At 44.9% G+C, this 1,153,433-nt stretch overlaps 2 protein-coding genes and 1 pseudogene across 2 annotated transcripts; 1 reads left to right on the top strand and 2 right to left on the bottom strand.

Moving 5' to 3' along the window:
* Positions 1-58,548: 58,548 nt before the first annotated feature.
* On the bottom strand, positions 58,549-63,695 carry LOC146805473 (ubiquitin C-terminal hydrolase 7 pseudogene; annotated as a pseudogene).
* A 284,969-nt stretch (positions 63,696-348,664) lies between these two features.
* On the bottom strand, positions 348,665-887,666 carry GRK1 (G protein-coupled receptor kinase 1). The gene is made up of 7 exons (XM_085620507.1): positions 886,763-887,666; positions 755,080-755,207; positions 625,285-625,442; positions 609,363-609,446; positions 580,786-580,910; positions 444,683-444,884; positions 348,665-348,939 (listed from the first exon to the last, which is right to left on the bottom strand). Exons 1-7 carry the CDS (start codon positions 887,462-887,464, stop codon positions 348,665-348,667), a joined length of 1,674 nt encoding a protein of 557 aa, XP_085476633.1. The 5' UTR covers positions 887,465-887,666.
* Positions 887,667-1,036,753: 149,087 nt separating this feature from the next.
* On the top strand, positions 1,036,754-1,150,691 carry ATP4B (ATPase H+/K+ transporting subunit beta). Its single transcript, XM_085622735.1, has 7 exons — positions 1,036,754-1,036,941; positions 1,043,248-1,043,376; positions 1,064,418-1,064,531; positions 1,092,184-1,092,386; positions 1,102,230-1,102,286; positions 1,108,209-1,108,298; positions 1,149,265-1,150,691. The coding sequence occupies exons 1-7, from the start codon at positions 1,036,830-1,036,832 to the stop codon at positions 1,149,421-1,149,423; spliced, it is 864 nt and encodes a 287-aa protein (XP_085478861.1). The 5' UTR covers positions 1,036,754-1,036,829; the 3' UTR covers positions 1,149,424-1,150,691.
* The last annotated feature ends 2,742 nt before the right edge of the window (positions 1,150,692-1,153,433 follow it).

Raw genomic sequence — 1,153,433 nt, 5'->3', positions numbered from 1 at the left:
GACTGTACCCTAAGCTGCACCGTCTTCCACTGGGGGAGCAATCCCCATCGGCAAGCAAATAGTTAGTATCCTGGTTTTCCTGCAGGACGTATGGGGAAAAACTGCCTCAAGCTGGCTTGTTTTCTGAGCTATCCAGAAAGGAATTTGCTACCGACTGGTGGGAATCTTTCCCATAACGGAATTCAGTGTTTATGGGCTGATACCAGTGGTAGCCAATTGTGGGTGTGCAGCTTGAGCAGTCCCCGCAGGGTTAATTGTGAGTGTCTACATTATGAACTTTTTAAGATTTCTGTATATTTTTACTAAATCTTTGTATAGTGTACGCATTTCGGCTGCAGTTAAATTATCAGTGTCAGGATGCAGTGTGCATGCAGCTAAGACCGGCAATGTCACTCCTTCTTTGCTGAACGAACTGAGTCTCACATTTTCTGTAGTCGTGGGAGGGCACCTTTAAACCAATTAATATGTTCTAGGTAAGAAAGAGGAATCTCTATGTCTTCAAAAGGAGTATATTCCTCTTGTGTTTAATCCTCAATGTAAATATGACATAATTGTGTTCGATCATTTGCAGCTGGGACTTTAACCCATGAATAGAATACCTGTGTTTTGAATGCTTCGTATGCCTCAACCACAAAGGTAATGTCTCCACCCGTAGCCGGGAGACCATTGTTTAATCTTTTTAAAATAATCTCATATCTGCAGTTCTCAGCAATGTATAATGCTCCTTCTCCGTCGGTCTCAGACATGGTTTACAAAAAAATGTTTTGAAGAAGAAGAAAATTGTTAAATGAATTATGGAGCTAGGGTAACACAATTTGGGAAGTTTCTCCTACAACCTACAGCCAATATATATGGTATACCTACTCAGCTGAGGCAGATTTACCTACCACCACGGACATATCCGGTTTGGAGGCTAGTAGGAGTCACAATTGAACTACTCAGGTAGGCCGTAAAATAAGAACCCAACCAATGTTGGTGGCGCCATGTCGTGTAGTTCCCACTAATCCATAGGATCTGCGTGTTTGTGGACAACATAAACTTTGGTGAAATGTAACATATTTATTTGTTTTATTAAGAAGGGAGATGTGTGGCATCCCAAGCATCTGTGATGGTTGCTTAGTGCTTTAGAATGTTATGACTTGAAGGTATTGTTCGAGGCATTGAGAGCCTGGCTGAGCGTCCTGCAACAGCTTGTTGTATGTGTTCCTTGTGGGTGAGATCTTTTCCTCAAGAATAAACATTTTCTACAATCTTTGATGTGGATCCATTCTTACAGCGGGCCCTGGTTGGAATGCAGTGTGCCAATTGCATATGCCCTGAAGACTTGAAATTCTTTGATAGCAGTTCATGTATCAGCCGACTGCTGTGGCCATACCCACAGGAATCTGGAGCATGAATCTACTACCACCAAGATGTACTTGTAAGCCCCTTCTGATTGTAAGAGTCCACAGTGATCCCAAAAGACGCAAGCCAGAGACTTGTTTGAAATCAATAGAAGTGTCTGTGGTGGACGTGCTATGGTGGAACCATTCAACTGCTGGCAGATGTCACATTTGAGGACAAAGGCCTTGGTCTGTTTAGTAAGACCAGGCCACCAATAGCACTGCTTCCGTAATGAATCTGTAGCAGTAATCCATGCATGTGCTGAACCCAGACCCTCATGTGCAGCTAGTATTAATCCCAATCTGAGATCAATGTTTGGTATAACTCTATTCCCCACTCATGGAATGTAAGCATATGGTATGTTTTGTGCATCTAATTTGTAGGAATACTTGAGTAAAAAGCCTTTCGGCAAGTGTGCCTCCTTGCATGCAGCATTAACAGCCACCATGGTGTCTCAGTCTATTCTCGTGATAGAACAAGTGATTGCAGCAACGGCAGCAGTACGAACTGTTGCCTTAACGGCTTCATCAGCCATGGAATTCCCTGCAACGTGAACGCCAACACTTTGATGACTCAATGTGTATATTGCATGAGCCCGTGGCAAGCAATCTTTCAAATTTGCCACCTATTCCCAAAGCATCTTGTGCTTTATTGTGCAACCCTTAGATTCTCAAAATCCATTCTGGACCCGGCAGTGGAGTTATTCATTGTATGACTGAACACAATAATAGGAATCACACACTATAAGTTTGGGGAATCCATGATCCGTATTCTGCAGTGCCAGTATCAGGGCCTTGAGTTCTACCAGCTGCGCTCTGCAGTACCCTAAGGACTGAGTGTGTGTTTTTTCAGGATGGAACTTGCTATCATGCCTGCGCCCCTTCACGATTGTGCACGCTGGAAAATTGGTGCTTAGTCCCTATGGCAAGCTGGGCAGATCCATCAATGTAGATGATGTAATCATATCAATCTAGAGGCATTATTTTTCAGCAGAGGATATTCTTCGTCATACTTCAAAAACGATTGTGTTTGTAGTGTAGAGTTGAATCTGTAATCTACGTCAGTTGCAGTGAGTCAGCCTATTGTATCCATTGTGGATGTAAAGCTTTAGCATTTGGAACGCTTGCTTTGGTAATGGCAAAGGTCGGTACTGAGTTACATTTATGCATTTACCCTGTGCTAGTGCTCTCTCTCTCACACTACAGAAGTCTGTACCACTGTATTTTCTCAGTAGGTGCAAAAGGCCTTTCAGCATTTGTGTGCAAGTGTAATTTGTATGCTATAGGTATTGTACCACCTTTGTTGAATGTGATCTAGGTATACCCGGTTGGAACATCGACTACACTGATCACCAGGTTCGGGGAGTTTACACGTGTGTATAAATGTTTGGAAGCTATCATGTCAGCTTGTACAGAACGTAAAATGTTTGTGTGTTCCTGTGTCCAATGTGTTATTGAGAAGTCTGGTCTAACCAAATTGTAGAATGGTTTTACCCATTCAGCATAATCCAAAATGTATGTTCTGCCAAAATCTAAAAATTCCAAATTGATTGTAATCTTTTCGTCGTTGGAGGTTGGAGCAACGCAAATTTTTCTAAAAAATGGGTCAGCAGGCTTTTGCCTTTACTTGACAACTCGTATCCTAAAAATAGGATATTGAGGGGGGCAATGTTTTATTTTTTTAAGTTGAATTTGTAGCCTAGGCGAGCAAATTCCAGAATTATGTAATCTACTCTGACCAAGTGTTCCATTAATTCATCATCTGTTAGATAGATATCATCTATGTAGGACAATGCCTCCTCATCAAAATGTTTTAGTAACTCAGTCACTCTGGCTGAAAATAACCCAGGCTATTCTTACACCCCTGAGGTAAATGACAAAATTGCCTCTGTGAGCCTAGCGCTGAAAATACTGTCAAAATTCCACTTCCAGGCGCTACATTTTGGCAGAAGCAATCCTTAGAGATAGCTAGTGTTTTGCATTTTTTCCGCACAATGTTATTCATTAGTGTGACACTGTGTGGATTTTGTACTGTGAATGTGCAAGTTTAAATGTCTTTAAACTAATACTAGACGGTAAGAATTGTCTGGTTTCATTACAAGAAACAAAGGGTTATTCATTGATGAGGTGCAATTTTCTATTACACCTTAGCAGTCAAGTTGTTTTAGGATTTCCGTAACTTGTTTTTTAGCTTAATTTTTTAGGGGGTATTGTCTCTGGGGGTTGAGGAATTGATTTCAACGGGATCCCATGATGAGGTGACGACTCATCATCCCACCCCACATGACTGCAGTAGAACACAGGAGCTAGTGCTAATACCCACTCCATGGCGTAAGAACGTTTAACTGATTTTGGTACAAGGTCGAAAAATGCAGGTAAAATTACATTTAGCCCATTTAGGCATTCCATTACAAACTCAGGTGGCTAGTCTTTTTCAGCAAAAAGAATATTTCTGGGTATGTCCCCCTCCAACTGGAGCATAAGTTTGTATAAACGATGGGGAACACTTACGCTAGTATTAGGTGTTTCAATTGTGATATGCTCACTCAGCACTACTGCCGCCAGATAATCCATCAGGTTTCGGCATCGTCACTGCCCATTCCCCGTTCAGAAGCAGAGTCCTCGGTATTCTGGGCATGCCTGATCTTAATCCAAGCTACCTTTTTCTTTTTTAATTGAGGTTTATTATTCTTTGTTTTTTCTTCTTTATTATTGGCTTAGTCAGATAAGCGTTGTGATTCCTTCTTTGGCTTCTGGTGCTCTTCCAATCTGCGCTCTGACCGTTTGACTCTCTCCGAACGTGTATTGGATGACTCCTGAAAGGAACGAGAGCAACGCGTATCATTAACCTGATACCGGTCAGGCTTCCTAATGTCATCACGGTTTCTAAGATTGTATCTTTTTTCAAAAGCTTCCTGCTGAGGAGACCCACCCGAGATCGCGTCTTGTCTTTATTTTTTTGTTCATTATCCCATTTCTTCTTTGTCAAAGAACTGGGTGCTTGCTTAGAGTTATCCTTTTCAGAATTACTGTTAAATTGTGGTTTCCGAGGTCTGGCTCCCAAATTACCTCTACCTAAAGTAGCACAGGTTTCTTCGATAATCTTAAGAATACCTGCTCCTGCTGAGCAGGAGTGAGAGCCCTCCGGCATTGGCGTAAAGCCAATGCAGCTGCCGCCCCTTTTATGTTACTTAAAATAATGGTGGATACTGCAGAAAAATGCCCAACAGTTTAATTTCTATGTCCAAGGTAGGTGCTGCCGCATACGCATTCTGTAGCTGCTTCAATACATCAGGTAAAACAGGCAGTGAAGGGGTACTTTGTGTCCTGGTATAAATGGCAACAAAGACTGTACCCTAAGCTGCACCGTCTTCCACTGGGGGAGCAATCCCCATCGGCAAGCAAATAGTTAGTATCCTGGTTTTCCTGCAGGACGTATGGGGAAAAACTGCCTCAAGCTGGCTTGTTTTCTGAGCTATCCAGAAAGGAATTTGCTACCGACTGGTGGGAATCTTTCCCATAACGGAATTCAGTGTTTATGGGCTGATACCAGTGGTAGCCAATTGTGGGTGTGCAGCTTGAGCAGTCCCCGCAGGGTTAATTGTGAGTGTCTACATTATGAACTGTTTGAGATTTCTGTATATTTTTACTAAATCTTTGTATAGTGTACGCATTTCGGCTGCAGTTAAATTATCAGTGTCAGGATGCAGTGTGCATGCAGCTAAGACCGGCAATGTCACTCCTTCTTTGCTGAACGAACTGAGTCTCACATTTTCTGTAGTCGTGGGAGGGCACCTTTAAACCAATTAATATGTTCTAGGTAAGAAAGAGGAATCTCTATGTCTTCAAAAGGAGTATATTCCTCTTGTGTTTAATCCTCAATGTAAATATGACATAATTGTGTTCGATCATTTGCAGCTGGGACTTTAACCCATGAATAGAATACCTGTGTTTTGAATGCTTCGTATGCCTCAACCACAAAGGTAATGTCTCCACCCGTAGCCGGGAGACCATTGTTTAATCTTTTTAAAATAATCTCATATCTGCAGTTCTCAGCAATGTATAATGCTCCTTCTCCGTCGGTCTCAGACATGGTTTACAAAAAAATGTTTTGAAGAAGAAGAAAATTGTTAAATGAATTATGGAGCTAGGGTAACACAATTTGGGAAGTTTCTCCTACAACCTACAGCCAATATATATGGTATACCTACTCAGCTGAGGCAGATTTACCTACCACCACGGACATATCCGGTTTGGAGGCTAGTAGGAGTCACAATTGAACTACTCAGGTAGGCCGTAAAATAAGAACCCAACCAATGTTGGTGGCGCCATGTCGTGTAGTTCCCACTAATCCATAGGATCTGCGTGTTTGTGGACAACATAAACTTTGGTGAAATGTAACATATTTATTTGTTTTATTAAGAAGGGAGATGTGTGGCATCCCAAGCATCTGTGATGGTTGCTTAGTGCTTTAGAATGTTATGACTTGAAGGTATTGTTCGAGGCATTGAGAGCCTGGCTGAGCGTCCTGCAACAGCTTGTTGTATGTGTTCCTTGTGGGTGAGATCTTTTCCTCAAGAATAAACATTTTCTACAATCTTTGATGTGGATCCATTCTTACAGCGGGCCCTGGTTGGAATGCAGTGTGCCAATTGCATATGCCCTGAAGACTTGAAATTCTTTGATAGCAGTTCATGTATCAGCCGACTGCTGTGGCCATACCCACAGGAATCTGGAGCATGAATCTACTACCACCAAGATGTACTTGTAAGCCCCTTCTGATTGTAAGAGTCCACAGTGATCCCAATAGACGCAAGCCAGAGACTTGTTTGAAATCAATAGAAGTGTCTGTGGTGGACGTGCTATGGTGGAACCATTCAACTGCTGGCAGATGTCACATTTGAGGACAAAGGCCTTGGTCTGTTTAGTAAGACCAGGCCACCAATAGCACTGCTTCCGTAATGAATCTGTAGCAGTAATCCATGCATGTGCTGAACCCAGACCCTCATGTGCAGCTAGTATTAATCCCAATCTGAGATCAATGTTTGGTATAACTCTATTCCCCACTCATGGAATGTAAGCATATGGTATGTTTTGTGCATCTAATTTGTAGGAATACTTGAGTAAAAAGCCTTTCGGCAAGTGTGCCTCCTTGCATGCAGCATTAACAGCCACCATGGTGTCTCAGTCTATTCTCGTGATAGAACAAGTGATTGCAGCAACGGCAGCAGTACGAACTGTTGCCTTAACGGCTTCATCAGCCATGGAATTCCCTGCAACGTGAACGCCAACACTTTGATGACTCAATGTGTATATTGCATGAGCCCGTGGCAAGCAATCTTTCAAATTTGCCACCTATTCCCAAAGCATCTTGTGCTTTATTGTGCAACCCTTAGATTCTCAAAATCCATTCTGGACCCGGCAGTGGAGTTATTCATTGTATGACTGAACACAATAATAGGAATCACACACTATAAGTTTGGGGAATCCATGATCCGTATTCTGCAGTGCCAGTATCAGGGCCTTGAGTTCTACCAGCTGCGCTCTGCAGTACCCTAAGGACTGAGTGTGTGTTTTTTCAGGATGGAACTTGCTATCATGCCTGCGCCCCTTCACGATTGTGCACGCTGGAAAATTGGTGCTTAGTCCCTATGGCAAGCTGGGCAGATCCATCAATGTAGATGATGTAATCATATCAATCTAGAGGCATTATTTTTCAGCAGAGGATATTCTTCGTCATACTTCAAAAACGATTGTGTTTGTAGTGTAGAGTTGAATCTGTAATCTACGTCAGTTGCAGTGAGTCAGCCTATTGTATCCATTGTGGATGTAAAGCTTTAGCATTTGGAACGCTTGCTTTGGTAATGGCAAAGGTCGGTACTGAGTTACATTTATGCATTTACCCTGTGCTAGTGCTCTCTCTCTCACACTACAGAAGTCTGTACCACTGTATTTTCTCAGTAGGTGCAAAAGGCCTTTCAGCATTTGTGTGCAAGTGTAATTTGTATGCTATAGGTATTGTACCACCTTTGTTGAATGTGATCTAGGTATACCCGGTTGGAACATCGACTACACTGATCACCAGGTTCGGGGAGTTTACACGTGTGTATAAATGTTTGGAAGCTATCATGTCAGCTTGTACAGAACGTAAAATGTTTGTGTGTTCCTGTGTCCAATGTGTTATTGAGAAGTCTGGTCTAACCAAATTGTAGAATGGTTTTACCCATTCAGCATAATCCAAAATGTATGTTCTGCCAAAATCTAAAAATTCCAAATTGATTGTAATCTTTTCGTCGTTGGAGGTTGGAGCAACGCAAATTTTTCTAAAAAATGGGTCAGCAGGCTTTTGCCTTTACTTGACAACTCGTATCCTAAAAATAGGATATTGAGGGGGGCAATGTTTTATTTTTTTAAGTTGAATTTGTAGCCTAGGCGAGCAAATTCCAGAATTATGTAATCTACTCTGACCAAGTGTTCCATTAATTCATCATCTGTTAGATAGATATCATCTATGTAGGACAATGCCTCCTCATCAAAATGTTTTAGTAACTCAGTCACTCTGGCTGAAAATAACCCAGGCTATTCTTACACCCCTGAGGTAAATGACAAAATTGCCTCTGTGAGCCTAGCGCTGAAAATACTGTCAAAATTACACTTCCAGGCGCTACATTTTGGCAGAAGCAATCCTTAGAGATAGCTAGTGTTTTGCATTTTTTCCGCACAATGTTATTCATTAGTGTGACACTGTGTGGATTTTGTACTGTGAATGTGCAAGTTTAAATGTCTTTAAACTAATACTAGACGGTAAGAATTGTCTGGTTTCATTACAAGAAACAAAGGGTTATTCATTGATGAGGTGCAATTTTCTATTACACCTTAGCAGTCAAGTTGTTTTAGGATTTCCGTAACTTGTTTTTTAGCTTAATTTTTTAGGGGGTATTGTCTCTGGGGGTTGAGGAATTGATTTCAACGGGATCCCATGATGAGGTGACGACTCATCATCCCACCCCACATGACTGCAGTAGAACACAGGAGCTAGTGCTAATACCCACTCCATGGCGTAAGAACGTTTAACTGATTTTGGTACAAGGTCGAAAAATGCAGGTAAAATTACATTTAGCCCATTTAGGCATTCCATTACAAACTCAGGTGGCTAGTCTTTTTCAGCAAAAAGAATATTTCTGGGTATGTCCCCCTCCAACTGGAGCATAAGTTTGTATAAACGATGGGGAACACTTACGCTAGTATTAGGTGTTTCAATTGTGATATGCTCACTCAGCACTACTGCCGCCAGATAATCCATCAGGTTTCGGCATCGTCACTGCCCATTCCCCGTTCAGAAGCAGAGTCCTCGGTATTCTGGGCATGCCTGATCTTAATCCAAGCTACCTTTTTCTTTTTTAATTGAGGTTTATTATTCTTTGTTTTTTCTTCTTTATTATTGGCTTAGTCAGATAAGCGTTGTGATTCCTTCTTTGGCTTCTGGTGCTCTTCCAATCTGCGCTCTGACCGTTTGACTCTCTCCGAACGTGTATTGGATGACTCCTGAAAGGAACGAGAGCAACGCGTATCATTAACCTGATACCGGTCAGGCTTCCTAATGTCATCACGGTTTCTAAGATTGTATCTTTTTTCAAAAGCTTCCTGCTGAGGAGACCCACCCGAGATCGCGTCTTGTCTTTATTTTTTTGTTCATTATCCCATTTCTTCTTTGTCAAAGAACTGGGTGCTTGCTTAGAGTTATCCTTTTCAGAATTACTGTTAAATTGTGGTTTCCGAGGTCTGGCTCCCAAATTACCTCTACCTAAAGTAGCACAGGTTTCTTCGATAATCTTAAGAATACCTGCTCCTGCTGAGCAGGAGTGAGAGCCCTCCGGCATTGGCGTAAAGCCAATGCAGCTGCCGCCCCTTTTATGTTACTTAAAATAATGGTGGATACTGCAGAAAAATGCCCAACAGTTTCATTTCTATGTCCAAGGTAGGTGCTGCCGCATACGCATTCTGTAGCTGCTTCAATACATCAGGTAAAACAGGCAGTGAAGGGGTACTTTGTGTCCTGGTATAAATGGCAACAAAGACTGTACCCTAAGCTGCACCGTCTTCCACTGGGGGAGCAATCCCCATCGGCAAGCAAATAGTTAGTATCCTGGTTTTCCTGCAGGACGTATGGGGAAAAACTGCCTCAAGCTGGCTTGTTTTCTGAGCTATCCAGAAAGGAAGTTGCTACCGACTGGTGGGAATCTTTCCCATAACGGAATTCAGTGTTTATGGGCTGATACCAGTGGTAGCCAATTGTGGGTGTGCAGCTTGAGCAGTCCCCGCAGAGTTAATTGTGAGTGTCTACATTATGAACTGTTTGAGATTTCTGTATATTTTTACTAAATCTTTGTATAGTGTACGCATTTCGGCTGCAGTTAAATTATCAGTGTCAGGATGCAGTGTGCATGCAGCTAAGACCGGCAATGTCACTCCTTCTTTGCTGAACGAACTGAGTCTCACATTTTCTGTAGTCGTGGGAGGGCACCTTTAAACCAATTAATATGTTCTAGGTAAGAAAGAGGAATCTCTATGTCTTCAAAAGGAGTATATTCCTCTTGTGTTTAATCCTCAATGTAAATATGACATAATTGTGTTCGATCATTTGCAGCTGGGACTTTAACCCATGAATAGAATACCTGTGTTTTGAATGCTTCGTATGCCTCAACCACAAAGGTAATGTCTCCACCCGTAGCCGGGAGACCATCGTTTAATCTTTTTAAAATAATCTCATATCTGCAGTTCTCAGCAATGTTTAATGCTCCTTCTCCGTCGGTCTCAGACATGGTTTACAAAAAAATGTTTTGAAGAAGAAGAAAATTGTTAAATGAATTATGGAGCTAGGGTAACACAATGTGAGACGTTTCTCCTACAACCTACAGCCAATTTATAGGGTATACCTACTCAGCTGAGGTAGATTTGCCTACCACCACGGACATATCCGGTTTGGAGGCTAGTAGGAGTCACAATTGAACTACTCAGGTAGGCCGTAAAATAAGAACCCAACCAATGTTGGTGGCGCCATGTCGTGTAGTTCCCACTAATCCATAGGATCTGCGTGTTTGTGGACAACATAAACTTTGGTGAAATGTAACATATTTATTTGTTTTATTAAGAAGGGAGATGTGTGGCATCCCAAGCATCTGTGATGGTTGCTTAGTGCTTTAGAATGTTATGACTTGAAGGTATTGTTCGAGGCATTGAGAGCCTGGCTGAGCGTCCTGCAACAGCTTGTTGTATGTGTTCCTTGTGGGTGAGATCTTTTCCCCAAGAATAAACATTTTCTACAATCTTTGATGTGGATCCATTCTTACAGCGGGCCCTGGTTGGAATGTAGTGTGCCAATTGCATATGCCCTGAAGACTTGAAATTCTTTGATAGCAGTTCATGTATCAGCCGACTGCTGTGGCCATACCCACAGGAATCTGGAGCATGAATCTACTACCACCAAGATGTACTTGTAAGCCCCTTCTGATTGTAAGAGTCCACAGTGATCCCAATAGACGCAAGCCAGAGACTTGTTTGAAATCAATAGAAGTGTCTGTGGTGGACGTGCTATGGTGGAACCATTCAACTGCTGGCAGATGTCACATTTGAGGACAAAGTCCTTGGTCTGTTTAGTAAGACCAGGCCACCAATAGCACTGCTTCCGTAATGAATCTGTAGCAGTAATCCCTGCATGTGCTGAACCCAGACCCTCATGTGCAGCTAGTATTAATCCCAATCTGAGATCAGTGTTTGGTATAACTCTATTCCCCACTCATGGAATGTAAGCATATGGTATGTTTTGTGCATCTAATTTGTAGGAATACTTGAGTAAAAAGCCTTTCGGCAAGTGTGCCTCCTTGCATGCAGCATTAACAGCCACCTTGGTGTCTCAGTCTATTCTCGTGATAGAACAAGTGATTGCAGCAACGGCAGCAGTACGAACTGTTGCCTTAACGGCTTCATCAGCCATGGAATTCCCTGCAACGTGAACGCCAACACTTTGATGACTCAATGTGTATATTGCATGAGCCCGTTGCAAGCAATCTTTCAAATTTGCCACCTATTCCCAAAGCATCTTGTGCTTTATTGTGCAACCCTTAGATTCTCAAAATCCATTCTGGACCCGGCAGTGGAGTTATTCATTGTATGACTGGACACAATAATAGGAATCACACACTATAAGTTTGGGGAATCCATGATCCGTATTCTGCAGTGCCAGTATCAGGGCCTTGAGTTCTACCAGCTGCGCTCTGCAGTACCCTAAGGACTGAGTGTGTGTTTTTTCAGGATGGAACTTGCTATCATGCCTGCGCCCCTTCACGATTGTGCACGCTGGAATATTGGTGCTTAGTCCCTATGGCAAGCTGGGCAGATCCATCAATGTATATGATGTAATCATATCAATCTAGAGGCATTATTTTTCATCAGAGGATATTCTTCGTCATACTTCAAAAACGATTGTGTTTGTAGTGTAGAGTTGAATCTGTAATCTACGTCAGTTGCAGTGAGTCAGCCTATTGTATCCATTGTGGATGTAAAGCTTTAGCATTTGGAATGCTTGCTTTGGTAATGGCAAAGGTCGGTACTGAGTTACATTTATGCATTTACCCTGTGCTAGTGCTCTCTCTCTCACACTACAGAAGTCTGTACCACTGTATTTTCTCAGTAGGTGCAAAAGGCCTTTCAGCATTTGTGTGCAAGTGTAATTTGTATGCTATAGGTATTGTACCACCTTTGTTGAATGTGATCTAGGTGTACCTGGTTGGAACATCGACTACACTGATCACCAGGTTGGTGGAGTTTACACGTGTGTATAAATGTTTGGAAGCTATCATGTCAGCTTGTACAGAACGTAAAATGTTTGTGTGTTCCTGTGTCCAATGTGTTATTGAGAAGTCTGGTCTAACCAAATTGTAGAATGGTTTTACCCATTCAGCATAATCCAAAATGTATGTTCTGCCAAAATCTAAAAATTCCAAAATCGATTGTAATCTTTTCGTCGTTGGAGGTTGGAGCAACGCAAATTTTTCTAAAAAATGGGTCAGCAGGCTTTTGCCTTTACTTGACAACTCGTATCCTAAAAATAGGATATTTAGGTGGGCAATGTTTTATTTTTTTAAGTTGAATTTGTAGCCTAGCCGAGCAAATTCCAGAATTATGTAATCTACTCTGACCAAGTGTTCCATTAATTCATCATCTGTTAGATAGATATCATCTATGTAGGACAATGCCTCCTCAGCAAAATGTTTTAGTAACTCAGTCACTCTGGCTGAAAATAACCCAGGCTATTCTTACACCCCTGAGGTAAATGACAAAATTGCCTCTGTGAGCCTAGCGCTGAAAATACTGTCAAAATTCCACTTCCAGGCACTACATTTTGGCAGAAGCAATCATTAGAGATAGCTAGTGTTTTGCATTTTTTCCGCACAATGTTATTCATCAGTGTGACACTGTGTGGATTTTGTACTGTGAATGTGCAAGTTTAAATGTCTTTAAACTAATACTAGACGTTAGAATTGTCTGGTTTCATTACAAGAAACAAAGGGTTATTCATTGATGAGGTGCAATTTTCTATTACACCTTAGCAGTCAAGTTGTTTTAGGATTTCGGTAACTTGTTTTTTAGCTTAATTTTTTAGGGGGTATTGTCTCTGGGGGTTCAGGAATTGATTTCAACGGGATCCCATGATGAGGTGACGACTCATCATCCCACCCCACATGACTGCAGTAGAACACAGGAGCTAGCGCTAATACCCACTCCATGGCGTAAGAACGTTTAACTGATTTTGGTACAAGGTCGAAAAATGCAGGTAAAATTACATTTTGCCCATTTAGGCATTCCATTACAAACTCAGGTGGCTAGTCTTTTCAGCAAAAAGAATATTTCTGGGTATGTCCCCCTCCAACTGGAGCATAATTTTGTATAAACGATGGGGAACACTTACGCTAGTATTAGGTGTTTCCATTGTGATATGCTCACTCAGCACTACTGCCGCCAGATAATCCATCAGGTTTTGGCATCGTCACTGCCCATTCCCCGTTCAGAAGCAGACTCCTCGGTATTCTGGGCATGCCTGATCCTAATCCAAGCTACCTTTTTCTTTTTTAATTGAGGTTTATTATTCTTTGTTTTTTCTTCTTTATTATTGGTTTAGTCAGATAAGCGTTGTGATTCCTTCTTTGGCTTCTGGTGCTCTTCCAATCTGCGCTCTGACCGTTTGACTCTCTCCGAACGTGTATTGGATGACTCCTGAAAGGAACGAGAGCAACGCGTATCAGTAACCTGATACCGGTCAGGCTTCCTAATGTCATCACGGTTTCTAAGATTGTATCTTTTTTCAAAGGCTTCCTGCTGAGGAGACCCACCCGAGAAATGATGTCTTGTCTTTATTTTTTTGTTCATTATCCCATTTCTTTTTTGTCGAAGAACTGGGTGCTTGCTTAGAGTTATCCTTTTCAGAATTACTGTTAAATTGTGGTTTCCGAGGTCTGGCTCCCAAATTACCTCTACCTAAAGTAGCACAGGTTTCTTCGATAATCTTAAGAATACCTGCTCCTGCTGAGCAGGAGTGAGAGCCCTCCGGCATTGGCGTAAAGCCAATGCAGCTGCCGCCCCTTTTATGTTACTTAAAATAATGGTGGATACTGCAGAAAAATGCCCAACAGTTTCATTTCTATGTCCAAGGTAGGTGCTGCCGCATACGCATTCTGTAGCTGCTTCAATACATCAGGTAAAACAGGCAGTGAAGGGGTACTTTGTGTCCTGGTATAAATGGCAACAAAGACTGTACCCTAAGCTGCACCGTCTTCCACTGGGGGAGCAATCCCCATCGGCAAGCAAATAGTTAGTATCCTGGTTTTCCTGCAGGACGTATGGGGAAAAACTGCCTCAAGCTGGCTTGTTTTCTGAGCTATCCAGAAAGGAATTTGCTACCGACTGGTGGGAATCTTTCCCATAACGGAATTCAGTGTTTATGGGCTGATACCAGTGGTAGCCAATTGTGGGTGTGCAGCTTGAGCAGTCCCCGCAGGGTTAATTGTGAGTGTCTACATTATGAACTGTTTGAGATTTCTGTATATTTTTACTAAATCTTTGTATAGTGTACGCATTTCGGCTGCAGTTAAATTATCAGTGTCAGGATGCAGTGTGCATGCAGCTAAGACCGGCAATGTCACTCCTTCTTTGCTGAACGAACTGAGTGTCACATTTTCTGTAGTCGTGGGAGGGCACCTTTAAACCAATTAATATGTTCTAGGTAAGAAAGAGGAATCTCTATGTCTTCAAAAGGAGTATATTCCTCTTGTGTTTAATCCTCAATGTAAATATGACATAATTGTGTTCGATCATTTGCAGCTGGGACTTTAACCCATGAATAGAATACCTGTGTTTTGAATGCTTCGTATGCCTCAACCACAAAGGTAATGTCTCCACCCGTAGCCGGGAGACCATTGTTTAATCTTTTTAAAATAATCTCATATCTGCAGTTCTCAGCAATGTTTAATGCTCCTTCTCCGTCGGTCTCAGACATGGTTTACAAAAAAATGTTTTGAAGAAGAAGAAAATTGTTAAATGAATTATGGAGCTAGGGTAACACAATGTGGGAAGTTTCTCCTACAACCTACAGCCAATATATAGGGTATACCTACTCAGCTGAGGCAGGTTTGCCTACCACCACGGACATATCCAGTTTGGAGGCTAGTAGGAGTCACAATTGAACTACTCAGGTAGGCCGTAAAATAAGAACCCAACCAATGTTGGTGGCGCCATGTCGTGTAGTTCCCACTAATCCATAGGATCTGCGTGTTTGTGGACAACATAAACTTTGGTGAAATGTAACATATTTATTTGTTTTATTAAGAAGGGAGATGTGTGGCATCCCAAGCATCTGTGATGGTTGCTTAGTGCTTTAGAATGTTATGACTTGAAGGTATTGTTCGAGGCATTGAGAGCCTGGCTGAGCGTCCTGCAACAGCTTGTTGTATGTGTTCCTTGTGGGTGAGATCTTTTCCTCAAGAATAAACATTTTCTACAATCTTTGATGTGGATCCATTCTTACAGCGGGCCCTGGTTGGAATGTAGTGTGCCAATTGCATATGCCCTGAAGACTTGAAATTCTTTGATAGCAGTTCATGTATCAGCCGACTGCTGTGGCCATACCCACAGGAATCTGGAGCATGAATCTACTACCACCAAGATGTACTTGTAAGCCCCTTCTGATTGTAAGAGTCCACAGTGATCCCAATAGACGCAAGCCAGAGACTTGTTTGAAATCAATAGAAGTGTCTGTGGTGGACGTGCTATTGTGGAACCATTCAACTGCTGGCAGATGTCACATTTGAGGACAAAGTCCTTGGTCTGTTTAGTAAGACCAGGCCACCAATAGCACTGCTTCCGTAATGAATCTGTAGCAGTAATCCCTGCATGTGCTGAACCCAGACCCTCATGTGCAGCTAGTATTAATCCCAATCTGAGATCAGTGTTTGGTATAACTCTATTCCCCACTCATGGAATGTAAGCATATGGTATGTTTTGTGCATCTAATTTGTAGGAATACTTGAGTAAAAAGCCTTTCGGCAAGTGTGCCTCCTTGCATGCAGCATTAACAGCCACCATGGTGTCTCAGTCTATTCTCGTGATAGAACAAGTGATTGCAGCAACGGCAGCAGTACGAACTGTTGCCTTAACGGCTTCATCAGCCATGGAATTCCCTGCAACGTGAACGCCAACACTTTGATGACTCAATGTGTATATTGCATGAGCCCGTGGCAAGCAATCTTTCAAATTTGCCACCTATTCCCAAAGCATCTTGTGCTTTATTGTGCAACCCTTAGATTCTCAAAATCCATTCTGGACCCGGCAGTGGAGTTATTCATTGTATGACTGGACACAATAATAGGAATCACACACTATAAGTTTGGGGAATCCATGATCCGTATTCTGCAGTGCCAGTATCAGGGCCTTGAGTTCTACCAGCTGCGCTCTGCAGTACCCTAAGGACTGAGTGTGTGTTTTTTCAGGATGGAACTTGCTATCATGCCTGCGCCCCTTCACGATTGTGCACGCTGGAATATTGGTGCTTAGTCCCTATGGCAAGCTGGGCAGATCCATCAATGTAGATGATGTAATCATATCAATCTAGAGGCATTATTTTTCAGCAGAGGATATTCTTCGTCATACTTCAAAAACGATTGTGTTTGTAGTGTAGAGTTGAATCTGTAATCTACGTCAGTTGCAGTGAGTCAGCCTATTGTATCCATTGTGGATGTAAAGCTTTAGCATTTGGAACGCTTGCTATGGTAATGGCAAAGGTCGGTACTGAGTTACATTTATGCATTTACCCTGTGCTAGTGCTCTCTCTCTCACACTACAGAAGTCTGTACCACTGTATTTTCTCAGTAGGTGCAAAAGGCCTTTCAGCATTTGTGTGCAAGTGTAATTTGTATGCTATAGGTATTGTACCACTTTGTTGAATGTGATCTAGGTATACCCGGTTGGAACATCGACTACACTGATCACCAGGTTCGTGGAGTTTACACGTGTGTATAAATGTTTGGAAGCTATCATGTCAGCTTGTACAGAACGTAAAATGTTTGTGTGTTCCTGTGTCCAATGTGTTATTGAGAAGTCTGGTCTAACCAAATTGTAGAAAGGTTTTACCCATTCAGCATAATCCAAAATGTATGTTCTGCCAAAATCTAAAAATTCCAAAATCGATTGTAATCTTTTCGTCGTTGGAGGTTGGAGCAACGCAAATTTTTCTAAAAAATGGGTCAGCAGGCTTTTGCCTTTACTTGACAACTCGTATCCTAAAAATAGGATATTGAGGTGGGCAATGTTTTATTTTTTTAAGTTGAATTTGTAGCCTAGGCGAGCAAATTCCAGAATTATGTAATCTACTCTGACCAAGTGTTCCATTAATTCATCATCTGTTAGATAGATATCATCTATGTAGGACAATGCCTCCTCATCAAAATGTTTTAGTAACTCAGTCACTCTGGCTGAAAATAACCCAGGCTATTCTTACACCCCTGAGGTAAATGACAAAATTGCCTCTGTGAGCCTAGCGCTGAAAATACTGTCAAAATTCCACTTCCAGGCGCTACATTTTGGTAGAAGCAATCATTAGAGATAGCTAGTGTTTTGCATTTTTTCCGCACAATGTTATTCATTAGTGTGACACTGTGTGGATTTTGTACTGTGAATGTGCAAGTTTAAATGTCTTTAAACTAATACTAGACGGTAAGAATTGTCTGGTTTCATTACAAGAAACAAAGGGTTATTCATTGATGAGGTGCAATTTTCTATTATACCTTAGCAGTCAAGTTGTTTTAGGATTTCCGTAACTTGTTTTTTAGCCTAATTTTTTAGGGGGTATTGTCTCTGGGGGTTGAGGAATTGATTTCAACGGGATCCCATGATGAGGTGACGACTCATCATCCCACCCCACATGACTGCAGTAGAACACAGGAGCTAGTGCTAATACCCACTCCATGGCGTAAGAACGTTTAACTGATTTTGGTACAAGGTCGAAAAATGCAGGTAAAATTACATTTTGCCCATTTAGGCATTCCATTACAAACTCAGGTGGCTAGTCTTTTTGAGCAAAAAGAATATTTCTGGGTATGTCCCCCTCCAACTGGAGCATAATTTTGTATAAACGATGGGGAACACTTACGCTAGTATTAGGTGTTTCAATTGTGATATGCTCACTCAGCACTACTGCCGCCAGATAATCCATCAGGTTTCGGCATCGTCACTGCCCATTCCCCGTTCAGAAGCAAAGTCCTCGGTATTCTGGGCATGCCTGATCTTAATCCAAGCTACCTTTTTCTTTTTAAATTGAGGTTTATTATTCTTTGTTTTTTCTTCTTTATTATTGGCTTAGTCAGATAAGCGTTGTGATTCCTTCTTTGGCTTCTGGTGCTCTTCCAATCTGCGCTCTTACCGTTTGACTCTCTCCGAACGTGTATTGGATGACTCCTGAAAGGAACGAGAGCAACGCGTATCAGTAACCTGATACCGGTCAGGCTTCCTAATGTCATCACGGTTTCTAAGATTGTATCTTTTTTCAAAGGCTTCCTGCTGAGGAAACCCACCCGAGATCGCGTCTTGTCTTTATTTTTTTGTTCATTATCCCATTTCTTCTTTGTCGAAGAACTGGGTGCTTGCTTAGAGTTATCCTTTTCAGAATTACTGTTAAATTGTGGTTTCCGAGGTCTGGCTCCCAAATTACCTCTACCTAAAGTAGCACAGGTTTCTTCGATAATCTTAAGAATACCTGCTCCTGCTGAGCAGGAGTGAGAGCCCTCCGGCATTGGCGTAAAGCCAATGCAGCTGCCGCCCCTTTTATGTTACTTAAAATAATGGTGGATACTGCAGAAAAATGCCCAACAGTTTCATTTCTATGTCCAAGGTAGGTGCTGCCGCATACGCATTCTGTAGCTCCGTCAATACATCAGGTAACACAGGCAGTGAAGGGATACTTTGTGTCCTGGTATAAATGGCAACAAAGACTGTACCCTAAACTGCACCGTCTTCCACTGAGGGAGCAATCCCCATCGGCAAGCAAATAGTTAGTATCCTGGTTTTCCTGCAGGACGTATGGGGAAAAACTGCCTCAAGCTGGCTTGTTTTCTGAGCTATCCAGAAAGGAATTTGCTACCGACTGGTGGGAATCTTTCCCATAACGGAATTCAGTGTTTATGGGCTGATACCAGTGGTAGCCAATTGTGGGTGTGCAGCTTGAGCAGTCCCCGCAGGGTTAATTGTGAGTGTCTACATTATGAACTGTTTGAGATTTCTGTACATTTTTACTAAATCTTTGTATAGTGTACGCATTTCGGCTGCAGTTAAATTATCAGTGTCAGGATGCAGTGTGCATGCAGCTAAGACCGGCAATGTCACTCCTTCTTTGCTGAACGAACTGAGTGTCACATTTTCTGTAGTCGTGGGAGGGCACCTTTAAACCAATTAATATGATCTAGGTAAGAAAGAGGAATCTCTATGTCTTCAAAAGGAGTATATTCCTCTTGTGTTTAATCCTCAATGTAAATATGACATAATTGTGTTCGATCATTTGCAGCTGGGACTTTAACCCATGAATAGAATACCTGTGTTTTGAATGCTTCGTATGCCTCAACCACAAAGGTAATGTCTCCACCCGTAGCCGGGAGACCATCGTTTAATCTTTTTAAAATAATCTCATATCTGCAGTTCTCAGCAATGTTTAATGCTCCTTCTCCGTCGGTCTCAGACATGGTTTAAAAAAAAATGTTTTGAAGAAGAAGAAAATTGTTAAATGAATTATGGAGCTAGGGTAACACAATGTGAGACGTTTCTCCTACAACCTACAGCCAATTTATAGGGTATACCTACTCAGCTGAGGCAGATTTGCCTACCACCACGGACATATCCGGTTTGGAGGCTAGTAGGAGTCACAATTGAACTACTCAGGTAGGCCGTAAAATAAGAAGCCAACCAATGTTGGTGGCGCCATGTCGTGTAGTTCCCACTAATCCATAGGATCTGCGTGTTTGTGGACAACATAAACTTTGGTGAAATGTAACATATTTATTTGTTTTATTAAGAAGGGAGATGTGTGGCATCCCAAGCATCTGTGATGGTTGCTTAGTGCTTTAGAATGTTATGACTTGATGGTATTGTTCGAGGCATTGAGAGCCTGGCTGAGCGTCCTGCAACAGTTTGTTGTATGTGTTCCTTGTGGGTGAGATCTTTTCCTCAAGAATAAACATTTTCTACAATCTTTGATGTGGATCCATTCTTACAGCGGGCCCTGGTTGGAATGTAGTGTGCCAATTGCATATGCCCTGAAGACTTGAAATTCTTTGATAGCAGTTCATGTATCAGCCGACTGCTGTGGCCATACCCACAGGAATCTGAAGCATGAATCTACTACCACCAAGATGTACTTGTAAGCCCCTTCTGATTGTAAGAGTCCACAGTGACCCCAATAGACGCAAGCCAGAGACTTGTTTGAAATCAATAGAAGTGTCTGTGGTGGACGTGCTATGGTGGAACCATTCAACTGCTGGCAGATGTCACATTTGAGGACAAAGTCCTTGGTCTGTTTAGTAAGACCAGGACACCAATAGCACTGCTTCCGTAATGAATCTGTAGCAGTAATCCCTGCATGTGCTGAACCCAGACCCTCATGTGCAGCTAGTATTAATCCCAATCTGAGATCAATGTTTGGTATAACTCTATTCCCCACTCATGGAATGTAAGCATATGGTATGTTTTGTGCATCAAATTTGTAGGAATACTTGAGTAAAAAGCCTTTCGGCAAGTGTGCCTCCTTGCATGCAGCATTAACAGCCACCATGGTGTCTCAGTCTATTCTCGTGATAGAACAAGTGATTGCAGCAACGGCAGCAGTATGAACTGTTGCCTTAACGGCTTCATCAGCCATGGAATTCCCTGCAACGTGAACGCCAACACTTTGATGACTCAATGTGTATATTGCATGAGCCCGTGGCAAGCAATCTTTCAAATTTGCCACCTATTCCCAAAGCATCTTGTGCTTTATTGTGCAACCCTTAGATTCTCAAAATCCATTCTGGACCCGGCAGTGGAGTTATTCATTGTATGACTGGACACAATAATAGGAATCACACACTATAAGTTTGGGAATCCATGATCCGTATTCTGCAGTGCCAGTATCAGGGCCTTGAGTTCTACCAGCTGTGCTCTGCAGTACCCTAAGGACTGAGTGTGTGTTTTTTCAGGATGGAACTTGCTATCATGCCTGCGCCCCTTCACGATTGTGCACGCTGGAATATTGGTGCTTAGTCCCTATGGCAAGCTGGGCAGATCCATCAATGTAGATGATGTAATCATATCAATCTAGAGGCATTATTTTTCAGCAGAGGATATTCTTCGTCATACTTCAAAAACGATTGTGTTGGTAGTGTAGAGTTGAATCTGTAATCTACGTCAGTTGCAGTGAGTCAGCCTATTGTATCCATTGTGGATGTAAAGCTTTAGCATTTGGAACGCTTGCTTTGGTAATGGCAAAGGTCGGTACTGAGTTACATTTATGCATTTACCCTGTGCTAGTGCTCTCTCTCTCACACTACAGAAGTCTGTACCACTGTATTTTCTCAGTAGGTGCAAAAGGCCTTTCAGCATTTGTGTGCAAGTGTAATTTGTATGCTATAGGTATTGTACCACCTTGGTTGAATGTGATCTATGTGTACCTGGTTGGAACATCGACTACACTGATCACCAGGTTGGTGGAGTTTACACGTGTGTATAAATGTTTGGAAGCTATCATGTCAGCTTGTACAGAACGTAAAATGTTTGTGTGTTCCTGTGTCCAATGTGTTATTGAGAAGTCTGGTCTAACCAAATTGTAGAATGGTTTTACCCATTCAGCATAATCCAAAATGTATGTTCTGCCAAAATCTAAAAATTCCAAAATCGATTGTAATCTTTTCGTCGTTGGAGGTTGGAGCAACGCAAATTTTTCTAAAAAATGGGTCAGCAGGCTTTTGCCTTTACTTGACAATTCGTATCCTAAAAATAGGATATTGAGGTGGGCAATGTTTTATTTTTTTAAGTTGAATTTATAGCCTAGGCGAGCAAATTCCAGAATTATGTAATCTACTCTGACCAAGTGTTCCATTAATTCATCATCTGTTAGATAGATATCATCTATGTAGGACAATGCCTCCTCAGCAAAATGTTTTAGTAACTCAGTCACTCTGGCTGAAAATAACCCAGGCTATTCTTACACCCCTGAGGTAAATGACAAAATTGCCTCTGTGAGCCTAGCGCTGAAAATACTGTCAAAATTCCACTTCCAGGCGCTACATTTTGGCAGAAGCAATCATTAGAGATAGCTAGTGTTTTGCATTTTTTCCGCACAATGTTATTCATCAGTGTGACACTGTGTGGATTTTGTACTGTGAATGTGCAAGTTTAAATGTCTTTAAACTAATACTAGACGTTAGAATTGTCTGGTTTCATTACAAGAAACAAAGGGTTATTCATTGATGAGGTGCAATTTTCTATTACACCTTAGCAGTCAAGTTGTTTTAGGATTTCCGTAACTAGTTTTTTAGCTTAATTTTTTAGGGGGTATTGTCTCTGGGGGTTGAGGAATTGATTTCAACGGGATCCCATGATGAGGTGACGACTTATCATCCCACCCCACATGACTGCAGTAGAACACAGGAGCTAGCGCTAATACCCACTCCATGGCGTAAGAACGTTTAACTGATTTTGGTACAAGGTCGAAAAATGCAGGTAAAATTACATTTTGCCCATTTAGGCATTCCATTACAAACTCAGGTGGCTAGTCTTTTTCAGCAAAAAGAATATTTCTGGGTATGTCCCCCTCCAACTGGAGCATAATTTTGTATAAACGATGGGGAACACTTACGCTAGTATTAGATGTTTCCATTGTGATATGCTCACTCAGCACTACTGCCGCCAGATAATCCATCAGGTTTCGGCATCGTCACTGCCCATTCCCCGTTCAGAAGCAGAGTCCTCGGTATTCTGGGCATGCCTGATCCTAATCCAAGCTACCTTTTTCTTTTTTAATTGAGGTTTATTATTCTTTGTTTTTTCTTCTTTATTAATGGTTTAGTCAGATAAGCGTTGTGATTCCTTCTTTGGCTTCTGGTGCTCTTCCAATCTGCGCTCTGACCGTTTGACTCTCTCCGAACGTGTATTGGATGACTCCTGAAAGGAACGAGAGCAACGCGTATCAGTAACCTGATACCGGTCAGGCTTCCTAATGTCATCACGGTTTCTAAGATTGTATCTTTTTTCAAAGGCTTCCTGCTGAGGAGACCCACCCGAGATCGTGTCTTGTCTTTATTTTTTTGTTCATTATCCCATTTCTTCTTTGTCGAAGAACTGGGTGCTTGCTTAGAGTTATCCTTTTCAGAATTACTGTTAAATTGTGGTTTCCGAGGTATGGCTCCCAAATTACCTCTACCTAAAGTAGCACAGGTTTCTTTGATAATCTTAAGAATACCTGCTCCTGCTGAGCAGGAGTGAGAGCCCTCCGGCATTGGCGTAAAGCCAATGCAGCTGCCGCCCCTTTTATGTTACTTAAAATAATGGTGGATACTGCAGAAAAATGCCCAACAGTTTCATTTCTATGTCCAAGGTAGGTGCTGCCGCATACGCATTCTGTAGCTGCTTCAATACATCAGGTAAAACAGGCAGTGAAGGGGCACTTTGTGTCCTGGTATAAATGGCAACAAAGACTGTACCCTAAGCTGCACCGTCTTCCACTGGGGGAGCAATCCCCATCGGCAAGCAAATCGTTAGTATCCTGGTTTTCCTGCAGGACGTATGGGGAAAAACTGCCTCAAGCTGGCTTGTTTTCTGAGCTATCCAGAAAGGAATTTGCTACCGACTGGTGGGAATCTTTCCCATAACGGAATTCAGTGTTTACGGGCTGATACCAGTGGTAGCCAATTGTGGGTGTGCAGCTTGAGCAGTCCCCGCAGGGTTAATTGTGAGTGTCTACATTATGAACTGTTTGAGATTTCTGTATATTTTAACTAAATCTTTGTATAGCGTACGCATTTCGGCTGCAGTTAAATTATCAGTGTCAGGATGCAGTGTGCATGCAGCTAAGACCGGCAATGTCACTCCTTCTTTGCTGAACGAACTGAGTCTCACATTTTCTGTAGTCGTGGAAGGGCACCTTTAAACCAATTAATATGTTCTAGGTAAGAAAGAGGAATCTCTATGTCTTCAAAAGGAGTATAATCCTCAAATGTAAATATGACATAATTGTGTTCGATCATTTGCAGCTGGGACTTTAACCCATGAATAGAATACCTGTGTTTTGAATGCTTCGTATGCCTCAACCACAAAGGTAATGTCTCCACCCGTAGCCGGGAGACCATTGTTTAATCTTTTTAAAATAATCTCATATCTGCAGTTCTTAGCAATGTTTAATGCTCCTTCTCCGTCGGTCTCAGACATGGTTTAAAAAAAAATGTTTTGAAGAAGAAGAAAATTGTTAAATGAATTATGGAGCTAGGGTAACACAATGTGAGACGTTTCTCCTACAACCTACAGCCAATTTATAGGGTATACCTACTCAGCTGAGGCAGATTTGCCTACCACCACGGACATATCCGGTTTGGAGGCTAGTAGGAGTCACAATTGAACTACTCAGGTAGGCCGTAAAATAAGAACCCAACCAAAGTTGGTGGCGCCATGTCGTGTAGTTCTCACTAATCCATAGGATCTGCGTGTTTGTGGACAACATAAACTTTGGTGAAGTGCTTAGACTGATTCCATGCACCCCGTAGATCAGCTAGCTCACAGTGCCACCATAAGCCCCCTAGCCTAAATAGGGAGCAAAGGGTTTCTGGCAACCACTGAACAGGACAACCCTGTCCCCTCAGGGACCGTGGTAACAGATCTAGAACCTTTTCGCTTAGTCACTCGTGCCCTCTTGTTCTCAGACAAGTATACAGAGAATACACAATGGGACATTTTCAATATATTTATTTAACCAACATTATTTTTGTACAGAATACATGTGCTGTGAAAATCAGTAGACAGAAGCAGATGAAAGTGATTACAAGCACCAAAAGTGTAAATAGTAGATATAGTTCCACCATGGTGCTAAGACAGTGTATATATGCAGGAAAATAGTACGAGGTAGTAATCTGATGTACTCCGACTAGGCAAGCCCTACTCTGTGTATACCTAGAGTGAATGTAGGTGTAGAGCCAAGAATACGCCCAGGGATTATCCAACCTCATTGCCTGGCAGGAAAGAATGTAGGACCAAGTCTTGGTCATGAACTGGACCCACTCATGGAGATGTTAGACAGCTGCTTAGCAAAACCTCAGCATTCAGGAGCTTTCAATGCCAGGAGAAGTGTGCATGAGGCACGAAAAGCAAAGTCAGGCCCACGCACAGGTCCCATGAAGTGCAAGAGTTATGCGGGGTGATGTGTGCTTCCTGATCCTAGAGTGCGAGATACAGGTGTGAAGCCATTCAGTGCCAATTCATATAGGGGACCCCCCAGGAAAAGGTTTCTACAACAATGTACATTCAGCAGCGTGTGTTTTGCTGTCTCTGGCCTTCAATTCATGCGACATTCATAAAATCCTTCCCGTTTCTGCATAAAACTTGCCAATTCGTGCGAGGTCCATCTAAAAGTAAGTTAAAGGTATTATAGTGCATATCCTGCTACCACAGGGGGCACAGAGCCAAGACTGGCATTTCATAACATGGGTACAGTACCAGTGAATACTTAGGTCATTAGGAGGTTATGAGCAGCTACACTCTTGCCTTCTCTGGACATGAGGCCCTGAACGTCTTCCATATGATGAGGAAGAAGATTGTGCTACTTACCCGTAACTGTGATTCTGTGTAAGCGTATTGTTAATAGATTAACATGATTTGTTGAACATCCTGCCATCACACTGGGAACCCTCAGTGATATAATTTAAGGTTTGTCACTTTAGTACCCCATACTCCTGCTTGAGCCTCATACTTCACAGTCTTTCAAAACTTTTTCATACTAGCCTGATTCGATAAAGGATACTATCGCTGGAAAACCCAGGTGACAGCTAACAGCTTCTTCATCTTTGGCCACTAGGTTGTATTGTTTGTAACCAAGTTATCAAAGTACAGGGTAACCATGTTAACCTACACAGGCAAATGCCACAAATAAAATGATTCAGAGGTTTGGCCACAACCACGTCTACAGGAAACCATGGAACCTCATTACTCTAAGCAATAACAATGTCCACAAGGAACTTATTTGAAATAACGTATTTGCAATAAGGAGTACAAAATTATATACTCATAAATGAATCAATCTGGAGAAAACACATAGAATTAATGATTTAAATTCAATTTGAAACAATAACCTGGACAATAATTTACTTCAGCCGAAGTAAAAATTGGTTTATTTTACAATTAACAATTTATTAACAAAAACAGTCACAGATTTTTTCTGATACTATAGGCACATTTATAGAAAGTGAGAAAGTGAACCCAGTGCAGTGATCATAGCCTTCAAGGTGAAAGTTAAGTGAATAGAAATCAAGGGAAGGTCTTAAAAACAATGAGAGGCATTCAACAATAGCATGAATCTATCTTGCTCTCTCTTAGTTTGTGTCGACGGCGTTTCAACCCGCAATGAATAAGGGGTCTCTTCAGGACAGTTATCTTTGGACTAATGGTAGTTTTGTATTCCCACAATGTTGTATGGTGTACCACTGATTGAAGCAGGGTTTGTGGGGACTTTTATCAGTTCAGTCCTGCATGTATAATTGTAAAAGTGATCTTCACTCGTCCTGGATGTGTTAGCAGCAGAAGGATTTGGGTTAATCTCCGATCAGTATCCGCGACGATTTAAGCGTCTCCATTCAACAGGCTGCCTCACTTAACTTTCACCTTGAAGGCTATGATCACTGCACTGGGTTCACTTTCTCACTTTCTATAAATGTGCCTATAGTATCAGAAAAAATCTGTGACCTTAACTGTTTTTGTTAATAAATTGTTAATTGTAAAATAAACCAATTTTTACTTCGGCTGAAGTAAATTATTGTCCAGGTTATTGTTTCAAATTGAATTTAAATCATTAATTCTATGTGTTTTCTCCTGATTGATTCATTTATGAGTATATAATTTTGTACTCCTTATTGCAAATACGTTATTTCAAATAAGTTCCTTGTGGACATTGTTATTGCTTAGTGCAAAGTACCCAGTTCACAGGGACATATGGGTTGCTCTTGTGTTTGTTTATATGGAACCTCATTAGGCACTCCATTCTAATGGTCAAGAAATAAGATTCCCCTTTGGCAAGATTAATCACTTCACTCGCATACGAAATCCCCATTATCAGATAATAGCACCAAAACATAAATTAAAATTAAAATGAGTAATCATATATACTCAGTGTGGGCCAAATTTCTTATAATAATTTATTATAAACTCTTTAAAAACACAGTACAATTTCATTCCTAAAAGACAGCAATTTCTTGCATACACTTTAAAAAAGCGCATAAAAAGCAGACATTTCATTAGACAAATAACATACAATAAACATTCAATAAAATTTTATTAGACAAAACACAGCGAGAGAACACATTAGACAGTTATCTCATGTCATTTAAACGAACACCAGTCTGTAACAAATCATTTGTAGAAAGTTGGAATGTTTCATATGCTCGATTATCTTGTACTCACAAATGTCCCAAAGATCTAGTGTAAAACAATTATTTGTAAAAGCATCAACGCGTTTCGGTGGGTACTAGCATATGACAATCACCTTCTTTAGGAAAAGCGATATCTCCCAGCCACAATTTATCATCTTAGTTTTCTACGAATCAGGACTCCTGGCCAACCTCAAAGGAGTTTAGAGAATACGGAGATGGAGGTAAGTATATATCCCTTCCTAACGCTCCACAGGGATCTGTCTCTGTTGTGCGGCCAACCCGTCACATGAATAATGTGAAGAAGCACCTTCAGGGTTGTTTAAAGATAGAACCTCTCAGCTATCAGCGCGCTATCATACGGAGGCCACTACCCCCTTATACCGCTTAAAAAAGTAAGGCAATAGGGGCCGCACGGAGAGATAGAAGTGGTCAATTATACTTTGGAATCTTTAACAACATAGACTCCACCATTAGCCCCCTCCAGGCGGTGAGTCGTCCCGCCCCGCGCCCTTCCGTTGTTACCCAACAACACTAAACGCTTTTACCTTAAATCACCACTGACATTCTTTGGTGCCTGAAAAGGTCGCAGTTTATTCATCACATAAAATTCTTACAAAATTGTTATGCATTTCCAATGTTCATGGACAAACCGTATTCAATGTCCATGTTCTACCTTTACATCTATTGCTCATTGCAATTCTTTTTCTTTGCATTTTTTGGACCCAGCCTTCTCACTTTCCTGGGAGGGGAGGGGCCAACCTTTTTGGGCCTCCGAATCACGGGTCTAGGCTTCAGCTTGCTACCGATTTTGGAGGGTGTCCGTCTGGACCTGCCTGGGCTGCAAGTGCCGTCCCGCTCACCCTGTACCCTTTCGTGGGCCCTCCGTTCTCCCAGGGGTCCCGGCCGTGTGGCATCCCAAGGACTTACTCATATGCCCCCCACTCGCTATCATGGTCGCCCCCCTGATTGGGTGGGGGTCCCTTTTGTTCCAGGGGCCAATCCTGACCCCGCTGGCCTAGCCGGTGTGCTAATAGGGGCGGGGGCAGAACCCCGCCTCCGGAGGGCGTTCTACCCGGGCCCCCATTTGATCTGGCTTTGCCTACCCGGCCCGGGCCTCGATAACTCTTCAGAGGGGTTCTATTTTTAAACAACCCTAAAGGTGCTTGATCCTTCTTCACATTATTTATATGACAGGGGTTGGCGGCACAACAGAGACAGATCCCTGTGGAGCGCTGGGAAGGGATATATACTTACCTCCATCTCCGGATTCTCTAAACTCCTTTGAGTTTAACTATGAGATAACTGTCTAATGTGTTTTCACGCTGTGTTGTTTGTCTAATGAAATTTTACTGTGTGTTTATTGTATGTGATTTGTCTAATGAAATGTCTGCATTTTATGCTCTTTTTTAAAGTGTATGCAACAAATTGCAGTCTTTTAGGAATGAAATTGTTTGGACTGTGTTTTGAAAGAATTTATAATAAATTGTTGTAAGAAATTTGGCTCGCACTGAGTGTATATGATTACTCATATTTATGTTTTGGTGATATTTTCCGATCATGGGTATATTCGTATGTGAGTGAAGTGATTGATCTCGCCAAAGGGAATCTTATTTTTTGACCTTGATCTACTTGGTGCCCTACCTCTTTGTTATTAAAGGGCCCCTCTCTTTTATTGAGAGACTCCATTCTAATGGCACAACTGCCCCTTGAACAGGGCTAACAATACACTCCCGCAGTGTCATGGGGCAAACCCCCTTTCCATAGAATATACAGGCTGACCTCACTCCTTGCCTACTATGGTCCCAGGCAAATCGTTAACCTCTACATAAGTAGACAGGGCACACGGTTACCTCCAACCTCCACCCAACAAAGAAATGGTATAACTGTCATCCTTAGACACCCAGGAAACAAAGAACAACTCTAAAACCTATTAAAGCAGGGCCCAATGCGAATTCCAAACCCATTCCAGGTTACAGCATATGGCAAAACTCTAACCCCTTTTCACCGTGGGCAAGGGAAACTTCCAACCCCTCCCCAAAGAGGGTACATAGCATGCATCTAACTCTTTTACATAGAGCGCAAAAGATAAACTCTAACACTACAAGCAGTGACCAGCGCAAAGGCACAGTATACCAAGTGCGGTTTCTTCAAGTGGGAGTGGGGGTGTTGCCCACCTGCCTCCAGGGACCACTTGGAATGTTTTTATTTGCTGCAGCAGTGCGCGTTATAGTGTGGGCAAAGTTTGCCGTTCTGCACTAGTCAGAGAGGTGAGGGCAGCGGAGTCTGGTATGGGTGGGGGTGTGGCGTAAATGGCTGAGTTACATGCACAGCTGAGGCTCCATGGGGGGGGAGGGCGCATGTCGGGTTGGATGGGTGCCTGCCTCCGCCCAGCCCGGACATGCGCACTTAAACCCTCTACTTTCTACAATGATAGGAGCACAGAGTGGATTGCATCCAAAGCCCGCAATTGTCCAAAGGAGCGTTGCAAGCCCCTGACCCAGCCAATCTTTGTACTGCTGTCATCAGCAACATGGCAGCTCGACGATTGGCTTAGGAGGGGGGGGCGGGACTAGAGGATCTTCGCCAGTGAACAGTGAATCGTGCATGTGAGCGTCCAGTGTATTCAGGACAGTGTTTCAGGGGGCACTGTTCTGTTTATGGATACATAGCCTGTACCAAGTCCCATGCCTGGAAGCCGTTTCTTTAAATATGCTCCCTTAAATAAACGCTCCCTTTGATGAGACGTTTTCTGCCCAGGGAGCACCATTGACACAGCATGCGCAGGGCTTCCTGTGAGAAGAATTGTCTAAAGAAGTTAAAAAATCTATTTTATTGTGGGTGATAAAGCTATGAGGGAACCACCAAGGGAAGTGGTGGAGGCCAGGCGCTTGGGTACATGCAAAATCTACCTGGATAACTTTACTGCCACCCAAGTTACAGCACTTACGGCTCTTGCTGTAAACTCTGAATAGGGATGCATTGCATCGCACCTAATGGATGAGGAGATAATAGAAGGGAACTATGCACGGGTAGGGAATTACAAGCATTTGACATTTTCTGTTGACAAATTAAGGACAATTGAAATGTTTCAGAAGTAAAACTTAACACCTTAAAGTGTTCGCAAACATCGGCCGAGGACCCATTTCATTCCTTGCACCCGTGACGCACTGGCTGCGCCTCTGCATGTGTGGTGCTCTAAGTCAAATGACGTCATATTAGGCTCCTGCTGATAATTTCGTGCTATAAGGTAGTGACCAGTTGTATTTTAGATAACGGATTCGAGTAATAAATGCTGTGAATGTGCTGTTGTGAAATCAGTGCATCGTTATGAGAGTGCAGTAAAATACCCAGTTCCTTACCGTTTTTATATGTACAACATTTGACATAGTTCGCCTTTTAATTTTGTTTAGATCCTTGGCTGTTTACTATTCCAATCTTCTAACTGCGGTTGCAAATGTGTGAAAACTTAAAGGTGCCATTTTCTTCCCATTTGTAATTGTAGGACAAATGTGAAATTGTTTGATGTGAAAAACATCCTTTTTAAAACGTGACTGTGCGATATAAATGTAAGTGAATAATTTACCTAGACAACAACCTTCAAGTAAGCAGTTCTACCGCTCCCCATTGTTGTTTTTGTAAAAAATTAAATAGGTATCAAGGTTCTCGTCAGGAGGCCACTGCAGCGTGCACCCAACTTTGCCCCTGCTCTGCTGCCAGTGATAGTAACAACACAACTACTAACCATCACACTCCTACAAGTGTGACAATACGTACTTTTCCAGCACCCTAAAGCTACAATAATGTCTTGCGCAGCAGGGAATAGTAATTTTCAATTAATTTCGAATTTTACACCTCACCATTTTCAAATGGCACCAGCCGCCCCTGCAGTGTACACCACAACCCAGCTAACATCACTTATCACTACTATGATACACAGGAATAAATGACAAAATTGACACTGCTGAAACCAAAATACTACAACAGGGATGCTGGTTAATGGATGTAATAAGACCAAATTACCTGTTAAAGATTGCATTAATCTCTTAGCATGAGCTGAAAGCCATTTTGTACTTGGCAGCCATTTTAGTTAGCTATGTGCTGGTCATTTGCTGTTTCCCTCTTCCAGAGTCTTGCACATGCTCAGAAGTGCCTAGCTAGTAGAATGCACCTGTTCCTAGTATAGAACTGTCAGGCTGTTCTAACTGATGTCAGCAACTTATTACTCCTCCTACTTGTTGACTGTGCAGTTTCTGTATGACCATCTATGTGTATAACTCTTCTCATGTGTACTTGTACCGCCTTCTTTTCAGCCCCTGTGTGGGTATATAAGGCCCCTGTTCTCTGTACTCCTTAGAAATGTCTCCTACAGTGATTTGAGAATACTGTATGACGCATTTTTCCCTCTTCTGAGGTTAAATAAAAAGATGTCTTTTATATTACAGCTTCTGTGTCAATCTATTCTTTGTTGGTTTAAAAGGACCAGGTGTATCAGTGAAGCCCCTGAGAAGGTTTTGATTTCTACAACATACCTAGAGCAGAATCCACCGTGTCAATCTTGGTCTTCCGCTGGTCTAATCATGAAGATTTTTGCTCCTAAAAATACTCAGGAATTGTTTGCTTGTATGGGATCGTCAACATGGGCATAAGAAATGGATTTGTTAAAAAGATGCATTATCTAATTTCTACAGGCTTATAAACATCTGAATCGTCAGTGGCCAGACCTTTATGGGCTCTCGAGACTCATGGTGAAATACGGGGACATGTGGCACTAAAAACAAAGTAAGAGTTAAAAGAATATATCTGCACAAATGAAGATTATAGAACACCAGAGCTCTATATATAAATGCAGAAGATGGGCATTATTCACTTGGGCAAGAGAAAACCAACACTGCCCTTCAGGACTGAATATTTCTTAAGTAGGAGAAATAATTAAACATGTTTAACTAGATACGTTTACAACAGAATGTATCCCTGTGTGTCTATACAAAACACATTTTCAAAGATTTTGCATCAACAATTGCCAGAATATGCTCCTCTTACAGACATCAATATAGAATAATTGTGGTCCACACAAATCTGGAATTGTTTATTGGAATATTTCGTTGTTAAACACTACTTTAATGTATTCCTGAACATGCAGTATTGTGAGAGTAATCTATGTATGTTACAGACAGTAACTAATCTTAGGGATTCGGTCCTCCTTTGTCCTCCTACCAGCGGTCAGAGCGGTGACCGTTTGAGAGCGCCCACCACCCGCATTGCAACACAGCCGAGGGCTATCCCATCGTGTGAGCCCCGTATAGCGAGCAGCAACTCCTCTTGCCCTCACTATTGTTCCTCCGTCCTATGGAGTCGCCCTCACCCCTCCGAGGTGGGCTGGCGGCGGAAATAGTGTCGGTGCCGGTCTGCTTCGCCGGAGAGGCGGAGGCCGCCATGTCCCTGACGCAGGCTTCACTGCCTGCTGTCGAGCTGGAGGGTGTCCCGGTGGCGCCTTTACATACAGTCGGCATGCTGCAGCAGGGAGCAGACCTGACCTATGGTGATATCCTTCTAGCCCTGGGGGACTTGCGGGCGGCATGGTGCCAACGCACTCGAGAACTGGAGTGGAAGATAGATGCTGCTATGCCATCCAGGGAACTACTGCGGTTGTCTGACCCCCCAATGCCTCTCATTCCCTTCGAGGCGGATACAAATTGGCGACAGGGGGGTACTATGGATCGTCCTCTCCCTGGTTACAGTGTCGAGGGTTTGTCTAATGATCAAGTTGCAGATACAAAGCTCCCTTCCACTTTACAAGCTGAGACTCTGCCTCTGCGGGTGTTGCCGTGTCTGCCTCAACATCGCCGGAGTGTGTGCCGTTCGGTGGGGAAAACTGTGTTTGTCACTATCGATGTGGTGATGGTCTATGACTGGGAACTCTCGCTTCTTCTCCCTCTGCGTCTTCTTTGCCGTGAGCGGCCATCTTGCTCCTTTGTTCTGCCTGAGGTACACTCCCAGCGGCGGCCATGTTTGGTGGGGTCTCCGCGTTCAGGCCAGGGTTGATGTTGCCTCCCTTGATGATCCTGCTTGACCACCTGGCATGACCCGGACTAGAATATTTACTTATGTATCGGTTGTGCCGCATGTGTGTAAATTGCTACTGTTTACCGCGGGGGTGGATCTGTGGGGCCGCTCAGGATCGGGCCGGGGCTGGGCGATTTTCTTTAGTTTGCTGTACGTATTGGCGGGCGGGGACTAGGATGAGGCTGCTAATTCTCTGCTTTGCTCGCACATTTGAAATGGAGTCTCCCCACCTGCCGCTTTGCTTGCTTCTTCAGTTGTGCTGATGATTTTCAGGGTGGGGGATGCTTAATGGGCTGTGGTGACCGGGAGTATGTAACATTTCCTCCTCCTGCCTTCTCTGGGAGTCGGAGACTGGGAGGTTATTTCCCACTCTCCGGACTCTCTTTCCTACTTGGGGTTCATTTGGGGCGACAGGCATGCCTATTGGGGGGGGGTGGGCCATGGCCTTCCGCTGGTATGCAGGGTGGGGGGATGGGATGTGTTCTATGTCTTCTTCGTCTCTATGGCCCTCTCTCTCTTTCTTTCTCCCTTCCTCTTTGGTTTCCTTTTCTTTTATGTTTCTTTGTTTCTTCGGGGTCGGGGTTCAGTGTTAGTAAGGAGCTTATTGTGTTTTATCATTCTGTGGTATAGTGTATGCTCTTCGTCCCTGGATGGTGGCCGCCTGTCTCCTTACCAATGCCTTCCTATATAACGCTTCCTTCTGGGTGCTCCGTGAACGGTGATGTCTCTCCTGGTCAGTGATTAGCTTCGACTCTGTTCGAAGTACACTACGTTGTACTCGACAAAACCATAAAATTAAACCTTTTCTTATCCTGACATTATTGTTCTATGTTCTCCAATGTCATAGCGGCCGGCCCCGAGGGGGTTGTAGGCAGACGCTGTGTATTGTGCATCTATCGAAATAAAGGTTTTTAAAAAAAAAAAAAAAAAAAAAAAAAATCTTAGGGATTCGGAGAAATGGAAAAAAGAGTATTGGTGTAAGTTCAATTGAACTGACATTTTGTTGTGAAGAATTGAACTACGGAATATTACTCCCAGCACATTGCGGCACAAGAATATAGAGGACATATTATTGAGGGACAAAATACTGAAAGGTAAATGAACATATGGAAGTACACATTTACTATTCCTAATTCCACATCTACATACCTTGAAGATATATATCATCACAGTACATACATGTGGATATATGTATAGAAAATCTAGACGTACTTAAGTGCAGACATTTTATTTTCTGTATTTTGTCCTCAGTATTGTGTGTCATAGATAGTGTAGTGTTAATAGTCAGGGTACACACCGTTGTGAAGGGATTGATTATTTAAAAACGGAAATATACAGCTTGAATGGTCCTGATTTCAGTAGGGAACACCGGCATGTGTGGTTTGCTGGAAATACCCACTTCCTTCACTACGAGCAGAAAAGCAAGAAAGACTACACTAATGCCTATCTAAAAACATATTGGCTTAACTAATTGGAAAAGAAGAGTTAAGATTGTTTCTCAAAACAGGAAACAAAGCTTGTAACGGGAAAGTCCTGTACATTGATCAACTTCAAAAGAAAGCTGCATAGAACTGGCCATGTTCCTGTTCCTTTAAATTAATTAACCTAAAACTCAACCACAACTTCTCTTGTGAGAATGCATGTGTCCCTTGGTGTACAAACTCTACATCTGTTCAAGGGATGGTTACATTAAAGTTAAGTACATCTGGAGTCTTTTATGTACATTTATACCTGGACTCACTATATCTCGGTGTTCTCTTTTCCATCTCTCTCATCAATTTAAGCTGTATGGATTGAATCTATCTCGTCCTCCCGCAGTCGTTTTCCCCGCAGGGAATCACAACGCGGTCGTTACAACGACCGCTTTGTGATTCCGCATACCATTACTCCGCAAGTCGGAACAAAGACTTGCGGAAGGGGGGCACTGGATGTTGGAATAGTATTATTTACTATTCCAACTCCAGTCTGTGCGGATACTAGGGAAGGTGTTGGATTTAAAATCCAACACCTCCCCCCGCTCTGCAAGTCGTTATTCCGACTTGCGGAGTGACGGTATGCGGAATCACAACGCGGTCGTTGTAACGACCGCGTTGTGATTCCCTGCGGGGACAAAGTTTTGCGGTAAACGTTGTTTACCGTATGGATCAGCTCTTAGTTGTATGTAAAGCGCTCTGCTGCTCTTGGGACTAGGTCTGCGCTATAGAAATATTGCTAATAAAAAAAAAACATATATATATATATATATATATACATATACATATATATATATATTACAGAGTAGGCGATAGTGCCTCTCTATTTATAGTTACCTCAGCTTTCAATGAAAAGGAATTTTTGTTTTCTTTAAAAACATTAGTGATGCTTAAAGCATTTGCACTAAACTTTGCAAAAAAATTAATGTTAATTTTATTTGAATTTGGCATGGCAAGGTTCATGCGTCTCCATTAGCTGGAGGGAAAATAAAAGGGAATACAAAAATTGACATTTGACTTTTAATTCCCATGGTAGTCTTTTCTCTCAGACACAAAAAACTGCTGAACGGTATTAAATCAAAATCTCGATGAGAGTAGAATTTTACTTAAGGATGTGCCTTTGCTTGGCTGGTTGGTGTAAACCCATTCAGCAGTTTTCAAAAAAGTTGTAATACAAAGTGATTTTTGTGGTCCTCAAATTGAGCCATGCTGTCAATCAGGACAGAGATGTCTGAAACATTACACGGCATGGGACCTCAGTCCCAGCATACTGAAAGAAAGATGAAGCCGCTATAAATGGACAAGACGGGCATCCCAGGCCTGCTGGCTCTGGTAGGGCCCCTCCAAAGGAAACCCCCACTTATGTCAAAATTAATAAATTGTCAATTTTGCTGCGGGGTTCGTGAACCTAGGTGCTGGATTTGCAGTCCCCAGCACACTGCCAGAGGTCAAAAAACCAAGGTCTGTAGTCCACGAACCCATGGCAGGGTGTCTTGGACACTTGTGGGATATATCATGGGGTTTGTGACACTGGTGCCACTTCTGGTAAAACTGTGAGCTGTCCAACTAGGGGATGCAGGACAGCAAAGGTGTGGAAACCTCAAGACAGGGTCTGCAAATTCTTAAAAAACTGAAAAAAGAGATATTGGCCACAAATGAGGAATATGGTCAATTCTCGTTGGGCACAGCCAAATACCATACGCCACAAAGTTCGTCACCCGTGGTGGGTTGGGTGCAGGCCCTTTGGCCAACACTCAATGAACAAGGCTTGGGTCTTGGCTGTCCATGGTGGGCTGGGGTAGAGCCTGACTACTGTCCAAGCCTGGTGACCAACCCCTGCTGAAAGTCGGATGCAGGACTTGGGCAAACATGAGACCCTGCAGCAAACCCCGCTGCACAGCGTCAAAGGCAGTGCACATAGGGTGTTGACTGCAGGGACATATTGTATGTGGTATATGATAAAAAAAAACAAAATTAAAAATCACTGAAAAAAGGGTAAGGAGAAGCTATGGTTAGTTTTGATTATAACCATATTTTTATATGAATTAACATTGAAAAACCACAGAAGTTTGCAAGGTATGGTGCAAATGCAATAATTATGCCTCTCAAGTTATGCCTAAGCATGAGTCTCTTGCTGCATGCGGTGTGCCTTGATACAGCATGTATATGGTATAATTAAATGGTAGTAAGTACCAGCAGTGTATGCAGTAGGACTGTCAGTGGAATCCACCTCGAATTGCCACTGTAAGCATGCTGTACAAGATGGAGGTTAGAGATAACCTGCCAGATGGTAAACAAAGTTTACCACGAATCTTCTTACCCGCAGAGAATCACATCGCGGTCGTTACAACGACCACGTTGTGATTCCACATACCATTACTCCGCAAGTCGGAACAACGACTTGTGGGGGGGGGGGGGGTGTCGGGGGGAGGTGTTGGATTTAAAATCCAACACCTTCCCTATTGTCCGCAGAGACTGGAGTTGGAATAGTAAATTATACTATTCCAACATCCAGCGCCCCCCTCCGCAAGTCGTTGTTCCGACTTGCGGAGTGATGGAATGCGGAATCACAACGCGCTCGTTGTAACAACCGCGTTGTGATTCCTTGCGGGGAAAAAGACTGTGGGATAAGAACATACATTTCTGCCAGATGAGTGGTATATCTTGCTGGCATTCCTGAGACAGAAATCACCAACTTGCACCAAGAACGGAGCAGGTGTTCATTGAAGCTGTAGAGAGCTCTCTGCCGCTGTGGTGGGTGTCTCTAGTTATCCTTATCATGCTTAAAAATATTTTTCTGCTCTATCCGCCCCCAGGCTCAGAGTAACCTTAATGGTGGATGGTGTGGACCAATAGAGCTACAAAGCACAAGCTGACCCAAGAGTGGTAAAAGCAGGTGTCCCAGTGTTCTCTGTTCAAGGTGCTTGTTGCGGGATGAAAGGAGGCTCTGAAACAGGAGCTGTTTCTCTAGGTGCTTTATTCTTTTTAGGTACACGTTTTCTATCTTTTGAGGGTCTATAGTATGGTAAGGTGCTCTCCTCGTCGAGTTCCGGGGTCCGGCGACTGGTAGGGGGCGTCTTCCCTCTCTGCCTCCGCTCCAGGGTGTCGAGGTCTTCGTGACAGGGCGGTTCTCCGGTCCTCAGGGTGAGGTGAGGAAGAAGGGACAGAAGGGAGAGGCGAATCAGTGGTTTGCTCAAAGGTTATATTGTGAGGGGGCCCAGGGAGTGAAGGAGGATCACCGTGCTCAAAACTCCTAACCTATGTGACGAAGGTAGTGAGGAAAGGGTACGGTGAGGGGTACGGCTCTTATGTTCTAGGCACACTACGAAGCCCCGCCCAACCCGAGATACGAGCCCGTACCTGCTGGTGCCACGCTTCTCCCTCGGAAACGTGGCGGGGCGAATCACGGGGTCGTTGGCCTCCTGGCTCGGCTACCGGCACCTCCGCTCCTCGTCTGGTAGTCTCCTCGTTCTTCTCGTCCACGATACTCTCCACACGGTCCTCTCGGTTCTCCTCTCGTTCTCCTTCTCTCGCTATCTTCTCCGCTCCGGTGATAACACACCCCTCTCGTCCTCGCCTTCCGGGATATGACGGCTCTGTCTCTGTGACGTTCTCGTCGGGGGCGGGGTCTGCTGCTAGCTCGTCCCAGTTAAAGAAACAGTGTTCGTCAGGCGTCTCGACGCTGCCAAAGGCTGTAGGTCTGATCCGTGAGACCGGGTGCTGTGGGTACAGAGGGGATATGGTGGGGGACACAAAGTCAGTGTGAGAGTGACAGATGAAGGCACTGTCGGGGTCGGACTCACTGTTACACACCTCCCCCCTTGGATTCTCCCGATCGGGGAGAGGATGTCGTGAGAGGAAGTCCGCGCTACCGTTCTCAACACCCTTACGGTGGAGGACGGTAAAGGAAAAGGGTTGTAGTGACAGAAACCAGCGTAACACTCTGGGATTGTTCGACATGTTGCGGCTCATCCATTGTAATGGGGCATGGTCTGTATAGAGTGTAAACGGGTGGCCTTCCAGATAATACCTCAATTTGTCCACTGCCCATTTGATGGCTAAACACTCTTTCTCAATTGTGGGATATTTCACTTCTCGGGGGAACAGTTTCCTGCTGATGTACAGGATGGGGTGCTCGATTCCTTTGTCCGTCTGTTGCGATAACACCGCCCCCACCCCATAGTCGGAGGCGTCCGTATGAAGGATGAAGGGCTTGGAGTAGTCGGGGGATGCCAGAACAGGATTTGTGGTAATGATCCCTTTCAGGGTGTTAAAGGCTTTCCACATAGCCGGCGACGGGGACTGAAACGCCTGAGGGCTGACTTGTCTTTTTAGGGTGTCTGTCAAAGGGGAGGCTATGTCCGAAAAGGAGGGGATGAATCTTCTGTAATAGCCTATCAACCCGAGGAAGGCTCTCATTTCCTTTTTATTGGTGGGAAAGGGTGTTTCTGAAATAGCCCGGACCTTCTCGATCTGGGGTTCAATAACCCCGTGGCCTAGTATGTACCCCAAATATTTTACCTTTTGATAGCCCACCCGGGATTTCTTTGCGTTTATGTGTAGCCCTGCCTTTTTGAGTGCTTGAAGAACTAAAGCGAGATGAATGAGGTGTTCTTCCCAGCTAGGGCTGAAGATGATAATGTCATCCAGGTAGGCTGAGGTAAAGGCGGAATGTTCACGAAGGGTCTCATTCATCAACCGCTGGAATGTTGCGGGGGCTCCATGCAGGCCGAAGGGTAGGACGTTGAATTCAAACAATCCTTTTGGTGTTGCGAAGGCGGTTTTTTTGCGGTCTTCTTCCCTCAGGGGTACCTGCCAGTACCCCTTTGTTAGATCTAGCGTACTGATATATTTGGCTTCACCTAATTGTTCGATGAGTTCATCCACCCGTGGGATGGGGTATGCATCGAAAGAGGACAATTGATTTAGGGCTCGGAAGTCCATGCAAAACCTGGTACTTCCATCCGGCTTTGGTACCATTACAATCGGTGACGACCATTCACTACGAGACGGTCTTATGATCCCAAGCCGTAGCATTTCCCGGACCTCCTTCTGTATGGCCGGGCGTTTGGCGGCTGGAATGCGGTAGGGTCTCCTCTTCACTACAGTTCCAGGAGGAGTGTCGATTCGATGTTCAATCGCCGATGTTTTCCCAGGCACATCCGAAAACAAATAGTCATAGGGCGTCAGAGTTTCGAGCAAGGTTCCCCTCTGGTGCAGTGATATGTCGTCGTTTATGTTCAAGTCCCCCAACGTAGAAGTAGTGGGCTCGGGTGCTGGTCTGGCCATGTGGACGTCTTTGGGCGGAGGTCCGATCCATTTCTTAAGCAAATTAATATGGTATACCTGTGTTTTCCTAGGGGATATTTGTAAACGATAACTGGTCTTCCCAATGGTGTCGGTCACTTTATAAGGTCCCATCCATTCCGTTTGGAACCGCCGGGTGGCCGAAGGTAAGAGCACCAAAGCCCAGTCGTTTATCTTCAGTTGTCTCCATTTTTTTCCTTTGTCGTACCAGAGTTTTTGGCGGGTCTGGCTTTGGGTTAGGTGTACATAGGCCAGGTCTCTCAATTTTCCTAGTTTGTTTTTCAGGTCTTGGGTATATTCCAATATTCCATGGGTTTCCCCCGTCTCTTTCTCCCACGCCTCTTTGGTCATCTCCAGTAGCGTGCGTGGCTGCCTTCCGTAGAGCATCTCAAAGGCCGAACAGCCCAGGCTGCTTTGGGTTTGTCCTCTTATGACGTACAGGGACAAAGGTAGAAGAGCGTCCCACTCTTTCCCACTTACTGAGAGCATCTTTTTAAGGACTGTCTTGAGTGTCCCGTTATACCTTTCCACGAGGCCGTCGGTTTGAGGGTGGTACACGGAAGTTCTTATTTGACGTAGATCCACTAGTTGACACACTTCCCTCATTAGGCGTGACATAAACGGAGAACCCTGATCCGTCAGGATTTCCTTCGGGAACCCAACCCGAGAGAACAGTTCTATCATTTTATCCGCGATTACTCTGGTGGTGGGATTTCGCAGTGGAAAGGCCTCCGGGAAGCGAGTGGCATAGTCGACTATAACCAGTGCGTATTGGTTCCCTTTTTTTGTTTTTGGCAGGGGTCCTATCAGGTCCATGCCAACCCTCTCAAAGGGGGTCCCGATAATGGGTAATGACTGCAAGGGAACCTGGGAAGGGCGGTGTAGGTTTTTCTTTTGACACACCTCACATGTTGTACAGTGCAGTTTGATATCTTTATAGATACCTGGCCAATAGAAATGCCGAAGTACGTTCTGAGTCGTCTTTTCACTCCCTATGTGTCCTGCCAGGAGATGGGAATGAGCGTAGAACATTATTTGATCACGAAAGGGGGAGGGTACCAGCAGCTGTAGGGGTTCGCCCTCATTTCCTTCTCTGTATAACAACCCTTCTCTGATGGTGAATCGTGGGTACGTGGGGTTAGGGTCGTCTTTAGACTGGTGGGCATGCTCCCAAGCATTAAAGAGCGATCGGTCGTTTGCCTGGGCGAAGCTAAAGTTTTTGTCTCCCACCCATGGTTCTGGGGTGATATACGCGGGATGGACTGGATGCTGTAGTAGGGAGTTCTGGGTCTGTATGGACGGCCTACGGGTAGAGTGAAAGAACAGCTCCAGGAATTCGGGGTTGTCCGTCCCAATAATCAACTCCTCTGGCAAGGATTCTAATACCCCCAATTTTACTCTATGTTGAATCCCACCCGGGAGCTCTAGGCGTAGGACAGTCACCGGATATGGTTTTATGTCCCCATGCACACACTTGATGTTTACTACTGAGTGGGGCAGCACCTGTGTGGACTCTACCAACTTCCCTTGAATCACAGACTGTCGGCACCCTGAATCAAGAAGAGCCCTGACTGTTCTCCCATTCACCATTACACTTACGTAGAAGGAACTCCCAAGTTCCACGCTGTACAGGACGGACTTGGGTACGTATCCCACTTCCATGGGTTCTTCGGTGGATCTGCGGTGTGGACATAAACGGGCTATATGTCCCCAAGTCCCACATTCGAAACACTGTGGTCCTCTTACGGGGTAGGTTTAGGGTTTGTAAGGTTTTAGAGGGAGGGTTTCTCCTGGAGGTCGGGGTTTCCTTTCTTGTTTCAACGGGGAGGGGCGTGGTGGTTTTTCGGTCTCCCATGGAGCGCTACGAGGTTGGGCTCGTGCGTATGAGGTCGCCAGTTCTATGGCTTGGGCCACTGTCAAGTGTGGCTGCTGCCGCAACCATCTTTGAATGCTGAAGGGTAGAGCCTCCAGGTATTGCTCTAGGTACACCTTGTCCATGATATCCTCTTTAGTACTGGTGTTCGGGGTCAACCACTTGTCGGCAGCCATTTTTAGTCGAAAAAACAAAGTCTTGGGATACTCGCCGGGTCTCCCTCTTTCTTTTCTAAACCGTACTCTGTATGCCTCGGCATCCAGGCCTAGATGGTCCAGAATAATGGCCTTGATGGTGCCATATGGAACGGTGCCGTTCGCGTTAGCAACCTGATAGGCTGCTTGGGCCTCACTGGTGAGCAAAGGTGCCAGAAAGAAAGGCCACTTTTCTACCGGCCATCCGCAGGCTAGAGCGGCTCTTTCGAAGTTCAGGAGGAACGCATCGGGATCCTCTCCGGCTACGTATTAATGGAGAGCTATACCGGATGGTCCCGGCAGTGCTGGTCTGGGATTTGGCACGGGTCCGGTACCAGGGTCTCGAATCATCGTTTGGATGCCGTCTAACTGAGCCGCGATGGTAGATTTAAAGGTCTCTCTATCCGCTTCTGCGGACTTCAGCTGTTGTTCTACCACCCATCCTAACTTTTCTTGTCCTTGTATAATGTGCTGCAGGAGTTCATCCATCTTTTCTTTACAGATGCCTGTACTTATGCCCGCATTCTCCACCACTTGTTGCGGGATGAAAGGAGGCTCTGAAACAGGAGCTGTTTCTCTAGGTGCTTTATTCTTTTTAGGTACACGTTTTCTATCTTTTGAGGGTCTATAGTATGGTAAGGTGCTCTCCTCGTCGAGTTCCGGGGTCCGGCGACTGGTAGGGGGCGTCTTCCCTCTCTGCCTCCGCTCCAGGGTGTCGAGGTCTTCGTGACAGGGCGGTTCTCCGGTCCTCAGGGTGAGGTGAGGAAGAAGGGACAGAAGGGAGAGGCGAATCAGTGGTTTGCTCAAAGGTTATATTGTGAGGGGGCCCAGGGAGTGAAGGAGGATCACCGTGCTCAAAACTCCTAACCTATGTGACGAAGGTAGTGAGGAAAGGGTACGGTGAGGGGTACGGCTCTTATGTTCTAGGCACACTACGAAGCCCCGCCCAACCCGAGATACGAGCCCGTACCTGCTGGTGCCACGCTTCTCCCTCGGAAACGTGGCGGGGCGAATCACGGGGTCGTTGGCCTCCTGGCTCGGCTACCGGCACCTCCGCTCCTCGTCTGGTAGTCTCCTCGTTCTTCTCGTCCACGATACTCTCCACACGGTCCTCTCGGTTCTCCTCTCGTTCTCCTTCTCTCGCTATCTTCTCCGCTCCGGTGATAACACACCCCTCTCGTCCTCGCCTTCCGGGATATAACGGCTCTGTCTCTGTGACGTTCTCGTCGGGGGCGGGGTCTGCTGCTAGCTCGTCCCAGTTAAAGAAACAGTGTTCGTCAGGCGTCTCAACGCTGCCAAAGGCTGTAGGTCTGATCCGTGAGACCGGGTGCTGTGGGTACAGAGGGGATATGGTGGGGGACACAAAGTCAGTGTGAGAGTGACAGACGAAGGCACTGTCGGGGTCGGACTCACTGTTACAGTGCTCTCCCGTGGTTGAAAACTGAACTGTTCTCAAGAAGTGTGAGCTTAAAAATTATAAGACAACCGCTGAAGGTGGTCACTGCAAGCTGACTGTGCTGGAGCTGGTTTGTGCGCCCTGTGGCCTTGGATCCCCCCTTTTATCATGTTCTAGGGATCCTGAACACAGAAATTGAAACCAGCTTTCAGTCGGCCTACATACTTATGTGAACTTGCTTAAAGATCTGCAAGAACTCTGCACCTCTGTTTGGGCATGCAAGCTGCAACTGCTCCTCTGCAAAACATTGACACCACGATTTCACAAACAGCCGCTCGTGGTTGAGGAAAAGTAAGGATGCAGACTTGGGAGAGACATTGAATTTAAAGCCCAGCAGTTCCTAACTGGGTAAATGAGGGCACTTTACCTCTCCCAAGCCAGAATGATACTGCGGACATTAACAATAACCACTGAATCAGGATGAAAACCCTAAAGATTGACTTATAGGTCCCAGAAACAGGAAGGTGTTCACGCCTCACACTATGAGCCTCCACTTGCCCAGCATTCTTTGCCTAGTAATTTTGGATTCCATAACTTGAAGAATCGCCTTACTAGACAATTTGCTACGGACAGGGCTTTAAGTGGGATGAAAAAACTGGGGGGTCTCTCAAAGGGTCGTGGCCGACATTATTAAGGGCTTGGCTTAATAACACATAATCTAAAAATCGGTGTTTAGCATAGTGTGCCGCCCGACTTGTATGTTGCTGTTTCTGTCACTGAATTCAGATATATAGTAAAAGTAACATTACACCTACAAAAAGACAGGACTATTGGCTTTGTCAATGGTTGTTAGTTGCATAAGATAAATAGGCAGCAACTATGGCTTGTATATAATATTGAAAACTTTCTACTTTAAGCTGGTGACACCACAACAATGTTGCTGCTCCTGTGTTTCAAAAGGAGAAGGGAGATCCATAGAGAAAATGACTCTCGTCAAAGGATTTCCATTCCCCTAAAACGCTCACCTGGCATGACACCATGCAGTATCTTGTCCACTAGTGAGCATACGCACATCGATGTGCCCGCTGCCACTGCAGTCCCGAAAAAACACGGACCTCCGGGGCACAAAACAGAGCTCAATAGAGATCCGTTTTGAGGCCTCCTTTAAAAAACTGCCGGTGCTCAGCACCGGTGAGACCGGCCCACTTAAAGCCCTGGCTACGGACCATATTGTTGTGCCATTCTGAGTATTTGGGTACTATAGTGGATTGGTGTGGCTCAATGGTTAGAAGCCGCAGACCCGGAAGCAGAGGTCGGCCCGGGACCAGGGTTCGATTCCCGTCGCGGCAGGGTCTTGGGCCAAGGTCAGCGGACTCGATAATTCTCGCCTCGGTGCCCACTCTAACCATTGATCCCACTCAGCAACTCTGGGCAATAGCTTGCTTAATCTCCACTTACGGCCCCATCAGCGGTGGGGATGCCTGTCTTCACCTTGGAGATGCCAGTAGGGACCATCTCACAGGGAAAGCCAGGATGGGTTCCCCAGCGCTATACAGCACCGGGACACTTCCGAGTAGCTGCGCGCTTTACAAATTAAAATAACATAACATAACATAGTACTTTGTCCTATTATGTTTACACACAGCAGTAACTGGACAATCCTTAGAGTTAATTATAATATTACCATTATTGAGTTAAGACCCTAATGCCACACCACCTCCCTGAATAAGCCTTGAACCGCTCACCTTGCTATCCTGAGAGTCAAGTGCTACAGGGGTGTACTAGGTGCTCGGTGTCTCTAGGAGGCCAGGACATCAGTGCAAAATGGACTCAACCCCGACTGTCATGGCCTAGTAGCCCCAAGACCCCTGAATTGAGTTTGACAAGATGCAAGTGATGTGTTATGTTGTTATGTTTAATCCGCACATATAAAAAAAATGATTTATGGAGCATTACTACCTTCTTTTTAATTACTGTAACATATATGGTTGAATTAAAGATAAATATTTTTGATGGATTTGTTAAAAGTAAATTATAGTTTATTGTTCAATATTTAAATAGAATTGTATTCCACATGAATGAGCCAGTGGCGTGTGCCATAAATTCGAATAGAAATTCTAGCAAAAACTAGGGAGATATTTATAAATAAAAGGATTTGTTATATATTGATTTATTTAGAGAAGTCGTTAACCAAGTGAATGGGGGAACCACTTCTGAATGTTACGTTCAGAAAGTGATGGTGATTGCTCAGAATCATGGTTAACTGTGGCTGTTCGTAACACTTAAACCACATTACAAACTGTGTGACCCTAGTCAAAAAAATTGTCGTTAGCACACTAATGCCCAAAAGTACACTCTTCAAACTGTCCACAACATCCATAACACATTCTGCTTACTATAGAGGATGCTACTCCACACAGAATTTAACCCAAAAAATAAGTAGGCCACAAGTCACATTTGGCGAACTGACATCCTTCTAACAGTTTGCATCTTCTAGCCCATTATCTATGACAGAATACGATGGACCCTAGGTAAGCGTTTAAAAGAGAGGGAGTAGCATACATTAGACTACGACTATACAAACAGATGTGCATAGAACTAGCTATAGGAAATGCAGTGCCTAAATTTCAATCGTGTATTTAGGAGCATGTCTAATAGGAGTGCATAATATAAGGTGAAATATCAAGAATAATCAGAATAGTAAGGAAAGCCATGTAGGGTAAAGTCACCACATCGGATTGCAAAAAGCCGCACAAGATGTCTGCAAGGTACATCACATGGCAATAAAAACACAGAAACAAGTGTACACTGAAAGACATAAGTAGCTGATTTTGTGATCCTTGGACATCTCCCACTACAACAGCGAGAACAGGGAAATTAGGGAGCTGGTACGCAAAGCCCTTGACCATGTCACACTGACCTGTAGCACAGCTGAAGTTGCTCCTTGGAGGATAAACTTCAGATGGCCCAGAATAGGACTGTCATGGGTAGTCTCAAACAGTCCACCTTACTTCATAGCTTTTTCTCTAAGAAGATTTAAAAACATAAAACAAAATAAAAAACACTACACAGACCTAGCCAAACTTATTTATTGACAACCTTAACAAAACTGTATGCGTTTGACCTCCTTTCTTAAGCACAATGCTTACAGAAAGCATGTTCAGTAGCCAGTGACTGCTCTGAGGATGATATCAAAGAGAATGAGACCCTGCTGAAGATAACCCTTCAGAATCTAGTTCTCATTGAAGTAGTGGAGAGCTTTCTCAGCTTCAGAAGAAAGGCTCAGGGCATAAAGAATTTGAAAAAACGGGGGAGGGGGGTGGCCACCCGCCGATGGGAACGGTCATGCATTTGTGCGGCTCCGGAGCCCTAGCCCGTAATTCTGATAAATCCGGCACAAATCCGTTCATAGAACCAGACAATTTTGTCAAAACGAGCCCCTGACACCACGGGCTCTGTCAACAGCGTTTCGAATTAGTATATGCACTGAAAGATGACAAGAAAACTGGAGGTGCGTGGTCAAGAAAGTGAATAGAAGATGGAGGCTGCAGTGGGCACGACGGCCTGACTACACCACGAGAAGTGAGCTGCCATGAATCCATCCTGGTGAGTGGGCAGCGACCTTCGGACAGTGACCGGAGGGAGTGAGAGGCGTAGACAGAGGTGCTAAGCGGCGCTGGAAATGGAGCACCAGAACCGGCGCCAAAAACGTGGGCTGCCGACTGCACTGCGCCACGGAGGCCTAAAAGACCGAGGCGGACGAGAGAGACAGATCTGGAGCGGCCCAAAACAACAGTAGCGGCGGGTGGATCAGTACCGCTACCACACATGAAGTAAGGCTGCGGGTTTCCTCCTGTGATGACGACGCGGCATAGAGAGATGTGGGCGCCGGCCGGCGGTGGGACCGGCCGGCACTGACGGGCCCATCTATCCAAAGGGACCGTGGCTCCGGGGTGGGAGGCGAGAGCACAACAACTTATTTGCGGGCCTGGCTGTGACTGGCTTTGGACTGCCGATGCAAGGCCCAGGAACACGCAAGGAGGAGCCGTGGAATGCTGGGCTGAGCACGTGGTGCAGCAGTCATAAAACCCCCACGAGCACGAGGAGCTCGCATACCTGGGGGGGCCAGATGGCACTGCATGGGTGTGCCTGAGGAGCCGAATGACTGGAGGCCCCGGCAGACGTGACTTTGGAAAGTGCAGGCGGCACAAAGGGCGATAAGATACCCCAATAAAAACAATACCAGCTGATAGCGAGCACGGAAATGTCTAACAGCGCCGCAGGAGCATAGTGTGCCTTGAACCGCTTGGTCCAGTATAGTAGATCCAGCACAGTCATAGGCTGGAGGCCTAACGAGCGAACAACCACACCAGTAGAGACACAAGGAGGAGCGGGGTGTACACGACTACCACAAGGACATGAGCTAAAGCAGCAGAGGCCTTAGCGGGTAGCAGAAGGTGGAGACGTCCAAGTGAAGGGGCGGACGCCCAAAGCCGAGATACTGGGTACCACAGGGGGGCACATGGTCAAGAAAAGCCAAAAAACAGAGTGTGCTGACCAGAGGAGAGAAACTGCGCAATACTAGGCCCTGGAGAGCCGGGTCAGCGGATAACCAATAATAATACTGTGCCATACTTGCTTGTGACCTTTCCAGGATCCCGGTCTCCTCCTCTGCGGACATTGTATAGGATAGAAATATATCAATGCAACATAAGAGGGACGACGGCGGACGGAGAACCACAAAGTGGTAAATGAAGGATAGCAACTGAGGCTGTAAGATTACCACTAGGTTGCCCCGAAATAACACTTTTTACGGCCCAGGCACGAGGCGCTCAGGCCGCACGAACCACAATGACAGGGGGCAAGGGTGGCATGGCAGCTCGACAAACGAAACTAGAGAAACATGTTTGGAATAAGTGGGAGAAGAACCAGATGTCACTAACACAAACACACAAGTATAGGCCTGTGCCCCCACTGGACAGCCAGAGCCTACTATTCAGGAAATTATGTCAGCCATCAACAATGTTCGCACCTCCCTGGAGTCAAGGCTGGAAACAGTAAATATAGAAATCTCCTTGGTGCGTGTGGATCTTCGTAATATAGATACTAGGGTCAAGGAAGTGTAGGAAGCCACCCCAACGCTAACTGCTGATACAGCCAGCAGTAAGCAACAAGTGCAGCTGCTCCAAACCAAGCACGATAAGATGGAGGCTCAGCTAGACGACTATGAAGGAAGGGCGCGTCGAAACAACATATGCATCCTAGGAGTAAAGGAACTCGCTGAAGGGCTAGCAACAGATCTTTTTGATGAGGATTCATCACTAAAGACCTGCAACCAAAAGGTCTGTTAAGGTATTTTTCCGATTGAAAGAGCCCATCAGGACCTAGGCGAACGGCCACGGCCTGGGACCCCCGCAAGGCCCATAATCGCAAGGGCTTTAACTTTCGGGACAGAGATGCTATTTTACAAGCAGCGCATACAGCCCCACCCATGAAGTTTGAGAATAATACGGTTGCCTTCTTCCCAGGTTTCACGATTGAAGCAGATGGGAAAGCATACTTTCTCTCCTCGCCTGAGGAGGCATGGGACTGGCTCGACGGCTGGCGACAAGTCGGGAACTCAGGCAAGGACGGAAGCTTGAGGCAGAAATGAACCCGTACCAAGCATTCCCAGTATGTTCGGAAAGACACAGAACAAGACATTGCGGAACCAACTGGGGAAAGAATCAGAGTTATCTGTCAGTAAGACAATTGCGCACCAAATGTATAGATACCAAGACTGTTCCTGAACACTGGCCGATGCTAACCGGACTTACTTTGGACTGTTGGGAGTTGAAGGGGTCTGATTCCGCTCACTTGAGGCCCTGCATGACATGGGGGTTTAGGTGTTGGCTGGAGCAGGCAGAAAGATAATTGTTGAGACGCTGATGCAAGGAGATATCTGGCAATATGATATTGTGAAGGGTTCAAAGGGGAATTGGAGAGGGTAAGCACTGGCTTCATTTTGTTGTTTCGGGAGGGAGACAGGCACTCTGCTAAGTTGGAGAGATGGGTAGTTCAAAGCCGCCAGCGGGGGGGGGGGGTGTAGTGGGTGGGTGGGCTGAACTGGTTTTCAGCTGGATGTTTACTTTCCAAGTTGTGATGTTGCTGCTATTAGACACATTAAATTAAGGGCTACAGGATGCTCTGGGACTAGAACTCAGGGTGGTGGGCCTAGGTGGGGGGGGGGGGGGGGGGGCGGGGGAGTGAGGAGAAGGGTTGCATCATCCTCGGCTAGGATATGGCTAATCAGGCTACATTGGCCCTTAGGGCCATGACATGGAATGTTAATGGGCTAAATGACAGAATTAAGAGGACTATGGAGCTACAATACCTACACAGACACTCTCCTTACCTGATTCTTCTTCAGGAGTACATCTGAAGGGAAACTCTTACTTGGCCCTCAACAGGTTTGGTTACAGCCTCCTGGCACGAGCAGGGTTTACCTCTGGCTCTAGAGGGGTGGCTATATTGTTGAAAAAGTCAGTGCCCCTTATACCAAGACATGTATGGTACGATCCTCTAGGTAAATATGTGGCGCTGACAGGGACTTGGAAAGGGCGTACTTTTAATATATGCTCCGTCTACATGCCACATAGGCTTCACGTGGAGACGCTGCCACTTCTAAGTAAGCTAGTACTGGACCTCCCCCCTTGGATTCCCTAAGTTTAGGGAACATACTGAACAGTATTTTCCAGACGAAACAGGTTTGGTTACTTCACAATGTGTGCTATGGGAGGCGTACAAAGTGGTTGCAAGGGGCTATGCCCAGGCAGAAATGGGGGGTAGGCGAAAGGAGTGCCAGGCCCGGTGTGCCGCAATAGAACAAGAGATTGCAGCACTTGAAGAACAACTGTTACAGCTGGGGGGACTGACTTGACACTCAGACATAAGCTAGGTCTCAAACGAAAGTGGCTTAGGGATTTGGAGGAAGACGCTGGATGATCCCACGCACTGGCAACGCAAAGGAAGATATATGATGTAGGCGATAAAGCTAATAAGCTAATTGCCTGGTTGGAAAAGAGGGATCGAGAAAGGAACTGGGTGGCTGAAATCCGGGTCTAGAGGGCACGTGCTGTAGGGCAGGATCCGAAATAGCGGAAGCCTTTGCGCAATACTATGAAATGGCATACCGGTCGGCCTCAGCCACGACGGAAGAGGAATGTACTGCATTCCTAAAAGATATTGCCATGCTGACACTTTCTGCGGAAGACAGCGCAGCAATCGATCAAGACCTGACAGTGGAGGAGGTGGCCAGTGCTATAAGAGAACAGCGGACTGGGAAAGCAGTGAGCCCAAATAGACTGCCTACTGAAATGTTTAAATGTGTGGCGGACACAGTAGCGCAGCCTATGCTTGACATGCTCTGTGCAGCGCGGGAGGTAGGACGTCTACCAAAGGACCTTAGGCTTGCTACAATTGTAGTCATTCCCAAACCGGGTAAATCACCAAATTTATGTGGGTCATATAAACCCATCACTTTGCTCAATTTTGAGGCCAAGGTATTGGCAAAGGTGCTGGCTAATAGACACTGGCCCATCATTTCCACAATAATTCACCCAGACCAATCGGGGTTTATGCCTCCGAGAAGCACAAGGCTGAACCTCCGTTGTCTATATGGGGTAATGCAGGAGGTGACGGCACGCCCGACAGAGGACACAGCAGTGGTGTCTTGGATGCCCGTATGGCATTCGACAGTATCGAGTGAACGTATTTATTCATGGTCCTGTCCCAGTTGGGCTTTGGACCGTGGTTCTGTGCCTGGGTCCGGCTTTTATACTCGAACCCCATGGGTAGAGTTTGAGTCAACGCCAGGACACTCTTGCTGGAGTAGCTGTTTGCAACATACCCAATTCCTCTCATTCATTCAACGGGGCGATATCTAGACCATTTGCGCTCCGCAGAGGCACCCACCAGGGATGTCCATATCCCCGATGATATTTGCAATGGCTCTGAAGCCGCTCGCGGCGTGGGTGCGTAGGGATCCTTTGGTGAAAGGAATAGATGTTGGGGTGGCTGTGAGAAACGTATCTCCCTATATGCGGATGATGTCATGCTTTATGCGCATAGACCACACCACACAATCCATAGACTTATCCATATCTTTAGAACATTCAGTAATTATACTGGTTATCAAATAAACTGAGATTAATCACGTTTTTGTTCTTTGACAGGCAAAAACTACACCTTGCGTCTGCATGTGCGGCCTTGGAGCAGCAGGAGGAATTTAAAAATGTGCGAATCTGGGTCACTAAGTCGGCAGAGAGGTTTCTAGAACTGAATCTATATCCGCAGCTGGAGAGACTACGTAGAGCTGTAGCTAACTGGCAGAAGCTACCGGTCTCTCTCATGGGAAGGGCGGTCTTGTTTAAAATGATGGCCCTCCCATGTTTACTATATGTACTCCAGAATACTCAATATCAGATACCGACCGCAGTATTTAGAACAATTGATGCAGAAATATGCACCCTGTTATGGGAGGGGGGGAAGCCCCTGAATTGCACTGCGTAAGCTGCAGAGGGAAGTGTATGAGGCGGGACTAGCGGTACCTGACGTCAGGAGTTACTACTTGGCGTCTCAGCTTGTAAATGTGAATGACTGGGCATTTGCACAGTACGAGGAACCAGCCTACAGGGCAGACCGCCACACATTGGGGCCTCTGGGATATTGTGCGGCATTGTATAGGGGTGAACGTAAGCTGCATCTGCCAGCACATACGAGGACGGTCATCCAGGCATGGCAAGTAGCCACAAAACTACTGGGGTAGGAATCCAAACTGACGGGCCAATCCCCATTGTGGGACTGTGACCAATTGGCAGTGGTGGGACGCCTGGCGGGCTTCCGTAGATGGAGCCTCATTGGAATCAACAAGTTTGGGAATATCTGGTGGAAGGGGAAAATGTGTACATTTGAGCACCTGCAGTCAGAATATAAATTTGCAGATGGGAAGCGGCTCCGGTATTTACAGCTGAGACATGGCCAGTGGTGCCATGTGACGGAGGAAGTGCAGTTGCCTGACTATTCCTCACTGGAGGATAGATTACTGATGGACCCAATGGTGGGCAAGGCTGTTTCGCTTATATATCGCAAGATCATGAATAACCTAGCAGATCCTCTGGGCCACTTGAGGGAGGCATGGGAGACAGACGTGGGACTATTGGGAGACGGCGACTGGGCGGGGCCCATACAGAGCCCTAGGGAAATTGCCGTACGCGCAAGATTTAGATTAGTTCAACTCAGGATTCTACACAGGTCCTATATTGCCCAAACATTACAGCAGAGATTGGGCCGATGTGACTCCAGGCAATGTGCTAGGGGTTGTGGGGAGGTGGGCACCTTTTTCCACATCCTCTGGGACTGTCCCAAGATTTGGAGGTACTAGGAGGGGAGATGGCAACAGTAGTGGTATGCAGGTTCCTGTTGAGGCGAGATGGCACTTGCCGAGTGTGACAGGGGAGTTCACCAGGCCCAAACATACTAAAACGTGGCTGGCACCGGCCTCTGGTGTTGCAAAGATGAACAAAGCGAGAGCGTGGGGTGGGGCTTAGTCACCAAGGGTGGGGGCCTGGAAACGGGACCTTGACTGGTGTCAGCAGGCCGAAAAAGTGATTTAAGCGAGTAGAGGGTGCCCCAAAAAAATGGGAGAAAGTATGGACCCTGTGGGAGAAATATAGAAGCTAATGAATACTGGAGCCGGGGATTAGTCAAACTTGAAGGGGCTACTGCTTAAGTTAATTGGCTACGAAATGTGAGAGCTCATTGTATGTAAGGGTACATTTATATAGCTACCAAGATGCCCTGTTTCAGCCTGTATTGACAAACTATATCAATGTGTTCTAAGCGACTGCTTAATAAAAATATTTGTTTTTTAAAGAATTTTTTAAAAAACTATTTCAAAAAACAGAAATCATGGTCAAAAAACAACAGTAACACCAGAAATATACTGAAAATGAAAGTGCATATTGCTCCCCCAACCTCAATCTAAAACGTCAGAGATGAGAAAATCCCAAATGGCCTGGAAGAGGTACTTATCAATGAAGAGGTTGAAGGATATGCTTAAATCTCTCCTCAGCACAAACACAACTGTTGGAGGCTCAAGCTTACACAAAGCTTCCTGAAGTAGCAACAATAACAATCTTGTGTGGAACATAAAGTGGTTGCCCGGATGTGGCCTACAAAATGAAGGAGCATAGACACTGGAGTGAACCCCTAATGAGGGATTGCTCACAGGGGAAACTGGAAAGAGAGGTGACGACATTTTGGCCATATGATGCTGGGAGAACAACCCCAGGGGAGGCCACAGTAAGTAATATAATAAGAACAGCCTTCAAGGACAGCTGATCTATTGTGTGATACCCTAGAACATCCACAGAATCTGGCTCAATGGGAGAGCCAATTGTAATCACCAATCATTAAAAGCATGGCAAAAGTTGACAGTGGTTTGAAAATGCCCCATTATACTCCAAAAGGATAAAGTTTAGGCATGTTCCTCCAGTGAACAAACTTGCACGGGCACCACATAGGAGCCCACTACCTGCTTCCCATAGGAAGGAATGAGTAATTAGAGTTTCTGGATTTCTTTGTAGGTTTTGAATTCTGTTATATGAAATGCTAGAAGGCACACTGAGGATACTGCCAGAAACACACTCACTGAGCGGAGCTGTCAATTGACATGATTTGTTTCACAAGCAGGAGGTTATGCCCACGAAGACCAGACCGCTGTGGCAGGGGGTTATTTACACCTACCTTTCTTGCCTTCAGTTCCCTAGCAGGAAAAAGGTTGTGGCATTACGGTAACAGCTGCTGACTTAGGAACTGGAGAACCATGTTCGAGTCTCTGCGTCTGCTAAACATCCTGTGACTCTGAGAAAAGCACTTAATCTCTCCTTGCCAGAAAAAACAAAAATGAATGAATGTTTCCTTGTGTAATGTAACTGGTACTCATATAAAGCGCTCCAATACCTTCAGGTTGCATTTGCGCTGTATTAAACTGCGGTAAAAAAAACTAAAAATTTCCAGGAGTTCTGGATTCCAAAGAGGTTGCTGTATCTCTACAATCAATCCATCACCATTTCACCTGCAAGTCGTGCATTAAACGAATGCAAAAACAACAATTGATGGACAGAATGCAGACAATGTCAGACATTCACCCAGTACAGAGATCTGGGCCTAAATCCATCGTTTTTTGCTCACCATGCCATTCCAGTTTGAACCCAGCCATATGCAAATCAGTCTTGACCCTGTGCCCAATGGGAACAGACCAGCCCGATCTGCCAGTCCAGGTCCTCCCTGGACTGGAAACAAGCATCCTAGGACCAGTTTCAGGGGTCCACCCCTCTTCAGCCAGGATAGCTTGACTCCAGTGGCATGGAGAGGACGGGACCCACGTCTGGGCATACCCGTCCCACTCGGGGTGACCAATGCAAAAACAACAATTGATGGACAGAATGCAGAACAATGTCATACATTCACCCAGTACAGAGATCTGGGCCTAAATCTATCGTTTTTTTGGGTGGCGGAGTGAACTAAAGAATGATGATGGATTAAACCCAGATCAGTTGACTGGGGGCGAGTGCTTGCTTTGTTCAACACTCCGTCCATCATCCCCTTTGGTTTTGCTTTGTTCGCCCTAAGTTGGCAGGGTATGCCCAGACGTGGGTCTCCTGCTCACTTTGCCACTGGATTCAAGCTAGCCTGGCTGATGACGGCTGATTAGCCAGAAACCGGTCCTAGGATGCTTGTTTCAGGTCCAGGTAAGACATGGCTTGGCAGTTTGGGCTGGACTGTTCCCATGAGGCACAGGGTCAGACTGATTTGCATATGGCCATGTCTGAACTGGGGTGGCGGAGTGAGCTAAAGAATGATGATGGATTTAACCCAGATCAGTTGACTGGGGGTGAGTGCTTGCTTTGTTCAACACTCCGTCCATCATCCCCTTTGGTTTTGCTTTGTTTGTCCCAAGTTGGCAGGGTATGCCCAGACGTGGGTCCCTTGCTCACTTTGCCACTGGATTCAAGCTAGCCTGGCTGATGACGGCTGATTAGCCAGAAACCGGTCCCAGGATGCTTGTTTCCGGTCCAGGGAAGACATGGCTTGGCAGTTTGGGCTGCACTGTTCCCATGAGGCACAGGGTCAGACTGATTTGCATATGGCCATGTCTGAACTGGGGTGGCGGAGTGAGCTAAAGAATGATGATGGATTAAACCCAGATCAGTTGAATGGGGGCGAGTGCTTGCTTTGTTCAACACTCCGTCCATCATCCCCTTTGGTTGTGCATTAAACGAAAGCATGGGATGTTCAGTAACGCAGACCTTTCCCCTCTTTCTCTCTCACACACACACACACACACACACACACACACACTGTCATATTTTATTATTAACATCGATTAGTGGGGAAAAGGAACATTACGCAAGAGTGGTTCACAATTCCCCTCAATAATACATGGTAAAAATAGCCTATTACTCTTGGCTGAAATGCATATATATTTCCTGCCTTCCTGTTTTCAATTGCAGAACTTAAAAGTAAAAGCATTTATATGGAGAAATTGTGGTCAAATCACTGAAATTACGATAAATATTAATAAATAGGCATTGTCATTAGGGTTCCCCTTATTTTTTTTGTAGAGTGACAGTAACATGACATTTTGAAACAGTAAACATTGTTGTAGGAGTTCTTTTCTCAAGTTAGGCTGTACTATGGTAATCATAAGTAATTTGATAACCAGTTAATGTACTACCTAAACACTAACTCTGGTTTAACCTTAAAGAGAAAGTCATACAAATGTTTCAGAAAGAGTGGTCATTACCTGGGCCTATAATCTCAAAAGACAGCTTTATACAAAAAGAAGAGGGTAGCCTGCATGTTTTTCCAAGTGAAAACGTTAGCTACAATTATGAAATACGACAAAGATCTACATTTTAGGAAAGTTTAGGTCAGATGATTTCTCAACCAGCTGGTTCACAAGTGCTTACACTGGTGCAAAGCACGATGGACGCATTTAATAAAGATTTTTTTCTCATTCAAATTCAATTTCTTTGTGCAAAAAATGTATGAGGGCAAAAATGCCATTCTTAACTCACAATAAGAAATGGTGAGATTTTGCCACCACAAATGGAATTTGATCACAGAAATTCAGCCAGTATGGCAGAATTTGCGTGTGGGCAAATCTTGCTGAAGAGGAGGGTCAGCAATCAAATCCTGATGACCGCCCACAATCCTGCAAATTAGGGTGTATTCACCAAGCACTTGAATTTAATTTCACACTTCAAAGGCGGCAAAAATAGTTCTTTTTAGGGCAAGAGTAAATTAATTTTCAAGTTGGAATATGGCAGGACCACACTAAAAATGTATGGGGTGGGTTCAGGGTGCTCTGTCTCATGCAGATGCTCGTCCCATATAACCTAGTGACGAAATTGTATACACCAAGCCAATTGTTATCCTCTGGACCCCACTTGATATTCCAATGACACACATGACTTACAGACGAGTCGGTTATATCTCTTTCACCACCAAATAAACATTCATCTGCTTATCTACTCATCGTACTGTATAATACCTAGTTATATTAGAAAATAATGACAAAAAAATATCTTAAATAACTCCAGATGCCCTGTGTAACCATCTGTTTTCCATTCCTTATAAATCTTTGTTGTAACAGAGTGATTGTAAAATGACCCAGCGGAAATGTAAGTGTATTGTTGTGCTTGACAAAATCCCAATATGTATGAAAGCTGTATGAAAAAGCTCAGGATGACCCGAACCCACCTTGTCAAGGACCAGTCATTTTTAGTACATTTGCTACATAATATGGAAAGCACGTATAACCTCAGAAAGCCAGTCACCAACAATTTAAAACTGTTTATCATATTTATCACTATTACATAAAGTTTGGTTAAATAAAGCAAGATGGAAAAAAAAATGGAAAAAAAAAAATCAGAAATAAACATCTACTTTCTTTTCTTATATATGCATGAATATTGCCTTTTGCACATACTGAATTTACAATAATGGTATGGGATTGCATGGTAATTGAACACACTGGCAGGACCATCCTTGGCTATGGGCGAGCTGGGCCCAGGCCGGGGACGTGAATATTCCGAGGGGCGCAGCAGGGAGCTGTCTGACATTGTAATACAAACAGCAGCTCATCCATCCAACTTGGTCTCAATCGGGTCTCGTTAAAGACTTTGTAATCAGCTCCTAATGTACCTCTGCGTAACTGTTAGCACCTCATCAACCACCTGCCCTCCTCCCATCTTCCTCACACCTCCTGCCATCACACCACAATTACCCCTGCCTCAACACCAAACACCACATTTTCTTTGCGCCCAGGGCGCTCTCCCGCTCAATCCGATATACGGCCCGCCTGCAACACAGAGCCAACCCGATTCATGCGAGACACTTCTGATTTATTTACATTAATTTATTTACAAAACAGCCATAATGGCAACGAAAATTACTAAGGGGAAAGTATTGATCTCTGCAGTAAAAAGTCTCACAAGAGTGTCCCTTTATGTCAACATATATGCTGGTGAGTCACTGACACGATTTAGATAAAAGTAAGTCCTGTGCTGCACTTAAAATCTGACAGACGTCTAATAATTTGAAACACACAGTATTACTGCATTAAAAAAAAAAAATTTTAAACTGTTTTCTGAAATTGTTTGCACACTCGGATATTCTTTTTCTCAGCATAAATTCATTTTGTTGTAAACCATTACAAATATAATTCACTGAACAAAAGCCATCATCATACCTGGCGAAATTGTAGTTCTTAGGAAGATTAACATAAAGGGGTTTATTTAAATAGAGTGTTTAGACATTTTACAAAAATGTTGGTGGGAGCAGTAGGTTAAAAAACGTAAATATACTGGTCTTGATTCACGAAAGGTTCTGAAAAAGTCAGAATCTACTCCCCTTGATTTACTCCGATCTTTCCAAGAATTTCTGCCTTTTACAGAAATAAGAAAGGACTCCAGGAATACCTAGGCAAGTTGCCATGAGTAGTCGACAAACCTTACTGTTTCTGCATACAGAAAGATAGTATGGGTATATTTCTGCAAACAGCTATAGAACAAAAGTGTATTCACACTGTTTTTTCCGGTGAACAATACCCAATCCCTAATCGCCCATGTAAAATAGATCTGCTCCATACTCATTCCCACGCTGAAAGCTGGAAACTACCTGCAATTTTTTTATGAACACCCACAAAGTTTTACAGGTTGACGCACACAGGAACACCTACCAACTCGCCCTTCCAATTTGACTTGTTCACACAGAAATTTCACCACAAAGCCAGACGGTTTCTGCAAACAAATCCCATTAGCAAGTGCAAAATCTCAATATTCTCGATTTCGTGACTTAGGAATGGCATTTTGCACTAGCAAATCATGCTTTTGTCCATAGAAATTGTTCTTACATACACAAATGTGTTTGTAGATAGAGCCTATCACTTTAAGAATTATTACACAAAATGCATTTGTTGAACATACACCCAAAGTAAATAGTCAGCAGCAAACTATAGGCTGTACAGGGAAATGTTGTTGCACACTCTTGTTATCAAAGCATAACACTTAAAACTGCAGAAATCATTGAAAATAATTTGTAAATCCAAATGGCAAATAATTATCGCCAAGCGTTGGCTAATTAGAAGTTCAGGCAAGCAGGCTCTTAGTTCTAAATGCTTGATATCTTTTGAGTGTTTTATTCTCATCTCCAAAATGAAACGTTTATAAATCATACATACACTCCAGGTTCATACAATATACGTGTGCTGTTTGATAGTTAAGGCACATTTAGTAGCAGGTGACAAACCGTTTTCTAGCCCTTCATCAGTAGATCTGCTTGCCGATGCTGGCTGTATAGAAGTAGTGCACCTAAACCCTAACCGATAATGGCTTTCCATTTAAGCAGCATTTGTGATCTGAAAGTCCCTAATGACTGGCCACAGCCTACACAATGAATCAGGGGCCATTTATTGATCCGAGCTTTGCTTCTATAAATAAGGTATTTTAAGTAAAGAAATAAGTTTGGTAAATATAAGAATAATAAGGTGCAGCGATTGTTTAAGAACAAGCCCTACCAGGATGGACGACGATTGGCCTGCTCCCAACTGCAAGTCAGATTAATATTTCATGTTTAAGAGATTGCATTGGTTTTACAGAGCACGTGGACACTATCTCGTTAGTTTAACATGAAAACACCTGCAACATCCAAGCTAAAAATACTAATGTTGGTTCAAGACAATCATTGGTTAGTGCTTCAAAATGAACTATCTGAAGTGAGGACTATAAGCCGTAGGGACTTGTGCAGGTTGATTTTACAGTTCATGAGCAACAGTGATGTGCTGCTACCTAAAACTACATCCGCACACCCTTAGTATACCTCATGTTATATTAACTTTGACATCAGTTGTGAATTTTAACTGCTTTCTGAAGGTACGTAAAAGGATTTCTCTTCACAGCTTTGTTGGCATGGTCAAGCCCTAACCAAGTTCTTAGGTGTGGCGCAAAACCAGGCTGAGGCTCGAAATCTTTCAAGCTCACTTTGTACTCCTGCTCATTTATATACTCCCGCTGGCCCATACTTACAATGGCATACTTAAACTTCTCAAACTCTTTCTCTGGTACATCTAGAATTGCCTGAATCCGTTTCACCACTTCTCGAAAATGCTCCCCCTGCTGTATCTTTAGAAAAAATGGATTTCCAAATGTTACAAACACTTCTTTGTCGAAATGGGTCACTGTAATTAGCATCTCGTCTTCACTTATGTCAACCTGGTCACCTGGAATTTCTTCTATTCGAAGTGTGTGACTTACTGCAGGCAATAAATTTTCTAAAAGCTCGCACTCCTGGTGGACACCAATTATTTTGCTATTTACAATTCCTACAAGTCTTAATTTCCCAGAACCCTTTTCACTGAGTTTTACCGAATTTTTACATTCTTCCAATACGTCACGAACACTTCCATGTTTGTCTGGGTACAGTGTTATTTCCTCTTCCCTAAATGTACTGTCAAGCCATATAAATTTAAAACTTATCCTATTTTCAAGGTCAGTAATTTTGATTCTAAGCTGCTGGTAGCAAAGTTTCTTACATTGTCTCGGTTTTAAAAAATTGAAGATTTCCCCCAACGTACCAGCATAATCATGTCTTAGTGGACTGCCAGGCCCATCCCCGTGAGATTTGAAAAACTGGAGCAGCATTGGATCAGTGTTGAGCCTTTGAGCAATTGTTATTGCAACCTGGGAGTAATTCATTTGGTCAGATAATGCAACTGAAAATCCAGGATCATTAGGAATAGTTTTATCACAGAAGATTACGTCTACACGGTGATAAAGGTCTCTAAAGTAATGCTTTGCTAATGGCAGATCGCTGTTACTTTGTACATCACCTTTCTGAAAAACTATAATATCACCATCCATGAGTTCATCAAGTGCTTTATCAAGCGACACATCGTAGTCTTTGATTAATTCTGTTTCACCTGGCTTTATCTCCTCAAAAAGGATAAGGTTTGTCCCATTCGAAAAGCCGGCTCTTTCACACATAACTGGCAGTAAGTCACTTATTTTACTAGATATTGGCAAGCAGACATACCCACAGTAATTTAACGTGCGAGCTTTCGGGTCATACATTTTCAGAAACAACATGACATCATGGTCATTATCAAACTTTGGCAATGTCGCTCCATTGACTGACATTTCTGGATCTAAACATTCCAAAAACGCAGTCCAAATATTTTCACCATTGCTGAGATCAATCATTTGTCTGCTACACTCAGCTTCATAATCTAACATAGCTGGCCTTCTAGTACCATTTCTTTTATCTTGCATAGGCCAGAGTTGTACCTGATCACGTGGGTACCCAATGGTCTCTGAGAGAATATGAACAAAATCTTCAAGTGTAGAGTTTTTTAAGACTTTAAAGACTATGTACTTTACTGTTTCCTCATCATACAAATCATTTCCTTGGTGAGAACAAAAATGTTCCTCGGTCACAATCTGCACTTCCATATAAAGGTGGGCTTCTTGACGCACTTTCTTTTTGTGTGCATCTTTCCTTTTGGCTTCTTGTAGTCTCTCTACAAGCTGCAGAGGAATATCATCATCTGTGACTTCACGTAACACTTCTTTCAGCTTAGATTCCCGGATATAAACCAACATGTAAGCATTAGTAAACAGACGTAAGGACATACCATCATCATAGCTTCCATAGTTATGTTCTATGGCTTCTTCTTTTGTACACCTGGACACTACATCATCGTCAAACTTGCACCATTTACCGTCCCCCTTGGGATTCAGATAAACAACGTAGTGCCCATGATGGTTATCACCAATATGAACTAGCACTGCATGCAGGATGTAGTTGGCAGGATCATCACCATCGACTTTATACAAAAATTGATCAAGGTTTAGGTGCTCTGGAAATTCAAAGCGATCATTTATTTTGATGTCTCGATCAGTTTGTGAGTCATACGTAAATCTCATTAGCTGCAAATGCAAGACAGGGGGCAAGGTAAGAAACTTCACACCTTTCTCTGCCTCTTGCAAGCCATGCTCACCAGCATCATATTGATTCTCCCCATCCAGCTGTTCCACAGCCACATAGTCTGCAAAGGACTCCAAAATGTCCTTCTTTCCCTTGATGCTGACTTGGACATCATAGTAATCCTCAATACGCTCAGAACGGCATGCCACATGCTTGCACTGTATGTAGGAGGTCATCTTCCCGCGGAAGAGCTTGGGTATAGTCCCTTCTACACATGTGCCTTTCATTTTATTCTCCATGTTGTCCAGCAGCACCCTACAAAGTTCCTGAACATCGTGCTGCATGAAACTGTCTAGTGTCTCCCACCCAAAGGACTTTGTGAGCTTTCTGGTAGCCACTGGTTTGTCACTGTGCTGGAGATCATAGAACAATTCCTGTAGAGCCAAGGGGACACTCTTGGCTGGGTCATCATCCTCAGTGGGCATCATGTAAACAGCCTGGCGCAGCTGGTTAGTGAAGAAAAGAGTTTGCAGCAGGCTGTTCATATAGCAGGTAGCCCCTTGGTTCTTTAATCCGACATAACCAGTATGCTTCTTGGAGTCCCAAGCAACACCATGCGGCACATCGGCCTGCATCCACACCTGGAAAGTCACCTTATCATCTTGGATGAAGCCGTTGGCGGGATGGGTCAGCTGGTGGCGTGGCATGAAGCCATGGAAGCCCCAATCATTTTGGAGATGGTGGAAGCGGTGACTGATATAGCGGGAATAGGACTGGGACTCGTGGGTGTGGTGTCGCACTCTCAATACTGCATGCGCCTGGCAAGACCAGTCCTGCGAGTCTGAGTCGCCATTACACTGTAAGAAGAAACCGACTGTGATGGGGTTAGGTCCCTCGGGGACAACACGGGGCATTACCAGGATCCTCCAGGGCAGAGTGCGCACATAAAAAGGCTGGCTACGCACAGATAACCGCTGCTGGCTGAAGCGCTCGACTGTAAAGGTGAAGTTGAACTCCGCGCGCCAATGACCATCCTCCTCCGTCTCCTCCTTGTCAGCGGTCGGAGAGCGACCTTCACCGGCGTTATTTTCCACCCCATCCGCTTCTACCTCCATGGCATCAAGTGCGCCCGAGGCCTGCCGGCTCATGCCAGCCAGCAATTAGAAATGGGATGTAAATACTACGCTCTAATGGACACAGGGCTAACAGCTGTTTCCGGTCCTGCCCCCACGCTTTCTCGCGCCGCCCGCGCGTGCCCTCCTCAGAGTCAGCACAGCTGAACTGAACGACCTTGCGCGGCGGCGCGGAGCAGTGTTTTTTCAAACGCCGGCGGCGGTGTGCGCGCGCTTCCTCCATACAGCCCCAACTAAACGTTGCAGAGATGTGCCTAGATTGAGCCATTTCATTTTCCGTACTGAAACTCCAGTTGGGCTTCGTCAGTATCTGACACTCCCGCGCTTGTCAGTTCTTGCTGAAGCACAGTAGATGGAAAACCACTTTCATGTTTTGAGACAGCGCACGACGGGGCCCTGAAGCAATGTGGTACTGAAGAAGTTACGCTTGTTTGTGAAGGGGTGCAGCATTTTTTTGAGAAACTTAAAATAGCCCGTTGTAAATTTTTCAGTCAGCAAATGCGGTGAGACTTGTTATTTTATCATTGTTTGGCTTGCATCTGTGTAGAGGCTTTTCTGCAATGTAAGATGAACATACATTTGTGGTAAACGAAGAATCACTCGTACAACCAGCTTCAAGTTAACAGCAAGTTAGGTTCTTTATTGACAGGAAGAAGATCCCATCCATCCAACTGCCTTCTGCCATAGCCTTCCAGCTTTGGTACTCCAAACATTCCATGTGATATACACCCAGTCTCTACGGCATGCTAATATTCCACTTAAGTTTATTTATTCATGTTCTATTGATTAAAATCATTCCATGTATAAACCGTTATATAAAAATAGGAGCTAAAAACACTAAATAAGCTTTTTAAGCACAGGTGCTGATCGATTGGTTCTGCTAGTGTTAAACATAGCTAAAATATTAATTGATTACGATTATAATGAGCTTTAGAACGCAATGTTCAAAAGGTTTTAGGGTTACAGGTTTCAAAGTGCTAGGTGCTTGTTAGGAGTGATCCAGCGAAAGGCCATGATGAACATTTCACAATCAACGATTTACTCAAACATGGGCCCATATACACATCCAAGTTTCCGGACTGTTTCGCTGGGGGTCAAGTTTTATTTTCACCTTGATCTGAATTAGTCAATGTCTAACTAACCTTAACAGATCAACACTCTTCCTTTGGTCAATGGATCATTAGTCGAGTAGTTGATGGTGATATTAACAAATTCATTAATCTATCTTATAACTTTCAATAAAATAATCACAGACTCCGGGAAAGATTCAATGAATTTTATCTAATAACTCATTCAAAATGAACGCTAATTTGTACAGATTCACAGTGCAAACTCCATCAACTTTCATAGGAGAGAAAAAATCATTTATCAAATCACATTCAAATTACAGACACATTCAACAATTTTAATGCATTAGGAGTGATAGAGGAAGAGACAAAAGACATAATAACTCATACTTTTGAAAAAGATATGCACATTTTGAGTCAGAATAATATTTACCAAATGGGGAAACCCAACCCCTGGCCAAAAGGACTGGTGGAGTAAGAGTCAGGAGACAAAGACTATAGGACAGGTGCAGGATAGGATGATACTTCCTATACTTCTCTAGAACCCCGACGCACCTGGGCGCATCCCTCTCTTACTCTCTCTCCCTCCTGGATATTCTTACGCAAATATTCAATCTAGTCAGTCTGTCTTTCAGGATTGAGTCTTCACAGTCTCTTTTCTTCCAGCAGCAGATCTCCCCTACACCTCACTCAGCATCGACGTCAACACTTCTTAGCTTAAATCACTCTAGTTATAGTCTTTATTTCTGTATGTCCCACTGTTATAGCTGGGGGTCTCTAGTTGGCTGAGGTAGGTACCTTAGGCCAAATAGGGACCCTTGCTTCTAAGTCAGAGAAAGGAAGGACACCTTCTCAGATAGCCCCGGCTCACCCCCTCGGTAGCTTGGCACGAGCAGCCAGGCTTATCTTCAAGGCAAATATGTCAAGTATTTGCAACCACGCTCTCAGTAACCCAATGGTAACACCACAAATGGACTCCACACGAGTTTCATAAAAACAATTATATGTTTATATAAAAAGATATACGATGAGACCATACAATACAAATCCAACATATGTGTATTGATAATATTTCACCTTGCCGGTTATTAGGCCAGCAAGCCCTTGTAGGTTCTTGCAGTATTAATGAGCAAATCTCAATGATCCAATGCAGTCCTAAAGCAATGCTATGCAGTTCGTAATGCAAGAATCAGGCACATTGTAATGTAAAAATAATGCAGTTTGTTATGCAACAATCAGGCAGTTCGGTGTGCATAAATAATGCAATGCGTAATGCAACAATAATGTACTCCAGCACCGATCACGGTGCTCTGGTCGGTCTCTATGCCACTCTTACTGACTCGCGGTCAGCCCATAAGCCCCCAACACGGGTATGGTGTAAAACAAAGAGCAGCTCCACACTCCGGCCCCGGTACTGCCACTCCTTGGCAAGTACGGGCCGCAATACGAGCTTGAGCCGAGGCTTGCGCTGCGAGAATGGGAAAGGCCGAGAGCTTTTCTCTCCAAGCCGGCACCCTGCCCCAGGCGGCAACACATGCACGCTCGCTGAGTATTTACCTGGGAGGTGCAATCTCACTCTCCTCTCCCCTCCTCGCGGCTTTGGCCTCCGGTGCGACAACGTTGTTCTTGGGCAGTGGAACACAGACCCCCGACATGATGGTTCGAGGTCTCTCTTTGGCAAAGGCAGGCTCGGGCCGGAGGTGGTGGATTCCCACAGCTCCTCTGGGGATGCCGGTCCAGGCCAATGGCAATGACAATCGCAGCACTTCTGGTCACGCTGTTGATCAACCCAGAGAACACGACTGCTCCGGGACACACAGTCACGGGGCAATTTCTCAAAAAGGTCTCAGGCTGCAGCAGGGCACACGCACACAGTGTCGCTGAGACTCACTTAAGCTCCGGGTGCACACGATCACACGGAAAATCCTCAAGAAGGTCTCAGGCTACACGAATCACACGTACACAGTGTAGCTGAGACTCACTTGGACTCCGGGTGCACACGATCACAGGACAATCCTCACGAAGGTCTTAGGCTGCACAACGCACACGCACACAGCGTCGCTGAGACTCACTTGGACTCCGGGTGTGCCCTTGGGGATAAGTTACTTCAGGACACAGCACATAGCAAAGTCCTTTCAAGCAGGGGAACACAGCACACAGCAAAGTCCCTTTAGCCTCTCCTTGGTTAAATCAGCAAACTGCAGGCCATCCACAGAACACACAGCAAGGGTTAGTCCTTTCCTTCAGTCTCTTCAGCTGTTTCTTTCTTGACAGAGGTTCCTCTTGACCACAAAGTAGATTTAAAAAAAAAACTTTATTTACCATTTTCCATTTTAACACAACATAGCAACACGATTATAGTTGTTCACTGTTTTGACATTACCTTTGGAGCGAATGCAATACAACATCAATCATCAATATCTATTCTGTCATGGCTCGTATCAATCAGAAGAATAGCGACAGCTTAGTGGAATAAAGATAAAGAAAAAACACAGTCCCACGGCCCCTCCCCCATCCTTTAACAGTATCGTACGTTGATTAGTAGTGGGGCTATGCACCCATCCAAACCCAACAAGTATAGGAGCTGCCATACAGCAAGCGGGGACCCTTCTCAACATGGCAGGAAAGGACTCTGAGCATCTGTCAGTAGTAGACCCTGTAACCTCCTATCCGACCCCATCAGTGACAATGCCCTGTTCCAGCAATGAGTCAGAGGCGCGCTGAATGGATGTCACATAGGGCCTGTAGGGACCCCATATGTCCCTGGGACAGGAGGAACTAGGCAGTGTACTGGAATACACTTCACTATTGGTATTACAATGAGCCAGACTAGTCAGCCAACTCTGTAAAGTGGGAACTGATCTACGACCCCAATGAATGGAGATTTCTCTTTTGGCCAGCAGACAGCTGAGGGATGTGAATTTCCTAACGGTTTTGGGGAAGTTCACCACTTAACCCATAAGTGCAATCTCCGGTGTGGGGATGAGGGTCAGTTTGATCATGTCGCCTAGTGTTTTGTGCACATTCTCCCAATATGGTTGTAATGTGGGGCAGGTCCAGGTGAGGTGTGCGAAATCTGTGTGTGGGACTTCGCATTTGCGGCAGGTGTGAGGTCTGGTCGGATCTATCCTATGAGCTTTGGCAGGTGCGATGTATATTCTACCCAGGAACTTAAAGTGTAGCAATTTATGCCTACTGTTGAGTGAGATGTCTTTCGTGACTGAACAGCATTTCGCCCATTGGTCGTTTGTGATGGGGCGCGCCAAATCACCCTCCCAATCCTTGCGGATCTTGTTGTCGCGAGCCTGTAGCATGCCGGAGCATGCCTTATAGAGTTTAGATATGATGTGTACACCGCTTATGTTCTCAATGATGGGTGAGAGTGGAGTAAACAAGTCTGGTTCAATGGTAAATACAGGAAGCGTGGCCCGTAATGTCATGAACCTGCCGTCCCGTAATCTCGCTCGCTGCAAACGGCCGAGATACGAGACGCAAACGACGACAAAACTACACTTCCCGAGAGGCAACGCGAGCACGTTGCGCAGCGGAAGACGGCGGACCGGAAGCAGGAAATAAAAGCCCTGCAGTCCGGGACGCGGTGCCGATTATTCGACATCACCCGCGAGGAAGCTGGACGCTTTGCCTTGCATTTACCATTTGGCGGTAAGAGTGTCAAAGGACACACCCTACGACCGCATACTTAGAGTGTCGTTGACACACTTCTAGACCGACTTCTTTGACTCCCCTGTTGGAGGTGAGAGATTCACCGTGCAGGGGAGCGACCGCGCACATAGTGGCGCTTGGGCTGCTAGATTGACCCCGTTGGAGAAACCTGTCCCGGTTTCATGCGGGGTGAATACGCGCCCGCGAATTGTATGAATTGCAACTTTGAATGGATGAATGAGTGCGACGATAACCCTCTGGGCATCCCCAAGTTGCGCACATCGTGTTCGTTTGTTCCATGACATTTTCTCAACCAGTTTATTCAATGTTCTATCGTGCCTGATAAAGGAACCTTGAATGGATGAATGAATGTAACCCTATTCCTCTGAGTCTCCTAAGCAGCGTATACTACCTTCATTTGTTTCATGACATTGTCCAAATCAGTATAACAAGAGTTCTCTCTCGGAAAAGGAAGCGAGAAAGATACCTAACGAGTTCCAGCTCTTTCTCCATCTCAGAACTATTCAGGCCTGCATTATCTTAGCGCTGCAGTGGTAGCCTTATACGATTCCTTTGTTGCTTTCCTTTCTGGTGTACGTGTGTGCTTCTCTTTTATAGTCCCAAGAGACGTACGCCAAAGCTTCAGAGAGCCAGATACGCAAGGCAGCAGCCCCGCATCTCCTCTTTAAAGTGTTACTTCACTCTTATTTCTTTACAGGTAAGAAAGGGTGGATTGAGAGGGCGTGAAGAACAGAGTAAGGGGGAAAGGGGAAATAGAAGTGCTTATTGTGTTTCTTGTCTCTCGCCCACAGGTCTCCCTCCCCGCAGTCCCCACCCTTTCCTTCCCCCGCTCAATTGCCCCAAAAGTCTGTGTATATACATAGCCAGACTTGGGTCGATTCAGAGGTGGGCCCCCATAGAGCATCGGCACAGCCCTGAGGATTCGGACCCGGCAAGCCTGACAGAATAATCGGCCCACGAATCAGTGTCCTCCTGGTTGTGCTGAGTTTATCATGGCCACCTTAGAAGAAGTAGTCGCGGCCTTAACGCTTGTACAAGCTGAATTGGCCGCTTCACATCAGGAAACCGCGGCGCTTCATACCCGAGTAGATAGACTACAAAGAAATCCTTTTGATGTAGGGGGTACGACACACACACCTTCAGTAGTGGTAGAGATGCCAGCACAAATTCAGCTAGCCCCACCGGAGAGGTTTTTTGGGGACATTAAAAAGGTACAGGTGTTCCTCACACAAGTCCTCCTACATTTCAACTGTAAGCCCAAAATGTTAAGTACGAATCAGGCCCGTGTGGCGTTCTTGATTTCTTACTTAGGAGGAGAGGCCGCTCAATGGGCAGTCCCCCTTGTGCGGAGAGACGATCCGAAATTATATGATTGGGATGAATTCAAGGAAAGCTTCGAAAAAACGTTCGACCGCAGAGCCGACACGTTTTCAGCAGATCGAGATCTCTTGGGATTACGCCAAGGAACCGCTGAGTTGGTTAGTTATTTAAATAGCTTTAGAAGACTCGTAGCAGAGACAGATTGGCCAGAAGCCAAACAGTCCGCTATTTTCTACCAAGGGCTCTCGGAAGAACTCAAAGACGTATTGGCGCAAATCGATCCTCAACCTCGCACGTGTACAGAGCTGATAGACTTAACGCTTCGATTGGATCACCGTCTTAAAGAAAGACGAGGGGATAACAAAAAGAAAGAAAAAGGGGTTGGTTTCAGCGACCGAAGCTACAGCGGGGAGAAAACGAACAACCAACCAGAACCCATGGAAATAAGCACGGTGAGAGCGTCATTGACGCTCAGCGAACGAGACCATCGCCGGAAACAAGGGTTGTGTCTATATTGCGGAAAAAAGGGGCACTTCCTCAGAGAATGCCCAGTGAAACCCAAGTACGGTAGGGGAAGGGTAGGACAAACCACCGCACTAACCATGGAAAAGGAAGAGGGAAACGACAAAGCTTGAAGAAGAAAGAAGGGAAGTCTTCAGGCGAATATGCCATCCCTTCAGTGGCTGCATACGATATCGATACCACCAAACACTTGTTTATACCAATGACGATTACAGTTAACCACGAAACCCAACACCTGATGGCAATGGTAGACTCTGGAGCCACCGGATGTTTTATGGACCTACGCGAAGCACAACGATTGAAGGTGCAAACGGTTCCCCGACCCAACCCAGAGAAAGTGTATGCGGTGGATGGACAAGAGCTGGAAATTGGTCCCATCACACATAACACGCTGGAGTACGAAATCGTATACGATGATTCTCATAGAGAAAACATAACGTTCTGCATCATACATGCTCCACAATATGGTGTTATTCTAGGCCTACCGTGGCTACAAAAACACAATCCCACCATCCAGTGGACCCAAAAGACAATGAGGTCCTGAGACGGTATTTGGATATATTCGTAGTGGTCTATATAGACGACATTTTAATCTACTCGGACAACGAAGAAGAACATGTCGATCATGTACGTTTGGTCTTACAAGCTCTGCGGAAACATCAGTTGTACTGCAAGATCACAAAGTGTGAATTTCACGTCACAACGGTGGAATTCCTGGGAGTGATGCTTACCCCGTCCGGGCAAGTGATGGCGGAAAGAAAGGTGAAAGCCATTCTCGACTGGCCTCGTCCACACAATGTCAAAGAAATACAGAGGCTGTTGGGGTTTGCGAACTTCTATCGCCGATTTATCAGGAGTTTCTCAGAAATAGTCACGCCATTGACAAAACTAACTCGAAAAAAGACCCCGTTCCTATGGACCAAGGATACCCAAACAGCCTTTGACCTTCTCAAGAACGCGTTTGTCACTGCTCCCATACTTACACATGCCAATCCTGATCTGCCTTTCATAGTAGAAGCAGATGCTTCAGAGTCAGCGATAGGAGCGGTGCTTTCACAACATCAAGAATCCACGGGAAGTCTACATCCAATTGCCTTTATGTCTCGAAAACTCAACGCAGCAGAACAGAACTACACCATAGCAGAGAAGGAACTATTAGCCATCCGAGACGCATTCCTGGAATGGAGACATTGGTTAATGGGAGCAGTACACAAAATTACGGTGTTTTCTGATCATCGTAACCTCCAGTTTATGAAGGCTGCACGACATCTTACACCACGCCAACTCAGGTGGATGTTATTCTTTGCGGAATACCAGTTAGTGGTAACCTTCCGTCCTGGATCCCAGAACAAGAAGGCAGACGCTCTGACTAGACAAGAAGTCGTTTTCCCTGAGGAGAAGACAAGCAAAGATTATATCATCGAACCTACCAAGGTGATATGCACTCTACGAACCAAAAGATTCCTACAAGATACCCGACTTGGGATACAAAACTTCACGTGGAAACGCTGGCTCCAAGTACATCCAGAATGGAGAGTGAGACAAGGGCTTCCCATGAAAGGACCACAACTATTGCTTCCTACTTACAAGCTTCGTCGGGCTGCGTTTGTATGGTGTCACGATATACCATGTGCAGGTCATCCAGGAGGCAGCAAAACGCTGGAGAAGATGTTACGTCAGTTTTGGTGGCCCACAATCCGTCCAGACGTATTGAGGTGGGTCCAAGAATGCGACAGGTGTGTTCAAGCAAAAACAGATCACCAGGCCACGCAAGGATTGTTACAAATCATGCCTACGCCGTCAGTCCCCTGGGAAAGGATTTCGGTCGACTTCATAGTGGGCTTACCAAGAGATCAAGGGAATACCGCTATAATTGTGGTGGTGGACTATTTAACAAAGATGGGCCATTTCATAGCGTGGAAACAAGCCCCTACGGCCAGTCAGTTGGCGAAGCTGTTATTGATCCACATTGTCCGTCTCCATGGACTTCCCCAGGATATTGTTTCGGACCGAGGGGCCCAGTTCACTGCTGGATTTTGGAAGACATGGTGTTCTGAATTACAAATGGCCACCTCCATCTCTACCAGTTTCCATCCACAAACGGATGGACAAACCGAAAGACTCAACCAGACTTTGAAACAATATCTCAGGTGCTATGTTAAGGCTAACACTGATGAGTGGGTGGACTGGTTATGGGCAGCGGAAGTCGCTTACAACAGCGCCAAACATTCCTCCACGCTATACACACCATTCTTTAGCACCTATGGTTTCCACCCGAGAGTCACACCCCTGACGCTTCCGAGTTCTAATACACGCATTCCTGAAGTACACACACGACTGCAGCATATGCGCAAAACACTCGTGGCCATACAGGGTAACCTAGTCAAGGAAAAAGAAAGGTACAAAACACAAGCGGATAAAAGGCGTAGACCAGGTCCAACCTATGTCAAGGGGGAATGGGTTTGGTTATCCACGAAACATATCAGATTAAGAAGGTACAGCGTGTTTAATCCGAAATACATAGGCCCTTATCAAGTAGAGAGGCATATCAATCCCGTGGCCGTGAGGTTAAAACTACCTTCCCATGTGTGCATCTATCCCGTCTTTCATGTTTCCCTCCTGAAACCCGCTCGGGGTAAGATCTCATCTTGCCCTGCGCCGGTGATAGTGCAGGGGGATTTGGAGTATGTGGTACAAAACATCTTGGACTCCAAGAGGGTGGGAAAGAAGTTGTGGTATTTGGTTGCCTGGAAAGGCTACGGCCCTGAAGAGAACTCATGGGAACCTAGGGAGGCAGTGCATGCTCCCAAGTTGGTTGCCAAGTTTCATCGCCTGCACCCGGAAAGACCCTCTTGCAGCTCACGCTCCCGGTAAAAGGGGGATGTGCTGTCATGAACCTGCCGTCCCGTAATCTCGCTCGCTGCAAACGGCCGAGATACGAGACGCAAACGACGACAAAACTACACTTCCCGAGAGGCAACGCGAGCACGTTGCGCAGCGGAAGACGGCGGACCGGAAGCAGGAAATAAAAGCTCTGCAGTCCGGGACGCGGTGCCGATTATTCGACATCACCCGCGAGGAAGCTGGACGCTTTGCCTTGCATTTACCATTTGGCGGTAAGAGTGTCAAAGGACACACCCTACGACCGCATACTTAGAGTGTCGTTGACGCACTTCTAGACCGACTTCTGTGACTCCCCTGTTGGAGGTGAGAGATTCACCGTGCAGGGGAGCGACCGCGCACATAGTGGCGCTTGGGCTGCTAGATTGACCCCGTTGGAGAAACCTGTCCCGGTTTCATGCGGGGTGAATACGCGCCCGCGAATTGTATGAATTGCAACTTTGAATGGATGAATGAGTGTGACGATAACCCTCTGGGCATCCCCAAGTTGCGCACATCGTGTTCGTTTGTTCCATGACATTTTCTCAACCAGTTTATTCAATGTTCTATCGTGCCTGATAAAGGAACCTTGAATGGATGAATGAGTGTAACCCTATTCCTCTGAGTCTCCTAAGCAGCGTATACTACCTTCATTTGTTTCATGACATTGTCCAAATCAGTATAACAAGAGTTCTCTCTCGGAAAAGGAAGCGAGAAAGATACCTAACGAGTTCCAGCTCTTTCTCCATCTCAGAACTATTCAGGCCTGCATTATCTTAGCGCTGCAGTGGTAGCCTTATGCGATTCCTTTGTTGCTTTCCTTTCTGGTGTACGTGTGTGCTTCTCTTTTATAGTCCCAAGAGACGTACGCCAAAGCTTCAGAGAGCCAGATACGTTAGGCAGCAGCCCCCGCATCTCCTCTTTAAAGTGTTACTTCACTCTTATTTCTTTACAGGTAAGAAAGGGTGGATTGAGAGGGGGTGAAGAACAGAATAAGGGGGAAAGGGGAAATAGAAGTGCTTATTGTGTTTCTTGTCTCTCGCCCACAGGTCTCCCTCCCCGCAGTCCCCACCCTTTCCTTCCCCTGCTCAATTGCCCCAAAAGTCTGTGTATATACATAGCCAGACTTGGGTCGATTCAGAGGTGGGCCCCCATAGAGCATCGGCACAGCCCTGAGGATTCGGACCCGGCAAGCCTGACACGTAAAGCCGAATGGATCCACCGGAGAATGAAGCTGTCCATGAATGTAGCGTCATGGAAACGCTCTTCTTCCGTAGAGGAAAAAATATGGCCATCGGGTTATAGGTTTCCAAGTTTTGTAATGTCAAACATGGACAAGGTACGTTGTACCAGTCTCTCACCCGTTATGGGCAGCCAGCGGCCATTGGGGAGAGGAAGAGCTGAGGAGTATAGCGTCGGGGAACCAGTGTAACGTTTAAGTTTATCCCATGCCCAGCTGGTAGTAGAGACCGTCTGTATGTCATTAGGATCTCTGGGCTCACCTTTAGGCAAGACAGTGGACAGTCGCTCAGGAAGAACGAAACCTGCTTCTGGGCGGAGGAACGGGATTCTGGCCTCTGGATGATACCATGCGAAGGCATACCTACATTGAGCGACGAGATAATATAGGTGAAGATTCGGCACTCCATACACACCCCTCTCATAGGGTAGAGTGAGAACCTGCCAGCAGATGCGCACCTGTTTGCCCCCCCAGACCAATCAAGTGAGGTGCGATTGTAGCTTTGAAAAGAAACTGTTCGGGAGGGGAATGGGGATATTATTAAAGAGATATAAAAATTTGGGGAGCACTACCATCTTGATAATGGCTACCCTGCCGGAGATAGATAATGGCAGTCGCAGCCATCTCTCCACCTTGGCCTCAAGTTTCCCTACTGCCTGGCCATAGTTGAGTCAGAGAATCTGGTCTGTGTCCAAATGGATGTGGATGCCTAAGTATTTGACGGAGTCAGAGCACCACTCAAGAGGGAACTCACATGTCCATTGGACTGTACTGGGGGTTAAGGGGAAGATGACTGACTTGCGCCAGTTGATGCCTGGGCCGGAGTGTTGCCCAAAGCGGAGAATCTCTCTAATGAGTGGCTCCAAATTCACCTGGGGTTCTCATATGTACAAGATAGTGTCATCCGCATTCAGCGAGATCAGCAGAGGACCGGTATTAAATTGAAAGTCCCGCTGCAGATGCTTTTCCTGGAAGTGGTGAATTAAAAGGTCCATGGTGAGAATAAATAATAACGGCGACAGAGGGCACCCCTGGCGCATGCCACGGGAGAGATTAAAAGGTCGAGAAAGGGTTCCATTTAGTCGAAGTCTTGCCTTGGGGCGACTATAAAGCAGTGTTGTGGTGGCTCTGAATCCCACCGGCATACCCATGCAGCGCATGACTGACATGAAGAAAGTCCATTCCAAGGTGTCAAAGGCCTTCTCAGTGTCCAGTAGAATTGCGGCGGTGGGAATCTCTGGGCTAATCCTGTGCAGGACCGAGAACAGTCTCCGAAGGTTCAGAGAAGTCAAACGGTGGGGGACAAAGCCGGATTGAGCCAGTGAAATAATTAATTCCATCAATTAGGATAAGCGATTGGTGACCATTTTAGCAAGGATTTTATAATCCAAATTAAGTAGGGACAAAGGTCTGTAGGATCCGCAGAAGGACCGGTCTTTGCCGGGCTTGGGGAGGAGTATAACAACAGCTTCGCGGAGTGTGGGGGGTAGAATCTGTTTCTCGAGGGCCTCGGCGTACACCTCAATTAGTTGCAGCGCCAACAAGTCTTTATAGGCCTTGTAGAATTCCCCAGTAAAACCATCAAGCCTGGGGGCGGAGGAGCAACGGAGAGAGTCGATGGCTCCGAGTACATCGGCCTAGGAGATCGGCTCCGCCAGTCCCACAAAGTAGTTTCAATCCTTTTCAGTATTGATCAATTCCATTCCAGCGTTCAGGGGTTTCAGCTCTCATAGTTATACCCCTAAATGTCTTCGAAGTCTTTGTGTTCAAAGGGGCACTGACCACTAAGCAAACCAGTTCTGGGTGTCTCCCTGCCAGTGACACCTTCCTCCTTTGATAGTGGAGGTCTGGATCCTTAATCACTCAGCAGGAGATGGAGCCATTGTTTTATGGCTGCAACCCAGGTCTCTTCACTCCTCCCCCTACACTCCAGATGCAGGTCAGCCTGTTGCTGTGTCACCTCCTTCCCTAGGTTAAGACATTCCCCAGAACCTGTCGCTTTCAAATCCAGACAGTCAATCCACAACCAGGCAGACAGACAGAAATGTTAGAACACAAAAACCCAGCAACTTCTAAAAGAGTGGTTTCTAAACACACATTGCAAAACCACCTTCACAAAAAGATGCGTTATTAAATTGTGAGTTCAGGCACACTAAACTTCACCTATCCATCTTAAGCCTATGGGAAGATAGGCTGGAAACATATTACACAGCCTTCCCCAGTCTGTCCTATGGACAAGATGGCCTTTCAACAGTGAAAAAAGAAATGGAGAGTATTTCACTGCCAGGACATGGTACGCACCTCAGTACATGTCCTACATCTCACATACACTGCACCCTGCCCACAGGGGTACCTTGGACCTACCATAGAGGTGTCTGATGTGCATAAAAAGGAAAGGGTAAGGCCTGGCATGTGGGTGCACGTGTCAGGATAACATGGCAGTTTAACAAACTGCGCGCAGGCACTGCAGTGGCAGGCCTGAGTTCTCTCTTTAGGGCTACTTGTGTGGGTGGCACAATTAGTGCTGCAGGCTCACTAGTAGCATTTGCATTACCAGCCTTGGCACACATAGTGCACTTTACTAGGGACTTTACCAGTAAGGCAAACATACCAATCATGGACAACCAATTAACATTGCACTTTACACAGGGAGCACTTGCACTTTGACACTGATCATCAGTGGCAAAGTGCCCAAAGCATCTAAGTTGGTAACACCATGTCAGAAAAAAGGTCTAGGGGGAAGGCAATGACCTTTTGTCTAACAAACCCTTCCCATTTAATGTATTCATTTTTTCTGTGCCAATTCCTTTCACACACACATTCAAAGAAACAGTTTAGATACAAATTTGTATGTAATTCTACAGTTGAAGATTGTTCCCAGGCTTCTGTCCTTGGCTCTTGGAAGCCTGTCAATGGTCTGGTCAGCAGGTCACTTCAAAACTTCAGTGCGCAGACTCAACTTGTGTTACGTTTCAACCGCCATCTTTTCCCTTGGCTTAGCACATCAGGCCCAAACACACACTATTAATAAAGGAATCATAAACTGATGTTATTGTCTCAAATATGTTATTATCACTGTTCACCACCCACTTCTACTCTATCCCATGTTATTTTCTTCTTTGTTAAGCAAAAGCATTAGCAGTGACAGCTCTTTTTAAATTCAGGCAAGCGGTTCCTTGAGACCTACAGTTAGTAACTCATTGCGCATGTGTGAGAGTGTCCCTCTCACATGGGTTAATCACATGGTTATTTGCGCGGTTCTGGTTCGCACATACGCACAACAATTTTCGGTTTCAAGCGGGATTTCAGTTATGTAGCAATTATTCTTTGTTATTTAAGCATGCATACAAGCTCTGGTCCCCATATGTAAATGTCGTATGTATGTTAGTTTTCTTTTATCTACTATTTCTTATTATTAGTACCTGTTAATGAGAGGTTGATCCAAGCAGGTTTCTTTTCCTCTAATCCTTGCTCCGTCAATCCCCCCTCTGATGGCATTTTAGAGCCATCATAAAATACCTATCATTACCAATTGCCCACTGTATCATTTACTCTTAGTGCCTACGTTGTTTTCTACACATTCTTTATTTTTCTCTTTTATGTTCATTTCTTTCATCTTGCCATATAGATTGTCTCTCATTTCCTTTAACTCTATTTCTTCCCTTTTTCTCTTTCTTCCCATCCTTCTATTCTTTATTTAAATCATTGACCCTGTTTTAATTTTTCCCTTGCAACATTTATAGGTCATTACTATCATTAATATCACTAATGCTATTGAAATCACAGGGATTAATATTTTCCCTTATAAACTACTTCCAAAAGTGGAAAACCAGTTACCTGTTTTAGAAAGACTTTTACTAAATTTTTCCCATACACCGTCAACCTCCAGTTGGGTCAAATCTTTATGAATCATTGTAATATTCTTGATATATCCCTCAATACATTTACTTTTGTCCGGGATATATGTACAGCAATGTTGAACTTTCAACATGCCACAGACTCCTCCTTCTTTTGCCAATAAGATATCTAGGGCAAGTCTATTTTGGAAAACCATAGATCTGATCGCAACCATTTCAGTATTGATCATTACAAATCCTCCAGCAGTATCTGTTGATAAACGGTCAACTACTGTGGACAATTGACGTATCTTGTGTAAATTCAATATGGCTCCAACTGACGGTACCAGTGCACCAAATATATCACCTACTATTTCTGAAAAGCTTGCTCTTTTATTTCTTGTTTGTCCTTTACTTATGTCGTACATTTCATTGCTCTTAGTGATGTGGTATACCTTCTGAAATACAATGGCAACGTAACAACTGCCATACCATCGTACAGGTAACCTATAATAGGCATTTTTACCACACACATTATAAATTCCGGAAATACAGTATCAGTTCCCCTTTTTAGTCCCCATCCCCCCATTATTAGGAAGGTATGTTCGCATTCGCTAGTACCAATGAAAATACTATTATATTCAGTTTTTAATCTATGTAGACAGATTTTCCCCAGTTTTGACAAGTCCAGGGACATTGCAGCATGAGTCTCACCTTTTTTATAATCCCCTTCTGAAGCAGCCCATGGAGGTATATGGGACTTTTGCTCAACCGCATTCTTTTGGAAATCCTGCCTTCTTTATTCTACTATATTTAAAAAATCTTTTTCTTCATCACGCAAAAGGTATGTTAGATTATTTCTATGTGCATATGTTGAATATACGACGTTACCCCGCAGCCAAATACTCCGCATACCATTACCACAAAATTATGTCTCCACAATTGCCATGACCTCGCAAACTTTTATAACGAAACAAACACAACGCAAATTGTATTCAATCAATTAAAAGTACATTTACCACGCTGTTTATAACAACGCATGCTAGAGTAACGAAAATTCAATGCGAAAATGTTTTATTTTTATTTTAGTCACTTACCTACTCCCACAGGATGCCAAGGAAAACAGGGGTTTTGGGTGGGTAAGTAATAAAAATGACGGCATAATAATTTTTTTTTTTAAATTAATGCTCTAGTATTAATTTAAAAGTGTACATCTCTGTTGGACCTAACGTCCTAGAGGTAGCTTGGCTCCGGTAGAAAGGCTTTACTCAGAAACGCATATTGTGCTTGCATCACACCCAACTCACACCTTAACGCAACACCACTTAAAGAAAAAAAAGGACACTACACCGATTAATTTTAAAGTTTACCAGAAGTCTTTATATTTCCTTCTCAAACGTGGTTACTCAATTTCCCATTTCAGGATAAAACATTTCCTTACATTTCAGGATAAGACATTTCATTACATTTCAGGATACAACATTTCATTTCATTTCACTCGTCAGCAACAGTTCCTTCGGTATTAACTCTAGCACAGCAGATATTTAAAGACTTTATGAGGTTTCCACCCTGCGCCTTGACTCTGGAGGGAATATTAAAATCCTCACAGACTGCGCTCTGAAGAACACTCACATATTACACAATTCAGAATATCTTCTAGTCTACACGGTGTTCTCCTGACAGATGGTTTCTCTAACTGCTATGCTTCCTGACTCTTAGACTGTCACTAACAATCAACTCCTTACATTTAGGTATTAGCTGGACAATGATAGTGCTGCTGGCAGTCAATTAGTTACATCCAGGCAGTTTACCTGTAGGTTACTTTATCATCGGGGCTAATCCATCCCAGTTAGGCAGTACACAGGAACGCTCGCTGTTACTAGATCTCAACCTGCTGCCTCCAACGCTAGGCCTGAACCTGCTATTCAATTAACCTCAGTTACACGTGTGGTTGTGCCAAGGTGCCGGTATTGACAACTTGCCCCTGGCTTCCCCAAGGAACAACAACCGGATCTAATGGGTCTCCATCAGGCCTTTAAAACGTATTCTCCTGTACCTTTTTCTCCCCCTTTCCCCGTTTTATGTTGCCCAGCTTACTGTGTACACCTTGGGTCCTCCTCATGGATAGGTCAACGATGCCAGGAGGTGCGTTCCCTCACTTCGTGGAACGGAGCTCACTGGTTAGCCAAAAAGGGAGTCCTCTCTAGGGGGGTGGAAACAGCGCACACCCTACGGCCACCTCCCCCAAGGGCTTCCCTATGGTGTGGTCTCCCCTCGTTGGCGGAAGCCTCGTTCTTCCGCTACCTCACCAATGCTGATCCCCTGCTTCTTAGCGGACTCTACAGGCCAGGCGCTGCCGTAGGTAGTCTCTTCGCTCCTGCTGGGAGGCGCATCCGCAGTTACCAGAAACAGCGCGTCTTGCGGGGGCGCAGCCTCCGCTCTCGTCCGGCAACAGTGGGGCGGCGCTACGGCCCCTCTCACGTGACTAGGACAGCGGCTTCAAGGCCTCACGTCCCTCACTTCCTGACTGCAGTTCTCCTCACTCTTACGGATGCGTCGCCCGCTCGCCAGTCACACACACACATGGGGCCAGTCTCTCACCTCAGGCCTCTCGGCGACAGCGGACACTCCCTGAGGAGACCAGGTAACCTCACGACCTCTGGGTGGTGGCAGCAAAGGTTCCAGGAAGGGACTCGAGGAGAGGGGGGAGGGCTGAAGTTAAGGGTGCCGGGTTCACGCCGGAGCAGTTGAGCAGGCCAACCAGGCTCTTAGTTATTGGGCACGGACACCTCCCCTATTGTCAGAGATGGTGGGCAGTCGCCAGGCCAGTCCGACTGAAAATCCCAAGCAACAACAGGAATGAGAGTAATGTAGCTCCAGACGGCGATTCTTCCCCTGGTCCAGAGTTTCAGGGATTCCGACTACATGGAGGCCCCCCAAGGTACGATGACCTTCAAAGTCATTGGCTGCGTTGAAGGTTGAGGGTGGTGTCACTGATGAGGGAAATCGCGCAGACCCTAAGACCTGTCCATTCCCTATCTAGCGCAGCCACCTCCCCACTCAGGTGCCTTACTCCTGACTACCTCACAGCTCAACTCCGTCCTAAAATGGCCGCCCTGCCCTCACCCCTATTTATCACCTGGGGCCTGACTGGCCAGAGTGGCCCAGAAGGTTCCGGAACCTCTCATGGCAGTCTATGGCCCAGGTGCTGAGGTGACAGTTGGAACCACCATTTTGTGAGTCTAACCTCCCTCTTCCTGTTTCTTCAGTGAATCACCTTGCGCCTCTCCCTCAGGTAGTAAGGATGAGGCGCCCAGAGCCTCTACATCAACACCCAACAGGTAGTTAGTGGACAGAAAAAAAATGAGAAGGGAAAGGGAAAACAAAATAATAAAAAGAAGAGGGAACAGCCAAAAGGGCTGACAGGTCTAACACGCGTCCCCCCCCAGCTGAAAGTGGGGAGAGCTACCCAATCCCTTGGGAGTTCTCTTCACTAAGGCGGAAATACCTGGAGAGACCGTCCGCATTGGCGTGGTCCACTCCTGGGCGATGTTCCACCCTAAAGTCCATTCCCTGTACGGAGATGGACCACCTCAATAACTTGGGATTCTCGCCCCTCATTTGCATCAGCCACCTGAGGGGCTGGTGGTCGGTCTGAACCAGGAAGTGTGAGCCAAACAGGTATGGCCGCAGCTTCTTCAGAGCCCACACCACCGCAAAAGCCTCCCTCTCAATCGCACTCAACCTCTGTTCCCGGGTCTCCTAGACAAGAAAACCACTGGTTGGTCCAGACCCTCTTCATTGAGCTGCGACAGCACTGCCCCGATGCCATGCTCCGACGCATCCGTTTGGACGATGAACTCCTTGGAGAAGTCAGGGGCCCTGAGGACAGGTGCCGCACACATTGCCTTTTTCAAGGTGTCAAAGGCTTGTTGACACCCCTCGGTCCAGATTACCCGTCGAGGGTGCTTTTTAGAAGTGAGCTCAGTCAAGGGAGCCACGATAGTACCGTATCCCTTGACGAAGCGTCGGTAGTAGCCAGTGAGGCCCAGAAAGGCTCGGACCTCCGTCTGAGTCTTGGGGGGTTCCCAGGCCATGATGGTTTCAATCTTGGCCTGGAGGGGTTGCCCCTTGGTCGACCCACCAAGTGACCGAGGTACACTACCGACCCCTGCCCGATCTGGCACTTACTGGCCTTGATCGTCAGACCCGCCTGCTGCAAAGCCTGAAGGACAGCCTGAAGGTGACACAAATGGTCCTCCCAGCTGCTGCTGAAGACAGCGATGTCATCCAGGTACGCAACCAAAAAGGCCTCCATCCCGGAGAGGACCTGGTTCACCAGCCGCTGAAAAGTGGCAGGGGCGTTCTTGAGCCCAAAGGGCATCACACAGAACTGGTAGTGACCCTCAGGTGTGGAGAAGGCTGACCTTTCCTTTGCTCCATCTGTCAGGGAGATCTGCCAGTACCCGGATGTAAGGTCAAAGGTACTCAGATATTGGGCAGCTCCCAACCGGTCAATGAGCTCATCCGCCCTCGGGATAGGATGAGCATCGGTCTTTGTCACAGAGTTCAGTCCCCTGTAATCCACACAGAACCGGAGTTCTGGGGTAGTGCCCGGCGGGGCAGCTTTGGGTACCAGTACCACCGGACTGGACCAGGGACTGCTTGAAGGTTCAATCACTCCCAGCTCTAGCATCTTGGTTACTTCTCCATGGATGCTAGCCTTCACCTTATCCGATAAACGGTAGGACTTGGACTTCACAGGTGGGCTGTCCCCTGTGTCCACATCATGGGTACGCAGATGAGTCCTTCCCGGGATAAGTCAGAACAAGGAAGCAAACTGCTCCAAAACCTGGCGGCAGTCTCTCCGCTGTTCGGGAGTTAGGGATGGTGAGAAGATCACTCCCTCCACCGACCCATCCTTCTCTTGGGACGCAAAAAGATCAGGAAGAGGTTCACTTTCCTCTTCCTCTGACCCATCAGTCACCATCATTAAAGTGACCTCGGGTCTCTCTTGGTGAGGCTTGAGGCGGTTGACATGGAGCACCCGATGGGGCTGCCTGGGGGTCTTAAGGTCCACCACGTATGTGACCTTACCCTTCTTCTCAATCACCTCAAAGGGGCCTGACCAGCGATCCTGGAGGGCGCTAAGCTCTCCAGGTTCCATCACCCACACCTTCTGGCCAGGCTCCAGCTCCACCGGGTGAGCATTTCGGTCATACCATTCCTTCATGACCGTCTGGCTGGCTTCTAGGTTTTCAGAAGCTTGCTTCCACAACCTAGCCATTTGGCTACGAAAGGCCAGCATGTAGCTCACCACATCCGGGGGAAGTTTTCTGGGAGTCTTTTCCCATCCATCCTTCACCAGGCTGAGGGGTCCACGCACAGGGTGTCCGTACAACAGCTCGAAGGGGCTGAAGCCCACTCCCTTCTGTGGTACCTCCCTGTAGGAAAACAGCAAACAAGGTAGGAGGACGTCCCATTTCCTCCTCAGGCTCTCGGGTAGACTCCTGATCATGCCCTTTAAGGTTTTGTTAAACCTTTCCACCAGACCATTGGTCTGGGGGTGATAAGGGGTGGAGAACCGGTAAGTGACTCCACACTCTTTCCACATAGCCCGCATATTTGCCGACATGAAGTTGGTACCTCTGTCAGACACAACTTCCTTGGGGAACCCCATCCGGGTGAAAATCCCCATCAGAGCCCGTGCCACCGCAGGTGCAGTAATGGTTCTCAGAGGGATAGCCTCTGGGTACCGGGTGGCATGATCCACCAGAACCAGGATAAACCTGTGACCGGCAGACGTTGGTGGATCCAATGGCCCAACAATGTCGATGCCCACCCTTTCAAAGGGGGTGCCAACGACAGGCAGTGGTTCCAGGGGAGCCTTCAGCTTCACCTCCGTTTTCCCACTAGCTTGGCAGGTTACACACGTCCTACAAAAAGTGTCGGACGTAATCTCCATCTGAGGCCAGTAGAAATGAGGGACAAGTCGAGCAAAGGTCTTGTCTTGTCCCAAGTGTCCTGCCAAGGGTATTTCGTGAGCCAATCCCAAAAGGAAGGCTTGGTAACGCTGGGGAACTACCAAGGCCCGGGATGATCCATGCACCGGAGCCTTGGGTTCGCTATAAAGGAGACCATCTTCCCAGTATATGTGGAAGTTCCCCGAATCGTTACCCGCTGCCTGGGCTTCGGCCTGCCGCCGTAAACCCTCAAGGGTAGGGCACTCCTTTTGGGCCCAACAAAACTCCTCCCTAGTGGGTCCTCCCTCCACCTGCCAGTCTGCAGGGGTAGGTAAGCCCTCCAGGGAAGTCACATCCCCCTCTGTGGACTCCGGGACCACTTCAGTTGCCCCCTCCACCTTCTTAGGTGCAGATGCCGGGGTAGGTTTCCCCTGGCCCCGTCTACCCTTTTTGGCAGCTGGTTGGGCCCTTATTCCAGGCTCCAACCTCTGTGAACTCCCCCCTCGGGCAGTCACGGACCGTGTATTGGCACAAGTCCACTCGGGCATCCCCAACATCTCCATGTGAGCCTTGAACTCGACCTCCTTCCATGCCGTGTGTTCAAGGTAATTTCCCAACAGACAGTCGACCGGCATGGCAGGGCTTACCGCAACCCGTAGAGGACCCGCAACCCCTCCCCACTCAAAGGGAATCTGGGCCACCGGATAGTGACCCTCTCGGTTGTCAGCCATCACAACCGGGTGGACTACGTTGGGAATCACCTGCTCTGGGGACACCAGCTGACTCCTTACCATAGTCATCCTGGCTCCTGTGTCCCTCAGAGCCTCCACCCTCTGGGCATTGATGGTGACCCATTGCCTGTACTTAGTAGTATTTGAGGGCACCTGGGTCTTAGGAACCATCTCACAATCCCCTAGGGACACTAAGGTTAGCCCTGCCCACTCACCTCCCTTATCTAGGGGCAACTCCTCCCCGAGCACTACGCTCGCCACCCCAGGGGTCTTTCCTCCAATGGGAGGGTGTGGTCTCTTGGGACACTTGGCATCCCCCTTGTAGTGCCCAATCTCACCACACTCATAACAACGGACAACCCTAGGCTGCTGACCACGGTCAGGATAAGGGGGTTTGTGGGGGCCAAACTTAGGAGGGAATCCTAATCCCTTTCCTTGCGAACACTTTTGGGGGCCTTTAGAGAACTCCTTCTTTTTGTCTCCCCCCTCTTTCTTCTGGGGGGCGCCCTGTCCAGCCCCTTGGAAATTCCCTCCAGTCCCTTTTGAGGTTACCCGGGTACTTGCCCAGATATCCGCCTCCTCCGCAAGCTTCCTAGGATTAGTTAGCTTGCTGTCCACCAGGTGTTGACGCAGCTCCGGAAAACTTTTCTCGAGGAGGTGCTCCCTTAAAATCAGGTTATACAACCCCTCGTAGTCTTTCACCTCACTGCCCTGTACCCAGCCCTCCAAGGCCTTCTTGGCGTAGTCCAGGAAGTCTACCCAATTTTGGGTGGCCAGCTTTTGACTGCCCCGAAACCTCTGCCTCAACCCAAACTTTCTAACTAGGGCGACCTTCATGGTGGGGTAATTGGTCTGATCTCGCTGCTCCAAAGCTAACAGGGCATCCCTCCCCACCGGAGGCATATACCTATATAGACCACCCCCCCACTGTGCTTCGGGGATCCCATGGGCTCGTAAGGAGACCTCATAGGCAGCCAACCATTTAGCAATGTCATCCCCGACACCATAGCTGGCGACTACGTCCTTTGGCAGATAGGGTCTGGGCTCCCTGGGGATCTCTCTATGTACGCTGCCACCAACTGGACTGCTGGGGGTTCCAAACTGTAGGGCCTTGAGTTCCAATTCCTTTAAATGGAGTTCATGGAGGAACCTCCTCTCCTCCCTCTCTTTCTCCAAGCGAGCTAGATCCATTTTGAACTGCCTCTCCTCCCTCCTGTCAACTAGATCAGCTGATGACAGGCTTCCCCCCGAAGCGCTACTATCCGCTCTTGAAGGGGCACTAGGTCCTACGTCCATGTTGCCGCTCCCAGGGGGGAAAAGTAATTCTGTTTCTTCCGTGATGTCCGGTCCTGGTCCCTCCTCCCGTTTTCCGCTAGGGTGGGCCATAACCCAGGCTCTCAAGCTAGTTTGGAGTTCTATTTTCTTCGCCCCCTGCTTGAAAAATACCTCCCTCTCCTGGCAGAATTCCTTTAGTTGGGTTACCGTATATTCTTCCAGCCTACCCAACTCAAACTCCATCCTACCAGGTGGGACCCAACTCTGCAGAAAAGAACTTCACAATAGGAGACCTTTCCTTTAAGAGGAAGTACACCATAGGACAGGACAATTTTGAAAAACTCCAATCAGGGAGACAACTTGGAGAAAACTCCAGTAAAAACAATCAGGTGTAGGGTGTGGTGCGCGCCAAACTGCTAATGAGTGGATGCAAGCACAGATTCAGGATCCCACCGCTGAACACCAACTTGTTGGACCTAACGTCCTAGAGGTAGCTTGGCTCCGGTAGAATGGCTTTACTCAGAAACGCATATTGTGCTTGCATCACACCCAACTCACACCTTAACGCAACACCACTTAAAGAAAAAAAAGGACACTACACCGATTAATTTTAAAGTTTACCAGAAGTCTTTATATTTCCTTCTCAAACGTGGTTACTCAATTTCCCATTTCAGGATAAAACCTTTCCTTACATTTCAGGATAAAACATTTCATTACATTTCAGGATAAGACATTTCATTACATTTCAGGATAAAACATTTCATTTCATTTCACTCGTCAGCAACAGTTCCTTCGGTATTAACTCTAGCACAGCAGATATTTAAAGACTTTATGAGGTTTCCACCCTGCGCCTTGACTCTGGAGGGAATATTAAAATCCTCACAGACTGCGCTCTGAAGAACACTCACATATTACACAATTCGGAATATCTTCTAGTCTACACGGTGTTCTCCTGACAGATGGTTTCTCTAACTGCTATGCTTCCTGACTCTTAGACTGTCACTAACAATCAACTCCTTACATTTAGGTATTAGCTGGACAACGATAGTGCTGCTGGCAGTCAATTAGTTACATCCAGGCAGTTTACCTGTAGGTTACTTTATCACCGGGGCTAATCCATCCCAGTTAGGCAGTACACAGGAACGCTCGCTGTTACTAGATCTCAACCTGCTGCCTCCAACGCTAGGCCTGAACCTGCTATTCAATTAACCTCAGTTACATGTGTGGTTGTGCCAAGGTGCCGGTATTGACAACTTGCCCCTGGCTTCCCCAAGGAACAACAACCGGATCTAATGGGTCTCCATCAGGCCTTTAAAACGTATTCTCCTGTACCTTTTTCTCCCCCTTTCCCCGTTTTATGTCGCCCAGCTTACTGTGTACACCTTGGGTCCTCCTCATGGATAGTTCAACGATGCCGGGAGGTGCGTTCCCTCACTTCGTGGAACGGAGCTCACTGGTTAGCCAAAAAGGGAGTCCTCTCTAGGGGGGGTGGAAACAGCGCACACCCTCCGGCCACCTCCTCCAAGGGCTTCCCTATGGTGTGGTCTCCCCTCGTTGGCGGAAGCCTCGTTCTTCCGCTACCTCACCAATGCTGATCCCCTGCTTCTTAGCGGACTCTACAGGCCAGGCGCTGCCGTAGGTAGTCTCTTCGCTCCTGCTGGGAGGCGCGTCCGCAGTTACCAGAAACAGCGCTTCTTGCGGGGGCGCAGCCTCCGCTCTCGTCCGGCAACAGTGGGGCGGCGCTACGGCCCCTCTCACGTAACTAGGACAGCGGCTTCAAGTCCTCACGTCCCTCACTTCCTGACTGCAGCTCTCCTCACTCTTACGGATGCGTCGCCCGCTCGCCAGTCACACACACATGGGGCCAGTCTCTCACCTCAGGCCTCTCGGCGACAGCGGACACTCCCTGAGGAGACCAGGTAACCTCACGACCTCTGGGTGGTGGCAGCAAAGGTTCCAGGAAGGGACTCGAGGAGAGGGGGGGCTGAAGTTAAGGGTGCCGGGTTCACGCCGGAGCAGTTGAGCAGGCCAACCAGGCTCTTAGTTATTGGGCACGGACACCTCCCCTATTGTCAGAGATGGTGGGCAGTCGCCAGGCCAGTCCGACTGAAAATCCCAAGCAACACCAGGAATGAGAGTAAGGTAGCTCCAGACGGCGATTCTTCCCCTGGTCCAGAGTTTCAGGGATTCCGACTACATGGAGGCCCCCCAAGGTACGATGACCTTCAAAGTCATTGGCTGCATTCAGGGACCGGTCAGAAGGTTGAGGGTGGTGTCACTGATGAGGGAAATCGCGCAGACCCTAAGACCTGTCCATTCCCTATCTAGCGCAGCCACCTGGCCACTCAGGTGCCTTACTCCTGACTACCTCACAGCTCAACTCCGTCCTAAAATGGCCGCCCTGCCCTCACCCCTATTTATCACCTGGGGCCTGACTGGCCAGAGTGGCCCAGAAGGTTCCGGAACCTCTCATGGCAGTCTATGGCCCCGGTGCTGAGGTGACAGTTGGAACCACCATTTTGTGAGTCTAACCTCCCTCTTCCTGTTTCTTCAGTGAAGCACCTTGCACCTCTCCCTCAGGTAGTAAGGATGAGGCGCCCAGAGCCTCTACATCAACACCCAACAGGTAGTTAGTGGACAGAAAAAAAATGAGAAGGGAAAGGGAAAAATAACATAATAAAAAGAGGAGGGAACAGCCAAAAGGGCTGACAGGTCTAACAATCTCCTATTGTTTTTTTTTTTTTTTTCCATATCCATGGGGACAGGATAGCACGAAAACTGTGGTTTTGGGTGGGAAAGTTATTTAAATATTATGTAATTTTAACTATCTCTCTAGTATTAATTTAAAACTGTACATTTAATACACTACCCTAAAGCACAACTCTACAACACAACACTACCCTAAACCCTAATACACTACCCCCTGCACGACCCTGCCCCGACCCCCACTCTGCTCCCTACACCGAAACACTACCCTGCACGACCCCCCGACACTACCCTAAACCCTAAAACACTACCCTACACTACACAAAGACCACAACACTACCCTAAACCCTAAACACTATGCCCAACACGACCCTCCCCTGACCCCCACTCCGCTCCCTACACTGAAACACTACCCTGCACGACCCTCCGACACTACCCTAAACCCTAAAACACTACCCTACACTACACAAAGATCACAACACTACCCTAAACCCTAAACACTACCCTCAGCACAACCCTCCCCCGACCCCCACTCTGCTCCCTACACTGAAACACTACCCTGCACGACCCCGAAACAGTACCCTGCACCCTAAAACAATACCCTACACTACACCAACACCACAACACTACCCTAAACACTAAACACTACACCCAGGACGACCCTCCCCCGACCCCCACTCTGCTCCCTACACTGAAACACTACCCTGCATGACCCCCGACACTACCCTAAACCCTAAAACACTACCCTACACAAAGACCACAACACTACCTTAAACACTACCCCAGCACATCCCTCCCCCGACCCCACTCTGCTCCCTACACTGAAACACTACCCTGCACGACCCAAACACTACCCTAATCCCTAAAACACTTCCCTACACTACACCAACACCACACTACCCTAAACACTACCCCCAGCATGACCCCACCCAACCCCCACTCTGCTCCCTACACTAACACTACCCTGCACGCCCCACCATAAACCCCAAAAAAGTAACTCCCACCCCAGAGCCAATCCCCCTTACCTCTCTCTCCTCGTGGGTCCGCTCTTCATGTTCCTGCTTCGTCTGAGGGGCGGTGCAGGGTGCACGTCGTTGTGAGGAAACGGAATAGCCTCAGTTTCCTCACAACGAGGTGGATCGTCATTACATTGCATGCATTGTAAATGCGCATGCAATGTAATGACGTGCGGAGTGATGGTATGCAGGATGTATTGACATTATTATATGACACCACCGGGTATGGGTTCCCAAGCAGCAAGGCCAAACCACTGCCTTATCTATATACCAAAAAATTGCCAATGCTGCTAAGCTTAATAAAGCTAATTATTTAGGCTCTTCACCTATGAACAAAACTATAAGTGGGTTGGACTCACGTTGTTAGATTCAATCTTTCATTTTATTTTTGTATTCAATTATTATAAATTTCTTTGGTCATTTATTTACCAAATTTTAACTTTTCACGAAAATCATACACAATACAAATAAACACATTTTGTACATTGAAACATCCCCCTCATACTACTCATACACACTATCACTACTGTTCTCCATCAATCATTCTCATACATACCATCATACACACTGAGCTTATTTTATCAACAAATACAACAATATTTTATCAAAGCAAATTTTTCACAGTGCCATAGGTCTTGTTATATACACATAAGTATATCTTTCGTAAATTTGCAATTTTAATTTTTCTCTCTTCTGGCACAAGATATAGGGTCTATGCGTTTCAAACTCCTAACAGTCATGAAGTTCTCATCAGGACCATCCACTGAAAATGAAAAAAGGGGGGGGAGACCTGTGTTACTAATATTGTTTCGAACCATTAAAGAAACCGCTACACGGTTCAACAGCCACCTCTCTGCTGCTTACCTCTTTCTTTATGGTAACTGAATAACCCTTTGCAGTAGGACCGCGACGCGAGACCACCTGAATGACATCAAAAGAAGGGAATAACTAAACTCCATTCAACATATGCTCATATCATATCATCTTTGCATGTCATCTTTCAACACTCAAATGGCCACTCACTGTTTTTTTGAAGTGTTCTCTATCTGGCTAAAGTCGTTTTTCACTCGCGTTTGTAGGGAGGATAAATGAATCGACACTCCTAGTGAAAAGGAAAACAAATTGGCGTGATTACCACGGGCCGTCTGGTTCGGGTGTTCGTGTCATACAAATGAGCTTATAAGCTCCACGAGGACGGTCGAGCCTTCCCAGTCTAAGTCAAAAACCCGGTCTTCTTACCTCAGTTCGTGTCGTGGCACACTTTGGCAGGCTTAGCTCGCAAACCGTATGTGGCGGCCATTCTTAACCCGATGTATTTAACCGATCGCGCTGTATCCGGCTTCTGGGGGTTGCCATGGTTACCAGGCTGCGTAGACGTGTCAGCCATCTTATAGTGGTTAATAAACGTCTAGGAAACCCACTGAAATATATTACAAAGTGCAGAAATTCACTAATCCCTACTATAATAATTATTGTTGCAAAACGTTTGTTACTTAACTCGCAAACAGTATATACTCTGTCACGCTGTGTCCGACTTCCGAGATTAAACATAGTGAACGCGGTAAAACGGCGTTCATGTATCGGCCATCTTACAGGGGTTGGTGAACATATAAGCACCCCACTGTAATGTATTAAAGTGCACTGGGTCCCAATACCATTATTGGACCAAGCCATTTCTTTTATGCAACATGATGATTGGGAATTCCATCTATGATGATAGGTTTGGTGAACAAATAATAAATCATAAGAAAAATGCCATTAAGAATGTAAATTGTTGGTACATACAACTTGTTCCTAGCTAGTTGACAGATACAATTATGTGTGAGCATCTGGAGCCCCTATCTTTTTAGGACAACTTGTGAATTTCAGAAAGTTCGTTCAATCCATCGGTTGCAGAATTGAACAATACTATCATCATTGCTTCTTGTCTTGATAGTTTTGCTTCGATATCACCGCCTCTGAAGTCTTGTTCAACTTTAGCAATCACTGTCCATCTCAAATCTGCGTCAATATGATTTTTGGTCTGCCAATGATTCACTAAAGGTGCGTTAGGCACTTTCCTTTTTATTCTGGATTTATGCTGTTGGATCCGGGTACGCACCTCTTGGTTTGTTTTGCCAATGTAAAGGGACTTACACGAACATGTAATCCCGTATATGACGTATCGGGATTTGCAATTCGTGAAGGCCACGTGTTTCCAGATTTTTCCTTTATGTTTAGACGTGTTTCCTTCATCTGTGCTTGCGCAACAATTGCACCCCCCACACTTATGGTGTCCTTCAACTGGTGGTAGTCCAACCATATCTCTTAGTGTAGATTGTTGTTTTAAAGGCAGCGCTGCTCTAACCAATTTATTTGCAATACTTGCTTCTTTCTTAAATGCAAATAATGGGGGCTTTTTTAGATCTTCGTTAAGATTTTTCACCAAGTGCCAGTTCTTCTTGACCACTTTTTTTAGTAGATTTGAGTTGGGGCAGAAAGTTGTCACAAGTACCATTCTTTCTGTGTTTTTTTTATCTCTTTTCTGTAACAGGCATTCGCGTGGTGTCCACCATGCTCGTTTTCTCGACCGTCGTAGTAATTTTTTTGGGTATCCACAGTCAATTAAATTTGCTGTCAATTTTTCCGAATGGAACATATACTCTTCCTTTGATTGGCAATTCCTACGTATCCGAAGATACTGCCCATATGGCAGATTCTCCTTCAGATTACGAGTGTGGTTGCTTGTAAAGTGCAGCGCCCTGTTACGGTCGGTCTCTTTTTTATAAAGAGTCGTTATCAAACCTCCTTCCTCCGAGGGGTATATTTCGACATCCAAGAAAGGCATTTTATTCTTGGAGTAATTGAGACAGAATTTAATCTCCTGGGTCCGATTATTTAGCCACACATGAAATTTTTTTAATTCATCCTCAGGGCCTGTCCACACAAAAAAGACATCGTCTATATAACGATTCCAATTTTCAATCCAAACACAATAAGGATTGTTTCTGTAAATAAATTTCTCCTCATAGGCGGACAGAAACAATACTGCTAATTCTGGAGCGAAAGGACACCCCATCACTACCCCGCCAACCTGGAACTAAAACTCCCCGTCAAAGTTGAAGAAGTTGCGTCTGAGAGCGAATTCTGCTAGTTTAACAATGAATTCTGTAGGGACTTTTTGTGGTTGTTCTCTTGTATTAAGGATGGTTTTCAATACATTTATACCGTCATCCTGTGGTATTTGGGTGTATAGTGATGTTATATCCATGGTAACCATCCAATGGTTAATCCTGTCGAACTCAATCTCTGTCAGTTTATTGATGAAATCCATTGTGTCCCTTATATATGATTTTACACTGGACATAAATGGTTTCAGAAAGAAGTCCACAAATTTTGCTGTGGGTTCTATCAATGATTCACATCCAGACACAATTGGACGGCCAGGGTTTTTTTTTCCATTTTTGTGGACTTTTGGTAAAACATAAAATAAAGGAGTCCTTGGATGTTTTGTCTTCAAATACTCTAATTCCTTTTTGCCCAGGAAGCCTTGTTGGATTGCCTCATCTATGATTCCAAACAGTTCACTTTTCAATTCGGTTTTGGGTACTTGTTGATTTTGCGATAGCAGTTGATGTTACTTAATTGTTGTTTTACTTCGTTAATGTAGAGTACGCGGTCCCAGATAACAATTGACCCGCCCTTGTCAGCTTGTTTTATTATTATTGATGTGTCTTTTTGCAGTGATGTTAACGCCATGGACTCTTGTTTTGTTATATTATGTTTAATCCATGTTTTCTTATTTTCCATCTCGGAGATGGCTGACAAAATAGTTCTTTCGAAGGTGATAACCTCCTTTGGTACCTTGTGATTCGGTGGACAGAAGCTTGATTTATTCCGAAGGCCAGTTGTCTCCAGGCCGTGATCCATTGGATTCGCTGCAAAGAATGTTTTTAATCGTATTTTTCTACAGAACTCGATGGTTTCTGTTTTTACCTTTACAAAGTTGGGTTTTTTCGTGGGAACAAATGTTAGTCCTTTTTGTAAGACACTCTCTTCTTCCTTTGAGAGGACTTTAGTGGAAATATTGAACATTAGGGACAGTCTTAATTTTTGTAATTCTGGCGTCGGGTTGACATTTCCCAGGGTTGGTTGTATCTGACCTTTCCTCTGGGCTTTGTCTGGCCTCTCGCTAAAAAAGTAGATCCCTGTTGGTATTGACGAAATGAGCCTCTTCTGCTATTATTTCCACGAGGGTCTGGATTTTCGTTTTCACTACTACTTCCTGATGATGATGTTTCTGAAAATGTAATATATTTGTTTGTTGACCTTCCTTGGTAATCTTGCAAATATCTACGAGATTCAGAGCGGGAATAGAAGTCGGTTTGTAAATAGGATACACCTTTTCCAAATTAAAATTCTTTTGATCTTTCTCAAATTGATTTGTTTTTTGGTTGATGGTGTAGTCTTTGAAATCGCTAATTTCCTTGTCAACCTTTTCCAATAAGATTTTGGCATCCGTTATCTGTTGGTTTGTTGAGATATTAGTTGTTAGACTTTCAATTTCCTCCAGTTGATCTCTTGATAGTCTTTGTGCTGTCTCGATTGTTAAGACCATTAGGTCTCGGCTGCACTTTGTCTCAAAACTATAGCCCTTTTTATATATTGGGTCTTCCGTTAAGATAGCGGGTATATTTTTAATTTGTAGTCCTCCTGGTATTGTCCCTGCCCGTAGGTGTTGGAGTAGAAAATGTCCGTGTAAATCCGTCTGGATTTGTTTTTTCCTTAATCTCAACAATTTCTCAGTTTCATTTTGGTTCTGTGCAGTCACACTTAAAGAAGCTGACGCAAAAAGGGGTGGATCCGCTAGCAATTTCTTTATATGGTCCTCACTGTACGCAAAGGTCTCATTCTCAGACATACTATGTTCAAAACACACTCACAAGCACCTCTTACTCATATCTTTTTCTCAGAATAAAGTAACCGACGTGGGACAGAATTAATTCCCAAACTTACAAAAAAACAACAACAAATACACCAAGTCTCCGCTAAGGGCTACCACACAGGCCACTGCCTGCTATAAATACTATATGACACCACCGGGTATGGGTTCCCAAGCAGCAAGGCCAAACCACTGCCTTATCTATATACCAAAAAATTGCCAATGCTGCTAAGCTTAATAAAGCTAATTATTTAGGCTCTTCACCTATGAACAAAACTATAAGTGGGTTGGACTCACGTTGTTAGATTCAATCTTTCATTTTATTTTTGTATTCAATTATTATAAATTTCTTTGGTCATTTATTTTCCAAATTTTAACGTTTCACGAAAATCATACATAATACAAATAAACAAATTTTTGTACATTAAAACATCCCCCTCATACTACTCATACACACTATCACTACTATTCTCCATCAATCATTCTCATACATACCATCATACACACTGAGCTTATTTTATCAACAAATACAACAATATTTTATTCAAAGCAAATTTTTCACAGTGCCATAGGTCTTGTTATATACACATAAGTATATCTTTCGTAAATTTGCAATTTTAATTTTTCTCTCTTCTGGCACAAGATATAGGGTCTACGCGTTTCAAACTCCTAACAGTCATGGAGTTCTCATCAGGACCATCCACTGAAAATGAAAAAAGGGGGGGAGACCTGTGTTACTAATATTGTTTCGAACCATTAAAGAAACCGCTACACGGTTCAACAGCCACCTTTCTGCTGCTTACCTCTTTCTTTATGGTAACTGAATAACCCTTTGCAGTAGGACCGCGACGCGGGACCACCTGAATGACATCAAAAGAAGGGAATAACTAAACTCCATTCAACATAAGCTCATATCATATCATCTTTGCATGTCATCTTTCAACACTCAAATGGCCACTCACTGTTTTTTTGAAGTGTTCTCTCTCTGGCTAAAGTCATTTTTCACTCGCGTTTGTAGGGAGGATAAATGAATCGACACTCCTAGTGAAAAGGAAAACAAATTGGCGTGGTATGCGGGGTGAAAGTATTCGGTGTAAAAGATTTGTTGTAAAGGATATTTACAGCATGTGTTATGTCTAACGGATTCGTTGTTAGAAAGAATTCTCCCATAAACTATGCATCTTCACCACTGAGTACTGGATTCATGTTTCTTCTAATAGGGATTTATGAAAATACTAAACCCATGTTACTATAATAATACTGTAACTTACCAGTAACATAAAACAAACTAGTTACAACACTACAAGACACACCATCAGTTAATGGCAGATGGTGACATGTCACACCCTCTGAGACAGAAGTAGGTAGTTTCATGCAAACATAACAGTCACTCACATCCATTGTGTTAACAAACTGGTAAAGGAGTTTATTAAATCCATTTAATGACAAATCACTCATTGATTTATCGTGATGATACATGCTTTTATCCCTTTGAACTAAATCTGTAGTAGTTGTTTTCTTAGCAACCGCACTCACTTTTTCACTAATATTTGTGTTATTCTGATTATTAGTTACCATTAGGACAGGTATCACAACTGTTAATAATAACCACATCAAAATTAATATTGTAATACTACATAGACAACATTTAACACATCGTCGTTTAAGTTAGAATTTGGATGTTCAGTCACTTTTATTTCTGCCATTTTAGTATCTAAAATCTATTCCTAAAATTTGGTTTTTCCCCCAAAAAATTAAAAAATTGTAAAAAAGTAAAAAACTTTGTGTGATCCCACACTTCAAAGGCTTTCAGCTTTCGGTCAGTCCTTATTCCCTCTTGATCTTTTCTCCTTTTGATAATTTCTCAATGGATCCACCCTTTGTACAAAAGTCTTATCTTTAAGGTGGTCTCAAATCCCTTTCATCAGATCCTTCAACAATGTTATTTTTTGGTTCACTGTTTAGATCAAGATTTTCAAAATCTTCCAATATAATGTAGGTCCACTCTGGAGCCTTATATTTTTTATTCGGTACCCTTGCTCTTTTTGACAATCTTAATGATCTTCTTCTTGATTGTTCTTGTTCAACCTGACTTGATACCTCGTTTACTTGCTCTAGTTCTTTCCCTGTTTTTCTTATTATAATGTATCTAAGTCTTTTCACTCCCCTCGGCCAGTGATCTCCCTTTCTAACTCTTTTTGTCTGTACTGCCTTCTCACCATCTTCACCTATTGCAAGTGTCCTTTTATTTCCTCTTTCTTTTGGTTGGACTTGTTCTGATTTTTCAACTTCTTTTCCTTCTATTGTTTGTATTTGCTCTGAACCTTCTGGTCTTTCTTTTTCTTCTCCTGCCTGAGCTTGATTTGGATTTTCTATAAAAGATTCTTCTATTCTTTGTTCATTTTGTTCTGGTCTTTCAAGCTCTTACTATTTCTCAGTCTCTACAGCAGCCTCGTCATTCCCAGTAACTGGTGCCCACTTTACTCGACTTGTACTTGGTTGCTCTTCGTCAATGCGTTCTTCAGAGTCTGTCTCTCTGATTTCTGCGACTTCGCAACTCTCAGCTTCTGGTTCTTTTCTCTGTTGCTGCTCTTGTCGTTCAGGTGGACTTGGGACTCTTTGAGTATGACTGGCGTAGATCCAATTCGGAAATCCAGCACACTTCACTGCTGTTGTCGTGACCAATATGACTTGATGAGGTCCTTTCCACCTGGGTTCCAAGCACGATTTCCTTGTATGCTTCTTTATCACGACCCAGTCTCCAGGACTCAAATCATGAGCTGGATTTGGCTGTGCTGCATTTGCATCTTCTCCAAACTGGTGAGACGCAGAACGTACCAGATCAGATAGTCCTTTACAATAGTCCAACACTAAATCATCAGTTATATTGATCAATTTGTTTCCAGGTACAAATCCCTGTCTCATCGCTCTCCCCATGAGGATTTCATGCAGACTTAATCCTGTTCTTCGGTCAGGAATGCTTCTAAGGCTCATCAATCCAATGGGCAAAGCATCGAGCCATTTCAGTGAAGTGGATGCAGATACCTTTCCTAACCTGGATTTTATTGTACCATTGAGCTGCTCAACCACTCCAGAGGCTTCTAGTCGGTAGGCACAATGTAACTTCTGTTCAATTTTGAAAGCTTCACAAATTAGTTTAATTATCTCATTATTAAAATGAGGTTCTCTATCTGATTCCAAAGTGACTGGAAATCCAAATCGTGAAATGAGCTCCCTCAACAATAGTTTGGCAACTGTGAGACTGTCATTCCTCCTCGTGGGATAGGCTTCCACCCATCGAGAAAACAGACACACAATGACAAGGACATACTTCAAACCGTTGCACGGTGGCAACTCAATGAAGTCTAGTTGCAATCTTGTGAATGGTCCTTCTGCCTTTCCAATTTTTCCCCAACTAACCACGGTCTTCCTCCCTGGATTTTGCAGTTGGCAGGTCAAATATCTTTGGCAGAGGTTCTCTGCAACAACCCTGAACTTTGGATTAAACCACATCTGTCTGAAATGTCTAATGGCATCCCTCCCAACGTGTGTAATTCCATTATATACCCTAGCCATTTGCGACAACAAGCTATCTGGCATTATTGGTCTACCATCTGGACACACCCACACTTCATCGTCAGCCCTTCTGGTGTAACCTGTTTTGATCCGGTGTTCCTTTTCTTTCACGTCTGCCTCATCCTGTAATTGCCTAACTTCATCCCATGTTTCAAAAGCAGAGAAAAACATTTGTTGGCAATTGGTAACTTCCTTTTCCATCCCTCTGTTCAAAGACATTGTATTTCTTGCACAAAATTGTGCCACTTGGTCTGCCTACCGATTACCCAGTGTCACATAATCATTTCCTGATTTAAGTGCGCCACATTTGACCTGAAATTTCCTTTGGCAATTGTAGTGCTTCCAACAGTTCTTTAACATCTTTGCCATGTCTTATGGGAGATCCTGAAGAAGTCAGAAATCCCCTCTGGAGCCACAATTAGCCGAAGTCATGAACAACCCCGAAACCATATTGACTGTCCGTAAACATGGTTACTCTTAATTTCTTCCCAAATTTACAAGCCTTCATCAATACAAACAAGTCGGCTATTTGTACAGACTTGACTCCTTTTAAACAGGAAGCTTCTATGATACTTGATACTGTACATACAGCGTAACCAGACATCAGTTCTCCATCCCCCCTTCTCAAACATGACCCATCAACAAACAGTACAAAATCTTACTCTTCCAGTGGAACGTTAAGGAGGTCAAGTCTTGGCTTTGTACACATTTTTTTCACATCCAAACAATCATGATCAACTTCCTCTTTCACTTCGTCACAATAGGAATTGGGCAACAATGTTGCTGGGTTCATCATGGTGCATCTGGTCACACTTACATTTTCAGCACCTAAGATTACTCTTTCATACTTAGTCAGCTGACTAGGGGTCAAATGTTGAGTACGAGTTCTTGTTAAAAGGATCTCAACTGAATGTGGAACATATACCTTTACAGGATGTCCCATCACAATCGATTCACTCTGCTCCAGATTCACACAAGTAGCATCTATTGCTTTTAGGCAGCCAGGTAATGCTGCAGCCACTGGATCAAGAGTGGCAGAAAAGTATGCTACTGGACGTCGAGACAATCCTTGTCTCTGGGTTAACACCGAAAGTGCACACCCTTCTCTTTCACAACAGAACAACGCAAATTCTTTCGTATAGTCTGGCATTCCTCATGCTGGTGCTTGATACAAACAACTTTTCAGTTTTATGAATGCTTCTCCACTTTAATCATCCACTCAATCGGATCCGTCATATCTTTTCGTGTCAACCTTATTAAAGGTTTTGCCAGTAGTGAAAATCCACTTATCCTTTGACGACAATATCCAACCAATCACCAAAACGTTCGCACTTCCTTTTTAGTTTTAGGCATGCTCATTTGCCGAATCACTTTTATTCTTTCTGATATCACCTTTCTGACTCCTCTCTCTATCTTATGTCCAAGATATTGAACTTCTTGTTTACAAAACTGTAATTTCTCTAGGGACACCTTGTGTCCTCCTTCTGCCAAATGGTTTAATAAAGCTATTGTGTCAGCGACACAATCTTCTCTTGTCTTTGATTTCACCAATAGGTCATCAATGTACTGAACGAAAACTGAGTTTCCTGGCATAACCAAGGTCTCTAAACATTTTTTTCAAAATCTGATTAAATATCGACAGACTTTCTGTGTACCCTTGAGGAACTCAGCACCATGCCAAAACAAGGTCTCCGAACCAGAAAGCAAAAAGATATTGGCTATCCGGATGCAGTGGAATTGAAAAGAATGCTTGGCACAAATCAATCGCAGAATACCAATGAGCGTCCCATGGTATCTGATAAAGAATCACTGCAGTATTTGGTACTACAGGACAATAGGGTACTACTATTTTAGTAATTTTCCTCAAATCTTGCACTATCCTATATTTTCCACTAGGCTTTTTAAGTCCCATGATTGGCGAATTACAAGGACTGCTCAATATTTCTTTTAAAATTCCCTGTTCAATCATTTTGTCAATTACTGGGGCAACTCCTGCTTTTACTTCTGGGCTCATCCTGTATTGTGGTGTATTTGGGTATGTTGCTCCTTCCTTCACCATAATTTTGACGGGGTCTACCTTTGCCATTAGACCAATTTTTCTTCCTGTAAAATCCCACACATCTGACCTCACTTTATTTCTCAATTCGTCAGGCAAATCACTTTCAGTAAGAAGTGAAAACATCTCATCCACTTCTGTTCCCTGTTTAGCTAGCATTATTTTGAAAGCTACATCTTCATCCGGTGTTTGGAAAGCCACACCATCAGGCGTACAAAAGATGGTCTTGTTCATTTTGCATAACACGTCCCTACCTAATAGGTTTACTGGACTCGAGACGCATACCACAAATCGATGCATGTCTCTGAAATTTCCAATATTCACTTCTATTGGTTTCGTGATTGGGGTTCTAATCTGCTTGTTTGAGACTCCTACAACTTGGATGGTTTCTCCCGAGAGGGGTAGGTTTGGGATTATTGTTGTTCTTACAGTAGAACGGGTAGCGCCAGTATCCACTAACAAAGTGATTTTGTTTCCTTCCACTTTTCCATCAACAAATGGACCTGACTGATCTACCGCCAAGGATGCGCCAAGCACACATTCCTCCTCCCCCCTCAGGCACTGTCATTGCGACATCCCCAATTCACTTGCATCACTCTGCATCCAATATTGTTGAACAGTATGTGTATTCTTACCACTTTCTCCACAGAATCCGGTGTTCACACTGTATCTCTACACCTGAGCATTCACATTGTTGGTTAAAGGGCCTTGTGGCACCTATAACTGAGGAGTAACTATCTGCTGCTGTTGTTGTTGATTCACAACCACCTCATTCTGCATCTGTGGATTTAAAATTTGATTTACCCCATTAATCTTTTGAAGGTTTCTACACCCGTTCTTCCAATGTCCAAGCTTTCCACACCCATGACAAGGATATTTCTTTCTCGCTTCTTCTCTACTCATTCATCCTTTTCCCTTGCTTTCATTTGAAACATGACTATTCTGATTCTGTCCATTTATCATTTTGAGAATCAGAATTTGCTTCTTGGCGTTCTGCTATCTTCACTTGTGCGCACATCATTTTCTCCTTTAACTTTTTATGCTTTGCATCAATGTCATCACTGCAGTATTTTGAATACTTCAGAATATCATCGATCAGCTTGCTTTTCCAACAAAGCATATGCTGCTGAATCATCTGGCTAATTTCTGATCTTAGCCCATAGACAAATCTATATACAAAATTTCCCATATCTTTATCACCAATGTTTTCAAATCCACTATACTGTTTAAACACCTGCAGCAGCCTTTCATAATACACATGCACTGACTCCTTAGGTTCTTGAGTTGTTCTGTCTATTTTAACCCAATCTGTTTCTTTAGGGGAAATGTTCCCTTTCAAAAAAGTAATCACCTGATTATATTTTTTCATTACTTCCTCTAAAGGTGCACCTGTTCTTACATCTCTAGGATATTCTTCAGTGGGCCAATCAACTGTAATTTTACACTCTGTCTACAAATCAGTTGATACCACTATGTCAAACAGACCATCCAAATCCTTCAACAAAACCTTTGAAACTTTGACAAACCTCTCTACCTGCTGGTACCATTCAATTGGTTTTTCTCTTAATCTTGGGAAATCATTTGTAAAGGACAAAATATCCTGTCTGCTCCATGGAACATGAACATAACCACCACCTGGAACTTCTCTCGTCGGACACATCCTTTTAACCTTTTCTACTTCTCTCAACGGAAATGTAGATACCTCTTTTGTAACTGCCGCCTCTCTTTTCCTTGTCCATCTACTTCTCCATCGATCTACATCTCCCTATTTCTTCAAAAGGTGTATCAATTCCTTTATTTGTAACCTCCTTCCTGACGCATTCAAGCTTTCTAAGTCCTTTTCAGTAAATTCTGATCTATAGGGTTTTTGTAGTACCTTTGACTTTCCTATATCTATTCCAAATTCTAATGCTACTTCCGCTATTTTCTCATGTAAATTCTTTGTCCTACAGGTTACACGTTTGCACAGAAACAATAACTCTTCATCCTCATATGAACCTAGTCTATCAAGACTTATTGTACCAATGATCATTTCTTCTAAATCCACCCTTAACTTGCTTACATCTAAAGTTTTTGGTTGGGGTTTCTTCTTTTCTAATCCTTTTGCCCATTCCTCCAGATCTTCAGGATAAAATCCAGCAGAACCTCCTGCCCCTGGAATGACAGTTGATACCTTTCTTCTTGGAACTACGGGTGAAATTATCTTTGGGGTTTCAGTCATAGTCTCTATATTTGGGAGATCAAATAATGAAACATTCGACTCACACTCACTAATTTGATCCTCTGCCATAACTGTCTCATTTCTAGCACTATTCTGTGAGACTACCACATTTTGTGATTTTGGTGTACCTCTTTTATCACCATACAATAGAATAACAGGACCAATAGTTACTGGTACTGTCAGTGCTTCCGCATTTAAGCCTAACTGATTTATGTTCTGAATTATCTCTTTAGTTTTGTTTAATGCATCCCTTTCCTTTTCTTGTGATTCTCGAATGACTATTGGATCATATAGAACTTGTGGAGCCAATGGAGTTCCCATCATGGGGGCACTTGGAGTTGTATCTCTGGCACTTTCCTGATATGGCGGAGGTCTTTTTACTAAAATATCCTCCAATACCTCATCATCTGATTCATCACAACCTCTTCCTGCCACCTCTAGGTGTTTTGTTTTTTCTTTACATTTGCTCCCTTCTTGATCTTCAGCCATCAATACTGGATACAAACCATCTGTTACTACAGCTCTTCTCCATCTTTTCATCTGATCTCTTCGAGTGTCAAATGGGTATCTTGGTAAAAATCCTCTATTAATCCTCATACCTCCTCTGTATTTCTCACGCTCAAATGCCTCAACTTCCCATTCATCCAAAGCCTCCTACTGTGTTAGCCTAGGATTTGGTTCTAACAAATTCATCTTATTTCTTAAATTCTGAAGAATTCTTACATTAAACGTACCATGTTCAGGGAAAGCTAAAACACCATAATCTTTTGTATACTCTACTCAATTTTCCAACCATACACACGTATGATATTCACTTTCCATCATCATATAGGAGGCAGGCCTATTAGCAGGTGGCATAAGAATTCCCTCCCTAGTTACTATGCGCTTGTCCTTCCTAAAGAAATTCTTGATCTTACTAATCAACTTCATTTTCTCGTTCTTTTATCTAATTCACTCGTCAAACTCCAAAAACTCTTCCGTGTTCTCACTAAACCTATTAGCTAACACTCGTCCAATGCCTGCGCGACTCACACCAGCAATCCAATCAGGGCTTCACTACATATTTCCTTCTTCACCCAATACCAGCATGCTACCTGTCTACTGATCAATCAGAACTTACAACACACCCACCTATCTGACCAATGCGAGTGCGGCTCTCTGTGACGTCAGTATGGCTCCTGCTACTGACCCTCCCTTCACAAGTTAATACAACAATGTCTTTTCTTGTTTTTCTTTATAAAAATTCTTTGTCAGTAACAATGTAAAAACAGCACTACTCTGTCTGCTCAGCAAAACCAAAGATAGTTTCTTCACTCGCTACAAAGAGAAAAATTATTTCCTGTCACTACGAGTAAAAACCACTGTTTACCCTTCACTTAAGCTCGGGGAGGGCCTGCTACTCCTCTAGGGATACTCCTCCTTTGGGTAAGGCCAAAGTTTCACAGGCGGATCCTCTGCTGTCTTCCACACTCTACTCTTATACGATATAGTCCCTGATATAAAACTGCTAGCCCTGCATAGCTTCTCAGTATTATGACAACAGACTAGTAACCTTCTGCAGTGTGATTTCCTTTTACCACACTCTTCTTAATTCCGTTGCTGGGATTCCCAGTTAACTCTGTACCTGTGCTTCCAGACAACATAGAACAGGACACTACTTCTTTGTGTTAAACATATAGTCAATTAGTCAAATCAATAATCAATGATCAATAATCACCAAACTAATCGATAATAACCATCACTCTGCTACCAGAAAAACTGATCCAGCAAAAGGCCAGGATGAACATTTCACAATCAATGATTTACTCAAACATGGGCCCATAAACACATTCAAGTTTCCTGACTGTTTCGCTGGGGGTCAAGTTTTATTTTCACCTTGATCTGACTTAGTCAATGTCTAACTAACCTTCACAGATCAACACTCTTCCTTTGGTCAATGGACCATTAGTCGAGTAGTTGATGGTGATATTAACAAATTCATTAATCTATCTTAGAACTTTCAATAAAATAATCACAGACTCCGGATAAGATTCAATGAATTCTGTCTAATAACTCATTCAAAATGAACGCCCATTTATACAGATTCACAGTGCAAACTCCAACAACTTTCATGGGAGAGAAAAATTAATTTATCAAATTACATTCAAATTACAGACACATTCAACAATGTTAATGCATTAGGAGTGATAGATGAAGAGACAAAAGACATAATAACTCATACTTTTGCAAAGGATGTGCAAATTTTAAGTCAGAATAATATTTACCAAATGGTGAAACGGGGAAACCTAACCCCTGGTCAAAAGAACTGGTGGAAGTCACCTGATTAAGAGTCAGGAGACAAAGACTATAGAACAGGTGCAGGATTGGCTGATACTTACAACAGTTCTCTAGAACCCCGACGCACCGGAGCATATCACTCTCTTACACTCTCTCCCTCCTCGATATTCTTCCGCAAATCTTCAATCTAGTCAGGCTGTCTTTCAGGATTGAATCTTACCAGTCTGTTTTCTTCCAGCAGCAGCTCTCGCCTACACCTCACTCAGCATCGACGTCAACACTTCTTAACTTAAATCACTCTAGTTATAGTCTCTATTTTTGCATGTCCCACCCTCAAAAGTTGCAAGTCTAAGTGGATCACGGATTGTGATTGGACAGGGGCAGGGGAGTTGTCATCACCTCATGCTGTTATTCTCGATTTCTTAATTAACTTTTTGTCTAACAAACCCTTCCCATTTAATTTATTCATTTTTTCGGTGCCATTTCCTTTCACACACACACATTCAAAGAAACAGTTTAGATACAAATTTATATGTAATTCTACAGTTGAAGAGCGTTCCCAGGCTTCTGTCCTTGGCTCTTGGCAGCCTGTCAATATGCCGGTCAGCATGTCACTTCAAAACTTCAGTGCGCAGACTCAACTTGTGTTACGTTTCAACGCCATCTCTTCCCTTTGCTTAGCACATCAGGCCCAAACGTACACTATTAATAAAGGAATCATAAAGAGATGTTATTTTCTCAAATATGTTATTATCACTGTTCACCACCCACTTCTACTCTATCCCATGTTACTTCGTTGTTGAGCAAAAGCATTAGCAGCGACATCTCTTTTTAAATTCAGGCAAGCATATGCCAGGCACGCAGACCTACAGTTAGTAACTCTTTGCGCATGTGTGAGAGTTTCCCTCTCACATGGGTTAATCACATGGTTATTTACGTGGTTCTGGTTCGCACATGCACACAACAATTTTTGGTTTCATGCGGGATTTCAGTTACGTAGCAATTTTTCTTTGTTATTTAAGCAAGCATAAATGCTCTTTTCCCCATATGTAAATGTTGTGTGTATGTTAGTTTTCTTTTATCTACTATTTCTCATTATTAGTACCTGTTAATGAGAGGTTGATCCAAGCAAACTTCATTTCCTCGAATCCTTGCTCCATCAGGAGACTCCTGGGACCTCCTGCTGTTTCGTCCCCTGCAGTTGGTGGTTGCAGGCCTTTGACGCCACTGTCAAACTTTTATGATGGTAGAGCGCAGGATGTCCTGTGTCCGTTGCGGGCTTCTTGGTGCAACTTCTGTGGCTGCACACACTGCGTCTCTGCGATGTTGTAAGGGCGAAGTGCCTGTAGTGTGTTTGTTGATTCACCTCCTGTCTGGAATACTCCAAGCGGCCTTCTGATTAGCGTGAAACGATTACATTTTGGCAGCTAGTGAAGGGTCCCTACACGCAGGTTTAGATGTTCCCTTGGGTGGGTGGTGGTTCCAGGTCAGTGTCCTGTTGATATGCTTCCCATGGCTTCACCAGGTGGGGACGGTACCTATGGCCTATTTGGAGGATGCGGGGCCTGTACAGTAGGGGCGTTCATGGTGGCGGCTTCAGTGATTACGTTTCGGATGGTGCTAGTAAATTTCCCTAGTCTAGCCAGCATTTGAGGGGAGTTTTCGCTGAAGCACAAGTCGGATGGCTCTCTGCAGCCCTTAATACCTTTCAGCCGAAACAGGGGCAGTAGCAGGCAATGCCGTTCCTCGGCCTGTTTGGATCAGCATCACAGTAAGTGCAGCCAGGATTCTTTGTGATATTTACAAACCCTGCAGGGGAATGCTTCCTCATAGTTAACCCAAGCAGGTTGAAGTTGGCAATAGGCAAGGTGAGTAGCCTCGTATAGAAGATTTTTGTGTGGGCCTGGGCAGAGAGCAGTAATTGAAAATATGACTTTGCCTTTACTGGGCTGTATGATTTATCTAGTGCCTCTTTAAATGGGTTATGTCGAACTCCCCAACAGTGGTCGAAGTGGGCGGACAATAAGTAGGGGAACTGTAGGCGGAGAATCAGAGGGCAGGAATAATCCGAGGATTGGATCAGTGGGCGGAGTCAGAGTTGTGGCCAGAATGCGCAAAACATCCCAATGTTTAGTATTTGTTTGGCATTTCACTGACCAGCTAAAGCTTATTATGTTATTTAAAAGTGGGATACGTTCCCAATCACAGAATGTCCCAAATACGCTTAAAAGTGGAAGCACAAGCCATTTTCCTCCAAGCTATGGAGTTTCTGTCATCGGCACTTCTCTGTTTTTCCACAAGAGCAGTTCAAACATGAATGGCAAAATATCCTGATTTGCAAATGTTTTCTATTTATTTCTGGTACTGACATATTTGCCACATAATGCAACATCTGCTGCATAATCGGACAATTCTAACTAATAAACTGTAGCTCAAACTGATCAAAAGTTACTAAAAAATGTGACTTTTGTTGCTGCAAAGTGGACGGCCCTTTACAAATGTTGACTGGTCACCATTCTCACTGCTGCATTTGTTACACTGGTACCAATAAGGCAACATCTTTCCAGAGACAATTAGCATGTATGAAAATGGCCCAAAAAGAAAGTATCAGAAAATATACTGCATTAGCTGCAGCCTGTTTTGCTGCTTAATTTAGTCAACACTGTGGCATAATCTAGTCCTCCTTTGCTGCATAATCCCATTGGCCCCAAAGCAGGCAGCACATGTTAAAAATGCTTGTGCATGAAGCAGAGAGACTATGAAGTTTGCGAACTTAGTCTGGTGTGCGTGCAAATCCTGCTTTGCCGATCCATGATGAGTTGCAGCTATTACTGCTGAAACAAGGCCAATGGAGGTACCAATGGGTGAGGCGGACTGGCCTCCAGGGCAGGGCCGGCTTTAGCGCTGGTGGCGCCCTGTGCAATAATGTTTGTTAGTGCCCCCCAATGACTACCTCACCACGGATTCCCTCACTACCACCCTTTAACAGTGCTCCTCAAGTCTCCATAACCACACTGTCTCTCAGATGCATTTAATTTGATTTACAGCGCCACTCATACCAGTGTAGGGAGTCAGAGCACTTTACATCACACACACTACACAGAGACAATCAATTATACATGTGTAAATCACTGTATAGGATATGTTACATAAGACAAGGTGTAGGAGTCACGTGACCACCATACTAGAGGCAGTATAGTTTAATAGTGATTGGTCTGGAGAAACACAAACTCAGAATTTAAAACGTAATGCCATGGTTGGGGGTTCTCTTTAATAATCAGAATTGATTTCTATGCAAATGAACACTTTTTGTAATAGTAGGATAATTAAAGACTGGAGGAAAAACCATAACGCTCTAATTTTATACCTTGCAGTTTGCATGCAGCTCTTAGATGACAGCTTATAGCTCACTCTTCTATGTTAGGATTTTAACTTATAAACTACAAGTAACAAAAGATCTCTTTGACAAAAGCAGTAGCCCACTGACCTATTTGTGATCTGCATTGTATATGTTCTTTGCTGCATGCACATTAACCCTCTGCGCTACCTTTCATGAGTCAAAACTTCCACGAGACAAAACTCCGATCTCTCTCTAGGAAGAACATTAATCAACTGAGTTATCAAACATTTTCATTGTTGCCAAAAATTGCTGAAGGCTAGGAAGGAGGCAGCAAGTGCTTTTAAAACCATAATATACTTGCAAACACGATGCTCCCACCCAAAGTCAGCACCAGGTGCAGTCACACAGGTCGCACGGCCCTAGAGCCGGCCCTTCTCAAGGCTCCTGTGACCTCAGGGACCGAGCCACTGTTGCTCTAGGGTGTGCTTCTTCAAAATTCTGCCCGCAAGACTGGAGGTGAACTTCAGTATGGATTGCGGTGGACAGGCCTTAAAGGTTAACCCACACTTGCCCCCGCTAGGGTCCACCTGCTGGTGCTAAGACACCAGGGCTTCTAAGGTCTTGCGGAGCCTTCTAAGGTCTAGCATGGGAATGTGCTCCCTCAGGAGTGTGGTCTGGGGAACTGGTCATGAAGGCGGAACCTGGCTCCCCAGTTCCAAATTCGTCAGCTCTGACCATAGTGCCACATCCTCTCTCCCACTGAACACAATACTGCCCCACTGAGAGAAACTTGCGCTGCCTTCAGCTACAGCCCAATTGTAGCCCGCTATAAACACCCACATGCAACTCAATTCAAATTACGCAGTAAACAAGAGCAATATGCTGCCTAAAAAAGAACGTACCAACATCCTGAAAAAAGTAAACACTCATAGGGAATGCAAGATTAAGTCAAGCATGTGAAATATAATCAGGAACAACATGGTTACCTTAACGCTTTTACACTCCCTTTCAGAAATCAGTGAGTGCTTTTGCCTGAAAAGTTAAGCACATGACTACAGGGCCCGGAAGAGACCTGTTTCAATATCCATTGCTTATACCCTTAGAAAACGCATTATGGTTTAAAAAGACTACATTCCTGGACACAGAGCCACGGTACACATTTTGTTTTCAATCCACACGTCAATCAGGCATTGCAGTATCTCCAGGATTGGTGCACTTCCCCACCTGGGAAAACAATGCTTTTCAAAGAAAGACAAGAAAACCAAAGTAGCGCTTCACTGGTAAACTCTGTACCGTGTTGCTAATGTGTTTGGATGTGAATAAAATCAATCTGGCCACTTTGCGACCACTCCATCTTGCTTTGTTTAGCTATTTATTTATGTTTCATATTTTTAACCTTTTATTCCTCAGGCTTCACTTTGGATAGAAAATGTAAAAAAATCCGACATTTCCAGCAAAAGTGTTTTTCTTTTTTGGATCCATTTTACAGGAGAACAAATATACGAAATGAGAAAAGAGAAGTTGAGAACCGCTTCTTGAAGTCACGGTTTTCTGTAAGTGAGGAGGAGCTAGAGGGAAAGCGAGGGAATAAGGGGAGGAAAGCGGGGGGGGGGGCAGCTGCCAGCGGCAGTGCAGAAGTGAACACTGTCCTTGTCTTCTCTGGGCAAGAATGAAAAGACAGAGTCCTTTCCTTCTCTGCCCATTCTGCCCATCCCTGAACGGCCATGAACACCAAGCCTCATCTGTAGGCCTTGTTTATTTCTGCCGTCCTGGTACACATGTTCAAAATAAAAAAATTAGGGGAATGGAATCTATTGAATTAAAGAAATAGGGTCAAGCCGTGCCGTGCCGATGCCGCCTACTTCGACCACTGCTCCCCGAGTCTTGTTCAAAGGATGTTATAAGCGTTTGATTGTTCACAACTTTTTTACAAACTGATAGTGGGACATCTTGCATGAGCAGTCTTTCAGGCCTGAATTTCAAGGAACTTATTTCTTTTGCCAGCTGTAGTCAACACGGGGAACCTACTTCTACAAAAATTGCCCTCAGATGGTACTTGAGGGAGGACTCAGGGGCCCGCATGACCCTAAGGTAGTACTTTAAAAGGTCCATTTGTCCTGCAAGGTTTGGCCTCCGGAGACCCAGTTTCAGCCGCAATATGGATCTTCTGGCCTGCCGAGGAGCAAATAGTATGGTCTTGTACGCCTTGATCTCAGAATCTGTTAGGAAGTTGTCAAAGGCTCCAGGGAAGACCATGTGGCAATAATTGAGGACCGGGATCAGTTTTGCTCTTAATACTGTCTGCTTGGGTTCCGCTGTGTAGCTTTGTAGGCGGCCACTAAGGAGCTTTAGTTGATGGGCAACTGTTGCTCCCTTGTTTTTAAGATGCCTTAGGTGGGCTGCTGCATTGGCCCTTTCCGATAGCCACACACCAAGGTAGTTGTAAACTGGAGCTGTTATTCGATGATCCTATAGCTGCCAGTAAGTGTTTTTTCTGGGGGTATTTACCAAATACTACAATTTTGGTTTTATTGTGGTTCACCAGTAGATTATTCTCTTGGCTGTAACAATGTAGTGCGTTGAGGGCCCTCTGTAGGCCAGCCCTGGTGTGGACCATGATCGCGGTGTTATCCGCGTATTGCAAGATTGAGATGCAGAGACTGCCCAGCCGTGGTATCACTGGGCTGGCTCATTCCAGAGCTGCACCCATATCTGCGGTATAGAGGTTAAAGGAGGAGGGGGGCCAGCACACAGCCTTGTTTGTGGCCGCTGTGAGTGTGCACGCTTGCTGTAGCTGTGATGGAACTTGTTGTTACCCTGACCCATGTTCCTTGGTGTAATGATGAAATCGCCCTGAAGAGCTGCAATAGAATCCCCCAGGCAGTTAACTTCCCCCAAAGCCTGCCCCAGTCCACTTTGTCGAAGGCAGTACTATAATTTACAAAGCAGTAGAAGAGGGGGGTTGCTTCTTCCTGACGTCCAGCGAGAGATACGCCAGGGCCAGGATATTGTCCATTGTGGAACATTTTGGTCGAAAGCCTGATTGATGTAATGGAAGAATGCCCTTGTCGGCGGCCCAAGTTTTCAGGTGAGATAAGAGTTTTGACTTGAGTGTACATATTTAGGATTCTAATTCAACATTTCGTTTTGACTTCCATGAGCAATTCCCTCAGGAGATCCAGGGCAGGTGACTTTTTTAATGATTGTTTCCTTTTGGTGATTAGAGGAACAAGCAGTTGACATTCATTCATTTATGCAGTGACTGCGTCTCAGAGGAGATGAGTGATTTTACAGGCTCATTGACAAATGGACCAGAAAGGAAACCGTTATTAAAATGGAGGGCCATGATTGGCTGATAATTGGGTATAAATAATGAGGCATAGAGGACTTCAAGGTTAAGCTTGGATCCGATGGACATTTATACCAGGGAACAGACGTGAAGACAGTGAGCACGGGAAAGGGGAACGCCCCTAGTGTACTGTTTGAGCTCCTAGGTTATGGATATTGTGGAAGTGTTTTTACTTAAGGATTTGCAAATGGAAGGTTTAACTATGCCTGGGGCTCTGGAGCACAGTGGTCACTATTCCACTCATTATTCTTGAAAGGACTTGTAGCTATATATTATTAGAAAAAGGACGAGATGTTTTTTTCCCCATTGACACGGTGTTCCGGGTATGGGTCAGCTAGAAAGGTGGATTTAAGATGAGATGTCGGGTGCTGCAGGAGAGCTGACGGTGACCTTGGACTTGTAGCTGTGCGGACCAGGCGGTGCTGTGGAAGACCAGGAGCCATTCACGAGCTGCCACACGTCGAACGTCGAGAGTGGAGGGGTCGGTGTCTGTCAGGAGCACCAACAAACCTTGGCAACTGAAAACAATGTGGAAAGCGAAGAAAGTGCAGGGTCGAGATCAGCAAGGTCCAGGTGACTCACCACAAGCAGGGGAGTTAATGTAGGCCCCGGGCAAACAGGGGAGCCCACTTAAATCAAAGAAGACCTTCAAGAGGACGCACAGGCCGAAGGCACTGGAGTTGAAAGAGGACCTCCAGCAGCTCACCAAAGATGCATGCCCACGATGCAGGTGAGGACTCGAGGACGAAGATCTTGGTCATAGGAGATGCTTGAGATTGGGGCTACTTGAAGACTGAAGACCTTGGTGGAAGGAAGCCAACACGCCTTTGCAACAGCAGGTTGATGCGGTGCACAGGGGTTTGGTTCCTGCGGCTCCAACTAGGGATACTGGCCTCAAACTTGGTGAGAGGAAATGGCAGGCCTCGAGGGATGTGAAGAACCACCAACTGTGTTGCTGAGCCTTTCGGAGTCTGGGGAAGCCCAGGATCAGTATACTGGTCAGCGTAGTTCCAGTGCCTGCAGATGCAGGGAAGTGACTCCTTCACTTCAAGGGAGATCCCTTCAGGTGTCTTGGATGTCCCCAGGCCTTGGAAGGTTCCTATATGGAGCACAGTCACGGACATTGCAGCTGACAAGCAGGGCGACGAGACTAGGAGCAGCAGGCGTCTTCCCAGTTGCAGTCTTGATGCCCAGAGCAAAGTCCAGAATCACCAGACGGTTGAGGATGAAGTGGTGTCTTGAAATTAAGCTTGTCCCACAACAAATCTAGGGACCCTCCCAAAGGTAAGCCCTTAAGTACCCTAAGGAAAGGGTTGGGACGATTCAAGGTTCCCTCCCAGGGGAAGGGTCAGACAGTGGGGAGGATACTCCTATGTCTTTTGTGCAGTTTTGCGCCAGAGCGGGAGTCAAGGGCTCCCTGAGCTGGTTTGGACTGGATTATGCACTGAGGGCACCAAATGTGCCCTTCATGCAGACTGAGTGGCGCTGGCATGGCATCATACCTAACCATAGGGAGAACAGGGATTTCACTGAACATGTATGAACTTAGTTTTGAAATTATGTGTGGTGCAGTGATGTGGATTGGAACAAGATAAGTTGAAAATACCTAGCTAGTGAGCTAATGTTTTATTTCTGTGTCCCTGGAGACCCCATATTAGGTGATTTTCTGAGAGTTGTGCTTTGATGGAGGTGTGACTACAAGCCCCTCTACCCCTGCAGATCATGATGCAGATTTCTGCCTAAATAAAAATACGGCGTGTTAGTGTATAACTGTATGTATCACACGTTAGGTGTGAAGCTCATGGTTTCCTATTCACAGGATTCATTAGAAGTGGTACGCACAGCGCTGGTCCTCATGTGGTCCTGAAGAAGAGCTTGTAGGGGACAGCTCGAAATATGTTGACCCAATACTAGGGACACCATACTCATTACAGTTAGATCTTTCCCTAATATTAACCCCTGATTTTAAACATACCAACTAGGAGTAGGAATAAAACATTAGCTCACTAGCTAGGTATTTTTAACTTATCTTGTTCCACTCCACCTCACTGCACCACACATTATTTCAAAACTAAGTGCTCCAACGTAGTTCACAAGTCGCAGCACGCCTCAATCCACAGCAAATTGAGAAGACCAAATGATGAAGCATGCCACCTAAGGGCAACCCTGGTGGGTGAGGGGACTAGAAAATAATTTTTCTTTCTGGATAGAGGGTTTTTCATACATGTTCAGTGAAATCCCTGTTCTCCCTATGGTTAAGTTTCTTATTCCAGTATTCTGGATGTTGTGGAACTGCATTCAGTAAGGAGGGTGAACCTAACCTTAACCTCTACCTCCCCACATTTTTAGGTTGTATGGAATCACACCTCCTACACTGTTTACGGTGTGGGAGCTATGACCAACATTTTTTATGCCAAACATAACCGGATTCGTTACAGCCAGTTTAGAGATGGTCATCGCGTAATGACGCATGACCACTCTATGTATCGTAATGGCTGATGCACTTACAACCCAGGAGAATGGACTCCAAAGGTTGTAGGGGTGTCCTGCTCATGCAGGGGAACCCTCACACTTAGAACCGAGCATGGCCTTCAGTATTTGAAAGGCCTGCTTTAGGGGTAAGTGCAGTGACCTTATGTATAGGGAAAAGGATATCTTTCGTAAGTGGTGCTAGCTCCCGTGTACACAGGCTGCAATGGCATGCCTGTAGTTTCAGTTTGACTGGTCTCCCATGGGTTGCATAATACATGCTCCAGTCCATGGGGGAACCCCTGGTGTACCTATGCCCTGGGTACCTTCGTACCATATACTAGGGACTGATAAGGTCACACCAGTATCCAATCAGGGATGTCCCTAAGTACTTACCATAACCAATTTAGGGGATAAAGCACAGAGATTGAGGTCCTGATTAGCAGGATCCCAGTCAGACTACTCAGGAACAGCATATCACCAGGCAAAAAGTGGGGGTAACCATAAAAGCAGATCCTACACTCCTACAGCGAACGTCCGTGAATAATGGAACTGTGTGATGTTATCAATCAAGGAATCGTGAACCGCGCTTCTCACCCCTGAGGGTCTCAAGGCGTTGGGGGAGGGGGGGGGGGGGTTCAGCTCCGGGTCAGTCGAAGAGCCAGGTCTTGAGGCTCTTCCTGAAGGTGTGCAAAGTGGGGGCGGATCTGATGTTGATAGGGATCTCGTTCCAGGTCTTTGCCACAATGTAGAAGAAGGCTCATCCAGCTGTTCTTTCTATGTGGATGCACAGGGTTTTGGTGAGGGCGAGGTCGGTTGATCGGAGGTTTCTCTTGGGTACGTGGAAGGAGATTCTTTCGTTGAGATATTTGGGCCCAGTGTTGTGGAGGCATTTGTAGGCATGGGTGAGTATCTTGAAGGTTACTCTCTTCTCGACGGGGAGCCAGTGGAGGTTTTGCAGGTGTTGGGTGATGTGTTCATGTCGAGGGATGCCGAGGACGTGTCTGGCTGCAGTGTTCTGGATGGTCTGGAGCTTGCAGAGCAGGGATTTGTTGAATCCTGCATAGAGGGCGTTTCCATAGTCCAGTCTGCTGGTCATGAGTGCGTGGGTAATAGTCTTTCAGGATTCCAGGGGATCCATTTGAAGGTCATGCAAAGGGTGTTGAACCAGGTGGAGGCGATGGCGTTGATCTGTCAGTTCATAGTGAGGAAGGAGTTGAGAATGATGCCGAGGTTCAGGGCATGGTCCATGGGGGTGGGGGGGCTGCGAACGCAGTGGGCCACCAGGTATTGTTTCCTTTTGGTGATTAGAGGAACAAGCAGTTGACATTCATTAATTTATGCAGTGACTGCGTCTCAGAGGAGATGAGTGATTTGACAGGCTCATTGACAAATGGACCAGAAAGGAAACCGTTATTAAAATGGAGGGCCATGATTGGCTGATAATCGGGTATAAATAATGAGGCATAGAGGACTTCAAGGTTAAGCTTGGATCCGATGGACATTTGTACCAGGGAACAGACGTGAAGACAGTGAGCACGGGAAAGGGGAACGCCCCTAGTGTACTGTTTGAGCTCCTAGGTTATGGATATTGTGGAAGTGTTTTTACTTAAGGATTTGCAAATGGAAGGTTTAACTATGCCTGGGGCTCTGGAGCACAGTGGTCACTATTCCACTCATTATTCTTGAAAGGACTTGTAGCTATATATTATTAGAAAAAGGACGAGATGTTTTTTTCCCCATTGACACGGTGTTCCGGGTATGGGTCAGCTAGAAAGGTGGATTTAAGATGAGATGTCGGGTGCTGCAGGAGAGCTGACGGTGACCTTGGACTTGTAGCTGTGCGGACCAGGCGGTGCTGTGGAAGACCAGGAGCCATTCACAAGCTGCCACACGTCGAACGTCGAGAGTGGAGGGGTCGGTGTCTGTCAGGAGCACCAACAAACCTTGGCAACTGAAAACAATGTGGAAAGCGAAGAAAGTGCAGGGTCGGGATCAGCAAGGTCCAGGTGACTCACCACAAGCAGGGGAGTTAATGTAGGCCCCGGGCAAACAGGGGAGCCCACTTAAATCAAAGAAGACCTTCAAGAGAACGCACAGGCCGAAGGCACTGGAGTTGCAAGAGGACCTCCAGCAGCTCACCAAAGATGCATGCCCACGATGCAGGTGAGGACTCGAGGACGAAGATCTTGGTCATAGGAGATGCTTGAGATTGGGGCTACTTGAAGACTGAAGACCTTGGTGGAAGGAAGCCAACACGCCTTTGCAACAGCAGGGTGATGCGGTGCACAGGGGTTTGGTTCCTGCGGCTCCAACTAGGGATACTGGCCTCAAACTTGGTGAGAGGAAATGGCAGGCCTCGAGGGATGTGAAGAACCACCAACTGTGTTGCTGAGCCTTTCGGAGTCTGGGGAAGCCCAGGATCAGTATACTGGTCAGCGTAGTTCCAGTGCCTGCAGATGCAGGGAAGTGACTCCTTCACTTCAAGGGAGATTCCTTCAGGTGTCTTGGATGTCCCCAGGCCTTGGAAGGTTCCTATATGGAGCACAGTCACGGACATTGCAGCTGACAAGCAGGGCGACGAGACTAGGAGCAGCAGGCGTCTTCCCAGTTGCAGTCTTGATGCCCAGAGCAAAGTCCAGAATCACCAGACGGTTGAGGATGAAGTGGTGTCTTGAAATTAATCTTGTCCCACAACAAATCTAGGGACCCTCCCAAAGGTAAGCCCTTAACCCCTTCAGTGCCCGCCCCTTTCCCCGCCCTGTGCCGGCCGTTGTATTAGCGGGCGGGGTTTATGACGAGCTGGTCTCGTCATGGGCACAGCGCAACCGCGGCCCATGACGAGACCAGCTCGTCATGGGCATTGAAGAGGTTAAGTACCCTAAGGAAAGGGTTGGGACGATTCAAGGTTCCCTCCCAGGGGAAGGGTCAGACAGTGGGGAGGATACTCCTATGTCTTTTGTGCAGTTTTGCGCCAGAGCGGGAGTCAAGGGCTCCCTGAGCTGGTTTGGACTGGATTATGCACTGAGGGCACCAAATGTGCCCTTCATGCAGACTGAGTGGCGCTGGCATGGCATCATACCTAACCATAGGGAGAACAGGGATTTCACTGAACATGTATGAACTTAGTTTTGAAATTATGTGTGGTGCAGTGATGTGGATTGGAACAAGATAAGTTGAAAATACCTAGCTAGTGAGCTAATGTTTTATTTCTGTGTCCCTGGAGACCCCATATTAGGTGATTTTCCGAGAGTTGTGCTTTGATGGAGGTGTGACTACAAGCCCCTCTACCCCTGCAGATCATGATGCAGATTTCTGCCTAAATAAAAATACGGCGTGTTAGTGTATAACCGTATGTATTACACGTTAGGTGTGAAGCTCATGGTTTCCTATTCACAGGATTCATTAGAAGTGGTACGCACAGCGCTGGTCCTCGTGTGGTCCTGAAGAAGAGCTTGTAGGGGACAGCTCGAAATATGTTGACCCAATACTAGGGACACCATACTCATTACAGTTAGATCTTTCCCTAATATTAACCCCTGATTTTAAACATACCAACTAGGAGTAGGAATAACATAACCGGATTCGTTACAGCCAGTTTAGAGATGGTCATCGCGTAATGACGCATGGCCACTCTATGTATCGTAATGGCTGATGCACTTACAACCCAGGAGAATGGACTCCGAAGTTTGTAGGGGTGTCCTGCTCATGCAGGGGAACCCTCACACTTAGAACCGAGCATGGCCTTCAGGATTTGAAAGGCCTGCTTTAGGGGTAAGTGCAGTGACCTTATGTATAGGGAAAAGGATATCTTTCGTAAGTGGTGCTAGCTCCCGTGTACACAGGCTGCAATGGCATGCCTGTAGTTTCAGTTTGACTGGTCTCCCATGGGTTGCATAATACATGCTCCAGTCCATGGGGGACCCCTGGTGTACCTATGCCCTGGGTACCTTCGTACCATATACTAGGGACTGATAAGGTCACACCAGTATCCAATCAGGGATGTCCCTAAGTACTTACCATAACCAATTTAGGGGATAAAGCACAGAGATTGAGGTCCTGATTAGCAGGATCTCAGTCAGACTACTCAGGAACAGCATATCACCAGGCAAAAAGTGGGGGTAACCATAAAAGCAGATCCTACACTCCTACAGCGAACGTCCGTGAATAATGGAACTGTGTGATGTTATCAATCAAGGAATCGTGAACCGCGCTTCTCACCCCTGAGGGTCTCAAGGCATTGGGGGAGGGGGGGGGGGTTCAGCTCCGGGTCAGTCGAAGAGCCAGGTCTTGAGGAAGGGCGCAAGTCTGATTCTTTGGGTTCTTCCAGTGAGGAAGGAACGGAGCCAGTTGAGGGCGGCTCCCTGTATGCCGGCGTCGTGAAGTCTGGCAGTGAGAGTGCGGTGGGAGATGGTTTCGAAGCCTACAGAGAGGTTAAGCAGGATCAGGGCCACGGTGTGGCCTTGGTCGAGGAGGGTGCGAATGTCATCTGTGGCGGCAAGTAGGGCGGTCCCGGTGCTGTGGTTGCTGCGGAATCCAGATTGGGAGTGGTCGAGAATGAAGTTCTCTTCGATGAAGTTCTTTAGTTGGGCGTTGACGATCTTCTCGGTGACTTTGGCTGTGAAGGGGAGGAGAGAGATGGATCGGTAGGTCTTGAGGTCCGTCGGATCTGCTGAGGGCTTCATGAGGAGGGGCTTGACTACTGCACGTTTCCAGTCGCCTGGGAATGTGCCTGCTTCGAAGGTGGCGTTGATGGTGCGTCGTAGTTCAGGTGCTAGGGCAGCCGCTGCTCTGTGGAAGATGTGCGGAAGGCCGATGTCCGTGGGGGCTCCTGAGTGAATGCCTTTCATGTTTGATGCGGTGTCTTCGGTGGAGACTGGGGTCCAGGAGGAGATGGTAGGCTGTCTGACGTTGTTGGGGTGAGGAAGGAGTTCGCTGTACGGAGTCTGTTCAATGAAGTTGTCATAGAGGGATCTTGTCTTTAGGTGGAAGTAGGAGCCAAGTTTGTTGCAGAGGTTCTGGGAGGGTGTGACCTTCATGGCTTTGCTGGGGGGCTTGGTAAATTCCTGAATGATGCTGAAGAGTTCCTTTGAGTTGCTGGCTTTGGCGTGGACTTTGTTTCGGATGAAGGTCCTTTTGGTGGATCTGATGAGTTGGTGGTATTCGGTTATGGCTTTCTTGTAGGTGGTAGAGTCTTCTGAGGTTTTGCTGTTTCTCCATAGCTTCTTGAGACATCTGCAGGTGGGTCTAGATTCTCGTAGGTCGGCGGTGAACCAGGCGGCCTTACTGGGGCGCTGTATGTCAGGGTTGCGGACGGGGGTGAGCTTGTCTGCGCAGTTCGCGATCCATCTGTGAAGTTATTTGGCTGCGGAGTTGGCGTCGGCCGAGGTGGGTGGGGGATCGTGGATGAGGGTAGAGTTGAGGTGCTCCTCTGTGACCTTGCTCCAGTTCCTTTGCAGAGGATGTGGTGAAGGTTTGAGGTCGGGGGCTTTGTTGAAAGAAAACTGTACACAGTGGTGGTCCGTTCAGGGGGTTGCGTGGTTTGACTGAGGGGTCAAGGGTGTGTCCTGTCTTGTTGGTGGGGGTGGTGACGAGTTATTTCAGTCCGAGGTGGGCGAGGTTGTCCAGGAGGGTGGCGGAGTTGGGGTCCATAGAGGCGATGGCGTGGGGTGCGATAAGGTGGGCGATGGTAGAGGTTTGAGGTCTGGGGGTCTGTAGGCAAGGTTGCCGCATAGGGTCGTTATGGGGCTTGTCTGGATCTGGAAATGGAGGTGTTCGGTGGTGGATGGGGAGTTGCTTGTGCTGGAGGTGGAGAGTCGGAGGGAGCTCTTGTGTGCAATGGCGAGTCCTCCTCCTGAGCAGTTAAGGCGGTCCTTCCTCTGGATCTTGTATCCGTCGGGGATGGCGGTGGCGATGTCAGGGGCGGAGGTGGGGTTGGTCCAGGTCCATGAAGAAGGTGATGTCTGGCGAGAGGCTGTCGAGGAGGTCCCAGATCTCTACAGTATGTCTGTGCAGGGAGCGCACGTTGAGGAGGATGCACCTCAGGGCTTTGGGGGTGCTGGCATCCGGCGTGAGTGCGGCGGCCTTGGGGGTGCGGAGGATGATGAAGGATTGTTAGCAAGAGAGCTGGCTGTGGGTGCGGTTCGGCATAGACGACTGGCAGTTGTTAATCCCTTCGGGGTTGAGTGCGTGGAGGTCAGCTGAGTCGTAGCGGTGGGTGGTCAGAGAGCCTGGGTCCCTGGCGCTAGTTGCGGCCGGGTCGTGGACGGACTTGCCTTTGGCGTGCCTTTAGCGCGGCCGCACAGAGGCTGCCATTAAATATGGCAGGGGAGAGGGAAGCGCAGCTGGGAGGCGGGAGGGGGAACCAGCAAGGGGAGGAGGGGCCGCGGGGGCAGCAGCGTCGGGAAAGGAAACGGGCACAAAGGACACAAACAGGAAAAAATAAACAGAAAGACAGAAAATAACAAATACAAAGGCACAATAACAAAAAGACAGATGAAAGACAGAAAACGGGCACAAACACAAAGACAGACAACAGTGGACAAGAAGAAGAGCAAGGCTCTCCCACTGGACCACCAAGTATAAGGCGCTGGCAGGAGCCTGCGGGTGGAGGAGTCCCTCAAACACCTGCCTGCTCAGAGAGGTGCAGGTGGCAGCGGCAGTGGCACAACAGCGGAGCTGCTGGGGTAGAGAGCAGAGTCCCTGACCAGGAGGATGTTAGGCCACCTAAGTATCAATCAATCAATTCAACTTTATTTGGTTTCAGCATATAAAACCATAAAAGTTATCGATACATCAAAATTTCATCAAATATAAACACATTTCAGCACAATTAAATAACATTCCACAATGGTCCATATTAATCCACAACGTAAGATGCAAAATTTAAATACCAATAATCTTAACCCTTTCGATGTGCCCGTCGGCCAACGTCCGTCGCGAGCACTACCTCCGTAGCGCTGCGCACGTCCGTTGGCCGACGCGGCCCCACCCGCGCAAGAATTTTCCTGCACCGCGGCAGATTTTACGCCGCGGTCAACGGGTTAATCCTCGATTTAAACACCCGAGGGCTAAGTAAATTTATCCCAGGACTATTACTAATGTCTATGTTTCATAAAAATAAACGTATACCCTGATCCTTGTTAACATGTAATCAAGACAAGCCCTAGCCTTCACCGCGGATTTCAGGTAACTAAGGACAAAAAAGATACATTCATCCTGCAGCAATTGTAGATACTCTCCTGTATGAGCTGGGCGAGCCTGTTTAAAATTCATCCTCTTTAAAATTGGGGCAATAAAAGACTTCCGGGGGACCTCATAAAATTTACAAAATAATACAAAGTGTAGCAAATCCTGTGGAGACTCAGCTTCGCAGCCACAGGGTGCTAACAACTGGCCTCTACTACTCCCCCTAGGTATGGCCAGCAGAAAGTGAAAAAGATCAAGGCGAAACCTGGGTGATATAAAACGTTCATAATTACTTAAAAACCCCAGGAGATAAGGCTCAGCTAGTGATGTTGTCTTTAACATTAAACATTTACGGACGCTGGATTTATGCAGTTCCAGCTCTTCCCTTTCAAGTTTCCTTAGACTGCTAAAGGACTCCCTAATTAACCCCACATCCTTTTTGGTTATTTATTCAGGGTTGGTGTACAATTCGGCTCGTCCCAACCTTTCGAAGCTACTCTTGATATATCTGAGCCAGGGTATACAGAGGGCATAGTCAAGCGTCATACACTCTTTTAAAATCAACTGATTCAACGTTAATCCCTCACTCAACCAAGTTTGCAACCAGAAGGTTAGGGGACGGAGTGCCAAGATGTCACTTAAATAAGGCACCCCCAGTTCTTCATGTACCACAATGTTAGACATGCTGCGAGAAACACCCAATAAGCTCTTCAAAAATGTATTCTCTGATAAATCTTTAGCAGCGCTGCAATGGGTCTCTGTCCCAATTTAGAAGCAAAATTAAAAATGGCCGCATTCACCCGCACCAGGTCTCCCCACTTTCTCTGTTTAAGAGGGCCCCATTTCAATTGGTCATCCATTACAACCTCCAAGTACAAGAATACGTCTGTGTGAGGTACCTTAGTCGAACCTACCCTAAATTGAAAAGATTTTTATGGGCGAGTACCCACCTGCATAACATAGGATTTAGAATTGTTAATAGATAAATCCCAAACCGACATAAAAACTTAAAAGGCGTCAAGCAGGGTTTGTAGCCCCCTAGCGGTCCTGGATATGAGGACTGCGTCATCCGCGTAGAGTAGTACGGCCACCTAAGTAAGTATTCAATGGATATGAAAATCTAATCACTTCAATAATTGATGAATTATGATTGCTAATGGATTGTGTGTCAATTCGCTATTGTGAAACCAGTCTTGGTGGGGTTTGTGTGGATGGTTTTTTTCTGTCAATGATCTATGAGTCATTTGGTAATTATGTATATACAAAACACCATTGGTAATATGTATGTTTTAAATTTTCAGCCCTGATGAAGTCCCAAAGGGACGAAACGCGTTGGCTGGGTTGAATGGACTGCTCCTGTCAATTTTACATGTGTTGAAGACTGTTTCTGTCAAGTTTGTATTTGATGAATAAAAGTGGATTCAAAGAAACTCGCAAGACTCCTGAATGACTGCAAAAGACACACAATTGATGGACGGAATGCAGAACAAATCAAAACATTCACCCCCAGTCAAGAGATCTGGGTGAAATCCATCATTCTTTTGCTCACCATGCCACCCCAGTTTAGACCTGGCCATATGCAAATCAGTCTTGACCCTGTGCCTCATGGGAACAGTCCAGCCCGGAATCCCAAGCCAGGTCCTCCCTGGACCAGAAACAAGCATCCTAGGACCGGTTTCGGGGTTTTACCCCCTGAATGACTGCATCATGACTTTTTGATCTATTACTTGAGAAATACATAATCATCTGGGAACTTTGGAAAAGATTATGTTTCATAAAATTTAGCGCTCCTTTTCATTTGTTGTTTTGACCTTGTGTTGACCTTGTGTTGGTGGCTTCTTGGCAGTTGGGCCACCAAAGTAGATCATTGGAGGAAATTGAATTGGAATTAATCACACACCAGTGTGCCTTTCTGAGCCCACATTTCAAGGGTGCTGTTTTTGAGTAAAAATTAAACCATACATATACCCTGCAGATGCTTAAGATCTTGTGATAAAGCCCTGCTGTGTGTCCCCCACGCACATCTAATGAGATGCGGGGAGAGAGCTTTCTCTTACCTTGCCCCCTCCTACTGGAATAAGCCCCCGATCCATGTTCGTACCTGCCAGAACTACTGTAAATTCAGGAAATTGTTGAAAGCTCATCTATTTTAAAATGTAAATTTTTTCTTCACATTATGCTGACACTTGTTAAACTGCTGCCAGTGCCGAGATGCCCACGGGTGAGTCATGCGCTATATCAAATTTAACATTACAACTCCCCTTTTTGAACCCTCCTCCCAAAATGATACCTCTCTAAGATGGTACTCAATTTTGGCAAGTAATGATTGTCCACTTTTTTTTAATACATACCTCATACTCATTGAGATCTTCAGAATCAGCATTGGAAACTTCTGGGAGATGATCAAACACCTCTTGCCCTTCTGTCCCTAGACAGTGAAGCAGATGTGCAGTCTTCCTTTCTGCACTAAGAGATGCCCCATAAACTTTTGAATACCGTTGAAAAACTCTTCTCCACTTATGCTATTTTATAGGTGGCAACTCAGGGTTAGATAAAAAGAAAGGAGGCGCAATATTCTGCATGGTGGCACCAAGCCATATCTTGCGCTAACGATAATACAATATGCTATTTTAATTTAAGTTCTAGAACAAGATCTCTGCAACCCATGCAACTTAAAGTAGACCATAAAATAATGCACAATGTCCAGTATTTGTAAAGCGCAAACAAATTCTGGGCTGATCTGCTGCCGGGGATCAAACCGTGAGCCCCCGGGTTCCGGAGTCAGCCACCGTGGCCTCTGCGCCACAATGGAAAGCCGCCGTTGATCCAGCATCCTATATATGTCTGATATATATATATATATATATACATCTACAAACAAGCATCCAAGTTCAAACGTGCGCTGAACTGATGCAACGGACTCCGGTTTATAGCTGGTGCTAATACAGTTTTATTATCGTGCTCATGCTGCCCATGACGCGTTTCAGCCACGTACTGTGGCCTTGATCACATGGCCAAGCTGCGTCGTTGTTAACTTTTTAAAGGGAACATAACACCCCACGTGATAGGTGATGTGATGCAAACGAAATAAACAACATACTGCCTTATTATCAGTACAAAAATATTGACATAATATTAACTCCTAACACAAATATATTAGCAATACTTAACAGAACAAAAACCAAGGCATGTGAGATTTCAAACTCAGTAAATACAGACATAATATCTATTAATACGATACCTTCATGGACGCCGAACGGTTATAAATATCACATTGTTTTAAATCCTACAGTAGATTGACATAGTGCAAAAGCTATGGCATAGAATACTTAATAGTATTCAGATGTGCAAATACACGCAATAATACAGTACAACGATAACTCTTAGCCTCTAATGGCTACTTTGAAAGCCGGATGTGCAAACTAGCAAATTATAAAATTATTACTGTATAACTGGCTCTGTATTGGGACCTTTGTGTCTAGTTGCATAATGTATTTGGACTCTAGTTGCCTTAGGTTTTTTCTCATGATTTCCTTCTCTGGGATGTGCCTGAACTGTATCGATGACAAAGTATTGTAAACAGCTCAGGTCATTTCCATGCACAGCTTTAAAATGCCTAGCAACTGGGTACGTTGGGTCGGAATTGACGATTGCTTGTAAATGTTGCAATATGCGAACATAAACTTGCAACTTCGTACTCCCTACATAGCGTAGTCCACAGCTGCATTGTAACACGTACACCGCGTACCCGGTTCTGCATGTAAAGTGTCCGGTAAGCTCTATGGTGTCATGTGAGAAAGCTGTTGTGTAGAAGGTGATGTTGACTCCAAATTTGCAGGCTCTGCAAGTATTACACTTGTAGAGCCCTCTTTTGGGCGTGAGCCAGCTAGTAGTCCTACTGATCTCAAGACTGGTGCGAACTAAATCATTACGCATGGAGTATGCCTTGCGAAAGGCGAATGTGGGTTTAGCTGGGAGTGCCTGCTTTAATGTAAAATCGGTGAGGACAATGGGCCATTGTTGGTTCATGATGGTCCTGATCCTGGTGGCCTGTCTACTATATGTGGTCACTACTCTCATGGTTGCCCTTTGCGTACCCACTGTGGACATGCTAGGTGGAAATAAATCCCTGTTGGTCTCTGTTAGACCTGTCAGCCCTTTGGGTGGTCCCTCCTCATCATTATTTATTTTGTCCCACTTCTGCCTCAAACCCTGTTATATTTTTTTTTCCTTTTTGGGAACCACCAGACTTTTTAGTGTTGATGCAGGGTCAGGGAGCCATTTTCCCTACCCCTGGAACTTCTGTCTGAGGGCCTGAGACACAAAATGGTGGCCACCCATTGTCACCTGTGACATAAGCAGAACTCACTGGAGGTTTCTAGAACCTCCTGGAACATTCTAGAATCCTGTGATAGTGGGAGGCAGTTTAGAATGTTGGGAGGCCATCTCAGAGTGGCAGTTGGCATCTGACTAGAGAGGAGAGAGGACAGAGATAGAAGGAGCTCGGAGTAAGGCAGCAGAGGTGGAAACCAGTGCTTGGAGTGGGGTCCAGAAACCCACCCTTGATGCTAGTCCCTACTGACCAAGCCCAGCCTAAAGCCCTGTGTGGGACCAAGAGCAGAAGAACCATCTTAAGGATCTGAACATTTGGAACAGGCCTTAAAGAGGAAGAACAGCAAGTTCCTGACCTGTTCAGCAGTGTCCTCCTGGAGTCCTGACGTCGAGAAGCCTGGAGACCTGGGGCCTGAGGTAGAGAAGCGGCGCTGACAGAAAGCAGACGTCGTACCCGGAGCCGTCAGAGGTCGAGTGTGGGCGCCGACGGAGGTCGTGGAGAGGCACCGGAGGTCGAGTGAGGGCGCCGACGGAGGTCGTGGAGAGGCGCCGGAGGTCGAGTAAGGAGTCACCTGAGGTCAAGGTGAGGCGTCGACGGGGGAGTGAAGTCCGCCCACCGGAGTCGCCGGAAACTGAGGTGAAGCGCGCCGGAGGTCGGGAGTGGAGATCGCACTCCGGAGACACCCGGAAGCGGGGAGACCGTGTCCCTGCGACGCCGGAAGGCGACATCGAGTCGAGACCGCCCAGCGACATCGAGTCGAGACCGCCCAGCGACATCGAGTCGAGACCGCCCAGCAACATCGTGTCGAGACCGCCCAGCGACATCGAGCCGAGACCGCCCAGCGACATCGAGTCGAGGCCGCCCAGCGACATCGATCCGGAGCCGCCTCACGGCGTCGACACGGCGCCGAGCGGAGCCGATCGTCGTAGAAGGGACAGTAAGTGGTAGAGGGGGCGTCTAAGGCCCCGTGGAGCCCTAAAGACCATTCTAGGGGTTAGAGGGGTGTTAGGACCAGCCTGGGAGAGCCAGGGGTGAACTGAGACTGGTACAGTGACCTCCGGAAAGGGCTGTGTAGTTTGGAGGGCCAGATCTTTAGGTTACCCTTGTTCTGCCTCAGCTTAGGCCCAAGCCTTGACCAATCTAGGTGGGACACCCCCAGGCCATCTAAATGTCCATAAGCTGTGTTTGGGCGAAGTAAGACCAAGTGACCTCATGAATGTGATCTGATCTGTAATCGTCAGTGATTGTTTTACCTTATTTATTGAAGGTGCTTTATTTATTGTCTTCCACTAATTTATTCTTGCACTGTATTTATTGTCTGACTGTATTTATTTGCCGTCTATATTTATTGCACCTCTATTTATTCTTTGCTTAATGATGACCTGAACCTATTTATTGAAATTCCGAAGTAGCATTGTTTATTTGACCTGCTCTTTTGAAGGAAAATCCTATTGTATTGTATTTATGATATGTAGCCTGCAACTAAGAGAAAATAAGATAAAGACATATATATTTTCATCTTGTCTTCCATGATTTTTACGGTGTAGTGTCGTTTTTGGAACGGATGAATGCATGGTTATTGTGAGGGTGTGACGTACGCTTAACACGGTGCCTGACCCCCAACCGCTCGAGCCAAGCTACCACTGTGCTGGGAACCTGGTGACTGCTAACCCGGTTGCCCGGTTTCCAACAGTCTCTTTACAGGGATTCAAGAGTTTGGTTCTATCATTACTATTGACTTTTTGAAGGGCTCTATCTAGTAGTATAGGTTTGTATCCTCTATTGATATATTTTTTTTTCGCCTCAGCTTGATACAGTACAAGGTCTTTTTCTGTACTGCATGCCCTATGTATGCGAAGAAATTCCCCGTAGGGAATGCTGGTGATGGTGTGATGAGCATGGAAACTGCGTGCATGAAGCACTGAGTTTCCTGCCATAGATTTTCTGAAAAGCCATGTCTCAATTTTTCCTTGTTCTACATAGATCTTGACATCCAAAAAATGTGTAGTGATTGCATCTATATTGGCTGTAAAATGCAAGTTTAGGTTGTTAACATTGATATTGTCTACAAATTGTTGACCTTGTGCCACACCCCCTTCATATAACAAACACCTCATCGATGTATCTCCACCACTTGACTATATAGGCTGACCAATCATTGAAATGCTCCACCTTGAAGACATGCTCCTCCCACCAGCCTACATGAAGACCTGCATAGCTGGGGGAAAAGCATGCCCCCATAGCCACACCCCTCAGCTGTTGAAATATTGAATTGTCAAACAAAAACACATTGTTATGCGGGCACCAATGTATCATATTTAAAGTCATTTCATTGTGCTTATTCATTTCAATAGGTCTTTTTTCAAGATAATGTTTGACCGCCCTCAGTCCATCTGCATGTGCAATGCTAGTATAGAGGGCAGAGATGTCCATAGTTAAAAATATAAAGTCATCTGCCCAATTTTGTTCTTCCAGTTTGTGCAGGAAATGAATAGTGTCGCGAACATAGGTGGGGAGGCTAGTAACAAACACTTGTAAATAAAAATCTATTTATTTAGAACGTATTTTCCCCAAAACATTGTTTGCGCTGCAATAATAGGCATTTCTGGTACTGGTGACTCGTTCTTGTGTACCTTAGGGATAAAATACAATGTTGGCATTGTAGGAAACTCATTATTCAAAAAAGCAAATTCATCCTTTGTGATAAGACCATTCCTTTTCCAGAGAGTAAGTTCATCTTTATAGTTTTTTCTCATTCTCTTTACGGATGCCATATTTGATTTTCCATAACAATGATCATCATTTAGGTATCCATACACCTCCTTTTTGTACTCAACAGCGCTCCATATTACTACGATTCCCTCTTTGTCAGATTTGTTAATCACAATGGCTGAGTTCTTTTTCAATTTAGACATGAGGTTAGTGTAGTTAGTACATGATTGTGTAGCACTGTTTCTGTATTTGCTGTAGAGCAATTCAGAGTTTTTAATTCGTCGATCACTCTGTCATGGAAAATGTCAATAGCATCTTGAGGCATTGTTGGTACAAACGTGGAAGGGGGTCTAAAAGGACTATGTCCAGGCATGTTGAGGTTAATGCCCTCAGGCAGTGCCATTTCTTGTGTGTTCAAAGTGTCATTGTTGATTTCATTGGTTAATTCACACAATGTTTTCAATAGTGAGGCGTCTCCAGCTTGCAACCCTTTGAATATATTCATTTCAACATTATGACTGTCCTTCTTGGGTACGTCGACAGGTTGTTTAATAGCATAAAGTTCTCTGATAAACTTGTAGACGTCCACCCTAGTGTGACAATAATTAAAATTACTCTCTGGACAGTATGATAAACCGAGAGCCAGAATCTGTTTTTCTGCTTGGCTCAATTGTATATCTGTAAGGTTGATGACTGTTTTATCTATTGAGGCTGACGTTTCTTCCATCGTGGATATTGCTGCCTCCTTCCTCTTGCGTTTCCTGCACTTTCTTCTTTCCCACCTTCTGGCATTCCTCCTTTGTTTTGCACAGCCATTTGGTTCCTTGGTCTCAATGATTGTTTTCTCTCTATGCGTAAAAAATGTAATTCTTCCGCAAGTGTCAGGTGTCCTAGATCCTCTCGTTGCCCTGCCTCATAGTTGCCCCCTTCTTCTGATTCTGTTTCACTTGGGGCCGTACTTATGTCAGACGTGGAAATGTTGGACTCTCCACCTCTCATTGTGGACTCTTTGTTATGACCTAGCACCTTGTCTGGGCCTTTCTGTCTTCGCAGAGTGTCATATTTACGTGCAAACGTGAAGATCTGTCCCTGTTCATAATCATTGTTATCTTGTGCAAATTTAAATGCCTTTCTTGTCTTAATAGTTTCTTCCTGTTTTTTTAGTCGTATTTTCATTTCCTTCACACTTTTATCAATAAAGTGTTTGCTATTAACATGTTCAGGTATGTTGAGTTCCGTGTTAATACGTGCTATTTCCTCCATATTGCTGGTACGATCAATTTTTGCATTTTTGATCAGGAGGCAAACTAACCTCATCGACGCGTCCAAATTACTTTCGGACAATTCTTATAGGAGGGAAGGATTAGGGTTTTCAAAGCTTGGCGCAAGCATTATGTGCAATCCCTCGGCATTCTGCCAACTTCGTGGTACTTTTCAAGAGATGTGATCTCCCACCACTTGGTAAGTTCGCTTTTTCTGTGGTTTTCAAGGGCTCGTAACATGCTTTTTATGTCGTTGTCGGCAATATGATCATTTCTATTGCTTCTGCTGCCTTCATCAGTAATTTTGGGTAAGTTCAAAAATGATTCTTCACCTGCTAGATCACGCTCACGCAGCACGTCATCGGACTTTGCACTTAATTTTGAGCAAATTTAATCAATTGACTGTAAATTCCTTCAAAACAGTCCACAACAGCACCGTAGCACCTCCCCACCTGCGAAATGGTCATTCACTTACCACATTCAGAAATGCAACCTCTGTGAGTCCTCTGACTCCCTAAGGTCACCGCTGACACCACTCGAATGTGAATGCAAAAACCACACAGGGGGCTGCTCTAAACACTTCCTTCCAAAGCACGTATCCTGTGCTTTGGAACCGGCCAACTTGTAGGAGAGGGGTCCATCGAACAAAAAAAGCCACCTTCTGTAGATAGGTATCCAAACAAGCATCCAAATGCATACGTGCGCTGATCAGATGCAACGGACTCCGGTATATAGCTGGTGCTAATACTATTGTGCTGCTCATGACGTGTTTCGCCCACGTACTGTGGCCTTGATCACACGAGCACGCTGCGTCGATGTTAACGTTTTAAAGGGAACATAACACCCCACGTGAAAGGTGATGTGATGCAAACAAAATAAACAACATTCTACCTTATTATGAGTACGATATCAACATTATAGTAACTCCTAACACAAATATATCAGCAATACTTAACATAACAAAAACCAAGGCATGTGAGATGTCAAACTCTGTAAATACAAACATAATATCTATTAATACGATGCCTTCATGGACACCGTACGGTTCTAAATATTGCATTGTTTTGGATCCTACAGTACTTTGACATAGTGCAAAAGCTATGGCATAGAATACTTAATAGTATTCAGATGTGCGAATGCACACAATAATACAGTACAACGATAACTCTTAGCCTCTAATAGTTACTTTGAAAGCCGGATGTGCAAACTAGCAAATGATAAAATTATTGCTGTATAACTGGCTCTGTATTATATCGCCATGGATGTAACTACATGTTACTTCAACCAAATGCAGCATTGTATACCTACTGGCGGTAGCCAGTAAGTAGTTCTAGTTAGAACCTTGTTTCCATAGGAAAACCTTTTTTTGATTTGCCAATAACTTTGGTGCCGTTTGACAAATCTTCACGAAAGTTTCAAAACTAATTGTTCACTCGGGTCAGCTCCTGTCTTGAAAACTTCGGGGTAATTCATCAAGCGGGGGCTGAGAAAAAAGGGGGATCACAAAACGTGTTTTCTCCATGTTAATTTCCATAGGCAACTTTAGACACGGCTACAGCCTGAACTGCTGAACGGAATTACACCAAATTTGGCAGAGAGATAGCTCTTGGTCCAGAAAGCACGCCTTTTTTTTAACTGGTGTAAATACGTTCAAAAGTTTTTGAGATATTTAAAGATTTACAGATATCGATATTTAAGAATTGTGAGATCTGATTGGCTGAGCCCTTCCGAGCACGAGCTTGCCTCTGATTGGCTGCCAACACTTCAAACCAGGAAGTGTTGGCAGCCATCTTGTGACTCGGTACCGAGGGAGAAGGAAAAAGGTGAGAGGAACATTAAAAAAGAAGAAAAGGGGGCATGGAAAAAACACCCTGACCACCTAGGCCTGATCAGGGGATCCTACAGAGACCCCCAGGGCCAAAAAAAGCATTTTTTTAAAAACATTTCGGCTGGATTTGCGCTCCAAATCGAAAAATGAAGCGCGGGCTCCATTAGTTTATTAAAGCCCCTGGGTAGGACATGTCCCGGGGGCAATCCCAAATCATGCCACGCGGCTCCCGTCCTGTCATTACAAACGACAATGTACCGGGGTGGACACTCCGGGACATTGCAGGAGCCGGCCCTGAGGGGTAGCGGTCCCCAGGGCCATCAAGGGGTCCAGGAGGGGGCCGCGCGGCCCCCCTTACTGTTTAAAGCCCCGGGGAGGTGGTGGTCCCCGGGGTTCGGGGGTCTGCAACGGACCCCCGCATTTAATTAAACAGTGCCCCGGGGATGTGGTGGTCCCCAAAGCAGTTGTGGGGGCAGGAGCCACCCCCACACTTCATTTTTTCTATTTTAAGCCCCGGGGAGGTGGCGGTCCCTGAGGCTTGGGAGGCCCGACAGGCCCCCCGCACATTAATAAGGATTGCCCCGGGGAGGTGGTGGTCCCTGGGGCAGCATGGGGGGCAAGAGCCCCTCCCATGCATTTTAAATATAAGCCCCGGGGAGGTGGCGGTCCCCGGGGCTGCGGATGGGGGCCGCGTGCCCCCGTGCATAAACAATTAAGCTCCAGGGAGTGATGTCACTGACCATGTCATGAGTGATGTAATATGTGACATCATCAGCAGTGCATTGAGGGGGGCGCGAGTTATAGTTAGCTCTACTAACTATAACGGCTGAATTTTCCTGGTTCTATACGAGTGAAATGTCCAACTAACTACAACGTCCCTACAACCTAGGTTTTTTCAGTGAAAATCCAAGGTTTTTTACATGCTAATTTCTAACTATAGCGTCCCTGAAACCTATGTTTTTTTCAGATAAGCAATTCCACCAGCTAGTCCTCCAAACCCAACACAGAATCCCAATTTTCCTACTCTGAAAGAGTCTCGGCTCCTAATAGCCAAACGAGTACTAGAAAACGTTTCACCACAACAGTAAAACAAAGAGTGTATTCCAAGTGCGTCCTAGTTCTGAGTAAGGGTCACTCATAACAACATCTCTGATTCATCAGCAAGAGCATTCTTGGAGAGAAATTCAGAATGCTCACTCTCAATACATTTTTCCATACATCAAAAGAAATGATTGCCTATGTTCCATACATCTGCAGGATGTATATTTTCACATTCCAATTGCTGATTAATACAGAAAATACCTATGATTTCTTGGAGGAGACGTTCTCTTTCAATGCTCGTCCTTTTATTTGGTGTAAAATTTGCTCCTAGGACATTCTCAAAGTGCATGACAGCTGATGCAGCCTATATAAGAAAGAAAAGGATATTTATTCACTCATAAGTGTATGCTTCGGTGTAGAGAGTTTCATCGATCCCGAAGAAATGCTTGGATTTGAGGAAAAAACACCAATCCTACATCTCAACTCACTCCTAGGATCCATGGATTCCTGCATATACATACTCCCAAATGCAAGACTGTATGTGAGACCCCTCCAATAGTGTCTCGACAATCAGTGGTCACAGAAAAAAGACGATTGGGAGGACTAGCATGGTGGTGCAGCTATCAAAATCTCCAGAAAGGAGTATTTTAACAAGACCATGTATTACAACCATAAGGACAATGCCAAAACAGCTTCCATAGGGGGAAGCACAAGGAATCGAGGGGGGACAAAGATCAGGGTAGAAGCTCATCTTTTCCATGCTCTTTGAATCACTGGGGAGTTTGTCCTACCGTTCCAAAATGGGGCGCCTTTGCATTCCCCTTTTTTCTTTGCACCTAAGAGCAGTACCATCGGCCTCAGTCCAGCGGTGGGTATTGGAGATTTAAATCTCATACCACCACCATGCATTTTATCAACAAGCAAGGGGGAACAAGCTTTAGACAGTTGTCTCTTCAGCCACAAATGACGTGGCATTGGGCCTTCACCAGAGATCACTCTGATGGAACTCAGAACCAGGCAGCAAATTTTCTCAGTCATCATCATGAGGAAAACCACAAATGGGTCCAGACAAGAAAGTCATATGAAACATCGCTAGATAATTGGGATTTCCAATGTTAAAATTATTTGCCATGCTGAAAAACAACAGTTACAGAGACTTTGTGTCCAGGGCACAAGAATGGAACCCAATCCCTTTGCCACGCACGACCGAAGGCCCTGTGCAGAGTGGGGATAGCTGCCTTTGGGTGGGTTGGCCCACCGCACACAGCCAAAGGCTATGTGCAGTGTGGGGTTGGCTGCATGTGGGGGTTGGCTGCGGTCGTGCACATCAGGGGTTTGGATTTACATATTGTGAGAATTTGGCCTGTTATATGCTGCCACTAATGTAAGTGGGCACCCTGCACCAGTCCAGACAACCCTCACAGTGATGTTAGAGGTCTTAGACAACCACAGAAAGCTCTCTAAGTGGTAGCTGTGGAGAGCAGCCTTTAGGCTTAATCTTGAAGGACTGTAAAGCACCTTATTTTACCAGAATGCAATCTTACAGTATAGATGAAATGAAAAAAACCACACAAGGTATTTATAAAAATATGTATTTATTACATAACCCTATCTAGTACGTTACAGTATCTCCTACACAGAGACAGACACAAAGCATACAATACTTTAGCAAAGAAATTACAGTAATTAGCACTAATACACAGTGGACCCCGGGGGGACCAAACCATATGCTAAAAAAGTGGTATAAGAACCACAACTTGAGTCAGGACAATGTCTAGAGGACGTAGAATCGCTAGGACCCCAAGGAACAACCCATGGTGAGTAGATAAGGACCCCACGGAGGACGTATGCAGTGTGGGAACACGACCGCCTGCTTGTACAACTCTACGTGTAAGTTTTACAAGTAAGGGTTGGAATTTTAAAGTTTAAAGACCCCTCCCAGTGGACCTTGAAGAAACAGCATGGAAGACAGAAGGTTGGAGAGCCACCCCACCCGTGGATACCGTGGTACCCAAGTTACCTAACCCAGGGAAGCCAGGTGCATAGGTGTGAAGTGGCGTCTTAAACTGCAGTCGAACCCAATGAAGGACTATAGAAAAGTGCCCGCTGGAAGAGGAGAAAGTGTCCATAGGAATCCAAATGTGGATTCTTGATGAAGAGTACCTGAAAGCAGAGGGGACAGAGTCTGTGTCACTTAGGAGTGACCAGGAACTTGGCAGACGAATGCCCACCAATGTCGGGTTCTTCATGGATGATGCCGGTGACCTTGACTCTGCAGCTGCGGGGACCAGGCAACGCTGAGGATGACCAGGAGTCGGATAGAGCTGTCCCACGAAAAATGTCGAGTGCTGAGAGGTCGGTGTCCGGCGGGAGCACCAACAAGCCTTGGCAAATGCAACCCAGGCAGGAAGTCAAGAAGGTGCAACATTAGGACCAGCAAGGTCCAGGAGACTCACCACAAGCAGGGAAGTCAGGGCAGGTCCCGAACAATCAGGGGAGCCCAGCAGAAACAAAGATGACCCTCAAATCTCAAATGGACCTTCAGGCCGGAAGCACAGGAGTCGCGAGAGGACCTCGAGCAGCTCACCAATAGGAGCAGGCCACGGTGCCCACGAGGCAATGTGGCTGAAGATCTTGGTGGAAGAAGTTGCCGGAGGTTGGGGCTACTTGGAGCCCAATGCACTTGTCGCAGAGTTGCCAACAAGCATATTCCCTTGCAAAAGTATGCGCGGCACAGGGGTTCCGTTAATGCAGCCCCCATGAGGGATTCTGACCTCAGACTTGGGGAGAGGGCAGCTCGGGCCTCTGGAGATATAGATAACCATCACCTGTGTTGTTGAACCCTTCAAAGTCTGCAGGAGCTCGGGATCAGCAGACCGGTCAGCAGCGTTGCGTTGCCAGCGAATGCAGGGGAGTGACTCCTTCACTCCAAGGGAGATTATCTTCAAGTGTCTTGGATGCTCCACAGGTCCTACATGGATCCTGTATGGTGCTCAGGCACAGACGAGGCAGCAGACTGAAAGGGAGACAAAGTCAGGCCCAAGCAAAGTCCAGCGAAGTCCATAGTGCCCAGACTGTAGAAGTGCAGTGGTTTCAGTTCTGAACCTTGTCCACGATGAACCAAGGACCTACACACAGGTAAGCCCTTAAGTACCCTAGGGAAAGGGTTGGGAAGATTCAGGAAACCGTCCCACAGGAGGATCTGGACAGTGGGGAGGTTACTTCCATGTCTTTTATCCAGTTTCGCACCAGAGCGGGAGCCAACGGCTCCCAGGACTGATTTGAACTGGACTATGCACAGGGACACCAAATGTGCCTCTCATGCAGACTTTCTGGCGCTGGCAAGCACACCCACCCAGCCATAATACACTAAATCCTGTCTGGGAGGTGGTCACGCCTTCCTGTGACAGGATGCCTATTGTTCTACCTTCTTCTGCTCGAGCTTGGCTCAACAGCAGGTTGGCAGAAATGTGTCTCTGGTCGGGAACAACCATTTTGTGCTGTCCGAGTCAAGAAGGCTAGAACCGGGAACACTGAGAGACTCAAGAGGGCTCTCCCGGTGGGTGGAATCATACCTCCCAAACCAATTACCGGTGTGGGGGTATGATTACAACATGTTTGACAGCCGTTTTCGAGATGGTCATCGTTCGGTCACGTACGGCCCTTCTATATTAGTATATGGCTGCTTCACTGGCAACCCGGGAGAATGGACTCCGTAGGCAGCAGGGGTGTCCAGCTCATGTAGGGTGTTGGACCTGACATCCTTGGGGTAGCTTGGCTCAGGCAGGAAGGATTTTCCTCCAAAATTGCATGTCGTGCTTGCATCACACCCAACTCACACTTCAGCGCTACACCGAAAGTGTTCAGGTTTAGAAAAGAAGCTTTATCTTTCTTTATTAGGTGCACTCAATTAACGTTATCCATTACAACTCAGGATCAACATTACAAGGTATTCAGAACAACAGTGTAATTCATTTCTTTACCCCAGTATAGCACATTCCTAACCACTATCATATATGTATTTTCTTAACACAATTCTCCAGATGGTCAGCAGGCCCACAGGGGGCCCTTCAGACAGTTGGGTACACTAGACACTTCACTTCCTGAATTCTGGTCTATCATCTATGATCAATCTTATACATTAGGCGCTATACTGGTGACTTATCTGGTTGCTAGGAATCACTGTTACATTTGAGTTTGAACCTGCAGTCTTTTTAGTGACTGGTAGTCACACTAATTCGGTTAAACATTTACGCATAAACCATCCCAGTTAACTGGGAACCAGACTAATACATTTGAACCTCACTTCTACCTCTCCTCTGGGAGTTCCCAATATGTAAATCACAGTCTCGCAAGTGTACCTCTCCTGGCACTGGTAATTTCTTATATCCCAGTATCCGGCTTTAAGTTCCCAAACCCCCCGTGCATTTCCTCCCCTCTGCTTAGGCCCAGCTTACTGTCAACCTCTTGGTCCTCCTCTCGTGAAGATCGGCGAAATATGAGCCGAGTTCTCACTTCTTTCGGGGTTGACGGCTCACTGTGCAGACACGGGGGGACCTCTTCAACCCAGGGGGCGGTAATAGAGCACACCCGCCTACCACCTCCCCCAAGGACTTTCCTGCTCGCGAGTCTCGCTGTGGGAGGCCACCTGGTTCTCTCACCCCAATTCCGCTGGCTTAGGGTATTTCCTGGTCGGCTATTCGGCCCGGTCCTGGTTCCCCCTCCGCAGCTACTGGGAGACGTGCCGCCTGAAGCAACGCGGCGTAGAGGCGCGGCCTCCTCCGACTTCCAGCAGCAGGGGGCGGCGCTTTGATGTCGGCCCCTGTCACAAGTTACTGGGGAGACGGCTTCAAGGCCTACTAGCGGCGTCTCCTCAGCTGTTCCGACGCGTCATCCACACGCCGGCTCACACCAGGAAGTCCCGACTCTCTCTCCGGACCTCCCGGCTCACCTCAGACCACTCCCCCACAGCACCCGACGATCCCTCAACTCGGGTTAGCGGCGGCGATCTCCGGTCACAGCGCCTCTCAGGGACAACGTACAGGCCCGCAGAGTCTGCGATCGCGAACACGTCATTCACCACCGCGAGAGAGAGCGTGTGATCGCAAACACGTCATTTGAACGCGACATCCGGCGGAAGTGTGGTGAAGCTCGCGATCCCGAACTCACAAAATTTTCAATCTGGAGAAGAATAATATCTCGAGCAGCATAAAACCTTCTGTAATTCATGATTTGGATGAAAAAAACTGCTCAGATTGACATTTGGCTGTCCTTTTTTGTGCAAAGAGTCATTTTTGGGGGGAGAGGGAGGAAGTGCCACAGAGTCTCCAACTTCCTGTGCCTGTCCAGCAGGCTCTTCCCATTGCTTTTTCCATCTCATGTTCATTCTGCCTTTGGATTTTGAGCTGGAAGGATCACTCTTTGTGTCTGCTGCATCATTATCATTGGATTTGAGGACTTTTTATTTTGATATTTTACAAGTAAGTTGGTGTTGTTTGTTTGATTAGTGCATTGCAGTTGCTGCAACTACAATTTTGGTACTTATCATTATTTTATTTTGTTAGTTGTTGTGGTTAGCCAGTAGGCCCAGAGCTAGTCATGGGTGGGTGCATGATGAAGCAACTGTTCCTTTGGTGTGTGTTGAATTGATTTCAAACATCATTTAGGGCATGGATGGCATTGGATTGAATTGCAAAATGTGTTTTTTGGGGGGTATTTCTGTTTTTGGGTGTGTGTTAAATAAATGCCTTTGTTGTGTGTGTTGTGTTGTTGTGTACCTTGCAGACCATGTTTATCCCTGTAGATTTTCGTTTTTGCATTTTATTGCATTGGAGGTAAAGCAGTGTGGTTTAGCATGCATCCTTTGCCTGGCTATTATAGGCCTTTTGTCAGTACATTGTTTTCCTGGCCTCCTGCTTGTTGCTTGTGATTTGTGAGTGTCCATCTGGTTGGTGGCCATTTCTGGTGGAAGTTATTAGTGTGCTGCTTTTGCCATATAGGCCTACATGTTATTCCTTTGTGGCCTAGGCTTCTTGTTGTTTTGGCCCTGGCCATGAGGCTGGCTGCCATTTTGAAGCCAGGCAGTGTGCTTTTTGCAATAGGCCTGCATTGTCTGTCTTCAGTTTCTTGTAGTTGTGTGGGCCTGGCCATGTGGCTGGTGGCCATTCTGAAGCCCGGTAGTGTGTTTTTGCCAAAGGCCTGCAAGCTTGTGGCCTAGTCTGCCAACAGGCCTTTTCATCCAGTAGGCTCAGAGGTAGTCACAGGTGCATGAAACAATTGTTTCTGTGTGTTCTGTTGAATTTAAACATAATTTAGGGCATGGATGGCATTGGATTGCAAAATGTGTTTTTTGGGAGGTATTTTTGTTTTTTGTTTTTGGGTGTGTGTTAAAAAAAATGCCTTTGTTGTGTGTGTTGTGTTGTTGTGTACCTTGCAGACCTTGTTTAGAACTGTGGATTTTCGTTTTTACATTTTATTGCATTAAAGGCAAAGCAGTGTGGTTTAGCATGCATCCTTTGCCTGGCTATCATAGGCCTGTTTCAGTTCATTGTTTTCCAGGCCTCCTGCTTGTTGCTTGTGATTTGAGTGTCCACTGTCCACGTGGCTGGTGGCCATTTCTAGTAGGAGTTATACAAGTGTGCTGCATATAGGCCTGCATGGTTTTCCTCTTGGCTTACTGCTTCCATTCATCCCCTTTGCCAGCAACAGCTCCCTGAATGATGTGATGAGCAAATAATTTAATGCCAAACAGGGTCCACTTCCATTACATTTGTATTTTTGTTGTTCTTCTTCTTTCCTATCCTTCCTGACAGTGTAGTGTACACAGTATACCATGAAAGCCCTTGTTGACAAAGTCTCACAAATGGCTACACTAAGTTATATATTTTATTTGTTTGTTTGTACTAGTAGTAATTGAACCACAACAACAAATGCAACATTTCACTGATCTTCTTCTCCTGGCTTCTTTGCTTTTAGGTGTACAAAAAGACAGAGGAGGAGGTGTCATCATCATCACCCGTTATACTGCCAGACAGAAGTCCTGCTGCACGTCACTTCCACGTGTGGCTACAGACATCTCTGCAACTTGTGGAACTGCGTCCTGCTGACATCTGAAGATGATGAGCCCAAAGAAAGGTAACAGGTCCTCCAGTACCAAGAAAGTTGTCAGTGAGAATAAGGAACAGAAAAAGGAAGTGGCACTTACCTAGACTGGTGTGCCACCCCAGGTGTTTTTTGGAAGAAAGAAAAATTAAGCCTGCAGCAGCGTTGTCCGTGGACCAAGCTGGGAGCAGCACCTCCGCATCAGCGGGCCAGTTCCACCAAGCTAGGCCCAAGCCCATGAGTGTCGCAGAGGTAGCCAGTCTACTAACGAGCAGCGATGTTGAAATGTCATTATCGCAAAGTAGTACACAATCAACGCAGGTGGAAACTCAGCAGATAAGTGGGCAGCAGCAGGCGCAGCAGCCGCAAGAACAGCAGCAGCGGCAAGAACAGCAGCTGCAAGAACAGCCGCAGCCGCACGAACAGCAGCAAGAACAGCCACAACAACAGCCCACAATAGTAGTTGTTCCTCCTGAAGTAGGGGCATTTCAGGAAATCGAGCTTCCTGCAGACAAAGAGGATCAAGCCACTGTTTCAGAAGATCCATTGTCTTCCAGATCCCCAGCAAGGAAAAGGAGGATTAGTCCATCTTCTTCTTCTTCAAGCCCTGCTTCTGGTGATCGAGATTCCACTTGGAAGCCACCAGCTCAGTCTGAGAGTGATGCACGCCACAAGACAAGGCTAGTGAAAAAGAAGGTTCCAGAAAGCTTTGGAGTTATGGAGGTAGATGTACAAGAGGGGGATGATGATGATGATGAGCCAGTCATCACGAACATCACTCCCGGCCCAAAGGAGATGGAGACCAACAATATTACCCTATCCAAAATCGCTGCAAGGGATGTAGCACAGATACAACCAACACAGGTAACACCAACACGGCCTCTAGCTTCCATATTTGTATTAGCACAGGCCCGGCAGGGACCTACATCCAGCTCAACCACCACCTCAGTAGGTAGTGGTAGTGTAACTGCACAGAGTCACATTCCAGGCCCACCCTCCAGTTCATCTGGTATTGAAAGTGGCACATCCAGCAGCACCAGAAAGTTCACCTCCCCAGTTTGGGACTTCTTTTTGGTTAGCAGTAAGGAGGAGAACATTGCTATAGGCTCAATTTGTCGACATGCTGTTAGGCGGGGTAAGCTTGGTAAAAACTATGGTACCGGAGGCCAAACAAGTCATCTCAAAATACACCACAGTATCCAGTGGGAGGCTCACCTACTTCGCTTAGAAAAAAGTAAAACTGAACCCATTGCTGTTGTTGGGGATGAAGAATTGGGAGAAGATATGATCGTGGTGGAGGGTGAACAAGAGGGACACATTTCTAGCCCTGTCCCCAGCAGTGTAGTGGTACAGTCCACATCCTCAGCAACATCTCAGTTGCACCGCAGATAGAGTCATACTCAGAGTCAGACTAAGACACCAAGGCGACTGAGTACTGCAGTGAATAAAAGTGCGTCGTTGAGCCTAACTGGGTTCAAGAAAACAGCTGCACCACAAAGGAAAATAATCCAGCCTACTATTGAGAGCATGCTTAGGTCGGAGGGGCAGTACCAACGCAACCACCCAATGGCACGGTTGTACAATGCGAAGCTGGCTAAAATGTTAGCGCTGGACCTTCTCCCTTTTTCATTTGTGGAAGGTGTGGGTTTCCTTGCATTTGTGTCAGCCATCTGCCCTAAATGAAAGGTTCCCAGACGGTCCTATTTCGCCAGAGTTGCTGTTCCAGCACTACATCACGATGTGCTGGAATTGGTTGGACAAGCTTTGCAGCAGAGTGCTGTTCACCATATCCACCTGACAACAGACATGTGGATCAGTTGCCAAGCCACTGATTACATGTGCATCACTGCACACTGGGTCTCTTTTGTGGTGGTTAGAAATAAGCTATCTGAAATAGGTGCTGTTGACACAGCTGAGATGTTTAATGCTACTCGGAAACATGCAACTGTAGCCATGTTCGCCATGGAGAAATCTCATACTGCTGTAAACATTTTAGAAGCGTTTCACAGCAAGGTCTTTGAATGGCTGCGCCCAAGAGGGCTTAAGATTGGTTTTGTTGCCACAGATAATGGCAGTAATGTACGTGGAGCTTGGTTGCTAATTCAGGGTCCTGTGTTTGGCGCACTGCATTAACATTATAGTACAAGACTTTCTGAAAAAAGAAGCCATAGTCAGCAACTTACTGACCACCTGCCGAAGAATATCCACTCATTTCAGCCATTATTTTAAAGCTCGGAAGCAGCTGAGGATCATTCAACGTGACTATAGAATGCCAGTCAAAGCACTCATCCAGGAGGTGGCAACATGTTGAAACTCAACTTATTACATGCTTGACCGTCTGTTTGAGCAGTGCAGACCAATCAATGAATATGTCATGCGAAGAGGGGATGCTACTGTGAAAGGCATGACCTTTCAGATGGACCAATGGTGCCTAGTTAAATGCCTGACTGAGATGCTTCTTCCTTTCGAGGTCTTCACACGTGAAGTCAGCAAGGAGGACTGTACTATGGGCCAAGCTACCCCATTGTTGCACATGCTAGAGCAACAGCTGAAGGAGGTGTCTGAAGCGTACAAAGGTGTAGATGAAAAAAAAAAGCATGAGAGTTGGTGGAGAGCTTATCCTGTCGCTAAGCTGACAATACAAGGGTGCAAAATAAGATTTTGTCACAAGAACATTACATTTGTGCCACAATTCTGGATCCACTGTCCAAATCGGCACTGAACAGTAAGACCTTAATTCCTTTTTCAGAAGTGGATGTTGCCCGGTACAAAACTTGGATAGCTGAGGCAGCCAGTAATTTGGAAAATGAACGGCTGGTAATTAAAAGCCCGCTACATAAACCCACAACAAGTACTGCAGCATCCTGCGTCAAGTTCAACTTCGGAGCCTGAGGGCAGTGCGTTTGGCTCAGAACCCTATCGACAACAGCAAGAACCGGATCATCAGCCCCAGTAAAATCATTAAAGGATTGGTATTTACAGCAAGGACTTGCTAGGTCCAGTGCTGATGCAAAGACAAAATAGGCCGAACAAAATGTAGCACCCCTGCACATTGAGAGGATGGTCCAGGCCTATCTGGATGACCCAAGAGAGGTGTACATTGATCAAAACCCATTGCGGTATTGGTATGGGAAAAGGGGCCAATGGCCACCACTCAGCAGGCTGGCAATAAACTATCTGGCTTGCCCTGTTGCAAGTGTCTCTTCTGAACGTGTTTTCAGTGCTGCTGGTTCCATTGTAACAGTGAGAAGGACCAGTCTCTCGCCCAAAAACGTGGAGAGGTTAACCATGATCAAATTGAATCAGCACTTTATACCACCGAATTACACAGTACATGAATCAACGGAGGAAGATGAGGACAGCAGTTCAGGTGATGGAAGTAATGTGTTAGATGATTACTTACTTCTGGTTGAACCCCCAGAGTTTGAGGACGAGCTATACTTCACTGACAATTAGGCTTGCACTTCTTACTGTCTTCCTCCCTTATTTACTTTTGTTTGTGTGTCTGTCTTTCTAGTTCAAAACTTCAAATCACAACAAATCCATCACCACGTCTTCTAGTCTTTTTAATTTTTATTGCCATATATGAGTTTCAGCTCTCTGCATTTCACAGTCCACTCCTCTGAGTCCTGCTCCTCCATCCTCCTGAATCGCCCTAAATCCATTGCCCTCAAGCCAGATGATGATTGGATGTAGCATAATAGAAGTAAAAAGAAAATCTTGTCTCGTTTTAGTCCCTCCAAAAGAAGTGGAACATGATGATGACTACTATAGCTATCCTCCTTTCCGAGCCGAAAGAGACTGCCCATTAACTGAAGATGAGAAGGAACAGGTAATGAATGATGCCATGCATTGGATGCTGACTGAGTGATTTGTGTTGTTGTTGTTTGTTGTGCATGAAGTTAATTCATTGTGTACTATTATCTGATCTACACGCTAAAAGTAACTCAAGTCAATGTTCCCATTCTTGTTTTTTAATAACAAATTTGTATTTCTACTGCAGGCCGATCCATTGTATTTTGAATATGGAAAGGGGACTCAATCTCTACACTGCATACACTGAGTTGGACACCATGATGATGACCACAGTGACATATTATCTTCGCAGTCACCCAGGAGGATCGGAGATGATTGATGGAATAAGTCAGGGCGTTTCATGAGTGGCATAAAAAAGATAAACAAGTCAACAACAACCACAGCAGACCTACATGTCAGGCCAGTGGTAGAGTCGAGTGTAGTGGAGGTATGACTGACAGCGGTGCATTGATTTAGTCACTTAATTTGTAAAATGCTATGTTGCTGTAAATGTGCTTTGTCTGACTCTGTCAAAAAATGTACGCCAAATGGAGGATGGGTCAAGGGTGCCGTGGGCCTGCTCTGTCCTGTTGATGTTGTAGGTTAATGCTGGAAACAGACTAGAGTAGACCTGATGTATCCATGTCGCCTCTGAAAGTGTTCTTGTTGCACTCCACCGTAATTTATGCATTTTTTTTCTATTTGATTTATCAATTTCCCTTTTGTTTTTCCATCTACAATTACAGGCCGGCCCTTACCCTGTGCTATACTGGGAAAAACAACTCACACTTACCTTATCAAGGAATCTACATCTGCCAGGCAGTGGCGTCACCCAAGATTGATGGACGGAGCGTCCATGGAAGGGAGGACCAAGAGGAATGCCGAGATGCAACTTCCCATTTTGACCAGGATAACATGCAGTAACAGTATCAACTTTCATCATCTTTTAAATAGTTTGATTAATTTTTTGTCTTCAATCATTACTACTCTGTGTTGTTGTTATTATTATGTTCGCTCTCTGCTTAATAATTCATCCCTACAGCTATGTTTGCATTTTCTTTGCTATCTTTAAAAGTAAGCCCGGTACAGAAACTGTATGTAATTCGGGTCTCTCTGAGGGCAGACAGGCAAGGCAAATTGCATAATATACTGCTGCCCTGTACTGTCTAATTGTCTAGCAGTAGTTAGTAAGTACTACTTATCATTAACCATCAAGTTATCATCATTATGCATGCATTTCCTTTTTTCGCCCTTAACAGATTTATGGATATGGTCGTCTGCCAAGATTGGGTTTTGTTGTTTGTCCATGCATACTGTTTTTCTTTGTCAAGCCTTACCCAAAACCCTCCTTCCCAACCATTCATCAAACCCTAACCTTCTTACCCCGGGCTGAGTGTTTTATTGAGGTGTGACTAAATTAAATGTATACCAATAATTGATCACATGCTTGCTGGGGCGGATGTGGTGAAAGCAACACTAATTCAATTTCAAGGCAGGGCGAGGATCTTCTTCTGCTTGCCCACCCATGATCAGTATATTCAAAGGAACCGAATCCATCATCATTAATTGCCCGCATCGATTGGATTTGTCATCCTCCTACACAGCACTAAAGGTTAGGCTTGTGTCGAGTGTAGGCCTAGTCGAGTGACACGACACAACTACAGTTTCTAAGTTGTTGTACTAAGCTATCCCTGCTACCATTATGTTTTATCTTATTCTTGGCATATTATTGTTTGACAGTCATTTCTGTACTGTACTTCGTTCTACTACTCCTCCTACAGTCTCTCACAGGCGACTGACTGTAAGAATGGAGGATGCTGGCACTAAGCGAAGTATTGTTGCTTACTGTGAACGCCCCCTTGAGATGGGAATACAAACCTACTTAATCTTGGTAAGAAATATACAACACTGATTTTATCTGACCAGATTAAGGTTTGGTACTGTGCATAATTTAGTGGCATTCCCCAGAACGGAAAAGTGGTCTAATATTCTATCCCGTTGTCCATGTGATGGAAAATCGCCCCAGTCCATGTTGCACTTTATGCTGTTTTGTAGTTTTTATAAGGACATTCGGAAGTCAGTTTTAAAACTACTCTTTTTATTGAATATGCTTTTCCACTATAAACATGCTTTTAATTTTATATGTGGTTTAGATAACTTAAAAATTATTAATTCAGTTATCGTATTTATACAAAGGGCTTTTAGGAGAAGAAGAGATCTTTCACATCTGGATGCATTAACATTCGAAAATCTGGAGGAATGATTTCACAAAACATCAATTCACCCCTTTAGATATTAGCACGTACTCCGAAACAGGTCACCTTGTACGTCGTTTTATTTAGGCGAAGCATAATGTGTAATTTTTTAACCCGAATATATACCAACAACTCATCATTTCTATTTACTTATAGAAATGTTAACGTTAGTATGAAATGCGATTTATCCCCATTAAGCTGTTTACTAATTTTGCACATCATGTACAAATATGACACAGGCTTTCCTTTTGCACCTTATGATGTAGGCTGCTTTGCACATTGCACTTTATGTGAGCTTTATTAGCTAATTTAAACATGCCCATAGTTTGCGCTTTATTGTGACACATAGACTGATTATGACACATCGCTGTTTTTGTAAGCTGCTTTGCACATTGCACTTTACATGATGTTCATTAGCTAATTTAAATATGTCCATAGTTTGTGCCTTACCATGATGTTTAGACTGATTACAAAATATTGTCGACTTTGCTTCTATCTTTTTTATTGTTGTGTACATCTCTCATAATGCTCTATTAGATCAATGTAACATTTTGAGACAGAAACGATTATTAGTATGCTTTTATGGTTGTTTACCTCATACCAAATAAAGCTGTTTTGATTTGATTTGATTTGACTGACTGTCTCATTTTCTTTTTTTGAAAATGCTACTGCAAGTGTCTACTACTACCACCACAAACATGGCATGTTGGGAAACAAACCAAACCATCATCATCACCATGCAGACATCGCTGTGCCTAAGTTAAACATCATTACAACAAACAAATGATGGACGGAAGGCTGACAATGCAGACATTCTCCCCCAGTCAAGAGATCTGGGTTAAATCCATTGTTCTTTTGCCCACTACGCCACCCCAGTTTAGACATGGCCGTATGCAAATCAGTCTTGATCCTGTGCCTCATGGGAACAGTCCAGCCCGAACTGCCAAGCCATGTCTTCCCTGGACCGTAATCAAGCATCCTAGGACCGGTTTCTGGCTATCAGCCGTCATCAGCCAGGATAGCTTGACTCCAGTGGCGTAGTGAGCACGGGTCCTACGTCTGGGAATACCCATCCACTTAGGGCGAAAAGCGTTACAACAAACAAATGATGGATGGAATGCTGACAATGCAGACATTCTCCCCCAGTCAAAAGATCTGGGTTAAATCCATCGTTCTTTTGCCCACTACGCCACCCCAGTTTAGACATGGCCATATGCAAATCAGTCTTGACCCTGTGCCTCATGGGAACAGTCCAGCCCGAACTGCCAAGCCAAGTCTTCCCTGAACCGGAATCAAGCATCCTAGGACCGGTTTCTGGCTATCAGCCGTCATCAGCCAGGATAGCTTGACTCCAGTGGCGTAGTGAGCACGGGTCCCACGTCTGGGAATACCCATCCCACTTAGGGCGAAAAGCGTTACAACAAACAAATGATGGACGGAATGCTGACAATGCAGACATTCTCCCCCAGTCAAGAGATCTGGGTTAAATCCATCGTTCTTTTGCCCACTACGCCACCCCAGTTTAGACATGGCTATATGCAAATCAGTCTTGACCCTGTGCCTCATGGGAACAGTCCAGCCCGAACTGCCAAGCCATGTCTTCCCTGGACTGGAATCAAGCATCCTAGGACCGGTTTCTGGCTATCAGCCGTCATCAGCCAGGATAGCTTGACTCCAGTGGCGTAGTGAGCACGGGTCCCACGTCTGGGAATACCCATCCCACTTAGGGCGAAAAGCGTTACAACAAACAAATGATGGACGGAATGCTGACAATGCAGACATTTTCCCCCAGTCAAGAGATCTGGGTTAAATCCATCGTTCTTTTGCTCACTACGCCACCCCAGTTTAGACATGGCCATATGCAAATCAGTCTTGACCCTGTGCCTCATGGGAACAGTCCAGCCCGAACTGCCAAGCCATGTCTTCCCTGGACCTGAATCAAGCATCCTAGGACCGGTTTCTGGCTATCAGCCGTCATCAGCCAGGATAGCTTGACTCCAGTGGCGTAGGATGCTTGATTCCGGTCCAGGGAAGACATGGCTTGGCAGTTCGGGCTGGACTGTTCCCATGAGGCACAGGGTCAAGACTGATTTGCATATGGCCATGTCTAAACTGGGGTGGCGTAGTGGGCAAAAGAACGATGGATTTAACACAGATCTCTTGACTGGGGGAGAATGTCTGCATTGTCAGCATTCCGTCCATCATTTGTTTGTTGTAACGCTTTACGCCCTAAGTGGGATGGGTATTCCCAGACGTGGGACCCGTGCTCACTACGCCACTGGAGTCAAGCTATCCTGGCTGATGACGGCTGATAGCCAGAAACCGGTCCTAGGATGCTTGATTCCGGTCCAGGGAATTGTCCATCAATTGTTGTTTTTGCATTTGTCACCCCGAGTGGGAAGGGTATGCCCAGACGTGGGTCCCGTGCTCTCCATGCCACTGGAATCAAGCTATCCTGGCTGAAGAGGGGTGAAACCCCGAAACCGGTCCTAGGATGCTTGTTTCCAGTCCAGGGAGGACCTGGCTTGGCAGTTCGGGCTAAACTGTTCCCATGAGGCACAGGGTCAAGACTGAGTTGCATATGGCTGGGTTCCAACTGGAAAGGCATAGTGAGCAAAAAAACGATGGATTTAGGCCCAGATCTCTGTACTGGGGTGAATGTATGACATTGTTCTGCATTCTGTCCATCAATTGTTGTTTTTGCATTTGTCACCCCGAGTGGGAAGGGTATCCCCAGACGTGGGTCCCGTGCTCTCCATGCCACTGGAGTCAAGCTATCCTGGCTGAAGAGGGGTGAAACCCCGAAACCGGTCCTAGGATACTTGTTTCCAGTCCAGGGAGGACCTGGCTTGGCAGTTCGGGCTGGACTGTTCCCATGAGGCACAGGGTCAAGACTGATTTGCATATGGCTGGGTTCAAACTGGAAAGGCATGGTGAGCAAAAAAACGATGGATTTAGGCCCAGATGTCTGTACTGGGGTGAATGTATGACATTGTTCTGCATTCTGTCCATCAATTGTTGTTTTTGCATTTGTCACCCCGAGTGGGAAGGGTATGCCCAGACGTGGGTCCCGTGCTCTCCATGCCACTGGAATCAAGCTATCCTGGCTGAAGAGGGGTGAAACCCCGAAACCGGTCCTAGGATGCTTGTTTCCAGTCCAGGGAGGACCTGGCTTGGCAGTTCGGGCTGGACTGTTCCCATGAGGCACAGGGTCAAGACTGATTTGCATATGGCTGGGTTCAAACTGGAAAGGCATGGTGAGCAAAAAAACGATGGATTTAGGCCCAGATCTCTGTACTGGGGTGAATGTATGACATTGTTCTGCATTCTGTCCATCAATTGTTGTTTTTGAATTTGTCACCCCGAGTGGGAAGGGTATGCCCAGACGTGGGTCCCGTGCTCTCCATGCCACTGGAATCAAGCTATCCTGGCTGAAGAGGGGTGAAACCCCGAAACCGGTCCTAGGATGCTTGTTTCCAGTCCAGGGAGGACCTGGCTTGGCAGTTCGGGCTGGACTGTTCCCATGAGGCACAGGGTCAAGACTGATTTGCATATGGCTGGGTTCAAACTGGAAAGGCATGGTGAGCAAAAAAACGATGGATTTAGGCCCAGATCTCTGTACTGGGGTGAATGTATGACATTGTTCTGCATTCTGTCCATCAATTGTTGTTTTTGCATTTGTCACCCCGAGTGGGAAGGGTATGCCCAGACGTGGGTCCCGTGCTCTCCATGCCACTGGAATCAAGCTATCCTGGCTGAAGAGGGGTGAAACCCCGAAACCGGTCCTAGGATGCTTGTTTCCAGCCCAGGGAGGACCTGGCTTGGCAGTTCAGGCTGGACTGTTCCCATGAGGCACAGGGTCAAGACTGATTTGCACATGGCTGGGTTCAAACTGGAAAGGCATGGTGAGCAAAAAAACGATGGATTTAGGCCCAGATCTCTGTACTGGGGTGAATGTATGACATTGTTCTGCATTCTGTCCATCAATTGTTGTTTTTGCATTTGTCACCCCGAGTAGGAAGGGTATGCCCAGACGTGGGTCCCGTGCTCTCCATGCCACTGGAATCAAGCTATCCTGGCTGAAGAGGGGTGAAACCCCGAAACCGGTCCTAGAATGCTTGTTTCCAGTCCAGGGAGGACCTGGCTTGGCAGTTCAGGCTGGACTGTTCCCATGAGGCACAGGGTCAAGACTGATTTGCATATGGCTGGGTTCAAACTGGAAAGGCATGGTGAGCAAAAAAACGATGGATTTAGGCCCAGATCTCTGTACTGGGGTGAATGTATGACATTGTTCTGCATTCTGTCCATCAATTGTTGTTTTTGCATTTGTCACCCCGAGTTGGATGGGTATGCCCAGACGTGGGTCCCGTGCTCTCCATGCCATTGGAATCAAGCTATCCTGGCTGAAGAGGGGTGAAACCCCGAAACCGGTCCTAGGATGCTTGTTTCCAGTCCAGGGAGGACCTGGCTTGGCAGTTCGGGCTGGACTGTTCCCATGAGGCACAGGGTCAAGACTGATTTGCATATGGCTGGGTTCAAACTGGAAAGGCATGGTGAGCAAAAAAACGATGGATTTAGGCCCAGATCTCTGTACTGGGGTGAATGTATGACATTGTTATGCATTCTGTCCATCAATTGTTGTTTTTGCATTTGTCACCCCGAGTGGGAGGGTATGCCCAGACGTGGGTCCCGTGCTCCCCATGCCACTGGAATCAAGCTATCCTGGCTGAAGAGGGGTGAAACCCCGAAACTGGTCCTAGGATGCTTGTTTCCAGCCCAGGGAGGACCTGGCTTGGCAGTTCGAGTTGGACTGTTCCCATGAGGCACAGGGTCAAGACTGATTTGCATATGGCTGGGTTCAAACTGGAAAGGCATGGTGAGCAAAAAAACGATGGATTTAGGCCCAGATCTCTGTACTGGGGTGAATGTATGACATTGTTCTGCATTCTGTCCATCAATTGTTGTTTTTGCATTTGTCACCCCGAGTGGGAAGGGTATGCCCAGACGTGGGTCCCGTCCTCTCCATGCCACTGGAATCAAGCTATCCTGGCTGAAGAGGGGTGAAACCCCGAAACCGGTCCTAGGATGCTTGTTTCCAGTCCAGGGAGGACCTGGCTTGGCAGTTCGGGCTGGACTGTTCCCATGAGGCACAGGGTCAAGACTGATTTGCATATGGCTGGGTTCAAACTGGAAAGGCATGGTGAGCAAATAAACGATGGATTTAGGCCCAGATCTCTGTACTGGGGTGAATGTATGACATTGTTCTGCATTCTGTCCATCATTTGTTGTTTTTGCATTTGTCACCCCGAGTGGGAAGGGTATGCCCAGACATGGGTCCCATGCTCTCCATGCCACTGGAATCAAGCTATCCTGGCTGAAGAGGGGTGAAACCCTGAAACCGGTCCTAGGATGCTTGTTTCCAGTCCAGGGAGGACCTGGCTTGGCAGTTCGGGCTGGACTGTTCCCATGAGGCACAGGGTCAAGACTGATTTGCATATGGCTGGGTTCAAACTGGAAAGGCATGGTGAGCAAAAAAACGATGGACTTAGGCCCAGATCTCTGTACTGGGGTGAATGTATGACATTGTTCTGCATTCTGTCCATCAATTGTTGTTTTTGCATTTGTCACCCCGAGTGGGAAGGGTATGCCCAGACGTGGGTCCCGTGCTCCCCATGCCACTGGAATCAAGCTATCCTGGCTGAAGAGGGGTGAAACCCCGAAACCGGTCCTAGGATGCTTGTTTCCAGTCCAGGGAGGACCTGGCTTGGCAGTTCGGGCTGGACTGTTCCCATGAGGCACAGGGTCAAGACTGATTTGCATATGGCTGGGTTCAAACTGGAAAGGCATGGTGAGCAAAAAAACGATGGATTTAGGCACAGATCTCTGTACTGGGGTGAATGTATGACATTGTTCTGCATTCTGTCCATCAATTGTTGTTTTTGCATTTGTCACCCCGAGTGGGTAGGGTATGCCCAGACGTGGGTCCCGTGCTCTCCATGCCACTGGAATCAAGCTATCCTGGCTGAAGAGGGGTGAAACCCCGAAACCGGTCCTAGGATGCTTGTTTCCAGTCCAGGGAGGACCTGGCTTGGCAGTTCGGGCTGGACTGTTCCCATGAGGCACAGGGTCAAGACTGATTTGCATATGGCTGGGTTCAAACTGGAAAGGCATGGTGAGCAAAAAAACGATGGATTTAGGCCCAGATCTCTGTACTGGGGTGAATGTATGACATTGTTCTGCATTCTGTCCATCAATTGTTGTTTTTGCATTTGTCACCCCGAGTGGGAAGGGTATGCCCAGACGTGGGTCCCGTGCTCTCTATGCCACTGGAATCAAGCTATCCTGGCTGAAGAGGGGTGAAACCCCGAAACCGGTCCTAGGATGCTTGTTTCCAGTCCAGGGAGGACCTGGCTTGGCAGTTCAGGCTGGACTGTTCCCATGAGGCACAGGGTCAAGACTGATTTGCATATGGCTTGGTTCAAACTGGAAAGGCATGGTGAGCAAAAAAACGATGGATTTAGGCCCAGATCTCTGTACTGGGGTGAATGTATGACATTGTTCTGCATTCTGTCCATCAATTGTTGTTTTTGCATTTGTCACCCCGAGGGGGAAGGGTATGCCCAGACGTGGGTCCCGTGCTCTCCATGCTACTGGAATCAAGCTATCCTGGCTGAAGAGGGGTGAAACCCCAAAACCGGTCCTAGGATGCTTGTTTCCAGTCCAGGGAGGACCTGGCTTGGCAGTTCGGGCTGGACTGTTCCCATGAGGCACAGGGTCAAGACTGATTTGCATATGGCTGGGTTCAAACTGGAAAGGCATGGTGAGCAAAAAAACGATGGATTTAGGCCCAGATCTCTGTACTGGGGTGAATGTATGACATTGTTCTGCATTCTGTCCATCAATTGTTGTTTTTGCATTTGTCACCCCGAGTGGGAAGGGTATGCCCAGACGTGGGTCCCGTGCTCTCCATGCCACTGGAATCAAGCTATCCTGGCTGAAGAGGGGTGAAACCCCGAAACCGGTCCCAGGATGCTTGTTTCCAGCCCAGGGAGGACCTGGCTTGGCAGTTCGAGCTGGACTGTTCCCATGAGGCACAGGGTCAAGACTGATTTGCATATGGCTGGGTTCAAACTGGAAAGGCATGGTGAGCAAAAAAACGATGGATTTAGGCCCAGATCTCTGTACTGGGGTGAATGTATGACATTGTTCTGCATTCTGTCCATCAATTGTTGTTTTTGCATTTGTCACCCCGAGTGGGAAGGGTATGCCCAGACGTGGGACCCGTCCTCTCCATGCCACTGGAATCAAGCTATCCTGGCTGAAGAGAGGTGAAACCCCGAAACCGGTCCTAGGATGCTTGTTTCCAGTCCAGGGAGGACCTGGCTTGGCAGTTCGGGCTGGACTGTTCCCATGAGGCACAGGGTCAAGACTGATTTGCATATGGCTGGGTTCAAACTGGAAAGGCATGGTGAGCAAAAAAACGATGGATTTAGGCCCAGATCTCTGTACTGGGGTGAATGTATGACATTGTTCTGCATTCTGCCCATCAATTGTTGTTTTTGCATTTGTCACCCCGAGTGGGAAGGGTATGCCCAGACGTGGGTCCCGTGCTCTCCATGCCACTGGAATCAAGCTATCCTGGCTGAAGAGGGGTGAAACCCCGAAACCGGTCCTAGGATGCTTGTTTCCAGTCCAGGGAGGACCTGGCTTGGCAGTTCGGGCTGGACTGTTCCCATGAGGCACAGGGTCAAGACTGATTTGCATATGGCTGGGTTCAAACTGGAAAGGCATGGCGAGCAAAAAAACAATGGATTTAGGCCCAGATCTCTGTACTGGGGTGAATGTATGACATTGTTCTGCATTCTGTCCATCAATTGTTGTTTTTGCATTTGTCACCCCGAGTGGGAAGGGTATGCCCAGACGTGGGTCCCGTGCTCTCCATGCCACTGGAATCAAGCTATCCTGGCTGAAGAGGGGTGAAACCCCGAAACCGGTCCTAGAATGCTTGTTTCCAGTCCAGGGAGGACCTGGCTTGGCAGTTCGGGCTGGACTGTTCCCATGAGGCACAGGGTCAAGACTGATTTGCATATGGCTGGGTTCAAACTGGAAAGGCATGGTGAGCAAAAAAACGATGGATTTAGGCCCAGATCTCTGTACTGGGGTGAATGTATGACATTGTTCTGCATTCTGTCCATCAATTGTTGTTTTTCAATTTGTCACCCCGAGTGGGAAGGGTATGCCCAGACGTGGGACCCGTCCTCTCCATGCCACTGGAATCAAGCTATCCTGGCTGAAGAGAGGTGAAACCCCGAAACCGGTCCTAGGATGCTTGTTTCCAGTCCAGGGAGGACCTGGCTTGGCAGTTCGGGCTGGACTGTTCCCATGAGGCACAGGGTCAAGACTGATTTGCATATGGCTGGGTTCAAACTGGAAAGGCATGGTGAGCAAAAAAACGATGGATTTAGGCCCAGATCTCTGTACTGGGGTGAATGTATGACATTGTTCTGCATTCTGCCCATCAATTGTTGTTTTTGCATTTGTCACCCCGAGTGGGAAGGGTATGCCCAGACGTGGGTCCCGTGCTCTCCATGCCACTGGAATCAAGCTATCCTGGCTGAAGAGGGGTGAAACCCCGAAACCGGTCCTAGGATGCTTGTTTCCAGTCCAGGGAGGACCTGGCTTGGCAGTTCGGGCTGGACTGTTCCCATGAGGCACAGGGTCAAGACTGATTTGCATATGGCTGGGTTCAAACTGGAAAGGCATGGCGAGCAAAAAAACAATGGATTTAGGCCCAGATCTCTGTACTGGGGTGAATGTATGACATTGTTCTGCATTCTGTCCATCAATTGTTGTTTTTGCATTTGTCACCCCGAGTGGGAAGGGTATGCCCAGACGTGGGTCCCGTGCTCTCCATGCCACTGGAATCAAGCTATCCTGGCTGAAGAGGGGTGAAACCCCGAAACCGGTCCTAGAATGCTTGTTTCCAGTCCAGGGAGGACCTGGCTTGGCAGTTCGGGCTGGACTGTTCCCATGAGGCACAGGGTCAAGACTGATTTGCATATGGCTGGGTTCAAACTGGAAAGGCATGGTGAGTAAAAAAATGATGGATTTAGGCCCAGATCTCTGTACTGGGGTGAATGTATGACATTGTTCTGCATTCTGTCCATCAATTGTTGTTTTTGCATTTGTCACCCCGAGTGGGAAGGGTATGCCCAGACGTGGGTCCCGTGCTCTCCATGCCGCTGGAATCAAGCTATCCTGGCTGAAGAGGGGTGAAACCCCGAAACCGGTCCTAGGATGCTTGTTTCCAGTCCAGGGAGGACCTGGCTTGGCAGTTCGGGCTGGACTGTTCCCATGAGGCACAGGGTCAAGACTGATTTGCATATGGCTGGGTTCAAACTGGAAAGGCATGGTGAGCAAAAAAACGATGGATTTAGGCCCAGATCTCTGTACTGGGGTGAATGTATGACATTGTTCTGCATTCTGTCCATCAATTGTTGTTTTTGCATTTGTCACCCCGAGTGGGAAGGGTATGCCCAGACGTGGGTCCCGTGCTCTCCATGCCTCTGGAATCAAGCTATCCTGGCTGAAGAGGGGTGAAACCCTGAAACCGGTCCTAGGATGCTTGTTTCCAGTCCAGGGAGGACCTGGCTTGGCAGTTCGGGCTGGACTGTTCCCATGAGGCACAGGGTCAAGACTGATTTGCATATGGCTGGGTTCAAACTGGAAAGGCATGGTGAGCAAAAAAACGATGGATTTAGGCCCAGATCTCTGTACTGGGGTGAATGTATGACATTGTTCTGCATTCTGTCCGTCAATTGTTGTTTTTGCATTTGTCACCCCGAGTGGGAAGGGTATGCCCAGACGTGGGTCCCGTGCTCTCCATGCCACTGGAATCAAGCTATCCTGGCTGAAGAGGGGTGAAACCCCGAAACCGGTCCTAGGATGCTTGTTTCCAGTCCAGGGAGGACCTGGCTTGGCAGTTCGGGCTGGACTGTTCCCATGAGGCACAGGGTCAAGACTGATTTGCATATGGCTGGGTTCAAACTGGAAAGGCATGGTGAGCAAAAAAATGATGGATTTAGGCCCAGATCTCTGTACTGGGGTGAATGTATGACATTGTTCTGCATTCTGTCCATCAATTGTTGTTTTTGCATTTGTCACCCCGAGTGGGAAGGGTATGCCCAGACGTGGGTCCCGTGCTCTCCATGCCACTGGAATCAAGCTATCCTGGCTGAAGAGGGGTGAAACCCCGAAACCGGTCCTAGGATGCTTGTTTCCAGTCCAGGGAGGACCTGGCTTGGCAGTTCGGGCTGGACTGTTCCCATGAGGCACAGGGTCAAGACTGATTTGCATATGGCTGGGTTCAAACTGGAAAGGCATGGTGAGCAAAAAAACGATGGATTTAGGCCCAGATCTCTGTACTGGGGTGAATGTATGACATTGTTCTGCATTCTGTCCATCAATTGTTGTTTTTGCATTTGTCACCCCGAGTGGGAAGGGTATGCCCAGACGTGGGTCCCGTGCTCTCCATGCCACTGGAATCAAGCTATCCTGGCTGAAGAGGGGTGAAACCCCGAAACCGGTCCTAGGATGCTTGTTTCCAGTCCAGGGAGGACCTGGCTTGGCAGTTCGGGCTGGACTGTTCCCATGAGGCACAGGGTCAAGACTGATTTGCATATGGCTGGGTTCAAACTGGAAAGGCATGGTGAGCAAAAAAACGATGGATTTAGGCCCAGATCTCTGTACTGGGGTGAATGTATGACATTGTTCTGCATTCTGTCCATCAATTGTTGTTTTTGCATTTGTCACCCTGAGTGGGAAGGGTATGCCCAGACGTGGGTCCCGTGCTCTCCATGCCACTGGAATCAAGCTATCCTGGCTGAAGAGGGGTGAATCCCCGAAACCGGTCCTAGGATGCTTGTTTCCAGTCCAGGGAGGACCTGGCTTGGCAGTTCGGGCTGGACTGTTCCCATGACGCACAGGGTCAAGACTGATTTGCATATGGCTGGGTTCAAACTGGAAAGGCATGGTGAGCAAAAAAAACGATGGATTTAGGCCCAGATCTCTGTACTGGGGTGAATGTATGACATTGTTCTGCATTCTGTCCATCAATTGTTGTTTTTGCATTTGTCACCCCGAGTGGGAAGGGTATGCCCAGACGTGGGTCCCGTGCTCTCCATGCCACTGGAATCAAGCTATCCTGGCTGAAGAGGGGTGAAACCCCGAAACCGGTCCTAGGATGCTTGTTTCCAGTCCAGGGAGGACCTGGCTTGGCAGTTCGGGCTGGACTGTTCCCATGAGGCACAGGGTCAAGACTGATTTGCATATGGCTGGGTTCAAACTGGAAAGGCATGGTGAGCAAAAAAAACGATGGATTTAGGCCCAGATCTCTGTACTGGGGTGAATGTATGACATTGTTCTGCATTCTGTCCATCAATTGTTGTTTTTGCATTTGTCACCCCGAGTGGGAAGGGTATGCCCAGACGTGGGTCCCGTGCTCTCCATGCCACTGGAATCAAGCTATCCTGGCTGAAGAGGGGTGAAACCCCGAAACCGGTCCTAGGATGCTTGTTTCCAGTCCAGGGAGGACCTGGCTTGGCAGTTCGGGCTGGACTGTTCCCATGAGGCACAGGGTCAAGACTGATTTGCATATGGCTGGGTTCAAACTGGAAAGGCATGGTGAGCAAAAAAACGATGGATTTAGGCCCAGATCTCTGTACTGGGGTGAATGTATGACATTGTTCTGCATTCTGTCCATCATTTGTTGTTTTTGCATTTGTCACCCCGAGTGGGAAGGGTATGCCCAGACATGGGTCCCGTGCTCTCCATGCCACTGGAATCAAGCTATCCTGGCTGAAGAGGGGTGAAACCCCGAAACCGGTCCTAGGATGCTTGTTTCCAGTCCAGGGAGGACCTGGCTTGGCAGTTCGGGCTGGACTGTTCCCATGAGGCACAGGGTCAAGACTGATTTGCATATGGCTGGGTTCAAACTGGAAAAGCATGGTGAGCAAAAAAACGATGGATTTAAGCCCAGATCTCTGTACTGGGGTGAATGTATGACATTGTTCTGCATTCTGTCCATCAATTGTTGTTTTTGCATTTGTCACCCCGAGTGGGAAGGGTATGCCCAGACGTGGGTCCCGTGCTCCCCATGCCACTGGAATCAAGCTATCCTGGCTGAAGAGGGGTGAAACCCCGAAACCGGTCCTAGGATGCTTGTTTCCAGTCCAGGGAGGACCTGGCTTGGCAGTTCGGGCTGGACTGTTCCCATGAGGCACAGGGTCAAGACTGATTTGCATATGGCTGGGTTCAAACTGGAAAGGCATGGTGAGCAAAAAAACGATGGATTTAGGCACAGATCTCTGTACTGGGGTGAATGTATGACATTGTTCTGCATTCTGTCCATCAATTGTTGTTTTTGCATTTGTCACCCCGAGTGGGTAGGGTATGCCCAGACGTGGGTCCCGTGCTCTCCATGCCACTGGAATCAAGCTATCCTGGCTGAAGAGGGGTGAAACCCCGAAACCGGTCCTAGGATGCTTGTTTCCAGTCCAGGGAGGACCTGGCTTGGCAGTTCGGGCTGGACTGTTCCCATGAGGCACAGGGTCAAGACTGATTTGCATATGGCTGGGTTCAAACTGGAAAGGCATGGTGAGCAAAAAAACGATGGATTTAGGCCCAGATCTCTGTACTGGGGTGAATGTATGACATTGTTCTGCATTCTGTCCATCAATTGTTGCTTTTGCATTTGTCACCCCGAGTGGGAAGGGTATGCCCAGACGTGGGTCCCGTGCTCTCTATGCCACTGGAATCAAGCTATCCTGGCTGAAGAGGGGTGAAACCCCGAAACCGGTCCTAGGATGCTTGTTTCCAGTCCAGGGAGGACCTGGCTTGGCAGTTCAGGCTGGACTGTTCCCATGAGGCACAGGGTCAAGACTGATTTGCATATGGCTTGGTTCAAACTGGAAAGGCATGGTGAGCAAAAAAACGATGGATTTAGGCCCAGATCTCTGTACTGGGGTGAATGTATGACATTGTTCTGCATTCTGTCCATCAATTGTTGTTTTTGCATTTGTCACCCCGAGGGGGAAGGGTATGCCCAGACGTGGGTCCCGTGCTCTCCATGCTACTGGAATCAAGCTATCCTGGCTGAAGAGGGGTGAAACCCCAAAACCGGTCCTAGGATGCTTGTTTCCAGTCCAGGGAGGACCTGGCTTGGCAGTTCGGGCTGGACTGTTCCCATGAGGCACAGGGTCAAGACTGATTTGCATATGGCTGGGTTCAAACTGGAAAGGCATGGTGAGCAAAAAAACGATGGATTTAGGCCCAGATCTCTGTACTGGGGTGAATGTATGACATTGTTCTGCATTCTGTCCATCAATTGTTGTTTTTGCATTTGTCACCCCGAGTGGGAAGGGTATGCCCAGACGTGGGTCCCGTGCTCTCCATGCCACTGGAATCAAGCTATCCTGGCTGAAGAGGGGTGAAACCCCGAAACCGGTCCTAGGATGCTTGTTTCCAGTCCAGGGAGGACCTGGCTTGGCAGTTCGGGCTGGACTGTTCCCATGAGGCACAGGGTCAAGACTGATTTGCATATGGCTGGGTTCAAACTGGAAAGGCATGGTGAGCAAAAAAACAATGGATTTAGGCCCAGATCTCTGTACTGGGGTGAATGTATGACATTGTTCTGCATTCTGTCCATCAATTGTTGTTTTTGCATTTGTCACCCCGAGTGGGAAGGGTATGCCCAGACGTGGGTCCCGTGCTCTCCATGCCACTGGAATCAAGCTATCCTGGCTGAAGAGGGGTGAAACCCCGAAACCGGTCCTAGAATGCTTGTTTCCAGTCCAGGGAGGACCTGGCTTGGCAGTTCGGGCTGGACTGTTCCCATGAGGCACAGGGTCAAGACTGATTTGCATATGGCTGGGTTCAAACTGGAAAGGCATGGTGAGTAAAAAAATGATGGATTTAGGCCCAGATCTCTGTACTGGGGTGAATGTATGACATTGTTCTGCATTCTGTCCATCAATTGTTGTTTTTGCATTTGTCACCCCGAGTGGGAAGGGTATGCCCAGACGTGGGTCCCGTGCTCTCCATGCCGCTGGAATCAAGCTATCCTGGCTGAAGAGGGGTGAAACCCCGAAACCGGTCCTAGGATGCTTGTTTCCAGTCCAGGGAGGACCTGGCTTGGCAGTTCGGGCTGGACTGTTCCCATGAGGCACAGGGTCAAGACTGATTTGCATATGGCTGGGTTCAAACTGGAAAGGCATGGTGAGCAAAAAAACGATGGATTTAGGCCCAGATCTCTGTACTGGGGTGAATGTATGACATTGTTCTGCATTCTGTCCATCAATTGTTGTTTTTGCATTTGTCACCCCGAGTGGGAAGGGTATGCCCAGACGTGGGTCCCGTGCTCTCCATGCCTCTGGAATCAAGCTATCCTGGCTGAAGAGGGGTGAAACCCTGAAACCGGTCCTAGGATGCTTGTTTCCAGTCCAGGGAGGACCTGGCTTGGCAGTTCGGGCTGGACTGTTCCCATGAGGCACAGGGTCAAGACTGATTTGCATATGGCTGGGTTCAAACTGGAAAGGCATGGTGAGCAAAAAAACGATGGATTTAGGCCCAGATCTCTGTACTGGGGTGAATGTATGACATTGTTCTGCATTCTGTCCGTCAATTGTTGTTTTTGCATTTGTCACCCCGAGTGGGAAGGGTATGCCCAGACGTGGGTCCCGTGCTCTCCATGCCACTGGAATCAAGCTATCCTGGCTGAAGAGGGGTGAAACCCCGAAACCGGTCCTAGGATGCTTGTTTCCAGTCCAGGGAGGACCTGGCTTGGCAGTTCGGGCTGGACTGTTCCCATGAGGCACAGGGTCAAGACTGATTTGCATATGGCTGGGTTCAAACTGGAAAGGCATGGTGAGCAAAAAAATGATGGATTTAGGCCCAGATCTCTGTACTGGGGTGAATGTATGACATTGTTCTGCATTCTGTCCATCAATTGTTGTTTTTGCATTTGTCACCCCGAGTGGGAAGGGTATGCCCAGACGTGGGTCCCGTGCTCTCCATGCCACTGGAATCAAGCTATCCTGGCTGAAGAGGGGTGAAACCCCGAAACCGGTCCTAGGATGCTTGTTTCCAGTCCAGGGAGGACCTGGCTTGGCAGTTCGGGCTGGACTGTTCCCATGAGGCACAGGGTCCAGACTGATTTGCATATGGCTGGGTTCAAACTGGAAAGGCATGGTGAGCAAAAAAACGATGGATTTAGGCCCAGATCTCTGTACTGGGGTGAATGTATGACATTGTTCTGCATTCTGTCCATCAATTGTTGTTTTTGCATTTGTCACCCCGAGTGGGAAGGGTATGCCCAGACGTGGGTCCCGTGCTCTCCATGCCACTGGAATCAAGCTATCCTGGCTGAAGAGGGGTGAAACCCCGAAACCGGTCCTAGGATGCTTGTTTCCAGTCCAGGGAGGACCTGGCTTGGCAGTTCGGACTGGACTGTTCCCATGAGGCACAGGGTCAAGACTGATTTGCATATGGCTGGGTTCAAACTGGAAAGGCATGGTGAGCAAAAAAACGATGGATTTAGGCCCAGATCTCTGTACTGGGGTGAATGTATGACATTGTTCTGCATTCTGTCCATCAATTGTTGTTTTTGCATTTGTCACCCCGAGTGGGAAGGGTATGCCCAGACGTGGGTCCCGTGCTCTCCATGCCACTGGAATCAAGCTATCCTGGCTGAAGAGGGGTGAATCCCCGAAACCGGTCCTAGGATGCTTGTTTCCAGTCCAGGGAGGACCTGGCTTGGCAGTTCGGGCTGGACTGTTCCCATGACGCACAGGGTCAAGACTGATTTGCATATGGCTGGGTTCAAACTGGAAAGGCATGGTGAGCAAAAAAAACGATGGATTTAGGCCCAGATCTCTGTACTGGGGTGAATGTATGACATTGTTCTGCATTCTGTCCATCATTTGTTGTTTTTGCATTTGTCACCCCGAGTGGGAAGGGTATGCCCAGACATGGGTCCCGTGCTCTCCATGCCACTGGAATCAAGCTATCCTGGCTGAAGAGGGGTGAAACCCCGAAACCGGTCCTAGGATGCTTGTTTCCAGTCCAGGGAGGACCTGGCTTGGCAGTTCGGGCTGGACTGTTCCCATGAGGCACAGGGTCAAGACTGATTTGCATATGGCTGGGTTCAAACTGGAAAAGCATGGTGAGCAAAAAAACGATGGATTTAAGCCCAGATCTCTGTACTGGGGTGAATGTATGACATTGTTCTGCATTCTGTCCATCAATTGTTGTTTTTGCATTTGTCACCCCGAGTGGGAAGGGTATGCCCAGACGTGGGTCCCGTGCTCCCCATGCCACTGGAATCAAGCTATCCTGGCTGAAGAGGGGTGAAACCCCGAAACCGGTCCTAGGATGCTTGTTTCCAGTCCAGGGAGGACCTGGCTTGGCAGTTCGGGCTGGACTGTTCCCATGAGGCACAGGGTCAAGACTGATTTGCATATGGCTGGGTTCAAACTGGAAAGGCATGGTGAGCAAAAAAACGATGGATTTAGGCACAGATCTCTGTACTGGGGTGAATGTATGACATTGTTCTGCATTCTGTCCATCAATTGTTGTTTTTGCATTTGTCACCCCGAGTGGGTAGGGTATGCCCAGACGTGGGTCCCGTGCTCTCCATGCCACTGGAATCAAGCTATCCTGGCTGAAGAGGGGTGAAACCCCGAAACCGGTCCTAGGATGCTTGTTTCCAGTCCAGGGAGGACCTGGCTTGGCAGTTCGGGCTGGACTGTTCCCATGAGGCACAGGGTCAAGACTGATTTGCATATGGCTGGGTTCAAACTGGAAAGGCATGGTGAGCAAAAAAATGATGGATTTAGGCCCAGATCTCTGTACTGGGGTGAATGTATGACATTGTTCTGCATTCTGTCCATCAATTGTTGTTTTTGCATTTGTCACCCCGAGTGGGAAGGGTATACCCAGACGTGGGTCCCGTGCTCTCCATGCCACTGGAATCAAGCTATCCCGGCTGAAGAGGGGTGAAACCCCGAAACCGGTCCTAGGATGCTTGTTTCCAGTCCAGGGAGGACCTGGCTTGGCAGTTCGGGCTGGACTGTTCCCATGAGGCACAGGGTCAAGACTGATTTGCATATGGCTGGGTTCAAACTGGAAAGGCATGGTGAGCAAAAAAACGATGGATTTAGGCCCAGATCTCTGTACTGGGGTGAATGTATGACATTGTTCTGCATTCTGTCCATCAATTGTTGTTTTTGCATTTGTCACCCCGAGTGGGAAGGGTATGCCCAGACGTGGGTCCCGTGCTCTCCATGCCACTGGAATCAAGCTATCCTGGCTGAAGAGGGGTGAAACCCCGAAACCGGTCCTCGGATGCTTGTTTCCAGTCCAGGGAGGACCTGGCTTGGCAGTTCAGGCTGGACTGTTCCCATGAGGCACAGGGTCAAGACTGATTTGCATATGGCTGGGTTCAAACTGGAAAGGCATGGTGAGTAAAAAAATGATGGATTTAGGCCCAGATCTCTGTACTGGGGTGAATGTATGACATTGTTCTGCATTCTGTCCATCAATTGTTGTTTTTGCATTTGTCACCCCGAGTGGGAAGGGTATGCCCAGACGTGGGTCCCGTGCTCTCCATGCCACTGGAATCAAGCTATCCTGGCTGAAGAGGGGTGAAACCCCGAAACCGGTCCTAGGATGCTTGTTTCCAGTCCAGGGAGGACCTGGCTTGGCAGTTCGGGCTGGACTGTTCCCATGAGGCACAGGGTCAAGACTGATTTGCATATGGCTGGGTTCAAACTGGAAAGGCATGGTGAGCAAAAAAACGATGGATTTAGGCCCAGATCTCTGTACTGGGGTGAATGTATGACATTGTTCTGCATTCTGTCCATCAATTGTTGTTTTTGCATTTGTCACCCCGAGTGGGAAGGGTATGCCCAGACGTGGGTCCCGTGCTCTCCATGCCACTGGAATCAAGCTATCCTGGCTGAAGAGGGGTGAAACCCCGAAACCGGTCCTAGGATGCTTGTTTCCAGTCCAGGGAGGACCTGGCTTGGCAGTTCGGGCTGGACTGTTCCCATGAGGCACAGGGTCAAGACTGATTTGCATATGGCTGGGTTCAAACTGGAAAGGCATGGTGAGCAAAAAAACGATGGATTTAGGCCCAGATCTCTGTACTGGGGTGAATGTATGACATTGTTCTGCATTCTGTCCGTCAATTGTTGTTTTTGCATTTGTCACCCCGAGTGGGAAGGGTATGCCCAGACGTGGGTCCTGTGCTCTCCATGCCACTGGAATCAAGCTATCCTGGCTGAAGAGGGGTGAAACCCCGAAACCGGTCCTAGGATGCTTGTTTCCAGTCCAGGGAGGACCTGGCTTGGCAGTTCAGGCTGGACTGTTCCCATGAGGCACAGGGTCAAGACTGATTTGCATATGGCTGGGTTCAAACTGGAAAGGCATGGTGAGCAAAAAAATGATGGATTTAGGCCCAGATCTCTCTACTGGGGTGAATGTATGACATTGTTCTGCATTCTGTCCATCAATTGTTGTCTTTGCATTTGTCACCCCGAGTGGGAAGGGTATGCCCAGACATGGGTCCCGTGCTCTCCATGCCACTGGAATCAAGCTATACTGGCTGAAGAGGGGTGAAACCCCGAAACCGGTCCTAGGATGCTTGTTTCCAGTCCAGGGAGGACCTGGCTTGGCAGTTCGGGCTGGACTGTTCCCATGAGGCACAGGGTCAAGACTGATTTGCATATGGCTGGGTTCAAACTGGAAAGGCATGGTGAGCAAAAAAACGATGGATTTAGGCCCAGATCTCTGTACTGGGGTGAATGTATGACATTGTTCTGCATTTTGTCCATCAATTGTTGTTTTTGCATTTGTCACCCCGAGTGGGAAGGGTATGCCCAGACGTGGGTCCCGTGCTCTCCATGCCACTGGAATCAAGCTATCCTGGCTGAAGAGGGGTGAAACCCCGAAACCGGTCCTAGGATGCTTGTTTCCAGTCCAGGGAGGACCTGGCTTGGCAGTTCGGGCTAGACTGTTCCCATGAGGCACAGGGTCAATACTGATTTGCATATGGCTGGGTTCAAACTGGAAAGGCATGGTGAGCAAAAAAACGATGGATTTAGGCCCAGATCTCTGTACTGGGGTGAATGTATGACATTGTTCTGCATTCTGTCCATCAATTGTTGTTTTTGCATTTGTCATCCCGAGTGGGAAGGGTATGCCCAGACGTGGGTCCCGTGCTCTCCATGCCACTGGAATCAAGCTATCCTGGCTGAAGAGGGGTGAAACCCCGAAACTGGTCCTAGGATGCTTGTTTCCAGTCCAGGGAGGACCTGGCTTGGCAGTTCGGGCTGGACTGTGAGGCACAGGGTCAAGACTGATTTGCATATGGCTGGGTTCAAACTGGAAAGGCATGGTGAGCAAAAAAACGATGGATTTAGGCCCAGATCTCTGTACTGGTGTGAATGTATGACATTGTTCTGCATTCTGTCCATCAATTGTTGTTTTTGCATAAGTTAAACATCAAGCACAGGTAAGAGAAGAAGTTTGGGGGAGACCTAATTAATAATGGAACATTTTTCATTAGTTCACACACCCCTTGAGTCCTGTTGCAGAAAGCATAGACTAGGAGGAGAGACTGACAGTACTAGTAGGACAAGTCACTCAGTGAGGGGTACCGCATCTATCTGTTTGTGTCTTACATAGTCAGCCAAATATTTGAAGTCAGTCAGTCAAAATTCTTTATTCGAAATGTAAAAACATTATCATAAAAGTACAATAAAATCATATTAAAACATCATAAATGACATAAAAGTTTAAAAGGAATAATAATAAAACATAATTTTAGTGTTAAAACAACCCTTACGAGATTCATTTAATGGAGGGAAAAGATGCATGACGTAGAAGAGAGCGTTCATCATCTATCTCTGCATAGAAGCCCTTGTTATTACAATCTTTTTCAGATAGAGAGAGACCACTGCAATAGTTAATGGGCTATCTAGTGCTTTCATTTTAAGGTAAGCTGCCCTACAGGAACGTAATCCCCAAGATTTAAGCAATGGTTTCAGATAAATAACCCTTTGCAATTGGTAGAACTTACAAAATAAAATGCAATGAATGTTAGATTGCGATGACAAACCATCACAAGGGCATTTCTCCAAGTTTCTTGACCAGCTATTCTGATCAGGGAATGTCAGCAGTCTAAAAAAGGTATCAGTACGAAAGCGGGTCACAAGCATACGGGAAAATGGAGAAGGAATTAAAGATAGATATTGTTGCATCCCTTCGACAGTGGTGGAAAGTTGGTACTCCAACACGGTATGCTTAGAATTTTCAATCAGCCAACGACGATTAGCCAAGTAGGTAGCGACTAATCGTTTTAAAGTAACTCTAGGGATATTCTTTAGGGTAGAGGGATCATTAAAAAATTCTGGGTGCCCTATGTCACCTGACAAATTTCTGACGTAATTCAACCATTTGAGGCTGTCAGCCTCCCTTAAGCTGAGACAATCCGTGATAATTTCCCTATTAAAGTGTGTTTCGGGAGTGGTCCAAACTTTATGCCATAAAATGATGGGAGCAGATTTTATAGTGTCAGTGATATATGTCAAACCAAGTTCCTGGTGCATTACAAAAACAGAAGTACCACGTGGAGTGGCCAGGAGGTAGCGCAAGAATAAATTCTCAGAGCGCTGTATATGAGCTGCCGGATCAATTCCCCAAATCCCGGATCCGTATGTTCCAGTCGAAACACACTTGGCACGATAAATCTGTGATAAAGGGTTGATCGGGCGCCCCCCCAGTTTTTTTGAGAAATTAATCAGGGCTCCTATAGCTTTAGAAAATGCGGTTCCTCTAGCTTGGGCAGCAGCCCGCCAGGAGCCCTTCTTCTCAAAAGTAATGCCCAGGTAGGGAAACCTATCAACACTTTCAAGCTTATTGCCGTTTATAAAAATGGAGCATTGTCTTTTCCCTATTCCTAGGCCACAGGACATGGTGAAAGTTTTTGACGCATTGATTTTTAAACCTCGCTGTGACATGAACTCAGTGAAATCATTTACTGTTCTTTGAAGGCCCATGCGGGTCTGTGACATAATTGCTGCGTCGTCTGCGTAAAGTAATATGGGTATGGGTTTCCCATTTATAGTGGGGTAGTCGTGATAGTTTCTATTAAGATACTTGCCGACAGAATTTATGTAGAGAGAGAAGATTAAGGGGTTAAAATACATCCCTGCCTAACACCTCTTTTAATATAAAATCTATCTGAGCACTCTCCCTGTCTGCCATATCTTACTCGTGCTGATGCTCCCCTATAAAGCTCTTTAATAAATGCGAGGATAGGGGGCTCTATACCAATCTCGACAAGGGATTCCCAGAGAAGCTCATGATCGACGCAGTCAAATGCAGAGCTAAGGTCTACAAAGGTAACAAAGAGATTCCCCTTTTTTGCTTGGGTATATTTGGCAATAATAAGGGTCAAGTTCAAGCCTTGCTCAATAGTGCCTCTGCCTTGTCTAAAACCGTATTGTAATTTTGAGATTATGTCATGTTCACCCAACCAATCATGAATCCGGTTTAAAATAATTCGCCCTGCGACTTTCATAAGAGAGTCGAGCAATGAAATTGGGCGATAATTAGAAGGGTTGTTCCTATCACCTTTTTTAAAAATCGGCACAACAACCGCTTCAGTCCATGTGTCAATAAAACCTATTTTATTTAAAGAATTTAGGACATTAGTAAGTAAAGGAGCCCACAGGTCCAGCTGTGATTTAAAAACATCAATAGGTATACAGTCAGGGCCAGGAGCCTTCCCAGAGGGACTTTTTTTCAGGGCCATAAGTATCTCAGCACAATCAAAAGTGAGATCTAGAGGAAAAAGGGTAGGGTCATTCAAATCTTTATGATGGTTATAGTAAAGATCCAGGCTATCTATAGGCGCTGTATGGTCTATTGTGTCGTATAGTGTGTCAAAGTGGCTGACCCAAGTTTCAGCGGTTATAGCCATCTCAATCTTCGCAGCCCGTGTACCTTGCAGGAAGGGGGCATTGACCGCTTTCCAGAAAGCTGTATTGTCCGTGCTATTGGAGGCTTCCTGTAAGGTTAACCAGGCCTCTGCTTTTAGCTGTTTTGTTCTTACCGCCCGTGCTTCACGGTATTTTTGTCTGGCCTGCCGTATTTCCAGCTGATTTCTAGGTTTGGTTTTTAAGGTAGTTTTTAAGTGTTTCGAAGCTTTTGAACAAGCCCTATCAAACCAACCTATGCTGCCTTGTGAGGTTCTCCTCGGTGCTCTAGCAAGTAAATTCTTAATCTCTGCCGAGATAACAGAAAAAGCCTGGCTGATTGCCTGTGGGGTCTCTAAGATGGACAGGCATGTCTGTATATGCTCATATGTATTGTTAATCAGAGAGTTAAGAAACACTGAAGGGAATACTTTGTCCCATTTAAGGTAAAGCCCCATCGAAGTTCCCAAAGTGAGTGGCGGTGTATGAAACGAATTTACCCTTAGATCGTCATCAGCGGTTGTGGTTTGTAAGAAAGTGGGTTTCTGTTGAATCAAACACTGGCTGAGGCCCTGCAGCATCAAGGAAACAGTGTGACATAAAATTGTAACCCCACCCACAAAACATTAACAACATCATATGTAAAGTATAAATATATAATTTAATCCACTAACAAAAATAAACTATGTGAAAAATCCCACAACAACACCTGACCCACCCCTCTCCCTAAATCCAACCAATGTCCATTGTCCGGAACAAAAAAGTGCAACAAATTAAATGTCCAATTGTCCAAATAAAAAAGTGAAAACCCTAACGCCTGATTCCCACCCACCAAAATAGGCAATAAAAAAGGGGCAATCAACAGGATCTGTTCATCGGCGGGCTCGCCTCTCCAGGACACGAATGTGCTCCTGTAGGCAGTCCATGCGGCGCTTCATTGCGCGGCAATTGCATAGACGGGGGGCAGCAGTGCTATTAAATGCAGTGCGGCGGCAGGCGGCTGCCAGACGGTGACGCCGTAACACTGGAGGGGGGTGGCTGTGGCCCAGGGCATTGGAGGAGGCTGCAGCTGCTGCCGCCTCCTCCTCCGCCAGAACCACCAGCCGCCGGTATTCTCTTTGTATGGCCTCCAGCTTCCGGCGCCGTGCCTTGGCTGCCAACTCCTTCCTGCCTAGTTTCCCTTTGGAAGGAGTAGCTATAGCAAGAAGAAAAAACAATACTATTGTAAATTATACTCTTAGCAAAGCAGTAAGACAAATTAATTCTACACATAGTGGCACAGTAGCACTAGCAAGCACAGTACATAACATTTGTGGTATGTATCTATCCTCCCACTTCCTCGGCCTCCAGCATTTGTGGGAGCTTCAGGCATTCAACCACCCATTCATCTGATTCCTATCAGCCACCTATGCATGCATGCATCTACGTATCCTTCTCTGCCAGTCATAAATATTAAATCCCGCCCATCCTTCCTCCTTCCACCCTTCTTTCCCTTTTCGTTCAACCCATCCATCAAGGTCATCTGATCTGACTTTTAGTCTTCTCCATAAAACTTTCACAGCTGAGTTGAAGTCAGATAGAAGAGGCCATTGGTTACTCAACAGTACACTCCCGCCACTAATGCTATTGCTAATGCTAAGTAAAGGGTGTCTTATTCAACCGTTCACAACAACTCCTTACTTGATAAGTCTCAACAGTACAGTATACAGTACACCCTTGCGCTTGCAGCAAGTGTAATGTCAATAAATAAGGATTAGGAATATAACTTACCACCGCCCGCCACTGCTGCTGGCTCACCCCCTGCAGCTTCTCCTGCAACTGCCGCATCTCCTTCTGCACCCTCAGTGGCCGCGTCGCCTTCGTCGCTGGCCCCGGTAGTGGTGGTCGGTAGTACGCCTAGAAAAAACATTACACATCTTTTAGATGCCATATACACCTCCCCCTATTTTTCACAAGCAAGATTGGAAAAAAACTAGTTAATACATACATATACAACATACATCACTAGAGTAGACACTAGTAGTGTTATATGGTCCCTAGGGTCTTTCCAGTCTTTGCTAGCTTAGCCCGAGCCATGCAACCATTTTAGCTGTGTGTCTTTTATTTTTGCGCACATTACCTCGCAGCTTGTTGTGTAAGACGCCTTTGAGCCCACATGAGCTCATAGTGCTACTGTCTGAGCGCTGCGTACAAGGTAAAAAAACAAGCCACTTTGTTATGGAGTTCTGGTGTTAGTCCATATTGCGTATCCATAAAAATGCTACACTTTTTGGAACGACTGAGAAATGCTTGAAATATACTAACGTGTACCATTTTTCTCATAACAGACACAAGATTCCCTTCTACGAACCAGAGCTTATGATGTAACCAGTACTAGGTTCTTCTAAGGTGAGGTGTCCCCAGAATTCGCTCAGAGATCATCATTTATAATTTTATATAAACTATATTCCTACCAGGGGAGGGTGGTTCTTCCACCACTGTTAAGTTATCATGATTTTGCCGTTTGCCTTCTATGGACTTGTAGTTGTAAGTGTAACTAAGTGTAACAATGTTTATTGTTTTAATCTTATGCATTTTGCTGTTAGTGCTACATTATAGAACAACGTACAGAGCTTGTCAGTTGAAAATAAACCTTTTGATCTTACATAGACTCGGTGGTATTTGGTGTGGACTTAGACGAGTGAACAAAAGGGTGTGCATTGCTTCCGCAACTGAGAGGCCGGGAGTGTTATGTTCTGGGTTGTCTACTCATTGGGTATCTTGGGGGGGTTCGGAGAGCTAATGAGACACTATACTAACTAGTCGGTCAGCGGATTGTGGCGGGTTCTGCTTGAGATGTGAGGAAGGTCCAACCTCCCATCACCAATGTCCTATTTTGTTGTGCGAAGTTCTGTATGTGCAGAATCCCTACAACAGTAGTAGTATGTCCTATCCTATCAAAAATAGAAAAAATCTGGTTGGGCATTTTGTTGGTGGGAATTGTCGAAAAGCCGCAAGATTAAGAAGAATAGAAGTAGTAGAAGAGGACAACCCAAAGGACTGGACTCAAGAGCTAGAGCTATTGGTGAATCTGAGTTTATTTAAAACCTTTTAAATAAAGAGTGGCCAACCGGGCAAGCTTAGCTACAGACAAACTAATAGTAGTGGTACAGAGAGTCCTAGCAGAGGCAGGGTGTTGGACTTGGCCCTTTTTGGCAGGTTCACCCCTGAACATTTTGCGTTAATCTCTGAGATGGTGGTAGTGGTTTTAGGCCTCTGGGCACTTTAGCACTGTGACCCAGTGTAAAGTGTGTGCGCTCTCTGAGTGCGTGTGGTGAGATTGGCCTGCCCCCCATAGGAATGCATGGGGGATGTGTGTGTCCATGGTTATTCCTGGTATGAGAGGAGTGCAGGGTCAAGTTTAGTATGTGTGAACTCGTGAGGATAAATGCTGCTTAATGGTGTACGCAGATTTATGGTGACTGGTGGAGAAATGCCACTTTTAGAAGTTCCCATTTCTGTGTGCTGTGTGTCTGCCTGCCTGATGTGAATTGCATGTCTTGCTTGTGATTGACAGGAGCTGAAGGATGTGGGTGGCTCCAGGAGACAGGGTGAGTCAGCCCAGTGGTGAATAGAGAGATCTGCATCTAGATGGGAGGGAAGGGACCTGAATAGGGCTGTGCCTTCCCTCCACAATGCTGGCTCCGCCCCCTGTGGTGTGTCTGATCACTGCACCCCCACCTGACAAAGGGGAGAGGAGGTGAGCAAAAAAAAGTGCTCCAAATCCCCCCTAAGCCAGTCCTGACTGGTATCCCCAAGCCCTGTGCTGTGACACAAAGGGAGTTTGCAATATAAATATAGGGGCTGTGACCCCATGAAAATGTTTACTTTGTGTCCTGTACTCGTGGGGGCTTGCTGATGCTGGGGCCCAGGAGGAACCGCCATGGGGGCTGCCTCCCTGCTGGAGGGCCCTGTGTGCTGGCCTCCCTGGGCCCAGCTATGCCCCTGGGACCTTTTGCTTCATCTTTTAGCCTGAAGGACTTCAGGCTGCTCCTGCGCCCTGTGAGCGCGTTAATTTTCCCTGTCACCAAAAAGGAACAAGAGATCTCCGCAGCGTCGCGCTGCTTGAAGAGAGAGAGAGAGAGGGAATCCCCAGATTAGGGATTCCCCCATGATGCCTTGAGAGCGGGTGCCCATTTTCATATGCCTTTATTTTAATGGAACAGGTGCCCACCCCGCGATTTTCCGCCTCCTGGTTACTTAGTTTTGGAGAACGTGTGCCCACCCCGCTTCCATGTTATTCTCATAGCGGGTGCCCACCCCCATGGCACCAAGAGGAGGAGGAAAGGGAAACGGCCGCCACGATCGCACGGCAACCCAGCAGCCCGGCGCGTCCGCTTGTTGGTGGGCCGTGCCTGCCCACGTCTTGGAGCCGCGAGGGCTCCACTTCCACATTTGCCCCAAGGAGTGAGGTCCCGGCAGGATGAGGAAGTGCTGCAGTGGGTCAGCGGGGCTCCCGTGACGAAGGGAGAGCCCCGCGTCTAGCAGCCCATGGAGATCGAGGCGGAGGAGGCACGAGGCACATTGTCGGTGCCTGCCCCTGCCGCATGAGAGAAGTGGCACCGGTCCCGAGGGATGGAAGGAGACTGGGTGAAGCCACAGAAAGGAGCGAGAGATTCCGGTGAGTGCGGCCGCATTGAGAGTCCGGTGGGAGGAGGGGGGTATGTCGGAGTACATTGTCGTTACCCGCACCCCTGATTGTTCTTTGCAGCTGCCCCGCTAGACAGAGGCCAGCTGCAACACCGGCAAGAATTACTTTGGGAGTCCCGGAGTGGGACTTCCACGTCAAGGAGAGTGCGCAGTGTCTGAGCGGCCCCACATGGCAGAGGGCCGCTCCAACGTGGGCCATATTTTGTTTAAGGGCCCCAGTGGGGGTCCCGAGGGCCTGTGGTATCCATACTTCCCCGTGTTGGTCAGTTTCTCCAGCTGCCCCATTTTGCTAGAGGGCAGCCGCAACGTTATAGAGGCCAAGTTAATTTAAGAGCCCCAGTGGGGCCCCAAGGGCACAGTCATGCCAGGGCCCCCTCCCATGACTCACAGCTGCACCCCGCAGGCAGCTGCAACGTTTGGCAAGATGCCCCAAGGGCCCAGTGAGAGCCCAGGCCCTTATTTGATAAGCACAGCTGCAAGTAGTGGGCAGCTGCTACGTTTAGGTTTGCGCAGTGGCGCACTTTTGATTCAGCTGCTAGGCAGCAGCCCTGACATTCTGGACACAGGGCGTTTGAGCCCCATAGGAGAAGGCCAGTTGGCCAGGGGGACTGGGAGGTGTAGGGCACCAGGCCCTAATGTGATTTATGCCTACTATGGTTTTTATTATGAGACTATGTGCTAAATGTGATTTATGTGGTGCTAGGAAATGTGACTCATTTAGTATGATTTACGCACCCTGTTTTATACCTTTAAATGTGATTGTTATGATTGAGGTTGGTTTGCATATTATGGTTTATGCTAGTAAGATTATGTTCCACTGAGATTATTTCCTAATGTGAGTTATACTTAGGAGGTTAGGGTCTAATGCGTTTAGACTTATGAGAGGATTGCATAATGTGTTTATGTTGGTGAGGTGGGCGTAGAATGTATTTCACGCCTAAATGTGATACTGTGCATAATGTGGTTTATGTTACAGGCTGATGCTGAGTACAGTGGTTACCAGTGATTACTGGTTGTACGTTTATGAGATGTATTACTTTTACTAAGTTCGCTTTGTGATGGTTCTGACAGTGGTCCAGTGGGCCCTGTCAGGTGTATATAATCCCTTGTAAATATGACCTAGTGCCAGGTGGCACCATGTATATTATGTGTTTACTATTCTAATGTGTTATGAGAATACAAAGGCTATTTTTGATATAACATTGTGTGGAGTTCCTTTTGTAGTGTGCCTGGGATGTTGTTGCTGTGTGCGTGCGCAAATGCTTTACAAATGGCCTCCGGGATAAGCCTGACTGCTCGTGCCAAGCTACCAAGGGGGTGAGCAGGGTTTATCTTTGGCGTGTAACTCCCTTGCCCTTACTAGAGTGGTGGTCTCTGCCTGGCTTTGGTGCAAGCCTTAGCCAACCAGAGATCCCATTTCTAACACAGGGATAACAAGAATTTAGAAAAAGATATTCTAGATCGAAGAAGAATTTGTAAAAAATAGAATTAGGAAACCAAAATAATGGTTCAGAAAAAATAAGGTGCAGGAAAAGTTAGGGAAATATAATTATTAACATTAACCACTGGAGGACTTACTGGTGCCTGCAGCCGAGGCCTCGGTAGAGGAGTGGTCCTTGCCCTGGGAGGCATGTTGTTCAGGTTCCGCCGACTCCGACCCCGTCGTCTTGCCCCTGGGTGCCGATGATCATGTAAGATTTAATAAAGAAAGAGACAAAAATGTATGTTTGGTGTGAAACAAATAAAATATTTTAAAATACGCTCCAAAAACATTTTTGTGAACAACAATTGCAATAAAATTGACCTATCTAATCTGATCGACTAGTAGTATTGCGAGATTCACGGACCGTCTAGTAAGCCTAAGTAGGTACCACCTGACCTAGCCCACCTATTCCAGACAGGCCAATTGTTCACTAAGTCTGCATTTCCATTTTTTTTAGTCCTCAATAATGCATAGTTGGAGGACACATGCATACATTTATGCATACACCAAATTGTTGGTTGGTTGCTGCTGATGTTCTGCTAGTGATGATAAGCCTATGAACACTCACTAAACAAACTACAAAAGGTTCTACTAAGGACTGGGGTAAGCAGCACTCAGCAGCACGTGACATGACAGAGGATGTGTCACGCAGACCACTTAAAAATTACCAACTAATACTAATAAGTGACTAAACCTATCAATTCACCACTCTCTCTTCTTAGTGCCAGGAGGACAAAGGAAGGACTAGAGTCTCTATAGCATTACCTAACTTAAGTTCTCTAAAGTAAACTCTTACATAATCAGGCCAAGCGAGCGCAAAGTTGCAAACGAGTAAGATTAGTAGCGCCGAGCACCTGTGTCAGAACAATCACAGAAAATTTTTAAACGTAATTTACGTGTAATGTAAGCAGCAGCATTCTTGCTGGTCGTAAAAAATATATATTCGCAATATATAACACAGAGCAGAAGAATGCAAAGTGGTAACATTAAGTAGCTACTCACCAAGCCCCAGGACTTCCACTCCTAGCAGGTCCTGCTCCCGGTCCAGGATATCTGACCACCGGTGCGTCAGCTGGTTATTGGTGTGCCGGACACCAGAGCACCAAACACTGCCCGGCGCACCTTTCCCCACCGCTGCTGACACTCCCGGAGCCCGTATCCAGACCCAGGCCTGCCGCTAGGGTTAAGGGGAGGTGAAGCTGGACAAAAAAAATAAGTGCGGCCACCTCCGCCTCACCAAATATGGCCTGTTCCTGCACCACTTTTGGGCGCCGCCTTCCACAGGGAAGGCGGCCGCGGCTGCAAGCAGCCTTGCCCCCACCCTTGGGCATGGTTCTGGGACTCGAGGGGGCGGAAAAGAAAAAGGATGAATTTGAAAAGTAGGTAAAAGAAATGAAAAAAGCAAGTTATAGAAAAAGAGTGAAAAAGTAGTAAAAAAAGTCACAAAAAGTAGAAAAAAAGTAAAAATATAGAACCAGGAAAATAGAGAAATAGATAATAAATTAAAAAGATTTTTAAAGAGTGTACAGAAACAAAGGATTGCAAAGATAGAGGGAGGATAGAAAAGCAGGCCCAGAACCATAGCAATAGAGTGAAAAACAAGATGGCCCCGCCCATTGCGACCGCTTGGGCAAATTTTCGCGATATTTCCATGCGAGCACAAAGCATCGCCAACACGTAATATGCGTTCCCGAACAGGGAATACTCATCGCAAATGGGCGGGAGCATGGAATACGCGACCAGGAAGAGGAAATAAGCATCGGGAGCGGATGGGACAAGTGAAAAACAAGATGGCCGCGCCCATTAGCGACCGCATGGGCAAGTTAGCGATATATTTCCCCGCGAGCATGCAAAAACACATCGCGAACGGGCGGGACACGCAATTTCGCGTCTTAGCGAAAGTTCCGCGCGCTTCGTAGATTTTTTGCACTTTCGCAATAACTTGCGTAGCGCCACTACGCAAATTCCGCCCACCCTTAGTCCTGAGTACATGTGTACCATATACTGGGTACTGATAAAGGTACCTCAGTATCCAATCTAGGATGGTACCTAGGTACTAACTTAACAGTTTAGGGAGAAAGCAGACAAACTGGGGTCCTGATTAGCAGGATTCCAGTCAGACTAGTCAAAACTGCATCACAGTGAGCAAAACGTGGGGGTAACCATAAGAAGCAGATCCTACTTTCCCACACACATGGTAATAAAATATTACTTTACATTAAAAAAAACTAGAAGTTACTTGAGATAACTATAAGTGGTGAATTTCTGTGATTTTTAGAGTTTAAAACGTCACATTGTTACTGAACATTTCACCTAACTATAACGTTACTTTAAACTTCGTTTTTCAGTGCATAGTTCCTTGCTACACCATGCAACTGTATGACTAACATTGAAGTTGCTACAATGCAGAAGAAAGGGTTACATACCTGTAGTCCTGTTTCTACATCTTGGGAATCTTCATTGAAGTCATAGACAACCCGCGCGCCTCCCCAGCTGTATTGATATTGGGCAATAACATATAATTATTCTCTATTCCATACTATTAAAAGAACTGGCTATGGGAGGCAACTGTCGGTACAATGGATTCTGGGATGAAGTGTCATCAGGGTTCTTAAACTCATATGCTTCGTTTTTTCTCTGTTTAAAATATGAGCCTGTCAGACTACATTTTTGCTTTCATGTGTTCTCTGCTGCAAAGGGGCTTGCTCTGCATTTCAGTGCTGCTTTGCTGTTCTATGATAGTGATCTGGAGGACTATTTTAAACATTCAGGTGAAAATGAGGCTTCTGTTAGGCTTCCATTTCACAGATCTAAATATGTACTAATGTGTGCAGACATTCCATGACTCCGTTTCTATGGAAGGAAACTTTTCGAAAAGGTGTTCCGAGGTCCACACATGCAACTAGGAATTATTCAAGCATTTATGACTTCAATGAACATTTCAATGATTCAGAACCATGACTACATGTAAGTAAAAAGGTTTGCCTGTTAGCCATGTTTTCTGTAACAGGATTATACTATAATAGACTTTTATCACAATTTTCTTTTTTGTTTTGCAGAATTTTATATAGCGTGAACATGACCCGAATCGGGTATCAGAGCGCTTTATATAGCACCAGTTATGTTACATGAGGACACACATTCATTTCTGTTAGGCACGATGAGATTACGTGATTTGCCCAGAATCACAGGATGTTCAGCTTCAGTGCCGAGACTCGAACTCAGTTCCCCAGCTTCGAGGTCGACAGCCCTAGCTGTTAGGCTAACTCCTCTCCCCATAGTTATCATAGTCCATCATAGTTACAAAGTGCACATAATTTGCAGAACCAGCATTCTGTGAATGTTACAAATCTAGATATTGCATGGCAGAACGTGTGCCTCAGCAGTAGAACTAATCCCAGAATTCCATTTTATCTGTGGCAGAAGGTCTAAAGAACAAGCCACTTAGCTTCGGTATTGATCTTTCTGATGGATACTCTATCTAACCACAGAATCAATACTGATCTCCCTCCTCTCCATTCTGTGGAGTGGCTTTTTTAACATCTAAAAGCTCTGTCGTGTAGCTCCTACAAATCTAAATACGATCTGCGCATTTATTACACATAAACTAAGGGATTGGTGTCCAGACTGATTCCAGACACCCCCAAAGGATATGTTAGTCTGTTAGTCCAGCTAGCTCACAGTGCCACTACTAGCCCCTCTGACCAAGGAGCGAACAGCTTCAGGCAACTATCGAACATGACAACTCTGACCCCTCAGGGATCGTGGAAATAGTGCAGTACTTTTCACTCAGTCACTCGTCCTAATGTTGTCTCAGAGAGGTACACAGAATAAAGGATGGGCACGTTTTCCAATAAGTATTTATTGAACCAGCGTCATTCTAGTATAAAATACGTGTGTGCGACAACCATAAGACAGAAACAGATATATACCGTTTTTAGCACCAACAGAGAAAAGAAAAGGTAGAATTCTACCATAGTGCTAAAACAATGGAAATATGCAGGCATATAGATACATGACAGTATTAATATGTAATCCTACAATGCAACCCTAACTAGATGTACCTAAGTGTGCTGAGCATGTATGTAGGTGTAGAGCCAAGAATCCCTTTAGGATAAAGCCAACCCCATTGCCTGATGTGGGAGAGCGAAGCACCCTGTCTTGGTCTTAAGAAGGACAGCCCGCGAGGGATGTCAGACCACTGCGTGCTGAAGTGTCTGCGTGCAGGAACCTCAGTGTCTCGCGTCAGTGTGTCAGCATGGAAGTCTTTTTCTCCTCTGGTTTGCCTAGCGATGATGTAGTCCTTACATACCCGAAAGGTACCATCCGGGGTTCTACCTAGAAGTGTACTATGGGCATGTCAGGCAAGGATGACGGATAGAGACGACCCTTATACATAGTTATTATGCACAAGATGGTTATCCTGCTGTGATACTGAGAATCCTCATGCATAATACAAGAGGCTAGTTTTTCGGAGAAAACCACACGACAGTCATGTAGCACTTAACTAGGTAAAAGGTCAGCGCCAGAACCGCTATGTAGATTAATGGTAGGACAGATGTAGATAAAAGGTTGTGTAACTAACTAGGCTTATATTGGGTTACATTGGGGTTCATAACACTCCGATATTTGAGATCAGCAAATGGTTGCCAACAGATTGTTCAACGCTTTGGGTAGAGTCGCATGGATTGAGACAGATGAATAAAGCAGACGTCAGCGTGCAGGAGCGCTGCTAATATGTGGTTACACTTTGCCACTTGTGGGCTGTACAATCACCGTGGAGCCAAACAACACTACCTACTGGCGTATGGTAGCACTGCTAAAAAAAATCCCTGTATCGAGTTGGGTGCTTGGGGATATTCTAAAAGTGAGGCATCTTTGGTTAAATGGAGTTCTGTGAGCACAATAGGTACCCATGTTTCAAGAGAATCGGTGGATATGCTATCTTGATCTGCACATCAACATAAGTACATAAACAGTAAATGTCACAATATGTCAATTTCATTCCATTCTGTATTGGGTGCTCACAAGGTGCCAAATACTCACCCACCTTGAGTATTACACTTTCAGATCTACAATAGTAATCGGAATACAATCTACTTTCACACGAACCGCAGCACACCAGAAAAAAGTTCCTATAGAGTTCCTTGATCAATTCGACTTTGTTAGAACAAAAGGATTGGAGTAAACAGACCATTTAAAATGGGGTCCAAGGGATATATATTTTAAAGACCCACACCTGATTTTATCCCCAGCACCAACTAAATGTATAACACACGAAATACAGGGGGTCTAACAGCCAGATTAGAGAGGCTACACTATCGATACTGAGTCAACAAGATCTCAAAATATCTTTAACGCACATACATAACGTATTAATAAAGATGAAGAAAGAAAAGGCTAACACTACATGCATAAAAAAGACCGGTACATCATTGATTATTCACAAAATGGCTGATTAATCCACAACAGATTGTAAAGGGTTTCCATCAAATTAGACTCAATGATCAGTCATATCATTTGGCCAAACCCATGTGCAAATGAAGCTGGTCCCCTGATCAGTGGGACACTCAGCTCCGCACCTTATTGTTGTATCAGGATTTGATCCACCAAATACACAAACTGTCCATAATGACTGATCTTTTAATGGTAAAGATAGAAAAAATAGTGCAACGAACAAAGAAGTGATTTAAAATAGGATGGAATGTCCTCCTTTTAAATACTTTATTCTGCGGACTGGACACACCTCCTAATTAAAAAATAGAACAGTGCAAAAGAAGACAGTGACAATTATCTGTCTACATAAGGGCCAACATGTTTCTGCCTAACGGGTATTGAATCCCTTGGCATTCATCAGGGCCTCTGTTCGTATAATAGTTGCACTCCTAATAGTGAAATATAGAATTCACCACCATCACCAAGAACAAATTAAAGTAAAAATGGTTCGGAACGGTACAACCTGTAACAACCATGAACATTAGCCCTCCGATTCACAATGGTTACTGTGAATTCTGTGAAGGAAAACGTTATATCATTAGTACGGTGTATCGGTCTCATATGCATGATGTGTCACCAAACCAACCAATGTATGTCAAAAACATTTTTTTAATTTTTATGCTTACCCTTTGTGGTAGGGCAATAGACCTCACCTCACCTGGACACTGCTCAGGTACTAGGAGGCCCCGCACTACAAAGATATAGGGAAAACAAAAGAATGTGGCACAGTACTGTAAACAACTTTTTTTGCCGCTTTATACCCTGCCTATAATCATTCCTGTAACCAAATACCCTATATCTAGAGGCAAAACATGTGAGGTAGGTAAACACCCCAAACTCAGTGTACTCAGCCTCAAACTGACCCAGGAACTCGACTAAGACACCAAACTTAAAGGGAGATTAAAAATCCTTTTTATGCTCATTCAGGAGTTCTTTCTGCTTACTAAACTACAAAAACCTGTAATTAGCTGAAATTTGCAACATAGTGTTGCTAAAAATATTCTAAAAATGTTCTGTGATAGCTGCTCACCTTTCCGTCGGTACCTCAAGCTCCCATCTGAGACTTGGGGGAGGCACTGATCTGTAGGAGATGCTAGTATAAGTAGTCGTTTGTTAGTGAAGTATCCCTCCACCTTTAAGAAGTATACTAGATAGAGGCGATCTTATCATATGTCCCTTCAGTAGGTATGTGCTGGTAGCAAGGACACTATTGTCAAACATTTATTGTAAAATAAACCTTATTGGTCTTTATTTTCATAAGAAAACTAAAGGCACTATTTTACGCTCGAAATCTCGCGAGATCTCGCGAGAGGAAGTACTCAGAACTACCATATGATGTCATATCGGCCATCTTTGTAGTTCCTAACACAATTCCAATGTTGTATTCAATGGGCATAACTATGCAGAAGCTCCAAAATCTTAAAAAGTGGGAATCGTCCTAGTGGCTGTGCATAGCTATATGTCACCCTCCAGTGTGTATCAGAAAACTCCCATAATCAAACCTATTTATGACATTATGAGAAAAAAGTGAGCAAAGTAATGAGTCAATATGTACAACATGTTTGTGTAGAAACACCCTATTACAGTCAGTATATCCCAGTTATTGCTCACTAGTGCCAAGGCTACAGGGAGGTCCAAGGAATATCATCATTTAATCCTCCTGTATCTGTCCTAAGTTTGTAAATCCATTTTTGCTCTTTTCTGAAAAGGTAACTCGACACATCACTTATGTGACTGGGTATATATGGCTTCTCAAGGACAGTCCATTGAAAGTCCGTTTCTAAATGTGCACACTCCAGGAAATGTCTCGTGAGTTTAGTGTTGTTTTTCTTACAACGAAAAGAACTCTTGTGTTCTAACATCCTGGTGCGGACTTTGCGGGTCATCATACCCACATATCGTGTGGAACAAGGACATGTCAGCATGTAAATCAGATTGGAGCTGTTGCAATTACTGTAGTTACTCTGCAACCAAGGTCTCGTGGTGCCTATATCTATCTCCTTCGTGTGTTTTGTCTGAGAGCAGACTGAACAGATGCCGCAAGGATGATGCCCAACAGCTGGTGGAAGGTTCCACAATGTTCCACCAAGTTTCCTAGGGAGTTCTTTTGGGCGTGTGTGAACAAGTCGATCCCGAATGCTGCTTGACCTTTTAAACGCAAACAAGGGTTGCGCGATTTTCTCTCTCCCATGGTTCAGAAGGCGCCAGTGTCTTTTGACAATCTTCTGGATGGCATTGCTTCTAGTGTTAAAGGTGCTCACGAAAGTGAGTCTAGTCAGGGGTGGTTTAGGGATTGGAGCTTCCAAGAGAGCCTCCCTATTGTTGTTAACTGCTCTCTTTTTTGATCTTTTTATGAGTGAATTGGGATTGTGTCTGTCCCGTAGTTGTCCACAGAGATTCCTAGCATGCACCTCAAAATCATCTCTATTGGAGCAGTTCCTGCGGACCCGCAGGAACTGGCCATATGGTAGATTCTGGCGCAGGGACTTCGGGTGATAGCTCTCATAAAGGAGAAGTGAATTCCGCGCCATAGGTTTCTTGTACAATTCACTCTGCAATCCTGCAGTAGTGACATAAATCGACAAATCTAGGAATGCAATTCTTTCCTTATTTGTTTCCATGGTGAATTTAAGAAACTGGTTTCTACTGTTTAGCCATTGGTGGAATTCATTGACAGAATCTACCGTGCCTCTCCACACCACCAACACATCGTCAATATAACGCTTCCACCACCTAATAGAGGTGTGGAAGGGGTTGGCGGGTGTCAGTACGTGTTGTTGTTCGAACTGGTGCACATATAAATTCGCCAGGCTCGGCGCGAAAACGCTGCCCATGCTCGTGCCCGAGACCTGGAGAAACAACTTGTCTTCATACTTGAAGAAATTCATTTTCATGGCTATAGTTTCCAAAGCCATTATAAATGGTACAGGGGTGATAGTTTCACATATATTATCCCTCAGGATTGATGTTACGACTTCCAAAGTCTCATCCTGAGGGATAGATGTGTACAATGACTCCACATCGAAAGAGCGTGTCCTTCCAGAAATTGATTATGATATTGAAAGAGACCAGGAGGTCTCTTTCAATATCATAATCAATTTCTGGAAGGACATGCAAGACATCTTTAGTGTCTTGCACATATGTCGGCATTTTCTGTACAATTGGCCGCAGAAAATAGTCGACAAAAGTTGACAACGGCTCCAGGAGAGACCCTATTCCTGAAATAATAGGCCTACCAGGCGGTGGCCTCTGTGATTTATGTACCTTTGGTAAAAGGTAGAAATAAGGAATAGTTGGGTGTTTAGCAACCAAATAAGTCGCCTCACTTTGAGTGATCCAACCCTCAGATAAAGCTTCTTCAACCATATCCTGTATCTGTTTAGTCACCTCTTCTGTAGGATCTGTAGACAAGGGAGAGTATGCCTGTCTATTGTTTAATTGTCTATAGCACTCAGTCTGGTAATCCGCAGTGTTTAAAATAACTATAGAGCCGCCCTTATCTGCAGGCTTTATAGTTATTAAATGATCCTCTGAAAGAGATTTCAGTGTCATTTGTTCTGATTTGGTAAGGTTGTTGAATGACCTGACTGTTGTGCTCCACAGTGAAGCAATATCACCCACAACAGCTTGCTCAAAAGCTAAGACCTGTGGAGGAACCGTGTGAGTAGGTGGCTGAAATTTAGATTTTGGTCTAAGACCGGTGTTTGTGTCACAATCAGCATTAGTCTGATCCTTGAAGAAATAGTGTAATCTAAGTTTTCTGAAAAACTCACTCAATTCGCATTGGAAAGTGAATGGGTCCCCATGATTCGTCATGACGAAACCCAAGCCTTTATTCAGTACTTGTTCTTCAAGTGGAGTTAGTATTTTGTTAGATAAATTGACTACAAGGGATTGTTCGATGGGCCTGCTTTCTGGTTCTTGGCAGTTTGGCTCCGTGTACCTGCATGTGGACCTGTCTGGTCTTCCCATTGTACACCTGTATTTTGTGCTGCTCGCCTTTTGCCTCTTGGTCGGCGTGGACCAAACCCTAAAACATTTTGAGAATTATAGGCATTTGGAAACCCTTCTATCTTTACCATTAAAAGATCAGTCATTATGGACAGTTTGTGTATTTGGTGGATCAAATCCTGATACAACAATAAGGTGCGGAGCTGAGTGTCCCACTGATCAGGGGACCAGCTTCATTTGCACATGGGTTTGGCCAAATGATATGACTGATCATTGAGTCTAATTTGATGGAAACCCTTTACAATCTGTTGTGGATTAATCAGCCATTTTGTGAATAATCAATGACGTACCGGTCTTTTTTATGCATGTAGTGTTAGCCTTTTCTTTCTTCATCTTTATTAATACGTTATGTATGTGCGTTAAAGATATTTTGAGATCTTGTTGACTCAGTATCGATAGTGTAGCCTCTCTAATCTGGCTGTTAGACCCCCTGTATTTCGTGTGTTATACAGAACAAAAGGATTCCCAAATCATTCAGTCCAATTCCATATGTGCTTATTTATATAAATAGTCCACAGACAATAATCCGTATCCAGAAAGAGAGTTCCGTTATCACTTTTTTATTTCATATACAAACGGCAGCCGAGTTCTCACCTATTTCTCTCTTTATTTGTATGTCATATTTTGTTAGAGCAAGTCGCTTTTTCAACCATGAGTTACATTTCCTAGATCCTTTCTCTCTGATTCTGCAACATAAATAAGTGCAGGGAAGAGAAAAGGAATATGTATTAAGACAAAAAGGTATAGAGTCCATATAATTACTAGTCTCGGTGAAAGTCACAAGGTGTATAAGAACCACCATCTTACCAGAAGAATCATAATCGTAGTGATACATGTAGTCACTGCAAATTAAAATTGTTTTTTCCAGTAATATAAACGAGATCAGTCCGTCCACAGTTAAGTCCAAGGACCATGTTAAGTCCTTTCTATGACCTCGGAAACACAAGCAACAAAACCGGTCATTTAGTATTATCCCAATGAAAAAGAGTATAATTCACACGATTCAAAAGAGGTCATCATCATTTTTAGTAAACCCCCAAACAGACGTGTTGATTACTCAAAGAGCATCTATTCCGTCAGAGATTCGCAGATTGTAGAACCGGAGACATTCCATGGTCAACGTCCCCAACACAGCCATGAAAAGTAACCATTTGCACAAGTCATCCCCACAGGACGTTCCAGTTAATAACCAGACATATGCTATGGATGGAAATTTTAAATGATAGAATCGAGTCTTACCGACTACACAGCGTCCCGAAAGCGTCTGTCAGTTCTGAGCTCCCATCCGCGTCTTGGACGTGCGCCATTTTAAATCCCAATACGACACGGTATGTGCTAAACATTGAAAAAGGACAAATATTGTAGGAAGTCCTTTAGAAAATTAACCTTGGCGGCCATGTTGGTTAAGTCCACGATGTTATTATTTAGATGGATTTACTGTTCAATCAGAAGTTAGACCGAAATGTTATGTTATGGTCTAAAAAGAAGACCAACAAAAATAAATTGTATATGAGACAAAGTGTCTATATCATAATGGATATTCCGCACATAAATGTGTTAAAAAATGTAAAATGCATTTGTTTCTTCTTTTAGTGACAAATTAGTATATAACGCTCACAGTGAAGGATATTATAACAACCATATAATATCTAAAATGGAGACAGCCATTGTTACTCCAATTTTTGGTTAATATGAGATGGTCTATCTTATTATATAATAAACTAAATGACCACAGCGGAGGCTATTAAAACGTCCATATAATATGTATTGTGGAGACAGCCCAAGTTACTCCAATTCTTTGTAGTATGAGATGGTCTATCTTATTACGTTATCATATTTGTCCAGTCAGATATCACAAAGTGCGCATTCATCCAAATTGAATTCAGAATAGCTACGCCCAGTGTGTGCCAATTGCATTGAACAGGAGAGATATCTTTGATTATTGGATGTGAAACAGGAATGTTAATGTAAGCACAGTCCACCACCAAATATCAATGATAAAACAGTCTCATAGTGGTTACAATGCATCATAGAAATTCAAACATCTCTTTATCGACGTTGATACCCTGTTCAACCACCCTCAAATTAATGATCCATTTGCTTTGTCTGTCGTAATTTAGTTATTCTGTTGCCACATCTCTGACCTGGGCATATCACATCAATACCATGAAAGCCTATATTTATGATTTCTGTCATCTTGTGTGCTGTGTTAAAGTGACATGCCATGGGATATTGAGCATTATTATTGTTGCGTATAGCCCTTTTATGTTCTTGTATCCTCTCCTTGAGAGGTCTCACAGTACTTCCGATATATATTTGACCACAGATACATTGTATGCAATAAATTACAAATTTAGTATTGCAATTGATGAACTTATTCACTGAGTAAGTCTTTTCTGTGTTATATTTAAAAGTCACAGTTCTATTCATGGCAAAACAACAAATACTGCATGTACCACATTTATAGAAACCATTTGGAGCAGAGGGTAACCATGTTCTATTTGTTACAGCTGGTATAAAACTAGGACATAGCGATTGCCTGAGTGTTCTGTCCCTTTCATGTGTGATGATTGGTTTGGGGCCCACTGCTCCCAATATGTTAGTATCGTGCGTTAATAGCTGCCAATGTTTGTTTAAAATTTTAACAGAGGAATAGGGTGTAATAAATCTAATTTTACTATTAGTCTGTGTTTTATTGTACTTCTTATTATAACCTGATAGCAATTTCACTCTGTTTATCTTACTAATCTTGTGACGTGCTCTCCTTATATTGTCTCGGTTGTAACCCCTGGCACTAAATCTTTTCTCCACTGCATTAAGTTCGTCATCCAGTCTAATCACATCACTGCAATTCCTTTTTGTTCTTACCATCTCTCCATACGGAATAAATCTTATTTGTGATGGAGGATGGGCGCTGTTAGCATGTAGTGTCGCATTACATGCTGTTGCTTTCCTATAGGGTAGTTTGTCGTTATCTACCACAATAGTGATATCTAGAAAATTGATCTGGGTGGTACTCTGTTCCTTAGTAAAGATCAGATTAAAGGGATTGTCATTGATATATAAGAAAAATTCCTCAAGGACGTCACATGTCCCTGTCCAAAACATTAAAATGTCATCAATGCATCGTACTAAGTAAAGGATGTTTCCCATTAGGGCACTTGGACCTTTTCTCCAGAGATGAGTCAGTTCGAATTGTCCCATATAGATGTTAGCAAATGAAGGTGAAAATTTTGCCCCCATTGCCACCCCTCTGATTTGACGATGCCAGTTACCGTTATGTACAAATATATTATTGTTTAGAACCAATTTAATGAGCTCCAACATCATGATTGTATGTATTGTATGTGTACCGGTCTAGTGTCAAAAAAATGCTGTACTGCACTGAGTCCAAGGTCTCCTGGTATGCTAGTATATAGAGAGCATACATCTAGAGTAACTAGATAGTGTCCCTTGACCCACTCCATATCTGTAATTGTATTCAAAACATCACATGTATCCTTTATATAAGATGGTATGTTTACCACCAGAGCTTGCAAAACAATATCGATATATTCAGATATTTTCTCTGTGGGAGACCCAATACATGAAATGATGGGTCTCCCTGGGGTAAGTTGCCACCTTTATGTATTTTTGGCAAGCAATAAATACATGGAATTGTTGGAGTTTCATTGAAAAGATATTTGAATTCAACATCTGAAATTAGACCCCTGTCCCTCCAGTGTTTTAACTTGTTGAATATGGTATCAATTGTTGTATGTACCGGATTATCATGTAGTCTCATATAAGTGGTTGCGTCCGCTAACTGTCTGTCTATTTCAGCCAAATAGTCAGATTTATTCATTAGCACCACATTGCCTCCCATGTCAGCCTCTCGGATGACAAGGGAGTCATCTTTTCTAAGATTGTCAAGTGCCTTTCTTTCATCCATAGTAATATTCTGTTTTCGATGAAAATTCCTAGAACGGATTTTATCTTCCAATTTGTAATGATCACGGAAGACATTCTGCTGAAATGTATCAATCGAACAGACCCCCGTTAGCTGGAGAGTAAATCTGGATTTTTGTCTCAAACCACTTTCCACCCTGGAAAATGTATCCAGGTTGAGATCTGCTGCCACATTTTGCAATGAAGAAATTTCCTCTTGATCGTCTAAGGAAAGTAATAAATGCACATCTTTGATATCTCTAATCGATGGAATAAGATCATTATTGACTAGGGTTGTAGTAGTACTGCTTGAATTTTGTTTGTCTTGAAAAAATTTGAAAAGCTTAATTTTCTTAACAAATTTCAAGCAGCTTATGTGCAATGATGTGAAATTGGGCAATTAACTTGGACAGAAACCCAGTCCCTTGCTTAACAAATTTAATTCTGAATCATTTAGAACATGACTGGACAGATTAACAATATTTATATCATCAGACAATTCAGTAGCATTCAAAGGGTTTACACTTTCTGATTGCGTGTCCCAGATCTGGTAGTGACACCCACTTTTTCTTTTTCGCTCGGTTCTTGGTTTGCCCCTCCGTATCTTTTTTGGCCCATATCTTTTTTGAATGCTGCTTTGTTCCCTTTTCTAAACCTCTGTAGTTCTAAAAAAAATTGGATCAGAAACCAAATCAATCGCCCCTCCCTGTGCATTAGAAGATTCGCCACTAGTCAAGCTACTAATGCTGGAAGTGTCAGATATACTAGCTGTCTCAGTTGTTTGTGAGGTACGTTCCAATGTTTCCGAATTCATGCCAGTTTTGATATTATCAAACGTTTTGGCAAAAGTGTATACTCTTCTGTTCTGGTAGTCTCTTTCACCTCGTCTAATCTTCTGGGACTTTTTTTCTTTCAAATATAATTGATTTTTGTGTAGCTCTTCCTTTAAAACACTAAATTTCATTCAGTTGCCTCTTGTAAGTTTAAATCTTAAAAGCCTTTTTCTGGAACATAAAGTTATCCCGAAGCTGGAGTCATACTGGGACCAAATTACGAAAGCGCTAGATCGGAAACTTTATTTCCAGTTCAGGGTAGGCACATTGCCAGTAAGAGCATTCACTGCTAGATGGAACAAACTTACTGTTGATGTATGCCCGGTATGTAAGTCTAGCAATGAAACTTTGGCTCACCTACTCTTTGTTTGTGCTGGGTATGTTGTCCCGCGTCGTGTCTGGCTGTTCCCAATATGTAAACCCATGGGCACAAGGAGGGCTAGCGATGCTGAAAGAATCTTGCGGACTGATACTGCAGCAACAATTGCTATATCCATGGCAATATTCCTAGGATGGTCATGATTATTAAGGTCCAACTCCCTACGTTTAGGTGAGGACACATGATGATGCGACCAAACACAGCTAATTGATTTTTTTGTAGTAGATGTTCGATTGATCGCTGATGAATAGGCCAAGAGCCCTCAGAGAGAAACTGATTAATTAGATCCAATCGAGCTATTAACACAGAAGGTGGTTCGTATCAGATGTTAAATTCATCCAAAAATTGTGTTACGAGTTGTAAATATTTTAATGTTTTTATTATGACTTTTGTACTGTGATTTTATTAACTTTTATAACAAGTGCATACATCTAATCTTTTAAAGGCTACCTTTGCTTGCCCTTTCATCCAGTTATACGATAATGTGATTTTATCAATGCCTATAACAAACGCGTGCATTACTTCTTCAGAGAAAAAAAAGTCAGTTTTGTATGCCCTTTTTCATCCAGTTTATATGATTCATTATGGCAGCTGTTTTACTTAACTAATCTTATCTGTATTAATGTAAATGCTTTTATGACTTAATCTGTCAAATAAAGCTGTTGAAATGGAAATGGATATCATTCATGTTACAATTAATATAAGATGTGTTAATATGAATAAGATATCCATTGAAAGTAATATGACACATGCTGCTATGAGTATGACATGCATTGGATATGACCCATGTTAAAATTACTATGACAGGTGTTAAGGTGACTATGACATTCATTGAAACTAATATGATGAATAAGTGATGGAGACTGAGTAGAAAAGAGTGGCAGATAAAGAGATGGAATAAGGTATGCTGAATGTGGTGGGACAACTGAGGGGTGAGAGATGACACATAAAAATTAGATAGAGTGATGCAGAGTGAGGGATGTGTAGTTATTATTAGAAATCAGAAGTGAGAGATGACTTATGTATAGGAAATAGATGGTGGCTAATGAACGGTCAGGGATGAGGAGTGAGGGGAGAGCCGAGTAAGTAAGGTTGTTTGGGCCTCCTTTATATTTTGTCTATTGGCCCTTCCTCCACCAGGGCAACAGAGTAAATTATTATGTTTGAAATGTCCGTTAGCCTGGCAGACATTTCAGGCATTGATAGCTACCACCATGCCCTCTCCACGAAAAACTTAAATAGGGCCCTAAGCTTGATGAGGAGTGAAGAAGAAGGGAAGGGTTAAAGGAAGAAAAGAAAGTCAGGAGTGAAGTAGGATGAGTAACGGATAAGGACTGATGAGTGAGGGGTAAACGATGTGGGGAGACGTGTGTCATATGTGTGAGTGGGGAGCGCATACCCACAGTGGGTATCATGGCTACGTGATATGGTATACGGCAACAACCAACTGGAACGCTACTATTCAACCATTCCCCAGACTCTGTGGCCCTAGAACATCTGGGGCCCATTTCAAGAATATCTCTTAACTCATGATATCAACAGCATCAAAACTATTTAAAGCTTGGGCCAAACATGCAGAATGGGCAAATGATGGGAATGTATACAGATTAGTTCCTGGACAAGAACCCCACATGTAATGGTACTTGAAGCACCCTTTTTGCCCAATGTCAGCTGTGATTAATGCCACTGTACTTTGTAGGTGCCATCCTGATATGTTGGAAGGTTTTCTTGGACAAAGGGTACTCCTGGATTATTGATGCATTATATGCAGGGCCATTGGAATTCTGTGGCAGAGGAGGGCCAAATTGTGCGGTAGGGTTGGCTAAATAAAGCGGCAAGAAAAGACAAATTATGCAGCATAGTTCAACACATTTTGTGATCGCATCACTGCATTATTTTGTCATTTTTACTCCAACAATTAAATTTTCCTCGGCGACGTCAACTTTCATTTTGACGACCATAGTTACTTCAACACTGCCAACCTCCTCGACGGCATGAACAACATCTTGACTCACCCAACTCATCCACAAGCCCACGCACTGCATGGGCCACACACTACACCCCATCTTCACCTCCAGCGACCTCATCATGTACAGCCACACCACAGAACTCACCTGGACTAACCACTTCATAATTCACTTCAACATCACCAGCTCACGTAGCTTAGCCCCTAGTCTGCCCAATGCCGCCCCACCGCAGCTAGAGCATAGTCTTAAAGAACACATGGATCAGCACCCTCAACACAACCCACCACTTATCCTCCAACAACTTAGACCAGAATGTCAGAAATTTCAACAATTGGATCACTAACTGCGCAGACAGAATTGCTCCCATCGGCAGCAACACCACCAGAAGCTCCACCAAGCAAGCTAGTTTGTAGACTGAAAAGCTCAGAAGTGCTATACCACACTGTAAATAACTTGGAAGGAGATGCCACACCAGAAAGGAGATGACCGACAGGTCCGTCTCAAGTCAGCCCTCAACCTTTACCACAGACAATTAAGAGAATCAAAGAAAGAGGTCTCAGCCTCACACATCAAATCAAGCTCCAATAATAGAAAAGAACTCTTCAACATTGTCAACGAATTCTCAAACCCCTCAGCCGAATCAAACTACATTACCCCCTCAAAGTAACTGTGTGAATGCTTTGCAAAGATCTGACTAGCTGAATGGAAAAACTACAATTGATGGATAGAATGCAGAACAATGTCATATATTCACCCCAGTACAGAGATCTGGGCCTAAATCGATCGTTTTTTTGCTCGCCATGCCATTCCAGTTTGGACCCAGCCATATGCAAATCAGTCTTGATCCTGCGCCCAATGGGAACAAACTACAATTGATGGACAGAATGCAGAACAATGTCATACATTCACCCCAGTACAGAGATCTGGGCCTAAATGCATTGTTTTTTTGCTTACCATGCCATTATAGTTTGGACCCAGCCATATGCAAATCAGTCTTGATCCTGCGCTCAATGGGAACAGTCCAGCCCAAACTGCCAGGCCAGGTCCCCCCTGGACTGGAAACAAGCATCCTAGGGCCGGTTTTGGGTCTTCAACCCTCATCAGCCAGGATAGCTTGACTCCAGTGGCATGGAGAGCACGGGATCCACGTCTGGGCATACCCATCCCACTCGGGGTAACAAATGCAAAAACTACAATTGATGGACAGAATGCAGAACAATGTCATATATTCACTCCAGTACAGAGATCTGGGCCTAAATCCATCGTTTTTCTGCTCACCATGCCATTCCAGTTTGGACCCAGCCATATGCAAATCAGTCTTGATCCTGCGCCCGATGGGAACAACAGTCCAGCCCGAACTGCCAGGCCAGGTCCTCCCTAGACTGGAAACAAGCATCCTAGGACCGGTTTCGGGCTTTCAGCCCTCATCAGCCAGGATAGCTTGACTCCAGTGGCATGGAGAGCAGAGGACCCATGTCTGGGAATACCCGTCCCACTCGAGGTGACAAATGAAAAAACTACAATTGATGGACAGAATGCAGAACAGTGTCATACATTCACCCCAGTACAGAGATCTGGGCCTAAATCCATCGTTTTTTTGCTCACCATGCCATTCCAGTTTGGAACCAGCCATATGCAAATCAGTCTTGATCCTGCGCCCAATGGGAACAGTCCAGCCCGAACTGCCACGCCAGGTACTTCATGGACTGGAAACAAGCATCCTAGGACCGGTTTCGGGCTTTCAGCCCTCATCAACCAGGATAGCTTGACTCCAGTGGCATTGAGAGCACGGGACCCACGTCTGGGCATAACCGTCCCACTTGGGGTGACAAATGTAAAAACTACAATTGATGGACAGAATGCAGAACAATGTCATACATTCACCCCAGTACAGAGATCTGGGCCTAAATCCATCGTTTTCTTGCTTACCATGCCATTCCAGTTTGGACCCAGCCATATGCAAATCAGTCTTGATCCTGCACCCAATGTAAACAGTCCAGCCATTCTAGCTGAATGGAGCCAGCTTGCCCCACAGGACACTACCTTCATCATGAACTTGGTCCCCTCAAGGGCCTCAACTGACCCATGCCCTCACCACACTTTTAACTACGTACTCACCACCTTGTTTAACACCTCTATTGCCACTGCCACCGTCCCCGAAGACCCGAAACAAGCAGAAGTCAAATCCCTACTAAACAAACCACCAGCAGACCCCAACAAACCCATCAACTACCGACCGATCTTCCTGCTCCCATTCCCGGCCAAAATATTAGAAAAAACATTAACCAGTAGCTATCCTCACATATGGACCAGAACCTCTTTCTTGATTCCTCCCAATCTGGATTCCGCAGCAACCACAGCATCGAGACAGCTCTCATCTTAGCTAATGATGACATCCAAGCCCTACTCAACCGAGGAGGTTCTGCGGCTCTGACCCTCCTAGACATCTCAGCAGGCTTCAATATGGTCTCCCTCCACACATTCGTCACAAGGCTGCACAACATAGGCATCCAAGGAGCCACTCTAAGATGTATAGCCTCTTTTCTCACCGGAAGAATGCAAAAAGTCTGCCTTCCCCTCTTTACCTCCGAACCCAAGAAAATCATCCGTGGAGTACCCTAAGGACCCTACTCAGCCCCACCCTTCTCAACACTTATATGACACCTCTAGCCAGCATAGCTAAAACTCACAGACTCAACATCATATCCTAGGCTGACGACACACAACTAATTTTCTCCCTCTTCGAAGACACCACCAAGCCCAACTTCTACAACTGTATAACAGACATCACCAACTGGATGAAGGATAACTGCCGGAAGCTCAACACGGACAAGACAGAGGTACTGATTTTCGGAAACAATGGCTCGCCATGGGATGCATCCTGGTGGCCCTCAGAACTCAGATCTACTCCTACCCCCCACTGACCATGCTAGGAACCTTGGGATCATTCTGGACAACAAGCCAACCATGACTACTCAGGTTAACTCTGTCTCCTCCTCCTGATTCTTTATCCTGTACATGCTACATAAGATATTCAAATTACTACCTCAAGACAGACATCACACAGGACCTCATCTCTAGCCGACTGGACTACGACAACACTCTCTACGCAGAGATCGCAGCTCACCTCTGAGAACTACAGACCATACAGAATGCCGCAGCCAGACACGTCCTAGATCTCCCTAGATGAACCCACATCACCCCCTACCTCAGGAAACTCCACTGGCTCCCTGTACAGAAAAGATGCCAGTTCAAGCTCTAGACCCATGCATACAAGGCCCTACACATCTGCGGACCCGCCTACTTGAACCACTGCCTTAACTTCCATCAGCCCACTAGACACTACCGCTCTGCATCCCTTTCTCTAAGCCTCACCCCCGCATCTGATCTAGCAAAAGCGGAGGTCACATATTTTCCTACCTAGCAACGAAGTCATGGAACAAACTAGCCTTTTATCTACGGACTTCGCCATCTCTTCCAGAGTTCTGAAAGTCCCTAAAAAAACTGGCTATTCAGCTAATAAACTGGACTCTGCCAGCTCCTGGATATCCTCATGGGTGACAAGTAGCATTCTACAAATCTACTGATCCATTGATTGATTGGTTGATTGTCTGTGAAAAGCTTTCTTCTTATTAGTACCAACTGAATACCAAATGCAGCAACAAGCAAAAGAAAGATGACAAATTGTTTTTGACGGGCCTTCCCGTGGTGCAGGACCAGGTGTTGCCATGTTTTTCATACGTTTTGATGTGTGAGCCAAAAAAAGCATTTGTTATTTGTGAAAATCTGCAGATTATGTAGCAGATGCTGGATTATGTGGCAAATGCGGTAAAATTCCTCTCTGAAGTGTGTAAAGTTCAGCCAATTCTCAAAGCGTGAGAATATTGGAATATACGATGTGTTCAAATCTTGTTATCTTTGCTATACCAAGACACTGTCTTGTTCAGGAAAATCTTTCTATAAATAAGGCCTCCATTCGCTGAACCTGCCAATCTTTTGTCCCTTAGATAGATTTTGTGTCTTTGGTGTCATTCCAAAAGTCGAATCCCAGTATAGACAGTAGGGGAATAAAAGAAGCTGAGTATATCTGCTTGGTGTTTGTTAGCATATTTTTCTTTGCAGGTGTTATTGCAAGCCTAATTATAAACAGCGCGTGGGATACTAGCTTTATGTAGAAAATATTGTTCACCAGGGACAGGTCCCTCAGTTCACGGTGCGATGACGCATGTGGTTTAAGAACCAAGTTCACAAGTTGTGCTGCAGAGCGTTCTGGGAGAAAATAACCATTCAGAAGTAAGAAAAGGACAGTCGCCATACCAATCCAAAGTACCAGGAAAAGTAATCCAATTGTAAACCAGAGATGTATCCAGGAAACAACGAGTTAAGTCTTTTTCAGCTAAAGATAGAAAGCATGCACTCGTAGAAAGGGAGAGGCGGTGTAGGCAGCATAGGTTCACTTGGATTTGATGAGAAATCGTCATCATGCACGAAGTAGCCAAATTCCGTCTGATCTGTTCTTGGCAGTTTAGCAGGTTTTGAGGAACTGGTAGATGACACAATCTGACGCATATTTACATAGACATCATACATTTTTCGAGTTGAAATTTCTGTACTAGTTGATTGTACAGTTGTAGATATTTCAGCAGGGAGAGGCATCATTTTATTGTTGTTCACAGCTTCTCTTTGGAAAGTGGAGTCATCAGTCGTTATTAAAGCTTCCATCTGAACTTCCTGTACGTTAGCGAGAGGAGTGTGGCAGCTACCCAGGAGCCCACGTGGCCCACTGTTGAGAATCGGCCACATAGTGTGGTTTGATCAGATCAATTGAGACAAACCATTGTCTCAGCAACTGGCAAGCGGTGAAAGAAGTACATATCTGGTACCTTCGACAGCCAGGACAGGTACAGGCGCTCTGTAAGATGGCCCAAATTCTTTTTTGTCCACAATTTTCTCTCTGACCAGGTTCTAAATCTTTGGGAGCCAGGCAGGTATAACTACAAATGTACACATCCCGGTTGCAGGCCCTAGCAGGTATGAGGAGCGGGCCAGTGACCTTGACAAATGTGTGACTACAGGTCCAGCCCCCTCACGGGATTCATGTTGCTCACAATGAAATTCTCACAGTTTTGAGCAATCTGAGGAACAAATCCTCCATTGAATGTACCTTAGCGAGTGCGGTTTCACTCATGGTCTAGAAAACCACACCTGACCATCACTAATCCACTTCACACATAGGTCCTAATGAACGCCTGCATACATATCAGCCTGGCGTAAACATGTAGACCTGACCTTTAAAATCAGCATATTGGAGACATAATTTTACCTCCTCATATTCCGCTATGTTGTTTTTAACACTGCCAAGGGTACATCATTAAAACCCATTAATCACAAGGGACCCATTGGACAGTTTTTAATTCTCACTCATTCACATCACTTCACTCTCACTACACAAAACCAGTTCTGCTGTAATCAGGTGTCATAGCACACCCAGGGTGCACTCTGCGCCTTTGGTGGGGCCCGATGATGGAGCATGCCACCAACTAGGTTGGTGGGTGAGAGTCTTCATAAAAAACAAAAGGTTTTTCTTCCAGACATGGACGTCTAGCTTCCATAAATAAGCTAGTTCCCATTGATACTGACCATATTTACTAGGGGAAGTGAACTAGTCCACATTATTCCTTCCTCTCCCATTTGGTCAAGATCAAATTTATAATCTACACCTGTTGCAGTGAGATAGTTAGCCCATTGAATCCATTGTGGATGTAATGCTTTATCATTCAGGATGCTTGCCTTTGTAACGGCCTCTAGGGTCGGCACCAGGGTCACGAAAATTATGCGTTTTCCCTGCGCTAGTGCCCCCTCTCTCTCACTACAGCTGTCTGTACCGCTGCGAGTATCTTTACAGTTGGTGCAAAACGCATTTCAGCGTTCGTGTACAAATGTGATTTGTATGCAATAGGGACTGTATCACCTTCATTGAACACGATATATGCACACCCAGTTGGACCAGCGACTATGCAGATTACCAGGTTAGTTGTGTTAACACGCGTGTGTAAATGTTTGAAAGCTATCATGTCCGCTTGTACGTAACGTAGGATATCTGTATGTTGCTGTGTCTAATCATGTCCTGAAAAATCAAGTCTAATTAAGTTATAGAAAGGTTTCACCCTTTCTGCATAATCTGAAATGTATGTCCTGACAAAATTAAAAAATCCTACAATGGATTGTAGTCTTTTCAGAGTCGTTGGAGGTTGGAACAGTGCACATTTTTCTAAAAGCTGTGCCGCCAGGTTTCTGCCTTTACTTGACAATTCATACCCTAAAAATAGGACACTAAGGTGGGCAATTGTTGATTTTTTAAAATTAAATTTGTATCCCAGGTTGGCGAATCCAAGAATTATGTGGTTCACCTGAGACAAGTGTTCCATTAATTCATCGTCCGTCAGATAGATGTCATCTACATAGGACAATGGCTCCTCATCAAAATTTTGAAGTAACTCTGTTACCCTGGCTGAAAACAGTCCGAGGCTGTTCTTATACCCTTGTGGTAATTGATAACATTTGCGCTGAGAGCCTAACGCCGAGAATGCTGTCAAATATTTGCTCCCAGGTGCTATAATTTAGCACGAAAATCCATTTCAGATGTCTAGTGTTGGTTTGTATTTTTTCCACATAATGTTATACATTAGTGCGCACTATGTGCAATTTGTACTGCAAATGTGCATGTGGATGCATTTAAATGTCTATAATCTAAGACCAGACGATATGAATTATCGTGTTTTATTATGGGAAACAAAGGATTATTCATAGGCGAAGTGCAATTTTCAATCACATCCTGGGACTCAAGTTGATCTAGGATATCCCTGACTTGTTTATTTGCTTCCTGCTTTATTGGGTATGGTCTCTGGTTCAGGAATTGGTTTAATTGGGATTTCATGATGAGGGGATTCAACATCCCACCCAACATGATTGCGGTAAAGTGCAGTAGCTAACGCTAATGCCCACACCTGCCCGTGTGACGTTTTAACTGATTCTTGTACAAGGTTGGATGAAGCAGGTAAAATACCTTCTTCTCCCATTGGGCCATCCATTACGAACTCAGGTGGCTAATAATTTTTGGCCAAAAGATTATCGTAGCCATATGTCAGGTTCTACCAAAAGAGACCCTTTACTTGCCTGGGTATGTCCCACTCCCTTTGGAGTGTTATTTTGTATTAACGATGTGGGACACTTACCCTTGTATCAGGTGTTTCCACTGTGATATGCTCATTCGGCGCTACTACCCCCAGATAATCCATCAGGTTCTGGCAAGCTATTGTGACTTCTGCCGTGCTGTCCAGCATCGTCACTACTCATTCCCCGTTCAGAAGCAGAATCCTCAGTAGCCGGGGCATTTCTAATTTTAATTCTGGCTAACTTTTTCTTTTTAAATTGAGGTTGTTTATCTTCTTGTTTAATGATGTAGTCCGAAGTGCGACATGTCTCCCTCTTTGGCTTGACTCGCTCTTCTGCTATGTGCTCTGACCGTCCGTCTCTTTCTGAATGTTTTTCAGATGACTCCTGAAAGGAACGAGAGGAACGTTTACCAGTATCATGATACCTGTCAGACTTTCTAATATTGTCACGGTTACTCAAATTGTATTTTCTCTCAGTGAGATCCTGTTGAGGAGACCCACCTGTGACTATGTTTTGATTTGTTTTTTTTATGAGCCCATTTTCTCTTTGAAGAATTCAGTGCTTGCTTAGAGTCATCCTTTTCAGAATTGCTCTTAACTATTGGTTTCCTAGGTCTGGCTTCCAGAATATCTCTACCAAGCGAAGCATATCTATCTGCGATAATTTTAGGCAATTCTCGCTCCTGCTGTGCAGGAGTGAATTCCCTCAGGTTTTGGCGTACAGCCACCGCTGCTGCCTCCCCTTTTATGTTACTCAACATAATAGCCGCTACCTGGGCAAAATTGCCCATCAGTTTACCATATCTCGATAAAATTCTAGCTAAATACTACTCCTCTGACAATGAACTAACAAAGCGAGGACATTGAAGAGCAGGCAGTGGCTCTAAAATTTTCTGAAAATTGCAGACAGGCAGTTACCATGAAATTATTACAGCATGGCCTACCAGCAATGGGTGGCGAGGTTACCTTAGTGGTTGAGGCACACGAACCATTCAGAACAGAGTTATTCTATTCTTGGGTTAAGTTCCCGCCTGAAGATGCACACACACGGTTATTTCATGAATACATTGAATTTGAACCACCTGATGAGTATTTCCCATACATGGACTTAAAAGCCCCTTTAACTTACTCGTGGTAATTAATTGGTTTAAACATGCCCTATCCCATACCACTGAACACATGAAACTCGGTCCGCTCAGCAGAGGAGTGACTTGGCTGGGCTTAGCTTCATATACACTGCATCCAGACATTGTTGCTTTATCAGCTACAGGAATGGGTACACTATACAGAGATTTAGTAAACATTTATAGAAATATTACACAATACATAATGAGAACATTAACATTTAAACCTGCAAGGGCTGCTTAGGGTACACAACAACATATAGCTACTACAGGAATTAGACCACAAACACTAAACGCCATTATGTAAAAGATCCCCACCAACCGGGAGCAAATCCTGTTCTATGTAGCACAAAAAACAGAGCAGCTTGAAGCAGTTTTCCCCCATATGGATCCGCAGGAAAAACACAGAATACTGACAATTTGCTTGCCAATGGGGATGGCTCCCCCGATAGAAGATTGTGTCAATTGGGGTACAATCTTCGCTGCTGTATATACCACAACACTGGGTACTCCTTCAATAGCAGTCATACCAGATGTACTGAAACAGATTCAGAATGAGTACAGGGCAAAACCTGCCTTAGATCTGGGGATGAAAACTGATGGGCAATTTTGCCCAGGTAGCGGCTATTATGTTGAGTAACATAAAAGGGGAGGCAGCAGCGGGGGCTGTACGCCAAAACCTGAGGGAATTCACTCCTGCACAGCAGGAGCGAGAATTGCCTAAAATTATCGCAGATAGATATGCTTCGCTTGGTAGAGATATTTGTGGGGACAATGTAAGAAATAAGCTGCTTCACAACTTGGGCCTAACTTAGGAATATAACACCCTCACCACATTTTCAACCACGTACTGACCACCTTGTTTGACACCTCAATTGCCATGGCCACCTTACAGAGGAATGGAAACAAGCAGAAGTCAATGCTCTATCTAAAGAAACCATTGACAGACCCAAGTGTACTCAAAAACTACTGACCAATCTCCCTGCTCCCGGACAAGGAATTAGAAAAAAACATTAACCAGCAACTCTCCTGACATTTAGAACGGAACCTCTTTCTCGACTCCTCTCAATCCATATTCCGCAGCAACCTCAGCACAGAGACAGCGCTCATTGCAGATACTGAGGACATCTGACTACTCGACGGAGGAGGGTCTGCGACTCTGATCTTCCTAGACCACTCAGCAGTTGATACAGACTCCCACCACATATTTATCACAAGACTGCACAACATAGGCATTCAAGGAGCCTCTCTCAGATGGACTGCCTCTTTCCTCACCAGAAGAGCGTAAAAAGTCCGCCTTTCCCTCTTCACCTCCGAACCCAAGGAAATCATCTGTGGAGTACCCCAAACATCCTGCTCAGTCCCACTCTTATATGACACTTCTGGCCAGCATTGCTAAAACCCAGTGACTCAACATAATTTGCTACACCAATGACATACAACTCATCTTCTCCCTCTTCAAACACACTGACAACACCAAGACCAGCTTCCACAACTGCATAACAGACGTCATCAACTGGATGAAGGACAACTGCCTGAAGGTTAGCACAGACAGGACAGAGGTACTGATTTTCAGAAGCTCCCCATGGGATGCATCCTGGTCGCCCTCAGAACTCGGACCTACACCTACCCCTACTCACTATCCTAGGAACCGAGATATCCTCCTGCTTCTTCATCCTCCACATGCTACGTAAGATATTCAAATTGCTACCCCAAAGCTCAAGCTTCACCATCACCCAGAACCTCATCTCCAGCCGACTTGACTACAGCAACACTCTCTATGCAGGAATCGCAGCTCACCTTCGATGACTACAGACCATACAGAATACAGCAGCCAGACTCTTCCTAGAGAAGTTCACCTCCCCCTCTAGCTCTTGGATCTCCACTGGCTCCCTGTACAGAAAAGATGCCAGTACAAACTTCTGACCCATGCATAGAAGGCCCTACGCAATGGCAGACCCACCTACTTAAACCAACGCCTGAATTTCCATTAGCTTACCAGACACCTCCGCTCTGCGTCACTTTCTCTAACCCTCATCCCCTGCATCCAACGTACCAAATGCGGAGTTCACTCCTTCTCCGACCTAGCTGCAAAGTCATGAAACAAGCTACCCTTTCATATACAGACCTCCCCATTTCTACCAGAGTTTTGAAAGTCCCTAAAAAACTGGCAATTCAGATAATCAACTGGACCCTGTCATTGCCTGGATACCCTCCTTGGTAACAAGTAGTGCTCAACAAATCTACTGATCGATTGATTGTCTTTGAAATGATATCGCCTTATTAGTACCAACTGAATACCAAATGCAGCAACAAGCAAATGAAAGATAACCAAATAATGTTTACGAAGGGCCTTCCAGTGTGCAGAAACATGTGTTGGCATGTTTTTCATACATTTTGATGCATTTGAGCTAGAAACATTTGTTTTTGTTCAAATCTGCAGATGGTGGATTATGTGGCAAATGTGGTAAAATCCATAAATATGAGAAAAATGATGCAGCAGTAAAATCACATAATTCCATTGGCCCTGATTATACTGTATGTTGCATGTGTGTACTGTACTTTGATCTAGTGCTGGAAAGTGTACTGTTTTGTATTGAGCTAATATAACATAAAGGTTAATTTAAAAAAAATGAACATTAGAGAATGGTTTAAATATAACACATTTTGAGAGGGATAGATATAATAGTGAGGTATGTAACACTGTACTTGAAATGAAAATATGCATCACTGTAATTGTATATGAATCACATTGAGGTGAACAAAATATTGACTGAACGGGATAAGGATATGAATGAAATGGATATGGTGCATTGTGTATATTACACATGCTAAAAAGCACATGACACTGACAGCAAATCACAGTGAAGTTCAATGCAAGATACAGAGCCCGCTTTGGGAAGTGAACAGGGGGCCTTGGATGGCTCAGCAAGAGGAGGAGTTGTGGACAGGAGCACGTTGATAATATGTGCAGGCCACATACAGTCCAGTTAAACACCCTTGGCTCTTGTGGGGTTTGGGTCACTGGACCGCTCCAGTAACCCCACAGCAAGCCATTCCAGACTGTCATTCCCAGCAGCTCCGGGGCTCCCTCTGTACAGACTTTTGAGGCTGGAGCGGTGCTGGAATATGCGGAAGTGAGCCTCTGGTGTGCCCCGTCACAGAAGCTAAGACTGCATCGAGCCACCGGAAGACTGAGTGCAGTTTGAGCTGTGGCTGATGTATGTTGTACTTTGAAAAATAAATTTTTGTAAAGTGCGTATTCTGAGCTCAAGAGTTCAAAGGCACACTCCTATGTACTAGTGAATGCATTATAAAAACATGGGAGAACCTAAATTCTATTTTTGTACATTGCACAGTTTAAATGACATTGCATGACAGGCTTGTTTTCCCCTTGCACGTGCTTTGTTTTTGCCCTTTTCACGTTTTCTCTTGTTTTTTGCCTCTCTTTGCCAGTTTTCTTCTCATTTCAGCCCTTGTTTCTGCTTTTCTGCACTTCATTTTAGCCCTTGTTTGTGCATTTCTGTGTTTTTGTCTATGCCTTTGTCTGTACCCCATTCTCCATACTGTCTGACTCTCTTGCACCCCATTTTTTTTTTGCTTGGTTTTAATTTGTTTGGACCTCTACGTTTTTGTCCTTGTCTGTGCCCTTTTTCTGCAAATTTCTGCCTGTATGAGCCTCGTCACGCTTTGTTTTTGCTCTTGTCTGTCTCTTTTCCAGCTTGTTTTCTCTTGCTTTGTGACTCTTCCATGCCCCGTTTTCTGCTCACTTTGCTCTTGTTTTGTGTCTCTGTGCCCATTATCTTCTCGCTTCAACCCTTGTCTTTGCCTCTGTGTGCTTCATTTTGGCCCTTGTTTGTGCTTTGCATGCTTCGTTTTCGCCCTTGTCTATGCTCCATTTTCTGCTTGTGTGTGTGGCACTTTGTGCTGTGTTTTTTTCCCCCTTGTCTCGTCTGTGTTCAGCTTGTTTCCCCCTGGTTTTGTGTGCCTCTCCATGCCTCATTTTCTGCTCATTTTGCACCTGTTTTGTAGGTCTCGCCTAGGCAGCGCGCTTGCGTTGCTCTAGGAGGGCCTTTAGCCATCGGTCTGCTCCTTTTCAAGCACACTTGTGCTTGTGGTGGCATCCACCTTGCGGGAGCGAGCAGCGGCGCGTGTGCTAATTGGCCGCTGCTCGCTCCCGCAAGGCGGATGTCACCACAAGCGCGAGTGTGCTTGAAAACAGCTGCTGCTTGTTTGAGTTTCAGCATTAGTCATTCACAGTCATTAAACACAGCGCGGACCGCTTTTTTTTTTTCATTCCTCCTCACTCACTCTCTTTCGCTCGCACTCAGTCTCTCGCTCTCACTCTATTTCTTGTTGCAGGTCTTACAATTTTCTTTGTAACGGCAATTAACAATAGCCTCAATATAAGGCAGACACTCCTGAGCCCTAAAAAGTCACATTATAAGTTTCCCTCGTGCACGGCTCTCTCCCCAAAGTGTCCCATCACATTTATTGCATTATGTTTGAATGTTACTTGCCTACTACCAGCTGCGGGGCATAAAGTGCATTGAATAACCCAAGCAGTGTGAGTACTTTATCTGGCGTGGGCCGCAGTTTTTTTTTTCATTCCCCCCTCACTCACTCTCTCTTTCGCTCGCACTCGCAACACCACCCAGTCCACCACCACGTCTGCCACCACCACGTCTACCACCACCACGTCCACGACCTCCATGTCCACCACCACGACGTCCACTGCCAACACCACCACCACATCCAGCACTTCCACCACCACCACTTCAACCAGCACCACGACGACCACCACCACGTCCACCACCACATCCACCACCACGTCCACCACCACCACGTCCACCACCACCATGTCCACCACATCCACCACCACCACCATGACCACCACCACCACCACCACGCCCCCCACTGCCACATCCACCACCACCACGTCCACCACCACCACCACGTCCATCACCACCACGTCCACCACCATGCCCACCACCATGTCCACCACCACCACATCCACCACCATGTCCACCACCACCACTACATCCTCCACCACCACCACATCCACCACCACGTCCACCACCACCACGTCCACCACCACATCCACCAAGTCCAACCAACACGTCCACCACCATGTCCACCACCACGTCTACCATCACCATGTCCACTACGTCCACCGCCACATCCAACACATCCACCACCATGTCCACCACTACCACGTCCACCCCCACGTCCACCATGTCCACCACCACCACATTCACCACCACGTCCACCGCCATGTCCACCATGTCCACCACCATCATGTCCACCATCACATCCACCACCACCACGTCAACCACCGCATCCACCACCACCACGTCCACCACATCCACCACCACGTACATCACCATGTCCACCACCAGCACGTCCACCACCAGGTCCACCACCATGTCCACCACCACATCCACCACATCCACTACCACCACGTCCACCACATCCACCACCACGTCCAGCACCAGCACCACCACCACATCCACCACGTCCACCACCACCACGTCCACCACCATGTCCACCACCACCACGTCCACCACCATGTACATCACCATGTCCACATCCACCACCCACCACCACCACATCCACCACCATGTCCAACACCACCACTACATCTACCACCACCACCACCACGTCCACCACATCCACCACCACGTCCACCACCAAGTCCAACCATCACGTCCACCACCACCATGTCCACCACCACGTCTACCATCACCATGTCCACCACTACCACATCACCCATCACCATGTCCACCACCACCACGTCAACCACTACATCCACCACCACATCCACCATGTCCACCACCAGCATGTCCACCACCACATCCACCATGACGTCCACCACCACATCCAACACCACAATGTCCACCACCACCATGTCCTCCACCACCACATCCACCACCACATCCACCACCACCACGTCCACCACCACCACATCCACCACGTCCACCATGTCCACCACCACATCCTTCACCACCCCATCCTCCACCAACACATCCACCACCACCACATCCACCACCACCCTCACGTCCACCACCACCATGTTCACAACAACCACCACGTCCACCACCATCACGTTCACCACCACATCCACCACCACCACGTCCACCACCATGTCCACCACGGGCACCACCACCACCACCTGTGACAGGTAAAGTGTCACTGGAGGGCAGGGGTAATAGGAGTGTCAACCCCGGCTGTACAGGGGACATTTAAGGATGCCTTGGGTGCGAGAAGATGGGAATAGGGGCTAGAAGTATTACACCAGACCTAAGATACATTTTGAAGAGGTGCAGTGTCACAGGGGCTCCTGTAAAAGCACTTGCAGCAACTCTACCTCACAGTGGCATACCTGCACGAGCCACTCACTCAAAACAAGCATTGGCATAGCCAATAGGTCTTGCCTTTGGGACCTTATAAGTGTTTAGCCATGCAACACTTGATGTTGTTGCACCAAGGATATCGTGCTGGATAACTAAACACTTTTAAGGTCCCAAAGGCGAGACCTATTGGCTATGCCAATGCTTGTTTTTCCAATTTTACCACCCTTTTCATACCCCAGTGCTCCTTACCTTGTTTTTGCTCTCCTGCATCATGGTCCTCCTCAACTCCGCCCGCCTCACTTCCCACCCTCCCATCACCTACTTAATGTCTACTGCAGTGCAGATGTGCACCGGGTGCACTGCTAGCATGCCATGGCAAGCCTGTCTGTGACTGAACTGTGCCCAGTGCAGGGAACCCAGGTCCTCCTCTTACCAACCACATTCCGCTGTGCTCTCAACAAATACTGCCACTCGTCACACGGATCCACACATCACAAAAGGAATCTTCACTTGCACCTCCCTCAAGCCCTCATGCACCCATTAACATTCACCGCTCCTGAACCTAGAACCCCACACACACTAACTTACCACCACCCACATAGCACACCACCCTCTCGCATGGTCATTCAACCAAACACGCCCATAGTTTCTTCCTCTCTTCTTGAATCCAGCAAGAAGCTGAAAACCCAGCGTTTCTACTCACCATCCTGCCCTGTCCTAGGCATGGCTAAGCACACTCATCTGCTCAGAGCCAGGATGCCCTCCTCAGTGATGGTTCGCATAGTTACAAAAAATTAGTTTATTGGATATGATACATCCTGATCGCCCATATTTGAAGGCTCTCTCAAATATGATAATGAAGAAAAACGAGTCTTGGTGAAATATAATATTTGCACAAGATCACACAATTTTGTCAAGTAAGGAAGTTGGAATTTCTTGTTTTGTACTGTACAATTTGCCCACTAGCTGGGTATCTGCTTTTCTCTTGTCTGTTTTACATCAAAAGTTTTACATCATAGGCTTGTCATCAAAGTTTGTCTTAATTTCTTAGTGCATGTAGATGACAGCCTAAGAGGCAGGCAGCAAGCAGCCACTTGAAAGCTCAGCTTGTTTTGGGCTTCAGGGACCAAGAGGACCCCGAGCTGCGCCAGAGCCATCATCTGGCTTGAGCCTGCCTCGAGTTCAGTGGCTCGCCCACCTCTAGTACAAACACCTCTCATGTTTGATTTCATAACCTATAATCTGGGTCCAGCCATAATTAGAGTCTAGTCAGCATAACTATATACCACACTATATAGGCAAGGCCACTGGAATTATGCGTCAGAATAGCACAAAATCATGTAGCGGTGATGTCTAAATTATGCAGCAAGAAATGCAAATGATGCTGCATAATATGGCACATTTTTTGATACAATTACTTTATTGTTTTGCAACTTTTGTTTTGCAAACAGATTTTATTCAGTTTTTATACATGGTACAGCAGCGGCGCGTGGGCTACACATCAATAAATTCAATATAATTGCCACCCTAAACCAATAAGAATAAAACAGAAAATGAAGAAGAGAGAAAATAAACAATTAACCTTTACTAAACTGAGCACAGATTCGACACCCCAGCCTCTCCCAGCACCACTCAATCATTGACGAATCATGTCTTACTGGATAATTATATCAAATTTACTGAGGCGGCACAATCGGATTGCTTTCCCGTATTATGAGGGATTCCGGTGATTCTACCTCTGGTAAGTCTATACCTCTATAATCTTTGCCATATTTTCCGGTGCTTCTGCGGGCAACCCCGTACCTGGAACACTGCTAATTCCATTCCCATACACCAGTCTAAGGCTTTTTTCCACTTTCCTAAGTGTAGCGGTAGGCACTATTCCAATAATGGGCGATATCCCGTTTAGTAAGTTTGAGCCCTAGGAATAAGAGGTGTTGTTTGTACCCATTGCCACAAATTTCGTCTGTGCTGTGAAGGAATACTAATTTAGGAGCTGGCGGGATGTGCCATAAAGGTACCCTACTAAGAATGATCAATATCTTATACCCGTAGGGTTGGAAAGCGCTGCACACGGATATTGCACCCATGCGCCGAAGGCGGTGTCTGGTGTAATAGGGTAGGTGAAGAAATTTGAATTGAATCAGACAGTAGCGAGATGCTATAGCGGCATCGCGAGGACTTGCCGGTGTCTCCGTCCAATCATCATCGGAAAGATTAGGTAGGTCACTTTCCCAATTCTGTCGAAGTGTGCCTAGTGTTGTATTGTTATGTGTGACTATGGTTTGATATATTTGTCTGATCTTGTGTGAACCTATGTCCCCAAATAATAATCGCCCTTCCAATGGATGGAATTCTGGGAGATCTGTAAGTGCTGCAATGTATGGGTTCAGAGCATGTCTCAATTGCAGTTATTTGTAGAATTGATTGCAGTGGAGGTGAAATTCTTCCTGTAGTTGCTGGAAGGATTTAAGGACTGTCCCTTTCATTACATCTCCTAGTGTGCATATGCTGATAAGATCCCATGTGCGAAACCCGCACAATATCTCAACTTGTCGAATGTAAGATTCCTGCCTTAGTGGCCGCTCCCAACTGCGAATGCTGGGTCCGTCTGAGAATTGTACCACCATTTATTGATGTTGCGGAGGTGGGATACTGAGTAATAAGCGAATATATCGGCCGCCGCAATTCAGCCACAGTAGGTGGATTGTGTGCATGTTCGTAGTGCGACTCGTGGAGGCCCGCCGCCCCATAAAAAATTGGTGAGGATTTAGTTAATTTGTGTAAAGCACGATTGGGAGATACTATAGGGGTAATTCTGAAGCAGATATAGGATCAGCGAAGGAGAGACCATCTTGAAGAAATATAGCATGTTACATCGCATGATATTACATCGTGCAATACCTTTACAATGCAAGTCATTAGATCGACTTGCTGAAGGGGGTGCGCTGGACTTAGGAATAGTATAATTTACTATTCCAACTCCAGCCTGTGCAACAGTAGGTAAGGTGTTGGAATAGTAATTCATACTATTCCTTATGTAAGAGCGCCCCCTACAGCAAGCCGATCTAATGACTTGCGTTGTAAAGGCATCGCATTCTAACAACGTGGTCGTTGTAACAATCGCGTTGTAAAGGAACTGCGATGTAATGACTGCGTTGTAAATGCTGTTTCCCTCTTGAAGATGCCGGACCTACTGTATAGTGATAGGGAAAGAGGGGACCAAGCTTGCACCTCATCTCTGATATTAGGTATTAGGGGATTTATGTTGCGTGTCCAGGACACTGTCTGATCAGGTGATATAAAAACACCCAGGTATTGAAAGCCACCGGACGTGTGTATCAACTGTGATGCCCACGTGCCTCGCCTCTGATCGCCGCAGACTGGGAATAATACGGTTGATTGATTTAAGCTTTATTCGACAGAAATGTCATTAAAGCTATAAATAAAAATACATTGTTTTCCTTTAAAAAAGAGAATGCAAATATGCAGCATTTTCTATTTACATGAACGAATAATACTACAAAGTAATCGGTTGAGCCCTTAGTGCAATAAAGCCTGTATTGTATTTGAAATATTAAAAAGCAGAATAGCAATGGCAAGTGCACAATTTAGTTTGTCAAATACATATCTACAGTAAAAGTAGGATAAAAGCAGTCAGTACTTTGTCGTAATGGGGAAGCATTAGTAGACTAAAAAGTTAATACATTTTCCCTGACATAGGAGCCGAGGTTTGACAAATAAAGTGCTTGTGCATACGAATACAGACAAATTTGATGTTGTGTTATGAGGTTATCACTATCCTAATTTCAATTAAAGCTATACCAAGCTTGCGAGAGCTTTCCACCTTATGAGCCATGCTTGTTCCAAGAACTTTGCTACACAGCATGCGAAGAACGGCCTAGAGTCGGACCTGAGGTTAAGCAGTGCTGTACGATGGTCCCGTGTGCCCAATTGCTGACAAAGCAGTTTCAGCCATTTGGCCCATGATGTTTTATATGCCCGGCAAGCAAACAAATGGGCAATGCTTTCTGTCGGGGCCTTGCAGCATGGGCAGTTTTTTCCATTGCTTGTGTACTACATTGCTGTCACCTCACAACGGAAAGAGTTCCAAACCTAAAATGTATATACAACATTTTATCTCTCTGTACCTGAATTGTATTAAGAAAGGGCTCAAAATATCTAATTTATTTGTGGGAATAATATTCTGTTGTTAGTTTGCCCACATTAGATTTGGAATTCTCCCGTTGGTCCACCCATTCCCAATATAGACATTTAAGTTCTCCTCTCCTTGGGGGTTCCTGGCTCACCCAACAGGCTCGGAGTCCTATGGCTGTCAATGTTTTTTTAATGTCAGCGATCCAGACCATTTTGCAGCTGGTATCTAGGCAGATAATCTCAGTAAGGGATTCGGCATAGGAAAAAACTCGGGAGTCCGCCTAATGCTATCCCAAAAAAGTACAGGGCGTAGCCTAGCTACTTCGCCTGTCGACTGCCTGCCCATATCCAACAGTAGAGGGTTGAGGGGAACATATTTGGGAGCCATGACCAGGTCTCTTAGAAATGTATGTTCCGATCTGCAGAGCTCATCGAGTTTGTCGAAACCCCAAACTTCTGCTCCGTAAAGAGCAGAGCTAACTGCTTTAGCTTCATATACTTGGAGGGCGGGAGCTACAGGCCTAGTGTGTGAAAGGCGGTGTTCTTTCCCTATTACTACGGCCACTCACTTATGTCCCATCAGCATCTTTGCTAGGTTGGGTCTCCAGGATATTTTATCGGTAAGTCTTACACCTAGATAATCAAAGGTGTCCACCTTTTCGAGGGGTGCCCCACCCAAAAGAGGGTCGTTCTATATGACCTATGGCAGTTAAAAGCCATAAATTTGGTTTCGAACTATTTATAGCCAGTCCCAGAGTATCGCAGAAGATTTGGAATGTATCGATAAGGTGTTGTAACCCTGCTGTGGTCTTTGATAAAAGCAGGGTGTCGTCTGCAAACAACAAGGTTGGTATCTTGTTGCCCCCCAGAGTGGGCGAGTCTGCGGGCTCCTCCAGGAGGAATTCAACAACCCCATTCACATAAAGGGAGAACAAAGTTGGGGCCAGAACACAGCCCTGTCAGACTCTTCTTTTGACAGGGATGCGCTCTGTTAGTTGTCCCTGCTCCCCCCACCTAACCTGGGCAAAATTCCCCATGTGGAGCCGGATAAGTAGTTTAAGGATGAAGGGGGGATACCCATTTCACCGAGCGTCGTCCACAGCCTGGATCTGGGGACCAGGTTAAAGGCAATCTTCAGGTTGATGAATGTGAGGTAGAGACTGCCCTTGCCTAGCAACACTACCTTCCAATAAATGAGGAGTCTAAACACTTGATCCATTTTCCCAGTCTTTGATCGGAATCCGGCCTGGTACTGGGAAAGGATAGCTTCATTCTCAGACCATGACTGTATCCTTTGCAGAAGCGTCCAGCCAAAGACCTTCTGCATAGCATCAATCAAACTGATTGGTCTGTATTTGGAAGGGTCATCCCTGGCTCCCTTTTTGTGAATGGGGACCCCTTTGGCGGCCTTCCATGACGCCGAGACTGGTGTTCCATTGGCTATTGCATTTGTTAGTAGTGAAATGTAGTGTGCCCAGTGTAATAATATGGATTTGGTCAGATTTGTGCAAAGACCCGACGTTTACCCAAACACTCTAAGGATCTGCAGTATCCGTGGGCCCGTAAACGTCAGATCCATAAGGAAAAATAGGACGTTGTCTGCATATAATGCAATCTTGTCTGATACCTCCTGGGACCAGTTGAAGCCATGAACTAGGAGATCCTGTCGCACCCATGTTGCCAATGGTTCTATAGCAAGTGCGAAGAGGAGCGGGATAGGGGGCACCTGCTAATGGGAAATGGAGCCGATACTGCTCCGGCCACATGCACTGAGGCAGAAAGATCAGTTTATAGGTGGCTAGTGTAAGATAAGAATCTCAGGCCCAGGTTTAGAGCTTGTAAGAGAAGGAATAAATGCTCCCAGTCCAATGAGTCAAATTCTTTATCGATGTCTGCAAGTAAGACCGCCGCGGGATGTTCAAGTTTTGGTACCATGGCAAGGGCATTGTGCACTCGCCTGATGTTGTGGCATGTGGACAGTTGTGACATAAAGCCAGACTGGTCTGGATGGACAAGTTCCAATATGTGTGGTAGGAGTTACGGTTTGCAACGATCTTACCTAAGAGTTTGGCTTTTAAGTTTAGCAATGCGATGGGGCGATATGAAGATGGGTCGTCAGGGGGACGTGCTGGTTTGAGAAATACTACAATTTCAGCATGCCGCCAATCGGGTGGGAATATCCCCCTCTCCAGGGTCTCCTGAAGTGCCACAAGCATGTGAGGACCCTTCTGGGAAATGCATCCTCTGAGGAATTCACTTGGAAACTCATTTGGACCCAGGGCCCGACCAGGGCGCATGCCATGGAGAGCGGTGGTAAGCTCTTCCAGCATGATGGGGCATCCATTTGGTCACGTACATTATCTGGAATCAGCTTTGGCAGTATATCACGCAGGAATTCTCTAATTAAATCTGTGGATAGGAGTTCCCTTTTCGACCTAGGGATTTGTGCATAGGGTACTGTCTGCTCCACAAAGTACTGGTACTGGTGCCTGTGGCTGTGTTGCTTGACATAGGCGATGTAATGTCTTGCTCGACTTTTCGCACCAGTGGTATATTCTATGCTGGGTCGCTTGTCATGCCTGTTTGTCTTCGTTTGTGAGTAATTGGTTAATCTGTTGTTGGGAGAAGAGAAGCCGGTGATGGGCCTGTCCTCTACCTCCTGCCTGCATCTCGTCCTCGAGAGCTCCCTGACGAGACTCCAGATCTACAATCTGTGCAACGCAGTGCCGTTTCGCTCCAGCGCAGTAGCTGATATCGCCTCCACGTATGGTGGGCTTGAAGGCCTCCCATAGAGTTACTCCTGAGGACGTGGTCTCTGTGTTGAATACAAAGTAATCTGAGATGGCCTGGTAAAGGGTTGCCATGTAACTGGGGCCCCTAAATGCTAAGGTGACATTCTCCATCGGAACCGGGGTCACTGAGGTCCCATGTGCAGTTTGAGTGTCATAGAGGAGTAATCAGAGAATCCTCATGGAAGGATAGAGGCAGGTGCGACCCTGTGGACACACCACAGTGGAAGAAACATGTAGGCTAGCCAGGATAGGTACCCGTGAGTTGGCAAAAAAAGGTATAATTAATGTTTGTTGGGTGGTACGCCCTCCACACGTCAGACCATCCCTATGAGGATGCTAGGAGATGTAACTTTGATTTGCTTGGGACGCAGTCGCGTTTGCCACTGCGCCACCTATCTATGGGTTGCATGGTATCATTCCAGTCCCCTCCCATTACGGACAGACCATCAGATAGGGCTCCCCATAAACTTATGACTTTCTGCACAAAGGTGTGCCCGAGCTGTATCCTGCGACCCCCGGATGAATCCAGATTGGTATATTTGATCAAATCCATTGCGTCCCAGGCAAGGGGCTCTATTGGCCATCATGTGGGTCTCCTGCATCAGCAATACATCTACACCTAGTCTCTTGGCTTGTTTTAACACTGCTCCCCGCTTAATTTTATCTAACATCCCCCACAAATTTCAGTTCATAATATTGATCTCACCGAAGTGGACAACCTTGTGTCTGGTAATTTCGTAGGGGTGGTGGTGTGCATGAGCAAGGTGTGTGGGAGCACGTGGGGGCTTATGTCTGTGCCTAACCAATAATTAACAATTTCTAGTTAAAATAAACATCCCTTTCCCCCTCCCTCCACCCCAATACCTTGAGGAACTTGAAGTATCTGTCACGTTGGGGGCACTCTCAGGACCCTATTGGGGGTCCAGGAGGCCCCACACCAATGGAGCCCCAAAATCCCCTTCCCCCATCCATCGCTTCTTGGAGCGTGCAAGTAGGATTCGTGATGGCCTACTGTGACTGTTAGATCCCCGCATGTGGATCTGGTGCTAGAATAGTCAAGTCTCATTCTTAATACCAGACTCTAAAATAAGAGAAGTAAAGGGTATGGAGAAGAAAGAGAAAAGGGGTAGAAAAGAGAAACTTTAAGCAGATGAATAATGAGTCTTCTCCTTGTGTCTGGGATCACCAATTTGACCTAGATCGGCGTCTCCGCCTCAATGTATGCTTCTTCAGGCGATTCTGCCTGGTACTCTGGGAAGAGTCCGATTCCAGTGGTGTCAGAGTATTGGGCTTAAGCGAAGTAATCTCATCAGTCCATTTGAATATCTCTTCTGGAGTATAGAAGAATATGGTTTTGGACTTGTATTACCCGCATCCATGCGAGGTACAACAACTTGAATTGGATGTTGAGGTCTCTCAATTTGCGCTTGGCGGCCACAAAGGATTGACGCTGCTGTGTAGTCCCAGAATATCAGTTTATCTTTGTGGCCCTGGACGAACTGGAGGACCGAATCTCTGTCTGTGTAATTTAAAAGTTTGGCGATGATCGGACTGGGCCGTGCCCGAGGAGGAGGCTTCCCTGCTAGGGAACTATGGGTTCGCTCCGAGGCATACAATGAAGAGAGGGATCCTTCTTGCCTAAGTGAGAGCAACCATTTCGTTCTGAATTCCGTCGCGGAAGCTCCCTCGCAATCTTTGGGTAATCCCACGAAGCGCAGGTTATTTTGTATTGCGCGGCCCTCTGCATCTTTAACTCATGTGGCGAGTTCTTGAGTGATGGCAGTGAGGCAATTGACTTTCTGTTGCAGTGTTGTTACTGTGTCTTCCATGACCGACCCTCGAGTCTCTGCCAGACGAATATGAGTGAGTCTGTGAATGGGTACATGACTTTCAGAGTGGGTCAGTGAGTGGGTGCATGAGTGTCTGAGTGGGTCTGTCAATGGGTGTGTGAGTGTCTGAGTGAGTATGTGAATTAGTGCGTGAGTGGTTGAGTGAGTCTTTCAGTGGGTGTATGAGTCACTGAGTGGGTCTGTGACTGGGTGCATGAGTCTCTGAGTGGGTCTATGAGTGGATGCATGAGTGTCTGAGTGGGTCTGTGAATGGGTGCATGACTCTCTGCGTGGGTCTGTAAGCGCAGGAGTCAGTGAGTGAGTATCTGAGTGAGTCTGTGAATGTGTGCTTGAGCCTCTGAGCGAGTCTGTCAGCAGGTGCATGAGTCTCTAAGTGGTTCAATGACTGAGTGCATGAGTCTCTGATTGGGTCTGTAAGTGGGTGCATGGGTGAGTGAGTGGGTGCATGAGTGTGTGAGGGGGTCTGTGGGTATTTTGGAGCTTATGTTAAGAGCTTTATTGAGCATGTATCACAAAGCGCATCCATCTGTGGGGAAAATAACGGACTTCAACTACCATCATGCAACGTTAATCTTATACAAAGCGCACAATATGGCGAACGATAAGGCACATAAAAGGAAGTTGAAACCGAGTATGCGCTTTTGGCTGCATTAGTCCCTGACGAAGAGGCATTCTCGAAACGCGTAGGCAGCGGCCACATGCTGATTGTAACTGGAGTGCGGGACTGTTTGTACCTTTAATAAAAGCCTTCTTTGGGGTAAGGCACCGCTGTTTCCGAGTGCGACTCTCTGTTGGACAAGACCCCCCTGAGCGAATATGTTAGTGGCCGTCCTGCCGCTGAGTCTGCACCACCCCGGGGAAGGGGGCCACGGAGCATTGTAGACACGGTGCTCCCTATGTGGGAAACAGTGTGAGGATTTAGAACAGTCTCACAAGCCGGAGCTTATGTTAAGAGCTTTATTGAGCATGTATCACAAAGCGCATCCATCTGTGGGGAAAATAACGGACTTCAACTACCATCATGCAACGTTAATCTTATACAAAGCGCACAATATGGCGAACGATAAGGCACATAAAAGGAAGTTGAAACCAAGTATGCGGTTTTGGCTGCATTAGTCCCTGACGAAGAGGCATTCTCGAAACGCGTAGGCAGCGGCCACATGCTGATTGTAACTGGAGTGCGGGACTGTTTGTACCTTTAATAAAAGCCTTCTTTGGGGTAAGGCACCGCTGTTTCCGAATGCCACTCTCTGTTGGACAAGACCCCCCTGAGCAAATATATATATATATATATATATATATATATATATATATATATATATATTATCTACTGGCGGTTGCCAGTAGATAGTTATAGTTAGGACCACGTTTCCATAGGAAATCCGCAACATTCTATTTGGAATAACTTTGTCGCCGGTCGACGAATCCTCGCGAAATTTTCAAAATAGGTGGGGCGCTACGCTACGCTCCTACCCTGAAAGTCTCGGGGGGATTCGTCAAGCGGGGGCTGAGATAAAAGGGGGGTCCCAAAACACGTTTTTCCCATGCATTTTTCCTTAGGACCTTTAGACACAGCTACAGCCCGAACGGCTGAACAGAGTTCCTTGAAATTTGGCAGAGAGGTAGTCTACAGGTCAAGGAAGTGCCTTTTGTAGGTTTGGTGTAAATCTGTTGAGTAGATTCTGAGAAAATAGCCTTTAAATCAATATATATATCTGAGCCAGCTTACGGTGCGCTTACCGTGCGCTTACCGTACGCGTACGGTGACGTGCGCGAGCGCGATTCTGATTGGCTGTTAGATCTTAGTAAACATTCGAATCGATCGAAACCAGGAAGCGGCGGCCGCCATTTTCTCTCTCGCACTCTGACAGGGGGTTGAAAAACAAAGGGCAAAAACATGTAAAGGGGCTGTTTAGACAGCTCCCAAGCACCTAGCCATGTTGAGGGTGTCCCCAACGATCCCCCAAGGCAAAATAGGGAATATTAATTTTTTTGAAAATTTCGCCGATTACGCTTACCGTACGCGTACGGTAAAAAATTAAAAAAAAATAAAATTATCCACACTCTCTCCACCCCATGTGCAAATGGTGCCCGAAGGGCACCATTTGTGCTTAGCAAATTGGATCAAAGAAAAACTAATATATTACCTGTCACAACGATGCTCATCATATGTCCTCCATGTGCGCACGGTGCGCGAAGCGCATCGTGCGTTCATGGCCCATCTAGCATAACGTGGGCATGCGGTGCGCGAAGCGCACCGCGTGCTCACTGTGCGCGCACGGTGCGCGAAGCGCACCGTGCGCGCACGGAACGAACTGCGTTAAGTGGGCGCGCACGCCACGAATGGCGTAAAGTAACTTAGCATTTAAAAAAACGTACAAATTCACTGAAAAAACCATAGGTTTCACACACGTTATAGTTAGGAATTAGCATTTAAAAAACCTTGCAAATTCACTGAAAAAACCATAGGTTTCACACATGTTATAGTTAGCTGGACATTTTACTGATAAAAAACCAATGAAATTCCCCCGTTATAGTTAGTGCAGGCAACTATAACTCACGCGACCGCAATCCTCTGCTGATGACATATGTGTCTTTATGAAAAAAAAATATTTGTAATATATGTATAGCTAAAATTTAATGGAAGAAGACATGGGCAAATAAGTGTCTAAATACAGTATTAGCATCAGCAGAGGATTGCGGTCGCGTGAGTTATAGTTGCCTGCACTAACTATAACGGGGGAATTTCATTGGTTTTTTATCAGTAAAATGTCCAGCTAACTATAACATGTGTGAAACCTATGGTTTTTTCAGTGAATATATATATATTCACTGAAAAAAACCATAGGTTTCAGGGGCGTTATAGTGAGTTGGACATTTCACTCATACAAAATCATAGAAATTCCCCCGTTATAGTTAGTTCAGCTAACTATAACTCACGCGCCCGCAATGCACTGCTGATGACATCACATATTACATCACTCATGACATGGTCAGTGACTTCACTCATGACATCACTCATGACATCTCAAATGACATCACTGATGACACCATCCTTGTGATAGAGTGACAGGCCTCCTCTCACCCTAATATAACCTTTGATACACACACTCAAAAATACAAACTAACATTTTCAAAACAATGGACATACCAATACCAGTTACAACACACCTATTCAATAATTCCAAGATCTACACACACATCCACTCATTCACCAACAGTCCCTATACAGTCACTCTTACATGTACTCACTCATCATATGTACTCATACACCTATACATCCTGTTACACACCGCCACTCATCCATAGAGTTACTCACACACATAGTCACACATGCAAACAAGGTATCAAACATCCATTTACTTGCATATACAGTTATACACACACTACCACACTTACCTCTAGAGAAACTTACACATACTTACTCTCTTAAACAATCACATAGAAACACCTACTTATTTGTACAGGAACTCTTCCAATGGCTCACTCTCACATATACTCACTTATATACACCAATACTCACATATACTAGTTTAAAACATATGTAGTTACTCATAAAGACACTATTGAGACAGTCATTCACTCACTAACACACCCATACACACACTCATCCACCTATATAGTCCTGCACACATGCTGTCTTCAACACATGCAAACACTCATTCATGCATCTATGCACTAAGTAATACCCCCACTGACCATACAGACACTCATACTGATACTCAAAAAACCAACTAATAACCCATATAGACACTCATGTAGCTATTCACCAACCCATGCAGCCACTTATACACAAAGTGAGAGACTGATACAGATATTTACATATTCAAACATTACTCACTAACCCATGTATTCACGAAGATACACTTAATCAGTCAGTTATACAATCAATTTTACAAAACAATCATCCATTTAGACACTTATATACCCATTTATTCTTCCATCGACCTTGAGATATACATATATAAAACGTATTTAATTTTCAGAAAAACACACATTTACAGGATGATGTCATCAGTGATGTCATTTGAGATGTCATCAGTGATGTCATGAGTGATGTCACTGACCATGTCATGAGTGATGTAATATGTGACGTCATCAGCAGTGCATTGCGGGTGCGCGAGTCATAGTTAGCTGAACTAACTATAACGGGGGAATTTCTATGGTTTTGTACGAGTGAAATGTCCAACTAACTATAACGCCCCTGAAACCTATGTTTTTTTCAGTGAATTTCTAAGGTTTTTTAAATGCTAATTTCTAACCACAACGTGCCTGAAACCTATGGTTTTTTCAGAGAATATATATATATTTATTATACTATGTATACATGTGAAAATGTCTCGGTCCGCCTGTTTGCCTCGGTGGCACAGAAAAAATGGGTGGAACTGACGTCAGCACGCCGACGAGGTCCTCTTATGGCTCTGATGACGTCATACGGTGTCGCGAGGGAGCCGTACTATTATGAAGTCCTCGTCGATGTGGGACAGCTAGGAAAGAATTACCGTGGAATGCTGGTGCAGGGGATATTCACCTAAGTGTTCAGGCTAGACCTTTGGAAGCAACTGTTGATGTTGCCACTCCAGAAACCGAAACCAGTGATCTGAGGGCAGAGGCCCTGCAGATGGCACACAAGGTGGGGTGCCCAGTCGTGTGCACCCGCGGGGAAGCGAAGTGACAAGCATCACAACCCACAAAAAAGGTAACGAGGGCACTGAATAACACAGGATCTTCTCTTTGTATCTGCAGGAACAACAAAGTTAAAATGCCCTAGTACCAAAATGTAGAGTTAGTGCTACAACGGTCTTCAAGAGGACCTGCGATGCCGCTTCTGCCTCCCGTACCCTGGAGGCGGCACATGGGTCACGCCGTACAGTCATACTGCGGTGGGACGCACACTTGTTGACCTCTCATGGCACTGCTCCACACTTCAGGGAGGACGCTTTCCATTAGCTATGTTATCTGATGACGTGTCGCGCCAGCCCCGTCCAACAACAGAATTCCTTTAGATCCAAACAGACTCTTCCCCTTTCTCACCGGAAGTGAAACCAGGCCACGCGGACACTTTCACAATACAACAGCAGGGAATGCACTTTTCTTTTAAAAAAACACATTCCTTCCTCCTAATTAATCAAATAAATATCTCACTGAAGAACAGGGGCCAGCTTCGATCAGTAAACAGCTGTTACAATGACTTTTTTACTTCGCGATACCATTACAAAGCATGCATTACCAAGCATGCGTTGTACATCGCGAAGTCATTACTAAACATTTTTTTAGAACACATAGTCATTTACCACGCATGCCTTTACAACAAATTTTGTTGTAAAGGTATGTATGGTAAATGACCATGCGTTCTAAAAAACATGTAGACGATCCACGTTGTGGTAAGGAAACAGAGGCTGTTCCGTTTCCTCACAACGACGTGCACCGCCCCTCAGAGACGACGTGAAGCAGGAACCACGAGGCGAGAGGAACCACGAGGAGTGAGAGGTAAGTGGGATTGGGCATGGGGTGTTTTTTTTTTCTTCTAGGGTTTAGGGTAGTGCAGTGATGTTTGGGTAGTGTAGGGGGTCGTGCTGGGGTAGTGGTTTAGGGTAGTGCAGTGGTGTATGGGTAGTGTAGGGGGTCGTGCTGGGGTAGTGTTTTAAGGTTTAGGGTAGTGCAGTGGTGTTTGTGTAGTATAGGGGGTTGTGCTGGGGGTAGTGTTTTATGGTTTAGGGTAGTGCAGTGGTGTTTGGGTAGTGTAGGAGGTCGTGCTGGGGGTAGATTTAGGGTTTAGGGTAGTGCAGTGGTGTTTGGATAGTGTAGGGAGTCGTGCTGGGGGTAGTGTTTTAGGGTTTAGGGTAGTGCAGTGGTGTTTGTGTAGTGTAGGGGGTTGTGCTGGGGGTAGTGTTTTAGGGTTTATGGTAGTGCAGTGGTGTTTGGGTAGTGTAGGGGGTAGTACTGGGGTAGTGTTGTAGGGTTTAGGGTAGTGCAGTGGTGTTTGTGTAGTGTAGGGGGTAGTGCTGGGGGTAGTGTTTTAGGGTTTAGGGTAGTGCAGTGGTGTTTGTGTACTGTAGGGGGTTGTGCTGGGTTCTAGTGTTTTTGGGTTTAGGGTAGTGCAGTGGTGTTTGTGTAGTGTAGGGGGTCATGTTTAGGGTTTAGGGTCGTGCAGTGGTGTTTGAGCAGTGAAGGGGGTTGTGCTGGGGGTAGTGTTGTAGGGTTTAGGGTAGTGCAGTGGTGTTTGGGTAGTGTAGGGAGTCGTGCTGGTTGTAGTGTTTAAGGGTTTAGGTTAGTGCAGTGGTGTTTGTGTAGTGTAGGGGGTCATGCTGGGGGTAGATTTAGTGTTTAGGGTAGTGCAGTGGTGTTTGGGTAATGTTTTAGGGTAGTGCGCCCAACCAGCCACAATATCCGTTGACAAAGGGGATCCTGACTCTTTTGAACGCTCCGCCAATTGAATAATTTGGGTCAAGGGCCCTACCACGTCCAAGACCTATCAATTCCTTTCTTGGGATCCCTCATATACTTGGAGAAAAAGGTACATAGTTTCTCATCAATTTCAGGCGTGTGTGCCACCTTCCCCTTCAGTGAGGGCCTGGGGCATTCTTCCCTCATCCTATTCCTGACCTCCCTTTCAAGGGGTTGATGGATTTTCCCCACCACATACTTTGGTGTCAGGGGTCAACTTCGCCGACCTAGGATGATAAATTTGGGTAGGCTCGAACATGTCCGAGTGGACCCCGTCCTCAACCCGGGACTGACAGGAGTGGGACTCTGGATGCCAGGGACGCCCGAGTCCTTATCCTCATCGGAGGAGAAATCGTCCTCCGATACACCCTCTCCCTCTAAGGGAAACCCGCCGTCGGGGTCCACAATAGTGGTGACAGCGTCGCAATTTTCTCCGGATGCCTCCTCCTCCCGGCAGGGTGCATGTTTTAGCGTTCGCGCATTCTTGAGGAAGGTCTCCGTAAGTTTAGCAAATCCTTCCAAGTGCCCCGCATTATGCTTGACGGCCCTTTTATTGCCCATCTGGGAGCTACTGGGACCCGCCACCACCAGATCTGGGTCACTGAATACCCCAGGGATGCTTTTCACCAGCTTATCAACCTGATCCCTAAGAGGAGCCAGCGCCCTAGAAATAGCCAGAGAGAGGGCTTGGTTCACTGCTGCAGGGAGAAGTTGGGGGGCCATTCCTCCTCCACTTCCTGGTAGGAGGAGTAAAAATGGTCTTCTGTAGAAGACATGATAGCAGAGGGTGTGAGCACAGAACAAATGCCCTTAAAATCCTTAAGGCAGCCCCCTCGCCGGTGCTCCAACAGCTGGGCTTTCCCCGAAGCTGTTATAAGAATAGATTGAGGTGCAATACCAATTACCACCACCAGGTGGCGCTGGTCACTAACGTGGCCGTGTGGGGAAATCACCGCGTAGCGGTGTCAAAATTAGGCGAGGGTTGGTCAGGTATCAAGCAGACACTAAAGGAATGACCGGATTCCCAAACGGTCGTAAAGACCAGCGGCAACGCTCGACAGAGCTGCCTCGCTCGGAACAGACACTCCTGACAGGATCTCACCACGCGCAAAGAGCACAGCGGGAGAAACTGCGAGGGGGAGAACGCTCTCGGGCAAGAGCCTGCTGCGCAGGGAATATGAAACAATACCAAGGCAATAATGCTAATAACGTGCACAAGAAACCGCTATACAAACAGCAACAACGTCAGATTAAGCCAAGAATGTAAGGAATGCCTGACCAGTCTGCACTGTATAAAACTGCAGAAAAACTCAAAATAACAAGTGTTTTGCACACTTCTGTCATTGGGCTATATGTGGGCTACATCTGGGTGATATTTGTGCTACATTTAGGCTCTTTTTTCTCTGGTGGCCATCTTGGGAGACTTATTTGTTATGAAGTTTCCTAATTTCCTCATTTACTGCAGTCTCTTCAGTAGAAAACACGTTCCATTTTTTACTTTGATTCCACTAAGAAGGCATTCAGATGTGTCACACATTTGCCATAAATTCAGAATGTTAGCACTCTAGTTGTTCATTAGATCACTGTAGTAAAGCTACTGCTCACCAGGGAGTTAACTGGAAGTCTACTGCTGGTATTGAAAGTGATTGTTCCAGTCTGCATGTCAGAATTTCCAAACGAAATAGAAGAGGATTTGAGATCTCACTTAAAACATGCCCTAAATTTTCTTTCTGCAGCACTAATCATAATTTCTATGACAAAATGAACCCCCTCATTTTGTTCCTTTTTAAATTAAATGTTTTAAGTGTTACCAGTGTATTTCAATCAAGATGGCTTCAGTTGTGCCATCATTTTGTCATAAGTAAGACTGATTGGGGCATATCAACAAGCAGGCGATAAAAAACTTATCGCCGCTTTTGCGGCCGTTTTCGGCTGAAAAGAGGCGATAATTTTATCGCCTAATCAGCAAGGTCACGCTAACACGTGAAACCTTGCTTTAGCGTAAGGATTCCTAACGCCCAGCTTTTCATCTCTAATGAGATGCAAAGTGGGCGTTCCTGACCTGGCATGACAGGAGAAATGTCGCTAAGCGACATTTCTCCTATCAGCAAGCCTAACGCTATGAAGCATAGCGTCAGGAAAAGTAGCGATAACCCCTGTTATCGCTACTTTCCTCACGCCTGCTTCAGGACTGACTTAGCCATGATATCCTATGGAAGGTGGATATCATGGCTAAGTTTGTGAGTCCCTATCAACTAGCTAACGTGATATTATCGCTGGGTTTCCAGCGATAATCTCACGTTAGCCAGTTAGCGCTAGGATTTTTATCGCTGATGAGATAAGCGTTGCTAATAGCACGCTATCTCAGCGATAAAAATCGGCGCTAGCCGGCGATAATTATCCGAGCGCTAAGTGCTTTCAGCGATAATTATCGCCGGTTGTTGTTGATATGCCCCTTAACTCTCTAGTTGTTCTTTAGAACACTCTGGGAAGCTGCAGTAGAACACATAGGCATTAACTGACAGGCTGCTCCTGTTGAAATATAACAGGAAGATATTTGAGATCTCACTTAAAACATGTCCTAATTTTTCTTTCTACAGTACTAACCATAATTTCTATGACAAAATGAACCCCCTCATTTTGTTCCTTTTTAAATTCAAGATGGCTTCAGGTGTGCCATAATTTTGTCACAAGTAAGACTGTTAGATCTCTAGATGTACTTTAGAACACTCTGGGAAGCTGCAGTAGAACACAAAGGCATCAACTGACAGGCTGCTCCTGTTGAAATACAACAGGAAGATATTTGAAATCACACTTGAAACATATCCTAATATTTCTTTCTACAGCACTAACCATATTTTCTATGACAAAATGAACTCCATCATTTTGTTCCTTTTTAAATTAAATGTTTTTAGTGTTACCAGTTTATTCCAATCAAGATGGCTTCAGGTGTGTCATACTTTTGTCATAAGTAAGGCTGTTAGCGCTCTAGTTGTTCTTCTGAACACTCTGGGAAGCTGCAGTAGAACACAAAGGCATCAACTGACAGGCTGCTCCTGTTGAAATATAACAGGAAGATATTTGAGATCACACTTGAAACATGTCTTAATTTTTCTTTCTACAGCACTAACCATATTTTCTATGACAAAATCATCCCCATCATTTTGTTCCTTTTTAAATTAAATGTTTTAAATGTTACCAGTTTATTCCAATCAAGATGGCTTCAGGTGTGCCATACTTTTGTCATAAGTAAGGCTGTTAGCGCTCGTGTTGTTCTTTAGAACACTCTGGGAAGCTGTAGTAGAACACAAAGGAATCAACTGACAGTCTCTGACCTTGTTGGATGTACATGATTTACTGAGAATGACAGACTTCATTCTCACATGACTGAGAAAGATAATGTGAATTTACAGAAAATATGCTCTCATTTTAGCTTCAGTTTTCTCTCAAACATGATTCATGATATCCCAGCAGAAGGTTTTTCACTGGGTAAAATCAGCTTAGAACACACCACAATTCCTGAAATTAGTATGGTACCATCAACAAATGAATTCTAATGTAACTAAAGTCTGTTATTATCCTTTATAGTTCTCCTTTTGGTAACCCTCAAAATCTTCGATTCACTACAATGCATTTCAATGGGGTACTATCATGTATATTAGTCCCAAGATGGCTGCCAGCAATTCCACGATGAAGTGCTGACAGCCAATCCAATCTCACGATGAGATGTGTCGTTAGGCTCCGCGCAGATATTGAAACTTTTTCTTTTTCTAATTTCTTATGAACTACTGAATGGATTTACACCATTTAACAAAAAGGGATCTTTCTGAACCAAGGGCTACCTTTTCGCCAAATTTGGTGTAATTCCGTTCAGCCGTTCGGGCTGTAGCCGTGTCTAAAGTTTCCTATGGGAATTAACATGGAGAAAACACGTTTTGGGACCCCCCTTTTTTCTCGGTCCCCACTTGCCGAATCACCCCAAAACTTTTAAGATAGGAGCTGACCGGAGCGCCCCACTAGTTTTGAAAATTTCGCGAAGATTCGTCAACCGACGCTAAAGTTATTGGGAAAAGAATGTTACGATTTTCCTATGGATAATAGGTCCTAACTATAACTACCTACTGGCGACCGCCAGTAGGTAATATATATATATATATACATATATATATTACCTACTGGCGGTCGCCAGTAGGTAGTTATAGTTAGGACCACGTTTCCATAGGAAAACCTCAACATTCTATTTTGAATAACTTTGGCGCCGGTCGACGAATCCTCGCGAATTTCTCAAAATAGGTGGGGCGCTACGCTCCGCTCCTACCCTGAAAGTCTCGGGGGGATTCGTCAAGCGGGGGCTGAGATAAAAGGGGGGTCCCAAAACGCGTTTTTCCCATGCATTTTTCCATAGGACCTTTAGAACGAGCTACAGCCCGAACGGCTGAACAGAATTACTAGAAATTTGGCAGAGAGGTAGTCCCTAGGTCAAGGAAGTGCCTTTTGTAGGTTTGGTGTAAATCTGTTCAGTAGATTCTGAGAAAATAGCCTTTAAATCAATATATATATCTGAGCCCGCTTACCGTACGCTTACCGTACGCTTACCGTACGCTTACCGTAAGCTTACGGTGGCGTGCGCGAGCGCGATTCTGATTGGCTCTTAGATCTTAGTAAACATTCGAATCGGCCGAAACCAGGAAGCGGCGTCCGCCATTTTGTCTCTCGCACTGAGTGTTGTTTATCAAACATGATGGCCAAAAACATGTTACGGGGCTGTTTTGACAACTCCCTCCCACATAGTCATGTTGAGGGAGTCCCAAAACATCCCCCAAGAGCAAAAACGGTTTTATTTTTTTTTCGGCAATTTCGCGGGGTACGCTTACCGTACGCTTACCGTACGCTTACCGTAAGCTTACCGTACGCTTACGGTAAAAAAATAAAAATAAAAAAAACACTATCCACACTTACCCCACCCCCTGTGCTTTTGGTGGCCGCAGGCCACCAAATGTGCAGGGCTTATTAATAGAGAAAAAAAACGTAATTTTGGCAACATGAAATTATAAAATCGAAATAAAAAAAACACTATCCACATTGACCTCACCCCCTGTGCTTTTGGTGGCCGAAGGCCACCAAATGTACAGGGCTTATTAAAGTTGATAAAAACCGTGCACGGAACGAACTGCGTTAAGTGGGCGCGCACGCCACAAATGGCGTAAAGTAACTTAGCATTTAAAAAACCGTACAAATTCACTGAAAAAACCATAGGTTTCACATACGTTATAGTTAGGAAATAGCATTTAAAAAACCTTGCTAATTCACTGAAAAAACCATAGGTTTCACACATGTTATAGTTAGCTGGACATTTTACTGATAAAAAACCAATGAAATTCCCCCGTTATAGTTACTGTAGGCAACTATAACTCACGCGACCGTAATCCTCTGCTGATGACATATGTGTCTTTATGAAAAAAAAATATTTGTAATATATGTATAGCTAAAATTTAATGGAAGAAGATATGGGCAAATAAGTGTCTAAATACAGTATTAGCATCAGCAGAGGATTGCGGTCGCGTGAGTTATAGTTGCCTACAGTAACTATAACGGGGGAATTTCATTGGTTTTTTATCAGTAAAATGTCCAGCTAACTATAACATGTGTGAAACCTATGGTTTTTTCAGTGATATATATATATATATGTATATATATATATATTTATTATCTACTGGCGGTCGCCAGTAGATAGTTATAGTTAGGACCTATTTTCCATAGGAAATCCGCAACATTCTATTGGGAATATCTTTGGCGCCGGTTGATGAATCTTCGCGAAATTTTCCAAACTGTTGGCCAGCTCTGCTCTGCTCCTACCCTGAGGGTTTCGTGGTGATTTGTCAAGCGGGGGCCGAGAAAAAAGGGGGGTCCCAAAACGCGTTTTCCCCATGCAATTTCCCATAGGACCTGTTGTCGCACTACAGCCCGAACTGCTGAACGGAATTACACCAAATTTGGCAAGGAGGTAGTCCTCAATTCAGACTTGTGCCTTTTGCTTAAATGGTGTAAATCCGTTCAGTAGTTCCTGAGAAAATTAGAGTTAAAATAAAAATTAGTGATATCTATGGCTGGGGAGAATCCGCGGATCCTCCCCGCACCCTCCCCGAACCCTCCCGAGCACGAGCTGAATGCTAATTGGCTGCCAACACTCTGAATCAGGAAGTGTTGGCAGCCATCTTGTGCCTCGGTAGAACCGAGGCACAAGAAAGCACAAAAACAAAGGCACAAAACGTGACAAGGGGGCAGGGTAGAAACACCCTGACCCCCTAAGCCTGCTCAGGGGGTCCCACAAGGACCCAGCGCGAATTTCGGCCGAAAATAAAAAAAAAGAAGTGCGGGGCTCCCGCGCTTCTTTGGTAATTGGCCCCCGGGGGGGAGCCAAATCCCGGGGGCAGAAATAAAACAGTGTGGGGTGTCCCAATCGCCCCCACACTGCCCCGGGGACTGCCACCCCCGGGGCTCAGAGACACTATTTGGGGGTGCTCACGGCCCCCCCAGCCCTGGGGACCACCACCCCCCGGGGTTTATAGAAAATGGATGGGGGGGCTCGCAGCCCCCCCAGCCCCGGGGACCGCCACCCCCCGGGGCTTGAAAGTATTTGCGATGGGGGGGCTCTCAGGCCCCCCCCAGCCCCGTTGACCGCCACCCCCAGGGCAACTTGTCCGTGTGGGAGGGGGGCCACGCGGCCCCCCTCCTGGAGCCAATGATGGCCCTGGGGACCGCCGCCCCCCAGGGCCGGCTCCTGTAGTGTCCCGGGGTGCCCACCCCGGGACACTGCTGTTTGCAATGACAGGGCGGGAGCCTCGCGGCTCCCACCCTGTTATTGCAAACAACTTTGCTTCATTGAAGCGAGAGCAGGGAAACCTGCTCTCGCTTCAATGAAGCAAAGCTGATTGCTTTTCCACATGGGGAGCAGCATGTTAGCTGCTCCCCATGTCGAAAAGCAATGCCGGCAGAAAAGATCGGGATCGGGCCGGAGGCCACGCCCCCTCCTTACACCACTCGGCAAACGCGCCCCCTGGCACGTTTGCAGAGGGGGAACTAATTCCCCTTGAATACTGGGGGTCCCTGGGGGCCAACTAGCCCACCAGGAACCTCCAGTATGCGCCAGGGGGCTGCGTTGCAGAGAGGTGTAATGAGGCCACACCCCTTTTTACACCTCTCTGCAACGCAGCTCCGTGGTGCTTACTGGAGGTACCTGGTGGCCTAGTTGGCCGCTAGGGGACCTCAGGATTCAAGGGGACTTAATCCCCCAACTTAAAATGCGCCACGGGGCGCGTTTGCACAGTGGTGAAGGTAGGGGGCGGGGCCTGAGGTGATACTGTGCAAACACGCCCTGTGGTGCATTTTAAGTTGGGGAATTCATTCCTCTTCAATCGAGAGGTCCCCTAGGGGTCAACTAGCCCACCAGGTACCTCCAGTAAGCGCCACGGAGCTGCTTTGCAGAGTGTTGTAAAAAGGGGCGTGGCCTCTGAACACCTCTCTGCAATGCAGCTCCCTGGAGCATACTGGAGGTACCTGGTGGGCAAGTTGGCCGCCAGGGGACCTCAGGATTCAAGGGGACTTAAGTCCCCAAATTAAAACACACCACAGGGCGCGTTTGCACAGTGGTGAAGGTAGGGGGTGCGGCCTGAGGTGATATGTGTGCAAACACGCCCTGTGGCCCGTTTTAATTTAGGGAATTAATTCCTCTTCAACCCAGAGGTCCCCTAGGGGCCAACTTGCCCACCAGGTACCTCCAGGAAGCGCCACGGTGCTGCGTTGCAGAGTGTTGTAAAAAGGGGCGTGGCCTCTGAACACCGCTCTGCAACGCAGCTCCCTGACGCATACTGAAGGTACCAGTTGGGCTAGTTGGCCCCCAGGGGACCGCAGGATTGAAGAGGAATTAATTCCCCAACTTAAAACGCGCCACAGGGCGTGTTTGCACACGTCACCTCAGGCCCCCCCCTTCCTTTACCATTGTACAAATATTCCTCTAAAATAAGCCGAACTACGAATTCTGATTTACTCACCTGTTATCAGGAGAGAACCCAGGGCTGCATCTTTTAGCCCAGCACTGACCCTGAAAAGTAATTTTAAGTGTACTTACCAGTAACTTGTATTTCCTTCCATAGGAATCCATTGTGTGGTTTTCAGCAGAAAATTTTCTGTGTCCATTTTTGAAACGTACAAATATTCCTCTAAAATCAGCCGAACGACGAAGGCGATTTACTCACCTGTAATCAGGAGAGGACCCAGTGCTGCATCTTTTAGCCCAGCACTGACCCTGAAAAGTAATTTTAAGTGTACTTACCAGTAACTTGTATTTCCTTCCATAGGAATCCATTGTGTGGTTTTCAGCAGAAAATTTTCTGTGTCCATTTTTGAAACGTAGAAATATTCCTCTAAAATCAGCCGAACTACGAAGGCGATTTACTCACCTGTAATCAGAAGAGGACCCAGTGCTGCATCTTTTAGCCCAGCACAGACCCTGAAAAGTAATTCTAAGCGTACTTACCAGTAACTTGTATTTCCTTCCATAGGAATCCATTGTGTGGTTTTCACCAGAAAATGTTCAGTGTCCATTTTTGAAACGTACAAATATTCCTCTAAAATCAACCGAACTACGAATTCCGATTTACTCACCTGTTATCAGGAGAGAACCCAGGGCTGCATCTTTTAGCCCAGCACTGACACGGAAGAGTAATTCTAAGCATACTTACCAGTAACTTGTATTTCCTTCCATAGGAATCCACTGTGTGGTTTTCACCAGAAAAGTTTCCAAGTGTCTATTTTCACAAACTAAAAATATTCCTAAAAAATCGTCTGTATGACTTAAACACATTCTTTCATTACTTTTTCTTACTCAGTGGTGGATCCAGGATCCACCACTGAGTAAGAAAAAGTAATGATAACACTACTTACCTGCTAAGTGAATTTTCTGCCATAGGATAACATTGGTGATTCTATGTGAAAAAATGTCTAAGTGTCAACTTTTAAAATACAATAATATTCCTTAAAAATAACTACTGTAACCAAAGCGCTTTTACTCAACTGTTTACAGGAGATGTCCAAGGACTGAATCTAGGATCCAGTCCTGTGGTTAGAAAAGTAATCCATAAAGTAACTAATTGCATTTCACTAGAAATTCACATTGAGCTCAATGTTGCTTTGTGTTTGAAATTGTGTTGCCCATTGCAACAACTGTAACTACTGTACTTAAAAGTCTGTTGCCTATTTGCCAAGTATTTAAACTAAAGTAATTCATTCTGAGAAAGTATATTTTGTATTGTAATGTATAATGTAATTATAAGGTAATTAAAAAAAATATATCTAAAAATAAATAGTTTTAAAAATATAGTAAATCAGTATCAAAAAAATCAGTATGACAATTAATACATTCAAAATTGTCATTTACAAAACCTTTAAAATTCACTGAAAAAACCATAGGTTTCAGGCCTGATATAGTTAGGAATTAGCATTTAAAAAACCTTTGATATTCACTGAAAAAACCATAGGTTTCAGGGGCGTTATAGTTAACTGGACATTTCCCTCGTACAAAACCCTAGAAATTCCCCCGTTATAGTTAGTTCAGCTAACTATAACTCGCGCCCCCGCAATGCACTGCTGATGACGTCACATATTACATCACTCATGACATGGTCAGTGACATCACTGATGACATCACTGATGACATCTGAAATGACATCACTGATGACATCACTGATGACGTCATCCAGTGAGTGTGTGTTTCTGTAAATTTTAAATATGTTTAACATATATATATAGGGAAAAACCTATGGAAGAATGAGTGGGTGTATAAGTGTGTGAATGGATGATTTAGTAGGTGCGTGACTGACTCTATAAGTGAGTCATTAAACGTATCTTACTCCAGACTAGTGACTAAACTGTGTGAATGTCTGTCTGTTGGTGTATAAGCGGCTGCATGGTTTTGTGAATAGCTATATGAGAGTTTCTATGGGTTATTGATTGGTTGTCTGAGTATCTGTTTGGGTGCCTGAGTATTTGTGTGGGTGGGGTGTGTGTGACTCTGTGCATACATGTGTGAGTGGGTGATTCTATGGGTGCATGGTTTTAAGAGTGCATCTGTGATGGAGTGTATGTTTGGGTGAGTGTATGTATGGGTGTGTTAGTGATTGAATGTATATCTCAGTGGTACATGTGTGAGTAACTACATATGTGAAAGGCAGTATATATGTGTGTAAGAGTATATAAGGTATATGTGAGAGTGTGTGATTGTTAGAGTGGCTGTATGGATGAGTGTGTGCTTGTATCAGTGATTGTATAAGAGCGTAAGAATGTGGTACTATTTTTATGAGTAAGTGTACTTGTGTGTGTATAACTGCATAGGTGAGTAAATGGGAGTGTGATTAATATGTGCATGACTGACTAGGTGTGAGAGTACCTCTATGGATGATTGGTGGTGTGTGAGTGTCTATGTAGGTGTGTAAATGCATATGATAGTCCTGTACTGAGTGACTGTAAGTATGAGTGACTGTACAGGTGAGTGAGTGGATGTGTGTGTAGATCTAAGAGTCAATGAGTGGGTATGTAGTTATTGGTATTGGAGTATCTATGGTTTCGAGAATGGACGTCTGAAATTTTGATTGAGTATATCAAAGGGTGTGAGAAGATGCACTAATTTATCACATGGATGATGTCATCAGTGATGTCATCAGTGATGTCATTTCAGATGTCATCAGTGATGTCATCAGTGATGTCACTGACCATGTCATGAGTGATGTAATATGTGACATCATCAGCAGTGCATTGCGGGGGCGCGAGTTATAGTTAGCTGAACTAACTATAACGGGGGAATTTCTAGGGTTTTGTATGAGGGAAATGTCCAGCTAACTATAACGCCCCTGAAACCTATGGTTTTTTCAGTGAATATATATATATATATATATAATAACTCACGCGACCGCAATCCTCTGCTGATGCTAATACTGTATTTAGACACTTATTTGCCCATGTCTTCTTCCATAAATTTTTAGCTATACATATATTACAAATATTTTTTTTTCATAAAGACACATATGTCATCAGCAGAAGATTGCGGTCGCGTGAGTTATAGTTGCCTGCACTAACTATAACGGGGGAATTTCATTGGTTTTTTATCAGTAAAATTTCCGCTAACTATAACATGTGTGAAACCTATGGTTTTTTCAGTGAATTTGCAAGGTTTTTTAAATGCTAATTCCTAACTATAACGTGTGTGAAACCTATGGTTTTTTCAGTGAATTTGTACGTTTTTTTAAATGCTAAGTTACTTTACGCCATTCGTGGCGTGCGCGCCCACTTAACGCAGTTCGTTCCGTGCGCGCACGGTGCGCTTCGCGCACCGCGCGCCCACTTTACGCAGTTAGTGCCGTGCACGCACGGTGGGCACGCGGTGCGCTACGCGCACCGCGTGCCCACGTTACGCTATATGGGCCATGTACGCACGATGCGCTTTGCGCACCGTGCGCACATGGAGGACATATGATGCGCTTCGTTGTGAAAGGTAATATTTTACTTTTTAATAACTTTTATATGCAATGCACAAATGGTGCCCTTCGGGCACCATTTGCACATGGGGTGGGGAGAGTGTGGATAAGTTTTTTTTTATATTATTTTTTACCGTACGCGTACGGTAAGCGTAATCGGCGAAATTATCGAAAAAACTAAAATTCCGTTTTTGGCCTTGGGGGATCTTTGGGGACTCCCTCAACATGGCTAGGTGCTTTGGAGCTGTCTAAACAGCCCCTTTACATGTTTTTGTCCTTTGTTTTTTAATCCACACTCTGAGTGCGAGAGAGAAAATGGCGGCCGCCGCTTCCTGGTTTCGACCGATTCGAATGTTTACTAAGATCTAACAGCCAATCAGAATCGCGCTCGCGCACGTCACCGTATGCGTACGGTAAGCGCACCGTAAGCGCACCGTAAGCTGGCTCAGATATATATATTGATTTAAAGGCTATTTTCTCAGAATCTACTGAACAGATTTACACCAAACCTACAAAAGGCACTTCCTTGACCTGTAGACTACCTCTCTGCCAAATTTCATGGAACTCTGTTCAGCCGTTCGGGCTGTAGCTGTGTCTAAAGGTCCTATGGAAAAATGCATGGGAAAAACGCATTTTGGGACCCCCCTTTTATCTCAGCCCCCGCTTGACGAATCCCCCCGAGACTTTCAGGGTAGGAGCGGAGCGTAGCGCCCCACCTATTTTGAAATATTCGCGAGGATTCGTCGACCGGCGCCAAAGTTATTCAAAATAGAATGTTGCGGATTTCCTATGGAAACAGGGTCCTAACTATAACTACCTACTGGCGACCGCCAGTAGGTAATATATATATATATATATATATATATTCACTGAAAAAACCATAGGTTTCAGGGACGTTATAGTTAGAAAAATGCATTTAAAAAACCTTAGAAATTCACTGAAAAAACTATAGGTTTCAGAGACGTTATAGTTAGTTGGACATTTGACTCCTATAAAACCAGAGAAATTCGCCTGTTATAGTTAGTTGAGCTAACTATAACTCGCGCACTCGCAATGCACTGCTGATGACGTCACAAGGGGTGAAGAGGATACGCTGGCGTACCGTAAAACAGTCTGATGCGGTCATTGCCAGTATGTACCAAAAGATTCTTCCTCTCCTTGAAAGAGTGCTCGAAACGGAAGTCAACAACCCTGTAGCTGGTGAAACTATGGATTTGGCTAAAATTCATAAGGACCTAGTTGATATATTGTGTGTGTTTTTTTTATAAAGTAGGTACAGCAAACACAAAGAAATCTGGGAATACTAATTCCTGGTTTACCAAGGGCTGTAGGATAGCCAAACAGGAACTACTACAGGCCATAAAGGAAGGCAATTGCCCACACATTCTGGAAGCAAGACGGGCTTATAGGAAGATAATCCATAGTGCTAAAACTGAATGGGAAGAGGGAAGATGGCTTGATATCAGATCAGCACTTATGGTAAAAGATTCAAGGTCCTTTTGGAACCTCGTCCACACTGGGAAATCGGAGGGTAAAACCACGACCGACCCCAATGTTTCCGAAGATGCATGGGCCTCGCACTTTAAAAAACTCTATCCCATTAATCTAACTAGGAGAGTTGATCCCCCTGCCATCCTAATGATTCTGGATCCATCTTGGGATGCTCCTCCCTGGACGTTAACAGAAGTGTGCTTGGCATTGGATAATCTCCAACCAAATAAGGCACCTGGGTTGGACAGGATCCATGGGGACCTTTATAAAGATGAACGGTCAGTCTGGGCTCCCTACCTCCTAATCCTTTTTAATGCTATCCTGCAAGGTTTACCGGTTCCACCTACTTGGATGGGTGCGGAAATTATCCCTATTTTTAAAAAGGGATCCCCCCTTGATCCAGGTAACTACAGGCCTATAAGGCTTATAGATGTGAGCCAAAAAATCTATTCTAGGCTTCTCTTGCAACGGTTGCAGAATTGGATCGAGGAGAACAATATCTTAACCCCACTTCAAGCGGGATTTAGGTCCAAAATTTCAACCATGGACCAATTATTTAGGCTCCAGATCCTCTACTGGAAACACGTTATATTGGAGGGGGGTAGTCTATATTTGACCTTCGTGGATTTGAAATCTGCATTTGATATGGTGGACCGCAACCAGCTTTGGAATTTACTGCTAGCTATGGGGGTTCCACCCTATCTATGCTATCAATTGAAGATTCTCCACGACGGGACATATGCCAGAGTCCGCTACGGAAAATATGGTCATCTAACCGGCCCTTTCCCAGTGGAGAAGGGTGTGCGTCAGGGCTGTGTCCTTGCCCCAACTCTGTTTTCACTTTTCCTTAACGGCCTCATTGACGACCTTCTGGAAACTACAGATATTGACGCTCCAAAACTGGCTTCTCAAAGATATCCTGCACTCATGTTTGCGGATGACACCTTGCTGTTGTCAAAATCGCCGATAGGCATGCAGCGGGTGTTGAACCAGTTTACCAACTTCTGTAATAAAAGGAATCTGGTGGTCAACATAGATAAAACAAAATATATGGCCTTTAACGTAAAACCCTCCAATTACCCACATCCTAAGATGGAAGGTATCCCTCTGGATCGGGTTTCTACTTTTGAGTACTTAGGTCTGACCCTGAATGACAAAATGGGATGGTCCCCTCAAAAGATTAAAGCAAATTTAAAACTTAGTCAGGCTATAGGGGGCATCTTTAAAGTCTATAAAAATGCTGCCTAAAAATCATAAGTGCCCCTCTTGAAATGTATTCCGTGCAATCTAGGTCCTCGACATTCTATGGAGCTGAATTATGGGGCCATACTTCTGTAAATGATTTGGTTAGTATTGAAAATAATTTTATTAGGAAACTCTTAACCCTTCCAAACAACACGCCGCTTATACCTCTGAGGTTGGATCTAAATATTCGTCCGATATCAGAGGTTGTTGCCACTAGGCCAGTGATGTATTGGAGGAGGATATGGAGTACAACCGAGTTGGCATGCTACAGAGATGAACTGAAAGTAATCTTGGGTACTCTCGGAGCCGACAAGATTCCTTGGCTCCAGTATGTTAGGCAGACACTCAACCAGATTGGTCTTGCCCACCTCTGGGATAACCCAGAGGACTCAATTTCAGGCATTACCAAGAAATCTCTAGCCACAACATTTAAAGATTACTATTTACTGAAAACTTATAGCTCGGCTAAACCATCAAGTCTGACTGATGCTTTCCTTGACGTTAAACCTTTTTACGCCTTTGTACCTGAACTTGATGTTATACAGCCCATCTTAGCAAAGAAGCTATATGTACAGTTCAGATATGGTACCCTTCCCCTATATTCATTCACTGATCGATGGGTGAGTGGAATACAGCATGTGTGCCCGGGTTGCTCAACCGAACTGGAATCCATGATTCATGTCGTGCTTTTCTGTCCAGCGTATGCTGGCATTCGGAAAAAATGGATTATACAGCTATGTTTAAATTTGGGCCTTAGGAGCTATCTTGATTTCTTTAGGATTTTGAGAAGCGACACAAACCCACTTATTGTGGTCTCAGTTTCAAAGTTCCTGTTTGCAATGTGGCTAATTCGTAGGAAACTAACTAGCAAAAATTATTCACCGATATCTTAGTATCAAGTACGGTTAGATTCTCGTTAAACCACATTGATACCTGATTACTATTCACTGTATTTTTAAACTTCTAAATTAATTGGAAATTGTAATCTATATGAACATTGTGATTTTATGATTGTGCTTTTATGATTTTATCAAATCGCAATAAAGCTTTTTTGATGATGATGACAAGTCTTTTACAAGCAAAAAACGTAAAGCACAACGCGAAATCTGTTTTACCTCTGTAATCTGATCAAATTTGACTTTCAAGAATTCAATTGCATTTCTATTTTGATATTTCACAAAATCAACAACTTTCCCCATTGCTCCATTCACTAAACCTTCTTCTACATTCAGATTAGGCCTCAAAATTACCCGACAGTTTAAACATAAACCTACATTTTTTTCTAAGCCAGCAGTTTTTGATACAGACTTTTCCAAAGAATCCAATTTAGTCTGTAGTTTTTCTGAAAGGAAAATTGTTATTCCTTGAGGCTCGAATTTATCAATAGCTTCAATGTGAACTATTTCTTCATTTTCCAATTTCATAAGCTCTCTATTAAATGTAGAACACTCTTCCACTGTAGGCATTAAGCAAACTATAGACTTTTTTCTTTCATCTTCTCTTACATTACTTCTGCTGGTGTGGTTTCATTTGTAAACAAGTTCTTTAGTAGACGACTTTGAAAAGCTTCTTTACCATGTTTGCTTAGAACACCAATTCTTACATCTTTTAGAATATTTCCATAATCTTCATCTCTTGCTTGTCGCATATTCTGAGTGAGTTCTTTATATTCAAAATTTAACCACAGATTCACATTTCCAATACTTCCCAGAGATTTCTTTGTGTCTTCATGTAGAAGAGTTTTAAACACTGGTTCTCCTTTTACAGGTGTTAGTTATAGCAGATCTCCAAATACAATTAAATGTTTTCCTCCAAAGAGAACGTCATAATCTGTTTTTAATACCAGTTGCAATCTTAAGTGTACAAAAGCAAGCATTAAGTTTGAGACCATGCTCACCTCATCAATAATTAATAGTTTCATGTTCTTCAGAACTCTTGACACTTCATGAGAGGCTTCTCCAGACAACTTCTGATATTGTAATTTACTATCATGCTCAACTGGTAACATCAGTAATCTACGCAAAGTAACCCCTTTAACATTGTGTGCAGGTAATCCAGTTGGAGCTGTTACCACAGAACATAAATGTGAACCAGTAGTTTTTTGAAGATAACTGGTCAAAACTTTTACCTGTCCCAGCTTGACCACTGATGTACATCAGAAGAGGTTTAAAAGATGGACACACACATTCTTTTTTTTCATGCAACAAACCATGTTCTATCTGTTCTCTCACTTGTACATATATTTCTTTCTGTTCAACATTGAGTTGTTCTTCTAACTTTTCCAATGTAATATTCTCCTCGTGTGCTTGTTGCATTGCAATTTCGACTTCATGCATAGCAATCACTGCTTCATTTTCCAGAATTGGTTGTCCAAGAGGATCTTGACTACATTGACCACTACTTTGACTATCTTGAGAACTTTCATTAGCTATTTCAGCTGTAATAGTCTTTTCCTGTTCAACTTCATCATTCAACATTTTTAAATATGTAGGGAAAATTGTACATGCAATGCTATCTTTACATGCATTAAAAGAATCTTCATAGCAGTCAAAGTCTCCAAGTAATTCACTTTCGCTACGCCATGGTTTAAAGAGTTGGAGAAGTGCTAAATAGTAAAGTTCTCGCTTATCTGGAGATACACAACTGAGTTTCTTGTGGTTTATAAGATTACCCTTTGCTTGTTTTACTAAACAACCATGACATCCAACTACTGCATATTTTTCTTCTTTTAAATTCTGTTTAATATTTCTTTTGAAGCTGTAATGTTGAAGTACTTCATACAGACATAGCTGTTCCATATGTCGACTCCTTTTCGGATAGTATGTGTCCAACAGATTAGTTTTAAGAATGTCTGTACTGTCTGGTTCATTTGCTGCTAAGTATTCAATTTCTTCTAATGATTTCAAAACTCTATTCCGTGAGCAGCAAGACCTAAACTTACCCAAATGATTCCTCAAGACTTTGAATATAAACTTGAAGAGCACAAGCGGTTTGAACATTCATAGGATCCAATTTCTCGGTGGGAAAGCCTTTTCAAAGTAAAGCTGTACAATTTCTTCCCACATTTGTTTCATCTCTGTTTTTTCTGATTTTGCTATGTACGATGTAACATAACGGGCAACAGCAATTGAGTTATCTGCAACATACTGGATGTCCATGTTCGCATTCCACATTTTTAAAATGATTGGATTGTAGTCATTGATATACTTTGACACTTCTGTTCTTTTTAAGTTGTAGGTATTCTTTGGAGATTTCCGAGTTATTGTGTGCCTTACAGAAGAAAAAAATAATTTACTCTTCCTTTACAAATGACTGGACGTGGAAAACCAAACTGACAATTGGTGTAAAATTTTCCTTTAGACTTGTATTTTCTTCTGCAGTACTTTCCACAACGGTGACTTTGGAAACGTAAAACTTGCTGTCTCAAGCTTCTATCTCTTTCTTCTCTCGGAATCTCACATGTCACATGCTGTTCGATGAAAGACAATACTGTTTCATCAGAATCAGTTCCAAATTTAGATGCATCCTTGACCCATAGTAGCATATGTATATGAGGTGCACGTCTTGCTTGGTACTCCTTTCTCCAAAAGAAATCGGTAACTTCTCCAAGAGGTGGATTCTTTTTATTGCAGATAAATGACATCATAGCTTGAAACCTATGATTAAAATATCTGCACACATTTACAGGATCCAATAAACACAGTTCACCAGGAGTCTTTATTTCAACATATTTAATATTGGAATTCACTTCTCTTAGACACTCAAGCAAATCTTCCCATGCATACTCTGCACAGCTAAGTGTGACAAACCATGTTGGTGTATCTAAGTTCTGTAACATACACTTGAGTTCTCTATGACGACGATACCAATACTCATTTATTCCACTTTCACATGCCATCAAATTGATTAACTGTGCTTCTACATTTTCATCTGTTTTTTCAACTTTCTCCACAAATTCTTTCACAGAAAGAAGTGATTGATGAACTCTAGTTTTAAGTATGTACTTCACTGCATACGACAGAGAAGATAAATCACTTTCAAACAAAAGGTGAAATATGTATGGAATGCACTGTCGAAATCTAGGATCTTCAGAATATTATCTTGTTGACTGATATTCTGAAGCTGGAATATGTACAGGTCGGTCATCATATCATCCACCTTCTCCAGTAGGAAACAGCTGTGGAAAACAACGAGCTTCCAAGCTCTTCTCCCATATACTCATTGGAGTTCCCTGTGCTTTTTTCATTTGAAATAACTCAATGCTGCTTCCTAGTACTTCTTTTGAATGCAAAGGACATATTGTGTAATGTTCATAAATCTCTTCAGTCCTTGACTTGTCCACTTTCTCTATTTGACCACTTGAAATTTCACATTCATCTTCTAAACGTATTACCTGTTCATCCACATTTACAGTTTTGTAATAAATATTGTTCTCTATAAGATATAAGGTAGCCTTTTCAACTTTATTAACATCCACAAATTCTTGTCATATTTTCCGACTGCCTCATTTTCCTCTTTCTCTCCACCAATAGTTTCAATATTTTTCTTAAAATCCGAAGGTAAGTACACCACTCTTCCTTTCAGCCCTCTTTGCAAATCTGTTGGTGGCAGTTTACCTGTTTTAGGCTCCATCCGAATTATAGTTTGAAAAGGATGAACAGATTGAATTAGAACCGACTCATATGTATTCAATTCTGCCAGTTCCTCCGGAATAGCTACTAATTCTAAATTATTTTGTACTGCTCTAGCAGGCATTTTGTTCTCTTCTAATTTGTTGTAACAATATTTACATATACGTTGATCACTACCTAACTCAAATCGACCTTCCACCAACAAGTAAGTTGCAAATTCTTCCCCGTTACTATTGTTCTTCTTTTCACTTTTCAAATACAAATCAACATTCCTAGTTTGACTTTTATAATGAGTATGTCGACAACAAACACAAACATAGTTTGGTATTTCAGAGCACACTACATTAAACCTTCCAATTTCTTCTTAAAACTGATCAGTGCTAATCACTTTCAACATCTGTAATTGTCAAACTTTCATTTTCTATTGACTGCTCTTCTGAACCAAAATATCGCATTTCAGTATCTTCCCACATTTTTTTGAATATCTAATAAAGAACCATATAAAAGAGCTGTATTCAGTTCACTTAAACATAATGCAGGACTTTGCACATAGTACAGTTTCCTTACAAACTTCCGCATTTCTGAATGGTGTACTGCTAACATCCTCAAGTGATGGAAAACACTTTTACACACTTTACTTGAAAGACAAGCCAGAGAATGCCCATGTTTCTCAGTATATTTTCTTACGTTACATGGATCTAGTCCTTGCAACAACTTAATTTTCTGTTTAATACTTTTCTGTGTATATTCTCGTAGCAAATTTCGCATTATATCAATAGATTCCTGTAGAATACTACAAATACTGATACACAACCGCACTTATACACAGGAGCTTGTGCACATTTCCCTTGCACTTCTTCAACTATTAACTCTTCTGCACTATTACCAACCAATTCCTCTTTTGGAAGGGGACAACCATGCTAAACTTCGTTGCAACAACCTCCAGTATCAACTGCAACTGCTAAACTTTTTTTCCTGGAGGTAACTTTCCTCATTAAAAAAAGGCTCACTACTAGAAGTATGTTTCCAATGTCCACTAAAGATTTTGCAAAAGTTGGTTCTGTTGACAAGTCTTTTTCTTCTACTTTTCTCTTTCAACACTTTGATTACTTTATCTAATACTTTGATCCTCTTCAAACCACAATGTATAACTTCTGTTTTAAAGTAGAAGCAGTACCCACTATACTTTCGATACGCTGCTTCTGTTTGAATTGCAGCACTTTCTTTTTATATTTGCAGCATGTTCTCATTAAATTCTGAATCACTCTAGTTCGAAAAAGTCTCTGACGAATTTCTTGAAATTGTTTTTGTCCCTGAGTAACAGATACTGTTTCTTTATTTTTATTTTGTATTTTTTTAATTAAATTTTGTTTGATAACATACAATATGATCGTCTCCTACCGGACATTGTCACAGCCACAGTACCTTGTAAGAATCTAGACATCACATTACCCGAACCGACATACTGAAGTGGTCAACAATACATAAATATCACGTATACAATGCCATATTCAAATCAACCAGTCTCTTGGAGCAAGTTAGCGTGGTCACGCAGGTATTCTGTAAATGGCTCCCAGATATTCAATTGCCTTGACATGTCTGGCAGTTCTTCAGCATATAATATAAAATTGTCTCTGCAATATGTGGCGTCTTTTAACCAGTTTGCCAGTGTAGGGGCTAGTTTGCTGTCCCAGCACATAGATACCCTGCGCTTTGCCAGGAGTAATAATATAGCAGACAGCTTCTTTTTCTTTGAGGTCATCGGTATATGCAGCCCTAGCAGGCACAGCTGTGGCGTACATTCCAGTGTGCAGGAGGATAGCATGCCCAAGTGATGAATTACAAGCTCCCAATACCTCCGTATCCTCTCACATTGCCATGCTAGATGTATGAAATCAGCCCGGTCCGCCCCACATCTCCTACATCGCGCATCATCCCTTAATCCATATTTGTGTAATTTGGCCGGCGTGTGATAGGCTTGATGTATGTATTTGTAGTGAGTAATGCAGAGATTACCGTTGAAGGTAAGTAGGGTTACTAGCACACAGCATGATTCCCAGTCTGCATCTGTCAGAGGTGAATCTTGTAGTGTGTTCCATTTATCCCGGGCTTTATGTGTTTGCCCTCCAATTTACATCTGAAGTGACTCATATAGTCTGGATATTATGTGAGCATGCGCGGACGTGGTTATTACCATTTGCAGTGACTTCAGCGTTGGGGGTTCGTTTGGAAATGTAGGATATAGTTCTTTTATAGCTGCTGTCAATCTATGATAAGTGAATCTGAATAGTAATGTTTGATTGCTAACATAAGATAAGTCCTCCAAGGAAATGAAGCGTCCATCTTTATACAAATCACCCATCCGTGTAATCCCAATTTCCTCTAGGATCCTCATACCATTCTTTTCCTGTGTTACCGATAGCGCCGGGTGACACGCCAAAGGCAGATCCGGGGCATATATCGGGATTTTGCCTACCATCTGACTTATACTACGCCAAACTTCCGATGTCATCCGCACCGTGTTTATTTCGCGCTGTGATAGGTGTTGTCGAGTGTGTGTGACTATGCTCGGTAATGGTATTGGGTCAGCGACGCCCTCTTCCACCGCTAAGTGCACTAAGTATCTCACCGGATTATACCAATAATGCGCGTATTGTGCTTGCGCGCTTAACTAGTATAGATAGATATCTGGGACGTCAAAGCCGCCTGCTTTATATGGTAAAGACATGATATTTAGTCCAATGCGGGCCTGCTTTCCGGCCCATATCAGTCTGCTGAAATTTGATCGTATGCGTCTAAATATGGGGGAAGGTGGCTTTATCGGTATATTAATGAAGAGATATAATAGCTTGGGCAGCAGTATCATCTTTATTAATGCTATTCTATCCGCTAGGGATAGAGGGAGCGAGATCCATCTTGTTATTTGTGTTTCTATGCGGTCGATTGTTATACCATAATTGTGTCTCAGCACTAATTCTGCATCACGGTGCACCCAGATCCCAAGATATTTGATTGGGTCATCATGCCAAACCAGGGGGAATTCCACTCGTATCTCTTTAGTGTTAGCTGTTAGTGAGATTATTGCCGATTTGCTCCAGTTTATTAATAATCCAGAGACCCGACCATATTTTATATACTCCCGCAGTATTTGTGAGAGGGTATCCTCCGGGTCACGCAAGTATAGCACCGTATCATCTGCATATAACGATAAAATGATGGGCCTCTGACTAAATCGTAGGGCTGCATGCCGTATTTCTGCCGTAGTTTACAGGTCAAAGGCTCTAATGTAATGGCAAACAGTATGGGGGACAGCGGGCAGCCCTGTCTAGTACCACGCTGTATATCTAGTGTATCCGAGATATGCCCATTGACCTTGACCCGCGCAGTCGGATTATTATAGAGCAGGGCTATCAAGGCCATGAGTCTAGGGGGCAATCCTATTGCTTTTAATATTGCAAACAGATACGACCATTCGACCGAGTCGAAGGCCTTAGCCGCATCTAGGAGTACGGCCACCGCCTGCATCTCCGGATTTAGCTGATGTAGTAGGGCAAAAATGGTGCGGAGGTTATGCGCTGTGGAGCGCTCTGGTATGAACCCGGACGGATCAGGTAGAATTATTCTGGGCATTAGCGGTTTTAGCCTCATGGCTATAATTGTGGCTAGTATTTTTGCGACTGTATTTATTAACGATAGAGGTCTGTATGATTCTGTCTTGTCTGGATTTTTATCTGGTTTCAGGAGAGCTACTATAATTGCTTCCCGCAGCGTGGGAGGAAGCATCTTGTTTTGATATGCTTCATCATACATCTCTAACAGCGGTGGAATTAAGAGGTCCGGGAATGCTTTGAAAATACCGCGATGTACCCGTCAGGCCCAGGTGATTTCCCATTTGGCAATGAATTGATTTGCCAAGAACACGTCCTCCTCTGAAATGGGTTTAGCAAGATATTCTCTATGTGTATCCGATAACCACACTAGGGCAATGTCTGAAATATATTCTAAAATATCAGCTGTATTTGCCGTGGTCTGAGATTTATAAAAAGCCCGGTATGTGTCCACAAAAGAGCTAAGTATTCCCTGAGTGTCATAATGCCTGTACCCCCTGTCATCCTCTATCTGAGTGACCGTTTGCTGCCTGCGCTCCACACATACCTTATGAGCTAGTGTCCTTCCAGGTCTACCACCCTCCCCCAGCCTGCGCGCCACGTAGCGCCGGAAGATATATTTTATTTCGTCCTCCGCTAATGTATTGTATCTATTTTCTTCCTCCCGAATGTCGCTGAGGGGGCCAGCGCTGTGGGAAAGATCATATTCAGTTTCTAGTCCTTGTATGCGATCTTCGCTCTTTTTCAGCTGCGTCCTTATATCCTTCAGGATACCCGCAGTCGTACTTATGCAGATGCCTCTCAGTGTGGCCTTAAAGGCCTCCCACATAGTACCCGCGCTGCCCACTGAGTGTGCATTGTCAGTAAAATAGTTTGTGATCGCTTTTTGTATTGTGTCTTTGTATAGGGGGTCAATGAGCGCCTGTGCATTGAATCTCCATATAAATGGTGGGGGGGTGTAAGTAGGAATTGTTAACGTTAGCAGGACAGGTTTGTGGTCAGAAAGTGTTTTTGGGAGATGTGCAATATCTCCAGCCCACGTAGACGATTGTCTCGTGATCAGTCAATAGTCCAATCTACACCAGCTATTGCTCGCTGTGGAGGAGTGGGTGCTGTGTGGAGTTAACGGGTTTCGGGCCCGCCAGATATCTATCATGCCAAATTCCTCCATGCCCTTTTGAATAGTAGAAGCGGCCCTTATGTGGCGCTCCGTGGTGTTCTGGGACCTATCCAATTTAGCATCCAGCACAACATTAAAATCCCCGCCCCATATCAGTTCCATATCTGGCAACGCATGTACTTGCACCCAAAGTTGTGTATAAAATGTGGGGTCATCAATGTTTGGCCCATATACATTAATGATTCCAACTTTAGTCCCTCTCAGAACTCCTGTGATTTTGACATATCTTCCATTTGGATCAATTATTGAGTGGTGCATAATAAAAAGTGTCCCTTTACGTATAAGTGTGGTTACTCCCCTAGCATAGGAAGAGTAGGTCGCAGATACCACCACGTCTGCCCATTTTTTACCAAATGTATCCGTCTTATTTTTAGTGAGATGTGTTTCTTCAAGCAGTGCAATGTCGACATGGTGTCTATCTAGATAAGCAAGCACTTGCCTTGTCTTTTTCGGGTTGTTTAGGCCCCTGATATTCCATGTTATGATTCGCAGAGGTGTTATTCTATCCCTCGTGCTTGTGCTGGGCATTGTCATTTGTCGTCGGTGATTTACCGATGCATTCGGTGGTCTGTGGCAACGCGTGCCTGCGTGTATCCTCTTGGGGTTTGACGCGTGTATGTGCGTACATTTGTGATGTCCTAGTACCAGTACGATCAACATGAAAACAGATTTTCTCCCCGTCCCACCCACCCACTTCACCAACCCAACCTTGGTGAAGACATATACCCCTAACTCTTACAAACATTCCCACCCTACGATTTGCCCCCCAATGGAAACAGTTTACAACAAACAAAAATGTGTTTAACACAGAGGGAACGGCTGCCGCCCGCTATCTACCCCATCCAATGAATGGATAAGTGGGTCGCGCCACATCCCTGCTGGTAATTGTACATCTCAGCATACCGCAGAAGCATGGAATACTGCTATTTAGGTAATCATCCCACAGAGGTGTGAGCTAAAATTACACCGTTACAGTCTCTACATGTAAATGCCCGACCTCCCACTTACATATCCTTTAGTGCACAGAGGAACTCATTTTGTCTTGTGGGATACCTGGGCTCACTGTTAGTTCCTCCTGTGCCCCCCCTGATGGGGAGTACCTTGTTCATGTGGTCTACATTATTATTCTACGTCCGACGATTGATCATTTTCAGCGTGGGTTCCTTTCAAGGATTTACGACGTTGGGTCTGAGGGTGCTTGAGCCGAAGGTATTTGAATGCTTCCTTAGGGTCATTGCATAGTACACTTTTGCCATCTTCCGTAATTTTGAGACGCGCCGGATACAGCATAGCATAGGGAATGTTCATGTCTCTTAATTGTTTCTTCACCTCCAGGAATTTCTTTCTGGCTTCTTGTACCTGCGAGGTGAAATCCGGGTAGATGGATATGTTCATTCCTTCATAATTCAGTGTGCCTATCTCTCGTGCTTTGCGGAGTGCTGCACCTCTATCTCTATGATTAAGCAATTTCGCTATTATAGGGCGGGGGCGTGAACCAGGCACCGGTGGAGGTGCAAGGATTCTGTGGGCTCTTTCTAAGATGAACACCTCAGAGAAGGTCTCCCTGCCCAGAAGAGTAGATAGGAGCGTCTCCATGTACCTCTCCATGTTTCCCGTTGGCGCCGATTCTGCAACTCCAATTATACATAGGTTACTTCGACGCAAGCAAGCCTCCAAGTCCTCGGCCTTCATCTGAAGTGACTGTAAAATCTTGTCAGCCTTGGCTCGTTGCTGCTCGGCGTGGTTGTGCGCATCCTCCACTTCCGATATGCGCCGTTCTGCCTCATCTAAGCGCTCCGAGTGTTTGTCAAGTCTTTCTAACATCCGGTCTACCCGATAGGTTAAGGAGTCGATCTTCCCATCAATGTTTGTCAGAGTTGCTTGTATGGAGGTAAACATTGCTTGAAAGTCCACTGTGGATTCTGAGCCCCTCGCTGCGGCGCCAGCAGGGTTCGAGTCATGCTGCTCGCCACTAACATCTCCAGTTTTACGGCGTTGATCTAATTGTAGCTTGGGTTGGTTTCTATCTTGCTTCCCCATCTCAGTTCCCCAGGTGGTGCAGCATAGCCAAGGAGTGGTTAATGTACAGTATTTCAGGCCCAGGATAGTTGCAATTTACCAGTGTGAGGTCTCAGCATGCTAAGCAGGGCATTCTTACCCCTGTACGATTCAAGGGCGAATCCTCCTCCGCACGGCAGTCAGCACCACCCAGACTTGAGACCTACTATGCGATTTAGATATGCTGCTCAATCCGTTTTATTCGAGATACTCGGGCCGCCAAAACGCTGCACGCTCAGTCATGTCTATTAGGATATGTCCGCCGCCGCTAGTGTGTGTTGCTGCCAACATAGGGTGGCCTCCATTAATGTGACGCCTAGCAACATTTGTGGGAGCTTACACTGTCGCAAGGGTACCATTCGCATCACACATCCCAGAGGCCCACGCACTGCATCGGTCTCGTGCCGCGGGCGCTAGATGGAGTCCCCCTGCACCCCTGTGCTCCTTCACCTCCTATTTCAGCAGCAGCCCGGCGTAATCCATTTGATATGTGTGCTACTTTCTGTGTATTTGCCACTCACAAGGTCCCCCTCAGTGGTTCTGTTGAGCACCAGTGCAGATATGCATTAACCTCAGCACCGCATCATGGAATTTTGGGCGCCCACTCGTCACTGTGCGCAGGTGTTATTTTGTCATCATTTAGCCCCCAGCACCTCCGCTTACACTCAGTAGCATACTCAGGGCACTTCAGGATGTGGGGGTGGCCGCAGTGTGCCTCCCGTGTCGTTTCCTGCCCCAACTTTTCGTCCCTCGCGGTCACCGCGCGCTCCAGGCAGAGTCACTCAGGGCCGGAAGACGCGCCTTCGATCTGCGCCACCGCAGAGGTTCTCCTACCGTGTCTTCTGTGTCGATGTAGCGCTGAGGTCCGCCTATCCCCACTGCTGCTTCGAGGCTCCAGTGTGTTTTCACCGTGTAACGCTCACGGTCCCGCCATCTCCGCAGGCGCCACACGGCAGGGTGATGTGGTTGTCTGCCGCTGACCACTTGCCTCTTTTTGCCCTTTGCTTTCCCTGTGTTGCGGGGCCAGTCCTGGCCGCGCCTCCCCGGGCTCACGTAACAAGCGCGGCCCGTCAGGGGCGGTATTCGGAGCAGCGTCAGCAGGCCGCCGGTTCCTTCACCTTTCCGCCCCGACCAAGCTCGCTTTCAAAAGTCCTTAAATTTTGTCCACGGCGCTTCACAGGGAGGTTATTGACCTTGTATCTTCTGTTTTGCAGGATAATTGCAGGATCGTCAGCGCGACCGGGAGAGCCCGCTCAGTGCGCGGCCATTTCCTTAGCGCGGCAAGCTCCGCCCCCCAGATACTGTTTCTTTATCATGTTTTCTTTACCTTGTATTTGAAATTGAAGTCTCCTTCTCCTTACTTGAAAAAATCTTCTTTTTCCTTTGTGTGATGTTATTTTCATTAAATGTTCGTAATATTTTTTTCAGAAATTGTCTAGTGTTTTTACCAGAAGAAACTGTTTGTGTAGTGCTCTCATTTTTTTGTAATTCAAAATATTTTCTTTTCTGCAAATATAAATGCTTCTTTTCTTGTCTTTTTTTCTCAGTTCTTCTCGGCATTTTCAAATTTTTATCCAAACAAAATCATTTTCTGAAAAAAAATAAAAAATAGATTCAATTATTTTTTACATCAGTTAAATATATTACAATAATAACATACAATTACATAAATTCTACTGACGCCTTCCAGAGGCAGTGCTGCAACGTGATGGAGCACAACAGGGGAGCAGTAGGATGACGGGTAGTGCCATAGAACAGTGTTTCCCAAACTGTGGTCCGCGGACCCCCAGGGGTCCGTGACACATTTCTAGGGGGTCCGCAGGCAGCAGTTTTAAAAGCACTGCAAAGTTACTTCTATAATTAGCAGTTTTCAAGCAACAATAAACGTGTCCAGATAATAGCAGTGATTAATGTACCTGCTGGAGAGAGATGAGAGATTGGTCCAGTGACAGCTTTGAGTTATCTAATGTAGCACCGAGCGTTAATATGCCCATTGCAAAGAACGTGTACCATGCATTTTAAAAAACAGTATTTTATGTGCATAGGTGAGTGGCTTACTGCTTTTGTCACAGAGATTCTTTTGTTACTGTGCAGTTCATACGTGACAACCATAATCTAGCACAGTGACCTGTAAACTTTCATCAAAGAGCTGCTTGCAAACTGCATGGTACAAGTTAGTATCTTATGTTTTTTCACAGTCTTTCATTATCCTGATGATGCTAAAAAGATTTATTTGGGTGGAAATACATTTATATTGTTAAGTCAATGCTAATCAATCAATCAATCAATCAGGTGTTTTTTAAGCGTGACTACTCACCCGTAAGGGTTTCAATACGCTGGGGTGTGTGGGGCGGGTTCGCAGGTTCCAGTCCATCAAGGAGGGGGTCTGTCGAAGAGCCATGCTAACCAATGTGTTATGTTCTGAATCCAAAGTTTGTGCTTCTCCAGACCAAGCACTTTTTAAAAATGCCTACCTGTATGAATGACACGTGAATCCTGCACCTTGTAATCCCCTTTGCCTTATGTAACATTTTGTTTACACTGATTTACACATATGATTCATTGTCTCTATATGTGTGTGATGTAAAGTGCTCTGATATCCTACAATTGTACGAGAGATGCTATAAAACAAATGAAATATATGTGACAACCGGGGCTATGGAGAGATGAGAGGTACTGTTGGAGGGTGATAATAAGGGAACCATTGAAGAACCCCAACAAAGATTGTCGTATCCTGGTGCATAGTAAGGACTTCATTTACTATTTGTTAAAAGCTTATACATTTCAATATATAATGATAAATGTGTTTTAGACTGCACCATTGTTTCCTAAATTTCTTAGGAGGAGAGCCTCCTAAAGCCCCCTTTGTAGTAGTCAGGCTCACTCACTGCACTTGGTGTGCACCGTATGGGGACTGGTCTGAAAACAATTGCCAGGGCTGCTTTGGGTTTCCAGTCTGGCCCTGGCAGGATGAGGAGCCTCGTACTGCAAAATAAAACCAACCATTTAAAAGTTAGTCACAGTAATGCAGCACCAACCTTCCCATTAATTTCTTTTTTTTTTTTGTGCAAATTCTTTCAATAGAAAATACTAAGGGGGTTATTTCAAGAGAAGTGGCGGAGCATGTCGTTAGCCTCCTAGGCTTAACGACATGCTCCGCCACTTCAGAAACGCAGGACTGCACCATATTTACAAGAATATGGTACAGCCCTGCGTTTCCTCCCGTGCTGGTGCTACACTTAGCAGTGTATCGGCAACGCAGGCACCCTTTGTGTGCGTGCAGGGGAAGATTGTTTATGTACAGGAAGGTCCCCCTTCCTGCACATAAACAATCTTGAAATGCAGTTTTTTCACTTCTATGTATGCTGCTTAAAGTAGCACACATGAAAGTTACAAACTGCTATATTTTTAAAAGATTGTTTGTGTGCAAGAAGGGTCACATTCCTGAACATAAGCAATCCAACGCGTTTTGCTTTTTCCATATGTGCTGCACAAGGCAGCACACATGGAAAAAGCAAAAACGAGGAGGAGTAAAGCAATTCTCCTTGTTTAGCCAAGTTAAGACCTGGTTTTCCCTGGTTTTAATTTTGGCACTGCGTCCTATTTACGCTGCGCTTGTAAATAGGGGGTAGCCTCAAAATCAATGGGTGTTGCGCTGGGACACCCACTGCAACACCCACTGCCCACCCCTTTCACGCTAAGCATTGCGTGAAACGAGGCCTTATTTACAAAGCAGTGTTAAGCCATGTTAAGTGGCTTAACACTGCCTTGTAAATAAGGCGAAGCCCCTATCGCCACGGGATTGTCGCATAAAGTGACGTTCCCATGGCGATAGGGGCTTGTAAATATGCCCCTAAAATCCTTAGTAATTTGAGTATTTGCTTTGTGTGCACGTGTGTTTATTTTTTTTCTAATTACTGTTTTAATGTTTGAAATTTAAATCATACAAATTGCTTGGGGGTCCCCGGCTTCCAGTGGTAACACAATGGGGGTCCTCAGGAGTCAAAAGTTTGGGAACTACTGCCATAGAACATACAGCAAGTATTTATTTAATTATTTACATACACCTTTACAATTTACATGTGACTGCACTACCTCATACTTTTTCCCTCTCCACCGCACCCCACCACCCCACACACTCCCTCTGCAACCCACCGCAGACAACTTTATAGATAATATTTTTAAAAATTGCAATCTATATACTTAGGATGATATTATCAACCAAACGCCACAATTTTATCTACAAATTTGCAAACATAACACTGCACCCAAAGCTTTAATTGGAGGGGAGGGAGTCTGAGCACCGGCAGTTTATTTTTGGGGGGCCTCGAAACGGATCTCTATGGGGCTCTATTTTCGGGCCTCGCAAAGGTAGTCCGTTGTTTTTTTATTTTTATTGGACTGTAGTGAGACAGTGAGACCATTCACATTGCTCACTACTAAAGAGTGGAGACATCATGCCAGGTGAGTCGCGATTTCCCTTTTCTTTTTGCAGCGCAGGAGCAACATCATCGTGGCGTGATTAGCAGAGAGACCACCAGGCGCACAACACCCATTGCCCCGGTCTCCCTGAGACAGCTTCCCAATAGCACACACAGAGCCACACCGAGTACTTCACAGTTCTTCAAAAGTCCATTTACTTTTAAATGATGCTCTGTTTTTTTCCACCCCTTTTTAGAGCCCCTACATCCCCACTCAGCCTATTGCTGAAAGAACTAGCCTCCCCCGAAACTTCGCTCTGGTTGCGCCTGTGGAGATGACCGTACGCAGCCAACTCCAACACAACCCTGCTCTCACCTTTCACAGGGTGTTGTTGTAGTGCTACGAAAACACACGCTTTGCCTGGCTCACTTAGGGGCATATTATCAAGAACGGCGTTACACCTATCGCCGCTTTAGCGGCAGGAAACTGCAGCTAAAGTGGCGATAATGAGCTTGATAATATGCCCTTGTGAATTCCCACAGAAGCCCAGCTGCACACTACAACCTGGCCGGCTATGGGAATTGACAAGGGCATATTATCAAGCCCATTATCGCCGCTTTAGCAGCAGTTTCCTGCCGCTAAAGCGGTAATATTTTTAACGCCGTTCTTGATAATATGCCCCGTTATCTTTCTAAATTAGCGTCTTACACTGAAAAGCTGCTTTACATTTCTTTCCCTACATCAACCTTTGTTTAAAACACCACCAGAGAAGGGTGGTGAACTCTGGTCCCCAAAAAGAGCAACTCAAAGCTTTCTTGTTCTTTATCAGAAACTTCATCTGCCTCAATGATTATCGCCAGCCTTTTCGGCCCCTTAAGAGGCTGGGTGGATGAGCATATTACGCAGTATTTAGGTTCGGCGGCGGAGAGTACACAAAAATAAGGACGGATAGTTGAATAAAGGGCGACTGGATGGATGGCCTGATGGATGAATGGATAGCTAGATGGATGGATGAATGGATATATGGATGAATGGAAGGATAAATGGATGCATGGACCAGTACTGAGGATACACGGGTGGGCTGATAGATGCGTAGGATTGGTTCTGGGACAGATGTATGTATGAATATATGGGCGTATAACTGGATGGATGACACAGTGCTTACCATAGGCGAGTGGGCTGATAGATACTTAGAATAACTGCAGGGACAGATGTATGTATGTATGTAGGTAGGAATGTCTAAATGAATTGAAAGATGGTTGGATGGCGCAGTGCTTAGGATAAATGGATGCAGGGCTTTAAGTGGGCCGGCTCTGGGCACCGGCAGTTATTTTCAGAAAAACTCGAAACGGTTCTCTATCGTCTCTATCGGGCTCTATTTTCGGCCCTTGCAAAGGTAGTCAAGTTTTCTTTTTTTTTTATTGGACTGCAGTCAGACCATGCACATCGATGTGTGCATGCTCATTTTGCTCACTACTGAGAAGTGGAGACTTCATGCTACGTGAACCACGTTGTAGGAAGAAGGGCAATCCTTTAAAGAGCGTGTATCCCGAACGTAGGATAATTTGAGGGGATTTTCTTAAGCACACAATGCTAGTTATCTTCATGTAGCCCATGCCCCTACGTGGATAGCCCACACCCCTTTAACAGGTTTGCCCCGCCCCTTTTAGAGCATCCCCAGTTTTTTTCCCACTTAAAGTCCTTACTGCACCATAGTAACAAAGAAATGGTCCAAACTTCCATTTAAATGTAAAATGGCACCAAGTTTCATAATTTGCCATCAACGCTGGCAGTCTTCTACCACAGTGCAAGAGTGTCTATCAGCACGAAGATTTGTTATCCACAGAAATGGTGTGTGATTTGCGTAGCTGTCTGGTGGAACACTCATCACCAAAAGGTATTAAAACATGCAAATTTGCAAGAAAAACGTATACCATACCATAAACCGCTTCATAAATGGGACCAGTGCCACTACACTACCCTCATCCCCATTCTTGCTTAACCTTACGAAATCAAAGAAAGACCTCAGCAAACCTGGTAGAGCCACTATAGCAATACAGGGACTTAATTTGAACAAGTCTCTGCCGGAACGCCCAGCAACAAAAGGTATTAAAACATGAACATTTCCGGATAAAACATATACCATGCCATAGAGCGCTTTATAAATTGACCCAGTGGCACTACATCACCTTTACTAGCTACACATGTGCACGTTACAAATGTCCTTGTTATAATCAGCAACATACCCACCTCTCCCACCCCTTCCCTTGCTTAACCTTACGAAATCAAAAGCCACAGCACTCCTGTTAGCGCCACTATAGCCATACATAGCCTTAATTTCAACAGGTGTCTGCCGGAACGCTCATCAGCAAAAGGTATTAAAACCTGCAATATTCCAAGTAAAACATACACCATACCATAAGGCGGTTCATAAATTGTCCCAGTAGCACTACACCACCTCCACACCTGCCCTTGCTTAACTTTACGCAATAAAACAAAGAGCCCCAGCAAACCAGGAGGCGCCACTATAGCCATACAGAGGCTTAATTTCAACAGATATCTCCCGAAACACTCTTCAGCAAAACGTATTAAAACATGCAAATTTGTGGCTAAAACATATACTATGCCATAGGGCGCTTTATAAATGGTCCCAGTGGTACTACATCACCTTTAGTAGCTAGACATCTGCACGTTACTAAGGTCTGTGTTTTAGTCACCAACATACCCACCTCCCCCACCCCCACCCCCGCCATTGCTTAACCGTACAAAATCTAAGAGAAACCGCCACCATTCCTAGTAGCGCCACTATACCCATACTCGGGCTTAATTTTTAAAGGTGTCTTCCGTAACGCTTATCATCCAAAAGTATTCAAATATGCAAATTGGCGGGTAAAACATAAACCATCCCATAAAACGGTTTATAAATGGGCCCAGTGGCACTACACCACCTTTACATCTGTATGTTAAAAAAGTTGTTTAAACACTGTAGAGTGTATAGTAGAGGATGGGGAGAGTAAACAAAGTTGTAATTCCCAAACTTTTGATATACCGTCCCTTTACTGTATGTATATTGAGGACATTAAATTGAATGAAAAAATTGACGAGTGTCTCAAAAGAGATAGTGAAACTGAGCCACGGTAAAACCCAGACCACTTAAACACCTACGTATATTCAGCACAGGAACACAGCCTGACAATTACTATCACTTGTAATGACATGTACTTTACTAATGTCAAGAAAGTCATACAGAAAATATACCGAACATTTTCATTTCTTTTTTATCTCTCACACATTTATAAAACATCTCTTCTAAAGAAACACTCCCCAACCACTTCTATTTCATAAGAACAGACAATAATTAATACGTTTACTACCATATATTTTAGTATATCTACCTTTTTATTATTCACTAGTCACAAACTACTAAAACTATTAACTATACCCCAAATGCAAACCAGAAACCATGTTCATATTATATCTCAACTTATATTCAAATGATTCAAACTATGCGTACATATAAAAAGAATGTATCACTTTTACTATCTCCATCTCCTCTCCATGTAATCTCTAAACACTGTAGACGGCCTCACAGTACAACAACCTACCTAGACTTACATTCAAATCTACCTCTCACTGTCAAAAATGAGACCACAACCTGTCCACATAACATTTCTGGGTTTGGTTTTATTGCTTTTAACCTAATTACACATACATCTCCTACTCCCCCTTCCCCACTACTTCCACAAAAAGTATAATTTGCAAACGTGGGACATTTTCTTTATCTCGCCTGAATACATTAGCAAACTCAAATTAACGCTGTACCTCATTTTCAAAACCATACAGTCCTTTAAAGATGACAAACTACATTTTTTCTTTGTGAAAAATTCCTAAACATATATAAAGTACTTATATAACAGCAGGTCAAACTTTATGCATATTTTATAACCAATATGAAACACCACACTTTACTAACATGATATTATTTTGAAATAGAAAATACTTTCAAACTTAAAAATATCCCCTCAAATACTTAATCACTACTACAGAACACATAACACACCTTGTTCATTTCTACCTCACCTTTGTAGTTGGTATGCAGATTTCAAATGTCACGCACGCATGCAATTTTTTCTTTCTCACAGAGTACATGTAATGCACCGCTTTCATCAAGAATGAAACCAGTAATGGCACAATTTCTCTATAAATACATGTAAACAACAAATCAGAATACTTCATTTCTTCATCGACATTCCAAAACTTATCCCCATTGGTTATTTTTTAATTTTGCATCTGAAAAGCTACTTAATATTCCGCGCCACACACAGGTCAGACGTTCAACCTATTTTATCACCTCACTTTCTGGAACATTCTGCGACACCTGCAGGTTAAAAGTTCATGATTTTTTTTAACGTAACCTTTTCTTTTTCAGCATATTCTCGAGCATTTAACACCACCTGCGGGTTAAAAGTTCACCATTGTTTTAAGTTACAAATGTACCTTCCAAATGCAAGTAGCACATCTGGTTGAGCTTTGCACATTTCATCCTATCGTATGTTCTCCACGTTTAGACTGCTCTTTATTAACCAATGACAAACATGCTTTTTCACGCAACTAATATGCACCCTAGTTTTTAGTACCCAATGCTTCTTCTCTTCCAATCAATTATCGTTTTCTGTGTAGTTTGCACTTTACAAATGCCGTATTGATTTACCTTCGTACTCCCTGTATAACACCACCTAAGCACCATATACAAATTACCGTGTTCCAAACAAAACTTCCTCCTACTACGTATAAAATATTACTGACACTACTTTGACAGGTGTGGCACAGCGGCCAGGGCACATGACTTCACACCATAAGACACACAGTTTAGGCTCACGCTTTCATCCCCGACTCCCGCACCAGCTCACCTTAGCAGCATCAGACTCTACGCAATACCTCACTTAATTTCCATACCCTTCACTTTCAGACCGGTAGCTATGAGTAGTTCGCTTCGCATCCCCTCTATAGCACACCCTAAACACCCCCACAAAGGTTACAGTGCTCCTACCGTCCTCTTTCCTACTTTTTTTGTCCTTTTTCCCCTTACTCGCTTCGACGGAATCACAAAATGGCAGCCAACACTTCCAAGTTGCAACCGCTAATAGCACTTCCAACCAATAAGCATCAAGCTTGTGCTCGTAACGCCTCAGCCAATCAGATGGCAGAATTCCCAAATATTGATATCTGTAAATTTCAATATTTCTCAAAAAGTACTTAACGGATTTACACCAAATAAACAAAACCGTGCTTTCTAGACCAAGACCCTTCTCCCTGCCAAATTTGGGGTAATTCTGTTCATCCGTTCGACCTGTAGCCTTGCCTAAAGTTTCCTATGGAAATTAACATAAAGAAAACACGTTTTGGGACCCCCCTTTTTTCTCGGCCCCCCTTGATGAATATAGGAGCTGATATGAACAAAGAATTAGTTTGGAAAATTCCATGAAGATTCATCAAACGACGCCAAAGTTATAAGCAAAACAAAAAATGCTCTTCCTATTGAAACTTGGTCCTAACTATAACTACCTACTGGGCGTCAGTAGGAAATATATATATACATATTCACTGAAAAAAACATAGGTTTCCAGCACATTATAGTTAGGAATTAGCATTTAAAAAACCTTAGAAATTCACTGAAAAAACCATAGGTTTCAGGGGCGTTATAGTTAGCTGGACTTTTCACTCGTACAAAACCATTGAAATTCCCCCGTTATAGTTAGTTCAGCTAACTATAACTCGCGCGCCTGCAATGCACTGCTGATGACGTCACATATTACATCACTCATGACATGGTCAGTGACATCACTCATGACATCACTGATGACATCTCAAATGACATCACTGATGACATCATCTTTGTGATAGTGTGGCAGACCTCCTCTCCCCCTAATATAACCTTTGATACACACATTCAAAAATAGAAACAAAAATTTTCAAAACAATGGACATACCAATATCAGTTACAACAACCTATTCAGTAATTCTAAGATCCACATACACATCCACTCATTCACCAACAGTCCTATACAGTCACTCATACATGTACTCACTCATCATATGTACTCATACACCTATACATCCTGTTACACAACGCCACTCATCCATAGAGTTACTCACACACATATCCACTCATGCTAATAAAGAATCGAACATCCATTTACTTGCATATACAGTTATACACACACCACCACACTTACTTCTACAGAAACTTACACATACTTAGTCTTTTAAACAATCACTTATAGAAACACTTACTTATTCATACAGGAACTCTTTCAATCTCTCACTCTCACATATACTCACTTATATACACCAATAGTCACATATACTTGTTTAAAACATATATAGTTACTCATAAAGACACTATTGAGACAGTCATTCACTCACTAACACACCCATCCACCCATACAGTCCTGCACACATGCTGTCTTCAACACATACAAACAGTGAGTCACTCATTCATGCACTTATGCACTACGTAATACCCCCACCGAACCATACAGACACTCAGACACTCATACTGATACTCAAAAAAACAACTTATAACCTATATAGACACTCATGTAGCTACTCACCAACCCATGCAGCCACTTATACACAAAGTGAGAGACTGATACAGATATTTACATATTTAAACATTACTCACTAAGCCATGTATTCACTAAGATACACTCAATCAGTCAGTTATACAATCAATTTTTCAAAAACAAATCATCCATTTAGACACTTATATACCCATTTATTCTTCCATCGACCTTAAGTTATACATATATAAAACATATGTAATTTTCAGAAAAACACACATTCACTGGATGATGTCATCAGTGATGTCATCAGTGACGTCATTTGAGATGTCATGAGTGATGTCACTGACCATGTCATGAGTGATGTAATATGTGACGTCATCAGCAGTGCATTGCGGGCGCGCGAGTTATAGTTAGCTGAACTAACTATAACAGGGGAATTTCAATGGTTTTGTACGAGTGAAAAGTCCCCTGAAACCTATGGTTTTTTCAGTGAATTTCTAAGGTTTTTTAAATGCTAATTCCTAACTATAACGTGCCTGAAACCTATGGTTTTTTCAGTGAATTTCAAAGGTTTTTTAAATGCTAATTTCTAACTGTGGCTACAGAGATAGGACATGTGAAGAAAGAAGAAAGAACTCACAGAAAGAAAAAAAAATGCAGAAAGAAGCAACAGAAGTACTCAAAGACGAAGAAAAGTGCAGGAAGAAGGATAACGTGCAGAAAGAACAAACAGAAGAACAGAAAGAAGCCTTGTTGCAAAATCATCCTGTATCCTCAACTTTTTCAGACGGATACTGGTGTTAACTGAGTCTGACTAACCAGTCCTAGAGCCAGTGCTATGTTAAAAGACACTCAGAATACAGTGAAAACACCTACATACACTAGGGAACACTATGCGTTGGGGTCCCCCTGTGATCAGCATGACCTCCTCTGTAAGCCCCTAGTATATAATAGGGCAGGTGATTAAAACTACCTCTTAAAACGCGCCACAGGGCGTGTTTGCACACGTCACCTCAGGCCCCGTCCCCTCACTTCCCCACTGTGTAAACACGCCCTGTGACCATTTTAAGTTGGGAGATTAAGTCCCCTTGAATCCTGAGGGTCCCTAGGGTCCAACTAGACCACTAGGTACCTCCAGTAAGCGCCACAGAGCTGCGTTGCAGAGAGATGTAAAAAGGGGCACGGCCTAGACCACCTCTCTGTAATGCAGCGCAGTGGCGCTTACTGGAAGCACCTGGTGGGCTAGTTGGCCCCCAGGGTCCTTCAGGATTGAAGGGGAATTATTTCCCCAACTTAAAACGCGCCACAGGGCTTGTTTGCACACGTTAACTCAGGCCCCGTCCCCTCCCTTCACCACTGTGTAAACACGCCCTGTGGCCGTTTTTAGTTGGGAGATTAAGTTCATTTGAATCCTGAGTGTCCCTAGGGTCCAACTAGCCCACTAGTTACCTCCAGTAAGCGCCATTGCAGAGAGGTGTAAAAAGGGGCACGGCCTGCACCACCTCTCTGCAACGCAGAGCAGTGGCGCTTACTGGAAGCCCCTGGTGGGCTAGTTGGCCCCCAGGGTCCCTCAGGATTGAAAGGGAACTATTTCCCCAACTTAAAACGTGCACAGGGCGTGTTTGCACATGTCACCTCAGGCCCGTCCCCTCCCTTCACCACTGTGTAAACGCGCCCTGTGGCCGTTCTAAGTTGAGAGATTAAGTCCCCTTGAATCCTAAGGGTCCCTAGGGTCAAACTAGCCCACTAGGTACCTCCAGTAAGCGCCACAGAGCTGCGTTGCATAGAGGTGTAAAAAGGGACGTGGCCTCAGAACACCTGTCTGCAACGCAGCTCCCTGGCGCATACTGGAGATACCTGTTGGGCTAGTTGGCCCTCAGGGACCCTTAGTATTGAAGGGGAATTAATTCCCCAACTTACAACTGGCCAGGGGGTGCGTTTGCAGAGTGCTGCTAGTAGGGGGCGTGGCCTCCGGCGCGATGCCGGTCTGTTATTTATTTAATTTTTTTAAGAAGGAGGGCTGTGTGGCCCCCTTCTGTTTCTAATTTACTGGCCTTGGGGACTCCATCCCCCAGGGCCTGCACCCTAATTGTTTTGTTTAAAAAAAAAACTTTGGCCCTCCCAAGGCCTTAATCGGCCCCGGGGACCCCAACCCCCGGGTCATGCCTTTTTTTTTTTTTATTGTTTAGGAGGGGGCTGCGTTGCCCCCCTCCTCAGGCCACTTATGGCCCCGGGGACCCCATCCCCCGGGGCCGGCCTTTGTTTTTTATTATTTAAAAAATATATATATTTATAGAAACACTTAGGACATGCTGGACAAACCGTATGTACCTATCACCATGACGATTTACGTGATAATCATTAAAAGGCAACTATGCATAGAATGAATCCACATGGAATGTATTTACGCCGCTAGTGAAGCTCTGACGTGTCTGACACCCTACCGTGCCTAATCCCGGCGCCCCCGCCAGTGGGTACTCTCCTAGTAGACACCCTTGTCGTTTATTTATACAAACATGGGTAGCTATTGACGGGCACATTTAATATACACGCACACCAAGCCATTCAAAGGGGATTCAACAAAAATTCGACTAAACTATGCAAGAAACCCCCCTCACGGTTAATAAAACACACATCCACCGCCGGATGTGTAATACTTTTTATTTTACTCTCTGGAAAGGAGACGAACCTCACTTGAGAGTCACAGCGTGCTCCTGGCTGAGCCCAATGCTGTGTTACACCCACCAGTGCCCGCCGAGTGCCTCACACCTCTGTGTTGTATTCCACCAGCTGGTGCGTATGCTATGACACTCTCTAGCCCATGTGCACTGTAACACCACCCTGTGAATATGTTGTGCCACACTTGCCTTCGCACTGGTTATATTGCCCCATCTAACGTGCCTTCCTCGATGCCTATGTTATAACGCACAGCGCTATGCCATACATATTACAATCTGGGATCCATATCTTTGTCACAGTGCATATGCAACGTTACACTCCCCAGCTCATATTTTATATTACAACTTTAGAGACTAGTTAGGTTACACAACACTGCCCTGTGCATATTACACTCCAAGGCGCATATCGCATAGCACGAGCTAGTGCCTGTGCTATCTCGCGCTCTCCAATGAATCTGTCATTGCACACAATGTATTGCATATTATATTTCACGCCCCGGTTCATCTTATATCACGCTTTTTGGTGCATAGTTTATACCATATACTATATCTAGTTTTCATTTTCAATCGTGCTCTCAGGACTTTGTTCTATATAACACTGCGTCCACCTACCCTTTTCACGGACATTACATTTTGCGATGGGGGTGGAGGGTCAGGGGGTGGTTCTGCCAAGTGAGCCCGGAGTCACAGTCACAAACGTCCTCTTCTTCCTGAATAAAAGTGAGATTATGCTGCATACTTGTTCATATTTTAAGTAGTTCGCACAGACACACATTTTAAAAACAATAACGTTCCTAATACCCACCTTCTCTGAACAGTTAGCTTGCTGCCCCATCCACCTCCTCCCTATCCTCTGTTGTCTGAATCCATGGACTAGCCTCCTCCCTCCTGCCATGCATGGTCTGATGTGGTGCCACTGCCCTCCATTTAGCATGATGTACCAGTCCACTCCTCCTGCCCTCCATTGCCCAATTCTATGACCCATCATTGACCTCCTGCTTAGCCTCTGTGCTTAGCTTGCTGCCCCTATTCTCCTTCCCCCTGCCCTCCGATGTCTTTGTGCATGCCCCTGCTCCATCCTTTTTGCCCACCATGTTACATGGACCTGCCACTCCTATCTACTCTGAGTGTTCTGTTGAGCTGCCACTTCCCTCCCACCTGCCTAGCATTGTCAGATGACTGTAACCTGTCCCTGCCACCTCCACGTTGCCTGTACACATGCCATGCCCCTATCCCCTTCCTCCTGTCCTCCATGGTCCATATTACTGCCACACCCTTCTGCCCTCCCTGGTCTGTTGTGCTGCAACTGCTCCTCCTGCCTGCCCTGTGCGGTCTGTTGTGAGGCCCCTTCCCCTGAACTTTCTTGTCTGTGCCCAGGTCCTGACCCTCCCTTCTATCCTCCATGGTCCTTTGTGCATGCCCCTGCACCCTCCTTCTTGCCCATCATAGCCATTGTGCTGCCACTAACCTTCCTGCTTGCCACGCATGGTCTTCTGTGCTGCCATGGCCCCTCCCACCTTTCCTGTGTGGTCAGCTAGCTGCCCCTGACCCCCTCCCACCTTCCCTCCATGGTCTGTGTGTATGACATCATAGTCTCATTGTTGCTCTCCATGGTGTGTCTTGTTTCTAGTGCCCATCCTGCCTGACCTCCATGGTCATCTTGCTGCTCCTGCCCTGCCCCCTTGCCCCCAGCCCTCTGTTTCCATGTGCAGACCCCTATTTCCTCCCTCCTGGCTTGCCTGTTCCATTGTGATGCCCCTGATCCATCCCTCCTGCCCTTTATGGTCTGTTATACTGCAGCTTTCTCTCCTGTCTGTCCATTATGGTCAGCTAGCTACCATTGCCTCTTTCCCCTCTGTTCTCTGTTGTCCATGTGCATGGTCCTGTCCCCTCCCTATTGCTTTCCATGGATTGTTGTGCTGAACTCCCTGATGCCTGCCCTGTAGGGTCAGTTTGGTGCACCTCTCCATGTCCCTCCTGTCCTCTGTTATCCGAGTCCATGTCCCTACCCCAATTCCTCCTTCCTACCATGATCCAATGTACCATACTTGCAAACATTTTGAACTTGGTAAGAGGGAGATTTTGAAAAAAACTGGGGTATTGATTTTCCCCTTTGAGTTACATTAAAAAAGAGGAGATTGTAGACAGGAGACAGATCAAGTAAAGCCCATTTGAGCTTAAAAACATTGGACGTTTCCTGGCTGAAACGGGTCTGTTGGCATGTATGGTTGTACTACCACTGCCTCTTCCTACTGCCCACAATGGTCTATTATATTGCCACAGCCTCTCTTGCCAGTCCTGTATTGTTGGTTTGTTGCCCCTGCCCCCCTTTCCACTGCCCTCCATAGTCTGTTGTGCTGCCACTGCCCTTCCTGCCTGCCCAGTGTGGTCAAATTGTTGCCTCTGCACTCTCCTACCTGCCTTCAATTTTCAGAGTCCGTGCCCCTGGCCTCTGCCTCTCAACAGTATCCCAATGAACAACTAGATTGCTAACATTCTATATTTATTACAAAAGTGTGGAACGCCTGACGTCATCTTGATGTAATCAAAACTGTAATACCTAGAGTATTTCCTTTAGAAATTACATATATGAGAGGGTCTTATTTGCATCAAAATTATGGTTAGTGCTCTAAAAAACTAAAATGAGGACATATTTTCTGAGTTTTCAAATAGCGACAAAGAACTTTAAAATTATTTGTAATCTTTATGTTTTTTTATCCAGTTGACCACTTGATTAAATGTTGCACCTAGGAGAGAGGATGTGGTGTTACTTCCAGAGCTGCAGACTTTGCAACTGGGGAACCAGATTGGAGTTTCTGCTTCAGCTCAACATTCTGTGATTCTGGTCAAATCACTTAATCTCCCCATGTCTACAACCAAAATGAATTTGATCTTGTGTGATGTAACCAATGCTCATGTAAAGCACTCCAATACCTGACAAGTCTGCACTATATAAAACTGCAAATCCACAAAAAATAAGTGTTTTGCACACTTCTGTCATTGGGCTACATGTGGGCTACATCTGGGTGATATTTGTGCTGCATTTGGACTCTTTTGTCTCTGGTGGCCATCTTGGGAGATTTATTTGTTATGAAGTTTCCTAATTTCCTCATTTACTGCAGTCTCCTCAGTAGGAAATGCTTTCAGTTTTTTACTTTGATTCCATCAAGAAGGTATTCAGTTATGTCACACATTTGCCATAAATTCTGAATGTTAGCACTCCAGTTGCTCATTAGATCACTGTAGTAAAGCTACTGCTCACCAAGTCTGCTGCTGGTATTAAAAGTGTATGTTTCAGTCTGCATGTCAGAATATTTTTATGAAATAGAAGAGAATTTGAGAAGTCAAAATGTGCCCTAATTTTTCTTTCTGCAGAACTATTCATAATTTCTATGGGAAAATGAACCCCCTCATTTTGTTCCATTGTAAATTAAATGTTTTAAGTGTTACCACTTTATTCCAATCAAGATGGCTTCAGGTGTGCCATACTTTTGTCATAAGTAAGACTGTTAGCGCTCTAGTTGTTCATTAGAACACTCTGGGACATTCTGTCATTGGGCTATACTTGGGCTACATCTGGGTGATATTTGGGCTACATTTGGGCTCTTTTGTCTCTGGTGGCCATCTTGGGAGATGTATTTGTTATGAAGTTTACTAATTTCCTCATTTACTGCAGTCTCCTCAGTAGGGAATACTTTCAGTTTTTTAGTTTGGTTCCATCAAGAAGGCATTCAGATGTGTCACACATTTGCCATAAATTCTGAATGTTGGCACTCTAGTTGCTTATTAGATCACTGTAGTAAAGCTACTGCTCCCCAGGGAAGTCTGCTGCTGGTATTGAAAGTGCATGTTTCAGTCTGCATGTCAGAATTTTTTAATGAAATAGAAGAGGATTTGAGAAGTCAAAATGTGCCCTCATTTTTCTTTCTGCAGCACTAATCATACTTTCTATGGCAAAATGAACCCCCTCATTTTGTTCCTTTGTAAATTAAATGTTTTAAGAGTTACCACTTTATTCCAACCAAGATGGCTTCAGGTGTGCCATACTTTTTTCATAAGTAGGACTGTTAGCGCTGTAGTTGTTCTTTAGAACACTCTGGGAAGCTGCAGTAGAACACAAAGGAATCAACTGACAGTCTCTGCCCTTGTTGGATGTACATGTTTTACTGAGAATGTCAGACTTCATTCTCCCATGACAGAGAAAGATAATGTGAATTTACAGAAAATATGCTCTCAGTTTAGCTTATAAATCACCTTCCAAACCTCTGTGGGAAAAGCATGAGAAAATAGTTTTCTCTCAAACATGAGTCATGATATCACAGCAGAAGGCTTTTTCACATGGTAAAATCACCTTAGAACACACCACAATTCCTAAAATGAGTATGGTACCATCAACAAATGATTTATAATGTAACTAAAGTCTTAAAACCTTCTATTAACTGCAAGGCTTTTTAATGAGGTGCTATCATGTATATTGGTCCCAAGATGGCTGCCAACACTTCTTGGATGAAGTGCTGACAGCCAATCAGATCTCACGATGAGATGTGTGGTTAGGCTCCGCCCAGATATGTATGTGATTTTACTTTTGATTTTTTCAGGAAATACTGAACGGATTTACACCATATATGCAAAAGGCACATGCCTGACCTGAGGACTACCTCTTTGCCAAATTTCAAGTAATTCTGTTCAGCCGTTCGGGCTGTACCTTCGACTAAAGGTCCTATGGGAAAATGCATGGGGAAAACGCGTTTTGGGACCCCCCTTTTTTCTCAGCCCCCGCTTGACGAATCACCCCGAGACTTTCAGGGTAGGAGCTGAGCGGAGCGCCCCATTAGTTTTGAAAATTTCACAAAGATAAGTCAACCGGCGCCAAAGTTATTCAAAATAGAATTTTCAGATTTCCTATGGGAACTAGGTCCTAACTATAACTATCTACTATATATATATATATATATATATATATATGTATATATATATATATATATTATCTACTGGCGGTCGCCAGTAGATAGTTATAGTTAGGACCGAGTTCCCATAGGAAATCTGAAAATTCTATTTTGAATAACTTTGGCGCCGGTTGACTTATCTTGGTGAAATTTTCAAAACAGTATATAGTCATAGTTAGGACCCAGTTTCCATAGGAAAAGCGTTTTTTCTTTTCCCAATAACTTTGGCACCTGTTGACAAATCTTTCCGAACTTTTAAAAACTTGTCGCCCGCTCCGGTCAGCTCCTATCCTGAAAGTTTCGGGGTGATTCGCCAAGCCGGGCCCGAGAAAAAAGGGGGGTCCCAAAACGTGTTTTCTCCATGTTATTTTCCATAGGAAACTTTAGACACAGCTGCAGCCCGAACTGCTGAACGGAATTACACCGAATTTGGCAAAAAGGTAGCCTTTGGTTCAGAAAGAGCCCTTTTTGTTTAATGGTGTAAATCCGTTCAGTAGTTCCTGAGAAATTAAAAAAAAAGAGGTCGGAAAATCAATTTCCTATAGGAAACACAGCTACAGCTGGAACTGCTGAACGGAATTACACCAAATTTGGCAAAATCGATATCTAGAGGCGCGGTGGATTCGCGAACCCTCATGACCACAAGCTTTATTCTAATTGGCTGTCAACACTCCAAACCAGGAAGTGTTGGCAGCCATCTTGTGACTCGGTAGAACCGAGTAACAAGAAAACAGAAAAACAAACGCGTAAAACAAGAAAAGGGGGCAGGGTAGAAACACCCTTACCCCCTAGGCCTGCTTAGGGAGTCCCACAAGGACCCCCAGGGCCAAAAAAAGCATTTTTTTTTTAAAAAGTGGCAAAAGTCACGGAGAATCTGCGGATCCTGCTGCAAAAATAAAGAAACGAAGCGTGGGCTCCAGCTGTTCGTTATTATTTAGCCCCCGGGTGGGCCAAGTCCCGGGGGCATGTAATAATATAACATGCCCTGTGGTGCGTTTAAAGTTGGGGAATTAATTCCTCTTCAATCCTGAGGGTCCCTGGGGGCCAACTAGCCCACCAGGTACCTCCAGTAAGTGCCACAGGGCTGCGTTACAGAGAGGTGGTCCAGGCCACGCCACTTTTTACACCTCTCTGCAACGCAGCTTTGTGGCGCTTACTGGAGATACCTGGTGGGCTAGTTGGACCCCAGGGAACCTCAGGATTCAAGGGGACTTTATCCCCAGCTTAAAATGCGCCACGGGGTGTGTTTGCACAGTGTTGATGGAAGGCGGCGGGGCCTGAGGTGACATGTGTGCAAACATACCCTGTGGCACCTTTTAAGTTGGGGAATTAATTCCCTTTTAATCCTGAGGGTGCCTGGGGGCCAACTAGCCCACCATGTGCTTCCAGTAAGCACCACTGCTCTGCGTTGTAGAGAGGTGGTCCAGGCCACGCCCCTTTTTACACCTCTCTGCAACGCAGCTCTGTGGCGCTTACCGGAGGTACCTAGTGGGCTAGTTGGACCCCAGGGAGCCTCAGGATTCAAGGGGACTTAATCCCCCAAGTTAAAACGTGCCACGGGGCGCGTTTGCACAGTGGTGGAGAAAGGGGTCATGGCCTTTGTCTACCTCTCACCAATCCCACTGCGTGGGGCTTACTGGAGGTAAAAGGTAGGCTAGTTGGCCCCTAAAGGACCCCCAGCAGTGAAAGGGACTTCAATGCCCATCCAAGAGCGCGCCAGGGAGCGCATTTGTAGAGTGGTGGGCAAAGTGGGCATGGCCTGGTATGAGTACTTACCAGTGTTGCTATGTGGGAGTGACTGGAGGTAATAGTTTGGGAAGTTGGCCCCCAAGGATGTCCTTGGGGGCCAACTACCCTTCTTGTTACCTCCAGTAAGTCCCACACAGTGGGATTGCTAAGACGTCTTCGGAGACCATGGCCCCCTTTCTCCACCACTCTGCAAACGTGCCTCGTGGCAGACTACGGGATGGGGGATGAAGTCCAATTTAGTCCTGAGGGAGTTTGGGGGCCGAGAATACCTCCTGGTACCTCCTGTAAGTCCTACGCAGCGGAATTCCTGAGCGTTGGTTGGGCGCCCAGCACCCTTTCTCCACCACTCTGCAAACACGACTACTAGTGAAAGTAGCATATTTCTGCACCTCTGACTTATAGGTAGTTTTAATACCCCTGCCCTATTATGTACTAGGGCCTTACAGAGGAGGTCATGCTAATCACAGTGGCACTCCAACGCATAGTGTTCCCTAGTGTATGTAGGTGTTTTCACTGCATTCTAAGTGTCCTTTAGCATAGCACTGGCTCTAGGCCTGGTTAGGCAGAGTCAGTTACCACCAGTACCTGTCTGAAAATGTTGTGGGCACAGGATGATTTTGCAACAAGGCCTCTTTCTGCTCCTCTGTTGGTTCTTTATGCACATGTCTTGCTTCTTCCTGCACATGTCTTCCTCTTTGTGGACTTCTGTTGCTTCTTTCTGCATTTCTTTTGCTTCTTTCAGTGCGTTTTTTCTTCTTTCTTCACATGTCCTACCTTTGATGGCATAGTTAGAAGCTAGTATTTAAAAAACCTTTGAAATTCACTTACCATAGGTTTCAGGCACGTTATAGTTAGAAATTAGCATTTAAAAAACCTTAGAAATTCACTGAAAAAACCATAGGTTTTAGGAAAAGTTATAGTTAGTTGGACATTTCACTCATACAAAACCAGAGAAATTCCCCCGTTATAGTTATTTCAGCTAACTATAACTTGCGCCCCCGCAATGCACTGCTGATGATGTCACATATAACATCACTCATGACATGGTAAGTGACATCACTGATGACATCACAAATGCTGGTGCAGTCAGTATTATCGTTATACTGCATTTCCATGGTGTCCTTGCATTTTTTCTGAAAAGCCAGAAATTGTGTGCTGAATGTTGCAGGGTTTCCTGAGCGAGGACCGCCCTATATGATAGCCTCTACCAATATCAGATTCTGTGTGAATATATATATATATATATATATATATAAGTGGCTGGCTCATTGTAACGGATACTGCATTCGCGGTTTGTGGAAAGCTCGGAAGGAGTATTGAGAGCCAGCCCCCCTGCAGTCACGTGGTAAAGAAGACAGCTGACTGCTGCGACATATCCATTGGAGAGCGGCGCGTTAGTATCATGAAGTCGGAGGACTAATTGAGCAACAGGGACGTTCCAAGGTGAGCCGTGTAGGCAGTAATAGCGTCTTGATTTTGCTGACTTGGACGGGTGAAGAGATTCACAGCAACAAAAAATATATTTAATACGAGCCGGGCAAACGTACGTTTCGGCGTTGTATTGAATAGTGCATAACCTTTTCCTACGAATAAACGCTGTAATGGCAACGGCGGCAGACGTGCTCCGTGACCGCGAGGCAGCGGCGGACGCTCTATATTTGAATTTACCGGAGAGCATTAACATTGATAAAGATAGTGGAACTAATATTGGGGATAAACAAAATGATGTCAAAACGCTTTTAAAAAAATTGGAAAAGCTACAGCGTACAGAACTTACGAAATGGTGGGAAGGAAAATCCCTACAAAAATATAAGGAAGCAGGGAGAGTTCCACGGGGGTTGCGGGTTTTAATCACACCATCATTTGAGAACCCCAACCCCCTGCTGCTACAGGAATGGGCCACAAACAATCTTGACGCCTCAATGAACATGGTGTGTATATTGATAAAATATGCGGAAATTGACAGGGCGGAAATAGTAAAACAAATAGACAAAATAAATCGGGAACTAGACACCATGGATCAACAAGATATAATTAAAAAGAGTAAGGAAGATATCAAAAAGCGTTTGGACAAACATGAAAATATCATGAAAGAGCACAACATTTTCAAGTTTGCCAGGGATAAAAGAGACTACGAGATGGGTAACATTTTCACGTTCTCAAAAAAGTTTGACTCTGTAAAAAGGGAAGCCTTGGGTCCAAAAGCTCCGTCAATACAGATACAAAACGAAGACAATTTGACTTTATCTGATACAGACGTAAGTTCTCTAGTAAGCAGTGTTGAATCAGATGATGGTGGTCTACTCAATGAAGGAACAATAAAACCCACTAGTTTTACTCCATCAGAGGAATTGGGGTTTATTATAGAGGACCGGAAACACACCCTAAGACCCAGAATACCGCAGAGACCAAAAGGATCAAACGAAATAAGCGCAGAAAGGAAAGGCGCAGGCGGAAGAGACAATTAGAGAGGGAAAAGCGGAAGGGGGAATCCTCTCCCGGATCAATAGAAATGGGTGACCAAACAACTAACAACACAATAATCAACCTGACAGACTTAAATCTTGATGCTGCAGAAACTCAACTTTTGGCCTTAGGACTCTCATTTTGCCCCAAATCAGGATTCAAATATGTACAGTCACGGATTGATGTTTTTAAGTTTATACAAAAATTGAAACTTATAAAATTTCATAAACTTAATAAAGACAATAATACGGCTGCAGCGATAGATACTGAAAATCGACCCAGTGTCCAGTTCCAGGTATCGGCTGTGCCAATATTGAGAAATGTTTATTCATTTTGAGGACACACGGCAGAAGTAATGGGAAATACACATGAGGAGCTTCGAGAGATGGGGGTTGTAAGTACTAGTCCCGCCATCAGCCCTTTCCATCCCCCATCTACCTTCATTCCAGTTATGCCACGGGACGTTATAGACATTTTCAGTGATTGTGTCATTGATGAATTAAAAACATTGAATAGAAGTATAATGTGTAAAAACAAACATAGAAGCTACAGTGAACAACGGTACTCTTAACTGATGAAGAAGATTAATGAGCACAACAACATAATTGCGAAAAATGCGGACAAAGGGGGCAATATTGTGCTTTGGCCGCGTGATGCTTATGTGAAAGAGGCCAATAGACATCTTGGGGATCCTTTATGTTATAGGAAGGCTACATTTACTGAACTAAGAGCTGTAAAAGATTTGCTGGCACATGCACCAACAAAGACTTTTGCGATTCCTTAATTGCGATTTTTAAGGAATCGCAATTAAGGAATTGCAAAAGCCTATGCATGTAGGAATCGCTATAAAAATAGCGATTCCTACAAATTCCTTAATTGCGACTCGCAAATTGCGATTGGCAATTAAGGAATGCCGTCCCAATCATTCCTATGGGCCTCCAGGCCCATAGGAATGATTTGGAGATTGCATGAGCAAATTGCGAGTACCAGTAGGTACTCGCTAATTGCTCATGCAATTTCAAGGGTGCAAGGGTGTCAAAATGACACCCTATTGCACCCCTGAAATTGATGTGTGCACATATGTTGCACACACACATGCTCTAAGGGCATGTGTGTGCGTAACATGAAACTTTGAAAAATGCACATAAGTTCATTTTTCAAAGTTTTTGCAAATTACCATGAAGTTCAACTTCATGGTAATTTGCTCACCCTATTAGCGAAATCGCTAATATTTTAACTTTAATGCATTGCATTTAAGGAATCTCAATTTGGGATTCCTTAAATGCAATCGCAATTTAAGGAATCGCTATTTAGAGATTCCTTAAATTGCGATTTTTGCATTTGGGATGATGCATCCCAAATGCAAAAATACCGGTCGCAAAGGGGCAGATTCTGCTAATCTGCCCGTTTGCGACCAGTTTTCTCGTTGATGCATGTGGCCCTTGGTATTTAAGGAGCTAGCACAGTGGAAGAGGGTAGGTCTTATTAGTAAAGAAGAATACAACTTTCTAAAAACTGACCACCCATATACACCAACCTTGTACTTTATACCCAACGTGCATAAGCAAATACATCCTGTGCCTGGGCGTCCTATAAAATCTGCACAACGTGGATTATTGGAATCCATGTCCAAATATGTGGACTTCTTTCTCAGGGAATTTGTAAAGAACCTTCCCTCATACATAAAGGATACTGGCCACTTTTTAAACAAACTTAGGGAGATCACATGGGAGAGCGAATACTGTTTCATTGTAATGGATATATGCTTCCTATACACGAGCATAAAACATGAAGATGGCCTTGAAGCCATAAAATAATATCTCAGCAGTAGGGATGTGAGATTCAATGAACACAATAAAATGTTGTTGACCATGATACACATATGTTTGACCAACAATTACTTTCTATTTAATAAGGAAATTTACCAACAACTCAGAGGTGTGGCTATGGGGGCATGCTTCTCCCCCAGCTATGCATGTCTTCATGTAGGTTGGTGGGAGGAGCATGGTCTAGGCCACACCCTAGGAGAAATGTACATGCCGAATGTGGTTCAGTGTTGGCGTTTTATCGACGATGTCTGTATAGTGTGGCATGGTACTGTTGAATCCGCACAGAAGTTTGTCGATACCATCAATGTTAACAATTTAAACCTGAAATTCACAGCTAACATCAGCAAAGACAGGGTTGAGTTCCTAGATGTTGAAATATACATTAGCAACAACACCATACATACCAAGTTACACAGGAAAGCAACTGCGGGAAATTCGATCCTCCACGCTAGCAGCACCCACCCCAGGCATCTGATCAAGAGTATCCCCTACGGGGAATTCCTTAGAATTAAAAGGATTTGCAGCAATGAGAATGATTTAACTACTTGTTTGAATGAATCTGTACAGAGATTCTTAACAAGAGGTTACAATATGGCTGATTTAAAAACAGCCTTAACCAAAATACATAGCCCTCCAAATGTAGCAACAACTTACACTGAGGAAGATATCATTCCTTTGAATATAAGTAGTGAATCCCAAAGTGAGAAACCATCGGTCAGATTAATAACCATGTATAGTTGTCATCATAAACAGGCCAGCCGTCCCGGTCCGCAGGGGCACCCCTACCCCTACTCTGAGTAGGGAGATTAGATGGGAACCCGACTGCTTTAAGTATCTAGGGGTGTATGTCTATCATGAACCTTCTGGCCTCCTGGATGGGAACATTGCCCGGGGCATTCGAGCACTTCGAGGCAGTATGGGCTTTTGGGCCACACTACCGCTCTCGGTGGCTGGGAGGATTGCTTTGCTTAAAATGGTGGCGCTCCCCCGGTTGCTATATTATTTCCGGACACTACCGATCTGGGTCCCACCGACCACGTTTCGATTTTTACGATCCATGATTGTCGGATTCCTTTGGGGTTCGGGCCGCCGGCGGGTGGCCCTCAAGACCCTACTGAGGCCGAAGGAGGAGGGTGGGCTTGCGGTGCCGGACTTCGAAAAGTATTATTTAGCGGCGCAGCTCCAGGCCTTCACCCAGGAGATCGCCCGGGAGTTCCGGGGCCCCGAAGAAAAGAGGGGAACGGGCATGGCCAGGCATGTTCTCTCCTTCATAGCGATGAGACAACGGTTGGCCTTGCAGGACTTGTCAATGGAGGAGCGGACTATCCGCCTGTGCTGGAACCGAGCTCACGCCCGGGGCCACCTGCGAACACCGTACGCGCCCGAAATACCACTGGGGATGCTAACGGCTCTGCCCCATGGGGGTGATTGGTCGCGGCTGGCGACCTGGGAGGACGCCGGTTTGCAGCTAATCGGGGTTCTATACGAGGACGGGTCGCTCTTGCCCTTTCAGGAGCTCATCGAGCGCTTCGGGATTCCCCGCGGCGACTTTTTGCTGCACTCGGCCCTTGTTCGAGCGATCCAGGCGCACTGGAGACGCGGGCAGGAGGAACCTCCTTTATCCCCAGTATGCCAATACGTGATGATGTCTGCGGGCACGGTGAAGGCGGTCACTTGCCTTTACGGCAGATTGATCAATGAGGGGATAGCTCCCCTCACCACTTTGAGAAACCGCTGGGAGGAGGACATTGGCAGGGAGATCCCGGAGACGACCTGGGTCCAGCTAGTGCGGAGGGCCTGGAGGGGCACACGCCACGCCCGCTTTCAATTGGTCCACTACTACGTGCTCCATAGAGCCTACTTGACCCCGGTGAAAATCAGGCGATATTTTGGTACGACTTCGGCGGAATGCCCCAGGTGCCCGGCCCAGGAGGCGGACCTCCTCCATATGCTGTGGGCCTGCCCGGGATTGTCATCCTATTGGGAGGAAGTGGGGAAGACCCTGGAGGAGACGACGGGGAGATCTTTATCGCTTGACGCGGCGGTGGGTCTCCTGCACTGGTTCCCTCATACCCCCAAAAATAAAATTTCTAGCAAGTTCATTGATCTGGGGCTGCTCCTTGCTAAACGGGAGGTGACCAGGAACTGGAAGGCACGAGCTGGTCCGACGGGAAGCCGGTGGCGCAGCGAATTTTTGAAGTGGGCGGCGGGGGAGAGTACGCTCAGATACCAGCTAGCTTGGAGGCAGCGTAATGAGAAGGCACAGGAGGCAGCGCTGGAATGGGAGATGCTAGTGCAGGCCCTTAGGGATTATGGCGCCCCCAGCGACCCTGAGCTTGAGGAAGAGGCTCGCCCTGAGTCCCGATAGACGATTGCACTTTTCAGATCAATTGCTTTCCCTGTGGGTCCTTTTGAAGATCCTGTGGCGGTTGGTGCCGCGCGCTGATGGCGGGGGGGGGGGGAGGGTTTACCTGGGTTTGGGGTGTTTTAAGAGTGGGGTGTTATTTTGGGTTTCTGGGTTTGTTTGGAAAAGCAGATGACGGATAGCGGGTTCTCCGGGCCAGCTTCGATATCCTCCTGAGCCCCCATTGAATTTCGCCGCCCGACCCTAGGGTTGTGGGCTGAATGGCTGTGTAAGTAACTTACGGTGGGGGAACGGAGGGTTGCATCTCATTGATTGGGCGTGATATATAATGTTGGCCGATTATGTAACGATTTACTGATTCCTGCAATAAAAATATTTTAAACAAAAAAAAAAAAAATAAACAGGCCAGCCGTATTATTACTAAGAACTGGCCTATTCTGAAATCTGACATTTCTCTATCATCAGAAATAGAAGACTCACCATCTATTACATTTAGACGGGCACCCTCTATGAGGGATGCCCTGGTAAAATCTAGCCCAGAAGTGGAGGAAAGAGGCAACTGGTTATCAAATAGGACAGGATTCTATAAATGCAGCTCCTGTAGGGCGTGCAAATTTGGTATTAATAAAACAGAATTGTTAGATGCTTTCTCCACAAATCCATGTAAAATCAAAGTTCCGTTCACATGCAAAACTGACTATGCAGTCTATGTTTTAGAATGTACTTGTCAGTTAAAATATATTGGCAGTACAAAACTTCAAGTATTTCATCGCATTCTCCAACATTTAAGTGAGATTGTTAATTCTGATTCCAGTTACCCTGTGGCACGGCATTTTAAATTAGTACATGAAAATAATTTAAATGATCTTAAATATTTTGTAATGGATGCCGTACCAAAGTCCATTAGAGGCGGCAACAGGGAAAAGAAATTACGACAACTGGAAAGCCAATATAGTGTACAATTCGATACAAAAATGCCGAACAGTTTAAACACAGGTTTTACTGGCTAGCTAGTTTTACTGGTTTTTATCTGATGTTTATGAGGTTGGAAACTTCACTGATTGCTATTTGCACATGATTTTCACCTGTGTCTATGAATTATCATTATGCACTTTATTGATATCAAATATCCTTTGATGAACTGAATAACGTAAAATTCGCGAAACAAAACAATTTATTATATACGCAAATGAATTAGATGAGTAGTGCTCATATATCACTATGAAATTTACGTTTAAAATGCTCTCTGTTTTTACATTAATTTGCACTTAGCACTTTATAGCAACAAACATTGAAATATTGAATAATTGCGGACCTACGCAACTTGCCTCTTGATTTTAACATGTTGCACTACATATATATATTTTTGAACATTACTAATAGAAATACTGTCATGAAATTTTAGAATACTTTTTATATAGTGATTTAACAAATATAGGATGAAATTAACGTTTTAGCGGATTCATTATTGAGAGATACATTTTAGGGCACTTGCCCAATATTGCTCATGTATGTCTATATATATATATATACATTATTCTGTATTTATGGATCCTATTATTTATTTTATTTTAGACCTATTCTGATTCAACTAATAATATTTAATGGAAAAAGAAATAACAATCTTCAAGTAAAAGAAATATTGATGGTCTAAAAAATATGTATAAACATCTTAAGTCTGTTGTTTATATCCATGACTATTGGGAGGAGCTATCATCCAATATGACAGTATTTATTCACTTGGGTGGTCGGAGCATGTCATGTGATCAAGACCGGGTTTCCCGGTCGAAACGCGTCATGCCTGCTGATTTTGGAATAAAGCACTAGAAATTTGAAAATACCTGCTGTTGTGGTGGTCCGTTCCTGGTCGTGCTTCTTTGAGGAGAAGGAGAAAGGGCGCTGTCGCATCAGAACTATGCTTAATATATATATATATACCTACTGTCAGTCGCCAGTAGGTAGTTATAGTTAGGACCTATTTTCCATAGGAAATCCGCAACATTCTATTTGGAATAACGTTGGCGCCGATTGACGAATCTTCGCGAAAATTTCCAAACTTTTGGCCAGCTCCGGTCCGCACCTATCCTGAAAAGTTAACGGTGATTTCTCAAGCAGGGGCCGAGAAAAAAGGGGGGGTCTCAAAACACATTTTCCCATAGGACCAGTTGACCCAGCTACAGCCCGAATTGCTGAACGGAATTACACCACATTTGGCAAAGAGGTAGTCCTCAGTTCAGACTCGTGCCTTTTGCTTAAATGGTGTAAATCCGTTCAGTAGTTCCTGAGAAAATTAGAGTTAAAAAGATATATATATGTGGGCGGAGCCTAACCACACATCTCATCGTGAGATCTGATTGGCTGTCAGTACTTCATCCAAGAAGTGTTGGCAGCCATCTTGGGACCAATATACATGATAGCACCTAATTAAAAAGCATTGCAGTTAATAGAAGGTTTTAAGACTTTAGTTACATTATAAATCATTTGTTGATGGTACCATACTCATTTTAGGAATTGTGGTGTGTTCTAAGGTGATTTTACCATGTGAAAAAGCCTTCTGCTGTCAGTTGATTCCTTTGTGTTCTACTGCAGCTTCCCAGAGTGTTCTAAAGAACAACTAGAGCGCTAACAGTCCTACTTATGAAGAACGTATTGCACACCTGAAGCCATCATGATTGGAATAAAGTGATAACTCTTAAAACATTTAATTTAAAAAGGAACATAATGAGGGGGTTCATTTTGCCATAGAAAGTATGATTAGTGCTGCAGAAAGAAAAATTAGGGCACATTTTGAGTGACTTCTCAAAACAAAAATTCTGGCATGCAGACTGAAACATGCACTTTCAATACCAGCAGCAGACTTCCCTGGTGAGCAGTAGCTTTACTACAGTGATCTAATAAGCAACTAGAGTGCTAACATTCTGAATTTATGGCAAATGTGTGACACATCTGAATGCCTTCTTGATGGAATCAAAGTAAAAAACTGAAAGTATTTCCTACTGAGGAGACTGTAGTAAATGAGGAAATTAGGAAACTTCATAACAAATAAGTCTCCCAAAATGGCCACCAGAGACAAAAGAGCCCAAATGTAGCCCAAATATCACCCAGGTGTAGCCCAAGTATAGCCCAATGACAGAATGTCCCAGAGTGTTCTAACGAACAACTAAAGCGCTAACAGTCTTACTTATGACAAAAGTATGGCACACCCGAAGCCATCTTGATTGGAAAAAAGTGGTAACACTTAAAACATTTAATTTACAAAGGAACAAAATGAGGGGGTTCATTTTGCCGTAGAAATTATGATTAGTGCTGCAGAAAGAAAAATTAGGGCACATTTTGACTTCTTAAATCCTCTTCTATTTCATAAAAAATTTCTGACATGCAGACTGAAACATGCACTTTGAATACCAGCAACAGACTTCCCTGGTGAGCAGTAGCTTTACTACAGTGATCTAATGAGCAACTAGAGTGCTAACATTCAGAATTTATGGCAAATGTGTGGCACATCTGAATGCCTTCTTGATGGAACCAAAGTAAAAAACTGAAAGTATTTCCTACTGAGGAGACTGCAGTAAATGAGGAAACTTCATAACAAATAAATCTCCCAAGATGGCCACCAGAGACAAAAGAGCCCAAATGTAGCCCAAATATCACCCAGATGTAGCCCAAGTATAGCCCAATGACAGAATGTCCCAGAGTGTTCTTAAGAACAACTAGAGCGCTTACTGTCTTACTTATGACAAAAGTATGGCACACCTGAAGACTTCTTGATTGGAATAAACTGGTAACGCTTAAAACATTTAATTTAAAAAGGAACACAATGAGGGGGTTCATTTTGCCATAGAAATTATGATTAGTGCTGAGGAAAGAAAAATTAGGGCACATTTTGAGTGACTTCTCAAATCCTCTTCTATTTCATAAAAAAATTCTGATATGCAGACTCAAAAATGCACTTTTAATACCAGCAGCAGACTTCCGTGGTGAGCAGTAGCTTTACTACAGTGATCTAATGAGCAACTAGAGTGCTAACATTCAGAATTTATGGCAAATGTGTGACATATCTGAATACCTTCTTGATGGAATCAAGACGGTCACGGCAGCCAGATGCTTTACCGGGCTCCGTGATCACGCTTTGTTTTTAAAAAACGATCTTAATATTGAATTGTGCATTTCTACTATACGCTGTCTGTTAACCCCCTTTTTTGTTGTGCAGGTCGATTTTATGTGTATATGTTCACTGGGCTCTTAATTGCGCACTTGTTCTGACCTGTCTCGTGGCTGGCGATCATAGCGCTGCCCGGGACCTGACTTTGGCCGCCATCTTGGGTGAGGAGCCTGTAGTGGAAGCGAGGCGAGCGGACTAGCGCTCGGCCCCTCCCGCCCTCAGCCCTATAAAATGGCCCTCCTTCCTCGGAAGCGCAGCGGACGAGCGCAGCGGGCGCGACGTAGGCGCGCCGGAGTTGCGCCTGAGTTAAGCCCGTCTGCGCCCGTCCGCGGCCTGACGGGCCCAGGGCCCCGGATTGCTGCTTCTGGATTCACTTATTCAGCTGCCTCACTCAGAGCGCTGCAGCACCCTCCTTGTGCACTCTCTTTTAAAACCTGGGGTCGCCTAGTTTCGCTTGGCATCTCGGCTGATACGCCTTCACCACGACTCACTCATCAGGCTCTGTGCGTCACGCCCCCGCCTGAGTCCTGTATCCGCATACTCTATCTTAATACACGTTCCCTCCCCCAACATCATCTCGATATATTCCTTCTCCTGACAGCTGAGAACCCTGATGTCCTGCTGCTCACCGAGACCTGGCTGTCTGATTCCTCCCTCCCTGATATCCTGGCAGCTCTGCCCCCTAGCTATTATATGTTGAATGCTAACCGGTCTACAGCCCACCGCGGCGGAGGTGTGGCAGCAATTATACGCAAAGATCTTAAAATTATTGCGTCTTCCTCGCTTTGCCTCCCCGAGGTCGAGAGTCTCGTCATCAGCCTCGCTTCTGGGGCGGGAGCCCTGACTCTCATTGTCCTGTACCGCCCCCCTATATCCATGCCTCTGTTTCCTGCAGCTCTCTGTGAACAGCTCGCTGCTCTGCTGACTGCTTCCTCTCGCATCGCCATGTTTGGCGACTTTAATTACTGGTATGACCAGGCTAACGCCGGCCCCCATGCTTCTGAATTGTTTGAGACACTCCTCAGCTTAAATCTGACCCAGCATGTCACCACTCCCACTCATATTGGGGGTCACATCTTGGATCACATCTGGTCGCTGGGGGTATCACTCTCTGGCCCTATTGTCTCTCCATGCGTCTGGTCTGATCACTCGTTGATCGAGTCCTCCATCTTGGTGAAGGGCTCGGCGAGACCCCCGCCTTTAGACGGCGGGACTGCCAGGAAATGGAATGCGCTCGACTTTCCTGCTTTTCTTTCATTTCTCACTGAGACTCAACCTCCCTCCAGTGACAGCTTAGATATTAATGCTCTGGATGCCAATATTACCAACTGGCTTACAATGGCTAGCGACCAATTTGCCCCCCTCTCTCGATTTCCCCGCTCCCGACATAGCAACTCTCACAAATGGTTCAATTCAGCTCTGAAATCTTTACATCTTGAGCTACGTCAAGCGGAGCGTAGGTGGAGACGTAATTATCTGAGCGTCGATAGGGAGATGTACGTCCTTGCACGTAAGGAATATAAAAAAGCCATTACCACCACCAAGGCTGCTTTTTTCTCTAAGAGAATACTAACTGCCCCTAATAAATCTAAAGAGATATTCAAGGTTCTGGCTGAATTGACATCTGATGCCAGGACACTCCCTAACCAGGCCCCTTCTGCTGAGTCATGCAATGCCTTGAATTCTTTTTTCATTGATAAGATCTCGGCAATCAAAAATTCTATTCCCTACTCTCCCTCGACGGCTATTGTCGCAGCCCCCTCTATCAACACTTCTATCTTGACCTGTTTTCCGACTCTTGATCCCGACTCCTTAGCCAAATTGGCCACGCGTGTGAAATCCGGCTCCCCCAAGGATTGCTGCCCCCCTACTGTGCTCCGCGAGGTCTGTCGCACTCTCCCGCACAGTGTTCTACCCCTACTTAATGCTTCTCTCAGCTCCGGAATAGTCCCCAGGTCGTTCAAGGAGGCGATCCTAGTGCCTCTGTTGAAAAAGCCTGGCGCGGATCCTGGGGCCCTCGCAAACTATCGACCTATCTCCCTCCTGCCCTACCTGTCTAAGATCCTGGAGGCACATGTCACCATCTGCCTCTCGCAATTCATTGAGGAATCCAACTTCCTAGAATCTAATCAAGCCGGCTTTAGACCTCTCCACTCCACCGAGACGGTCATCCTTGCCGTGATGGACAACCTCAGAAGCAATGCTGACAGAGGCTCTCCCCAGGCATTGGTCCTTCTGGATTTGTCAGCAGCATTCGACACGGTGGATCATGCCATCTTACTCCACCGTGTCGAGTCAGCTGGAATCCGTGGGGTCGCTCTGACCTGGGTCAGGTCTTTCCTTGCGGGAAGATCTCAAGCTGTTAAATTGGGCCCTTTCAGAGCCACCAGCGTCCCGTCACCCTGCGGTGTCCCCCAAGGTTCTTCTCTGTCACCTCTCCTTTTCAATTTGTATCTTCAACCCCTCATCCATTCTCTGGGTAAGTGGGAGGTCACCGTGTTTAACTACGCGGATGACTTACAAATTGTCTTTCCCTTACTACCCCTGATGCTATTATTAATTTCCAGGCAGTCATGATACACATCCAGCAGTGGATGAATCAAAACCATCTAAAGCTTAATCCTGGGAAAACTGAGCTCCTCCTTCCTGGGAGGAGCGCCTCCCTCTGGGGCCCTCAGTTCTGGCCCCCTGAGCTCGGCCCTTCGCCCCTTCCAGCTGACCGTGTAAAGAGTCTGGGGGTCATTATCGACTCTGAGCTCAGTCTCAAGGCCCAGGTGAGCGCCGTAACTTCCACTTGTATGTTCCAGCTCTACAGAATACGGAAAGTTGCCCACCTTTTGACCTCGGAAGCCTTACTACAGGCCATAATAGCACTGGTGATGTCCCGTCTGGATTTTTCCAATTCCCTTTACCTTGGCCTCCCAAAATCCTTACTGTCCAGGCTACAGCTTATTCAAAACCAGGCCGCTAGACTTGCCTTCAAGATTCCAAGATGGCAGTCGGCCAGACCTCTGTTCCATCAATTACACTGGCTGCCTATCAGTGAAAGAGTAGCCTTCAAGATCTGCTGCCTGGTTTTCAAAGCCCAGACTGGTTCCTCTCCGGCTTTCGTAAAGTCCTTGGTCACTTCTTACTGTCCCCCGCGTACCCTGAGGTCCACTCATCTCCAGCTTCTGGCTATCCCCCGTGTCAAATTTTCTAGGTTAGGTGGACGCAGTTTCTCCCACCTGGCACCTAAGCTGTGGAATTCTCTCCCACTTTCCCTTAAGACTGAGTCTCGCCTTCTGCCTTTCAGGAAATCTTTGAAAACTCTGCTCTTTTCACATCCCAGCTAAGTCTTCCCTGCTCTGCCTTGGTAGTCTATCAGCGCCAGGAAACCTATGGTGTCAGTGCGCTCAATAAATTCTCCTTAACATTAACATGGAATCAAAGTAAAAAACTGAAAGCATTTCCTACTGAGGAGACTGCAGTAAATGAGGAAATTAGGAAACTTCATAATAAATACATCTCCCAAGATGGCCACCAGAGACAAAAGAGCCCAAATGCAGCACAAATATCACCCAGATGTAGCCCAGATGTAGCCCAATGACAGAAGTGTGCAAAACACGTATTTGTTGTGTATTTGCAGTTTTATATAGTGCGGACTGGTCAGGTATTGGAGTGCTTTACATGAGCATTGGTTACATCACACAAGATCAAATTCATTTTGGTTGTAGACATGGGGAGATTAAGTGATTTGACCAGAATCACAGAAAGTTGAGCTGAAGCAGAAACTCCAATCTGGTTCCCCAGTTGCAAAGTCTGCAGCTCTGGTAGTAACACCACATCCTCTCCCCTAAGTGCAACATTTAATCAAGTGGTCAACTGGATAAAAAAACATAAATATTACAAATAATTTAAAAGTTCTTTGTCGCTATTTGAAAACTCAGAAAATATGTCCTCATTTTAGTTTTTTAGAGCACTAACCATAATTTTGATGCAAATAAGACCCTCTCATATATGTAATTTCTAAAGGAAATGCTCTAGGTATTACAGTTTTGATTACATCAAGATGACGTCAGGCATTCCACACTTTTGTAATAAATATACAATGTTAGCAATCTAGTTGTTCATTGGGATACTGTTGAGAGGCAGAGGCCAGGGGCACGGACTCTGAAAATTGAAGGCAGGTAGGAGAGTGCAGAGGCAACAATTTGACCACACTGGGCAGGCAGGAAGGGCAGTGGCAGCACAACAGACTATGGAGGGCAGTGGAAAGTGGGGCAGGGGCAACAAACCAACAATACAGGACTGGCAAGAGAGGCTGTGGCAATATAATAGACCATTGTGGGCAGAAGGAAGAGGCAGTGGTAGTACAACCATACATGCCAACAGACCCGTTTCAGCCAGGAAACGTCCAATGTTTTTAAGCTCAAATCGGCTTTATTTGTCTACAATCTCCTCTTTTTCAATGTAACTCAAAGGGGAAAATCAATACCCCAGTTTTTTTTCAAATTCTCCCTCTTACCAAGTTCAAAATGTTCGCAAGTATGGTACATCGGATCATGGTAGGCAGGAGGAATTGGGGTAGTACATGTATGAGTGACTGTATAAGACTGTTGGTGAATGAGTGGATGTGTATGTGGATCTTAGAATTACTGAATAGGTTGTTGTAACTGGTATTGGTATGTCCATTGTTTTGAACATTTTAGGGTCTATTTTTGAATGTGTGTATATCAAAGGTTATATTAGGGGGAGAGGAGGTCTGCCACTCTATCACAAGGATGATGTCATTAGTGATTTCATCAGTGATGTCATTTATGTCATGAGTGATGTCATGAGTGATGTCACTGACCATGTTATGAGTGATGTAATATGTGACGTCATCAGCAGTGCATTGCGGGCGCGCGAGTTATAGTTAGCTGAACTAACTATAACGAGAGAATTTCAATGGTTTTGTACGAGTCAAAAGTCCAGGTAACTATAACACCCCTGAAACCTATGGTTTTTTCAGTGAATTTCTAAGGTTTTTTAAATGCTAATTCCTAACTATAACGTGCCTGAAACCTATGGTTTTTTCAGTGAATATATATATACATATATATATATATTCCAAATGTAAACGCTCACACATGTGAAAACACCACACCCAACGTCAAGTTTCAACCCTCTTTATTCAGTCGGCAGCAGCAGAACTGGGACCGGCTTGCACAGTGAATTTACCGCCAATATCTGCCATACGCGTTTCGGTTAGAGTTCCTTGCTCACTGGCTTGGTGTGTTCAGGGGGCAGGAACAGCGTGCAATGTTCGTTTTTCATTTGAGGTGTTTCTAATCCCGCCCCACTGGGCGTGTACTCGCAATGCACGACGGTACTCATAGTTCAGGTAAATGTTCTTTGTTTGAAATGCCGCTTTGTTTGAAATGCCGCTTCACCTTTGCCCTCCACTAAATAACATCCGTTGGGACACTGTGGTCAGCGGGATCAGCTTGCTGCTTTACTTGTGCCTTGCTGAATGGGTGCTTTGTTCCTGAAAGTGCCTCTCCATCGAAGCACACGGACCTGCACTGCTGCAGGGGGGTAGTCTTCATGGCCAGAGCGAGCCACAACAAATTCCAAATGTAAACGCTCACGCATGTGAAGACACCACACCCAACGTCAAGTTTCAACTCTCTTTATTCAGTCGGCAGCAGCAGAACTGGGACCGGCTTGCACAGTGAATTTACCGCCAATATCTGCCATACGCGTTTCGGTTGGAGTTCCTTGCTCACTGGCTTGGCGTGTTCAGGGGGCAGGAACGGCGTGCAATGTTCGTTTTTCATTTGAGGTGTTTCTAATCCCGCCCCACTGGGCATGTACTCGCAATGCACAATGGTACTCGTAGTTCAGGTAAATGTTCTTTGTTTGAAATGCCGCTTTGTTTGAAATGCCGCTTCACCTTTGCCCTCCACTAAATAACATCCGTTGGCTTGCACAGTGAATTTACCGCCAATATCTGCCATACGCGTTTCGGTTAGAGTTCCTTGCTCACTGGCTTGGCGTGTTCAGGGGGCAGGAACAGCGTGCTATATATACATATATTATCTACTGGCGGTCGCCAGTAGATAGTTATAGTTAGGACCGAGTTCCCATAGGAAATCTGAAAATTCTATTTTGAATAACTTTGGCGCCGGTTGACGAATCCTCGCGAAATTTTCAAAACTAATGGGGCACTCCGCTCAGCTCCTACCCTGAAAGCCTCGGGGTGATTCGTCAAGCGGGGGCTGAGAAAAAAGGGGGATCCCAAAACGCGTTTTCCCCATGCATTTTCCCGTAGGACCTTTAGTCGAAGAATTACTTGAATTTTGGTAAAGAGGTAGTCCTCAGGTCAGGCATGTGCCTTTTGTATATATGGTGTCAATCTGTTCAGTAGTTCCTGAGAAAATTGCAGTTAAAAGTACATAAATATCTATAGGCGCGCACCGTGCGCGCACGGTGCCGTGCGCGAGCGTAATTCTGATTGGTGGTTAGATGTCAGTCAACATTCGAATCGGTCGAAATCAGGAAGTGTCGGACACCATTTTGTGTGTGGCAGTGAAAAAGAAAGGTGGAGAATGTGAAAAGGGGGCAGGGTAGAGAGTTCCTGACCCCCTAGCCTTTGGCAGGGGGTCCCTGAAGGAACCCCGAAGGGTGAAAAAAACATTTTATTTTTTTTCAAAAAATCGCGAGGTGCGCGCACCGTGAGCGCACGGCAGAAGAGAATTCATAAAAAAAATAGAATTAAAAATCAAGTTTCAGTGTTTAGATGTTGGGTGGCTCTAAAAAGAGCCGTTGTGTTAATTGAGGAACAGAGGAACAAAAAAAAAAAAATGAAAAAAATTATGGGGTGGAGCATGTGTGCTGCTGTATCTTGTTCTCTATTAGGTTAATGCTGCTCTCACCATAACAGAGAACAGCATTGCACACATTGCACCGTATTTGAACCTTCTCGAAGAGAGGGTGCATATCCAGGGGTCGAGTAGGAGGTGAAGCTGTGGGCGCAGATGATGTGCTCGGCTGAGCTGCTGGAGGGTTGTCTCTTGCAGCTCGAGTAGACTCCCGAGCATAAGCCACAGCATGCATTGTTTTAAAGTGCCTTATCATGGAGTAAATACTAAAGGAGTATTTTTTTTTAGGGTCTCCTCTCGATAACACCACTCCACAAACAGTGCAGGTGACTTTAGGAGCATTCACCTCCTTTTGTTTCCTCTGTGTTGGTGGAACTAAGGTCTCCTCCTCACTCCCTGAAGGTGACTGCTGCTCTGCCATTTTCAAGTACTGGAGTACTAGAAAAGCTGTTCAGCTCCTTCTCCAAGGAAATAAGAAGAAATAGTGAGGGAATGGGTGTGATGTTTGAAGATTCTGAAACAGAAACTACTATTAACCAATGAAAAGTGTTGTTTGGTAATCACATGACTTGCCGTGCGCGCACGGTGCGCGCACGGAGCAGGCGTGCATGCGCGCATGGAGCACGCGCGCATGTGCGTATGGAGCACGCGCGCACGGAGCACGCTCGACGCACGCATGCGCGCACGGAGCACATACGCATGCACTCACGGAGCACGCACGCATGCGCACATCGTGCGCGCACGGTGCGCGCATCGTCAAAAACCCTAAAAAAATATATTTATTTTTTTAACTGTTTATAAGTTTATAGACAGTTTACATTTTTTTTATTTTTTTTATTTTAAGTTTATAGAAGATATTAACTATGCTGTTCAACTTTATCCAAATTCATAAAAAAAAGAGCTGAGCCATTCCATATTACAGGATACAGTCAATTTATAACTATATACATAGGTAGCTTATTGTAAAATAAATATATAAAAAATATAATAATACATTCATAAATTAGCATTTAAAAAACCTTTGAAATTCACTGAAAAAAACATAGGTTTCACACACGTTATAGTTAGGAATTAGCATTTAAAAAAACTTGCAAATTCACTGAAAAAACCATAGGTTTCACACATGTTATAGTTAGCTGGACATTTCACTCGTACAAAACCATTGAAATTCCCCCGTTATAGTTAGTTCAGCTAACTATAACTCGCGCGCCCGCAATCCACTGCTGATGGCGTCACATATTACATCACTCATGACATGGTCAGTGACATCACTCATGACATCACTCATGACATCTCAAATGACATTACTGATGACATCACTGATGTCATCATCCTTGTGTAAGAGTGGCAGACCTCCTCTTATCCTAATATAAACTTTGATACACACATTGAAAAAAACAAACTAAAGTTTTGAATACTATAGAGATACCAATACCAGTTAGAACAACCTATTCAGTAATTTCAAAATCTACATACGCATCCACTCATTCATCAACACTTCTATATAGTCACTCATACATGTACTCAGTCATCATATCTACTCATACACCTATACATCCTGTTACACACCTACACTCATACATAGAGTTACTCACACACTTACTCACACATGCAAATAAACATCCATTTACTTGCATATAGAGCTATACACACACCACTACACTTACTTCTAAAGAAACGTACACATACTTACTCTCTTAAACAATCACTTATAGAAACACATACTTATTTATACAGGAACTCTTCCAATCTCTCACTCTCATATATCCTCACTTATATACATCAATACTCACATATACTAGTTTAAAACATATGGACTTACTCATAAAGACACTATTGAGACAGTCATTCACTCTCTTACTCACCCATACACACACTCATCCACCCATACTGTCCTGCTCACATACTGTCTTCAAAACACATACAAACAGTGAGTCACTCATTCATGCATCTATACACTAAGTAATATCCCCCACTGAACCATACAGACACTCATACTGATACTCAAAAAACGAACTAATAACCCATATACACACTCATGTAGCTACTCACCAACCCATGGAGCCACTTATACACAAAGTGAGACACTGATACAGATATTTAAATATTTAAACATTACTCACTAATACTAAGATACTGTTAATAAGTCAGTTATACAATTAATTTTACAAAAAAAACATCCATTTAGACACTTATTTACCCATTTATTCTTCCATTAACCTTTAGATATACATATATAAAAATATTTATTTTTCAGAAAGACACATATTCACTGGATGATGTCATCAGTGATGTCATTTGAGATGTCATCAGTGATGTCATGAGTGATGTCACTGACCATGTCATGAGTGATGTAATATGTGACGTCATCAGCAGTGGATTGCGGGCGAGCGAGTTATAGTTAGCGGAACTAACTATAACGGGGGAATTTAAATGGTTTTGTACGAGTGAAATGTCCAGCTAACTATAACATGTGTGAAACCTATGGTTTTTTCAGTGAATATATATATATATATATATATATATATATATATATGTATATATATTTATCATACCTTTCATGTAACTGTCTCTGTGGACTGTCATAGTCTTCCTGACTAGCTCCCTGTTGGAGTTTTTTGACTATGCTTTGGAAATTCTATGTCTCCAGAATCCTCCAGTGGATCTTTTTCATTGTAGTGTATCAGAATACATAAAAATGCAATCTATTTTTTATAAATTGGTGTTGTTTTTCTAGAATATCCCATTATTTCTTTTTCAATTGTTTTATTGCTCTTTTTAATGCTTAACACTAGTTATTTTGTGTAAGCCTGACTAGTCTGAGCCACAGCTACTTAGGGTTGAGCTTACGGTTTAGCAAACGAAACCTACTGGTCCTAAAGGGGTTGGTAAGTGTATAACACTGTGAGGTCGCACAATCACACCATATAATATACCCGATTTCCTCATAGGGTGGATAGTAATCCAGAAAAATCAATAGGGGAATGGATCACTTGTAACCACTATACCAGAGTGTGTTAGTTAGTGGTTCCTTCTTTAAAAACCCTTATACACGTAAATAGCTTGAAATGGAAAGTGGTGGTATAGCTTGGTTCTCCGCCTATAGTAATCCACAACAAGTAATAAAGTCACTATTCATGTTAGGTCCAGTAAAGATTTCAGTAATTTAAATTCTATGGTGGGCACAGGACCTCTGCAAAAGAGAGGAAAGATTATGCCATGTTGGATTTAGGTAGAGGGGGCACTGCAGGATAGTTTGCAGTAGGCCACACAGGAACTGCTGCAAAAGTAGGTACGTTTACCACTGGGAACTTTTTCCCTATTAGTTCACAGAGAGATGCCGGGAGTCACCCACAACCACAGGCTATGGCCAGGCATAAAAGTGGCAACCCTATAAACCTTCTTCAGAACACTGCTGGACCTGTGGAAGACAGAAGAAGGACTGCATCTGCTCTTAAACCACCTGTGGAGAGAAACCTCAAGGAATGGACCTGCTTCCGACTTGCACCCAGAACAAAAAAAGTGGGCTCCAATGTTCAGTTGGCTGCCCTCATGTGGTTATATATCAAACTACAAGAAGCCCAATGTTCTGAAGTGCCCAGCTGACCAGTTCTAACTAAGCCTGACCTAGACTCTGCTGGGGGCTCCTGTTGGAGAAAGTCTTGATCCCAAAGTCCTGTTCCCGAGATTCTGGGACTGTTGTCTAAGTGTACTCCTTCTAACATCATGAGAAACGTGCTACTTAGAACTGTTTTGGCTCCAAAAACCTCTGTAGGACCAGGAAAAACCTGCCAAGTCAATCCGATGAAGGTGTGTAGCCGCTGAGCCAAAAATTCAGGTTGCTCCCTTCAGGGCTTTTCCAAAGCAGCAACTTCATTTCAGCAGTTTGTCTCTAAAAGGCTATCTGGTCTCATGAAGCCCTGTTCGGCTGCAGCTTTCAGCCTTGCCCTGGTGAAGGAATCTCGAACTCCAAAAAAGTGAATGAATTCGAAGGAAGAAATCTTCACCTAGTGAACGTGTCAAAAGTATCTGGCTATTGAGGGACCTTTCTCTGGTGTGACTTTTACATTTCTGCTGCACAGAACTTTCTCATTAAAAGTCAGCTGCTTGACCAGAACCTCGTCTGACGGCTATCAGGCCTCATGGAGTCCATTTTGCCACAGTCTGGTGCCTTGCTCCACTGAGGATTTTTGACTTCCATTTCGGAGACTAAGTCAGAAAGTAAAATTTCCAACCGTTAGAAACCTGCTTTCTGTATCTGACTCATGTTCCATCAAGTTTGGCCTTAAATCGCACCTAGGTACTGGTCAAGTGCAAATAGATGATGGTAGTTGGCACCAAACACTTTTTGGCGATATTTTCATTTAACACTTTAAAAATTCACATCTCTGGTAACCCTTATTAGATTTTTGTCATTTTGTGGTAATTTTGTTCATTAAATTATTCTCTATTTTTATAAATTGGAGTTGGATATTTATTGTGGTGTGTTTTTGACTTTAACTGTATTGGTTATACATATTTTCTAAGTTAAACCTTCCTTTTCCATGCCATAGCTAAAAGGAGGAAGAACTCGGGTTTAAATTACTGAAGCCTTTACTGGACCTTATAGTGACTTTATTGCTTGTGGATTACTACTATCCACTCTGTGGGTAAAAGGGGTGTATTTTATGTTGTGTTTGTGTGGCCCCTCAGTGTAATACACTTACCAACCCCTCTAGGACCAGTAGGTTTCATTTGCTAAGCCTTAAACTCAACCCTGAGAAACTGTGGCTCTGATCAGTCAGACAAAAACAAAGGAACAAGTGTTAAGCATTTAAACAGCACCAACACAATTGAAGAAGAAATACATGAGACATTCAAAAAATACAACACCAATTTATACAGATAAATTGCATTTTTATGTATTCTGACACACCACAGTAAACAGATCCACTGGAGGGTTCTGGAGATATAGAATTTAAAAAGTATAGTAAATATGTACTTTTCACTTAAACACGAATAAGCATTGGCAAATTGAACGAATCTGACACTTAATTTTTTTTTCCAGAGACACTTAGGTAAGTATCATTGGGGTTACTCAGAGCTAATTTAAGCGACCAACTCCGACAATGAGCAAAGGTATGATATATATATATATATATATTGCTTACACCAATTCCGGTCAACAAATCCAGGCTGTCGCGGGCGGTCCGAGTAAAGACACCGGAAGTCCTTAAAATTCTGTACACCCAAGTTGCTGTTAATTAACAGGAACCACTCGGACACCTTCACGTGTTGCAAAATTCGTACTTTTAATAGCAAGTAGAAACTACGCGTTTCGGCTTTACGCCTTGTTCACGCTCACAGAAGCTCCGTATCACCATGTTTTTAAATTCATTATTTTCAAAATAAACAAAGGACTATTTACAAACACTCGTGTGTGACTACTGCCAAAAGTGGCAGCCATTTTGTAACGTCTCAACTTGAATTCATATGCATATGTGGCCAATCCACACACCAAAGTTTCTCCCATATATTTCAGCATTGGTATAGTTGAAAGCCGCAATCTATGTATTATTAGGCGGCGATTATAATAATTCATAATATCCCATTTGCGCGACAAATTTTTACAAGATTTTTACAAGGACCATTGTAAATTGGTACACAGCAAGTCGTATTAAACCCAAGTGGGCTATAAAATTAAATACAACAAACATATCAGTCATTGCTCAGCAAAATTTTACCCAAGTGGGTTTTAGTGTACATCAATTCTTAGATCCAATTGTCTTGTTCTGTCCCGGTTGTTAATCAAGTTGACATAAGGCCACATCAATTTTTCAAACAGTAGGTAACTGAAATACCACACCTGAAAGTATAAAAAGTTACAATTACAATTCCTGAAAGCATCTGCTACCCTGTCTAGTTAAATACCTCATTATTTCACATGTAAGTGGATTGCCAGCTCTTCACTTGAGTTTAGACCATTAGGTGCTAAACTTTCCAAATCTATAATATACCTTGACTCCAACTTCCTAAGAGATAATTCTCTATTACCTCCTCTCATCCCCAAATTTATTGAATCAATCACAACCATGCGAAGTTGATTCTCATCCTGACAATGTTTGGCAAAAAAAATGCCGGGCTACCGGATTTTGTTTATTATTATTTCTTATTGCCTGGATATGTTCCAACACTCTCTTCTTGGCCTGATGTTCCGTACTTCCCACATACCATTTCTTACAAGGGCAAATCAAAACATAAATACAGTATGTTGTATTACATGTAAGAGTTTTTCTAATTTGAAATTCTCTTTTTGAATTTGGTAGTTCCAATCTATCGCAATCAAAACTTCCCATACAGGCCTTGCATTTTCTACAACACTTAAAACCTGATTTGCCTTTAGGATTTGTCTGCTCCCCATCCGTCACATAATTATGACTTAGCTCATCTTTCAGTGAGCGACTTTTCCTGAATGTTATTTGTGGGTTGCTACCAAGATCTTTCTTTAGATGTTCATCTGTCAGCAACACATGCCAATGTTTGTTAAAAATTCTACGAACTTCATTTGCTTGTCCGGAAAATGTGGTAATGAATCTTATACCCTCATTGTCTTCTTCTTTCCTTTTAGGGTATAACAATTCATTCCTAGTTACTCGTTCAACTCTTGATTTGGCCTCTGCAATAGTTTTGTCACTATATCCACGTTCCTTGAAACGTTTGCACATAGTTACCTCCTCAGTCTGATAAGCAAGTATTGTGCTGCAATTTCTTTTTGCACGTAATAGTTCTCCATAAGGGATACTATATACGAGGTTTCGTGGATGTGCACTGCTTGCACTTAGAATACTATTGCCAGCAGTTTTCTTTCGAAACAATCTAGTTTCTAATGTATTCCCTTTGACTTCCAAAAGTACATCCAAAAACTCCATGGAACTTGTACTAATATGTTCTGTGAAAGTCAAATTGTACTCGTTCACGTTAAGTTTGTCAATGAAAACTTTCGCTGATCACCCATCTCCGTTCCAAATGAAAAAAATATCATCAATATAGCGCAGCCACAGGGTTACATTGGTCTCAAATTCCATCATGTGTGAGACCACCTGCTCCTCCCACCAGCCCATGAACAAGTTTGCATAGCTGGGGGCGAAGCAGGTGCCCATCGCAGTACCCTGTGACTGCCTATAGATGACATTGTTGAAGATAAAATAGTTGTTAACTAAACAAAATTGAATCATTTCAACAATCATCTGTGAATGGTACAACAATGAAATAGATCGAGTATTGAGAAAATATCGAATAGCCTGTAATCCCAACTCATGCTGGATACACGTATAAAGGCTACTCACATCAAGAGTTACCAGAGTAAAACCTTCTTCCCAATAAACCCCATCAATTACAGTGAGAAAATGAGTAGTATCTCTAAGATAAGAAGGAAGAGCTACCACATAGGATCTAAGGTAGTAATCTTGTAAAAATGTGTCGCGCAAATGGGATATTATGAATTATTATAATCGCCGCCTAATAATACATAGATTGCGGCTTTCAACTATACCAATGCTGAAATATATGGGAGAAACTTTGGTGTGTGGATTGGCCACATATGCATATGAGTTCAAGTTGAGACGTTACAAAATGGCCGCCACTTTTGGCAGTAGTCACACACAAGTGTTTGTAAATAGTCCTTTGTTTATTTTGAAAATATTGAATTTAAAAACATGGTGATACGGAGCTTCTGTGAGCGTGAACAAGGCGTAAAGCCGAACCGCGTAGTTTCTACTTGCTATTAAAAGCACGAATTTTGCAACACGTGAAGGTGTCCGAGTGGTTCCTGTTAATTAACAGCAACCAGGAATATATATATTCAGGTTCATCCTTTACACCAAGTGGTTGTTATTCAATGTTAACCCTCGTTGACACATTTATTTCGTTATTGACTTTGTTTTAGGACTTCATATCCCACAATGCTTCACATCTGTCCTTAATGCTTCACTGGTTCCCAATGTCGATATTGGTAAAATTTCACTGATTTCACTGGGTCCAGAGTGCCAACAAGCAATAAAAGGAAAGTTCCATACCTCGGCCACAGTTCTAAACAGGGAAATCCCACGACCACCGTATTCTTTTGCAGCTCATAGTCCGCCTCTCAAGGTGATTTCAAGCTCGAAGTGCAAAGGAATATTCCTCTTGCAAACCCTGGCTGCAAACAAGTACATGTCCCAAGTTCAGGCGGGCCTCACACAGTGGCCCTTCCATCAGAGCTTCGTCAATGCTCCATATCGCAGCCGGCGGGCATTCTTCACAAGTCTAAACTTCCACAATGTTCCTGACACAAAGAATGCCTCTGCCTCTCGGATTCGGGGCCCGGTTGAGGTGTGTCAGACACCTCTTAGTAATCCACAGAGAAAACGCACACTTCCTCCAGCAGCGTCAAACAGGCCACACCAACGATGCTTTCCAACCAGTTCATTTATTTAAAACAAACCAAACAGGCATTACGCGTTTCGAGTCATGCGACTCTTAATCATATGCCAAGCTGACATTACGGTGGGTTCGTTTAGCTTTTAAATACGTGACTTATTAGACATTGAGAAAGGACAATCTCTCCAATTAAAGGAACAGAATCTTTTTCAAGTGTTCAGCTTGGCATATGATTAAGAGTCGCATGACTCGAAACGCGTAATGCCTGTTTGGTTTGTTTTAAATAAATGAACTGGTTGGAAAGCATCGTTGGTGTGGCCTGTTTGACGCTGCTGGAGGAAGTGTGCGTTTTCTCTGTGGATTACTAAGAGGTGTCTGACACACCTCAACCGGGCCCCGAATCCGAGAGGCAGAGGCATTCTTTGTGTCAGGAACATTGTGGATATATATATATATATATATATATAACAAAGTATTTCGTCAAGAGCGCTCCTGTGCACCAGAAATCTTGGGGAAAACAGGAACAGACGAAAAGCTGACCCAGGATGCAAGTGAGAAAATTAATTTGGTGTGGAGAAGTGTGGCTCAATGATTAGAGCGGCAGACCCTGATGCAGAGGTCTAGCCTGGGACCAGGGTTCAATTCCCCGCCTCGGCGGGTCTTGGGCTCAAAAATTCCACGGACCTGATAATTCTCGCCTCGGTGCCATTCCAATCATGGAGTCCCACTCTGCAACTCTGGGCAATAGCTTGCTTAATCTCCACAACGGCCCCCACAACGCTAAGGATGCCTGGCCTCCACCTTGGGGGTGCCCAGGAGTGGACGCCTCACAGGGAAAGCCAGGATGGGTTCCACAGCGGTATTTGTACAAGCGCCTTGAGACCCTTGCGGGTGATTAGTGCGCTATACAAGTATCAATTTACATTTACATTTACAATTTATTTTCGTTTTACAGCAATGCCTGCATGACACGTTTCAGCCTACGAAAGGCCTTGATCACATATATATATATATATATATTATCTACTGGCGGTCGCCAGTAGATAGTTAGAGTTAGGATCATGTTTCCATAGGAAATCTGAAAATTCTATTTTGAATAACTTTGGCGCCGGTTGACGAATCCTCGCGAAATTTTCAAAACTAATGGGGCGCTCCGCTCAGCTCCTACTCTGAAAGTCTCGGGGTGATTCGTCAAGCGGGGGCCGAGAAAAAAGGGGGGTCCCAAAACGCGTTTTCCCCATGCATTTTCCCATAGGACCTTTAGTCGAAGGTACAGCCCGAACGGCTGAACAGAATTACTTGAAATTTGGCAAAGAGGTAATCCTCAGGTCAGGGAAGTGCCTTTTGCATATCTGGAGTCAATCTGTTCAGTATTTCCTGAGAAAATTGCATTTAAAAGCATATAAATATCTATAGCCGCGCACCCGTGCGCGCACCGTGTGCGCACCCTAACGTGCACGAGCGTAATTCTGATTGGTTGTTACATGTCAGTCAACATTCGAATCGGTCGAAATCAGGAAGTGTCGGCTGCCATTTTGTTTGTTTTGGGTGCAAGAGTGAAAAAGAGAGGTGGCGAACGTGAAAAGGGGGCAGGGTAGTGAGTTCCTGACCCCCTAGCCTTTGTCAGGGGTTCCCTAAAGGACCCCGAAGGGTAAAAAAACATTTTCATTTTTTTTTTAAAAATCGCGAGGTGCGCGCACGGTGCGCGCACGGTGAAAAAACTTAAAAAAAAAAAATAATACATACATAACTTAGCATTTAAAAAACCGTACAAATTCACTTAAAAAACCATAGGTTTCACACACGTTATAGTTAGGAATTAGCATTTAAAAAACCTTGCAAATTCACTTAAAAAACCATAGGTTTCACACATGTTATAGTTAGGTGGACATTTCACTCGTAAAAAACCAATGAAATTCCCCCGTTATAGTTAGTTCAGATAACTATAACTCGTGCGACCGCCACTCTATCACAGGGATGATGTCATCAGTGATGTCATGAGTGATGCCACTGACCATGTCATGAGTGATGTGTTGTCATGAGCAGTGGATTGCGGGCGCGCGAGTTATAGTTATCTGAACTAACTATAACAGGGGAATTTCATTGGGTTTTTACGAGTGAAATGTCCACCTTACTATAACATGTGTGAAACCTATGGTTTTTTAAGTGAATTTGCAAGGTTTTTTAAATGCTAATTCCTAACTATAACGTGTGTGAAACCTATGGTTATTTAAGTGAATATATATATATATATATATATATATATATATATATATATATATATATATATATATATATACACACACACACACACCTGCATGAAATAATGTACATATTGATATATAAATTTAAAACAGAATTTTAACTACCCATAACGATATCCTTCCTAAACCCTAAAGATGCCTTACTACCCCGCTCAAACCCTATCCTTTCCTGATCCCTGAATCACTTTAATACCACTTTACACTACCTTTCCCAGAATCCTAAAAATGCCTTACTGCTTTTTAACGCTGCCCTTCCTTTAATGCTTAAAGCTTCTGCTATGCCTTAATACCATCCCTAAACACTAAAAATGCTTACAACCCCTTAACACTGCCCTTCCTGAAACCTAAAACCCTTACTACTCCTTGACCCTACCCTGAACCCTAAAAATCCCTTATTACCCCTTAACACTACCCACCCCATAACCATAAAAAAACGTGACTACCCTTATCACTGCCTAAAAACCCTTGCTACCCCTTAAACTCTAATTGTCCATTACCTTAAACCCGTATACAATGTGTTGTAATTGTAACAGATTGTAACTTACCACGTTGTAATTCTTGACACATTGCAGTGTCATGCGTGGTGCTGACTACACTTTGAAAGTGTATTACTGTATTATGTCCTTTTCATCCAAACTGTGAGTGAAACTGAGATGCTGTGCTATCTTAGTGTCCTCTTGCTTTTCTCTGGCACAGGTGCGGTCAGTTCTTAAGGAAGCCACCCCCACCTTTTTCCAACATATTTTCAGGTCAGGCAGTTAGGCCCTGTACATGTGCAGATGCCTGGCTGCCTGAGCTGAAATTTGCCTGGATTAAGGTTTCAGAGACCTGTGGGTGTGACCTCCTCAGCCCCGCAAAGCACTGAAGTTCCTACCCCTCATGATGAGGGCTTGCGTCACATATAGACTCGGACCTGGGAGCTTCAGTTTTAAGCCCTGAAGTGCCCCAGGCCAACTGTCTATAAGTGAAACCTCATCACAGAGTGGGGTTAGCAGTCTTTCTGACCCCATCCCACTATGCGATGAGTAAGGAACAAACTGTGTCCTCTCCATGGCTGACACATAATATGGTTAGTGAATGAAAATAGGCAGCAGTCCCAGTCTTCCAGTAACCACAAGACCTCCTTCTTGTGACCCATGTTGTTGCCGCAGCCTGGTAAGTTAATTTAAGTGCTGAGTGCCTGTGTGTATGTATGAATGTTTGTCTATTTGTGCGTGCTGTGAATGGGTGTTTGTGTATGTGCTCATGAATGATGGGTATATGTGTGAGCGCTTGAGAATGTACAACAGAGACTGCAGAAAAGATAACATGAGCTCAATTTTCCCACAGATGAAAGAAGCACAAATGAAAAAAAGCATCCAAAAACAAGCCCAAACGGAGGGATTTTTGAAGTTTTGTCGAGGACAAACTTGAGTTGAGCCATCGAAAGCCCAGGGTTAAAGACAAACTACCAGCCTGGTTGACTCAGTCATATCAGGGACATTCTTGTTGTCCAGTCAGCCAGTGTTAAATGCATTATTTGGCTGCACAATCATGTGTTCTGTGTTGCCCTCATGTCTGTAGTTTGGTAATTAACTCTGAGCAACCCTAAGTAAGCCTTCCTATAACTAGCTTACTACAGCACACTTTATTAAGCCCGCCTTTGTGCCTGTATTCTGAGGGGCAACACATGTTAGCTGCAGAGGTGCAGTCCCCCAGTTGTAGTCAGGACTGGGACTGGCTAGGAGTTCCAGAAACATTTTTTTACAGGACTGGTTAGATTAATGTACAGCACATGCAAAACAATCTCCATTGACTTAAACAGAAATGCTTTTGAGAGGCTGGTTAGTAGTCAATGTCATTGACCCATGTGGGCTATTTTATTAGTAAATCCCTTTTTGTACAGCACTCATCCTGTAAACACGCATTTCAAGGTGCTCTTATATCTGTTAATGACCTCTCTAGCACATATGAAGCACCTTGAAATACTTAAACTCAAAATATGAGCTGTTCAATGGAGGTTCGTGAGACAAAAAATTATCATGGAGAGCAAAGCAAAGGGTGAATTCTGGCTCGAAGATTCTATGCACGAGCGGAGCCTTCAGAATAACTGCCACGAAAAACATGCCTCAAACATTTTACTATGTAAGGTGTTCATAATTAGAAAAAGTGGATTTATTTAATACACTGATGCTTCATACCTTAGTACATCACATAGAAGTATTAAAAATAGGAGTTTTCAATTATAAACTGAGAATCATTCCTGCCCTGGCCCTCATGACAACAATATTAGTGACCTCAGAGGTAAGTCAGGTATGGATACCCTATGTGCAGGGCCACTAGAATTATGCAATTCAGTGGCTGCAGCTTTTTTTTTTTGCATATCTATGGATTTGTCAAAATCGTACGTGCACTGCTTGAATATTTATATTCATGTCATTTAACAGGTTGATAGGAAATTAATCCGTGCTCCTGGGTGTCACTTCTCTGAACAAGGAGTGCGTGAATTCAATATTTGGTAGCAAACCCTAGGAAAATGGGTGTGTCCCCTGGGCACTGGTATATCAATTACTAAACTTTTTTTTTTTTTTTTTTAGGTTGATTTCAATAAAGTTACTTGAAGATTTTCAATGGTTTAAAGTTCATTTATTTTCATCATGAAATTATATTTCATTTCGATGATGCGTCGTATTCACACATTTACATATCCCAATGCATTTCGGCGTAATGCCTTCTTCCGGGGAATGTCTGAAAGTAAAAATATATGAGGCTACATTTTGTGCATCGTTACGTTTTATCGCTGAGAAAATGTTAAAAACATACATGTGTATCAATGGTAATTAGTCTTCCTGTGCGCTATGGTGGTCATTTGATGAGTGATTGTAAGTGACTGTTAGTGGGGTTGATTGTTTGTTATAGTCTTGCTATTAGTTAGAGGTGATAAGTGCGGAAATTATGATCAGCATGTAATAAAGGAAAGATTAAAAGTGTACACCCAAAAATTTGATATACCAGTGCCCAGGGGACACACCCATTTTCCTAGGGTTTGCTACCAAATATCTATGGATTTGCCACACAGTCCAAAATCTGCTGCATAATTTGCAGACTTTTTTTCAATTGTTTTTAGCTTCAAAGGAAAAGAAGTTACTAAAACATGGTGATATGGGTTCACACGCGGTGAAAGGCCCTTTGCAAAGTTTAACTGGTCATCTTTGTGTTGTTTTTTTTTGTATTTGGTTGTGAAACTGCGACTACTGCGGTGAAATCTTTGCCCAGGCAGTATTACTATATGTAAAAATTACAAAACAATGAAGTAATAGTATCAAAAAATGTGCCATATTATGCTGCCTTTATTTTCCTTTTCTTACTGCATAATTTAGTCATCCCTGCTGCATAATTTGGTGCTATTCTGACACATATTTCCAGTGGCCCTGCCCATATAGTACACCATAGAGTTATGTGGACTAGATTCAAATTATGACTGGAGCAACATTATGGGTTATGAAATCATCCATGAGAGGTTTTTGTATTAGACGTGGGCGAGTCACTAAAACCTCGAGTCAGGCTCAAGCCAGATGATGGCTGCGGCTCAACTTGAGGTCCTCTTGGTCCCTGGATCCAAAAATATGCAGAGCTTTCATGTGGTTGCTTGCTGCTTGTCACTAAGGTTGTAACTTCATGCACCAAGAAATGAAGACAAACCTTTGATGTAAAACATTTGATGTAAAACAGACAAGAGAAAAGCAGATACCCAGCTAGTGGTCGAATTGTAAAGTGCAAATTATGAAATTTCGGCTTCCGTGCATAAAAGAATTGTGTGATCATGTGCAAATATTATATTTCACCAAGGCTCCTTTTTTTTCATTATCACATTTGAGAGAGCCTACAAATATGGGTGATCAGGATGTAGGCTATCCAATAAGCTCTCGTTTTTTTGCTTAATAGACTGTAATGTTGCTCCATCTTTAATACAAATCTACATCACAGAAATTTGGGTACACATATGCTATGTGCGTGTGTAAAGCGAACTATCACTCAGGAGGGCATCCTGGCGCTGAGCAGATGAGTGTGCCTAGCCATGCCTAGGGCAGTGCAGGATGGTGAGTAGAAAAGCTGGGTTTTCAGCTTCTTTCTGGATTCAGGAAGAGAGGAGGTGGCTCTGGGCGTGTTTCGTTGAGTGACCATTCGAGAGGGTGGGTTGCTGTGTGGGTGGTGGTTGGTTAGTGAGCGTCTGGGTACGGGAGCAGTGAATGTGGCTGTTTGCATGAGGGCATGAGGGGGATGCAAGTGAAGTGAAGGCTCCCTTTGTTGTGTGTGGAGCAGTGCAGCAAGGGGAGGTGGGGTTGAGAGAGCAGAGGAACGCGGTCAGTAATGGGGGGAACAGGGTTCCTGCACTGGGCTCAGTCCAGTCACAGACAGGCTTGCCATGGCACGCTAGCAGCACAAACGCTGCACGTCTGTACTGTGAGAGACATTAAGTAGGTGCTGGGAGGGTGGAAAGTGCAGAGGTGGAGTTGGAAAGACGCAGGATAGAGGAAAGCGAAAACAAGGTAAGACGTCCTGTGGTAAGAAAAGGGTAGCAAAATTGGACAAAACAGTGGCAAAATGAGCAGAAAACGGGGCACAGAGAGGTACATAAAACCAGAGGAAAACGAGCTGCAAATGGGGCACAGACAAGAGTAAAAACACAGCACAAATTGCCACAGACAAAGACAAAAATGAAGAACAAAGAGGCACAAACAAGCCAGAAACAAGCAAAAAAAATGGGGTAGAGGAGAGTCAGAAAGCAGGGAAAATAAGGGTTCATAAAAAGGCAAAAACAAAGCACACAGGGCCCCAGTGCACAAACAAGGGTTAACATGAATTGCAGAGAGACACAGACAAGGGTTGAAATGAGAAGAAAACTGGCACAGAGGCAAAAACAGGGGAGAATGGGACACAGAAAAAGGCAAAAACTATGCACAAAGAAGAACACAAGCCCGTCATGCAATGTCATCTCAAAATGTGCACTGTGCAAACAAGCATTTGCAGTGCAAATAGGTCTCGCATTACTGTAAGTTTGAGCTACTGGTGTTGCATTATTATTAGCAATGCCAATAGCTCAAACTTTCAGTAATGTGAGACCTATTGCATTGCAAAGACTTGTTACTTTTACATGGAACATATTACTTTGGTTCAGTCTGCTTCTAAGAACTCAGATGAGAAACTCAAAAGGATATTAAGATAAAACAGTTTCAAAGAATCTCCCAGTTTCAGTCATGCGGTGAAGCCAGGGCAGGAAGCAAACAGATGCAATCAAATACAAAAAGGACAATTTAGTCACAGGTTTGTCTGATCCAGGTGAAATTCAATAGATGTCAATAAATGCTGTATTGGAAGTGTGGGGTTAATTTCAGCAATTTTATGTGATATTCATTACACTTGTAACATTTATTTAACACATTTACATTTTTTATGCCAATTACAAGGAGATTTACAGAAAAGTACAGGCGATTAAGAATTGTTAACCCTTTCAGCCCTCGAGTTCATGCATATGTGGGTTTTCAGAACCTGTAGTCCTGTAGCCAAGGGATGAGTATGAACTCGCTCACGATAGGCAAGCAGGTCACGATATGAGAGAGCTGTAATCACAAGATATGAGTGGGAAGGCATGAGTGATAGTTCACAAGACGAGTGGAAAGGGCCTTGATGTGATGAGGAAAGAGTTAGTACTCCGTTGCGAGGAATACATGTGCACCGATGTGAGAAGAAGAATGGTGAACCCGGAGTGGACACTAGCATAATATCACCAGTTGGGAGTGAGCACAGATGCTGCAAGCGATGAGCAGAAAGTGATGAGAGAATTGTTGAAGGGGCGCAAAGTTCACAAGAGATGTCTGTAGAATTTTCAGGTGAGGTGAAATGGTAGTGACGAGAGAAAAGATGTCTGGGAAGTGAGCTATGATGTCACTATAGTTAAGTGTAGATTGGACGGTCACAATAGGAAATGGTGAGTGGATCTAAAGGAACAAGAGACTTGAGAGGTGAAGACTGAAGTAGGATGGGGCAATTGTAGCCTGGGATCTGATGTCATCCTTTCAGAATTAGAGTATTTTCAATATTCTATACAACGTAGCCATAGAAGTTGTTATTTATGTTATGCAACTACCAACCATTATCAAAGCCAATACCTCTGGCTTGTTGTAAGTGTGATGTTACTTGTTGTATTATATATCTGGATGCAATGACAAAAGCAGCAAATTACCTGTCAGGTGTCACACTATCTAAGCCCATATTTTCAGCCTATTTGTTTTAAGCCACACCCTAATTACATCGGCCACGCCCGTCTGAGAGGCCCCCCAGTTTTTTCATCCCACTTAAAGCCCTGTGTGTGTCCACTGCTACTTGAGCAGTGAGAGGAAGGCGTTTAGTATCAGGAAATCTCCTACTATTCTAGGCAATAAACAATCACCTTCTTGTCATTCCCTTCTTAAAACAGACCGCAAATTGATAAATCACTACTATAATCTCATCAAGGGCTTAAAGAAATGTATCCAAACCATGTCTGCCCTGATAGAACCTACACTGGTTCCCCAGCAAGGAAGATCTACAAAACCAGTCACATCATCCACAAGACCATTATGAATATTTGGCTGACAAACCTAACCAGGTCTCAACACACAACCAGGACATCACCAGACAAGAGATAAAGTCCAAGAAAAAACAATCTTTCAAAACCTTAAAAACACCTTTCCCCTCCTCCAATACAACAACGCTCCTCCTTGTGGCAAACAACCTAGGACTGTAATCGAGGACACCGGCCAGGTGCATTGCACCACTGCCTTTGGCTATGTTTTTGCTGTACAAACATAAATACACACAGAGCTCCATCCTTAACATAAGCAACCGCTCTAAATCTGAGGCAACTGGATGCAGAAGGGGCATCGGTTGTAGTAAGATTTCAGCTTTTCCTTTATTTGAACCACACAATAAGTATGAAATGAATAACACTCGTGCAAAAATCTCTTAATGTAATCTTTCAATTCCTACATTTCATCCTCCATGGAACTTACAGGCATGATCTCAGACAAGTCTGTGTAAGCTGTGTGGAAGTGTAATCTTCGGACAAAAGTTCAGGTTAAAAAACCAACACTGCAATTTGAATGTTAAACATAGAACGCTTCCTGCCCGCTACAGTTTTCATATTTATTTCGTACGTTTTTAGGTCTCGACTGAGACAGCGCTTTAGCGCTGCTCTGGCGAGACTTATAGTAAGCGAGTTTTGGAAGTGCAAACAGTGGCTTTTCAGGCCTCCAAATACAGTGCATGTGCGCCGGGCGCGCGCACCATTTGGCAGCCTGAAAAGCACTGGCCGCTTTGATGTCCTCAGTGAGCCGCGCGGCCACTGAGGACATCAAAGTGCACACCATTTGCCACCCCCTTCTTGTTATTGTATGCAAATAGAAGCACTCGCATGTTTCACTGTGAAACTGTAAACGAAAAGGGCTTTTTCCAGCTTTATATTTGGTTAAACGTAGATAGATACCTTCGTACCATTCATAGTTGCAGAGAAGTCTCTTGGTGCTGTATTTTTTTTAAAAATATTTTTATTTCTACTTCATAAAATGTATTTATCGTTTTGTGTCACGCTGCTTTGTGATCTGCAATGACATCATTGTACAAATTCTGTAGAAGCTCTTACGTTTGACATCTACTTGGTACTTTACTCACTGTTGCTTTTTATTTTTGTGAAATCTATCCCTTTAATGCACTGAGAGGCGCTAGAGTGTCTGACGACATTATTGCTGCACATTTTTTTTATGTTCCGTGCTCACCCCTGCCTTTTGTTTTAAATCATTATTATTCTCCCATTACTCCCGAGGACAGACGATCTATAATCAGTTGAATTGCTACAAGGAATCCCGATGTACTTAACGCGGCTGCTTATTCCGTACCTCAAAATCAATATTGTACTGTTGAGCACATGCATGGATCTCTCACTCTGATTTCATTCTGCTTCCGAACCAATTATTGTTAAAGTCTTCAGGTACAAGTATTGTGATTCTGTCCTACTTGTTGCTGCACATTTTTTTTATGTTCCGTGCTCACCCCTGCCTTTTGTTTTAAATCATTATTATTCTCACATTACTCCCGAGGACAGACGATCTATAATCAGTTGAATTGCTACAAGGAATTCCGATGTACTTAACGCGGCTGCTTATTCCGTACCTCAAAATCAATATTGTACTGTTGAGCACATGCATGGATCTCTCACTCTGGTTTCATTCTGCTTCCGAACCAATTATTGTTAAAGTCTTCAGGTACAAGTATTGTGATTCTGTCCTACTTGTTGCTGCACATTTTTTTTATGTTCCGTGCTCACCCCTGCCTTTTGTTTTAAATCATTATTATTCTCCCATTACTCCCGAGGACAGACGATCTATAATCAGTTGAATTGCTACAAGGAATCCCGATGTACTTAACGCGGCTGCTTATTCCGTACCTCAAAATCAATATTGTACTGTTGAGCACATGCATGGATCTCTCACTCTGGTTTCATTCTGCTTCCGAACCAATTATTGTTAAAGTCTTCAGGTACAAGTATTGTGATTCTGTCCACCTACTCATGCTAGACTGTCAGCAATATAAATGTGTATTTTTCAGACTTCGCACTTTAGTACAACCGGCCCTCTTCTACCGCTCGGAATTGGTTCTTTTGGATGACCATTACACTTAGCATTAAGCCGCCAACCACCCTTGCTGGCATCTGTACATAGCACTTTATTTTACCTGTTGTACAGTCATATAAGATTCTTTCCAATTAAACCTGCTCTGGCAGGGTTGTACTTTTGCGGTCCTTGCACACACAAGCTTATGAGGCTAATTGCCTTTAGTTACCCATGTTGGCAATCACATTCTGCACTTTATTTAGCATGCTGCACAGGCATATATACTCCTCTTAGCGAACTCTGCTCTTGCACGGTTGCACTTTCTGTGGTTCCTGTATATATACGCCTTTAGTGCTTTACCTTTTTAAGCCTTGGCTGGCACTATTGTTAATAGTTTTTAGCTTCCTCATCAGCCTGTTGCATAGCCACTGCACCCCCCTTTTTAGACTCACAAAGCATTAGTAGCTCCAATGTTTTTACTGTAACGGGACATGATCGATCCTTTCCAAACCCTCTTGCACGGGAGTCGTACTTTTGTTTTAACACATTCATGACCTGATCCATTGCCTCCCCCTCCCTTATAAACCTTGGCTATAGTTCGACTATGCTGTAGCGTAAGACGGAGGACTTAGCAATGTTTTTGAGAGTAGCCACGGGGCTTCACTGTTTGTCCTCCAAGGCGTCTTAAGCTAAGCTGGCAGCACTTTGATTGCCTGAAACCATTGCAAGAAGGCATACAAGCAACAAGCATTTGCAATGCAATAGGTCTCGCAGTTATACGAGTTTGAGCTATTGGCATTATAAATGACAGTGCCTTTTATTTATGTTTTAACAAAACCAAACTTAAATAAAAAGCACTGTCATTTACAATGCCAATAGCTCAAACTCCTATAAATGCGAGACCTATTGCATTGCAAATGCTTGTTTAGATATGCAATTCCCCAGTTAGCTAGCTGTAAACAAGGAAACGTGGCCCTTACCCTTATCATTTGAATGATGGGCTGGTCCCTGACTCTCCCCTAACCCAACTTTCGGGCCATTCTTCGCTCTTGTTTGTTCAGATCGGAGCATGTGAGGCATTTGTTGATTCTGATAATGGCCCTGTTCATAGCAAAGCTGAAGTTGTGAAGTCAGTGTCACTACCCATGCAACAGTCAGAACTAACTTCCTGAGCACATAGTAGGATCAGCTCTGAATTACAACAGTGTGAACCAAGTGAATTCGTTCTACTAGGGTTCGGAAGGACAGTTGTCGAGGTTCTTGTAGACGGATTAGGGATTGACAAAGATAGGCGTTGCAGAATTTACTTCCCGGGACAAAAATGTTGATCACTGTAGGAGTAGTGTGTGTTTCAGTACATGGAGAGACACGGGGAGAGGTAGGCAGCCTAGATGAACACTGATAGTTGCCGTTGATCCTGTGAAAATTAGTCTAACAAAGAGCTAATGGTGAAGTTCCTGACAAGTGTAACTCTTCGTCAATGTACTGAGGGTGTTTAGCGTTATAAAAAAATGTTAAACTGTGCTGAATAAAACCACTAGATGGCAGGCATGTGCTAAGCAAACCAATCAACAGTGAGTTAATGCTGCAAAAGGATATTTACGTAACATGTTTCAGAATTAGAAGTCAAAAACAGATTCACCAAAACAAAGGACACGAGGCATAATAGAAACAAAAATAAGTCAAAGAATTTCTATCCGTTCTCTGTGCTGCAAATTAAGTGAAAAGTGGCAGTTTCGATAACTGGCCTTCAGGGCTGATATATTTCAACTGTGTCAATATTACGCTCACGTGCTTGCCTGCAATTAAAAAAAAACATGTATTCATGCCGTGGAACTTAAGTCACATATGTATTATAATAACAACAACAACAAATGTATTTGTACCTGGAAACACACGCAGCACGGCCACAAACGTTTTAAATCTGTCAATCTGATGAGCTTGCCTTAAACTTGAAAATAAAATTACGTGCCTGAAAACACATTAAACATAGGCTCAAACGTTGGAAGTCTGGCAGTATGATGCGTCTGCCTCGAAGGAAAAGAAAATTATACATGCCGGTAAACACACTCGGCAGGGGCTGAAACATTTCAACTGTGTCAATATTACGCTCACGCGCTTGCCTCGAAAAAAAAAAGCAAGCCACATTAAACAAGCATTTGCAATGCAAGAGGACTCGCATTTACGCAAGACCTCTTGAATTGCAAACGGGAGTGCGGGTGGCGAGCGTGATTAAGGTACGAACAACGGGAGTGGGAGGGGCGGGAGAGAAGGCACGGACAGCAGGAGGGGTGACACGGACCCAAAGTAGTGCTCAGGAAATATGCAGTAAAGGGGCCAATAGCCATGGAAGGAGACATGACTGTCATAAGGAGGGACTAGCAGCCTCCAAAGCCACAAGCCAATGAAAAAGTGGGCGGGGGAGGGAGCGGGGCTTCCCTCACCTATAGTGTATACTGCATGCCTCGCAAAGCGAGCAGCGCATGCGCTGCACCGCTAGGCTAGACCTAAAAAAGGATTTAGGTGCTCTGATGTGTTAATAATGCAGTCACTATTAGCGCCTTTGAACGTTTGAGCTCAGAATGTGCGCTTTAAAAAAAAAAAATGTTTTAAATACAACATACATGATCCACAGCTCAACCTGCACTCAGTCTTCCGGTGGCTCGATGCAGTCTTACCTGCTGTGACGGGGCTCACCAGAGGCTCACTTCCGCAACACCAGCCCCACTCTAGCCTCAAAAGTCTGTACAGAGGGAGCCCCGGAGCTGCTGGGAATGACAGTCTGGAGTGCCTTGCTGTGGGGTTACTGGAGAGGCCCTGGAACCCAAACCCCACAACAGCGAAGGGTGTTTAACTGGACTGTATGTGGCCTGCACCTGCACATGTTATCGACGTGCTCCTGTCCACAACTCCTCCTCTTGCTGAGCTATCGGAGGCCCCTGTTCACTTTCCAAAGCGGGCTCTGTAACCTGCATTGAACTTCACTGTGATTGGCTGTTAGTGTCATGTTCTTTTTAGCGTGTGTTATACACTCAATTCACTATATCCATTCAATTCATATCCTTATCCAGTTCAGTCAATATTTTGTTTACCTCAATGTGATTTATATTCAATTACAGTGCTGCACATATTAATTTTGATTGCAGTTTTATTTACCTCGCTGTTATTTCTAACCATCTAAAGATTTGTTATATGTAAACCATTCTCTAATGTTCATTTTTTAATATGAGCTTTTAGCTTATGTTAGCTCAATACAAAACAGTACACTTTCCAGCGCTAGATCACAGTACAGTACACAAATGGAACAACATATTGTATAATCAGGGCCACTGGAATTATGTGATTCTGCAGCTGCAGTATTTTTTCCATTCCATAATTATGGATTTGCTGCATTTTCCATACAATCCACCATCTGCTACATAATCTGCAGATTTTAGCAAATAACAAATATTATATCTAGCTCAAACAGATCAAGTTCAAGTTCAAAACAACTTTATTTCGATTCATAACGAATCATAAAAAGCACGTAGACATAAAAAACATAATTAAGGGGTACAGTTACATCGGGTAGCAGTCACTATAAAAATAGAGCAATTAAAATATTTACAAGATTTTTAAAAAAATGCGGAAATTTATCAATAATTACATCGGGTGTTGTCAAAACTGTTAAGTTATCTATTTCCAGAACGTTTTTTAAGGCGAAAGGCAGCTACCAGAAAGTTAGCAACACTAAACATAGTTAGTGGTGAATCTAACTTTTTTAAATAAAATAGTGTAGGCTTGATTTGCACGAACCCCTTGTTCTTGAGCAATGGAACAATATACTTTTTCCTGGGCAGATCGTATATACCACAGAAGAACAAAAAATGAGCAGTGTCCTGCAGAGAAAAGCCATCACATTTACAGGCCGCTAAGTCCTCTGGCTTGGCCCATACCTTCGAGTCATTTAACAGAAAGTGAATCTGGTTAAGTCTTAGTTTGGTTAATAACCAGCGATGTAATTTAATCGACACTACTGTTGAATACGGTTCAATGGCCGGTGTAGTTTTGGAAATATAATGCTCCCTCACAGTAAGTTTCGCAAGCTCACAGCTCTCCCGCTCCATTTCTCTCGCTTGGGAAAAAGTCACTTTGAACCATTCCAGGTCATTCTTAACGATGCAGTCTGGTTTATGAAAGAGATCTGGGCGGCCCAGGGAAGTCAATGTTTTTTTAATATATGCTAGCCACGGGATATTTTTCATATTGTCCAGAAGTAGGCAGTCTCTCATAATTGTGTGGTTCAGAGTTAAATTGGAATTCAGCCATGTTTTTAACCACATCAAGATAGGGGATTGTTTGATGGTGTCACTAATGTACCCCTGGCCTAGTTCCATATGGACAGAAAAGGTGGCTGTGGATTGAGGTAATCCTAAAAGCATACGTAAAAATCTGTTTTCTTCCGTCTGTATTGGTTCTATATTGTTGGAATAACCCCAAATGGCTTTCCACCCAGACGTTTTGAGAAGCCGACAATGGCGGCTGCTGTTCTTTTCATGGCGTTAGTTTTAACGGATATTTGAGGTGCCCATGTGCCCTTTTCGTCATATACTACCCCCAGGTAGGTGAAAGTTCTCACATAAGAAATAGAAGTATTAGCACAGTAGAAGGTCTTCAAGTCCTTATTTTTTCTGCCGCCTACAGCCATAACATGGGACTTGTCTGTGTTGATTTTTAAGTCAAGGGAGGTCATAAAGACATCGAAGGATGTCTGTAGTCTTTGTAGCCCAAGAGGAGTACGTGCCACGAGTACCGCGTCGTCCGCGTAAAGGAGGACCGGGGTGGTCAGTCCGCCAAAACGCGGGACGTCGAGTGTTGCCAGCTCCAGTGTGGATTCGAGGTGGTTGATATAGAGTGTAAATAGCATTGGGGCGAGAATACACCTCTGTCGCACCCCTCTGGTAGACTTGAATCCAGCTGTACAGACTCCTTCCGGCGTCATCCTAATGGACGCCTCTAGGTCCCGATGAGCCTCAGCCAGAAAATGAACCAAGGTAGGGTCCATCCCCAGTTCCAGGAGGATGTCCCACAGCCTGGACCTATTCACTAGGTCGAAGGCAGTGGACAAGTCCATGAACCCCAAGTAGATTGATCCACTAGATGCCACTGTGTATTTGCCTAGGATCAGATGTAAGTTGAGGCACTGGTCCTCCGTCCCTCTCCCCTTACGAAACCCGTATTGGGCATTTGATAAGATGTTATTGCTGGCAGCCCACTCGTCAATCCTTGCCAGTATCACTTTCCCCAAGATTTTGAAAGACGAGTCGATTAGTGAGATGGGGCGGTAGCACCTCGGGTCTCCCCTCTGGCCTTTCTTGAAGATTGGAATGATGGTGGCATGTGACCAGGAGACAGGCAAGCTATGTTTCATGGCGGCATTGAAGACGTTGGTCAAGATGTTAGCCCAGAAAGAGACATTTGCCTTGAACATATCTGCTGGGACGCCATCTGGGCCTGGCGCTTTCTTCCCTACTGTGTTGGTTATGGCTTTTTCAACTTCTTCCGTATTAAAGGAGAGTGCTGGCTTAGGGGAGTTAGAATTGAGGATAGTAGGTGTTTCGCATATTTGATCACTCCCATAGATGATTTTGAAATGAGCTAGCCAGTCCTCCTCACTGATGTTGGCCTCTAGGGTATCATTAGCTTCTCCAGAGAACAGGGGATTGTTTATAATGGCCCAGAAGCTGGAGCTATCTCTTAAGGTGGCCTTTTCCATTAGTGAGGACCAGGCATCCTTTTTAAGAACTTCTTTACGTTCATGAATAATATTATAGTATTCTTGTCTTAGTCTGGCAACTTCCCCTCTGTCCCTTGGTGATTTTTTTAGTTCATTCAGGAGGCGAGTGTGTGCTTTCGAGCAGGCTTTGTTGAACCAGCCCTTGGTCAGTTGAGTCTTTTTCCTGGATTTAACTGTAAGTTCATCAGAAATTACAACACACAAAGTATCAAAGGCGGTGATTACATCCTCCCCCTGTTTGGAGTTGTCTTGGCAAATGTCTAATTCATTGCGGGCTTTGCTGCTTAGAGTCTTGAAGAACTCAGTTGGAACTACTTTGGACCACTTCAGCCTTCTACCTTGGTCCGTGGGCCGCACGGCCAGCTCAGTCATTTTGATTGTCCCCTCCTTGAGTAGGCCCGCAGAACTGTCAAGCTCAAGGATGACTGGGTTATGGTCACTAAACGCGGCCACAACTGCATTGTAAAAGACGACCCAACTTAATAATCCAGGGGAAACAAAGATGTAATCAATGATCGATTCGGAATTTCTAGCACTGTATGTCATAACCCTTTCACTGTAGGCGTTAAACCCCGGTTCGTATAGGTCCACGTTCACAAGGAGGTTTTCTAGTGCCAGTCCTTTAGTATTGTGTTCAAAGTGTTGGTAATCGCCTGAGGTAGGGCAGTCAGTGTCTTCAATGTGGCAGGAAAGCCTGCAGAGATGTGTGTTAAAATCCCCCATAATTATAGTGTGCAACAAAGTGGTTTGGCGTTCTTTAAAATTAATCAGAAAAGACTGTAGAGAACAGAGATGCTCAGTGGAGTGTCCGTCTGCTACAGAGTTATAAAAATTTATAAGAATATATTTATGACCATTGGCTAAGCTGATCTCTAGACACAAGAAATTGGGGGAGTTAGTGGTTATTTGTTTAATGGTTCCCGCCAATTGGACAGTAATCAAGATCATAAGGCCCCCTTTGTCCCTTCCACTGGAAGATCCAGTAGCTGGGACAAAGTAAGATGTAAACCCAGGAACCCAGAAATCGCCATTGCAGTCCCAGGTTTCTTGTAGGGCTATAATGCCATGTTGGTTCAGAAGGTTCAGCCAGACACTGTCCTCCCTTTTTGAGCGAAGGCCGGCTATGTTCCAGCTTATGAGTTTAGGCCTTCTGTTGGGAGCTCCTAGAGGGGGACAGTTCCCTGTAGGTTGTCTGGGCATAGGGGTATTGGTGACTGGGCGTCAATCTTGTTCATCCGCCTGAGTCAAGGGCATGAATCTATTATGCAGGGTTAAAGTGCTATTGAGGGACATTGGAATGTGTGTGACCGCCTTATGATTACTCAACCTATTAATCGTGGACCAGCTATAGTCTGGTTCTGGTTGAGTATTATCGAGATGGGAGGGCAAGCTAGGTGTCCTATCGAATCCCCTGCCTTGGTCATAACCCAAGTTCGAAAAAGGGTGAGGTCTAGGTTTGGGATAGAAGAAGCCCAGGGGTACGGCACGGGGCCCAGCAATTAAGCCCTCTAAGGGTGAAGCATCCCAGAGTAATCTACGGGCCTCTCCCGGATTATTGAAGTTGATTATCAAGCAGTCTCCCTCAGTTGTTTTATTGGTTCGCCCGATTCAGCCCACCCGCCGAACAGAGATAATGGCATTGGAAACTTCGTTGTCTCCTGAGCAGGTCGAATTTGCCCAAGATTTAGCCCTGGCTAGCAATTGGGGCAGATGTTCATGTTCACCTGATTTGAGTGGGGGAACATTTACCAAGATGGCTACAAAAGGGGCAGCCTCGGGAGGTAGGTTAATAAAAGGTTGACGAACAGGTTTGGGTGGGCTAGGTAGGTTCTGTTGACCTGTAGTAGCAGGAGCTGCAGGCTTATTTGTTACTCCTGTTATACTAGGGATGTCTTTCGTGGTAGTTGCTGGTCTAGAGGACGAGTTGGATGCAACACTCCTGGCAACTGAGAAATCTTCCCTTGGTCTTTTAGTACCAAAGTTTGGTTGAGGACATTTAGAACCTAGGTCCGCCGGTGTATTGCCTTTAAAAACAAAAGTTGCTGGGTCGGCTATTTTGTGGTGTTCATTTAGTCGTTCACATTTCCTTAAGATGCCATCGACGCACTGATGTAAGACGTCTATGATGTCTGAGGCTATTTTTGTAAGTGTGGGCTCTATCTTGTCAGTGATTGCTTTTTCCACCATGTCTCTGATAGCCTTTTCAAGTGAACCCACTGTGCCCTTTCCTCCCTTGAGATTCTGCGTATTCCTTTTTTTATACTGTCTTTTTGCCTGCTTTGTGCTTGATGTTCTGCGTACTCGAGCTGAGCTAGGAGGTTTGGGGGTAGCCCCATTAGAGTCAGCAGTAGTAGGGTGAGGAGGTAACGCAGACACCTCGGGCGGGGCGATAACAATTTTTGGTTCAAGGGGAACAGATGTGATACCGAGTTGTGGATGGCTTGTACTCTCCTTGCTGTTCAGCGATGGTTCTAGCCCCAATTTGCGTTCGGTTCTTGCAATTTCGGTAGTCAACTTCCCCACCTCCGAGGTTAGAAAAGAGAGAATGCTATTAGATTTCCTGGGGACTTTCTCCTTGGGTGTACCACCCACAGTGGGGGAGGGTAGCTTTCTCTTACCCATTTGAGCCTGAGTCCTGGATCCTGGGCGTAAGGGGGGTGGCCCGTCCCGTCCCTCGTCGTCCCTAGACGGCCACAGACGGCCCGCCCTCTGCCCGGGCTCCGCCCGGCTCCGTCCGCACGCGTCCGCGACGCGGAGGAAGCTGTTCCCTTTTATGAGCCTCCTGGCGCTTTCCCACAGGAAGAGGAAGCGGTGATGAAGCAGAGCAAGCTGGGAGCTGTAGTCCAGTCACAGCGTCAGGAACCCAGCGGCGCTGCGTGGTTGAGCCTGGCAGGTTAGTGCAGCGTGCAGCATGCAGTGTAGCGCTATGACCCCTCCTGGAGCCGGTATGCGCTAGCGGTGTCCCCCGCTCCTCTGTGGGAGCTGTTCCCTTTTATGAGCCTCCTGGCGCTTTCCCACAGGAAGAGGAAGCGGTGATGAAGCAGAGCAAGCTGGGAGCTGTAGTCCAGTCACAGCGTCAGGAACCCAGCGGCGCTGCGTGGTTGAGCCTGGCAGGTTAGTGCAGCGTGCAGCATGCAGTGTAGCGCTATGACCCCTCCTGGAGCCGGTATGCGCTAGCGGTGTCCCCCGCTCCTCTGTGGGAGCTGTTCCCTTTTATGAGCCTCCTGGCGCTTTCCCACAGGAAGAGGAAGCGGTGATGAAGCAGAGCAAGCTGGGAGCTGTAGTCCAGTCACAGCGTCAGGAACCCAGCGGCGCTGCGTGGTTGAGCCTGGCAGGTTAGTGCAGCGTGCAGCATGCAGTGTAGCGCTATGACCCCTCCTGGAGCCGGTATGCGCTAGCGGTGTCAAACAGATCAAAACTTATGGAAAACATTTCAACACCTGGTTCTGCGCCACTGGAAGGACCTTCAAAAACATTTGGTCGTCTTTCATTTGCTTGTGGCTGCATTTGGCATTCAGTTGGTATTAATAAGAGTAAATCTTTTCACAGACAATCACTATCAATCGATTGGTAGACTTGTAGAGCGCTACTTGTTACCTGTGAGGATATCCAGGTGCTGGCAGAGTCCAGTTAATTAGCTGAATAGCCAGGTTTTCAGGGACTATTGTAACTCTGGAAGATATGGGGAGGTCCGTAGATAAAAGGGTAGCTTGTTCCATGACTTTGCTGCTAGGTAGGAGAAGGCGTAACCTCCGCATCTGCAAGATCGGATGTGTGGGGGGTAAGGCTTAGAGAAAGGGATGCAGAGCAGAGGTGTCCGGTGGGCTGGGGAAAGTTTAGGCAGTGGTTAAAGGAAGGGGGGTCCACAGTTGTGTAGGCCCTTGTATGCATGGGCCTGGAGCGTAAACTGGCATATTTTCTGTACAGGGAGCCAGTGGAGTTCCCTGTGGTAGGGGGTGATGTGGGTTCATCTAGGGTGATCCAGGATGAGTCAGGCTGTGGCATTCTGTATGATCTGTAGTCGTCGGAGGTAAGCTGCGATCCCTGAGTAGAGAGCTTTGTCATAGTCCAGTCGGCTGGAGATGAGGTCCTAGGTGATGGTGCGTCTTGAGCTTTGAGGTAGCCATTTGAATATCTTATCTAGCATGCAGAGGACGAAGAAGCATGAGGAGGAGATGGAGTTAACCTAAGTTATTATGGTTAGCTTGTTGTCCAGAGTGATGTCTAGGTTCCTAGCATGGTCAGTTGGAGTAGGAGTAAATCCGAGTTCTGAGGGCAACCAGGATGCATCCCATGGTGAGCTTTTGTTTCCGAAAATCAGAATCTCTGTCTTGTCTGTGTTGAGCTTCAGGCAGTTGTCCTTCATCCAGTTGACGATGTCTGTTACGCAGTTATGGAAGTTGGTCTTGGTGTTGATGGTGTCTTCTGAGAGGGATAAAATGAGTTGTGTGTTGTCGGCATAGAGTATGATGCTGAGTCTGTGGGTTTTAGTGATGCTGGCCAGAGGTGTTGAAGAGGGTGGGGCTGAGCAGGGTCTTTGAGGAACTCCACAGATGATTTCTTTGGGTTCAGAGGTGAAGAGGGTAAGACAGACTTTTTGCGTTCTTCTGGTGAGGAAAGAGGCTATCCATCTGAGAGTGGCTCCTTGGAAGCCTATGTTGTGCAGCCTTGTGATGAATGTGTGGTGAGAGACTGTATCGAAGGCTGCTGAGAAGCCTAGGAGGATCAGAGCCACAGACCCTTCTCAGTCAAGTAGGGCTTGGATGTCATTATTAGCTGCAATGAGAGCTGTCACTGTGCTGTGGTTGCTGTGGAATGCAGATTGGGAGGAGTCGAGAGAGAGGTTCTGTTCCATATGTGAGTAGAGTTGTTGGTGTATGTTTTTTTTCTAATACTTTGGCTGGGAATGGGAGCAGAGAAATCAATCGGTAGTTGCTGAGTCCACTGGGGTCCACTGATGGTTTCTTTAGTAGGGTGTTGACTTCTGTTTGTTTCCTGACCTCAGGAAAGGTGGCCGTGGTAATTGATGCATTGAACAAAGTGGTGAGTACGTGGTTGAATATGTAGTGAGGGCATGGATCAGTTGGGGCCCCTGATTGGACCAAGTTCATGATGGAGGCCGTGTCCTGTGGGGTGAGCTGGCTCCATTCGGTGAGTCAGATGTCTGTTGTGGTAGCGGGGTTATTGCTTGAAGAAGTCAGTGGCCTTGGTCTTGGGTTTGAAGTTTCTGTAGATGTTGGCGGCCATGTTGTTATGTTATGTTGCCCCGGCAAATGGATGTCCCAGCGCTGAAATGAAAACTGACATAGGGCAGACCAAGTGACTCACAGAAGAGCAGATTATGTAGGAAAAAGATAGGTTTTTATGGCTTTACGGAATGACACGTGGTTTTGAATAATTCTGATGCTCACAGGGAGGGAATTCCAAAGTTTAGGAGTGAGAGCACGAAAGGAACGCCCTCCTGCCCGTGCTCTCTTGATCCGAGGAAGGACCGCCAGGTGCTGACTGATGGAATGGAGCTGGCGGATGGGTATATAGGGCGTAAGGAGGTTAGCTAAAATGTCAGGAGATTAAAGATTCATGATTCCATGGGAAATATAGAGAGTTTTGAACTGAATTCGTTTCTCCACCAGAAGCCAATGTAATCTGCAGATGGAATCAGAGGTGGAGCAGGGTCTCGGCAGGCCGAGGAGCATCCGAACCACAGCATTTTGTGCCCTTTGTAGGCAATGTATCTCTGCTCTGTTTACCCCCAGGTACAGGGAGCTAGCATAATCCAGCCTGGATAGTACAGTGGACTGAATGATCTCCTGACGGATGGTAGGATAAAAAAAAACAGCAGGGGTTTGAGACCACGTAAGAGCCCGAAGCAGACACCGGCTACCGCTTTTGTTTGAGCCTGAAAGGTCAGAGTAGTGTCAACCCATACTCCAAGATTTTTAACTGTCTGCTTCTGGGCAGGCGGAAGGCCCAGAGTGGATGGCCACCAGTGCTCACTCCACAGATAAGAATCTTTACCCACCAACAGAATCTTGTATTTACTGGCATTCAGTTGAAGACAGTTGGAAGTCATCCAGTCTGCGATAGCTGTATAAATCATCTTTGAATTTGAGCACATTCTGTGCAGAGTTGTCAGATAATGCAACCACCAACTGTGTGTCATCCGCATAAGATACCACAGTTAATCCTCTGTTCCTGGCTACTGCTGCCAGGGGTTGAATGTAGATGTTAAATAGAGTAGGGCTCAGGGCGGAGCCCTAGGAACCCCTTGGTACACAGCTTGCACCTGAGAGCAGAAGGGGAAAACAGACACTTGGAAGGATCTCTCAGATAAAAAGGAGGTGAACCAGCCCAGGGCCGGGTCGTCAATACCAATATCCTCCAAGTACTGCAGTAGGATCTGATGAGATACTGCATCAAATGCAGCTCTCAAGTCTAGTAGAATCAGAGCTGAAGTACGTCCAACATCTCAAGAACACCTCAGATGTTCTGTTACAGCCAGCAGGGTAGTTTCAGTGCTGTGGCGAGGGCGGAAGCCATTTTGAGAGGGGTCCAACAGGTTGTTATCTTCAATGAACATAGTAAGAATGGAATTAATGTTGGCCTCAGTAATCTTAGATACCAAAGGGAGAAGAGCGATAGGACGAAAATTCTCCGGTTTTGAAACATCCAGCGTAGGTTTTAGGAGTAAAGGAACCACCTTGGCATGTTCCCATGCCATGGGCACTACTGCAGTGGACATGGACAGATGAATGAGCTCGCAGAAAGGAGAGAGAAGCTGAGGTAGAAATTTATGAAATTGATCCGGTTTGAGAGGGTCTGCTGGGGATCCTGATTTGAGTTTATTGCAGATGGTGCGAATCACTTCTTGGCGGAGCGCCGGAGTGTGGGAGTGCAGCTGGGTAAAAGAGAAGGGTTCTATGAGATAAGGATGTGGAGAAGTGTGGCTCACTGGTTAGAGGAGGCAGACCTGGAAGCAAAGGTCAGCCCGGGACCAGGGTTCAATTCCCGGCCCGGCTGGGTCTTGAGTCCATAAATGTCCATGGACTCGATAATTCTCGCTCCAGTGCATACTCAATTCATGGGTTCACACTCTGCGACTCTGGGCAATAGCTTGCTTAATCTCCACATAGGCCCCTCGCGGTGGGATGCCTGGCTTTCACCTTGCGGATGCCCTGCATCTCACAGGGGGATACCAGGACGGGTTCCCTAAGCAAGCGCTTAGAGACCGCTTGGTGATTTGCGCTATATAAATTCCTGCACATTTACATTTACATTTACATAAGGGGTAAAAAGGTCCCGATCCCTTACTGGGTCTATATTGAGCAAAGATTTCTCGTTATGATACTTGCCCTTGACAGGGGGAAAACACCTAACCCCCTAATATATACAAGGTTCAACAAGGTTGTCAGGGCAAGATTCGTTTCCTGTATTCCTTAGGGAAAAAATTCCAGTCGGATAATGATTCACTTTGTTAGGTATTTATAATGAATGGTGTTGTCACTCTATCGTAAGAGTGAGTGAAAGAACAGCCAACACGTGTTTCACCCCTTTACATGGCAATGGGGCTTCTTCAGGGCGTATTAGAGTTAAATTCGATGACTTTGTCTCAGTCAAAATAGGGATCCTGATACTTCTCTTCTATATGAGGCGTAATGCAGTTTCTGAAAGACTCTTCCTGTAAAAAGCCCCAGGCCGGATGGCCATGCCGCAGACCTCAGTGAGGGGATGGTGGTCAATCTATGCAAAAAAAGCAATGGGTGTAGTCCCACCAGTTCATTGATCGGCTTTATACCCAGATCGAGTTTAAGAGGGAGCAGGGGGGTACTTTGGGGGAGCGATATCAGGTTTCTGAGGAATTTGTTTTCCACTACTATGAGGTCACTTACATTTGTTGCGCGCCATAGAGAGCACTACTCACTGCCTTACAAGTGTACAGTTTAAGGTAAGGTGCTACGGGTTTGGTGTATGACAGACGATGCTCCTGCCTTAGAGCTCCAGTAATTTGAGAACATTTCAAGGATGCCTTCTTCAAGTGGTTCTTCCAAGCCATTCCCTCAGATAACTTGATGCCCAAGTAGTCGAAAGAGCTAACCCTCTCGAGCGAAATATTATCCAGGAACAATTTCCCTTTGAAAGACTTGTGTGGGTTCATCATCATTAAATTGGTTTTATCGGTAATGATGACCAGACCCCTTTCACCACAGAAAACATTAAAATTATTTAATAGTTTCTGGAGGCCCATTGGTGTTTTTGAGACCAAGAGTGTGTCATCAGCAACTAGGAGTGTAAGGATTTTGTGGTTTGCTAATGACGGGGCGTCGGCTGGGATGGAACACAATAGCTCGGCTACTTGGTTAACATATAGGGAGAAGAGTGTAGGGGCTAGGATACAGCCCTGGCGGACCCCCCCGTTGGATTCTGAAGGGCTCTGTGTTTTGTCCCTGATCCCCCCCATCTCACACGGGCAGAGTTATCTTCATGTAGCCTGATCAGGAGTTCCAGAATTGACAAGGGCATCCCCAAATCCCTGAGTACCCGCTAAAGTTTGTCCCTGGGTACAAGGTCGAAGGCTGTTTTTAAATCTATAAAGGCAAGATATAGCTTGCCCTTGCCCAGCACAACTACCTTCCAATGCAGTAAAACAAGACAGAACACCTGGTCGGTAGTGCCCGTGTTCCGCCGAAACCCCGCTTGGAGTGGAGAGAGGATATGGTTCTCATCCATCCAATCCTGGATCTTAGCTAGGAGGGAGCGGCAAAAGACCTTTTGGGCACAGTCGATCAGGCTGATCGAGCGGTAGTTGAAGGGCTTCGACCTGTCCCCTTTCTTAAAGATCGGTATCACTTCAGCCCCCTTCCATGAGTCTGAAATCCTCCCCCTTCAGCTGTATCGTTAGCTAATGACATGAAGTATAAAGCCCTGTTTTCCCTATCCGAGCAAAAGAGGTCATCAGGGATACCATCCGGGCCCGGGGCTTTGGCAGGTGAAATTGCGTCTAGAGAGGACAGGATCTTCTCCCTTGTGAACAAAAGGCTAGCTGCTGGGTGGCCTAAGTCAATGGGCATCTGGGGTCGTACTTGGGTATCTATGATGAAATACAAATCAATGAAATGTTTATGCGATTCCACAGCTGGGACGTTCTTGGCCAGGGGAGGTGATCTTTCGGAGTTGCCCTTGGCCACAAGTGACCAGAACATCCTGCTATCTGGTTGTCGACTAGCCTCCCCAAGATCTTCCCATCTCCTCTCGTCCCATTCCCTCTTGGCTTTATCTTGTGCCAGCTTATATTCCTTTCTTGCTTCACGTATCATAGGAATGTCCCTATTTTTTATAACTACAGATAGTCTCCCTCTCAGTTCCCTGCACTCTTTGTTGAACCACAGGTTTGTTCCAGTTATTCTCCCCTGCTTTGGTCTACTCTTGTTGCTGGAAACAAAATAGGCACTGGCCAGGTGCTCAAAAAAATCTGTATGCAGGGAACTACTTCTGGGTCGAGTAGTCAGATCCTCGTTGACTACAGATAAGGACTCCAAATGCCTTAATATATCGCTTTTAATTAAATTGGTCTTTGATTCATCTACCATATTATCAGGCCATTTAAGTCAGCGTTTGTCGTTACTTGGGATTACCTCCTTGGTTCTTAGAGGAGTTGAGGAGATCCTCACCTTTTCGCCCCATGGATGCTCAATAATCATACTAAGGGGATCATGGTCATTGTCACAGGACGGGACGATGGCCATGTCCCTGATTTTGGACCATAGGGTAAGGTCCACAAGTAGATAATCAATCCTGCTTGCCCCATTTGGCCCTCTAAAGGTCATACCCCCCCTTGTCAGAGCTGGTTCTCCCGTTGGTGGTCCTTAACCTATACTCCAAGGTTATAGCATTTAGCTGTAGTACTGCTTGCGACCATTTTTTGATTGGAGGGAGCTCTAAGGGCGGTACCATCCTACTTGCTCACCTCAATAGAATCAACCCAGTCAAGTGGCTCAAAGGTGACATTAAAGTCACCTCCAACTACTAGGGGGTGACTATCATGCCTGGCCTCCAGCAGATTGTCCAGGGCCTGAAGAGTGGGAGAGCTTTCTCCTCTAGTGCTTCTGGCATAGACATTATACATATCAATAAACGTGCCCTTTTCATTGCCTCACCTACCCCCAAGGATATCTGGGCTATCGGTGGCCAGTTCCTTGTAATTACAATTTATTGAGATGTTTGTTAATCTGAGAAACCCACCTAACGGCCGGCCATGTTTAGAAGGAATAGCTGGTTTATGAAATGTTTTAAACCCAGGAATAAATACAGGAGATGAACTCCATGTTTCCTGCAGCAGGCAAATATTGTGTTGATTGATGAACTCTAGCCAGTGGGGGTGATCCAACTTCTCCCTTATGCCTGCCACGTTCCATGACACTATTCTCATCGTGGCGCTAGTTGTTAGCTGGCCAAAAGCCGGGTTAGTTAATAAAGCATTTGAAACAGCTGGATTTGATGGCGGTTGTATAGGTACATCTTGGCAACTAGCTTGCTGATGGACTCTAGCCTCAAGCAATGTTAATGGAACTAGGGCTAGCTGTGGATTAGATGTCATGCTCTCTATGTCTTGGGGGAGACCCTCTTCCTGAAGATATACTAATAGAGCAGTGTGAGGATGTTCTATACTCGATCTATGGAGGGTTTTACTGCCAGAAGATAGATGTAGTCAGTCATTCTGAGAAAGAGTTGAGATGGATTAGTCCCCTTGAGGTTGGGAGGCAGTTTTAGCCCTTTCGGACATAATAGGGATGCTTAGCTTCAACTTGATGTTAGTAGTGGGAGGTGGATATGTCCTAACTTATAAAGCAACTAAATTATGTACCAGAAGGTTACTAACTAGAATGAGCTCTATTGCATCAACAGTGCTATATTTAAGGACGCATCTTTTGGCCTGCACTATGTCATCCCTCATTATTGATCTACAGCCCCTAACATGTCTCAGTCAGTGTAAAGTTTTATTTTTTAGGGCTTCACCATCCTCATATTTATAACAGTTGTTATTGACCTTAGGGATATGTGTCATATAAATGATGGGTGTAGTTGTGGGCAGAGGCGCAGTGTGCTTGTGGTAGACTAGCAGGAATTGTGCAGGTGCCCTCTTCCACCCTGTGTTCAAGTTCTGGGGTGCTCGTTCATTCCGTGTATCCTGTCCAATGGCGTCCCGTGGTGCATCCCCTTGTTCCCTTTCTTTGCCCTCCCGAAGCCTACCATGGGCAGACAGGGGTGTGCCAAATGCCCTATCCTTACATCCAAGTGGCCCAGGCTGAAGCATTGAACTGACATTCGTGACAATATTACCTGTTTGCATGCGGGAATCAGATACGTTTGCCATCCTCGGTTTAACATGTGTATTAGAGGTCAGTGGTGTTTAATGGAGGTTGAAAGCTGCAGCATTCTTCTAGTTTAAGATAAAGTTTTGTCACTAAGACAGTCAAAGCCTCAACTGACTCTTTTAAAGTTACTATTTCCCTCTGGATATCTAAAGTCGAGATTGCTGGATTACTAGCGGCCGTCTTTTCTCCCTGGGAGAGAATTGTATTTAGCTCACTTTCTGATACGCCAGGATGCTCTGATTAACTATGTGTATCGCTGGCAGATGAATTCTCTACGAGAGGAGCAAAGCGGTTGCTCAGGGGGATATCAGTTGAGATGGCACAAGCAGAGGTACAAGCTTCAGTGGTAGGGTCCAAGTGGCTGCACATACGTTCATCCAGAGCTTCTGCGGGTAGCATCATGTGATTTTTAATTGCAGCTTTCTTGAATAGATTGGGTATGTTGTCATACCCTTTTTTATTGGGCCCGGTAGTGGTGTGTGAATGTGGGACCAAAGTGGCAGGTGCGGGGGGTGGAACAGCGGTGGTGATGGTTGGAGCGGAGGTCGTGAGGAGCCCCTCGCACTCTGCAACAATATCTTCTATACGATCTAATACATTATGTCCATGCACCCCTTCATGCTCAGTGACGGGGCCTATAACCTGGGTCTGTTTCTTAGATCTCTTTTTAAGGGTGCCCCCCAGTCCTGATTCAGTTCCTTTCCGCTTACCCATGTCAAGTGATCAATTCAATGGTAGAAGTAAGACAGTAGATCAAAGCTACTAGTGTAGGATATTTACAAACCAGCTAAGGTGCAGTCAATAATCATGGATGTTTTGACGTTTAAAGTTCCGAAAAGTACCTTAAGGAAGAAGCAGTGTGGAACTACGAGCTGGAGCTGACAGGGGGGTGGCCCAGCCCAGCCTCTTCCGGGCGATAACGGGCTAGGACGGGCCCGCACTTGTCCCAGACTTCGCCCGGGCACGGCCCGTGGAGGTCCCGCACCCCGGAGGATTATACAGCGGTTTATGCGCCGACGATGTTGATGCCTCCTGACTGACAACTGTGGTTGGTGGCGAGCGTTTCACCCTGGGACATTAAGTCCTTCTCAGAGTGTTGTGCGTGGAGACCGGGAGAATGAAGGTGCTGGTCGGGCTGGGGTAGTTCCCTGATGCTCTTGGGCAATGGTCCCACCGGAGCGAGCCTTGCACAGAAAGTCTCACCCTCTCTGCTCGTGAAGCGCGTCCAGCGCCGCGGAGGATATGACAGCACTTTATGCGCCGACGATGTTGATGCCTCCCTCTGAATGGCAACTGTGGTTGGTGGTGAGTATTGCACCCTGGCACATGAAGTCCTTCCCATGGTGTTGTTGTGCGTGGAGACCGGGAGAATTAAGGTGCTGGTCGGGCTGGGGTAGTTCCCTGATGCTCTGGGACAATGGTCCCACCAGAGCGAGCCTCGCACAGAAAGTCTCACCCCTCTCTGTTCGTAAAGCACGTTTCGTGCCGCGGAGGATATGACAGCGCTTTATGCGCTGCTGATGTTGACGCCTCCCCCTGACTGGCAACTGTGGTTGGTGGCGAGCGTTGCACCCTGGGACATGAAGTCCTTCCCAGGGTGTAGTTGTGCGTGGAGACCGGGAGAATGAAGGTGCGGGTCGGGCTGGGGTAGTTACCTGATGCTCTGGAACAACGGTCCCACCAGAGCGAGCCTCGCACAGAAAGTTTCATCCCTCTCTGCTCGAAAAGCGCATCCATCATATCCATTTCAACAGGTATCATAATCATGTCAATGTGTATCATATTACTTTCAATGTAAGCCATATTCATTTTGATAAATGTCATGTTCATTTTAACGTTACTCTCATTCATTTTAAAACATGTCAAAGTCATTTCAATGAAGCTCATATTCATTTCAACTCATGTCATATTAATTTTAACATGAGTTATATTCTTTTCGATCAATGTTGTATTTATTACAGTGGATGTCAAATTCATATTAACCCATGTCATATTAATTTTAGGATGCAACTTATCCATTGCAACATAAATCATATTTATTTCGATATGTATCATATTAATTTCAATGCATGCCATATTCATTTTGACAAGTGTCATGAGAGTTTCAGCTTTGGTCATACTCATTTTAAGGCTTGTCAAATTCAGTTCAATGGGGCTTATATTAATTTCAACACAAGCCATATTCATTTTAAATCATCTCCTACTGATTTCTGTAAATCTCATATTCATTGCAATCTGGGTGATATTCATTTCAACGCAATTCATATTCATTGCAGCATGTTTAATGTTCATTTCATGGTATGTTATATTATTTTCAATGTAAATTACATATATTCATTTTGGTAACTTACAATAATTTCAATCTGGCCTATCAATTTCAATGTATTTCATATTTATCTTGACATATGTCAGTCATTTCAAGAAATGTCCCATTCGTTTTGATGCATATTGTATTCATTTGATTGATTGTCATATTTGTAGAGTGAGGGCCATATTTATTTCAGTACGAACGATACAAATTTCAGTATATCTCTTATTCAATTTGAGCGTGTGTTATTTGTATTATTCACTAAGTAGCATATTCACTCTGCCAGGTTTCATATTTGTTTTGGTTCAAGTCAGATTCACTCTGCCAGGTATCATATTTGTTTTGACACATATTACATTTATTCTGGTGTGTGTCATATTCATTTTGCAGCATGCTATGCATTTCAGGAAGTGTCCTATATGGGGACCTGTAAATTTGACAAGAAAAGCTTTCCATACAAAGCCTAATAAAGAAATTCCATACAGAGAAGTTATATTTATACTAAATGCTTTTATTCCAGCTGAAATTAATTACACACTTCAATTTCTGTAGTTGTAACAATTAACTTGTGTGTCAATTTTCAGATTATATGCAAAGCTTGCGAAATTAGAAATGTATTGAATTCTTTTTTTACACCTCGCAGTCATCTATTGGACGTTTACAATAACAGCATGTTTGCATGTTTTTACTTTGATGGAATACATATGAAGGAAACAAGCAATTAGATACAACTTGCTGTTGAACACATCACTTATATTTTGCAGAAAGTACACATACCAGACACTGGAACACATCTTTTTTTCCTCAGTGCTGGCTTACTCATAACTTTCTGTTTTTCAGAACTAATAGATTAATATTGATTAATATGTACATTGCAATCACCTCACTGCTCAGAGAACTAACAAGCATTGGCAACGCCAATAGGTCTCGCCTATACAAGGGAAAAAAACAACTGCTATGACGTGCCCAGCATTGGCCGCATCATATTGCCTATTTTTTTTTTTTACTTTCAGCCACACTAGACAGCAGCCGTGATGCTGGACAACATGGCAAAAAACATTGATAAAGCCAATAGATTTTGCTTTGCTAATGTTAATTTAATATTGTGTTTTATTGTATGTGATGGCATAGTGATGATCAGTTGCTCCTGCTTTTTTCTGTCGACCTATGACTTGTTGCCTTAAGTTACAAGAAATAGCTTCTTCAGATAAGTCCAACTATAAGTATAACTATAACAGCTAAATTTCTATGGTTTTGTATGGTTAAAACATCAGCCTAACTGTAACAACCCTGTAACTTTAGGTTTTATCAGTGATATATATATATACACGTACACACACACACTTTTCACACCTGTGATCACATGCACACCATTGTATATATGTGTACATATATATACATTTATATATTTTGTTTGTTTGTTGTTTATTTACTTTTTTTAACTAATATTTTCCACTTTTAGCTTCTATTCCAAATCAGCTGGAGTTCTATCTTCGTGGTACATTCTTTCCCACCCAGATACAAACTTTTACTAAGTGCAGCAAGGCACCCAGTAAAACCAAATGTGTTTCCACGCATATTTTCTTCCTCCTGAGTGCAGGAGAAAATTGTGCACGGAAACAGAATCAGTAACTGCTCTTTTACCTTTTTTTATACTATGAAACTGTGCAGGTAGTGACACACATTTTTCAACCTAAGGATTGGGTGTGTTTCTTGAGTATGGAAACCACAAAATCGCGATGTGACATAATATCGAAGACAGAATATCTAAACCAAAATATTGACAGGTAAGTAAGTCTAGATTTTCTATACCTAACTCCACATATATGTACCTAAGCGGAGCATATATCTTCAAGGTACGTAGATATGGAGTAGGAATAGTAAATCCATACTTCACTATATGCGCTTACCTTTCCCAATTTTGTCCCTCAATATTCTGTGTTCAATATTCTTCTATCTCGGTATTGTTGGTGTCGACATTCAGCAGTACAACCAATTATTGAGTATATTTTGATACTGCTCATAATTTATGCGTACCGCATACAATATTTTCAAAAAGCATGTAGGCACATGAGTTTAGCACATACTGACCCTGAGAGTTCCTTGAAATCCATTTTGTGATGCCACTGAGGTTACCGGTGGCTCCTTATCTGTTTGTTTTGGACTACATAATTTCACGTGCATTACAATACTTTACAAAGTGTGTGTGTTAAAAGATGAACTAAATATTTTTTCTAGAGGAATTAAACTTATATGTTATAAGCTAACTGTCCACATTTTCTAACAAGTCAACTGTATTGTATTTAATCTGTGACTGAAAGATACATCCAATGTAATTGCAGTAAAATTGAAAGTGTTTTAAAACGTGCCAAACATTTGACTTGAAACTCTAAATTTAATACTGATCACATATTTTTCTTCAATTACGAGATAGTAAACAATTTAGGTTTGCGTTTATGAAGACATTCGGCTTCTTATTACATTTACTGTAGTGGAGCACCAGAGTTCAGGTATTACGGTGCAGTTGATGGTGCAATATAGGCGCTATTCACTAACTTTCCAATGAAACAGCAGGGCATGTGACATTGAAATATGATGTCCTTTTGCTCCCATACAACTTGAATGCAATATTTTAAATCACTCATTTTGCCATTTATTTCCACAATTTAATCACAGGCAGAAGAACAACTTAATAACTGTGTAATAAGGGGAGAGCCGACTGAACAATTCGTAATAGAATTACTGAAGGTGAAAAGTGAGGCAGAGGAAGAACTTGCTAATAGAGCCGCAAAGCAATATACAATCAGAAGGGAGAGATGTTACGAGTTCAGTGAGAAAATAGGGCGAGTCCTTGCTATACGAACCAGACAGATAGCGGCGGCAGGGACGATTAAGGAAATAAAGGATGAAAAGGGACAACTACATTCAGATCCAGAAGAAATTCGGGAGGTCTTTAGGAAGTTTTACCAATCTTTATATGATGAGAAAGATCCCAGTAGTATCGATAGAATAAATGAATATCTCCAGAACATTGAGGTAAAAACTATATCCCCTGAAGATGCAGAGGAATTAGAGACCGTATTGGACGAAACTGAGATTAAAGAAGCAATGACTGCTCTACCCTCGGGGAAGGCTGCTGGACCTGATCAGCTACCGATCGAGTTTTATAAAACTTTCTGGGGATGTTTAGGTAATAATTTAACTCAAATGTTTCAAGCTGCACAAAGTGGGGTATCCATTCCCAAATCCTGGAGCGGGGCAGATATAGTATTAATTTTAAAAAAAGAAAAGCCCCCGAATGAACCAGGGTCGTACCGCCCAATAACATTGATGAATAATGACACCAAAATTTATTCAAAGGCACTGGCTGCAAGATTTGCAAGAATTATAAGTAACCTGGTTAGTGATAACCAACATGGGTTTATTCCTGGTAGAGGGACAACTCACCATATTAGAAAAGTTATAACTTTATTTGATGTGGCGGAAGTAGCAGGAGACCCGATGGCAGTTATGCTTTTGGATGCGGAAAAGGCATTTGATCGGGTCTCCTGGCAGTATTTGTGGCAGACCCTAGCTAGAGTTGGGATTAGAGGAGGCTATTTGAAAGCAATTCAGACTCTATATATGGATCCAGGTGCAGCATTAAGGATAAACGGGGGTATAACTGGTCAATTTAAAATCAAGAGAGGAACTCGCCAGGGATGTCCTTTCTCTCCCTTGCTATTTGCCATCTATATGGATCCCTTAATACGGAAGATAGAATCAGCACCAGAGATCAACCCAGTCAATACAGTTCTTGGGCCATGCAAGATATTAGCCTATGCTGACGACGTTGTGGTGATAACACCTTGCCCAACGGAAGCAACTACATTTGTAGAGGCCGAGGCCTTAAGATTTGGACAAGTCTCAGGGTACTCATTGAACGCGTCTAAAACCCAGATTATTAAAAACTCTTTTACACCTTGTGAAGATAGAAGAGTAGTGCCGGCAGGGAAATACCTCGGAATTAATATTATGTCTAATTTAGATAGTTTGGTGGATAATAATATTGCCCCAGTAATCGAAAAGGCAAGAAAAGATTTGGATCGTTATGAGAACTTACATTTATCATTAGTTGGGCGAGTTAATATTATTAAAATGCTGATCTTACCCAAACTGTTGTATCTTTTTAGGGCAATCCCTCTTCTAATTGAAAATAAGTGGTTTAAAATTTGCGAAAGTATGGTAAATCGTTTTATTTGGGCTAGAGGTAAAACCCGGAGGGCATTGAGGTATATGTCCCTTCCCAGGGAGAGAGGGGGGTGGTCACTGCCGGATCTAAAGGTATATTATTGGGCTGCAGCAATACAAGGAATGGCTGGATTAATTGGGGGGGCTGAGATGGATGGATGGGATAAGACAGGCTCGCTGGCTATATATGGTTTAGCTCTGGGTACAAATGCTGAAAATATTTTTTTAAGATTTACTGATGGAAGTTACTTTAAAAGAACACGTTTCAAGATAATTATGGCGGCCTACAGCATATGGAAAGGATTTTCCCAAAAAGTTGGAATAGGGAAATATAGTGTATATACTAGATTCAAAAATAATCCCTCATTACCTAGGGCTGTGTTCTCAGGAATGGTATATGAGGAATGGGAGAGTCAAGGTATAAGAATGATTGGTGATATGTGGGATGATAATGGCATCTTACAATTTATAGATTTGAAAAACAAGTATATGTTAAACACAAATCATTTCTTTAAATACCTTCAAATAAGGAGTTGTATATTAAATAAAAAAGGGGGAGCTCTAGGCTTTGGGAGGAGTATAATGATGGATCTCATACAAAAAGGTAATGACTGTACTATAAAAAGATTTTATTTAGAAATGACAAAGTTAAAAAAGGATGATCTTGACAAATGGATAATTAAATGGTCCTCAGATTTAGATATAGCTAGAGAAAGAGATATTTTCTCTGAATCACTTGAGATGGGATGTAAATTACTATGCTCAGCGTCTCTTCAGGCCCAGCACTACAAGAGCCTGTATCACCTGTATTATACGCCATGGAAAATTGCTCAATGGGGGGCTGTGTCGGGCATCTCGTGTTTTAGATGTGGCAGTATGGAGGCCAATTTGTTACATATTTTCTCTACTTGTCCACACTTAGATAAGATAAAACAAGATATCGGGAATTTTTTCCGGAATGCCTTAGACACAACAATAGAGTTGGACTCAGCAACTATTTTGTTGGGAATATCCCCCAACGGACAAATTAATTGTAAATATTTTCTGTTTGTAGCAATGTCGATTTTTAGACTGCTTGTGGCCTCAACTTGGTTAGATCCAAATCCTCCTACGTATCATCAATGGCTAGGAAAAACTTTGTCAATACAAAAATTGGAAACAGCTATTTACTCTAGGAAAGGGAGAAAGGGTAAAAAGCTGGGTATACAAATCTGGGGTCCTTTGATTCAATGGAAGGCTGGAACTGAATAAGGTATTTTGAGGAATGTATGTATTATGGAATGTTAACATATATTATTTGTATCCGTATATATTATGATAGGATCTGTATGTAGTATGTATATTGTAATATTTCACTTTCCATTTTTCTTTTGAATATGTAGTTGAGTATGTGGCTGCCTTATGAAACTTATTGTGCCTTGTCCATGTAATGGGGGAGGGGGGGGGAAATAAAATGTGGGGAAAAAATTTATCAATAAAAATATTAAAAAAAATAAATAAAAAAAAAAAAAAACGTGCCAAACATTTGACTTGAAACTCTAAATTTAATACTGATCACATATTTTTCTTCAATTACGAGATAGTAAACAATTTAGGTTTGCGTTTATGAAGACATTCGGCTTCTTATTACATTTACTGTAGTGGAGCACCAGAGTTCAGGTATTACGGTGCAGTTGATGGTGCAATATAGGCGCTATTCACTAACTTTCCAATGAAACAGCAGGGCATGTGACATTGAAATATGATGTCCTTTTGCTCCCATACAACTTGAATGCAATATTTTAAATCACTCATTTTGCCATTTATTTCCACAATTTAATCACAGATCTAAATAAATCGTGAGAAATGAAAGAGTGCGGTAAAAAATATTTGAAATGCCGAACAAGTGCTTCGTAGTTCATTAGGGCCTAAACTATAAAGACACCTTCAGAAGAAGAAGAAAAAGTCAAATGTTAGTGGTTTACCTGGTGTCAAACACAAACTGAAGAAAGCCAATGGGCATCTATTTAGAGACACGTGTATGGCGTCCCAGCCTAAGAGAACTAACAGCTGCAAGAAACAGACAAACCCATGGTTCATGGGGTAACATGGTGAGCTCACCCTCACTAACTCATGCTCAAAATAGAGATTCCCTCCTCTTTATATCTACCTTTTCACTGGAGTGCAGTGCTGTCATGAAGTTTGCACTGTGTCACAAATCACTTTCACATGTTGTAACATAAAGTGTAACCTATATGTTTCTTAATTTTTTATGTTGTGCATATTTGTTCTTACTCCATAGGGATAACCTTGCTACCAGATACCAGGCTAGTATCTTGCATGTTTTCTGTTTGCATAATTTATATCAATTTATGTTATATGTGTTGACTTAAAATTAAAAAAAACAATGATAGGGGCACAAAAACTACTAGATATGATAAGGTCCTGATGAAAGCCTCGTGACCCTTCGGGCATCAAGGAAGGCTGAAACATGTTAACTAAATAGGATAGTGGATTCATAATTTCCCTCTTCATTCACATGCACAGTTTTCTATCCTGTCTGGAGAAAATTGGAACATCATAAATAATGAAGTTATTTTTTCCAAGGCAATTTTACTTCCAAAAAATCACTCTAGATCCCACAAGAAGAAAGTAAACAACATATTAAATGCTCCCTTTTGGAGTGGATGGGCCCATACCAACAGAAAGAATGTCAGGATATAGAGTCCGATGATAAACTTGCCGGAACTTCTGTCGGAGGGCTATTCTTTCAAAATGAAAAAATTTAGGGGATCTAAACATACACTGCAAAAAAACCTTTTCATAAAAGTGTTCATATTATTTTTAAATGCCAAACCTATGTGGCATCAAAACCACTTTTGTTTATGTCCTCATAGAGCTTTGTCTTGTATTCTTGATTTGGAGGAATTAAGGGTGAATAATCTGATCAGAGGAAGCAGCAGATTCTTTCATGTGATTTAAGCACTCATGCTTCACTCCATGGTCATTGGTATCCCAACCTCACAGCACCAAAATGGCACCCATATTTGTTAACATATACTTGGAACGATGCCGAACGATCAGTATTTGATTGACAATCGTTCAGAGGCCTTCCATGGTCAACGCACAAAGAATGTGGCTTCTGGTACCTGCCCACCAGTACAATTGCACCAGATGTATCAGTATGGTCGGAAGAGTTAGAAGGGAGTAAACATATTAAGTCTAGACTGCCATTATGACTACATTATATCACCCGGTCACTGGTACAAAGTATTTGGATAGGCGCTTTTAGAGTTCCGAGAATCATTTGCACCTCACAAGAGAACGTTTTTTTTCACCAGGAAAACTAGAACATTTCTTGATAAAGTGTTGTCAGACTATATGGTAGAATATATGTTGGACAGTTTTACAGGAGTCATGTGATGGTTCCTATTGCATGTTTTTTGCACAAAGCTGTAAAAGTTCAAATCTCCTTAACATGTGTCGTTGATGATTGATTCCCTATAGTAGCATTGCAATAACCGTGTCCTGCGTTTTCAGATTAATGATGTGCTGTGAACCTTTTTACCTATATCACACTCCACTACCTCCCATTCTCGTGATTTGGCCTTCGACAAAAACTCCTTTCTACTATATTAGTATGCATATCACAGCACAGTTCTTTTACCATTATTTAGTCCACTGAATATTTGTAAGTGATACATGATTATTGAGAAACAATAGCTGAATGTATGTGACAGCAGTAAAACAGAAGATATTGCAGGCCATCGAGTTATGCACGCATACATCTGTGTAATTTTCCCATTCTAAGCCATAAATTAGAAATACATTTGAAATGCTTTCAATTTTAGAAAGCATTTTGAGTGCATTATGAGTTATGCAGTCATGCTTCATATTCACCTACACATACAAGAGACATGCTGTTAACATCTGTTTTCGAATGGATCCTTATATCATCATCATGATATAATACATGATAAATACAATGGGCCCGATTCACAAAAGTAATCTGAGACAAAATCCTAACTTTACGACTTTCAGTATTCACAAAAGGCATTTATGAGTAGTAAAGTTAGGAATCCTACCTTTACTACTCCTAAATGCCTTTTGTGGATACCGAAAGTCGTAAATTAGGATGTTGACTCAGTTTAGGAGTAGTAAAGTTAGGGACCCTAACTTTCCGACTCCTAAATGCCTTTTGTGAATATCGAAAATCGTAAAGTTAGGTTTTTGTCTCAGATTACTTTTGCGAATCGGGCCCAGTGAACTCACTGTGTATGACTGAATCCCCATATGCTTTGAAATTGTATTATTTTTCTCTACCAGGCTGATCGTTCTTTTCTGCTCAGGGGTACTGCTGTACCTATTGGCCACTCACCTTTATGGAGAGGTGACAAAAGCACTCCATCACATGAGAAAGTACTGGCTGTCCCAAAGTCATTAACAACATACTTTTGTCCCTAGCGCTCCCAGCATGGTTTGTGATTATACTAGCAAACAATCTTGTCCTGAACCAGGCTTGGCACATTTTCCGTAGTCTGTGTTACATGGAAAGAAATCCCAGACCACATTTATATTTTTCAGGGGTTTGCTGTGACCAAAAACAAACTTAAGGAAATGAGAGCTGTATGTGGTATCCTACAGCAGTAGAAGGAGTGCTGTGTGCCCCCATTAATAATGGGCATAACAAAGGGGCCTGTTTGACTAGCGGCATGGGTGGCCTAACACCTTGCTGAAAGAACAGAATTATGATTATCACACGTTCAACCAATTAGAATACGACTCAGTGTAAGGACCAGTATGATTATATCACTGTTGGTAGCCAATGCCTCAGTGTTGTATTTTAGTAGTGCTGACACACAAATCATTTTATATAGTATAATCTTGTCTAACAAAGGATGTGCCTCCAAGATTACAGGCCTTGTTGTGAGTTTGGCTGACAGGATACTCCGTCACAAACATGTTGAATATTCTTTTGCTGTATTACAAGTGCATTAGATCGAGAGTCTTGTAATAAGGCAGAAAATCTCCCATCTGAGAAACTCTAAATAAGACCCAGTTATTTGTAATCTTTGTTGTTTAGGTTTAAACTAAGTACTTTGTACTGCATGTAGTCTATAGTCAGTTTTTGTATGTAACATGGACTTTTAAGCAAATACGATTTATGTTTTAGAAAAAAGTATAATCTTTGCTACGTAATGTGGCTGCCTGATGCTGCTGTTCTCCATACTGCACTGTAATCTGTGAACGTAATTGGGAAAAGGACAGAGGAACATTTGTAGGCTGTACTCTCAGTCAATGGTTAAGCCCAGACTACTTACAGTCCACAGCAACTGAGCATCCTGTACATACCAGAGTCTGAGTCAGGACCATGTCAGGATCACTATAAGGACTATCATTATAAAGATTAGGATCAATATGACAACCGCAGGAATTACTATAATTATGGACCTCATTACAAGATACCAACCCAGGAAAGTACTTTACTCCAGAAAACCATAAATGGTGTATCTTTCCAGCTAATGATGGCAAATTTGAGCACAGAACTGACAAATCCAACTCCTCTCCAATGACAGCCTAGGCCACTAGTCATTCAGTCCTCCTTCATGTGCTTCGCATATAAGCATGCATGCCACAACCTCCACCACCACCTCCGTGTATGGATACTCAAATACTGGTTCCTCCTACGCAGGATAACATATTTGAGCTATCAGAAAGTAAAAGCAAAAATTAAGCACCCAAAATGGTGGGCGGACAAGTAGTTCAGTATAAGGAGTTGGGCCTGGGCACACACGAAGATGGCAACAATCAGCGCTCGAGGAGCAGCATGTTGAGCTACAAGAAATGTAGCCAATTCAAGCTGACAGACTGCCAAATGACATCTCCAAAGTTTAAGACTCTTGCACAGAGCTGCCAACTGTTTGGCCTCCCAACGATATAGACAGAATAACCATATTTCCCAAATATTTTCAAAGAACAGCACAACAAGTTGATTAGGCCATTCCTATTCTTGAATGTGTTTGGCAGGTTGGTGTCAAACTCATGAAGACACCAGCCAGTGTTCTAGTCATTGTCCCAAGGTTGAACTACTATCATGCACTGGACAGCGCCCAAGCTTGCTTCATGGACATTCTTGTGGTAGCTGCCCAATGGAAAACGGGCAACCCATGCACACCTACTTCCACTCTTCGAGATCGGGAAGACAAACACATTGACGCCTTGGCAAAAGAGTAAGATCCATTACTGCAGCGTAACTGAGTAACTATGCTCTTGCTATCTTTTGTCTATGCGACCACCAGATGTGGAGTGACATTGCCCTTCTTCTAGAGCTCACTCCCTATGACAAGCAGGACACTACTAAAGGAATCATGAGAGAAATGGTGAATGTCTGCTGTTATTGATGTGGCCTTGAATTTGGCCAACATGGATTACCTCCAGCTCTCAGGGACTGTAGTTCCCCCAAAACGATGACTAAAGAACCCTTCCTTTTCCCCAGTGGTGCAGGTAAAATTTCTGGATATGCTTTTTAATTGCCAGGCACTCTCCAGTAAACAAGAGGAGGGGATGCTTCAGGGCATCAAAACAAGAGCCGACACAGTAGGCTTACTTCTGGTATTGTATTTTTGCAAACCCTCATCCCAGACAGAATGGGTACTTCTGACTATCCACCAGTGACCACGGATATGCCAGGTCTCAGAGGCAAATCTACAGTAAAATGCTGCTAGAAAGAAGAGAACCATCACATGCTCAGGAGCAAGACAACCATAAGCAAGCCCCCCACCCTTCCCTGCTGGCCTCCTCCACTCTGCATACAGTGGTAGATAAGATCTGGGGCCCGATTCACAGAACTAATCTGAGACAAAATCCTAAACTTACTACTTTTGGTATTCACGGAAGGCACTTACTATTTTTGGTTAAACTTACTACTTTTGGTTAAACTTACTACTTTTGGTTAAACTTGCTACTTTTGGTATTCACAGAAGGCATTTAGTAGTAGTAAAGTTAGTTTACTACTACTAAATGCCTCCTGTCAATACCAAAAGTAGTAAGTTTAACCAAAAGTAGTAAATGCATTCTGTGAATACCAAAAGTAGAAAGTTTAGGATTTTGTCTCAGATTAGTTCTGTGAATCAGGCCCTTAGACTATGCCTCAAAATGGGAAAATATCACATTGGACTATTTGACTGCTCCAAATAATTTGTGGTGGCCACACTGGAGAATTTATCAATGGCCAGTTAGCACTACCAGTTGAAGGCCCTTCCATTCGGCCTCAACTCATATTTAAATGACTGACTTATAACAGGGTGCACAATGAGACAGGTAAAATACCCAACAAATGACTGCCTCCAGCACCTGGGGCGCACTCTAAATCAGGCTAAATCTTTTCTAACTTCAGCAAATATCTTGACATTTCTCAAGGAAAGACATTACCCTCTCCGGATCGAGTGGGGTATTAGATGGCTCTCACCACATCCATTTTTGTCCTATCAATTGACCCATGTCAGCAATGCATGTTTCTCCAGGGGCTTATATCTTCATGTATTCCGCTGATTCCACATTGTGCAGACTTCAAATGAGACCCACTGGGCAGGAATTAAACCTTCGGTGGTGACAAGTAATAGGCTCATGGGAAGACAGGACTGTGTGTGACTCAGTACAAGAAGAAAATACATATTTTTGCCTACAGGAGTTAAAACAGGGAAAGCAGGGGGAATTAATTCGCCCAACATCTTTGTGTAATACTTTTCCATTTCCCCTGGTCTGACGGTTCTCACCAGAATTAGAAAGGAGCCGTGTACGATAATATTGATCGCCCCTGCGTGGCAGAGATATTTCTGGTGTGCCAAGCGTATACAGCTCTTGAACTCTCTGACAATAACACTCAAAATCCATCTCGAACGCCATTGCGTTTGAATTACCTGACCCTCATGCCCTGGCTAGATCACGTAGTGTTTGGTCATTTCGACTTTCCACAAAACAGCAGTGATGTTTTGATGCAAGTATGTGACACATTCATCTCCAAGATATAGTGCAACATGGAAAAGATTCTGTGTTTGTTTGCCGATAGAGGCCCTACTGCACTTATGGTAGAACCATGGGGCATATTTACAAGAAAAGTGGCGAAGAATGTTGTTAAGCCAAGAAAGCTAACAACACGCTCTATCACTTTAGAAACGCAGGGCTGCACCATATTTACAAGAATATGGCGCAGGCCTGCGTTTCCACCTGCTATGGCACTAAATTTAGCTGCCTAGCGCCAACACAGGTGCCCTTGCACCATAGTGCAAGGGTGTCTACTTTGAAGGGAGTGATTGTTTATGTGCAGGAAGGTGTACCTAAGTGGCTTAACACTGCCTTGTAAATAAGGCAAAGACCGTATCACACAACATCGTCTTTAAAAGTAACGTTGGTGTGGCAATAGGGGCGTGTCAATATGCCCCTATGTTTGTCACATCTCAACAAATCTGGCCTGCAGCTCACGTCTGTCAATCTATCTACCTGGCATTTCCAGATACACACGTTCTTTTGTTCACATTTTTCTGTCAAATGATTAAAAAAAGTTTATGAAATGACTATTCTGAGCTTTCACTCAAATGAGACAACCATCGGTTTCTTAGGACCTCGACACTGTTCTTGGTCACCTCATGTAACCAACGTTTGAACCCCTCCACAAAGCAGAATGTAAACTCCTCTCCTGGAAGACAGTGCTGCATCATACACTGACTTTGTCAAGGAGAGTGTGTGCGCTGCACACACTGACCATCAAGAAATCATTCCTGCAATTCTCAAAGGACAAGTTGGTACTCTGTCCAAATCCAAGTGCTGTTGAACTTCCACCTCAACAAACCGGTAGTGCTACATTTATAGTTTTCTGAATCCTGCCTCCAACGCAGAAAGGTCTGTGCACTCGTTGCATGTGTAAAGATGCTTTAAATTCTACCTTGACAGGACTAAAGAGATTAGACAAGATGACCGGATTTTTATGGCCTTTGGTCAACCTGGAAAGAGCGGCCCTCTCGCTAAATAAGGCATGTCCAGATTGATGTTAGTCTATATAGTATTCTTCCACAAAAAGGCAAATCAAACTCTTAACAGGGAGAGTGCCAGCACACCCAACCAGAGCATCTACATCAACAGCCTAATATGCTGCATGACATTCACCAAGTACTACTTCCTGCCTACTCATTCAACCACAGATAATTTGGAAGGATAAACAGTTCTGCGCAAACCCTTCGATAAGTTGAGCCTGCTTCCTGCTTGCTAATGTGCTAAAAACTGCTAACTGTTTTAATCTAGGCGTTAACCTATGAAATACCAAATATGGAGCATAAACAATTTATTTACCTGTTACTACAGTTCTCCATTTATTTGTTAACCACCCTACTGATGGAGCACATCTAAAGAAACATGCTCGTATGCAATCCTCTCGAATAACATGCAATACTGTAACCAACCTGTCCGTGAGTACTAAAATTGCACCACAATTTACATAATCCTATCTAGGGGAAGCTTTTCTATGTACTGTCTTAATAAGTAACCCGAGTGTCCTAAAATTGCCGCTTAAATGCGGGAATTCTTCTGTGCATGCGTCTACTACATCTACGTCGCATGACGTTCTCTGTCGCTTGGGGGGAAATCTTTGCAGCGGCGCAGTAGCTTCTAAAATGGTCGCTTTAAAATAACACACTAATGCACATGCCGAGCTGAAACTAACCTATGCACGTACTACTAAGCTATTAATGCGAAAGATTTATTAAGTAAATAGGATTAGAGTAGAAGTAAGTGGTATACAGTGTATTCATTTAATTTTGTATTCTAACATGTTTCTCTCTGACTTTATTAATAGTTCGCATTTGGGCCTTGGAGGGTGACTGATGTCTTCATCCTTTGTGGCAACCACGCATGCATCTTACCTCTATGCTCTCAAGTCCATGAAGTCATGGGACGACTGCCAAACCCTAAACCTAGCAAGGACATGGGAACTCAACTTCCTGAACCCTACGAGAGGAAGTCAAAGAAACATTGTACCATAAATGTATTGATCATAATATGAAATGCTTGTGGGAATAAAGCTTGTGGGTATTAAAATTAAGGGGTGGGGAGTTAGACAATAGACTAAAGAAAAATATTGCACTTGTTATGGTGTGATGTCCTCATCCCCTTACTTGGCCCAATCAAATTGTGGGTGAACATGGAATTGAAACATTTAGGGGTGGATCATACACTTGAATATGTTATAACAGAGGTAAGTTATAGATAGTTAGACATACTTGGTGCTTAGATGCTGATGCTATGCTGAGATGCTGCCCGATTTTGCTGCAATCTGACTGAAGAATCCGACACTAGGGAAAATTTGCGGAACAACCCAGGAGGCACATCTAGGGAATGGTTCGGACATGCCCGAGCCGGAGAGAGTAGCACCAGAGAGGGGTGTAACGCTGGCGTTGCACTAGAAGAGGTCACCTTCCCTGTCCTGAGCTGATCCTGAACCTTTGACACTCATATGTCGGGGTCCTCACACCAATCTAGGTAAATATATCTGTAGGGTAAATGCTCCATACTTGCTCTCTGTCCTTTCTCTCCTCAGGTGCTGTCATTGCAAGAATTTATTAATGCAACTGATTATAAGCTAACTGTACTATTTTCCTGATGGAGATTTCTGGTATATTCATGTGTATCTTGATTTGACTCACAAAATTATTAATTCAGATAAACTTTTAAAACTTCCTCTGAGTCTGTGGTTCTTTAAAATAAAGCTAAATGCATTATTGTCTTCCCTCCCTATTCTAATCTACTACTAGATCTTATCAAACGTCCATTTACTCAGGAGACAGGAATGGTCAGAATACTGGTGTAATGGTTTCCTAGGGTAAAATAAAATTGATGACCAGTGGATATTTGCCAGCACACTGCGTGTATGAATGTATATGGGCCGAAATGAGTGTTGTGTGTATGAATGTGTAGAGCTGGTAAACTCCGCTGCATCAGTTTTACTTGGTAGCAGAGGCATGGTTAGTATAGTCAGTTAGGTGAGGAGTGTATTTGAAATTGTGAATTATTGTGCTGTTTTATGTTGTCTGGAAATTCCTGGGAATATTGAATAGCGGGTGGCGAATGGAAGCCACACTGCAGTGAGGTTATTGGTCTGGATCGAGAAAAGTGCTGAAAGTTAAGCAGGACCGGAAGCACTAAGTTAGGGAAAATTTATTGTATGGTAGTGAGAATAATTGATAGCGAGGAGTTCGCTGGTGACATTTTGGTATTATATCACCTAGAAAGGGTAATACTGAAGGAGTAGCAGGTCCTCTGATGCTTGTGTGAAGAGTGAGCGGACAAGGTTTACTCGTAGTGTGTGAAGAGTAAGCGGAAGGGTTTTACTCATAGTGAAAGAAATCTTACTATTCTTTGAACTAGTGGGTCAGACACAATAGCGAATGTTTATACGTTGTCAATTAATGAAATTTGTGAGAAAATACGTTTCCGCATTACCTTGTGAAGGAGGGGTCAGTTGAGGGTGCTGCACTGACGTCACTGAGAGCTGCGCTGGGATTGGTTGAAACAGCGGGCGTGTAGTTGATGCAAAATTGTAAAGGAGGGGTCAGTTGTAAGGAGTAAGACTGACGTCACAGAAAAGCCGCGCAAGCATTGGCTGAGCAAGTGAGCAGAGTAAAAGTTGATTGGTCCTCAGAATAGAAAACGCGCTATTATTGGAGAATTATTAGAATTAAAGCAAGCGTTTGATTGGTCATCAAAATAGAGATCCCGAGAATAATAATAGATAGTGGAGTTTGCATGTACGATCCAACCTTAACAGGGACTCGACCAGATAGAAGATTTGTAGGGTTTGCTTACGAGCAGTACCTTAACCAGCCCAAGCACGCAATGTACGGAGAAAAGAGAAAAATGACTTTCATGCAAAAAGTTAGGAATTATTTCAAAAAGGACAAACCAATTAAGAGTAGAGAGGGGATTCTCATTTCTCCTCCAAATACGCCTGCATCATACATGATGGTGGAGAGAGGCTATCATACTTCTGTGTGGTTAGAAAATTGGATAGAATACACAAAAGATGATGGAATACTAGCATTTCCTGAGTACTGAAGTTTTAATAGAAGAATACTGTACAATTTAAGACCATGAATGAATGAGTTAGAACCCAGACCTAGATTGACTCAATATGAGGCTTTAGAAGAATGGGAAATGGAAGCTTTCGAACGTGACAGGCCCGAAGCAACAGGACATTAAGCAAATATTACCCGAAATTTCCCCGAGAGACTAGAGATAGTCAAATGAAACAATGGAGACAGGCCATGGTGGCAGAAGGGTTATATCCTGTGTTAACATCAGAAGAGCAGATAGGAGGTAACTGTACAGAGAAAACCAAGCACTTAACCATGATAGATAGTGGAGAAACAGAAGAAGGGTATTTAGAGGACGTATTGATGAAAAGATCTCCACCTTACAATGAAGGATTTAATAGAATGACCCCTAGTGCCCCGATGATAGGAACGCCTTTGGTTCCATGGATAGTACATGACACTGCAGACAGGGTGCTTCAAGAAAAGGAAAGGGAAGCAATAAATAAGAATAAAGATGAACTAATACAGAAAATAACTCAGATGAATATACATCCTGATGCCTTGACCATACCAGTGACCATAGGTCCGGTAGTTCCATTATATGGAGAATAATCAAATTGTCCTAAAGTTCCTGTAATGCCTACTCCAAGGATAGAACCTAGAAAAGAAAAGGTAATAATAGATGATCAAGCCAGTGAATGTGAATCAGTTATATCATTGATGGATTTGCCTATAAGAGAGCCAATAATGGAAATCCTGAAAAGAAATTTGCCCAGTTGTTCAAAGGAAGTTAGATTAGAGACATCATCAGGAACTAGGATTGCCACAATAGTAACTCCAGCAGATATAGAGAGATGATCTCAAGAAAAAGAGAAGCCAAAATTACAGCCTAAAATATTAGACATTTTTAAGTTGAGAGTAGAATTGGAAGAAATGGTTGCTGGAAATGTGGGTCTAGACAGGTTAAACACCTACAGTGAAGAAGAATTGCTGTTTATTTGTAGAAGCATTACACGAAATACAAAGGCATTCCATGAAAAACTGACTAATTTGGCATCGGAAATGGGAATTGACATAGGGAAATCCAAGGTGTTGCAGAAACCATATAGAGCAGAATTTTCTGATAAGGATTTGGAAAAGATGAATGTGTCTGGAAGAAAGTTGCAGATCAGAGAGTTGTTATTTCTGTTGCAAAAATGGGGAGATCTTGAAAGATGGAGAGTTAGATGGGCAAAGAAAAATTTTGTGTACCGATTTGTGTCTGGGCTGAGATTGGATATATCTCAAATGATTAAGCAGCACATGCTGTGCTGGCAGTCAAAGCCCATTGATGAGATTTTAAAATATGCAAAATATTGTGGGGACGAAATTGATAGCAAACGAAAAGCATTAGAAGAAAAAGTAATGTGGGCTCAAGTAAAATTAGCTGAACAGCAAGAACTCCAATTAAATAAACAATCAGAAAATCAGGGAAGAGTACAAGGTCAGAATGACAATAATTGGGGAAAGCCACGGGGAAGATTAAATCGGGAAGAGGCACAGAAAAAATTCCCTTGTCACGGGTGCGGGAAGTTGGGACATTGGAAGAACGAGTGTAAAGCCATACAAGTTAATAACGCCTGAATCAAAATTTAAATCCACAGAGGCAGAATGAGGTGTTAATGAGTCATCAGCAACAGGGTATAGATCTTTGGAGTCAATTTCCACCTGCCCCTAAATCAAATTTTGTGAGTCAAGCCAAGTACAGTGTGGACGCCGGATTCCCAGAAGGAAGTGGTAAGAATTTATTTTTAACCATCTCAGTTTCTTTTGCAGAACCAACTGATTAATTATGATGAAGAATGACGGTGCCCAAAGGGGGAGGAAGGTGAGTGCGTACTTGGCACATCCCTACCGGTAGATCAGTCAGGGCCTTACATAGAGGGTAAAGTAAAGGGAAATTATATTACCTTTTTGGTAGATACTGGTGCTACCAGGTCTACTGTGCCAACAGCAGACATTCCTAACCTTTCCTCTCTGGAGAAGAAATTCACGTTGTAGGCGTTTCAAATAAATGGATTAGCACTCCAATAACAGAACGCCTGGAGGTGCGAATTGGCAATTTTAAAGAAATGCATAAGTTCGTGGTCTGCGATTCAAGCCCTGTAAACTTGCTTGGAAGAGACCTGTTGTGCAAAATGAATTGCACTATATTTTGCTCACCGGGTGGCGTTGCAATACAAACCCCAGATGAAGATGGAGTTTACAAGTTCATGTTAGCTAAACAGGGAACAGAAGTAAATTAATTATATTCAATGATGACACAAAATGAATTACCTGCAGAAGTCAAACTGACTGTAAATGCAGAAATATGGGATTTTACTGGAAAAGAGATAGGATTAATGGCAAATGTCTATCCCGTAAAAGTGACTGTGAAAGAAGGTACTGTTTACCCTAACACCCGACAATACAAAATGAGTCCAGAAGTAAAGGCAGGTGTCACAGCAGAAATAGAGCGATTGGTTGAACAAGGCATTCTGAAAGAAATAATGAGTAGTCTGTGTAACTCACCTATAATTAGTATTAAGAAACCTAACGGAAAATACAGGGTGGTTCAAGACCTCAGGAAAATTAACAAGATTGTTGTACCATGCTTTGCAGTAGTGCCTAATCTAGCTGTGATTCTTTATCAAATACCATGGAAAGCAGGATGGTTCACAGTGATCGATTTATGTCATGCATTCTTTTCCATTCCACTGCATCCAGATAGCAAGTTCTTATTTTCGTTCAAATTTGAAGAGCATGTTTATGTTTGGAATCGTGTGCCTCAAGGGTACACAGAAAGCCCTTCAATCTTTAATCAGATTCTCAAAAGAAGCCTTGAATCTCTTGTATTACCCAGAGAGTCAGTCCTGGTGCAGTATATTGATGACCTATTGGTGGCGTCCAACACCGAGAGGACTGTGTTACTGATTCAATTGCATTACTAAATCATTTGGCAAAGGGTGGACATAAAGTGTCCCCTGATAAACTTCAGTTTTGTAAAAATTCAGTTAAATACCTGGGACATCAAATAGAAAGAGGAGTTAGAAGGATGACTTCTGAAAGAATCAGAATAATAAGTCAAATGTAGTTGCCACGAAGCCAAAAAGAAATAAGAATGTTCCTTGGAGTTGTAGGTTACTGTAGGCAGTGGATCGTGGGGTTTGCGTTACTAGCTAAACCTTTGATACAACTGACCAGAAAAAGAATGAAAGATCCCATAGAGTGGAATAATGAAAGCATGGGAGCTTTTAGAAAATTGCGGGAATGTTTGTGTGAAGCTTCTGCTTTAGGAATGCCTGACTATTCAAAGGAATTTGCATTATTCTGCTATGAGCGAGGTAATTGTGCACTTTCAGTTCTAGCACAGAGACACAGGTTAATGAGAAGGTCAGTGGCATATTTTTCTGCTACCTTGGATCCTGTGGCCTGTGCATTACCAGGTTGCCTGAAAGCTGTGGCTGCAACTTGCTTAAGCATAGAGCAGAGTGAGTCAATTGTAATGGGACACCCTGTCCAGGTGTATGTTCCTCATGCAGTGGTGATTCTACTGACCAGGACCCGAACACAGTACCTAACTCCTAGTAGGTTGACAAAATATGAAATAATAATACTGGGGGCTGAAAATGTGACAATAGTAAGGTGTACTGTTCTTAACCCAGCTACCTTACTACCTGATCCATATGAAGAGGAAGTGAGAGATGAGGTTGAGCATGAATGTCTTGATGTGACTGAACTTAGCACCAAACCTCGTCTTGACATACAAGAAGAACCTTTGAAAAACACAGAACATGAGCTGTTTGTAGACGGCTCCTGCATGAGAAACGAGGAGGGAGGATTAACTGCTGCTTTCGCTGTATGTATATTAACTGGAATAGTCGAAGCATCCTATTTACCAGAGGTCAAATCTGCACAAGTCACTGAATTAATAGCTTTGATTAAAGCATGCAAAATTGGAAAAAATTGGAGACTAACCATATTTACTGTCAGTCAATATGGTTATGGGGTTGTGCATGATTTTGGCCAACTGTGCATGCAGAGGGATTTCCTGACTTCTTCATGGACTCCTATTGAAAATGAAATTTTTGTGAAAGAATTAGTGGAGGCAATTCAATTACCAAAAGAGGTAGCCATGGTCAAGTGTGCTGCTCACAAATCAGGAAATGACTATGTGACAGCCGGTAACAGATATGCTGACCAGGTTGCCCAACATTGTGCAAGGCATAAGATTGCCTTAAATAAGAAAATTGAAACTTGTGGAATCAGCTGCCAACTTTTGTTACTTGCAGGAGTGGGAACCTGGGAGGAGGTGAAAGGTCTGCAGGATGCAGTAGATATGAGAGAAAGGGAAGAGTGGGTAAAAATTGGATGTCAAAGAAGAGCAGAAGATGGTGTGTGGGTTTGTTATGATGGCAGACCAGTTATGCCAGACAGTATGCTTGCACCAATGGCTAGAATGTACCATGGAGACACACATGTGGGCAGGGATGCAATGATTTGACTCTTCAGACAAGATTGGTTTCACGCAAAGTTCAGGAATGTAGCAGAGAGCCTTTGTCAGAGATGTTTAATATGTCAACAAATGAACCCTGGCAGGAAAACTGTGGTCTGCATGGGAAAGATCGGAAAGGCAGAGGGACCTTTTGTGAGACTCCAGTTAGATTTCATTCAACTGCCTGTTTGTCGAGGGTTGAAATATTGTACTTGTTTTAGTTTGTTTATTTTCAAAGTGGGTGGAAGCATACCCAACCCGATGAAATGACAGATTGACAGTGGCCACATTTTTATTGAGAGAATTTATCCCAAGGTTTGGTTTTCCAGTAACGATTGAATCAGATAGAGGGTCTCATTTTAATAATGAAATAATTCGACTAATTTGTGAAGAATTTAAAGTCGAACAAAAATAGCACTGCAATTACCGTCCAGAGGCTTCTGGGTTGGTAGAACAATTGAATGGCACAATCAAGTCAAGACTCAGAAAGGTATGTGCATCCACTCCAATGGAATGGCCTGATGTTTTGCCCCTTGTTCTGATGGGACTCAGAAGTATTCCAGACAGAAATACTGGATTGAGTCCCCATGAAATACTCATGGGAAGAGCAATGAGACAAGCATGTGTACCAGGAAACAAGCTGTTGAATATAACTGATGACTTGGTTTTGGAGTATTGCAAAGAGTTGGCTGACAGAGTGCGTTCTATCTCTCATCAGGTTGGGGAACACGCTTTCAACAGACAGCTGAGCCACTCACATGATCTGAATCCCGGTGATTGGGTAGTTGTGAAGAATCACACTTGAGAATCGTGCCTAGCACCAAGGTGGGATAAACCGCATCAAGTTATTCTGACTACCTCGACAGCTGTAAAGTGTGCAGGGTTGTCCAATTGGATACTTGGAAGCCATACCAAAAGGGTGCCAGCTCCTGAAGAAGAAGAGTTTCAATTGAAACGAGAAATCGGTGGGGCTGAAGGTTGTGCAGCTGAAGAACTTACTATAGAAGATCCTTAAGTAGCTGCCCAAGATCAACCGAGCACTTATCAGGACGACTGGATCCCAGTGGTGGACATACCTGAAGTACTTATAAAAACTAGAAGTCAAACACAGTTAGATAGACAGGAGGAGAGTGAGGACCAGACAGGTATAGAAGAAATCGCTCAGGAAATTAGGGATACGACTGTTAGGGAACCTGAGCAGGAACAGATAAGGAGAGAACAATATACTCAGACAGAAGAAACTCAAAGCACTGTTCCGGAGTCTGAGGAGGGACAGACAGGATTTAGAAAAACCGTTCAGGCAGAAGAAGGCAAGGAGGTAAAAAGACCTGAACAGGACCAGATAGGCATAGAAACGCAAGTTCAGGATACAGAAGAAAAACCAGATATCACTAATCCTGAACAGGGTCAGATTAGGGTAGATGAACCCATCCAGGCAGAACAGGCCAAAACAATAAGCCCTGGACAAGGTCAGATAGTGAGGAAATCTGAAGACAAAGCTGATCAAGTTGTGCAAAAATCTAAAGAAAATAAGAGGAGTCTTGAAGAACTTGGTAGTGCAATGAAGTTTAAGAAAAGTCAAAAAGGTGATAATTGGCGAAGAATTATCAAGAGACTGAGATATCGACTTAAAACAATCAATGAAGAACCTGATCAAATAAATGAAGTTAGTAGTCAATCTGGACCTTCCAAAGTAATACCAAAGAGGAGGAGTCAAAGACTGAAGACATTAAATAACAAGTTCAAGGGTCCTGAATGGACATATGTTATTCTTGAAGACTTTGAAAACCTCGATATAAATGAAGAAAGTGATGAAGAACTGAATGTTGAACAAGTTAAAGAAGAAGTGAGACCGACCTGAAAGAGAAAGGCATCTAAGGTGTTATTTCATACAAGGTTCTGAAGTTAAGAAGATATAATCTTCTTGCCCAAGATGTCTGATAATAATGTTGCCCGAAAACCAAAACAAAGCTGTATAAAGAAGTGTTGTAGGATCTGTATATGTAGTTTAATATTAGTCCTCATAATATGGGCGATATTAGCAATAGCTATTCCCTATCTGATGGTAACTGACAGACAAAATAGTACTAACACACATACAGAAGTTGCAAACTTTAAAGGAGATAGAGTACACTTAGAAACACCAGATGAGCTAGATTTACACCACACTGTAGAAAAGAATGAAACTGATTTAAATGTATTTGCAAATCTCTTAGTACATTATGTAGAAACTATGGAAGTTAGTGATTGTTACGTTTGCATGACATTGCCAAGCTCAGTAGCTGAAGGAGTAACTTATCATCATTTACCATTGACCTATGGTATTTCATGTAGTGTACTAGCTAGTTTATTCTATAGAACTGGAAAACTGCAGTATTATTATTCAAATGTAGATGTCATATTTTCAGAAGTTCCTATGCGAAAGAGCATGAACCCTGTCCTTAGTACTAGAGACTCACAATTCATGGGTGAATATTTCCTAACAATGAAGACAATAGATGTAGCTGATGCACATAAACGTAACTTAACCAGTAAATTATATGAAGAAGAGAAGATATTTTTGAATTTAGTAGAAAACAGGAGACAGGATTTCCAAAGAAGAGCCTCTGAACCGAAACCTCAGATACCTAAATGGGCTGAAAGGGAAGACCTTTTAGTAACTGGCAACACTCATGCTGCTATGTCTCTGGACTTTGAAAAGAAAGGAAAAATCTGGCTCCACAGACTTAAAACAGAGTATAACAATGTAGTTATTGGTTCCAGTGAATGTGAACATAACCTCTTAGTAATATTTGTGGAAACAAAGCTTATTTTAGGTTGCCTGATCACTGGTATGGGAGTGGCTATTTCGGAATAGTATTCCCTAAAGTCTATCATGTCAAAAGAATCACTCGAAGCAATAACGACAGTAGTGGACTAACAAGATATAAAAGAGCTAGTTTTTCTGAAATAGTAGGTGATATATTTGGTGCATTGATACCTTCAGTGGGGGTTCTGTTAAATTCTTGGAAAATGTGTCAATTGTCAACAGTAGTAGATCGGTATCTACTGACACTGCTGGAGGATTTCTGCTGATCAATACAGAATTAGTTGCTATCAGATCTATGGTTTTGCAAAATCGACTTGCCCTTGATATCTTAATAGCAAAAGAGGGTGGAGTCTGTAAAATGCTGAAAGCGCAAAATTGTTGCATGTATATAACTGATAAGAGTGTAGAAATTGGAGGATATATTAAAAATATTACACATTTGGAAGAACTGAAACCACTGGAGGTTGACAGTGTATGGAAGAAAATAACAAATACTTTTTCCACCATTAGTAGTTGGATTTCTAACATAGGTAAAGGTATTTTAGGTCAAATATTATTGCCGATCATGGGCATAACTTTGCTACTTCTGATGATAATGTGTTGTCGCAAATGCAGTGGGAAAAGAAAAAAGTACGAAGGGAATGAGAAAGGTAGAGAAAAAAAATTAGAAGAAATACGACTTGAAGAATTGAAGGGAAATATTTACAAAAGAATGAAAGGATCACAATTTAAGAAAGATAAGGGAAGGAATGAACGATTTGAAGACATTGAAATGGTAGAATGCTTAAGTTGGCATCTGATTTAAATAGAATTTAGTTATGGCATAAAATGCCATCAGAGAGGGGATTGATGGAGCAAGGTTTCACATCTAGAGAAACTTGCTCGTATGCAATCCTCTCGAATAACATGTAATACTGTAACCAACCTGTCCGTGAGTACTAAAATTGCACCACATTTTACATAATCATATCTAGGGGAAGCTTTTCTATGTGCTGTCTTAATAAGTAACCCGAGTGTCCTAAAATGGCCGCTTAAACACCGGAATTCTACTGCGCATGCGTCTACTACATCAGCTGATCCTGAATCTTTGACACTCTGATGTCGGGGTCCTCACACCATTCTAGGTACATATATCTGTAGGGTAAATGCTCCGTACTTGCTCTCTGTCCTTTCTCTCCTCAGGTGCTGTCATTGCAAGAATGTATTAATGCAATTGATTATAAGCTAACTGTACTATTTTCCTGATGGACATTTCTGGTATATTCATGTGTATCTTGATTTGACTCACAAACTTATTAATTCAGATAAACTTTTAAAACTCCCTCTGAGTCTGTGGTTCTTTAAAATAAAGATAAATGCATTATTGTCTTTTCTCCCTATTCTAATCTACTACTAGATCTTATCGAACGTCCATTTACTCAGGAGACAGGAATGGTCAGAATACTGGTGTAAAAGTTTTCTAGGGTAAAATAAAATTGATGACTAGTGGATATTTGCCAGCTTATTGCGTGTATGAATGTATATGGGCCCAAATGAGTGTTGTGTGTATGAATGTGTAGAGCTGGTAAACTCCGCTGCATCACTACTGCCCAGTCAGAGGCTCACATATGTCTTCCTTTCTCTCTTGTGCTTTGAAAATCTGGGCAATGGGCCTCTAGGGGGAATGCGAGGTGCATTCACTATTTTGACACTGCCACTAAACTTCTTTGTCTATATTAATGCATTGTGTATTTGTCAATGCTGATATCTGTATGTGCATATGAGTAAAGCAGACAACAAAAGCGATGGATTCTATTGCTTTAAATTGGCTTGTCAATCTGCAGAACTATTTACTAAACTTCATCATGTTAATTCACTAAAATATTGCTTTTCTGTAGAACAGATGCTTCATAACTCAAAAACAAGCAAAGAAAAGAGCTACAAAACAATAGGTTATTTTTATAATCAAAATTTCGAAATTCGAAAGTTCTAGATATGAAATCCGTTGTTTGCTTCTTGTTCTCCGTGAGGACACTCGGGTGTTCATGTGGTGTCTTCTCCATATGTTTCTCCTAATCAGATGAAAGTACAGCAGAGCTTCTTGGACTGGGAGATTTTGACATGTCGCAGAATTCCGCCCTCCGTTGGGCAAAATAACCAACAAAAAATATGAGATTACTGGTAGAATAGAGTGGCTGCTGAATGCTGAACTTACCTTCTGTCCTATCATGTCAAAAGGACATATGACTTATAACGCAAATCAACCAACCATTCTCACCCCCAATGGTGAGCTCCCTACAGCTAAAGTGCTAAGTGTCTCAGAGGTTTCTTTATGCCACTCGACACACTCCAGACTTGGAAGAGTCTTCCATCGTGGAATTTCTACTCTTGTCGTTTGACGAGGCATTCAGTTCCCCAAAAATGCCAGTTTCAATCATTTCTTCTTGCCATGGAATGGGGATATTGCCCGAAGCAAACTCATCGAAAAATTGCTTGTCCGAGTCTTCAAGGACTACACCTTTCACTGTAGAAAAGGCACCAACATCTTGTATATCTTTAGCATAAACTGTTCGAGAATCAGGAGCAAAGGGTGGTGGAAGTATACCTGAAACAGTAAGAAAATAGATAAGAGTTCAGATATATGGTTCAGAGGTATAAGCTGCAGGACAAGCGAAAAGCAGCTACATAAAAACAGACAACATGAATAGGGTTACCTTTATGGTGGCTCTGTTACTTTTAATTTGTATCCTCTTTCCTTTTCTTAACTTGTGGGCACTCTGCCACCTAATGGGGGGGATCAGAGGCTTACAAAGGTGCTGACTTCAGAGCTGTGCATGCCAGTTCTATATGTGTGCATGCATCAAACGAGGCCTGCACACATCCCTGCTCCTAAGTGCCCCCTAAGGTTGCCTTCTTCAAAAAAGTTGCCGGCATATGTTTTGGCCAATTGATGACGGCAATGGGACGGTGTTAATTGAAAAGAGCCTATAGGCTAAGAGTAACAGAAACACCATAAAGTATATGGTTCTCTTTCACCTTTTGCTACATCCTGGCTTCTCCCCATTCTCTATTTGTTGATAGATTCCACAGCTATTAAGGAAGAGAAAGGGAGCACGAGATTCATAGACAGCTCTGGTAGGCTAGCAGGTTGCAGAGAACATCCTGGAACAAGCACCATGCACTTAGAATCAGTAGTGTGCATGTAGAGTAGCCCAGGTACAAAGAATGCCATCGGCTTAAATGTTTTCAGAATCAGCAACAACAGGACCAGGTTTATATCACAAGATGCATGGGGACATTGAACCATAAAAAATAAAACATATTTATTACATGATTTTTGATGTTTTTTTGGTTCTACCTAAGCCTATTATGTAAAGCTGCAAGATATGTTTTGCAGGTGTCCACCCTCAAATGTCTTAGCGAGGTGAAGTGAAAAAAAACCTCGCTCGCTGAGCAGATGATCCTCCAAGAGGCAAATTTAGTTGTGTTAGAAACTGAGGTTTCTGGTTGGCAAAGTATACACCCTGTCCAAGCAGGAGCCATAATCTAGTCAGGGTAAGTCAGAGACATAGCCTAAATCAACCTGTGCTCACCCTCTGGTAGTTTAGCACAGAGCAGTCAGGCTTAATTTAAGAGGCAATGTGTAAAGTATTTGTGCACTTTAATTACAGTAACACAGTGAAAACGACACACAAAGAATCCACACCAGTTTAGGAAAACAGAGAATATTTATTTGAGTGAAATAAGAGTAAAACAGCAAAAGTCCAATCAGTAGAAGTCGAGATATGAATTTTTAAAGATTAATTCCAACAACAGTACTTAGAAGTCATTAGCACTAAAATGTTACTTTAGGTTGCACTAGACCGGGGTAAATCAAAAGATCAGGCCAACTGAGATGAAGGGCAGGCCGGCTACAGGACCCACGCAGGACCTGCTAAAACAGTAGCTTGTATGGAGCAAGCGTCAGTGTCGAAGGCTTCACTGCGTCAGTTCTGATCCACGCAGTTGGGTCGATGTGCCGTAGTCGAGTCTCCCAGTCTGTGTCGAAGGATTCTCTCTGTGTCAACATAAAGCCTCACAGTCGGTATTGAAGGATCAGCACCGCATCGTCATCGGACCTCACAGTCGGGTCCTGCCTCATCATCGAATCAGCACTGCGTCAGTGTCAGAGGACACTGTGTTGGTTCCGATCGGCGCAACGGTGTCACTGTGTCAAGTTTTACTGAAAAAGCTGAAGAACTCACTTCTGAGGCCCAGGACTGGAGAAGCACCTCAGGCAAGGGTAGGACTCTCGGATGGCAGAGTCCAGCCACACTAGCAGAGTTGCAGAAAGTCTTTTGTGAACCTGAGACGTCAGAAAACAGGAGGCAAGTCATCAAGCCCTTGAAGGAGGAATAAAGCAGGTCCAGTCCCTCACACTCCCAGGCAATAAGCAGCAGGCAGCAGGCCAACACAGCAGAGCATGTACCAAAGTGGCAGTCCCTCCTATAGCACAGCAAACAGCAGACCAACACAGCAAAGCAGGTAGCAAAGTGGCAGTCCGTTCTACATCACAGCAGCTCTTCTTCCTGGCAGAATGTCCTTGGTTCCAGCACATTTCTGATTTGGTGGTGTCAGGGGTCCAGTAAGTACTTTGAAGTGTGGGGGGACTTCAAAAATGCATTTGAAGATCACAAGGTCCATGCCTTTCCTGCCCTGGCTCCAGAATCAATACAGGGGGTATGCAGCTCTTTGTGTTGGGACAGGCTCAGCCCTATTCAGGTGCAAATGCCAGCTCCTCCCTCCCAATATACCTCAGGAAGGCCAATCACCCTGGTGATGGGGCTTCAGGATGCAAATGTCATACCCCAGCTCCCTTTGTGCGTGACTGTCTAGAGGGAATGCACAAAGCCCACCTGTCACCCAACCCATTCATGTATTCAGAGTTAGGCAGTGTTACAGAATGGTTAATGTAAGAAAGTGCCACATTTCTAAAAATGTCATTTTCAGGCTTACAATTTGAAATCCGACTTCACCATAAGTTGTGATTTTAAATTGTGAGTCCAGAGATATCAAACTCCAAATCTCTATCCCTTCCCAATTGGAAATAATATTTAAAAGATGTTTTAAGACAATCTCAATGTTAACCTGTGGGAGAGATAGGCCTTACAGTAGTTAAAAAATAATTTATCAGTTTTCCAAAACTCAAAATTACGTGTCCTACCTTTCAAATACACTGCACCCTTCCCATAGGGCTGGCTAGAGCCTATATTAGGGGTGACTTATGTGTAATGAAAGGTAAGGTTTAGACATGGCAAGTTGGTTAACTTGCCAGGTTGAAAGGACAGTTTAAAAATGCACGCACAGGTTCTGCAATGGTAGGCCTGAGCCATATTTAAAGTGCTATTGAAGTGGGTGGCACAATCAGTGCTGTGGAGCCCACTATTAGCCGTCTTTGATTTACAGGCCCTGGACACACAGTGCACTTTACTAGGGACTTTCAAGTACATTTAAAGTACAGAGCATATGCACTTTAGCACTGGTTAATAGTGGTATAGTGCCCAGAGTCAATACAGTCAGCAAAAAGGGGAGGAGGAAGGCAAAAGGTTTGGGGGTGACCCTGCAGAAAGTGCCATTTCCAGGAAGTGCCATTTGATATTCAGGCAAGTGGGAAAAGAGTCTATGGGGGGAATGACTCCAGGCCTTGAAGATAGGGTTGAGGAGTCAGTAAATGATTTCTAACTTGTGTGGAAAGTGGAGACACCTGCTCAGACTTTCTGTTCTAGTGTGTTGATCCCACAATGTGGGAGACCAACAGCAATATGCTGTGTTGTAAGGTACATTACCACAGAGAGACTGCCAGCTGGTAGTACAAATGAGAGTGGTTGATCCGTTGCCTCCCCTCATAGAAGAGGGCCAAGTTATTTTGTGAGTAAAACATCACCACTATGGATCTCGCCACTACTGGCTCAAATACAATTATATGAAGAAATTAATCTGATTAATCACATAAGGAACTAATTGAAGTTGATGCGCTCCACATGCATTCCTTGCAGCTCTCTCTGATGGAACACTTGGACAAGGTGCTGTAACATCAATGTACACACCCATTCCAGTCTGTCCATCATGTTGACCTTAGAGTGCTGGCTACACACTCCCAAACATTTGGTGGATGTCCCTTTCTGCTACTAGTGGTCACCAACAACTCGAGTCAACTTTGGGAGTGTGTACATATTCAATTAAAAAAACAAAAGTTAAAGTGATGTTATAGCTCGGTGAAAATGTCTGTTAAAACATAAAGGTGCCGATCACGATCCGGCAAAAACTGGGTACGAACCGTCGGACGGAGCGTTTTCCCCGTCCGACTCGTACCCGGTTGTAAAACTTTACAAACATGGAATTACGATTCGCACGGAAACACCATTTCCGTACGAATCGTAAAAAACACCGACCGACGAAAACATACATACGAATGTGATCCGGGAATGCTGCGACTTGACGTCGGGACGCTTTCAGGCAGCGTTTCACGACCCAGGAATTACGATTCGAACCGACAGCAGTCCGGACGGCAATATTTTCACGGCACCCAAAAAGTGCCGGAAAAGCGAAGTACGGCGCGAATCGACCAGAGTAGGTGGCCCGGTACGCACCGACCCCCCCCAGCCCCCGTACGTACGCGCCGACCCCCCCCCCAGCCCCCGTATGTACGCGCCGACCCCCCCCCAGCCCCCGTATGTACGCGCCGACCCCCCCCAGCACTCGAATGTACGCGCCGACCCCCCCCAGCCCCCGTATGTACGTGCCGACCCCCGTGTATGTACACCCGTGTACGTTCGAGTCGAACCCCCCTGTATGTACACCCGTGTACGTTCGAGTCGAACCCCCCGTGTACGTTCGAGTCGAACCCCCCTGTATGTACACCCGTGTACGTTCGAGTCGAACCCCCCTGTATGTACACCCGTGTACGTTCGAGTCGAACCCCCCTGTATGTACACCCGTGTACGTTCGAGTCGAACCCCCCTGTATGTACACCCGTGTACGTTCGAGTCGAACCCCCCCGTGTACGTTCGAGTCGAACCCCCCTGTATGTACACCCGTGTACGTTCGAGTCGAACCCCCCGTGTACGTTCGAGTCGAACCCCCCTGTATGTACACCCGTGTACGTTCGAGTCGAACCCCCCTGTATGTACACCCGTGTACGTTCAAGTCGAACCCCCCCGTGTACGTTCGAGTCGAACCCCCCTGTATGTACACCCGTGTACGTTCGAGTCGAACCCCCCCCGTGTACGTTCGAGTCGAACCCCCCTGTATGTACACCCGTGTACGTTCGAGTCGAACCCCCCTGTATGTACACCCGTGTACGTTCGAGTCGAACCCCCCCGTGTACGTTCGAGTCGAACCCCCCTGTATGTACACCCGTGTACGTTCGAGTCGAACCCCCCCGTGTACGTTCGAGTAAGGCCACTATTAGGGGGTTTGCTAAGGGCCAGTTGAAACGTACTCGCGTGGCACGTGACTCCCAGCTCACACGCCTGGAGGCGCAGGCCGCCCTGATGTACGGTTGGGGAGACAAAAACGGGAAGCTACTCCACCGCCTCGCCACCTATCCTATGGCCAACCGTATCATACCTGAGATGACAGACACAGATGGAACGCTTCACTGTGCCCCGGTAGCGGTTGCCCAATGCTTTGCCTCCTACTACGCTACCCTCTATTCGGTGCGTCCGCCTGGTCTTTCTCTCCTTGACCTCCTCCGACGGGAGGAGTTCTCTCTCCCACTCGGACGCGACCGCGTTGGACCTTCCGCTTACACCTGCGGAAGTAGCAGATGCCATTTCTCGCCTGACAGCTGGTAGGACTCCTGGGTCGGACGGGCTCCCTCAGGAGTTTTATTCGTCCTATCGCGATACCCTGCTTCCGCCTCTCGTGGAGATGTACAGGGAAGCGGCGGAGTGTGGCTCATTCCGGCCAGAGACAGATCTCGCTACCATCGTAGTGATTCCTAAGTCCCAGCCGCCCTCGCAGTGCTGCTTGGACTATCGACCCATTTCACTCATCAACACGGAACTTAAGATCTTCGCTTCCGTATTGGCCAATCGCATACGGCCGCATTTAACCCAGCTTGTCCACCCTGACCAATGCAAATGTATGCCTCGTCGAGGGACTAGGCACTGTCTCCGCCGCCTTCACCTTGCCCTCGAGAATCGACACATGCTTCCTCCATATTCTCCTTATTGATTTTGAGAAGGCTTTTGACTCCTTTTGGAGCTACTTGGAAGCGGTGTTGGAGCAGATGGGCTTTGGTACTCCTTTCCGTGACCTGGTGAGACTACTCTACCACCGTCCCCAGGCACAGGTCCTCGTCAATGGCGCTCTATCCCGCCCTTTCCCCATTGGACAGGGCATGAGGCAGGGATGCCCCCTCTCCCCGATCCTCTTTGCTCTGGCAATGGAGCCATTCTCTTATCTTGTCCGCAGTGACTATTCCTTGACTGGTTGGAGGTGGCCCGGTCTAGCGGAGGATAAAATCGCGCTATACGCAGATGACGTGTTGCTGTTCCTAGTGGACCCAACCCGATCGGGACCTCGTTGCCTTCGGGCACTGGCTATTTTTGAACGAGCTTAAGGCTTGCGGCTCAATCCGGCCAAGTCTGTCCTTGTCCCCTTACACGTGTCGCACGAGTGCTTTGACTGGCAGTCGTCGATCCCTCTTCAGCGGTTGTCTTTCAAATACTTGGGGATTTGTGTTTCCCTCCTCCCTGACCTTGCATGGGAGCTCAGTGTCACCCCGCTGGTTAAGCGGGTCCACACCGACCTCCTTAAATGGCGCACGCTGCCTCTAAACCCTCTGGGTAGGATTGCCCTGTACAAAATGATGATCTTGCCCCGTTTTCTGTACATGCTCCAGAACACCCACCTCCCCTTCGCCAGATCTTGGTTCCGGGATATGGACGGTATGGCCACCAAATTCCTTTGGGGAGGACGAAGGTCCAGGCTGGCCCTGGCCCATTGCCGAATCCCACAGTTTGACGGAGGCCTCGGAATGACGAACCTCTACTACCTATCGACTCGTCTCCTCACGATTCATGATTGGCTCAATGGCGGCTGGTCCGACCCGGCGTATCGCTTGGAACTGCATCTTTTGGGCTTCTCCTCTATCCAGGGGATGCTTTATGGGACCTCAATCTCCCGAGGTCATACGCGGAATATTCCTGGCTTGGCATGCCTCACTGCGTCATACTCAATAAACAGGCAGGCTGACCCGCTATACTCCCTTGTGGTGTGGCACGAGACTTCGTGAAGTCGCTTCCCAGCCGGGGTTCCGGCAGTGGGATCTCATAGGGGTAACCTTGCTGGGTGACGTCTGGAGCGGTACCCACATTCGATCCTTTCAGGACTTACAGGCCAGGCACTCCCTCCATCCTTCTCAATTCTTTCGGTACTTGCAGCTGCGCCATGCCCTTAATTCCCACATTCCAGACGGCACGTCCCTGCCTGAATATAGCCCGCCCGAGGCACAGGTACTGACTGGGGACTTGGGGAAGGGTGGAGTCTCTCGGATCTACCGCTCACTCACCAACAACACTCCTAATTCCCTTTCTCTACTCCACGAGAAGTGGGAGGGCTGGCTTGGGGTTCTGGAGGATGAAAACTGGAGAGACGCACTGATGGCCCCTAGGACGATCGCGGTATCGGCGAGGCTTCGGCTGGTCCAAGTCTATTTTCTACATGCTGCCTACCTTACACCCCTGCGTCTTCACCGCACTGGGCTTCGGCCTGACGCCCACTGCCCCCATTGTGCCCACCCCACGCCGATTTCTACCATATGGTTTGGTCGTGCTCTGCGATCCAGAGATATTGGGAATTGTTAACCCAAGACCTGACGGGAGTCCTGGGGTGGGAGGTGCCTCTTGATCCCATACATGTTCTGCTGGGAGTCACTGATGGATTGGACGGCTCTAGGGCTGAGAAGCTCTTCCTTAACACAGCACTGGTGGTCGCCAAGAGGGACATTGCTGCGCATTGGTTGGACACTGCTCCTCCCACTCTAGGGCGCTGGCGCCGGGGGGTGGATTGGTGCGCTGTGCAGGAGCGGCCTTTATATGTAGCCAGGGGGTGTCCTGAGAAATTTTGCCGTATGTGGGGCAAATGGGTCGGGGTACTCGATGATTGAGATGGTGTGGTCCTCTCTTCAGGCACACGTGGATATGCTTTTAGTGATTTCCTTCTGTAGCCTTGATGTCACTGAGATGTGTGTTTCTCCCTATTCTGATAATGCATATGGAGCTCTGAATGGTGCTGTTTGTTGTTACATACAAAACTCAATAAAATTGGTTGTCAACATTTTTTGGGGTATAAGTGTTGTTTTTTGTATGCATGTGTTACATTTTTAGTAGTAAATATTTTTATGTAAAATAATTTTTGCATAATTTAGTTCTGTAGCGAGTTGTGGGTTTATAGGGGAATAGGGCGGAAGTAATTTAATTATAATAAAGTATTGATTAATGTTTTTATGAGTATTTATAATTAATTTATTATTAATTAATTATTAATTGGTTAATAATTAATATTAATTATTTGATGGACAATTATATAAATTGTGTAATTTTTTTTGGAACGGGTTGTGGGTTTATAGGGGAATAGGGTGGGAAGTAATTTAATAATAACAAAGCAATTATTAATGTTTATTTATTAGTGATTATAATTAATTATTAATTGGTTATTAATTTTAATTAATTAATAGATAATCATATAAATTGTGTCATTTCTTTAGGAGTGGGTTGATAGGGGAATAGGGTGGGAAGTAATTTAATAATAATAAAGTAATTATTAATGCTTATTTATCAGTGTTTATAATTAATTTATTATTAATTGGGTATTTATTAATATTAATGAATTCATAGACAATTATATAAATTGTGTAATGTTTTTTAGGAGCGGGTTGTGGGTTTATAGGGGAATAGGGTGGGAAGTAATTTAATACTAATAGACTAATTCTTAATGTTTATTGATTAGTATGTATGATTAATGTATTAGTAATTAATTGTTAATTATAATTAATTAATTAATAGATAATTATATAAATTGTCTAATTTTCTTAGGAGCGTGTTGTGGGTTTATAGGGGAATAGGGTGGGAGGTAATTTAATTATACAAAATTAAATATTAATATTTATGTATTAGTATTTATAAATAATGTATAAATTATTAATTATTAATTCGTAATTTTTTTTTTTTTTTAATTTTTTTTTAATTTCCGCTTGACATGACAGAAAGCAAAAAGAAAGAAACATAACTTAGACAATCATGGTTCTCAATACAAAACAGGAAATCACAGTCCAAAACACAAAAGCAAACAGTCTCAACAAAAAAATGACAGTAGGCCCAAACGGTATTACTTGTTGTACCAAGACGAAAAAGGGGCCCAAATCTTTAAACCCTTATCCCGCCTCCTTCTCCCACTTTTTAAAAAGACTGCTGATTCCAAATTATAGACGGCAAGAATTCTCGCTCTCCAATTCAAAAAAGACGGGGGTAAGTGATTGATCCATTCAGAGGTTATACATAAGCGAACTACAGACATTGCAATGCAGAGAAAAGCGGATTCAGAAATTGATCTATCCAAGCTTGGATCCGTCACACACCCCATAATTACTAATTCAGGGGAGAGTTCTGCCTGAATATTAAGTGTATTATTGATAAACACTTGAATATCATAAAGGAAACTACGCAGTTTAGCACATGAAAAGAACATATGAACGTCATTGGCTGCCTCCAAACCGCATCTAGGACACCCCTGAGGGCCACCACCTCCCCATTTAGAGATTTTAGCTGGGGTAAAATATAAATCATACATAGCCATGTAACTTTGTGAGCGTAAGCTGCCAGAAATTAATACAGAATTAGACAGGTCCAATGCATAGGTGATATCTATATTTGCCTTTCCAAATTTGCCTCCTAGTTTAACCGTCTGGGACAAAAGATCGTCAGGGAGACCTTTTAAGAGAATTTGATAAAGGATACTCAGACGGGTCCTCCTTAAAATTGACTCCATGAGGGCATTCTTACTTAGTGCGTTAGAGGAATTAATCACGAGGCGGTCTATGTAGCTGCGTAACTGTAAATACTTAAAAAAATCACAAGAAGCCAAAGCATATTTATCTTTTAGGAATGTAAAGGAGGCCACTTTGCCCTCACAGAGTAAATCCCCCAGCGTAAGAATACCTTGAGTTCCCCACCTAATTGTGACTGAGTCTTGGAAAATTAATGGTAACAGCCTAGCAGCAGTCAGTGGAGTGTAAAAATTTATGTTAGGTATTGCCCATTTTCGGGAGATCTTCCTCAAAGCAGAATGCATAGCTATAATGACCTTAAATTTGTTTTTTTTTATAATAGCTCGGCTCGAGGATCTTAAGGAGTAACCCCTTGGCCTCTTGTCCTAAGCTGATCTCAAAAATAGAAGGACTGCAGGATAAGGGAAGTGAGCTGCGGAGACCGAATAATGGAGGAGCCAGATGTTGGAGTAAAGCGGCCCAATAATATAAAGAAAGACTAGGGACTGACCACCCTCCTCTGTCCAATGTAAGGATCATCCATTTAGCTGCTCTTCGAGGCATATGATAGCTCCACATAAATCTATTGCAGCATCTTTCTGCGCTATTAAGACTAGCCTTCGAGAATTCCAGGGGTATAGTCCTAAAGATGTATAGAAATTTTGGCAAGATCAACATCTTTAGCACATTCCTTCTGCCAAATAGAGAAAGATGAAGGTTGTCTAGCCTGCGTAGAATAAGATTGGCAGCGTCTGTAATGGGTAGAATATTCATATCTGGTATTTGTTCTACTGCTGCTGAGATTTTAACCCCCAGATATGTTGCAGTCTGTACCACCGGGACTTCCGTAGGCGGCATAGATGATGACTGAATGATCTGAGTCTTCTGAACGTTAAGTTTATAAACTGAAAGCCGTCCAAATGACTGCGCTAGATTCTTAATAGCGGAGAATGCCAGAGACAGATCCCTTGTTATAATTATAATGTCATCAGCATAAGCTAATGCCTTAAAATCAACTGCATTGATCTCAACAGGTAGAATCCTAGTGGAGTACTCTATTGTACTCAAAAAGGGATCAATATATAGAGCAAATAACAGAGGGGAACAGGGACAACCCTGTCTAGTACCTCTGTTTATTGCAAATGGGCTTGAAAGATTGCCTGAGATTGACAGACATGCTTGAGGAGCAATATAGAGTGATTGGAGAGCCTGAATGAAGTTCGGGGAGAAGCCCTTCAACCGAAGAACCCTCCATAAAACTTCCCAAGCTACCCTGTCGAACGCCTTTTCGGCGTCCAACAGGATAGCTGCAAGAGGGGACTGTGTAACCTGCGCCCAATCCAAAAGAGCAATGACACGGCGGACATGATCCGCCGTGTCTCTTCCAGGAATAAATCCATGCTGGCGAATAGAGACCAGGGGGTTATAACCAAAGCCAATCTAATCGTCAGGATCTTTGAATACATTTTGCTGTCCGTGTTTATTAACGAATTCGGACGGAAAGAGGCGGGGTTCAGCACAGGTTTATCCTTTTTCTTTAACAAAATGATGGAAGTGAAACGCCAAGAGTCAGGAATAATCCCTCGCTGGGCATCTCTCAGAACCCGCAAAAAATCGTCCTGTATTTCTGATCGAAATGTGCAATAAAATTCCAAAGGGATAAGGTCAGGTCCCGCAGCCTTCCCGCTGGCCAATGAATTCATTGCTGAAATCACTTCCTCCCATTGAATTGGGGCCGCCAAAATCGTATTCTGATGGTCTGAGATTTTAACTGTGTCCAGACCCTCACTAAAATCAGCAAATTCACGGTCCAGTGTATGTGAAGTAGCATCCTCGGAGTATAGGGAGCGGTAGAAGTCGGAAAATACTGATAGAACCCCTTCAGGGGTATCATGAATGACACCCAAGGGATCCTCAATCCTGGTGATACGGTTGGCTAAACCACGCTGTTGAAGTCGCTTGGCAAGAACCCGCCCACACAACTCCCCATGCTCAAACATTGTCGAGCGGAACTGCAGGTATTTAGCCGCCAAGTCCTGCCCAAAAAACTCCTGCAATGAAACTTTAATCCATGCTACCTGAGTTTGAGCTGTAGTAATGTCCCCTCCCTCCCTAATAGTAGTAGTGAGAAAGATTTCAACTCTACGTAATTCTTCCATCCGATCCTGAATTTGATCTTTTATTTGTTTATGACGAAAAAAAGAAAAGCTTTTAGTTTCGCCACGAATGGCAGCTTTAAACGAGTCCCAGACTATACTATTAGAGGTCGAGCCTCTGTTGATATTCAAAAACTCAGTTGCCCAAGGTCTCATGTGATCCATATAATTGGGATCCAAAAGTAGCTTCCGCTCAAAAGTCCAAGACCTTAAAGTGCACCTGTCTGCTAATATATTGCATTTAATAATCAAAGGATTGTGGTCTGGCAATATTCTAGGAAGAATTGAAATTGAAGCAGAAGGTACTAACTGATCCGAAAGAAAAAAGTAATCTAACCTAACCGTTTTTTTATGGGGGGCAGAAAAATAGGTAGTCCCTTCCTTGTCTTTGCAGTAATGGAACCATAGATCGGTCATAAGATGTTCTTGAACGAGGGCTTGTAGGGCTCTGTAAACTCTAGGTTTTTGACCAAAGTAAATCTGCCCTCCTAATATATTAAAGTGTTCTGGCATATTAATGTTAAAGTCCCCGCAAAGACAAATAGGTTGGGGCCACATAGCCAGCTCGACATTTAGAAAATCTAGTAAGTCAGGATCATCAAAATTTGAGTTGTACACGGTACATACTGTCAGGTTTAAGTTGTTTACCAAAAGCTGCGCAATTGCCCAGCGACCCCCAACATCCTGACTATGCCTCAAGCATGATCCTATCCCACACTTCATTAATATGGCCACCCCCCTTGTCATATAGGTCTGCCGAGAGCATGTTATCAGGTCAAACCCTGGAATTTTAAGACACTCTCTATTGTTCCAAGGAACATGGGTTTCCTGCAGACAGAGTACCTCGACCTGAAAAGAACGAACAACCTGTGTAAATAAGGCGCGCTTCCTCGCATTGTTGAGACCACATATATTCCATGTAGCAATAGAGATTTTACCCATTATCTTTTAACATAAGAATGCTGAAAGAGAAAATACTTTTATTTTGTTGGTTTAAACCAAGATTGTCATGAAACAAGAATTTAACGTCAAGCTTATTTTTTCCCCCGAACGCACTACCCCCATCCTCCCTTCCACCCCTCACTCCTGCTGACCCTCCCCCCCACCCAAGCCCTAACCACCCCCCAAACAGGGCAGGGAACACTGTCCCGATGATGTAGAAGCCGGTGTAGACAGAAACCCCCCCCCCCCCCCTCCCCGGGAATCATCATTCAAAGCAAAAAGGAAACCAGGGAACTAGAAACAACAGATCCCGCTATTCGCTATTGATGCAAAAAATTCCAAGATACTGCAGCAATCATTATAACGTGTCGAGGTAGACCTTAGCCTGTACTTCAGACTCAAAAAATTTTGTCTGGCCCTGAAAAATTACTTTAAGTTTGGAGGGAAACAGCAAAAACACCTGTGCTCCTTTTAACTGGAAAGGAGCAATCAACTGGCGGAGCTGCCACCTCCGTTCCACTGTAACTGGGCAAAAATCCGGCCTAACGAAAAACTGACATCCCTTCCCAGATCTTTGCCTGTCAGGCCTGGCTAAGTCAAAAATCCTTTCTCGCGCCAAAAAATTATGCAAACATATTAGAATAGCGCGTGGTCTATTAACTGTCTGACCAGGGCGATGTTTTATTTTAAAAGGAAAACGGTGGGCGCGCTGGATCTCCATCCGCCAGTCCCACTCCTTCACCTCTGGAAATGCTTCCATAAATAGGTCTATGATGAACTGGCGCGTATCTTGACCCTCCAAACCTTCAGGTACCCCCAGCACTCTAAGGTTGTTCCTCCGTGCCCGATTCTCCAAGTCAATCAATTTCCCTTCGATGTCACCCCTCTGTGACTGAATTGAATCAATAGTAGCTTTATGAATAACTAAATCGTCCTCGAGAGTAGAGATCCGGGACTCAGCTTCCGTAACCCTGGAAGCAATGTCCGTGCAGGTCTTCATGACTCTACGCAGGGAGTTTTGGACCCTACGGCATGCCCCCTGTGCCCGAGCATTCTCCTGTCGAGTCTCCTCCCTATGTGCCATGATTATTTGATAAATTGTGGCCTGATTCAGACTCCTGGGGGAGAGACACTGGATTCTGAGAAATACTTTGAGGGGCGGCTTGTGCCGAAAAGAAGTAATCCCATGCCAGTGATCCGGCCTCAGTATCAGAGACAAAGTCCGTAGGAGCCTTGCGGACTGTAGGCGGGCCGCTAAGAGCACCCACAGAATTCAGGACGTCGTTGACTCGCCAATCGCCAGTGTCACTGCTCTCGTCCTCTGTCCAATCCTTATCCAGGGCGCCATCTTCTCCCGATGAGCCAGTGTGTTCCGAAAGTGAAAAGAAATTATCTACATCTGTTTCAGCCTCAGCAATTGGAGGGATATTGGAGATCTGTGTGGGAGCAGCACGAGAAGCAAAGGGGTCAACTAAGGAAACAACTAAGGAAACAACCTGCTGCAAGTTAGTTACCTGAGCTGGAGAAACTACATCTCCCAGCATGCCCTGTTGTATCTGAGCTATAAACAGAACAAATACCAGAGACTATGCTCCTTTTTTAGACTCGCGCCCGAGGAGAGGACAGCGCTACAATGGGAACTCGGGGAGGGGTCAAATGAACAGGGGTCCTCTACAACAGCAGGAGTATATGCGCACGAGGAGTCAACGTTACTGGCGACAAACAGAGCACCAGTAAGTAACTTGTCGGATAAATTACTTAGCAATACGCAAATTAATATCCTCAGTAAGGGTTTCAGTTTCGTTCCATCTACCATCATAGATAAATTTCAGTTAGAAAAGGACCTTCGCTCTTTCTTTCGCAAAGTGCGATTGAGGAGATTTTTTGAGAACCGGGAGAGTCTGGAACGAACAAATATATCGGGCTTCAAACCAAAATCATCATTTACTCCAACTTTAGCCATGGTAGGGAAAAACATTGAAACATTTGAAAAAGCAGTTGAGAGTGACATTGTCAATATCCTTGGTAAACAAAACAAAATGGGTCCTGGACAAAATATTAATAGGAACGAGAGACAGGCCCTCAATTCCTTAAAAGCAGATAGGAGTCTTACCATTAAACCTGCAGATAAGGGGGGCGGGGTTGTTGTTTTTAACACTACAGATTATGAGTGCAGAATGCTCAAACTGCTTAATGTTGAGGAGCATTATAAGCGTACTAATGTGCAAAGTCTAGAAGCTGTGGCGAGAGAATGTCTTGGGCTCTTGAATGAGGCTAGAGAGAAGTCTTGGATCTGTGAAGACGAGTTTAGGTTCCTAAATAATATGGATCCTAAGACCCCTGCTATATATGGCTTACCCAAAATCCACAAGAATGCCACTGATCCACCAATGAGACCAATTGTGAGTAGTATCAACTCCCTTTTGGAACCTGTAAGCAAGTATGTGGATCATTTTCTATGCCCTATTGTCTGTAATCTACGATCTTATGTAAGAGACTCGGCCCACATTATCTCTCTTGTTGAGGGCCTTCCCTTTTGTGGAGAGACTCAGTGTCTGGTCACTCTGGACATTGAGTCTCTCTACACAAATATTCCACAAAATGACACGGTTGGTGTCATTCGTGATGTTCTGAGAGACCAAGACTTAGGTGGTGCCAATGCTAACTTTATTGTCAGCTGTGTTAGTATGATTTTGAAAAATAATGTTTTTCTGTTTAAAGATGAATATTTTCAACAACTTAAAGGGACCAGCATGGGGGCTACCTGTGCCCCGAGTCTGGCCTGCCTGTATGTTGGCCAGTTCGAAGCTAAACACATCTACAACGAGGTGGCCCCCTTCTTTGAGAATGTAGCGGGCTGGTACCCGTACATCGATGATATTTTTTTCATCTGGGAGGGCGAAACAGAGAAACTGAATGAATTCCTCGATTGGCTCAATCAGGGGGATCCAAATTTGAGGTTCACATCTTACCACAGTAAAAGTAAGGTAGACTTTTTAGATATTACTATAAAAAACTCAAATGGCAGTTTGGAGGTTGAGTTGTTCACTAAACCTATGGCCAAGAACACTCTCCTCCTTTTCTCTAGTTTTCACCCTAAGTCCCAAAGAGAAAGCATTCCCTTTAGCCAATTCCTCCGTCTTCGAAGGAATTGCTCTGATTTACAGGATTTTTACAGACATGCTGAAGATCTGAAACTTAAGTTCAAGGATAGAGGCTACCCTAACAAACTCCTCTCACACTCCCTCAAACGTGCTAGGTTCTACGACCGTGAAGCATTGGTTAAGAAACCTATAGTTAGAAAAGAACCCTCTAATAAAGTTGTCTTTGTTAGCAAATTTTCCCATCTGAGCAACCAGATCAAAAATGCAGTTAATAAGAACTGGCATATTATTAATCATCACGAAGAAGTTAAATTGGATAGACCGCTATTTGCCTTTAAGAGAAACAACAATTTGAGGGATATGCTGGTCCACACGTACCGTGAGGAGAGTAACTGGACACAAAGGACGATTACCAATACTCCAGCAGTTGGTAATGTGAGATGCGGCACATGTAATGTGTGCCCTTTGTGCATACAAGCAAAAGAAATCTCCTATAATGGCTGTAACATTCGATCTACAACTCTTAACAACTGTAGAAGTAAAAATGTGATCTACTTTCTACGCTGCCCCTGCGATCTTGGATACGTCGGGGAAACAGGAAGAGAGATTCGAGTGAGGGTGCAAGAACATAGATCAGCCATTAAGATGAAAAAATTGACGGCACCCCTTGTACCGCATTTCCTTGAAGTAGGACATGGAGAAAATGATTTCTCTTGGTTCATCTTAGAAAAAGTTAAGCTGGACAAGAGAGGTGGTAATATGACATGTAAACGCAAGGCACGCGAACAATGGTTCATCTCACACCTTAATACTACAAGGAAAGGCTTGAATTCACGCGAAGAGTGGGAATGCCTACTAGCAACGTGAACGTGTACACTCGAGTCTAACACCTAATAGGAAAGGTTAATTGCAGCAATTATCTCAATTCCCCTAGGCTCTGTGTATTAGGTTTTCTCCTTACTAACCAGTTAAACTTCATGGAAGAGTGTTCTCCAAATGATATTGAACCTCTTTGTAAATGAGAATCTCCTGATCAGTTAAAAGATGTGTGTATATATATAGAGATGAATAATAGCCATGCAGGCTGGACCATTGTCTACGTGACGGTTGTCCACCAGATTGTATCACCGCCACGGACTATACTCGAGACATAGGGAATCACGGAATGCAAATAACGCGAGTCCTAATGATTTATGTCAGGGTATGGTTCGGATCCGTTCCTTGCTTTATTGTTTTGATGACAGACCTTTTACTTAGCCATCTTTCTTCGTTTGGGTCTCTACGCATACGTATTTACATAAGAGTTGCGGCGATAAGTGACCTGATCTTGAAAGTGGAATCATTGTATATCTGGCCACACTACAGAATCCAAGTGAGGCAACAGTGTCCTTAAAATATTTATTAATACGAGTCTCTGTGTTTGACTTGATCACTTTTGACATAGTGCTAAGATGGCGGCCATTGTATACTTTGGACATACGGGGCAGTTTGCCTAGTCTACCTCCCATCCCGGAAGGACTATTTCAGTTCCGGTGTCAGCCTAAGCGGGGTGATATTTAAACCGGCTTGTTGTTGGTTTCTTGTTCAATCGAATTGAAGGAATCCAACCCGCGGATAATATCGAGCCCTTTTTAGGTAGGTGGACTGATAGCAACATTGAGCATATCACGCTTATTTTGATTGTGGGGTTTGGTACCGATCTCACGTTTTTCATATTTCCGGGATCAAGTGCGTCATAGGGACGCACTTGATCCTTCTTTTGGGGACTTTTTATCTTCACCTCGTCGGTAGAATTCAAAAGGACGGACTTAAGGTACCAGTTTAACTCTTTGATGTGAATATATTGGAGACATCATGTGGATGGTCTGTGCACTTGGGTCCATTGAGATCGTTAATAGTTATCGCTATGTCCCTAAGCGCTTTATGAAATAGTTAATAAGTTTGCTGACCATCAAGTTACTAGGAACGTAGCATCCCCTTCGTCATATATAGTCACGGACAATAGGGTCTTCTTGCAGTTCCATGGTGTTAGTTGTAGGTCGCTGTCTTTAGCGATATCTATGCGAGTGTAGTTCCTTGAACAAAGAAATTGAGTGTTTTTACAGATTAGGACATGGGCTATGCTAATTAGACTTTAGACACTGGTGGTATGATAGAGGTCTCTCTGATTTGTTTCAGATAACTTATTGGAGAGCGAATTATAACCCGTCCATATTCTTAATACCTGCAGTCGAGGAAGAGTACATATATGGAATCTGTCTGCAGCAAAGACACATTTGGTAAATATAGGACTTCTTGTTTGCCTAAGATACAGTTAGACAAATTTAATGGGTAGCCTTTGGGGAGATGTAATGTATAATATCTGCTTGTGATTTATATTAGGTAACAGAGCCTCATGATATCAATTTCCATGAGGTTACTGATGGAATAATACCTTTGTGATGCTACGACTTATGCGAGCTTAAGGATTTTAAGAGGTAAAATTTACAAACACTGCTAATATGTCTATTAATGATATTGAGTTAATCTACCTAACATGTGAATGTGGTGTAACGAAGTTTCCTAGATACCATACATGATATAGAGTGTTGGTTTAGCAATCACGACAAATAGGGGTTTAAGTTTTGATAAAAGCAACTATGATGCAATGAGTACACAATGGTAAATTTAAGTATTGGAAAATCGGTCTGTAACGAACGTTAATTAGCTAATCAACCTAATATCGGAACAGAGTGTAATGAAGCTCCCTAAATATCATACTTGCCATAGAGTGTTGGTTCAGTAATCAGGCTCAGTAGAGATTTGTGTAGAGATAAAAGGAATTATGATGCACTGATTATGCAACAGTGAATTTAAGCGGTGGAAAACCATTTTTGGAACAAATATCAAAGACACTATACTAAGAGAGGACACCCTCCTTTAACCACTGAAGTAGGAGAGGATAACCTCCAGTGGCTACTTAGCTCTGAATAGTACTAATGAGGAGCTTAACCTATGAAAAATCAAACACATTGAACCAAGAGAGGACTACCTCCGATAGTCACTTAAGTAAGAGAGGATAGCCTCCTATAGCCACTTAGCCTACAACAGTTTTGGTGAGTAGGTTGATGAATGTATCCTGATGAAGTTTTTTTAATTCTCATTGACTGCAAAAAAATGTCTTGAGTTACAAAGTGTTGTGTGAGAGGGCGAATGCGTGATTCAATATAGCATGGGTTGAGTTAGGGTCACTGAAGTATATCAAAAAATGTCTCAGATACATAATCTGGGGAGTTATTCATAGCAGTTTGTTGTATATGTTTTTCAGATTTTAACATTAGATAATTGGGATCAGCAAATAATCCTGAGGAAGGTGTTGGCTAGAAACTGTGGCCTACCGAAACGCGTCGATGCTTTGATAGAAGGAAGTCGGATGAAATTTGTGTTAACAAAGGCTTTGTGACATGTGTAATGTGATTGATATCTGCCATGTTCACAAACTGATAAATCTTTGATATACCGATTTCCATCTCTGAGTAGGAATATTTCTCCTATTCTTTTCTTTTGTTCCCAATTTTTCTGTTTTAACCCCTTGTGTTTTTTATGATTATTGTCTTAATATTTTTTGGTGTTTTGCCACATTATGTGCTATTGATTTCTACATATAATTTTTATTGATTGTGTATCTTTTTAGGCTTTTGATAAATATCCTTTTGACCAACTGTTTTTTAATATATGTGTACCACTCCTTACATTTTGTGAGATCTGTGTGATTAATTTTAATAAATATATGATCAAAGAGTTTGTTTGCTTCATTGATGCCGAATCTCACCCTGCTATTTTAAGTGCTGTATGTTTGAATGATTGGCGAATATACTCAGGCCCAAGGGAGGTTTTTCTTTTTTGACTACGGTCTTGCTTGGTACCCCTCTCCCTTGGTTTAGGGGTCCCTCTCTCTTTGTTATAAAAAAAAGTATCTGAGCTGAGCCCTGGTTAGAGTCTATCCCAGGAGCTAGTGCTGCGGCTGACTGATTCTCTCCAGAGAGCCCCTCTGCAGCCCTCCCAGGCAGCTCAGTGAGAGAAGGAGAGATAACGACTGATGCCTGATCTCCAAGCGCCTGAAGGGTAGGGAGAGAATCGACAGGAATGACAGCTGGAGGACTCGGGACCCTCCCGCCTGCAGCATTCTTCCGAGGCTTTAACAGGGCTGACACCGATGCCTGAGATCTTGAATTACTGCCAGGAGATGAACTGGCTGCCGAAGATCCGGCCGCGGCTGAAGCTAGCACCGATGCCGACTTCAAGGGTAACCGCCTGGCCGTGGCCGCCGATTGATCTCCTACGGCAGGCTTGACAGCGCCCCGGACCGGCCCCCGTGTGTGGCTCTTAGGCGGCATTCCAGATAACAACACTGACTCGCGTTGGGTAAGAGTCCACACGAAACAACTTGCAAGTGGACCTACACCGGGGATGCGGCCGACCAAGATCCGCGGATGAAATGCATGATTCATACACCGGAGCCGCCACAGCAACATTCGTCAAGCAGGTATCGATTTCTCAGCATACAGTCAAACTGAGGGGTTACTCCTCGGGGGGGGGGGGGCAGAACGCCAACACCAGCTTACACGGCCACAGTTGCAGCCGCCATCTTGCCCCTCGCCCACTTGGTTATTTATTTTTAATAATTATTTAATTGATAGGTATCCAACACTTTCCCTACTGTTGCACTCACTGGAGTGGGAATAGTAATTTGTTCCCCTATGCTATCCAACACTTTCCCTACTGTTGCACTAGGTGGAGTGTAAATAGTAATTTTTACACCTATGCTATCCAACACTTCCCCTACTGTTGCACTCACTGGAGTGGGAACAGTAATTTTTACCCCTCCGCTATCCAACACTTCTCCTACTATTAAAATCACTGGAGTGGCAATAGTAATTTCTACCCCTACGATATCCAACTCTTTTCCTACTGTTGCACTCAATGGAGTGGGAATAGTAATTTGTACCCCTACGCTATCCAAAACGTTCCCTACTGTTGCACTCACTGGATTGGGAATAGTAATTTTTACCCCTACGCTATCTAACACTTTCCCTACTGTTGCACTCTTTGGATACGGCAATAGTAAATTTCACCTCTACGCTATCCTACTCTTTCCGTACTCTTGCTCTCTCTGGAGTGGGAATAGTAATTGTATATCTCCGCTATCCAATAGTTTCCCTTCTGTTGCACTCACTGAAGTGGAAATAGTAATTTGTACCCCTCCGCTATCCAAAACTTTCCCTACTGTCGCAGTCACTGGAGTGGGAATAGTAATTTTAACACCTACGCTATCCAACACTGTCCCTACTGTTGCACTCACTGGAGTGGAAATAGTTATTTTTGCCCCTTCCCTATCCAACACTTTCCCTACTGTTGCACTCTCTGGAGTGGGAATAGTAATTTTTACCCCTTCCCTATCCAACACTTTCTTAATAATTATTTAATTGATAGGTATGTAAATTGTAACCCTCTGGTATCCAACACTTTCCCTACTGTTGCACTCTCTGGAGTTGGAATAGTAATTTTATCCCCTCCGCTATCCAATATTTTTTCTACTGTTTTAGTCAATGTAGTGTAAACAGTATTTTAAAAAGATTAAAAATATTGTAATAATGTAATTAGTTATATATATTTTTAAATTTTATATTATTGCTGTATGTGTAGATATATGTATTTATAATTTTTAATATGTTTGAAAACAATTTATGTTATTAAAATAATTATTTAAAAATATTATTAAGTAAGTAAATATATTACATTTTATAGATATATGTTTTATTTATTTATTAAAAAAATTCTGTGTTCAGTCAAATAGCTCACATTGTACACATTTTGGGGCCGATTCCAATCCTGTAAAAAGGCCGTACGAATCGTCGTACGGAGCGTTTTCCCCATATGACTCGTACCCGGTAAACTATCCGTACAACCTAGGAAGTACGATTCGTACAGAAAGCCTATTTCCGTACGTTTCGTACAAAAGACCGTACAGGTCAAAAGAACCTACAATTCTGATCCGGAACAGCTTGTACGCAATGTCCGTACGTATGTAAGCAGCGTTTTACGGCCCAGCAAGGACGATTCGTCCCTACGTCACTCCGTACGGCTCTTTTTTTACGGGAGCCAAACACAGCCGGAAAAGCAGAGTCCGACGCGAACCGCTAAGCAACGGAGCCCCGGTACGCGACGTACACGCCATGAACCCCATCGTACGTGTCATCCCGGTCCTCCTAGCCTACGACCTGGTGCACCGGACCCGACGCACACGCCGCAGAAGGTGAGAACAACACCCAGGGGCCAGGGGGGGGTGAGGGGCAGGAAACATACTCCATACCCAAAGCAAAACCTATAATATGGAGCCCATAAATTACCACTAGGGTCTGGTCACTTGGGGGGGCGTGGCCAGCAACCCCTGCATACCGCAAAAATGGAAGTGGACGTGTACGGTGCGTTGCACACGTACCCCTATGGCACCACTACAATAGTGATACGGACCGTACACACGCAATGAATGCGTGGGTACGGTGCGTTGCACACGTACTCCTACGGCACCAGTAGAACAGTGATACGGATCGTACACATGCAATGAATGCGTGGGTACGGTGCGTTGCACACATACTCCTACGGCACCAGTAGAACAGTGATACGGACCGTACACATGCAATGAATGCGTGGGTACGGTGTGTTGCACACATACCCCTACGGCACCAGTAGAACAGTCATACGGACCGTACAAACGCAATGAATGCGTGGGTACGGTGCATTGCACACGTACCCCTACGGCACAGGTAGAACAGTGATACAGACCATACACACGCAATGAATGCATGGGTACGGTGCGTTGCAAACGTACACCTACGGCACCAGTAGAACAGTGATACGGACCGTACACACGCAATGAATGCGTGGGTACGGTGCATTGCACACGTACTCCTACGGCACCAGTACATTTGGGATACGAGGCATACACACGCCAGGAATGTGGGCTTACGGACTGGCCCTGCATGTTACCTTCATATTGGTGTGTGTGTAGGTCCAGGCCAGCAGTGTACTGCTCCAAGGGGGTGGGTGGGTGGGTGCAGAGGATTCCCAGCAGTGGCCAGCCATATGAGGGTGGCTGCAGATCAATACCAGCAGTGGCCACACATATAAGGGTGGGTGCAGATGAATATCAGCAGTGGACAGAGACATGGGGTGGGTGCATAGGACACCCAGCAGTGGACAGAGACATGGGGGTGGGTGCAGAGGACTCCCAGCAGTGGACAGAGATATGGGGGTGGGTGCAGAGGACTCCCAGCAGTGGCCTGCAATATGAGGTGTGTATGCAGATGAATACCAGCAGTGTCCAGACATATGAGTGTGAGTGCAGAGGACTCCCAGCAGTGGCCTGCAATATGAGGTGTGTGTGCAGATGAATACCAGCAGTGTCCAGACATATGGGGGTGGGTGCACAGGACTCCCAGCAGTGGACAGAGACATGGGTGTGGGTGCAGAGGACTCCCAGCAGTGGGCAGAGATATGGGGGTGGGTGCAGAGGACTCCCAGCAGTGGCCTGCAATATGAGGTGTGTGTGCAGATGAATACCAGCAGTGTCCAGACATATGGGGGTGGGAGCACAGGACTCCCAGCAGTGGCCTGCAATATGAGGTGTGTGTGCAGATGAATACCAGCAGTGTCCAGACATATGGGGGTGGGTGCACAGGACTCCCAGCAGTGGACAGAGACATGGGTGTGGGTGCAGAGGACTTCCAGCAGTGGACAGAGATATGGGGGTGGGTGCAGAGGACTCCCAGCTGTGTCCTGCAATATGAGGTGTGTGTGCAGATGAATACCAGCAGTGTCCAGACATATGGGGGTGGGTACACAGGACTCCCAGCAGTGGACAGAGACCTGGGTGTGGGTGCAGAGGACTCCCAGCAGTGGACAGAGATATGGGGGTGGGTGCAGAGGACTTCCAGCAGTGGCCTGCAAAATGAGGTCTGTGTGCAGATGAATACCAGCAGTGTCCATACATATGGGGGTGGGTGCACAGGACTCCCAGCAGTGGACAGAGACCTGGGTGTGAGTGCAGAGGACTCCCAGCAGTGGACAGAGATATGGGGGTGGGTGCAGAGGACTCCCAGCAGTGGCCTGCAATATGAGGTGTGTGTGCAGGTGAATACCAGCAGTGTCCAGACATATGGGGGTGGGTGCACAGGACTCCCAGCAGTGGACAGAGATATGGGGGAGGTGTACATCATTATCAGATGACCACACCTACATGGTGGTATGGACGCATCTCTAACTTTGGACTATGATGACAGTGCTACAACAACACATCACTGACAGCAGTGTCCCACTCCCAGGAGGATGGATGTATTTCACACACTGCATGAAACATCACATGTGGGTGTGAGGACATATAACACATGCATACCCACCCATGGCGGATGCAGCACAATACACACCCTGATATCATGCCACAAGACTGTATAGTCATGTAACTGCCTACAAAACTAAGAGAGCCAAAGGGAACACACACTGTCACGCACATCCCAGGACTGATAGGAATGTCCAGGTGCTGGTCCAGCCACCAAGATGTTGTCTCTCATGGAAGGAATAGGGTGGAATTCCCCTAGATACAATGCCCACAATTGTGAGTCAGGTGCCAAAATACCCTGCATAACAAGTACCATTTGTGTGGTAGGCCGTGATTACACACATGCATAGTGCTGAAAAGGGGGAATTTGTCCCTGAAGGCATTCTGACATACTCAAAACACAAGTACAGTGACTAGCAAGGATGGCACAGACGATTCAGCAGGAGACATCGGTGATCAGGCATGGCCATTGTTGAAGGGATCCGTCACCTACAAAGGAAATGTTGACACAGGTCAGCACAACAATTGTGCAACTGTTTGCAGGGAAGATGTCAGGTGCCACAGAGGAAGGAACACTCCTTGGGACAATGTCTCCAAACAAACTTAACACACACTATCAATGATTATTTGCAGAGACATTGTGATGGCACACAGATACCATGGTCCACCTCATGACCATCATACAAAAACATTTCTCAGAACCCTAACACATTACCAGAACACCAACTCCAGGAGCCTCAGCACCAACATCAAGTTCCTGAAATGCAATAGTGTTGAAAGTAAAACAAAAGGCTTTATTCAGCACAAACCAATTTTTTTCTCAATTAGACTATTTACCGAGGCCAATGGCCAGTCCATATTTCAAGTCCAAGGGGGGACGTAGGGGACCGAGTCTACCCCTAGCTTGCCTGCACAAAGGAACCTCAAAGTTTGTCGACCGGGGGGGGGCATCATCTGTGGCAGTACCAGGCACCGAAGGGACAGGAGGGGATGTCTCCACCACAGGGGGTGGGGCAGCGCCGAAGGTGGAGGTGAGCTCGGCACTGCACACCGCTGCCAGTACCTCCATCCGAACCCCTGCACCTGAGGATTCCCCAGGGTCAACAGAGGGTGTGGTGGGTGAGGGATGGGGTGCAGCGCTCTTGGGGGAGGGGGTCGACATGGTGGGGGACTCAACTCCCGTGCCCGGGGACTTCTTCGCCCGCTTGTGGGGTGGTCGCTAAGTGGGGGCGAGGGCCAGCTCACCCATAAAGATATCCTTGGGTGAGAGTTTGGCAGGGGAGCCAAGGGGAGTGGTTTTGGAGGAACAGGGTTTTGAGGACTGCGGACTGCGACTGTGGCTGCGTGTATGTCGTCTGTCCCCAGACCCTGTGGGTGTGCCTACATCCCCCTGAGTGTGCGTGCCAGGAGGTGTGCGCTTTGCCTTACTTGGGGGTGTGCTGCCTGTGTCTGGTGGGGTGAGTGCCCGTGACTGTCTGGGTGTGCGTTGGACAGGCATGGGAGAGGGAAGTGTGGATGGGTCTGGGGTAGGGGGGGACGGAGCGCTGCAGGAGAGTAACTGCTGCCATCAGGGAAGAGTCCATGGGCCGCAGAATCCTGCGTTGGTCAGACATCGTTGCTGAACGACACCATCTGTGTGAGCAGTTTAGTGTGGCCATGGAGGACATTTAGCACCAATGCCTGCCCAACCTGCAACTGCCACAGTATGTCCACAGACTCTTCACTGAGGGCAGCAGGGGTGACAGGGGCAGTGGGTGCAGTGCCTGGCCCGAAGGAGACATGGTGGGCCTCTGCATGGACAGAAGGAACAGGAGCAACTGGGAGGGCGGAGATGGTAACGGAGGAGGCGGGGACAGATGTGGGGATGCTGCCAGGTGGTGTTGCAGCCTCCTCCAGGAGGTCAGCGTCGGACCCGTAGCTGGTATCGTGTCCAGACAGGTCCTCTGACTGACTCCCCTCACCCTCCGTGCCACTGGCTCCTCCTGACTCTACAGCACTGTTGGCACTGTCGCTGGGTCCCTCCTCCAGGTCCGTGCAGGTGTCTCCCTCCGTTGCGGATGATGATGCTGTGGGCAAGGAGAAGAAACCGAAATGCATCAGTCACCTGTATACATCTGACACATGAGCACCAAAACAATTGGTCACAGTGCATATCAGGCAATGCATCATGAGTAACAGCTAGATTACTCCGCATATATGTAAGCCCTGTACTGCCCAGTTGGTAGACCCACTATGTCACTTGGACTCAAGGAAAAAAAGAACACACCAGGCCACTACTTGAATGAGAAATACACTGAGAAGCTAGTGTCTGTGAACCGGTGAGCACAGCAATACAATGAAGTCATGCCACCTCTTGTTTACCCTGAAAGAAACAGTAGTGGTGCACCCAACGTAAACCGACACACCTCAATACTCAAGGTGTCACCACACTCAGAGACCTGTAAGAACTTTGGAACACAAAACGAAAATATGTTGGTACCTTGGGACTCACAATACTTTACACAATCGACATGTTTCGAATGTGCCAAATCGCCATTTTGTGAAAGGAACACTTATGTGCCTGCATGAAATATGTCTCACAAGGCAGTGCACACAAAACTACATTTACACTGTCATTGAAGAAGCTGGCACCTTTTCTAAGAAGCCACTGTGAGAAATGAATGGTGTTGCAGAAAGTACATATACATGGGCCCACAGAGGTCTTGATGTCTTGAGACTTGTTAGTTTGTATCACCAACAACAAAGGAGTCTCACAAAATCAAGACCACTGTGGGAACATGTATATGGAGAATCTGCAACACCATTTAATTCTAACAGTGGCTTCTTTGCAAAGGTGCCAGCGTGTTCCATGAAAGTGGAAATGTCATTTGGTGTGCACTTCCTTGGGAGACAGCTTTCATGCAGGCACATCAGTGTTCTTAACACAAATCATCAAATTACCACATGTAAACCATGAAGAACTGTTGACAAGTGCTGTGAGTGCCAAGGTACATTTTTTTAGAGTACCAACTTGAATTATGTCAGTTGTCACATGGCCATCCGTCACCTGCTTACACAGTTGGCTACACATATGACCTACTGCCTGTCATCTGTAGTGGCAACAATGTCCACACCCAGGACAATGCATAAGCTACTGGGCCTGCAATTGGGTTATTAAAAAGCATAGCTGTACTGTGGAGACACCCTCATGGCAATCCAGAATGTCCACACAGATGTCAGCATCTGAACCACACACAGGTGCCAAAAATGTATGAGCAGGAATCATGTTTTTGAAAAAATGACACAGGCTGCAAAGCACAAACATTAAGCACTGGCCAGCATCACAGGGGCACTGCACGGTGATTCTGTGTACAGCCAATCCTCACACACAGGTGTGACCTGGCAAGGAAAAATCAGGGGTGCCCATGTAGGCCTCTCCCGCACAACCACCCATACCTGAGTCAATGTGATTGATACAGATCAAGAAGTGACACCTCTTATTCAGGGTAACAAAAACTGTGCAGCAAAAATAGCTAGATTTACACAACATCACCTCCTGGGGCTGGCAACACATATTCGTGACAAACAACCAGCAACAGATTTTTGTGAATAGCCACACAGGCACTGCCAAGTGTGAGTATGCACAAGCCACATGGTGTATCCCTGTCCAGTGGACACATGTAGCACACATTAGAAAAATACAAACTAGGCCAGGGACCAATGCCACAGAGGCAGACCTATGCTGCACCCACAGAGAATGTGCACAGTGTTGGATGACACACATGATTAGGAGGCCAGGGTGTCTCAGGGGACTTTAGTGGGCACACTGCTCCGTGTTCCTGGAATGAGCTGACTGTACCATGAGCAACCGTCATGGCACTATGCATATCTCCCACTCATGCACATCATGTCTGAGGCCACAACATTGGTCATGTATGCTGCAAGGGTGTTCAGTTGAAACCTCACACTCCTATGTTGAGACTCATCATCAGTGCCAACAAATTTGGACCCCCAACATAGTGAACAGGTCATGGCACAGGCAAGGTACCAACACAAGTCACAGACCACCCTCCCACATGATGCGGAAAGCAATGTGCACTTTGATTTACTGGAACCCTAGATGACCATGTGCAAATGTGATTACACACAGACCAGGGGACACATGTCAAGGAGGGGAAGGGAAGAAAAAGAGCACCCGGTGACATTGGGGAACAGAAAATGCACTGCACATATAAACTCTGGGAGTGTATCCAGGCTACAGAGCACTTCCAAAATCTGGTGACACATAACACAACAAACAGCCATGTACCTACCCCCTTGTTGCTGCAGTCTCTCCTGTAACTGCCTATCGAGGTCAGGGAATACCACCGCCAGGACAAGGCTCTTGTGGGGGGTCAGGCGTCGGCGCCCGCCATAGGGGCGAGGAGGGTCGATCCCCAGCTGGACCTGGGCGATCCGCCGGGTCCAGCACCGGATGTCCTGCCACCTTTTGCGGACCTGTGGCAGGCTCCGACTACGCTCCCCCACAGTTCTCACGGCCCCGACGATGTCCCGCCAGATCTCCCCCTTCTCGTAGGCAGTTTCCTGTCAGGATGACAAAGTGACACAACATCAATACACCTGCTCCATGTCCCAGAACCACACATTTGAACATCTTTTAAATGTTGAACAGGGCATAGGATGCTGACAGGAATTGCATCTTTCACAATAAGAAATTGGCCTGTGTGCAAGCCCCAATGCACTACATGGCATTGAAAGTCAACAGGTGGCATGAGGGGTGCGACACACTCACTGATCATGGCACACAGTGTGCAGCACATGCAACAGCAGGCTGATGGCCAGCAAGTGTCAAGCAGTCACATGTCCCACTCCACTGACGCACCCTCAGCCGACTAGACACACACACCCAGGCACAGATCACTCGCCTGTCATTGACAACAGCGGATACAACCCTCACTCTGCACATGTGCCACTTGCCAGTGGGGTGTCATAGGTGTTGTGCTAGCTCTGCAAGTCAGACACACAGCACGGCTTACTTGTCACATCAGATGGGTAGATCTGTTGCCTCCTCCATGCAGCTGTGGTGCAACACTTCACATAGACACTCACCCACATGACAAGGAACATTCACACACATCAATGTCCATGAGGTCGTACACATCATTTGGACACCCTCACCACAGGTCCACTCAACCCATACACATCTGTGGTTACAGTCACCTGTCACACCGGGGGGACCACTGAATCACCTCAGGACAATAGGAAAAAAAGCCACCAAGGATTTGCCAGGCTGAATGTGTCATGCACTATGCAGTGAAAGTCACAGTACGCACAATGCAAGTGAGGAGTGCACACAGGAACTACATCATGCTCTGCATAAGAGACATCAGCATGTCCTCCCCCTGGGACACACTCAAAACAACATTGCATGTCTGTCACACCTGGACACAATATTGACAGTCACACAACAGGTGCATAGGTAAAGGTAGTGGAGTCAGCACTCACCTGCTCCCCTGGTCTCCCATACAGCTTGGTGTACTGTGGGAGGAGGACGTCCAGCAAAGCCTCATTCTCCTCCAGGGTGAATGGCTGGGCCCTCTCCACAGTACGTGACATGGTCCAGAGGAAGCAGAGACAGCAGCAGTGTGGTCGACTTGAAAGTTGTGCAGGCAAGTGCCATCTCATGGGTTCTAGCGGCCTTATATCTGTCTTGCTGAGGTGCATTCATTTTGAGGATTACTTAGTGATTGGTCAGACACATTTGCATTGTACGTTTACTTCAATCCCTTTAAACATACACCTATGACACGCATTCGCATCGTTCAAATTTTGAGCATCATGTCAAGTCAACAACCACTTTGCAACATTGTATTTTGTGGCCAACTGACTGTTCCAGGACACCTGATGGACACATTTCAACTGAAAACTCAGAATCCATGACAACCGGCATGCATTTAGGGCCTAATACTTGTCCCTTATGTGTCCCCTATGCAATTTTGAAATCCACACACAGGTACGGTGCGTCTCACACGTACCCCTACGGCACTAGTACAATAGGGAAACGAAGTGTACACACGCGATCATTGCGGGTGTACGGTGCGTTTCATACGTACCCCTATGGTACTAGTACAATAGTGAAATGAAGCGTACACACGCGATCATTGCGGGTGTACGTTGCGCTTCACACGTACCCCTACGGCACAAGTACTATAGTGAAATGAAGCGTACACACGCGATCATTGCGGGTGTACGCTGCGTTTCACACGTACCCCTACGGCACAAGTACAATAGTGAAACGAAGCGTACACACGCGATCATTGCGGGTGTACGGTGCGTTTCACACGTACCCCTATGACACTAGCACAATAGTGAAATGAAGCGTACACACGCGATCATTGCGGGTGTACGGTGGGTATCACACGTACCCCTACGGTACAAGTACTATAGTGAAACGAAGCATACACACGCGATCATTGCGGGTGTATGAAGCATTTCACACCTGCCCCTACCCCACAAGTACAATAGTGAAACGAAGCGTACACACGCGATCATTGCGGGTGTACGGTGTGTTTCACACATACCCCTACAGCACAAGTACAATAGTGAAACGAAGCGTACACACGCGATCATTGTGGGTGTACGGTGCGTATCACACGTACCCCTATGGCACAAGTACTATAGTGAAACGAAGCGTACACACGCGATCATTGCGGGTGTACACTGCGTTTCACACGCACCCCTACGGAACTAGTACAATAGTGAAACGAAGCATACACACACGATCATTGCGGGTGTACGGTGTGTATCACACGTACCCCTACGGCAGAAGTACTATAGTGAAACGAAGCGTACACACACGATCATTGTGGGTGTACGCTGCGTTTCACACGCACCCCTACGGCACTAGTACTATAGTGAAACGAAGCGTACACACACGATAATTGCGGGTGTACGCTGCGTTTCACACGCACCCCTACGGTACAAGTACTATAGTGAAACGAAGCGTACACACGCGATCATTGCGGGTGTAAGCTGCATTTCACACCTGCCCCTACCCCACAAGTACAATAGTGAAACGAAGCGTACACACGCGATCATTGTGGGTGTACGGTGCGTATCACACGTACCCCTATGGCACAAGTACTATAGTGAAACGAAGCGTACACACGCGATCATTGCGGGTGTACACTGCGTTTCACACGCACCCCTACGGAACTAGTACAATAGTGAAACGAAGCATACACACACGATCATTGCGGGTGTACGGTGCGTATCACACGTACCCCTACGGCAGAAGTACTATAGTGAAACGAAGCATACACACGCGATCATTGCGGGTGTACACTGCGTTTCACACGCACCCCTACGGCACTAGTACAATAGTGAAATGAAGAATACACACGCAATCATTGTGGGTGTACGGTGCGTTTCACACGCTTACAATGGTAATACAGGCATACACATGCCAGGAATGGAGGGCTACGAGTCGCACAAGGATGTCCATCAAGTACTTGTCATTGCATACTTTCATGTGCAGGCCCTAGGTGTGTCAGCCAGTGATATTGCACAGGTCATCTCATCTAGTTGCACAATTGATGTTTGATGACCTGTGTACACATGTCATGTGTGATTAGGGCACTATGTAGCACACATCACCTTGACACTTGCCACATGTGTGTCTGTAGTCAAACTGTGTCATGCACAGCAGCAGTGGGATGTCACAGTCATCACCACCCGCACCTGTCTCCTGATGCCAGGGACAGGGACACTCTATCAACTGACATGTCACGATCAGCGTGTCCCTATGTGACTATGTCAGGTGTGTGTCATGTGTTCCCATGAGCTTGCTGTCAGTGTTCCGTCAACTGCATCTGTTGTTGGTGCATCCAACATGGGTCTGTGTGGAGATGGGCATGGCACACATCTACGCACACCATGCCACATGTGGATTCCCACGGCTGTAGGGTCTGTGTGCATGGGACATCCTATTTTCCCAGGCATACATGTCTGCGTCATCTGAATGGCTGTGTTTAATTGTTGTCACGTGTACCCCTTCATCGCAATGTGTGCCGTATGTACATTTGACATTCCATGTGACCTGTACGTGTGCCTTGCAGTCAACTGTCTGGATGAGATGACATCCTTCCAATGCAGCTATGTGGATTTGTGTCACTCCGGTGATATCTCTGGCTGTTCACTCAGACTTGCCCCCAGCTCATTTCAGGGCATGTCATGTAGACTTGACAATCAACAGGTGTATCTAGCTTTTTGTAGGAGTGCCAGCAAGCTGGCATATGTGTCCTAGATGTATTGCACACACCAGACTCCATAGTTACCTGATGTGTAGTAGCAGTTTAGCATGTGCTATGTTCATTGACATTGATGTTGGCAGACTCTCAATCTTCATTCTTCCAAACAATGTCTTGCAGGGCACTGCCCGTCCCAAGACCAATGCCAGACTTGGCTGCTATGAGGGAACGTGCCTGTATCCGACGATACAGATTTACTCAACAGTTGATTGAGGACTTGACCAACAAGCTGGCACCACACCTCCAACTGCGACACAGGTATCCTACTGCGCTGACCCCCAAGATGAAGGTGATGGCAGCCCTACATTTTTTTGCCACAGGTATGTTTCAATTGACCATAGCTGATGTTGGTGGGATGTCACAGATAATGTTCAGCCGTGTCCTGCGTGATGTTTTGGCAGCCATGTTGGAGCACCTTGATGAATTCATCAAATTTCCTACTCCTGAGGAGTTGACAGATGTCAAGGGTGATTTCTATGCCCTGGGAGGGATGCCCCATGTAATTGGGTCCATTGATGGGACACATGTGGCTTTGGTACCACCACAGGCACAGGAGCAAGCCTATCGCAATAGAAAACATTACCACTCAATAAATGCCCTTGTGGTGTGTCTTGCTAACATGCTGATTTCCCATGTCTGTGCACGTTTTCCAGGATCAGCACTCGATGCCTACATCATGAGGCGTAGCAGGGTGCCACAAATGATGCTGCGGCTGCACAACAAACGAGCATGTCTTGTTGGTGGGTATACTCTGTTTGTCCTGTGTGTTGTGGTATCTTTGGCTCTTACGGCATCTCCTGACCCACTTATTTACAAGATGTTTCCATGTAGGGGACTCTGGATATCCCAACATGCCATGGCTAATGACACCTCTCTGCAACCCAAGAACAGCTGCAGATTACCGGTACAACAATGCACACGGGCAGACCAGGCGAGTGATTGAGAGGACGTTTGGACTCCTGAATGGCCAATTCCGGTGCCTTGACAAGACAGGCGGGTCCCTCCCATATGCACCAGAGAAGATGTGCAAAATCTTCATTGTGTGCTGCATGCTGCACAACATGGCAGTTGAGAAGGCAGTGCCACTCATCCTTGATCCTGATGAGCAGGAACATCCACCCGTGGAGGATCCAGGGCTTGGTCACGAGGCAAGTGATGAGGAGGAGGAGGATGATATCCGGACTCAGCTCATGCGCAACTTCTTCTCATAATGGTGAGTCACTGGGTATGAGTGTGCAAGCTTGTGGCATTGAGTGGCATGTGTTGCAATGTGTGTGTCTAGCTGACTGAATGCAATGTGACTTTGATGTGTGTTCTGATGTGTCACTCGAGTGATGATGTCATGCCACACAGTTTTGCGGAGAGACTTTTCTTTGAAATTTGCATGTGTCCAACATTGTTCATGTTTCGTTACTGACCATGTGTGTAGCGAGATTTGTTTTAGGTGACTTCTTGTGTGTCTGTCATTCCCAGGTTTTTGCGCCTGTTGTCTGCTCGTGTCATCTTTGTCCTCCTGCTATTCCTCATGAGGATTGCAACGTGTGCTGAATCAGCGTTCCATGCACGGACATGTGGAAATGTCACTTTGGGTAAGGATAGCAGCAAGGCTTTTTGGTGGTGGTACGGGTTGGGAATGTGTGGGGACTGCTTCTGTGCTTGTTGTGGTACCATGCATACATGTCTTCTCACCATGGAGCATATAACATGTAGCATCACTCCCATGACATGATATTCACCCTTCTTGGCAGTCATCTGTAGTGGAGTGTGGAGTCTGATGCAGGCATCAATGGGCGTAAACCTTGCCTCTGAAACATTACGGATCCTACTGGTGGACATAGTGTGGGACATCACAACAACAGGCTCAATGGTGAATTGCAGCCTCTCCATGTGCAGCAGGATGTGTTTGGCTCATCCCCTTAACTTGTGTGCCAGTTCATTGGGATTTACAACATCCGTGTTGTGAAGGGGGGGTCCAGCGTATGTCCCACATGTTCTGTCAACTGACCTGTGAGTCTGTTCGTATGGATGCATTTCCCTTTGTGTGAGTTTGTGCAATAAAGGTGTTCAGCACAACCCAAAGTGCCTCATCTCTGTCACTGCAGATCTCTTGCCAGTTTGCATGCGTCATCTATGGCATAATTGACAAAGATTGAGCATATGAGTGTATGTGTACTTCGGCAACATGCATGCATTTCTTCATGGCTAATAATCTCTATTGTGCATGAAGTACCTGGTTGTGTATGTATTTGTGCAGGTTGCTCCCCACAACGGGACGTGAATGCCTGCTGACGGTGTGTCTCCTGTGCGCAGCTCCGCATTTTGTTGCCTGATCCTGTGGCCGTCAATTTTGGTGATTCTTCATACATTTTCTCGGAGTGACCCATGAGTAACCTGACACTCCTTCCTTTACATACACCTGTTGCACTGTGCCTTTCTGACCTCCTTGTCTTTATGTGCTACTTTTTGCCTAGTTTCTCACCCCTTCTGCCTGCTGCTGCCTCACCTGCGGCACCGCACCACCGAGTGCCCTGATTCTGCAACCCACACACCTCCTCCCTTCCCCCCTCCACCCATTCTAAATGCAGCCAGCAGCTTGTCTGTGCCACTGTTGCGCCAACGCCGTGCCAAAGGCAGGACCGTCTGCGCCTGCAACATGCACAGTGCACGACCCTCTGGTCCTTGCATGACCCACGTCACACAACAGGATCATGCTGCAGCCATCCCTCCAAGCAATGTCCACCAGACAAGCAACCGCCTGCTATCAGGCAATCCCTAAGCGCACACACGACACCTTTGCATGCTGAGTGTGCAACTCCAACTGCCTACACAGCGCTGCCCCGCCTACCAGACCCTGTCAGAACAAGCAGGTCATGTGCCTCCTACTCCACACCCGCTCCGTCCACCAGCACGCCATTGGACTCTGTTACCTCCACAACAGCCCCACACATCACCTTCATGACAGTAACCTGGATAAAAGCATCCTCAGCACACAACTTCTTCATTCCCATCTCTGACGGATACAAGATCACCCGCAGGGACGGCACCAACAATCCCAGCGGATGACTTGCAATTTATTCACAAGTACACCCTCTGAGTCACAAATCCGGTTTTGCACCAACCCCCTGGCAACCCTCAGAGTAACTCTCATCTACAGATCTCCAGGCCTACATCCACAAATCCCCAAACCCATCAACACGTACATCTGCACGCACGCCCTCACCTCAACAGGCTACATGTGGCTGGGGGCCAGTAACTTCTTGCTGTAGGAGAACCACACCACCATCCATCATTGTTCCATCAACATTTGCATCCACGTCTCTGACAAGCAACACACTGCCCCACACCCTGCTACCGATCACCCAAAGATGCTTGATGTAAGACGCCACACACAAGCTGTGTGGGACACTCGAACCAACACCCCCGCCACACCCTGCAACCTCACACACTGGATCAGCAACTGATCCAACAATCTTGCCACATTGACGGACTGTCCTGTGAAGCACAACAACAGTTAAGCCACCCAGACCTACTGGACTCATACAGATCTAGCCGGACTCTTGTGCTAACCTTACAACACAAAGAACCATCAGTTACCTTGCAGCCCTGGCAAACGCCACACACAGCCATCACCATATCATCAGCAAGGACAAGTGGAGATCCTTCAGATAGGGCCGAGGCACCACAACACACGACATAAAGGAGCTCATCAGCATTGTGAGTGGACTGACAGCAGCTCTCCATCCAAAAGACACCCCACCCTTGCAAGGCAGATCAAATCCCTTGCAACTTTCTACCACTGCAAGCTCATGGCCATACACGACAGCCTTGGCACACAGAGGCAGACAGAACTATTATCCACGGGACAAACCCCCCTCAGGTTCTGGAGTCCCGTCAACAGCAAATACACCACCTGGCTCATGTGCACCATCCACTCTGGCTCTCCATCAGGCCCCTTCCCACACAACATCTCAACCACATCATTCCCCATCCTTGAATCCCACGTCCAGCGCGTCCTGAATGTCTCCTTTGAGTTTTCCACATTCCATGGGAGCTGGAGGCATGCAGAGACCCAGGCCCTTCTTCAACAACGGACGGCAGTACCGCAGGATCTCCTGGAACATCACCCTGCTTCGCTACCCAGCCAATGTCATCAGGAAGACACTCAACGAGCAACTGACAAACTTCCTCCGCGCAAACAGCTCCAGGCAACCAGCACCAGAACATCTTCCCCAGTAATCACACCTCTGCAACCGTCATCATTGCCACCACCAACGACAACTTTGCCCTGCTCAACAATGGTGAGACCACCCCCCTTGACCTCTCAACGACATTCTACACCATGTGCTACCTCACTGTCAGCTCACACATCTCCAACACTGGTATCTAGAGGAGGGCCCAGGATTAAATCAACAAGTAGCTCACCAGCAAGGCCCAGGGAGTCGGCTTCCACCCTGCAGCATGTAGTACACTGGGGTCATGTGGCCCATGCCCCAGGGCTAATCTCTCAGCGTGACAAACTTCAATGCCATTGACACCCAGCTGCTCCTCAACCTCACCAAAGACCCAGCCATTGCCAGATCCAACTTTCAAGAATGCATGAGATCAGTTGACGACTGGCTGAACATCAGCCACCTGAGGCTGGACTTGGACAGGACTGAGGGCATCATCTGAGGATTGTCCCCTTACGGCTGGGTCAACTCCTTGTGTCCCACCGGCCTGGGCACCGCACCAGCACCCAGTGGCCACGCTCACAATTACCATGCAACTCAACACCATCTGTACCTCATGCTGCAACACCCTCCACATGGTGCAAATGATCCACAGATAGATCCACTCCAAGGCAAGACAGACCGTCCCCCAGGTCCCCCAGGTCCACGACACCAGCCGGCTCAACTACAGCACCGCCCTCTACGGAGGAACAACAGCAAAACTGCAAGAGAAGTTGTCCACATACAGGGTGCATCCGCACACCTCATCTTCAACGTCCCCCGCTCCAGCCACATCGCCGTCCACCTGAGATAGCTACAATGGCTCACTGTCTGCTGCAGGATCACCTTCAGGCTCCTTAACCACACTCAGGAGGCAGTCTACAACCCCAGACCCAAAACCGACCTTGGACGTCTGTCATCCAACACCCCGTTGGCCCAACTCCGTGCAGCCCACCTTGCCCTGGCCACCATTCATCACATCCACAGGAAAACTGCATGCAGGAGATAGTTCTCCCACCTCACCAAACAGACCTGGGACTCCCTCCCCGGGCACCTCAACATGACCCATGACCTCTACACCTTCATGATACTCTGCCAAATTGAGCAGTATTGCAAGCCCCCCCTCAGCAGCTTGAGGCCATCACGGTGAGTATTGGGCTCCATGTCTGTATTTGGTGATACATTGTGACCCATGTGTGTCCTCAACCGGACTCAGATCCAAGTGTATGGATGGCTGAAGTTAGTTCCACACTCATGCATATTCTGACATATCCCCACACGTATGATGTGGACTCATGCTAAATGACTGCAACATAAAATTACAATTATGAATTTATTTATTATAGGTCTGGGGCGTGATTTGTGCACAGAAAAAGGTGCAATACAGGGACCATAGTATTCAAAGTTCACAGGGGGAGATGGGATCCTTGGCATTTGAAGTCATCAGAGTCCAGGCCACAGTGTTTGGCATCATTGGTCAGACTGTGACCAGCAAGTCCATGTGGCAGATGATGTCAGTCAATGAGGTGATGCTGTCGCACATGGAGGCCAGGTGCCAGGCCAGGTGACCTGGGAGATGTGGATGGTCCCCTGCCTCTCACGGTCTTTTCCGTGGACGACCCACCTTCCTCGGGGGACCCTCAGATGCAGGCCTTGACGATGCTTGGGACGCTCTGTCGGACCAATCCTCCTCCTCCTCCCTCCCTGTGGCTGGTGGTGGTCTTCGTCTGGTGGCACAGGGAGGGTTGCCCATGTTGTCGGCGATCCGACGGAGTGAATGGCTTATGTCCCTTTGCACTGCCAGGAACTCAACCAGTCTTGCCTCCATCTGTCCTTGGTGTTCTTGTTGACTGGCGTGTTGCTCGGCCTGCTGGTTCTTCATCTCTGTGAGGGTCAGCACTACCTGGCTGAACTCCCTGGTGTCACGCCGGTATGCGTCCATGATGTTGTCTATGTGTGACATACCGGTCCCTTCAGCTGGCTGGTCAGGTTCCCGCCTCCACCTGCCTCCACTCCCACCACCCCTGCCCACACGAGCCTGGCCTGCCGTTGTGGGCACATCGGGTCTTTGGGACTCCTGAGGGATGGCAGTGGCGGTGTTGTCTGCCTCCTCCTGGGTGCCCGGCGGACCTTGTCCCTCCTGGTCAGACTGGCTCAGTTGTTCACTGTGGGCAGGGCTCCTCTGTGTCTCCTGGGATGTGGCAGGAATGGGGGTGGTGGTTGGCACAGATGTTCCAGAACCAGGTGCCGCTGGGGTTTGGACAGCAGAAGGTCCAGGTCAGTCGGGGTAATCCGCGGAGTGTTGAGAGGCGTCACTGCCGGTGGGATCAGGTTCCTCCCGAGCCTGGGACTGTGATTCTTCACCCCCATTGTTGGGGGAGATACATCACGTTGCCCTGTGTGTGAGAGACAGACAATGTTAATGCGGTTTCATGCAACATCCATGTTTCATACACATTCAAGTTGGCACTATTCCTCCAGGTAGTTGTATGTGCCTAGCTTTCTCCTCAATGTTCACTTGTGGATGGGTATGTTGAGGGGGACAGATTGATATGTTCTCCGGAGTCTTTGACATGTAAATTTTTTGCTTGGATGCTTCTTCGGCTATGTATTGGTGTTGTTGTGTTACATGTCCATTGTGACAGTGGGTAAATCCATTGCCTGTCCCGGGGGTGTCTGCTTGTGTAAGGGGTGTGTGTGACACGGCCTGCTGGTGGGTGTAGTGTGATTTTGCACTGGGGCTCCCAGGTGAGGGAGCTGTCCCCCCATGGAGCATGCTGCCATGACAGTGAGTGGGAGTTCCTGTCCTAGATATCTGACCTTGTTGTCTTGGTGTTTGTGTTTGCACTGGTCACAGGAGGGACTTGTGCTGCCTACACCCGGGCCCAGTGTCAGCTATCTTGTGAGTACTTTCCCAATCCCTGTGCATTGCGCATGGTGCATGGGTATGTACCTGGGCCATATGGGATGAGGGCAATTGTGTCTGATTTGGAGTTCAACAATGCGTTTTGTGACACCCACCCTCCCAGCATACCGGACATCCATTCTTGGGTTGGTGCTTCGTGTAGCATGGGACATAGCATGGCCTTGCTTTGTCAATGGGGCATACACATGTTAGTGGCATTGGCGTTGTTTTTGACTGTGGTTCTGGCCGGTGAGGGCTTGGGGATAGTTGTGTGCATTTTGTGTAGTTGGGGTGTGGATGCCATTACCCCCATGTTACGTAAGTTGTTTGTATTCTCACCAGGCTCTGGAAGTCCTTGAAGTCCATGTACTCCCACCGGCGGAAGCAGGGCCATCACCTTCTCCTCCCAGGGATGGAAATGTACTGGTCTGCGGGGCCCACCCCCTCCAGTGATGTTGCTCTGGGCGTAGTCGTCATTCATTTTTCGCTTGACCGCCCTCCTCAGATCGTACCACCTGGCTTGGCATTCAGTCCTGGTCCTTCTGATGGGTGCAACAGCATTCACCCTATCGACGATCCTCTGCCACAGGTGTGATTTTTCGGCTATGCTGGTCTGTCTGACCAATGTTCCAAACAGCTGTGGCTCGTCTCTGATGACTTCATTGACAAGGATCTGCAGCTCCTCCCTTGTGAACTTTGGATTCTTGTCTGTGGGCATGGTGTGGGGTGAGGGTGTGGATGGTTGTGGGTGTGTGGGTCTGAATGTGAAGGTGTGGGTCTGAATGTGAAGAGGGGGTATGTGTGAAGGAGGTTGTGTGAAGGTGTATATGTTAAGGAGGATGGGTGCAGCTGTTGGTGTGTGCTCTCTAGCTGCAGTGAGTCTGTTGCAAAGGCTCATGGTTTGTGTGTGTGGGCCCTTTTTATTGGTCCATTTGTGGGTGGGCCTCAGTTTGAATTTTTGGTGGGTGTGTTATAAGGGGTGGTTGTGAGTTTGCCCCTCTGTTTGCCTGTTTGGATGTAGCCAGGTCAGTCATTTCCATGTTTTGTGCACTGTAGACGTGTTTTGTGGTGTTGTGCGAGTCGAATAGACCCTCCTTGTGCTGTTTTACATTGGTTCGTACATACGCGATGTTGTTGTGAGGTGCGTACATACGCGATGTTGGGGTACGCACCGTACATACGTGATGATGTTGTTGTGAGGTGCGTACATATGCGATGTTGGGGTATGCACCGTACATACGCGATGATGTTGTTGTGGGATGCGTACATACGCGATGTTGGGGTACGCACCGTACATACGCGATAATGTTGTTGTAAGGTGCGTACATACGCGATGTTGGTGTACGCACCGTACATACGCGATGATGTTGTTGTGGGGTGTGTACATACGCAATGTTGTTGTGAGGTGCGTACATACGCGATGTTGTTGTGAGGTGCGTACATATGCATGGGGGGCCAGTACGCCTCGCACCCCGGGAACTACTTTTCCCGGGATACGAGTCGTACAAAGTTTGCTTTGTAGCGGGTAGAGTCATTCCCCGTGTACGGGACGTTCTCCGTACGAATCCTAAATCGGAAAGCCGGTCCAGATCGTACTTGTACGCTCGGACTGTATTTTTAGGCTTCGTACGGAAAAGTGTCCGGGTCCGTCTCGTACAACTTTTCCTGATCGAATTTGTAGGGATGGGGCCGATCCGTATGTATTTTTCCCGTACGAATCGTACTTCACGGGTGGGACGGGACTTGTATGATTCGTACGGAAAAAATTACAGATACGAGTCGTACGGGAAAAAAAAATACAGGATTGGAATCGGCCCCTTTATATACACAGAATTACAATGGCTTTGCATACATTAAGGTGCTGATTCCGATCCGTGTTGGAAAGCACTCCGACCGAGCCGGATCCGGAGTGTTTTCCAACCGAGTCGGAGTCCTGGAGTCCGACCGAGCGAGTACGATGCAACCGTATGCGGCCGGACTCGGTTCAGTCGGACTCCCATAGAAGTCAATGGGAGCCGGTCGTACGACGCGTACAAAGGCTCCATTGACTGAATGGGTACGTCTAGCACAAGGACGCCCCCTACAGTGGATACGCGTCAGTGCCATACGCACCATACATGCCTATGTTGGGGGGACCCTTGGGTTTCCCCTGTGTCCGAGTCGTAGGGCTGCGGGTGACAGGGGGTCTGACGCGGACCCCCAAAGGCAACCATCCGGACGTTGTGTGAGCCGGACACTCCGGCTCGCACCGGCTGTCCGACGTGTGCATCGTACTGGCTCGTTCGTAAATCGCATCCATTGCACGCCAGGGCTAGCTTACGACCGAGACGTACGGAGCGGTTCGGACCCGGAAACGACTCGGTCGGTGAATTTCACGTAGCTCGCATCGTACTTGCTCACTCGTACAGCTGTACGAGTCGGGCGGAAAACACGCGTACGGCTCGTAGTTTTTCCGGCCGGATCACGTTCGGTGCCCTTACGACCCAGATCGGAATCGGCCCCTTAGTGTTATACACAAATATGTATCACATTGCCGCCTTTAGGGACATTGAATTATAGGTCTAACCACTTGCATACTTAATAAAAACTCCACACCCGTACCATCATGAAACAAATAATTAGGGAGCTCTAGGCCGACATCTTGTACATATATGTGCATATGGTCCATGCTATCGCCCATCTGTGGGATTCAATGGGTCGTACGCCCCCCGCATCCTACCGCGACTGCGAGCTAGCCCATGATTATAAACCATCTACTGTTTGCGTGGAGAGAAGATATTGCACTAGTGGGTCCCAGAAATCACGTGGCCGAGAGGGTTGGGGTATGTCTTCTGCGTACGTGTCTAATTGTGTTTTACAATATGACATGTCCCTGATCCAGTCTGTGTGCTTCGGCGTCTGTTTACTGGCCCATTTCATCGCTATTCTTCTCTTAGCCAGCAGTAGTGCCACAGATGTTTGATTTATTTTTACATTATATGTATTACTTATCATTTTAAACATATTTTAATATTTTTAACTATGTTTATTTTAGTAATATGTGTTATTTACTTTATTTTACATTATTTTTATACATTAAAAAAACGATATTTTTAATAACAATATTTTTTTATCAATATTTTTGTACTTACCATTATGTAGATAGGACTTCGATTTTCTGGAAATCTATATTGTTGCTTTGATATTTTTGTAGGTGGATATTCTGACTCTCGAAATTCTGTCAATGATCCAAAAGGATGGGGGCCCGGGATTTTAAAAAAAGTTGTACTGCGGTACCAGAATACATTATTTTGTCCCCGGTGGAGGGTGGGTCCCTCTGGATTATATGGGTTTTCATTTTTTTTCAGGACTGTAGGACTGAGTCTGCACATCTTAAAATTGATACCAAACATCTTTGTTGATGTGAGGCAGCAAATTAATCTAATCTTTTGATCTGCTGGTCCTGTGGTACTACTGTGGCCTGAAATATCTATACATTTTTAACTTTAATTTCTTAAAAACAAATGAACGAATTCTTTGTAATTGTGTGAGGAAATTGATCAGGACCAGCAGCTGAAAGCATGCTGTACGTCCTCCTCATGTGAAAGGACTTTCATTTGAAAGGGTTTTGTGTACTTAAAGAAAAGGATGATTGGGTGATACCTACCCCACCGTACATACCTTACGTACCCCGGCTGGGGACCATGATACATTGATGATATTTCGCAGGATGCTCATTTGGTGATCCTGGATTATCCTTTCGGAGGTGCTTCCTGTATATTTTGTTCATCCTGATGATGATGACCCTGCTTTAAATAACTTATCCCCAAGGGTCCAAACGTCGACGAATCAACATATGTTGACTTTGTATATAGTTTTTTACGTAGCAAGTATTCACTTTTTTCACTATTGATCACTCTCACTACACCATGACTTTATAGGAGCACCTTATCTTCTGTATGATTTAAGTAAAGTATAATAAATGCTAAGAATTTATATACATATATATTCATGACTGAGAAGATACATTAAAAAAAAATGCACTAAACGCATTATTGAAAACGGACTTTTATAAGGGGTTTACTCCATCTCTGTTTTGATACTATTGCTGTGGAAGTCAAGGGCTACACTTCCCCCATGGGAACCACCTTTTACATATTTACTGTCCAGCCCAGGTCTCTGGGTTACTGATTTGCACCTTTTTGTTCTAGAGAAACATCTCCCATCTAAGGCCTAATTTAGACAGTCCAGACACAGGGCATCCTCCTAGAGTCCCCGAGGGATATAGTAATATTTTCTCTCTATTAATCTTAAACCCAGCTACTTCTCCAAATTCGCCTAGAGTATCCAGCAAGCATAGAACAGGGTCCCCTGGCCCTTCAAATAAAGCAGTGCATCACCTGCATATTGTGGGAGCAGATGAATGGAGTCACTAATCTCAATACCCTGGTCGCCAAGCTCTTCCTGAAGCCTAATGGCAAGGGCCCCAGCACTAAGGCAAAGAGAAGTGGTGAGAGAGGACAACCCTGTCTGGGGCTGCACTCTATCGCCCAAAGCACAGACACTATCTTTCCACTACTGACCCTTGCCCCGGGATAGCTGTATAGAAGCTAAACAGGTATGAAGCCACACTGGTCCTCATGGACCAGTGTCCCCTACCACCGTGCTGAACCGTTCTGCCCAGAGTTTACAAAGTACCTTAGTGATGGCATTAATCATGATCAAAGGTCTGTAGGAGGAGGGGTTCGCTGGGTCCTCTCCCGGCTTGTGTACCATACAGACAAATCCCTCTCGCATTGTGGGGGGGGCTTTCCTGAAACCCTCCAGCAGCCTTTCCGTCAGCTGGGTTGCAAAAGATTGGGAAAACTCCACCGGAAAGCCATCTTCTCTCAGTGTCCACCCCTCCTCATGACCTTCCTCATTTCCTCCAATGAAATCTCTGCTTCGAGTTCCTCTAGAAGTGGCAATGGGACTCTAGACAATTCTGTCCGTGTCAAATAAGTGGCTACGGGGTCGAGTGCAGGCTATTCCACCCTCCTATTGAGTTCCGTTAGGTAGTCTCATAGAGTTCTATTGATTGCCACTTGTGTTGTTGGCATCATGCCATTGGGGTGTCTTAGGGTCATAATAGCGGGTCCCCACTTTGATATCCAAGCCAGTAATCTACTTGGCTTATCCCCCTGTGTAGGTCGCTGGTGGTACTCCTGCAGCGTAAACTTGTCCAGTCTGTCCCACATCTCACCCAGAGCTCGCCTTACGGCCACTGTTAGACCTGGCACCTTGGCGTGAGTTTCCCTTCCACTTTTTGATGGTGTGCCTCGATTGTTTTGCTGGTGTTGCCCGCTCAGGGCACTGCGCCGCGGCTAATCCGTGCCGCAGTGCAAGTGCTCCCTAGGTAAAGTGTACCTGTAATTGATGTTCATGATTGGTTTATTGGATTCACTGTCAGTCCCCAGTAAAGTGCACCAGGGGTGCCAGGGCTTGTGAATGCCAATGCTGCTGGTGGGCTTGCAGCGCTGGTTGCGCCACCCACAGAAAGCGGCCTTGTAAAATGTGTCTAGGGTCTGCCACCGCAGACCCTGTGCGCGGTCTGCGACCGTCGCGCTGACTGCGCAAGTGCCCCCACTTGCCAGTCCCTAAACCTTCCCTTACCTACATATTAGCCACCCCTCTGGTAGGCCCAAAGGCAGGGTGCATTGTAGGCATAAGGTAGGACATGCCCTGATGTGTGTGGCATGTCTTAGTAGTGAATTACAGCCCTTTCCGTTTTTCACTATTGAAGGCTACCTGCTCTCCATAGGCCAGAATGGGCTGCTGGAGTCACTACACGCTGTGACCCCAGTGGACTCAGAGAGCATGGTAGGATGTCAAGTTTAGTATGCCTGAACTCAGAATAATAAAATACTTCTTGTAGTCAAGTTTATTTTAATATCCTGGGTTTGTAAATACTACTTTTAGAAAGTTAGTATTTACTGACCTGACCATCTCAGTCCGCCTCTGCTGTGTGTGTGTGTTCTGCCTAGCAACAGTAAGGAGCAGGGTGGGGGGATCCCCAGAGACAGGTTGGCTGCCAGGTGGTGGGTAGGGAGATGACACCAGGATGGGTGGGAGGAGTACACCTTGACTCTTGAATAGACCTGTGCTCTGCCACCACAAAGCCGGCGCCGCCCCCTGTGGGGCGGCTGATGTCTCTGCCCTGCTGCTGAAAGGAAAGAGCAGAGTCACCATAACAAAGTGCTCCAGAACTGGACTGAGCCAGGCCTAGGCCCCCTGGCGCTAAAGAACAAAAGAATCATGGTATAAAAGTAGGAGCCTGGCTCCTAAGAAATCAGAATCCTGTTTTACCACAAAGAACCTCTGCCCGACTAGAAGGAGAAGAAGACGCTGGAGGAGCTGGCCTGCTACTTGCCTTGCTGAGAAAGGAGAGGAAGAGACTACTGAAAAGACTTTGCTACTTTGTGCTTTAAACATTCTCCAAGGGCTTGATCTGAGCTTGCCCCCTGAACTGAACCCCAGGACCAGTGGGTTCTCTGTGCTTTTGCTTGTCCTCCAATTCAAGCCGTGTGTGCATCCCGCTGGAAAGAGACTGCGCCCCTCATCGTCCCTCCTAGGACCGTGACACTCAGAAGCTTGCCTGCCTCAACCCCGTGAGAGCCCCGCTCCGTCCGGAGCCGCTCTCTGTCCCCGGGCTAGGTTGCCTGCATCCCTGTCACCGCCTGCCACTGGAGCGCGCTGACCGCGCTATCACCCCTCCCGCCGGAAACCGTCCGACGACTGTGATCTACGCCGGGTCATCCAGCTGCACTGACTGTGCCCTGTGACCCCGCTTCGCTATCCCCGGACATCTCAGGCCGCGCCGCCCCCGCTGTGGAGACCCCCCTGCACCGCCGTGCTGAGGGTCGCTGGCCGCGCCTGCCTACCTGCCCACACCCGCTGATCGAGGACCCAAGACCACTTCTCAAGCTGAGAGTCGCACCGACCTGTGCCGGCTCTCCACATCACGAAAGAAGTTCCAGTATCGGGCTCGGGCCTGCAACGCCTTATTTCCCCGTTCGCAGGAGCCGATCTCTGTGAGTACTGGAACCACAAGTAACATTTGCAAGAGACTGCAAAGTATCTATTTGAGACTACGAACAAAGAACATTTGCCTGCTTTACAACCTGGTGGCCTAGAGAAAACGTTATTGGTCTTGTGATAAGTCTGCTGAGATATATATCCTTATTTTTACATAAAGAAGCGTATTTTTCTACATATCCAAGTCTGGTGTCCGTTTCTGGGGGGGATTGATGTATTTACTGTGTGTGTGATTGTAAGTGCTTAACCAACAACGCCTGAGGAATCGCCTTGGCTGCTCACGCCACGCACCTAGAGGGTGAGCAAGGGTCATTCACGAGGGGTTATCCTGCGCCCTGACATAGAGGAGAGGGTTCCTGCTTGACACAAGGGCAACCTTGCGCCAACCAGAGACCCCCGAGTCTAACAGCCACTAAATCCACTTGTGTTTCCTTTGAGTCTGTCTACTGTCTCTGCAAGGCAGATGCCTTCCCCTCCAGTGTCCCTAGTTCCCTATGCAGTTTTTGTCTGAAGCCATAGAGCTCATTCATAAATTCTCCCCTCATCACTGCCTTATGGTCGTTGATCCCAAATTATTATTCAAATAGACTGTCAGTGCCTTGCTTTGCACCTCCCTGCACATAGGTTCCGACAGTGCCTTGAGTGTCCTCACACTCTTATCCCATTAACTTTCACCAGTACTGGAAGTGGTCCAATGAGTATCTACCCAGATACCTGGCCACCTGTATCTTAGGGAGCATCATCATAGCAGATCCCAGTACGTGGTCTAACCGGCTGTAGGTATTATGCGACATGGAATGGTAAGAATATTACATGCTAGTTGGGTGCAGTTCCTTGCAGACATCTATGCACCCCGTACACTGCATCACTTGGCGCAAGTCCCCCACCATGCCAGGTTTTGAATGAAGTTTTGAGGAGAACCTATCCAGTATCCACATGATTGGGAGGTCTAGATAGTGAATCAATAAGCACTGCATTCTGCTTTAGAATTCTTTATCATCGCTATTGTGGGCACAGATGTTAAGAATTGAGAAATCATTCCTGTCCAGTGTTTCCTGGAGGAGAATATAGCATCCTTTGAGGTCTGCTTCTGAGTAAAGTAGTCTAAAGGGGACACTGGGATCCACGAAGAGTATGAGGACGAATGTAATTGTCCACTTCACTTTTTCTTATTTTTGCTTTTTCCTCATTTGGTAAGTCTCCTGCATGCATGTCACGCCCACCCCATGCCTTCGCAGGAAGCACAACACAGTTAGGCGCTTAACATAGCCCTGGAGACCCTTGACAAGAAATTTGTAACCGTACATCGAGTGAACTATTCTCTAGGGGTGCTCCCGTCCCCCCCACCTCCACCAAGTGGGTAAAGCCTTTCAATCTGCCCATCATACAGTTTCTTTGACAAGCATCCATAAGCGACCTACGACCAGATTATCTCCTACCTCTTTACCCAACATTAGCAGTTCATAACATTCAGCCCTCAACTTCCCCAAGCCCTTCCTTGGTAAACACTCAATAACAACACAACATTGTGCTTGTCCATCATGTGCGAACAGAGTCTCCCCTGAGCCTAACCCTCCTTATCCTGTACAAACTAACACTTGAAGTCTAAAGTGTACAAACGCTAACAAGTTTATTGCACAGAAAAAGGCAGCCCTATGAACCCTAAGGAGCAAGACGCCACCAAGGATCCCTCTACGGCTGCCCTAAAAGATCCTGTTGGGAATGCCTTATCACCCCCACAAATCCCCACCGCTCGAGCGGCCCGTAGGATGCAATCTCCCTATAATTAAAGATCTGAGCTATCAGGGCTCTCTTGGCAGCATGCTCATAATCCAGTCCTTCAAGAATTGTTCCGTTGAGTCCCCCCTCCACTCTTTCTGGGAAGCCCAGGAGTAGCAGATTATTCTTACGTTTGTTACCCTCTGCATCCTCGACTCTACTTTCCATAGTTTTTGTTGCCACTGTTAATCTGGTCACTTGTTTTTTGAGCACCATTACCTCAGCACTCAGATAGGTGATCACATGTTCCGCTGTCATGACCATGTCTGTCTCTATAGGTAAGTCAGTGCCCAGCAGACTAACCTTAAAAGAGACTGCATCTGTTTTTCCCTCCAGGGCTGTGCGAGAGCCATGTATAGCAATCAGAGGTGCAAGCTGCAATGGTTCCTCCTCTGTCTCAATTGTCCTGGAGCCAGTTTGTCTAGTAGTCTGCGAGGCAGGCCCTTTCGGGGTTCAGTATTGTTTAATACTATTGCCCTGCAGGGCCTTTGGGGGTGTTATGTTTACCCATGGCGGAGAGTGCTCCCCTTGCAGTTCAGTGCAATGGACACTAGTTCCCTTCAGCTGTCAAATTCTGGGGAGGCCTTCTGTAGGTAAGGTCTCCCCCGGCCCAGGTGTCTTTTTGCCTCTCAGGCTAGTACATGTAGTGCGTCCTCACACAGGCATTCCCCAGAAGCATGGCGAGATCCTCTCCCTCCAGTTCTTAACACACAAATGAAGGGTCCTAGACACAGGGTAATGCCATTGTCTGGTGCTCCACAGGGGCTTCAATCTGCAGTGCTCCAAGCAAGTCAGGAGTGGGAGAAAAAGGTGAAGAACTGTGTCGCACACCCCAGCCAGTCCAGTCTTTTTTCAGTCCGCACCCTTGTCCCCTCCCAGGCTGATCCAAGCGCTGGCTCAGCGACAGCTTCCCAGCCAGTGTCCTGTGTTTCTCTGTTCTATGAGCCATTTGTTTCCTGTCCAGCGGTACTCCAGCACCATGCCTCCTTAGTTTGTTGCAAGCCGCGAACCACTCACCTCTCTTTCCAGCCCCAGTGGACCCGCATGCAGACTCCAGTGCCTCCACACTGCACATCTCTTACAGCCAGCAATTTGGGAGGGGCCCTCCTCTCAGGCTTCTAACCATAACACAGACATTCTTGGGCACATCTAGGGGAGGCGATCCAGGGCCCAGCCCCACTCATCGGCAGCCATCTCAGGTAGGCCGTACCAAGTGATTGGACCCTCCATTCCCTATAGGGCCAGAGACAGGATTCTGACAGCTTCAGGGAAAGTTGCGTTATATGACAGGATGCTGAGCGACTACAAACTTAGGTAGTGATTCGAGCAGGGCATTTTAAGTCGGGCAGTGGAGCACACTAATCACGCGTCCAATAAGCCATCGTGCCAGGCCACCCCTCCAAAGTAAAGTTATAGTAAATATGGTAATAAGATTCTACTTTACAGTAAAAGAAACTCAGAAATTTACTGAAAAAACCAAACGTTCAAGTAATGTTAAAGTTAGATAAGGCACTAAGATTTTAGCTTACACTAAAAAACCATAGAAGTTCACTGAAATAAAGAAGTGTTAACGTGATGATATAGTTAGGCCTTGTAATTTAATTGTTTAAAAAAAAAAAACATTGAAATTCACTAGTAATACTTTACTGAGCAAACTATAACTTGCGCCCCCACCATGTACTGCTTATGACTTAACATATTACATCACTAATGACATGTTCAATGACATAATTAATGACATCACAAAAGACATAAGTAATGAAATCATTGATGACATCATCCAAGCCTACTGCTGTTCAAATTACTCTATAAACCAATACAGCACTTCAGATGTGTACTAAATTGCGCAGAATCATGTAAAGCATAAATAACCCTTCAGAAACACAAGCCCCCTTATGTGAAGCAAACTCGCCCTAAGCACAGCCTTCGTGCTTTGCTGAACACTTTGTGAACAGCTGACCTCATGTGAATTCTCTTCAAGATTCTCCTGATTACTTTTAGAGCCAAATTTAATATGGGACCTAAATTCTTGTCAGCAGGTTTTGTCCCATATACAACTACTAGATTACTTAGGTCCTCCTCAGCAAATTTGCTTAAACTGCCCAATTTCAGATGCAAACTGAAAGGTGCTAAAACAGTGGCTTATCTGGGTTCCAGAGCCTGGAATATGCTTCCTGCATATTTTAGATCATGTAATATCTAACTCTTATTTAGGAAAGCTCTAAAAACATGGATTTATAGTACCTCTGATGAATGTTGTTTCGCTCTGATTTAATTTTCTTGTCTGGAATTCTCCTCTCCATAAGTACGCTAGCGCCAAGATACTCCTCACGGAGTGATAGCTGCGCTCTACAAATAAATACTCAAATTCAAAATTCAAATGTGGGCAATTCACATGTGGGCAAGCCCCTACTACACACAGTCTTCACCCTGAGAACAGCTCTTTATGGAGAACGTACCCCCTCCAGAAAGTCACGCCCCATTATGTGGCCAAGTAACCCTTTGCGCATAATCGACCTCTCGAAGATAATGAACCACACATGTGTAGGGAAAGTACCTACTGTAGTCTTCACCCTGTTCACAACACTTACACAGAGAACCCAGTCCTTCTAGACACCCAAGACCCCCTGAGATGGTGAAGGCCCTGCTACATGCAGCCTTTACCCTGTACCCAACATTCTCCAGATAGCTGATCTCTTCTGGGAAATCAAGCACAAGGTGGACAAGTATCTGTTGTGCTCAATCTTTAATCCTTTACACAACTTCACATGCAGAGTCCACTCTTCCAGGACACTCAAGCTCCCTTGGGAGAGCAAACACCTACTACAAAAAACTTTACCAGTTAGGAAAGCTTTTACAAATAGCAGACCTCTTGTAGGCAATCAACAAGGCACAAGTCACCATGTCTCTGCTGCCCATGGTCTTTGCCCTGTTCACAACAATTCATGTAGAGCTCACTCCCTTCACACACTCAAGACCCATTAGAAGGCTAAGTATGTTGCAAAAGCTTCCATCTTTTAGCAGTTAAGAGGCTGTGGAAAATTAGATCTAGATGTACCTCGCTAAACAATTTCACACATGATAAGCATATACCAAACTGTCACATTCATTAGATGATGTGATCAATAATGTCATCAGTGATGTCAGCAATGATTTCATTGAACATGTCATGAGTAGTGTAATATGTGGGGTCAAAAGCACTGCATGGCGGGGCACAAGTTATAGTTAGCTCAGTAAACTATAAGTGGTGAATTTCAATGTTTTTTTGTTTTAAAATAAATAATAGTTTTACTATTTTTACATGGTCTATTATATTAGACATTGGGAATACTGTGCCCTCACAGTGAACAACTGTCCAAAAGCTGTTTTACTGTATAGGGTTGCATTTTCCATAAACAGACCTAGCATTAAATAAAATTCTTATTTTACATCTCTGTTCAGGAAAATATTGGATAAATAATTTACTGAATTCAATGGTGAAAGTAGATTTTTTAATAACATAAATAGAAAGTAACCATAAATAGCGTACTTTGTGCTGCCTGAGAGGAAACACATTTAGAACCAGTTTCCTCACAGCCCCACTCCAGAGGCTCAACATCTTTCTGGTTGGGTGTTAACAAGCCTGCTCCCACAGGGCATGGCTTGGCCTCTGGAGCTAGGAAGGCAGGGGTGTTGTCAACAACTGATCACTTAACAGGGATTAGCCATCTTTGTGAGGGACAGGAATATTTTGCCTATTGCATAGAGATGTGAAATGGAGGTGGAAGGAACCGCTACCATATGTTACCAGGCCCATCCTAGACTCTCTGCTTCAATCCCAGCAGGAGCAAAGCCAGGTTGGACTCAGAGACAGGGGAGGGCACCTAATCTAAACAGGGTATTAGCACGGGTGGACCACAACTCCTGCAGATAGAGGAAGGAGACAGACATTTAGTTTTCGGGCTTCTTTTGTAGTAAATCATAAAATAATGGGCTGTAAAAAGAGGTATGAATAGTGTGAAAAGAGTAGTCAGGATTGGGCAGAAGAAACTATCTAGTCACTGGCTCGTGCATTGTATAATGCTGGCTTCTAAAACCACCTCTTCAGAATATTCCTGGACCTGGAAAGACAACACACGTAAACACAAATTCTTTGCCTGAAAGCTGAAAGAAAGACCTAAAGACTCCTGTCCTGCTGGTACCCAGGGACTGGAACTCCTCTCCAGAAGTCAAGTGACTGGTCCCCTGTTTGCTGGCTCCAGAGACACAAAAAACAGGACTCCTGACTTCAGCAAAATCCAGCTGAGCCAAGAGAACAGGACTCTGAAGAAACCATGGATGGAGACCTGTTATCTAGAAGCCTGCCCTGGGGACCTTAGAGGCACAGGAGTGGTCAAGAGAAACTTTCCCAGCACTTGGGTAAAGAAGGACTTTTTTCCAAACTCTGGAGGATCAGGACAAATTAGCTGATGCTTGTCCTAGGAAGGCAAGAAAACCATCTTCTGATCTGAGAATTTTGCTGCGCTAAAACTGGTTTTGTGGGGCCTCGCAGGAAAGTTATGCAGCTTTTAATGAGTCCTGCCCCGCTACGGCTTCCAGCCTTGATCCACTGATGGATTTTGACAAAAGAAGTGACTAAGTCTGAAGGTTAAGTCTTGGGCCAGGGCAAGGCTGTAAATCTCTCTCTTTTGTACTGCTTGAACATAACATGCATTTTTGTTGAGAATTGCCTTCTGTTTGTGCTATTGGTACCAGGGGTTGAGCAGAAATCCTTGAAGAACTGTGTTTTAGCCTAACCAGGACATGTTTATTAAGTGGGTGTGGATGCTCCTTTCCCAACGTAATAACCAACTTGCTGACCTCACAGTCCCATGAGAACAGCTGAAGACCAAAAACACCATCAAAAGGTAATTTCATTCACTGCAGAAAGCTATTTAAATTGACCTCTGGGAAACTGGAATACAACCTCTTGCAGTAAGAAGCCAGGCATTCACTACTGCTCTGATGATCAACCACCTATTTTTTCCGGAGCTTAGGGGCATGATGCAAAAGTGGAGGCACTCAAAGCATACTCCCTGTACCATTACTGATATTTTTGTCTCTTTAAGGGGAACATGAGGGTCCTTAATGAATCTCATATTTTTCTGAGTGGGGAACACATTTCTCCCATTTCCACTGCCAAAAGCATTATTTGCTAATGTGCCCTGATAGTCATGTCCCTTCAGTCATATTTATGTGATCTCTAGTGTTTTGATGTATTGAATCTGAACTAAGAATGATAATTGCATGGCTTTCCAATTAGCGTTCACATAAGACAAACCCTTGTCAATCCAGAGATCTGCCGCTTCCATCTTATAACACTCTTCATTGCAAATTTCCTATTATGGGATTTGTTGGAAATGACCAATGTTTGCGTGGTCCAGCCTCAGATTTTTGCCTTGACTGTTTTTACTGGATGCAAAACTCTGTGCAATTTGCCCTAACCAGAGGAAAAGTGATTGAGCGCCCCCTTTCAACATGATGAAATTGACATACTCCTAATCAGCATATTTAACTTACTGACATGTTCCTTGTATATGGTACCTAAGTTGAACTCAAGTTAAATTTCCCCATTGGGCTGAAGCACACATTGTGCCACATAGTGCAGTCACAGGACAAACATAACTGCAGTCCTGCCATGTGTAGCACAGTGGTGAAGGCTTTAACTTCAAATTTGACCTTTGAAACAATACCTTTCTGACTTTAATACATCACCCCTAAGTAACCCCTAATTAAACCTTACTGCCCATTAAGGAAGGGTGCATGGTATATTTAGGGGTAGGAAACATAAATGTTTAATGTTAAACATGTCCTAACAGTGAAAAGGGACAAAAGGCTATTTAGCTGTAGCAGGGCTAGTTGTTCCATAGAAAAGCATTGGGATACAATATAAACTTTAATAGACTAACTTCACCTAGGAAAGCTACAGAGTTCATTCTTGAACTTCTTAAAATATTTATTAGAAGCCCAAATCATTGGTAAAGTTGAAGTTGTAGTAAATATTTTACAAAAGGTACTTTTACAAAAGGTACTTTTAGAAAGGTTACCTGTTACCTGCCTGCATGAGCTTCCAATTGTCACCCAGGACCTGAATAGCCCCCTTAATGAAGTGTTTACTTGGTCCCAGAGCCAGCAATGGCCCGTCCTTAAGAGCGGTAGGGCCACTCCCCCACTCCTTTTGACATAAAGAGTGTCTGTCAGGTTGAGCAAAGGTCAGCCTTCCAGACACACTTTATTTTCAGATCAGGCAGCCAGAAGCTAGACATGCACTAAATGCGCAGTCTCCTGACTGCCTGCATTTAACTTTGCCTATCTCTGACACCTCGTCACAGAGTGGGAGGGGTCAGCAGTCTCCTACCCCATCCTGCTCTGTGACGAGGTGGGGACTGCTGCCCATCCCTCCTGGCATCTCTGAGGCTTCCTTCATCAACAGCTGCAACAGGTAAGTGTTGTGTTTTTATTGACTGTTTGGTGCTTGCATTTATGTATGAATGTATGTATATTTGTGAGTGCGTGTTGTGAATGGGTGTGTGTGCGCGTCTGCAAATGAATGCATGGGTGTAAGTGAGTGTGCATGTGTGTGTGTTCTGTTTCTGATCATCTAGGCTGTGCTCAAGAGCTTAATTTACTTCCAAGGGGCCTACCCTGTCACAGGTAGATGTAGCTAACACCTGGGCCTGCTCCTTTCATACTCCCCCCACCCCCGAGCCAGTGAGGCACCAGGCTTGGTGGGAGAGGAGCTGCCCCCAGAACCGATTTGAGTGACCACAGAGGAGGGATTGCTCATTTGCTAAACCTTTCGAGCTGGCATAGGAGCTCTGCACAAGGGAGCAACACGTCTGCCATGTTGGTTTTGAGCAGCAAGGGGCACTGCAAGCTTGTTTACAGTAAAACACTCAGGAAGTGCTGTAAAAGTGGGTAGATACACCCCTGGGAACTTTTGCCCCATTAGTAAGGGAGTGGCCAGGAGTTGCCCATAGGCTGGTGCCAGGCATAAATGTGGCACACACAGCAAACACCTAAGGCCACTTTTTGACTGTGGAAGATCAGGGAGGGTCTGGACCTGTTGTATGTGACCTGAGAAGAGCCCAGTAGACTGGACCGACTTTCCCTTCTGTACCCAAGACAAAGAAGTGGACTCCATGGGTCAAAAGGCTGACCTCCTGAGACACAATACTACAGAGAAACAATAAATGTCAAGAGGCTTTTTCCTCCGTCCTCAGCTGGCCAGTTCCAACTGGGCCTGCCCTGGACCCTGCTGCTGACCTCTGCAGGAATGAGTCTTGATCCCAAAGTGCTGTTCCCATGGCCCTGGACCCGTGGCTTGTGCGAAGGTGTACTCCTTCTAAACTTTCCTGAAACCTGGGACGGAGAAACTTTTGCCAGCTTCTTGCCCTGAGAACTGTTGTGGGACCGGAACCAACGTGCCAAATCAATCCGCCGAGAGTGCATCATCACTAATATTGAGTTTGCCACAGCTTGTGCTACTTTCTTCTCCACAGCACCAAATCTGATTCAGCGGGCCTCCTATTGACCAGTATCCAATGACATCTGAACTCTCTTTGGCAGCAGCCTGCAGCTTTGCACAGCTGAGGAAATCTGTGCTCTAAAAAGTTTTTAAGTCCGGACGTAGAAAGCTTTACCAGACCAGGCTGCCGCCTGCATCCGATCAACATTGAGGGCTGTTTGGGAATGAAACCTGAACTTGTCCCACTCAGAGCTTTCTCGCCTTTGTTGAAGACTTCACCGAGATCTCGGATTTGGGCTTCCTGTTATCGACGAGCCCAGCTTCAGCCACAGCCTGCTGCCTCCCTCCGTTGAAGTCTCTTTACTCCATAAATGTTTACAACCGTAACTTTTTGACCGGGATAAACCTGGTCCTTGTATCTGACCTGTGCGTCATTGAGGTTGGCTGTAAAACTTACCCTTGTCCCTGTCAGGCGCAACCAGTTCCCCATGGTTGCTCTTAATGCTTTTTGAGCTGTTTTGAACCATTAACTTTAAAAATGTATAACTCTGGTTCTATATCCTGGATTTTTGTTGTTTTGGTGTCATTGTATTTATTAAAATGAACTCTATTAGTCTAAATTGGTTTGTGATTTTTCTTGTGTTGCGCTTTGGCTTTATTACTGTTTTAGGACTGCATAAAAAATTTACACATTGCCTCTAAGTTAAGCCATAGCTACCAGGAAGTTAAATTCAGGTTAATTTAGTGACTTTAAGAGTTGACTCTCACAAGGAGTGTGCTTATTATTTGAGGTGTATGACAAAATAGAAAACCTGGCCACCACTTTGCTAAGGCTGCTATTTCTTTAAGCAGGCTGAGGAGCAGTGCATTTAGTCGCTGCACCTTACTACATTACTTTGTATTTTTTTGCACATTTATACAACTGTTTCAGTATTCAATGGAGCATTCAAAAGATACATTCTTAAATTTCCAGATGAAATTAAAACAAACATTTAAACATTAACGTGTAGATTACACAAAAACAATTGTTAAAATTATGCACAAAATATTACAAACAATTACACCAGTCCGTATTGGTTTCACATAACCTCTCTCAAGACAAGGGACCTTATACTTTGCTTCTGTTTGGAGAGGAGCTCCCTAAGGGAGTGGAGTGGTGTGGCTCACTGGTTAGAGGCAGCAGACCCGTAAGCAGAGAATCGGCCAGGGACCAGGGTTCAATTCCCAACGCGGCAGGGTCGTGGACCAGGGTCAAAAACGGACTTGATAATTCTCGCCTTGGCACCTACTCTAACCAGGAACACACTCAACAACTCTGGGCATTAAGCCTGCCTCATCTCTACAACAGCCCCCCACAGACGCCGGGGATGCCTGGTTTCACCTTGGAGATACTCAGAAAGGGACCATCTCACAGGGAAAACCAGGACGGGTTCCCCAGCGGTCTTCAGCGCCATGGAGTCACAGTGCGCTTTACAAGTACACCCACATTTACATTTACAAGAGTGACTCTCACAAGGAGTGTGCTTATTATTTGAGGTGGGCACTCAACCCTCTCAACTAATAGACCAATTTCTTACAGATCTTTAATACTTGTAAATGCTAAACTATCTCTCATATGTGGAATTCCGGAATACTTTATTCTTGGGAAATAATAGACATCTCTCACTGTATAGAAAAACAATAAATTAGAAAATAATCCCACTTGAGATCAAATGAGTTCAAAATAATTTTTAAAAGCACCTTTTGCTCCAAATGGACCACATCATATTGAGGAGGAATTGCATCATTTGTCTCCCTTCTGAGACATTTCTTCTGGAGGTAAGAATGAGCTTCCTCAGACAAGGGAGTTGGTGTGGTGCTGGCTCAATTTGATGACAATGGGCAGATGTGGGGCCCTTGGTCGCTTGCCACAGGTGCCCACCTATGTATCACTGACAAAGCCTAACAAGGCTGAAACTGATCAGGGGTTGCTTGCAGTCCCTTCTGGAAGGTGTCTCACCTGGCATTAAGAGATGGACTATTCCCATGTGAAGCATGGTCCTTATTGATTTGCATAAGGCTGGCCTCTGTCTAGAGTGGCACCCTGGGAAACCAACAATGGATTAGAATGCCATCCAGATGGATTGGCAGTGGTTTCGGATATTTGCAAGCATTCCTCCCATCCCCTTTTGTTTGTTGGATGTAACATCCTACGTGGCCATGGGTAAACCTAGACGTAGGTTGCTAGAATGGTGTGCTACAGGATCCAAGCTAGACCTCACTGATGAGGTCTAACAAGGCTGAAAACGGTCTGGGGTTGCTTAAGGTCCCTTCAGGAAGGGGCCACGCCTGGCAGTTCAGTGTGGACTGTTTCCACATTGAGCAGGGTCCTAACAGATGTGAATATGGCAGGGCTCTGTCTAGAGTAGCTCAGAGGGGGAAAATATGGGTTGAAATTCTACTCCGAGTAATTGCTAGTGATTTAGACTATTTACCAGCATTCCTTCCATCACCTTTTGTTTGTTTGATGTAACACCAATGAACAAGGGTATGCCCAGACAAGACCCAACAAGGCCGAAACCAGTCTGGGGTTACTTGTGGTCTTTTTAGAAGGGGTCTCTCTTGCCAGTTTGGCACGTTCTATTTTCACGAGGGTCAGAACAAATTGGCATAAGGCAGACCTCTGTTAGCATAGTGGGTGAGAAACGATGGCTTGGAATGCTACCCATTAGAATTGCCAGTCATTTAGACTATTTGCTAGTATTCCTTGCATCACCTTTTGTGTGTTTACTTGCCTGTTGTATGCCTGAACAGATTCTGAAACGGGTAACCTCCTGTACCTGCCTAAAGTGTGACTGTGTGGATTTCATCATTGTAACCCGAATATGGTTGCGTGAGATGCCAACCTGAAATTCATTTGATTGGCCGATGCTGAACTTGTAATTAAAGCGCCTTCAATCAGCCCAGCTGCTGCCAGCTGGATTCAAGAACCGAAGCGGACTACAACGCCACCTCAAACCTGGGACCTGCCAGGGTAGTACTGACTCACAAGCTGTGTGTGTAGAAGGACCATAACAGTGACCTGTAACTATCAGCTTCCCGCCAACTAGCCAGGTACCCAAAGGAGGGTCAATGCTCTAGAGACAGCCAAGAATACTGACGTGACTGCTTCCTGGATTCAATGCATGATTACCCCCTTGACTGCCATTACACTATTAACGTCACAGATGCTTCGGCATTGAAGCCCGCACGATGTTGAAAATGATTTGACATGGCCTGCCATCTCAACACTGATATATTGTTCTTCCAACATGTAAAGAGTAAAGCTCCAATAATAAATAGAATAAGGAAATCCAGGCAGCCTTAATCCAAGTTCAGGTTGAAGCTTTAATTCAGAGGTTAACAACCCACGACTTTCCAGGACAGATCCCCAGTCTGAATGCTTACTTACAAACTTACATTCTAAACTCTAGAACAACATGAAAATGAATGTTCTCTTCCTTAAAGACACATGTGCATATAATACCACTTGTAAATACTACATGTAACACATCCCCCTTTCATACACAAACAAACAAAACAAACAACACAATACACCACATAACAACAAAACACACAATTGGCCAAAAGACACTAAATTAATAGTACACAAAATCTTCACTTCTGAATGGTGAAACTCTAATCCTAGAACTGTGCCTAACCACCACATTGTCACCACCACCTTCAGTCCCTCTACCAACATCTGGAGCAACCCTGTCACTAGAAGACACTATCTGAGAAGATCTGGTGTTGTTATCACCTTCTCCCCTATTTTGCAAAGGAATGGAATTGCCAGAATCTACAACAAGCCTGTCACTCTTACTATTCAAATCACACAAATCAAACCCATCTGAATGGTCTGAATATCTACTCTGAGCACTCATCTTATCTAAAATTATCTTTGCTTGTTCTTCATTGAGTCTAATTACAGCATTGCGATTCCACCATCCCCTATCTTGCAGCATGACCGCCATTTCAGAGACTCTTAATACCTTGGCTGGCTTAGAAAATTTTGAATGCCCTTTCACCACTCTCATGGGTTTCCTAATAAGAACCCAATCTCCAGGAACTAATGACGTAACTTTGACATGTTTCTTTGCATCATAATTGGCCTTACAAACTTGCTGTTTTCGTTTCACAAATTCCCTAACTTTACGCAAATCAATCTCCTGATAATCACCTTGTTCAACCTTTCCCTTCAGCCACGATGGACTGAATCTCGAAACAGGTTTCCTACCCCTCAACAACATATAGGGAGAGATGTTAGTGGTTGAATGTGGAGTAACATTGTAACTCCACACCTTATCACAAATATATCTTTGTACCTCCAAACCATTATTTACAGCGGTTTGTACACCTTCTTTCAACATTTTATTTGCCCGTTCTACCAAACCATTAGAAGCAGGGCTGTATAATGGTACCAAAATGTGTTTAACTGAAACCTCATTTAAAAAACCCTTGAAATCATTTGAAGTGAAATGGGTACCATTGTCAGTTACAATTTCAGACGGAAGACCTTCAATCAAAAATAGACGCTGCAAAAAGGAGATAGCAGCTCTTGAATCTGAACTTTTAACAAATGAAAAATATAACCATTTTGAGAAATAATCAATTATAACAATCAAAAATCTGCTATCATCACCTAGTATATTGAAAGGACCAGAGAAATCCAACCCTAGCTTTTGCCATGGACCCTTAGGCCACTCCACTGGACACAAAGGAGAAGTGGAAGTACGCCAATGTTTATCCGAACATAAACATTCCGGACATTTATCAACATATCCCTTGACCTGACCATCGATGCCTGGCCACCAGTACACATCCTTGATTTTCCTAACCGTACTGGAAATCCCCAAATGTCCCTCATGGGCCATACTAATGATTTTACTCCTTAAACACTCAGGTGGAACTATTTTATCATCTCTTAACAAAATGTCATTGACAATTGAAAGTTCAGACGCAACTTGCGAAAAACATTTGTCTTGCATCGATAAACTTCTGTCACACGGCCATCCTTGAACCAAAAATTTTTTAACACGCTCCAAGCAATGATCTTTTTGTGCACACTCAATCCATTCATCCTCTGATAATTTACTAATTTGTGTAACATCGTTGATAGTGAAAACCACATCTGAATCACTATTGTTATCAGAATCCGCAATCTCCTTATCTAACGGAATTCTAGACAGACAATCTGCCCTAATGTTTTTTCCACCTGGAATATACTTAATATCAAAGTGAAATTCTTGTAATCTAGCAAGCAATCTGATCAACCGTGAGGAGGCCTTGTTCGAGTTGCTATTACCCAACATATATATTAAAGGCTTATGATCTGTGAACAGTTGAAATCTCGCACCCCAAATATACATTTTGAATTTTTCTACAGCCCAACAACATGCCAGCGCCTCACGTTCTATAGTACTGTAATTCAACTCTGCCTTATTTAAAGTTCTTGACGCAAATGCTATGGTATACTCCTTGCCCTCAACCAATTGACTTAACACAGCACCTAAACCCTTTGAACTGGCATCCACTGTAACCATGCAGCAGTGACCATGAGAAAAGGCTCTAATAGCTGGAGCCTCTAAAATTAGTCTCTTGACAGTATCAAAAGATGATTGGGTTACTTCAGACCATATGAATTTTGCATTTTTCTTGAGCAAGTCTCTTAGGGGTTGTACCGTGACAGCATAATTTTGCACAAAACGAGCATAATATTCGCTGAGTCCCAAAAAAGCTCTCAATGCGTCTTTGTCAAATGGTCTTGGAGCTTCCTTGATAGCATTGATAAGAGATAGTTTTGGTTTGATACCATCAACCGAAATGTTATGCCCCAAGTAGTCTACCTCTTGTGTCACAAATTTACACTTGCCTTTGTTGATGGTCATACCAATTGCTTCAAGTTTGTGTAACACTTTGTCTAGTAGTGAAAAATGTGATTCCATTGTGGATGTGTGAATCAATATATCATCCTGGAATGCTTGAATACCTTCTATTCCAGCAAACATTTTATCCATTAAACGTTGGAAAACGCTGGCCGCTGAAGCTAAACCAAATGGCATACGCTTATACATAAAAACCCCAAATGGTGTAACAAAAGTGGTAAGCGGTTGAGATTCTTCCGAGAGTGGGATCTGATGGTATGCTGATTTTAAATCAATGGTACTAAAAAATTTGCTACCACCCAAATTCGCCAACATCTCTTGAATCCTGGGAAGGGGATGACAATCCACAACAATATTCCGATTTAAAACTCTCAAGTCTGCACATAAACGGATTTCACCTGAACTTTTGCGGGCTACTACAGCAGCCGAAACCCATTCTGATGATTCAACAGGTGTTATAATGTCCTGTGCACATAGGTTATCTAGAGTTTTCTTCAAATCCTCCCTGGCAGACAAAGGAACAGGTCTACACTTTTGAACAACTGGGAACGCATCCGTTTTAAGTTTGATAGTGTGCTTGAAATTATTAACTAAACCAATCTTATCTGAAAATACCTTAGAATATTTTGAAAATATACTGGCTAAATCACTTAAGTCATGCTTTTCCTTTCCCACCTCATGTACAATCGTAGATATAGGTAAGTCACCCAAGGTAACTGGTTCTGCGTGTCCAGGTTTTAAAATGATGCCAAGACCTGCTTGATCTTGCCACCCTAAAATATCTCTACCATTCACAGCGACATAGACTTTTGTGTGAATTACTCTTCCTTTAAATGTGATAGAATCTAAAAAACATCCTTTCATTATAATGTCAAATCCCCCAAAAGCTTTAGGATTAACATCTGTGTGCTTTAGAAGAGTTTTTGACCAATATTTACTGAAGGTTTTCTCATCTAGAATTGTGATGGGAGATCCGGAATCAGCCATGACGTTTACATCAATAGGACCAATTGCGACATTGCATAAAGGCCCTTTACATTTTCGTATGTCCCCCCGTAAATTATTTATCTCAATGGTGGACAACATATTGCTCATTGTATTGCATAACTCTTCTTGTTCAATATCAATAGAACTGATTTTACCTATGTTTTTCCTGAATCTGCATACTGTGTAAAAATGCCCCACTTTCTTACATGTATTGAACCTTTTACCTTGTGCCGGACAATTAGCATAATTTCCCATATGATACTTGGACCCACATCTATAACATGAGCCCTTTTTTTCTGTTGAACTAGTATTTTTGACTCTTGTAGCCACAGCACTAACACATGTATCATTGTTAACAGAATTGGACTCTACCTGCATCACATTCGATTCTACACTATTAGTGGGATTTTGCGTTAAAATTTTGGACGAGACTACAGATCGTTCAATGCTTCTCGCAATGTCCATGACCTCGTCTAAAGAAGGATTCTTACAAGTAAGAATACGTTCTTGTATTTTCTTATTATGACAGTTGAACACCAACTGGTCACGCAAGTATGTATCTAATTGAGATGCAAATTGACATTTAGCTGCTAGAACTCTTAAAACAGCCAAATAATCTTCAATGGACTCTTCCTGAGTCTGTTTACGTTTAAAAAATAAATGACGTTCCACCATATTAATATATAAATATGTTAAATGGACTTTCACACAAAAAACAAAAAAACAAAAAAAAAAAAAAAATATTATAAATTCAGAGGCAGTTCGTGGAAAATAAGAACACCTTACAAACTAAATTCTCATAGTACTTATGATGTTCTCTCGTGAAGCGCTAAACGCAATATGGAAACAGATGCTTGAAAACGAAGAAAATCCACGAGAAAAGACGCTGGTCGTACAGAATAAACAAGGGATTGTGTTTCAAAGAATTCCAGTCAAAACAATCCCTTCAAGATGGCCGACACAACGTGATCCGACGTAGTGACGAGTGGACGTGATGACACTCCTTGCTCGTCAGAATAACAAGCGATTCCTCAGTGCGCGCATGGAACGGTGAAGTCTTCTTCCAACAGCAAAACTGGAAACAAAGACCGGTTGTTTTGATTCAAAGATAACAAGGTATTTTCAATGTAAAATGAAACTTGCAGGTCTCACATATATCCGCGCCACAACCAGAGTATAATCCGAGATCCCAGCAGTACTTGTGATCGAAAACCTCTTTCTTCTCCGATTTAGCGCTAATAAGTGACATCCATCAAAGTTTCAAAACAGCTTTGCAGTGCATTCTTTTTAGACGAAAGTCGACACTGTCCTTAAAGTAATTTCGTTCGAGATGCAGGCTTCGTTTAACACAGTGAGATCCAGAAATTCATCAAGTTACTGAACCTTGTAATACATATCATTAAAAAACGGGTCGGTGGGTTCCTCCAAATTTTCAATCGTCGCCAATAATTGTAAAGAGTAAAGCTCCAATAATAAATAGAATAAGGAAATCCAGGCAGCCTTAATCCAAGTTCAGGTTGAAGCTTTAATTCAGAGGTTAACAACCCACGACTTTCCAGGACAGATCCCCAGTCTGAATGCTTACTTACAAACTTACATTCTAAACTCTAGAACAACATGAAAATGAATGTTCTCTTCCTTAAAGACACATGTGCATATAATACCACTTGTAAATACTACATGTAACACAACACTAACAGCTGTTTCAGCTTGGCCAGCTATCTTTACTAAGAAAATCTCTAATGAGTTGCCTATAGCAGTTACATTTCATCAGTGCAGTGTTCTTAGCACCTAGTAGTCTGAACATGTGAGGCGGTTCATAGGGCAACATTGTTTTCCACTTTTTGGCCTAAGATCTCAGAGGGCAACTATGACTATACAGTTATGACCTCAGAAGGCCCTTCAGACTTGAGATTGCCATCTATGCTAGATGTTCTCTGAGACTTTAAGGTACTGATGTCCAGTCTTATGCGGATGCTATCTGGGACCACTGCTACATTCTTCCTGCTCCCGAGGTAAGAAGTACATTTATATATATCTATGTGTTCTCTAAATATATCACTGTACATACAACTGTGCCAAAAGGGTATTAATGGACCATTCCCGTCATCTAGCTCGAGGGCTGCAAAATACACCTGATAGAATTACTACCACGGATGCCCTGTCATAGGTAAACAAATACAAAAGAAACAAATGATGGACGAAATGCTGAACAATGCAAACATTCACCCCCAGTCACAAAGATCTGGGTTTAATCCATTGCTCTTTTGCTGAGCAAAAAAACGATGGATTTAGGCCCAGATCTCTGTACTGGGGTGAATGTATGACATTGTTCTGCATTCTGTCCATCAACTGTTGTTTTTGCATTTGTCACCCCGAGTGGGACGGGTATGCTCAGACGTGGGTCCCGTGCTCTCCATGCCACTGGAATCAAGCTAGCTATCTTGGCTGAAGAGGGGTGAAACCCCGAAACCGGTCCTAGGATGCTTGTTTCCAGTCCAGGGAGGATCTGGCTTGGCAGTTCGGGCTGGACTGTTCCCATGAAGCACAGGGTCAAGACTGCTTGGCATATGGCTGGGTTCAAACTGAAATGGCATGGTGAGCATAAAAACGATGGATTTAGGCCCAGATCTCTGTACTGGGGTGAATGTATGACATTCTTCTGCATTCTGTCCATCAACTGTTGTTTTTGCATTTGTCACCCAGAGTGGGACGGGTATGCTCAGACGTGGGTCCCGTGCTCTCCATGCCACTGGAATCAAGCTATCCTGGCTGAAGAGGGGTGAAACCCCGAAACCGGTCCTAGGATGCTTGATTCCAGTCCAGGGAGGATCTGACTTGGCAGTTTGGGCTGGACTGTTCCCATGAAGCACAGGATCAAGACTGATTTGCATATGGCTGGGTTCAAACTGGAATGGCATGGTGAGCAAAAAAACGATGGATTTAATCCCAGATCTCTGTACTGGGGTGAATGTATGACATTGTTCTGCAGTCTGTCCATCAACTGTTAATTTTGCTTTTGCTCACCACGGCACACCAGTTTGGACCCAGTCGTACGCAAATCAGTCTTGATCCTCTTCCTCATGGGAACGGTTGAGCCCGAACTGCCAAGCCAGGTCCTCCTTGGACTGGAAACAAGCATCCTGGGACTGGTTTTGGGGTATCTTCCCCTCATCAGCCAGGCTAGCTTGAATCCAGTGGCGCAGTGAGCACAGGACCCACGTCTGGACATACCCAGGATGATTTTTTCTGGTTGAGGGAAGACCTGGCCCGGTAGTTCAGGCTGGACTGTTCCCATGGGGAACAGGGTCAAGACTGATTTGCAGATGGCTGGGTTTGAACTAGAATGGCATGGGGAGCAAAAACAGGATTGATTTAGGCCCAGATCTCTTTACTGGGGTGAATGTCTGACAGTGTTCAGCATTCTGTCCATCAGTTGTTCTTTTTGCCTGCCTTAGGGAAAATCCTGTATCATTTGTGCAGGTGGTGTGCACAGACCTCTCATTTTTGGGGAGTGGATCTTATTTTTCATCATCAGGCTTTGATGCAGAGCAAGATAGAGAAAGACAGAAAAGGGAGACAGATAGGAACACAATGACAAAGCAAGAAAGCAAGGATGAAAAATAACCTTCAAGATTAAGATAACGGGACAAGAAGTATAAGTGGATGAAAGAAAGTGCTATGACTAGGAAAAAAAGTTCAGGCAGTACTTGAAATCCTTTCCAGTTCGCCATGCTCCCCTTTAGTCACCCCAGTGCCTCTCGAGTGTTCACAAAAGTGACAGCAGTGCTGGCAGCACCTTTGGAGGTCAGGGGTGCCGATTTTCTCCTACCTTGCCAACTGTCAGTTGTAGTCAAACTCATGCCAGGCAATCATCAACCAACTTCAGACTACAGTAAACCTCCTCTCATCTTTGGGGTTCACTGTCAACATGTCAAACTGACACCTGATTCCGTCTAAGACAGTCCCCGTCATCAGAGCCATTCTGGCCACGATTCAGTTTCATGCCTTTCAGCACGGAAAGATTGTCCAAGACATTCAGGCTATGACTCCAATCTTACAGCCTCTGTCATGGATTTCAGTGAGGTCAACTCTGAAGCTGCTGGGATTGATGGCCTCCCGCATCCTGCTGGCTGAGCACGCCAGGTGGCAAATGCGGGCACTGCAGTGGGATCTGAAAATTTCAGTGGGCCCAACATCAAGGGTACCTCTCTGACCATGTTCCAATTTTGGAGGAGATTTAAAAAGATCTGCAGTCATGGTTAATGGGCCGCGATTGGGTCAGTGACCGACCCTCCTTCCTTTCTGGCAGTATCACTGAATGCTAGGGCAGACAAGATCAGCCATCGACGCTTAGCAGATGAAGAGTGGCAGTTACAACCAGAAGTGGTGCAAGGCCTCTTGCAAATGGGGAGAACTTTAACTCAATCTGTTTGTCTTCATCACTTCTGTATGCCTTTCCGCCGACCCGACTCTTGCCCGGAGGTCTCAAGAAGGTTAGGAATGACTGGGCCTAAATCATCCTAGAGACTGTATTTGGGACAGAGAGTATGGTATCAAAAACTTGATCATCTGTCCTCTGATCAGGGTGCCCCTCTGGGAGCATCTGTTGTTGCAGCAGAAAGGCAGGGTTCTGCACTCAGGCCCTCTCAATCGTTACCTTCATGCTTGGAGATTGAGTGGTGATAGCTGAAAACCTTTAACCTTCCTCTGGAGGTGGTATATGTCATCTTGGCAGCCAGGCACACCTCAGCATAAACGATGTATGCCTGTCGTTGAGACAAATTTGTGGCTTGGTTTGATTCTCAGTGGATAGACCCTCTTCAGGCAAAGTTATCTGAAATGTTGTTATTTGTTTTGTACCTAACTCGGCAAGGCTCTACGCTAAGCACAGTTAAAGTGTACCTTTGTCTCTTTCGGCTTTTATGCAGTTGCCAGGTCAGGATCATTGTTTTAGTCCGCAGTTGTTATGTGCTTTTTGAACATTTGTTATCTCCCTCTCGCTTTGTAATGCCACAGTGGGACCATAAATTGGTACTTACGTTTCTGATGTGCACTCCCTTCGGGGTGCTTCATAGCTGCTCTTGCTCCTTCCCACACTCAAGACAGTGTTGACCCTCGCCATAATATCAGTGCAGTGTATGAATCAGCCCTTCAAGCACACCATTCTCCCCAGACAAGCTGGTCTTGCATACACGGGATTCTTTCTTGTCTAAAGTGGTGATTCCATTCCACGTCAGGCAGAACATCACTTTACCAGTGTTTTATGCTCCATTTCACCCATCTAAGGAGGAGGTGAGACTTCTTTGCTTGGACCCCTAGAGAGCGCTGAGCTTTCACGTAGATCTACTGGGTGGACGATCACCACTTTGTGAGGTTCTCTGTAGCGAAAAAAGGTAAGCAAGGCTGTGCTGAAGAGAGCCATCTCCTGCTGGATCGTGGTCTGCATTACGATCTGCCACACACTGTCTAGAAAGCAGCTTCCAGAATGACTGTGTGCTCATTCTACTAGGGCCAAAGCTGCTACCACTGCATTGGCACGTGGAGTACCTGAGCTGTATATTTGTCAGACAGCTACATGGGCGTCCCTCCATACATTCTTGAAGCACTATTGTCAGGACACTCAGATTTACCGAAAGAGGCATGTTTCCCACTCAATCCTGAAGGACTTTCTGGTTTGAGTCCATCCACAGACCCACCTCCAAACAGGTACTGCTTTGGTATCTGTTCAAAAGGTGAGGAATCTGTGGCTATAAGTAAATCGGAAGGGATAGAAGTAAAGTTGAAGAACAATTACTTACCTTCGTTAATGCTTTTCATTTAGAAATTCTATCTAGCCGTAGATGCCTCACCTTTTTAATATTCCCCAGGCTTCAGACTGGATCTGGAAACGTTTGAGAAGTACCTTTGCATGCAGAAGATGGCACAGTGTAGCTCTGCAATGACGCCTTTCCACTCCTGAAATGACATTGTAGGCAGTGGCGTAGCTAGACCTTTTGCCGCCTGTGGGGATCCTTGTTTTTGCTGCCCCATGACAGGCGCAGATAAAAGCGCGGGGTGCTGGCGATCCCTGCATGTGCCATTCGGTGATGACTGCAGGTAAAAGGGGGGGCAAAACTCGTACTGCCCCCCCCCACGCTACACCAGTCAATGTAGGGCCTTTATAATGTATTAATCTCACATACTGACATCAGTTGCTTTCGAGAGTGTCCGCATCCCCAACTGCGGCACCCCAAAAGCAAATTGGTACAACCAGTGTGCAAATTCCTATAATTGGGATCTCTTTAATGACTAGAGTCCAACCACTGAACGGGGAGGATGGGAGGGACAGTGTGGAATCTGCAGCTAGACTCTCTACCAGAAAGAGCATTTGTTTAAGCGACAAATAGGAAACATCTGTGAATAGTCTTACAGTTATCAAACTTTTTATACCTAATTTTATAGGTTGTGCATTTTTCCATATATTTATATCTAGAAGGCCAACACATGGCTTTGTGTTGGTATGTATACAGATGTCATACACATTAACCCTTCATTGGCTGTACACCTCATGCAATGTATTGTAAAGGTGAGCGTGTAGGAAATGTGACTTGCCACCATGGCACCTTAAAGACCTGTGGCACCATGGCACATTATAGTCCAGTGGGCAGTAAGTATGGGACCTATTTCTGCCCGCTGGCTACAGAGAAAAATGGGAGGGAGAGTGTTGAGTAACAAAAGGTGGAGGAGGAATAAGAACACAGGGAACATGCTATTTTCATTTCCTGCATGACTCTCTTACCTCTATTTGAAATAAGTAATGCCTTTTCACTTAATACACTTCATTTTGCCCCCCTGAACACATTACCTGCATATGTGCACTGAGATTTATTAACGACCACAGGTTGTTTATTGTGGTCTTGTACCCTAAGAAAAAGAACACGGCCAAAAAGAACTCCAGAGTCCATCTCAGAGACAACAATGGTCTGATGCAGAGCAAAAATCCACCAATAGTAAGTGAGGGTTTTGCATTCTTTAAACTGAAAAGCCCTGCTTAGACATTCAGTTAGTCAAAAATGATAGCTTACCTCACCACATGTACCTTTACAGACCTGCCTCATTTCATTATTGTTACATATATTGGCAAGGAGGATGGCGCAGAGGTCTCAACTCGTGGCCGGTGCTATTAAATGTTAGTGCTCCGTATACCAAGGCTGCGTAGTCTTGAATGCACCATTTTTCAATCCACTGCCAGACACTCACACCCCCTTTTTCTCAATACTGCAGGTCTCTGCATTCTTCCCTGGTGATGGTTTTTCTGTCTTTCCCTTTCTCATTCTTTCCCCTTTATGTGTTTTTCCCTCTCTTGCTTTCTGGAAATGTCTGATGAGAAAAAATAAGGGCCGATTCTTTAAAAAGAGTGACGGTACCCCCCCCCCCCACCCCCCCCCACTGACAACCCCCGGCTCAAATTAAACAGTAGGTACAGGTCATGATGGCTCAGTAAATGATGTTGCTGCTTTTGAAGATCGTGGCGGCTGGCAAGGGAGCCAGTGGAGTGATGTTAGGATGAGGTAATGTGATCATATTTCTTCAGCCCCTAGATAAGACGTGCTGTAGCGTAATGGATGCCCTTAAGGGGTGTCACTTTGGAGTCTGGGAGGCAATGGAGCAGGGCGTTACCACCATCAAGATGATAGAGTACAAGGGCTTGAACAGCAGTTCTGAAGTCACTTTTTGGAAGAAACAGTTTCACTTTCTTTCGTGGAATGAGCAGGAACCAGGATACCTTTTTTGTGTCCCTTGAGGGTGAAATTGGTGTCCATGATTAATCTAAGTGACTTGGCATTCAGTGAAAGTTGGGGTTCGAAGCTGTCAATGAGCCAGGTTTGTACTATTTCTTGTTATTTTTTAAAAATAATCTGAATTCTGGTTTGGTTAGGTTGAAATTTGGGAAGGCACTGAACATTCAGGTCTGGATGCTGTGGAGGCTGTGTTTGAGGCTTTTGATGTTTGAAACAGAGGAGACTTTTAAGTAGAGTTTTGTATCATCAGAATATTGATGAATCTTGATGCTGTTATCTATGAGAAGAGCACATAGCGGCTCAATGTAGAGGTTGAAGATGACGGGGGACTGTGTGGAACCTTGAGGGACTCTTCAAGTGGCTAGGATCTTTTGAGTCCTGGAGGTGCCCATGTGAACACACTGGTATTGGTTGGTAAGGTAAGAGGACAACCAGTAAAGGACATTGCAGGTGAATCCCAATCGAGACTCCAGGGTGTGTATAATGGTGGGATAGTTGACTGTAGAATTGAGGGTTCCATCTTATTCACTATAGGACAGACAATGAAAGCAGGCTGCTGTATGTAGTGGCTGATCTGGGGGACATAAATTCACCTAATTAGCAGTTATTCTCCTAATATTGATTCTTCTGAGTATATTGACAGTGGCAGGATGTATTCGCCATTTTCAAGTCTATTATGTCATCGGAGAGCAATTTTAATCCGAGACATGGTTGCTGAAAAATCTGGCCAATCCCACTTCTCAGGCAGCCTCTAAAATCTGTGATGCTAATGGATACTATTATCTGGTAGTCACATGGTGGCATCTTAATCCTGGAAACAGGATTTTCACTTTTTCCTTAATTGTACATAATATGCATTCTAGATGTTATTTCATCCTCCTGGCAGTGCACTTTTGCAAATGCTTGACAACATGCAAAATTCTCCCTAAGACACTATCTGATCGCTCTACAGTACCAGCAGTATTATCTCTTTCTACCACCTGCTCATCCACTAGATTCTGTAGGTCTAAAGGTGAGGCCCTGACAGATGAACCATTTAGGGTTAGACTGGCCTGTAGGGCTATCTGGCAGTGCCAGCAGGGCTGCTTCCACGGGTCAGTGTGTGGCTGTTGTTTTGCTGTTTGTGGATCTGTTTTATTGTCTGGTGGGCAGGTTTTTAACTTCCCTGATATTACAACAAACATTCCTATCTTAGGCGATATGAACTTCCATCTTGAATTATCAGCAGACAGAGACACACAGGAGCTTATTGATATTACATCAGAATTAGGACTCCAAAAACGTGTAAAACATCCTACGCATCAAGCAGGACACACCTTGGATGGTTTGTTCACTAATAACCCTGCCATCTCCATTACATCTGTTCTCCCTCTTACCTGGACTGATCACCATGCCATTCTTTTCAGATATAATCTGCCTCGCTCCAATATCACCAATATGGCTAGCACCAAGTCCACTGGGAGAGCTTGGCATAAAATCGACCTGAGCTTACTGGAGAGCCATTTAATACAAAGCCAACCGGACCTGAAATTGGAAGCTGAAGCCTCAGCTAGAAATTACACAACTTGGTTGGAGTCAAACTTTGCCAAAGTAGTCCACGTAACAGTGATAAATAAAAAGAGAAAAACTCCTTCTGCCCCGTGGTTCTCTGAAGCCTTAAGATTAGATAAACAAGCCTGCAGAAGGCAAGAAAGAAGCTGGCGAAAAAATTATGAAACACTAGAAAAAGATCTGTATAAAGCTATGTTGTCAGATTACAAGAAGCTAATTGCCGAGAAGAGCCAATACTTTACATCTCAAATAGAAAGGGCAGGTAACTCTAGCAAGGAACTCTTTAAGACCATAACAAATCTGACAACAGCTACAAAGGATGATCACGCCAATTGGAGCCAAGAGTTCTGTAACACACTTGCCCAATCCTTTAAATCTAAGGTGGACCAAATTTATGATCAGTTTGCCAATTATAAAATAAACACTAGCCGTATAGAACAAAAAGCCACAGACAAAGTGCTCTTTCTTAATTTTACTCCTACTTCACCAACTCAAATAGCGAAACTCCTTTCAACGATCAAATCAGGATCCCCAGATGATCCTTGCCCTCCAAGGATCCTCCAAAACATTAGCCATGTTATTAGCTCACAGCTATCTATCATGTTCAATCAGATGCTCTCACAAGGCCTCTTCCCTTCTATGTGGAAACAGGCTTGTATTCTGCCACGCCTAAAAAAAACAATTTTGACATAATGGACCCAACCAACTACCGTCCTATCACGAGGCTCCCCATTCCCGCAAAAATCATTGAGAAATTAATAAATGTGGAACTCTCGGCATTCATCGCAGAGAATCAAATCCTAGACCAGAGTCAGTTTGGGTTCAGAGCTAGTCATAGCACTGAGACTGCTCTGATAAAGACCACGGACAAAATCCGCATGGTGCTGGATGGCGGAGGGTCGGCGGCCCTCGTTATTCTTGACCTATCCACGGCATTTGATACCATGGACCATACACTGTTGGTCGATCGTCTAAAGAACAAAGGCATTGGAGGAAAGGCCCTTTCCCTTTTAACGTCGTTTCTATGAGATAGAACTCAAACAGTTCACATGGCCAATTTTAAATCAGCACCTTTTGTTCTGCCTTGTGGGGTGCCGCAGGGCTTATCATTGAGCCCTCCACTCTTTAATATCTATGTTTCCGAACTAGCCCCTCTGATCAGAAGCTTTGATCGAATAACTACCTCTTATGCTGACGACACCCAGTTGGTTATCTCAACAGTGGACACAGATGTTAATTACTCGATCAAACTTCATGACTGCATGGTCTCTCTGAGCAACTGGATGAATAGGCATTGCCTCAAGTTGAATTCAAGCAAGACGGAGGTGGTGTTGTTTGGAAACCTCTCTCCTTTGTGGTCGCCAGCTTGGTGGCCGGATTCCCTTGGCCCCCCACCTACACCAGTTGCCAAGGCTAAAAATCTGGGGGTCATTATAGATGAGAAACTAAACTTTAAGGCTCACATCTCGATGGTGGTCTACTCCTCCTTTCACACTATCAAAATTTTACGTAAGATTCTCCCATTCATTCCCATAAGTCCCAGAAAAACAATATTGACCTCCCTGGTTTTATCAAAATTAGATTACTGCAATGGCTTATACATCAACTTACAATCCAATCTACTCAGAAGGTTACAGGCGGTACAAAATGCCGCCGCTAAACTAGTTCTGGATGTTCCCAAATACCATTCCATTAGATCAGGAATTCAGGAAATGCGTTGGCTCCCGTTTGGTCAGCGCATTAATTTTAAGGCTCTCTGCATTGCACATAAGGCACTGCACAGAGAAGGACCACCATTTTTGTGGGATTCCTTTAGTTGGTATATACCAAATAGACCGCTACGCTCGGCCAATGCCTATCTGATGCCCACCTCCAGATTTAAAAGGAAGAACTGGGGGAAGGAGTTTCAGCTACAATACTATCAAGAAATGGAACTCCCTTCCGCTTAATCTTAGGAGGACCTACTCCTTGTTCGACTTTAAGAAGCTACTCAAGACATGGCTTTTCAGAAACTAGTTTGCCCTGACACAGTATTGGAAGACCGCAAGCGCCTAGACACCCACGGGTATTAGTGCCCTATATAAATTATTATAACATAACATAACATGCAGCAAGCACAAATTAATGCAGTTAGCCATCATTTGCAAAGCACCTACACAGTTTGTTTGTACACATTCGAAACTGCCTCCAATTTCCATATATGGGCCGTTTTGTTAGCTATATAATTGAGTAATAGAGGTCAATTTTATTTTGGTGCTCATGCCCATTTTCTTTCCCAGTCCGGCCTGGGTTGCATTTAAAAAGATTTTTACACAGGCCATAAGACATGCTTTGAGCGTAATGAAGACTCTATTGAAGGCGGAGACACATTGTGACGAATTTTATGTTGTATACCTTCGTAGTGTATGCATTTGATGTAAGAATTGGGTTCTCAAGGCCTTGTTTGTCACTATATTTAGACTGGAAGACACCCTGAATCAAATTAGGGACACTTTCTGGAGGTTACGTGATGCAGCGGGCGCTAAAACTAAGGGGCATATTTGCAACAGGCAGCGATAATTATCGCTGACCTTGTATACTGCATTATTTTCTATCGCTGGAATTTTTCGCGAGGCTAGAGTTGTATTAACAACGCTTAGCGCCATGGCGATGTATATTCCAGCGATAGCGCCCTTTTTTCCATGAGACATCGCTGGTTTTCCAGTGATGTTCCATGTAAAACGGCGATATACTTGAGGATACGACCCTGTGGTTGTATCACATGAATCCACCTCCCATGTTAGGTATGCCTTAGTCAGGAATTTAACAGACGTTAAATTCCTGCGTTAAGGCATACTTAGCGCGATTAAAATAACCGCTTCCCCGCATTGTAAATATCGCGAAGCTGCCTTCGCGATATTTACCCATGTTCTTTCCACAGACATGCCTACTTTGCATGTCATTAGCAATGCGAAGTTAGGCGTGCTGGAAACAGGAGCAAAATCAGCAAAACACGCGATAGCATGTCTTTGCTGATAAGGCGATAAAATTATCGCCGCTTTGTGGCCGAAAACGGCCGCAAAAGCGGCGATAATTTTTTTTCGCCGCATGTTAATATGCCCCTAAATTCATGCATCATTAGGTTGCTATGTCAAGGTGTGGCAAGCTCGATCTTCCAGGTCACTTTTTATCTTGAGCTGTGTGAAAGGAGATAGATTGGTAGGAAATCTAGAGGTGGTGGACGAAGAGGAAAATGTTTGTAGAGATAGCTGCTGAGTGGTCGATTTACTCAAGCTTTACTATGGGTCACTGTACATCTCCCTTTGATTTAAAGCATATCGGATATCAAGGCATATTTAGATCAACTTGTTCTAGCTTGGATTGAAACAGAGAAGCTGGACCTTTTAAGTCACCAGTTACAATTGATGAGATACGGATGGCTATCTCAATCTGTAGTGAGGCTTCAGGTCCCAGTGGCGGATCCAGAGCTAATGCCTGTCACCCCATTAAAGTTACATGGGTTTCATTTTGTTGGTCTGCAGAACCCACAACATAATTAGAGGTGACAGTTCTCCAGTATTGGATTTTTCAAAGTTTCATATTCATTGATTACTCCCCATCATCAACAAAGAGTCTCACAGTAAATCCAGAAATAAGTATTATACCAAGCATAGCCTTCAAAGGCTAAAAAACATTCACTTTATTATCGTGTTCACATCACTTGAAAAGAACCAAACTTCAACCAATCAGATTGCAGTACCCTCATTGCCTCTGCCCTGAGAGGCTACCATACTTCAGATTTGTTATTGTACGTTGTGTGAAGAGAGATCTGCTCAGTCCCCTTCAGGAAACCCAGAACATTTTCAACTCTCTCATTTTTAGCCAGCTTTGACTACTTCAGAATATTCTGGGCCATCCTTTGTTATGAACCCATACAGAATATCATGTCAGATTGTAGTAATCAGGACAATGCTGGTGTGATGAAGCCAAGGTAGGTTTATTCCAGTTGTAAATAAACAAGTATATATCTTCATCAACAGGTATATAACAGCAGTCCTAGATATCCATCAACATTCCCACCGGGAGCAGCCTGCTAGCTGCTCAGCCCCATTCACCAACTGTCATCCTCATCCAGTCATCCAAGCATTCCACTCATAGCACATACACCAAACATTCCACTCAGAACACTCACACAGGCTGAGCAGCTAGGAGCAAGTTATCATAAGAGATAGATAGTAATAGGAGAATACTACATATCTCTTTCCTTATAAGCGAAAGACGAAACTAAACATCTTGAACTATAAACATAAAAGTACAAGAAAAGTAAATAATCAAAACGTCTTAAAACTACAAGCATAAATGTATAAGACAAATACATGTACCGAACATCTTAAGACTGTAATAAAAACAGCCAAAAGATAAGAAAAATAGTCAGTAACCCAGTGATGACAGAAACGACATCACGAGAGGGGTAGAGACTAAGCTATTTCAAAGGAGAAGAGAAAAAGGTACATTACATATGAATTACGAAATACCCATCTCCCCCTCTTAATAAAGGCAATAAATTGATAACAAAAATGTGTACATCCCATGTAGGGAACACTCCATGTAAAGGTGTGGAAAGAGGGACTGGGACCCAAATTCCTGCCCCCACCTTAAACAGGGGACAACGTGTATGTAAATGTGGACAGAAGGGATATGACCCAACATCCTGCCCCCACCCTGAACAGGGGACAACGTGAATGTGACTGTGGACAAGAGGGACTAATACCCAATGTCCTGCTCCCACCAACCAAAAGGGACAACCTGTGATTTAAAAAAATAAAATCGCACTAAGTAAAGAATATAATGTCATGAGAACAAAGGGACTTGTACCCAATGTCCTGTCCCACAAACTACAAGGGACAACTCTGCCAAGTAAAAAACTTGAATGCTCTCCCATGTGAGAAGGCAAGCAAGGTCAAAACCCTGCAACAAAACTTGTGTGGCGCAAGGCGTCTTAAGCACGCAGGGAAACCCCTGCAACAAGTCAAGGAGACCACCCTGGCATAAGGATACAAATGTAAATATGGCGTAAAGTGAAAAGAAACATGTACCTAAACCCATAGCCATCCCTCATGTAAGAGAGAGTGATGTGCCGCTAACCACTGTAAAGAAAACCAACACGTCCCCAACGTAAGGAAAAGCCATGGAACCTCAACTCGTAATGGAGAAATTGTCACTAGATGGCAGCGTAACACAGAGCAGTGAATAAAGAGCAGTGAATAAAGAAATGAATGAAAACAAAATGTTACAATTTTTAACAAAACTATGCTGCACTCGAGAAAAGAATGTCACCTCCAAAAAACGAGTCACTGTTGATGTTGTACAGACGTCAAAAATAGAAAGCACTATGAAGTAACCACACTTCTGCGAACAACAAACAAAAACTGGAAAGTAAGTCTCCGGGGCAATGTCTGGGCAAAGTACAGGTGCCATACGGCGCAGCGTCAGAATATGTGCCACCATCTTGCGGTAGGCACCATAGTTACACCATTGCCTTGCTTTACCCACCATTTGCCAACCACGCTCATTTTTATTGCCAACCACGCTCATATCACTGAAAATCAACGCTCGCTCACAGACAACCATCTGGTACTTCGTGTCAAGAGTAGAAGACGTCGAGGGTATTTAGTCAATTTATTTATTGGCAACGGAAGCTGTACTAAACACCAGCAACAACAAACTGCCCAACAAACTGCCCAGCAGCACCTTGAAGTGCAGAGCCCGGAAGACAACTTGGTGCTCTGGCAGGACAGCATTGATAGCTCCTGCGCATTTCTAAACACATCGGCAGACCCTCAACCTTTTGACCAACCTCTTGTCCAGTTTGGGGGTCAAATAGTCTACGCACAAGAACAATCGTCCACTAATTTGAAATCACTAATCAACCAAACCTAACTCGCACATCAGCTGGAGCAGGTGCCATTTCAGCAAAAGAAAAATAGACCAGTGTCCAATGACTCCCATGAGGCTGAACAACTCAGCCCAGCCAGTCACTTAGAAGCACAAAACTTACCTGCACAATTTCAAAGCATTAAGAAACAAGAGGGACAATACTTAACAGATCAACAAGAAGGCCCATCAACAGGACCATTTTGGAATCAGCTACTAGGCACTATGAAAACGATTGAATCAGCCATGACCTATCACGCCGACAAGCTGGATATTCAAGTTGAGCTATTAAATGTCCTAGCTCTATATGTTCAGGGGATTGACCAAAAATTGCACGACCTAAACGCCATGATAATAAAGGTAAAACAAGCACAGGACATCACATGTCACACGTGCCATTGTTACCAAATAATCGATAAGCTTGCAACTGTCCCAACCATAATGTCAGAGCTGTTGGGGTGGTTAGGGACACACAACTCAATTCTATAACACCTACGGAAAGAGTCCCCAAGGAAGCAGACATAATTAATGGGGATATCTCTAATATCAATACCAAGCTATTAAAAGAGGAAATAAAGTCTCAAGAAGGTGAATGCAGAAATGTACCTGACGCCAAGAAAGAGTCCGAACGACTAGGGGAACAGCCGCATTTAGAAGGCTTTTCACCAATTCTCAATGCAAGCAACTCACTGAAGGAGGTTGCAGAAAGTAAGGAACAAAAAACCTTGAAAACATCCCTCTCAAAACGGGAACGAAAACGCTTGAGGAAAGCAAGGAAGAGTAAATTAAATAAAGTCATTCCACAACCATTATTGACACCCACCCAGAAAAGTCAACACAAAAGTGACGAAAGTAATAGCGAAATAGTCAGTATGCCGGATCATAACAACCCGGCAATAAAAGAGGCCGCCGCTTCAAGAAACCACAAAGCGGAAAAAAGGAAAACTCGTCAACAAGCAAAATATATGACATATTCAAATCCTCGGTTAAGAAGGAACAAAACAGCGCAAAAAGTAAAGAATCCGTAAAAACAGATACAACCCAAATAATACAGAACCCAAAGATAAAGACAAGTGTAATCGGCATGCAGGACGCAGTACTAAGTGGGAAAGGAGCCACACAGGTGCAAACTCACGAGAATGAAATTAAAACCAATTCACAGCCCCAGAGGTTTAGAGAGCCCATTGAAAACACACAACAAGACCAAGTCAAACATATCCATCATGTTGAAATACATCACCAAGACCTAACAGAAGCACCAAAAGGGACCCCGATTGACCACAGCAAAATACAATCGCTTACTACTCACCACATTATAAATCAAGGGGAGCCCACGATATACTGAATCGAAGCGCAATAATAAGGTTACTCAAATCTCTTCCTGCCCTGAGACATATCACATCCAGTGACCTGGAAACAATTGAATTTAAACCTAACCCCAACCAAATAGGGCCCGAAATAATAACAGCTACTTGGATAAATCACTCTGTCATTGAACAGATCTTCAGGCATAAGGAGGTATTTGCAGCATGGGGTATAGAACTAAAAAGGTGGAACCTCCTCATTATCCTAGCCCCTTACAACACCCCCATTGCACAGAGGGCATATTAAAAGGAGCGAAAGGCCCTGAGAACCTGGACCAACAAAGGATGACACCCAATTCACAAGACAAATCATGATTACAATTTCACTCTCAGAAACAGCTAATAAAGAGGACAACCAGAATTGAAGATCCCTAACCACACAACAAGGAGCAGCATGAATACAAATCCATAAAAACCAAAACGCATTGCAGGACTGTAAAATCTGTTCCTGGAACGTGTACGGCCTAGCCTAAAAAAAGAGAGGAAATCGACTTTGCTGACTTCATCCTACAGTACGATATACTGCTATTACAAGAAACTTGGCAGACAACACATACCCCAATTGTACGTTATAAATAACATTTTATTTCATCTATAAAGGAGTCAGCATACGGAAGAGCCAAAGGCGGCCTATCAATCTACATCTCTACAGACATGTTATGGGAAGAAGAAAACATCGACCTAGACTCCAGTTGGATGCAATGTATTAAACTTACAGTCTCCATCTCCTGCACCTTATTAATTTGGAACATCTACATGCACCCAGCTTATAAGCATAAGGGGAGAGACATCCAACAACTGGTAGCAGCCATTAAAACCTTAAGGCTAATCTACCCACATGCCAATACAATACTGTCTGGGGATTTTAACATGAATTTGATGCCAGCCCAAGAAAAAAACCTACCAACAAATATAAATGTCAGGAATGACAATACAACCAGACGTGATACTTCGGGTAAGAAATGCGCTGCATTATTGGATAAACAATCATTTTACACCTTAAATGGTCGAGGCCCACAAGATAGTCTGGCAGCTTTTACAAGAGTGACGGCAAAATCAGGAGCAACCATCGACTTCACTCTAGTAGACCCAGACCTATTTCCCTTCATTACGAACTTTCAAATAATAGAAAGAGTAGATAGTGACCACTATCCTCAAACTTTTATATTAACCAACTTCTGAGAAAAGTCCCGGCCAACCAGTGCCCTGACACAACTCACCCAATTGTACAATTTAAACGATTAACATGGAACGATAATACCGTAGATGCAATCATGGAACTTTGCTCAGCCTCATTGGCCGCCACCGACGCAAAATCAATAGGGATAGAGGCCTGGGAGTCTCTCATCGACAACCTGAACAGAATGCTCTCACACAGTTCCAGAAACCAAAAAACTGTCAGGATTAGTGGGTCAGAATGGTACACTTACGCTCCAAGGATAAAAAAAAGACAACTAAATAAAGCTCTCAGACAAATGCAAACCCAAGGCCAACAACCCTCTTGGCAGGCCCTGACCATAATTGAACAAATGAAAAGCGACCTAAAAAAAGAGAATCGCGCAGCAAAACGCACATACAACGAGCAATTTTGGATAAAAATGCTTCATGTCAGCCGACAACAAAATTCCAAAGAGTTTTGGGCCCAAATCAATGTCCTATCAAACGGAAAAAATCGGCATCACAACTCCGACATAACCGAGCATGAATGGAGAGCTCACATAGAAGCTACATATAATCCCCAGAAAGCCTCCAGGGTTACCACCAAAAAACGACATATTGAGGGCGAGACGATTCAGTGCCAGCACCTCTAGAGATGCTCCAATTGGAGAGCATTGGACGGCCGAGACACTAAAACCAACCTCTCAGGCCCTAGATTTCACGACTTGCAAACTGAATTTGTAAGACCACAGCAACCTACAATCCAAACAAACTGAAGGTAAACCTCAACGAGGCAGTTCTGATACACCAGGGTCAGATCAATCAACCACCAATATACAGATCCCACAAAAACAAGTACTGAACGTCATAAAAAAACAGAGGTCTGATGGGGTGCCGGGACCAAACGGCTTGCCCAACGCCCTATTTAAAAAAGACTAAGCATTCTGGTCTAACCACCTAGCAATTCTGTTCGCCCACATTTTGGAATCTCATAATATCCCAGACTCTTGGCAAGGAAGCATATTACACCCAATATTTAAATCAGAGGCTCGTTCAAATCTCTCAAATTATAGGCTAATCGCCCTCATTGATGTTGAGGCAAAAATCTATGCCGCAAATTTGCTGAAAGACCTAGGGAATTGGGTAGACAGCATTAAATTGATCCCCAACACACAGACAGGCTTCCGAGCTGGAATGGGCACTTTAACAAACATATCTGCCTTTACGCTTTTGGCCAACCAATCCATAGCCAACTCAAAAGTTCTGTACGCATGCTTCGCGGATCTCAAGGCAGCCTTTGATAAGGTCCCCAGACGAACCTTGTGGGCAAAAATGGAATCTTGGGGAGTCCCCACAAATCTACTGAACGCAATAATTAACCTTTATTCAAAAACATCGGTTCAAATAAAAATGGGAGACGGTCGAACTTTAACAAACAAAATCACCACCACCAACGGGTTAAAACAGGGGTGCGTTCCAGCCACCTGTCTATTTAATATATATACAGCCGACCTAGATAACAACTTACGTTCGACATTAGGGGACCCCCCAAAACTGGGGAATGCGGGAATAGCAAGTCTGCAATATGCCGATGACATTGTGCTGCTATCTCAAACACCCCGTGGCCTCCAACGATTGATAAACAAATTAGTTGAATACATAGCTTCAAATCAACTACACATAAACTTTAAAAAAACAAAGGTTATGTGTTTTTCGAGCACACACAAAAAAATAAATTCACTTGGAAGATCAACAGCGACTGCCTGGACCAGGAGGGAACATATAAATATCTGGGAGTAACTTTGGATCGCCACCTTAATTACAAGCAATATATAGAACAGCGAAAAATAAAAGCCAAACAGCTATTATTCGCATTTAAAACCTTGCAAAAATACTTCAGTGACTGTTCGACGACCCACCTATTAAAGGTTGTGGCAGCAAAACTTTTACCCTCAATTACTTACGGATCAGAACTCCTAAACACAAAGGATGCAATAACTCTGAACATCGCCCAATCCAGTCTTTTCAAAAATCTATGTAAATTTCCGCGTTACATCTCACAAGCCCGGATTAGATTGGAATTTGGGTTAAAAAACCAGATCATGTCAAGACAAGGAGCGCTGGTAAAATACTATTGGAGAATGCGGGCAGCAGAGGAAGAGTCTCTGGCTCATTATTGTTGGCTGGAGGTTGCAATTTGGTTTATCCATTCTTAAAGCAATCGATAGAAGCCTTAAAGTTAGAGGAAGCCTGGCACACAATACCATCCTACCCGGAGTTTAACCAAATAGTCAACAAAACGACTAATCAAATATCTCAGGAAAAGGACAAAGCTTCATTGACGACGAAAATTAACGCATGGATTGTGTTGCCAACATACAAAATCTTAAAGCCCCAATCATACCTGTCGGAACATTTTGCAAATCGCATGAAGCAGCAACTGACCTTATTGAGACTGGGAGTTTATTCAACTAAAGATCTAATCCCAAAATGGAAATGGACTTGGCCCTCAACGGACTGCCGCCTTTGCGGACAAGGAGACAAATCACTACTCCACTTACTCTGTATTTGTCCAGCATTATTATCGAAACGGAAATAACTTTTGCGGCCATTAATGTTAAAAGAACAAATAAGAACTTGCAGATCCGCCGTAATAAAATGTTTAGGAGGCTCGACAGTACAATTGGCATGTAAAGCAATAAAGATTTTGAGTCTAGCTGCAAACGAACTTGAAAAGAGAGATAGAGAACTTGAACCGGCAAAGCATGTTAAGTGAAAAAAGTGTAGATAACCAGCCCGAAGCCTGTAGAAGAACAACAAATCTCATAGCCAGACTCACTATTACAAGACTGAAGAAACCAATTGTACTCTGTTTTAAAAAGTTTCTATCACAAATTTTAACGAGTATTTATCAATGAATCTGTATTTTGCTCATTAATTTTATGTGTTTTGCGGTTAATGCCGCTCTTTTATGATTTAAATTAAAACAAATAAAGTAATTCTACAACTACTGCCTTATCAGAGGGTAGTGCTAAGCATTTATTGTACAACTCAGGCAAGAAATTATTCCACACACTCAAGGACTGAACTCTGACCAATTAGTTTTCATAAAAATATTATTTAGTTATATTTATTTTCTAGAACCAAGACAGGTCTGGTACAGGTAAGTATAAGAATACTTTGCAAGCATGTGCAGTTTAAATACACTTTGAATGCACTGAATTAGTTACAGTAGAGTTACTTTGTATTTGCAGATAGTCAGAATTACTTTTCTTGCTCCGCCAGGTATCTCTAGATGCAAGGCTGGTGCACTTCCTGAGGGAAAGTAAAATTAGACAATGTGTTTTGCAAACTTATTACAGGTTTATAGAAATACTCATGAGCCACATTTAGTCCTGTAGAGGCAGAACTGATTTTACAAGTCCGTGGGTAAGATTCTGTTAAATGGGCACTCGGGTCGCACCGCCAGCATCAATGAGGCGGGCAGGTGCAGAGCGCAGGTGCCTCATGCTAGCCAACGGGCTAAGCACGGTCGTGGGCTAGGGGACTGCAGCAAGCAGGCCACCAGATTGGGGAACAAAAGCTCTTGGGGCCTATGTCAGCACTGAAGGCCCAAATGGCCAACACAAGAACTACACCACCAGCGGCACAGGGGCGGCTGGATGTAGGATGCGGTCTTGGCTGACGCTGCAGGTTCAGTCAAGGTTCCCTCGGAGTCAGTCAGCTGCTTTTAAGGTGAAAGGGGCCTTTAGGAGTCAGTCGGATGGTCGCGGTTACTGTTTCTGGGCCGCTTCGATTACAGAGTCGGTCAGGGTGTCGCCTTCGGTCGCGGTTGAGGGGACCTTCCAGTTGTTGGCTGCAGGTTTGATTTTGAAGGTTGTGGAGGTTCAGGGGTCACTGGGATCCAGGCTAGGATCGCTGGGAGGACCTCCATAGGGTGTTTATTCACTCGGGCTTGGGGCGCTGGGAGTGGAGTGATGCAGACTCACTGAGTCGGCCAGAGTCAGAGCCGGTGACATTTGAACATGTCCAGTGCTCACGGGAGATAAAGTCCTTTTTGGTCACACAGGCAGGGCAGGTTCCCCGGATTTACGAGGACTGCTGGCTTCAGGACACCGAGGTTCTGTTGAAGGAGTCCAAGGTTGGGACAGGCCGGTAGGGCTGGGACGAAGTCAGTTGGTGTCCTCCTCTTCTCTCCACACGGCTGTTTGGCCCTTTTTCTTGCTTCTTCTTTTTCAGTGGGAGAGGGATCGATAATTTTGAGGCCTCTACAATATGTTTTGGGGCCTTCTTTGTCACGGGCAACCCAAGTGAGGTAGCATTTTTATTGGGGGAACACTGGGTGGTAGGAAATTCATGCCAGACCGGTGATCCCACAACTTGCCTACACAGAAATGCAAGTAAAACATGATTCTTTAGCTAGATTTGAGGTTTGCATGAGATTCTGGGTAAGAAAAGGTTAAGGGGTCCATGCAAGCCACACCTCCTTAGACTCCCCTGTGTGTCTAGTCTTCGGAAATGTCTGGGTTTGGTAGCTTTCCCTAGATGGCAACTGAGCCTGGGACCAAAAACGCAGGTGACCCCTTGCAAAACCAGCCCTTTTTGTGATCAATAATTTTGATGCCTCTACAATACATTTTGGGCCTTTCCCTGTCGCAGGCACTTGGCCTACCCACACAAGTGGGGTAGCATTCTTATCGGAAGACCTAGAGGATTGCTGGGTGGTTGGAAATTTGTGCCATCCCAGTGATCCCACAATCCTCCCACACAGAAATGTGAGGAAACAATATGTTTTTGCCAATGAATCAAATTTACAATGGCTTCTGGGTAAGTAAACCTTGTGGGATACACACAAAACTTACCACATATTATTCCTGTGGTGACCATTTTCCAAACAAAAATTTGAGGTCAGAAGTTGTTCACTACAGAGAGAGTATGAACTGAGGGTAAAAAGCAAAAAAAAACAAAAAACATTACTGCACACCCATCCACAAGTCAATCACAGGCATTCTGCGTGGATTTGGCACGAGGATAAGTAAAAGGCTCATAAAAAAAAAATTCTTCAACAATGATTTTACGTAATACAATACGCAAAAAACATTATTAATAATTTCAACATTAGATCAAAGAACCACTAACTTACAGCTCGTGAGCTGTAAAGTCACATCAAGGCATCTACCACTTACTAATCCATTCACACGCTTTTCATGCATCTAAAACAGAAAACTATTCACACTGCCAGCTGCAAGCCCAACACAATACACCAATTACATTTACAAACAGCGCCATTTAAGGGCCCATCATTCGCATACACCAACAGGACCAACACACCAATCTCGCCACCAAGCACCCAAACATCAGACAACTGACAAACACACCCCAAGCAAGTCAATACACATACAAGCTACCAGCGACCAGCACACTGCCAGTCCACCCTCATCGCCAGCCAAGCGCTAGTCTACACACACTGCCCGCCAATCAAGAGCCAGCCTACACACACCACCAGCCAGATGCCAGTCTAAATGCCTCGCCAGCCAAGCGTTAGTTAACATACACCGCCGGCAAAGCGCTAGTCCACATTCATGACCAGCCATGCGCCAGTCCACACACACCACCAGCCAAGCACCAGTCCACACGTACCACCAGCCAAGTGCTAGTCCACACACACCGCTAGCCAAGCACCAGTCTATACACACCGCCGCCGAAACACCAGTACATGTCAGCCAAACTTCACTTCACACACACACACACACATAAATTTTCTCTGGTCTCTAGGGGTTCCTGACCCTCTTGGGGAATATGGCTCTAAAAATATGGCTGATGTGCCCCAAAGTGGGGCGGAAAATGGCCACAATGTTGCACCCTGCTCATAATGGGGAGAGATCCATTCCGAAGTGGCTGCTCCCTGACAAATAAATAAAGGAAATGTCTGGTGGCTAGTGGCTTTCTGCCCCCCCTGGGGGCAGATGGGCCTAAAAATAAAGCAGATCTGCCCCCAGGGGGAGAAGAAAATGGCCATAATATTGCCCCCATAATGGGGAGCGACCCTTGCCCAAGGGGCCGCTAACCAACATATAAATAATTAAAATCCCTGTTGTCTAGTGGCTTTCTGCCTCCCTTGGGGGCAGATGGGTCTAAAAATAAAGTCGATCTGCTCCCGGGGAGCAGAAAATAGCCAAATTATTGCCCCTATAATGAGGAGTGACCCTTGCCCAAGGGGTCTCTTCCCGACATATAAATAAATAAAATCATCCCTGGTGTCTAGTCGTTTTATGCCCCCCTCGGGTACAGACGGGCCTAAAAATAAGACAATCTGCCCATGGCCAAAATATTGCCCCTATAATGGTGAGTGACCCTTGCCGAAGGGGCAACTACCCAACATATAAATAAGTAAAATCCCCGGTGTCTATTGCCTTTCTGCCTCCCTTAAAGCTAGATGGGCCTAAAAATAAGGCTGATCTGCCCCGGAGGGGGATGGAGGGGCAGAAAATGGCAAACATATTGCCCTCATATTAGAGAGCGACCCTTGCCTAAGGGACCGCTCCTCTACAAAAAAGATGGCAATAAAATCCCTGGTGGCTTATTGGGTGCAATCCTGCTGCGCGATCACGTCCCCATCCACAATCGCACAGCATGAATGCACTGCAAAGAGACACCATTGGAAAGGTAAAATTCCTTCCTTTCCCCTGCGCCTCTTTACCATCCCCGACCCCCCACCCCGGAGAAAAAACGCGTGTTTTCTATGACGCCCTGGAAACAATGGCTTCCAGCGTTTTGGCAGCCTGCTCTGATGAGGTTGGCGTGCTGTGTGCACACAGAACGTCATCAGATCACCAAGGGAGAACAGGGGCAGCGGGAACTCTTCCGCGTCCATCCCCGGTGGGGAGCCGTAGATGGGTGGCTCACGGGTGAAGTGCAAGCGCTTGCTCCGTGGGTGTAGCAAAAAGGGCCCCTTTTTGCATGGATACCCCTCCATTTTTGCCTGACACCTGATGCAACCTGACATGATGTGCCCTGGGTCCCTGCCAATCAGGTTCCGAGTGCCTGTGTTCTTTCCCAAAACGCTACCTTTGTACCCACAATTGGCACATCTCTGGCCACAGGTAAGCACCATGTAAGAGTACCATGGGTACCAAGGGCACTGTGACCTGGGAAGGCCTCTAAGGGCGGCAGCACCGATTGTGCCACCATTAAAGGCCCTGTACATTAACACCCATACACTGCCATTGCAGGCTGCGTGTTTTGGTGCAGAGAAAAGTGAAGAGTAGACATGGCACATATCCCTGTGTATCATGCCTGCAATCCACTGTCTGAGTCCTAGGTAAGTCACCCCTCTAGCAGGGTGTACTAGCCCTCAGGTGAGGGTGCAGTGGCATGAGCCCTGTACCCCTTCAGTGTCTTAGTTCATTCTTACACAGAAAAAAAGACACCCAACCTTACTTTTGGAAGTTCTAGTTCCTTCTCAGGGGAAAACAGGTAACCCTGGTGGGTGAGGGTTTTACAGAAAACTTTATGCTTTCCCCTGAGAAGGATTTAGAACTTTCCAAAAGTAAGGTTGGGTACCTTTTTTTCTGTGTAATGAACTGTTCTTGGAGGGCGGCCCCTGCCCCTATCTTCTAACTCCCCCCTTTGTTGTTTACATAAGTCAATTCTTAGACATTGAAAGTGTAATAAAGCCATAAAGAGTATGTGCTCTGGGAGTTGGTCATTACAAACTCCACAGCTCCATAATAGCTTTACTAAAACCTGAGAAGTTTGGTAGCAAACTACTCAGCACATTAAACCCACACAGATGCCAGTGTGGGATTCAATGTAAAATGCACCCAGAAGACATCTCAGAGATTCCCCCTGAAAAACAACCAGCCCTGGTGTGGTTCCTGAATGGCTGCCCGCCATTTGCCACCACCAAACAGGTTTCTGGACGTCTGGGTAGAGCCTCCACTCTCTAGGTCCAGAAAAAACCCCATCTTGGGCAGAGGTGTCATGCCTCCTCCTCCAGGAACGGGCTAGGTCCACAAAGGGGAAGCTTCAAAGGCCTGCCGCCTTTGTAAGCTGTCCCTGCCTTTTGCTGCCCCCAGCAACTGGTTCCCACCGGTTCTGCCCTCCACTTTGGGTGGGAGAATCGGTGGCAAAACCAAGCTAGGAGGAGAGGTGTGCCCACCTTTGTCAACCCCACCTCTCAGGTGGAGGAAGCGAGGTGAAGCACACATCTCAGTCCACTCCTTCTTGAAGATGAGGGGACCCAGCCAATTAGGGAGAGACTCATGCCCCCCTACCACTGGACAGTGGCATAATAGGGGGTGTACCCACCCCAAGGAAGGGACCCATTGGTCCCGACCTGCACCTCCATTTCATGCCCCTAAATTTAGTATTTAACCCTGAACCTTGCCTCCTCACATTGGAGGAAGGAAGAAGGGTTGAAGAGCCATGCTGACCCAGGAAGATGAGGACCCCAACTGCTTTGGCCCCAGCCCTACCGGCCTGTCCCGACTCTGACCTGACTACAGAGAAACCCCGCATTGCCAGCAACCAATAACCCCCCAGAGTCAGGGTGACCTGCCCTGCAACCACCTTTAAGACTTTGTCTCCCATGAGCACCGGATTTGCTCAAACAAAGGCACCCACAGAATCCGTATCCAGGCTGCCCTGCGACTTTGCACAACTCTGCAGCCGCCCAGGTTTGAGTGGCCCGACACCACAAGGAGGTCTCCCCAGCCATTCTGACCTGGGACCTCTCTCAAGCTTCAAGTCTACGCCAGCAGCCTCAACCTGAAGGTTCCCCCCGACCGCGACTGGCCGTGGTTGCCTTTAGAAAGTCTCCATGCCCGAGCCTGCAGCATCTTTACTGAACTGAAGATCCTCATTGAAATCCACGGGGCCACCTAACTTTGCATTTGGCACACTGCACACAGCCGCCCCTTTGCCACTGGTGGTGCCGCTCCTGTGCTGATTGTTGGCCCCCGCAGTACTGATCTCCACCCAGGACCTTTGCTCCCACAACCAAGTGGCTGAGGATGGAACCATTCATCCATGCCACCAGGGGTTAAGGACTTGCATCTCAGGGTGGTTGGTTATTAGAAGAAGTTTACAGAGCCTTCAAAAGCAAAGTCTTCAAATAAACTATCTCTGCCACTACAGTCACCTGTATTGCAGACACCTCTACGTACCCCTTGTATACCTCATAGAATTTCTTTCAAGTTCAAAGTAAATCCAACTACCTCAAATTCCTTCATCAAGACCCTTTATTGCCACAGTGAGTGATGTCAATTTGGATGAGGACCATGAGGAAGGAGAAGTACAAGATGATGTTTCATTACTAGCTGCGCTGCAACCAAAACCCTTGCCACAAGAAGATATCGGAGGCTTTTGCTATTGGAACAAGCAGCTAATGGCCTAACTTACCAATTGAAGTCCAACAAGCTGTTTGTTTCTCATATTACTTCAAAGAGCTCGCTCGTAAATTAGTGAACGTATTCATGATTGTAGATTTCATTTATAATGACAGCCTAAAGGTAATGTGCAACCCAAAAATAGTGACAACAGTTGTCCCTCAAATGGATAAAAAATATGAGACAACAGACGACAGATGATTCACCTGCTTGCCTAATCAGCCATCTCCTGAATGATTATGTAGTGAGGAAGACTGGCAAAAGAAGATCTTGGAACCCTACCACTCCCTGTTCTACTACACCAGACACGAAACAAAGGTGGGTGGACAATATAAGAAAGAGGTTCTCCTCCATAACACCAACTATGGTGAGAGCAGCGACCCTTGGTCATTGTGACTGGCATATGTGGTTGGACATTGATGCCTATGTTGAGCTTTTATGGGAGAACAATTACAACTAGGCATAAAACATTGTTCGTGAGAGAGAAAGGATTTCATATGAAATGACAGCATTCCATTCACAGTATTCCTGCAGCTTGCAAGTGTAGCATTTCTCTGAAGACAGGACTACCTAACGTCTACATCTTTCAGGCTAGCTGTCCAAAGTAAGGTTTTCAGCATGCCGTATGATGGAGAAAGTCTCTTTTGTAAACTCAGAGACAATGCTTTTCAGCTATTTAAGACTGATACTAATACAGCAAGATTGCTTGGTGTTCTCCAGCAAAGACTGAACCAGCCCTATTGTGAAGCCAGAGATCATGGTCAATTTTTATTCAAAGGAGAATCTCAGTGTTACAGATATCAGCTCTATCAGTATCCTCTATATCCTCTACAGTCTTACCAGCAGCATTTAACTGAACAGCACTATAGAGCTCCATCAACAGCTGCTTAAAGGAAGCAAACTTCTCGAAGAATATCAGACGCCCCAGTAGGTGTGCGAATGTCCACTTATCATATATGTTGCGAAAGAAAATACAGATTATTGGGTTCTAGACCTAGTAATCTCTGGTCACACTTCAGAATTTGTCCACAAGTTGTCCATCCACAAGCCTCCAATACACTCCACCTCAAAAGAGGTCCCTTCACCTCCTTCTTCTGTTACAAATGGAGATTATTTCCAAGTGAAACAAAGAAGGTTTACAGCAAGTATCCTATGTCCAGTTAAATACTAGTTTCAGCTCTCCCTTCTGGCTGATCAAGAAAACATCCACAGAATGGAGACCAATTTTAGGTCTTTGGAAGAAATTACACAAATATTCTAGAAACAAAAATTTCAAGACATTCTCCAGCTTCTCTATCATGGAGACAGAATGATATCATGGGATCCCCAAGACACATATTTCCATATACTCGTACATACAAACAATTGCATATATTCAATATTCAAAGTGGCAGGCCATCATTAAAAGGTCAAAGTCCTCCCCTTTGGTCTGAAGTATGTCCCTTATATTTTTTGGGGGGGCTTCAGTGGCCACATATTTGAGAAGGAAAGATCAGACTTTTCGCTACCTCAACCACTGGCTGGTGGAAGCCCCTTCTTGCTGAAAAGCCAGAAAGTCGACCAAAGTTTGAAAATGTATGTCTTACACTCATCAGGGACAATTGTTCACTCCAACCATGCAGAATGATCACATTTCTGTGAGCCATCTTAGATACTATGGAAAAAAAGCTTGCTCTACACTGGAAAGATGAATAAAGATGATTGACAACGCCAATAGGGTGTTAAAAGACAGTCAGTTTCATTTCACCTGTTCAAATCACTATTGGCGATGATGTCATCCTGCATCTCTTCAATCCTATTTTGATGCCTATGAATTAGGCCATTGTGAGAGGAGCTGGACAAGCAAAGGATTCAAACCCAGAGATAATGCGACAATCTGATAAACATCACTTTAAAGATGAAATCTGCTTTGCCGTGGTAAACTCAGGAAACAAATATTTTGGTGGGGTTCTCATTCCCAGCACAAGAACCACATTTTGTGAGGACCACAAATGCTTCCCTCGAAGGGAGGATGGAGCACATTAGCAAGACCTGGAACTCAGTGGGAAATTGGCACTGCAAGAAGTATGTTTGCATATCAGTCCTCAAAGGCTAAAAAGCTGTGGAATTAGCCTATGCTTTTCCCCCAATACCTATGGCTCCAAAATTGCTAAACATGATGAAGAGGGAACCATTGAGTAGGACGGGCAGTTAGACAAGTTGTTCTGAATTATGGAGCTTTGAGGTCACGATTTCTTGACTCATTGGCATTTATAGTATGACCCAACATCAGAAATGGGGTATTGCCAATAATGTCACCATGTTTGTATTGCAGACTACCAGTGCAGGATGTATTAATGTGAAAATCTTAGTAAAGAACAAATGGGGAAAAAGAGGGACAATGCTGCATGATACTGATAGCCCCAAAATGGCCCAGACAGTATTGGTTCACAGAGACACTTCTATCAGAGCAAGATCATGTTATATGGATCCAAGTACCCAATATATTGATTCTCCTCAAAGACCAAGTACTTCATCCAGATCCAAAGACTTGAAACTTATTGTTTTGGCTCCTGAGCACAATGACTACCCATAGAGATTAAGGCTAAAGCCAGAGCAGCTACAACAAACAAAACTTATAAATCAAAGTGAAACAAATGTTGGTTATGTTTTTCAGACAATAACATTCACCCTATCTCTTCTCAAACAGAACAAGTTTTGGCTTATCTTTTACACCTATTGTGAACAGGCCTTTCTCACACATCAATTAAAGTCCATTTAACAGCTGTTTCACATTTTAGGAGATCTTCTAATAAAACATATTTGTGGTCAAGCAGAATGGGGAAAGAATTCTTAAGAGTACGGTTTAGGGTTATCCTCTATTGAAGAATCCACCAATTCATTGGCAGTTAATTGAGTACAATGCTATCACAGTTGATGAAAAGTACCTTTGAACATATTCATAAGGCAGGACTGAAATCTTTCTCCTGGAAAACGGCATTGTTGTTGGCATTGACATATGCACGAAGAGTGAGTGAAATAGAAGTCTTTACAATTTTAGGAAATCATATATGAAGTTTTGAGATAATTTATTTATATTAAGAACAAACCCACGCTTCACTCAAAAGATACCATCAGAAATGTACTTATATTAGCCTGTGGTTCTATAGACATTCATTTCAAAATCCAAAGGGTACAGTGGAAAGACCACTTCATAATCTCAATGTTAGAAGATGCATGAAATTGTATATTGACAGGACTAAGGAGTTTAAAAAAACAGATCAATTGTTGGTAGATTATGCTGCTCCCAATATAGGCTACTCCAGTTCAAAACAAAGAAAAGCTCATTGAATCTCTGCAGCTATTGTGTATTCTCATCACAAAGCAGGAGGCACCAGGAGGAAAAAGTGAAAGCATACTCTAGAAGGAGTGTTTAAACGTGGATGATGGTGTGTCAATATAAGAAATCTTTAGAGCAGGAACTGGAAACATAGACATGTTCACCCAGGTTTACAGTTTGGATTAAACAGTACAAAAAGCTGCGGGTGTGGGCCAGGCAGTATTATGTCACCTTTTCCAATAATGCCAGCCAATTTTTATTCATTCCCACCATCCCCAACAATGATTATTTAAGTATTTTTTAATCACTTGCATGTGAATCTATGCAAGATCTAATATGGGGAAGGAAAAAGTTACTTGCCTGTAACTAAAGTTTTCCAGTATGTCTATCACTTATAGATTCACATGCAACCCTCCCCTGTTGAGACTCACCTATCCAAGAAAGTTCATTGTTCTTCAAACCTGTACCAGAAAATCTAAAGTATGGTTGCCAGTAAGGGAAGTGGTGTTCAGAGTGCCATAATTCCATTGGTTGATGTTTCGTTCTTGTCAAATGATATAAATGGGATGATAAAGTGAGTGTTTTTCATCCTTTGCACGCTACGTTTGGTGTAATATTGTATTCTGGGTTTCCTGTGAGACTCCCAGCTCAACGAGGGAGAATGATTCAAGTATGTGAATCTATGAAAGATACCAATACTAGAGAACTACAGTTACAGGTAAGTATTTGTTTTTCTTACTTGTGATGTGCTCAAGCTATATGAAAGGAATTATGTGATTGCACCAGCGAATCTGGAGGCAAAGGTCGCCGTTTGGGTATGACTTTCTCGCTTCACGATTGGCTGTATTGCTCTCAATAAGAAGGTGGCATTAATTACTTAAATTGATGTTTGTGCATATCCAGAGCTGGCTGTGTTCCGCTCAATAAGATGGTGATATTTCCTAAATTGCTGTATCTATTTCAGAATGTGGCAACTGTTGTGCCTAGATATTATTTCATGCGGCTGCAATCTGCTATGATCCAGATGATCTGGGCAGATCACTGATAAATGAGAATTGGAAAGATGTCCAAGGCGCAATGGCCAAGTGGGGTTGGTTTGGGTGCAACCAGGATTGCGTGCAAGGCCTGGGTATTGGCGCCCCTCTGTTTTAAATTTGGCAGACTGTTCCCAGCTTAAGCCCTGTGCTGACCTCTCAAGTTTCACGCACATCCGTCGTGGGCTAGTAAAGTTAAAAGGGGTTGGGGTAACAAAAAAAAGGGTTAATTTGCTTAGAAATTTAGCACCATTTGAACAATGTACATTCAATTTTACAGACCGTTACCACATTAAGCCAGGTGCCGGCATCACTATTTTCATGACGATCCATCAAGATATGACACAGTTTTAGACGGAGACGGACAGGGTAAAAACATGTTTTAATACTAAGAACATTTGTGCAGTTTGACAATTTTGCATACGGTTTGGCTGAGAGTTACCAGTTACATTTTCACTGTTGAGCCTGTGGAAGTGGGGCCATGAAGCACTAGCAGATTGGTGAGTCATCTACTAACTCAAAATCATGGTCTTTTTTAGAGGATAATTGTGGTAAACTATCCATAAATCTAAATTATTAAACTAGCCATAGCATACCCTCAAAAAACGTCTAATAAAGGGTACATGGTGGATAGTTTTTTTCACACTAAAAAACAGAAATGCACTAGTTAGTCTTAGCAACACAACCATAATTCATTCCAGTTGTACTGCTCACGCACATCATCATTTGTGGTTTGTTTTATAATACAAGTTAATGACTCATTCTTGTACTGTTACAGTAGAACGAACTAGATTGTTGTCAGCTAACTGTGAACATTCACATCTATCCACAGAGCTGAGGCTAAACTTGAGGAGTGAAGGCATTATCACAAGAGATGTTAACAGTGTATAATGCATGCATGTCAGTCTGTTACCTGCCCACAAATGGAGTTACAGCTACCAGAAACAGTGCTGCTGGCTCGAGGTTTCCCAACAAGTCAGGGAAACTAAGGGGCATATCAGCAAGGGCCGGTGATAATTATCGCTAAGCGTGCTTAGCGCGAGGATAATTATCGCTGGATTTTATCGCGGAGATAGCGTGCAATCAGCAACGCTTATCTCCAAAGCGATAAAATTTCAAGCGCAAGCTGCCAAATGTGCGATTGTCGCTGGAAATCCAGGGATAATCGCGCAACGTTTGGCAATAGCTTGATGATAGGGCAGGGCAGACTTAGCCATTATATCCACCTTCCATTGGATGATATGCTCCTAAGTGACAAATAAACCTTGGGCCACCACTTCTTTGTAACAGGTGCCGGCCATTCATTGGGGAACAGGTACGTGCAAACGCCCCCAGCGGTAGAAGAGATAACTGCATAGCAAACAATGATTCCAGCTGTGTGTGCTCCAAGTTTAATGACTGAGTCAGGGTCCTTTAAAGGGGAGGTTAGGCCCACCATGTCTTTTTGGTTAGAAGTTTACAGTATATTTTAATGTCCCTTCTCCTGTGAGCACCCTGTTGAACGATTATCATTCCAATCTGAAAACTCACAGTACATTACAAAACTTCCATCACATGTGTGGGCCAGCATAGGTATATTAAGTGTAGACTTTGTTCAAAATTGAACTGTACACCTACCAGCTTCAAGCTTTCTCCAGTTAATATCGCGGTAAAAAGGATGGACCCGCAGCTCATCGCAGTTACCATTTTTGAAGCCAATTCTCTTTTTGGGATCCTTTTCCAGCAGTGCTTCACAAAATGACTGACACTCTGCACTGAACTTCTCTGTGTATGCGACGGCATCGTTCAAGATTCTGTTCTTTAAATCTTTATTTTCAACCTGCAGAGTAAAAGAAAGGGTAGTATTGACCTAAATATACCTCGACACAATAAATGAATGAACAGCTGACATCTTACATTTGTATTCAATGTTGTGAGAACTCTGGGAAACAGCAAGGCCTTATGGTTCTGGTTGGAAAGTCTGGTGGTCAGTAATGCTTTACATCAGAACACTGATGGAAACAGTCATGGTCTTTGTTCAGCCTGTCATTATCTTGGTACCGCTGGTGCATAAATAGGATGTGATGCCGAAAGAGTGAATAAGGAATGCGTGAGGATACTGATCTCATAAGGGGTAGGACATCGACTTGGCTTCATTCGAGTTGAAGCGAATGACTGAGGCTAGAGCAGAGCCCGGGACAGCTGCTGGCTTTAAACGTTGGCAAAGATGTCAAATGCAATGACAGGTCCAGAGCAATTATGATATTGGCTCTACATTCATCAAACATTATTGTTGTCATGAATGAAGGAATTGTTCACTGAAGCAGTGTCTTACAAGTGGCCTTTAGGGTTTGTCCTTAAACAAGGAGAGCTGGAAGGTAACTACGTTCCAAGGCTCTGTCCGGATAGGGAGTAAGTGACTGTCAATTGATCAGTAATTCTTTTCAGAATTGGAGTGACTGAGATATTTTTGAAGGATAGTGAAACAGATCCATAGAAGAGAGTGGAGCTGACGAGGCAGCATAGCCCGATGAAGAAGAGGGTTCAAACTCCTTGAGCAGTTCAGCTGGATAAATGCTTAAGGAAAGCCTGTCGGATTGAAGAACGAAAGCTGAGAGGTGATACCTTACCACTGGTAGTTTAAAGTGGGGGAATAGTATGGGCCTGACTAGAATACATGATGTCAAGGCAAGTGATTGCTACTTTTCTCTTAGGGAGGTGAAAAACTATTCACTGAGGCTGGCAAAAGATTACACAGATGACAGGGGTGATGCTGGGCTTGATTGTTTATTCATTATTTTGAGCTGTTTTTTAGACCTTTGGAGTCTTTCAAAGCAGGATATATTGGCATTTCTCCATAACGAGAGAGGTGGGCATCTTTGTAGGTATGGTAGGCACTGGAATCATTTAGGAGAAGAGTGTTGGTTTTAAAAACTGTCAGATTGCATGACTGAATCCTTTAGGCATGCCTTTCATATGAGAGCATTTGTTTTTCATGGGTGAGCTGACTATTTCCAGGGCTGCAATGTAAATGCTGCAGAGGTCAGACCAGCCCATGGCTCCAAATGGGGTAATTGGGATACAGTCACAATTAGAAGTGAATGGTGCTGTCAGATAGATGCGTGTATTTGTCGAAGACCTAGCAGTGATGTAGTTTCCTGGTAATGCTACACTTGTGCACCATGGTAAGCCTGGATAAAGAAAGAAATTGTGAAATGGTCAGATCAAGCTGCAACGATAGCTTGATCACAGTCACCAAGTTCATAGCTAGTAGTGAACAAAAAAGTTGAAGGTAAGTTCTCTCACATGAGCTGGTCAAGAAAAAGCTTTCAGAATCAAAGGGCTGTCACCTAGTACATGAAGGATTGGATCTAGATAAGCTGGCCTAGTCGACCAAGATTTGCAAGTCCCTAGAATCATAAGGTTGAATGGGAGATTAAGGGTTGAGTAATAGTGTGGGCAAACTCCTCGCGGATGGTTGATTCTCAGCACACAAAAGAGAAAAGGAATAGGAAAAACAACATTGAAGCAATATTCTTACATGGAGTATGGGTAGTGGGAAATTAGTAATGGTTGTAGGAAATGATCACCTGTTAATAAGAAAAATTAAATGAAAATGATAATTGTTCCGACCAGGAATAAACTGTGGTATGTGTCTTTTGATTTACATAAGTAATTAGGACGGGAGGACGTACCATTGAATAGGGTAATTTGATATATCCTATGGTTACTATGTATGGATCACTCCTCTTGGCACTAAAAAGTTTATAGAACGGTTCCTACTTATATGTTCATTTGTGTTTTTATATGATATGTTATGATGAATTTAGTATTTCGCAGTCTATTTTTATGGAGTGTAATGTTGATTTTTAGATGTATTTTTATGTGGAACTCTTTGGAGTTCCAAATCATAATAAATAATTGTATTGTATTGTAATGTATGTATCTATCCCTCCGCATCATTCTTTTGTATAGTGTGATACTTCTTAGCCCAGGTAGTGGAGGGTGATTAGGGCAAACCCCAGTGATTTTTTACACCTATTAATTAAGGCAAGACCACAACCTCGGCAGCCTGGTTTACTTTTATAAAGATTGCTGAAGCGAGCTGATGTTATCTTGGCGATCAATATACACTGGAGGCATTGGCAGGCCGGGTACTAGGTTTCTGTTAGGTAGAGAATATCCAGGACTTTCCTTGTTAGGTTTCAGTGGCATGCAGTCGAAGCGCTGAGCAGCAGATTGCTAACACAAGCAAATACGAAGGGTATTGGCTTGTGCTTGTTGATATAAGCATTGAGGGTAATGCAGTCAGGGCATAGGAATGGTGTAAGGAATGACAGCATGAGCTATTGTATTGCTTTTGTAGAGGGACCAGACACCAGCAGGCGACAAACCTAATCATTTCGACTAAAAACGTTGTACATATTACTACACCATAGTGTGTAATCGCTGTATTAAAATCAGTCTCTAATATCCTTATTGCAGTCGAGCTGTGATATCCCTAGTCACTGGTAATAACAAAATGATGTACCTGCTCAGTTGTAACAAGTTATTACAGTTGAGTTGTGAGGTCATAGCGCCTGTTGCCAGAGCAGTAGCCAAAGTCATATAGCATAATTACAGCTGCAGTTTAAACAAGTAAAATTAAGAACAGAGTTTCCTTTTTCTGTTTTTTAAAAATAAAGAATATTGATCAACACAAAAGGAAATATTTATCACATCTTATTTATTTTCGGCACCTATAGGTCATTAGAGAAAGACAGAATTTCTGATGGTTACTTCTAACTGCTTATCACCTTGTGAATTTCCCCACACCACAAAGTCAATTTGTATGTTGGGGAACGTCGCTGAAAATCTAAAAAGGCCTGGTCCCAGTCGACCAAGCGGATGGGCTATTGCTCCAAAGGCTTATCTTGTCAATGCTCCTCATCAAAATCGAGCTCTTCAGGTAAGTGCAAAAAGTTGAAAAAGCACAAAAAGTCAAAATACGACTTCTCTACTTCCTGCCACTCAGAGTCATGCGACACTCCGGGTACCTCATGCCTCCCACCCAGAAACTGATTCCAACCCTCCTCCCTATTCAACACGACTTCTCTGGCCCTGTAGCGATACCGCAACAAATAAGGCAATTCAAGGATGCTATGGACCATTTCTTTGGTACCCAATTGGATCACTCTGTCGCGCTTTCGGGCCCTAAGGATTTGACGTGGCCTCAATGGGTCTGCACCTGTCAATCCGTCCTCAATGCTGCCTGTGCCCCTTCGCCTCATTCCAAGGTTAGCACCAGCTTCAACCTCCACGCCGATAACATTTACGGCACCACAGCTCACACCACAACCCTGAGTGTTAACAGCAGCATCAATGTCGCCAACGCCAGAGGGGGAGCAATAATAATCCTGTCAGATTCTGAAGCACACCTGAGGCAACTTCCATCAACATTGCTGCAACCTCGCCTATACCCGCACTCTGCTTCCGATTCACTACCGCAACAATTTTACGCTTATGGAGATGTTTGGTAAACCTTAGCTCAACCCTGGATAGCTGTGGCTTTGAGCAGTCATGCTTAACGACAGGAACATGGGTAAGAACAACCCAAGTAATGGAGACAAAAGTCCGCAACTTACAAGCCGCCGATTGTTAACCGCCACAGTAACACCTTTTGGAGGAACATCCCATACGAACTGGCTATAATGCTCTCACCCAGGCACCGCACATTTTTGATCTCTAAGATGCACACTGGCATGCATGAAGGACGCACTATTCTAGAGTCCACACATGGTTCTGATTTTCCATCTAGCACTCTATTTATTTTTGGCATAATCTTCTGGTGGGGCCCTGTGAGAAGTTGGCCTGATATGTAGTGCTCACTATTCTAGTGATCACTGTGTATCATTCCAAACAACCCTTATTGATGATTGGTTGTAAGTCAACCTTATAGACCAGCTATCCTAGTAGCGTGGATACGAGCAGTCTTAGGCTAAACTCTAGAGGGCGTGTTAAGCCAGCTGTTTACCATCACATATACCCCTTGAACACCAAGTGAAGGGACACCACACAAGTTGTTATGAAAATAAAGGATATTTATTTATAACAAGACTACCCTGGCTCTTTATGAGTCGGGGAGCTAAGCACAATACAAAACTCTTAGGAAAATACTTCTGGTTGCACAATTTACACAAATGCCCGAGGGCACGAAACCATTACACTGTAAGTGGAAGGGGAGAAGTTAGAAAGTCTAAAGTTACTGATTCCGGAGTGATCCGATCAGTGGGACTAAACGAAAAAGGAACTGGACACTTGTAAAGCGAACCTGCGATGGAGCACCGAAATGCTCGAGTTACCTAGCCCAGAGGCTGCGGCTGTGGAAGGTTCGGCAAGATGTCGGAAGTCCTCGTTGTAGTCTCAGAAGCCTGAAAGAAGAGTTGCTGGCAGGCGACCAGTGTCGATGTTCAGCGAGATCCAAACCTGGATCGGTGATGAAGGAAACCTGAAAGCAGAGGGGACTCAGTTCTCAACCGCTAGCCAGCGATCGTGTGGGCACCAGGAGGGTACCGGCTGAAGTCACCTCGACCAGGTGAGTGGATGACGTCGGACTCAGCTGTTCCTCGGACCAGGAGGCGCGGCGGCGACCAGGATGGAGGGCGAGCTGTCCCACGCAGGTGTCTGCTGTCGATGATGCTGGGCCCAGGAATGGGGCAGCGGATCGTGGCAGTGGCAAGCCCACGCGGTGGAGTCAAGATGGCGTCTGGAGTGGACCAGGAGGGTCCGTGGTACTCCTCTGTTGAAGGGGAGCAAGAGCCAGTCTGGAGCAACCAGACTAGTGATGAAACAAACGTGGTGCGTCGTGCAGAGGGCCACAAGCCGGTCGGCAAGTGGTCGAACAACGCGGTGAACAGCAAGGAGCGGAAGGGCCCCCACGCAGATCTCGGGGATGCTGGGGAGGCAGACTTCGGTGCTGGAGCTGCTCAGGGTTAGGGCTTCTCAAACCCTAGGTGCACTCACTCGAGGGTCCCTCGGTGGGCGTGCTAGATAAGCGTCGTGCAGGTTCTGAAGATGGCCGGTCCCGCAGGTCTCGTCACACCTACGACTCTCAGCTGGGCTGATGAGGTAGGTAAAAGGTCAGAGATGGCAGGGAACTCGGGTCTCGTCGAGCTGGGCAGTCTTGATCCGTGGGAGAGACTTACAGCAAACCGCAAGCGCTTAGGTGGTGCCTGCTGGTGCAGGGTGGCTACTCCTTAGCCACAAGGGAGAGTCTTCAGAAATAGTCAAGAGTTCCTTTCGTGGAAAGTAGTTCAAGATTCAGAATTATCCCATTTGGGAAGGGGACTCGCTCCTACCTTTATTCTAAGAAAAAGGGGCTGGCCCGTGACTAGGTTCTACCTATGGGTGGAGCCAGGAGGGGGGTGGTTACACCCCTATCCTTTGTCCGGCTTCGCCCCAGCTCAGGGGCTGGTGTGCCCCCGAAACTGGTTTGAGCCGGGCTATGCACAGTGAGCACCGGGGTGCCACTGGCAATCACCTTCCTTTCAGCCCTGCCTACCTGGGATACACAAACCCTGTCTGGGATGGTGCTAACACCGCCCTCAACAGGAAACCCTTTGTCCAAGCTCCCCTCGCTGGAAGGTCTCCCAGCAGCAGGAGGTCAGACTTGTGTCTGGTGGCAGCATCCATTTTGTGATGCTGAGGCTTGAGTCAATTTTAACCGGGGTTCAAGGTTACTTCCATGTCGTGCCCCTCTAAAAGGGGGGAATGCTAACCTCGTCGCCAGAACTGGCGAGGGGTTCGTATTCCAATTCGTATGACACCTTACTCGACATGTGTAGGTGATGCGATGCCAAAGTTAGCAAATAACCGCGAGGATTATAATGCATTTAAAAGTAGTTGGCCCGCGTCACTATGGAACGGCTATTAGGACTTGGTTCCGCAAGCCGTCGACGGGCTCAGCTCGCGCCAGAGCACCGTCCCACATGATTCCCTGCACTCTGCCTTCAGGATTGATAAGGCCTGCCATAGGAGTGACTGATAGGAATCCATGTGTCCATTTTAGGGTTAGGTGTAGGAATACTACACCTACAGCAACGGGTGATTACACCACGTTGCCCCAGCTGTCGTGCAGCCAGTTGTGTCCGATTTGGGCGGCCATTCCAGGGGTGGCATAATACATGCTGCAGCCCCTGGTAGGCCCTGGGTACACCGATGCCCTGGATACCTGTGGTATGCTGAGACAGGGACTGACAAGGCGGCCCAGTTCCAATTGGTGGATGCACCTAATGTACATGTGTTTAATTTCGAGGGAGAACAGCTAGGCTGTGGGTCTGATTGGCAGGCCCACAGCCGGGGAAAGTCATAAACCAATGAAGCAAAAGCAAAAAATCTGGGTGATCATAGGATTGCAGACCCTACTCTCCTACAGGCCCTTCGCACTTTCATGCGCCATACAGACCCACACCTTATATAGCATGCATTCAATGGTTCTAATATCAGACTCTTATTGACCTGGGCGGAGTATCATTTTCTCTCTGCCACAAATGTCGTACTAATCTTGACACATGCCCACGCAAAACTTAACCCCATGCATGCTTGCACAATACAATATTGCATGCCCGCGCACTCTACAGCTCTGGCCTTGCATAGTGTCGTCTCACCCCGTACTCGCTATATAAATCACAGTTGACCCCACATCTTGGGTTTACCCTGCTTGGCAATAAATGCCGCAACACCACAAACTTTCATACAGCGTCATTGTATGGCATAATTTATATTGTCTTTGTATATATATTTTTTGTATATATTCAGTGACCGGGGGCGTGGCCAAGCCACCGACTGACATGGCTGCGCTTGCTTGAAGCTCTGCCACGAACCACGGCTGATTGTCCCACCCTGGGGCTCTGAACGAGAACATCTGCCTCAGCACAGGCATGTGAGGTGGCGCGAAGGTGATCGGAGCAAGATTTGGGGCTCCGGCTTGCTGCGGATCGGCCCCGAGGAAAGTCATTGATGTGGCCTTCGGCCATGAATGAAGCTGGGGCCTCAATTTAAAGAATGCTGGCCATGCTCCTAGTGAACTGGATGGCACCATCAAGAAGTGGGGTAAGGAGTGGCTGAGGGGGGGTAACTGGAACAAGTGAGCCTTGGACTTTGCTAGTCTCGCAGGCACCCCCTGGAGGCCTTGCTGTGGCAGGGGTTGTGGGCGAGCCTGGGGACCGGCCATCGGGCCGGCCGCTACTGGGCACAGACACAGGCTCCCGCCCTCGGTCCCACCCCAGCAGCCACACTACAGGACCTCTGCCGCATTGCACTGCACTACGTGGCAACTGAAGCCAGTGAATACCCCTACACTGTATCAAAATGAGGCGGTGAAGCTCAGATTGTGACAGGCCTTGGTGGCCTGCCCAGTAGATTTGTAGTCACAGAGACGTGGGGAGATCTACGCGGCTCATCAAACTGTGCCCCGGGCCTGTGGTATGGGCCGGATGAACCCCAAGCAGAGCACCCTCCCTTTTAAACCAACACCAACTAGCTCGACGGCCCAGCGAGAAAGCATGGCCGAGGCAGCTGTCGTGCCGGTGCCTGGCGCTGACGGATCGGACACGGTGCTGACGGAACTCAGGCAGGGTTTCAGGGTGCTGGATACCCAATTTGACGCCTTGGACAGGAGGTTGGACGCCATGGGGACTCGGCTTGATAAGCATGAAGCCTGCCTAATTACAGCTGAGGGCAGAATCTCAGACCTGGAAGATGGTACCACCCAGACAGCCAAAAAGATGGAGCGTATGGAGAACATTCTTAAAATGGTGGCAAGTAAGAACGAGGACTTGGAGGCATGAGGGTGGCAGAATAATATACGCATAATGGGTGTGCCTGAGTCCACGAACACAGGGCGGCTGGACCGATTCGTGGAAACACTACTTACTGACTTGTTTGGAATTAAATCCTTCACCACTACCTTTGTAGTGGAGCATGCGCACCGGATTCTTGGTCCGGGGGGTCCTCCGAGACCATTTGCTCATCTTCAGGGACAGTGACACAGCCCTCAGAATGGCTCATGAGAAGGGCAAATTGGACTGGCAAGGATTGTCCATTTCTCTATACCTCGACTTCACCGCCATGGTTCAGAAGGTAAGGTGAAAGTATGGAGGGGTGAAGGCAAACCTCCGGAAACTGGGGCTGCGTTATGGCATGCTCTATCCTGCGTGGCTGAAGGTAGACATAAACGACCATTCTAGAATATTTGACTCCCCTCATGAGGCCCAGGAATTTTGTTAGTCCTACTCTAAGTCTGGGTGGCAGCGCAGTACCCCCTCACCTCTAGAACAGAACATTCTGGACTCAGTTGCCAGTGCAGATCTGTTTACGGCTAGTTAGGGTAGCAAATTACTCATTAATAGTCAGATAAGCCTGGGTGTGGTGTTAGTCACATTAGTTGGCCTAGTTCACGGCTCAATAAATATGAGGGGCAGTTGGCACCCCACCCCCGAGACAGGACTCTTTACATATTTCATGACGCTTATGCGCCACATATAGTGGGAGCGGCGTGGCATTGCCACCCCCTAAGTGCGGATGCACATTTTTGTCATGTTAGAATATGGATCATGGTTTTTTGTTAAGTCGCATTTAGACTTTTGCAATGTGGGTCAGGTTCTTCCCCCTCAGTTGGGTATGGGGGATGGGTGGTGGGAAGGGAGGATGTTGGGTTTTCAAACTACACATGACAATATGGTTTAAATGGAATAGTCTAATGCAGTGCAGATCGGGTAGCTTTGTTGCACAGAAAAATTACTTTCAAGATTTAACACATGGAAAACAGGGTACAATCTGAAGCAAATGTGGTCCTCATGATGTGGATTGCTAGGGACCTCAATAATGTCTGCAAATGTAAGCTAGTAACCAACTATATGCAGTGTCATCAGATGGACATTGCCTTCCTACAGGAAACTCACTCGGCACCCTCTGGGAAAACGCCTCCGGCAGGTAACTGGGGGGTGCATAGGTACTTTGCTGGATACAGCACATATACGAGGGGAGTGGCAGTATTAATTCATAAGGATGTACCCTTCAGTGAATTAGAGGTTTATCGTGACCCAGAGGGGCGTTACTTGTTGCTAAAGGGATGTCTGTTGGAGCATTCTATATTGTTGGTCAACATCTATGCACCAAACGTTGACGATCCTGACTTTTTCAACTCTATATATACACATATTGAACGCATGGGGGCAGACCAAATTTGTTTTGAAGGAGATTTTAATTTGCTACTTAATTCTACCCGCGCCAGCACAGCGACAACTGCAGACACTAAGCCGAAGTCCAGAAGGGTGTTATTAGATATGCTTGAAAGCCAGGGTCTGGTTGATGCTTGGAGGCATCAAAAACCTGATCAGGGTGAATACACGCACTACTCTGCACCACACAATACATGGACCCGGTTGGACTACTGTGCCACTCATCTGGGGCTACACTCTGGATTAGTGATGTGGCATATTTACTGCGCACACTATCGGACCATTCACCTGTGGTACTACAACTGCGAATCCCGCACGCTGGGGGGGTGGAGCGTCCATGGAGGTTCCCTGATATGGCCCTGAGAGAAACTGTGGGCCCAATTCACAGAACTAACTTAAGACAAAATCCTAAACTTACTACTTATGGTATTCACAGAAGTTAGGATTTTGTCCTAAGTTTGACTTAAGACAAACTTAAGACAGACTTAAGACAAACTTAAGACAAACTTAAGACAGACTTAAGACAGACTTAAGACAGACTTAAGACAGACTTAAGACAGACTTAAGACAAACTTAAGACAAACTTAAGACAAACTTAAGACAAAATCCTAACTTAAGACTGTCTTAAGTCTGTCTTAAGTCTGTCTTAAGTTTGTCTTAAGTCTGTCTTAAGTCTGTCTTAAGTCTGTCTTAAGTTTGTCTTAAGTTTGTCTTAAGAGAAACTTAAGACAAAATCCTAACTTCTGTGAATACCAAAAGTAGTAAGTTTAGGATTTTTTCTTAAGTTAGTTCTGTGAATCGGGCCCTGTATTCGTATCTAAGCTAAGCGCAGCGATCAGAGAATATTTCACATTGAACGAGGGCACAGTGACATTCAAGGCCACACTCTGGGAGGCGTTTAAGGCCTACGCCAGGGGAGTGTGCATATCTAAAAGTGCAGGGGTGCTCCGGGATTTGAGGTACACTATTGCACGCATAGAAGCATAGCTGACAAATCTCGATCGACAGGCTGCGCAACCCCTGAGTTCTTCCAGTTTGCTACGCCGCGTTGCCCTCCTAGATGAGTTTTGGGAAGCAGCTGACCGCGAGGCCCATTATTTTGGAAAATATGCGACCGCCAGGCCTATGAGGAAGGGGAACGGCCGGGAAGGAGCCTTGCTAGGCTAATGCAGCAGGCCTGTAGGCCGACATACATCTCTGAGCTGCTGGGAAACGAAGGGTCATGTATAACTGGCAATGTGGGAATCTTTAATGAAAAGCTCACTTACTACAAGGAATTGTACAGGGGCAGAGCTCCAGGGCACCCATCGGCATATAGTGAATATTTAGACAAGGTCTCCATGGTCTGGATGGAAACAGCACACCAGGAATTCCTGGCGGAGCCATTCTCGGTCGAGGATGTTATTAAAGCCATCAATGCACTGGATGGCAATAAGGCGCCTGGGTTGGATGGGTTCTCGGGATTCCTCTATAAGAAGTACAAAGATATCCTTGCTCCATATATTATTGATGTGTATCAGGAAGCAGTAGAGGCCGGTAGGCTCCCACCCACCCTCAGAGCGGCGGTCATAATCCTACTGCCGAAACCCGGTAAAGATCCGCTGCTTTTTGGTTCATATAGACCAATGTCGCTTTTAAATTTCGATAACAAGATCTTAACTAAAATACTGGCAACTCGGCTAGCCCTTATTTTAGAAATGCTGATCTTGCATGCCCAGTCTGGGTTCATCCCCCACAAGTTCATGGCGCTCAATCTCCGTACGCTGTTCGCCACCATAAACAGAATATCACCAGCAGTCCCAGCCGCCGCTGTCCCACTCGATGCTGAAAAAGCTTTTGATTCGCTTGAGTGGCATTTCCTATACTCGGTGCTGGGCCGCTTGGGAATGCCAGATCGGTTCTTGGCGGTTATTAAATTATTGTACGCTCAGCCCACGGCCCACATACGTCTAAATGGCACATTGACTACAGGTTTCCAGCTGACAAGGGGCATGCGGCAGGGGTGTCCGCTTTTCCCGTTGTTGTTCGTATTAGTACTAGACCTACTGATGTGTCATTTGCAGGAGAGGCCTACAGTTTAACACAGGGCGGCTCCTCCTCACACTATATGCGGATGATATCATATTATGTGAAAGGCATCCGGATGATAACATGGCGCCGCTTCTGCATGAGGTGACGCGTTACGGCACCTTATCTGGCCTGTGTATTAATTGGGAGAAATCAGAGGTGTTCCGACTGACAGAGGCGCCCTGTGCTGAATTGGTTGAGTTCCCATTGAAGTGATGTGAGGAATCCGTCAAGTACCTAGGGATCAACATACACAGGGAGAAAGATCGTATTCTTCAGTTAAATTATGGTCCAATAATGGAAAGACTGGGACAAAACATAGAGCGGTGGCTTACACTGCCCCTGTCTATGGAGGGAAGAATAGCCATCATCAAAATATTAGTCCTCCCTCAATTTTTATATTTGTTTCAAAATATTCCCATTCCGCTCTATAATAGCTTTTTCACAGCAATTAGAACTTTGATGATAAGACTGGTCTGGGGTGGTAAACAACCCTGTGTGTGTTGGGACACATTGACATTACCCTATGAGAGAGGTGGGTTGGGGGCACCGCATTTTCAAGTCTACTATCTGGTTGCGCAAGCAAGTTTTGCCAGGCACTGGTACCACTCCAATAGGAGCATTCCCTACTGCAGGTTGGAGGACGATTTGGCACTCCCTGCGCCCCTCAACACCCTGCTCCCAGTTGGGTTCCCGCGTGATCCACGGGATATCCAAACACACTCTACAACTAGCTGGGCATGGCACAAACTGTTGAAAAAAACAGGAGCACGCGTACTATACTCGCCGGAACTCCCGCTTGCAGGCAATGGCTGGGTTCCTATTCTACAAGAGACTCTTGTTAAACGTACCATAGCCAGGTTCCATTTGGTAACGTTCGGAGACTTCTTCCCTCAAGGGCACGTCTTTTCCCACACTGAGGTCTCCCGCTTTCGTGGGGACACTGTGATGGACCATTTTGTCCTGCAAAGATTGCAGAGAGCGCTGCACGCTCAAGTGTTCAGTTATCCCTTAGAACCCGTCCGAGTTTCCACTGTTGACTGGTATTATTAAAGCGGGAGCCGGCACGCACCATGTGGCCAGATTGTATAGGGCTGCGGTATCCCTGCTGTCATCGCGGGACATTGGTGTGCGAGCGGCCTGGGAACTAGACCTTGGACATCCTATTACGGATGCACAGTGAGGTAGGTGCTGTACACAAATACACCGGGTCTCCTCTAATCATCGTCATAAGTTACTACACTCTAAATTCCTATAGCGTTCCTATAAGACACCCAGTGCACTACATAAGATAGATCCATCCCGGTCACACTCCTGTGTGCGGTGCCATTCCCCAGATGCAGAATTTGCGCATGTCACATTGACATGCACCAAAATCAAGGGGTATTGGACGGCAATATTTGGGGAACTTTCCCGAAAGATAGAAATGGCGCTTGCGCCTTCACCATTTTTGGCGTTGCTTGGGTATACTCACGACCTCCCCAAGTCTAAACTGCGATTCGTCGCCATTACATTGCTTATTGCCAAACGAGAAGTGGCCATAAATTGGGGTTGTACACAAAGCCCCACAGTACACTCATGGCTGCGCAGGATGACATATTGTAATACTAACAGTGACACCTATGCACAGTTACATCCAACTTCTGCGCAGCCCCTAGATATATAGAAACCATGTCACTCTTACCCGTGTGAAACACGGGACAATGACAACACCTCCACGCTGGCATGATACACTTATATGTGGTATGGGATATAGAGGACAAACATGGGGCAGTTGTGACTCCATAGAGTTGTAATACTAAATGTGTATGCTTGCCACTCTTTGTAACATGGATGTTTTGTACTCATTAATTTACTTTGTAATAACAATCTACTATTTGTTTGGTGCTTTCTCTTGTGCTGGTCATTCACTGCACTGCACTGTAACATTTCTATGCAATATATGTTAAAATCAATAAAAAGAATTAAAAGAAACTATATAAATATTCAGTGACCTTTTATGCTATTGCTTTTGTAAAAGATTTTAGGTGATCATACAATTAAGATTTTACTTACTTACTGGGGAAGGCATTTGGAAGTGCCAAAACATCAAAGTAAGAAAGTCACAAAACACGAAAGAAATCCAAAACCATAAAAAGAAAAATAGATCTTATTTTTAGGAATCATTAGACATAAAAATGAATAAAATTCACCACAAAATTCCAGAAAGATAGATTTGTAAGTAAAACATAAATCACAGCTTTTCACTTAAAATACAAACCAGCATTGGCAACTACAGCAGAAACTTTGGAAACTTTCTAAAACTTTTGAAAAGTTGTGTTTGAGTACTCTGGCCCACTTGGGTGACCAACTCCGGCTGTGAGCAGGTCAGTGGGCCCAGTAAGTAGGTGCAGGACAGCTACCTTGTCATCAAAGCAGTCTCCAGTCCAGTTCCAGGCTCTGTGGTCGAACCGCTATAGACTTCAATTGTGTGGTCTAGTTGCAAGGAATACAGGATGCTGAAGATTCTGCAAGGATGCTGAGGATGTAATACTGTTGGTGGGGGCTTACTGGGGCTACTCCTCTGTTCACAGTCTTGGTGGGGAGACTTTGGCCACAGGGGTTGATGTCCCTTGACGTCCTGGTTGGTACAGCAAAAGTCCAGTTGCCACTGTTCTACTCATCTGTGGTCACCGTCACAGCAAAGCCAGCGGCTCCCTTTCATTGAGGCTTGTGTACTTCTTGGGCGACCACAATACACTCCAATTACTCTCCAAGTCTAGTGGATTCGGGTGCAACTTTTGAGCATCAGCAACCAGTTTCCCAGGCTTGCACGTTGGCGATCAAGCAATTGTGGATACTGATTTACCAAGGTGGGCTACTTAAGCTTTTGTGACCCTATAGCTATAACAGGAAGTCAGCCAACTGACTGTTGGAGTTCACTACTTCTGTCTAGTGCTCAAGGGCAACATTTCCATGAGCCAGGCACAGTCTTCTCTTTGCTAGCACAAGGAGCAGTATGTGCAGTCCAGCAGTTGGTGAAGCCTCTCTTGCCAGGTACAGGGAACATCAGGGCAGTCCTTCTGTCCTTTCTCCAGTGCAGAAGTGATCTGAGGTCTGGGTGTCAGGGGTGCCATATGTATGTCCAGAAATTGCCCTCAGGATGCAGTGGTCGGTAGCCAATTGGCTTCCATATATTGTGAATTGTGGCATGTTGCTATCCTAGAGTGCAACATTCTGCCCACTCCCAAGATGTCAGGAACCCTGTCTTGGTATGTGGTGCCTGATAGCCTCCCTAGAGGTGTTGCTACCTGAGGGCTACACTCCCACTGGAAAACAGGTTTGGCAGCTGTTTTCCCCTCTTTGTCTCCTTCGCCAACCTGTCTACCAGAACAAAAGAGCATCCCCTCTCAAGGCAGCTTCCCCTTTGAAGCTCGTTTTGGGCTCACACCCTGTGTGGCTTCCTGTCAAGTAGAGGTGACATCTCTTCAAATGTCAGGCCTCTATTGTTTCCTTTCCTGTGAGTCGTTCACACCTCTGTGAATAGTGCTGTAAAATGTTGCCAACAGATTGGCAACTTTCTAAAGATGCCTTATTCCTAAAAGTTACATTAAATCCGAATTGAGCATCAGGTCAGGTTTAATGTAGGGATTATTTTGATACCTTGATGTACCAACTTTAGTAGTTCCATTCAGGAGTTAGCACAGCTAAGTTGTCAGTGTGTAACCCCATACTCACCAATGGGGCTGATAGCCTTTTCACAGTAAAAACGATAATTTGGGGGTTTTACTGTCAAGACATATGAAAGTATATGTCCTACTTCTTAATATGTAGCACCCTGCCTTAGGCCTCGATCGACCTGCTGTGGAGTGCCTTGTATACATTAAAAAGGGAGGTCTCGGCGTTGCCATTACTTTAAATGGCAAAGTTGAGTTAGCAGTTTAAAACTGCACTACCAGTCTCCAGTAGCAGGCTGGGAGCCATGTTATATTTTGTCACACTCAGGGTGGCACAGTAAGTGCTGCAGTCATGAGGGGCAAGTTACTTTTAGGCCCTGGGAACCCCTGGCGCCATATACCAGGGAATGATAAGTATGGTAAGTTATGCCAATTGGGTAAAAGCCAATCAAACATTACACTTTTAACGGTCGGAGCAGTGGCACTGTGGCCTTTTTAGAAGGCCTCAGTGTACTCTCATAGTCGAATAACTAGAGGGATCAGTCCAAAACATTGGGGATGCTCTTGCAAAAAGAGGCATTTTCTTGCAATGATGACAACACCAGTACTATATAACACAAGAAATGGGCGGAGGGTCCAAGGGAGAGTATTTAAAGACCTGCAAGGAAAAACATCCCCTAAACAACACAGTTATAGCACAAACAAATCCTTGGGTCTGAACTTACAAACCTAAATGCATGAAATGACAGACTATAGTCTCACACAATTCCCTTGTGGGAGAAATCCCTTTCAGGACGAATACCCTCACCCACCAGAGGTGGCATGCTTCATCATCTGGGTATCTTCTCTTAGTGGCAAAACCTAGTCCCAGTAAGGGCTACAACTTCTTCTCTAAGAAGGAGTTCAGGGATGTTTTAGGTGAGCATACCCTAAAGAGGATATACTAAATCCCACAGATCAGAGATGCTGGAAGAGGAGTGGTGAGGACACAGTGCAAAATAAGTATAACAAGTGAGGTAGTGAAGTTAAAACTGACTAGTAAGGGACAAACAGATATATTTAATGGCTTGCTCCTACTGACAGGGTTAAAAGACAGTGCAAAAGCAGTATGGATTTAAACTGCTTGGTATTCGACAATGAGGTCTACATGTTTCAGCCAAATTAATCCAGAAGGTATTGAGGCTTTCTTCAGGAACTAAAAAGGATTGCTGCTGCCAGTGGAAAAAAGCAAAAAGTGTAAAGTGTAGTGATATCAAACCAGTTATCCTTTCATTTTCTTTGTTCAAATTTTACTGGTTGTACCTATATAAGTGAGACAAAAAATAGGAAAAACTAATAGAAAAACCTTATCAATTTGTCACTCTTGTCATGATCATAGTTTAACAAGATAGGAGGAAAGAAACATTTCCTTCCTATCCCCATCACGCAATTATGCGTATTTGATCATTAATAGTTTTAATCACCCAAAGTTCATGGACAAGCGGCCACACCTCAACGTTTGTTCTTCAGACAAAAGCTGCTGGTCTTCCGAAGGTTGTCACGCTCTTCCATATAGGACACTCTATCACATTACGGGCTTTCCTCACCTCTCCTCACCCCTCTAAAGAGGAGGAATGACTCCATTACTTTGGCCCCAAGAGGCACCTTAACTTTTACATTAATTGTACCAGGGACCATTGGATGGAAAATGAGCTCTTTGTGGACTTCTGTTGGGCAAAGAAGGGGAAAGAAGTACAGAAGAGGACTATCTCTGGATGAATTACCTTATTTATAAAGATCTGCTTTGGGCTGGATAAGAAATAACCCCTGGAGAGTTTCTGTTCTCATTGCACCAGGACTGAGGCTGCCAGCATGTCACTGACAGTGTGCCAGTATTGGACACCTATCACAGGCTGCTACATTGGCGTCAGTCCATACATTCACAAAGTACTACTACCAAGATAGCCAAATCTGTGAGAGTGGTATTTTGATCAATCTCCTGTTCTGAGCCATTTCACCGAGGTGAGAAATCTGCAGTTAGAAGTATCCATCAGAAGAAAAATTACTTACCTCCGATAACGCTTTTCTAATTCATACTTCTACCTGAAGATTTATCACCTGCAGAACAATCCAATGTGTCAGACTGGATCTAAAAAACTACAAAACTCTCATGTCACTGATAGAGGGTGATGGGGTCACAGTTCGTGCCGGAAGTGACATCAGTCTGCATGCTTGAGGCGATACAGCACCGGCACTGACACAGTTCCCTTTTGTCTGCACCTTTGACTTGGGCCCTGAGCTTTGCTCTCTTTGAAGAGTTTCCTCTTACTAAATCTAAAATACAAATTGCAGCACTATGTCCCCTCCCAAGAAATCAAAGTCCAAACCCTGTAGGAATTTTGAGGGACAGATGTCCATTACAAACCCCCACACAGTTTGATTTTGGTGCCTGGTGTGAGACCTATACTCCTGAGCCTGCTCTTTTTGTCTCAGCATGCACCCTAAGGCCATAAAAGATCATGAAGCTAAGCTCTTCATGGCCAGGGCCACAGAGGACCATCACCCATGCAAATGTTTGAGAGATCATTCTAAGTCTCCATCTTCTTCCTTAAGGAGATAGAAGAAGAAAAAGCATAGAAAATCGAAGCTCTACCTGTAGGGCATTTGCATGCTTGTCTTTCACTTGTCCTGAGGAGGCCAGAATTGCAGACAGTTTTAACACACTGCCTGTCCATTTCGGACTTTTGTACTGATGGATTGTTGTGACAAGGAGGTAGGAAATAAGGGGACGTTTATCATATTACCTCCTTGCATCTATGACTACCTCCGAGATGTGTTTTATGGAATGAAATTGCCACATAAATTGAATGTCTATGATGAATGTCTTGGTGACAAGCAGCAGGTGAACTCTTTATATATATTGTTACATCTATTGTCTAGATTATATTGTTTGATATGTTCATTGTGTGTCCACTATACAGGAATGTGTATATTCAGAGATTCTTATGAACTGTAGATATAGTTATGGGTTGGCATTCTTAAAGAATTATACCAATTTGTTACTCATGATTAATTAAATCAGAGTCCCTATGATAATTGGCTTTCTCATTGTGGATAACTGATAAAGGTTACAATTGCCCTCCAATATATACAATTGTATTGTACTGGCATGTAGTAGCCCAGTTTTCGTGGGATAAGGCGAGCAATCCCTTTTTTGGTTAACAACGTCAACAGGCTTGTAGGCTGCTGCTATTGCCCTGCTCCAAGTGCCCCAATGTTTCTTTTGGCCCACTACTCAGTGGACAGCCTTGGTATTCAAGCTTTCTGTCCTGGGATCCCATCTGGATGTTCTTTTGCCAAAGCACCCTCCAATAGGGAGTCAAAACATTTGGCGTGGGGCAAAAAGGCTTTTTCCACAAGATGTATGGCCCTGAAGTCCCTTAACACTAATAGCCTTCTAGCTAGGTGTAATCATGTCTTGTGGGATATGGCTGAAAGGATGTTGCCTCATGTCCCAGATGACATGAAAGAGAATTTCTAAGAGATCATTCTTGATGGTCAGAATGCCTCACCCCATATTATAAAATCAGCACTTGACACAGCAGATTCTACGACCCGTGCCATGGGCACTTCCATCACCATTCATAGACATGCTTGGCTCTGCACATCCAACTTTTCTGCAGAAGGTCAGGCATGTCTTATGGACTTTTCTTTTAATGGGGTGAGGCTTTAGGATGACAATGCTGATTCAGCTTTGGAGTGTTTCAAAACCAGCAAGGCCACTGCACACTCTCTTCGTCCAAAGATTACAGCCAGTTTTATCGCTTTCGCAACTTCTCAAGAGGTTCTTCCTTTCGCTGAAGATTATACCAACCACAACTCTCATAACAGCCTAATCCTTTGGTCAGGCAGTACAGAGGTAGAAGCCAGGGAAAGGGTATTGGACCCGCCTTGCTACCCTTCTTCGCTTTCTCCTTCTCCTCTCCTGCACTGCCAGGAAAGGAGGACTGGTTTGCTTTCCCAAGTTATCCAGAGTCTGTGGGGGTGGAGGGGACAGGTGTGTCACTTTCTGTTGTCTTGGAAGGCCATTATTTCGGACCTCTGGGTCCTTCAAATCATAGAAAAGGGTTCCACCCTTCCCCTTCTTCAGGTTCCACCCCATCCCTCCCCCACCCTGTTCCCTTTCTTCAGCCCACCTAACCATACAACAACAGGAGGTGGCAGCCTTTCTCCTGTAATAAGCAGTGGAGTTAGTGACAGAGCAGGAACAGGGCCAGGGATGTTACGCTCATTACTTTCTGGTACCGATGAAGGACGGTGGTCTCTGTCCAATCCTAAACCTCAGGGATTTGAACGTTTATCAAAATGGAAACGTTCAGGATGCTGACCCTAGCTCAAGTACTACTAGTGTTGGAACTTGGAGACAGGATGGTGTTTCTCAACCTATAGGAAGAGTACTTTCATATCCCTATACTGCTGTCACACCAGAGGTGTTCTTGATCTGTGGTGGATTCTACACACTACCAATCTGTGTGTCTTCCTTTTGGTTTGACTTCATCACCTCAAGTCTTCACAAAGATGATGGCAGTGGAAGTCTCCCATCTCAGAATGTCAGGCATGCTAGCTTCCTGCATTCTTCTAGTCACTCATGTGGAGCTGCAACTTTTAATGCTCTGTAATCATTACTGATCATATGTTAAACCATGTGTTAACATGTTAACACGTGTGTTAGAGTGTGGTAATATATGCATATAAAGAAGCCACATGTTTATAAATCCTTACTATAATCATTAGATTACCATGTATTCAAATTAATCAAAATGTACTATTAACATAGGCCTTACTGTGATTAGGCCACAGTTGCCCAAAGTATTTTTCATTATAAAATGCATGAGGCTTCTAATGTGCTTTCATGTTTTCTTTTTGTTTTAGGTAGCTGGCAATTTATGATAGCTAGAAAAGTAGCTCGGTGTTTTGCATTATAAAATGTTAGCATAGAACACTAATTGGATATTTGTTATGATTTACACAGTGGTTTGGGATGGGAAAGGTCCTTCTGTACCAAGTGAAAAGGACTGTTGATATCTTCAAGGCAGTGCCGCTGTATGAGCCTCTGTTTAGTAGTGAAAAAAGAGAGTTTACGTGCTCCCAGAAGATGACACAACTTGATTGGTTCCATCAGTTGGGAATTAGTGGGAGAAAGTTTCAGAAGAACTCTGTTTGATTTAATTTTTGTCATGTAGAATAGTTAGCAAAACCTGACCTGACTTCGCTGAGGGAAGACCTTTTCCCAACTCTGCTGGTTACCACATACTTGGTTCTTGAGCTTGTCTCTTGAACATTTCTACCTATTTCCAATGAACATTAATTTGGTTCATTTGAGACTGGCACCATCCGCTTATAATTTTCCTGTGTCACTCTTTGATATTTTATTCAGAATATGCAACTACCTTTATGGAACTGATACTGCCTTTATTCTGCATTTTGTATTTTGTAATGATTTGCATTGCCAGCTATATAATATATCATCGCAGACTTGACAACCGGTTTGACATCTAGGCTTATTTGATAAACTGTTTTTCTGAAGGATTTATTTTTGTAACTTTGACTAATCTGTTGATAAACCTTCATGGTTTGGAAAATAGTCTCTGTCGTTCTAGTGGAGCCAAATTGGTTTCACTGAAATATGACTTACTGTGCTAATGTTAGCTCACAATTTCAGTCGATAAGAAGAGGTCCATATGACCAGTGTTTCAATTAATTTGACAATTACACCAGAGCCTGCAGGTATGGAAAGGTGCGCCGGATCAACTGGCAGCAACAACAATGGTTTGTTACTACACTGTACAGAGCTAGAGATACCCTAGAGAGACTTAAAATTGACCAAATCCAGCCCAAGTCCATGGTCCGATTGGGAGTATCAGTGGTGTTCCAGTTGTTCTCAAAGGGGTTATGGTTTCCGAGGATTGAGTATAAGCAGGGCTATGAGTCAGTTAATTGTGTGTTATCAAGCTTTCTGTTGTTTATGTTGACACTCTGTAGCTTGTGGTGTGGTGTCTACTTTAGACCTGAGAAGGCTACTATGCTGAAGAAAAATAATTCATGTGCCTTTTTGTAGACATTGCTTCTTTATAAAATGCATATGTGCTCATTGCTGAAACGTGTAAGTTGATATCAGACTTGATGTAGTCTAAGAACCTGGGAAAGATAATTAGTATATTGTGGTTTAACTTGTCTGTTAAGGTTTGTGGTGTCGGTCTGTGAGGTATCATCGGCTGTGCAATTAAGATAGGGACCTATTAAACTACTTTTGTGAGACCATACTAATAGCGATTAGTATTGGTGAATCCTTTTGCACAGAGGAAGAACTGCATTAGTCAGGGGGATTTGCCACTAGTCATGATTTCACTTGTGTGTGTTGCAACGTCTGGAAAGCATTATTCTCTGTTCATCCCTTTAAGTGAGTGATACTTTGAATTTCTTTAGTAGAACAGGAAAAAGGTTTTTGTTTTTCGCTTTGTGTTTGTACAATATTGCACAGCTAATTGTGAAGGTAAGTAAGCCACAGCAAAGTGTTGCAGGTTACGTCATTGGATGCCGTGGTGGTATTGGTTGGTTGGCATGTGTGCCACAGTGGTATTGGTCATCACATCATCAGGTGCTGTGGTGTAAAAAGCCCATATAGAGTGTGCTGCGTTGCTCTGGGATTGGACACTGAGATTGCTGTGTATTACATTGTGATTAAAAAAAACTACTGTTTTCTTACAGGTGTCTGGTAGTGAGGGGGAGGAGGCTTCTCCAGAGGGCATGCCAGGCCTTTACGTTGCAATCAATGTCGGCCTTCACACATGCATTTGACTTAAACAATGGAATAAGATCACTGAGAAAGGGGGGTCCCTGCAATTTCCTTGATATGGTACCTTTAAATTGAAAATAATTGAAAATTTGAGGAGAGTATTGTATGATGTGAAGCCCCCACCTAGCTCAGCACAATATGAGGTGATAAATGCCTGGCAGTGTGCCGCACATACAAAAGATAAAGAGAAATACCAGACCCGAACTAAAAGAGCAGTACAAAGTTGGATGGATGCAAAGTGGGATGCTGAACAACAGGTCTAGAGGAGAGATATGATTGAGGGAGTTTGATTGTACCCTGTACTACCAAATAACAAGGCAAAGAAAATAAATCACAGGAAGGGGTTGATACGGAGGCACAGTCCGAAGTATGTGCTAATAGTGATGAGTTTCTGTAGAAGTTCTTGGCCTCCCAGCCACCTCCATGTAACATAGTTCAGTTCCCTTCAGGGAATCAACCAGAAAATAGTAATAATTTGACTGCGCCTACTAACCCAGTTCAAGCCCAGATGGAGGGAGCACCTCCTCCCGCCCCAGTTGTTACAGCGCCGATTGCAACAGCCCCAGTTGCGACAGCCCTAGTTGTGACAGCCTCAGCTGTGACAACTCAGTTACAGCACATGGAATTCCAGTGGTCACTACTGTTCCTACAACCATGGGGTCACAAGTAGGTGTCTGGGCTTCAAGTTCCAAAGGAGAAGCTACTGCACCTGATGAGCTTGCAGTGTTTTCAGCGCCTACTACACAGAGTGCTGCTGGATTTGTAGAATTGGGAGCACAACCAAGAGTAGGTGGGATACCTACAGGAAGTGGAACCACTGTGGAGAGTAATGATTGATGATCGCCCTATAGCACAAGGAGCTCCAAGACCCTTAGATGTTGATAGATTAAATGTAGAGCTCGATGAATTTATCAAGGGAATTAGGAAGACGGGTATTAGGAAGAGGAACTGGTGTACCTATGCAAAGAGGTTACCTGATACACTATTGAAACCTATGCCAGGTTGGACAGGGTTGCTGCTGAATTTGATGTGGACCTATCAAAGAGCCAAATGTTGCTAACGATTTGTGGACTACACATAAAGGAAGAGGGTTTAACTAACATGAGAACCCCTGGGTTGAAAGCACGATTAATGGAGGTAGTGGTCAGTACACACAAATGGAATCATCTGAAGGAAATAAAGAACAAGTGGGCACGAGAGCAAAGAGAAAGAAGGACAAGGAGGATTCAGGCGGGACACTGACAAGGGGTAACCAGAGTGACTCTGATGGTAGTTCTTATCCCTGCAAGATGTACACGGAGGAGGGCATGTTCGTGTGCCATGGAGTCATGGTGATCTTGCTACACTTACAAACCAGTTTCCAAAATTTAGAGAGAACCCAGATCTGTCGTACACTCAAGTTGAAGAGTTTGTGAAGATTTCAAAAGTGCTGTGGAAAGACTTGGAAAGGATTTACCTCATTCCTCGCTGCCCTTTAAAGCCCCGGGTTGCGATCCTGGTATGATGTCCGAGAGCAGAGTGGAAGGTCAACCTTTGGAGTCTGCTTCGGACCCGACTCCATTACAGCTACGTTTCTCGTTTTGCACTTCCCTGATTGGATTGCTTGCACTGCGATTAATCGCCCGTGTCCAGGCCAGCGGAGTATCTGCTTGCGTGAAGCAAGACGGACCCCCAGAGAAAGACCAGCCGGTTCTGCCTTTCCGGAGTTTCTCCCGTGTATCCTCCCGTGTATCCTCTGGCATGGCGCCGAAAAACGCCGCTTCGATAGCCGCAGCTGCAGCAAAGACTAGAGCAGCGAAGCAGGCTCTTCGTGACAAAGAGTTTGCAGTGAAGCGAGGCGGCACACGTCAGGAGGGCAGCGGCGGCATTGCAGATCTCGGCGCGGGAGCTGGAAAATCAGCAGGGGCCCCAAGACAGCAGATGGGTATGCCTGTAGCCGTAGCTGAGCCATCCGTGATTGAGCTGCTCCGGAGGACTCCCGCCCCAGTGTCTTCTTCGGCTCAGGTTCAGCTTTTCCCATCAGAGAAACCAACTGCTTCTCTAACCGCGGGTGACTCGAGAGGTATTTCTGGGCCTATAGCGGCACCTTGTGGACAAACTCAGAACGGCTTAATCAAGGACAAGGAAAACAGTGAATACCAACGTGAATGCTGCTATAAGTATAGGAGTGGACGGCCCTATGCTTTACAAGGAGCCTACAGTTGCATTGGCAGGAATGAAAGATCTAAAGGCTGGGATAGACCCTAATGCTGGAATACTGGAAATTACTCCAACGGTCACTATAACCCCAATTACTGTGGCTATGGCTGTGCAGGAAGAGCAAGTATTGCAACACCAACCTATTTGCAATATGCCAGAGAATGATCATGAGATTGCAGATCTTGGCGCCACTTCAAAAAATTTGGGAGACTTACTGGAGGTTCCTGACGGCAAGGAGAAAGCTGATGGGGATGAGATAACTCCCGATCCAACGGACACCGACAGGGATCCTTCAGACTTTTATTCAATATCGGAAGGGATGGAAGACGCGAGATGGTCAGATGACTCTGAACTGGACATTGAAACTAACACTGGCTCAGAGACGGAGAGTGACCAAGAGGCGCGAACAGCAGAATCCAGGGAAAATAAAAGAGCTACCATACGGAAGAAAAGGGCCCAGGGACTAACTTGGGATTATTCCCCTCCTACCGCATTGGGGTCTCAAGAACATGCCACCAGCTCCCAACCGACGCAGCGGTGCTCTTTAAATCAACAGGATGCTACGCTCTCCACGGTGATGGATACAGTTCTCCTTGCTATCGCCTCTCATCGAGAAGAGACATCAAGGGATGGACGCAAAGCACAACTTGCTCTGCATAAGGTCCAGGGCGTAGTGCGTAAACTGTCAAGATCGGTTACTACTTTTAACACCCGAATGACAGAAATGGAAGACCGTATAGTTACTAATGAGGCAGAGGCTGCAGCCACACAGAAACAAGTGGGATTACATGAAGCAGAATTGAGTGATGTAAGATGGAAGCTCGAGGACATGGAGAATCGCTTACGACGTAACAACCTACGCGTTCTCGGAATACCTGAAAATATTGAAGGTACTGATATTCGAGCCTTCATCATCCAACTCTTCAAAGATACACTTCCTGAGCTTTCTTCATGGAATTGGGAGCACGAGGTGCAACGGGCCCATAGAACTCCAATCACTATGAGACCCACGTGGAAGCAAGAAAATTATCCACGAGCAGTTCTTGTGTTTTTTGGAAACTTTCTTCTTCGACAAGCCATTTCGGATAGAGCCAGGCCAGAAGCTCGACGGACTAGGGACTCCATTTCCTATTTTGTAAGACCGGATTTTTGCCACACGACGGTGGAGAGGAGATGGCGTCTGCGACAACTTATTAAACCCTTTATGGAGAAGAAAGCTCTAGTTTATCTTAATAACCCAGCTAAGTTGAAAGTTGTTTACAACGGCCAGACCAAATTTTTTACGTCGGAAGTAAAAGCCAAAGAATTTTTAGATAGTATCACCTAATGGTCTATCAGCGATATTGAGAATGGGAAGAAACCTGTTATACTGAAACACTGATATATACAGAATAGAGAATTTCGGAAATAAGACTTGATGAAAAGGGAGAGGAGAATGGAGAGTGTATTGAACATCATTTAGAGTTTATAAAGATAGAATGATAGAATGATAGAATGATATAATGATACATTAGATTTACTAGTCTTTATATGCTTCTATATGCCTCTCTATATCTTCCTTATTATTTTTGGGCTTTCTTTTCCCCCCCTTTTTTTTTTGGTTGTTTTGTCTTCAATGTTATTTTTTTTTTCAGTTTAAAGTTTGGCTTGGGAGCATCTCTCCATCACTAAAGACTCTTATAGAGTCTAATTGCCTCACATTACGGGTGGGGGTGGGTGGAGGGTCGGGTGCAGGGGGTTGTAGGGAGGGGGATGGGGAGGGGGAGGGGATACTGGGGGGGAAAAATGCAGAAAAGAGCTTGATCTGTAGTGTAGGAACCTTCAAAGGCTTTTTTGTTATTCTAATCTTTGTAAGTGATTGGAGTTTTACATCAACTATTTTGATTGATCAGAATGGAGTAAATATCGAATGCAAAGTCGGCTGGTGGTGGCGCAAATTATTTAGCATTGATGGTATCGGTCCAATGGGGAATAGTTTTGAATGGGGAGAGTAAAACTGCGATGTTGGAATGTAGCGGGTCTCAATGATGGGAGAAAGAGGGCCCAACTGCTTCAACTGTTACGTCAGGACCCGGTTGATATTCTGTGTATTCAGGAGACTCACATAGCTGGATGCGATAAAAATTTATTAAAATTTCCTGGATATAACTTGATGGCAGCAACATCACAAACATCCAAAACACGGGGGGTCGCTATTTTGGCAAAACCCGGTTTGGGGAGTCCTAGACGTTGACTAGTCGACAAATATGGTAGGTGGGTTGTGGTTCAACTAGAATTGGATATAACCATCTGCTCACTTTACGGCTCTAATCTGGATGACCCACAACTCTTTATTGAACTTGAATTAGAACTGGCTTCTTGGCCCGGTCCACTTATCTTGTGTGGTGATTTTAACATAAATATAGAAAAATTAGTAAACAACAGACTCCCACAGAATTACAGTGGCCGGAAACCTAAAGTCTATAGGGCAATATCTTGTCTGATGGATAGTCATGACTTAAGGGATACTTGGGACACTTTGAGGCAGAATGATAACGGCTTTACTTATTATTCCTATCCCCATAATAAGTATGCTCGATTAGATTATATTATGACATCAATACATAGGACAGCCCTAATTGATATAATTAAAGATCCCAAAACTATTTCTGACCACAATGCACTTACATTAATTTTTTAATTGGATAGTTTTAATAGATATAATATCCAATGTTCATTTGACCGGAAGCTTTTTTTGAATCCAGATTATATCAACTATATTACATTTGTTACTCAATCTTTTTTTGATTGTAATCAATATAGCGCATCCAGATTCAGTGTATGGGACTGCTTTAAGGCAGTAATCAGAGGAGAGACTATATCGTATGTAGCTAAATGTAAGAAAACTCAGGATAATATTAATAAGCAACATAAGGCGGAACTTATTAACTTGGAAATAGTACATGCCAAACAAATCCAGCAAGGAATACCAACTTCTGATATACTGCAAAAATTATTGATTTTAAAAACTGAAATTAATAGCTCGTTAACGCAAAAAGCAGCGGAAATATATCAAGCCAATAGAAATAGAATCTATGAATCAGGGGAAAAAGTAGGGAGGCAATTAGCTCTCAAAACTAGACAAAAAGAGACATATAACAAAATAAAGAATATAGAATATGAGGGCCAACAGTATACCTCCCCTCAAGATATTGTAGATGTCTTTCGAAAATACTACCAAAAACTATATCAAAATGATAACGAGCATCTATCTACAAGAGACATGAAAACCTTTCTTAGCGAGTGGTTGCCGGAACCAGAGCTATCTAGAGTACTCGATCGAGGAGGTAGAGAAGAACTAGAGAAAGAAATCACAATGGTAGAGTTAGAAATTGCTTTGTCGGATCTAGCTAATGGGAAAGCGGCTGGTCCCGACAAGATCCCTTTAGAGTTATATAAGGTGCTGGGCAAACAGATACTCCCCTATTTACTTGACCTGTTTCTAGGAATACAATATCATTCAGCTACGCCAGAGTCTTGGAAACATACCAACGTAGCAATATTTCCCAAAAAGGGGAAACCCCCCCAGCTTCCATCTTCATATCGACCTATCTCACTTATAAACTCTGACTCAAAGCTATATTCCAAGATACTTGCAAACCGAATGAGGGGGATCATTGAACATCTTGTATCCCCATGGCAACACGGTTTTATCCCGGGGAGAGGAACAACTGACCATACCCGTAGAGTCATTGCCTTATTTGACATCATGGGCGTCATGGGGGGAGAGATGTCAATGGTCTTACTCGATGCCGAAAAGGCATTTGATCGAGTGTCTTGGCGGTTCTTATGGGAAATAATGGAATACAATAACTTCGGCCCAGGCTTTATTAAAGCCCTAAAAGCTCTGTATATCAGCCCTAGGGCTAAACTATTTATTGATGGCTTTGAGTCAGAGTTTATAGAGGTAAAAAGAGGCACTAGGCAGGGCTGTCCTTGTTCCCCGATATTATTTGCCCTAGTAATTAATCCTTTAATTTTAAAGCTTCTTAACTCCCCCCAAATACAACCAGTTATGGTGGGCTCATATTCTACTAAAATATTGGCATATGCCGATGACATTGCTGTGCTTACAACGAATCCAGACGAAGCAGTAGCAGAAATAGAACAAATAACCCAGGCTTTTGGAGTATATTCTGGCTACTCACTTAATAGAGACAAAACCATGGTGCTATGTACAAATAATATTATATATGAAAGTCCTTACAAAGTTAAAAACGCAACTTATCTTGGTGTAATTGTTTCTCCTGAGGTGAAAGAGATTAACCGACTTAACTATGATCCTTTGATTAAGGTAGTAAAAACAGATCTTAAGAGGGTAGATAACCTACATCTCTCAATAATAGGGAGAGCGAATTATATCAAAATGAGTATATTTCCCAGAATACTTTATCTGTTCCGGGCTATTCCATTGATTGCCGACGGTAGTATTATTAAAATCTTTGACTCCATGATATCTAAATTTATATGGAACTACGGTAAAATAAGGAGAGCATTACCATTATTAACTCTCCCCTTACATAGAGGTGGCCTTGGTATCCCGAACCTGACATTTTATCTCTGGGCGACATTACTCCAACAAATGGGCCCTCTCTTTAAAGTTAAACCGGCCAATCTACCCAATATAGACTCCTATATTCCTTCTATTTTTGAACTGGGATTGGGTGATAAATGTCAAGGGCTATTTTTGAGACAACTGGAAGCGTCCTATTACAAAAAGACCAAGTTTAAGGTGATTGGAGACGCATGGAAAACCTGGAAACTTGCCTCAAAACAATTAGGTATACCCAAAATAACAAGATATACATCTCTGTGGCATAGCAAGATCATTTCATCATCTCTGATAGATAATGTCTCTAGGAGATGGGAGAATTTAGGCATATATACACTTGGTCATCTTTTTGGACAGAATTTTATTCCATCTTTTGAAGGATTACAACAGAGATTTGATATTCCATCTACAGATTATTTAAAATATTTCCAAGTCTTTACTAATATTCGGAAATCTAAACTCAATATTAACTTAGATAGTTTTCATTTTTTTTCTATTATTGAGAAACGAGCCACTAGGATAGGCACTTTATATGATATATTCTCTCAATCCTCTAAAGACGATTTAGATCGTGTGGAGAGATCTTGGGCACAAAAGCTTGGAAACCCAGATGTAGATATTGACTACTCCCTAACTCTCTACACAACATTATTTTTAGCGCCTAATCTCAAAGCACAATATTTCAAAACTATTTACAACCTTTATTTTACCCCGGCTAAACTTTTTACCTGGGGAATGCGAGTAGATGACTGCTGCCCTAGATGTAGACAGGGACAGGCAAATTTAATTCACATGTTTGCCGAATGTCCAAAATTGGATAATTTGCAAACATTGATTGGAGGATTTTGGACTCAAATATTCGGACGGAATCTTAGATCCTCCGCTACCCTATTTCTTCTAGGTTATGACGAATCCTTAGGGTACAGCTTGGAGGAACAGAGGATTGTCTTCCTGGGTACTGCCGTCTTTCGTATCATTTTGGCTGCTTGTTGGAAAGATCCCAATGTACCTACCTATCAGATGTGGCTTAGCCGATTTCTTGCCATATATAAGCAGGAGACAGCTATATATAGCACAAGAGGCAGGAAAACTAGAGCCCGGGGTACCCAGATCTGGGCCCCAATTTCCAACTGGTACTCCAATGTATGATCACCCCCCTGATAAGAGAAGGGTTGATATGATTTGATGATGTAAAACATTTAGAGATCTACTTTGTATCTGCTATATTTTATATTAATTGTGCATTCGTATTGTGCTGTAATGATTTTGTTCTTTTTATCTGGTGTACTTTTTGCTGTATTAAGAATCTATTCTTTTTATTGTTTGTTCGAATGAAACAGATCATGCTCAATAAAAAAAAAGAAAAAAAAGGAAAAACTTGAATACCTTTTTGGACATTGTGGTTCCTAGCCATTTGCGGGCTGAATGTAAAGTGAAGATACAGTGCCGAAACCCAGAGCCTTCAAGGGTAGCTGAGACAAATAATCCATCACCTGAGGTCATGCAGAAATATGATCAAGTAATAACATTTCTCAAAACTAAAGTACCGCAGAAACAGATTGACTGGTTGAAAATAAACATACCACCTAGGAAGCTAAGGAGTCAATGCATGCCTATAATGAATGCATTGTGCATCTGTTCAGACAAATTAGTGGTGTTGAGGACCCCCCAAAGAGGAAATGTGAGCAATTTTGTGTACCATTTTGTTCTTGTCTTATGATCAGCACCACTATTAAGCAGAATATTATATGTTGGCAGAGTAAACCTTTAGATTAAATACTTCATTATGCAAAGTATTGCGGTAATGAACTGGAAATGAAGCAGAAAACGCTTAAAGAGAATTTCATCATCAGACACCAAGCACTTCAACAGGGGTAACATTAGCGGAGAGCACTGTCAGTCATGATGTCACCCCTCCCCGTGTTTAGGTCTATTTCATCTACACATCAGGCCCACATTCCCCTCTACATAATGCTCCCACAATGTGCGGCTACCGGTTTACGCAGGTGTTTTCAGGGTTTTCGATCCCCCTGTCACTCCTTCCTCAAGAAATGGCGGTCAACCACTGCCTTTGCCCACCTATCTCCACGGGGTGGCGGCAGCTCCATAGTACTGACCGCAACACAGCCCCTTGCTGCTGATGAGACAAACGGATAGGCGTACCCTTGGTTTTACCTTTACAAAACTTCTGGAACATAGAAGTCTCACACTGTTGAACTGTTGTTTCGCCTCTCCCCTCACCTTCTCCTGCCCCTATTATTCCCCCTTGCACTCTTTCATTATGACAGTAAGACTTTTATATGATCAGATGCTCTGCATGTAGAATAAGGCTGTTGAATTACAAGATGTGTATGTCAATAACCCTTCATGCGTATCAATGCAACATTGTAAGCTTTATTGATAACTGTCGTTCACTGTATCATGTGATGTTAATAAAAACATATAGATATAAAAAAAGAGAAATTCATGTGCGCCCAGCCAAAGTTGGCACAGAAAGTATTTCAAAATGGTATGTACATGGAAAATGCAGGCTACTTTAATGGTGTTGGTCTTGGAGTGCAGGGAGTCGAATTTCAAGATGGAGGACATATGATGCATTACGGGAACGGAGTTCCAGAAGGTAGAAGTTGCAGTGTTCCTATTGATCTGAATACTGGAATAGATGTGGTAACTCTTAAGAGGTAAACTCTGTGTTATTATTGTAATACATTAAGACAGTAGAAAAGGGAGTGCTGTCTCAATCCAAATAGAATTCAAGAAGTGATAGTCAAATGCAAAATGTAAATTCAATGCAGGTACAAAATGTGTAGATGCAAAGACTTCAGAACCCTAACATGTTTCAAGCTCTGATAATGCAGATGCTCCTAGCCCTGATGGGACAGCAAACACAGAGTAACCCGCTGTTCAATGTGAATCAGACTCCCTGAACTAACCCTAGCCCCTTTGAGAATCATGGAAGTTTCCAACAGTGTCCCATCTCCAATGTTTACGGAGATTATGGATCTGATCAGCCACAATGACAGTGCCTGACAGGGGTGGAGGATTGCATACCTGGGTTCCTTCAAAGAGGTTCATCAGTTTGTAGTGGGTGACTCAAGTCCAGTCAATCTATTGGGCAGGGGTTTACTGTGCAAGTTAAACTGCAGGATATACTGTACACCGAAAGCATATTGAGTTCCAGACTCATGGTGAAGATGTAGATTTAAAATTGGCCAAACAGAGAACGACCGTTGAGTTGTTTCCCTTGATGACTGCAGATGTTTTGTCCCCTGATCTGAAAGGTTCTGCAAAAACGAAAGGTGTAGAGCCAGTGCGCATAACTGTTAAACCAAATGACAAGTCTCTTCAAATGCCAGGGTACAGTCTTTCACCAGTGGCTGGAATTGCCTCAGTAATTGAGTCCATGATACAACTAGGACCTCTGGAAGAGATTTTTGGGAGTCCATGTCTCTACCAGATCATGGGCCTGCAGAAACATATTGGAAAGTACCAAATAGTACAAGACCTCTGAAATATGAATATCATTGTTGTCTCATGTTGTTCTGTGGTGCCAAATCCTGCAGTAACATTGTTTCATATACCCTGGGAAGCAGAGTGGTTCACAGTGGCCGATTTGTGCCAGGCATTCTTTTACAGCCCATCACACAAAGAGAGTCAGTTTTTCTTTGTGTTCCGGTTCCAAGATAGAACTTTGGCATAGTGCCGAGTTTCACAAGGGTATACATGGAGACCCTAGAATAGATATCGAAAAAGAATCTGCAGACCCTGAAACCACCATGCAATTCAGTTCTTGTTTACTATATTGATGGCTTGTTAGTGGCATTGATATCACAAGAAGCATGTAAGCAAGATACTATTTCCCAACTGAATCGTTTGGCCAGGAATGGACATAATTTAAATTGCCATACTGTCAGAAGGAAGTCCTGTGTCTAGTACATCACAATGAATGTGTCACAGGAGAGAATATCTGCTATACTTAAACTTAATCCTACAACTACGCAGAAAGCAGTTAGGATAGTTCTGGGAATGGTGGGCTACTGTCACCAGTGGATATTCAATATTTCCCTAGTGGGAATGTCTCTACAGAGCTTAAAACACAAAGACGTGTCTGATGGATTACCCTGGGACAATAAAGCATGAATTGAGCTGAGAGAAAGTCTTTGTCGCGCCCAGCACTAGGAATGGTAAACAGACATAATATCGAATTCAAAATATTGACAGGACAGAATATCGAGTTTTTAATATAGAATGGACAGAATATCTAATTGCCAAAATATAGGGGTGACAAATATCGAAAATCAGGTAAGAAATAAAATATCGATTTAAATAATATAGAAGTAAGTAATATCGACAGTCATAATATAGTTGTTAAAAATATCGATTTTTTTAATAGTGTTTTAAGTGTTAGTATATGTGTTAAAAGTATGTATACATTTTGGAATGTATGTTTGAATATTTTTAAAGTAATGAATTTTATGTTATTTAATTTTTGTGTAATTTAATTCCGTAGCGGGTTGTGGGTTTATAGGGGATTAGGGTGGGAAGTAATTTAATTATCAATCAATCAATCAAACATTTGCATTTATAAAGTGCGCTACTCACCCGTAGGGGTCTCAAGGCGCTGGGGGGGGGGGGGGTCAGTGCTCGAAGAGCCAGGTCTTGAGCTGCCTTCTGAAGGAGAGGTGGTCCTGTGTGGCGCGCAGGTGGCTGGGAAGAGAGTTCCAGGTCTTTGCTGCCAGGTAGGAGAAGGACCTGCCTCCGGCGGTGGCTTTGCGGATGCGAGGCACGGCTGCCAGGGCTTGTCCGGTCGAGCGTAGGGTGCGAGGAGCGGTGTAGAAGGAGACGCGGTGGTTGATGATTTTTGGTCCGATATTGTGCAGGGCTTTGTGTGCGTGGGTAAGGAGTCTGAAGGTGATCCTCTTGCTGACTGGAAGCCAGTGAAGTTTCTTCAGGTGTCCGGAGATGTGGTGGTGGCGAGGTATGTTCAGGATGAGTCGTGCGGCCGCGTTCTGGATTCGTTGTAGTTTCTTCTGTAGCTTGGTAGTGATGCTGGCGTACAGAGCGTTTCCATAGTCCAAGCGACTGGTGACGAGGGTGTGGGTGACGGTCTTCCTGGTGTCGGTGGGGATCCAGCGGAAGATCTTGCGGAGCATGCGGAGGGTGTTGAAGCATGCCGAGGTCACCGAGTTGACCTGTCTGGTCATGCAGAGGGATGAGTCCAGGATGAAGCCAAGGTTGCGTGCGTGGTCGGTGGGTTGGGGAGTGCTGCCTAGGGCGGGAGGCCACCAGGAGTCGTCCCAGGCGGTGGGAGTAGGGCCGAGGATGAGGACCTCCGTCTTCTCTGTGTTAAGTTTGAGCCGGCTGTCTGTCATCCAGTGCGCTACTTCCTTCATGCCTTCGTGTAGTCTGGTTCTTGCTGAGGTGGGGTTGTTGGTGAGGGAGAGGATGAGCTGGGTGTCGTCGGCGTAGGATATGAGGTTGAGTCCGTGTTTTCGTGCGATGTTCGCCAGGGGGGTCATGTAGATGTTGAAGAGGGTTGGGCTGAGGGAGGATCCTTGGGGGACGCCGCAGATGATCTCCGTAGTAGTGGATCTGAAGGGGGGAAGGCGGACTCTCTGGGTTCTTCCGGAGAGGAAGGAGATGATCCATTCCAGGGCCTTGCCTCTGATGCCGGCGTTGCTGAGGCGACGTATTAGGGTACGGTGGCAAACCGTGTCGAAGGCTGCAGAGAGGTCCAGGAGTATGAGGGCCACAGTCTCTCCTTTGTCAGTCAGAGATCTGATGTCGTCCGTGGCTGCGATGAGGGCGGTCTCGGTGCTGTGGTTAGCTCTGAAGCCGAATTGTGAGGGGTCGAGTGAGTCGTTGGTTTCCAGGGCAGTGGTGAGTTGAGTGTTGACGATTTTCTCAATCACTTTGGCGGGGAACGGGAGGAACGAGATGGGCCAGAAGTTTTTGAGTATGGTGGGGTCTGCTGTTGGTTTCTTTAGGAGGGCGTTGAGTTCGGCGTGTTTCCAGTTCTCCGGGAAGGTGGCGGTGGTGAAAGATGCGTTGATGACGTCTCGGAGGTGGGGTGCAATGATGTTGTCGGCTTTGTTGAAGATGTGGTGCGGGCAGGGGTCGGATGGTGATCCTGAGTGGATGGAGTTCATGATGTGGGTGGTTTCCTCGGTGGTGGTTGGGTTCCAGGTGTGGATGGCGGTGTTGTCGGTGGCGAGTTCCGGTGGTGGGTTCTTGTTAGTTGTGGCGAAGCTGTTGTAGATGTCGGTGATCTTGTGGTGGAAGAAAGCTGCGAGGGAGTCGCAGAGATCCTGTGAGGGGGGATGGCGTTGTTTTCGGCGTCAGGGTTGGAGAGTTCTTTGACGATGCCGAATAGTTCCTTGCTGTTGTGGGCGTTGTCGTTGAGTCTGTTCTGGAAGGCTGATTTTCGTGCGGTGCGGAGGAGTTGGTGGTGTTTGCGGGTGGCGTTCTTGAGAGCAGACATGTTCTCGTCGGTCAGGTTGAGGCGCCAAGACTTCTCGAGGGTGCGGCATTCATTTTTGGAGTCCTTGAGGGTGGGGGTGAACCAGGAGTTTTTCTTGTGGTTGTTTTTGTTTGCTTGGGTCTTCAGGGGGGCCAGGGTGTTGGCGCATTCGGAGATCCAGTTTGTGAGGTTGTTGGTGGCTTCGTCGGGGTCTGTAGTGCTGGCGGGGGGGTTCTGGGAGAGGGCTGCTGTGAGTTGTTTGGTGGTGATACGGTTCCACTGCCTTCTCGGTGGTTGTTGGACGTGGTGGTGTACGGTGGTCTTCTTGAAGCGGAAGTAGACACAGCTGTGGTCCGTCCAGGAGAGTTCGGAGGTGTGGCTGAAAGAGATGTATTTGCTGGAGGAGAAGATGGGGTCGAGAGTGTGTCCGGCGTAGTAGGTGGGGGTGTTGACCAGTTGTTTCAGTCCGAGGTTGACGAGGTTGTCCAGTAGGGTGGTGGTGTTGTTGTCAGCGCGGTTCTCCAGGTGGAAGTTGAGGTCCCCTAGGAGGATGTAGTCGGTGGACGGGAGTGCGTGTGGGCTGATGAAGTCTGCGACGTCTTCGCTGAACTTTGTGCGTGGTCCTGGTGGTCTGTACATGAGGGTGCCTCTGAGGGTGGTCTTGGGGTCGCTGTGGATAGAGAAGTGGAGGTGTTCTGCGTCGGGGAGTGAGTCGTCGGTGTAGGTCGAGACGCGGATGGAGCTCTTGTGGACGATGGCGATGCCTCCTCCGGTGCGGTTGGTGCGGTCTTTCCTGATGATTTTGTAGCTGTCGGGGATGGCTATGGTGATGTCGGATGCCGAGGAGGGGTTCATCCAGGTCTCGGTGAGGAAGGCGATGTCCGGGTTTGTTGAGTCGATGAGGTTCCATAGTTCGATGGCGTGCCTGTGGACGGATCGGGTGTTGATCAGGATGCATTTGAGGTTATTTCCGGAGGAGTTTTTTTTCTTGGGTGTGTTGTGTGTTCGTAGGCAGGTGAAGCGGCAGTTGCGACAGATGAAGGCTTTGTGGGTTCGCTTCGGGGCAGCGCGGCAGCAGCCCGGCGTGCGGCCGGGGTTGAGAGCGGTGAGGGAGGCGGTGTTGTAGGTCAGGCGGAGGCGACGGGGGGGTGGGGGTTGCGGGGACCAGGGGTCGTGGCGCTGGGCATGGTCCAGGCTCGGACGGGCGCAGACGGGCTTGCCTTAGGCGCGCCTATGGCGCGCCCGCTGCGTGCGGTCGCGCAGCGGCTGCCATATATGGGGTAGCCGGGGAGGAGGGGTCAGCTGGGAGGAGGGCGGCGGGAGGGTAGGCGGGGTGGAGAAAAAAGGCGGGAAAACAGCGAAGTCCGCGAAAACGGCGAGGGGCCAGAAAAGGCGCCTAAAAAGGCGAGAAAACGGCGAGGGGCCGGGGAAACGGCCAAAAAAAGGCGGAAAAAACAGGAAACAAGCACTAAAGGGACCGGGCACTCAGGGGGGGGGCACGCACTCGGGGTACAAGGAGAGAGAAGGGGTCAGCACGCACTCTGGGACACTCGGTCAGGGAGAAAAGAAAAAAGAGGGAAATTAATCACTCAGACCATCAACTGTGGGGCACTCATACGAGGATACACGGAGAGAAGGGGAAATACTCAGATACACACAAGGGGCACAACCGGGCACACAAGGCAGCAGGCAGGAGGCAGGAGAGCACTGGTGGCGCTGCGTGGGCAGGGGAGCGACCTACCCAAAGGTCAAGGGTCGCTACCTCTGCCGCGCAGCGGCCGCCATATATGGGGTAGCCAGGGAGGAGGGGTCAGCTGGGAGGAGGGCGGCGGGAGGGTAGGCGGGGTGGAGAAAAAAGGCGGGAAAACAGCGAAGTCCGCGAAAACGGCGAGGGGCCAGAAAAGGCGCCTAAAAAGGCGAGAAAACGGCGAGGGGCCGGGGAAACGGCCAAAAAAAAGGCGGAAAAAACAGGAAAGGAGCACTAAAGGGACCGGGCACTCGGGGGGGGGGCACGCACTCGGGGAACAAGGAGAGAGAAGGGGTCAGCACGCACTCTGGGACACTCGTTCAGGGAGACAAGGAAAAAGAGGGAAATTAATCACTCAGACCATCAACTGTGTGGCACTCATACGAGGATACACGGAGAGAAGGGGAAATACTCAGATACACACAAGGGGCACAACCGGGCACACAAGGCAGCAGGCAGGAGGCAGGAGAGCACTGGTGGCGCTGCGTGGGCAGGGGAGCGACCTACCCAAAGGTCAAGGGTAGGGGTAAAAATTACTATTCCCACTCCAGAGAGTGCAACAGTAGGAAAAGCGTTGGATAACGTAGGGGTAAAAATTACTATTCCCACTCCAAAGAGTGCAACAGTAGGGAAAGCGTTGGATAGCGTAGGGGTAAAAATTACTATTCCCATTCCAGTGAGTGCAACAGTAGGGAAAGCGTTGGATAGCGGGAGGGTAAAAATTACTTTTCCCTCCCCAAAGAGTGCAACAGTAGGGTAAGCGTTATAGTACATTAAATAATAATTTTTTGGAATTATTAATTATTTTTAATTTAATTTAGCGTTTTACTTCTGTAGCGGGTTGTGGGTTTATAGGGGAATAGGGTGGGAAGTAATTTAATTGTTATTAGGTAATTATTAATTGGTATTGAAAATTAATTGGTTGTTGATTAATTATTAATTGGTAAATAATTTGTATTAATTGGTAATTAATTAGTATTAATTGTTTAATTGATAATTATGTTAATTGTATTAATTTATTATTTGTAGTGGGTTTATAGGGGAGTATGGTGGGAATTAATGTAATTGTAAATAATTAATTATTGAAATAATTTTTGTATATTGCTAATTAATTTATTCTTAATTAATTATTAATTGGTATTAATTTTATTTATGAATTGTTGGTATTGAAAATTAATTGGTTGTTAATTAATTATTAATAGGTTATTATTAAAAAAATGGTATTTATAATAAAATTATTAAATATTGTGTGATTGGTAGTTAATTGTAATAATTTTATTTGGTATTAATAATGTATTTATTTTTAATAAAATATGAAATTATTATTTTCCCTACTATTGCACTCACTGGAGTGGGAATAGTAATTTTTACCCCTACGCTATCCAACGCTTTCCCTACTATTGCACTCACTGGAGTGGGAATAATAATTTTTACCCCTACGGTATCCAACGCTTACCCTACTGTTGCACTCTTTGGGGTGGGAATAGTAATTTTTACCCTCCTGCTATCCAACGCTTTCCCTACTGTTGCACTCACTGGAGTGGGAATAGTAATTTTTACCCATACGCTATCCAACGCCTTCCCTACTGTTGCACTCTTTGGAGTGGGAATAGTAATTTTTACCCCTACGCTTTCCCTACTGTTGCACTCTCTGGAGTGGGAATAGTAATTTTTACCCCTACGCTATCCAACGCTTTCCCTACTGTTGCACTCTCTGAAGTGGGAATAGTATTTTTTACCCCTACACTATCCAACGCTTTCCCTACTGTTGCACTCTTTGGAGTGGGAATAGTAATTTTTACCCCTACGCTATCCAACGCTTTCCCTACTGTTGCACTCACTGGAGTGGGAATAATCATTTTTACCCCTACGGTATCCAACGCTTACCCTAGAGTTGCACTCACTGGAGTGGGAATAGTAAATTTTACCCTCCCGCTATCCAACGCTTTCCCTACTGTTGCACTCTCTGGAGTGGGAATAGTAATTTTTACGCCTACGCTATCCAACGCTTTCCCTACTGTTGCACTCTTTGGAGTGGGAATAGTAATTTTTACCCCTACGGTATCCAACGCTTACCCTAGAGTTGCACTCACTGGAGTGGGAATAGTACATTTTACCCTCCCGCTATCCAACGCTTTCCCTACTGTTGCACTCTGGAATGGGAATAGTAATTTTTACCCCTACGCTATCCAACGCTTTCCCTACTGTTGCACTCTTTGGAGTGGGAATGGTAATTTTTACCCCTACGCTATCCAACGTTTTCCCTACTGTTGCACTCACTGGAGTGGGAATAATAATTTTTACCCTCCCGCTATCCAACCGCTTTCCCTACTGTTGCACTCTCTGGAGTGTGAATATTAATTTTTACCCCTACGCTATCCAATGCTTTCCCTATTATTACACTGTCTGGAGTGGGAATACTAATTTTTACCCTCCAGCTATCCAACGCTTTCCCTACTGTTGCACTCTCTGGAGTGGGAATAGTAATTTTTACCCTCCCGCTATCCAACGTTTTCCCTACTATTGCACTTACTGGAGTGGTAATAGTAAATTTTACCTGCCCGCTATCCTACGCAAAAAATATTGCATTTTTTTAATAAATATTACGTTAATATATATGTATTATTATTCTTTTTTTACTTACATTAATTATTTATTAATGTTAAAGTAATGTAAGTATTTTAAGTATGTTTCAGTTAATTTTTTTTTTTTTGTAACATATTTTTATTGACATTTTCAGATTGTATATGCCGTACAGTATACGGTATCACAGCTCATCTGCACAGACTGAAGGAGAATTGGCAGGGAAAGGAAACAATAAAAATACAAAAACTATTTGCGTACCCCATGGGCTCTGATAGGGAATATGTCATTTAAACTGGGGTGTAACACAGGGAAAAACTAGGGGACGGGCATGGAAGTTCACGTCCGGGCCTCTCAAACTAATGCTCGAACTGTCGTGTGAATGTGGCGCCCCAATGAATTGCAATTAAACCGACTCTTAGGCCCGACCGGCAATTGTGACAGTATGCGCTATAATGCTGCGTTGTATGTGATCATGTCCCCAGTATATGAAGGGGTTGGGCCGTCAGGAGTTAAGACTGCGTTTGCAGGGTTGGCAGTGTAGGTGTGTCGTCGTTAGAGTCCTCGCCAGGGGTTAACTGACTGAAGCGATAAAACAACATGGCCTACTCCATTGATATGGGGTGCTTGCGGACCCCTCTCACCTCCTCCTCCCACAGTGTTTCCTCCTCCGCTGCCGCCCATTTGTGCGTAGCTCCCACCCAAGCCAAGTATGTTTCAGTTAATTATATGTTTTATTTCATTAATTTTACATTAATTTTAAGACATTTAAAAAAAATTGATATTGTGACTAACTATATTTTTTACAACGATATTTAGGATTCTATATTTTTGTACTTACCTGTTTGGAGATAGGGCTTCGATATTTTGGCATTCTATATTTTTCCTTCGATATTTTGGCAATTCAATATTCTTCTTCTCGATATTTCGTCAGTGATCCCTAGGAATGCCAGATTACAGTGAAGAGTTCATTTTATATTGCAGTGAGAGAGAAGGGTGTGCTCTCTCGATACTCACACAAACCCATGGTGAATCAAAAAGGCCTGTGGCCTATTTTTCTTCTATGCATGACCTAGTAGCCGCAGGTTTGCTGGGTTGCCTAAAAGCCACGGCTGCGGTTGGTGTCAGAGTGAGGGTATTGTTTTGGGTGATCCACTCACTGTGATGGTTCCACACTCTATCGAAGCATTTCTAACATGGACTAAGACACAGCATCTAACCAGTAGTCACCTCACTAGGTTTTAACAAGTTATGCTGGTGGCAGATAACATTATATTGAAACGGTGTGGGTGCTTGAATCCTGCCACTTTTCTGCCATTGAAATGGAATGGGGGGAGGGGGAGTTTAAACATGACTGTCTTTATGTGACTGAATTGTGCAACAAGCCAATACCTGATTTTAAAGATGAAAACCTAGCACAGCCTGATCAGGTATTGTTTGAGGACGGCTCCTGTTTACGAGATGATGGGGGCATTCTGAAAGCTGCTTATCCTGTCCGCACCTTAGAGGGTGTAGTACAAGGACCGGTCTGTGTGATGTAACCTCTGCCCAATTGGCAGAGGTTACAACTTTTAGACCAATTAAAAAGTTACCATTTACATTGACAGTCAGTATGGCTTTGGTGTTGTCCATGACTTCAGGAAGTTGTGGTCATAATTAGGGTTTATGACATCTTCTGGATCCCCATTCTGGAATCGGAAGTATGTCACAAGATTGCTCGACCAAATGCAGATGCCTCTCGAGATAGCAGTTGTGAAGTGTGCAGCACACAAGTGCGAAAATGACTGTTTCACTTCCCGAAATCATTATGCAGAGGAAGTTGGCCAGTGTTCTGCTCATGGGACCTGTGCCTTCAATGTATAATATTCTAATGAATCTGGAATCAAGACTGCCCAAAATGTGTTATTAAGTGTTGCTCATATGTGGGAGGAGGTCAAGGCACTGCAGGAAGAAGCACTAGAGAGTAGCAGGGATGGGTCAGAGTTGGTTGTGTGAAGAATGAGGATTAGGTTTGGGTTTCTGTAGATGAAAGACCTGTTTTACTAAACAGTCAATTGTTACCTATGGTTTGACACTTTCATGGTCACAAGCATATAGAGAGTGATGCGATGGGGAGGGTGTCGAAGCAGAATTGGTTAAATCCCCAATACATGGCAATGGCTAAGAACCTCTGTCATTGGTGCTTGACATGTCAACAGTTGAATGTGGGAAGGAGAACACTAGTCATACAGAGCCATATAGGGAGGTCTCGGGATCCTCTTAATTGCATGCAGTTAGACTTTATCAAGATGCCTGTGTGCAATGAGATTTGATATTGGTTTAGTTGTGGTGTGCATCTTCTCCTGTGGGATGGAGGCATACCCAACTAGGAGAAATTACATTCTTACTGTAGCCAAGCTATTGCTGTGTGAAAGGATCCTCAGGTTCAGATTCCTGGTTTCTCTTGGGTCAGACAGTGGGATTCATTTCAATAATGAGGCCCTAAGAATGTTGTGTGTAGCCTTGCAAGTTGAACAAAGACTGCATTGTAGTTACCAGTCTGATGCATCCTGAATTGTCGAGAAGGCACACTGAAATCTAGCCTTGCCAAGGTGTATGTGTATGTGTGTCTATATCTCTTAAGAGGCCAGATGCTTTGCCTCTATTATTTGAGAGTCTCAAAAGTACACCTGCACGGTGAACACGCTTGTTGCTGCATGACATTCTCATGAAGATAGCCATGAAGCTACCTGCTAATGCGCTTGTAAATATTTCATATGATATGATTCTCAACTACTGCAAGGGACTGGCTGATGTGGTGTGTTCTGTCTCTCACCAAGTCGAAACAACAACTGGCTTTCCGAGCAAGAAGCAGTGCAATGACCTCAGTTGTGCTTGAAATTCTGTTGGCAAGGCCCCTTTCAGGTTATCCTGGCCACCAAAACATCTGTCAAATGTGGGGGACTGCCTTCCTCAATGCACACATTCCACGTTCAACTGTACGACACAATGGTGAAGAAGTGGTGACAACAGCCACTGTTTTGCAAAACCGAGCGTCTGATAGCCCTGAAGGAGCAGAGGGGGGAGAAGAGTCCACCAAAGTGTTTCAGAGTCCATATGAGCCTCAAAGCGAAGATGCACCACAAAAAGAACATTGTCAAACATTCACTCCCATTCACAGATCCATAGGTATTTTACTCGCCACACCATTCATGTTTGGACCCAGCCATATCCAAATCAGCCTCCCCATGGGAACAGTCCAGTCTGAAAACAAGCATCCTGGGAACAGTTTCGGGGCATCACCCAAGCTAGCGAGAAACCGGTGGCATAGTGAGCAAGGGAACCACATCTGAGCTTACCCTTCCCACTCAGGGTGAAAATGCAACACAAAAAGATGATGGATGGAATGTTGAACATTGTCAAACATTCACCCTCAGTCACAGATCTGGGTTTAATTCATTGTCATTTTACTCGCCACACCATTCCAGTTTGCCTGCAGTCAATGAGAGCTAGCTTTGTGGGAGCCAATCAGAAACACACCAGCTCCAGTGTTCAACTGAAGACCAACAAATAAAAACACCAGGAAACTGCGTTGGGCAGGCAGTGAGTGATGCAGCCCACAGGAAGTGATGTTGGGGGTTTAAACATTTTAGAACTAGCACATAAAGAGGAGGTGGTGTTGTTACCGTAGCTGGGAGAGTCTGTGGTAGAAAACAGGTGAGGCAGGAGATACATGGGTAGCAGGTGATCCAGACCATAGTACCCCACTATCTACAGACATATACTATATTCACCATGTAAGAAAGTTTAAGCTCTACTCCTTCAATGCAGCAGATGCACCTGTATTATTGAGTAGATACGAGGGAGAGCGAAAGGGGGTGGAGGAACCCACACCTGTGCCTCACTCACATTGACGGCTAGTGCGCTGTGTTTCTGTAAGGAAGAGAATAAAAAAAACATTTGGAAATGGCATGCAAGCTAGTCACTGAGTGATTCTGCCGTGGAAGAAATCACACGATCAAGCCCTGAAGCATTTGGGCCTAAACTTAGTTCTGTTTGAATAGAAGCACACTAGGGGGGCGTGGCTTGGAAGCCTGAGATGGCGGTCACGTGAGCCTGCAGCTCTGCGCTGGCCTGGCATATATCCTGCGATTTCGGTGAGGGGCGAGCCCTAGGTGCCGAATGGGGGACCTCCCGGGGTCCTGAGAGGAAGCCAGAGCAGATCGCTGGGGCGCCCGCACCCGAGAGGACCGAGGAGAGTAGGACCCACTACAGAGGGCAGTTATGGCTGCTGCGCCCAAGCGGACTAGGGAGAGGCATGATTGCCGGCTCGTGGGACCACAGGCGAGGTCGTAAAGGCCTGATTGCGACCTCTGTGATGACATGGTGCTGTGCTAGTGGAAGGATCGCCCGGGGAGCTGGAGGCTTGACCACGCCCTGGAGGACAAAGTGCAACAAAGCGGAGCCTTCGGGATGGAAGAACGGACCCGAAAACTGCTTGGAGCAGCGCAAATCTATGTGGAACTGTGGCGGCCACTTGGGGCCTGGCTCGGGGCCTAAGGGTACAAATAAAAAGGAAGAAAGACAAGTGCTGGCAGCCTCTGCAGACTCAGAGAGACGGGGGGAGCAAAGGCTCTAACTTAGGGCGGGAGCGGCACAAAACTGAGGCAGAAATAACAGGATTGCACAAGGCATAGCGAGGACTAGACCTAGCCGGTCATAGACTTCACTTGTGAAAAAGCTGTCTATGTAGGGCACCATTATTCGGGGTCCAGCAGAGAAAGCAACCGGGAGATTGGGGTTGGCCCCAGGCTGATCTTGCTGGTCAATACATAGAGTAGGTGGTGTGAGGCCTCCCTGGCGCTGGGTGAGATTGTGACACCCAGCGTTTTCCCATCCTCCTAGATGGGAAAACTAATTTCTGTAATGACCTGGGGTCTACATGGGAGTAGATCGGAGCTTACAAAATGGAGTGCTCTCAAGCCGTTCGGAATAAAGTGGTTCCACCATGGGTTAAAGAACCCAGGAAAAGACCCAGGAATAGACCGGGGCTCGGTGCCCCAAGGGAGGTCGAGCTCCTTGCAAACTGAAAGAGAAAGGGCAGAAGCACTGCAGGCAGGAGCAGCGATTATGCAGGATCGGCAGCCCTCCTCGGAGGTTGGGACCTCAAGGGAGACTGAGGGGCTAGAATCAGACTCTTCCCACAGTGATGGTGTGTTGCTACTTATGGCAACCCCAAAGACGGTGGATGAAATTATCTGACACTGGGACTGGTCCCTGGCCCTTATGGGCTTATTGGTGGGTGGGGGACTCCGTTGTGCCGCCCAGGGCCCGGTCTGGTTCGAACAGTCTGTGGCCGGTGCGTTGCATGGGATTTTATGCTTTCTTGCCATGTTTTAGATCCTGCTGCACCCCCGCTCCTTACCTCACTGAGCCTTCTTTAAGTACCTGAAGTTGCATAGAAGGTTTCGGCGGCTGGCTGTTGCTGCACTGTCCTGGGATGTGGGAGTTGTTCAGTGTGGGGGTTTTGTTAATGGTTTAGGTTATAAAGATTGCATATTAGGGTGATTAGGCATACTCGGGGGTCTTCGTAAATGGGAGGACCTCATGAAGTGGTCATTGACAGATACAGTACCACCATGACTTCTGTACACAACTCACTGAAGTTTATCACATGGAACATAAGGGGGATGGGGTCAATTGCTAAACAACATAATATCTATTCCTACCTGAGACGCAGAGATGTACATATAGCCTTTCTCCAGAAAACTCACCTAATCGCGGCTGAAGCTGCGACACTGCACAGACGCTGGAGAGGGCAGGCCTTTGCAACCACTTCCTCAGCCTATGCTCAAGAAGTACTGATTTGGATAAGACCTAGGGTTCCCTTTGATCTCACACATGCTTCAATAGATAGTGAATGCAAAAACAACTATTGATGGACAGAATGCCGAACAATGTCATACATTCACCCCAGTACAAAGATCTGGGCCTAAATCTGTGCTTTTTTTTTGCTCCCCATAACATTCCAGTTTGAAACCAGCCATATGCAAATCAGTCTTGACCCTGCACCAAATGGGAACAGTCCAGCCTGAACTGCCAGGCCAGGTCACCCCTGGACTGGAAACAAGCATCCTAGGACCGGTTTCGGGGTTTCACCCCATATCAGCCAGGATAGCTTGACTCCAGTGGCATGGAGAGCACGGGACCCACGTCTGGGCATACCTGTCCCACTTGGGGTGACAAATGCAAAAACAATTGATAGACAGAATGCAGAACAATGTCATACATTCAGCCCAGGACAGAGATCTGGGCCTAAATCCATCGTTTTATTGCTCCCCATGCAATTCCAGTTTGAACCCAGCCATATGCAAATCTGTCATGACCCTGCGCCCAATGGGAACAGTCCAGCCCGAACTGCCAGGCCAGGTCCTCCCTGGACTGGAAACAAGCATCCTAGGACCGGTTTCGGGGTTTCACCCCTCATCAGCCAGGGTAGCTTGACTCGAGTGGCATAAGCACGAAACCCATGTCTGGGAGGGTCCCGTGGCTTGGCAGTTCCGGCTGGACTGTTCCCATGAGGCACAGGGTCAAGACTGATTAACATATGGCCAGGTCTAAACTGGGGTGGCATGGTGAGCAAAAGAATTATGGATTTAACCCAGATCTCTTGACTGGGGGTGAATGTTTTGATTTGTTCTGCATTCCGTCCATCAATTGTGTGTCTTTTGCTCAATAGATAGTTACGGCAGGTATATCTTCCCGATAGGGAGGTTGGCAGGGTGGGAGTTCTTGTTGGGCAACATTTACGCACCTAACCTGGATCAGGTTGCCTTCCTCACCTCACTCTCAGCTAAAATGGCTGAACATATGAGGGGGCAGGTAGTGCTCGGAGGAGATTTCAACTGTATCGCGGACCATGTGGCTGACCGCCCACACCCCCCTCTCCCTGGGGCACAGACACACCGTACAGCATAAGGGTTCCGGGACTGCATAGCCCACTGGGGATTAGAAGATACCTGGAGGGTACAACATGACTCCTTTTTCTCCCAGATGCATCAGATACACACCAGACTTGACACCTGTTTGTGTACACCAGTTTTCAATAGTACCATTACCCACACTGAATTCTTAGGGTGCACCCTGTCTGGTCACAATCCATTATTAATGATCTATCATCCGCTAGAGATGCGCCCCCTAATCCCCACATGGAGACTTAATCCTCTGGCGCTCGAGGATGCACCATATGGGGCATCTCTGGGTACACTTATCAAGACTTTCTTTCCCATTACCATCCACACAGCCTCTACCGCTTTGGTGGAATGGGAGGCATTTAAGGTGACGGTAAGAGGCCATTGTCTGGGTCAGTCCATTGGGGCGCAGAGAGAAATCCGTCAAGAAATCCTAGACTTATAGGGTGAATTAAGCCAACTGGATAAATCCCAGGGAACTGACCCCACTGCTTAGTTAAAATTACAAGAAATGTGTGGATGCTACAACGCAGCGCTAGGGCAACTGAGATGCCTCTGCTATAAGGAACATCTGGACATAATGCAGAAAGAGGAGGGGAGGGCTGGCCATCTCTTGGAATGGTTGATCAAACCGGAGACCCGGGGGACACCGATTACACAACTGAGGGCAGAAGCGGGTGACCTAGTTTATAATCCTGAGGAAATTAACACTTTATTCCTAGAATACTATGGAGGATTGTATACCGCATCTGTAGCAACCCCACAGACTTTGATCCGGAACTTCCTAGACCCCCTGTCACTGCGGACTGTAGACAGGTCGACACAGGAGGAATTGGGGGGCCTGATAAAGCTGCAGGAAATCCACTCAGCCATTGTAGACATGGCACCTGGTAAAACTCCGGGATAGAGATATGTGGATAGCCTAGCACCGCGTTTAGTGACCCTATATGTGGAGGTTCTCTGACTCTGCAGCTTCCTGAGACTACCCAGAATGCGCTGGTGATTCCCTTAACAAAATCTAAGGAGATGGGTGCCCGGATGGTGGATTTTAGGCCCCTTTCTATGCTCAATTTAGATTTAAAAATTCTTAGCAAGGTCCTGGCAAATAGGTTGCTCCCTCACATGAAAGCTCTTATCCACTCTGACCAAAATGGCTTTATTCCTACCCGCAGGTCCTCCTACAATCAGCACAGGCTCTATTCGGTTCTCTATCACTCAGAAGCGCCACTCATACAACAGGCTGCAGTACTCTCCGGCGACCTAGAAAAGGCCTTCGATACAGTCGGTTGGGAGTATTTATCTGAAACCATGCTGTGTATGGGTCTGGGGACTGCATGAGTGAAGTGGGTTCGGCTCATCAACACATCCCCCACTGCGAGAGTTAGACCCGGGAAAACAATATCTAGTCAATATAAGATTTCCTGGGGAACTGGACAGGGTTGTCCTCTCTCCCCCCCCCCCCTGTTTGCCCCTGCAATTGAACCGTTGGCCGAGAAGGTCCAACATGGTGGTGAAGGGATGGGTCTCAGGATGGGTGAACGGGTACCTACTATATCTCTTTACGCAGATGACCTGCTGATTTATTTAGGGGATGCGGTGACAGACGTGACCTCATCAATGCAATTACTGGTGAGGTTTGAGCACGTATCGGGCCTCAGGGTGAATAAACCCAAGACGTACCTATACCCCTCTGTCATTTAAGTATCTTGGCATTCAGGTCTTCCACAGTATGGAGGACATGTGAGAGGGAAACCTAGATAGAGCAGTGAAATCCCTTAGATCGTGTGTTCTTTTCTGGCGCATCCTCCAACTGCCTTTAATGGCTAGAATTTCCCTATGCAAAATGGTCATGCTGCCTCGGCCTTATTTATTTTTTCATCAGTCTCCCAGTTCTGATGTCCCCGGGGTGGTTCTGCCCGTTGAACTCCCTACTACGGGTTCTGGTGTGGAATGATGGGCGAAGGAGAGTGTTGGTGAAGACACTACAACGTCCCATGGCAGAAGGTGGATTGGGGGTGCCGAACTTCGAACTCTATATGCTAGCTGCCAAAATGCAATGGCTAGCGTAATGTTTAGAAGGAGTGAATGAAGAGGGCACATATTTAACAGAACCTGACGCCTACCTCAGCCTATTGCTGGCAAAATTGTTGGACCCAACAACTGTGGTCCCATACCACTCAATATTGAAAAGCACAGCCCTACAGACCTGGAAAAGGGGGGAGACGCAGCGCATCCTTGCCGGGGGCCATACCGGACACAGCAACCCTGCCTACAAGCCCCAGGAGCCTGAGGGGCAGCGCCGGACAGGCGATCCCGCCCATTGATCACCGGGCGTTCTTTAAAAGCACCTCGCGTCTCCCGCTCCGCGGGAGACGCAGCGCATCCTTGCCGGGGGCCATACCGGACACAGCAACCCTGCCTACAAGCCCCAGGAGCCTGAGGGGCAGCGCCGGACAGGCGATCCCGCCCATTGATCACTGGGCGTTCTTTAAAAGCACCTTGCGTCTCCCGCTCCGCGGGAGACGCAGCGCATCCTTGCCGGGGGCCATACCGGACACAGCAACCCTGCCTACAAGCCCCAGGAGCCTGAGGGGCAGCACCGGACAGGCGATCCCGCCCATTGATCACCGGGCGTTCTTTAAAAGCACCTCGCGTCTCCCGCTCCGCGGGAGACGCAGCGCATCCTTGCCGGGGGCCATACCGGACACAGCAACCCTGCCTACAAGCCCCAGGAGCCTGAGGGGCAAGCGCCGGACAGGCGATCCCGCCCATTGATCACCGGGCGTTCTTTAAAAGCACCTCGCGTCTCCCGCTCCGCGGGAGACGTAGCACATCCTTGCCGGGGGCCATACCGGACACAGCAACCCTGCCTACAAGCCCCAGAAGCCAGAGGGGCAGCGCCGGACAGGCGATCCCGCCCATTGATCACCGAGGGCATTATTAACAAGCAATCGCTCCCGCCTCGCGGGACGCGCGCAGGCGATCGCCGGGCTAAGCCCGGGCAAAGGGCGGGCCGTCTTTGGCCGTCAGGGGCCGGGCTGGGCCACCCATCCAACATTGCCAAATGGGTAAGCGCAAGCAGGGTAATCCTGTAGAGGGGGGAAAAGACGCCAAAGTCCCCAGGAAGTCGGAGTCCATTATATCGTATCTGTCGTCCGCAGTGGGGGTTCTGACGAAGGAAATAGCAAATGCGGAGTTGGAACTTGGCCTACAATCAACCCCCTCACCCTGTAATCCGCTTGAATCCCCAACTAATAAGGGGCCCAGCGTCCCCTTGGAGCCAGTGGTGACTGTGGCTAAGCCCTCTGTTATCTGTGATCTGCCTGCACTTTCGATAGCGAGTAACATCAGCCAGGAACCCACTGTTACGAACATACGGGGATCAGCAAAGGGATTTAAGAAAAAACCTAAGAAGACTAAAGCCCAAGCATCGCTAATGCCCGGTATTGCCGTACCTTCTGATACCTTGGGGGACGTGATAGAGTCATTGGTCATCTCTCGACTGGAACCAATTCTCACAGACTTGGCTAAAGACATTGTGGACACCCTGAATACTTGCGGTGCTGGACTCTTAAAAAAATGTGCCCGAATCGATGACTTTATGAAAGAGTTTAGGGCACAGAACACATTGGTCGCGACTGCCGTTAGCACATCAGGGGATACTGTTGAAGCACACAAGTCTAAACCTTTGCTAAGCTGTAGCACCAGTATATATACCACTGACCAAGGTACGGATGGTGCTTTTCACCACGCAGTTAGGCCCAATTCACCGGGGGGTTCCCATGATAAAGGGCAAAGTAGCTCGAGCAGTTTTTCTGCTCGACAACCCCATGGTTTGGTTAATTTGGCCCTTGATTGCCCTGTCAGACTCGACCTACCCCCAGAGGCAGCGCCCCTGGTGGCAATTCTCGTAGGAGTCCCTCAACTTCGGGCTAGGGAGTCTGAATCAACTGGAGCACTGATGAGGAAGGTCAGTTCCTGGTCCGCGAATTATTGTAGTGGAGGGAAAGATATCGCCACAAGCATAATCATGGCCAGAAGGGTGGGGTGGTTAGGGCACCGGCCGAAGACAATTAAGGGGGATTGTATTGTAATTAATTTTAATAATCCCAATATGGCACACAAAATGTTTTGGGATTGTTGGAAACCGGGCAACCGGGTTAGCAGTCACCAGGTTCCCAGCACAGTGGTAGCTTGGTTCGAGCGGTTGGGGGTCAGGCACCGTGTTAAGCGTACGTCACACCCTCACAATAACCATGCGTTCATCCGTTCCAAAAACGACACTACACCGTAAAATATTTATGGAAGTCAAGATGAAAATATATATGTCTTTATCTTATTTTCTCTTAGTTGCAGGCTTCACATCATAAATACAATACAATAGGATTTTCCTTCAAACAAGCAGGTCAAATAAACAATGCTACTTCAGAATTTCAATAAATAGGTTCAGGTCATCATTAAGCAAAGAATAAATAGGGGTGCAATAAATATAGACGGCAAATAAATACAGTCAGACAATAAATACAGTGCAAGAATAAATTAATGGAAGACAATAAATAAAGCACCTTCAATAAATAAGGTAAAGCAATCAATGACAATTACAGATCAGATCACTTTCATGAGGTCACTTGGTTTTACTTTGCCCAAACACAGCTTATGGACATTTAGATGGCATGGGGTTGTCCCACCTAGATTGGTCAAGGCTTGGGCCTAAGCTGAGGCAGAACAAGGGTAATCTAAAGATCTGCCCCTCCAAACTACACAGCCCTTTTCAGAGGTCACTGTACCAGTCTCAGTTCACCCCTGGCACTCCCAGGCTAGTCCTAACACCTCTTTAACCCCAAGCATGGTCTTTTAGGGCTCCACGGGGCCTCAGACGCCCCCTCTACCACTTACTGTCCCTTCCTCGACGATCGACTCCGCTCGGCGCCGTGTCGACACCGTGAGGCTGCTCCGGATCGATGTCGCTGGGCGGTCTCGACTCGATGTCGCTGGGCGGTCTCGACTCGATGTCGCTGGGCGGTCTCGACTCGATGTCGCTGGGCGGTCTCGACTCGGTGTCGCTGGGCGGTCTCGACTCGATGTCGCTGGGCGGTCTCGACTCGATGTCGCCTTCCGGCGTCGCAGGGACTCGGTCTCCCCGCTTCTGGGTGTCTCCGGAGTGCGATCTCCACTCCCGACCACCGGCGCGCTTCACTTCGGTTTCGGGCGACTCCGGTGGGCGGACTTCACTCCCCCGTCGACGCCTCACCTCGACCTCAGGTGACTCCTTACTCGACCTCCGGCGCCTCTCCACGACCTCCGTCGGCGCCTCTCCACGACCTCCGTCGGCGCCCTCACTCGACCTCCGGTGCCACTCCACGACCTCCGTCGGCGCCCACACTCGACCTCTGACGGCTCCGGGTACGACGTCTGCTTTCTGTCAGCGCCGCTTCTCTACCTCAGGCCCCAGGTCTCCAGGCTTCTCGACGTCAGGACTCCAGGAGGACACTGCTGAACAGGTCAGGAACTTGCTGTTCTTCCTCTTTAAGGCCTGTTCCAAATGTTCAGATCCTTACAATGGTTCTTCTGGTCTTGGTCCCACACAGGGCTTTAGGCTGGGCTTGGTCAGTAGGGACTAGCATCAAGGGTGGGTTTCTGGACCCCACTCCAAGCACTGGTTTCCACCTCTGCTGCATTACTCCGACCTCCTTCTATCTCTGTCCTCTCTCTTCTCCAGTCAGTTGCCAACTGCCCCTCTGAGATGGCATCCCAACATTCTAAACTGCCTCCCACTATCACAGGATTCTAGAATGTTCCAGGAGGTTCTAGATGTGTCACAGGTGACAATGGGTGGCCACCATTTTGTGTCTCAGGCCCTCAGACAGAAGTTCCAGGGGTAGGGAAAATGGCTCCCTGACCCTGCATCAACACTAAAAAGTCTGGTGGTTCCCAAAAAGGAAAAATTATAACAGGGTTTGAGGCAGTAGTGGGACAAAATAAATAATGATGAGGAGGGACCACCCAAAGGGCTGACAGGTCTAACAGGGATGGATCAAAACTTGCACAGGAGGGGATACGCCCAGTTTCTCTAGAGTTTTTTTATCCCTCCTCATTACTCCCCCAGGGTACTATCAGCCCTTCCATCAACAACTTTGTCCGTCATAAGGCCCTGTTACCTTGCAGCTCCCACCCAGTACAACAAAATGACCCCCGACACGAGACAAAGGGGGCCCAAATCTCGGATGGCACAGGCAGCACAGCCCCCCAATTACATATAAATGAGGTACAGGCACCACTTTTGCTGCTAGGTAATCGCTTTAGCCCCTTATCAAATTTAGATTCTAACGATTGACAGACGGCCATAGCCAGCCCCCCAGAAGTTTATCCCATCATAGGAGTCAGTCCGGCTGGCTGCAAAATCATTAGTTGGAATGTCGCTGGCATCAGACAAAAGAGGTCTGATCCCATTTGGATTGACTTCATAAAAAATCACGACATTATAGCGGCACAAGAAACATGGGACACCTCATTAAGCTTTCACTTAGATGGATACACTAGTTTCTTGGTTCCAGCTACGATGGGAACAGTGGGTAGACCAAAGGGTGGGCGTATCTTCCTGTTTTCCGTAAACCTTGTGGGATCTTTCAGGCAGTTGGATTCTGGTTCCCGCAACTTTCTAATAGTAGAATGGGTTATACCCAATTTTAGAAATGTTCTTTTGATTAATTTCTATAATCTCAGGGAGAGGGAAAATTTAAATACACATATAGCCGCCCTGGGATCTTTTATTTCTGAACACAGTATTAACCAAAGCACAGCCTATGAGCTTATTTTAATGGGCGATTTTAATATTCACCCCTGTGAGGAGGGTTGCTATGAGGGGGCATTTGAAGGCCCGCCTGGAGCTGCGATACCACACTTTGAGCACACCAGGCAGGGGGAGACACTTGAAGAACTTCTAGCCAATTGTAACGTCTTTGAACCCGACCACACTGAAGGGGCGGTCAGGATTCCCACCTTTAAGGGTCCAACTTCGGGAACTGTGATAGACTATCTTTTCATCTCAATGGGTCTTTTGCACTTGGTCAGGACATGCGGGGAAGTTCCTTCGATTTTTAGTGACCATAACCCAGTATTCCTTGAGCTGAACTTGGGGGTCATATCCTCCTCCGAGAGTTGCTCCCACGGGGTGGGGGTTTCTCTAGCTACAAAAGATCAAGGTAGGAGAATAAAGTGGAAGAGAGTCGTGCCCGACACTTTTTTGGAAACTTTAACTTCTAAGGTAGAGAGACAGCTGTCCATCTGTTTGGATAGTGAGCGAGCAGATAAAGAAATTATAAGCGCTTTTGAGGATATCTGTTCCCAGATCGCAGTGGACCTCACTAACACGAAACAAATTATAGTGGCAACTCCGACCCTAGGTGGTTTGATAGTAGTTGCTCTAAGGCACACTGGGTATTACTCCAAGCATTAAAGAAGAGCCCTAAAGATAGGGCGAGTATAGATAATTTACGTAAGGCCTATAAATTAGCTATTCAAGGGCGTAAGGATTCCAGCAAAAGGGAGGCCTGGGAAAAGCTACTGTCATTAGATGTTCTGAGGGATAGTGGCAAGTTCTGGGCTACCATTAATGACCCCTTTTTTTCTGGCCAAGAGAATTCCAATATGGATTGTGTCATTCAAGACGAAGCATGGCTCCGTCACTTCGAGGAGATCTACGGAGCTGGTGATATGAGCAATCAGGGTCCTCCAGTAGTAAATTGTTCCATGCCCCCGATAATTTTTAATCTGGGGGAGGTTGAGAGAGCAATTAGAGAAACATTAAAGAATAAGGCACCGGGTCCTGATGGGGTCCCTGCAGATTTATACTTAAATGCTCCAGCTTTCTGGGCCAAAATTTTAACTAACGTCTTTAATGCTTCTGCCTCCAATCCCTTCCCTGTTTCCTGGTCTACCTCGTTTATAGTCCCGATCTTTAAGAAAGGCCAGCGTAGGGATCCCTCTTGTTACAGGCCCATTTCCCTGCTAGATTCTGCCGTTAAAATCTTGGGCAGAGTCCTTTTATATAAACTCAGGGAAAATGTGGAGAGACTAGGGGTGCTCTCCAACCTACAATATGGTTTTCGAGAAAAGAGAGCCACCATGGACCAATGCTTACATTTACACCTCCTAATAAGTAAATATACGGTGGCCAAGGATGGGTCCCTATTCATGGCGTTTATGGACCTATCCTCGGCCTTCGACTTGGTGAACAGGACTAAGTTATGGAGGATTCTAGATGACATTGGCATCGATCCCCCATTAATTAACTTCTTAGCTGCTTTACATGAAAAACTTTTCGCCTCCATCAGGATAAACCAAGAGGGCAGATGTACACGACAATTTAGATCAGGGAGGGGGGTTAGACAAGGTTGCGTTCTGGCCCCCCTCTTTTTTACCATTTATATTAATGCCCTGGAAAGCTTTTTGGGCACCTCTAAGGCAGACGTTCCGCGTATAGGAGATCTATCAATCCCGGTGCTCCTATACGCGGACGATGCAGTTCTACTGGCCCGTACAGGGGTGTGATTGCAAAGGTTGCTGGACTCCTTTGCCTTCCTTATGGATCAGCTGGATCTGAAGGTGAATATAACTAAATCTCATGCCATGGTTATGGGCAAAAGCAGTTGCAGACACAAGTTTAAAACCTTTTACTGTAAGGGGGTAGAGGTGTCAAGGGTCCGCACTTTCCCATACTTAGGCGTCCTTTTTGATAACAAAGGATCCTGGGCACCCCAAATCAAGTTAAAAAGTATTTCCACGGCAAGGTCCATTAATGCCCTTATGGGCTTTTCGAAAAGGCTGGGGGCGAGGCCAATGGATGCCCTGTTAAAGGTATATAATGCAAAATGCATGTCCATCTCTCTCTATGGTGCCCCGCTGTGGGGCCACGTAGCCCAAGTTCAGATGCAAAGAGTAGAAAATAGGTTTTTGAGATCCCTCCTGTCGGTCCCTCAATCCACCCCCACTTTCTCCATTCATACAGAGGTAGGGATTGAATATGTTACTGATAAGTTGGGGATGGCCCCCTGGTTTGTTGGGCGAAAACATGGTTAAACAAGGAAATCAGGTTGAATCATGTTATATTAACAGACATTGTTGACAAGGAAAATGCCAAGAGGATTCCCTGGATAGAGTATGTGAGAAAGTCCTTTGCTGACCTAGGACGCCCAGAGCTCCTCACGTCCCCAGAGAACACCCGTGAGAAGGACGTCTCCTGGATTAGGTCTAATTTTTTAGAAGGGGCAAGGTTGACCAGGGAGGAGATGGAGCTTAAAAAACCAGTAGTGAGATTGCAATACGCTCTAGTCACCTCGCCCTCCCTGGAACCATATTTGCAACTTGTAATTAAACCTTTTCATAGATTTTTATTGATTAGGTTTAGATTTAACCTAATTCATTTTTCTTTGGGAAGTTATCCTGTGTGGGCTAAACCTGAACATAGCATGCCCTGCAGGTGCGATAATTTCTCAACCCAGGATACCTTGCATTTTATCATGTTTTGTAGTTTTTATTCCGACATAAGAAAAAAATACTTGCTACCCCTACTAAGAGAGAAAGGGTTTATCCAGGTCAGACCTGCCCTAATTTACTTACAGATGTTGAGTAGCAGCCGCGATATTTTCCACGTGGCTAGTTTTTTGGTGGCAGCTATGAGGATAAAGAACAAAAAATTGCCCTCCCTCGATGACCCTGATTGAGGTTCCCTTCTTACAGGGTATTATCTAATGCTGATTTGCACATACGATTGTTTATGGTTTTTTAGATTTGTATTCTATGACCTTTATATGAACTTGTTTTTATACATAGATTTTGTACTATTTCTGTTTTAACGAATATGTTTTTACTGAACTTTTTTACAAGCTGTATACCCATGATTGCAAATTGTTAGGAATCTTGCGCGTCTGTCCTCTGCTTTTATGATTTTAATTAATCGAATAAAGTGCTTTGACTGACTGACTGACCTGGAAAAGGTGTCTGACTAACACAACGGGAATTCAGAAGTATACCCCTATGCTGCCTCTGGTGGGTTTGCCTCATGGGGAACCGACAATCTTCTCACCTGAACAATTGGCACCATGGAGAGCAGTGTGTCTGGAGAGGGTTGGGGATTGCTATCTGAATAAAGTACTGATCCCATTTGAGGAATTGGTGGAGAGCAGTGGCTTCCCCTTGGGACAATTCCTACAATATGAAGCCCTGACATGTACCTTTGGATGGCTGTGGGGAGTGGGGTAGGAGGAGACTGAGACTCACCCAGTGCTGCACTCGCTGATTACCCTGGGTTCGGCGGGACACCAGGTGAAGTGGTTCTATGTTACCCTGCTTGCCATACTTCACACTCCATTAAACAAATTACGGGAGAGATGGTAGAAAGCTGTAGACGAGGAAATCTTAGATGTAGACTGGGACAAAATCTTACAATCCCCTAAGAAGATTTCTCGGAATACCCGCTTGAAATATATGCAATTTAATTTTATACACATGACTTATATGACACCAGACCGTCTCAACGTTACCTATGGGGGAAACCACGGAAATACCCACAATACTCCCACATAGATGCAGATTTTATTTATATGACGTGGGAATGCCAGAGAGCAAATATGTTTTGGAAGGCAATCTTGGCTAAGATTAAAGATGCCTTGGGATGAGAATTAATCCTTACAGTGCGGGTATGCCTGTTGAGACTTTTTTCCAGATCACAAAAGCACAAAGTTTGGAATAGGCTGATAGACCTATCGTTTGGACTAGTGAAATGACGAATTGCATTAGAATGGAAATCAGCGTCTGGACCCCAGATGGCAGCTTGGAACTGGGATATGATTAACGGGGAGGGGCTGAAGGCAGAGCATTGAGTTGGGAAGAATCCAGTGGGGTGTGGAAACACCCCATAGCTGATCTTTGGAAAGAAGCACTGGTGGCATGGGAAACACTGACACAGCCAGGCAGTGAGGGTGAGAGCGTGATAGTGACCAGGAGCAGTAGGACATGTAACAGTAGGACCATCCAGTCCCTCTAACAAGATATGGATTCAGATCTTACTATTGGACACCAATTACATCTACAACCAAGAACAAGATAAGAACTCACAAAAGTCTCCTACATACTGAGGGAACCCCCCGCCCCCCTCTAGCCCAATCAGGGGCCCATTGTTGGGCTCTGTAATCTATATACCCTGAATAGACCCTTCATAATTCTACACATAAACCACCCATCTGCATACATTTTCTTTTCCTTTGTTATTTCCTTTTTGTTTGATTAATGGTTGAGAAATGTTGTTTATTCTTCACATTATAAAGGCAGCCATTATGTAATAGAATATTCACTGACAGCAGCTACTCATCTAGAAAAGATTGGATAGATTGCAAATTGTATAATGCAGACTAAGTATTTATCTGTTAGAAGTTGAGATACGACAATAGACGACATTCCAATTTTAAGACCGGTTTACGTATCAAATCAGATATACATTCTATGAACTTGAATAGACATGATTTGCTGTAATATAGTAAGGTAAAAGTCAATTAGAACTGTAAACATAACAGAGATTCTGTAAATAACAGTGTTACATATCAAATGGCAATAAAAATATGTTTAAAAAAAATAGAAGCACACTAAGTTCAGAATTGCCGGTATACACCATAAGATGTGTCTCATGTATATGTTACTTTGTTCCATAGTCATTAAAATTAGTACAGACTCTTGCACTTCACAATGCGACCATGGTGGCAGGGTGAATTTACTACTACCATTTTAACTGCCTGCATGCGTAGCTCTAAATTACACTGCGTGATGTGAACAATGCATAACCTCTGGTAAATAAGGGACTATGGGGTATATTCACAAGAACGTGTGATAACTACTGCAAGAGTAGCTTAACGCAACTCTCAACATCCCAGCCCATTGCGGGAAAATAACCCTGTGTCAATGTGGAATTCACAACATAGCAGTACCATGCGATATTCTGCCAAAACCTCGGACAATGTCCGCGACACAACCACCTCGATGGAGATAAAAACACCAACCACAACACCAAAAAACCTGCGATGGGCCAAAGCGCGATGAGGAAATCAGCGATAAGCAGCACCAGGCCTGGAACACACCCCTGGCTGGCGGGAAAAATCCCCATAAAAGTAGAAAAAAACACCCAAGCACAAAGTGACAAACACCCAAGCACCATGGAGGCAGCCGCAACTCCACAAGAACCCTGGGCGAGCAGCCCGGGACCTCGGGGACAGGAATGGGCATGGACAAGAAGAAGAGGAAGACGAAGTTCAGTCCGCAGGTGAACAGGATCATAGTCACGGAGGTGATGGAAGACCATCAACAACTGTTCGTCACCTCCAACGTGTCATTGGGCACCAAAACTGGAATATGGCGGGACATCGTGGATGAGGTGAATGCTGTCGGAGAGCACAAGAGGACAATGGACGAGGTCAAGAGGCGATGGAATGACATCAAGCGGAAGATCAAGGAGAAACTCGCAGCCAACCAGAAGGCAGCAATGCAGACTGGAGGTGGGGTCCCAGTGCCACAGCTCAAGCTGGATGACATGGAGGAGCTGGTTTCGACAGTCATCAGTGTGGATACTGTGGCCTGAGTTGGGGGACCGGACACTGCTCGACAGGACACAACACAACCACAACAGGGTGAGTGACCACCAGGTACTGGGGGATGGGTGGAGATGGCCACGTTGGCACATATGCACAATCAAGCACAGCACAGTGCACACCCTCAATGACTGGGTCATCGCCCAGATCCACAGACTGTCACAATGTACAATCCCATGCTGTCTGAATGTCAACATGTACCATGCGGCTACATACATGTGGACACATTGCAATACACCTTCTCCCCTTCTCATTGCAGGGCCACCGTCAACACCCCCTGCAGAGCAGTCCCAGCCACGCTTCACTGATGACGAGGAGGGCAACCCCAGCATCGACAGCCAAGCCCTCCTAGACATCATTGACATCATCCGCGACTCACCTCCAGGATCACGGCTGACCAGCTGCATCGAGGAGACCCCACTCACCACCCAAACCACTCAGCAGGAGGCACCCATGGCCCCGCCAGTCTCCCAAGACCCCCAGGAACAACACATGGCATTCCAATGCCGTGTGCTGGAGGCCCAGGGGGAGACAGTTGAGCAGGTGCGGTGGGGTTCGACCTCATGGCTACCAAACTGGACGCCATCCATGGGTGTCTAGTCCCGCTCCATGGCCTCCAACGAGCCCTGATTGACATCGCTGGAGTCCTGGCACGGAGACAAGAACACCTGTCTGCTCAGAGGGGCTCCAGCGATAGCAGCCGTGAGCTGGCACACCTGCGGTGGCTCATGGAGGGCATGGTGCAGATGGAGGCGGAAAGGATGGCAGCCACCGCTGTACATCAGCTAAATGTAGCTGGGATCTACCATGCCCTGCAGACCCTCATCATACCATTGCTGCCACAAGGCGTGGCACTGATAAATGCTGCTCACCCCACCATCCACATCGCCGCCCCCTGGTGTGTTGGTGCCCCACAGTGCGGCAGGCGTATCTACTCCGGCACCTGATATGTCACTGCCACACAGTGCGGCCGACAACCCTCCTCCAGCTACTGATGTGTCAGTGGCACACAGTGCCCCAGCCGGTACTGCAACACCCACAGGTTGAGCAGAGCACACATTCAGGGATGAGGACGTGGATGGGCTTGTGAACAGGAGGCACTAGCATTCATTTCCACCACCCGGCCTGTTCCTGCATGGTGCCGCACATGGCCCCATGACCTACCACTGACCCTCGATACACTCCGATGCACTCACCTTGGACAGCGACATGGACTGCCATATCCTGTTTCATGACCAATGACACAGCGACCACACTTTGGATTGTACCCTACCTCTTCCATAGGACTTGGCATCCCCGGATGGACTCTGTCGGGCCCTCCACGGGCCCATATTGTGAAGTGTGCTCGGCATTGCCCTGTACCGCTCCAGCTGCAGGACTGCACTGGATGTGCAATAAAAATCCAGTAAGGCACTGCTGTGTTATGTCGTTCATCATCCATGTATGAATGTGTGAGTGAATGTAGGGACCGTGATGTCCCTTGCGTCAATTATGCTCATCCTGTGGGATGCCAATCAGAAGGTGCTACATAGCATATTGTGTACCGGGTCCCGTGAACACCACAACAGGGACACACACATTAGTCACTTCCATGTCCGGACATGGACTGAACCACGCCCAGATATCACGTGTCATTGTTGCAAGCCCTTCGCTGGTCCGGCGTACGGCAGGCCAGACCACTCCTCTTACGCTCCGAGGGTGGGCCCTCATTGCTACCCGTCGAAGGCGTACTCACTGGTGGTGTGCAGGTCGCTGGTATAGTTGTCAGCATGTCACAGCCACTCCCTGAGGGCAGGTTTGCACGCACACCACACCACAGGCTATGTGACTCCGCCAACATAAGGGGCCGACGACGTCACATTCCCTTCTGGTGACTGGATGACGGACGCTCCACGGTTCTCAATCATAAAGGGTCCATGAGTTGTTGCGCACAGGGTTAGTGGCACCCGAGGCCTTGTGGCCGTCACGGGCCTGCCATCACGTGAAGCTGACTAGGCTTGCACAGGGTTAGTGGCACCGAGGCCTTGCGGCCATCACGGGCCTGCCACCACGTGCCGCTGACTGGGCTTGCACAGGGTTAGTGGCACACGGAGCATTGCGACCGGCACAAGCACCCCGCCACCGGACGGTGACTTTGGGTGCACTGAGTCAGTGGCACCTTAAGCTGCTAAGCGAGTATGCAGCCCGTAATGATGCCCCGTCCTGGCAGTAGGAAAGCTCAGGTTTTGTGTGCCCTGCTGGACCGCAGTGTAGGCCAGAGCCAGTGGGCAGCGCGGGCCTACCGCCACGTGGCGTTGCTTCCGGGATCACAGAGTTGGTGGCACCTATTGGGCTGAGCGGGTGCGCAGCCTGCGATGAGGCCGAGTGCCTTGGTATGTCCTCTGCCATGGAGTAATCAAGACCCAGCACCAAACGTGAGACCTGGTGGCCTGTGGGGCGGCATGGTGTGGAGTGTGCCATGTCCGCGGGGCCAGGGCTCGTGGCCTGCAGTGGCACGTGGTGGGACCTCCCGTCTGCACCCCGGTGGTGGAAGGTGAGCAGTGCAGCCTGGGTGTGCATGGGCGGGCATGCTCCGATGGGCGGCAGGAGCGGCTGGGGTGCCTCTGTCTGGGTGTGCATGGGCGGGCAGGCGATGTTGTCTTGTGCGATTGTGTGTACTGTGCCAAACATGTATCTGGACTCTGTTTCAGATGATGGGTCTGTCTCAGATGTGTGACCTAATGGACTGCACTACATGCCGGCAAGTGGTTATAAATACACCGGTGGCAGCAGGAGAGCAGTGTGGGCTGGGTGCGCAGGGGCGGCGCTCTCCCTCTCTCTCTCCCCTCTTCCTCTCTCTCTCTCCCCCTCTCTTCTCTCTCTCTTCCTCTCTCTTCCCCTCTCTTCTTCTCTCTCTCTCCCTCTCTTCTTCTTTCTCTCTCTCTCCCTCTCTTCCTCTCTCTCTCTCTTCCTCTCTCTCTCTCCCCCTCTCCCACTCTCTTCTTCTTCTCTCTCTCTCTCGCTCTCTCTCCCTCTCTTCCTCTCTCTCTCTCCCCCTCTCTTCTCTCTCTCTCTCTCTCCCACGCTCTTCCTCTCTCTCTCTCTCTCTCTCCCTCTCTTCCTCTCTCTCTCCTTCGCTCTCTCTCTGTCCTTTGATGTGCGTAGGACACACCTTCTCATCATGATTTTTGTCTTGCAGGCTGTGACCTACGGATTGGCCCGAGGGTAGCCGCAATGTGTCTTCATTTCATTTCTGTGTTCATTTTAATAAAGTTTGATTTGTTGCTTTGGAAATGAATGTGTGATGCTCATTTTTGTGACGACACATGCATGTCACCAGTTGTGATTCTGCGACATCATGCTGATAATTTTGTATGTGAACGGGTGTAGCTGATGTGGCATGTCTTTGGTCGGGGGTTGCCGGGGAGGGGGGGTCCTGGAGGTGGTTGCGGTGGGTGTTGGTTCCCTTTTCTGACCTCAGGGCTGCATGTTCAGTTGCCCGGGTGCATCTGTTGCCCTTCCGATGTGGCTGTGGGCTGGTCTCCCTTTTGTGGTGCAGGCTGTGGTCCGACTTAGCACCATGTCGGAGCAGGTGTTATTTTCCTGCTGCTAACGCGCCTTATCGCCTGTTTCGTGTTCTTATCGCAGTTCTGTCTGGTCGTTGTGAATCTTGTGGAGTGGTGTTGCTTTAAGCATGGGAACGCCTACTCTGCATCTCATTAGCGATAGTTGCGGGGGTCATCCGTGGCGATGTTTTTTGCGGCTGCTATCGTGGGTAAACTGGTGCTGTGGGCTGTTAACACCAGCTTGTGACTGGGGCGATAAATTTATCGCAACTTTGGCTGCGATAAAGTGCCGTTAACTCGGCGATAGTTCCTTGTGAATATGCCCTTTAGTGAGTTGTATGGCACACCAACGGTATTTCCCCTCCCGGCTATGCCACATTCCTTCATTAAAATAAATGTTGGACTGTTGTTGCTGACTGTTAGCGTCCTGTTTTATGTTTGACAACTGACAATTATAATAACGTTTCAAAGAACCGGCGATCCTGAGCTTTAGCGACCTCTCTATGTTGTGCACTTCCTCCCACACACCACTCCTAGAGCCAACGAGGGAAAGGCTTTCTTCCCTGGCTCGAGGTCCAGAGGGCTTACTGTGGTGCAGAGAAATAAAGGGTCGGCTCCAGGGACATAGGCATTTGTGTTGGGAAATGGCCTCACCTGAATCCTGAGAATCCCCTGGTAGAGAACTGTAGAAATGTCTGTTCAGTTTTTGCAAAAAACATAATAGCTCATTCATGTCACGTACATATATAATAATTTACTGTTGTTCATTTATTCGGGAAAACAATGAAAACCTATGAGTTAAGATTTAAAAATAGTGAACCTATATGGTATACAATTCTAGTACAGGATAGTCAAAAATGGTTAAAGGTGGACAAATACAAAACAACTCCTCAAGTTCATTTCCATCGTAATAAATCATTTTAACATCATGAGCACTAGTATTTGTCTCAATGGACTTGGGAAACAAAAAATGCCGCCAAAAAAAATTATAAAATTCCATTGATTAGATGAGATGTAAGTCGCCACAGGCCAGTACAGCATGTGATCATTTACATTAATTTGTGGGGAGTTTCATCTTCCTGTTCCTTGATCTCCAGGCATACAGCAAAGTAAAGACTAACGACTCTGAGCGATTACTTTTGAGAATTGGAATATTGTCTTTTAAGCGATTCACTGATAAGATGTGACATATTGGCATTAACCAGGTTCTTCTGATCTCAATATACTCAGGGCAAAAAAACAAGAAATGTTCTTCATTTTCATGGATTGCGGCACATGAGGGTCATATGGGCAAGATATTAGCACCTTTCCATTTACTGCAAAATTCATTGACTGGCAAAATACCGTATCTGAATGTTTAGAAACTATTCTTGATGCATACAGTCCTTAAAATGCAGAAACCTCCTAGTTAGCTCCCCGGAACTTCCCCCTATTAGCCATAACTTGTTAATATGGTCCCAGTATCTTATCTTTAGATTAATCAGAGATTTTTTTCTCAATACTATCCAGCTTGGTCCGTGGCTTGCTCATACCCAGTTTAAGCATTCAACTCTTTATATACTTTAGCCATGGGCTATTCCCTTTAGTCTCCAATGCCATCACATCAAGCAGTGATTGTCTCAAGGGAAGTGGGGAATTGTTTAACCATACTGGTATCCAGAAAGCATGGGGCCTAAAGCCAATCACGTGCTACATTTTTAAGCCCCATGTCCAATCTCATGGGAGTCAGGGGAGGGATTTCAAGGAAGTTAAAGACTGATCGCATAAAGACATTCTCAGTTTTTCCAATCACCGCAACATTATTTTGTCCCCATAGCTCTGCGCCTTATACCGCAGCTCCAACACCCTTCGCTTGATACACTTAAATAACTGGGGCAACAGGCCTTAGCTTGAAATTTTCAATTTTTTTTTATTAATGCTGAGCTTACATATTGAAGTGATAATTGGCTCTTTGCAACTTGAGGGGCCCAAGATAGTGAGTTCATCAACCTTAACCCCAGGTAGTCAAAACGCTTCACCTGCGCTAATGGAGTATCATCTATTTTAACCGTGCCCCTAAATGACTTGTGTGGATTAAAAGCCATGAATTTTGTTTTCATCATGTTAATTTCCAACCTAAATTTCCAGCAAGATGTAGGGTGTAATCTGCAAAGAGCAGAGATGCCACTGCTTGGCCAGCTAACTTGGATCACCTCTGCAGTCAGATAGTGTTTCGATTAAGCCATTGATGTATTGGGTGAACAGAGTGGGTGCCAGTACACACCCTTGTTGCACTCCACTGTTCACCCATATCCAGTCCGTCAGTTCACCATTCTTCCCTTGGGCATAGTTGTCCCTGTGAATTCTAATAAGAATCTCTAATATACATCTTGGCATCCCTATTTTGTGAAGGTCTTCCCACAGTTTTCTGCGGGGGGCTAAATTGAATGCAGCACGCAAGTTCACAAACAAAGTTCCTTCTTGATGGCCACATATTTCCACAGTATCAATTAAACTCTGAACAATTGGTAAACAGTGCTCATTTTTTCTCTGAAGCCTGCCTATAGTGGAGACAAATTTTGCCCTTCCCTTATCAAGTCTAGAAGCCTCTCCAGCCAGCAAATGCCAGCAAAATACTTTCTGTGTTGTATCAATCAGGCTAATCGGCCTATGGTTAGCTTGATTGCTTTAGTACCCCTTCTTAAATATTGGTATCACTTCCACACTCAGCCAAGAGTCTGGGATTTCTGCACCCCTTAAAATCATGATAAAACTATAGTTGAGAATCACACTCCAGATCTCAGGTTCGGAGAGATGTAAATTGCCCTTCTTCATGTTAATGAGTACCATCTGGGTTTCTTCCAGAGTGAAATTGGTCAGGTCTGCCCCCGTGCTCTATCGGTAAAGGCCTCTAATGTTAAGTCACTTCTCCCTGGTCTTGTCTTATTTCCCCTGCATATAACTGTTAGAAATGGTGGTCTCTAGTTGGCAAGGGCTTGCACCTTTGTCCAAATAGGGACCCTTCTTCCTTGTCAGGGTAAGGGAGTTATACTCCTAAAATAACCCCTGCTCACCCCCTTGGTAGCTTGGCACAAGCAGTCAGGCTTATCTTAGAGGCAGTGTGTAAGGCATTTGCACATAACCAACAATAATACAGTGTAAGCACTACAAACGGACACCACACCAGTTTAGAAAAATATCCAATATTTTTATGTACTTAAGACAAGACCAAAAACGATAAAAATCCACAATACAGTACTTAAAAACTTCTGTTAGCAAAATAACTTTGTAAAACAGTTCCTTGATGTCGATAGCTCAGTCCGCAGCTATCACGGTGTCGTGAGCAAACAAGTCCAAACAGTTCTGGCTGACCGCGGCATCGCGGGCCAGCTACGGCGTCGGGAAGACCTGCAAACAGTACCTTTCAGAAATGCAGGGCATCAATGACCTCTCTTTGAGCTTCCGAACACACGGCGTCCGCAGGTGTCGGTTCCGGAGGTCGGTGCAGGAGTCGTCAGGCCCTTGAAGTCACACGCATTGCAGGTTGATCTCCTCTCGGATGGAGTAAGGAGCGCTGGCGTCGGCCGTCGTCGGGTGCTATGGTGCGAAGTACAGCGGTGCGGCGTGCGGTGCCCTCAGGTTGCAGTGTGAGCAGCGGCTCGGTGGCGGCGTCAGATGGCGTCGTCGGTGAGACCAGGGTTGCGGTGTGAGATGAAGGTGGTGCTTGTCATGGTGCTGGCAGGTCACGGTGCAGCAGTGGCGTCATCGTTGCTGAAGCACTGTCGTCTGTTGACAAACTGGAGTCGATGGCACCGGCAGGCCAAGGCTGCGGTGCGGGATGAGGGCGGAGTGTCGTGTAACTTTACGAGCGGTACCCTCGAACCACGGTGCAAGCAGCGGCATCGATTCCGGCGTGAAGCGGCAGCGTCGGGGATACCAAGGCGTCGTCGTGAAGCAAGGCGGTGCAGAATGCGGTGCCCACAGGTCGAGTTGCGAGCAGCGGCTCGGTGGCGGTGTCAGCAGGCATTGTCAGTGAGACCAGGGTCACGGTGCGGCATTGCGGCGGTGCCCTCTGCAGTGCCTTCAGGACACGGAGTCAGCAGCGATGTCGTAGACGGGGTCGAGCTTGAAGTCTTTGGTGTTCCTGAGACTTCTTGAACAGGGTGCAAGCTCTACCTCAAGCCCTTGGAGAAACTCACAAAAGTAGATTGCAGAAGGTTCAGTTCAGTCCTTCCACTGCCCAAGACAGAAGCAGCCACTGCAGGCCAACACAGCAAAGCACACAGCAAAGTGGTAGGTCCTCCTCACAGCTTCTCCAGCTCTTCTTCTTGGCAGTCTTCTTGATCCAAAAGAGTTCTGAAATCTTGGGGTCTGGGTCCCAATATTTATGCTAGCAAATCCTTTGTCCTCTGAAGGCAGAGGATCCTGTACGTAGTTCAAACCAGTTGTGGGTGCATTCTGCCAGTGTGCACGTTCTTCCATTGTCAGTGTGGGCCAGGGTCCTCAGACGCACCACAGGAGGCGGAGCCAGCATTGTGGAAGGCAGGCACAGCCCTATTCAGACCCAGGTGCTACTCCTCCCACCCATCTACATGCAGATAGGTCTATTCAGCCCTGTGCTGACTCACCCTGTCTTCTGGAGTCTCCCCCAGCCCCTGTCACTCATAAACCAGACAGGCAATACACAAGCTAGCAGAGGCAGCTGGATGGTTAGGTAAGAAAATACCTACTTTCTAAAAGTGGTATTTTCAAACACAGAATGTTAAAACCATCTTCACTAAAAGATGTATTTTATCATTCTGAGTTCAGGCATACTAAACTCGAATTTCTACCATGTTCCCTGGGTCAGTTAGGATTATAGGATGTTATAATCAAACTGCCCATTCTGGCCTATGGGAAACAGGTAGAATTGCAATAGTGAAAAACGAAGATGGCTGTAATTCACTATCAGGACATGCCACACACACCAGGGCATGTCCTACATTTCACATACAATGCACCATGCCCGAAGGGGTACCTTGGGCTTACCTTAGGGGGTGTGTAACATGTAGAAAAGGGACGGTTCAGGGACTGGCAATTGTGTGCACTTGCCAAGTCGACATGTCACCCTCAGGCTGCACACAGGCTCTGCAATGGCAGGCCAGAATTACACTTTACGGGCTGTTTGCGTGGGTGGCACAATCCAGTGCTGCAGCCCACTAACAGCATTTGATTTATGGGCCCTGGCACTCGCAGTGCACTTTACTAGGGACTGACACATGAATCAAATAGGCCAATCATGGAAACACCAATCCATAACAGGAGCACTTGCACTTTACCACTGATCAGCAGTGAGAAAAGTGCTCAGAATCATTACACCAGCAAAAACAGAGTCAACACCGGAAGGTCAGAAAGCAAAAACTCAGAGGAAACACGCCAAAAGATGCCAAGTTTAACAATAACAAATTAAAGTGGTTTACCCAGGATTGGGGCTGTATATAGTAGTCCTTCTCTGCAATGTGATCTTTTGATCCTTTGACTAATATGTGCCAAAACTTTCTACTGTCCATGGTTAAAGCTGAAGTATACAAATCTCTCCTGTATCCCTTGTGCCATCTTTTTTTTGGGTTATTTTGGACGGGATTAAAGTTTTTCCCTTTTTATGCCAACCATATTACTCAATCCAGTTTTAATAGCTGCCATCAATTCTAACCTGGTTGCCTTACAGTACTCATCATACTTCTCATTTTTACTAGGACTAGATAGCTTGGGATTCCCCAATTTGATTTACTTTTTTTTAATCTGTACCCTTAGTCTAATAAATATGTCCAATGTAGATTGATCTTCCATGGAACATTTACTCAAATCCACCAATGAGTCAGCTACTATAATATATATTTGCGTAAGAATAGCATCCCTCTTTTCAATCATGGTCCACTTGATCTTCTTTCTGTCATTGTTGACAACAATTGGATTTATCGAGTGTTCTACCTGGAAAAGCTGAATGGGAGTAAACACGTCCAACAATTTAGGACGTTTTGATCACTGTCAGTTCTCTCGATTACCCACATTTCTAATAATTTACACCACAGAAGTACATCCAACAGGATGTAATCAATCCTTATTTTACAATTGGCTCTTTGGAATGTGTGTCTTGAGTCCTTATCAGAGGGTGAACGGCGGTTGCAGGCCTGTAGACCATACTTGAAAGTGAGAGAAGCAACTTGGGATGCTACACATTCATCCTTGACCGGTCTACTTTTTTTGTCTAAAGCTCGGATACCCCTATCAGCATACTCCAAATCTGTGACATTCAGGGTTGTTCCTAGGGGCTCAAAGGTAATATTCATACCCCCAACAAGCACTGTTATTAAGAGCCCCTTCTCTTTCTAAGAACTTGTCTAGTGCTAATATAGGAGGTGAGTCCTGGTGCTATGTAAGGCATCTCTTTTGAACATTAACCATGAGCATTGAATCCTTAGTAGTGGTTCTTTTAAGGACCAGGGCTAAGAAATTGTTGAATGTTGTATTGAGCCTTTTTAATGGTGCAATGTAATGGGGTCTTAATCCAAATGATAAAGCCGCCAGCAGGGCGGCCCTTAGGTGACGGTACAGCTTCTATGCTGTAACTGGTGAAGCCCACCCTGTATAATTGGACTGTAGTCCATGTCTCCTGGCCATTCAAACATGATGGGTTGCACTAGATCCATAGATATGCTGGAATGGGATCTTTCCTCCATTGGAGTGCACTGAACACATCTGGACAGCAACCCTCTACCTATCATATACTACCAGCCACAGCCTCCTTTTCTAACTGGCCTTCTGTGGGAGTGTTTTGTCTAATGACTGGTTGGTTGACCCTGGGTCTCGGATTCTCTTGCTCAACATGGATTCAACTGGTCACTGGTAGGGTTGGCATTCTGGGTGCTGCTATGACAAAGGCCCTACATCCCATAGAAGTTTCTTTGAGATACCAGGTATAGTTTTTATCAAGCTCCATTATTTTAGATCAGTGTAAATATTTGCCCCCTTGCACTGGTCTCATAAGTATGGCAAAGCGCAACTCTGGGGAATCAACTGAGTTTTTTATACAACTCCGCAGAATTGTGCGTAGTGCAACTCCGCAAGCTCCGCCCACCCTTATTAATGAGTCAAGAGTAACCACAGTGAACCAACCCAGTGAACCTGTGAATGACAGTTCTGATCCAGGAGAAAGACTGAGACATATGACCAGTGGTGACCACAGAACAAAAGGGTAGTAAAGAAGTTGTAAGAGACAGAGACCAAGTATATCAGTGAAACGCATGTTACAGACTGTCACTAAGGAGACACAGCCAAGGGAACTGAGTGACAGAGAAGATGAACAGCCAGCAGTCAGGAGATCAAAGAGAACAAGGGTACACAGTTGAAGATTCTCAGCTCCCGAGTGGACATACTTTTCTGAAAGTGAGCTTAATCCAATCTTTTATGAGCCTGTCAACCAATTAATATTGCCTGCAGAACCCTGTGAATAAGGCTACCACAGTGAAGATTGCTACATTTTGAGTCTTCGAGACAAGCGAACTACAGCATGGGACTGACCTTTTTGATTACAAGTGAACTGTACCCATGAACTGAACCTTACTGAATTCTGAAGATTCCCTAGGGCCAAGGTTCATGCAGAAAGTAGGGTTAACATTTTGGAAGTAAATAAAGTAGGGTCAGGGATGATTCACGAAGACAACTGTACATAAAATATTCCTTTGAGAACAACACTGTTTTGCAATTTTGCATACGTATAAACAACAAGTAGTAATAATTCTTCTGCTTTCAATGGTTCTCTTCTTAAACTCTGACTGTACAGAGATGATGGTGATCCTTTCAAAGAACGTAGCGTAATTGTGGCTATAGTGTTTATTGTCATTAATATATTTATGGTTGGCTTACTAATAGGGTTGAGTTCTCCTGCAGATACTAGTCTCATCAGGTCTAACCTTAAGTCCATCGCTACTGCTTCACACATAGGAGTGCAGCATAGTTTTGATTTGAGAATTTTTCACAAAGATACTTCTGAATGAGATTTTTCTCTAAACATCTTTTTCAAGCTGTTGTATGAGTACACTAACATATTGGAGGCGAAAGACTGCTATTTGTTTATTCACTTCCCAGCATCTGTGACGGAGAGTATAACCTACCATCACAGTTCCAGTACTCACCAGCCTTCTAATTACATCACAGTCACTCTGGCTGAGCAGCAGGGGACGTAACACAAAAGAAAGAACGCATGGCAAAGATGAAGATACCCACGCCTGCCTTTTTAATGAAAAAATTGAAAATTTTAATCTAAGAAGACAGTAATACAGAACATCAATAAAGATGAGAAAGAAGCAAGCGTGTACAAATTCTATCATGCAATACATAAAAAAATAAAAGGACCAGAGAAGATAATAATGATACAAGGATAAGACTAACACATACAAACATCACTTGGGAGAAAGACCCACACTCTCCCCCATCCACAGACAATAAAATATGGAGGCGCAATAAAGGTGACACCTCATATTAGAGTCGTAGACTCTGTAGCAAGGTACTACAGTGCAATATGTGTGTCCCAACGGGTGCCATACACCCGCGGAATTATAAAGTGCAAAATATATTCCCATGCTGATGCAACATGCCCCAAAGTAAAAGGTTTGGGTGCAAAGTAAATGCCCCATCACCAACAACAGTAAGCAGTTGTAAAGTATGTATTTGTTTGGGTTGCAACTCGCAAACCCATTGCAAAGCAACATCTGGGTGCCAAAAAAAAATGCCCCAGTACAAGTAAACATAACCACGGTTTAGGCTCAACGTAAATACCTATCACCAGCAACATAAAAGCATGGAGGTTGAGTGCAAAAATAGGTGCCTCATCACCAGAAAGTATAATTTGCACAATAATAATAATAAGAGATGTCTGGGTGTAATCCAGTACAAGTAAAGGCAAGTACAGTTTGGGTGAAATGCAAATGTCCATCACCAGCAACGTAAATGTAAGTAGGGTTTGGGTTGCAGGAACTCTGCCCCATCACCAGAATTGATCGGGGTACACTAACCAAGCCCCAGCTCAACTAAAAGTAAGAATGGTTTGGGCGCAATGCAAATGCCCAGCTTGGGTTGCAAAAAACATAACCCCCGATATAAGTAACAGGAAGTAAAATATGCACCAGATGCACCATCCACACACTACCCAACACATATGCATCAGACGGGAGTTTACACATTAAAGCACAGAGTTGACAAGTTTGCAGTGTAAAGACAGTACAAATTCAGTAACTATAAAATACAATTCATAAACAAATCATATTATCAGTGACATGCTGTGTAGATACAGTACACAGTAAATACAGAAATAAGCATGGCATAAATAAATAAGTGAAAAATGCCATGGCAGTTTGAACCAATACCAGCAAACATTCAAGAAATAATGCACTTAAATAATGATGAAATAAATAAAATCTGCATGGTGCGAAGTGCAGAAAATGTAATCATAAATGATGTGTCTGAAAATGCTGTCTAAGGAAACAAGCATTTGCAATGCAATGGGTCTCGCATTCACTCGAGTTTGAGCTATTGGCACCGTAAATGACAATGGCTTTCATTTATGCTTTGGGTTTTAAAACATAAATAAAAGGCATTGTCATTTACAATACTATAGCTTAAAATCTTGTGAATGCAAGACCTCTTGCATTTCAATAAAGGGCCTTCTCGACCGATTGTTAGATTGTAAATAACAGAAGAAAAGACCGGCCTGTGACGTCTTCAAAGTAGTGATAAATAGTGCAGTGAAGATGTGTAAGTATTGTAAATTACACAGACACAAAGTGTGAAGTGAGAGTTACATATGATCCGAGCTATAAACACTAGCAAAGCGCTCCAACACCTTTGCCTCCCCCCCCCCCCATATGGGAGGGTATTTCCTGCCCTTTCGGTGATTTGAGTGTGCAGTGTGGCATTGCGTAATGTCATTGCTATATTTGCCCTAATGAAAACACTCCAGCTGTAGTAGGGCCTTGGCTTCACCTCCTGGAGCAGGGCGGGCTGTGCTTTATGGCAGGCATGGTGGGAGGGATGGTCTGAGTTGCAGCTCCGTCCTTGTACAGTGCCCCTGGTATTACTAGTGAGCGAGAGGCGCTGAAGTGGTGGTATTGGTATTGGTGGTGGGGGGATTGGTAATGGTGGTGGTGGTGGTATTGGTATCAGTGATGGTGGATTGGTGGAGGTGGTATTGGTGGTGCTGGTATTGGTGGTAGTGGTGGTGGTATTGGTGGTGGTGGTATTGGTGGTAGTGGTATTGGTATTGGTGGTGGTATTGGTGGTACTGGTATTGGTGGTGGTGGTGGTATTGGTATTGGTGGTGGTGGTATTGGTGGTGGTGGTACAGGTATTGGTGATATTGGTATTGGTGGTATTGAGGGTGGTGGTGGTATTGGTGGTATTGGCGATGATATTAGTATTGGTAGTGGTATTGGTATTGGTACTGGTGGTGGTGGTGGCGGTGGTTGTATTGGTGGTGGTGGTATTGGTGATGGTATTGGTGGTGGTACTGGTGGTGGTGGTACCGGTGGTGGTATTGGTGGTGGTATCGGTGGTGGTGGTATTGGTGGTGGTGGTATTGGTGGTGGTATTAGTGGTGGTATTGGTGGTGGTGGTATTGGCGGTGGTATTAGTGGTGGTATTGGTGGTGGTGGTATTGGTGGTGGTATAGGTGGTAATGGTATTGGTGGTGGTGGTTTTGGTGGCACAGGCTTTTGAAAACAACCCGTCAGGTGGCTTTAGTACAGATGACATGTAACACAGGTATGCTGTTGTCAGCTTCAGCCCATTAGCACAGGATTATGTGCTACCGGGAATTCACATGACTTAATTCGCTAATCATTTCTAAATCCATTTTACTTCAGGGGTGAACAGGCACGAGATATTGCCGGTTAAAGTGCTTGAAAGCAGGTGCCTGTGTTAGGGGGAAGCTGTTCTGCTTTAAAAAACACAAGTGTTTTCAGCTGAAGCAGCGCATGTCCAGCCTGCAGGAAGAGCAACTCAATAAAGTAAATAGTGCTTACAGACCAAATAACAGGTCCCGTGTAACAACTGAAGTAAAAGGGCCAGTCTAATACTCTCCAGCACTCCAGACGCGAAAATGTTTTAAAAAAAAAAAAATCACCGACACTCCTGACACTGCCGCCCAAGGGAGTCTCTGTAGCTTTGAGGACGCCCCTGCAAGTAATGTATAAGCGCTGAAGAGTTTAATAGTTGCAGGCAGGAGACAACAATAGCCAGGCAAGAGGTGACTATTGCTGAGAGGACGGATAGAGTCAGCACCGGCCACCGTAGCTTCACTAACAAAGCGTTGCTAGGGAAACGGGAGACAGTGGCTGCTCTTATGGCAGTCTACAGCCGTCGTTAAGGCTGCTCGGGAAGAGAAAAGAGAGCGCGCTCGCATATTCAGAGGACGCTTCTGGGGAGTGGTCGACTGGTAAGCGCTTCTGAAATACTAGCCTCGCGCTGATCACCCGCTACTTGCAGAGCAATGGTGTAATTAAAAAAAATGAAATTTAGTTTGTGCTGTACAAATAGTGCTCATAGGATATGAGACTCAGTACATCCAACGCTGCGCCAGAGGACTCAGTCGTTAATGATTTAATTACGCATAGATTCACCTCACACGATAGATTCACCTCACAGCGATAGATTGATTCACCTCACAGCGTTGTAGATGCAAACTCAGCGCTGATGACCGCCATAAATCACAAGGGTGCAATGAGAGCTGAGCAGGCAAAATCGTTGGCAGTTGCAGGCCATAAAATGGAAACGCAGGATAAATGCTATCAACAGTCAAACGCCCACGAGTCTGGGCTCTAACAGAACAGGCGCTAGTTATAGGTAGAGTCAATGCTGCCATCTTCCTTTACGTTTTCTGCATTGCTTGTCTTCCTTGCCACTAGGACAGTGCCCATAGGTACATCATCCAGTATGGTGTAACGCTGTAGTTTAAAAGTGCAATCCTTAAGAAATTGACTGCAAACACTGCAGGTTCACATCATCATCAGCGCTGTCAGTAGACATGAGATATAAACCCATGAAACGCCCTATAATTCTGTTGTCTGTGTGCTGTCCGGTGAAAAGGACACCGGTGGGGCTTCTAGGGGGATTCCAGTCTTAAGAGCACCGGAAACACCACTCCAGAGACGATGCAGGTATGTAGGAGGTTTTATTTGGGAAAGTAGTAACCTGCGGGGAAAGTGTGGCTCCATCCCTAGCCAGCCATTTACCAGCTGATAACTGGAGAACTTAACACTTATCAGTGGGATGTGGAACGCACTAGGCACAGTGCTCCACTCTCCACACATGAAGGAAGAAACAAGAAAGATTTCATCATAACATCCAGCTTCAATTTAATTTCTTTTAATCCTCATGTTAGTCTTTTTTAGCAGTTCTTAGATTGGTAGGTGCTCCAAAGTTCCTACCACGTTCAGGTTTTTCCTCCAGTCGTCGCCATTGTGATAAATGAAGATGCAGGGTAGCCAGTAGTGTCGGTGAAACAGGATCAGGTTTCTTCACAAGGTAAGAGTCTCAGGATACAGGTAAAGGTGGTAATAAGGAAGCCCCACGGAGAGCAGCATCCTTGATGCTCAGCCCACGCACTCAACTGACCCTCTCTCAAACCATGCACTCACTGGCATTCTAATTACACCACAGTCACTCTGGATGAGCATCAGGGGACACAACACTAAGGGGAGAAGGCATGGCAAAGATGAAGATACCACACACATGTTTATATATCCTTACTATACTCATTAGCTTATGCTGTATCCACATTAATCAAAATGTATTATTACATTTGCCTCAATGCGAGGGGCCCTCAGTTACCCAAAATCTTTTTCTTTATAAAAATGTTATGTAGCTTCCAATGACTTTCACGTTTCTTTTTTGTTGCAGGTGGCGGGCAATCTATGATAGCTAAAAGAGCAGCTCATTGTTTTGCCTTTAGAAATGTTAGCTTAGAACACTAATTGGATACTTGTCATGATTTACACAGTGTGTTGGGATGGGAAAGACCCTTCTGTACCAAGCAGACCGGACTTTTGGAATCTTCAAGGCCATGGAGGTGTGTGAGCCTTTTCATCAGTGGTGAGAAATGAGGGGAGTTTACCTGCTCCCAGAGGACAGTAGAATTTGATTAACCCCATTGGTTGGGAATTATCAGGAAAAAAGACCGGAAGAACTCTGTGTGATTTAATTGTGTGTCTCTTAGAAAAGTTAGCAGATCCTGACCTGACTTCGCTGAGTGAAGACCTTTTTCCCAACTCTGCTGGTTACTCCATACTTGGTTCTTGCGCTTGTCTCTTGAACATTTCTGCCTACTCCAATGAATGAATGAATTTGATTCATTTGAGACTGACACCGTCTGCTTAATATTTCCCCTTGCCACTGATGCTTTATTTAGATTAGGGAGGTTCTTTTATGGAACCAAAACTGCTTTTATTCTGCATCTTGTATCTTGTAATAATTTACATTGCCATCTACATAATATATAATCACAGATTTGACAACTGGTTTGATATATATGATTATTTGATAACTGATTTCTTGAATGACTAAATTTTGTAACTTTGACTAATCTGCTAATAAATGTTCATGGTTGGAAACTATTCTCTCTGTCGTTTTTGTGGAGCCAAACTGGTTTCACTGAAATTTGGCTTCTTGTGCTCATGTTAGCTCCCACAATACACTTTCAGTCAATAAAAGATCCATACGACCAGTGATGAAAGTTAATTGGCATTTACACCAGTGCCTACAGGTATAGAAAGGTGTGCTGGAGCACTCGCACATTGGTACATTAAGGCCCTGCAGTGGTACCTCCACAGATGGTGGCATCAATATGAGGGAGACCTGTGGGGCTTTATCATAATCTCTCCAACACTGCAGCAGAAGAGGTTTGGTGTGGGAACGAGGTGACCCTGGCAAGTGGGATGACCTTTATTCCCCTTCCAGCTTTGAGTACAGTAGTGACAGATGCTTCCATCTTAAGATGGGGAGCCCATCTGGAGGATTTGGAGATCAGAGACCTTTGGTCTCCGGAGGAACAGGTTCTTCACATCAACCTAATGGACTTACGGGCAGTTCAGCTGGCACTCAAGGCTTTCCCCTCCACCCAAGGTCAGTCCATCCAGATTGGGAAACAGCGTTTACATCGCATGCGATTATAACACGGTTGTTACAATGACTGCGTTGTTACAACGCGAACCATTGCATCGCAAGTCGTTTCAACGACTTGCTGTAGGGGGCATGCTAAACTAAGGAATAGTATAATATACTATTCCAATACCTTCCCTATTGTTGCACACACTGGCGTTGGAATAGTAAATTATACTATTCCTAAGTCCAGCGCACCCCGTACAGCAAGTCGTTGAACCGACTTTCGATGTAATGGTTCGTGTTGTAACAACGCGGTCGTTGTAACAACGCGTTGATTGTAAGGGCTGTGTTGTAATCGCATGCGATGAATCGCATGCGATGTAACATCGGATATTCATCCAGATCTTGATGGACAATGCTTACAGCTATATAGTACGTGAAACAAGCAAGGGAAGGAGGCTCTTACCTCCTTTACCTGGAGGTGCTGAGACTGTGGACCTGGGCTCACTGCCAAGGGATCTGGTTAAGAGTCAATCACCTGGCTGGGTCTCTGAATGTCAGTGCTGACAGTCTGGGTCGGTGTTATCTTGTAGATTATAAATGTTGTCTCCTACCAGAGGCAGTCCAGAACATTTCGCCCAGGGGGCATCCTCTCGGGTGGATTTATTCACCTCATCGGAGAATGCTCACTGCCAGCAGTTCTGTGACATCCAGTATTCATTGAAAGGAGCATTGGGGGGCGCTTTTCAGTTGAGGTGGAACTTTCAACCGCATTACGCATTTCCCTTCATACCTTTGATTCCTCAAGTTATCAGGAAGAACCGCGAAGACTGGGCCCATGGTTTTCTAATCCCCCTTAATTGTCCAAGAAGGGTGTGATATGTGGACCTTCTGCACTTCTGCACTTCTCCACATGTCTCCCACTCTGCCTACTATTCTGGCCGGACCTTCTATCCCAGTCTGGGGGGATGGCTGTGCACTGCAATCTCTGAGACTTCCGTCTACATGCTTGGAGATTGAGTGGGGACAACTGAGTTCCTTTCACCTGCCACCGGAGGTGTAATTTTGTCAGTACTTTGCCCCTCCATCAAGTCTGCTTACTCCAGCAGATGGAGCACGTTTGTGTGCAGCAAATAATGGGGACCCATTGCAAGCCAAACTGTCTAAGGCTATGAAATGTGTGCTTTCCCTGTGTCAGAGTGGTTGTGAAATTGGTACTGGGAAGGGATATTTGTCTGCTTTGTCTGCATTCCTCTGTCTGCCGGACCAGCTGTCTCTTTTTAATCCCCCTGTTGTTATGCACTTTCAAAAAAGATTTACAAATATGTATCCCCCACCCCCCCCCCCCACTTTGTGCTTCCCTAGTGGGATTTGAAATTGAGTCTCACCTTTTGATGGAAACTCCGTTTGGGCCGTTGCATAGTTGTTTGTTGAGAATGTTAACTTTCAAAACGGTGGGCCATATTCATAGCGGAGTAATGCAATGCAGTGCTGCAAGCCATTTGGCTGTGCCATGCTGCATTACATTCAGAGCAAAGAGATACGTCATATTTACAACAATATGACATATCCATAAGCGCACAATTGGCTGCCATGCGCCAAAGCAGGCATCTTACACCTTGGTGCAAGGGTGCTTGCGTTGTGGGGATGATTGTTTTTGTGCAGGAAGGGACACCTTACTGCACAAAAACAATCAAGAGAGATGTTTTCCTCTTTCTATGTGTGCTGCGGAATAGAAAGAGGAAAAAACTAGGTATTTCTCCTTGTTGCGCCTCCTTAAGCCTCCCTGAGATGATTAGGATTCTGACGCATTCCCAGATTTACGAAACTTTGTAAATCTGGGAATACAGCAGAATCTATGGGTGTTGCTGAGAACACCCACAGCGACATCCATGGAACGACCCTTTCATGCAAAGGGCTATGTGTAAAGAGCCATATTTACAAGGACACGAAAAGCCACGCAGGGTGCTTTACGTGTCTTTATAAATATGGAGCACTATACTGCGCTGCTGGTGCGTCACAAAAGGTGACTCATCGGCAGCGCAAGGGGCTTGTAAATATGCCCCTGTATTTTTAGTTGCTATCGTTTCTGCTGGACAGGTGAGTGAGCTGCAAGCCCTTAGCTGCTCTCCTCACTTCACCTCTTTCTATCCTGATAAGTTGGAATTGCGAACAAGGGCTGCCTTCTTTCTTAAGGTGGTGACCCCTTTCCACCTCGGTCAATCCATAACCTTTCCAACCTTTTATCCTCCTCATCCTTCTAAAGATGAGGAGCGGTTGCATCGGTTGAATCCTAGGTGGGCGGTAAATTACTACGTGGACTGCCCCAGTGACTTTCAACTGAATCACCAGCTCTTTCTTAGGTACTGGGGTGGTGATGTGGCGTCCTTGCTCACCTTCTCCGAGCACTGCTGCCTGGTCTCGGAGGTGCACATGGATGACCATTTTGCCAGAACTGTTTTGCAAAATTTCCTTGTTTAACCATCCATCAACCCTCCTCCTGGGTAGGGTATTGTTGTGAAATCTTGTCTACAGGTGAGGAATCTGCAGGTAAAATATCCATTGGAAGAAAAAGTTATTTACCTGCAGCAACAATCTGTCTAGTACACACCTGCAGATTCCTCACCGACCCACCTGTCTCCCTGCTGGATGGATAATGTTAATAATATCACAAACTTTTTGTACTGAGCTACTAGATCAATTTTAATCAGTCCTCTGGCCTCAGAGGCTTGGGGGAAAAATGGATGAAAATGGATGCTGTTGCTCTGGGGAGGGCACTATATGTCTTGGGACGCTGCTTAACATCACTTCCAGTGTCGACTGTCGACAGCGTCCTCTACCAGTGACTGGAGAGCTTTTGAAGTTTTTATGGATCCAGTCTGAATCCTGGAAGTATTCTACAGGCATGGAATCTGCAGGTAGATAGAATATCCACCAGAAACATAGTTACCACAGGTGAGTAACTTTTCCTTCTGGTTGATACTCTCTCTAACCGCAGATGCCTCACTGACAAATCCTCTCTCCCATTCTGTGGAATTGACTCTTCTGGTCAAGACTAATAAGGTACCAATCTAGACATCTGCACACTGGCATATTCTTTCAGAGGCTCTGTGTCCAAAGGCCCAGACAGAGATCTGAAAGAATCTGACATCAGCGTGTGCAGTTGGCACAGATATAGTGACCCCAATGTCACATCCAGAGGGCGACAGACCCAATGCAGAGCTGCTTGACGACACCTACCGACAGGGCCGGACTGGGAACCAAAACCGGCCCTGGCGAAGTGCTCAGCCGGCCCCCCGGGGCTTGGGGGTGCCGCCGAGCTCTTTGCCAGGGCCGGTTTTCGGCCGATTTTGTTACAGGGCCGATTTTGCAGCTATGATGCAAAAACGGCCCTGTAACAAAAAAAACGGCACCCTGGGGCTCAAAACCGGCCCCCACCCGTGCGGCGTACCGGGGAATTGCCCGGTGCCCGCTACGGCCAGTCCGGGCCTGCCTACCGACATGCAACGGAACTGCTATGAAAATCGTCCGAATCCAGTTGGGCACCTGGGAAGATTCACAAGGTGAGGAATCTGCAGTTAGAGTATCCATCAGAAAGAGTGCTACCAAAGGTAGTTAAATGTTTCTTCTCTGCATGCTTCTACACATTCTGAGCCACAGCATTTTTAATGTCTTACGTTAAACAGATTCTAATATCTTTTTACAACAAATGACTAACTGCTTTTAGTCTCTTTACCAAAGATTTAAGCCTTTTTGGACAGGTGACGATGTGATCATGTAGCATAAGGAATAAAATACCTTCTGCGGTATGTTAAAAGGTCACATCAGTGTTCCATAACCCTATAAAGAACCTCAACCTTAGGCCTTGATCCTACATATTTGATCACATAACTCCTCAGTGACTTGCAATATCCTCGTAACGTACATCAAATGATTCTTTATGCCATAACATAAATGGCAGGTGATACAAGGAACAGCTTGGGTAGATACATTGTAAGGTAATGAAGGTAGTGATATGTGAATGACAGCAAAACAAATGCAAACAACTCAGACAGGCATGAAGTGTATTACATATTATGCACAGCAGTTCTTACCTAGCATAGGGTGTGTGTAATAAGTGCATATGCCATGGGTATTGGCAGGTGTGAGGACTTGAAAAGCTGATAAGGTGTTTCCAAGGCACAATGAACGGTATGCAGGGCACGGCCTCTGGGTTGGAGGAAGGGTGAGTATACACAGACTACTTGTTCCTGCATCAAGTTCCATGCAAGTGTAAAATGGTAACATTTTCTCCATTTATGACCGTGGTAAAAAACAAATTCCACGGAGAAAGTCCTACTCCTTCACTCCCGCCATTTTTAGCTATCAAACTGTTTCCAGGACAGGAATAATCTGAGAAAATGGTTGTGAGTGCCTGTAGCAAGTATGGTTATGGTGTACACAAACATTTATGGGCATTCCTGCCCTAGTTCATCTACTCCGAGCCCCTAGAGGAAATTTAACCCAAAATACTAACTTTCATTATTTTAAAAGTGTAAAACAACGTTTTGGTAATATCAAAAGTGCTTTCACTCTAATGAAAAAGTATTTTAAACGTGTAAGCAAAACTCACTGGTGCAAGTAGCTATGTGAGTCTGACCTTAAAGGCTTCGTGCCCATTTTACACGGCATCGTCGCTTCGCTATTACAAAACATAGGAGCACATGCATCAAACCTTTTACTGGCCGCAAACGGGCCCATTCGCAGAATTGGGCAGTTTGCGACCGGTAAAAAGCCATTTCCGATGCAAACTAAAATGCATTTGCAAAATAGGTAATCGCAAATTTTGCGATTACCTATTTTGCGAATGCATTTAGGGAATCGCAATTTGTGATTCCCTAAATGCAATGCATGAAGCATTTAGAAAATGTGACTTTGCATTAAGGATTCGCAAATTACCATCAACTTCAAATTGATGATAATTTGCAAATCCTTAGAAAAATGCACAAAATTGCATTTTTCAAAGTGCCATGTGGCGCATACACATGTCCTTAGGGCATGTGTGTGCACCACATGTGCACACTTACTTTTTTGAGGGTGCATCAGGGGGGCCTTAGGCCCCGTAGTACCCTTGCAATTGCATTCGCAATTTGCGATTACCTATTTGGTAATCGCAAATTGTGAATGCTTTTGCGATTCGCTATTAGGAAATATGTGTAGGAATCGCTATTTGTTTTGCGATTCCTACAAGCATAAGGAATTACGACTCCTAAATAGCGATTCCTTAAAAAGCACTATTAAGGAATCGCAATTCCTTATCTTGATGCATGTGCCCCATAATGTTAATCGGCTGAAAACTATTATAACTGTAATGCTACATTATGTTATATCTATCGTCCACATGGTGGCAGCACATGACTACTATTTCACTTTTCAGTTATCTTTTTCCACTTCTTAATCTGAATGTCAACCTTCTTGGTGATATTTAGAGCAGAAAACAGCTTCTTGAATGTTTACCTGTCCACAAAATACAGTCAAGCCTTCCAGCAACTCCATTTAGACATAACGGATCCTTACACATCTTAATTTAACGTGCTTACAGTATCCAGCAGAAAGATGTGCAAGCAAAACAGGTATCAGTGAGAACATACAGAAAAGAATAGGACTGAAAACACAAACTTGTGAAGGAATTGTCCTATTTTGAGGGTAGAATAACATGGAATACGTGAATATGTTAGTGAAACACAAAGGAGGTCAGACTTTTCATGTCAGAGAAAAATTTGAAAAACAATAGTAAACTGAGTCGTATTAATCCCTTTTAGAAATGGCAGTGGTTTGCACTCTATCCAAGTAGGCACCCTCATTCTAGTCAGGGTAAAGAAGTCACACAGCTAAGATTACTCCTGCTCACCCCCTTGGTAGCTTGGCATGAGAAGTCAGTCTTATCTCAGAGGCACTGTGTATATACACACACACAATGAGTAACACAGTAAAAATACTACAAAAGAAGTCCATTCCAGTTTCGAAACATAGCATTATTTATTTTAATAAAAGAAGACCAAAACAACAAAAATCCAACATACACTAGTCAAGTTATCACTTTTAAAAGCTTAAGCACGTTTAGTCCATAGAAATCAAAAGATGTGTTAGTTTAATTTCAAAGTACATTAGATGAAATCAAAGACGGTGCACGACTCAGGGGAGGTGAGGTGCCAGAAAAGCAAAGCGATGCATCGGTTCCTTACTACACAGGGGAGGTGATGCGTTGGTTCCTTACTGCTGGGTAGGGGAGGTGATGCGTCGGTTCCTCACTGGTAGGGGAGGTGATGCGTCAGTTTCGACACACACAGCCTCGGTTCCTTCCTACGGTGCGGTGTCGATGAAGAGTCGGCATCGAGGGACAATGCCTCAAAAATCCAGACACGTTGCGGCAGCAGTTATGCAGACACTGCGTCGATTCTTCAGCCGCGAGCAGGTGCTGTGTCAGGAATCGAGCATGTGTCATGGACGTCGGTGACACGGTGCTCAGGATTCACGCTGCAGAGATTTTTCTGATGTGCTGCGATGGCGATCTGGGACCTGCGGTGAAAGCAGTGGTCAATGCTTCTAGCGGGAATCACGCTTCGATGCAGGCAGCGGCGATGCATTGATCTTTTGCAGCGATGAATCAGAAAAACAGGCACTGTCTGTCGATGTGTGAATTTTCTCTTTGAGATCACCAGAATACACTTCTAAGGGCCAAAGAACTGGATTTGCCACCACTTGGCAAGTCGGGACTCGCAGCAGAAGAGCCCCGGCACTGGTAGGTGAAGTCTTTGATGGCCCTCAGACTTCTACAGGAGGCAAGATCACACAAGCCCTTGGAGAACCTTGGAAACAGGATACAGAAAGCAAAGTCCAGTCCTTTCACTCCTTGGACAGAAGCAGCAATCAGCAGGTCAGCACAAGCAACAGGCAGAGTGACAGTCCCTCCTACAGCATCCAACTCTTCTTCCTGGCAAAATGTCCTCAGTCCAGAAGTGTTCTGATTTTGAGGTGTCAGAGGTCCAATACATACGCCCTTTCTGCCTTGAAGTAGGTAAACTTCAAAGGAAAGTCTTTGTAGTGAGCAAGACACTGCCTTTCCCTGGCCTGGGTCTAGACACACTGCAGGGGGTTGGAGACAGCATGTGTGAGGACAGGCACAGCCCAATTCAGGTGTCAGTGACAACACCTCCTATCACTCTAGCTCTGGAAGGCCCATTAGCCTGGTGATGGCCCAATAGGCAGTGGCGGCTAGCCCAGGGAGTGCTGCGGGGTGAGGTGGGGGGTAGTAGTGTCCGACATACGATGGACAGGAGTAAGGTAAGTAATTAAATAAATATAACAATTTACCTTGAGCGCTCTGCATCGCTGAGACTCTACTACCCCCCCCCCGCCCCGCCGCACTGCCGCGCAGCACTCCCTCGGCGAGCCGCCACTGCCGATAGGATATGCAAGGCACACATCAGCTCCCTTTGTGTGAGTGTCTAGAGTGAATGCACAAGAGCCCAACTGTCAGCCAACTCAGACGTGTATTCTACAGACAGGCAGAGGCACAGAACGGTTAAGCAAGAAAATGCCCACTTTCTAAAAGTAGAAAAATGTATAATGGAGCATGCACTCCTTCCCTCCTTTTGGTAATCTAAGCTCAAAATCTTGTTTGTAGGTGCGTGCGAACAGTGTCTGTGGATCGCCACAACCACAGTGAATACGAAAGTATGCAGGAAAAGGGCACCCAACTTGCGCCCTCACTGTCGCACTGCCATAAAGTGGGAATCAGTCCCGCAAATAAATTTCATTAATCCGGTGTTCTGATGTAGACTCTTGTGAACATAAACTTTTTCTTTTTCAATTCCAATGTTAAGACCGTACGTTCTTTCTCTTCATCACAGCGGAGACAGTGTAATTGAATTCGCAATCTTTATTCGACTTTTCAGATACCAAATGTATGCCAATCCAGGCTATGTACATAGGTACACGAATTAATCACAATCCAATCACAATATTAAAGTTGACCCGTTGTAAAAATACCCAATGCATTTCGAGCCTGCTTGGCTCTTCGTCAGGGGTTACTGAAACAAATAAAATGAACAGTTTTACCACATGATCAATAAACAATATGTACATAAACTCATAAATCCCTTTGTAACAACATCTTAAGTCTGGCATCATTATAACACCCAACCATCAAACAACCCGTGCCCTTCCCATGTTCCTCCCATATGTTGCAGACCTTTCACTCCCCCATTTCTGTTCTATCTTTCGTCATGTCCCTGATTTGTACCTTTCAAAAAACGGTTCCCATCAACGCTCAACTCCTCGTGCTGTTCACCATAACTCTGCTCTTTCTTCCTGCTACCCGACTGTTAACCTAAAAAACACTCGCTCTCACTCTTAAGTATGCGCGCTTTGTCTAACTAACCTATCGCCACGTGACCGTTCTCTACCAGCTGCAATCAGTTTCCGACTTATCTTTGTCAAATACTCTCAATCCCATCATGCACCTCCCTCTTCCACGTTTAGAGGACCCACGATCCTTCTCTTCTGGTCTTTAACATAAAAACGAACCAGCAAACGGCACCCTTTCCCATCAATATATAACCAAAACCCGTGGACTATCTGCTAACAAAAAAATCTGTTAGATCCACCCAATATGAACAAATGAAATACTGAAAAAGGTTTTGCGTGTCATTAAAAAATGCTTATGTGTACAAGTGCTGCAAATTATTAAATCGGCTGGCTAAAATAATGTAAACATCAAGGAATATCAAAACTCCCTATTATATCGATCTCATGAATTGACTGTGACTGATCGCTGTTCACGTTAAATGTTCGATGATGTTAATTGGCTCAACTCCATTTCTCCTGTCTCCACGGTGACAAACATTTAACGTGAACAGCGATCAGTCACAGTCAATTCATGAGATCGATATAATAGGGAGTTTTGATATTCCTTGATGTTTACATTATTTTAGCCAGCCGATTTAATAATTTGCAGCACTTGTACACATAAGCATTTTTTAATGACACGCAAAACCTTTTTCAGTATTTCATTTGTTCATATTGGGTGGATCTAACAGATTTTTTTGTTAGCAGATAGTCCACGGGTTTTGGTTATATATTGATGGGAAAGGGTGCCGTTTGCTGGTTCGTTTTTATGTTAAAGACCAGAAGAGAAGGATCGTGGGTCCTCTAAACGTGGAAGAGGGAGGTGCATGATGGGATTGAGAGTATTTGACAAAGATAAGTCGGAAACTGATTGCAGCTGGTAGAGAACGGTCACGTGGCGATAGGTTAGTTAGACAAAGCGCGCATACTTAAGAGTGAGAGCGAGTGTTATTTAGGTTAACAGTCGGGTAGCAGGAAGAAAGAGCAGAGTTATGGTGAACAGCACGAGGAGTTGAGCGTTGATGGGAACCGTTTTTTGAAAGGTACAAATCAGGGACATGACGAAAGATAGAACAGAAATGGGGGAGTGAAAGGTCTGCAACATATGGGAGGAACATGGGAAGGGCACGGGTTGTTTGATGGTTGGGTGTTATAATGATGCCAGACTTAAGATGTTGTTACAAAGGGATTTATGAGTTTATGTACATATTGTTTATTGATCATGTGGTAAAACTGTTCATTTTATTTGTTTCAGTAACCCCTGACGAAGAGCCAAGCAGGCTCGAAATGCATTGGGTATTTTTACAACGGGTCAACTTTAATATTGTGATTGGATTGTGATTAATTCGTGTACCTATGTACAAAGCCTGGATTGGCATACATTTGGTATCTGAAAAGTCGAATAAAGATTGCGAATTCAATTACACTGTCTCCGCTGTGATGAAGAGAAAGAACGTACGGTCTTAACATTGGAATTGAAAAAGAAAAAGTTTATGTTCACAAGAGTCTACATCAGAACACCGGATTAATGAAATTTATTTGCGGGACTGATTCCCACTTTATGGCAGTGCGACAGTGAGGGCGCAAGATGGGTGCCCTTTTCCTGCACACTTTCTAAAAGTGGCATTTTTAAACACACGATTTAAAACCAACTCCACCAACAGATGCATTTTCAAATTGTGAGTTCAAAGACTCCATACTCCAAATATCTATCTGCTCCCAATGGGAAATTAAACTTAAAAGGCATTTCAAGGCAATCCCTATATTACCCTATGGGAGAGATAGTCCTTGCAATAGTAAAAAACTAAATAATTAGTATTTCACTATTAGGACATGTAAAACACACCAGTACACGTCCTTCCTTTTTAAATGCACTGCACCCTGCCCATGAGGCTGCCTGGGGCCTACCTTAGTCGGTGACTTACATGTAGTAAAAGGGAAGGTTTAGGCCTTGAAAGTAGGTGAAATTGCCAGGTCGAAATGGCAGTTTAAAACTGCACTCAAAGACACTGCAGTGGCAGGCCTGAGACATGTTTGCAAGGCTACTCATGTGGGTGGCACAATCAGTGCTGCACTTTAGCACTGGTTATCAGTGGTAAAGTGCCCAAAGTCCTAAAGCCAATACAAACAGGTGAAAAAAAATAGGAGGAAGAAGGCAAAGAGTTTGGGGATAACCCTGCAAAAAGGGCCAAGTCCAACAATCCCATTATTATGATTACTGTAGGCACGGTTATTACCAATATGATTCCTATTGTTGGTGTTTTACTAACAATAAATAGATTATTATCATTGTAACTTTCCTTAGTAGTAGTATAGTAGTATTAGTTTTGTTATTGTTGTTGAAAATAATAATAGTTATAATATTATGTCTTCACTAACTTTTCTGCCTGTCTGCAGTAGCATTGTAGAATTGTAAAAATAGACATTCAGCAAAGTGGTTATAGTGTCCGCCACCTCTACAGACCCCGAGTGTTCCTGGGGACTCCAACTCCCAACTCTTCAAGCACCAGGAGGCGCGGTTGTAGCCTGCAAACCCAGGATGTGGAGCTTACATCAACGTACTGAAAGCTTCTTAGCAATCACACTCCACGGAACGCAGGCGGGCCATGCCTGGGCCCAGGGCGGGCCTGTTCACGCCCATCAGAGCCCAGAGGAGGCTGGGACACCCCACTTGAGTTTTTATAGCTGAGGTACGTGCTTCATCACTTTATCCCTAAGTCATCAGTCATTCATTCTAAAGTTGACTTTTACATATGGTAAACCAGTGAGGATTTTAAACCAATTGGGGAAGAGAAAAGCTGTAGGAGATCAAAGTATTCCTACGCCGCCAGGTTCAGCATCATCTAGTGATAAGATGTTACATGGGGCCGTGAGTGTCATAAGTATTGGGATAGTGCTCACACAACGAATACTCTCTCTCAGCTCTTCAATCATGACGAGCCCCAAAAACAAAGCTCCTGCCCCTTCCTTATTATCTGTTTTTTCACTGAGCACACCAGGTCCAATACCATTGCCTTCATCTGTGCAAAACCCAGGTCTTGCCCCCACTATTGCGCTATCCTGCACACTGGTTTGCCCCCACCCCCCTGCAGTGGTTAGGTGCCTAAAGCAGTCGATTAAGCCTCAATTAGTGGAAATGGGTGTCCAGACCAACCCTCCCTTGCCCTGTTGCACTGCAGTTCTATCTACATCTCAGCCAAACCCTTCGTCAGTGGAGGCAAGGGCGGGTGCCCTTTGTGACCCTTCTGGGGCAGGAAGTCTAATTGAGGGCTGCTTGGACATAGTAAAGTACCTCCTGCATGCAGAATTGACTCTAGTTCTTATATGGTTGGATGCCATTGAGCGTACAATAACAAACCTCAAGCAATTGCTTGAACCTCCCATTCAGGGTCCCAGTACGTCTCTAGTGGTTAACTCTGGCAAGAAGGTGGCCCAAAGTCAAGACCAAGGACTCCAACAATGCAATTCTAATAAGCATCCTCCCCGCTCAACTGAGAATTCTAACTAAAATCCAGCCCTTGATTCCCCATGTCTGGGTCCTGATAACTCGAGTTCTAAATGGATAAGACAGTTCTGCACCTCCAATTCCAGTATCAAGCCCAAGCAGAGTTACACTCTGCGCATATTGCCCAGGAATCGGGATTCATAGGTCATCGTAACCATGTACAATCGGCAATGCAACCAGTGATAAACTTGCCACTGGTCCCTATGTGGTTATCCTTTACTGTGTTCCTCCTCTGCGTTTGTATCAAAGGGAATTTCAGGACAAACTCCTCAACCTGACTCTGAACTGGTTGGGGTGCCATACAAATCTTTCAATTTTCCATGGCAAATAATATCCTGTTGATAAGGAGGGTTGGATAGATAGGTGCTGGGCCTGTGGTTCACCTTTACCGGTCCAAAGTTTACGTTTTGGGCATATGAGTAAACAATTAGATAATAGTTACATCGCATTATTGCCCTTGAGTTATTTTTACAAACCAGGCTCTACTGTCGCACAGACCATCAATTGGATACAGAGAGGGGCTCCCTAGGTTCTAGCCCCAACCATATGCAAGCATATCCAACCCTTAACCGTTTTGAAGCCTTGGCAGATATAGATTGACTTGATAAGGTTGGATTTGGCTCCCACTGTGATACCGATAGTAAAGTGGTCACTTGGATAAGGTGTGCACTGCTCCAACTGTCAAACTGTTTTTTTTGGAATGTAGCAGGGCTTCGGTCCAAGTTGTCTTGTCCAGAATAGTGCACTTTTATTGATGCATATGGCATATGCTTCTTTCAAGAAACTTGGTCACCCAGTCTCCTGTACTGTTCAGAATTTAACATGTATAGTAAGGAGGCTATCTCTTCAGGCAGAGGTAGACCAGTCCGGGAATGTCACTATATGGGTAAAATCATTTATTCGGTAACACACTGTGAGCTCGCCCGATTTCTTTTGCATTAGCTTGACATCCCCAAATAATGCAATCTTTTATATATATATTTGACGTGTATTGCAGGCCCACAGGCAACAAACCAGAGTCAGGAGTCCTCAAGCTGCTGTCCGCCTCTTTGGATGCACTCTCTGCTGAGGCTGTTAAGATCGTGGGGGGTGATTTTAATTGTCATTTCGAGCTACTTGATGCCAACTTTTAGATAAACGTAACCGAAGAAGATTATTTCTGGTCTGGTCTTTTATGAGAACAACAGACTACAGACAAAGACCTATTATAAACCGATGGCCGAGAATACATTTTTAAAATTTGGTAGTTTTCAACCCAGGGCTCTGAGGAAAAACATACCAAACTGCCAGTTTTTAAAACTAAGGAGAAACTGTAGCAAAATAGAGGACTTCAAATCCCAAGCAAGAGACCTCTCAAACAAACTGAGCACCAGAAATTACCCAGAGAAGATTATCAAAATCACCAGGAAAAGAGCCTAAAATCAGAACAAAGACGTATTACTGGAAGATAACCACATAAGTGAAACAAAACCATCACTCATCTGTGAAACAACATACACCACAATCTCCAACCAGGTAACGAAGATCATAAATAAACACTGGCGGATTCTACAAACAGGCAGCTTTAAATGGGAGAAACCCCTATTTTCCTTTAAAAGAGCAAGGAGCCTGAAAGACTAGTGTCAACACGCCCTAAGAGAGTTGTAACAGAAACCACAGTACGGAGCACATGGGGGTTAACAAATATAACTGGTCATTACCCTTGTGGCAACTGCATCAAATTCCACCTCACTTACAGAAAGAAAACTTTGAATTTAGAATCAGACAGTACATGGCACATAAAGAAACATACAAATTGCAACTCCATCAATGTCATGATCACATGCCCCTGCGAACTGCGATATATAGGGATGACAAGCAGAAAAATCAAGACAAGAACTTGTGAACATCGCAACATCAGATGCAAATGGAATACCACTAAAATTACTGACCATTTTCTAAAAACAGGCCACACGACCAATGGCCTCCAGTGGGTGGTAATAGAACAACTAGATCCACAACTAGGTAACCCCCAAAACCTTTTCCTGGAGAAAGAACAGAGATGGATTTACCGCCTTGATACACACCTACAAGGTTTAAATTATGACATACCATGGAATTCATCAAACCTTAGGAGATAAACTGCATACATTCCTAACTACACTCATTTTGGAGAATGAGCCACTCCCCATTAGGCGGTCAGGCTTTTAGAGATATCACATAGCCACAAAAATTGTGAAAACCGACCAACATTAGGGCCATCACCCTCTCCACTGGACTATGATACACGTAATATCTTGGACTACTTCTCTGTGATAATAGCAGAGAAGACACCCTTCAGGAGATTCTCACGCTGACCACATACAACCGGGGCACACAGGAGAAGCTACTTAGCCCTTTTTCTATTCTTCTTTCACGATTCTACCCGCCTCCATTGGTACCGCACAGGTCTTTTTCGACCCTTCAAATATAATATACGATTTATCATTTATTGCTACACTCCCTTTCTTTCAAGGGACTAAGTGTAAGAAAAGATTTCATCTTCCACCAAAAGAAAGGGGTTGGTCCCCCTTAATGAATAGGAAGCCTCGACCCTTCGTCGTCCCGTCAGCATGTGCTGCACGTCGACCGACTTGGAAGCAAGGCTCACAAGTACACTCACCAGTGGCTTCGCTGGGCTCCAGGAAGGGACGACCCTCAGGTAACCAGGCAGATGGCTGATTGACACAGTGAGTAAAAAAGGAACAACCGCTTGGCCCACTACCTGTACCTACCAAACATTTCTTGTTTACATTAATAGAGTGTGACAACAGGCACATCTTCCTGCTGTGATCAATGTTCCCAAAAATCTTCGTAACTTAAGTAGGTGATACCAATATCTCTCGCACTTATAACTGACGTAAATACTGAGAATCTTTAGCAGTATGATCACATGTCAGCCTTGCTTTTTCCTGCCTAAAAATCCGACTTGTCGGTACATTGTTGTGTGCAAATTTGACAAAAATAAACTTGCTATTTGGTCGCCCGCCGGCACATCTGATGTGCTCATACTTTCTATATGAACATTTGATTTATGTCCCCTATAATATTCAGGGTATCTTTAGACAAGTAAGGGCATCATAGATTTCGGAACTCTCCTTGCACCCAATGTAATAAACTGCATGTTAGACAATGCGATCATAACACTCACGATCGTATTAGTTTGTGGACAACCAGCACTGGCCCGGGGGTGCATACATTGACGATTGGTCATCACCACTGTGTGCCCTTTGATGCTGTTAACCACCATGTGTTCTCTTTTTGCTTGCAGAAACTTTTTTAAACTGATGATGAATTTAATAAGTTACACACTTATTGCACCTATGCACACCTTAGCCTGCGTGCATAGATAACACCAGCTCTGGGCAAACTCACCCCGAGCCACTGGTTCTGAAGAAAGCCAATGAAATTCAATCATATTGGCTGAAACATGTAAACCATATCACTCTGACCATTCTCACTATTTTTGGGACGTGCAAAATCATTTCTCCTCACTCACTTCCAATGACTCTTGTTAACCCTACCCCAGGGACTTCATAAAGAAGAATCTGGTATCCTGGATGTAGTTTTAAATCTTCTACTTTCACGTTATTCACTTCCCCACTTCAAATCAAACCAGCTTCACTATAATCAGGCATCGAAGCACACCTAGGAGGCACTCGGCCCCCTGGGTGGGTACCCAATGATGAAGCATACCAGCAACTAGGTTGGTGGGTGAGGGTTCTTTAATAAACTCTCTAGCATTCCAACTTAATGCCCTTATGCTGAACTAGGGATTAACAGCCTGCAATGACAGGTCAAAATTGGATATAAGGCGATAACCCCACGTTCAATCGGGCACATAATACAAGTCTCATAGACTACTTTCTGCTCGATGTTCGGTTGTGGTCTAATTTAATTGACATGGCTGTCATACACCGTCAAGACAGCGATCAAAACACTCTAGCCCTGGATTTGAGAAAGCTAGTTTCTGTAGCACAGGCAAATGGTGATGAGCCCTGTGACAGAAGATTAGCCCTGTCGACTATTAGACGGAAGGTTAAATGGAGCGCACTGTCCCAATCCAAGGAATCAGTCACAGAAGTATATAAACTGATCATAGGTGGAATAGAGGAGCTATTGCCAATATTAGACCAGTCAATGGTGAAGGGTGAGGCTATGATTAGTCTGAGCAATATTCACTTACAATTATTCCAAAAACAGAGAGAACACTTTTTGGTGGAATTTAATCGCACAGCTAGGAGATGCAGAGCCCCCACCTGGTATAACAATTGGTGCAATAGTGCAAGAGGAAAATTAAATGATGCTAACAATTTGCAAGACAAATTGCAGATACAAGAGACCAGAGGGGCCTATATAAAAGTCATACAGGAGAAAAAAAATAAGTGGGAAATTAGGAAATGGTAGGATTTGTTAGCAGTGGCAAGAGAGGGGATTGTTGCTCTGTAGGAAAGTAGGATCTGCTTCTTATGGTTAGCCCCACGTTTTGCTTGATGTGATGAGGTTTTTGACTAGTCTGGCTGGGATTCTGCTAATCAGGACCCCAGTCTATCTGCTTTCTTCCTAAACTGTTGCGTTCAGTACCTAGGTACATACCAGATTGGATACTGGGGTACACTTGTCAGTCCCTAGTATATGGTACCCATATACCCAGGGCATAGGTACCCCAGAGGTCTCCCATGGGCTGAAGCATGCATTATGCCACCCATGAGAGACCATTCAAAATGTAACTGCAGGCCTGTCTTTGATTTCAGCCTGTGTAAGTTGGTGCATGCACCACTTACTAAAGATTTAGGTTTACTATATCTAAGGGTCACTGCACTTAAAACCTATAAGTCACCCCATAGCAGACCTTTACAATCCTGAAGGCAGGGTGCTTGGTTCTAAGTGAGAGGGTGCCCCTGCACGAGCAGGACACCCCTGCAGCCTACAGAGTCCATTTTCCCGGGTTGCCAGTGAAGCAGCCATATACTATATAGAGGGGCATCGCGTAATTCCGCGATGACCATCTCGAAAACGGCTGCAACAAATCCTTTCATGTTTGGTATCAAACATGTTGGAATCATACCCCCACACCATAAACGGTGTGGGCGGTATGGTTCCAAGCAACGGGAGAGCCCTCCATTAGGCTCTCAGTGTTCCCAGTACCGGCCTTCTAGACCCAGACAGCACAAAATGGTTTCTGCCGACCAGAGACACATTTCTGCCCTCCTGCTGCTGAGCCAAGCTCAAGCAGGGGAAGGCAGAACAATAGGAATCCTGTCACAGGGAGGTGTGACCAGCTCCCAGGCAGGATTTAGTGTATTAGGGCTGGGTTGGTGCGCTTGCCAGCGCCTGAAAGTCTGCATGAGGGGCACATTTGGTGTCACAGTGCATAGTTCAGTTCAAACCAGTCCTGGGAGCCATTATCTCCCGCTCTGGCACGAAACTGGATAAAGGACATGGAAGTAATCTCCCCCCCTGTCCAGACCCTCCCATGGGAGGGTCCCCTGAGGCTTCCCAACCCTTTCCTTAGGGTACGTAAGGGCTTACCTGGGTGTAGGTCCCTTGATTTGTCCTGGGATAAGATTCATAACTGACACCACTGCACTTCTACAGTCTGGGCACTCTGGACTTCTACCATCTGGGCACTCTGGACTTCGCTGGACTCCGTTTGGGCTTGACTTCACCTCCTTTCCAGTCTGCTGCATCGTCTGTGCCTTTGCATCATACAGGAACCGACCAAGGCCTGTGAAGCATCAAGGACAACCAAAGTAATCTCCCTTGGAGTGAAGGAGTCACTCCCCTGCATTCGCAGGCACCGCAACAAAGACGACTGGTCTGCAGATCCCGAGCCCCTCTGGACTCTGTGGGCTCTGCAACACAGGTGGTGGTTTTGATCAGCTCCTGAGGCCTGCTTAACCCTTTCACCAAGTTTGAGGCCAGTAGTCCTTGAGAGGGTTGCAATAACCGAACTCCTGGGTACCACGTTCCTTTGCAGTTGCAAAGGGTGGTTGACATCTTTGCAAGAAGATCTTCAGGCTCCAAGTAGCCCCAACCCTGAGCACCTCCAGTTAACAAAATCTTTGGCCACACCGCATCGTGTGCATCGTAGCCTGCATCTTTTGGTGAGCTGCTTGAGGTCCTCTCGCGACTCTTGTGCCTTTGGCCTGTGGGTCCATTTAGGGGTCACCTTTGTTTTTCTTGGGCTCCCCTGATTGATATGGGCCTGCCCTAACTTCCCTGCTTGTGGTGAGTCTCCTGGACCGTGCTGGTCCCAACCGTGCACCTTCTTGACTGCCTATATGGGTTGCATTTGCCAAGGCTTGTTGGTGCTCCCGCCGGACACTGACCCCTCAGCACTCGACATCCTTCATGGGACAGCTCGTATCTGGGTCCTGGTTGTCCTCAGTGTCGCCTGGTCCTCCCAGCTGCAGAGTCAAGGTCACCATCATCTTCCCTGAAGCATCCGACATCGGAGGATATTCGTCTTCCAGGGTTCCTTGTCACTGCAGAATGACATAGATTCTGTCCCCTCTGCTTTCAGGTACTTGTCTATAAGAATCCATGTCTGGATTCCTCCGGACACTTTCTCCTCTTCTAGCAGCGGCACTTTCCTGAAGTCCTCCATTGGGTTCGATGGCGGTTTCCGAGTCCATTTCACACCTATGCATCCGACTTCTTTGGGATAGGTAACTTGGGTACCACAGTGTAAACGGATGGGGTGGCTCTCCAACCTTTGGTCCTCCACGTGGTTACTTCAGGGTCCACTGGGAAGGGTCCCTAATCTTTCAAATTCCAACCGCGACTTGCACTTAGACTTGTATGGAGCACATAGTCGTGTTCACACACTGCACACGCTCTCCATGGGGTCACTATCTACTTACCTTGGGTGGTTCTGTGGGTCCCCAACAACCCTATGTCCTCTCGACACTGTCCTGACTCGAGTTGTGGTTCTTATACCACTTTCTTAGTATAGGGTGTGGTTCCCCCCCCCCCCGGGGCCCACTGTGTATTACTGCTATTTACTGTGATTTCTTTGCTAAAGTATTGTGTGCTTTGTGTCTATCTCCATGTAGGAGATACTGTAAAGTACTAGATAGTGTTATATAATAAATACATATTTTTATAAATACTTTGTATGGTTCTTTTTCATTTAATTTTTACTATAGGATTGTATTCTGGTAAAACAAGCTGCTTTACACTCCTTCAAGACTAAGCCTGAAGGCTGCTCTCCACATCTACCACTTGAATAGCTTTCTAAGTTTGTCTGAGACCTCTTAAATCATCATAAGAGTTGTCTGGACGGGTGCAAGGTGCCCACTTACATTAGTGGACATCGTATACCAGGCCAGCTTCTCTCACGCTCTCATTGGAATATTGTCACCACCGGGACCGTCGATGGGCTTATTTCCATCGAAAACGACATCATGATGTCAGACTAGGAGGCTCATCTCTTCAACCTGTATTCTGTCCTGGAGCAGTTTGACACCTCTGAGCCCACTCTCGGTTGTATATACACCAGCAGTCCTTATGTATTAGAACCCAAGGTAGGCACCCCTGTTACGCATAAAGATGTATTGGAAGACTTAAGCTTCAGCTCTGAGGAATCAAAGAAGCAATCATGAAAATTGTTTCCCACGAAGCCCCGGCCCTAGATAAGGTACCTGTGGACCTTTTTCTGCACAGAATCGATATCTGGACCCCCCACTGTGGTGTAATCTTCAATGCAATATTGAAGGTGGCCCCCCCAATCCCTCCCACCTGGGCTGGGGCTGAGCTAATTCCTATATTTAAGAAGGGAGCCCATGATCTTCCTTCAAATTATAGGTCCATGATAGATTCGATAGCTTCAGCAAGTCAAGGGGCCTAGAAACCAGCATAGACAAATCTTAACATATGGTTTTTAACCCATGCCGTTCTTTCTGCCCCAATTCCAAGCTGAGAGGTTCCCCCCTTGAGAGAGTCCACATTTATGATGATTTGGGTGCCACTTTAACAGATCGCTTTAATTGGAAGACTCATATCACAAAGTATAGACTTTAATTAGAGCAAAAATGAAAGGAAATAGTAAAGATGCACAAGGCCTCACAATATCGTCCTATTTCACCAGCACTTCAAGTCTATAATTAATTATCAGGCACTAGGATCAGGTATGCGCGGAGTTGAGCTGTGGGGCCACAGGGAGGTATTAGCTACTTTTGAAAACTGCTGAATGCGTCAATTGACCGATAGAGCCAGTGTAAGGCCCATATTGTATTGGAGGAGGATATGGGCCAGACCTGAGTTGAGATCTTTTCAGGCAGGTCTAGCTGAGGTACTTCTTATGCCGGGTGATGGTGATCTTCTGTGGCTTCGGCACGTGGGATTAACCCTCACAAACATTGGTCTCAAGCGACTGTGGGACACCCCTGCGGAAGCATGTGCGACATCTCAAGATCAAATTAAGAGGGCCCTTTAAACTGGATCTCCTGCAAAGACAGTTTAGTATGGGCCCCCTAACATCAACTTTTTTATTGCTAAAGGATGGTTTTGAGGTCGAGAACCTCCTGGATGAAACAGAGCCCACAGCTACCAGGAAGCTCTACCTGCAGCTTAGGTCTGGACATGTACCGCTCTCTTTAGTCACTGCAAGGTGGGGGCGTGGTACTAAGTCAGGCAACGGGGAGTGTCCCTTGTGTCCCAACCAAAATGAAACAGTTGAGCACATTCTATTATTTTGCCCCGCATACCAGACGATTATGAAAGGATGGGTTGTACCGCTCTGTCATGATCTAGGAGTAAGGCAGTTCAAAGAGGCAGCGAGAATCATAAAGACAGACACTAGACAATGTGTGTCCTTTGTGGCCTCGTGGTTTCTGCTGACTATGTGGAGGATCAGACAAAAATGCATTTTATGTGGTGTCCAAAAGTACTGAAGGTTGGCATTTATTTGGATAAGTTTTTTCGGCGGTTGCCCTCACTGTTGCGTCCTATTTGAACCTATTTTCTTTTTATCGATACTCTGTATAATTTTTTATTCTTTTCTTTTAAGGCTATCTATTTTACCATTTATTATTAGGATTTTTAATTATAGGCAACTGTATTCTGATGTTTCATGCACTTTGATGACAAATTGCCGAATAAAGCTTTGATAATTGGAACTGAGGTGGTGTCACAAAGATTTCACTCTTGCCAGTGCAATCTTCAACCAACATTTGCGCCACAATTTACACTGACTAGCCATTCACCACAAATGTAATTTTTAGATCAGTAATTACAGTTCAGACTGTTTGGTACACTCATTTAGATAATACGTGCAAATAATAGAGAGGATTAGTGTCAGCCCCCTTTTTAGTCTCGGTTTTGGGCCAGCGTCATTCAAATAGTCGGACATCCCACAGAAATGCCAGCAGGTATTTTGTGTGTTGGGCATTTTAAGTAACATCATCAGCCTAGTAGGCTTTGAAGTTCTTCAGATTTGATTGAAAAATATATCCGTACAAATGTTTTTTAAATAAATGGATGTTCAATCCGTAAATCAACACATTTGATTATGGAGTCATTTCTATTAGCATGTGCCTCTCTGTTTGACCTGGCAGTCTTATTTAGGGTGGTCTTCTCCCAACTTTTAGCCTTCCTCCTCCACTGTTTCTGACCTCGTTTTTGCTGTATCAACAAGAGATGTGTAGTTCCTGCAGGACAGGAAGTCGACACGGAATAAAGTATTCCAATTCAGACTTCAACCTAATGAAAGTAAGTGCACAAGGGAAGAGAATCCCTTAAGGGTGGAACTAAAACCCTCACACACCCAGCAAGCTAGGTGTCATGCTTCATCATCTGGGTTCTGCTCCTCGTCGGGTCGGCGGTGCAATACCCGACGGGCACCCATACAGGGGCTCTTTGTCGGAGATCTTTTGTTCCCTGCCGTATGGTGCATGCGTGTGAGGGCCCGGGAGTGTAGATGTAGGTGATTAAAAAGGTTGGTTAATCTGAAATTGAAGTTTATTGGCTCAGTCAACCACCTAATTAAAAAAGGGGAGTGAGTGGCGTAAAAGCTATATATGCTCACAACGGATGAGTGGCTAGCTACGCTCGACTCTTATGGTCAACATGTTTCGCGCGCATTGAGTCAGGAGGATCTCGTGGCGCTTCGTCAGGACCTATAATGAAGTGAAGTGTGCTCGAAAAAAACTATCTACAGTGTGGTGAGAAAAACAAGGGTGAGAACAAATATGTTGGTCAACCCTTAATAGGCGCCCCTACCTTATGTATTGATTTAAGAGGGGGTCACCAATTTATGTTAAAAAGAGCTCCTCATCAGGTGCATGGCGCGTCCACAGGGGGAGAAACCCATTCGTTCCTATACAGACATCCCCTGGAGGTTATTCAACCTGCCCGCGTCGCCGAACGTCGTTTTTGCTGGCCTTAGGACTCTGAGCACTTCACCACTACTAACCAGTTTGCATGTGCTCTCTCTCTCTAAAACAGTGGTTCCCAAACTTTTGACTCCTGAGGACCCCCATTGAGTCACCACTGGAAGCCGGGGACCCCCAAGCAATTTGTATTATTTAAATTTAAAACTTTAAAACAGTAATTCGAAAACAAACACACGTGTGCACACAAAACACATACTCAAATTACTAAGGATTTTAGTATTCTATATTGAAAGAATTTGCAAAAAACAGGAAGGTTAGTGCTGCATCTCCGTGAGTAACTTTTAAATGGTTTGTTTTATTTCGCAGTACAAGACTCCTGCCAGTGTCAGACTCCTCGTTTTGTTCCTCTTTCTATGTGTGTTTTATTCTGCAGCACGCATAGATAGAGGAAATCACCTCTGGTGATTGCTTATGTACTGGAAGGTGTCCCTTCCTGCGCATAAACAATCAGTAAAACAATGACGTTTTGCAAGTTCTATGTGTGCTAATGCAGCACACTTAGAAGTTGAATAACGCCATTTCTGATTGTTTTTGTGCAGGAAGGGAACCCTTCCTGCATATAAACAATCTCCCCACGACACAGGCAACCTTGCACCATGGTGCAAGGGTGCCTGTGCAGGTGCATGGCAGCAGTTTGTGCCCCAGCGCAGGGGGAAGCGCAGAGATACAACATATTGTTGTAAATATGTTGCATCCCTGTGCTTTGAAAGTGACTCAGTGCGGCTCAGTCAAATGGCTTGCGGCACACACTGAGTCACTTTCCTTGTAAATCTGCCCCATAGAGACAATGATTCATACGTGTAAATCAGTGTATAGAAAATGTTACATAAGGCAAATGCGACTACAAGGTGTAGGATCACATGTCATTCATAATGGTAGGCATTTTTAAAGAGTGCTTGGTCTGGAGAAGCACAAACTCAGGATTCAGAACATAACACAGTGGTTAGCATTGACTTTAACAATAAAAATGTATTCCACCCAAATAAACATTTTTAGCAGCATCAGGATAATGAAAGACTTAGAAAAAATATGTTTCTAACTTGTATTATGCAGTTTGCAAGCAGCTCTTTGATGACAGTTACTAGGTCACTGTGCTAGATTACGATTGTCACTTATGAACTGCACAGTAACAAAATAATCTCTGTGACAAAAGCAGTAACCCACTAACCTATGAACATAAAACACTTTTTTTAAATGCATGCTACATGTTCTTTGCAGTGTGCTACATTAAATAGGTCAAAGCTGCCACTGGACAAAACTCTCATCTCTCTCCAGCAGGGACATTAATCACTGACGTTATCTTGACACTTTTATTGTTGCTGGAAAACAATTTAAAATCACAAATTATGGTGAAGTTGTATTTAAATTGCAGTTCAGAGAAGGCCACTTTTGGACAGTTTCCATTTTCTTACATTAGCCATTTGATGCCTGTTTCCTGACTCTGATACATGTCTGAGGAGACAGCTGGGAAGACAGCTGGAACTCAGGATGATATTAGATGCCGGAGGGAAGGCCGCCCTGATTCTATTGGATCTCTTGGCGGCCTTCGACACTGTGAATCATGAAATACTACATGCTCAACTAGTAGAGCTAGGGCTCCATGACTATGCACTCTTGCTAATGGATTCCTTTTTAAAAGATAGGTCCTTCTCAGTAAAACTAGGAGAGTGTACATCTGACCTTTTCAAATCACCTTGTGGAGTGCCTCAGGGATCTTCCCTGAGCCCCACACTTTTTAATATTTACGTTGCCCCCTTGGCGGAAATTATTAGGCATTATGGGTTCATGCCAGTGTCATACGCTGATGATACCCAAATAGTGGTGTCAGTTACAGGCAGAGTTGAGGAAACAGCTGCACGCTTCAATGAATGCATGACACAGGTCGGTCGATGAATGCAGTCAAACTGCCTGAAGCTAAATGGGGACAAAACCGAGGTTATGCTCTTGGGAGCTGGGGCAGATTTTTGGTCGCCCAGATGGTGGCCAGGTAGTCTGGGTGACTGCCCAAAACCTGTGAACAAGGTTAAAAATCTGGGAGTCATTTTCGATAATAAACTTACTTTTAATGACCAAATAAATAACCTTTCGTCAACCATTTGGTATATATTGAAAATGATCAGAAGTGTATGCCCATATATTCCTCAAGATGCGTGCAAAACATTGGTGACGGCATTGGCCCTGGCCAGATTAGATTATGGCAATGCCTTGTACTCAGGAATGCAAGTTCAACACCTAGCAAAGCTCCAGCGGCTGCAGAATGCAGGTGCAAGGCTGGTGCTCAAAGTTCCTAGATCTGAGCCAGTTGGTCATAGATTGAGTAGTCTCCACTGGCAACCCATGGGGAAAAGGATCAGGTTTAAATCATTGTGTCTGGCCTATAAAACCTTACACGGGACGGGACCACAGTTTCTAAGAACACACATGAAATGGTACGTACCGGCTAGAAATCTGAGGTCAGTCCACTTAAAAACTCTGCAAATCCCCAAAATCAAGCAGGCAAGGTGGGGAGGGAGAAGCTTTCTGCATCGAACTGCCAAGGATTGGAATCTTTTACCCATCACGATAAAAGGTAGCCCTTCTCTGATGCACTTCAGGAAAGCCTTAAAAACTTGGCTTTTTAACGCCTAGACAAAGCACGCATGGCCAAATTTTCTTCCACATCGAACACAGCCCCAAGACGCCCACGGGCAATCGCGCGCTTTAGAAATATTAAATCAAATCAAATCAAATCAAAATCATGCCTGGAGCAGCCCACTTCACCACCATCCACCAAGTGCTACTCAAGTAAAGTTGCAAGAGAAAGCATAACTAACTACTTTTGCGTATGCAACAGCTCGCTTGCACTGTGAATTGTGCATAGCATTCCAACACCCTGGCACTCCTTAGGACAAGACACCCTTGATAAGTCATCCTCTAACCATGGCTGAGGTGTGTCAATTTACACTGCCACTTCAATCTGGCAAGATAAATCTCTTGCCTGGTCCAAACCTATCCTTTTAGTACATTTAAATCACCCCTAAAGTAGCCCTTGGACAACCTAGAGTGCATGATGCAATGTATTTAAAAGGCAAGATGTGTGTGTACTTTTAAGTTTTACCTGTCCTGGTAGTGAAAAAATGTGTTTTTCACTACTGCAAGGCCTATCTCTCAGATAGGATAACATTGGGGTTACCTTATTGCTTGTATTAAGTGCAATTTAAATTGTAAAGAGATGGACTTTTCAAGTTTGGTGTCTCTGGAATCACAATTTAAAATCACAAATTATGGTGAAGTTCTATTTTAAATTGCAGTTCAGAGAAGGCCACTTTTGGACAGTTTCCATTTTCTTACATTAGCCATTTGATGCCTGTTTCCTGACTCTGATACATGTCTGAGGAGACAGCTTGGAAGACAGCTGGGCTTTGTGTATTCACCCTGGACAGCCACACACAACTTAATGGGCCACCCTAGCAGTATGAGAAGGAGAAGCTGGACCCAGCCCCACTTACACCTGAATAGGCTGTGTCCTGTAACCACACAAAGGGCTGCATACCCCCCTGTAGTGAGTCTGGAGCCAGTGCAGAAAAGGAGGACCTCTGTGCACTTCACAGGCATCTCTTTGAAGTCACCCTACTTCAAAGTCACAACTAGGTATAAGTACTGGACCTCTGAAACCACCACTTCAGTACACGTCTGGACCTGTGAAGACTCTGCCAGGAAGAAGGACTGCTTTGGTGCTGATGGACTGCCACTCGGCTGGACTGCTGCTTGCCCTGCCAACCTGATGTTTCCCTGCCTGGGTGAGAAGGACTGGACCTGCATCACGGAAACCCAGAGTGACTCCAAGGGCCAGCCAGTTGGACTCTGGATTTGAAGTCTCAGGGGCATAAAAGACTTCCAGTTTACCTGCTGCTTCTGCACCTGGACTCTGCCTGCCAAGTGGTACCAGTCCTGTAGCCTTGGAAGTGGACCTAAGGTGCTTGCTTCATCAAGACCCATGTATCCTCTGCAGTTTTGTGGATCAGAACCGAGGCATCACCCCTTTTACGTGGATCATAACCAGTGCATTGCTTTGGTTGCGTGGACCAGAATCGGCGCATCACTCTGCTGCATGGACCAGAACCAGCGCATCGCCTCTCCTGCGTGTATTGACACTGATGTGTTGCCTTCAGAACCGCCACTGCGCAACGCTCTTCCCGGCGACGGCATTCTCGATGACGATGCCAAATCTCCTTATCGCAGCTCTTCCTTCATAATAGCCGACACATTGCTGCTGCTGTGCAGATCAGGACTGGCCCATTGCCGGCACTACCTTGATCAATACCGATGCATTGCTTCAGCTGCACCCTGCGCATCTTCAACATCAAAGCAGCCCAGATCTAGGTACTTTTGTTCAGCAAGCCTCACTGGGTCCCTGTACCCAGCCTCAGCTCCATCCTGGTCAGCCTGAAATTTTGACTATGCCCTGCTCCAGCACAAGCAGATATCCCAAGTTAGTTCTTATTGCTTCTAAGCACTATTTTACAGTTTATTCTTTAAAAATTCATAACTCAAGTTCTACATATTGGAGTTTTGTCGATTTGGTCATGTTTTATTTATTAAATTAAGTTTTATTTTTCTAACCTGGCGTGGAATCTTTTTGAGTGGAGTTTTTACTGTTTTACCGTTTAAAGTGTTGCAGAAATACTTTACACATTGCCTCTAAGTTAAGCCTGAGTGCTCTGTGCCCAGCTACCAGAGGGTGAGCACAGGCTAATTTAGGGTTTGCCTGCTTCTTACCCTGACTAGGATTGTGGGTGCTGCTTGACTAGGGCTCATAACCCAGTCAACCTACAATCACATGTCTAACACTATCTCAAATGTTTACTTGAGGAAAATGTAATTATTCACTGTAGAGCTAACAGTAAGAGGGCAGTGCACTCTAAATACTAGACTTTATCCCCTTTCAAATTATCCTCTGTCTCTGGAAACAAAAATCCATATGCTTTGCAGTGTTTGGTTGTCTGAGAAGTGAAGAAAGTTAGGATTGTCTTTTACCTTACAGCAGTCTTTTAGAGTGTCTCTAAACTGCAGAATAGCAAAGTCTCCTAGAACTTGATTTCTAGTGTCCCGGTGCTTAACGACCCCTACAGAGACACTTGCGTGTGCAGGATTTGCAATTACAAGAGGTGTGGATGTACCGGCACCCAGTAAATACATGGAGCAATAAAGTCCACACCATCAAGGTCTACCCCCTCCCACCCAATACATTTCAGTTTGTCAAACCTGCTGAAATGTATCTGCTAAAAAAGGTCTGGTAAATACAGGGACAAGTAGATTTTAATGCACTGAACACCAAAATCCACATGCTCTGCCCCACTTTGAAGGACTAAACTGATAATTGTCACACCAAATTATTATCAAACCCTAGAGTATGTGACTCTATTATTAGCAATATATTTATTGTAAACCCCTCCAGAACACTGGTAATCAAGTTTAACACACTTATATGTACAAACCTGTGTTTTGTAAACTGCAACTTTGGTGTAGCTCTACCAGGTTTGCTTTCCCACTACTGTAACAGCCTGTATAAAGGGGTAAATAAATCTATTATAAAGAAGTTACAGGTGGTCCAGAACGCAGCGGCCAGGTTGGTGCTTAGGCTCCCTAGAGGATCCCCTTCCTTAGTAGCACTTCAACGACTACATTGGCTACCAATTCATAAAAGGATTTTGTTTGCAGTTTTAACGATTACCTATAAAGCCATAAAAGCATCACGGCCGACATATCTCAGATCCAGAATTTGCCCCTATACTACACAGCGTCTTCTGCGATCGTCTTCAGGGAACTATTTGATAGTCCCTAGTTACCGACTGAAAACAAAAGGGGGCAAAACCATAGCCGTTCTAGGTACAAAAGCCTGGAACAGTCTGCCGCTCCAGTTGAGATTGGCCCAATCAGAATGCCTCTTTAGGAAGCTTCTGAAAACATGGATTTTCTCTGTTTCCGACAGCACTGTGCTTTCCCTTATATGATATAGATATGAATACATAGCCCCACTCTTATTTCCCTCGTCCTATTGTTGCCTCTGTTTTTGTCTCACTGTCCACTAGCGCCAAGATGCTCCTTGGAGTGAACGTAGCGCTCTATAAATAAACTCATTCATTCATTCACCCACAGGTGACACAAGCGAACTCAGTTCAATGCACCAGCACTGAATGTGAAAGGCCGGTTATTAGAGCCCCTCAGAACCCTATCCAATACACTGTTGAAATACAGTTGTTGGCTTTGAGTTACTAACAATACCTATAAAGGGATCGGGGCATCCTGGTAACAGAAAAAAACCTATTTCGTTATTCACAGTATCACACACACACACTGCACTAAGAAGAATAGACACTTTCAATAAAAAACACTTATTATGACAGGAATAACCTGTATTACAGTTTATCAAAAATAACTACTCAGGATATCATAAAAACAGCAAGAAGGCACATTGTGAGTAACGAGAATAAAATTAACATTTCTAGCTGGTTAAATGTCATCTAAAACCTAACACCCCAAACCCTACTTCTATGTGCTACACTGACAGAGCATGGAAAGCAGGGCAACTTGCAGTCTAGAGTTTCTTAGTGAGAAGTGATGCATTGCATACCTCGTTGACAGCAAAAGCTGTTGTTATCAGTGGAGGCATGAATACAGTGTTCCCTGCAAAGGGTACACACATGCTGCAGTAGCAGCCTTCCTCTGGGACTTAACTTTATCAGCACTGAACGAAATATAGCATCTTTGAAGTGTGCCAGCATTAGGTGAGACTTCTGGTAGAATCTCCGGCGATACTCTATGTGAAGTACCTCTCAATTAAGTGGTCCGATGACAGTCCTTATGTACTAAATCTTATCAGAGATTGGAATTTCTGACATAAGAGAACGTCTATGTAGACTACACTATTTTGATTTTGTGTCTGTTCTTTTTCTTATTTGATCTAAGCAAAGTGATAAGCAGACACTTGACTCAGACTGATGTCTCATCAGGTGATATATCTATGTCATCAGTTGAATGACCTGACACCTTCACGGTTCTTAGAATGATACGGTCAGATGACATGTGCAGACATGACAATGATTCTGTATACAGGGAGAAGGATGGTAACCTCCAATGATAAGATGTCGACCTCCCTGATGTAAAATTGTGACGGGCCTGACCTTAGAGGCTTTATGTCACCTGCATTATGGTGTCACTTCTGGGAAACTGCTCAGTAACTGGTTATGCAGGAAACAATGAGGCTTGGTATGCATGTGTTCATTCAGATTGTTCATACAGCAAAGCACATATTCCGTTCAGCTCTTCTAAACTACAAAAACTATGGTAATGAGTAAGCACTATTCACAAATATATGAGCCACCATTCAGTTTCTCATTTCTAATTTTCATCAGTGTGTGCTATAAGCCAGCATTCCTTTGTTGTTTTAGAAGGGTGAGAATTCATATGCAAACATGACTGTACTGTACACTACAAATAAGTACAAGTGTTAAGCGTGGAACCCAGGTGACAGTTTGTAGTAACATGTTCAGGGGACTACAGGGAAAGCATTGGCTACTGGGGCCCAACTGTGGGGGTGGGGGTCATTTGCCTCTGATGTCCTGGGGTCCATCCTACTGTAGCTCTGCATAACTGGGCCAAATACAACCCTTTCCACACTTGACTCTCAGGGTAGCATGAGGTGAGCAGTCACACATCTCAGGGAGGTAGTGTGGGTGTGCTCGAGCTCACAGCTCAACATCAACAATCCAATAAAAAGAATGTTCAGCCTAGTGCTTATGTTGTCAAGAAAGAAAGTACCTTATTACACTATCTTACCAAATACCATAAACTACTAGCAGTGGAGACCAAGCCAGTGTCTCTGGCTCTACTAGCAGATGCTATGCCGTCCCCACTCTCTCAATGTACCCAGTATCCCCAGGCTCTCTCCTGGTTCTGGGTGGTGCCCTCTAGCTCTCAGGGGAGCAGCAGTAGTGTGAATCTAGCATATGTGCGGTGCAGTCACCTCCAACCAGGATTTGCTTTGTCTTTTTATTCTCTTGTGCTATCACACATGAATTCAGTTCTTCCAGATCTTCCTCAGTCCACCTTGCCCGTTGAAACACGCCTCCCCACTCCAGTGAGTGTCGGCATCCTGGCAGGCAGTTTTCAAGTAACTCCTCCCTTGGGTGTTGGGTAGCGTTCGGCGGTGTGTCTGCTTTGACTCTTCAACTTTCAGGAGTGGAATATGCAGTCCTGTGCAGTTAATTCTCAGTGTTTAGCAGTCGGTCCTCCCAGTTTGCTCTTCACAATCTGCTTGTCTGGGCATTCCACAACTCCATGGGATGTGCTTCATCTTCTCCTTCATGGACACTCTGCCCTCCTGCAGAATAGGCAGGGTTCTTCTCTCTCTCTGCAGGTAGACGGGTTTAGAGGCAATTCAGGACAAGTATCAGCTCCTCCAGCAAGAGATCCAGACTCTAGGTGATGTTCCCTCTCATATTGGAGGCTGGCTGTCAGGCAGATGCCAGCCCTAGTTCGGTCAAACCTCTGAGTACTCTGCGGCACACACCCTACCTTGGTCATAGATTACTGGGAACTGCAATAAGTGGGGTAGTGTGGTAACTTCTTTATACACAACTGGCAAAGAGGAGATGTAGATCACTGTCTTAGACTGCAGAACCGTATAATGGTGGTTCTTATTTCAAGGGTCCATTTCAAGCTGTTATCCAGTTACAACCTTTGTGAACAATGATGTTCTTCACAGCAGGGTCATCTCCCTCCTGGAGTACCTACAATAGAGGCACAAAAGGATGTGAGACTTCTGTACCTGGCTGTCATCAGCCCAACTGAAGGAGTAATTAGGAAACAACAAAAGGGCCGGCCTCGCCTAAAAGCTTCCTCACCTTTCACAATAGTCTGCAGTCCCAATTCTCCACAAAAAAATGATGGACTGGCTGAGGTTAATGTAAGCATTCCACAGATCTTTTATTTGTTTTCCTAAGTGCAATGCCTTAAGTGCAACTGTTATGACCAGATGTGGATCCGTGCTCGCCGTTCCACTGAATCCCAGCTTCACCCTACTGAAGCGGCCTAAAAAGGCCAAAACCGGTCTGGGATTGCTTGTGTGACAGTTGAGAATGGATCTGGCTTGGCAGACTGGGCTGGACTGTTCCTACTGAAGCAGGAAGGTCCTGTCTGAGTTCACATGGTGATGTTTATCACAAAAAGGGGAGAGGTTCATGGCATTATCGGACTCACAACTGCCCTAATTCACACAATGTACCACAAAAAGGTGTGATACCCTTGGATTTCGCTCTGAGTCTAGTTGGCGCCTCAGCGAGTGAAGTAAGAGGACCTAAAGGGTTCCCTGTTTTATTGCTACCTCCTATAATTCCGGTTTTCAGGCAATGCCAAGAATTGGACGAGGATGGGTCACTTATGTAATGGCAAATGCTTCATTATTTGCCACCTCGTCCCACCCTGGTAAGATGGTACTGCCAGGGCAGACTAGACCTCATGGGAGTGGAAGGGAATTAACCTGAGGGAGTTATTAGATATTTCTTATCTTTTCTGGGTAATGCTCCGATCCAGTTTTCTGATTAAAAAAACTTAGAATAAACCACAAAGGTATCCTTTAATAAGGTGATATCCTAGGTTTATAAAAAATTACCGAAGGGTAAAAAGCAGAAGGCATATATTGGTATAATGACCTATATTCATCACTGCATGGAAATACATTTCCTTCCAACATGTTTCTGCCTATTGTAAGCCTATAGGTCTATGGCATTCATCAGGGCCAAGTTTATGCATCGCTACACTACAGTTTGTGCTGAGTACCCATAGATAAGATAAACAGAGAGGACCTACCTCTCAGTAGAAAACTATTGCTAGAAGTAATCTAGGGAAAAGAAAGAAGGTAACAGAAATACAACATTTAAATATTAATAAATCAGGGGAAGAGTTACTATGTTCATTGTACTCTATTGTGCATTCTGGGGAAAACATTAACATTGATTGTGTACCCAGAGCTTATTGTATTTAAAAAAAAACCTTAGCAATGATAGGCAATACTCAAAATTGTAAAGGAGTGATTATACAAACATTCATTGACACAACAGGCATTTGTGACACACAATACACGTGAGAAATCAAGGCGTTTTTACCTATCTCTTTTTGGCTAATTGCTGATTGGTCTATTCGGGGTGGGCCTCTCCTGTTGTCACACTCTGATCGTTAGATTGACATATAACATAATCTCCCCTTTTTGTGCTATAGTATTTCGAAGTATTTCGAACAGCAGCCAGCTGTGAGAGAAGAACACAAGACTGGTTCTAAAAATAATTACCAGCAACTTGTACTGATTTTCCGTAGAAAAATGGAAGGCCTCTCATTTGACAAATAGGACGTTCTGACTGTCACTTAATGCTGGGCTGTTCCCATTGGAGCTGGTCCAAAAACTGATTTGCATATGGGTTGTCGCTGTCTAAAATGGTACAGAGGCTAAAAACGATGAACTGGAATATGGCCCTGAGTGATCGCCAGGGACTGCGATTATTTCCATCATTCCTTCAAACATGTTGGTGTTGTTGAAGTCCAAGGACAGGACACCACAATGATGGAGAATAATTTTCCCTGCTGCTGGTCGTATGTGCACGTTTGGGAATGCCTGTTTTGCATGCGTTAGCTCTTTAAAGCCAGATCTATTGGCGTTGCCAATGCTTGTTCCATGTATCGGGCAGTCACATGTTAATGTTATATAATCCATAAATGTCAGCACTATTTCAGCCTCAATAGCCTGGCCCCTTGCGTTACTTTCACCCAACTCATTTTAAAAATGAATGTAGGGGAAAGCTGCTTCTTCAGGGGTTCGGACTGGTGGCTGCAGCATGGCGTGCAGAGATTTCAGCAGTCATGAACAGTAATCCGGGGCATATTATCAAGAAACGGTGTTAAAATTATGAAGGAGTCTATTTAGATAATGGAGGGGAATATTATCAAGCACGGCGTTAAAATTATCGCTGGTTTAGCGGCAGAAAACTGCTGCTAAACCGGCTATAATGGGCTTGATAATATGCCCTTAAGAATTCCCATAGAAGCCCATGTTCTGGTGTCAACATGGGGTTCTATTGGAATTCTCTGCGGCATATTATCAAGCCCATTATCGCCGCTTTAGTGGCAGTTTTGCCGCTAAAGCGGCGATAATTTTAACGCCGTGCTTGATAATATGCCCCTCCATTATCTAAATACACTCCTCATCTTTTAAACACCGTTAAACATATTGAGGCAGATTTACAAGCCCCTTGCGCCACTTTTGCGTCACTTTTAACATGGAAAAAGTGACGCAAAAGTGGCGCAAATGGCTTGTAAATCTGCCCTATTGTTTCAAAGAAATGTCTTCATCGGTGTCAAAATGCAAGCTGTGTTTTGGTGATATGATGCTCATTTCATTTTGACCCCATGAAAACAAGCAGGGTTACAGTTCATTACAAAAGATGACACCAGAAGAATTAATAATAAATCCCGCCTTTAATGTTTCAATGTTGACCAGGGGATGCTTTCTCAATGTACAAGTTCTGTGATGGCTCTAAATGAGCACATTAACCTTATTTAAGTAACACTCCACCTTTCGAGCACCGGCTTACCTTGCAATCCTCTTATTCCCATATGGGCTATAGATAGATGGCCCCTGGAATGTATCAAAGTCATTGCTTTCAAGCTAAGCACATAATCGCTAAAGACCGCAGATTAGCCTCAGCATGGCTGGATCACACCGGACAGGTTACAAAGGACAGCACTTGCCACTGTGCAGCCCTCAACTAAATGAGCGGGGGCTCGTCCCCTTATTTATTTTGCTTCGGAATTGTTTATTGAATGTTTAGAAAAGGGAAACTCAACAGTGTAAGAGACTTAAAGCAATCCCTACATGCTGGAGTCTATCCTTATTACAGTTATATCTGTACATTTGTGAGGGAGAGCAGAAGAATAAGAGGGGGTAGGTGGGTGGGATACAAAAGAACCAAGAAGCCAGGAACAGGAAAGTGTTGAGGGGGGCAGGGGGAGGTAGTGGGGATAAGAGTGAGATGTACATGGCCGCGCAAGAGAGGTAGGCATTGTTCATAGTATATGACGATGGGGATGGTTGCACGGTATGAAATCGGAATAATGTGGCTTGTGGTTGAGAGTAGACTAAATCGAGGTGTTGAGTACCAGTACAGGCGGGGGGAGGGGTCATTGTCCTTCTGTGGGAGGCGTTCCTCAGGTAGAGGAGACAATCGTTCTGTACAGATGGCATGGGGGGGTGCCTATGGCTAGGCAAGAGTAGAAGCATGCTAGGCGTTACTACCCATATCCGGTAACCCCTGGTAGGTCAAGTCCCAATGGTGGTTATTCAGGACGGGTCTTGGACGGGGGGGGGTAAAATGAAACGTATGGAGTAGGGGGTGCGCGAGGGTGACCAGTGTTGTTGAGAGTGGGGATGGGGTAAAATGGCAAAACAGCGGCCTCCTGGCCCGGAGGGGCAGGTAGAGGGGAGGAAGGCAGGGCAGAGGGTGTGGGTGAGGGGGGTACGAGCAGCCACAACAGATATGTTTCAGAGGGGAGTCTCTTGGAGGAAGAGGGCCCATGTTTGATGTCCCCTTATTTTAACAGAGCTGCGGCATACTAAAAAGTGTACAATCTCTTTTGACAATAGGAGATGGATCCAAGCATGTTCACTGTCATCATCACAACAAAAGCGTTATTTTGGAAAAGAACAGCCTCCCCACTTTGCACTCCAATTCGGAAACTTTTAAAGCTTTAATTCAAGTAGTTCTTAGAATAGTAACCACTCTATAGTCAAAAACTGTTTTAATATCCTTAGATTCTTCTTTATTTATTTTGAAGCATTTTTATTGCTTTTAAAGCAATTTTATTCGTAATGTTAAATCTTACACTACAATTGAAATTCAGATACATTCTATTTGAAATAATGCATTTCGGGACAAGTCCTTCATCAGGGGTATATATCCTTCGGATTCCTCATGGTCAGTATTCTTACGGTTCTCCCGTGTCCTGTCCGGCAAGTTCTTGCATTGGGATTTCAAAAGGAATGTATATGAATTTCAATTGTAGTGTGAGGTTTAACAGTACGAATAAAATGCTTTAAAAGCAATAAAAATCCTTCAAAATAAAAAAAGAATCTAAGGAAATTAAAAACTTTTTTGACTACAGAGTGGTTACTATTCTAAGAAATACATAAACAAAAGCATACAAATTTTCCGAATTGGAGTGCAAAGTGGGGACGCTATTCTTTTCCAGAGTAACGCTTTTGTTGTGCATATATACTAACGCCTTTGAACAGAGGGTGATACCAACCTGCACCCAACACCAGTGCTTGAAATGGAGAAATAGAAGTGCAGGTACTCTATACCAAAGTACCTTCTTGTTTCTGAGAAGTGCCGGTACTCTCCAGTTAAAATTATAGCATATCTCTTGAGAAGTGCCATACTCTCCCTCTTACAATAAAAAAGTGCTGGTACTCAGTACCGGACAGTACTGGCCCATTTAAAGCACTACCCAACACCTTTGTGAACAAAACTTCATAAAATTCAGAAAATACAAAATAAACGTTTCATATAACAATAGGAGTGCGACTACCCTTGTTCTGCTTGTCATTGTCATCTAGCCACGTTGGGCCGGATTCACAAAGCTTTCACTTACTGATGGTTTCCGTGGTTAGCACATCATAGAAAAGCATTCACAGCTGCTGCTTTGTGACTCACACCGGGAGATCCCTGCTTAACCCACGTGTAAGACTCATAGAAAAAGCTCTGTGAGCCTGGACCCACCTTTAATACTCCTTTTCTAGAACAAAGTACTCTGCATATAACAGAAGGGGGATGGGAGCACACTGCTACCTCCCAGCACAGTTCGCCCCTTTGCATCCTGGTACATGCAGTTCAATTTAAATGCTTACTTGAAATTTTGCAGAGTGTCTCACCAAAGTTGGTGCAGGTTAGTGCTGTTAATCTCTAGACACATGTGTTTCTGGATTTCATCCTTCTTCAGTAGAGATAAAACAAAATTCTTCTGGGGTTTGCTGAGAAAGCTGCCACAATCCTCTCAGGTCTCTGTACCTCTCCCTGGCGCACAGGTGCCTCCCATGAGCTCATCAGCCCAGTGGCTCAAGGGAGCCTTTTTGAAACAGAAGGGGGATGGGAGCACACTGCTACCTCCCAGCACAGTTCTCTGCATATAATTTAAGCCCTTTTTTTGGCGAAATCTTTCCTATCATCACAACCGTCCTCAAATATAACCCGTGCGTAGATATCAGTTTGCAGGAAATCTAAGATACTGTGCAGTCACCGTCACGCTACTGAAGTTGACCTGCAGGAGTGTGGCTGGATTTGCATTTGCTGTGCCTATGTCATTACAAGACTAGAGGCTCTCTTTTGTCTTTGCTTTTATTCAACAGAAGCCACAGAATAGAGAAAGCAAACTACATCTCCCATCCGCCTTGCTGTTTCAGGGCAGGACAAGAAAATGAATGAATGAAAATATGTATTGTTCAATTAATGAAAATCATTACAATCATGAAATTAAAAGCAGCAGATTTCCTAAAACAGAGACAACAGACATTTTGAACAGCTACATTACAGATATTAAAATAATTCAGTGATAACATGCCATACAGAACCATTGAAATCACATGGAACATCATAACAATAATATTCTGTTCATATCATAATTATAACATTTCATTTCATTGTTAGTGATAACGTCTCTATATGAAGATAATACATGCCATACCAACAATCTTAGCTGTCATGCACAGCCCAGCCCGCTGTCATGTCCAGCCCCCAAGACTGGTCCTCAACCTGCCAAAACACTGCCACATCTCCCAGCACCTGCGCACACTCCACTGGCTCCCCGTCGAGGCGAGAATCACCTTCAAGATACTCACTCACCCACACAAGGCCCTCCACAGCACCGGACCAGCATACCTAAACAGCCAACTCAAATTCCACGCACCCCAAAGGAAGCTACGATCAGCCCAGCTGTCCTACGCTGTGGTCCCTCGCACCAGAAAGACCAGATCGGGAGGCCGCTCCTTCTCCTTCCTCGCGGCCAAAGCCTGGAACGCCCTTCCGCTCCACCTCAGACAACATCGCTCCCCGTCTTCGCAAGAAACCTCAAAACCTGGCTCTTCGACAGACCCCCTCCTTGATGGAATGGAACCTGCACCCCCCTACCCCTAGCGCCTTGAGACCCTCACGGGTGAGTAGTCGCGCTTAACAAACTCCTGATTGATTGATTGATTGACTGTTGCGCTGTCCCTTTGAACAAGCTATATTTAGTGTAAACACAGCAAATATAGTAATAATACATAGTAACTTAATCTATAAGGTGCATCCATGCCTATTCTCAGTGTTCAACAGAGTCCTATTAAAGTTTTCTCACTCCTATTTCCTTAAAGATTGATTTTAGAAGACTTTGCCTCTCTTGCTGCAATCCAGGGCAGATGTATACAATATGCAGTAACGCTTCATTGACATAGAGACATAGTCTACAGTGTTGTGATTCCCAATTTTGTACCCATCTTGACGTTCCATCCTTCGTTGGATGGTGGCCAAATCTTATCATGAGAAGTCTATCCCTCATAACCATTTTTAAATGAGTCGTTACATAGGGTTGGGGCTCGATTTTAATATACGAGTTAATAATCGACCAGGCATGCTTTTAAAACAATTGTATTTCTATTTAGATGTTTGAATGGAAGGGACTTAAAAGTGTATAAACTCTCCGGGTAAATATAATCTCTAAGCGCTGGCATACTCTTTCTTTTTTATTTCTTGCCAGCACAGATCTGCAAGAGAGCCGGGATCCGATAAATAAAACGACAATACACATTTCAGAAACGCAGATTGTCTCACCAAAGATTGGTTCAACAGGCCAAACTCTAATCTAACATTAGCATGACCTGCGTTTCTCGGAACCCTAAATCTTGATTTAAAAAACCTTTATTTGTAAATTCTCAAGGAGTTTGCAATCTTTGCCCCAGAAAATTATTGAATCATAAGGGAGTGAGGGAACAGTTTTGCCTTCATTACCTTCAATAAATGTTTATGATTGGGGCATAATAGCTTATCTCTCAGTCATATAAAAGCAAAGGAGAGGGAAGTTGCTTTGGCTTTTAGGTTAATAAAATATTGGTTAAAATTCATTCCATCATCCAGCATAATTCCTAAGTATTTATACTACTTTTCTTATTCGATCGATAACCCATTGATTGTCCATGATTTCTTGTCCAATTTATGTGATCCTATCATCATTATTTTCGTTTTTTTATTATTCATTTGAAGACCATTTGCTACAATATATTGGTTAAATGACTCCAACAATCTTTTCAGCTCCATTTTTGTGTGGCTTAGCAATATGGTGTAGTCTGCCTCTTGAAAGTATTTTAGAGTAAGGCCTGCAAAGTTTGGAGAGTGTGCATTAACATTTTGCAGAAAATATGGTAAATCGGACATAAAGAGATTACAAAGACAAGGGGCAAAGTATGCAGTCCTGTTTGAGGCCACTATGTGTTTCCAGACGGCGTGTGGTACAACCTCCATCACCTAATTCAACCTGCATCCACATATTTGAATAAAGCAATATGAACATATCTAACAGCTGTCTCAGTACGCCCCATGCCAATAACTTTGCCCAAAGTAAATTACGAGGAAAAGAGTCAAATGCAGCTTTTAGATCTACGAAACAAATGTAAAGCTTTTGTTTTTTGTATTTTTTTTTAAACGTATCTTTATTGGCACATTGCAATTGTATGAATATACTTTAAAAGTATGAACAATCATATAACATTACTAGGTTTGCCAACCCGTGCAAGTCTGAGTTCTATGTTACTAAATAATTGAAGACTACACTTAATGTACACTCTCATCAGTGGTTCGCAATGTACTTTTTGCTCCTACATTCCATACTGTGTCATATGAGTACTTAAGGGAGTTTCTTCATCATCTTAGCCAAAAAATTACAACCGCTTCTTGCCATTTTTTTAACAAATAACAATCCAAAATAAACTTTGTGCTGAAATGTCTCTCAATGTGTCTGTTGTAATTTATGGGTTTTCTTGTATGTCCCCTAATGCAGCAGGGGGCTCCTAGTTCAGGATATTGCCTCTATGTTTATAAAGTTATATATTTGTCAAGGTTGGGAACTGGGTGGGTCAGGGGATCCCGTGCTGGGGGTATTATCTCCCAATTCCTCCGCTAACTCATCTCTTCCTTCTGTTTCTTCCATATTTCTGGACTCCTAATCACTCCTTACCTCCGCCCATAGTCCCGCAATGGGACGTTTGAAAATTCCTCTTGGGTCATCTTTCTGAAGGGCCCTCAGCTCTGCCTTAGACCAAATATCTATATTTTTCTCCCATGTTGTTATCGAAGGGGTGGTGCTTGCTGTCCACTGCTGAGCAATCTGTCTTCTCGCTAAAACCAGCGCTAAATCCGTAATTCTATTCCCTATTTTCCTGGCTTTGGGTCTGGGGAACAGGCCCAGCCGACAAATCTCAGTGTGTTCGGGAGTGCGCGGGCTAATGTTTTCCTAATCGTGGTCAAGACCTTTTCCCAGAAATCTCGTAGGTATGTGCATTCCCACATCAGGTGTGCAAAGTCTGCATCTATTAATCCACGTCTAGCACAGGATCCGTCACCCTCCCCTCCCACTACATTCAATCTGTCGGGGGTTTGGTACACCATGTGTATATAGTTAAATCGAATCGTCTTGAAATGAGAGTTTCTCGATACATTTTTAGTCCCCATCAGTACTCGTGCCCATTCCTTGTCCGTTAGGGATTTCCCAATGATCTCCTCCCATTTCCCTCTGGTGCCTTCCAGCAATTTTGTAACTGATTCAAGAAGAGCTTTGCATAACCATTTCACCAGGTGCCGGGCAGCCTCCAAAGTCAGCAGCACTTGGAGCACTCTGTGTGTGGGTCGCTCAGTAGAACCACCCCGCCACAAGTCTCAAAATGTTTGTATAAGTGAGTGGTAAGTCAAGGATTGCCCGTGTGGTAAGTCATGTTGAGACATTAGGTCATCTATAGGTATCAGTGTTCCCTGGTGGAAACAGTCTCCCACCACTGTGATTCCCACTTCGGTCCATTGCGCCAGTTTAGATCCAGAGTAGGGGGCCAATGGGCACCCGTACGGCATTCCTATAAGTGTTATTTTCGGTGTGTATGGGTGACCTTTCTCCGTGCGCCAGAGAGTATAAGGCTGTTTTCAACAGTAAATTGGGGTACCGGAGGTTCACTTTCTGGTGTACCAATTTAGCCGCTAACTGTCCCCGATTGTTTGTCCCACCCATCTCTCCCAGTAATTCCACATTCTGGCCCTCCAACCACTGGGCTAGCCATTGCAGCTGAGGCGCCAGATAATACAATTCAAAATAAGGGGCGCCCAGCCCTCTATTCTCAGCCATTCTTTGTACTATTTCCAGGGCTACCTTATTTCGTCCCCCATCCCAAATCAATTCCAGGAGTAGTTGGTTCAAGTCCGGGAACCAGCTTGGGGGTATCACCACGAGAGGTTAAAAAAATGATACAACAATCTAGGCAACATAATCATTTTTGAGCATAACACTCAGGCCATCAGTGGCAACTTGAGGGAGCGCCAGAATTGTACAGACGCTTTCAATGGTCCAATAATAGGGTTAAGGTTGCCCTCGCGTAGGTCTTCTAAACTGTAAAAAATCTGAACTCACAGGTACTTGAACGAGCGAGGGGCCTACACCAGGCCTGTCGGAAGGGTCTCCGGCTGCGTTTGGTCTTCATTTAAGGGAAAGGCATAGGTCTTGGATTTATTAATTCTGAGCCCTGTTAGGTTTGCGTATTCATCCAGCACAGCCAGACCCCGTTGTGCTCCCACCCCCCATCTCTTAAGTACAGCAACAGATCATCTGCATAGAGAGAAATCATGTGGGGCCTAGGCCCTAATCGAATACCAAGAAGGCATTCCTGTTGCCGAAAGACTGTCGCTAGGGGTTCTATTGCAATAGAAAACAACATCGGAGACAGGGTGCACCACTGGCTAGTACCTCTGTGTATATGGTAGGGTTCAGAGATCACACCATTTGTCCTCACTCGTGCAGACGGGAGTGTATATAGAATTTTCACCCATGTAATCCAGTCTTCACTTAGTCCCATCTGTTCCAGTGTGCTTTAGAGAAAGTCCCATCTCACTGAATCAAATGCCTTCTCTAAGTCTATTGATACTATCAGTGCGTCTGGGTACTGGTCTCGGTCTGGGTGATGTAGCACAGAAAACAGCCTCCGTAGATTCCCAGAGGTGGATTTGGTCTGCATGAACCCATTCTGGTCTGTGTGTATTAAGGTGGTTATATATGGGAAGAGACGTGTGGCCAAAATCTTACTCATGATTTTAAAATCTGTGTTAAGCATCAAAAGTGGACAAAAGTCCAATATCTGTGGGTGTGTTTTTTTAGTTTTGGGGATAGGCATAATTAGTCCATCCCCATCAAGAAAGGCAGTTCCCTCTTATCTCCGGCTCAGTATACAGCTCCACTAATTTTGGTACTAGGTTCTGGGCGTAGGTGGAATAAAACTCCACCGACAACCCATCAGGGCCGGGAGTTTACCATCAAGCCATCTCTTTTAGTGCTGGCCTAATCTCCATCTCGGTAACTTGCCCCCCTAGAATCTCACGTTGGTCGGATGGTATTACCTTCAGGGAAAGGGGTGCTAAGTAGTTTGTTATGGTCTCTCTCTTTTGCGGCAGGAGTTCACAGTACAGTTGGGCAAAATAGGATCGGAATGCGTTGTTTATTTACTAGGGTGGTGTGTGATCCCCCCCTCTGTTAGTTGTATCTGGGAGATAGGGGTTCTCCCGTACTCAGGCCGGATCAGCCAGGCAAGCAGTCTGCCCACTCTACCTTCCTCCATGTGCACCGGTCCATGGTACTCCCGTGCGTCAAAGCCTTTCAATTGTTCTAGGCCTTCATCAGGTTTTTTTCTTAAGTCCCTTGACTCGCCCGAGCTTCCTCATCTGTGGCTAATTGAGCTTCCCTCTCCTGTAGCTGGGTTTCCAGGCTGGTAATTTCCCTCAGAATTTCCTTCCTTATCCCTACTTTATGACCCATACATTGTCCTTGTACCACCACCTTAAAGGCCACCCATTCTATCGCCCTGGAGGTGGCCATGTCCTGATTAAATTGGAAATACTGTATGATGGCTGTCTGTAACGACATACAAAATGGGCCATCTTCCAGGAGGACAGGATACAGTCGCTATGTGGGAGTCAACTTGGGCTCCGATAAAGGGCAAAAACACAGCAACAAGGGGTTGTGATCCAATATAGTTCTCCCCAGGTATTCTGTATGGGTAACGGACTGTCTAACACAATTGGAGAAAGTGTGCATGTCTAGCCTGGTATGCAATTTGTACAAATGGGAATAATACGAGTAGCCCCTCATATGTCCATGTTGTAGTCTCCAGATATCCCCCATGTCCCATCCCTCCAGCCGCTCTCGAAATCCCCTAGTCACCTTAGTTTCCTGGGTGTCGTTCAGCGGGGGAGTTGACATGTCCATCTCTATATCTGCCACGCAATTTAAATCCCCCCCCGAGCAACATATGGGAAGTGTCGAGTGTGGAAAGGTATTTTGACAATCTATTTAGAAACTGGACTTGATCGTGATTTGGTGCATAAATGCTCCCAAGTGTAAGTTCCTTGCCTAGGATCTTCATCTGTATCAGGACATATCTGCCCTCCGGGTCTGTGAGAACTTTGCTCACCTCAAAGGGGGTGCCTGTTCTGCTCCATATTAGGGTACCCCTTGAGAATGCAGAATATGTGGTAGCATACAAGCGACTCCGCCATCGACGTCCAAGTTGGGCGCTCTCTTCCAGTGTGAGGTGTGTTTCCTGAAGCATCGCTGCCTGTATGCCTCAGCGGAGTCACTTCTGGCATATTCACCTTGCTTCTGGCTGGGGCCCCCGATTCAAAGTCTCCTGCACTGTGCTTCGAAATTTTGTCGGAGTTACTCTTCTCCATTTGTTGTGTCAGTACTTCAGCCACAGCTTGCAGGGCTGCTTTTCTCTCCTGTGCCATTTGTGATGCAGTGGGTTTCCATAATGGGGTTCTCCTGGACGATTGCCATAGCCATTTTTGTTGTTTCTTAGGCGGCTTAGAACTGTGTAGTTTGTCTTGAGCCATACGGCCACCCTTCTTGTAGGTCTCCAACCAGGTCAACACATCTTCCAGTGAATCACAAAAGTACGTGGCTCCATCAAGGGTGATTCGTAACTTTGCTGGGAACATTAAGGAGTATCTGATTCCCTCACCTCTTATGCCTTCTTGGCCTCTAACAAAAAGGCACGTTGGGCTTGCACTTTAGCTGTGAAGTCAGGGAAGATAGACACCCTGCTGTTATCCATAGGATAAGGTAAATTAGTGCAGGCCTGTTGTATTTGGATGTTGCGATCTTTGTAGTGCAAGAAGCGCACTATAACCGGCCAGGGAGGCCTCCCTGGTGCCGGTGGGCGCGATGGGACTCTGTGCGCTCTCCCTAGTGTGAAGAAGGGCATGAGCAGGCCCAGGGCCACACGGTCTTCAAACATTCTTCCAAGAAAGCCACTATATCCGTCTTTTTCCTTGGTTTTTTTGGGGTAGTCCTACCACACGTATGTTATTACGTCTATTTCATCCCTCGGTGTCCTCTGCCCGTCTTTCCAGAGTAGATACTCTTACTGCCAGATCCTCCAGCCTGTTGGATGTGGATGTGCAGTCTGGTTGCATCGTTTAAATTGTTTGTTCAACCATTTTCATCCTAAAAGCCACCAGTTTGTGGTGTTCTGCCTGTAGTAGTCCAAGGCCAACAGATACCGCCCCTATGTCCCGCTGTAATGCTGTTTTTGTGTCTGTGATGGCCGCTAATATTTTATTAAGGTGATTATGGAGGGCCTGGTCTGATTGCCCAGGTCCTCAGCATCTGCAGCAGTAAGTGGGGGTTGCATTTCTCCCTTCTCCACAAGAGCACCTCCCTGTTTTTGCTGTGCTTTGCCCATGGTGAGTGCATGTCCAAATTCTAGGAGGGTCTCTCCCTGTAACCCAGTGAGTCCTCAAGCTCCCTCTCTGGAGAGTCCACGGCTCCCCTCTCGCAGTGTGGAGGTTTATTGCCGGTTCTCTACTCGTTCTCTCTATGGAAATACTTCGCTGTTACCTTTCCAGCTTCTCCGGCTCGCTTGCACTGCCATCACTTGGACTTGCTGCACTTTTCCTAGGGGTTCCAGGCAGTTACCTCTGGCCAAGCCTTGTGTGTAGCTTTATTGTGGCCTGCATCCTCCCCAGTAACCGTGTATTTGCTTACAAGGCAGTTCCCATGTCTGAGCGGAGGGGGTTCCTCAGGGTATGGGCGTAGGATCCCGAGCCAGGTCAACATTTCCCTAGTGTCCACCCTGTCGGCAACTCGCTACGAGGGGTGTCCGGGTTTATGGCGGGCCACTTTGTCCCTATGTTTTTGCCAGGATATGGTGTTCTCTAGCTTCTGGCCCCCACAATGCCAAGACCAGGCCTCAGACGCTCTCACCCAGAATGATCATGTTTCCCGGGGGGAAAAGAGGGGGGCCGTCTCCGGGGCCCCACGGCATCCCAGCCGACCACGCACCTCTATCAGGATCCGCCTCAGGTTGTACAAACCTCTATCTTTGCCACAGGCCTCAAATACTTTCCTCTCAGGTCGTCGCGTATGTCGGGGGCCCTTTAGCCCCAGGTTTCAACATGGCATAGGCCCTCTGCTCCCTGAGCCCTTCACAGACTTGATCGCTCATGTGCTGAAATCTTTTACTTTGCTTTCCACTAATGAGTCCATGTAAGGGAACCAGTAGTAGGCTCTTACTTTATTTTTTGTTAAACGTCCACCTGGTGGCCTTCATGGGCTAAGTCAACAATTTATTCCCTTAGCCCTGGCGTAAGTATCAATTTTCTCGATCTAAGATTAGATCACCTTCTAACAATGATTCATTTCTTACATTCCAAAAAGGTTGCAATTCTGTGAGTAAGGCATTGCATCTTTGTGGCCATCCATCTACTATATTCTCTTTCACAGCAGTCATCGTGTTTTCTTTTGACGTGTGATCAATCCATTTATCTTTCATAATGGCTAGAACCGATATGGCTAATATCATATTATTCTGGTGTGGGATGCCCTCATCCTCCTGTTGTATGGGCATTCTTGATAAGTGATCTGTTGCCAGATTTTTCTCACCTGGGACACATTCCATTTTAAAGTGAAATCCTTGCAAACCTAAAATCCATTTTGAAACACGGGATGTCATTTTTTCTATCTCCTTTGTGGGAGAAACAGAAATTAACAATTTATGGTCTATTCTGAGGTCGAATAGTAAACCCCAAAGGTAAAATGTAAAATAATTAACTGCCCAAAAACAGGTCAATGCCTCTTTTCCAAAGTAGATTAGTTAAGTTCTCTATCTTTTAGTGTCATTGAGGCAAATGCCATCATTCTTTCTGAGCCTTCATCTATTTGGGATAAAGTGGCATCTAATCTCTTGTTACTGGCATGTGTTGTCAACACTATTTTTATTTAATATTACAATTTCCTATACTGGGGAATTGATAATGGTCTTTTTGATTCTTTCAAAAGATTGATTGTGTTCTACCTTTTATTCAAAAGTAATAGCCTTCTTCAATAAGGCCCTCGTGGGTTGTACTTGATCTGCATAATGTTTTATAATTTTGTACATATATTTCGCCAATCCCAAAAATGATTTGGCTTCATGTTTGTTAAAGGCTTTGGGTGCATTCTTATCTGCTTCTACCAAATTTAGTTTGGGCTTGATCCCTTAATTGGAGATAGTATGTCCTAAATACTCCACTGTGGTAACCCTAATTTTGCATTTGTCTCTTTTGATGGTAAATACTGCCTTATTTAGACATAAAAGTTATTTATGCAAGTTTCTGTTATGTTCTTCCTCAGTGGACCCATTTGTTAGAATCTCATCCTGGAAGCACATAACCTAATTGGTCTCCCGCAAGATATGCTGCATAATTCTTTGAAATTCGGCAGCCGCAGAGGCTAACCTAAAGGGCATCCTAAGGAGTTTGTATGTCCCAAACGATGTCTTGAATGAGGTTAATGTCTGTGATTCTCAGTGTAGTGTGACCTGGTAATATGCTGATGACAAATCTAGCACACTAAAGTACTTTGCATTGTGTATGAGGCTAAGGTGCACATGCATCAAAATAGGCAATTGTGATTCTTTAATTGCGATTTTTAAAGAATTGCAATAAAAGAATCGCAATTGTCTGTGCATATAGGAATCACAAACAATTTAGCAATTCCTAAACATTCCTTAATTGCGACTCGCAAATTGCGAGTCGCAATTAAGGAATTGCTACCCATTCATTCCTATGGGCCTAGAGGCCCATAGGAATTTAATGGAAATTGCATGCACAATTTGCGAGTACCAAATAGGTACTCGCAAATTGCGCATGCAATTTTAAGGGTGGAAGGGTGCCAAAAGGACACCTTGTTGCCATGTGACCACATGTTGCACACACACATGCCCCAAGGGCATGTGTGTGTGTAACATGTAACTTTGAAAAATGCACTTTAGTGCATTTTTCAAAGTTTTTGCAAATTACCATCCAGTTTCATTTGACGGTAATTTGCGACCCCTAATAGCAAAATTGCTATTTCAATTTGCATGTAAGGAATTGCAATTTGCGATTCCTTAAATGCGATTGCAATTTAAGTAATCGCAAATTTTGCGATTCCTTAAATTGCAATTTTAGCATTTGGGATGAAGCATTCCAAATGCAAAAATATTGGTTGCAATGGGGCAGATTCTGCAAATCTGCCCATTTGCGACTGTTTTTTTCCTTGATGCATTTGGCCATAAGCATTTTCCTTGATCCTAGGCAGGGATACCAATCTACCCATATGTTAGAATTCAAGTCTCTATGCATAAGCGTATATCTTTACCTCCACTCTTCGGAGTCAAAACTATTGGTTAAAGCCATTTGGTGCAATGAATCACTTCTACGACTCCTTGTTTAGCCAGATTTCCAATGGTGGCATGTGTATCTGCTCTCTCGGGATTACATAAATCATTAATCTGTCTGATTTTGTGAAACATTTGCTGGCGGGGTACATAAAATGTACCTAGGTATTAATTATGTTGAGATATTAACTGGGTAATTGTATTTTACAAATCTGGAGCTTGCAGGACGTTTATAGGAGGAATATGTATACATGTGTTGCACATTTTATGCTTAATTATTTGTAAATGAAATACTCGCATAAAAAGCAGCAAGGAATACTTTGTATTTTGGTCCAAGAATGTTTTGGCTAAGCAACAAGGACACAAAGTGCATAATCTGAATATTTCTAACACATAAATATAAAAATAAAAATGGAAAGGCTTTCAATGTTTGTAGATTGGATAGATTTTCATTAATACAGTTGAATCTCTATTTAGATGACCAACCTGGGTGAAGCAATACTTTGGCAAGGTATTTGCTGCTGCCACAAAAATCTGAGGAAACCCGTCCTAACATCCCTTGTTGCACACTTCCCCACCCTGGATGGTACATGTATGGAAGGTTGTTGGAGTAGAGGGGCAGGGTTCTTGAGGTATCTCAAGCACAGTGAAGAGGAGGATAGAGGGCACCTTAGCCCTGATGTGGAATGTTGGTAACTTGCCTCGCACCCCTGCTAGCTAACTAAACCCACCTCTAAATCAGGAGGTGGGTCCTGCATGCAGCTTCCAAGATAGTAGGAGATGGAATGTTTTGGTAGCTCCACCCACATAAATCCTCAAAATTAGTTGAGAGCAGCATTAGTGCAGATTATCTCCTGTTCTCATCATTATATAGAGGCCCAGCCGCTTGTGTGGTTTGCATTAAATGGTGGCTAGGCTTTCTTAACAAAGGAAGGGTTTAGCCTGCCTTAGTCCTCCTGTAAAATGCATTTGTTTTGCATCATCTATCTGAACTCAATAAAAGTCCTGGTAACAGTATGAGGGTGGAAACATAGATTTAGGGCCAGATGTATCAACATTGTATTTTGCGAGTCCTTAATAGCGAATTTTAACGATTCGCTATTATGGACTTGCAAAATGCAATGCATGTAGGTTTCGCAAATAAAATTGCGATTCCAACACATTCCTTATTTGCAACTCTTGAGAATTGCATGCGCAATTTGCGAGAACCCAATAGGTACTCGCAAATTGCGCATGCAATTTCAAGGGTACAATGGTGTGAAATGGACACCCTGTTGCAGCCCTGAAATATGCATGTGTGCACATGTGGCGCACATACACGCCCTAAGGGCATGTATGTACGCCACATGGCACCAAGAAAAATGCAAAAAAGTGAATTTTTCTTGGAATTTGCGAATTACCACCAACTAGAAATTGGTTGTAGTTTGCGATTCCTTAAAGCCAGGTCGCAATTTTATTTTGCTTCCTGCATTGCATTTAAGGGATCGCATATTGCGTTTCCTTAGATGCATTTGCAAAATAGATAATTGCAAAAATTCCGTTTCCCTATTTTGCGAATGCCTTTTGAGTTGATTCATCCCAATAGGCTTTTTTTCTTCGAATTGGCCCATTTGCAAACGGTAAAACGCTTAATACATCTGGCCCTTAATCCTTTGGTCCAGTATCAGGTGTGCAGTGTCAGTGGGGATCAATAGCATTTATCAAAACTCCCTTGAGCCATTCCTGGAGGCCAGCCCTAAGAATTAAAGGACATAGGGCCTGATTTAGAGTTCAGCAGATGGGCTACTCCATCATAAACATGACGGATATCCTGTAGGCCGTATTATAAGTGCATTATATTCAATGGCAACAGTAATACGGTGGGCAGGATATCTGTGACATCTGTGATGGAGTAACCTATCCGCCTAGCTCTAATGAGGCCCATAATCATATAATTGATCCAAACACATTCTCGTGGAACAGTTCTTCCTATAAGAACCATTATAAAATGCCATTCTAGAATTTATGACAACAAGGGGGCGTAACCACCCCCCAAAGAAAGTCTATTCGGATGTTGTTATAATCACCTTTCATTTATTTACATTTATATACACATTTCTGTAATATGAGGAAAGCAATACCTTACTTTGAAGCTAGTACTACAAACCTCCTGAGCAGTCTTGCATAGTTGCCTGACCTTCATCCCTAACTTTCAGATTTTCATATATGCAAGGATCTCCTTGCCATTATTTGCTCCATCAGCTGCTGTTATCTGGTGATTGCAGCAGCTGGGATGCGTATCTGTTGCGATATGTCAATGTTTGCGGTACCCAGGCTCGCTGGGGTCCGTAGTGTGGCACTTGGCTTCAGGCTAGGCCAGTGGTAGGGGGCAGGGGTCGCACCGGCCACTAGCAGGGTTACACCCACATAAATGTGCTTGGTATTTGACCAGTTTAGTGCCGAGGGTGGGAGTCAGTCAGGCTCTCACCCCTCGCTGGCAATCAGGAAGACAAGATATCCCTGCTGGGTGTGAGGTAAAAGCCAATGGTGAGGGCCAGGGAAGCATTATGCTCCCATCCTTGCTGGCTAATCAAAAGGCAAGAATCCCTGGCAAGGATGTGGGATATGCAATGTATGGTACCACCAGTCATTAGTCGCCAACTCAGCTCAAGTGGGCCCTGGTACATGCCGGGAAATACTGTTGACTCCATGGGTCTCTGTCAGGCTAACAACATCGGATCTCAGGATGAGTTTGGCTTCCTCTCAACACTGAACCCTCAGAATGTAGGGGCCATCTTGAAATGGTAATGTCACATTTCAGGATAACCCTCTCATTTATGATCAGTCACAAACAGGGGGAAAAGGGAAAGAGTGAGAGAAACGAGTCGGAGCGAGACAAGACAGACAAAGGGAGCAGGGTGAAAATCATAGGAAGAGCAGCTTGGCTGCCATTCCAAGATGGTGACACTTTAACCTTATGTCATTGGGCACACTGCTGCTGCCCTGCAAAAAAATAACTTTCGGTAATGCCTCCAGTGCATGAGAGAAAGCACTGAAAAACCACACTTTTACAAAGAAGGGTTCATAAAACGCTCCTCATAAAGGTGATTGACAGCCAATTGTTTTTTCTACTTGGCATGGTTCTAATTTGAGTAGGCCTGGGTATGGAGCGGATAGCTATGTTGTCATACCCTTTCGAGTATGCATGGTAACAATAATATTAAGATGGGAGTAATTATAACAATGACTTTCCATTGTCACAGTCCATGCATTACAATGCAAACATTCCGCAGGTGGAATCATACACCTAATGCACCAATACAATTGGTGGAAGCTTGATAAGCGGTATTGTTTGTGTGGGCTGACCCATGATGTGAAATAACACTGTGATCAAGCAATAAATGAAAGGGGTTGAACCAAAGCGGCCAAAGGTTTAAGGGGAGCTGCTCTCAAAGCTCCTCATAGCCAGTGCCTTCCTCCAAGTTCCTTCCTCCCACATTGGCACAAAAGCAAAAATATTTTGAGAGCAGTTTAAGGAAGATGGGTTTTTAAAGTTGTTTTTATCAGTTTTTAAAAAGGAACGTATTTCAATATCAACAGTTACATAGGTAACCACCAACATTAATTCATACCTAAATACGGAGTAGTAGCCATTGGCTGCTAGCACAGATAAGCGCAGTTTGGCGGTGGGGCGGTGCAGGTGGGGAAGTTGACAGAGTACGCCCTGCCCCGCCGCACCACACTTACCTCTGCCAGCCGCAGCTGGCAGTAGCATTTATATTGTAAATTCTTCACCAGTCTTACAGGTGCCATATATTTTTATAGATGTTATTTTTGTCATATTCAATATAGTATTAGTACCAAGAAATTATGGGGGGCAAGTCATCTGAATCTGGCAGTGTAGAGCGAGTCAACCCACTCCAAAAAGTGAGGTGCTCCACAGTCTTCGGGTCTGTTCGCACATTCACTAGGTGCAGCTCTTCTGCCACTGACCATTCCAAAACATCTTTATGCTATCTATCTATTGACGGTCCTATAGGTTTCAACAAATACTGTGTCTGCCTGCTTGCAGGCACAAAGATAGGAATTTACTTTTCATTTTCCTTTACTTTGGTTTCTTATGCAATTTGCAAATGAAACAGTTTGCCAATCAGCCTTGCATTATCTGTACCACCTCTTCCCAACAGTTTTGATCATTTGGGATAACCATAACGTGTCTGAAGGTCACATATTCCCTGCTACAACTCACAGCCCGGGAGCAATATATCCTGTGACTAGTGTAGGGGCCTTATAAAACCTATGTAGAATCTTAGGCTGTACTAAGTTAATCCTTGGGTTACTTGTTGCTAATTTAACACATGTACATGCTCTTACCCTCTCTTAATCCATCCGAGGTCTTTCACAGGCATGCTTTCCATTCGGTCCTAACCCCTTCCTTTGGTCCAAGGACATAGTCTCTAACTGTTTTACCCGGATAGGTATTACATGAGAGCATTGCATCATATTCAAGATTTCCCCATATGCTCTAAACACTAGAGGCTGATGAGATAATACCCACCATGTCATTCTGCCTACATGGGTCAAATGTAAGCATACCAGTAATTGTCTTCAACATACCCCAACTGTGGGACATTTATTTACAGGCTCCTTGAGCTGCTGGTGCATCACTTTTCATATGGGGAAGTCTGACGTACCGGCGGAGGAAGGGGCGTGTAAATAAGACCCTGTGATCGCACAGGAACAGCCCTTCCAGAATCAAGCGGCTAGTCATGTATCCAACTAGTAATCACTGCCTCTGACCGTAGAGTGCTGACATGAGGAAAGTAGTGGGGTCTCCAAATGGTGTATCTCCCCCAGTTTGTACCCGAGGGGAGATACACCATATGTAGATCATTAAGTGGGGAGTTCCCAAGTCAGCTCACTCCACCGTGCCAATGAGGACTTCTCACTGTTAGGATTGTCCTTCTTCCATATTGCTAGATACTGTAAATGGGCTCCCATATAATATTGGTGCCAGTACCCCTTTACACATTGTCATTTTAGTGTTGCTAACTTAATCCTAGGTTGCGATCCAACCTAAATTAGTGTAGCAATAAGGCTTTTTAGGTACTGGAAAATCCTCTGTGGTACACTTAACATCATCCCATAGAGCACATTTAACCACCAGGGCTGCACTACCATCTTAACCTGAGCCACTTTGCCATTAATCACAGTTGCAATCTAGCCCACATTGCTGCAGATCCTCTTATTCATTCCATCAATCTTCCTATGTTAGATTCCAAGACTTCCTGATCGCTATGGGCCACATTAACTCACAGATATTTAGGGTTTTTCTAATTGGCACAACAGTCCTAGGTCCTGCTTCCCTCCCTCGTTGTCTCTTACCATTTCACCCATTAGGAAACCCTGTACTTCTACAAGCTTGTGAAAAGGCCCGAAACCGAGGCAAACCTTTGGAATTGGTGTAGCAGTATCAGAGGCAATTGCTCTGATCCTTTAAGAAAAGCTGATGCATCATCAGCATATAATGACACCCGGTGGGTGGTGTCTCCAATTTTTATGACGCATTCTGACAATGCGTTGCACAGGTTAGCAGCCCACGGCTCCATTACAAAACCGAAAAAGAGTGAGGACAATGGAGCCTAGCAGGTGCCAGGCTCTAAGGTCCACGACTTGCATATTATGTTTCTAGTCTTCACTCTGGCAGCAGGACAAGTGTACAATAATCATATCCACGTTCTCATCAAAGGATTACAGTTGTAGGCCTCCAAAACCAGCAATGCATATCGCCATACCACAATTTCATAGGCCTATTCTGTATCTAAGGAAGACACCATATAACTTTAAGACAACTTTCTACATACTGTTTACATGCATGACTCTCCTCAGGTTCAGTATAGTGTGTCTATTGAGCAAAAAAACCCGAATGATCGAGGAGAATCAGTCCATGGACCACCCTTAATAATCAATTTGTTCTTATTTTGCTTGGATCTTAGTATCAGTGTTAATTGGCAGTGATCAGTAAGAAACCCTGATATCAGTCTTCAGAAGGACCACTAACATGGCTTCTCAGTTTATTTATGTCTTTATTTCGATTAACAAAAAAACAAAAAAGACAATGTGCATCAATAAAACATATGGCCTACCACTGTACCACAATAACCACTGTAACCAATAAACAGTAACATGGCTTCTCTCATCATGAGTGAGAGACACCTCACCTCCACTGCTTCTTGCTATATTTTCTTTATCTTGTCTAGTAGGAGCCGTTCGTATTTCTTATAGAATACTGCAAGGAGTCTATCCATACTTTTAATGCACCCAATATTCATATTTATGTCTACCTTTGACAATTCATTCCCAGTGATAGGAGTCTCAAGCACTTCCTTCTATTCCGCAGTAAAGCGCAGCAACTTCGTTGCTGCTGTACATTGTTCAATAGCGGACGCCTCAGGGTTATCAATCTGAGAATAGAGCTCAGTCATAAATGTCAAAAATACATCTTCTTGTGTCACTGTCATGTTATCACATTTGTCTCCTATTTGAAGTATCGCTTAAAGAAGGTTAAATAGACTGGAGGTCTTTCCTTGGAATAATCAAATGATAACTCTATAAATGCCAAGAAGAATATGAAATTATATAAATTCATCTTGGTCCTGTGGAAGAAATCACAAAACCTCTCAAGCATTCTTCAAAATTGTTCCTGATGCTCCTGTATTCGAAAGAGTATTGCCACTATACAGCTATCTTCCTTTCATCATCATCCTACCACCACTCCAAGAAACTCATTCCTTTGCCACAACATTCATTGCTCCTGCTAGCTGCAGCAATTCCTTCCTCTAACAAGACATAGGGAATATCTCAGTGAAGGTCTCCATGGCCAGTGTGTCGCCCCAGAGCACCTTACAATTAGGCAAATCCTCCTTCCGACACAAGGGGGCCGATTCACAGAACTAATCTGAGATAAAATCCTAAACTTACTACTTTTGGCATTCACAGAAGGCATTTAGTAGTAGTAAAGTTGGGACTCCTAACTTTACTACTACTAAACTGAGATACAATCCTACACTTACTACTTTTGGTATTCACAGAAGGCATTTAGTAGGAGTAAATTTAGGACTCCTAACTTTACTACTACTAAATGCCTTTAGTGAATACCGAAAGTCGTAAAGTTAGGATTTTGTCTCAGTTTAGTAGTAGTAAAGTTAGGAGTCCTAACTTTACTACTACTAAATGTCTTGTGTGAATACCAAAAGTAGTACGTTTAGGATTTTATCTCAGATTAGTTCTGTGAATCGGCCCCAAGAGTGGGTAGATGTGGCGACAGAAGGCCTTTCTCACAGCTGGTTAACTATTGGGTTTAGGGCACTGTCTTATTTTAAACAGTTATGGTGTAAGATATAGACCTGCCAGCTCACATCGTGCCATTGTGTGTCACGCGATATTGGCTCCCTACACCGATGAGGACTCAATATAACATGGTGGCAGGGAAAATGAGCTGGAAACCACTGCAGGGGTGTATTTTAAAATGGTCCTTGGAAGCTTTTGAAAGCAGATGTCCATTGGGAGGTGGTAGAACATTCTAGGATATCATTGCCAGCCTCAGCAAGCCTTGCGGTAAAAGGGCCTCTAAGGTAGTTCTTGGCATGGGGCCCTGCCCCCATCCAAGGCCACAACCCTCCTCACACAGTGAGATTGTTTTTTTTAGATTGGCAGCTCTGGAGATAATTGGCACAACATGTAATGCTTTAAGTGAGTCAAAGTTGTTTCATTTGGCTGGGCGCCTGGAGTCGCAGGTAGGGGGTAGTCAAAATGATCCCTTAAATGCAAAACGTGTATAATCTGACATTTCAACATTCCATAATTGGTATGGACTTGAAGTAATTTCCCTGCAGTCAGTCTGTTTGGCCTTTCGTCATAGGTTGGTAGCTAAAACTTATTGACTGTGAATGGATATTGTGAATTCTAAGATCCCAAAACATCCACCTGAATTGTTTGTAATCTTGCCCGAGAAGTCCTAAATAAACAATTGCACGTCTATTCCTCTAGGCAATTTTACTCTCTCTCCTTTTTCGCGATGTACAATATCAAGAGCTCCCTCCCTAGAGGTTGAGTCTACCACCGATGAACATCACCAGGGTGCGACCAGAGGATGAAGCATGCCACACTAATGGGTGAGGGTTCCTTATCCAGGAGAAAATACTTTTCCTACCCCTTTGCCCTTAGTAAACCCTAAGCTTTGCCTGGTTTTGTTTGGTCTGACAGATTTCATTGTGTGTTTACCTATCCACCATACGCTCCCACAAATGGCCACTTTTCTTTTTCAGGGTCCTGTAGCCAATGCCCCTTCCTTTCACTAAAGTATAACCTTATCCACCACCTGAACATACCAGCTAACTGTGTCACAGACCACTATGTTATGTTATGTTATGTTAACTGGACCTGTATAGCGCGCAGCTGCCTCAGCGAAGAGGCGTCCCGGCGCTGGCAGCAGACAAACATAGAGGCTAAGAACTGGGCATGTCGGCGCAAAAAAATAGTACACATAGGGAAGAGAAGACAGCTAAACCAAGGGGAAGAGGTGTGTTTTAATGGCTTTTCTGAAGGACAGCAAGCTATCCAAACTACGGATCTGGAGGGGCAGGGAGTTCCATAGTTTGGCTGCCAAACAACGGAAAGACCGCCGCCCAGCAGGGAGACGGTTCACTCGAGGGACCACAACCAGATGTTGCCCCAGAGAACGCAGCTGGCGTCTAGGAACATAAGGTACCAACAGGTTCCGTGGAACGCCACTCTAAGTACTCTATTACAAGATCTATTTTAATTCTGGTTCAGCGTTAAATAGGAGTTTATGGAAGAATAAGGAATACGAGCTTTGTGGGACTATCACTCTGCCAAATATTTCCTCTCCAGCATTTTTCACCAGGAAAAAACTGAAAAATGTATGCATGGAAAACTGCCAACAATGAGAGATAAACCCATGCCAATAAGTATGCAAAGACCAATTTCCACAGTTGTTCCTCATTCCATAGGATGAAATTCAGAATAGTGTGGAAGCACCGCACTCTGGGCCTTATTAACAGTTTGGCAGATGGGACACTGTCTGAAAGACAGAGAAGGACGTCAAATCCGTCACAAAGGCAGAAAGAAGGAACCTGCAAGAGTGAGATTAAGAGGCATGTGCTCCTGGCAGTGGATTAACCCCTTCAGCGCGGCGCGGATTACCGCGCCGTGCTGAAGGTTCGTTGCGTGGGCGGGGCCGTGACGGAGCGGTTCCGTCATACGCACAGCGCGAACGATGCGCATGACGGAACCGCTCCGTCATGTGCATCGAAAGGGTTAAAGAGGCACAAGATGGATCAAGATTAGCATTTCAATGTGCCAGCATTTAATAGCACCAGCTGCGGTGCTTCTGATCAGAGATTTGGGCACCGCCACTCATTCTTTTACAAATTAAGCACCCCATCGCCACAGTTCAAATGCCTTGTTTTACAGTGTGTTGTACTTTTGGGCACTGCATCAATGATTTCTACCAAGTGCCAGAGTGTCCTATAACCTGATTGGACTAACAGTCTGAATATTTGGCCAATTTGGTTTACATCAGAGGGGGAAGTAGAGGGGGCCTAGGGGGCACAAAATGCACAAACCTTTTTAAGTTTAGAAAAACAGTTCCCCTACTTTTTGTGAAAACCGGGACGGTTAGTTCTGAGAGTTGAAATGTTTCAGCTGACAGAAATACTGGCCTTCTTGCCAAGTGCCTGTTTGCCTGAAAGCAATGTAAATGTGTGCAACTGGTCGATCTGCAAATGTAAAGGGTGCTTGGTAGCCAGTATTCGTTTTAATTAACAGAATCACTTGAAGCTTCTTCATGACACACATTTATTCTTCTTGAGAGGTATTGTAAGGGATATACAAGGTAAGAAGTGTGTGCTTTTAAAAGACAGTTATAAAAAAGTTCCACTACATACAGTTTGGGTGTTACTAGAATCTATATTTTGAAGCACTTTTTTATTTGAAACCTTTTGATGCATTTTGTAGCAGCCTATCTTATAATTTATGTAATGCAAGTTTAAATTAATGACTTAAATATTCACATGCTTTCTGTCACAGACTGGGACCTTGCAGCACTAAACATACACAAGTCACTATTATCCACTGCACCAACCAGTATTCAATTATGTGGCTCTCTGGTGCAGTGCATTAATTCAGAGAGGTCTCATAATGTACACTAGCATATTTCCCACAGATTAATACAACTTGCTTTTAATTTGAAAGACCAAAAAAGGTTACAGAATATATTGTTTTTTTAGCCACGCCATTGACCAGACCCACTCACCCCATCCTCATTGTGCGCAGCATCCCAGTTCCCATACTTTTTAATCCACTTCAACCGCTAGTTTGAATTGTGTGCTAGGTAAATTACTGGAACAAATAAATACATGCATGCAAAAAGAAATCTCTAAAAGGTTGTTCTGACAAGAGGCAGAAGGTATTGTGGGGCATATTTACAAGGAGTTAACACCACCAGAATGCACTTTTTCTGACGTTTTGGTGGCATTAACTCCTTCTCCTTCTTTACAAGACCGGGTTAAGCCACCTAACGTGGCTTAACACCATCTTGTAAATAATGCCCCTATTCACACAGCACTTAGTGTGGAAGAGGCGTCAATGGGTGTTGCAGTGGGCGTTCCACACCTATTGCTTTCTGACACTGCCCCATATATACCAGGTATGGGACAGCACTAAAAATACCTCCAGGGAATACCTGGTCTTAAGCAGGCGATATGAGAAGAAATGTTTTATTTCTCCTCGTATTTTGCTCTTTCTATGTGTCTCTGCAGCACACATAGATAAAGCAAATCACCTGTAAAGATTGTTTATGTACAGAAAGGTGCACCTTCCTGCACACAAACAATTGCCCCAGCAGCGCAGGCACCCCAGCAAAATGGCGTTAGGGTGCCGGTGCTGGCCCTAGCAGCTTTTTTAGCGCCAGGGTAACGCAGGGGTACGCTGCATTCTTGTGAAGAGGGCGCATCCCTGCATTTTTAAACTGTCGGAGCGCAGCGTTACCAGTTTTGGGTTAACACAGCGTTCACCCAGTTTCTTGGACATACGCCCCTTTGTTTATAAAGGAAGGAGTAATGTTGGTCTGGGGCACTGGGTAGTCTCTATTCCTTGGTGTGTGTTTTTGCAGCCTGACCACTGTTCTCACCATCTCTACAAACCATTTCCCAGAATTCACTGCTTTTACCCATTCCAATGCTTTCATTTGTGTCATGTTTGCAAATCTCTGAGGGCTACTCTCGGAATATTAGATCCTTTAGCTGGACTACAGGGGCTTAACAAAGGCCCCCGCAGCCCCGGTGGTGCAGGGCGGGTCAGGCTTACCCATAGTGAAGGGGGCCCCCTCAGCCCCTGCTGATGTGAGTATGAGGGGCCCCTTCAGCATATCTTGCAGGGGGCCCCCCTCAAGTTTTGTTGCCCCACTGCTGGACTAGTGACTGTTTCCCTCATCAATGTCAGCATGAGTCCCACCGGTATGTACCACTAGCTCAGAGCTCTCTGACGCTGCCACATGGAGGTTTGTAGTGCTTATGGAAAACGACCTCAAAATTACATAAGTAATAAATACGGGGTGATATAAGGGAATGGTGTGGCTGCATACTGCCATTTAACATGACAAAGTCTTCCTTTTTCCTATCTCCTATCCCAAAGAAAGAGTTGTGGACTATATGCATCAAGCGCGGCACAAAGCACATACATAGGAAACTGGGGGCGGGAAGCAGGCAAGAAGGGGAGCTGTGAGGACAGACAGGTTGCATCAAGTCAAGGAAGAGAGACTTTGTTACCTTTTCGCCTCGGGATCGGAAGGGTCCCTTCGCTGCGATCATTTCATACAGTGTAACACCAAGCGAGAAATAATCCACTGAAAAGTCATATTCTTCTCCTTGCAGTAATTCTGGAGCCATGAAACCTACAAAACGGTTAAAAAAAACAATTACAACTGAAGTATACCCAATAAACGCATTCCAGGGCGTGTCGAGTAAACAGTAAAAGTAGAAGGAGTTGGGGGGGTCGTTCACAAGCAGTGCATTGTTTTTACTTTGACGCAAACTGTGATTTTGGGCTGGAGATGGGCTTTCAATAAATAGATTGGGCGCAATTCTCAAAGCCATTTGCGCACCTAAGTCCAATTGCCATGGACATAGTTCTTGATTTATGGGTGTAAATTCCTATTTTGGACTCTCAAAATATTGATTTCCACTCATAGATTTACTCACTCATACTTTTATGCATGAATAAACTTTCGCCCAGCAGTCGGGTCAGAGCTTAATTTGTAAAAGATATTAATAAACGCATAGCCTCAAAGTTTTTCTTCAGAGCTCACTCTGGTGCTGCCTGATAACGAGGGTGACCAATACAAAGGATGTCTACCCTTGGTTCAACCGCATGCTTCTTTTATCCACCACCCTACACGTCTCTCTTTATCACACTGTTACAGGTTCTATTTCATCCCTGGTTTTCTCCATTTGTCTCTCTTTTCCTATCCTTTTCTCCCTCATTCTTTCTCCATTTTCTACCTTTCTACCTCCCGCTGGGGGTCAAAGTCTGCTGAAAAAAATAATCTCAGGCCTCAAAAATAAGTCCCAGTGCCAACTACCTACAACCAGTGGCCAACATTAAGCACATTAAGCACATGGTTGGGCTAGGGATGGGTGCTCCAGGATGGAATTGTCCCGGGAAGTTTGTGCACACCAATAATGTTTCATGTTTGATGGTATACAGAAAGATTTCCACAACCCTTTCCACCCTGGGCATGAATAAGTGGAGGATTGTTGGATCTGGCCCTTTCTGCAGTGTCACCCCTGATTTTTTTCCTTCCACTGCCTACCTTTGCTGAACTTGTTTTGTTAGCTTCTAGGTTTCTGTGCACTTTTCTCCTGTTAATTGGTGGCAAAGTGCTTGTGTTCTTTCCCTAAAACAAGGTACAATTGGCTTATACCTAACTGGAGCATTTAATGTACATATATGTACACAGTAAATGTTACTACATATACATAGGGCCTGTAAAATAAACAGAACCAGTGGATTCCAGCAGTCATTGTGCCACCCACTAAAGAAGCCTTGTAAAACATGTCTCAGGCCTGCCAATACAGTCTGTAGCGCAATTGTTTTTCAATGCCCATTTTGACCTAGCAAAATTACCCTTTCGCCAGACCTAAACCTTCCATTTTAAGTCGAGTTAGACAGCACAGCTGTCTCTCCGAGACCTGCTGTAATCAGTCTGTGTTACAACAAACAAATGATGGACGGAATGCTGACAATGCAGACATTCTCCCCCAGTCAAGAGATCTGGGTTAAATCCATCGTTCTTTTGCCCACTACACCACCCCAGTTTAGACATGGCCATATGCAAATCAGTCTTGACCCTGTGCCTCATGGGAACAGTCCAGCCCGAACTGCCAAGCCATGTCTTCACTGGACCGGAATCAAGCATCCTAGGACCGGTTTCTGGCTATCAGCCGTCATCAGCCAGGATAGCTTGACTCCAGTGGCGTAGTGAGCACGGGTCCCACGTCTGGGAATACCCATCCCACTTAGGGCGAAAAGCGTTACAACAAACAAATGATGGACGGAATGCTGACAATGCAGACATTCTCCCCCAGTCAAGAGATCTGGGTTAAATCCATCGTTCTTTTGCCCACTACACCACCCCAGTTTAGACATGGCCATATGCAAATCAGTCTTGACCCTGTGCCTCATGGGAACAGTCCAGCCCGAACTGCCAAGCCATGTCTTCACTGGACCGGAATCAAGCATCCTAGGACCGGTTTCTGGCTATCAGCCGTCATCAGCCAGGATAGCTTGACTCCAGTGGCGTAGTGAGCACGGGTCCCACGTCTGGGAATACCCATCCCACTTAGGGCGAAAAGCGTTACAACAAACAAATGATGGACGGAATGCTGACAATGCAGACATTCTACCCCAGTCAAGAGATCTGGGTTAAATCCATCGTTCTTTTGCCCACTACACCACCCCAGTTTAGACATGGCCATATGCAAATCAGTCTTGACCCTGTGCCTCATGGGAACAGTCCAGCCCGAACTGCCAAGCCATGTCTTCACTGGACCGGAATCAAGCATCCTAGGACCGGTTTCTGGCTATCAGCCGTCATCAGCCAGGATAGCTTGACTCCACTGACTAAACTGGGGTGGTGTAGTGGGCAAAAGAACGATGGATTTAACCCAGATCTCTTGACTGGGGGAGAATGTATGCATTGTTAGCATTCCGTCCATCATTTGTTTGTTGTAACGCTTTTCGCCCTAAGTGGGATGGGTATTCCCAGACGTGGGACCCGTGCTCACTACGCCACTGGAGTCAAGCTATCCTGGCTGATGACGGCTGATAGCCAGAAACCGGTCCTAGGATGCTTGATTCCGGTCCAGGGAAGACATGGCTTGGCAGTTCGGGCTGGACTGTTCCCATGAGGCACAGGGTCAAGACTGATTTGCATATGGCCATGTCTAAACTGGGGTGGTGTAGTGGGCAAAAGAACGATGGATTTAACCCAGATCTCTTGACTGGGGGAGAATGTATGCATTGTCAGCATTCCGTCCATCATTTGTTTGTTGTAACGCTTTTCGCCCTAAGTGGGATGGGTATTCCCAGACGTGGGACCCGTGCTCACTACGCCACTGGAGTCAAGCTATCCTGGCTGATGACGGCTGATAGCCAGAAACCGGTCCTAGGATGCTTGATTCCGGTCCAGGGAAGACATGGCTTGGCAGTTCGGGCTGGACTGTTCCCATGAGGCACAGGGTCAAGACTGATTTGCATATGCCCATGTCTAAACTGGGGTGGTGTAGTGGGCAAAAGAACGATGGATTTAACCCAGATCTCTTGACTGGGGGAGAATGTATGCATTGTCAGCATTCCGTCCATCATTTGTTTGTTGTAACGCTTTTCGCCCTAAGTGGGATGGGTATTCCCAGACGTGGGACCCGTGCTCACTACGCCACTGGAGTCAAGCTATCCTGGCTGATGACGGCTGATAGCCAGAAACCGGTCCTAGGATGCTTGATTCCGGTCCAGGGAAGATATGGCTTGGCAGTTCGGGCTGGACTGTTCCCATGAGGCACAGGGTCAAGACTGATTTGCATATGGCCATGTCTAAACTGGGGTGGTGTAGTGGGCAAAAGAACGATGGATTTAACCCAGATCTCTTGACTGGGGGAGAATGTATGCATTGTCAGCATTCCGTCCATCATTTGTTTGTTGTAACGCTTTTCGCCCTAAGTGGGATGGGTATTCCCAGACGTGGGACCCGTGCTCACTACGCCACTGGAGTCAAGCTATCCTGGCTGATGACGGCTGATAGCCAGAAACCGGTCCTAGGATGCTTGATTCCGGTCCAGGGAAGACATGGCTTGGCAGTTCGGGCTGGACTGTTCCCATGAGGCACAGGGTCAAGACTGATTTGCATATGGCCATGTCTAAACTGGGGTGGTGTAGTGGGCAAAAGAACGATGGATGCAGACATTCTCCCCCAGTCAAGAGATCTGGGTTAAATCCAACGTTCTTTTGCCCACTACTCCACCCCAGTTCAGACATGGCCATATGCAAATCAGTCTTGACCCTGTGCCTCATGGGAACAGTCCAGCCCGAACTGCCAAGCCATGTCTTCCCTGGACCGGAATCAAGCATCCTAGGACCGGTTTCTGGCTATCAGCCGTCATCAGCCAGGATAGCTTGACTCCAGTGGCGTAGTGAGCACGGGTCCCACGTCTGGGAATACCCATCCCACTTAGGGCGAAAAGCGTTACAACAAACAAATGATGGACGGAATGCTGACAATGCAGACATTCTCCCCCAGTCAAGAGATCTGGGTTAAATCCATCGTTCTTTTGCCCACTACGCCACCCCAGTTCAGACATGGCCATATGCAAATCAGTCTTGACCCTGTGCCTCATGGGAACAGTCCAGCCCGAACTGCCAAGCCATGTCTTCTCTGGACCGGAATCAAGCATCCTAGGACCGGTTTCTGGCTATCAGCCGTCATCAGCCAGGATAGCTTGACTCCAGTGGCGTAGTGAGCACGGGTCCCACGTCTGGGAATACCCATCCCACTTAGGGCGAAAAGCGTTACAACAAACAAATGATGGACGGAATGCTGACAATGCAGACATTCTCCCCCAGTCAAGAGATCTGGGTTAAATCCATCGTTCTTTTGCCCACTACGCCACCCCAGTTCAGACATGGCCAGACGTGGGACCCGTGCTCACTACGCCACTTGAGTCAAGCTATCCTGGCTGATGACGGCTGATAGCCAGAAACCGGTCCTAGGATGCTTGATTCCGGAACAGGGAAGACATGGCTTGGCAGTTCGGGCTGGACTGTTCCCATGAGGCACAGGGTCAAGACTGATTTGCATATGGCCATGTCTGAACTGGGGTGGTGTAGTGGGCAAAAGAACGGTGGATTTAACCCAGATCTCTTGACTGGGGGAGAATGTATGCATTGTCAGCATTCCGTCCATCAATGCGTGGTGCATTGGAAGTGGATACAGGTGCTTGCGCCAGTGGAACCAACACATTCTCTGCTGCATGAAGCAGAACTGACCCATCGGCAATGTTGCGGGAACAGAACCAGCACATTGCACTCGAACCAGCACATCGCCTCCAGAACTGCACTCTTCGTAACCACTGCATCGCCACTGCAGCAGTGAGAGATGATAGATGCATCCCCTGAACTGTATGGAGAAACCTGGCGCATCAGCTTCAAAACCAATGCATTTTGGCGCTTCATCTTCACAATCAAAGCATCGCCATGGTTGCGTGGAGAAAATCGATGCCTCACCTCGACTGCGGGATCAACACCGACGCATTGCTCGGCTGCACCTAGCATCTCACTGTTGTGATCAGGATCGAGGTACTTTGTTCATCAGGCCTTGCGTGACACCTCTAGCTGGTCCATGCTCCATCACGGTTGGTCAAAACTCTTGACTGTGTACCCGTCTAGGGCAACCATATAACCTCTTATTGCTTCTAAGCCCAATTTTTACTTTTCATCTTTAAAAAATTATATCTCGACTTCTACTTAATGGATTTTTGTCATTTTGGTCTTGTGTCATTCATAAAATTATGATCTTTTTCCCTAAACTGATGTGCAGTCTTTTTGTGGTGATTTCACTGTGCTACTGTTTGAAGGGTTGCACAAATACTTTACACATTGCCTCTTAAGTTAAGTCTGCCTGCTATGTGCCAAGCTACCAGAGGGTGAGCACAGGTTAATTTATGGTGTGTACCTGACTTACCCTGACTAGGAATGTGGTGTCTGCTTGAACAAGGTGCATACCTCTACCAACAAGAAACCCAACTTCCAACATTATTATACTTAATAAGTGCTAACTTCCGATTGGGAGCGGATAACAATGTGCTGTTTACTCTCAATTGCATTATAATTTTACATCCTTTTTAGTGGTAAAGTTAGATTTCAAGTAACTCTTCCAAAAATGCCACTTTAGAAAGTTGGCATTTTTCTGCCCAATCCAACTGTGCTTTTCTGCCAGTGTCCTTGGTCACATGACTATGAATGGCTCTGTTGTAGTGAGTTGTGCATTGCTTCTCAACAGTGAGACCAAGGAAGCTTAGGTGTGAGGGGAAAGGGACTTCCTGTAGGATGGCTGTGGAGGAGCTCTACCCTATCCTGATTTTTATTACAAATGCGTACAGCACACACACAGGAACATAACACCATGTCTGCCCTTGCCTTGTCATCCTAGACAGTTTGAAGCTAGGCCCAGGGGACTAGGGGAAGGGGAAGAACTAACCAGAACCTGTTTTAATGGTAGGTCATCAAATTACCCTACACAAAGGCTGGCTACAGGTATAACAATGGAACCACCAAAACAAATCAAAAGAACACTCCTGGACCTGTAGAAGATTCAGAAGGAAGACTGCCCGGCTGTCTGAGGAAGAGGGACTGGCCTGCTGACCTGCTGAACCTTAACCCAGGCTTCCAAGAGTGGCTTAAGGGTCAGTTGGGTGACCTCCTGTGTGATCTTTAGGGACACAACAAGAATCCAGAGGCCTCACTGACACTGCCCAGCACCAACTGGACCTGTCTGAGCCCTGCAGTGGCCTCAACTGGAGTGAGTCCGGATACCCAAGAAGTGCACCCTAGGTTCTAGACCCTTGAATGGCATCATGAGAAGAACTCCTGAAGAAAACGTGACGTAACAGACGTTTTTGGGTTCCTCGCTACCACGAAGTGACCTTTTGGCGCAGACAATGGACCACCTGTGATGACTAACAATGCAAAGCTCAAGCAGGACCTGCTCTTCACGCCGACAGTGACCGTCTTGGATGACTGGCCATGTGAGACCCGCACTTCAGGCCGAAAGTGATCATCCTTGACGATCAACCAACTCGAAGCTCCAGCAATGACCGGCACTTTGCGCTCCAGCAATGACTGTCTGCGGCATTCAACCTACTCCCTGCTCCAATAGCTTCCTCTCGTGGCCCCTTCCAGAGCGAACAGAACTCTTCGCACCAGACTTGAGAAGGTTATTCCCCAGTGGAACTAACCTGGTCCCTGTATCCGACCATCACTCCATCATGGTCAACCTGAACCTGGGACTTTTCCCCAATTTAGTGCGACCAGATATCCACAAGCGGTGCTTTGTGCTTTTTGGCACTATTTTCACCTACAACTGTAAACTCATATCGCCAGTTCTACCAATTGGACTTTTGTCATTTTGGTGCCATTTTATTTTTTACTTTACTCTATTATAGTGAGTCTTAACCTTTTGACTTCCTTGGACCCCCATGGAAGGCAGGGACCCCTGCCTAAATATTTGTAGGATGTGAACTTCAAAAAAATACATAACTACCAAAACAAGTACACATCAAACAAATACACAAATTATGAAATATTTTCTTGAATTCACAAAATTGAAATTATAATTTCAATGGGAAGGTTGGAGCTTTTCAGAATGTTGGTTTATTTCTAAAAGGGAAAGCTATATGCTATGCTCCACCGTATCGTTTTGTAATTTTTGTCATTAATGCATCCTCGCTTTCAGTCATAGCATGCTAGTGCTTCAATTGACTTTATAATTTATTTTCTCAGTCTGCATTTGACAGTGTGGTTGTCAATGGGACCTATGGTTTACAACACATGCTGAGTTGGTTTTGTGGCCACCCCTTTCAACCACTCACTTGCTTCCATCAGCCTATTTCAGCCATTGGCTTGGCACTTTGTCACTCGGTTCATGGCTCAGTCATATGAAGTATAACTATCTCACCTAATGCTGGCAATGAACTGCCAGAGGGTATACTTTACAACTATAGCCCACTTTTGAAACAAAAACCTACAGCCTTCAATACTGTCCAGCTTCCATTTCTTGACTGACTTTAATGAGTCTATGATGCATGAGGTAGCATATTAAACCCAGATCTACCGGCATTGCCAATGTTTGTTTACGAAAGCTAACATGAGCAGTTGTTCTCCATTTGCCTATAAAGGAAATAAAGCATTATCCACAATTAGGGCATTAGGGTGCTAATGATTAATAGAAAGCAATATGCGGATTATTACTCATTCCTCTTCTCGGTGACCATTCTTACATTATAGAGGCTGTACCAACATAAGCAAGCCTGACCAATTTCAGAAATATTAGAAAGTATATTTGTGAGCATCATGTGCCACCTTGTGATTTATTTACACAAGCAGCCAAACTTTATTCTATGACAGATTACACAACTATGTGGCCAAAAGTCTTCTTCATTAATATCTACCACCAACAAACAGTAGTACTTTAGAGTGGCATTCATCAGGCGCAAGCCTTACAGGTATGCTAAAAAAGAAAAACATTGCAGTCCTCCCAAGAAGGAGCGGCCTGTTGAGTGGAGTTACCCTTGATTTGTAAATAAAGAGTAGTAACAGCATGTTCATTGGGCAAGGGCCACTATCTTCAATACCCTACATTTTTACGGGTTCAAAAAATTGTGGTATTGAAAACAAAAACTGAGCATCATTGGGTCAGATCCTCTAAACCCCTTCTCTCATTCCAAGTAGATCCTCAAGACTGCTCTAGGACTCATCCAAACCCCTTGTCACAAGTCCCGTAGAACAACAGTTTAACATTACACTGAGACCACTTTCTAGATGAAGCATGACCTCATCATTATATAACCTTCAATTAAGGTTACATCGACAGTAACATAACCAACACCTCAGGTACCTACATGAGTTGAGGTCCACTAAGAAATTCATGCTATCTATTTGAGGGATTCAAACAGAACATGTTGAAAAGAATAGTAAAATTCTAGTACAAGAAGGTAATGAGAAATACAGTCTCTGTTTCTGTATGATGCAGACATGTATTTTCATGTACCTTGACATGACCATATAGCAGCCCATAGGGCACAATGAGTAGAGGGAGGTGTTAACATAACAAAAGACCATACAAGAGCTGGAGCAAAAGGTCACACATTCCCTGGTGTAATGCCTTAGACGTCGCTCATTTAGTAAGGTAATCCCAGTGCTTAGCATACGCTATAAAAATGATACATCTATGTGACACTAAATGCAAGTAATGAGTTCCAATAAACAGCCCTGGTGTTGGTGAACTTGCCTTTCATTCTTGAGATTGATTATTGATGTTAACACCAGACTTGATTGCCAAAGACACACCTTCTTTAGTAAATATCCCTCGAATGAGACTGCTGGCTAAAACATGACCTCGGAATCAAGGTTGCAAAGAAGGAGTACCCATAATCAGTAAGAACACAATTGGAAAACTGCCATCAGGTTAATGACTAGAAGCTATCTCGTCTCTAAAAAGCACGCTATAACAAATATTCCCAGAGGCACTGGAATACAATACAAGCTGAAACATCACTCGATCAAATAAATGAACAGGAGGAAGTCAAGTGGTGGTTGTACTGCCATGGGCTAAACTGATTTATCAAAACAAGAAACAAATTAGTCCATGCTCACTTGTCCTTTCACCAACAATTGTTACTGACTACGTCTGGGAGCAGTGCACCAAGCATAATTCAGTGATAACTAATCATAGGCTTTCCATGGGTAAGCCATCATCCTAGAATGATACCAATGATACATGATGAATGTATTCTCATTAACATGGGAACAGCAATTGGGCCAAGTTACTTGAAAAGTAGCCCATAGCTCCAATGCCTTCCATGGATATTCAATTTATATATGGAGCCTCATGTAATCTTACTAATTTCTAATGATATCATTATGCATCAATACACCAATGACACTGAATGACTTAAAGTGTGTCTTTCTGGATTTGGATGCCAGGTGCTAAATAAAGTTAAACAAAATCAGAATTCCTCTTCTTTGCAAACCACAAAAGAAAGGCATTCATGTAAGAATTAATTTCTGCCATGAAACTGTCAAGAATCACACCTGAGCTCACCACCCTTACTACCAACTCTGTCACTCAGTTTTAACCATGAGACCAAGGTCTCTTTAAAGACAGAAATCCCCCCCAAAAAATTCACTGCTGCTTTCAATGCAATAGAAACTGAATCCAGACTTTAATATGAACAATTGATGGACAGAATGTTGAACAATGTCAAACATTCACCCCAGCACAGAGATCTGGGCCTAAATCCATCTTTTTTTGCTCCCCATGCCATTCCAGTTTAAACCTAGCCATATGCTAATCAGTCTTGACCCTGTTAACCAATGGGAACAGTCCGGCCCGAACTGCCATTCCAGCTTCTCCCTGGACTGGAAAACAAGCATCCTAGGACCGGTTTCGGGGTTTCCTGCAGTTTAAAATTCCTTCACTTTTACAGAGCATTTAAAAAATGTCAATTTGGCTTTGTTATGTCTATATACTTTATCACTCTAGAGACGGCTTTAGTGCTGATGGTGCCAGGTGCGGCAATCTTTGTTGACACTTCCGCAATGACCTTCTTTGCTATGGATTTCCTCACTAACAACCACCAAATGTGCCCCTCATCCCTTCATAACCACTCTCTCATATTTATTGATTTTTTTATAGTGCCTCACCTCCTAATATAGGATGTCAGAGTGCTTTACATCACAAACACGCACATTATATAAAGACAACGATTCATCAAGTTTTAAATTATTGAATCCACGCAAAAGTTCAGCCTGTTTAAATTGGATTAATTCTCTTTCACCGGAAATTGTATTTCTTCAGGAAACCCATTTCAGGTCTGACACTCCGAAAATATCCCTTCCTAAGAAATACACACAAGCTTATTTTTCATCTGCCAATTTAGCGGTAAGAGGAGTAGGGATTTTGTTCTCTAATTAACGGGATTGGCAGGTCAAAGAGGTGCGACGGGATGGTAAAGGAAGATGGATCTGGGTAAAAGTAAGTTGGATGAAATAGTCCTGAATTTGATTAATTACTATGGCCCAATAGATGACGATACGGTGGCCTTAGAGTGAATGTATCTGTTGATAGCACAAATGGAAGGTATATTAATTATCGGCGGGGATTTTAATTTTCTTCAGAATTTGCGACTGGATATATCCAATAAGGGGAAACGTCAGTTAAAGCCCAAAACCACAAAGTTAATAAATAGGCTAACAGAAGATTTTTCTTTATCAGACCCCTGGAGGCTGGGGCATCCCGGACTTCAGCAGTATACCTGCTATTCAGCTAAATTTAGATCAGCATCCCATTTGGACTTCTTTTTAGTAGATCGATTAGTTGCTAATGGGCTTACAGAAATACTTTCTAACTCTTTCTCAGACCACTCTTTAGTTTCATTTATATTAAGCTTAAGAATCACTCCAAAAAACAGGCCCAGGTGGCAGTTCGGCAAATCTTTATTGCAAGACTCTACCTGGATAACAGAAACCAAAGTATTTATCAAGGAGTTTTTTCAGTTTAATGAAAATTCAGCATCTATGTTCATGATATGGGAAGCATTTAAGGGGACCTTTAGAGGTCATACAATATCATATAAGGCCAGAATAAATAAACAAAGAAAATAAAAGATTCAAGCACTACAGAAACAAGTAGAAAAAGCAAGACAAAATCTTGATTTAAATACTACGGAGTCCACTTTTAGAGTTCATCAGCATGAATTAGCTAAAGTAAAGGAACAGCTGAAGGATTTTTTCTTATTGGAAGAGATATCTGGGAGTAAGGCTTATCAACAGAAACTTTATGAAGAAAGTCAACAGATTGGGAGATTCTTAGCTTGGTCCACAAAAAGTCAGAAAGCAACCCAAATAATTCCCCAGGTAACGAATCCCTCAACTGGGATACTAACTGACGATAAACAAGCTATTTCAAAGGTGTTTCTATCACATTTTAATCAAATTTATGCAGAAACGCAGGAGGTAGATGTAGCAGATTTTTCGGGTTATTTTGAATCTTTGGATTTACCTCAGATACCCTCACATGGCTCTGAGATATTGAATAGCGTAATCAGGATTACGGAAATTCTAGCGGTATTAAAAAGTATGCCCAATGCTAAGGCGAGCGGTGCAGATGGAATCCCTGTTGAGGTTTTTAAGGCATTTCAGGAAGAAATCCTTCCTTTTCTGGCAAAATTATTTGACCAGATAAAGGAGGGTTTGGATATCCCAAAAAGCTTTAAGGAATCTGTCCTAGTAATTTTCCTTAAAAAAGATAAAGATCCCAGCGATCCCAATTCTTATCGCCCAATAAGCCTATTAAATACGGATTATAAAATATTTAAGAAGATCTGGGCAAAAAGAATTGCTCCATCTGTACAACAGGTGGTACATGAGGACCAAAATGGTTTCATTCCGGGCCAATTGATGGCAGCTAATACATATTTCTTAACACAAGCCATTGATTACTTTTCCACCAATAAGTTGGAGGCGGTGGTCATGATGATGGATGCCGAAAAGGCTTTTGATTTGGTAGATTGGAGTGCTTTATTTTTTATTTTGGATAAATTTGGGTTTCCGTTATTTTTTCAAAAAATGTTAAAGGAACTCTATAGCTGTGCGGAAGCCAAGGTTGTTATAAATGGAGAAGAGGCCGGCAGGGTACAAATTAAGTGTGGCACACGTCAAGGCTGTCCTTTATCCCCCCTTTTGTTTTCCCTGTTTATTGAACCTTTGGCTGTCAGGCTGCGGAAGAGTTTGTTGATTTTGCCTCCAATGGAGGGGATGGCAAAAGTCAAACTCTATGCAGATGACATTATTTTATATCTGAAGGCCGGGGGATCTAATGTTCAAAACGCACTGGATGAAATACAGAAATTCACGCAGGTGGGGGGTTACAAAGTAAACCAAGCAAGAACTGAAATCCTTCTTTTTAACTCCACTCTAGCGGATATTCCCGCTTCTATTGTCATAAGACCACCACATCCAATTAGATATTTGGGCATATACGTTACACAGGATTTTAGTCAGTTGTTCCCCCTGAATTACAATAGAATGCTTATAAAAGTGAAAAATGTATTGGACAAATGGACTCTGCCTAATTTATCATTAATAGGACGAATTTCAATGATTAAGATGTCGATACTTCCATTGCTTATGTTTCTTTTCAGCAATCTTCCGCTGAAAATTCCGAGTTCCTATTTTAAGGAATTAGATCAAATGATTCGGAAATTTGTTTGGAATAACAAACATCCTCGAGTGAAGTTGGCTACATTACAACTGGATGTAGCCTCAGGAGGTCTAGCTTTACCACATTTCTCCACATATTATCAGGCATCATTACTAGATTTGTTTTCTCAATTGGCTGTGGAAAATTCAGTCTTTGATAATTTTATATTGCTACAGATGTTGAAAGAGAGTGCTATAAGGTTGCCGAATTTTTTACGACTGGCAAAATTGCACAAAAGGACCTGATATAAAGTGATTCTATCATTAGTAGAAAGGATGCAGCTCTTCCTCCAATTACGAGATATCCCAGCATTTCATGCTTTTACTTCTATAGAGGACTGTGCAGCAGGTGGTCTCATACTATCTAGAGGCCTTCTTACAGTGGCAAGAATTGGGTTTTAATCGGATTGGAAATTTCTTTAATCATGAGACATTATTAACTTGGGAAACAGTTCGGTTACAAGCTAATTCTTTAACAACAGCCCTCTCTTTGAGCTTTTACCAGATAGTTAATTGTTTAAAACTTAATTATGGAGCATTGAATAAAATGTCAGAGCAAATTGTTAGGCAAAAGGCGAATAAAATGTTAGGGATAGGAGGCTTGTATCGGCTACTGCATCAAAAAGCTCATTCAGAAGAGATTCTGATAACAGAACTTCAAAAAATGTATTTAGAGACTGGCTGTAAGTTTAATATAAGGGAATGGCAACAACTTAATGAGTTAGCAAAAAAAGCACTCAGAGGGGCTAATTATAAAAGGATGAATTTTTTATCTAGATGGCGCGCCTATAATACACCTCTGAAACTGCATAAGATGTTCCCAACAAACCCAAACCAATGTTTTAGATGTAATATGCAGGATGAGGGTGGATGTGTACATATTTTTTATGAATGTACTAAGCTACGATTTTTTTGGGGTGAGATCTTTGATAAGATCTCATCATCCTTGTCTCTGAATATTCGACCATCGGTTATGCTGGTCTTATTTGGAACTTTGGGGGAGGTGAAAGGACTTACTAAATATCAGCAGTATTTTATATTCATTGCCATAGCTGTGGCAAGATCATTAGTCCTACAAAATTGGAAAACAGATAAACAACCCAAGATCGACCATTGGCTTAATAAAATGAACAGAACTTTTAGGTTTGAGGAGGCCTATGCGAGAAGGGTAGGAGCAACCAAAAGATTTAGAGATATCTAGCATGAATATTCTGTACAGGTTGAGAGGGAAGGAGAAAGATTTTGGAAAATAAGGTACTCTAGAGTCTCTAACCTCAGCACAACCAAATAAGCCAGGTCAGATTAACTATATTAGTATCATGCTGGTGATAGTAGAGGGGCAAGGTGACTAAAATCCAGTTTTAATATTATGCACTTTATTTGATAACTGCTGCTATGTTCCACCCTGCACTTTACAAAGCTTTTATTTATTAGCTTTTTTATGATACCTTGTTTAAGAGCTGCTCTTATTAGCATTTTTGCACTTTGGATTATTGTTTGCCCCTTTATCTTTCAAATATAAGAGCCATGATACTTCTTGGCTGTTTTACTTCAGCTTTTAGTACTTGTACATTATTTAAGAACTTCCATTAATTATATGAAGCTCTTTTATGGTATCAATGCTAGCTCGATATGATATTTTTATTATGAATTGTTGCTTTAAAGTAGCCTTTGTTGGTATCTAATTAACTCACGCCATGCTAGTCTATATCCTTTTGGTTCAGAAATTGCACTCTCAATATCTATTTTCTCTGCTTTTATTTTTGGTTATAGTATAGTATAATAATTAGATAAAAGCTATTTTTGATTGATTATGCATAATCTTGATGATGTCAGGTGTTTTGAATCCATAATTGATGTTTTACTACTTTCTTGTTCAAATAAAAAATATATATAAAAAAAAAAAAAAAGTTTTAAATCAGTGTTTAGGAAATGAGGGCTACATTGTGTAGGAGTCGCATATCACCATACTGGTAGGCACTGAATGTTAAATGTGCCCAGTCTGGAGTAACACAGCGTCTGAATATAAAATATAATGCAGTGGTTGGGGCTGTTTGCACTCATTAAAAATTACTAATGCACAAAGGCACTCTTTTTAGGAACCCCAGAATAAAAAAAGATTGAAAGATTACAAAAAATATGTTTCTAAACGAATGCCAATGTTTGCGTTCGGCTGTTTGATGCTGATTACTGTGCCATATTGAAGGGATTGTTGCTCATGCAAGTAATAAAAGATCTCTGACAAAATCATCAACCCATTTGGTTATCTACATGAAAAACAAATTTGTGATCTGCATGTTGAACACTGTGCTTTGCAACAAGCATATATACCCTCTCTATTTGTGATGAATCAAAACGTCCCCTAAACAAACCTCAGACCTCTCCAACAAGTAACTTTAAATTTTTATTATCGCAGGTCACACAAAAACTCTTCATCATGTGCCTGCAACCCTGCGAGATACTTTCAACTGAAGTGTTCCTGAACTTGGGGTCTAGTGCGCCGGTACAACCCTAAAGCTGACACTGCTAGTATTATTTCATTTTCTGGGCAGTCGCAGACCCATGAAGTAGGAGTCACGGATCCCAAGAGGTCCATGGACTACAGGTTAAGAATCACTGCTCTATTTCTCCAAAGTGGTTTGGGATTTGTATTCACTTTATTACTGTTTGAGTGCTGGATGCTGCATAAATACTTTACACATTGCCTGTAAGTTAAGCCTGACTGCTTGTGCCAAGCTACCAGGTTACATTTAGTGACTTATGTGGTTCATTCACCTTGACTAGGACTGTGTTTGGTATTTGAGAAGGGCTTCCATCCCTCTCAACTGATAACCCAATTTCTTAAAAAGATGTACTCCTGCAGAGTGCAGGCGTAAATTTGAGTTTAAAGTGAACATGAAGAGGGAACACCTGCCCCACAAAATTTGTACTGGGCACACAAGGGGTTTCTTCTCTGCAGGTAAAACAGTTTTCCACATGCAGAATAAATAGTTTTGAAGTGCAATCATGCTCAAGTGTTATATTTATGCTTGTGTTAATGTACACCAATTACGGTAACGCAGGTGAGGGTGCTTTGCCTGGGCATAATAAGATTTGACAGACTTCCATATGGGTTCCTGAGAATACGTGACTACCTCAGCTTCCCAGGGTTACTCCTAGAACCCCAAAAAAGTCCAAAATGGACTCTAAACGGAGGAGCAAATAAATTAGATTACGTTTCCAACTATGTTTGAGCTCCTAGACGCTTGCAACATTGATACGTTTTAGCGACATCCGTGTTACAGTTCTGTTTCATTGAAAGCATTGGTAGCCGTATAATTTTGGCTACCATGAAGTAGTTTGTCATACAAGCTCAAAATTGTGCTAATCCAATAGTTTGCTGACCATTACAGCTGATACGAATTGGGCCATTGAGGACAAACATATTGCATAAACACTACTCGTTATAATCTGCTTATGTTTTCTAAATGCATATGCCCAAACTTGCAACAAACTGTTATTCCAATTGTTGCCTTCTCTAAATTTGCTCCACTACAGATGCTGACTCAAAATTAACTGTGGTTGAGAAAGAAGTGCCTGTCGTCCTTTTCTCCTATGAGAGCAGACTTTGCACACCCGTGTGCGGGTTCATGTCTTTTTCAAGATAGTTCAGGTAATTCAACACTCTACGATTGCGATAAAAATCATCGTACAGTTTGCCATTCTCCAGCCCAATTAGTCTCCTTAAAGGCAGATGATGGTGAAGTCCATGGATCCTTGACAGTGTATGTACTGTACAAAATTGGCTAGTCTGATAAAAGGACTAAAATCATAACCTAAACTTTTTCAAGGTATCTATGTTGTCTTCATTGAGTAGGGACATTTTAAAGGCCATTACTGGATGGTAAATAGAGCTGAAAAGAAAAGATCTAGAAGAAATAAAATATACATACTGAGTTAAACTAGAGGGAAGACGCATATGGAACGCAAAATTGTGATAGACCAGCGGGGACACGCTAGGAGCAAGGTCGATCTGATATATACAGATGCGTTCCTTAAATATTGCACCATGTAATGTAAATTCTTTTCAGGGACTGTTATACATTACTGCTTGGGAGAAAGGCACAGCAGTTGGAATGTGCACAGAGAAGGGGAGGGAGGGCATTTTCCCAAGCAACAAAATGTTTGCTTGCTCTAGATGATTACATTGGACTATTGATGGCACAGAGGTTGTCTCAGGGGCAGTTGTCGAGGCATATTCGAAAGGGGTATTAAGCCCTGGGTGCAACTTAAGACTTCTGCTCCCTATATGGAGCACAGCGTTCACACCGCCTATTAGGAACTCCTGTGTCAGACCAATGCGTTTGTGCAGGAGGAAACAAATAATGAAACGTAAGGGCCCCCACCAAAATGTAGAAGGTCCTTGTTATTATGCACTATGTCATGTGTGGTGAGTGCCAGCTGCCTTGGTTGAAAAATGGTGGTTGCAGTATTGAGAGTATAGCATCTTTCACAGCTTATATTTACGGCTAGAGACACGGATCATCCTGCAATATATATCTTCATCTTCAATGCAACCGTTTAAGATAAAGGCCACACCAGCTAGCTAGGATTGTACCTTGTATCACCTGGACAATGTGTTAATATACACATGCAGTCAAAATCTGACCATAAGATAATATAACTGTAAACAATGCTCAGGTGGGGTCAGCCTCTATGACATAATTAATTATTCAGATTGATTTCAGGAAATACAAAAAATCAATGTGCACATTGGGGTGTACTCTTCACTTCGGGGCAGATTTACGTTCCCTGGCGCATCCCTGCAAATCAGCAGGGATGCGCCAGGGAAGATGCGTCACGCAAGTTTGCCCTTGCGCCACTGCAGATGCGCCGCATTTACAATGCGGTGCATCGTGGCGCAAGGACAAGCAGATGCGTGACGCATCTGTCGGCGTAAGGTTAGCGCAGTGCTGAAGTTGTGTCGCAAGCGCGATGCAACTCCAGCACTGTTCCAACCTGCCCTATCCCTAACATGGTGCGTCACGCCTAACGCCTGCTTGAAGCAGGCGTAAGGATTTGACGCACCAGCGTCGGAAAAGTGACTGTGCGAAATCTTGTAGATTTCACTACGTCACTTTTCCGAGGCTTTTTCCGACATAACGCCCACCCTGCATACATTAAACCTGACGCAGGTTTAATGTGGCACAGGGCTTTACAACGTGACGCATCTCCCTAGATGCATCACGTTGTAAATCTGCTGCAGCATGGCGCTAGCTTTGCGCCGCTGCTGCGTCACAAAAGTGACACAACGGCGGCGCAAAAGTGGCGCACAGGGCTTGTAAATCTGCCCCTTCATATTTAGTAGAGTTGAACACATTTATTCAAATAACTCATTGTTTAGGTTTAATTTCATACACCATTTGACATCACAATTAAAAAATATGAGTATACGTCTATCCAATGCCTCTCGTTTTACAAAGTAAAAAAGATATGAGCAAATGTTAAGTCATATACAAATGCAGTTAAATGGCTCTGCAGACCGGCAGCCTGGTACAAGATTCAAGTACCGGCCGGTTACTAAGGTTGTAGGAATCCGCCTTTTCTACATAGTTTCCCTAGATTTTTCACCTTTTCCTGCACTCTATATTTTTGTGGCTTTAGAACTCTATGCACTATACCCCTAGTAAACAGCAGTGCATGTGCTCCCCCTTTAAACATGGTTGAATTGGCATAGTCCTAATTGGTATATTTAACTTACCTATACGTCCCGAGTATATGGCACAAGGTGTACCCAATGCCTGGAAGTTAAATGCCACTAGTGGACTGCACGACCTATTATGCCATCAACTAAGTGGCAATGTAAACATACATTCAGTCCTACCACTGGAGCTTGACTGTAGCAGGGTAAAAAATTAAAATGACCCTGTCTAAAACATTCTTTTGACAAGTAAAATGTTGCCTTTTAAATATTAATAAGTCACGCCTAGGTAGGCCTTGTATCCTCCTAGAAGATGTAGAAATGTAATGTTAGCATGTCCTTACACTATCATCCAAAAGCTATTTTTCACTGTGGCAGGCCTAGCTGCTCTGTATAGAAAACCAGAGTTTAGATTAAAATCCTAATACTGTTTCTCAGTAATGGAACCATCTAGAAATTTACCCAAACTACTATTTTTAAATCCAATTCATTTGTGAAGCTCTTTTTTTAATAAATATTAATGATAAGTAACTTTTAGATCCACAGAGCATACATACCGCATGAGAACCAGATTGTCCAAGATGGGGAGGACGGATGACGACAGATGCCTTAGGGGGTGCGAACAATGGGGGGGGGGTCTCTATTTCCAACCTTGTGGGACTGCATAGGCATTAAGAGATACAGGGCGTCTCTGCAGAGCAAGATTTCCTCAGTACCGAAAAAAGAAAAGAAAACCACTTACCTGGAACGGCTGGCTGCCGCCTCTCCTCCATCCTCCATCATCTTCCTTCTTCCTGCAGTTCCGGCCGGCAGCAGGAAGCACCCGGGCTCCCAGGCTCCCCTGAGCCAATCACAACGCTGCATTGTCATGGTTCGGCGCTCAGACAGGGAATGGGACGCTGGACATGTTCCCCACCAGGCTGTGCAATGCAGCCTGGTGGGGAAGATGCAAAGTGCATATGACCTGTTTGGCTGGCCCAAGAGGGCTGGCCAAACAGTTCATGCGCTCTTATGGAGTGCACACCACTCCTCCCCCTGTTCTGGCCAGCCCCACCCCGCCACGAAAGCCACTGACTGCAATAGGAAAACTAAAATGATAATAACTATAGCTATTATCATTTTATTTTTCCTATTGTTCAGTGGGGCGACGCCCCTCCACCTTAGGGGAGGAGTCACCACTGCAGTAATTAGCCTTGAATAGGTGTGAAATGCGTCTCAGGACTAAACAACAAGCTGACCACAATGGGCAGAGATGACTCTTTAAAAGCTTTAAACTAAAGATACTATGCAAATATACTGGAATGGTGAGGGAATAGAGTGGCTGTCATATGTCAAACTTGTAGGGGCCGATTCACAGAACTAATCTGAGATAAAATCCTAAACTTACTACTTTTGGTATTCACAGAAGGCATTTAGTAGTAGTAAAGTTGGGACTCCTAACTTTACTACTACTAAACTGAGACAAAATCCTAACGTTATGACTTTTGGTATTCACAAAAGGCATTTAGTAGTAGTAAAATTAGGATTCCTAACTTTACTACTACTAAATGCCTTTTGTGAATACCGAAAGTAGTAAGTTTAGGATTTTATCTCAGATTAGTTCTGTGAATCTGCCAGTAGTGTTTTTCACCTGACAAAATCAGGCCTTCACTTGGAGCTCTGGCTACCCTTTCTTGTAGGTTATCCAAGATTCACAGCTCAGGTTTCGGGGACCTTTTTTAACTGTAAATCTTGGCCTAGTCATTTACAGTTGCTGTTCATTTTCTGAATAAGCCTTCTTCCTGTTCCTTGTTTCTAATATGTGGTATTAAGATTTTACTGCACTGTTGAACTGGTGGATCACACTTGTCACTGCTCCCTAGATATCTTAAGAGTAAACAAATAGTGAATTTCCCCACTCCCATGGATTCACATGCCAGGCTCATATTCTTTGTTTGTGCCAAACACCAGGAAGCATCCTCTCAATTTGTAGATATGCTTCCAACCAACCATTGAAGTGACCTGATTTACTAATCCCTCTAAGTCTTGTCTAGTCATGGAAAAGAAGTAGGAATCAAAAAATGCCTCAAGGAGTTATTGCTTTGAAACATTGCACCAAGCGAAATATTTACCCTATTTTTGTGAATGCTGTCATTCTGTTAATTGTGTGGTAAGATCATTAGATTCCAATCTACATGATTCCAAAGCGTATGGACAATTTCTTAACGCAACAAACAGCTTCAAAATTCAGCAATAAGCCAACAATACAATCCTTCTTGAAAGTCTCCTCCGCTCCAGACAACCAACACCTGGAATACTGGTTTCATCTTATATAGATCAGGATGTCAAGAAACTACTTTAAACAGAGCTTTACCAAGGCAGAATTTCTGTTATTTGCCTAGAATAACAAGCAGCAACAGGGCCAATCTTAGCTCAATGACATGAACCTTGATGGCTTTGAACCACTAACTGTCATGCAATGCTAAGACATTTGGATTCATCCTGGCCACCAACATCGCTCACAAGGAACGTACTGCCAAGAAAACAATGATGTCCTTGTACCAGCTTTTCTACTCGAGAAAGTGAAACTATTCCTTCCAGAAAACAAAAAGAACTGCTGTTCAAACCCTCATATTTTCACATCTGAATGGTGGCAATGCCCTGTTCCATGGCCTCGCAGGCTCCACAGTAGCCCTCCTTAAAGGCATCCTGCACACAACAGTATGTCTCATCTGTGGTCAGAGGAAAAGAGACCTCATCACTATTACTCTGATAGAACGTCACTGGCTCTCATTTCCGCCTGCGTTCTCTTCAGAACTGGCTGCATCATATTCAAAGCCATCACGCGTGATCTGTAGTCAATGGTGAGCCTCCAGTCTTTGACAAACAAGTTGCCGCTATCAATGGCATTCTTTTCAGTCGTTCTAAGGATGACAGCATCATCAACAACCTCATTACAGGCGAAGTCTTTGGCCTCAATGTTGATGACTGAAACATCAATGGCCTCCATATCATTGATTAAGGAGAACCTGTTGATGGTGATCCAATGGATGACCCTATCAACAGCAACAACAGCCCATCGCCGATGAACCCATAGACGCCGATGACCAATTTGATGACAACTACGTCAACAATGACACCTCTGTTGTACACAGTACCAGGTACAGTACAATTAAAGACCCCATTTATGACTGCTGATGTCATATTTTCACCTCCATTGGAAGCCATAATTTTCTACACACAGTTGCCAAGGTGGAGGTGAAAATGTTGATATCACAGCAGTCCAGACTTCACTGACCATGGATAAGTTTCTGAAACCACTAACAACCCAACCTAAATGGACGTCTACTACATTCAGCGTATGACAAGGAAGAATCTGAAAAAGTATTTTCAAAAAACATGTTGGAGACCATTTTCACGACCCACTCGGTTATGACAATTAGGCCTGCATAATTTTCCACAGAAATAAACTATTATCACTCATATGAACCTAGGTATCATGACAGAAACCCACCTATGATGCAAGTCCTTGTTACTTTCTTTAATATCCTACAACAGATGATGGAGACATTTCAGAGATTTCTTCCTCAGCCAATCTGCACGGGCCTCTCCTGCTGTCACCCTGTCAACAACTTTAGCAGTAACCTCAGCACCTGCTACTGCATCCTCCAACGCCATTTGCACCACAGCAGGTACTGCACACTTTCCCTCCTACTACAGAGGGCAAAGGTGAGAATGACCATCAGGATACTGATGAATATACTGATTCAGAGGAAAAGGAGGACAGTGACATTCAGGACAACGAACCTCAAGAGGATGAGAAATGGATGGATTTTGTAATACTACAACCAGAGTGTCCACCAGACTATATTTCACATTTTCATACCTTAATAGAAAGAGCAGCCAAAAAGTTATACCTACTGATGACCAGAGAAGAGCAGTAGTTCTTTCTTTATAATTTTAAGGAATGACAGAGGAAGACTGTTAAATTAATTCCCATCCCGGTGCATGTCTGAAAAAAGGGCTAAAACTGATGACAACACTAGTCTCTGTGCAAAGGACTATGTCAAGCCTGGAGAGGAAGTCAAAGGACATCTGACTCCACATCAGAGTACTAGACTAGCCATTTGAAGCCAGGCTCCATCATAGCAGCAGCTTCTCAGAAGTGAAAAAAGAGCCCAATTACACCTAGTAGTATAACCTGCAAATGTAGCAGGACATCTCGGCACTGCTCGACTTAATCCTGCATGATAGGTAAGAGGATGCTAAAGCCTTTGTCAAAGAATGAGCCAGCACATCAGGAGCCATCATCACCACTGCCATGATTGTATTGAATATAGACTTTCAGCAATTGGCAGGATATGCAATGCTTAGAAGACAAGGCTGGTTTAAATCTGCCTCCTTCCATCCTGCGATACAGGCCAAAATCCTTGACATGCCTTTCGAAGGGCAAACACTATTAGGGTGCATGTGGGTGTTCATTTGCAGAGCATTGAGACTGACATGGACCCTGCATACTCTCTAACTGCCTTCAAATACAATCACAGACATACTGAGGCCATTACAACCAATATGAAGATTTGCATCTCAGTTCCACTTATACAGCAACTACAAATGATCCTGACTTTCCGACACTTCCCTCCTCACTAACTCCCCTGCATGCTGTGGTGGTGGGGAAAATCACTGCTTTCCCTCCAAAGTGGTATAAAATTACTACCAAACCTCACTAGGAATTCCAGATTTTGCAGTCCATGCACACTTTGGAATTCCTACAGATATTTCCCCACCACCCACCCAAAAAGGAATACCATCTACATTTCTGGGAACTCTAGCAGGAAATTCCTCTTCTTCTGCGAAAGAGAGCAATCAAGGATGTGCAGAGGACCCATCAAAGCATGAGCTTTTTCACAAGATTCTATGAGAAAAGAATGGAGGCTGATCTTTGACTTCAGAAGATTCTATGAGAGAAGACCGGACGCTGATCTTCGACTTCAGAAGATTCTATGAGAGAAGAATGGAGGCTGATCTTCGACTCCAGAAGATTCTATGAGAGAAGAATGGAGGCTGATCTTCGACTCCAGAAGATTCTATGAGAAAAGAATGGAGGCTGATCTTTGACTTCAGAAGATTCTATGAGAGAAGACCGGACGCTGATCTTCGACTTCAGAAGATTCTATGAGAGAAGAATGGAGGCTGATCTTCGACTCCAGAAGATTCTATGAGAGAAGAATGGAGGCTGATCTTCGACTCCAGAAGATTCTATGAGAGAAGAATGGAGGCTGATCTTTGACTTCAGAGAACTCCACGAGTTCCTAAAGACACAGTCCTTGTGAATGATCACCCTGCAAGAGTTCCTTCTACTGTTGCAGGAAGGAGAGTTCCTCGCCCCCTGGATCTACAGGACACTTACTTCCATGTCCCAAATCATAGACAGTACATGTGGTTCTTTGTAGCAGGGCAGCATTATCAGTTCAAGACTCACACTTTCAGCCTGAAAACCGTACCTCATAAAATCACAAAATGTCTGACCCTTGTGGCAGGTTTCCTTCAGAAACAAGGTGACAAGATAGTCCCATATTTGTATTACTGGTTGCTGTATGCACCCTCAGAGCAGGAAGCACATGCCTCCAAAAACGTGCATCGATCTTCCCCATGACCTGGGCCTTACACAAACATCCAAAAGTCCTCCATTTGTCCTACACAGAGCCAGGTTCTGGGAGCCTTTCTGGCTACTCAATCAGCAAAATTATTTCCATTAGCACAGCAAGTGACATAGCTTAGAACACTGACTGTGTATCTCTGCCAGTGAAAGTCAGCCCCAATTAGACTACCAGGCCTCATGTCTTTCTGCCTAGGATTGATTTCTGTCTGCAGACTAAGTGTGAAACCATTTCAACAGGACCATGACCTACAGTAGCAGCAGTCAACAGGGTTGTGGGACACAGTGGCACTCTCGCACTGCCTCAAGTAAGCTCCAGTCTGGTGGAGATTCCTGGACAGCCTCAAAGCAGGACTCCCTTCCAGCCTACGAAGGACAGAATCATCATGACGACTGGCGCCTCCATGGAAAGTTCGGGAGCTCACAGGCAGAAGCTATCTACAAAAAGTCTCAGGTCAGAACCGTAGAAATCACTCCACATAAACAGTCTGGAGCTGTGGCCCATCAGATTAGGTCTTCAGGCACGTATGCCACAGCTTGCAAGCCAAGCTGTCCTATCAGAACGCACAATACAACCTCACTATTTTACATCCCCAAACTAAGATGTGCGAGATGTTGTAGCCTATTAGAGGAATCGCAGACACTATCAGACTGGGCAGACACAAACATTGTGAATATCTCCACCGAACACCTGTATGGGTGTCAAAATCAACATCCAGATGCTCTAAGCGGCTCTCTGTCAGACTACTAAGAGTGGAAGCTCCATCAGGATCAGTTCTGCCACATCTTCAGGATATGGAGCAAACCCATTATAGACCTATTTGAACAAAATAAATGCACTATGCAAGGAGGTATTGGCAACCAGCAATGCCTTCTCAATGAGGTGGATCAACATCTTCACCTATGCTTTTTCGCCATTTCCTCTCATTTCCAGAACACTGAAGAAGGTCAAAACTGAATCATGCTCACAGATTGCCCCATTTTGACCATACTAGTTTTGGCACACTGATCAGGTATTTCTTAGCAGATGTCCACTGATTCATTTGAAGATCCAATCCAAGATTCTCTCCAGACACAATGGTCAGGTCCTCAAACAAAACTTGAAGTCGCTTAACCTGAAACCTTGGTTCTAGAACACAAAGAGTTGGGCACCTAGAATGTTCTGCAGACTGCAGGACAATGCTAAAACAATCAAGTGCTGCAGCTCCTACATAGACTTACAACACCAAGTGGAAGCATTTTTACACATGGTGTTCTTCTACAGATCTGAATGCCATCTCTACTCCTGTCATTTCTGCTGTAAGAAAGATCATAAATGCACTTTAGTTAGAATTCGCTTAGTAACGATTTCGAAAGTCAGGTGGTTGAGTAATTGTCCCTCCCTCTTGTCCCAAAGGCTCATCAAGCAGTTTATGAAAGGGTTATTGAGAACCTTTCCCATAGATCGGTAAAGACAGTGCTTAGTAAGTCGATGATTCCACCCTTCGAGCCCATCCATCGTGTAAAACGGCCTTTCTCATAACATTGACCTCTATAAGACGAGTAGGAGTACGTCAATCTTTCACAATAAAGGAGCCTTGCTTGTATGTCACAAGGCAGGTTACATTGTGCAAAACCCCAAAATTCATGCCCAAGGTGGTCTTGAATTTTCAACTGAATAAACTTGTCATTCATTGTTCTTTCCAAAACTGACTATATCAGCGGAAAGGGCTTGACATTCCGTGAATTCACATATATTCATTATGTTTTACGTGGATTGAACAAAGGACATGGGTATGTCTGAGCAGTTCATTTCTTTTGGTCGTCCCGGCAGGGGGCCTCCCTGTATCTAAGCAGGGTATGTCCCGCAGTCAGCGTGCATCACTTTTTGCCACAGTTAAGCTATGCACAAGTTACAGAACAGAGTGAGGAGGCATTCCAGGAGAAACATGTCTGCAACAGTTGAGCGCTGTCCAGGAGCACCTTTCCGGCGCATCTGCTTTGCAGCTACGGAGAAAAGCTGACACCTTTCATCAATCACTACTGCCTGGATTTGAAAGGAGCAGCTGACTCCTCAGTGGGACAATGAGTTCTATGCAACCTGTTTCATTAAAGGTGACCCTGCTTCCTGATTATTTGGAAGTTGTTGTACTGCTTGCTATTCTCATTCAAACATGTGAATCTACAAAAGATCCAATGCTGGATAAGAAATGAATTAATTATCGGTAACTCCAATTCTCCAGAATTGGTATGCTTCGTAGATTCACATGACCCCCTTCCCTGGTCAGAGGTTCACTTAATAGTCACTATCCTTCCCATCTGTGCAATGAAATCTGAGCTATGGCGGCTCCTAGGGGAGCAGTGTTCTGCACTACCACTTTACTGATGAAGTTTGAGTTGCTTCAAATTAGGGGAATTTGCTACTAAGCAACATTTTTAAACCCATGATATTTTAAATCTGTTTATTCGTATTTGAAAAGTACCGGGGATTCCTAGCCTAACAGTGGGTAATGATTCAAGCTTGTTTATCTGGAAAAGATACCAATATTGTGGAAGCGAAGTTACAGGTAATTAACTCATTTCTTCTCCTCTCAGAACCCGGCCACCTCCCTCTACCTGGTTGATTTTATTGACCCTGTACAATTCTCTGCTGCCTTTATGCTAGTTGTGTGCAATACAAATAACACATCCATACATTGGATAGCTCCACCGCCACGCTATCCCCTCCATAGAGAGGAGAGTTTGGCTCATTACGAGGGCCCCACAAAAACCTGTGTAATAACACCTAATTTGCAATTTGTCATACCATAGTGTGCAATAATTAGAAGGCACTGTTTGCTAGGTCTCATTCTTGAAGGCAATAGCAGAGGGTGCAGTGATATCTAGTTTGGGGGCAAAGTCTAGTTTGCACACAAATACGGGTTTGCAGGGACCCTGCTCTGGCTGCAGTGCTTTCATTTAATTAAACATGGTCAGGCTTCAATCGACTTGACCAGAATTTGGCCTCTGGCCTCTGTATGGTTGTCAACAAGAGTGGTGGGGAATTTGTTTTTTGTTTTTTTGACTTTTTCACAAATTATTCCACTGCATTCAAACTTTAAGTCACCCTGATAATGTGATTCACTGGAGAAAACAACATTATGACCACCTATGTTTCTGTTAGGGTTGTCACCTTACTACATATCTTCAGAACATATAAATGTGCTTTTGAGTGACAAACGGATGTTTTCTGTGTGTTGTATGCTTCGTTTGCTTCAGTTGAACCAACTGGACAAACGCATGTGAATGCAATGATTTGAACAAATTGGACTAACGCAGTCCTAGGACTAGAAACATGGTCACTTGACAATACAGAGAAAGGTGGCAACCATATGACGTAACTTGTTCCTTTAATTCCCATAGATGTATCTCCTGGTGTAGAGTTTAATAAGACAGTCTATTTCCTAAATTCCATAGATATTGCTTCGTCAAAATGCCAAAGGTAAGGGCAGTGACATCACCCACCATCTCACCCCTATTGACACCACAGGGCATAGTTACAAGGTCAGTGCGCCACCGGAGGATCACTTTTTGCGACGCTTCCATGGCGCAATGCCCTGCTCCATGGCTTAATATCACTTTGTCACTATCGTACACTTTGACGCAAGTATCTGCGTGAAAAGGGCGTGCAGTGGGTGTTGCTGTGGGAGTTCCACTGCAACACTCATTGCTTTTTAACGCTGCCCCAGATTTACAAGCATCTGTAAATCTGGGGCAGTGCCAAAAACTAGCTCCATTGAAAAACAGGCATTAGAGTGGCGCAACGAGGAGAAATACTTTTGTTGCTCTTTCTATGTGTGCTGCATTTTGCAGCTCACATAGTAGGAGAAATCGCCTTTAATTATTGTATCTGTGCAGGAAGGAACCCCTTCTTGAACATAAACAACCCTTCCTGCAATGCAGGTGCTAGCCAGCTTTTTTAGCGCTGGCGCCGGGAGAAACACAGGGGTGCGTGAATACAAGGCATGCCTGGGGCAGATTTACCAGCCGCTTGCGTCACTTTTGCGTCATTTTTAACATGGGAAAGTGACGCAAACGTGGCGCAAGGGCCTTATAAATAAGCCCCCCTGTGTTTTTGAAATGACGCACCACTGTTCTGCGTCATTTCTATGTAAATATACCCCCACAGTGCCTGCCTCCTCTTACACCCTTAGCCTCTCAATTGAATTTTCCTGCTATGGGGTTAGTAGGAGGGCACAGAGTCAAATCACACAGCTGTTACAGCTAGTATATGTTCTGGTCCTATCGCTGCTCGCATCTGGCGTAAGACCAGGTGCAGCCGGGGTAGTAACAAGTCTGCCATTGGTAAGTCAGGTGTGACCATTTCAAGTTTGGGGGCGCCTGATTGACGTCCATGTTAAGCGGCCTTTTGTGTGCTTTAGCTGCGAGAAATAACTTCACAACGAGCCTGCTTGTGCCCTTTTACCTGCTATCTGTGTCGCGCACGACACTCGTCATGCATTGTAAGATATGATATTTACCTGGCGTGCCTGCGTAACCCTTCGTTTTTGTCTTGTTCTCCTTTAGTTCCACAGCCAGCCCAAGGTCAGAGATACGCACGTTACCTGGAAAGTAAACATTGATTTTGTTCAGGCCAGCGTGGCATTAAGGACAGAATTTGATAGTCAAAATACTTTTCTGATGACGCAAAAGCACAATATAACATTGAGAAATGTCAGCTCACAAAATCACATTATGAAAAGAAAGGTTTTAGGTGCATGCTTTCTCTCTCCGTTGCCCAAACAGAAAATAGGCGACACAAAGTAACACGACAGAAGATTTTAAAATTGTTAACAGTTGCATTTGAACCAACATTTTGGGTCCCAGACGATTTAAATGTGTTACTCCTTGAACACAAAGCCATGACTTGAGGTTCACCTTTCGCTCTGCTTTGGCCATGGTGAAGCATGCCTAAAATGGATCAAAAAGAGTTAATTAATTGAAAGGAGTTGTGTGAAAAAGGAGTATGTGTCTAATTTAGTTTTTGGATGGTGAACTTACTGAATTCCATTACAGGTAAAATATTATCTCCACATAGGATGCAGGATATAATTTGCAATATTAGGGCCCGGATTTCCTAAAAGTGTACACCACTGCCTGAAAATCAGCATCGTTGTATTGCGCGATCAGAGAAAAATGGCACAGCATTGTATATATAAAGTGTTGTGTGCCAATGACTTTATCAGCTAGGCAAATGCAAATACCATAGTCTTGCATAACACTATGGTAATTTAGCCTTGAATCAGGGCGCAAAGTTGCTGATTCAGCGTTATCTCATAGGACATTTGTACTCAAGGGGAAACTCTTGACCACGATTGCCACTCATATGACCGCCCAAGGGTTGCTTCCACATTATGTTTAACTTTCTGAAAGTTCCTCAAATTCCATGTGGGAAAAAGACCATTTGTCAACCACCCAGATTCATGCCCATTGTTTGTAGCTGTTTTCATGTGGTGTTGGTATTCCGGCAAAGTCAGTCTGTGCTATTTTGCGTAACCTTAGTTGATATGGCTGTTCGCTGAATCCTAGTGGTGTTTGTGCTGATCCCACCCCCTTTAGCTCTATTGGCATAGCTTATCAGGAGTTTGCTACTAAGTAACAAAATGGCATTTAGCGCTACAGTGAGGTCAACTATTGGTGCAAATACAACTTTTTCTTGTGGAAGTTGCTTGGCATGAATGTTTGCACTGATTTTTAGCGAGTGCCTGCTCTAACGTTTAGAAAATCTGGGCCTTATATTGTTCAACCATGCGGCAGAGGTTTGCCTGATGCTTCAAGAGAAATGTAACCACCAAATGTGGGGGAGGATGTAGCCTTATGGCTAGAGCGGACGTCCTCGAAGCTGGGGAACCAGGTTCGAGTCTTGGCAACGACGCTCAACATCCTGTGATTCTGGGCAAATCACTTAATCTCCTTGTGCCTAACAAAAATGAATGTGTCTATCTGTAATGAAACTTGTGCTCTGATACTCGATGTCTCGGGTCTAGTTTGCACTATATAAAACTCTAAAACAATAAATAAAATATGAACACTGCTAATGTACTGTCTCAGTGAGCATCCAATGTCCATGCTCAAATATAAGATCTCCTAACAAACTAAGGAGGATGGTACCTGGTGTTTTTGAGTAAGTCCTCCATTATTTCGACCATGTGAGTGCAATATCCTCAAGGAATTAAAAATCTTATGGGGAGCCTTATAAAGTCTCTGGTCCCAATCAGAAGCCAAAGAAGCTTGCAAAAAGAATACATGGTTGCAAGTTATGGCTAGGATGAAGGACATAGCTGTAAACTGAGTCTTACAATGTAATAGTGTCCCCCAATGGGTTGGAAAGATTTTTTTTGTCAAACATTCTTTATTGAAATTTTGTCATATGCATCTCACAGAATAGCTGGATATATAGCATTAACCCCAACGTCATGTTGTTGACTAGCCAAAATAGAGAACATTGTCCCTCAAATGCAGTAACAAGTCAAGGCATGTTAGCTATAGAATGACACAGAGTTTACATCAAAAATGTGTCACATCATAAACGTTTTCCCCTATCAAAAAAATACCACTCCCTCCCCCACGCCAACTCTCTGAATCCCCATGAACTATCATGGAGGTTAGAGATAATTAAGAACAAGATAAAAGCCAACGAATGGAAAAAGACAATTAAGGGACAATTTAAGGATGGTAAATGGATGTAGGAGCTCGTGCTGTGTGTGTTGCATAACGTGAGTGGAATGGGGGAAGCAGTAGAATACCAGGGCTGTCTCCCTCCCCGGTGATGGGGGCATGCACAACTCAGTATCAAAACTGAAAGAGGTGGAGTGCTCTTGTTCGAGAGGGGCATGCCACCAGTGGCAAACCTGTGTAGAGATGAGTTACCAAGGGGCCCTAGATATATTCAAAACATTTTAAGTGATCTCAAAAGATATCCACCTTCCTTTCCATTGTAAGGGCCTGCCATAAGCGAGCATGCTATTGTGTCAGTGTTGGAGCCTCTTTTTTCTTCCAAGCTGCTGCTACTGCTAATTTAGCCATGCCTAATCGCCGCTTAATCGCTTTAACCGCCTTGGTTTTGAGTTTCAATATGCTGTCTCTCAGGCTCAGTAGAGCAAACCCTGGGGTTTCAGGGAGAGGGTAACCCCATATGTCTTTAATTTGATCAAGGATCTCAGCCCAGAACGTACAAAGTGTTGGGCAATCCCACCTGATGTGGCGGAAGTCGCCCAGCAAGGCACATCCTCTCCAGCATAAATCCGATGTAGCCAGAAATATATTTTTTAGTTTAGTGGGGTATAAGTACTAGTCATACATGACCTTATAGTGTGCCTCCCTCATGCCTACTGAGTGGTTTCATTTCAGGATATCTCTCCATAGGGTCATTCACTTTGCTTCTGGTATGTCGGCCTCTAGGGCATGCTCTCAAAACATAATGTGTCATGGCTGTGGTGTGTGGAGCATGTGCAGTAATAAGGAGTAAAGAAAGGATATAGCCCCCATGGCCATCCCTGCTCTCTTAGCAAATTGTTCAACTGGAGTGAGTTCTCTACTGGCTGCTACTCTAACATCAGGGTGTAAGGCCCAGTGTATCATTTGGGTATAGTGATAGCGTTCTTAATCATTTAGGTGGAAATTGCGCTGGCAGCGTTAAAAGGTCAAAATATCCCAGTTATGGAAAATATCTGAAAGTTTGAGGCAACCCCCCCCCCTTTCTCCATGCATCAAAGGGTCCTGGTTCTAAAGCAGGTGGGAAAGTTGGGTTATAGTGGATTTGCTTGTATGGTGAGACCATCAATCTTTTTTGTGGGGGTACTCAAGTAAGCGTTGGGTGGACGTTCTGTTCTAGGTTTCCATAATATATCCCAGATAACTGGCCCCACTAAACCTCTATCCATATGTAACCAGTGTTTGTCCGTTTCCCGCAGCAACCACTCTGTTATAACCCGTAGTTGGGCCGCTTTATAATAGAGGTGGAAATCGGGGAGAGATAGTCCTCCCAGGTTTTTAGGTATTTGAGCATTCTAAATGGTAATCAGGCTCTACGATTTTGCTATATAAAGCACGTGATGAGAGTATACAAAGTTGGTAAAAAGTCTCATTCTAGTTCGATAGGAAAGCCCTGGAAAAAAGAAAGGACTTTAGGCAGAACTGTCATCTTTATAGCGTTGATGCGACCCATCCATGGGAAATCATTTTTTGTATTGATCACAAGTTTAAGTGCTTTTATTCTGTTTTAAGTTGTTCGTCTTGAACAGTAACGAAAAAGAAGGAAATTCAACATGTGTTTTGCCCCCTTCGGCGTGGAGGCCTGGGGCTTTTTCACGGCGTGTGTATTCTGCCAATAATGCTGGGCGAAAGTCCAAAGAAACTTATAGGATTATTGGGAGTTGACAGCGGTTATGCTGTTACATACTCTGGTGGTCACTCACGGTCCAAAAACAAGTATGCGCTCAGTAAGTCCTCAAGATGTGATGATAGTCTACAGTGAGAAAGTCAGAAAAGTCTCTGTGGTCATGTGAATGGTGTCTACTCCCAATAATCCTATACATTTCTTTGGACTTTCGCCCAGCCTTATAGACCGACTACACACACCTTCAAAAAGCCCCAGACCTGCGCGTTGAAGGGGGTGAAACTTGTGTTGGCTGTCCTTCTTTTTCATTACCGTTCAAGAAGAACAACTTGAAACAGAATAAAAACACTTAAACTTGTGATCAATACAAAAAGTTCTTTACAACTCATTGGGGTACACTATTACATTGTAAGACTCCGTTTCCAGCTCTGTTCTTCATTCTAGCCAACTCTTTGATTCAATTGGTTAAGGGTTCTCACATTTTTGGACATCTGGATTCCACGAAAATATACCCATTATACCAGGGCAGACAACTACGGGAACAGTTAATCATTTTCTCCTCCTATTTACATGGTTTCAAGTTATGTCTCCCAAGATGAGATAGTTAACAGTGTTCTACAAAATAAATTCTGTGATCTTCTCCAGAGAAATTTAGGAAATTGCAGAAGAATGACATTTTCAAGGTCAGGGCTGGCTCCATTGATGGATGTTCCACTGCAGACTTGTGATCCTCAGGAGTCGTGCTAGAAGCATAAGGGAAGCGACTTCATGTGACAAAACAATTGGATGCAATCAGATTGACCTGAGAACTGAGGTAAACGATCATGATTAATTTAAATTCCAAGTTTATAATCTCCTGAACCAGAAGCAGGCATGACCTATAAATTTGGGACTGAGGTGTACACTGCCAACCACAACCCCATTTTCAATCTTCTCAATCTTACGCTTAAGCCAATTATGACCAATCCAATGCTAGGACTCATGATTACATGTTGCAAACTTGGTGCTGTGAATCACAGGATACCTAAAAAAACAGGAGGCTATTGTGTGGCAGGACCCTGTGACGGATCTGACAATATTGGTATTATGCATTTCTTATGTAACTTGTCCTCTGACTAATCTCACAAATTTACCATTTCTTGATACGCCGCCTTATGGTGGAGAAAACCTGCAGGGAGAAGATGCTGGAAGACTGGCATAGGATGACAGTTTACAAAGGATAAGGAGCAGTTCTTAGAATGCACAGCACAGCCAGGTGCTCCACTTTGTTAAAACAACACTGTTCTGGTACCATATACCAGTTAAACTGCAAAAGAGAGATTTATGGAGGTCACAGGCATGCTGACAGGGGTGTGGGAACCGAGGTACACTGGTGCACATCCTTTGGCACTGCACAAAGAGATCTCAAGTAGTGGACAAAGGTCATTGACGCAGTGTTTTACCCTAAATTGCCAGTTTATTCAATTTTAGGGTTGTCTTATAGAAAGACTTACCTTCTATTCTAGTTATAGGGGAAAAAGATATTTCTCACATTGTGTGCTGCAAAACAGATTACCACAGATCTCTGGAGATTACCAGTAGCCCAAGATGCTAAAATTGGTGAAATAGGCTATAGGACCTGTTGTGAATGGAAAATCCCCCCTCAGCACTTGATCATATGCAGCATACTTTTGAGTCCCTCCTGGGCCTCTTTCTCAAATACCTATCCACTGGGATTAGGGAACGTTTGAGCCTTTGATATCTAAAAGTATCTAAAAGTATTGGAAATCATACCACAGGGGCATTCCGAATTGTAGCAGGGCAAATTTGGGGAGCAAATGGAGGGGAGAAACCAGTCTAAATGTTCATAGGATGATCTCAGCGGGACTTAGTGTACCCACTCTTCTTTTTATTTATTTCTTTAAGTAAGGCAATGTTCTGCTGTCAGAGGTTGGAGGGGAGGGCGGACAGTTTTCAGGAATGAGGTAGGCATGTTATTTGATTGTTTTCTGATTAGGAGTTATGATTTAATTTTTTTCCATCTGTATGTATCCATATTTATTTTTTGCCCATCTTATTGGTATTTATCCATATTTATCTTGTGTTTTGTGAATATATGGAGTCATAAAATGTTATATTTCCACATTTATTTAACTGATAAACATGCACTCATACTTTGCTGCCTGTTACAAATATATGCTACCATACACCTGCATTTAGGGAAATCTCAACCTATTTTTAAATTTCCATGCTGCCTACCTGCTCAACTGTTATCCTAGAAATCATGAAAAACAGCATGGAGAGTCACCCACAAGAAGCACACTTTTCTGCATTTTTTCGCTTTTAAAAATAAATACAGACAGGACACACTTTGTTTTTTGTCTGTAATTATCTGTAAAAATCCTTAAAAACCGTGCGCCTTACTTATAACCCATTCAAAAGTTTTCATTGATAAATTGGAGCAGTTGGAAAGTCGATAATCAGAGTCCTGAAATACTATAAGTACGATTGGAGACACATAGTGAGACTTTCGTAGTAAGACGGCGGACATGAGGTGGAATGTCAGGAGAGATGAGCACATGCATGACAATATGGTGATAGCGATTGGCAAAATTCATGCCTGGTTACTAGATTGCGATAGGGGCAGAAAAGTATAATGCAGATCTGCACTTGTCCAGGTAGCGGCATCGTTCATCGCAATTATATACTTGATTATTTTGTTAGTTACAACGCTCAGCTGTACTCTTTGCACACTGATAGTCAAACTCATCAGATTGACCAACACTTGAAGTTTGTCATATGGTGTGGGTTGAGGATAGTCTCAGATGGTAAATCTGAATACCTCTTACTTTGAAGGTCAAGCTGCAGTCAATTCTCTGGCAAGCTGAAAGGCCCCTGATGGCCTGTCTGTCTTATACTATATAATACACGGATATTATTGATCCTCATTTTTTGTGAATCTACGAGGAGACCTTGCGAGAAGTAGTTATAACATGTTGATGCCACTAATAACTCAGGTTTCCTTGATCAGTATGGGCTTATGCCAGAGAGCTCTACATTATACATTCTTGGCACCTTTACTGTACACCATGATGACCTCACCTTCAGTTGTGACACACTTTCTAGACTCTGGAAAAGCCTTTCAACCATTTCAACTGATTTTCCTATTTGAGGCCCTAGGCAGACATAGGTCAGGGCAATTATTTCTTAAACGGTTTTGGCTCCTCTATTCTGACCTCTCTACTTGGGTGAGAGTACTTGGTCTGGAGACTAAGGGCCTCATTTATGAGTTTTTGCCGTAGGGCAGTACCGCAGGCCTTCCCGCTGTGCTGCCCCACGGCAAAAGAAAAGGGCAGGAATGCACCGTATCTATCAGGTATGGTGCATTCCTGTTGATTTCCCCTGCGCTGGTGTACAATGGGCTGACATGCGCAATAACAATCACAATATGCTTTTTCCTCTTTCTATGTGTGCTGCAGAATGCAGCACACATAGAAAAAGGAAAAACAAGGAGAATTAAAGATATTTCTCCTCGTTGTGCCACCCCTGGGGAAGCGCTGCCTCAGCTTTACTATTTCTTGTCAATCTGTCGCAGTGTCAAAAAGCCATGGATGTTGCTGGGAACGCCCCCAGCAACACCAATTGCACGCCCCTTTAACACTAAAAACTGCGTTAAAGGGAACAATATTTACAAGGCAGCATTAAGCCCAAAAAAGTGGCTTGGTGCTGCCTGGTCAATATGGAACGAACAGGCTCCTGCGCCCCCACAGCATCACAAAAAGTGACGCACCTGCGGCACAAGGGGCTTATAAATAAGCCCCTGAGTCCCTCAATGTCTCTTGGGGCATGAGGCAAGACTGCTGGCCACTTTCCCTGCTACTTGCTGTTGCGGTGGAACCGCTGGGGCATTTATATTAAGTGATGCCCTCTAATCACCACTCTAAACACTGATAATAGCATGCTCTATGTCAAGCATTTAGATGTGACTCTGGACCCGATTATTGGAGATGTGATTCAATTTAGTGGCATTTCTATCCTCCGTATGAATTGAAACAAATCTGAAATGTTCGGATTAACTAGATCAGTGAAGACTACTCAGGTGGAATGTACTATACAATTGCAATTTAGGTGAAATATTTTATATAATGGTGGGAAGATACAGTTAAATATGTGGGGTCATATCCTGATTTCCTTCTGTGCGCTACCCGATCGCAGAAGGTGTCTCTGCATTACTTTTTTCCATCTTTAGCACATACATTAACTCTATACAATTCTACATTAGTGCATGGGCTGCAAACCGCAGAGCTCAGAAACACAATGCAGTAATTGTGTTTCCAAGCTTTGCTGTCAGAGTATTTGAGATAATGTATTCACAGTAGAAAAAAAATAAAAAACACTCAAACTCCTTTTGCGTTGGCGCAGATCAAATAATGGAACAGCCCCCTGTCCAGATTTGTTGATATGTGATAGATGTAATGCACCAGTTAAGCTGAAACATAGGTGAAAAGGTGGGTGACCTTATCGCTCTTAATGTTTGCTGGGAAGTTTGCAATCATCAAGATGATGGTCCTGCCCAAATTTCTGTACCTTTTTAAAAAAATCCGATCCCCTTACGTTAGGCATTTTTTGGCAAATTGAAATTTATCCTACTGCACTTGATCTGGGCTGGTAAGCAAACAAGAGTATGCTGGGATGTCCTTTCAAAGCTGATGGAAAAGAATGCCCTAGAAGGTGTCTGACTTTCATTTGTAATGCTTGACCTTAGAGGGTTATTATGCAACTTACTAGTTTCATCCTACTACATACTGGAATCACCTTATAACTAAAAATTGGCTACTCAAAGTGGGCTCCTTCCAGACCGCCCAAAGTCTTAAAACAAGGAGAAAATACCCCGAGATACATACCAGGGGTCGAAGTGGAGAAAAAAAAGTAGGGGCATTGTGGGCAGAGAATATAGAGCGGGAATAACCCCAGGATTGGGTCAGTGGATGGCGTCAAAGGTGTGGCTAGGAAAAGCAATAGATCCCAATTTTTTGTATTTGTTTGGAATTTCATTGACCAGTTACAGCTTATTACATTAGTTACATTATTTAATTCAACCACTGGATATATATATATATATATATATTTATTTAAGGTTTAATATGAGTTATTGACAGTAAAAAACATTCACAAAGTAGGATATGTTTCGAATCACTGAATGTCCCAAATACACTTATAAGTGGAATCATAAGCCATTTGTCTCCGAGACATGCAGTTTCTGTTACCAGCACTTCTCCCTTTTTTCACAAGAGCAGTTCAAACATGAATGGTAAAATATCCTAGTTTGCAAATGTTTTCTACATAATTATGGCTCTGCTGTATTTTCCACATAATACAGCATCTGCTGCATAAAATGACAATTTTAACAAAAAATGTTTTTGTAGTTCAAACGAATCAAAAGTTACTAAAAATATACCTTATATTGCTTCGAAGTTGAGGCCCCTTTGCAAAGGTTGAATGGTCACCTTTCTCACTGCTGCATTAGTACGTTACACTAGTACTAATGAGGCAAAAGCTTTGCAGGGACTGTTAGTATGTGTAAAAATATCAAAATAATAAGGTATCAGAAAATGTATCACATTACGCTGCTGCCTTTTTTTGCTGCATAATTTAGTCAACACTGCAACATAATTGTAACCTCCATTGCTACATAATTCCAGTGGCCCCAAAGCAGGCAGCACATGTTAAAAGTGCTGTGCATAAAGCAGAGAGACCGTGAAGTTTGTGAACTTAGTTTGGTGTGCGTGCCAATCCTGCGTTGCCGATCCCTGGTGAGTTGCACTACTACTGCTGAAACAAGGCCAATGGAGGCACCAATGGGTGAGGTAGACTGGCCTCAAGGGTCCTGGGACCTCAGTGACAGAGTCAGTATTGCTCTAGGGTGTGCTGCTTCGTAGAACTGCCTGCAAGACTAGAGGTGAACTTCAGTATGGATTGTGGGAGACAGGCCTTCAAGTTCAACCCACACTGTTCACTGCTAGGGTCCCCCTGTTGGTGCTAAGACACCCGGGCTTCTAAGGTCTAGCTGGGGAATGTGGTCCCTCAGGAGAGTGGTCTGGTGGACTGGTCATGAAGGCTGAACCTGGTTCACCAGTTACAAATTCGGTAGCTCTCGCCATAGGGCCACATCCTTCTGCCCTCCTCCTCCCCCCCCAACACCTTTCTGGCCCACTGCGAGAAACTCGCACAGCCTTCAGCTACAACCAAATTGTGCCCCACTATAAACACCTGGATGCCACTCAATTCAGATTATGCACTAGACAAGAGTAATATGCTGCCTGGAAAAAAGTAACAACATTCTGGAAAAAGCAACCTCCTATAGGGAGTGCAAGATTAAATAAAGCATGTGAATGGAAGCAGGAGCAACATAGCTCTTACACATTATTCAGAAATCAATGAGTGTTTTTGCCTGAAAAGTTAAGGACATGAATACTCGAAAGGACCCGTTTCAGTGTACATTGCTTATATGTTACAAAAGGTAAGCAGTATGGTTCTGGGGACCTCTGGGCAGGCACAAAGAACACTTTCAATGAGAGGCTGGAGGGGCTGGGAAGGCACTGGCTACCAGTGGCGGGCCTCTTCTACTGCAGCCTCCTTTCCCCTATGGAGAACGGATGAGCAAAGTCGGCCAGAAATTCCATGCTGAAGCCCGCTTTTTTTGCTGGTAGCGTTGTCAGTCTGGGTTAGGCCGAAAATAAAGGGCAGATGAGGCCAATGCATCCTGATATGATCGCTGTATTGGTCACAGTGGGGCTAGGAAGGTAGTGTCACAAGATGAGGTGTAAATCACAGCAGGCAGGGATTTAAGTGGGCCAGGTCCTGCCGGTGCTCAGCACCAGCAGTTCTAAAAAGTAGGTGCTGAGACAGGTCCCCATCGGGCTCTCTGTTTTTGCCCTCACTATCAGTGTGAAAACAAATCTTAACTCACTGCTTTTGATGGAACTTCAAAAAGAATCCTTGTAGGTCTTTCACAGTCTCATAATTTCAGAACTGAAGTATTTTTAATATTATATACAACAAAGCCATAGTTATTGCTAGTTTATCTTATGCAACTAACAACCATTGACAAAGACAATAGTTCTGGCTTGTTGAAGGTGTAATGTTACTTGTTGTATTATATATCAAAGTGCAATGACAGAAGCAGGAAAATACCAGTCAAGCGGCACACTCTGCTAAGCACAGATTTTTAGCTTGCAAATTTTAATCCACGCCCCTTTGAGAACCCCCATTTTTTTCATCCCACTTAAAGCCCTGACTGCAGGGCCATCATAGGTAGCCATTTTCATGTGCTTACCTAAGATTGGCAGCCTCTTCAGTGTTACCGGGATTGCCCCTGCCCCCAGATAATGAGAGGGAGGTAATTTGAACTGCTGAAGCCATCCTCGATGTGCACCACACAGGGCTGGATGATTATGTTATAACTTTCAAGCATGCCTACAGTCCTGGGACGCAAATTTTAAATAAAATAGTAGGGGAATAGATTGTATTAAATTTAAACTCTAGGGGCACGCCATGCCCTGCCGATCCCGCACACTTCAACCATTGATACATACTGTTCGCTCGACATGCCCAGCTTGATCTGTCGTTCATAATTCAGTGAATCTCTCACAGGTATTCTCTTGCCACATGCTGATATCCCCCATATTCAACTTACATGTTTGACTCACTTTGACCAACTTTTAGATAGCGTACAGTTATATTGGGGACTTGTCCCCCGATATGAGGTTCCTCCTATATATTATGCATCTATAGGCATTATTTCTGTATGTCATACTGCGTCATGCAGGCCAAATGTTATGCTCTTCCTTTCCAGATCAGCTACTGAAATATAGGTTTTAACGAAATTGACTCTTAGAGAGCTAACAAGAGCAAAATATCCTTTCTGTGTACTTAGGCCTCAAGGCATGTTTGCTGGCTAACCCTGTGGATGAAAACATTTGAAAAGAGTCATAGGACATAATTAACAGATGCATGTTAGAAATATTACTGAAGACAGGTTAAGGTGGTCGTCTTCAATAGTAGACATACACATTTGCATTTTAAGCTCTTTCACTGTCTATACTGTACTCCAGCAATGTGAAATAAATGTGGGTGTGACCTAGACCTGTACATGATGTGGGTCAGTGAGCCCAGCTTTCTGCATGTTGCTTAGGACTGTTTGCGGATTTGAGGCTTCTAGGCACAGAGGTGTTTTGTATCATGGGGTAAAGGGCATCAGCTTTTTGACATCCCTCTCCGCTCACTTCTTTGCAGATATATTTTACTGAAATACCTAAATCACCTGGGAGACTTATGCAATGGCCTTTTTGCCAGCAAAGAGAAAAGTGGTCACATTTATCCTTGTGGTTTTCCACCACTGAAGAAGGACTGGCTTTGTGAGCTTATAGAGTGAAATGCAATATAGGAGCTTACTGCAATGGTTTGCAATTTTTGCATCTTTTGGGAGAAACGAATGACTCTGCGAATGGGTAAGAGGCATACTGTAATTTGTTGACGTATTTACTTACATCCTGGTCCTACTGAATAACAGGTGTGGTGCATTGTAGGCTTTAGGTGATATTAATCCTATGAGATGTCTGTACCCAGTGCTACTAGAAGTGGGAGATGTTCAGCTTGTGAGGTGTTTCTCAAGGGTAACTCCTGACTATACCACTTAGATATATATGTAGTTTAATGTATAATACTTTGAATGGGCACCTGCTGTGTTTGCCTTTTTTGAAAATGAAATAGATTCAAAATAAAGATAAAAATGACAACCCCCTACTTTCCTAACTTTCCTTTGGAAGATATTAAAGACATCACCGTTTAAGTGTATGGGTAAGTAAGTAAGGGGCCTTAATAGTAACATCGGATTTTGATTATATACATTATTTGCCTGTGATTTATAAGCTTCCAGAAGATCAGCAATAGTGTAGCAAAGGCTTAATACCCAATCCTTGGGAGATCCACCTTTGGTTCACACCTCAGTTTCCAACTTGAGACACAATCTTCCTTCTGGACTACAGTGACCAAATGACTGGTGTTGGACTTGGCGCTTTCCACAATGTCATCCCCAAACTTATTTTTGCTGAATTGGTTTTGTTGGCCTTAGGACTCTGTGCACTTTATCACTGCCAGTGCTAAAGTTTGTGTGCTCTCTCCTTAAAACATGATAACATTGGTTTATACCCAATTGGCATATTTAATTTACTACTAAGTCCCTAGTAAAGTGGCACTACAGGGGCCTGTAAATGAGCTGCTACTAGTGGGACTGCATCACTGATTGTGCCACCTACTTATGTGGCCCTTTAAAACATGCCTCAGGCCTGCCATTGCAGTTTTAAACTGCCATGTCAACATGACAAAATAAACCTTTTGCCAGTCCAAAACCTTCCTTTTTAATTCATGTAATCACCCCTAGGCAAGGTGGTGGGCAGCCCAGAGAGCAGGGTGCCATGAATGTAAAAAGTTGAATATGTACTTTTAAGTTTTCCTTGTCCTGATAGTAAAAAATTCTTAAATTCGTTTTCACTACTGCTAGGCCTACCTGTCCAAAAGGATAATATTAGAGTTACCTTGTTACATTTTATAAGTGCAATTTCCAAATGGGAACAGGTACCCAGTTCATGTTTGGTGTCTCACGAATCACAATTTAAAATCCTAACTTATGGTGAAGTTGGATTTAACATTTCAATTCTGAAAAAGCCACTTTTAGAAAGTTGGCATTTTCTTGCCTTAGCCATTTGGCGCTGGGTCACATGACTGGGTGGATTTTTGTTGTTTTGGTCTTGTTTTATTTATTAAATTCTGATAAATTTTTCTAACCTGTTTTTGGATGGTCTTTTGTGTGGTGTTTTCAGTGATTTACTGTTTGACGTGTTACACAAATACTTCACACATTGCCTCTAAGTTAAGCCTGACTGCTCTTTGCCAAGCTACCAGGGGGATTAGGCACCAGCTAATCTGGGGTTTGCTTGTGCCTTACCCTAACAAGGATTGGGGTTGCTGCTTGACCAGGGCTCATACCTGGCTTCCAATGCCTGCTGCAACAATGGCCTGCAAATAGGGAGACATACTTGCTCATACGCCCAGGTCACATTTCTCTGGGAGATATTTTGGCGGGGAGTAAAAGGTAATGGAAGAGTAGGGATTTAGGCTTTTGGCATCTTGAGTTGCAGTAGCAAAAATGATACTGGATTAGCTGCTGCGGTAAATCATATCTCTGGAAACTGATCTAAGGCTCACTGCTGAAAATATTGGGTGGATAAACATAGAACCTCAGGTTCATTTGCTTAGGGACCAATCATAGTCTGGTTTAATCTTCTTACAACTTTCTGCCTGAACACTATGACACAGAAAGCCAATAGGTGCAGAAGAAGAAAATTTGATTTGGAATCAGTGACTGAAAGAATTCCTATCTGCCTGATAGAGGACTATGCATAGAATTGGATATGATGCTCTGCCTGATAGAGGACTATGTATAGAATTGGATATGATGCTCTGTCTTCAATCATTGGGACTGGAAAACCACTCCAGAGGCAAAAAAAGCCAGCCTCTTGCTTTCCCATAAAGTACTAAGGGAGGAGGAGGGGGGCAGGACCTGCCCAGAAAGTTTGCTTATTGAGTGGAACCTCTCCGCTAAAGCTGGAGGATGCAGATACTCTGGAGACTGAGAAAACTCTGAATACTTGCAAGAAAATCAGTAAATGGTTGCAGCTCAACATTTGTTAACACTAGAAACAAGCTGCAATTGTGGAGATGGGCATCGAAGAGAGTAACTGTCTAGGTTACTGCCCAGAGACGCTCTAAGGGTACTGATCCTGATGTTAGGTATCAGGAACCAAAGAATTGGATGAGGTGTAGGAGGTAGGTAAAACCTGTAGTGGCAAGAAAAGTGGGCCAGGCAATACCTATTCTTCCAAGATCGGACTATATAACTTGCACCAGAGATGCTACTTATGACCTAGATATGTTGTATGTGCTGTGTGCTAGACAGGTGGCAGGAAAGCTATTCAAGCAGAGCCCTGCAAGACACTAATTGAGTGTGTCATCCCTAGGGTTTCCAGCAGCCTATCAACCCTGAAAGTCCTGGACTGCCAGGCAAGCGTTCAGTTTCAGCGTGCAAACTCTGAGCTGAAGTGTGTAAAAGTCAATACAGAGAGGCCATCTTTTCACAACATTAACCACCCCATTACAGCCATGGAACTCAGAAAAGGGGTTACACACATTCATCTTTTGACATCTGGCAGAGTGGAGGAGACACCTCCATTCTCAAGGAAGAACAATATATGGCAAATGTGGCGTACTGGGGCTTGATGTCTTGGAGGCAAGAGTCTAAAGGCACACACTTGCGTCTACACCTAGTTTTATCCTTTCACTTTGCTAAGTTACTTTCAGGTTACCAAGGGCAGTAACAGTATAAAAGAAAGCAATTGTTTTGAATCTGTGCCTGGCAACATCTTGTGCTTGCATTGACTTTTCACTTGTTGCATTTGTTCCCACCCGGCTAGTGTGCTCCCCTCACTTTGTTATTTTCTTCCTATCCTGATTTCCCAGTTCAGTTCACTGGTTATTACTTGCTTGTTCCTTTCTATCCTCACTGTGCTTTGGTGCAGACTCTACTACATCCCCCCCTCCTTCTCTGGGATCAAGGTTGAATTTCTGTTAATCCTTCGGTGCACCAGAGTATTTGGCTTCAAGGAGGCAGATGATTTGTTCAATGGATGATTTGCTAAGACCTATATACATTGAACTCCTGGCCAAGCTGTTTGCCAGGGGCGGTTTCGGCCAATTTTTTTACTAGGAGCCGATATATTGCCGACTCCCAGTAACAAAAACGATTCCCAGTGGCCCAAAACAAGCCCCCACCTGGCGGCCCACCAGGGAAACGCAGGGTGCCCGCTACGGCCAGTCCATGCCCTATTGACACCTAGAGGAGTGTTCTGACAGAACCCTTCAGTGCTCCAGTGCTATCCACCATTCTTCTTGGCTGAAATACCATGAAAAAATGTACTGGTATGAAATGCTCTCATAATGTGTGGCCCTGATTGATAAGTGAAACATACCTTCGTTATCCAGCAGCACGTTTTCAGGTTTAAGGTCCCTGTAAATTATCTTGTTCTGATGAAGATGCTCCATGCCACAGATAATCTGAGCTGTGTAAAAACTGGCTCTTATCTCGTCAAAGCCTGGATTTTCTTCATTTACATTGTATATGTGGTACCTGAATAGATGAATACCATAGGAAAAAATCAGCAAACATTCATAAGTCAAAGCATGTGGTACATACAAAACCAACAATCAGAATATCTAACTATGAATGTTAAGGGAATGCCAAAGTAATTTTGTCAGTTAAGAATCTTCCAAAGCTGTTTTTGTTCAACAGAAAATAATATGTATTAAAATGGTTTAATAGCTGCAGGAAACTAGATTTTAAGCTAAGTTAGAAATAATTTACATTTTACAAACAATTTGAGGTATAGATACATATTTTCAGCGCTTAAAATGACATAAAAATGAAGACAATTACAGGTAGTGATCAGGAGATAAAAACTGTAGTATACAAAACATGGGAAACTTAAAAGCACTTAATTACAAGAAGAAGGAGCAACACAATTTAAATACAATAATGTCTATATTAGAATCAAATCTTCAAAACGAAAGAAGTCATTAGGCAGATAGTTCATAATGTAGATCCATTCTTCTTTATTGTAATTCGAATCAAGTTTTTTCTTAGAAATGGTAATTCGATTTTTCAAATTAAAGACTTGCATCTTTGTTGTATATATCAGATCATTCTTTGTTTCGATACTTAATTCAGCAGCGGGATTTATCGGACCACGATGACGGTTAACTACTACTATTACTGAGAATTTAACATCATAGAAAGATTTGTATAAGATCGCTTGCTTGAAAAATAGACACGCAAAAATAACAGAGATTAAATAGATGAAACTCCTCTAAGAGTACTAGCACACTCAAAATTAGATTCATGCGGTGCATTTGAACTTTTTAACAAGGAGATTCACCTTAAATTACTAAACCCTGATGACGTCTTTTTAAGACGAAACGCGTTGACTGAATTAAATATCGCAACAAAGAATGATCTGATATATACAACAAAGCTGCAAGTCTTTAATTTGAAAAATCGAATGACCATTTCTAAGAAAAAACTTGTGTTCCTCCTTCTTCTTGTAATTAAGTATTTGTTAGTGTGGGTGTTTAGCGGTAAACCACGAGAAGTGAGCACTTTTTGCCTTATTACTTAATCTTTTTTTAACATTTGAATACGCCTAGGGCGCTAGTGCTGGGAGCCCTACCGCTTGAGTTCTGTTGTTTGAAACTTAAAAGCAATGTAAGTCAAAATGGTGCGGCTGACCAGTACTTAGACAGATGTCATGGTCACCCACCAGAGGGGCAGGATCAGATGCAAGCTGTTGGTTTACATCAGCACTATGTTTTGGAGGACAAGGACCTAGACACGATCTGTGTTGGAGCAAGGTCAGGAAACCTCTTTAGTGCTTTGTCCCGTCCAAGGTTTTACATTTACCCACGGAAATATTTCTGGATGTTAACAAGGACAAGACCAAGGTTTGAAACTTTAGCCGAAGGAGAGGTTTCTATCTGCAGTGTTCTGTCAGACAGGTGGGTATTTGTCCTGCAGGATGCAGCAGAGTCTTTTCTCACTTTTTCTGTTCTAGCCTACTCCGGGAGTGTGCCCTCACATCGGTTTTAGAAGCTGTATTTGGGAACAACCCAAGACAAATCAAATTACATTGCTGACAGTTTCCCATCTATGGGGCTTATTTACAAGCCCATTGCTCCGCCGGTACGTCACGTTGCGTGACACACCGGTGGCGCAACCAGCTGCCCGATATTTACAAGGACATGTAAAGCCACCCTGAGTGGCTTTATGTGTGCTTGTAAACATCGCCCTTCTCATGCAACACTTTGTGTGTAATGGGCGTGACACAGGTGTTACTGTGGGTGTTCCCACTCAACACCCATGTATTTTGATGCATTTCCAGGTTTACGAGAAATCATGAACCTGGAAATGTGTCAGAATGCTATGCCACCCCAGTGGTGGTGTAGCGAGGTGCAACGAGGAGTAATTACATTTCTCCTCGTTTTTTCATCTTTAAATGCGTTCTGCATTCTACAGCACCCATGGAAAGAGGAAATCAACTCAATTGATTGTTTTTGTGCAGGAAGGTGTCCCTTCTTGAACAAAAGCAATCACTCTATGACGCAGGCATCCTTGCACCATGGTGCAAGGGTGCCTGTGCCGGCGCATGGCATCCGATTGTGTGCCAGCGCAGGGGAAAGCACAGGGATGCGACATATTATTGCAAATACGTCTCATTCCTGTGCTTTGAAAGTGCGGCGCAGCCAAATGGCTTGTGGCAAGCACTGAGTCACTTTCATTGTAAATCTGGCCCTACGTTTTTAGCACAGTGTAGTCCAGTTTTTGATTTAGAAACGAAATTGCATTTTTTTTCAATAGCACTTACTACCCCTGATGAGGCATTGAACCGCTTTACGCCAGTGAGCCAAGGAACCCAGGGTTAGTAGTTTGTCCAGTGTCATTGGTTACTGTTAGTTATTATTAGTCATTTGTTTGGTTTTGTGTGCTCAAGCAAACCATTCCATGCATTTATTCCAGTTTGTTTGTGGCAGACTAAATTAATTCATGTGAGGTGTGATCATTAGTGGGTTGTGTGAGAGTTCATGCAGATAACTAGTGGGGATAGTAGATGCGCTTTACTGTAAAAGTTACCACTACCCTTTTGTGGTACAGAAAAACAGAATGGCAGCATGGTACATCTCTCAAATTCCTCTCCAACTGGGTGAGGGGGCCCAACATGCAGCATTGACGCTGAACTCTAGACAGTGATCCACTCTTGCAACTGGTTTCCCCAACTGATAGTGCAGCTGAACTCTGCTCCCCCGATCCTCTTCTGAAAGCATCAATGGCCTCCCATCCTTGCACAACTGTACCCGGCAAACGTTAAGATGGATACATCAGTGCACCAGGCCCAGGTGACAGCAAACGACTTGCCTCTTTCCCATGAGAGATATTGCAAGGTTGAGATGTGACGTGGATCTTGCCCAACTGCCTATAAAGTGGCTATCTGATGAGAGCTTTCGCGGCCAAACTTCAAGGTGGCAAGATGATGTGTGAGTCCAAGCTGCTGTTGGAGCTGACACAGTTTGATTAACATTACTGTCTGGTGAGGTCTACCTAGTTGTATTTGATTGACGGATGTACTTGGCACAGTGTTAATGCCTGTAGGAATTTGGTGCCCGGACTGAACCTGGTTCTCTTCGGTATTTCAAATGACGGCTAAAATGTACATGTGAAACCCATTTGGTCTCACGAAAATGACAGAATAAGCTTAAACCTTAAAGGGCTATTTTCAGATTTTTAGTCATACAATATATCAAATAGTATTGCCAAATCGATAAATGAATGGATCAGAATGCATAGTTCAGCAGAATTCAAAATCAATCAAAGAACTTAGTAAAGTTTAGGACAACAAACATTGAGGATAAAATGGGAGATGAAACCAACAGGAATTCATCTCTTCGGGTTAGGGAGAAAAGAGTCTTCACACCTCAAAAAAGACTACTTCTTTTATAGGGTGCCGAACAAAAGATTTCACACATTCAGCACAGTTGTACATGGTTGCAACTGCTTGGGCCAATCAGAATTAAGCAAGGCGAAACAGATATAGAATACTACATTTCAAAAGACTGCTATAGTTCTATAACAGGGAAGGTCTCACGAATTTTATCTGTGCTAAAACAAATAAGGTTACAATTTTATATAATTCTACCAACACCGCTGAGTTAGACCTTGGACACATACAATTTTTCTGAAATGACAAATTAATTGTCGCGTCTGGAAAGGATACATTCAACATTATTCTACTGAGACTTAAAAATGCAAATGTATCCATATGATATAAACATTGACAACAAGCTTCACAAACAAGACCGAGTCCAAGACCTATGCTCTCTAAGTTAGAATGAGTTCAATTGTATCGGTAGAATGTATTTATTTTTTGAAAAACTGCAAATCAACTGAAACTCTAGGGAAAGGGGCAGAATAACTCGTGGACAGACTGTTTTACCAAGGTTTGGATTCTGGACATTGATATAATTAAAACCTCTGGTTAAATTTTGCTCTTTGAGAGCCTAACAGGAGAGAAATGCAAATATTTTTCTCCCAAACAGCTGCAGTTTTACTCTGTGACACCCATTTTCTTGGCAACCACCTGCCCCAGAACCAGTTGAACTGTGATATGATAATTGCGTTTTTCCTAAGCAGTCAATATGGCAGTGCCCAGAATAAAGGTATGGAAAAAATTTGAATAAACAGCATGTTGCAGCTAACCTGAATTAGTACTTCAAAACGGGTTATGTGCTGTTACAACGTATACCATTACCCCACATGCCGTTGTAACGCAAAACTTTACCCCGACTTGCTGTCGGGTGTGTGCTGTAAGTTGGAATAGTTTCATTTACCATTCCAACTCCAGTGTGTGCAACTATAGGCAAGGTGCTTGAGTTAAATCCAACACCTTCTACCCACTGCTACACACCTTTTGCTTTGCAACGGCATGCAGTGTAATTGCTGTTTCTCTTCAAAACATGCAGATCCACTCTCAGTATCACAAACCACTTGAGATGCAAGGGCGAGAAGAGGTGGTCATACCCGCCTAAGAAAGGCGAACTGCAGTTGCTGATATCGAAAGTGCACCAAGTAATAGCGACTCTACGTCATAGCTAAGGAAAATCGATGTCTGTCCCCCGCCCGCGATCTCCTTAATTGCTCTTTCTTACCGCTTAGCAGGCGAGATCTGGAAAACAGTGCCACATCAAATTCTTTAATGTGGTTCCATCGCAGCAATGCTCTGCATTCATTAGGGAATTAAGCCCTTGAATGTTTAGTGGAATGATTTTGAGACCATTTATTAGCGAATTCAGCACAGCCCCATCTCTATCATGTCAAGTACACTTTGGGTACACTAAATCAAGTTCAGGAATGACAGAAAAGAAGTCATGTAAGTTATTCTTGTGTAACTCTGTGCAACCATGGTAGCTTTTAAAGGTATTAGACAAACCATTGTGTATGACTATTCTCTGCTTTTTTGTCATGATCACATTAAATGTGCAGGAAGGTTAGAAATGTGATGGAAAACTTGTGTAAACACAGGGAAAGGAATGTTAGTGGAAGGAAAAATTTAGAACTTTAATCAGAGATCCCCTCAGGTGTTAGGCCAATCACTTAAAGAGAGAAGATAAGGGAGAAAATAAGAAGAGGAAAGCTTCCATGTCTTATGTGTGCCCTCTTTCTCAAGCCTCTCCTCTATTTACTAAACTAGGAGGATCTGGGTAATTTGAAAGGAAAGTGCAAAATCCCTATTAACAAATACATGATAGGCCACAGATTATTTTTCACTAGTTTTTAGGTAGCAGCTAAAGAAAATATGAATTTCAACAACAGATAAGCTTTCAGAATTGTGGGAAATCTTTTATGGAGTCTGTTCCAGGAATGTAGGCAACAGTGAGATTTAGATCATCCTTCATCTGAGGATTCCTCCATTGGCATCTTGACTGCCCGTTAAGCTGCATAACATTTTGTTTGGCGATGTCCGAAAGATTTCTATGTCCTCCATTCACACTGTGTGTGTGAGGGAGTGAGGGACAGGATTTGTGTCCACCTGATCATTTTGGGGGATTGGAGATTTGAAGCCTAGAATCTTTGATGCACCTGGAATTGTTTTTGCTGAGTGCTGTTTACCATTGAGTGTGAACAACAGAAAAAAGGGAAAGCCCTATCAAAGCGATTTGTTTCTTTCTTCAGTTAAATGGTGACTGCTTTCATGTATTTTCATTGGCTGAAGTTGCCACCTAAAGATCTTGATATATTGTAACTGTCAGATTTTAATGAAAGTGAGGCTGAGAACAGATTTGATGAGGTTGATATACACGTTGTAGAACAAACACTTGAACAAAACGAGCTAGTAGTTAGAGAAATGCAATTGCAGGAACATCATCATAAAGTAAACATAAAATTGATAAGAATGAAAATCGCTCCTAAAGGAATAATCTAAATTTTTGCAGAACTGCCAAACAAATAACCAACTCCGAATCTGAAGGCCTTGTGCAATCCTTATTTTGATACCTTCCTTCCCTGAGGACTGGGAAATTGTCGCTTTCAAAGTTATTGAGTCTACTCTTCTTTTCAGATACAGAAAACCTCACCCTGATGTCCTCACAAGAGTAAATGTTTTATCTACTAAAGGAAGACATCATAGTGGCAGCTTGGAAGACTGCAGATATTCAATTAAAATCTGACAGTTACAATATATCAAGATCTTTAGGTGGCAACTTCAGCCAATGAAAATACATGAAAGCAGTCACCATTTAACTGAAGAAAGAAACAAATCGCTTTGAGAGGGCTTTCCCTTTTTTCTGTTGTTCACACTCAATGGTAAACAGCACTCAGCAAAAACAATTCCAGGTGCATCAAAGATTCTAGGCTTCAAATCTCCAATCCCCCAAAATGATCAGGTGGACACAAATCCTGTCCCTCCCTCCCTCACACACACAGTGTGAATGGAGGACATAGAAATCTTTCAGACATCGCCAAACAAGATGTTATGCAGCTTAACGGGCAGTCAAGATGCCAATGGAGGAATCCTCAGATGAAGGATGATCTAAATCTCACTGTTGCCTACATTCCTGGAACAGACTCCATAAAAGATTTCCCACAATTCTGAAAGCTTATCTGTTGTTGAAATTCATATTTTCTTTAGCTGCTACCTAAAAACTAGTGAAAAATAATCTGTAGCCTATCATGTATTTGTTAATAAGGATTTTGCACTTTCCTTTCAAATTACCCAGATCCTCCTAGTTTAGTAAATAGAGGAGAGGCTTGAGAAAGAGGGCACACATAAGACATGGAAGCTTTCCTCTTCTTATTTTCTCCCTTATCTTCTCTCTTTAAGTGATTGGCCTAACACCTGAGGGGATCTCTGATTAAAGTTCTACATTTTTGCTTCCACTAACATTCCTTTCCCTGTGTTTACACAAGTTTTCCATCACATTTCTAACCTTCCTGCACATTTAATGTGATCATGACAAAGAAGCAGAGAATAGTCATACACAATGGTTTGTCTAATACCTTTAAAAGCTACCATGGTTCCACAGAGTTACACAAGAATAACTTACATGACTTCTTTTTTGTCATTCCTGAACTTGATTTAGTGTACCCAAAGTGTACTTGACATGATAGAGATGGGGCTGTGCTGAATTCGCTAATAAATGGTCTCAAAATCATTCCACTAAACATTCAAGGGCTTAATTCCCTAATGAATGCAGAGCATTGCTGCGATGGAACCACATTAAAGAATTTGATGTGGCACTGTTTTCCAGATCTCGCCTGCTAAGCGGTAAGAAAGAGCAATTAAGGAGATTGCGGGCGGCGGCTAACCAAAATGGCTGCTCCGTGAATCAGCTTCGCAACACTGAGGAGCGGTCAGAGCCGAAGGGCTTGCCTTCGTCATCGGTGCGGAGAAATAACAATGGATTCCCCCGTCTGAAGCTGCGCAGAGTGCTGGGGCAAGTTTTTTTTACACCTTAAGAGGTCTTTTTGGATACTTTTTCTTCATTTTCTTTCTGCCTCATACAACCTCGCATTGCGGATGCCATTTTGCATACTTAATACCTGCACTTTCCACAGCAGGCGACGATGCAGCAATGTTCCTGTGACTGGACTTCTCTATCCTTTTGGGTCATTTCAACATAATTTCTACTACTTCATGGCGAGATGGTGATAATTTCAACGGATTACTTTTCTCCCTTAAATACATTCATCTCACCCCCTGGGGCACTAAGGTTACTCAGCCAGAATTTTCTGTCAGGTTTTCTATAGGGTTTGTTGGCCCAACCTTTATTTAGTCTATTTTGTGGGTGGCCTTGGAGTTTTGTGCCTTGTAGGAGCTTTTTCACAAGCTGCGTTGATACACTGTGTTCTGGACATGGACCCTCCACATTCTAACAAGACCCATGGAGTTGTTGGTTTCAATTCTGGTGGGCGCAAAGATTTGGTTGGTATTACCAACAAAAAAGCCAAAACTCCGTCCTCCCCAACGAAATCACCTCTTCCTTTGACGTTGGAAGACATCATGGACGAATTGCGCAATATTAGACTCTTTATGACAGACACTACTGCAATACTTCAGAGAATTGGAGAGAAGTGATCCGGGTTGGAATCAAGACTTTCAGATGTGGAAAAAAAAATCAGCGACGCACAAGATATTGTTGCCAAAGTGGATTTAGAAAATTGAAACAGGCACAACAACCTACGAGTTTATGGAATTCCAGAAGGTTCAGAAGGCTCGATATGATCTCCTTCTTGAAGGATCATGTTCCGCAAATAGTTGGTCCGTCGAAATCTACTGATCTTAATATCCAAAGGGCGCACAGGATTGGCCCCCAGAGCGCATCTTCCTCAAATAAACCACGGGAAGTCATTGCATATTTTCTATTATATTCTGATCTCATGGCAATCCTCAACGCAGCCAAGTAACATAAACAGATGCTCTGGTCTGGCCACAAAGTTTTTTCCGTCAAGATGTTTCCAAGCCTACTGCTAATCGTCGAAAAGAATTTCTACACCTCAGACCATCGCTGAGATCCATGAAAGCCCGCTACGGTCTCATTCATCCATGCTTCTTTAAAGTGACTTATAAGACAGAACTTTCACTTTCGAAGATCCTGACGAACTTAGGAAATGTATTCAAGTTCATGAAGGAGAAGCTATGGAACTGAGCAAATCTTAATTGTCCTCTCAAATGTTCTCTCCCTTGTTGTTTCTTAGGTTCACCCCTGGCAACTTGTCTATGCTGACGTCTCTATCTGCGTTGTCCATCTGTTATGTTGTGTATGACTCATTCCGTTACATAGTCTTACCCATTGTTTAGTAAGTTCCCTTCCATTGTGTTACTTATGTTTACCTTTACTGATTATAATTTTCAGTTTTCTTTCTTTTGTATCAGTAAACTTGTTCTTTCTTGGTGTCCCTCTCTGGAGTGGCCTTTATCCTTTTCGTCCCCTCCCCTCCTCCATTAATGTTCTTTGTGTCTGTGATTATTCTGACTAACGTCTTTTGGCTTTTTGTCATCATTTCTTTGTTTAGACTCACAGGGCGACTGTGTTCCCCTCTTGCTTCTCCCCTCCTTCTCCTTTCTTTCCTCCCTCGCTCCCTCTCTTTTCCTCTCCTCTTTACCCTCTATTTAATTTCAATCTCTTTCTATTTCTACGTTTTTGTGGTATTTTACTACTTTCAACCTGGCATGTTTAACTGGATGTAAGCTAGATGTTCTACCTTCCTTCCCTTTTGCCAATTCCTGCTTTTCTTTTTTTCTTGGCCTGTGCATATCCCTCTCTTATTTGGTTCTGCTTCCTTTCCGTATTTGCGCCACCCATTATCACTCTGCCTCTGGCATCTCTCTTATCACATTTTCTTCAAGTTTCATGCAACTCTATGTTTAATTTTGAATAGGTTTTTTCGATGAGTGGCCTTCGTATTATCTCATGGAATGCTAAAGGTATTCAAAATCCAGTTAAAAAGCAGCTAATTTTGTCTCACCTTGCTCAATTGAAATGTCATGTAGCGTTATTGCAAGAAACACATCTTAAATTGCAAGATTTGCCTTCCCTGCGAAGACTATAGGTTGGAGATGTTTTTTGTTCCCCAGCAGTAAACAACAAAAACGATGTAATAATTTTGTTTCATAAGTCACTAAATGTTCTTTTGCAAAATGAGGTCAAGGACACTAACAGTAGATGGCTTTTATTGAATACTAAAGTTAAAAATACCCAACACTCCATCTGTAATGTGTATGGTCCCAATGGTATTGATTTAGTATTTTGGAATGATTTCTCCACTCTTCTGTCTTCCCACGCCTCAGAAAATCTGATCTTGGGTAGTGATTGCAATCAACTTATGGATCCCTTTTTAGACCGGAAATCCCAAACCAAATACATTCCTGGTAAAATGCAAAAGACGTATCAGAAGGCTATTACTGCTAGAGGATTGGTGGATGCATGGAGAATTTCCCTTCCTGATGTCTTGGAATTCTCCTTTTTCTCCCCTGTTCAGAGGTCTCACTCCTGCATAGACTATATATTTCTCACCCAACCATCTCTTCAATTCATGACTAAGTCAGAGATTGGCTCCATTCTCATTTCCGACCACGCCCCTGTCATTTTAGATATGGAATATCCAACACCTGCACCTACTTCTTGCCGATTGCGTTTTAATAACGCCCTTCTGTTGGACTCTCAATTTGTCGAACAATTTACACATTTCATGCAGGAATTTGTCAACAATAATCTCTCCTCCACTTCACAGTTTCCTTTTATCTGGGACGCTTTCAAAGCCACGCTAGAGGTTACATAATAGACTTTGTTTCCCGGAAAAGGAAGAAAGCACTTATGGAGGCAACATCCACTCTAAAGCAAATCAAGGCCCTAGAGCACAAATACTTTACTACGAATTGCCCCGATACACTGTCCAATCTCATTAAAATTATTAAAGTGAAAATGCAATATAATAAGCAATCCTGGGACAATGCTTGTAACAATCTCCTTTAATTCAATGCCAAAATGTATGGTGACCGGAATAAAGCAGGCAAATCCCTAGCCAATTATCTTAAAATTAAAAAACAAAAATCCAAAATTGTTGCCATCACAGACAGCGCAGGAATCAGACACATTACAGATGCTAAGATTCTTGATTGTTTCACTGAATACTACACCTCCCTCTACACCCCCGAATAGACTCCTTCCTCTGCTCAAATTGATTCTTTCTTCCAAACCATTCCCAAACTGCCTGAGAGCTACATTGATCTTACATCCCTGGATAATCCAATATTAAAACAAGAAATTACAAATGCCATTAATCTACTACCCAAAGATAAAACACCAGGTCCGGGCGGCTTTACTGTACGTTTTTTCCTTCACTCCAAACAATTTCTGGTCCCTCAACTGTTAGCCCTGATAAATCATTTTCTAACCACTGGTAAAACACGGGGGTCTTTCACTCAGGCAATGCTACGTTTGATTCCTAAAAAAGACAAAGACCCTTCTACTGGTAAAAATAACAAGCCCATTTCCCTGATTAACACGGATTGTAAGATCTTTGCTAAACTACTTGCTCTTCGTATTACTCAAGTAATCCCGGACCTTATTAATATACATCAATCAGGATTTGTAAAGGGGTGGTCTATCACAGATAACTCTAGAACTTTCCTTAATACCATTAATTTAGCCTCCAAGGCAGAATCACCAGTTGCTGCAATTACATTAGATGCTGAAAAGGCATTCAACAGAGTAAACTGGGAGCGCATTTTTGGCGCATTGAAATAGCATGGCTTTAGCCCCCCTATTTCCAGATACATCCAGTTAATATATTTTGCACCTTCCACCTCTATTTGGGTGAACGGATGTCAATCTAAATACTTTCCAATCATCAGAGGAACTAGACAGGGGTGCCCTCTAGCCCCACTTTTATTTATTCTTGCCTTGGAACCCTTTTTGGAGAAACTTAGACGTTCCCCACAATATACAGGTTTCCAATTTAAACACACAGACATTAAGTTCACTGCATATGCAGATGATATTTTTCTATACCTTTCTAATCCCACTACATCTTTGCCGGCATTCTTCTCCTTCATAAAGGAATACTCTCTAGTCTCTGATTACAGATTAAATATAGACAAATCCGAGGTTATGCCATTAAATAAACATTGCTTTTCACATATGTTTCATGACACAGGATTCAAATGGAATCCCAGGAGTATTAAGTGCTTAGGTATCCTCTACACTGATAGTATTAAAGAAACCGTTAAAATTAATCTTCTACTCTCATTGATAGTTGGTCTCCACTTTTTTTGTCCTGGTGTGTTAGGCTAACTACAATTAAAATGATGTTGCTTCCAATCATCAATTTGTATCTCTCTATGCTCCCAGTCACTCTCCCACTCTCCTTTTTTTAGCATTATCAACCGCTCCTTAACCAAATTCCTATGGAACAACCGTAAGGCTAGGATTTCACTTATTCATCTCCAGCAGCCCAAAGATTCAGGAGGGGTTAGTTTTCCTAATCTTAGACGTTACCACTCTGCATTCACCCTGAAACAAGTTCGGACCTTTTTATCTGAACCCTCACATACATCTTTAATGGCTTGGAGCTCGATGGAGCAGGCGCAATAGGCACCCTTCTCTTTTACTGCAGCCACATTTATCTCAACCCCCTAGATGTTTCTCAGCACCCACCTTCACACATTCCACAGCAGTCGTAACCTCAGTCTCACTTGATCAGACACCCACTCCCCCACTTGATTTCTCTACTCAACTCAAGGCATCTGCTATATACAAGATATGATCTCGCCCTACTGATTCTAGAACCAAATCCAATATAGAACTTCTCTGGGAAAAATACTTGGCACAGGAATTCTCATTTCAGACATGGGGCTCCATCTGGACAAAAATTCACACCTCTTCACACTCAGCCAGTACAACAAAGACTTTATACTATTTCTATAATAGGCTTTTTCTCACCCCTACAGATTTGCATAAATTCAGCTTGTTCGATTTCAAGAAATGCTGGTCTTGTCCTCATGCAAACAGTGATTTACTTCACATGTTCTTTCTTTGCCCTCTGGTTAAGAGCTTTTGCTTACTCATTTGGAAGAAATTGAATGAAATTTTAGCTACCAATGTTCCTTTTGACATTTTGCACGTTTTTCTGGGTAGCTCCTCTACTTTATGGGATACCCAGGGAAACATGGGTACATTTATTGATTCATTTATAGCTATTACTTTTCAGATCATTACCACCAACTGGAAGGATACAACCAAAATTTCATATCAATCCTGGTGGAACCTGCTTTGCCACCATCATAGACTAGAACGCGCACATGCTACTTCAATACCTCTTTTCATTAAAAAAATAAAATACTTTGGTCACCACTAACCACATTTCTTTCCAGGTTGACTATTTGATCTATTTTGTATTCACATTGTCATATTTATTCTTAATGTTATTATATGTAATTGCTTTTCATTACTATCCATAATTGTTTAACTTCCTCATAGTACTTCCCTCCCTCCCCTCCCTTTCTCTCCTCCCCCCCCTTTTAAAATTCCAAAATGCTAAAATGCATCTATTCTAAGTACAGTTTTAGAAGGTTTAATTGGTATTGTTGATATACCTATTCTTCTTCCATATTTACTACACATTAATTTGGCATTTTTACTGATTGGCCTCTGTTTATATAATACTGTATTGATGTTTTACTTTGCTTACTATTTCAATAAAGCATTCTAAACTTAAAAAAAGAAACAGCAATTAAGATCATACTTGTTTCGTAATCAATTTCACTGTAATGACCTCACAAAAAAGAAAGATGTTTCTATATTGATTAAACGGGGTTACAATTTATACCAGTCAGACTGAATACGCAGTCAGACTGTGAATGGTGAATCCTCGGCGTGTGTGGTGAAGGAGTTAGTCAATCCAGCCCCAGCTCCTGATGGTCAAAAGTCTGAGAATCAAAATAGATGTCAAACTCTCATTGGCCAATCAAGTCTCCACCGTGGAACTTGCGTGAGCCTCCTCAGGCAGTTGAGGAGACTCTCCCCCATCCTCTCCTTCTCAACCATGAGGACAGTGGTGGCTGCCCTGATCTTGGCCCGGCTTGACTGTGGGAACTCGCTCTACATCGGACGTCCGGACTCACTGTTGAGCAAACTTCAGGTGGTGATGAATGATGCCGCCAGGCTAATCTTCAAGTTATCTAGGCGCACTTGGGCATCACCCCTACTGCAACAACTACACTGGCTGCCCATCAAGCAGAGGGCCAAATTCAAAGGCCTCTGCATTACACATAAGGCCCTATTTGGTCAGGCACCCAATTACATCAAGGAATGTCTGGAGAAATACGCCCCCTGCCGCTTACTAAGGTCATCCACAGAGGGCCTTCTAAAATGCCCACGATTCTATTACACCACTAAAGGCGGCCGAACCTTCTCGGTCCTCATGCCGCAACTTTGGAACAGGCTGCTTGGTCAGCTTCGCTCTGAAAGCCGCCTCCTTCCATTTAGGAAAAAACTTAAGACCCTTCTATTCACAGAAGTCTGGGCATAACACCCCCCTCTGTGATACAACGCTCCTTGGAACTTCCGCTGTTCTTCTTGAAGCGCTTAGGGACCTGCAGGTATTAAACGCTCTACAAGTCAAAATTAACAATAACAATACTGACAATAGAGATACCTTTTGCACTGCACTATTCCAATTTGTGGCTACATTAGTGAAAAAGGTGTCTCGTTATGGGAGGGGCTACAATGCAACACTAGACCCATCATACAAATCATTCCTCTTCCCATTTCCAGAGTATTGATCCCCTCCCACCCTATCTATAGGAATCCGAGATTTTGTCTTAATTGATCTTTAATAAGTCTAACAAGGGACAGAAAGAGATTATACTTTTTCAAAACACATATAGGGGCCGATTCACAGAACTAATCTGCGACAAAATCCTAAACTTACTACTTTTGGTATTCACAGAAGGCATTTAGTAGTAGTAAAGTTAGTATTTTGTCTTAAGTTTGACTTAAGACAAACTTAAGACAAACTTAAGACAAACTTAGGACATACTTAAGACAGACTTAAGACAGACTTAAGACAGACTTAAGGCAAAATCCTAACTTTACTACTACTAAATGCCTTCTGTGAATACCAAAAGTAGTAAGTTTAGGATTTTGTCTCAGATTACTTCTGTGAATCGGGCCCTCAGAGTCCATTCTAGAAAAGATTTTTACTTACCACATAGCAGTACACTACCACAGCTTTTATGCATAAACATAGGCACCCAAATACTACCTAAGCAATCCTCAGTCTTTCTAGAACTATTCTACACCCAGTAGAACCAGCCTAAATCTCATATTTCTTAATTAAATAAAATAGTATTTAAATACATTGCCTTGAGGGAAACTATCTAAGAAGCTGTGAGCCATTATTTAAGAGGGAATGCTAACAGTGAAGTGGCATGGGGCATGGTTTAGACCCTTAGCAAAAGCAGTTATTAGAGGAGAATTAATAACATGTACCACTCATTTTGGAAGATTAACTAACCCATATGAGGAAACAAGAACTACGACAACAGATATTATATCTGACACAGGAATATAGAAATGATCATTTCTCTATAAAATTTCAGAAAGACTAGAGGAGTGCTGGAGATTTTATTGATGGGTGAGGTGACATCAACGTGACAGGAACCTATGAAACAAATTGCTGACACTGATGAGATTCTCCAAACCAAAGATGACTTTATAACTAAAGATATCTTGAGATTTTTCTACAGGTGTTTATAAATCCCAGAACTGTAAAGCTCAGGAGCAAGACGAATAATTACCTAATATTGAGTTTCTCCATACAGAGCTATAATCGAGACACCTTGGAGGAACCAATGATCTCAGAAGAGGTTATTGGTGCTGTTAAAGCACTTTCTAGGAGTAAAATCACCGTTTTTTTACAAGGCATATGCAGGCCTCCTAACTAAACCCCTTACAGAAGTGTTCAATTACTTCCAGACATCCTGTCAGTCACCCCATCTATGATGGAACTGACTCTGCAACTCATCTTAAAACGGAGAATTTGATTAAGTAGGTCTTAAAGGACTCTGTTAAATTGTGATATCAAAGTTTTCACCAAGATTATTGTCGCCAGATTGGATGCAGTGTATGAAGCATAGACCTTACAAATGCTACTACAGCAAGTGAATTTCATAAACCGGAGGACCTTGATACGTGAGAGAAGCATCAACATTGTTGTGGCTGAGCATGGAAAATATCATAGCTGTTGTGTTTTCAGTGCTAAAAAGGTTTTGGATCAAGTAGCAAGGAGCTATCTATTCCAATAAGAAAATACTTGTGCCCCTCTCTGTAAAATCCCATTAAAGCCAATTTTACCCCCGCCCCACCAGCCTTAATACAAAAAAATGGTACAATCCACATCAACAGTATTGTCTAGGGGTACAAAATAAGGTATCACCCTTGCTCTTTGCAATGTCCCTCGAACCACTAGTATCAATGTGAACAAATAACATGCATCATTGAGACTGTGTCATGTCATCACAGGTTAACACCATATGCTGCTCAAATATTATGCTTCCAAACAGACCCTGAAAATTCTAACACATTTGCAGCCTATTCCAGAAGCATTTCCTTTTGGTATCTGATTTTAAAATGAACTAATCCAAACCTGTTGAGACAAACCTTATTGTGAGCAAAACTTCCTGCTCACGAGTATTATGTGGTAAAGGCGTACTTTGATCACAAAGGTCAATCTGATTTCTGGCTATAACTTTGCCAGAGAAGACCAGTGATTTCTATAAGTCCAACCATCCTGGCCTTCTAGTTGCATTGTCTGAAGACTTGAATGTTAGAAGTTTCCTGGTTTGGAAGGATTGTGTGCATTAAAATCAACTTCATCCCACAACTGTTCTTAGTGGCCCCGAATTTCCTCTATGGATCCCCAGTTCGAGTCCAAAAAGTATCAGGTAGAAATTAGAATTAGAAAGCTTACTTTGGAATAATAAGAAACGAAGAATAACTAGATCAACTCTCTACCAACTGAGGGCCGATGAAATCTTGGGGCTTCCTCACATTGAGAATTATATATTTGCTTCATAAACCCAACCAACTTTGGGATGGTCTTCACCCAATGTAAAACACACAAGATGATGGACGGAATGTTGCACATTGGCAAAACATTGAACCCCAGTCACAGATCACCCAATGTATCCAAACTAGATCAGAAATATTCTCTTGACCCACTAGGTAGCGCTCTTTAGTTTCCTCAAAAATAGAAAAAACGAATGGGGATCCCCTAAAAAAAGTAATCATTAGAACCTGATTTTAAAGAGACTTGGTCTGGGTGCCTTCCCTTCTCCTTTAATGCCTATAGAATACAATCCTAACTTTGGTCCTGGATTAATGGACACACATTTCCAGTTGTGGTGGCATGAGGCTTTGCGATATTGGTGATAAGTGCAACAAGGGTACGGTCCTTGACCACAAATCTTGTGTGAATCTTTTCCCCAAACCACACAAAATGATTTTCACCTGTCCCAATTAAAAAACTGACAGCAACTCGGGAAAATTAGGAGGGGGATCGAGGAACTTATGTTTATTGGAGGACCGTTTTAAAAAGGAAGTAATAAAAAGGGAGTTTCCCTGTGATGCAAAGTTCTTAGGGCATATTTATAAAAGTGTTTTGCATCACCCTTGCCCCTTGCAAGGGCGACGCATCACTAAAGAAAGTTTTATCAAGCCACACAAGGCCACCTTGCATGGCCCTGCGTGGCCTAATAAATCTAGAGTAGCGCAACACAACACAAATTGCTGTATTACATTACTCTTCCCCAGGGAGGCGTTCCATGGGTGAAGCGTGGGTTTTCCCATGCATCCATCCATGGATTTTGGCACATGGCTAGAGCTACACCTACTGGTAGACCTGGGAATGCGTCACAATGCTATGCTTCACCAAATAAGGCGTAATGAGGAGAAATATCTTTATTTCTCTGTGTTTTTCCTCTTTCTATGTGCACTGCATTCTGCAGAACACATAGAAAGGGGAAAATGCCTCACCAGGATTGTTATTGTGCAGGAAGGTCCACCTTCCTCCACAAAAACAAATCTGCCTACAACGCATGGAACCCTTACACCACGGCGCAAGGGTGCCTGCGGTGGCACTAGGCAGCCAAAAGAGCACCAGAGCAAAGAAAGGACAGGAATGCAGTGTATTATGTTAAATACACCGCATTCCTGCCCTTTCACGCAGAGCAACAAAGTGGCATGCTGCACTGTGTGAAATTTTAATAATTCTGCTCCTTAATACATACTTCATCTCTTGCACTCATAAGTATAGGGACAGATGAGAGGTGGACCTCGGTTTCACAATTACTAAAGACACATGGCTTATTATTTCCATAAAGGGACCAACAATGTCCATATGTAGCAGATTAAAAGAATAATCCTATAAAATGATAATGCAATGGTTTCTGGCTCGGGAAAGATTAGGGGCCATGCACAGCACTTCATATAAATGCTGGAAAGGCTGTGACTAGAATTGTACTTTGGAACACATGCTGTACTCTTGCCCTCATGTTAAGACCTTTAGGTGGTTCATGCTGGGACCCATATGAGAAGTCACAAGACTAACACTTCCACTCACTCCACTTATGATGATGTGGGGCTGTACAGGTCATGAAAGTGAATACCTGCTGATGTCAAATCTAAGTTACTCATTGACAACCATGATCTAAGCATCCAGGCTGACCACAGCCCAGGTGTTGAAGTCACCTCAGCCCCTGCTGTTACTGTTGTGGTGGACCAAAATGTGGCAATTATGTGCAATGGTAACATTGATTTCAGTCGTTCATGATCAGCTCTTAAAGTATGACAAATATGAACACCATCCAAACTTGTGTGGAAGGTGGAGAATATCCGACCATTACCAGTCAGATATGATGATAAAATCCAGTATACTTTGTACAGACCCCCTATATGAAAATTAAGTGACTGTTTGGAAGTCGAACTTGTGATTGCAGAAATGCTCTAATACTTGTTTTCGAACCATGATGCCCCACTAACCCGATATATCATATGATATATAATCTCCTCACTGCTCTTACCATGTACTCTTGGTGGTGTATTGTGAAAGTCTGCATCCCCTTGTCCATCTGCTTTGTTCTTTCTTCCCATCATCTCTCCCCTGTTTTTGGTGAAATGGAAAAAAGTGTTGTGCAAGAAAGTGTGTGTGTGTTTGTTTGTTCCGTTAATGGCATCAACAATAGGTCTGCAGTGCTATGATCGCCCTCAGTTCAGCCATCAAAGAGAAGGCGGGGCATATTATCTACAAAAGGCGATAATGATCGCCAGCGCAAGGTAGCGGCATTTTTTTTATCGCGTCTTTTCCTGGACACTTTTCGCATTCTTATCGACGTATTATGAACACATCGGTAAGATGCGATGGTGTCCGGGAAAGGAAGCGATAACTCCTGCTAACACGCGATAGGCATTCATGCGATAGCATGGGATCAGCGCGTTAGCGGTGCGTTAGCGTCAATAATATTTCAGCTAACGTGATGGAGTGCCTGAAAACACCCTGTATGACCCGATCAATGGATGAATTATGCAGCAGGAATAACAGTGAATGTTAACATGTATGTAATGCTGTCAAAGGCCGGATCAGGACAACATAGTGAGGGCCTGTGATGTGATGCACCTTCTGGACATGAGTAGAAGCAATGGCTGTAGCTGGCTAAAATGTACCTTCATACAAGCTAAGGGGCTAATAATGAAGCCTGACCTGTACCTCTTTGGTGTTTGTGGCTACTCAGAAGGAGATCGGGGCTAGTCTCCCTTATGTACCTCATTGTAGCACCATTTTTAGTAAGGTTTTTATCAGGTGTTAAATTCATGCGTTACTCGGGGCTTAGCGCGACTTTTGTTATCGCGGGACATCTTTGGTAATAGAGCGAAGTGGTGATAGTGACTTTTACCGTGTAATTTTTGTAAGGAACGCCTGCCTTGCATGTCATTAGCGATAATTATCGCTGGCATGCAAGGCAATAGGAAAACCAGCAGCTAACGCCGGAAAGCAGGCGCTAACGCATGTTAGCGCAGGCTTGCTAATAGGGCGATAATAATATCGCCGCTTTATCGGAAAAAAGCGCCGCTAAAGCGGTGATAAGGCCCTTGCTAATATGCCCCGCAGAATTATATAACCAATAATTTTTTCGCTACAGCTTTTGCAATTGTCTAAATGGTGGTCAATATGTTCTATTTTTGCGGCTTCTACCTATTTGTTTTTGTGCGATAAAAAGGTGTGAAACTGTGGTGAGCCAAGAAAACTATGCATCTCTGAAAAGTAGAAAAAATTCAAACTCTATAAGGGGTAAGTTATGTAGAACACCCTTGGCTTTTCAATAAAAACTAATCGTTGAACTCAAAAACTAGTGAAAGTAAGTAGAAATAAATATATATATTTGTGAAAGTGTCTTCATCTGTAATTCTATGCATTTAATGCCAATCTACAAAATTATTTTACTGTTATAGCCATCACACTCATCCATTCAGAGAGGTGTATACTCTTTGTCACTTGCTCAAGAACACATAATTTCCAGAGTCATAAACCGAGCTGCCGCTTACAATGATTTTTTATTTTGTTTCGACCGTGCACCACTTCAAAGGGTAAAATCTAATGAATTAAAAAACAGGAACTCAAGGTTGATAATGAACTCAGTTCCTAACAGGTCAACATGTTTCTGCCGCTATTCTGCCCTGATCAAGGCACTTGGCATTCGTCAGGACCACAACAATCGAAATCACTGGTAGGCACCAACACTTTGCTCAACTACTGAAAACATAAACACACTCTGAGGTGAACAAAAAATATATGAAAGATGTTGGAAACGCCCACTCCCACTCTGAAAGGGTGGTGGTGGACTCCCCGAACACACTGTGGTAGCTTGGCTCGAGTGGTCAGGAAACAGGCGCAGTGCTAAGCATACAATACACCCATACAATAACCATGCGTGCATCCGTTCCAAAAACGACTCTACACCGTAAAAATTATGAAAATATTCTTTCTTTATCTTTCTTCTCTTAGTTGCTGATTGGGAAAATAAATAACAATCACAATATATACATTTAAATATAGCAGGTCAAATAAATATTTGCTGTTTGCTGAAATAAATAGGGGTGATTATAAATAACAGGGCATAAATACAAGTGCAATATATACAGTCAATTAAATACTTTGAGGTAATAAATACTGTATCAATAAATACTGTCCCAATAAATCCTGTACACCAGCAAGTCCTGTGGACCTAGAAATTCAGTGCAGCAATAAATAGATGAGAACTTAATAAATACAGTAACCCCAATAAATAATTAGAAGTATACAGTACACTTTGTGAATCAGATGACACTTCACTACTGAAGGGCTGAATTGGCCCAGGCACAGCTTGTAGGGTGTGAAAGGCTTGAGGGGTACCACTCCCTGGCTGAGGCAAAGGCTGAGGCCTAAACTGAGGTAGATCAAAAAGGGGGGAAATTCCAATGCCCTGGCTTCCCTCTCCACAGAACCTCTCTAGGTTAGTCCCAGTTCACCCCAGGCACAGTCAGGTGGGTTTCAGCTCCGCCCTAGCCCCTTAGAGTAGTCTCTCAGGTCTCCACAGGGCCTAAGGCGCCCTCTACTCCACTTACTGCCCTTTTCTGATGCTCCGACGCCGCTGGAGTCGTGTCGACGCCGTGAGGCGGTTCCGGTTCGGTCTCGGCGGCCTCGGCACAATGTCAGTTCTATGACGGCGCCGGTAGGCGGTTCCGGTCCGATGTCGGTGGCCTCGGTTCGACCTCTACCTTCGATTCGACGGCGTCGGGCAGTCTCCACACGATGTCGACTTCGGGCGGCTCCGGTCCGATGGCGCACTCGGCTCCGATGACGTCGGCCGGTCTGACCTCGCTGTCGACTTCCGGCGACTCCGGGGTGCGACCCTCACCCCCGACCTCCGGTGTTCCTCCTCACAGGTTCCGGGCGACTCCGGAGTGCGATCCTCACTCCCGACCTCCGGTGCTCCTCTACCTCGGTCTCCGACGACCCCGGAGGGCAGACTTCACCCTTCCGATGACGCCGCTCGCTCGACCTCGGTTCACCTCCTTCTCGACCCTTGGTATTCCACTCGACCTCCGCCGGCGCCCTCTTATGACTTCAGGCGGCTCCGGGTACGACGTCTACTACCTCAGTCAGCGCCGCTTCTCCACCTCGGGCTCCAGGTCTTCGGCTACTCGACGCCAGGCTCCAGGGAAACCAACTCTCAGGTCAGAATCTTGTTATCTTCTTGGTTCTAAGGCCTGTTCCTGCTGTCCAGGTCCTTAGGATGGTTTTCTTCTTTCTTCTTCCCACACAGGGCTATAGGCTGGGATCCATCAGCTGGGACAAGTATCAAGGGTGGGTTTATGGACCCCACTCCAGGCACAAGTTTCCACCCCTGCTGCTTCACTCCTTCCTCCTTCACTCTTGTGCTCCTCTCTCTTCACCAGTCAGGTGCCAACTGCCAGCTCCAACTGCCAACTGCCTCTCTTATCCTCCCAACATTCTAAACGGTTTCCAACTGTCACACAGTTCTGGAATCTCCTGGAAGGTTCTGGAAGGTGCTGGTAGGTTCCAGTGGATGCTGGTGATGTCATAGGAGGCCACCATTTTGTGCTTCAGGCCCTCAGACAGAAGTTTCAGGGGTAGCTAAAATGGCTCCCTGAATCTGTAGCAACACTAAAAAGTCTGGTGGTTCCCAAAAAGGAAAAATTCAAACAGGGTTTGAGGCAAAAGTGGGACAAAATAAATAATGATGAGGAGGGACCACCCAAAGGGCTGACAGGTCTAACACGCGTCCCCCCCAGCTGAAAGTGGGGAGAGCTACCCAACCCCTTGGGAGTTCTCATCACTAAGGCGGAAATACCTTGAGAGACCGTCTGCATTGGCGTGGTCCACTCCAGGCCGATGTTCCACCTGAAAGTCCATCCCCTGTAGGGAAATAGACCACCTCAACAACTTGGGATTCTCCCCCTTCATTTGCATCAGCCAACGAAGGGGTCGGTGGTCGGTCTGAACTAGGAAGTGCGAGCCAAACAGGTATGGCCGCAACTTCTTCAGAGCCCATACCACTGCAAAGGCTTCACGCTCTATTGCACTCCACTTCTGTTCCCTGGGAAGTAGTCTCCTGGATAGGAAGACCACGGGTTGATCCAGACCCTCTTCGTTGAGTTGCGATAACACTGCCCCAATGCCATGTTCTGATGCATCTGTCTGGACAATGAACTTCTTGGAAAAGTCTGGGGCCCTTAAGACCGGGGCCTCGCACATGGCTTTCTTCAATTTCTCAAAGGCTTGCTGACAAGCCTCCGTCCAGACTACCCGTCGAGGTTGTTTCTTGGACGTAAGCTCCGTGAGAGGGGCTACGATGGTACCGTACCCCTTCACGAAGCGGCGATAGTAACCCGTGAGGCCCAAAAATGCTCGGACCTCAGTCTGTGTCTTGGGGGGTTCCCAGGCCATGATGGCCTCGATCTTCGCCTGGAGGGGTTGCACCGTCCCCCTACCCACCAAGTGTCCAAGGTACACTACCGACCCCTGCCCGATCTGGCACTTGCTGGCCTTGATCGTCAATCCAGCTTGTCTCAGGGCCTGGAGAACAGCTTGCAGGTGCTGCAAGTGATCCTCCCAGCTGTTACTGAAGACGGCTATGTCATCCAGATAAGCAGCAGAGAAACTCTCCATCCCGGTGAGGATCTGGTTTACCAGGCGCTGAAACGTGGCAGGTGCGTTCTTGAGCCCAAAGGGCATCACACAGAACTGGTAGTGGCCATTGGGCGTGGAGAAGGCTGACCTTTCCCTTGCTCCATCAGTCAAAGAGATCTGCCAGTACCCCGAAGTAAGGTCAAAGGTACTTAGATATTGGGCAGCTCCCAGCCGGTCAATCAATTCATCCGCCCTAGGGATCGGATGAGCATCAGTCCTTGTCACTGAATTCAGTCCCCGGTAGTCCACACAGAACCTCAGTTCTGGTTGGGCACCCGGTGGTGCAGCTTTTGGTACTAGCACCACCGGACTGGACCAGGGGCTGCTAGAAGGTTCAACCACTCCTAGCTCCAGCATCTTAGTGACTTCACTGTGAATGCTGGCCTTCACCTTGTCAGACATCCGGTAGATCTTGGACTTCACAGGTGGGCTGTCTCCTGTGTCCACGTCATGGACGCACAGGTGAGTCCTACCTGGGACAAGGGAGAACAACGAAGAGTACTGCCCCAAGACCTGGCGACAGTCCTCCTGCTGTTCAGGAGTTAGGGATGGGGAGAGAATCACTCCCTCCACCGACCCATCCTTTTCCTGAGACGCAAACAGATCAGGGAGAGGCTCGCTTTCCACGTCCTCTCCTCCGTCAGTCACCATCATCAAGATGACTTCGGGCCTCTCGTGGTGGGGTTTGAGGCGGTTGGCATGCAGCACCCGCAGGGGCTGACGAGGGGTCTTCAGGTCCACCAAGTAGGTAGCCTTACCCTTCTTCTCCAACACCTCAAAGGGTCCTGACCAGCGATCCTGGAGGGCACTAAGCTCTCCAGGTTCGATCACCCACACCTTCTGGCCAGGCTCCAACTCCACCGGGTGAGCGTTGTGGTCATACCACGCCTTCATCACTGCTTGGCTGGCTTCCAAGTTGTCAGAAGCTTGCTTCCACAACTTAGCCATTTGGCTCCGGAAGGCCAGCATGTAGCTCACCACATCCTGGGGGAGCTTTCTGGGAGTTCTTTCCCATCCGTCTCTCACCAGGTTAAGAGGTCCGCGTACAGGGTGCCCATACAGAAGCTCGAAGGGGCTGAAGCCCACTCCCTTCTGTGGCACTTCCCTGTAAGAAAAAAGGAAACAGGGTAGGAGGACGTCCCATTTCCTCCGCAGGCTTTCAGGCAGACTTCTGATCATGCCTTTTAAGGTTTTATTAAACCTCTCCACCAGACCATTGGTCTGGGGGTGGTAAGGAGTTGTGAACCGGTAGGTCACTCCACACTCCTTCCACATTGCCCGCATATATGCTGACATGAAGTTGGTCCCCCTGTCGGACACAACTTCCTTGGGAAAACCCACTCGGGTAAAGATTCCCATCAGGGCCCTAGCCACAACAGGTGCTGTTATGGTCCTCAGAGGTATCGCCTCTGGGTACCGTGTGGCATGATCCACCAGAACCAGGATAAACCTGTGACCAGCTGTAGTCGGTGGATCTAATGGACCCACAATGTCGATGCCCACCCTTTCAAAGGGGGTGCTAACGACAGGAAGTGGTTCCAGGGGAGCTTTCAGCTTCACCCCTGTTTTCCCACTGGCTTGGCAAGACACACATGTCCGGCAGTAGGTATCGGACGACACTTTCATCTGAGGCCAATAAAAGTGTGGGACAAGACGGGCGAAGGTCTTGTCTTGCCCCAGGTGTCCTGCCAATGGTATCTCGTGAGCCAACTCTAAAAGGAAGGCTCGATAACGTTGAGGAACTACCAAGGCTCGTGACGATCCATGTAGGGGTGCCTTGGGTTCACTGTAGAGGAGGCCATCCTCCCAGTAAACACTGTAGTTCCCTTCAACGTTCCCTGCTGCCTGGGCTTCGGCCTGTCGCCTCAGCCCCTCAAGGGTAGGGCACTCCCTCTGGCCCTGGCAGAATTCCTCCCTGGACGGGCCTCCCTCCACGTGCCACTCGGCCGGGATGGGTAAGTCCTCCAGGTTGGTAACGTCCCCCTCCGCAGACTCCTGGTCCACCACCTCCGGTGGCCTATCCGTCCTACGGGGTGGAGACGCCGAGGCAGGCTCCTCCTGTCCTCGGTTCTTCCCTTGACTGGCAGCTGGCTGGGCCTTTGTTCCAGGCTCCAGCCGGAATGAACTCCCTCTTCGGGTAGTCTCGGACCTTGTGCTAACACAGGCCCAGTCAGGTGTACCCAGCATCTCGGTATGAGTCCGGTATTCCACCTCCTTCCAAGCGTTGTGCTCCATGTCATTGCCCAGCAGACAATCGACTGGCACGGCAGGGCTTACGGCAACTCGAAGTGAACCTGCAACCCCCCCCCATTCAAAGGGAACCTCAGCCACGGGATAGTGACCGGTTCTGCCGTCAGCCATCGCGGCTGGGTGGAGTACATCGGGAATGACTTGCTCTGGAGACACCAGTTGGCTACGTACCATAGTCATACTGGCTCCTGTGTCTCTCAGAGCCTCCCCTCTTTGGCCGTTGATGGTGATCCACTGCCCATACTTTGCAGTATTTGCGGGCACCTGGATCTTAGGAACCATCTCCCGTTCTCCCAGGTACACTAAAGTGACACCCGCCCACTCCCTTCCCTTAGTTAAGGGCATCTCCTCCCCGAGCACTACACTAGCTACTCCGGGGGGCTTTCCTCCAGTGGGAGGGGGTGAGCGTTTCTGACACTTCGGATCTCCTTTATAGTGTCCAACGCCACCGCACTCGTAGCAATGGACAACCCTTGGCTGCTGACTCTGGCCAGGATTAGGGTTTCTGGGTGGGTTAGCCTTAGAGGTGAATCCTGTTCCCTTCCCTTGGAAGTTATTTTGGGGGCCTTTGGAGAACTCCTTTTTCTTTTCCCCTCCTTCTTTCTTTTGGGGGGCGCCCTGTCCGGCCTTTTGAGTATCCCCTCCAGTCCCCCTTGTGGACACCCGGGTACTAGCCCAAATGTCCGCCTCCTCAGCAAGCTTCCGGGGGCTGGTCAGCTTGCTATCCACCAGGTGTTGCCGCAGTTCAGGGAAACATTTCTCGAGTAGGTGTTCCTTCAATACCAGGTCAAACAGCTCCTCGTAGTTCCTGACTTCACTGCCCTGAATCCAACCTTCCAGTGCCTTCTTTGCATAGTCCAGGAAGTCCACCCAATTCTGTGTGCCCAGTTTGTGACTACCCCTGAACTTCTGCCTGTACTTTTCCGGAGTTAGTCCAAACTTCCTGATGAGCGCCAGTTTCATGGTGGGGTAGTGGGTTTGCTCCTCCTCTTCGAGGGCCAATAAAGCATCCCTACCAGCTGGAGGCATGTATTTGTACAATCCCCCTCCCCAATACTTCACTGGAACCCCATGGGCCCTCAATGAGACCTCATAGGCTGCTAGCCATTTGGCGATGTCATCACCTGCCCCATAGCTTGCTACAATGTCCTTTGGCAGGTAAGGTTTGGATTCCCTGGTGGACTCTTGGATTTGGCTGCCACCATTAGGAACAGTTGGTGCCCCAATTCTGAGGATCTGAAGCTCTATCTCCTTCAGTCTTATCTCATGAGCCATCCTCTCTTTCTCCGTCTCATGAGCCAACCTCTGTTCCTCCTTCTCCTTCTCCAGCTTTGCTAAATCCAATGTGAGTTGTCTTTTCTCTCTCCGATCTGCTAACTCCACGCTGGATAAGCCCCCACTAGAGGCACGGCTGCCCCCCCTAGAAAGTGTCCTGGGCCCTGCTGACAGGTTCCCCACCTCAGGTTGGCACATCTCAGCCCCCTCGGGGTCAGGCTCTCCATCCCTGTCTTCCTCCTCAGCCTTGCCTTCCCTGCGTGCCTCCCCCCAAGCCCTTAGGCTGGTTTGAAGTGCACCCTTCTTTGCTCCTGGGGGACAGTACACCCCCTCTCGCTGGCAAAACTCCCTGAGTTGGGCCACAGTGTATGTTTCTAAATCTTCAAGAACAAACTCCATCTTGCCCACCCAGGTTAGAGGACAGGTTTTGTGCAGTAACAATGCAGGGGGATACCTTTAGTAATACCTCCTCCCACCACCAGAGTAAATTTGAAAAAAACAAAAACCCACAATTAGGAAGGCCGCTGTGAGAAAACTCCCGGTGTAGGCCTATGGACTACCCACAGTTATTGTTGAGTATATGTAGGCACAGCTCTATCCCACCGCTGCCACCAATTTATGTTGGAAACCGCCCACTCCCACTCCGCAGGGTGGTGGTGGACCTTCCCGACACAACGTGGTAGCTTGGCTCGAGTGGTCAGGAAACAGGCGCAGTGCTAAGCATACAATACACCCATACAATAACCATGCGTGCATCCGTTCCAAAAACGACTCTACACCGTAAAAATTATGAAAATATGTTCTCTTTATCTTTCTTCTCTTAGTTGCTGATTGGGAAAATAAATAACAATCACAATATATACATTTTTAAATATAGCAGGTCAAATAAATATTTGCTGTTTGCTGAAATAAATAGGGGTGGTCATAAATAACAGGGCATAAATACAAGTGCAATATATACAGTCAACTAAATACTTTGAGGTAATAAATACTGTATCAATAAATACTGTCCCAATAAATACTGTACACCAACAAGTCCTGTGGACCTAGAAATTCAGTGCAGCAATAAATAGATGAGAACTCAATAAATACAGTAACCCCAATAAATAATTAGAAGTATACAGTACACTTTGTGAATCAGATGACACTTCACTACTGAAGGGCTGAATTGGCCCAGGCACAGCTTGTAGGGTGTGAAAGGCTTGAGGGGTACCACTCCCTGGCTGAGGCAAAGGCTGAGGCCTAAACTGAGGTAGATCAAAAAGGGGGGAAATTCCAATGCCCTGGCTTCCCTCTCCACAGAACCTCTCTAGGTTAGTCCCAGTTCACCCCAGGCACAGTCAGGTGGGTTTCAGCTCCTCCCTAGCCCCTTAGAGTAGTCTCTCAGGTCTCCACAGGGCCTAAGGCGCCCTCTACTCCACTTACTGCCCTTTTCTGATGCTCCGACGCCGCTGGAGTCGTGTCGACGCCGTGAGGCGGTTCCGGTTCGGTCTCGGCGGCCTCGGCACAATGTCAGTTCTATGACGGCGCCGGTAGGCGGTTCCGGTCCGATGTCGGTGGCCTCGGTTCGACCTCTACCTTCGATTCGACGGCGTCGGGCAGTCTCCACACGATGTCGACTTCGGGCGGCTCCGGTCCGATGGCGCACTCGGCTCCGATGACGTCGGCCGGTCTGACCTCGCTGTCGACTTCCGGCGACTCCGGGGTGCGACCCTCACCCCCGACCTCCGGTGTTCCTCCTCACAGGTTCCGGGCGACTCCGGAGTGCGATCCTCACTCCCGACCTCCGGTGCTCCTCTACCTCGGTCTCCGACGACCCCGGAGGGCAGACTTCACCCTTCCGATGACGCCGCTCGCTCGACCTCGGTTCACCTCCTTCTCGACCCTTGGTATTCCACTCGACCTCCGCCGGCGCCCTCTTATGACTTCAGGCGGCTCCGGGTACGACGTCTACTACCTCAGTCAGCGCCGCTTCTCCACCTCGGGCTCCAGGTCTTCGGCTACTCGACGCCAGGCTCCAGGGAAACCAACTCTCAGGTCAGAATCTTGTTATCTTCTTGGTTCTAAGGCCTGTTCCTGCTGTCCAGGTCCTTAGGATGGTTTTCTTCTTTCTTCTTCCCACACAGGGCTATAGGCTGGGATCCATCAGCTGGGACAAGTATCAAGGGTGGGTTTATGGACCCCACTCCAGGCACAAGTTTCCACCCCTGCTGCTTCACTCCTTCCTCCTTCACTCTTGTGCTCCTCTCTCTTCACCAGTCAGGTGCCAACTGCCAGCTCCAACTGCCAACTGCCTCTCTTATCCTCCCAACATTCTAAACGGTTTCCAACTGTCACACAGTTCTGGAATCTCCTGGAAGGTTCTGGAAGGTGCTGGTAGGTTCCAGTGGATGCTGGTGATGTCATAGGAGGCCACCATTTTGTGCTTCAGGCCCTCAGACAGAAGTTTCAGGGGTAGCTAAAATGGCTCCCTGAATCTGTAGCAACACTAAAAAGTCTGGTGGTTCCCAAAAAGGAAAAATTCAAACAGGGTTTGAGGCAAAAGTGGGACAAAATAAATAATGATGAGGAGGGACCACCCAAAGGGCTGACAGGTCTAACACGCGTCCCCCCCAGCTGAAAGTGGGGAGAGCTACCCAATCCCTTGGGAGTTCTCATCACTAAGGCGGAAATACCTTGAGAGACCGTCTGCATTGGCGTGGTCCACTCCAGGCCGATGTTCCACCTGAAAGTCCATCCCCTGTAGGGAAATAGACCACCTCAACAACTTGGGATTCTCCCCCTTCATTTGCATCAGCCAACGAAGGGGTCGGTGGTCGGTCTGAACTAGGAAGTGCGAGCCAAACAGGTATGGCCGCAACTTCTTCAGAGCCCATACCACTGCAAAGGCTTCACGCTCTATTGCACTCCACTTCTGTTCCCTGGGAAGTAGTCTCCTGGATAGGAAGACCACGGGTTGATCCAGACCCTCTTCGTTGAGTTGCGATAACACTGCCCCAATGCCATGTTCTGATGCATCTGTCTGGACAATGAACTTCTTGGAAAAGTCTGGGGCCCTTAAGACCGGGGCCTCGCACATGGCTTTCTTCAATTTCTCAAAGGCTTGCTGACAAGCCTCCGTCCAGACTACCCGTCGAGGTTGTTTCTTGGACGTAAGCTCCGTGAGAGGGGCTACGATGGTGCCGTACCCCTTCACGAAGCGGCGATAGTAACCCGTGAGGCCCAAAAATGCTCGGACCTCAGTCTGTGTCTTGGGGGGTTCCCAGGCCATGATGGCCTCGATCTTCGCCTGGAGGGGTTGCACCGTCCCCCTACCCACCAAGTGTCCAAGGTACACTACCGACCCCTGCCCGATCTGGCACTTGCTGGCCTTGATCGTCAATCCAGCTTGTCTCAGGGCCTGGAGAACAGCTTGCAGGTGCTGCAAGTGATCCTCCCAGCTGTTACTGAAGACGGCTATGTCATCCAGATAAGCAGCAGAGAAACTCTCCATCCCGGTGAGGATCTGGTTTACCAGGCGCTGAAACGTGGCAGGTGCGTTCTTGAGCCCAAAGGGCATCACACAGAACTGGTAGTGGCCATTGGGCGTGGAGAAGGCTGACCTTTCCCTTGCTCCATCAGTCAACGAGATCTGCCAGTACCCCGAAGTAAGGTCAAAGGTACTTAGATATTGGGCAGCTCCCAGCCGGTCAATCAATTCATCCGCCCTAGGGATCGGATGAGCGTCAGTCCTTGTCACTGAATTCAGTCCCCGGTAGTCCACACAGAACCTCAGTTCTGGTTGGGCACCCGGTGGTGCAGCTTTTGGTACTAGCACCACCGGACTGGACCAGGGGCTGCTAGAAGGTTCAACCACTCCTAGCTCCAGCATCTTAGTGACTTCACTGTGAATGCTGGCCTTCACCTTGTCAGACATCCGGTAGATCTTGGACTTCACAGGTGGGCTGTCTCCTGTGTCCACGTCATGGACGCACAGGTGAGTCCTACCTGGGACAAGGGAGAACAACGAAGAGTACTGCCCCAAGACCTGGCGACAGTCCTCCTGCTGTTCAGGAGTTAGGGATGGGGAGAGAATCACTCCCTCCACCGACCCATCCTTTTCCTGAGACGCAAACAGATCAGGGAGAGGCTCGCTTTCCACGTCCTCTCCTCCGTCAGTCACCATCATCAAGATGACTTCGGGCCTCTCGTGGTGGGGTTTGAGGCGGTTGGCATGCAGCACCCGCAGGGGCTGACGAGGGGTCTTCAGGTCCACCAAGTAGGTAGCCTTACCCTTCTTCTCCAACACCTCAAAGGGTCCTGACCAGCGATCCTGGAGGGCACTAAGCTCTCCAGGTTCGATCACCCACACCTTCTGGCCAGGCTCCAACTCCACCGGGTGAGCGTTGTGGTCATACCACGCCTTCATCACTGCTTGGCTGGCTTCCAAGTTGTCAGAAGCTTGCTTCCACAACTTAGCCATTTGGCTCCGGAAGGCCAGCATGTAGCTCACCACATCCTGGGGGAGCTTTCTGGGAGTTCTTTCCCATCCGTCTCTCACCAGGTTAAGAGGTCCGCGTACAGGGTGCCCATACAGAAGCTCGAAGGGGCTGAAGCCCACTCCCTTCTGTGGCACTTCCCTGTGAGAAAAAAGTAAACAGGGTAGGAGGACGTCCCATTTCCTCCGCAGGCTTTCAGGCAGACTTCTGATCATGCCTTTTAAGGTTTTATTAAACCTCTCCACCAGACCATTGGTCTGGGGGTGGTAAGGAGTTGTGAACCGGTAGGTCACTCCACACTCCTTCCACATTGCCCGCATATATGCTGACATGAAGTTGGTCCCCCTGTCGGACACAACTTCCTTGGGAAAACCCACTCGGGTAAAGATTCCCATCAGGGCCCTAGCCACAACAGGTGCTGTTATGGTCCTCAGAGGTATTGCCTCTGGGTACCGTGTGGCATGATCCACCAGAACCAGGATAAACCTGTGACCAGCTGTAGTTGGTGGATCTAATGGACCCACAATGTCGATGCCCACCCTTTCAAAGGGGGTGCTAACGACAGGAAGTGGTTCCAGGGGAGCTTTCAGCTTCACCCCTGTTTTCCCACTGGCTTGGCAAGACACACATGTCCGGCAGTAGGTATCGGACGACACTTTCATCTGAGGCCAATAAAAGTGTGGGACAAGACGGGCGAAGGTCTTGTCTTGCCCCAGGTGTCCTGCCAAGGGGATCTCGTGAGCCAACTCTAACAGGAAGGCTCGAAAACGTTGAGGTACTACCAAGGCTCGTGACGATCCATGTAGGGGTGCCTTGGGTTCACTGTAGAGGAGGCCATCCTCCCAGTAGACACTGTAGTTCCCTTCAACGTTCCCTGCTGCCTGGGCTTCGGCCTGTCGCCTCAGCCCCTCAAGGGTAGGGCACTCCCTCTGGCCCTGGCAGAATTCCTCCCTGGACGGGCCTCCCTCCACGTGCCACTCGGCCGGGATGGGTAAGTCCTCCAGGTTGGTAACGTCCCCCTCCGCAGACTCCTGGTCCACCACCTCCGGTGGCCTATCCGTCCTACGGGGTGGAGACGCCGAGGCAGGCTCCTCCTGTCCTCGGTTCTTCCCTTGACTGGCAGCTGGCTGGGCCTTTGTTCCAGGCTCCAGCCGGAATGAACTCCCTCTTCGGGTAGTCTCGGACCTTGTGCTAACACAGGCCCAGTCAGGTGTACCCAGCATCTCGGTATGAGTCCGGTATTCCACCTCCTTCCAAGCGTTGTGCTCCATGTCATTGCCCAGCAGACAATCGACTGGCACGGCAGGGCTTACGGCAACTCGAAGTGAACCTGCAACCCCCCCCCATTCAAAGGGAACCTCAGCCACGGGATAGTGACCGGTTCTGCCGTCAGCCATCGCGGCTGGGTGGAGTACATCGGGAATGACTTGCTCTGGAGACACCAGTTGGCTACGTACCATAGTCATACTGGCTCCTGTGTCTCTCAGAGCCTCCCCTCTTTGGCCGTTGATGGTGATCCACTGCCCATACTTTGCAGTATTTGCGGGCACCTGGATCTTAGGAACCATCTCCCGTTCTCCCAGGGACACTAAAGTGACACCCGCCCACTCCCTTCCCTTAGTTAAGGGCATCTCCTCCCCGAGCACTACACTAGCTACTCCGGGGGGCTTTCCTCCAGTGGGAGGGGGTGGGCGTTTCTGACACTTCGGATCTCCTTTATAGTGTCCAACGCCACCGCACTCGTAGCAATGGACAACCCTTGGCTGCTGACTCTGGCCAGGATTAGGGTTTCTGGGTGGGTTAGCCTTAGAGGTGAATCCTGTTCCCTTCCCTTGGAAGTTATTTTGGGGGCCTTTGGAGAACTCCTTTTTCTTTTCCCCTCCTTCTTTCTTTTGGGGGGCGCCCTGTCCGGCCTTTTGAGTATCCCCTCCAGTCCCCCTTGTGGACACCCGGGTACTAGCCCAAATGTCCGCCTCCTCAGCAAGCTTCCGGGGGCTGGTCAGCTTGCTATCCACCAGGTGTTGCCGCAGTTCAGGGAAACATTTCTCGAGTAGGTGTTCCTTCAATACCAGGTCAAACAGCTCCTCGTAGTTCCTGACTTCACTGCCCTGAATCCAACCTTCCAGTGCCTTCTTTGCATAGTCCAGGAAGTCCACCCAATTCTGTGTGCCCAGTTTGTGACTACCCCTGAACTTCTGCCTGTACTTTTCCGGAGTTAGTCCAAACTTCCTGATGAGCGCCAGTTTCATGGTGGGGTAGTGGGTTTGCTCCTCCTCTTCGAGGGCCAATAAAGCATCCCTACCAGCTGGAGGCATGTATTTGTACAATCCCCCTCCCCAATACTTCACTGGAACCCCATGGGCCCTCAATGAGACCTCATAGGCTGCTAGCCATTTGGCGATGTCATCACCTGCCCCATAGCTTGCTACAATGTCCTTTGGCAGGTAAGGTTTGGATTCCCTGGTGGACTCTTGGATTTGGCTGCCACCATTAGGAACAGTTGGTGCCCCAATTCTGAGGATCTGAAGCTCTATCTCCTTCAGTCTTATCTCATGAGCCATCCTCTCTTTCTCCGTCTCATGAGCCAACCTCTGTTCCTCCTTCTCCTTCTCCAGCTTTGCTAAATCCAATGTGAGTTGTCTTTTCTCTCTCCGATCTGCTAACTCCACGCTGGATAAGCCCCCACTAGAGGCACGGCTGCCCCCCCTAGAAAGTGTCCTGGGCCCTGCTGACAGGTTCCCCACCTCAGGTTGGTACATCTCAGCCCCCTCGGGGTCAGGCTCTCCATCCCTGTCTTCCTCCTCAGCCTTGCCTTCCCTGCGTGCCTCCCCCCAAGCCCTTAAGCTGGTTTGAAGTGCACCCTTCTTTGCTCCTGGGGGACAGTACACCCCCTCTCGCTGGCAAAACTCCCTGAGTTGGGCCACAGTGTATGTTTCTAAATCTTCAAGAACAAACTCCATCTTGCCCACCCAGGTTAGAGGACAGGTTTTGTGCAGTAACAATGCAGGGGGATACCTTTAGTAATACCTCCTCCCACCACCAGAGTAAATTTGAAAAAAACAAAAACCCACAATTAGGAAGGCCGCTGTGAGAAAACTCCCGGTGTAGGCCTATGGACTACCCACAGTTATTGTTGAGTATATGTAGGCACAGCTCTATCCCACCACTGAACACCAATTTATGTTGGAAACGCCCACTCCCACTCTGAAAGGGTGGTGGTGGACTCCCCGAACACACTGTGGTAGCTTGGCTCGAGTGGTCAGGAAACAGGCGCAGTGCTAAGCATACAATACACCCATACAATAACCATGCGTGCATCCGTTCCAAAAACGACTCTACACCGTAAAAATTATGAAAATATTCTTTCTTTATCTTTCTTCTCTTAGTTGCTGATTGGGAAAATAAATAACAATCACAATATATACATTTAAATATAGCAGGTCAAATAAATATTTGCTGTTTGCTGAAATAAATAGGGGTGATTATAAATAACAGGGCATAAATACAAGTGCAATATATACAGTCAATTAAATACTTTGAGGTAATAAATACTGTATCAATAAATACTGTCCCAATAAATCCTGTACACCAACAAGTCCTGTGGACCTAGAAATTCAGTGCAGCAATAAATAGATGAGAACTTAATAAATACAGTAACCCCAATAAATAATTAGAAGTATACAGTACACTTTGTGAATCAGATGACACTTCACTACTGAAGGGCTGAATTGGCCCAGGCACAGCTTGTAGGGTGTGAAAGGCTTGAGGGGTACTACTCCCTGGCTGAGGCAAAGGCTGAGGCCTAAACTGAGGTAGATCAAAAAGGGGGGAAATTCCAATGCCCTGGCTTCCCTCTCCACAGAACCTCTCTAGGTTAGTCTCAGTTCACCCCAGGCACAGTCAGGTGGGTTTCAGCTCCTCCCTAGCCCCTTAGAGTAGTCTCTCAGGTCTCCACAGGGCCTAAGGCGCCCTCTACTCCACTTACTGCCCTTTTCTGATGCTCCGACGCCGCTGGAGTCGTGTCGACGCCGTGAGGCGGTTCCGGTTCGGTCTCGGCAGCCTCGGCACAATGTCAGTTCTATGACGGCGCCGGTAGGCGGTTCCGGTCCGATGTCGGTGGCCTCGGTTCGACCTCTACCTTCGATTCGACGGCGTCGGGCAGTCTCCACACGATGTCGACTTCGGGCGGCTCCGGTCCGATGGCGCACTCGGCTCCGATGACGTCGGCCGGTCTGACCTCGCTGTCGACTTCCGGCGACTCCGGGGTGCGACCCTCACCCCCGACCTCCGGTGTTCCTCCTCACAGGTTCCGGGCGACTCCGGAGTGCGATCCTCACTCCCGACCTCCGGTGCTCCTCTACCTCGGTCTCCGACGACCCCGGAGGGCAGACTTCACCCTTCCGATGACGCCGCTCGCTCGACCTCGGTTCACCTCCTTCTCGACCCTTGGTATTCCACTCGACCTCCGCCGGCGCCCTCTTATGACTTCAGGCGGCTCCGGGTACGACGTCTACTACCTCAGTCAGCGCCGCTTCTCCACCTCGGGCTCCAGGTCTTCGGCTACTCGACGCCAGGCTCCAGGGAAACCAACTCTCAGGTCAGAATCTTGTTATCTTCTTGGTTCTAAGGCCTGTTCCTGCTGTCCAGGTGCTTAGGATGGTTTTCTTCTTTCTTCTTCCCACACAGGGCTATAGGCTGGGATCCATCAGCTGGGACAAGTATCAAGGGTGGGTTTATGGACCCCACTCCAGGCACAAGTTTCCACCCCTGCTGCTTCACTCCTTCCTCCTTCACTCTTGTGCTCCTCTCTCTTCACCAGTCAGGTGCCAACTGCCAGCTCCAACTGCCAACTGCCTCTCTTATCCTCCCAACATTCTAAACGGTTTCCAACTGTCACACAGTTCTGGAATCTCCTGGAAGGTTCTGGAAGGTGCTGGTAGGTTCCAGTGGATGCTGGTGATGTCATAGGAGGCCACCATTTTGTGCTTCAGGCCCTCAGACAGAAGTTTCAGGGGTAGCTAAAATGGCTCCCTGAATCTGTAGCAACACTAAAAAGTCTGGTGGTTCCCAAAAAGGAAAAATTCAAACAGGGTTTGAGGCAAAAGTGGGACAACATAAATAATGATGAGGAGGGACCACCCAAAGGGCTGACAGGTCTAACACGCGTCCCCCCCAGCTGAAAGTGGGGAGAGCTACCCAACCCCTTGGGAGTTCTCATCACTAAGGCGGAAATACCTTGAGAGACCGTCTGCATTGGCGTGGTCCACTCCAGGCCGATGTTCCACCTGAAAGTCCATCCCCTGTAGGGAAATAGACCACCTCAACAACTTGGGATTCTCCCCCTTCATTTGCATCCGCCAACGAAGGGGTCGGTGGTCGGTCTGAACCAGGAAGTGCGAGCCAAACAGGTATGGCCGCAACTTCTTCAGAGCCCATACCACTGCAAAGGCTTCACGCTCTATTGCACTCCACTTCTGTTCCCTGGGAAGTAGTCTCCTGGATAAGAAGACCACGGGTTGATCCAGACCCTCTTCGTTGAGTTGCGATAACACTGCCCCAATGCCATGTTCTGATGCATCTGTCTGGACAATGAACTTCTTGGAAAAGTCTGGGGCCCTTAAGACCGGGGCCTCGCACATGGCTTTCTTCAATTTCTCAAAGGCTTGCTGACAAGCCTCCGTCCAGACTACCCGTCGAGGTTGTTTCTTGGACGTAAGCTCCGTGAGAGGGGCTACGATGGTGCCGTACCCCTTCACGAAGCGGCGATAGTAACCCGTGAGGCCCAAAAATGCTCGGACCTCAGTCTGTGTCTTGGGGGGTTCCCAGGCCATGATGGCCTCGATCTTCGCCTGGAGGGGTTGCACCGTCCCCCTACCCACCAAGTGTCCAAGGTACACTACCGACCCCTGCCCGATCTGGCACTTGCTGGCCTTGATCGTCAATCCAGCTTGTCTCAGGGCCTGGAGAACAGCTTGCAGGTGCTGCAAGTGATCCTCCCAGCTGTTACTGAAGACGGCTATGTCATCCAGATAAGCAGCAGAGAAACTCTCCATCCCGGTGAGGATCTGGTTTACCAGGCGCTGAAACGTGGCAGGTGCGTTCTTGAGCCCAAAGGGCATCACACAGAACTGGTAGTGGCCATTGGGCGTGGAGAAGGCTGACCTTTCCCTTGCTCCATCAGTCAAAGAGATCTGCCAGTACCCCGAAGTAAGGTCAAAGGTACTTAGATATTGGGCAGCTCCCAGCCGGTCAATCAATTCATCCGCCCTAGGGATCGGATGAGCATCAGTCCTTGTCACTGAATTCAGTCCCCGGTAGTCCACACAGAACCTCAGTTCTGGTTGGGCACCCGGTGGTGCAGCTTTTGGTACTAGCACCACCGGACTGGACCAGGGGCTGCTAGAAGGTTCAACCACTCCTAGCTCCAGCATCTTAGTGACTTCACTGTGAATGCTGGCCTTCACCTTGTCAGACATCCGGTAGATCTTGGACTTCACAGGTGGGCTGTCTCCTGTGTCCACGTCATGGACGCACAGGTGAGTCCTACCTGGGACAAGGGAGAACAACGAAGAGTACTGCCCCAAGACCTGGCGACAGTCCTCCTGCTGTTCAGGAGTTAGGGATGGGGAGAGAATCACTCCCTCCACCGACCCATCCTTTTCCTGAGACGCAAACAGATCAGGGAGAGGCTCGCTTTCCACGTCCTCTCCTCCGTCAGTCACCATCATCAAGATGACTTCGGGCCTCTCGTGGTGGGGTTTGAGGCGGTTGGCATGCAGCACCCGCAGGGGCTGACGAGGGGTCTTCAGGTCCACCAAGTAGGTAGCCTTACCCTTCTTCTCCAACACCTCAAAGGGTCCTGACCAGCGATCCTGGAGGGCACTAAGCTCTCCAGGTTCGATCACCCACACCTTCTGGCCAGGCTCCAACTCCACCGGATGAGCGTTGTGGTCATACCACGCCTTCATCACTGCTTGGCTGGCTTCCAAGTTGTCAGAAGCTTGCTTCCACAACTTAGCCATTTGGCTCCGGAAGGCCAGCATGTAGCTCACCACATCCTGGGGGAGCTTTCTGGGAGTTCTTTCCCATCCGTCTCTCACCAGGTTAAGAGGTCCGCGTACAGGGTGCCCATACAGAAGCTCGAAGGGGCTGAAGCCCACTCCCTTCTGTGGCACTTCCCTGTAAGAAAAAAGTAAACAGGGTAGGAGGACGTCCCATTTCCTCCGCAGGCTTTCAGGCAGACTTCTGATCATGCCTTTTAAGGTTTTATTAAACCTCTCCACCAGACCATTGGTCTGGGGGTGGTAAGGAGTTGTGAACCGGTAGGTCACTCCACACTCCTTCCACATTGCCCGCATATATGCTGACATGAAGTTGGTCCCCCTGTCGGACACAACTTCCTTGGGAAAACCCACTCGGGTAAAGATTCCCATCAGGGCCCTAGCCACAACAGGTGCTGTTATGGTCCTCAGAGGTATTGCCTCTGGGTACCGTGTGGCATGATCCACCAGAACCAGGATAAACCTGTGACCAGCTGTAGTTGGTGGATCTAATGGACCCACAATGTCGATGCCCACCCTTTCAAAGGGGGTGCTAACGACAGGAAGTGGTTCCAGGGGAGCTTTCAGCTTCACCCCTGTTTTCCCACTGGCTTGGCAAGACACACATGTCCGGCAGTAGGTATCGGACGACACTTTCATCTGAGGCCAATAAAAGTGTGGGACAAGACGGGCGAAGGTCTTGTCTTGCCCCAGGTGTCCTGCCAAGGGGATCTCGTGAGCCAACTCTAACAGGAAGGCTCGAAAACGTTGAGGTACTACCAAGGCTCGTGACGATCCATGTAGGGGTGCCTTGGGTTCACTGTAGAGGAGGCCATCCTCCCAGTAGACACTGTAGTTCCCTTCAACGTTCCCTGCTGCCTGGGCTTCGGCCTGTCGCCTCAGCCCCTCAAGGGTAGGGCACTCCCTCTGGCCCTGGCAGAATTCCTCCCTGGACGGGCCTCCCTCCACGTGCCACTCGGCCGGGATGGGTAAGTCCTCCAGGTTGGTAACGTCCCCCTCCGCAGACTCCTGGTCCACCACCTCCGGTGGCCTATCCGTCCTACGGGGTGGAGACGCCGAGGCAGGCTCCTCCTGTCCTCGGTTCTTCCCTTGACTGGCAGCTGGCTGGGCCTTTGTTCCAGGCTCCAGCCGGAATGAACTCCCTCTTCGGGTAGTCTCGGACCTTGTGCTAACACAGGCCCAGTCAGGTGTACCCAGCATCTCGGTATGAGTCCGGTATTCCACCTCCTTCCAAGCGTTGTGCTCCATGTCATTGCCCAGCAGACAATCGACTGGCACGGCAGGGCTTACGGCAACTCGAAGTGAACCTGCAACCCCCCCCCATTCAAAGGGAACCTCGGCCACGGGATAGTGACCTGTTCTGCCGTCAGCCATCGCGGCTGGGTGGAGTACATCGGGAATGACTTGCTCTGGAGACACCAGTTGGCTACGTACCATAGTCATACTGGCTCCTGTGTCTCTCAGAGCCTCCCCTCTTTGGCCGTTGATGGTGATCCACTGCCCATACTTTGCAGTATTTGCGGGCACCTGGATCTTAGGAACCATCTCCCGTTCTCCCAGGGACACTAAAGTGACACCCGCCCACTCCCTTCCCTTAGTTAAGGGCATCTCCTCCCCGAGCACTACACTAGCTACCCCGGGGGGCTTTCCTCCAGTGGGAGGGGGTGAGCGTTTCTGACACTTCGGATCTCCTTTATAGTGTCCAACGCCACCGCACTCGTAGCAATGGACAACCCTTGGCTGCTGACTCTGGCCAGGATTAGGGTTTCTGGGTGGGTTAGCCTTAGAGGTGAATCCTGTTCCCTTCCCTTGGAAGTTATTTTGGGGGCCTTTGGAGAACTCCTTTTTCTTTTCCCCTCCTTCTTTCTTTTGGGGGGCGCCCTGTCCGGCCTTTTGAGTATCCCCTCCAGTCCCCCTGGTGGACACCCGGGTACTAGCCCAAATGTCCGCCTCCTCAGCAAGCTTCCGGGGGCTGGTCAGCTTGCTATCCACCAGGTGTTGCCGCAGTTCAGGGAAACATTTCTCGAGTAGGTGTTCCTTCAATACCAGGTCAAACAGCTCCTCGTAGTTCCTGACTTCACTGCCCTGAATCCAACCTTCCAGTGCCTTCTTTGCATAGTCCAGGAAGTCCACCCAATTCTGTGTGCCCAGTTTGTGACTACCCCTGAACTTCTGCCTGTACTTTTCCGGAGTTAGTCCAAACTTCCTGATGAGCGCCAGTTTCATGGTGGGGTAGTGGGTTTGCTCCTCCTCTTCGAGGGCCAATAAAGCATCCCTACCAGCTGGAGGCATGTATTTGTACAATCCCCCTCCCCAATACTTCACTGGAACCCCATGGGCCCTCAATGAGACCTCATAGGCTGCGAGCCATTTGGCGATGTCATCACCTGCCCCATAGCTTGCTACAATGTCCTTTGGCAGGTAAGGTTTGGATTCCCTGGTGGACTCTTGGATTTGGCTGCCACCATTAGGAACAGTTGGTGCCCCAATTCTGAGGATCTGAAGCTCTATCTCCTTCAGTCTTATCTCATGAGCCATCCTCTCTTTCTCCGTCTCATGAGCCAACCTCTGTTCCTCCTTCTCCTTCTCCAGCTTTGCTAAATCCAATGTGAGCTGTCTTTTCTCTCTCCGATCTGCTAACTCCACGCTGGATAAGCCCCCACTAGAGGCACGGCTGCCCCCCCTAGAAAGTGTCCTGGGCCCTGCTGACAGGTTCCCCACCTCAGGTTGGTACATCTCAGCCCCCTCGGGGTCAGGCTCTCCATCCCTGTCTTCCTCCTCAGCCTTGCCTTCCCTGCGTGCCTCCCCCCAAGCCCTTAGGCTGGTTTGAAGTGCACCCTTCTTTGCTCCTGGGGGACAGTACACCCCCTCTCGCTGGCAAAACTCCCTGAGTTGGGCCACAGTGTATGTTTCTAAATCTTCAAGAACAAACTCCATCTTGCCCACCCAGGTTAGAGGACAGGTTTTGTGCAGTAACAATGCAGGGGGATACCTTTAGTAATACCTCCTCCCACCACCAGAGTAAATTTGAAAAAAACAAAAACCCACAATTAGGAAGGCGCTGTGAGAAAACTCCCGGTGTAGGCCTATGGACTACCCACAGTTATTGTTGAGTATATGTAGGCACAGCTCTATCCCACCACTGAACACCAATTTATGTTGGAAACGCCCACTCCCACTCTGAAAGGGTGGTGGTGGACTCCCCGAACACACTGTGGTAGCTTGGCTCGAGTGGTCAGGAAACAGGCGCAGTGCTAAGCATACAATACACCCATACAATAACCATGCGTGCATCCGTTCCAAAAACGACTCTACACCGTAAAAATTATGAAAATATTCTTTCTTTATCTTTCTTCTCTTAGTTGCTGATTGGGAAAATAAATAACAATCACAATATATACATTTAAATATAGCAGGTCAAATAAATATTTGCTGTTTGCTGAAATAAATAGGGGTGATTATAAATAACAGGGCATAAATACAAGTGCAATATATACAGTCAATTAAATACTTTGAGGTAATAAATACTGTATCAATAAATACTGTCCCAATAAATCCTGTACACCAGCAAGTCCTGTGGACCTAGAAATTCAGTGCAGCAATAAATAGATGAGAACTTAATAAATACAGTAACCCCAATAAATAATTAGAAGTATACAGTACACTTTGTGAATCAGATGACACTTCACTACTGAAGGGCTGAATTGGCCCAGGCACAGCTTGTAGGGTGTGAAAGGCTTGAGGGGTACCACTCCCTGGCTGAGGCAAAGGCTGAGGCCTAAACTGAGGTAGATCAAAAAGGGGGGAAATTCCAATGCCCTGGCTTCCCTCTCCACAGAACCTCTCTAGGTTAGTCCCAGTTCACCCCAGGCACAGTCAGGTGGGTTTCAGCTCCGCCCTAGCCCCTTAGAGTAGTCTCTCAGGTCTCCACAGGGCCTAAGGCGCCCTCTACTCCACTTACTGCCCTTTTCTGATGCTCCGACGCCGCTGGAGTCGTGTCGACGCCGTGAGGCGGTTCCGGTTCGGTCTCGGCGGCCTCGGCACAATGTCAGTTCTATGACGGCGCCGGTAGGCGGTTCCGGTCCGATGTCGGTGGCCTCGGTTCGACCTCTACCTTCGATTCGACGGCGTCGGGCAGTCTCCACACGATGTCGACTTCGGGCGGCTCCGGTCCGATGGCGCACTCGGCTCCGATGACGTCGGCCGGTCTGACCTCGCTGTCGACTTCCGGCGACTCCGGGGTGCGACCCTCACCCCCGACCTCCGGTGTTCCTCCTCACAGGTTCCGGGCGACTCCGGAGTGCGATCCTCACTCCCGACCTCCGGTGCTCCTCTACCTCGGTCTCCGACGACCCCGGAGGGCAGACTTCACCCTTCCGATGACGCCGCTCGCTCGACCTCGGTTCACCTCCTTCTCGACCCTTGGTATTCCACTCGACCTCCGCCGGCGCCCTCTTATGACCTCAGGCGGCTCCGGGTACGACGTCTACTACCTCAGTCAGCGCCGCTTCTCCACCTCGGGCTCCAGGTCTTCGGCTACTCGACGCCAGGCTCCAGGGAAACCAACTCTCAGGTCAGAATCTTGTTATCTTCTTGGTTCTAAGGCCTGTTCCTGCTGTCCAGGTCCTTAGGATGGTTTTCTTCTTTCTTCTTCCCCCACAGGGCTATAGGCTGGGATCCATCAGCTGGGACAAGTATCAAGGGTGGGTTTATGGACCCCACTCCAGGCACAAGTTTCCACCCCTGCTGCTTCACTCCTTCCTCCTTCACTCTTGTGCTCCTCTCTCTTCACCAGTCAGGTGCCAACTGCCAGCTCCAACTGCCAACTGCCTCTCTTATCCTCCCAACATTCTAAACGGTTTCCAACTGTCACACAGTTCTGGAATCTCCTGGAAGGTTCTGGAAGGTGCTGGTAGGTTCCAGTGGATGCTGGTGATGTCATAGGAGGCCACCATTTTGTGCTTCAGGCCCTCAGACAGAAGTTTCAGGGGTAGCTAAAATGGCTCCCTGAATCTGTAGCAACACTAAAAAGTCTGGTGGTTCCCAAAAAGGAAAAATTCAAACAGGGTTTGAGGCAAAAGTGGGACAAAATAAATAATGATGAGGAGGGACCACCCAAAGGGCTGACAGGTCTAACACGCGTCCCCCCCAGCTGAAAGTGGGGAGAGCTACCCAACCCCTTGGGAGTTCTCATCACTAAGGCGGAAATACCTTGAGAGACCGTCTGCATTGGCGTGGTCCACTCCAGGCCGATGTTCCACCTGAAAGTCCATCCCCTGTAGGGAAATAGACCACCTCAACAACTTGGGATTCTCCCCCTTCATTTGCATCAGCCAACGAAGGGGTCGGTGGTCGGTCTGAACTAGGAAGTGCGAGCCAAACAGGTATGGCCGCAACTTCTTCAGAGCCCATACCACTGCAAAGGCTTCACGCTCTATTGCACTCCACTTCTGTTCCCTGGGAAGTAGTCTCCTGGATAGGAAGACCACGGGTTGATCCAGACCCTCTTCGTTGAGTTGCGATAACACTGCCCCAATGCCATGTTCTGATGCATCTGTCTGGACAATGAACTTCTTGGAAAAGTCTGGGGCCCTTAAGACCGGGGCCTCGCACATGGCTTTCTTCAATTTCTCAAAGGCTTGCTGACAAGCCTCCGTCCAGACTACCCGTCGAGGTTGTTTCTTGGACGTAAGCTCCGTGAGAGGGGCTACGATGGTGCCGTACCCCTTCACGAAGCGGCGATAGTAACCCGTGAGGCCCAAAAATGCTCGGACCTCAGTCTGTGTCTTGGGGGGTTCCCAGGCCATGATGGCCTCGATCTTCGCCTGGAGGGGTTGCACCGTCCCCCTACCCACCAAGTGTCCAAGGTACACTACCGACCCCTGCCCGATCTGGCACTTGCTGGCCTTGATCGTCAATCCAGCTTGTCTCAGGGCCTGGAGAACAGCTTGCAGGTGCTGCAAGTGATCCTCCCAGCTGTTACTGAAGACGGCTATGTCATCCAGATAAGCAGCAGAGAAACTCTCCATCCCGGTGAGGATCTGGTTTACCAGGCGCTGAAACGTGGCAGGTGCGTTCTTGAGCCCAAAGGGCATCACACAGAACTGGTAGTGGCCATTGGGCGTGGAGAAGGCTGACCTTTCCCTTGCTCCATCAGTCAACGAGATCTGCCAGTACCCCGAAGTAAGGTCAAAGGTACTTAGATATTGGGCAGCTCCCAGCCGGTCAATCAATTCATCCGCCCTAGGGATCGGATGAGCGTCAGTCCTTGTCACTGAATTCAGTCCCCGGTAGTCCACACAGAACCTCAGTTCTGGTTGGGCACCCGGTGGTGCAGCTTTTGGTACTAGCACCACCGGACTGGACCAGGGGCTGCTAGAAGGTTCAACCACTCCTAGCTCCAGCATCTTAGTGACTTCACTGTGAATGCTGGCCTTCACCTTGTCAGACATCCGGTAGATCTTGGACTTCACAGGTGGGCTGTCTCCTGTGTCCACGTCATGGACGCACAGGTGAGTCCTACCTGGGACAAGGGAGAACAACGAAGAGTACTGCCCCAAGACCTGGCGACAGTCCTCCTGCTGTTCAGGAGTTAGGGATGGGGAGAGAATCACTCCCTCCACCGACCCATCCTTTTCCTGAGACGCAAACAGATCAGGGAGAGGCTCGCTTTCCACGTCCTCTCCTCCGTCAGTCACCATCATCAAGATGACTTCGGGCCTCTCGTGGTGGGGTTTGAGGCGGTTGGCATGCAGCACCCGCAGGGGCTGACGAGGGGTCTTCAGGTCCACCAAGTAGGTAGCCTTACCCTTCTTCTCCAACACCTCAAAGGGTCCTGACCAGCGATCCTGGAGGGCACTAAGCTCTCCAGGTTCGATCACCCACACCTTCTGGCCAGGCTCCAACTCCACCGGATGAGCGTTGTGGTCATACCACGCCTTCATCACTGCTTGGCTGGCTTCCAAGTTGTCAGAAGCTTGCTTCCACAACTTAGCCATTTGGCTCCGGAAGGCCAGCATGTAGCTCACCACATCCTGGGGGAGCTTTCTGGGAGTTCTTTCCCATCCGTCTCTCACCAGGTTAAGAGGTCCGCGTACAGGGTGCCCATACAGAAGCTCGAAGGGGCTGAAGCCCACTCCCTTCTGTGGCACTTCCCTGTAAGAAAAAAGTAAACAGGGTAGGAGGACGTCCCATTTCCTCCGCAGGCTTTCAGGCAGACTTCTGATCATGCCTTTTAAGGTTTTATTAAACCTCTCCACCAGACCATTGGTCTGGGGGTGGTAAGGAGTTGTGAACCGGTAGGTCACTCCACACTCCTTCCACATTGCCCGCATATATGCTGACATGAAGTTGGTCCCCCTGTCGGACACAACTTCCTTGGGAAAACCCACTCGGGTAAAGATTCCCATCAGGGCCCTAGCCACAACAGGTGCTGTTATGGTCCTCAGAGGTATTGCCTCTGGGTACCGTGTGGCATGATCCACCAGAACCAGGATAAACCTGTGACCAGCTGTAGTTGGTGGATCTAATGGACCCACAATGTCGATGCCCACCCTTTCAAAGGGGGTGCTAACGACAGGAAGTGGTTCCAGGGGAGCTTTCAGCTTCACCCCTGTTTTCCCACTGGCTTGGCAAGACACACATGTCCGGCAGTAGGTATCGGACGACACTTTCATCTGAGGCCAATAAAAGTGTGGGACAAGACGGGCGAAGGTCTTGTCTTGCCCCAGGTGTCCTGCCAAGGGGATCTCGTGAGCCAACTCTAACAGGAAGGCTCGAAAACGTTGAGGTACTACCAAGGCTCGTGACGATCCATGTAGGGGTGCCTTGGGTTCACTGTAGAGGAGGCCATCCTCCCAGTAGACACTGTAGTTCCCTTCAACGTTCCCTGCTGCCTCCTCTACAGTCCATCCCAACTTGGCCCAACTTTGGGCTTTTTGTGCTTCAGGCCCTCAGACAGAAGTTTCAGGGGTAGCTAAAATGGCTCCCTGAATCTGTAGCAACACTAAAAAGTCTGGTGGTTCCCAAAAAGGAAAAATTCAAACAGGGTTTGAGGCAAAAGTGGGACAAAATAAATAATGATGAGGAGGGACCACCCAAAGGGCTGACAGGTCTAACACGAATTTATGTTGGAAACGCCCACTCCCACTCTGAAAGGGTGGTGGTGGACTCCCCGAACACACTGTGGTAGCTTGGCTCGAGTGGTCAGGAAACAGGCGCAGTGCTAAGCATACAATACACCCATACAATAACCATGCGTGCATCCGTTCCAAAAACGACTCTACACCGTAAAAATTATGAAAATATTCTTTCTTTATCTTTCTTCTCTTAGTTGCTGATTGGGAAAATAAATAACAATCACAATATATACATTTAAATATAGCAGGTCAAATAAATATTTGCTGTTTGCTGAAATAAATAGGGGTGATTATAAATAACAGGGCATAAATACAAGTGCAATATATACAGTCAATTAAATACTTTGAGGTAATAAATACTGTATCAATAAATACTGTCCCAATAAATCCTGTACACCAGCAAGTCCTGTGGACCTAGAAATTCAGTGCAGCAATAAATAGATGAGAACTTAATAAATACAGTAACCCCAATAAATAATTAGAAGTATACAGTACACTTTGTGAATCAGATGACACTTCACTACTGAAGGGCTGAATTGGCCCAGGCACAGCTTGTAGGGTGTGAAAGGCTTGAGGGGTACCACTCCCTGGCTGAGGCAAAGGCTGAGGCCTAAACTGAGGTAGATCAAAAAGGGGGGAAATTCCAATGCCCTGGCTTCCCTCTCCACAGAACCTCTCTAGGTTAGTCCCAGTTCACCCCAGGCACAGTCAGGTGGGTTTCAGCTCCGCCCTAGCCCCTTAGAGTAGTCTCTCAGGTCTCCACAGGGCCTAAGGCGCCCTCTACTCCACTTACTGCCCTTTTCTGATGCTCCGACGCCGCTGGAGTCGTGTCGACGCCGTGAGGCGGTTCCGGTTCGGTCTCGGCGGCCTCGGCACAATGTCAGTTCTATGACGGCGCCGGTAGGCGGTTCCGGTCCGATGTCGGTGGCCTCGGTTCGACCTCTACCTTCGATTCGACGGCGTCGGGCAGTCTCCACACGATGTCGACTTCGGGCGGCTCCGGTCCGATGGCGCACTCGGCTCCGATGACGTCGGCCGGTCTGACCTCGCTGTCGACTTCCGGCGACTCCGGGGTGCGACCCTCACCCCCGACCTCCGGTGTTCCTCCTCACAGGTTCCGGGCGACTCCGGAGTGCGATCCTCACTCCCGACCTCCGGTGCTCCTCTACCTCGGTCTCCGACGACCCCGGAGGGCAGACTTCACCCTTCCGATGACGCCGCTCGCTCGACCTCGGTTCACCTCCTTCTCGACCCTTGGTATTCCACTCGACCTCCGCCGGCGCCCTCTTATGACTTCAGGCGGCTCCGGGTACGACGTCTACTACCTCAGTCAGCGCCACTTCTCCACCTCGGGCTCCAGGTCTTCGGCTACTCGACGCCAGGCTCCAGGGAAACCAACTCTCAGGTCAGAATCTTGTTATCTTCTTGGTTCTAAGGCCTGTTCCTGCTGTCCAGGTCCTTAGGATGGTTTTCTTCTTTCTTCTTCCCACACAGGGCTATAGGCTGGGATCCATCAGCTGGGACAAGTATCAAGGGTGGGTTTATGGACCCCACTCCAGGCACAAGTTTCCACCCCTGCTGCTTCACTCCTTCCTCCTTCACTCTTGTGCTCCTCTCTCTTCACCAGTCAGGTGCCAACTGCCAGCTCCAACTGCCAACTGCCTCTCTTATCCTCCCAACATTCTAAACGGTTTCCAACTGTCACACAGTTCTGGAATCTCCTGGAAGGTTCTGGAAGGTGCTGGTAGGTTCCAGTGGATGCTGGTGATGTCATAGGAGGCCACCATTTTGTGCTTCAGGCCCTCAGACAGAAGTTTCAGGGGTAGCTAAAATGGCTCCCTGAATCTGTAGCAACACTAAAAAGTCTGGTGGTTCCCAAAAAGGAAAAATTCAAACAGGGTTTGAGGCAAAAGTGGGACAAAATAAATAATGATGAGGAGGGACCACCCAAAGGGCTGACAGGTCTAACAAAAGAAGAAACAGGAAAAAGGAGACCTGCAACACAAAGTCAAGTCCTCAATCAGTGTAGGTCCACAAGATACCCAATAGAGGGCATAGCTCACCCCACAAATGGAACGCAGGGGGGGCGTGCCGTGTAGTCACATAGTTATCAATGTGCCAACGACCGCTCCATCAACTGTATGGTCTGCCGTCCACTTTCACAAGACCATACAGTTGATGGAGGGGGCGTTGGCACCTTGACCCCATGGTCCTGATGAATGACGAGCAACTTTATTATGGCAGAATAGCGGCAGAAACATGTTGACCTGTTAGGAACTGGGTTCATTAAAAACCTTGAGTTCCCCACACTGTTTTAATATGCCAACACAGACGTGTCCTAATTAGAGTTTAATGCTCTTGCCTGAGGTTAGCATTTTTTAACCAGTACTCACTTCTTATATGGACTCCCCTAGAAATTTAGTTTGCACTATACACTTTTTTCACAAAGAGCTCTCACTTTATGCTGATGATCCCGCTTGTAACAAAGATCGGGCGAGTGTAGGTTGGTCAATAATGAAGCATGGGTGTGTGAGGTGATACCTTCAAAAGTTTTTATTTTGTTTTTCCCTTATCTCAGAGGGCAGTCCGACATACCATGATTTTGAGATTCTCCTCCTTTTGACATCCTCATCAATAGCCTTACTGGCATGAGTGTTTGTTGTTTCTTGAGCACTGTGGGGCATATTAGCAAGGGCCAGATCGCCGCTTTAGCGGCACTTTTTGCCGATAAAGCGGCGATTTTTTTATCGCCCAATTACCAAGCTGTCGCTAACAGCATTTAGCGACTGCTTCCAGGCGATAGCGACCGGTTTGGGGCCCGCTTTGCATGGCAGCGCTATTTATCGCTAATGACATGCAAAGTGGGCGTACCCAAACTGGTAGCGACTGAAAGCAGTCGCTAACACAGCTATCGCCTATTGGCAATACCCGCGGTGCGGAAAAAAAACGCACGCTAACCCCGATTAGCGCCAGGATTTTACACCTGGTAAAAACCTGACTTAGCCATAACAGCACTGTATGGGAGTGTTTATGTTTTATTGCTCGCTCCCTCATGTGCAACTTCCCAACTCAATTTCCCCATGTTCTCTGTATTGCTACCCCCCTTTTTGTTTTATTTTATTGCTCAACACCATCCATAACTTCAATTTTTCCCATGCTGTGGCATTGACGCTGCCCCCTCCACACTCCGACCTGAACCTTGACCACTCCCCCACCATCCTTTAACACATTATTTAAAATGTATATATATATATATATTTTAAGTCCCACAGCTGCAATTCAGTATTATGTTGGGCCTTTCCCCTTAATGCACTTTCGTGCATATTTTTTTTAATATACCTCCCCAAGACTGGTGTCCACCGTCGTGGAATGATAAATAAAAAGTAAAAATAAAATTAAAAAAATTGCCTCAGGTTGATGATGCATGTGCGTTGACGCATGGGCACATACACTTCATCACTGCGTGGTGTACTCACTTTTGCTCCTGCTTTTCTGCATTTGCAGACAACCATTTCTTTTCTTTTCATTTTGCTGAAGTGGAACAGCACTGACAAAAAGCTTTGACAAAAGCAGAAGCAGGTAACACAATTGAAAGGGAAGACCAGTTGGCTTTGACACTGCTTCTTTAACTTGTCATTCCAACGCACATAATGATAGTTTAAAGCAGTAAAAATAATGCTGACAGTTGTGTTGTCTTTGTACACTTCTCTTTTGTGAAACCTATAGCAGTACAGGGAGAGTTGGGGTGAGATGGTGTCGACAAAATGTGCTAAAGAATGTTGGCGAGCAGTCTGATGGAAGAGGGATAAGAGCATCTCCCAAAGGGGGAAAGGGACAAGTTTGCTTACTTGCATTAGGGCCTATGACAACCTTGTTATGCTACTAAGATCAGCCTTTTGAAGAGCAAGTACTAGGGCATGTACTTCTACTAGTTGTGCAGTGGAGTCATCTAGAACTTTAGTGTGTCTCCATAGCATCTTGAAGTCACCATCTTCAAAAGCTTCCTGCACTACAAAAGTCGCAGAGGATTTTTGTTTAGTGCCAACTGGAGCCTATGCATAGTGTCCATATAGAACACACTCTTATACTGATGCATAGGTAGCATATTCGTATTTTATGGAATATTTTACGTATGCTGGAATTTTTTTTGAGACTGAAATGTTGGATAATATTCAAATGATATATCAGTTGCATTTAAAAATGCACCCAACGAAGGTGTAGAGCGTGCCCTTTGGGGATATTAGCGTTTGTTGCTGCTTCAACTATGGTTATAGGGAAAACTAAAATGATTTGGTTCCCCTGGGCAGTAGGAAGTCTCCTTCAGTATAGCTGTCGGTATTGCAAAGAGAACTTTCTCAGCAGTAGGAGTAAATCATTCCTTGGCAGAGGACTACAAGTGTGATGTGTCTGCTGTTGAAGTCATTTGTCCTTCATTGTAAATATTTGTAGTTTTGTTTTATAGTCCAGTGTCTGCAAAAGTTTAATCTCTAACATGTCTGTTGCAGTTCACATAAGATAGCTGGTGTGCTTGTTTTTGTGCAATTCTTTTCAGAAAACGTGAGAGTAATTAGTTAGTACCAGAGGTTAACCTGTTGAGCTTAATGTGGTAAGTAAGCTCTCCCAAAGTTAGGAAACCCCATTAGGACTTGTAACTTCCTTAATTTGTTTGGAGGTTGTAAATTAGCACACATCTGCAGAAAGTTGGGTGCAAGCCATTTCCTCTCACTAAATATTTCATATCTAAGGAAAATCACATTAAGATAAACATGTTTACACAATTATTATGCCGGGTAAGGCGGCCTCTTTCCCTGAGCTTATAGCAGTCTAGTAACACTAAAAAGATACAGTCATGGTGTTTGACATACCTGGTTCCGAAATGACGATGACTAGTTTGGGGGGGAGGGACTTGGGTTTCATGTATTATGTTGGTAAGTCCTATTGCATTGTCTCTTCTCTGCATTTTGATAACCAATTAGAACTCTCAGAACTGTTTATCAAGTGCTACTAAACCATGTACTCCTATATGCTCAGCCATGTACACTGACTCTTAGTTTGTTATGATAATATGAGCTACTATGGTTTATTGATATGTACCAACTGTTGGCACAACATATTTCTAAAAAAAATGCAATTAAAGTTTGGGATAAAAAAAGATAAGCATTTTGATAGATGTTTTAAAATAAAAATGTTTATCCATGTCAGGCTAAAAATGTCAATATCCTGTCCACCCTTTCTAAATGTTTAGTCAAGTCATCATCTGTAATGTAGATGTTATTAATATATGTGACCGCCTCAGAATCTTCTTGTAAAATCTCCATAATCCTTGTTGCAAAGAGTCCAGGGTTAACCTTATACCCCTGAGGCAATCTTGTATATAAGCATATTGAAAACCACCACATAAGAGCGCACTAAGGGCCCGATTCACAGAACTAACTTAAGACAAAATCCTAAACTTACTACCATTTTGGTACTCACAGAAAGCACTTACTCATTTTGGTATTCACAGAAGGCACTTACTCATTTCGGTATTCACAGAAGTTAGGAGTCCTAACTTTAGGACTCCTAAATGCCTTCTGTGAATACCGAAAGTCTTAAAGTTAGGATTTTTCTCAGTTTAGGAGTAGTAAAGTTAGGACTCCTAACTTTAGGACTCCTAAATGCCTTCTGTGAATACAGAAAGTCTTAAAGTTAGGATTTTTCTCAGTTTAGGAGTAGTAAAGTTAGGACTCCTAACTTTAGGACTCCTAACTTTAGGACTCCTAAATGCCTTCTGTGAATACCGAAAGTCTTAAAGTTTGGATTTTTCTCAGTTTAGGACTCCTAAAACTGAGAAAAATCCTAACTTTAAGACTTTCAGTATTCACAGAAGGCATTTAGGAGTCCTAAAGTTAGGAGTCCTAACTTTACTACTCCTAAACTGAGAAAAATCCTAACTTTAAGACTTTCGGTATTCACAGAAGGCATTTAGGAGTCCTAAAGTTGGGAGTCCTAACTGTACTACTCCTAAACTGAGAAAAATCCTAACTTTAAGACTTTCGGTATTCACAGAAGGCATTTAGGAGTCCTAAAGTTAGGACTCCTAACTTCTGTGAATACCGAAATGAGTAAGTGCCTTCTGTGAATACCAAAATGAGTAAGTGCCTTTTGTGAATACCAAAATGGTAGTAAGTTTAGGATTTTGTCTTAAGTTAGTTCTGTGAATTGGGCCCTAAGATACTGTTATTCAGGTGCTATATTTTAACTAAAAATTTAAATGCATTAGATATATCTAACTTTGTTTAATAATTTTTCCTGACTAAGGGCCCCATTAGGATGGCGATCCGCCCGCCGGATGGCCCCGTATCATCCCCCCGCCATATTACTATAGCGAGGGGCACCGCAGCGGATGGAAAGACCGTCCGCTGCTTTTCCACTGGTCGGATTTCCAACCGGGTGGAAAAGGGCCTGAATATGGTATATTAGAATGTGGCATATTTCATGCCTTTCCATGGCCGAGACACCGCCATGGAAAGGCAGGCAGAATTTGCTACGGGGGCCCGTTGCAGGCCCCCAGGGGGTGGGGGGGTGGGGGCTGCACTTGGGGGGTACCTATGATACCCCCCATTGGCATGGACAAGGTGGCAGGCACCACGCGGTGCCTGTCACGTTGTGCATGCCAATGCACAATGTCCATTCACAACATTGTGGCGGGCGGTGCTGTGAGCACCGCCCGCGACAATGTTGGGAATGTGGGATGCGACCGCCACAGTGGCGGTGGCATTCTTATTGACGGTGTGGAACAGATTCTATGTCCTACCCCGCTTCCTTGCTATACAATGACGGAGCTCGCTTTAAGACTCACTCACATGTATATCTTTCCGAGTCCTGCAGGTACTAGGGAGAAAAAAACTGACATTACTACCTCCTCAGCTCGAGATGCATCACTTCTAAAAACCAGAGGCCAGTCATTCCCTGCAAGGGTGATAGCATAAGCATCCAATAAACGAGACCAAAGTATATCCATTCGGTATCTCAACCTGTATGTATTCTTTAGTTGGAGTCACCATCAGATGCTCTTTGAGAGTCTGCCAAACTAAAGTCACTTCAGCTGCACTGTTCAGAAGAGCTACAGCCCAAATACTGTCAAGCAGAAGAATCTAAATCTCCATGGCACGCTTTTTTGTGAAACTGGCTACTTTCTTTTCTTAAAATGAGTCTTTGAATCCAAACTTTTTTCTTCCTCTGCACAATAACTTTAACCTCATGCGCTGGTTCACTTTTCTGTCTTACCTATTCATCCTTTCTACACTACTCAGTCCACCCACTCTAAACACTGATATCGATCCAGCAATCTGATTTTATCACAGTTCCCCAAATTATATCCACTCCTACTGGACACCTGCAATCAAGGTTTCCCAGCCTTGGTTTTCTGTTTTGAGTCCTGCTTTTTCTTAGCCTCCAGGGCATCTTCCTCTTTATCGGAGCCATCAGTCTAAATCTTTACTTTGAGTTGTAGTTTCATGACTTGAGAATCTAACGTATTACACGTTGTTTTAGAGGGAGTGATACATCCACCTCGGCCGAATCCTGGGAAAACTCAGGACGTCGCAATGTGGGGGACTTATTCCAAGATGAAATCTCATCCTCTTTGATGTACTGGTTGAGTAATTCGGTCTCCCAGCAGGCTAGTTTCTGACACATAGATGCCTCACAGCAGCCCTTAATAAAATCTGGGGCATTCTTCATGTGTAGCCCTCCACTCATCCTCTTTTTCACAATCCTTAGGTGCTGGTAGAAGATTGATCTCCTGGCTTGTCTGACCTATTTCCGATCAGACTATTCCCCCATTGGCTGAGTTGCACGCAAAATGCGAGGCATTACTAGGACTTAAATTCACACAAATGGAATAGGACAAGCTAGTTTCCCATCCCCACAAAATTTAATGTAACACCAGATTCCAGTACATTCAATTTAACATCCCACATTGCTCTTATTTAACCCAGGTGCATCTGGACAAAATCTATACCACTGCTTATCCCAACTGCCCTCACTGCCTTGGTCCTGTAGCGGACATCAAACATATTTTATGGGACTGCCCAGTAGTCGTCACCTTTTGGAGCCAAATCACACCTTGCTTTTATCCTTCACAGGCCACCAAGATCTATGCAAACTAGAGTGTTGTATTCTAGGACTTTACAACAGTCCTTGGGGCCAAGCGTTTGCTCACGATGCACTGGGAGGCCTCCTCTCTTCCTGGAATCTCCCACTGGCACGTTACAGTATTCTGGTGGGCTGAGGTGGAATCTGTCTCTCTGAGGAGAGAGGAGGACAGAGGAATACATCTACACTTGATTGGTTCTATATGGGATGATCTGATTTTCACTTTCAGAGAATGCCCCAGAGATGATACCAGACCACCATAGGGTGAATCACACGTCTTATCAGAGCTGGTGCCCCCTTTTGCCCCTTCCTGAACCTCAGCCATCCTTCCCAGTGCCTCTCCCTATGCAGCTAACACCTAATCAATATCTAATATACTTATGTGTTGGTTTTCCCAATATATTAACATAAATTCCTGCTCCTCTATAATTTGTGAGGCTCCACTCGCGGGGCATCTCTTTGGTGTTCAATCACTACTGACACTTTGTCTTTCACTCTTTTTTAGACGTGGCGTCCTTAGGTGAGCTTCCCCCAAACATTTTGCCTTACTCCTCCTGTTTATTTCTGAATTCATTTTTGTTGGCTTTACAACTCTGCACACTTTACTACTGCTAATTAGTGCTAAAGAGCTTGTTCTCTCTCCCTTAAACATAGTTGAATTGGTTTACACCTAATTGGTACATTTTATTGACTTGTAAGTCCTTTGCAAAGTGGTACTACATGTACACAGGGCCTGTACATTACATGCTACTAGTGGGCCTGTAGCATGTATTGCACCACTCACTTAATTAACCTTTATAAACATGTCTCAGGCCTTCCATAGCATAACATAACATGTATTTGTAAATTGCATGTTCACCCAGAAGGGTATCTTGGCACTGAATAACAGATGTTTATTGTTACCCAACTCAATGGTACTAATTTAATTGACCTCTAAAGGGTGAAAGGCTGAGTGTACCCACCGGGATTTGAACCTGTGACAATGAAGTTGAACACAGGCCCCTACAGTGGACGCATTAGTCCACTAAGCCACCAGACCCATTGCGCCTGTGTGTGCAGTTTTAACTGCCTTTTGACCTGGCAAAATAAACCTTTTGCTGGGACTAAAGCTCACTTTTTAATGCATGTTAGTCACCCCTGGGGTAGGGCCTAAACAGCTCATAGGGCAGGGTGCAGTGTATTAGTTGGACATGTAATTTTAAGTTTTGCATGTGCTGGTAGTGAAAAACACCGACATTTGTTTTTCACTACTGTGAGGCCTACTTCTCACATTGGATAACATTGGGTTACCTTAAGTGATAACTTTCGATTGGGAGCAGGGAGGAATATTGAGTTTGGTCGTTAAAGTACAGTAATTTAAAACCCTCTTTAATGGTGAACTTGATTTTAAGTCACAATTCTGAAAATGCTGCTTTTAGAAAGCTGTCATTTTCTTGTCCTAATGATTTAGTGCCTGTATCCTGGGTCACATGAATAGGTGAAGCTGGCATTTGGCCTTTGTTTTTTACTCCCAGACAGTGAGACAGAGGGGGAATACGTGTTGGATGGATGGGGCATCTCTGACTTGATTCTTGGTGGACTCTGCCACAGCAAACTCACAAAGGGTTTCACACTAGTATTTTGTGACCTCAGACAAGCTGGTTATAGAGTTAGGTCACCAGCTGGATCGTAGTCCCTACAATAGGGGCGGCTTCTGTGAAGGCATCGCCATAGGAATTATGATGTCCCGTTCCGACAGCCTTTCCATGTTGATCCGACTACCATAGAGAGGCTGGAGTAAAAGGACTTTGGGGACCCCTAGGAGGGCCCCTGTCTCCCCTGGGCCTACGCTATGAGACCCGGGAGGCACCTGTGGTGTCCCCTCAAACATCCATGCCCCATTTGCCAGGCACCATATGAAGGTGAAGGTTGACTCTTCAGCCACGAGGACCAGGAGGCGTCAAGGATGACCAGGAGCTGGATTCAAGCTGTCCCACAAAGGATGTCGAGTTCTGCAGTGTCGGTGCCCGGATTGGACACAACAAGCCTTGGCAACAGCAACCCACACAGAAAGAGAAGAAATGCTTTGGGTCTGCGGGACTCACCATGCGGTGGGGAGTCAGGGCACGTCTGGAGCAACTAGGGAAGCTCAAGGAAAATCAGAGTTGCCTTCACAGGGACCCACCAGTCGACGGACCAGGGATCGCGAAGGAGCCTCGAGCGGAAATGCAAGAAGCGAGCTCACGGAACACTCGTGGAGTGTGGGCCCACAATCTTTGGTGCAGATGGTGCTCGGGCTTGGGCTACAAGTAACCCAAAGCACGACTTTGAGAAACGTCGGGAAGTCAATTCACTTGCAAATGTGCACGGTGACCAGGAGTTCCGGTTCCACGTTACTCACGAGGGCTGGGGTCCCAGCTTTGCTGGGGACTCGGGTCGGCCTCTGAGAAGTCAGGAAATCCTCTTCCTGGGCTGCAGATACTTCGGAGTCCGTCGGGAGCTTCGGAGATGCAGACCGGCAAAATGCTTCGTTGGTGCCTTCCAAGCAGGGGAGTCACTCCTTGACCCCAAGGGAGATTTCTTCAGTCCTCTAGTCTTGAGTAGAGCGTCGAAGTTCCAGGATTCAGCTACAGAGTTTCGTCCAGGGATATCTAAATTCCTGTTGCCAGGGGTTCCTTACTTATACCTAAGAAAGAGGTTGGACTAACTCTAGGGACCCACCTATGGGAGGGTTTGGAAAGAGGAGTGGCTACACCCATTTCCTTTGTCCAGTTTCGCCCCAGAGCAGGGACTGGAAGCCCCTGAACCGGTTTCAGCTGGACTATGCACAGGGACACCAAATGTGCACCCAGTGCAGGACTTCAAAGCACTCTGAGAGTGCTCCCACCCAGACCCAATACACATCAGCATGTCTGGGAGGTGGTTACACCTCCCTGTGACAGGAAACCTATCGTCCAGGACTCCCCTGACGGAGTTTCGGTCAGCAGCAGGAGGCCAGACCCGTGTCTGTGGCTGCAGCATCCATTTTGTGATGACAGGCCTCTGTTAAGTTGGTACAGGGTATACCAGTGCTGTCATGTCTCTCCCTCGAGAAGGGTGGGATCATACTCCCATACCAGGTACTGGTGTGGGGGTATGATTCTAAGGTGTTTGACACCAAACACAACATGTTTCCGTGCGGCCAGTCCAAAGTTAGCATTAACCGTTTGGTTATAATGCACTTAAGAGTATATGGTCAGGCTGCACTACTAACAACCCCGGAGGATGGATTCTGAAGGCTGCAGAGGGGCTCAGCTCATGCCTGGGCACCCTCTCACATATAACCAAGCACCCTGCCTTCAGGATTGATAAGGCCTGCCATAGGGGCGACTGATAGGTTTCTATGTGCAGTGATAGGAGAGATAGAGTGAACCTATATCTCAGTAAGGGAGACCACCTTACCCAGGCTGCAGTAGCAGACCTGTGGTGTCATTTTGGAAGGCTTCCCAGGGGTGGCATAATACATGCTTTAGCCCCTGGTAGGCCTCTGTGGTACCTATGCCCTGGGTACATATTATACCATATACTAGGGACTCACAAGGGTACCCAAGAATTCAATCTGGAGTGTACCTAAAGTACATGGAATCAATTTAGAGATGAAGCAGCTAGGCTGGGGTCCTGAATAGCAGGGCCCCACCCAGACTAAAGTCGAAAAACAGTGAAACACCAGCAAAAAGTGGGGGTAACCCTACAGAGGCAGATCCTACTCTCCTACACAACCGCCCCCCCCCCCCAAACGCAGGGGACATTAAACTAACCTTGACCAGTTGAGTCTTCATGTTCTAAGTGGAAATATCTGGAGAGTCCATCTGCATTGGCATGGTTACCCAGGTCTATGTTCCACTGTATAGTCCATCCCCTGTAGGGAAATGAGCCATCTTAACAGTATGGGGTTTTCACCCTTCATTTGTTTTAACCATAAGAGGGGCTTATGGTCTGTCTAAAAAATGAAGTGAGTACCAAACAAGTATGGCCTCAACTTCTTCAGAGCCCAAACCACAGCAATGGCCTCCCTCTCAATGGCTGACCAACGTTTCTCTCTGGGGGTCAGCATCCGCTTATGAAAGCTACTGGCTGATCCTGACGTTCATCATTCAACTGTGACAGTCCTGCCCCTACCCCCAACTCAGATGCATCTGTTTGCACAATGAACTTTTTGGAGTAATCAGCACTTTTCAGAATGGGAGCAGTGCATATGGCCTGCTTCAGGTCATCAAATGCCTTTTGACAGCTAACTGTCCACTGAACATCTTTGGGCATTTTCTTAGAGGTTAAGTCATTCAGGGGTGTCACTATTGATCCATACCCCTTGACAAATCTTCTGTAATACCCAGTCATGCTTAAGAAGGCTCTCACCTGAGTCTCGGTAGTGGGAGCAACCCAGTCCATTATGGTCTGGATTTTGCTCTGCAATGGTTGAACCTGGCCTCCACCTACAAGGTAGCCCAGGTACATAACCCGACTCTGCCCTATTTGGCACTTAGTAGCCTTGATAGTTAGGCCTGCCTTTTGCAGGGCCTGCAAAACATTCCTCAGGTGGACCAGGTGATCCTCCTAGGTGGAGCTAAAGACAGCAATAGTATCAAGATATGCTGCACTATAGCCTTCCAGGCCTGTAAGGACTTGATTCACCAACCTTTGTAAAGTGGCAGGTGCATTCTTCAAACCAAAGGGCATTACCACAAATTGATAGTGCCCACTAGAGGTAGAGAATGCTGTCCTTGGTTTTGCATCATCAGCTAGTCTGATCTGCCAGTAACTAGCTGTCAGGTCAAATGTGCTTAGAAACTTGGCTGAGGCCAAAGTATCTATCAGCTCATCTGCCCTGGGGATGGGCTGGGCATCAGTCCTAGTGACTGCATTGAGATCCCTGTAGTCCACATAAAACCTCATCTCTCTCTTGCCATGTTTGGTGTGAGGTTTAGGCACAAGGACTACTGGACTAGCCCAAGGGCTATCTGAGGGTTCAAAGACTCCCAAATCCAACATATTTTGGACTTCTGTCCTTATACAGTCCCTGACATGGTCAGGTTGCTTGTAGATCCTATTATTCACAGGCAGACTGTCCCCGGTGTCCACTTCATGAGTGCACCAGGTAGTCAGACTTGGAGTCAGACAAAACATATGTCTAAACTGGCTGAGAAGTTTTCTCCAGTCAGTTTGTTGCTGGACAGTGAGGCTGCCTGCCAAGGCTACACCATCTACTGATCCATCATCAGGGTTCTGAGAGAGCAGGTCAGGGAGTGGGTCACTCTCTTCCTCCTGTCCCTCATCAGTAGCCATGAGCAAGCCCATGACTGCCCTGTCAACATATGGTTTTAGTCTGTTGACATGAAGTACCCTATGAGGACTCCTAGGGGTTCCAAGGTCTACCAAGTAGGTGACCTCCCCTTTCTGTTCAACAGTTGTATGGTGGGCACTCCATTCGTCCTGGAGGGCTGCTGGGACCACAGGCTCCAACACCCACACTTTCTGCCCTGGCTGGTAAACAGTCAGCACAGCCTTTTGGTCATGCCAGGCCTCTTGCAATTCCTGGCTATCCTCAGGGTTTTTAGTTGCCTTTTTCATATACTCAGCCATCCTGGAGCGGAGACCAAGTACATAGTACACTATGTCCTGTTTAGGGAGTTTGAGAGGTAACTCCCATCCCTCCTTCACCAGACACAAAGGATCCCTAACAGGATGGGCAAACAAAAGTTCAAAAGGGCTGTAACCAACCCCCTTTTGTGGCACCTCCCTGTAGGAAAACAAAAGGCAGGGTAAAAGGATGTCCCATCTGCACCTAAGCTTTTCTGGGAGACATTTGATCATGCCCTTTAAGGTTTTGTTGAATCTTTCAACTAAACAATTGCATTGTGGGTGATAGGGTGTGGTGAATTTGTATTTCACTCCACACTCCTTCTACATTGCAGTTAAGTAACTTGACATGAAGTTTGCATCCCTGTCAGATACTACCTCCTTAGGAAAACCCACTATTGAGAATACACCCAAGAGGGCTCTTGCCACCACAGGTGCTGTAGTGGTCCTAAGTGGAATGGCCTCTGGGTACCTAGTGGCATGGTCCACCACCACCAGGATAAATCTGTACCCAGATGCTGTCTGAGGATCCATGGGACCAACAATGTCAATTCCTACCCTCTCAGAGGGAACCCCCCCCCCCCACAGGTAGTGGTATCAGGGGGGCCTTTGTGGTTCCACCTGCCTTGCTACTGGCTTGGCAGGTCACACATGAGCGACAAAACTCCTTAGTGTCTTCGGACATGTGGGGCCAGTGAAAGTGAGGGACAATTCTGTCCCAAGTCTTGTTCTGGCCCAGGTGTCCTGCTAGGGGAATATCATGGGCTAGTGTCAGTAGGGAGCCTCTAAACTTCAAAGGTATAACCAACCTCCTGGAAGCACCAGACTTGGGGCCTCTACACTCTGAATAAAGGAGTCCATCATCCCAATATATTTTATGGGTGCCACTAGCATTCCCAGCAGCCTCATCAGCAGCTTGCTTTCTGAGGGGTTCAAGAGAGGGGCAGGTTTTATTCTCATGGCTTAGATCCTCCCTGGAAGGGCCTCCTGTCCCCAAGAACTCAACCTGATCAGGCTGAAGCTCCTCTGGGACAGTTCCTTCTTCAGGTCCAAGATCATCTCCCTCAGGAGACTGGTCTGTATTCTGAGTCAGGGGGGAAGGCACTGCCTTAACCCTACTGCTCATCCTCTTGGGAGGCACCTGGTCCATTCTTCCAGAATCCAGGGCCTGTCCAGTGTTAGACATTTTGGCCTGTGACCTAGTCACAGCAAAGACATGAGCAGGGATCCCTAGCATTTCTGCATGTGTCCTGAGCTCCACTTCAGCCCAAGCTGAAATTTCCAGATCATTGCCAAGCAAGCATTCGACTGGTAGGTCTGCACTCACCACAACCTTCTTAAGGCCAGTTACCCCTCCCCAGGAGAAGTTAACAACTGCCAGAGAATGGTCTGTTCTGATATTACTAGCATTGGTCACTTGGTACATTTCACCAAGTATAATCTGCCCAGGATCCACAAGATCTTTTGTCACCATTGTGACACTTGCTCCTGTGCCCCTGAATGCCAAAGCCTCTTTTCCATTAATTAAAGGTTGCTGTCTGTATTTGCCCAACTTACTGGGGCCCACAAAGGGGGACATATCCATGCCTCCATCACAGACTAGGACAGCCTGAGTTGGAACTCTGACTAGGCCAGAGTCCATCTCAGAACCCAGTGTTAACCCTACTACACCCTTATTCTGAGTATTACCACCACCAATTGTAGCTGCACTAGGGGAACAGTTGCCTTAGGGGCAATGGTGGCTGGAGTTGGGTCTTTGGACTTGGTGCAATCACTAGTCCAGTGAGTTTTCTGCTTACAGATCTTGCACCATGGTTTATTTTGTCCTTTTCCCTTGTTAGACTGTGAATCCCCACCTGAAGAAGATTTTTGGGGACCTTGTGAAAACTTCTGGTCTTTACCCTTCTCCCCACCCTTGTCAGAGTTCTTAGGATCATGCTTCTTTGGTTCACCAGCTTAGTTCTGTATCTTCTGCCCCATTTGCCCGCCTTCTTTCTCAATTCTTGTGGAGGTCAGATCAGAGTCTACCAGGTACTGATGTAGCAACTGATTTTGATCGTTATTAAGAATCTGCTCCCTCATGATTAAATTATACACTCATTTGAAGTCACACACCTTACTGCCAAGTTACCAGCCTTCCAGAGCCTTAGTAGCACAATCTACAAAGTCCACCCAGTCTTGATTTTTTGCTTTTTGGGTATCTCTGAACTTTAACCTATATTGTTCAGTGGTTAGGCCAAACCCTTCAATCAATGCACTTTTCAGACTGGTATAATCATCAGCATCCTCCTCCCTAACAGTGAGGAGCTTATCTCTTCCTTTGTCTGCAAAGGAGAACCATAAGATTGCTGTACACTGCTCCTGGGGGACCCTTTGAACTTTACAGGCCCTTTCCAGTGCAGTAATCTATTTGTGGATGTCATCCCCACTCTGGTAGGGAGGGACAATCTTATTTAGGTTTCTCTCTAGGGATGTTGCTGCCACCATGGGACTCTAGTCCCATCTTTTTTCTAGCTCTGTAGAGCTCTAGGGACTCCCTTTCTAGGGCTATCTGCTGCTTTCTGATTGCAAGCTGAGTTTCCTCATACTTCAGCACTCTGTCTCTCCTCTCCTGGGAGGTTTCCCTCCTATGAGCAGAGATAGAGGTCCCTATAGATGAACCAGAATGGTTAGACTCCTCTGAGAGAGATCTAGACCTTCTAGGCCCACCACCAACTCTTCCAGAAGGGACAAAGAGAGGACCAGTGTGGCCCTCTCCCTCATCCTCCAGGGGAGTTGGATTTCCCAGGTCAAGATCATTGTCATCTTCCTGGTCAGCATTAGAGGTCAGGCCATGGGGATTTTCACCCCTAGGCCCTTCCTTGGCTGCTGCCCCACCCACTCTGCCTACCCCTTCAGACTCTATAGGTCTTCTGAGATCATCCAGCCTGAGTACCTCTATGAGGTGTTGGTTGGGTGGTTGGACTTTTGCCTGTCTTCAGTCTCCTAGTACTGCATAATGCTCTCAATTCCAAGAATGGGAGGTTATCATTCTTGGAGAAAAGAAGCCCATTGGCTTCTGGCAGGGACACACTGGTTCCTGGCCGTGAAGACATTACTAGTAAGGTGTGGTGTATTGCACTACCCAGTCTAGTGTGACCTACTAAACTCTCTTGAGTTGTAGAAAGGGTGTGCTAAACCCTTAACACACAACTCTAAGTTCAGTAGACCTTACTGTATTCTAAAGCTTGTATTATATGTACCTAGGGTACCTTTAATGGTTTTCAGTTAGTCACTCAATTGAGATTATCTGGTAAAACAAGAGCAAGCTGGAATCCCACACGCTGCACACCAATGTGGGAAGTTGGCCTGGTATATGCTGTCCACTAGTTATAGTGGGCACCTTGCACCAGTCCAAACAACCCCTTATTGATGATAGGTTAAAGACAACCTTTTTTGAAAGCTATCCTAGTGGTAGCTATGAAGAGCAGCCTTCGGGCTAAGTCTTGAAGGAATGTAAAGCAGCTTGTTTTACGAGTCTATAATCTCTTGAATGGCTAAATGAAAGGCAACCACACCAGGTATATATAAAATATATGTATTTATTACTAAACACACCCTGCTAGTCTCTTTATGAGGCTAGAGGTCAAAACACATAAGTTACACTTCAAATATTACAGTAAAATAGCACAAATACACGTTAGGCCCTAGGGGCAAGCCAAACCATATACTAAAATAGTGGTATAAGAACCACAACTTAACTAGACACAAGGCCTAGAGCCTGTAGAATCGCTGGGACCCCAAGGAACCACCCAAGGTAGTGACACAGGGGACCCACGGGGGCCGTGTGCAGTGTGAGAACACAGCCGCAAGCTCCCGTTAGCTTCTATGGGGAAAGTCGCTGTTAGATTTTTAAAGATTAGGGACACTTAGAGGTGAGCTAGGACCAAACCCTTTTGGACTTAGGAAGTTCTAGGGTCAACACCCACGGGAGCACTGGAGTACTCGAGTTACCTCACCCAGGGAAGCTGGGTGCATAGGTGTCAAATGGTCTTGGGTCGCGTCGTCGTTTTCAATGGGAGCCAGCGAAGAAGTACTGCTGCCGGGAAGATGCGAAGTGTCCGAAGAGATCCAAGCCTGGATCGAAGTCGAGAAGAACCTGAAAGCAGAGGGGACAGAGTCTGGGTCACTAGCCAGTGACCAGGAGCACAATAGGCGAATGCCCACCGATGTCAGGTGATTTCAGGTGAAGAAGGTGAAGCTTGACTCTTCAGCCACGAGGACCAAGAGGTGTCAAGGATGACCAGGAGCTGTATTCAAGCTGTCCCACAAAGGATGTCGAGTGCTGCAGCGTCGGTGCCCAGATTGGACACAACAAGTCTTGGCAACAGCAACCCACACAGAAAGAGAAAAAATGCTTTGGTGCAGACCAGCAAGGTCTGAGGGACTCACCATGTGGTGGGGAGTCAGGGCACGTCTGGAGCAACCAGGGAAACCCAATGAAAATCAGAGTTGCCTTCACAGGGACCCACCAGTCGACGGACCAGGGATCGCGGAGGAGCCTCGAGCGGAAATGCAAGAAGCAGGCTCACGGAACACTCGTGGAGTGTAGGCCCACAATCTTTGGTGCAGATGGTGCTCGGGGCTTGGGCTGCAAGTAACCCAAAGCACAACTTCGAGAGACATCAGGAAGTTAATGCACTTGCAAATGTGCATGGTGACCAGGAGTTCTGGTTCCACGTTACTCACCAGGGCTGCGGGTCCCAGCTTTGCTGGGGCTCGGGTCGGCCTCTGAGAAGTCTGGACATCCCCTTCCTGGGCTGCAGATACTTCGGAGTCCGTCGGGAGCTTCGGAGATGGAGACCGGCAAAATGCTTTGTTGGTGCCTGCCAAGCAGGGGAGTCACTCCTTGACCCCAAGGGAGATTTCTTCTGTCCTCTAGTCTTGAGTAGAGCGTCGAAGTTCCAGGATTCAGCTACAGGGTTTCGTCCAGGGAGATCTAAATTCCTGTTGCCAGGGGTTCCTTACTTATACCTAAGAAAGGGGTTGGACTAACTCCAGGGACCCACCTATGGGAGGGTTTGGAAAGAGGAGTGGCTACACCCATTTCCTTTGTCCAGTTACGCGCCAGAGCAGGGACTGGAAGCCCCTGAACCGGTTTGAGCTGGACTATGCACAGGGACACCAAATGTGCACCCAGTGCAGGACTTCAAAGCACTCTGAGAGTGCTCCCACCCAGCCCCAATACACATCAGCCTGTCTGGGAGGTGGTTACAACTCCCTGTGACAGGAAACCTATTGTCCAGGCCTCCCCTGCCGGAGTTTTGGTCAGTAGCAGGAGGCCAGACCCGTGTCTGTGGCTGCAGCATCCATTTTGTGATGCCAGGGCTCTGTTAAGTTGGTACCGGGTATACCGGTGCTGTCATGTCTCTCCCTCTAGAAGGGTGGGATCATACTCCCATACCAGGTACTAGTGTGGGGGTATTATTCCAAGGTGTTTGACACCAAACACGACAAGTTTCCGTGAAGCCAGTCCAAAGTTAGCATTAACCGTTTGGTTATAATGCACTTAAGAGTATATGGTCAGACTGCACTACTGACAACCCCGGAGGATGGATTCCGAAGCCTGCAGAGGGGCTCAGCTCATGCCTGGGCACCCTCTCACATATAACCAAGCACCCTGCCTTCAGGATTGATAAGGTCTGCCATAGGGGTGACTGATAGGTTTCTATATGCAGTGATAGGAGAGATATAGTGAACCTATATCTCAGTAAGGGGTGTATGCACCACCTTACCCAGGCTGCAGTAGCAGACCTGTGGTGTCATTTTGGAAAGCTTCCCAGGGGTGGCATAATACATGCTTCAGCCCCTGGTAGCCCTCTGGGGTACCTATGCCCTGGGTACATAGTATACCATATACTAGGGACTCACAAGTGAACCCCAGAATCCAATATGGAGTGTACCTAAAGTACATGGAATCAATTTAGAGAGGAAGCAGCTAGGCTGGGGTCCTGAATAGCAGGGCCCCAGCCAGACTAAAGTCAAAACACCAGCAAAAAGTGGGGGTAACCATAAGAGGCAGATCCTACTCTCCTACAATATTAACAAATATTTCCATACGGTAGATGCGGCCTGCCCGAGGTGCAGGTAGGTAGGGGCAGAGCCTAAACACATGATATGGGACTGCCCTTGATTGGCGAATTACGGAGAGGAGGGCACCCATGGTGGTGGCAGACACCATCTCCAGAGAAGTTCCCTGTTCACTCAGCCATTGCATACAGAGCTGGTTCCCACACACCTCCAAAACAAAGGTCACAAGCAGATTCCAGGACCTAGCATTTGTTTTGCCAAACAGAGAAATAAATTACAAGGAATTGGAAGGCCCTGGGAGGACCCAGAATTATGTATGGTGAAAGAAGTTCGAGAGGTGGGCTGGGTATGAGGGGGAAGTGCTACTTAAAGAGGCCAGGAGGGGGCTGCGAGCGATGGAGGTGGCGCTAGAATGGGAGACACTGGTAGACTGACTCAAAGACCCAGACCCATAGTGGGATGAGTCATCACAAGGGAGATTGCCTGCCTCAGCTGCATCAACGCAGTGAGATGATATGTGAAGACCGAGTGCAAAGTACTCAGTATCGCTCGAACCCAGTATTGTAAATCAGTGTGCTATCACGCCACCCTGATGGCATTATAGCGCCACAGCAGGATATGACTAGACAACCAGAATTATGAGAGACCTTTTTTAGTAGATTGGGAGCGACTCATGAAGGGGGGGTACAGTAGACAGTTGGGGCAAGTTACATTGGATTTTACTTTAAATATTGTTAAAATGTGAGTGTGGTTTCAAGGCTCCTGCAGATACAAATGTAATTGTGCTGCACTAATGACCTATTTTTCAATAAAATCTATTTTAAAAAAATAGAATATCTGGACTTCAAAACATATCATGGACAGGAATATCAAAGTTAAAAATATTGTTTTAGTGTTGTTTTTAATATCATCTTTAAAAATATTGATGTAGGAAATATTGTTGTTAATAATATTCTTTTTGTTGTGTTAATTAGTACGCAATGTATTGTATTTTTCTCTATAATAGGTGTTTATGATTTTACTAATTTATTTTTATTTTTGAAAAGTTTTTACATTTTTAAAAAGTAATTTTTTTTTTATAGTAATGTTTTTGAATAATTATTGGAATATATTTTTAGAAGTGGGATGTTCGGTTATTAGAGGATAAGGCTGAGGAGTTTTTTAAATAAAAATATGTATTTAAATTTAGATTTTTTTTTTTTTTTTTTTTTTAAAACCTTTATTTCTTCAAGAATCTGGACACAGCTATTCAGCCGACAACCCGGAGGTTCGGCAGCTTCGGTAGAGAAGGACAAAGAAGCGTCCACATCGCAGTAAAGGAGCAGTGAAAAGGTTCCATTTTTAAATAAACACAAACACACAACAAACCCCAGCAAGGCAGAAACACTGAATGCCCATGGTGATAGCCCCGCAGGGGAGGCCGGACCCTGATCGTCTAACAGTCACAATACTGTGATAAGAGGAAGAAGGGGGACAGCAGAGGCCCAAGGAGTCAATTAACCATCACATCTTGTGTACTGAGCTGGAAAGAATGTCAAGAAGAAAGCTGTTCCTCGGGGGGATCCAAATCAGGGGCAAGACATATTCCCCCCCTGTATTGATTCCACCGCCCCCAGATGGCGTGCCACTTCCGAGGGCGGCCTCTAGCGCAATATACTGTCTTTTCCCTGAGCATACTCCAGTCCATATTTTCTTTCCACGCGGTCAATGTGGGGGGCCCCACGGAGCCCCACAATCGCGCGATATCCCTCTTAGCGACCATGTTACCCAGAGTCACCCACTGGGTCTGTGCCTCATCGTGATCAGTGGGCCCCCAGACATTCAGGAGACAACACCGCGCTTCCGGCTGCATAGCAATGCCCGTCACCTCCCCCATCACTGCATGGACTCTCCTCCAAAATTCCATGATGACACCACATTCCCAAATGATATGCAGGAAAGTACCCACCATACCACATCCCCTCCTACATAGGCCTTCCTCAGAGAATCCCATATGAACCAGCCTTGGCCCCGTCACATACACTCGATGGAGTATTTTGAGCTGCACCAGCCTCAGACGCGACGGGATCGCAACCTCCTTAGGAGAGAAAACAGCAGACTGCCAATCCTCGTCATCCAACTCGAGTCCGTCCCTAGTCCACTGGTCCCGCAGCCCCAGAAGCATATCCGCCCGAACATTTATCAATTTCTTGTAGATGAGCGAGATCGTGCTCTCTGGCATATGGCCATCAAGGATCCGGTCCTCCAAAGGAGAGGACTCAGGCACCTTCTCACCCTCCACGAGGACTGATCGGAGGGCATGACGCACCTGAACATAGCGGAAAAACTCAGATGCCCCCAACTCATACTCCTTCTGCAACTCTTCAAAGGACTTCACCCTCCCTTTAAGCAGCACTTCTCCAACCCTGGAGATGCCAATCAAGTCCCATTTATCAAAACCTTTTGTATGCCAAAGCCTACCCAATTTTTCAGATTCAAACAGCGGGGTAGCAAGGGTGAGCCTATCCTTCCAGCCCAGCGAGTCAGTCGCAATCTTCCACACACGCACCGCCACCCCAGTGGGCCCCGTGAGGGACGAGTCCAGGGACCTCGAGTACAACGCCCTATGATAGTTACCACCGCGCAGCAACCATCTGTCCATGGCATAACCAGGGCTGAGGGCAGGGCCATAGAAACCATGATTAATCGCAATCAACTGGGTGGCCCAACAGTAGCGTCGGATGTCTGGAAGCGCAATACCCCCATCATACCATGGAAGCGTCAACTTAGCAATCGCTATTCGCGGCCGCCCATCCCACAACAACGTTCGTTGGAGGCTTTCGACCTCCCGAAAGTAATTGGCCGGTACCCAATCTAGAGTATTCTGCAATGCGTAGAGGAACCGGGGAAGAGACATCATCTTGAACAAGGCGGCGCGCCCGACGAGGGAGAGCGGCAGCCTCCGCCAGCCCTCTACATCCCGCCGCAGGCGCGCCGGGGGGGGAGCAGGTTCCTCTCATACCGCAAAGCGGAGTCCTTGGAGATAAAGATCCCCAGATACACGAAGCCCTGCTGAGCGATCTGGATCGAACAAGTTCGCGGGACCGGCGGAGCCTCGCCACTCAGAACATATAAGTACGATTTACTCCAGTTGATGACGAGACCCGAATTCTTACCGAAAGATGTAAGAACGTCACAGACCACTATAAGTGAGTTCTTGGGCGAGGCAAGATACAACAGGATGTCATCAGCATATAGCGAAATGCGGTCCTCGTGTTCGGGCGACCATCTAAGCCCACGTATATCCGGGTGCCAGCGTATCCACGCCGCCAGCGGCTCAAGGGCGAGGGCGAACAACAGTGGCGACAGGGGGCAACCCTGGCGAGTGCCTCTCCCAAGCTGAAACGGAGTCGATGCCCGGCCATTTACCACCACACTCGCAAGGGGTCCCTCATACAGCAACCGCACCCAGCTCACAAAACCATGGCCAAAGCCGAACTTGGCTAGCACAGCCCACAAATATGCCCATTCCACCGTATCAAAGGCCATCGTGGCATCGAGAGACGCCACGATAGCTGGTTCTCGCAGCGTGCCCGCCCTGGCGATCACACCATGAAGGTGCCGAAGGTTTAACGCAGTGTTACGATGCGGGATAAAACCGGATTGATCCGGGTGGATCAGGTCTCCAAGTACCCTGACCAATCGGGCCGCCAGGATTTTAGCCAGAATCTTCGGCTCGGCGTTAAGGAGTGAGATAGGCCTATATGAGGCACACTTATCTCGGGGTTTACCATCTTTGTGTATAAAAACAATTGTCACCAGTCGCTGATCCAACGGGAGGGTCCCACTCCCCCGCGCCTCCACGAACATGGCGCGCAGGTGAGGGGCAACCCTATCCGGAAACAGCTTATACAGGTCCACCGGCAAGCCATTCGGGCCCGAGGCCTTGCCCGAGTTCAGCGCGCGGATAGCTCCCGCCACCTCATCGACCGTTATGTCTCCATCAAGATCATCCCTATCTACGTCAGAAAGGCAGGGCAAAGCGATATCACGTAAGAGGTCACGCGAGTCCTCGGGCGGCCTATCCGACACTGAGGCATAAACCATACGGAAATAGTCCGAGAAACACTGTACAATCCTCTCAGGTTCCACAATCACCTCTCCCCCCTCTCCCGTCAACTCCGGCACTACTCTATTAACCCGTTCTTTTTTGTCCAGCCAAGCTAGGAGTTTCCCGGCCTTGTCACCAACATCATACAGGCGGCCCTGCTGTTCCCTACTGAGGGTCTTAGCGGCATTTGTCACCAGGTCCTTATACTCGGCTTGCTTCAAGCTCAGCTCATGCATTGAGGCCTCTGTAACCTCCTCCTCTAGCGCTCCCTCCAAAGCCGCGATCTCCTCCTCCACCTGCATAATCTCGCCATCTCTCCGCCGCTTGGCCGCCACTACAAGGGAGAGGGCCTCCCCTCGCAGCACGGTCTTAAATGCTTCCCACAACGACACTGCCGAGTCCACGGACCCCTGATTGTCCTTGAAAAAATTATCAACTGTCTTCACCAGTGCGCTGCGCATCTTGGGGTCTCGAAAGTACCAGGGGTTAATAGGAGCCACCCTTCCCCCTCCCTCGCGGCCGACATCCAGCCTGACCCACACTGGCGAATGGTCCGATATGCCACGCGCCATGTGCCTGGCCTCAGACACCAATGAGGCGTGCGCAGCCAGAGTGAGCAGGTAATCAATCCTAGAGAGGCTACCATGCGCCCCGGAGTGGAAGGTGTATTGGCTCTGTGTGGGGTGCCGGAGCCTCCAACAGTCTATCAGGCCGAGTGTGTCTAGAAAGTCTGGAAGCCACTTCTGAGCCCCCCCAGTGTCTCTGGGCGGGTACCTATCCAGCAGCCCAGAGCCGACAGCATTGAAATCACCCCCCACCACTAGCATACCCGCCGGGAGATCCAGCAAGGCCCTACCCAGATCTGTAAACGTGGAGGCCTGCAGGGCTGGAGGGACGTAAACCGAAACTAAAACCAAAGTTCTCCCTTCCCACCTCCTTGCCACCGCCACAAACCTCCCCCTATCATCGACAATGGTGGAGTCCACCTCAAATGGTAGCGAGGCTCTGACTAGGATGCCCACACCCCTGGACCCAGAGGAGAATCCCGAATGAGCTATGAATTTATAACCCTTCCTATTAAGAGCATAGCACGTGTTCCCTATAAGGTGTGTCTCCTGCAGTAGGGCGACATCCGGCAATGACCGTTTCAAGAATTGCAAAACAATCCCGCGCTTAATGCGATCCCCCAAACCATTAACATTCCAGCTAATAACACTTAAACCCCTACCCCCCATCCCCAAGCACAAAGAGGCCCACCCCACACCCGAAGAGCCACCATGGAACAGTCCTAAAAATGATCACTACGCCTTGCAGAAACGAACCCCCCAACAACAAACCCAAAATCCCAACTATCCCCCCCACCCTGCACCCCTGCTGCAGCTTACAAAGCCCCCCCAACTTGCAGTGTGCCTGTCGCCCTACCAAACCCAAAATCTACAAAAAGCACCCTAAGGGAGGAAAGAGCTCCCCTCGTCCTCCCGCAAACCTCCGCATTTACTGCACGCTGTTCAAGTCATTAGCTAGAGTCAAATCGAGTCAGTCCGGCTCCGAAGACATCAACCTTGCCCATCCCGGCCACTATCCCCGTCTGCGGCAGTGTCCTCTCCCGTCCGTCGTCGGGGCAAAGCGTCCAGCCATTCATCGGCCATGGCAGGCGACTCAAAGAAGAATGTTCGGTCTTCGTACACCACACGTAATCTGGCAGGGAAGAGCATGGCATACTTCAAATCCCTCTCCCGAAGCCGCCTCTTCACCCCCAGGAAGCCCTGCCTCTGCCTCTGCACCTGCTGGGTGAAGTCAGGATAGAAATTCACCGACGCGTTCTGGAAGGGGACCGGGCCCGTCACCCTCGATGCTTGCAGGATAGCGTCCCGATCTCGAAAATGAAAGAGCCGGGCGACAATCGGCCTCGGTGGGGCTCCCACCTTGGGCCTCCCACCCGGCACTCTATGGGCCCTCTCAACTGCGAAAAACTTCCCAAGACCCTTAGGCTGCAGATGGTTAAGCACCAAGTCCTCCACGAGCAGATCTACAGAAGTCTCATCCGAGGACTCCGGGACCCCGATAACGCGCACGTTGTTGCGCCTGGCCCGGCTCTCAAAGTCCTCCAGCGGACGGGCGGCGAGATCACTCTCGGTCCGCAACTTACGGACCTCGGTCTGTAGTTCCGAGACATCATCCGCGAGGCCCGTGGTCTTGAGGTCCAGGGTTTTAACCCGTTCATTTGTTTTGCCCAAATCCGCGCGGATCAGGTTAACGTCCACCAAGATGGTATCCACTTTGTGCGCCAGGGCATCAAACTGTCTCCCAATCGAAGTCTGCAGCCCTTCGAGCGCGCCCATGACATCCTGCAGCGAGAGCTCCGGGGCCAAGGGTGAGGCAGTCTTCTGTGTATCCGGCGACTGGCTCGGTCCACCCGGTGACCCCTTCTGCTGGGCATAGCGGTCCATATTATTGGCTTGAGTATAGGCTCCCCGCCTGGTGGCCTTAGGCTTCAGCCGATCCACCTCTGCTTTGCCCGACATGGTTGGCACCAAGCAGGTCGGTTCAAGAAGGACGGCCCTCTCTCAGCGAAAGGAATCAGGAGTGATCAGTCCTGCAATGGGCCGCCAGAGTAGCGGGCAGAGCGTCCAAAGGATAATAAAGCAGCCGAGAGCACTCCCTGGGCAGGGCAAACAAAGGGCGAGAAAGTGAAAGTGAAAGGACGGGGACCTCCGTCCGATAGTTCACACCTCGCCTGGCCGCTGTTGTTCAATTAGAGGTCGGGCATCCTGCCAACTCTAGCCCCTGGCATCCCTCGGAGATAGGCCTCAATCTTCCGCCATGCATAACTCCGGTTCCCGGTGGGCGATCCGACCTCGGGTAGCATCAATCGCCTCCCTGACAAGTCATCTGCATGATGCCATGCATACAGACAGGATTAGAGACAGGATAGTCGACGGAGGGCACGAGGGTCTCGGGAGCTCAAAGCTCACGCGGCCATCTTGGTCAAGCGCTAGGCTCCTCCTAAATTTAGAATTTTAATGTAATTATTTTAAAGATATGTAAATTATTTTTAAGAATTTTAGAATTAAATTGTATTATAATAAAATTGTATTAAAATTAAATGTTATATTAAATAATATATAGTCTAATGGATTTTTTAAAAAATATATCTATTTTTTTTAAACATCTTTTAGGAATTAGCATATTTGCTCTTTTTGGATGTTTAAACAAAAAATAGAAGAATACAATTATTTGATATTAATTTTTGTAAAACAAAAATGACAAAATATTTTGATAATTTACAAAAAATATATTTAAAAATTCTAAAATGTAAAAATGTAATGTTTTTATATTTGTTTTGATCATTTTACTATTTGAAATTGATTAAATACATTTTTTAAAGTATATGAGTAATAGGAAATGTAAAAAAATATTGAGATTTGACATCAAATTTATAATATTCACATTTTGACATAAGTTTAATAGTTTTAAATAGTGTGTTTTTTTGTTATTACTGACATTTTAGAATGTCTAGTAGTATTTTTGTATTTTTACATTTTAATTTAGAATAAAGTTAGGTACATATGTTTTATTGTGAATTGGATTGATAATATTTGAAGATTTTAGTGTTCCATGTCTTTTCTCATAGCAGTATCGATTGGAGAAGGAAAAGTAAATGTTACTCTTTTAGTGTCCAGCATTTTCCCCAAGTTGGTCAAGTTTGGAGCGGAATAGTAAATGTGATCCCTTTAGGGTCCAACATTTTCCTTGAGTTGGTTTAGATTGGAGTGTGAATAGCAAATGTCACCCTTTTAGTGTCCAACATTTTTCCCTTGTTGGTTGAGATTGGAGTTGAAATAGCAAATGTTACCCCTTTAGTGTCCAACATCTTCAAGTTGGTTTAGATTTGAGGTGGGAATAGTAAATGTCAACCCTTTAGTGTCCAACGCCTTCCTCAAATCAATTTAGATTGGAGTGGGAATAGTAAATGTCACCCCTTTAGTGTCCAACATTTTTCCCTTGTTGGTTTAGATTGGAGTCGGAATAGTAAATGTTACCCCTTTATTAGTGTCCAACATCTTCAAGTTGGTTTAGGTTTGAGTGGGAGTAGTAAATGTCATCCCTTTAATGTCAAAAACCTTCTTTAAGTTGGTTTAGATTATAGTGGGAATAGTAAATGTCACCCCTTTAGTGTCCAACGCCTTCCTCAAATCAATTTAGATTGGAGTGGGAATAGTAAATGTCACCCCTTTAGTGTCCAACATTTTTCCCTTGTTGGTTTAGATTGGAGTCGGAATAGTAAATGTTACCCCTTTATTAGTGTCCAACATCTTCAAGTTGGTTTAGGTTTGAGTGGGAGTAGTAAATGTCATCCCTTTAATGTCCAAAACCTTCTTTAAGTTGGTTTAGATTGGAGTGGGAATAGTAAATGTCACTCTTGTAGTGTACAACACTTTCATTGAGTTGGTTTAGATTGGAGTGGGTTTCAGCATATAAAACCATAAAAGTTATAAAAACATAAACGTTTTATAAGAATAATGACACAATTCATCACAAATAAATTACAATCCACAATAGCCCATGTTAATTCAAAACCTGAAGTACAAAAAAGTTGAATACATATACGCTTAACCCTCAATTAAAAGGTTTTAAGCAGTCAAGACAATATGTCCCGAAGCCTTATCTGAAATGTATGTGTCATGAGAGTAAACATAGACCCTGACCATTGCTAACATTTATTCATGGCAAGCCCTTGCCTTAATAGCAGATTTCAAATAACTAAGAAGAAAAAAAAATCCATTCTTCGTGCAACAGTTGTAAGTAAATGAGAGCTGGGTAGGCCTGTGTAAAATTCATCCTCTTTAAAATCGGGGCAATAAAATCTTCAGAGAGACGGCATAAAATTTACAAAATAGTGTTTTGTTCAGTTTGCACTTGAACTTCGTCAGGGCTCTTAAAATATTGATTGAATTAAGTATTCTGACCCGGTTGGAGTTATGATGTGTTGCCACTGATATCCGGTGCAATTTACGGGATATTAAACCCATGGCCATAATATGAGGCTTTGCTATTTTAACACCCGCCAGCTCTGTGTATGCCGATTTTCATACGGCGACGATACACGTGTTACACTCTTCACATGAAGAGGCCTGGGATCAAACTGAATACTTAATTCAATCAATATTTTAAGAGCCCTGACGAAGTTCAAGTGCAAAGTGAACGAAACGCGTTGGCTGGATGTTGTGCGTTGATGCAATGCACTCGAATTGATTTAATAAAAGAGATTTTTTAAAGTAATACCTTGCTGTACGCATTTCCTTATTGACTCTGGATAAGAAGGTCTATGGTGCACCATTCAAAATATCTATAATTTCTGTTCTACGTTTGCAGTTGCACCGAACAACGGCAGGTGCAGGAATTGTTATGCACATTTATTGGATAAAAGGAACCATAACAGTGAAGTGCGGCTTGGTAAGTCCGCCATTGTTGTGCTTGATTGCTACCTTCTTTAAGTTGGTTTAGATTGTAGTAGGAATAATAAATGTCACTCCTTCAGTATCCAACACTTTCCCCAGTGTGTTTGGATTGGAGTGGGAATAGCAAATGTCACCCCTTCAGTGTATAAGAATTGTTTTAATTTTAGTATAATAAAAACATGTCACACATATTTTTCATTTTATATTTTTTTATAATTTTTCATTTCTTGTACAGTTTTATATTTTAACAAATATATTTTGAAATTAAAAATAAAAGTGATCAAAAAGTGAAGTAAAAAACATTTTGTTTATTTTCTAACAGTAAAAAAACAGAAGTACATTGTATTTAATATATTTGTATAATGTACATTTTCAATTGTTATGTTTTATTGCTTACAACGTTTATACATTGATTAACTTTTTTAATTACATTTTTTCACAATATTTCAACATTTTTTATTAGCATATATTAGATAATTGTATATATTTTATAATATCATTTCATTATAATTTAACACGTTTTTTTTACATTTTTTACATTGTTTGACAAGTTTAACATTTTTTAAAAAGTATTACTTTTTTACACATTTATTCACTTTTTTAATTAAATTTGTTCACATTATTCTAACTTCTTATTTAATTAGTATATATTAAATATTTGTATATATTTTATACTATTATTATGTGAGGATAGAGAAAGATTGCAGCTACAAAACAGTACAATTTATTCCTTACTTTTATGTGTGGGTTGGAAATGTGATATTATATTGCTTATGCTATATGTCTGTTATTATTATGTGCAATTGTTTTGAATATGTATTATGTTTTTTGATGTTATGTGTTGAATTTGTTTAAGTTTGTGGGTGCATTATTGTTATATATATTTTTTTTAACATTTCCTATATATATTTTATTATATCAGTGTTTAATAACTTGGTGATTTTATATAATTGTTTCACTGATGAAATAAAATATTTAAGGTAATATTTACAGAAAGAAAAATGATTTGATTTGTTGGATTACAGTTTGTTGTAGTTCTTTAGGTTTTTGGCAAGTTTCCATTTATTTTATATTATGCTTTCAGCTATCATTTCTAAGTAATGTAGTCCTTTGTTATTTATGAAGTTTTTGACTTAAAATTGTAGCATGTTGTACATTCTTTTAGTTTGTTTGCTTAGTTTAGGGCCAATTTGGGTAACAGATTGCTCTATTCTGTGTTCTTGGTAGCTTTATGTTTTTTGTAAGGCTTCAATACACTTGTATAATGTAGGTTGAATTCTGCCTAGTGTGGATAGGAAGGCATTATGCCATCCTTCCACTACGTTGCTTGTTTTGTCTTCCTGTGACAAGGTGCTATCATAAACATTCCACCATGGTATCTGGTACTTGTCGTCTGTATCCTGACTGATGCAGTCTGCCAACCCATATATCTTCAAAATAGTCCATCGGGGGACTAAGTTTGTCTTCATTTTGTCGGTAGAAGGGATTTCTTTTAGTAAGTTATAATGGTTGACTACCTCTGCGACAGGGACGCAAAACAATGTTATAATCTATTTGATGTTGAAAGCGAATTCGCTGTTAGTGAAGTTTTCTACACATAAGGCCTTATTGCGAGTTTGGCAGACCAACCGCCTGAGAACCGCGTTCGCGTCCTCTACACCACCATTTCGTCGGCGATCTACTGCCCGCTGTATTACGAGTTGTGCTATTTGAAACGCTGACCGTTGCCACAGCAGTCTACCAGGTGAGACTGCGACGGTATGCAATGGCAGCAGTGTATCCAAAAACCCCACCATGCTTGCAGTACACCCGCTGAGCATATTCCGACTACATAGTCGTACTCGGGGTTCCCCAGCAGTGCTCACCAAATGATGGTTACCCAATGGCGGTTGACCGCTGCGGTAGGCACCCAAAAAGACAGTGACCATTGGATGGATTTAAAAACTACACACCTGATATGCTTTGGCAAGTGGACACACCTGCAAATCACACTATGGAATACACCCCATCCCTGACCAGCATCTTTTGCTTCCAAACTCCCGCACAGCAAGACAGGCACCACCATTTACTGCATTTTTAGAAAAGTCACCCCTTTATCATCTTCCCATTGAATGTTCCACCACCTAATGTACTCACTCACATTTTATTTCCTAATTTACCATGCCTGGGGAAAAACACTTCCCTGAGCAAGAGTTGTCAGTCATGGTGAATGAAATCATTTGAGTAGAGCCACACGTTTTGGAGCTCAACTCCAGCAGACTCCTTTCAGTAGGAAAACCGAAATGTAGGACAGAATAGTCAACAGAGTGAATGCTGTTGGTAACACAATGTGCACTCAGGTTGACATTAGAAAGAGGTGGCGGAACGACCTCAGGGACAGTATATACCAAGTACAACAGCCACCACGTGGCGGCTCAGAGGGCTGGCAATGGTCCTCCCAGCACACCATTACAACTCTTACTCTAGAAGGAGAAGGCCTAGCCCATCCTGCATCCTGATGACTTGACAGCAATAGAGTGGGGAGGGGACTCTAGTAAGTTAAGCTCCAAGAACTGCAACAATATCACAATGTCCTGTTTGCTCTCAACTCTGCTTTTAATATTGTCTTCTCTACATTCCTAGCATGCAATCCTCAAGGTAGCTGAGATGTTGGTTTGTCTGTGGCAATGTGTATTGCTGCATATAAGAGCACATGTCCACAACTCCATGACATGCTTCCATCAAAATATCAATCCAGGATCCCTGATATGGGTTCAAATGTAAATGTATGGACCATCTCAAATGCATATTCTCAAGAGTTCTGGTACACTAACCGTTTATCAAATGTTGGTAAAGTGAGAATGAAGTGACTACAACTGCGGTAAGCCCTGTGATTGCAACTCTGACCAAGGTGCTGCACTCCTTTAGCACCTTCTCACTTGTCTGTCATGTTACTACTGATTTACACTATTCATGCAGGTTACCATTTCACAATTGTTGCTAAAGTGATATTGAAGTGACTACAAGTAGCATGAGGCCCTGTGCCTGTAACTCTGACCAATATGCCACGCTTCTTTTGCCCCTACTAACTTGTCTGCTATGTCACTACTGAGCTACACTCATCATGGACTGTGCAATGTACAGACAGTGCTACACTCAGATATACATCTGAATACATTGCTTAATGGTGTCCTAAACCCAACAACTTAAATTATTGATAGTATGAGTGACACCATAACAACGGTGCACCCCTAATATATGTCAACCAGAAATTAAACTCAGCTCTTTAGCAGTGCCAGGTTACCACTTGACTCTGCACTTCTCACATGATGAATAATGCTTAATATGTAACCAGGCTGGGGTTTTGCCTTGGAATGGACAAATGCACTTCATGACTACATTGTGTTTGTAGCAAAGTTTTGCAGATGCCATGTCTATCCCTAAAGCTAAAATTCCACATATCTGCACAGCTAATGAGCTGATGAAATCTATTACATCTGTTGAATGTCAACAAAAGTATAGTAACCTACTTCAACTCCATACAAATAAATCACAATACTAATCTCTTGCTATTTTGTTTCAGTCTAGGTCCTAATTTACCTTGACACAAACAATGTTGATATTGATACCTCTCTTCCACCAATAAACATTTTTTCTATCTCTTAAAAGGTCGATCCACCACTGCATCTGCACAGAGGTTGGAAACCAAACAGAGTTCCTTTCCACCCCAGGACAAAGCCCTCAGTGACTACAACGCTCCGGAAGAGGTGGACGTGGATGACGGTCCTGGCCCATCTGGTCAGCCTGGGCAGACACCAACAGTGGGGCTCACTGTGCCCACTACAACACCTCCTACCACTGCTGTAACATCACAGTCAACCACTACTCCCCCCAAACTGTGCACCTAGCACACTCAGTCCCAACCTGCCCCCTTCAGTCCAGGATTCTGAGCCAGCTAACACCACCAAAGTCACAGAGGAACCAGGACCCAGTGGGAGGGTGCAGTCTATGCCAAGGGCACAGGGCCGTGGGGGTAGACATCATGGGAGGGTAACTGTGGGCCCGCAGAGTGCGCCCACTTGATCCACAGACACCCAGGCTGCTATCACATAAGTCCTGGGACCCTACCAGTACTCCCAAAGTGTCATGGGCCAGATATTGTCCGAAATCCGCGAAATGAAGGAGCTCCAGAGAGGCACTCATACTGGAAGCTTCCAGCATCCACACTGAGGTGGCCAGCAACCGTACCAAATTGGCATCTCTGGTTGGGGTGCTGCAAGACATGAACACTACCCTCTGCAAAGCTTTTCCACCTGCACCTACCCCTTCCTATGGTTCTAGTATATCCACACAATTTACATCTCTGCAGCCACAGGAAGAAAGGCCCTGTCAGAGGATGACACGTCTGCACGCACCCTTGTCTCAGCAGTTCCAGATCACCCCTCAGGCAAACCGAGGGGCGTCCACACAAAAACCCAGGAGCTCAGGATGACAAGACAACCATCACCACCGTAAGGGACCTCGACCCTAATATCCTCCTGTGTGTGCTACACATTCACTTTGTTGGACTGTTCCTGGCCACTTTTCCATATCTGATGGAAGGAGTATGTTAGACAATAGTTTCATCCACCATGACTTACTACTTACTTTTATTTTTCTCTGTTTAAATAGTTTTCACACTTTTAGATATTATCCTTGTTCACTTAAAAAAAAACACAAGTCACCAAATCATTGTCTTCTGTTGGAATTCTCACATATAGCTATGTGAATGTACACCCATATGAACTTTGCAATGTCAAAACTAGGGACTTCAGGAAGCATGGATATGTTGTATGTAAACAGTATTCAACTCAGGATCACAACCATGTCACAACAACACATACATACAAGTGTCTGGGCTGATAACATCTTTATTCCTTTGTTCAAATCGTTGGCTGACATGATTCTATACGCATAGCAAATAAGACATGACTCAGTTATTCTGTGTCAGTGCTCACAGAATCAGTTACATACGTACACAACATGGAAGGAGGAGATACATCTGACAATATCCTACACAATAGGCAACAATAAAATTAGGTCTACATCATCAGCTGAAGCCATATTGCCTACCTCACCAAAAGGAATCCTACATCAAATAAATAAAAAACACACACAGGTCAGTACAACAGTTTCTGTCCATGGGCTCATTTCAATCCAGTGTTGCTTGCATCTGGTGTAATGTCACAAACAAATGCCAGTGATGTGCTACAAGCACTTTGGCCTACAATGATGAGCCACTTCAATAGCTACATACAGTTCATACATAATTAGGCATTAGAAAATGTGAAAGCAGGATAGCATGAAATGGGCACAACACAACATTGTGTTGGATCACATGATGGAACATAATGCATTAGGACCTACGCACCAAAAGGAACAAGTCCGATGGAAGCCAGGAAACTTCCAACGTATTGCTGTGTAAGCTGTCTTGGTGCCGGCTTTGTACGCTCAAACTCTGTGACAGACATTCCCAGGACCAATCCATGTCCACTTCGCACGTCTAAACACTAATATATACCAGCTAACGTCACAACTCTGAAATGTCCAAATAAAGATGACATGGTGAAGATACCTACAACAGACTAACACAGAGAGATTAGATAAGAAAACATAGATGACACACATCCTATTGTCAACTTCTAGAAAACACAGTCCAAGACAACATTTACAGCTGAACAAACCTACACTTGCCATACAAACACCTTTTACCAGATATTGCCACACCCATATATTCCTATTATGTACCATTAACTTCCTCTTCACAACATCACTACAAGAGTTGTAAGAGTAGTCACAGTCATCACATCTCATACCATACTTATACTCAGGAGAAGTAGTTCTGGATGAGATCCTGAAGCAAGTCAGCTCTTTTCTCTTCATCCCTATCATCATCTTCATTTGGCACTTCAGCATCCCCACCCAGTAAGTCTTCAAGGCCTGCATCCTCTGCAATGTAACATATGTTCCGTCTCAGGGCAATGTTGTGGAATATGCAGCAGGCCATGGTGATCTTACATACCCTCATGGTTGAGAAGAGTAGGGCTTCCCCAGTCTGGTGCAGACATGTGAATCTGGCTTTCAGGAGCCCAAAAGCCCGCTCCAATGACCACAATGTTCTTCCATGGGTCTCACTGCAGCGGACTCCCCTTGATGTTGTAGGATTCCTCAGCGGTGCTAACAACCATGGACAGTTGGGATTAGCTGAGTCTCCTTGATGGAAGATAGACAGAAGGGCAACACTTAGTCACACACTTTTAGATCAAACTACCAGACATTTTACACACAAAGTTAGGACAGATCACACTTACCTACAAGCCAGGCCGTCTCTGGTAGTGGTTATGACATCAACTGGGGTATGGTGCTGTTTTGCAGTATGAAGGTATCATGTGCAGATCCTGGGAACTGGGCACAGACGTTTGAGATGTACAAATCCGGTAAGAAGACAACTTGCACATTGATAGAATGGAAGTGTCATGCTCTTCTGATCTGAAAACACATTTGTCTTGGCGCTCTTCATATCCTTTGCAGTCCTTGGAGCGCTTTTTGTTCAGGGAGCCTTTGTGATCTCATGTGTTAGCATTGCACCAAACATTATGCTGTGATATGTGCTTTTATTGTACTTTTTATGCCTGTGTTCACCGTTTGTTGCCAAAGACTTTGTCACAGAACGTTTCTTTCCTTTGCAAGTACTTCCGATTACTGTTTCTTCATGCTCCGTTGTTTATATGCAAATTACCCCCTTTTGATCTGAGGCGCGTAACAGCTTCGCACTAAATATTTCCCTCGGCGGCCGCCGTACTTTGTTCTCTTCCTATAAAAAGCGGCCGCACCCAGCCACACCCTGCAGATTATTCAGGATCTTTCCCCAAAGCTGTTTTTCCTGTTCGCGCAACCGCGCCTCCTCGTCGTTTAAGAGATTCTCCGCCTGGTAAGAGACAGCTTAATCCAGTCCAGGAACCTGTCATTGTCAGGTAAGGAATGTCGTTTGTTTGCTCAAGAACTATTTATTCCTGGAGGTATCGTTCATCGTCCGAAAGTAAAGAACGCTTAAAGCGCATCTGATTGGAGTTCGGTTACAGAGGCGATTATTGTTAATAATAGTATCGCGTATGCATTAAGGCTTAATTTCAAGACTTTTATGGAAAATTCAAGTAGTGAAGCGAGAGTTTCTGAACCATGTAACCTACACTGGATATAAGTAGAGAATCATGAACTGCTTCCCAAGTATATGTACCCTTTGAGTTGTTTTGATTAATAACAATATTTTGAAATATGAATGTGTTATTGTGAACTTTCAACTAAATTCCAAGACTAGTTGATCCATACGTGCTTGGTGAATCTCATTAACAGTGAACTGGATTCAAAGGTTGGAGTTGCATTCACAGTTTCTTGTCATTTCTATTGAACCTTGAACCAAACTTGAAGCAGCAAACAAACAAGACAAGATTATGTACTTATTAACCCATGATCAATCTTAAGAACCATATATTAAGCATAAAAGATTCTAAGAACTGATTAAGCAGCAGCAGCACCATTTAATTGGTTTCTATTGTTTTTTCAGGTAATCATAAATGGTTTGTTCTCATTGAATGTCATGCTAGTTGTAAATCTAAGTTAACAGAGACGAAGTTCATTCAACAAATATTCTCTTCCATTCCAGATCTCCCTCCCTGCAGTACCCTCCCTAATTCCCTTCTCCCCATCAGGCCATCTTGACAGTCTGCTAATTTTAAATACAGAGCCAAGGCTGCCTGGAGGTGGGCCTCTTGAGGGTACTGCTCCAGATGAACCGTTACCCTGACAGGAAGTGCTTCCTGCTCCGGTACAATTGCTTCCTGTCGTGTGGTGGTACTAAGCCAATATGGGTGCCATCAATAGATCCAATTACATGTGGGATGTGAACATTTCCATAAACATCCACCTTCACAGTGGCTAAATCCTCATGTCTGAGAAACTGGATGTAGCTGCCCACGTGTCTCAAATGTGCTCTAGCACCTCTGTCAGGACCCAACTAAACATAGATTGTGACATTCCACCAGAAATAGCAACAGTGAATTGAAATAAGTCTGGGAACAAAACATGCAAACCTGACATTAGTTTTACTAATGGTGGTATTGATGTAGGATTATTAAGGTGAAGTAGGAGGTCAGGCTTCTACTGAAGACATAGATACAGGATTGTTTGCCTATTTAAACAGAACTTCATGATGATATGTCATCCTTCCATGGTGTGTAGGTCTGGAAATGGGAGGTATACTGGAGACTGGAGTCTCCTCCCACTCCCGGGGTACCTATGGAATGAGTAACACAAATATATATCTTTGTCACAGTGTGCAGAGAAAAATATGTGAAGAGTGAGGCCTAAGGCATGTGTCTGAACAGCAATGCTTCATGAAGCAGTACACATTTGACATCATATTTGGCAGATTTTGAACATCCATATGTCGTTCCCAAGCTGGCCTCTGTAGGTCGGTAACAAAACTGTTCACATTATCAAATCAAAGAGTTTAAATAGCCACGATAGTGAGGGTAGCATTACATGTATTACTGCAAAACGTGGTATACAGTGCAGCGCGCACATTTAACCTATGTGCACATTAATGCATTACACAGATGGCATTTCATACTGGACATGAAATGGGAATTGAGCATTTCAAATGTATCTCAAAAAATAGAAGGGGGACTAGAAGCTGGTTAGGGCATTGCAGCGCCTGCCCGACGAGGAGCAAACGCTTGATGATGAAGCATGACATCATTCGGGGTGTGTGAGGGCAACAAGAGACAAGACATCGTGCTTGCCTCTTATTAGTAGGTCCGATACCTAGGACTTTTCTTTCACCTCTTCATTTTTCCCTCTTATCTCTCTTTTGTTACGGTGAGTGGGTGACTTGTAGCACCCCTGCCGTTGGAACAGTTACCCTCCATTTGGTATTGTGCATTTCAAATGTAAACATGTTTACCCTCATTTGTGGTGGTGATGGCGTGCTTAACCATCAAAAATACAGCCTCCACAACTGCTAAAATACCGTCACCAATACTGTCGACACAACCGCTAAAATAGCAGAAGCCTGACCCCCCCATATAGGACAAATGCATTGTTCCACCACCAGCGGTCGTCTAACGTGCGCTGGGCAGTTCCTTCCATGGTGGACACAGCCATTGGCTAACGTTGGGGAATGTGACCGCCGTGAAACAATGACTGGATGCAGCTATGCTCATGACCGCGTATGCGGTGTAAATGTACGCCATGGTTTGAAAACAAACGCACTTGCCTACTGACACTGCTGGAATAAACACCTCCTCTAAGTCAGCTGCTGTGTGCCACCTTTGGGAGCAACCAAGACAGGCAAAGCAGGTGAGAGGGCCCCTGCCTTCCCGCTAGACAAGCTGGAAACACTGGTTGAAGAAGTCCTTCCCCTGTATGGCCAACTCTATGGCTCAACAGAGGACCAGGTAACTTTATACATGATGTTTAAAGAAATATGAAAGCTCATCCTTACCATGTCCATGGGCTGCTAAGTGTCTCTGAGTTTCAGAGTGAAATCACAGACACACTGTTAAGGTGTGTTGTCCCTACCTAGGTCAATCATGTGATGGATCATGGTGCTATGTACTTTGTCAACAATAAAATCCATAATGATGTGAGAGTTGCCCCATATCCTACCCTTGTGCCATGCACATATAACTGCATGCTAAGCTTAATGTGACCAATATTTAACCCCTTCAGCGCGGCGCGGATTACCGCACCGTGCTGAAGGTTCTATTAAGCGGGCAGGGCCGTGACGGAGCAGTTCCGTCATAAGCACAGCGCGACCGAAAGGGTTAATGGCTTTCCCATATAGATCTTGTTCAATCTGCAAATGAATGTATATATTTGATTCCATGACTTGTGAATGTCTTATGTAAGGTGCAGTAGTGGTTGATCTTAGATATGTGTATACTACCCCATATCTCCCAGCAGACATCAGTCCTCCCCAATCTTTTGGCTGGGAGTGAAGGATACATCACAAACCCATTCTGAGAGCAACATAATGAGCTTGTCCTGTATTGGATGGCCAACAGATGTACCCTTTTGAAACTTGGAAATGTGATGGTAATGTGGGATCACTATGGCAGAGAGCAAACCCTGGCACTGATTTCTACACACTCTGGCCCAAGTTGTAGCAGGGGTATATGTGACACAATACTGCAGTACAGTGTCCTCTCCCGGTAGATCTGCTGATCCTTAGATAGTTCAATAGTTATTTTTGCATTTGATCCTTAGATAGTGCTCAAATTAGTATTTCTGTACAATTTGTTGGCCTAATTCATCTTACATAAGCTACCTAATGTTAATTCTGCCCACATTGTCAATCTGTTTCACTGCTTTATGACAGGACCCTCACTACCACAAGTCTGTTGTAACTGTCCCATGAGTAGAGCTGGATTTGTGCAGGCATATTGTACTATTGACACATGGAATGTGTAGATAGTTGGTGAGTACAGCAGTGAAGTCCATCACTGCATCACCAGGTATGTCACATTAAGCAACCAGACAGTATGTACAGTGGTATGCTTATGTCATCCCTGTGACAGTGCCACAAATGGCCAAATGGATATCCTTTGCTGGCAGGACCTCACCCAAACACTCATTCAGATGTAGTATAATTTTACATTGAGTTGTCGACATGACCACTAAATACCAGATTGTGAGCATACAGTGTAACACATCCCAGACCTTCCATGATGACCCAAGTTACGGGGTGTATTAAATTCAGTGTAACAGTTATGTTTTGAGCAGCATGGATAGAGTCACACGGCTGGGATGTGAAAGTGTCTGTACAGTCATGCACGTGTACGTTAGCTGTCATGTGTTCCCAATGGTGTGTAGTGGTAGATCTTGACTACATTCACAGTACATGTATTATGGCCCTGGGCTACATGATGTCAGTATGCAAGCATTGTCAGTAGAGGACCTGACCTGAGTTGGGTGTAGTCACCAGATGACTAGCGTATTGTGGTTTCATGTCAATGTGTATGGTCATCATGGAAGTCTACACATTTGGGGTGTTGACAATGTATTCATGGTCATGCTAGGTGTCTACAACTTCTTGATCAGCCATACAGATGACCTTAGTCTTGTATGACCAATCAGTCTTTTCATGTATTGCATCCATACAGGCCAACACCCATCAGAAGTAGAAAATATGGAAAGCCATTGCCTGGATTGTGCTGTCCCTAGAGGTCTACCACCTGCGCCACGTCCACTGCAGGAAGAGGTGAGAGGACCTGAGACTCTGAACCTGGAATATCATGGAGGTCCAGCTGGGGAAGTCCTCTCAACATGGTAGGGGTGTGATCCGGACTCTTACTCCCCTAGTGGCATGCATCCTGGTGGTGGTCTACTTGGAGCTTGATGGGCAGTTGAGGGCCCAGAGGCAGCTAGGAGTGGGTGAGTATTGTGCTGCCTATTCTGATTCATGTCTAACCATCTATTCATTGTTACAGGCAACTGCGACCACATCAACATGGAGGTTGACTAACACAATTGAAGGGGTCATTGCATGTGTAGGTCTGGTTGGCATGTGTAACATATCCATGTTGTACTATCATGTGTACAAGTGTTTGCTACAAGATCAATGAGTCTACATAGTTTGAACTCGGTGTCCATCAGAATTGTATGAGTTGGCCAATGTTTCAAAACATTTGTGAATAGTGATGTGCATACAGGTCATGTGTTACTACAGACAGGGGTGTGTAGACATGGGTTGGTGGGTCACACATACCCAAATACATTGTTCATTTTAATAACTCAGTTCCAAATGATGAGGCAATTACATACATGGTAGGAGTACTTACAGTACTGTTCCACAATGTGATGTTCCATGCCTTGAGGTGTTAGTATATATTTAGGTGACATGCAAATGTGGAATAGTGAAGGTTCATTAAGTGGCTGGTGCCATGCAGCAGGTTGTGTAATACTGAAATATTGGGATCATAATATGTGAGTGTGTACACTCAGTATTACATTGGTATATGTGTTTGATAGACAAGTAGACGTGCTGTGATGTCCCTTCCCTTTTGTCTACAGGTGTAACCTTCTCTTGATGGACAGGAGATATACTGAGTCTCATATACTTTACCTGTTGTAATGGCTTTACAGAATCCTAAGGGAAATTGGTACTGGTAAGTACACCAATCAGGAGTGGGCATGCCCCTAGGCTTAGGTTGTCTCATGGTATATGGATACATGTGAGGACATCTCACCCAACTTTCAACCACATAATCTCAATTCAACTTTTGCGTGAGACATTTCATACATAGCAATGATATGATCAGCTTTGTAGAGTGTGTTGTGACAGAGGACATTAATGAAGATTCAGTAGGGTCGTGTGAACAGTGTGAAAGGGGCACTTCCATGACACATCCTTCTTGGTACTACACATATTACAGGAAGATAGCTGTGTCAGGTGTTCATAAGTTCATCATGAGGTGGATTTAGTTACATGACTAGTTGCTGTAGCTGGGCCTTGTGTGGAATGGGTAGGGCATTAATTATGGCCATGCTAGTTGAGGTGACCAGGTCACTGAGGTATGTTAAAAGGGTCTAAGTATACAGGGTGATGTAATAGCCTGCTACATACATAATGGAGTGAAGACAAGGTGTGTCATGGATCTCGGGTTGTGAAATTGTAATGGTCGCGCTATCTTCTCCATTCGTTGGCCGCGCTATCTTCTCCATTCGTCAGGTACCTTTTAAAGCCCTGATTTAGCGCGTGGATAGCCTGATTATATTTTCTTTGTTGTATCAAATGCACTGCAAGCGCTGGAGCGCTTATACTTCTGAATATCGGACTCTGTTCACCACAGAGGGTCTGTGGTAAACAGAGGTCAGGGGTTCTTTCCGGAACTGCACATTGATTAACGAGCAGATGTATGCTTTGGATTTTTTTTTTTATTATTACCACGCTGGATTAAGAATACCATTACATACCAGCCTTTTTTGGTTGTTTTCAAGAGACCAACTTCGTATACACCTACCAGCCTTTGATCAAACATCCCTCATCTTCCTGGACTAGACCTGCTCCCTGTTGCGACTCCTGCTTGCGATTTCGGCACTGGTAGATCTGCAGTTTGTGTCTGCATGTGTTTGAACCTCTCAGCTGATGCCGGTTATTCTGCCGTTCCCTGCCTGGCGACCACATCGTCCTCTGCAATGCTGAGCCGTGTTGTATTCCCTTGCTGCAACCAACTATCGAGTATGTGATTCCCGCCTTGGAGATCTGGTGAGATTGGGGAACAGAGACTATTTGTTTTACTCACATTGGATTGAACTTGAGAAAGACTTCGCCTGTGAGCGCTGCTGCTGTTTAAAAGAAGCGGAAGTCGCGCTTCATATTTTCGTTTGTTTGAACTTGGGAGAGATCTCGCCTCTGCGTGCTGCTGTTTATCAGAAGCGGGAAGTCGCGCTTCATATTTTCAAACTTTTTGTTGTTGTTGTTTATTGAGAGGGCGATAACGAGCGCATTGGAATTGGAAGCATTTTTTTTTTTTTTTTTTTTACACAGCGGATGGTGTTGTGAAGTTCAGGTTCAAGCTCGCTTTACAACTCCTATTGAAACTGAAACAAACAGACAGTTTATTTGTTTTCTTTTTGGGAGATTCTACATAATTGATAGCGTAAGACAAGCGCTGTTCAAGAAACGCGGAGCAACTTGGAAAAAGCTCTCATAAGAGGATTGTGTTGTATTCCTGGATTACTTTCGTTTGGTGTGCTAAAAGAATTACCTGCATTTGCTGTGCTCACCTGTTTAACTACTTGGTATTCTGGGGCTGCTGTGTCCTTGCCATTGAGGATCGTCTCTCCCTCCCGTCGTCGCATCGGTGACATCGGCGACTGTAGCGCGGAGGGAGCAGCAAACTACATCTCCCAGGCTCCTTTGCCCACCGGAAGCAGACCTTCTGCATCTCGCGCCTGAAGGCGCTACAAAAACAGCTCCTCCCCCGGCAGAGCGGGGGCTTTCTAAATCGTTTGGTGTGCTAAAAGAATTACCTGCATTTGCTGTGCTCACCTGTTTAACTACTTGGTATTCTGGGGCTGCTGTGTCCTTGCCATTGAGGATCGTCTCTCCCTCCCGCCGTCGCATCGGTGACATCGGCGACTGTAGCGTGGAGGGAGCAGCAAACTACATCTCCCAGGCTCCTTTGCACACCGGAAGTGGACCTACTGCGTATTGCGCCTGAAGGCGCTACAAAAACAGCTCCTCTCCCCGCGTCGCGGGAGGCGCGCGGGCGCCGCCGGGCTGAGCCCGGGCAAAGGGCGGGCCCTCTGAGGCCCTCAGAGTCCTGAGGAGGCCGGCCGGGGGCATCACTCTGTCCTGTGTGAGCGATATACATTGAACACCAAACCACTGACTAACCATGGCCGCGAGCCACGATTCGACGACATCGAGTAAGATAGGGGGGCCAATGAAAGGTATATTGGACCGCTATTTTAGTAAGGTCCCTATGGATTGTGGGAGGGAAGATTCTTTAGCAGAGCGACGGGCCGAGCGTCGCCAGTCCGTGGAATACATGAAGAATAGGCCCCTTATAGATTTGTCTCAACAAGCTTCTTTGCCGGATATTAGCCTTTCCATTGAAAGCGATGACTTGCTTTCTATTGACAATGTTCCTGTACTCTTGCGGGAGTTATCCTAAGTCTAGTGCGCACGACAATTTGCACGCAAATTTTACCCCCCCCCCCCCACGTTAATCCCTTCTTGGAAATAGATGAGACAGTTACTTCTTCCTTGCCAAAAGCGGTGATTGCGAAAAAGAAGACTAGGAAATCATTGCCGTCCAAAGCTTTTGGTCCACCACTTGCTAAAAGGAGGAAAAAGGGGGGAGACCTATACAGATCTAGGACTAGCCACTCTGATTTTGGGAAAAAAATTATTACTACCAATTTAGTAGCTTCTACTTTAAAGGCCCCCACTGTTAATGTACCTACCTCAAAGGTTGCCTCTAATTTAGTACCGATATCAGTGGAATCGGCCACTACCTCACACTGTCCTTCAAAGGAAAAACAGTCTATTGACCCACTGGTTAATATTGAACATCTTATAAGGTCATTCATTTTACCAATTATAGAGAGGCTAAAGAGGGTCGAGGAGAGGTTACGGAACTTAGAGCTGGCCACTTGTAGTAAAGCTGGGCAGGCCAAGGATCTAGTGGCCGTGGCCCATTCTTCTATACCCACTTTACCTCCCTCTATCCCTACTTCATGCAAATGCTTAACCGTAGTTAACACGACCCTAGGTCCCAGCCAACAGAAGCCTATATCCCCTAAACCAGCAAGGCAATTGGTTCCTCCTGTTGTTAGCAAAACACACAGGGCTGAAGAAAACCAGGGTGCAGGAATTATAGGTGTCGAGAGGAGCTCCAGCACTGTTAAGGACATAAAATGTATGGAGCCCCAAGTTGAATTACCACCGGAATCTGTTCCCTATGTAGTCGTACTAGTAGGAGTCCCTAAACTACCAGATGGTAAGAGGGAAGGGTTCTCTCAGCTTAAAAACAAAACAGTATATTGGCTGAGTCAGAATCGTCCCCTTCCCTATAATAATAATTATATTAATGGTGAGATTCTCCATGTTCGTCGACTCTCTTGGCTGGGTAGTAGGGTGAAGGATATCAAAGGGGACCTAATTGTTATAAATTTTAGAGATCCCAATGCTGTTAGATACATCCTAAATTGGCCAGCAGGGAATCCTGGTAATTCTATTGTCCCTTTTGAACTTACCTATTTTTACCCTAGAACTCAAGGGACTAGAGTTGGGTACCCTAAGGCGTTTGCCTTTCCCCAGACTAACCAACGTGCACCTCCTAAAGTTGGTCACGCATTTCTGGAACCAAATTTTATTCCAATGACTTTAGTCAATGCCCCAAGGTGGGACACTGTACCGCCTAGGAGTTTCGGTAGTAGAAACAGGAGGATGGATCACTTGTTACCATTCACGCCGTTTGAAGCTGTAAACAGATATGAAGTTCTCTCTGGCCTCGACGGATGTGACTGACATATGTGGTCACTGACCAATTCATCCCCTGTTATTGCCCAATTTAACCCTATTGATATTCGTAGTTCACTGGATATTGGTAACCCCGATCCAATTGAACGATCTGGACCACGTATGGGGACTCTGACCTTAGAGCCTTCTGCTGAATCTCCTCCATCTACTTTACCCATTTCTTGCTTTTCTGTAAATTCCATTCCTGTCCAAGGGATTGGTGTTGGGCATCCCACATTGATCAATTCTAAAAACTCCTTGGACACCTTATTACCCAAGAATACTATGGTCGCTGACCACGTTAAAATCCTTTCGTGGAATGTGGCGGGTCTTAAGAACAAACTTCTTCTGGCAGAATGGGGTGCGTTTATTGCCACATTTGACATCTTCTTGTTTCAGGAAACTTGGATGCTTAATGAGAGTGTGGCTCCGGGCTTCGCAACATATGATATTCTGGCAAGCGCGAGCAACAGGGGCAGACCTTCGGGTGGCCTGTCTATTTGGGTTGGTACATGTCTAGGTGTTAAGGCAATGGAAATCCAAACTAATTCTCGGGATGTACAACTCGTCCTGTTGGATCCAGCAAATGGCCCAAATATTGCCTTGATAAATGTCTATGTAAGACCAAACAAGCGGGGCCTTGAATCTGAGACCATTGCCGACTTGTCCAAACTCATACAGCCACTTGACCCGTCCACTGTGATAAAACTGGGTGGAGATTTCAATTGCCACTTTGAACCCCTTTGGGACCCAAATGTAGGAGATGCAGATGAAGTGGATCTATATTGGAATATTGCAGACCCGCTGATGCCGTTGGTCAAAGCCTGGACCCCTTTTGTTTTGCAATTGCAGTCGCTTGCTCTAACAGTATCCCTACGAGCTTGCAATGGCAGGGTGAAACCAGACAGACCGGGGAAGGTAACATTTAACAGACCAAACCATACTTCAATTATTGATTATATCTTCATTGAAGCTAGGCATTGGGACAGGCTTTACGAATTTGTGGTCATTGAGAGGCTCGACAGTGACCACAATGCTTTAGCTCTGACCCATAAACCGGGGAGCTTTGGCCTAAAAAATCCTTCCTCGGATGTAAACAAAGTAACTAGCCCATTGATTCTCACAAATTGTAGAAGGAGGGTCAAATGGCCTCAACTCCTAATATCTGATAGTAAACTTGCGGAACTATATAAAATTATCATACCATCTCTTATAGAAATGGGGAGAATTGGCCCTAGGGACAGCTCATCTGATATACACGGCCAACTGGTTATGGCCTTAAAGGATATCTTGTATCCGTCAAAAAAGGTAACCCAGTATCGAACCACAACTGTACGGTGGTTTAACATGACTTGTCGCATGGCCAAAAAGGCTCTGTTGCTGGCTATAAAAACCAACGACAGAGAAGCCATTAGAGTAAACCGCTCCCTGTACAAAAAAGCAATTAGTGATGCGAAGAAGGAAAGGGAGGCTGCAGTTTGGGAAGAGCTGGGGCTTGCACTTAGTCACAATGATGCCAAATCATTTTGGTCCATTGTAGCAACTGGAGTTGGTGAGCAACACCTTGCTCCTGCACCTAATATCGCCTCCTCAATCTGGGAAAATCGCTTTTGTGATTTATATGGTATGCCTGACCATGATGGCCTAATCGATGGCTCTCCTGAACCTTTGCCACCTTTTGGATGCTGTGTTCCTTCTGATCTCTTTACTCTGATTGAGGTAGAAAAAGCGATAGGAAAAATGCTCCCTAACAAGGCTCCCGGCCTTGATAAACTGCCCGGAGATTTGTTCAGGGCACAACCAAAGATATGTGCCCCCTATTTGGTTACTTTATTTAACTGCATTTTACAGGGGGACAATGTGCCCCCAACTTGGCTTGGAGCCGAAATTGTGCCTATCCTAAAAAAGGGCTGCCCATTGACCCCCTCTAACTACAGGCACATTAGTCTAATTGACACCTCCCAAAAACTTATGGGGAGGATTCTGTTGGACAGGGTCTTGGGGTGGATTGAAGAGAAAGGAATTTTGCCTACTTTTCAGGCAGGCTTTAGGGCTGGTATTTCCACTGTCGACCAGATTTTTCGCCTGCAGGTCTTGTACTGGAAAACAGCCAAGGTGGAGGGTGGCAGCCTCTACCTTGTGTTTGTGGACCTGCGGGCAGCTTTTGATTTAGTTCCAAGAGCTAAATTGTGGCAGGTCCTAGCAGACTTGGGTCTTCCGCACTATCTACTAGCCGTCTTACGTAGGCTTCATGAAAACAATTTTGCCCAGGTGAGATATGGCAAGCATGGTGATCTCACTGATCGTTTTCCTGTCCACAAAGGTGTTCGCCAAGGGTGCGTGTTGGCTCCCACACTTTTCAGCCTCTACATTAATGGTCTTGTGGACCATCTGAATTGTGTGGTAAACAATGATGCCCCAAAATTGGCAACAGGTCGAGTGCCCGCTCTGATGTTTGCGGACGACACTTTGTTGCTGTCTAGAACATCATCGGGCATTCAAAAAACACTTGATGGCTTTGTTAATTTTTGCGAGCAGCGGGGATTGGAAATCAATTTGGGGAAAACAAAATTCATGATTTTCAACCCCCCTAAACGAGTACGCCCAAATCCAGTTATATTTGGTATCCCCCTTGAAAGGGTTAAAAATCTTTGTTTACCTGGGCCTTACCCTAACTGAGAATTTTAACTGGAATAAGCAGATAGCCAAGTCGACGCTTAAGCTTTCCCAGTTGGCGGGGGGTCTAAATAAAGTTTTTAAAAGATCGAGCTATAAACCAGTGTCTCCTGCTTTGGAGATTTTTTGTCGGCAGGCCAGAGCAGCTGTAATTTATGGGGCAGATCTGTGGGGACATAAGCAATTAGAGACCCTCATTAAGGTTGATCAGTCGTTTCTAAGAATACTCGTGGGGCTTCCCTCTAGCACGCCTTTGATCCCCCTGAGACTTGATTTTGGTTTAGTCTCAATTGAGGAGATTGTAAGTGCCAGACCAATCCTCTATTGGAAAAGGTTGTGGTTGGTTCCTAAACTGGCCTCATATAGAGCTGAATTTGTCGAAATCTGGCCTCTCCTCAAATCTAAAAAGATCCCTTGGCTTCAACATATTAAAGCAACTAGTGTCTGTCTAGGACTCCCGGAACTTTGGGTAACCCCGGAAATTTTTTGTTCCGGGCTAACCAAGAAAGAACTTTCTTCACTGATATGTACATGGAACTCTCAAATACTTTTGAGCTCTACAGCAGTGGGCAGGCTGACTTTGGAGTTCCTCACAGTTAAATCTGATTCAAAATTTGAGGAATTCATGGATCGAATTGAACCCCCGCTTGCACGAAAATTATACATTCAGTTAAGACACGGTACCCTACCGGTTAGGTCCTTTTCAGCTAAGTGGCAGACACAGAATCAGGAAACTTGCCCCGCATGTAACTATAAAATGGAAACTGTTTCACATGTGTTGTTCTTCTGCCTTGCCTACTCTGTAATTAGAAAATGTTGGCTGATTCCCATTTGTAGGAACTTGGGATTTCGTCATTTTAATCAGGCTGCTAGGTCTTTAATATACAACACCCACCCCCCTATTGTCTTTTCAGTATCTCGCTACTTGCATGGCATGTGGCGAAGGAGACAAACTTTTTTTAATTAATTCTCGTACCTATTCCCCTTTCATGATAACTTGTTGTTTAATTCTTTTTTAAACTTTTTATGCTTATTTGTTGTCTTATTGTGTTTGTTGATGTACCTATGTGCACTTTTATGGTCTCACGGCCGAAATAAAGTTATCACTGGCAATTGTGGCAGGCTGTGTTCTAGGCATCATTTTGTGCAACTGTTTTGAACTTATGTTGCATTCATGCATGTGCTGATGCTAATGTGGTAGACAATTTGAGTTGGTGGTGTGATATGTGCACATTTGTTGTGTAATTTGTAATGAGCTGTTCCTCCTGTGTGTCTCTGCAGTTGGAATTCACCAAACTCACATACCATTTCAGCATCTACACAGGCAAGTGGAGGAGACAGGGCCCAGGTTGTTGGGGAAGCAGCTGGCCAAAATAGGTCCGGTCGTGACAGTGATGCTGCTAGAACCCTATGGCCAAGAGGGCAAGAGTAGCGCCACGGAGGACCCAGACTCAACATCATCATCCAGAGAGTCAGACTCCAGTGGCCTTTCCTAGGTGGTGGCAGACTCCACCCATCCTGATGCAATGCCATCATTGTCCGTTCCATCTCTGCCCTCCCTGCTGCTCCCCACCCAGTTGTCCGAGCCCGCTCCCCTAAGCGAGGAGCTGTCTCCTTAGCTCCAGGCACCCTACGCCCTGCTACTGTCCCTGCAGCTGAACTGAGTGAGGAGGCTATTGACCTCCTGTGACAGATCTCTGTTGAGCAGACTGCACTGTTGAATGCTATCCAGGGTCTGGGCAGCCAACGGACTCAGATAGTTGCTTACCTGGGAGGTAGTCACAGTGGGATGTCTGCCCTACAGATTTCGTTTTAGGCTCTGGCCTCCTCACTGACAGCAGCCTTCCACCCATCCCAGTCCTCTACCCCATCCCCATCCAAACATCCTATTCCCCTGCCTGTTCCAAGCACACACACACCTGTGCATGCACCCACTCAAACAGACCAATGCAGCACGCACATACACACATAGCCTGAACATCTCAAACACACATCCACCCAGCACACACTCTCAACCTACACCCCCACCGACCCCACCAGCATTGGCCCTGGGAGCACACTTGCACCCACACACCCATTAACACCACCCACCATCAGCGCAGACAGCACACCTGCACCCACACGCCCATCAACACAACCCACCATCAACTCAGGCAACACACAATCGCACCCACACATCTAATCAACACTCACCATCATCACATACACAAACCGATGCACCCACAGCAACCTCCAACCCATTCCCATACACTGCCCATCCACTACATACACACATACTACACAGAGACACCCATAGTCATCTGCACAACACCTGTACCAACAACAAAGCCACCTACAACAGACACATCCACTCCCTCTACATCCCAACCAAAACCCACTTATGATTATCCCAGACTGTGTACCCGTGGCCAATACTTCTTTTCCCTTGGACTATGCCCTGTTGGACACCTCCCTTCCTCCCCCCAAACCCAGGCCCCCTTTTTCCATACCTGTACTCATCCCTTAAATCTCAAGAACCACCCCACTCCTCCCAAATCCAAAACCAAACATCATAAAAATACGAAGACCCCTCTCAAACTAAAAAGTTCACCCCTCTCAAATTCAAGATCCACCTCCCAAATGAGATCTTTGAGGTGCTTGGCATGCCCACTAGATATCCCTTCCTGGGGAGGTTACTCTGGCAGTGTTTTGTAGGTAAGTTTGGTGGAAAACCAAGTGGTTACCTGCTCCCATCAGCACCCATGTGGAATGGCCAATGGCCTAATATTTAAAAAAAATAGTTGTGTTTACAAGTGAATAGACCACTTAATTTTGTGTGAAACACATGTGTCTTGCCACTTTGTATGAAATCACTGTGATGTTACTATGTGCTTTGTAATGTGTGACTACTAAGCTTTACAATCTTATTTGTCAACTGGTAGTTACAGAGCATTGGTCTACAACATCTGTAGACATGTCCCAACATACTTGTATTGATGGTGATGCTGTAGAAAAATTGAGGAATACTGTTATTCCAAATGCCAAAATGGAGGTTGCCTGCCATCGCTAATCGAACATTCAGAATCAACTGCCACCAGCGGAAGTAGACCGCGCAGTAGGTGGTGCCATCCATGGCAGACACAGCCATTGGCTAACATTGCTGCATATGACAGTTACGGTCCAATGGCTGTGTCCGTGTATGCAGAAGACCACCTATGTGGCGTACATGTACGTTGTGGTGCGAAAAAACTTTTCACTTGCCTACTGACACTGCTGCGATCAACAACTTCTCGACTCTAGCTGCTGTTTGCCCTCTTCGGGAGCAATCATGGCATGCACTGCAGGGGTGACGGCCCCTGCCTTCTCTCCAAGGGAGCTGGAGATGCTCATTAATGAGGTCCTTCCTCTGTATGGCAAGCTCTACGGCTCACCAGAGGAGAAAGTAACTTTCTAACATGCATACTTCAATCTGTTGGACTGTATTGTTTCCTTTCTCACAGGCTACGATGTGGCTTTAGTTTTCAGTGTGTCATATTCATAGTATTTAATTCAGATTTTGGTGTACCTACGAAGGGCATTTATGTTCTGGATTGTGAAGCACTGTACTCTGTACATCACATAATCATTGTGACGTTTGTTAAGCCTTAAATCATCGCTGGGTAGCATGCACATTTCAATGCATATGTTCAGTTGATGGTGCCATGCAAAGCTTGTGTTACAAAATCATGGTAAAGGGTGGTAAATATTTCTAGGCTTACAGTCTGAATTGTGTATTCATACTGTAAGAAGCAGGTAAGGATGTTGTGAGGCATGTATGCAGTTGAAATACTTACGCAGGTCAAAACTGTTCTTGTCAAACTATGCTTTTGGACCTTGCTCTCCTGCAGTGGCCCCCTCAGAGTACCACACAATGATCATGTCAAATGTAGCACGGCCAAAATATGTACCTTTCTGGATTGAAGTGCTGAGAATGTGATGTACATGTGGTATACATCTACAATGCCTGCAGATGGCAAGGGATGATGAGGAATTGTGGCCATCATTGGTCATGGCAGAGGCTGAGAGGAACAGTCACTTTGGGCTGAATTTGTGAGTCACAGGTTTATCTCCCTGTAGTTCTGCTGATCCTTGGAAGTTTCCAAAATGAGTACCTTCCCCCACTATTTGTCCAGATTGCTTGTGCATGTTGTACATTCTGTATGTTGTCAGAGGTCACCCCCTGACCTGAAACTTCTTTCCATTGGCCCTCACTGTGGATGTGTGTGATTGATTTGGGAAGGCCATTTACTTCCACAGATGTGTTGTAACTCATTCTAACATCATGCTTGCATTGTACAGTCCTAATACTCATGTGACATTTTGACTGTCCTGGAAGCTTCTTTTGTGTGAGGCAATCGACTTTTGTGGTTCAGCAGCTTGTTAGCATGCACACATCGAACTAGGAATTCTAAAGCTTGTAGGCATCATCCCTGTGTCAGTGCCACATATGACAGGAGCTATGTCCTTTGATGCTAGTACCAACCACCCAAACTCTGTCACACATTGTATGTTATCCCATTCTGTTGTTCACATGGCCAGACAATCATCTGTCAGTGTGACCCATGCAAGCCCTTTATTTGTGACCTTAATGTTTGCAGTCAATATGTACTACGGTGTCAGGCTTATGTACCGTATGCATGCAGTTAATGGGCCTGGCGGTTACAGGGTGCGTACAAACATGCACAAGTAGGTTACCCTTCAAAAGGTCTGAATTGTGTAGTGTGTATCACAATAGCTCACAGCACACTACATGTAGGATGGCTTTGGCCTACATGGTTTTAGTGGGCTGTCTTTGTCAGAGTAGGACACAACCAGGATTGAGGATAGTCCGCTGATGACTACAAAAGATTGTATACCCCTATATGTGGTACTAAGCATGTGAGGAGTATACATGTATTGCTTCAAAATGAGTATGACCCCGACATTGATCCATTTACTTGCAGTTACAATGTTTTGCGTCATCTCTTGTATATATACAGGTCAAGGACCATCAGAAGCAAGGACTGTTGAAAGCCATCACCTAAAAAGTGCCGTCCCTGGAGGACCTGAGACGATGGAGCCAGAAGATCATGGAGGTTTAGCTAGGGAAGTCCTCCCAACGTGGTAGGGGGGCTGTTAGAAATGGGATTTCTGGTTGGCTAAGGCTTGCGCCAAAGCCAGGCAGAAATCACCACTCTAGTCAGTGCAAGGGAGTTACACGCCAAAGATAAACACTGCTCACCCCCTTGGTAGGTTGGCACGAGCAGTCAGGCTTATCCCGGAGGCAATGTGTAAAGCTTTTGCGCAACACACACACAGCAGCAACATCCCAGGCACACCACAAAAGGAACTCCACACAAGGTTATATATAAAAATAGCCTTTGTATTATCATAAACACATTAGAATAGTAATCACATAATATACACTGTGCCAACTGGCACTGGGCAATATTTACAGGGGATTATATACACATGACAGGGCCACTTGGACCACTGTCAGAACCATCACAAAGCGAACATAGTAAATGTAGAACATATAATAAACATTAAACACAACCAGTAATTACTGGCAAACACTGTACTCAGCATCATCCTGCACATAAACCATATTATGCACAGTATCACGTCAGGCGTAAAATACCTTATGCGCCAACCTCATAAGCCAAAATATATTAGACCATAACCTCCTAAGCATAACTCACATTAGGGGATAACCTCACAAGCATAAACCACAGTATGCAAATAACCTCATAAACATAAACCACATTAGAGGCATAAATCACGGTGTGCAAAACCTCATAAACATAAACCACATAAATCACATTAGGGCCTTGCGCCCTATCAATCTGGCCTTCTCAGAGGGCTCAAATGCTCTATGTCCATAATGTCAGGGCTGCCAATGCAGTAGAAACCAAAAGAGCGCAATTGTGCTGGTGCACAGGAGTGTTTCTCACTCCTGTCTCATTCAAAATGCCCCCAAACAAATGTCAGCCTAAACGTTACAGCTGCCGCTAATTGCCGTGCAGCTGTGAAAATCAAATGTGGGGCCTGGGCACTCACTGTGCCCTTTGAACAAATATTCCCAAAATGTTGCAGCTGCCTGCGCTGGTGCGGTGCAGCTGGGAATCAATAATCAGCCCTGGCACAACTGTGCCCTCGGGGCCTTCACGGGGGCTCTGTAAACCTCAAATACCCTCTTCGGTGCAGCAGCCCTCTAGCAGGCGGGGCAGCAGTGGATATGGCAAAACTGGAAGGAGCACAGGCCTACCCCTGGGCCCTCTAAAAGTAACTATGCCCCCTTGCTGGAGCGGCCCTCTATCAGGCGGGGCCGCTCAGGAAGATGGGCACCAACACTGTGCCTCGATCGGCACAACCACTGGACAATGGAGAATCCCCCACTCACCAGATCTACGGGGGAACTCCTCTTCTGGAGCTCTTCTCCTCCCAAGGCGGCTCAGCAATCCGCGGGGCACTACTAGAGCCCCGCTGACCAGCGCCGGCATTTCTCTTGCACTCGGGGCTTGCCTCGCTCACAGGAGCCCCGCGCTGCCATCGGCGGCCTCGGCGGCCTCTCCTCAATTCACCCGGGCCCCTCCTGGGACCCGGGACTTCAACATGGAGCCTGCGAGGCTCTGGACGGATCTCCGGACATGCATAGGTCCCGCCCACAACCAGGCAAAAACGCCTGGCTTCCGGGTCGCGCTGATAGCGGCCCGGAGAGGATTTCTTCGGCGGCTCGGGCTGCGGAGGTGATTCGCAGGGTGGGCTCCCACTTCAATTAAAGATAATGGCGGGTTGGGCACCCGCCAGAACCAGCACATAAGCGGGGTGCGCACCCGCCATCGAATCCAAACGCGGGGTGGACACCCGCTATCAAAATAAAAAGCATAAGCGGGGTGGACACCCGCTATCAAAATAAAAAGCATAAGCGGGGTGGGCACCCGCAATTATAACGGCATCACGGGGGAATCCCTACAATGGGGATTCCCTCTCAAAGGGTGGCAGCTCAGCGCTGCGCAGCCCACACTCCTCTCTTCTTCTGGGGGAAACAAAGGAACAAAGCCCAGCACTCACAGGACGCAAGATGCAGCACGAAGTCCTGGAATATTAAGGGGGCAATGCTGGGCCCAGGGAGGCAAGCCCTCATGGCGGTTCCTCCTGGGCCCCAGCAGCAGCACGCCCCACCAGGATCAGGAACAGCACCAGCACACACCAAAAACATGGGGTCACAGCCCCTACATTTATACCACTTCCCTTCTTTGTCTGCAGTGTAGGGTTTGGGAGAACCAGATGCAACTGGTTCAGGGGGGATTTGGAGCACTTTGTTTTCCGAGCTCCTCTTCCCCTTTGTCAGGTGGGGGCTAGGTGATCAGACACACCACAGGGGGTGGAGCCAGCATTGTACAGGCTGGGCACAGTCCTATTCAGGGTCAGGGGATTACTCCTCACACTAATCCCAATGCAGATCTCCCATTCAGCCTAGCACTGACTCACCCTGCCCCTCCTGGAGCCACACACACCTCCCAGCCCCTGTCACTCACAAGCCAGACATGCAATTTACATCAGGCAGGCAGACACATAGCACACAGAAATGCCAACTTCTAAAAGTGGCATTTCTAAAATAACCACAATAAATCTGCGCACACCATTGCGCAGCATTTATTATTACCATTCCAAATATACTAAACTTGACCACGCTGCGCCTCTCATACCAGGAATTACCACTGACGCACTGATCAGGGAATCCCCAATGCATTCCTATGGGAGGGCAGGCCAACCTTACCAAATGTAAAACAGAGAGCGCACGCACTTTACACTGGACCGCAGTGCTAAAGTGCCCAGAGGCCTAAAACCAACAACACCACGTCCCAGAAAAGGGCTAGGAGAAGGCAAAATGTTTAGGGATGAACCTGCCAAAAGGGGCGTGCCGGACACTGACTCCCCTATTGGCCCGCATCTTGGCGGTGGCCTACCCAGAGCTTAATAGGCAGTTGAGGGCCCAACAGCAGCTAGGAGGGGCTGAGTATTGGGCTGAGTCGTACATTGTGCATTAACTTTTTCCTCTTGTTACAAGCAGCAGTTTTCCCATCACCATAAAGGTGACTTATGTCCTAAGGATTAGCAGTGTTGTTGCATGTGTAGGGATTGTCGTAGGTACATCATGCTTGGCCAAGACTTCTATCTTTTGGACCAGATCCAAAGCAGTGTCAAGTCACATGTCTATCTTCAGAGTTGTACAGAGGCATGGCTGAGTAATGTAACAGTTCATCTACATATGAATGATGTTGTGTGTGACTGCTGGCCCACACAGACCACTTGTCTTCCTTGTGCCTGGAGGGATGCTTCCCTAATACTGTTTACCTTTTCCTGGGGATATTTTACAGGTGACATGGCATACAGTGCACAGAGGATACAGACAATGAGTCATACTTGCCCTTGTTAAGTGGGGGTATGAACAGCATTATGAGATGGAAAACAATGTTGGCGGCATCAGTATTTATGCCTACATGATAGCATGTGTAGCTTTAATTTGTTGTGTTATTATCTGCACAAGTATATGATACATGTTGTAAGGGTCAACATAGGTTAAGGTGAGAGTCCTCCACACTTGTATGTGTTGACCAATGTGTAAAGGAGAATGTTTATTCATGCTGGGGATGCAGTTGATGTAAACACACAGACAAGAGTGTGTAGACATGGGTGGGTTTGTTAGACATAAGAAGAGACATTGATCTCTCCTATAAGTCATGTCCAATTGTTGAGGCTATGTATTTCAGGGTATGTGCACTTACAATAGTGTCTCCCAAACTGATCAATGCCATTGATGTGGAAGTGTAAAGTTCTGTGAACTACACATGTAGACTTTTGAAGGACCATTCACTGACTGATGACATGTATCAAGGAGTGATATGCAGATTTGGTGTGGTCATATGTGGGTGTTTAAACACTGTGATACTTTGGTATGTGTGTAAACCATTTTGGGTACTGTGATATGCCTCCTCATTTGGACACAGTGACACCTCATATTCATTGACTTGAGATTACCTGAACCTCTTAAGGCTTTCACTGTTCTATTGAGCTGTAGATATGCAATCTGAGGATGGTGTTCCCACAAGGACCAATGTGGACTGAGGATGTCTCTAACCGTAGGTGGGGTCTGAAACTATGGATATATGTGCAACTTCTGACAGAGAACTTAGGGCCACCTCGTTTACATGCACATGCAAATTTTAGGAAACCTTGTCACTGGAATTATCTGTGCACCTTTGATAATGTTATTGTTAAGAGCTGTTTGTACATTGCGTTAACACCGATGTCTTACACCAGTTTCAGCAGTCAATTCAGTATCAACCCAAGCAAGCAGAGAAGACCGTGCAGAAGACATTGGGTATGCAGCTGGTCAAAGTGCCAGTGGTTGGGAGACTGACACCGATGGAGTAGGTGGGCCACAGAGAGAGGGGGTTCCATGGAGGTGGCTGATTCAACATCATCTTCTACTGGATCAACCTCCAGTTTCAATTACCTGGTGGTGGTGGCCCCACAGTACCTGTGTCCACAACATACTTGTCCGCCACCCCTCTTCCATCTCTGCCCTCCCTGCTGCTCCCCACCCAGTTATCTGGCCCGTTCCCCTTAAAGGGGAGGCGTCTCCTTTGCTCCAGGCACCTCACTCCCTGCCCCTTTTCCCTAATTGCGCTGAGTGAGGAGGCTACTGACCTCCTGAGACAGATCTCTGTTGTGGAGACTGCACTGCTGAATGCCATCCAGGGGCAGTCCAGCCATCGGATGCAGTCACAGGCCCCCTTTGGAGGCATTCACAGTAGTTCTACCCACCCCAGCCTTCCACCCGACCTCCTGCCTCTTTCCCATCCCACTTCCATTTTCCCAGCCCTGTTCACGGCAAACACAGACTCAAGCACACACCTACAACAACATCCACACACAGCACAAACACTAGAAAATGCAGCAAAAGGTCCAGGCATGTAACCACTCAACATACACTCACTCCCCTCAACAGCCCCACCACAAACATACCCACTGACCCTGCACCAACAGACATAGCCCAAACAGAGAACATACCAGCACATACACTGCACACATACACACAAAGAGCGCAAACGCAAAATCTCACACAAACAACAGACACCTACACAGACATAACATACATCAGACTCACACACATCTGCACCAACAGAAAAACCCAAGCACCCAAAGCACTCACAGACACCCCCTCTACCTCTAAAACCCCACCCCTTGTCATCCCAGCCCCCCAGGGGCTGAAGGAAAGCCCTATGTTTGCCCTTGCCCTTACCTCTGCCACAGCAACTCCCCCCTCCCAAAGTCAACCCAACCCCTCCCAATATCAACCTCAGCCCTCCCAAGTAACATCATTGAGGTGCCTGGACTACTCACTTGATGCCCATTCCTGGGAGGTTTCCCTGGCAGTGTCATGGTAGGCAAGTTGAGTGGTACAGCTGTGTGCTGGGCCACATTTTAGTTTTGGATTGGCCATTGGGCTGAGCTGTGATCCAGCTTTTGGAATCGTTCAAATAAAAGCTTATTTATTTTTGAGAACACATTAGTCCTGCCATTACATTTCATACTATTTGCTGTTATTGCTTACTTTAGTACGTGCAACTACAGTTGTGTTAGTTTGACCCAGATTGTTCATCCATTAGAAGTGGTTAGTATGATCTGACCTTTGCACCTGTTCTGGAGTTACTGTGGATGAGGGGAAATGTTCATTGAATGGATATGTAAGATGAATTACAAATGAGGGTGACATTGCATTGTGGTATTCCATTTGGTATTTCAGCTGGCCCATTGTCAACATCATTTAGCTTGCACTTCTCCCTATGATGTAGGCTGTATATGTGGTTGGTGTGTTGAAGTTAGATCTTGGTGTATCCACAAATGAAGGCTGTTCAAATGTCACACCTTTGTGCAGTTCTGCATGGATATGTGTCCATTTTGCAGTGTGTACTGTACAGCTAATTCATCTAGATGTGTGCCATTGCTGTTAGTGCAGTGTTGGCTTTCATTAGGTGTACTTACCCATTGCCTACACATGCATGGCACTTGGTTGTGCCATTGGTTGTCTCTGATATACTTCAGTTCCCAGGTCCAGTGCACATGGTGTTTGCCATGCATTAGCAACATGTACTGTTCCTAGGGGCCCCGGCGCAGAGCTATCCTGTAGAGTGTTTCCATTGTGCCCTTAGAATGTTTCTCACACTAATTCTATGTAATTCAATTGACTGATACTGCATTTTCATTTGGGTGATGTGTGAGGGTCCACTACAGAGCTGTAGCCGAGAAGGTGTGTTTCAACTTACTGACACATACACAGTGATGATCTCTGACCTCACAACAGGACTTGGGGTGTGTGTAATGTGAGAGTTTCACATACATTATAGCATCTTGGTTAGAGTTGGAGTGACAAGACCTCATGGTCGTTGTAGTCACTTCAATGTCACTTAAGCAATACTTGAGAAATGGTAACCTGCATAACAAATGTTGATCAGTAGTGACATGGCATCAAGTGAGAAAGGGCAAAAGGAGTGTAGCATATTGGTCAGATTTCCAATCACAAGGCCTCATTGTAGTTGTAGTCACTTTAATGTCACTTTCGCAACACTTGAGAAATGGTAACCTGAATGACTAGTGTAGATCAGTAGTGACATGGCAGGCAAGTGAGAAAGGGCAAAATGAGTGTAGAAACTTGGTCAGAGATGGAGTGACAAGGCCTCATGTTAGTTGTAGTCACTTCAATGTCACTTTCGCAACACTTGAGAAATGGTAGCCTGCATAACTATAGTAGATCAGTAGTGACATGGCAGACAAATGAGAAAGGGCAAAAGTTATGTGTGACAGACATTAATAGGTGTGATATTGATGAGGAGGTGGGAGTTGTGGTACACAAATTAATGTTCACATCATTATCACTGTATATGATTTGCAAACACGTGTCCATTTGTGTACAGTGTGCCTGTGCTGTACCAATGTTTTGGCCTAGGAGTGCTTCCGACAGATGTAGTTTTGATTATTGTTAAGAAACAATCCCAGACAGGGTTCCTGTATACATGTAAAGTACTTAGGGACCCCAAACCTCTTGCCTGGTCCATGGCGGGGCATTGTTTTGCAGAGGAGTCTATGGCAACAACTAGTTGTATGACTCACAGCCGATTTTGTCAATGACAGAGCAGGTTTTGAACGTGGTTGAGCAGGTAGAGCAGCAGTAGGGCATGTACGATTGGCTCCATGAAAGTAGAAGACGAGTAGAGATTAGTTTAGTCCTTATATTCCTCTCTTTCCGCCATCTTAGATGAGGTAGTTTTACCGCCATGGTCACACTGGCCGTAAAGCAACTTGTAATTGGGCTGGAGGTTTCGCTGGCGGTCCATGCCTCCCACAACTTCACATGTCTGCTCCACAGCTGCCACGCTCGCAGTTGGTCCCAACCCGTAATATAGTGGTCGAACGGACGAGCTCACTGCAGCCGGACCACAGGTACAGCGGTCCCCGGACCTCCGAACTCGTAATAAGGCCCTTAGTGTAAATATTTGAAGGTGTGGCCAGCCATATACTTTGATTTAAGTGATAGAAAGAGCCTTGTATGAATGAGTGAGGGTAGAGTTTTAGAATTGTTTGAATCATATCTTGTTAAAAGTACATAATTATTTTTGGGGGTAGTAGTTATTTGTATGTCGTTTTTTTTATTATTTAGGAGTTAATAATAGGTGCTGCTTTGTTTTTTTAGTAGTAAAGAATATACCAAAGGGATATTGGTGTTTTCATATACACCATGTATGATGAATATTTGAGTGAATGGTTTGGTTCACATTTTGAAGGTCCCATCCATCATCTCAGTTTGTCATTGGGTAAGTTTCAATAACGTGTTTGCTGTAGATAAAATTAGGATCAATGTTTCATTATTTAAATTGACATGTAAAAGGAAGGGTTCCTCATTATGTGTTATTTTTAAATGGTTAGGTAAATCTATGCCTTGGCATGTTTTAGGAGCAGGTGGGGTATCGCTGGTGGCTTTTTTAGTGCATGCAATTAAGCGCTTTAAAGTGGGGATAGATGGTTGATGGCCTGTCACATGTATGGGGACTTTGGGTAGTATATCTTTCATGATTTTGTGGGTTCCTGGGAGCTAGTGCTTGCCTCTCTTATTTCTTGTAAGATTTCTCTAACTTCTACTTCTGTAACATTTGAGGAGTGGTTGTGCTCTTTTACATTTATTTCTAAATTATATTTTGTAGTTGCTCTCCATTAGCATGCATTCAAATAATAATTAGTACATTTCCAGTTTATGGTTTCTGTTGATGCACTTTCTTTGCTGTAGGTGTAGCCCATACGGTTTGATAATTGTTTCACTTTATGTGAAGTGATATATTTAGCCTCTTCTGTCATTGTATCTGTAAATAATTTAACGGTATAAATATATTATAAATTGACTTTTACTTCTTTGATACTGATAGTTTTAAGAATGCAGTTACTTGTTATTTATTTACTTACTTGTATGTTTTGTTGAGATGATTTGCAGGGTTTTGAGGCTTTTTTTTACATCATTTTAACTTGGAGCAGGTGCTGAACTTTCTGGTCAAGTTTAAGTTCAAGTTTATTTTATTAAGTGCACAGTTAATCAAAATAATTAAAACTTTGACACTAAGTTCTTAAACAAAATCATTAAATAGAAAATAGGAGGGTAACGCTTAAGTTAATGACAGTGATTAAAACATGGTACAAAATATTAAAAGAATAAAATGCCTAATGTGACCGATTTGTCCATTAGACAGAATACAGCTTCAGTCTCAGGCTGCCTGCATTTAGTAAAATGACACTGCATGAGAGAGTTTGTTCAGGGGCCTTAAATGGCCGCAGGGGTTATAGCATCAGATACACTAGTGGTTATCTGGTCAAGTCTAATCAGGCATTTTGTGAGCCTGCAATTAAGCTGTATGTCTGTCGCATTCAAACAAGCTGGTATCGCAGGGCTGCAGTGCCGAATCCCCCGCTGATTCCAAGCTGGTCTTAGAATAGTTATTTAGTCATTTGTATTGATTGTACAAATGCAGATCTGATGGACCAAGGTCTCAGGAACCTTTCCGCTTAGTTGACAGAGCTGAATTTTCTGTTGAAGGAGAAAAAAAGTTATATTAATTAAATATTGTATTTTGTTGCAGGTTTGTCGATGTTTAGGGAGTTAGGTTTATTATTGGTTGTTGCTTAGGAGAGTTTCAAAATTAATATTTATGCATACTTACTTTATTACATATTCTTAGGGGCTGATTACGGGTTTGGCGGTGCCACCGCCCGACCCCCACCTCCAGGAAACCGCAGCGCCGGCGGTCTACCGCCAGCTGTATTACGAGTTGTGCTGTCTGAAATGTTGACTGGGCCAAGGCGGACTTCCTGCTGGGACTGCAGCGGTCTGCAATCTTGGCGTTGCATCCTCCAACCCTGTCAGGGCCACGGTGTACCCGCTGAGCCTATCACAACTAGACAGTTGTACTGGCAGTCTCCCAGTGGCGGTTACCAAATGGCAGTAGACCGCCGCAGTACATGCACAAAAAAACACCACACCAGGACCATTGGATGGATTTAAAAACTACACAGCTGATGTGTTTTGGCCAAGTGGGCACGCCTGTAAATCACACTATAAAACCCACCCCATTCCTTACTGGGATCATTTGCTTCTCAACTGAAGCCCACAGGACAGGCACCACCGTTTTGTGCATTTTCAGATAAGGCACCCCTTTTTTCATCTTCCCATTTAGCACTCTCCACCACCTGTAACTTTTTGTTTTGCACCTTTTTACCTGTATCACTTGTTGGTTTTCTCTTTCATGTAGTTACTCACATTTTCATTTTTTGTCATCATTCCTAGCCAAAAACATCCACAGTTCACTGAGGCAGAGTTGACAGTCATGGTGGAGGAAATCATTAGAGTAGAGCCCCAACGATTTAGTTCGCAGTCCAGCATACTCCCCCCAGCAGGAAAACTGAAATGTTGGGCAGGATAGTCAATAGAGTGAATGCTGGTGGTACCACCCTGCGCACACAGAACGACATTAGGGAAAGGTGGACTGACCTGAGCTTTATGGCGCGTACCTGGTACAACAACTACCCCCTGGAGGCTACGAAAACTGGTGGTGGCCCTCCCAGTGCCCCCAATTCATTCAGTGGGAGGGGAAGGTCTTGGCTATCCTGCAGTCTGTGGGGGTGACAGGAATAGCTGTGGGAGTGGACTCTGGTAAGTTACACTTCAATAACTGTCACAGTATCACATTGTCCTGTTTGCTCTCAAATCTTTTTTGCCATTGTGTTATCTAACATGCAGTATTCAAAGTATCTGAGATGTTGGTTTGTCTGTGTTAATGTGTAGTGGTGCTTATAAGACCACGTGTATCCAACTCCAAGACATGCTACATGTTGTAATGGTGTCTGTCAGTGGATAAACATACAAATATCATTCCAGGACTCTTGATGCGTTAAAATTCAATTGTATGGTCCATTTCAAACGCATGTTGCCAGCAGGTATGGTACACTAATCATTTGTCAAGTGTTGGTAAAGTGAGGTTGAAGTGACTTCAACTACCATGGGGCCCTGTGACTGTTACTCTCACCAAGATGCTAGACTCCTTTTGGACCCTTCTTTCTTGTCTGTTATGCCACTACTGAGGTTCATTAGTCATGCAGAGTACCAATGGTTAAGTGTTGGTAAAGTGAGATTGAAATGACTACAAGTACCATGAGGCCCTGTGACCGATACTCTCACCAAGATGCTAGACTCCTTTGGCCCCTTTTCACTTGTATGCCATGTCACTACTGACTTACACTCATCATGGACTGTGCAATGTACAGACAATGCTCTACTCAAATATATGTCTGAACACTTTGCTTTATGGTGTCCTGGTCTCATCAACTGATACTATTGATGGCATTAGTGACACCCTAACAACTGTGTACCCCTAATATAAGTAAGCCGTGAAGAAAACTGATTAGCAGTGGCAGGTGACCCCTTAACTCTGTACTCCTCACATGATAAACAATGCTAAATATATAACCAAGCTGTGTTTTGGCCCGTATTTTACACAACTAGGCCTTGAAATGGAAAATACACATGTTGCAACTACACTGTGTTTGTTGATTTGTCTTGGAGATGTCATGTCTTTCCCTAAAGCAAAAATGCTACATATCTGCACATCTAATGAGCTGATGAAATCTACGACATGTATTGAATGGCTTCAAATGTCTAGTAACCAACTTCAACTCCACGCAAATAGACAACAACACTAATCTCTACCTATTTTGTTTCATTCTAGGTCCTCTATTTCTCAAAGGGTTGATTAGCCACTCAATCTGCACAGAGATTACAGAGTTCCGCTCCACCCCAGGAGGAAGCCCTCAGTAATGACAAAGCTCCTGGAGATGTGGACATGGATGACGGTATTGGCCCATCTGGTCAGCCTTGGCAAATGGCAACAGTGAGGCTCACTCTGCCCACAACACCTTCCACCACAGCTGCAACAACACAGCCAACCACTGCACCCCCAACCTCTATACCTAGCAGAGTCTCTACCATCCTATGCCCCCCAGTCCTGGATTCTGCAAGGCTGTCACCAACCCAGTCACAGAGAAACCAGGACCCAGTGGGGGGAGCAGTCTTTGCGAAGGGAACAGACCTGTTGGGGTAGGCATAGTGGGAGGGTAACTGTGGGCCAAAGGTGGCTGACATACACACCGAGGTGGCCAGCTTCAAAACCAACATGGGCTCGCTGGTTGGGGTGCTGCAGGACATCAATCTCACCCTCTGCAGGGCTTTCCCCCTGCATCTACCCCCTCCTGTGGTCAAACTCCATCCAGTCCATCAACATCTGCTGCATCCACAAGAAAGGAGGCCCTATCAGAGGACGACACGCCTGCACACCACTGTCTCAGCAGCTCTGGATCACCCCTCTGTCAGAAAGAGAGGACTTCCACGCAAGACTCCAGGAGGTGGGGATGGCAAGACACCCACCACTGCCAGTAAGAAACCTTGTCCCCAATATCCTCCTGTGTGTGCTACACATTCACTTGGTGGACTATTCCAGCACAAATTTCCATATCTGATGAGATGAGTATGTTGGACTTTGGACTCCAGACAATTATGGACTCTACTACAATGGTCTTATCCACCATGACTGAAGACTTCACTTTTTGTTTTCAATGTGTAATATTTTAGTCAATTTCTAATCTTATCCTTGGTCACTTCATTAACAACACACGTCACCAAATCATTGTCTCCTGCGTAATTCTCACATATAACAAAATGAATGTACTAGCATGTGAACTTTGCAATGTCAAAACTAGGTACTTTTTGAAGCATGGGTATGTTGTATGTAAACAATGTTCAACTCAGGCTCACTACCATTTCACAACAACACATACTTACAAGTGTTTGGGCTGATAACATCTTTCTTCCATTGTTCAACTCATAGGCTGACATGATGTCAGAAACCTAGCAAATAAGACATGGCTCTTATTGTGTAATAGTGATCACATATTCACTTGCAGACTTTCACAACCTGAAAGAGGTGAAACATCAGACAATATCCTACACATTAGGCAACAATAAATTTGGTCTGCATCATCAGCTGGAGCCACATTGCCTACCTCACAAAAGGACTCCTACATCAAATAAACAAATCATCAGACACATGTCAGTACAACAGTTTCTGACCACAGGGCCATTTCAATCCAGTGTTGCTTGCATTTGCTTGAATGTCACTAACAAATGTCAGAGAAGTGCCAGAAATATGTTGCCCTACAATGAGGAGACACAGCAACAACTACATACAGTTCATACACAATGAGGAATTAGCCAATGAAAAGACAGGATAGCATGAATTGGGCACAACACAACATTGTGTTGGAGCACATGATGGCCCACATATTGCATTAGGACCAACATACCACGAGGAACAAGTCCAATGGAAGCCACGTAACTTCCATCCTATCGCTGTGCAAGCTGCCTTGGTACTGGCTTTGTAGACCCAGACTCTGTGACAGACATTCCTAGGACCAATCAATGTCCACTCAGTATGTCTGAACAGCATCATATACTTGCTAATGTCACAACTCGAAAATGTCCAAATGAAGATGTCATGGTGAAGGAATTAAAACAGACCAAGATAGAGAGAGATTAGCTAAACAACCCTGGAAATGGGCCAAATCACATTGTGGACTCCTAGAGAACACGGTCCCAGACAACATTTTCGGTTGAACAAAGCTACAATTACAAAACAAACACCTTTCCCCAGATATTGCCTGACCCATATATTCTTAGTATGTTCCAATAACATCCTCCTCACAACATCACTACTAGAGTTGCAATAATAGTCAAAGTCATCACATCTTACACCATACTTACACTCAGGAGAAGTAGTTTCAGATGATATCTGGACGCAAGGCCATTCCTTCCTCTTCACCACTATCATCATCACCTTTAGCATTTCAGGTTCCTCACCCTGTGGCTCTTCATGGCCTGGATCGTCTGCGATGTAAGGGATGTTCCTTCTCAGGGCAATGTTGTGGAGAATGCAGCAGGCCACAGTGATTTTATGAACCGTTCCGGGTGAGTAGAGGAGGGCTCTCCCAGTCTTGTCCAGACATCTGAATCTGGCTTTCAGGAGCCCAGAAGTCCACTCCACTGGCTGCTGTGTTCTTCCATGGGCCTCACTGAAGCAGACTTCCCCTGGCGTAGTAGGATTCCTCAGCAGTGCCAACAACTATGGCCGGTTGGGATATGCTGAGTCTCCTGGATGGAAGACAGACAGAACTGCAACAATGAGTTACACACTCTCAGATTATACTACCTGACATCATCCACACAAAGTTAAGAAAGATCACACTTACCTACAAGCCATGCCCCCTCCGTTAGCAGTTGTGAAATCAGCTGGGGTATGACGCTGTTCTGCAGTATGAAGGAATCATGTGCAGATCCTGAGAACCGGTAACAGACGTTTGAGATGTACAAATCCGGTAAGCAGACAACTTGAATGTTGATAGAATGGAAGTCCTTCATGTTACGGTACCCTTGCTCCCTGTCGTGTGGTGCTACTAAGCCAATATGCGTGCCACATATAGATCCAATTACCTGTGAGATGTATCAAAATCCATAGAAATGCTCTTTCACAGTGGCTAAATCCTCACATCTAGGGAACTGGATGTAGCTGTCCACATGTTTCAAAAGTGCTGTTAGCCCCTGTTGGAGTACCCAACTGAACATAGGTTATGACATTCCACCTGAAATTGCAACAGTCAATTGAAATGAGCCTGTGGTCAAAAAATTGCAATACTGACATGATTTTTTTAAGTAGGGTAATTGATATAGGATAAGTGATGTGCGGTAGGAGGTCAGTCTCCAACTGATGACATAGGTCCAGTATTGTTTGACAATTCAAACTAAATTTCTGTATGACCTGTCGCTCTTCCATGATCTGAAGGTCTTGGAAAGGGTGGTACACTGGAGCCTGGCATCTCCTCCCTCTCCCAGGATACCTATTTGAGGAGTAAATGTATATTGGTCACAGTGTGCATAGTAACGTATGTGAATGAAGAGTAAGGCAAAAGTAATGTGACTAATCCTAAATTCTTCTTGAAGCATTACACATTGTGCATCATCATTGTCGAATGTTAAACATCCACCAGTCATCCCCAATTTGGCCTTCACAGGTCTGTTACAGAACTGTGCACATAATCAAATCTTAAATGATAAATTTGCACTATAGTGAGGGTTTCAATAGATTTCATGTGAAATACACCCCAACCACAGTGTACGGTGCATCACGCACATTTTGTCTATGTGCACAGTAGTGCACTACACAGATAATGTTGTGTATTGGACATTACATGGGGATGGAGTTTTTCAAAAGTAAACATGTTTGCCCTAATTTCTAGTGGTGGTGACACTTAACTTCCACCAATACATGTTGTTCCCAAAAGCTAACATGGTGGATGCCTGACCTCGCTATTGGGACATTTTGAGTGGTGGGGGGTTGCATGCACAGTGGTCACAGCCATAGGCTAATATTGGTGATAGGGACGGTCGTGGTCCAATGGCTGTGTGTGCTGACGCTGATGACCGCGTAAATGGCGTACATGTATGCCGCGGTTTGAAAAATTACTGACTTGTCTCTTGACACTGCTGTTATTATCACCTCCTCTATTTTAGCTTATGTTTGCCACCTCTGGGAGCAAATCATTGCACGCACTGCAGGGGAGAGGGCCCATGCCTTCACTCCAGAGGAGATGGATGCCCTGGTGGATGAGGTTCTTCCCCTGTACGCCAAGCTCTATGGCTCACCAGAGGAACAGGTCATTATGGCTAATGCATATGTGACTCTATTTAACTGCTTCCTTTCTATTCCCATAGGCTACAGTGTGCCTCTACTGTCAGAGTGTAAGCATTATAATGATTCCATACATTGTGTGGACCCTACATAGGACACATATGTAATAAATAAATAAATCCGGTATTTGTAAAGCACGAACTACTCACCCTTACGGGTCTCAAGGCGCTGGGTACCGTCGTGGAAATTAAGTGAGCTATTGCCCAGAGTCACATGGTGCTGGGCTGATCTGCCGCCGGAGCCAGGGATCGAACCATGAGCCCTGTGCTCCGAAGTCAGCTGCCCTGGCCACTGCACCACACCTCTCCACCTCTGTAATGGATTAGGAGGCCCTGTACTTTGTGGACAGCGGGCCACCATTCTAATGTGTGAAAAGGGTGATCTTTACTTGTGTAGCAAGCATATGTCTATGCAGGGCTCAAGTTCATAGTAGCAACAAATAATTCTCAAATCACATCATGGTATATGTGCATTGTAATATATAGTGTGTACACCATGAGCCAAGTCTGGATACTGTTATATTAAGGATGAAGTCAGCCATGTGTACCTCCCCACAGATCCCTCAGCCCACATCAGACTGCAAAAAACAGTTGTCTGGTAGGTAGCTACACCTCACAGACCCCTTCAGAGTGCCACACAACCATATGCTCACATATGAGATGGGCAAAAGACTCCTTTTTATGAACAAAAAATGTGTAAATGTGAGGTACATGTGGAATAAGTAGCCTCAGTCTGCAGAGCGCAAGGCCTGAGAATGATTTGTGGGCAGTCCGGGCCATAGCCCAGCCTGGGCCAGATTTACTGAGGCAGGAGAAGTGAGACACAGAGTAATGTCACTGCAGACCAGCTGATGCATGGATGTTCCCAGAACGTTATCTGTCCCACTAGTAGGCCTGATATGTGAACCATGAATAATATAAGGAATGGTGACTGAGGTGACCCCCTAACCTGATATGTCTTTACACTGACCCACAGTGTCAATGTGTGTCTGTCACTAATGACAGTACCCTCACTCACCCAGGTCTGTTGACACTTTTCCTATATTGTAACTTCCACTGTACAGGCCTATTGCACATCAGAGACATAAACAGTGTAGATAGTTGGTTACTTCTGATTAGATTTTAATATGTGATTCATCTGCTTGGTCACAATTTTCCTATCACACAACACATACAATGTTATATTGAATGGCATCCCTGTTACAGTGCCACATATGGCAAAAGGTGTGTTCTGTGATGGCAGTACATGCAACACAAAGATGTTCTGATGTACTATGATATTGCAATTAGTAGTCCACATGTAGACACACCCCCCAGAGAGGTAGCGCCCAGTGACACACATACCAGCCCTTACATTGTGACCTTAGGCTTAGGATGTTGGGTATGCTATGGTACTAGCCTCCATGGACCACATACATCAATGCTATTAGCCGGCAATAAAGGTGTCTGGACAGTCAACCTGGGGGTCTTCAACCAGCATAGTGTGCAATGCAGAAAGAGGTGGGTGGACCTGCGGCACTGGACCCGGTATATCGTGGAGGTCCAGTTGGAGAAGACCTCCCAATGTGGAAGTGGCGCACGCCTGACCCTTACCCTCCCGATGACCCACATAATGGTGGTGGCCGGCCCAGAGCTTGATGGGCAGTTGAGGGCCCAACAGCAGCTACATGGGGGTGAGTCCTGGCCACAGTCATAAATGTAATGTTGCAAACTTTGAGTGTTACAGACAGGCATTTCACCTACCATATTGGTGGTGGCCCACGTGCCACACACAAGAAGAGTCATTGTTAGTGTAGATCTGGAAGTAGGTGCATGCTGCTGTGCCTATTGTCTTTCTGACCTGAAACACAGCAGGGTTGTGTCCACATCAAATTGTCTCCTTTTGGGCAAACACCTGGCTGAGTGAAGTGAGTGATCATTTCATGTTCTCAGATAATCTGGGTGACAATTGTACCACACCGGCAACTTATCTTCTTTGTGTGAGTAGTGATGTTCCCTCACTACTGTCTCTCATGTGATGGTCGCCCTATTACATGTGGCATGACATAGATTGCACAGCACATGCACTGACTGTACAACAGTCCTCATTGGTAAGTACTGGTCATACTGTGAAATGAAAGTGCAAACATCACTGGTGCTATGAGAATTAGAGCCTACAAGTTGGCCAGTGTGCATTAGCCAGTTTAGGGCTAATCTGCTTTAGTGTTTCAAAACACTCATTTACTGGTGACATGCATAAGGGAGTTAGATGTAGAACTGTAGACATCAAATGAAGGCAATCTGATTGTGCAAAAGCAAATAGTGGTGTGATGTGCCTGCCCATTGGGACTCTAGTGCTCCCACATCATCATGGCATAGATAATCAGAACACCCAAATCCTTCAAAGGTATCTTGCCTTGTGGATATACAACCTCTGACTGGCGTCATCACCCCTACCAAGCAGGATTGGGGATGTTCATATGGCTATATGGAGTCTTCTCCTGAGTGAATTCTGAGTATCTATCTCCCAAATGTTATGACCTCAATGTTTTCATGGGACTTTATACAATAAATGTGATACATAGCTGAAGGACATGTGTGCAGCTTTCATTTGACTCTTTCGGTTGTGGACATATGATGTGAATTGGAGTGCAAAGTGTCATCAGTGTGCAATGAGCATATGCATGTGAACTAATGTATGCCACAACACTAATTGGTGGTACATTGGTGTTGAACTTGGCCTCCAGCACATCATGATGGGTTATTAGTAATAGTTAGATTTGTTTAACTCTGTGCCTGGTGTGAACATTGTGTAATTCTCATACTTGTATCCATGCTATTCAGTTACATAATTTTACAATGGTAACATACAGTTGGCAAAGTATGCAAGATGGCCAACTATCCTAGTATAGACATAATGATGGAGTGAAGACAACTCCATCAATGCATTTAGGCCTGTCTTGGGTTATGACATGAGTGTACCCAACACTTTGTGGGTTATGTAGCATGCTTGCATGTGCCCATGCTAAATTTGAAGCCTATAAAGTGAACCATAAAGCTGGTGTGATATGTGAACTTCTTCAATGTTTTCTGTTGCTTTGTGATGGTCTGGGATGGAAATACAGTTGCAATAAACCCATGTCACATGTCATTCCAGATACACCCAGGGCAAACAGAGAAAATGGGGGCCAACGTCAGTGGGAACACAGCTGGTCACAGCATTTCCGGAAGCGAGACGTCAGACACAGAGTGGCCCAGTGACCAGAAGGGTGTGGGGAGTGCATCTGAGGACTGCAACTCAAGCTCTTCATCTACTGAGTCATCCTCCGGTGGACACTCCTGAGTGGTGGGGGACCCCACAGGTTCATTACCACCTTCATCCTTGTCCGCCACCCCCAGTTCCACTGCCAACCTCCCTGTTGTCCCCAAACAAGTTGGCCATTACCTCTTTCCAAAGAGGAGAGCAGTCTCATTCGCTCCAGGCATCTCAGTCTGTGCCCCTGTTAGCCCTGCTGCCCTGAGTGAGGAGGCTATTGACTTCCTGAGGAGCATCTCTGTGGGTCAGAATGCAGTCCTGAATGCCATCCAGGGGCAAGGGCACCAGTTGGCCCAGATGGTGGCCTATCTGGAAAGTATTCACATGGCCATGTTTGACCTGCAGAGATCTTGTCAGGCTCTGGCCCCCTCCCTCATGGCAGCCCTCCACCCATTCCAACCTTCCATCCCACCTCCTGCCCTTTCCCCATCCAAATTCCATATTCCCATTCCTATCCCAAGCACACGCACACCTAAGCAAGCACACACTTCAACAGACACAAGCACCACACACAAACACAAAACATAAAAAAACTCAAACCTGCATGCACACAGCAGACAATCTACACCCTCACCCCCAGTATACCCGTAAACAACACAGCAACACACATTGACCCCTCCACAGACACAACCATACCTACAGACACCACGCTAACACACACTAACCTCTCCACAGACACAACTGTACCCACAGACACTATGCCAACATATATTGACCCTTCTACAAACACAACCATACCCACAGACACCACACCAACACACACTGACCTCTCCACAAACACAACCATACCTACAGATAACACAACAACACACTTTGATCCATCCACAGACACAACCATACCTGCAGACACCAGAGCAACACTCACTGACTCTTCTACAGACACAACTATACCCACAGACAACACACCAACACACACAGAGCCCTCCACAACACCCAACACATCCACTGCACACACAGGCACAAAACACAAATGTTCACAGTCACCCACACAATAGACGCCAACACAACACACCATGCAGACGGTAGACCCATCTTACCCTTTCACTCCCGCACATCCTACCTGTTTTCCCCTTGATGATGTCTTGTTTGCCCTTACCACTTTCAAACCTGTGTCTTAGCCTCCCAAAGTCCCAAAAAGCTCTCCCACACCCAAACCACCCCTTCCACTTCCCACTACACCCGAGAGAAAGAGCATCCCCACCCCCTGGATCCTAGCCCAAAAACAAACAAAAAAACAACAACAAGAAAATCCCAAGGACAAACCCACCCCTTCCATTTCCCACTCCACCCCGAGCAATAGCATCCCCACCCCCCTGATTCCAGCCCAAAAAAGGGGAAAACAAATCTCCCAGGGACACATACCCACCCCTCCCACCCGAAGCACAACCCCCATATTGCATTCAAGTGGTTTCCTGCTGCTCACCTGTGTGGCCTCGTGTGTCTCCTGGGTCCACTCGTTTTCCTCCATCTGGCCTCACGTCTCCCCCCCGCCGTCGCCTGACACCGCGACCGCCGTGTGGGGGGAGTCCTCCACGGGGACTTCATTTCCCAGGCCCCTCAGCGACCCGGAACTACAAACCACGCCCTTTGCGCGCCCGGAGGCGCTACTTAACGGAGCCCGCCCCCGGCAGAGCGGGGGCTGTTTCTGCATTCACTAGTGGTTTCCTGCTGCTCACCTGTGTGGCCTCGTGTGTCTCCTGGGTCCACTCGTTTTCCTCCATCTGGCCTCACGTCTCCCCCCCGCCGTCGCCTGACACCGCGACCGCCGTGTGGGGGGAGTCCTCCACGGGGACTTCATTTCCCAGGCCCCTCAGCGACCCGGAACTACAAACCACGCCCTTTGCGCGCCCGGAGGCGCTACTTAACAGAGCCCGCCCCCGGCAGAGCGGGGGCTGTTTCTGCATTCACTAGTGGTTTCCTGCTGCTCACCTGTGTGGCCTCGTGTGTCTCCTGGGTCCACTCGTTTTCCTCCATCTGGCCTCACGTCTCCCCCCCGCCGTCGCCTGACACCGCGACCGCTGTGTGGGGGGAGTCCTCCACGGGGACTTCATTTCCCAGGCCCCTCAGCGACCCGGAACTACAAACCACGCCCTTTGCGCGCCCGGAGGCGCTACTTAACGGAGCCCGCCCCCCGCGACGCGGGATCGCGCGCGGGTCGGCGCCGGGAGAAGCCCGGGACAAGGGCGGGACCGTCTGTGGCCGTCCGGGGCCGGAGGAGGCCGGGCTGGGGCTCGCATCTAAGATTTGCGTTCTGGAACAGTTGTGAACCTTCCCCCTTGGCTAAAGCCATTTTATTTACTATCGTCAGTCTTTTGTCTTGTTTAGAGTGTGTTCCTTTTTATATTGCTTGGATTTTAGATATTTGTGCTAGAGGCTCCTCATTGTTTATCGCTGCTGACTCATTGGAATTATGGGGAAGCACTCCAAACCTACAGTTAGTCGCCCTATGACTAGACAGCTAGCCAATTCCAATTCACAGATCCCCAGTCTTACAGCGATAGATAAGATGCTCCAGAAGACAATCGGGGCGGTGGCTACAGCCATCGAAAACACGGAAAAACGATTGTCGATTACACCGGCATTTAATATGGCCCCCCCTTCTGATGGATTGGCTGACTTTTCCTCATACCAGGTGGATCCTGATGCAATGTCTTCCATGTTGCCCTCATTCACACAACTACCGTGCGCTCAGGCACAAATAGATGAACCAGCTCTAGTGGTAGATGGGCCATCATCATCCTCCTTTGTTTCTATCGTGGCCCCCTTAAAGCAGTCAAAGCCAAGAAAAAAAAAAAAACATAAACTCAGAAAAAGGAGTTTTCTCCCAGTCCCTCCTGTAGACAGCCCTCCCCTCTTGGCCCCGATCCACCACCCCCCTACTTCTATCCCTCCGACCTGGGTGACTACCGTACTAATTGACCTACAGTCACACATAGACCAGTCCCTAAACCATCTTTTAAAATCCCTGTCATCTAAAATCGACAGGTTGGTCTCATTAGTTAATACCTTAGGGATCGGGAAGAAGCAGCCAAACCAGGACTTAAAGTCCAACTTGGGCAGCACGGAGGGTGTCAGTTCTCAAGCATCTTTTACCAATCCTACCCCCCAATTACAGCCACCCTTACCCCCGATTCAGTCGGTTACGGACACTTGCCAGCCTTCTTTGGTGCATTTAACTGCCCCCTCCCTCACTGCTGGTCCTCGTACGTCCCTGACTGCGCCCCGTGCCCCCACTGTCGTTCCATCACATGAGCAGCTAGCCAGCTGCAGGGATTTAGCTCCTCTGAATTCAGACAGGGATGGAACTTGCCTTCCTGGGGGGGGGATCCGAGCACCCAGGAGCCTGGATGATTCCCATCCTTTAGTTCAGCTTCCCCCGGAGGCAGCACCTTATGTGATCGTGCTCACAGGAGTTCCACCGTTAATGAATGGAAGGGGGGAATCGTATTCTGAACTAAAAAACAAAGTCATTCACTGGCTGTCCAAAAATAGACCATTGAAGGGAGCAGGGAGAGGGGAGATTCTTCATGTTCGGAGGGTTAACTGGTTGGGGTCCCGCCCAAAGGACATAGGGGGGGACTGTGTCCTGATTAATTTTAGAGACCCCAGAGTAGTAGGCCACATACTGGAGCGGGGAGGGCACCATAGAAGGGGAGCCATTGAGGCATCGCACCTGGGGTATTTTTATTCCATCCCAAATACTCTGGACCCAGTTGATCTACCATACTTCCACCAGGTCCCTCATAATTCATTCTTTAACATCCCGGTTGGAAACCGTTTCGGTGTGCTTAATGTGGTGGACTGACCACCACTTCTGAGCCCTAGTAAGGGAGGGTCTATGCCTGTGGGAGGGACTCAGGTTGGGGATGCCTTCGATTCGATGTTGGCTGTGTCCTCGGTAGCTCTTGGCACGGAGAGTGGCCCTGGGCCCCCTTCTTCCTCACTTCTGTCCCCCAGTGCCACAGTGGGTTGTTTAGTATTGAACCCCCTTGTGCATTCTGCTTCTCACAGCCCCCCCTCTTCCCCCCCTCCGGTTGATAGTCTCCCCCGATTACCTATTCGGAGACCACTAGTCGGGTCTTGGAATGTGGCCGGTCTGGAGTCCAAACTCTCTGATCCTGAGTGGGGAGAGCTAATGGACAAATATGACATCTGCATATTCCAAGAAACCTGGCTACGGTCTACACCTTGGAGGGTGGGTTATGCATCGTTTTCGGTCCCTGCAGTCCAGGGGACGAGAGGAAGACCTTCAGGGGGGCTAGTAGTATGGGTTGCAACACACTTGGGGTGCTCAGTAAAGTTACTGGATTCAAAGTCCCCTGACATTCTATGCCTGTTACTCACTTTCCCTGCTAGCTACTCGCTAGTAGTAATAAATGTGTACTTGCGCCCCCAGCCGGTTCAGTTGGGTCTGTCGATCCTGGGCGCCCTGGAAGATGTTTTACACTCTCTCCCACCCGCGTCCCATAAACTAATTGGCGCAGATCTCAATTGCCACTTCGAACCCCTCCCTGGGATCCCCTCTCCCACCTGTGAGGAGGACGAAACCTATCTAATCCCAGACCTTATCTCCTATCCGGCCAAACGCCTTTCCCCTCTAGCCCTTGAGATTAACAGGATCACTATCGCACACTCCTTGCGGGCCTGCAATGGTAGACTCAGCCCGGACGTGCCGGGGTCTTTCACCTTTAACAGAGCCGGGAGCTGCTCGACCATTGACTATGTTTTGGTGAACGTGGAATTTTGGTGCCACTTGGCTGCCTTCTCTATTATTCCATGGGTCGACAGCGATCACAACCTACTGTCTCTGGAATTGATCAACAAGTTAGGTGGTAGTGAATTTTCCAGGCCCCAATCTCCATTACATAGCGAGAATTTGGTTCTAGTGGCAGGTGGCAGAAGGATCAGGTGGGAAAGGGTAGCGTCTGATGACCTAAAGCTTGCTGAGATATATAGCACTGTGTCTCGCTCCTTGGAAGCAGTCTCTCACCTTCTGAGTCCTGCCGGGGACATCCCGCAGTCCCGCCTTTTCGATCTCCAGACCATCCACAAGGATCTCCTTGGCAGTTTGGCTAGCTTCTTCTACAACCCTATTGTCTCAAAGCCAAGGCCTTTTAGGCCCGAGCACTGGTTCAATGGCACCTGTAGGCAGGCTAAGTCTGCCTTGATAAAAGAAGTAAAGGAGGGTACCCCGTCTAGCATCCGGGCGGCTAGGGCCACCTATCAAAACCTAATCAAGGAAGCAAAAGCCGAGTGGGAGGTACTAAGGTGGCAAAATTTACTCCAAGCTCTAGTAGCCCGTGATTCGAGGGCGTTTTGGAACATTGTTCGAACGGGCACGGTTGCCAGTCCCCCAGCAATTATTCCCAATCTTAGCGAGGAGGTCTGGCTCGCCCATTTCCAACCCCTCTTCTCGGTCACTAACCCCCCGGGTGGTACCGATGCAGGCTTGCCACGGACTGATATTGCCACGGACCTGTTGTGTCAGGAAGGAATTGAGACTAGTCTCTTTTCTATACCAGAAATAGAATTGGCCCTCAATTCCCTATCAGTAGGGAAAGCTCCGGGGCTTGACAAGATCCCCGGTGATCTCTACAGAAGTGATGTAAAAATCTGGGCCCCTTATATATGTGTATATTTTAATGCTATTCTGCAGGGCCTTAGAATTCCGGACACTTGGCTGGGTGCAGAAATTATACCCATCCACAAAAAATCTTCCCCACTGGATCCAGCCAACTACCGCCCAATAAGCCTGATTGATGTTTTACAGAAGCTGTTCGCCCGAGTCCTCTTATCCAGACTGCAGTTCTGGATGGAGGATCAACAAATCCTAACCTCCCTCCAGGCGGGGTTCCGAGCCAAGGTTTCTACTATTGATCAATTATTTAGATTACTTTTGATTTATTGGAAAACAGTCAGCATGGGTGCTGGTAATTTGTTTCTGATCTTTGTGGACCTCCGGTCCGCTTTTGATATGGTGCAAAGGGAAAAACTCTGGGCCCTCTTGCTAGAGATGGGTGCCCCCCCCTACCTTTGCCATTTATTCAAACGCCTCCACCTAGGCACCTACGCAAGGGTGAGATTTGGGAGATGCGGGGAAATCTCTGGGCCATTTCCGGTAGAGAAGGGTGTGAGGCAGGGCTGTGTCCTGGCCCCCACCCTTTTCTCCCTTTTCATCAATGGGCTGATCGAGTATCTACTGCGCTCCGCTAACTTGGACTCCCCTGTACTGGCGGGGCGTAAGGTCCCGGCTCTAATGTTCGCTGATGATACGCTCCTGTTATCCCAATCCTACATGGGCATCCAGCGTACATTAGAGGCCTTTTGTTCCTTTTGTAAAATCAGGGACCTGGAATTGAACCTTTCGAAGACCAAATTTATGGTTTTCGGTGCTAATTCATCTAATTGCCCCCATCCTAAACTGGGAGAGGTTGAGTTGGATAGGGTTGCCACGTTTGAGTATTTGGGGGTGACCTTTAATGATAAAATGAATTGGGGGTCCCATCTGGCGAAGGCAAATTTGAGATTAGCCCAATCAGTGGGGGGAATCCTGAAGGTGTTTAATAACTCCTCTTTTAAACCTTTGGGCCCCCCCATGGAAATCTATAAATCCCAAGCGAGAGGAGGAGCACTTTACGGTGCTGAATTATGGGGATATTTCCCCCCCGCTTCCCTCTCATCTATTGAGAATTCTTTCATCAGGAGATTGTTGAAACTACCTGCCAGCACCCCATTAATTCCTCTAAGATGGGATCTGGGTCTGGTTCCCATAGAGGAGATTGCCCGGAACCGTCCGCTGCAGTTCTGGAGGCGTCTTTGGTCAACGCCCGAGTTGGTAAGCTACAGGTATGATCTTGGTGACATTATGGCAAGGGGAAAATCGGATAAGATCCCTTGGCTTGCTTACATAAAGAACCTTTGTAACCTAATTGGGATGAGGAATTTATGGACCGCCCCGGAAGCGACCTGCCGCTCACTCTCGAAGAATTCATTGCGGGAGGTTTTAAAATCTTATAGGAAGGGTATCCTACTCCATTCCTCCCTGGGTAGGCTTACTGACACCTTTCTGGATATTAAGTGTAGTCCCCAGTTTGAAGTTTTCCTGGACGTTATCCAACCACCTTTGGCAAAGAAACTTTACACCCAGTTCAGACACGGTTCGCTACCGTTGAGAGATCTCACTCACAGATGGTGCAATGTTGTAGATCCCGTTAGCTCGTGTCCCTTATGCTCTGCTATCTGTGAAACAGAGCTACATGTTGTTCTCTTTTGCCCCCTATATACTACTGCAAGGAAAAAGTGGATTATCCAGTTATGTAAGTCTAGGGGTCTCAGGGACTACAAGGAGGTGTTCAGAATTCTGAAATATGATACCACCCCTTTGATAGTGTTTGCAATGGCTAAATTCCTTCTCTCAATGTGGTTTGCAAGGTCCAAATTTTTGTCTTCTGTCGCTCATCTTTCTGATTCAGCATTATCTTTATCATCATCATAGTACTTTGAGGTATAATGTGTATATCTTTGGCCCTGGATTAATTTTAACATTTTTCTCTTCGCGGAAAAGTTCACGTTTTTATTGTGTATGTTTTATGGAAATTGTCTTAATGTCTTAATGGATTACACTCTACGCAATGTTATTTAATCATGTTTTAAATGTATATATGTATTTATGTCTTTTTATGGTATTATTACCGAAATAAAAGCTTTGACTGACTGACTGACAACCCCCACATCCCAAGTACCACCTTCGAGGTGCATGCTATGCCCAATGAATGCCCTTTTGTGAGGAGGTTCCCTGGCAGTGTCAGTAAGGGCAAGTTACGTCTCACAGCATTGTGCTGTGGCACTGGAAAAGGGAATAGACTGGCCATTGGCCTTTGTTTCCTGTGATGGGTTGTCTGAGTATGAATAAATATTTTCTTATGTTTGAAGACATCGGTCATGCCATTACTATTCAAACTATTTGATGTTCTTGTATTTTTAGTGATGTCTGACTAGAGTTGTGTATGTTTGATCCATGATTGCTGAACCATTTGAAGTTGTTAGTGTGATGTGTCCTTCGGGCCAGTACTGGTCCTACACAGGACAAGGGATAATGTTGGAGGGATGAATATGTGGGATGAACTGAGATTGAGGAAGACATTGCTTTGGGTGACATGTGATGTGGTAAGTATTTCAGTTAGTCCTGTCCAATGTCCACATCCTTTAGGTTGCAGTTGTCTCCATGATGTAGGTTGGATATGTGTTTGGTGTGTTCAAGTTGGATATTTATTTATCCACACATCAAGGATGTTAACTTGAAATTCTGCATTGACATATCTATCATTTCCTGTGTGTACCCCACACCTACTTTATCTAGATGGTAACAAATGCTGTTTGTGCTGTGCTGTGCTTCAATTCGCAGGTCCAGGCCACATTGAGTTTGCCAGGCATGTGCAAAATTGTACTGTGCCCTAGAGCTTCAACCTTTCATGGTTCCCCTGATAGAGGCCTTGCTATGCTGCAGAGAGTGTTTACATTGTGCCATTTGAATGCTTCCCACACTGGTTCTATGTAACCCCATTAACTGACAATGCCTTTTCATGTGGGTAAAGGGTGAGAGTCCAATACAGAGTTGTAGCACAGAAGATGTGTTTCAATTTAATGACACATCCATACAGATGTTTCTTTCACATCAAAACAGGACCTGGGTGTGTGCAATGTGAGTGTGTCAGTTACACTATTGCATCTTGAATTGAATTTCAGTCACATGGCCTCATGGCAGTTGTAGTGATTTCTATGTGGACTTAACAGGACTAGACAAATGCTAACCTGTGTGTGAAGTAAACATCAGTAGTGATATGCCAGACAAGTGAGAAAGGGCAAAAGGAGTATGGCATCTTGATTTGTGGTGCAATCATGTGGCCTCATGGCGGTTGTGGTGATTTCTATGTGGACTTCCCAGGACTTGACAAATGGCAAATGGTATCCTGAATGTGATGTGTCCATCAGTGGTCATATGGCAGACAAGTGCGAAGGAGCAAAAGAAGTATGCCACAGACATTTATAGGTGTGAAATTGATGAGGAGGCGTTCTTGTGGAACACACATTAATGCACACATCACTATCACTGTATATGATTTGTAAACACATGCCCATTGGTGTGCATTGTGCCTGTGCAGTATCAGGATTTTGGCCTAGGGGGGCATCCTACAGATGCCTTTTTTGTATTCATATGGAACAAACCCAGACAGGGTCCAATTCCCTGCCTGGTCCATGGCGGGGCATAGTTTTGCTGAAGAGTCTATGGAAACAGAGATTTGTATAACTTACTGCCGATTTGGTCGGTGACGGAGTGGGTTTTGGACGTGAGCAGGAACAGCAGAGGCAGGACATGTATGACCGGCTCCATGGTGGCACAAGACGTGAGTGTAGAGGTGAGTAGTTGTGAGATTAGTCCTTCTATCCCTCGCTTTCCACCATCTCAGATGTGGTGGTTGGACTGCCATGGTCATGCCGGCTGTAACGCAACTCGATATTGGGCCAGCAGTTTCACTGGCGGTCCAGGCCTCCCACAGGCTCATTGGCCTATTCCACAGCCACCGCAGTCAGTGTTGGCCGGCAGTGTCAGCTGGTAGTGTTTCTTTCGTTGAACCATATGTCTCGTAATACAGCTGTCAGACCGCCAAACTCACAGTGGTCAGACTGCAACCGCGGGCATGGGGGTTTCCGGACCGCCAAATTCGTAATCAGACCTTTAGTGCTTTGTTATAGTTGATATTTTCTAGCAGTATGTTGGTTTGGAAGTTGGTTTTCTTTTCCTTTAGGTAGTCTATCGAAAAGAATCAAGATTACAGAGTGGGTTAGCATTTATTTCTTAAAATATAATTTAGTCTGATAACAGTTAATTTTTAGTATAAATATATGTATTACTTACTTGAATTTGTAGTTGTAGAGATGATTTATTTCTGTTTTAATAATTTCTTTTGAGAATCTGGCAGAGTTTCCTCAATTTTCAGCGTTTATTGTTTTTGGAGTGTTTAGTTGTTTTAATTAGTGTGCCTTTTACATTGTTGGCTTAATTGTTTGTTTGATTTTATTGGTTAAAGTTGTTTATAGTGTTATTTTATTGCTTCGTTTAATACAGTTTGAATGGTTTTATCAGTTGAGTCCTTGTTTGGTAAAGCTAATTTTAGGTTTTATTTTTGTAGTAAATATATAGTTTGTTTTATTTATATATGAATTATGTTGCATAAATATATATTATTTAATATGAATTAATGTGTTTATATGTTTATAGTTAATAATGATTGTTTTGGTATTTTAAAATATATTTGTTTTATGTGTATGTTTTTTGGGGGTGTTTGTTTAATTTTGGGGTATAAAGTAATTTATTTTGATTTTATTACAGTTTATTATAAGGTTTTTTTCAAACTAATTGTTTTAAGTTGAAATTGTACTTTGGGTTTATTTATAAGGATTTATTAGTTATGTTATATTGTGATTGATATTGTGTTAATCGATTTTTTTGACATTTTACATGTTTATTTATAGGTGACGATATTAGTGTTTCCGATATTTTTGTTATAGATATATGTAAACATAATTTTTTTAAACGATATATATGTGTCTTCGAGATTATTGATTTTAATAGTTACATTCGAGGAGTCGATATTTTTGTTATCGTTATTAAATTTCCGATAATCATGTCTATCGCTATTTGTAGGATTAATATTATGTCAGTGATCCCACTGTATAACATTTTAATGAAGCTCCTCTGCAACTTAATATCTAGATCAATCCAGGTTTTCCTTGTTATTAAACCACATGCTTGTTTTCAGGTCACACTTACAGACTGTTGTAGCTGCCTAGGACCTTATATTACCAATAAAAACACACATACATAAATATTTACATGCAGTACAGAAAAGTGGGCCTTTAGTCAGCCCACTTCAGCCACTGGCTGTTGCCATTTTTCCAAACAGTTTGCCATTATCTGGGTGGGCTGTCTTTAATGCCATGGGATTTTATGGGAGTTTAAGCAATCACCTGTAATATCCTCTCTGCTGTGCTGTGTCTCCTGTTTCTTTGTCTCACCTCTATCCCACAACCCCCAGTCCCAGCCACCACCCAGTGCATGATATGTCACCCTTTGTCCCTCTCTTTCTTTGTAATTTAACAGAGCCAAAATACAAGTGAGCCAGTGCTTGTTTATTGAAGTTCTCATAAACGTAAACAGATCGACATATGATTTTTTGAAAAACACTCAATAGAAGAAAGAAGTTATGCCTTGCAGGATATAGCCTCTTTCTGGCTGATTAGTGTTAGTCATATAGTGGTCCCAAGGTTTCCTGTCTTGGAACACAGCCAATTTGATTCCCTGACAACAAGTATAGACTTAGATACTGAACAGCTCTGATTGATAATAATACAAGTACAACACAAGAATGGGAGTCAATTTTACCTCAAGTCCCCACCGTTCATAATTGTCATCACCAGGCACACATCTGTTCTGGTTTGGAAGGCATAGGCCAAAGAGACGATAAACCTACTGTGGACTTTAGCCAGGATCCGCTTCTCGATCATAGCACCCTGCAAACAAAGATTTAAAATGAGAACACAAGGTGAAACTTTGTGCATGGAACATTTATCAACAGAGCATGTTTTATGTATACATAGGTTATCTGGTTACACTAGCTCGACACAGTGCTAAGTTGCACAGTGTCCCTATGCAACACAGTGTACCGTGAAATTTACAACAGTTGCAGGTTTCTTAGGAAAGTGAAGGTATGCAGTATTTGTTAAAAGTATAGGAAAGATTACAAACTGTTAAAAAAAATATATATGTATTTGTTTTTCATGGTAGAGAGACAAGCATTTAACACTCATTGTTACACGTGTCATTCAATGATATCAGTGCCAACTGAGCTATGCCAAGAACAGAATATTGAATTCAGTCAGGTATAGTAAGGCTACAGCATCAATTAGGATATTGGAATGTTGAGAGTTCCATTGAAGACAAAGATGTGACTCAGGACTTATAATGGCCGATATAAGCCCTCTGCTCCAATATTCGAATGTTTATTTTTCTGTTTCTCACTTTTTAATTTAGAACATTCGACCCACTGAGAAAGGGCTAAATGCTCACAGGTCATATGTATGTGCACATTTCTCTTAATGGATACTATTGTAATGTTTTAATGACTTAGTAGGCATGTCCAATCTGCTGGGTGGAGGCCTCGGCACTTTACACTTAGTACTGGTAGTCCTGTCGTGGCCGTCTATGTCTGACTCAAAATACGCTGGCGTATTGTCATTACTCTATATCATGACATTTTCCTGCCACAGCTTTTCTATCAATGCAGGTTTTGCTGGATTTCTATCTGGTGTAATGCAGGTAATTCTGTGAGACCGGTCCGTCCGCCACTGTAATGCCGGCCATATTTATTCATGGATCTCTACTTTTAGAGCTAAGCTCTTCATGCCTAGGAATACCAAATGTTCAGTTGAGTTTTAAGTTTGAAAATAAATACAAAATTAATTTCCTCTAAAATGCATTTAATGTTAGTATGTGTCACAGGGGTTATCTTGAACACCTAACTCATAAGGATATTCACAAAGGTAACTTACACTTGTGAGTAATTTACACATAGATTCCTTTCTGAGACAATATACACCATCTCTAAGACCTTCTTATCCTGACAAGACTTGAATATGTATGAAGCCTCTAAAAAGGAATTTTATAGCACATGGAACCTGTGACAGGAAGAGACTTCATTCTTATGTCCCTCACAAAGGATTGCAAAATATGTTACACATTTTCTATAAACACTTTCAAGGAGAGTGAGGGTAGACTTATATTATGTGCCCAAAATCTAGATCAGGAGACATACACACCTCTGAGGAATACGAAGGTACCTCAAAAAAAGCACAAAAAAGGGTTCACTCCCACTCTGAGCGCTCCTAAAAAATCACCACCAGATGGAAAATCTGCATCTTCTGAGGGACCTCCAAAAAAAACTCATAAGAAATCTGAGAGAGAAGCCTAGGTAGTTGTGTTGACTGGAATAGTTCCCTTAAAGCCAGCCCATAAGCTATCCTCTGAGCCTCCCACTCAAAAAAAAGCTCTATGAGGAGCTAGTTCCAAATCAAAAAATGTCAAGATGATTACTGTTGACAAGACAGCGTCCGTGTCTCCATCAACAAAGACTACATCATGGAAGAGACTATCGTCGGCAAAGAACACTGACCTCCGCTAATTGTCGACAACTATTTCTGGATCACCAACTATGCAAACCCCATTGACAACAACACCATCGCCATTACCGACTCCAGCTCCAGCATCCCAATGAATACACAGTCTCTGACTACTTCAACAACAAGCCATCTCAATCCCTATCCAAGGCATTTACCTTAACATCATCAACAACACCGTCAACAAGTACTACACCATTGACTATTGATCCATCCACAAAACTAATCTTACAAAAAATACCAAAATCTTTGCTTTACCATAATACCTGAAAAGGGCATCCAAATGCCATATATGCCTAAATATGCATCATTGTGCACCATGTGGTGCCTGCCACTTGGTGCAGGTCTATGGAGGGGGCACCATAGGTGCCCCCCAGGTCCTGAGTCTGTGGCCAGGGGGTAAGGGGGCCTGCTATGGGCCCCCAATGGCCCTTTCCACCTGCCTGTTCATGGCGGGTTCACTGCCATGAACAAGCAGGCGGAAATGGACATCGTAATCTCTACTGCGGTGACTGGTAGACACCGCCACTATTGTAGGGTCCTTGAGCCCCTCTGCCGTACCGGTGGGCTCAAGGAGCCTGTCGGATGTGTGGCGGTTGGTCTTTACGACCGCCACACATCCGCCCTCCATTATAATATGGCTGGCGATACAGTTGGTTACGATGGTGGGGAGACCGCCTCAGACAGCCTGTCGGTGGCGGTCTCCCCGCCATCGTAATCAGGCCCATTGTCTGCAATCATTGACACAGCAATGGACATTGCAACCAATGACTTTAGGTAGCGTGCAGTAGCAGCTGTCTTACAAAGGCAGGGCTGATTACATTCAACCACTTTCAGACCAGAGTTATAGAGTAGGACATGTCATACGATGGAAAATCCTTGTTTTGATGACATGTAGATGAAGATCTCCAGTCTGGTAAATCTGATACAGACACAGCAAGATCTTTATGAATCCTTCAGCAAAGACAGCCTAAGCCCTTTCCGGTAGTCTGTGGAAGGGCCCAACACTGTTACAGAGGAGATTAACAAACTTATAGGTACCATACCAGCTGTCTCAACAGACATACCACCAGGGCTATCTGCAGCAGTACAAGGAACCACCACCAGCTTCATATCATAACAAGAACCCTTGTAGGAAAACTGGAAATCAATCACAAGTCAATAAAGTTTCAAGACAACATTGACTCTGCAAATGCATCAGTCACAGAGGATCCAGACATTGGTGTAAGAGGGAAAATCTTGTCTTGTTACAAGCAATTGGCCAGTATAACATTGGATCGCTGGGTACTGGATTAGGTACAGTTTGAACACACACTGGAATTTATCCAGAACCCACCACCTTCATCACTACCCAACAGTCCCATCAATATCTTCGTCTTTAATAGGCTGAGATTCTCATAAGGTAAAAAAACGGCGATAGGATAGATCGCAAAGTCCGAGTAAAATTGAGGTCTTTATTCGCGCTTTTTCCTTACAAAGAAATAATCTGGTACATGCAGGTTGATTTTGGATCTACAAGATGTAAACGATTTTCTCAAAAAAAATGTTTCAAGTGGTGACTTTGCAGAGAGTCCTCCAACCTCTCCAAAAAGGAAACTTATAGGATGCATATTTACATATAACAATCCATCCTAGTTGTCAAAATTGTCTAAGATTCGAAGTGGTCAGTTGCAACTATCAATTGAAAGTCCTCCCATTTGGTCTCAAATCTAACCCCAAGAATATTTATATAGTGCATGGCTCCAGTAGCAGCACACCTAAGAAAGCAAGGCCATAAAATGTTTCCAAGCTTAGACGATTGGCAAGTCCAAGAAAATTCTCTCAAGGCCACAATAGCACCTACCAGAGACTGTCTGCAGCTCTTCAACAGATTGGGGCTTACCCTAAACAAAAGCAAATCATCTTTAATTCCTCGCAGAAAAGTCCATTTTTTTTAAGCAATATAAGACATGGATAAAAACATGGTCTTTCCATCCAAAGAGTAAGAGGTTCATTTAACCATATGGGGGCTAATTAGGATGTAGGTCGGAGTTTCCTCTGACCAACATCCCTGCGGTTTCAAGACCGACCGACCTCAATCCACAATTACACTGCGACCGCACCATGTGCGGTCACAGCGTCCCCTTTCCTTACGGGAGCTTGTGAGGCGGTTGGAAACTGGGGGTCTCTAGTTGGCAGAGGTAGGTACCTTTGACCAAAAAGAACCCTTGCTTCTAGTCAGGGTAAGGAGGTACACTTCTAAAATAACCCCTGCTCTCCCCCTTGGTGGCTTGGCACAAGTAGACAGGCTTATCTCAAAGGCAGCGTGTAAAGCATTTGTGAACACATACAGTAATACAGTGAAAACACTACAAATGAACACCACACCAGTTTAGAAAAATAAGTAATCTTTACTAGACTTAGCACAAGACCAAACGACAAAAATCCACAATACTGTAATCAAAAATAGTCTCTAACATGGTAGAAAATAGCTTAGTTCAATGTAGATGGTAAATGCAACACTTTATTCTCAAAGTACCTTGGATGCGTCACGCAATTCAAACAAAAGGGTCGCAGGGAAGGTGATGCATTGGTTCCTTGCTTCGGCGAAGGTGATGCGTTGGTTCCTTACTGGAGAAGAGGTGATGCGTCGGTTTCTTACTGTGATCTGGTGCGATGCGACAGGATGGCACCTCGATGCGATGCGACGATCCGGTGCGATGCGAGAAAATGGCGTCTTGATGCAATGCGACAACGTTGGATGTGATGTGTACACGCCCGGCGGCCGTGCGGCGAACTCTGTAACTTCTGAGCCGTGAGAGGCTCTGCAACGCACTTCTCTGGTGATGCGACGCGCTTCGTCGATGATGCGACAGCGAACAGCTGCAGCGGCGGCACGCTTCTTCGGCGATGCAACGGTAACTGCTGCGGCGGCGACACGCTTCTCCTCGTTGCGTTGCGCTTCCAGCTCCCAGCGACTCGCAGTCTTCTCAGAGGGCCCAAACAACAGTAGGCCCCTCTCTGCAGGCAGAATTCTACAGTAAGGGAATTCAGGGGAACTGGTGGTGAAGTCTTGTATCCCTGAGACTTCAGGCAGGAGGCAAGCTCAGTTCAAGCCCTTGGAGATTCTTCTTCAAGATTGCAAAAGTGCACACAACGTTCCTTTTCTCCTTTCCTTGGCAATAAAGTAACCACTGCAGGCCAACCCCACCAGCACAGCACAGGGGCAGTCTCCTCCTTCAGCTTCCTTGGTTCTTCTCCTTGGCAAAGGGTCATCTTGATTTCCAGAAGTGATCTAAAGTTCAGGAGTCTGGGTCCCCCTTTTTATACACCAAAATCACAGACTGCACACAGGCTCTGCCATGGCAGGCCTGAGACACACTTTACAAGCTGCTTCTGTGGGTGGTACAACCAGTGCTGCAATCCCACCAGCATCATTTGATTTACATGCCCTGGGCACACATGGTGCACTGTACTAGGGTCTGACAAGTAAATCAAATAAACCAATCATGGAGTCACTAATCCAATACAACACTTTACAATAGGGAGCACTTGCACTGTGGCACTGAATAGCAGTGGCACAGTGCCCAAAGCATCTAGACCTGCAAAACATATAGCAAAAACACAGGAGGCAACAGCAAAAAATGGAAGGGAGACCCACGCCAATGGTGCCAGGTCTATCATTCCCATTGAGAAATGGGAATCACTGTAAATCCCTGCACCTTGTGGCACACACGGTGCAGGGATTTACCAGAGGAGCACCAACCGGTGGATGCAGGGACTCTGGGGAAGTTGATATCCGATAGGCTTTTCATGTCAGAAAGCCCGTCATGAAAAGCCTGGCAGAAACCGACATCAAAATCCCGATGGCAGAAACGTCGTCCGTAGAGGATTATGTGCAGCCTCCGACTGGCTGAAGGGCTCCTTGAGCCTGTCAGAAGCAAGCCGATATGAGCGGTCAGGTGGAATTCCGACTGCTGTAGTACTAATACGGCGGTCAGAATTCAAACCATGGATGTCTGTCGGAAAGCCTCCGACCTGCGGTCAGAGGCTCTCCGACGACATCCTAATGAGGGCCATTGCCAAACAGTTAGAGAAAGAAAAATCAGTCACCGTCCCACTCTTCAAGTCCTCCTGCATCTTTTGACCCCAGATTGCAGCATGCATATAAGGGCATTTCTGGGACAGGTCAACAAACAATAGCTACAAATCAAAGGATCATTTGAGAACCTGATAAAGGTGAAAAGGTGAATGAAACAAGCATTACCTTGGTGGACACAACACAAAATTACCATATTATTATTGTCTTTTCTCCAGGAGAACACCCACTTTGTTTTGATGACATATGCCTCCCTAGAAGGTTGGAATGTGCACTTACGCTATCTATAAGGCAGCTGAAACCAGTCGCCTAAAGAGGGACAACCACATAGAAATGTCCTTGAGATGGGAGCCATAGCAAAAGGCTTACATTCCTTTCTTCTTCCAAGAATGGGTCTGAAAAACATAAATAAGCAGCAGGGATAAACATTTTCCCACCTGCTTTTGAAAGAGGCACAAAATATATGGGACAGGGCCATAGAAAACAATATCCAAATGACAGCAGAGTGTGTACCAGAGACAATCAACTCCAGCAGAACACCAACTGCTGTCATGAATGGAAGCTGACTCAAACCCAAATGGACCACATCTTCCTCCACTGGGCCAAATCAAATCTGGATTATTTGCAGCCAATCGGAATCAATTTGTCAGGACCGTATGCATACTCTTTTCCTCTGATTCCCCTGATCCAGAAGGTCTCAACAAAAATAAAGAGGGAGCTGTGTCTCCACATACTGATTGCCGCATGGTGGCATAGAGAGTATTGGTCCGCATAGCTATTTCTCTTCTCACAGCAGACTTGACTTCTGCTGAGGCTGTCTACTGTCTCTCTGCAATGGTCAGATCCTGAAACCAGATCCATGCTCTTGGAGCTTGCCTGCTTGACTCCTAAATTCATCACAAGTTACCTCCTAGATATCTCTCATGACTGCGGAGATGTACCATCTGAAGCCATAGCAATCTCAACAATTAAGACTTATGGGGAAAATCGAAACAATTCTGTTCTTGGTGTGCATAGTTTGCACCCAATATTGTTTTCTCCTCAGCAAGTATTACCTCACTTGCTTCACTTCTTGAGATCTAGCTTAAGTCATGCGTCAGTCAAAGTTCCTTTGGCTGCCATTTCATGCTTTAGAAAGAAACTGAACCAGCCATCTTTGTGGTCTAATAGACTTTCTGACATAATTCCTGAAAAGTCTTTCTAGATTTTTTCCCCAATAAGACCACCTCCATGGCTATTAAACACAGTTTTGTTCCAATTGATTAGCAGTCCTTTTGAGACAATTCACAAAGCGGAATTAGAATTTCTTCCTTGCAAGATTGTTCTTCAATTGGCACAAACTTCTGCTACAAGGGTTATCAAAATTCAAGCCTTTACAATCAAAGGGCCTTTTCTTTTATTTATGGATGACAGTCCCACTATAAACAAACCCACACATATGGCCAGATGTATGTACAATTGGTCACAAAATACTGGTCGGATTTGCAACCAGTATTTTTATTACCAGTGTGGTAATTTGCAAAGTGAATAGTAATGGGTTGCAATTTGACCTATCTCATAAATATTAATGAGGTAGGTCACAAATTTGAACCCACTAGAAATCCCAGCAATCACAGTAACGATGGCCTACTGAAGCAGTTCAATTTTACTTTAAATGCACTCCTCAGAAGAAAATGGGATGCATTTAAACTAAAAATGAAGAGTGTCATTTTCATTTTTTAAGAGCAGGCAGTAGTCCATTGGACCACTGTCTACTCTTAAAAAATATTTTTCAACATTCACAAAGGGGAAAGGGACCATTGGGGACCCCTGATCGTTTGCGAATGCCTTACCATCCCCTTTCAGGAGGTGGTAAAATATTAATGTTTTGCAACAGAATGTCAGTAGCAAAACATACCATTCCAAATCGGTATTTGAAAGGGATGCCCTAGACACACCCCTCCCAAATACCGAATCTGTTTTTCCTCGCAAACTCAAATTGTGATTCAGTAATGTGTCACTGAAACGCAATTTGGGTTTGATACATCAGAAAAAGCCTTTATGCTGTCGCAAATTGCCCAATTCTGTGAATCAGGCTTCTTGAGACTGCAAAAAGGTTTGTACATCTGGCCCTTCATTCCATGTCAACGAACCAGTTGTTTTAAAAATAATGCAGTTGAAAGAGCTCCTAATAATTTACATGTAAAGAGGTGCCTAACATTTTATATTCATCACACGACAGTACAGGTAAGCATCTGAAGCCCCTAGATGATACCTATTATGTTGGAATAACAATCTATGGTTGTGGGTAATTCCGGAGTTGGAGACATCACAAAACTTAGACTGGCACGGAGCAGCATGCCCCAGGATTTACCACTTCCGACCACTTGTAATGAAGGCCAAAGTGATGAAAGGGACACTTGTATTAATCTCAAACAATGATGATCACTCAGCAACATTCCAGTCCATCATTTTCCATCCACTGTGTCATTCTAGATAAAGATGCAAATGAATCTTGGCCATTTGAAATTCCTTTCAGAAGGGAACACAAACAACCCCAGATTAGTGTCAGCATGCATAGGCCTTGTGAGGAGTGAAATATAGCTTGAGACCTGTGGTACAGCAGCCACAGGACCCATGTCTGGGGCTACCTGTCACACTTTGGACGTCTACTTCAAGAAACAACAAAGTGGTAAAAGGAATGCTTAAATTTATCTCTGCCACTGATGAGCAATCCTAGCAGCATTTTAGTCCATTTTCTTCACCCATTGTGCCACTCTAGGCATAGACCAGCCATATGGAAATCAGCCTTGGTCTTGCTTGAACTGCCATGCATGGGTCCACTGCTCGCTATGCCACAGCACTCAAGGTATATCTTCATGATGAGGACTAAGTATGCCAAATCTAGTCTGGAGATTAATTCAAGCATCATTACCATCAGTTCATTGTTTATTGCTTACCACAGAGCACACAGAGGATCACACAAGACTGTAAGACTTGGTGAAGTTGTAAGATGGCATCTAGGGTTAACAGCTATGGTGATAATGCACATACATCTGGCCCCATCTCAAACAACTCAACTTGGCAGTCCTTCCACAAGGACTATTTAGGGCAGTCCTCTAGTGCAAATTTTCACTGCCTGAGTCCTTGGCTGGGAAACAAAACAATGGTTGTCACGTGCATGGAGAAAACTCCCTGTATATCAGGGTCATTGATTTTTTTTGTTTTTTCACAAGCGGGCTCCAAGTTTTGGAGTTTGTTCTGGGAAGGAAAAAAGCTGATGGGGAGCTGTCATAAAAAAAGTCACATCCCAGCATTCACCTCTGCTGAACGTGTATCCTAGATTCCATAAGATGCACTATCAGCAGAGAGACCCATGGCAGGTAGGCTTGGATCTCTGATTATGGCAGGAGGTCCACTGTTGGTGTTGGAGGGCTTGTGTGCCACCTGTAAAACAGTAAATCACCCCCTATATTTACAGAATTATCTGTAGCTGAGGGGCTCTCATTCACAAAGATTGTGATGTAATGTACTCTTGTGGTTCTACTGAATTGCAGGACCAGGAGTAAAACCTGAGTAAGCCAGGAATACTCCTGGCTTATTTCTGAAATTCATGAGTAAGACAGGAGTACTATAAGAGTTCACACCTACTCATTAACCAGTGAAACCGGTCCAATATTTCTAATGAAAATGTGGTAAAGTGTTGAATTTAAATGGGTGCGATCATAAAAAAACTCATTTAAGCAGTGTCACTTATTTGCGAAAAGAGCATGTGCCTAAAAATTAAAAAAAACAACTATGGCAGAGCTATTTTATTGAAAGAGGAATTCCAGCTGATAATGATTAAAAGTCTTTACAGGCTGTCAGCTTCCAAACGAGTAGGAGAGATAAAGAAGCATAACTATGCCATATTTGTAATAACACAGGTGCCTTAAAATATTAAACAAGTATGCAAAATACAGCATTGAACACTTGTATCTCTCTTTGTATTTTGTGGTTGAAATTTTGATAAGTCAGTTACAGCTATCAGAAAAGTGTCCCAGTGGCTAAGATTATAGAAAAAAACGTCTGTCTTTGGGAGCTAAAAATGATAGGAGCTTTAAGCCATCAAACAGTTGCAGAAGTGCAAATTAATGGTGTATTGACGAAGACCTCCACAATCCAGGACAGGATGACTGACTCTGTGCCTTGCATGCATGGATGATGAGTGACTACCTAAAGCTCAACACCTAGATCCCACCATCATTCAGCCCAATGTACTCAATGAATCTCCATCTACATCAAGCGAGGCAAGGGGTAACTATAACAAATTGGATTATTGGCTCAAGGGGGTGGAAGCTCCACTCAGGCAACAACCACGATCCTTGTTAGGGTGAACCAAAAATGGCACTAAATTAACATGTACTTAACCCTCTGGTAGTTTGGCACAAAGTAGTGAGGCTCAACTGAGAGGCAATGCGCAAAGTATTTATGGAGCACACAAACAGGCATAAAGTTACAATACAACATAATAAAAATCCCAAGCCAATTTAGACAAATAGAGTATATTTTAATAAATAAAACGATACCAGAACAACAAAAATTCAATCAGTAGAACCAGAGATGTTAAATTGTAAAGGTTTAAGTAAAAATTACTTCAAGAAGCAGAAAGAGGGGGGTGGGCATGGCCAGCTGTCGACGGGAATGGCCGCACGGTAGCTCTGCTCCGTCGTGCCGCTCCCGATATATCCGCCTAAAATTGTCTGCACCGGTCTAATTGCTGCCACAGGTGCCTCAACAGCCTAATTGCTGCCCCAGGTGCCTCGACGATCTCGGGCTGCTGTTGCCCGAGGTGAGGAGCGAGTTTGAGACCCATCGGGTGCCATCGACGTGGGGAGCTCCAAGCGCCGGCTCCACTGGGCGCGACTGAGCCGACAGAAAGTGCAGCTTCGTGGCGGTGGACAATAAAGCGACGCCGTGGATGCAGCCTGGTCCGCGCTGTGACTCCCTCACTGCTTGCACTGCCCCACTCTGGGAGCTTTGGCATGAGTACTTCCACCACCTACGGAGGCACAATCGCTGGTCTAAGAACCTGTTTTATTGACTGCCCCGCCTTTGCTCCTTATTGCCCTTCCGTGCTTCCGCACCTCCGGAGCTTCGCAGGGCCTCAGATCGCTGCGGCCCCCATTGGCGGCTCTCCCAGGTGGAGCACGATATGCTTGAGGGCGTTTGGCCGGTAGGACGATCCTCTGCCTCAGAGACGCCTGCACTGTGATCACCGCGAGCTCTGAGTCTCTCTGGGCCACCCTGTCCTGCGTCCTGCTGCAAGTAGTGTGGGCCTGCAAGTGGTGATCAGCTGCCCACTTTGAAATCTGAGAAGTCCCACTGATTGACTTTGTCATGGCAGCTGTTCTTTGGTGTCCCTGGTGGCGCAGTTGGTCCAGTCCAGCTTCTGGTGGTGCTCCTCGGCTGACCTCCATTGGGTAGTAAGGCAGACACTGCTTGCCTGCGACATGGCTAGTGACAGAACCCTTTGGATCCGATGCCCAGTTTGTAATTAGGCCTGAGGGATGTACACGGCGCTGGAGCTCTAATTTTCCAGGGGTAGTTTGTGGCGCTGGCTCTGCGCCCCTGGGAGTATCAGTGGGGGCCCTCCGGTGCTACACGCCCGGGGGTGAGGACGGCTGGGGCCGAAGCCGACAGGCCGCGTGGGGTTTCTCATGGCAGGCGGCGGTGTGTGTCTCCTGCGCCCTGCCCCGTCACGACCATCTCCCTGCGGAGACATCATGGCGACTGGTCGGAGTGGGCACAATGCGGCACAGTCCAAGCTGGAAAGGTTTGCGTGGCAGAGGAGTCACAAGGACAAACAGGGCAATGCTGTGGCCCAGGATAGTGATGGGGAACCTACCAACAAGGACCTCCTGGCAGCAATAACTACTGTGCGGACTTCGTTGAAGCACAAAATTGATACGGTTGCGACGGAGGTGGCTCTCATACGGGAGGACATGCGCAAAATGGCTGACCGGGTCAATGGCGTCGAGACCACCACGACGGAATTGGTCACCGACACCACCCTCCTCAAGAAGCAGGTGGCCGAGCTGCGTTCATCTCATGAGGTCTTTGTAGAGCAACTCGACGACTACGAAGGTAGAATGCACCGCAATAACATCCAAATTTTGGGCATTACGGAACGGGCAGAGGGGCCAACCGCTGATCTCTATGTCGAGGAGCTTATCCTGCAGCGTCTGCAACCGAGGGTTCTCTCCAAATGTTTCTCGATTGAGCAAGCCCATCGCGTGCCTGGTGGCAGGCCTAAGCCGCCCCTCCCCCCCCACCTGTCCGCTCCATGCCCGAGTGTTTAACTATCGGGACCGAGACTTGATCCTGAAGACTGCAAGGGTGGCACCCCCACTGACTGTTGAGAATAGTAAGGTTTTGTTTTTCCCGGATTTCACCCTGAGGGTCCAAAAACAAAGCCGGAGCTTCCTGGAGGTGAAACGGGCTCTCAGGGATCAGGAGATCAAATATGCCATGTTATTCCCCGCCAAGTTTAGAATTGAATCTGATGGCAAACTGAGGTTTTCACCCGTCCTGAGGATGCCTGGGACTGACTCGAGGGCTATCGCACGGTGGGTAAGAAATCCCACAAATCGACGCCGAAAGTTGGAGAACTCACTGAGAGGCGACAACAACCTCGATCTCTGCCTTTCTCTGAAGCCAGCTCTCAAGGCCCTACGGTGTGATCCTGTAAGACTGAACTCGCCCGAGCTCTACTAGCTATCTTCTTAGTTTACGAACTTATGATGCTGCTGCTGTTCACTCTCCAGGTTGTGTCTCTGTTTTATCCTTAGGTGGTTGGATGTACTTTTGGGTCCTGCGTGATTGACTCAGAGTTTGTGCAGATTTTGTTGCACGGGCTCTAGTGCCTCCTGCTCTTTGAAAGTCAAGTAAGGTGGAATTGTGTTTTATTTGAGGGTGGTTGGACCGGGGCTGACACTTGTTTCACTCTTTGTATTTAATGCTTGTTAAGCGCAGCTGTCACCCAAAAGGGTATCCTGGCGCTGAGACCGTGTCTAACCATCAGGAAGGTGTATTACATTGCTCTTGGGAACAGGTAGGTCTTGAGATCCCTTCTAAAGGAGAGCAGATCTTGACTACTCCTCAATGTCAGAGGTAAAGTATTCCATAGCGTAGCGGCTGTATAACTAAAAGCGCGGCCGCCCATCCTCACTCTATTAATCCTGGGAATCCTCACCAGGAACGCCGAGGAGGATCTCAAAGGTCTGGCAGCTTGATACCAAGAAAAAAGATTTTGAAGTAAAATTGGTCCCAGTCCATGCAGAGCCCTGAATACCAGGCATAACGCCTTGAAGGCAATCCTCTGCTGGACTGGCAGCCAATGCAGATCGACTAGAGCTGCAGATGAAGAAGCAGAGCGCGGCCGAGATAGAGCCAGTTTCGCAGCCATGTTCTGAATCCTCTGCAACTTTAGGATCAAGGTCTTAGGAGCTCCCAAAAGTAGTGCATTGCAGTAGTCTAACCTACTGAGAATAGAACTACGCACTATATCTACCCTGGCGCTCCGCAGAAATATTGGTAGAAGTTTACGTAGGACACGAAGCAGACCCATACAGGTCGCCGCAGTCTTATTTACAGACGCGTCCAGCTGTAAACTAGGTTCAAACAAGACTCCTAAATTACGAGCCGATTCTGCGGCTTCCACTGAGCCCGGAATAGAGTTTGGCCAAAAGTCATCCGGTAACACGCGAGGAACATGGTCTAGGGAACAATGGAGTACCTCCGTTTTCGATCCATTAAATTGAAGAGAGTTAGCTCGTAACCATTCTGCTGTGGCCGACATACAGCGGTGAAAGGTGTCCCTCGAGACTGCCTCAGCTCCCTCAAATGAAAAGATCTATTGAGTGTCATCGGCATAGTTGATGACTGATATGCCGAATGACTTGATCAGATCTATCAGGGGTCGGAGGTATAGATTAAAAAGAATCGGACTGATCGCTGACCCTTGGGGGACACCGTGATTCACCTGTCGTATGGCTGATCGGAATGGTGGTAATGCCACAGCTTGCTGTCTGTTGCAGAGATAAGATGTTTACCAGCTTAGAGCCAGACCGTTTACTCCCACGTTTTGAAGACGGCCCAAGAGAACCTCATGGTCCACCGTGTCGAACGCGGCCGACATGTCAAGCAGCACTAAAAATGCTGACTTGCCCCTGTCGACACGCGTTCGAAGATCATCCAACACGGTGACCAATGCGGTCTCAGTGCCGTGGGCCGGTCTGAAGCCAAATTGGGCTGCATCCAGACAGAAGTTAGTTTCCAGGAAGTTGGACAAGGCTCTCGTGACCCACCTCTCCAGAAATTTTATCGCAAATGGTAAAAGCGAGATGGGTCTATAGTTAGCCGGGCATAGAGGGTCTAGAGAAGCCTTTTTCTAGCAATGGTGATACAATTGCCAGCTTCCAGCTGTCTGGAACTTGTGCTGTCGTCAATGACTGGCAGCAGATAGAATAGAGTGGAGGAAACAACTCATCTTGAAATGCCTTCCCGATCTTATGAGGCATTGGATCGAGTGGTGAACCTGAGGATACGCCATTGGCCAAGGCACAGAATTCCTCAAGCGAGAAAATAGGAAAACAAGACATCTGAAAGGAGTCTTCCTTGTTGTTATCCCATACGGGCGCCAAGTGGCCAGGGAAAGCCAAGGAGGACGATAAAGACGGCACAGCCTGTCCAGATACTGAGAGTCCGTTCAAAATGGTCCTGATTTTCTCCTCAAACGCGAGGGCCAGAGAGTCACAGAGTTCCTGAGAAGCTGGAATGGCTGGTGCTGTGCAGGACGGATTAGATAGGTTGTTAACCAGCTTGAAAAGAGTCTGCGATTTATTAGAAGCCTTCGCCAAAGTGTCTTCTAAGAACTTAGCTTTAGCACTTTTTAGCTGAGACTTATATACCCGCAAGGCCACTTTATATGCTGCCCTATCCAACTCCTTATAACCTCTCCTCCAGGTGCGCTCAGCCTGTTTACAGAGGAGCTTGTGCTGTCCAAGATCATCAGTGAACCAAGCATTGGCACCTCTAGGTCTGTCCCTCACCCTTCGCAAAGGGGCCAATTCGTCCAGAGATGTCAGAATTTGCTGACAAAGGGCAGCATAGCTCTTGTCCACACTATCTTCCACCAGAAAAGCCCTAGGCAGCAAAGTAGGTCGAATCGGCTCCCTTAGAAGGCGAGCCCATTGTCGATTAAACTTAGTGCCGCCCAGGTTGCTTAATTTTAACGGAGCAGGCAAGGCAATGGACATATTGATCAATGAATGATCTGTCCAGCACTGATCCATGACTTCTTTCACTACAACCAATTCCTTCTCAGCGAATACCAGGTCTAAGGTATGCCCCTTAACATGCGTGGGTAACAGGACCAGCTGTGTAAGTTGAATATTTCTACAAGCTTGGCAGAGTTCCCTATGGGCCAGATCTTGAGGGCCAGAGGGCCAAAGATTAAAATCACCCAATACTAAGAGTTTTGCATGGGAGTTTGAAAGGTCATAAATCAAATCAACCAGGGACTGAAGACCTGTTGTGGTCGAGGAAGGAGGTCTGTAGCATAGAAGACCTGCCATCAAGGTACCGCTCTGGGCCATGATAGAAAAGCCCATGAGCTCAAACCCTAGCACCTCTTTACCCGCCAATTCCGAGAGGGAGATTGACTCTCTAAAAATGTAGCCTATTCCACCCCCTCTACCAGAGGCTCGAGGAGTGTGTCTTATGAGGTAGCCCGGTGGGCAAGCCCAACCGAGTTCCATCCCACAGTCCGCCGAAGCCCATGTTTCGGTCACAAATAGTATATCCAGATGTAGGGATTCTATTAAAAGAGCAGTTTCAGCATAATGCTTCACGAGAGAGCAGACATTTAATAGGCCACAAGAAAGAGTCCTGTGGGAAGATGGAGTAGACGAGCATTGAATACCGGCCGCAGTAAGGCATGATAAATCGTGCGAGTCCTCACGGGTATCTGCCAGATAAGAGGTAGCAAGCAGCACGCCGGGAGCACCCGGGACGCGAACGGGCGCAAACGGGCTTACCTCTGGCGCACCTCCGGCGCGTCTACGGCGCGTCCGCTGCGCGCATCCGCTGCGCGCCTGCTCACCCATATCTATTTATAGTATAGCGCCGCGCGGGCTTCCGGCTGCTAGAGCCTCTAGACCCGACCCAAAATGGCACCTGAGAGTGACCCAAGCGTCAACACCCACCCAAGATGGCGGACGGAGCACCACGACCCCACTGTCTAAATCCCGCAAAATGCGAGTGAGGACACGATTATTGTGCAGGTGAGCCTAACTATGCCCCTAACAACTGTGCCAACAGCGCCTAATAATTTAGGCAGGGAAACAGCAGCGCAGTTACCAAACAGCACAATTTAAAATAGTATGCCCAGGAATATACCGAGAACAGTTAAAATCTGTCCAGCAATGCGCAATGGCAGAAAGATCTGCACACCGTGTGAAGAGAGCAGTTTAAATAAGCTCTCCAATGCGCGGGCTTCCGGCTGCTAGAGCCTCTAGACCCGACCCAAAATGGCGCCTGAGAGTGACCCAAGCGTCAACACCCACCCAAGATGGCGGACGGAGCACCACGACCCCACTGTCTAAATCCCGCAAAATGCGAGTGAGGACACGATTATTGTGCAGGTGAGCCTAACTATGCCCCTAACAACTGTGCCAACAGCGCCTAATAATTTAGGCAGGGAAACAGCAGCGCAATTACCATACAGCACAATTTAAAATAGTATGCCCAGGAATATACCGAGAACAGTTAAAATCTGTCCAGCAATGTGCGATGGCAGAAAGATCTTTGATCTAAGATCTTTGTCTTAGAGAGTGGGGCTGTACTCATCTCCGAAGTTGTTGTGGGTGGGCGACTGGCGCTCTGCATGTTTGGGGTGGCGGGGGGTTTCAGGCCCATTCTGCAGGGAGGCAGGGAGGGGGGGCTTGCTAGGGGGATGGGGGGATTGTTGTCTTTGTTTTTGTTATGTCTGGTACCGGTATATGATATTGTGCACTTCTCCATTTTTATACTTGCTCCCACTGTCATTGACATAGGTGACATCGACCTAAGCCGTTCACGGCCATGCTTGCTTATCCAACATCATTTGATCCCCAGTGAATTGATGTGATGGTACGAGGTCTGACGCTCAACATGTCCACTTGGAACGTTAACGGTCTGGGGGACAAAATTAAGAGAGGCATTGTGTTGCGATATATTAAGGGTAATGAGCTTGATTTGGTACTCATACAGGAAACGCATCTGGTTGGGAACTCCTGTGGGGCCCTGAACAGGAAAGGGTGTAACATGGTGGTCCTTTCCGGCTTTACCTCAGGATCCAGGGGGGTGGGGGTTTTGCTTCGGAGGGGTTGTCCATATATCATCCATAATACCTGGACTGATCCCCAGGGCAGATACTCCGCGGTCTCGGACTCCTGGGAGGGGCGTGTTGTTAATGACGTTTCTGTGTATGCCCCCCCGCCGGACTGCAGCACCCGACGCTGTGCGATCTGGGTACCCTGCTATTAGACCTCCCACTAGGGGTGTTGGTGTTGGGAGGGGACTTCAATCTTACAATGGAGGGTTCTGTGGACCATCTCCCTCCCCGGGGAGACCCACCGAGAGGTTCCTACTTGTTCGAGTTTGCAAATGCCCTGGGGGTTGTGGATGTCTGGCGGTGGTTCAACCCATCACACACCCGATTCAAGTTTCAATCTGGGGTGCACGGCAGCCAATAGCGTATCGGCTACGTATTCACCCATGCCCAAGACGTTCACCTTTTTACTTAGTCCGGTTGCTTGGCCCGTGGGATCTCCAACCATTCTACCGTCCTGGCGACTCTGGGTTCTCGGGGTGGGGGACGTCCCAACACCATCACCGTATACCCGTGGATCCTTAAGATTCCGAACATCAAAGAGACTCTCCGCAAAGATACTACATATTATTTTGCTGATAATGTTGGCTCTGTTGACTCTGCAGTGACTATCTGGGGGGCCTTTGGGGAAGTTATTAAGAGCAGGGCTTTATCACTCATGGTGGGACACAGGGCGGAGCGCTCCAGGAGAGTGCAGGAGCTGGAGGCGGAAGTCTCGGATCTAGAGGAGTCGGTCGCTCATGACCCCGACCTTGCCACATGTCATTGCCTTGCGATTAAGAGACAGGACTATCGACAGCTTCTCTCTGAAGACATCATGGCGCGCTCTTTGGTTTCCCGGCATAGGGCAGGTTGAGCGGACAGGTAAACTCCTTGCGTGGCTTGAACGATGGGAGCAGGCTGCCAGGTGGGTTCACGAGATAGCGAATTCTGAGGGTACTCTCTTTACTGACCCTCAACAAATCGCTGACACATTTGCTAGTCATTATGAGAATGTTTACACTAGCTCTCCCATGTCTCAGGCCCCACTGTCAGCCGACCTCCTGGCTACTATTGACGACCCCACTATTTCTCCGCAGGACAGAGAGACCCTGGAGGCGGACATTACGGTGACGGAAGTCCAAAAGGCTATACATGATGTCCGTTCCGGTAAAGCTATGGGCCCTAATGGGTTTCCCATTGAGTTATTTAAATCCATGTCAACTCTCCTGGCTCCCCACTTGTTAAATTTATACACTGAATGTTTTGAGTCAGGGATCCTTCCCATGGTGATCCGTACTGCAGCCATCGTGGTTATCCATAAACCAAACAAACCTGTTGCGCAGTGCAAATCGTATCGCCCCATATCTCTTTTGAAGGTCGAGGCTAAGATGCTAGCCAAACTCCTTGTGAATCGACTCCTCCATTATATCACTGATCTGGTCCATCCGGATCAATCAGGGTTTATGCCGGGAAGGAACACGGCTCTAAACTTGCGTCGAGTTCATGGGGTCCTCGGTAGACTCCATACGTTAGAGGAGGACGCGATTTTGTTATCATTAGATGCCTCAAAGGCATTCGATACTATTGAGTGGGACTTTCTTTTTGTCGTTCTGACTCGTCTGGGGTTCAGGCCTAAACTGATATGTTGGATCCGGTTATTGTATACTCGCCCGACTGCCCATGTTGTTGTTAATAATCATCGCTCCGCCACTTTTGAGCTTGCACGAGGCAGGGCTGCCCCTTGTCGCCGTTACTTTTCGCCCTGATTTTAGAACCACTTGCGGTGTGGGTCTGGGGTGATACAGAGATACGGGGGCTTAAGTGGCCGGCGGGTCACGAGGACCGCATCTCGCTCTATGCTGATGATATCCTCTTGTACTTGGCTTCCCCTGCGCGGTTGCTGCGGCGGTTGCTTCATATTTTTCACATCTTTGGCGCCCACTCTGGATATCAGATTAACTGACCAAGTCCCAGATGTACGCGCTGTGGCGTTCCCCCCCCCCCCCCCCCCGGCGAATCCTCGGGGCTATGAGATACCGGTAGCTCCCCGGAGTTTTCGATATTTGGGCATCTTTGTCACTTCTGATGCCAATCTCTTCTTTGAACAAAACCTACTTGGACCTCTGCAGAGTTTTAAATCCGATGCCAAGCATTGGCGCTCTCTTCCCCTGACTCTTCTCGGATGCGTGTCCCTGTTTAAAATGCTCGCACTCCCGCATTTTCTTTATTCTCTGCAGAATACCCCCATTTCGATCCCAGATCCTTATTTCTCCCAAATTGACGGTGTATTGCGGCAATTGTTGTGAGAGGGCTGTACGCCGCGGATAGCAATGAATAAACTCACCATGGGTTGGTATGATGGGGGCATCGGCCTACTGGATCTCCGACTATATTATCAAGCGACCCAGCTGATCATTGTCAATAGATGGGTGTTTGAACCCCATGACGAGCCTATTTTTCGCATGGAGCGCTTTATACCAATCCCCGCAAACTCCACCTAACAGGGCCCACGGCGCACGCGGTCTAGATTTGGCACAGTGTCACCAAACGGTTGGGGTGGCACAAGCAGCTAACGAAGGCAACCCCTTTATGGGAACCCAGGGTTTGACAAGTGGGATTTAATTGGAATCTCCACAGTTAGAGACCTCTGGGTCAAGGAGAATCTGGCCTTGTTTGCGGAGCTTCAAGCTAAATACCAATTTGCTCCGTCCGAGACATTCAGGTACTTGCAGATTACCCATGCTGTGTCCTCCGCCCTGCCGAGGGATGGCCCCCTCCCCGACTCATCCCCACTGGAAGACCGGTTATTGTTGGATCACATGAATCGTAAGGCCATTTCACTTACATATAAAAAGCTAGTTAACAATCGTGCTGACCCGATGCTGAAACTGAGGGAGGGTGGGCGAGGGATTTGGGGGAGTTGGAGGATGACATGTGGTGGGACGTCTTGGCCTCACTGTGAGAAGTAGCCATTCCCATGCGCATGCGGCTCCTACAGTTTCAGATCCTCCACCGGGCCTACTTTGACGCTAATTTACTGTTCAAATTAGGCAGACGCCCGATGCACTTTGCCTCCGATACTGTAACCAGGAGGGCACTTTCATTCATATTTTATGGGACTGTCCACGCATCCAGGTCTACTGGGGGAAAATTGCCCGCCAACTGGAGAGGGCGGGAGGCAAAACCCTTGGGTTATCTCCACAGCTGTGCTTACTTAATATTTGGGAGGCTACGGATCTCACACAGTGCGAACACGCGTAGCGTAGTGTTGCGTAGTGCTGCGGTCATTTTTTGCTTGCTCGCGGTTCTCAATGTCAAGTTGGCGACCGCGAGCAAACAAAATGACATCCCAGCGAGACTTTTTCCTCTTTCGCGATCAGCAGCATCAAGTTGGCGATCGCGAGCGTGGAAAATAAACCTCCCGGCGAGATTCTCAATGCGAGGAGGTCAGGTTTCTCATTGCGAGTGGTCACGTATGCTCGCGACCGCTCGCGATGAGAAACTACCAGTCCACAGTGCCGGTTGCTTGTCCGCACTGTGCAATCATTGAAAATGACATCTTGCACAGTGCGAACAGGGTACTACGCGGTTCGCGAAGTGCTACGCGTCGCTCGCGTAGTGCGAAGTGCACTTTGCGTAGCTTCGCGTAGTGCTACTTCGCGAACTACGCCCAGGCTGGTGTTCAGTTCCTTTGTGTGCTGGAGGTAAGCCCTTTGAATGGTAGGCAGGGAACCGCCTTGTCCCCTAGCCATCCTGCCCACCCTAGTCTACTTTGTGTCACTATCTGGGAGGAATACACAAACCCCAACAGCAGAGCTATTCACCGTCATGCAACCCAGGACACTGGCAGAAGGCACAAATCGTTAGGAAAAGAAAATGCCATTTTCAGAATTGTGACTTCAAATCTGACTGAGTGTTGGTGTTATGGGCCCCACCAATGAGTGTGTGTGTGAATGAGCTAGAGTGACATCGGGTCTGCGACGAAGGGAGGATATCGGTAAATGTTGTTCTTCATTTTCCCAGTCTCGCGCTGGATCAGTTTTTCTTGTAGCAGTATGATGGTTTTTATTGTTCTGGTTTGGTGATTATTGCTTGTAAATTGCTTATTGATTATTGATTGTGGGAAAGTATTGGTTTATGTATTAACACTCTATGTTGAGTCGCGTCGAGTTCTGTGTTGTTTGACGACTTCTGGGATGTAGGAAGTCAGAAGTTTGTAACGGTTCCGTAGTAGAGCTGAGGTAAGCGCTGCTCTCGGGAAAGACGGAATTGTTGTTGCCCTGTAGGTACACGGGGAAAGCGTGTGACGATTGAATTTGCATGACGCATTGTCTGGGTTCGATTCGGTAACATCGTCGTGTGTTGCCATTAGGGATATTTTCTGAATGAGAGAAATGTATGGTAGCGAAGGTCACCTGTGAAATTTTGGTCTTGGGTACCAGGAGTCCAAAAGGCACTCTGATTACGCTTATCACTGGAAAGGTAATAGGTGTTCCCTAAGCTTGCTAGAAGGATAAAGTATAGGGAAGTGCTACTTTATTAACAAGTGTATTAATTCTGTAGTAGGGCAGACTGTTCGCTGCTCTCTGGAAAGACAGAATTCTGTGTGAATGAACTACATTTTCCGTATGAAAGTGCTTGAATTCAGGTTAATTGTGAAACTCTGGTTTTATTTCTCAGGAGCAGAGCGTCTCCAACTAGCTGTCTTAATTCTAGAGAAATGGTTAGCTAATGTTGCTAGAAGGGTAAGGTAGAGGGATGTGCTACTTTATCAACAGAAGTAACAATTCCATAGTAGGGCAGAGGTAAGCGCTGCTCTCGGGAAAGACGGAATTCTTGTAAGAAAGGTAATTAACTATTCTTTTGTTAGCGAAACAGATAATGGTGGCGTTTTTATGTTGTTACTAACAGATCTGTAAGTCAGAAGAACGTAAGAAAGTTTGCCGATAAATTTTGTAAAGGAGGGGTCAGCAGAAGCAGGACTAGCGAGAAAAGCTGATGTCAGAAAGACCGCGCTGGGATTGGCCAGTCACTAAGAAACGTAGGCACTCCTGATTGGTGCGTTAGTGTATGCCATGCTGAGAGTGGAGAATTACAGGGTGACGTAGACTCTCTGGATTGGTGCGTTAGTGTGAGTTGCGCTGGGATTGGAGAATTACTGAAGTGACATAGACGCTCCGGAATGGTGCGTTAGTGTAAGTCGTGCTACGATTGGTTAAAACAACAGAATAGTCGTAGGGAAAATCTAGCGATACACAGAAGACAAAATGATGTATTACGATCCACCAGAAAAGGAGAAAAAGTCCTGGTTTGGAAAGATCAAGAGTTTGTTTAGAAAAGACAAACCGATTGTGACTAGAGAGGGACAGTTGCTTCCCCCACCAAAATCGCCCGCATCCTTTATGATTGCGAAATACGGATACCATACATGTATTTGGTTGGACAATTGGGTAAAGTATGCAAAAGATGATGGAGTTTTTGCATTTCCAGAACATGGTTCATTTAATTTAGCGGTTTTGAGAAATTTGAGAGAAAGAATGATGAATCTAGAACCAAGACCTAGACCAACACAGTTTGAGGCATTGACAGAATGGGAAGATGAGATGCATGACAGAGAACGACAGAGGAGTGGCGGGAGGTACAAATATATGTTTGGTAGATCATATGGACAGGAGAATCATGATGATAGAATGAGGAGATGGCGAAGCGCAAATATGACTGAGGGTTTGTTTCCTGTAAGAAATGCTGAAGAAATTAGCAATAGAAAATGTATGGAAAAGAGAAATAATATTGAGTCAAGAGGGTATGGTGTGCTTGAATCGGAGGATGATGTTCTTGACGACATGTTTTATAAAAATCCACCCCCTTATCAATCAGATTCCACATTATTGACACCAAGTGCCCCAATGAAAGAGACTCCACGAAATATAAAATTTGAATCAGTATCACAAGAAACAGGAAGAAACTATCCTTTTAGAGAAATACAGAAAACACAACATGGTAAAATAGGTAATGAAAATTCAGCCGAACTAGCGAAAACCACTTTAGAATTAACTGAGAAAATTAGGGAATTGACCAAAAATTTGGAAGCCGTAACCATTCCAGTAACTATAGGACCTGTAATGCCTATTTTTGGTAAACAGAAGGATAGTGAACATTGTCTGATGATTCCTTATAACAGTAATAAACAAAATGAGAGACCAGAGAAAATTGTAGATGAGAACCCATCGAGACAAACAACCGGTATTCCAGAACAAAGTATGCCTAAAACTTTGACAGAAAATCAAAGTCTAGTGGATAGAATAATAATTACGACAGAATCAGTCCCAGGATCACCAAAGAGATTAGCACAACAAACTACTGAGAAAGATAGTGTAGGGCCTACTTCAGATGAATTAAGTGCATGGCTAAGGAGTTTGCAGCAGAAAGATAAAGAATCCCAATCTATAGATGTGGCCAAACTGAAGATTGTTGTGGAAGAATTAATAGTAGGGACTATCCCCACGGAGAAGTTAAAAGCCTATCCGGATGAAGAATTACTATTTTTATGTAAAAGTATAACCTGGAGAGCAAAAAATCTACATGAGAGACTAGAAGAAGTGGCAAATGAAATGGGTATAGACTTCGAAAAAGTAAAATTTTTACAAAAACCATACAGATTAGATTTTTCTGAAAAAGATATTGAAAATCTGAATACCGCAGGAAGAACAACTCAGATTTAAGACATAATCATTTTGTTAAGAAAATGGGGAGATGTAGATAAATGGAAGAGTAGGTGGTTCCGAAAACGAGATGATGCCTCGGATAAAACATTTGCAGCTTTCCCGGTCGGAGAAAAAGAAAAGGTAGTAACAGAATGTCCCATGAGAGAAATTCCAGGAGGAGGATATGTACATGTCCCTTGGACTAGACAAGATATTTTGTCCTTTACCAATGATTTCCCTCGACTACGCGAAAAGCCAGTCGAGTGGTATAGGCAAGTGGATAGGTTCGTAAAGTTATCAAAAGTTTTATGGATTGATTTAAATAGTCTTTTTGACATAATAGTACCAGCAGATTTATAGACAGAGTGCAAAATAATGATAAACTGGCCTACACAAGAATACCCTAGAGACCCAAAAACAGGTGCCCCTGATCCAGAGGTGATGAAAAAATATGAACAAGTAATTACCTTTCTGAAAAACAAAGTACCTCCCAAGGAGACTGATTGGGTAAAAATTGACAGAACTCATCAGGAAGCTAAGGAATCAGTGCACGCTTATTATGAGAGGTTGATTCTCGCCTTTAAGCAGTTCAGTGGTGATGAAAATTTGAGTGAGAAAGTCACTTTGTATACCGATTTGTATATGGGCTGCGTCCAGAAATTAGTGAAATGATAAAACAGTATACAGTGGACTGGCAAAATAAGAAAATAGATGAAGTACTGAGACATGCCAAATATTTTAGTGATGAAATTGAAGCCAAACAGCGTAAGTTAAAAGAAAAAGTTATGTGGGCACAGGTACAGGTGGCAGAAAGACAGGAAGCTCGATTGATTGAACAGGTAAATGGTGCAGGTATGAAACCTAAATTTAATGTTGGAAAAGGAAAGGGACAATTTAATATAGAAGAAGCCAAAAAGAAGTGGCCATGTCATAATTGCGGAAAAATAGGGCACTGTAAATTTCCCCTGAGTACTAATGGTGATATGCATCATTGAATTCGCAGGTGCAGAAAGAGGTGAGTTGTCAACCACAGCGACAGCAGCAGGTTGTTGCCCAACAGAATCAGGCGCCAAAACCGCCTTTTCCACAGAGCGTAAATCCTCAGAAATACAGTAATGAGATAGGATTCTACAACGAAGAACAGGTAACTAAGCTGCCGCGCGCTAGTGCTGTTTCGCAGTATTGGCTACAACGCGATGAGAGTGAGTCAGAAGAAAGCTATTGACGGTGCCGAGGGGAGGAAGAAGAGTGCGTACTTGGCGCAACTCTAGAAGTAGACCAGACAGGCCCTTTTGTCGATGGAAAGGTAAATGATGAAAATATTACTTTCCTAGTAGATACTGGTGCTACTCGTTCAACTGTCAGGTCAGCTGATGTTAAAAACCTTCCTCTCTCGGATGAAACAATCCAAGTAGTTAGGGTATCCAACAGACAGATTAAAACATATCTCACTGAACCAGTAAAAGTTAACATAGGGAAATTTTCTGAAATGCACCGCTTTGTCGTGTGTGATTCAAGCCCTGTAAATTTGTTAGGAAGAGATTTATTGTGCAAAATGAATTGCACCATATGTTGCACTCCCGATGGTATAGCATTTGAGACCCCTGATGAAGATGTACTGTATAAAATGACTATGGCTAATATGGAACCTGAGATTACTGAGGCATTTGCTGTATTTAACTCTGAAGAACTACCAAAGGAACTGAAAAAGACAGTAAAGGCAGAGGTCTGGGATTTCACAGGAGAAGATGTAGGACTAATGAAAAATGTAGATCCTGTAAAAGTGACTGTAAAGGAAGGAATAAGTTACCCAAATATTCCTCAGTATAAATTGACACCCGAAATAATTGAAGGAGTTACTCCTATAATAAATGATTAAACAAGGTATTTTGAGAGAAATAATGAGTAGTCCATGTAATTCACCAATTATGGGCCTGAAAAAGCCTAATGGAACGTTCAGAATAGTGTAAGATTTGAGAAAAATAAACAAGATAGTTGTGTCATGTTGTCCTATTGTACCAAATCCATCTGTGATTTTGTATCAGATTCCACATGATGCGAAATGGTATACAGTGATTGACCTGTGTCATGCCTTCTTTTCTATCCCATTGCATCAAGACAGCCAGCAGATTTTTGCGTTCCGGTTTGGCGAACGCATTTTGGCAAGGTGCCGAATCCCACAGGGGTATACAGAGAGCCCCTCTATATTTAACCAGATATTGAAAAAGTCCTTAGAAGATCTAGAGATGTCCGAGAGCTCAGTACTAATCCAATACATTGACGACCTGCTTGTGGCGTCAAAAACACAAGAAGCTTGTGTAGTGGATACCATAGCATTGCTAAATCATTTAGCAGATGGAGGACTTAAAGAATCCCCATCGAAATTGCAATTCTGCCAGAAAGAAGTACAATATTTAGGCCATAAAATTGAAAAAGAATTGAGGAAAATAACTGCAGAGAGAATCAAGATAATAAAAGGAATGAGAGCCCCAATGATGCAAAGAGAAGTAAGAATGTTTCTTGGAATGGTAGGATATTGTCGCCAGTGGATAAGTAACTTTTCCCTGATTGCAAAACCTTTGGTACGCCTGACAAGAAGTGATGTAAAAGATCCCATTGAATTGAATAAAGAAGAGTTAACAGCCTTTAAACAATTGAGAGACAGTTTGTGTGAGGCACCAGCACTTGGTATGCCTGATTATGAAAAAGACTTTGAACTATACTGCAGCGAAAGGAATGGATGTGCACTCTCTGTATTAATACAGAAACATGGAAAACTGAGAAGACCAATTGCATATTTTTCAGCTATACTTGACTCAGTAGCTGTAGTGTTACCTGGTTGTCTGAAAGCAGTGGCTGCCACTTGTAAGAGTCTGGAACAGAGCGAGGGAATTGTGATGGGATATCCTGTGCGAGTATTTGTACCTCATGATGTGGCAATCATTTTAACAAGGAGCCGCACTCAGTTCATGATGCATAGTCGGCTGACTAAATATGAAAAAGTTATATTAGGTGCAACGAATGTGAGCCTTGTAAGATGTCTGAATGTGAATCCTTCAACATTATTACCAGATGCTGAGAATGTGGAAGTCAGAGATGATGTGGATCATGACTGTTTGGATGTGCTTGATTTCTGTACCAAACCGCGTCCTGATATAAAAGATGTACCTTTGACAGATAGTGACTATGTGATGTTTGTGGACGGATCATGCTTGATAACAGACGAAGGAATTCTGAGTGCAGCATATGCAGTCTGCACAGTAGCAGCGGTAATGGAAGCATCTTACCTAAAGGGAGTAAAGTCAGCCCAAGTTGCTGAACTTTTCTCTTTAACCAGAGCATATAAGTTGGGAAAGAATGTGAGAGTGACTGTGATAACTGATAGTCAGTATGGCTTTGGTGTCGTGCATGATTTTGGCCAAATTTGGTCACAGAGAGGATTATTGACTTCAAGTGGTACCCCTATAAAGAATGCTGAAGTGGTTGGGAAATTGCTTGAGGCGATACAGCTGCCTAAGCAATTGGCTGTTGTGAAGTGTGCTGCACACTCCAAGACCGGAGATTACATCGCAGCTGGGAATCAGTATGCAAACGATATGGCTAAATATTGTGCGCGAAATCAGAATTCGGTAAACAGGGCAAAAGAGAAGGAAATTAATTAATGTCCCTTGTTGTTTACTAACATTGTGAATACATGGGAAGAAGTGAGGCAGTTACAGGAAGAAGCAGGAGATGAGGAAATGGGACAATGGGTCAAGGCAGGATGTGCACCAAGGGAAACAGATCATGTGTGAGTCTATCGGGATGGAAGACCAGTTATGCCTGATAGCATGGTGTCAGCCATGGCCCGGATGTATCATGGACAAGCACACCTAGGGAGAGATGCGATGCTTAGATTATTTAAGCAGACATGGTACAATGCAAAATTCAGACTTGTAGCTGAGAGTCTTTGTCAAAGATGCCTTATATGTCAGCAGTTCAATCCTGGAAGAAAAACAGTGGTAAGTCTTGGAACGATAGGTCAAGAAGGAGGGCCTTTCACCAGAATGCAAATTGACTTCATTGAGATGCCTCCCTGTAACAGGTTGAGATATGTTTTAGTGATGGTCTGCCTGTTTTCTAGATGGGTAGAAGCATAACCCACAAGAAGAAGTGATGGAATAACAGTAACAAAACTGCTTTTGAGGGAGTTCATCCCAAGATTTGGGTTTCCAGTCACAATTGAGTCAGATAGAGGAAAACATTTCCATAATGAAATCATAAAGCTAATTTGTGAAGCATTGAATATACAACAACAACTGCATTGTGCCTATCGACCAGAGGCTTCTGGTCTGGTAGAACAGGTAAATGGCACTATTAAAAACAGATTAGGAAAGATGTGTTTAGCCACAGGGCTGAAATGGCCTGATGTCTTGCCTCTGGTACTCATGACTATTAGGTCAATTCCAGATAGGAACACAGGTTTGAGTCCCCACGAGATTGTGATGGGGAGAGCAATGAGGCATGTATTCATACCAGTCAACAAGTTATTGTCTATCTCTGATGACTTGGTGTTGGATTACTGTAAGGGGCTGGCTGACACCATACATTCTGTGTTTCATCAGGTTGGATCGGATGCCACCACCCTTGAAAAGAAGCCAGCTCATGATCTGAGCCTAGGTGACTGGGTTAGAATTAAAGTGCACAGAAGAAGGAACTGTTTGGTCCCACATTGGGGAAAACCACAACAAGTGATTTTAACTACAACAACAGCTGTAAAGTGTGCAGGAATAAAGAACTGGATCCATGCTAGTCATACCTTGCGAATTCCAAACCCAGTGGATAACAAGGACGGAGAGTATTTTGAAGAATCAGAAACTAGCTCCGAATCTGATAGTGAAGACACTAGAACAGGACAAAATTCTGAAAGGGGGGAGTCAGAATCAAATTTGACCGTTGCCCCAGAGAACATTCCCTTAAGGAGGAAGTTGCAGACTCAGACTCAGAGACTGAACAAGCACAGGTATATACAGTAAAAGAGAAAAACAGTGAAGAGACAATTAAAGAAGTTCTCGATAAAGAAATTCCTGATGGAAAGCTGAGAGAAATTCCACCTGAAGTAACAAAAGCAGATGGTCAGGTGACAGATACAGAAAGTGAGGGAAAGATTTTTGCGGAAGACCCCCTAGGAATTGTAGTGAATTCAAACATCCAGTTAGAGGAAGGGACGTTTAGTCAGCAGGAAGATTGTGTGCAAGAAACATGAGGAGGGACAGAAGTAGGGAAAAATTAAAAAGTGGTGGAAAGAAAAACAGCTGAAATTAAAAGTCAAGTTGAAACAGAATCAGAAGACAGTGATGAGGAAGTACCAGAGGGTCGAGTTCTGAGAAAAAGAGCATGGAGAGTTGAGAAGAATGATAAAGGAAATAAATTGAAAAGATCAGCAAGAGATGAAATCTGGCCAAACAAAATAAAGAGATTTAGATATCGACTGACATGAGTAAATTCATCCAGAGCTGAACAAGTGAATGAAGTATCTAGTCAAGAAAATTTGAAAGACGAGGGAAAAACGACAACAGAAGAAAATAAGAGAACAAGAAAACCTAACCAGAAGTATAAGTCGCCGGAATGGTCATATGTGGCGCTGCCTGAAAAAAAAGAAGAGGCAGATAGCCAAGACAATCCAGAGGTGACTGTACCAGAAGTGGTTGAGGAAGGCGAAGAATCGGAAATCCTGAGAGTTATCTTGTCCAACATTGAAGAAGAAACGGATGTTCAGGAAGTTCTGTATCAAGATTGTGAAAGAAAAGTGAAAGACGATCAAATGCCAAACTGAAAAGACCAAAAGTGATACCAATGGAAAGACAATACAAATACTGGAAAAGACATAACTGATAGAACCAAGTAGGAGCTTAGAGCCTTGGGTTAGACAAAAGTAGTTGTGAAGTAGAAGAGGCTAAGTCAAAAGACACTGATCATTTTTTCGAAATGGCAAACACAGAGAATAGAAAAACTAAATGTGTATTTCTTGGAAGGTGGGTAAAAATGTGTTGTTGTTGTACAGGATTACTAATGCTTCTATGGGGTGCTTTGGCTTTAATGATCTCATTTAAAGTTACACTAGAAACAATAGAAGGACATAGTATGAATAAAACTAATGCAGAAGAAAGTATATCCGACTAATATAGATAGAAATTATTTACATAAAGACAGGTCTATAAATGATTTCTCTAACAATGTATTCTCAAAATTACTGTATGAATATGTAAAGACAATGGATGTGAGGGACTGCTACGTCTTCATGCAGTTACCTGCACCTGTATCTGAGGGAGTGACCTATCATCACCTCCCAATAACGTATGGAATAACATGTAGTGTAATAGCAAGTTTGTTTTACAAAATAGGGAAATTAGAATATTACTTTTCAGATGTAGATAACATATTTTCACAAGTACCTGTAATTAACAAATTGAACAAAGTAAAACCTGCAAAGGTATTAGGTGATTTTTTCTCAGAAACTAAAGAGTTAACATTAGAGTCCATATTTAGAAATAATCTAACTTGTAGTTTAAAGAAGGAGGAGAAAGTGTTCTTGGTTATGGTTGAAGAAAGGAGATTGAAAATGCAAAATAACGTATCTGAGGGAAGAGAGGAAAGGACAGTCTGGGATGTTGAAAAGGAAAAACATTTGAAAGGAGAAGCTGGTCCAACAATGGCTTTAGATTGGCCTCAGAAAGGAAAGTTGTGTAATAGAAGGAATCAAACTGTATATGATAATTATTTTGTAGGTAACAGGGATTGCCATGATACATATCGAATCATGGGTGGATGGGGATTTAAAGGAGGAAATGATCCAGTTTTTCCTGGATTATATTTTATCTGCGGGAACAAAGCATATTATCGATTACCAGATCACTGGTTTGGCACATGTTATGTGGGCCTGGTTTTCCCAAAGATATTCCATGAGGGAAGAGGAAGAGATGGCGTACATGAGTTAGGTAGACAACTAACACGTAGAAAGAGAGAATCTCGGTCAGAAATTGTGGGAGACATTTTTGGAGCATTGATACCAGCAGTGGGAATATCTCTGAATGCACATAAAATTAGAAAATTATCAACAGTAGTGGATCGCTTGTCAACAAGTACCGCTGGAGGATTTTTATTGATAAATACAGAAATGGTTGCCATGCGCGCCATGGTAATGCAAAATCGACTTGCCCTTGATATAATTTTGGCAAAAGAGGGTGGAGTCTGTGGAATGCTGAAAGTTCAACATTGTTGTACTTATATTCCGGATGAAAGTTAAGATCTAAAGTCATACATTAAAAATATAACTGATTTGCATGAGGAAATTGCACCACTGGAGGTTGAAGGTGTCTGGGAAAAGATTGGAAAGAAATTGTCTTCTATTAAAGAGTTCTTATTAAAATTAGGAAGTACATTTATAGGTAAAATCTTATTTCCATTAACCTGTGTAATTTTTCTAGTATTAGTTATAAGACTAGGATGTTTATGTTGTAAAAGAAAGAAAATACAGAAAAATATAAAGAGAGAAACTTTGAGAAAGAAAGAAAATAAAAGACACGAAAGAGAATTTGAAGAAGTAGAATTAGAAGAAATGAAAGATAGTATGCATGAAAAGGCAAGAGGAGAAGAAATTGGGGAAACAGAAATGTGAACTAAAAATCTATGAATTCATTTTCTTTTCATAATAAATTTACAAAATTTTAGGTATTGTGGTGATAAAATCACCAAAGGGGGGATTGATGGAGCAGGTAGTGCAAAAATTTGTATACCTCCTCTATTTTTGCATGAAAATACTAATTATATAATCTATTAATTATAATATTATTAAACGAGTGTTACATGTATACTAATCAACATTATTAATACTTAAACTACACATGGGATTTGCTAATTGCATGGCTAAATAACCCTTGTAACTAAAATCTGTACGCATATTAACAATAGTATATGTGGTAATAGAATACTGCATGATATATGTTGCTTTGTGATGTTGCACCCTCGAGGAGGATCGAAAAAGGTGAATATAATTGCTTTAAATGTCGCTATATGCTAGATAAATACAAGCACATAGAGGGATTAGCAAGGGGTTAACATTAGGATCACCATTTCTATGAATTAATTATTCTTTTGTGTTTCTTTCGCTTAAGTTGGCATCTGGGCCCAAATCCAATATGGCCACTGTCACCACACGCAGAAGTGGCTACTGTCTCATGAGGCGGAGAGTGAGCTGCGCATGTGCGAGAAATCTCCTAAACCTCGTAGCGACCTTTGCACAAAGTGTCCCCGGTCAAGGATACGAAACGAGACATTCGCCAAGACACGGGAACAATCAACCTTACAGTAAACCGGAACAAGCCGATACTTCGCTGACCAATGACCTTACCCCTCGAACTGTACTGAAAATCTGGGAATATAAGTCGCACGATCTCAACCAACCAATCACGACTGTTCTAAAGTTTAAAATTGTATCTTCTTTGACTTGATTTATTATAAAAAAGGGCAGTAGAATAGGGAGGGTTCAGATGATCTTTCTTTCTTTTCATTCATCATTTTTACACGTTCGTTCGTTGTGATGTCTTTTCTGAAGATCCAGATGCTGCCCGACTGCTCGATGACTGCAAACTTATTCTAAAAATCCACAGGCTATGATAGATACTTGCACAATTTCTGGTCCTTTGATAAATTGGGACTGTAGCGTGCTGAGTAGAGGACTTTGAGCTTTGGCCTGCTTTTTCGGACAATTTACCACAAATTTTGGTTATGCAGAGCCAATGAATTAGAGGACTTCAAATACCCAGATTAGGTAAATATGATGTTCTGCGATTTATTTGAATTGATCTAAAAACTCTAAACTTTGACGAGACAAAAGCAAATATAAATCATTATGAAAATTTAGATAAATAGATATTGATTAACAAGAAATATGAGTTTGTGGTTTTATTAAGGGAAATAAGGATTCTGAGTCTTAAAATGTGTTTTAGCTGGTTCTAAATCACCATCAACCAATCCAACTAAATTGGTCCATTGACCAAGTGGGTGGAGTGGCTTGATGTTTGGGACTAGGGGATCTATAGGCAAGGATGTTAATGTATATTTTGTAAAATAACTTTTCTCTCCCTATAGGTTATAAGGTATTTCCCCCCACATGTCCAGCGCTTGAATTACTCATCCCTCCTGTGTGCAGACTCATGAGAGAGATGTATGAGTGTTGGTGTTATGGGCCCCACCAATGAGTGTGTGTGTGAATGAGCTAGAGTGACGTCGGGTCTGCGACGCAGGGAGGATATCGGTAAATGTTGTTCCCCATTTCCCAGTCTCGCGCTGGATCACCAGCCAAGGGTCTGGCACCTGGGAAGGCACCTCTTGGGAATCAGGGTCTTACTCCAGCAGAGTCCAGCAGCAGGGCTGTGGCATATCCAGTTACAGGACCAGTTGCAACAAGTCAGCTGGGCAGTTGCAGGGAGGCCTCTGAAGCTTGTTGTGTCCTTGTAGCTCACACAGGAAATCAACCAACTAACCCTTGGAGTCACTCTGGGTAGCCTGGGATGAAGGCAAGCAGGACCAATCTTCCTTCTCAGACAGCAAGGCAGCGCTTCAAGCAGCAGGGCAGTCCTTTAATAGCAGGGAAGTCCTGCTTCTGTAACTTCCACAGGTCTAGGAGTGTTTGCAAGAGTGTTTCTGAGGGTCCAATATTGACACCTGATGCCAGGCTTTTTGTGTGGGGTGACATCCTGTCTTATCCCCATTCCTCTGTCAAGGCTTCAAACTGTCTGGGGTGACAAAGGCTGGTGTCAAGTTCCTTTGTGTGCTGGAGGTAAGCCCTTTGAATGGTGGGCAGGGCACCGCCTTGCCCCCTAGCCATCCTGCCCACCCTAGTCTCCTTTGTGTCACTATCTGGGAGGAATACACAAACCTCAACAGCAGAGCTATTCACCGTCATGTAACCCAGGACACTGGCAGAAGGCACAAATCGTTAGGAAAAGAAAATGCCAATTTTTTTAAATTTCTCAACCAGGGGAAGGAAGTAAAAACGGGTGGGCTATATTTAATGAGGTCCAGCATGCATGCCCTGGAATAATTAAGAAAGAAAGAGTATGCTGTTCCTCCTGGTCAGGGGAGGTAGTGTGAACTGTACACTCTACCCCAAGGTGAAGACAAAGTGAAAGATAATGTCTAAACAGCCTGAGGACTTGAAGCACGTGGTGGGTGGGGGGACCCACACGGGTGGGACTAAAACCCTCACACACCCAGCAAGCTAGGTGTCATGCTTCATCATCTGGGTTTTGCTCCTCGTCGGGTCGGCGCTGCAATTCCCAACGGGCACCCAAAGATGGGGCTCTTTCTCGGAGATCTTTTGTTGCTCGCCGAAAGTTGAGTGCAAGTGAGGGCCAGGTAAGTGTAGACGTTGGTGAGTGTATTTTAAAACAGGGTTGGTTAGTCTGAATAACAAGTTTATTGGGTCAGTAAACCACCCTATTAAAAACGATATGAGTGGCGGTAGTCTGGACACAGTGGGTCAAAGACTCGCTCCGCTCAACTCAGATGGTCAACATGTTTCTCGCCTAATGGTCAGGAGGATCCCACGGCAATTCATCAGGACCAATGTGGTGTAAACTATCTACAAACGTGAGGGTGTATAACAGGATATCAAATTATTGTGTGTGTGCCTGGACAAATCTACCCTATGAAAGTGTGGAAAAATCTAACACTTCCGCATAGGAGTGGCCTAAAGTAAAGGGAGAGAAGAAACATAACAGGCCAACACAAAACATTAAAAAACACTTTGTCGTTTATATACATGGTAATATGGAGCCGAAGACTCCTCGTATGCATGTCCTATACATGAAGCAATTGCGCTCGAATATAGTGATCATGCACAAGTGGATGCAGTGTCAAACAACGTGTCAAGTGATCTAAAAGACTTCAATCCAGGGCATCCTGAATTATAGTAACGAGGTCTAAAACGCTCACCTAAGGATTGAGCTAGTGCCGCTCCAGTCGGTGCGTGGCGAGCCTCTTGGGATGGCGTAGTAGCCTGCTGTAATGTGCATTAAAACAAGAGACTAAACTAGGTAGGTATATAAATACAATACACCTGCTGGGTGCTAGGTGCTGTCAAGGGAACAGGTAGGCACGAACCCCCGGATCCCCGGCAAACCGGGAACCACCGCTCGAGGAACGATCCACCCCTGAGCCTAATGTGCCGTCCACCGAAGTCGGCAGCCCATGTCAGCGTTAGGGTCGGTCAGTCACATGAACAGCGGCCACCCGTCTACCAGCGTCTAGGGAATCCCAGACGGTTTGATCATTGTTCCGTGATCCAGGTAGTAGTTTACTTACGGTTCTGTTGCCCAAGGGTGGTTTGTAAACCTACCCCGCTCCGCCGAAACCGGGAAGTGGTGTTCACTATCCAATGCTCCAATAAGAACCGGTTCAGTCAAGTGTAGGCGTACACTGATTGGGCGTCTAGTGTCAAGTGACTCGTGTCGGAAGACCCACCCAAGCATTGTAACTATGGGCGCCATCTTGGAACAGGGTACTGAATCAGTATCAGGTCGCAGTTGGTATCTCTCAGGGGCTCAAAGGACCCCAGAAGGAGTAATGATATTCACTTCACTATGGTCCTGTGTTGTATAATTTATAGGGTATAGGTCAACTCGACAGAGTAGGTAATGTGGGTAGTATGCATCGTGGAAAGGACCATGTAATGTGAGTTGGACCAAGGTATCTCCGGAGTTATTGTTATACTGTTCACGCACCAGGGGAGTCCAATTATTGGTGCGGGACATTCGGGGGTCACTTCCGTGACAGTAAATAATTCAGTCCACCCATTATCTATCAGGGGCGGTACAGGGCTGTAGGGTCATTGACAATACTGTGGAAGAGTGTTGATATATCAGTGTGTTAGTGTACCCCACGGTATATCGTCATTCAAACCTCTCCTATCAGATGAAAGTCTGTACACCCATCTTTGTTCGAGTCTGAACAGTGCTTGTGCTGTAATTCTCGGATGTGACTCCAAACCGACCCATCTAAGGGAGTCTGGTGTATGATGTAAACTCTTAAAGTGGGTATACAGTTTTGTGGTCTCCTTCAAGCATCTTATATTACTTTTATGCTCGGTGATGCGTGTTTTAATAGCTCGTGTCGTCATCCCTATGTAGATCAGTGTACAGGGGCATTGCAATAGGTAAATGCAGTTGGTGGAGTTACAATTCGTGTGACGTGTCAGTGACCAAGTGAGGGTGTCGGACAAGGTAACCTCCTTGGTAGTGATCGTCTGTTTACAGGACGTACAATTACCACAGGGGAAGTGTCCAATAACTGGTGGAAGCCCCCAAAGAGTGCCCTGGGGGTTCTGTATTTCTTTTCTGGCAGGTCTGGTATGGATCAATATGTCTTTCAGATTCTGTGTCCTCTTAAAGGCGAATCTGGGTTGAGGTAAAGAAAGTTCACCAGAAGATAGGATACCCCAGTGTTTTTTGATCACCTTTTTCATTTTATTTGAAGAAGGGGTAAATGAGGTAACGCAGGTCAGGATGTCAGTTTGTTCCCTAGTCCTGGTCTCAAGCAGTGCTTCTCTGGGATTATTCCTAGCGCGTTTCATAGCTCTTGTAATTGTGTTAGTTGGATAACCTCTTTCTTTTAAATTGTTTGCTAGGATATCCGCCTCTTTTTTGTAGTCCACTACTGAGCTACAGTTTCTCCTCAAACGGAGAAACTGACCGAAAGGTAAGTTATCCCTCAATGCCTTGGGATGGTGACTGCTGTAAAGCAAGAGGCTATTCCTGTCGGTTGGTTTTTTGTAAAGGCTGGTTGACAGAACCCCAGAAGCCAATCTGATGTCTAGGTCCAGAAATGCTATGTGAGTCGTGGAGATGTGATTAGTAAATTTCAAATAAGGGTTCTGCACATTAATCCATTGACAGAAATCATCACATAGTGTACACGGTCCTTTCCACAAGATGAGGACATCATCTATAAAGCGTCTCCACATGATCAAGTTATCACCAAAAGGATTGGTGGGGCTCCGGATGATCTCCTCTTCGAATGCGGCCATGTAAAGGCAGGCCAGACTAGGGGCAAATGTACTACCCATTGAAGTACCCTGGCATTGGTGGAATAGCTCATTCCGGAATTCAAAAAAGTTCTCCGTCAATGCCAGGGACGCCAGGTCCATGATGAATGACACAGGTGTGGGTGATGTCCATTCCTCATTGCGTAGGGCCGCTTCAATCACTGTGAGGGTTGCCTGTTGTGGGATATTAGTGTACAAGGCCTCCACATCTAAGGTAACCAGGAGGCTAATCTCCCCATTCGGTTCAAACCCTTCAATAGTTCTGAGGATGTCACTGGTGTCTTTGATGTATGACGGTATTTTTTGGACCAGTGGTTGTAGGAAGTGGTCTACAAATCTGGACAAAGGCTCAAGAACAGAGCCTATCCCGGACACAATAGGTCTGCCCGGGGTCGGTGAGGTTCCTTTGTGGACCTTGGGCAACGTGTAGAAATATGGTGTTAAAGGATCACGAACATTGAGGTAATCTGCTTCTTTCTTGGTGATCCAACCATTAGTCTCTGCCTCAAGAGTTAGACTAGTGATGGCATTCTTCAATCTTGGCGTAGGATCTATTGTGATTGGTGTATAATACTTCCGATCACATAGTTGCCGTCGACATTCTGTCTCGTAGTCAGAGGTGGACTGGATGACTGTAGCACCACCTTTGTCTGCCTGTTTAATCGTGATCGAGTGGTCGTCAGCCAGGGCCCTGGCTGCATCCATTTCCTGTTTGGAAAGGTTGTAAAAAGTCGACATGTCTTGCCCCATAGCTAGATCTTTAAGAATGGCCTTTTCGAAGGTCAAGACTTCAGGGGGGACCATGCCCGCACTGGGGGTGAAGGTGGATGGTCTATGACCAGGAGGAACAGCATACTCTTTCTTTCTTAATTATTCCAGGGCATGTATGCTGGACCTCATTAAATATAGCCCACCCGTTTTTACTTCCTTCCCCTGGTTGAGATATATAGCGCGGCTGACAACCGCAGGAACGTATTGAGGTTACCTACAGTATTAATAGACACTGGTAGGCCCACACTTACTACACACTAACCAGAAATCCTGGGTTAGTTGCCACTATCCCTATACTCCATAAGATGGATGGAGAACTAGGAATTAGCTATGGCGAAGATGCAGTCACTGACATTTTAAGAACACCGTCACTCCTAGGAGCAGACGGGAATACAGCAACCGTGTCCTATTCGGAAGACTGGTCCAACTTGGTCTCCTTAAAGAAAGAATGGCTCAGAATAACGATGCATGGAGCATTAATGACTGAGTACCTCAGGGCTAACATCGCCCCCAATGGCCTGATTGTCAATATTTTCCCCAGATTATTCCTGGAGGATCCCCCATTTAAGAAGGATTGGTCCTCAGTATCATGGAAGTGTACCCGAGATCTCCTAGTTTTGATAATCAATACTGCCAAGAGACTTGCTGATGCCCTGTTAACACGTATACAGGCCGCTGAGGAAACCATGAAGTCTACAGTACATAACAATATCTTCAAAACCAAGTTGGCAGGGATCAATTTAGAAATAGCAGAGAATAGAGAGTACCTTCTAAAACAAAAGATTGCCAAACTGCAGAAAGATATCTCGAGGTTCGATAAAGAAAAGATCTTCCCCTACCTGAAACCTGATTTCGCACCTATTAGGAATAGCTATTCAAGTGATGAGGAGTCAAGTAACAACAGCAGGAGGGGCTCCAATAACAGTAACTCGAGCTCTGGTAGTTGGGACACCCCAAACCAGAGAAGAAAGAACAACCGGACATTCCAAATTCAAGGGGAAACAATGTTCCCTGGCCCACCACAACCCCAGTTTTGGCAATACCCTATGTTCCCACCGTGCCCTCCCCAATTCTACCCAGGGGCTAACCCCCAACCTTTTTTAGGCAGAGGCTGGGGCAGAGGAAGAGGGCGAAGGCGAGGAACACAGCATGTACAGTGGCAGGACCAACCCCAGCCCCCGATGGAGACCCGGAGCCAACGCAGGGGCAAAAGGACTTAGTTATCAATTTATCGGATAGACCACTCAATAGCACTGAGCTACGAGTGATTCGCAAGGTACTGGGTTTCGTACCCACCCCCAGGGTTGACAAATTCAAAGAAGCATGCGAACTTCACAGTTTCTTTAGAAAGATTCGCCTGAAGGCCGTCTTCCATAACGAATCCCCTATAGACTCAGACAATACAGACACTGGTCTACATAGACCATCCACCTTCACCCCCAGTGCGGGCATGGTCCCCCCTGAAGTCTTGACCTTCGAAAAGGCCATTCTTAAAGATCTAGCTATGGGGCAAGACAGGTCGACTTTTTACAACCTTTCCAAACAGGAAATTGATGCAGCCAGGGCCCTGGCTGACAACCACTCGATCACGATTAAACAGGCAGACAAAGGTGGTGCTACAGTCATCCAGTCCACCTCTGACTACGAGACAGAATGTCGACGGCAACTATGTGATCGGAAGTATTATACACCAATCACAATAGATCCTACGCCAAGATTGAAGAATGCCATCACTAGTCTAACTCTTGAGGCAGAGACTAATGGTTGGATCACCAAGAAAGAAGCAGATTACCTCAATGTTCGTGATCCTTTAACACCATATTTCTACACGTTGCCCAAGGTCCACAAAGGAACCTCACCGACCCCGGACAGACCTATTGTGTCCAAGATAGGCTCTGTTCTTGAGCCTTTGTCCAGATTTGTAGACCACTTCCTACAACCACTGGTCCAAAAAATACCGTCATACATCAAAGACACCAGTGACATCCTCAGAACTATTGAAGGGTTTGAACCGAATGGGGAGATTACCCTCCTGGTTACCTTAGATGTGGAGGCCTTGTACACTAATATCCCACAACAGGCAACCCTCACAGTGATTGAAGCGGCCCTACGCAATGAGGAATGGACATCACCCACACCTGTGTCATTCATCATGGACCTGGCGTCCCTGGCATTGACGGAGAACTTTTTTGAATTCCGGAATGAGCTATTCAACCAATACCAGGGTACTTCAATGGGTAGTACATTTGCCCCTAGTCTGGCCTGCCTTTACATGGCCGCATTCGAAGAGGAGATCATCCGGAGCCCCACCAATCCTTTTGGTGATAACTTGATCATGTGGAGACGCTTTATAGATGATGTCCTCATCTTGTGGAAAGGACCGTGTACACTATGTGATGATTTCTGTCAATGGATTAATGTGCAGAACCCTTATTTGAAATTTACTAATCACATCTCCACGACTCACATAGCATTTCTGGACCTAGACATCAGATTGGCTTCTGGGGTTCTGTCAACCAGCCTTTACAAAAAACCAACCGACAGGAATAGCCTCTTGCTTTACAGCAGTCACCATCCCAAGGCATTGAGGGATAACTTACCTTTCGGTCAGTTTCTCCGTTTGAGGAGAAACTGTAGCTCAGTAGTGGACTACAAAAAAGAGGCGGATATCCTAGCAAACAATTTAAAAGAAAGAGGTTATCCAACTAACACAATTACAAGAGCTATGAAACGCGCTAGGAATAATCCCAGAGAAGCACTGCTTGAGACCAGGATTAGGGAACAAACTGACATCCTGACCTGCGTTACCTCATTTACCCCTTCTTCAAATAAAATGAAAAAGGTGATCAAAAAACACTGGGGTATCCTATCTTCTGGTGAACTTTCTTTACCTCAACCCAGATTCGCCTTTAAGAGGACACAGTATCTGAAAGACATATTGATCCATACCAGACCTGCCAGAAAAGAAATACAGAACCCCCAGGGCACTCTATGGGGGCTTCCACCAATTATTGGACACTTCCCCTGTGGTAATTGTACGTCCTGTAAACAGACGATCACTACCAAGGAGGTTACCTTGTCCGACACCCTCACTTGGTCACTGACACGTCACACGAATTGTAACTCCACCAACTGCATTTACCTATTGCAATGCCCCTGTACACTGATCTACATAGGGATGACGACACGAGCTATTAAAACACGCATCACCGAGCATAAAAGTAATATAAGATGCTTGAAGGAGACCACAAAACTGTATACCCACTTTAAGAGTTTACACCATACACCAGACTCCCTTAGATGGGTCGTTTTGGAGTCACATCCGAGAATTACAGCACAAGCACTGTTCAGACTCGAACAAAGATGGGTGTACAGACTTTCATCTGATAGGAGAGGTTTGAATGACGATATACCATGGGGTACACTAACACACTGATATATCAACACTCTTCCACAGTATTGTCAATGACCCTACAGCCCTGTACCGCCCCTGATAGATAATGGGTGGACTGAATTATTTACTGTCACGGAAGTGACCCCCGAATGTCCCGCACCAATAATTGGACTCCCCTGGTGCGTGAACAGTATAACAATAACTCCGGAGATACCTTGGTCCAACTCACATTACATGGTCCTTTCCACGATGCATACTACCCACATTACCTACTCTGTCGAGTTGACCTATACCCTATAAATTATACAACACAGGACCATAGTGATGTGAATATCATTACTCCTTCTGGGGTCCTTTGAGCCCCTGAGAGATACCAACTGCGACCTGATACTGATTCAGTACCCTGTTCCAAGATGGCGCCCATAGTTACAATGCTTGGGTGGGTCTTCCGACACGAGTCACTTGACACTAGACGCCCAATCAGTGTACGCCTACACTTGACCGAACCGGTTCTTATTGGAGCATTGGATAGTGAACACCACTTCCCGGTTTCGGCGGAGCGGGGTAGGTTTACAAACCACCCTTGGGCAACAGAACCGTAAGTAATCTACTACCTGGATCACGGAACAATGATCGAACAGTCTGGGATTCCCTAGACACTGGTAGACGGGTGACCGCTGTTCATGTGACTGACCGACCCTAACGCCGACATGGGCTGCCGACTTCGGTGGACGGCACATTAGGCTCAGGGGTGGATCGTTCCTCGAGCGGTGGTTCCCGGTTTGCCGGGGATCCGGGGGTTCGTGCCTACCTGTTCCCTTGACAGCACCTAGCACCCAGCAGGTGTATTGTATTTATATACCTACCTAGTTTAGTCTCTTGTTTTAATGCACATTACAGCAGGCTACTACGCCATCCCAAGAGGCTCGCCACGCACCGACTGGAGCGGCACTAGCTCAATCCTTAGGTGAGCGTTTTAGACCTCGTTACTATAATTCAGGATGCCCTGGATTGAAGTCTTTTAGATCACTTGACACGTTGTTTGACACTGCATCCACTTGTGCATGATCACTATATTCGAGCGCAATTGCTTCATGTATAGGACATGCATACGAGGAGTCTTCGGCTCCATATTACCATGTATATAAACGACAAAGTGTTTTTTAATGTTTTGTGTTGGCCTGTTATGTTTCTTCTCTCCCTTTCCTTTAGGCCACTCCTATGCGGAAGTGTTAGATTTTTCCACACTTTCATAGGGTAGATTTGTCCAGGCACAAACACAATAATTTGATATCCTGTTATACACCCTCACGTTTGTAGATAGTTTACACCACATTGGTCCTGATGAATTGCCGTGGGATCCTCCTGACCATTAGGCGAGAAAAATGTTGACCATCTGAGTTGAGCGGAGCGAGTCTTTGACCCACTGTGTCCAGACTACCGCCACTCATATCGTTTTTAATAGGGTGGTTTACTGACCCAATAAACTCGTTATTCAGACTAACCAACCCTGTTTTAAAATACACTCACCAACGTCTACACTTACCTGGCCCTCACTTGCACTCAACTTTCGGCGAGGAACAAAAGATCTCCGATAAAGAGCCCCATCTTTGGGTGCCCGTTGGGAATTGCAGCGCCGACCCGACGAGGAGCAAAACCCAGATGATGAAGCATGACACCTAGCTTGCTGGGTGTGTGAGGGTTTTAGTTCCACCCGTGTGGGTCCCCCCACCCACCACGTGCTTCAAGTCCTCAGGCTGTTTAGACATTATCTTTCACTTTGTCTTCACCTTGGGGTAGAGTGTACAGTTCACACTACCTCCCCTGACCAGGAGGAACAGCATACTCTTTCTTTCTTAATTTTTTTAAATTGTCATTTTCAGAATTGTGATTTAAATTCTGACTTTACCGTTATAGAGTATTTTAAAGTACAAATCATTTGAGTCTAAACAACATATCTCTACCTGTTCCCAGGCCAAAGTTAGCATTTATTAAATGTAATAAGGCAACTCAGTGTTCGCCAATGAGGGAGAAAGGTCTTACAGTACTGAAAAATTACTTTAGAAGTTTTCCACCACCAGAACATGCAAAACCTAAACCCACATGTCCTACTTTTTTAATACGATGTAACCTGTCCTTTAGGCCTTTAGGGCCTACCTTAGGGGTTGGCTTATAAATATTGACAAGGAAGGTTTAGGCCTAACAAAACGTTTACTTTGCTAGGTCGAGATGGCAGTTTCAAAGTTACCTGAAGGCTGCCATGGCAAGCCTGAGACAGGTTTTAAAGGGCTTCTTCAGTGGGTGGAACAACAAGGGCTGCAGGCCCACTAATAGCATCTAATTTACAGGCCACCGGTAAAGGTAGTACCAGTTACTAGGGACTTACAAGAAGAGCCACTGGAATAAATGATGCCGCAGTGTTGACTAAATTATGTGGCAAGAGAAGTTGATTTATGCGGCATAATGCTGCAATTTATTTTATAGTATTATGTTAAAAGGACACACGCTGGTAAGTTTCTAAGTCCTTTAAGTCCTTTATTACTTCTATGGTAGAGCCACCAACTCCAGTTGCTGCTCTGTTCGCTCTCCTGGTAGCAACTGTCTCACACAAGACGCTGCCATGGAGATGGAACACCCTAAGCTCATGCAGCACTTTGAATAATTACAACACATCCCCCTTACAGAGAAAAGAAAAGAAAAGAAAGGGAGAGGAGAAGGTAGAAGAGGAAAGAGCAAAGAGAGAAGGTAGGAGAAAGAAAAAGATGTAAAAGTCATAACATGCACCATAACAGTTCAAATACATCACAAGAGAAATCAATACATTTCATAGTCTTCATAACGCTTAGGAGTACAACAAGACCTTGGAGAAGGACTTCATGAGTGAAAACTCAAAGAGGGATCACCCTTGGGCAAACTTGGACCAGGCAAAACATCAGGGCATGAAGGAGACATGGATTTGTCACCACGGAATTTCACCAGGCGAGACATGCTCCACTTACCACCATTATGAACTGTAACCGCATTCTTGTAGACAGAAATAATGACAAAAGGGCCCATAAATTCAGTGACACCCTTCCTGTGCCACGTGGTCTCTTTATAAGTACCCACTCACCAACCCTCCATGTCGTGGCTTTGGTCGATTTCTTAAAATTGAACCTCTCCTTGTACTTCTCTTGGTAGGACTCGATCTTAAAACCCACCTCCTCCTTATCTAAAACAGGACCTTCAACGAGGGGTAACCAACCTGGATTGAGTTTGGATAAGGCAACCCTCCCTCTCAATATTTGAAAAGGAGACTTTTGCAGAACCATTTTGAGGGCAGTACGATGTGCCCACCAAGTATCTCTTAGGATACCCTTGAGAGGAACCTTTCATTTCTATTGCTCTCTGCTCACATGCCTTTACTACCCTGTTCATGCCCTCCGCATTGGCTTGCGATGCGTAGAGCGCAGTTTTCTGATGAATGATGTCATAATCTCTCAAAAAATCATGCAGCTCCTGAGAGACAAACTGCACTCCATTATCTGTGATGAGGAACCTGGGAATGCCCTCGCTGGCAAATTCATCCTTGAGAAAGTCAATAACCACCCTGGTACTGACAGAACTCACACATTTGGTGGAGACCCACTTGGATGAGTAATCCACCAAAAGAATTACAAATCTCTCTGTGGGATTTAGTAGCTCAAAAGGGCCCATGAGATCCAGACCCAGCTTGACTCAAGGTTCCCGCAGGACCTCAACAGGAGACAGTGGAGCAGTGTTGGTGACTCTGGATTTGTCACTGGAATCACACTGACTCTTTAACTACTTTTTCAAACTGGCCATCCATATTCGGCCACCAATACCTTTCACAGAGGCGTGACTTAGTGAGCTTTCTTCCTAGGTGCCCTTCATGAGACAGGTTTATGAGCTTTGGCTTAAGGGCATCAGGTGGCACCACTCTTTCACCACGCATAAGTTGACCCTGACAAAGGGTAAGTTAATTTCTGATGGACCAAAGGGCAATAGGTCAGAGTCCATTTTTTTTGTTGTCAAGCCAACCCTCTATGACAAAACAAGTTACAACAGGAACAGATCTTCCAGCAAAGCATGTTCCCACTCAAATTCTTGGATGGCAGGCTCCTTGACCCAACAAACATTAACAGTATTGGTCTGGTGTATCTCCACAACACTCAATAGGCAGTCTTGATAAACAATCTGCCGCTTTGTTGGCAGAACCAGGGAGATATTGCACATGAAAGTGGTACTCCTCTATCCCTTCGCTCCATCGTTTAAGTCTTGGAGTAAGTCTCTCACTCTCCGCACAAGAGAACACCTGAACAAAAGGGCCATGGCCTGACCTTACTAAGAAAGGAATGCCCCATAAGTAAAACATAAAATGCTTTACCGCCCACACTATGGCCAAGGCTTCCCTCTCAATGCATGAATATTGTTGCTCAGGCTTCTTCAGCACTCTAGAGGCTAACACAACAACATTCTCTTCACCACCATCAATTTGGGAAAGCACAGCCCCAAGGCCACATAAGCTGGCATCGGTTGTTAGACAGGTTTTCTTTTTGGAGTCAAAGTGACCTAGGGTTGGCATCTTCCCTATTGCTTGCTTGATGGCATTAAAGGCGCAGCACACTCAGGTGACCAGGCAAAGTGCGTTCCTTTCCTCAGAAGAGCTCTGCTGGGTTCAACAGTGGAGGCGAAAACTTGAAATAATTCGGAATAAAACTCAGCGAGGCCAAGGAAAGACCTCACTTGCTCTTTGTCAGTTGGGGCAGGGGCATCAACAATACTTTTTGCCAGATCCAGTTTCGGTCGGATGCCCTCCCCAGATATGACGTGTCCCAAATAAGTAACAGAAGACACACTCATCCTACACTTTAAACGATTTACGGTTAAACCTTTGTCAGCTAGCCTGTGCAGAGTAAGTCTCAAAATACTGTCATGTTCCGAGTCATCCTTCCCGTAAACTAAGACTTCGTCCTGGAAGAACATGATGTTGGGGATGTCTCCCAGGATCACTTTCATAATGCGCTAAAAACAGGCAGCTGCCGAGGCTAACCCAAATGGCATCCTGATGAAACGGAAGGCCCCCAGTGGTATCAAGAAAGATGTAAGGTGTTTGGAGTCTGGATTGAGGGGTACCTGATGGTAGGCCGAAGATAAGTCTAACACGCTGAAGACCTTTGCACCACCAAGCATACTAATTGACTTAGAGATATTAGGAAGTGGTTGGCGATCCACCTATACCCACCTGTTCAGACTTCTCAAGTCGACACACATCCTAATATTCTTTCCTCCATCCTTAGGGGCCAAAACCACTGGGGCCAACCATTCCGAGGATTCAATTTCCTCAATTATACTCAGAGTCACTCGCCACTTAAGTTCACACCTCAGGGTTTCTAGCATCATATTGGGGACCTTCCTAACCTTTCGTACCATGGGTACAGCTTTGTGCCTAAGAACAATGCAGTGTTCGAAGTCCTTAAGCAACCCAAGGTTGTCAGAGAAAATTTGGGGAAATTCCTCAAAAAACTTATTTGAGGTAGTATTGTGATCTACTAACATGACCTGCTCTGAAGGATGACAAACATTTGTGTTGAGAATTATCCCCAAGTCTCTCTGATGTCTCCAACCAAGGAGGTTATCACCATGCTTGGCAACATAGATCCAATAGTCTCCCTTCCTTTGAAATGAATCTTCATGATGGCATATCCTATTACATCAATGTGTGAGCCACCATAACTGACTGGGCTAATGTCCGGCGCAAAAAAGTTGTGTTTCAGGAAAAGTCCTGTCCCAAAGTTCATTGCTCAACATGGTAAATGGAGATCCAGAGTCTGCCAGGACCACAAACAACTTGTCTCCAATCACTACTTCGCATTCCGGCATACTGATGAGGTTTGCATCTACCATGCCATCACATCTCACACTTAGCATGATGGTTCTAGAGGTGACATTGGTCTCGATGTTCTCGCACACATTCTTCACTGTGCGTACCCTGCCACCAGACTTGCATACCTAGCATAGTGGCCCTTAATTCCACACTTGTGGCAGGTTGCATTCCTTGCATAGCAGTGAGGGCAGTTAGAAGAGTGATTGTTACTATCGCATCTGCAACACTTCATCCTTGAAAAGTCTGTGGAGGGTTTGGGCTTGGTTCCACGCACAACTTTGGAGACATTGTCAGCGAAATCCTGAGGTGTCTCCCTTTGGGTCAATTCATGAATGCTACTGGGGGTTGGAGCATGGTCAGTTGTTGCTTTATGGGCTTTCATCCCTTTGACCCAACCAGAGGTGTTTTCCATCCCTTCTACGATGGCTATAGCTTCTTTGAGTGACGGATTTCTAGATAAGAGTTTCTCTTGCACCCTTGTACTGTTGGTGCACCTGACCGATTGATCACGTATCAAGGAGTCAGTGAGGTCACCAAACTCACAGGTGCGTGCAAGTGTCTTTAGAGAAGCTATGTAGTTGCCATCCTTCTCATTGGGTTCTTGGATTCTCATGAAAAATGCGTGCCTCCCCAAAACAACATTGATACGTCGCCCAAAATACATCTCTAACATTTTTATGGACATTTCAAACACATCAGACGGCTCGCCATCACCTTCCCCCACAGGGATTACGTTAATGCTCTCATAAATGTTGCGTCCCTCTATTCCGAGGTTGTGAAGCAGAATCGCTTGTCTTCTATGAGCAGAGAAGTTCTCGCCTCCAATAGCAACCAAATAAGAATCAAACAATAATTTCCATCTCTTCCAGGACAATAGAGGTTCACCTTTTTCACAAAGGAATGGAGGGGGCTGATTAATTGAGGTAGCTGACATAGTGGCAGCGCTATAGTCAATATTAATTGGAAACAATCAAGAGAAAGTACTGGTAGTTGGGAAAAGTTCAATCAAGAAATACGATTACGTATAATAGATGAGGCATAAAATGCAATAAAAGAAGTAATTTCCCCCACCCAAAAAAATGCTGGATAATTGAATCAAAGTGTTCACAATTGCAGATAAGGCAATGTTGAAGCAGATGGGGTTAAAAGTTAAAGGTTGAGCGCTGAGGAAAAATGTGAGGCAAAATGAGCAGCAAGGAAACAAAAACAGTACCTGCAGGATCCTTTGGAATATACTATACTTGTCAATTAATGCTCCGTAGTTGTGCGTGATGCAGAGCGGTGCCCGATTCCAATTACAAATGCTTGAATAGGGGCTCCGTAGCGGTGCACGATGCCGTTGTCATGGGAACCTGACAACAAATCCAATATGGTGGCACGCACATAACATAACGTGCATGTCACGTGATGACGTAGCTCAACGCTGGTAAGGCTGTGCACGTCAGTGAGTGCACAAAAGCAGTGTCACGAGGAGCCTCGCGAGCAGCAAGAGCCGTTAGGAAAGGGTAAAAATTTGGAAAATTGCCCAAATTCGGCTCCGAGCTCGCAGGAAGTCGGCAAAAGCAGGAGCTGACGCCGGAAATTTTCAGGTTAACAAGAAGGGCGCCTCGTCACTCGATTTCCATCGCAGTGGAGAAGAAGGCAAATCCGTGGGTGCGAGAATTTGGCCTGGTATATGTTGTCCACTAGTTATAGTGGGCACCTTGCACCAGTCCAAACAAACCCTTATTGATGATAGGTTAAAGACAACCTTATTTGAAAGGTATCCTAGTGGTAGCTATGGAGAGCAGCCTTCAGGCTAAGTCTTGAAGGAATGTAAAGCAGCTTGTTTTACCAGTCTATAATCTCTTGAGTGGCTAAATGAAAGGAGACCATACCAGGTATATATATAAAATATATGTATTTATTACTAAACACACCCCTCTAGTCTCTTTATGAGGCTAGAGGCAAAAGCACATAAGTTACACTTCAAATATTACAGTAAATTAGCACAATACACGTTAGGCCTTAGGGGCGGACCAAACCATATACTAAGAAAGTGGTATAAGAACCACAACTTGACTAGACACAAGGCCTAGAGCCTGTAGAATCACTGGGACCCCAAGGAACCAGCCAAGGTAATGACACAGGGGCCCACGGGGCCGGGTGCAGTGAGAGAACACAGCCGCGAGCTCCCATTAGCTTCTATGGGGAAAGTCGCCGTTAGAATTTTAAAGTTTACGGACACTTAGGAGTGGACTAGGAACAAACCCTTTTGGACTTAGATGGTTCTAGGGCCAACACCCACGGGAGCACCAGAGTACTCGTGTTACCTCACCCAGGGAAGCCGAGTGCATAGGTGTCAAATGGTGTCGGGTTGCGTCATCGTTTTCAATGGCAGGAGACTGAAAAGTGCTGATGCCGTGAAGAGGAGAAGTGCCCAAAGAGATCCAAGCCTGGATCAAAGATGTGAGGAACCTGAAAGCAGAGGGGACAGAGTCTGGGTCACTTTCCAGTGACCAGGGGCACGAAGGACGAATGCCCACCGATGTCGGGTGCTTCAGGTGCGAAGAGGGGAAGCTTGACTCTTCAGCCATGAGGACCAGGAGGCATCGAGCATGACTAGGAGCTGGATTCGAGCTGTCCCACAAAGGATGTCGAGTGCTGCAGTGTTGGTGCCCGGATTGAACACAACAAGCCTTGGCAACAGCAACCCACGCAGGAAGAGAAAAGATGCTTCGGTGCGGACCAGCAAGGTCCTGGAGACTCCCCAAGCAATGGAGAGTCAGGGCACATCTGGAGTAACCAGGGAAGCCCAATTGAAGTAAGAGTTGCCTTCACAAGGACCCACCAGTCAACGGACCAGGCATCGTGAAGGTACCTCAAGCGAAAGCACAAAGAGCGGGCTCACGGAACACTCGTGGAGTGTAGGCCAGCATTCTTCAGTGCAAAAGGGGCTCGGGGTCTGGGCAATAAGTAACCCAATGCACAGCCTCAAGGGACGTCGAGAAGTTGAGGCATTTTCAAATGTGCACGGTGTCCAGGAGTTCCGGTTCCACAGCACCCACGAGGGCTACGGGTCTCAGCTTTGCTGGGGACTCGGTTCAGCCTCTGGGAAGTCTGGAAACCCACCTCCTGTGTTGAAAATTCTTCAGCGTCCGGGGGGATTTCAGAGATGCAGACCGGACAGATGCGTCTTTGGTGCCTGCCAAGTAGGGGAGTAACTCCTTTACTCCAAGGGAGATTCTTCAGTCATCTAGTTGTGTAGATAGTCGAAGGTCTGGGATTTCTGTAGCAGAGTTTGGTCCAGGTGTAATCTAAAATCCTGTATTCAGGGGTTCCTTCTTTATACCCAAGGAAGGGGTTGGACTAACTCTGGGGACCCACTTATGGGAGGGTATGAAAAGAGGGGTAGCTACACCCATTTCCTTTGTCCGGTTTCGCGCTAGAGCAGGGGCTGGTAGCCCCTGCAACCGGTTTGAGCTGGACTATGCACAGGGATACCAAATGTGCCCCCAGTGCAGACCTCAAAGCACTCCTGGAGTGCTCCCACCCAGCCCTAATCCACTAAAGCCTGTCTGGGAGGTGGTAACATCTCCCTGTGACAGGAAACCTATTGTCCAGGCCTCCCCTGCCGGAGTTTCGGTTAGCAGCAGAAGGCCAGACCCGTGTCTGTGGCTGGCAGCATCCATTTTGTGATGTCAGGGCTCTGTTAGCTGGTACAGGGTATACCGGTGCTGTCATGTCTCTCCCTCTGAAAGGGTGGTATCATATTCCCACACCAGTTACTGGTGTGGGGATATGATTCCAAGGTGTTAGACACCAAACACAACATGTTTCCGTGCAGCCAGTCCAAAGTTACATTTACCGTTTGGTTATAATGCACATAAGAGTATGGTCAGGCTGCATCACAGACAACCCTGGAGAAGAGATTCCGAAGGCTGCAGAGGGGCTCTGCTCATTTATGGGCACCCTCTCAAATAAAACCAAGCACCCTGCCTTCAGGATTGATAAGGCCTGCCATAGGGGTGACTGATAGGTTTATATGTACAGTGATACGGTGAGATATAGTGCACCTATATCTCAGTAAGGGGTGAATGCACCACCTTACCCGGGTTGCAGTAGCAGACCTGTGGTGTCATTTTGGAGGGATTCCAGGGGTGGCATAATACATGCTGCAGCCCCTGGTAGGCCTCTGGGGTACCTATGCCCTGGGTACATAGAATACCATATACTAGGGACTTATAAGGGCACCCCAGAATCCAATCTGTGGTGCACTTAAGGTACATGGAATCAATTTAGCGAGGAAGCAGATAGGCTGGGGTCCTGAATAGCAGGGCCCCAGCCAGACTAAAGTCGAAAAACAGTGAAACATCAGTAAAAAGTGGGGGTAACCATAAGAAGCAGATCTTACTCTCCTACAGTGGGTTCACAAGAAAAAGGGGAGAGTTGGTGGCAGGCTTGTCCCACGCAAGTGTCGCTCATCACCAGTGTTAAAAGGACAAACACTGGTAAGTTTCTAAGTCCTTTATTACTTCTATGGTAGAGCCACCAACTCCAGCTGCTGCTCTGTCCGCTCTCCTGGTAGCAACCGTCTCACACGAGAAGCTGCCATGGAGATGGACCACCCTAAGCTTATGCAACACTTTGAATAATTACAACATATTTCTTCCTTATTTTGTAATTTCTTACATATGGTAATACTGTCTGGGCAAAGATTTCATATCATTAGTACCAATGTAATTACCAAAGACATAAATAAGCAACTGGAAGATGGCCAGTTAACCATTGATTGGTCTTCAAATGTGTGCGAACACATATCACCACTTTTTTAGTAACTTTTGTTCTGTTTGAACAAAAAACAACTTTTTTTGTTAAAATCAACAGATTATGCTCTAGAGGATGGATAATGTGGCAAATGCTTAATTATGTGAAAAAGCTGCTGCTGCAGAATCACATATTTCCACAGGCCTGCTTACAAATAAATTAAATGTGCCAATTAGGTATTTTACCATGTTTTCGTGAAAGAGCACAAGCACTTTAGCAGTGGTAAAGTGCACAGAGTACTAAAGTAAACAAAAACAAATTCCCAAAAAACAGGAGGGGTGAAGGCTAAAAGTTTGAGTGTGACCCTGCAGAGAGGGTCAGGTCCCTCATGAACCCTCACCAGCCCAAAGCTAGGGTAGACTATTCAATACCTTGATGGGCTTCCTTGCTTTTGCTATAGAACATGTACAATGTGACTCTTCTGCAATGGCACTTGTCAGTTCTATGCCCCTCTGAACCCATTCCTTCTCCTCCCCTGTGGACCCCATCTGGGAGACTTCTAATCTTAATTTGCTCACAGTACCTCTGTGGATGACACAACCAGTGTTGCAGGCCCACGGAGGAGCATTTGAGGTACATGCCCTGGGTATAGATAAGGGACTTACAGCAAAGACAAATCAGCCAATCATGTATACACCAATCACCAGCATGTATTAGACAAGCACAGCGTTTTCGCACTGAATGACAGTATCAAAAGCGCTCCAAGTCCTAAGGCTAGCACCTAGATCAGATCAGCAGAAAACTGGGGAGGAGAAAAGCAAAATGTCATGGGAAAGCACCCTAGAAAGAGCCATTTCCAACAGCCACCCATTCAAGCACCTCTTTTAAACATGCCTCAGGCCTGCCATTTTAACCTGTGTGTACAGTTTTAAGCTGACATTTTGGCCTTGCAAAGTAAACCTTTTGCCAGCCCTAAACCTTCCTTTTTAATACAAATAAGTCACCCCTAGGGTAGGCCCTAATCAGCCCAAAGGGCAAGGTGCAGTGTATTTAAAAAGGTGGACATGTCGTTTGAACTTTTACATGCCCTGGCCCCGAAAAACTCTTAAATTCCTTTTTTCACTACTTCAAGGCCTACCTCTCCCATAGGATAACATTAGGTTACCTTATTACATTTAATAAGTGATAACTTTCCATATTTTAAGTCACAATTCTGAAAATGCTGTTTTTAGAAAGTTGGCATTTTTCTTGTCCCAACCATTTGCTGCCTGCAGCCTGTATCCTGGGTCACATGAGTAGGTGTAGCTGATAGTTGGTGTTTGTGTATTTCTCCCGGGCAGAGAGTCAAAGGAGGAATTGGTATAGGCAAGATTAGCTATCTCTGAGGTCAGGGCAGCAACAAAGAAAAATTCCAAACACCTTTGAGGATAAAGCCCTCTAGAAAGTTCTCCTACGTTAAAGCTGGCACCAAGGATAAATAGTGGGGGCTGAGACCCAGTTCTTCAGTACACATATGGACCTGAGGAAGACTCAGGTGAAGGAGTGCTATGCTGCTCTGCTGCAAGAAGGGCTGCTTCTCCACTACCCTGCTCCCCTGCTGCCTAAGTGAGAAGGACTGGGCCAGTATCTTGAACCCAGGATTACCAGAGTGACCCAAAAGGCTAGTTGGTGGGCCTTCCGATCAGAGGCTCAGGAACAGAAAATGCTCCAACCACCTTGAACCCTGTACCTAGATTCTGCCTGCTATGACTCTTGGCCCCCAAGTGGGGCCACCTCAGTACTGTGCCCTTGGAAGTGGGCGTGAAGGTTCTCTGTCAGTCCACCTGTGGTCTTTTGAGCAGAACCAATGCAGCACAATGGATCTCCTCACAGCTCCGCATTGGAACCACCTCTGCGCAAATCATCCTCGACGTACGATCTTGCAGCTCCTTGGAACAACTGCCGTGCATTGCATCCCGAGGCAGGACCTCACATCACAGCCCCATAGCTCCTCAGAACTGCCGCTGTGCAATGCATCCTCAAGGTAGAACCAGACATCGCAGCCCGCAGCTCCTCAGAATCGCTGCTCGGCGGGGGACCTCACAACACTCCGCATCCAGGATTCATGGTACTTTTGTTCAGCTGGCCTGACTTGATCCTTGTATCAAGCCCGCACTCCATTGTGGTCTGTCTGAGCTTGTGACTTTGTCTTGCTCTGGCCCAATCTAATACCCTCAGTGTGTGATTTGTGCTTTTAAGCACTGTTTTTACTTAAATCTTTAAAATTGCATATCTCCAGTTCTACTGATTGGAGTTTTGTCGTTTTGGTATCTAATTATTTATTAAATTGTACTCTAGTTTTCTAAATTGGTGTGGGATTTTACTTGTGTTGTGATTTAAGTTTATTACTGTTGTTGTGCTGCATAAATACTTTGCACATTGCCTCTAATTTAAGTCTGGCTGTTTTTTTGCCAAGCTACAAGAAGAAGAAGGTTAAGCCTGAATTCTTTTGGGGTTTTCTGTATTTCACCCTGACAAGAAATGTGATTGCTGCTTGAGAAGGGTTTCACCCTACTCAATCAGTAACTCAATTTCCTACACCATGTTTTGTGGAGCAAAAGAAGAAATGCAAGGAAATAAGTCAGTATAAAAATTCTGCTCATCTACAGGAACTGCCAGAGTTCAGCCCACAAGACAGTAGGCTGTTGATGGGAGATTTTGGTGCCCACAAGATTATACAACTTAGGTTACACATAGCACCAATACCTTGACAGCCTTGCAGGTGATTTGAAGGGGAGACATAAAGGACTTGGACGATGATGATTGGATGGAGGATTTGGCAGCCTCTCGTGATGCAGCCATAGCCTCTTGCCACCGTTTGATCCAATTCAAGTATTTACATAGTGCCTATTCTACCAGATACCGCCTATGGCGGATGGGTGTGACATCCTCCCGCATGTGTCTCCGATGTGGTACGGAGGAGGGGACCCTCCTCCACAGAGTCTGGAGTTGTAAAGCATTGCAGCATTTCTGGAGGGAGTGACCTCTTGCCTTGCCCAGTATGTGTTGTGTGAGGTTCGTCTTGACCGCAAACTGATTCTCCTTCACAGTACAGAGGCGATCGTGGGAACTCGTTACAAGCAGCATCTTTTGTTTTTGAGGCTTACCTTAGCAAAGCGCAACATAGCCCAGAACTGGAAGGTGGAGTCGCATCCTTCGGTGGGAGTGTGGAAGAAGACTATGGATAGATGCATGGGGGATGAAGATTGCAGTCTTTTAGGCGATGGGCTGCCCCCAGAAACATGGTAGGATTTGGATGCGGGAGGCATATTATCGAGGCATCCTATTACTACCTGTACGGCCTGCTGAAGCTTTAATAGAGATGGAAGTACAATCATATGGTCCTAAGATATAGTGGAGGTTCCCCTTTCCCTACGATACATGTGTTTATGTGCGATATTGATTTACAGGGTTCTGAGGGGAAGTGTCATGTCTCTGCTCGTTTTGTTTGATTATGTATTACTAGTATCATCAAGACTTATTACATCTATGTATATCCATTTATGAAAGGGCCGGTCAGGGCTTGATGTACTAAAAACATTAAAATCTGTTATTAAAAAAACCCAAATCTGCTCACTCTACTTGGTGTAATAAATCATAATGATATGTCTCTTCAACCCATTTGCCAACTCTTTGCTTCTGGGTCTCATAGGATCATATTTTTTGCAGATATCCATCCAAGCACTGACCAAGACAAATGTATTGTTGTTTGAAGTGTTCTTACACATTTCTATAGAGTCATATGTACACTCGACCAATCTATCTGAGCAGAGTAGATACTTAGTAGACAGGGTTCTTTAACTCTTAGGGTCCTTTGGTCAGGTTGAAAGTGTGCGCTTTTACATCAAAAGTGGTGCCTCTCTTTTATTTAATACTCCTGGTGAACTCCCTTAGTGTCAAATTGGAATTTTACCTGTAGTTTTCAAAAAACCTGAGCAATGAAGACTTAAGTTGCCTACTTAGGCTGATGCGACAAAGTTTCCTTTTTTTTTTAAACTGATTGATTTTGGCTAGCTGCTTGGGCTCATTTGGAGCTGTACAGAGAGAAAGGACACAGCCCTTGGCTCTAACCTAAAAAAACCACTAGAAAAGAGTCTAGGAAGAGTTGCTGATGGCCCAGCAGGCTAGGCGACTCAGTTCAGTTCAAATAACTTTATTTGATTCTTTACAATCATAAAAGTTTACATATATACATAATAAAAACAGTTAAGAACATTTAAAAAGGTTTCCACATGTTCCCTTCCATATATCTTGGTGTACCAGTAAAAATTAAATTGACTTTTAAAATCATCATACCCCTCCCAAACATAGTTTGTACATTTGACTAGTTCTAAGAAATACCTACAAAAATGTGCATTCCTTTTCACAATTCATAACGTTTTCTGATTAAGAATGCAATTATAATAAAACTAAGCACTGTACTTGAGATTACAGCTGTAGACAATGACCTCAAGTAAAAACCAAAGGAAATGATGGACGGAGTGTTGAGCATTGCAAGCACTCACCCCCAGTCAACTGATCTGGGTTTAATCCATCACCGTTCTTTAGCCCACTCTGCCACCCCAGTTCAGACATGGCCATATGCAAATCAGTCTGACCCTGTGCCTCATGGGAACAGTCCAGCCCGAACTGCCAAGCCATGTCTTCCCTGGACCGGAAACAAGCTTCCTAGGACCGGTTTCTGGCATTTCAGCCGTCTTCAGCCAGGCTTGCTTGAATCCAGTGGTAAAGTGAGCAAGGGACTCACGTCTGAGCATACCCTGCCAACTTATGGCGAACCTCAAGTAGTCAAAGCCTTCCTGATAGGAACAGGGCCGAACACTTTTTGGTACAGGATTAATGAAGTGGGCTCTTGGGTCTGCGTAAAGTGAGAAAAACAACATGAGGTGCATTGTGCTCTGTTTGGCCTGATTTTTACAAGGACAAGGGGCTAGTCTCTCACACCAACCAGCCTGTTTAGGATAGGCCAATAAAAAGTGCAGAGTGCCCAACCGAAATCTAGTCAACAAAAATCGTCATTGTACATGTAAGGTAAAAGACAGATAAAATTGCTGATGTCTTAACACCCCACCATCCAACATGCCCCGGTCCAGATTAGACATGGTTATTTCAATACGGTATGCATTTTTAATGATCATTTTCATATTAGGTTGGATGGTATCTGGGTTGTTATAATATTCGTCTAGGCCAATTTTATAGAAGGTATCCTTAACATAACGTAGCCAAGGGAGTGACATTGCGTTATCCATGCTCATACAGTCCTTAAGGATACTCCTAGAGAAAGTCAGGTCTTCTGAAGACCAGATTTTTGCCCATAGGATCAGTGGTGCGATATTTATACTATCTTTCACATATTCCAGGCCCACCTCGGAATGACAAAATGATGTTGAGGAGCTACTAGGGATCATTAGTAATCTTTTTAAAAATGTATTCTCTAAAATCTGAATCTGGTAACTCTTATGGTAACCCCATACTCCGGCCCCTTAGGTAGCCACTGATAAACATTTTGACTTGTATAGAGTTATCATTTCAGCTACCGGCTTGTGTCTTAATTTACAAGCGAAACCAAACAGCCCCTCTATAATTCTACTGGTCTGTTGGACCTTTGTCAAAACCATGTCATCCCACTTCAGTTTATTATTAAAACCATTACCTAAATAAGTAAAATTGGGCACCTTCTCGATAGTCTTTCCTTTCACAGTGAATTTTTTAGTTTTGTTTTTTTTCGGACCACAGACCATGACAAACGATTTAGGCTAGGCGACTCCTTATGACAAAGACAGCCATCTTAATGGGGAGTATGAAAAGTCAAAGGAACACCTGATTCATACCCAGAGCCTCAGGTGCTTTCATGTCTCCTCTAAAACCAGCATTTTGACCGTAACCACTGTTATGAGGCTGATCGACAGAGATATATGGACTTTGAGCTCCAGATTGCTTGGAAAGTGTAGGCTCATGATGAAAGATTCTGAACAGCACCTGAAGAACAAGAGGGATATTGGCACACAATTACAGATGTTTTGGGGGGCCATGGGTGGAAATTGCATCACTGAGTGGGTGAACAAATTGTAAGAAAACTGAGACACAAGATTGGCAGTGTGATCTGGTTGCACCAGAATACATACTATATGAGGCATTGCATCACCACTTTGTGGATACCATGCTAGCTGACACCAGGGAGCTTGGCGAGGCAATAGATAGTTGGGCTGGTACCAACGTAGAGAAGAAAGTCTGTGCTGTGACCAGCAAGAAGTGCGTCAAGCTCCCAATAGTTCAATCACGGAGTGGCTGGAAACAAGAGAATGAGTACCCTGTGGGCCCCCATAGTCTATTAAGTATCAAGAGGTATGTGCTGAAATTGTAAGAACCGAAAACGCATTTGAGGGTATAAGAGGTGTCTCTGAAGACCTCCAGTACAGTGGTCACCCAAAGGATAGCTCATGTATGGTTTAGTTTTGAGTAACCCAGTTCAGCCAAGGAAGAAGTGAAGGTCAACCGAGTTTCCCCAGGTTGGTTGGAGGTGGACCCCATGGCCAACGCTATGATACCTAGGCTGTCCTGTACCACAACAAGGCCTATGTGAATGGAAATCCAGTTCTTGATCTTAGAAATACTGGTGCCAGACATACTATATTAGAGGAGACGTGTATTTCTGGACCAATGAATTTCTGGAAAGAATGATCAGTGCAGGTGATTCACAGTAGCATGCAGGATCATGAATTAACTATTGTCACACTAGAGTGGATGGGAGTTACTCTCGAGAGCAAGGTAGCTGTAGGTCCAGCTTCACAAATTAAATGCATCTTAACCAATGACATACCTGAATCCGAGATAGACATCATGGCTCCTAGAGTCCAGGTTGTCACTCAGAAGAGGTTTGAGAACATCTGCCCTTGGAGAGATCCAGGAATGTAGGTGAAATAACATGAGGAACACTTGAGGAATGGCTGTAGTGAACAAGCCTTTGTATCAGGACTTACCTACTCTTGTAAAACTTCAGAATTCATTCCTTTTACTGCTCATATGATTGTAAGTCTCTGTGACATGGGATTGATAACTGTTGGAAAATGTCCCTCTCTGAAAGGTCACCCCAAACTTTTTGCCTTCCTCCTCATCTTTTTCTGACCTTCTTTTTGTTGGCTTTAGGACTCTGAGCACTTTACTACTGTGAACCAGTGCTAATGTGCCCTCTTCTCTAAACATGGTATAATTGGTTTACACCTGTTTGGCCTATTTAGCTTACTTGTAAGTCCCTTGTTAAGTGGTATACCATATACCCAGGGCTTGTAACATAAATGCTACTAGTGGGCCTGTAGCAATGACTGTGCCACCCACACAAGTAGCCTTTCACACCTGTCCCCAACCTGCCCTTGCAAGGGCCTGAGTGTGCAGTTTACTGCCATTTCGACTTGGCATTTCAAACCACTGTCCAAGCATTAAACTCCCCTTTTATTACACATAAGTCACCCCTAAGGGCAGGGTGCTGTGTAAGTAAAAGGTAGGACATGTACCTTTGAGTTTTTCATGTCCTGGTAGTGACAAACAGCTAAATTCATTTTTCACTACTGTGAGAACCACTCCTCACCCAGGCTAGCAGTGAGAATTCTGTAATACACTTTTAAGCTGTGCTTCCTGATTAGAAAGGAGCAGCTGCATCCTGTTTCATAACTTTGGAATGGTAATGATAAATCCTCTTTACTGGTAAAGATGGATTTAAAATGACTAGGCAAGATGGCGGCTGAGTAGAGGCTGAGTGGAGTTGCGGTGTGTCCTCCCTGTCTGTGTCCCCTTGAGATAACCCTGCACAGCTAACCCAGTACGGCTACGCTACAGCTTTTGAGACTGAGACTCGAGATTGATCGCAGCATAATGTCGAGAACTGGTCGCTATTGATTTCCGTGGTCTGTAAGCGGAAAAAGCTCCGAGGCTCCTAGGCTCCTAGACTGTTTCTGTAGCCTCCGGCAATCTTAAAGAAACTTTAAGAAACCTCCCTGTCAGCAAGTAAGTCTTTGGCTTAAGTCTTGTTCGATGGTCGAAGGGGGGTTCGTAGAAGCTAGTGCGTCTTGCGTCTTCACTTTTCGCTACTATACTGTAACAATTAAATTAAACCCCTGCAAGCCAAAGCCTAGCTAAAGTCAAACGTTTCCTGATGAGGTTGTGAGGAGCCCGTGAACCGAGTGAAACGAGCGTCCAAAAGTACGAAGGAACGAAGGAAAGACTCGACTATCCATGCCGCCATTGCAGCTAAAATCAAACGCACATGCTATCACTAACCTGAAGTGTCTGGCGGGTCTTTCCAGGTCGCGCAGTGCACACGGGTCTCCGTCCTCCCGTGCCCGAGTGCTCGGGTTACCAGTGGTGGAGATCAGCATTGAGGTGTGCGGGCGACGGCGTGTGGGACAGAGGCTTCCGCGGAGCCGTCGTCTGGTGCAGGCACGGCATCGACAGCGTCCGGAGTTACAGATCGGCCGGTTCTCTCTAGCGGTTGTTACTATAGTAACAAGGAGAGAGGAGAAAGACTACAAACATAACTACGGACAAGGACACGGGCAGAGGAGCACTCACTGGGTCATAATTGAGAAACAAGTACAAGTATCAGATTGTTACTGGCTGCAGGATTACAGGGCTCTGACTCGGAGAGGCTGTGAGATGGCTGGGAAAGGTACAGACATGTCCAAAAAGTGCAATGCAAGTGATGCGAGAATTGAGGATAAAGAGCAAACCCCTGAAAGAGAAGCGATACCAGAGCTAGAACAAAGGCGACCGGCAACCCGGGCTTTGAAGAATAGAAAAGATTGTGAAGACGAGGAGGAAAATAAGGGGCAGAAAAAAGCAACTAATAAAGAGGACATGCTTGTCAAGAGGGTCAAACGAATACAAGTGATCAAAAATATGAAAAGTGTCACTCCTAGTTCAGTTAATCCTGTAAATCCTGTTAATCAAGATGCCACAAGACAGCCCTTGATAACCAATATATTTTCCCTGGCCCAGGGCGGCAGATCTGCAAGTAGATCTATTAATAAAATTTCACAAAAAACACAAGAAACACAAGACGTACAAATAATATCGCAAGATGAACTTCATATGGCCCATATGAAATCAAAAGAGATAAAACTTTTAGACAACGTTTTGCCATCTCAGGGGGCCATCAAGACATGTAATGCAGTCGTATCAGTCACTGAAGATTCTGAGAGGTACAAAACAGGTTTATCTACATCAAGCAATGGCCTGGAACACCTGAACAAAGCTACAGATTCAAGTACCTCAGCAGATGAGATAAGAAATAAATGCAAACCTGAAAAACAAGACATGATACAAGGAAAACTAAAAAAACTGAAGAAACGAAAAAAGCTTTAAAAAAGATTGCTTGGAGAGCTCACCGATATAGAGAGTAAGAATGTCAGTAATTTTAAATTCCATAAAAAGTTTCCATAGTGACCTCAAATCAGATAACAGGAGAAATCAAGAAGCAATTCAAAAGCTACAGGGGGCCGTTCAGAAAGTAGTCTGCACCTGTGCGGAAATTTCGGATCGCATGGTTTCTGTGGAGACAAGCACCGAAGTCCTGGAGAAAGATGTTGCAACCCTCCAAACTCAGGACAAAGAACATGACGGCATCATCAAAGATCTCATGCTTAAAATCGAGGATCAAGAAAATAGAGCTAGAAGAAATAATCTCCGTCTACTGGGAATCCCTGAGGGAGCAGAGGGCAGCGACCCACGAGCTTACATGGTGACACTCTTTAAAACTGCTTTTCCCGAACTTCAAAAGTGGGAATGGGAGCAGGAGATCCAGCGTGTACATCGCTTTCCTTTGAATCTCCCCAAGCGTCCTCAGTTGCCAAATCAGTATCCACGTGCAATGTTAGTCAATTTCGGCAACTTCTTATTACGCCAAGCAGTTTTCGACCTAGCCCGTCCCAACAAAAAACGGAAATTCAATGGCTATGCGTTCTTCAGCAGACCGGACTATGCTCATGCTACAGTGGAACAAAGGTGGCGGCTACGACAACTCTTTACCCCATTTCAGCAAGCAGGAGCGACCATTTATTTGCAGAATCCCGCAAAGCTTAAGACAATCTTTAATGGAACTACACAGACATTTACCTCTGAAATTCAGGCGCAAGCATACTTGAATGGTATACGAGATAAACATTGAAGGGAAAAACCAAAGCCAAGTCTTATCGATCTAAGAAATATGGACTGATATTTTTTTTTGCTTAAAGACTCTGCTTAAAGACTGACCACATATGGCTGCAAGAACTATAATGCTGGGTGTCTAGGGGGGAGAAAGAGGGGGGTAAACAAATAAGGGCACTTTAAATAATGTATAGCATGCTATATACTTTATTCAATTGAGTTTAACCAGCTCCTGGGTCTCCATGAAATTTAGTTTCTAAAGGGTGAGATAGTTTATCTATTATCGTTAGTAGTTGACCGGGACATAGACGGGGGACTCTACACGGGCCCACTTCTGCTCAGAAGCCATCAGACTGGTTCGGCTGAACCAGGTTGCCAAAATGGGTGGTGGGAGGGGGGTGGAGGTTTGGGGGGGAGGGAGATTAGGGATCAGGAATTGGGGGGATGGAAGGGAGGGACGGGGTGGGTCCGACCAAGGGATAGTAAATATCAGATGGGTGGAAAAAATGTTGAGAGGTTGCATCCTTGTGATAAAACAAACGATGGGAAGCATAATCTTGAAACAAACAGGTCACTATAGGCAGCAAATAATGACTAGTCTAATTTTATCATGGCTACACTAAAAATTATTTCAAATAAGATATGTGGTCTCAATGATATGAAAAAAAGACAGAAAGTAGCCATTGGGCTACAGCAAATGGGTGCGAACATCGTTTGTTTACAGGAGACACATATCGAGGGTTCCCAACATTACCTGCTTAAAACTTTCGGGTATAAACTTATCGCTGCCTCGACACAGGGGGCCCGAACTAAGGGGGTGGCATTCTGGTAAAAGAAGGAGGGATCCACTGTACAAAATCCTCATCTGATAAATACGGGCGTTGGGCAATCACTGAATTGCACTATAATAATGGATCAAATAAGCTGACGCTATGCACTATCTATGGAAGTGTCAATGATTATCCAGAAGTATTGATTGATGTTTCCAATGAGCTAGTACACTGATAGTCTGTGGGGACCTCAACTTACATCTACCAGGAAACTGGTTGTCGGGGAACGGATTTAAATATCAAGGCAGGAAACCTAAAGTTTACCGGGCACTTCAAGATCTTTGCACACTACATGATTTGACGGATATTTGGCAAGGCAAACATCTTATGGATCCCGGGTTCACATATTATCCTCATCCACACTCACGTCATGCCCGTTTAGATTATATGCTTATCTCAAACTCCTTGAAAACTAATTGCTCAATAGAGAAACTAACGAGAGTCTTATCCGACCATAACCCATTAGAATTAGATCTAAACTGTACTAAAAACAATCCAACAATTAGATTATGGACTTTTGAAAGGGCACTCTTGAAAAATTAGAATTATTGTCAAAAGATGAGAGAATGGATCCCGATTTTTTTATTGGATAATGTGGGTAGTGCACCGATCAATTTGGTCTGGGATACCCTGAAAGCAGGTATTAGAGGGGAAACACAGCAGTTCTCATTTTGTGTTAATAGAGAGGGTAAACAGCACATGGCCACATTACTGGAGACACTTGGAAGCGCAGAAGAAGATCTAATCAAAGCTGTACAAGAAGGAAGGACAACAGAAAATGATTTGGCCAGGGTAGCAATTATTAGAAACCTCATTTCTGAGATTTTTATAGAAAAGGCAATAGCTAAAGCAACATCATGTAAAGAGAAGGTTTATGAAATGAGTGAACAAGAGGGACACCAGTTAGCGGTTCGTACAAGAGAAGAATTTTCTGCAACAATATTAAAAGAAATCCAAGATCCAGAACTAGGTTTGAGAACAGATTAATCGGAAATTAGAACATCATTCCAGAAATTCTATCAAGAACTTTATACAGAGCCAGACAAAGGACAGGATTACCCAGAGGCATATTTAGAGTCAACTATCCGTAATAAATTTAAAAAAGAGGATCAAGATAAGTTAGATTATCCCCTTGTCTGGGGTGAAATTCTTCTCTCTCTAAACTCATTGTCAAACGGAAAAGCAGCAGGCGTTGATGGGATCCCGACGGAGTTCTATACTAAGTTTGTAGAAAAACTTAGGGCTATCATGATCGATCTATTCGCACATATCTTTCAGGGCGGGACACCACCGGCCTCTTGGTCGGATGCTAAGATTGTGGTTTTTCCCAAAAAAACAAAATAGCCACAGAAATGGGATCTTACCGCCCTATAACCCTGATAAATGGGGATTCCAAAATCTATTCTAAACTTTTGGCCTCTCGATTGGCACCGATTATACACAAAATGGTGTCCGAACATCAACATGGGTTTATTCCCGGTAGATCAACAATCGATCATGTGCAGAGAGTTATCTCCTTATTTAATTATACAGAGACAACAGGAGACCCTATGGCGCTTATTCTGCTTGACACGGAAAATGCATTCGACAGGGTCTCCTGGAGATTTCTTTGGGCCGCCCTGTCTTACTCTGGGATCACCAAGAAATTTATAAAAGCTATACAAGGACTGTACATTAATCCGGGGGCCCGTGTTTTGATTAATGGGCTTTTCTCTGAAAGATGTACTATTACCCGGGGAACTAGACAGGGATGCCCATGTTCTCCTCTCCTTTTTTCAATCTATATCGATTCATTCATTTACCGGCTAGAGAACCATACATCAATATTACCTATTCAAACACATAATCATAAAACTAATATTTTAGTATATGCAGAAGATATAGCAATTGTCACCCCCGACCCTCATAGTGCTATAACTGCTATAGAAGATGAGGCACAACAATTTGGAATTATTTCAGGGTATAAATTAAACCCTGGGAAAACTCAGATTGTTCTGAATGATAAAATCAAGATGAGGGATATAAGAGTTATCGATAATGCTGTATATCTAGGGGTTAACATTAGTGCCAAAATAGAAAGTGTAGTCAGTATTAATATAACCCCCTTAATTGCCCGCACTAAAAAAGAACTGGCTCGACACTTGAAAATAGGGGGCAGATGCAACGTAATTAAGATGCTGTTTCTGCGAAGATTTTTATATTTCTTTCGAGCTACCTGTCTGGAGTTCCCCACAGAACTATTAAAAGCAATAGATGCAATTTTTTCGAGATTTATTGGGGATATAATAATCCTCGTCGGGCCCTCAGATGGATCACCTTACCTAACGAAAGAGGGGGATTAGCATTACCCAATTGTAAATTATACTATTGGGCCACTGTCCTAAGGTATAGTGTAAACTTGATTTCCCAGGATTCCTATGATCATATTATACCGACACCTCAAGAAATTATTCTATGGGAGGGTTGTGAAGGATGCTTTTGGCGACACATTACCACTGTTATTTCAAGAAAACTAAGTTTAAGACTATATCTAGTGTATATAAAGTCTGGTGTAATGTACGAAAGCCAATTGGGCTGGGACGATATTCATTCTATATCCCCTTAAATAATAATAACGATCTTCCTGAGATCTTTCAAGATAGTTGTATGAAACGGTGGGTCATTGCCGGGCTGAAGCAGCTAGGTTGTTTTTATACTCCGAATGGTCTCAAAATATTTTTGGAGTTACATCTCAATTATGGAATCAGCAACAAAGATTTTTTTAAGTTCCTTCAAATCAGAGATTTTTTATCCAAGAGGGGGGGGGCGATTAAAATTTCAAACAAGTCAAATCTTAGATATCCTATGTAAAAAACCTACTCCTAAGATCGGGGAACTATATGACGCTTTGAATTTGCTACTCCCGGATGATATGGAGAAACAATACACAAGCTGGCAAACAAAATTAGCAGTTCGACCAGAAATTCCCCCTTCTGCGTTTGAATTATCGCAAACATATTTGATGTCCATTAAATTACAAGCCCAATTTTATAAGACATTTTTTCCCTATACTATACTCCTCATAAAATTGCAAAGTGGGGACCTGGAAAGGGAACTACATGCCCGTGATGTAGTATGTTGTATGAGGCTGATATTATTCACATGTTCGCTTCATGCAATATGCTTACAAACTTGATAACAGAAATTTCTGGTTTTCTCTCCGAGATATTTCAAATCAGGATGAACATAACAACGGAAGAGATTATATTGGGAGTTGCAAACCAGAAGAGGCTAAAGCATATGCAAGCCTTAATCTTTGTTGCTATGGCAGTTTTACGGATGTGTATTGCTACATTCTGATCCGAACCCACCCGCTTTTGCACAATGGAGAACTAGATTACTGGCAACATGTAGTCTTGAGGTGGCCATTTACAAAAATAAAGGGTATAATAAAAGAACAAGAGGCATGACAATCTGGAAATCTTTGCTTTCATGGATACACAACCATACTTAACTATGATTTTGTTTTGTGACCTCAAACGTTTGTTGCTATCTTATTGTTTTTTTTTGGAAAAATATACAGAATTTATGTTTCTGATAAGCTTCTTTATGTGATGTAGCGCCTTTGGTCCGGGTGTGGGGGGGGGGGAAATACGGAATGTAATATGGGGCGGGGGGGGGGGGAAGGAAAGTAAACCTTGAATAAAGATTACAAAAAAAAAATGACTGTTTTCACAAATGCAACTCTCAGGAAGTAGACATTGCTCTGCTCTTGCTGCTCTGTGTGCCCTGCAGCCTGTCTCCAATACACGCCTGGAGTGGGGGACAGCTAAACTTTGTGCATTCCCTCTAGACAGCCACAAACACAGGAAGGGTGGGTGTGACAGAGAACTAATCTGCATTCATCTACATTCTGATAGCTCTTCCTGGGCACGAAGAGGGAGGGGGATCTGAAACTTACAACTGAATAGGCAGTGTCCTGTGTCCCACACAAAGGGCTGATTACCCCCCACAGACAGCCTGTCAGACAGGACTGAGATTAAAGAGGACCTGTGCACTTCAAGGGCCTGCTTTGAAGTCACCCCCACTTCAAAGGCACAACTGGTTATAAGTACTGGGCTCTGACCCTAACAAGAGAGTACACTACTGGACATGTGAAGACCTCTGCTATGAGTGAGGACTGCTATGCTACAAGGGTTTCCACTGTACCTGACTGCTGCTCTAAAGGAACTGCTTTCTGCTTTGCTGAGCTGCCGTGCTCCCTGCTGATCTCTGCCCGTGGCATCTGGAGCTGTCCTTGCTGCAGTGCCATAGTAACCTGAGAATGTGGTCTCTGTGGTGGTAACCTAGTTACATGAAGGGTTATGGAATGTTGTATTTCAAATGTGAGAGCTGTCTGCTGTACCTACTGGCTGGGTCCTGGATGGGATCTTCTTCTTAAGGAATAAACTTACATCTTCATCTTCAACCTGTCTTGCGTGATCAATCATTGTTGTTGCCATGGATCTTTCACTGGCATAGTCGGCAGTTTCTACTCCTGAAGGATAGAAACTAAGCAAGAAGACCTAAACAAGCCTCAACAAACCTCACCCTGTGCAATCTCTTCCATAAGGTACTGTTTCTTTACTTTACCCTCAAGGTGGAGGAATAACTTTAACGGATTGGAAAGAGAGGCCTCTTCACCTGGGAACTTTTGAAACATTGGACGTAATTAGCATTGTCCTTTTATTGTGGCACGTATGTTTAGCCTTTACTTCCTCAGTGCCTGCATTGGACTTTCAACTAACTGTCCATGGTTGTGGAGAGAATGTAAGTGTGTGGCGCACTTCTTCCTTTTGGACTTTTGAATTTACTGTTCGTGATTGTGGGGAAACCTTGGGTGTTTTTCACACTGCTGCAGTTCCCTTCTTATGCTAAAGGGAAATATTATGTCAATTTCGTTCCCTTGTGGCCCACATCTGTTTTCTCATTGCTGGTCTGTGATTTATGAGAGACTTTGAGCGTGTGCTGTGTTTCGTTTTGCATCATTGGCTGCATATTCCATTGGCATCTAATTACGTAGAGGAGAGTCGAACTTACCTTCAACTGCTATTGTGTACTGTGGTAAATAATTTAATTACCGGGACTTAATTTGATACAGAAACATAATAAAAATAGCTCAGAAAATAAGAGGCAGAATCCGTGGTATTAGAGGTTCGGAATGGGCTTTATTCCAATGGACGATTCGAATCGGTGACTCCAAGTTCCATCACCACGGAGGTTCAGGAAGTGAAGTACATACTTTATTGATAGATAATCACTTTTATACAATAGGCATTACAGTGAAGCAAATGCAAGAGGCGTAACAATTGATAGTGTGGATAAACCATACATACGTAGCAAAAGTGGGCGTAACTGGGTGTGACTAAAGAACGTCATCAGGTGTGATGTCATAATAGGGTGGTTCCATGAAAGAATTTCGCAATGTCAGCAGAAATACTTGGCAGAAATGCGCGCGCAGCAGCATGACGTGTGATTGACGTGCAACTAGGGGGTGAAGGGGACTTGACATTTAGCTCTACATGTGGCGACAGAAGTCTGGAGGGTCAAGTCAACCTAATCCCAAATCATATCTAACATCCTATGTTTAAAGAACTATGTTATCCAAAAGAGAGGTCTTCTTAGAGTAGAATCTTATTCTATACTGACTATACTGACTGTTAGTGCGTGTACAAGCGTCTAAGTGTCTACACTAGATGCGAGGGCAGAAGTCTTCCATAATAATAGGGCTATGAATTACTTGCATAAAGACAGAGAAGCCGGGCCTTTGCTCGGTAGCTGGAAGAATGTTTACTTAAACTACTAGACAGGAATGCATTGGGCAGGGAGCGGAGCAGATAATTTCGAAGGTGAAATACAGTTTTTGGCAGGCAACAGGCTGATGTCAGGCTTCGTGAGCCGCGCAGGGAATGAGACAAAGTTCATGGTCACAGATGCAGGCTCAGACTGGAGCTTTCAGAGGCAGAAGGCAAGAAAAGCTTGATGACAGAATCAGGGCCTACTTGCCTGGACTGTAAAATGGCATAAGTGAACCATATAAAGCCGGTGGCCTTTCATACTTAGGAATGGAATATCCGGCTTATTCATGGCGGCTCTGAAAGAGGACATGTTGACGGTGGACGCACATGTGTTTGCGTCTTCATAACTGGAACTGGAGGGAACATACATGTACTTGTGATTCATACATGAAACCGTTGGGGTCCAAGATAGGGGACATAACTGATCATAAAAATCCATATTTCCACATTCCCTCCTTGTCCCCTACTTGCCCGTCAAGAGATATCAATCTTCATCAATCCATTGATCTGTTCATATAGCATCATTTGTTCTTCTTTTTTCTTCTGGGACGAACGAAATCTTGGTGGTGGAATACACGATGTGGCACACAGACCACAGATCGCTGGTCCACATTGTAGACATAGACAGCAACTGAATAGTATGAGAAGGCCAATACCTAGGAAGGATAGGACCTTCCATCCAAAGGTAGATAATACACTCCAAAACCAGCCGGACCAAGTCCAGGTGCCTGGATTCTGGTGTATCTGGCTTACAATCTTATGAAGGCGAGTTATGGCTTTATATACAGATGGCGAATTTTCTGGTATGAAAATGCAACAACTTGATCCGATGACCCTACAAGCTCCGCCCCTATCGGCCAGGATGACGTCAAGGACAAGACGATTTTGAAGCACAACAATCCGCATAGCAGACTGCTCTTCTGTTAAATTGCCTAAGGCGGAAATAGTTTCGTTCACTACTGCTTCAAGGGTTCTAGTTAATCTACGTATCAGCTTACTATTGGTAACTGTACCTATATAGGGAAAGAGACCTTTATTGAAATCTGTGTATTTTTCCCATGCTGTTTCAGTGTAATCGACTATTGGGAGATCTCTCCTTTCTCTATTGTGTACTAAATGAGTATTTCTGTGATAATCAGGAGGAGCTAGGAAAACAGGTGGCAGAAGGAATCCAATGTAGCAGGTACCATCCCAATCTAGAGGCAAACGTACATATGCCGTCTGACCACATATAAAATAGGAATGGCGGGAAGCTCTAAATGTAGACTTGCCTTGATCACTAAATTCTATTACAGTGGTACATCTACTGTGGCCCATATGTATGGAACCATTCTTTCTTACACATAATTCACCCTTTACTGGAAATATTGACATAGCGGACAAAATTGGAGTAGCTTCGGATTCGACATTTAGGATCAAAAGATTAAGCGTAAAATTACCTAATCCATACACTTCATTTTCTAGATCAGTTCCTGTTCTCTTGGGAAGTCCCTCCTTGTTAGGGTAGCAGACTTTAAGTAAAACTAAGTTCAATTTTCCCCATACCCAGTTGTCTTGATAAACTGCAGAATTCGAATCTAGGGAATTAATTAAACTAAACCATGCTCCACAGGAGCCGTTGTGTGTGAACGGGTATGGAAAGAGAGGTAGAATTCCTTTATAATTCTGATAGGGAGGGAGTCGGCCACATATCCAACAATTAGTAGCATTGCTAACCTGATGGGAATGATGTAACATACTAATAAACGTGTTATTGCGCAGCGCAAATCTATAAGACAACTCAAGCGGAGGTAATTCACTAAAAGAAGGTTCAGCAGTAACATTATAAACATGTCTAGAAATAGGATAATATATGTGCAACAATATACTTGCAGTAATTATTAAAAGACTTAAGAAAAACAAAATTAATAACGTCACTGTGCAATGACTACGCAGTGATTTACAGTACGCATATCGTTTCAACATTTTTCGGGTGTTTTCTCTATTCAGGTCTAAGGGATACATGTCAGAGACAAATTCAACCGCTTCACCTTGGAGAGGACTTAAACAATCAAATTGCCTGACTGGTTAGACCTGAGTTTTAGTTTATATTGTTCGTGATTACTCATTTCAACCAAAGGAAGTTTTGAGTCAATGGGTGAAGACACACGAGGTGTGGTATTTACATCCGATGGTAGTCCATGAAATTTCTTGATATGACTTGAATGTATCCAGCCTTTCCTGCCTTCGATCTTCACGGCTGTCCTTGTGGTGAGCAAGACCAGTTGCGGCGACCTCCACCTAGGATCCAGCTGAATCTTCCGATCAAAGTTCCTCACTAAGACCAGGTCCCCCGGGACTACGTCATGGGGTTTCACCTCAGTGTTGTCAGGAAAAGCTGCAGCTACCTGTGAACGACAAGATTGTAGTGCAGACATCAAGGAAGCCAAGTAATCTGTCAGCATATTACAGTCAATATCAGTTATTTTGCGTGGTATAGGCGTCCCCCACATATTTGGTGGTCTGCCAAAGATCACCTCATACGGGGATAGCCCTGTTCGAGAATGTGCTACCATTCTCATGTAAAAGAGTGCAACTGGTAACGCTACTACCCAGTCGACACCTTTCTCTCTGCATATTTTGGACAGTCTGATTTTCAGAATCTGATTATGTCTTTCCACGAGACCTGCTGCCTCGGGGTGTCGGACACAGTGGAATTTCCACTGATAGCCTAACAAAAGTGAAACGTGTTTCATTAATTCGGATGAGAACGGCTGGCCGTTATCTGAGTAGACAACACGTGGTAAACCGTATCGTGGGAAAAATTCTCGAACCAACTGTTTGGCAGTAGTCGGGGCAGTGTAATCTGAAACCGGGTATGCCTCTGTCCAACGGGAAAGAGCACAGACAACTACGAGAACATATTTGAATCCTCGACATCGTTCCATCTGGATATAATCCATCTGGAGGACTTCAAAAGGGTGATCAGGAGGCTGAAATCCACCCTGTTCTACGGGAATGCTTTTTCCTGGGTTGAACTGACAACAGATCATACAGGTACGAACTTTTTGTTTGGCTGCTGCTCGTAAATGTTTGTTGAACCAAATGTGTTGAATGCTGTCTAGCATGGCTTTTTCTCCTAGATGCGCTGGACTATGTATAGTGTTAATAATGACTTGGACCATTGAATCAGGAAGGAACCACACAGATTTTTCCTTCGTCATCCATCCTTGATCCGTTTGAATCCCTCCTAACTCAGTCCATTTCTTTATTTCGTCTGGTGTAGCATGTGTCTGTATGTCAATTACGTCAAGAGCAGGATCTTTAATCGTCATACAATGTGTTGGCGTCGGGACTATTGTCTTTGTCATGTCGGATGTTTGAGTTTGAGCAGTCTGTTTAGCTGTTCTGTCAGCTAGATCATTGCCTTGAGAAATGATATCAGTAACTTTCGTATGAGCTTTACATTTCATAATTGATATTGCAGTGGGTAAATGTATTGCATCTAATAAGGCATGAATGAGGGGTCCGTGCTGAATGTGGGCACCGTGAGAAGTTAAATAACCTCTCTCTCGCCACAGCACGCCGAAGTCATGTACAACTCCGAATGCGTAACGTGAATCAGTATATATGTTGACTTTTTTATTTGTGGCTTGAATACAGGCTTGTGTCAGAGCGATGAGCTCTGCGGCTTGAGCTGACAAGGTATTTATGCAATTTGTTTCGATGACTTCAGTGTCTGTTGTGACTGCGTAAGCGGCCACTAACTTTCCTGTATTTGTTCTCATACATGAACCATCTACATACAGCGTCAGGTCTGGGTCTGACAATGGGACATCTGTCAAGTCTTGTCTGGGTTTCGTCGTGATTGTAATAACTTCAATACAGTCATGAGCTAGTGGGTCTGTTCCGATTACAGGTAAAAGTGTGGCAGGATTCAATGTGTTACAACGTCTGATTTCTATATGTGGCTGAAACAATGTTAATTCATACCCTGTAAGTCGCGCTATAGTCAAGTGTTGTGTTTGCGTTCGATTCACAAGAACCTCTACTGCATGTGGTACTTGAACCGTCAATGGATGTCCTAACACTATGGCATCGCTTTGTCTGATTGCTAAAGCTGTTGCTGCCACTGATTTTAGGCATGCAGGCAAAGCCTGAGCTACGGGATCTAATGTACTAGAAAAATAAGCACATGGTTTGTGTGATCCTGCTTGATCCTGTGTGAGTACTGACAAGGCAGTACCTTCGCGTTCTGTAACAAAGAGTGTAAACTGTTTATTGTAACATGGTGTTGCTAAAACAGGTGCTTGGCATAAGGCTTTCTTTAGGCTTTCAAAAGCTTGGGCATGTTCCTGAGTCCAAGGGAGAACAGTCGATGTGGCTGCCTCCTGTGTTGTCAATTGAATGAGTGGTTTTGCTAGAAATGCATACTGAGGGATCCACTGCCTACAATATGAAGTGAGGCCTATGAAAGCCCGCACCTCCTTTTGTGTCTTGGGTATTGGCATGTTAGCTATTAACTGAATGCGGTCGGGTGTAAGCTGCCTTCCCTCCTTGGACAGCGAGTGTCCAAGATAAACAACTCGCTGGACACAGAATTGCAGCTTAGAAGGGGACACCTTGTGCCCCTTTTTGGCTAGAAATTGTAAAACTGTCAGTGATGCTTTCTCACATTCAGGTTCGCTTCTAGCGGTGATCAGCAGATCATCGACATATTGAAGCAGGGCAGTGTTAACTGGCATGTGGATACTGTCGAGTTCTCGTTTCAGTGCTTGGCTATAGATGCTGGGACTTTCTGTAAATCCTTGAGGTGCGCGTGTGAATTTAAAGCTACGTCCATTTAAACTAAATCCGAACAAGTATTGGCTTTCCGGATCTATTGGGACGCTGAAAAAGGCATTCTTGAGATCAATTACAGTAAAGAATGTTGCTTCGGAATCAATAGCTGTCAGTAATGACGAGATATCTGGGACCACAGGGAATTGTGGCACAATACATTTGTTTAATTCTCGCAGATCAATAACCAATCGATATACTGGCGGGGCCTTCGGATCTGTTCGTTTAAGAATCGGAATTATCGGTGAATTACATACATTGGAGTCTGTTTCCACAACCACTCCTTGGGCAATGAGCTCGTCAATGATTTGCAGTAAAGCCACTACAGCATCTGGTGGTAACTTGTATTGTCGCATTCGTGGTAGTACCACTCCTGCCTTTAGTGTAACTCGATATGGTGTAACATTCATGCAACCGACATCAGTAGGGCCTTGTGCCCATAAATGTGTAGGTAAAGTCTGCAGTCGGGGATCCATGTCTCTAGACACATAGTGACCTTTGAAATCACGTAAAAACAATCTTACTCCTTCCGGAGAACAACATATTATAGCTCCTAGAGCTTTCAGTGTTTTTATACCTAACAAGTTTTCTGGACATGATTTAGTAAGCAATAAATCTGTAGTTCGGGTCAAAGGTCCTATCGTAAGTGGGAGAGGCTGTGATACTTCATTAACAATAGGTTTTCCTGAAAAACCAAGGGAAATATTCTGTGAGCCTGAGAGGGGTGCCCCTGGAACTTCACTACGTTTTATGGTTGTTCGACTTGCCCCTGTATCAAGTAAAAATTTTCTATCTTGGCCTAATAATTCACTATGTACATAAGGTCCTTCTTGGTCTACTGAGACCTCTATAAGGGGTAAGTCAACTTCCCTCTCTAGGCTGGTTCATGCGTATCGTTGATAATCAGGATAGTCGTACTGTGCGGTCTGGTACAACTGTCGTGTCGTGGTTTGTGTGGCAGCAACAGGCAGCGCTGGTGCAGCTGGCACAAACTGTATAGACTGTTGTGGAGCTGGCATGGACTGTGCATGCTGCGGAGCTCCTTGTTCATTCTGATCCTGTCTAGGTGGCCGTGGTCTTTCTTGTGTTTTACCTGTGGCAATATTACCCTTCAGGACCGGGCAATCGTGTATGTAATGTCCTGGCTGTTTACAATAGTTGCATGTCCCCTTTACAGGTCCTGCTGAATCACCGGAATGTGTCGTACCCTTTTTATGTCCTTCAGCTGGAACTGTCTGGGAGACTAGCATTTTCATTTTTGTATCTTTCATGCGTCTTTGTTCATGTTCTTGTTCCTCTCTAATTCTATTATGATGATACTGTAACATTTGTAACATTTGTGATGGGGTGTTACCTTGCCAGGTACTCTCGAATTTTAATACTCTATTCTTCACTTGGGGTAAGGAGTTTTCAACTAATTTTGTCACAAACAGATGTGGGTATGATTCGCTACTTGCTTTTATGCCACTATTTATACCAAAACATTTTTCAAATCGGGCATAGAAATCACTAGTGTCTTCATCTTGCTTTTGTTTACAGGCTGAAATTGTACCCCAGTCTTCTTTTTTCGTAGTTAATAAACGTGGCAGTACCTGTACTAGTAAACCTGGTAGTGCTTTAGTTTTATCCCCAAGCCCTGCTCCTGCAGTTCGGGCCTTTTCTTCTGCTTCTAATGCTGTCCAGTCTATCTTTTGGTCTCCCACTTCCCACTCTTTTTCCTTGAGTTTTTCATAAATGCCAGCAGGCATTAATACCTTTAATATTGTCATAATGTCGGGATAGGTATACTCCCCCATGAGTAACATGTCTTTAATTTCTCGGTGGAAACCCGCTGGGTCTTTATCATGACTGGGTACCACTTTCTTCATTTGTAACAATTCTATTTTAGATATGGGTGTGTATACAAACACACGTTTAAACTGATTGTCCTCGCCCTTTATTGGGTGTACTTCTCGTAAGGGATTCTGTCTGTCCATGTAATACGTCGTTCTTTCCTTGATGGGCAGTGAGACATGTTCTGGGCATACAAAAAGAATGTACTGCTTTCTTGATTCTAGTATTTCTCTAATTAACTTAGTACCTGAACCTCTCCATCTATTCGTGAGTAGTTCAGTCAATATATCAGGTAAGGGACCAGGATCTGAATGCTGACTTTTATATAGTATAAGGAGTTGTTGAATCATATAAATCCCAGCTAAACGCTGTTCATCTGGGGTGAGGTTCAAAAATGTGTGTGCTACTGTATCATCACCATACTTTCCGGGACTGTCAACCCAATGAACGGCTGACCTGGCTAATTCTTGTTCATCCATAGAATCGAGTAAATGATAACCCCTTCGTTCTCGGAGTAATTTGTCAGCGGCTTGGAACGAATGCTCGGGGGACCTTATATTTATTATAGGTGTTTGGAAATTCCTGTTATTATCTGGACATATCGGACGTATCGGGTCAGAAAAACATCTCGTACTATTACAAGATCTTCCTCTGCCTACATAGGCTATGGTGTCTGACTGTCCTGTGGGCAGTCCTGATCCTTCCTCCTCGCTTTGTTCGAACTGGTCTACCGCTAATCTCTCTTCGTGTAGGCGTTCTATTTCTCTACGGATCTTTCGGCACATGGCTATTATACAATTTTGCTTATCATATCTCCCCTCTGATATATTCTGGCTCCATCTAGTAAGAGTTTGCATTGCTTCCGGATCTACCCCCGGTCGGTCTTGATTTCTGATCACACAATTTATGAGGAAACGTAACAGTTCCCCCTGTATTTCCACTTTCTGGTATTCCATAGCTCTGTTAATACATTCAGAATCTCGCCCTGTTTGGACAAAATGGTATATATTATCTAGATGCACAGTCATTCCTGGTAGCTTCCCTAAATACACCGCGGCTCGTCTGATACGTAATGATGCCATGATCATTTCGTCCTCTTTGCCGGGCACAGGGTCATATCTACAATCTATAAGAAGTTCCTTAAGCGTGCGGGCATTTATGAGTTTGGGGGTACGTGGATGTTCTGATTCTTGAAAGGTAAGTTTATTTACTCTGGGTGGCGTAGAAAAAATGTTGGTAGCACCTCCGGTAGCCCCATCTGGGGTATCGGGCGTGAAAGGATTCGTTGAACGTGATACAGCCACTATAGGTGTAGACACAGCTATAGAAGTAGCTGTAGGAACAGATGTGGAAACAGATGTGCTTGCCGGAACTTGTGTCAGGGTTTGTTGCTGTAGAGATACAGGATCTTGGCGTTGAACCTCCCTGGCAGGCGGTCTATGTGGGGCGGGGTTAGCATACTCGGGAGCTGCGTCATCTAAGTATGAGGAAAGAAAAACATCTTCTGCGGTTCTAGGATGCCCCTTAGGATGCTTTTTTATTGGAAACAATGGGGGTGGCAAGTCTTTTGGTATCTCCGGAGTAGCCTTAGGTAATCTTTCGGCCAGGAGGGGATACATACCATTCATAAGGGCATTTCTTTGTCTGTCTACTTGTTCTGACTTCACTCGTGTACCTTCTTCAATTAATAGGTTTTCTCGGACTTTATTTGAACTCTCCTTACTTTTCTCCTCCTGTCGGAGTGCTTTTTCGGTACGTCTATGAGATTCTTTACGCCACAACTCAACGGCGTCTTTCTGTGACTGTCTGACTTTCCTTTTCCATAACTCTTCCTCTACTTTCATGATGCACTCTGCATCCCAGGTCCCAGCTGCGGGCCACCTCTGACTTTCTGGTAATTCCTTGGTGTAGTCTACCCATAAATCAAGAAATAATATAGCGTCTAAGCCGTGTTTATGATACATGAAGTACCCTGGAGTGTCCCTAGGAGGAATGGGAACAGCTTCTTCGAGTACCCCTTTTCTAGTTGTGATCTGTCTTAATTTCGAAAAGAGCGGCATATTGAGAACTGATCTGATACTTGATTTTGAACAAACTTAATACACTAAACACAATAATGAACAGTCATTCACACCACAATATGCAGAACGTATTTGAAACATTTAACATTTAACATTTAACTGAGCAACGATGATGATGACGATCTAGGGAAAACTTAATCACTTAACATAATACTCGACATTAACTGAATTATTCTGAATTTATATACTTGATATACTAGATATACTGCTAAACAGTACAGATACACTGCTGAAACAGTGCAGACCGGATTTGTGTACCCAAACCCGTCTTGACCGGCACAACCTATGTGCACGTCAGAACGCCTCCCCAGTAATGGTACTCACCGGGTAGCTCGGAACGGAAGGCCTCGGAACGGAACTGAACTGGACCGGACTGGACTCGACTCGAAAACTTCGGACACTTCGAAACTTGGTGGGCCTCTGTATACCTCGGATCTTGCTCTCTCAGCTAGGCTCTGGTCGGGATACTTCGCACTTCTCACCGCCTCGTCTGGGTGTTGATCGCAGCCTCAGTCGCCCCCGCTTGACCGGAGGGAGATACAGGAAATCCTGCTGGTACGCGTAGTTGTCCGTCCAGCTGTGGCAGGAGACCGGGCCTGCAACGCACCGCCGGCGCGTGAGATGAGAAAGTGTCCCTGTTCGGGCGCCATTTATGTGGTAAATAATTTAATTACCGGGACTTAATTTGATACAGAAACATAATAAAAATAGCTCAGAAAATAAGAGGCAGAATCCGTGGTATTAGAGGTTCGGAATGGGCTTTATTCCAATGGACGATTCGAATCGGTGACTCCAAGTTCCATCACCACGGAGGTTCAGGAAGTGAAGTACATACTTTATTGATAGATAATCACTTTTATACAATAGGCATTACAGTGAAGCAAATGCAAGAGGCGTAACAATTGATAGTGTGGATAAACCATACATACGTAGCAAAAGTGGGCGTAACTGGGTGTGACTAAAGAACGTCATCAGGTGTGATGTCATAATAGGGTGGTTCCATGAAAGAATTTCGCAATGTCAGCAGAAATACTTGGCAGAAATGCGCGCGCAGCAGCATGACGTGTGATTGACGTGCAACTAGGGGGTGAAGGGGACTTGACATTTAGCTCTACATGTGGCGACAGAAGTCTGGAGGGTCAAGTCAACCTAATCCCAAATCATATCTAACATCCTATGTTTAAAGAACTATGTTATCCAAAAGAGAGGTCTTCTTAGAGTAGAATCTTATTCTATACTGACTATACTGACTGTTAGTGCGTGTACAAGCGTCTAAGTGTCTACACTAGATGCGAGGGCAGAAGTCTTCCATAATAATAGGGCTATGAATTACTTGCATAAAGACAGAGAAGCCGGGCCTTTGCTCGGTAGCTGGAAGAATGTTTACTTAAACTACTAGACAGGAATGCATTGGGCAGGGAGCAGAGCAGATAATTTCGAAGGTGAAATACAGTTTTTGGCAGGCAACAGGCTGATGTCAGGCTTCGTGAGCCGCGCAGGGAATGAGACAAAGTTCATGGTCACAGATGCAGGCTCAGACTGGAGCTTTCAGAGGCAGAAGGCAAGAAAAGCTTGATGACAGAATCAGGGCCTACTTGCCTGGACTGTAAAATGGCATAAGTGAACCATATAAAGCCGGTGGCCTTTCATACTTAGGAATGGAATATCCGGCTTATTCATGGCGGCTCTGAAAGAGGACATGTTGACGGTGGACGCACATGTGTTTGCGTCTTCATAACTGGAACTGGAGGGAACATACATGTACTTGTGATTCATACATGAAACCGTTGGGGTCCAAGATAGGGGACATAACTGATCATAAAAATCCATATTTCCACAGTACATTTGGATTTGCAGCTGCACGTTCTTACTTCACGCGCGCGCTCCTCCTCTTAGTTTCCTAGCTTCTTGGAATTTCTGGATCTCATCCTCTACGTGTGACGTGGTCGCACCTTGGACCTTGCGTGACACTACGATGTGGCCATCTTGGGTGTGTTTCCACTCCCTGTTGCAGCCTCGTTGCTAGGCACCGCATTCATCAGAGCACTGCATTTCACAGCTGTGATACGCACACATCCAGTTACAAAGTCTTGGTTGATTTCGGAAACCCTTTGCGCTCTACTTCTGTGATGCGCACACAACATTATGATTATTAGCATTGTTCTGTCTGTAAGTTACCCTGCCTCATGCTGATGGACACAACATGGTACATTACATACTCATTTTTCACGCTGATGAGCACAGCTTGATTGTAATGCTTTGAAAGTTATTCTCACGCCGACAAGCACAGCTCATTTGCTCATCATTCAAGCTGATGAGCACAGCTTGACAAGATTGCACCTTTCTCTTTCATTTTCTCATTATCAATTCTGAAGAGCACAGCTTAAAATATTATTTATGCTCTACTAGTGTTTGAACTCTCCTCAATCACTACATCACTTTTGTCCTTTTGGGGTACATTACATTAGCAAGAACAACTTAGTAAAGTGTTCATATATACACATATATATTCCATTGTTCAACTCTTTTCCATTTCTACAAAAATGCAGAATGTGACTGCAACTCCTTTTTTCTTAATGTCCCCTGGTGAACCTTCCATTAAATGGCAGAAATGGAAAAAAGTTTTTTAACGTTATGCTAAAGTATGTGGGGCAAGTTTAAGTGCAGAACGCAGATCTTCGCTTTTGTTACACTGTTTGGGCTCGGAAGGGCAAGAAGTTTATGACCACCTTCCTGAACTGAGTGAAACAGAAACAGAAGAATTAAATGAGTATGATGTATGTATAAAAAAATTAGACAAACACTATCTTCCCAAAGTTAGTACAATTTTAGAGAGGTACCATTTTGCCACAAGGTTACAAAGTGATGGAGAGTCTGTTGAAGGATAGATCACCCAATTTAGGAAACTTGCTTCATCCTGCAAATTCGCAAGTTTGTTGGATGAAAGAATAAGGCACCAATTCATGTTAGGATATAACATCGAATGAATTCGAGCAGAACTTTGGATGAGGGATGAGCCTTCATTAGATGAAGTCATACAGGTTGCTAAAAGAGTTGAACATTCTTTGAAATGTGTAGATACCATTAAAAAAGATAAACAAGCAACTGTTCAAGTGGTTAAAGATGATCCTAAGAAACTTGTAACTAAGGTTCAGGGGAGTGGGGGTGGATTGAAAACTAAAACCACGCAAATGCTATAGATGTGACAAACCTGGACATTTGGCAAATGATAAAAGGAGCCCAGCTTTGAAAGCAGTGTGTCCTAAATGTAAAAAGAAAGGGCAATCTGCTATTGTTTGTAAGACAAAATTAACCCCAACTAATGTAAAGAGTGTTGAAGCTGAAGACGTTGAAGAAGACTTTGTGTTTGGGTAGATAGTGGTTCAAGTCAATACTGAAGTTAAGACAAATCATGTCCATTGATATCATTTGCGTAGATGGGGAATCTACCAAGGTTCTTTTTGATTCTGGTGCAAAGATTACAATCATTTCCAGAGCATTTTTCGAAAAAAAATTGCTCACTAGACTTCTTTACTTAATCCTGATATACACCCCTTAGCTAATGGTGGTGAACCTATACCCCTACGCGGTTACTTTATAGGTCTAATAGAGTATGAACATTGTTACACCTCTGGGTAAATTTATGTCTCAGAAAAAGGGGACAGTATTATTAGTTGGTTCCACCAAGCCGACTTAGGAATTATGCTTGACCCGAGTAGTACGAGTCAAACAAAGATTTCCCAATGTGTTGAGGGAAGAGTTGGGGTGTCTTGAAATGAAATGAAAATGTGACTTGTAAAGCGCTGCAGCTGCCCTGAGGCGTCCAGGCGCTAAAACAGAAGGAGCACTCTTGAGGTTACTTTTAGGCATTGAATAGCAGGGTTTTTAGCTGTTTCCGGAACATAGTCAGGTTAGGGTTGTTCCTCAGCTGCAGAGGGAGGGAGTTCCAGAGTTGGGAAACATTATACGAGAAGGAGCGTCCTCCTGCTCTGGCTCTGCGTATTCTGGGGATTTCGGCCAAAAATGCTGTTGAAGAGCGAAGAGATTTGTTGGGCCTGTAGGGAGAAATCAGGGGGCGATTGATGTCTGGGCCCGTTTCCCAGAATGTCTGGTGGGCGATACAGAGTGATTTAAATTTTACTCTGTCCCTGACAGGTAACCAGTGCAGGGTCTTTAAACCGGTTCTTACTGAAGTCCTCCGGGGGATTCCCAGCAGCGCTCTGGCAGCACAATTCTGGGTGCGTTGGAGCTTCTGTAGGGTATAGTCTGGTGCTCCCAAATAAAGGGCGTTATTAAAGTCCAAACGAGATTGGATGAGGCCCTGTATAATTATCTGTTTGGCCTCAGAACAGAGGAGGGGAAGGACTTTCTTAATCACCCTAAGGAGGCTAAAGCAGGTAGCTGAGATCTTAGTGGCCTGTGTGTTAAGGCTCAGGAACTTGTCGAGCCAGACGCCCAAGCTTTTAATGTTGTCTCTGGGGGGTGGGGCCATTCCCATGCTTGATGGCCAGATCAGCTCTATGGAGGCGGGGGAGGCTGGGCCCAGGATCATCAGCTCAGTTTTATCGTCGTTTAGCTTTAGGCATGAGCTCATCATCCACTTTTTTACATCCTCCAAACAGGCCGCTAGGTCTGGTGGCGACTGGAGGCCGCTCTTCGCAGCAAGGGAGACCACCAGCTGGGTGTCGTCCGCATAGGAGATGATCTTAACACCATGCGGACGAACTACCTCAGCCAGTGGCTTCATGTATGCGTTGAAGAGCGTAGGACTTAAAGAGGAGCCCTGGGGAACTCCACATCCCAGGGGGCGAGTTGATGAGCGGGATGTGCCGTCGAAGACCTGAAAGGTTCTGTCAGATAAAAAAAGAGTTGAACCATATCAGGGCGTCTCCAGTCACTCCTAAGTCGGCAAGGCGGGTTAGCAAGATTTTGTGATGTACCGTGTCAAATGCGGCACTTAGATCGAGGAGGATCACTGCCACTGATCCTCCTCGATCCAGGAGCCGTCTTGCCTCCTCAGTCACTGCCAATAAAGCGGTCTCTGTCCCATGTTTGGTACGAAAAGCTGTTTGGGAGGAGTCGAGGAGGTGGTTTTCCTCAAAAAATGTTGTCAGAGTGGTGTTGACATGTTTCTCCAGAATTTTCGACGCCCAGGGGAGTAACGAGATCGGGCGATAATTACTGGGGTTGGCCGGATCAAGGGAAGGTTTCTTCAATAGAGCCCGTACCATAGCGTGCTTCCATGTTGAAGGGACCGTCCTACTGGTTATAGAGGAGTTCATGAGATCCAGGAGCGTAGGGAAAATAGCAACGCTGGCAAGATTTAGTGAGCCTTGGGGGGGCAGGGTCACACGGGGAGCCGGATTTTATTCGTTGTGCCAGTTTCTGTACGGTTTCCAATGTTATCAGGGGGAGAGATTCCAACCACCTGGTCGGATTTACTGTCAAGTGCGGGTTTTGACCAGGGGAATCAGTGGATGGATTAGGGAAGGAGAGATACATTTTATTAATTTTTTGGAAGAAGAATTCCGCCAGGTCATTGCACTTGGTCGGTGAGTTATTGTTGTCTGTGACCGGAGATGGGGGTTTGATCAGGGAGTTGACTATGCAAAAAATTTCTTTAGATTTGGATTTTGCCATGGTGATTTTCAAATTGTAAAAGGCAGCTTGCGAAGATTTAATTGCAAGCTTATAGTTCCTGATCATTTCCCTGTAGGTGGCTTTTCCTTAGGGATTGTATGAAGTGCGCCACTTTCTCTCCTGTCTTTTACAGAGGCGTTTATGGTTCCTGAGCTCTTCTGTGTACCAGGGAGCAGTTTTGCTATGTCTCTTGGACTTTGGTGCGTGTTCTGGGAGGACCCGGTCCAGAGAGGTGGTTATCCATTCCTCGTATTTTTTATTGTTAAGGGTTGGGTCTTGGGAGAGGGAAGGTCTCGTAGTACATAAAGCTTGAACCCAGTTGTCAGTGGGGAGTTTGGACCAGTTACGAGTTTTCCTCATGGTAAATAAGGAAGAGGGTGGTTTACTCGTGGTCCAATTAAAAGCTATTAAAAAATGATCTGACCAAGGAAGTCTGGTTATGCTGCCCACTTTGAGCTGGTCGCAGTTGCTGAAGATCGGATCTAGCAAGTGCCCCTTTTCATGTGTAGCAGATGGCACTCGTTGCTCGAGTTGACATGCGGCCAAGCTTGACTGGGTTTCTTGTGCCGAGGGGTCTAGTGGGTTGTCGAAATGAATATTGAAATCTCCGAGTAGGGAGAAGTTGGAGGGAGAGATAACCGACTGGGAGGTCACCGAGAGTAAAGATGTATTAAATTGTCCTATGGGACCGGGGGGGCGGTAAATGAGAATACCGGTAAAGCAGGCATTGGGAGAAAATTCGATAGAGAAGGAGAGATTCTCACAATCTTCAATATCTTCCGATAAGTGGCGACAAGTGTAGCTTTCTTTATATATGATCGCGAGGCCGCCACCTCTGCCCAATGGTCGGTCGGCTCGCGCTATCTGATATCCTGGGATGATAGCTTGAGCTAGGTCTGGCTGAGAGTCTTGGTTCAGCCATATCTCGGTCAGGAACATTGCATCTGGGGAGTGTTCCTCTAATAATAGGGAGATCTCTAGGCAGTGTTTTACAAGGGACCTACAATTGAGGAGAAGCATGGAGTAGTTCTTTAGCTCGACTGTGGGTTTGTTGGTTATAGTGCATAGATCTAAGTTGCAGTACTTACAATGTCGCGGGATCTCCAGGGGGTGTAAGAGGGATCCGCACGTGGGAGAAGTAGGTGGCCGCAGCTTCCATAGGAGGTCAGGGCTATATACCAGTCTGTCACCTCTGGGGGAACCAGGGAACGTGGCCCTTGGGCCCGGCCGGGCGCGGACGAGCGCAGACGAGCTTGCCTTAAGCGCGCCTTCGGCGCGCAAACGGCGCTCTCGCTGCGCTCGTCTGCTGCGCTTCCTAGGAAAGCACATGATTTAAAGCTGGAGAGGGGAGGGCCAGGGGAAGTGGGCGTGGCCTAAAAAGGGGCGTGGCCTGCGGGAGAGGCAAAGCGCTCGTAGAAGCGTCCTGCGCCTTGAGCTATCAGCGATAAATCCGCTGTAAAGTACAAGCTGGTACTGGTGAATAGAGTAATTTTAAAAGCACAGAGTTACGCTTGCGTACTGGTTCTCAACCCTCAAGCTGCAAAGTTAGAAATGTACCCATAGCGGGCAGGAGGAAATGAAAAGAGAATTGGACAAACTCAAACAAGGTGGCATAATTGAAGAAGTGGAGGGGACTGAGTGGTTAGCTCCGGTAGTCGCAGCTCGTAAGGCCAATGGAAGTCTTTGTCTATGTGTAGACTTGAGACAATTGAACAAACCTGGTATTGTAGAACGTTATCCGCTCCCCAACATATCTGAATTACTGGTTTTGCTGGGTGGTGCCAATGTTTTTAGCACCATAGACTTAACCTCAGCGTACCACCAGATTGAGTTGGCAGAATCGTCAAGAGATTACACAGCCTTTATCACCCCTTTTGGCACTTTCAGATTTGTCAGAATGCCGTTCGGTTTAGTTTCCGCGGCGTCAGTCTTACAACATGCCATGGAAAAGACTCTCAGTGGTTGTGAAGGGGTGTGTGTTTACCAAGATGATATCCTGGTTTTCGGTAAGGATGAAGCGGAACATGAATATCGTCTTGGTATTGTTCTTGAAAAACTTGATAATGCCAATCTCACTATTAAGGCTGAAAAATGTCATTTTGGGACTACTACTATTAACTACTTAGGCCAAACTATCTCTTGTGAGGGAATTATGCCCAAATCTGATTTAATAGATACTATCTCCTGCATGTGTGCCCCTACTTGTAGAGAAGAACTCATGAAATTCTTTGATATGGTGGAATATTACAACAAATTTGTGGAGAATTTTGCAGAACTCAGCTCTAACATGAGAATGCTTTTGAGGAAAGGAATCGATTTCAACTGGAGTGATGATTGTGAGAGAGAATTTCTTGTGCTCAAAGAAAGTCTGAATCACGCTCCAAAACTTAAAAGTTTTGACCCGACCAAAATATCCATAATCACCACTGATGTGAGTATCAAGGGCTTAGGCACTGTCCTTCAACAAGAAGGTGAAGGAGGCTTAAACACGATCATGTTCATATCTCTAGGGCTGAAGGATGCTGAGTCACGCTATTCTGTTATTGAGCGAGAGGATTTAGCGGTGTTTTGGGCAATCAGGAAACTAAAAAAGTTCTCCGGGGGACTACGTTTTTAGTCAAAACTGATCCTAAGCCTCTCTGTGAGATTTTTACAAACAAGGGCATTGATCTTGTCTCAAGCAGAATAATAAAATGGGTCATTGGTTTGCAAGAATATGAGTTTGACATAAGGTACATTCCAGGTGTACAGAATGGGATAGCAGACACTTTTTCAAGATTGGTTGAGAAGGTTGATGAGAGTGAGAGTGATGAAGACTTCGAAGAAAGTGATGATCATGTTTGTGCTATAGATGATGTAATTGTGTCAGAGGACCAATGGCAAAAAGAATTATCCACCAATCCAGTGCTGTCGGACGTTCAAGCTCTTGTCAATAGAGGGTGGCACTCGAGAAAGCAGGCCTCCGATGAGGCTTCCAAGCTTTGGTGATTGAAAAATGAATTGGGTGTCTCTAATGATCTTTTGTTTCTTGGGACGAGGTTAGTTCCTCTTCTCAAACTCCGCAGCAGATTTGTGGATTTGGCACATACATCTCATTTGGGGATGTCCAAAACCAAGGAGAGACCGCTCTTCCTATTGGTGGCCGGGCATGGACCTACATGTAGAAAGGGTTGTTAGGGATTGTTTGGAATGTGCATTGTGTGACAGGTCCAAGGCTGTGAGAGTATAACCCATGGTAGTCAGAGAACTGCCCTGTGGACCAAGGAAAGAAATAGCCTTAGATATTCTTGGTCCTGTTCATACTGAGGGGCAACAACTGTTTATTTTGGTTGTCATTGACATGTTTTCAAGATGGCCTGAAGTTTGTTTCACAAGTGGGATCGAGACCAAAAATGTCATTGCCTTTTTGGAAAACTTATGGCCAGTGACGGTTATCCTGACACCATTCTAACAGATAATGGCGTTCAACTTGTTTCAAGGGAAATGGAATTGGGGAATCAAACATTAAAAAAAATCTCTCTATCATCCGGAAAGCAACGGTATGGTAGAGAGATTCAACAGAGTCTTAAAAGAGGCTATTACGTTAGCAAAAATCAGGGGTCTGAATTGGAGGAAGGAGGTTTTGAAGAAAATGGAGATGTACAGGTTGACTCCTCATAGTACCACTGAGAAGTCTCCTTTTGTTCTTTTCAGAGGAACGTCTCCCTGCACCTCTGTGGAGCCGTTTGGGTAAGGAATTTGGAGTAGTCCACCACTGTCTCAACCAATGAGAATATATACCCTGAGTGGCGTAAAAGAAAAATTGAGAAAAGCCTTCCTAGGAAATCCTACTTTGACTCTAGAAAGGCCACCAAGGACACTGTGGTTGATGTTGGTGACATGGTGGTCACGGTGTGAAATTCTCAAAGCCCATTTGCGTGACTAAAGTCTTTAAGAATGCTGTTAAGACCCAAGACCACCGCATTTGGAATTTGGGTAGAGTTGCTCTTTACAAAGGGCCTGTAAGTTACCTTGGTTCTTCTCTAAAGGAAAATTGTAATCCTATTCCAATGTTACTTCCTCGTTCATCCTCTAGGGTGATTAGGAAGCATTTATATATGAAAGATTTTGTGCATTAATTTCCCAATGTTAAGCACATTTTTCACCTTATATGGTTTTTTTCCTTTGTTTTGTTTTTCTTTTCTTTAAGCATTACAATTTTGCTACTGTTGTCTTGATGAAAGGGGGAGGTGTGTGGCATCTGGAGCTATCCTTGCTGCAGTGCCATGCTAACCTGAGAATGTGTTCTCTATGGTGGTAACCTAGTTACATGAAGGGTTATGGAATGTTGTATTTCAAACGTGAGAGCTGTCTGCTGTACCTACTGGCTGGGTCCTGGATGGGATCTTCTTCTTAAGGAATAAACTTAAAACTTCATCTTCAACCTGCCTTGCGTGATCCTTCATTGCTGTTGCCATGGATCTTACACTGCCCTTCTGAGGACAAGGATTGGGCCCATTTTCTTGAACCCCAGAGTGACTCTGGAAGCCTGCTGGCTTATCCCCTGTTCTGAAGTCTCAGGGCCATAAAATACTTCCTTCAACTCTGCAACAGCACCTTGACTCTGCCATCTGTGAGTCTTGCCTACCAAGTGGTGCCAATCCAGTCCTGGGCCCTTGAAGGGTGATTTCTGCTACCCAGAATCATCAAAATCGACTTTGCACTCATCAGAACCAACGCATTGCCAATCGATGCCAATGCAGGAGCCGATTGCTGACAACACTGATCCAGCGCCTGCATTGTAAAGGGGTCGTCGATTAAGACTTCATCGGCTCCACGGATCAGTGCCGACACTGCACCTCCATCTACGGGATCGACAATGAGGCGGTGCCTCCTTGACTCCTCGCATCGAGTCTTCAACGTCACAGCCTACTCCATCCAAAGTATTTTTTCCCATGGGACCTGCAGCAGTAAGTCCTGTAGTAGGCCTGTCCTCCATCACAGTCGGCCTGATCTATGGATTTGCTCTGGTCCAGCGGGACCTCAAGTAACCCCCAAGCACTATTTGACTCCAAGCACTAGATTTTGATTTAATCTTCAAAAATGTATGACTCTGGTTCTACTTATTGGATTTTTGTAATTTTGGCCTTTTTCTTCTCATTAAAATATAATCTATTTTTCTAAACCTCTATGGAGTATTGTTTTGGTGTTTTCATTGTTTAACTGTGTGAGTGTGTTGCACAAATACTTCACACATTGCCTCTTTAGATAAGCCTGACTGCTCTGTGACAAGCTAACTGAGGGTTAGCACAAGCTATATTTTAGTGTCTATCTAGCTTACCCTGACTAGGATCGTGTACCCTAGTTGGACAGGGTGCCTACCTCTGCCAACTAGAGACCCAATTTCTAATAGCAACAAAGGCTCCTAAATCCAAAATCTTTTAGACAGGATTGGGTAGGGAGTTGAAAAGGGTTTAAAAGATGTAAGGCCTTCATGCTAGACCAGATGTCTAGCTTTTCAAACAGGCAGTACATACCAAGAAAAGTAGAAACATTCTGCCTCACACAACAGCTGCCTTGAGTTGCTTGAATAAAAACCATGGTGGGTGTGCACACTTTGCCACGCTGGCTGCTGGTGACACCAAACTCTTTGCTACAAGTTGCCAATTATGTAGCTAAGGTAGTGGGTCATCATTAATTACTATTGAACATTGATGTTGAATTCAATATCCACTCAGAGCAGATAAACTCTGACCCTTATCAAGCAGGCTGGCTTAGGAATGCAATTAACAATACCTTTCACTTTAACAATTTTTTTAGAATCTGGACTAGCTCTACTGGTATGTATTGGTATGACATTATATCATAGTATCTTTCAAACTATATTATACCTCTAATTATTAAATGATTGTTTATAATTCATTCAACAGAACTTGGTTCAAACTTTGATGACCAACGAACAACAGGCATGATATATTTTGGAAAGAAAACTGGGATCATAGATACTTTTCTTTAAGGGCCAAACCAGAGGATTTTATATGTGTGTCAGGAAGCATCTAATTCACAGATCAAGAGCACGAAGCCTGCCAAGGTTCCACTTTTTTAGCCAACGCACTTTCATCATCACAAGGTTTTCACATTTAAACATTGCTCTCTGATCATTCACCAACCTTGATGACATTACCAATAGTAACAGTATATCTGTGAAAACATCATAATGGGGGTTAGGTAAACATAATCGATTTAAGAAGCCATAGCAGAATGCCTATGTGTCTTCACGGGGAGGGGGGAACATGACGGCGGGTTAGTCTAGCCACGAGTTCCTCTCCTCCGGATGCCGAAATTAACCCCCCTCAACCTGCTTTTGGTTTCAACATAATTTTCTTCCCTTACCTCAAACTTTTGACCTCCTGTTCCCGCTGCGGTTGCTTGCTCTCTCCGAGGCCCCACTCACTTACCGGCGGGTTGTGTGCCAATGCCTCTGGCGCCTTCCTGGTGGTTCCCTGTGGCTAGCAGGGGCTCACTATAGCCGTCTCTGGTCGTCAGGAGGGGGAGGTGGCTCCCTAGGAAGACTCTGTTTCTTTTTCTTTTGCTCTGTGGATTGTGTCCTGACGCAGAGCTGGCTGACAGACGTGCCTCGGCTCCGTGAGTCGGGTGCAGCTGCTTCGGAGTGCTGACGGCGTACGCCTTGATAGGCATGCTGCATGCAGGATTTCTTTCGGGGGCACTCCCCGTAGGATTAATCCCTGCTGGGTGCCCTTTTAGTAAATTATTCAGCCAGCGGCACTGGGAGGGCTGCATTGCTGGGCAGATCGTCGCTGTTACAAGTGTACTTCCTTTGCGGTTGCCCTCCACTATCATCTTTCTCTTTGGCCCTAGACGGGTCGAGTGCCTCGACAGCAGGGAACCAAGCACTATCTTCCCTCCAAAGCAGACACCCCAGAGAACAGGAAAAGCAAAACCTATTGCACCAGCTGCTGCCCCGGAGGAACAAGTAAGATGGGGGGGAGAACTTGGCGCTTTTGTTTTCTCCGAGACTACTATTATTTCACCTCTACAGTCGGAGGGCTAGTTGGTGAGAAGGGGGTAGAGGCCCCTAGTTCGATACGCTCTACAAAATAAATCTTTTAGTATCCCGGGGCCTCTGTTAAGCTCATCTATCACTCCCTCTGCCCCTATCTTTGGGAAACGGTTATTAAAAAGTCAGGTAAGATAACAGGGGGGAATCAGTCTTTGAATTCTCAAAATCCTTCTTCAGTTCCCTCGGTACGACAGCGGAAGGAAGCACCACAAGTTAGGATAACCCCGTCCCTCAGATCCTATTTTAAAGCACATGCTAAAATACAACAAGCTGGTCTATCTATACTTGAGACAGTGGAGTCCTATCAGGACAAGGGGGTCTCGGCTGAGGCTCCAGAGGTAGGTATGGATCCCAAATATTAAAATATCCTCGTTGAAGAGGCGGTACAATTGAATATTCCTACTTCTAATAGGTTTCAGGTTTTAGAAGACTGCGGTGGTGACTCTGTCAGTTCACCTGTTGAGATGAGCCAAACTTCTATCTTGAGGGCCCCTGGAGACTTACCAACTTTAAATAGCCCCAAACAACTGGATCTGGCAGAGATGTTGGAGGCTTTGTCTTCAGATATCAGGAACAAGTTTGCTATCTCGGAAAAGAACCAGGCAAAAATATAAGACTCCTGTGAAACTTTGGAAGTTAAAATGTCGGCAATCACTGAGAGAATCTGTGTTATGGAAGCCTCAGTTGAGGCCCTTAATAAGGAAGAGGAGACCAATCGCATCGAGATACCATTATTAAAAAGCGGGGAGAAAGCCATGCTGGACAAAATTGAGTCTCTAGAAAACAACGCTAGACGAAATAACAGTAAGGTTCTTAATATCCCAGAAGGTCTAGAGGGAGATAACATTAAACGTTTTTTCATAAATTTACTAAGGGAGTTTACCCCTTCTATCGATTCCCAAGACTTAGAGGCCGACATCCAGAGAATCCACAGAGATCCCTTTTCGAAAAATCTGAATAGAAATACTCCCAGGAGAATTTTGGTCAATTGCAAAACATATAAACTAAAAGAACGTGTGCTGTCCGAGGCTTTAAAAGCAGGCAGCTTCACGAAAGGGAGTGATCATTCCGGATTAGGTCAGACCTTTCGAGAATCACACAGGACAGGCAGTGGGAACTGGGGAAAATGTATGCCAATTTCAAGATCTTTAGGTGCAACAGTTCAACTGAGATTTCCAGCCCTACTTAAGGTTATGTGGAAGAACAAAATGTTTAACTTTAGAGATCCCAAAGAGGTAGGGATTTTTATTGATCAAATTAAGGCTCAGGGATAATTGTCTGTTTATTGTTGTTTTTTTCTGGTTAATTCCGGAGGATGAAGTGAGGTCCAAAGTGTAAACTTTTCATCATACCCAAAATATCATTAGGGAGGGTTCCCTTGGGTGGCGGGGGGGGGGGGTCACATGAGAAGCAAATTAGTTCTGTATCTTACTGGGTAGGAAGCATATTAGGGAGAAAAGTCCTCATTACTTAGCTATGTTGAAGGAGGTTGTAAGTAAGAGTGGGTTAGACCAATACCAAGTCATTCAATTGATATGTAAAGACATTGGACTTGATAGAGTTAAATGCCTGTTCTGACCCCAATTAAGAATTTTAACATGGAATGTTAATGGTCTCAGAGTAGCGGGTAGACGAAGAAGAATTCTACAATACCTGAGTCAATTGAAATATGTTATTATTTTTCTTACAGAAAACGCACCTAACTATTGATGAATGGGAGGTGGTTCGATCTAAGCAGAAATGGATTGAAAGTTCTCTTCATACACCCCAAACATGCTGTGCAAAAGGGGTAGCCTTTATCTTTAAAAAATCAGCTAAGGCGACCCTAGGGTCCGTAAAGGTAGACGTTAAGGGGCGATGGATTATTGCTGACGTTAAGATCCAGAATGAGTGGTTTGTATTCGTGGGGTACTATGGACCAAATATAGATGATGATGTTCCTTTAAATATTATCTATAACCATTTAATACAATATAACCTTCCAGGTTATTATGGGTGGGGATTTTAATCTCCTCCTGAACCCCTCACTTGATAGGTCAAAGGGGTGGGATTAGTACTCACTAAAATGGGCTCTTTTATCAGTGACTTGATGGAAGACCTAGGCCTTATAGATATTTGGAGAGTAAAAAACGGGAGAATAAGTGGCCCCTCAAGTTTCACATTTCACAATAAAAAACAAGAGCACTTTTCCAGAATCGACTTCTTAGCAGATACCAGGCTGCCAAATAGCGTTAATTCAGTCATACATATTCCGGAACATCTCTCAGAACACTCAGCGGTGCTGATGGAATTACAAATAGCGAGGCATTCAGCAACTGGAATATGGACCTTTGAAAGAGCCCTACTTTCTGATGCTTTAGTAATTACACAACTAAAGAGTGATACTCTGTCTTTTTTTTAAATTAATGAGTCTTCTGCCCCCTTACAGGTAGTATGGGATGCCTATAAGACATTCATTAGAGACAGAGTGATAAGTATTGCAGCTAAAAAACATAAGAAAACTAGAGCAATGATAAAATCACTGGAAGTAGATTTTTCCAGACCGCTGAATGATCAAGCCATTCAAAAAGATAATGAAGAATAGAGGGAGGAAAACACTGAAGTAACAGTCAAAAGGCAGGCTCTAGCGGACTATTTAGACAGTATCACTAGGAGGAGAGGGGAGGCTAGCAAACTAGCTAATTATGAATATGATGCAGGAAGCTTTTTGCTTGGAAATCTCGCATCAACCAAACAAGGATTATAATTAAGAGATTACCAATACAGTTTCAGGGGAGGTTTGTTCAGATAATTCCAAAATAGAACAAGCATTTGAGTCCTTTTTCCAAGCTTTATATACAGAAGAGCGGGTAATTTCTGACTCTCAAATTAAAAACTATCTTGATAGAATAACTCTACCCTCACTGGCTGGCAACCAGGCCCTACAGTTGAATGAAAATATTTCTCTAGAAGAATTTAAGACTACAATGAAACATCTAAAAAGAGGTAGGGCAGCAGGATTAGATGGTATACCTAATGAGTTTTATATCTCTCTTGGTGAGGTACTTTCTCCTGTTTTGGTGACATTATTTGATAGTATTTTTTCAATTAACACTCCGATTCCTAACTCTTGGGATGAGGCAGCTGTCACCCTAATTTTGAAACCTAATACAGACCCAAAATAATGTGAGCCCTTTAGGCCCATCTCCCTGCTGAATTGCGACAATGAAATCTTGGCGCAAATTCTAGCAGGGAGTTTGAATCCTGTGATGGGCTCTCTGGTTCATCCTGAACAGAAGGGATTTATTAGGGGTCGTCAGCTGCATGATTTAACTTATGAGCTGATTGGTGCAATTGACATCGCCTCAGTCAATAAACTACCTCTTTCCATCTTTGCATTTGATGCGGCCAAAGCCTTTGACAGGGTGAGTTGGCCCTGTTTATGCTATATAGGCTAGGGGATGAATTTGCCAGGGCAATTAGTAATATCTATAAGACCCCTACAATAAGGATAGTAGTCAATGGAAATCTAACTAATTCAATCAAGTTGGAGCAGGGATCTAGACAGGGGTGTTCCCTTTCCTCTTTACTTTTTGACCTATATATTGAACCACTGGCTTGCAACATCAGGGCTAGTGAAATCTTTGCTCCGTTTGAATGGGAGGGGTGGGTGAAAAAAGTAGCTCTTTATGCGGATGACTTGATGATTTTTACAAGGGAAAATCCTAACATCCTGCCAAGGTTGGAGGAACTTTTGATGGATTTCGGGAGGATTTCCAGGTATTCAATTAACTTACACAAAAAAGAAACCATGTTCTGGAATACACAATTTATTATCCCATTAGATACACAACAAATTAGATATTTAGGCGTACAAATTACACATGACATCAATATAGTGGCCCAGGAAAATCTTTAGTTAAAAAGGAAAGAGACAGGAACTTTACTAAGATCATGGGGTAGTCTCCCACTTTCCATTTTGGGTCGCTTTAACCTGGTCAAAATGTCAATCTTGCCAAAATGTACCTTTATTTTTTATGTGATTCCTCTATCTTTTAATATTAAGACACTAAAAGCTATACAAGGTGATATAACTAGCCTTCTCTGGTCCAATAAAGGGGCAAGGATTGCGTGGAGGAAACTAAGACTCAAAACCAGACAGGGGTATAGCTAGTTCCGATTTCCATTTTTATTGTTGGGCCTTCCAATTAAAGAATGTGAGATCTCTTTTGTCTGGTTCCTCCTGTTTTCCCTCTTTTCTCCAAGCCATGTCTAAAAATGGCCCCCAGGGCAGTGATGGGCTTCTTTTTAAATTTGGGCATCCCAAATATTTCAAAGAAGTTAAATTAAAGGTTCTGAGTTCTTCCTGTGAATTATGGTATCAGTTCAGGAAGACACTTAAAATTCCGTATTATTGCATCAGTGCCCCTATTTGGAATTCTCTGGGTATGCCCACGTGCCTTAATGATAGTTTGTCGGCCCCACTATTGGAAGAAGGCATTGAGAAATGGGGACAACTACTGCAAAACAACAAACTATTTTCATGGAACTTCCTTAGCAACATTACGAACCAAAGGCTGTCCAGATTCAAATATTATCAACTATCCAGTTGGGCTGTAAATCTGGGAAAGGATGGGGATAGAAATGAAGAATATGAGAACACCTTACTAGGCCAACTCTATCAACGTAAAGAAGTATCTAAATGGTACTGGCTATTAGTAGAAGGAGAGCCCCCGCTAATGCCTATGGAGGAGCCCTGGAGAAGAAACCTGCCTTCGAGCGACGTAACATTTCTATGGCAAGTATTGATTCGCACATAATGGAGTGTTGTTAAAGCTGCCTCTCTCAGTAGAAACCATCTGTTTACACTCCATAGAGCTTACAGGACCCCGAAGAGGCTCGCCAAGCTGGGAGGTGAAGGTGTGAAGGCCTGCCTAAATGGCGCCTCGGGGAATGCGGACGATGTGCATATGTTTCGGCATGTCCTCAGATCCAGGGCTTTTGGTACTATGTGGGTAAGACGATCTCAGAGGTCCTGGGGCAAGAAATCAAGGTAAGCTTGGTTTTGGTTATTTTTGGAGTCTGGCCAGAGGAGAGTACGAGCTGTAAGATTTCTAAACTCCAAGCCTCGCTTTTATTTGTTTTAATTCTTCTGGCCAGAAGAGACATTTGTCTAAAATGGGTATCATCACAACCCCCAGTATTTTTAGAATGGGTTGCCTCCGTTAAAAGATTCCATAATTTGGATCAGGGTTGTTCGTCGAGAAAAGAACTATATTTTGGGGGGCCTGGGAGGAATGGACTAGTAAACTTGATAACTCAACTTCCTAAAAATAGTCCAATGATTATGAAATAAGTGAGATTAAGGGGAGGGAGGTTGAATCTGGGGAAGGTGGATATGCTCTTCCTCATCCCATCCCCAGGAGTCTTGCGGTTGGCCATTCTAGGAACCTTAGAGGTTATAAAATACCACCTAAGGACGTGATCTGACTCTGTAGGAACTAGGAAAGAGCCTTTAACTGCTTAAAGATAATCCACTTATTTATGAGTGAGGACAAAAAAAAGAAAAAAAGAATACCTATGGCACATTTTGTATTTCAATATTGTGCAACACACATGGAAGTTACAAAATGGCATTTTTTTATAATTGTTTAGTGCAGGAAGGGATACCTTTCTACACATAAACAATCCAAGGCATTTTGCTTTTTCTGCACAAGTTAGCACACATGGAAAAAGCAAAAACGAGGAGAAATAATTAATTTCTTCTCGTTTCGCCAACTTAAGACCAGGTTTTTCCTGGTCTTAATTTTGGCGCTGCCACCTATTTACGCTGCCCTTGTAAATAGGTGGCAGCTTCAAAAACAATGGGTGTTGTTGTGGAACGCCCACCACAACACCCACTGCCCACCCCTTTCACGCTAAGCATAGCGTGAACGTTTTTTTTTTACAAGGCAGAGTTAAGTCATGTTAAGTGGTTTAACACTGCCTTATGAATAAGGCAAGGCCCCTATTGCCACCACAATGTCACTGAAAGTGGGGGTGTAGTGGCGATAGGGGCTTGTAAATATGCCCCTTGGAGTAGAACTCAAGTGACCTAATCCACTGCTGACACCTCAGTCAATAATCTACTTCCCTATACTTTTTTAAAAGTTTCTGTTACAGGAGACAAACATCAGAAAGAAGGCAAACATCATTTAATGACAAACCACAACACAAGAAAGTCCTCCAGGGCTGCCTGGCAGATCAACCATAGGTTTTACCATCAAGGCTGGAGACTCTTGCTAAGACGATCACAAATACGGAACATTAAGCTAAAATTCCACTCTATCTAGATACATTTAAAAAGTGTCCCTCATTGAACACTAGACATAATGCATCTCCCTTATTAGAAAACCCAAAACCAAGACTTAACGGAAGACTAAAACACCAAAATGGCATCCAAGAACACCGAAAAGAATACAAAAAAGGTTAAATGAATATAAATTATGAATAGTGCTTCCTCCATCTTGGACACATTTAATACAAGAAGACTTGTTGGTTTCCCCTTTGTTGGAATTGACGCTGTTGCCTCTTCTAAGTACTTTACTACCACTATCATCTCTTTTCTCTAAACCGTAACCCAGAATCCTGTTCACCATCACACTTTACAAATTCCAGCACTGACCAGACTCCAAACAAACTTTCGACCCCATTTAACTATTCAACAACTTCCTCTGGTTCAACATTCCTTTCCTAAGTTTTCCTTGGTCACTTTATCCTTATAAAATCCCTTTCCTCAATATCTGTACTTCAGTACATTCGGTACAGTAGATGCCATCATCAAACGCCTATGCTTTTCTTGACCTTTAGCCGCTCCTATGCAGAGTCCTCCTTCAGCACTTATATTGTTGCGAGCTTGTTGGCTTGTTATTGGCAACCACCCTGGAATGACATGCAATAGTTTTGTAGCCACTGAAAACTTCAACACCTGAAGTAGTCTGAAGTATATTCCAGGAAGATCACAATAGTGTTCACAAAGTTCTCACCACTGACGTTCTGTTAACTACCTCCAAGCGTACACACTCACCCACCATCTTATTTGCACACGCAAAATAACCAGCATGGCAAGGGGCTTACATAAAAATCTGTAGAAAAATATGAGACGCCCAAAAACACATGCTAAATAATGACATATGGGCTGAAATCATATATCCTAAAATAATCCTTGGTGAACAAATGCAAATATAGCACAAAGCCCACTAAACTTCGAGGATTTGTGGGATCTACGTGCTACGGCAGCGACCTTTGAAAAGGTACTCAACAAAGATGAAATAAAACTTGCACATGCAAAGACAAGGAAAACATTGCTGCAACGCAACAATCTTGGATGGTGATAAACTCTTACAAGCAATCAACTTACCAGCAATATCCTAAAACTAACTTGCCTGTCCACATTAAATTGAAATTCCTTTCGCCTAGGATGGGCTGCTTTCCATACAGCTCTGATGTATGATATCCAAAAGAGGGGACAGAGGGGCTAGTTTAACGAGGTCCAGAGTACGAGCAAGACTGTATGCAAACAAGGTACAAGGTTCCTCAGGAACAAAGAAAGGGCGAGGGAGGAGATGCTGAAAGTTACGGGTAAAAAGGTAGTCCCGCACTTACTACAGTAGTAACTGTGGGACTACCTTTTTACCCGTAACTTTCAGTATCTCCTCCCTCGCCCTTTCTTTGTTCCTGAAGAACCTTGTACCTTGTTTCCATACAGCTCTGATGTATGATATCCAAAAGAGGGGACAGAGGGGCTAGTTTAACGAGGTCCAGAGTACGAGCCCCGGAAGACTGTATGCAAACAAGGTACAAGGTTCCTCAGGAACAAAGAAAGGGCGAGGAAGGAGATACTGAAAGTTACGGGTAAAAAGGTAGTCCCGCACTTACTACAGTAGTAAGTGCGGGACTACCTTTTTAGCCGTAACTTTCAGTATCTCCTCCCTCGCCCTTTCTTTGTTCCTGAGGAACATTGTACCTTGTCTCCATACAGCTCGGATGTATGATATCCAAAAGAGGGGACAGAGGGGCTAGTTTAACGAGGTCCAGAGTACTAGCCCCGAAAGACTGTATGCAAACAAGGTACAAGGTTAAACAGGAGCACAGAAAGGGCGAGGGAGGAGATACTGAAAGTTACGGGTAAAAAGGTAGTCCCGCACTTACTACAGTAGTAAGTGCGGGACTACCTTTTTACCAGTAACTTTCAGTATCTCCTCCCTTGCCCTTTCTTTGTTCCTGAGGAACCTTGTACCTTGTTTGCATACAGCTCTGATGTATGCCTGCAGACAGGTATTGCGTAGAAATGTTAACTTATAGCTAATAAGAACCTGCAGGCAAGCTTTGATTCAGAGCCTGAATGGCCAAAACACTCATTAAATTGTAAGTTTGGCAAGTTCATGGATGATGTTTCAAAATTGTTGTCAAGTTTAGGAACGGTTGTTTTATTATCAAATACCGTACTTGCTGTAGTACTAAAGTTATATGGCAAATTCAGCGGTAAGAGCTATTTTACTATAGTGCTGCAAGTCAGCCAAATTCAAAATAATGAGATACATATTCGTTTAATAAATGCTTCTTAACGACTAATTGCAACTATGCGTTATGTCTGTTTTTCAGACATATTGCATTGTTTTTATCAAATTTTACATTCATTTTTAAAACATGCAGCAGGTTTTATTATCCATATACAATAAATAGATTTCCAATATAAACCACATTTCCAGTGCTCCAGACCTGTTTGTGGTTGTCAGTAGAAATCAATTGGACCGATTGCCCCCCATTAGCATCTTGTCTATTGAAAACATATTCAGTAGACATTCAACTGGTGCTCTAGTGTCTAGTAACTTCACCTCGGTCCGTTCTGAGTTTAATCACTTAAAGCTAAAGTATAGCGCTGACATTTTGAAAGCGTTTGAAATAAACAAAAAAAAAGTCAATGGGCACTTTCTTTCCCTTCATTGTATCATTTGTGTCTTCCTACATTTCAAATTGTTGTCAGCCTCCTGAAACAAATGACATTATAACTTAAAACAATCAACCCCACATCCCTGTCCATGAAAAGTCATCAATAAATCTCTCACTGTCTTTTTTTCTGTTAATTAGCATCCCAAGAAGGGCTGCATGCATTAAATCCGCAACATTGAAAATTGCAAGGGGCATAATTGTCCCTCTCATAAAAAAAACACCTTGTACCAAATGTTTACAGATCTGGCTCTAAACACCTCTCTTTAGATCACCATTTATTCACATAATTCATAACCCTTGTCAGAGTAACATCTCCAGTAAGGTTTTCTCATCTCTCTCTCTTTCTGTCACATGGAAACGTTTTCTCTATTTTCTTTAATATTCACAGTTTTCCCTTCCTCTATGAGCAGTCTAAATAGACAATAGTATTTTCTATTTCGAGCCATAGCAATGTGTTCCATCCAAAATGTATACTCTTGCCTTACCATTGCTCCTTTTGTGTGTTGCTAAGCCGGTGTGCAATGCAAACTCAAAAAATATCCACTTTTCCTTATCAACGTTGTAAATGGCCAGTCAGCATGGCAAAATCAGAGCAAAAACTGTCACTTCGATCACAATAATTCCGCTTTGGTCGGGATTCCTGTCTTGTGCAAATCAGGAATGTTTCCTCCCAAGATCTGCAATAGATATTGGGAGCAAATCCTGTACATGTACTGTTTGCACACCTTGGAATCGGGAATAACATGTCCAGGTGGGTCATGTTTCTCCATTCCAAGGTGTCAGACGATGAATGTGACACAAATTGTGCACTCTTTGACTAGCGCTCCTCATGGTAACTCCAATTATGTGATTTGCACCCACATTTTGCAACTCCTCGTGATAGGGTCCTTTGTGTAAAATTTGCAAAGCATTAGGATAGGGATTATTTGATCTGTTTTTGGCACATGAACATTTTATTTTGTGTTTTCACAGACCTTGCCTTGGTTCAGTTCCCACTGAGGAGATTGAATATCCCAGGTATTCCATGTGTGTGTGACAGAAAACACCCATCCTTTCGCTGTCCTAATCCTCTAGATAACAACACTTTCAACACTCTATTCAACCTTTGATTGTTTTCCAGCGAGTTCTCACTTAATACAACAATATCGTCCATGAATGCTATATCATCATAATCTTTCAAGATTGCAAAATCACCCATAGGAAAATCCTTTTGTAGGTGATACCAACCCAAGTGGCAAACTCCTGAACTAGAAATACCATCCCGGGTGGTAAAAGTAATGAGGTGTCATCATTTATGTCATCATTTTTCAATTGTCATATAATCTAGCCAATCCTCCCCAAATACCAAGATATTAGTCATTTAGTCTAACATCCTACCACAACCTTTCAAGAATCCAAGGATAACCCACTATCGACCCAAATGGCTTGCTTAAGGATATGAAGGTCTATGCAGAACATAGGTACTCACAGATATTTTGTCAGGGGCCAAAACCTGTTGTAGTAAAGGCGAGGAGACGGCAACTGGTTAAATGCTTTATTGTATAAGTAGCATATAAAGGGGAACAAGCAAGTGCCAGGCAGCACGGTTTACCGTCAAGGCAACCAGTACAAAATGAAGCCTAGATCTAGAACATTAATGACATACTCCTAAGTTCCATGTCTCGCGCAAGCACGAGTCATTTAAAGGGAAACACAGGTAGGATACATAACTAAGGGATACACAACACCTATGGTCTGGAGTTTAACTGAAGGCCACATTGATGGCGTAGGCAGTTGGTATTTAGAAAACATATGTCTTTTTAGCATATGAGTCAGAAACAGCATTTTTTAAATTATATTTCACACTGCCCTCCACCAAGTTAGCTCCTTAGCTGCTTTAAGAGATGGCGTTTGGTGTTTTATGTGTCATATTGTATCTCAGCTTGAATACCTTTACCACCTTTTTATGGTTATTCTTGAGGGCTCACTATCACTGCCCTTCCAGACTAAAGTGTACAAAGGGAGTGAATTTGTTACCTAAATAGTTTTTAAACAGTATGAGGACATCATTGCTTTAAAAAACAGCATTCACCACAAATGCTTCCCAGTAACCACAAACTGCTCCACAACCCGTTGAAAAGGGCTCACAATCTCCTTCTGCATTTTAATTACATTACCTGAAAACAATGTGGGTGCTTAGAAAAGCTTCAAGTTAAGTTAGTGAGTGCTATCAAAAACCTTGATGTGACCAACAACAAGATGGGCAATTTGTTGTGGTGGACAAACATCAGACCATCTCCATCACCAGGCGCGGTTTTGTACAAAAATGCTTGAGGAGACTTCATATTTAACCCTATTGAATCCTAGTTTTACTACCGAGTGCAAATATATTGATAGGAAACTGTTATATCCTGGTTTCTATCTGTTCATGCTCTGCCAGTGAGTTCCTCCTAGAATGATGTCATATGGAATGTTGGGGATCAGAGACTACAGTTGGAGAAGGGCTGAGCAGTATGCTGGCTGCTCCTGGTGGGGCTAGTCTTGGACTGAACATCTTTACTTGTAACTACTTAATAAATACTCCTGAAATACTACAACCAGCCTGGAGTTAGTTACTACAATTTTATGGCGACGAGTTGAAGCAAAGAATCTGCGTGTGCTACCGCAATGGCCTTCAATTTCAAGTCAGGACTATCTGAGAACCTACTGTCAAGCAGAAGCAACTCCTCTAACTACGGCTGTGCTTACTCAACTACTGGCACACCTCAGCCCCACCAGTGACCTCCCATCGGTCGCCCTCTACGCAACAGTGCCAGTTCCTGTCTCAACTGCAGCTCAGGTCTCTGTATGCTGTGCCTACAGCATCTGTTCTACTGCAGCTCAAGTCTGTTCCTGCTGTCCCTACAGCGTCTGTTTCAACTGCAGCTCAAGTCTGTTCCTGCTGTCCCTACAGCGTCTGTTTCAGCTGCAGCCTAAGCCAGTTCCTGCTGTGTCTACAGAGAGTTGACAAGGAAGGCAATCAGCTGCTGCCTGTTTGTGTTTCCAGTGAGGTAATTCTGTTTCTGCGCAAACCCGTTTTTTGCATGTGCCTCACAAAATCAAGTTGGCTTGGGACAAGTTTTCGTTTGCGCACTGTTTGGCTCGCATCTACATGCTATCCACTACCAACTTGAACACAATACGTCTATGCTGTCACTACATACGTCTACACTGCCTCTACCTGTGTCTTTACCTATGGGAAGTGTAGTGCTTCTGTTTCATTGGGAATATACTGTGAGCAACTCCAATCATCTTCAGGCTATGTGTTTTCGGCATCACCGAAATTAATGGGCAAGATATGTATTGTATTGACTATTGGAAAGCTCCATTTTGGGTCATTAAGCCAAGTAAGTGCTATTTTATTGACTTTGCCACTGCTCTTGATCGGGATGTCCCTACGAACTGCGTGGTGTGGTTTCAATTACTACGAGACCCAACATAAAGTCATGTAAGGGGCTATCCAGGGCTTGTGGATGTATCTTACACTCTCAGCGAGGGGGGTACATTCTGCATTGGTTCTTTATATTTAGAGACTTTTATAGATTTGGGCAGTTAAACCGCCGCTTTGCCTTTCTGAACGTAGCACGAGCCGTGCAGAGCACGCACACAACGAGCGCGCGCCATCCTACCTACACTTCTTTCCTGCGATGCCCCAAGGGATCCTTCGTTATGTGCTGCTCTTCGAGGGATCCTCTATGATGCATCTTTCTTTCTGGGGACGTCTTTGACCTCGTGCGTGCCATGAACCATCCTGTGCGGCACCAGAAGCGTGCCGCCATCTTACGGTTGGTGGTTGAACACAGTAATTTATCGTGCTCTCCTCTCAACCTGTCATTTGCCACCACGTTTTTTTTTCGCATAGCTTGGAAGTACTTCACGGTGTTCGGCGACGTCATGTCATCGTGTCAAGATTTCCTTTTCGGTTTGGCTGGTCTCTTCATTTCGACGACTTGCAAGTTTTTGGAGGTACTTTCTTTGTTTTTGGTGCACATCTGTTTGTCATACCACAGTGCACAGTCATGGGTGCCGAGTGTTATTCCCATCTTCAACTCATCTCTCCTGACTCGCCGCAACACGTTTGGATTTTCCGTGTTTTGACCTGTGGACTCCAGATCCGTTAGTACCCAATGAGACAGTGGACACATGTTATGTTGCAGTTATGTTACCTTTACATTCACCATTTGTATTTCATGTAACTACTGTTCTGCTGTTTCCACAGTGCGATTATTGGGTGAAATGTTTACAGGTCTAATAGATAAGTCATGGGTTCCTACCTTTACATATGGGTTTTTACCTATTTGTTCTACCTGACCACAGTCATTCTACCGCTAATTTTAAGTCAGTTGGTTTCAGGTGCACAGCAACAGACCTTCACACAAGGTTGTCGTTTCTTGTTCTGTTACCCTACACAGGGTGTGTTTTATGCGTTCTATGCCCATTGATACAGTGCACAATGATTTACCTCAAAGTATTTGAGGTGTGTTGCGTGGACTGTAGTCCCGCTCTTACAATGCACAATTCTTGACCTCTCCATGAGGTGTGCCTGTTTTCTCCCATCGTTATGTGCATAACACATGACCTCCATTCGAGGTGCGTCCTTACATGGACTTTCATACGCTTACCTTTATTTTCACTATTTAGTGCATGTTTTTACCTTACGTAAGGTGTCTAGTGTGGGTTATTGTTCCACTACTTACTGCACAACATATTGATCTCCATTCGAGATTTGCTTTTGCACATTTGAATTGTTACCCTCTTGGGTGTGTAGTTTGGGTTCTAGTCCCATTTCTACAGTGCATGGGTTACGTCACACTGGGTATTTTATGCTTCTTGTCTTGACTTTAACTCTTTAACCCAGTGCTCTGTTTATTTGTATTCATTTTTTATTATGCGATGGAGTAGCATGAGTAATTTATTGTATTTCTCTGCTTCTCTGTCTTGTTCCCTCCTGCTCCAACTCGCTTCTTGCATACCTTTCTGGCCAATGGGTGTGCAGGTCGTAGTCATTGATGGTTTCTCCTTCCACTCTTTCTTTTCTTTGGTTATAAAAGAAGGGAGGATGGGTAATGGTTCATCTTTATCTGTTTTGTTCTCAATTCTATTGTTTATTTTGTCTCTCTCTGATCTCTCTACTCTTTTCCGTTCATCTAGCTTCTACTTTCTCTCTAAGTCCACTATGGTGTTCTTTTCTGTTTTCCTTTATGGAAGAAAGGGGGATATATTATATCCTGGTTTCTATCTGTTCATGCTCTGCCAGTGAGCTCCTCCTAGAATGATGTCATATGGAATGTTGGGGGTCAGAGACTACAGTTGGAGAAGGGCTGAGCAGCATGCTGGCTGCTCCTGGTGGGGCTAGTCTTGGATTGAACATCTTTACTTGTAACTACTTAATAAATACTCCTGAAATACTACAACCAGCCTGGAGTTAGGTACTACAGAAATATTACATTAAATTAATCTGGTGTATTTTTTCCTAGCTTTACTACAGAGTATGAATATATTGGTAAGAAACACTGCATCAAAAACATCCGGGGAGGGCCTCCAACAATACTTTCTCTTTGGAAGGCAGTCGCTTGGCCGTACCATAGGAATCCCCACCGTGGATCGTTGCAGGGCCCTTTGAGACATTCAGCCTTGGCACACCGCTCCCTGGTTGTCAATTTTCCCCGGTAAATGTTTAGATTCTCAGGAATACAGAGTTTCCACTTATTTTGCTGTTGATCCCTCTGGTTAACAGCAACAAGTGCCACAGTTTACCCGGGTCTGGGGCAAGCGTCCCCGGGTTTTACATGCCAGCGGACCATACATTGAGTATCCTTGATGCAGAAGCATAGCTCACCATTTCTCTTTTGCATGGCCATTGTTTCAGAGTACCACAGGTTTTCTTTTACAGGTTTATAACCCTTTCTTTAACCTTTGTGTTCAGACTCGAGTCAGCTCCTATCTCACAGTCAATGAAGTTTCTCTCATTTTATGATGAACTGGTCATGTACCTTCTCTTACTATTATGGTGTACTTCAAGCGTTTCATCTCCCCCACCTTACTGTTAAATGGAGTGGCTTATTACAGCAAAATTACATCCACATGCTTCCACATTTTTATAGCTTTGCTCACCCACCATTCCATATTGCACTTCTCTTGATGCCCAAACATTCTTTCCTACATACCTATCAGGAACAATAACAACTTGAATCATCTTGCCTGTGCAGTCTCTTGTGTATTATAGAGAGCTGGACCATTATGTTCCCTAACAGACTCTGTATTTTAGTGATCTAAGTGTTTGGGTGTGATTAATAAAATTCATGAAGCAGTACAAGTCAGTTAATGGTTACTCTTTAGAGAATAAAGATGTAAAATACTGAGCTCCGTGTGTACCGTTATTCAATTACATGCTATTGGGCTGGGAAGGATGCTACAACTGGTGACAAGATAGGGGAGACATAAACCCCAAAACTGCAGAGTCAGCAGTGGTCTCCCAGAGACTTTGCTGAGGTCCAGCAAACTGCTTGTGCGTGCCATGTGCCCCTCAGTCGAAGTGAAGAATCTACGGTTGGTGTATGTGGAGTCAAAGCGCCGCTCCAGCCAGTACGAGACCTTCAAAGAAAGTGAAGGCCCCACAGGAAGTTTCATTTCTCGTTGATCAGAAAATTGCTACTATGACCCAAATAAGAAGTGCGATGCCACAATTCAACACAGAGCCATCATTCAACCAGTACAAGTGAACGCTGCCGTCAGAAGTAGAAAGCTACAAAGAAGCACTAAGGGGCAGAAGTCAACCAGATGTAAGAAAGTATGAAGGAACTCTAATTGAGTCGCACCTTAGAAACAAGAAAAATCATCTACTTACCAAACTTCTAGAGTAAAGAGAGCCATCCGACCTCAGTGCCAGGCGCAGTGACCCAGATGCAAGCACGGGGTCTGCGCTTGTGTGGCTGTCGAATCCTGCCGCACTGAAAACAGAGGTCTTGATCAGCAGTCTGAGGAATGTCATAGAGAGTGCCCCCTACAGTGCCGCACCCTTCCTAAAACCACCATCCGCTTTCAATGTTGCCAAGAAGCAGAATATTGACGACAGATGGACAGTCTGGATTAAAGCTTTTGATTACTTTATTGATGTGCTGGAAGAAGCAGATGACAAAAACATCATCAAATATATCAGAATCTTAGCAGGTGACAGAGTAAAAGAAGTGATAAAAAATACCCAGAGGTAATGAAACTTTGTACCACCAAAATAAAGAAATGCTGAACACCAGATTCAATCCAATGCAGAATGTTTACTATGAAAGTTACATCTTCAGTCAGGAGAGACAGAGAGATGGTGAAATGATGGATGCATTTGTTGAAAGACCTGAAATGCTCATCAAACACTGTAAGTTCAACAAATTCAATGATGAAGATGCATTCGCCACAGAGTCATAAATGGTTTCCTGTCCTATTCCTTCAGACGCCGAATGTTGAGAGGAACGCTCAGCCTGGAGTATGTGCTCATATCTACTAGAGCTGCAGAACGTGCCAACAAACAAGCCATTGAAAGGGAGGCAGAAGAAGCCCAGAGTGAATCGAGGATTATGAAAAGCCAGAAAAACAGAAGGTAGAAGGCTGCAAATTGATATCTCTGTAGAAGAAAAATCTGTGTTTTTTAGGTGGATTTGAAGGTAAATGTCCCACCATTGGGCAGATATGTAAAGGCTGCGGTGAAGAGAACCATTCTGCAACAGTTTGTAAACCGAGAGAGAAAGTGAATGTGTCACATCGTGAAGAGAAAGTGGCTGCCAGTGTGTCACATCGTGAAGACAAAATTGCTGTCAGAAGATTCAAGAAGGATTCCAGTCACACCCATCGATGCAAATGGCAACATCAATTGACATAAGTAGAAACTGAAACAGGCTGATTGTCATCTTATTCCTCGTAAAAAGATTTTTCAACGTCACTGTCAAGTGACAGTGAAGAAGATGGGTGTGTGATGTCGATGCTGACTACTGAAAGATGTGGGTATGTAGGTCTGATTTCTTGCAATGAAGAATACAAGTCGGGAAAGAATCGACAAGTGAATTCACAACATTCATTTGAGCTTTGTCTCAAAATAAAATTTAAGGTTAATGGCTGCTATATACTATTTATCATAGGCAGTGGTGTGTTGATAAATATTGTGCCAACCAAAAAGTACCATGAACTGTCTCCGGTGCCCCGTCTCACACTAACGAAAACCGAAGGATATACGTTGGCAGCCTCAACACCACAGCAAAGTCAAGATTAGTTTATGGTGACTATGAAACATAAAAAGACGAATGTACAAGCCCCTATCCATGTCTTTCAGGACACTTCGTTAAGTGTATCTTTGCTCAGCTTCAGCAATGCTGCTGACAAGGGACTCATTTCTGTGAATCATGATATCAATGCAAATCACGACATAGTGAATCAGTTTCCATCTTTGTTTCATGGATTTGGAAATGTTGAGAGAATGAAAGGGCGGCTCCACATTGATGAGAACATTCGTCCTGTTACTCAACAACACAGTCGAATTGCTTTTCATCTACAACAGGCTGTTGAAAAAGAAATTCAGACTTTGCAAAACCATGATATCATTGAGAGCTCTAGTGGTCAAACGCCATGGGTGTCACTAAGAGTGGTGGTACCTAAAAAGGACAGTAGAGGGTCTGTGTGAATCTGTGTTGAAATGCGTCACACATACAAAGCGATTGAAAGAGAACGACACCCAGGTCCGCACATTGCCGGTATGATTACCGAGTTGAATGGTGCTAAAGTCTTTTCTGTCTTGATCTGAACAAAGGATATCACCAGCATGAGCTGGAAGAAAATTACAGGTACATTACTACCCTACAATTCATGGTGGTTTCTTCAGATACAAAAGATTGAGTTTCAGAGTGTCTTCAGCTGCCAAACCTTTTCAAGATGTCATTTGTCGCATTTCGCAGCCTGTCATGCATACTTACAATTACAGTGATGATATACTAGTATTTGGGGCCATACAAAAGGAACATGATAGAGCCCTTACAAAAGTGTGCCATGTACTTGCTGATGCAGGTCTTAAGTTGGAGGCTGAAAAGTGTGAATTTCATAAAACAAAACAAAGATTCTTTGGGCACAATTTCTTGGAAGGAGGTTAACGCTTCGTCATCTACCTCCCCTCCGCAAGATGTTATTGTGCTGCGTTCTTTTCTTGGTATGGTCATCTACTGTTCCAGGTACATCCGTTACTTTGCCACTGTGAGTTCCCCATTTAGAGGTATAACAAAACAGAAGGTTTCATTTCAGTGGTCACAGGAGTGTGATCAAAGTTTCAGGATGATTAGGCATGCACTTGAAAATGCTACTGAGATGGCTTACTTTGATTCGAAATTGCGTACAGAGATTGTTGTGGATGCCAGCCCAGTGGGCTTGCGTGCGATTCTTGCCCAATATAGTCGACATGCAAATGCACAAAGGTGTATTGTAGCTTATGCTAGCTGATGTTTGTTACAGACTGAACGAGCTTACTCTTAACCTGCATAATAAAGCCTAAAAGTTGTGAGGGATTGCGAACACTTTCATGTGTTTCTATGTGTGAAACATTTTACACTTATTACTGATCACCAAGCATTGCTTACTATCTTTGGCAATCCAAAGGCCAAGATGATCCCTCCCATTGAGAGGTGGGGCTCAGGCTGCAAGAGTATGACTACACCATTGTGCACAGTCCGGGAAAAGATCAAAACCCTGCCTACTACTTTTCTTGAGTGCCCATGCAGTGCTAGAGTACCCCTTCAAAAGTGCCAAGGTCTACCTTAACTTTATTGTGAGATCCTGCACTCCTGTGGCTTTGTCTGTGGAGCAAATAAGTGCTGCTTCCAATACAGACAGGAATATGCTCGTCCTCAAAGACATTATTATCCATCAATCCTGGAGAACACATGCTCGACCTCTTGATAATGACAGTGAATATTAGAAATTCACAAATGTGCGTGATGAAATGTCCGTTACACAAGAAGGGATTATTTTGCAAGGGTCGAGAATTGTTATTCCGGTAAGCCTATGATGGAAAGTCATTGAAGTGGCACATGAGGGAAGCATGGAATTGTCGCAACACAGCAAGCCCTCTGACGTCATGTTTGGGACCCTCATCTTGATGAGCTAGTTAAGAGAGAGCTCCAGGCTTGTCATTTGTGTAACTTTTTATCTCCCAAAACAACACAGCATCCTTTGAACATGTTGGTTCTTCCAAGACATGTTTGGCAGAAGATTGCAGTTGACTTCTTTGGACCCCTTAAAAATGGCCATTACCTCATGGTAATTATAGATGAGTACTCTCGGTTTCCTCTGGTTGAAGACCTTTCATTAATCACTCATGATCAAGTAATTGAAAGACTAGAAGGCATATTTGCAACCTGGGTTTTTTTGTCCATTCTAAAATCTGACAATGGCCCATCATTCATTGGTCAGGAATTTAAAGTCTTTGTTACTAAATAAAATATCAAGCATCAGAAAAATGCACCTTTACGGCCACAGGCTAATAGCGTTGTTGAACATTTTATGAGCACTCTTAAGAAAGCTGACGAGAGCACTGCGCTAAAGGGACTTGAGCTCAAGTCCATTCTTCATTTTACTCTTTGTGCCTCTAGATCTACCCCGATTCTACAAATGCCAAAGCCCGTCCACTCTAATGTTTGGGAAAGCCATGGATACCAAGATGCCCCAGTGGACAACTGAAAGAACAATTGATGTTCAGAAAGTTCGACTCACTGATTGATCTCACAATTCCAAAATGAAGATTTATGCAGAGAAACATTGATGTGCTCAGGACATTATGTTTCAGAAAGGAGTACTTGTCAAGCAGAGGCAGAAACACAAATCTAATGCTCCATTCGATGCTGATCCATATGTAAGTTGTGACTAGTAAGGGACACATGGTGACTGCTCACTGTCCTAGAAAGTCCATTACGAGGGATTTCTCACATTTCAAGCCCCTGCCTCAAAGTTTGTCGGTTCCAGAGGGAGACCCTGTCATAAGAGGGCCAGGAGAGCCTGAGGACTGCGTCAGGGGCTAGTTCACCAGTGCCTCCTGTGTCTCCTCAGCCTCACACCACGAGATTTGGAAGATTGGTTTGACCGCCTCGATGTCTCATTGAGGAACTATGATGTATATGTGCTTTGTTTGTGTCTTTTTATTTATTAAAGGAGAAGATGCAGTGTCTTGTGTATTATAGAGCACAGGGCCCTTATGTTCTCTAACGGACTCCGTAGTCTAGTGACGTAAGTGTTTGGGTGTGGTTAATAAAGTTCATGATGCAGTACGTGTCAGTTAACGGTAAAGACGTGTAATACTGAGCTCCGTGTGTGACATGACTAATTTACATGTTACCGGCCGGGGGGGAATGCTATAGCCTGGTCTCATCACCATTCCCCATAAACCTTGATGAAACCGTATCAGAGCAGCCAAACCTTTAATTACAACATAGACACTCCCATAAATATTTCTGCCATTGAATTCAACCAATGACTCAAAAAGTCTTAACATGTCTATTGTAGAATATCCCTATCATCCTGGATTTATAATTGGCTTCATGAAAGTTCCAGAGCTCCTTTCTTGTATGTACATCTTATCAGAGAAATTGTTATGCAAGTTCATGAATTGATAAGAATATCTAACACAATACAATCAGCTACTATTCCTGCAACTGGACCATCACACCTTGATCAAGATCCACCTTCTTTGCATCCACACTATCAGTTCACAACCCTCACTCATATTCTAATGCACGCTTTGCTACTCTCCACCACTTTCCGGAGGATTAGCAGATTGGACAGCACATAGTTTCTTCTCTAGTTCTTGTTTCAATGTGCTTTCAATATTGTTAGCAAATTCTGCTTCTTACAATAATGAGATTTTCGCATTTTATCAACCTTTCTAGGATTTTCTTATTAAAGTACCTAACCATCAATTGAGCACGGATCAATTATTTAGTAAGCGTCTCAAATTCATATGGGGTACCCAACACTCTTAGTTCTGCCAGGTATGAATCAATTATTTTTCCAGCATGCCCTGCTGGAGAATTTATACTTTTCCCCGAAAATACTGGTTTTTTCTGGAGTCTCTTCACACTCTTTACATATTCATTATATTCTTCTCTTACCAGGATCTAGCACACAGGAAAATGTTCAAATATGTTCGATGCTACCAATTCCCACAAGCAGCTATGGCACAATTTATCAGCAGCACACAAACATTAGATAGGCTAATATTTCCTTTTAAGATGTTTAAAAACCTCAAAGTTCACCTGGAACGCAGACTGATCTGAACCTCCAAAAAAAACTATGGCTTGTCCGTGGTATTTGCCTCCTTTGACACCAAGGACTTTAAACAGAGTGATACAGTTTCTCAAAAACCACATCACACTAATTGAGCCTTTAGAGCAATGGATGAGCTCTCACAAAGTTGAAAAATATATTGTCTAGAAAGTAAAGCCAGGTTTCAGTGAGGAATCCTGAGTAGCTCTAGTGCAATCTATCGACTTCTATGAAAAGCAGCACCAAAACAACATTATAGTTGTTAAACAAAACAGATGAAACTCCCAAGCTAATTTAGTAAATGAGAATACAATTTTCCTATCAAAATTACACAAAACATACAAAATCATTAAAGGGATAAGAAGTTTCTATAGAAAACAACAGGGATCACAAAAGTTAGAATATATCTATGGGTGTGACTGAGAGCTAGGTGCCTTTTCAAGCAGCCACAGTGGAGTGGAGGAGTCATGTCAAGCTTAGCAGTCGAAACCAATCAACATTTTTATGTGTGAACTTAGTTGTCTTTTCAAATGTCAAAATCCAGTGGGGGAAGGCAGGACGCTGAACCCCAACTTTATACAAGGCTGAATATCTCCTCCCTGGTCACTCCTACAGTTACCAAACCTTCAGGGGTAGCTTTTGGAGAGAAGAGTCTCATTCTTGCCATCTCCAGATTCCAGTAGTATTCTGATTTGTAGGTGGTTGGAGCTCCATGTGAAAGTGATAACACAGCTGTGGTTAATGGAAACCACTGGGCATACCCTTGCAAATCTTACAATCTGTGTCCTTCCTAACATTTCAGCACTTCATCTGCCTTAAGACAGAAACTATCCCAGATACCAGTATTCTCATTTATTTTTTTCAAGATGGGTAAGATTATGGAAGACCAGCTCAGTTGACTGAGCTCCTTATTCTTGAACTTTGCTCCTTATTCTTGCCCAAGGGTTTGTCTAGTGAGATAGGAAACTGCTGTCTGCCTATTAGTGGAAAACCTACTCAAATTGATCATCCGCCTATTTTTCACTGTCGGTGGAAAGAGCCGCAGGGTATATGGGAAAGCCTGCTTTAAAGGCCCAGTCACACTATGCCGCTTGTGACATTTGTAGGAAACCTCCACAAGTACCCGCCTGCCTTTGTGCAGAGAAGTTTCAACATCTACTGCCCCTCCTCAACATTCCCTTGATTGATACAGTATGGTGTTCCCTGTGACACTGACCTCCTGTAATCATCCTCCCCTTGTCCTACTAATGGTGAGCTCCCAGCAGGGCTGCTGACCCAAAGAGACCAGTGTCCTTCAAGCCTTTCTGGGTAGAGAGATCTAAGCTGACGAAAATATAACTGAAGAGATGGCAGGAAGTGGGTGTCTTGCAGAACGTGTTTAGATCCTGCCAGGTTTGAGGCAGCAATTAATAACCTTTCTAGAAATCGTCTTTGTGAAATTTGTACTAAAAATTTACATTTTCCAATAAATGAGACTTCTTTGAGCTTATTCCTAAGCCAATTTACACAATTGTGGATTGAAACATAAAGCAGGTTTTGTTAATGACAAAAGATGGCTCAGCTGATATAGCGCTACATAAAAATGTTTAAATAAAATAAATAAATAAACAGTAATCTGCACTTATAGTCCCTGTTAATTAAGCAACATGCAAGTTCACATATTTTGCATATTTCAATTGTGAACATTTTGCAGATAAGCCTTGTAGTCTTCGAGTAACAGTTTACTGTTGACCTATTTTTGTTTGCAATGAGCTCAAACATGACCGTAGGGTTTTAAAGGTTTTCCCTTATTCGGTGTTAGGTACACTACATCCTGCACGGCCCTTTGAAGGCTGTGCATATTTGTACAGTTAAACAATACTAGCATTCAGTTAAAATGATTTAAAGAAATTTAGGAAGATCATGCAATAGTTGCACATTTTTATCCAAATGTACTGAAGTGTTATATTGTGTCTGGTGGCCTTACAATTTTATATACATTGGACAAACTAGCCAAAAATGAAAGAAATTGTTACATAACACCACATCAGAAACCATGGCCAAATGGCCACTGTCCATCTGGCAGAACGTTGGAAGCAAATTTTTTTGAACAACAACACAATAGAATGACATTGTTGCCGTCATTATGAGTGCCCCCGGAAAATCGGCTGGTATTTCCGCAACCCAGAGCGACTGATACTGGGTGTACCAGTAACTATTGTGCCATGGAAAATCCTGCCCATTAGGAGATGGACCTTGAGAGTGGGCTAAAAATTAGGACTTACCAGGGGAATCTGTAATTCTAGGTCTGATTTCCACAGTCACTCCTTCCAGTAGTCGAAATCATCTGCAGTTGAAAGGAAACAGATCCACAGGGTTTCCCAATCTCATGATTCCAGTGGTACAGGAGGCTACTGTTTCCAGCACTGTTGGAAGTATGTGGCCACTCAGAATGAGAGCTTAGGTGGCAAACAACTGAGAAGGTCTTACACCATGATGAGTTAGTGACAATGCTGCTTTACTTAACTCTAGGCCCTACTGGTGGATTGAATGGATTAACTAAATCGAATATTGCCTTAGTGGTGGAACTCAGTGATTGCTAGTTGAATTTACATATTGTCATACTTGTTCATGCTCTTCTTTTGATTTTCAGAATATTGAATATTTTTATAATTCAATTGCCTTCATGTTATTTTGCAGATTTGGCAACATGTATTCTGTTCAAATTATACTTTAAAAGGGTTATGTATAATATTGGTCTCTGCTATGCTCAATCATGGTTTATATACATTCCATACTATTGTTATTTGTAATTGTACCATTGTTGTTCTGAAAAATGACATTGTCTGTTTTCTACCTGACCTTTACTTGCATACACCCATCTCACAAAAAGATCTCTTTTTATAAATTAGAGTTTCAATACATTGTATTGCAAAGCTACTTGGGACATGCTAAACCTTTTTTTTTAACCTTGTGAGAAGACATGCTTTTTGTTCATTTTCATTTTGTGACTTTGCCCGGTTCCAGATCTCTGTAGCAAATTGCTTTTGGTTGCTCATTCTCTTTTTATGCAATAAATAAAATGTTTTTACACTGTTGCAGATGTGCACACTGGTGGCTGGTGACAGTTTTTACATCTGCCTCAGGACATTTCTATATTTACCTATTTTTTGCCACTGAACAGTGAAGGTTTCAACATCCAGTATGACGGATGAGAAATGTATGCTCTTGCAACATACGGTACAATGTATTTCTTAATTCGCTATACCAAGCCGAGTATCAATAATCGTAACAGTGTTTTGTTCACTTCCTTTATAAATGTTTGTTCTTTTTTAACCCTAGCATTTAAGCTCATTTACCTTGTCCGTTTTTTGACACTGAACGTTTTTATAATTGACCCTGCTTTCAGATTGATTTGTTTTGACATCGGGAGTCTACAAGACCCTATTTGCCCGCTTAAAAAGTAAATCATGAAATGTTGCCTTTGGGCACAGACCCACACAAAAATGTTTTGCAACTTTTTTATACACCGTATTTGTACCTGATGCTTGTCAACTGACTCTTTGTGCAGTTTTGGATTACCAAATAGGCAAAGTAGGCACGGCCTATGGGTGGGCCCACTACTTTTATGGGCCCTGCGATAACAGATCAAAATAATATAGATTTGATCTTGAAAGAAAATTACAATCAAGCCTTCTTAAATTGTTTCCAATTAGTTTTTGTTTAATAACATTAAAAATTGTTAATATTTTGTTTTGTGTAATAAAATTGGTTTATTAAAATTGTTGGTTGTTAAAACTAAAAACATATTAGGAAATAATTTGCGAAATTTCGAATGCCTAGGGGCCTCCACAGTGTTTAATCCGGCACTGGCTTTGTGTCCTGATGATGACCTGTTGAATCACTCCCCCGAGTTTAAATGCCGACACAACAAGTGTACCTAGGAGAAATTTGGTGCGAAGTCATTGACCCTAGTATGCAGCAAAAAATCCCTAATGTGCTCTGTGGGCTCATAAATATCCACCTTCCCTACTCATATAGCCCATAGACATAATCTTACTTCTGTTCGCTTTGTTTTGCACTTATCATTAAGGGGGTAATTTAGAGGTTGGTCCACCAAAAAAGGGTGGCAGCCCCATCGGCCAACCTTGCAGTTTCCCCTTACCCCATTTAGAGGTAGGATAACTGCTATCTCCCAAGGCATCCTCAGCTGGCTCCGCCATTGGAAACCCTTAATCTGGCAGTTCGAATGCCAAAAGAAAGCCATGTAACAGTGGTGGTAGCCCCACCTTATTTAGAGCGTGGTGAGGGCGGCTTTATTTACCTGCCTTGCAGCGCCTTTGTAAGGCAAAATGGTTCCAGGCAGGGGAAAAAATGAATGGCTCAAACACACAGAGAGAAAACTTCCTGTGCATCAGGGCCATGGAGGTGGGCTTTTTCTTGTATTTAACAAAAAAACTCCTGCTTTTGGAGATTGCTAGTTAATGCAAAAGAAAATTGCTGAATGAGCAAAAAACGCAGAGTTGCTCAACATTCAGTTCTGCTTAAGTCCATCAACCACACTGATGATGCGCCTAATGCAGGGATACATACCCACTGGGCACGCGGGAATCCCTCAGTATGAAGCACGGTCCTCTACCAGGGGAACGGAGGCCACAGTCTAGGCTGAACTTCCAGACTGGTGATCCACCCACCCAGATCTACCTGATCACGCAAGAAAGGCGGCCAATAGAAAGAAGCTGAGAATCCTTTTTTTAGAAGCCTTTAGTAGATGACTGGCTGCCAAGACTAGCAGCATGTCTAACTACCAAGGCTGGAACTCTCACTTGCAACAGTCAAAAGGACACTGAGGTAGTAGTCCACTCCGATTAAATACACACTGAACACAGGACATAACAGAGTCACCATAAGAGAGTTCATAGCACATATCAAGCTATTAGGAATAACAATGTTGTTTTATACTTTGTAAATATTGTGTAAGTTCTCTTTTTGTCAAAAAGATCATTAGTATAAATGTGTTCCGTAATATCTAGCCTGGGCATCACCATGTCCCCTCAATAAATAAGCATTGACTAAATCCAATAGGTCTTGCCTTTGCACCCTATTTGCTTTGTCAATGATTTAAGCCATGGTGTACAGCATCCCTGATGCTCTGCAGCATGGCTATTAAAGAGAGGAGAAAAAGCAATATTGTAGGCATGCACTAAGCATGCATGCACCTACAAAATGACATGCTTTAGTTTATGGTTCTGAGTTGCATAGCTAAACAAAAAGAAAAAAGAGTAGCACTAGCAGGTGAGAGGAAGCAACATGGGCGGGGGAAGCAACTCAAGGGATCAGAATTAAGGAGGGTGGGGGTAGGAAAGCAACAGAAGGGTGCAGGGAAGCAGCACAGAAGGCAGGTGAAAACAACACTGGGATGTAGCTGAGGGAAGCAACGCAGGGGGCGCAGTAGCAAACAGAGACTGTAATGTGGAATGGCGGAAGCAAAAGCATGAGAGCGCACAACAAGGACAAGAAAGAAAGGGGGGTGGGAGAAAGCACATGTGGGGGAGTGCATCAAGGAGGGAGGGCAAGGAGAAGCATATAGGCAGAGAAAGATCAACACAAGCACCGCAGAGGTGGGAAGCACACAAGGGAGACAGCTGGAAAACACATGCACTCTAGCGGAGGACTTAAAACTTAGTGCCTGTAAAAGAAGCACTGGAAGGACAAAAGTAATGAGTTCATGATCCAGGGGAGGGACAAACACATGAAGAGGAAGTAAAGCCCACACAAGCTAATAAATAAGAAGCAAGCCCATGAGAGTATCAATAAGCCAATCAATGAGAAGTATTGGGGAGGCAATAAGCCCACTGTAAGCTGACAATACATCTGACAACACAGCGTGCATGTGCTGTCCAGTATGAGAGACCTAAAAAGGTTTTTGGTCCACGGTATAAAATCTCAAAAAGCCCTTGCAGTGCTGCAGCCAGAAGGCCCTAATACAAGAAGGAAAAATGTCCCCCCAACCGCTGGTTTGGAAGTAGAAACAATTATAATTGGGCTACAATGGGACCCTCACACACCCTGGCCACTGCTGCTGCATCATTGATAGGTGTGCCCTGCATCCCTGCCACTGTATTATGTACAATGCTCCATCTCTGCAGTTAGTTTCTGGCACTATAAATCCTAATACATACATTCGTGAAAACCCATCAGAATAAACATTTGAAAAATCCAAACTACAAGCGAAAAATAAAAGAGAATTAATCTACCCAAATAAAATATCTATCAAAAAATTCTACTGGCAGATTACGTTTACTCCACTTGGTGACGTCTGCACATTTATTAGAATCTCACTCAATAAGGACATGTTTTGGCTGTACAGGGTGCAGCTTGGATTCTAAACTCAAGATTTTATATACAACCACGATTATGCCCCTTGTTTCCGTCATTTACTTTCTCACTTGTTTGTATCAAACCTACATTGCAGAGTTTTTAATTACTTACTTTTTGTAGCCTGGAAGGAGTTGGCACTAAAGCACAATTTTTCTGTTTAATTGAATAAAAAAGGTCTTTGAAAAAGAACCTTTGAAAAAAGGCTCAATCCTGCACAATAATTCACTGAGTAAGCTTTCTTTACACTGTCAGATATTTTATTCAAGATTCCACATAAGTACTAATCTGCTGTATTTATTTATTTAATTATTTTGGGACGGTCTGGCTTCTTTTTTTTTTTTTTTGGTCCTCATTTTTCGCCCTTGGTTACCATATAGAGGCGCAAGAAGAGAGACGTACTGTCGCAGAGAAACTGGTAGAGTCGCAAACCTGTTTGTAGTATATCGCGTCTCAGTATTGTCTCATTACTTCCATAGCACCTCCCCAAGACAACCAATGAGAAAGAAGGGGTCATATTGCTGCAGTCAAATACCCATTGCTATTATCGAGAACGCCCTGATGGATATACAGCACATAGAGTTCCCCAAGCAGCTTAATCATTGGACCATGGGGGGAAAAATAAAACCCCCACCGACCGATGTACCAATTACGCCCAGTTCAACAGAAGCCCAAAACTTCTCTTGTTGGGATTACCATCTCTTATTAAATCAACTTTAGAGGTTTGTAGAACTGAAGTGCGCCAGTCCAGCAAGGTAGGTGGAGTCGGGTCCTTCCATTTTCCACAAATTTCTCTTCTTGCCAACAATATGCAGTAGAAGAGAAGATTTTTCGCCGGACCCCGAACCTCAGGTGAGACTCCAAAAATTACGAGAGGAGAGGTTATCAGGACTTCAAAACCCAAAGCAGTTGAAAGTGATAGACTTATCGCATTCCAATAGGGGGACAGAAGGGAACACTCAAAGAACATATGTATATCTGAGGCAGCTAACAGCCCACATTTAGGGCATGCCACTAACGAGTCCTTAGAAAATTTTGAAAGTCTCTGTGGCGAATAGTAGGCCCTATGTAGGGTAAAAAGATGGTCCCTTCGAAGCCAAGCAGGTTTCACTATATCCCACATGATCTTAAAAGATGTAAACCACAGATTCTCGATGTTCTGGTCAGTAATGGTGGAAGCCCACAACAACTCAGGCAGTTGGAATTCGCCATCCATCTCTTCTAGTAGTAGTTGATACCATAGTGAAACCTCCTTTCTGGCTGGTGGCTTATCCAATAACTGCGTCACTAGATTACTATCTCCTCAAAACACGCATCTACCCCTAGCGGATATCTGTGAGTGTGCCCAACTTGCATTCTGAAGGAACTTAAACCTAGAGAATCCCGGCCCTATTTTAGATAGCAGAGCCTCCCATGGAAGCAAACAACCTTCAACAAATAAATCCCCCCAGACCTCCAAACCTGCCTCTCTCAATGGTATTGCAAGACTATCCAAAAGCCAATCTGGGCTACCCGGTGAGTTCCGCAGTGGTGACCTACTTGTAAAATAACCAATCTTTAAAGGACACCTAAGTTTACCCCATGTTCTTGCCATGTCTCGCAACACCTTCAATTTCACTTTTTTTAAAATTTCGGATCTCCAAATTTAAACAAAAAACCCTGCTGGGTCACTCCCTCTCCACTAAGTAATGCTGCAAACATACATCCAATTCCAGAATTTGTGGGCATTTTTAGCAGCATCCTGACATGGGAGAGTTGAAATGCCCATGCATATAATTGTATATCAGGTGCCGCTAAGCCCCCCTTCTCTCTACGCCGCCTAAGTTTTTTCCAGGCAATCCTGGGTGTATGGTCATTCCAAATGAAAGAACTAATATCACTCTGAAGTTTAATTATCAAAGAGGGTTCAAAAAATAGGTGAATGGTGTTAAACAAAAAAGATATTTTTGTCAAAATAGACATTTTTATTAAGTTTACTCTGCCCAAAATTGATAGAGGAAGTGAAGACCAAGATCGCATAAGTCTTCGACATTCCTTGGCAACATTGGAAAAATTTAACAATACAATTTTATTTATATCCTTGACAATATTAAGGCCTAGATACCGCAAACTAGAGCTCAACTGAGCCCCTGCCACAGGTTCAGGATCATTCCAAACCATGATGTCAGTTTTGGAGGCATTAATCTCATAACCTGATACTTTACCAAAATCAAGAGCCAAAGCAATCACTGAGGGGAAAGCCATATATAGCTCTGAGGAAAAGACGAGAATATCATCTGCGTAGAGGGCTACCTTCTTTCCCCACCCCCCATAAGTGAAGAGCTTAATATTACGCTCATCTCTCAGCCGTTGAGCGAAGGGTTCAATATAGAAATCGAATAGGAGGGGGGAAAGAGGGCAGCCCTGACGCGTACCACGCAAAATGTTAAATGGCATGGACAACTCTCTGTTTACCAACAAAGAAGCTGAAGGATTCTGATATAGGAGTCTCACAGCTCGCCGGAATCTCTCCCCGATGTTAAACCTACCCAGGACCCTCGACAGGTACACCCAATTCACCCTATCGAAGGCCTTGGTGGCGTCCAATGTAAGTACAGCCAGTGGGAGAGACTCTATAGTTGCCATATCAATGGCTGCTATAAGATCATATGTCAACTCATGCAGCTGTCGGCCCCTCACAAAACCCTTCTGATCTGGATGTAAGACCACCGTTACTACTGCTCCCAGCCTATCTGCCAAAACTGAGGTAAAGATTTTATAGTCAGAATTTAAGATGGAAATCGGTCTATATGAGCCGCAACAGGTAGCTGGCTTTCCTGGTTTCAATATGAGGGTTATGGAAGCTTTATTCCATGAAATAGGAGGAGACAAACCTTCCCGAAGAATCTGATTGAACAAAGCTGTAAGAAAAGGGAGGATTATTGTCTCCAGGGCAATATAGATTTCAGATGGCAAGCCATCTGGGCCGGTTGCCTTACCCTTCTTGCAATTTAAGATAGCACGCCTAACCTCTTCCTGCGAAATCTCACGATCCAGAAAGATACTCTGTTCAGACGTCAGTTCAGGAAGGGATATATCCTTCAGCCAGTTTTCGACTTGCACTTCCTCAATAACTTTGTCTTCGTGATCTATGTTGCTAAAGAAGTCCCGGAATGCTCCTCTAATATCTTCATCGGAAGAGTATGTTACATCCCCAGAAGTAACTGAATAGATATTGTTTCTAACCTGGTCGGTTTTTGCCTTCCAAGCTAACAACTTCCCTGCCCCCTCTCCATATTGGAAGTGAGCTAACTTACTCGCCTCCCACCTCTCAAGGACCCGTGAATTCAAGACTGAACCCAGATACCCTCTCAGGATATCTAACTTGTTCTGCCACTCCTGTAGAGTGTTAGCAGGGACATCCGGGTGTAACACTATTTCAGCTTCCAATGAGGCTACTAATTCTCTATAGATCTTTTTCTTGTATGTGGCCTTGTTCGTTATCAGGCCCCTTAAGAACGATATAAATGCATCCCAAACCCACTCAGGGGAGGCTGAACCAATGTTGTTATCCATAAAATTATGGACTTCAATTTTAAGAGAGTTAATAACCTCTAACGACGAAAGCAAAGAGCGATCAAAAGTCCAGCTTCTCGTGGGGCTTTTAAAAAGCTCCCCAATTCTAAATAAACTGCCGCGTGGTCCGAAAGATGAAATGGGAGATAAGAGATGGTTTGCGTCGAGTTAACCAATTTTTGACTGATCAAGATATAGTCAATTCTCGACTGATGATGGTACTTATAGTTACGAAATGAAACAGCTCTTTGTTGCCCAAATTTTACCCTCCAGATGTCTACATAACCAAACTGTTTCATGTTATCAAGCAATAAGGACCTGGTTTTAGACAAAGCTATAGCTCTACTGGTCGGGGACTTATCCAATATAGGATCTAAAACAATATTAAAGTCTCCTGCTATGATGGTTGGCTCTGGGAACAAAAGCAAGTGGGAAAAGATATTTTTCAGGACTGAAGGGTCGTCGCAATTAGGGCCATAATATCCTACTATAGTAATAGGAGATCCAGCTATAATTACAGATATGATAACCCATCTACCCCCTGAATCCACCATCTTAGAAACTAATCTCACGTTTACAGATTTCTTAAAAAGAATTGCTACACCCCTAATGTGTGCTGTTTGCGAGGTCATTACACAAAGGTCGATCCATTTATTCTTTTTAACCACTGAGAGCAACTCACATTACGTTAGATGAGTCTCCTGGAGTATAATCACCTGTGCGTCAGAGTCGTGAAGATATTGCATTATCTTATTTTTCCTGGGGCTAGTGCGCAGGCCATTAATATTCCAAGAGATAATCTTCAGCTTACTCATAACAAAGAAATCCTCCCACCATCATCACCATCCTCATACCAGAAACCCAACAATCCAAAAGCAAAAACAAAACAAACCCAGTAGCTTTCTTAATTAGAAAATAGGAAGGTGACCCTTCAACACTACAACAATAGCAATAGCAACTCTTCAGAACATAAACTAAAACAAGGACGAAAATGAGGAATTTTTTTGTTTTTACCCAATGCAACCGTTCCCTGTGCCCTACCCTACCCCTCACCCTCCCATGGGAAACCCTTACCCTAGCTATCTGGAAATTCCAGAAAGTAGTACCCCCTCACTGGGTTCCCGTCCGTCAACCCACTATACAAAGTAGCCAACTGCTTATTGCGTACTACCAATAGTGCGCCCGTACATATATAACCATGTATTACTAAGTGTCTATCCTCGGAATAGTTTCTCATACATTCTCGGAATAGTTACAATGACATACAATGACACTACGCTTGCCCTGATGCCCCTTTATCTTTCCCCATAATCATCAGTAGCTCATCTGCTGCCAGCACCGATGTAATATTATGCATTTTATTTTTATACATAATTTTCAATGCAGCAGGAAAAACTAATTGGGCCACTGCACCATAACCTCTGAAAGCTTCTAGCCTTCTTCCAAACTCCCATTGTTTATCTAGGGTGGTCCTGGAAAGATCAGACTGGATCTGAAAATTATATCCCTTCCCACTCACAGATTTCTGCTTAAGGGCAAGATTGACAATAGCCTCCTTAAGAGAGTATGTATGAAAATTCACCAAGATCTTCCTTGGCTTGGTTCTTTGAGGATTTTTCCAAAAAGGATCTCTATGAATGCGTTGAATGTCTAAGGTTAGCTCTTCCACTGATTGATCTAATCTCACGGTCTGGCTTCTTGCCTTTCACCTACTTCAAAGGTCTAAAGAAATATTGGTGTGGATCCTCTCACCTGCATTCAGTCATGCGTTGTGCAAAATACTGAAGTAACAGTGTGCGCTCTCTTATCGAAGATAGCTTAAGCAGCGAATGGCACATAGTTTTTGGGGAGGTTGTTTCTTTCTGTGAAGGGACGTTATCTTGGTGCAGAGTAAAGGCCTCTTCGAAAAAAGGTTCTTCTTCAGGGTTACTTTGAAGCCTGACAAACTGGGATCCTCAGAACTGGGCTAAAAGCAGTAGAAGCTGCTACCAGGCATCAGTGGTGGGGTGGGAAGAGGGGGGGTAAAAAAAAAAAAAAAACGAACATTTAAATGAAAATAAACTTACCTTATCGGCGGCCGCCTCTCCTCCGTCCTTTTTCCACGATGCAGGAACAGGAAGCACCCAGGCTTCCAGACGTCTCGAGCCATTCATGACGCTGCTCTGCAACGTGGTGATTGGTCTGAGCGCCGTGGCTCCGCGCTCAGACGGGGAATGTAAGCCTGGGCATGTTCCTCACCAGGCTGTGAATTACAGCCTGGTGGGGAACATGCACAGTGCACATTGCTCTTTGGCCGACCCAAGACGGCTGGCCAAACCTCCATGCGCACTTGAGGAGTGCCTACCACTCCTTCCCTTCTCTTTTGGCAGCCAAGCCCTCCTTGTCCCGCCCCTGTAGCTCCACTATAGAAAAATAAAATGAGAATAACCTGCAGTTTTATCATTTTATTTTTCTTGTGGGGCAAGCTCCTCCGCCTTAGCGGCCACCGGCTAAAGGCGTCCAGAGTTGAGTACCCAGGGCCTAATCATGCTGATCGATTATGTGTTATAGACGTTCTGCTTATAAGCTCCTGGATAGTTCCTGTGTGAATTACACCACAATGTCCATATCTCCACTTCTCCAAGGACTAGTCAAAAGAGACTCATAGTTCACCTAAAAGCTCAGAGTCTCAGTGTTTGGGAACCATACCATGCTTGGAGGCCTGCAGAATTTTACAAATAAACATAAGCAAACAGATTGTATTTGCAGTCTCTAGGTATTTATTTACTATGTGGCGAATGAGGAGGAAAAATGTTTAACTACTGGCCATTTGATTGGGTAATAACAATGTATGGCTGTTAGGAAAACCTTACTTGTGGGATTGGTGTATGGGCTAATACTCCAGTTCTTTTAACTCTAATCTACTAGCTTGCTGAGAGCCCTGATGCCTTGTATCAAATAGATGAATTTACCATTCGGCCTCTCAAAATCAAAGCTTCTCTTTCAACATGCAGCTTCACTTTTGTAAATGTTTTTATTTGTATGGCTGTTTTATGGCTTATGGCTGAAATAAAGAGTTTTGACAAACTGAATCTATGATGCACGTGATAAGATTTCCTTGTAAGAACCGGTCCATTGGTAGCACTGTTTTTTGCAGTCAAAAAGAGAATTTCAAAGCATGCAAGAACTATAGCTAACAAAGACTTAAAATATAGCACAGTGAAACATTTTTTAGAACCGCATGATGGCAACTGCAATGTCATGGATTGGAGAAGTCTAGAATCAAGGTATATTATAGATTTGGACTGCAAGTATACCAGCGGCTTGAACCAAGATGAAGAACTGTATGTGTATTGTGAAATGTTTACACAAATAGCCTTTATTCACCTGTTTTAAATATGTTTTTTTTTTAATGAGCCTGAACGCTTCGATGAATTGTATGTAATATTGTAATGCTTTAAAGGTTCATTTTTACAAATCGAATAAAGTTTAAGAATTATATTTAATTTAATAAATTTTCCGTGATAGATTAAGAAACACAAGTTTAATAATTCGGTCGGTGAGATGAAATATTTTATTACTAAACCTCTGTCTAGCATTGAAATTTTGTTTAAAATGTATGATTCTGGGTAGACATCGGTTGGAGGGACAAATTGTTTAGAGATCTGCTGGGATGGATTTTGTTAATATCATTACATAAATGAATGTCATTGTGAGATGTCAGGAAGCAGTTGTAGTGTGTAGCTTGTTTGGACCTGTAGTGGTCGACTATAATAAAGTCCTCCATTGTCCAGCAGCCAATGGCAGATCTCTACAGTTATTCCATTCCTGTTCAGTTGGTAATGGGTTGTTTACTTGTTGTGGACTGGTACAGTACTGGGTGACAGACATGACCCGTAGCAGTTTTTTCTTATGTGAGTGCAACAGTGTTAAGCAGTATAGGGAATTACGATGCAGCTTGTAAAAGCTACAATTGACTGCCAAACCGCTAAGTGTTATGGTATTACTATGAGTGTAGGCCTGGAGGATTATTTATTGTAGCCTATTAGGCCGAGTCTGTTCTTCTAGCAGTTTCCGGTTGCTGTTCAAAGTACCATCCCTCTATAACCCAACCTCCCCCATACCCTCTCTCCGGTCTTCTATATTGGGTTTTCAACGCCATAGGGTCTGAAAGCTCAGTCCCTGAGTAGAATGCACCAGCCTACCTTTAGTCCGTTGTCTATCTTACACTGCAAGACGTGTAAACTTCCTCATTGGAAAGACTTCCCACTACCTACAGGTACTCTAATTCCGCAGGCTTCTAGTCCTCAAAGAGGGGGTGACCAGGATACTTCTTACCTGGGGCTGTAGGGTTCTGCTCCTCTTGGATACTCCAAGGAGCTCTGTATACAGGCCACTGCAGTGCCAAGGCATGCCAGCTGATAGTATTAATGTGTGAAGTCCAAGCCAGCACACCCCAGAAACCCTTCAAACAGATGTGGCACACCATGACAGAGGCACACAGTGAGATCACCAGGTCACAGACCTGCTTTCCTGTGTCCAATTCACAAAGCCACTTGTATGGGTACTTTGAACTTATGCCTACTAATGGACTTTTCACAAACGTAAAGCCAGGTTTACTCCATGGCCAGAATACTGAGGAATGTTTGTGAAAACCGACAACTCACAACCATTTTCAAGGCCCGTCTCGGGGTGGGAGTAAAAAAAAAATGTTTAGGATGGGAAGAGAACACCCCCAAAACAGATAGTGATGTAGTGCAAGGGGTTTCTCCATGGAGATTAATATTTTGCCTGTGAACAAAATCTTTAAGGTGCAGTCGTACGAATGTGATATATTTTCAGCTGCATACACATACTTTGTGTACCTTTACACAAACAGGAATGTCTTCCATTGTCGTAAGTGTCGAACACGAGAAAGACTTGGACTAATAGCAATCCTGCTAACAAGAGCTGGCACTGCCCATGCAAAGTGCCATAGCCCCTATGAAAAGTACAGGCACTACACTTTATAAGTACATCAGATTCTATGAGAAGAGCTGGTACTACCCATTACAGCAACCAGTACTAAAGTACGGACACTGCCCTTTACTAGTACATAAGGCCCTATGAGAAGAGCTGGTAATGCCTTTTACCAACATGATACTGCCCACTACAAGTACACCAACCCCAGTGAGAAATGCTGGGTCTGCCCATTCCAACATCCAAATGAAGAGATCCGGTACTGCCCACTGGAACTTACAAGTCACCATGAGAAGCGCTTAGCACTACCCATACCAAGTAAAATAGACCAGATTAAAAGTACCAGCACTGCCCATTACAAGTACACTAGACCCCATGAGAAATGCTGGTACAGCCCATTACAAGTTTACCAGCCCCCATGAGTGGCGCTGGTTCTGCCCATTACAGAATGATGCGAAGCACACACACTGCTGATTACAAGTATACCAGCCTCGTGAGAACAAACAACATGCTAAGAAGCACTGATATTGCCATTACAAGCATACGAGTTCACCATGAAAAGAGCTGGTACTGCCCATTACAATATGATGAGAAGCACTGATACTGCCCACTACAAATATACCAACCCCCTTTGAGAAATGCTTGTGCTGCCCATTACAACATCCAGATGAAAAGAACTGGTACTTCCCATTGGAAGTATACAAGTCACCATGAGAAGCGCTTAGCACTGCCCATACCAAGTGAAATAGCCCTGATTAGAAGTACCAGCACTGCCCATTACAAGTACACTAGACAACATGAGAAACGCTGGTACAGGCCACAACAAGTATACCAGCCCCCATGAGTGGCGCTGGTTCTGCCCATTACAACGTGATGAGAAGCATTGATCCTGCCCATTACAAGCATACGGGTCCCCCATGAAAAGAGCTGGTACTCCCCATTACAACAGACAGATGTAAAATTACGAGCACTGCCCGTTACAAGTATTCCAGGCCCCCACGAGGAGTGCTGGTACTGCCCATTACAAGTACACTAGAGCCCACAAGCAGAGCTGGTACTGCCCATTACAAGTAACCTAGAGTCCATTAACAGAGCTGGCACTGCCCATTACAAGTAAACTAGAACCCATTAACAGAGCTGGTACTGCCCATTACAATATGATGAGAAGCACTGATGTTGCCCATTACAAGTGTTGCAGATCTTTTCAAGAAGAGTGCTGTACCTCAATGATACATTGTATAAAAAGCATAGGCACAAAATGGGACAATCGCGATACCTGTGTTTTCATGCAAAGATCAAGTTTTCGCACAAATTTCAGACAATTCTGCTTTTTGGAATCAAATTTATATTTGAGGTGCAGGGAAAAGAAGGGGACATGGTAGCATATTCCCTCACCTGTAAAACGATTAAGAACGTGTGCGGTCTACTTCATGAAAGACGGTTAGTACATGATAATGAAAAAATATTGCATCACTGCTTTTAAGATCTCTTAAATTGAACTAACATACCTAACCTAACTGAACTATAGAACAAGAACGGACACTCAGGTCCTCATTTCAATATTTTGCCGAAGGGCAGCGTTGCAAGCCTTCCTGCTGCGTCGCCTTACGGCAAAAGAAAAGGGCAGGAATGCCCCGTATCTATCAGATATGATGCATTCCTGTCCTCTTCCCCTGTGCTGGCTCTCAATTGGCTGTCATGTGCCAACGCAAACACCCTTGCACCATGTATATGTGTCGTAGGGATGTTTGTTTTTTCGCAGGAGTACACCTTCCTGCACAAAAACAATCAATGGAGTAGATGCTGCTGAATGCAGCACACATAGAAAGAGGAGAAACCGAGGAGAAATAATGTTATTTCTCCTCATTGTGCCCCCCCTATGCCAGCCCTGGGGAGGCGTAGGCTTTTGACACATTTCCAGGTTTACAACTTGTAAATCTGGGAATGTGTCACATGAGCTGGGTGTTACGTGGGAACACCCACTGTAACTTCCATGGCACGCCTCCCCATCGTAGTGTGAGGAAACACAGAGACTTACACTGTGTTGCCTCACTCCAAATCTACAAGGCCATGGAAGGCCACACAGGGTGGCTTTATGTGACCTTGTAGATGTGGCTAAGCCCTGTGCACCACTGGAATGTCACTAAAAGTGACGTTCTGGCGGTGCGCAGGGCTTGTAAATGAGCCCCTGGATGTTGTTGGTTGTATAAAGCTGATGTTGGCAACGATGATGAGGATTACTTTGAAGTGTATAAGAAAAAAATACTTATTTAGTTAAATAAGCAACAACTAATTCTGATTAGCTCCATCTCACAAAATCTTCTGTAAGTCTTGACTAAAGTATAGAGCTTTATTGACATGAACTGATGTTTTACTACTTACAGTTTTCTTTCTGGAAACAAACCCATTGCAAATATTGCATAAAAATAAAAATGTAAAATAAAAATAAAAAATGATGGAAGGTAAAAATACCTGTGTGTAGAAGAAAGAGGGGTACGCTGTGATTTCTCTTGTGTTTGAGGCCGCGCGCCTCTTTAGAACTTTTATGCCCTAACGTTCTATGATTACGTGGCGTTCCTCGCGACCTCGGCAGTTTGACAGTTGCTGCTGGCTGAGGCGTGAGGGACGCTGCGACTATGTGCTTGAGAGAATAAATCTACTGAGATCGCCATCTGGCTCTGTGTCGTTCATCATTACAACAGGTACCAAAGTAGTCTATTTTCCATATCTTAGGAACCTAACATCCTGACTATAAACATCGCATAATGCTTTTGCAGCATCCTCTCAAGATGTAGTAAACTTGGATATGTTTTTCATATACATAATGTAACGGATAAACTTTTGCCTATCAAGGCAAACAGATTAAATACTTGAATATTAACAGTGTAGTTCTCAATTCGAAGAAATGGAACTGGGAAGCTTGCCACAACCCTCAGCCAACTGCTTAAAAGTGCCTCACCCTAGGTCAGTGATAGATAAATGCTCACATTTTGTACGAACTATCCATGTTTACGAAATCACCAGCAACATTGCCATCTTCTTTTAACCTTTTTCAGAGCATATGTACTTTTTTCATATAATAACAAATGTTGTTCCTTAACATTTTTAATTTCGAACACATTTATTTTTACCCACATAACGCTCCGTCATCCCCTACCTTTGCAAGGTCCCTATCAACCTGTGTATTGTTTTTGGCACTAAACTAACTACTACGTGGGTAAGTAAAACCGACCTTGACATATATTGACTCCACACTATTGATCATGACTATATTATGAAGGTAAGCATATAGGGACCTACAAATGAATTATTGCACCTTCCTTGACCATATAAGATATTCAATGCTGTGTGGTTGACATACGTGTAGGTTGACACTCATATGTGCACAAGACTGACCAATAGGGATAAGTTACAATCAAGGCCATAAATCGTTAGGAAAGAGGTCATGAAGAAGTGTGCTCTGTACACTGCAAAGCCTTTAGGGCAGCCAAAGGTTAATTATTTTTACCCCTCGAGATGGACAGACAAGCATACTACAGTGTCAAACATTGGCAAAGCCAATAGGTCTTGCCTTTGTGAGAGCTATTGCCTTTGCCAATGTCTTTTAGCCTTGTTGTACAGCCGCGTGGCTAATATTCAGAATGGCTGAAAGTTAGTGGTGTGGTGTAGAGTAGAGTGGCGTAGAGGAGGGTGGAATGGAGTGGCATGGAGGGGCATAGAGTAGCGTAGAGTGGAGCAGCGAAGAGTGGAATGGGGTAGACTGGAGTGGAGTGGTGTAGAGGGAAGTGGAGTGGCATATAGTGGCATTGTGTGGAGTGGAGTGGTAAAGAATAGAGTGGAGTGGCGTAGAGTAGAGTGGAGTGGCGTAGAGTAGAGTGGAGTTGAGTAGAGTGGAGTGGCATAGAGTACATTGGAGTGGCGTAGAGTAGAGTAGAGTTACATAGAATGACTTAGAATACCATAGAGTGGAGTGGAGGGGCATAGAGTGTAGTTGCACAGAGTAGAGTATAGCGGCTTAGAGTACTACAGTTGTGCGTGTAAGTAACTAAAGCCTCAATTGGGAGGCAGATAAGGTGAAAGCAACATAAATAAGAAGCTGTATGTCTGTTTTAAAAGTAAGATAGCACATTGCATGTCCAGGAATAATACTAAACGCTTATAAAATAATAAACATAGTGTGTTGCTAAAAGACAAGGAAGAACAAACACAAAGAAGATCACATGTACTTGGTCAATATTCCAGGGAAGAGCTAACACAAGAAAGGAAGGAAAGCCTACAGGAGCTAAGTCATTGAAAGATTACAAATTAGAGTGATAATAGAAACAACTAATGATATGCAGTGGTTGGGGTGTAAGCCCACTGAATTGTAAACAATATGTCTTGCAGCACAGCGCATGCGATGTGTAGGCGAGTCCTAAAAATGGCACAAATTATATGAGATATAATTCATGGTGTCCAGTTGGGTGCTGCACAATAAATGTGATGCGGTTACAGTAACATCAAAGCATAGCTCAATTGTTTCTAAGATCTGCCACTGTTATTGTAACCAAATGACAGCACACCACGGGTAATCGTCATTATACAATATTTTGCTTTTTTTCTCAAAGTTATCTGGAAAGTGGAAAGAAGTGACCAGAGGACTGATTAAGGGGATGTTACCATCCACTTCAGCTGGTGACTAAACTCAACCCTGGTTGTTAAATTGAGATTTAGTCTCACCCGCAGAAGATTGCGAGGAAGAGGAGGAGGTGGACCCTGAGTAAAAAGATGTATTTTCCAAACAAAGGTTACTTCAGGTCAGTCCTGAGGCTTCTTTCGCTCCAATGTATTCTTTTTGGACAGGATGTGATACAAACCCTTCCTCCGTCAACACTCTTCTTTACAAGGAAGTAGTGAAACTCAGTTTGACACTGATGGTGTACAATAACCCCAAAACGTAAACAATAGTTGCATAGTGTAGGCTGATAAAGTGTGGTTCAGGTGGCAACTTCCTACTTGTGAGGATCTGAGACATGCGTGATGCTATGCCAGGTCAACCCCTACTACTCCACGGATATGGAATAGTCATCCTGCAGCATCCCTGTGCCTAGAGGTCACATGAATGGGATGGAAAGCCACTGAACACCCTTACACAATCTACACTCAGGTTTGAGCTCAAGAACATGCAATGCAATACTTTGAGGGTCAGGAATAAAGAACTTTAGTAGACCGTGACCCAACTGTTCCAGAGGTCTGCTGCCACCATTACTCGCTCGTTTTCACAAACACTAACATGAGCAAATAAAACAACTAGTTACCTGGAGAAGTTTATTCTACTGACCATTCAGACTGAAAAGTGTATTTTAAATGTATTTATTTTGGCATGGGTTAAGACTAGAATAACATTCAACACCACATATCATGATTGCTGGCTACTGCTTCGCCTTCTCTGTACACATGCGTTTCAGTTCATACAGTTTGTACATCAGGACTTACTTCAAATCCTTTCCTGTTCTTCAGTCTTTTCTTGTTCAGCTTCTTACAGGCATACATCTTGCCTGTCGCCATCATCTGGGAAGCAGACACCTCCCCGAACCCTCCTTTACCCAAGATCCGAAAGTCCATGAACCAGTCTTCTCCAACGGGCTGGGCCTCCAGCCATTTCCACTGGAGGAACTTAGAGAACTGGGCACTCTCCTTGTACGGCTGATAGGCATTGTCCTTCAAGTAGTTGATGGTAGACTGGAGAACTTGCTTGAAGAGGTTATCTGGAACACGCTTACAGTCCTCTTTCACTTTCAAGATTACTTTCTCGTCCAAATATTTACAGAACAGTTTTGCGCTGGATTCCAGATATTTGTTGGAGATTCTTTGGGCTTTTTGGAGCCGGTCTTCATCCTCAGCAGTGTCATAGTCCTCCACATCATTCCAGACCTCCAGAGCAGGTTTATGCTGTGGAATCAAAGTAAGGTACTCCTGGAACAAACGTTTGCCAATGGGCTGCTTCACACAAATGCTCTCAAATTCCAAATCAATCTCATTTTTCAGATGCTGGCATCCAGAAATTGGAGGGAGCCTGAGCTTGGAGTGGTATCTTTTGTTTCTCGTCGCCTGAGCATTGAAGCCTCCATCGAAGCTCCCGCGCGCAGTGATGTAGGCAGAGTTGGCTACAACCGTTTCCAATGCCCCAAAATCCATTATCAATCGACTAGTCTCCTAAACTAGACATTAACTGGCCAGCTGCCGGAATCTGCTTGGGACAATGAAGAGGAAGGAGATTTAGACGTGCAGAGCAGCACAGTCCTTCCTGTCCAGGCTTAGCAAAATTCTGCCATTTTAGTATTATGTTCTAAGTCTTGAAAAAAGATCATCTGGATCGAATGAGTTTGGGCAAGTCTAACAAAAGTACCCTTTCCTATTTTGGGAATTTGGTTGAAAGTGCAGTGACATAAATGCAACAGTTGCTTGCATTATCTGGGAACTCGAGCGAAGGTAATCCAAATCTCCTCACGTACAGGATGTTAGAGGTAGCGCTAGTCCAATGGCGGCTGAGGGAAGGAATACCCCTGACTCAACACCTCTCTAAGCTCATTATCCACTTAGGAGGATAATTCTACTCTCCCTCTCTAAGGAAGAAAGACCTGCGCCCTGACAGTTCACTTCGTTTTTTGTAAACACCCCCATTACATTTACAAAATGCGTGTTTGCTTCTTTCTTTTAAACTTGTGAAAAGGGACAGGGTTTTTGAAGTTACTCTTGAGGGGGAGTTGTATCTGTTTCTGTGCGCAAAGCTTTAATTCAGCGCGCGTGGCCAGGTTCTAAAGAAACGCATGTTCTATTTATTTTAAATGCGTGGAGGGGTTTCTGGCAAATCAATATTAGATTTAAGGAGGTAATTTACAGAATGAGGCACGTATTGTTTGCGATTAAACACACTCTGAGGCAGATTTACAAGCCCCTTGCGTCACTTTTGCGTCCTTTTTAACATGGGAAAAGTGACGCAAAAGTGGTGCAACGGCCTTGTAAATCTACCCCTTGGTGTTGTCGCTGATCTCATTCTTCGAGGTGAGCAATATGTTGTTCTGTCTCGCTACAGGGTGTTTTCTAAGCCCTCAAGTTTCCTCTTTGTGCAGGGCTCCACTTTCTGCTTCTGCCCATTTCTAGACTGACATAAGCTATAGATTAACTGTGTGTGTAGGGGATGGAGAAGGGCTGGATGCATTCCACTTTAGGTTACACTCAGTGATGTAACAATGGTGCTATGGGTCTAATGCAATCAAGGATATCGCCCCTTACCCCCTTGTTGGGTTCTAAAATGCAGCCATTATCAGGGTGCCGCCAGTCCCTTACAACCATGGGCCTTTGTGCTAAGGCACCTGACGCACTATTTATAGCAACACCCTTGCTTGCAATCTAATTATATTGTATATGCCAGTAAAACCGTTAAAACGAAATAATAAAACAAAATCAGAAAACAATGTCTTTCAATGCAGTGCTCAGAAGGAAACGTCACGGTTTGGTTTCATCGAGTTTTTCAAAACTATTGCTTAGCTTATATTGGTAATTTGTTTCTGTTCTTACGGATAACATTGTGTACTTTTATGTGGTTGTAGGAAAATGGCTCTTTTTGCCTAATCACTCTTATTTCTTTGGCCTGATGCTGCTCCAGTGCACTGACCTCCGAAGATGAGATCACTGCACCGACTCCGACGTAGGCCCTGTTGTGTGGCTGAAAGAATCGACACATCATAGGACAACAGCTGAAGAAATCGATGCAGCGCCTGTTTTGCCACCGTCGCATCGACCTCCAGCGCTACCAGATTTCCACGCATCATACCTGTACGACAAGTATTCTGACGCATCACCCGTAGACCAAAACCATCTTGGAATTGACGCATCGCTTCACCTTAGAGTCCAGATTTGACGCAACACTTCTGCATGCAGCAGAACTTGACGCATCTTCTCCCGAGGACTCAGGAACCAACGCATCACTGTGTTTTTCAACGCTTCCCTTCTCTGCAGCTGGTTGGCCTTGTGAATTCTTTTTTTTTAAACATATGTTTATTAAAGTAACCATTATGGTAACAAATATATCACATATCAGTTTGTAATGTTACACACGACACAATTTATATCATAATTCAACTGTGCATTATTCCAACTTTTACAGTACACAATTCCCAGATAATTGTCTGTTATTGATTGTTATTTGTCAATTCAACCACACTTAAATAAGTTTACCAATATGCGTGAACCAATAATGATGTAATATTCTACACTGCACGTTGGAACCCTGCGTAGCCGGTCATTTACTTGTGTGTGCAGTCTATCTTGGGAGAGGGAGCTACCCGTAGGGGTATCCCATACTATGCAGAGCAGTGAAATGAAAGAAAAGGAAAAGAAAGAGACTGGAAAAAACAAAACAAACCAAAATCACTAACTAACAAGCTGTGCAGTGAGGTGCTTTAATGTTTCTACTCAACAGGGGCATAGAGGGAGGGGGAGGTCTGGGGGCTGCTCCTGCGGCAGGGGGAGAGAATCATCATCTCCCATGTGCTGTCAGCAAACCTTTCACCAGACCTGAACGCAGTAAGTCCTGCAGGTAAACAGCTCGGGGGTATCGTAATATAGTCCAAGGCGGTGGGGAGGGGAGGGTGGGTTCCAGGGTATGACCCTAGTAACCCTATCTGCCCGGTCACTCAAATTGCCTGACTATGATCACTATCCGAGCTGGAATTTGACCCTGCGTCACTTTCTTGGGATTGGTATCTCTCAGGATGTTCCCAAAATTCCAAGATTTCGCTCCATGGACCAGCCATGGGGCATTGCCGAACCTCATGTGCGTCTTTCCTGGTCAGTGCCATCCCCTCAGCCCCCGCCCATTGTGTCACATCCCGTTTCCAGCCTTCTATTGTGGGTCCTCGAGTCGACTTCCCTGCTAAGGCTATTCTCATTTTAGCCAGGATCAGAGTCAAGTCCACAAACCTAGGGCCTACTTTACACTTAGGTGGTCTAGGCAAGCATCCTAACAGACAGGTTTCGATCGTGCTTGTAAATGTACGCCCCACTGCTGCCCCCGTCAGCGCCAGGACTTCTTTCCAAAATCTATTTACTATGGTACACTCCCAGGTCATGTGGATAAAATTGGCATCCGTGTGGTCGCCCACTGGCAGTTACGCATATGGCCTCCATACGCAACTCGGAGTCCATGGGGTGACCTATATGTCATATGAGTATAGTTGAATTGTATATATTTCATCCTAGTGTTGCGAGAAATTTTTGGGGGATATGCTAATGTTCTCTTCCATTTTGTGTCCGAGAGGGGTCTATTCAATATGAGCTCCCACTTATCGCTTAATTTTTGGAGGGGAGTGCGGGATAGTTCCACTAGTGAAATTTAAAGCCATTTCACCTGATGTTGTGCTCTTCTCAAGGTGTGTATGGTCTGTAACACTACATGGGTTTCGAGTTCCTCCCGCCCTTTACCCCAGAGCATCTTGAATGTACGCATCAAGGCTCCATATTGCAGGAATTGTCCTGCTTGGAGTCCATTATTTTCAACCAGGTCTTCCAGGAGGGTTAGGGTTGACTACTGGTAGCAATCTCCCACTCTGTCAAGTCCCACCTCAGTCCACAGCGACAGCTGATCAGAGGTGAATATCCGTCTAGGGTTGCCATGTGGCAAGCCGACCAGGGGCAAATCTGGGGCATATAAGGGGAATCCGGTCGCTTCGTCAAGCAGCGCCTCGAACATTGTAGATCGATGGTTTGTAATAAGGATTGTTGAGAGATTACTACCACTGGATCAAGCATTTTAGCTAGCAACAGGGGCGGTGCGGTCTCCCGCATTTGTCGAATTTGTCCCTTCGGGACCTACACCCGCTAGCCATTGTGCCAGCCACTGTATTTGTGCAACCAGAAAAAAGTTCTCGAAGTTTGATACTCCCAGGCCGCCTTTCTCCATAGGGCGTTGTAGTGTGACCAAAGACACCCTCCGCCGTCCTCCATCCCATATAGGATCTCGAAGGATAGAGTCAAGCTGCCGAAATCATGCTGAGGGCACCCAAGTTGGAAGGTTGCCAAAGAAATATAGCAGTTGCAGCAACATAACCATCTTGGATGGTGAGATTCGGGCCATGATCAGGAGGTGTAGGGATGGCCAGAATGGAACACACGTTCCGAGGGATCGGAGGGCTCTTCCAACATTCCCCTGCTGCAGGTCTTCCAAGGAATGGAAAACGTGTATCCCCAAGTATTTAAAAGTAGAGGTTGCCCAATTAAGGTCAGGTGGGTTGGCAATGGGGCTGGGAGTGGTCGGGAACATCAGGTATAGGTAGGTCTTAGTTCTCTTGACCCGTAAACCGGACACACGTTCAAATCTGTCTAGTAGGTCCAATGCCACTTCTGAGCCCTTTACCGCATCATTAAGGTATATTAGAAGGCCATCTTCATAAAGCGAGATGATATGTTCCTCCCACTGTCAACCCAAGTCCCTCACCGCCTTGTCGAAACAATACCACTAGTGTCTCTATTGCTAGCGGAAACATATTTTTAAATAAACGGTAAACAACTGTCAGTTGTTCTTCATGTATTTATTGTACAAATTGTTTACCTTTTATTTAAAAATATGATGAATATTTGATTTTAAATGTGTTTTTAACTTTGTCAATATCAATTGTATAGAACATGATCTTTTGAATAAATTATTGATAATACAGTCCTTTGAATTCATACGTTTGATTATAAATTTATTATTCTATGTATGATTTTATATATTTTTGTCTGTAAATTTAGCAACCTGGTAAAATTTGTCTTATTATATCTCAGTGTATGACCTTACTATAACTAAGTTAACTTATCCAATTAGAGGATCGAATCCTCATATTTTCAGAGTAGAAGGAGAAGGGAACTTTGTGTTTGTTTCGGTTTCCACAATCTCCACTCTGTCCGCTAATTTGCGATGTTCAGCACGGAGCAGCCCAAGACCTATGGAAACAGTACTAATGTCTTGGTAAAGGGTGTACTTAGTATCCGCTATAGCCTCCAGTATTTTAGCCAGTTGCTGTTGGACTGAATTTGCCTCTACCGGGACCTCCGGCTGATGCTCAGGGCTGTCTTTCCCCCTATCTCTGGCCGCCCTCGTCATTCTCACTCTGGGATTCCACATCTCAAACTGCGCAGAGGGCTCTACCTGCCAGTCGGGGGTCTCACTAAAGTCTGTAGGGGCAGGTCTCCCCTCGAGGGCCAAACAGGTCTCTCCCGGAACTCCAAACCTTAGTCTGGCGGGGAAGGAGGTGTGGGGATCACGCTGTAAACCAACCAAACATCCGCATGGAAGCTGTAATGTCACAGCATTCCCCACCGTGCCTCTTCCAACCCAGCCTTTCATCAGTTCCAGATCATGGCAAGCCCAATCATTTCCCCCAAAATGTATAAGGCCGCTGTGAGAGACAAATAGGGGGGAGCACTGGGGGTGTAGAGCTGGACTATGAGCATCCTCTAGCCCGTTGCGTCACTCAGGTGGGGGCTTCAGGCTCCCTGCGGATCTGGGGCAGCACCCGCCTAGTACTACATACTACGAGTCCGTGTTGCGGCACCAGTAGGCACCGATTAGTGCCCCCCCATTTCCTCCCAGAGAGGGATCCCCACTCCGTACCTCATGGAAACGACCAACCGCTGATGTGCCCTAAAGCTAGAGGTACAGAAGAAATCCGCCGCGTGCAGTGGTAAAGCCTTTTGGCCAGCGCTGGTCTCTGCCGGTTTCCACCTCTCAAGGCAGGAGGTTAAAGAAAGGCGATGGTGGGGCAAAAAGGTGGGGCCAACTTGTCTTGCCCTAAATCAGCCTTCTGTCAGCTGCCAAGGGGTATCCTGCAATCCCTCTCAGTTCAAATGGGGGACACACCCCGTCAAGGCTCCCCCCCCAGTCCAGGACTCCGCTGGCGGCCACAGAGCAATAGTGGTCATAACAAAGTACCGTCAGCAGCCTCCACGGTTGTAGCTCCAGTGATGACGCAGCAGATCCAATGGCCTGCCGCACTCTGGAAACCTCCGTTCGCCCAGCCCTTGGCATGTTCCAACAACTCCTGTACAGGGATGCTCCGCCTCCATGAGCTAACCAGCCGTCTTTGCCACCATGTTGGGTTTTGCCCCTCAGAGCTGGGCACTGGTTCGCTGCCACTGCTGCGCTTGTCTCCCTGGTACCAGACCCCCCCCCGATCTCTGCTACATACGATCTGGGGGGGGGTATTACATTTATGCAGGACTGCACGCCACCTCCTTGCCCTCGATAATGCATGATATTAGCCGGGCCGGCGCGGAGCAGCAGACTCACGCGTCCGCCATGGTCAGTGTCCAAGCCACGCTCCTCGTGAATTTTGACATATCTCAAAGTACAGATTTCTATGGACAGAATTGCTTGAAACATTTTAAAAGTGATATTTTGATATATGTATGTTGGATTTTTGTCGTTTTGGTCTTGTTTAGTTTCACTAAAGATATTTTATTTTTCTAAACCAGTGTGGTGTCCATTTGCGATGTTTTCACTGTGTTACTGTGTGTTTGGATGCAAATATTTTACACATTGCCTTTGGGATAAATCTGTCTGCTTGTGCCAAGCTACAAAGTAGGTGAGCAGGGGTTATCTAGAGTGTGTAACTCCCTTATCCTGACTAGAAGGAAGGGTCCCTACTTGGACAGGGTGCGAGCCACTGCCAACTAGAGACCACCAATTCTAACATAGGTGGTCAGCGGTGAGGATTGAACTTGTATTTGTACTCGACCCACAGTAATTGGTGTACACTACAAGTATAGTGCAGACCATTATGCAACCACATACTGTTTTTACACTTTTTCCTATTTTTGTGTCATCCCTTGAAATTCAGTCATGTCTCAGCTTTGTGATCCAGCAGTTGTTGTTGCAGAAAGTGCATTTGATATTGGGAAGTTGTATTCCTACATCATGAGTGACTTAAAGCAGTTTTGCAAAGATTTTGCGAGGAGTTCCGCCCAGAAGAGGGAGCTATAGAAGGCACTGATGGCATTTTGGTAATCAAGAGAAGCTGGGGGGGGGGCGTGGCTTGGCGCCCGAAGGAGATGGCGGCGTTCGGCTAGGAGCTCCGTTCGCACCAGGATTTACCGGCGGTTCGCGCCTCAATTTCCACCAACGAAGGGCAGTCTTCCCTGTCGGAACATGTCAGGATCATTTTTAATCCTTTTTTGGCGCTGAGGCACAGTTATTTTGGGACTTACAGCCCATTTTATTTTCGGTCGCGGCTCGATTTCGGCCGCGGCCGCCATCTTGTTTACTCTCGTCCGTGATCGCCTCAGCAGCGCGCCTTATCGCGCATGGATCCCCTGGTCGCCTCATGCTTACACTACTGTCCCCAGCACTTCCTGAAGCACAGATGTGGATAATCTGCACTCTAAGGTGACTTTTTTCTTTTCTCTTCAACTATGTTTATTTCCGCTGCCTTTTTCAGCTGACTGGAAGTTTCAAATTTCCTCATATTCGGCGGCCATCTTATGACTCCAGTCTCCAACATTTTTTACTCCAATTCTGTGGCCTGGCATTCTCCTTCCTTTATTAATTTACTCCCTGGTCCTTTTTCAGTTGGGCAATAAGATATTTTTTTTTTTGTTTTTCTTCTTTTTGACCTCACGCTCCATTAGCGTGCTGATGGCGCATTGCTCCAGTCAAGTTCAAAAACGTAGTTATATTAAGAATTCCAAATTATTCACGGCACTGGCTCATTTGGAGGCTTCTCAGTCTCTACCTTCAACTGAGATGACATCAACTGCGGATATCTCCTCACAGCCTTCGGCAAAAGTGAACTCTAAGAGGTTAAAGAAAGACCCGCCTTCGCCTCCTAAGTCCTCCTCGCCCATCTCGATGGAGCTAATCCTCGAAGAGATACGGGCCCTGCGCCCTTACATGGAGGAGACGAATGCTAAATTGCAGATTCTCACTGACAATTGGGCTTCGATGGACGAAAGAGTGTCGTTGGTGGAGCGCGATGTCTCCTCTCTTCAGGAATCCGCGTCCAAGGTCTCCCACATGCACACGCAGATTTCCTCTCTTCAGAAACAGGTGGAGGACCTTGAAAATCGCAACAGACGCAACAATCTCCGTCTTTACGGCTTGGTGGAGGGTTGTGAGGGAAATGAGCCCATCAGTTTTTTCAAGTCCTTTCTCCCGTAGCTTCTTCACCTACCTGAAGACACCTCACTGAATATCCAACGTGCCCACAGGCTTGGTCGAGCTTCCTCTTCTCCTTCCACGTCAACGAAGCCTAGAGGTGTAATAATGTACTTTCTGGAGTACACAGACTTGTTGAAAGTCCTCTTAGCCGCCAAAGCCTCTCCTCGCCTCACATGGTCAGGCTCCACTTTGTTCTTTGCTCAGGATTATGCCAGGACCACTGCAAACCGTCGCAAAGCCTTCCTAGATATGAGACCTGACCTTCGCTCCATTGGTGCCAGATATGGGCTTTTTCATCCTTGTCTATTTAAGGTCACTCATAATAACAAGACTACGACATATGAGGATCCTGCGCGACTTCGAAGTTTCCTGAACTCTTGCGGTCAACCTGACATGGAGATAGCTGGTCCCTCTTCCCACCCACCATGACTTGTTTTTGTAGTTGCAATTTGATTCTCTAATTTGTTCTGCTTTAATGCCTTCATTTTTGCAGGTTCTTCAGATTGTATGACTTCTAGTTATGATTATATTTTTCATTTTATCGTCTGATAGTGTTGTTCTGGCCCCTCAGCTGGTCATATGTTTGTTTTTTATCTTCGTTGTATTCGAGTTTCTAACCATGTTCTTTTTCTCCCTTCACAGATCATTGTTTTGCGTTCCGTTGTGTTATCTCTGGTTGGACGTCTCCCTCACCCCGAATGCCCTGCCTCTCCCAGTTGGCCCTACCTCCCTCCCCTCATCTCCACGTGTGTTTCCGCTTGTTCCCAGTTCCTGATTGTATTTTTCCCATGCTACCCCTCGTAAGTACTCTTCATTCCTTATTTATCATGTTTTTCTATGTTCCATATTTTCTTATCTTACCTTTTCCCTCGTTGCTTTCAGATTTATTGGTGTCATTACCTTTTCCATGGCTCTCCTCCACTTCTCTTTCGTCATTCTTTCTTCTCCCCATTGTATATTGGCTCTCTTGCTTGTATTCATCCCCCTTTACCTATTTGATTCTCCCTTGGACCTTACTTACCATTATCTTTAAGTATTACTGTATCTTCTTATCATTCTTTCTACTTTCTTGGCTCTTTCCTATTTTTATGGCTTCACTGGTTCCTCTCTCATTTTTTCTTCTACCCTTGTTCCATCTCATCAGTTCTCACCTTATTCTCTTTTTCTTCTGTGCCCTTGCTCGCTGCGTGGCATTTCCTTGCTGTCCTACTCTCCAATTGGTCCATTTTTTGATTAATCCTCAATGTCAGTTCGAATTGTTTCCTGGAATGTTAAAGGTCTGCATTCTCCTATCAAGAGACAAAAAATCCTCTCTCATTTAGCCAAATTAAATGCAGACATTGCCTTTTTACAAGAAACCCATCTGTCTGACGCTGAAGCTGCTAAACTTAAGAGAGGTTGGGTGGGTGCTGTATTCTCATCTCCGGGTGATGGTAAGAGAAATGGTGTGGTTGTACTAGTTCGCAAATCTCTTGCTCATTTGCTCTTGACTTCTGAATCAGATCCTGAAGGTAGATGGTTATACGTCAAACTCTCCTCAAAAGGCGTCCCTCTCTCCCTCCTTAATATCTATGCCCCTACTGGTGGTGATCAGGTTTTTTGGCGCGCAATGGCCTCCCGTATCACTGAATTTATTGATGATAATTTTATTTTAGCAGGTGATTGTAACCTACCCTTTGATCCTTTTTTAGACAGAAACTCCAAGGCACCTTTTATCCCTAATAAATCTCACAAGCTTTTCGCTCAAGCGATATCCCAACATAAACTCATTGATGCTTGGCGTCTCTTCAATCCTACCTCTAAAGAATTCCCCTTCTACTCCCCGACTCACCATTCCCAGTCGCGTATTGACTATATTTTCCTCTCCCACCATATGTCCCAATCCCTCACCCACGCTGACATTGGCCCCATCTTATTTTCTGATCATGCCCCCGTTTTGATAAACATTGACATCTTACCCAAGTCCACTGGACCAAAGAGATGGCGCTTTAACAACACTTTACTCCTCGATCCCAAATTCTCCGCCTCCTTTGTAGACTTCACCACAGAATTTTTCACCATTAATGACACACCCACTATGCCTAACCACGTTGTCTGGGACGCCTATAAAGCAGCAGCCAGAGGTTTTATTATCAGCTTTGTGGCTACTAAACACAAGAATGCTTGTAAACGCACCAGTGACCTCCTTTGTACGATTAAAAAATTAGAGCATTCCTTCTATACATCCCATTCGCAAGAAAGTCTGACTGCTCTCATTGCTGCTAAGATGCAATTTAACAAACAATCCACTGAGGATGCTTCATTGTATTTGTTGAAATCCAGTTCAAAATTCTATGGAGGTAAAAATAAGGCGGGGAAGGTCTTAGCCAATTATTTAAAAGTTAAACAAAACAAACTGAATATTGAATCTGTCTATGATGTTAATTCTGTTTTAAAGCATACAGATGTTGATATTTTAGAGCAATTCTCCCAGTTTTATTCCAAACTCTATTCTTCTGAGATGCACCCCACTGCTCACTCTCTTGCTACTTTCTTTGCCACCATCCAACCACCTTCCAATTTCCCTGTTGATTTGTCCGCCCTTGAATCACCAATTTCCAGTGATGAATTACTTACAGCACTTCAGTCACTCAAGAAGGATAAGGCCCCTGGGCCAGACGGATTCACAGTTGAATTTTATCTGCATTTCTCCAAATTGTTGTTGCCCAGACTCCACTCCCTTATTGATTCCTTCATATTAAATGGCTCTTCCTCAGGTACATTTTCAGACGCCCACATTTGTATTATACCCAAAGAAGGCAAAGACACCCAGCATTGTAAGAATTACAGACCAATTTCTTTGGTCAACATTGATTATAAACTGTATGCCAAATCTCTCGCCATTAGATTAGACCCTTATCTTCCCGAATTGCTAGGCCCTGAACAATCTGGCTTCGTTAAAGGTCGCTTCATCACAGATAACACCAGACTTTTGTTTAATGTCCTTTCCAAATCTCCACAGTTCCAACATTCACTAGCAGCCATTGCCCTAGACGCAGAAAAAGCGTTCGATAGGGTGGAGTGGACTTTCCTTTTCTCCGCCCTCAAATGGTTTGGATTTGGCCCACGTTTCATCTCTCTTATCTCCTTCCTTTATTCCAGCCCTAGAGCGGCGGTTTGCGCCAACGGTCTAGTGTCCTCTTTTTTCAATCTAGGTAGGGGTGTTCGTCAGGGATGCCCTCTTTCCCTTTTCTTTTTAATTTGGCCCTGGAACCTTTTCTTTCAAAGCTTCGTCAGAATCCCAACTTACACGGTTTCCAAATCTCCCACACTAATATTAAACTTGCTGCCTACGCAGACGATATTCTATTATTCATGTCTAATCCCGCAACTTCTATTCCCGCATTCCTAGCTGAAGTCCATGACTACTCTCAGATTTCAGGTTATAAGCTAAACAATGACAAGTGTGAGATTTTACCCCTTACTAAGTTCACTTTTAAACCGGACTTTATGGCGTCCAATTTTACTTGGAGCCCCTCACACATCAAATATCTAGGTCTACACATTACTTCCTCCCTTTCTGACACTGTTTCGTTGTGCCTCAATAAATGCATCCAGAAATTATCCGACCTCACTTCCAGATGGCACCCATTATACCTTTCCTGGTGGGGTCGTCTTGATACGATTAAAATGATGCTCTCCCCGTTAGTCCTTTACACCATCTCCAACATCCCAATTCCTATCCCTGCTAAGTTCTTTAAGAAAATCAACACTATTCTCTCTTCCTTTCTTTGGTCCGGCAAAAAAGCACGTATGTCCCTGCTTAGATTGCAACTCCCCAAATCTGAGGGTGGAGTCAACTTCCCGAATTTTCCCGCTTACCAAAAGGCATTCCTTTTGCGGCAAGCTTCCCATTGGCTGCAAGACCCTGCTGAGCCGTCCCCCTTATGGGTTGTCATTGAGCGCCTTTCCTTATCCCCTTTCACTTTTGCTGAATACCTCTCATTCTCTCGTAAGCCTCACTTTTCCTCCATTCCTATCCACAAGTTTACAGCCAAACTGCTTCTTTCCACCTCTCCAGGCCCCCCTTCCTCTGTGGCAGAGTTTCTCAATTCCACTATCTGGCACAACAACAGTATAACCATCAATCGCAAGCCCTTTTATTGGAAAACCTGGAGACAGAGGGGTTTAATCTGGGTATCTCAACTCTTCTCTAATTCTGATTTCTTATCCTTCTCCGTTCTCAGCCAACACTTCCATCTCCCTCGTTCTTTTGCCTGCAAATATCTTGCGCTTAAAAATGCAGTCATGTCCACTTATGCTCTTCTCTCTAACCCCCTCATGCATCCTCACCCTCCCAATCCTACCTCACAACTTCATTCCTTCTTGCGTACTCACCCTACAGCCTCCTCATTATACCACTCATTTCATACGATTCTCACACCTAGACCAAAATCCAAGGTTGAGGAACAGTGGGAATCTGACCTTGCCACTTCTTGGCCCACCTCCCTTTGGGATAAATTATGGACCAAACTCCGCAAGACATCTAGCGCTGCTTCCCTTACACAAACTCTTTTCTTCATATACAACAGACTTCTCTTTTCTCCCCAGGTGTTGAATAAGAGATTCTCTTCTACACCGGATCTTTGTTGGTCCTGTTCTGCTCCTAAGGCCACTCTTTTTCACATGCTTTTCTCTTGCACTTTCACGCAAAATTTCTGGACACTAGTTTGGGCCAAAATCAATGCCATATTCCACACTACATCTCCCTTCTCTTTTGTCAATATTTTTTTAGGGAGCCTTTCTCCTTGTTGGGATGACAATGATCTTAACACGCAAATTGTTGATTTGTTGTTAGCTGTTGCTTTCCAGCAAATCACCGTCAACTGGAAAAACTTTACGAATATTTCTTTTAAAGCATGGTGGTACAATGTTTGTTATAATCACAGGCTAGATACCGTTTTTGTGCACCCCCTTAGTTTAGCTGCTAAACGACATGATTTATGGCTTCCTGTAACCCTGTACCTAGATACTTGTGCTAAACGCTCCTCTCATGTATCACCTATTCAGCAAGAGGTCTCTAAACCTCCCTGAGTGACAGTGCTTTTCATTTGCATTATTCTTTTTATATAAGCTACTTTATTGCTCATTATTACCAGCGCTGTTTTTTGTTATTTAGCCTCAACTTTTGTTATCCTCTGATTAATTGTATAATTTCATTACCATGTTTTACTTTTTTCCTCTAATTGAAGATATGTTTGTATTCTTTCTCATGTATTGACACCTTCACTTATCCAATAAAATTCTTTTGAACTCAAAAGAGAAGCTGGGGGCTTAGGATGATGATGTGGAGCTGGACGTGCAGAGCCAGCCAGGGGATATTTTGGCTCCGGGTCGGCCTGTGGGGGGGGGGGTGCCCTCCAAGCCTGTCAGCAGTGTATCCTCTAGAAGTGTGTCCCCAGAGGAGCTGGTGGACAGACAGAGCACCAGGCATCATGAGTTGGAGCTTGTGAGGCTACATATGAAAAAGCTTGAGATGGAGCAAAAGCAGCAAGAGAAAGACAAGGAGAAGACCCTTGCCTTTGAGGAAAATAAATTGCTTTTGTCCCATGAGTTGAGTTTAAAGGAACTGAATATCAAGGCCAGGCAGGCAGTTTCCAGTTCAAATGGTGACAGCGTGCACCCAGTGCAGTCTGAGGGAGAAGGTACACATTCGAAAGGCTCTGGAACAGAATTTTCAGAAGGGGGAGGACATATATGCTTGGTTTGCAGCGTATGAGGCCCCAGAGAAGCAATGGTGAGGGGGCTTGTGTAAACACTTTGAGGTAAATGGGAGGGACACCTTGACGTCCCTGAGGGAGGCGGGTACCCTCACTTACCCAAACATGAAGGAGTTTATACTCAGGGATGGGCTCACGCCTGAGCAGTATAAGGAGAAGTTCCGATCTTTTAGAAAAGTTGAGTCTGATACCTGGGTTGAATGTGTGAATCTTTTTTGCAGGTCACTGGATGGTTGGATAAAGGACAGCAAGGTAACTGACTATCAGGGGTTTATGATTAGATTGTATTGGAGCACCTATAAAGTCATTGTGTTCCAGAGCTGCACCAGCATCTGATGGATAGTAAGCTGACTGACCCCAGGAAGTTTACTCAGGAGGCTGACCTGATAGTGAGATACTGTACATTTCATTTTTAAGTCTCGCCTGGCGTTGCAGCGTTCATGCGCTATCGCTCTGCGAGGGCTTCTTGGAATCAATACGGTTTCAGAAGTTGAGTGTCGGCTCCGCCCCCTGTTTCTATTGGCTTGCGTCATCCTCCATGCTAAATGCTGGCTTCACATTGTGAGGCTTTTTAGTCCCTCCTGGTTACCACCCTGTCCACTTTTAGACCCGCCCACCGGGACTGGATCCTTTACTTGTGGCTCGTTACTATCTCCTTTAATTAGAGGGTGAGCACTTTTTTTTTCATTCCGAGTGGAGCGCGGCACACGGTGGGTATTTATTGTCATTCCGGCTGGAGCGCGGTGCATGCTGTTTATTTATTAATTTTTACTTTACATGGGAGCGCGGAGCCCACTTTAGGGACACCGCACTCCAATTATTTATTTATTTCATACCGGATGTAAAGCACTATGTTGACACCGCCCTCTGTTAAATATTCGCGCCTTAGTTACTATTCACTGAAATTCAGCAAAACGTGGAAATGCACCCCTGACCTGTGAAAACCTGCACACGGCAGAATTGGAGATTCACCCTTCCCGAAAAACATAGTAGCAGCTCAGAGACAGAGTCGAATCCACTACCGGGAGGAGTGCAGTAAAGGGACCTGCCCCTGTGAGCGCTCACCTACAGACACAAAGCGGAAAGACTGCCAGGCAGACACCCTCGTCCCAAGAGCACACCTGTGTACTGGGTTGAAAGGGACAGGGCGAGAGTAGACGGAACCAAAAATCCTCCAACTTGCGGAGAATCCGCAGGTGGAATTTCCTTCAACATAACATATGTGAAAGAGTAACGGTCTGCGTGCTGATGGCGCAGCCTGAAACTCCCTGGGCGGTGAATGGCGGTTGGGTCGGTTCACAATGGGTCACTCCAGGGGCGCTGGGGGGTGCTGGGAGACAGCCAGCTTTAACTCCGAGTTTAGATGGGTAATGGGGGCCGTCCGTAACTGCATACAGAGGGGATGGTAGAGTGCACTTTCGGGGATGAGAAAGGTGCTGGACGGGTGTTTGGGTTACAGTCCATCTCCTATGTGACATTTATTGGTGTTGGGAAATGTCGGTCTACACTCATTGGCGCTGGGAGGCTTTTCGCCACTCTGTGGGTGCAGGTGGTGACTCTCATGAGTTACGTGGCACAGGGCTGTAGTCTGAAAAATCCGGGGCGCTGAGGGGCAGTAAGTAGGAGTGTACCCTCCCTGTGAGAGACAGAGGACAGCGGCAGGCTGTGCCTCACTAGATGCCGGGGTGCGGGGGGTAGACGGCTGTCGGTGCTTGTGAATGCTGGGGGCACCCCATGAATCCGGGGCACTGGTAGAGGGATGCACACCGTACCCCCAGGGCTGCGGCGAGGGCTGGTGGAAGTCTGTGGGTCTCTGGATGCTGATAGGTGCAGGAGTTTGTATTTGCTATTCACTGATTACCCCCCCACTTCCTTCTTATCCTCACTCCTCCATCTCTGATCCTCCCCACAGCTATTTCCCCTTTATCTGCAACCCAGCCCTTCCCATGATGCCTTCTCCCTCTTCCTCGACTCTCTCTCTGCCCTCCAGCCTCCCTGCTTCATTCCTCACACCCACCCCCAGATTCTCTCTCCCTCTTCCGCCCAGCCCCATCCTTCCCCCCTTGCCTCCACCAGCCCTCTCCACATGCTTTCAGCGACACAATGAGGAAGGAGAGATACAAAAAAACACCTACAAAAGAGCACGAGGGAGAGGAGGAAAGATGATAAAAGAGCACCAGACAGATAGGAAGAGAGGAGATAATAGAGAGAGAGCGCAGGAGAGAGACAGGTTCAATTGGGGAGGGAGGCGAGCAGACGGCGCAATGGAAAGAGAAACAAGTATTTGCAATGCAATAGGTCTCGCATTTACGCGAGTTTGAGCTATTGACATTGCAAATGACAATGCCTTTTATTTTTGTTTTCGTTTTTAAAACATAAATAAAAGGCATTGTCATTCACAATACCAATAGCTTAAACTCACTTAAATGCGAGACCTATTGCATTGCAAATGCTTGTTAACTATTGCAGGACTAGCTTTCCCATATGCTATCATTAGAGCTGCCTTGTAACATTTTACATGTGTAACTTTCAATTGGGAGCAGCTATAGATTTGGAGTTTAGGCTCTCTGAACTCACAATTTAATAATCCATCTTTTAGTAAAGGTGGTTTTTAAATTGTGTGTTTGAAAATGCCACTTTTAGTAAGTGTGAAGAGAACAAATTGTCTAGCTGACTATTTACAGTGCTGTTTTCTTCTTCAACAGACTAAGACCAAACTCAAAATGTCTTGGTCTGCATACTTTATTATGTTAATTATTTAGACCTGTTTTAAGGAAAACCATTTCATTGGATTTTTGAAGAACAAAGTTGGGAAACACTTATTATTTCAATATTAAACACAATAATCTAAAACAATATTTCAAAATATAACCAATGAATCAGTTACAGAGTAAGTTCCAGTGTTAAACCAGTCAATATTTTCACAGCAACACTCCTCTTGGTTTGTGGTTGTGTTAATATTTCATCCCGGGGTTGATGACCAACTGGAACAAAAGCTCAAGCGTAAAGGGTTTACAAACTTCAAAATAATCCCCTTTTGAGCAAATCCTATTTCCATACAATTGTTTCCCCAGTGGTAAAGTGTGCTGACGTGTTTCGAATCCAAATCTGATTTTTGAGATTTTCTTTAGGGCTAAGACTGGATAAAATCTGTGAATCAAAAAGAAAAGAAAAAGGGATTTTGACATAACCGCACCCTTCCTAATTTCCTGCATTTTTAATGACAATTATCTTTTAACAAACAGTACCTGCTGTATATATGCTTTAGAGCGTCTTCTTTAGATGCCATAAAAGGTCGCTCATGTTGCTGTCCGTCCGCTCTGAAACACAGACGTATGACATTCATGGAACTAATGTCCCCTATTTTTGTTGAATTCAGTACTCATTTGTGGGGCCCAAATGCTAGTGGACTTACTTTCTTGTATGCACTTGAAGTAATCTTTTTTCAAGACTTCTCCTCGTATAGTCATTGTTCATGTTCACACCAAAGGATTACTATGTGTGAGCAGTTCATATAGTCGCAAGACTTACTTTCTTGTGCGTACTTGAAGGAATCTTTTTTAGAGACTTCTCCTCGTGTCCATGGTCCATGAGGCACCATGCAAGTCCCTTAGGAATGTGAGATTAAAACCGGCTAACCGGAAGTTACGAACACTGAATTAGTCAGAGCCAAACGGCAGAACTTAACGGATGGATGAATTGTGTAAAAAGTAAGTGCACACAATATTTTGGTGCGACTACATGAACTGCACACTTAAACGTAGTCCTTTGGCGTGAAAACAAAGAATGCTTGTTGCTTGCGTCTAATCTTTTTAGAAATTTGAACGTGTCATCGTAAAATTGAAACATGAGAAGTCTCTAAAAAAGTTTCCTTCAAGTACGCACAAGAAAGTAAGTCTTGCGGCTACATGAATTGCACACACAAACGTAATCCTTAGATGGGAACACGAACAATGACTGTTGCTTGCGTTTAATCTCTTTAGAATTTGTATGTGCCATTGTAAAATTGAAATAGGAAGAGAAGTCTTTAAAGAAGATTACTTCAAGTGCATGCAAGAAAGTAAGTCCTCTAGCATTTGCGCCCCACGAATGAGTACTAAATTCAACTAAAATAGGGGACATTAGTTCCATTAATGTTATACGTTTGCGTTTCAGACCAGACGGTCAGCAACATGAGCGACACGTTTTGGCATCTACAGAAGACGCTCTAAAGCATATATACAGCAGGTACTGTTTGTCAAAAGATAATTGTCATTAAAAATGCATGAAATTAGGGAGAGTGTGGCTAAGTCAAAATCCCTTGTTCTTTTCTTTTTGATTTATAGATTTTATCCAGTCTTAGCCCTAAGAAAATCCTAAGAATCATATTGGGATTTGAAATGCGTCAGCACGCTTTACCACTGGCGAAACAATTGTATGGAAATAGGATTTGCTCAAAAGAGGATTATTTAGACGTTTGTAAACCCTTTAAGCTTGAACTTTTGTTCCCGTTGGTCAGCTAACCATGGGATGAATTATTAACACAACCACAAACCGAGAGGAGTGTTGCTGTGAAAATATTGACTGGTTTAACATCGGAACCTACTTTGGAACTGATTCATTGGTTATATTTTGTAATGCTGTTTTAGATCATTGGGTTAGTTTGTCTTTTTGTTTAATGTTGAAACAATAAGCGTTTCCCAACTCTGTTCTTCACAAATCTAATGAAATGGTTTTCCTTAAAACAGGTCTAAATAGTTAACATAAGAAATTATGGAGACCAAGACATTTTGAGTTTGGTCTTAGTCTTTTGAAGTAAAAAACAGCATTGTAAATCGTCAGCTAGACAACTTTTTCTTTTGTATTTACTGGCCCAGTCTAGCTCCATGAACTAGGGCCAACCCCCTCTTTTGGAGTATAAGTTTAAGAGCGGGTGCAACCCGTGAGGGTGTTTCACTCAAAGTTACTAATTTCACAATTATTGTCCCGAAGGTCTGGGTCAACACCGACCTAGTCCCTTCCGATCATGTCAGAGAAGGACACACTTTTATTTACAGAGGACTACATACAGAGCTTAATTTCTGTCCCTTCCCTATTTTCCGCGATTACTCTAAGTACCACAGCTAAACAACATAATGAATCTGAAAAGTTAATCCGACTACGCAAAAAGCACATTCGCACTGAGCTACATGGTTCTTCCTATTGGAACACCTTAAAGCAGGAACCATCCCTTGGGGCCTACAAGTGAAAAATATCCCTGTTATCTTTGCCGAAGACCTTGAATACAAGAAAGGATTCAGTTTCATCAGCACAAAATGTGGTACATACTATAGAGACATCCCAAAGGATTTGCAAACAGCAAGCAGATGAACTAGAAAAACAAATCCAGGTGATTGAGGACAATCACACCATAGCGGAGGCCAAAGCTCTACTTTAAAAAATTGACAAGGAGTTGGTCACATTTAAAGACAATACCATCAACTTTACATACTCCAAATTCGAAAAGGAAAAGAAAACATTTAACATCGAAACTCTATATCCTTACCTTAAGAACGACTTCTACATGAAAATTGAATGACGTAGGGTGTTATCTGAATATCAAGGAAAATTGAAAGATAGATTCCTTACATTTTCCGAGACTTCATCATCAGAGTTCACGGGGACTTGGCCCACGTGGAAGGCTCCTCCAACAGAAATCAACAAAGACAAAACTCTTTTTTAGAAAAGGGCCAACAAATAAAACAAGGTGTGCTTCAAACCACAACCGCGGGAAATGCGACCAAGGCACCAGTTTTACATAACTTAGCTCCATCTTCCATTGTGAATTTATCCAATAAGATTTTGACTAAGGATGAAGAATCTGTACTTAAACTAGGTCTTAAATTTGTTCCAAGGAGAAAACCAGATTTTACACAACTAAAAATTGAAGCTATTGAATTTTTCCGGAATATCAGGCTTAAAACATATTTTCATAATAAGGAGAACATTACTCCGAAAGAATTTTCTGGCCTGGCAAATATGTCAAAATTTACTCCTCCATACATACCATCCCAAAGGAAATAGTAGCCTTCGAACAAGTTGTGCTGTCCACAATACAACAATTGGAGAACAAGAAGTCTTTCAACCCCAGTAATTTACAACACATCAATCTAAAGCTATTCAAGACCTTAAGAAGGACGACTCGATAGTAATCAAGTGGGCCGATAAAGGCGGAGCTGTGATCCTGTGGTCAAACGAAATGTATTTGAAGGAAGGACGGAACCAGGTACAGAACCAAGCTTGGTATAGACAAGTTTAAGATGATCCAACATGAGAAATACAAGAAATCATCAAGTCGGTCCTCTTGGAGGGACTGGAATTGGGAATATAGGGACCCAAAGAATGAGTATTTGAACAAGAAGTATCCAAGGATTTCGGTCATTTATTTTTTACCAAAAATCCATAAGCAACTGATTGAAACACCAGGGAGACCCATCGTGTCCGGGTGTGACTCATTGATGAAACTAGTTCCAAATATGTGCATATTTTTTTTAAACCATTCCTGCAAAAAGTTCCTTCTTATTTGAGAGACACAACGGATTTTAGAAATAAAATAAAAGGCCATCAATTTAATTCTTCCAATCAATGGCTGGTCTCCTTTGATGTCGTCTCGTTGTATATGCAGATCCCCCAGGATGAGGCTTTATAAGCAATAGAGTTCTACTTGGAAGATCGAATAAGACCCCATTAGGTACCCACTAAATTCATTTTAAAACTGGCAGCTGTGGCTCTAAGAAAAACTATTTCAAATTTGAAGACAACTTTTATCTCCAAACGAAAGGGACTTCGATGGGCTGTCCCTGCGCTCCAGAGATGGCGATTCTCTACATGGCCAGGTTTGAAGATTAATTAATTCATAGGGACAATCCATTCTTGCAACATTTAACGCAATGGTATCGGTATTTAGATGATATCTGGTGCCTTTAGATATGCCCAGAAGATGACCTTACAAGAGTTTTTGATTGGCTCAATACCAGACATCCTGATATCCAATTGACCCTCACAAAAAGTAAGACAACCTTAACGTTTCTGGATGTTGAAGTCAGACTCATTGAAAACAAACTAAGAACTACTCTGCATTGGAAGCCAACTGATAAAAACACAATCTTCCATTATAAAAGCTGCTATCCTAGGAATTTGAAGAATGATTTACCCTATGGACAGCTTTTGAGGATTAGGCGCAACTGTTCGCAGAAGCAAGATTTTGAAATTCATGCAGGGGCCCTTTGTGACCAACTGAGAGACAGAGGAAACCCAACAAAACTGCTGAAAATGCAATGAAAAGAGCTTGGTTTACACCAAGAGATTGTCTTCTCATGAAAAAAACTAAGCAACCAATGGACAAACTGGTGTGTGTATCTACTTATGGGCCACATACAAACAAATTTAGCCAAAGTATACTCAAAAATTGGCACCTCTTACAAAATTTGGAATGTCCTTTTCTTCCTCCCTTATTTGCAATGAAAAAAGATACCAGTATTGGACAACAGCTGGTGAGGGCAGAGATCACCTCTTTGCCAAAAAAGAAAGACCTACAATCGCAGTGGAATCCTAAACCAACTGAAGGCCATCATAAGTATGGAAATTGCGTAGCCTGTGAATCTACCCTGGTTGGGTCAGAATTTGAGCATAACAACATTAAATGGCTCTACAAAGCTTTTTCGAATTGCAAGACGAAGAATGTAGTTTAAGCAAGTATCTGCCCTTGTCGCAAAATATATATCGGGAAAACGAACCAAGAGGTAAAGCTACGTATTGCCCAACATCGTCCCCGAATCAGAACAAAGGTTGCGAATGCCTCGATGGTGAGTCATTTCATGCAAACAAACCATAGCAAGAAAGATCTCAAAAGGACTGTATTGTACGCGATTAAACAAACCCCAAGAGTAGGAGATGTGGAGGCGTTGCTGCTGCAAAATGAGGCATATTTGATTCTGAAATACAACAGTGCAATGACAGGTCTAAATGAAATGTCAGAAATATGTTGACCACAATGCATAGCCTCATGCCAATGCAAATATGTTACAAACCACAACTAACTTGAAAACCACAAGGTCCATGATGCATCATGCAAGTCCATTAGGAATGAGAGCTTAAAACCAGCTAACTGGAAGTCACAAACACCGAATTAGTCAGAGCCAAACGCCAGAACTTTACGGATGGAGGAATTGTGTAAAAAGTATGTGTGCACATTATTTTCATGCGACTACACAAACTGCACAAATAAACGTAGTCCTTTCGGGTGAACACAAAGAATGATTTTTGCTTGAGTATAATCTTTTTAGAAATCTGAACGTGTCATCATAAAATTGAAACACGAGAAGTCTCTAAAAAGATTCCTTCAAGTACGCACTAGAAAGTCAGTCTTTCGACTACATGAATTGCACACACAAACGTAATCCTTTCGTGTGAACATGAACAATGACTGTTGCTTGCGTTTAATCTTCTTAGAATTTGTACGTGCCATCGTAAAATCGAACTACGAAGAGAAGTCTTGAAAAAAGATTACTTCAAGTGCATACAAGAAAGTAAGGGGCATATGTATGAAGACCATTTCCCGTTCGCAAACGGGCTGATTGTCAGAATCGGCCCGTTTGTGAACTGGAAAAAGCCTTTTGGGATGTATCATCCCAAAAGGCCCTCACAAAATAGGAAATTTGCGATTCCTTATTTTGCAAAAGCATTTAAGGAATCGCAAATTGCGATTCCTTAAATGTGATGTAAAAAGCACCCAAGTTGTGCGATTTCTCCTTAAGAAATCGCAAATTACCACCAACTTCAAGTTGGTGGTAATTTGCGATTTGTTTGAAAAATGCACTTTTTTGCATTTTTCAAAGTGCCATGTGGCGCACATACATGCCCTTAGGGCATGTATGTGTGCCACATGTGCACACATGCACATTTCAGGTGTGCAACAGGGTGTCCTTTAGACACCCTGGCACCCTTGAAATTGCATTCTCAATTTGCAGTTCTCTAATTGAGAATCGCAAATTGAGAATGTCTTCCCATTCATTCCAATGGGCCTCTAGGCCCATAGGAATGAATGGGGAGGTATTCCTTAATTGCGAATAGTAATTTGCGATTCGCAATTAAGGAATATGTAGGATTCGCAAAATTATTTGTAAATCCTACATACATAGCGTTTTGCGATTCTCAAATAGCGATTGTCTAAAAATCGCTATTTGAGAATCGCAAATGTATCCTGTGATACATATGCCTCCTAGTCCTCTAGCATTTGCCCCAAGAACGAGTACTGAATTCAACAAAAATAGGGGACATTAGTTCCATGAATGTTATACGTTTGCGTTTGAGACCGGACGGTCAGCAACATGAGCGAACCTTTCTGGCATCTAAATGTTATTTATTTATTTATTGAGTTTTATATAGCGATGGCTAGACCCGGAGGTATCAAAGCGCTTTACATGAAAATGATTACAAAGTTACATCAGTTACTGGAGCGTAGTTACAGGAATTACAGGAGTACAAAAGCATAGCATAAACATGAGGAAATAAATAGGCAAAGGGAAAGAAGATTAGGGGAGAGAGGGAAGTAACAGGGGAGGTAGATGGAGAATAATGGAGGGAAGAGGAGGGGGAGGGTGTAGGAGGTACAGCAGGGAGACGAGGAAAAACAGTGTTCGACGTCCGGCTTGGTAGGTGACGGCCGAGGGGTGAACCAGAGCCAAACTCCTCTATAGCAGCGTGGGACAGCTCCACCGGTCATCGGCCAAAGATTGCTCGGGCACCGCAGTACATACAGAAAGGTTACAGTTTAAAGAAGACGCTCTAAAGCATATATACAGAAGGTACTGTTTGTTAAAAGATAATTGTCATTAGAAATGCAGGCGATTAGGAAGGGTGCGGTTAAGTTAAAATCTGTTCTTCTTTTCTTTTTGATTTATAAATTTTATCCAGTTTTAGCCCTGAAGAAAATCCCAAAAATCAGATTGGGATTTGAAACGCGTCGGCACACTTTACCACTGGGGAAACAATTGTATGGAAATAGGATTTGCTCAAAAGGGGATTACTTCGAAGTTTGTAAACCCTTTAAGCTTCAACTTTTGTTCCAGTTGGTCAGCAACCCCGGGATGAATTATTAACACAACCACAAACCGAGAGGAGTGTTTGGTGAAAATATTGACTGGTTTAACACTGGAACCTAATTTGTAACTGATTCATTGGTTATATTTTGTAATGTTGTTTTAGATTATTGTGTTAGTTTGTCTTTTTGTTCAATGTTGAAACAATAAGTATTTCCCAACTCTGTTCTTCAAAAATCTAATGAAATGCTTTTCCTAAAAACAGGTCCAAATAGTTATAATGAATTATGAAGACCAAGACATTTTGAGTTCGGTCTTAGTCTGTTGAAGTAGGAAACAGCATTGTAAATTGTCATCTAGACAATTTGTTCTTTCGTATTTACTGGCCCATTCTAGCTGTGTGAACTAGGGCTAACCCCCTCTTTTGAAGTAAAAACTTTTAGAAAGTGGTCATTTTCTTGTGCAACCACCCTGTGTACCCCTGCCTGTTTGTGTATTCACCATCTGGTTTTGGAATGACAGGAGCTGGGGTTGTTCATTCACTCTAGATAGTCACAAAGAGGGTGTGTCCTGCCTTTCATGGGTGACTAGACAAGGCTGAATAGACCGTTCTGCATTTTGTGTGGTGGGAGGAGTTTTCAGTTGCACCTGAATAGGCTGTGTCTGCTCTGCACAATGCTATCTCAACCTCCTGTAGTGAAGATGGACCATGGAGGACAGAACTGTTTTTTATTGAGCTCAGAGACTCTGGAAACAAAGACTTCAAAGAAAAAATTGGGTATAGGTATTGGCTTGAAAGCCCCAGAACTTTAGATCTCTTCTGGAACTAAGAGGGCCCTGCCAAGAAGAAGAGCTGCCAGGAGAAGTACTGATCCTTTGTTGTGTGTTGCTTTGTTGAGTTGGCCTGCAGTTGCTGCTTCTTTCTGTGGGCAGAGGAAAGGACTGAAACGTTTGCCCTGCTGTGGTATCCTGCTTAAAGATGATCCCCAAGGGCTTGATGCAGAGTTTGCTTCCTGTTCTGAAGTCTCAGGGACACAAAGACTTCACCTGCAGCATCCATGAACTCCATTGCTGGGAGTTCTAACCTGCCTTGTGGTGCCAACCCACGTTTTGGGCCCTTGGAGGCTGTTCCTGCTGAACTAAAGAAACCTGAAAATCGATGCGTCGCCTTTCCAGCACCTGTATTTCGGATGCAGCACCGCTGTCTGGGAAAAATTTCCAGGCACAGCCGCCGTGCTGCCAAAGAATTGATGCAGTGGCTGGAAAATCCACTGCACGCTGAGTCCAGTGCACCAACCTCCGAAGTCCAAGATCACTGCACCACCTCCGATGCAGGCCCTGCTGTGCGATTGAAAGAATTGACGCAACGCGGGACCGCGGCTGAAGATATTATCGCAGCGCCTGTTATGCTGTTGCCGCTTTGACCTCCAGCGCACCCAGATTTTCATTCATCGCACCTGTGCAAAAAGTTTTCCGCTGCATCCCCCATAGACCAGAACCGTCTCGGATTCGATGCAACACTTCTCCTGCGTGCAGCAGAACTCACGCATTGCCTCCCCGACCACTCAGCAACCAACGCATCATTGTGTTTTTCGACGCTTCCCTTCTCTGCGGCTGGTTGGCCTTGTGAATTTTGACACATATGTAAGTACATTGTGTAAAATTACGCAACCATAGATTCCTATGGACAGAATTTCTTGAAACGTTTCGAAAGTAATATTTTGATATGTGTATGTTGGATTATTGGTATTTTGGTCTTGTTTGGGTTAGATAAAGATATTTATGTTTCTAAACTGGTGTGGTGTCCTAGGATGCTTGTTTCCGGTCCAGGGAGGACCTGGCTTGGCAGTTCTGGCTGGACTGTTCCCATGAGGCACAGGGACATGACTGATTTGCATGTGGCCAGTTCTAAACTGGGGTGGCATGGTGAGCAAAAGAATGATGGATTTAACCCAGATCTCTCGACTGGGGGTGAATATTTTGATTTGTTCTGCAGTCCGTCCATCAATTGTGTGTCTTTTGCTTTCTCACTCTAAGTGCGCCAGGTATGCCCAGACGTGGGTCCTGGGCTCACTGTGCCACTGGAATCAAGCTATCCTGGCTGAAGAGGGGTGAAACCCCGAAACCGGTCCTAGGATGCTTGTTTCCGGTTCAGGGAGGACCTGGTTTGGCAGCTCGAGCTGGACTGTTCCCATGAGGCACAGGGTCAAGACTGATTTGCATATGGCCAGTTCTAAACTGGGGTGGCATGGTGAGCAAAAGAATGATGCATTTAACCCAGATCTCTTGACTGGGGGTGAATGTTTTGATTTGTTCTGCATTCCATCCATCGATTGTGTGTCTTTTGCTTTCTCGCCCTACGTGCGCCAGGTATGCCCAGACATGGGTCCCGGGCTCACTGTGCCACTGGAATCAAGCTATCCTGGCTGAAGAGGGGTGAAACCCTGAAAACGGTCCTAGGATGCTTGTTTCCGGTCCAGGGAGGACCTGGCTTGGCAGTTCGGGCTGGATTGTTCCCATGAGGCACAGGGTCAAGACTGATTTGCATATGGCCAGTTCTAAACTGGATTGGTATGGTGAGCAAAAGAATGATGGACTTAACCCAGATCTCTTGACTGGGGGTGAATGTTGTGATTTGTTCTGCATTTCGTCCATCAATTGTGTGTCTTTTGCTTTCTCGCCCTAAGTGCGCCAGGTATACCCAGACGTGGGTCCTGGGCTCACTGTGCCACTGGAATCAAGCTATCCTGGCTGAAGAGGGGTGAAATCCCGAAACTGGTCCTAGGATGCTTGTTTCCGGTCCAGGGAGGACCTGGCTTGGCAGTTCGGGCTGGACTGTTCCCATGAGGCACAGGGTCAAGACTGATTTGCATATGGCCAGTTCTAAACTGGGGTGGCATGGTGAGCAACAGAATGATGGATTCAACCCAGATCTCTTGACTGGGGGTGCATGTTTTGATTTGTTTTGCATTCCGTCCATCAATTGTGTGTCTATTGCTTTCTCGCCCTAAGTGCGCCAGGTATGCCCAAACGTGGGTCCTGGGCTCACTGTGCCACTGGAATCAAGCTATCCTGGCTGAAGAGGGGTGAAACCCCGAAACCGATCCTAGGATGCTTGTTTCCAGTCCAGGGAGGACCTGGCTTGGCAGTTAGGGCTGGACTGTTCCCATGAGGCACAGGGTCAAGACTGATTTGCATATGGCCAGTTCTAAACTGGGGTGGCATGGTGAGCAAAGGAATTATGGATTTGACCCAGATCTCTTGACTGGGGGTGAATGTTTTGATTTGTTCTGCATTCCGTCCATCAATTGTGTGTCTTTTGCTTTCTCGCCCAAAGTGCACCAGGTATGCCCAGACGTGGGTCCTTGGCTCACTGTGCCACTGGAATCAAGCTATCCTGGCTGAAGAGGGGTGACACCCTGAAACCGGTCCCGGGATGCTTGTTTCCGGTCCAGGGAGGACCTGGCTTGGCAGTTCGGGCTGGACTGTTCCCATGAGGCACAGGGTCAAGACTGATTTGCATATGGCCAGTTCTAAACTGGGGTGGCATGGTGAGCAAAAGAATGATAGACTTAACCTAGATCTCTTGACTGGGGGTGAATGTTAAGATTTGTTCTGCATTCCGTCCATCAATTGTGTGTCTTTTGCTTTCTCGCCCTAAGTGCGCCAGGTATGCCCAAACGTGGGTCCTGGGCTCACTGTGCCACTGGAATCAAGCTATCCTGGCTGAAGAGGGGTGAAACCCCGAAACCGGTCCTAGGATGCTTGTTTCCAGTCCAGGGAGGACCTGGCTTGGCAGTTCGGGCTGGACTGTTCCCATGAGGCACAGGGTCAAGACTGATTTGAATATGGCCAATTCTAAACTGGGGTGATATGGTGAGCAAAAGAATGACGGACTTAACCCAGATCTCTTGACTGGGGGTGAATGTCTTGATTTGTTCTGCATTCCGTCCATCAATTGTGTGTCTTTTGCTTTCTCGCCCTAAGTGCGCCAGGTATGCCCAGACATGGGTCCTGGGCTCACTGTGCCACTGGAACCAAGCTATCCTGGTTGAAGAGGGGTGAAACCCCGAAACCGGTCCTAGGATGCTTGTTTCCAGTCCAGGGAGGACCTGGTTTGGCAGTTCGGGCTTGACTGTTCCCATGAGGCACAGGGTCAAGACTGATCTGAATATGGCCAGTTCTAAACTGGGGTGATATGGTGAGCAAAAGAATGATGGACTTAACCCAGATCTCTTGACTGGGGGTGAATGTCTTGATTTGTTCTGCATTCCGTCCATCAATTGTGTGTCTTTTGCTTTCTCGCCCTAAGTGCGCCAGGTATGCCCAGACGTGGGTCCTGGGCTCACTGTGCCACTGGAATCAAGCTATCCTGGCTGAAGAGGGGTGAAACCCCGAAACCGGTCCTAGGATGCTTGTTTCCGGACCAGGGAGGACCTGGCTTGGCAGTTCATGCTGGACTGTTCCCATGAGGCACAGGGTCAAGACTGATTTGCATATGGCCAGTTCTAAACTGGGGTGGCATGGTTAGCAAAAGAATGATGGATTCAACCCAGATCTCTTTACTGGGGGTGAATGTTTTGATTTGCTCTGCATTCCGTCCATCAATTGTGTGACTATTGCTTTCTTGCCCTAAGTGCGCTAGGTACGCCCAGACGTGGGCCCTGGGCTCACTGTGAGACTGGAATCAAGCTACTATGGCTGAAGAGGGGTGAAACCCCGAAACCGGTCCTAGGATGCTAGTTTCTGGTCCAGGGAGGACCTGGCTTGGCAGTCCTGGCTGGACTGTTCCCATGAGGCACAGGGACATGACTGATTTGCATATGGCCAGTTCTAAACTGGGGTGGCATGGTGAGCAAAAGAATGATAGACTTAACCCAGATTTCTTGACTGGGGGTGAATGTTTTGATTTGTTCTGCATTCCGTCCATCAATTGTGTGTCTTTTGCTTTCTCGCCCTAAGTGCGCCAGGTATGCCCAGACGTGGGTCCTTGGCTCACTGTGCCACTGCAATCAAGCTATCCTGGCTGAAGAGGGGTGAAACTCCAAAACCGGTCCTAGGATGCTTGTTTCTGGTCCAGGGAGGACCTGGCTTGGCAGTTCTGGCTGGACTGTTCCCATGAGGCACAGGGACATGACTGATTTGCATATGGCCAGTTCTAAACTGGGGTGGCATGGTGAGCAAAAGAATGATGGATTTAACCCAGATGTCTTGACTGGGGGTGAATATTTTGATTTTTTCTGCATTCCGCCCATCAATTGTGTGTCTTTTGCTTTCTCGCCCTAAGTGCGCCAGGTATGCCCAGACGTGGGTCCTGGGCTCACTCTGCAACTGGAATCAAGTTATCCTGGCTGAAGATGGGTGAAACCCCGAAACTGGTCCTAGGATGCTTGTTTCCGGTCCAGGGAGGACCTGGCTTGGCAGTTCGGGCTGGACTGTTCCCATGAGGCACAGGGACATGACTGATTTGCATATGGCCAGTTCTAAACTGGGGTGGCATGGTGAGCAAAAGAATGATGAATTTAACCCAGATCTCTTGACTGGGGGTGAATGTTTTGATTTGTTCTGCATTCCGTCCATCAATTGTGTGTCTTTTGCTTTCTCGCCCAAAGTGCACCAGGTATGCCCAGACGTGGGTCCTTGGCTCACTGTGCCACTGGAATCAAGCTATCCTGGCTGAAGAGGGGTGAAACCCCGAAACCTGTCCCGGGATGCTTGTTTCCGGTCCAGGGAGGACCTGGCTTGGCAGTTCTGGCTGGACTGTTCCCATGAGGCACAGGGACATGACTGATTTGCATATGGCCAGTTCTAAACTGGGGTGGCATGGTGAGCAAAAGAATGATGGATTTAACCCAGGTCTCTTGACTGAGGGTGAATATTATGATTTGTTCTGCATTCCGTCCATCAATTGTGTGTCTTTTGCTTTCTCGCCCTAAGTGCGCCAGGTATGCCCAGACATGGGTCCTGGGCTCACTGTGCCATTGGAATCAAGCTATCCTGGCTGAAGAGGGGTGAAACCCCGAAACTGGTCCTAGGATGCTTGTTTCCGGTCAAGGGAGGACCTGGCTTGGCAGTTCGGTCTGGACTGTTCCCATGAGGCACAGGGTCAAGACTGATTTGCATATGGCCAGTTCTAAACTGGGGTGGCATGGTGAGCAAAAGAATGATAGACTTAACCTAGAACTCTTGACTGGGGGTGAATGTTAAGATTTGTTCTGCATTCCGTCCATCAATTGTGTGTCTTTTGCTTTCTCGCCCTAAGTGCGCCAGGTATGCCCAAACGTGGGTCCTGGGCTCACTGTGCCACTGGAATCAAGCTATCCTGGCTGAAGAGGGGTGAAACCCCGAAACTGGTCCTAGGATGCTTGTTTCCGGTCAAGGGAGGACCTGGCTTGGCAGTTCGGGCTGGACTGTTCCCATGAGGCACAGGGACATGACTGATTTGCATATGGCCAGTTTTAAACTGAGGTGACATGGTGAGCAAAAGAATGATGCATTTAACCCAGATCTCTTGACTGGGGGTGAATGTTTTGATTTGTTCTGCATTCCGTCCATCAATTGTGTGTCTTTTGCTTTCTCGCCCTAAGTGCGCCAGGTATGCCCAGATATGGGTCCTGGGCTCACTGTGCCACTGGAACCAAGCTATCCTGGTTGAAGAGGGGTGAAAACCCGAAACCGGTCCTAGGATGCTTGTTTCCAGTCCAGGGAGGACCTGGTTTGGCAGTTCGGGCTTGACTGTTCCCATGAGGCACAGGGTCAAGACTGATCTGAATATGGCCAGTTCTAAACTGGGGTGATATGGTGAGCAAAAGAATGATGGACTTAACCCAGATCTCTTGACTGGGGGTGAATGTCTTGATTTGTTCTGCATTCCGTCCATCAATTGTGTGTCTTTTGCTTTCTCGCCCTAAGTGCGCCAGGTATGCCCAGACGTGGGTCCTGGGCTCACTGTGCCACTGGAATCAAGCTATCCTGGCTGAAGAGGGGTGAAACCCCGAAATCGGTCCTAGGATGCTTGTTTCCGGACAAGGGAGGACCTGGCTTGGCAGTTCATGCTGGACTGTTCCCATGAGGCACAGGGTCAAGACTGATTTGCATATGGCCAGTTCTAAACTGGGGTGGCATGGTTAGCAAAAGAATGATGGATTCAACCCAGATCTCTTTACTGGGGGTGAATGTTTTGATTTGTTCTGCATTCCGTCCATCAATTGTGTGACTATTGCTTTCTTGCCCTAAGTGCGCTAGGTATGCCCAGACGTGGGCCCTGGGCTCACTGTGAGACTGGAATCAAGCTATTATGGCTGAAGAGGGTGAAACCCCGAAACCGGTCCTAGGATGCTAGTTTCTGGTCCAGGGAGGACCTGGCTTGGTAGTCCTGGCTGGACTGTTCCCATGATGCACAGGGACATGACTGATTTGCATATGGCCAGTTCTAAACTGGGGTGGCATGGTGAGCAAAAGAATGATGGATTTAACCCAGATCTCTTGACTGGGGGTGAATGCTTTGATTTGTTCTGCATTCCGTCCATCAATTGTGTGTCTTTTGCTTTCTCGCCCTTAGTGCGCCAGGTATGCCCAGACATGGGCCCTGGGCTCACTGTGCCACTGGAATCAAGCTATCCTGGCTGAAGAGGGGTGAAACCCCGAAACTGGTCCTAGGATGCATGTTTCCGGTCCAGGGAGGACCTGGCTTGGCAGTTCAGGCTGAACTGTTTCCATGAGGCACAGGGTCAAGACTGATTTGCATATGGCCAGTTCTAAACTGGGGTGGCATGGTGAGCAAAAGAATTATGGAATTAACCCAGTTCTCTTGACTGGGGGTGAATGTTTTGATTTGTTCTGCATTTCGTCCATCAATTGTGTGTCTTATGCTTTCTGGTCCTAAGTGCACCAGGTATGCCCAGACGTGGGTCCTGGGCTCACTGTGCCACTGTAATCAAGCTATCCTGGCTGAAGAGGGGTGAAACCCTGAAACTGGTCTTAGGATGCTTGTTTCCGGTCCATGGAGGACCTGGCTTGGCAGTTCGGGCTGGACTGTTCCCATGAGTCATAGGGTCAAGACTGATTTGCATATGGCCAGGTCTAAACTAGGGTGGCATGGTAGCATGGTGACCAAAAGAATGATGACTTTAACCCAGATCTCTTGACTGGGGGTGAATGGTTTGATTTGTTCTGCATTCCGTCCATCAATTGTGTGTCTTTTGCTTTGTCGCCCTAAGTGCGCCAGGTATGCCCAGACATGGGTCCTGGGCTCACTGTGCCACTGGAATCAAGCTATCCTGGCTGAAGAGGGATGAAACCCCGAAACCGGTCCTAGGATGCTTGTTTCCGGTCCAGGGAGGACCTGGTTTGGCAGCTCGAGCTGGACTGTTCCCATGAGGCACAGGGTCAAGACTGATTTGCATATGGCCAGTTCTAAACTGGGGTGGTATGGTGAGCAAAAGAATGATGGACTTAACGCAGATCTCTTGACTGGGGGTGAATGTTGTGATTTGTTCTGCATTTCGGCCATCAATTGTGTGTCTTTTGCTTTCTCGCCCTAAGTGCGCCAGGTATACCCAGACGTGGGTCCTGGGCTCACTGTGCCATTGGAATCAAGCTATCCTGGCTGAAGAGGGGTGAAATCCCGAAACTGGTCCTAGGATGCTTGTTTCCGGTCCAGGGAGGACCTGGCTTGGCAGTTCGGGCTAGACTGTTCCCATGAGGCACAGGGTCAAGACTGATTTGCATATGGCCAGTTCTAAACTGGGGTGGCATGGTGAGCAAAAGAATGATGGATTCAACCCAGATCTCTTGACTGGGGGTGAATGTTTTGATTTGTTCTGCATTCCGTCCATCAATTGTGTGTCTATTGCTTTCTCGCCCTAAGTGCGCCAGGTATGCCCAAACGTGGGTCCTGGGCTCACTGTGCCACTGGAATCAAGCTATCCTGGCTGAAGAGGGGTGAAACCCCGAAATCGATCCTAGGATGCTTGTTTCCAGTCCAGGGAGGACCTGGCTTGGCAGTTAGGGCTGGACTGTTCCCATGAGGCACAGGGTCAAGACTGATTTGCATATGGCCAGTTCTAAACTGGGGTGGCATGGTGAGCAAAAGAATGATGGATTCAACCCAGATCTCTTGACTGGGGGTGAATGTTTTGATTTGTTCTGCATTCTGTCCATCAATTGTGTGTCTGTTGCTTTCTCACCCTAAGTGCGCCAGGTATGCCCAGACGTGGGTCCTGGGCTCACTGTGCCACTGGAATCAAGCTATCCTGGCTGAAGAGGGGTGAAACCCCAAAACCGGTCCTAGGATGCTTGTTTCCGGTCCAGGGAGGACCTGGCTTGGCAGTTCGGGCTGGACTGTTCCCATGAAGCACAAGGTCAAGACTGATTTGCATATGGCCAGATCTAAACTGGGGTGGCATGGTGAGCAAAAGAATGATAGACTTAACCCAGATCTCTTGACTGGGGGTGAATGTTTTGATTTGTTCTGCATTCCGTCCGTCAATTGTGTGTCTTTTGCTTTCTCGCCCAAAGTGCGCCAGGTATGCCCAGACGTGGGTCCTTGGCTCACTGTGCCACTGGAATCAAGCTATCCTGGCTGAAGAGGGGTGAAACCCCGAAACCGGTCCCGGGATGCTTGTTTCCGGTCCAGGGAGGACCTGGCTTGGCAGTTCGGGCTGGACTGTTCCCATGAGGCACAGGGTCAAGACTGATTTGAATATGGCCAATTCTAAACTGGGGTGATATGGTGAGCAAAAGAATGACGGACTTAACCCAGATCTCTTGACTGGGGGTGAATGTCTTGATTTGTTCTGCATTCCGTCCATCAATTGTGTGTCTTTTGCTTTCTCGCCCTAAGTGTGCCAGGTATGCCCAGACGTGGGTCCTGGGCTCACTGTGCCACTGGAATCAAGCTATCCTGGCTGAAGAGGGGTGAAACCCCGAAACTGGTCCTAGGATGCTTGTTTCCGGTCAAGGGAGGACCTGGCTTGGCAGTTCGGGCTGGACTGTTCCCATGAGGCACAGGGTCAAGACTGATTTGAATATGGCCAATTCTAAACTGGGGTGATATGGTGAGCAAAAGAATGATGGACTTAACCCAGATCTCTTGACTGGGGGTGAATGTCTTGATTTGTTCTGCATTCCGTCCATCAATTGTGTGTCTTTTGCTTTGTCGCCCTAAGTGCGCCAGGTATGCCCAGACGTGGGTCCTGGGCTCACTGTGCCATTGGAATCAAGCTATCCTGGCTGAAGAGGGGTGAAATCCCGAAACTGGTCCTAGGATGCTTGTTTCCGGTCCAGGGAGGACCTGGCTTAGCAGTTCGGGCTAGACTGTTCCCATGAGGCACAGGGTCAAGACTGATTTGCATATGGCCAGTTCTAAACTGGGGTGGCATAGTGAGCAAAAGAATGATGGATTCAACCCAGATCTCTTGACTGGGGGTGAATGTTTTGATTTGTTCTGCATTCCGTCCATCAATTGTGTGTCTATTGCTTTCTCGCCCTAAGTGCGCCAGGTATGCCCAAACGTGGGTCCTGGGCTCACTGTGCCACTGGAATCAAGCTATCCTGGCTGAAGAGGGGTGAAACCCCGAAATCGATCCTAGGATGCTTGTTTCCAGTCCAGGGAGGACCTGGCTTGGCAGTTAGGGCTGGACTGTTCCCGTGAGGCACAGGGTCAAGACTGATTTGCATATGGCCAGTTCTAAACTGGGGTGGCATGGTGAGCAAAAGAATGATGGATTCAACCCAGATCTCTTGACTGGGGGTGAATGTTTTGATTTGTTCTGCATTCTGTCCATCAATTGTGTGTCTTTTGCTTTCTCACCCTAAGTGCGCCAGGTATGCCCAGACGTGGGTCCTGGGCTCACTGTGCCACTGGAATCAAGCTATCCTGGCTGAAGAGGGGTGAAACCCCAAAACCGGTCCTAGGATGCTTGTTTCCGGTCCAGGGAGGACCTGGCTTGGCAGTTCGGGCTGGACTGTTCCCATGAAGCACAAGGTCAAGACTGATTTGCATATGGCCAGATCTAAACTGGGGTGGCATGGTGAGCAAAAGAATGATAGACTTAACCCAGATCTCTTGACTGGGGGTGAATGTTTTGATTTGTTCTGCATTCCGTCCATCAATTGTGTGTCTTTTGCTTTCTCGCCCAAAGTGCGCCAGGTATGCCCAGACGTGGGTCCTTGGCTCACTGTGCCACTGGAATCAAGCTATCCTGGCTGAAGAGGAGTGAAACCCCGAAACCGGTCCCGGGATGCTTGTTTCCGGTCCAGGGAGGACCTGGCTTGGAAGTTCTGGCTGGACTGTTCCCATGAGGCACAGGGACATGACTGATTTGCATATGGCCAGTTCTAAACTGGGGTGGCATGGTGAGCAAAAGAATGATGGATTTAACCCAGATCTCTTGACTGGGGGTGAATATTATGATTTGTTCTGCATTCCGTCCATCAATTGTGTGTCTTTTGCTTTCTCGCCCAAAGTGCACCAGGTATGCCCAGACGTGGGTCCTGGGCTCACTGTGCCACTGGAATCAAGCTATCCTGGCTGAAGAGGGGTGAAACCCCGAAACTGGTCCTAGGATGCTTGTTTCCGGTCAAGGGAGGACCTGGCTTGGCAGTTCGGGCTGGACTGTTCCCATGAGGCACAGGGTCAAGACTGATTTGAATATGGCCAATTCTAAACTGGGGTGATATGGTGAGCAAAAGAATGACGGACTTAACCCAGATCTCTTGACTGGGGGTGAATGTCTTGATTTGTTCTGCATTCCGTCCATCAATTGTGTGTCTTTTGCTTTCTCGCCCTAAGTGTGCCAGGTATGCCCAGACGTGGGTCCTGGGCTCACTGTGCCACTGGAATCAAGCTATCCTGGCTGAAGAGGGGTGAAACCCCGAAACCGGTCCTAGGATGCTTGTTTCCGGTCCAGGGAGGACCTGGCTTGGCAGTTCGGGCTGGACTGTTCCCATGAGGCACAAGGTCAAGACTGATTTGCATATGGCCAGTTCTAAACTGGGGTGGCATGGTGAGCAAAAGAATGATAGACTTAACCTAGATATCTTGACTGAGGGTGAATGTTAAGATTTGGTCCGCATTCCGTCCATCAATTGTGTGTCTTTTGCTTTCTCGCCCTAAGTGCGCCAGGTATGCCCAGACGTGGGTCCTGGGCTCACTGTGCCACTCGAATCAAGCTATCCTGGCTGAAGAGGGGTGAAACCCCGAAACTGGTCCTAGGATGCTTGTTTCCAGTCAAGGGAGGACCTGGCTTGGCAGTTCGGGCTGGACTGTTCCCATGAGGCACAGGGACATGACTGATTTGCATATGGCCAGTTTTAAACTGAGGTGGCATGGTGAGCAAAAGAATGATGCATTTAACCCAGATCTCTTGACTGGGGGGTGAATGTTTTGATTTGTTCTGCATTCCGTCCATCAATCGTGTGTCTTTTGCTTTCTCGCCCTAAGTGCGCCAGGTATGCCCAGACATGGGTCCTGGGCTCACTGTGCCACTGGAACCAAGCTATCCTGGCTGAAGAGGGGTGAAACCCCGAAACCGGTCCTAGGATGCTTGTTTCCAGTCCAGGGAGGACCTGGTTTGACAGTTCGGGCTTGACTATTCCCATGAGGCACAGGGTCAAGACTGATTTGAATATGGCCAATTCTAAACTGGGGTGATATGGTGAGCAAAAGAATGATGGACTTAACCCAGATCTCTTGACTGGGGGTGAATGTCTTGATTTGTTCTGCATTCCGTCCATCAATTGTGTGTCTTTTGCTTTCTCGCCCTAAGTGCGCCAGGTATGCCCAGACGTGGGTCCTGGGCTCACTGTGCCACTGGAATCAAGCTATCCTGGCTGAAGAGGGGTGAAATCCCGAAACCGGTCCTAGGATGCTTGTTTCCGGACCAGGGAGGACCTGGCTTGGCAGTTCATGCTGGACTGTTCCCATGAGGCACAGGGTCAAGACTGATTTGCATATGGCCAGTTCTAAACTGGGGTGGCATTATTAGCAAAAGAATGATGGATTCAACCCAGATCTCTTGACTGGGGGTGAATGTTTTGATTTGTTCTGCATTCCGTCCATCAATTGTGTGACTATTGCTTTCTTGCCCTAAGTGCGCCAGGTATGCCCAGACGTGGGCCCTGGGCTCACTGTGAGACTGGAATCAAGCTGTTATGGCTGAAGAGGGGTGAAACCCCGAAACCTGTCCTAGGATGCTAGTTTCTGGTCCAGGGAGGACCTGGCTTGGCAGTCCTGGCTGGACTGTTCCCATGAGGCACAGGGACATGACTGATTTGCATATGGCCAGTTCTAAACTGGGGTGGCATGGTGAGCAAAAGAATGATAGACTTAACCCAGATCTCTTGACTGGGGGTGAATGTTTTGATTTGTTCTGCATTCCGTCCATCAATTGTGTGTCTTTTGCTTTCTCGCCCTAAGTGCGCCAGGTATGCCCAGACGTGGGTCCTTGGCTCACTGTGCCACTGGAATCAAGCTATCCTGGCTGAAGAGGGGTGAAACTCCAAAACCGGTCCGAGGATGCTTGTTTCTGGTCCAGGGAGGACCTGGCTTGGCAGTTCTGGCTGGACTGTTCCCATGAGGCACAGGGACATGACTGATTTGCATATGGCCAGTTCTAAACTGGGGTGGCATGGTGAGCAAAAGAATGATGGATTTAACCCAGATGTCTTGACTGGGGGTGAATATTTTGATTTTTTCTGCATTCCGCCCATCAATTGTGTGTCTTTTGCTTTCTCGCCCTAAGTGCGCCAGGTATGCCCAGACGTGGGTCCTGGGCTCACTCTGCAACTGGAATCAAGTTATCCTGGCTGAAGAGGGGTGAAACCCCGAAACTGGTCCTAGGATGCTTGTTTCCGGTCCAGGGAGGACCTGGCTTGGCAGTTCGGGCTGGACTGTTCCCATGAGGCACAGGGACATGACTGATTTGCATATGGCCAGTTCTAAACTGGGGTGGCATGGTGAGCAAAAGAATGATGCATTTAACCCAGATCTCTTGACTGGGGGTGAATGTTTTGATTTGTTCTGCATTCCGTCCATCAATTGTGTGTCTTTTGCTTACTCGCCCTAAGTGCGCCAGGTATGCCCAGACGTGGGTCCTGGGCTCACTGTGCCACTGGAATCAAGCTATCCTGGCTGAAGAGGGGTGAAACCCCGAAACCGGTCCTAGGATGCTTGTTTCCGGTCCAGGGAGGACCTGGCTTGGCAGTTCGGGCTGGACTGTTCCCATGAGGCACAGGGTCAAGACTGATTTGCATATGGCCAGTTCTAAACTTAGGTGGCATGGTGAGCAAAAGAATGATGGATTTAACCCAGATCTCTTGACTGGGGGTGAATGCTTTGATTTGTTCTGCATTTCGTCCATCAATTGTGTGTCTTTTGCTTTCTCGCCCTAAGTGCGCCAGGTATGCCCAGACATGGGTCCTGGGCTCACTGTGCCACTGGAATCAAGCTATCCTGGCTGAAGAGGGGTGAAATCCCGAAACTGGTCCTAGGATGCATGTTTCCTGTCCAGGGAGGACCTGGCTTGGCAGTTCTGGCTGGACTGTTCCCATGAGGCACAGGGTCCTGACTGATTTGCACATGGCCAGTTCTAAACTGGAGTGGCATGGTGAGCAAAAGAATGATGGATTTAACCCAGATCTCTTGACTGGGGGTGAATGTTTTGATTTGTTCTACATTCCGTCCATCAATTGTGTGTCTCTTGCTTTCTCGCCCTAAGTGTGGCAGGTATGCCCAGACATGGGTCCTGGGCTCACTGTGCCACTGGAATCAAGCTATCCTGGCTGAAGAGGGTTGAAACCCCGAAACTGGTCCTAGGATGCTTGTTTCCGGTCCAGGGAGGACCTGGCTTGGCAGTTCGGGTCGGACTGGTCCCATGAGGCACAGGGTCAAGACTAATTTGCATATGGCCAGTTCTAAACTGGGGTGGTATGGTGAGCAAAAGAATTATGGACTTAACCCAGTTCTCTTGACTGGGGGTGAATGTTTTGATTTGTTCTGCATTTCATCCATCAATTGTGTGTCTTTTGCTTTCTCGCCCTAAGTGCGCCAGGTATGCCCAGACGTGGGTCCTGGGCTCACTGTGACACTGGAATCAGGCTATCCTGGCTGAAGAGGGGTGAAACCCCGAAACCGGTCCTTGGATGCTTGTTTCCGGTCCAGGGAGGACCTGGCTTGGCAGTTCTGGCTGGACTGTTCCCATGAGGCACAGGGTCATGACTGATTTGCATTTGGCCAGTTCTAAACTGGGGTGGCATAGTGAGCAAAAGAATGATGGATCTAACCCAGATCTCTTGACTGGGGTTGAATGTTTTGATTTGTTCTGCATTCCGTCCATCAATTGTGTGTCTTTTGCTTTCTCGCCCTAAGTGCGCCAGGTATGCCCAGACGTGGGTCCTGGGCTCACTGTGCCACTGGAATCAAGCTATCCTGGCTGAAGAGGGGTGAAACCCTGAAACTGGTCTTAGGATGCTTGTTTCCGGTCCATGGAGGACCTGGCTTGGCAGTTCGGGTTGGACTGTTCCCATGAGTCACAGGGTCAAGACTGATTTGCATATGGCCAGGTCTAAACTAGGGTGGCATGGTGACCAAAAGAATGATGACTTTAACCCAGATCTCTTGACTGGGGGTGAATGTTTTGATTTGTTCTGCATTCCGTCCATCAATTGTGTGTCTTTTGCTTTGTCGCCCTAAGTGCGCCAGGTATGCCCAGACGTGGGTCCTGGGCTCACTGTTTCACTAGAATCAAGCTATCCTGGCTGAAGTGGGGTGAATACCCGAAACCGGTCCTAGGATGCTTGTTTCCGGTCCAGGGAGGACCTGGCTTGGAAGTTCGGGCTGGTCTGTTCCCATGAGGCACAGAGTGAAGACTGATTTGCATATGACCAGTTCTAAACTGGGGTGGCATAGTGAGCAAAAGAATGATAGATTTAACCCAGATCTCTTGACTGGGGGTGAATGTTTTGATTTGTTCTGCATTCCGTCCATCAATTGTGTGTCCTTTGAATTCCACAGAGGCTGGCAGAACACCTTATGCACACTCCAAAGGGTCCAGTCCTTGTGAGGCACCACATGGTAGGGTAGACTCACAGATGTGAGAGTCAAAGTGCTGGGTTCAAGGTGGGTGAAGCCTTCTGTCCCTGAGGCTCAAGTCAGGAGGACATCCATCTAGCCCTTGGAGTCACTCTGGGTTCCGGGTTCCAGAGATGCAGGTCTACTCTTTCTCACCTAGGCAAGAGGGCAGCAGATCAGCACAGTAGGGAAGCAGTTTATTCAGAGCAGCAGTCCAGCAGAGTGGCAGTCCTGGTAGCAGCACAGCAGTCCTTCTCCCTGGCAGAGTATCCACAGGTCCAGAAGAGTACTGAAGAATCGGTGTCTGAAGTCTAATTTACCAGGGGCTTCCTTTGAAGTGGGGAGAAGTTTCTACATGTTTCCCTTTGAAGTCTCTATGAATCCTGCCTTCCCTGTCTTTGTGTCAGATTAACTACAGGGCGTATGTAGCCTTTGGTGTGGAGGCAGGACACAGCCTTCTCAAGTGAAAGTAGGGTTGTGCCCAACTCTGCCCTCCCATCATACCAGTGATGGCCCATCCAGGCATTCCTTCCTAAGCTCTCTATTGTGTGAGGTTGTCTAGGAGGAATACACAAGGCCCAACTGCCAACTACACTCAGTAATGTCAGCCAGAGACAGGCTGCAGGCAGTGAATGGCTACAGCAGGAAAACGCCAACTTTCTAAAAGAGGCAGGTTCAAAGTTGGAATTTAAAATCTGACTTCACCTTGTGAGAGGATTTTTCATTACAATTCTAAAGACACCAAACATGAACTGATTACCTGCTCTCATTTGCAAATGATCACTTATTAATTGCAATAAGGTAACTCCAATGTTAGCCTATATGGGAGGTATGCCTTGGAGTAGTGAAAAACGAATTTAATCGTTTTTCACAACCAGGACATATAAAACTAAAGAATACATGTCCAACTTTTTGAATACACTGCACCTTGCCCTCTGGGCCATCCAGGGCCTAGCCTAGGGGTGACTTACATGTATTCAAAAAGAAGGTTTGGGCCTGGCAAAAGGTTTATTTTGGCAGGTCGACATGGCAGTTTAAAAGCTACACACACTGAGTGCAAGGACAGACCTGGGACATGTTTAAAGTTCTACTTGGGTAGGTGGCACAATCAGTGCTTCAGGCCCACTATTAGCATTTAATTTACAGGCCCTGAGCACAGGTAGTGCTACTTTACTAGGGACCTTCAAGTAAATTGAATATATGCCAATTGGGTTTAAGTCAATTCTATCATGTATTAAGGAGTGAGCACAAGCACTTTAGCACTGGTTAGCAGTGGTAAAGTGTGCAGAGTCCTAAAAGCCAACAAAACGGGTTCAGAAAACAGGAGGATGAAGGGGTTGAGGCTGCATAAAAGGGTCATGTCCAACATGCCTCTATCTAGATGTTGTCATTTAGTCTGTTCACATTTTCTGACATTATCCGAAACTGGCCCACTACTTGTCATCAGGTGTCGTCATTGAAGTCCCTTTGCATCATATTTGTACTTGTGCCACTAATTAAGTCTAACAATTCAAATCTAAACAAGTTCTTAACTACTACCCACCCCCTAACTTCCCCTTTGATTGTCAGATAAACATCTTTCACGCAGCTCCCTAAACATGCCAGTGATTATCATATAACCATCCTGGCGATGTCTGCAAAACAAGATAATGAGATAGTTGTTTTGGTCTCAAGCTTGCCCCCCTGTTTTGGCCACATTACCCCAAGAAAATGACTTGCACTTTTGGTATATACCGGGAGTAGAGTTTACCTGGCTCTCCCAGATCCCAGGTTGGGCCCAGCAAAGCGGTGTCCTCCCAGTACTGGGCATTATCCACCGTTTGTGGTCTTGAGTCCTTCACAAGCTGTTTTGGTTGTTGCGTATACTGTCTCTTCCTTTCTGACCTTTCAGACCTGGGTGCGGGGAGTCTTACAATCTGAGATTTTGTGGGTCTGGTGTCTTTCCAGCTGTGTTCAGATACGCTAATCACTCTGTTTTCCCACCCCGTTCCATGAGACCTCAGGATTATTGAAAAACAGGACTGACCCTAGAAAATAACTTTCAGTTTAACTGGATACAGAATGTTGTAGACTTGGTGCATGGCTCATATATTCTGTTTCACACATTGAAAACTATTCCATTACTGTTTGACTTTTATATAGTACAGGAACAGTAGTATCTTCTGAGAGTTAAACCTGATGTCCCCTTTAAATCAGGCTACTTGCAATATATTGACATGATCTGCATAATTTAGCAGCCTAGCAGTAATTGTCCATGGCGACACCCCGAGAATGGATCAGGGCGCCAGCTCCCAGTGAACCCGGTCTACCACAAAAGAGACAGAGAGAATTCTTCTGTGGGTACCCAGAATTCCAACCAGATGGGTAAGAATTGCTCAGATTTGATACCCTCAGCATGCTCTGGAATTCACATAATCCACAGATTGTTTCAGCGTGCTTTGCCTTCTACATCCTCAACAAGGTCAGCTAAGCATTTGGTTATTTTTCCAGGCAGGTAACTGGTTCAGAGGGCAGCCAACATATTTTCTGCCTTTGCTATTCTTACTTCTGCTGATGTCACCCTTTCTACCATATTACAAAGAGATGGAGAAGCGTGACAGTCCTAGGCACCTCTCCCACCTTGCTCTCCAAAACCTCTCTGTAGGCCTACATTGACTGAAGTATTGCTTTGTGGCCGTGCCAAATATGATTACCTCAAGGTTTTTAGCTGAGGTCCAATGCAGGGAGCAGAAATGTGGGTTCAGGTTAAGTTCAGTATTTTTATTCACTTTGATTTTGTGTTGTAAGCTCAGGGTTTTGTCTTTTCTCATTGTGTCTGCTTTGCATGGGCTGGTTCCTCGAATGCGGCTGGCCCTTGAGCCGATTCATGGTTACTGGCTGCTACTCTGGTATTTAGATACATGAACACATTGCAGCGCTTTTCTGCACAGCTGTTGTAAATTGCTGGTTTGAGAGGACTGGGTCCTTATATCCTTATTTAGTGGAGGTCTACCCTGATCATCAGTATCCCAAACAGCATCTGTAAGGTAAGGCGCCACCAGCTACCTGGGTCATCAGTAGTTTCCAGCATAATGGCCATATCGCATAATCTCAATGCTTAATTTGAGCAGATTGTTTCCGGTGCTCATCTTGAAGGCGGAGAAGAACCGAGAGACAGATACTCTCCTAGCAGAATAGCCAGAGAGGAGAGAGTAGCCGATAAGGAAGAGGTCCCGGTGACTCGGCGAAGGGTGACTGCGGAGGTGTGACTTCCAGGCGAGCCGAGGCACAGACGAGAAGGGAACCTAGATGACCACTGAGTGCAGGCTACACACTACTAAGGTGATGTCGACCCTTTCTTATTAGAGTGTACAACTTAATCTTTCACTTTTCTTTGCAGGTTATGTGTCATATTGTAATGTTATGTGATTGCGTATGTAATGAGTAATAAAGTACCCAGTTTGTAGTGAACCAACATGTGCTGCGTGTTCTTGTATGAGAGGGTAGCCTATTCTTCTAGTCAGCTGCGGCTACATGAACAGATGTTAACCCTGATCAGGTAAGTGGTAGCTGAATAAGGGAAAGAGGAGCCCCTCGAACCGGAGAACAGGCTATGCTCGAACTGGCAGTCCTTGTGTGATCTGATAAATAGTGAGACTGATTCCCTTTTGGATGTTATGGTGATCATAGGATGAACTGTCTGAGACTGCCGTCTGGGTAGAGAGGTCTGGATTCGCATGGGATCGCGAGGCCGCCACTTGTGATACTGTCGTATGGGCAGAGAGGTCTGGATTCGTATGGGATCGCGAGGCCGCCGATTGTGCTGAGACTGCCGTCTGGGTAGAGAGGTCTGGATTCGTATGGGATCGCGAGGCCGCCGATTGTGCTGAGACTGCCGTCTGGGTAGAGAGGTCTGGATTCGTATGGGATCGCGAGGCCGCCACTTGTGATACTGTCGTATGGGCAGAGAGGTCTGGATTCGTATGGGATCGCGAGGCCGCCACTTGTGATACTGTCGTATGGGCAGAGAGGTCTGGATTCGTATGGGATCGCGAGGCCGCCGATTGTGCTGAGACTGCCGTCTGGGTAGAGAGGTCTGGATTCGTATGGGATCGCGAGGCCGCCACTTGTGATACTGTCGTATGGGCAGAGAGGTCTGGATTCGTATGGGATCGCGAGGCCGCCGATTGTGCTGAGACTGCCGTCTGGGTAGAGAGGTCTGGATTCGTATGGGATCGCGAGGCCGCCACTTGTGATACTGTCGTATGGGCAGAGAGGTCTGGATTCGTATGGGATCGCGAGGCCGCCACTTGTGATACTGTCGTATGGGCAGAGAGGTCTGGATTCGTATGGGATCGCGAGGCCGCCACTTGTGATACTGTCGTATGGGCAGAGAGGTCTGGATCCGTATGGGATCGCGAGGCCGCCGATTATAAGAGGTCCTGGTATGTATAGTAGGAATTCCCTGTCCTTAGGTGGTAGATATATGTGGTTGCACTATTGTAAATAGGCCCTAGGGAGGGGGTAACGTTCTGGCTGGGTTAGTGAGGCTCTGATGAGCGGGTTCTATCTGATCCGAAAACCCAAGCAGAACACTCACCCATCATGGATAAGTCAGGGCACGTCTGGAGCAACCAGGAAAGCCCAAGCAGAAGAGGAGTTGTCTTCGTGGGGACCCACTACCAACGGGCTAGCGATCACGAAGGAGCCTCAAGCGGTCGCACTGGAACCTGGCCCACGGGTCACTCATGGAGTGGAGGCCAGAGATCTTCAGTGCAGTCTGTGCTCAAGGCGCGGGCCACTCGGAGCCCAAAGCAGAACTTCAAGAATGAACAGGAAGTTGATGTACCAGCAATAGTACGCAGTCCTCAGGGGTCACGGTTTCTCATCACCCACGATAGCCACGGGCTTCAGCTTTGCTGTGGACTCAGGGTAGCCTTGGGGAAGTCAGGAAATCCACCTCTGGTGATGCAGAGACTTTGGTGTTCAACAGGAGCTTCAGAATTGCAGACCGGACAGTTGCTTCTTTGGTGCCTGCCAAGCAGGGGAGTCACTCCTTGACCCCAAGGGAGATTTCTCCCGTCTTCTAGTCGCAATAGAAAGTCGAAGGTCCAGGATATATGTTGCAAAGTTTCGTCCAGGGTAAACTAAAGTCGCAAGGACTGGGTCCCCATACTTATACTAAGTTTGGGGGTTGGACATACTCTAGGGACCCACCTATGGGAGGGTTTGTAAAGAGGGGTGGTTACACCCATTTCCTTTGTCCAGCTTCGCCCCAGAGCAGGGGCAGTTAGCCCCTGCAACCGGTTTAAACTGGACTATGCACAGGGACACCAAGTGTGCCCCCAGTGCAGGACTTCAAAGCACCAGAGAGTGCTCCCTCCCAGCCCCAATACACATCTACCTGTCTGGGGAGGTGGTTACACCTCCCTGCGACAGGAAACCTATTGTCCAGGCCTCCCCTGCCGGAGTTTCGGTCAGCAGCAGGAGGCCAGACCCGTGTCTGTGGCAGAGGCATCCATTTTGTGATGACAGGGCTTCGGAAAGTCCTACCGGGTTAGACCAGTGTGAACATGTCTCTCCCTCTAGAAGGGTGGAATGCTACCCCCGCCACCAGAACTGGCGGGGGGGGTAGTATTCCAAAGCGTTTGACACCAAACACGACATGTTTCCGTGCAGCCATCCCAAAGTTAGCATTTACCGCGAGGTTATAATGTACTTAAGAGTGTATGGTCAGGCTGCACCACAAACAGCATCAGAGGAGATACTCCGAACACTGCAGAGGGGCTCTGCTCATGCAGGGGCACCCTCTCAAATAAAAATCAAGCACTCTGCCTTCAGGATTGTTAAGGCCTGCCATAGGAGTGACTTGTTGGTTTTATATGTGTGTGCAATGGTAGTGATATACGTAGCCTATACCACTGTAAGGAGTGCAATCACACCCTTACCCAGGCTGCAGTAGCAGACCTGTGGTGCCATTTTGGAGTGCTTCCCAGGGGTGGCATAATACATGCTTCAGCCCCTGGTAGGCCTCTGAGGTACCTATGCCCTAGGTACATAGTATAGCATGTACTAGGGGCTTATAAGGCACGCCAGAATCCAATTAGATATGTACCTAATGTACATGCAAAACCATTTTAGAGAGGAAGCAGCTAGGCTGTGGTCCTGATTAGCAGGGCCACAGTCAGACTAAGGTCGAAAAACAGTGAAACACCAGCAAAAAGTGGGGGTACCCATGTGAAGCAGATACTACTCTCCTACACAACCCCCCCCCCCCCCAAACGCAGGGACATTAAACTAACCTTGACCAGTTGAGTCTTCATGTTCTGAATTGGAAATCCCTAGAGAGTCCATCTGCATTGGCATGGTTACTCCCAGGTCCATGTTCCACTGTAAGGATTATCCCCTGTAGGAAATGGACCACGTAAGCAGTTTGGGGTTTCACCCTTCATTTGTTTTAGCCATAAGAGGGGCTTATGGTCTTTCTGAACAAGGAAGTGAGTACCAAACAAGTATGGCCTAAACTTCTTCAGAGCCCAAACCACAGCAAAGGCTTCCCTCTCAATGGCTGACCAACGTTTCTCTCTAGGGGTCAGCCTTCTGCTTATGAAAGCTACTGGGTGATCCTGACCTTCATCATTTAATTGTGACAGTACAGCCCCTACCCCCAATTCAGATGCATCTGTTTGGACAATGAACTTCTTGGAGTAGTCAGGACTCTGCAGAATGGGAGCAGTGCACATGGCTTGCATCAGGTCATCAAATGCCTTTTAACAGCTAGCTGTCCACTGAACCTTTTTGGGCATCTTTTTAGAAGTTAAGTCATTCAGGGGTGTCACTATTGATCCATACCCCTTGATAAATCTCCTATAGTACCCAGTCAGGCCTAAGAAGGATCTCACCTGAGTCTGGGTAGTTGGAGCAATCCATTCCATTATGGTCTGGATTTTGCTCTGCAATGGTTGAACCTGGCCTCCACCTACAAGGGGGCCCAGGTACATAACCTGACTCTGCCCTATCTGGCACTTAGTAGCCTTGATAGTTAGGCCTCCTTTTTGCAGGGCCTCCAAAACATTCCTCAGGTGGACCAGGTGATCCTCCCAGGTGGAGCTAAAGACAGCGGGCCCGATTCACAGAACAAACTTAAGACAAAATCCTAAACTTAGTACCATTTTAGTATTCACAGAATGCACTTACTACTTCTGGTATTCACAGAATGAACTTACTACTTTTGCGATTCACAGAATAAACTTACTACTTTTGCTATTCACAGAATGGATTTACGACTACTAACTTTACGTCCGCACTCGGGCCGGAAATTCTGGCCTGGAGGCGGAGCTTCCGGCCCGGAGGCGGGGCTTCCGGCCCGGAGGCGGGGCTTCCGGGCCGGAGGCGGAGCTTCCGGCCCAGAGGTGGAGATTTTAAATCTCCGCCACTGGCCGGAATCCCCACCTCCGGCCCGGAAGCCCCGCCTCCGGGCCGGATGCCCCGCCTCCGGGCCGGAAGCTCCGCCTCCGGGCCGGAAGCTCCGGCCCGAGTGCGGACGTAAAGTTAGTAGTCTTAAATCCATTCTGTGAATAGCAAAAGTAGTAAGTTTATTCTGTGAATCGCAAAAGTAGTAAGTTCATTCTGTGAATACCAGAAGTAGTAAGTGCATTCTGTGAATACCAAAATGGTACTAAGTTTAGGATTTTGTCTTAAGTTTGTTCTGTGAATCGGGCCCGGGAATATCATCTAGATATGCTGCACTAAAGTCTTCCAGGGCTGTAAGGACTCGATTCACCAACCTTGGGAAAGTGGCAGGTGCATTTTTCAAACCAAAGGGCATTACCACAAACTGATAGTGCCCACTAGGGGTAGAAAATGCTGTCTTTGGCTTTGCATCATCAGCTAGTCTGATCTGCCAGTAGCCAGCTGTCAGGTCAAATGTGCTTAGAAACTTGGCTGAGGCCAAAGTATCTATTAGCTCATCTGCCCTGGGGATGGGATGGGCATCAGTCCTAGTGACTGCATTGAGACCCCTGTAGTCTACACAAAACCTCATTTCTCTCTTGCCACCACTGGTGTGAGGTGTAGGTACCAGGACTACTGGACTAGCTAACTGAGGGTTCAATCACACCCAAATCCAACATATTTTGGACTTCTGTCCTTATACAGTCCCTGACATGGTCAGGTTGCCTGTAGATCTTATTCTTCACAGTTAGACTGTCCCCAGTGTCCACTTCATGAGTGCACCAGGTGGTCTGACTTGGAGTCAGAGAAAACATATGTCTAAACTGGCTGAGAAGGTTTCTGCAGTCAGTTTGTTGCTGAGCAGTGAGGCTGCCTGCCAAGGCTACACCATCCACTGACCCATCATCAGGGTTCTGAGAAATCAAGTCAGGGAGTGGGTCACTCTCTTCCTCCTGTCCTTCATCAGTAGCCATGAGCAAGCCCATGTCTGCCCTGTCAACATATGGTTTTAGTCTCGTTGACATGAAGTACCCTATGGGGACTCCTAGGGGTTCCAAGGTCTACCAAGTAGGCAACCTCCCCTTTCTAATCAAAAATTGTATGTGGGCCACTCCATTTGTCCTGGAGGGCTGCTGGGGCCACAGGCTCCAACACCCACACTTTCTGTCCTGGCTGGTAAACAGTCAGTACAGCCTTTTGGTCATGCCAGGCTTTTTGCAGTTCCTGGCTAGCCTCGAGGTTTTTGTTTGCCTTTTTCATGTACTCAGCCATCCTGGAGCGGAGACCAAGTACATAGTCCACTATGTCTTGCTTTGGGGGCTTGAGAGGTAACTCCCATCCTTCCTTCACCAAACACAATGGACCCCTGACAGGGTGACCAAACAAAAGTTTAAGTGGGCTGTAACCAACCCCCTTTTGAGGCACCTCCCTGTATGCAAATAAAAGGCAGGGCAAGAGTAGGTCCCATTTTCGCCTAAGCTTCTCTGGGAGTCCTTTAATCATGCCCTTTAATATTTTGTTGAATCTCTCAACTAAACCATTGCAGTGTGGGTGATAGGGTGTGGTGAAATTGTAGTTCACTCCACACTCCTTCCACATAGCAGTCAAGTAACTAGACATGAAGTTTGCATCCCTGTCAGATACTACCTCCGTAGGAAAGCCTACTCTTGAGAACACACTCAAGAGAGCTCTTGCCACCACAGGTGCTTTAGTGGTCCTTAGGGGAATTGCCTCTGGGTACCTGGTGGCATGATCCACCACCACCAGTATAAATCTGTGCCTAGATGCTGTTTGGGGATCCATGGCCGTCATTATTAAGGTATGCAACATGCTGTGGTTTTTAACAGGGTGATAGACTCCTAACCAGAATAAAACAATCATTTGTGAGTCTATACACCTTCACTATTTTTATATTTGTCGTTGTCTGCACAATTTATCTGTTTTTGTGTTCTTCACACTACACTGTCTTGTGTTTTGTGTTTTCTATTGGACACTGCACACCTTTTTCTTGAGAGAGAGTGACCGATGATGAAATAAACGTGGGCAAGCTGGTGAGAACCAACCAGTAGCTCCTCTGGTGGTGCGCACGTGAGGTACTCTCTCTCTCTCTACATATTTTTTCACCTCGTCATTATTGAGGGTCTTTGTAGAGTGTATTTGTTTGTGGACTGACTGCACATTCTCCTTTTCTCCCTTTTCTCACTTCTCTATCTATTTTAATTGTTAAACTTGTAGCATTCTGGATGGGTTGTCTCCAGACATTATAAATGAGTATTGGAGGTCTGTGATAACGTACACTTCCTCCTACCTAGTCCAGAGTAACAAGGAAGTTTTTTGCTACATTGTGCCAGTACTTTTTTGTTGAAACTGGGGATCCATGGGACCAACAATGTCAATCCCTACCCTTTCAAATGGCACCCCCACCACAGGTAGTGGTATCAGGGGGGGCTTTGTAGTGCCACCTGCTTTGCCACTGGCTTGGCAGGTTACACAGGAGCGACAAAACTCCTTTGTGTCCTCAGACATGTGGGGCCAGTGAAAGTGAGGGACAATTCTGTCCCAAGTCTTGTTCTGGCCTAGGTGTCCTGCTAGGGGAATATCATGGGCTAGTGTCAATAGGAAAGTCATAAACTTCAGAGGTATTACCAACCTCCTGGATGCACCAGGCTTGGGGTCTCTACTCTCTGAGTAAAATAGTCCATCATCCCAATAAACTGTATGGGTGCCACTAGCATTCCCAGCAGCCTCATCAGCAGCTTGCCTTCTGAGGGGTTCAAGAGAGGGGCAGGTTTTCTGCTCATGGCTCAGATCAGACCTGGAAGGGCCCCCTGTCCCCAAAAACTCAACCTGGTCAGGTTCAAGCTCCTCTGGGACAGTTCCTTCTTCAGGCTCAAGATAATCTCCCTGAGGAGACTGATCAGCATTCTGAGTCAGGTAGGAAGACTCTGCCTTAACCCTACTGCTCCTCCTCTTGTGAGGCAGCTGGTCCATTATTCCAGAATCCAGGGCCTGTCCAGCTTTAGACAATTTGGCCTGTGACCTAGTCACAGCAAAGACATGAGCAGGGATCCCTAACATTTCTGGATGTGTCCTGAGCTCCACTTCAGCCCAAGCTGAAGTCTGTAGATCATTGCCAAGCAAGCACTGTACTGGTAGGTCTGCATGTACCACAACCTTCTTAAGGCCAGTTACCCCTCCCCAGGAGAAGTTAACAACTGCCAGAGAATGGTCTGTTTTGACATTGCTAGCATTGGTCACTTGGTACATTTCACCAAGTATAATCTGCCCAGGATCCACAAGATCTTTTGTCACCATTGTGACACTTGCTCCTGTGTCCCTGAATGCCCAAGCTTCTACTCCTTTTATCAAAGGCTGCTGTCTGTATTTGCCCAGATTACTAGGACTCATACAGGGGGACATATCCATGCCCCCATCACAGACAAGCACAGCCTGAGTTGGAACTCTGACTAGGCCAGAGTCCATCTCAGAACCCAGGGTCAACCCTACTACACCCTTATTCTGTCTATTCCCACCACCAATTGTAACTGCACTAGGGGGAGCAGGTGCCTTAGGGGCATTGGTGGGGGCTGGAGTATTCGCTTTGGCCTTGGTGCAGTCACTGGTCCAGTGAGTTTTCTGCTTACAGATTTTGCACCAAGGTTTCTTTTGGCCATGTCCCTTACTTGACTGTGACTCCCCATTAGAAGAAGATTTTTGGTCTTTACCCTTATCCCCACCCTTGTCAGAGTTCTTAGAATCCTGCTTCTTTGGGTCACCACCTTGGTTCTATACCTTCTGCCTCACCCTGCTTTTGACCCATTTGTCTGCCTTCTTTCCCAATTCTTGGGGAGAGGTCAGATCAAAGTCTACCAGGTACTGGTGCAACAGCTGATTTTGACAGTTATTAAGTATCTGCTCCCTCATTGTCAGATTGTACAATCCTATGAAGTCACACACTTTACTGCCCAATAACCAACCTTCCAGAGCCTTAGCAGCACAGTCAACAAAGTCAACCCAGTCTTGATTTTGTGGTTTTTGGGTGTCTCTGAACTTTAACCTGTATTGTTCAGTGGTTAGGACAAACCCATCTATCAGTGCGCTTTTCAAGACCTGGTAATCATCAGCATCCTCTTCTCTTACAGTGAGGAGCTTATCTCTACCTTTGTCTGCAAAGGAGAGCCATAAGATTGCTGCCCACTGACCTTGAGGGACCTTCTGTACTTTACAGGCCCTCTCCAAGGCAGTTATCCATTTGTGGATGTCATCCCCACTCTGGTAGGGAGGGGCAATCTTACTTAGGTTTCTATGGTCATAAGACCTCTCCCTATCTCTAGGGAAATTGCTGCCACCAGCTCTGTAGACCTCTAGGGCTTTCCTATCTAAGGCCATCTGCTGCTTTCTGAGGTTGAACTTGTCTTGCTCATACTTCAACAGTCTCTCTCTCCTCTCCTGGGAGGTTTCCCTCCCTCTGTGAGAAGAGACAGAGGTCCCTATAGAGGAGTTAGACTGGACAGATCCCCTTGACAGAGATCTATCCCTTCTAGCCCTACTTTCAACTCTTCCTGGAGGAATAAAGGAGGGAGCATTATTGTCATCCTCCTCATCCTCATCCAGGAGAGCTGGGTTCACCAGATTCTGGTCATTGTCACCAGTCTGGTCAGCATTAGAGTTAGGGTCAGGGGAATTGCTACCCCTAGGCCCACCCTCACCTGCTGCCCTACCCATACTGCCTACCCCATCAGAACCACTAGGTCCTGGGAGATCATCCAGCTTGAGTATCTTTATGAGATGCTGGGTGGTTGGGCTTTTGCCTGTCTTCAGCTTCCTAATGGAGCATAAGGCCCTAAGCTGCGCAAAGGAGAGATCCTCATATCGATAGGGGAGGAGCTCACTGGCTCCTGGCAGGGACCCACTGGTTCCTGGCTGACTAGACAATACTAATGTGGTGTGGTGTGGTGTATTGCACTACCTACACTAGTGTGGCCTACTAAACTCTCTTGAGTTGTAGAAAGGGTGTGCCATCCCTTAACACACAACTCTAAGTTCAGTAAAACTTACTGTAGCTAAACTTGATATTACATGTACCTTAGGTACCTTTAGTGGTTTTCAGTTGATCAATTCAATTGAGATTATCTGGTAAAACAATAGCAAGCTGAAATCCCAAACGCTGCACACCAATGTGAGAAGTTGGCCTGATATATGCTGTCCACTAGTTCTAGTGGGCACCCTGTATCAGTCCAAACAACCCCTTATGGTGATTGGTTAAAGACAACCTTTATTGAAAGCTATCCTACTGGTAGCTATGGAGAGCAGCCTTCAGGCTAAGTCTTGAAGGAATGTAAAGCAGCTTGTTTTACCAGTCTATAATCTCTTGAATGATCAAATGAAAGGACAACCACACCAGGTATGTATTAAAAAATATATGTATTTAAGATAGAACACACCCCTCTAGTCTCTTTATGAGACTGGTGTTCGAAGTACTTAATTTATAAGTTAGCAATCAACAGTAATAGCACAAATACACGTTTGGGCCCTAGGGGCGTACCAAACCATATACCAAAAAGTGGTATAAGAGCCACGACTGAACTAGACACAAGGCCTATAGCCTGTAGAATCGCTGGGACCCCAAGGAACCACCCAAGGTAGTGACACAGGGGACCCACGGGGACTGTGTGCAGTGTGTAAACACAACCGCGGGTTCCCGTTAGCTTCTATGGGCAATGTCGCGGTTGGAAATTTAAAGATTAGGAACACTTAGAATCAAGTCAGGACCAAACTCTTTTGGACTTAAGAAGTTCTAGGGCTAGCACCCACGGGAGCACCGGAGTACTCGAGTTACCTCACCCAGGGAAGCCAGGTGCATAGGTGTCTTTTGGTGTCGGGTCGCGTAATTGATTACAATGGAAGCTGGCGAAGAACTGCTGCTGCCATGAAGAGGAGAAGTGTCCGAAGAGATCCAAGCCTGGATCTAGGATGTAAGGGACCTGAAAGCAGAGGGGACAGAGTCCGGGTCACTTGCCAGTGACCAAGGGCAGGATGGACCAATACCCACAGATGTCGGGTGCTTCAGGTGAGTTGATGGGTGTCTAGACTCTTCAACCACGAGGTCCAGGAGGTATTGATAAAGTCCATGAGCCGGATTCGAGCTGTTCCACAAAGTCTGTCGAGTGCTGCAGTGTCGGTGACCAGATTGGACCCAACAAGCCTTGGCAACGGCAAGTCTCATGGAAAGAGAAGAAGGACATCGATGCAGACCAGCAAGGTCTGAGAGACTCACCCAGTGAGAGTAAGTCAGGGCACATCTGGAGCAACCAGGAAAGCCCAAGCAGAAGAGGAGTTGCCTTTGTGGGGAACCACTAGCCAACGGGCTAGTGATCGTGAAGGAGCCTTGAGCAGTCGCACTGGAACCTGACCCACCGGTCACTCGTGGAGTGGAGGCCAGATATATTTGGTGCAGTCTGTGCTCAAGGCTGGGGCTACTCGGAGCCCAAAGCAGAACTTCAAGAATGAACAGGAAGTTGATGTACCAGCAATAGTACACGGTGCCCAGGGGTCACGGTTCCTCGTCACCCACGATAGCCATGGGCCTCAACTTTGCTTTGGACTCAGGGTAGCCTCGGGGAAGTCAGGAAATCCATGTCTGGTGATGCAGAGACTTCGGCGTCCAATGGGAGCTTCGGAATTGCAGACCAGACAGTTGCTTCTTTGGTGCCTGCCAAGCAGGGGAGTCACTCCTTGACCCCAAGGGAGATTTCTTCCATCTTCTAGTCGAAATAGAAAGTCGAAGGTCCAGGATATATGTTGCAGAGTTTCGTCCAGGGTAATCTAAAGTCGCAAGGACTGGATCCCCATACTTATACTAAGTTTGGGGGTTGGACATACTCTAAGGACCCACCTATGGGAGGGTTTGGAAAGAGGGGTGGTTACACCCATTTCCTTTGTCCAGTTTCGCGCCAGAGCATGGGCAGGTAGCCCCTGCAACCGGTTTGAACTGGACTATGCACAGGGACACCAAGTGTGCCCCCAGTGCAGGACTTCAAAGCACCAGAGAGTGCTCCCGCTCAGCCCCAATACACATCTGCCTGTCTGGGGAGGTGGTTACACCTCCCTGCGACAGGAAACCTATTGTCCAGGCCTCCCCTGCCGGAGTTTCGGTCAGCAGCAGGAGGCCAGACCCGTGTCTGTGGCAGAGGCATCCATTTTGTGATGACAGGGCTTCGGAAAGTCCTACCGGGTTAGACCAGTGTGAACATGTCTCTCCCTCTAGAAGGGTGGAATGCTACCCCCGCCGCCAGAACTGGCGGGGGGGGGGGTAGTATTCCAAAGCGTTTGACACCAAACACGACATGTTTCCGTGCAGCCATCCCAAAGTTAGCATTTATCGCGAGGTTATAATTAGTGCTCCCGGTTTTATGGTATTTATTTTTTTGCCATTTCCGTCTGTATTTATCCATATTTATTTTTTGCTAATCTTATCTGTATTTTTCCATATTTATTTTTGGTTTTGTTAAAAATTAAGTTGAAATTAGTATATTTCCACATTTATTTTAACCAATAAATATGTGCTTATGCTTGAATGTCTACCAGGTTTCAGTGCTGTGAGCAACCGCAGAAAAAAAATCAGTGCACTTATATGAAAATATGCAAATTTCTGAATCAGCCTTTTGCATATCTACTGCTGTTAAAGCCTCTTTACTAAAATTCCTTTCTTCTTTTAACCCCCTTACCTATCAATCCACACATATATTGGCCTGGCAGTCATGGCAGACAGTATTTAGAATTACTCAAAAAGCAACCCAATTTCCATTTTTATAGACATTTAAAAATAAATACAGACAAGAAAATAAAAGTTTTCTGTCTGTATTTATCTGTAAAAATCAGTAAAAACGGAAAACAGGGAGCCTTAGTTATAATGTACTTAAGAGTATATGGTCAGGCTGCACCACAAACAGCATCAGAGGAGATACTCCGAACACTGCAGAGGGGCTCTGCTCATGCAGGGGCACCCTCTCACATAAAAACCAAGCACTCTGCCTTCAGGATTGTTAAGGCCTGCCATAGGAGTGACTTGTGGGTTTTATATGTGTGTGCAATGATAGTGATATAGGAAGCCTATACCACTGTAAGGGGTGCAAGGACACCCTTACCCAGGCTGCAGTAGCAGACCTGTGGTGCCATTTTGGAGTGCTTCCCAGGGGTGGCATAATACATGCTTCAGCCCCTGGTAGGCCTCTGAGGTACCTATGCCCTAGGTACATAGTATAGCATGTACTAGGGGCTTATAAGGCACTCCAGAATCAAATTAGATATGTACCTAATATATATGCAAAACCATTTTAGAGAGGAAGCAGCTAGGCTGTGGTCCTGATTAGCAGGGCCACAGCTAGACTAAGGTCAAAAAACAGTGAAACACCAGCAAAAAGTGGGGGTACCCATGTGAAGCAGATCCTACTCTCCTACATATATTAACAGTCTGAATTGGCACACTTATAGGAGTGTGATGGTTAGTGCTTGTGCTGGTACTGTCACAGGTAGCGCTGGCAGGGGCAAGCTGCAGTGGCTTCCTGACAAGGAACCTAACACTTATATTATTTTTTTTACAAATCAAGCACAAGCCACATGTGCACTGGGCCACAACACCAGGCCCAAGCAACCAATATAGATTGCCCTGTCAGTCAGTACAACATGCTTACCATGATGTTAGATCAAAGACACTATTGTCAGCGGGGGACTAGGACCATGCAAGGTACATTACATTATGCCCCACTCACCAATTTATATGACCAATGTATCTGCTAAATCATTCTGATGGATACATCTGCCAGTGGATTCCTCACCTTGTGAATATCCCCTGCGCCAGCAACATTCGGAAACTTTTGTAGCACTCCACGCCGATGAGGTCGAAGACGACGTCACAGAGACACGATTCAGCTCGCGACTCTGCTGAAGTCACTGGATCCATAAGAAGACCTCGTCGGCGTGATGACGTCAGTTCCATTTTTTCTGCGCCGTCGACGCTAACGGTTTTCGGGGACTCTCCCTGTAGTTTTATCTGGATACTTTGTTTTCCTGCTGGTATCTCTCTTCTTCTTGTTTGCAGTTGAAAAATGTCGACTAAGAAGTCCGGGTTTAAGCCTTGCAGGGAGTGCGGTAAGCACATGTCGATTACGGATCTGCACGAGGACTGTGTCTGGTGCCTTTCATCGGATCATGATGTCGAAGGATGTTCTTGCTGCGCACAAAGGCTCTGAAGGAAAGGGAGGCCAAGTTATTCATTGCCAGAATGAAAAAGAAGATCCAGATCGAGGTCGAGGTCGAGATCGAGGTCGGCGTCGAAGTCGACGTCGGGGCATGCTTCAGAATCCAAGAAAAAGAAGAGACATGGCTCTCGGCATCGTTCGGACAGGGATGCGGCTCCGAGATCGACCTCACCTTCTCGACGTCGTAAGGACTTTGTGTCTCCTTCTCCTGTTTCTGTTCCTGATTCTCCTGTTGGCCTGACCTTTCGCCTGCAGCTTCACCGGAGCATTCTCCAGCTCCGGCCCCGGCTCCATCTCCGACGCCGGCTCCATCTCCGGTTCCAGTTGAGCAAGTTCCGGCTCCAAACGAGTCTTCGACTCCGCTGGTTCCACCATCGGCGCCGATCGGCCCGAGTCCGGTGATGCCTCAGTCTGAGCCATATCCTTCATTTCCAGGCCCGGGTCAAGATCCGACGCTTTATTTAAATGTGATGTATGGGGTCTTTACTAGAGCTTTGTACCCCTCTGGAGCGCTTTCGGGTCCAATGGGTCCGATGGCTTTCAACTTGGGAGTTCCTCAAGTTTACCCTCAAGCTCCCTTCATGCCATTTTTCCCGGCTACACCGTCTTGGCATTTACCGGCGCCGAGGACATCGACGCCGCTTCCATCTTCACCGGCGCCGGCTCAACCTCATTCTACCCCGGCTGCTCCTATGGATCCGGGTTCGACTCCGGCGCCGTCGGATTTGGTTACGGCGCCGCCGACTCCTGTTGTGAGAATCAGATCCATGAGGGAAGCTCAAAGGGTACTAGAAGAACAAAGGTACCAGATGAAGGAGGTGGAAGGAGGTGGAAGAAGGTGAGCTCATGGAATCTGATGATCTGTTTGAGGAGTTGAAAGAAGCTAGTGGCCTGGACTTGTCACCTGAGTGGGAGATTACTCCTCCGGCTGATACTCCTTCAAAAGATGTTGCTCCCTACCACTCAGTTATTAAGAAAGCGGCTGAGCTTTTGGATCTGCAGTTACCATCTGCTGAGTTTAAACTGAACATCCTCACAGAGGTTTTACATTCTCCTTCCTCTGTATCGGAACCCTTGCTTCCATTTAATTACGCCATTATTGAACCGGTCATGGAAGTATGGCGTAAGCCCTTCTCTGCTCCTGCGGTCTCTAAGGTTGTTGCAAGAAGATATAGGGCGGCTCCAGGGGACCCAGACTTTCTGACTTCCCATCCTTCTCCGGAGAGTCTGGTGGTTCAGGCTGCCTGTTCTAAAAGATCTTCAGGTGCCTTTCCCCAAGTCCCTAGTGACAGAGATGCAAAACAACTAGACCAGTCAGCCAAGAAAGTCTTCTCTTCTGCCAATATGGCTTTAAAATCGACAAATGCCACCTGTCTTTTGGGCCAATATATCCATGCTCTAATGGATTCAGCGAAACAACTGGCGCCTAAATTGTCAGAGGAGGATAGACAGAACTTTAATGAGGTGCTTTCGGACACTCAGGCGGCTGCACGTCAAGTGATCCAGAGCGGCCTGGATACTGCTGACTCTGTCGCTAGGATTATGGGCTCTTTGGTTGCCACAAGGAAGAGTGCGTGGCTGAAGTCTTCTGAGTTTTCCCCTGATGTGCAGGCAACTCTTCTGGACTTGCCTTTTGACGGTTCTGGGATTTTTGGGAAAAAGGCTGATGCTGCACTGGAAAGGTTTAAAGAAAGCAAAGCTACGGCCAAATCTCTGGGTCTGCAGACTCAGCCTAGGGGTTCGTTTAGGAGGTACAAGGGCTTTGGAAGATCGTCCTTTCGTACTTACAGCCAGCCCCAGCTGCAGCAGCAACAACAGCAGAAGAACACCCTGTATAAGAGCTACAGGGGCAGAATCAGAGGTCGTGCTCGAGGTCAGCAGCTCTCCTCCTCCTCTTCCTCTTCTTCCGTCCCTCCCACCACTGCAAAGCAGCCCTAGATCCACCATTCTGGATCATGCTGGTCCTGTGGGGGGCCGGCTTACCCATTTTCTACAAGATTGGGAATCGGTTACTACGGACCTTTGGGTTCTAGATCTTGTAGAAAATGGGTACGCCCTTCCCTTTCGGGAACTCCCTCCAAATTACCCTCCTTGCCAAGGTGCTTGCTCGGAGGACCATCTTCTTCTCCTCCAGGAGGAGTTCCTAACGTTGCTAAAGAAAGGTGCGATAGAGGTGGTTCCGAGCAGGAAAGGGGTCAGGGATGCTACTCCCGGTATTTCCTGATTACAACGAAGGATGGCAGGCTGCGTCCAATCCTGGACCTCAGGATCTTGAATCTTTTTCTGAAGCAAGAGAAGTTCAAGATGCTTACCCTTGCGCAGGTTCTTCAAGCGCTGCAACAGGAGGACTGGATGGTGTCGATCGACTTGCAGTATGTGTATTTCCACATCCTCATCCTGAAGTCGCACAGGAAGTATCTCCGTTTTACGGTAGGGTCGCAACATTATCAGTTTGCGGTCCATCCGTTTGGTCTTACTACTGCACCTCGAGTCTTCACCAAGGTGATGGCAGTGGTGGCAGCCCATCTCAGAAGGTCGGGGATTCCTGTTTTCCCCTATCTGGATGACTGGCTGAGCAAAGCGGAGTCGCCAGAGAAGGTGCTTCATCATCTGCAGGTTACAACCCAGCTGTTGTACAAATTGGGTTTCTCGATAAACGTGCCCAAATCTCACCTGGTGCCCTCTCAGCGCAGCCTGTTTATAGGGGCGGTACTGGACACTACTGTGTATCGGCCATTCCCACCTCCACAAAGGATTCTCGACATACAGGAAACGATTCCCTTGTTTTACAATGGAGCGGTCGTTCCAGTCCTGAAGGTCCTTCGTCTGCTTGGTCTGTTTGCTTCCTGCATTCTGTTGGTCAACCATGCACGCTGGCACATGAGGGCCCTCCAGTGGTGCCTCCGCAGGCAGTGGTATCAGCACATGGGTGATCTCAGGGAGTCTGTAAAGATCTCCAGAGAAGCTGCAGCGGATCTGTCTTGGTGGAGCGTGGAGAGCAATCTATCTCAAGGAAAGCCCTTCCATCTGTTACGAGAAAACCACAGTCGGCAGCAGTTTCTCATTCAGTATAAACAAGGATTACCGGTTAGGTTAATCAACCCATGTGTTACCTTAATATGCTGATCTCCCAACTAGAAAACTGATCACTTGATTTACCCACCAAAAAGAAAACAATAGCCACAATAGATGGGTTGCCAAAAGAGTCGGAAAACTGAGATTCTCGGGGAAAGAAGAGATCGTTTCCTCGAGACCAGAGTCCACTCAGATCTCTCAGTATGCCTCAAATGTCATCAACGCTACCCCCAAACATTTTACTATAAGAATGACCTTTGTTATTTCCACTCAGCAAAGGCATTGTTGACCTGTTTTAATAGATTCAGGAGTTACCAGTAATTTCTTTGATTTGAACCTGGCTCACAAATTACGGATAAGTCAAATACTGAAACCCGAACCTGAAGTGGTTAAGGCAGTTGATGGTTCAGCTTTATCTTCAGGGTTAATCAGGTACCATACTCCACCTTTGACCATTGTTTGTGAAAATGGTCATACCGAAGAAACTATGTTTGACCTGATAGATACACCGACTTTTGGAATCATACTGGGAGTACCATGGCTTGAATTGCATAACCCGAAAATAGATTGGGTTAAGAGAACTGTTACATTGGACTCATCACATTGCAAAATTCATTGTTATCTAGAAACACAAGATCCTATTACTCATGTTTTTTGCGCCACTTCAGATCAAGAACCTCTATCAGTACGCTGATGTATTTGATGCCATTCAAGCTACAAAATTACCGCCACACAGAATTTATGACTGTAGAATTGATTTAATTCCAGGGGCAATTCTACCTTGTAGTAGGATTTACGCTTTGACTGAACCTGAGAATCAATACTTGAGAAAATATCCAGACGAACTCCTTGACATCGGGTTCAGAAGGCACTCGACCTCACCAGTCTCTCCGCCACTCTTTTTCGAAGCGAAAAAATCTGGCGATCTGAGAGCATGTATTGATTATCGTGCAATCAATAAGGCGACGATTAAAAATCGCTACCCTCTGCCTTTGATTCCGGTACTTCTAAGCCAAGTTAAAGGGTCTAGTATTTATACCAAGTTGGACCTGCGAGGGGCGTACCATCTCGTCCGTATAAAAGAGGGCGATGAATGGAAGACTGCTGTCCGTACAAAATTCGGCTTGTTCGAATATACTGTGATGTCTTTTGGCCTTTGCAACGCCCCAGCGGCTTTTCAGTATTTCATTAACGAAGTCTTACACGACCTCCTTGATATATGTGTCATAGTTTACATCGATGACATATTGATTTATTCAAAGAATCAAGACGAACATATTACGTGACAATTCACTGTTCGTGAAACTTGAAAAATGTGTGTTTAACACCTCCAAGGTTGAATTTCTGGGTTACTGGTTGTCGCCTGAAGGAATAACCATGGATCCCAAAAAGTGGCCATCTCCCTCCTCCATAAAGGACATACAGAGAATCCTAGGATTCGCAAATTTCTATAGACGCGTCTGTTGGAAACTGCCCACTCCCACTCCGCAGGGTGGTGGTGGACCTTCCCGACACAACGGGGTAGCTTGGCTCGAGTGGTCAGGAAACAGGCGCAGTGCTAAGCATACAATATACCCATACAATAACCATGCGTGCATCCGTTCCAAAAACGACTCTACACCGTAAAAATTATGAAAATATTCTGTCTTTATCTTTTTCTCTTAGTTGCTGATTGGAAAAATAAATAACAATCACAATATACAAATTCTTAAATAGAGCAGGTCAAATAAATATTTGCTGTTTGCTGAAATAAATAGGGGTGATCATAAATAACAGGGCATAAATACAAGTGCAATATATACAGACAATTAAATACTTTGAGGGAATAAATACTGTACTAATAAATACCGTCCCAATAAATACTGTACACCAACAAGTCCTGTGGACCTATAAATTCAGTGCAGCAATAAATAGATAAGAACTTAATAAATACAGTATCCCCAATAAATATTTAGAAGTATACAGTACACTTTGTGAATCAGATGGCACTTCAATTCTTAAGGGCTGATTTGGCCCAGGCACAGCTTGTAGGGTGTGGAAGGCTTGGGGGGGGGGTTCTACTCCCTGGCTGAGGCAAAGGCTGAGGCCTAAACTGAGGTAGATCAAAAAGGGGGGGAATTCCAATGCCCTGGCTTCCCTTCTCCACACAACCTCTCTAGGTTAGTCCCAGTTCACCCCAGGCACAGTCAGGTGGGTTTCAGCACCTCCCTAGCCCCTTAGAGTAGTCTCTCAGGTCTCCACAGGGCCTTAGGCGCCCTCTACTCCACTTACTGCCCTTTTCTGATGTTCCGACGCCGCTGGAGTCGTGTCGACGCCGTGAGGCGGTTCCGGTTCGGTCTCGGCGGCCTCGGCACAGTGTCAGTTCTTTGACGACGCCGGTAGGCGGTTCCGGTCCGATGTCGGGGCCTCGGTTCGACCTCTACCTTCGATTCGATGGCGTCGGGCAGTCTCCACACGATGTCGACTTCGGGCGGCTCCGGTCCGATGGCGCACTCGGCTCCGATGACGTCGGCCGGCCTGGCCTCGCTGTCGACTTCCGGCGACTCCGGGGTGCGATCCTCACCCCCGACCTCCGGTGCTCCTCCTCACAGGCTCCGGGCGACTCCGGAGTGCGATCCTCACTCCCGACCTCCGGTGCTCCTCTACCTCGGTCTCCGACGACTCCGGAGGGCGGACTTCACCCTTCCGATGACGCCGCTCGCTCGACCTCGGTTCACCTCCTTCTCGACCCTTGGTATTCCACTCGACCTCCGCCGGCGCCCTCTTACGACCTCAGGCGGCTCCGGGTACGACGTCTGCTACCTCAGTCAGCGCCGCTTCTCCACCTCGGGCTCCAGGTCTTCGGCTACTCGACGCCAGGCTCCAGGGAAACCAGTTCTCAGGTCAGAATCTTGCTGCTTTCTTGGTTCTAAGGCCTGTTCCTGCTGTCCAGGTCCTTAGGATGGTTTTCTTCTGACTTCTTCCCACACAGGGCTATAGGCTGGGATCCATCAGTAGGGACAAGTATCAAGGGTGGGTTTATGGACCCCACTCCAGGCACAAGTTTCCACCCCTGCTGCTTCACTCCTTCCTCCTTCACTGTTGTGCTCCTCTCTCTTCACCAGTCAGGTGCCAACTGCCAGCTCCAACTGCCAACTGCCTCTCTTATCCTCCCAACATTCTAAACGGTTTCCAACTGTCACACAGTTCTGGAATCTCCTGGAAGGTTCTGGAAGGTGCTGGTAGGTTCCAGTGGATGCTGGTGATGTCATAGGAGGCCACCATTTTGTGCTTCAGGCCCTCAGACAGAAGTTTCAGGGGTAGCTAAAATGGCTCCCTGAATCTGTAGCAACACTAAAAAGAAGTCTGGTGGTTCCCAAAAAGGAAAAATTCAAACAGGGTTTGAGGCAAAAGTGGGACAAAATAAATAATGATGAGGAGGGACCACCCAAAGGGCTGACAGGTCTAACAGCGTCATATCAAAGTTTTCAGAAATAGTCGCACCCATCACCCAGTTACTTCAGAAGGGGCAAAAATTCCGATGGACCTCAGAGGCTGAATCTGCCCTTGTAAAATTAAAAGAGGCTTTCACCTCAGCACCAATTTTGATTCATCCTGACCCAGATAAACCATTTTTTGTAGAGGCAGATGCCTCCCAAACAGCCTTGGGGGGAATTTTACTGCAAGAAGATTCTGGAACTGGACATTTGCATCCAATAGCTTTCTATTCACGTAAATTACTGGCTGCTGAACAGAATTACACCATAGCAGAGCATGAGTTACTAGCAATAAAGGCAGTTTTCCAGGAGTGGAGACATCATTTGTTGGGTGCTAAATACATCAACACAATATTTTCAGATCACAAACATCTCCAATTCTTCTCTACGGTCAAAGCACTTACTCCCAGACAAATTAGTTGGTTGCACCTTTTTAGTGAATTCGACTTCCTCATTACTAATCGTCCGGGACAAAAACAGCTCTTGTCTGATACTTTGTCTCGATTAGTTTGCGAAAAGAACAACGACAAGAGCAACGATCCAGCAAGTGTTATTCCACTCGAAAAAATCACAGCAACCACCCAGTCCAAAACCTTTTAAAATCAAGTCAAGCAAGAAACTCAAATGCTAAGTCAACAACAGTGGTTAGCGCAAAAACAGAACTCTATTCACGAAGGGTTTCTTTTTCATAGGAATAAATTGTACATCCCTCACAGGGACTTACAATTACAAGTTTTAAATTGGAATCATGACTCCAGTACTGCAGGTCATCCAGGGATTAATAAGACTCTAGAATTATGTCAACAATATTTTTGGTGGAATAACCTTAAACAAGACGTACAACAATATGTTAAGTCCTGTCCTGTTTGTGCATGACAGAAATCATCTCATTTGCCTCCCATGGGGTTGCTACAACCTTTGCCGATTCCCCCTCTTCCATGGCACACCATTAGTCTAGATTTTATCACAGACTTGCCTAAATCACATAATTACACCACAATTTTAGTAGTGGTTGACTTGTTGTCTAAAATGGGGCATTTCATTCCCTTATGTAAATTGCCATCTGCAATGGAATTTAGTGACATCTTCTTGAACAATATTGTGAAACTCCACGGCTTGCCCAGTAAGATAATTTCGGACAGAGGCCCCCAATTTTTTTCAAAATTCTGGAAGCAGGTATGTCAACAATTAGGAATAGAAATAGCACTATCGTCAGCATATCACCCACAAACTGACGGCCAGACCGAAGAAGTAAATCAATATTTGGAACAGAGTTTGCACTGTTTGACCTCATCAGTTACATCTCAATGGGATGAGGTCTTGCCCTTAGCTGAATTTTCATATAATAACAGTCACCACGCAGCCTTAGGTTGCTCTCCTTTCTTCTTTTTAACAGGTTTGCATCCACGATCAGTTCCAGTATTATTCCCCGAAACAAACACTAACATGCCTGCAGTCGCTGAGAGACTAAAGAAACTACAAGAGTTTCAGGAACACGTAAAAAGACATTTAGCCAAGAACAAACAAAAGGCCAAAATATCCACTGATAGGCATCGAACTCCAACACCACTCTATAAAGCAGGGGATTTGGTTTGGTTGTCAACCCGAAACATTCAGATTGAAGGCCCTAAGAAATTAAAACCACGATTTATTGGCCCTTTTCCTATTGAAAAAATTATCAATCCAGTTTCCATACGACTCACATTGCCCAAGGATTATTCAACCCACCCGGTGTTTCATGTTTCTCTGCTTAAACCCTATGATCCCAGTACTCGACCTGACAGCCCACCACCACCTATTGTAATAGGGGATCATCTAGAATATGAAGTACATTGCATCTTAGATTCGAAAAGAATAAATGGTCGTCTATATTATCTGATTGACTGGAAAGGGTATGATGTATCAGAAAGGTCTTGGGAACCAGAAACTCATGTCCATGCTCCAAGGTTAGTGAGATCTTTTCATGCTCTTCATCCTGAAAAACCCTGCCCTGTGAGGCGACCTTTGGGGAGGGGGGGGACTGTTACGAGAAAACCACAGTCAGCAGCAGTTTCTCATTCAGTATAAACAAGGATTACCGGTTAGGTTAATCAACGCATGTGTTACCTTAATATGCTTATCCCCCAACTAGAAAACGGATTACTTGATTTAATACGTGATGTTTGTCTTTGCCAAGGTTTGTTTGATTTTTCCAATGGTTGTTTGCTGTCCCTAAGAACAAGGCTTTCACATGTATTAAATCGTTGCAATTCCTACGTGTGCATCATTGGGAAAACGCCTGTTAGTTCACGTTGCCTCAGTTCATTCACGTGAAGCATCCCTCACGTGTAAGTCAAGGTCGCGTATGCAAGGACACGTGAGGATGTTAAACGTGATCTACACGCCTTTCCCTCCTAACTATAAAAACCCCCACCCGCCTCTGCCTGATGCTTTGCTTACTCCTTAGCGGATCGCTCACCTGCTCCCGGCTCCCTTTTAACCCGCATCTCCTTACCGATCCGGAGTTTCCAGCGCGTCCTTCCCCTACGTCAGGATTCTGTTCCGGGTTCTCCTGTTCCCCGAGGCTCCTCCGGCTCCGACGTCCTTTCCGGTCCCGAGCAGACGTCACTCCTTCCTTCGGAGGATCAGTTTCCGGTTCCCGGTTCCTACAAGATAAAAGAAGACAAAGAGGTTATTTTAAAAGACGGTACAGTTCATGATTAAAAACGCTTCGTCTAGAGAAAAGCGGTAAGACTTTGAAAACTTTTTCCAGAAAGCAGATTCTATTTTTTGACTAAGTTGCTATTATCCACGAGAAAGGACACAGGAAAGAACAATTCTTTGAACTTGTTAGCTAAACAAAGACTATCATATTTACGAGCATACCTGTGTTGAACATACCTGTGTTGTATTTAAACGAAGACTACCATATTTATGAGAATACCCGTATTATATTGAAAAGACTGCCATATTCATGGGAATGCCTGTTATAGGTATATATATTGTGGTGATATATATATATATATATATATATATATATATATATATATATATATATATATATATATACAGATGCGCACCCCACCCTATATACTTTAGGGTGGGGTGCGCATCTGGAGGATCTGGAGATCAAGGGTCTTTGGTCTCCAGAGGAAAGGTTGCTTCACATCAACCTTCTGGAATTGTCGGCGATACGTTTGGCACTCAAGGCCTTCCTACCTTCCCTCGCGGTCAGTCAGTTCAAGTCCTGACGGACAACACTACCGCTATGTGGTATGTCAACAAGCAGGGAGGAGTAGGGTCTCATTGTCTCTGAAGAGAAACTCTGCATCTCTGGTCCTGGGTTCAGGATCATCGGATTTGTCTGTTGGCAAATCATCTGGCCGGAGTTCTGAACGTGCGTGCAGACAGTCTCCGTCGGCAGTTCTCCGCCGACCACGAGTGGAGGCTCCATCCGGAGGTGGTTTGTCACGTCTTTCGGACGTGGGGAACTCCTCGGGTGGACCTGTTTGCTAACTGCCCGTCATTCTGCAGTCTCCAGTATCCGATGCAGGGAGTTTTGGGGGACGCGTTTCAGTTGAAATGGGACTCACATCTCCTTTATGCGTTTCCTCCCATACCCTTGATTCTTCGGGTTCTGAGGAAGATTCGCCAAGACCGGGCCCAAGTCATATTGATCGCCCCGGATTGGCCAAGAAGGGTGTGGTATACAGATCTTCTCCACCTCTCCTCGTGCCCTCCGCTCCGTCTCCCTCTCAGGGCAGACCTCCTCTCACAGTCGGAGGGGCAGGTTCTACACCCCCACCTCCAGAGCTTACACCTTCATGCCTGGAGATTGAACGGGGCAACCTGAATTCTTTTTCTCTCCCGCCTGATGTGGTAGATGTAATTTTGACTGCCAGACGTCATTCCACCCAATCTATCTATTCCTATAGGTGGTCTAAGTTTGTTCTCTGGTGCGGAGAGAAATCTATTGACCCTTTGAGGGCTCGTTTAGCCAACATCCTTCAGTTTGCTCTTTCTCTTGCTCAGCAGGGCTTTGCTGTAGCCACTGTGAAGGGATATCTATCGGCTTTGTCGGCTTTCCTTTGCTTGCCGGATCAGCCGCCATTGTTTAAATCACCTATTGTTTTACGATTTCTTAAGGGCCTTACCAATAAGTTTCCGCTTACTCCTTTTATTGTGCCTCAATGGGACTTAAATCTTGTCTTAATTTACTTGATGGGTTCTCCCTTTGAGCCCTTGCACAATTGTCCCTTGAGGTTGTTGTCTTTCAAAACAGTCTTTCTCATTGCCATTACATCAGCAAGAAGGGTAAGTGAGCTTCAAGCTCTGAGTTCAAAACCTCCGTTCTTGACCATTCATGCTGAAAGAATGGTACTCAGGACCAGGGCTGCTTTTCTGCCAAAGGTGGTAACTCCTTTCCATCTGGGGCAATCCATTACCCTTCCTACCTTCTATCCTCCCACTCACCCTTCCAAGGAGGAGGAGCGGCTTCACCGTTTGGACCCTAAGAGGGCGATGAGCTTCTACCTCAATAGGACTAAAGACTTTCGAGTGGATGACCAGCTCTTCGTGGGCTTTATTGGCTGCAGGAAAGGCAGAGCGGTGCACAAGCGCGCCCTTTCCAGATGGATTATCTTGTGCATCAAGATCTGTTACTCTTTGGCCGGTAAGGAACCTCCAGAGGGTATAAGGGCTCATTCTACCAGGGCTAAGTCTTCTACATCTGCCTTGTCTAGAGGTGTTCCTGTGGAGGACATTTGTAGGGCAGCAACTTGGGCCTTCCTCCACACTTTCGCGAAGCATTATTGCTTGGATTCCGAGGTGAGGAGGGACGGACACTTTGCTCGTTCCGTCCTTCATGACTTTCTGGTATAGAAGGGTGGACACCCTCCTCCGGGAGTGGGACTGCTGTGGGAATCTTTTCACAAGGTGAGGAATCCACTGGCAGATGTATCCATCAGAAGAACAAGTTACTTACCTTTGGTAATGCTTTTCTGGTGGATACAGTATCTGCCTGTGGATTCCTCACTGACCCACCCACCTCCCCGTTGTCCACCCTTGTATACCTACAATTCTAATGATGGTGTTTCAAAATGTATTTGTTACTGTCAAAGAAAGTGTGTTATTTCTTTTGCCTTCCTATATTATCTCCACACTGTGGGTGTTGCTTTGTATATTATGTACTGTGTATACTGTGTATATATTGCTGTCAGTCCGTCCATGTGCCTCGAAGGCACGGAAAAAAGGGCGGAACTGACGTTATCACGCCAGCGAGGTCTTCTTATGGATCCAGTGACGTCAGCGGAGTCGCGAGTGGAGCCGTTTCTCTGTGACGTCGTCTTCGACCTCATCGGCGTGGAGTGCTACAAAAGTTTCCGAATGTTGCTGGCGCAGGGGATATTCACAAGGTGAGGGATCCACAGGCAGATACTGTATCCACCAGAAAAATCGTTACCGAAGGTAAGTAACTTGTTCTTCATGTCCCTTAGTTTCATTCTAACCATCCTCAAACAGGCCACTAATTTCCACAAACAGAAGTCCCTCCATTCAACCTCACATTCAGCCCAGCAGCTTTCTCCTATTCCATAGCCCAGATGCCGCACCCTAACATCTTTCAACACATCAAGTAATCCATTCATCCCTGTCATCTGGATAAATGTGCCATAAATGTCAATTAGGTGTCTGAACGGAGGCCCCTGCCAACTTGCTTGCGACCCCAAGCTGTTTGTCAGCCTTGCCAAGCACTCTGCTGGCATAAAATCAGCTGCAGTGTGAGCAGCACTTGATTGCACTGCTGTGCTGAAGCTCTGCCTGCAGAGTCATCATGATGGCATGCAAGCTGGGTCTGGGTGGGGGAAAGAACTTGCCTTACTCTTTGCTGTGGTGACCCCGGGCCAGGCTGGGGCGGCCCAGCTGGCGCAGTTCTTGATTTGATACATTGTATGTATCTGCTGCGGGCCTGGGCCAGGAAGCTGAGAGAATGAGCACGAAGTGCGTGCAGCATGACTGTGCATGATTGGACAGTGACTATTTGCATGTGCTGCATCTAGCAGCACATGTGTGTGTAAGTGCAAGTGGCAACCTGCTGCACCCTACCCTAGCTGAGGACTTGGTGCCTGGTGCGGTATGTGTACCACAGTGTTTGGGATCGCTTACCGGGTCACAGGGCCATCAGTTTGGTAGCGTGAAAGAACTACTAATGATGACAGCTCTGGCAAACATTATTGGTCAGCCCCCGTGTGGCAGTAAAGGACACACAAATGGGGCCTCAGAGTTGGAGTCAAGTCGGACCTGAGCCTGCTGCGTGGGTGCTGGGTGTCAAGACTGTAGAGTGACTGACTAGAATCAACACAAGTTTGGGACCGGCCCATGAGTGGCTTGCTTCACATAATTGTCACTCTCTGACTGCGTCGGATAGTTGGACCTCGGGCGTGCCCCAGGGCAGGTGAGGTCGTGGAAGAGTGAGACTGACTGAGTTGTCATATCGACTCAACTAGAGTCTCAACTCTCTGGCTCCCCTTGTGGTGGTGCCAGTCTTTGTGACACCTGTGAGCTTCGGGCTCTGGGCAAGCCTTTAACAGAAGCAACAAGCAAGTAAGATAAGATTATCTGTTTTTGTAGTTGACACCAAATTTACAAATGGCCTGCAAAACTTCAGAAATTATTGTTAAAAAGCACGCAGTTCTGGTTCAACCCTTTTAGCAGTCTAGCCTTCATTTATGTGAATATGAATGTGAATAACACATTAATGGCCATTGTTTTATGTCGAACCCTGCATCCTTGTAGCCACAGTATGCGCACACAGGTCAGTGAGTGCCAGTGACTGGTCAACAAGACATTTTCTGTTTTAATCACCACCAAGGCCAGAATGGCTGTACCGGGCATCGGACGATGGGCAGGCATTTCCCTGGGAGGCTAATAGGTTGGGGGGTAGGTTGTGTTTGTGGGGGCCGGTTTTGTAGCAGTGCTGCAATTTTAAAAGCACTGCAAAGTTCTTTGTATATTCAACAGTTTTCAGGCACAATAAAAGTGTTGAGTTAACTCTGGTGATGTATTAATTTACCTGCTGGAGAGAGCTGGGAGTTTTGTCTCGAGGCAGTTTTCACTTATCTAAGGCAGCGCAGAGGCTTAATATGCCTGCTGCAAAGAATGTGTAGCATGCATATAAAAGAACAATATTTTATGTTTATAACTCAGTGGGTTACTGCTTTTGTCACAGAGATTCTGTTGTTACTGTGCAGTTCATAAGTTACATTCGTAATCTAGCAAGGTGAGATATGAATTTCCATCTAAAAGCTGCATGCAAGCTGTATGGTACAGGTTAGAGTTATGTTTTTTCCCAGTCTTTCTGTCCTGATGTTACTAAGAAAGGTTTGTTTGGGTAGAAATACATTCTTATTATTAAAGTCATCTATAACCACTGTGCTATGTTCTGAATCCTGACTTTGTGCTTCTCCAGACCAAGCACTCTTAAGAGGTGTCTAACAGCACGGATGACATGTGAATCCTACACCTTGTAGTCTCTTCTGCCTTATGTAACATTTTATTAACAATAATTTACACACGTATGATTCATTGTCTCTACATGTGTGTGTGATGGAGTTTGAAAATGTGGAAAGTTTTGCTTTAGGAGCAGTGATTAATGGAGTCATTTTTGAATGTGGACTGTTACAACTGCATTTGTAAATCAAGCATTTATGCCTTTGGGCATTCTGGGTATTAGATTAGATGTTTGCTGCTGGTAATTTATGCTAATGCAGAACAAGCATATTATTGATCAACACAAGTACTGTACCAGTGATGTGCATGTTTTCGGGAGAAAGGATTAATAATAGTAAACCTGGAAAGGTCCAATGGCTCCGCAGGTTTAAAAGTATGTATACCATGTCATGGAAAGGAAGATTGCTGGGAGAACTTGAGCTGCATTAAGTAGCACTGTTATCTACATTTGTTTTAGAAACTAAGGGGTGTATTCAAAAGAACGTGTGGTAAACATCATCTAAAAATGCTAATGCAACTTTACACATCACAGCCCATCGCGGGAGAATAACCCCGTGTTAACGTGGAATTCACAACACGGGGGTACCATGCGATAGTCCGCTGAAAACGCGCCCAATGTCCGCGATACAACCACCCCGACAGAGATTTGAACACAAACCACAACACCAGAAAACTTGTGATGAGCCCATCCGCGATGACGAAAGCAGGGATCAGCACCGCCGGTCCGCAAAACACACGACAGGCGGGAATAAGCACAACAAAAGCATGAAAAAGTAGGACAGACCAAACAGAAAACAACAGCCAACCACAATGGAGGCAACCCGAGCCAGCAGACAAACCCACCAAACCCATTGGAAACAAAACATTGTACATGGCAGGCCAACTTGGATAAGATTAATGCAGCCTGAGAGCGGAGGAGGACAATGGCAGAAAACCAGAACTCCAGCAATGATGCAAAAGGCACAAACAAGCAGAAACACGCCAACAACAAGAAGGCAGCAATGCACACCGGAAGTGGGAGTCCAGCGCCACATCAGGAGCTGGATGACATGGAGGAAATGGTCTCCACCACATCAGTCTGGAGATGGTGGCAGGACTCGGAGACCGGAAACTGCACCAAACATCAGACACAACAGCAACAGGGAGAGGAACCAGCAGGGACTGGGGGACGGGGGGAGATGGGCACAATGGCACACATGCACAACTAAGCACAGCACAACTGCAGACAAACCATGCCCAAGAGTAACAACACCAACCAGGAGCGCAAGTCACACAACTCGGCAATGTCACACCACTGAACAAGCACAGAAGTGAACACAACACTGCCTGAAAGGGAGAAGGGGGAGCCAAATCAGAGCTGAAGGGACATCTCACACACAATGCAGCACACACACATGGGAAGAAGAGCTCCCCAACATCCAACACAATGTGATACAAACACCAACTTGTGCACAACCAAACACAGGACACAAGTGCACCCGCCTGTGGCCGATAAATGGCAATACACATCTGGCAAAGTATGAAACAGGGACATGATAATGCACAAGTACAAACACACAGTCCTGATGGGGTAGCAATGTACGGATGTCAGGGAGCCAGAGAGTCCGTGACACACTTTGGCATACAAATCAAGACACAGCACAGTTGGAGACAAGTGAAAGTGCAGAAACTTTATCAACAAGTGCGAGTCAGTACGGCCAAAAGAAGTGCCACGATATGCAGACCAATGCTGCAGCATGTCTGAATGAGGAACGTAGGAAAGCGCCCATGTCCACCTCAGGGGAGTCCCTCACCAACACAAGTCAGTGCCAACCCGCATTGGTTGTCCGCGCCTGGAACATGAGTCCTGGCCATTACAGCCATGTCCACTGTTGTCTCTTGACTTGTGACCATATCCACAACAAGCAACCATGTGTCGTGACAAGTGCAATGGCTCACATCCAGTTGTGGCTGCAGGTACCTTGTCACTCGTCCATGAACGCGAGTGCCGCTGCGTAGGCTAACATCTCCAATGAGCGATCGTCGTCCACCACATCTGACATGTCGTCGACGTAATCCATCAGCTGACCAGGACAGATTTACTGACTCCAACCAGTGGACCCAATGTGCACCAAAGCCCAATCTGGTAGTGGCTCAATGTACTCACTGCACATGACGACTCGTGCAATCTCCCAGATCCAGTTTCCAGCCTGCATGCCGAACATCCATGCATGCCATAAGCGGTCATCCTGGTGACACTCCTGGTCATGGTCCAACAGGGGGCGCACACACACGTCAAAATCCAGGTCAGCTACCATTATGTTGGAGAGGCAGACATCTATGGACCACTCAAATATGCACGAACAACAATGCAACACAGGCTGCACGCAGGTGACGTGCGCAAGGCGGAAGCCCACCAGGTAAGTGATCCGCTGCACTGCCAACGGCAGTGCCCCCAGTACTTGCATCAGACATGCACAGTACAGCTCCACATGACTGGAGTAGACCATGTGTCCAGGATGGTCTGCCATTGCGTCAGTGGCTCTGCTTGAAGCGGTCCTGGCTTGCCCTGAGACAGCCCTGTGGATGAAATGGCACAGCTCGTGCAATGAGCAGTGTCTGTGTGCAACGGGTGCAGGCCTTGGGTGGGGTGGGAGTGCGTGTGAAGGCCATACCAAGCATGCCAACTATGGTCAAGGACTACTGCATGTGGGATGTGTACACGTTGGTCTCACGCTGGGCAGTGCGTAGTGTGGGAGTCGCAAGCAAATGCTATCGTACCTGTCAGGGGGTGCTGGGCACATGCAAGTTCCTGCTCGGACCTGCAGATGTGCTACCGCCTGATAGTACAGACAAAGGACCTTCCATCCCTACAGTAACTTCACCAGCTGCATGCATACAGGAGACGTACAGAGGCCTGTCGTGGGTGTGATGGGACGTCTGCGACCCTGGGAATCATGGATGATATGCCCAGCAAGATGCACATGAGCGGACTCACTGTGTGTCACGTTGCCACACAGCTGCTCTGCCCTGTCACGGGCACCCACACTTGTGTGCGCTGCACGGTTGCATCACGTGCACTCCTACGGGACACCATTCTAATGCTTGTCCGCACATGTCCAGCACCGTGCCAACAACACCGCAATGCTGGCCTTCGAAGGTGTGCGCCCACTTGGGTGTAGGCCAATAGTCCGGACAGGGTGGACACAGGTGTTCAGCCCATGCCTGGCTGGGATCGCGCCACGAATGAGGTCAGGCAACTGACTCATGCATCCGCAAGACTGATACACATCACACCTGGCATGCATGTACCAAGACCCCGAGCGTCCTAGCGCTCCTACATGTCCCCGTACCTGCGGGCCCACCCTCCTGGTACATGCCACATTGCAACATTGTGTACTGTGGCCCTGGTGGTGACAACACCCCAATACAGAGACACACTACCTCACTTCCTGCACCGGGCCAGGTCCGGACCACGCCCTGCCCCCCTGCCGAACCAGCACACGCAGCCTGTGCATGCAGGGGGGCAGGTGCGGGGTTACATGTCCAGGGTCACTTCCAACGCTGAGGTGACATGGCAACGTCCGCAGAAGACAGCACACTGTGATGTTGCAGGGCCTGTGCCCATCAAGCTGACACAATGAACACACGGACACACTTGCTCAGATGGTGTGAATGACTACGGGCACGTGCGCACGGCCACATTTATTTTCAGGCACACTTACCGAGTGACACCTGTGTTGGATGTGTGTGGGGTGTGTGCACACCAGCCGGCAAGGGCTGCCTGGTGCAGTCAGAAATCGACAACAGTGTACACCGTAAAGGACACAACCATACAACCATAAAGGCCCCATGATTTGTGTTGCACAGAGTTAGCGGCCCGGATGCACATCGTCCTGCACGGGCCTGCCGCCATGGGCCGCTGACTTGCGGTGCACTGGGGCAGGGTCACGGGTGCAGAGCAGGTTCACGGGATGACAAGTGGTGGAGTGTCTCTATGGACAGTGGAAGGTGTACCCCCAGGGCAGGATGCAGAGGGCAGGCCCACGCTGATACAGTCACTATGGTGGAGATGAATGGAACAGACACGTCGGACACCAAGTCCAAGCCAGCCAGAAGAATATGCAGAAAACCACCAGGCCATGGACTCTGACACCACCAGGGTCCAACCAGATGGTGCCCATGACTCATTGCGCACAGAGTTTGTGGCACCAGTGCAGTTAGGGTATACCGCCTGCAATGAGGCGTGTCCACTGGTGTGGATTCCTCCACATCTTACCCAAAACACAGTTCTACATGTGTGACCTAATGGACCGCAATGTAGGCCTGAGGAAGCGGTCAGCGCGGGCCATTCACCGAGTGTCACCAGCATAGGTTGGATGGCCCCACCAGCCTGCGTAGTTCAGGGTCAGTGGCACCACGGGAATTGCGATGAACAGGGTGGATGGCACCAGGTCAGTTGTTGATAGTGTTCAGTCACCTCCATGACTGTGACCCGGCTTTCGTCCGGACTGAGCCGCATCTTCCTCTTACTCCTCTCCGTGCGACCACTGGTGTGGACTCTACCATTTGTGATTCGCGACTAGGTTCTGGATGTGGGACCTACTGGTCTGCAGGGTAGTCCTGATCCCTCATCCACGTGTCGCCGGCTGGCGTTGAACAGGGTTAGTGGCACCACATGTCGCTGGCTGGCATTGAACAGGGTTAGTGGCACCACGTGTCACTGGCTGGCTTTGAACATGGTTAGTGGCACCACATGTCGCCAGCTGGTGTTGAACAGGGTTAGTGGCACCATGTGTCACCGGCTAGCGTTGAACAGGGTTAGTCGCACCACGTGTCGCCGGCTGGCATTGAACAGGGTTAGTGGCACCACATGTCGCAAGATGCCCATATGGAACTATGCCTCACTGATCGGGGAGGGGGGTCTGGGGCTGTGGCCGCTACCCCGGCTTTGGGGTCACTGCCTTCAGGACACAGTTTCACATATGGGACCTACTGGGCCGAAGAGGACGTCAGTGTAGTATGTGAATGATGAAAGGAGTAATGTGAGCCAGCGTCAGGAGGTCAGAGATGGTCTGCGGAGGCTGCAGAGGTCGCGGAACTGGTGTTTGGAGCTTGCACCGGTACGTGGTGGACCCTCCTTGAAACACGCCGGTGTCGGCAGGTGATCAGTGTGGCCTGGCTGCGCAGGGGCGGGCCTGGTGGATTCGGGGTCCAGCAGGCCGTGGTACGGCAGGCGCACAGGATCGCAGGCAACTCCGCTCACGAGGACGGCGTCGGCCTCGTGGCATGGTGAGAGGCGCTGCACTGGCAGAGACGTTGGGCTTTCCAGAAGTGAACCACGCCCAGGGCTACATGCTTTTTATTCACACCCCTATGCTGGCCTGGCGTACGCCGGGCCATCCCACTCCGCTCACGCTTACGGGGGGGGGGGGGACATAACAGGCAACATTTGCACGAACTCCCCCACTGGCGGGGGTGACATGGTTGCGTCCACTGTCCACTACACTCCATACACCAGAGGTGTATGTCGCCATGGATATGGGTTTGTTCTGCACACTGCGGTCTGTCCAGCACATCTCCGCCACTCTTGGCATTGTGTGCTTTCCCAGTCATGCTTCTCCTGCCTCCTTCACACATGCCTGGTTGCCACCTCTCCCCACATTGGGCTAGTGTGTGGCTGAGGTGCCATGCCGTTGATGGCTCATGTTCACGGTTTGCCCAGGTTACCATTGTGAGTTGTTCTGTTGTGTCTGATGGATGGGCATGTTGTTTGGCATGTTGGTTTTGATTTTGTGATGTGTGCATTGCCAGAGTTGTATGGTTGTGGAGTTGAGGTAAGTGGGGTGTTTATTTGGAACTTGCCAAGGGGCTGTGCATTTCCCTTGGTTCCATCCTGGGGACGCTGGTTGCTGATGGACTGTCAGAGGATAGAGGAATTGTGCACAGTGGCTGAGTATTTGGAGGCGAGATTGGTGGAGGTTCCACGGTGTTCGGTTGTTGCCTGCACATTGATGTGAGACGTGTGCTTTCTGTTGCGGTGACTGTGTGCTGTGCGGCAGGGGGCACAGGTATGACATGTGTGCTGTGAATTGCCCCGAGACGTGCGTGCATCCAGCTATGACGTATGGTCCTTGCTTGGTCTCCAGCGGATCCTGCGCATTGTGTTGGATGTATAGGGACTGGGGTGATGGTGATGTCCAGAACAGGTGTGAAGGACTTGGATGTGGCTGGCTGTGAGATTCCTCTGACTGTGGCGGGTGTTGGTTGGGGGGTACCAGGGGCCAACAGGTGCAGCACAGCCAGCAGCTTTGTGTGGGGTGGGATGTTGGTTGTCCGCTGTGTTGGTGCCGTCGGCCTGTTGGGCGTTGTTGGTCAGGATGCGTAGGATGGTTGTCCTTTTGAGCCTGTAGTGGGCAATGACATTGTCAGGTGTTGGGTCTGTGTGGCTGGTGCGTTTCCTGGGGGTCCGTTGCCAGTGTGGGGGTCCGGGGGGGGTGTTCCAGGTGGGTGTTGGGGTCCTGGGGTGGTGGCGGTGGGTGTTGTGACCTTCTTGGGTGTCCGGTCCGCATGACATGTGGCACCATGGCATCTGTTGCCCTTCCAATGTGGCTGTGGGCTGGTCTCCCTTTTGTGGTGCAAGCTGTGGTCCGACTTTGCACCAGGTCAGAGCGGGTGTTATTTTCCTGCTGCTAACGCGCCTTATCGCCTGTTTTGTGTTCTTATCACAGTTCTGGCTGGTCATTGTGAATGTTGTGGAGTGGTGTTGTCGCTACTTTGGGCACGGGAATGCCTACTCTGCATCTCATTAGCGATAGTTGCGGGGGTCTTCTGTGGCGATGTTTTTTGAGGCAGCTAACATGGGTAAACTGGTGCTGTGGGCTGTTAACACCAGCTTGTGAATGGGGCGATCGATTTATCGCAACTTTGACTGCGATAAACTGCCGTTAACTCGGCGATTGCTCCTTGTGAATATCCCCCTAAGAGTACCATGTAATTACATCTCAGATTTAATTACATGGTACTCTTAGTTTCTAAAACAAATGATAAAGTAAACTTGTTTTGAACATCATAGGCCCATCCATCTTTCCAATTTATAACTTATTGTATATTGATAATGCCCGATTTCAACTTGACTAGAGTATTTTATATTGTTGTACACTACTTGAGAGGTTCTTAATCAATGCGACACCGTTTAAAGATACTACCTGAAACAATGTATGTAGCTGTATTTTCTATAGGATTTCTAGTATGTCTCTTTATACAGTTCTTCTTTGTATCTGTAGGGAGTTTCCAGCCTATGTATGTGATGTAAGTAGCTAAAAGTTGGATGCATCACTTCCTGTGATAATACAAAGCCAAAGGTCATGCAATGTCACTTCCTTTGATTTCATGGGGTCCAAAGGTCATGTGATGTCACTTCCTGCGATGTCATCAGGTCAAATGCCTTGCAATCTCGCTTCCTGTGACATCATTGGGTGGGTCAAAGGGCAGGTGATGTCACTTACTGGGATGTTACCAGGTGAAAATTCGTGTGATGTCATTTCGTGTGATATCAAGTGGGGATCACATGGCATGTGATATCACTTCAGCTGCCCCTGGCATTTTGATCAATCGACATCCATGAAATTTGCATTGTCGTTGTGGAATCTCGTTCAATAACAAATGTCTGTTTTCATGCAATATATCTGTGGGGGTCCCATGGATCCAATAGTCTGCACACATCTGTGTCATTTCGGCCCTTCTGGATAGATCTCCTATCGTGCCCACCTCACTCACTCCACCTATGCCTCCCAAGCGCTTCCTTCTCACCTTTCAGCCAATCTGTTGCCGCAGTTTCTCTCCAGGTTTCAGAATCTCCACCCACCAAGACTCCCCTCTGCTGTCCCCCTCTGGGGACCCATCGCGGCACACCCAGGTCCTGGCCCACTCCCTCCTCTCTCTCGCAGGGTGCTGCTTGCCTCACCTTTGTCCATCTAGGGTTTGCATCATCAAGCAACTTTTGCACATCTTATGTTAGTGTATGCCATAGTTTAGGAAACATTTTGTGCTTCTAGGACGTGAAGAAAAATACAATCTAAGATTTGAATTGTACGATGTTTATTGAAGTGTTTGACACAATTGAACATATCCTAGTAGATTGTACTGCACTTCAACGCTTAATATATAGCACACGTGTATTTATTAAAGCACACCATTAAGGATGGAAATGAATGAAATGGTTGTAGGTCTGATTGGGTGTAAGGAACAAGTAGCTGTTCGGATGCTTGAGAAATTTTTTTATATATAGAAAGTGTTTGTGCCTGTATGTTCAATAATTTTTGGCTTTGTAATAAATCCCCTAAACCTTAACTCAGAGTTAGTGATTCTTCAGCGTTGGAATTGATTGGCTATTGATTTTATCTAAATGAGTTGGTTCTCTCCCCTTTACACTTCACAGCAGATAAAAAGGTCAAGTCGGCCGAGGATTCTTAAGAGTGGTAAGAGATGGTAAGATAAAATAAGGATCCGGCGTTATCACCCCTTTGCAAGCAGCACTTTGTGTGAAAAGGGCATTCATTGGGTGTTCCTGTGGGTGTTCCCACGTAACACCCTTGGAACCAGACACATTACCAGATTTATGAGGAATCGTAAATCTGGAAATACGTCTGAATGCTACGCCGCCCCAGGAAAGGAGTAGGGAGGCACAACGAGGAGAAATTTATTAATTTCTCCTCGTTTGTTTCCTCTTTCTATGCGTGCTGCATTCTGCAGCACACATAGAAAGAGGAAATCACCTCTGGTGATTGTTTATGCACTGGAAGGTGTCCCTTCCTGCACTTAAACAATCAGTAAAACAATGACGTTTTGCAAGTTATATGTGTGCTAATGCAGCACACATAGAAGTTGAAAAAAGCCATTTCTGATTGTTTATGTGCAGGAAGGGAACCCCTCCCACACATAAACAATCTCCCCACAATGCAGGCATCCTGCACCATGGTGCAAGGGTGCCTGCGCCGGCGCATGGCAGCCGTTTGTGCGCCAGCGCAGGGAGAAGCACAGAGATGCGACATATTGTTGTAAATATGTTGCATCCCTGTGCTTTGAAAGTGACTCAGAGCTTGGCTTGCGGCACGCACTGAGTCACGTTCCTTGTAAATCTGCCCCTCAGTGTAGCGCAGCCAAATGGCTTGCGGCACGCACTGAGTCCCTTTACTTGTAAATCTGCCCCTCAGTGCGGCGCAGCCAAATGGCTTGCGGCACGCACTGAGTCACTTTCCTTGTAAATCTGCCCCATAATGTCTTCAGATGCTCAAGGGGGTGAATAGTTTTAAAGGCTGCATGAAGTCAACAGGCAATTATACCTACTTTTTCCACACCCAGGTTACTCTGGTATTACAGAAGGCTATCAAAGGGCCTGGCTAGTGGCCAGGATTTCGTTCAGAGCCCCATGGAAGGTGGTATGCAGCTGGTTGAGTGGCACTGGGGCTGGTGCACCAAGAGCCCGCTGCATAGCTTGTTCAGTGGTACCTATGCCTCCTGCACACAGGCAAAAGTAATGTGCAGTCGAAACACAATTATTTAAAACATAGAAATTCATTTAAAAAGTCAGCGTGAAGGATATTGTAATTTTAACTTAAACACTAGAAACCCTGAAATTCATCATTCATGGTTACCATGCGATAACTTGCCCCCAATGCAGTGCTCATGACCTCACATATGATATCACATACCCCCCTCCCTTCCTCCACCCCCGACACCTCCGATAAATAGCGGCCGCCACTGCATGGAACCTGTGCTTTATTAGAGCCTTGCTTCCAGGTGAGTCCCCCGGGTCCTCATTTTGGGGACCGGTACTTATTTTTTCCCTGACCAATCTTTGATCCAGAGTAGGAGATTGAAAAATACAAAAGCATGAACGAAGGAAGAGAAGAAATATGAAATAACTGTGACAGAGGGAGTAGGCAGAGATTATAAAAAGAACCTGCAATTGTAAAATAAAGAGGTGGTGGATTAAAGAGACATGAGGTGGAGCCAAGGCTACACATCCTTAGTACTTGGCACCTTGAACTTTCAATAGCACAAGCCGTAGGAAAATTCTGGCCCCAGCACTTATTATTTTACAAATTAAGCACTCCCAGGAACATGGCCATCAACCATGCTGATCAGACTGGCTGTGCAGACCCAGAGTCTATGCTCAGTGGAACTGAACTATTGCAGCAGAAAGTGTGTCCAGAACTTAATATTCCACCACTCAAAAGTGAACTAGGGACTCAAACCACTAAAAGATGGTGCCATTGATTGGCAAAGGGTAACTGGGCACAATCTCAAGTCACTTGGCATCCGGAGTGCACAGGCCTTCAGTATAAGTTGCCACGGGATACTGATGGAGCAAGGATTGGTAAAAGAAACTTGCTTGGATTCAATCCTCTCAAAATAACATGGAACAAGGTAACCTACTTGTTTGTAAGTACTAAAAAAACGCAAATACACCACAAACACTTTATCTAGGGGAAGATTGTCAATGTGCATCACTAACCCGTAACATGAATGTCCTAAAAAGGCTGACAAAAACGCAGAATTTTTATTGCGCATGCGTCTACTGCATCTACGTAGTATGACTCTGTCGGTTTTGGTGGGAAACTTTTGCAGCTACGCAATAGCACTAAAGATGGCTGCTTTGAACTTACACACTAATGCATCTGCTGCCGAGAAACTAAACCTCGTAAGTTGTACTAAATACTAATGCAAAAGATTTAAAATAAGTAAATGGGGTTAGAGTAGAGATAAGTGGTATACAGTGAAATCATTTGTTCTGTGTTCTAATGTGTTTTTTTCCTGACTTTATTAATAGTTCTTATTTGGGCCTCGGAGGGAGGCTGGAATTCCTACTACGAGCATGCTCACAGAGACTAGTCGGAAATAAAGATGGCTCCTGTGTCACTCGGCCAAGGACACCCCGAACAAAGAAGTCTGGGAACATCACACTGATGACCCCAGCGAAAGAAACAATGTTAAATAAAATGTTTAATTTACTGAGTAATGTGAAATGCGTGTGGGAATAAAGCTATGGGAAAGAAAATTAAGGGGCGGGCACATAGACAATGGTTCATAGAGAAATGTAACAATTTAAATGGTGTGATGAACTCACCTCCTCATCCCAACCAATTAGAACAGGGGGAAAACATGAAATGCAACATTTTGGGGTGGTACATGAATCAAGAATAGTATAATTGAGGTAAGATAGCTAGAGACCTCGTCCGACTTGTCAGATCTGTCATTCCAACTCGTCACTGACCCAACGCGTATGCTGCTCCAGATTATGTCCGAGACGCTGTCTCAGACTTTGCTGCTGCCAGAAACTCTGTCCGAGAGTTAGAGATACTGATTGAAATCTATTCTTCTAGAGGGGTCTCGGAACTGGGATACTCGAGGAGAGTAGTGCCAGAGAGGGGTGCAATGCCGGCGTTGCACAATTAGTGGAGGTTACCCTCCAGATCTAAATCTGCCTGATCTTCTAACTGTAGCCTGTCCTGGAGATTCTATATGGCCCCTATCTACGGAGTTGGGTTCATCCCAGACCAATAGGTAAATTTAAATAGAAAATCTGTCTTTTATGCCTATTTCTCTCCTCTTTTCCCCCCTTTTTTCCCTTTTCAAGTACCGTCATCATTGGTCATTATAGTTTTTATGAAGTACTTAGTATATTTTTGCCTCTTGAATTGAAGGTGGTTACTGTAATTACATTTTGACTCACAAATTAATCTAGATAAAGGTTTTCAAAACTTCCTGAGTCTGTGGTTATTCAGAGTAAAGAGGTAAATGTCATTCTACCTTAAACTAACTTAGCTTCCTGATTCATCGAGGAAATGAAATAAATCATTAAATTGGTGAGACTTGGTAAAAGTGAATGACAAAATTACAGGTATTATTACACAAAACGTATGTCAGCAAGGGTCCACTAGCTTATTGTGTGAATGTGGTTTAGGCCCAGGTGAGTATTAGGTGTATGTTTGACCAGAGCTGGTGACCTGTGCTCTATCAGTTTTTCTTGGTAGCAGAGGCATGGTTAGGTTCTAGTTAGTTAGGTAGGGAATATTGTAATTGAAATTATTGATGTGTATTATTAACATTTGTTGTTGATTGTCATTGTTATTCATGTTGTCTGAAGTTCCTGGGAATAAAGAATAGTGGATGGTGAATGGAAGCCATACTGCAGTGAGGTTACTTGTCAGGATTCAAGAAAGTGCGGAAAGTTAGGTAAAACTAGAAGCACTGTTTAGTGATTATCTCTGTATGTAAGTAAGAGTAATTGGTAGCTAAAGAGGTCTTTGGCAAAACTCTGGTCTTATATCACCTAGAAAGGGTAATACTGGAGGAGTAGCAAGTTCTCTGATGCTTGAGAGTAGAGTAAGCGGAAAGGTTTTACTCGTAGTGTGTGAAGGGTAAGCGGAAAGGGTTTACTCGCAGCAAAAGAAATTTGACTATTCTTTGGAATTTAGAGAATCTGACACAGTAGCGAATGTTTTATGTTGTTGATTATGCAAATTCCGTACAAAAATACTGAAAATATAAGTTACGCATGACCTTGTAAAGGAGGGGTCGGTTGCGGGTGCTGCACTGACGTCACAAAGAGCCGCACTGGGATTGGTAGAACAGCGGGTGTGTGATTTACACAAATTTTGATAAGGAGGGGTCCGTAGAAAGGAGTGATATTGACGTCACTTAAAAGCCGCGCTAGCATTGGCTAAACGCACAGAGTAAGTTGAGCTCTGATTGGATACAAAAATAAAAGATGCACTAGTGTTGGAGGAAAAGATTGAGTAACTATAAACATAGAAGCCCCAAGAATAATAATAGACAACGGATTGTGTATGTACGATCCCACATTAACTGGGAGTCGCCCAGATAGAAATTATTTAGGGTTTGCTTACCAGCAATACTTGAGAGGAAGATCACGAAAAATGTACGGCGAGAAAAGAAAAATATCGTGTATGCAGAAAATAAAGAATTATTTTAAGAAGGATAAGTCCATTAATACTAGAGAAGGAATTCTTATTTCTCCTCCGAAAACTCCTGCATCATACATGATGGTAGAAAGAGGTTATCATACTTGTGTATGGTTAGAAAATTGGGTTGAATACACAAAGGATGATGGAATTTTGGCTTTCCCCGAATACTGAACATTTAATGGGAGAATTTGACATAACTTACGTACAAGAATGAATGAATTAGAATGCAGACCTAGGTTGACTCAATATGAGGCATTAGAAAAATTCAAGAATGAGGCATTTGAATGAGATAGACCAAGGTGTAACAATAATCTGAGTAATTTCTACCCAAAATTTCCACGTGAAACTCGAGACAAACAGATAAAACAATGGAGACAAGCCATGTTAACTGAAGGATTATATCCTGTATTAATGGCTGATGAACAGGTAGGAAGCAAATGCACAGAAAAGAAAAAAAGACTTGATGACAGGTGGAGGAGATTCCGATGAATATTATTTAGAGGAGATATTAATGAAAACTCCTTCACTATATCAGGAAAGGCCAAGTAAAATTACCCCAAGTGCTCCATTTCTAGAGACGCCCTTGGTGCCACAAGTAGTACATGATATAACAATGGAAAGGTTACTCAAAGAAAAAGAAAGAGATGTAATAAATAAAAATAGGGAAGAATTAATACAAACGATAACTCAGCTAAACACACATCCTGAAGCGCTAACCATACCTGTGACTATAGGTCCTGTTGTCCCGTTATATGGAGATAAAGCAAACTGTACTAAAACTCCTGTCATGACCACACCAATAATTGAACCTAGAAAAGGAAAAATAACAGTTGATGACCAAGCTAGTGATTGTGAGTCTGTAATTTCATTGATGGATTTGCCGATAAGAGGGCAGATAAAACACCCCTAGAAATGTCACACCAGATTGTATAAAAGAAGTGAGACTTGAGACATCCACGGGAACAAAAAGTGCCACAGTAATAATCCCAGAGGAGTTAGACAGATGGACAATGGATATAGAGAAGCCCGACCCACCTCCAAAAATACTAGATGTCTTTAAGTTAAGAGTGGAATTGGAAGAGTTGATAGCAGGAAATGTAGGATTGGAAAGGTTGAATACTTTTAATGAGGAAGAATTGCTGTTCATTTGCAGAAGTGTAACTTGAAATACAAAAATATTGAATGAAAAACTAATGAATTTGGCTTTAGAAATGGGAATCGTTGTGGGAAGGTCCAAGGTTCTACAAAAACCCTATAGAGCAGAATTTTCTGTTAAAGATCTGGAAAATATGAACGTGTCTGGGAGAAAATTGCAAGTTAAAGAATTAATGACGATATTGCAAAAATGGGGAGACCTAGACAGATGGAAAGCAAGGTGGACAAAGAAAAAGGAAGAAGCACAGGCCACTCGAGTGACATCAGAGTATATAATGAAAGAAACAGAAAAAGCAGAAGGGTTGTACCCAATGAGAGAAGTTCCAGGGGGAGGTTATGTACATGTCCCATGGACTAGATAGGATATTTTGTCATTTACAAATGATTTCCCAAAACTGAGGGAAAAGCCTGTGGAATGGTATAGACAAGTCGAAAGGTTTGTGAAGGTTTCAAAAGTTCTGTTGAAAGATTTGGATGGTTTGTTTGACATAGTGGTACCGGCTGATTTGTGGGCTGAGTGTAAAATTACAGTTGATTGGCCAAATGATGAGTACCCGAGAGACAAGAAAACTGGAGCCCCGTCTGAAGAAGTAATGAGAAAATATAACCAGGTCATAACTTTCTTGAAAGGGAAAATTTCCCCAAAGGAGACTGATTGGGTAAAAATAGATAGAACCACTCAGGAAAAAGATGAATCAGTCCATGCGTACTATGAGCGCCTCCTACAGGCATTCAAACCGTATAGTGGGGTGGAAAGTATTGGGAATAGAGACATGACTCATTTTGTGTATCGATTTGTCAATGGATTAAGGAAGGAAATCTCTGAAATGATTAAGCAACATAATTTGTGTTGGCAAGCAAAGACCATTGATAAAATTTTAAAATATGCAAAGTACTGTGGAGATGAAATTGACAATAGACGAAAGATTTTAGAAGAAAAGGTAATGTGGGCTCAAGTTAAATTGGCAGAACAACAGGAAATTCAGTTAAATAACATGGCAGGGAAATCAGGAAAAGGGCAAGGAAATGGCGACAATAATTCGGGCTAAACCAAAAGGGTGATTAAGTAGAGAAGAAGCAAAGAAAAAATTCCCTTGTCATGGGTGCGGAAAATTGGGGCATTGGAAAAACGAGGATAAGAATATACAAAATAATAATAGCCCAAATCAAAATTTAAATCCACAGATGTAAAATGAGGTGATAATGAATCAACCACAACAGGTTGTAAACCTGCAGAATCAATTACCACCTGCCAAATTTTGTGAGTCAAGCCAAGTACAGTACGGACACCGGATTTCAAGAAGGAAGTGGTAAGGAAAATTACCTAACATCACAGTTTCTTTTGCAGGAGCCCTATTTTGATGACCAAGATCAATGACGGTGCCTGAGAGGGGGAGGTGAGGATTGCATACTTGTTGCATCCTTACCGGTAGATCAGTCAGGTCCGTATATCGACGGGAAGGTAGAGGGAAATGACATTACCTTTTTGTTGTACACTGGTGCTACCCGTTCTACTGTGAGAACAGCAGACATTCCAAACCTACCCCTCTCGGGAGAAGCGATCCAAGTAGTGGGCGTTTCAAATAAACAAATTAGGACCCCTATTACAAAGCCAATGGAAGTATGCATTGGAAACTTCAAAGAGATGCACAGGTTTGTAGTGTGTAACTCTAGTCCCCTGAATTTGTTAGGAAGAGATTTGTTGTGCAAAATTAATTGCACCATATTCTACACACTGGATGGAGTTGCTAATCAAACCCCAGATGAAGACGGAATATACAAAATCATGTTAGCTAAGCAAGGAGCAGAAGTAAATAAGCTATATTCAATAATAACACAGGACGACTTGCCTGAAGAAGTAAAAATGGCAGTAAATCCAGATGTGTGGGATTTCACTGGAAAAGAAGTAGGATTAATGGCAGATGTAGACCCTGTAAAGGTAACTGTAAAGGAAGGTGTGGGTTTTCCAAACACCCGGCAGTACAAAATGAGTCCTGAAATCAAAGCGGGTGTTGCAGCAGAGATAAACAGAATGGTTGAACAAGGCATATTAAAAGAGATTTTAAGTAGTCCTTGTAACTCACCTATAATTGGCATTAAGAAACCAAATGGAAAGTATAAGGTAGTTCAAGATCTTACGAAAATGTATAAAATTGTTGTCCCCTGTTGTCCAGTGGTGCCCAACCCTGCAGTGATTCTGTACCAAATACCATGGAATGCGAGGTGGTTTACCGTGATTGATTTATGTCATGCCTTTTTCTCCATCCCATTACATCCGGATAGTCAGTTTTTATTTTATTTTAAATTTGATGATCATGTTTATGCTTGGAATTGTGTTCCTCAAGGGTACACAGAAAGACCATCAATTTTCAATCAGATCTTGAAAAAATGTCTTGAGACTTTAGTAATGCCCAGGGACTCTGTCCTCGTACAGTACATAGACGATCTTTCAGTCGCTTCAAAAACAAAAAGTGACTATGTGACAGATTCCATAGCCTTGCTGAACCATTTAGCAAAAGGTGGACATAAAGTGTCCCCTGAAAAGTTACAGTTTTGTAAAAAAGAAGTGAAATATCTGGGACACCAGATAGAACGTGGAGAAAGGAGAGTGACCTCTGAAAGAATAAAAATTTAAAAACAAATTAAGTTGCCACTTACCCAGCAAGAAATAAGGATGTTCTTAGGGTAGTGGGGTATTGCAGACAGTGGATTATGGGGTTCTTCATGCTGGCGAAACCCTTGATACAAATGACAAAGAAACGAGGAAAAGAACAGATAGAATGGGATGATGAGAGTACAAAATCTTTTCTGAAATTACGAGATTGTCTATGTGAAACCCCTCCCCTAGGTATGCCCGATTATTCAAAAGATTTCACTTTATTTTGTTGTGAGAGAAATAATTGTGTCCTCTCAGTTCAAACCCAGGTTCATGGTCTGATGCGACGCCCAGTGGCATACTTTTCTGCTACCTTAGATCCTGTAGCATCTGCTTTGCCAGGATGCCTAAAAGCTGTGGCAGCAACATGTGTGAGCTTGGAGCAAAGTGAGACAATTGTGATGGGACACCCCGTAAAGGTCTATGTCCCCCATGCAGTTGTTATTCTTTTGACACGAACTCATACCCAATACCTCACCCCAAGCAGACTAACTAAATATGAACGAATCATTTTAGGTGCAGAGAATGTGATCATTGTTCGATGTACTGTACTTAATCCAGCTACTCTGTTGCCAGATCCATATAATGAGGAAGTAAAGGATGACCCAGAACATGACTGCCTTGATGTAACAGAGCTAACTACAAAACCACGTCCAGACATACAAGAAGAGTCACTAAAAGATGCTGAGCATGAATTCTTTGTAGATGGTTCATGCATGCGCCATGAGGAGGGAGGATTAAGCGCTGCTTATGCTGTATGTACATTGGCTGAAATAGTCGAAGCATCCTATTTACCAGGAGTCAGGTCTGCACAAATAGCCGAATTAATTGCTTTAATCAATGCCTGCAAAAAGGGGGGAAATTGGAGAGTAACCATTTACACTGACAGTCAGTATGGTTACGGGGTTGGCATGACTTTGGCCAGCTTTGGATGCTGCAAAACTTTCTGACTTCTTCAGGGTCTCCCATTAAAAATGGAAAAATTGTCAAAGAATTGCTTGAAGCAATACAATTACCAAAAGAAGTGGCAGTGGTCAAATGTGCCGCACACCAGTCAGGAACTGACCGTGTGACTGCAGGCAATCGGTACGCTGACCAGGTAGCCAAACATTGTGCCAGATACCGTATGGCAGTTAACAGAAAAATCAAAAATTGTCAAAACAGCTGCCAACTTATGCTATTGTCAGGGTTAGAAACATGGAAAGAAGTGAAAGATTTACAAAATGAAGCAGAACCAAAAGAGAAAGAGGAGTGGGTGAAAATTGGTTGTACACAAAGGACTGAAGATGGTGTGTGGGTTTACTTAGATGACAGATCTGTGTTGCCAGACAGCATGCTTGCACCTATGGCTAGACTGTATCACGGAGACACTCACATAGGCCGAGATGCAATGATTAGACTTTTCAGGCAGGATTGGTTTAATCCAAGGTTTAGAAATATGGCTGAAAGGCTTTGCCAAAGATGTTTAACATGCCAGCAAATGAATCCAGGCAAGAGAACAATAGTCCATATGGGAAAGATCGGAAAGGCTGAAGAACCCTTCATAAGACTACAAATTGATTTCATTCAATTACCTGCTTGTCGAGGATTAAAATATGTACTTGTCATCGTATGTTAATTTTCAAAATGGGTGGAAGCATACCCCACCAAGAGAAATGACAGTATAACAGTAGTCAGACTCCTATTGAGAGAACTCATTCCTAGGTTTGGTTTTCCAGTAACTATTGAATCAGATAGAGGGTCTCACTTTAATAATGAAATAATTCGATTAATTTGTGAAGCATTTAAAATTGAACAGAAGCTGCACTGCGCATACCGCCCAGAAGCATCTGGAGTGGTAGAACAATTGAATTGCACAATTAAGTCAAGGTTGGGGAAAGTGTGTGCATCGACTCCACTAGACTGGCCTGATGACCTACCTCTTGTTCTGATGGGACTCAGAAGTATTCCAGACAAAAATACTGGATTGAGTTCCCATGAAAATATCATGCGAAGGGCAATGAGGCAGGCATGCATACCAGGACACAAGTTGTTGAATATAACTGATGATTTGGTACTGGAGTATTGCAAAGAATTGGCTGACCAAGTGCGTTCTATCTCTCACCAGGTTGGAGAGGACGCAGACGTCAGGCAGCCGATTCAAGCGCATGATCTGAATCCTGGTGACTGGGTTGTAGTGAAGAATCACACACGAGAGTCTTGCCTAGCACCAAGGTGGGAGAAACCACATCAGGTTATATTAGTTACAACAACAGCTGTAAAATGTGCAGGCTTGCCTAATTGGATTCATGCAAGCCACACTAAAAGAGTACCAGTACCTGACGAGGAGGAACCTCAACTGACTCAGGCGGTTGAGGGGGCTGAAGGTTGCGCAGCTGAAGGATCTCAAGTAATAGGTCCTGAAGTAGCTGACGGAGAACAACCGAGCACCAGTCAGGATGATTGGATACCTGTAGTAGGCATACCAGAGATAATTGTAAGAACCAGAAGTGAAACTAGACAAATTAGTCAGGAACAGAGTGAGGACCAGATAGACAGAGTGGAAAGTGCTAAAGAACCAGAAAATCAATTGGCTTATAATCCTGAGCAGGACCAGGTAGGGAAGGTACAAATTATCCAAACAGAAGAAACCAAATGTATCGAACTTAAGACTGGGGAAGAACAGAGAAAATCTAAAGAGATAAATGACAACAAAGATTCAAAGGGAATTGAGCAAGAGCCAATAAGGGAAATTACAGAAATTCAGGCAGATACATAAAAGCAGACCTTAAAAATTGAACCTGACCTAGGCCAGACAATTAAAAGAGCAAACATTCAGGGAAAAGGTAGTGAATTAGTGAGACCTGCAAAAGATCAGACAAAGGAGGAATCAGAGGATGGAAATAATCACACTGTGCCACAAATTAACGAAAATAAAAGAACCTCTGAAGAAGGTACAAGTGCAGTGCAAGCTAAAAGAATCAGAAAAGGAGATAGCAGGCCAGGTGTCATCAAAAGACTGAAATATCACCTCAAGACAGTACCAGATGAGCCTGAGCAGGTAGATGAAATATCGAGTTGGACTGGTAAAGCAGCTGTAGGTTCAACCCGAAGAAGACCCCGACCAAAATTTATAAATAACAAGTTCAAAGGTCCTGAATGGACATATGTAATTCTCGAAGATTTTGAAAAACTAGAGATAATTGAAGAGGAGATTGGAAATGTTGATGCAGAGCAAATTGATGAGGAAGTGAGACCACCTTGAGAGTATTTTCCTTGTAACTCTGTTCCAAAGGAAATCACTCACATTAAGAAGGAAAATCTTCAAACCGTTTAGAAAATGGCTGATAATAGAGCTGCTGGAAAATCGAATTGTTTTAAGAAATGTTGCAGAATGTGTATATGTAGTATATTTTTAATACTCATGACATGGTTGATATTAGCTGTGGCCATGCCCATCAGGCTGTGAATACAAATGGCACTGATTTAAATGTTTTCACAAATTTATTAGTACAATATGTAGAAACTATGGAAGTTAGTGATTGCTATGTCTGTATGAAATTACCTTCATCTGTAGCAGAGGGAGTGACCTATCATCATTTACCCTTAACCTATGGTATATCCTGTAGTGTTTTAGCAAGTTTGTTTTATAAAACTGGAAAATTACAATACTATTATTCTAACATAGATGTGATTTTTTCTGAGGTTCCTATGCGAAAAAGAATGAACCCTGTTCTTAGTACAAGGGATTCAGAATTTATGGGTGAATATTTCTTAACCATGAAAGCAATAGATATAGCTGAAGCAAATAATAACAATTTAACGTGTAAATTTCATGAAGAAAAGAAAATATTTTTGAATTTAGTAGAGCAAAGAAGGCAGGATTTCCAACGAATAGCTTCTGAACCGGAACCTCAGATACCGAAATGGGCTGAGGAAGAAGAGTATTTTGCAAGTGGCAAAATTCATGCTGCCATGTCTCTAGATTTTGAAAAGAAAGGGAAAATCTGTCTTCATAGATTAAAAACAGAATATAACAATATGTTTATTGGTTCCAGTGAATGTGAGCATAATTTTTTTGTAATCGGGGGTTGGGGACTAAAAGGAGGAACTGATCCAGTATTTCCTGGAATTTATTATGTGTGTGGCAATAAAGCCTACTTTAGGCTGCCAGACCATTGGTACGGGAGTTGCTGTTTTGGAATAGTATTCCCGAAGGTTTGTCATGTAAAAAGACTCACTGGAAACAATGAAGATGCAGATAGACTAACACGTATAAAAAGAGCTCGTTTTTCAGAGATAGTAGGTGACATTTTTGGTGCATTGATACCTTCAGTGGGAGTTCTTCTGAATTCACGGAAAATTTGTCAATTATCTACAGTAGTTGATCGGTTATCAACTGACACTGCTGGAGGATTTCTGCTCATCAACACTGAATTAGTTGCGGTCAGATCTATGGTTATGCAAAATCGACTTGCCCTTGACATATTATTGGCAAAAGAGGGTGGAGTCTACATATTATTGAAAACACAACATTGTTGCACGTATATACCAGATAAAAGTGTCGAAATTGGAAAATATATAAAGAATATTACGAAATTGGAGGAAGAGATGAAACCACTGGAAGTTGAAAATGTATGGAATAAACTTGCAAATAGTTTTACAAACATAAGTGGTTGGTTTTCTAATTTAGGAATAGGTATTTTAGATCATATAATACTACCCATAATGGGAATAACCCTATTAGTCTTAGCAATAATGTGTTGGCACAAGTGTTGTAAAGGAAAAAAGAATTATGAAGTGAATGAAAGAGGCAAGAAAAGAAAACTTGAAGAAATTCAGTTAGAAGAATAAAAAGGAGATTTTTATAAAAGAATGAGAGGGTTACAATGCAAGAAGGAAAAGAAAGTAAATAAAAAGGTTGAAGAAGAGATTGAGATGTGCTAAAAGTTGGCATCTGTGTTTTTTTAAGAACATTTTTGATGTCAATAAATGCCATCAGAGAGGGGATTGATGGAGCAAGGATTCGTAAAAGAAACTTGCTTGGATTCAAACCTCTCAAAATAACATGTAACAAGGTAACCTACTTGTTTGTAAGAACTAAAAAAACGCAAATACACCACGAACACTTTTATCTAGGGGAAGCTTGTCAATGTACATCACTAACCCGTAACATGAATGTCCTAAAATGGCCGACAAAAACGTGGGATTTCTATTGCGCATGCATCTACTGCATCTACGTAGTATGACTCTGTCGCTTTTGGTGGGAAACTTTTGCAGCTACGCAATAGCACTAAAGATGGCTGCTTTGAACTTACACGCTAATGCATCTGCTGCCGAGAAACTAAACCTCATAAGTTGTACTAAATACTAATGCAAAAGATTTAAAATAAGTAAATGGGGTTAGAGTAGAGATAAGTGGTATACAGTGAAATCATTCGTTCTGTGTTCTAATGTGTTTTTTTCCTGACTTTATTAATGGTTCTTATTTGGACCTCGGAGGGCGGCTGAAATTCCTACTACGCGCATGCTCACAGAGACTGGACGGAAATAAAGATGGCTCCTGTCTCACTCGGCCAAGGACACCCCGAACGAAGAAGCCTGGGAAGATCGCACTGATGACCCCAGCGAAAGAAACAATGTTAAATAAAATGTTTAATTTACTGAGTAATGTGAAATGCGTGTGGGAATAAAGCTATGGGAAAGAAAATTAAGGTGCGGGCACATAGACAATGGTTCATCGAGAAATGTAAAAATTTAAATGGTGTGATGAACTCACCTCTCCATCCCAACCAATTAGAACAGGGAGAAAACATGAAATGCAACATTTGGGGGTGGTACATGAATCAAGAATAGTATAATTGAGGTAAGACAGCTAGAGACCTCGTCCGACTTGTCAGATCTGTCATTCCGACTCGTCACTGACCCAACACGTATGCTGCTCCAGATTCTGTCCGAGACGCTGTCTCAGACTTTGCTGCTGCCAGAAACTCTGTCCGAGAGTTTGAGATACTGATCGAAATCTATTCTTCTAGAGGGGTCGCGGAACTGGGATACTCAAGGAGAGTAGTGCCGGAGAGGGGTGCAATGCCGGTGTTGCACAATTAGAGGAGGTTACCCTTCCAGATCTGAATCTGCCTGATCTTCTACCTGTAGCTTGTCCTGGAGATTCTATCTGGACCCTGTCTACGGAGTTGGGTTCATCTCAGACCAATAGGTAAATATAAATAGAAAATCTGTCTTTTATGCCTATTTCTCTCCTCTTTTTCCCCCTTTTTTCCCTTTTCAGGTACCGTCATCATTGGTCATTATAATTTTTATGAAGTACTTAGTATATTTTTGCCTCTTGAATTGAAGGGGGTTACTGTAATTGAATTTTGACTCACAAATTAATCTAGATAAAGGTTTTCAAAACTTCCTGAGTCTGTGGTTATTCAGAGTAAAGAGGTAAATGCCATTCTACCTTAAACTAGCTTAGCTTCCTGATTCATTGAGGAAATGAAATAAATCATTAAATTGGTCAGACTTGGTAAAAGTGAATAACAAAATTACAGGTATTATTACACAAAACTGATGTCAGCGAGGGTTCACTAGCTTATTGTGTGAATGTGGTTTGGGCCCAGGTGAGTATTAGGTGTATGTGTGACCAGAGCTGGTGACCCGCGATCTATCAATATATCAGAGCTGCGGTTCTGCATCATTGTTTGTCAAGTCACGGCAGCTCCTTTTCTCTCTGGGCATAACAACCACCTTTCTTCCAGGCAGGGCATGGGGACAGGACATGCATAGGCTTCTTCTCACCCTAAAGGAGAACTGTACCTTGGTATGACCTAGTTCTAGTGAGCTGTCCTCCTCTCAGGTGGCACTGCAGTTTTAAGTGACGTCAAGTCAAATACTAGCTACTAGTTCTCGATGGCCAGAACTTATCACAAACTGAAAACAATGGGCATCATTTATGAGGCCCCTTGTGTCGTCGGAACATCACTTTTTGTAAAGTTTTGTGGCGCAGGAGCCTGCTCCATTTTTATGAGGCAGCACTAAACCTCTTTTTTTGGCTTAATGCTGCCTCGTAAATGTTGTCCCCTTTCACGCAGTTTTCTGCATTAAAGGTGCGTGCAATGGGTGTTGCTGAGGCCGTTCACAGCAACATCCATGGCTTTTTAACACTGCCCCAGATTTACGAGAAATCGTAAATCTGAGGCAGCACCAAAAACTTAAGGGAAGCACAACGAGGAGAAATATCTTTATTTCGCATCATTTTTACTTTTTCTATGAGTGCTGCAGCACACATAGAAAAAAGAAAACGCCTCATGTGATTGTTTTTGGGCAGGAAGGTTTGCCTTCTTGCACATAAACAATCATCCCCTCAATGCAGGCACCCTTGCACCATGGTGCAAAGGTGCCTGCGTTGGCACACGGCAGCCCATTGTGCGCTGGTGCAAGGGGAATAATAAATACGGCGCATTCTTGTCCTTATCTTTTGCCATAGGGTAGTGCAGCAGGAAGGCCGGCTGTGCTGCCCTACGGCAAAAACACATAAATGAGGCCCTGTGTGTGTGTGTAAGTCAGGTCCCAATCTAAAGATGTTTCACCTTCACGTTTTCTCACTCATTCAATCTATGCTGCCTTATTTGCAGTCTCTCTAGGATATTGTGTGGGAGGGAATGCCAAATGACATCCGTTTCGAATTGGGATGCCAGAAACCAAACATACCAAATATGGCCGAGCCATAGCCAAACGTACCAAGAGTGGCCAAATTATTGCTAAATTGATCAGGGAACTGGGTTTTCCAGGTGGCCTCACAGTATTCAGTCAGTACACTGTTACAAGGTGTGTCTGCAGGTGGAATGTGGAACTGCTGGGCAGAAACTGACCAAGATGACTCCCCAACAGGATCGCTACACTGCAGGCACCATGGACCATTCCAAGGATAGGTGATCTTGATAGAGTGAACTACCCTTCTGTGCACCATGTTACGTGTACTCACAGAAACCACCAGCCATACTCCCCACGGACCACAAGCATGCCACATGTAAGCAGAATCACACACTCAAAGTGAAGAAAAGGACACTAAAGCATGGGACTGAGAGGATGGTGGCAGAACGTTCGCCAGGGGTATAGGTAAAAGATCTGCACCCCTTACTACGAGTCAGCAGACATAAATGTCCCACCTCCCCATAGCCAGGTTAGGCTTCAATAGAACACCTTACTGTACTCAGATACACTCTAGGTACAGCCCACAATCCAGCAGGTCCTTGTTCTCTGCTGAGAGCAATCCAGAATAAAGGTGAGCACCTTTGGTGCACTTGAAGAGGTTGAATCAATTGTGTGAAAAACACAGGTGAGCTGGAAAAGTAGTAAAAGAGCAGGATAGCATGGCTGTTGAAACAATTTGTAGAATGTATCCCCTCTGCTAGCTAGAACCATTTCCCTTCACTGGGTACAAAAAGGCACCTATTTCCAAAGGTGTAGCTGGATCATGCACAATGTGTGCTTACTCTGAGTCGGATCACTGACATAATATCGACTACAAAAATATAGACTTACAAAAATATCGATGCCAAAATATAGAATACCAAAATATCGAATTCCTATCTCCAAACAGGAAAGTACAAAAATATCGAATCCAAAATATCGTTGTAAATAATATAGTTAGTCAAAATATCGAATTTTTTAAATGTTTTAAAAGCAATGTTAAATTAATGAAATAATACATATAATTAACTGACACGTACTTAAAAATACTTAAATAACAGTAAAATTAGTGAATAATTAAAGTAAGTAAAAAAAAAAATTAATACATTTATATTAACGTAATATTAATTACAAATATTCAATATTTTCTGCGTAGGATAGCGGGCGGGTAAAATTTACTATTACCACTCCAGTAAGTGCAATAGTAGGGAAAGCGTTGGATAGCGTAGGGGTAAAAATTACTATTCCCACTCCAGACAGTGCAACAGTAGGGAAAGCGTTGGATAGCGGGAGTGTCAAATTTACTATTCCCACTCCAGTGACTGCAACAGTAGGGAAAGCGTTGGATAGCGGTAGGGTAAAAATTACTATTCCCACTCCAGAGAATGCAACAGTAGGGAAAGCGTTGGATAGCGGGAGGGTAAAAATTTCTATTCCCACTCCAGAGAGTGCAATAATAGGGAAACCATTGGATAGCGTAGGGGCAAAAGTTACTATTCCCACTCCAGAGAGTGCAACAGTAGGGAAAGCGTTGGATAGCGGGAGTGTAAAATTTACTATTCCTACTCCAGTGAGTGCAACAGTACAGAAAGCGATGGATAGCGTAGGGGTAAAAATTACTATTCCCACTCCAGAGAGTGCAACAGTAGGGAAAGCATTGGATAGCGTAGGGGTAAAAATTACTATTCCCACTCCAGAGAGTGCAACAGTAGGGAAAGCGTTGGATAGAGGGAGGGTCAAATTTACTATTCCCACTCCAGTGACTGCATCAGTAGGGAAAGCGTTGCATAGCGGGAGGGTAAAATTTACTATCCCCACTCCAGAGAATGCAACAGTAGAGAAAGCGTTGGATAGTGGGAGGGAAAAAATTACTATTCCCACTCCAGAGAGTGCAATAATAGGGAAAGCATTGGATAGCGTAGGGGTAAAAATGACTATTCCCACTCCAGAGAGTGCAACAGTAGGGAAAGTGTTGGATAACGGGAGAGTAACATTTACTATTCCCACTCCAGTGAGTGCAACAGTAGGGAAAGCGTTGGATAGCGTAGGGGTAAAAATTACTATTCCCACTCCAGTGAGTGCAACAGTAGGGAAAGCGTTGGATAGCGGAAGGGTAAATATTACTATTCCCACACCAAAGAGTGCAACAGTAGGGAAACCATTGGATAGAGTAGGGATAAAAATTACTAATCCCACTCCAGAGAGTGCAACAGTAGGGAAAGCGTTGGATAGCGTAGGGATAAAAATTACTGTTCCCACTCCTGAGAGAGCAACAGTAGGGAAAGCGTTGGATAGCGGGAGTTCAAAATTTACTATTCCCATTCCAGTGATTACAACAGTAGAGAAAACGTCAAATGGCGTAGTGGTAAAAATTACTTTTCCCACTCCAAAGAGTGCAACAGTAGGGAAAGCGTTGGATAGCGTAGGGATAAAAATTACTATTCCCACTCCAGAGAGTGCAACAGTAGAGAAAGCGTTGGATAGCGGGAGAGTAAAATTTACTATTCCCACTCCAGTGAGTGCAACAGTAGGGAAAACATTGGATAGCGTAGGGGTAAAAATTACTATTCCCACTCCAGAGAGCGTAGGGATAAAAATTACTATTCCCACTCCAGAGAATGCAACAGTAGGGAAAGCATTGGATAGCGTAGGGGTAAAAATTACTATTCCCACTCCAGAGAGTGCAACAGTAGGGAAAGCGTTGGATAGCGGGAGGGTCAAATTTACTATTCCCACTCCAGTGAGTGCAACAATAGAGAAAGCGTTGGATAGCGGTAGGGTAAAAATTACTATTCCCACTCCAGAAAATGCAACAGTAGGGAAAGCGTTGGATAACGGTAGGGTAAAAATTACTATTCACACTCCAGAGAGTGCAATAATAGGGAAAGCATTGGATAGCGTAGGGGTAAAAATTACTATTCCCACTCAAGTAAGTGCAATAGTAGAGAAAATATCAAATGTATATTTTTTTTTTAATTAATTAATTATTAATACAAAAACAAGTATTACAATTAATTACCAATCACACAAGAATTGATTATTTATAAATACCAATACATTTTTGTTTAATAATTAAATATTAATAATTAATTAACAACCAATTGTTTTTCAATAACAAACATTAATAAATGCAAATAATACCAATTCATAATTAATTTATAATATATTAATTAACGATATACACAAATTATTTAAATAATTATTTTTTTCCAATTATATTACTTCCCAACATATTCCCCTATAAACACAATACCCGCTACAAATATTAATTGAATACAATTAACATAATTATCAATTAAACTATTAATACAAATTAATTACCAATTAATACTAATTATTTACCAATTAATAATTAATCAACAACCAATTAATTTGCAATACCAATTAATAATTAACTAATAACAATGAAATTACTTCCCACCCTATTCCCCTATAAACCCACAACCCGCTACAGAAGTAAAACGCAAAATTAAATTAAAGATATATTAATTAACAATATACACAAATAAATTAAATAATTATTTATTTACAATTATATTACTTCCCACCATATTCCCCTATAAACACACTGCCCGCTACAAATATTAAATGAATACAATTAACATAATTATCAATTAAACAATTAATACAAATTAATTACCAATTAATACTAATTATTTACCAATTAATAATTCATCAACAACCAATTAATTTTCAATACCAATTAATAATTAACTAATAACAATTAAATTACTTCCCACCCTATTCCCCTATAAACCCACAACCCGCTACAAAAGTAAAACGCAAAATTAAATTAAAAATAATTAATAATTCCGATACATTTATTTAATAATCTATAATTAAATTACTTCCCACCCTATTCCCCTATAAACCCACAACCCGCTACAGAAGTAAGACGCAAAATTAAATTAAAAATAATTAATAATTCCTATAAATTATTATTTTTGTACTATAATTAAATTACTTCCCACCCTACTCCCCTATAAACCCACAACCCGCTACGGAATTAAATTACAAAAAAATAATAAAACATAAAATTCATTAATTTTAAAATATTCTAACATACATTCCAATATTAATACATACTTTTAACACATATACTAACACTTAAAACACTATAAAAAATTCGATATTTTTAACAACTATATTATGACTGTCGATATTACTTACTTCTATATTATTGCAATCGATATTTCTTACCTGTTTTTCGATATTCTTCACCACTATATTTTTGCAAGTCGATATTCTGTCCATTCGATATTAAAAACTCGATATTCTGGCTACTCGATATTTTTTTTCTCGATATTATGTCTAGTTACCCTCTGAGTCCTGTCACATAAAGACTACCTTCTCACCAGGGCCTAAGACAAAAATGTGCAGCACATCAGGTTGCATCATTGTACTAAAGTTAGTGTGAGCCTCAGTGTGATGCAAGTGGAGTATGTGAGAGCTGAAAGGCACGATTCATTAGTGTGTGTAGTTGAACTGGGTGTATTACAGAGTTGAAGGGGTTTGAAAGGCATCAGGGTAGGGAAGAGTTTAGGGCACTTTTCGGCACTGGGGGGCAGATTTACAAGCCCCTTGCGCCAACTTTACACCACCGTTGCGTCACTTCTGTGACGCAGCGGCACCGTAAACAATGCGCCACGGTGCAACATATTTACAACGTGACGCATCTAGGGAGATGTGTCACGTTGTAAAGCCCTGCGCTACATTAAAACCTGCGTCAGGTATAATGGGGCAGATTTACAAGAACAGGCAAAGATGCGCCAGTTCATTTGCGTGACAGAAAAATAGCCTTGCACCGCCATGGATGCGCCACATTTACAATATGGCGCACCGTGGCGCAAGGACAAACAGATGAGTGACACATTTTTTGTCGGAAAGGCAACACATTGCTGGAGTCGTGTTGTAAGCATGACGCAACTCCAGCAAGGGTCAGGAATGCCTATTCCAACCATGCTGCATCACTCCTTACACCTGCTTCAAGCAGGCGCAAGGTTTTGACGCAGAGGCGTTGTAAAAGTCACTCAGTGAAATCTTGTAGATTTCACTGAGTCACTTTTACGAGGCTTCCTTGTGACGGTGGCGGTTTCTGAAGGCAAGGTGGTAGGGAACATTGACCTGAAGGTGTAGCCATGGTGAGGTCAGTCATGTCTAACATGTAATGCCTCACAGGTTTGCCCTCTCTTCAAGATATTTTTAGCATTTGTCTCTTGTAAGTATATTACATAATGCATTCAATTTGCATGCAAGTGCACAATTACTCTGAACTTAGACAATTTTCACTTACAATATCATATATTCGTCATAACGATCTAGGACGGATTATACTAATAGCCTTCTTGCTATTGACTGGCGGATGGCAATAAACAAAGTAAAAAAAATTGAAAGCTTGAGAAACAGAAATAGTCGAGACGCACCAGCCCAAAAGATCTGACCCACTGCTAAGCTGTGCCCCTGCAATCTTCTGGTTCAATCTGTAAATTCCCTAGCGACCAATTCACAAAAGGACATTTTTGGTAGATTATTACTGGCTTTTCATGCATTCGGTGCATTATGTGGTATCAGAACTCGCAGGTATAATAACTATGGATGCAGACACTTTACTAACTTTGTTTATTATTTGTGCAGTTTCTCTTACAGTTGTGCCTCTACTTCTGGTACAGCTTATCTCCATCCATGCTGTCCCTACTTTAATTTCTACTGGAATGCCCTCATCCTCCCTACACTACGTGACCAGCCCTTGTGACAGGAAGTGATGCTTAGTGTCTTGGTTATTGACCTGAGAGAACTCTGCCATGCGAGGTCCTTATGGCCTTACAACATGACATATCACTCTTGGAGAAAAAGCACACTTCTCTAGCTTGCATCTTTAAAAGGATCACCCCATAGAGATATCCTCTCTGAATTCCAGATTTTGACATGGCTAATTCAGCTCAAGTGGCTTTGCCACTAAATTGCAAACATGCACCAACACAAATGTTATTACACTATGGGCTCACCCTTACTGGTGGAGACGTTACTTTCATGGTAGAGGCCCACAAAACGTATAGAACAGAGGTATTCTATTCATGTATCACATTCCCTGCAGCAAAGGCCAACACAGGGAATTTTGACACATACACTGAAGAACAAGTACCAAACAATTATAGACCATGTGCGGATTTAGAGATTCCATTCACATATACGGAACACATGAATTGGATCCTAGGCGCCCTACCATATACAATCGAAAATGTCAGACTAGATCCCCTCAGTACTGAGGTAGCAACAGGCCATTCCAAGCCGGTTACACATCTTAAACGGATATAAGGAACATTACGGATCCAGAACTACATATACTATACACAGGCATAGTTACATTATTTAAACAACTAATACAATTAGTTATGCAAACCATATTAGCAAACCCAGCAAGGGATGTTCAAGTTGCTCAAACATAATTGGCAGCACCCGGAATTAGACCAGGAACTACTAATGCAGTAATGGACAAAGTTCTCATCAGGTTGGTGAGATTGCATTCTGGGTTGCACAAAAAACAAATTAGCTTGAAGCAGTCTTTTCCCATACAGGATTCCAAGAAAAACATTGACTTCCCACAATGTAACTACCATTAGAGATGGGTCCCCCGATTGAAGACTGTGCCACTTGGGGCACAGTCTTTGCTGCAGCCTATACCATAACGCATGGTACACCATCATTAGCTGTTTTACCAGAGGTGCTTAAGCAGATTCAAAATAAATACGGGGCGGCCCCTACCATGGATTTGGTAATGAAATTAAAGGGCAATTTTGCTGCAGTAATCTCAATGATATTAAGTAATATAAAAGGGGAAGCAGCAGTGTTTGCAGTACAGCAGTTCACCAGCGACTCGCTCCGGTTGCTCCAGCAGACCGAGAGTGCAAACTACCTAAAATTATTGTTAATATTATATATGTTTGTAAAGCGCAGCTATCACCCAATGGCCATCTTGGCACTGGTTACTATCAGTAGATAATTAGAGATCTTTCTTACTGTTAATTCTAGTTGGTGAGTCATTTCAGATAGGTATCTATTTCCAAGGGTAGAGCCAGAATTTCAGGATCTTTCTGAAACTTAATTAATTGGTGTTGGTTCTTAGGGAGGGTGGGAGACTGTTCCAAAGTTCAGCACCTTAGGACTGGAAGGTTCTTCCTCCATATCTCAGTTTTTCTAAAGGAAAAGTAGATAGGAGGCCAGCTTGAGATGATCTTAAGGTTCGTGCCAGCTCGTATCACTTAATTATTTGTTGAAGGGCTTTAGGTCCATTGTCATTTACTGCCATGTGTATAATGCACAGTGCCTTAAAAATTCCCTTCTCCTTTACTGGTAGCCAGTGCAGTTACTGTAGAGTTTCTGTAGCAGAATCCCTTCTTCCCTTGTTTATTGCTAGTTTGGTCACAAGTACCTGGATTCTCTGGAGCAGCTTGAATAGTTATTCAGTGCTGCCTATTAACAAAGAGTTGCAAAAGTCCAAACTGCTTAGTATTGAAGCCTGTATCACCCATCTCCTATAGGGTTGAGGGAGCAGTGGGACTATTTTTTTCCAAATATTTAAGAAGTCTGTGGCATACAGCTACTGGTATATTGACATGGAATTTCATTGAGAGTTTATTGTCAATTTGGATACCCAAGTTTCGTACTGGGATCATTTATCCAAGAGTGAGTTGATTGCCTACATCCAAAACTTGGTTGGGAGTTGCTGTTGTATGTTTGCCAGCGCGCAACACAGGAATTCAGTTTTTTCTCTGTTAAATTTTAACATGCTGTCATCCAACCATTTGGTCATCTGTTTCAGACAGGCATGGAGATTATTCAATTGGTTAGGATCAGATTTGACGTACCCTGTGGCGGAATCAAAGCGAACTGCATCAAAGACCAGGGAGTCAGGGAAAAACCATTGGGTTTTTAAAAAGAACCTTCACAAGCGTTGGGCAGACTACAGGGGTATCCTCCTGGAGCCACTCCCGGAGGAGCGGGAGGAGGGTTCCCTTTAGTTCCCATGGGGCAGGAGGGCTTACTCTGGGCCCGGGGTCGGAACTGTCTAGCTTATGCTCCTACAGGTTGCTGTTTATTGGTCATGGTATAGTGCGGTCGGGGGGGGGGATCCGGGAGTTGGAGGGGGGGGGTTGGGGTTTGTTTTTCAAATGTAGTGCATCTTTAAGTATTCTATTAATGTCAAAGGTCAATAATATCATGATGGCAATGCTTTGGATGGTACCTCTGGGACATCAGGGGCCTGCATTTTATGTGCTTGTTGACGAATAAAATCTATTGTTAAAAAAAAAAAAAAAGAACCTTCACCCACCAACCTAGTTGGTGGCATGCTTCATCATCGGGTTCCAACCTGGGGTGCCGAATGCATCCCAGGTGTGCTTCAACACCTGATTACATTGGAGCAGGTGGTTTATTAGTGAAGGGTGTGAAGTCGATGTGAAGATATTTAAAGTTGGCTCGAGGATCCTCCTTCAAACTTGAAGTGCTTTATTGTTGAGGTCCTGGGACAAGGTTAAAAGGAAAAGAGGATGGATATTATTAAGACTAACTTGGTCTAGAATATCCTGGTGGTGGTCTACATGTTTCAGCTTGTCTTCAAAAAGTTTAATAGACTTTCTGCAGGACCAAAGAGTGATATGAGGTCAGGTCAAATGCCTCGTGATATATCAGAACTCGCACTAAGGTGTACTGTGAATGTAGGGGTAATCCCGTACTTATGGTTTCCACCAACAGGCTATATCTGTAAGACAAAGCATAAACATAAAAACATCACAGTGTAATGTTGATGTGCCATAGGTAGGTGCTTATACGGTGACCGGTCAACAGGCAGTTCACACAAGCAACCCAGTGCTCTACAAGGTCTAGTTCTATTTGTGAACACAATGTTTGCAAGAGATAGTGTTGATGCTGGCAGAGGGGACATGTAATCTGTTGGACAGAATGTCTAACCACTTTTAATGGCGTTCCGGGGAACAAACCAAACCAACAACTAAAAATTCTCTTCTACAATTTGACAGTTTCCATCACAGGGCCTAAGGGAAAATCTCCCTGTTGGCCAATACCTCTGATTATGGAGGAACTGTAGTGATGTAGAAGACTTCAAACAACAAGCATCAGCCCTCTCCACTAAACTGAGAGAATGTGGCTATTCAGAGAGGATTTTGAAGACCTCCCAGAAACGTGCTTGTAATCAGAACAGGGATGGCCTGTTGGAAGAGACAGGCCACATAGTTACCGCTTCATCACACCACACCCGGTGGTAATCCCAAGCCTCAAGCAGCCCCTTGGCTAAGCCTGTTAAAGGGAAATGCCGCCCGGCATGTGTACAGAGCCTGCAATGCACCCCAGTGACCTTACCTGAAGAGGAGACTGCAAGGATGTCCGCAGCACCATCACTCATGGCCCGCAGTGTAAGAGAGCTCCTGTGGCCTGCAAGAAGTGACTGTGGTGCTACCTAGAGGACAATTGTGCTACCGCACCAGCAAATGACTGTCAATCTGCAATAGAACTGCCCTTTCAAACACTCATGCCTAGCAGAAGACACCCGGCATCCTTAGTGCCTGTAGTGCCTGTAGTGCCATTGCTCCGAAGCTGCAGCAACAAATAGACTGGCCAAGGGGGCTACCTATTTACTGAAGAGGAGAAGGACTGGGTGCTACAACAAAGAAGCCCTGCTAGACAGCTAGCAAGCCACTAAGAATACTGAGCTCTGCACACGCACCCCCTAGTGCTGTCTGATGCCTAACTATTCAGGAGGCAAAAGACACACAATTGATGGACGGAATGCAGAACAAATCAAAACATTCACCCCCAGTCAAGAGATCTGGGTTAAATCCATCATTCTTTTGCTCACCATGTCACCCCAGTTTAGACCTGGCTATATGCAAATCAGTCTTGACCCAGTGCCTCATGGGAACAGTCCAGCCCGAACTGCCAAGCCAGGTCCTCCCTGGACCGGCAACAAGCATTCTAGGACCGGTTTCGGGGTTTCAACCCTCTTCAGCTAGGATAGCTTGATTCCGGTGGCACAGTGAGCCCAGGACTCACGTCTGAGCATACCTGGCGCATTTAGGGCGAGAAAGCAGAAGATACACAATTGATGGACGGAATGCAGAACAATTCAAAACATTCACCCCCAGTCAAGAGATCTGGGTTAAATCCATAATTCTTTTGCTCACCATGCCACCCCAATTTAGACCAGGCTATATGAAAATCAGTCTTGACCCTGTGCCTCATGGGAACAGTCCAGCCCGAACTGCCAAACCAGGTCCTACCTGGACCGGAACCAAGCATCCTAGGACCGGTTTCAGGGTTTCACCCCTCTTCAGCCAGGATAGCTTGATTCCAGTGGCACAGTGAGCTCAGGACTCACGTCTGAGCATATCTGGCGCACTTAGGATGAGAAAGCAAAAGACACACAATTGATGGGCGGAATGCAGAACAATTCAAAACATTCACCCCCAGTCAAGAGATCTGGGTTAAATCCATCATTCTTTTGCTGACCATGCCACCCCAGTTTAGACCTGGATAATGCAAATCAGTCTTGACCCTGTGCCTCATGGGAACAGTCCACCCGAACTGCCGAGCCAGGTCCTCCCTGGACCGGAAACAAGCATCCTAGGACCGGTTTCGGGGTTTCACCCCTCTTCAGCCAGGATAGCTTGATTCCAGTGGCACAGTGAGCGCAGGACTCACGTCTGAGGATGCTTGGTTCCGGTCCAGGGAGGACCTGGCTCGGCAGTTCGGGCTGGACTGTTTCCATGAGGTGCAGGGTCAAGACTGATTTGCATATAGCCAGGTCTAAACTGGGGTGGCATGGTGAGCAAAAGAATGATAGATTTAACTCAGATCTCTTGACTGGGGGTGAATGTTTTGATTTGTTCTGCATTCCGTCCATCAATTGTGTGTCTTTTGCATTCTCACCCGAAGTGCGCCAGGTATGCTCAGACGTGAGTCCTGGGCTCACTGTGCCACTGGAATCAAGCTATCCTGGCTGAAGAGGGGTGAAACCCCGAAACCGGTCCTAGGATGCTTGGTTCCGGTCCAGGTAGGACCTGGCTTGGCAGTTCGGGCTGGACTGTTCCCATGAGGCGCAGGGTCAAGACTGATTTGCATATAGCCAGGTCTAAACTGGGGTGGCATGGTGAGCAAAAGAATGATGGATTTAACCCAGATCTCTTGACTGGGGGTGAATGTTTTGATTTGTTCTGCATTCCGTCCATCAATTGTGTGTCTTTTGCTTTCTCGCCCTAAGTGCGCCAGGTATGCTCAGTCGTGAGTCCTGGGCTCACTGTGCCACTGTAATCAAGCTATCATGGCTGAAGAGGGGTGAAACCCCGAAACCGGTCCTAGGATGCTTGGTTCCGGTCCAGGTAGGACCTGGCTCGGCAGTTCGGGCTGGACTGTTCCCATGAGGCGCAGGGTCAAGACTGATTTGCATATAACCAGGTCTAAACTGGGGTGGCATGGTGAGCAAAAGAATGATGGATTTAACCCAGATCTCTTGACTGGGGGTGAATGTTTTGATTTGTTCTGTTTTCCGTCCATCAATTGTGTGTCTTTTGCTAACTATTCAGGAGGGCAGTTCTGCACGCCCCCCCAGTGGTGAATGGCCACCACCGCAGTAAGGAGAGCAGGGGCACTCTCACAGACACAAAACAAGTTACACGAAGAGCCTGGTTGCCCACCAGGTACCTTCAAAAGAGATGCTGCACATGCCCAGTGCTCCCCATAGAGAAGAGAGGAGTAAAGGCCTAGCATGGCCGAAATGCAGGAAGATAGCATCTACACAGCTCAACTGCAATAGCATCGCCCCATAGTGGGTCAAAGACTTTGAGGAGGGTGTCCTCCCCTACACTGACTTAGAAGGGAGTCACCAGTGGCACTTTACAGGTAAGAGGAGAGTTGCACACGGTGGGCCCGATTCACAGAACTAACTTAAGACAAAATCCTAAACTTACTACCATTTTCGTATTCACAGAAGGCACTTACTCATTTTGGTATTCACAGAAGACACAAGTACTCACTTCGGTATTCACAGAAGTTAGGAGTCCTAACTTTAGGACTCCTAAATGCCTTCTGTGAACACCAAAAGTCTTAAAATTAGGATTTTTCTCAGTTTAGGAGTCCTAAAGTTAGGACTCCTAACTTTACTACTACTAAATTGAGAAAAATCCTAATTTTAAGACTTTCGGTATTCACGGAAGGCATTTAGGAGTCCTAATGTTAGTAGTCCTAACTATACTACTACTAAACTGAGAAAAATCCAAATTTTAAGACTTTCGGTATTCACAGAAGGCATTTAGGAATCCTAAAGTTAGGACTCCTAACTTCTGTGAATACCGAAATGAGCAAGTGCCTTCTGTGAATACCAAAATGAGTAAGTGCCTTCTGTGAATACCAAAATGGTAGTAAGTTTAGGATTTTGTCTTAAGTTAGTTCTGTGAATCGGGCCCTCCAAGTGGCAAGATGCCACCTCAGAATGTGCAGAGAAGACATGCAACATGTGGCCGGATACCACATCACACTGCAAGCAAGAAGAAGTGAGCATGGCACGGCGCCACATCGTAAAGGAGAAATGAAAAGGAAAAGAGAGAAAGGAGTCTGACCAGATCAGTCACATTGAAGAACAGGACGACCATAGATGAACAAGGACACAAGATCACAGTGTGAAGAGACCGAAGACTCGTGCCACTACCGGAGAGTGCCCCACAGACGCAAGCCACCCATCGAGGTGGAGCAACGTCCCTAGCAACAGCACAGCGGAAGAACCAACAATAAGCCGCCCTCAAGCGCAAACTGTGTCTCTACCCCATGATTACCAGTGCGACTGTCAGTTTGCAAGCGTCGGCTGCTTGAGACAAATGATATCCCTGCTCACAACCACAGATACCAAGGAAAAAGAACGGCAGTAGCAAAGATACCATGCTATGTGGCTGCGAAGTCCCTTCAGTTACCCTTGCTCCAAACAAAGTCATTACCATCCGTTGTCCAGGTCTAATGGCAACAACATCGTCATTGCCACGTGATCACCCAATCCAGCAAAGGAGCAACTCATCACCAGGGTGGAGCCTTAGGCCCACAACGCACCAAAGGACTGAGGCACCCCTATCAAAGTGAGAGACCAAGTGTCCAGAGACTATATGACAGCCGATCCGCACCTGTGTCCTGTTGGCAAGCACACTGACCTTTGCGTCACTTACTATGGCGGTTACACAAACAACTTCATCGTGATTCTGTCAGTGATCCTGCATCAGCCCCCAGGTGGCCCACAAGAAGCCCTGCACAGTCCACGTGGTGCCATGGCAACCCCACAAAAGAGCCTCAAGGCATTCCTTCACGAAGGCATCTTGGTACGAGAGATGGTCTGTAAGCTGCTCCACCGACAAGGTACCGGGAGGCACTGGGGTTTCAAAGGAGGATGTCCCAATTATCGTCAACACCATCCCAGTCATGGCAAGAGTTGTCCTCACAGTGCCCAGATGCCCCAAGAGAAGACTCTGTAGCAAGACTCTCTGTGTCTTGTGTGCATAGTTTTATTTCCATAGGTTGGACTTTGTTTAAATAAAGTTTGGGAGGAATGTACTGTCCTCCTGGACACGTTTTAGTGTCTCAGCGGGCCCCAGTTTTACCAGCCACTCCCTCGAACGCTGAACACACACACACACACACACCACACCCATCCACCTCAGGCGTCATGAGTGATGTGGGCCTGTTAATAAAAGGGCCAGAGTGCACATGCTCGTGGCCAGTTGACCAAGCATACTCACTTTGTCTGTATCATCATTTCTGTATCTTGTGGGCCTAGGATCCACGACTTTACACCAGCAACGCCGAGACCCCCACTCCTTACCTCATAGGCAAGACAAGGCTGTGCAACTGGCCTGCTGTATCCGTGTGACAACTTTTCATTGCGCTGCATCTCTGCTACGGCGCTGACCAAGGCCCACGTCACTTGGCCCGGTGCTGCCATCGAGCCCCCTTTCAGGGCCCTCTTCCCAGGACCTTTGGACCTGGAAAATCTACTATTGTGGGCCGAAAAAAGTGTGGTACATGCTACGTCCTACTTGTCTCTCGCTCACACCACCTGTCCAACGAGAGATCAAACACACTACCAAGCCAACTCAAGGTTTGCAGGTGTGTCTATCGGTCTATGTGCCTGCTTTACGCTACCTAAAAGTTTCTTGTGCTAAATGTCTCGACCGTGAGAGGACGAACAGCTGTACTGGCTCAACTTCTTTGAATATTCAACTTGTGACTGGGCGATCACTGCAACTCTCAGCTGTAAACATTTTATTTACTAAGGGCCATACTATCAAGGAACGGCGATAAAATTATTGCCGCTTTAGCGGCAGGAAACTGCCGCTAAAGCGACGATAATGGGCTTGATAATATGCCCTTGTGAATTCACACCAGTACCTGGGCTTCTATGAGACTTCACAAGGGCATATTATCAACCCCATTATCACCGCTTTAGCGGCAGTTTGATCTTTCTTCTATTGTCGCTAGCCTTTACGTTTTCAAGACTAGTCATCTACTCTCCTTATCACTAAGGCTGATTGCATGCACCCTGCCCTTCTTCACTTCTTCACTGACCTGCCATCCGTGTCTTTAGACCAGCTTTAGGATTCTTTGCATCCGTTTCTCAGTTTCTGGGTTCAAGATTTAATATTCTGCTCAGTCCTGTGCCAGGTGTAGTGTTAAATATTTATCATTTAAATGTTACTGTTCTTTCTGTACTTGAGCAAACTTCACACTACCAATGTGCCCATGTTTTTGCTTTTGTTTTCTTATTTATTGTGTGGTCATTCTAAATTCTTGTATATTTTGATGGTCGCAAATTTGTAGCTCTGGCCACTTTACTCAGAAGTTAATTAATTTCGAAATGGCTACTGCACTTCTATCCATTTTTTATTTTGTGAACTAAATTCGTTTTCTTTTCAGTGTGTGTAAATTAACACTTGTGGGTTGATTAGATTGCATGGTGCGATTGATTTTTGCTTTCCCTCCCGTCAGCACTTAGCTGTCTGACCTTGACAGATCACCTAGTTTAGAATTCATTTGCACAGTTATATATTTTTTAATCTCTTCTTTTATGTTTTCTTTGCTTCTATTCTCTTAATTACAGCCTGAATTAGGATGGTCTCTATGCTCTCAGCGTCGTTTCTTCTATTTTTAATTTAATTTTAGTCCAATTAAAGCTTGCCACCAAAGTTATGGTGCATGTGTTCTTCAACCACATTTCCTTGTTCTCTTGGACCCAACTGGCAATCCTGTAACTAAGCCGCAGCCTGACTGTGTCTGCTGAATGTTTCTATGCACTCTCAATGCACATATTAGATTCAGAATTGGAAGCAGGTATCAGTGACCAGGACCAGGCGATTGGCACAGCCTAAGTCATACCTAGTTCAATGTACCTCATTTTGAGAAGGTTCCATACAAGAAGAAGGACAATCTCTGGTTCTAGGCCATGTCCCACTGACAACTATGAACATGAGAGAACAGAGCATGCCTCGCTCAGACGGCATGTCAATTATGAAAGAAGAAGGCAAGCTTTTTTGGTAGGACTGGATGATGACGATGAGTATGATGAAGAGTGGGAAGGCTACATCCTTCCTAAAGCAGGCGACAAATCGCTTGCACAGCCTGATTTGTCTCCAAAAGACATCACCTGCTTTCATGCCTTTCTGGAAATAGAAGCAACAGCGATTGACTCCGCCCCCCCCCCCTTTGACTTCCATGGAGCAGTTTTCTATTTGATTTTAAAGGCCAACTCAGGAATCTACAAATTCATCCGATCCTGGTTTTTGTCTGGTCAGAAGGTCTCAAACTAAGGCATATGCCACCAGGGACAGTTTAAGAAGTCATCCCTTTTCTGGAAAAGATAGGGCGCCAGAATCTGTACAATCATGCTTGACTGGTCACCCAAAGCCTGGCTCCATCATTGTGGCAGCGGCCCAGCATAGATCAAAAACACATGTCACTCCAGTTTGAGCTCCTCCCGACAGGGATGGCAGGTGCACAGACAACTTGGGGTACAAACTCAGATCTATGGCTGCAACATCCATAAAAGCTGCAAGTGCCTTGGCCAGTCTGACATGATACGATTGCCAGATGTGGGACACCATTTCACCCTTTCTCTGTCTCATCCTCTAGGATGGAAGGGAAGTAAAAAAGAGTACTATCAAGAAAGACAGAAGTGCATTGGTTGCTCTAATTGATGAAGTCACAGATGTTTTCAAAGCAGGCTTCTGTCATCCTACAGGGGCAGCAGTCCTGCAAATGAAGGATGGCTTTGGTCAACTTCCTTTTGCCAGCAGTCCTGGCAAAGATTTTGGTCATGCCTTTTAATGGCCAAACATTATTTAGAAATCATTAGGCCTGGGTGGTGAACTCTGCACCTTTCGTGGAGTTTGCCGAGGTTTTCGCACTCCGTGGAGCATGCAGAGTTCCGAAAAACTCCAATCCGCTTTTTTCCTTGCGTGTGCTTGCCAATGTTAAGTTTGCGAGCGAGGAAAATCCAATGCTAGACTACCTCCCTGCGAGATTTCTGAGCATGGGCGGTCGCAGGTGGTCACGGGCGGTCGCAATCGCTCACGTTGAGAAACCATCCATTCGCGTTGTGGAAGCTGCCGCTTGAGTAGAAAATCTACTTGGGCGGCAGAAAGAAGCAGGGCCCTTTGTCGCTGTGCATGGTGCTGTTCACAATGATTTTCCAAAGCGTGACAAACACCCAGCGCTAAAAATCAGCACAACCGGTGCGACCTAACTTACTCTGCTGCTTGCAGAACTCTGCGTATCGCGGCTGAGTTTTTTGCTTGCGATCTCCGACCAGGCCTTGAAATCATGTAGACAAAGTTCTGCAGAACATCAAGACAGACATGGGCAGGGTATGATGCCTGAGAGCATTATAATACCAACACCCGCCTGCACGCCTTTTTGTGGGTCAAGAAGGTGTGAAGCCTACTGAGGAGGTTTCACCAAATGTAGAAGCGAAGGAAGAACCTTTTACCCTCCAATACAATCAGGGTATGGTCATGGCACTCTTCAGGCAGAGGTCAGTGCCAAGGCTGCAACAGAACATCAGCAACGAAAAAGGGGGCATCCCAAGCATGCCACCAGGACAAAAGAAGATTGAGTTTCACCAATTGCCCACTACCCACCTATTAGAGTGGTACCAATCAGGGAAGAATCTCTGCTATTGCTGCTGCTTGGTAAGCAATAACTGCAGATCGCTGGGTACTTAAAATAATGAATTCTGGTCTAAATCTGGAATTTATACAGAAACCACTGCCCTTCCACCCAAAAAAAAATCACCTACACTTGCGGGACCTACAGTAAGAGACTCTCTTCCTTTTCATAAAATGAGCCATATAAAAGGTCCCAGAGAACCAAAGGAATCAAGGATTCTACTCCAGTTTTATAAAGTACAAAAATCAGGCCAATGGATTCCTGCCTAATACAGGACCTTTGAACTTTGAACATATTTCTAAAACAACAAATACAAAAAGAACAAAGAAGAGGGCTCAGGCAATTCACAAGACCCGCACTTGTCAGTAAATATTAGGGTAAGTAATAATGGTGCAGGAAAACCTAGGAGTGCACCCCTCTCCACTCCTTATTTGGGAAACCCAAAGTTATAGTAACATGAAAGTTTGGAATTCCGCACACAAACATTTATCAATACATTCAAAGAATATTTAAACCGAAGCTATTATTGATAATCTGAAGAAATTCTTCAAGTCCATCCGCTCTTGTTTTCTTTTAAAAGTAATTCTTTATTGAAGAAGATGAGTAAATCAAGCAGATAAAAGTTCAGTATTCACAATCCATTAGCCGACGCGTTGCGTCCCTGAAAGGGACTTCTTCAAGGCTATTGAAAAATACATATACAGAACATTTAAAATATGTACACAACAAATATAAGTACAGACGCAAATAAACATATCCTCATACTATTTGCAAACTATATATATTTTCAACATATGTCCATGAGTTAGCTATTCTTATAAACAAGGGACATATTTTTAATAAGTCTTTATAATTGCACACAGGTATACATAGCAACATACCTCTAAAATTAGATCAGGATATATGTTCACACTCAAAGTTTCTATGTCAGCAAATAGTTCTTGTGACAAAAGGATAACATTTCTGTATAGTTACCTAGAACAATAGAATTTTAATATCTGTTATGTATATATACAGCATTTACACTTTTTAATGTTTGCATTTTATGTACATATCAATACATTGTTACAATGTCTCAATGCTCCACAGATAGGTAGAACAATTTTTTTATATACCAATAATTAGTACGAGCCAGTGTCTCAACATTATTTCTATGATGGATACTTCATTATATTTATACTTTCAACCCAATGTTTCGTGATTCCAACTTAAAATAACAGCATAGATTCAAAACAGCTTTAATTGACCAATTCTTCTTGTATAGCAGAACACAATGACCACTAATTCCTCATATACGAAGAACACACCAGATTACAGTAATTTTAATTCCTAGATCTAACAAGTCAAGTTAGATGCCACTTCCTCAATATACGAAAGTCGCCATCTTTTAGAGAGCAAATATTTGTAGGAGAGATGGAAACAAAACTATTATACGCATCAATTCTTTTGTCAAAAGAAGCATAGAACATTACTTCCTCAAATAAAAATAAGAGTAGGACGCCTTCTTCTTGAGGGAAAGGATCAATATGAGTTCTGAGCTCAGCATGAACAGAGAAGCACTCACTAATATCTGAATTTTAAGGTCAGGAAGTCAACTTAGATTACTCTTCCATGAATATACAGAATACGGCATCTTATAAGATGAAAATATATGTGAAAAAGGTCTATGCATTATTACTGGAACCCACCCTTATTTTCCGTATTCAATCTTGGACACTTTGTTAAAAAAGAGGTTTATGAGGCTTACATGAAATGATTAGTAATAATGTCCGAACTTTGGGACCGTGGAGTCACATTAGATTTCGCTATCCGGGCATTTAGAAAGCGCCAATTTGTAAATCAGAAATATATGCGAGAAAGAATGGATGCGATATTGTTATTGCCAGCCCATACTCTACATACTCAATCAAAGCCACAATTTAAAAAATGTTTTATGAGGCTTATACAAAACATTATATAAGATAGCAAATTAAGCAAAAAAGGAAGAGTAAAACATAACAGAAATCCTACTGCGGGGATTGGTACACTTACCCAAAATAGAGGCACGGTGGCCGATAACAAGCGTCTCGGCGTCTGCTACAAATGCGTCAAGATAAAATCCTGTTTTACTAGTCACTTTTATATTGTGTTAACTTGATTTGTGACACCTGTGTCAATCGAAACTGACAAAGAACTACGTCTGAAAACCACAACGTATATATTGCTAAAGAGCATAAATCGACCTAAGCGCCATCTTAGAATATAAAAGCTAATATCTTAGCAAGTGCAACAATTCTTATATCCCTCACAAGTGCACTATAGAACCAACAAAAGTGTATTTAACTGTCAGATAAGTTATTAGCAGCATTGTCAGTCCCGGTATACAACAAAAAACAGTATCAACGGCAGCGACGCTAAACCCACAAAAACGAGAGCACCATGTTGGAAAAACACAGACACTACATGAGCGCCATATTTGTAAAGGACGCAACTATATTCTAAATAAAATATAGAATCGTGTGGCTCGAGAAGCACACAAAAACGTGAGCGCCATTTTGGAAAAGCACAGACACCAAATGAGTGCCATATTTGTAAAGGACACAACTATATTATAAATGAGATATAGAATTGTATGGCTCGATAATTCCTAGCAAAGCCAATGATTGCTACTCCAATCCCAACTCATATTATACCTTTTGTCAAAATGTCAAACTGTTTTACTAAATGCTTTGGCTATGTATAGTGTTTTTAAAATCCTCCACGTTCTTATAGAAAGTACGTGCGCCATTTTGACACCATGTGGTACCGTCATTGATCTCTAAGTTTGTGCAATAATGAAAGACATCAAACGTACTCAGATTTAACGTTTGCAAACAGCACAAACTACTTCTCATAAGACACAAGAATGACCCAGGCAAGTATATGGTCAATTCAGAAAAAGGTATACACAGACCATCGAATAATATTCTGATCAAAGGCACTTAATGTCTAATTTAAGCAAACGATGTTGTCACTATCCATCTATCTCATTACATAGTTTGAAAATGCCTTACAATTAGAAAAAAGACAAACTCACAGGAATGTACCCTTATAGGTGTAGTGTGGCATCAGTAGAGTGTTAAATATTACTTCATAATCGACATACTGATGTCATATTCTGACGTGTTTTAAGTCCACATATTAATTCTCATACAGCAATGGGATCAAAAAGGGAAACACATGAATTATTCAAATTTTTAAGATGTTCTATTCACAGAAAATAATGAAATTCAATGTTAACATCGAGACCAAACTTGACACTTTTTTGCTTAATTTGCTATCTTATATAACGTTTTGTGTAAGCCTCATAAAACTTTCTTTAAATTGTGGCTTTGATTGAGTATGTAGAGTATGGGTGGGCAATAACAATATCGCATCCACCTTTCTCCCATATATTTCTGATTTACAAAGCGGCGCTTTCTACATGCCCAGACAGCGAAAGTTAATGTGACTCCACGGTCCCGAAGTTCGGACATTATTAAATATCTATCTAATCATTTCTTGTAAGCCTCATAAATCTCTTTTTTAACAATGTGTCCAAGATTGAATGCAGAAAATAAGGGTGGGTTGCAGTAATAATGCATCAACCTTTTTCACATATATTTTCATATTATAAGATGGCGTATTCTGTATATTCATGGAAGCGTAATGTAAGTTAACTCCCTGGCCTTAAAATTCGGATATTAGTGAGTGCTTTTCTGTTCATGCTGAGCTCGGAGCTCGTATTGATCCTTTCCCTCAATAAGTAGGCGTACTACTCTTATTTTTATTTGAGGAAGTAATGTTCTATGCTTCTTTTGACAAAAGAATTGATGCGTATAATAGTTTTGTTTCCATCTCTCCTACAAATATTTGCTCTCTAAAAGATGGCGAATTTCGTATATTGAGGAAGTTGCATCTAACTTGACTTGTTAGATCTAGGAATTAAAATTACTGTAAGCTGTAAGCTGTTGTCTTCTTCGTATATGAGGAATTAGTGGTCATTTTTATTCTGCTATACAAGAAGAATTGGTCAATGAAAGCCGTTTTGAATCTATGCTGTTATTTTAAGTTGGAATCACGAAACATTGGGTTGAAAGTATAAATATAATGGAGTATCCATCATGGCTCGTACTAATTATTGGTATATAAAAAAAATGTTCTACCTATCTGTGGAGCATTGGGACATTGTAACAATGTATTGATATGTACATAAAATGCAAAAATTAAAAAGTGTAAATACTGTACATATACATAACAGATATTACATTTCTATTGTTCTAGGTAACTATACAGAAATGTTATCCTTTTGTCACAAGAACTATTTTCTGACATAGAAACTTTGAGTGTGAACATATATCCTGATCTAATTTTAGAGGTATGTTGCTATGTATACCTGTGTGCAATTATAAAGACTTATTAAAAATATGCCCCTTGTTTAGGAGAATAGCTAACTCATGGACATATGTTGAAAATATATATTGTTTACAAATAGTATGATGATATGTTTCTTTGCGTCTGTACTTATATTTGTTGTGTACATATTTTAAAAGTTCTGTATATGTGTTTCTCAATAGCCTTGAAGAAGTCCCTTTCAGGGACGAAACACGTTGGCTAATGGATTGTGAATACTGAAATTTTATCTGCTTGATTTACTCATCTTCTTCAATAAAGAATTACTTTTAAAAGAATACAAGAGCGCATGGACTTGAAGAATTTCTTCAGATTATCAATAATAACTTCAGTTTAAATATTCTTTGAATATATTGATAATTTCTTGAGGGCAGAGTTCCAAACTTTCATGTTAATATTTCTAAAACAACAATCCTTCCAAATGGTAACCCTCCCAGACAGCCTTTTAAAGCTTAGGAAGGAGAGTATCGCATCTCCTTTATTACACCACACATCGAAAACAAAGGAAATTACTGCTATTCCCAGTGGTGGGGAAGAACTATCAATTCACAGTGCTTCGCTTTGGTTTGATGTCTGCACCTCAGATCTCGACAAAGTGCCTGGTGCCAGTAGCTGCCTTCCTTTAAAGACAAGATCACCAAGTATACTGTTACTTGGACGACTGGCTAGTCAAAGCTTTATCAAAGTAATAGTCTTGTGCCTTCACAACTGCCTACATCAGCCTATTCCAAGAATTAGGACTTACCCTAAACACAAATAAATCATCCATCTATCCTGTGACCAGACTTCAATTCCTAGCGGCAATTTCGGGCGCTCAACTGCAGAAAGCTGCAAGAGTTTCAATTGCCATGGCAAAGGCGTTTTGCTCCAAGCAAACAGTGCTCTTCAGGACATACAGACCCCTCTTTGGTCTTCTGCAATCTTGTATGGACCTGATCAACACTAGTCCGATCACCAGTGGAAACCTGCAACTAGCTCATGGTGCGAAACAGTACCAGACTCTAAAGCAAGCACAAAGAATCTTCACATTAACATCCGGGAGTTACCGGCCATCAGACCAGGCTTGCAATCATTCCGTCTGAGGTTAGCCAAACAAGCTAGGTTGATCCAGATGAGCATCACTACCTTGATGTACTGCATTACAATGCCAGGAGGAATGAGGTCTCATTCTCTATTAGAAGAGGCACAGACACTGTAGGACTGGGCCACATCATGAACGAGTTGGACATTTCAGTAGAACATCTTCCGAAATGCCAGAATGATCAGGAGGTTACACTCATCTGTGGCTTTAAGAGTGCCAAGAATGGGAACTCCACCCGGCCTAAGCAGAATACATCTTTCAAAAGTGGAGCCAGCTAACTATAGACCTGTTCAGCAACCTGGCGAAAAAGAAACAGCAGTACTGCACCAACAGGTTCCACTAACCGAGATCCAATGAGCAATTCCTTTTTGAAGACATGTTCCTATGTCATTGCTTATGCCTTTCCTCCATTTCCCCTCCTCCCTAGAGTGCTGAGGAAGGTAAAGGCAGATCATTGTTCCTTGATTCTGATTGTCTTGGTGTGGCCTAACCAGTTTGGAACAGCAATGTACTGAGGCTCACCACCTACCCTTTAATCCAATCAAAGAATCACCCCATGCTCCTCTCTAGACACAACAGAGAGATCTCTTCATCATTACCTTAAGTCACTGAGCCTGGCTGTTTGGTTCCTAATCACTTAGTATATGTCCATCTGAGTTTCTCTTCAGATTGCAGAGACATCTTAGCATAGGTGACATTCCTTTGACTAAAATCTAAAAAGCGAAGTGGAAACGATTCTGAACCTGGTACAAAGATTAGGCCCTTAATCCAATATCCATGCCAAGCATGGTCTCAAATATTCATCAGTTAGGGTTTTCTTGGCTGCAACTTCCAGATTCTGGAGGATGGAAGACACTTCTTTATCTTTATTTTCACAGATTATTCCAAAACAATTAATGAAAGGACTCTTTAGGGCCGTAACCCCAATGAGGCATCTACCAGTTTCATAGGAGCTAAACATTGCGCTGAGCCAACCCATGCTGCCTCCCTTCTGACCCTACAATAGAATGCACCCAACATTCTTTTTATGGAAAACGTGCTTCTGCTCGCTTTCGCCTCAGCAAGGAGAGTTGAAGAATTACAGGTGTTCACCACAAAGAAGCAATATGTTTGTTTCACCAAAAACAAGGTGATTTTATGGACCAACCAGACATCCATATTAGCAAGAGGAAATAGGAACACCAACTGCTAGAGATAATATTGAAATCTACACAGCTGTGAGATTTCATTGCAAAAACCCTAAACCATGAGAAGACCTCTCAGGGATGACAGAAACAGCTGCAATGAGCTCAGTGTCAACTCCCTCTCTCCCCTTCCTCCCCAGCAAAAGAGAAACAACTGGAAAATAAAATTCCAGAGAGAACCTCACAAGATGGGAAACTGAAAGTATGAAACACGATCTGCCTGTAGGCTGTGCCAATAAATCCTGGGTTAAATTAATGGCTATCTACACAAGAGCAAAAAGATGATTCTCTCCCTCTAGGAAGTTGCATGAGCACAGAAAAAGTCTGCCTTTCAATTTGTCAAATGAATTGTAAAATAGTCACCAATGAAAAGTAATCCATTGAATGAGCTTTGGGGTGGGGCCTTAGTAGAACGACAAGCAGGAAGTTAAGGTGGAGCTGGAAGGAAAAAATATAAAAGAACAAATTTCTATTGAATGTAAAAAATCCAGAGCATTACACAGTACCGATGGAAGGAGATCCTTGCTATATCACATCATGACTGATACCGCTCTCCAACTGCTTCCATGTACTTACAGAGCAACAGCATTATCTCAAGAAGGGAAGCCCAGTAGGAAAATATGGGAACAAGAAATTTAATGATAAGCCATCTAATAAAGATCTGGTTGCAGTGGCAGCTCCACCACTATGGCGGAGGAGCTTTGCCTCCCGCCAGCAGCTTCAAAAGTTGAAAAGTAAAACAGGTTTATTTTCATTTTATTTTTCATCTTCTAAGTGTAGCGTACTGGGCAGGGCCATCGTGTCGCGGGGGCAGTCAGGAGAGGGAGTGGTGGGCAGCACTACTATCAGCGTGCATGTGGGTTTGGCTAGCCATCTCAGGCTGTCGTAAATTGGCTGCGATTGGATTAGCATTAGCGGAATCCATCTGGTATTTAGAGGCTATCTTGTCAATTTTGTGGAATCCATTTGTATTTCTGGCAGCCATTTTGTCTGCCATGTGCTCACCAAAAGCTGTTTCCTTCTTCACTGTTGTTTACCCTTGTGTTCTGTTTAAAGGACTGGTTATACTTAGACTCTGCTACTCTGTGCATGCGCAGAAGAATCTAACTGTCCATACATCTGTTTTTAGCCTGTAGCTGTCAGGTTGTTTCTACCAGAGTCAGCATCTGCTAGCTCCTCCTTTATTGTTGACTGTGCATTTCTGTATGACCATCTATGTATGTAATTCTCCTATGTGTGCTTGTACCGCCCTCTTTTTTGAGCCCCTATGTGGGTATAAAAGACCCATGGTTCTTCTACTCTGTGTGCTACTTCACTCAATACCGAAGGGTGCTGTTTGAATGTAGTTCCACCTCATGAGGTTTTATTAAACTTTGTATTTTCTATTCCAGTTTCTGTGCCAACTTCTTCCCAATAGTCTGAGGACTCTGTGCAGAGAAGGGCGAACCCCTTGCACTGGTAGGCCTAGCTGAGGTCTCTTTCACCAAATTGGCGCCCGACGTGGGGCTCATCGGTGACTCGGATGCCCAAAGGATTGGTCGCGACGAAGGATTGGAATCTCGCTCTGGACGCGATCACTGCCCGATGAGACCCAAGTCTTGGCAACCACGGCGTTTTTCCTTTCTTTCTGATCTGACCATCCAGGTGGTGCCGGTCCTCGACTGAGATCTCTTCTGTTGATTCGCCGTGCAGTGACCATTTAGTCGATTTAGAACTTGGCAGTTGGAACCTGGATACCAAGTGATTGGTAAGTGTCCTTTGGCGGCGCTTGCTGTTGGTTTTGATGCCTGGGATTGGTAAGGTAGTTTAGTAACACTTACTGTGGCTTCTGGAAATGCGCATTTTGTGTTGGCCAACTTGGTTTGTTATGATATATTTATATATAGGTTGCAATCTATATAGGCAGGTAATGAGGAGAATTTTCTCTATCTGAATTGATTTGAACGGCACATCGTACTAAAGGTACCTTAAGTGCAACTTTGATTATAATACTGCATATTCTGCACTATTTTTGGCATGCCTGTTTTTAGCACACTTCGTAGGATGTGTTGCTTTTGTAGTGGTACGAAGTTGATTTTGGATGAAGCACAACCGGCCCCCCCGGAGGGGACGCCTAATAGGGATATGTATATTAAGTATGGTCTTTCTTCCATAATGTACAGCGCATTACGGAATAAATACACGCGTAAGGATCCTGAGTTGCGTTGGCCTATGTATGGGTCATTTGATTTACGAAAGATTGAGTATGTGGAACAATGTATTTAAGCGAAAGACTAGGCAAGATATGTTTGATTGTGTACGAATGTGGGAGAAAGAAGTGCGTGAACGAATGAAGCGTGAGCAAGCCTTGATTGAAAAAGAACAGCGAAAGAACATTTATGTGAAAGCATTAGAGCTGAAGAACAAAGAAATAAAAGAGTTAAAAGAGAGAGAAGATAGGGAGCTCAATTTACAGGTAACAAATACGCTGTTCGGCGGCCCCTTTATCCTATACTTAATAAACCACAAGATGATTCCTTATTATTAGATCGTCCTCCACCTCCATATACTGTTCCTTCTGCCCCTCATGAGTCAGATGAGAACTCTAGTTCGGAGGAATATAAGGCACGAGAAACTCGTTCTATGTTGACTGCTGCACGTTCGTCCCAGCTCCGATCTGCTGCTCGTAAAGCAGTTCATAGTACTGCCCCCGCCTCTGAACTTCTAGATAGTATGAGAGGGTGGTATGAAAGGGAGCAGCTGTATTTTACTGAGGTGTTCGCTGCAGAGGTCCTTGAGCTGTTTAGGAAATATTCTGAGGAGTTAGAGCCTGCCGATATAGCAGATAATTATAAGCAAATGCGTGATGGTCTTTTTGTTTTCTCCCAGGTGGCTGATACAATCAGGCGTTTGGTTAAACTGCGTGTTGATGCAGTCCATTTGCGAGAGGAGAAAAAGGCTGCAGACGTAGCTGCACAGACATCTCAGACCGGCATGGCACAAGCTTCTACCTCCGGAACAGATAAGACTATGATAGTTCACGCGAAACCTATGCGGGAGGCTGCGCCTTTGTATGTTCCTCCTAAAGGACAGGGTACAAGTGATGATAAGGCTTCTATCGATGCTAAGAATTATTTTATTTATAATTGGGTTTACACTCCTTGGAATAGGACGGATGTTATGGCACTTAACACTGCATTGTCTGATCCGCGGAAAAATCCAGCCGCTTTTTATGAGGAAGTTGAAGGTGCTATTAGTTCTTGCACTATGACTTTGCCTGACATTGATTTATTTTTCGGATTGATATTACCACCTGATATGTGGAGAACTGTTCGTAAAATTGATGATCGCGCAGCTTTTGGGGCGTTATGGAGAGACTTAGAACAAATGGATGCAGAAAGGGAACCCGCACAGAAGCCATGTCAGTTAATTTTAGATCTTCCCGCAGCTATATTAGTTAAGTTAAAACCGATTATTCCCCCTAAAAAGATAGATTGGACTGTTTTAGCATCTTGTAAGCAAAAGGCAGATGAATCGGTCTCTGATTTCTTTACACGCTTTGAAGAAGCATTTCACGATTTTAGTGGCCAGTCATTGACAGATGACACAGGCAGACATCTGTTTGTCGATAAATATGTCGCAAACCTGTTGCCAGGAATAGCTAGTCGCCTAAAGGTTTCTCTCTTGACTATGGCTCAGTATTATGAACGCCAGGAATTAGAAGCAAAGGGTAATGAGGATAAAAAGACTAAAGAATTGAAAACGAAGATTATGTTGGCTCAGGCTTATGGTCCGCCTTTTAGAGATAGTGATAGAGGTGGACGTGGATCTTATGGTTCGTCTTTCGTTCGAATTTGTCTGCTGACCAGTGCGCGTACTGTAAGAAATTTGGGCACTGGGCTTCCGATTGTCCAGCACGGCGTGCTCAGCAGTATACACGTGGTAGGGGACAAATGAGAAATCATCCAGGATATTCAGGGCCTAGAGGAAGTACAGGTGATCGTGCTAGGTTTGATACTAATATATGTGGGCAGGATGGGTTCAACACTTTTGATAGAGGGAACCAATATCAAATGTCTGACTATGTGCTGTTGTTTCCGACTGTGGGTTGCCTTGTGGACTTGCTTTTTTTTTTTTTGTTGTTATTTATATAAAAATGAAACCGTCATGTGGGGTCCGGAAGGTGTGGCTGCCAACGCTTCTTTCAACTCCTGTGAATTCCCTTTTGCCGCAGCGTGCGTTCTATTGTCTGTATTACATGCTCCTTCTGTTTGCTAGCGGCCGGCCTGAAGGTTGTAGGCCCATCTTTGTATATTTTTTGGATTCTGTAATAAACGGTTTAAAAAAAAAAAAAAAATGTCTGACTATGTGCCATCTGATCTTCAAGGTTCTGCTTATGCATAGGATTGCCTAGGATGGAGTAAGGAATCAGTTGAAGTTCCAGTAGATCAAAGGGGTCCCTATGTCACAGCAAACGTTTTGGGCTCCACTGATCAGTTTCTGGTTGATACAGGAGCTACTCGTAGCGCCTTGTCTAAACAATTGGTTCCAAGGGCTCCCCTGTCTGGCTTAACCATTACATCGATAGGCTTCGATGGAACCCCTTCCCTTAGCCCATTGTCGCAACCTCTTGCATTCCATGTGGATAAATTTACTGCTCCATGTCCATTTTTGCTTTCCCCGAATACACCTGATAATATTGTGGGTCTTGATATGCTTAAGTATTTCAGGGCTACGATACGATGTTCTCCAGAAGGTGTACGTGTTATCTTGAATGACAACCATCCTGTGACGGAGAGAGCTTGTCTTGTTAAAGAGGATATTGCATTAGCTTCACTCCCTAGTACTTTGTGGGCTACTTCAGACACTGATGTAGGGCAAATGGTTATTCCTCCAGTACATATTAGTGTCAAGGAGGGCGCTGTACTTCCACGTTTGCCTCAATACAAAATTTCACAGGAAGGGGAAGAAGCACTCATACGTATTGTCCATGATCTCATTGAAGTGGGGGTTGTTGAGGAAGTCCTTACAATGTTTGTAACAGTCCGATTCTTCCTATTCTGAAAAAAGATACTGACACTAGGGTTTACAGATTCATTATTGATTTACGAGAAGTTAACAAGATTGTAGTACCACAATACCCCGTGGTTTCTGACATAACGACACTTCTTACTTTGGTTCCCCCGACAGCGACTACATTTTCTGTGATAGACTTGAAGAATGCTTTCTTTTCGATCCCTATTCATCCTGATAGCCGATATTTGTTCGGTTTCACTTTGAATAATCGATCATATAGATTCTGTAGAGTTCCTCAAGGCTATACTGAGAGTCCTAGTATTTACAGTCAAGCATTAAAAAGACAACTTGATTCTTTCGTTTTGCCTGAAGGAGTGGCTCTCATACAATATGTTGATGACATCTTGTTGGCAGCCGACACCCCTGAACAGTGTGAAAAATGTACTTTGTCCTTGCTGTCTTTTCTTGCTTCCCATCATCACAAAGTATCACGAAAGAAATTGCAATATTGTAGACCGAAGGTAACCTACTTAGGTCACCTTCTGTCTAAGGAGGGACGTGCACTTACACCAGATCGCATTCAAGCTATTTTAGAAACACCAGTGCCCCGTACTCAGAAAGATGTCCGTGCATTCATTGGTCTTACTTCTTTTTGTAGGCAATGGATATTAGGATTTTCACACATTGTTAAACCCTTGCTAGCACTTTTGACCAAAGATACTCCAATGCCCCTCCCATGGACAGATGAATGTGAGACTGCTTTCCGACAGTTACGACAAGCTCTTTGTTCAGCACCAGTGTTAGGTACTCCAGATTATACGAAGCCTTTTACATTATATGTACACGAGAAAGATGGATGCGCATTGTCAGTTTTAGTGCAGACACACGGTGACAAACAGCGTCCCTGTGCATATTTTTCAGCAGTACTTGATCCTGTTGCTCGTGCGTTACCTGGATGCTTCCGTTCAGTTGCAGCAACAGCTGTGTCAATACGTCAGAGTGAAGGGATAGTTTTGTCACATAAGCTGTTGGTGCTAGTACCCCATGCGGTTGATGCCCTTTTAAATCAGACGAAGACGCAGCATTTAACTAGTGATCGTCTGACAGGATATGAATTGACATTGTTGGCCACTCACATTACACTAAAGAGATGTGCGACACTAAACCCATTCACTTTGTTGCCATACCCGGTGACTCAGTCTCAGTCAAAGGAATCTCATGATTGTATATTCCTTACTGAGGAACAGACAAAGGGTCGTGTCGATTTGCAAGACACGCCCCTTTCAAGTGTTGATGGGGAACTATGGGTTGATGGGTCCTGTTTGAAGTTACCAGATGGTACAACATTAGCTGCATATGCAATTACAACACTTCAGACGGTAGTTGAGACAGCTCGTATTCCACAGAAGTCAGCTCAGGCAGCTGAGCTAATAGCGTTGACACGAGCGTGTGAACTTAGTACTGATTTATCTGTGAACATTTATACAGACAGCCGTTATGCGTTCGGAGTGGCCCATGATTTTGGGCTACTCTGGAAGGAGAGGGGCTTTCTTACATCCCACGGGGTGCAAATAATGCATGGAGAATTAGTACATAATCTCTTGATTGCTTTAACATACCCGAAGAGAATAGCAATTGTTAAATGTAGCGCACATAAGAAAATAATTGATAAGATAGGAAAAGGCAATGCTTTTGCAGACCAAACAGCCCGTGAAACTGCCATGCAGCGAAGCACCACGTCTATGTATATAGTGAAGTCACAGGCTGAACGTTGGCATGATACCAGACAGGAAGTGCTAGATATGCAGAGATCTGCTTCTGCAGAAGAAATTGAGCAATGGTCTAAGGAGGGAACATTGGATTATGAGGGCTGTTGGAAGAATAAAGAGATGAGCAAGTGGAGATTGCCGACAGCCTATTTACAACCTATGATTCATATGGCACATGGGCCGGCACATGTTGGAGCCTCCTCGATAACGAAATTGCTCACGCAAGTTTGGGAGCATCCAGAAATTGCCGGCACAGTTAAAAAGATGTTGCAGTCTTGTCTGATTTGTCTTCAGCATAACCCTGGTAAAGGGACACGAACTCCAACAGGAGGGTTTGCTACGCCAACTGCACCTTTTGAAGTTTTGCAAATGGATTACATCCAGCTTGAGCGCTGTAATAACTTAAAGTATGTTTTGGTAGTGGTATGTGCCTTTAGTAAATGGATAGAGGCATACCCTACGAAGGACAATACAGCTCTCCCTAGATTTGGTGTTTGTAAACTTTTATGGAGTGATAACGGACCCCATTTTATTGGGCAAGTTGTCGAATATGTCGTGAAGGGGTTAGGGATAAAGCAGAAGTTTCATGCTGCTTTTCATCCACAATCAGCAGGGTTAGTGGAGAGGTATAACGCCACACTTAAATTAAAACTGGCGAAAATACTAGCCTCCACATCCTTGAATTGGCCAGACGCATTACCTTTGGCACTGTTGTCCATTAGATCAGTGCCACATTCGCGGTCTGGTCTTACACCATATGAGGAGGTGTTTGGCAGGCCTATGAACATTTGGGGAATTCCTAAACCACGTCCCATACATGATGTGCCATGTGTATTGATGAGGGACTATCTATCACAATTGACAGACAGTTTGGTCTCTATTCATCAACAGGTTCGAGAAGCTCTTCCTGATAGGTCTGCAGGTGAAGGCCATGGACTTCGGCCTGGAGACCACGTGATGATCCGATCATTCCAGAGGTCGAGCAGCTTGGAACCGAGGTGGCGCGGCCTGGAGCAGGTGCTCCTTTCAACGAGAACTGCGGTTCGAGTGACGAACAGGAGGAACTGGGTGCACTCCACCCACTGCAAGAAAGTGCCGTCTACCTTGGTGGATCCTATTGCCTTGATCGACCATCGGGACATCCTGGATACAGAGAAAGGCCAAGCCATATCACCTGACGAACCTGAGGAAGTCTTCCCGGACCACACAATTCCTGGAGTATCCCGATACCAACTGAGACAACGGAAAGAGCCTGCATCGTCGAAATAGACTGGTTGAGCAACCTCCCTGGGTTAGTGAAACGGAATGCCGATGTGGCAAGGGGGGGGGATAAGTTCTGTATAGTGTAGCGACACCCGTCTTGACCCTCGGTGAAGAAATCAACGGCTGCCCAGGGATAAGAGCTCCAACGATTGTTTTCAACAATAAGCTGATCATGTCCACAATGAGATCAACTGTTTCTAAGAGAAAGATCATTTGTGCTATAGGGTTTGTTGTTGCTATGGTGGCTGTAGCAGTAATAACCTGGTTCGTTGAGAAAGTGGCTCCTGCTCGAGAACTTTTGATCGCCACTACTCCAGTACCAGTTGAACACCACTACTTTACGCTTCCCTATCATGAGCGGAAGCATCAACAATCCTACTTAAATAATACCTTTATCCAGATGTTGCATCATACTCACAATGCCACGAATACTACCAACTGTTGGGTGTGTGGGATGATACCTGCACATCAAAAGAAAGGAGGAACACCTTTTATTCCTCTTCCCTTTTCTCATAATGGTTCTTGTCAAGCTTGGTATGCGCTTCTGTTTGCATCTGGAAGACGTACAGTAGGCGGGCTTCTTTTTCGCCTCAATAAAGTATGCTACCAAGATAAAGATGGTTATCCTCAAGCCAAAGGGACCAAATGGGAATGGGAAGAGTATCAACCGGACAATGTTTCAACGCCATATATCTTCACAAATATGAGAAATTTCACCAGTAATAAACAATTTGTGATTTCTGTTACTAGAGCTAATGCAGATTTATGTGTAAGCAGTATTGGAAGAATTCCAGTGGGGAAAAGTGAATGTACTGTAATTCTGCCTATTGAAGGTATAAATAATAGCACTTTCATAGCCTCACACAATATTTATTTTATCTGTGGTAGCCACGGATATTATCAACTACCTGCTGGGTGGTCAGGCGTGTGCTATGTGTCCTTTCTATTGCCCCCTGTGTTTCTGGCACCTGCATCCTACCACCGGGACCTTAAATTATTTGACGATATCTCTAGAAATAGATATAAAAGGACAATAAGTGTTGACGAAGTAGACCAAACTGATACCACTCTACAACAATATGTTGATTTTAATTTAGGTTTGTTCTTTTTTATGGGTGCTGCATTAAACAGTAGGAAAATAAGACGATTGACTAGAGATGTGGAAGCTGTTACCAATCAGACAGCTATGGCACTCGGGAACATTACGGAGGAGCTGCAAATTGCAAGGATTGTAGCTCTCCAGAACCCAATGGTTCTAGATGTGGTTCTGGCTGATCGAGGTGGTGCATGTCGCATCAACGGCAGCAGCTGTTGTGTATTCATACCGGATCACTCGCCTTCAGTATATGACGCAATATCAAGGCTGCATAAGATTGCTGCAGAAATTCATCCAGAGTCTGGTACTTGGACTCTAGCTGGATGGTTTTGGACTCTCGTTTCTGCTTGGGGCTGGAAGCTACTAACTATCTTGTGTATAATTATTTCAATACTTTTTACATGCTGTGTATGTATCCAATGTGGTCCAATGCTTTGTTCCATTTGCATTTCTGTCTGTATACCTGTCAAAAGAAATATTGCAGAGACAAAGGCCCAACAAATGTTGAATAAAGAAGTGGCCGAAATAATGCTAATAGATGTATGGGATGCAGATTTAGATTACCCCAGAGGAACAGATGTCTTCAGCTAATGCTAAAAGGGTCATCTGTCGTAAATTGGCTGCGATTGGATTAGCATTAGCGGAATCCATCTGGTATTTAGAGGCTATCTTGTCAATTTTGTGGAATCCATTTGTATTTCTGGCAGCCATTTTGTCTGCCATGTGCTCACCAAGAGCTGTTTCCTTCTTCACTGTTGTTTACCCTTGTGTTCTGTTTAAAGGACTGGTTATACTTAGACTCTGCTACTCTGTGCATGCGCAGAAGAATCTAACTGTCCATACATCTGTTTTTAGCCGGTAGCTGTCAGGTTGTTTCTACCAGAGTCATAATATTTATAACAAAAACATAGTGATGTGATGGAACCAATCAAATATTTTTTCTCTCAAAATGTGAAGGATACCATAAATTATTCCTTCACGGTGAGTTATTTACTTTTTTAAATCAATCATATCTTAGTAATATCATTGTCTGGACACAGTTTCATTTGATAAATCCCTTTTATCAATATATAAATGAAGTGTCAAATATTCAATTACACACATAAATAAATAAACATAAATCAATCAATCCAAAATAGGAAAAAATAAACAACAAGGAACATTTTAATCCATTCCTTATTACCCTATAGCAAATTATGGATGTTCGCACTTTTTTTTCCATGAACATTCCATTGTTCCTAGTCGCCCCATTCAATAGTACTGGGAGGTAATAACACTTACACCCCTTTATACAATTTGTTAGTACTATATATCTCACTTCAACCAGTGATTTCAATTCCTCAGGGGCTCTTTATATTCAAAACAGTCGACGCTTTTCAGACCAACTTGCTTGCGGGCCTCATCAGGACTAGGGTATATAAGGACATATCTCCTGTGGCAACATCTATAATATAAAAAAAATTTACAATATGTACAACTATGTATATATGTACATACAATATATACAAAATCTCAATGATAAACAGAACCTCTCTAGGGGTGGCAGTATCGTGAAAAAACCAAATGTAAGGCTGGAAATTATAAGGAAAGTGACCAAACCACCTACAGAGTTCCATCACCCGTGTAGTGAAATCTCATAGAAAAATAGAAGCATAATACTGATGGAGTCAAGATGCGTGAAATATAAACTAATAAGTAGAAAACACCGACTAAAACGCACTATAACGTTACCAATTCAACAGCAATCCGTGTTGCCCCATAAAATTCCTTAGCGATAATGTCTCCCTGGCGAGACTATATTTTCTGAATAACACAGAAAAAACGGGGAAATTAAATTAAGTCACTATATCGTTACCACTACACGTCTCTCAAATTAATACATTAATGTAAAAATGTTAAAGAGGCCTCGATCTTACCAATTGGACCAAGTCTTCCGGGGCCAAATCTAAGCGCGGGGGACCTTTAAATCCTCACCCCGCTAAGCCATATGCTCTTCGTGTAAATTCTACCGAAAGGGGAAGAAAAAAGCGACAGTCTATCAGTATGCGGGACATTGCGGGAACCCGACCTATAATTATTGTATTCCAAGGCACGAGAATTCAATTTAAAATCGTACCTTAAATTATTCGGAGCTCACCGCTAAACTGATCCACCTCTCCAACACGGTTCCAACGCGGAATCGCGTAGCCGGAGAGCGGGAGTACTAAATACCAAAACTAAAAAACGGACTCATACGTGATCTTACGTGCCCACCAGTGGAAACAGAAACAAGACAATCATTTCCTTACGCCAGATATTCCTTATTATCGATCGCGTCGGCACAAGCCATGATAGAAAAAAGAGGAGTTATGAATAATGTAAGAAAAAACAATAAGTATAAAACAGAATTACAAAACCACCTTGTGAAAATTGTACTGCCACTCCGTACAATATTGCTGAGTGAATACTACACAAGACTCTCCAGATAGATTCATATTGCGGTCACAAAAGACTGTTTTCTTCTGCTTAACGTATATTCAGACTCATAGTACAGAAAACCAACACATTCGAGGCTACATATGTTTTAAAATGCAGATGACAATAAAGCTAGAGCAAGGGCTACAAAAGGCCAGAGTCAGCAACTGCTAGCTCCTCCTTTACTGTTGACTGTGCATTTCTGTATGACCATCTATGTATGTAATTCTCCTATGTGTGCTTGTACCGCCCTCTTTTTTGAGCCCCTGTGTGGGTATAAAAGACCCATGGTTCTTCTACTCTGTGTGCTACTTCACTCAATACCGAAGGGTGCTGTTTGAATGTAGTTCCAGCTCATGAGGTTTTATTAAACTTTGTATTTTCTATTCCAGTCTCTGTGCCAACTTCTTCCCAATAGTCTGAGGACTCTGTGCAGAGAAGGGCGAACCCCTTGCACTGGTAGGCCTAGCTGAGGTCTCTTTCAACAAGGCCGGCCAAACCCACATGTGCACTGAGCTGTCTCCAATCCAACTGCATAGCCAAGTTGGAGACAGCAGACAAAGGCTTCCAGTCTCCCTGTGAGTGCAAATCATTGGTCCTCAGGCCGATCCTGAATCTGCTCTCATGCATGAGACCAGCTTCAGGATTGGCCGCTGGGGAGGCAGGGAGCCTCTGCCTGCAGTGGAACCATGAGAGGAGCAGAAGACCGGCAATGCAGCGGGCTGCAGGTGGAATGTTAGTTCTTTTTTTTCTTCTTTCTTTCTCGGGCTCCTCCGCCCTGCCACTCTACCCTAACGCTGGCCGCTACTGTCTGGTTGAATAGAGCCCTTCCCTTGAGTGATCCTCATTCAAGGTTCAAATCTCAACTAGCTGGAAAACCACGTCAGAGCCGGAATCCCAGTCAAATTCATCAGACCCTCCTGCTTCCAAGTAAGTCTCCCCAGATGAAGTGGAGAAGAATAAAAAGACAAAGCAAGAAGAAGATTGCAGATGGAACCTTCGAGAAAAAAGAAAAGAGTAAAAGAAGAACAGTGAATCACAAACAAGCTTGAACAAATACCAGAATGTGCCCATTGAATCAACATCACACAGACCAAAACATAAAGAACCAGCTGGGAGCCTGGATCAAAAATTGGAAACTTACACAATCAATGCCTGGGGTGGAAGGAAATATAATATAAGTTGAGGAAAAGACCAACAATGGCAGTTTTTAAAGGAAAAAGAGTTTTAAGAACTAAAACTGAAGAACACAGACCTTGAGAATAGATCTAGGAGACAGAATCTGAGATTGTTAGGGATGGCCAAAGATTCAGAAGAGAAAATGCCTTTAGAGAAGTTCATGGAACAACTACAATGTACCAAAGGGAGGCGTAAAGACTTGACTATTGCAAGCGCAAACCAAAACCCTTTCTATAAGCCCAAAGAGGGAGCACTTCCTCTTACTATATTCGCCTATTTTATGGACTATCGGATCAAAAAAACTATGGCAAAAGCCAGATCCAGCAATTCTTGAAGGTATCTACTATGTTTACTTTTTTAATCTTTCCAGATGTGTCATACAAGATTTCTCAGAGAAATAGAGAAATGAGGGCCATGGACCATGTACTTAAAAATCTCTAAATCCCCACTCAAATTGGTTAAGATGTACAGCAGTCACAGCTTAGCATCCTCTGACAGGGCAATTATCTCTTCCTTGAGGAAACAGAAGAAGTGAAACAACTGGTGAAGAACGCAAATGATATGATTGAAACATGAAGGGGCAACTTTTTAACCTACACACATATCATTAAGTGTTAGATCAGGCACTACAGGATATAATGGTTTAGCAGAAGGTCAATGCAGAATGAGTTAACAATTACTTTCATTCAATAAACATGGAACATTGCAACACAAGATGTAGAATAAAACAACAGTCCCCTGCACCCGCTAACAATAAATAGAGTGTATCAATAACAGTGTTACAAAAATGCTTGATTCTTTGCTGGACAATCACTTCAATTTATTCACGAAAGCCCAGCCAACACATGTTTTGTCGCGCTTTACGGTTTTGCACAGCGACTTCTTCAGGGCTATAATCTTCTCATTCGGATCCTTAATTTCGGTTGTATTTCCGTCCTGAAAGGGATTCAAGAGGTCCAATCTTTGACACACAGTAAAAACTGTATGTTATCCTGTATTCGAAAATAATAACTCCTATTCCGTGTGTATGTATCCTTGTTGTAATATAAGAGTGTGAGTCCCTTATAAGAAGACTTAAAAGTTGTACACATCTTTCAGACGTAAAGAAAATGTGATCAGTAGTGCAGTGAACCCACTCGATAAGGGTTATATCAAACCCAAAACACCAGCAGCCATGTTCATGCCAATATCTGTGCAAAACCACACCGGAGGGAGTACTGATCTTCACAGAGGTATTTACGACTCTTCAAACACAAATAGTACTGCATACTTACTGTCAGTAAAGCTTAATAAGAAAATGTAGAAAATAGTTAATAACATAAGGCAGTGCAACATACACTCCGCACCCAAATCCAATCTCAGACTTACCAGGTTCTCATTATGGAGTTGCTGGTAAAGGGCCAATGAGTGCCGGTAACCCTCCAGCTACCCAGAGAGTTTAGTGGCTTGAAAGAAGATTAGGTGAGGGTAGACGGCTTTGGATCCAGCAACACGCAGAGGGAGGAAGCACAAGTTGAATACTCCAATCCAGTAAACTGGGATCTGGCTAGCCATCAAACTTAAGAGTGGGAAGACCTCCAAGTTGGCTGACACTCTAGTGGGAGAAAACAAAGAAGGGTAGGGGAAACTCAACAAAGTTGCAGACAAGGAGTAAATGGTGGGTGAAGCTGTGAAGTGGAGAGCCCTACAGCTAAGCACTTGTGAGCCAATAGACCACTGCCGGTTCTTAAATCCACCTGGAAGTTCCTGCCTTCCTCTGGGCTTCACTCTGATTTGTCCTTTAATGATTCTGACCTGGAAGGCTCGTCTGAAAACCTCTTGCCCCTGCTGCCACTGACCAACCTTCCAAATTCTCTAATCCTGCTTCTTTCTGATTTTTCCCTGCCATATCTGTTTCTTTATCATATCGTTCCGAGTCTCCTGTTACTTCTGGGCCTGACACAGGAAATCCACTTGTAGGAAGTGGATAAAAAAATATTAACTGAGCCACATCTTTTAGCAGATGTAAGACAATCAATAGCAAATGTGGCTGTTCAAGGGGTGACAATAATGATCTCTAAGTATTGTAGAATAATATAGGAAAATGTTATTTAAAAAAGGTGGATATTCTATCCATATGGCTGTTGTCTTATAATATGGTCCTATTATAGATGACACTTATCCTGTGCAAGAACTTATGTTAGAACTGGTTCAGTTTCCCACTCCAATGTCATTTGAAGTGAAGGTGATTTTAATTTAGTATGAGAGAAAATATATAAAAAAGATAGCTAAAAACGATCTACAAAAAGAGAAAGATCATGCAAAATCCTTATGACAAACCTAACAAGCTTCTTAGATTTTTTCTAACTAGTTTATTGTTGGTCAGAACTTCACCTGCATCAGTAAGGGTTTACATTAATGGGCAAGAAATATCAGAATCAGACAAGACTATGTACTCATTTACTTTTTTTAAAGAATTTTTGTTTTAATAAAATAATTGATCAAGACAACTAATGGGACAACCAAAGAGGCATCCATTTGGGAAAGTTTTAAAGCTTATATTTGAGGGATATTAATTTCAGGAAGCTCCCAAAATGTGAGGCAAGAAATCCTAAAGTATGGGAACAAGCTGAGTAACAATTAAGAGTAGCATATGATTCAGTAACAAGCTCACATGTTTGAGTCAGTCACAAACTGACAAGGAAAATCATGCCTTATCCCTAACATTCCACACCTCTTGCTTGGGGTTTACTCCTGTGTAATCCTGCACACTTGTGGTGGAGAACTACTCGGCAGGAAACCTATTACGCTAGAAAAATATCCTTTTGTGTATAGTTATGGGCCATAATTCGAGCCCTTTACTTCTGCGAGCATGAATGCATAGCCATAAAGAGCTTAGCAAATCTCGCACACAGTGTTTTGGCATTTTTTGTATTTTCTTTTGTTTTGTATCCACAGTTTTGCAGGTTTTGATTTGTTGATCTAAGATGTTTTGAAAGACCTTTCATGAGCTCCCAACCAAATATACATGAGGTATGGGTCGGGGTATGTGTAATAGCGATAAAATATCTCTTAAATTCTGTTTACTTTTGTTTTCGCAGAATTTTCCAAAACTAGGGAATGCACTTTCACAAAAGCTTAAAAAGTGACCACCAAAGAGTATTCTCTGCTTTCAGAATTTGGTAGGTGGTGAATTGTCCCTTCCTAATCAATTCCTATTGAGACTTTTATAGAAACCATAATTTTTGCCCGACAGTTGGCATGCTACAGATCTTAAACAAACTTGAAAAAACATTATCGAAAGTGTAGATGTGGAATCAAAGAGCCTGATTTGTAGGAAGAAGATCAAGGAGAATTAGCATCAGGTATTGGATCCTCTCTCCACTCTTTCTGCTGTCAAGAAGTAGTATTGTTGGCATTTGTGTGGCACTACGGGAGTGCTTTGTTGGCAGGATATTGTACTTGCTGTGAACCAACGTGGCAAGAGTTGTGGTGCTGTGTGTGAGTGACCACAGTGGTGATCATATCTTGTGGTGGGTCAAAGCGCTTTAGCAGTGTGATGGAGGAAGGATAAACAATAGACCAGTGATACTCAAAGTACGGACCGGGGGCGCATGCAGCCCTTTTGTCCATTGCATGCGGCCCCTGGTTGAACTGCAGCACTAGATTGCTGTTACTTTACAAAGCACTAATGCTCAAAGATATAAAATTAATGGCAAGCATTTATTTACAGTCAAACTGAAGTAAAACTAAAGCAGCACAGAAGCTGTCCTGCACCACTTAAAGAACGCCTTAATTTTTAAAGACATCTTGCAACAAACATATAAAACTATGATTAAGTCTCTTCAAAATTCAAAAAAGTGTATTTGATTAACCAGCAGAGAAGTTTCACCTTAGTACATCAGATTATAAAAGTGCAATGCGATTTTATTTTAAGGTGAGTTTTCAAACTTGGAAATTAGAAACATTCATGCCTCCACCCCCTACCCTGACAACAATGCCAAAAGGCAAAGTGAAATAAAACAATTGCTCAGGATCACACAGTTTGCTCCAGTGTGGAAGCTGGGATTGATCCCAGATGCAATTCAGCCACTAGATATACATGCGTCGCTTCCTCTACGCCCACATTACACTTCCCACGCCCCGACCGGCATCATTTTGGGATCAATTCAGCCCTTGGTCATATCACAGATGAACATTTGGCCCCTGGAAAAATGCTGGCAAGTACCCATGCAATAGACAGTGTGCACTCAAATTATATTAACTGGCTGCTTTAAGTTACTCTGCAAGTGCCATGTTTAATTTAAAGTGATAACTGAAAATATTCTAACCCGTCGCTTGTGCTGAAAACAGCAATTAGGATATCCACTTTATAGATCTTGTGTCTAGGAAGGAGAAGGAGAGGACAGAGATCTATCTTGATGGTCTGCAATGGAGTGACACTTAATGTAAGTTGTTGCTATTCTCAAAGTGTTATCAACAATTTATGGTGAGCAATTTTGGATATAACTTGGATTAAGAATGGTAACTGCATGGATTGGCTATACTAAAGTCAAAATAACGCCAATCAGGTGTGGTAGATGTCTTCATTCATTGGCTGTATGCCCACTTTGGTACAGAGTGGTTTGGTCTTGGTGATTTAATAGTGGGTCTCTGGCAGTATTGGCATGTCTTATCATAGTGCTGGTCCATTCTGGTAACATCTACCCAGGATAGAAGTGTTTTATCAAGACTACTGAAAGGGTGTAACTCTTCCAGAGTGTAATGATCGCTGATAGCCATGGTAGTGTTCAATTGTGGTGATTGACGACATACAGTAGAAGTCTTGCCGCTGTGTTTGGATCCTTTGTAGTTCTTATAGTAAAGAGGCAGGTAGTTCCTAGTTAAAAGACAACCTGCTTTGAGTTGAGTCAATGGTAGTAGATGTCTCACCCCGAAGACACTACACATCACTATTGAGTTGACTAGGTTGCAGTGCTAATTTGTTCTGAGAGTGTGTCTGTTCCACTGCCCCATCCACAGTATCAAGTTTGCCACCATGTTTGATAATTAGCTCTCTGAGCGGCCACCATGGAAAGTGTACCAGATTTTCCAGGAAAGGTAGGATTTGTCTCACTGAAACACTTGGAAACACCCTACAGCATGTAAAGGAGACATTATCAATATACTCCAACTATGGGTGAACATTTCCAACGTACTTTGGAAATGTTCACCCATAGTTGGAGTATATTGATAATGTCTCCCTTACATGCTGAAGGGTGTCTCCAAGTGTTTCAGTGGTGTAAATGGCATCATTCAAAAGCGCTAGTGGGGGAATTATTCCTCGACAACCCCCTGCAGCCCCCCCCCCCCCCACCCGGAAAGTGTTTATTTTAATGACAGAGACCACTACTTTGAGTAGGAATCCCTAGTCGCCATGGCGGATTTCTGAAAAAGAGGCAGAATTCCTACTACCTGTGTGGCAGCTAAATTACATCCACCACATTGCAGATGTAAATTCTGTTCACAAAAGCCTGCATGAACCACAGAATCTGGCAAGGTAGTCTAAGTCTTCTAATTCAGCATAAAATGTATGTCAGCAACTGAATAATGATTTATTTTGCATATTTTCTGCCTTTTATGCTAAATGTTATCCCTTTCCTATTCTTTATATACAATTAATTAATTAACGCCAAATACTGAGTATTCTAGAGTTTAGATTGAAAGCTACTGGTGTCTGAAATTCCACAGGAATGCAGTTTTCAGTCTTCTTTGTTAAAGGAAGTATACAGGCTACTTTGTGACCTTGGCATAAGGGTCCTGTACTTGTCCTCTCCTTCAAACTGTACTGTTTACCCTGGGTACACACAAGTCAGAGGCGATATGCTTTACAATGCTGCTGCACCACAGTCAGAATCTCAAAAACACTTGTTAATCATTCCATTACCAGGAGCTAGTGGCCCATCTAAGAGCCTCATCGTGAGTGCGCCTGCACCATTAACCCCTTTGGGGCAAGTAGCAGGAGTTATCAGCCCACCGACATTACAGAATATGCAGATGTTTAGGCAAAAAGTTGGCTACAAATTGAGAAAAAACATGCATGAATTGGAGCAGAAACACCAGTTCCCTCAGGTTAGTGCCCAAAAACGTGCAATCCGTTGAAATTCTACCTCCCCTGGAATTACTGGTATTTGTGGTGTTAGTAGTTCAAGGGGTTAGGGGCATACCCGGCCAGGTTTCAGTACCATTGTAATTAAACTGCTAGGCTGTAATTTATTTCCCAGTCATTCAATGTAAGTAGAACATGTTTAAATATTTTAATATACTATTTAAAAACAGTTTTGAAGGATTTATCCAACATTCCAAAGCAGCAAAGAAAAAAAATCTTGGGAGACCATCCGGGGGCAAAAAACGTTGATCTCTACACAGATAGCAAGGAAAATCGAGAAGTTAAAGCTATTATGTGATTGGGCATTAGGTTGTAGGGTCCTAATACAGAAGAGCGACCCTCGATATGAAGGAATATGTGTCATAAATGTATACATACATAAGGGGAAGGATGGCGGAGACAATGATTACAAAGTAAATATGGGAAATTTGAAAGAAGATATAGCGGCAGTTTGTGTAAGGTATCGGAAGGATCTAGTACTGGTGCTAGGAGATTTTAATCATAGATTAGGGAGGGGCAGGGCTGGACAGAGCAGGGGCCAGGGGAGGAGTGGTGAGCACACTCAAAGTGCGCATAAATGTTTGACCCGCTGTCTTGGGCCGGCCAAACATTCATGCTCACTTTGCATGTTCCCCACCAGGCTGCATTACAGAGCCTGGTGAGGAACATGCTCAGGCTCCCTGTCCTCTTCTGAGCGCCGAACCACAGCGCCCAGACCAATCACAACACTGCAATGCTTAGGGGAACTTAGGGGAACCAATCACATTGCTGCATTGCAGCGTTGTGCTTGGCTTAGGGAGCCTGGGAGCCAGGTGCTTTCCGCCGGGCGGCCAGCAGATACGATTTCTTTATTTTTCTTTATTTGTTATATTTTCTCCCCCCGACCTCCCCCACCCATCGTTCCTTAGCAGTCGCCACTGTGTTTGTGTAACGCCGCAGGGGAGAAGGACAGGAATGCACTGTATCTTGTAGATATGGTACATTCTTGGTCTTTTATTTTGATACACGGCAGCGCAGCTGGAAGGCTTGCTGCGCTGGCGTGCGTCAAATGTGAATGAGGCCCACAGTCTCCAGGAGTGACAGAGAAGCAGCACATGGCGTGCACTGATTACAGGCAGGGAAAGAATTGTCTAATAAGTCCACACAGGAGCGACATGAGAGCAACATGTGGCATGGTCTGGTTACCGGCAGCCACATAAATACCCATTGGGTCCACACAGAAACAACAGAGAAACTATTGGTCTATAAACAGATAAGTTCACTGTTACCAAGGTTGTCCTGTATGGGCTCTTTCCGGGTGGCACATGAGGATTGCTTCTTGTAGGTCTTGGAGATGGTGGCTTCTATTGTGTTTTTGCTCGGAGTGGTATGACTTGCGATTGCAGAGGAAGTGCTTAGGCTGTAGGCCGTTAACAGGCCCTAACAGGGGTATCACCCTCTAACTTAGATGCTCTTAACTGGAATACAGCCAGGCAATAGAATGCCCTGGAGAATGTGAAGAAATGTGTACGTGTCAGTGCTTCACTGTCCAGGTGTTTGTGTCCCTTTCCTGATGTCCCTGTACATGCGCCAGTGTCTGCATGACAATATGCGTGTGTAACCCATTCAGTGTTTCTCTGTCTGTCTATCCCCATGCTTTTCTTCCCCTGTCCCTGTTATATGTGTTTGCTCTGGTTCTGTGGTGTGCTCCGCGAGTAATGCAGAGATCCTTGAATTCTTGTTATTACATTATTGGTATACAGTTTATGGCATGCAATGAAGACAATACTTGTTCTCCTGGGTGAACGTGAGGCAGCATGTGTACGGTGTAGGGTCTAGGACCCTAGGCCTGCTTGCAGCCGGACTATACAGAGATACATACACATAGTATATGGGACTGGAACTGGCCCAGGGCATGTGCGTCCGGACTCCCTTATTAGCAGGGTCACCTGTCCATTGACACCTGTGATGGATGGGTGTGGGGTGAGTGTGGAGGCCAGCCCTCGGGGTTGGTTGGTTACATAGGGTATAAATGTAAATTGATACTTGTATAGCGCACTACTCACCCGCAAGGGTCTCAAGGCGCTTGTACAAATACCGCTGTGGAACCCATCCTGGCTTTCCCTGTGAGGCGTCCACTCCTGGGCACCCCCAAGGTGGAGGCCAGGCATCCTTAGCGTTGTGGGGGCCGTTGTGGAATTTAAGCAAGCTATTGCCCAGAGTTGCAGAGTGGGACTCCATGATTGGAATGGCACCGAGGCGAGAATTATCAGGTCCGTGGAATTTTTGAGCCCAAGACCCGCCGAGGCGGGGAATTGAACCCTGGTCCCAGGCTAGACCTCTGCATCAGGGTCTGCCGCTCTCATCATTGAGCCACACTTCTCCAGGTATAGGCTGGAACACCAAACTGTGGCCTGCAGATAGCTACATACGGCATTTACCTGTGGCTCAGTGTGATTGTTTCCTATCTTTTTGTCCACTTCTGCAAGCTTGCATTTAATGTTGAATGCACAGTTACTACTGCTATACTTGCAGAGGGGCATCAGTTGGTATTTCCCCCTTATGCCGCTGACATGAGCATTAATTACAGCATGATAGCCCAATACAGTGTGATTTAACATGGTTTCCAAGTTACAGAAAATATACATCAGTCGATTATATTATTATATGTTATTTACGACTGTAAAACAATCTTTAATACCTGTCAGGTTTCAGTATGGCAGACCCGATGAAAGCCCCTGCTATCCTTTGATATCTGTTCTGGGGAATAAGGTGCAACATTTCATCAGACACAGAAACCAGGGGAGAAACGGGGAAGGAAGTGAGAGAGAGAATATCTGCATAGGAGTCCAATCTCCCGGGGTTTATCTGTTTCTGTGTACAGCACCGCTCTGTTTAGATGTTACATTAGGTAGTGGGTCTGACCAGCTGTAAGACAGAGGGCATACAGTGAGCATAATATACCAGTTGGACAGCTAAAACAAATACCAGTTTAATCAAGGCTTACTGGTATCGGCAGCAGATGGTTCTATGACAAGTCCAGAGCTAACCACTTTTCCTGTCCAAGCCCCTGGGTGCTGTTGATCACACACAAGTAAGACGCTACAAGAAAAATGACAGGAGATAGCACAACCAACAATTTAAGACAGGAAAAAAACAAAAGGATCCGAGGGAACCAAAAAACAACAGTGAAGGTATGCCAAAACGGGTGTTTACTAAAGGGGTAATCGGAAAGCCAATGCAACACATTTCCAGGCACAGGACTGAGTCCCTGAGATGATGAAGTAAAACTACCCCTCATAAACCAACAAGCATTTGCAATGCAATAGGTCTCGCATTACTGAAAGTTTGAGGCATTGGCGTTGCATCATTATTTGCAACGCCAGTAGCTCAAACTTTAACTACTGCAAGACCTTTTGCATTGCAAATGCTTGTTGTTTTTTCACCCCATCTTAGAGCCCCTGCATCTCCACTCTGCCTATGCTGGAAGAATTACACCCCCCTCCCCCGATTTTTTTTCTTTACGATCAAATGCTAATCGCAATTTGCATTGGGTTGTAGCCCAAAGTTACACAAAGTTGCACAATGTGCTTCCTTGCATTACTTTGTGTCAAGGGGGTGTTCCATGTGTGGTGCATGGGTGTTCCCATGTACTGATCAATGGCCTGTGAGGCAAATCCCTATCTACACAGACTTATGTACAGAGATTTGTGCAAAACCCCTGTGTCTCCTCGATGTAGGCGCAGCAAGAATTATTTTTTTCATTTCTTTTTTTTTCCCACTTTGCGTGTGTGCTACATTGTACAGCACACACATAAAAAAGTGGGAAAAGCCTTAAAGCATCGTTTTTATTTTGGAAGGGACCCAACCCAGTACATAAACTATGCTTCAGAGAACGCAGACACTCTGGCACTATGGTGCCAGGGTGTCTGCGTTGGCACATGGTCACCTAAAGTGCACCAGCATTTTAGTAGATGTGGCGTAGTTCTGCTCTCTCCTGTTCATGCTAAGCATAGTAGCAACTTGACTTGCTGCCCTGCGTTGCGGCACTTATTGTGTAAATCTGGTCCCGGATATTGCCATGGTGCCTGAGGGTTCAGCTGGGCTTGATTTGTACTGTAGGAGTGTTGATATGTAAAGTCAAGAAAAAAAACAAAAATGTAAAATGTCCAGTATTTGTAAAGCTCACAGCTACCTCCGGAGAGGTGTCCCGGCGCTGGGGGCCGTCGGGAAGATTAAGCGACCTATTGCCCAGAGTCACATGGTGCTGGGCTGATCTGCTGCCGGCACCGGGGATCGAACCGTGAACCCCAGGATCCGGAGGCAGTCGCCCTGGCCGCTGCGCCACACCTCTTCCACGAAGACTGTCATTAAGGCTGTGGTTTAGATGTTGACAACTAACTTCTGATATTATATCTGATATACCTATACACTATCTGTATTTCCCACTCCCTTATGAAATTAAACTTGATAGATGTCCTGAGCTGTAATATATTTAGCCCTTACATGGTAACTGCAAACAACACTCTCACTTATTATATATTGTTTGTTAAAAGAGCTATCTTGTATGCTGTGCTTAATATATTAACTTTATCCCATACTTATTCCATGAACAAGAAATTGTTTATGCCGGTTGTAATTCTACTGACTTCACTTGTAGATGCAAAGTAAATTAATACTGAGTTCTCAATCCTTGTGGATTTCTCCTTATGGAAATAACAAGTGCACAATGGGTTTCATAATTCTGATGGAGGACTCTTTGTAAAAACTAGCAAAATGCCAATACCAATTTGTAATCTGGATGATAGACTCCTTGTGAAAACAATCAAAGTGCAAAATACAGGTTCATTATTTGGATGGAAGCCACTGTGTGAAAAATAACAAAATACAAAATATGAGTTCATTATACTGATGCAAGACTCCCAGAAAAATAAACAAGGGCAAGCCTTATCATTATACTGGTGTTGTGCAAGAATACTTCTCTGGTAGCAAGATGTATTTTGTTGACTTCTTAAAATAACTTTTTACAAGGACTTAAACTTCTAAGCAGCAATTATAGGCTACACCAGCTATGTATCACGATTGCCTAGTAAGGAAGCTGTTTCCCACGAGGAAGTTATAGCTCAAATGCTCAAGATGGCTGCTTCCATATGAATCTTTTGGAAATTCTGTGGCTCCATGGAACATGTTGTCCTTCTCAGCTGTAAACTACGATTTAGCATAGCATGTCCCTCTGAACTTAAGATTTCTGTCCAGGCAGTGCCAAAACTCTGCACGCCTCTTCATCCTCTTCTTGTTCTGAAGGCATGCCTGTTCAGAAGATTTAGAGTAGCATGTTACTATGTACAGGTGGGCGCATAGAGGTAAGTGCTCTCCCATGCCTCATTCTGATAAAACATTTCTAGGAAACCTAATTGCCAGGCTCGGTGCGTTGAAACAAGAAAGTGTGGCAGTTTTGAGAATTATTTTATTTCCCATATGTGTATGAAACATGATAGTACTATCCAGGCACATAAATATTTCTTGGCAAAGAGATCATCTAAGTTTACGAATCATAACCCTATGCTATGTGAGTGGGCCTAATATAATCTGACTTACAATTCCTTCTTATTAGAAATGACACATCAACTGCAGTTGGAGGGTACCACTATGGGAACCACTTTTGCACCTTTGTAAACAAATCTCTTTTTGGGGCAATAGCAGGAAGCAGCAGTCTGAGCCTATAGCTAGAAATTAATGTGTCATAAAATGACCTTCATCTATTCATGGTCTACTGTTTATCTGACAGCAAAACTTATTGGATGGGTTATTTAAAACATCTATCTTCTAATGATCTGAAGCTAAATTTTAATTAAACAGTGGGCTGTCAGTTTGTAGTATATTTAGAATTATTAGTTGGGAAGCAGAGAAGCTGGTAATAACCATCAATTGAAAGGAAACTTCAGTAAACAGCATTCTAATTCATGAATATGCACATTCCCACTAAACTGAAGTGGCATATTTCCTATGGCCAACAGACCAGAGCCAATGATGCCTACCCTTTCAGCATATCACATGGTACAGGACTTTATGACTCAGAGATTTTATTTAAACCCTCTCTTAACTGTATGTAGAAAATGCACAGGGACTGGCACATCTGTCCTTGACAGTGCAGAGTACATGCATTATCCCAAAAGTAAAGAAACTCAGTTGGAACTGTAATAGGCTGGATGGCTAAGAATGCCACCATGCCTGTGGCGTCTTCGAAAATTCATAATTGTTGGTGGTGTATTTTGGAAGAGGTTATTTTTGCACTAGGACATCACAATATGGGTAAAGGTCCACAAGCATCAGAATCATCAGAGAAGAAGTCACCTTTCCTAATGCTAAAGTTTCATGAGTTTAGAGGAGAATTTATCAAAGTTAAATAAAACACAATGGCCCCGATTCTAAGTAGCACTGTACTGAAATAGCAGTAAAACGTCATGCAATTTTACAGTTACTGTGTGGTAATCTTTCACTAGTACCGATCAATTATGAGTAAAACCCTATGGAATATGGAATTGCTGTGTTGGGGTTGATTTTTCTAGTTTGAAAACCACACAACAATTACCATTCTTTGAGGTTTTACAACAATCATTTGCCATCGGCTTTGATCATTTGGTAACTGTATATGCGCACAGCGTATTACACCAAACCATGGTGAATCAAGCATACTAGACAGGAGTCAAGTTATTTTTATACTAATCTCATAACACTTTTCTTCTCTATATGGTTTGAACAAAGTTTTATTTGGGAGGTTAGCCTACACGAGGTTACATGTAAATAATTCATTAGAAGGGAGGAAGACAAGATGTAAAATTTGGAACAAGCAGAGACTTCGACCCGTGTAAAGTTGAATAAACATAAAAATGTTTGATTCCCAAAACTAATGATGAGAACAATTGTTACAATTATTTATTAGTGATAGTATAGTGTACAGGGCATCTTATGTTTAGCAGTGATATAACTAGCTCGGAGGTGTAGAATCTAAACGGCGAGAACAGACGAGCAGTCCAGAGGAGGAGCATCACCCTTGATGTAAATGTGACTACAGAGGGTCTCTCCTTGCCTCTCGCCAATTTTAACATTGTTTAGGGGTAAACTTGTACATCAATAGAGTACTGCCGAGGGAATACCTTGGGGCCAGAGCAAGGCGTTCTGACACCCCCTTATATCGATAAACGAGGTGAGAGATATACACAGATTTTTCTGGGACCGTCAGAGCACTGAAGAAGGACGACGTGACCTCGATCGAGGGGCACAAACACACAGCCAAAATATGTCGATGATTTGGCAGTAAGGAGGGGTGTACGGAGCACATTACATCTCCCAATCACCACCATCCTTCACGTTTTTAATCCTGGCCGGAGGGTCCAGGAGTAAAGTATAGGCACAGCGACACCTCCGAGCTAGTTTTAATCTACACTGCCCTTTCACCTCCGGTGATCCCAGTCACTTTAGAAATCATTTGTTTCTCTTTTGTGTTGTGTTTGTCTTCCCCTACCCTATTGCTCCACCCCAGGTGTTGGCTGCGCAGTGGTGTTTTGCAGCAGCCCTATGATGAAGCATGTCACACAACTGTGTGAGTGAGGTCAGTATTAAAGGCAGCACATGCCGCCACTAAATACAGACACTTTTTATCCCTCCCTACTCCTTCATGTGTATAAAAGTATTTTCTGGGGGTCCAGAGTAGGTGAGTCCATTACCCTCACCCCTCCTCTTTTGTGTGAATTACTAAATTAAGCTGTGCATAACCCTCTGGTAGCTTGACACAAAAGCAGTCAGGCTTAACTCAGAGGCAATGTGTGAAGTATTTATAAAGCACACAAATAGCAATAAAATGAAAACACAACATAAGAAAAATTCCACACCAATTTAGAAAAATAGAGTCAATTTTAATAAATGATTTGACACTGAAACAACAATAATTCAATCATCAGAACCGGAGATATGCAGTTTCACAGTTTTAAGGTAAGTATAGCGCCTAAAAGCACAAAGCACCAACTGTGGTTATGTGGTATCGCCGGACCGGTACAAAGTCACAAGTTTAGGCTGTTTGGGTTCAGGGCTTGGCCCTTGGTTGACTGAGTCGCTTCCTTTGGGGATTGAGTTTTCCAAGTGCATTCACATCAGCACTGGTCCAAGTTACATCCTTTACAGTCCAGGGTTCCTCAGGACTCCACCCTCAGCCCTGTTCTATTTAATCTTAACATTAGGCCACTAGCTGACTTGGTGGAAAAACACGGCCTCACTCTTCTGTCCTATGCCAATGACACCCAGATCGTTGCCTCCCTGTCTTCCCAGGAGAATAAGAGCGCAGTAACACTGAACAGCTGTCTTACCCCATTCTGCTCCTGGATGAACGCCAACTTTCTGAAGTTAAACGGAGACAAGACTGAGGTGCTAGTTATGGGAATCCTTCCTCATCTGTTGCGCCTGCGTCTATGGCCTGAGGTGACGGGTACCTGACCTGTCCCATTCGTCAAAAATCTTGGTGTTTGGCTGGACTCAAGTCTTTCTAAGAGTCATCAGATCTATAAAGTGGTTGCCACTTGCTTCGACATTTTGAGATGTCTCAAAAAATCTTAGGCTTCCTTTCATTTTTGGCCTAACAATCTGTCACCAGGCCTTGGTGATTTTGAGACGTGATTACCAAAATATCTTGTATCTTGGGGTAACAATGAATCTGTTCAGATGACTTTGAACAGTGCGGAACGCAGTGGCAAAACTGCTATTGCATCCCCCCAAATTCTATTCCACTGCTTGCCTGCTCCGCGGCTCACTGTTGAACATTGCATCCAATTTAAGGCACTGTGTAATGTACATAAATGTCTTTCAAATTCTGGTCCCTCCTTTTTAAGATCTTTAGTGCAGCCATATATGCCTAGTCTTTATCTACACTCTAGCAACTTGGACCTTGCACTTGTTCCTAGAGTTAAGAGAGCCAGACAGGAAGGACAACCCTTTTTTTTGTTAGGCTCAAAGTTATGGAATACCCTCCCGGCTGACCTGAGCGTGCGTCGTTTCCTCTCTGATTTCCATAGGAAACTCAAAACCTGGCTCTTTTAAACCTTGCCATCTACAGCAGTTCATTTCTCTGTTCCTGGTACCATATTGTAGAGTAGCGCTGGGAAACCCTTGGCTAGGTAATCATGCGCTGTACAAATCTTCATCGACTCTGAGGAGGTTGTTGCTCAGGGGCTGCGAGGTGCTGTGATGCGAGATCGTACTTCATTGTGCTGCATCTGTTCTGAGGAAACCCACAATTAGGCAAAAAGGAGTACACTCTGATGCCAACCAAGGGTGTAGGACTTGGGAGCACCTCTTAGGGATCACAACCCATTCCAGCAGAGGCCAGCAGCAGGTTACCGGCAGATCCAGTTGAGTCTAAGCAGCAGGGCAGATCTCTGGAGCTTTTTATGTCCCTGTAGGTCAGAACAGTAGGCCAGACAGCTAGCCCTTGGATTCACGCTGGTGGTTTTGGGTTCAAGAAGCAGGTTCATTCTTCTTTCCACCGGTAGCAGGGCAGTCCTATTGAAGCAGGGCATTCCTTCCAGCAGCAGGACAGTCCTTTTTCTGAGTCTTCCAAAGGTCCAAAAATGATCTGAATAGTTGGTCCAAGGGCCCAATATGTAGTCCTGTGCTAGCTTTAAAGTTGCAGAAACTTCTAGAATTCCCCACATCTGGTTCTTGAATTCCTCCCTTCCCCTGTCCTGGCTTCAAGGGATCTGGGGTGACAATAGACTTGTGTGAAGTTCTTTGCAAGTGTTCTGGGGCAGTGTCTTTGAGGGCAGGGGTGGTAGATGGCAGCTCTGCCCTTCCCATCTACTGAGGATGGCTCATCGTGTCAATACCCAGTCCCCCATCTGTGATACTGTCTGGGAGGTATACCCAAAGGCCAACTGCCAACTACACTACTATGTGACCCAGGATACAGGCTGCAGGCACCAAATGGTTAGGACAAAAAAATGTCAACTTTCTAAAAGTGGCATTTTCAGAATTGTGACTTAAAATCCAACTTTACCATTAAAGAAGGTTTTATATTACAATTCTTTAGAGACCAAACTCGACATTCCTGCCTACTCCCTATCAAAAGTTATCACTTATTAAATGTTATAAAGTAACCCAGTGTCATTCTATGGGAGAGGTAGGCCTAGCAGTAGTGAAAAAAGTAAACATTTTTCAGTACCAGGACATGCAAAACTTAAAAGTAAATGTCCACCTTTTTAAATACACTGCACCCTTCCCTATGGGTTGGTTAGGGCCTACCATAGGGGTGACATATGTATTACAACAGAAGCTTTAAGCCTGGCAAAAGTTTCGTTTTATCAAGTCAAAACTGCCCACACCCACCGTAATGGCAGGCCTGAGAAATGTTTAAAGAGCTATTTAAGTGGGTGGCATAATGAGTCTTGCAAGCCCTCTAGTAGCATTTAATTTACAGGCCCGGGGAACATGGAGTACCACTTGACTAGAAACTTATAACTAAGTAAATTAAATGTGCCAATTGAGCTTGAACTGATTTCACTATGTTTAAAGAAGATAAACCAAACACTTTAGCACTGGTAAAGTGCACAGAGCCCTAAAAGCAAACAAAAACTGTTTCTGAGAACAGGAGGGTTCAGGCAACAAGTTTGAGGGTGGTCCTGCAATGAGGGCCAAGTCAAACAGACCCCAATTTCCAGTTATGAAAGAGGCAGTGACAAGTGGCAAATGGGACCTGTTCTACTACAGTTCCCAGGCACCATTTAGGTAGCGCTTGTGTAGCGCCTAGAATCAGCACCCAAAATGGAGACCATGCAATTACTTTAAATCGGGTTTAATGGGGTTTGTTGTATTACATGGCATTTTAGAGTGTGCCTGTCCTCTACTGAAAATATTTGTTTATGAAAAACACAATATGACAATAACAAACAGTCCCTAATAAGTTGTCCAGAAATGGACACTTTGTTAAAGCAAAGAAAGTTCACCCTTTAGGGATAAACGTTGAGGTTGTCACTCAATCTTCAGATTTCTGGGGGAAATGTGATTATTTATTATCATCCAACAGGGTTTTGAGTATCATAGGGTCTGCTGTAGGCTGCAGGCTTTATATATATCAGCCTGGTAAGGTTACCATACTCTTGAATTTTCAAAGAAACTAGGAAGCAGCCCTTATGTCTATTATCAAAAAAAGATAAGTTATCAGGTACATGCTCTGAAGAAGTAGGTCGGATACAGAACAGGTGTAATAATGGAGGTTTACTGAAGCGTCAGAAAGAGCTGGAAGGGCGTCACGGTTCAACCTTCCCTTTTGTTGCGGAGGGGAGTGTGGGGCATTTCCAGCAATGTTTATACAGCACGATAGCTTTAACCTGCAAGATTAATAAATTGTTGTTAGTTGGTTGGTTTCAGTGCCAGTGAATGCAATCTCCTTGACCTTGAAATCCGCTCAATATAAGCACGACAAAGGTAGCTGCTGTCTCCTTGGCGGCTCAGTTGATTTTATTTTTGGTCGCGTCCGAACTGTTCAACAACTTCAGGACAAAATGGCGACTTTTAATGAGAAGAAGACATGCAGCCAGAGGATGGAAAACTTCGGGCGCTTTGTCTGGAATCCGGACACTGGAGAACTTTTGGGAAGGACCTTAATTAAATGGGGTGAGTTTGGATACACATCTTGGGGCAGATTTACAAGCCCCTTGCGCCACTTTTGCGTCACTTTTACCATGGGAAAAGTGACGCAAAAGTGGCGCAAGGGGCTTGTAAATTTGCCCCCTTGTGCGCAGTTCTGACAGGATTTGTTAACTGTAATTGCATTCATGAAAGTCATCCGAATGAATGTATGTGAGCCAAGGGCCATATAAGGATGGGTTTGTATCGCTCAAATACTTTTCGACTTAGCCTACACTTGTTGCCAAAGATGAGTTTTGCATGATAATGTTTCACGTATAACTCCTGCGTACCAAGTGCGTGCAGTATCGTGAATAAATAATAAAGTAATTTATCAGAAGTGTGGGGTACCAAGGCGGAGTTACTGGGAACGCGTATTTCGTAGGTCTGACTGAAAGATGGTTGAAATATTTTATGATCCCAGTTCTGTAAGACTATACTGAAACAATAGTGAATAGACGGTGAAACATTTCAACTTCCAATATGATTGGATCACTATGTCTAAGATACCCAGACATAATATTTATTTAATTATTGTAAGTGATTTGTCGCGTGCGTGGTATATAATGACTCGTTTCTAAGAGCTTATACATTTGATTTATATTTGTATGGTCTTTCTGGTGTTGGGGTTGAGTGAATGGGAAGATATTAAATGATGGTTGGGCGGGATCTAATGCGAAGTGTGAGTATATACCAGAATACGGATTAAAGTACCAGCCACGCCAATGGGTCAGAAAGAGCAAGAAAGGCAGGCAGGATTCTGCTGAAAGGTTCTCTTGACTGAAGGTGCCTTTGTGTGTAGCATTACCAGGAAGCTCAAATGCATGTTGCAATCAAGCCAAGATTTTTGGGAACTTTATCGTAGTTGACTAGGTTGTTGAAAAGGGCGAATGGTGTTTGGGTGTGGGTAGAGTAGTTGAGTTTGAACATTGGCTATAGGGGAACTTTTCTTTTTCATTTTTCTTGTATGAGGTTATTAGTAATACAACAGTAAGGAGGACTTTTGTTTTAAAGGAAAATGTAGCAATAAATAGATAGTGAAGAGCAGAGGTGAGTCTCTAGAATCTTGACATCATTAAACTTAACTATGCTTGCATTATAAATGTAATCTGCTTTTCTCTGTCTCTGAGGAGGGACCTAAGCTAGTTCAGTGTGCCCATGTGGCTTTGTAAAGTCTTTTATAGCACTTGCCTTAATTTGTCAGTGTATTGTCCCACACTGTGACTAGAACAATTTTGGTTCATCATCCGGCTCCTACCCTATTGCAGACAGCCAGTGACCTATGGTAGAGTATTTAGGAGTTATTGACGTTATGAAAAATTCACGTTTTTGCTTCATTTAATAGAGGAATCTATTGAAGGATAGCAGGGGCTGCAATTGAATATAGGGGGTGTTGTTAATGTTGGAAAAAGGAGAAATGCAGTGCTCAGAAAGTCTTTGGACATGAAGGCAAAGGTAGGTTCACCGAAGACCTGGGAGTATAAAAGGAGATAGGTAAAAGCGTTTGCATTTCTGTGAGGAAAAACAAAATGGTGATATGCGAAGTCAAGTGTGACGTGGTGGTCTTGGTTTAGGTTTAAGCCAATTGGGGTTGAGTGATGAAGTCTTTTTGGGTGCAGTGCAACTAAGCCTTGAAGATGTTCCTAGGGTCAGGAGATACAGTGGGGCTTATTTACAAGCCCCTGGCGCCACCTGTACGTCACTTTTTCCATGCTAAAAATGACGCAAAAGCGGCGCAAGGGGCTTGTAAATAAGCCCATGTATGTCTGGGGTGTTTCATGTTCATTACACAATTATAACCAAAAACGTGGTGAGGATGTGGCAGGAAGAGTTAGAGTGTCCTGTCAGAAAAGTGTGTATTTACCAGCCAGAGATTTCAAATACCTGGAGAAGAATATATCTCTGTAAAAGATGAAAGGGTCACCGTCTCAGTAGGGGGAAAGAATGTCTTGAGATTTTGAGGATCAGATAGAGTGGTCGGCACAAGGCAACAAACTGGAGTCAAACAGTATACGATTGTTGCCTCTGTGATGGACAAGGTCTAAATAGCGTCCTTTGACCTGAAAGGGTGGCCCAGAGAAGAGAGACAGGTTCTGAGAAAAAGGTCACAAAATTTGGGGGTAGAGGAGATAGGTATTACATCTCGAAGTTAAAGACTTGCGTACCAATCTTTGCTTTATGTAGTGGACACAGGCGAAGAGAAGGTCTACAAACATGTTGAGAAGTGAACAGTGTGCTTCAAGCAGATGACGGCAAACATGATTTAGTGCATGAAGAAAGGGGTAGGTAGAATTAGGCCCCACATTTTTTCTTTGTATATTGTTGGGAGTTCCAGGTCAGTGCAGGGATGATGGTGCAGAGATTATGTCTATGCCATTACTTTTGGCATTGCCCTGTGTCTTAAGGTGGCCTGTGTGTCTTGTGAAAATGGATGGGTCTGCATTGTGCCACGTATTCTCTATGAAGAAGAAAATTATCAAGATTGAAGGTCAGAGATCTTGTTGTACATGTAAAAGCCCTGAAGAAAGGCAGAACAGTAGTTTGGTTGCATGTCAGTGGTCGGAGAAACAAAGCTTTGGGAAAACCCCTTTAAAACGCGGGCTGAGCCACACGTGCCGTTTCCACGCATATGGGTGGTTATGGCAGAGAGTGGTCTAGTGTTTAGATGATCGGGGAGAAGCGTTGGAACAGGAAGCTCCGTACGCTGGGTCCAGGTTTGGGGGGGCGGGGTTGTTTTCAGGGGTGGGATCGGTTTTAAGTCTTTGGGGGGAGTCGGGGCATTTTTTGGAACGGGGACAGGGTTTTAGGGCTCAGAGAGGGGTAGGGTAGTTTTAAGGGCAGGGGATGGGTTTGGGGTGGTTTAAGTGGTGGAAGGGGTTTAGGCTTCAGTGCAGTGGAAGGGGTTGGGGTAGAGTGAAGGACAGCGCAGGGTATGTTTTAGGACTCAGGGCGGGGGGGGCTGGGGTAGTTTACGGTAGGGGCAGGGATTTAGGCCTCAGGGTGGGGGGAGGGGGAGAAATAGTTTTGTGGGCAGGGCGGGGTAAGTTTTAGGGCTCAGGGCTGGGTGTCATGGTAGGTTTTTAGATGGGGCAGGGTTTTAGGCCTCAGGACAGTGGAAGGGGATGGGGTAGTTTAAAGGACTGCACAAGGGTATGTTTTAGGAATCGGGGTGGAGGGGCTGTGGTCGGGGTAGTTTACAGTAGGGGCAGGGGTAGTTTTAAGGGCTGGGGCTGGATTTGTGGGGGGTTTAGTGGGTGGCAGGGTTTTAGGCCTCAAGGCAGTGAAAGAAGTTGCTTTAGTGTAAAGGACAGTGCAGGGGTATGTTTTAGGGCTCAGGGTGGTGGGGGCTGGGGTCGGGGTAGTGTACGGCAGGGCGCAGGGTTTTAGGCCTCAGGGTGGGGGGAGGAGAAGGGGTAGTGTTAAGGGCAGGGTGGGGTGGGGTAGGTTTTAGGCCTCAGGGCAAGGAGGTGAAGTAAAGGGATAGGATTTTAGGGCTTAGGGTGGGGAGGGGGTAGGGTTGGGGTAGTGGTAATCTTTACCATGTGTATCCCTTTAGCAAATTATGCCTTTACCACAAAATTGTGTGGTGAAGGCATGCGTGGTAAAGGATTGCGTTGTTTAGACGCATTCGTGGTTAGGACAGCGTAATAGAGGTACTCGTTGTTTAGCCATGTATGCCTGTCATACAACCCAAAGCTTTGGATATGGGCATGCCAGAGTTTGGATGTAATCTGTATGTGTTTATTTAGTGGAAGGGGAGCATTTGCGGGGATCTGGAGTGACCATGTAATGTACTTGTATATGTGTTGGGGTTTGGAATAGTGTGTAAGTATATCCTAATACAGCTGGCGGGAGAGGAGCAGTCCCACAGTCTGTACAAATGTTGCAAACGTGTGTGGACTAGTTACCTCCAGCCTTTTGCAGGGGGTAATAACCTTCATTGGTTTCCTTAATGTCATATGGTATTAATCCATTTGAGGAATATGGAAATGACAATAATTAGGCAGAAAAATTCCCATATGCGTAATCTGATTACGGCACATTTAATCATTTTTACTGGGAACTAGTTGAGTCCCTAAATCAGTGGCTCGTTTGTGTTGAGTCAGCACCCTTTAGAAATGTAAAGACCTTGTTGGAGTGAGCTCTTAAAAACTGTGAAGACAGTGAAAGACTCCTCTGCCTCTTGAGTGTCCACTCAGTACTACATATGCTACTAGTAGTACTAGTACTGAAATGATCTATAATGACAACAATAATAATAATTTGTTTTAAATAGTGCTTCATTACTCACATCTATCATATCTATAGCTTGGCACCTTCCCTGGTTTCTGCAGATTCTTCAATACAGTGCCGGGGCCTGGACGTCCAATTGATGAAAAAAAAAGTGGGACTTGGAAGGGTGTAAAGCTTTAACTTCCACAAAGGCATCTTTGTAGACTACAGGGATTGGAAAATCAGTTAGGACCAGTTACACTTCCTAAATCAAAGGATGGGGTGACATTGTTTTGGGCGCATACTTGGGCAAGGCCTCCTCTTACTAGCTTTCTACAGATTTAGTTTAATGGAAAGGGGGCTTTTAGTTTTAGGTGCCGAATCGGGTACCTAATCTATCCTAATTTAGTCAAATTTGGTGAGCACCATTGGTTCTGGCATTTTCTTGCAAAGATTTTCTTTGTGATTTTCTTACAAGCAGCTTCGGTATTTGTATGGGTCGGTTGAGCTCTTCCTGGTCAGGCTTTCACGATGGGAGCAAATATAAATCCAGATCAAACCCTTGAGTATGATGGAGGACAGGGGCATAACACAGGCCCTTACAGCCCCTGTGGTGCAGTGGGCCCCCAACCATCCAGGGCACCCCCAACGCATCATGGAGGGTCAATGCAGCCCAAAGCCCAGGAACGTCTGTGATGTTTGGGAGACTTGGGGCCCTTCATCATATTCTGCAGTGGGGCCCCATCATAGAGGACTAATAGAGGACATGTAACAACATGAAGGGAAGAAACTGTGGTTATATTTCTTTCCCTCAATGACAGAATCTCTTCCCTGGTGTAAGTTGACAAATGTAGACCAAAAAATCGATTTTTACAACTAGAAAGCGGTCTTTAATCATCTCCATTTTTTAGAAGATTCCGGGAGCTTAAATAGTAATGTTCGATTTCCTATGAGTTGCGTATGTGCTTCACTCCTGTGTCATCCTCTCTTTTGGGGTCCCCTCTCTGGCTCTCGTGTAAGTTAAAGATAGGTCTTACATGATCCGCGGCCTCTTACCACCGGAGGGCTGTGGCATTATGCAAGTTGGCTTGTGTCACCATATGGTTTTTGAGTGCTCTGGGTTTGCAGGCAGTAACTAGGTCTTGATGTCCCCTTTGGCTGGTCGTCTGGATCCTCTGGAAGCTAGGACTCTTGCAGATTCACATCTGGCCCACACTGGGTGCAAATGACATATAGCAGGAATAAATAAGTCTGATTTAGAGGAAAGGTTCAGCGTTTAACATTTTCCTAGACTTCAACTGAATGGAATCAAGATGGGCATATTTGCAATAATATGATAATTGCTTTGAATATGATTACTTCTTTTTTATAGTGTGTACTACAGCACATTTGCCATTTTGCAGTGCTATAACTAACAGGTGTTAGTATTACCCAGTTTGATGGCACTCAATTTATCTTAAGACACACAGATGATGGACGGAATGCAGAACAAATCAAATATTCTCCCCCAGTCAATAGATCTGGGTTAAATCCATCGTTCTTTTGTGCACCATGCCACCCCAGTTTAGACCCAGCCATATGCAAATGAGTCTTGACCCTGTGCCTCATGGGAACAGTCCAGACCGAACTGTCAAGCCGGGTCCTCCCTGGACCAGAAACAAGCATCCTAGGACCAGTTTTGGGGCATCACCCCTCATCAGCCAGGCTAGCTTGAATCCAGTGGCACAATGAGCCCGGGACCCACGTCTGGGCATACCCAGCGCACTTAGAGGGCGAGAAAGCAAACAACATTTCCTCATTAGAATGAAGGGCTACATGAGTTCATCCTTCAAACGTATGATTTTCAGTTTACACACACAGATGACAGCGGCGAGTGCTTGACTCAAATACAAACTGGGCCAGATACTTAAAAAAACGAAAAGTATTTTTGAAAGTTCTAATCGGTTAACAGAAAAGTGCTAAATTAGTTTGAAATACTTTGGCCATTAATCCTTTCTTGGCCAAGTGATGTAAAATATGACGTTTGACTCGCGTGGATGTTGCCTCTGTACCCTAATGCCTCCTATTTGTTTGCCTCCACAGTATACATCAGTCTGTACTACGTTGCCTTTTATGTGGTGGTAATCGGGCTGTTTGCACTTTCCATATTTTCCCTGATGAAGACTCTCGACCCTTATGTACCAGACTATCAAGATCGATTATCATCGCCAGGTATGTAATTAGTCTAGTTTATGTCAACACATGGCTATGAACTGTGGCATTAAATGGAACATAGATACAAAAATAACAGTTTTGGCAACAACAGGTGAGCAGGCGCCCTGCAGGGCCTTACTAAAGATGGGGTGGGTGGTTAGAGGAGGGGAGCTGGGCTATCTGCCTCATGTCCTGCATTTTCAGGACCCACCCTGCAAAGTGTATTTGGCGATTATCTGGTTTTGTGCATAGGGCGCTGATGTACGAAATGTCCATTCGTAAAATGTGAATGGAACAAAATATGTCGAACAGACCTATTTGTTGATAGGTGGGTTCACAAAAGTCAGAATGGTGAGTCGCAATCCAACCTACCTCTTTAACATGCACGCGGCAGGTGGCAAATTGTGACCTGCAACGATTGGTTGGCATTACAGGGATGGTGGCCTGTTGGGGTTAGAAGACCACCATGTCTGTGATTGCTTTTTGATGAAGCAATCTTATAAAAAATAAAAATAAATGCAGCCTATTTTCTTAAAAGGGAAACAGGACGCGTTTAAAATTAAAAATTAAAAGTTAAACAAACTTTTATTCAGAGTAAGTAGGCAGTGGTACCTTGGACCACTGTCTACTCATAGAACACATTTTTATCAACATTCACAAAGGAGAAGCAGTCTGCTGGGGACCCCTTCCAGTTTACAAATAGCTTACCACATCCTTTGTATTGGTGGTAAAACATTAATACCTACCTTGAAGAATTGCTATTTGGAAGGGATGCCTTTAACATGCCTCTTCCAGATTGCAATTCCTTAATGTTTTCTAAAACTATTTCACAATTTAAAAGACTTTTTACAAAGGCTTAATTGGGTTTAGTAAATTTCAAAAAGTGTTTTAGCATTCGCAAACTCCTCTCATATTTACCAAATCTGAGTGTTTGCAACGGATGTATGTCGTTACAACGCACACTTTTACAACGCATGCACTTACAACGCATTTTTTACAACGCAACATCCACTACAACGCATTCCATTACATCGCATGACACTACAACGCATTTTTAAAAACTACCTTTACAACGCATTCCATTACATCGCATACTACCTTTACAACGCATACCATTACAACGCATAATATTAAATTGCATTTAAGGTAAGTATTGGATAGTATAGGGGTAAAAATTACTATTCTTACTCCAGGGGGTGCAACAGTAGGGTAAGTGTTGGATAGTATAGGGGTAAAAATTACTACTCTTACTCCAGGGGGTGCAACAGTAGGGTAAGTGTTGGATAGTGTAGGGGTAAAAGTTATTATTCTAACTCCAGGGGGTGCAACAGTAGGGTAAGTGTTGGATAGTATAGGGGTAAAAATTACTACTCTTACTCCAGGGGGTGCAACAGTAGGGTAAGTGTTGGATAGTATAGGGGTAAAAATTACTATTCTTACTCCAGGGGGTGCAACAGTAGGGTAAGTGTTGGATAGTATAGGGGTAAAAATTACTACTCTTACTCCAGGGGGTGCAACAGTAGGGTAAGTGTTGGATAGTATAGGGGTAAAAATTACTATTCTAACTCCAGGGGGTGCAACAGTAGGGTAAATGTTGGATAGTGTAGGGGTAAAAGTTATTATTCTAACTCCAGGGGGTGCAACAGTAGGGTAAGTGTTGGATAGTGTAGGGGTAAAAATTACTATTCTAACTCCAGGGGGTGCAACAGTAGGGTAAGTGTTGGATAGTATAGGGGTAAAAATTACTATTCTAACTCCAGGGGGTGCAACAGTAGGGTAAGTGTTGGATAGTATAGGGGTAAAAATTACTATTCTAACTCCAGGGGGTGCAACAGTAGGGTAAGTGTTGGATAGTGTAGGGGTAAAAATTACTATTCTAACTCCAGGGGGTGCAACAGTAGGGTAAGTGTTGGATAGTGTAGGGGTTTTAATGTAATATTATGCGATGTAATGGAATGCGTTGTAAAGGTAGTTTTTAAAAATGCGTTGTAGTGTCATGCGATGTAATGGAATGCGTTGTAGTGGATGTTGCGTTGTAAAAAATGCGTTGTAAGTGTAGTGCGTTGTAATAGTTGCGTTGTAAAGGTTGTTCCCCGTTTGCAACCATCAAAACACTTTGGGGCATATTTATGTAGGTTTTGCATCGCCGTTGCGCCATGCAAGGGGGCACAGAGGCAATGCAGAATGTATGTAGGATTTATGTATGTAGGATTTATCAAGCCACGCAAGGCCACCTTGCAAGGCCCTGAGTGGCTTGATAAATCACTGCGTTGTGTTACTCTGCCTCAGAGAGGCGTTCCATGGGTGGAGAGTGGATGTTTCCATGGACCCCCCCCCCATTGTATTTTGGTGCATTCCCAGATTTACCATCGGTGGTGATGGAGACGGGTTACGTTTTGTCAATGTACTCTGGAACCCCCGGTCAATGGAACGTCTGTACCTGCTTAGAAGTGTAGAGGGGAGAAAGAACTTGTCACATCAGGTTCACAAGCCTAATAGTTCATGACTCCGACGAATCACAGACTCAGAGTTCTGTTTTGGCCTCGGCACCACAAAAAGCTATTAACAGTTTTAGCGCCCTGTGCACATTTCAAGTATGTACACTTGCTCACCTGCAGTTCGAATAAGATGCAATTTGTTTGCACTGTAGATGTGTCTATGTCACTTCTGCTTATCAACCTCTGGTTGGCGCAGTAATACAATGGACACCCTGGCTGCTTTTCTTCAAGAGTCAACAAGCGCAGTCCTACCTCTAACCCATCCGGTCCCATTTCACAGTGTTGACTTGTGTCCCCGTTTTCAGTGATTCTACCCATTCCTCGTGTGTTTCTATTTCCATCATATGTCCATGATATATTGCAGCCTTTTTTCAACATATATATAATGGATTCTAAACCAACTTCACACAATGTCACCAGACGTATGTTGCACCTCTTCTCACCAGCCTTATAAGAGTATATGGAGAGGGTGACCACACACAGATAGATGATCAGCAGCTCTTCACCCGGATGCCAGAGAGCAGGGACCTGGACTCTGACCCTCTGTATGTCAAAAGATGCAAGTGTAAGGTCGAACAGCTTCCTCCTGCTCAATCCACATAAAGCATGTCATGCTGTGTGCTTCAAAACCAGGCTGAACAAAGTTGACCAAACATGTACGATCAGTCACACCAAAATGATATTGGCTGTCGTCACTTTTCTTGTTAAAAGACGTCTTGGTTGGTGCTTATGGCTCTAATCTAGTATATGGTATCGGGTATTTTGTGGTCGACAACTTCTTTAAATCTAGTGTGAACTATTTGGTCTCCCGAACACAACCAAACCTTAAAACCATTTTCTTCTCTATGTTCTGTCATAGCAAAGAGGGATCGAGTACTAGAATAATCTGTGCCCCTCAACTCACTCCTTATCCCTGTAGAATAGTAGTAGCAATGAACAGCTGTTGCTTGGAGTACGAACAGAGGGGCATATTTACACAAAAATGTCAGAGCGCAGTGTTATGCCATATTTGGCAACGCTGTGCTCCAACATTTTTAAAACTCAGGAATGCGCTGTATTCACAAGAATGCAGTGCACACCTCTGTTTCCCCTAGTGCTGGTGCTAAAAAAGCTGCCTAGCTCCAGTGCAGGCACCATATTGCCATATTGCAAGGGTGTCTGCGTTGCAGGGGCTTTCATTTATTTGCAGGAAGGAACACCTTCCTGCACATAAACAATCAATAATGGTGAGTTGCTCTTTCTATGTGTGCTGCAGAATGCAGCGCACATGGAAAGAGCAAAGAACAAGCAGAAATTAATAATTACTCCTCATATCGCCATTCTAAGACCTGGTATTCCCTGGCCTTAGTTTCTGGCGCTGCCCTTCTCTTGTAAACCTGCGGTGGCATAAAAAAGCAATGGGTTTTGCGGTGGTACGACCCCTGCAGCACCCAGTGCATGCCCCTTTGCTGTAGAGGACTGCTGCGAAAAGGGGCATATTTACAAGGTGGCGTTAAGCGGCTTAGCACCATATGGGAATGCCGCTATGCCACCGGAGCGTCATAAAAGGTAACGCTCCAGTGACGTTAAGGGCTTGTAAATATACCACACAGTGTTCTCCACCTGTTTGGATATTCATATTCATTCATTCATTCTCTCTCTCTCTCTCTCTCTCTCTCTCTCTCTCTCTCAGATTTTTTTCAAGACTAGTCTCAAGATTTTTGATTTCCACAGAGTGTCTGTTTTAGATCTCTGGTCCGCATTAGACTGGCACACATATAGCACAAAGGCTAAAAAATGTAGTATACACTGTGCACATTTATCAAGGGTTTCTTCCCACATTCCCAGGATTAAGCTTCAGGCTTTAGGGAATGGGACCGGCAGGCGATGGAAGTGAAGTTTCACAGACTTCGTATGAACTGGGACTGTGCATCCCCATTGCATAAACAGCAGAACCTACACACGGCAGTCTTCCCTAAGTGCTTAATTTGCTCACTTTGAGTAGCTAGGCCTAAGCAGCAATTCCAGCTTACAGAACAGATCAGCACAACGTATTAAGTGTAACATAGCAACCAAACAATACAGTTAAGAAACACTGAACTAAAATGTCCAAATCAAGCTTGGTTAAACACTAACCAACATTAGGGAACTCAGTTGATCTGTACATTAAAGCGAGACACAGGAGAGGGAGCCATCAAAAGTGGACAGAGAGGACTATTGTTGTACAGAAGGCCTTCATGCAGTTCAATGCAAGCAGGGAGCCATCAAGAGTGGACAGAGAGGGCTATTGTTGTACAGAAGGCCTTCATACAGTTCAATGCAAGCAGGGAGCCATCAAGAGTGGACAGAGAGGACTATTGTTGTACAGAAGGCCTTCATACAGTTCAATGCAAGCAGGGAGCCATCAAGAGTGGACAGAGAGGGCTATTGTTGTACAGAAGGCCTTCATGCAGTTCAATGCAAGCAGGGAGCCATCAAGAGTGGACAGAGAGGACTATTGTTGTACAGAAGGCCTTCATACAGTTCAATGCAAGCAGGGAGCCATCAAGAGTGGACAGAGAGGGCTATTGTTGTACAGAAGGCCTTCATACAGTTCAATGCAAGCAGGGAGCCATCAAGAGTGGACAGAGAGGGCTATTGTTGTACAGAAGGCCTTCATGCAGTTCAATGCAAGCAGGGAGCCATCAAGAGTGGACAGAGAGGGCTATTGTTGTACAGAAGGCCTTCATGCAGTTCAATGCAAGCAGGGAGCCATCAAGAGTGGACAGAGAGGGCTATTGTTGTACAGAAGGCCTTCATACAGTTCAATGCAAGCAGGGAGCCATCAAGAGTGGACAGAGAGGGCTATTGTTGTACAGAAGGCCTTCATGCAGTTCAATGCAAGCAGGGAGCCATCAAGAGTGGACAGAGAGGGCTATTGTTGTACAGAAGGCCTTCATACAGTTCAATGCAAGCAGGGAGCCATCAAGAGTGGACAGAGAGGGCTATTGTTGTACAGAAGGCCTTCATGCAGTTCAATGCAAGCAGGGAGCCATCAAGAGTGGACAGAGAGGGCTATTGTTGTACAGAAGGCCTTCATACAGTTCAATGCAAGCAGGGAGCCATCAAGAGTGGACAGAGAGGGCTATTGTTGTACAGAAGGCCTTCATGCAGTTCAATGCAAGCAGGGAGCCATCAAGAGTGGACAGAGAGGGCTATTGTTGTACAGAAGGCCTTCATACAGTTCAATGCAAGCAGGGAGCCATCAAGAGTGGACAGAGAGGGCTATTGTTGTACAGAAGGCCTTCATACAGTTCAATGCAAGCAGGGAGCCATCAAGAGTGGACAGAGAGGGCTATTGTTGTACAGAAGGCCTTCATGCAGTTCAATGCAAGCAGGGAGCCATCAAGAGTGGACAGAGAGGGCTATTGTTGTACAGAAGGCCTTCATACAGTTCAATGCAAGCAGGGAGCCATCAAGAGTGGACAGAGAGGGCTATTGTTGTACAGAAGGCCTTCATGCAGTTCAATGCAAGCAGGGAGCCATCAAGAGTGGACAGAGAGGGCTATTGTTGTACAGAAGGCCTTCATGCAGTTCAATGCAAGCAGGGAGCCATCAAGAGTGGACAGAGAGGGCTATTGTTGTACAGAAGGCCTTCATGCAGTTCAATGCAAGCACTGGAGTGGAGGTGAAAGGATACGCCCAAACAGTCAACAGAATTAAGTGAGAGATGAAACTTCACGGGGCAGAGATAAAATGTGAGTGATGAAGTCTTAATTAAATGCCTAAAAGAGGCTGGTTGAAGTAAGCCAGTGCCTGAGAGAAGCAGACCCAACACCTAAACTATGTATAGTCATAGCAATATGTCTGTTTGAGAGCTGCACTGTCAAAACAGAGAACTACTAAATCTATCAATCTAAGTGCAATTTAAAGAGCCTCTTCACAAAGCTATTTTTGGTGAGTAAGTGTGCCCTTTATCGGGAAACAGATGTAAATTCAGCATGCTTATTGTTCTGGCAATGCAAAACGCTTCTTTACATATGCCAAGATATAAGCGACGTGCTTGTTGACACGTAAAGTATACATGAGTGTGGAGGCCCTGTGTGAATCGGGCCTATAGGCTTTATTGTGATACAGCGGACGGGACATCCACCATGTTTGTGATGTAGGATCCCTTTCTCCACACACTAAATAAGGTCCTTTGATGGGATTCGCATTATGAGCCAATAACTCAGTGTTGACCAATGGGCTCCCAATATCTGTCCTTCCCAGAGGAAATAGCAGATGGTCTGTTTGAACCTGGTTTTTAGCAATGTAAATCTTTTGCCCCTGGCTAAAACATGCTAACAGTTACATGAGGTGTCCTTGCAAGACTGCACCAAATTATTTTTTGTGGGAATTTGTAACAAAAAACACTCTGAGCATTAAGTACACTGTGGTTACATTCTTCCTCTGCCACTACCATGGATTGGAAATGCACCACTTGTGTAGACCTCTCTGTTGCATTTAGAACAGAAACCCTAATGGGGAAATCCAGCCTGACCACGTTGGTGTATTTCGAAAATGAGGACATCCAGTTTCCCCAAACCATGCGAGGCTCGTCAGGGAAAGGGGATAAGAAATGCACACAATAAAACAGGTAAAGAGAAAAATGGGCATAACAATTGGAGAGGGGAGGTACTGGGGCGCAAGGAGCATTGAGGCTCTAGTGTTTAGGGGCAGATGTATCATGGTATAGGTAACGGTAGCTAGAATGTAGGTGGGGCAGAGGTGATAAAGTGTAGGTGGTGCAGAGGTGCTAGTGTATCCATATGGGGAGAAATACTAATGCTCATGTTCTGCTATGGTTCATGGGCATAGGTAGAGTACTAGGTTAGAGATGGTGTAGTGATATTAGGTTATAGGGAGATCTAAATATAGGCATAGATTGGTAGAGTCCTTAGTTGCCTTGGACCTAATTGAATTTAATTGACACCTCAGTGTTATGTTTTGTCAATTTTTAGAGCTCACAAATCACAAGTATGGGTAATCTGAGGCTTGAACAGGTGTGTAGGCGTGCGGTCTCCACTGAATAATTTGAAGAGCCAGGTCTTCAGGTTCCTGCGAAACTCAAGTAGCGAGGAGGAGGCTCTGATACATTGTGGGAGGTCATTCCACGTCTTGGGTGCTATGTAAGAGAACGAGCAACATCCTGCTCTGCTTTCGTGAATGTGGGGCGGGGTGTGCAAGTGAGTGTGAGGCTGAGCATAGGTGTCCTGATGGGTTGTTAAAGTATATCTGGCTGTTGAGGTATTCGGGTCCCGTGTTGTGCAGGGCTTTGTAGGTGTGTGTGAGGAGTTTGAATTGGCTCCATTTGTTAATAGGGAGGTAGTAGAGCTCTCTGAGGTGATGTGTGATTTGGGTCCTGCAAGGAAGATTGAACATGAGTCCGGTGGTGGCATTCCGGATGGTCTGAAGTTTGTTCAGGAGTTTGGAAATTCTAGCATACTGTGTGTTGCCGTAGTCGAGTCAGTATGTGAGGAGCCCTTTCTTGACAGTTAGTCTGGTGTTCTGTGAAAGCCACTTGAGGATGATTTTCTGTAGCATTCGTAGGATGTGGAAGCAAGCGGAGCTCGCTCCGTTGACTTATGCCATCATAATGAGCTTGTCAATATTTGGCATGGTTTGTGGGTGTTGCTGTGGGTCCCAGTTCTGTTGGCTACCGGGTGGCATCCCATGGGGAGTTCTTGTTTCTAAAGACCAGTTTTCAGTCTTGTCGGAGTTCAGTTTCAAGCACTTGGTTCTCATCCATTCTGCTACCAGGGTCATGCAGTTGGTGAAGTTGGTTCTGGTGATGGGTGACTTGTATGTCAGGGAAAGGATGAGTTGAGTTTTTTCTGCATAGGAGATGATGGTGATGCTTTGAGATTTGATTATGCTTATGCATCATTACGCACTCCAATTCCGATTGCAATAAATGAAGGTGTAATAAGGCTGGCCTGCATCTTTTGATATTTAGAGACCTGAGTAATGGAATTAAGAAGTGTTCTGGGAACCGTGTACAACATACAAAAAAAAGAAGTGTAGCATGGATTGCACTGAGTCTGAGTCACATTGGCATGGCACAAGACCAATTTCTTCATACATGTCTTGTTGGATAAGAAACCAAGAGATGAGCAGAATTTAATCTGAACCTAACCAGACAAAATCTCTGATAGTGATCTGGTGAACGATATAAATAGGGCTCCATACGATTTGTTGTGGTTACCATTTGATGTGCAAGTACGCTCCTCTTATTACACTCAACCATTTCTCGACTCCTTTACAATATATTAAGCAATTCTGTTTTAAGTAGCGCTATGGTGTGGGCACTTATTCCCCACTGGTTGTTAAAAAGTTCAGGTCTACCTAACATGTTGAATTGATCCATTATATACGTGAACCAAGCTATATTACAAGCTTTATCCTGCTGAAGACATTCTTAATTGGTGACCTGATGAAGAAGGGTTTCAGATTTCGACCATATATAAAGCCATAACATGAGTAGTGCTACTTTTACACGATCCTCTAGATACAGTAATCCTAACTCCAAGGGCCATGCATAAATTTGAACACTGGCGAGAACGGATCGTAACCTTCTCATGAATACATTTTCGCTGGTCTGTATGAGTGTTGTATTATAATAACCCCCATATGCCTGCGCCATACAACAATACAGAGGTACAAAATGCTTTGTAGATATGAATCAACGCATCTAGTGGTTTTGAACGTAAGCTTGCAGAAAACTTGAAAATTGTTTCTATGGTTTGGTCAAATTGCACTTTCTTTACTTTCAGCAGATGAGACCAACTGCTCTTACTATCGAATGAAACTTCCAAATATGTAAAATTTGGGACACGGATAAGTTTGGACCTATTAATGTAGTTGTCATTATATTGTTGGGTGCACGTCCACAAACCATAGTATATGTCTTAGTAATATTGGTTGACAGACTTTGCCTATTCATAAACAAAACAAGGGGCATATTATCAGGAAACTGCATTAAAATTATCGCCGCTGTAGCGCAGAAAACTGCCGCTAAAGCGGTGATAATGGGCTTGATAATATGCCCTCGAGAATACCCATAGAAACCCATGTTCTGGTGTCAACATGGGCTTCTATTGAAATTCTCTGCGGCATATTATCAAGCCCATTATCGTCGCTTTAGCAGCAGTTTTCTGCCGCTAAAGCGGCGATAATTTTAACGCCGTGCTTGATAATATGCCCCCAAATCTATACAGTAACCTCTGTAAACCTACTCCCATTCTGGAAACTAAAACGCAGCCTTTTTCATATATCATTGAGGGTAGACTTTTTGCTCCCACCCGAGGTGTGCTAGCCTCTATTTGTGATAGAAATGACTCAAGGTCATTGATATAAAGACAGAGAGGAAGGGTGCCAGCACGCAACCTTGCCTAATGCCATGCCTGATCGTGATTGGAGTTGTGCACTCGCCATTGAGTCCATACCTGATGGACCCAAAGATGTCTGCATAGAGTTGGACAAAAAAATACACAATTGCAGGTTCCATCTCCAGCATTCTCTCCCACAACTTCCAACGGTCTGCGCAGTTCAACTCAGAGCTGAGGTCCATAAATGCTAGGTATAGACAGCTGCTCCTCACCTTAGTATATTTAATGATTATAAGGTGTAGTTTCAGGCACTGATCTATGGTCCCTAGACTCTTTCTAAAACCATACTAAACTTGAGAAAATATACCATTTTCTGTGACCCAAGACTTCTTGCACTGTCCTTTAAGGAACACAATTCATTGATATGGCACTCCTTCCAAGCTTGCTCTTGCATGTAAGCTTCTGTCTGAAATGAAATGCAAATGAAAAATTAATTCATAAAGTATGTTAAACCAGAGGATATCTAAGCTCTATGCACGAAAAGCAGAACTCCTAAGTTCAGAAACTCCAGAGAGCCTATGATGAGTTTTTAATGATTTCTTGAATGAGGCAAAGGAGTCAAGTCTAGCGATGTGGCGGGCACGGAATTCCATAACTTGGCAGCAGCCCTGGAGATGGACCAGCCGCCCCATCTGAATTTCCAAAACCTGGGCATGGAGACTTTCCTAGCTAAGGAGGATCTGAGTGACCTTCCTGGAGTGTACCAGCTGAAGAGGGAGGAGGGATGTTTGGACCCTTTGTGATGGAGAGTGAGGAAGACTAGGCAAATAGCTTTACAAACCTGCACCAAACGTCTTTACTTTCTTCCTATCATACAATCTCAAACAATGGAAGTTGAGTGTTTCGCACAAACACTTCAGACTGCGGGCTATCCCAAGGAGACTTTTATCCCATAACGGTTCAGAAAATGGTACAGCGTGGTGGAGTTATGCAGTACCCTCCTCCAAGGAGCACTTCTGTGTTTGCCATATGGTGGAAGGTCAGTCTATCAAAAATGTTCTGTTGATAATTTGAACAAGTTGTTGACTATTGTAACACAAAAGTAGGTGTCTTTGACTACAGCAGCAGAAGCGTTTTATTTCTAAACAGCACATTCTGCGACGTGGATGCAGCATATTTTGCTCACTCTGTTACTAACTCATTTTGCTGATTTCCTTGGTGCTGTGTTCCATGCTTCTAACATGACTGGTGTCTCGCACATTTTTACAACAATTGGCTCTGGGTTGTTGACTGGCTTAAAGACTAGTTTTGGAACTGTACCTGACTTAGTACTCACTGTTTTGAAAGGTCTTTAGTGGAATGATTTGAATTTGAATTTGAATGGGGGATTTGTAAAGCGCGTAACTATCCTAGGGCGTCCCAGCGCTGAATTGACCTATAGTTCCAGAGGGGGGGTAAAAGAAGTGGAAGATTATGAGAAGAGCCTAGTCTTTTGTTGCCTACGAAAGGCCAAAAGATTGTATTCTCTCTGCATGGAAAGTGGGAGAACGTTCCACAGTTTTGGGGCGTTGTAACAAAACAAGCGCCCCCCGGATCGGGCCTTTTTTATTCTAGGAACGCTGGCCAGGAAAAGGGAGTCTGATCTGAGTTGTTTGTTAGAGTGATGGGGTTTGACGATGGATCTCAGAATCGGAGGGCCTCTGCCTTGCATTATTTTGTGTGAAATGCATAAGGTCTTAAAGATGATCATTTCTTTAACCGGAAGCCAATGCAGACTTTTGAGTGCTGGTTTAGCAGAGCATCTCAGTTTGGTTCCGGTTAAGAGTCTGGCAGCAGCGTTCTGAGCGCATTGCAGTCTGTAAATGACTGATGCCGGTGCCCCCAGGTACAGGACGTTGCCGTAGTCCAGTCTGGAGTTCACCAACCCCTGCAACAGCAGTTTCCTCGATTGGAAGGGGATCAGATGGAGGATTTTTCGCGCCATTCAAATGAGGCCGAAGCAAGTGCCCGTGGTTTTTCTGGCCTGAGTTTTGAAGTTGAGGTCTTGATCCAGCCAGATGCCAAGGCTTTTGACTTCGGGTTTGGGGGTAGGAGGTGATCCCATGCATGGTGGCCAAGAAAGGGATGGAGGGAGTTTGCGAGGATTTCCCAGGAGAAGTATCTCAGATTTTTCTCCGTTTAATTTTAATCGAGATTCACACATCCAGTGGAAGACGTTCTCGAGACACCTTGCCAGATTGTCTAGGCTTTTGCTCAACTGGTTTATAGAGACCACCAGTTGGGTGTCATCGGCATACATGACTGTTTTTATGCCGAATGGGGAAATAATGTCCTCTACAGGGGACATGTAGACGTTAAAAAGTGTGGGGCTCAGGGAGGAGCCCTGGGGGACCCCACACTGTAGTGGCAGGGCTTTGGACACGGCTGTGCCATCCGACACTTGGAAGATTCTTCCTTCCAGGAAGGATTTGATCCAGGACAGGGCGGAGCCAGAGACTCCTACCAAACTTAGCCGGTGGATGAGGATGGCATGATCCACCGTGTCGAAGGCGGCACTCAGGTCGAGGAGGATCACTGCCACTGATCCTCCTGTGTCTATGATGGTTCTTGCCTCTTCGACCACGGCTAGCAGAGCGGTGTCAGTTCCCTGTCCAGGTCTAAACCCTGTCTGAGATTGGCGCAGGAGTTTATTGGATTCTAGGAAATTGGAAAGTTGGTGGTTGACAATTCGTTCGGCCACTTTGCTGATAGCCGGAAGAAGAGAGATGGGTCTGAAGTTGGTCAGGTCCGTGGGATCAAGATGGGTTTTTTTAAGAAGAGCCCTGACTGTGGCTTTCTTCCAGTTGGCTGGAACAGAGCCTAGTGCGAAAGAGGCGTTAATGAGGTGGGTCAGAGGAGGGGCAACAGTGGCGGCGACCAGTTTTAATTTGCTCATAGGTGCTGGGTCTGATGGGGCACCACTTTTCACGGTTTGTAGAGTGGACAGAAATAGCTCTGTGGTAATCTGTGGGAAAGTTTCGAGGCGTGGAGCCTCGGAGCAGAGGGGGGGGGATGGCAGGGATTTGAAAGGAATTGGGGGCTGGAAGTGAGATAAGAATTTTATCAATTTTTGATGAAAAGAACTCGGCTAGCTGGTTGCATCTAATGCCCGATGAGTCGGGTGTGGGTAAGGGGTCTGGAGGTTTCGTGAGTAGGCGTACGATGCGATAAGTTTCTTTAGCAGAGTTACTGCCGCTAATATTTTTTCCTCGAAGAAGGTTGCCTGCGTGTTTTTTATACAGTTTTTATAATGCTTGGTGGCGGCCCTATACTCGTTTTTGCTTTCCGTCGCTCAGTCCTTTCTCAAAAGGCGCTCGAGTTTTTTGCACTTCTTCCTAAGATTACGTAATTCTTGGGAGAACCACGGGGATTTAGCTGTTCTCTTTTTGCTGGGGAGGGGTTTGACTGGCAGGGTAACGTCGAGGGATTGATTAATCCAATCGTATAGTTGGACGTCTGCTCTGGAGGGGTCTGGGTCCAGTATTGGTAGGGTGGAAGTAAGTACTTGTGCCCATGAGATTGTATCCAGATTTTGCCACGGGCGGGAAGGTGCTTGGGGAGGAGGTCTCTCTGGTGCCTCAACCGAGAATTGCAGCTTGAAAGGGACTAAGAAATGGTCTGACCATGGGACAGGGAGGGGGGTATTCACGACTAATCTTGTGAGGTTAGTAAATATGGGGTCCAGCAAGTGACCCTTGGTGTGGGTGGGCTGGTTACTTTGTAGGTGGAGATTCAGGGAGGCTAGATCTGCTTTGAGATCGGCAGCTGTTTTATTAGTGAGGTCATCGAAGTGGAGATTCAGGTCTCCCAAGACCGTGAAGTTCGGAGATAGACAGGCGAGGGAGGAAGTGGTGTCCATAAGAGAATTGCAGAATCGTCGTTGCTGTCCTGGGGGACGATAAACTAATATTCCTGAGAGGGTTGTAGATGGGGGCCGATGGATAGAGAAATGGACATTTTCACAGTCCAGGATGGGGATATCCTTAAACTGGCAGGACAGGTAGTCTCGGTAAATGATCGCTATCCCACCTCCAATACCGGACAGTCTGTCCTGGTGCTTTATAAGGTAGCCAGAGGGGAGTGATTGAATGATGTCTGGCTCTGAGTCTGAGGTAATCCAGGTTTCTGTGAGAAAAAGGACCTCGATTTCCGAGTCTTGCAGGAGCATGTTGATTTCTGCCTGGTGCTTCAGGAGGGATCTGCAGTTAAGCAGGGCCATCCTGAGCCAGCGTGGTTTAAGGGGGAAGTGTGGAGTCAACCTGTATGGACCGTTTGAACAGCGGGAATGTCCCTCCTCTACGGAGATGGTACAGCGACAAGGCGCAGATGAGGGGTCCCTTAGCATGTGCAGGGTTTCTTGGGTATATCTCAATGGTAATGATGTAGGTGAAGCAGGGGTCCTGGGCTCCGGGCTCGGTCTGGCGCGGACGGGCGCAGACGGGCTTGCCTTAGGCGCGCCTTCGGCGCGCAGGCGGCACTTCCGCTGCGCTTCCGGCAGAGGCACATGATTTATGCGGTTTGACGAGGGGAGGAGTTGGATGGGCGTGGCCTAAAAAGGGGCGTGGCCTGAGTCCTCGCGGTGCTGGCGTCGGGAGGAGTGTTCAGGTGAGGCTACGCAGCAGCGCTAATGTCCGCTACCCGTGCCGATCCGTGATGATCAAGTGCCCTGGAATGCTATGTGGCGTGGTGAGTTAAAAAGCACACAAATTCAAGTGACAGTAATGGTTGTTAAAAGAATAGGATTAGCGCAGTTCGCACTCCCGGCTTCTGCCTCAGGAGCTAGGTCAGTTTCTGGTACTTGACGCTTGTATTCAGCGTTTTATACCCGTCGCAGTGGGCGTGGCCTAAAAAGGGGCATGGCCTGAGTCCTCGCGGTGCTGGCGTCGGGAGGAGTGTTCAGGTGAGGCTACGCGGCAGCGCTAATGTCCGCTACCCGTGCCGATCCGTGATGATCAAGTGCCCTGGAATCCTATGCGGCGTGGTGAGTTAAAAAGCACACAAATTCAAGTGACAGTAATGGTTGTTAAAAGAATAGGATTAGCGCAGTTCACACTCCCGGCTTCCGCCTCAGGAGCTAGGTCAGTTTCTGGTATTTGACGCTTGTATTCAGCGTTTTATACCCGTCGCAGTGGGCGTGGCCTAAAAAGGGGCGTGGCCGGAGTCCTCGCGGTGCTGGCGTCGGGAGGAGTGTTCAGGTGAGGCTACGCGGCAGCGCTAATGTCCGCTACCCGTGCCGATCCGTGATGATCAAGTGCCCTGGAATGCTATGCGGCGTGGTGAGTTAAAAAGCACACAAATTCAAGTGACAGTAATGGTTGTTAAAAGAATAGGATTAGCGCAGTTTTCATTGTTGTATTATCACCCATCTAAGGTTATAAGGCTATAAATATGAATGAGAACATATTCGTATCCATGTGAACCACACTTTCTCCAAGTTACTGCTTTCTTCTTGAGAGCAGATCTACTTTCCAGCTTGGGTGAAAACTGCTCTCTTGTATGCCTACGCCATCTTATGTGAGACCTCTTTTTAAGTGCATGAATTGACGATTATTGAATCGGATCACACAGCACGCAATGAGCATTTGCAGAACTGCCCTAGATAATATTATTGGTTACAATGTATAACCTATGATGGAGATTAAATATGCCCAGAGGTTTTTTTTTAATAGGATTATTTTTGTCATTACGCACATTAATGCTATACAAGGCATGACATGGACTAAATAGATCTTAAATTAAGGGATTCTTTTGATCGCTAATGAGTTATTGCAAAGCAAATTGTCAGAAATACCCTGATGAAGCGCATTTTCGCAAAACACATATTGTCAGTGCTTGCAATTGAAAGGCTAGCAATTGATGAATATACAGATGAAATTTCTAATTTCATACATTCAAGTATCAATGTGCAGAATATTAATTTAAGTCAATGCCCAGTGATGTGATTATGCAATTGCCAAAACTGGTGTGAAACTGGCAACCAATCATACCAGGAAAGAACAAGCATATACACAGGACTGTAAGGTTGCAATAAGTAAAGACTATTTGTATAGCAATGGTTCCTTGATCCATTTTCACATTTGTAAAGGTATTACGGACTGGGGCCAAATTTGTTGCTCCATTCTGCACTACACAAGCTGTAAGATAGGGCAAAACTGCATTTGTACAAAGTCTCTGTAATTCGACCTGAAATTTGGAAATGTTCAGCTTGCTCTGGTGATATACAATGTTTTACTGGCTATTTTAAAACAAGGGCAATGACTTTCTCATAAAGAGTATAGTTTTAGTCTTGCTGTATGCTTGAGATGTTTACAAAGATAACAGTTGGTTCTGTCGGGTATGAATTATTTCTTTAAACTGTTGAACCAATCCTTGAGTTATTCACAAGAACAAGCAATTAATCCATGAGTTATTCACAAGAAAAAGTAATTAAATCACAAATAATACACACAATGATAAGACTATAAAGGGTATTTCAAAATTTTTATAAATTACGTCATTTATAAATACCCAAATTGAATTGCATGGCTGTCAAAATACAAAAATAATTAATTAAAAGATTTTTGTGACAAGGTGACGTGGTGCTCAGTGATGTGGTGATGGTGCATAATATATACAAAGTGACTCTGAAAATTGCGACGAATCAAGAAGGCCAGAAAACAGATATTTGAATAGGTCTGCAGATTGAGTGAATAAGTCTTTATGCAGAGTCTTTTAACTGGTCCGGGGGGTGTTTGTCGACGTTTCAACCCTGGAAGCGCACTACTGGCTAGTCAATGCGGGTCTTCATCAGGACATAGAAGGGAGATGACAGCCTGTAGAATAGTAAGGTGTATGGTCAGGGGTGTGTAAGGAGTGGGGCGATGCTGGAACTAATCAGGCATGCAGGGTCACAACTCACCTAGGGAGGCCCAGTGTTGCTAATAGGGCCTGTTCAATGCTCTTCATTTAATATGGCAAGGATCTTCTGTGTCACATTAGTTCTAAGGGGGAGGGAAGAGAGGTAATCAAGAATTGCCCTCCCATGGCTATAATATGATGCAAGGGTGCTTATCTAAATGCTAGTAAGAACTCACCCAGTATTGAAGATAGTGGTTTTCTATTTCATGGATTGGGTTTCAAATGCTTGAGATGGGCTGTAGCGAACTCCACCCGGAGCGAGAAGTGTACCCTAATGGAATCTGTTGGGCTCCTTCCTCTCAATGCTGCTCTGCAATGTTTAGTGTTTTTGAACAGAACTTCGTGAAGACTCAAAGTGGGATATGCACAAGGAAGTGGAGGAGAGAGGCGTTAGCCTTCCTAGCTTAACGCCTCTCTCCTCCTCTTCTGAAACGCAGGGCTGCACCATATTTACAAGAATGTGGTGCAGCCTTGCGTTTCCTCATGCAATGGTGCTAAGTTTAGCAACTTAGCGCCAACGCAGGCACCCTTGTACCAGAGTGAAAGGGTATCTGTGTGCAGGGAAGGATTGTTTATGTGTAGGAAGGTGTCCCTTCCTGCACACAAAAAATTCTAGAAATGCCATTCTTTCACTTTCATGTGTGCTGCTTCATGCAACACACATGAAAGTGACAAAATGGCATTTTTTTAAAGTTCGTTTTTTGTGCAGGAAGGGACACCTTTCTGTACATAAACAACCATGGCATCTTGCTTTTTCCATGTGTGCTGCCCAAGGCATCACATATGGAAAAAGCAAAAACGAGGAGAAATAATGCATTTCTCCTCGTTCCGCCAATTTAAGACCAGTTTTACTTGGTCTTAATTTTAGCGCTGCCTCCTATGTACGCCACCCTTGTACATAGGGGGCAGCGTCAAAATGAATGGGTGTTGCGGTGGAACGCCCAGCGCAACACCCACTGCCCACCCCTGTCACGCTAACTATAGCGTAAAAGGGGGCCTTATGTACAAGGCAGCGTTAAGCCACGTTAAGTGGCATAACGCTGCCTTGTACATAAGGCGCAGCCCCTATCGCCACCACAACGTCAATATAGGCAGTGCTTAGTTTGAGCCGGTGCTCTCTGGAGCTCATCACCGGAACCTAATCCTCAGCACCGTCACTTATAGCACCAATTAAGGACACACTCATTTTCAAGGCACATGATTTTCCACAGAATCACAAGAGGTTGAGCCACGCCGAGACCCGATCCTGGTTCCCCAGCTCCGAAATCAGCAGCTCTAGGCATTAGGCCAAGTCATCTCCAGAATAATAAGTGCCGGAGCTCTAGTTAGGAGGCAGTTTGCACCAGCACATTTCTCCTGTTAGCGCTGCCTCCTGAGGAGAGCCCTAGCACTTTTTATTTGACAAATTAACCACTTAATGTAGGTGAGGTTGTGATGGCGATAGGGGCTTGTACCTATGCCCCAAAGTCTCATGGGTTTTTGCGGCCTCGATACTACTCTTTTTTTGCATGGTTTCCATTCAGCTTGTAACCCTAGTTACCAAGTTTTAGGTATTAATATTTTGGTTTATAACTTGTGAGTGTTTCAAAATCCCTGTCACTAAGGTTTATTGCACACAAACTATAGGAGGATGGTGATGATTGATGTGATTTTGGCGGTGGTGGAGATGATGGTGGTGTTTGTGATGTTGATGACAGTTGTATGATGATAATGGTGCTTGTGATGGTACCAGTAGTAATGATGATGGGTATTGTGGTTATAAAGCTGGTGTTTTTGGTGACGCCGATGATAATGATGGTAGTAGTGATGATGTGAGTATGAACATGAAGGTTATGATGATGAAAAGGTGGTGGTGATCAGGTTAGTTTTGGCAATGATGATGTTGGTTTTGGCAATGATGATGTTGATGGTGGTGGTGAAGGTATTGGTGACAGTGATGGTGACAATGAAGATGTGAGAGTGATGATGATATTATTCAAAAGGCAGCCACTAATTACTCTAGGTGATTTTTATATGATCTCATAATTCTATCTTTTTGAGTTTACCACTGGACAATCTTAGAGACATCTATTAATCATACTTAATTGTAATATGACCCTAATAAAATACATTATTTTGCACCACAAAATGGTTTACCTTCCATTTGCTTACTTGCAACTAAGTAATATTTATTGTGTGATTAATTAAAATCTTTACAATATATAAAATATGCAAGATTTAAAGCATGTTTGGGAGGTGAGTAAAAGAAAAATGTTGCATATACTTGTGCTGGTTAAAAGAGTTAATACGTTTCCCAGCATATATCATGTACTGGTCGAACCTGCAGCTATGTTGAACGTATATCCCTTCAAGACGTGCTTATAGTGCTTGCCGGCAGGTAAACAAATTTCAGAGATAAAAAGTGCCATGGGATGGACAATTGCAAAGAACACGCAGAATTGATTCCTCATGATAGCCACATAACCAGACGCTTCTGTCTTTGGCTTGGGGCAACCATGGCGGAGAGTTGGCCTTGTTTTGAAAAATGCCAAAGAGATGCTTCAGGAGTCTATTTTTCAGTTTTAGCGAGAATGGCTGTTCTAGATGATGACGCTCCATAGTAATGTACGAGTTAGTTCCTGTTCATGCGTGTAAAGGTTTGCTGAATGTTTTCTTGAATAATTCGGAGGAAATGTGAGTTGAAGTTCTTTTGGCTAGGCACTTAAACAGATTGTGTAACTCATTGATGCTGTCCAAGTCTCAGCTAGGGAGAATTCCTTTAATGAAGTGTGTAGCAGACACAACCTTGGGTTCTTATTTTCCAGCAAGTCATTGTTGATATCTTTCCAAATGAGTTTGCCTGATGTGCTGTCACTGCTAGATCTTATTTTGGGCATTCATTTAATATAGGACAATAGTCGGATAATCTCTGCATTTTTAAAGAGAACCTGCAGTTAGCAGCATCTACAAATGTGTCTGCTGGTCCTACTAAGTTCTCCCTTCAATCAAGGTTGTCTCTTTCTGCTGTCCCCAAGTGATAGCATATCTCCCCTGGCTGAAGTCTGCGATTAGCTGCCTCCTCCGACACAAATCCCTTCATCTCTGTATTGGCATATTTCGTCCTTTTCATTAACACACGGGGGCAGGTTTACAAGAAACTGACGCATCTCTGCGTTATAGCAGAAATGCGCAAGTTTACTTGCGCCGTGCCAAAAAACCTTGCGGCACCATGGATGCATCACATTTACACTGTGGCGCACTATGGCGCACGGATTGACAGATGCGTCACTCATCTGTTGGCGCAAAGGTCACGCATTGCTGGAGTCGTGTTGCAAGCACGACGCAACTCCAGCAATATACCTATTGTGCTGCGCCACTCCTTACGCCTGCTTCAAGCAGGCGTAAGGTTTTGACGCAGTGGCATCGTAGAAGTGGCGCAGTGAAATCTTGTACATTGATTGCACTGCGTCACTTTTACGATGCTTTCTTGCGTTGGAACGCCCACCCTGCATACATTATACCTGACGCAGGTTTATAGTTGCCAAGGGCTTTACAAAGTGATGCTTTTCCCTAGATGCCTCACGTTGTAAATGTGTCGCAACGGGGCGCATTGTTTACGCCGCCACTGCGTCATAAAAGTGATGCATCAGCGGCCAAAAAGTGTCGCAAGGGGCTTGTAAATCTGCCCCGCTGTTTGTAGTTCATGGTCTGACCCATCCGTTTAGATGGAAGCAGTGTGAGACTCATTTGATTGTACCTCCACCTCACCCTGCCTCTATCAAGGCATCGTGGATGAGCACTAACATTGAACCACCAGAATACCTCACTAACATTTTAGGAGGTCATGATTCACAAGGTTCCAATATAACATGGTTCCAATATAATATTAGTGATTCAAGACCTGCCTGGTCTAACCCCTAGGCCCAAGCGTTGTTGCTCTCCCCTCTTGTTTAAAGTAGTGTATCCCTCTCCCGTGTATCCTAAATTGTTGATTGCCTATTTTAATTGTGCCTGAGCGGCAATATGATGAACTTAGATATCACTTACGCCTACTGGACACGGTCACTGTGGCTCTACTGCCCAGCCATAGTTCTTCTAGCCCCTAAAATATTTACATATTACGTAAGTTATGTATATGATATACTTGCACCTAGTAACCATGTACCCATTAATTTGCATTATGACCCAGATCGATATAACCTTTCTGTTGGCATTGAATTGAATTTCGAAATGTGCAATTTATAACCAAAATAAACATAAACATTACATAGGAACAGGCTGATGGTGTACTCTCTGCCACCTTTGTTTGTTGTTCCAGGGGTGACCATTCGACCCTTTCATTATGTCGAAGAGGATATCAACATTTGCATCAACACTTCTGATTCCGATTCTTGGGGAAGCTACAAAACAAGTCTTAAGAAATTCCTTGCAGGTAACAAAGAACATGTTTCTTTTAAAAACAAAGTGGATCTTAATCTCAAGCATATTTTTGAAACGGCGTGGGGGTACATGTCGGGGGTGAGGCCTCTGCTCACCTGCACAGCTTTCTTTAGGACCTGGGTTGGACCTAGGCCCATGGGAGGTGATGATGGTAATTGGAGCGTTCCTATGTGGGGTTTGTTTTTAGATGCTTTTGAGAACGCCACGCATCCAGCAGTATTGAGCAGTTGTTAATGTTAAATGATTGATGTTGGAGGTGGGGCAACTTTTTTTTTATTGTAAGGCTTAACAAAATCTCAGAGGGTTTTAATGATTTTAATTATCAACTAACCCCCATTAAAGCTGTTTTTTGCATTTGTTTGAGCTTTATAAATTAAAGAAACAAACGTGGGTATTGTCTACATAGCATAGAATGTGAGAACGAACAAGGAAGTGACCTATATAGTCGTGGTTATAGATGATTCACCTTCATGTGGCATCACACAAAGGGGGATATTTACAACTGAAGTGGCGGAGTGAGGCTCTATAGTAAATTATCTCTAAAAGAGTAGGGGTCCAAGGGATGTAGTTTAACGACTCAAACAGTTCACAATCCCCAATTCAACACATGTATACAAAAAAAGGGAACTGAGAGTCAAAGGAAAGTTTAATAACTGTAACATAACCACTCGACAAATATTGATCAAGGTGTTGCTGATATCAGCTAAGTACGTAGTGTGTCCAAAAGTGTGTGTATGCGTGAGCAAGATTCCCATCACCCACAACAAGTGGCTCGCTTCATGATTTGGGAACCTGGGAACTTGACCAAGGAACCATCTTCTACCAGATTGATGTAGATATTGGTTCAGTGGATGTCCCAAATGTGTCAGTTGATATCTTTCTGAGTCGAGGGAGCCACAAAGATGATGATAGGGGGTGATGTATGCAGTGCAAGTGGTAGATGAGTGGTGATTTAAAATTGGTTGCCAAGGTACAAATATGTGTTTATTCTGGTGCTACCTTGATACCAAATTAAAACTAAACAGTGCTATAACAGTTTAAACAAATAACTGTGTTCGAAAAGACTGGTCTACATGTTTCAGCTCTTGGATATATTCTATCCCAGCTTTCGTCAGGACCAGAAAGCTACTGCATAATAACGGTGTAGTGAATACAAGAAACTCAAAAAAACATACAACCTGGACCTTGTTCTTGGTACAGGTAAATACCTGTAGAAACAACAACTGTGATCAATATAAACAAATAAGCAGAGTGGTAAAGTGTTACAGTAAAAGCCGCAAACACATTGGATATGTTGGTTATATCAAAGTTACTATATAGTGTACTAAACAACTCTACATCCATCACCTCAAGTGGAAAAATGTTAGAATTGTAACTCACCCGAATAATTCTGGGTATGTGCCTCACCCCACCTGGCAACTGCTCAGGTATAGGAGGCACCGCTCTAGGGAAAAGTGTAAGCGTAAAACATTACATCACCAATGCTTCCGAAATGTTAAACACTTAAACATGCGCGCAGCCTTAAAAAACAAAGCGGAAGAGTCACGGTCGACTGAACGTCGAGAAAAGATTGTTTGCAATCATATCTCCTTCTTTTACAAACGGAGTGTCTTGACCGCATGTACAGTTTGCTGTGACAATATTCTTTCTCAGTCACCAAAGTCTATAGAGTGCACAATTGCTACTGCTACACTGCGTGGGTGAGAGCAAGTGACTGATGTGAATGTCGCCAGGAAGGGGGTTATAATAATACGGCATTCTGTTAGTAGAAGATTGCCGATTCGGTGTTCGTTAGCATACAGGAAAAACCTCAAGTCGGAACCAGTAACCTAAGTAAGCCTCAAGACACCGTGACCACTTTAACAAATGCAACATTGTAGCGTGAGGATAATTAGAAGATTAGTTTTCGCGTGTACACCTTACCTCTCCGTCGGTACCTCTCGCGGTGTGTGAGCGAGAAGGGGAGGTGTACATCAGCGATAGAGGATCCTATTTGAGGATTCGCCGCGCGTCACGGCTGTCATGTGCGTGGTCTGCGCTACAATATGTCCCTGACTGATGACGCCGCGGCGTATTAACGTAGAATACGTTGTGCATCGGGAGTTGTAGTTTTTTAATCTTACCCTTCAGAACTTGATGCCTGTGGTGCAGTATGATCAAGGCCAGTTGCTCAATCTGGTCTAACTGCAAAAAGTTTGTTTTAGCGTGTTCCGCATAGGGTTTGCATACAGTTAGTTTGGCATTTTCCGCAAATAAATCATGCCGTCTGATTACAGTAATGGCGCTCTCAGTGTGTGTAATCTTTAAGGGAAGTCGAAGGAAAATCGAAAAATCTCATGCAGGGTGCTGAAGCAAGATCCTATGTACGACCCGTCATTTAGAGCGAGGTCCATGGTATTTGGTCATTCAGACCTCCACAGTCACTATGCATTTTGAACACCCATTTTTGTTCCTTTATGAAGAGGAATTTATGGATGTCTGTGATATGGGATGGAATAAAAGGTTGTTCTAAAACAACCCAACGCAGATCTTCTGGTCTGTGGTTAAGGGACAGGAAGTGACTGGTTAGTCTTGTGGCTTGCTTTTTACACCTGATGGTGCTTTTATGTTCACTGATACGGACCTTGATCTTACGTGTGGTCATCCCTATGTATCTAAGTGAACAGGGGCATGTGATCTGGTAAATTACCCTTTCTGAATTACAATTAGTGTGTCGCCGTAGAATCCAAGGTTTTTCTAGACCTAAATCAACAGATTTGGTTGGCTGTGTCTGTGGGCAAGCTGTGCACGAGCCACATGAGTAGTGGCCCTGTACTGGTGGTAAGTCCCATAATGTTGGTATTTTCCCTTTCTCTTTTACCCTCGGTCTTGTATGTACAAGATTGTCGCGCAAATTTGTTCCTCTCTTGAAAGAGAACAAAGGTAGTGGGATGTTTGCATTCCCCACATTAAGGATGCGCCAGTGTTTCCGCACCGACTTCTGGACACTATTTGATAGTGTACTAAAGGTGGTAACAAAAGTCATTCTTGTAAGTGGTGCCTTGACCACCGGGGGTTCTAGGAGAGCGTCCCTGTTGTTGTTGGACGCCCGTTTCCAGGCCTGTCTCACTAAATGTGTGGGGTATTTCCTGACTTTCAGTTGCCTTGAGAGTGCCTTAGCATGGTGTTGGAAGTTATCCAAATCTGAACAGTTCCTACGGATACGTAGGAACTGACCTACTGGGAGATTGTGTCGGAGGGACTTGGGGTGATGACTTTGGAAACTGAGCAAAGAATTTTTTTTGTCTGAGGTTTTTTATACAGTTCGCTTCCCAGCACTCCTGATGTCGGATAGATCATGATATCCAAAAAGGGGAGTCTGGCTTTGTCGTGAGTCACTGTAAATCTCAAGAAGTTATTTTGAGCATTGAGCCAAGAATGGAAATCTAGCAAGGTGGCTACCGACCCATGCCATACCACTAGAATATCATCTATGTATCTCTTCCAGCATGCAATCTGTGCACGAAAGGGATTCTGATCGGTTAACACACAATTCTGTTCGAAAAGATGGACGTAGAGATTCGCCAGACTGGGAGTGAGGCTCTAGCCATCATGGCTTAACGCCGCACTCCGCTACTTCTAAAACGCAAGGCTGAACCATATTTACGAGAATATGGTGCAGCCTTGCCTTTCCCCCTGCGATGGCGCTACACTTAGCGGTGTAGTGCCAACGCAGGCACACTTGCACCATAGTGCAAGAGTGTCTGCGTGCAGGGAAGGATTGTTTATGTGTGGGAAGGTGTCCCTTCCTGCACATAAACCTTCCTGAAATGCCATTTTGTCACTTCTATGTGTGCGGCTTAATGCAGCATACATGGAAGTTACAAAATTGAATTTTTTTTAAGGATTGTTTATGTGCAGGAAGGGACACCTTCCCACACATAAACAATCCAAGGTGTATAGCTTTTTCCATGTGTGCTGCACAAGGCAGCACACATGGAAAAAGCAAAACCGAGGAGAAATAAAGCATTTCTCCTCGTTTCGCAAAGTTAAGACCAGGTTTTTCCTGGTCTTAATTTTGGCGCTGCCACCTTTTTACGCTGCCCTTGTAAATAGGGGGCAGGGTCAAACTCAATGGGTGTTGTGGTAGACCGCCCACCGCAACACCCACTGCCCACCCCTTTCACGTTAAGCATAGCATGAAAAGGGGCCTTATTTACAAGTAGTCGTGGCCGGCATGACTCGTGGGTGGGGGTGGCCAAGGTCGCGGAGGGATTGGGTTGCGCGGGGGAGGGTGGTTAGTTTTAAATATTATTACTTACCTTCGCTGGCCCGGTCCGGTCCCATGTCGTCTCTGCTCCTCACAGGAAGCAAGCAGCCTCCCTCCCCTAAGCCAATCACAACGCTGCAATGGCAATGAGCCGCCCCTGTCTACAAGTCAGTGTTAAGCCTTGTAAATAAGGCAAAGCCCCTATCGTGAACACAATGTCACTAAAAGTGATGTTGTGTTGGGGATAGGGGCTTGTAAATATGCCTTTAAATGTGTTATATGGAAGAGCAGGGGCACTATATAGGTGCTGTACTTGAGAAAAGCCCCACTTGAGTTTGCAGCATAGTAGTCAATTCACCAAAATGCCAGGGGTAGCAGAAGTGATATCTCAGAGTCTTTGTCCTCCTTATCATTACAGAAGGTGACTTCTTATGAACTATTACCCTGAATCCATCCAGGAAATTATGTCACCTGATCTTTGACCCTGATTACATCAAACTAATTGGCATCATTAAACTCGATAAGTGAATAATTAGTATATGAATATGTTATTAACACAGAAAATATATATTATAGATATTACCTGTATTTTAACTAAGGTGCCAAAACATTTCAGGATATCATTACATATTTCTCTTTTTATGGCATAAAAATGATCAACAAGAGTTTTTCAAAGGGAGAATGTACGGTCAGAAAGTAGAGAATACTGGTAACTAAAAAGATTTCGAAAGCAAAATCGTCACGACTCAATGATTGCACTAGTATGCCTCTCCTAGACAAAATTTATTGATACACCTCAGAGAGCTGCACATTAAAAATCTTTTAAAAAACATCGAGGTGATGCCTCCCTCTTTCAATTAATGGGAATCGCAACTATTGACTTGAACATGAACTATGTACTAGACGTACAATATTTTCAGTCATTTACGATCACTTGCAAGGCGTTATGAATCACAGAAGAGAATGTTTTGTACACTTTATTTTTCACCTATTCACAGTAATGAAACATATCACACCAAGGTGTTTAAAATGTGTTTAGCAATAAGAAATAATATTGAACAAAGACATCCAATAAAAAGATAAATGTTTAATGCAAATTTGTTTAATGCAAATGATAAAAGCCAGTGTGTGACTGCAATAATGTGTTCACTTTCTAGTAAATATTTAAAACGCATGATTTAGGGCTTATGTTTTAAATTAAAGTGCAGTCTGTATACATTGTTTCAGGCTACATGATAGCAGCATTTTTATGTTTTTTGAGGCCATGCTGAATGTATTTATTTCACAAAACAGAACGGCTATTGTCTCGTTTCCTAGAGGGTACTGGAGAAAGTAAGCTGTGCTCTTGGTGACCATGTTTACTTTCTGTTCTTGGCACTGCTTCTATGCCCTCTCAGGGCAGGGGCCGCGAAGGCGGCACCCTGCGTCACTGGGGCGAAGCCATGGGCAACTGCTAACTTTGGTGAAACCTAAATGACGTTCATAGTTTTGCAAACTATTGTGCCTAGGAGTTGTGGTAGGTTTGTATGTGTTGTGGATAGTATTTACCAAGACAGCAGGAAGGCCCATTAGTGTCAGTGTCACTGCTGATATAGGGGCAGATTTACAAGAAAGTGGCGCATCTGTAGAAACATGTCACTTGTCCTGCGCCACCCTGAGAAACCCTTGCGCCACCATGGATTCGCCGTATTTACAATACGGCGCACCATGGCGCAAGGATTGATAGATGTGTCAGAAATTCTGATGCACCTGTTGGGGCAAAAGTCACGTATTGCTGTAGTCGTGTCACAAGCACAGGAATTAATTTTGAGGCCCATTCCCACTACACTGTGTCACTCCTTCGCCTGCTTCAAGCAGGAATAAGGTTTTGACGCAGTGACGTCCTAGAAGTGACGCAGTGATTTCACTGCATCACTTTTACGTGGCTTTCCTGCGTGGGAACGCCCACCCTGCATACATTATACCTGACGCAGGTATAATGTGACACAGGGCTTTACAACGTGACCCATGTTGTAAATTAGCTGCATTTTTTACGCCGCCGCTGCGTCACAAAAGTGACGCAACGGCAGCGCAAAAGTGTTTCGAGGGGCTTGTAAATCTGCCCAATAGTCTTTGGTTTGTAGAGAGATGTTTTTAAGATTCATCTCAAGGTGGTCACAGAGTACTCATTCCAATACTGTTTGCAGGATGTAGTATTGCATGGCTCTTTATATAGGCCTCAACTCTGTGAAAAGGTGCTAAAGGTCAGTTGGGTAGCGGGTGGGACACATTTGCAGGTTCTTTTCTTTGCTATCTATTACATTGTTTTGGGACTGTGCCCTTCTCAATCGACTGAATTGGGATGGGGAGCAATAGTTCTCCTGGCAGAGAGAGTGGTACAAAGCTGGTTAAGGGCCAACCAATAATGCCCAGCTCCTGCTGCTTATGGCTGTGGTTTAAAACTTTTAGAACCAAGATTAGTAAATGGGTGCGAAAGAACTCGTCGATGGGGATGTCAAGTGGTCAAGTGCAATGGGAAAGAGATTATGGGCCTGAATTAGAACTTAACGGGACTCAGTGGCAGATGGTAAGTTTTGGAGTGAGGGGGTGGACGGAACACACTCACACGCACACATACATATAACACTCACAGCAATGCATACACACACATGTGCGCACTCACAGACGCAAACACACCCATTCACAACACTCTTCACCAAACATTCATACATACACGCACACGTACCCCAAACATTAATTTAAAATAAAAACAAACACTTACCTGCAGCCAGCTCTGCCTCGGAAGTTCAGGGAAACTTGGGACAGCTGCCTTCCCTCATTGGCTGACCTAAAGTCAGCCAATGAGGGACGCAAGGTCCGCCAATGAGAGAAGACAACAGTCCCAACATCATCACAGAGTGGGATGTGGTCAGTGAGACTGCTGACCCCACCCCACTCTGTGATAAAGTCTCACTGAATGACACTCGACCCTGGGCGCTTCAGGGCTTAAAACTAAAGCGCCCGGATGCGAGGCAATTAGTGACACTACCCCTCATCACTGAGGAGAGGACCTCAGGGACCTTTGCGGAGCTGAGGACGTCACACCCACAGGAGCTGTGACTTCCTCAGCCCAGCAAAGTTCATCTCAAGCAGCAAGTAGCCTGTGTATTAGCGCATGTCTGGTTCCTGGCTGCCAGACCTGAAAATGAACAGTGTCTGTCAGGCTGACCTTTGTTCAGCCTGATAGACACTGTTCATGAGGGGCAAAAGGTGGCGGGGCGAGGCCCGTCATCCCCAATGGACCGGCCAAGGCTGGCGGGACTACCACCGTCCTTCTGCGGCAGCAGACCCAAGTAATCCTTCAAGCTGAAGGCAGTCCTCTCACTGTATTTAGATGTTGCGGCAATAGACAGGAGAACCCTGTTTTGATGGTCTTCTCTGCTGGCTAACAGTACTCTGTCACCGTTATGCCGGCGGGTTTGCGCCGTGCAGATTTTAATGTTCCTGTTCTGCTGGCTGTGTTCTGGGGGCAGTGTCCTGACAGAATGAGGCCATGGTGGTGTGGAGAAAGGTAAGTGCTACTCATTATTATCATACTACACATAGATGTTGTGCATGTGTCATAATGTATATTTAGGTAATGTGTTATACCCTTTTCTGGCACATATTGCATGCCACACAAAGAACATACACACACTATTGAATGCACAGGCACCACAACAACAATTTTATTTTAAGTGTCAATACAGGTGTGTTCATTTTACCTTGATGAGTAGGAAAATAAACACTCCTGCATTACACCTAAGAAAAATGTTGCATGTAAGAGCAATGCAGAAGTACACAAGGCTACAGCAATTGGCAATACATGATACGTAGGGCAATTGTACAAGTAGCTTACTCCAGTATTGGAACTTTCATAGATTCCCATAGCTTGTATCATTCCCCGTCGTCGGAATGGGAGCCTCGGTAAATAAAAAATCCATAGCAGTAGGTACAAAAGAGAAAGAAAGGCTTAGGCCTCATTACACTTTGTAGCATAACCACCTCTTTTTGTAAAAGAGACCAAAATAATACAACAACCAATCAGATTAGCCTCACCCCATAGAACCCTCCTGAGAGAACCTCAGAGCCTCAGATTTTCTACTGCACGTTGTGCAAGGGAGTCTCCACTGAACTCTGCTCAGATTTCTCTTCAACTTCTGTATTTTCAACTGTGTTTTCAACTGTTTCTCTTCAGCGTTCTTCAGGATGTCTGACAGGGAGAAAAGGGCTTCATTCAAAGCCTGTGCTACTTGTTAAAAAAAGAGGCTTTATGTGGAGGATAAACATAAGGACTGTATTTATTGTTTGTACCCTGACCACAAGGCCACCGACTGCAAGATCTGTCGGACCTTCTCTTCAAAAACCTTGCGAGACCGTGAGGGACGTTTGCTCATCTGGTTGCAAAAGTTAGAGTCACGGTAGGACCCAGTATCGAGTGACAGTGATGATGCCTCCTCTGCGACATCTTCGAGGAGATCTCAAAAAAGGGGTAGGTCTTCACCTTCAACTTCTTCTGACCCCCCTACCAAAGCCTTACAAAAGACCTCTGATAGGTCTGACAGGCGCAGTCCCATCAAATCTCCTCACCGAGGTGTAAAGGAGAGGGAAGGACTGGTTTCTGAGACACATTCTATTAAGAAGGTGAGTCATGGGCCTTCGGTTTCACCTCCACCTTCTGAGAACCCAAAACTGTTAAAAAAAACCAGCTTCCGTCCTGCCTGAGGAGAAGGCTGACAAGAAAATTCGCCCATTGACGACGACAGCATCAGGTACGTTGACGCCATCAAAGAATCAATCGACGTCGATTTCAGCTCCGTCGACGGGCTCGTCGATGAGAGCTTCGTCGTCTCCAGTACCTTCGTCGACGACGACTTCATCGACGCTGCATCCTAAGGTTCCAGTTTCCATGTCGTCGACGGTGATGACTACCTCGATGTCGACGAGTACAACGACGAGAATGGTGTCCACTGCGACGACGACGACATCGACAGCTTCCAGCATAATACTGACGATGGTCTCGACAACGATTCAAAGTGTGGCAATTTCAGTAAAAAGACGCCAGCTTACACCGGAGATGACTTCTCCTCGTAGAGTGACACCACTACCTCCGGCACTCCTTTTGGAGGTGGAGTTTTCAGATGAAGATGAGGGTCCTTACGGGGATGCATATAGTCCATTCCAATTACGTGTCAAATATCAGGACTCAGACTCTGAGGACTACTATATAGACCAAGGACAATATCTGCTGCAAACTAGGCAGGAACAGTCGCAGCAGGACATGGTGGCTATGCCGTCTTCACTGATTGCTGATCTACAATTCATGTTGCTGGATTATAGGAAAAGATTTCCATCTCAATCCTCTGGTCAACAGTTGATGCAAGTGCCTCCACCTCCACCTCAATCTTCTGCTCCTGTTGCTCCTCTGCTTCCACAAGCTCTGGTTCCGGATCCAATGGAACCTCAACAAAATGTAGTCACAGTTCGTGATGACTCATCGGATGATGACCAGGGCACAATCTCAGTCCCAGATCCAGATAGGGAATGGGATGACTATATAATTCCGGATCCCGCTTCTCCATCTCCGGATCCTGCGGATTCTCCTCCAGCCGATATAGGGGGCTTCCACAATTTAATGGAAAGAGCTTCCAAACTTTTTGATCTTCCCACACCATCAGTACAGTTGGAATGTTTTCTTTATGATTTTAAAGAGCCTTATAAAAAGTCTATCCATTCTATCCCAATTGTGGGCCATGTCTGGGATGAGGGGATAAAGGTAATGAAATCTCCAGCTACCGTCATGCCTGTTCTTCCTCGACTGGAGAAAAAGTACAAAGCCCCGGAGGATAGCCCTGCTTGTCTGGTTAGCCAACCGAAACCGGACTCTGTAATTTCCCAAGCGGCCCAAAGGAAGTCAAAGAATCCGTCGGCGCCCCTTACCACACCACCGGATAAGGAGGGTAGGCGTCTTGATAATGTGGGTAAGAGGTTCTCTTCTATGTCCAGCCTCCTGGTCAGGGCTGCTAATGCCTTGGCGATTCTGGGATGATATGATCGCCAGATGTGGTGCGACTTATCTCCGTATTTGGAGCAGCTACCAGAGGGTTCGAAGGCTGACGCAAAGCAAATCCTGGAGGAAGGAGAGCATTCTTCTTCGGAAATTATTGATTGCGCAATGGACATTGCTACCACTGCTTTCCAGTCTTTGGCAGGTGCGGCAGTCCTTAGACGGCAAGGCTGGCTTCGGGCCACCTGGTTTCGCCTGGAAGTCCAAAATAAAATCCTAGATCTGCCCTTCGATGGTGAGATGCTTTTTGGAAAGCATGTGGACGATGCACTACAGAAGATAAAAAAGGACACTGAAACAGCGAAGTCTCTTGGGACTTTGCAATACCGCAAAGTACCTTTCCGTGGTGCGAGAGGAAGAGGTTTTTCTTCATACAGAGGTGGATACCAGCAGCAGCGCTATTCCTCCTATTCGCAACAATCTCAGTCTTACAGGCCCCAGTATTCTCAAAGACAGGGCCAATCGTCGTCTTTCTCTTGCCAACCCTCTAGAGGACGACAAGGGTGCCAGGGGAGAGATTCCTCTAAGCGCCAATAGTGGCTTCCCGGCTCAGTCTACTGTTCCTTCACCCCCTGTGACACCAGTGGGGGGCAGGATATCACAATACCTCCACAACTGGCAACTCATAACATCAGATCGGTGGGTCCTCAATATCATCCGATTTGGCCATACACTGGAGTTTCAACACCAGCCACCATCCAGAACCCCTCGCGCCACCGAATCCAAACATCTGCACCTTCTATGTCTAGAAGCTCACCAACTACTTCTCAAAGGAGCGATAGAGCCGGTACCTCTGTCCCAACGAGGCAAAGGATTCTATTCCCGGTTCTTCCTCGTTCGTAAGACCGTAGACAAATGGCCCTCAATTTTAGACCTGAGGGAGCTCAACACCAATCTCATAAAACTCTTGTTTCGGATGGTATCCCTACAGGACATTTTGCGGCTTCTCAATCGAGGGGATTACATGGCCACTCTGGATCTCAAGGACGCATACTTCCATGTTCCCATCCACCCGACCCACAGGACGTTTTTACGCTTTACAGTAGCCAAGAGCCACTTTCAATTCAAGGTCCTGCCTTTCGGACTCAGATCCGCGACGCGGATATTCACAAAGGTCTTGGCCCCAGTCGCAGCGTCTCTCAGAAAACAATAGCTAGAGGTTTTTCCTTATCTAGACTACTGGTTGGTGAAAGCTCCTTCTTCTCAGGCAGCTTCAAAAGCAGCCGAAAGCTGCACTCAACTTTTGAGTCATCTGGGACTTCAACTCAACAAGGACAAGTCAGTCCTCTGTCCTTCCAGGTCGGCCAAGTTCATGGGGACTATTCTGGACACGGCTTGTTGCAAAGCTTTTCCATCAGAAGAAAGACAGCAAAGACTGATCACCTCCGCCCGTCATTTGCAAACAAGATGGTCTCGGTCTGTTCGCCTACACAAATCTCTTCAAGGATCAATCTCATCTTGCATTCCCTTAATTCCGCATTGCAGACTTCGTATGCGCCGGCTCCAAGAGCAATTGGATTTACAGTGGCGCCAAGCAGAAGGCTCTTTTGACGACAAGGTAATCATCACTCCTCTTATGAAAGAGGCAGCCAGATGGTGGATGGTCAAAGACAATATCTCAAAGGGTCTCACCTTCACAGTCACTCCAGCTCCGTTGATACTTACCACAGACGCTTCTCAAAAAGGCTGGGGGGCGGTCTTGCAAGACCTCCAAGTGAGCGGCCGCTGGCGGCCCGAACAACGTCTTCTCCACATCAACCTACTGGAGCTCAAAGCAATTCGTCTAGCTTTACAGGCTTTCCTTCCGGGGATTCGGAAATCCACCGTCCTGGTCCGTACAGACAACATGATGGCCATGCATTACGTGAACAAACAGGGTGGGACAAGGTCTCCTCTGCTGTACAAGGAAGCACAAGAGATTTGGAAGTGGATTATCCGTCACCAAATTTCACTTTCGGCGGAACATCTTCCGGGTGCCCTCAACAAGACAGCGGATACGCTAAGTCATCTCAAATCTGTGAGCCACGAGTGGGAATTGGATCAGCGCACTCTGGAGAGAGTTTTCAACCTTTGGGACAGACCCTCTATAGACCTGTTTGCCACTCCAGAGAACAGGAAATGCCAGTTCTACGCAAGCAGGGAACACCATCAGGGATCATTGGGGAATGCGCTTTCGATGGCCTGGTCAGGTGCCTTTGTTTACGTCTCTCCTCTAATTCCGCTAATCCCACGACTACTCAGGAAGCTCAAAGCAGAACCCTGCAGAATGATTCTAGTGGCACCGGCGTGGCCCCACCAGTTTTGGTTTACAGAGCTTCTCCTGCTGTCCCAGGATCATCCAATTCACCTGCGTCCAATTCCTTCTCTATTGATGATGTCCCAGGGCCAAGTGGTACATCCGGACCCAAGCTCTCTGAACTTGACTGCGTGGCTCCTGAGCACAGAGAATTTCAGGGCTTGAATATCCCTCAAGAATGTAGAGAGGTGCAAGCTCAGGCCCGCGCACCAAGTACGAATAAGACCTATCGTTCAAAATGGAAACATTTCTGCCTATGGTGCCGCCAACAGAACATTCATCCTTTTTCTTCTGCTCCTCATCAGATTTTGCCATACATTTTGTCTCTGGCCAGTCAGGTCTAGCCCATTCTTCTATCAAGGTTCACCTGGCGGCGATCTCTAGGTTAAGACGAGCATCTTCAGGCCCTTCTCTTTGGTCTGCGAGAATCGTGAAACAATTTTTAAAAGGACTTTTTAGTGTTTTCCCTCCAGTTAGACCTCCTCCACCCATGTGGCAGCTCAACTTGGTCATTTCTCTCATGGAAGGCGGCCCTCCTCCTCGCTTTAACATCAGCCAGGAGGGTTGGTGAACTTCAGGCTCTCACTATTAAGGATCCGTTCTTGCAGTTCAAAAAAGACACTCTTATCCCGAGGACGAATCCAAATTCATCCCGAAAGTTCCTTCGGATTTTCAGTTGAATGAACCAGTCATTTTGAAGTCTTTTTTCCCTAGACCGACAACTCCAGTGGAGAGGTCTCTTCATTCTCTGGATGTTCAAAGGTGTTTAAAATGTTATATCCAATGCACCAAGGACTTCAGGAGATCTACTCAGCTCTTTGTCGCCTTCAGTGCACCTCGCAAAGGTTTTCCCCTTTCAAAACAAGGGGTTGCACGATGTATTGACAACGCGATCCATTACTGTCACCAAGCAGCTGGTAAGCCCCTAGAAGGGCAGGTCCGGGTGCACTCTACAAGATCAGTTTCATCTTCAGCTGCTCTGTTCCCTGGAGTACCGATCAAAGACATTTGCAGGGCAGCTACATGGAGCAGTGCCCATACCTTCACAACACATTACTGCTTGGAATCTTCCACGCGGAGCGATGCTGCAGTGGGACAGGCTGTTCTAAGCAATCTCTTTCAGTGAGCGGTGAGCTTTCCTCTCTAACCCTCCTTCCTGTTATTGGTTTGCACATTTTGTATCTGATGATGTTTACTGACTGGTGTTTGGTAACTTTTATTTCTCATGCTGATATACATGCAAGGTGATACAATGTATTATTACACAAAATGTGCCTCCTTTTTTCTTAACTGCTAGCTATTCTGATACAAGCTATGGGAATCTATGGAGTAAGAAAACAAGTTACTTACCTGTAACTTTGGTTCTCCAGTATTGGTAACTTTCATAGATTCCAATGCGCCCACCCTCCTCCCCTGGGAAAGCTCAGCCTTCAGCATATTCTGTTATATTGGTCCACAACGGCTACGAAAATCTGAGGCTCTGAGGTTCTCTCAGGAGGGTTCTATGGGGTGAGGCTAATCTGATTGGTTGTTGTATTATTTTGGTCTCTTTTACAAAAAGAGGTGGATATGCTACAAAATGAGATGAGGCCTAAGCCTTTCTTTCTCTTTTGTACCTACTGCTATGGTATTTTTTATTTACCGAGGCTCCCATTCCGACGACGGGGAATGATACAAGCTATGGGAATCTATGAAAGTTACCTATACTGGAGAACCAAAGTTACAGGTAAGTAACTTGTTTTCTTACCGTAGATCTCGGTGATAACCGAGTCATTTGGCTTTGTGGTAGAATTAGTGCGGCAAGAAGGGACCGGGACGATGGGGTACAAGACAGAAATGGGAGCAGGAAGCAGGAAAAAAGGTATGTTTTGACCTAATTTCCTTCGATTCCAACAACTCGAAGTAGGAGGGATTCCCGCCACAGTTGCCATGGTGGAAAGGCACATAATGATCAGGTTGGTGGGAATCTGGGCTGGAGTCCCGCCGGCAAACACTTCTGTCTATACCGCCGTCGATGCGGTTGAGAATTCCTGGTGGAGTCCGCGGGACTCTGGGGGTCTTTCATTTATGGACCAACCAACATCTAAATACGGCGGGTGGACTGCCGAGTCAATGGGTGGGAAGACCATAAAAAAAGCGACGGCTGGACCTGATCCGCCAAGATCTAAACAGGCTCTATGTTGTTAAAGGTGAAACAGAGTGGATCAGAGAATAACGATACATAGTATAACTGTGTGGTTTTTTGAGGCTGACAAAGAAAGGAAACAAAAAAGATTGCACACCAGGAGCTGTATTATAGATAGTCCCAAAGGGGCTCAACATGCATGTGCGCCTGTTTTGTGCACCCCCTGGGCACATTGGTGTTAAAGAAGGGGCCGCAGACGGTTGTGCGCCCCCTTTTGTAATATTGATAGCGCTGGCGCACATGTTGCAGCAGCGCTATCATGAGAGGGCGTTCCCTCATTTTGCATGGAGGTGTGGTGCCATGTAAATGAGGGGATCACCTTGCCTCTGCACCTGCGCCGTATTACCAAAGTGGGCACAGAAGCAAACATGCCTTTAAGAGGCGCATTGGAAGTGTGCTACAAAAAAGTGGTGCACTTTCAAGGAGACTCCTAAAGGCAGCCCTCTGGGGAGGAGAAAGGGGGTCCCATGGACCCCCCAGACTTCCCCCTGCAGGCGGGTGCGGTTAGTCACTGCACCCGCCAGCAAGGGAATCTCTCTCCCCTCTTCAAAGTGCAGGCAGCTTGCCACCTGTGAAACCCAAAGCAGCTTTTAAACAGCTGCTCTGCAGTTCACTAGCGCATTCTTTGTAAAACAGCGCACTTTTCTAGTTTGCACAAGGCGCCCCTTTTGTAAGGGGCACCGTGGTGCAAACAAGGAAAGTGCACTATATTCATAATATGGCCCCGGACCCTATTATCAAAAGTGCACGGGGGCCACAACAGTGTGCGCTTTTTGCTCTCATGTGACACTGCATTACAGAAGGTGCTGTAGACGCTTGCTTGCCCTTTCTATAATACAGATATCAATGGAGCTTCTCTTATTTTCATGGGGTTGTGGCCCCATGCAAATGAAAAAAACACCTTACCCCTGCACCTGTGGCCGACTATAGACCTTGGTACAGTAGCAAAGGAGCTGTCTGTTAAGTGTGACCTATTAAGAACACAGCCCGTGGAATAGTGAAAAGACAGAACATTGAAGCCAAGCAAGTGTTTTACTCTCCCCTTTAGTTCAAGCTGGGCAATGATAACTATGTAGCCAAGATGCAGGGGTAGCATTCCCATGACAGAAAATGCTGGTAGGGCCTTTTACCTCAAGTCTACTGAGCTTTGTTTACTTGGCCCTGACCTCCTCCTGCCTGCATTCTACATACCCTCCTGTCTGCATCATGTCCACTCTGTCATTAGTCCTGTATTTGCATTTGTTCCCTATGTGTCTTACTATGCCTCTGGCCTACCTTTACTCTTCCTTCCATGTGCCCTACTACCCTTCACAGCATGCCCCATGAAGCACAGTTCACTGTTTAAATTCTTGACCTGCCTGCAAAAAGCCTTCTCATCTGCTGCATTGCCTGCACACTATTCTCTCTGCATCCCCTGGACCTGCTTCCCTATATGCACACAGGTCTGCCTGCACCAAGCCTTGCATGCACCCTTTAGATCTTTGCTGCCCTCCCTAAGCCATGCCCATCACACAGGTACTCAATGATTAGAGCGGCAGACCCTGATGCAGAGGTCTAGCCCGGGACCAGGGTTCAATTCCCCACCTCGGCGGGTCTTGGGCTCAAAAATTCCACGGACCTGATAATTCTCGCCTCGGTGCCTATTCCAATCATGGAGTCCCACTCTGCAACTCTGGGCAATAGCTTGCTTAATCTCCACAACGGCCCCCACAACGCTAAGTTTGCCTGGCCTCCACCTTGGGGGTGCCCAGTAGTGGACGCCTCACAGGGAAAGCCAGGATGGGTTCCACAGCGGTATTCGTACAAGCGCCTTGAGACCCTTGCGGGTGAGTAGTGCGCTATACAAGTATCAAATTTACATTTACATTTTACTTAAGTGTGAGTTTTCACCAGCAGTTCACTAGGAAAAAACCTCTTGATGCAATGATCTCTGTAAGACCTTCCTCCAGCAGTGCCCAAGCATGTCCCCTCTAGCAATGTCCCTAGTATAGGTTTCCTCTAGCAGTGTTCACTCAGGATCATATGTACAAAGAAGTGGCGGACTGAAGCGTTAGCCATCATGGCTTAACGCCATGCTCTGCCACATCAGAAACGCAAGGCTGCACCATATTTACAAGAATGTGGTGCAGGCTTGTGTTTCCCTCTGCGCTGGCGCTAAGATTAGCAGCTGAGCGCCAAAGCAGGCACCTTTGCACTATAGTGCAAGGGTGTGTGTGTGCAGGGGGAGATTGTTTATGTGTAGGAAGGTGTCTGTTCCTGCACATAAACAATCTTAAATAGCTGTTTTGTCACTTCTACGTGTGCTACTCAATGCAGCACACATGGAAGTTACAAAATGGCATTTTTCTAAAGATTGTTTATGTACAGAAAGGGACACCTTCCTACACATAAGCAATCCAAGACGTTTTGCTTTTTCCATGTGTGCTGCACTAGGCAGCACACATGGAAAAAGCAAAAACGAGGAAAAATAAGACATTTCTCCTTGTTTCGCCAAGTTAAGACCAGGTTTTTCCTAAGTGGCTTAACGCTGCCTTGTAAAAAAGGCGAAGCCCTTATCGCCACAGAAACTGTGGTAAATAAAATATCACGCTGTCATAATTTTTCAGATATCAATAAGATCATGCATAAAGCAAGAGGCTGAGTCTGTGGTATCAGATTCATAAAGGGATTTATTCCAATAACTCGAGTCAAAGGGAGAATATTTCCATCACCAAAATTGGATCTGGAAAGGGGCTCAAAAGTATTCTCAATATTCTCAAAACATTATTCACAGAGTACAGTATATATACATTTCTCAATTGTACGTAAGCAAGAGAGCAAGAGAGAATGAGATAAGAGCATGTGGGCGTGTAAGTAGGCGTGAAGGTGGGCGTCCATGTGGGCGTCCACTTGATGATAATGGGTAAATTGTCATGTGTGGGTGGATACCTGGAGATGATTTCGCAATGTCAGCAGAAATACTTGGCAGAGATGCGCGCGCAGCAGCATGACGTGTGATAGACGTGCAACTAGAGGGAGAAAGGGACTTGACATTTAGCTCTACATGTGGAGACAAAAGTCTGGGGTTATGTCAACCTAATCCCAAATCATATCTAATATCCTATGTTTAAAGAACTGTGTTATCCACAAGGGAAGGGCTCTCGGACAAAATCTATTCTATACTGACTGTGAGTGCGTGTACAAGCGTCTAAGTGTCTATATGAGATGCAAGGGGCAGAAACTTTCCATGGTAACAGGGCTATGAATTACTTGCATGAAGACAGCGAGGCCGGGCCCTTTTGCTCGGTAGCTGGAAGAATGTTTACTTAAACTACTAGACAGGAATGCATCGGCTGAGGAGCAAAGTAGATAATTCGAAGGTGAAATACGGTTTCTTGGCAGGCAGGCAAAACTGGCCGAGGCAGGCACCGTTAGCCGCACAGGGAGTAGGACAAAGTTCATGGATACAGATGCGAGCTCAAGCTGAAGCTGTCAGAGGCAGAGAGCAGGGAAAGGCTTGAGGACAGAATCGGGCCTACTCGCCTGAACTGTAAAAATGGATTAACTGATCCATATAAAGTCGGTGGCCTTTCATACTTAGGAAGCGAATATCCAGCCCATTCATGGCGGATCTGACAGAGGACATGTTGACGGTGGACGCACATGTGTTTGCGTCATCAAAACTGGAACTGGAGGGAACATACATGTACTTGTGACATGCACATAGAACCGTTGGGGTCCAAGATAGGGGACATAACTGACCAGGAAAATCCACATTTCCACATTCCCTCCTTGTCCCCTACTTGCCCTTCAAGAGATATCAATCTTCATCAATCCATTGATCTGTTCATATAGCATCATTTGTTCTTTCTTCTTCTTCCGTGATCTTGAATGAAATCTTGGTGGTGGAATACACGATGTGGCACACAGACCACAGATCGCTGGTCCACATTGTAGACATAGACAGCAACTGAATAGTATGAGAAGGCCAATACCTAGGAAGGATAAAACTCTCCATCCCCAGGCTGATATCACACTCCAAAACCAACTGGACCAAGTCCAAGTGCCTGGGTTCTGGTGTATCTGGTTTACAATCTTATGAAGGCGAGTTATGGCTTTATATACAGATGGCGAATTTTCTGGTATGAAAAATGCAACAGCTTGATTTGATGACCCTACAAGCTCCGCCCCTATCGGCCAGGATAACGTCAAGGACAAGACTATTTTGAAGCACAACAATCCGCATAGCAGACTGCTCTTCTGTTAAATTGCCTAAGGCGGAAATAGTTTCGTTCACTACTGCTTCAAGGGTTCTGGTTAATCTATGTATCAGCTTACTATTGGTAACTGTACCTATATAGGGAAAGAAACCTTTATTGAAATCTGTGTATTTTTCCCATGCTGTTTCAGTGTAATCGACAATTGGGAGATCTCTCTTCTGTCTATTGTGTACTAAATGAGTATTTCTATGAGAATCAGGAGGAGCTAGGAAAACAGGTGGTAGGAGGAATGCTATGTAACAGGTACCATCCCAATCTAGAGGTAGGCGTATATATGCGGTCTGGCCACATATAAAGTAGGAATGACGAGAAGCTCTAAATGTAGACTTGCCTTGATCACTGAATTTTATTACAGTGGTGCATTTACTATGGCCCATGTGTATGGAGCCATTCTTTCTTATACATAATTCACCCTTAACTGGAAATACTGACATAGTGGGCAGAATTAGTTCAACTTCGGATTCGACATTCAGAATCATAAGATTAGGTGTAAAATTACCTAATCCATACACTTCATTTTCTAGATCAGTTCCTATTCTACTGGGGTGACCCTCCTTATCAGGGTAACAGACTTTGAATAAAACTAGATTCAGATTTCCCCATATCCAATGGTGTTGATAAACTGCTGTGTCTGAGTCTATGGAATTTAGTAAACTAAACCATGCTCCACAGGAGCCATTGTGTGTGAACGGATAGAGAAAAAGGGGCAAAAACTCCCTTATAGTTCTGATAGGGGGGGAGTCGGCCACAGACCCAGCAGTCTGTAGCATTGCTAGTCTGATGTGAATGGTGCAGCATCTGAATAAAGGTATTGTTGCGTAAGGCACTAAATGTGTGCTTTATGGTATCATTAGTGGAGGAGTATAAGAGTGAGGCAATAGGAGGAAAAATAGCATGTAGTATTAAGCTGATACATATTATCGTGATGTACATAAGAGATTGAAAAATTACAGTCACTATACATCTATTTGCTTCTTATCTAGCTCTCTTATTTTTGCTTTATGTTATTGTCCAAGATCTTATGCGAGCCAGAATACATGTTCAACCGCTTCACCACCTAGTGGACTTAATTGATCAAACGGGTTCTGACTTCTTGGATCACAATTTAGCTTTGTGGAAACTTCTGGGCATTCTCCTCTAGAAAATGTTGTTCAAAATCCAAAATCCAAGTTCAAAGTTTTTTTTTTTTCTTTGTAAAAGAGTGGTGAAGGTGCAATCATCCTTTCCGCCTTTTGACTTTAACGGCCGTCCCCGTGGTCCAGAGCACTGACTTTGGCGCCTTCCATCCAGGAGCGATGGAGTATTCTTTGACCTGGGTGTTGTCAGGGAAGGCGGCAGCAACCTGCGAACAACAAGAGAGTAGTGCAGACATCAAGGAAGCCAGGTAATCTGTCAGCATGTTACTGTCAACATAAGTAATCTTTTAGGCATTGTAGTGCCCACATATTTTGGTGGTCTACCAAAGACCACTTCATAGGGAGATAAGCCTGTTCTAGAATGAGCTACCATTCGCATGTAAAAGAGGGCAACCGGCAGGGCTACCATCCAGTCTATACCTTTGTCTGCGCAAAATTTTAATGTCTGATTATGTCTTTCTACAAGGCCTGCTGCTTCAGGATGTCGCACACAATGGAATTTCCAGGTATACCCTAACAGAAGGGACACCTGCTTCATTAGTACCAGGACATATTTGTAACCTCTACATCTGTTTATTTGGATATAATCCATTTGGAGCACTTCAAAAGGGTGGTCAGGTGGATGGAATCCACCTTGTTCCATCGGAATGCCTTTACCTGGATTGAATTGGCAACAGATCATACATGTTCTGACCTTTTATTTCGCTGCTGCACGCAGGTGCTTGTTGAACCATATATTCTGTAAGCTATCTATCATTGCTTTCTCTCCTAAGTGTGCAGGACTATGTGCGGTATTTATAATCACTTGTACCATGGTATCAGGAAGAAACCATGTGGATTTGCCCTTATTCATCCAACCCTGATCAGTCAGTACCCCTCCTTGTTCCGACCATTTCTTTAATTCGTCCATAGTAGCATGTGTCTGTATGTCTTGTACATCCTTGGAAGGATCCCTAACTGTCATGGCTTTGGACACTTATTGAACCTGTAACTTTGTCATGTCTAGTGGGGTCTGAGCTGTCTGTTTAGCAGTTCGGTCTGCCAGATCATTGCCTTGGGAAATGGTATCTGTGGCTCTAGTATGTGCTTTACATTTTTAGGATAGCTATGGCTGTTAGTAAATGTATTGCTTCCAGTAGGGCTTGAATAAGGGGGCCATGCTGTATCTTGGCCCCATGAGAGGTCAAGAAACCTCTTTCTCTCCACAAAATCGGTGTAAATGTTTACTCTCAGGTGCTTAGCTCTTATGCACGCTTGTGTCAGGGCGATGAGCTCTGCTGCTTGTGCTGACAATATGTCTATTCTTTTAGTCTCTATTATTACAGTATCAGCAGTCACTGCATATGCTGCCACTAATTCTCCCGCTCCTGTCCTCATGCATGAGCCGTCAACATATAGTGTTAGGTCGGGGTCTGGGAGTGCAACATCTGTCAAGTCTTGTCTTGGTTTAGTCACGGTATGTATTACTTCAACACAGTTGTGTGGTGAAACGCTTTCTGTACTGGAGGGCAAAAGGGTAGCAGGATTCAGTATGTTGCATCGTCTGATCTCTATGTGTGGTTGAAATAACGTTGGCTCATAATCCGTCAGTCTAGCTACTGTCAGGTGTTGTGTTTGTGTCCGGTTCAAGAGAACCTCTACTGCGTGTGGTACTTGTACTGTCAGAGGGTGGCCCAGCACTATCGAGTCACTTTGTCTTATGGCTAAGGCCGTTACTGCAACTGATTTAGGCACGCAGGCAAAGCCTGTGCTACTGGGTCTAATGTACTAGAAAGATAAGCACAGGGCTCGTGTTTTCCTGCATGATCTTGTGTTAGGACAGATAGTGCTGTTCCATCCCGCTCTGTCACAGAAAGCATAAACGATTTGTTGTAATCAGGGTTTGCTAAAACTGGTGCTTGACATAAAGCTCTCTTTAATTCTTCAAATGCCACAGTGTGTTCTTGAGGACTTTAGTCTTTTTGTGTCTTGGGCTGTGAAAAACCAGAAATCAATTGAATACGTTCCGGTGCCCACAACTAATTCCCCTGAAAGATCACAATAAAACATGAGAAAAAGGGGAAAACACCATACCTATTTCCTTGGCTTAATTTCTAAGGGGGCTAATTTCTAAGGGGCTTAATTTCTTAAGGGGCTAGCGGGAAGCGAACCTCCTCAGGGGCCAGCAGAAAACCAATATTCTCCTCCTTCCCCCCCTTTTTGACAGGAGGAAATCTGAAACAGATTTCACTGCTGTCAAACACTATCAAACCCTGTGTCTTGTCAACACTATTAATCCCTGTGTGTAGCTACTGGGCGTAAGCAAAATTATAGGAGATACACAGCGTATTTGAAACGGCGAGAAATCCTTCAAATTAATGTACAAACCTCATTGTGTTAGCTCATAAGCTGGCCAAATGACATCTCATATGCAAATGTCCCTATTACATGAACCTACACCAACCTGAAGTCAATATTAATGCTAGGAGGCCCTAATAGGAATGCTAAATTACCTAAATATTCGGAAAACCAAGTTTAAGAACAGTTGTTAATGTTGATAATTAATAATTTATCTGCTAAAGAAATCAGTCATTGTGCAATAATTTCCACCTATACAATAAATAGCCTAATTCAAAAACAAGTCAACTTTTGGGGCCACCACTCACAAGAATGAGCTTACTAAAGCAAACTTTAAAAAGGAAATTCTGTCAGATATTTTCTCATTACCCTAAATACCGGGCCTCATTTGTCACTCTGTGGTGGCAGTCCTTATTTAAAACAGGCCTTCAAGAGTTAAGATGCGAGTGCACAGATCATAAGTGTTCCTTAATGTCCAATCTGGAAACATATGACCGAGGCTGCCTGTCTATAAGAGAAAGGCAGTCATGTGAAAAATATTTTAGTCTTGCATAATTTTTCCTTTTATTTCATTCATCTCCAACACCAATTAGACATACACTGATAACGTGTTGTCTGCTATTTTGACAGCATGATAAAGGTAATATCACGTCTGTGAAATTTAGTAATTGTGAACAAGTTCCAGCCAAGCGCTGTGCAAAGATCGCCGTCGTCACGACTATCTCTGTACTTGCACAGGAGAACTTGGTATTAAACGCTAAACAGACTGGTCAATACAACACAAAAACAAAACATATATAAAATACATATGCCAAGCCATCAGTATACCAGGCACAGAAAGCATAGACAATTACACTAACATATATAAATGAGCAGCGATGCGCAATTACAGTACCTACAGCTCAGATGCCAACATTCTGGCCTGCTTAATTTGTCAGGCTTAAAATCAATAACTTATTTACCTGCCCTATACAACCCCATCTGGCAGTGGGTCATCCCAATGATGACCGCGTCAAGTCTGACACACAGGATCAGCAACAATAATCAAAAAATGACGAACACACGAACCTGTCTCTTTTTTTTTTTTTTTTTTTTTTTTATAAAAATGTGCTATGCTTCTTTGTACACAATGTACCCTCATGTCCTAGTCGAAGATGCATCTCACATCTTTCCTCACAGACCCGTAACCACTGGATCATTTATCCAATGCAACTGGTGGCAGCTTGTGGCCACAATTCAAAAATGTCTGAATTTGAAAATCGTTTTTATATAGGCACATAGCCCTTAAAATTCCAAACAAGAGCAACATTTTACTTTCTGGCCAGAAGCAATATAACAATTGCTAAAAAATAAAACAAATCTTCTCCATAGACATTTCCTCGGGGCACTTGTTTTGCACAGAATAGAACAAGGGAATCTTTCTCGACTTACATTTCTCAGCTGCCCTGTCTTATCAGAGAAGCTAAAAATAGCCCCTCAGCGCGGCCTGAGCCTGGGCTGCCAGCCATCTTTTTTTTTTGTTTTTCCTACTCCTGGCCCCAAGGCTCTCCAGCTGCAGGCATTACACAGATGCGATGTCAGAGAAGCCTTCTAAGCAGTGCCTCTGTTCTGCTCCTCTCACCGGCCCCCACCTACACTGGCTACAAGGTCAGAATCTGACTCCGATTTCTGTATCACATTCTGCTCTACACGGCCCCCACCTTCTCCTCACTCTGAAGCTGTCAAAGACAAAAAGACTACTCAATTCCATAAAAACTGCAATAATTCGCTCAATTGAAAATTATTTTTACATACAATTTGCACTCAGGGGGTCATAATCTTACCGACTTGACCCAGCACATTGGCTCACTGGACCACCAAGAACACAAACCTGTATTCATGAACAATTTGCAAATTCGAAATACCCACAATTCTTTTTTCAAGCTAAACTTTTCACTAATTATTTTTCCGTTAACACTTTGTACATTAGGGGTGTCATCAAATCACAGGAGTTGCTCCTTCTCTAGCTGCACCCCTCTCAATTTCCTATTGACAACGTAGTCAAATGTTGGACCATGTAAACACCAGCTATGCGCTGTTCATTTGGTGGGTGGCTCAAGAACCTTTGGGCTACTATGTAATTATTATATGTATTATAACTGGTCTTTCTACTGGGGCCACTCTTGCTAGGTCCTCTGAAAGGACGGGATAAATACCAGCAACGTCAGTATTTCTTTTTCTGTCAGCCTACGCTCATTTTACCAGCTCTAATTCCTCCTGTAACATCTCATCCTTGGCTTTTCCAGACACCAGTCCACTTCTCTCTGCTTCGTGAAACACTTACTCTGTCCTTCTATGTCACTCCTTGCGCCAAAAACTCAATGGCATCCTTCCAAGCTGGTCTACATTTCCTCTTTCATAAGAGTGTTTCGTTGTCTGTCTACTTGTTCTGCTTTTACTCAGATACCTTCCTCAACTAATACGCTTTCTCGGGCTTTGTCTGAATCCTCCCTACTTTTTCTCTATTTTTCTGAGCGCTTACTCTGTGCGTCTATGCTATTCTTTACGCCATAATTCAACAGCGTCTTTCTGTGACTGTCTAGCTTTCCTCTTCCACAACTCTTCTTCGACTTTCATGATACATTCGGCATCCCAGGTCCCAGCTACGGGCCATCTCTGACTTTTTGGTAACTCTTTGGTGTAGTCCACCCATAGATCAAGGAATAATATGGCGTCTAAGCCATGCTTGTGATACATAAAGTGCCCTGGAGTGTCCCTAGGAGGAATAGGAACTGCTTCTTCAAGCACCCCTTTTCTAGTAGTAATCTGTCTTAACTTCGAAAAGAGCGGCATATTGACAACTGATCTGATACTTAATCTTGAACACACCTAATACAAAAAACACAATAATGAACAGTCATTCATACCACAATATGCAGGACGTTTTAACACATTAAACATTTAACATTTAAATGAACAACAATGATGATCGTCTGCAAAACTAAATCACCAAGCATAATTCTCGACAATAACTAGATACTTCGGAATACTTGATATACTGCTAAACAGTACATATACACTGCTGAAACAGTGCAGACCGGATTTGTGTACCCAAACCCGTCTTGACCGGCACAACCTATGTGCACGTCAGAAATGCCTCCCCAGCAATGGTACTCACCGGGTAGCTTCGGAAACGGAAGGCCTCGGAGAATGGACTGGACTCGACGACTGCGGACATCGGACCCTCTGGACATCGGGACTTCGAAAACCTGGTGGGCCTCTGTATACCTCGGACACAGCTCTCTCGCAGGTGGGCTCTGGGTAGACAATCTGCGTTCCTCACCGCCTCGTATGGATGCCTGGTCGCAGTCTGTCCCCTTCATTGGCCTGAGGGAGTTGGCGGGAAAACCCGCGACGTGCGCGCTTGAAGTCCATCACGGCCATGGAAGGGGGCAAAACTGGACCTTCATCTCCGGCGTGTGGGGAAAGAGATTAAACTGTTCGGGCGCCATTCTGTGGTAAATAAAATATCACGCTGTCATAATTTTTCAGATATCAATAAGATCATGCATAAAGCAAGAGGCTGAGTCTGTGGTATCAGATTCATAAAGGGATTTATTCCAATAACTCGAGTCAAAGGGAGAATATTTCCATCACCAAAATTGGATCTGGAAAGGGGCTCAAAAGTATTCTCAATATTCTCAAAACATTATTCACAGAGTACAGTATATATACATTTCTCAATTGTACGTAAGCAAGAGAGCAAGAGAGAATGAGATAAGAGCATGTGGGCGTGTAAGTAGGCGTGAAGGTGGGCGTCCATGTGGGCGTCCACTTGATGATAATGGGTAAATTGTCATGTGTGGGTGGATACCTGGAGATGATTTCGCAATGTCAGCAGAAATACTTGGCAGAGATGCGCGCGCAGCAGCATGACGTGTGATAGACGTGCAACTAGAGGGAGAAAGGGACTTGACATTTAGCTCTACATGTGGAGACAAAAGTCTGGGGTTATGTCAACCTAATCCCAAATCATATCTAATATCCTATGTTTAAAGAACTGTGTTATCCACAAGGGAAGGGCTCTCGGACAAAATCTATTCTATACTGACTGTGAGTGCGTGTACAAGCGTCTAAGTGTCTATATGAGATGCAAGGGGCAGAAACTTTCCATGGTAACAGGGCTATGAATTACTTGCATGAAGACAGCGAGGCCGGGCCCTTTTGCTCGGTAGCTGGAAGAATGTTTACTTAAACTACTAGACAGGAATGCATCGGCTGAGGAGCAAAGTAGATAATTCGAAGGTGAAATACGGTTTCTTGGCAGGCAGGCAAAACTGGCCGAGGCAGGCACCGTTAGCCGCACAGGGAGTAGGACAAAGTTCATGGATACAGATGCGAGCTCAAGCTGAAGCTGTCAGAGGCAGAGAGCAGGGAAAGGCTTGAGGACAGAATCGGGCCTACTCGCCTGAACTGTAAAAATGGAGTAACTGAGCCATATAAAGTCGGTGGCCTTTCATACTTAGGAAGCGAATATCCAGCCCATTCATGGCGGATCTGACAGAGGACATGTTGACGGTGGACGCACATGTGTTTGCGTCATCAAAACTGGAACTGGAGGGAACATACATGTACTTGTGACATGCACATAGAACCGTTGGGGTCCAAGATAGGGGACATAACTGACCAGGAAAATCCACATTTCCACAAAACGTCGGAAAAAGTGACGTTCCCATGGTGATAGGGGCTTGTACATATGCCCCTCTGTGTCTCTTCTTTGTGGTGCGAATTGTCTAAAGGAGTGAGGGGGCACCATGTAGCTATCAACTGGGACTGCCATGAATGTGACCTTCACCGTTACTGTTTTTGAGTCAATAGCATGCCATGACCAATAGTTTTACTTCTGACAAGTCCCATCATGCTCAGTGATTTGGTTGAAACCATCACTGGCTGAAACACACACCTCTAATGTGGATGGGGAACACCTACAGGGCCTGGATGCATACAATCAAAACTATTGATGCCCCCTGTCCTAGAACAGCAATGAGAATAATATACTTGGAAAGGAAACCTACCCACCCCATGCAAATTTATATATTCACTATTGTTGCATTTCAGCCTACAACTCAACGGTGCAAGCCGTCCAGAACGTGAACTGCTCATCACACACCAAAATCAAAGCTCTCCTGTCTACTCCTGGCAGTAAAACCATGCGTGCCTGTCAGTTTACAACAGAAATGCTGGGAGAATGTTCTGGAGAGGAGGATGAAAACTATGGCTTTCATGATGGAAAACCGTGCTTTGTCATTAAAATGAACAGAGTAAGTATTCATGTTTTTTTGTCCAGCTGTCAAAAATCCACATGCTCTATGCTACATTTTCTTTTCCGTTGCTGTCATTCATCCTAAAATGTACTCTATGGGCCACCGTCTGATTCATAACCGTAGCTTACAATTTTGGGTATGTTAACACTTTTGAGTACATTTCCACTTTTGAGTACATTTACTACTTTTCGGTATTCACAAACTGCACTTTTGTAGTAACATACACTTTTGTGTAATTCCAGCACTACACATGGCCAACCACTGGTACTGCAACACCCCCCATAAAAAATGGAGGTAGGGACTTACTACAAAAGTGTAAGTTACCTCAAAAGTGCAGTCTTGTGACTACACAAAGTAGTAAACGTACTCAAAAGTGTAAGTTACTACAAAAGTGCAGTTTGCGAAAAGCACTTTGTAGTAAGTTCTGTAGTACTATGAAACATACTACAAAGTGCAGTTTGTGCATCAGGCCCTCAGTGTTTTGTAATAATGAGAGTAATATTGTGACTCAAAATGTTCAAAATATAGAGAAGGAGAAACCTCAAGCATATTGCGAATTCACCAGCGGCAGCCAGTATTTAAATGCAAAGCACTGCCCCTTCACCGGTCTCCCCAGTCCTTCCAGCATGAGGTGGACCTGACACTTCAATAGTTACCCTCAACAAGCTTTCACAAAACAAAACACTTTGTTGAGAATTTCCTTTGTTTCTATTATAATACTCCGCACCTCCCCTATACCCTCCCACCCACCTTTAACCACATCCTGTGGCGAGACGGTGTATCCTAAATGAGAGCATAGTATGCTTTTTCTTAATGAAGCATTGTATTTTCTTACTTTTTGGGTACGCGCTCACCACAAGTGTGAGATTACAAGTGCAGCAATGCACTTAGCTTCTCCTCGTTAATCTGCTTGCTAAAGCATGGGGCATGGGTTTTGTGGCAGAGGGTTGTGCCATGTTCATACCCTTTATCTGTTGTTCGCAGCGCTGTAATCGCAACACACATTAAAGAAATGAAGGCTTGCATGGTTGCACCAGAGGTTGATATAGTCTGACACAAGTTCTCGCAAGATGAGAGTCAGTTACTATAGCAAACATGTCCGACATAGACAGGAAACTCCTGATTTTTTAAGCCAAAAATGGCTTGATTATAGCTGCCTTCCACCTGACATTGCTTCTGCTTCAGTAGAAGTCAAAAGGGAAAATACATCAACAGTGCGCACAGGAAGATGTGTGTCTGCTAAAATGGTGTTTCAGCGCTGCACCCGACAGGAATGCCCGCTTTCCCTATTGATTTTCGCTATCGCAATTGAGCCATTGGCCTGCAGGCTTCGACAGACCCTTGGGGATGGGGTAAACGAGTGGGTGCTGTAGAACATATTGTGTCACTGTATGCTGATGACACCATGCTATACTTGAGACAGCCAGATTTTTCAGTCCCAATCTTGCTCAATGTGCTGGAGCAGTTCTGGGAGTTCTCTGGACTTAGGATAAACACAACTAAGTCTCATCCATTTCTGATGGGATAAATTGGGGGTTGCGGGTGGAGCGGCTCAGCGAGCGGGTCTGCCCTGGACAGTGGATAAGGTCAAATACCTAGGTATATACTTCACACATGACGAGCAATGGTTTTACGAGTACAACATGGGGCGAGTACTAGATGGGCTACACCCCTCAATCCAGTTTTGAAACTCCCTGCGATTATCTCTGATGGGAAAAATTGCACTCTTGAAAATGGTGGTCATGCCGCGGTGTTTGTATGTCATGGAGGGAACTTTCTATGAAATACACCGACAAGTGTTTTGAGATCTGGATTCCCTTTGTGTGGAACTGCTTTGGGGCAGCCGATGCTGTAGAATGGGACTTGCCACTCCGAGGAAGGATTGGGATATAGGGGGAATGAAGGTTCCAGATCTAGAGCTATATTACCTGGCAGCCCAGTTGTAACATGCTGTGCATTGGCTAGATTACGAGCCCAACTTGGAGAGATCCCTGTTGGAGGGCACCCATGACGGACACCAACTTGTATAGTTGTTGATTAAGGGTGGGGGGATGCCTCCGGATTTCCCACACCTGATTCGTCTGATGGGTAGGCTGTGGAAACGAGCGGTGCAGCGAATAATACGACGGGCACCCTTTGCCCCGGGCTTAGATCTATGTATAATACGTCCCTTTGGGCAGATTACTCATCTAATGTCAGTCAAAAAATGCCAATAAGGGGGATGCCATAAGCTTTCCGACCTATACCTGGATGGCCGATTCATTAACATACAGGGAGAGATAGAGTCATTGGTATTGAACCCCGGACAATTCCTCCCAAACATACTCATACACTTGTGACCATGCTGTCTATGGCAGGGGGACGCAGGCTTATAACCCACTTATATCACCCACTGCGAGCTGATAGATAAACAAAACAACTGCATTTAGAGGAATCGGGGCAGTGTCTAAGCGATATACTCATATCCCCTAAAGAGTGAACAAAAATACAAGCAGGGGTCCGGAGGTTGTCAGTTTGTGACAGGTTCAAGCAAATATAGTATAATATGGTACATATGACTTACTTATCCCCTAAAAGATTACATGCCGTCCATCCCTCAAGGGACCCGGGTTGTCCATAATGTGGAGCCGCAGAAGCAGATTTTCTGTATATAGTTTGGCACTGTCCAATTGTAAGCTCCTACTGGCTTAAACTGTTGGCTCAACTTCAAAGGGCTGTTTTGTCCCACATACACTCAAGCGTGTGTGTTAGGACTCCAATCCTGAAAACCCGAAACGACACCTATGCAGGTGCTTCACAATACTCCACCTTACGGTGGCAAAACAGCTCAAAGCGATTTATTGGCTTAAAGCGTGTCCCCAGACATGGGAAGCTTGGGCGAATGATTTACAGGAATTGGCTGGGGCAGAGGAGGCACATATGAGGAGGACCAATTGAGATGAGAAAGCACAGGACACCCTGTTGGTCTGGAGTGCAATGATATAGGCACTTCTGGAGCCCCCTGGTCAGGATCACCCTGCCTCTGAACAGTTAAGTGGGCTGTCGAATTAAGCCCAGGGTGGGATGGGGGTCGTTTGTATCGTGTACCACATGAATAATTGTGTTAGATGAGATCCCCATATAAAACATTGGCATGTATGCTGTAGCACCCCTATAAAACGGGAATCACTACCTTAGCGACATGGTGAAGTCACTGCGAGATCTCATCCAACCTCATAAGTACTCTCAGTCGCTCCAGCATATTGAAATAAGCCTGATCAGCATGACATGATCTCCATTTCCAGAACTTACCTACAGGCCATGATTGCAGATGCTGTTTCTTCTGCATTAAACAAACCAGTCACTAAGAAGCAATTAATGGATGCTACTACAATTGATGAAGTTCAGGAATATGTCTCAAAGGGAAAATATGTGCAGAGAGCATAACTTCAAGAGATTCTGAATCATATAAAGGAAGTCCTGGGTTTTAAATCTACGCCTCAACCGAGAGTCGGGGTCTCCATCCTTTTCTATAATAAGAGCTACATATGGTCCATGAAAATGATATTGAGCTACTAATATTAGGTGGTAGTAGTGACCATGTCAGGCACGATTGAATTAGTTGCCACCCCATGCAAGATTACCAGCAGTGATTACCTCAGTGAATTAGGAAGGGTTGCCAGAAGGATTGTGAAAATGGACTTAATAACTTTAGAATGCCTCTACCGGGTTAATACATGACAGCCATACATGCAGTGCCCCTGGCACCAGTGTTAAAAGTTTGGTAATAAGTCTACACAACACCTCATGAGTTATCACTCAAATATCAGAGTTCAATATATTTCGGAACCAGCCATTTGTTTCAGAACATCATCTAAGATTATGCGTTCAGAAAATACACACATATCAAATACATGTCATTCATGTTTATGATACTTAAATTAATTCAGCCAGGTCAACAGTTTCTACTTTTGTAGGCTGGGTTGCACACAGGCAAGCTATTTGGGAATAGCTGGAAAGCTTCCAGGAGCTTACAAACAACTCATTGGAGAAGCCTGACCTAGCCGAAGGGTTTTATGCCCTGTACAATATGCATTCTATGGAAGACCTCCATTTTCATGATGTTCTAAGATATATTTCTAAAAGAGTGGAAAGACATTGACAAATCTACTTTCCTGAAATTTTTACATACTTTGAAAAATTTGAGGAAGAATGCCCTCAGATTCCAAAAGTAACTTGTATTCTTTCTAGCATCGCATCGACTTCCTCTTTTGGTTGCAGACCCACTAGATAAAAAAGTTACAAGTGCTTTAATTGCATGCATATGCTGCATTCAGTTTTGCTACCAGAACAGGATCCTATGCAGCCCATGTGGCACAAACATTATTAAGGTTTTCGTACCCTTTTTGACTATCTTCAAGAAGGCAATGACCCACTTCGATTTAGGGCAACATGGAATTATATCCAAAAGGGACTTTCTAGTAACGTTGCACCTTCTCAATTCCTCCTGAAAGAACAAACGCTTCCGAGATACAAATCTTTTCTTAACTTTGCAGTCAGTCCGGAAAATTATCCATTCACAGTTCTTTCATTTCGTCTCTTGTCAGCACTGAGAATGTTCACAAAGGTATTTGCTCCAGTAGTAGCTTTGCTTCATTTAGGAGGTATTCAATATTTCCCAACTTGGATGACTGGTTAATACTTGTATCTTCTTTACGTATGGTGGAGACCAACGTGAAAAGAGTTTGTGAGTGTTTCCAAAGTCTAGCGTTTGTGCTGAACATTCAGATGTCGAAACTTCATCGGCATCGAGAAAGTCTTACATAGGAGCCCTGTTCAACACAAAGATGGGCTTTGTCCAGGAAAAGCGTAAGACTCAGGAGGGGTAACATTTAGTAAAACCACTCCAGTCTGTGCAACAGTAGGGAAAGCGTTGGACTCAGGAGGGGTTAAATGTACTATTACCACTTCAGGAGGTGCAAAAGTAGGGATAGTGTTGGACATCGGGGGGTAAAATTTACTATTCCCACTCCAGTGTGTGCAACAGTATGGAAAGTGTAGGACTCAGGAGGAGTAAAATTTACCATTTCCACTCCAGTGTGTGCAACATGAGGGAAAGCGTTGGACTCAGGAGGGGCTAAGTTTACTATTTCCACTCCATAACTGCAACAGTAGGCAAAGCATTAAAATCACTAGGGATTCAGTTTACGATTCCAGCTCCAGTCTGTGCAACAGTAGGGAAAGTGTTGAACTCAGGAACGGTAAAATTTACTATTGCCACTCAACACTCCAGTGTGTGCAACAGTATGGATAGCGTAGGACTCAAGAGGAGTAAAATTTACTATTCCCACTCCAGTCTGTGCAACAGTAGAGAAAGCGTTGGACTCACGAGGGCTGAAGTTTACTATTCCCACTTCAGTTGGTGCAACAGTAGGGAAAGCGTTGGACTCATGAAGGGTTACATTTACTATTCCCACTCCAGTCAACGCAAAAGTAGGGAAAGCGTTGGACTCAGGAGGGGTAACATTTACTTTTTCAACTCCAGTTGGTACAACAGTAGGGAAAGAGTTAGTCTCAGAAGGGATCAAATTTACTGTTCCCACTACATTCACTGGTAGAATACAGAGCGAGTACTTCATTTCAAGCCAAAAACCTATTTTAACAACTCTATTAAATACCCCAAAACATAAAATTCTAAATATCAAAATAACATAAATATTAAAATGTTTATTAATTATCAATTAACGCAAACAATATTACAAATATTAATATATATTTTTTAAAACACTATATTCCTGTAAACATAACAGCCGACAATTAAAATGCAATAGAAATAAACAAAGTATAACACAATTAACATATAAATTGGAAAAAATAAAAAAATGAATACATTATTTCTTTATTTATGATTACTTAAATCACTTCCCCATTTCTCTACAAACTAAACACACACTTAAAATGTAATTTAACAAATATGATAAGTTCACAATTAACATAATTATCAATTAAATAATTATTATAAAGTAATAATTATCAATAAATTATTTCTTAATTAGCTTCCCACCCTGTAACCCTAAAAACACAACAACCCGTAACTGATATATAATTACAAAAACATCTTAATAATACACTTTTTAGGGGGCGTAATGTGTTTATTCACATTCAAAACAGTACATGATGTGTAGTAGAATAGGCTGGGAAAGAAAGCATAACTAATACAGCGATTCCCTAAAAAACTAAAACACAGATTCTTTGATACAGTGCAGCAGTAGGTTTGTGCATCAGTTTGCTTCACGAGAAGCAGTTAGGAGGACTCAACTATAAGTCCCTGGAAGGGAGAGGTGTTGCAGACAACACATTCATGCAGAAATAGATGAACCAATGGCTAACCAGCATAAGTATCCTAAAAGCAGAAGTTAAGGGACAACTTCCAGTTTCCTGGCTGGCAGCCACTACAATGTGTGAGCAGCAGCGGTCGCGCCTCCGGGTGTGCTTGAGGCAGAACTAATAGTCATCACTGTGGCAGTCCAGAGCTCCAAATCCCGGTCTGCATTTTCATCCAAGCGGACTTTCCGGAGTTGGCACTCTTCTGCCACTGCCCACTCCAGGAAATTAGTCTGCCATTTATCCTCCATCTGAGAAGCCGGGTTAGCCCAGTGGATGGCAATACGCAGTCTGCCCACTACCAGTCCCAGTTGGGCAAACCTATACTGAATTTTTCTGCCTTTCTTAGGGAGAGGCAGTAGACTCAATAGGCAATGTCAACTTGTCAAGTCCGCATTCAATTCTGTCGTTCTGTCCACCTCCTGTGTTATCTCTGTTCAAAAGGGCTGTATCAGCCTGAAGTCCCATGTGACAAGATCAAATGTGTCCGGGGTTACACCACAGCGTGCACACTCAGCAGAGCGCATTGGGTAAACTCTATGTAGGACCTGCGGTGTCACATGCGCTCTGTGTAGGTAGCAAAATTGCGACAATTCAAACCTGGCATTGCAGGCCAACTCTTGCACCTGCGCCCGAACTTGCTTACATTCCTGATCAGTGAGTGGGGACTCCAGATCCCTATCCCAAGATTTACATGCAGATGATATATCCGTCTGTCTATCATTTTTGAGGGTGGCATATAGTCGGAAGATGACACCCCTGGGGGAGCCGGGATCTAATATCATCTGTAGAATGTATGATTCACTAGACTCTCCCAGGAAGGACATCCAAATCTCCCGGGCCATAAGTGACATGCTTGCATACTGCAGAAATTGCTCCTGACCTATTCCTAAATGAGTCCCGACTTCGTCCAGGGTCATGAATGTGTCATTTAGAAACAAACCTCCTGCTCTTTGACAGCTTCCCTCCTATCATCCTGAGACATCCATAGAGCCCCGTACGTACACAAATGGGTGCAGCCACCAGATTGAGAGGATTTAGCCTAGGACACTCATCCCAGAACTTGCAAGACTGCCCTGTCCCAGGCCTGGGCAAACTGTGAGGTGAGGAATGGTGTGCCCAACAGAAGCCTATGACCATGGATGAGTAACTTAGGAAGCTCGTCCAGCACAGTCAAGCGGTCCAACAGCTTTTTTTCCCAGTTGGGACCGTCCTCACACCACAGGGCAGCTCATTGGAGAAGGTCTGCCGAATGGCATAATTGAAGGTCCAGAAGGCCCATCTTAATTACATAATTTACATAATTAATTATCAATTAAATAATTAATAATAATTTAAATCAATTATTAATTTACATTTACTTCCCATCCTGTACCACTATAAACCCCACAACCCACACCTAAAGCATAAATTAAAAAATTAATTACTTACATCATTTACATAATTCATGATCAATTAAATAATTAATAATAATTACAACTTAATTATTAATTAGGTATAATTAAATTACTTCCCATTCTTTGCCCCCTACAAAACCCACAAACCGCTACAACACTAAAAATGACAATAAACTATTAAATTAAATTATAAAACAACAAAAAATGTACAAACAATATTAAATAAAGATTACAATAATTATACAAACAATGTATAACATATACACGTAAAACTTATACTACAAAACATAATAAAAAAATTATACTGTTAAAAGCAATTTTTTTGTAAACGATATTAACAGCATAGATATTTTTAACATCTATATTAACAACATAGATATGTTGGTAAATGATATGACGACATAGATATTTTTTTCATCTATATTACTTACCTTAGAAAATCGATATTCTTGTCAACGATATTCCTGCATCACGATATTTGTGTATCATGATATCGGAAAGAAACACGTTAGTTAGATTCCTCACCTTAGAATATCCCCAGGCATCAGGCTGGATCCGGAAAGATTTTTCGTCAGCAATACCCCTTGCGCGTCGCTAGGCGTCGTCTGCGGCTCCGCGTCCGTCGTCTGCCGGAATAACGTCATCGGAGTACTTAGATGCCGCCCTCGCGCGCTGACGTCAGTTCTTCTTTTTTCCGCGCAAGACAGCGCCGATCCGGGAAGAGCTTCCCCTTTAGTCACTTTTTGACTAAAACTTTTTGGACTCTTTTGTCTACTCGACTCGAACTGGTGCCGGTAGGATGCCTGGGTTTAAAGCCTGTGACTCCTGTCACCGACATCAGTCCTCGGAGCCTCTGCTGCAGTTCAATGAGGCACTAGTGGACGTTCTGAAGGGCACCTGGTCCAAGCCCTCCACAGTACCTCCTGTGGATGGGAACGTGGCCCAGCGCCACCGCCCTGCTCTGGGCGACCCCAGTTTTCTGTCCCAACACCCCACGCCCGAGAGCCTGGTTATCCAGGCCTCTACTTCCCAATCCTCCTTCCCGTCCGCTTCCCCGGATCGGGAATCCAAGAGGCTGGAACAGCGCACTTTTTTACATTGCAGATTCTACAACGCATACTAGTACCACACATTTACATTCACTCACATTTGAAACACCTTTACGTATTTCACTACCATGCATACTTTTGCCACGCTTACTTTAACTGAAAAATCCTGCCACAGTCTAAAACTGCCACCTACATTAAAAAAAATATACATCAATTCTTTATACATTTTTAATTACATTTGTTGTTTACAGGTTTGGAACTATTTTTTTTATTTTTTATTTTTGGATGGAGATCCTCCAAACCCCCTTTTTAAATTACCCTTAAAAATATAAATAGCGTGTCACATTGCGAAACACTGCCACCTACTGCACCTTCCTGCACCAAAAAGCATTAATGTAGGCATTTTTCTCCTTCTATGTGTGCTGCAGAATGCAGTACACATAGAAAGAGGAAAAACTATGAGAAATAAAGTTATTTCTTCTCGTTATGCCTTCCCTAGGTAGGCATCGGCTTTTGATGCATTCCCAGATTTACAAGTCTTTGTAAATCTGGGAATGCATCAAAATCCATGGCTGTTGTGTGTCCATGGAACGCCTCTTTGATGCAGAGTAAGGCAACACCGCAACTTGCGCTGCTTTGCCGTATTCCATATCTACGAGGCCAGGAAAAGCCACCCAAAGTAGATATGTGTCTGCAATCTGCGTCGCCGTAGCGTCAATAAAAGTGATGCACCGCCCACACAATGGGTTTGTAAACATGCCCCTATGTGTTCGCGTTGGTGCGTCTGTCTTGACGTCTAATACTCTCTATAATTTGTCATTCAATTTCAGGAAGCCGGTCTGCATACATGTTTCAGTGAAAATTATGCATTTGGTTTTCTTTATCCAGGGTGTGATCAAGTAAAGGGACTATAAGTAAATGTATCTAGACAGGAGTGGCATTCACGCATTGTCAGTTCAAACGTTGAAGAAATGTGCTTTTTGAAACTAGGTAACGGTCATCTAACTCAGAATGTATGTTTGTCTTCACAGATTATAGGTTTTATCCCTGGAAACACGACTGCCCCTTATGTAAACTGCACGTCTAAAGTAAGTCTTGCCTGTCGTTTATTCGTACCTATGGTTTTAGCAATGAACTTTGCTCACCAAAGTTTGCTTCAGCAACAACTCTCAAGAAAATGCAGCATAGTATCTGTGGTACTGCACATATGCTGTACGCACACATTGCATGATTGGTTGTGAAAGTCCAATAAAAAACTATGCCTTTAAGTTCTGTATTTATCTTTTCATATTTGCTGCAAAAGAGGTCAAATGTAAGGCTAGGTCTTCTGACAAATTGCTGCTTATGTTTTTAACATGGGGATTGGTGTTTACAAAGTCCTCACACTTTGCAGTCAGAGAGAGAGAAGTAAAGTGAATGATACGGCAATCTTGCTGAGGTACAGAGAATGTGAAAGGAAAGGCTTTTTGTAATATGCAACAAAATGTAAATAGCTGTAGATGAACTGTACACATTCAGCAGTTCGAAAAGCAAAATTGAAGCATTTTTTTGTAATTCTGGAGTGTGATGAAAACAAATAATCGGGTCAAAACAAATCAAGGCACTTTATCTTGGTAATGCACAAATGATAAATATTCACTGAAATCCGATTTCCACACATTATCATTTGTGTACAATATAATTTTATCAGTAAAACAATATCTGTGTAAATTTATTGCCCATTTTAACTGAAAATGTGCTTTCTAAAAATGACAGTACGCTGCCACACAACGCTTTAATTACATTTAAATATTCACATGCATCACGTCCATTAAAGCTAGGTGGATCACGAAAGTTTGTCCTGCTAAAAAGTGGTTTGTGGTTCTAAAAAGTTTGGGAAGCACTGATCTACAGGATGTATCTCACATAGGAGTGCTTCAGGCCCGTGGGATGCCGATGGCACAATGAGGGACTGCCTGCATATAAATGGATGCCACTTTCCTCTGTGATGATGGTGCAGTGTAATGGCAGCCCTCGTGAGGCAGCACGTGCTGCACCATTTCAAGACAGGGTCACAGGCAGACGCTTGGAAATGCCAGCACATTAGTTTCCCTCTCCTAGTATCTTGGCTGCTCTTATTACTCTAGCAAACAATGGGGCATATGTACAAGGATTGGCGATAAATACCGCTAACGCTAGTTAGCGGCACTTTTCTTACCGCTGTGTACCGCTGAAAACTATTGCCTTGTTAGCGACGTATTTACAAGACGCCGCTACATGGCGATAGCTTCAGGGATCAGTGGTGACAACTGCCGGTAACATTAGCGTGATGGCGATAGGAATTCCGGTGTTAGTGGGCAAAAACCAACGTAAGGCCCATTAGCGGCAAAAAAACGCACATTAGTCAGCCCAGCGTGAGTTTTTTTTGCCTTTATATCCAAAAATAGCCTATCAGTCGACCTCCAATGAGAAATAGGCAAAAAAACTATGGAATGCAGAATGGAGCAGCCAGGGCCAAGTGCAGCACAGATCAACAACCCCCTCAAGCACCCCAACATCCAGGATGACCAGCCAGAGTCCCAGGGGAAGAGGAAATGCAGGGCTACATCCATGAAGAGGCGCATCGCGGTGCAATACCAGTGATGCATCACTTCTCATTGCCCACTCTTCGCAACACCATGGCATCCAAAACCTTGAAAGCGCGGACAGTCCGTGGGGCCCGGAGGCCTCGCTGGTCCTGTGTCTGGAGCCTGGATGCCTCGCTGGTCCTGCTTCTAGAGCCTGGATACCTTGATGGTCCTGCATCTGGAGCCTGAATGCCTCGCTGGTCCTACGTCTGGAGCCTGGATGCCTCGCTGGTCGTGCGTCTGGAGCCTGGATGCCTCGCTGGTCCTGTGACTGGAGCCTGGAGTGGGATGCGGAGGTGCTGTGGAGTTGATGAGCCGTGACAGTAGACATTGAGATGCAGCGATTGCCCTTACCTGGTGGTGAAGTCTGGCAGGGCGCACGGAGACACGTTGCTGACCTGTGTGAGAAGACCCCCTTGAGCCCCTTGGAGCTGTGAATGGTAGAGGCGCTCCTGCGCACCAACATAGGGATGTCTGCATCGCATACTACGATCCACCACTACACCGGGGTGCACGGAGGGGATTACCAACCGTTGGCGGCGCCTCTCTGTATCACAGGCCGGATTAATTTGCGCTTGCCGGACGCTGTGGAGGGTGAGGCCCCTGAGCTGTGCCAAACTTGTGTGGTGGGAGCGCTGCACCTTCACGCCTAAGGGGGCCATGCTGCATCACCTGCATCAGGAGGTTCCCCAGCGGACGTGGCAATGACTGCTGTACCCAGGATTATGAAATCCCACCTGGCTGAGGCTCCTGCTGGCTGAGTCACAGATTTGGAGAGAGTGCAGCTGATTGTGCCACGGTGTCAATGTCCAGGTAAGGAGAAAGTGGGACGCGTAGCTGAGGAGGACCTGGGCTCAAGTCGCCAAGGCCTAGCACCTGGTGTGATGCACCCCCAGTAGCGGCTCATCCGCAGTGACGGAAGAGCATCACCCAACTGCTTTCAATCAGACTCAGGAGAGCAGGAGCAATGAAGACACGGGACCCGGCCTCGAGGTAAGATGTCTTTCATTTAAATATTTACAACACCCGCTCACACACACCCCGCCGTCCCTGTCCCATCCAGTGTCTTTTCCAGCGTTTCCCCCTCCCAGCTGTCCAGTCCCCCCAGCAGCACTTCTCTATGGCGGGTGCTGCGCGCCCATGCACAGCAGGTGTACCACTGGTGTGCCAAAGATACATATGACGTTACAATGCATACCATTACATCACATTCCATTACAATGCATTCTAATACTACGCATATTGCAACAGTAGGGAAAGTGCTGGATGGTGGAGATGAAAAAATTACTATTCCCACTTCAGTGAGTGCAACCTTAAAACTAACCCTTGCACCCCAAAACACACCCTGAACCCTAAAATTCTTATTTGACCCCCCAAAACACACCCTGGACCCGGGAATTCATCTTTGCCCCCCAAAACACACCCTAAAATTCATATTTGACCCCAAATCACACCCCAAATTTAATCTCTGACCCCCGAAACCCATACCCACCATAAAACTTAAAAAACACCATTACTAATCTCACAATGCGTTGGAATGCAATGCGATGTAAAGGCACTTGCGTTGTTGTAGTTGCGTTGTAAAGGCATTACAATGTAATGCCTGCGTTGTAATGGACGTCTCCCGTGCCAAAGGCAAGCCATAGGCAAGCCCATCTGCATCCATCTGCCCCTAGACTGTCCTCCGCACCAAGGCCCCTTCCTCTCGGACACTCCACCGCTACGACGCCAGCACCCACCTCGCCATCAACCCTGGACACCACATCGCCTGCCAGGAGCAACCACTGCTCCGGACCAGATATCACCATCGCCATCACTGCATGCTACTAAATCACCCACAAGGACCGTCCAGGAGGAGGCATTGCCATCAACTACGGAAGCACACTCCGACTGACCATGCACTCTAATGACCCATCAGTGACCATGGAACACCTCAACTTCCAAATCCGAGCAACTCCAACCCCATCCTCTGCGGCACCCTCATCTGCAGGCCCCCCAGGCCATGGACCCCCATTCTCCGATACCATTGTAGACCTCATTGCACCCCAGGCTCTCCCATCCACGACGACATCCTACTCAGTGAACTCTACTTCCACCTGGACAACCCCAGTGACCAGAACACCACCCCTTCCTGGGGAAGCTCGCCCACATCAGACTCAAGCAGCTGGTCACCGCAGCAAGCCACATAGCAGGACACATGGTCGAGCAAATCTCCTCCACCAGCGGGAACTTCAACTACAGCCACACCACCGGACTCTCCTGCACTGACCATCATTCTATACATCACGTCTTCACCATGCCCACCGTACACCACCGCCATCATCGTCCCCCCTCGCAGCTGGATCAAGGCCACTGAAGAACTTCTCGTCAACTCCCACAGCTCCACCACTTAGCCAACGCTTACAGGCGATAACACTACAGCGTGCAACCGTCACCAATGGATCTCCAACTGCGCCGACACCCTGGCACCCCTCAAGAACAGACCAGGCAAAATCTAGCACCAAATTGCGCCGTATTTGCAATGTGACGCATGTAGGCATATGCCTGACCTTGTGAAGCCCTGTGCCACATCATACCTGCATCAGGTATGATGTATGCAGGGTGTGCGTTCCCACACGACATGCTACATAGGAGTGGCACAGTGAAGTCCATCAGATTTCACTGCAGCAATTGTAGGACGGCACTGCATCAGTACCCTACACCTGTCTGATGGCAGGAGTAAGGGAGACGCAGTGCCATATGGATAGGCTGGCCCCATGCATTGCTGGAGTTGCATCATGGTTGTGACACAACTGCAGCAATGCATGACTTTAGCGCAGACAGATACGTCAGGATTCCAGACATATCTGTCATTACTTGTGTCATGGAGTGCTGTCCAGTGAATACAGAGCATCCATGGTGTCGCAAGAAGGGCGTAGTGAAAAGTGTTGCAACGCTGTCTTGTCGCAGCGCTGCAACACTTTTCATGACTGAGGCCCAGGAATGTGCACTATCTTATTCTTATCTTATTGATGGTGTGCATTCCTGCCCTGTAGTTTTGTCTCAGGGCAGCGCAGCAACATTGCTTGCAGCACTGTCCAGCACCAAAACCTGCTGAAATAAGGCCCCAAGTGTTATCTCCACTTTTAAGACCAGCTATTTTCTGGTCTTAAAAAACTGCCTCTAACTGCAGTTAGAGGGAGTTTTTGTGGTCCTTCTACCTTCAAGAATTCCCATGTAAATATCGTGAAGTGGGGTTGCGGCCGTTTTTGCACTGGAACGCCTCCTTGCATGTCATTATCGCTAACAGAAGTGGCGATCATTTCTATGGACGGTTTCGACCAGAAATCTGCCCCTAACCGAGGTTATAAGGTCGCCGAACCATCGAAAAAGTGCTGTTAAAGCAGCGTTAACTCCTTGTACATATGCCCCAATGTCTTTTTAGCATGCTGTTTCCTCCCCCTGCCCCCACTGAGTCCTAATGCTAGCCCATTACCAGTGAGTTATTCATGCTTGCATTTGAAAGGCTGCCTCTGCCCTCTCATCCACTGGGTTGTCAACCCTCAAGAAAAGAAGGCAGAACGTCAGGAGTGTAATTTTATTTAGCATTTCACTAGTCTGTCGAATGCACTATGATTTATCAGCCATTCCTCACTTTTCTGCTAACAGCATATTTTCTGGGGCTTTTATTTTTGGCTTAACACTTTCTTCATGGGCTCAAAGCCCCAGAATGCAAAGTGATGTCGGCTAAAATGCCACAAGTGGCTGGATGTGTTATACTGTGTTACAAAGTTATCTACCCCATTCCAAAATCTGCTTGTTTCACACATAAAATCGAAAGTATTCTCTACTCTTATTTTCTGAGGGTTGATTCTTTCATTAACGTCATGCATTAAAACGAGCATTAGCATTATGAACTGTTTTGTCTTTTGTGTAATAGTTTTATACCAAGCTTTACAACACAGCAAAGGTACAACATGGACAGTAGCAGCCCAGCTTTCCCTAATTCAAAGTATAAGTAAAGAGAAGGTGGCAGTACCAGGAGGAACAACACATGATTCTCTCACACATGCAAGAAAGGTACAACACATGTAGTGCACACAATAAAGAGGGAATAAGAGGATTTAAAGGACTGTTGCACATTCTCAGTAAACAAACCAACATAAACATAAAAGAAGCACAGCACACATGGAAGAAAGAGCCATACCTCTAATAGAATTTGCATACACCCATGTGCTCATATAGGAGGATGAACCCCACCTAGAGAGGGTGGTATGTTTTATCAGAGGGCCTCACGTCTACCACTGTAAACATCCAGCAGTACTGATTTTAAATTAGAACGACTCTGATTTAAGCAGACAAGAGCACTGATTTGGAGAGGATCAATTGTATCCTGACAAATGTGTTTTGTTTCCTATTTAACAGAATAGTGCTGCTCTTGGACCGGTTCAATACTTTCCAAATGGTGGAAATTTCAGCTATGACTATTTTCCTTACTATGGAAAGAAAGCTCAGGTATGTCTATTTTAAAATATTTGCTCCCTCACTCAGCAGCGAAGCCAGCAAGCGGCAAGCCTCTTCGTCATGATGGTGCGCACGCCCAGCCTCTTAATAAATTATATACCGTGCATCATAAGGTACTGCTAAATCGGTTATCAGAGATCGGGATAGAAGGACAAGCATGGAATCTGCTAGCTTCCTTCCTTAAGGATAGATCACAAATAGTCTAATTAAACGGTGACACCTCTGATCCTTTTTCTCTGCAATGCGGGGTGCCACAGGGCTCATCCCTTAGCCCTACACTTTTTAATATTTATGTGGCACCCCTGGCTGGCATTATTAGATCCTTTGGGTTTCAGCTCACCTCATACGCAGACGACACGCAAATTGTGTTGTCTGTGATGGAGGGAGCTGAAAAGGAAACGGGCATTCGCTTTTCTGAATGCATGGTGTCCATCTCCAGGTGGATGTCGGCTAACTGCCTTAAGCTAAACTCAGCTAAGACAGAAGTGATGCGTTTTGGCAATAATCCTCGGATGTGGACACCTGATTGGTGGCCTGACTCGCTTGGTCTCTGCCCCACTCCTTGTATTAAAGCTAAAAACTTGGGAGTGGTGGTGGATGTTAAACTTAACATGGGGGACCAGGTGAGCAGGGTCACATCTGGATGTGCTATGGTTCTCAGAATGATCAGAAAAATTAGGACATATCTTTCTGAGGGGTGCCTTCGCACGGTGGTGACTGCACTTATTTTATCGCGTCTTGACTACTGTATCGGCCTTTAAGTCAATATGCAACTTCAACATCAAAATAGGTTGCAGGTCATTCAAAATGCCGCGGTCAGGCTTCTGACCCGGACTCCCAGGACTGTGTCAGTTAAAGGAGATTTGAAGAAACTGCACTGGCTTCCCATCCACCTGAGAGTTCGTTTTAAAGCCCCGTGCATAGTGTTTAGAGCCTTGAATGGGACGGGACCAGAGTTTTTCATAGACAAGTTTTCCTGGTACACACCCGGCAGAATGCTTAGATCGGCCGGGGCTAAGCTAGTGAAAACACCCTGCATCAAAAAAGTTAACTGGGGAGGAAGGAGTTTTGCTCATGTGGCATCAAAGATCTGGAACGAACTCCCTTTCATGTTGAGAAATGCCTCTGATTTCAGTTTTTTCAGGAAAAATCTTAAAACTTGTTTTTTCTCTCAGTTTTAGTTCCTTCAGCGTAGGTTATCAGTGCTCAGCGCCAGGACACCGTAAGGTAATCGTGCGCTTTTTAAACTTTAATAACATAACATAACATAACATATATGGTGCACACACCCGGTCCCGGCCGGTCCTCAGAGGCTATTCTGCAATAATTAAATGGTGCGCAAGTTCAACGTAGCCTCGTGACCAATCTGTGCTACAGATGAATAGTTATGTGAAATAACATATGAAAGTGTCCCCATAGTGCCTGCAAGATTCTACATTCACCTCGTTGCTATCATAACTCAGGTGAGTCTGTCTGAGGTAGGAGACGGCAACGACGTACTATGACAAACTGGCGATGAAACCCGAGTGAAAGCTTGCAGACATCTATTCTGAGAGATTTTTCATTGCTCTTCCTTCCCAAATGCTGATACCAAAGGGAACGTGGCTCCACGAGGATGATACACTGTTATCAGACAGCTCTGGCTTATAAAACATTGTGCCAGGTTTGCAGAATTTGAATATGCGATGCAGAGCTAATATAGACTGCACTTTGACTTTTGGGGCCGTTTAAGAAGTATGTGATGTCGGTTAAAGCGAATCCCAGCACTTCAGCAGACGTGTACAGTTAAACTTTCCTCGGTGCCCTGCAGTATTGACACACAAGATTGGACTTTATTGTGCTCGAAGAATAGATAATTTATATTTATTAGTCCGGTTCTGTCCCACGGTATTTGCAGTACCAGAGTATGTCAGGGAGTTTGAGCTCTAGGTCTGAGGATATATGGTAGGCTGCCACGCTTTCCAGTACTTTTGCAACGAAAGATAAGCCAGAGAATGGTTCGAAGTTGGACTTGGTTTCACGACGAGTCATAACGTGTCTTTTGTACTTGTGACATTACTGTTGCATGTATGAGTTGCAAGAGGACTTCCCTGTAGATAGCAAGATATTAGATAATCTCTCAAGAGTGGTGGCCACTCCAGTAAGGCCACTATTGAGATACTTTCTGTTTCGTGTCTTGTGGGAAGCCGGGAAGTAGGGTGGAGGCAAACAGGCTCAATATGACTGGGTAAAAGGACATAGACAAGAAGGAACTTGGCTGTTTATCTTAGGTAGCAGATTTGGATATATTGGCTTGGGAATCACCATGGGTATGCAATTTTTTATTATGGCCATTTCCCTTAACTCTATTGTACTGAACTATTGCTCAAATGCAGCCAGACTGTGGCCATGCATTTGCATTGTATTTTTAAAGCACTTGTTTATTAGCATTTGAGCAAACATTTCAGACGCCCAGGATATGGTGAATGTTCATAACAATTGAACACCATCAGGTAAATGACATACAGCACATCAGAGAACTAAAATCCATTTCAATCGTCCTTATACCAACTTGCTTGCAATGTGGTCTAGAACGCGTGGCCACATGCTGAATAAATGTGTGCATTTATCTTGAAGATTTTTGCTCCAAGCATACATGCCAACATTTAAGTAGTCGAAAGTGGGAGATTAAAAAAAAAATAATAATGGGGAGAATTCTTTTCCCCTTATTGACCTCTATTAAGGGAAAGGCAATTTTAGGTAGCAGACAGCCAAAATAAAGCCATTTTTTGCCTCAAACATCGTAAGTCTCCGCCTGAATCGGATCTATTGGCATGAGTGTACAAGTGTAATTTGAACATGCTGATTACTGTTTTGTATTCTGTATTTTAATTAAAAGGCCAAATCCCAGTAAAAAATAAATAAAAATCTTCAGGTTCTTGGCAGAGTGCATCATTTAAATATTTTCGATTCCTTATGAAGCCTTGTATTTATACAAACATTGCAACATGCCTTTATTAGATAAGCATCCCTTGCAAAAAATACCTAATCTACATGTGCCTTTTAAATATTTTCTGACAGCAAAAGCAAATTTTCAATTTCTTGGTTGTTTTTATATCTAATTAAATAATAGGATAATATTTTCTGGAATCTTTTAACAATAAAATATCCACTCTTACATTTTTTTTCAAGCACATAGCAGCTATTGAGGGAGTGTTATGGCGCAAGATCCATATTATATTTTCCTCATTACACCTTCTAGCAGTTTGAAATACTGGGTTGCCAGCCTTTCCATCATTCACATTTTCATCTAGCTCAGTTTCATTCATTCGTCTATTGAAATCACCTCCTGTAATAATGAAAGAGTTGGGCAGAATTCATCTTATGTTTCCAACCTCTCTCAGTTGTGGGCAATTCATCTATAGAGAAGTAAACATTTACAATTACTTTTGAGCCAACAGTATTAGTATATTATTAGCGAACGTGTTATAACAGCACACACACATATTAATGTAAGTTTAATCGAAATTGCAGGGCACCCTTTTGCACCCAAGAAAGGGCACTATGAAAAGTGAGATAGCAATTCATGTTTGGAGATGTGAGGGACCAAGTCTCTTGCGCTTATATAAAAGAGCAATCGATACGTTTTTCATATTTGACAACTTAGTTTATCCGTTGATTAGCCCCAAATATGTTCTATGAGACAATTGTGAAATTGATATTCTCTGATATTTCACGCTTTGTTGCTTTCTTCATGTTTGTACTTTCTTCCAATTTTCCGGAAGCAATCTGTCATGTTTGTTTTGAATAGGATAATGCTGGTTGCTTACAGTTCTGTCACTTAACCCTTTCGCTGCGGCGGGAATTCCGCCGCAGCGCTGGGGGGGGTTTGGGGGCAGCGCGGTGGCGCAGTGCTCATGACGGAACCACTCCGTCATGAGCCGCGGTTGAGCTGTGCTCATGACGGAGTGGTTCCGTCATGACTCCGCCCACTGCGCTAATCGCCCGCACAGGCGGGGAATTAGCGCCGCATGGGCGGCGCGGCCGCCAACGGCCGCAGCATGACGGAACCGCTCCGTCATGAGCATACGGCGACCGTGGCTCATGACGGAGTGGTTCCGTCATGAGTGGGGAAGGGGTTAAGCAACATTAATGTTATCATTTATGGTTATAGTTCTTTGTGCATTGTATTAGTTCCCTTTCACTCAACTGATGAGCAGTCCTATATATTTGCTCCTCTGGCAAGGGAAAAAGGGCTTACAGCTGCCCCAGGGCTCTGCCTCCATCTTTCCAGTGTTATCATTAGCAAGATTGAAGGCTATTGGCATGACAACATAACACAGTTCTCCCTCCATGTCAGTTGCCATTTTTCACATTATCAGAGAGTAGAAGGCTACCTGTGTATTGTGTTATTAGCATTAAATACACACCTGAATGCTTTAATATCTGTTCTTGAAATACCATCCATCTTTGGAATGGTTGCAAAGATTTTTGCAGTGTGCTCCTATTTAATGGCTTACGTTCGGGCTTCGAGTAAGATGCCGTTATTTGCATTGTCCCCACAAAACATTTTTTCCTTTAGCACCTTATTGTTATGGTTAAATCCAGCCTTTGATTCAACATAAATGTCGTTCCTGGTGACCACAGCCTTAAGGGCTCATTTACTACAGACTCCAACCCCTCTTGGCCTCATTATGATCTTGTTGCGCTTCTATCTTAGCCATTAAAAACAGACTTTTCTTTCTATTTTTTTAGGTGTCCTCAGTTTCATTAAGATATAGTTGACATCTTATACCATCTGCGTTGTCTCGCATTGAATTTTAGTGTTTCTGACTTTGGGACATGCAACAATAGATTGTACTTGATCATCAACTTTATTGCTTCCATTTACTATGAACCCTAGCAGTTTTGGTGTATGCTTTTTGTATTTTTCATTAGTTGGCTTTCATATTCACTGTTTGTCATACCAAGGCAGTCCAATCAGCCAATAGGGGATCCATGACACATAGTCTTTGTGGGTCAGTGGTGTAACAAAGGCCCCCACAGCCCCTGTGGTGTGGGGAGGGGCCTCTCTGGCACTGGCAGGCCCCTAGCCTGAGATCTTCAGACTGGATCCAGAGTGTGGGGGCCCCCTGCATGTACTTTGCAGGGGGGCCCCTTCAGGTTTCGTTACGCCACTGACTCCCACAGGACATAAGTCCCCCTCATCTCTCCAATAATAAGTTATTGCTAAACACAGCGCCCCCCCCCCCCCTGAGGTCAGCGCCCCTCCACAGGTCAGCGGCCAGTGCTGCTGCACCGGTCGTACTGCCCCTAAAGCTGGCCCTGCTGAAAACTACAATGCAAGGTTCGATTTTAGGCTATAACGTTGTTATTCTTTTTAGCGCTATTGTCAGCATCATTATTAGCATGTAAAGAATGACCTTTAGTAGAATGATGTCCACCGGTGAGGTGGTGCCTTGGTTCTGGGCCCAAGAATGGATGAGGAAGCTGAGGTGATGAATGTCAGGGATTGTTGCAGGTTGAAGAGCTGGGTTTTAAGATTTTCCAGAAGGACAGGTGGTTCAGAGTTTCACACTCATTGGAGAAGAATGGGTGAAAGTTTAGACTTCAGGTTGACGTAGGCTTGCCCACTGGACTGAGACCTCAGAAAACACAGTTAGGAGGAAGAGCAGGGGTGCCCGGCAAGTTTTGTAGAGCTAGAATTCAGTTACAATGAGTGGTTGGCGTGGCCTACTGAAGCGGTGATTGGCAACAAAAATCAACGTGAGCACAATATGTTTGGTTACTAACAGGCAGTAAGTGGAGAGCAGACAGGGATGGTGCAATGTACTTCTGCTCTTACGACCAAGCAGAGGGCTGGCCAAAAGGTTTGACTAGAAGCCCACGGCAAAAAACAATGAGGGGCCAATATGCTGATGCCATGGTCAAGTCTTGGCAACTTGAGTGCATTAAGAAGCCACTCTGTAAAGAAAAAAAGTAGTGGAAGATCTTCCGCAGTGTGTGGAGTTGGAAGAAACAGAATGAACCTAGGGGCATATTTTCAAGCCCCTATCGCCACCGGAGCATCACTTTTTCTGACGCTCTGGTGGCGTAGCGCCATTTCACATATTTACAAGTTGGCGTTATAACGCCACCTTGTAAATATGCCCCTTTCCGCCACAGTCCCCTGAAGCAAAGGGGAGTGCAATGTGTGTTGCAGTGGGTGTTCCAGCGCAACGTCTATTGCTTTTTTCACTCTGCCCTGCAATTTACAAGGCTGAGGCAGTGCCAAAAACTAACACCAGGGAATACCTATCTTAGCATGGCAATACATGGAGAAATTCTTAATTTGCCCTCGTATTTTGCTCTTTCCATGTATTCTGTATTCTGCATCTCACAGAGAAAGAGCCAATCCCCTTTAATGATTGTTTCTGTGCAGGAAGGTGTTCCTTCCTGCTCATAAACAATCTCCCATGCAGCACAGGCAACATGGCGGCAGGCAGCTTTTTTAGCACTAGCACTAGGGGAAACACAGGGGGGTTGCACTCTATTCTTGTGAATACAGCGCATTTCTGCGTTTTAAAAATGTCAGAGTGCGGCATTGCCAAATTTGGCATTAGACCACGCTCCACCATTTTTTTTGTAAATCTACCCCCTAATGTCTTAAATCATTTTAGGAGTAAATGGTGAATGAGAGGTCAGTGTCATGGTTAATGCCAAGGTTCTTGACTGAAATTTGGGATACAGTTCGAGAGTTGTCATAGAATTGGAAGATTGGGTCTCAAAACCAGCCCCAAAACTTCATTTTGGTTAGCCAATAGAGGACATGACAATAAAAGCACAACCTTTACATTTAAACTACACAGTATGTCTTAAAGTTGCAAAAGATAAAATTACAAATGCTCATTAAAAATCTTCAATTTGATAGATTACAAGATCAAACCAAAAGCCAGCATCAAAATTGTTAAACGGTGTCGAACAGGATAAAAAGAATTTGAGTCTATTGCATTTTAGTACCACTAAAGTGCAGTTAATATGTTAGAATACGACAAAAGATGCCAGGGTTGGTATATTTGTACAAGCAAGAGAAATAACAGGTTATAAGAGCTCAAGTTGGGACCTTTACACAGTCAGCATCTTAGTGTGTGAAGTTAACATCAAGAGCGATAAGAAAGTTTTCTGCATTGCAGTATCCTTTACAACCGCGTAACGTAAACCGTTACAACATAGGTCTAGAGAGAGGTTTGTTAAGATCACAACTTTTATATATACTAAGTTTGCTATAGAAACATAGGTAAAGTCTGATAATAAGTTTAAAGTACCAATTTAAAACATAGGCAGTATTTTTCCAGCTCAGGTTCTGCTCTTCCAAGCAGCATAAATATAGGCTGATACAGCTGATACAATGTTCCTATCTTCTGTTCTCTTACAAAAGGCTAGGGCTTCATTGCACAGTCTAATTTTATGTTTCAGGAAAAGCGGACGTAAATAACATGTGTGGATGAGTAGATGATTGTTTCTTGACTTCCCAAAGAACATTGGCATAGTTCTGCTCCGTGGACAGGCTCTGATGACCATCTACGAACAGTTGATGCGAGGGGCATAAAGTGATCTTTTCTCCGCTTAAAAGATATGGCTCAAAGCATCACTCTTGTTTATACTACTTAAAGTTTTTAAGCAGAGAACCTGCACGGCATTCTTTTAATTGATCTACATAGGACCGACAATTTTATGTTACCAGTCCAAGGCTTGCTTTGGTAATGTTTTCCAATTTGATACAGAGATCTTCCAGTCCAATTTTATGGAGGACATTTGATATATGGGCAAGCCATGGTAAAGAGCAATAATTTGGGGCTTTTCATAATGTCAAGCAAATGTCTTTATAACAGCCAAACTCCTCTTTGGTGCAAATTCCAATCCAATGCAGTCCTCGATTTTTTCAATCTCCAAGATCTGCTTGCAGCGCATTCATCAGTATTCCACGACTCAGATGCAGTAATCGCCGAAAGAAGTTGTTCTCAGTGATCTGAATTGAAGGCTTTTTTCTGTACCCCCACATCTATGAACCATATGTACAAGCAGCCCTGGCTTTCATTTTGTATGGCAGGGTAGCAGAGCTTATGGAAAAGTTTCTACATGATTTAGCAAATCTCAATACTGCACCTGCTGGTTGGGTTAGAACAGTATTACTTTTGGATACCTGGCCAACCCACAACAATTTGCTGTCCAGCCAGATACCCAGATAATCGAAGGTGGTCACAAAATTCAATGGCTTGTTATAAACCCTAAAGTTGCTCTGAGTTTGTTTTTTTGTTTGAGAATCACATTTTTGGTTTTTCCAACATTAATGGTGAGACGTCTAGAAGCACAAAATGACTCGAACCCTGCCAAGAGACCGTGCATTCATAATTCTGTGTGAGTTATTAATGCGGCATCATCCATGAAGAACAGTATTGGTATTGGCTCGTTGTTCATTTTTAATATGTCTAGTGTCAGTGTTTTTACAACGTCATTTGTATAACAGTTAAATAATGTTGTTGCTAACACACAGCCTTGCTTGACGCTCCATTCTATTGGTATCTCTGCAGTAAGTTCAACCCTTGTGCTATATTTCACCTGGGTAATTGTACCAGAATGCATTGCAAATAGAAGGTTTAAAAGCTTGTATGGGACTCCCTGTTGCTTTAGAATTTGCCATAAAATGGAGCAATCAACACTGTCAAGTGTAGTTTGAAGATCAATAAAAACCAAGTATAACGATGACTTTTGAAGGACAGTGTATTTTGACCAAATGAGGTTTAATCTCATTACATTGTCTACTGTACTCTGTCCCGTACTGAAACCTGATTGTAATGGAGACATTAGATCTTTTTCAATCATCCACTGGTCTAGGCGAGACACTATCAATTTCATGAAGACTTTTCTACACCATTGAGCAGTGAGATTGAATGATAGTTCTCTGGTAGATCTCTAGGCCTCTTTTTGTATAATGGGACAATTGCTGATTTTTCCAAGAGGATGGAATTTCTTCATAAGACCAGATGTTGTTAAACAACCTTGGGTCTCAGTTTTGTCACAGTTTCAACAGTTGTGTTCTGACAGAACGTTCTAGAAAAGACTCAGTTTCTGTACATTCTGACCAGGATCTGGGTATATTTGACATTGGTATTGTGGTTAGATAGAGTCTCCACGAGAAAAAGCTTTACCAAAGGTAAGTAGCTTGTTCTTCTGATAGAGACTTCTAACTGCAAACTCCTCACCTTTGAATAAATAACAAAGTCTGCAAACTAACTCAAACCAAAAAATCCTGGAGGACCGAACAGGCAAAATACCCATCTCGATGGACCTGGCTGTCCAAGAAGTAATGCTTCGTAAACATGTGGAGTAATGCCCACATGGCAGGTTGGCAGATGTCCAGGACAGGTACCCTGTATGCTAACACAGTAGTAGTGGCCTTGGCGGAATGAGCCTGCAAGCCCTCATGATTCTGCTTAATAGCTATTACATAGCAGATCTTGATGCAGAGTACAATCAATCAAGTGGTGGTCCATTTCCGCACTGCCATGCCCTTTTCCTCTCCAGTGAACCTAATGGAGGGCTGATCATCCACCCGATATTCTTTGGTGTGATCGATGTAGAAAGAGAGAGCTCTCTTTGGGTCCAGGTGGAAGAGTGTTTTCTCCTCCTTAGAAGTGTGAGGTGTGGTGAAAATGTTGGCAGCATGATGTTCTGCCACTGGAATTAAGCTATCCTGGCTGAAGAAGGGTGAAACCCCGAAACCGGTCCTAGGATGCTTGTTTCCAGTCCAGGGAGGACCTGGCCTAGCAGTTCCGGCTGGACTGTTTCCATTGGGCACAGGGTCAAGACTGATTTGCATATGGCTGGGTCCAAACTTGAATGGCATGGTGAGCAAAAAAACGATGGATTTAGGCCCAGATCTCTGTACTGGGGTGAATGTATGACATTGTTCTGTATTCTGTCCATCAATCGTTCTTTTAGCATGATGTTCTGGCCAACATGAAAGTCACTGACCACCTTTGGCAGAAAAGAGGCACATGTTTGAAGAACCAGTTTGTCCCTGTAAAAGCTGTTATATAGAGGGTGAACCGGCAGAGCTTAAAATTGACTAGCCCCCCCTGGCCAGTGAACTGGCCACTAGGAATACAGTCTTGATTTTCAGCAGCCACAGAGAGCAGCTGTACAAGGGGGAAAAGAGAGAACACATGAAGTATGTCAAAATTAAATTTAGATCCCATTGGGCATAATAAAAGGGGTAGGAGGGAATAAATGTTTCAGACTCTTGTAAAAATGTGACACAACTGGTGATTTGAACAGGGAGGGTTGATCCGGCAACTGCAGAAAATCCAAAATAGCTGAAAGATAACTTTTAACAGTGCCCAGAACAGAAACAGCAGCACCCCCAACAGAGATGCAGAAAGGGGGTCCACTTGACATGAGGAGCACCAAGCCGCGAACTTGTCCCAATGGCAGTCATATACAGTCTTAGTTGAGGGACACCTGGCTGCCAAGATAACATCACAGATTTCAGGAGGAAGGTCAGACACAAGTTTGGGTGCAGGAGCCTGCCCTCCTGCTGCAGCAAAGAACCCTCCCAAAGGGGCAGACTGATCAGAGGATGGATTCTCATACACAAGAGTTTGGGATACCATACTCTCCATGCTCAATACGGTGCCACTCAGATGACTTGGACATGGTCGGACCTGATCTTCTTGAGAATCCGAGGCAGGAGTGGTATTGGCCAAGTGAGAACTGCTTTGGAAACTCCAACACGCAGAAGTGCTGACATTGCACATTCTCAGTGAAGCGAACAGATCGAGAAAAGATTCTCCCCATTACCAGAATAGACCTTGCTCCACCTCTGGGTGTAAATGCCATTTGTGATCTGTATGGCAATCGACAGCTGAGTTTGTCTGCCTTGGCATTCAGGGATCCCATTAGGTGCTGCACAACCAGGAAGATGTCCTGGTGTTCCAGCCAAGTCCAGAGGTGCAGAGACTCCTGGCACAGGTTTCACCACCCCACCCGCCCGATTTTTTCAATACTACAGGGTGATGGTGTTGTCCGTGAATACCTGCACCAGCCTTCCCTTGATGGATGGAAGTAATGCCAGGCGGCTTGTCATCAGCCCCAGCAGATTGGCATAGAGCTGAAACTCTGCTGGAAACAAGAGTCCTTTGATCTCCAACTCTCGCAGATGGCCACCCCAACCCAGAAGTGATGCATCAGTAAACACTGTCAGCTCCAGGTAAGAAAGGGAGAGGGGTCTGCCACTGTCACAATAACACTTCGTCAGCCACCACTGCAGAGCCCACATGTGCCTTTGGGTGTGCTTTACCAGCAGGATGCGGGAGGCCACCGAGCAGCGTCCGAGTCAGTCTCAGTGAAACCCAGGATTGAGGTTGAAACATTAGGATCATAGCCCAAATGTCCTGGGCTCTTCGCTCCGAAGGATAGGTGTGGATTTCACCATGTCCAGAATGGCTCAGACGAAAGGGAGTGTCTGAGAGGGAGTCAGGTGTAACTTTGTCATGTTATGTTATGTTAGGTTCATTTGTAAAGCGCATGGCTGCCCCAGCAACAGGGCGTCCCAGCGTTGTTTGTTAGTAAACCCCTACAGTTGCAGGAGGTTTACCTAAGTCTGGAGGTGAGTGACAACTGCCTGGGGCGAGCTTGTTTTGAGCCCCCAGTCATCGAGGTAGAAGAAGACTGGAACCCTTGACCTCCGAAGGTGTCCTGCAACCATGCCATCACTTTTGTGAACACCTGGGGAGCACAGCTAAGGCTGTAGGGGAGCAAAGAAAACTGCAAATGCTCGTGGTCTACCTAGAACCACAAGTAAGGCCTGTGAGCTTACATGACGGGATATGGAAATAAGCGCTGTGCAAGTTCAACGCTACCATCCAGACTCCAGGGTCAAGGGCAGATAGAACTGAGCCAAGGTGAGCATCTTGAATTGTTCTTTCCTCTGTATGGGGTTGAGAGGGCACAGATCTAGTATGGGGCAGAGGCCACCGTCCTTTTTTGACACCAGAGTGGAGTGGGAAACTATGTCCTACTTCTGATCGTAGCACCATCTCCATGGCTCCACCCCCTCCATCGGTCGTTCTGGGAATGGTGGAAAAGGCAAAGGAGTTTCCACGAATGGGAGGGCATAACCCCTAAGCACAATTTGGAGCACTCACTTTTCAGAGGTTATTTTGCTCCATTGGAGCAGGTGGTGCCTGATTCTGCACCCAACTGGATGACTGCGCTGGGTGGAGGGCTTTTCTAAAGCGGCTTGAAGGCCGTAGGAGCTGAAGGGGCGGGTAACTGGACAGTGCACTGAGCATGGCTCCCGTGCCCTCTGGAGGATCCATTACCCCAACCACGAAAAGGCTGGGAAGCCAGCTGGGCCTGGGTGTAAGGCTGGTATTGTGAATGCTCATGGGAGCCCCAGCCATGGCCACGGAAGGGGCAAAAGACTGTTGCCGTGGGCCAGAAGCCAGACAGAGGCCCTGGGATCTGGTGGTGGCCTTGCTATCCAGAAAATGCTCAAGTTTAATGTCAGCTTTGTCACCAATCAGGCGGGAGCCATCGAAGGGCATGTCAATCAGGGACGATTGGAGATCTGCCAAAAAAAACATTGGACCTCTACCAGGTGTGGTGGCAAAATGTCACCGTAGAGGCCATGGCCATGCGTAGGGATTCCGTGGTGTCCAGTCGACACCTGATGGTGAAATTAGCTGTGTCCCACAATCCACCAATGCTTGGTTCAGGATGGCTGAGCCTTCTTCAGTGAGCATGGGCAGCAACTGCGTAACTGAGTCCCATAGAGCATGGGAATATCAGTCCAAGAGGCAGTATTCACTAATGGTACGACCGAGCTGGTAGAAGAGAAGATTTGCTTCCTAAAAGTATCCAGCCTCTTGGATTCCTTATCCGATGGGGTCGAAGGAAATGTGCATGAGTTAACCTTATCTGTTGAGACCTGCACCACCAAGCTCTCGGGGGAGGGATGCTGGGAGATAAAGGCTGGGCCTCATGGGGCATGAGAATAGTGACGGGTAATCATATGATGCAAAGGAGCCCCTGTGCAAGATTTAGCCCAAGCCTCCAGGAAAATGTCAGTAAGGGCCTCATTAAAGGGAAGCAGTGGCTTAGCAGAGTATACACCTGGATGAAGCACCTCTGTCAAAACATTGGTCTTGACCTGGACCGCTGGCAGGTCAAGGACCTCTGCTGACCTTCTCATAACAGTCGCAAAAGATGTGCCTTCCTTAGAAATGGGGCCCGGCAGAGAAAGCCAGCCAGAGTCTGGTTAGGTACCCAGGCCACTGGCATCACCTAGTCCTTTATAATAAATGTCTTACTGGTCAGGGTCATCCTCAACGGGGCCATACCCCTCTTCCTCATCCCTGCTTCAGACAGGAATGGTCTATCTCAAGGTGGTAAGTCCTGGGATTGGTATGGCCCGTTCAGCACAGGAGTCAGCATTGAGCGGCATGGGGGCAGCACAATCTCAGAGTTCGAGATCAGAATTTCTTCATTGTCCAATTAAGTTGGTTCTGTTGGGGATGGCATCAGAAGGACAGGGGCTGGGGTGGGTGGTAGTCCTGTATCGGCACCAGACCGGATCTGGGGGAAGATCCATAGGGCCCAGCAGGCGTTGGGGGAGAACCAGCTGGAGGTAACTCAGCAGGAGCCCCTCTCTGCTCTGTGGGGCCTGAAGGTGCACCTAAAAGAGTTAGTGGCCCAAAGATGGCATGCATGACATAATAGAATACTTTGAGTTGGACGGGAGTCGCTCTAGCGAACTCGGTGAAGGGCAGAGTGGGTCCAGCCACTGGCACCTCAGGTGGAGTGCGGATGCGGGCCATGAAGCATGACGTTTGGATGGAGAAGCAGAGGGATGCTTTGACTTCTTCTTGTTGTACATTTTGGACTTACCCGACTTCGAGGACAATGTTTTGGAGTAAGAAGAGAAACATTCACTGGAATGGCTCTGATAGCGGCCCTGAGATCTTCCGCGGGACCAGGAATGACATAGAACTCTCTTCTGCCGTGCCACCAGGAGCTTCATCGCCCCCTCATGAATCGCCATGGGGTGCATTGACTTGCACTCGAAGCAGGCCTAGGGTTCATGGCCCAACCATAGGCACCAGAGACAGATCAAGCGAGGATCAGGCACAGACGTCTGTCTGTGACATTGCCCACTAGATTTAAAACCCATGCGTGTGTTAGGGGACATATCCGTAGCACACTGGGATCAAATGTACAAAAAAGGGTTGACAAAAAGTCAAAAAAATGTGACAGAGGTAGGTCTCTGGATCCACCCGGGTGGTGCACAAAGAAAGGAACGGATGTCAGCACGCCAGGGTGGCCTATTTATGGGCTCCGCAGTGTCACTTCCGACACAGATGATTTGAAGCGGAGCCAGCCAATGCCACCTACCAGCACCCAGAGATAATGTTCAAGATTTTCCAGATCCAGTCTGACACCTGTGGAATATACTAAGGTGAGGAATTTGCGGTTAAAAGTCTCTATCAAAAAAGAGTGACTTTGCATCAGTAAAAGAGAAAAGATGTATTATCGGCAAAAGCAAAGTCCTGGATGCAACCTATTTCAGAGAAGATGTAGAGGATGTGGTACTTAAACACTCGAGAATACTACAAAAAATTCAGGTTCATAAGTGTGCCAATATTGTTATCATATGTGAGCATGTAAGATTATTGAATCAGTGCCTCATGTAGGATGAAAATAAGTTTTGTGGATGTCAAGCAAAGGGCTGTGCTCAATGCTGGTTTCAATCTGGAGAGTCACAATATATTTCAATAGTGTGCCAAGGAAATGGAGTTTGGGCATAGGGCTGCAATGCTGTGTTACAGTGGGAACAAATGGCTTTTTCTTTTTTAAATTTGGGGTGTTTAAAGGATGAAGATAGATAGATGAAGGAATTGAGGCTGTGTTAAATCTCACTGAAGAAAAGGGGTGAACTCCTTGAAAAGTCCTTGGGTAATAGATCACATACTTGAAAATCTGAAAAAGTATTTTTTTATTTCAAAGAGTCTTTGGAAGTGTTTGGACAAAGGTGCTTCAAGGACCACAGTGGAATGACCTGGAGCAGAGAATCCAGTGACCACCCTGAGCTGTGTTTGGAACCCTGTAGACTTTACTCGTAAATTAGACTTTCTTGGTATTTCTCATTGTGTCTTTTATAGGCCTCAGATGGTGAGGTACCCAAATTTGGTATATTGGCAGTAAGAGTGACAACATGATTGTTTGAGGAAGCAGAGTTGAAGTTTTGACTGTGAGATTTCAAGAGTCAATCATCTGTCAAGCCATTTGACTAAGAACAAAACCCCTATTGGCTTGCAATGACGCCTCTCTGCCTCGACAAAGTATGCATACGTCCACTTCTCGAAAATAAACATCTCCAAAGTAAAATCTTGATTTTTCGTAAGAAGGGTACAAGGGAGAAGTTCAACTGGTTTTAGGGCCCTTTCCCAGGCAAATACCCTCAAAAGATTATATAAATTGTATGGGAGACGCCATTTTAGCTACGTTCTGTCGATCTTCAGGGTTGAAATTTGCCGCTCATTATGTGATGCGTGTGAGGTGTTGGATACAAGATGCTGGGGCTTTCTCGAGGCAATTGAAGAACGTATTTTTTGTCGGATTTGCAACTTGAATTCTCTTGCAGCCCTACCAGGCCTGTCGCTTGGAGTTAGGTTTATACTTTTCTTATCTCTTTTCTTTGGCGGTGGTTCTGAGGTGGGGGAGCTCACTCTTGGGTGGAGAGGAAGGAACCCTTCGTGCAGCTTTGAAATTTGAAATTTTGTTATCTTCAGAAGGAAGGGAGTGCCTTGGTTGTGATCTATGAAGATTGACACCTGGAGCCAGGAGGTATTATTAAGTCTTCTTTATTCAGACTCCAGTACAGGCCACATCTGTCTTTAATCCAGCCAGCCTAGTGTGGTACCAGCCCCACCAGGAGCAGCTGCCTAGCTGCTCAGCCCATCTCTAACTGCCAACACTCATCCACTCAGACACCCAGGCATTCCACGCATCACAGGCACACCAACATTCCATGACCATCTCACGCTCTGGCTGAGCAGCTAGAGGCAGCAGGGCTGGAGTACATATTGTACAACTAAGTAGGGTATAACATTATCCCTTTTTCTTCAAAGAAAACGAAAATTGAAAGTAATAAAACATCAAGCAAGAACTATAAACAAGAAAAATGAATAATGGTAAAGTCTCTCAGATGTAGCAATAAAGACAAAACATCGCAGGAGAAAGAACCATTAAAGCAAGAAAGGATGGATAAGATACATACATTTGAACAGCAATATCCCCCATACCCCCTAAAAAGTGATTATAAAACATTTTGAAGCGTAAGCCAAAGCGTAACATTACAAGAAATACATTTCGTAGCATTTTGTATCATACACTGTGACGTAATGTTCTATAACACAAAGGGTAAAAGACCCCACAACACAAATGCCAAAAAGCATAACGTAGAGTAGCGAAAAAGATAGAATACCCTACTGCATCAGCTGTCTACACCTACCAGCCACCTGAGCCGTTCCTGCTTGGACTCTTCGCCGCTCCTGGGGCCCCGACGCTGCTCGTCCCCTCTGTGGCCGCTTCCTTCCATCCCGCGGTTCGCAGGGGGAGACTACAGCTCCCAGGCTGCCTAGCGGCTGCTACGCGTTTCCCGCGCACGGAGGCTCTGTTAAGAGCGAGGCTTCCCCAGCGGAGCGGGGGTCTGCATCAGCTGTCTACACCTACCAGCCACCTGAGCCGTTCCTGCTTGGACTCTTCGCCGCTCCTGGGGCCCCGACGCTGCTCGTCCCCTCTGTGGCCGCTTCCTTCCATCCCGCGGTTCGCAGGGGGAGACTACAGCTCCCAGGCTGCCTAGCGGCTGCTACGCGTTTCCCGCGCACGGAGGCTCTGTTAAGAGCGAGGCTTCCCCGGCGGAGCGGGGGTCTGCATCAGCTGTCTACACCTACCAGCCACCTGAGCCGTTCCTGCTTGGACTCTTCGCCGCTCCTGGGGCCCCGACGCTGCTCGTCCCCTCTGTGGCCGCTTCCTTCCATCCCGCGGTTCGCAGGGGGAGACTACAGCTCCCAGGCTGCCTAGCGGCTGCTACGCGTTTCCCGCGCACGGAGGCTCTGTTAAGAGCGAGGCTCCCCCCGCGTCGCGGGACGCGCGCGGGCGACGCCGGGCTAAGCCCGGGCAAAGGGCGGGTCGTCTGAGGCCGTCCGAGGTCGGAAGAGGTCGGGCCGGGCTTCCCCCTGATCGAGGAGTGCTGGACGCTACACTCCCCCGCTGCAGATAAGGTACTGTGCTACGGCAAATGACCTCTAGTTAGTGTGTGCTGGACCTGGTCTGTTTGCTGCGGAACTTTGACCTTCGTTTCCTGCAAATTGTTTATCTACGGATTAACAGCTTGTACTCTGCCGTTGCTGCTAGGCTACAATCATGGGTAAAAGAAAAGCTGTAGAGGGAGGGCTGATGAGCACTGGTAAAAAGGGTAAAAAGCCAAAGAAGAATGTCCACGCCGCTATGAACTGTATCCTGACCAGAATAGAGGAGATCGTACATGATTGTGAGGATACACTACATGACGAGCAAGCGGGGAGTCAGTCAGTTAAAGGTGCCCCAAAGATCAATAGTACAATACCATCTATGTTTCATACCCAGCGCCTGACAAAACAACAAAAGTCTGACCCCGCTCCCGTCATCCTTACTCCTGACCTGCAACTTACTTCATCGCAGGCCATGCCTACCTCGAATGCCCCTGAAGCAGTCCCAATAACTCCGGACCCTGCCCTCCAAGCCTTACTATGTACCAACAGGTTTGCCTCTCTCGACCCTGACCTGTCTCATTTATCTAGCCAGGCTGCTGAGCCCATAGTGGATCCACCGATTGCTACCGGGCGTGATGCTGACAATCTGGCATCGCTCTATGGTAGAATCGAGAGATTAGAGCAGCTGGTGGCTGATCTTGGAAAGAGAGTGGAGTGTCTTATCCTGAGCAGGGTTCCCTCTTTGTCTCCCCCTGTTCTTCCATCTGATCCTGGGGTAGCTCCTTCTACAAAGAAGGTTGGATCACCCAAGCCTACTTTCCCTAAAACAAATTCTGGTCATACCAATCTGGGTGCGCATGACGAGGGGAGAAATACCAGAGGAAATGTCCATTCCAAGCCTTCCCAAGACATGCTGAGACGCTCTGACCTGCCAGGTTTATCCACTGTAGCTCCCCTCTCTAGACACGCTCTTAGATCCTCTTTGTCTTGTAGTAACAACCCTACACCTTACACCCCAGCTCCCCCGGCAACCCCTTACCCTGTGTATAACAGCTTTCCTGTTTACATGACCAACGCTCCAAAATTGACATCACGTTGTATCGTTGAAAACAGCGAATCCTTACATAATAAAGTTATACACTGGTTGAGACATGTAAGAGGCTGCAGATCAATCATTAGAGAGGACATCATAAGGGTAAGGAGGCTTTCTCGGGCACACTCTGGCTCTGACTGCATAGAGATTGTTTTTGGGGACCCCGTCTTAGCTGAAAACCTACTCCTGCTTGAGTATAGGACTTCACCCCCCGCTCACTCCTCAATCCAGATTCGCAAGTCTCCTGTCTGGACACATCAGAGGGAGGATGAGGATTCCGGCTTAAGACAAGTAGACTGACTACATAATGCATATACAGGATCCCCACTACATCCGTTTACACTGCATTCTGTAGTGGGCCCACCCTCGAATACCATCTCAGCTCTCAACCCGTTCTTAATTGATTCAGGCGAAGTTACTAATAGTCTGATAGCTGATGAGGGCTGCCAAGCTAGTACGGCAGCAGACACAGGGACCCCCCTAATGCCATCCCCCTCGGGTATTATTAAGATGTTATCATGGAACATCGCAGGGCTAAGGAGGAACCTTCCAGATCCTGATTGGAGCGATTTCATCGACAAGTTCGACGTTATCCTCTTTCAGGAAACCTGGAGTCTGGTCCCCCTCTATAGATCAGGATTTACTACTTTTTTTGTCCCAGCTACTAGGTCCATACGAGGTCGTCCCTCTGGGGGCCTCTTAATTTGGGTTAATATTAGCTTGAATTGGGTAGTCAAGAGCCATGTAACTTCATCTGATGACCTTTTGCATATTTCTATCAAGGGACTAGTCCATCAAATACCTCTTGATATATTCAACATCTATGCTAGGGGCAACCCTGGCGGTCAAGTAAGCCAGACTGTTTCAGTTTTGGAGTCTGAACTCTCAGCAATCGCCCCTAAGGCGGGTGTCATAGTCGCCGGGGATCTAAACTGCACTTTTGAGCCCCTGAGCAGCGATGACATTCTGGGTATTGGCGTTATAGATTCCAAGCAGGGTATCCCCCAACTAACTCTTCCACCACTGAAAAAATGGTCAAAGAGAGCTGTACAAATTAATGCTCTCACTCTGGAGTTCAACTTGAGGGCCACAAATGGACGAACCCCTTCAGATGGCTTGGGTGCCCCCACATTCACAAGAACTGGCGCCCCCTCACGCATTGATTACATCTTGTTGAGCACAGAGCTCTGGCCAGACCTCAGTGACATGGAAGTGGTTGATAGGCCCGAGAGCGATCACAATCCCTTATTTATGCAATTCAGGCGAGGGCTGGTTACTACTTCTATTGAACTCCCAACTATTCAGAGGCCCGGGGCTAGAGAGGTCGCCCCCACCAATTGCAACAGACGCCTGAAGTGGCCAAAGGTGGTAAAGCGAGAGAGGGACCTGTGTAAAATCAGAAGCATAGTCGAAGAAGGCATTGTTGCTCTGGACTTGCCCACAGGCTGTCTCTCGAAGACTCTCCCCCATAATGACTTCTTAGAAGTCTATCATCGGACGGTAGCACAGGTTGGGAATTTCTTCGTGACTCAGGAAAAGGGGGATCAAAAGCGGCATCCCCCAACAACAGAAAACCCCTGGTTCTCACAAGATTGTAGGGCTAAGAGACAGACTCTATCTAGAGCTATTAAATCCAAGGACCAGCTAGCTATCTCCAATGCCCGGAAAATGTACTACACCACCATAAGAAAGGCAAAGCGTATGTGGGACGAATCCCTCTGGCAGGATTTAAAGGTCGCAGCCCTATTAAAAGATTCATCCCCCTTCTGGAATCTTATAAACATCAGCACCAGGGGCGGGGCAGATCCAATCCCGAATCATATAACGGGGTCCCAATGGCATTCACATTTCTCTAACCTTTATTTATCTAGGGAAAGAGAGGGCCATGAGGAGCAGTTGCCGGTATGGGAGCATTCGGAACATCTGGAATTAGAGCCCGTCTTTGGCCTAAATGAGGTCCTTTCTGCAATTAATACAATTGCCCCGGGAAAGGCAGCTGGCCCCGACGGTCTCCCAGGTGATCTACTGCTCCATGAAAAAGATCTCTGGGCTGAATTCATCCTTCGGATCCTAAAAAATCTAGCTCTAGGCTGCCCAATTCCGGACTCCTGGAAGGGGGCGGAGGTGGTGGCTATTTATAAGAAAGGGGATAGAGGGGACCCTGCCAACTACAGACCGATTAGTTTAATCGACGTAATTCAAAAAGTGGTTGGCAGAGTCCTCTTGACTAGGATTAAGGAGTGGATAGACGAGGAGGGCATTCTGAGCCATCTACAAGCAGGCTTTAGGGAGGGAGTAGGTACCATTGACCAGGTCTTTAGATTCTGTATTATATACTGGAAATCCGTGGTCATCGAAAAAGGCAGCCTATATTTGGCATTTATCGATTTAAAAACAGCCTTTGACCTGGTGCCACGCTCACAGCTGTGGCAGGTACTGCATGACCTGGGCATCCCTCCCCTAATTCTGGACCTCCTGAAACGTCTCCACGTAGGCAATTTTGCTAAAGTCAGGTGGGGACAACAGGGGCAGCTCACAGAGAGGATCTCCGTCGAGAAAGGTGTGCGCCAGGGCTGTGTCTTGGCCCCGACCCTGTTTTCTCTCTACATAAATGGTGTGGCAGACTATTTGAGAGACGACAGGGTCGATGCCCCAACCCTGTGCGGGGAAAAAATATCTACCCTACTCTTTGCTGACGACACTCTCTTAATCTCGAAAAGCCCTATGGGCTTACAAAGACTGTTGTCCCGCTTCTCAGAGTTCTGCGACTCCAGGGGGCTGCAAATAAACACGCTGAAAACTAAACTGATGGCGCTATCTCCCTCTAAAAACTTTAAGAACAACATCAAGCTCAATGGTACATCTCTTGAGCTAGTGGACGCTTTTGACTATCTCGGAGTGAGGGTAAATAACAAACTTAAATGGGCCCCGCACCTCTCAAAAATGCTCCTTGTCCACAAAAGAGCTGCAGGTGCAATATCGAGACATCAGAGGCTCTCATATAGCAGGCCGATAGCTGCGGCTGTTAAAGTCTATGAGGGGAAGGCACTGTCTGCAGCGCTCTACGGGGCGGAATTGTGGGGTTTCGAAAATCTGTCAGAGTTACTCAGATCCGAGAACAAGTTCTTTAGGGACTTAGTCTCGCTTCCCCTGTCCACCCCGCTGGTTCCTCTCCGTAATGACCTTGGCAGACAAAACATCAGTAACATGGCAAGGTTGCGCCCTATACTATACTGGGCAAGGATTAGAAGATCCCCTGAACTCCACCACTTTGCCTCTGCCCTGGACGAGCTACTAAATCTGGGAGCAGACCATAAGATTCCATGGGTATCAAACTTGAAAAAACATCTGCAGATGATTGGCCTGGAAGAAGCCTGGGCGAGCCAGGTTCCCCCTCCCAAACTTACGATAAAAAAAATCTATTGGGATTGGGTCACGGCCGATACCCTAAGGAACCAGGAGGGTGTGCTTACTGTAAACTTCCTGGATACAAAACCAGCTCCCAGCCTGGAATCCTTTATGGACCTCATTGAATCACCTGAAGACAGATCTCTATATCTCAAATTGAGATATGGCACGCTCCCACTCTATGATTTTCAAACCCGCTGGAGTAAGGTCATCACACACCCAAAAGGCTGCCCAGGGTGTGCCTCGCCCACAGAGTCTATTGGACACTTCATGTTTGCCTGCCAGGCGTACAGGCAACCAAGACTTAGGTGGCTTAAACCTGTTTGCAATAATCTGGGTGTAAGGTCCGCTAGGGTTGCACTGCGTATTTTGACCTACGACACTACTGTCCCTAGTGTAATCTGTGGGACTGCCAAATACCTGGGATGGGCCTGGAGATTAAGACGCAGGCTGCTCAAGGCGCACCACCGTCAAGCTAACCACCCACTCCCCTGACCCTGTGACTATTATTGTTCACTCTATTAATTACAGGGGATATGTGGAATTGATACGTGTATTTACACGCTGTTTTTTACTCTTTTTTTTACTATGTATGGACTGAAGCCACTTGTTGTAGTATAATTTTTTTAATCTGTTTTTATCACACATTGCACTGCACTTTTATGATATTTTTATATGTCGAATAAAGTACTACAACAACAACAGAATACCCTACAACCTCAATCCCAAGAATAAAGGAAACAAAAATAGAGACGCCCGTGAAGGGATGTACAATAGTACTGCGCGCAACTGTTAATGGACTATACCATATCCCAACCCAGTGTAAGGGTTAACCTAGGTACTGTGTATGTATGGGAACTGAACCCATGTCCCAACATCCTTGTGGAGATTACGTACCCCCATGTAGGAGTAACAAAACATAACTGAGGACAGGGCTGTTACTCACATCCATACTATGGGTACGGGACCAACTGTGAAGACCACCACAAAAACTAATGTAAGACCCATCCTAAGAAAAGCATATCCTGTGGCATCACATCATCAAATGTGCTGTAGAAGAAACACATATTAACTCAAACTCCAAGTAATGTGAACTATATTTCTTTTGAATACCACACCTTAGGCAAAACATCTAAACATGCCCCTCGAAAACAAACAAAGATGCCACTATACAACCACTGGTGAGCGACTCCTCATCCGAATTTTGCCGGACAAAGACTTCCCTTGCGTAAAAGGGTACAAAGGTTACTGCACACTTATACCCAAGTTGCGTAAACGATTACAAAGATAAGCAATGCCAACCATTTGTCACGAGACATAGACCACACTGTAGGTAAAGTTAATGGAGCATGTTCATGTGTACAGAATAACCCACAAATTTGTTATTGCAGACTCGATACACAGTCAGGTTGTCATGACTTGCCAGATAAGGCTCTGAATAAACACATGCAGCTAGTCAAAAACAGCACACGTTGGAGCCTAGCGCTTGACCAAGATGGCCGCGTGAGCCTTGAGCTCCCGCGACCCTCGCGCCCTCCTGCAATTATCCTGTCCTAAATCATGATTTTCATGCACGGAATCCTGCAGATGAGTCATGGCTGGGGCGATTGACGTTGTCCGGGCTAAGATCGCCCACCGGGGACCGAAGTTGTGCATGGCGGAAGACTGCGGCCTACCTCCGAAGGATGCCAGGGGCTTGCGTTGGCAGGATGCCCGGCCACTAATTGAACAACAGCGGCCTTGGGAGGTGTGAACTGGCGGACGGGTGCCGCTGCACTTTCACTTTCGCTTTCTCGCCCTTGGCTTGCTCTGGGTTGGGAGTGCTTCGTGCCGATCCCCTGTTAACTGGAAGACCTCCACTCGATTCTGGCTGGCTGCTGAAGTTCTAATTGACCCTGTCTCCTTTGGCTGATTGAGGGACGTCTTTTTGCTACTGACCGCCCAGCCGTTCGAGATGTCGACCAAATCGGAGGCAGACAAGCCGAAGTCTAAGACTACCAGGCGGGGAGGCTATATCCAATCCAACAACATGGATCGCTATGCCCAGCAGAAGGGGTGGCCTGGTGGATCGGGACAGTCGCTGGAAGCACAGAAGGCCGATTCATCCCCAGCCTCGGAGTTATCATTGCAGGGTATCAAGGGGGCGATAGATGGGATGCAATCTTCGATTGGGCGACAGTTCGAGACCCTGGCGCACAAGGTGGACATGATTTTGGTGGATGTCAACTTGATTCGCGCGGACCTGGGCAAAACCAATGAGCGGGTCAAGTCCCTGGACCTCAAGGCTACTGGCCTCGCGGACGATGTCTCGGAACTCCAGGCTGAGGTTCGTAAGTTACGAACCGCGAATGACCTCTCCGCCCGCCGGCTCGAAGACTTTGAAGGTCGGGCCCGGCGCAACAATGTGCGCCTTATTGGGGTCCCGGAAACTTCGGATGACCTCTCCGTGGATTTACTCGTCGAGGACTTGGTTGTGAATCATCTTGCGCCTAAGGGACTCGGCAGGTTCTTTGCGGTTGAGCGGGCTCACCGAGTGCCTGGCGGACGGCCTAAGGTGGGAGCCCCCCCGCGGCTGATTGTCGCCCGGATCTTTAATTTTCGGGATCGAGACGCTATCCTGCAAGCATCGAGGGTGACAGGCCCGGTGCCTTTTCAGAATGCCTCTGTGAGCTTTTATCCTGACTTCACCCAGATGGTGCAGAAACAGAGGCAGAGTTTCCTGGGGGTGAAGCGGCGGCTTAGGGAGATGGACCTGAAGTATGCTATGCTTTTCCCCGCCAGGCTACGTGTGGTGTATGAGGATCGGACTTTCTTCTTCGAATCACCGGACATGGCAGGGGACTGGTTGGATGCGCTCCCTCGGCGACAGCCCGGCCGGGACCGCGTGGATGGAGCGGAAGGCGACCGAGATGGACAAAAGTGATACCTCCGGTGTCGGTCTGTTTTGACTCAGCCCCGGACAGTGACTCGCACCCTACTGCAGTAATGGGAGGGCGGCGGGGGGAAGATAGGAGCTCTTTCCTCCCTTGGGGTACTTTTTGTAGATTTGTTTTAGATAGGGCGACAGGCACACTGCAAGTTGGGGGGGCTTTGTAAGCTGACGCAGGGGTGCAGGGAGGGGGGGGATTCGGGATGTTGGGGTTGTTGGGGGGGGGTTTTCTTGCAAGGCGTAGCAACTGTTGTCACTATTGTCCGATCGTGGTTCTCCGGGGGGGGGTGGAGGTCTCTTTGTGTTTGGGGATGGGGGATAGGGCTTAAACATAATTAGCTGGAATGTTAATGGCTTAGGGGATCGTATTAAACGGGGGATAGTCCTGCAATTCTTGAAACGGACCTCGCCAGATGTGGTCCTCCTGCAAGAGACCCACCTTATAGGGAATACATGTTGTGCACTTAACAGAAAGGGTTATAAATTCATTGCTCACTCGGGGTTCTCCTCGGGCTCCAGGGGTGCGGGCATACTTGTTAGAGCTTCCCTACCATTTGAGGTTGACTCCACCATCGCTGACGACAGGGGGCGATTTGTGGCTGTGGCGGGGAGGTGGGAGGGTAGTACGTTGGTATTGGTTTCTGTTTATGTCCCCCCTGCCCTGCAGGCCTCCACGTTTGCTGATCTGGGCAAGGCCTTGTTGGAACTCCCCGAAGGGCTGCTAATAGTGGGAGGAGACTTCAATGTGGTTGGATCTGGAATGCTCGATAGGTACCCGCCCAGGGACACCGGGGGTGCTCAGAAGTGGCTTCCCGACTTTATAGATAATTTTGGTCTGGTAGACTGTTGGAGGCTACGGCACCCCACTCAGAGACAATATACCTTTCATTCCGGGGCCCACGGGAGTCTCTCTCGGATTGATTACTTGCTCACTCTGGCTGCGCACGCCTCATTGGTGTCTGAGGCTAGGCACATGGCGCGGGGCATATCTGATCATTCGCCGGTGTGGGCCCGTCTGGATGTTGGCCGGGTGGTGGGGGGCAGGGTGGCTCCCATTAACCCCTGGTACTTTCGTGACCCCAAGCTGCGCAGTGCGTTGCTGAAGACTGTTGATCACTATTTTCAGGATAATCAGGGTTCAGTTGAATCTGCGGTGTCCTTGTGGGAAGCTTTTAAGACTGTATTGAGAGGGGAGGCCCTTTCCTTGGTAGTGGCCGCCAAGCGGCGGAGGGACGCCGAGGTGACGCAAGTAGAGGACGAGATAGCGGCTTTAGAAGTGGCCTTGGAAGAGGATGTTGCACCGGCCACACTGCATAATTTGAGCTTGAAGCAATTGGAATATAGGGATCTGGTGACGAACGCTGCCAAGACCCTCAATAGGGAGCAGCAGGGTCGATTGTACGATGTTGGTGATAAGGCCGGGAAATTGCTGGCGTGGTTGGACAAAAAAAAGCGTGTTAATCGAGTGGTGCCGGAGTTGTCGATGGATGGGGGAGAGGTCGTCACTGACCCCGACGGTATAGTTCAGTGTTTCTCGGACTATTTTCGTACGGTATACACCTCGGTTTCGGATAGGCCGACTGAGGACTCGTGTGACCTCCTGCGCGATATCGCTCTGCCCTGCCTTTCTGCCATCGATAGGGATGACCTCGATGGAGACATAACTGTAGACGAAGTGGCGTGTGCTATCCGTGCGTTGCGCTCCGGTAAGGCCTCGGGCCCAAATGGTTTGCCGATTGAGCTGTATAAGCTTCGTCCGGATAAGTTGGCTCCTCACCTGCGCGCCATGTTCGTGGAGGCGCGGGTGACTGGGTTTCTTCCGCTCGATCAACGGCTGGCGACGATTGTGGTAATACATAAAGACGGTAAGCCCCGGGACAAGTGTGGCTCCTATCGGCCGATATCACTTCTCAACGCCGAGCCGAAAATCCTTGCTAAGATCCTTGCTAACCGCCTGGTCCGGGTACTGGGCGACTTGATCCACCCGGATCAGTCGGGCTTTATCCCGCACCGTAACACTGCACTGAATCTTAGACGCCTTCATGGAGTGATTGCTAGGACGGGCACGATACGGGAGCCGGCTATGGTGGCGTCCCTCGATGCCACGATGGCCTTCGATACGGTGGAGTGGGCATACCTGTGGGCTGTGCTAGCCAAGTTCGGCTTTGGGCCTGGATTTGTAGGCTGGGTGAGGTTGCTCTATGAGGGGCCTCTTGCTAGCGTCGTGGTGAACAGGCGGGCGTCGACACCGTTCGAGCTCGAGAGAGGCACCCGGTAGGTCTGTCCCCTGTCGCCGTTGTTGTTCGCCCTTGCCCTTGAGCCGTTGGCGGCGTGGATACGATGGCACCCGGATATACGTGGGCTTCGTTGGTCGCCTGGCCACGAAGACCGTATTTCACTCTACGCCGACGATATTCTGCTATACCTCGCCTCGCCTAAGAAATCTCTGATAGTGGTTTGTGACGTCTTGACTTCTTTCGGTAGGAACTCTGGTCTTGTCATCAATTGGGGGAAGTCATACTTGTATGTCCTGTGTGGGGATGTCCCGCCTGTCCCGCGCAACTGTTCGATCCAGATAGCCCGGCAGGGCTTTTTGTATTTGGGGATCTATATTTCCACCGACCCCATTTTACGATACGAGAAGAACTTGCTCCCTCCCTTGGCACGTCTGCGACGGGACGTGGCGGGCTGGCGGAGGTTGCCGCTTTCCCCCCTTGGCCGTGCCGCCCTGTTTAAAATGATGTCTCTTCCCCGTTTCCTCTATGCCCTGCAGAATACCCTTGACTTGGTCCCGGCCAGTTATTTCCGTGAGGTCGAAAGCCACCAGCACGCGCTATTGTGGGAAGCGCGTCCGCGCATAGCGATTGCTAAGTTGACGCTTCCGTGGTATGACGGGGGTATCGCGCTTCCAGACATTCGACGTTATTATTGGGCCACTCAGTTGAGTGCGATTAACCATGGTGTATATGGTCCGGCGCTGAGCCCCGGCTACGCCATGGACCGATGGTTGCTTCGTGGGGGTAATTACCACAGAGCGTTGTACTCGAAGTCGTCGGACTTAACCCTTACCGGGCCCACCAGGGTGGCCGTGCATGGAAGGTGGTGACGGATTCACTGGGCTGGAAGGGTAAGCTTACCCTTGCCACCCCTCTGTTTGACTCCGATATTCTGGGAAAGCTTTGGCATACAAAAGGGTTTGAGAAATGGGACTTGATCGGTATATCCAGGGTTGGAGACCTTTTGGTTAAGGGTAGGGTAAACTCATTCGAGGAGCTGCAGAAGGAATATGAGCTAGGGAGTACGGAGTTCTTCCGATACGCTCAAGTGTGCCACGCCTTGCGGTCAGTCCTTGTAGAGGGGGAGAAGGTGCCCGAGTCCTCTCCGTTAGAGGACCGGATCCTGGATGGCCATATGCCAGAGAGTACGATCTCGCTCATTTATAAGAAACTAATTAATGTTCGGGCGGATCTTCTTCTAGGGCTGCGCGATCAATGGACCAGGGACGGCCTCGAACTAGATGATGAGGATTGGCAGTATGCAGTTTCTTCTCCCAAAGAGGTTGCGATCCCCGCGCGCCTGCGGCTGGTGCAGCTTAAAATACTTCATAGGATCTACGTGACAGGGCCCAGGCTGGTCCATATGGGTTTCTCTGAGGAGGCCTTATGTAAGAGAGGCTGTGGTATGGTGGGCACCTTCCTACATATTATTTGGGAATGCGGTGCGATTATGGAGTTTTGGAAGCGAATCCACGATGTGATGGGGGAGGTGACGGGCATCGTCATGCAGCCGGAGGCGCGGTGCTGTCTCCTGAATGTTTGGGGTCCTACTGACCACGACGCGGCACAGACTCAGTGGGTGACCCTAGGGAACATGGTAGCCAAGCGCGACATCGCTCGCCTGTGGGGCTCTCCTAGGCCTCCTACATTGACAGCGTGGATGGAAAACATGGATTGGAGCATGTTTAGGGAGAAGACAGTGTACTGTGCTCGAGGGCGCCCTCGTACATGGCACTCTGTATGGGGGCGATGGAACCAGTACAGAAGGGGCATATGCCTGCCCCCAGACCCGGACCCGCCTGAGGAGCAGCTCTCCCCTTAGCTTTCTTTCCGGCTTTGTACTCCTCGCTGGTATGTGTTTGTCTTCTTGAGTCTCTGACTTCCCCTCCTTTCCCTTATCATAGACCTGTGTCTGATGGACGAAATGGGGCTCGCGCCCCCGATGGGAACCCTTTTTGTGCTTTCAGTACTTATCGCCTTGCTTATGTTCAGGTTTGGGTTTGTGTTTATTTAAAATAGAACCTTTGATTCTCCTGTCTGTGTAATGTGGACACTCGCAGGTGTTGTGTTTCTAAAGCTGCCGTACCTCCGGGTTGTCGGCTGAATAGCTGTGTCACTGATTTTAAAGAATAAAGGTTTTAAAAAAAAAAAAAAAAACAGCACACGTTGCAAACGCTGTCAAGATGTGTATGTTGAAGTCACTACCAAAGTACAGAATTGGGTCACCTTCAAGACTTCGCTGCAAAGAAAAAGAATAGCTGGTGGCAAAAAAAACAACTCGTAGCAGGAAAAGTGGTTGTGACGTGTGGCAAGCAGGAACACTGTACAATAGCTCCGACATCCATGAAATGGAGGATCTACAAGAAGATTCCAAAGTCGCCGATTGCAGATGATGTTCAAGTCGTGAAGACACCGCGTTGTACCTGGCCCTCATGTCGACTTTCACAAAACGTTATTGAATTGAAGAACGACCACCGTAGTTGGCAGAAAGAAGCCGCGTGGTTGGCAACTCTGCAGCAAACAGGCACCACCAAAAGGGGAAAGACAATAGCGTCCGCCAACCACAAGATGGCAGCACACTGTCGACGTCGCTGCAAGTGGCTCACGTGCGTCCGTGCGCCAAAACATCCACAAGAGTCAGAAAACGGAGTTGAGGCAGCCGTGTACGTCACACTGAAGATGAAAGAACACAGGGAACTTCGCCGGAGGACTGCACGCGACCCTGTAGCTGGACAAAGCTAAGCGCGTGCGTGGCTTGTCTCATGACATGACTAAATTTGAAAATGAAGGCTGCGGTTAAACTGCCAAGAGTCCAAGGGGCAGCCACGAACCGTAAAAATTAAGAAATTGGCTTACCACCATGTTTGCACAAGTAAAGAGGATAGCCAGGGAATGTTGATTCACCAACCAGCTCTAATAGAAGAAAAACGCAGAAAAAGTCCACTGCTAACCCTGTGCTTGGGAATCATACGGGCCGGCCCTTGCGTTTGCACAGTGCAGCCAGGAATCATGACACCTTCCCTTAAGTGCCCAAATAAAGAGGTAGACCCTCATTTTCTCAAACAGCATTCCCCAAATTAGCACGTAGTCCAAAGTGGATGCACTATCCCCAGATGAAAATCAAGTCACTCACCTTGATGCAAATACTTGACAGGCATCAAACATTGCTTTAAGACAGTATGAGCTAACCTTGTGCTAGCGAAATCCAGAGGAAGGCCCCGTGTGGGGATCTCTGTACCAATGTAGACAGGAACCAACGTGTAGAGGCCAAAGAGTGCCCAAAGACATTGAGCTGGCACCTCACCTATAGAACAGACATCCAGAGGTAGACAAACCAGGGGCAGGTCCCACGTTTCTTTAAACACGTTTCTTTAAACAGGCTGCAGCACAATAACATGTAGTATCAAGTTGATGTACTGACTTTGGTAGAAATTCTTGTCACTCGCCTAGATTGAAATTCCTGTCAGGCATCAAGCATTGACCATCTGTGCTACTAATGCATGGAGATCTTTGTGACATAGTACCTTTTCAATTAAAGTCACTGTGGTCTTTGTAGATAGATGTGGCTGGAACACCAAATCTGGCTGTAGTGACTACTCCTCCAACTCACTGTAATCCTTTTGTGGCTGGAACCCCAAATCTGGCTGTAGTGACTACTCCTCCAACTCACTGTAATCCTTTTGTGGCTGGAACACCAAATTCGGTTGTAGTTGAACTACTCCTCCAACTCACTGTAATCCTTTAGGTGGCTGTAGTATTCCCAGGCTGTTGTGTCATTGGTGATGACACTTGTCGGTGGGGCGTCCGTTGGTGAGGACACTGGTGGGGCTAGCGCTGGCTTGCCTGGAAATACTTTCTTTGTAGATGTAGTTACTTGTGGGATCTCTTCGTTTCTCTTGAAGTTTCTTTGTAGTTCCTTAGTTTCTGTACTGTACCAGGAGTCTCTAGGGTCCAAGTCCGCTCGTCGCCAAAATTATGTTGTGATCTATGAAGATTGACACCTGGAGCCAGGAGGTATTATTAAGTCTTCTTTATTCAGTCTCCCGTACAGGTCACATCTGTCTTTAATCCAGCCAGCCTAGTGTGGTACCAGCCCCACCAGGAGCAGCCTGCCTAGCTGCTCAGCCCATCTCTAACTGCCAACACTCATCCACTCAGACACCCAGGCATTCCACGCATCAAAGGCACACCAACATTCCATGACCATCTCACGCTCTGGCTGAGCAGCTAGAGACAGCAGGGCTGGAGTACATATTGTACAACTAAGTAGGGTATAACAGCCTTCTTCAGCTTCCTCGAGGTGGCAAAGGAAACTTTTTGGCTCGATCTGAATTCTCTGTAGAGAATAAGTTTGGCCAGAGACACTGTTTTGTGCCAGTGTAGCACCCGAAACCAGGTGGTACATGACAGTACTCTGCAGGGCCAGACTAGCTGTAGCGGGCATCGAGCTTTTTCCCCGGTGGGCTGGAAGGGCGTGGGCCGGTTTTGGAGCAGTGGAGGCTGTTTTTGTTACAGGGGTTTGGTTTTGCAGCGGTGCTGCAATATCAGCCCCCTGTTACAAAAGCTGCAGCAGTGCTTCACACTAGCACCCCCCTACCTCCCCCCCGCCTCTCCCGGTCCGACTGAATTGCCAGGGCTGGTTTGTGTTGTAAATAATCTAGGGCAACTTCAGAACAATAAAAATATATCAGAACATGTCAAATGAAAGTAGTGACACTAGTATTTAGAAAAATACAAAAACAATGTATTCAAAATTCATGATTATATTTAAAATATAAGACATGATGGATACAGTCCTACAGAGACTATCATAGTGCAACATCCTAACTACATACATCCATCACACATTCACACTCTAATCTAATACTCATATTGATATATGATCTATTTGATAATGATACAGTTCATAGAAAAGTTAAAGAGAATGTAATAAACAATCTGATTGAACACATGATTATTAGGGTGGTTTCCAAGTTGTCTGTAAGCGCGTTTCGGTAGACACTGCCTTCCTCAGGAGTTCTACCACTGAATGTTGTGCTCAATTTGGTAAGTATTTCCACATATGCAAATGTTAAATGGATAATAGATAAGGTTCCAGATTCAAACACTTCCAGAAGATTATGGCCAAAGTGTACCAATTCTGCAAAAAAGATGATAGACGTATCAAATGAAGATAAGGCCAGCAGGTCACAAATGATGTGTATAATTCTTTCAAAAAAAAGAAGATATATTTTGCAGGCTTATTGTGTTCACAGTAAAGAAGTGCCAATACTTCTCTGTGCCATTTAAACCTTCAGACTCTAAAATAATAAATCTGGAAGGGTGGACGAGCTGCTGATCCACCTGGTCTCTCAATGTGTGCTGGGTACGTTCATTCAAAGGATAGTGCGGACAGCTCAGTCACTGACGCTGGCCACGTAGACTCGGGCGTCTAACTGTGAAACAGCCCCCTGTAACAAAAGTTGCAGCAGTGCTTCACACTAGCACCCCCCTACCCCCCCCCCCGCCCCCTCCCGGGACTGATTTGCCAGGGCTGGTTTGTGTCCTCATTCAGGAGACTGATCCTTTTAATGAGAATTGATTTTCTCTCCCTTCGTGTGATTACTGGCAAAGTCCCAAAAAAGGAGAGAATATGCGAGTTTTGCCTCTTTACATTCAAGATCTAAACCATGTATTATTTGTATGTCCTGTATTGCACAATTCACAGGGTTACTTTTTAAAACCGTTGTTTTTCAAACATAATATATACACTCTGTTCTGGAGGTTCGCAAGTGCCTTATGTCTCCCCCTAATGAAATGACATGTGAGAAGATTTTCCTATTTTGTTAGACATTTTTTTAATGTGTACTAATGAATTTGTATGTACTATCAGTCTGGATTGTGCCATATAATGTATGTTGTCATTTTTTATTGTTACTGTCCTCCATACAGTTAGTGATTTGTTTTGCATGCAATTTAAGTTTTTAAGCATGTAAATATTGTATATTCTACGTTTCACAATGCACGACGTCACTTTCTGAGGCGGCTGCCTCCTTTTAATCATAACATTGGAATTTTATTGTGAGGCCGAATTGTTTCAAAGTACTGTATCTACCCCTGTTTTTAACAATTTTATCTGCTTGGGTTTTAAAATGTGTTTTTGTATTGTTGTGTTATGTGGACCACCGTTGAAGTTCCAAATCATATTAATAAATACATTGAAAAATTGAAATTGACTGAGAACATGATTCCTCGCTAGGGGGCATCCTTGTTCAGAGCACTATGAGGGGATTGTTGAGTTCAGACAAGCTGATAGCTGGGATTGTATTAATGGCAGAGGCATATTCTCAGTTGTGTGAGAATGAAGCATTGGAGAGGGAAGAAACTTCATTACAGGCCCGAGAGCAGTGTAGGCTGCTTTTAAGGGGGAAGAGCAGAAGTTTGTATGGTGGACTGAGAAAGGAATGAGATAGCGGTCTGAGCAAGGCGGAAGGTTTGGCTGTGAGTAGTTTGTTGTTAATGGTGAGTTCAGTTATTGGTCACTGAGCGTCAGCGGTGGACGGCTCAGGGAAATGCGGTGGGATGATGGGGCGGGGCAGGTCGCGGCAGGGGGGAAGCTGTCGGACGACGGAATAGGCATTATTTATTTAATTCTACCTCTTCCGTCATCCGTCGGCCGCCCCCCGCCCTACCCCACCGTGCTTACCTGAGCCAGCCGCCGCTGCTGAGCGTGGCTTTACACATGAATGGGACCAGAAACAAGTTGACTTAGGCCCAGGGCTTCCACGGTATGAATGAAGATGTTCTAGCTGTGTAGGTTTGCCTAGTGGTCACAGATATTAGTTACCTAGAATAATTAAACTGAAATAGGAGGTAGTGAATTTCAGAGTTGAGGAAATTAGAATTTAAGTTTTATTATGCTATGCAAAGAGAACCTCGCACTCTAATTGGAGAAAGAACTGTAGTTTGCGAGACAAGTAAATCCTATAGAAGAAGACGTATTAAAAAACAACTGTCACATGCCAACTTCTTGGCAGAGAATCAATCAGTTATACTTTGCAGGAGCGTCCCATGCAATTAAGAGCGGTGAAGCGGTAGGGCCGGGTTGGGGGTATTGGGGGGAATTCGACGGATAACCACGAGGGGAAATTAAATAAATAATTCATTTTTCTTCGCCGTCTTCTGTCGAAATCCCCCCCAACCGACCCCACTGCTCTTACCTGCACGGGCTGCGGCTGATACATTGTTCTCCAGTATTGGGGTGTCTTTCATAGATTCACATGCTTGAATATTCCCCGTCGTCGGAGAGGGAGTCCCACGGTAAATAATATAGCAATATATACAGTCATAATATATAAGTAATCATATAAAACAGAGATATAAATAGGTGATAAGCATCAAGAATGTCCCTATATGAAATCTCCATAGAGATACATGGAGAGAGAAAAAAGACATTCGCAGTCTATCTCTGTCATTATGTTGGTCCAAACTACGGCCAATCAGGCGCCAGCTCCTCTCTAGAAACCTTCTCCTCAGAGCTCCTCACCTCAGATTTTCTACCGCACGTCGTGTGAAAGGGAGTCTCCCTGAGCTCTGCTCAGTTTTCTCTTCAGCATGTCTTCAAGTAAGAAGTCTCTGTTTAGAGCTTGTTCCTCTTGTGGAAAGCTGCGCTTATATTCAGAAGATCCACACAGTAAGTGTATTTACTGTCTTTACCCTGACCACGAAGTGGGTAAATGTAAATTCTGTAGAACTTTTTCTACAAAGACTCTTAAAGACAGGGAAGGTCGACTCTTGTTGTGGCTCCAGAGACTGAAAGATAAGGATGAGGTGGTTTCTGAAGTAGAAAGCCTTACTTCTGGCCGTTCCCTCACAGCCTCAAAACGCAGTAGTGTTCAAGATCTACCTTCTCCTTTCATTAAGAAGAAGAAAATGTCTCTTTCTATGACATCTGCCATGTCTTCATCCATGGCTACTGCGATATCGCCCACGAGACCTAGTTCTCAGGCTGCTGAGGCATCGACTTCCCTGATTTCTGGCAAGAAATTGGCTTCATCGTCGACGAGACCTCCGACGACGAAATCCGCCGTTTCCTGCTCGTCGACGGTGACTCTGACGACGACGGCGTCAGCATCAAAGTCGTCGACGGCGGTCCCGTCGACGTTATCGTCGTCGACGATGATTATCAGTACAATAAAGACTGTGTCATCAGTGTTGCCTATTGCATCGTCGTCGACGAAGAAGGAAAAGATCTCGTCGACGCTAACATCATCGTCGTCGAAAACTGCAAAATCTGCCTCGTCGACGCTTACGTCGTCGATTGATTCGTCGGCGAGTGCTCCGTCGACGAAGAAAAAGAAGACCTCGTCGTCGTCCCCGTCGACTCCGTCGACGACGATTCCGTCGACGATAGTCCCGTCGACAATGGCCCCGTCGACGGAACCAGCGTTGGTTCCGTCGACGATTCCGTCTGCGAAGAGATCGACAGTGGCTCCTGTACTTCCGATCCCATCGACGGCAGTCTAGTCGATGAAGATAAAGATTAAGAAGGTTTCAAAATCGTCTTTGACACCAGCAACGACAATTTCTGCGCAGAGGTCCATAGATACACAAAGTTCTTCCGCGCCTTCAACAACTACTTCGTCCTTTGCCTCTGTACCTTTGTTGCCATTGCCACCAAGTAGCCAACAGGATATGTTAAATGAGGTCATACCCTTGGATGATTCTCAACTTCCTTCACCTTTGTTCGCAACTGATTCCGATCAAGATTCAGGAGAAGGTCTACCTGAATCTTTCGGTACAGCACACAGTCCATCGGATTTGATAATAAAATGCCAGGAGGGAAGAGATGATGATGAGGATGAACAGTTTTATCAGGAAGAAATTCCTATGGAAGAACATACTGCGACGTTACCCTTGTCGCTTATTACAAATCTTCAACTCATGTTGGATGATTATAATCGGCGTTTTCCTTTATCACCACAAGAGTCTGTAGTTCCTGCTGTTCCAGTGGTTCCAACACCTGTGTCGGCGCCAGTGCCAGTTATAACGCCTTCAGTTCCGCTGATACAATCATCAGCTCGGACATTGACTCAACATGACAATGAAGATGAAGTTCCTCAAGACAAGGAAGATGGTGAGATCCTGGATGATGGTGGCGATGGTAATGATGATGATGATGATATGGCGGAGTGGGATGACTACCGTGCCCGAACACCATCTCCCTCTCCAGTGGTAGCAGGAGACTCACCACCAGTTGACATTGCAAGTTTTCACCAGTTGATGGATAGAGCGGCCCAACGGTTCAAATTAACTACGGAACATAAAGAAGAGGATTGTTTTCTGTATGATTTTAAAAATCAACCTTTCAAGCAGACGCAGACAATCCCTATTATTGAGTTTATTTGGGATGAAGGTAAAAAGATAATGAAAACACCAAATAGCCTTCCGGCACAGTTACCTAGGTTGGAGAAGAAGTATAAGCCGCCAGTAGGAGCTCCAGCGTGCCTCACTGGTCAGTCAAAACCAGATTCGGTAATCACACAAGCAGCGCAACGTCGGGCTAGAAACCCTGTATCTACAATCACTGCACCACCTGATCGTGATGGACGTCGCTTGGATGCCATAGGGCGAAAATTTTCATCGATGGCTTCCACCACTGTAAGAGCGGCCAATGCCTTAGCCATTTTAGGTCGTTACGACCGTCAACTATGGGCGGATATATCGGCTTTAGTTGAAATGCTACCTGATGCATCTAAGACTGAAGCTGTGAAGCTACTTCAAGAGGGAGAGAGAACATCTGAAGAAATAATTGACTGTGCAGTTGACATCGCTTGTTCAGGTTTCCGTCAACTCGCTGGAGCAGCGGTATTGCGCAGGCAAGGTTGGTTGCGCTCGACATCTTTTCGCCAGGAGGTGCAGGCGAAAATATTGGATATGGCATACGACGGAGAATCTTTATTCGGAGATCATGTGGATGAAGCTCTCCAATCGATCAAAAAAGATACAGAAACTGCTCGCTCTCTAGGTACATTGCAATTTAGGAAACAGCCCTTTCGGGGTGCACGCGGACGCAGCACCTCCTCTAATTTTCGGAGAGGAAGCAATTAATATCGACCATACAACCAGGGTTCCAATCGTTATACCTACAATCAACAGCAATCCTCTCGGCAGCAGTCTTCCAAGACTTTCAGAGGGAAATCCTCGTACAGAGGTTCCACTCCTAAAAGACAATGACTTACATCAGTCCCAGAAAATTGGAGGTCGAATCTCACTGTGCTGTTCTCAATGGTCCTCCATAACAAAGGACCGTTGGGTTCTGGACATTGTAGAAAAAGGTCACACGTTAGAGTTCATCGAATTTCCCCCACCCACGCCACCTACCGGACCACCGCCGGCTCATATCAAAGAACTTTTTCATCAAGTTCAACTTTTAATACGCAAAGGAGCCATAGAGGTAGTACCAAGATCTCAAAGAGGGAGAGGATTTTATTCCCGATTCTTCCTTATCACCAAGAAGAACGGGGAATGGAGGCCAATACTAGACTTAAGGGCTCTCAACAAATATTTAAAGAAACAATCCTTTCGTATGTTAACGCTTGTAGAGATCTTGCGATTACTCTCAAAGGGAGATTTCATGGCAACAATCGACCTCCAAGACGCATATTTTTATATCCCCATACTACATTGACATCGGAAATTTCTACGCTTTCGAGTCGGTCAAAAGGATTTCCAGTTCAAGGTATTACCTTTCGGTCTACGATCAGCCCCTCGAGTGTTTACGAAAGTGCTCGCTCCTGTGGTAGCTTTCTTACGTCTCCAGGGTGTTCAAATCTTCCCATACCTGGACGACTGTCTCCTAAAATTGCAATCGGAAACTCAACTTCTACGGGACACACGTCTTTGTCAGGAGGTGTTTCGCTCCTTAGGACTATCCATAAATTCCATAAAGTCCCAACTACTCCCATCTCATCGCAAAGAATTTCTAGGAGCAACATTGGATACAGTGTCAACAAAGGCGTTTCTCTCCCAAGACCGTCTACAAAGGATTCTTCGATTGGTGTCCCTAATACGATCAAAAAGGTCAGTTTCTGTAAAACTATTAAAGTCATTTATAGGGATGGCGTCATCGTGTATTGCTTTGATCCCTCATTGCAGATTAAAGACACGCCCCATCCAAGAAGAACTAGACATCCAATGGCGTCAAGTTACTGGCTCGTTCAACGACGTTGTACTCATCACAGACCGTATGAATTCGGCACTCAAATGGTGGACACAGCCATCAAATCTAACAAAAGGAATTTCATTTCTGTCGGTAGTACCAGACATGACAATAACAACAGACGCCTCTCTAGAAGAATGGGGTGCTCATCTGGAGGATTTGTCAATAAAGGGGAAGTGGACGATATGTCAAAAAACCTGGGACATCAACAGGTTGGAGCTCATGGCTATATTTCTAGCTCTCAAGTCGTTCCTTCCTTTGATCCAAGGAGAAACAGTCCTAATACAGATGGACAATACAACCTGCATGCACTACATAAACAAGCAGGGCGGAACAAAATCTCCGAAACTGTCTCGACTAGCTCAGTCGATCTGGGACTGGTCTCTCGACCATCGCATCACGATTGCAGCAGTTCATCTACCGGGGGTATCCAATATTCTGGCGGATTCCCTGAGCAGGTCCTCCCCATCGACCCACGAATGGGAGCTACATCAACCAACTCTAGAGATGATATTTCAACGATGGGTCGTCCACAGCTGGATCTCTTTGCCACACCAGAGAACCGGAAATGCCGAGATTATGCAAGCTGGCATCCCCATCAAGGGTCACGGGGCAATGCCCTTTTGATGAACTGGTACAATCTGTTTGCCTACGCTTTTCCCCCAATCCCTCTCGTACCTCGTGTCCTGTGGAAGATGCGGCGGCAGCCCTGCCATCTACTTCTCATAGCCCCACGATGGCCTCGACAGGCATGGTTCTCGGAATTACTCCTACTTTCCCAATGCGAACCCATCCTTCTACATCCTCGTGCAGATCTACTTACAATGAGCAAGGGGCAAGTTTGTCATCCGAATCCCTCATCACTGAGCTTATCAGCTTGGAACCTGAGCACTGTGAATTTGCCCATCTAGATATTCCACAGGACTGTAGAGACATCTTGGCTCAGGCGAGGGCTCCTTCTACGGTGAAAACGTACAAATTAAAGTAGAGGAGATTCTGCCATTGGTGTGCATCTACTGGGGTTCATCCAATTCACTCTACACCAGAACAACTGCTACCGTTCTTCTTACAATTGGCTAAATCCGGACTTTCTCTTGCAACCTTGAGAGTTTTTCTGGCGGCAATTTCTCGTTTCCGTCAGGATGGTTCAACTTCCCTTTGCTCTTCGAGGATAATGCATCAATTCTTCAAAGGGTTGTTTCGTAAATTCCCACCTGTTAGACGCCCTCCTCCATTGTGGCACCTTAACATCGTGTTGGCACAATTAATGAGACCACCGTTCGAACCAATACACAAGGTCGATTTGATGTATCTGACATGGAAGGTGGCTCTTCTTCTAGCACTAACGTCTTCACGTCGCGTCAGTGACATTCACGCTTTTACAATAAATCCTCCTTTCCTACAGTTCAAACCAGATTCTGTAGTACTGCGCACTAATCCAACATTCTTGCCTAAAGTGCCTTCAGACTTCCATATTAACGAACCAGTGATCTTAAAGACTTTCTTTGCTAAACCTCAAACTCCTGCGGAGCAACAATTACATTCCCTGGATGTGAAACGATGTTTAAAGTTCTACATCAGCAGAACAGCTTCTTTTCGAAGATCGGATCAGCTCTTCATAGCTTATGGGCGTTTTCACAAGGGACGTCCAGTTACAAAACTAACAATTGCACGTTGGGTTTCAGCAGCCATCGTCTTCTGCCATCAAAAGGCGAACAAGCCTTTGCAGTCACCAGTGAGGGCTCACTCCACTAGAGCAATGTCATCCTCAACCGCCTTATTTGCTGGAGTGCCTTTACATCAAATCTGCAGAGCAGCTACATGGTCGAGCAGACATACTTTTACAAGACACTACTGCTTGGCGGCTTTAAACGAAGAGGATGCTGCAGTTGGGCAGGCAGTGCTTCGCAATCTTTTTAAATAAGGTGAGCCTCTTCCTTCCCTCCTCCATATTGTTTCCATTTACCGTTGAATAGTGGCTCATTTGCACTTATATAGATATTGAATGATATCATATATATAAGGATGTTGATTGTCATTACGATTTCAGTTTAATATGATTATGGAAACAATGCTAATTGTTACTGCTATCTATTCTATATTCAAGCATGTGAATCTATGAAAGACACCCCAATACTGGAGAAGAACAATTGTTACTTACCTGTAAACAGGTGGTTCTCCAGTATTGGTGTCTTTCATAGATTCACATGCGACCCTCCCTCCTCCCTTCAGAGACTCTCTTCTCCTCATAAACTCTAAAGTTACTCTGGTGCTACGAAAATCTGAGGTGAGGAGCTCTGAGGAGAAGGTTTCTAGAGAGGAGCTGGCGCCTGATTGGCCGTAGTTTGGACCAACATAATGACAGAGATAGACTGCGAATGTCTTTTTTCTCTCTCCATGTATCTCTATGGAGATTTCATATAGGGGCATTCTTGATGCTTATCACCTATTTATATCTCTGTTTTATATGATTACTTATATATTATGACTGTATATATTGCTATATTATTTATCGTGGGACTCCCACTCCGACGACGGGGAATATTCAAGCATGTGAATCTATGAAAGACACCAATACTGGAGAACCACCTGTTTACAGGTAAGTAACAATTGTTCTTCACGTCATGCTTCTTGATGGGTGCCTGCGTTCACAAGCAGACAACAGTGGGTTCAGTTCAACCACTGAATAAAAGCAGAACGTGCCAATGAAAAGAGGTGCAGCAATTTTGATAAAATCATGCCTAACGCCTAACATTGTTTATTTTATTTCCTGTCTAGCCCAACTACACAAATCCATTAGTTGCAGTGAAATTCCTGGAAGTTCAACGGAACATCAAAATTCCTGTTGTATGCAAGATAGTCGGATCAAAAATTTCCACGGACAATCCGCATGATCCCTATGAAGGAAAGGTCGAATTCACTCTTGAGATAAATTAGAAATTGGAACAATGTGAATTACTGTTCAATATTTCAAGTATGTTATTGTACGTTTTAAGGGGCAAACTTTACTTAGGCTCTGATTACGAGTATAGGTGGTGTTTATAATAATCCACATTTGTAAAGCGCAAACAATCACCCGTAAGGGTCTCTAGGTCCTGGGGGCCGTCGGGAAGATTAAGCAAGCTATTGCCCAGAGTCACATGGTGCTGGGCTAATCTGCCGCTAGCGCCGGGGATCGAACCGTGATTTCCAGATTCTAGTCAGTCCCCCTGGCCGCTGCACCGCACCTCTTCCCATGATAAATAACAATACCACATTGCACTTTTATTTTTCGAGTCCGATTAATTCCACCTATTACGGGTTGCTGGGGAATAACATATGGATTTTTGTGTTTAACACACCAAAAACCACATGAAATGGTAAATACCTGCCAAAATTTAAGGAAGGTTGAATTGTTTAACGCATCCGATAATTATCAGAAGCTTAAATACCTAACAACTCGTAATTCCCAGCCATGCGTAAGCATTGGTTTACGCTTAGGTATGAACTAACCAACTCACTCGTAACCAGGCCTTAGTCAGCAAAATTGTCCCAGCCTTAGTTTTGCCTGTAATATGGCTGCTTGTAGCTTTTATTCTTTTGCTGTCAGTAATTTTTTATCCAGAAAAACTGTATGTGTGATAAATAAATCACGTTTACCCTTCCTACTAGGCTAAAATACCAACTGTGTCTTCTTGTGAATATGTTTAAAATCAAAAGCCTCAGTTCTTAAAGAGAAAACAGGTTGCTCGGCCAGCACCCTATTCGCAGTTTGACAAATGTAATCAGTGTGGAAAAATATGACAAAAAATCTGAAAATAGTAATGGAAGATATCAAACTGGAGGACTACAACCTGACGCTAATTCTACCAACAATGAACTGATCAGGAATTCGTGTCGGCAGTAACATCAAACTGTGGCTAGAATAATTAATTCTGTCCACGATTGTATATTTTTTTTTTATTCAAACCGAATAGATCTAAAAGTACACCGCAAAGTGTGCCTTGCCGCTGATGCTCTGTTTGCCTTCCTATTGGTACACTGTCTATTAGTATTATAACTTTGATACTTAATATATATGTCATTGTATAGTATGTATTTGTCCATGGAAGATAAAGTCTAGGATTGTGTTGCTTCGGTATTTGTGCATTGTCTACAGTGTTGAGAAGGGGGCAGACTGCTGTAACATTAAAGGGCTGGTACAAATAAAGAAACCCATTCTACGAGGTTCCCTAGAATTTTCTCCTTTATTGCTTGTTCCTTTCCCATTTGAGATGATAGTTATCCATTCAGTGTCAAAATAAACATTGTGGCAGAAACTATTAGCATGTCATATGCATCTGACATATGAAATGCCTAAAGATAAACCATCCACTTGTGATATAGCACTGACAACCCCCCAAGGGATGACACTGCGCAAGCTAGATGGTTCTTGTAGGTCTCAAAATGGAAGTCAATTATACCAACCTGGACATAGACCGGCTCCACCATATTGACAACCAACATACGGATAGGTGTGGCAAAGCTTTTAGTAAATGTGATGTTACATGCGGCACAGGCGTTACTGAATGCTAACATGACTAGTGTTTGTGTATAGAGTGCATTAGATTGCATGACGGTAGTTTAGGACCAAGAAGCTAGGAGTGTTTAATTGTAATGGGATTCTTGTAGAACACTGGCCTCTGCACTTTTACATTTAAGTGTCACATATTTTTATAGCTAAGGTTAACAAGCCATAGAAGGGATGTTCCACTCTTTACAGCAGATACCTTTCGCGGTAGTTCAGCACATATAAATGGCCTTGTTCAGTTCTGTAACAGAGGAAGTGATGAGATGCAACAGTGGCATCTTCCATGTGCTTACTGAGAGATGAATAGAAGACTGTTTATCGTGCAACATAAGTGAAACAAGAATCAAGCAGGAGCAGAGCCACCTTGCTCCATAGACTACCACACAAGAAAAAGGTATAAAAAATACCGGTAATTAGGGCAGAGTAAGGGCTGGTTGCTAGAGGGATGCTGAAATCTCAACCTCTGACTTCAGGCTTTATTGCATAAAGGTATGCAGGGAGGTATGTGATTCAGCATGGGTATTCTAAAACAAATAATGCTGTAATTATCTAGTTATACCAGATCTAGGGTTTAGACTAGTTAATAAGGAATGAATGATGAAATGTGATTAGAGTGTATTTTAGTTTCACACTTTTATTCATCTTCTTCGATGAGTTTCTAATAATCATGGTAATTATTTTACTCTTATTATTGATAGAATAACGTCTAATAAATCTTGCTCTGTTGTTAAGAGCCAATACTTGTGTAAATGTTCTGATTTCGGGATTCAGGGTGGGGTTTTGCATTTCTCCGGTTGATGACAGATTTTCTGACAGGACTGTCTGACTCCTAAAACCCTTCTCCACATGAGAGGCACCCATCAGTTTTCCTGTTCTTCAAAAAGGTTGTCATTTCCTTTTGTGGCTTAGGAAATCTACTTGGTGTGACCTCTGTAATTTCTGGGAGCATAACCATATCTTGAAGATAAGCATATGTAGCAAAGTATTGATTTGATATACCCAGTGGCGGGCGGTGACCCTCAACAGTGGAGAGGCATCGAGGGCACCGAGAGCCAAACTCAGTGGCAGGCATTGTAATACATCACAATGCCTTTAGGCTCAAATGCCAAAGCTCTCAATCATATCTCGTTAACAGATCGTTCTTCATAATGGACGCTGACTGAGAGCCCTGGGGTTGAGGATCAAGACAATGCGAGTTTCTCACAGTGCCTATCAGTGGGCCAAAAAGATGCTAAAAAACCTTAAAAAAGGTACTTACCCGCGCTCTCCTCCATGTTTTCTTCTTTCTGCTTGAATACCGTCAGCGCAACGACACCTCATGAAGCCTCAGCCATCTCCCTTCCCCAAATCCTCTCAGGCAGCATCAGAGCAGTGCCAGGATTGGCTGTAGCGGGCTAGATCGACACTCCAGCAGGTACTGGTAGCCTGTGCCTGCCCTCCACCCAGCTGTCTAAGCAGCTGGGTGGAGAGGTTTAAATTTCACATGTCAGGCTGGCCCTTGCAAGACATCTGACCAAAGTGGCATGCACACTTTAAACTGGAGTGAACACCACTCCCCTGATGCTAGTCAGCAGAACTGGCCCTGCCCTCAAAATGCTGGGCTGGGAGCAGTGACAAAATGGTAATTCATTTTATTACCATTTTATTTGCCACCTTTGCTGCACTGGCAGCAGGGGGGCGATGCTCCTCCGCCCTAGTGGGGGTGCTACCGCTGAATACTTCTTATCTCGGCATCCACATACTTTGATGATTTGTTGGTAGTTTTTGTTGTTGAGTCCATGTCAATATTAAAGCTTCAGTACTGAGGTAGAACATTCTTAGATAGTCGGTATTGGCATGGGGAGGAGTTCATTATTTAAAAACAAAACTAGGGTACAAAACGCTTACAAGAACCACATCATTTCACAGTGCAATGTGGCAATTGCAGTCAAAATATTAGAAAGCTACACAGTGATCAAAGTGAGGATCAAAAAGTGCACACAATTAAACCCAGGCACCATACACAAAGTTTTACAAGATCATTCTCTCCATGATGTACATTGGTGTGTCCTTCTGTTTGCTAAAAAGCAGGGTCATTATTGGGTTGTGGCATGTGACTCAATTGGAGAACTTAAATGAGTTGACCTTCTGAAGACCTTGTCAGAAATGTGTTCTCACAGTACGGTACATCATTTCATGGATTTGGTATGATATGGGGCAGGGAGGAATTTTAGAGGAGCAACCCATATGGAGCAAAATGGAACGTTTATCGGTGTCCTGAAGACTTATCGTGACTGGTTCCATGTAGGTGGAATCCCAGGTGCTGCAATCCGAGTGCAGTTGGGCTCTACCTTGCTATTAGCCCAAAATGTACTGATAGTCTTTTGCAAAGGGCTGCTAGCCTCTTCTCGCCGGCCCC

This window comes from Triturus cristatus, chromosome 8, assembly GCF_964204655.1.
Source record: "Triturus cristatus chromosome 8, aTriCri1.1, whole genome shotgun sequence".
In the NCBI taxonomy this organism is placed as follows: Eukaryota; Metazoa; Chordata; class Amphibia; order Caudata; family Salamandridae; genus Triturus; species Triturus cristatus.
The sequence above is the reverse complement of the archived record's forward strand: the minus strand, read 5'-3'. Positions and strand labels throughout refer to the sequence as shown.

Bases quoted from the DNA above. Each gene is read 5' to 3' on its own strand.
- ATP4B (XM_085622735.1), top strand. From the start codon at position 1,036,830: ATGGCGACTTTTAATGAGAAGAAGACATGCAGCCAGAGGATGGAAAAC. The intron at 1,092,387-1,102,229 runs GTAAGTATTCAT...TTGTCTTCACAG, and splicing joins TTGTCATTAAAATGAACAGA to ATTATAGGTTTTATCCCTGG. The intron at 1,108,299-1,149,264 runs GTATGTCTATTT...TTTCCTGTCTAG, and splicing joins ACTATGGAAAGAAAGCTCAG to CCCAACTACACAAATCCATT.
- GRK1 (XM_085620507.1), bottom strand. From the start codon at position 887,464: ATGGATTTTGGGGCATTGGAAACGGTTGTAGCCAACTCTGCCTACATC. The intron at 444,885-580,785 runs GTAACAAAGTCT...TTTACTCTGCAG, and splicing joins TCCGATCCCGAGGCGAAAAG to GTTGAAAATAAAGATTTAAA. The intron at 348,940-444,682 runs GTAGGTGTACAG...TTACTGTTTCAG, and splicing joins CTGGAGAAAGCTTGAAGCTG to GTATACTTCCACCACCCTTT.